This window comes from Drosophila serrata, unplaced genomic scaffold, assembly GCF_035046125.1.
Source record: "Drosophila serrata isolate PLE 108 unplaced genomic scaffold, ASM3504612v1 contig_184, whole genome shotgun sequence".
NCBI lineage: Eukaryota > Metazoa > Arthropoda > Insecta > Diptera > Drosophilidae > Drosophila > Drosophila serrata.
In genome coordinates, this window is record NW_028257082.1 from 1,304,861 (window position 1) to 2,388,478 (window position 1,083,618).

Here is a 1,083,618-nt window from a genome sequence, read left to right on the forward strand (position 1 = left end):
TTTGTCATCCGTACCGCAAGCGGATTTAATAAATTTCTTGACGGAATCTGATACGTCGGAGCTTTTCTTGGAGTCTGGATCTGTATTCTCAGCCTTTGAAGCAGTAGGTCCTGAATCAGTGGCATTTTTAGCTTCAGACTTTTCTTTTTTTAGAATAACTATGTCTTTGTCCTTGGACTGCTGCTTGACACTTTTGTCCTTGCCGCCGAAGGGTTTATCTTTGTCCGGCTTACCATCCACTTTCTTTTTACTCTGCTTGGCCAACTTGCGCTGCTCGTGCTCTTCACGGCGCCGCTGGTCGCGCTCTGTGCGTCGTTTCGACCGCGACGTCTTGGCCGCTTCGTTGCCTTGTGCTGCTGCAGAAGCGGTATCTTTGCTGTCTTTGCTGTCCCTGCCTTCTTTCTTAGGGGCTGGCTTCTTGTTGTCTCCGCCTCCGCCTTCCTTGGCCTTACTGCCTTCCGCCTGCTCCAATAACCGAAGTTGCTTCTGCTCCTCGCGCTGCTTGCGCTTCTCCTCGTTACGTTTGCGCGCCTCCTCCCGACGCTTCTCCTTCTTGTTGGCCAAATACTGCAGAAGGGGTGTGGATTTGACCTTTTCATCTGCACGACGTTCGAAGTTAAAGTCAATTTTTACGTCCCCTAACCGACTCGCCTCCTCTCGCTCGTCAGCCAGCCGCTGAATGAACTCCTGGTAGTGGGACTCGCTCTCGATGGTGTTAACCTTACCGTCATCGTTCCGGGCCCTGTTCTTGAGAAAGCTTTGGAACGGGGCGTACTCCACGATGGCTACGTACTCAACACCTTTGTTATCTACAAAGACGTAGCCGTCGAATCGGTCACGAAACTGCAGCACCTCCTCAGGGTCCTTCATCGACATGTCGATGTAGGCGCGGCATGTGGCCTCCTGGCCCAAAGACCAGTCCGCCGGGCAATAGTAGTAGGCGTCATTCTCGGGCAGCGGACCAACTTGGTCCAGGAATTCCGTTTCTGTCATTGTAGGCGGCAAGTGTCGTATCACGATCTAAAAGTAAAGTCTGTCATTAGAAAATTCACTCTATTTGTGCATCCCTAGTACATTACCTTGATGATGCGGCTGGCTTTTTCCTTCTTCTCCTTGCGGCGATTTACCTTAGGTTTGTCCGGATTGCCTTTCGGCTTTTCCTCGGCCGTAATTTCAGACATTTTAGACGTTTCAAAGTTTGTGTTTACATTCCAATGAAAAGGCAACCGATAGAGATGACACCTAGCAGCAAAAAAAAATCGCAAAAACTAATCGATATCACTAATGTTTTTATTGACAAATTTTTTAGAAAAAAGAGCTGAAAGTCTTGTAATATTTTGTTTAAATATGGATTTTTTTACTAATTTTTTTTTAACATTTACAATTCACGCCACTCGGTTTGATTTGTACTTTGTGACCGCAAGCTTTTCTGCAGCCACGATCGGGATTGAGTAATCGATACTTGTCCAGCTCTAACCACTATCCTTACAGCTGTGGCTTCCTCTTCCCACTTCCAGATCACCAGCACGATTTTAAAAAGTGTTCAGTTATCGTGAATTAAAATTTTTCTATCAAAAGTCTCTCGTTTGGACAAAATGATAACTTTTAAGTTCCCATTGGGACTGTCCCTGGAGTGCTATGTGTGCGCCAAGAATAAGGCTCACGCTTTGCAATCAATTCGATCTGCCGCCAAAAACTCGACATCGGTTGAAAATAAGAAACTGTTGGAAAAAGAATTTGTGACTCCAGAAGTAGTTTGCAAGAGTTGCAAGGTGCAGCGATATTGCAGCTTGGATCATCTCTTGGTGGATCGCCCGGAACATGTTGAGCTCTGCCGGGTATTGAGCCATCTTCTAAGCTCTCAAAAGCTAAAGCATCCGCTACTGCATCGAGGCAACATCTCGAGCCCGGAGCACTTACAGTTGGTCATCTCCCAGCTGAAGCTCATACTGCGCGTCAAACTTCAACGTCCTCTTACTCCGCGGGAGCATCACGTCATTAGCAATCCAGCCATATGCGAAGTGTGCTTTAAAACCGAAGCACTTCTAAAAGTCTGTAAGGATTGTGCAGGAGTGGCCTATTGTTGCGAGGACCACTGTTACCAGGACGCAAAAAAGCATACTCCGAAAGAGTGCCGAACTCTAGCTATGATCTCCAGTCCATTCCGTCAACTCGACTGTACATTAAACCTAAGAAGCTTCCACCAGAGCGTTGACATGAGGCAGAGTCACCTGATTGATGCCTTCTTCAAAGCCACGACTCTGAAGATTGATAATAATCCCCAGAACATCGCGGTTTGCTCCTCCTTCAGCGGAATCGCCAGCGCGTGCCTGGCTTTAACGAATATTTCCTGGGTCTCAGATCAGTACAGCGCTGTCATTGTTTACGTGGTGGCCGCCACTGAGGAGCACTTACTTTACTTTCAGGAGATGCACCTAAGATTCTTCTTTCTGCAGTACCAAAGCATCCAAAATTTGGACTTGTACTTCATTGGACCTAAACTTCTGCCCAGAGAGTCATCCAACAAAAAAGTCTTTCGATTTCGGGGTCTAGTTCGAACCGTTGTAAAGCATTACTTTTCGGAGACCTTTACTGCATTCTCGAAAAGTATGAAAGTAGATCCGACAGTGATCCTCTTGCTGGAACCCGATTTTATCAATATGGGCACGGCAACGGAGCAACTAGTCAACCAATTGCCAGGAAAAAGAAACGGAGGCGTATCGGAATTCAATTGGGAGAACTGTCTGGGAACTATTCTTCGGACCTACGGCGTTCCCATTTGCTACACGTCGGCCACAAGATTTCAGGCCATGGCCGACTTTACTGCCTTTGACTCGATGGCCTTATTTCATAACATAACTATAGAACGAGTGTACAACATAACCGAGAATCCTTATCGGGAAATATTACCCCTGTACAATTTTTCTGACTGGCACAATGAAAGGATTATCTATGCCAACAACTATCTCGAGGTACTCTTCACAAGTAAAAACAGGATATAGGATTTGTTTTAGTCAAACTACATTCCAGGAGAATTATGGACAAGTTTCGTAGTATTATGAATGAATAATATTTCGTTTCGAACGTGATTTGAAATCTCTCGCACTTTAATTTAAACATTTTTGGTAATTGTTTAAGAATAAATTGTTTACCTATTTCATAGCCTACATTTAATAAGTAATAAGTATAAATGCTCAGTTTATCAATGCAGCAGCCACAGAAATTTGCGCTAAGAGGAAAACGATTACAATATTTTCGGTAGATTGTGTTGGATCTGTGGAACGCGCGGATTTCTAGATCTTCTTTGAAATGACAACGATTAGGTCGATTAGCCAATAGAATGATTGATGCAGGTCTCCCTCGCACAGATATGGCGCCTTCGTCCACGACTCTACACGAAAGCCGCAGTTCTCCAGCAGCTCCATAAACCGGCTGGCCTCTTCCTCGAACGACGTTTGTCGCCCGGTTCCCTCCAGAAGCGGGCGCAGTGGCAAGTGGGAGGTGTTTGTCTCTACGTAATGCATGTATGGAAGTACCAAGGCCACCACGGCTCGGCCATTGGGAGCGAGAGCAACGTGTATGTCCTCCAGCAGCTTGAACGAATCAAAGCACCGATCCAGCACGTTCAGGCACAAAATTAACTCTACGTTCTCTAGCCCGCCAATCTCATTGATTACATTAAAGTTCAGCTTCTTCAGCCGCTCCCGCATGGTCCAGCTGGCCTCCGTGGCAAACACCCGGAGACCGGCACTGCCACTTAGCTCGGCGACAGTGTTAGCAACCCGCAGGGAGATCTCGCCATCGCCAGCACCAATGTCCAGGAGCGTCACCGGTTCAGTTACAGATGCTGGTGAGAAGCCGCCGGCCACGAGTAGCTTATGGAACTGCGCTTCCGACAGGATAAACATTGAGCCTCTTTTTAGGAAGCCATTGATGTCCGTCTGCGTCATGAAGAACTGGAGAATAGATCTGGCCAGGGCGTGCCACAAGTGCGTCCAAATGTTCGCCGATAAGGCCTTGGCACGCTCCAACCAACTCACCGTGGTCGCATCTGGCTCCAGGGCCACGAACTTGGCTTGGAAGCGCTGGGGAAGGTCGTGGGCCAAGGAATACCACTGAAAGGAAAGCAAATCACATAAAACAGAAGCTTTTGTCGAGGACAGGAAACAGATGCATACCTTTCTAGTGTCTATGTTTTCCAGAGAGTTATCATTGTGGAACTTTGCGTGGATGACGCGTGCCAGAGTTCCTCGGGGACGATAAATAGCCATATTTCATTAATTTATTTACATGTTATAATCGCTAAGCAAATACAGTTAGTTGGAATTTAGTGCGAACGCGGCCGATAAACTAGTGTTGGCACTTGCGATAGTTCAAGAACTATCGCAATTGGACACTTGTAAACGCAACAAAACAAAGAACATATCTTTAAAATATAAGGCACCCTTGAGCAATTTACATTTATAATTTGAAATGTTAATTACGTTTTAAAATGCCAGGTGAGGTTTTAGTTCATCCAATTGGAAATACAGGTCTGCGATATCATGTCTACTATCGATAGCGAAAGAATGAAACAAATTATTGAATTTATGCTGTCTTGCATGCATTTTTAAATTTGTGAACTAATAAAAAACTTTAAAATGCAGTGAATAGAAAGAACTTATTAGTTTTCGTCTTGAATAAGTGAAAGACAATCCACAAATTGAATAAACATCAATTAGGCAAGCCGTCGCCGACAATTTTGTGTGGTGTTCGATACATTTTGGGCCCATTGCACACGTCCACATTTATTTACCAGTCGAGTAATGTATACAAAAATAAGCGGCGGCTATTAATTTTTTGTTATTTTAATGAAACACAGTAGATGGAAATGAGTACAAACGTTGTTGTTGTTAACATGGACGAGAAGGCGGCGGGCGACGACCTTCCGTACTTTCCGGAGAAGTTTCCGGGCAAAGTGTGCTGTTTATGCAACCTCGGGGAAAAAAGTGCCTTGGGACAGGGGACGATTCTTCAGCTGAAGGCGCCAGCGGACCTCAGAGATAAGTATCCCTCCGATCGGATCAAGGAGGACGGATCCAGGCTGTACTATGGCCAAAAGCTGGTATCAAACGGTGCGGGCGAGTGTCACTACGAACTGGACAAAATCGGCCAGCCGGAGATCGTGCATCCCGCCGATTTTGTGGACGAGGGATTCGTTTACGTCCACCGAATGTGCATAATGTGGTCGCTGCGCAAGAGTCAGATATCCGATGTGGACGCCACATATTTTGCGAGCAACTTTGGGGAGTTCATGGAGCAAAAGTGCAATTTCTGCGGCCAGTACGGAGCCTCCATCAATTGTAAAATGAACTGCCGCCAGGTGCACCACTGGCCGTGTGCAGCTGCTGCTGGCTGTCTCCTCATCCTGGAAAGCTTCACGGTGTTCTGCACGGAGCATCTGAGTCAAGTGCCGGTGATATGTAAGTGCATTCAATCATTAAAATATAAATTGCTATATAAATTCACTTTCGGGCACTTGCAGGTAGTGATAATAATGTGGAGTGTGTGACATGCTCTTCGCTAGGCGACCTGTCCAAGCTCATCATGTGCAGTACTTGTGGAGATCATTCCCATTCAACCTGCATTGGACTGGCCAATCTGCCAGGTAAGCCAGAGCCAATACATCACTCTTAATAACCGTTATTAAATCTTTTCTATTATGTCTAGATACGCGTTCTGGCTGGAACTGTGCCCGATGCACGAAGTGCCAGATCTGTAGGCAGCAGGATTCGAATGACCTGAAGTACGTAAAATGTGAACAGTGCCAGAAGATCTATCATGCTTCCTGCTGGCGGCCTGTTATCTCAGCCATTCCGAAATACGGCTGGAAGTGCAATGTGAGTATTAAGCAACTGAAGCGTAAAAGTGACTCAAATCCCTTCGCATTTTAGCGCTGTCGTGTCTGCACAGACTGCGGCTCACGTACTCCTGGCGGCGGCAGCTCGTCCCGCTGGCATAGCCACTACACAATCTGCGATTCGTGTTACCAGCAGCGTAACAAGGGGTTTTCCTGTCCGATCTGCCAGAAAGCTTACAGAGCAGCGTCACATAAGGAAATGGTTAAGTGCAGCTGGTGCCACAAGTGAGTATGATTCACCTATGCCTCAAATAACATCTCAACACCCTGGTCATTCCCCCAGATTCGTACATAGTACTTGCGACGAAGAAGCCGACTTGACGGCGTATCACAAGAAAAAGGAACAAAATCCCGACTACGACTATGTGTGTCCGAACTGCAAGAGCAACTCTTCAGGTCCAGGTCAGTCACACCAGGCCATCGACTCGATCGTCCTTTCCGTAATGGACCATTCGACGGCAGATCAACTAAGCCTCCGAGAAATCGAGATTGATCCGCTGGAGGGCAAGCCCAATATGGATCCAATCGGCGATGAAATTCAAAAGCTGCCCACCGGCAAGAAGAAAATGTGCCTCTCTAGTGTTCGCGGCAAGAGTGGCAAGTTCGTGCTGCAGCGAATGGGGGTCCTCTCGCAGATGAGCAAGAAACGGAGCACTCGAGGAAAGGGACGCTTAGCCGGCAACTTGTCCAACATCTCTAGCGACCGCTGCGTAAATCGCAACATGGACACCGACCTCACGAGCGACAAGAAGATGCTGTTGTGTTCGGCGCGGGACAAGTTCATACTGAGTCAAGACATTTGCGTGATGTGCGGATCCTTAGGCATCGAAAGTGATTCCGAAATGATCACATGTGCCCAGTGCGGCCAGTGCTATCATCCATATTGCGCCGGTGTGAAGCCCTCCCGAGGCATCCTGCAAAAGGGCTGGCGCTGTTTGGACTGCACGGTGTGCGAGGGATGCGGGAAAAAGAACGACGAGGCTCGCCTTCTACTCTGCGACGAGTGCGATATTTCGTATCACATCTACTGTGTAAACCCGCCGCTAGAACAGGTGCCCTCAGGCAACTGGAAGTGCTCCTTCTGCACGCTGTGCCAGAAGTGCGGCCGCAACCCCACCGAAAAGAGTGAGTTCGGCGACTCCAACCAGGCCGAGTGTCCGCCGTGTGCCAGCCAGTCGGCATGCCCGTTGTGCAAGATTCCCTACAGCAGTGGCGAGATGATCATCCAGTGCGAGCTCTGTGAGCTTTGGTCCCACTTCCTCTGCGACACCATAAACGCTCAGCTAACAATAGACTATTACGACAATAATGTGTATAAGTGCTTAAAATGCCGCTGCTCGGTGAAAGGCGGTGGCCAGTTAGCTATAATGGATGCCAAGGCAGGAAACGAGGACGGTGTCCTCACAGGAAAAACATCAGCTGGTCACTTCACACAGACTCCTGGATCTGCTGGCGATGTCAAGAGTCACATCGCCTTGCCCAGCGATCTTCCCGAAACTGCACCAGAGGCAATTCATTGGATTGACGGCGTGTGCCTTAGTGAAAGCGGCCTGAGCATGATTAAGTCCTTGTCCACGGAGATCAAGCGAAAGCGCAAGATGCGGCAGGCCATTGGCAATGGCAAGGACGGACAGGAAGCTACTGAGGCGGAGGCGCAGTGTGAGAAGTACAAGGACGGCATGGTGTGGGATGGAACAGAGAATCCTATTCCCGAGGGCTTTACCATATCCACCAACGACGAGGGTGTGCATATCTTGCGCAAGAAGCGTCAGCGAAATCTACAAAAACTGGGCATCGGCGGCTTCTCGGTGCGCAATCGTGGCCTGAAGAAGGACAGCGAGGAAGCAGCGGCCGCCGATCATCATCAGTTGAACTCCACAATGATGAGCATGGACAAAAAGAAGAAGATTATAAGGAAGAAACAAAAGAATAAGCTAATTGAAGCCTATCCCGTATACTTGCAGGAGGCTTTCTTTGGAAAGCCTCTATTGGAATCCGGAGAGCTAGTGATGGGCGAATCCGATTCCTCTGACGAAATAGACGCCTCCATGAAGGTGTACTTTACGCGGCCCGAGGGCAAGAGTCCCGAACATGATACCAAGAGTCCAGCCAAGACGGTTAAGAAGGTCAAAGCTGAGAAGCCGGTGCCAGGTCCGCCGGATAACAAGACACCGGCAGCCGCCATCGAGCAAATGCCCATGGCAGTTCAGCAGAAAACAGCCTCCAATGTTTTTGGTAATTATCTCCATTTTTATTAAGTAATGAATGAGTTCTATTAATTTTTAAATTCGCTTCTAGATCCTTCACACACCGAGGTTCTTGCCAGTCGGCATCCTTTGGATACGTTAGCTTCGCCAAATATTGCGGAACTGGACGTAGCATCAGCTAGCTCGATGAATTTGGTTCAGTCTGGAGATATTATTGAAAAGCCAATGAGGTAATTATATTTATAAATTATGTATATATATATATACAAAAATATATTATTTATTCACTTCCAGAGAATCGCCTGTAGTCCTGGTCGACAATTACTTGGTGCCGCAGCAACAGTTGTCCCAGGATCAAGGTCAAAAGTTCCACAATCAGATATACTTGTCGGGTAATATCGCCACCCAACAGATTCATAATTTCCACCAGCAGCAACAGCAACAGCCGACGGACCATCTAAGTGCACACAACAAACAGAAAATGCAGGGCATGATGATGGGCCAAGTGGTTCTGCAAGCGGAGAAGCGGGGTCCCGAGGAGGAGCAGCCCAAGATGGTGGAGCCCGTCGTGCCAGTTGAGAACATGAATGCCGGCACCCAAAAGACTGCCGAGAAAATGCGCAAGGATGAGGGTAAGGATTGTAGTTATCGCAACGAATATATGTCTTTATCGAGTTTATTTCTCTTGCACAGACCTCGGCCTGATGGCTACCATTTCCGCGGTTTTGTATGCAAACACCGAGCATCCGAACCTAAAAGAATTGTTCCCGAACTGGAATGATCGATGCAAGCAGATTTTAAAGCGTTGGCGCTCGTTGTGCAACGAGAAAAAGGCTCCATTCCTGCAAAAGGCAAAGGATAACCGTTCCGCACTGCGGCAGAGGCGCGAGCAAAACAAAATTCCGCCTCCACCCGCACCCAAGCCACAGAAGCAAGAGGAAATGGCCAGAGTTTGGAAGCAGCAGCAGCAACAGCCGTCAAAATTGAAGGAGGATCCGAATCAAACGAATATGTTTGTCACTTACAGTAAGTAGAAAAAAAATAGAAAAATACCCTTCCTTTCTTAATCTCTATATCTCTCCGTTTTAGATGGAAATGCTTACGACATGGCAACCACTTATGGGGGCTCGGCGGCGCCACCAACTGCCAGTAATCCACACCATGTGATGCCCAATATTAACGATAGCTTGGTGTCCAAGGCCACGACAATCCAAAGGACAGCTACATCTGTTCATTCAACTGCAGCCACCGTTTTGAAAATGGACAATCGCTTGGAACTAAATTCGGTCTATGGGTCTGAGCACATCGGCGATAAGAAACTCAGGAATCTGCTGCAGAAAAACAGCGCGGAACCAATGCTATTGGAGGCCAACTCTGATTTGTTCCTGCCCAACGACGTTATGAGGCTGGGCGGCATGATGCAACCGAATCACACGCCCATTACACAAAACAATCCAATGTTAAGCATTAGTGGAAAGGCTCAGCCGTCGGAAGGCAGGGCCTTGGAGCAGGACGTGAAGATGAATGAGCCGCCGGAGGGCACATCTTCTGCGTCCGTTGAATTGGAGAATGTTGGCTTTAGCGACCTGCTGGGCGGACTTGGAGAAGGTGACGACGATGACCTACTCAAGTCGCTTACTTCCGAAATGGGCGACGACTTTAATATCTTGGAATATGCAGATCCCGACCTGGACGTGAATGTCCTCAACTCTTTGGACTTTGATGACAATGAAAAGTGTTCTACGTAGAGAGAAAGCACCTGCACCTGAATCTGAGTAAATGGAAATAAAGAAGGCAATAATAATACGACATTCTTTAATCTTTTTTGCTTTTGTAGGAATTATATAAAAAGTTAAAGAAATAAATATGTGAGAGCAAAACAAACAAATCTAACTATGGATCCTCTCTAAACTGGTTTAAAAAAGAAACCGTAGATAAGTAAATGTATAAACATATGGCATTGTTTCACGATTAGTTAAATTTCAAACTGGAAATGATTTTGCGCCGATCATAATATCGCTTAATGTGGATATCGATTTGTGATTTCTCATTTAGTTTTATGGTGGAGTTGTACGCTTATTACCATTTCACTTTCACTGAGAAAAATTGGAAAGGTGAAGGCAAATATGAATTTGTTTGGCCTTTCGCAGACTCTCTTTACTATTTACTTGTTACAACTCTTAATTAATTGCACTTATTCACGGCTTAATCTGAAATATGCAATTTTAAAGCAAACGCAACCTTCCAATTCACAAAACGACACATTCGGTAGGCATTGAAGAAAGTTTTCACCAGGCATCTGCATCATATCTGAAATGTATCTTAAAAGCTTATCGACAGCGAACCAAATATGATGTTCAAAAGACAATGCGAGTTATCTTCTATACGAACAACACAAAGACTGTGGAGGCATCTGCTTTGGACGATAAATACGACCTCAAAGGTTCAGACTGTTCGACCTCAGACAAGTTTGCCATAGTTTTGCACGGCTGGATTCAAAGTTGCTCTGACGAATGGGCCATCTCCCTCATTGAACGTAAGAAATATTATTATTAAATATTATATAAAGCATAGTATATTTTTCATTCGGACTTCCAGGGCTCAGCTATTACCGCGGCGGATGCGTGATATGCATTGATTATAGTGTGGTGGCAAGTTCATCATATATGCGGTGAGCACTCCTTTTACTAAAATATAATTAATTAAATTAAAAAACCCCTCCCCCAGATTGTATACGAACTTCGACACCCTAACGGGGGCCATAGCCTCGATTATATTGACCCTGATTAAACAGGGATTCGACCCCAAGCGTGGCTATATGTTTGGATTTAGCTTCGGTGGGCAATTAGCTTCGGCCGTGGGACGTTCCCTGTGGCCCCATCATGTTATTCAAAGCATAGATAGTGAGTATTTCGACGTACTTCCAATCAACTGAAAGATAACTTTTATTCTTTAGCCTGTGACATGGCTGGGCCAGGATTTGATCCCATTGCTGTGGATCACTCGAAGGCCGGCAGGCATGTGCAATGCTTTCATTCCAGTCGAGACAAAGGCACTTTCGTGTACTCCTGCCACCGCAACATTATGCTCGGCAGCTGCGGCCTCAAACAGCCCTCGGTGGCTAGCCAATTGCATTTGGGCAGCCATGGACTCTGCGTCGATATATACATTAATACCTTTGATTATCCCTTCTACGCTTTAAACGCTACGCCCTCAGAGTGCTGGTCCTTGCAGAAGGCAGCCAAGATACCGGACGGTTATACAGTGGGATACGAAGAAAACTATGATAGCCAAATCACAGGCCAAATCTTTGTGCCTACTAGTCTGCATTATCCGTACAATTTGTCCAAAAAGGAGCTCCTCAGGATATTAACAAAGAAATAGTATTATTTTAGAAGAAATAATGTAAATATTAAGAGCAAATCCGGAAAATTATAGATTTTCTTTAAAATATCTCGTGTGATTTATTAGATTTCAGCTCATATTTGTTTGTTTGTAGTGTAGTAGTTCGAATTCACCAAAAATATATGTCAAATCAAATTTGAATTATATATTATATACACTTTATCGGTAAACACCAGCCATGTATTCATGCATAAGCCTACTGATTGGGGCAGTCATTGGGCGACTGCTTCTTGTTGCCGCCGGGTCCTTTGTTCTGACCCTTTGCTGGCGGAACGTCATCCTCGTCATACTCATCCTCTTCGTTCTCGTCATACTCCTCCTCATCTTCATCATCCTCATCATCAACAATATCGCCAGTGAAGTAAAGCACTGCTTTTGGAATAATTCTGGCACGCAAGAAGTGACCAATTTCGAAATCGGTGGCCAATATCTGGAAATTATTCCAATATGATTAAAAAGAACCAGTTAAATTACGACTGCTGCTAATTTACCTGCTGAGATTCGTCATCGATTTCCTCCTTGTCGGTTGGAACCTCCGGGGGATTGAAGAAATTGAAAAAAGAATCAGTTGGAACCTGCTTGACAATGGTGCGCACAGCGCCGCGCTCCTTATGCTTCTGCTTCTTCCTGATGGTCTTCACCGTCAGGTTCATCTTCTTTTCCCAGTTGATGTTGCAGCCCTATATGATCACACGAGATAGATTTGGTTAGACAGCACTCAATGGGAACATTCAGGATAAGATACATACCGTGCACTTGTAAATCTCGGGCCCTTCGAAGGCAAACGGATCGTCGGGATCAACAGTCGACTTCAGGACGTACTGTTTCGTTAGGACCGAGTTTGTGAAGTACTCATTCTTATCGAAATGGAACTCCAGGGTGTACGAATGCTGGAAGAGAGCAGCTGTTAGCAGGGCAAGGGAAAGCAGTAACGAGTCGGGAGTAACTTACCCCATCAACGTATTTAATGGATATATCGGACAGCTTGCGCATAACTGGCTCGTCATGAGGTTGAACCATCTCAGAGAGGATTGCCGTGTTGCGGAAAACGGTTAGCCAGAAGCCGGGGATGCCCTTGGCGTCCTGTGGAATACTTTTGAAAGTCTTGAGAGACTCAAGGAAGGGCTCGATGTCGGCCTCGTTGTCGGTCGGATGCTCCGGCTCCTTCCAGTTGGGCTTCTCCGTTGGAGGGTCCACCGTGCCCTCGACGATCTCCTTGCGCTTGTCGAACAGCGGCTGATATTTGAGCTGGTACTTCTGCTCCAGCTTGTACACCTCTTCAAAGAACTCGGCCTCGATTTTCAGGTGCTCCAATTGCAGATTCTTCAGAAAAACAATTCTGTTTTGAATCGGGGCGGGCAGTGCCTTCACCATTTCCTGCAAGTACTGACGCCGCAACACAGAGCTCATGTACGCGGGCCTGCGGGCGAGGTGCCAATTAATAGTTGTTAGTGCTGCCCTTGTTGCGAATGTCGTCACCACCACTACTCACATCGACTGGCAGTCGGAGCCAGACTTCTCTTCATCGACCTCATTGCAGGACTCTGTGTCCACGTTTCCCTCTGGCGGAGCGTCCATTATTCGGTAAATGCGGATTTAACTGAAATGCAAAGATTTTCACTTTAAGCAAATGCCAATTTAGGGTTCATTTTTGTTACAAAGTTCGATGATGTACAGCCTTGCACTCGCAGATATGTAAGCATACATAAATATGTAAATGCATACGAATTCGAAAATTGTATCAGTAAAGGAGTCTCGCACACAAGGGCCTTGCAAAATCAAACTGCATGTATTTATTTATACAGCCAAATACTATAAAGCTAACATTTTCACAGACGCAGGGCCGTTTTAAAAACTAATACGCCATTCCGGCCCATGCACCATATGTACATACTTATACATACATACATATGTACTTATATGATGTTCGCAAATTACCACACATTGCGTTCTTTGAAAACACGTGGTGGCGCAAACACGCCGTCGGCTTTGGCGGAATTAGATGCCGTCTTGACCTGCAATCCAGTAGCGCGCACACTATTTGGAAGGCAAACTAATTGCCCCTCCCACTGTTCATCACTCACACAGAATTATTTAAATATTCCAACTTACCTTTAATAAGAACTGCGACACGATGAGCGAACGACGCCGAAATTTTTTGAAAAGGTGGTCCGCAGTTGGTATATATATATGTACAAATGTACATATGTAGATAAATTTGTAAATGCAACCATGAAAAGGGTTGACAACTTGTTTCAAGAAATGGTGGAAAACTTTGCTCGAATAACTTTGTTATGTGACGTGACAAAAACGTAACGCTTGGACGTAAGGAAACCTGGGAACCATGTTATAAAGATAATCGGATTTTTCTTTTATTTAAACATATTGACGCGACAGGGAAAAATACATATGTAAGCCTTTTCTGCTTCAATTCAACCCTGAGCGGCATAAAAAAATACAACATCGGCAACAGTCAGAACTGTGTGATAGGTAAACGGAAAATTGGGAATCCTACTCCCAATGCAACGACCGGAATTACTTCATTTGCCAGTCAGACGATAAAATCTAGCTTACAATGAGCTAGCTTAGAAATGCGTTCCTGTACATATTCATAAATAATAAATGTGAAAACTAAAAAAAAGAAGAGAACCGGGGTGTATTTTGAATTTAAGCGTCTTAAAATCGCTTTTGACGTGAAATTAAATCAAAGCGCGCACCAGGGCTGGGACGAAACAACCCATCAGACAGCTTTTTCACGTTTCTTTTTTCGATAAATAAGAGCAAAGCTTATCGATTTCGCAATCTTTTCTTAGGTTTAATTGAAATATATTCTTTTATTCTAAATTTGAAACACATATTTTCTTAAAAATATGTCAACATAAATTAAAACAAAAATATATTATTAATTTATTTTCTTATTCTCTGCATTCTTACACATTAGACAAATGTTTTTTATATATGGAAGCCCCAATAAAAAACATACATACACACCAAATATTAGTCTCATTATTATTTTTACTCTTTTTATCGATATATGTAAATATTACCATTAAACTTAAATAGAAATTGTCTGATACATAAACCCCACAAAAAAATATATACATATATGATTAAAAAGCTTCCTATATAATGAGACTCGATTCGATCACGGCGTTTTCATTACAACTATCGCACAGCACTGTAGCCCTATGTAAATTTTAGGAACTCTACATAGCGCATTTTAAAGTGTTTTGCATATTTAGTCATGGCTCTTAAATTCTACCATAATATTAATTCGTTTACCAGACAAGGGAGTACATTTGTCCAAAAGACTATGCAAAAAACATGTTAGTATAAAACCATGAAAGTCCGCCAATTTTGTTTGCAAATTTATTAAGTTCTTAAAAAAATATTTTCAATAAATCTTCAAGTTGGCCACATGCTATAAATATTTACATATGAACATATTTATGTATGTATGTACACATACATCGCTCGCGGGCGTTTTTAACTGCTTTATAAACTTTGCCCAGAAACAGTAATTTCGTGCGTTCACAAATGCCGAAGGAGAAATTATCATAAAATGGTATCATGGGGAATTAGGGTGCTAATTGCAATAAATATATCACTGGCGGATTGGTTTTCCAAAATACAATCGGTATTCATGCGTCCCCTATGCGTTACATTTGATTTCAATTACACTTTTCATTAATACAACAGTCTTTCCCCCAACTCGCGATTCCAAAGTATATACAGTGGAAAATCATTTTGTATTACTCATGCGCCTTTAATATGATAGTTTTATTTTATTCGTACAATTGAAAAGTTCACTAATAATAAGCTGGAGGAGGAGCAGCGATAATAAATTTAAAAAAAGGAGAGCTGAAAGGACGTGTTAGTTATCAGACAGTGGATCGTCGGTGATTTGCGAGTTCAAGGCGCTTGCTCAAGTAAATGGAATAAAATTCGTGCTGTGGCTGCGCGTAAACATTACATTTTCCCCCCGTATCAGAGGCATTCCCGATGTATGTACATGGCGTATGTATGAATGTGTGCTTGTTTGTGCCTTCTTGAACGAAGTGGGACTAGCTTCTTGGGGCCGCAGGCTGACCTGTAGGCCGCCGACGGATCGAACTAAACCCTTTGGCTCCATCGATGTTAGATAATATGCACGATTCCAGCCAGTTTTTACATACGGTCGGCGGCGCTCATCCTTTGGCTAAATGTAGATATGAATGTATCTGCATGCATTTCTTTGTGTACTGGCCATGTAGATTTGTATTTACGTACATACATATGTATGTATGTTAATCTGCGGAATGATTTCGTATATAAGTATGTATATATGCAGGTGCAGCGAACCCCAATCGATGAGTACAGATTTAGGAACTTATCAATGAGCCCCCACTGGAGCGCGTTTTCGGGCCAAGTCGAGATGAAAACTGATCTCGATAAGCTCTCTCTCGCTCTCGTCCCTTCTGTGTCTGTGTGTATCTATGGGTGAATTTGCAGGCAAGAGTTCTTGTGTGTCTACATGGACTTCAAGTGAGGAGAATTAAGCAACCTCTGATTTATTATCCAAAACTTGCTTTGGCTGCATGACTAAATGGTATATGCATGTTTGTTTTGGTGTTTACTTTCCTCTTTATCAGTCGCGCGCTTAAAAATACAGTGGCGCTGAGTGTTATTCAGACTCGGGCCGGATTGCATTCAGTCAGCTGTTTAAAATGTATCCACCCATAAAGAGCGCTGTTATATAACAGGTTTTATCTTCTTTATCTGCCAATAGTAACTATCTTAAGGTGGAAACATGCCATTTCCTTCCGGTTATATAATCAAACCTGTGACATAACACTACGCCTGAGAAGAAGTAGTATCGTTATCTTGTGTTCGCAACAAGAGTGTAAACCGATAATCGCAATAAGATCGAAAACAATTTTATATCTGACCTGAAAATTTGAGCATTGCCGAAGGTTTTCTTTTGGTTAGGTCATCTTAGCAGAATTAGTATGTGTTAGTTTGTCATGTGATAATGGACTAAATATTATGCAAATAATGTGATTTGGCCACCCGGAACTAACGGTATCTTCGATCACGGGTTATCAAATGTAAGGTGCGGCCGAAATAAAAGGAAAAAGAAAGTATGAGACTTATTGCTGGTTTATCAGATGTATCCCGGACTAACCCAAAAGAGAATTATTATCGGCCGGAAAATAAATGACCTGACTTAACAGTTTATTAGTTTTTGAGTTTACGCGTATCTGGTATCGTCGGGAATGCCTTTGATCATTTTGATTTTTCGTTTGATTTCTGATAAGAACTGTTTATATTAATGACTGTTTGTCTCGCTTCCAGAGTGCCTTAAAATAACAAATATGCCAGATAGATTTCAAGTCACAAAAGCAGACGAAGACACCGTATTGGACTATCAACAGGATGAATCAGCGAGTGGAAAACTTCTCGGCGACATCCACGATGAAACACTAGGTGAGTTAAGTTTTAATTTTATCGTCGATTAAATTATAAGGGATCTGAAAGTAAGCCTAATTCAGGAAAATGAACCACCATTCTCCGGTTAAGAATAAGTAATCTACACAACACAAATAACCAGGACTAACTTTAAGGACTTTACCCCAAATATAAGCTTTAAATCGTGTTAGCACACATTATTCAGACATTGACCCACCATCGAAAGACCACTGTAGAGCCAGATATAGAGCTTAAGGGGCTGCAATCCAATCCTGCGCTGCCCCAATTCGTAAAAGTCCAGGATGCCCTGCTGACACATTTCCTCGCAGCAGCTGTAAGGCAAAGCTCACTTTCCTTGTACCTGTGGAAAGCTCCTAGCGAAAGAGAGAGAGAGCCCAGGCAGAGCAGCTTTTCCCTTGGATTTGCCTTTCCAGCGGATGGATGGATGCTGGACGAGAGTCTAGTGCTGCCGCTGGGTTGCTGGATGCCCTGGCCAAGTGGTGGGCCCAAGGAATGAATATACACCTGCAATGTCGCTCTCGGCTTACGGCTCTCCGCCTTTCGCTCTCTCGGTGGCTGGAGCCTGTGTGTGTATTAAGAATGTGTGTAGACGACAAAAGCTTTCGATTTCATCTCAATTGAACGAACGCTCAGGGTCCTGGGCAACATAATTTTTATTCGGCCGAATACCAACAGTTTTTCTTAGTTTTTCTATTAATCCGAACGAAAAGTAGCATACATCTGAGCGTTTTCGCTCTCGCCTAACATAATTTTTGGAAAGAACCTTCTTTCAAATAATACAAAACCAAAAAAATTAAATAAAATACAGAAATAACAACAAAAAAAAAAAAAAAAACATGAAAACGGAATTCTTTTTGAGCACCTTTAACATATAACAAAACCATACTTTAACAATCGACAAAATTCTAACAATAATCAAATACATACATGGATAAAAGTGCGTTCAATTACCAACCAAGTGTGTGGTGTCCCCGAAATCCAAAAATCGCAATCGGATGACGAACTCTAGACTGGTTTTCCCTGCATTCCCCTGCAAAGGCGTTCAGCTATTCATTTCGTAACAATTTGCTGCTGCAGCCTCCGCCTCTGCTACTTTCCGTTTCCATTTTTCAGTTATTTCTTTTTTTTTGCTTGCCGCATTATGGGGAAAAATAAGATGACTACGACGACGCCTATTTACCGCCCCAAGATGTCGGGCTTTGAAAATCCTTGACCTAAATTAATCGGTTACATACTTTTTTTGTGTCAGGCCTGAGCTGCTGGCACAACTTTCGTGGCTACGAGTGCACACAGCATCCCTCTTTCAGCAGCATCCCGTTTCCTGCTCATTTAAAATCCACACTCACCTCTGTAGCTACCCGGGGGAGTCCCCCGGATAGAAGAAAAGAAAAAAAAAACTCCATTCCTTGCCCAAAGTCCCAAATCTTGAGTGTGTAGCAGAGATATGTGCGGGATATATACACTGCCGCCGAATCGGCCACGCCTTTCGGTTATATAATGCTAATGCAGATGAGATATGTGCAGGGTTCCCCCTTAAGCTATGGCCATTAAGTAAATTCTCGTTCGCATTCCATCTAGTGTTACCTAATTTTAAGTGAGAAAAGTGCAATCTAGAGCCCAGAGTTTGAAGCCAAACACACAACGTTAACATGCAAAGTAACAAAGATGCTAAAGATGATTCGGATGAAATGGAAATAATACCATCCGAACACAATGGTACAGTTCACGACACAAAAAATGAAGGTAGCGCGAAATAGTTATTATGTTAGAGTAAAAATCTGTACGGGGTGCCACAGAAATGGCTGTGAGATAGTGTCTTAAAGTCGTGTTTTATACTTTTGAATACATTTTCAATTTTTTTTTTTTAATCAGAAGCTATTTTTCGGCACCCTTTATTACGATTTATTTTAAAATCCATTGCATAATATATCATTCTTACATTTATTCTTCATCTTTGTTGACCTCTCCACAGACTCAGGTGATATCCACAGGGCTGAAGAGAACCAGAAGTCCAATATCGACCCAAATCTATATCTCTACGATGATGATTTGGCGACCAGGCCCCATATATCAACATTCATTTCATCAATTGCCAATTATGAAAACACGATACCAGCGGCCACCGATCCCGATGCAAAGCCGGCAGCTCCATCGGCTCGAATGGGTATGTTTCGCCACAAGTTAATTAACTTACTTGTTTCTCTCATATTGAAAGGCACACACACTACAACTAATAAAAAGATGCAATTCCCCAAGCCCCACAAAGCTGTGAAAGGATGATTAGCTTCATCTCTCCAACGCGGTATTCTATAGATACAATTTGCAGTTCACATTATTCAGCGATATTCTAGTTACATTTTAAGAAATACTTCTTAAAAAAGGGATAGTGAGGGATATTGCATTTTTTAGGCACACACTCATTATGTTTCAAATATAATCGAATACTTTAACAAGTGGTACAGAGCTCACTAACAAACATGGCCATCAAATGTCTTGATTAAAGGTACCCTAATTGGAGTGTTCTTGCCATGCATTCAAAATATCTTTGGTGTCATATTGTTCATTCGATTAACATGGGTTGTTGGAACGGCTGGCGCCGTGTGTGGATTCTTAATTGTGTTGACCTGCTGCTGTGTGGTAAGCGAGCGTCTGCCCCTTACCCCGAGTATCCCACTTGGTTATATTTATAATCTCCTTTTCAGACAATGCTAACTGCGATCTCGATGTCGGCCATTGCAACGAATGGAGTGGTGCCGGCGGGAGGCAGCTACTTCATGATATCACGGTAACCTTTTATATTGGCAATAAAGCGAAAGCATTTTTAATTGAGTTCTTTCAAAAACAGATCCCTTGGCCCGGAGTTTGGTGGAGCGGTGGGGATGTTGTTTTATACGGGAACCACACTAGCAGCGGCGATGTACATCGTTGGTGCGGTGGAAATCGTATTGGTGGGTTCTGAAAAATACATAAACTTGAAACCATCCATTATTTTAATAATGTTCATGGCCTGCAGACATACATGGCGCCGTGGGCATCGATATTCGGGGACTTCACCAAGGATGCTGATGCGATGTATAACAATTTCAGAGTCTACGGCACTTTACTGCTCATCTTTATGGGTAAGTTTAACACTTGACATTCAGTTTCAGTTATGTTAAGAGCAGACTTTAATGTCGCCTCGCCCATTAAGGTCTCATCGTGTTTGTGGGCGTGAAATTCGTCAATAAGTTCGCAACGGTGGCTTTGGCCTGTGTCATCCTGTCGATAATAGCGGTGTATGTGGGAATATTTGACAATATCCATGGCAACGAAAAGCTATAGTAAGTATTCCTTTACATTACTTTCCCCTTGAGTGGTCCGCATGCTCCATCATTTCAGCATGTGTGTTCTGGGTAAACGCCTTCTCAAGGACATTCCCATTGAAAATTGCACAAAGGAAGACTCATTCTTGCGCGACATATACTGCCCAGAAGGTAGATGCGAGGAATACTACCTAGGTAAGGGCTTTATCACAGCAAATACCTCATAAAAAGGCTCTAATCCTGGCTCTATACAGCTAACAACGTGACCAAGGTGAAGGGCATCAAGGGTCTGGCTAGCGGCGTTTTCTACGACAACATCTTCCCCTCGTTTCTGGAGAAGGGACAGTTCATATCCTATGGCAAAAACGCAATTGATATCGAGAACACCAATGATCAGTCATACAATCAGATCATGGCGGATATAACCACGTCGTTCACCCTGCTCATTGGCATCTTCTTCCCATCGGTCACAGGTAGGAGGAGCTAATCGGATCTCTATTTAAATGTATCTAAATGAAACTAAACTATGCACAGGCATCATGGCTGGTTCTAATCGATCCGGCGACTTGGCTGACGCTCAGAAGAGCATTCCCATTGGAACGATATGTGCCATTTTGACCACCAGTACCGTCTACCTATCCAGCGTCATGTTCTTTGCCGGCACCGTGGATAATCTCCTTCTGAGGGATAAGTGAGTAGAGAAAACTTTCGCCTTCATCGGAAACATATTGCTCACCTTTTCTTGTATTCCCAAGATTCGGTCAATCAATCGGTGGCAAGCTGGTTGTGGCAAACATTGCCTGGCCAAATCAGTGGGTCATATTGATTGGCTCCTTCCTGTCCACCCTGGGAGCTGGTCTTCAGAGTCTTACTGGTGCTCCCCGTCTGCTGCAGGCGATAGCCAGAGATGAGATTATCCCGTTCCTGGCTCCGTTCGCCAAGTCCTCAAGCCGTGGCGAGCCCACCCGTGCTCTGCTCCTGACCATCTGCATTTGTCAGTGCGGTATTCTTTTGGGTAAGTCCTTATCATGTTTTTCGCCTTAGAGATTCTAATACCACCTTTTATACCTTCAGGCAACGTGGACTTGCTAGCCCCCTTGCTGTCCATGTTCTTCCTTATGTGCTATGGCTTTGTCAACCTGGCTTGTGCCGTGCAAACCCTGTTGAGAACCCCCAACTGGAGACCACGCTTCAAGTTCTATCACTGGAGCTTGTCGTTGATCGGCCTGACCCTGTGCATATCCGTCATGATCATGACGTCCTGGTATTTCGCCCTCATTGCAATGGGAATGGCCATTATTATCTACAAATACATTGAGTACCGGGGGTGAGTGTGACTATTTGAAAAATAAATAAACTCGTGCTAAATCGTTTCAAATTGTAGCGCTGAAAAGGAGTGGGGTGATGGCATTCGTGGAATGGCTCTCACTGCCGCCAGGTACTCGCTCCTACGTCTGGAGGAAGGCCCACCGCATACGAAAAATTGGCGTCCCCAAATTTTAGTGCTATCGAAGCTCAACGACAATTTATTGCCAAAGTACAGGAAGATATTCTCGTTTGCCACCCAGCTGAAAGCTGGCAAGGGATTGACGATCTGTGTGTCTGTGATAAAGGGCGACCACACAAAGATATCCAACAAAGCCGTGGATGCCAAGTCCACGTTGCGCAAGTACATGACCGATGAGAAGGTGAAAGGATTCTGCGATGTCCTTGTCGCCCAACAAATTGGCGAAGGCCTCAGTTCAGTGTAAGGTCATGGTGATGTCTTAATTGAAAAATGTAGCATTGAAAATGTGATTGTTTTGCAGCATCCAAACCATTGGACTGGGTGGCATGAAGCCCAACACAGTCATTATTGGCTGGCCTTATAGCTGGCGGCAGGAAGGTCGCAACAGCTGGAAAACGTTCATCCAAACGGTCCGGACCGTGGCCGCCTGTCACATGGCCCTCATGGTGCCCAAGGGCATCAACTTCTATCCAGAGTCAAACCACAAAGTAGTATTTACCCCAGACACTCCATAACGCATTCTTTATCTACATTTCCATGTCCAATTCAGATTGGTGGCAACATTGACATCTGGTGGATTGTCCACGACGGTGGGCTGCTCATGTTGCTGCCCTTCCTGCTGAAGCAACATCGCACTTGGCGCAATTGCAAGCTGAGGATCTTCACTGTTGCTCAAATCGAAGACAATTCAATTCAAATGAAGAAGGATCTTAAGACATTCCTGTACCATCTCCGAATTGAAGCCGATGTCGAAGTGGTTGAAATGGTAGGCGATACTAGTGATACTACACATTCTAAAAGCACTTACAAATACTCTTTCCCAAACAGAACAACAGTGACATCTCTGCTTACACCTACGAAAGGACACTCATGATGGAGCAGCGTAATCAGATGCTAAGAGCATTAGGTTTAAATAAGAAAGAAAACTCCAAAGTGGTAAGTAATGTTTAGGCTTCAAGAAGCCTATTGATTCACGGCATTGTAATACTTGAAAGTTAAAAACATCTAACTCTCATTGTTATTTGATTTTTACGACCATACTGCACATTTATCCTTGGGTTTAATTTAATCTTTATTAGCAAATAGTTATTATATATTTGTTCCGTTCTAATTAAGTTGAGTAACTATTAAGAGAAAACCATCATCTTGACCTTTGTTTCTCATGTATTCTTGCGAATAATCATATATGTAACTATATCAGAGAACCAAATTAAAAACCTAACAATTTATATATTTATTGAAAATCAAAAGGTTCAGACTATAATGGACTTTAAGGAAACTCCCAGTGATAATAAAATGTCTTTGGTAAAGAGTATAAACAGATTGAATATACATATATCCAGATACAAACATATTATTCCCCCTGACTGTGTTCAAATCAACTCATCGGTGCAGCAGCAGCATGTGTGTGATCCATCTTCATCCCCATACTACATACATCATCAACTCCTATGTGTTGTTGTGTCAATGTACCCTGTTTTAATGTTCACACTCTCTTCTATCTGTTGTAACTATCTATCGAAATTGCAAATTACTCTCCACACAATCTATTGGACATGCTTTAACAGTAGTAGCCTTTATCAGCAGAGAAACTTCCGACCATATTATATCATTAGAATATCTTTAAATTACGGATACAATTGAGAATTTGAATTTAAAATCAACTACAAAAGAATATAATAGTATTTAATATATTATGTACCTGTTTCCGCTCTCTCTTAATATTTATATCCTTCTAGGGTATTATAATTTTAGTCAGACTCTTGTAACATAGTGAAGGAGTCATTTCCGACCCTATAATCCATATATATTATTGATCAGCATTAACAGCTGAGTCGATCTAGCCATCTCCGGTTGAAAAATAAATTTTCGGATTTTTTTCAAAATTTGAAAATTTTATAAGGGGTTACATCATTAAAATTGGCAAAAATTGGCAAAAATTTTAATTTATTAAAATTTTAAATAAAGTTTGCAGATTTATTAGCCTGACAAATACTTGCATAGGACAGCTTTCCGAATTAAAATTAATGCTCTTTTGGCTTAGTTATGAGTTATTTAAACATTGGTTTGTTGAATAAATTGTCATATAAAAATATAAATAAATCCAATCAAAGAATGGAATTATACTTTCAGTCAGAAGCTTGTAACACAGTGAAAGAGTCATTTCCGACCCTATAATCCATATATATTATTGATCAGCATTAACAGCTGAGTCGATCTAGCCATCTCCGGTTGAAAAATAAATTTTCGGATTTTTTTATTTAAAGAAGACGAATATTTTAAGTTTAGTTATAATCGATTTTCGATTCAATCCTATAATTCATTTGCAAACTGCAAGGGTTTATAAACTTCGGTTTCCCGAAGTTAGGTTCCTATTTTTTTATTTCAAATCCTTAGCGTTTTGTAACCTAAAAACTTTTCAAGTCCTGGTCAGACAAATTCCAAAACGCTTCTGCTTTTAAGTCTTCGGAGTGCCGAAAGTCCTATTCGTTATAATTTAAAAAGCTTTTTAATAGCTGAAGGCACCGTGACTGCTTAATATAAACTAAATGTTTGTGCTTAGGAATTCGAAAGATATTCCTAGATTCATCGAGGTCAATATATCCGATTTGTAGCTGCTAGGGAAAACCTAATCCTATGAAGATTTATTTATTAGCTTAGTGGTATGCATCCCTCCACTGATATTGGCCCTCTCTAGTCTACTCTTCTGCAACCTACTTTTCTCATACTCCTCATACTGGTAACATTTTCAGGTTCAAACAATTGTAGACCACCATTATGACGCCACCAAAACGGCGTCTAAAGTTCGCTTCGCCGATCCAACTATAGAAGAAATACAACATCACGTATGTACTGCTTTTTAAGATATTTAGTTAACATATTGTCTCTAATCTCTCGTAAATATACATAAGCATACCTATTATAATATAGTAGCATTAAGTAATACCCATTTAAAGCCATGTAGATGAAAATTAAGAACATTCCTTGGTTAATATTCTTTTTTTGGTTGGCTTTTTACCACCTTTGGTTTTTTATATGAACTCTTCAGTTTTTTGAATCAACGGCACTGTGTCATTCCTAATTTGGGAACTGTTTTAGCCGGGATCTAATACTATTTTCGATTTTACGTCCTCTGCAGGATTCTCAGAACGACGAGAAACGTAACTCAATTGATTTGGATGGTCCTGAGAATGGGGATGCACCCGAAACTACATCTAACAAGGATGAATCGACAGAAAAATCCGACGGAGGAGACTTCAAGTCCAGTGTGAAACCGTACGAATTAGCAGCGATTGTTCGATTTAAGGATATGCTCCTAACAAATGTGTATATTTTTCGTTCACAGGGATGAGTTCAATGTTCGTCGCATGCACACAGCAATAAAACTAAACGAGGTTATTGTAGAAAAGTCACAGGATGCCCAGTTGGTCATAATGAATTTACCAGGACCACCTAGGGAAGTGAGAGCGGAGCGTGAAAGCAATTGTAAGATCTTTACCTAATAATACCCCAAAATTGAAACTAAACAGATATTTCTCTCCCATTCAGATATGGAATTTCTGGAGGTATTAACAGAGGGCCTCGAGAAAGTGTTAATGGTACGTGGCGGAGGCCGAGAAGTTATAACAATTTACTCTTAAAGAGAGCATTAATCGCTCAGTTTTATAAGAGTTCGCAACAACACTAGACAAGTTTAAGAATCAATCAAATTTTTAAAAAGAAGGTTATTAATTTGTTATATTCAATCATATGTCCAAATATTTTATTTTTACGTAAATAAAATATCAAAAAATTGTAACAATAATAAATCAAGTGGATGTTCTTGTGAAGGGTTCTCTCTACCATTTTAGGTGCAGCTAAGCAATGCAGATATTATTCGTTGTCTGTGGTTACAGCGCTACTAGTTCATGAGGCTTGAAATTTAAAATGTATCTTTTACATTTACAGATACATATCTGTAGAATCAACAAGGGCGTCTTGTCCAACACTGGCCTGAGCATTTCTCCCGACTTTTGTTATTTCAACCGTAGCGGAGTTGTGCGTTATATTACCTTTCGATGGCTGAGAAATTTATGTGGGCTAAGTAGGCTCGACCGACCGATCGACCGACCTTTCTGAAAAAAAAAATATTCTAAATACATTGGAATTACTCTGGAGATCCTCAATCCACAAAGCTATCCAGATTCATGGATTCGGAGGCTAAAGACCTGGACTTGAGAAGGGTTCGTATTGTCTGGAACTGCAGGCCTTTCTGTTTATTTTGAACACGCAAGCAACTTTTTGGTATCCATCAAACAAAAGAGCAGAAATATATGCATTTGGGTTGATTTGTGAAGATTCCCTTATAAGATTCTCTATTCGCCGCCACAGGGGGATGTAGAAAGACCGCAGTTCGAGGCGGTCACCACTTTGTCGGACTCTCAGGCCATTCGGAGCGTTGACTTTCATCCAAATGGAAAGCTGTACGCGGTAGGCTCCAACTCAAAGACATTCCGCATCTGTCAATATCCCCAACTGACCAAGCTGAGGTAATTAATTAATTAGCCCTTGGGCATTCAAGCTATCGGACAGCTTTATGTTAATTCGATTTCCATAGCAGACATGGCCAACAGACGACGACGGTGTATCCACCCTCGGTGCTCTGCAAGAGAACGAAACACCATCGCGGCTCCATATACTGCACGTGCTGGTCGCGGGACGGGGAGCTCATTGCCACCGGATCGAATGACAAGACCATCAAGTACATGAGATTTAACAATGATACCAACCAGTTGGTGGGCCACGAGATCGAGCTAAACATGCATGACGGCACCGTGCGAGATATGTGCTTCTTGGATGATTCATCCACCAAGTCTCGTCTTCTGGCCAGTGGCGGCGCCGGAGATTGCAAGATCTATATAACAGACTGTGGAACTGGGACGCCCTTTCAGGCCTACACCGGCCATTCTGGTCACATTCTGTCCCTTTATAGCTGGAACAATGCAATGTTCGTTTCGGGATCGCAGGTAAGTCCTTAACACCTTCATTTTGGACTGAAGATAATGCCCTTGTATACCCCAAAGGATCAAACGATACGGTTCTGGGATCTGCGAGTTAATGTCTCGGTAAACACCTTGGATCACGAGAGGCGGGAGGGCCTGGAGAACTCGGCAGTGACTGCAGTGTGCGTGGATCCGACGGGCAGACTTCTGGTTTCCGGACATGCTGATAGCTCTTGCGTATTGTACGATATTCGAGGCAATCGACCGATACAGCGTTTCTATCCCCACACCGCTGAAATAAGGTAAGTTACTAGGATTACACAATTTTCAGGAATAAGATCCATAACCTTACCCTTATTTCCATTTAAGGTGCGTCCGCTTCTCCCCATCCGCATATTATATGCTGACTTGCAGCTACGACAACTCGGTCAAGCTGACGGATCTGCAGGGAGATCTGGCACATGAGCTGAATTCGGTGGTGGTGGCGGAGCACAAGGACAAGGCAATTACCATCCGATGGCATCCAACCGAATTCTCCTTCATCTCCACGTCGGCAGACAAGACGGCAACATTATGGGCCCTACCTCCTTCGTAATATTATGCACCATTGGATCTAATAACGGCTTTAACTTCGTTGTCAATATTGTATTTTGTGCAGAATAGATCAACATGCGCACATTTGTTGTTGGTCAGACTGATCTTAATTTATTAAATAAAACTCAACTCAAACTTGGTTGATCTATGGAATATTTTTAATGCTGAAAAATCCTTCGTCATTGATCCTTTCCATAAATGTCCTCAGGAGAGTTGTGTTCTTTTTAAAAGGATTCGATTGAGTGCTCTTACATTGAGAGTCAGTGGAACAGATTTGATATCCTTTCTACAAATGTTCTCAGAGTCAACAGGTAAACATTTATTCTTGGACTCTGCTTAAAGGATTGCTTTGTAAAAGGACTTTGAAATAAAAAGGCAATATTGTAATTTATATATTTGGTATATATTTATTTATTTAAATCCGTTCTTACTAAACCCACAGTTTCCACATGTAATGTTTTTTACTTTCTAAAGCAAATAAATTGATTTATGTTGGATTTTTAATGTTGCAGTTGCAAGTAACAGGGCTGGCTTAGCGATTAATACACGAATGATAAAGGCAGAAAAATTGTTGTCCTCCTTCACATCATTCTTTTCCACACTCTCGTATCGGTCATAAGGTGGTGGTCCTAACCGTTACCACTTGTCGACGACGACATCAGGAACTACAGTAAGTACACATGGGCAAACGATAATTACCATTCTTCTAGTCTTCGGGGGGCATTAACCAACGCGGGAGGCAAACCAAAAACTATGGATGATGGATATATGCAGAGGGAGGATTGGACTTCTGCGCACAGGGTTTTACGGGGGACCAGCGAAGCGGCATGGATCAGCGATCTGCGTATTCCGAAACTCTGGAACTTGGCAGTCTCGGTGGGCTCAAATACTTACAGCCTAGTAGGGAGTGGGGTGCTCGGGTGGATTTTCGGATTTCTTGTTTTTATTATTTCGTTTTACGTTTTTAGATATCTTACATGCTGAATTTCAAATCTGTGTTTTTTTGTTTCTCTCGTTTACGCCGTTGAGAGTGCGTTAATGTAATTATAGACCATAATGTACAGCGATTGTTGTTGTTCTTTTCGTTCAATTACATCAAATTCTTGGCGCACTCTCGGACATAATAATAATAACTGCACGTACTTTTCTAAAGCAGGAGGGATGGATTCAATTTGTGTTATGGTAACTAATCGGGGTGTCCAGAGTTAATGAAATCTGGGGTTGACTGTATAAAAAATAAGACAATAGTTCATTGAGAGATGGTTGGTTGATTGGTAGGTGGGGGCGGGAGGTATCATATGAAGTCGTCGGTGCCAATCAGCCAGGATCGATCGACGAGTCTCGTGCACGTGCAAGCAAAACGGAATTTAAAAAACATGTATTTAAATATAGACATAGCTTGTGAAGCGGCCAACTTAAGCTTGTTCCGGGCGCCACCTCTTCCCTCTCACGGGGGGCTTTGTCGTAGAGCACAGAGCACGGTTTTTAGTTCTGCATAATTTATTTTCTTTAAAGTTAGGTGTGTTGGTAGTTCTTTTTGTTGTTTAATCAATTCACAGCGTCTCTAATTTTATAACAGAGTATATTATGTATATAATGTTAATTTAAGTAGGTATTCTCTAAACAAATGCTAGAAGGATGTACTTAATTCCTTACAAACGAGGCTCTGACGTAAACTACAAAGTGTGCTGCCAATGAAACCCTCCACTCAACTCAGCTGCCTTTGTACCTGATGCCTTTTTTTGTCAGAGACACAGCTCCTGCTCCTTGTCTCCCCACTCATTTGCTTATACAATGTACATACAATCGCTGCTAGTTGTCAAAAGTGAGCTGTGTTACTTAATATCTTGTGCTCGAAATAATTCTTAATATTATGGAATGAAGTATGACCAATAATTATATATTTCCCAAGGAGCCGCAGGAGACAATTACGGGTACGTTAACTCGACAGATACACTAAGATGAAATACTCTTTGTAATTATATAATTATTAGGACGCTTAGGTGGAATTTCTCAAAACAATTAGCAAGTACAAATTAGATTCGATTTACGTAAAATGGTCTAATCGTTTTATTTTTACACAAACATACTTCAATTAAAAGGTTTCTTTTTTGTTCTTTTGCCGCGATTATCCTACTCTTCAGTATATTTAAGTTACTAAACACAGACGAATTGTACGGATTTTTATTCAAATTAATTTTGGTTCCTATAATATCTCACTTCCTTTCTTTTTGGCAACAGCCCAGTGAAAATTATACATGACGAAAGGCTAACTAACGCTATTGAAATAAATAGAAGGGCGCGAAACTCCTCTCTTATGTGTCTATATAGCATTGTATGTACAAGAAGCAATCCTGCTAATTTTAATTTAATATACAAACAGGGTGTACGTGTACGTGTGTGTTAGAGAAATCGTTAGCTCGTATAGAAAATATATATTGATCATTTTAACGCTGTTTGTTCAAAGCCAAAAGCCAAAGTAGGGAGTGAGTCAGTCAGGCCCATCCTTTGGATATCACCAGTCAATCTCTGTGATACCGGGGGGTTGGTTTTAAAAATCAGTTAATTCTTTGGAACAAACTTTCTATGGGCGGGTTAGGGACTTTACGTTACATGTAGTACACAACTGTGGGTTCAGGGGTTGTTGTTGTTTGTTTCTGTTTATATTTAGTAACACTTTTATACTAGAAATTAGAATAATGAAGTTGGGCTTATGGATTATAATTATTTGTATAATTCTTAAAGCATCATAGCGTACAGCAGGCCAAAGAAGACAGCCCACATTAACACAATGCCATGCATCTTATATATAGGACTCTCACCATCTGCGATTTTTCTAGCAACAAACTTCAGTGTCTCATCTAATAAAACTACAGGAATTGAGAATTTCATCACAGTTATCCATTCCTCAGCAGACAACGGTGTCACTTGGAAGACGGTCTAAGAATGAACGAGATAACAAAGATTAGCTTTCACTGTGACGGCGAATGCTTAGCTCTTATCGGTATCGGTACTTACGGAGAGGACATCGACGTAAAGAATAACAAAGTGAAGAGTGAAGGAGAGTGCCATTGATCCAATCAGCCACAAGTTGCACCATGGGGGCATGGTAATCAGGGACTGATTCTCAGACAAGCTAAACAAAACAAAAACCGGTCATTCGGATCTTATCTGGTGTTATCTACACAATAACTCACCTGTTCATGGCGTTCAACATCTCAATGGTCACCAGCACGGACAAAGCCATGGTCATGGCATGGGGATCGCTAAAGATCTTGCAGTCAACGCCCTTGAACTCGTCACCACCGCCCAAGCAGGACAGATGGTGAGTCAGTTGCCAGTAGGTTAGGTTGGGGCCCTCAGCGGAGAACACGAACCACCAGGCGGCGGCACCGACAGTGGCAGCGCCCACATAGAAGCCAATAGCCATGTAACTTAATTTATAAAGTGAAAGCGCAGTTAGAAATAATTCAATTATCTATGTAGGCAAAGCAGACATACCGGAAGAACAACCATCCGGAAATGAGACCCTCATCGGCCTTCCTGGGGGGCTTCTCCATGATGTCCAAGTCAGGTGGGTTGAAGCCAAGAGCTGTAGCTGGGAGACCATCAGTAACCTGAGCGATAATGGGCGAAAACACAAATTAAAAAACAATCGAAGAATGAATAAAATAATTCCAAAATTTACCAAGTTAACCCAGAGCAGCTGAACGGGAATCAGAGCCTCGGGCAGACCAAGGGCGGCAGTAAGGAAGATGGAGACGACCTCACCAATGTTGGAGGAGATGAGGTAGCGAATGAACTGCTTCATGTTGTTGTAAATAGCGCGACCTTCTTCAACGGCGGACACGATGGAGGAGAAGTTGTCGTCGGCCAACACCATTTCGGCAGCAGACTTGGCGACAGCGGTACCGGAGCCCATGGCAATACCGATCTCAGCCTTCTTCAGGGCGGGGGCATCGTTCACACCATCACCAGTCATAGCGGAGATCTCGTTCATGCCCTGCAGGAACTCAACAATCTTCGACTTGTGCTGTGGCTCCACGCGGGAGAAGAGGCGGGAACGGGCGACGGCAGCCTTCTGTTCGGCGGGGGACAGGTCATCGAATTCGCGACCAGAGTAGGACTTGCCAGTGGTGTCTTCGTCCTCGGTGAACACACCGATGCGGCGGCAGATGGCCTCGGCAGTGGCCTTGTTGTCACCAGTGATCACAATAACGCGAATACCGGCGGCACGGCAGCGCACGATGGAGTCGAAGACTTCCTTGCGGGGGGGATCCAACATGCCAACGACACCGACGAAGGTCAAGTTAACTTCATACTGGTAGAACTTGGTGGAATCTCCCAGATCCATCTCTTCGGGGCGCATCGGGCTATCGGCAACGGCGAGGGCCAGGCAACGCAGGGTGTCGCGTCCAGTACCGTATTGACCAGTCAAGGCCAGGATCTTGCTCTTCAGGGCCGAGGTCAGAGGCACCTTGGTGGTTCCGACGCGGGCGTGTGTGCAGCGCTCTAGGACACCCTCAGGGGCACCCTTGACAAACAGCTTGGGGCCAGTGCCCAGTCGGGAGGCCTTCAGAGGGGTGCAGTACGAGGACATGGATTTACGATCACGAGAGAATTCCAGGGTAAACTCCTTCTTCCACTTGGTCTCAATCTCACCGCGGCAGGCAATGGCAGCAGAGCGGCGGTCCAGGCCGGACTTGTTAACGCTGAAGCTGTTCAGCTTCTCAGCCAGCACAATCAGGGCGGTCTCGGTGGCCTCGCCGACCTTCTCGAAGGCCTGCTTGAACTCATTGTAATCGATGGCGGAGTCGTTGCACATGATGCAAACGGTGGACAGTTCCTGAAGGGCGTCGTAGTCAGCGGCCTTAACACGCTGGCCTCCAAGGAAGAGCTCGCCAATGGGCTCGTAGGTGGAGCCGGTCAGCTCGAATTCCAGGAAGCTGCTGTCATTGCCCTCGACCTTGTCGAAGATGAACATGCGGGAAACGGACATCTGGTTTGTGGTCAGTGTGCCGGTCTTATCTGAGCAGATGACGGAGGTGCAGCCAAGGGTCTCGACGGAGGGCAGGGAGCGCACGATGGCGTTCTTCTTGGCCATGCGGCGGGTGCCCAAAGCAAGACAGGTGGTGATGACGGCGGGCAGACCCTCGGGAATGGCAGCCACAGCCAGAGCGACAGCGATCTTGAAATAGTAGATGGCGCCCTTGATCCAGGAGCCACCGTGGGCGGGGTCGTTGAAGTGGCCAATGTTGATAGCCCAGACGGCGACGCAAATGATGGAGATAACCTTGGACAGCTGCTCGCCGAACTCGTCGAGCTTCTGCTGCAGGGGAGTCTTGATTTCCTCAGTCTCTGACATCTCGGTACGGATCTTACCGATGGCGGTGCTCAGGCCAGTGCCGATGACGATGCCGCGGGCTTTGCCGGCGGCCACATTCGTGCCGGAGAACAGGATGTTCTTCTTGTCCTGGTTGACGGCGCGGGGATCGGGAATGGCGTCGGTGTGCTTGATAACAGACACCGACTCACCAGTGAGAATGGACTGATCGATCCTAAGGGTGGTGGAGTAGATGTGGGTGATGCGGATATCGGCGGGGATCTTGTCACCGACGGACACCTCAACGAGGTCACCGGGTACGATCTCTTTCGCGCGAACCTTCTGGATACCGGACTTGTCCTGGCGCACCACCTTGCCCATTTCCGGCTCATACTCCTTGAGCGCTTCGATGGCGGATTCGGCGTTCCTCTCCTGCCATACTCCCACCACTGCGTTGGCTATCAGAATAAGTAAAATAACTAAGGGCTCTACAAATGCAGTGAACGTTTCTTCGTGTTCCTCAAACAGCGCGAGAACCTGCGAACGAGATCGATGAGCAGAGGGAGAAAGTGGAAGGAGGGTTCTTTTTATTCGCGCCAAATACGGGGGTTGATTGCCACTGAGGCGGGCATCACTGCGTCTTGACTTACAAATGAGATGATGGCTGCCAAAAGCAGAATCTTCACCAGGAGATCGTCAAACTGCTCCAGGACCAGCTGCCAGATGCTCTTTCCTGTGGAAGATTAGAATGCAGCAATTAGAATGCAGTCACGCACTGTATATTAGGGCAGGGACGTAGAAGGGGCTGTGGACATGGTCTGAGACTGGGATTGACTTCGCACCTTCCTCAGTCGGCAACTCTGTAATGATAAGCAAGCAAAACAAACACGTCAGTCGTCGATTCAAAGGGGCTCACACCACCTCCGCCGACTCACCGTTGGGTCCATATTTCTTCTGGTTGGTCTTGATCTGGTCGAGAGTGAGGCCGCGCTCGCCGTCCGTTCCGAAGAAGTTGAGAGCCTGTTCGACGGTTTTCGAGTGACCGTCCTCCATTTTGATTCGTTATCCTCTTCGTTCAGTAGCCTGCATCCATCAATCGATCCGGGAGGGGGTTTGAAAGTAGACACAAAGCAAAAACACACATTTTATTCCGTTGCTGTTTCTGGTTTTTGTTCGGTGATAATGCGCCGTGCTGACTGGAATAGCAAATGTACATAAGTGTGCACACGATGTACGTCTTATGTACACCTAATTTACGCTTGTATGGCCGTTTTGCAGTAAAAACTACCTCATTAGGTTGGCCATGTACATACATACATGTGCATGTGCACGGGCACAGGTACGGGCACGGGCACGGGTACATACAAGCGCAATATGTAAATTTTGCAGGCACTTTTCTGGCCACTATTAAACACGGCCAATTGACGTAGTTATCTCCGGACTGGACCCCCCGTCTCGATTTGCCCCTTTTCGTCCGGAGAACATGCTGGAACATTGGCATTACCCTGGGCGCCCGTCTCCGTTCCGCCTATGAGATTCACACACGTGTCACTTCGCACAACTGACGCAGTTTTTGCGAGGGGTTCACCGGAACGCAATTAAAGTGCAGGGACGATGCGTGTGCTGGTGCGGCGCAATTCACTTATAAAACAACGAACGCACTGCGTGTTAAGTACTTTTTCCCTGATTTTTTATATATTATATCCCATGGCGCTTTTTTCTAAATATGTGGCTGATAACCTAAGTCTCGGGCCCAGTGTTGCCAGTTTAGCTTTCAGTATATCTGGCATATTTCAAAATAGAAAAGCTTAAGAAGTTTGAAACTGGCTTATAGCCTTAAAAATAGCTTATTTTAATATCCATATGTTAAATCAGATAAATATGGATTTTATTTATACAACGTGTGTTTTTTTAATACAACAAAATTTACCAAAAAACCCTAATTTGACTACGCCGTACATAAAGAAAACGACTTTAGAACTGATGATAAATATTGTACTAAGTCTCTAGGGCCGCATATTACTGCCTGGCAACGCTGCTTACTCATGTACGGAAAATCTGGCAACTCAGGATAATCGATGAACAATATTTCGTCGCGAGCACCCAGTACATGCGATAGCCGGTGCTATCGATAGCTATCGAGAGCTAACTGGTGAGTTTCTGCTTTCAAAAATCCGTCAAGTTTGGTGAGAAGCGAAATCGAATCGTTATCAATGTTTGCTCTCTTTCGCTTTTCATAATTCCATTAGCCAAAGAAAAGAGACAGAAATATTGTCAAGCGAAGGCCATTCTTTCGCTCATTTTGTGCTCAAATTAATGAGATCAAGAGCCCGCAATAAATAGATCTGGGTGCTGCCAGGTATTATTCTGGCAGCTACAATTTTAAATTTCAAATTTCAGACAACAGAATTAGGTCGTACCGGAAATATTGAAAGCCAGCCAACTTTCCCAGCCCAGGAATACAAGAATATTACCTTCGAAAGGGGTGCATTTGACCAACGTATCTCATGATAAGGGATTTTGGGGATTTTCCTGCCGGAAAAGTCGTTACTTTATTCTTACGAAGATTGTCAAAGAAATGTTCTTGGGAAATGCTTATATTTGAACAGACAGACGTATTTCTACAATCATACTATTTATATAGCCGATATAGTCTATATATCTATAATATACTCATGACATCTTGTGGTTGTATTGGTCTATACGTGTGCATTATGGAGCAAAGCAAAAAAAATTGCCTCTGTCCGAGATGATCTATAAATAGAGTCCTAGCACCCGAAAAAATACAAGCTCAATTTTGAACATTCGTACATATAAAGATATGTACTAGGGAAAACACATAAATAAGTATGAAAGTACATATAAAGAGAGACGGTCGTAGGGAGAAATACTCAGTGATATATGTACTTTTTTAACGGCTTACGATATTTTGAGCATTCTAATTGATGTCGACATTTCTTTGGACGCGAGCGTACGACATACCGTACCCCGCGCTTTCGAGTCTTCTAATTTCGAATGACAAATCAAATCCCACCGATGAATTTTATAATTCGTGGATGAAATGGAATAGGCAGCCAGCTAGCTGCTGGTTTTCGGAACGACAAGATCACACTGGCCCAAATCTGGGGATTAGGGCCGTTGCTGTTCGAAATGACAAGTTCACTGTGGCCCAGATCCCGGGTCTGAGATATTTATAAACGTTTCATTGCTCCACAATATGATTTTTTGGGCACTTACTAAGATTAGCCACTAAATAAAATAAGCAGGTCGAGGGTTTTAGCTTGTTTAGGTTTGAGGTGGTGAACCTTTGAAAGTGTTTTCCTGGCAATTACTCTTTGGGTACAACACTGACATGCCATTCGAATATTACCCAGCGGTATTGCATAATCAGATTTTCGATCACAGATACACCTCTGCGCGACCATGTAGGACACACCACTGGTGGGAACTTTACATCTGTGTCGGATCGGATCTATATTTGTGGTATTCTCGTGCCTTCGTATTTGTGACATTCAAATATTTTCAGATCGACTCTGGAGGTCGAGGTTGCTGCTCACTGTATATGTCCCTCTTACGGACATTTCTGGATTAGTCGTAGGTTTGAGTTGGCGGGGAAGTCAACTGGGATTGCAGGCAGAAACCAAACTGGGGAGCACTTTGAAACACAGTTTTTCGAGTGTAGTAAGCATGTACATATGTAGAGATGTAGGTTTTCGTATAACTTTTTTCAGCGCGGCGTTAAACATTTGTACATTGGTTTTTTTTGGGAATATTGTATCTGTATTTTTTACTTGAATTTAGAGTAAATCACTGCGATATTCGCTTTGGAATTGTTGCGGAAAACAAATCAACAAAACTTACAATTATTATTCCTAGTAAAAATTCCGTTATTATATAATAAAAATTTATTTTAGTCGGAAGACCAAGAGCTAACACAAAGATCGCGCTATTATAACGATCAACGGCAACTGAACGCAAGGAGAACGCTGCTCGTTGAGAGTGTCTATTTGAATTACAAAATTCATATATTTTGGCAAAATTCCCAAAACTACATACACTCTCTATTTTGGCCCCGGGAAAATACTTTTAGCACGCACAAACTTTGAGCACTTACCACCTATCCGAGATCCGATTGTTCGCTTCAGCTTCTGCTCTGCTCGTCGTGCCTTTTCGTTGAGATCCACCGAAGAAGATATACTGTGCCGAGATATATACATGTGTATATAGATAAATATACGTATCTTCGGGAGCGCACAGATACGAAAATGTCTAGAGCAATGTGGGGAGATGATCACTTGGGCCCGTGCCCGTGCCTATGCCTGTGAGTGTAAACTTATTTCAAAAATGCACGTGTGTTTGTCTAATATCTAGAAATAGTTATTTTTAAAAACAAAACCAGGGGAAGGTAGTAGATCAGGCCAAAGGGTTTAATACTCACGGGTGTTTTTCTTAAATAGTTTCCTTTAAAAAGAAACTCTCCATCGGAGCTTTATTACCTTATATATCAGGAATAGAGTTTTTGAAATTTCCAAAAGATAATTCAAAATTCGAATTTGCTTTATGTATTTGTATAGGAGAGGGTATCGACTCTTCGGTTAGCGGCCATAGGCATTTCTTTCTTTGGCCTTTTCAGTTTTTTCCCCAATTTCAGCCAGAGACTGGCAGCCGTCGTCGGTTTGGGCGCATAAAAATAGTCTTGTAATGTCTCTCGAAAGTTGGCAAGAGTACTCTCGCTCTCCGCACACGTTTTTCCGTATGATATCCGCTTTGTGCACAGCAACTATTACGACTTTTCATAGAGCAGCCATAAATATGCATTTGGCAACTATTTTACCAGAACTTTTATAAGCTACCTTACCCACAGACAGACATTCGCATACATATATCATGAAAAATATTAATAAATGACAATGCAGTCCCCAATGTTTAGTTTATTTTAAGACTGGGAAATCGGGTTTGAGTATAGTAAAGTACCGCCGATAACCAATGCCTGAGTAGTTGGTAAACGAACTTCATGGTAGTAAGTTAGCCAAGTTATATTAATCTAGTATTTCAAAATATTTTCTTAGGCAAACAACTTCAGCAAATGATTACTATAAAAACCTAATCAAGAGTTTATCCTTCAATGGAATAGACTAGGGGAATCTATCTGAAATTGGCTCTTATTGTTCGTTAAACCATTTGATAATTATTCATTTTTTCAGCATAATTCAGCATTGCGTAATGGGAAACAAGGAAAAAAATAAACCAGACAGAAGCGGTTCTGATGTTAACATCAGATCAATCACCTACCTTTTAAAATATATTTACGTCACACAAAGCAATTTTAGGCCGAAAATAGACCCATGAAACGAAAAAAATATTATACAAATTACCATTTACTTTGCATTTTCTTTTCAAAGGATATAATTTACTTTAAACTAATGCGTGTACATGTCCTTAGCTTAGGTTCATGTTTTGGTCGAAAATAGGTAGGAATCCTTCTTTCCCGAGGTCAACTTGACAGCATTTTCACTGCCAACAATGTTACTTAAACTGAGCAGGTCATATTTTGTGTACAGAATTTTCACAGACATCGCTTCCCCGAAGCCATCCCGCGGATTTTGATTCGACTCAAGCATCAAATTGATCATTTCGGAGTAAAAGTGGGGAAAATTGGGCGGCTGATAAAGAATCAAATTCCGGATACCCTTAATACGTGTGCGCCGGAAGAAGTGTGCTCTTTCCGAGTATAACAGAACAGACGCTCCGCTGTGGAAGAATATATCTCTCGCCCGGGAAATTTTTTCTTTCTTTGTATACTCATTTATCTGCACGAAACTGACCATCTCGGTCTTGAAATGGTTTCGTATTCGTACGTAATCAAAGTAGCTGGGCACGTACAGCATGCAGTGCGAAAATCCGGGCTTGCTGAATTGGGGCATAATGTGCTTAACGAAATATTGGAAGCGATCGTCAAATGTTGACTCAACATTTGAGCAACTGATTCGCTGGAAAACCTGTTCGATCGGAGTTAGTACATTGCGTATGTCACCCTGGTCGACCAAATTGGCGATCCGTACTTTTCCCTGGTAGTTATTGCATTTGCTGTTAAGCACCGCCCGAAACTCTGGGAGCTCATGTGATGAGAATAACAGAGTTTGGCGGTAGAAGTTTGACGCTCCACTCAGACACCACGTCCGAACCCGTTGGCAATTAGTATCGGGTAGCTTCTGCGGTTGCAAGTGCAAGTGGTCCAGCGAATAGAGAAGATTCTCCCAGTTTTGGGCGAGGAAGAGCTCGGCCTGGTCAATGATTAGTAGCTCAATTGAATTTAAAAAGTCGAAATCATTATCCTTGTCCGTTACGAGCATCCTCAGTCCCAATGGAGATGCGATTAACATATCCGACGAATTCATATCGGAGAAGAGGGACATTGTCTTCTTGGTAAAACGAATTCCTAGTTTAAAGTTATCATCTGTATTGCCACTGAAGGTCTGCTCGTAATCCACGGGCTTGGGGTTAGTTTTTGGGAAGTATATCGTGTTTCCAGAGAAATCTCCTAGAAATCGTTCATAGTTGGCAATCGAATTGTTCCTAGCCTTTGCTGTAAGAAATATATATGTATATGCTGATTCTGTTCTTCAGTGACCTGATATAGGTGACTTACCATCCTGACTTCCAAACAGTAAATCCCCGATCGTGTTAACTATCTTTTGAGCTGATTCCCGAAATGGCACAATGAACAGCACCTTCATCCGCTTTAGTCCTTGGTCTCGGAAACTCTCTGGTATGGAGACTTCGTTGGGTGACAATTTCATGGACTTGGCCAAAGCCGACACCTTTTCGTTATTACGCAATATAAGCGATCTGACCTTTAGCATATGATTAATTGCATGCAGACAATATACATATCTGATCTCCTCAGCATTGCCGTAGCTGCGCTGGGGACAGTACAAATCCTGGTAGTTATTTGCAATGTAAAACAATTCGGACTGCAGGGGTGTGAGCGGCAGCTTGGCGTTTCCACAAATGGACAGTTTTACCTCCAATTTCTGAAGGTCTTCGAAAGTGGCAATTTCTTGTGGTTCCCTGCAACCGGAGTGGTCTTTGATATCGGACGAAGATAGTTGGGGAATCTCAAACCTCACGTTACCCAACGCAGTCCAATTACTTTTGATACACTTGACAGCTTTCTTTGCTATCAAATCGTTGATGTTCTCAGTCGACAGCTCGAAGTCGAAGCGTTTTGAAAACGAATTACATGTTTCTAGGTCTGCACTTATATTCTCCGAAAGATTATCCATCTTTGACTTCTTCTTGTTTTCCGGTTCAAAAGCAACAGGCTCGTCCGTCGTTGAACTCAGAATGTGAACTAGAAATAGGGTTTCCGGTTAATCTCTTTCCAAATTAAGAAATTAACTTGGGTACCTGTGGGTATGTGGTTGAATCCGGTCACAAGTTGTTCGTAGAATCCATTCTCGTTGACGTCGTCCTGAATTTCCGGCAAGAGCTCGGCTACGGGCTCATATTCGGGCTGCGGTGCTGATCCAGGAATCCTTTCCCTGCGATGCATCTCCTCCATCTGCTTGCTCCGCTGGATAAAGCTATAGTTTTTGGAGAACCTTTCATTGCGGCGCGCTGGGGCTGGTTTGTTGTAGGGCTTGCCCCTGTTTTTCCCGTGTTTCTGCCTCATTCCGATTTGTTTGAATTCAGCTAAAATAAAAACATCCAACACGTGCGATGTGTGACCGTCCGGGTACAATATACCGGTTTATTTGAAAGAAGAAATATACCAAAACGTTCCTTTTCTGTTATTTAAATATTTTATTGTGCTACAAAAAAAGGAAAATGGCTATCGTTGTAATAATGCAAATGTAAACTATAATTTTTTGTTCAAAAAGCTTTGGCTTAAAAAAATATTTTTTATAGACCGTTTTAACATAATTTTGGTATTTTTTAAAAACGAAGTCCGCCTCGGTATATTTCCTGAGCTGCATGGTATAAATCGCCGCTCAATCCCGGCCACACTTTCAGTTGGGACATGGACAGCGATCGCTCGGTTAAAAAGCTAAAAATGTCGGTTTTACACGAACTTAAACAAGTTACCACAATTGTGGCTGACACCGGCGACTTTGAAGGTAAACACCATCACCAGTTATATACTATACTATAGGCTGAATCCGATTTCCAAGTAAACGAAAGTAAGCTGCGACTGAATCTCAAAGTTCAAGCGTATGTTCGGAATTGAGGTAAAGAACCATTAATTTTATCTTGGTACAGTCCAGTTGTATCTTTTGTATATACGAAGATTGAACCTGATAAGTAAAACCATAGAAGAAATCGGAGATCCTACAGTAGGAGGCACTGTTATCTGCTAATGTGAAGATCAAATAGAAGTGAAAAGTAAAAGCCCCAGCACTGACTTTAGTTTGACCTTATGTGCATACGTGTGTTAGAAATGTGACCGCTACGACGGCCTGTCCCAGTGATAAGGTTTCGATTCCGAAACCTGCTCAGACAACAAAAAGTTCAAAGATATTTTGGGACACGCGATCGAGAAATAAAAGTTCTCGATCGTGCAACAGGTTTTTGGGAGGCAATCTAAAACTTGTAATGTCATTACCGCTGTTATTATTATAAAGTTTCAAGTAATAAGAAACCACAAACTTTTTTACTTCAGCTATTAACATATACAAGCCCACCGATGCCACGACCAATCCGTCTCTTATTCTGTCCGCTTCCTCCATGGAGCGGTACCAGCCTCTGGTGCAGAAAGCAGTGGATTACGCTAGGAAAACAAAAGGGTAAGTTATACTTCCGTTTAATTTAAATGTTAGTATTGGGGAACCTTCAAATTATAATAATAAATTTGGGTGATGTCGAAGAGTATTCCACAAAATATATATTATATTTAATTGCTTACTTTTGGAAACATTTGAATTGTTCCCCTTCACTTTTTCCAGATCCGTGACTGACCAAGTTGCTGAGGCCATGGATTACCTGTGCGTGCTGTTCGGAACGGAAATTCTCAAGGTTGTACCTGGCCGGGTTTCCACTGAAATCGATGCTCGCCTCTCCTTCGACACCAAGAAGAGTGTGGCCAAGGCCCTGAAGCTGATTGAACTATACAAAGCTCAGGGAATCGGCAAGGAGCGAATCCTGATTAAGCTGGCCTCCACCTGGGAGGGCATAAAGGCGGCTGAAATTCTGGAGAACGAGCACGGAGTTCACTGCAACTTGACCCTTCTGTTTTCGTTCGCTCAAGCTGTAGCTTGTGCCGAGGCTGGAGTGACGCTGATCTCCCCCTTCGTGGGCAGGATCTTGGATTGGTATGTAGCCAATACGGAAACCAAGAAGTTTGAGCCCCTAAAGGATCCAGGCGTCATCTCCGTCACCAATATCTACAACTATTACAAGAAGTTCGGCTACAAGACCCTGGTTATGGGCGCCTCCTTTAGGAATGTGGGAGAGATCAAGGCCCTGGCCGGGTGCGATTTGCTGACTATTAGCCCGGCGCTTCTCAAGGAGCTGGGCAATGAGACCGAGTCGGTCACAACCTACCTGTCTGTAAGCAATGCCAAGCTGCAAGACATCGAGAAGATAACTGTGGACGAGAGCAAGTTCCGTTGGCTGCTCAATGAGGATGCCATGGCCACCGACAAGCTCTCGGAGGGCATTCGCAAGTTCGCCGTAGATACTATTAAGCTGGAGAACTTGATTAAAACGTATCTTAAGTAGAGTTTCCTCAGATGGTTCCCGCTGGCTGGTGGAGGATAATTGTGTAGCATTTTTTTACACATCCGATTTTACCCTTTAATAAATCGTACAATTAAACAAGAAAGGAAGCTAACTTCGGGAAACCAAAGTTTAACTAAGCCAACAAAAAAATGTCTTAATAAATTATTTTTAATTGTGAATAGGAATGTATGTATATGACTTTTGGCAATCACATGCTTTATCTTATTTTTCTTTTTGCCATTATGATCACTGAATTTAATATTTAAAAAAAAAACTTCTGACTAAAACTATAATACCATTCTTTGAACCGATATTATATATATTTTTATATGACAAATTTTTCAACAAACCAAAATTTGAAAAACTCATAACTAAGCCAAAAGAGCATTAATTTTAATGCGAAAAGCTGTCCTATGCTAGTTTTTGTTAGGCTAATAAATCTGCATACTTCATTTAAAATTTAAAAAATTTGAAATTTTTGCCAATTTTCGACAATTTTAATTATAAAATTTGCAAATTTTGAAAAAAATCCGAAAATGTATTTTTCAACCGGAGATGGCTAGGTCGACTCAGCTGTTGATGCTGATAAATAATATATATTATTTATAGTGTCGGAAATGACGCTTTCACTGATTAAAATTGCAATTGCTTTAATATGATCTTTTCACAAAAAACTTATAGTGTTGATATTTTAAGAACAATAAATGTCTTGAAGCGCATCACAAAACGTTAGTCATATTATTTAATTCGCAGGAAGATTAAAAATACTTTTTATGAGATAAGTATTTTTAAGATAGTTTTGTTATTCTTCCTACCCCCGTATAACAGTATAAAAGTTTATTAAAGGTGTGAAGTAAATAAGCAGAGTTGGCAGCCCTCTCAGAAGCAGCAGCAGCAGTTGGCAGGCCCTAGGTTGATACATAAAATAAAAAATATATAAAAAGTGAGTTAGTACTGGTATTAAAAGTAATTTTAAGTAACAAATTCATTCAGTGCAAACCCGCATTGATCATGATTATTGGGATTATTGAAAAACGGTCGCTGTCGTGTCAAGTGCGATCAAATTAGCTTTTTCTGCACCTCCGAAAGTGGCTCCCCTAACAGAACCGAATCGTGCACCTATAGTTTTAGCCCGAAGTTGCTCCCATGAATAAAAATGTTCGGTAATTCACGGTAAACAATAACCATTGTCAAACATAGGGAATAATTCGCGCACAGCTCAATACCCGTACATGCACGTAGTGTACGTTGTACTGAGCTAAGCTGAGCTGACAATTCGCGCAAAGATGTGATTCGCGGAGCAAGACTTCCTGTCCCTGACGTCGTCCTGCCTGTCCTTAAACCTGAAATCAGTGAAAAATCGTTCGCGCATGAATATTCCAAATACTATCAGATATGTGGTATAATATAGTTTCCCAAAGTGTCAAAGAAATGGCAAATATTCGGAGGCGCGGAGCACATACATATTGATATATGTACATACATTTATTTATGTACATCCATCCATTCACACATGCGAACCCGAGAACTTGTATATATATCGGAATACATACGCACGTATATACGAGTAGATACACAACGATGAGTACACATATCTGTGCAATATATGTACATGCTAGATCCCGATGAATTTATATGTACATATATTTACATTAAAAATCTGCATATGTATGTACATCCGTTCGCCCGTTAAGATATATCTTCGTCCAACTCTTTCGGACATCGGACAGACAGACAGCCATAATTAATAGATTAAATACTTTTACGCGTGCATGTGTATATGTATACATTTTTGTGTATATAATAAATTCATATTTGACTAAAAGTTTAATAAAATGTTCGCTCAAAAATATTCGTACATTTTCGCAAAAAAAAAAAAAAACTGGCTGTGTATACAAAAAATATTCACAACCCAGCCATCTGAATTTTAACTGCTACGAGACGAGCCTGCAGATGAAATTATGTTGGTATCTCTATGTATGTACATATATATGTATGTACATGCGTACCTGCACCTTTGTATGCGCGAAAATTCCACCCGCCCTCTTCTTCACCTGTTACACTACGCTGCTGAATTCCAATTCGCCTGACCCGAGAATGTCGGATGTACGCTTTCGGAACGGGCTTTGGGCATCGGTACGGGCGTTGCGTGGAGTAATTTTTGATTTTGATTGCACTCGATAACGGGAGCTAGCATGGATTTCGGATTTGGATTCGAATTGGGGGTCCAGTTAAGAGTGACGTGACTCATGGGACATTCGTGGGCGGGCAAACTTTCAGAAATGTCGCCAAAGCCAAATTCAGGGCCCATTATTTATGTGTATATGTGTTTCCTTTCGGATCCATTTAAACTTTACCATTGGTATTAATAGCAAAAAGTGTTGATTGATACTAACTTGCAATCCAGGCTAAGTGCGAACTTCTATAAGAACATCTTTTAAACTATTAACCATTATTATCTACTTTTTCAATGCCTAGCCTGCAGCTCAGATCAGTGGAAGCGCTGAGTTGAACGGTGGTGCCACTGGGATCCGCTAGCCGTGAATTGTACATAAGGACATTGTGTATAAAACTCGGAAAAGTCTCAGCTATACTGGAGCAGAACGGAGAAAACACAAGGGGTGCCGAGTCACCCGACGCGAACCAGGAAAACCGTGCGACGTGTTGGTGGACCCCGTGGGCTGCGATGGGTTGCTTTGGGTCGCCCACCTCGAAGCAGTCGTCGTCGGATGTGAACTCCTCGGAGGACTCGAAGAGCCAAAAGCGCCGGAGCGATGCAATATCTAGACAGTTGCAGAAGGACAAACAGCTCTACAGGGCCACGCACAGGCTGCTCCTCCTTGGAGCCGGTGAGTCCGGCAAATCAACTATAGTCAAGCAGATGCGAATATTGCATGTCGATGGATTTTCTGAAACAGAGAAGAAACAGAAAATTGATGATATTAAAAAGAATATTCGAGACGCTATCTTGGTAAGTTTTCCCCGAGTAGTAATCGATTTTTCGAAATTTTGTATGAAACTATAAAAATCTTCGTCTATCTGCAGACTATTACAGGAGCCATGAGCACACTTAATCCACCTGTAGCTTTAGAAAAGAAAGAAAATGAACCCAGAGTGGAGTACATTCAGGATTATGCATCTAGTAAGTTTATTTTAGTTACGTATTCTTCTATTACTAATTCATGAACTTCTCTTATATCCACACAGGTCCGGACTTTAATTATCCTCCTGAATTTTATGAACATACAGAAGAACTATGGAAAGACAAGGGTGTTCTTCAAACCTATGAAAGGTCGAATGAGTATCAATTAATCGATTGTGCGAAATAGTAAGTATTGGCGTCGTTATTCAACAAAAGCTTTCGATGTTTTTGTAGCCGAATGTCCGAATGAAGTTTATTCTTAAAAGTCTCTCTGAAACATGAAAGCAATCGTGTACATCACACTTATTTTAATAGCTTAACTGTGTGTTTTTTCTTGGAAATGCACCAATTGCCGAAGATTATGATTACTGGTTGGATTGAAAGTATGCATCTAAAACCTTTGAGTTGAACTGTGTGTCTAGATTTACATTTCTATGAAAACAAAACGCTGTACTTGTTGCTTGAGCTATTAATTCTTAACCCAGTCAACACATTGATAAATATGTGTAGCCTATAATTCTTTTAATTTTTAGTACAATATTAGACTTCTTTAAGCTCGTGTAATTGCTTCTACCTCAAGCTTGCCAAACAATATTTTAATCATTATTTATACATCTTATATTTCACGTATTAAAGCTTCCTGGACCGAGTTAGCACAATCAAGAATCCAAACTATACCCCTAATGAGCAGGATATTCTTCGGTGCCGTGTTTTGACTTCTGGAATATTTGAAACAAGATTTCAAGTTGACAAAGTAAACTTTCAGTGAGTATTTGTCAAAGTGTTTGAATTAATTTCGAGCTAACCGGTACCTTACCTCCCCTACCCAATCGTACTACGTGTGTAGCATGTTTGATGTCGGAGGACAGCGAGACGAGCGTAGGAAATGGATTCAATGTTTTAATGATGTAACCGCTATTATATTCGTAACTGCGTGCTCAAGTTATAACATGGTTTTGCGTGAAGATCCCACCCAAAATCGACTTCGAGAATCTTTGGATTTGTTCAAGAGTATTTGGAACAACAGGTGACACGTGACTCTTGCATAATTAATGCACTTGTGACTGATGAACACTATATACTAACACCGCCCCTGTTTTCTTTGTATATTTTTTTACAGATGGCTTCGCACGATTTCTATTATACTATTTTTAAATAAGCAAGATTTGTTAGCAGAGAAAATTAAGGCTGGAAAAAGTAAATTGTCGGAATATTTCTCCGAGTTTAACAAATACCAAACGCCAAGTAAGTAAAATAGAAGAACTGCAAAGTCTAGCATCCTAGCAGTCATTAAACAAATACATTTGGGAAGCGCATCCGATTCGAATGGAAGACTTCGGCCATGACTTGACTCAAAATTCCTTCTTCAAAATTGAAACGCATTCATATTAACTTAAGAAATTTAATGGATAATATATTTTTGTCTAATTTCAAATGTGCTGTCGACACAGGTGACGCAATAATGGAATCCAATGACGACCCAGAAGTAATACGAGCAAAATATTTCATACGAGACGAGTTTCTGGTAAATATACAAGGGTTTTTAAAATATTAGTTTCGCTTTACTTTATATAATGATATTTCCGATTGCAGCGTATATCTACCGCTAGCGGAGACGGTAAACACTATTGCTATCCACATTTCACATGCGCCGTTGACACAGAGAACATTAAGCGAGTGTTTAATGATTGCAGAGACATTATTCAAAGGATGCACCTTCGTCAATATGAATTGTTATAGGTTATCCTCCCCCCATCGCCGTAATGCAAGTAAATAAAAAAATATTAATGACTTACTGTTTTAAATATAATTATCAAATGTAATTTGTATTTAAATAGTCCCTTGATTAAAACAAAACAAAAAATTCGCTGCATTTAGAATCTGGTATGACCTTTCACAAAAACTCAACATTAAAGAATAAATAAATAAACATGTTAATAACAAGTACGAATCGTTTTATTCACATTCAGTAAAGTAGGTGAGATGAGGATGAGCTTTGTTTACAAACTATCTATATAATCCCTTGACATGAAGCAGTATTTTAGGCGTGACGCGATCGATTCGTATCCGTGAGCATTTATAATCTGAAAGTCCAAGGGTGGAGTTGTCGTCACTAGACAAGCTGGTTTAATATGCTGAAGCTGGCCGAGGCCTTGTCGATTTCGTCAAAGTTCCTCTTTAGCTTGCTGCCCCATGCGGCGCTGTCCTTGCTGTATATGGGGTCCATTCTCACCAGGTACGGCACCATGTCCCGGTGATGGCTGTTGCCACCGATTCTCCGATCCAAGCAGGATTTCACATTATACTTGGCCTTGTAATCCAACTGACACTCGTAGCAAACGACGGTCTGTCCATTTGCAGCGGAAATCAATCTACAGAAGAAATGTGTAGGTATTTAACAAACAATTATAGTAAATTAGGAAGGAGAGATGGATCTGTTATATGATATGCCTTAACATCGGTTTAATTTTGAATAGTTGATATGTGTGTGACTACTCACGTACAACTGTTATTTGGCTTGTGGTTTTTAGTTTTTATATCCATTCTGGCGTACTTACCTAACTATAAATGGTCCATCGTATTTCTTTGAGCCGGCTTATGAGGGTAAGAGCATATTGTATTATTTTTTACTTTTAGAAGATTTAAGATTTAGATTTAGATTTCGGTTATTTACAAATTCCTTTATAAATGGCAGCTGGCTAGAGGGTAGTAATAGTTTGTACAATTAAAAAATAAAAGTCGATTATAAATGCAATAATTTATTAACAAATAGTAGCTACATCATTTTATATATATATAAAATAAAGTCCCATTCATGCTCCTTATTTACACGATATTCGATACGGTCAGAGGAAAGGTTTTTAGTCGGTTAATAGTTGTCTACTTTCAGTCCTTTTAATCAAGTGTCCTCCACCAATGCTGTCTAAGCCGCGTTTCGACACTTGTCGCGCAAAATGTTTGTTTTTAGAAAGAAATATGCTCATATTTCGAAGAAAAAGCTTGTAAAACTCATTAAAAAAAGGCGATGTCGGTGAAAAGTCATCGTTGTCAAAAAATCCTGTTCGTAAACTTTCGCTGTTCCCGTAACCAAATTGTTTTAATGCTGAGATATCTGGTTAAAATAATAAGAAATTCAAAAATTAATTGTGTTATTTACAAACAAAATGAATATAATTTAATTATACATTTCCAGATAAAGATTTATTTAGCATATTTTTCGTTATCCCCATTTCAAAGGTTCAGATGCTGAACTAAGAAAAGGCTTATATGAAATGTTTAACGAAATATTAAATTGCAGAAATAAACACCTTGTGTCCTTATAAAATAATATCAATATTCTGGTTACCTTCACACAGGTATTTTCCATCCAATAATTCATCATTGGAAATATCCTAGAAAAAAATTAAGGTTTACTTAGACAATTGATTTATAACTTTGGTAGCCTTCATTTTCCACATTGAATTACTTTAACTACTTTAAAATACACTTTAAGTTTGGATAGTACAGGTACCTACCACGCTGGGTGCGGCCTGTATAAAGTTTAAAAACATCGATACCACCACAAAAACAATAAAAATATTCATATTTCCAGTTGTCGTCGATGCACTTGGGGGAAACAATACTCGCCGGAGTTTTGAAGAAGACTGTGCGCTTTATTCGGCCGCGATTCGCTTTATATCCAATTTTAGTCCTCGTACTTAAACAGGGTGGGGGAAAATATATGATGCAGATAACCAGCGACAGCTGAAAGACCCACAGGAGCGCACCCATTATTAACAGCTTAGTTGTGCGGTTTCCTTTATGCTTTTAATGCGTCACTTGCCACCATATTTCCAACAATTTGTGGTAAATACTCCGACAAACAGACCCGGAGTGGTGTCAAGATTTCAGCAAACATACGTGCATTCAAACCATATGCTCAATTTTATTAGATTTAATTTTCATTTATATAGTTTATATAGTTGGAGTTCTCTTTTGGTGTCCTTTGCTGTCGTCATTTCGCGCTTAATTGAGTTAAATAACCGCATAAGACTTGGATTTAACTTGAAAGTAACGTATTTTTACTTTGTGGTTGAGAAAATATTTAAAAATTGCGCATTATGGCTAGATCTCATTTCATTTGTAGTTCTTATTTCAAGTAATATATAATATAAATAATATTTTCGTTTTTAAAAGTTAAGTTTCAAGGCTGTAAAGTAAAGTAGATACTACATATATATATCCTATTTCTTCTAAATAATGTTATAAAATTCACTTTAATCAAAGATTTTTCATGCATTTTTTTAAGAAGATAGAAAATTTTTAATGAAGTACGAAAAATCCGTTACTTATCGAATTGGTCAAATTTAAAAAAAAAAAAGATTTCATGGATGTCCGATTATAGCCGTTTCAATACACATGTGTAAACAACAGAAAAAAGGGACCGTAAAAAGTTTAAACTTTAAGTTGTTCAAAATCTTTAACCGTATAAAAAATATATAATAAATTATCTTAACTCTTATCAAAGGTATAAAAACCATTTGAATAAATGAATTTGGGCGAGCCACACATAACAATCAAAAACGAGTGGGAATGGAACACAAATAGAGTTCACATGCTTGCTCTTTGCTCATTGTCATTGTCTACAATTTATGAATAAAATTTAGTTAAAGCACCTTAAATTTTCAAAAAAAGTAAACCAAATTGAAGCAGATACTTACAATTTTTAATAAGTAATTGAATATCTATGTTCCATGCTTGAAGTACCCTCAATATAAATTAATCGACTTTTACGAATGATACGAATCACCCTGTTTGAAATATAATGTTTTCTTCTTAAATTATAAAATCAGCACATATATTGCGAAATGTCACGATTTCTGCTATCTTCTCGGAGATTGATTCCGCAGGTAGGTCTCACTGCACCGTGCACATACTCTTATTGCCATTGTCATTATACAATCTCCTAATTGTAGTTGCAGCAAGATTTCTTGCTCGCCGGCTCATGGATTTCGACCCTGCAGCCGCACTCCCGAAGAGGAAAAGCTTCGACACCGATAAACATGTGTGTTATGTTTGTGCCCCAGCAAGAGGTATTGTTCATATGCAGGTCTCCTATTTGGGATTTTTCCAATATTTGCTATGCTTCTAGGCCTGGGTTGTAGAGCGGATGGGCCGCTTTCATAGGATTCTTGAGCCCGGCCTGAACGTCTTGGTTCCCGTGGCAGACAAAATCAAGTATGTGCAAAGTCTGAAGGAGATCGCCATAGATGTGCCGAAGCAGAGTGCCATTACCTCCGACAACGTGACGCTCAGCATCGATGGGGTGCTTTACTTGAGGATAATCGATCCCTATAGAGGTATGTGGGTGGTGATCTGCGAAATATGCTTTATGGTTATATCACCCGCTTAGCTTCCTACGGCGTGGAGGATCCGGAGTTCGCCATAACGCAGCTAGCACAAACGACAATGAGGTCAGAGCTGGGCAAGATGTCGCTGGATAAGGTGTTTCGCGAGCGGGAGTCGCTTAACGTCAGCATCGTCGACTCAATCAACAAGGCCAGCGAGGCGTGGGGCATCGCCTGTTTGCGTTACGAGATCCGTGACATTCGAGTGAGTACGATCCATCTTTGCGTCTGCACTTGTTTTTCAAAAAATTTCCCGTTTCAGCTGCCCACGAGGGTCCACGAGGCGATGCAAATGCAGGTGGAGGCAGAGAGGAGGAAGAGAGCGGCAATTTTGGAGTCCGAAGGTGTACGCGAGGCGGAAATTAACATTGCAGAGGGCAAGCGAAAGTCCAGGATCCTAGCATCGGGTTTGCTCTAGCAATAGAAAAAATAAGGATTTGTACTGAAACTGTCGTTTTCTTTTAAACAGAGGCCGAGCGACAGGAGCACATTAACAAGGCTAGCGGAGAAGCGGCTGCCATTATTGCCGTGGCAGATGCCCGGGCCCGCAGTCTACTGGCCATTGCCAAGTCTCTGTCCAATCTGGTGAGTACTTAGAGTAAGCTGGATAAATACTTCAGTTCCAGCTCAGGTTGTCCCCTGAAATCTTTCGTGAGCATTATACACACTACATAAACTTCATAAACTCAAAATCGGCAATGTTCCAACCGGAGTATGAACAACGGTTGCTGCAGCAGATGGCAGGCACCAGCAGCTCCGGTAACGCGGGAAAGCAGCAACTGGATCTGCGATGCATTCCCCAAAGGACAAACAGTCAGGCCGCCCGAAATTTTGAATTGCCGAACGACCTGAACCCAGATCATGCAGAGCTGCAAGTAAAGAACGACAAGGTGGTGTGCCACAGTTCTCCCTATGCCTGTCTGCTGCGCAACGAGTACCTGGGCACGAAGATCGCCTCCCTCGATCAGTGTAAGGTGAACGCTAAGATTCATGCAGAGACTGGCGACTTCAAGGTGACAGAAAACACGCGTCTTTACCGATATGGAAACCAGATAGAAAGAAATGAGTGTGAGTCTTCACTGCCGGCACTGCGAGTGCCTTTCGCAACCGTTAGCGAGCCAAGCCAGCGGCTGCTTAGTTGCTCGGCTAAAAGGCCCACCCGAAGGCTTTCGCGGGTCCCGTACAAGATACTCGACGCCCCCGAGCTACTGGATGATTTTTACTTGAATCTCATCGACTGGTCATCGGATAACATTTTGGCCGTGGGCCTGGGCTACTCAGTTTACTTGTGGAATGCAGTCGATGGCCAAGTGACGCGGCTTTGCGACTTCAGTCAGGAGGATAATCTGGTAACGGCGGTCAGCTGGCGGAACGGAGGCGGCGACGCCCATGAGGTAGCTATTGGCACGCAAAGTGGCCATGTCAGCATCTGGGATGCCGGACGGCAAAAGCAGCTCAACCGGTTGGGAGGGCATACGGCGCGGGTGAACGCCCTGGCGTGGCGAGGTAATAATTTAAGCAGTGGCTCCCACGACTGGTCCATCCTGCAGCGGGACGTACGCACGCCACCGCTGCATATTACGCGGTGCCTTCGGGGACATGTAAACGGCGTTTGTGGCCTGGAGTGGTCACCGTCCCTTAAGTACTTGGCCAGCGGTGGCAACGACAACAGGCTTTTGGTGTGGACGGATAATAGTCCAGAGCCCATCTATGCCTTCGAGGAGCACAAGGCGGTGGTGAAGGCTTTAGCCTGGTCGCCGCACAAATCGGGCCTACTTGCCAGTGGTGGCGGCACCACGGACGGTTATTTGCGCTTCTGGAACGTGCTTACCGGCAAGATGGTGCAATACATAGACACCGGTGCCCAGATCAGCAACCTGGCTTGGTCGCGTAATACCTCCGAGTTGGTCACCACGCACGGGTATTCCCAGCCGCAGGTTATTGTATGGCGCTACCCCTCTCTGAAGCAGGTGGTCCGCCTTTCCGGTCACACGCATCGCGTGATTTATCTGGCCGTCAGTCCCGACAACGAATCGTTGGTAACGGGCGGAGGGGATGAGACACTGCGCTTCTGGACAGCGTTCACCAAAATACAGCCTGCGAAAGTGCCTAATTCTGTGCTCTGCTTGAATCAAATCATCAGATGAAACCGATTTATCTACATATTCTTTTTATATTTTATAAATGTTTCGCTAAGCAAAATTTAAATGTTTTTTTTCGTGTTCATTGCAGGATGGACAGAATGCAGCATCGCTAACGTTGGCCGAACAATACATTGGGGCATTCAAGAAGCTGGCCAAGACGAACAACACCATGATTTTGCCCTCCAATCCAGGCGATGTCAACACTTTCGTGGCTCAGGCCCTGGCGGTTTACAATCACGTCTCCACCTCCAACCAGGCCAGCATCAAGTCTCCGGAGAACGTAAAAACCATGAACGCCTGCCTTAACACAAACAATGCGTCTGAGTACAACCAGTTAAACGAGGAGAAGAGCAGTGTGAAAATGAATATTGAATAAGGTTAAATAAAAAGATTGTTGCTATTACATCATCATCGTTACGTTATTACCAACTACCAGGCGCGGCATTTAGCAGTTAATAAAAGCAGTTTCTAGAAAACCAAACAACTGTTTATTCGCCGCCACAAATAGACTATTTCGGTAGATATTTCAACAGGCGAACTTCATGCGACAGCCAGAGGGCGAAGCTAAGCAGAATCAACGATCCGGACTGATGAGCGGTCGCCAGAGGCACGGGCACATAGTTAAGCAGAGTTGTTACGCCCAGAGTGGCTTGTGTCCAAGCCATCGCCACCACGGCGTTAATGGCCCAGTTGGCCCGCTTGGGCATCTGCAGCCGCATTCGTCTGGTGACCAGCCAGAGGGCTGTGGTCAGCGTCACCGTGCTAATGCCCAGGATGCGATGGTTGAACTGCACTGTCGTTGGGTTCTCAGTTATATTTCTCTGTAGCGGCTGGAACTGCCACATGTCGTCGGGTATCCATTTGTCGCCCATCTTGGGAAAGGAGTTGTAGACTAGACCAGCGTCCAGTCCGGCCACAAAGGCTCCTGAAATGGCGGTCAAGAGGACCATTGCCTTCGTGAGATGCGAAAGGCCTTTAATGTTAAATGCGTTCTTGGCCTGGATCACAAATGTGTTGGCTGGCATCAGCATGGACATGGCCTTGGACAACGAAAGGGCGTACAGAACGAACGCTGCTGCCAGGTGGGACGCCAGCCTGTACTGGGAAACGCGAGGGACGTCGTTGGGATCTTGAAACCTGTCCTCTAGGCCTGACTTAACCATGTACCAGCCCATAAGGCCTTGAAGACCGATCAGCGTGCCCAGCAACAGCACGCTTTTCTTGGTCTTTGCACAGAAGTATCCTTTTTTCCAAAAGTAAGCGGCAGGCAGAAGGAAAAAGCCGCCGATCGCACGACCCCACATTCTGTGGATGTACTCCATCATGAATATAAATTTGAACTCGTCGACAGTCATGTTTACGTTTTTCCTAAGCAAAAGAAGAAACTCCAATTAAGTCGTGCCGGCAGGATTGTAGCGAAAAGTACCTACAGTTTATATTCTGGATATTGCTGATACTTTGTGAATTCTTGTACCCATTCCTCTTGCGTTCTGGGCATTCGTTCGCCCGTTAGCTTCCAAGTAACCATGGAAAGTCCGGATTCTGTTAGCCGGGTTACGCCGCCTAGAACGGAATATTAAGTTAGAGTAAAACATTAAAAAATGAATGTACACATATACCTAGACCGACAGCCACAAACACCATGCCGCTGACTCCCAGAAACCATTTGCCCACGGTTTTGTCGCTCTTAGAGATACTTATTGGCTTAATCGCAGGGATTTCCTATAAGATATGATGATTATTAGTTTGATCATTCCCAATCATCTTGACGCAGCATGTAATCACTCAAATGCACTTCTACCTTTATCGCTGTTTGGGCAACAGTCTGGTGCAGCCGGGGTCCGGGCACCAGAAGCTTTATGAGACTAGTTTTTTTCTGAAGCATTCGTAGCATTGTGCTTAATACTTTATAACAACTATTTCAACTTAATGTTATTGTTTTTAAAACCAATTTCACTACCGGTGGTTCATCGGGAATAGGTAGTGTGCCAGTTACATATTTCGCAAAGATCACTCGTAACGCCTCGTTACGGTATGCTGGGACGTTGTGGGAATGGAACAACTTTGCGCAATCTGGGCACACTATCGTCATCTCATCTACAAAAATTACCGGCTCGAAAACAATTTTGCAAACAGAATGGAAACTACTTTAAATACGCAGTTCGAGCAGCTGCAAAAGATCTTCGAGGGTATTCATTTGGCGAAATCCAAAGTACGACTCCGTTTAATCTGTGAGTGCAATGTATAATGAGTGCTTTACCATCAACAGGGACAGCCAACGGAGGATGGAAGAAAGGCGGCCACTCTGATGTTCGTAGCTCTCAAGCACGCAAACCGCGAAGTTAAGCAGAAGATCAAGGATGGACGGGATAAGCTGCACTTGGAGAAGTCCAGTGTGGACCTGAGCAGGCTGCAGCTGCAGAATCTGCTGTACGAAGTGAGCCACTTGAAGAAGGAGATTGTGCGCTGCCAGAAATTCAAGAGCCGTGACTCCGATTTGGAATTGCTTTCGGACACTGAGTATGCCAGCCAGCTGCCGAACATGGCGAGTGCCAAGGTGGATTTGTCCAGTCACAAGAAGCACGTGCACCGTCTAGAGTGTGAACTGCGGCTAAGGAAGGATCTCGACAAGCAGTACAGCGCGCTGCTAAACTCAAAGCAGGAACTGTTGCAGGAAAATCTCAGTCAAACGCAGAGGTACACCTCTTTTTCGCCGGCCCTGCGCACCTTGCTGGGCGCCACAAAGCCCCTGCATGATGCCCTGCAGCTGTCCCTTGACTTGGAGTGGAAGCTGAGTGCCGTATTCAAGTATTTGCCAAAGCCGCTCTACATTTCGTTTATAAACCTGCAATCGTTGCAAAGGACAAGGGATGATCTATCCTTCACAGTTGAGGTGGTGGGCTATGAAAGCGAAGCTCAAATGCAAGAATTGCTTAACGAGAAGCGCGATACAGCTTTGCGCCGGGAGGGACAAAACGAAATTGAAGAGCCAAAAGATTTGGATACTTTATTAACTCCCCATGCTCTTCACATTAAGCTGTCGGTTCGTACAATGGAATACAGATTTTGGAGTATTATGCACTTTTTTAACTCATTCAACTCTTTAGATCGGAAACACTGGGTCAAACCAGCTAATCTTGCTCATTCGTTACTTTGAGCTGATCAAGTGCGTCGCAGTGTGGGCACAAGTGAATTCTTCCAGCAGCACTAGCAATAGCCAAGGGTGAGAAGTCATTTTAACAAAGAGTACTTTAATATCTCAACATAAATTTTCCTTCCAGCGAAACTAATTTTATTGACAATCTCTTGCGCCATTTGTACGCCAATGATATGGGAAATGAAATACCGATTCCTGGCATTCAATACGAGGTATTTACATTTGCTTTCAGGTGAAATATCACAATCGTATCATAACCAAGTTGTTGTATTCCAGCTGGGTAGTTTAGATCTGACAACTGAGGAATGCCTGCGATATTTGGAGGACAAGGAGTACGGAAAACCCTTCTGCTGGCTGCAAAGCATGTGCCTTATTTCAACTACCAATAGCTCTATGCTCGAGCGTAATCTGAACAAGAATACCCGGGAGATCATAGCGCGCATCGAAAGGCGTTGGAATTCCTGGCTGCGCTTGAGTCAGCAAATTCGCGGTCTCACCTACAAGGATATTGATTTGTTTACCTTAAGGGAAAATATCTACCCGGTCGGGTTATCGTGCAGTCTTGTCCAGTGGACGGCAATAACACACGAAGAATTTCAGGCACAGAATTCGGACGTGTTGAAGATTTCGTCAGACGACAGGGGCATTATATATAACACCTACCGCGCAGTATTTGTCAGAAGCTCCGCCAAAATGGAATGTTTTATCCGAATTCCGAGCAACTATCCCCTGGAGATGCCCCTTTGGATCCTAACCGTGCACTGGAACGGCTGTCATACGTCCCAGAATAATTCGGCCATTAAGGTAGGTATCTTTAGATTTCAAAAATATTTCCATAGCTTTTAACATTCCTATTTATTTCGCCGCGTAGATGATGGAATACTGGACAAACTCGTTGCAACCCAAGCAGTTGGGTCCGAATGAGCGTCTGCTCTATGCCCAGCTCTTCCGCACCATATACAGCTTCGACATATTTCTGGAAACCGAGGGCTCCATGCAAAGCACCATTGAGTACAACAAGGAAAAGCCATACATCAGTGCGTTTTCGAAACGGAGCCGTGCCCGGCCCTATAAGTACATCAAGAAGGGTTCGGTGTACGCATTCAAGCAGTAATTCAGAGGTGCAGGCTTACCAAACGGATTTCACAGTTTCTGTTTATTACGTTTAGTAATACAATAAATAAGTAACATTTGTAAAGCTAGTTATGACTTCATTGGCAGTTCATCTTCTGAGAAGTGGTCGCCGCCAAGGATCCAGGCGGAAGCGCTGCTGCAGAAGCATTTTCCACCGACTCCCGACTCTCGTCCGGCATCACTTTGTCAACAACATGCTTGGCAATCAGACCATCGTCGCCCAGATAACAAACGGAATAACCATCGTACCACGCCTCCTGGTCCTTGAGCACTTCCTTTAACTGCCATATCTTGTACTTCCAGAACTGGAACATCACCTTCAGGCCGGATATGCCTCTGACCCGCCACCGTATGCGCACCGTGTAATCATCGGGATGTTTTGTGATTTTGAGTACTTCGAATTTAACGTAGGCGTACTTCAGGTGCCCCACTGTCCTCAGAATGGCAATCTGTTTCACGTAGTGGTACAGTCCGACAGTGTGCTTGCCTGTGATGTTGTTCTGAAAGATTAGGCCCGGGCTGTATATAGAATAGTCGAGTGGCTCCACAAACAACTTGGGCAGGGTTTTCCTCAGCACTTCGTAGGCCCGGTCTAGGTCTTCAGGTTTCCTCTCGTTTTCTTTCGGGATGTTGCCGGTGTCGTTTGTACTGACCGCATTGGCGTTTTCGTGAAAACTTCGGCTATGTTTAATGCTGCTGTCCACTCGATGGCAATTAAACAAGCTGTGCTCACAACCTGCCGCCTCAGGCACGTGCAGTCGCGTGGCGCAAGCCAATGCACGCTCCCTTATGCACCTGGTTGCCAACCAGTGGCTCCTTCTTATTGATAACATTCCAAAATTTCGCATCATTTTAGCTAGCTCGCTGACAAGGAATTATGTATACTTCATTAACCAGATCGCTTGGTTTCTCTCCACAACTTTTTGTCGGCTACAAATTGATCAGACCATTCGTTGTCGGTCGAATTTCGGGCTCTGTGACTCCTATTTTATGCAGTTTTAGTTTATTGCCAGAGTCGCAATATGGGTATGTTCTCGTGTTTAGGTAACAACATTTGGATAGACGTTCGGCACAAAATCATATGGTCGGTCGACAGTGTGACTGTGGCTCGATTGTCGCCAAATAATATTAAGTAAAATGAGTGGAGTGCGATAAATTTGTAGTAGTAAAATGTTTATCTAATTCTTAATTCTTTAAAACCAAACATAAGAAATTATTCTTTAAAGCCAGGTTTTTTGGAAATAAATAGCAGTACTGAACCGCAATCGCCAGAACTTTTGGATTAGTTAACACTAGATACCTAACCGTGTGACCGTATATAGAGTAGAAAAGCTGTCAATAGTTTCAAATAAATATTTAAATAAATGACTCCTTCAGAGCGTTAGAAGCATTTGACAAAAACTATAATTATATTCTTTGAGCCAATTTTATATATATTTTTATATCAGAAATGGTTTAAAAAATCTTATAACTAAGCCAAAAAAGCATTAATTTTAATTTTGTTAGGTTAATAAATCTGCATACTCCATTCAAATTGTGATTTTTGCCAATTTTAATGATGTACCCCTTTCTTTTTTTTCGAAAAATTGCTGATCAATAATATATATGATTTATAGGGTCGGAAATGACTCCTTTACTTAGTTTTAAGCTTCTGACTGAAGCTGCCATACAATTTTTAATCGATATTAACTATATTTTTATATGCTTATTTTATGGACAAATCAAAATGTGAAAATCTCATAACTAAGCCAAAAACACATTAATTTCATTTCGGAAAGTGGCAGTATGTTAATTTTTAGCAGGTTAACAAAACTGCATACTCCATTTAAAATGTGAATTTTTGGCCGATTTTTGCAAATTTTCATGATGTAACCCCTTTCCTTTTTTTACAAAAATGGGAAATTTTTGGAATTTTTTTTTTTCGGTCGGAGATGGCTTAAAAGATTCGCCTGTTGATGCTGGTCACGAATATATATGATTTATAGGGTCGGAAATGACTCCTTCCCTTTCTTTTAAGCTTCTGACTGAAGGTCCATTACCATTTTTTAACCGAAATTAACAATATTTTTATAAGAAATTTTTCGACAAATCAAAATTTACAAATTTCATAACTAAGCCAAAAACACATTAATTTCATTTCGGAAAGTGGCAGTATGTTAATTTTTAGCAGGTTAACAAAACTGCATACTCCATTTAAAATGTGAATTTTTGGCCGATTTTTGCAAATTTTCATGATGTAACCCCTTTCCTTTTTTTACAAAAATGGGAAATTTCTGGAAATTTTTTTTTTCGGTCGGAGATGGCTTAAAAGATTCGCCTGTTGATGCTGATCACGAATATATATGATTTATAGGGTCGGAAATGACTCCTTCACTTTCTTTTAAGCTTCTGACTGAAGGTCCATTACCATTTTTTAACCGAAATTAACAATATTTTTATAAGAAATTTTTCGACAAATCAAAATTTACAAATTTCATAACTAAGCCAAAAACGCATTACTTTCAATTCGGAAAGCGGCAGTATGTTAATTTTTAGCAGGCTAACAAAACTGCATACTCCATTTAAAATGTGAATTTTTGGCCGATTTTTGCAAATTTTCATGATGTAACCCCTTTCCTTTTTTTACAAAAATGGGAAATTTCTGGAAATTTTTTTTTTCGGTCGGAGATGGCTTAAAAGATTCGCCTGTTGATGCTGATCACGAATATATATGATTTATAGGGTCGGAAATGACTCCTTCCCTTTCTTTTAAGCTTCTGACTGAAGGTCCATTACCATTTTTTAACCGAAATTAACAATATTTTTATAAGAAATTTTTCGACAAATCAAAATTTACAAATTTCATAACTAAGCCAAAAACACATTAATTTCATTTCGGAAAGTGGCAGTATGTTAATTTTTAGCAGGTTAACAAAACTGCATACTCCATTTAAAATGTGAATTTTTGGCCGATTTTTGCAAATTTTCATGATGTAACCCCTTTCCTTTTTTTACAAAAATGGGAAATTTTTGGAAATTTTTTTTTTCGGTCGGAGATGGCTTAAAAGATTCGCCTGTTGATGCTGGTCACGAATATATATGATTTATAGGGTCGGAAATGACTCCTTCCCTTTCTTTTAAGCTTCTGACTGAAGGTCCATTACCATTTTTTAACCGAAATTAACAATATTTTTATAAGAAATTTTTCGACAAATCAAAATTTACAAATTTCATAACTAAGCCAAAAACGCATTAATTTCAATTCGGAAAGCGGCAGTATGTTAATTTTTAGCAGGTTAACAAAACTGCATACTCCATTTAAAATGTGAATTTTTGGCCGATTTTTGCAAATTTTCATGATGTAACCCCTTTCCTTTTTTTACAAAAATGGGAAATTTCTGGAAATTTTTTTTTTCGGTCGGAGATGGCTTAAAAGATTCGCCTGTTGATGCTGATCACGAATATATATGATTTATAGGGTCGGAAATGACTCCTTCACTTTCTTTTAAGCTTCTGACTGAAGGTCCATTACCATTTTTTAACCGAAATTAACAATATTTTTATAAGAAATTTTTCGACAAATCAAAATTTACAAATTTCATAACTAAGCCAAAAACGCATTAATTTCAATTCGGAAAGCGGCAGTATGTTAATTTTTAGCAGGCTAACAAAACTGCATACTCCATTTAAAATCTGAATTTTTGGCCGATTTTTGCAAATTTTCATGATGTAACCCCTTTCCTTTTTTTACAAAAATGGGAAATTTTTTTTTTCGGCCGGAGATGGCTTAAAAGATTCGCCTGTTGATGCTCATCACGAATATATATGATTTATAGGGTCGGAAATGACTCCTTCACTTTCTTTTAAGCTTCTGACTGAAGGTCCATTACCATTTTTTAACCGAAATTAACAATATTTTTATAAGAAATTTTTCGACAAATCAAAATTTACAAATTTCATAACTAAGCCAAAAACGCATTACTTTCAATTCGGAAAGCGGCAGTATGTTAATTTTTAGCAGGCTAACAAAACTGCATACTCCATTTAAAATCTGAATTTTTGGCCGATTTTTGCAAATTTTTTCCTTTTTTTACAAAAATGGGAAATTTCTGAAAAAAATTTTTTTCGGCCAGATACATCTAGAAAGATTCGCCTGTTGATGCTGATCAATAATATATATGACTTATAGGGTCGGAAATGACTCCTTCACTTTCTTTTAAGCTTCTGACTATATTATTTTTAGTCGTTAGTAACTAATTTTTTTTTTTCGAAAAACTGGAAATTTCAGAAACAAATTTTTTTCGGCCAGAAAGATTCGCCTGTTGATAATATATGATTTATAGGGTCTGAAATGACTTCTGATTTAATTATAATATGTTATAATACATTCATTAGTATGTGTACTTTTATGCATAATTTAGATTGCAAATTAAGAATAACACTTTAAGAAATAAGAACACCGAAGATGTAAAAACTTTCCCAAAATAACCCTGGTAAGGGGAAGTATATCGAATCCTGGCGATACGCTCCAGGCCTCTCGATAATCTTGTAATAGGGAAACTGTTGCATTTTGCAGTACTACATGGTTTTTATGCGCAGGAATTCTGCGCAGACAAGTCGGTTACAAGCTCCTCGAATCACACGCAAATCTGGGAGGGAGCACACACATATATTAGTCTACAAGTAAACACATCGTTGTTTACAGACACCCTAGCTATATAATACTAATTTAAGCTGAAGAGCTTTCATTCGCTGAAAAATCGACTTTTATTTGAGCTTAAACCTATAAACCCTCGCGTAGCATGACGCACTAATCGGTGAAGGTATTAATGAGTGCCAAATACGTGATTTAGTTTCTGCTAGCCTCAGTATTGAGAAAAATCAATACGGAGTAAATAAAATGTTACATGCTTGAAATACGCTTTGTGGAACTGTAATATAATATCTATATACTCCTTGTGGCTTCTCCCAAAATGTACGGAATCACCCAATCAACTGTAAACGTAAGTCTCGTACCGGCTAAGGCTCAGGGAGAGGACCCTGTAGAGCCGATTGAAACTTACTGGGTCCCCTCTGTGTAGTTTCTGTTGCCTCGCCTACTTTTTCGATTTGCGGTTATTGATTGGCAATTAAACGCACACTGTGCGAATGCGATTGATTCATTCTTTTCCAGAATCAACGCTTTCGAGTTCGTGATATGGATAACGAGCAAATCATGTCCACTTTTGGGAACATTGGACACTTGCTGAACATCGCCGTAGAGCGATTTATAACTATTGGCGAGATAATTGCCGAGGAAAATATTGACATAAAGGGGGATATGTACGAGGCGGCCAAGGAAGCCAGGGACGCTGGTGAGTTAAAGAATCGATTTAATAATTGACTTTCGAATTTAAATTGTTGCTTCGCAGGAAAATCGATTGAACACCTTTGTGATATATCGCCACTGGGACTGGGGGGTGGCATGGAGCTACGACACCACATTGAGCCCCTAAAGGACTACGGCGCCATTATCTTGGCGGCGCGATCCCTTCTCTCCTCTGTTACGCGAATCCTTTTACTGGTCGACATTATTGTGGTGAAGAAGCTCTTAACTGCCAAGAAACGTGCATCCGAGAGTCTGGAGAAGCTGGAATCGGTAATGAACTTCACCGAGTTCGTTCGTGCATTCTCCGTTTTCGGTACGGAGATGATCGAATTAGCTTACCTCACAGGTCATCACCGCAACTCCTTTAAGGAGGAGCGGCGGCGGGCGCAGATGTTCTCGGCCCGTCAGATCCTGGAGAAGTCCATTGCCATCCTACTGACGTCCTCGAAGAACAGCTTGATCCATAGCGATTGCGTGATCGTTAAGGAGAACCGCGACACCGTGTTCTGCCAGATAAGACGGGCCATGGACCTCATCCACTTCGTTGTCAAGGACAGCATCTTCGATACGACGAAGCACATGCCGTTCGACAAGCAGGCCAGCAACCCGAATTACGAGAATGAGAGCATATACACGACAATAAAGCGCATTGTGAACCTCATAAAAAGGTACAAGTACCAGATGAACTACTACGAGAGCAACAACGAGGGGAATAACAACTCCGACGCGTATTTTAATTTCCTGGACGACGATCACTGGAAGTCGGAAAAGAACCTCGCCCCAGCTGTGGGCGGCCCTGGGGGACGCATGGTGAACAATACCAACTTCAGGAAGCATGTGAGCGCCGAGAGCCTGGACCTACGAGAGGAGCTGTCGGTGGCGTTCGAGAAGCTGTTTGAGAAGGCCCACGACTTCACCGACTCCCCGTACATCAGTCACAACCATCGAAAAAACATACTGTCCTACTGCGACAACTGCAAGCTGGAGTTCGATCTGTATCTCAACACGATCATGAAGGAACAGCATCAACATGAGACCGCGGGAGTCCAGCTAAAAGGTCGCGATCCCGAACTAGGAATGCTGAGCAGCCTGGAGGAGCTATGCAAGCAGCTGGTCATTTCGGTATCAAGCCAAATCGAGGACTTTAACGAGTCGCTGAAGATCTGCTCCAAGCTGGTCAAGTCGTTCCACGTCCTGGCAACGAACTACGACATCGACAATCTGAATCAACGGTCCACAAAGTTCCACGACTGCTGCGACCACATCTTTGACATCTGCAAGCTGTTGCAGCACATTGCACCTACGGAAAAGCTGCAGGTCCAGGCCAAGTGTCTGGCCATCAATTTGCGAATCTACGGGCCGCAGGTCTTTATTGCTGCCAAGATCCTGTGGAAGTACTCGAATAGCAGTGCGGCCAACGAGAACTTTGAGTCCTTTTCGGACATGTGGAAGTGGCTGACAAACGAGATATCTATGATTGCGAAGAAGATTCTAGTATCAATTAATACAACTAAGGGCGACAGAGAACCCGAAACTGAGGTAAGTAGCTATCCAAATTCCATCTTCTCCTGAAAAAAAAAAACTGGACAAAACTCTTGAATTCCCTCTACCAGAAATGTGAAACCACAACAGATAAACTATCAAAATCCGGTGTACCTGCAACAGAAGATGGAGAAATGGTCGAGTATTCTGGCCTCGAAGGCAAAAACAATGGAGATCTAAGCACATATCAATCAAAATGGAGTGAAGACTTGTCCGACGACAACGACATATTAAAGAGAGCTAAAAACATGTCAGCGATGGCTTTCCTAATGTATCAGTTTACAAAAGGCAATGGTTCTCTAAGAACAACTCAGGATTTGTTTACTCAAGCCGAATATTTTGCGGAGGAGGCGAATCGACTTTACAAGGTCCTCCGTCACTTTTCATACCAGGTAACTGTTGTAACATTTCTTCCGGCCAGTCAAAATTAAAGGATTTGTTTAGGTTCCAGCTAGTGACAACAAAAAGGATCTCCTTAACATTTTAGATAGAGTGCCGACTTTTGTCCAAGCACTTCAATTTACAGTCAAAGATCACACGGTTGGTAAAGCTGCCACTTTTGTGAAGGTCGATCATGTCATCAGAGAAACAAAAAACCTTATGAACGTTATTAATAAAGTAGTATCGAAGTGCTTTGAGTGCGCAAATAAGGTAAATAGAGCTAAGAACAGCCGCTATCGGGCCATCACCTATACGTAGCTGAGATATATTTTATCTAAATGTTCGATGTGTATTATATGAGGTTTATAGTTTTACTGTGATATTAAAGCATGCATTATAACACAGGTATGATTTAAGTCTTTATATTTTAGTTCGCAACGGATATATTCTTCTTCGTGGAGAAGAACAAATTTATGGACTTCCTGTAGAGACTTCCTTACCATCCGCTTCCTACCTTCCCATCCATTTCTAAGCTATTGTTCATTCTTATAGAGCCAAGACCACTGTCCATTCCCAATCAGGACCAACCTAACCGAACCTAGCTTTTTAAAAATCTTTTCCATGCCTGCGTTTTTGCTTAAATGTTTTTTATTTAATTAATGATTTAAAGTTGTGATGGTAATTACAAACTTATACATTTGCAGTACAAACTAAATTTAACTGGGATAACCGGAGGACTCACGTCGGGAGCAGTTCGAGGCGACGACAACGTCGCCGGTGGAATGTGCGACTCCAAAGGAACAACGAGCAGCAGCGAGGGGAGCATGTGACATTACGGGATGGCTCGAAGAGCCAAGGGAGATGCACGGAGGACGAGGGTATCATTTTTATTGTTCTGAGCCTCAACTTTTTATTACTATTATTATGGTGTACACTGTTAGTATTCTTAATACATTTAATTCTGTGGATTAGTTGGAACCGCTTCTAGCGTTGATTAATGTCAAACAAAAACAAAAAAGGAAGCTAACTTCGAGAAGCGGAAGTTTGTATACCCTTGCAGTTTGTTAATAGATAACTTGTCCAAAAAAGCATTAAAGTGTCAATTTATTATTTTAATTGCGAATCGGAATTTATCTCCTACTTGGAAATCACTGTTTTTATATGATATTGCATATGATTTTTTTTATTAATAAATTTAAGTTTCAAAATCTCATAACTAAGCAAAAAGAGCATTAATTTTAATTCTGAAAGCTTTCCAATGAAAGTTTTTGTTAGGCTAATAAATCTGCATACTTCATTTAACATTTTTAAAAATTGAAATTTTTGCCAATTTTTGGCAATTTTAATGATGTAACCCCTTATAAAATTTTTAAATTTTGAAAAAAATCCGAAAATTTATTTTTCAACCGGAGATGGCTAGATCGACTCAGCTGTTAATGCTGATCAACAATCTATATGGATTCTAGGGTCGGAAATGACTCCTTCACGGTGTTACAAGCTTCTAACTGAAAGTATAATACCATTCTTTGAGTGGATTTATTTATATTTTTATATGACAATTTGTTCAACAAATCAAACTTTAAAAAACTCATAACTAAGCCAAAAGAGCATTAATTTTAATTAGGAAAGCTGTCCTATGCAAGTATTTGTGAGCCCAATAAATCTGCATACTTCATTTAAAATTAAAAAAAAAAACTGAAAATTTTTTTAACGATGTAACCCCTTATAAAATTAAAAAAAAAAATTCAAAAAATGTATTTATTTCTTACATGGTTACATAGATTTGCCGTTTGATGCTGATCAAGAATATATAGTTTTTATAGGGTCGGAACTGTCTCATTCGCAGACTAATACTCTCTGCAAGGGTATAACAAACAATTTATTAAACATACAAATTCAAATTAGTTGTTCTTAACAGCACGATCTTTAAATGCATATTTTGTTTCACTCTACATTCGAAAAAATTAACGGCAATAAAGGTAATGTGAACCATGCAGATATGTAAATTGATGTTTTTCAATATAAAATAAATTTAGAAGAAGGAGTCTTATGAAAACAAACAAAATTCTATAAATCTGTTCTCAAGTATTTCCTTTCGGTTTCATTCACCATCTGGGTATTTATCATCTGGGTGGAAGATCTATTACTGCAGCAACTCTTTTTTGGCTGCTCCTCCGATACGGTGTAAACTTTCAAGGCCACTGTTGAGGAGTCCTTTGATTGTTCCGTCTGCGCCGTGGAATTCTTCAACTTCAGCAAATTCTGAAAGAGCATCAGGTCCAGGGCAAACAATGCAGCGCAGGCAAAGCAGAGCCCTCCCAGCGAGTAGGCATAAACTAAGAGGTCCTGCGGCAGTTGTTCCACAGTGAAGAATATAAGAAGTCCTGGAAAATTTTTATTTATCACATAGATGTACAATAGTTATGCAGTGAGTCTTACCCTCTATTGTAAAAAACAAAACGCCACACATAAGTAGAGCTATTTCGCAGGTGCTATAGTTCGAGGTTTGATCAATTATCCTGAAAATAAATCATTTGAAAGTAACAATTATCGACAAGTAACTTTGCACTTTTACCTTGTGAGAAGCAGAACTGCAGCAATAAAGGTGTATCCCACAAATGTAAGTGTGCCAAAATCATCGCTTTCCTTTGTCCAGGAAATGCTATTGAGCAAGGTCCATTCCCTGGACTGCTTCTTATTGCTGAATAAGACTCTCTCCGAGTGTTTGTCCGACAGCCTTTTCACTATCAAAGATGCCACTGTTGCAATCTGTTAAAAAGATTAGGCAAAACTGGATTAAACTTATTTTAATATCCAAATGAGGTCACCTATAGTTGTATGAACTTGAAAAGATACTTGCAAGTTGCAGAACTTTGGTGCATATGCAAGCCGCAAGCCCCATGTTCGACGTTCTGAACGAGCACTCCAAAACTGAGACGGCTGTGGCACGTAAAAGCCTCAGATTTACCTGACCCATGCAAATTTTCTCACATTTGGTTGTGTTGTTTAGCGTGGGAAAAGCTGAAGTTAAAGAACTGACTGTGCCAAGTTTAATGTAAATTGTTAAGAAAATTCTGCTACCTTGAATTATAAGAAAACCAGCACACACATCGGCCTCTGTGGAGAAGATTACTCTTATCAAAATAAATAACAATAAAATAATATATTTTTATAAATGCTTGATCTATAAGCCTGATGCCAAAACAAATAAAAAAAGTTTACGATCGGCCTTTGTATAGAGATTATTTCTTTATGTTATCAGTAACACAGTGTAGCCGGAAACGTAGCTAAAACCAGGTACCCTATGCCATTTATTTTGATATATTTTCATACAATTACATAAGATCAGTGATTATAATTTCGTTTAATTACTTTTTATTAAAGTCGGAAGTCAATATATAGGCAGTTCTTGATTATATATATATAAAACCGAATTGACCTTTTAAGTTGCCAAACCCCCTATTTTTTGTTTTTTAATAAAGAAAACGGAACTTAAACCAACATTTCACAGAAATCCGAGTACCTCATCTGTGTAAGGGTACTTAAGTGGGGAAGCCATACAGTTCATTATGATGCGATCCTCAGTTTAGTCGAAGCAATCAGGCAGTTAAGTGCGGCGATCCCAGCATATCGCACCTGGAAACAATTAATCTAATAAGCTGTAATATAATGCCGAGCATTTGCATAATTGGTGCGGGAACGGGTGGCCTTTGCAGTGCCCGACATGCGGTTGAGAGTGGATTTGAAACAACTGTATTTGAACTATCTGACCGAATCGGGGGAACCTGGGTTTACAACGAGGCAACAGGCATTGTCAACGGAATTGACGTACATAGCAGCATGTACAAAAACTTACGGTAGGATCTCCTTTATCCCTTATAGAGCATAATTCATTCATAATTCACAGCACCAATTTGCCCAAGGAGGTAATGGGTTTTCCGGACTTTGAAATTGCCGAAAATGAGATGTCCTATGTGAGATCTGATGAAATGTTGGATTTCTTCGAGCAGTATGCGGAACATTTTAAACTAAAGCAACATATCCGATTTAATTCCTATGTGGTTCGAGTTGTGAAAAAGAATGAAAAGTGGCAAGTAAGTTGGGGGGACTCCTGAATAATTTCAATTATTAAAACAACTTTGTGCAGGTCCTTGTGAAAGATGTGGTGACAAACAAGATCGCTTTTCATTATTTCGATAAGATAATAGTGGCAAACGGGCATTATCACACTCCCAACTACATTAAAATTCCCAATATGGAGCGGTTCAAGGGCGAGTCCATGCACAGCCACGATTTCAGAACAAATAAAATTTTCGAAGGCAAGTTTACGCAGTTAAGACCTCACAAATATAATAACCGAAGATATTCTTAAATTTCAGGTAAAACAGTCCTGGTGATTGGGGGTGGCCCAAGTGGAATGGATTTGTCTAATATCATATCTAGAGCTGCGAAGAGAGTCATTATAAGCCATCACGTGACAGATATTGGAGATAATATTTTCTTTGAAAACGTCCGCCAGAAGCCAGATGTGAGGGAGCTCGACGAAAATGGGGCCTTCTTTGTGGATGGGTCCTATGAGCAGTTCGACATTATTTTCTATTGTACAGGATATAAATATGCCTTTCCCTTTCTGAGTGTTGACTCGGGGATCTATGTTGAGGACAAGTACGTCCAGGATCTGTACAAACAATGCATCAACATAAAAGACCCATCGATTGCATTGATTGGCTTGCCCTTTTACGTTTGCGCGGCACAAATGATGGATCTACAGGCAAGATTCGTCATGAGCTACTACAATGGGAAAAACAAACTGCCATCTCCGGAGGTGATGCTAAAGGACACACAGGACAGAATGAACAAACTTTGGAATGAGGGCTACCGAAGACGTCAAGCACATATGTTGGGACACAATCAAGTATGTTTATCTTTGAATCGATTTATTTTTACTAGAGACTTTTAATTTCACTCCTTAAGGCCCACTATTACACGGATTTGGCGGAAACCGCTGGTATAAAGAAAATAAAAGGTGTTATGGCAAAATTGCACGACGAAAGCAGCAAATGCTTCAATGAAAACCTACTTCATTTTCGAGAGGATATCTTTAAAATAGTGGATGATGAGACTTTTATCAAAGTAAATTAATAAAATAAATGTCATTCCTGAATGCAAATGAAGTAAACGAAGGCAGTTACACAATAAAGCATTTACTTTTGCATACATAGGTATATATGGTCAGCATGCTTATAAAATGACATACTAAGTTTTAAATCGCTGAAAATTTAATTTAAATGGGGCAATCGGAATATATATGTACATATAGCTTTAAGCGTTTTATGCCGTCAAAAAAACCAGATATATTCTCATTGTTTAATTCAAACAAGAAATTCACCTTTGTTTGTGGATGTTTGTTTAGTATTTTTTCCGCAACTTGTTGAACCACCTTTTTGTGGACATTTTTGGCCATTGGCCTGGTCACATTACGCCTCCTTCGCAATATCAACTTCTTGCATAATTTACGTAGCACCTCTCAATTCACTTTCAAAGTTCGCTGATTTAGGTGGTCTGGTTCTTCGAAAGAGTGCTTCGTCATGCAGTGTCCGTTCCTTAACCGATTTACGGCTAGCTTTCTGCGCAATTACGCAGAGGTGCTGACCCAATCTTACGCGATGTACTGCCCCGTGGTGGGCAAAACTCTGAACGCGGGCGAGAAGAAACTTTCACTCGTCGCCTCGCTGCCATATGCCTCGACTGCCACAAGGTCGTACTCTACATCGACGGAAGGCAGTCGCTTTGCGGTGGCTGGTGACGTAAAGCCCGCCGACCCTGACCAGGCTGTGGCTCCGACCTCCGCGGAGACCTTTCCCTACGAGCGCTTTTTCAACGAGCAGATCATGAAGAAGAAACGGGATCACTCCTACAGGGTCTTCAAAAAGGTGAACCGCCTGGCTGGCGACGGGCTGTTTCCGCACGCGCTGGAGTACTCTGAGCGGTCGGAGAAACCCATTACTGTGTGGTGCTCCAACGACTACTTGGGCATGTCCGCCCATCCGGGCGTTAAGCGGGCGGTGCAGGAGGCCCTTAACATGCACGGATCGGGGGCGGGAGGAACGAGGAACATTTCTGGAAATTCTCTCCACCACGAAAGGCTTGAACGGAAGCTGGCCGAGCTGCATCAGAAGGAGGCCGCTCTGCTGTTCACGTCATGCTTCGTGGCAAACGACTCAACGCTCTTTACGCTGGCAAAGCTCCTACCCGGCTGTCAGATTTTCTCGGACGCTGGCAATCACGCCTCCATGATAATGGGCATTCGGAATAGTGGCGTGCCGAAGCACATTTTTCGCCACAACGACGTCGACCATTTGCGCTCGCTGCTGAAGCAGGTGGACAAGAGCACCCCGAAGATCGTAGCGTTTGAGACAGTACATTCCATGACAGGGGCTATCTGCCCCCTTGAGGAGCTACTGGACGTGGCCCACGAATACGGGGCTATTACCTTTATCGACGAAGTTCACGCCGTGGGATTATACGGGGACCATGGCGCCGGAGTCGGAGAACGTGACGGTGTGCTGCACAAAATGGACATTATATCGGGTACCTTGGGCAAAGCGTTCGGTAACATCGGCGGCTACATTGCTGGGTCCGATAAGCTCGTTGACATGATCCGATCGTATGCGGCTGGCTTCATTTTTACCACTTCTCTTCCTCCCACCGTGTTGTGCGGAGCCCTGGAGGCTGTTAATATCCTGGCATCGGAGGAGGGTCGTCAGCTGCGGCACATGCACCAACGTAACGTCTCCTATCTGAAGAACTTGCTGAAACGCGAAGGTAAGATGTAATTTTAGAATTTATGTAATACGAATTTAAGGTTATCGTCACACTTTCCTCTCATTTTAAGTGCTGGCTATATTTAGGAGGATATATGTATATGCATCCATTACTTAAATTTTATTGACTGCATTTTGTTTTCCGTCTAAGGTTTTCCGGTCGAAGATACCCCCAGTCACATCATTCCAATCAAAATCGGCGATCCTCTGAAGAGCAGCCAAATCTCAAACGTGCTAATGGAACATTTTGGACACTACCTGCAGTCGATAAACTATCCAACAGTTGCCCGCGGCGAAGAGAAACTCCGACTTGCCCCGACACCTTTCCATACCTTTGAAATGATGAACGCTCTAGTTACCGATCTGAAGAAGGTATGGGAAATGGTAGATCTCTCGACCAACGTTCCGCTTTCGCCGACCGGCTGCATGTTCTGCAATTCGGAGAGCTGCTGGCATCAGGACGCATCCCCGGATCTTGAATGCGGAATTCCCAATTGTCCCCGCTTGGAAATCTCTGTTGCCGCATAAATTCATTCTCTTAACCAAGGCACGCATCTTAACTGAAGCATTCGAAATATTTACCTTTGCCTAAAAATTAATCTTGTGGTTTGTGGAAATAAATAAACAATGGTATTGGTGCAATAAATATGATGTAATAATTCAATGGGTAAGGGTAATGCCAAGATGGATGATATGACAGGCTAAGTGTCACCTCCGATAAGGGAAGTTGCGTGTTTCATGAGCAAAGTACATTGGCTCGCAAAAGGTATTTAAATTAGGAAATGACACGAAAGCGATCTCCTTGAACGTCGACCCAAAATTGAAGGGCATTTGAATGAATAGTGGACAGCAGAAGCCAAACAAACCTCATTCCAAAAACTTCCCCCCAAAAATATTAATTATTTTGATGGCATTAAACTTTCGTTATCTATCCATGAAGGGCTTACTAACTCTGAAACAAAATGATGAAATTAGTACAAAATAAATAGTAAGGGGATTTATTTCGGGGATCCGAAGTTGGTACACCCTTCATTTTGGAATCGTTTGTGTTGCTACTAGTCTAAAAAAAAAACAGTCAAAGACATTTAAATTAAAAAACAAGTAATTTTTTTATATTTTTGGGTAATTTTAATTATGTAAGTCTTTACATTATTTTGCTCCGGACATGATTTGGCAGTTGTTCCGGATCAATACTATATCTGATTTATTTTCTTAGAAATGAGTCCTTCACAGCGTTGCAAAATACTTATTAAAATGTTAATACCTTTTGCAAGGGCACCAAAATTTTTGCAGTTGCAGAATGAATACACACAAAATTATACTTGATAGCATGACTCAACTCCCATTAAAGGTTCAATTTTAGTTGATGTGTACTTAATGGGCATTATTTTTATTTTTGATAAGAATAAATGTTTGGAAACATCCGCTTATCACTAGCTCAACACTTGGAGATTGTATACAATAATTCTGCCAAAAAGGTCTGTACTGGATTCGAATACGAATTTAATCTTTGAACACGCTTTTCCTCGCGACGTATCTTTAAGATGAAACTGCTGAGGAGAGTTGATATCTTCTGGATAAAAGGACTCTTGATGTATCTGGGCTCCATCTGCCGCATACATTAGGATTTCCGATTTTTGGCCAGCGAAGCCGCCTTGAAATTGAAACTCGAATCCCGAGACATTATGGGGCTCATCAAAAATAACGATAATCCATTGCGGTGTTCCCTAGAAAAACAGCTTAATTTAGACAATTAAAAACTAAAAACAAACAAAATGGAATACCTCATCTGAGCTCCAGGAAGTATCTTCTTGCGCATCAAACATGAATTGTTTTCCATACTGCTTCACTTCTTTGTTTAACACAGAGCTTACTCTGAAATCAGTGCGTTTAATAAAATATAATTCGAAATATATAACGAAATACCTGCAGGAATAGTGAACTTTAGCCAAAATATTCATCTTATTATCAAAAATGTAAATAAACAAACCGCGAGGTTCTAAGTGTTAGAGATGAGCAACTTCAGCTCTGTAAGAAATTCAAATTTTAAATTTGAAGTTTATTTCAATTCAGTATTATTTACTTAAAACGAACCAAAATATGTTTAAGCTTTTAGTATTTAATTAAGTTATTTTTTAAATTTAAATTTGTATCTTCGATTTATAAATTAGTTTGAGATTATTTATCGATAGGTTAACCCCTAACTGGCAGCCCTGGCAAGAAACAGCTGGCAGTTTTATCAACATTTATAAACTATAATGATTAAAGCCATTCTTGTGTTTAACAACCATGGAAAGCCAAGACTTTCCAAATTCTACCAGTATTTTGTGAGTGCTCAGGCGCATTACAGATCCGGATAACGTCCAGTTCAATATTTTTCTTGTAGGACGAAAGCCTGCAACAACAAATAATCAAGGAGACCTTCCAGCTGGTATCCAAGCGGGACGATAATGTTTGCAATTTCCTAGAGGGCGGCAGGTTAGTCCAATACCCAATATTATAGACCTTTTAACCGCTTCTAATGTTCCTAGCTTGATTGGCGGATCAGATTACAAGCTTATCTACCGCCACTATGCCACGCTGTACTTCGTGTTTTGCGTGGACTCCTCGGAGAGCGAACTGGGAATCCTTGACTTGATTCAGGTATTCGTGGAGACCCTTGATAAGTGCTTTGAGAATGTCTGCGAGCTGGACCTGATATTTCACGCCGATGCCGTCCACCACATTCTGTCAGGTTTGAATGCGATTCCCTAAGGAATTATTTGAAGATTTACTCATAGAAGCTTTGTTTTTAGAACTGGTCATGGGCGGTATGGTGCTGCAAACCAACATGAACGACATAATGGCCAGGATCGAAGAGCAGAACAAGATCGTCAAACAGGAGGCGGGCATCTCGGCTGCGCCAGCACGCGCTGTGAGCGCCGTAAAGAGTATGAACATTCCCCAACAGATTAAGGACATCAAGCTACCTGATCTGCCGCAGGCAATTAAGGACTTTAAGTTCTGACAAATGTATGTTTTTATCAAAGATTCTCATTTTTCAATAATAAGGGTGAGATTTTTCTTGATTCTCCACAGTTCTTCAAGAATTTCCAATGGCACTCTACGTTCATGGACTGCTGTTACATTTAAACTAGGCCTCATTTATGCAATGTATCTCCCTTTACCGAATAAATATATATATGCAATTTAACTATATATTCAAAGATTTGATATGCATTTTTTTGGATACTTCCGTAATTAAAATGTACATACCAAATAGCTGGGAGGTCTGCCAATCAGATACTTCTATACCTTATTTTTTTAGTATTTAAATTCGAACGGTTACAAATGTAAATATATGTACATAAAAATATTATCTTATTCAGTCCTAGAAATCAACTGTTTGGACCGGCACATTCCAGATCATCCTCTTCGCCGATCTCCAGCATAACTTGCATTATTTTCCTTTTCAGCCGCTTTCGCGAAAGCTCCGAGTTAAGGTTGCGGAACTCACAGGCGATTAGCTCCCCGAAGGCATCCCACTGATCCCGGACTGGAACGGTTGTCACAATAGCAGGTTGTTCTGCCAGCCGACTCGGGACTAAGGGAATAGGTTTCGGTTTCGGTTCATCGACCTTTTCTATCTCCTCGCTTTCAATGACAGCCTCTATGATTATTGATTCCAAGCTCTCAACTGAAGTTTGGGTTGGTTTTCCCACGTCTTCGTCGTGGTCTGTGTAGCTGTAATCCAGCTTAGCTACTTTCTACAACAAAAGGAGGATAAGAAAATGCATGGTACGGAGTGGGAGTGGCAATTAGTAAGCGTACCTTGCACTGTGAACTTTGCTGATATCCTGGCCGGGGTTCGATCACGGAGCGCAGGAACATCAGAGTTTTGAAGTGCTCCCAGCGGCAAGTCTTCTCGGGGAGCTGACTGGAACTGGAGCCACCGGATTCTTCCAGGCGCCGTTCCAACTTCTTTAACTCTGAATTGAACTGGTTGCGCAGGTTGTGCACCTTCTTTCCGTAATCGTTCTTTGTAATCCCGAGCGTGGTACAGATGTGTTCGATGGCCTTTGAGCGACAGTCTTTATTTTTATATCGTTCCGAAAAGTGATTCCATAAACAATCTGAGTCGCGGTAAAGCTCAATGAGCTTTGATATCTTTTCGCGGCTCCAAATAGTCGGTTTTCGTCGTTGGCGACTCTTAGGGTGTAATTCGCCCTCCGAAGACATATTGTTATTATTATTTAATACTATTTTTTAATAACAAATTGCCAGTGTGCCCAAGTCTCAGTAAATAAAATATTCCTCTCGAGACTTAAAAATATAAATTAAATAGACCCACAGAACTAAGAATGATATGATTCTTTTTTTTTATCAAAAATTTAAATAAAAATCCTAATTAATTTTAATGGTCTTAACTTTTTAGGAGTCACAAAAATATTTAATTTTACATAAATCGATAGAAGTGAATCGATTAGATTATCTTTTTGTGCTGTGGTATTTTTGTAATTGGAGTATTTTTCGGTCCGAAATCTATCGAATAAAGCATCGAAAACATGCATCCTAAATAATTGTTCTTCAGTATATAAATAAAATAAATAATTATAATAAATAAATGCATCCGCGGGCGCCGTAAGCTGTTGGAAAATGTGTGCGGCACACGCGAAACAAAAGTAAATCCGTTATCCGTGCTGGCTATGGTGACGAGGGACCACTTTACTGATAAATACGGCCGACGCCCACTGAACAGTTTCCTTTACAGAGACTTGGATAAATGCGAATTGGGTAAGTTTGTAATTAAACCAAAGCTGAGGTCTGGCAATTCGAAACGAATAACACATTTGCAATTATAGACTGGACGCGGAATACACTTGAGCCGCCAGCGAACGAGCGTCGAACGAAAGCGCAATGTCACAAGTAATACCAAACACGCCCACACCCCAAATGCTGACGACATCAACGCCTATAGAACCCATGAAACCACCACCAGCGTTTCCCACGCTTGGCGTCGCTGCACATTTAAGCGAGCAGGCGTCGGACGTGATACTACGGGCCTCCACGATTTTTGGCGATATGAAACATCATAGCGCGGCGGCGCCTTTGGATCTCGAGAACGTGCACAACGGAGTCGGTGCTGCTGAGACTGATAACAACGGGAGTGCGGGTGAGGACGGGTCGCCGTACGGTAGCAACTCCAAGATCCGCATCATGCCCACCATTAAGCTGCTGGCCACACCGCACGTATCAGATCCCAAGCGCAAGTTCGTCTGCCCCTACGACAACTGTACAAAGAGCTACGGCAAGAGCTCCCACCTGCGCTCCCACCTCACCTGGCACACGGGTATCAAGCCCTTCGTCTGCAGCGAGCCCAAGTGCGGCAAGGGCTTCACCCGCTCCGACGAGCTCAACCGGCACCTACGGACGCACACTGGCGAAAAGCCCTTTGAATGCATTCAGTGCACCAAGAAGTTCTCGCGCAGCGACCACCTCACAAAGCACCTGGCCACCCACGACAGGCAGCTAAAAAGCAGCCCGCCCAAGCGGTCCGTGCCGAACGCCGTACGACTTAAGCCGTCGAAGAAGCACTCCTCGGAATCAGAGCCCTCGGGATTCCACTTCATGGCCGCCATGAGCGGCTGTGGCGATCAGAATGTGGACCAGCAGCACCAGATTCACCAACAGCAGCCCGCAGAGATTGTGGACTACCAACACAAGCCGCTGAAAATAAAGCTGGAGCGGCCAGAGCACAGTGACAAGTATCAGATCGTGGCACCTCCGCACGCCCCTGAGAACCAGAGCCACAGCCAGCTGCCATCCTTTCTTAACCAGGCTAAGCCCGAGGTGAAATACGAGCCGGCCGACGAAATTGTAAATACACTGTCTCAGTTACCGCCGCAGGATGGCCCCGGCACCTACGGCATGCCTCAGTTCGTGCAGGACCGACCCTTCCGCTGCCGGCAGTGCGAGAAGCGGTTTAAGCGGCAGGACGACCTAAACCGGCACATACGAACGCACACCGGCGAAAAGCCTTACGCCTGTCCGCAGTGCTGTCGGCGATTCGTGCGGAGCGACCACTTGAAAAAGCATCAGCAAACGCATTTGAAAATACGATAGTTTCATAATTAACTACTCCATAAGTCGCAAGCCATTGGCATCCAACCCAATATTTATATTGGCTGAAACGGGCGTGTGTCGGGTGACGCACTCAGTACAATAAAATTAAATAAATTTGCAATTTAACAATATATTCCTATACATGTTTAATGCTGGCCCTTATATCTCAATTTGTATGTATGTATTTGTAAATAAGTCGTATGCAATTTAATTTTAACTTAAACCTATCTGTGTTGCCAGAACATGAAGATATATTTTTAAAAATTTAAACCCTCTGCTGTTTTTTACTTTCTGGCTACTGTGCAACCCGCATCGATCCTTTAATATAAAAAACTACTGCAGTATACATTATTGTGATTTTTTCTGATATGGTTTGGGAGTATGAATGATATACTACAGGACTGAATGATTGAAAAACAGTTGTTCCAGTTTAACCCCCTTCAAAACTACATGAATGCGCCACTGAGCATCGTCGTTATCGATAAGAATTGTTCTATCGCTGCACAATTTTTGACATCACTAATGGCATTTTGATATGATTTTGAACTGCTACAAAAGTTGGTAGAAATGTGCGACTTTGCCGCCTTGTGGGCGGACGTAGTAAAAATATTCCCAGTTCTGGGTGGCGTGGTAGGTTGATCCCTTTGTTTCATATACAAAATCTGGCTGTATCAATTGCAAACCCTTTCAGAGCCAGGCTACGGTGTCCGCCGGTCCAGTGGATGAGAAGGTGTTAGAAAATGTTCGCCAGCACCTGACGATGTTTGGAGGCATTGACACCTTTGCTGCTCTGCTTGACTTGGAAATACAGTCGTCTATTCGAAAGGTTTTGGTGCCAAAGTTCTGGAAACACTTCCACGGCTTGGTGCCCCCAGAACTGCAGAGCGGTTTCAGCGACCAAGCATTGGCCATAGAAGCGCTGCCTGACAAAAATCGACTGTTCACCCAGTTCATTGAAGCCGTCAACGAACTACACGAGGGGTTTCAAAACCTGATGCAAGTCAAGCCCCGTCTAATTCAGCTCATTGGGAGCGAAGATAAGCCAGCTCTAAGGACGGTAAAGTTGTTGCGGGAGGATGGAATCGAGAACTGTTTGAGGGACTGCCTGCTGGCCCAGCTGCCGCCCACGTTTAGCGTGGTCGTGGGGGCATTCTACTGGGTCCATTTTAAACTTTTCACTAAAGCCTCACATTTGGCGTTAACCACAGTTGGTATGTATTGGCTAGCCAAGCCCCTAAGTTCGTTGATTAACCTGGTACCTTTTCAGACTCTGATGTGTTCGACGAACTGCTCTGCGTCGGCTGCAACTTCGATGTGGAGCAGTGCTGCTGCGAAAAGCTGACGGAAATGGTGAACAAGACAAACACGATGCTGTTTGAGATGAATCTCACAGATCGCCTAACTGGCAGTGCATTGACGGCCCTCATTAAGCTCAAGATCAAGGAGCACATCAACGACACGTGCATGGGCATATTCGATCGGAGCCATCTAAAACAGCTCGAAACGGTGAGTTGGGTTCTCCTGCCTTTTAAAGCCCCCCCTCTTTAATTTGAAATCTGCTTCAGTGGCTATCGGATGTTATAATGTCATGGCTGGAAAACATTTTCTCAGAATGGAAGTCGAAGGATTGTTTAACCGAAGATAATGCTCCCGCTCCTGTCCAATCCTTTAAGGTCAAACTGACCTATTATATGTACGAGACATTCGCACAAAGCGTTATCGGCCAGTTCTTCAGTATAATTATTGGTATGGTACTGGAACTAAAATCATTTAATAACAGAAATCATACTAATTTTTCAATATCATGCATCCCAGACTATCCAGATTCTATTCCGGCCATAGACGACCTCAAGATTTGTATGGAAAAGATTGACATGCGCATTTACCTAACCGAATCGTTGCGAAGCTCCCTAGAAGCCCGAATTCTGCATCCTGGCGTCAACACCATGGACATATTGACTGGATACGTGGCGGCTATAAAGGCCATTCGCCATCTAGACAATACTGGAGTGATATTGGAGATGGTCACAGCCCCCATTAAGGACTACCTTCGTAAGCGAAACGACACCGTCCGGCGTGTAGTAACCGGTCTAACCGAAGAGGGACCCACCGACCTGTCCGAAGAACTGGCCAAGGGGGAAGCAATCAAGGACGGAAAGGATTCCGGTGCCGACGAGTTTAGCAACTGGGAGAACTGGGAACCGGATCCGTTCGGCATCGATGCCAGTGTCATGCAGTACAACAGCTCGAGGAAAATGAGATCGGCCGACATTATATCAATGGTCGTTGATATCTACGGAAGCAAGGAGTTGTTCATGACCGAATATCGCAATCTAATGGCAGACCGCCTTTTGTCACAGCTGGACTTTAATTCTGAGAAGGAAATTCGAAATCTGGAACTGCTAAAGATCCGATTTGGTGAATCCCTTCTGCATAGCTGTGAGGTAATGCTGAAAGATGTTACCGACTCGAAGCGAATCAACGCACACATCCATGGGGAAAGCAATCGTCCAGAAAGTGAGTGACGACGACATCTAACCTATTGATTAGAGAAATATTTTGATTTGCCTCTCGTTTTCAGATCAGCAATTTGACATTTCATCGTTAATTGTTTCGGCACAGTTCTGGCCGTCCTTCAACAAAGAGAGTCTGCAGCTGCCGGATGAGATCGAAACGGAGTTCAAGAAGTATACCAAGGCGTATGAAGCGTACAAGGGCAATCGTACGCTCAACTGGCGTACGGTCACTGGGCGTGTGAACATCGAGATCGAGATCGGGGATCGAACCATGGAAATGGTTGTGAGCCCCACCTTGGCGGTCATTATATACCACTTTCAGGGCAAGAGCGAATGGACTCTTGAGGATCTAAGTACAATTACAAAGGTCCCACAGTCTGCTCTACGACGTCGTCTAAGCTTTTGGCAAAATCACGGGTTGATTTCTGAGACAACGCCGGGAGTTTTCACACTTTTGGAAAAGGAGTCCGAGGAAAAATCACAATTTGAAGATATGAGTCTTACGGAAGCCGATGAAGAGGATTTGGAGTCGGCCATGGCCTCGGCCAGTGACCAGAGGGAAGAGGAACTTCAAGTGAGTGGTGGAGATATTTCGGTAAATTCCATTGATTCTTAAAGATTCTGTAATCTTTTCCGTTTTCAGGTCTTCTGGTCTTACATTGTAGGCATGCTCACGAACCTTGACTCCATGCCGATCGACCGCATCCATCAGATGCTGAAGCTATTTGCCTCCCACAGCGGCGGCGTTGAATTCACTCAGGATGAGCTGAAGCATTTCTTGCAGCGAAAAGTCAGGGAGCACAAGCTTATATTTTCCGGTGGAGTTTATCAATTGGCTAAGTAATTTTTGGGAGCTGTTATCGAACAACTAAGTTGCAAACGACTGAAGAAATCGTGAAATAAAGGTGATAAAGCATATGAAATTTCGGTTACTTGCAGCACGTCGTCCATCTTATGGAAACTGTCGTCTTATCTTTTCGTAATCAAAGCTTATCACTTGTGCTAGTGTGTGGGGTAAAACCGTTACCTTAACTTTCTTTTTACTGAATGACGAACAAAATTGAAGAATACGCCTAAATCTTAATTTATTTAGCTTCAAATTAATATATATTTATATGTATACTATTCCCGTTAGATCAACAAATTCAAACTTTTAAGGGTTCTTAAAACTAAAGGCAAAGCAAAGTGAATTGGTCTCGATACTATATACAGATATACAGGGATAACAGTTTTTGGTTTTATAAAAAAATCACAAACTTTGCGGCTTAATTAATTGCTTTATACACGCAAACCAAGTATGCTTAATTTAATGTCGCATTAGTTTATCAAACTGTAATCTGTACATCGAAATCTATTTCAGGTATATCAATGCAGAGCACGCACTTCCTCCATCAGAAAGCGGGCCTGGTAGACACTATCGCGGTGTTCCGGAGTTAGGACAGCATTTATAAAGGGTGCAATACGATGAATCCGCTGCTGAAATCGAGACCGGTCCCGGGCAATCACCTCCCACTTGCTTTTCCTGGCCGCCCGATAGGCATAGTCCCAGGCATGCATAACATGAACTTCCGGCTTCAGGTTGAAGCGTACCTGTGTAGGAAGTGATAGTTAGTAAATAACGCACTCCTGTTATAGATTTGTTAATGCAAACCTTTTTGAGGCTCTTTGAGCTGTCGTTGCTGCTGCACGCGCAGGTCTTTTCATCGGCCTGCTCGGTGTCCTCATCTTCGCAGCATGTCGTGAACTGTACGCTGATATCGTCATCGTCATCATCGTCGTCCTCGTCCTCGTCCTCACCATCCTTGTCATCTTCCTCGTCTGCGTCGTCTTCGAAGCAAATAAAACTGTCCTCACTGCATTCGGAAATACTCCTCTGACGTCGAAAGCAACCCGCCTTGGTACTCGATCCACCAGAGACGTCCGCATTGTTATTTTTGTCGCTGGACACTTGACTAGAGTTGGGTTCGTCCAGGGACTCCTTAAAGCCGTGCCGCGAGTGCGGATGCAGGTCGATAAAGAAGCAGCAGGAGCGCCGAAGCGCGTCCAGCTTGAGTCCCGCCATCTTGACGCCCGGTGGACTCTGGGACGCAGCAACGCACTGGTGCAGGGCTGATTGCATCTGGCTGACGACGTCCATGGCCATCAGTTGGAACGACATCATGCTGGCCAGGGGTTCTGGCTGCAGTGGGGGCATGAGCAACTGCTCCTTGGTGACCGTTCGGTGCGAGTCTAGCGGTTCCGCTTCGGGCTCCTTGTTAACCTTGTTTGGCTTCCACAGTGGCCGCCCAGTGAGGCGATGCGACGGTGAGCACCGATATTGCTCGTAGATGGGGGAGCTCATGTTTGCAATCAGTCGGAGAACAAAGAGGAAGGGGTCAAACAGCGCTCCCATAAGGGTGTGGAATTTCGACATCTAATCTTCAAAACACAAATACGCTGCTGGGGGGACTCCTTTAGAAAGGCCATTTTCTTGTGCTTGGTTTTGGGTGGCGGTGGCATTGTTTAGCCAGCTAATTTGAGGCAGATTTTCCCATGATTACTCGATGAACCAATAATGTAATGCGGGGTGAAATAACGAAATAAAAGTTTTTGCATCCGACACTTTGCGCGCGATTTGCTTTCAGTTGTATGCTTGTTCTGCTTTCGTTTCTAGGGTATACAGCGAAATATAGAGTCCGGGCACGAAAATATTGAGAGTTTTACACGTTTTATTGAAGAATAATTCCATACTTTTTCACTAGAGCTGAAAATTTATCGATGAAAAGTAGTCGATGAATCACCTTGAGCGTTGTTGTTTTTGCGACTATTCGTTGGTATACCCTACAACATTGTCCGATTCGTGTCGGGCATTATTATCGATCGAAGCATATGAATTTGTTTTTCTTCATATTACATTTGGTTTAAATTTGTATATTTCTACATAAAATGTAGTTGAAATAATAAAAAAGGAATACATTCGAAAATTCGTTTTTATTAATTAAATCGTGTCCAACAAAGTAACAACACAATCAAATCAATCGAATAGCAGTTAAGTCTATCGATATATCGATTGTTTATAGATAGGTTTTTAAACCCTCCTTTAAACACAGAATATAAAGTACATACTTATATATGTATATGTTTATTATTTATAACCAGTATTTACATAGAATTTTAAATTTCCCATCTATTTTATATATTACAGAAAAGTTGCCGTAGTTTGTTTTAGTTTTAAGGGCAAGCAAATAAGTTAGACAAATAAACAAACAAATTTTTAAGCATCCCATATTTTATTTAAGATTAATATGGTCTATTGGGATATCACAATAATCAGTATTAGGGGTTTTATTACGGATCGGATATATTTTATTTATAATTTAACAATAATCATACTTCATATATGTACATATATGTACACATCTTTACAATCTCAAAACGAATTGAAAAATTGTTTTTTTTTTTTTTGTAATTTACAAGAAAGATGTGAAAATGTAAAAGTAAGTATATACATACATACATACATTCATACAAAACGATCACTTCCGTGTTTCAGACATTGTTCTTGTTCTTTAGCCGATATTTATACCTGACACTGTATGAAAATGCAAGTGCATGTTCCGCTGCGTCATTCTCCGTACTCAACGGCAGATAAATATATACATACATACATACATAAGTAAATACGACGTACTTGCATCTGTGCATAAGAAGTTTTGGGTATATTCGCACGTAATTTTTTAAATATCCAAGTTTAACTGCATTACATGTTTATTGAACATGTACATACATACATATATGTATATATGTATGTGTTCTAACGAGAAGCATATAAAGAAGTCTTTAGCTGCATCCCAATACCAACGTAGCGTAGCATATAATACAATATCAATGTATTATTTCGATTTTCCGTACTCGAAAAGCGTTCAGAATTGTCTGAAATAAACAGAAGCCAGATTGATATTCATGCCCACATATTTACATACATATATGCGTATATACTGATGTACATATTCTCGCCTGTATATGAGCACAAACACACGCACAGATAATCAAACAGCCATATGATTAATACACATCGAAACAGCTGATTCATAAGCATTGTGTTGGTGTGGGGGGGAATGGCGGGGTGGTTAGCACACGCACACACACTCGCTCACCCATATGTTTGTGCTCAGAGTTACTCACACACCAGCTGGGAACGCTACTGCAACAGTTGATAGCAACGTACAGGTGCGAATTGCGGGTGGCTCCCAAAAGGTAATTATTTTTTCCCATAAATAAAATAAAATCCAGATTTTTGAAGAAGATTTCATTATAATATTATTCTAGCCCATTAAATAGCTTTCAACTTTTACTGAGCTTTGGAGAAATTGCTTCATTAACTTGGCTAATTTTTTTTTTAATAACACATAAAACTAACTACAAAATCCTAGTACCTAGGACTACTGACTCAATATAAAGTGGTCGCCACCCGCAATTGACTGCGATTCGCCACTGGCTGGCCAAGGAAATCAGTCTGGCCGAGAGTCATTATGCACACACACATAAGCGCGGACACAGATACGTACACTCGCTGGCTCTCTCGGGCGCACGCAAACACAGGCCAGCTCGTGTATCTGACTCTGGTATGGGTGAATGTATCTGTATCTACGTGCTGGGGACTCTGAGTCGTAAACTTTGCGTTCAGTTCACTTGAACAGCTGTGAGTGATCAGCAAACGACGACGAGACGAGGTTGTCGGGAACTAAGTACACACACACAGACACTAGCCCCGTCGTATATGCAAAATTACACACCAGAGCAGCAGTAGCAGCAACAGCAGTACATGGCGCTGCACAAGAAACAAGTACAAAAGCAACAAATATAATAAAAAATATACAAAAAATAAAAACGTAAAATCTTTTGCGTAGTTTATTCGCTCCAAGCCAACTCTCGTATCTCATCGCTACGTTTCGCTGCGCTGCCTCGCGTTGCGTTGCGCTGCGCCGCCGAGAGTTGCGTTCGCTCTTCTGCTCAGCTCGATTCGATTCCATTTCGATTCCGCTGCGACGCGATGTTTAGTTTAGATTGACCAGGACAAGAAGAAATGCCCTGGCACTCGCGCGACTCCGACAGAATCGAGACACAGTTCTCCACCTAAGCGAAGCGATTAAACTAAGCCTAACTAAACTAAATCAACTGCCAAGCAGGGCCTATAAACCTACCTATATGTGGTAACGGAAACGAGTGTGCATAAATCGCGTTGTGATTAAACCCCACGAATTAACTAATTAAAAAATCCGCGATCTGAATCTGACTGTGATTCTGATTCAGATTCTGACTCCGAACCCAGATACAAAAATACAGTCCACCAACACACACAGATACTTATTGTCAGTGCAACTGCAAGTGTATTTCCGCAGCAAGTGATAACGCTCCGCGAGCATAAACATATACAAAAACCGCGCATGTAACGCCAAGCTTCGTGTAATCATTTTAAAAACAAATCTCAGCAACGACCCAGAAGACATATTATCAAAATAGTTGGTGTTTCAAAAGAAGCAATGGTTAGCAACAAAAGCAACACGTAAAACAAACACAAACAAAACAACCACACACACGACTCTCAGTGGTATTGGTGCTCGCCTGCCGTAGTATTAGTGTCGACCACAGTCTCGAGTACATATGCATTACACAGACGTGGTGTACACGGGTGTGTAAACTCTGGGCACATAAGTACGAGCCAATCTATTTAATTCAGTGCATTTATAAATTAATAAAATGTACAATAAATACAGAGAGCCAGAGTGTGAGTGAGAGTGCTGCAGATATATAGTATATAGAGAGGCACACGTACATAGCTACAAGCTCATTACACAGACGCAGCGAACGTGAGTCTTGGAATATTGCAAACACAAAACAAAAAACAACAAAAAATAAAATAAATAAATAACGAGGAACCAGTTTCACCTTGAGGAGCAATACCTAGTGCATACTCACACACGGGCCAGCATACGAACATATGTGCGATCGGACAGCGCCTACGACTACGAATACATAGTGCACATGCAGCAGTACATAGGCAGTACATAGTTAACAGTACATAACGCATAATTGGCCGGGAGCTGCATAATAATAAATAATAATAAATCCGAGATAAAGGCCCGGAGAAACAGCATCCCCGTCTTATCGGAGCCTCACCACCACTGCCACAGTATCAGCGACTATGTTCCAGTCCCAGGGATCATCGAGTCAGCTTCCCTGGGATAAAACCGATACACAGATACAGATACCCCGCTCTGATGCATCCAACTGAGGTGCTCCGGGAAAGATGATAGCTGCGCCCAACCAGGCCGCCGAACCACCATTCACACTTCGCCCAGGAACATTGCCAGCCGTTCCAGCAACCACCACTACCACCCGGCCAGCGAGTCCAGCCCCACAATTATCCGTGCCCGTGCCCGGGGCACTCTGCACTCCGCACCCCCAAAGAACGCCAGCAGCAGCAGAACCAGCAGCAACACAAAGCCAGCGAGCCATTACTCATCCAGCGGCTGTGGCTTCGCCTTCCGCGCCTGTTGCTGCAGCTGCTCCAAGCCCCAAGCCCCTCCACGACCCCAATCCCCTTGAATCCAATATGGACAGCGAAAGATCTCCGAGCCACAGCGGCCATGAAATGACACTGAACATGAGCGGCATCGATTCCAGCCTGGTGTTTGGATCTGCACGGGTTCCTGTCAATTCCAGCACCCCGTATTCGGATGCAACTCGAGTGAGTAAGAGACAAGCCTGCATACACAGCGGGAAATAACTTGAAAAGTTCAATACAAATGGCCTGAAAAAGTGGCTAACTTTAGTGGAATTATAAAATTATTCTAAACGTTTACTATATGTATACGATTTCCGAAATATTTGTTTTTATACATTCCCAATGAGGCCACAACCATTGGTATATGTGTGGACATAGATACTGCTAACTTCCACGTCATTTTTCCAACTAATCCGCAGCCCAGTGGCCTGATCTTACATCTCGATAGAGAGATTCGTCCGTTCCCTATCTCTTCTAGATAGCCCCTGCATGCGGAGGAGGACCCGCCTCACGCCCGCCGCAATGCACTTCTTATCGGTTCAAATGGGAAACTATATTTACTTTGATAAAAACGGGCACACAGCTGTCTCGTCAAGCCAAACGAACTTGATATTTGGCTGAGAGACCTACATATAGCGAATATACATATATACAAATACTTTTTCCAGACCGGACAGGTCAACAAAAAGTTTGACTGATAAGATTTCCTGTAGATTAGATTCAAGTTTTTTTGCAGCGATTATTTTCTTTGTTTACAAATACACACAAGGAGGCAGAAGGCAAAACCATTATTGGAGATTAGTAATCGAATCTACGTATGTGTTATTCACGCTTGATCATAAAAGCTCAACTTCGGTTTGTCTTATTATGATGAAATACCCTTTTTCGTACCTGGATACGTATCTACCTGGAGGGAGCATTGATGGATCGTTATTTCGAACACACATTTTCAAGATACAGATACATAGATACAATACTTACATTCGGGGAATGCGTGGAAGTGCATTTTTTGTCCCCGTGCATTTACGGGGCGGTTGTGCTCGCGTTTCGCTTCCCTGATGATGACTCACATTATTTGTGTCGAGCTTGCATATCCATATAGACATATATATACATTGTAGATATGTATCTTATATGTTGTTTTCTCAGGCGAATAGTAAGCAAACGAAAGCGTCTATAATTGCGCTGTTTAACTGTGACCAGCGATACGTATTCGTTTTAATATTAGAATAGATGTAAATATGTTTATTAAAAGTCACGAAGCAGTTCCTTATTGCGCTCCAAAGAGCCCCGAATTCGTCATCTTGTTTACTAGCCCCCCCCCCCCAAGAGGTGGTAGAACCAGCTAGTCAGTCCAATGTACAACTATCAGCTAGCCAAGAATGCAATTAGGAGGGGCTGCGACCGGGACTGGGACTGGGACTCCTAGTCATAGCCGGAGGCGAGAGCATATAGAATTTTAGCGAATAAATATGTAAATAATTGTGCGCACACATAGCACATTTGGTGCATTGACCTTGCTTAGCAGTTTGTTTTTTACGGTTATTAGTGCGGACGGATGGAGGAGGCAATGGCTTTGCTTTTGCCAGCAGAAGCGTCACGAACAGAAAACTCAATTGCGTATTACTCGTATATGAGGAGTACATATGTACTTGGCTGGCAGGCGGCAGGCGGCAGGCGGCAGGCGTCGTTGACTTCTGTCGCCGCTCCACGTTTTATCTTTATTGCAAAAAATGTATTTAATATAGTATATGTCGAGCTGATGACCTTAGGATCTAAGCAGGCGGCAAGAACGGTTAAAATCGAAAGCTCGCTTGGCGCTGCCCCAGCCCATTTCATCACTTTTACTTGCTTCCCGACACGACCATACATATGTATCTCACGGATGCGGGTGTCTGCACCTCGTATCCGAGCGAGTGTGTGTGTGTGGATGGAGCCGAGCGGAGTGGAGTGGAGTGGAATGGAGTGTGAGTGTGTTGTGTCTACAAGAGTCGTCGTCGTCGGCTGCTTATTAGACTTGAACTGTCTGACTGACGGCGACATTGAGAGTGAGTTTCGGAGCAGAGTTGCGAGGGCAAAGGCAATGGCAAAGGCAAAGCCAATGGCCGATGGAGCATCGCATCCCGTCGGCACCAATACCATCGGTCGTCGTTTCAGCTGAAAGTCTGCTCTGCTCTGCTCTGCTCCACTCCGCCTCAGCCCAGAGCTACTACTGCCAAGGGTATATCGCTTCGTGCGGCTGTGGCTGTGACTGTTGCTGTTGCTGTTGCTGTGACTGTAGATGTGGATGAACTCGCGAGGTACACGAACTGCTGCAAGGTCGAAGTTAACGCTATTAATAGGTAGTTTTTGCCGTCTCTCTCCGGGCGAGAATAAAACGGTTATTCACATTGGCCAAACGACGCACAGCGGCGTTCGACGTGCGACGTGCGACGTGCGACGCGTCACCGCAATGACCTATTCCAAATGGTTCCTGAGATTGCCCAGATCGAAGGGATTAACGTTTAACGCTAAACGCAGAAAGCTGAACGTTTAACGCTGAATGCCTAACCAGGAAGCAGATGCCAGATGCAAAATGAATGCAGGTACCTGCGGTACATCGGCCCACTTGTCCGTGTATCTTAATAACCGAGCACATTTAAATACATACGGACATACAGAAATGTTCGTTTTAGGAGCGTTTTATTAACCTTGGCGAGGGACATTGAACTTCAAACGCTGCGAATACGTATTTTTTCGTACAGATACAAATGCATACAGACATAGACAAGGTATACGGTATACAGTACACGAAATGCATATATACAGAGCTCTCTTGGCTGGTGTGAATTTTATTTCCTAACTTTTTATCTGTGATACGTTAATATGCAATGAGCATTATATATACAAATGTGTATAATAGGTAAATGTGTTTTTTCGCATGAACAAATTAACGGAGCGTTATATTTATGTCTACCTACATACTTGAGGTTTTGTTTTCGTTGTTTTTGTTTCTGTTTCTGAAATGGCTTTAACGGAAATTTCGCTTGTTTCATAATTTATGAATATGTAATTTATCGGACCGCGAAAAGTATTGACTGGGAACTGGGAACTGAACAGAGCCACCGGAAGTAACAATGTATATCGAGATGTGAATTATGGCCACGATTTTCTTGGGGTTCACATATCCCATTAAGTTAGCTGCCTATATAAAAAGTAGAAGTGACTAATTGAGCCCCTGTCTATTCTCATTCCCATTTTCTTTCAGACCAAGAAACATTCTCCCGGCCATATAAAAAGACCCATGAACGCGTTTATGGTTTGGAGCCAAATGGAGCGGCGGAAGATATGCGAGCGGACGCCGGACCTGCACAACGCCGAGATATCAAAGGAGCTGGGACGACGATGGCAGCTCCTTGCTAAGGAGGACAAGCAGCCGTACATCATCGAGGCGGAAAAGCTGCGGAAGCTGCACATGATCGAGTATCCCAACTACAAGTACAGGCCGCAGAAGAAGCAGACGCGGTCGCCGGGATCGCTGAAGCAGAACCAGGACGCAGACAGCTGCGAAGCTAAAAATGACAACACAAATCCCAACAACAACAGCACATTGTCCACTCTTGCAATTAATGGAACATCCACCACTGCCGGTCGGAAACACAAAAGATCTACCTCAACATGTCAATCTGGTTCGGTTTCGAAACAATTGAAAAACAACGATTCGGGTGATACTTCCTCGTCCAAGCCCAAGGCGTACGACGTGAAGGCTCCGCTCCACGTGCTGGAGCAGGACAATCCCGTGGATATTATATTACCCTCAGCCGATAATCTGTTAAGCTACCAATCATCTGAATATTTACCTCTAAGCACGAATCACAGCAATGTCGATTGCGATGTACACTCAGACCTAAGCTCAGGTCCCTTGGAATCGATTTCCAACAATCCGCGGGAGAACCTCTCCGAGGTCGTTTACAAGTATATCCGTCTGCCCATGTTCATGAGTCCCTTCGCCAACGAGGACGACTCCCAGCTGGAGGTCAACACATCGTCTCACAGCCACCCACACAACCAGTCCGATCCGACCGCTGGCTTACAAGCCAACATCTCCGGCATCAGTCCCATGAGCGGACAGGAAGAGACGGCCGAGGAAGTGTTGCGGGGCATGCCCTATTACGGCAACCTCTTGGAGGTGAGTTCTCAAAACGACAGCGCCGGGACCGTTGGCAGCCACATTCTAAATGTGGTCAAGGGCAACCTTCTGGAAGGCCACAACCCCAACCTCGTCGGCGAGCCCGTGTTCGACTCCGAGGAGAACATTGTGAACGATGCCAACTTGCATTCGGCCAGCCATCAAATAACTCCATATGTGCCTGATCAACACGACTGCTTCGCCGAGGATTGCGGCGGCGGCGGCGACAGCTCCTCGCATCACGTGGAATTCGCTGTGGTGCAGCCGCAGACCGTCACCATGAACATTGAGATACACAACAACTCACTCTCATACGGCGGGGCGGATGGCGGGCACACATTCCAGACCGACGATTTCAACCCAATGCCGTCGACCGCCGAGGACAGCGACTGCAGCATCCTGACCGCCGACCACTCGCCCCAGATCGGCTTTTGCAACGGCAGCTTCGTGGAGGCGGACACCATCGTGAACGCTTGCACATCATACACCACCCAAGACTATACCGGAAATGTAATTGAAACACACAATGATCTCAACTACGCCGCACACGATAACAACGGAGCTCTCCTAGCTTATACATTAGAGGACTTGCCGCCTCAGCCAACCGGAAGTCATTTAGAGTTTAACACTAACAAGTACGGGTTTGCAAATTATTACAAAATGTGAGAGATGTATTTAAGTTTTGTGTAATTTATAACTAATCTAATTGTACGTTTATAATTTTACACCAAATTATATATATATATATACTATATATTCCATAAATTCTATATACAAAACAACAACAGCAAAATGAATGAAACAAAAAAACGAGAATAAAATGCTTTGCATTGAAAATATTTACGATGAAAGTGTTTAACTGAACTGCGTAGAACAGCCAGAATCGGATCGGGAGCGGGTTCACTGCCACTTGACCTTGCCTAATCAACAGAAATCAGACAGTTAAAACAGAGCTTTCAGGTTGGGGGTTGCGAAGTATCTACATATGTTTATTTACACGTACACATATTATATATTTTTTACATAAATAATTATTGGTGGTCGCTCTGCAACAGGAATCGACGAACAGAACAGGAGATACAGCATACGGCCGAAGTACGGCACAACGAAATCATAATCCAGACAGTAAACTAGTATACATTCGTTTCACTTTCCGAGCGCAGACTTGACGGCAAATTACAAGGTGCTCGCCTCGATATGTGGGATGTTGTGCAGGCCAGTGTCGGGGTTCGACCAGTAATAGTAGGGAGCGCCCTGGCTAAAGCAGAACTTCATGTCCAAAGTCTCGCCATGATCCACATAGTACATGAGATAAAAGTTGCACATTTCGTCCTCATTCGTGGGACTGTGAGTGTTTAATTAACGAGACTTAGACCCCATTCAATCTGAATTCATAGCCTCATTTACTCACCCGACTTTGGTGACGCGATTACGGGTGCTCTGCAAGGTGCAACGCACGGCAATCGTGTCTCCTTCGACGATGGGCTCAGTGCTGCTTGCGTTGTAGAACATTTGCGGCGTGAGCGGGTCGCGCTTGCCAAGCTGCAGCCATTCCTGCACGCCATCGCTGTTCGATCGGACCCTGTAGCCCGAAACCACCTTCCCCAGGCCGTGGGTATGAACCCGATATGCGAACGGATGCAGTACCTTTTTCTCATTTATTTCGCAGGCCGTTTCCAGATGCTCCGTTTTCATGGCTGGGATCGCACCGTCGGTGCCCAGTAACAGTGTTCCGGCCAACTTCTTTCGCCTGCCAATGAACGAGTATGTTTATAAAATAAAAATACAAATTGTTAAAGTAACTTACGGCTCCTCTGTGTAGTCCAGGAACACACCGGAGTCATCAGTTGAACCGTCTATAGGGAAATATACAGATATATAAAGTTTGTTTTATTAGATACACTTAGGCATTTCTCACTCACCCTTGAATTTGCCAATGTGGGCATAATGGACTTGTAGTACCAAGTACTTGATCGGTGAGTCTTTGCCAACCTTGAAGCCAACTCCCGGGGGCAAGTTTAGCTTTTGAGCGTCTCTCGCCCAAGCGTAAATTATCTAAGTAAAGAAAAATGATGGTATTAAAGCCGTGTCAATGATGTTACTTGTTAGGCGATTATTATCAAGGCGAGGTCAGGTCTGAAACACATTAGAAGATGACTTTCTACAATTTCGAGCTGTCATATGTCAGATAGTGCTTCTTTTCGAAAACAATTCTAAATTTTTGTATTCTGTCCAGAACTGTCAAAAAATTGTAGCGCCGCAAGCGCAGACTTCCAGATAAAAATGTGTGTTTCTACTTGCTGCAAGTGTAACGAGATAATAAGGTCACGGGCAATCTGCAGCCTGGGCAAGTCATACCATCCGCTGCACTTTACCTGCCAGGACTGTGGCGGGCAGGTGGAGCCGTCGGACTACTACGACATTAAGGACAAGGTGGTGTGCAGTGAGTGCTATCTGAGCAAGCATGCCGAAAAGTGCTCCACCTGCCGGGCCCCGATCGTGGGGCGTACCGTGGTCTCCATGGGTCGGAAGTGGCACGAAAAGTGCTTCCGGTGCTTGAGCTGCAGCAAGCCGCTGCTCTCATCGTCCTTCTACGAAGTAAATGGATTTCTCTTCTGCAAGGAACACTTCCGGGAGCAGTTCTCGTCCCGCTGTGCCGGCTGTGGAGAACCCATAGGTAGGCGAGCTGTGGTTGTCCTGAATACTAAGTGGCATGTCGAGTGCTTCAGATGCCACGTCTGCTGCCGACGGCTCAGTGGCTCTGAGTTCAGCGTACATGACGGACGTCCCCTTTGCCCGAAGTGCCAGGAATGGGCGGTCAACCTTAGTCGCCAAATTTTGCGGTGCAAACAAAATCGTCGCTTATCTGAAGAGTTTCGTACCTGAGAGTTTGAATGTGGTCCACAGGGACTGGCCGAGTCCTCGTCCGAAGCTCGGTTCATCTCTCCGCAGTTCCTGTTGTGTGAAATTATTATTAGTAATGAGTAACCTGTGAAGCTTTTCCGGGAATCTAAACTAACCAAGTGGTCCTTGTAGTTCCGGGCTCGCCGCATCCATAGAGCAACATGTGGTGGGCCGTGTTCATGGTGGCATTGGGATTGAATCCAACTGAATTTTGGGAATATATGCAGTTAGAACATTCTTTCAATGAATATATAAAAGAACCCTCGAGTCAGGGACGTACCAATATAGTAAGTAGTAGTTGGATCGACTTTGATGGGGGTGCACAAGTACAGATCCGGCTAAATTTGGTTAGTATTCAAAATACACACATATCATAGGATTAGTAAAGTAATATTCATTATTCGAAGGGCCAAGAGCGTGGCCTTCGCGACCCTCGACAATACAAAGGCAGATGTGTAAGTATCCAGAGCGCAGGTTCCACGAAGCGGCGCAATCTACAGGTTTCACAATGGGAACGCCGTGGGTGTCGCGAATCGTGTGTGTATATGCCGAGGCAATACTCCAACCATATGGTTACATTTTGCAGGGAACACAAAGATTTTATAATAGATCCCCTTAGATATTTGCGAGTTTTTATTTACTTTCCGTATGTTTGCACATTAATTATAGTAAAATTCATGCGCATAGGTGCAAAACTAAAACTCGTCCTCCTCTGGATACACAATCCATACGGTAATATATACATTTACATGTTACTCACAGTTTGCGGGGAAACCTTGGGCATCAGGAAAGGAAAGGAGCCCGTGATGCCTGTTGCCGAGTTGGTTTCGAGATTCCGTTGGTTCCTCGAGCTCTGGTACATCCCCTGCTCCACAAGGCCGTTCACAGCTATCAGGCTGATAAGAATATATCCAAGAGAAAGGTGCATTCCCGAAATGGATATTCGAGACATTTTGGAATCTCTGTATTTATGCCTCAACTTGTAATGAGAAAACAAAAAGAAAAACCTTCCTATGTGGAAGAGAATACGCGTTTTATTGTTCTCTATCCCACACGTAGGCTCGGCCCAGAATCGATAGTCAGAATAATCGATTGTCAGAGCCAGTCTGAGATGCCAGGGCTGCGAGCATATTTTGACCGGTCGATTTCAAAATAAAAGAAAAAAAATAGTTTCCGCTTTTAAATATATATAAAATATGCAAAAAATCTAACTTCTGGGAGAGCAGTAATTTTAATTCTGAAAGCGGTCCTAAAAATTAAAATGAATGAAAATTTTTTTTATTGTTTTTGTTACTAATTAACAAAGATATTAAAGGCATAAATTTCAATGCGGAAAGCGGCAGTGTAATAGTTTTGATGAGGTTAATAAATCTACATAACACATTTAAAATGTAAAAAAATGAAATTTTTTGCCAATTTTCTGACATTTTAATGATGTAACCCCTTTTAAAAATTGGCTAAAATTATAAAAAAAAATTTGGTAATGGTTTTTGTTACTAATTAACTAAGATTTTAAGGGTAAATCGGAGAGTATACGAATTTTGGCAATCATAGGCTTTTTGGCCGTTTTATGGCGTTCAGAAAACGGGCAAATTTGCATTTTTCCATACATATTTACGTTTGTTTTTATACATTTTTTTATACAAACCAAAGTCTAAAAATTCAATAACTAGGCTAAAAATGCATTAATTTCAATTCGGAAAGCGGCAGTGTGATAGTTTTGATGAGGTTAATAAATCTGCATACCACAATAAAAATGTAAAAAAATGAAAATTTTTGTCAATTTTCTGAAATTTTAATGATGTAACCCCTTTTAAAAATTGCAAAAATTGGCTAAAATTATCAAAAAAATGTTGTTATTTTTTTGTTAATAATTAACTAAGATTTTAAGGGCGAATCGGAGAGTATACGAATTTTGGCAATCATAGGCTTTTTGGCCGTTTTATGGCGTTCAGAAAACGGGCAAATTTGCATTTTTCCATACATATTTACGTTTGTTTTTATACATTTTTTTATACAAACCAAAGTCCAAAAATTCAATAACTAGGCCAAAAATGCATTAATTTCAATTCGGAAAGCGGCAGTGTGATAGTTTTGATCAGGTTAATAAATCTGCATACCACATTTAAAATGTAAAAAATTGAAATTTTTAGCCAATTTTCTGAAATTTTAATGATGTAACCCCTTTTAAAAATTTCAAAAATTGGCTAAAATTATCAAAACAATTTTGTTATTGTTTTTATTACTAATTAACTAAGATTTTAAGGGCTAATCGGAGAGTATACGAATTTTGGCAATCATAGGCGTTTTGGCCATTTTATGGCGTTCAGAAAACGGGCAAATTTGCATTTTTCCATACATATTTACGTTTGTTTTTATACATTTTTTTATACAAACCAAAGTCTAAAAATTCAATAACTAGGCTAAAAATGCATTAATTTCAATTCGGAAAGCGGTCCTGTGATAGTTTTGATCAGGTTAATAAATCTGCATACCACATTTAAAATGTAAAAAAATGAAAAATTTTGCCAATTTTCTGAAATTTTAATGATGTAACCCCTTTTAAAAATTGCAAAAATTGGCTAAAATTATCAAAAAAATTTTGTTATTGTTTTTGTTACTAATTAACTAAGATTTTAAGGGCGAATCGGAGAGTATACGAATTTTGGCAATCATAGGCTTTTTGGCCGTTTTATGGCGTTCAGAAAACGGGCAAATTTGCATTTTTCCATACATATTTACGTTTGTTTTTATACATTTTTTTATACAAACCAAAGTCTAAAAATTCAATAACTAGGCTAAAAATGCATTAATTTCAATTCGGAAAGCGGCAGTGTGATAGTTTTGATCAGGTTAATAAATCTGCATACCACATTTAAAATGTAAAAAAATGAAAAATTTTGCCAATTTTCTGAAATTTTAATGATGTAACCCCTTTTAAAAATTGCAAAAATTGGCTAAAATTATCAAAAAAATTTTGTTATTGTTTTTGTTACTAATTAACTAAGATTTTAAGGGCAAATCGGAGAGTATACGAATTTTGGCAATCATAGGCTTTTTGGCCGTTTTATGGCGTTCAGAAAACGGGCAAATTTGCATTTTTCCATACATATTTACGTTTGTTTTTATACATTTTTTTATACAAACCAAAGTCTAAAAATTCAATAACTAGGCTAAAAATGCATTAATTTCAATTCGGAAAGCGGCAGTGTGATAGTTTTGATGAGGTTAATAAATCTGCATACCAAATTTAAAATGTAAAAAAATGAAAATTTTTGTCAATTTTCTGAAATTTTAATGATGTAACCCCTTTTAAAAATTGCAAAAATTGGCTAAAATTATCAAAAAAATTGTGTTATTTTTTTTGTTACTAATTAACTAAGATTTTAAGGGCGAATCGGAGAGTATACGAATTTTGGCAATCATAGGCTTTTTGGCCGTTTTATGGCGTTCAGAAAACGGGCAAATGTGCATTTTTCCATACATATTTACGTTTGTTTTTATACATTTTTTTATACAAACCAAAGTCTAACAATTCAATAACTAGGCCAAAAATGCATTAATTTCAATTCGGAAAGCGGCAGTGTGATAGTTTTGATGAGGTTAATAAATCTGCATACCAAATTTAAAATGTAAAAAAATGAAAATTTTTGTCAATTTTCTGAAATTTTAATGATGTAACCCCTTTTAAAAATTGCAAAAATTGGCTAAAATTATCAAAAAAATTGTGTTATTTTTTTTGTTACTAATTAACTAAGATTTTAAGGGCGAATCGGAGAGTATACGAATTTTGGCAATCATAGGCTTTTTGGCCGTTTTATGGCGTTCAGAAAACGGGCAAATTTGCATTTTTCCATACATATTTACGTTTGTTTTTATACATTTTTTTATACAAACCAAAGTCTAAAAATTCAATAACTAGGCTAAAAATGCATTAATTTCAATTCGGAAAGCGGCAGTGTGATAGTTTTGATCAGGTTAATAAATCTGCATACCACATTTAAAATGTAAAAAATTGAAATTTTTAGCCAATTTTCTGAAATTTTAATGATGTAACCCCTTTTAAAAATTGCAAAAATTGGCTAAAATTATCAAAAAAATTTTGTTATTGTTTTTGTTACTAATTAACTAAGATTTTAAGGGCGAATCGGAGAGTATACGAATTTTGGCAATCATAGGCTTTTTGGCCGTTTTATGGCGTTCAGAAAACGGGCAAATTTGCATTTTTCCATACATATTTACGTTTGTTTTTATACATTTTTTTATACAAACCAAAGTCTAAAAATTCAATAACTAGGCTAAAAATGCATTAATTTCAATTCGGAAAGCGGCAGTGTGATAGTTTTGATGAGGTTAATAAATCTGCATACCACATTTAAAATGTAAAAAAATGAAAAATTTTGCCAATTTTCTGAAATTTTAATGATGTAACCCCTTTTAAAAATTGCAAAAATTGGCTAAAATTATCAAAAAAATTTTGTTATTGTTTTTGTTACTAATTAACTAAGATTTTAAGGGCGAATCGGAGAGTATACGAATTTTGGCAATCATAGGCTTTTTGGCCATTTTATGGTGTTCAGAAAACGGGCAAATTTGCATTTTTCCATACATATTTACGTTTGTTTTTATACATTTTTTTATACAAACCAAAGTCTAAAAATTCAATAACTAGGCTAAAAATGCATTAATTTCAATTCGGAAAGCGGCAGTGTGATAGTTTTGATGAGGTTAATAAATCTGCATACCACATTAAAAATGTAAAAAAATGAAAATTTTTGTCAATTTTCTGAAATTTTAATGATGTAACCTCTTTTAAAAATTGCAAAAATTGGCTAAAATTATCAAAAAAATGTTATTTTTTTTGTTACTAATTAACTAAGATTTTAAGGGCAAATCGGAGAGTATACGAATTTTGGCAATCATAGGCTTTTTGGCCGTTTTATGGCGTTCAGAAAACGGGCAAATGTGCATTTTTCCATACATATTTACGTTTGTTTTTATACATTTTTTTATACAAACCAAAGTCTAAAAATTCAATAACTAGGCCAAAAATGCATTAATTTCAATTCGGAAAGCGGCAGTGTGATAGTTTTGATGAGGTTAATAAATCTGCATACCAAATTTAAAATGTAAAAAAATGAAAATTTTTGTCAATTTTCTGAAATTTTAATGATGTAACCCCTTTTAAAAATTGCAAAAATTGGCTAAAATTATCAAAAAAATTGTGTTATTTTTTTTGTTACTAATTAACTAAGATTTTAAGGGCGAATCGGAGAGTATACGAATTTTGGCAATCATAGGCTTTTTGGCCGTTTTATGGCGTTCAGAAAACGGGCAAATGTGCATTTTTCCATACATATTTACGTTTGTTTTTATACATTTTTTTATACAAACCAAAGTCTAAAAATTCAATAACTAGGCCAAAAATGCATTAATTTCAATTCGGAAAGCGGCAGTGTGATAGTTTTGATGAGGTTAATAAATCTGCATACCAAATTTAAAATGTAAAAAAATGAAAATTTTTGTCAATTTTCTGAAATTTTAATGATGACCCCTTTTAAAAATTGCAAAAATTGGCTAAAATTATCAAAAAAATTGTGTTATTTTTTTTGTTACTAATTAACTAAGATTTTAAGGGCGAATCGGAGAGTATACGAATTTTGGCAATCATAGGCTTTTTGGCCGTTTTATGGCGTTCAGAAAACGGGCAAATTTGCATTTTTCCATACATATTTACGTTTGTTTTTATACATTTTTTTATACAAACCAAAGTCTAAAAATTCAATAACTAGGCTAAAAATGCATTAATTTCAATTCGGAAAGCGGCAGTGTGATAGTTTTGATCAGGTTAATAAATCTGCATACCACATTTAAAATGTAAAAAATTGAAATTTTTAGCCAATTTTCTGAAATTTTAATGATGTAACCCCTTTTAAAAATTTCAAAAATTGGCTAAAATTATCAAAACAATTTTGTTATTGTTTTTATTACTAATTAACTAAGATTTTAAGGGCTAATCGGAGAGTATACGAATTTTGGCAATCATAGGCTTTTTGGCCATTTTATGGCGTTCAGAAAACGGGCAAATTTGCATTTTTCCATACATATTTACGTTTGTTTTTATACATTTTTTTATACAAACCAAAGTCTAAAAATTCAATAACTAGGCTAAAAATGCATTAATTTCAATTCGGAAAGCGGTCCTGTGATAGTTTTGATCAGGTTAATAAATCTGCATACCACATTAAAAATGTAAAAAAATGAAAATTTTTGTCAATTTTCTGAAATTTTAATGATGTAACCCCTTTAAAAATTGCAAAAATTGGCTAAAATTATCAAAAAAATGTTGTTATTTTTTTTGTTACTAATTAACTAAGATTTTAAGGGCGAATCGGAGAGTATACGAATTTTGGCAATCATAGGCTTTTTGGCCGTTTTATGGCGTTCAGAAAACGGGCAAATGTGCATTTTTCCATACATATTTACGTTTGTTTTTATACATTTTTTTATACAAACCAAAGTCTAAAAATTCAATAACTAGGCTAAAAATGCATTAATTTCAATTCGGAAAACGGTCCTGTGATAGTTTTGATCAGGTTAATAAATCTGCATACCACATTTAAAATGCAAAAAAATGAAAATTTTTGCCAATTTTCTGAAATTTTAATGATGTAACCCCTTTTAAAAATTGCAAAAATTGGCTAAAATTATAAAAAAAAATTTGGTAATGGTTTTTGTTACTAATTAACTAAGATTTTAAGGGCGAATCGGAGAGTATACGAATTTTGGCAATCATAGGCTTTTTGGCCATTTTATGGCGTTCAGAAAACGGGCAAATTTGCATTTTTCCATACATAAATACGTTTGTTTTTATACATTTTTTTATACAAACCAAAGTCTAAAAATTCAATAACTAGGCTAAAAATGCATTAATTTCAATTCGGAAAGCGGCAGTGTGATGTTTTGATGAGGTTAATAAATCTGCATACCAAATTTAAAATGTAAAAAAATGAAAATTTTTGTCAATTTTCTGAAATTTTAATGATGTAACCCCTTTTAAAAATTGCAAAAATTGGCTAAAATTATCAAAAAAATTGTGTTTTTTTTTTTGTTACTAATTAACTAAGATTTTAAGGGCGAATCGGAGAGTATACGAATTTTGGCAATCATAGGCTTTTTGGCCGTTTTATGGCGTTCAGAAAACGGGCAAATTTGCATTTTTCCATACATATTTACGTTTGTTTTTATACATTTTTTTATACAAACCAAAGTCTAAAAATTCAATAACTAGGCTAAAAATGCATTAATTTCAATTCGGAAAGCGGCAGTGTGATAGTTTTGATGAGGTTAATAAATCTGCATACCAAATTTAAAATGTAAAAAAATGAAAACTTTTGTCAATTTTCTGAAATTTTAATGATGTAACCCCTTTTAAAAATTGCAAAAATTGGCTAAAATTATCAAAAAAATTGTGTTATTTTTTTTGTTACTAATTAACTAAGATTTTAAGGGCGAATCGGAGAGTATACGAATTTTGGCAATCATAGGCTTTTTGGCCGTTTTATGGCGTTCAGAAAACGGGCAAATTTGCATTTTTCCATACATATTTACGTTTGTTTTTATACATTTTTTTATACAAACCAAAGTCTAAAAATTCAATAACTAGGCTAAAAATGCATTAATTTCAATTCGGAAAGCGGCAGTGTGATAGTTTTGATGAGGTTAATAAATCTGCATACCACATTAAAAATGTAAAAAAATGAAAATTTTTGTCAATTTTCTGAAATTTTAATGATGTAACCTCTTTTAAAAATTGCAAAAATTGGCTAAAATTATCAAAAAAATGTTATTTTTTTTGTTACTAATTAACTAAGATTTTAAGGGCGAATCGGAGAGTATACGAATTTTGGCAATCATAGGCTTTTTGGCCGTTTTATGGCGTTCAGAAAACGGGCAAATGTGCATTTTTCCATACATATTTACGTTTGTTTTTATACATTTTTTTATACAAACCAAAGTCTAAAAATTCAATAACTAGGCTAAAAATGCATTAATTTCAATTCGGAAAGCGGCAGTGTGATAGTTTTGATGAGGTTAATAAATCTGCATACCAAATTTAAAATGTAAAAAAATGAAAAATTTTGCCAATTTTCTGAAATTTTAATGATGTAACCCCTTTTAAAAATTTCAAAAATTGGCTAAAATTATCAAAAAAAAATTTGTTATTGTTTTTGTTACTAATTAACTAAGATTTTAAGGGCGAATCGGAGAGTATACGAATTTTGGCAATCATAGGCTTTTTGGCCGTTTTATGGCGTTCAGAAAACGGGCAAATGTGCATTTTTCCATACATATTTACGTTTGTTTTTATACATTTTTTTATACAAACCAAAGTCTAAAAATTCAATAACTAGGCTAAAAATGCATTAATTTCAATTCGGAAAGCGGCAGTGTGATAGTTTTGATGAGGTTAATAAATCTGCATACCAAATTTAAAATGTAAAAAAATGAAAAATTTTGCCAATTTTCTGAAATTTTAATGATGTAACCCCTTTTAAAAATTTCAAAAATTGGCTAAAATTATCAAAAAAAAATGTTGTTATTTTTTTTGTTACTAATTAACTAAGATTTTAAGGGCGAATCGGAGAGTATACGAATTTTGGCAATCATAGGCTTTTTGGCCGTTTTATGGCGTTCAGAAAACGGGCAAATTTGCATTTTTCCATACATATTTACGTTTGTTTTTATACATTTTTTTATACAAACCAAAGTCTAAAAATTCAATAACTAGGCTAAAAATGCATTAATTTCAATTCGGAAAACGGTCCTGTGATAGTTTTGATCAGGTTAATAAATCTGCATACCACATTTAAAATGCAAAAAAATGAAAATTTTTGCCAATTTTCTGAAATTTTAATGATGTAACCCCTTTTAAAAATTGCAAAAATTGGCTAAAATTATAAAAAAAAATTTGGTAATGGTTTTTGTTACTAATTAACTAAGATTTTAAGGGCGAATCGGAGAGTATACGAATTTTGGCAATCATAGGCTTTTTGGCCATTTTATGGCGTTCAGAAAACGGGCAAATTTGCATTTTTCCATACATATTTACGTTTGTTTTTATACATTTTTTTATACAAACCAAAGTCTAAAAATTCAATAACTAGGCTAAAAATGCATTAATTTCAATTCGGAAAGCGGCAGTGTGATGTTTTGATGAGGTTAATAAATCTGCATACCAAATTTAAAATGTAAAAAAATGAAAATTTTTGTCAATTTTCTGAAATTTTAATGATGTAACCCCTTTTAAAAATTGCAAAAATTGGCTAAAATTATCAAAAAAATTGTGTTTTTTTTTTTGTTACTAATTAACTAAGATTTTAAGGGCGAATCGGAGAGTATACGAATTTTGGCAATCATAGGCTTTTTGGCCGTTTTATGGCGTTCAGAAAACGGGCAAATTTGCATTTTTCCATACATATTTACGTTTGTTTTTATACATTTTTTTATACAAACCAAAGTCTAAAAATTCAATAACTAGGCTAAAAATGCATTAATTTCAATTCGGAAAGCGGCAGTGTGATAGTTTTGATGAGGTTAATAAATCTGCATACCAAATTTAAAATGTAAAAAAATGAAAACTTTTGTCAATTTTCTGAAATTTTAATGATGTAACCCCTTTTAAAAATTGCAAAAATTGGCTAAAATTATCAAAAAAATTGTGTTATTTTTTTTGTTACTAATTAACTAAGATTTTAAGGGCGAATCGGAGAGTATACGAATTTTGGCAATCATAGGCTTTTTGGCCGTTTTATGGCGTTCAGAAAACGGGCAAATTTGCATTTTTCCATACATATTTACGTTTGTTTTTATACATTTTTTTATACAAACCAAAGTCTAAAAATTCAATAACTAGGCTAAAAATGCATTAATTTCAATTCGGAAAGCGGCAGTGTGATAGTTTTGATGAGGTTAATAAATCTGCATACCACATTAAAAATGTAAAAAAATGAAAATTTTTGTCAATTTTCTGAAATTTTAATGATGTAACCTCTTTTAAAAATTGCAAAAATTGGCTAAAATTATCAAAAAAATGTTATTTTTTTTGTTACTAATTAACTAAGATTTTAAGGGCGAATCGGAGAGTATACGAATTTTGGCAATCATAGGCTTTTTGGCCGTTTTATGGCGTTCAGAAAACGGGCAAATGTGCATTTTTCCATACATATTTACGTTTGTTTTTATACATTTTTTTATACAAACCAAAGTCTAAAAATTCAATAACTAGGCTAAAAATGCAATAATTTCAATTCGGAAAGCGGCAGTGTGATAGTTTTGATGAGGTTAATAAATCTGCATACCAAATTTAAAATGTAAAAAAATGAAAAATTTTGCCAATTTTCTGAAATTTTAATGATGTAACCCCTTTTAAAAATTTCAAAAATTGGCTAAAATTATCAAAAAAAAATTTGTTATTGTTTTTGTTACTAATTAACTAAGATTTTAAGGGCGAATCGGAGAGTATACGAATTTTGGCAATCATAGGCTTTTTGGCCGTTTTATGGCGTTCAGAAAACGGGCAAATGTGCATTTTTCCATACATATTTACGTTTGTTTTTATACATTTTTTTATACAAACCAAAGTCTAAAAATTCAATAACTAGGCTAAAAATGCATTAATTTCAATTCGGAAAGCGGCAGTGTGATAGTTTTGATGAGGTTAATAAATCTGCATACCAAATTTAAAATGTAAAAAAATGAAAAATTTTGCCAATTTTCTGAAATTTTAATGATGTAACCCCTTTTAAAAATTTCAAAAATTGGCTAAAATTATCAAAAAAAAATGTTGTTATTTTTTTTGTTACTAATTAACTAAGATTTTAAGGGCGAATCGGAGAGTATACGAATTTTGGCAATCATAGGCTTTTTGGCCGTTTTATGGCGTTCAGAAAACGGGCAAATGTGCATTTTTCCATACATATTTACGTTTGTTTTTATACATTTTTTTATACAAACCAAAGTCTAAAAATTCAATAACTAGGCTAAAAATGCATTAATTTCAATTCGGAAAACGGTCCTGTGATAGTTTTGATCAGGTTAATAAATCTGCATACCACATTTAAAATGCAAAAAAATGAAAATTTTTGCCAATTTTCTGAAATTTTAATGATGTAACCCCTTTTAAAAATTGCAAAAATTGGCTAAAATTATAAAAAAAAATTTGGTAATGGTTTTTGTTACTAATTAACTAAGATTTTAAGGGCGAACCGGAGAGTATACGAATTTTGGCAATCATAGGCTTTTTGGCCATTTTATGGCGTTCAGAAAACGGGCAAATTTGCATTTTTCCATACATATTTACGTTTGTTTTTATACATTTTTTTATACAAACCAAAGTCTAAAAATTCAATAACTAGGCTAAAAATGCATTAATTTCAATTCGGAAAGCGGCAGTGTGATGTTTTGATGAGGTTAATAAATCTGCATACCAAATTTAAAATGTAAAAAAATGAAAATTTTTGTCAATTTTCTGAAATTTTAATGATGTAACCCCTTTTAAAAATTGCAAAAATTGGCTAAAATTATCAAAAAAATTGTGTTTTTTTTTTTGTTACTAATTAACTAAGATTTTAAGGGCGAATCGGAGAGTATACGAATTTTGGCAATCATAGGCTTTTTGGCCGTTTTATGGCGTTCAGAAAACGGGCAAATTTGCATTTTTCCATACATATTTACGTTTGTTTTTATACATTTTTTTATACAAACCAAAGTCTAAAAATTCAATAACTAGGCTAAAAATGCATTAATTTCAATTCGGAAAGCGGCAGTGTGATAGTTTTGATGAGGTTAATAAATCTGCATACCAAATTTAAAATGTAAAAAAATGAAAACTTTTGTCAATTTTCTGAAATTTTAATGATGTAACCCCTTTTAAAAATTGCAAAAATTGGCTAAAATTATCAAAAAAATTGTGTTATTTTTTTTGTTACTAATTAACTAAGATTTTAAGGGCGAATCGGAGAGTATACGAATTTTGGCAATCATAGGCTTTTTGGCCGTTTTATGGCGTTCAGAAAACGGGCAAATTTGCATTTTTCCATACATATTTACGTTTGTTTTTATACATTTTTTTATACAAACCAAAGTCTAAAAATTCAATAACTAGGCTAAAAATGCATTAATTTCAATTCGGAAAGCGGCAGTGTGATAGTTTTGATGAGGTTAATAAATCTGCATACCACATTAAAAATGTAAAAAAATGAAAATTTTTGTCAATTTTCTGAAATTTTAATGATGTAACCTCTTTTAAAAATTGCAAAAATTGGCTAAAATTATCAAAAAAATGTTATTTTTTTTGTTACTAATTAACTAAGATTTTAAGGGCGAATCGGAGAGTATACGAATTTTGGCAATCATAGGCTTTTTGGCCGTTTTATGGCGTTCAGAAAACGGGCAAATGTGCATTTTTCCATACATATTTACGTTTGTTTTTATACATTTTTTTATACAAACCAAAGTCTAAAAATTCAATAACTAGGCTAAAAATGCATTAATTTCAATTCGGAAAGCGGCAGTGTGATAGTTTTGATGAGGTTAATAAATCTGCATACCAAATTTAAAATGTAAAAAAATGAAAAATTTTGCCAATTTTCTGAAATTTTAATGATGTAACCCCTTTTAAAAATTTCAAAAATTGGCTAAAATTATCAAAAAAAAATTTGTTATTGTTTTTGTTACTAATTAACTAAGATTTTAAGGGCGAATCGGAGAGTATACGAATTTTGGCAATCATAGGCTTTTTGGCCGTTTTATGGCGTTCAGAAAACGGGCAAATGTGCATTTTTCCATACATATTTACGTTTGTTTTTATACATTTTTTTATACAAACCAAAGTCTAAAAATTCAATAACTAGGCTAAAAATGCATTAATTTCAATTCGGAAAGCGGCAGTGTGATAGTTTTGATGAGGTTAATAAATCTGCATACCAAATTTAAAATGTAAAAAAATGAAAAATTTTGCCAATTTTCTGAAATTTTAATGATGTAACCCCTTTTAAAAATTTCAAAAATTGGCTAAAATTATCAAAAAAAAATGTTGTTATTTTTTTTGTTACTAATTAACTAAGATTTTAAGGGCGAATCGGAGAGTATACGAATTTTGGCAATCATAGGCTTTTTGGCCGTTTTATGGCGTTCAGAAAACGGGCAAATGTGCATTTTTCCATACATATTTACGTTTGTTTTTATACATTTTTTTATACAAACCAAAGTCTAAAAATTCAATAACTAGGCTAAAAATGCATTAATTTCAATTCGGAAAACGGTCCTGTGATAGTTTTGATCAGGTTAATAAATCTGCATACCACATTTAAAATCCAAAAAAATGAAAATTTTTGCCAATTTTCTGAAATTTTAATGATGTAACCCCTTTTAAAAATTGCAAAAATTGGCTAAAATTATAAAAAAAAATTTGGTAATGGTTTTTGTTACTAATTAACTAAGATTTTAAGGGCGAATCGGAGAGTATACGAATTTTGGCAATCATAGGCTTTTTGGCCATTTTATGGCGTTCAGAAAACGGGCAAATTTGCATTTTTCCATACATATTTACGTTTGTTTTTATACATTTTTTTATACAAACCAAAGTCTAAAAATTCAATAACTAGGCTAAAAATGCATTAATTTCAATTCGGAAAGCGGCAGTGTGATGTTTTGATGAGGTTAATAAATCTGCATACCAAATTTAAAATGTAAAAAAATGAAAATTTTTGTCAATTTTCTGAAATTTTAATGATGTAACCCCTTTTAAAAATTGCAAAAATTGGCTAAAATTATCAAAAAAATTGTGTTTTTTTTTTTGTTACTAATTAACTAAGATTTTAAGGGCGAATCGGAGAGTATACGAATTTTGGCAATCATAGGCTTTTTGGCCGTTTTATGGCGTTCAGAAAACGGGCAAATTTGCATTTTTCCATACATATTTACGTTTGTTTTTATACATTTTTTTATACAAACCAAAGTCTAAAAATTCAATAACTAGGCTAAAAATGCATTAATTTCAATTCGGAAAGCGGCAGTGTGATAGTTTTGATGAGGTTAATAAATCTGCATACCAAATTTAAAATGTAAAAAAATGAAAACTTTTGTCAATTTTCTGAAATTTTAATGATGTAACCCCTTTTAAAAATTGCAAAAATTGGCTAAAATTATCAAAAAAATTGTGTTATTTTTTTTGTTACTAATTAACTAAGATTTTAAGGGCGAATCGGAGAGTATACGAATTTTGGCAATCATAGGCTTTTTGGCCGTTTTATGGCGTTCAGAAAACGGGCAAATTTGCATTTTTCCATACATATTTACGTTTGTTTTTATACATTTTTTTATACAAACCAAAGTCTAAAAATTCAATAACTAGGCTAAAAATGCATTAATTTCAATTCGGAAAGCGGCAGTGTGATAGTTTTGATGAGGTTAATAAATCTGCATACCAAATTTAAAATGTAAAAAAATGAAAAATTTTGCCAATTTTCTGAAATTTTAATGATGTAACCCCTTTTAAAAATTTCAAAAATTGGCTAAAATTATCAAAAAAAAATTTGTTATTGTTTTTGTTACTAATTAACTAAGATTTTAAGGGCGAATCGGAGAGTATACGAATTTTGGCAATCATAGGCTTTTTGGCCGTTTTATGGCGTTCAGAAAACGGGCAAATGTGCATTTTTCCATACATATTTACGTTTGTTTTTATACATTTTTTTATACAAACCAAAGTCTAAAAATTCAATAACTAGGCCAAAAATGCATTAATTTCAATTCGGAAAGCGGCAGTGTGATAGTTTTGATGAGGTTAATAAATCTGCATACCAAATTTAAAATGTAAAAAAATGAAAATTTTTGTCAATTTTCTGAAATTTTAATGATGTAACCCCTTTTAAAAATTGCAAAAATTGGCTAAAATTATCAAAAAAATTGTGTTATTTTTTTTGTTACTAATTAACTAAGATTTTAAGGGCGAATCGGAGAGTATACGAATTTTGGCAATCATAGGCTTTTTGGCCGTTTTAAGGCGTTCAGAAAACGGGCAAATGTGCATTTTTCCATACATATTTACGTTTGTTTTTATACATTTTTTTATACAAACCAAAGTCTAAAAATTCAATAACTAGGCCAAAAATGCATTAATTTCAATTCGGAAAGCGGCAGTGTGATAGTTTTGATGAGGTTAATAAATCTGCATACCAAATTTAAAATGTAAAAAAATGAAAATTTTTGTCAATTTTCTGAAATTTTAATGATGTAACCCCTTTTAAAAATTGCAAAAATTGGCTAAAATTATCAAAAAAATTGTGTTATTTTTTTTGTTACTAATTAACTAAGATTTTAAATGCGAATCGGAGAGTATACGAATTTTGGCAATCATAGGCTTTTTGGCCATTTTATGGCGTTCAGAAAACGGGCAAATTTGCATTTTTCCATACATATTTACGTTTGTTTTTATACATTTTTTTATACAAACCAAAGTCTAAAAATTCAATAACTAGGCTAAAAATGCATTAATTTCAATTCGGAAAGCGGCAGTGTGATAGTTTTGATGAGGTTAATAAATCTGCATACCAAATTTAAAATGTAAAAAAATGAAAACTTTTGTCAATTTTCTGAAATTTTAATGATGTAACCCCTTTTAAAAATTGCAAAAATTGGCTAAAATTATCAAAAAAATTGTGTTATTTTTTTTGTTACTAATTAACTAAGATTTTAAGGGCGAATCGGAGAGTATACGAATTTTGGCAATCATAGGCTTTTTGGCCGTTTTATGGCGTTCAGAAAACGGGCAAATTTGCATTTTTCCATACATATTTACGTTTGTTTTTATACATTTTTTTATACAAACCAAAGTCTAAAAATTCAATAACTAGGCTAAAAATGCATTAATTTCAATTCGGAAAGCGGCAGTGTGATAGTTTTGATGAGGTTAATAAATCTGCATACCAAATTTAAAATGTAAAAAAATGAAAACTTTTGTCAATTTTCTGAAATTTTAATGATGTAACCCCTTTTAAAAATTGCAAAAATTGGCTAAAATTATCAAAAAAATTGTGTTATTTTTTTTGTTACTAATTAACTAAGATTTTAAGGGCGAATCGGAGAGTATACGAATTTTGGCAATCATAGGCTTTTTGGCCGTTTTATGGCGTTCAGAAAACGGGCAAATTTGCATTTTTCCATACATATTTACGTTTGTTTTTATACATTTTTTTATACAAACCAAAGTCTAAAAATTCAATAACTAGGCTAAAAATGCATTAATTTCAATTCGGAAAGCGGCAGTGTGATAGTTTTGATGAGGTTAATAAATCTGCATACCACATTAAAAATGTAAAAAAATGAAAATTTTTGTCAATTTTCTGAAATTTTAATGATGTAACCTCTTTTAAAAATTGCAAAAATTGGCTAAAATTATCAAAAAAATGTTATTTTTTTTGTTACTAATTAACTAAGATTTTAAGGGCGAATCGGAGAGTAAACGAATTTTGGCAATCATAGGCTTTTTGGCCGTTTTAAGGCGTTCAGAAAACGGGCAAATGTGCATTTTTCCATACATATTTACGTTTGTTTTTATACATTTTTTTATACAAACCAAAGTCTAAAAATTCAATAACTAGGCCAAAAATGCATTAATTTCAATTCGGAAAGCGGCAGTGTGATAGTTTTGATGAGGTTAATAAATCTGCATACCAAATTTAAAATGTAAAAAAATGAAAATTTTTGTCAATTTTCTGAAATTTTAATGATGTAACCCCTTTTAAAAATTGCAAAAATTGGCTAAAATTATCAAAAAAATTGTGTTATTTTTTTTGTTACTAATTAACTAAGATTTTAAATGCGAATCGGAGAGTATACGAATTTTGGCAATCATAGGCTTTTTGGCCATTTTATGGCGTTCAGAAAACGGGCAAATTTGCATTTTTCCATACATATTTACGTTTGTTTTTATACATTTTTTTATACAAACCAAAGTCTAAAAATTCAATAACTAGGCTAAAAATGCATTAATTTCAATTCGGAAAGCGGCAGTGTGATAGTTTTGATGAGGTTAATAAATCTGCATACCAAATTTAAAATGTAAAAAAATGAAAACTTTTGTCAATTTTCTGAAATTTTAATGATGTAACCCCTTTTAAAAATTGCAAAAATTGGCTAAAATTATCAAAAAAATTGTGTTATTTTTTTTGTTACTAATTAACTAAGATTTTAAGGGCGAATCGGAGAGTATACGAATTTTGGCAATCATAGGCTTTTTGGCCGTTTTATGGCGTTCAGAAAACGGGCAAATTTGCATTTTTCCATACATATTTACGTTTGTTTTTATACATTTTTTTATACAAACCAAAGTCTAAAAATTCAATAACTAGGCTAAAAATGCATTAATTTCAATTCGGAAAGCGGCAGTGTGATAGTTTTGATGAGGTTAATAAATCTGCATACCAAATTTAAAATGTAAAAAAATGAAAACTTTTGTCAATTTTCTGAAATTTTAATGATGTAACCCCTTTTAAAAATTGCAAAAATTGGCTAAAATTATCAAAAAAATTGTGTTATTTTTTTTGTTACTAATTAACTAAGATTTTAAGGGCGAATCGGAGAGTATACGAATTTTGGCAATCATAGGCTTTTTGGCCGTTTTATGGCGTTCAGAAAACGGGCAAATTTGCATTTTTCCATACATATTTACGTTTGTTTTTATACATTTTTTTATACAAACCAAAGTCTAAAAATTCAATAACTAGGCTAAAAATGCATTAATTTCAATTCGGAAAGCGGCAGTGTGATAGTTTTGATGAGGTTAATAAATCTGCATACCACATTAAAAATGTAAAAAAATGAAAATTTTTGTCAATTTTCTGAAATTTTAATGATGTAACCTCTTTTAAAAATTGCAAAAATTGGCTAAAATTATCAAAAAAATGTTATTTTTTTTGTTACTAATTAACTAAGATTTTAAGGGCGAATCGGAGAGTAAACGAATTTTGGCAATCATAGGCTTTTTGGCCGTTTTATGGCGTTCAGAAAACGGGCAAATGTGCATTTTTCCATACATATTTACGTTTGTTTTTATACATTTTTTTATACAAACCAAAGTCTAAAAATTCAATAACTAGGCTAAAAATGCATTAATTTCAATTCGGAAAGCGGCAGTGTGATAGTTTTGATGAGGTTAATAAATCTGCATACCAAATTTAAAATGTAAAAAAATGAAAAATTTTGCCAATTTTCTGAAATTTTAATGATGTAACCCCTTTTAAAAATTTCAAAAATTGGCTAAAATTATCAAAAAAAAATTTGTTATTGTTTTTGTTACTAATTAACTAAGATTTTAAGGGCGAATCGGAGAGTATACGAATTTTGGCAATCATAGGCTTTTTGGCCGTTTTATGGCGTTCAGAAAACGGGCAAATGTGCATTTTTCCATACATATTTACGTTTGTTTTTATACATTTTTTTATACAAACCAAAGTCTAAAAATTCAATAACTAGGCCAAAAATGCATTAATTTCAATTCGGAAAGCGGCAGTGTGATAGTTTTGATGAGGTTAATAAATCTGCATACCAAATTTAAAATGTAAAAAAATGAAAATTTTTGTCAATTTTCTGAAATTTTAATGATGTAACCCCTTTTAAAAATTGCAAAAATTGGCTAAAATTATCAAAAAAATTGTGTTATTTTTTTTGTTACTAATTAACTAAGATTTTAAGGGCGAATCGGAGAGTATACGAATTTTGGCAATCATAGGCTTTTTGGCCGTTTTAAGGCGTTCAGAAAACGGGCAAATGTGCATTTTTCCATACATATTTACGTTTGTTTTTATACATTTTTTTATACAAACCAAAGTCTAAAAATTCAATAACTAGGCCAAAAATGCATTAATTTCAATTCGGAAAGCGGCAGTGTGATAGTTTTGATGAGGTTAATAAATCTGCATACCAAATTTAAAATGTAAAAAAATGAAAATTTTTGTCAATTTTCTGAAATTTTAATGATGTAACCCCTTTTAAAAATTGCAAAAATTGGCTAAAATTATCAAAAAAATTGTGTTATTTTTTTTGTTACTAATTAACTAAGATTTTAAATGCGAATCGGAGAGTATACGAATTTTGGCAATCATAGGCTTTTTGGCCATTTTATGGCGTTCAGAAAACGGGCAAATTTGCATTTTTCCATACATATTTACGTTTGTTTTTATACATTTTTTTATACAAACCAAAGTCTAAAAATTCAATAACTAGGCTAAAAATGCATTAATTTCAATTCGGAAAGCGGCAGTGTGATAGTTTTGATGAGGTTAATAAATCTGCATACCAAATTTAAAATGTAAAAAAATGAAAACTTTTGTCAATTTTCTGAAATTTTAATGATGTAACCCCTTTTAAAAATTGCAAAAATTGGCTAAAATTATCAAAAAAATTGTGTTATTTTTTTTGTTACTAATTAACTAAGATTTTAAGGGCGAATCGGAGAGTATACGAATTTTGGCAATCATAGGCTTTTTGGCCGTTTTATGGCGTTCAGAAAACGGGCAAATTTGCATTTTTCCATACATATTTACGTTTGTTTTTATACATTTTTTTATACAAACCAAAGTCTAAAAATTCAATAACTAGGCTAAAAATGCATTAATTTCAATTCGGAAAGCGGCAGTGTGATAGTTTTGATGAGGTTAATAAATCTGCATACCAAATTTAAAATGTAAAAAAATGAAAACTTTTGTCAATTTTCTGAAATTTTAATGATGTAACCCCTTTTAAAAATTGCAAAAATTGGCTAAAATTATCAAAAAAATTGTGTTATTTTTTTTGTTACTAATTAACTAAGATTTTAAGGGCGAATCGGAGAGTATACGAATTTTGGCAATCATAGGCTTTTTGGCCGTTTTATGGCGTTCAGAAAACGGGCAAATTTGCATTTTTCCATACATATTTACGTTTGTTTTTATACATTTTTTTATACAAACCAAAGTCTAAAAATTCAATAACTAGGCTAAAAATGCATTAATTTCAATTCGGAAAGCGGCAGTGTGATAGTTTTGATGAGGTTAATAAATCTGCATACCAAATTTAAAATGTAAATAAATGAAAATTTTTGTCAATTTTCTGAAATTTTAATGATGTAACCCCTTTTAAAAATTGCAAAAATTGGCTAAAATTATCAAAAAAATTGTGTTATTTTTTTTGTTACTAATTAACTAAGATTTTAAGGGCGAATCGGAGAGTATACGAATTTTGGCAATCATAGGCTTTTTGGCCGTTTTATGGCGTTCAGAAAACGGGCAAATTTGCATTTTTCCATACATATTTACGTTTGTTTTTATACATTTTTTTATACAAACCAAAGTCTAAAAATTCAATAACTAGGCCAAAAATGCATTAATTTCAATTCGGAAAGCGGCAGTGTGATAGTTTTGATCAGGTTAATAAATCTGCATACCACATTTAAAATGTAAAAAATTGAAATTTTTAGCCAATTTTCTGAAATTTTAATGATGTAACCCCTTTTAAAAATTGCAAAAATTGGCTAAAATTATCAAAAAAATGTTGTTATTTTTTTTGTTACTAATTAACTAAGATTTTAAGGGCGAATCGGAGAGTATACGAATTTTGGCAATCGTAGGCTTTTTGGCCATTTTATGGCGTTCAGAAAACGGGCAAATTTGCATTTTTCCATACATATTTACGTTTGTTTTTATACATTTTTTTATACAAACCAAAGTCTAAAAATTCAATAACTAGGCCAAAAATGCATTAATTTCAATTCGGAAAGCGGCAGTGTGATAGTTTTGATCAGGTTAATAAATCTGCATACCACATTTAAAATGTAAAAAATTGAAATTTCTAGCCAATTTTCTGAAATTTTAATGATGTAACCCCTTTTAAAAATTGCAAAAATTGGCTAAAATTATCAAAAAAATTTTGTTATTGTTTTTGTTACTAATTAACTAAGATTTTAAGGGCGAATCGGAGAGTATACGAATTTTGGCAATCATAGGCTTTTTGGCCGTTTTATGGCGTTCAGAAAACGGGCAAATTTGCATTTTTCCATACATATTTACGTTTGTTTTTATACATTTTTTTATACAAACCAAAGTCTAAAAATTCAATAACTAGGCTAAAAATGCATTAATTTCAATTCGGAAAGCGGCAGTGTGATAGTTTTGATCAGGTTAATAAATCTGCATACCACATTTAAAATGTAAAAAAATGAAAAATTTTGCCAATTTTCTGAAATTTTAATGATGTAACCCCTTTTAAAAATTGCAAAAATTGGCTAAAGTTATCAAAAAAATTTTGTTATTGTTTTTGTTACTAATTAACTAAGATTTTAAGGGCGAATCGGAGAGTATACGAATTTTGGCAATCATAGGCTTTTTGGCCATTTTATGGCGTTCAGAAAACGGGCAAATTTGCATTTTTCCATACATATTTACGTTTGTTTTTATACATTTTTTTATACAAACCAAAGTCTAAAAATTCAATAACTAGGCTAAAAATGCATTAATTTCAATTCGGAAAGCGGCAGTGTGATAGTTTTGATCAGGTTAATAAATCTGCATACCACATTTAAAATGTAAAAAAATGAAAAATTTGGCCAATTTTCTGAAATTTTAATGATAACCCCTTTTAAAAATTGCAAAAATTGGCTAAAATTATCAAAAAAATTGTGTTATTTTTGTTGTTACTAATTAACTAAGATTTTAAGGGCGAATCGGAGAGTATACGAATTTTGGCAATCATAGGCTTTTTGGCCGTTTTATGGCGTTCAGAAAACGGGCAAATTTGCATTTTTCCATACATATTTACGTTTGTTTTTATACATTTTTTTATACAAACCAAAGTCTAAAAATTCAATAACTAGGCTAAAAATGCATTAATTTCAATTCGGAAAGCGGTCCTGTGATAGTTTTGATCAGGTTAATAAATCTGCATACCACATTTAAAATGCAAAAAAATGAAAAATTTTGCCAATTTTCTGAAATTTTAATGATGTAACCCCTTTTAAAAATTGCAAAAATTGGCTGAAATTATCAAAAAAATGTTGTTATTTTTTTTGTTACTAATTAATTAAGATTTTAAGGGCGAATCGGAGAGTATACGAATTTTGGCAATCATAGGCTTTTTAGCCATTTTATGGCGTTCAGAAAACGGGCAAATTTGAATTTTTCCATACATATTTACGTTTGTTTTTATACATTTTTTTATACAAACCAAAGTCTAAAAATTCAATAACTAGGCTAAAAATGCATTAATTTCAATTCGGAAAGCGGCAGTGTGATAGTTTTGATGAGGTTAATAAATCTGCATACCAAATTTAAAATGTAAAAAAATGAAAATTTTTGTCAATTTTCTGAAATTTTAATGATGTAACCCCTTTTAAAAATTGCAAAAATTGGCTAAAATTATCAAAAAAATTGTGTTATTTTTTTTGTTACTAATTAACTAAGATTTTAAGGGCGAATCGGAGAGTATACGAATTTTGGCAATCATAGGCTTTTTGGCCGTTTTATGGCGTTCAGAAAACGGGCAAATTTGCATTTTTCCATACATATTTACGTTTGTTTTTATACATTTTTTTATACAAACCAAAGTCTAAAAATTCAATAACTAGGCTAAAAATGCATTAATTTCAATTCGGAAAGCGGCAGTGTGATAGTTTTGATGAGGTTAATAAATCTGCATACCAAATTTAAAATGTAAATAAATGAAAATTTTTGTCAATTTTCTGAAATTTTAATGATGTAACCCCTTTTAAAAATTGCAAAAATTGGCTAAAATTATCAAAAAAATTGTGTTATTTTTTTTGTTACTAATTAACTAAGATTTTAAGGGCGAATCGGAGAGTATACGAATTTTGGCAATCATAGGCTTTTTGGCCGTTTTATGGCGTTCAGAAAACGGGCAAATTTGCATTTTTCCATACATATTTACGTTTGTTTTTATACATTTTTTTATACAAACCAAAGTCTAAAAATTCAATAACTAGGCCAAAAATGCATTAATTTCAATTCGGAAAGCGGCAGTGTGATAGTTTTGATCAGGTTAATAAATCTGCATACCACATTTAAAATGTAAAAAATTGAAATTTTTAGCCAATTTTCTGAAATTTTAATGATGTAACCCCTTTTAAAAATTGCAAAAATTGGCTAAAATTATCAAAAAAATTGTGTTATTTTTTTTGTTACTAATTAACTAAGATTTTAAGGGCGAATCGGAGAGTATACGAATTTTGGCAATCATAGGCTTTTTGGCCGTTTTATGGCGTTCAGAAAACGGGCAAATTTGCATTTTTCCATACATATTTACGTTTGTTTTTATACATTTTTTTATACAAACCAAAGTCTAAAAATTAAATAACTAGGCTAAAAATGCATTAATTTCAATTCGGAAAGCGGCAGTGTGATAGTTTTGATCAGGTTAATAAATCTGCATACCAAATTTAAAATGTAAAAAAATGAAAACTTTTGTCAATTTTCTGAAATTTTAATGATGTAACCCCTTTTAAAAATTGCAAAAATTGGCTGAAATTATCAAAAAAATGTTGTTATTTTTTTTGTTACTAATTAACTAAGATTTTAAGGGCGAATCGGAGAGTATACGAATTTTGGCAATCATAGGCTTTTTGGCCGTTTTATGGCGTTCAGAAAACGGGCAAATTTGCATTTTTCCATACATATTTACGTTTGTTTTTATACATTTTTTTATACAAACCAAAGTCTAAAAATTCAATAACTAGGCCAAAAATGCATTAATTTCAATTCGGAAAGCGGCAGTGTGATAGTTTTGATGAGGTTAATAAATCTGCATACCAAATTTAAAATGTAAAAAAATGAAAACTTTTGTCAATTTTCTGAAATTTTAATGATGTAACCCCTTTTAAAAATTGCAAAAATTGGCTAAAATTATCAAAAAAATTGTGTTATTTTTTTTGTTACTAATTAACTAAGATTTTAAGGGCGAATCGGAGAGTATACGAATTTTGGCAATCATAGGCTTTTTGGCCGTTTTATGGCGTTCAGAAAACGGGCAAATTTGCATTTTTCCATACATATTTACGTTTGTTTTTATACATTTTTTTATACAAACCAAAGTCTAAAAATTCAATAACTAGGCCAAAAATGCATTAATTTCAATTCGGAAAGCGGCAGTGTGATAGTTTTGATCAGGTTAATAAATCTGCATACCACATTTAGAATGTAAAAAATTGAAATTTTTAGCCAATTTTCTGAAATTTTAATGATGTAACCCCTTTTAAAAATTGCAAAAATTGGCTAAAATTATCAAAAAAATGTTGTTATTTTTTTTGTTACTAATTAACTAAGATTTTAAGGGCGAATCGGAGAGTATACGAATTTTGGCAATCGTAGGCTTTTTGGCCATTTTATGGCGTTCAGAAAACGGGCAAATTTGCATTTTTCCATACATATTTACGTTTGTTTTTATACATTTTTTTATACAAACCAAAGTCTAAAAATTCAATAACTAGGCCAAAAATGCATTAATTTCAATTCGGAAAGCGGCAGTGTGATAGTTTTGATCAGGTTAATAAATCTGCATACCACATTTAAAATGTAAAAAATTGAAATTTTTAGCCAATTTTCTGAAATTTTAATGATGTAACCCCTTTTAAAAATTGCAAAAATTGGCTTAAATTATCAAAAAAATTTTGTTATTGTTTTTGTTACTAATTAACTAAGATTTTAAGGGCGAATCGGAGAGTATACGAATTTTGGCAATCATAGGCTTTTTGGCCGTTTTATGGCGTTCAGAAAACGGGCAAATTTGCATTTTTCCATACATATTTACGTTTGTTTTTATACATTTTTTTATACAAACCAAAGTCTAAAAATTCAATAACTTGGCCAAAAATGCATTAATTTCAATTCGGAAAGCGGCAGTGTGATAGTTTTGATCAGGTTAATAAATCTGCATACCACATTTAAAATGTAAAAAATTGAAATTTTTAGCCAATTTTCTGAAATTTTAATGATGTAACCCCTTTTAAAAATTGCAAAAATTGGCTAAAATTATCAAAAAAATTTTGTTATTGTTTTTGTTACTAATTAACTAAGATTTTAAGGGCGAATCGGAGAGTATACGAATTTTGGCAATCATAGGCTTTTTGGCCATTTTATGGCGTTCAGAAAACGGGCAAATTTGCATTTTTCCATACATATTTACGTTTGTTTTTATACATTTTTTTATACAAACCAAAGTCTAAAAATTAAATAACTAGGCTAAAAATGCATTAATTTCAATTCGGAAAGCGGCAGTGTGATAGTTTTGATCAGGTTAATAAATCTGCATACCACATTTAAAATGTAAAAAATTGAAATTTTTAGCCAATTTTCTGAAATTTTAATGATGTAACCCCTTTTAAAAATTGCAAAAATTGGCTAAAATTATCAAAAAAATTTTGTTATTGTTTTTGTTACTAATTAACTAAGATTTTAAGGGCTAATCGGAGAGTATACGAATTTTGGCAATCATAGGCTTTTTGGCCATTTTATGGCGTTCAGAAAACGGGCAAATTTGCATTTTTCCATACATATTTACGTTTGTTTTTATACATTTTTTTATACAAACCAAAGTCTAAAAATTCAATAACTAGGCCAAAAATGCATTAATTTCAATTCGGAAAGCGGCAGTGTGATAGTTTTGATGAGGTTAATAAATCTGCATACCAAATTTAAAATGTAAAAAAATGCAAATTTTTGTCAATTTTCTGAAATTTTAATGATGTAACCCCTTTTAAAAATTGCAAAAATTGGCTAAAATTATCAAAAAAATTGTGTTATTTTATTTGTTACTAATTAACTAAGATTTTAAGGGCGAATCGGAGAGTATACGAATTTTGGCAATCATAGGCTTTTTGGCCGTTTTATGGCGTTCAGAAAACGGGCAAATTTGCATTTTTCCATACATATTTACGTTTGTTTTTATACATTTTTTTATACAAACCAAAGTCTAAAAATTCAATAACTAGGCCAAAAATGCATTAATTTCAATTCGGAAAGCGGCAGTGTGATAGTTTTGATCAGGTTAATAAATCTGCATACCACATTTAAAATGTAAAAAATTGAAATTTTTAGCCAATTTTCTGAAATTTTAATGATGTAACCCCTTTTAAAAATTGCAAAAATTGGCTAAAATTATCAAAAAAATTTTGTTATTGTTTTTGTTACTAATTAACTAAGATTTTAAGGGCGAATCGGAGAGTATACGAATTTTGGCAATCATAGGCTTTTTGGCCATTTTATGGCGTTCAGAAAACGGGAAAATTTGCATTTTTCCATACATATTTACGTTTGTTTTTATACATTTTTTTATACAAACCAAAGTCTAAAAATTCAATAACTAGGCTAAAAATGCATTAATTTCAATTCGGAAAGCGGCAGTGTGATAGTTTTGATCAGGTTAATAAATCTGCATACCACATTTAAAATGTAAAAAATTGAAATTTTTAGCCAATTTTCTGAAATTTTAATGATGTAACCCCTTTTAAAAATTGCAAAAATTGGCTAAAATTATCAAAAAAATTTTGTTATTGTTTTTGTTACTAATTAACTAAGATTTTAAGGGCGAATCGGAGAGTATACGAATTTCGGCAATCATAGGCTTTTTGGCCATTTTATGGCGTTCAGAAAACGGGCAAATTTGCATTTTTCCATACATATTTACGTTTGTTTTTATACATTTTTTTATACAAACCAAAGTCTAAAAATTCAATAACTAGGCTAAAAATGCATTAATTTCAATTCGGAAAGCGGCAGTGTGATAGTTTTGATGAGGTTAATAAATCTGCATACCACATTTAAAATGTAAAAAAATGAAAAATTTTGCCAATTTTCTGAAATTTTAATGATGTAACCCCTTTTAAAAATTGCAAAAATTGGCTAAAATTATCAACAAAATTTTGTTATTGTTTTTGTTACTAATTAACTAAGATTTTAAGGGCGAATCGGAGAGTATACGAATTTTGGCAATCATAGGCTTTTTGGCCATTTTATGGCGTTCAGAAAACGGGCAAATTTGCATTTTTCCATACATATTTACGTTTGTTTTTATACATTTTTTTATACAAACCAAAGTCTAAAAATTCAATAACTAGGCTAAAAATGCATTAATTTCAATTCGGAAAGCGGCAGTGTGATAGTTTTGATCAGGTTAATAAATCTGCATACCACATTTAAAATGTAAAAAAATGAAAAATTTGGCCAATTTTCTGAAATTTTAATGATAACCCCTTTTAAAAATTGCAAAAATTGGCTAAAATTATCAAAAAAAATTTGTTATTGTTTTTGTTACTAATTAACTAAGATTTTAAGGGCGAATCGGAGAGTATACGAATTTTGGCAATCACAGGCTTTTTGGTCATTTTATGGCGTTCAGAAAACGGGCAAATTTGCATTTTTCCATACATATTTACGTTTGTTTTTATACATTTTTTTATACAAACCAAAGTCTAAAAATTCAATAACTATGCTAAAAATGCATTAATTTCAATTCGGAAAGCGGCAGTGTGATAGTTTTTATCAGGTTAATAAATCTGCATACCAAATTTAAAATGTAAAAAATTGAAATTTTTAGCCAATTTTCTGAAATTTTAATGATGTAACCCCTTTTAAAAATTTCAAAAATTGGCTAAAATTATCAAAAAAATGTTGTTATTTTTTTTGTTACTAATTATCTAAGATTTTAAGGGCGAATCGGAGAGTATACGAATTTTGGCAATCATAGGCTTTTTGGCCATTTTATGGCGTTCAGAAAACGGGCAAATTTGCATTTTTCCATACATATTTACGTTTGTTTTTATACATTTTTTTATACAAACCAAAGTCTAAAAATTCAATAACTAGGCCAAAAATGCATTAATTTCAATTCGGAAAGCGGCAGTGTGATAGTTTTGATGAGGTTAATAAATCTGCATACCAAATTTAAAATGTAAAAAATTGAAATTTTTAGCCAATTTTCTGAAATTTTAATGATGTAACCCCTTTTAAAAATTGCAAAAATTGGCTAAAATTATCAAAAAAAATTTGTTATTGTTTTTGTTACTAATTAACTAAGATTTTAAGTCCTAATCGGAGAGTATACGAATTTTGGCAATCATAGGCTTTTTGGCCATTTTATGGCGTTCAGAAAACGGGCAAATTTGCATTTTTCCATACATATTTACGTTTGTTTTTATACATTTTTTTATACAAACCAAAGTCTAAAAATTCAATAACTAGGCCAAAAATGCATTAATTTCAATTCGGAAAGCGGCAGTGTCATAGTTTTGATGAGGTTAATAAATCTGCATACCACATTTAAAATGAAAAAAAATGAAAAATTTTGCCAATTTTCTGAAATTTTAATGATGTAACCCCTTTTAAAAATTGCAAAAATTGGCTAAAATTATCAAAAAAATTTTGTTATTGTTTTTGTTACTAATTAACTAAGATTTTAAGTCCTAATCGGAGAGTATACGAATTTTGGCAATCATAGGCTTTTTGGCCATTTTATGGCGTTCAGAAAACGGGCAAATTTGCATTTTTCCATACATATTTACGTTTGTTTTTATACATTTTTTTATACAAACCAAAGTCTATAAATTCAATAACTAGGCCAAAAATGCATTAATTTCAATTCGGAAAGCGGCAGTGTGATAGTTTTGATGAGGTTAATAAATCTGCATACCAAATTTAAAATGTAAAAAATTGAAATTTTTAGCCAATTTTCTGAAATTTTAATGATGTAACCCCTTTTAAAAATTGCAAAAATTGGCTAAAAATATTAAAAAAAATATTTGTTATTGTTTTTGTTACTAATTAACTAAGATTTTAAGTCCTAATCGGAGAGTATACGAATTTTGGCAATCATAGGCTTTTTGGCCGTTTTATGGCGTTCAGAAAACGGGCAAATTTGCATTTTTCCATACATATTTACGTTTGTTTTTATACATTTTTTTATACAAACCAAAGTCTAAAAATTCAATAACTAGGCTAAAAATGCATTAATTTCAATTCGGAAAGCGGCAGTGTGATAGTTTTGATGAGGTTAATAAATCTGCATACCAAATTTAAAATGTAAAAAAATGAAAATTTTTGTCAATTTTCTGAAATTTTAATGATGTAACCCCTTTTAAAAATTGCAAAAATTGGCTAAAATTATCAAAAAAAATTTGTTATTGTTTTTGTTACTAATTAACTAAGATTTTAAGGGCGAATCGGAGAGTATACGAATTTTGGCAATCATAGGCTTTTTGGCCGTTTTATGGCGTTCAGAAAACGGGCAAATTTGCATTTTTCCATACATATTTACGTTTGTTTTTATACATTTTTTTATACAAACCAAAGTCTAAAAATTCAATAACTAGGCCAAAAATGCATTAATTTCAATTCGGAAAGCGGCAGTGTCATAGTTTTGATGAGGTTAATAAATCTGCATACCACATTTAAAATGAAAAAAAATGAAAAATTTTGCCAATTTTCTGAAATTTTAATGATGGTTACATCATAACCCCTTTTAAAAATTGCAAAAATTGGCTAAAATTATCAAAAAAATTTTGTTATTGTTTTTGTTACTAATTAACTAAGATTTTAAGTCCTAATCGGAGAGTATACGAATTTTGGCAATCATAGGCTTTTTGGCCATTTTATGGCGTTCAGAAAACGGGCAAATTTGCATTTTTCCATACATATTTACGTTTGTTTTTATACATTTTTTTATACAAACCAAAGTCTAAAAATTCAATAACAATGCTAAAAATGCATTAATTTCAATTCGGAAAGCGGCAGTGTGATAGTTTTGATGAGGTTAATAAATCTGCATACCACATTTAAAATGTAAAAAATTGAAATTTTTAGCCAATTTTCTGAAATTTTAATGATGTAACCCCTTTTAAAAATTTCAAAAATTGGCTAAAATTATCAAAAAACTGTTGTTATTTTTTTTGTTACTAATTATCTAAGATTTTAAGGGCGAATCGGAGAGTATACGAATTTTGGCAATCATAGACTTTTTGGCCATTTTATGGCGTTCAGAAAACGGGCAAATTTGCATTTTTCCATACATATTTACGTTTGTTTTTATACATTTTTTTATACAAACCAAAGTCTAAAAATTCAATAACTAGGCCAAAAATGCATTAATTTCAATTCGGAAAGCGGCAGTGTCATAGTTTTGATGAGGTTAATAAATCTGCATACCACATTTAAAATGAAAAAAAAAGAAAAATTTTGCCAATTTTCTGAAATTTTAATGATGTAACCCCTTTTAAAAATTGCAAAAATTGGCTAAAAGTATCAAAAAAATTTTGTTATTGTTTTTGTTACTAATTAACTAAGATTTTAAGGGCGAACCGGAGAGTATACGAATTTTGGCAATCATAGGCTTTTTGGCCATTTTATGGCGTTCAGAAAACGGGCAAATTTGCATTTTTCCATACATATTTACGTTTGTTTTTATACATTTTTTTATACAAACCAAAGTCTAAAAATTCAATAACTAGGCCAAAAATGCATTAATTTCAATTCGGAAAGCGGCAGTGTGATAGCTTTGATCAGGTTAATAAATCTGCATACCACATTTAATATGTAAAAAATTGAAATTTTTAGCCAATTTTCTGAAATTTTAATGATGTAACCCCTTTTAAAAATTTCAAAATTTGGCTAAAATTATCAAAAAATTGTTGTTATTGTTTTTGTTACTAATTAACTAAGATTTTAAGGGCGAATCGGAGAGTATACGAATTTTGGCAATCATAGGCTTTTTGGCCATTTTATGGCGTTCAGAAAACGGGCAAATTTGCATTTTTCCATACATATTTACGTTTGTTTTTATACATTTTTTTATACAAACCAAAGTCTAAAAATTCAATAACTAGGCCAAAAATGCATTAATTTCAATTCGGAAAGCGGCAGTGTGATAGTTTTGATCAGGTTAATAAATCTGCATACCACATTTAAAATGTAAAAAATTGAAATTTTTAGCCAATTTTCTGAAATTTTAATGATGTAACCCCTTTTAAAAATTGCAAAAATTGGCTAAAATTATCAAAAAAATTTTGTTATTGTTTTTGTTACTAATTAACTAAGATTTTAAGGGCTAATCGGAGAGTATACGAATTTTGGCAATCATAGGCTTTTTGGCCATTTTATGGCGTTCAGAAAACGGGCAAATTTGCATTTTTCCATACATATTTACGTTTGTTTTTATACATTTTTTTATACAAACCAAAGTCTAAAAATTCAATAACTAGGCTAAAAATGCATTAATTTCAATTCGGAAAGCGGCAGTGTGATAGTTTTGATGAGGTTAATAAATCTGCATACCACATTTAAAATGTAAAAAAATGAAAAATTTTGCCAATTTTCTGAAATTTTAATGATGTAACCCCTTTTAAAAATTGCAAAAATTGGCTAAAATTATCAAAAAAATTTTGTTATTGTTTTTGTTACTAATTAACTAAGATTTTAAGGGCTAATCGGAGAGTATACGAATTTTGGCAATCATAGGCTTTTTTGCCATTTTATGGCGTTCAGAAAACGGGCAAATTTGCATTTTTCCATACATATTTACGTTTGTTTTTATACATTTTTTTATACAAACCAAAGTCTAAAAATTCAATAACAATGCTAAAAATGCATTAATTTCAATTCGGAAAGCGGCAGTGTGATAGTTTTGATGAGGTTAATAAATCTGCATACCACATTTAAAATGTAAAAAATTGAAATTTTTAGCCAATTTTCTGAAATTTTAATGATGTAACCCCTTTTAAAAATTTCAAAAATTGGCTAAAATTATCAAAAAACTGTTGTTATTTTTTTTGTTACTAATTATCTAAGATTTTAAGGGCGAATCGGAGAGTATACGAATTTTGGCAATCATAGGCTTTTTGGCCATTTTATGGCGTTCAGAAAACGGGCAAATTTGCATTTTTCCATACATATTTACGTTTGTTTTTATACATTTTTTTATACAAACCAAAGTCTAAAAATTCAATAACTAGGCCAAAAATGCATTAATTTCAATTCGGAAAGCGGCAGTGTCATAGTTTTGATGAGGTTAATAAATCTGCATACCACATTTAAAATGAAAAAAAATGAAAAATTTTGCCAATTTTCTGAAATTTTAATGATGTAACCCCTTTTAAAAATTGCAAAAATTGGCTAAAATTATCAAAAAAATTTTGTTATTGTTTTTGTTACTAATTAACTAAGATTTTAAGGGCGAACCGGAGAGTATACGAATTTTGGCAATCATAGGCTTTTTGGCCATTTTATGGCGTTCAGAAAACGGGCAAATTTGCATTTTTCCATACATATTTACGTTTGTTTTTATACATTTTTTTATACAAACCAAAGTCTAAAAATTCAATAACTAGGCCAAAAATGCATTAATTTCAATTCGGAAAGCGGCAGTGTGATAGCTTTGATCAGGTTAATAAATCTGCATACCACATTTAATATGTAAAAAATTGAAATTTTTAGCCAATTTTCTGAAATTTTAATGATGTAACCCCTTTTAAAAATTTCAAAAATTGGCTAAAATTATCAAAAAATTGTTGTTATTGTTTTTGTTACTAATTAACTAAGATTTTAAGGGCGAATCGGAGAGTATACGAATTTTGGCAATCATAGGCTTTTTGGCCGTTTTATGGCGTTCAGAAAACGGGCAAATTTGCATTTTTCCATACATATTTACGTTTGTTTTTATACATTTTTTTATACAATCCAAAGTCTAAAAATTCAATAACTAGGCCAAAAATGCATTAATTTCAATTCGGAAAGCGGCAGTGTGATAGTTTTGATGAGGTTAATAAATCTGCATACCACATTTAAAATGAAAAAAAATTGAAAAATTTTGCCAATTTTCTGAAATTTTAATGATGTAACCCCTTAAAAATTGCAAAAATTGGCTAAAATTATCAAAAAAATTTTGTTATTGTTTTTGTTACTAATTAACTAAGACTTTAAGGGCGAATCGGAGAGTATACGAATTTTGGCAATCATAGGCTTTTTGGCCATTTTATGGCGTTCAGAAAACGGGCAAATTTGCATTTTTCCATACAAATTTACGTTTGTTTTTATACATTTTTTTATACAAACCAAAGTCTAAAAATTCAATAACTAGGCTAAAAATGCATTAATTTCAATTCGGAAAGCGGCAGTGTGATAGTTTTGATCAGGTTAATAAATCTGCATACCACATTTAAAATGTAAAAAATTGAAATTTTTAGCCAATTTTCTGAAATTTTAATGATGTAACCCCTTTTAAAAATTTCAAAAATTGGCTAAAATTATCAAAAAATTTTTGTTATTGTTTTTGTTACTAATTAACTAAGATTTTAAGGGCGAATCGGAGAGTATACGAATTTTGGCAATCATAGGCTTTTTGGCCATTTTATGGCGTTCAGAAAACGGGCAAATTTGCATTTTTCCATACAAATTTACGTTTGTTTTTATACATTTTTTTATACAAACCAAAGTCTAAAAATTCAATAACTAGGCTAAAAATGCATTAATTTCAATTCTGAAAGCGGTCCTGTGATAGTTTTGATCAGGTTAATAAATCTGCATACCACATTTAAAATGTAAAAAAATGAATAATTTTGCCAATTTTCTGAAATTTTAATGATGTAACCCCTTTTAAAAATTGCAAAAATTGGCTAAAATTATCAAAAAAATTTTGTTATTGTTTTTATTACTAATTAACTAAGATTTTAAGGGCTAATCGGAGAGTATACGAATTTTGGCAATCATAGGCTTTTTGGCCATTTTATGGCGTTCAGAAAACGGGCAAATTTGCATTTTTCCATACAAATTTACGTTTGTTTTTATACATTTTTTTATACAAACCAAAGTCTAAAAATTCAATAACTAGGCTAAAAATGCATTAATTTCAATTCGGAAAGCGGCAGTGTGATAGTTTTGATGAGGTTAATAAATCTGCATACCACATTTAAAATGTAAAAAATTGAAATTTTTAGCCAATTTTCTGAAATTTTAATGATGTAACCCCTTTTAAAAATTTCAAAAATTGGCTAAAATTATCAAAAAAATTTTGTTATTGTTTTTATTACTAATTAACTAAGATTTTAAGGGCTAATCGGAGAGTATACGAATTTTGGCAATCATAGGCTTTTTGGCCATTTTATGGCGTTCAGAAAATGGGCAAATTTGCATTTTTCCATACATATTTACGTTTGTTTTTATACATTTTTTTATACAAACCAAAGTCCAAATGGAAATTTTTAGCCAATTTTCTGTAATTTTAATGATGTAACCCCTTTTAAAAATTGCAAAAATTGGCTAAAATTATCAAAAAAAATTTGTTATTGTTTTTGTTACTAATTAACTAAGATTTTAAGGGCGAATCGGAGAGTATACGAATTTTGGCAATCATAGGCTTTTTGGCCATTTTATGGCGTTCAGAAAACGGGCAAATTTGCATTTTTCCATACATATTTACGTTTGTTTTTATACATTTTTTTATACAAACCAAAGTCTAAAAATTCAATAACTAGGCCAAAAATGCATTAATTTCAATTCGGAAAGCGGCAGTGTGATAGTTTTGATCAGGTTAATAAATCTGCATACCACATTTAAAATGTAAAAAATTGAAATTTTTAGCCAATTTTCTGAAATTTTAGTGATGTTTTTGTTACTAATTAACTAAGATTTTAAGGGCGAATCGGAGAGTATACGAATTTTGGCAGTCATAGGCTTTTTGACCATTTAATGGCGTTCAGAAAACGGGCAAATTTGCATTTTTCCATAAATGTTTACGTTTGTTTTTATACATTTTTTTATACAAACCAAAGTCTAAAAATTCAATAACTAGGCTAAAAATGCATTAATTTCAATTCGGAAAGCGGTCCTGTGATAGTTTTGATCAGGTTAATAAATCTGCATACCACATTTAAAATGTAAAAAATTGAAATTTTTAGCCAATTTTCTGAAATTTTAATGATGTAACCCCTTTTAAAAATTTCAAAAATTGGCTAAAATTATCAAAAAAATTTTGTTATTGTTTTTGTTACTAATTAACTAAGATTTTAAGGGCGAATCGGAGAGTATACGAATTTTGGCAATCATAGGCTTTTTGGCCATTTTATGGCATTCAGAAAACGGGAAAATTTGCATTTTTCCATACATATTTACGTTTGTTTTTATACATTTTTTTATACAAACCAAAGTCTAAAAATTCAATAACTAGGCTAAAAATGCATTAATTTCAATTCGGAAAGCGGCAGTGTGATAGTTTTGATCAGGTTAATAAATCTGCATACCACATTTAAAATGTAAAAAATTGAAATTTTTAGCATTTTCTGAAATTTTAATGATGTAACCCCTTTTAAAAATTTCAAAAATTGGCTAAAATTATCAAAAAATTGTTGTTATTGTTTTTGTTACTAATTAACTAAGATTTTAAGGGCGAATCGGAGAGTATACGAATTTTGGCAATCATAGGCTTTTTGGCCATTTTATGGCGTTCAGAAAACGGGCAAAGTTGCATTTTTCCATACATATTTACGTTTGTTTTTATACATTTTTTTATACAAACCAAAGACTAAAAATTCAATAACTAGGCTAAAAATGCATTAATTTCAATTCGGAAAGCGGCAGTGTGATAGTTTTGATGAGGTTAATAAATCTGCATACCACATTTAAAATGTAAAAAATTGAAATTTTTAGCCAATTTTCTGAAATTTTAATGATGTAACCCCTTTTAAAAATTTCAAAAATTGGCTAAAATTATCAAAAAAATGTTGTTATTTTTTTTGTTACTAATTAACTAAGATTTTAAGGGCGAATCGGAGAGTATACGAATTTTGGCAATCATAGGCTTTTTGGCCGTTTTATGGCGTTCAGAAAACGGGCAAATTTGCATTTTTCCATACATATTTACGTTTGTTTTTATACATTTTTTTATACAAACCAAAGTCTAAAAATTCAATAACTAGGCTAAAAATGCATTAATTTCAATTCGGAAAGCGGCAGTGTGATAGTTTTGATGAGGTTAATAAATCTGCATACCACATTTAAAATGTAAAAAATTGAAATTTTTAGCCAATTTTCTGAAATTTTAATGATGTAACCCCTTTTAAAAATTTCAAAAATTGGCTAAAATTATCAAAAAATTGTTGTTATTGTTTTTGTTACTAATTAACTAAGATTTTAAAGGCGAATCGGAGAGTATACGAATTTTGGCAATCATAGGCTTTTTGGTCATTTTATGGCGTTTAGAAAACGGGCAAATTTGCATTTTTCCATACATATTTACGTTTGTTTTTATACATTTTTTTATACAAACCAAAGTCTAAAAATTCAATAACTAGGCTAAAAATGCATTAATTTCAATTCGGAAAGCGGTCCTGTGGTGATAGTTTTGATCAGGTTAATAAATCTGCATACCACATTTAAGATGTAAAAAAATGAAAAATTTTGCCAATTTTCTGAAATTTTAATGATGTAACCCCTTTTGAAAATGGCAAAAATTGGCTAAAATTATCAAAAAAATTGTGTTATTTTTTTTGTTACTAATTAACTAAGATTTTAAGGGCGAATCGGAGAGTATACGAATTTTGGCAATCATAGGCTTTTTGGCCATTTTATGGCGTTCAGAAAACGGGCAAATTTGCATTTTTCCATACATATTTACGTTTGTTTTTATACATTTTTTTATACAAACAAAAGTCTAAAAATTCAATAACTAGGCTAAAAATGCATTAATTTCAATTCGGAAAGCGGTCCTGTGATAGTTTTGATCAGGTTAATAAATCTGCATACCACATTTAAGATGTAAAAAAATGAAAAATTTTGCCAATTTTCTGAAATTTTAATGATGTAACCCCTTTTGAAAATGGCAAAAATTGGCTAAAATTATCAAAAAAATTGTGTTATTTTTTTTGTTACTAATTAACTAAGATTTTAAGGGCGAATCGGAGTGTATACGAATTTTGGCAATCATAGGCTTTTTGGCCATTTTATGGCGTTCAGAAAACGGGCAAATTTGCATTTTTCCATACATATTTACGTTTGTTTTTATACATTTTTTTATACAAACCAAAGTCTAAAAATTCAATAACTAGGCTAAAAATGCATTAATTTCAATTCGGAAAGCGGCAGTGTGATAGTTTTGATGAGGTTAATAAATCTGCATACCACATTTAAAATGTAAAAAAATGAAAAATTTTGCCAATTTTCTGAAATTTTAATGATGTAACCCCTTTTAAAAATTGCAAAAATTGGCTAAAATTATCAAAAAATTGTTGTTATTGTTTTTGTTACTAATTAACTAAGATTTTAAGGGCGAATCGGAGAGTATACGAATTTTGGCAATCATAGGCTTTTTGGCCATTTTATGGCGTTCAGAAAACGGGAAAATTTGCATTTTTCCATACATATTTACGTTTGTTTTTATACATTTTTTTATACAAACCAAAGTCTAAAAATTCAATAACTAGGCTAAAAATGCATTAATTTCAATTCGGAAAGCGGCAGTGTGATAGTTTTGATGAGGTTAATAAATCTGCATACCACATTTAAAATGTAAAAAAATGAATAATTTTGCCAATTTTCTGAAATTTTAATGATGTAACCCCTTTTAAAAATTTCAAAAATTGGCTAAAATTATCAAAAAATTGTTGTTATTGTTTTTGTTACTAATTAACTAAGATTTTAAGGGCGAATCGGAGAGTATACGAATTTTGGCAATCATAGGCTTTTTGGCCATTTTATGGCGTTCAGAAAACGGGCAAATTTGCATTTTTCCATACATATTTACGTTTGTTTTTATACATTTTTTTATACAAACCAAAGTCTAAAAATTCAATAACTAGGCTAAAAATGCATTAATTTCAATTCGGAAAGCGGCAGTGTGATAGTTTTGATGAGGTTAATAAATCTGCATACCACATTTAAAATGTAAAAAAATGAATAATTTTGCCAATTTTCTGAAATTTTAATGATGTAACCCCTTTTAAAAATTGCAAAAATTGGCTAAAATTATCAAAAAATTGTTGTTATTGTTTTTGTTACTAATTATCTAAGATTTTAAGGGCGAATCGGAGAGTATACGAATTTTGGCAATCATAGGCTTTTTGGCCATTTTATGGCGTTCAGAAAACGGGCAAATTTGCATTTTTCCATACATATTTACGTTTGTTTTTATACATTGTTTTATACAAACCAAAGTCTAAAAATTCAATAACTAGGCTAAAAATGCATTAATTTCAATTCGGAAAGCGGCAGTGTGATAGTTTTGATGAGGTTAATAAATCTGCATACCACATTTAAAATGTAAAAAAATGAATAATTTTGCCAATTTTCTGAAATTTTAATGATGTAACCCCTTTTAAAAATTGCAAAAATTGGCTAAAATTATCAAAAAAATTTTGTTATTGTTTTTGTTACTAATTAACTAAGATTTTAAAGGCGAATCGGAGAGTATACGAATTTTGGCAATCATAGGCTTTTTGGCCATTTTATGGCGTTCAGAAAACGGGCAAATTTGCATTTTTCCATACATATTTACGTTTGTTTTTATACATTTTTTTATACAAACCAAAGTCTAAAAATTCAATAACTAGGCTAAAAATGCATTAATTTCAATTCGGAAAGCGGCAGTGTGATAGTTTTGATGAGGTTAATAAATCTGCATACCACATTTAAAATGTAAAAAAATGAATAATTTTGCCAATTTTCTGAAATTTTAATGATGTAACCCCTTTTAAAAATTGCAAAAATTGGCTAAAATTATCAAAAAATTGTTGTTATTGTTTTTGTTACTAATTATCTAAGATTTTAAGGGCGAATCGGAGAGTATACGAATTTTGGCAATCATAGGCTTTTTGGCCATTTTATGGCGTTCAGAAAACGGGCAAATTTGCATTTTTCCATACATATTTACGTTTGTTTTTATACATTTTTTTATACAAACCAAAGTCTAAAAATTCAATAACTAGGCTAAAAATGCATTAATTTCAATTCGGAAAGCGGCAGTGTGATAGTTTTGATGAGGTTAATAAATCTGCATACCACATTTAAAATGTAAAAAAATGAATAATTTTGCCAATTTTCTGAAATTTTAATGATGTAACCCCTTTTAAAAATTGCAAAAATTGGCTAAAATTATCAAAAAAATTTTGTTATTGTTTTTGTTACTAATTAACTAAGATTTTAAAGGAGAATCGGAGAGTATACGAATTTTGGCAATCATAGGCTTTTTGGCCATTTTATGGCGTTCAGAAAACGGGCAAATTTGCATTTTTCCATACATATTTACGTTTGTTTTTATACATTTTTTTATACAAACCAAAGTCTAAAAATTCAATAACTAGGCTAAAAATGCATTAATTTCAATTCGGAAAGCGGTCCTGTGGTGATAGTTTTGATCAGGTTAATAAATCTGCATACCACATTTAAAATGTAAAAAAATTAAAAATTTTGCCAATTTTCTGAAATTTTAATGATTAACTAAGATTTTAAGGGCGAATCGGAGAGTATTCGAATTTTGGCAATCATAGACTTTTTGGCCATTTTATGGCGTTCAGAAAATGGGCAAATTTGCATTTTTCCATACATATTTACGTTTGTTTTTATACATTTTTTTATACAAACCAAAGTCTAAAAATTCAATAACTAGGCTAAAAATGCATTAATTTCAATTCGGAAAGCGGCAGTGTGATAGTTTTGATGAGGTTAATAAATCTGCATACCACATTTAAAATGTAAAAAAATTGAAATTTTTAGCCAATTTTCTGAAATTATCAAAAAATTGTTGTTATTGTTTTTGTTACTAATTAACTAAGATTTTAAGGGCGAATCGGAGAGTATACGAATTTTGGCAATCATAGGCTTTTTGGCCATTTTATGGCGTTCAGAAAACGGGCAAATTTGCATTTTTCCATACATATTTACGATTGTTTTTATACATTTTTTTATACAAACCAAAGTCTAAAAATTCAATAACTAGGCTAAAAATGCATTAATTTCAATTCGGAAAGCGGTCCTGTGGTGATAGTTTTGATCAGGTTAATAAATCTGCATACCACATTTAAGATGTAAAAAAATGAAAAATTTTGCCAATTTTCTGAAATTTTAATGATGTAACCCCTTTTGAAAATGGCAAAAATTGGCTAAAATTATCAAAAAAATTGTGTTATTTTTTTTGTTACTAATTAACTAAGATTTTAAGGGCGAATCGGAGAGTATACGAATTTTGGCAATCATAGGCTTTTTGGCCATTTTATGGCGTTCAGAAAACGGGAAAATTTGCATTTTTCCATACACATTTACGTTTGTTTTTATACATTTTTTATACAAACTAAAGTCTAAAAATTCAATAACTAGGCTAAAAATGCATTAATTTCAATTCGGAAAGCAGCAGTGTGATAGTTTTGATGAGGTTAATAAATCTGCATACCACATTTAAAATGTAATAAAATGAATAATTTTGCCAATTGTCTGAAATTTTAATGATGTAACCCCTTTTAAAAATTGCAAAAATTGGCTAAAATTATCAAAAAAATTGTGTTATTGTTTTTGTTACTAATTAACTAAGATTTTAAAGGCGAATCGGAGAGTATACGAATTTTGGCAATCATAGGCTTTTTGGCCATTTTCTGGCGTTCAGAAAACGGGCAAATTTGCATTTTTCCATACATATTTACGTTTGTTTTTATACATTTTTTTATACAAACCAACGTCTAAAAATTCAATAACTAGGCTAAAAATGCATTAATTTCAATTCGGAAAGCAGCAGTGTGATAGTTTTGATGAGGTTAATAAATCTGCATACCACATTTAAAATGTAAAAAAATGAAAAATTTTGCCAATTTTCTGAAATTTTAATGATGTAACCCCTTTTAAAAATTGCAAAAATTGGCTAAAATTATCAAAAAATTGTTGTTATTGTTTTTGTTACTAATTAACTACGATTTTAAGGGCGAATCGGAGAGTATACGAATTTTGGCAATCATAGGCTTTTTGGCCATTTAATGGCGTTCAGAAAATGGGCAAATTTGCATTTTTCCATACATATTTACGTTTGTTTTTATACATTTTTTTATACAAACCAAAGTCTAAAAATTCAATAACTAGGCTAAAAATGCATTAATTTCAATTCGGAAAGCGGCAGTGTGATAGTTTTGATGAGGTTAATAAATCTGCATACCACATTTAAAATGTAAAAAAATGAATAATTTTGCCAATTTTCTGAAATTTTAATGATGTAACCCCTTTTAAAAATTGCAAAAATTGGCTAAAATTATCAAAAAATTGTTGTTATTGTTTTTGTTACTAATTATCTAAGATTTTAAGGGCGAATCGGAGAGTATACGAATTTTGGCAATCATAGGCTTTTTGGCCATTTTATGGCGTTCAGAAAACGGGCAAATTTGCATTTTTCCATACATATTTACGTTTGTTTTTATACATTTTTTATACAAACTAAAGTCTAAAAATTCAATAACTAGGCTAAAAATGCATTAATTTCAATTCGGAAAGCGGTCCTGTGGTGATAGTTTTGATCGGGTTAATAAATCTGTATACCACATTTAAAATGTAAAAAAATTAAAAATTTTGCCAATTTTCTGAAATTTTAATGATGTAACCCCTTTTAAAATTTGCAAAAATTGGCTAAAATTATCAAAAAAATTTTGTTATTGTTTTTGTTACTAATTAACTAAGATTTTAAGGGCGAATCGAAGAGTATACGAATTTTGGCAATCATAGGCTTTTTGACCATTTTATGGCGTTCAGAAAACGGGCAAATTTGCATTTTTCCATACACATTTACGTTTGTTTTTATACATTTTTTTATACAAACCAAAGTCTACAAATTCAATAACTAGGCTAAAAATGCATTAATTTCAATTCGGAAAGCGGTCCTGTGGTGATAGTTTTGATCAGGTTAATAAATCTGCATACCACATTTAAAATGTAAAAAAATTAAAAATTTTGCCAATTTTCTGAAATTTTAATGATGTAACCCCTTTTAAAAATTGCAAAAATTGGCTAAAATTATCAAAAAAATTTTGTTATTGTTTTTGTTACTAATTAACTAAGATTTTAAGGGCGAATCGGAGAGTATACGAATTTTGGCAATCATAGGCTTTTTGGCCATTTTATGGCGTTCAGAAAACGGGCAAATTTGCATTTTTCCATACATATTTACGTTTGTTTTTATAAATTTTTTTATACAAACCAAAGTTTAAAAATTCAATAACCAGGCTAAAAATGCATTAATTTCAATTCGGAAAGCGGCAGTGTGATAGTTATGATGAGGTTAATAAATCTGCATACCACATTTAAAATGTAAAAAAATGAAAAATTTTGCCAATTTTCTGAAATTTTAATGACCCCTTTTAAAAATTGCAAAAATTGGCTAAAATTATCAAAAAAATTTTGTTATTGTTTTTGTTACTAATTAACTAAGATTTTAAGGTCGAATCGGAGAGTATACGAATTTTGGCAATCACAGGCGTTTTGGTCATTTTATGGCGTTCAGAAAACGGGCAAATTTGCATTTTTCCATACATATTTACGTTTGTTTTTATACATTTTTTTATACAAACCAAAGTCTAAAAATTCAATAACTAGGCTAAAAATGCATTAATTTCAATTCGGAAAGCGGTCCTGTGATAGTTTTGATAAGGTTAATAAATCTGCATACCACATTTAAAATGTAAAAAAATGAAAAATTTTGCCAATTTTCTGAAATTTTAATGATGTAACCCCTTTTAAAAATTTCAAAAATTGGCTAAAATTATCAAAAAAATTTTGTTATTGTTTTTGTTACTAATTAACTAAGATTTTAAGGGCGAATCGGAGAGTATACGAATTTTGGCAATCATAGGCTTTTTGACCATTTTATGGCATTCAGAAAACGGGCAAATTTGCATTTTTCCATACATATTTACGTTTGTTTTTATAAATTTTTTTATACAAACCAAAGTTTAAAAATTCAATAACCAGGCTAAAAATGCATTAATTTCAATTCGGAAAGCGGCAGTGTGATAGTTTTGATGAGGTTAATAAATCTGCATACCACATTTAAAATGTAAAAAAATGAAAAATTTTGCCAATTTTCTGAAATTTTAATGATGTAACCTCTTTTAAAAATTGCAAAAATTGGCTAAAATTACCAAAAAAATTTTGTTATTGTTTTTGTTACTAATTAACTAAGATTTTAAGGGCGAATCGGAGAGTATACGAATTTTGGCAATCATAGGCTTTTTGGCCATTTTATGGCGTTCAGAAAATGGGCAAATTTGCATTTTTCCATACATATTTACGTTTGTTTTTATACATTTTTTTATACAAACCAAAGTCTAAAAATTCAATAACTAGGCTAAAAATGCATTAATTTCAATTCGGAAAGCGGTCCTGTGATAGTTTTGATCAGGTTAATAAATCTGCATACCACATTTAAAATGTAAAAAATGAAAAATTTTGCCAATTTTCTGAAATTTTAATGATGTAACCCCTTTTAAAAATTTCAAAAATTGGCTAAAATTATCAAAAAAAATGTTGTTATTGTTTTTGTTACTAATTAACTAAGATTTTAAGGGCGAATCGGAGAGTATACGAATTTTGGCAATCATAGGCTTTTTGGCCATTTTATGGCGTTCAGAAAACGGGCAAATTTGCATTTTTCCATACACATTTACGTTTGTTTTTATACATTTTTTTATACAAACCAAAGTCTAAAAATTCAATAACTAGGCTAAAAATGCATTAATTTCAATTCGGAAAGCGACAGTGTGAAAGTTTTGATGAGGTTAATAAATCTGCATACCACATTTAAAATGTAAAAAGATGAAAAATTTTGCCAATTTTCTGAAATTTTAATGATGTAACCCCTTTTAAAAATTTCAAAAATTGGCTAAAATTATCAAAAAAAATGTTGTTATTGTTTTTGTTACTAATTAACTAAGATTTTAAGGGCGAATCGGAGAGTATACGAATTTTGGCAATCATAGGCTTTTTGGCCATTTTATGGCGTTCAGAAAACGGGCAAATTTGCATTTTTCCATACACATTTACGTTTGTTTTTATACATTTTTTTATACAAACAAAAGTCTACAAATTCAATAACTAGGCTAAAAATGCATTAATTTCAATTCGGAAAGCGGCAGTGTGATAGTTTTGATGAGGTTAATAAATCTGCATACCACATTTAAAATGTAAAAAAATGAAAAATTTTGCCAATTTTCTGAAATTTTAATGATGTAACCCCTTTTAAAAATTTCAAAAATTGGCTAAAATTATCAAAAAAAATTTTGTTATTGTTTTTGTTACTAATTAACTAAGATTTTAAGGGCGAATCGGAGAGTATACGAATTTTGGCAATCATAGGCTTTTTGGCCATTTTATGGCGTTCAGAAAACGGGCAAATTTGCATTTTTCCATACATATTTACGTTTGTTTTTATACATTGTTTTATACAAACCAAAGTCTAAAAATGCAATAACTAGGCTAAAAATGCATTAATTTCAATTCGGAAAGCGGCAGTGTGATAGTTTGATGGGGTTAATAAATCTGCATACCACATTTAAAATGTAAAAAATTGAAATTTTTAGCCAATTTTCTGAAATTTTAATGATGTAACCCCTTTTAAAAATTGCAAAAATTGGCTAAAATTATCAAAAAAATTTTGTTATTGTTTTTGTTACTAATTAACTAAGATTTTAAGGGCGAATCGGAGAGTATACGAATTTTGGCAATCATAGGCTTTTTGGCCATTTTATGGCGTTCAGAAAACGGGCAAATTTGCATTTTTCCATACATATTTACGTTTGTTTTTATACATTTTTTTATACAAACCAAAGTCTAAAAATTCAATAACTAGGCTAAAAATGCATTAATTTCAATTCGGAAAGCGGCAGTGTGATAGTTTTGATGAGGTTAATAAATCTGCATACCACATTTAAAATGTAAAAAATGAAATATTTAGCCAATTTTCTGAAATTTTAATGATGTAACCCCTTTTAAAAATTTCAAAAATTGGCTAAAATTATCAAAAAAATTTTGTTATTGTTTTTGTTACTAATTAACTAAGATTTTAAGGGCGAATCGGAGAGTATACGAATTTTGGCAATCATAGGCTTTTTGGCCATTTTATGGCGTTCAGAAAACGGGCAAATTTGCATTTTTCCATACATATTTACGTTTGTTTTTATACATTGTTTTATACAAACCAAAGTCTAAAAATGCAATAACTAGGCTAAAAATTCATTAATTTCAATTCGGAAAGCGGCAGTGTGATAGTTTTGATGATGTTAATAAATCTGCATACCACATTTAAAATGTAAAATATGATTTTTTTTTGCCAATTTTCTGAAATTTTAATGATGTAACCACTTTTAAAAATTGCAATAATTGGCTAAGATTATCAAAAAAATTTTGTTATTGTTTTTGTTACCAATTAACTAAGATTTTAAGGTCGAATCGGAGAGTATACGAATTTTGGCAATCACAGGCTTTTTGGTCATTTTATGGCGTTCAGAAAACGGGCAAATTTGCATTTTTCCATACATATTTACGTTTGTTTTTATACATTCTTTTATACAAACCAAAGTCTAAAAATTCAATAACTAGGCTAAAAATGCATTAATTTCAATTCGGAAAGCGGTCCTGTGATAGTTTTGATCAGGTTAATAAATCTGCATACCACATTTAAAATGTAAAAAATGAAAAATTTTGCCAATTTTCTGAAATTTTAATGATGTAACCCCTTTTAAAAATTTCAAAAATTGGCTAAAATTATCAAAAAAAATGTTGTTATTGTTTTTGTTACTAATTAACTAAGATTTTAAGGGCGAATCGGAGAGTATACGAATTTTGGCAATCATAGGCTTTTTGGCCATTTTATGGCGTTCAGAAAACGGGCAAATTTGCATTTTTCCATACACATTTACGTTTGTTTTTATACATTTTTTTATACAAACCAAAGTCTAAAAATTCAATAACTAGGCTAAAAATGCATTAATTTCAATTCGGAAAGCGGCAGTGTGATAGTTTTGATGAGGTTAATAAATCTGCATACCACATTTAAAATGTAAAAAAATGAATAATTTTGCCAATTTTCTGAAATTTTAATGATGTAACCCCTTTTAAAAATTGCAAAAATTGGCTAAAATTATCAAAAAATTGTTGTTATTGTTTTTGTTACTAATTATCTAAGATTTTAAGGGCGAATCGGAGAGTATACGAATTTTGGCAATCATAGGCTTTTTGGCCATTTTATGGCGTTCAGAAAACGGGCAAATTTGCATTTTTCCATACATATTTACGTTTGTTTTTATACATTTTTTTATACAAACCAAAGTCTAAAAATTCAATAACTAGGCTAAAAATGCATTAATTTCAATTCGGAAAGCGGCAGTGTGATAGTTTTGATGAGGTTAATAAATCTGCATACCACATTTAAAATGTAAAAAAATGAATAATTTTGCCAATTTTCTGAAATTTTAATGATGTAACCCCTTTTAAAAATTGCAAAAATTGGCTAAAATTATCAAAAAAATTTTGTTATTGTTTTTGTTACTAATTAACTAAGATTTTAAAGGCGAATCGGAGAGTATACGAATTTTGGCAATCATAGGCTTTTTGGCCATTTTATGGCGTTCAGAAAACGGGCAAATTTGCATTTTTCCATACATATTTACGTTTGTTTTTATACATTTTTTTATACAAACCAAAGTCTAAAAATTCAATAACTAGGCTAAAAATGCATTAATTTCAATTCGGAAAGCGACAGTGTGAAAGTTTTGATGAGGTTAATAAATCTGCATACCACATTTAAAATGTAAAAAGATGAAAAATTTTGTCAATTTTCTGAAATTTTAATGATGTAACCCCTTTTAAAAATTTCAAAAATTGGCTAAAATTATCAAAAAAAAATGTTGTTATTGTTTTTGTTACTAATTAACTAAGATTTTAAGGGCGAATCGGAGAGTATACGAATTTTGGCAATCATAGGCTTTTTGGCCATTTTATGGCGTTCAGAAAACGGGCAAATTTGCATTTTTCCATACACATTTACGTTTGTTTTTATACATTTTTTTATACAAACAAAAGTCTACAAATTCAATAACTAGGCTAAAAATGCATTAATTTCAATTCGGAAAGCGGCAGTGTGATAGTTTTGATGAGGTTAATAAATCTGCATACCACATTTAAAATGTAAAAAAATGAAAAATTTTGCCAATTTTCTGAAATTTTAATGATGTAACCCCTTTTAAAAATTGCAAAAATTGGCTAAAATTATCAAAAAAATTTTGTTATTGTTTTTGTTACTAATTAACTAAGATTTTAAGGGCGAATCGGAGAGTATACGAATTTTGGCAATCATAGGCTTTTTGGCCATTTTATGGCGTTCAGAAAACGGGCAAATTTGCATTTTTCCATACATATTTACGTTTGTTTTTATACATTCTTTTATACAAACCAAAGTCTAAAAATTCAATAACTAGGCTAAAAATGAATTAATTTCAATTCGGAAAGCGGTCCTGGATAGTTTTGATGATGTTAATAAATCTGCATACCACATTTAAAATGTAAAAAATGATTTTTTTTGCCAATTTTCTGAAATTTTAATGATGTAACCCCTTTTAAAAATTGCAAAAATTGGCTAAAATTATCAAAAAAATTTTGTTATTGTTTTTTTTACTAATTAACTAAGATTTTAAGGGCGAATCGGAGAGTATACGAATTTTGGCAATCACAGGCTTTTTGGTCATTTTATGGCGTTCAGAAAACGGGCAAATTTGCATTTTTCCATACACATTTACGTTTGTTTTTATACATTTTTTTATACAAACCAAAGTCTAAAAATTCAATAACTAGGCTAAAAATGCATTAATTTCAATTCGGAAAGCGGTCCTGTGATAGTTTTGATCAGGTTAATAAATCTGCATACCACATTTAAAATGTAAAAAATGATTTTTTTTGCCAATTTTCTGAAATTTTAATGATGTAACCCCTTTTAAAAATGGCAAAAATTGGCTAAAATTATCAAAAAAATTTTGTTATTGTTTTTGTTATTAATTAACTAAGATTTTAAGGGCGAATCGGAGAGTATACGAATTTTGGCAATCACAGGCTTTTTGGTCATTTTATGGCGTTCAGAAAACGGGCAAATTTGCATTTTTCCATATATATTTACGTTTGTTTTTATACATTTTTTTATACAAACCAAAGTCTAAAAATTCAATAACTAGGCTAAAAATGAATTAATTTCAATTCGGAAAGCGGTCCTGTGATAGTTTTGATGATGTTAATAAATCTGCATACCACATTTAAAATGTAAAAAATGATTTTTTTTGCCAATTTTCTGAAATTTTAATGATGTAACCCCTTTTAAAAATGGCAAAAATTGGATTAAATTATCAAAAAAATTTTGTTATTGTTTTTGTTACTAATTAACTAAGATTTTAAGGGCGAATCGGAGAGTATACGAATTTTGGCAATCACAGGCTTTTTGGTCATTTTATGGCGTTCAGAAAACGGGCAAATTTGCATTTTTCCATACATATTTACGTTTGTTTTTATACATTTTTTTATACAAACCAAAGTCTAAAAATTCAATAACTAGGCTAAAAATGCATTAATTTCAATTCGGAAAGCGGCAGTGTGATAGTTTTGATTATGTTAATAAATCTGCATACCACATTTAAAATGTAAAAAATGATTTTTTTTGCCAATTTTCTGAAATTTTAATGATGTAACCCCTTTTAAAAATTGCAAAAATTGGCTAAAAATTATCAAAAAAAATTTTGTTATTGTTTTTGTTACTAATTAACTAAGATTTTAAGGGCGAATCGGAGAGTATACGAATTTTGGCAATCATAGGCTTTTTGGCCATTTTATGGCGTTCAGAAAACGGGCAAATTTGCATTTTTCCATACATATTTACGTTTGTTTTTATACATTTTTTTATACAAACCAAAGTCTAAAAATTCAATAACTAGACTAGGTAAAAAATGAAATTTTTTGCCAATTTTCTAAAATTTTAATGACCCCTTTTAAAAATTGCAAAAATTGGCTAAAAATTATCAAAAAAAATTTTGTTATTGTTTTTGTTACTAATTAACTAAGATTTTAAGGGCGAATCGGAGAGTATACGAATTTTGGCAATCATAGGCTTTTTGGCCATTTTATGGCGTTCAGAAAACGGGCAAATTTGCATTTTTCCATACATATTTACGTTTGTTTTTATACATTTTTTTATACAAACCAAAGTCTAAAAATTCAATAACTAGACTAGGTAAAAAATGAAATTTTTTGCCAATTTTCTGAAATTTTAATGACCCCTTTTAAAAATTTCAAAAATTGGCTAAAATTATCAAAAAATTTTTGATATTGTTTTTGTTACTAATTAATTAAGGTTTTAAGGGCGAATCGGAGAGTATACGAATTTTGGCAATCATAGGCTTTTTGGCCATTTTATGGCGTTCAGAAAACGGGCAAATTTGCATTTTTCCATACATATTTACGTTTGTTTTTATACATTTTTTTATACAAACCAAAGTCTAGAAATGCAATAACTAGGCTAAAAATGCATTAATTTCAATTCGGAAAGCGGTCCTGTGATAGTTTTGATGAGGTTAATAAATCTGCATACCACATTTAAAATGTAAAAAATGATTTTTTTTGCCAATTTTCTGAAATTTTAATGATGCCCTTTTATTAATTAACCCCTTTTAAAATGTTACAATTTTGTAAAAATTCCGATATTTTAGGTTTCAACCGCAGATGGCTAGATCGACTCAGCTGTTGATACGATCAATATTATATATGGCTTAGAGGGTCGGAAATGACTCCTTTCAGCTTTAAAACTGAGAGACTTGTTTGCGTTGAAATGGACAGGCAGACATGGCTAAATCGACTCGACTGCCCAACATGATTTTACTGAGTTGCAAACATCTTAAATAAATACGATTTTGTTTCCGATTTCGATATACTGCGGAGGAGGTCGCCTCACGCATGCGCCAAACCATTGATTTTTGTATAAACACACAGCTCCAATGTTTATGGTGTGTTCCCGCAGATGTAATTACAATTGCCCTCAAGTTGGAACCGCGGGGATTTCAAAAATTTCTGACTTATAAATGGAGGAGGATCAGGGCGACGTGATGGAGTCAAGCAATGGTGAGTTCCACACAGAATTTAAGCTTCCTGGGCCCCCGGAAAGGTATTGCTAGCGGTATAGCTTTCCGTTGAATGGAAACGAGGCCAGCGCTGTGCTGAATTATTAAGAAACAAACACGTACGCATTTCAGATGACCCCATGGCCCACCTGGACTCAACGAGCATGCTGAACTTGATGGAGGCCAGCTCGTTCAGCATGCCGCCACCGAATCTGCACTCCTCGAAAGTAATCAATCCGAACAAGGCGATATTCACCATTGATGCCAATACGGGACAGATTTTCATAGTGAACAACAAGGCCTGCCAGCTGCTGGGCTACACTTCGCAGGAGCTGAGGAACAAGGGCTTCTTCGACCTGCTGAACGGGAAGACGGAGAGCCACATCTCGTCGCTGGCAGAAATGCAGATAGAGGGCGACGAGGGCCGCGTGGTTTTGCTGAGCGGCAAGGTTATCGAGATGAAGACCAAGCCCGGCAGCAAGATCCTGGTCTCGCTCTGGATCCGTCAGATAAGCAGCGATGGGCGGCACATAGCTGTTGCGGAGCCTGTGGAGCGGCATATCTGCCACATTAGTATCGACCGGTTCGGGGTGATAACATCGGCCGACTCCACTACTGCTACTATATTCTTTTACGAATCCACCGACGGCGTGGTTGGCCTGAACATAGTTGCGCTGATACCGTTCATCAAGCTGCCCGATCCCGACAGCAGGGATGCGATTCCGAAGAGCCTGCGAAAGCAGAGGGCCACCGGACGTACGACGGACAATGTGAAGTTCCCGCTGTGCCTGCTCCTGACGCTGGACGAGAGTGCTCCAGCCGGATACCCCGCCTCGAGTAGCCCCGCGTTGAACATCACCGTCTGGGTGTTCCAGAACCTTAGCGGCCTCATTGTGGTGGACGACATCGGGAACATCCTGATGTGCAACCAGCCATTCTCACTGCTGATGTTTGGCTACGGCCAGGACAAGATTATGAACATGCATATATCCTCGCTCCTGCCGAATTTCGGCAAGGACTCGCGGGAGGAGAAGAGCCCTAATGTGTCGAACACCTCGATCACCAGCAACGACTGGGAGCCGGACACCGATCCGCTGGTCCTGGATAACCTCGACTCCTCGCTGCAGTCCGGCAAAAAGAACTCTACCACCAATAAGTCGGCACCGCCAACCCTCGAACCCTCCTCGGTTAGTGACGCCCACATGAGCTGCAACCTGGACCACAACAGCAGCGGAATGTTCTGCGACGTGCGACAGCCGGACGACTGTACGATCGATGACATTCTAACGCCGGTGAATGCTTCGAACAGTTTTCCAGCAGACGAGTTTGAGACGGGATCCCAGTCCCACATCAACGAGATGCCGCTGGACAGGCCCAAGTCACCGGAGTCCACCGAAAATGGCGATGCGTCGGGCAGCAATCCTGCCACTAAGTTACTCAGCTCCATCAATGGAAGCTTCGTGGGTGAGGCCATCCATGCGGATGGAACGGTAATCGAGGTGGTCTACTCCGTCCTGCTGCAGATCCTGCCCTGCTCCAATCGGGTGTACTGCATCTGGGTGTGCCGTAATCCCAGCACGCGTCTGGATGGTGGCGACAAATACAGCTACGCGAACCTCACGTCCACATTCAACAGCATGGCCAGCACGATTGAGCAGTCGCTGGGTCAAGTGATCAAGACCACCGCCGCCCAGAACTCCAGCAGGCCCAACTCCCTGTCGCTGGTGTGCAAATATGAGGACGAGCTGTACGTGGGGGAGTACAGCAAACACTACACCTCCATTAGGCAGATCGGACGCGGAGCCTACGGGTACGTGAATATGGCATTCCGGAACACGGACCGGCTGCTGGTGATCACCAAGTTCATTCTTAAGGAGAAGCTATGCTCTCAGTTCATGGTCAAAAACCGGGACGGTAAGGAAGTTCCTATAGAGATTCATCTACTACAGACCTTGAGTCATAAGAATATTGTATCCGTGCTGGACGTATTCGAGAACGACCTCTTCTACCAGTTGGTGATGGAGAAACACGGCTCGGGCATGGACCTGTGGACGTTCATTGAACGACGCCCCCTCATGGAGGAGAAGCTGGGCAGTTATATTTTTCGACAGGTCGCCGACGCCGTTAACTACCTGCACGAGCAGAAGATACTTCATAGGGACATCAAGGACGAAAACATTATCATTGATCACAATTTCAACATAAAGCTGATAGACTTCGGGTCGGCAACCTTTATGGAGGAGGGCAAGTACTTCTCCACATTTTACGGCACCACGGAGTACTGTAGTCCCGAGGTGCTGGCCGGGAATAGATACGTGGGACCTGAGCTGGAAATGTGGGCCCTGGGCGTCACCCTCTACGTGCTTATGTTCTTCGAGAATCCCTTTATTGACGTGGAGGAAACGCTGAAGGCCGAAATCCAGATACCAAAGGTGGTGTCCGAGCCACTGAACCGGCTGCTGGCCTCCATGCTGAACAAGGATCCCAAATATCGGTGCACTATGCATCAGCTGATAACAGATCCCTGGCTCACCCAGGAGGTGAATCCGTCGGTGTTTAACTTCTCGTGGATTGTGCCCTGCAAGGCGCACGAGGCGAACCCGGACCTGTACTTCTCCGGCTACTTGTACTCCAGCACTTCGGTGCTGTCCACCATTTCGCCGCAGGAGAGCTTCTCGCACATCGAAGAGTGCTCCATTGGGGGCAGTGAGGAGGGGAAACTGCTGGCGTCTCACAGGATCGGACACAAGTTGTGCGTGAACGAAGGTACAGTAAATATTGAATTGCATAAGTAACTATTGCTAACTTGAATCTTTATCTTGCAGCTAAACACAATAAAATGGATACGCTCTATGCGAAGCAGTTCCAGTTGAACACTTCAGTCAGCAACCACGAACTAAGGGTTACCTCGCTACCTGACCCCCGACACACGGAGATCGGCCACTCCATATGCTCCTCGAAGTCGGAGAACGATATATTTAAGAACAAACTCGAGCCCTGCGTCTCTGCTTATAACGTAGTTAGCCTGCACGACGTGAGCACGAAGCCCAAAACGCTTAATCTGAAGTGAAGTTTGAGAATTGTACAATGTGTAAATCTTATCCCGTCATGTGTAAATACCAGCATCTGTGAACAAGGACAATTAACGAAAGCTAAAATGTAGATGAAAATAAATCAATTTTATTGTTACCCCCTTGTAGTTTTATCTGCCTTACCTTAGTCTCAATCTGAATCACAAAAGAATAACATTGAAGACATTTTAGTGCAACAAACAACTGAATAACATTTTAATTGCTTTTTATGGAATCGCCGCGAATTAATCACTATGTATACAAATACATAAATACTACCAAAAGTAAGCGCTTTCAACTAAATGTCTGTGTTTCCAGGGATGCTTGTGCGATTTGATCAACTCCTCTACCAGAACTTACAATCACATCCTGCAATCGTATGAGAATGGAAGGAAACGAACCATAATTTTTAAGCAGATTCATTCTAAAATAGAAACGAAATTGGCAGTAATAATTGGAAACCTATATGAAAGTATCTTAATGGAGAAACGTTTTGTATTTTATCGAACGGAAGAAAATTGAGAGTTGTGGTGAGCAATTGATTTAGAATAGTTCTGGAGAGTAATGATTACCAGTCATTAGTAAAGTTTTGGACAACTCTTAGTAATTTCGTTATGGAGAGTTTTATCGGTTTCTAACCCATCATCATCTAAGAAAACTGTTCCCTTGAAATGGATAGTTATGGCTGGCAATCTCTAGGTTAGTTTCTTCCTAAAAAAAAAGTTGACAAGACTTGTAAATCTTAAGCACAACTTTGTAATGGTAAAACAATTAGAGTGTCATGACTGGCAATCTGCCTTATTAAACATCGTATCGAATAGATATGGAGAGTGTTATGGTTTCCAATCATTAGTACAGTTTCGTACTATGTACAATTATCCAGTTATTAGTAACGACTCCTAAGTTTAAACAACTCGCAAACTTTATACAAATATATCTATGTACCGTAAGCATATAAGCGTTCTACAAAATGTATCTAAAATATCGTATCGGTGTTCTCGTATTTGCGGTCCCAATAGCCTCCACTATACAGCCAGTCCTCGGTCTTGGTATGGGGATTTATAACGTACTTAAACCATCTGCAATTTGGGAGTTTTTTTAGCACAAAAGCGATAAGTCAACACAATGGCGATGCATTCTTACTTCGGTGTCCAGTCATCACTGTTGGCGGATTTTCTTTGTTTTCGTGTATGTCTTTGCTTCTCTTCGAGGCGAGTCTTCTCCTTGGACGCACCATCCAAGTTTCCATCTTCTAGGTATAATATATCAGGTCGCAGTCGCGAATCGGTAGGGCATAGAGTTAGCGGTGGTTTCATATTATTATCCATAGCGTTTAGCTGAAGCGCGAAATGCGTAAACTGGTAATACTTTAGAGGGAAGGAGAAAACATATGAAATATTTGAATATCCCGGACACTTTTACTCTCTTTCGTACCTCGTTACAGTTGGAAGGTCTGGGCTTACAGCTCCACAAGGTGGTGGAGTCCGGAATATCAATTGAATATGCAGAATCACTCTTTGGTATGTCGCCCTCCTGCTCCATGGGCGGATAGCTATCGTTCTGAAATGTAACGTCTTTTGAGATACATTTGCGGCGGTAACTCAACAAACTTTTACACTTACGTCTTGGATAGACAGGCTGCGGAAGGAGTTCAGCTTGAAGCTATTCAATTTCGAGAACATTTTCCTTGGCGTTCCATTCGGCGACCCATTGGGATCGAAGTCATCGTTCTTCCGGGTTCCCTGCTTCAAGTACTGCTTATAGGAATCGGCAGAGCAGCACTTAATGAACTCGGTCCATTTGCCATACAGAAAGAATAGATTGGTGTCACTACAGGGATGTGGATTCGGTTATTGATGAAAATATCATTAAGTTGTTAATTGCTCACCTTGAGTCTCGAACGAATCCCTCAACGCGATGCAAGTTCTTGGCTCCAGATCCGGCTGACTTGAAGGTGAGGCTAGCCACATGACCGGTGGAATGATTTGTGATCTCCATTTTTCCATACTGCTCTATCCACAGTCTGCCCACGATTATGTTGTGGACACAGCAGTTCACATTGGTCCAACTATAGGTTTCATTCCATCTAAAAGAACATTACATACATATCAAAGAAACACTTCGATGATTCTTTACCCTTGCAATGGCTTAATAACTTAGAATATAAAAATCTACGTACTTGGGAAACTCAATGGTGACGGTTCCTTTTGGATTAACCTCAACGCTCTTGCCCCAGAACTTGATTTTGGGATTAATGGTGCCATGGAACTTAAAGTCCTTGGACTCGGCATGAAATGCTGATACCGGTGGATGGTGGGAAACCTGCTCACAAACGATGCGGTAATCGCCCCGCTGTAGCTCATAGGTTTCTCCAAGAAGCGGATTGAACGGCTTGCCAAGTCGCTCCCAGTTCGAGGCTAGTGCTGATACGGCAAAGGCTGGAAAGAGCGCAAAAAATATTCAATGAATACTAATTGTGTTCACTATCGCCGCTCCGATAAATGCCCATAGTAAATCCATAACCACAGACAATTTTTGATTTATGTAAGCTCTGCAATATCACTCACCCGCAACGTATTTCATCCGATCCGCCGGCAATTCCTGCTGCGCTGCCTCGGTCAATAGTTCGGCGTACTCCATGTATTCACAGAGTCGCTGGAGGAAGCTCAGCGGCTCATTGAGCATGACTGGCATGGTGATTTTGCTCAGGTCCTTGCCAATGCAGTTCTTCAGAATAGCCCAAATGCTGACTTCCTTGCGGGAAATCATGGGAGCCGGAAGCTCAGTTCTAGATTACCAAAAATTTATCAATTATGAGTGGGCAGGCGGAAGATGAGTAATTCTCGGTATTGGACTCACCGCTCCACATGCTCTTTGTAGTCACCCTCGGCCATCGTTGGGGGGTCAAGTGTAGCTAGACCCAAAAATTGTGGTGATTGTGGTCGTTGGAGTGCCACCTAATTGATTGCCAGTTTATGATGACCCTCTGATCCGGAGCATAGAAGTTTACACTGGGACAAGCATGTGCGGTGTGGGGCAACGTTCGAGTTCTGGAAAGGTTTTAAGCCTGATAAATGAGATTATTCGACAGTCTGATTAAACAAACATATTTATATATGTATGTGCGATACGCTACGCGCGGGCGGGTGTGTCTCTGTGTGTGCGTAGATCTGCTGTGTACCTTGTGTGGATGTGGTCGCTTGGCTATTCGATGGACGACGACGGCGACAGTGAATCTTGTGACCGAGCGTTGTTGTCATTCATTGATTTTTCGAGTGCTAATGGACGCTGGCATGCAGGTGTTGTTTCGTGTGCTGAGATCCGCTTTGTTTTGCTTTACATTGTGACTAAAAGCGTATTTTATATTGCACTAATTGAGGCTGAGGTGTTGTACCCCAGCACTTACTCTAATGTTCAAGCTTTTGGGCGAAAATTTAATCAATAGTGATAAGGAAGCTTTGGGCAGCTTTAGGTAGACGCAAGCTTTTCGCAGAGTTGATTTTGCTAAATCGATTTCTGATTTTAAGCTTGATAACAAAACACTTGTATATATATGTATGTGGGTAGCTGTGTTTACCTCTAATTTGATTTTAATCACAGCTGCGGACAAAATTATAGGATAGAAAAGTCAAGGGCTTATGTACAGAAAGAAATTATAATATTTTTCTGCAGCACAAAACTAAACAGACTCAACTGTTGATTCACAATAATATACATATATGATTTATAGGGTCGAAAACAACACCTTCAATGCGTGGAAAGCTTATAAATAAAATTATATATCCCTGCAAAAAGTTGGCGCCAAAGTCAGGCTCAGTTTTAAATCTATAGAAAAGTAAGAAATCAATATTCGTTAATAATTTATATTGAAGTCATGCTGTTAACTTTGAGTATACGTTTGTTGATATCATTATTACAAATTTCAGTAACACGTTTAAATACAATTAAGTGTTAGGGAATATATTGGAAAATAAGTGCATAGCTATTTTTAGACCTTATAATTGCAATGGTTTAGACTTCCCGCAGCAGAGTACACACTTCCAGTGTAAAGTTATATTCCTTGTGGCTGTCATCGAAGTGAGCTTCTTCCTGGTAATCCAGATGCATTCCATTGGTCAGGAGAGATTTTCTGGGGTCGAAGGGCAATGATTATCACTGCCACTTTCACTATAGATGTTAACAGAGGGGAGACCGGGGACAGAATGAGATGAGTGGGCGGGTGATGCCTGCATTTATAGTCTGCGAGTAAGGAGAACAATAGAGAAAGTGAGAGGGAGAACGCGAGAATAAAAGAGAAATCTGTAGAGAGATGCTGGAAGAGGTATAGGGAAAGAGATATCTCTAGAGATACACAGATATACAGATACACAGATACACATACCGAAATTTTTAGATACACAGAGAGAGAGGGAGAGAGCAGGAGAGAAAGCTATTTAATACCATTACAAAATTGTATTATTATTATTTCGGCGATTGATGCTGATCAAGGAATAATATTATAATATAATATATAATATGTATATAATTTATTATAATATCCTGCAAAGATATAATGGTAGAAAAGTCGATTTTAATCAAAGTCAGACGACTGTATTATAAAACTTTCCTCTTGAATTATCCTCTTACTTTAATTATTTTCTTAAACTAACTTAACGCCACATTAGTCCCATAATTTAGCCCTCATCTTTATATACGTTAAAATAAGGAAAGTTCGCTTAATGTCTTGCCTACCAGTAGCCAGCTACTTGGGATTTGTTGATTGCTTATCTTGATAGTTTCCGACAGCTCAGAGTGCTCACTTTGGTCACTCGAAAAATGCCTTACAGCAATCATTTTCTTTTTATAAACACCTGAATAAGAGTGATTATTTTTAGCCTTGGCAGAGTCCCTGAAGGTCGTTCACATTTTATTGATCGTATCGGGCGGAGGCGTGGAAGTTGGTGTGGGTGTGTCAGAGCTGAGCTGTCAACAACTACATCCCCACATCGGCATATAAATAAAAATAGGTATATCAAATTCGATTATTTCGTTTCATTAACCAGATAATATATATTTGATATATATAGAATTTTAGATGTTGTGTATAATTATTTATATTCCATATATACAAGAAATAAAAACAACATTTGTTTGCTTAACACTACCACTTCGCTACTAATTGACTAAAATGTTGTGAGCAATTCCTCCTGGATGCTGTTCGATCGAAGTAGTTGAGTAGGTGTTGGTCCGCCGGCGACCGTGTTCAGGACCTTGGATGATGTGGCCGTGGCATTCTTTAGGTCATGGTATTCATCGCAGAACGTCTGGTGGTGGTCACATAAAGAAATCATCACGTCATGAAAACATGTTTTTATTGTGTTGTCTCTTCTAAGAGAAAGACTTTTTATTTATTACCTTTAGACGGCTGCCCAAGAAGATGGCACGTTCGCGCTTCCTAACCATGTAGTCGGACGACATGAGCCACCTGTGCTCCAAGCAATCTTCGGTGTATGGTCGTTTTCTAAAACATATATCAAATGTGTTAACATATGTTATGGTTATGGTTATAAACTAAATTTGACCCTGTTCCATATTATTGTAAACATATGTGACTGACTAGATTTTATTATATTATGTGACCCCATAAATATTATTAGCACTAGGCTCCCTAGGCTTTTTGTAAATTGGGAAAAAAAAATTTAAACTAATTTACTCACGTGGGATGGCGCTTGAAAAGAAGCATAATGAATCTGGTGGCCTCGGGAGTGACTTCCTTGAACAGATTCTCGAATCTGTAGCGCACAAAGGAGATGTTCTGCTTGGTCTCGTACTCATCGGCACCGCGGAATGCACTGCATCCGGACAGGAGCAAGTAGGTAAGGGCACCCACCGACCAGATGTCACTCTGCGGGAATATTGGCTCATCGTTGATCATCTCGGGCGGCTGGAAGTCCAGAGATCCGCATGGCGTAACCTTAACGCCCAGCTTGTTGACCTTCTTGGCCGATCCGAAATCGACCAGCTTCACCTGAATGGAGCGCACCGAGGCCATCACCACGTTGTCGGGCTGGATGTTGAGGTGGCAGTATCCGCGCCAGTGTAGATATTGCAGGGCATCCAGCAGCTGGGTAATCACGGTGGCCACCATCTGCTCGGAGTACTCGTGCCGGCTGCTGAAGTAGGTGAGCACATCGGCACCCTGGAGCTTCTCCATCACAAAGATGGCAATGGGCACGTTCAGGGGCTTGTAGGCGCTGAACAGCGCCGGGATGCGTTCGTGGCGCAGAGTCTTGAAGTTGTCGAACTCGGCCACCACGTTGTCCTCATTTTCGTCGGTCACCTCCAGGATCTTGGCCACCACGACGGTGTCGGTGGACTTCTGGATGCCCTTGACAATGGTGCTAAACTCACCACGGGCGATCTCCGAGATGAAGCTGTACTTGTCGCTGACAGAGGAGTCGGTCACCCAGTTTGGCGGCTCGCGCTCACAATGGTAGTCGGTGTGCACGCGCTCCTCCTCTGGCACCACCTCGTGCCCGTTCTCTGTGAGCTGCTGTAAATGCTTCATGGCCTTGGTGATATGGATCTTGGGGGCATCAGCTCCCGACGTGGACGCAGACACGGGTATGCCCATCTCGCTCCAGCCGATGCGGTTCTTGGAGGCCAGTCGGAACTGGTAGCTGGTGTTCGGCTGCAGGTCATGCAGCAAGTAGAACTCGTGGTCGATGTTGTCCGCCACCGTGGTCCAGGCATCGCAGTTGCTCAACTTGTACTGCAGGCTGTAGCACAGCACTGTGGAGTGGCCATCGTCACGGGGCTGCTTCCAGCGGAGTAGAATCTCGGATCCGCTGTTGGCGGATATTTCCGGCGAGTCGGGGGCATCGGGCAGAGTGGCCACCACGATGCGGCAGCGGGCCACAGTCTGGCCCACCTTGTTCCTGGCCACTACCTTGTACACTCCCACATCGAAGTGCAGGGCTGGCTCGAAGCGCAGGATGGAACGGCCATCCTCGTCCACCGAAATCTTTATCCTCTTGCTCTCGGACAGCACCATGTCGTTCTTGAACCACTGCACACACGGCTTGGGATCACCCACAGCGAAGCAGTGGATGTGGCTGGGCTGGTTCTCGGTTATGGCAATCGTCTGTGGCTTCTCGCGGAAGAACGGTGGGTAGCCCTCCCGCTGGGTCTCGATCATGGCATCGGCCTCGGTGTACTCATCCAGACGGGGACCCAGCTCCGTGCGCAGGCGACGGATGGAATACGAATCGTTGGCCGCATACATGCTGATGCGGCTGCGGGTGCGCTCGTCATCGATCTCCTCGTCCATAATGTCGGTGAAACGACGTCTCTCGCGGATCACGGGCAGCTACACGAAGAGAGATAAATTCCATGTTTATTCCTGATTTACTTTCCATTTTGTGCTATGAATACTCACAGACCAATCCACGGAATCGTTCAAGGCAAATGAAGGGGATCGTCGATGAGCCACCTTCATGTACTCACGCAATCTGACAGGGAAGTTGACATCTCGCAGTTGCAGAAGATACGTATCGGGGCCATATTGGTAGCTGAAATGATAATGTGAAGCAATGGTCACCCCTTCCAAAGGCTCTTGGCATAAATAAAACTTACTGGCTCTCCGATTGAATCAGGCCCAGCTCGTAATCGGGATGCAAGTATTTTGAAACGACTTCCTCGCGCTTTGCCCGCTTCCTTGGCTCCGGCAGCGGCTCTGGGGTGTTCTCGGGCGTGTAAACGTGTCCCGGGGGATAGACCATCTTGGATGGATGCTGGAAGCAACCGCTGAGGCGGCGCCTGCGGAAGTAATTCTTGCAGGAGGCATTGGCATACCAGTCCCTGAAGTGGTCGTAGTAGTTTCTCAGGCGATCGGTGTTGATCTGGTAGTCATGATCGTACACCTGGCGATCCAGCATGAAGAACCATGGATGCTTCAGAGCAGTCTTAACATCCATACGTTCCTCGGGACTGTAGAGCAGCAGCCGGCTGATGAAGTCACGACCATCGTCCGAGATGTGAGTCCAAATCTCGTCCTTAAAGTCCCAGCGACCTTCGCGAATCTTTGTCAGGGTTTCCCTGTCATCGATGCCCAGGAAGGGATTGTGACCGCCCAGCAGGACGTAGGTGATCAGGCCCACAGTCCACATATCGTGCGAGAAGTTGACGCCCTCCTTGTTCACGACCTCGGGTGAGACAAACTCAGGCATGCCATAGTCCAAGGTGGAAAGGTTATGCCTGTTGATTTTCCTTGACAAACCAAAGTCAGACACCTTGATGTAATCACCACCAACCACGGAGATCAGAAGATCCTTGATCTGTGATAATATACAATAGGAAATTACCATTAGATTAGATCCCAGGGCATTATTACTTTTCAGTTTCTCACCGTAAGTCCCATGTGACCCACTCCCATTTCGTGCATGTGCTCCAGACCCCACAGTGTCTGCCGGATATAGTGGGCGATGTCGCGCTCCGTGTAGTAGTCACGCCTGAGCAGATTATCCCTCACCAGCTCGCCACCGGCAGCCAGCTCCATGATCAGAGTCACGCTGCGATCGGTGTCGTAGGCGTCGTATGGACGGATCAAGTTCTTGTGATTGAACATGTTCATCATCTCCAGCTCGTTGAGCATGAATGGACGCAGCTCTGGCCGGCCGTACATAATCTTGGCGGCGTAGTTGTCGCCAGTGGCTCGCTCCACGGCGTGATAGGTGATGCCCTGGGTTCCGCGGCCCAGCTCGTCGCCAATGTCGTATTTGTCCTGGTAGCGCAGTTGCTTGGAGCGCACATACGGATGTCTGCCATAGGTCTTGTAGATATACTGATCCTCGTTCTCCTCAATGTGCACCGTCACCGAGGTGCTAATGGAGCCAGCAATATTCCTGGCACTGATGGAGTACAGTCCACCATCTTTGATGATGGAGTCGTGAATCGACAGCACATAAATATCCGGGTCATAGGAGCTTATCTAAAGAAGATTGATTTAATTTGTGGTTACATTTATATATGGCATTAATATATAGCTTTCAAGCTCACCTTGATGCGAGAAGAGTCGGCAATGGGCTTCCAGTCCTTGAACCAATGCACTTCCGGCAACGGAATGCCCACCAACTTGGCTTCGATCCTGCCATTCTTGCGGGCCATGATGAAGGTCTCATCCGGTCGCTTCAGGAAACGAGGATGCTCAGCAATCTCCAGCCTCACGCGTTGCCTGGCCTCGCCATGTTCGTTGGTGGCCACAGCTTCATACCAACCAACGTCGCGATCCAGCATTCTGTAGGTAAAAATATAAATCAGTAAATATAATTTTAAATGATATGTTTAAAACTCACTTGTTTATGAAGAGCGTGGCCTGGCCATTTCGGGTGTAACTCTGATCAAACCTGCCACCCGACTCGATGAGCATGTCATCAAAGTAATAAGTCATCTTTGGCTTGGGGTAGCCGTAGACGAACCACATCAGCTCTGTGTTGTGCTCCTTAACTCCATAGCTAATGTCATTTTCGCGCAACAGGAATCTGTTGGATAAAACCAATATTGAATACAGGAAAACGAACAAACATTACAATTATTTTTACTGAGGAGCCTGAGCTAGGCCATCATGAGGAGGCCTCTCGATATCAAAGTCCTTGGGGAAATAGGGCGAAGTCTCTGGCCTGAAATCTGTGCCTGGTGGCAGGTATGTGTAGGTTTTCGGTGGATCCGGCACCAGTTTTTGCCTGCAACATACAGAATACATTTTACATATGGATATGGGACATGATTTCATTCTTCCCACCTGTAAGTTTGCGTGTAGGGACTGGGATCGCTAACACCAAACTTATTTTCTACTCGCACCCTAAATCTGTAGTCCCTGAAGGGCTCCAGATTGCGGATATCGCAGGCACAGCTCCGTACTCCAGTTCTCAAAGTGCGCCAATCGCCCTCGGGCAGATCCATCATTTCGATCTGGAATTTAGTCATTTTATTATTCTTCCATTATTGAATCTTGTTTGATAACTAACTTGGTAGGTGATGGGATAACGTGGAGTCAATGGCACCGATGGATTCCATGACAGGAGCAGGCCACGATCCGTCATACGAGAAATAATTGGACCCTCCGAGAGCGGTGGAGGAGCACCAGACTTCTTGTATTTCTTGAAGTCGGTATACTGGTCCTCCAACGGCTTTTGCTGGCTGTCCAGAGCTGCGTCCGTATAAATAAATTAGAAGAGTTCTCGAAAATAGTTTTAAAGAACCTACAATCGTAAAAGAGCTCGGCATGGCAGATGTCATCGCCGTAGGGATTGAAAATGCGGCAGGAATAGCGGCCCACATCGTATTCGGTAACATTTTTAATGGTCAGCCTGAGCAGGCCATTGGGCTCGATGTCGATGAGGAAGCGGTCCGAGGGGAACAGTTTCTGGTCGTTCTTGAACCATTCCACCTCGGGTTCCGGATATCCCGTGGCGCAAGCCGTGAACTTGGCCACCATGCCCTCATAGATATCACAGTCGCCGATCTTCTTGAGAAATACTGGAGGCTCCGAGCGAGAGTGCTTTTTACTGTAAGGGAGAAATTGATTAAGAGAGGATCAAGCGGAAGTGGGGTTTTGGTCTCTCTTACATCTCATTAACGATATCGAGGCGTCCTTGGGTGATGTCCTTGCCCTCCCTGTTGCTGGCAATGCACTTGTAGACACCTTGGTCATCTTTCCCGCAGTTGTTGACAATCAGCATGTGATGATCACCATCGTTCTTGATGCTATACTTGTCAGACTTGGTGGGAATGGGCTTATCCTGGAAGTACCACACCAGCTCCGGATATGGAACTCCGGAGACAGTCACCGGAATCTTGGCATTGTTGCCAAATACCTGTTGCTGGTCGGAAATCTTTTGTGTGAACACCGGCGGCTTGTAGACCTTGCGGACATTAGCGTTGCAGGCGGACGAGTCCTCACCGAGAGGATTGGCCAGGAGGCAGGAGTAGTTGCCGGAATCTGCAGCCTCAGCCGGCTTAATGGTCAGTCCAATGTGCTTGCCATCGCAAGTCATCAGCAGGCGCTCGTTGGGAGTTAGAGTAACGCCATCCTTGGTCCAAATAACCTCGGGCATCGGGTTGGCAATGAATGGAGCGGACAGCACCAGCTCCTGGCCCTCGTCGGCATTTACATCACGCAGGGCAGACACAAATTGAGGTGCCTCCTCGGCGGCAGTTTCATCGGCCTTGGGAGCCACATAGAGCTTCGCTTTGGAGGCTGTCGATCCCTCGGGATTTTGGGCAATAACTTCGTACAATCCGGAGTCACCAGGAACAGTCTTCTCAATGATCAGGCTCGTGCTCTTGTCCGGATTCTCCACAATCGAAATGTGGCCCTGGTCGGGCTTGATTTCGTGCCCATTGTGGAACCATTGCAGTTTAGGCTGAGGGAATCCAACCACTTTGACGTCCATTTTGACGGGGAAGCCTTCGATACTGGAGGCATCCTGCAGCTCGGCCACAAATGCCGGCTTCGACTCCTTGGGCACAATCTCCACCTTGGACACACCCTCGATCTCGCCACCCTTGTTGGCAATCAAGCACTTGTAGACTCCAGCATCCTGAGGCTGAGCCTCATCAATGCTGCATTTGAAGAAAGATGAAAGATTTAACATTCCCCATATTTTCCAAATAATAAGGCGTACTTACATCAAACCGATCTGACCATTGGGGCTGTTGATAAAGTTAATTTCCGGACTTGGACGCAGCAGCATTCCGTCCTTGTACCACTTGACCTCTGGGGCTGGGAAGCCGGTGACCTGAGCCTCCAGCTTTAGGGGCTCGCCCACCACGACAGTTTGGCCGGTGATTGGCTTGAGGAACTTGGGTTGCATCTCCTCGGCTGCATGGAAATGGTTTTCTTAGATATAATTTAAAAATGTACAAATTTAATGGGCTTACGCTTGACAGCGACGGCGCACAAGGCCACTTTCTCGCCATGAGGATTGGAAATAATCAGCTTGTAAGCGCCCGAATCGTTGGGCTGGCAATTGTTGATTTCCAGCTTGACCAGGCCATTGGGGCTTGTGGATAATTTTACACTGAAAATCAGGATACAGCATAAGTTTTACACGTGCAGTAAACTTTTCCAAAATACTCACCTCTCGCTTGGCTTAACCTCATCCCCGTCCTTCAGCCACTGAACAGTGGGCAGAGGACTTCCGTCGACACAGCATTCCAGGACAAGGGGCTCACCCTGCAGCACGTCCAGAGCATTGTCCAGCTTCTTCACAAAGCTGGGTGCGAGGGCCAGTAGTCCCAGCTTGAAGGGTGCTTTGGTCACTCCAATTTCATTGGTAGCCACACATGTGTACTGGCGAAAAGTGATGCAATTGAAAACTGTTCATTTAAAGACCCAATCGTAAACTTACCGCCCCAACATCGTTTTCCCTGAATGTCTTGATATCAAACACGCTCTCGATTTGGTCGGTTCCTTTCTTGGTATCCTCCTTGCTGTACAGCTTGTCCTTGCCTGGCTTATTCACCGCCTCGTAGTTGATAGGCTTGTCATCCTTAAGCCACTCGATAGTTGGCATTGGAACGCCATGAACCAGAACCTTGGTGGAGACTGGCCTAAAGTCGTGGATGCTCTGGCTCTCGGGCTGCACAATGAAAGTGGGCTTCTCCACTGCGGATATTCAAATTACGATTAGAACTACTAATATTTGCTTTGGGTAAGGGATATACCCACCAAGCACAGCCAGATTGAAGTCCACCGTGGACCTTCCCTCGCTGTTGACGGCCGTGATTGTGTACTTGCCATCCTCGGAGGGAGAGACGGCCTGGAAAACCAGGCGGTACTTGTCGGCATCGACGTCGGCGATGACCTCACAGTTCTCGTTGTTGCACAAATTCTCGTTGCCACGGGTCCAGGATACCTTGGGTTTCGGATTGGCCTGGACAAGAGCCTCAAAACAAATGGTGTCGCCCGGCAGGCACTTGCGGTCATCCAGTCCAGAGATCTCTGGCTTGGCCAGCACATCGATCCAGCCACTCGTGGCCAGCTCTCCAAACTTATTCTTCACCTTCAGTTCATAGCGTCCAGAATCCTTGATGTCAGCCTCCAGGATGTTTAGAGTGCACGTATACTGAACCAGGCCATTCTCAATGTCCTTCTTCTCCACCTTCAGCTTCAGGTTGTTGGTCTCCTTAACGGGCTGGCCGTCCTTGAGCAAAACAATTTCTGGAGCAGGATCGGCGGTAAACACAACTGGCTCGGAGACCTTATCGCCCTTGTTGACCTTGATGTCCTTCAGTCCAGGACCAGATGTCAGGATGGGCTTGCGATACTCGGCAATACCTATGGTAAAGAATAAATAGTTTATAATATATAATAACACACTTTCTTGAGATTCACTGACCCGACAAAGAGAGATCTCCCTGATGCGACTTCTCGCCACACTTGTTCTGTATGACAACCTTATATTCTCCAGCATCCACCAGATCCAGAGATTCCACCTCCAGTTTATAATGATCCTACACACGATATTAGAAATTTTAGATTTAATTCGTATGACCATAGTTTGAGAACACGAACCCCATCAACACTGATTGCCGTATGTTTGTCGGCTGTAATAGGTTTCCCATCGTGATACCATATAGCTTCGGGTTTGGGAATACCCGTGGCTATAACTTCGTACTTCAGCGGCACGCTCTCGTAGCTGTGCTGCTGGAAGACATCTACGTGCACGATTTCCGGAATAGCTATAAGACAAGATGGTGTTAGTGTGTCCTTTGCCTGGCCAGGAGATGTCCTTAAGGTTAACCATTAGATTTCTGTACAGAGTGCATATTTATCATTCGTGGGGTTAGTTCCGGCAGTTCGGCAGCACTTAACCTTAACACTTCACTTTTTACAAGATGCTGAAATCACTTAGATCCCTTGATGTCTTATCCAATTATCGTACTTGCTATTTTGAAACACTTGCCTGCGTAAATTTAAAGTCGATTTATAAATTTACGCAATATTATGATAATAATTTCAAGACCCATTCCATTGACACAATTCGCATTCCAAATACCCGAGCGAGCTCATTACACTTGGTTAATAATTGAGTTTTTGATTAGGTTTTTCTGTACAATTTTTGTTAATGTGTATTAAAAGTGAGAGATATGTTTTTGATATGTACATGATGAAATATAATTTGTGAAATGTTCATGGTTAATACTTATACATTATGGGGCTTATATTTAGAATTATTTCGTTTCGATCTCATTCTTTCTTGCATTTTCCAAGTATTTATAGTTATGTTTATTATATTGCTTAATTGATGCATTGAAAATGGTTTTGGTTTACCCCCTTCTTCAGGTTCTTCGGTCGTCGCAATCATAGTTTTTGTCACGGTCTGTCCCACAGACACCGAGTCGCTCGCTGAATCAAAATTTGGTATCATAGATGGGAGATTATATATTAAATGAGACTCAAGAAGGATTCTTGTAGGTGGTAATTAGTAGAATACAAATTATTTGTGGGATATCCTGCCCATACTCGCTTCTGAGGTCCTATCCAAACCCAACTCTATAAGGCTGAGGCCTGACGCTAAATATGTACTTACTTAGCACAGCAACCTTGCAGGTTGAGGTCGTCTCGCCAATGAAGTTGGTTGCCTTCATCTCATAAGTGCCCGCATCCTCGGTTCTGGCCAGATTCAGTGTAAGATAGTAATTCTCAATGCGCTGAGTGTCCCGAGAGATCTTAATGCGAGCATCTTCATAGATTTCATGGCCATCCTTGAACCTGTTCCAGAGAAATGTTAACTATTAAAGTATTTGTGAGGCTCCTTTAGCTTACCATTTGATTTTAGCTTCCGGTTCGCTGTACACTTCGACCTCCAGAGTGAAAGACTTGCCCTCCTGAACCTCGATGTTCTTCAGACCCCGCTTAACCTTGGGCTTACCTTTAATTTAATTATAAATAAACCAACTGCCATTTTAAGGGAATATCTTGAATCACTTACAGTTGACGGTAACCACACAGCTATCCTCCAGCTTTCCGTAGTCATTCATTATCTTGCAAGTGTAGTTTCCTTGCTGATTGGTGGCCACCTTGTTAAGGATAAGCTTATAGTTGTTGCCCTCCTCCACGTGACGGAAGTCATTCCGCTTCTCATCGATTTCGATGCCATCAATGTACCACTTGGCATGGGGACGCGGATAGGCATCCACGCCGACCACTAGCTCCACATTGGAGTCGCCCTCGGCTACCGTGATGTTCTTCAGCTTCTGCGTGAACTCCGGAGTGCACTTGATCAATAAATCGGTGGTGCTGGTGGCGGATCCATGCTCATTGGTGGCTTTAACGGTGTACTTGCCGGCATCCACCCGCGTTGCTCCGGTAATCTTGAGAGTGTAGGCGTTGCCATCGCTGCTGACGGTGTACTTCGACTCGGTCACCTTAATCTCGGTCTCGTCGTGGTACCAGATCAGCTTGGCCTCCGGATACGCATCGATGCGCACCGTCATCTGCACGGTCTCCTTCTCGCCGTGAATGTACTCGCTCTCAAAGTGCTTCACAATCACTGGCTTTGACTTGACCGTGCAGCTCCAGTACTCCGAGGTCTGACTGAGATCGTTGGTGGCCTTGATGGAGTAGTTGCCCGCCTGCGACAGTTTGATCTCCTTCACCTCCACAACGACCTTCTCGAGGCTCTTGCCAATGGAGGTCGAGGAGATCTTTACGTTGCTCTCGGCGGTCACATCCTTGCCATTGTTGGTGACCTGGACAGTGGGCTGTGGGAAGCCCTCCACTTCAATTTCCATTTTGATGGTCTCCCCGGCCGAGCAAGTAATGTCCGTAATCTTCTTGATCTTCGGAGGAGCTTTAAAAGGGATATATATTTAAATTATTTAATTTATTCAACAGTGCCTAAAGAACTTGTAGTCCTTTACAATAAATGGTGTTCCTGCAGAGAGCCATGCTCATTCATCAGTAACTATTTTGTAGAAACATTCACTCTGCAAATATTTACTTTGAAATTATAAAACAACCTAAAGCTAGTGTCTTTTTGTGCTTATAGAATTAAAGTAAATTATCTCAGTAAATTATAAAAATACCTTTCACCACCAGGTTAATGGTAGACTCGTCCTGGCCTAGCTCATTTATAGCCTCAATGGTGTACTCTCCGGCATCGGCGGTGTCGACATTCTTGATGACCAGCGACATGCTCTCCTCATCCTCGTACATGAACTTGTGCCTATCGTCCACCTGGATGACCTCACCGTCGTGCTTCCACTGCACCGCCGGCTTGGGGAAGCCCTTGCATTGCAGCTCCAGAATAGCCGAGCCGCCGATGCTGGCGTTCGCCTCGCGGTGCTCGATCACCAGGGTGGGCTTCTCGGGCTCCCGGTTCAGTGTCTGAATGGCGCCCTGAACCGAGAGCTCGGCACTGCACGAGATGTTTCCGGTGGAGGTTTGAGCAACGCAGGTGTAGATACCAGCATCCTCGGGCTTCACGTGCTGGAAGACCAGAGCCAGAGAGTCCTCGTCCTCGCCGAAAAGCACCTTGAAGCGTTCCTCCGGATCAAACTCCTCGCCGTTTCGCTTCCATTGGAAGACTGGCTTCTCACCGGCCGGAAGAATCTGTCCGCTGAGTGCCCCAAACGGATTCTTGTCCTCTGCAATGCATATGTTATTTCATACATTTTTTGTTCTTCTTTAAATTATTTATCAACTTACCCACTGTTGTGGCCACAGCCTCGCAATTGGCTTCACCAAACTTGTTGGTGGCCTTGCACGAGTATTTTCCACTGTCGGACTTTTGGACATCGGCAATGACCAGCTCATAGAAGCCCAGGTAGTCCTTGTCTCGGATAATTTGAATCCGATCGTTGACCTCAAGTATCTCCTTCTCATCTTTGTAGCTGCAAGAAATTAGAGAAGGATGATATTTATCCTTAGATAGACTCTATTTGCAACCCACAATTTCACCCTGGGCTTGGGATCGCCAATAATCTTGATCATGAAACGGAAGAGAGTGTTCTCGATCATTTCGGCGTCCTTCAGGCTAACCAGGAAGGCCGGCTCCGTGTTAGTTTTCGTCTCGTCATGTCCTGGTGCTGAATGGTAAAAAGTAAAGCAAATTTAGTCTACAAGATAACCTCGATTAGCTGAGAGTGCTCACCTTGGCCCACGGCAAGCTGAGCCGAAACAGTTGTTGTCTCGGAAGCAGACTGGGCCCGAATGGTGTAAGTTCCTGCATCGCTCTCACTGAAATAAAATCCAAAGAAATATTTTTAACTCCGTAAGGATGTAAAGTCGAAAGCCACCTACGTGCAGTTCTTTATGTCCAAGCGGTATGAATTCATCGGAGCAGCGGTCTGGGTAATACGATCAGCCAAACGGTCCTCCAGAGGCTTGTTGTCCTTCAGCCAGGTGACAAGGCCGGGCTGATCCTTGAATTGGATCTCAAAGTGAGCCGTCTCTCCAGCTAAAAACAATAATGTAGTACCGCTTACTCACTCTTTATCTACATACTTATATATATACTTACGATCCACTTGCACGCTCTTCAGCATCTTTACAACCACGGGCTTCTCTACGGAACGCAGGGGTCGATCCTCAAGGAGTTGAGACGAAGACCGGATACCGGCACGCGATTCAGCCACCGAGTAGGAGGCACGGCTTTCCGCACGGCTTTCGGCACGACTGGCGGCGCGGCTTGCGGCACGGCTCTCTGTACGGCCGGTGGCCAAGAGGGACGAACGGGCTTCGACCTTGTCAATGGAGCTGCGATCCCGTCGAGAGCTTATTCCATACTGCGATCGCTCGGCGGTGCTGTCGTAGGATGTTCCCCGATCGTAGTCCCGCGTCCTGCTAGAGGCTTCACGGAGGGCGAGCGGGATTCGAACAGGGTAAAAGTAAAGTTAGTTTTGTTTATATTTAGATATCTTAAAAATAGTATTTTTAATGACGGGTTCTCTCGAAAATCTCTATCTAGAGAGACTTTCTAAACAGGCCGAAACAATCTGAACAAGGATATGGCAAGGATTGGAATATAATAGGTTTCAATGTAGGAAAACAGAGGAATACACACAGATAGATAGTTAATTGTAAAGAAAAGATTGTGTATGTAAGCACTGAAATTTATATACTCTAAACACAGTTATTTACGATAAACTCAACATAAACATATATATGTGAACATGATATAGACGTGATACAGGTGACAGAAGAGACAAGCACTTCGCTTACACGGAGTCTTTTTTAATTTATTTACGCTGAAGTTGAGTCGAGCTCGTTGGCAGTAACGACTGAACTGAACAGTAACCACATCCCACAGAGACATTGAGATTAACTAACATTTAACATGGACCATCCGACGTGGGATGGTCAGAACCCAACGTCGACATAACTTGTTGGGGCAACTTACTTTCATAGCGACGTTTGGAAGTCAGTGAGTAGCCAGAATAATAATCATCCATACCACCGACGCTTTGGCCCCTGGCTTCAAAATCGGCACTTGGCTCCCGCTCTCTGAAATCGTCAGCAATTGACTCAGTATATTCGCCTTCAATCTCATATATATTAACGGGCTCCTCAACGATCTCGTAAATGGGTCGCTTCTTAACGGGCGGGGTGAAAATGTGCAAGAAGTCGCGGGCCTTGGCCTTCTGTACAGTGTCTTGGGCGTAATTAGTGGAGTCCTTTGACTTCAGCACCGTGGTCTTGATGCTGCGAATCTTCTGCTTGGCATTCCGCAGCGACGTGTCCGAGGTGGACGCATCGTAGATGCCCTCGAAAAAGTTCTGCGTCTTCTGCTCCAAGCTCTCGTTATGGATTAGCAAGCGTTTAATGGTCGGCGGCGGCGGGGGTGGCGGCGAGGGTGGTCGTGCCTTAACTATTAGGATCTCAATGGTGGTCTCATAAGCGATTAGGGGAAGCGGCTGGAAGAAGCCGGGCATGCGCGTGAAATTGGGCGGAATGGGCGGCGGCGGGGGGCCAGACTGCTGCAGGTGCTGGTTAACCCCATTTCGGTCATTAGCGATATTAGCTAGTCGGTTATTCCAAATGGTTAATGAAGCGTGGTCGGTTATGTTAGCACTGTATCCCTGCCGACCCTGCGATCCCGATCCCGATGCCCCACCGGGCGCAGGATCGCTGTCCCGCAGGGATTCATTATAGCCAACAATGTCTTTCAGCTCGATGGGCTTGTGCTTGGTGGTTACCACTGGGTTATCGCTATCTACGGGACGGTATACTTGGATCGTGGGGATCGCCGCATATGGCGATATGTCTCTCGTAAACTCTTCATCCTGCTTACCAGCTAGGGTCTCTTCGGTGGCCAAAAACTCTTCTGTGACCTGACTAGATGCGAACTCGATGACAGTTGTTTCGGACTTGGATACAGATTCTGGTCGGGATTCTGCCGGTTGTTTGGGAGCTGCAGCTTCTTTGGAATGCAAAGCTGGCGGAGGTTCTATTTTTGGCTCTTCCTTGACAGGAGGAGCTTTCTCAGGCTGTGGCGGAGGTGCCACTTGCTTCACCGGACTCGCTTCCTTGACAAGAATTGCTTCCTTTACAGGAGTAGTTTCCCTTACAGGAGGAGAAGGAGCAACAGCAACTGGCTGAGGCGCTGGAGGAGCAATTGCCACTGGCTGAGGCACTGGAGGAGCAACTGCCACTGGCTGTGCCGCTTGGGAAGCTACTGGCACTGGCTGAGGCGCTGGAGGAGCAACTGTCACGGGCTGAGCTTGTGGTGGAGGAGAGACTACCTTGACGGGTACCTCTCTGACCTGTGGCTTTGCTGTTTCTTCTGACTTGGCAGTCACTTTGGACTCCTGTGTTTGGCTACGAACCTCCGAACTGGACTTGACCTGGGTGCTGGTGATCTGTACCGATTCAGTTCGTGTGGTGGAAGTTTGCTTTGAAGATTGCTGCTTTTTGTACAACTCGATGGCTTCCTGCTCTAGCTTCAGCAGCTCTTGCTGTTCCAGCTGCAGACGCTCCTTGGTCTCCTTGCTAAGGAAGTAGTTCTCGGCCACGTCCGAGGGTCGGACACTAAGATTCGGATCGTGGGCCTCGGCCCGTTGGGGGAGATGAAGAATGAGCTCACTTTCGGATGCGATTTGCGATGAATCGACCTTCAGGTCATCGGCATTATGCTCCTGCAAGGTGACGTCTTGGTTGATGTGGGAGGAGATCTCGTTGAACCAACTCAAATGGGACTCTGGGCCGTGGGGCTTAATGTGTAGCGGAAAAATGGAGCCGGCGTCTGGCGCTTTCAGACTCAATTGGATTTGCTTCTCGTCGGCCTTGTGCTCGATGTTGCACAGCGGGAGCTTCACGATGCTTTGCAAAATAAATACGGATCTGTTGTCGGATATCTTCCGGACCTTGGTCACCAAAATGCGAGACTTGAACAGGAAGCAGTAGCGATCGTGCGCCTTGCCCTCCTTGTCGACGACGGTGCACCAGTCGTGGAGGAGCAGGCGTCCCAACTTGTAGATGTTGCCCCGACAGCCCTCGATGCTGGAAAGAAACCTATTGTCGTACGCTCTACTGGGCACACTAAGCATTAACTCTAAGGCCCTGTCCAAGTCTTTAACGTTCTCTTTCAAGCTTAGCGAGTACTTAATGAAGTCCTGCGAAAAACAAACATTAACATTAGCGAGCGAGTCTTAGCGAGCTGAGCATGATGGTGATTAGCTTAGAGCCTAGACATAGCTTTTAGCTAAAGGTGATTATAGAGAGATGGCAGAGATTAACACTAAACACAAAGTCGGCAAACCTTGAACAGAAGTTGATAGTCGTTTATGCGCTGGATGGGAAGTTTGAGGTGTTCTGAAAGAGATTTATCGTCTCCCAGCTGTTTTGAAAGTTCCTGCAAGGCAAAAGCAAAATACTTGTTACACGCACTGTCTCTAGAATAGAATGTCTTCGAAATTCGAATGTATTGGGAAGCGAAATAATATTATTATTTATTGATAGTCGCAGATTTTGGTTCTGTGGTTTTCTGCATCCGCTTGAGTCTTCGGCAGCCCCTAATGAATAGTCTGTGTTCACTTATACATTCAAAACACGATTTCTTCTCGCTCGCTCTCTCTCGCGTTTGGGGTTATTTTTGGAACGATGTTTAAAAAATTTATCACTTGTTGCAAAAACGGATATGTGTGGGTCTGTATATGCGGCCGAACTTTGCTTTGGAAAGCTACATACATACATACATATACATATGTGCCTTCTAAATACATATTCGAATATTAGTATTCAAATGTTTGGATAGATTCACTCGCAACATGCTCATACATTTTTATTCACTCTCTATGCTCTCTGCGGGTTCATAGTCACATTCATATTCACTGTTGAACCAATTTCACAGCGAATGAGTAGCAGTGGACTCATTAAAGTCAATGTTACAATATTTTTGCCAGTATATATGTGTGTACATATATCTAAACACTTTTAGACGTGAGGTCGAATATGTGGGCTGAAGAAAATATTTTCACATACTATATATATTTATAAACGTATAAGTATCAGCGTATCTTTTAATATACATATGTACATATATATTCTCGCACAGTAAAATTTCGGAAATGTTGCATAACGGGCAAACGTCACACACGTCACAATTCCACACAGATTGATTTGGAAAATGATTTTTTTCACACTGATTTAAATAGCTTTTTATTGGAGTTATCCAGTGTCAGTGTCCCATTGAGGTAGGTTGGAGATATTCTATATAAATTCACTAGCTAAAATCGGGGAGCTTAGGCGCTTAAGCAACATAATTGTCCAAAAGGGGGTTTAGAATTCAGGATAATGACAATATAACTTCAAGTACCTAAAGCGAAACGGTTACGTATATGAATAATTAGCACGACACGACCGCGAACACTACTCGGAAGCAACTGAAAACTGCAAAAAGCTTTAGAATTGAAAAGCGTCTGCCTTTAAAAATAAACGGATATTCTCGCACATAGCACACGCATAATATTTGAAGACGATTCCAACGGTTTGCTCCCCGACCAATTAAATTATTCTCTCTATTATTTCCCTGATTTCAACAAACAATTAAAAGGAAATGGCGAAAAAGAAGGCAAAAACACAGTCTGCTCGAGTTCCTAATGAACTTTAGGTCGTATTTCGACGCTCGAATACTTACTTGGAAGTACTTCTTAGCGTCTGGACTGGAGCTTAGATAGTCCTGCGCCAGGGGTTCGTTTTGACAGTACACCACATGCTTGTCGAAGTCCCTTTCCAATCGCAGGAAGGTCTTGGCCACCATATTCGGTTGGTTGCTGTAGCACTTTAGCCCTTCCTTAAGCACACTGAAATATTTGGTATTTAAATATTGGTTTAAGCCACTTTCCGGCTGCATACTTATTGTGAAACTCGGCGATTTGCAGGAAATTGCAGAATATAACATCCTTGTTGTCGCGCACAGACCTCGGCACCACCGGCTTATCAATGCCCTTGATATACTTTTCCACAACATGCATAAGGTCCCTGGAGAATTCCTCCTCCGTTTCAACCAGCTCCCTGAGAATGGTTCTTCAAAGCAGAAATTAAACCAGCTTGCTGACTTTCTTAATCAATATTTCAATAAATATTAACTCACTGCTTTTTAAATTCCGCATCACCGTTTTCCTTGCCATTGGAGCTACTCATTGTTGGGTTAAATTCTAAGATCTCTATTGGCACCCAGCCCTCTTTGGGGGAGTCCCCGCTATCGAAGATTCTAACAAAGCATCTGAAAGATGATAGGTTCTATATCTTATTTAATTCAAATAATAATTGGCTTTAATTTCTACCAGAAAATCGTTACCAATCTTTGCAGTTACCTTGACTTTTCAGACGCCTTCGAACTTATAAGCTCGACAAGATCCCCGCGAGACACACTGATCTCGTCCGTGGCCATCGTTTGAGCCTGATAATCCCGGCTCACGAATACAATATCAGCGACCTGTTAATGAAACCGATACCTTCTATATAGCTGAATTTATTTCATATATTTCTTTGAGCCACATTTCTGGGGGGCGCCAACATAAAAGAATATATACATAAGCCGATTGCCCCAAGTTTGTGCAATTTATCAAGTGTGCAACGAGATTTATCGATTTGTTCTCATAACCCACACACTTGGCGAACACAAACAAAAAGTGGCCTGTGTGCAATATTTAGCTCGTTAGCTGAAAGTCTATTTTGCGTTGACATAGACACGCGGGCTCTCGGCTATATCTATTTATTTCGCCATCCGATTTTACTGAGCGCAAAGCTTAATGCGGGCCAAAAACAGCTGATTTCTTCCCATCAGCACCGTGAACAGGACAGGGTTCTTCACTTCGGGCCAATGATCCGAGACCACAGTAAAGACGGGTGCAAGGAACGTATGCAAAGTATAATTTTTTTAATTTTTTCACTTTTTCACACTTGGCTTAAGAAGAATGACTGGGAAGAATTAAAAGGGTTTAAGTTGGTTTTGGTAGTACTTGAAACATTTAACTCAAAGGTAATACCCCTTTGATCCCTAACTCTTTTACAATTATACATTTTAAATATTATTGTAATTATAATTATTATTTAAATTCACAATAATTATAACACTTTTTATAATTTTGGATTCAATGACAACACTTTATATATTATTTGAAACTTAATTTAACAAATATATTAAACTGTTAAGTTTTCAACATTAAAATTACATTGAAGACACTTTTATATTTGAATTATATTTATGTAATGATCAAATATTTCCATATTTTAATCGCAGAATTAATTTGAATTGTTAACTTGATGTGCCAACGGACACTCACTGTATATATTGACGTATGTATTTTCGTACATAGATTGCGGCTGCACAAATGTATTAATAAGTAAATTTTTGGCACATGTTCCTAGATTTGATTATCTTTTTTTTCTTGGACACGCATAACTTACGCTATCCATAGTTGCTGACTCGTAGATTGATATTCGTTATCACTGGGTTAAACTTCACACACTGCTTCACTGCATGGGAGAACGTACGCACTATTGTACGTATTCGAAAATGTATTGCATAACTTATTACTGGGGGTGATTTTTAAATTTTATTCGGAGTTATTTGCACAGGTTTGGAGGCAAATACCGATCGTTGGAGCACTCGAGTGCACTCTTGTCATAATCTACTCGTTGATGACGATTACTATTCCGAGGTGGCTGTGAGGGCCCATTCGAAAGTGGAATAGATTTAAATTTAAACTTGCGTCGCGGCGTGAAAATGAGTGGCTACTGCGTGCGGCGGATACCAATGATTTTAACTGCATCCCGACAACTGTACGACTGATCGATATTTGCTGATCACAACAAAAGCTCCCCTCGGAAAAAAATCGTTTCACAATTTAAAAATAATGCACATGCACCTCGAAGAAGCAGCCACCGAATGTGCATAGCGATGTGCATAGATTCTCGTCTACTTAGGCACCATACAAACAAACGTTCTAAAAGTTTATAGCTGTCACAGGAGTGCATATATATTTCGGCACCCAAGTCTGCGCCTGCATACATATTTAATTGAGTATTATAAATATACATATACATATGCGAGAGGATTATTTATACGTCATGTTTATATTCTGCAAAATAATGACTTTTATAATTAATTTGCAAGTGCATTTCCTCCTGTCACTCGACTCATAAATAACGCCGCAATTCGGCATTCGTATGAATAATACAAAGGCGACGATGATATTTCCTACAAAGTATTACATTAAGAGCAGGTTGTTCACTGTTTCTGAGCCTGGGAAATCTAATTAAATAATTCTCTAACTCTATAAGAGTTAAGAACCATCTGCTTCTTCTTTCAAATACTCTTGCGAGTGGAGGAGAAGAGCTTTTGGCTCTTAAGCTTTGTTACTTTTCGAAAACTCTTGGCCAAAACCACCAGCAAACAAGAAAGAAAGCTAACTTCGGCACGCCGAAGTTTATATACCCTTGCAGATAGAACTTCTGTGAATAGGAATCCATACAATATTAATTATATATATTTGTGTTAAAAAACAATGAAGTAATACCTGCTTTCATTTCATTCACCTATACATATTATATTTGCAATTTTACAGTCACAGATTTGCATTTTTCCTCTACATCAAACGATCGTTTGTATGGAACCTATATAGTAGTATAGAACCTATAGTCGTCCGATTTTCATGAAATTTGCCACAAAATTTAAGACTTATATAAAATGGCTATACCTCAAATTTGATGAAAATCAGCTGAAAACTGAAAAAGTTATAAATTTAATTGTATTAATTTCTCGATCGTTCCTATGGGAGCTATATGATATAGTAGTCCGATTTTCATAAAATTTTATACAAAATTGTAGAGTATAGTAAGATCGCTATATCTCAAATTTGAGCCAATTCTATTGAAAACTGAAAAAGTTAAAATTTTTTTTGTAAAAATTTTCCGATCATTCCTATGGAAGCTATAGGATATAGTCGTCCGATCCGGCCCGTTCCGACATATATACGAGTGAAAGTATATAGAAGGCTAACTGCAAAGTTTCATTCAGATAGCTCCAAAACTGAGAGACTAGTTTGCGTAGAAACGGACAGACGGACAGACGGACAGACGGACAGACGGACAGAAGGACAGACGGACAGACGGACAGACGGACAGACGGACAGACGGACATTGCTAGATCGACTCGGCTGTTGATCCTGATCAAGAATATATATACTTTATATAGTCGGAGGTGCCTCCTTCACTGCGTTGCAAACTTCTGACTGAAATTATAATACCCTGCCAGGGTATAACAATAAAATTCTAGAATAGTTCGGTGTTTGTGCCTCTGTCTTTACTAGCGCCTCATAGACAAAGCCTAAAACTAGGCAATCTGATTAGGTTTGTTTTTAGAAATTCACTGTGAGCTATGTAATAAATTATCTTATAATTTCTATACGGTATTCCTCTAATGATAACCGACATTTTCTCGGGGAAGGAAAGCGCATGCTATGGATGCCAATAGACCCACAACGGCATATGTGGATATAGCCTGCACCTTGGATGTGTCCATCAAAACTTGCGCCACAAAGGGTGTCAGCATGGCGCCTAGTCGAGCTAGCACAGAGCAGCCGGAAACTCCTACCGATCGCAGGGAAGCGGGATATATTTCCGGTGTGTACACATAGATGGCTTGGAAAATCCCCGAAATCGTTCCTCGGGCAATGAAGAGAGTCAAGGAAGTTGAAAAGCGACTGAAATAAAGGAAATAACTATAATACTAGATTAAAAATATATAGTAATACTACCTATTAACCGACATAAGCACCAACGTGCACATCACCAGAAGCAGATACTGCAGCACAATAGTTTTCTTTTTGCCAAAGAGTTTGATCACCTTAATGGTCATCAATATGCCCGGAAACTCCGACAGGGTAATCCACAACAGATCCATAAAGTCGGAGGTCATGAAGGTGACGCACTCATTCGGATTATTCTCCTTATTTCTGGCCACCAAGAGCTCGGTGGTGACCAGCACGAGTCCGTAGTAGCAGAAGGCCGATGCGAGCCATATAAACCAGAGCAAAAGCGTGGTTCTATAAAGACTAGGACTGAGCAGGGACCTGAAGCTCTCCGTGGAGCTGGGCTCTTCATCGGCAATCAGGCGACCCATTAGCATGTGCCGCTTGTTGTTGTGAGCTATCTGAGAGAATCAGGATACGATTTTAATATCCTTTATGGCTGTCATTCCATTCTCACCTGTTCAAGAACCCTGATGGCCTTGTCACTATGCCCATTGGAGGAGTAATATCGTGCCGATTCGCTAAGCCACTGAGAAAGTTATGAAACATATATTACATTACAATTAATTTTAATTTAACAATTATACCTACCGGAGATAATAAAGTGAAAAGCAGTAGCGGCGTTGCCGAGAGTCCCAGAAGCCCACGCCATCCGTAATACGGATACACAACCAAAGCCAATACTACCTCAAAACAGGCTCCCAAGGCCCAGAAGCACTGCAAATACAATTTCGTATATTGTTTATATAATAGATACGGGTCTTCTACGAAATACTTACATCCATCAGAACCACACACTTTCCCTTGTGCTTCGTCGGCAGAAATTCCGCGTATAAAGTGACACTTATAAGTTAAAATAAACTCTTTTAGAAGATGAAGGGAAATTCCCTGAAAATGAACTCACGATTGTGGAACACAGCCGATGGCAAAGCCAACCAGACCTCTCAGGGTTAAGAGCCACGCATAACTGGGCGCCACTGAACTTAGTATGCTATATAAAACTAATAATACTCCAAACAAGGTGAGGGCCTAAGAAACTCATTTAAGTTAGATATAATAGGCATCTTGGTAGTGTGACATCTTACCGACTTTCGACCATATCTGTTGCTCAGCTGAGTCCAAAAACTGGAGCTCAGCATCATGCCCAGAAACACGATCGTTGTGACCGAGGCCTGCTGAAGTTTCGTGACATTCCACTCGCAGAATAGGGCTGGGCCCAGAATGCTCAAGATGGCCATTTCCATTGAGTCGGACATCCAGCAAAGGCCCACCAGAAGCGACAATTTGACGTGGAACCAGCCGAAGCCAAAGGCATTGATTGCCTGTTGCACAGTAAAGGTGTCTGTGAAGGGAAACAATATCTTTAGTTGGGTCAAGAATGTGTGAAATTCACTTGGTACTCGCCATCCGGATTTATAGATACAGTCTTTAGCTCCAAAGTTGAAGAGTGTGTTTCCCTTTGACCGAAATTTACGGCGGAGGGAACAGCCACTGTATCATTGTTTAAATAATACATCTTTTTGGGGTATCAAGGTTCCTTCCTTTATATATCCAGACTTGCTATATAACATAAATAAGACTTCAGTGTAAATCACATTACGTACTGTTTAAAGTCTTACCTTTTCAGACACTCAAATATGGTAAAGAAAGTTGTAGTAAGATCTAAGATTTATGTCTTCTGATATAGACACCCAGAATACGTTCCATTTGATACTTGGATGCACATTACAGTTTTATATTCACCTTCTTATAAATAATATTATTTAAAAGAGAACTAAGTGCAGTGCAGCTAAACAAATCACAACTTTCTTGGGCACTTTCTTTTCGCAAATAAAAAACTGAGAATCAGTTGTAATGTAAACAACACAAATACACAGACACTAGAAACTCTCGCAACTTGGTCAAAAGGTAACGACCATCTTGTCGATCGATAACGATAGGACAAGAAGCCCGTCTTAACGGTTGGCTTATCAATCGATAACGATTGCATTAACAGGTAAAAATTGAAAAAAAATTATAATCAATATAAAATGTAACGACTTGTAGTTTTTAATCAACTATAACTAACTAACAAAGTATGCTACTTTAGTATCTTGAACATCTTGTCAAATGTTCATACTTTCAATTGTAAATACACCAGTTTCTGAGAACATCACACATCTTTACTTATCAGCGTTAAATAGATCACTTAACAATGGACGGAGATTCTTGTCGGAATTTCTCACTGGACTCCACATCCAGTTCCCAGTTTGCTCTTCCTTCGGCATGCGTTCCAAAAACGAAGAAATCAAAAGAGCCCGAGAAGCCCGTCGAGGAGGAAAACTCTCCTCACTGTACCGACATAATCACATCCTCGTCCTCGTCCTCGACTTCCACCATCTCGATAGGAGCCTTTGACTCGCAATGCAATGTCCAAAAGGGAACGCTCCCCGGAGCCCCAAATATTGGCTACGAGTTGAACGTGGCCAAGTCAATAATGCAGCAGTACAGCACTCTGAGTGGTGACAATTTGTAAGTATCAAAAAAATATATATATATAACGTTTTGAAATTAAACAAAAAATGCCAAAGTCGACTCAGCTGTTGATGCTGATCAATAATATATATGGTTTATAGGGCCGGAAATGACTCCTTCACTGCGTTTCAACCTTCTGACTGAAAGTGTAATACCATTCTTTGAGTCGATATATTTATATTTTTATAAAACAATTTATTCAACAAACCAAACTTTAAAAAACTCATAACTAAGCCAAAAGAGCATTAATTTTAATTTGGAAAGCTGTCCTATGCAAGTTTTTGTTAGGCTAATAAATCTGCATACTTCATTTAAAATTGAAATTGAAATTTTTGCCAATTTTTGGCAATTTTATGATGTAACCCCTTATAAAATTTATTTGTCAACCGGAGATGGCTAGATCGATTAAGCTGTTAATACTGATCAATAATATATATAGATTATAGGGTCGGAATTAACTCCTTCAAGCTGTGTGTTACAAGCTTCTAACTAAAAGTATAATACCATTCTTTGAGTGGATTTAATTATATTTTTATAAGGCAATTTGTTCAACAAATCAAAGTTTAAAATACTCATAACCAAGCCAAAAGATCAGTAATTTTAAATCGGAAAGCTGCGTTATGTTAGTTTTTGTTAGCCTAATAAATCTGCATACTCAGATTAAAATATAAAAAAACATTTTTGACAATTTTAACTATGTAACCCCTTATAAAATTTTCAAATTTTGAAAAAATGTTGAAAAATTATATTTTGTCCGGAGATGGCTAGATCGACTCAGCTTTTGATGCTGATCAAGAATATATATAATTTATAGGGCCGGAAAAGACTCCTTCTCAGCGTTATAAGCTTCTGACTGAAAATATAATACCATTCTTTGTTTTATATATATTCTTTAACCTACTGAAACAGATTCGATCACATCAGTGACATTATAAAACGTGTGATCGACGAGCGTCCGCCGAATGTGATTGATTTCTTCGAGGAATTCAGCAGGAATGTTCGCGAACAGAAGTTCCATTTGCCGGAACGCTTCCCGCCAAGCGCGATATTCGACGAGGTGCGCACGTTTCGGGTGGCCAAGCAAATTCTCCAGTCCATGAAGGTATACCTCCACCAATATCTGTTGCTTATTTCTACCCAATGGTGGGGCTTCTTCCACAGCTGCCCTATACGGTGGAGGGCGAGGATGTGGACGGCGAGGATATGTATGGGGAGGAGGGTAAAGCCAACGAGGAAGACTTGAGGATCGTCATCGACGATTCGATGCGACTCTTTATCACATTCAATGAACGCGTCCAACAACTACAGTTTTACTGGAACCAGTGCGGCTTCAGTATCTGCAGTGACGACATCTTCCAGTTGGCGAGCGCCATGAATCGTCTGCAGACCCATCCCTCGATCATGCAGTGTCGTTTCTGGGGCTGCATCAACGGTCTGAAGGCCTCCTACTACATTGTGGAAGCGTCACTTACGCGCGAGGAGGTGGCTTCCCGCTTGGTCTTGATGCAGGAGGAGATGAGGGAGAAGCAGCTGCCATTAAAGATGCGCAATGACCGAGAGGAGAGACCCCCACCACCGCACATTGGGCCGGAGCTCACGCCTGGCATCTACGGCTGGGAGGATTTTCCGATCGACGAGCTGGAGAAGATGCAACCTAAAGCAGTGCCCGTTCCATTGGTCGAGGAAATCGAATTCTATGACATTCCGCCGGAGATGATCGGCCTCGGCTGCAATAGATACTCCTATTTCGTGGTTAACTCATTGTACGATGATTGGATTGAGCTACCCATCGTGACGCCCCGGCAGATTGTCGTTTCCCGGCAGATAAAGAAGTTCCTAACCGGCGACCTAGAAGCAGACGTGATATCATATCCCTGCTTTCCAGGCAAAGAGAAGCACTACCTCCGCACCATGATTGGTCGCATTACGGCCGGCACCTATATTGCACCCGCGGGCTATTACCGAAGGATGACCAAAAAGGAGCAGCGGCTATTCGATGGCGAAGATATGGATGAAGGGGAGGAAGAGGAGGAGGAGGAGGAAGAGAATGAGGACTTCAACGAGGCCGAAGAGGAGCAGATCGAGGGTAAATCCTTGACCTTTCTTTTCAACAAATAAATGGGGAAAGGTTTTCCTCTACCCATGAGTTCCTTGTCTTCCTAAAACCATTTACAGATAACGATGTGATGCTGTTAAAGAATGAGAAATACCAGGTGGAACCACTGGGCTCGCTGGCCACTCCTGTGGCCTGGGTGCATGTCCGATCAAATATCCTCAACCAGGGCCGTGTCGTGTGGTACGACGAAGAGAAGGCCCAGAAGGAGAGGGAGAAGGCTCTGGCACTGTACCTCAAAATGCAGCTCATGGACGAAATGGAGGAGGAGGCGGAAGAGGAAGACGAGGAGGAGGGCGAAGAGGAGGGAGAAGAGGAGGGCATGATAGAGGGATTCAATCAGCCCGAAGTCGGTCCCAGTATATTGTCATCGTGCGCCAATGATAGGTGCGCAGAGATTCCGGTCCCATGGCTCATCCGGATGACCAGCAAGTACACCAACCAGAAGGAGCGCATGCTGATCATGCAGTCAAACGTCTGGCCTGGCGCCTTCACTTTTACCTTTGAGAACACCTGCGAGTCCATTTACCTGGGCTGGGGCCACAAATACTTTGCCCGTAACATTCCCTTCAAGCACCTTCCGATCGTGCAAGAGGAGTACAAGCACGAGCCCGATGACTTTATCGAGGCCAACGATCCGACCGTTGAGGACGAGGATGCCTACCGGGCCTGGCTGCTCCGGAAACAGCAGAAGGCCGATTATGTGGTAGAGGATATGGAGGATATTGAGGATGACGACGAATTTGACGACCAGTACGATGATGCTGACTAGCGTGGTTTTGTTAAATTCAATGTTTGTTTTGCAATAAAGTTGGTGAGCTTTAGTTTCGTTTTATTATATGGAAATAAAATAGATATATCGTGTATCTAAAGTGAATAATAGTATTGACTTACACTCTCCTATGTACAATGTTGCCTCTCCTAAATACGGACTTTAAAGGTAAACTTAACTGAAATCACACGTGCATCATAATCGTCATTAAGTTAAATAGCTCTTCGAACCGTATGTACATTGCAGCTGTCTCGTGTGTTAAATACGATAAATATAAATTAGCAATCGTTGGCTGTGACTTTGATGTCCTAATGGCTAAATACGGAATCGAACAAATTTGGTATTACAACAGACAATCACTAAAGGGTAAAACGGCTGGCTTATTGCTTCAGGGCCTCCTGGAGCTGTTCAGTGGCATTTGCAGACGGCTTTAAAAATTTCTCGTTGGCGAGCTGGAATTAGGCAAAGGTGAAAAAAATAAAAGATAATTTTATCTTTACAAAGCTGCTACCTTGGTTATAGCTGAGCCATCTTCAACGTGGGGAGATGTGTTAGTAGCCATGCTCTGAATGCAAAAGCTCTTTAGCTGATCCATTGAGGCAGCCAGCATACTATTTTTGCTATTTGCTAACGTTATCTGCGGTTAATAAATATTCGTTAATCTTGATAGTCTCCAAGAGCAGGAAACGTCCGATTAATTACCTCTTTTTCAATTTTATCTAACGACTCGTCGAAGCCGGTTACTTTTTGCTTGTATTCCGGCCAACTGTTGCTAATTGTGGCAACATGGGATGTTATATTTTCCGATCGATCCAGCAAATCGTCTATTTTCGTCTGTAAATATAATATTAGCAATAAATCTGTGCTGATACGCATCAATAATACCAATAATACCTTATGCAGAGATATTTCCTCGCTAAGCATTTTCGTTGTTTGACTTAGGGTATTATTGGCATCCTTCAAGTCGTTTGCCAAAAGCTTAAGGGAGTTCAGTGTGGTTTTATTAAGAGCTGTAATATCGTCCGACAAGTTGGCAGGCAAGGCATTAGCCTGTAGCGTTGGCAATTGCGATAGATTAACCTGAAAGTGTTTGAAATCGATTTAATAAAGCATTTTGTTGTTTTAGGGGGCAATCGTACCTTCAGAGCTTCTGTTTCCGCTTGAAGGGATTTTTGAACCTCCATATACTTGTTATAGTGCTCCTTTATAGCCTCTATGTCAGTGGCCACGGCCTCTATCTTCGCCCCGAAGTCGGCCACCAGCTTCTCATCTTTGCCGTGATTCCTTTGGGCCGCCACCGTCGCCTCCAGATTGCTGAAGTTGTTCCGCAGACTCTCCATGGTTTTCTGCAGCTCACTGATCTCATTAACGACGACAGTTTGATTCTTTAACAGGTAGGACGAAGTCTCGTGCCATCTCTGGAGCGTGTCCGGAAAGTTTTTGCTCATCGCAGACACTGTAAAGATTATATAATTGATAAAAGGCGTTTCTCCACAACGAGCCAAATAATGCTCACCCTCCTCCATCTTCTGGCGGTAGTCGTAGAGTTGCTGGCGCAGATCAAAGTAGAGCCAGTACAAAATGCCCACAATTAAAATGCCAATGATTCCTAATAAAAGCGGACCGCACATGCGGAAATAGGCAATTTTCCGATGGCTACGGCGACTGGAGCCAGCGACATTTGTCTGAAAAGAGCCACACATATATACATACATAAATATGTTCATTTGTAAATACAATATTACCCATGCGTAATCATCAGGGTCATCGGTCGAAACAGAGAGCAACTTGTCCTGGGAATGTGTGGCTCCGCCAGTGGTCCTCCGGTTGGCCCTCTTCGACGAGGACTGGGTGGCGATCAGGGCGTCCAGCTCGCGTCGCTTTTTCATTTTCTTTCCAGCCCGCAAAGGGACCTCAATGCGGTGATGACAGTCCATTGTGAGCTGCTTAGATTTTACATTTTCTCTTTCTTATACTGATAAAAATACAACTTTTGCGCATGATTGTTTTTCCACAATGAGCAGTGCTGCCGGCTTGGCTCGGAATAGCTAAAAATTCGCTAATCTCCATTTAGCTTTTTCCAGCTGGCGGTAATGCAGTTGATAAGGAAACCAAGCAGATCCACAGGAAAGCAAGCAGTGAAAACTGGTTCCTAGTTGTCGTGAGCAGTGCGAACTAGTTCCAAGCAGTAGGTGCCTGCTAATATAACTCGTTATCGTTATTTCGTTTACGATATATCAACGTTAAACAGGGTGTTTCATACATTGTGTGCGCGCCACTGTTACTGGCGCCGCGGCAAGAAGAGGCATTCGTCATTGATTTTTACGTGCTTTTGCCCTCTTTATCGATCTAGTTTAATTAAGTTTAAAGCCAGTCTTCGCAATGTTTTGTGCGCCCCTGCTCGTCCGCTCAGAGTTTCCGTTTAGTGTGTTCTAACAGGGCCCAATATTATGAATTAAAATCGGTTCGTTGATGCACTGTTACGCGCAATTCGAAATGGCCAAGTACAGCTTTAAAACAATAAGTCAGAAACACAAAACGTTTCCCACGGACCTAAACATGTACGGAATCGGAATGAAGTGTAAATCGCAGCTAATGGAGGACCAGGAGAATGTGACACTGATCATCAATCGACGAAACTCGGTTCGCCAGAAGCCGAAAGGTTGGACATGGACCCTGCTGCGGTGCAGGTGGCAGAAGAAGCTAGTGCTCTTGTTGATATTTATTTGTATGTGCGTGCTTATTGTCTTCGCCAATACGCATCTACTGGTGCGGGGCAACATCCTCTCGGCCTTCCTCTCCAGCCGGCTCAATAAGCTGTCCCAAGACGAGAAACAGGAGGCGAGGTTTCCAGCAGATGTCCAGCAGACGACGGCGCCAGTGCCGCCCGTTTTGAAGCCGACCCACTACCTGCTGAACTACTCGTCCTCAGCGCACCTGGAGTTGGGCGAGCAGCTCAACGGACTAGCCTCGGACTACAACATATTCGTCATTTACACGCGGGAGAACTACCACTTGAACCTTAAATTTGACCTATTTGCACACAGTTTGCTGAAGCACACCAGTGCCCAGCTGCACCTGCACGTTATCACAGACAGGGAGAGCCAGGCCTCGGTGCTGGAAATCCTGCAGCGGCAGATTCGGAGATTCCGCAGAACGGTGATATATACCATATACGATGTTAAAGTCTGCTCCGGCATAATACAAGACATTGCTGCCAAGCTCTCCCCGTACTTTAGCTCAACACCCAACTCCTATTATAGCGACTCCTTGTTTTTCCTGTCTCTCGGCCTGCACAGGATCGCCGACAGGAGCTTGAACAGGGCCATTCTGCTGGATTGTGATATAGTCTTCCGATCAGATGTCCGACTGCTGTTCAACGAGTTTGACCATTTTCTACCGCACCAGCTTTATGGGCTGGCCCCGGAACTAACTCCCGTCTATCGCCATATCCTGTACCGGTACCGTGTGCGGTATCCGAAGACCAGTTTCGGTAACCCGTACTATCCGATGAACAACGAATTAATGGGCGGCAGCCAGCATAATCACCTCCATGGCCACGGCTATCCTGGTCTCAACTCTGGCGTTGTCCTGCTGCTGCTGAACCGCATCAGGAACTCAAAGTCTTACCTGGAGAAGCTGACCCATTCGGAGGTGCACGCGCTGGTGGCCAAGTATTCCTTCAAGGGCCATCTGGGGGACCAGGACTTCTTCACGCTCCTCGGCTACGAGTACCCCAACTTGATATACAGATTAGACTGCATCTGGAACCGGCAGCTGTGCACCTGGTGGAAGGATCACGGCTACAGCGACATATTCGACGCTTATTTCCGCTGCGAGGGCAATATTAAAATGTACCATGGCAATTGTAACACGCGAATTCCAGAATAAATGAATTAAATTGTTATAGTATAATAATTGAAATGCGTTTTTTTAGCTTTTATTTTTTTAATGCGTTGATGAGTTGTTAAATTTTGGAAAAATAAGCAATAATTGCTAATTGGCAAAAAAAAACAAGGAAGAAACTCCAAAAATGCAACAAAAAAATACGTTTGTGCATTTGTTGTTATTTTTCTGTCGCCTCTTTGTTGCTGTTGTTGTTTCCGGGCAAAGACAGGAAAAAAAACCATGGTTATTTTTTTTGTTAAGCGGCACCGTTGAAATTGTTTAAATTTTTAATTTTGTTTTTGTCCGCCAAAATGAGCAGTGCTGCCGGCCTGGCTAGAAAATATCTATAAATTCGCTAGTTTCCATTTAGCTTCCAAAGGAACTAGTTCCAAGCAGTGGTGCATACCGATACATATAGTTATCGATATATAAACATTAAACAGGGTGTTTCGTGTGAGGATTTCTTCATATTATCTTATCTCATTAACCTTCATTTCTGGCTCGCTTAGTTATGAATTAGGACTTAAGCAAAAGTTCAGCATAAACAATAAACGATGGCGCCGAATGCAGCTGTACCAGTGGAGCGATATGAGCCCGAGAACGTCGGCATCAACGCCATTCTCTTGGGGCCGCCAGGTTCCGGCAAGGGAACGCAGGTGGGTTCAAAGTTACATAATGTGTTTTAGTGATATGGGACGCTACATGCAGTCTATAAATAAATACAACGTGTTCAAAATGTGCGGGTCGAATGTTTGTAAATAAGTAAGAGTGATGGATTTTGTTAATGCCGGTACAAAGTGGTTAGCTGGAGACTTATGTAACGCTACACGTTCTAAAATTATGTATCTACATGTGTGTCGTGTCCCTTGAATGCCCTCTAAAGAAATGCTTGACCCTGAAAGTGAGTAAATTTGCCGCGTCTCGGAGAATGAGGCCACCGGTTGCCGACATGTACATAGGTTCCGCTGAGTAATTCTATACGCAACATACGAGAACTTTCGCTGCTTTCTGCTAGAACTGCATCTTATCTCGGCTGGTCGCTAATTGCTAACCGTTGTGATACGCCGCGCGGCAATAAATTGATTAAAGGTCGCCCAATTGCTATCAATGTATTTTAATTATGCCACTTTCAGGCTCCGCTGCTGAAGGAGAAGTTCTGCGTCTGCCACTTATCTACTGGCGACATGCTGCGGGCGGAAATTTCATCCGGATCCAAGCTTGGAGCCGAGCTGAAGAAGGTTATGGATGCCGGCAAACTGGTCTCCGATGACCTGGTTGTGGACATGATTGATTCCAACCTGGACAAGCCCGAGTGCAAGAATGGCTTCTTGCTCGACGGCTTCCCCAGGACTGTTGTTCAAGCCGAGAAGGTAAGAGAGTTACTTAAAGATTTCTCAAATTTTTGCTCAATTACCATTTTCTTGCAGCTCGACACATTGCTGGACAAGAGGAAAGCCAATCTGGATGCCGTCATTGAGTTTGCCATTGACGACAGCCTGCTAGTGAGGCGAATCACCGGCCGCCTTATCCATCAGTCCAGCGGACGATCCTATCACGAGGAATTCGCGCCTCCTAAAAAGCCAATGACGGATGATGTTAGTATACTCAGGGAATGCTTTCAAAGTGGCAATAATCCAATGTGTATCTATCCCCTCAGATTACCGGAGAACCGCTGATGCGACGAAGCGATGACAACGCCGAAGCTTTGAAAAAGAGGCTTGAGTCATATCACAAGCAGACGCGGCCCCTGGTCGACTACTACGGCCTGAGAGGTCTGCACTTCAAGGTGGACGCCGCGAAGAAGTCCAGCGACGTCTTCTCCACCATCGAAACCATATTCCAACGCAAACGTCCAGCAGCCCAACTTCAATTGTGATTTGTCCAAGCGCAATGATCCAAGTACTGATACTGCCGCCGCCTCCCGACAATTTATTTTGAGACACACAACACAAACACAATGTTTTTAAGCCTAAAGTTAAAGAGTAAAGAATTGCATCTGGAAAACCTAAATAGACGAAATAACTATTGTTTGAGATCTACTACTTTCCTTGTACAGATTTCTAAAATGTATAAGTGTTACTTTTTACATTTCACTATTTGTAACTATAATAAAACTTACTAAAAAAGACCCTTCAAAGTTTAAATTAATAGGCGAGCTTTAACCTTTAAGCACTTCCCTCACTAAATATGACTTCAGGACTTTGTTGGCTTCCGCTTAGTATGAAATCTAATTGATTTCTGCTTAAAAACTTAATAATAATTCAAACATTAATAAACTGGCTCTAATTGTTCCGAGAACTATCAAAAGCAATCATCTGTAAGAGCTAACGATTATTGAAGGGTCATTTTGCACACACCACACCTCAAGTGTTGTAAATGGAAATTTGCTAATGGAAGTGGTTAATGGGAAACTTAAATTTGATCAAGTGATTAATTTTTATTGGGTTTACCTGTAAACAGAACCTATAAATCGAACATATAGCCGCAAAGCCTTGCCGCTCGAACGTACATACGTCAAGCTCCCTAATGTTAATGCCAAATTAAGTACGTATAACTATCGCATACATATTATATAAATTTATAACGACGATTGACTAATCACTGGCTTGACTTTTTAGCAAATAGCGACTTACACTTCAAAGTCTAAAGTGTGTGCAGGCGGCGCTGTATTGGTGTGTACTACACTTGAAGTTCGCAGGTGAAGCCCAGGTATAAAAGCCAAACTTCATAGAAACATTTTTCAGTTAGTTCCAGCAGCTGCATTGCTAAACATCCATTCCGTCTCAATACAAGTCGAGCTCCATTGTAAGACCTATAATTCATTTATATCGTTTGTGCTGATCGGATCGGAGGGAGCTTTGTTAGGCAAATGAGACGCGAGCAACCAGTTTTGTAGTGTGTAAACAGTGACATCTTTCGGCTCCGAACCAGATATGCATACCAAGTGGCCTTTTCTATGCATATTCATTCGGCGAATGCAGTCCGTATCTGAAAAGATTTCCATTGTCACTGTCCATTTAAAACCCCCGACTCTAGGTTAGGCTCCAAAACTGGTTGCCTCCCGACCGCGATTCGCTCCATTTGCGAATGTGAAAAAGTGCCCATTTCGCAATATTAATACCTATTTTTCGCTTGTGTTTGGCAGGTTCCCCTCCAAAATGAAGATGGTTATTGCGCTTTTCGTCCTTGGACTGGTCCTGGTCGCAGCCGAGGATAAGTACACCACCAAGTACGACAACATCGACGTGGACGAGATCCTGAAGTCGGACCGCCTGTTCAACAACTACTTCAAGTGCCTCATCGACACCGGAAAGTGCACTCCCGAGGGCCGCGAGCTTAAGAAGTCCCTGCCGGACGCCCTGAAAACAGAGTGCAGCAAGTGCAGCGAGAAGCAGCGTCAGAACACCGACAAGGTCATCCGCTACATTATTGACAACAAGCCCGAGGAGTGGAAGCAGCTCCAGGCCAAGTACGATCCCGAGGAAGTCTACATCAAGCGTTACCGCGCTCAGGCCAACTCCGCCGGAATCAAGGTCTAAGTTGGCTTTGGCAATGGCGAAACCCAATTGTTATTACGCACACTGTTAATTAGGTCTATCTAAATATCATGTCCATCCAAATTGTTTATCCTCCGATCGTGCGCTCAATAAAGAGATTTGTTTTGTACACAACACTGTTTTCAAAGGAGCGTTTTCGCAATTACAGATATCTAATATCTAATATCAGTTCAATTAATTCCGCAAAATGAGCCAGTTTAGTCTAGACTTATGTAAATTTGTAGGCCACTTGATCGATGACGCATCAAGCGATCAAATCGGTAGACAATTAAAAGCTTAACAACAAAGCAGCAGTCACAAGATTACGTCTAGACTTAATATATGGTTTCGATATAGAATTTGAGTCCGCCGATTTGCATTAACATTGCAAATCCAAAGTTGGCAACGGTCGGTTGGTAAACATCGCGTGTTTGGTCTTGCTTCTGGAACTATTACTTATATTATTCTTAAAAGAGGCAATGACTCGAAACCTGTGGCCGACAGCGGCGAATAACTCAACCATGAAAAAAGCGTTGTCCTTCGAACGAACAGTGTACTAGAACCTATTTCAGGTCACGGCAAGAGCCGTCTCACATCGTGGGACAAAAGAATATTAATAAATATGTTATCGGTATTTTTTAATTATCTTATAAATGTACAAAGCTTAGGGTTAATATACGGGTTTAACTTGCAAGTGCGTTTACGTTAATGTCTCTCCTTGTGCGACACACGCTTCCAAGTAGTCTATACGCCGTTCCAGGATGGTTAGTTTTTCGTTTAGTACCGCCAACCGCGAACGACAGGACATGTCTGAAAGGTAATAAAATATAATATAGTAATTTATTACCAGTAGGACTTGCTGACGCTATTCTTTCAATTTAAACTTTATGTTCCTTCAAAATTTGTTATGTCTTGCAGGGTATTATAAAATCAGTCAGAAGTTTACAACGCAGTGAAGGAGGCACCTCAGACCATATAAAGTTAAGATATAGCCATTATATATTATTCTACAATTTTGTGTTTAATTTAATGAAATTCGGACGACTATATCATATAGGTGCCATACAAACGATTGTTAGATATAGAGAAATGCAAATCTGTCAATGTAAAACGGTAAATATAACAAGTATATGTGAATGAAAACAAAGCAGGTATCATTGTTTTTTAACATAAATATATATAATTATATTGTAATGATTGCTAGTCATCGAAGTTCTATCTGTAACGGTATATAAATTTCGGCGTGCCGAAGTTAGGTTCCTTTTTGATTGAAATATTACACATCTGTCTTCAGATTCTAATTTATGTTACATTTTTCTCACACAGTAACCTATTTATTTATAATGTAATAGCTACATTTATAGGGTTTCAATCTTCTCAGTAAAGTTTGAATAATTGTTTTTGACAGATTTATAACTTTAGGGCCATGCTAAACGAATATATAAGCCACTACTATTATTATTAATAAAATAACAGTCAGTAAGCCGGATAAAGACTAACACCCAGCAGATGTGTCTTTGGGCCGACCGTCTATACCGGATTTATCTACACACTCATACACAGCTTCTTCACTTATTTTTCGCCGAAACGAACAACCGCATTGTATGTTTGTTGATTTACTATTCGTGTAAATAAATTCAATGACAATGAATGTTTTGTTAGCTAGCTTATAATATTCGTATGTTCATAAATACAAGAGTAAATACTATTGTACGCACACATATGCAATATGGGGGCCCGTGTACTTGGCTGTGTTTTCTTACCGAAAGAGTTTAGAAAGTCAGTTATACGCTTTATGCTGGCAGTTATCACTTCAATGTATTCTCTGTTCGCCCAGTCCTGATGGATTTGTTTTTGAATGGCCTCTCTGTGAGCTCCGCTCATTTTCAGGTGCTTTATTTTCTCCTTTATTTTATTTATATGAACAATTTGTAGTTATCGGGAACAGTTATCAGCAGTGTGCCCAGAGGGAAGAATTAAGGCGTTTACCGAACAAAATACCGGTTTGTTGTAAAATAAAAGGATTTTTGTAGTTCAGACATAAATATTACCTAGAAGGAGCATTTTTTTTATATATAGCAGAATTATATAAAATAATTAACGATTAATAGTACAACGACTAATTACGTTTAAAAATACTGAATACCAGATATAGTACAGTCATATGAGCATGTTGGTGTTCGAATTTCACTGTTCCAATTACGAAGTGATAGTTATTGATAGCACACACATTCATACAAACATACATTTCAGTCCCGTTCGCCTACTGTGTTTTTCTTTTAGTAAACAAAAATGGATTTTATCGACGATTTTATTGAGGAATATAAATGCAATCCATGCCTCTGGAAAGCGGACTCTGCCGACTTCAGAAATCGGAGCCGACGGCAGGAGGCGTACATGAAGCTTATAGAAGTAGCCACCAAGCATGGAGAGATGTACAATGTCGAAAGAACAAAGCAAAAGATAAACAATCTTCGGTGTGCATTTCGTCATCAGTTAAGAAAGTACAACGAGGTTAAGAAAAAAGGCGAGAAGTACGAGCCCTACTGCCCGAAGCGGCGCTACTTTGAGTCGCTAATGTTCCTCAAGGACGAGGAGATCCCGGACAAGAAGTGCAAGCGGGAGCAGCAGGCCTGTTCCGAAAGCGCGGCGGCTCAGCTGGCGCTCCCAGAGAACTGCGACGAGTTCTCCGACGCAGAGAGCCTGCCGAAGCCACCGAAGACGGATTCCAGCAACAAGCTATCCCCCAATAACAGTGCGAATGAATTCTGTGCCATCTTTGAGGAGGCCGCCGCCACCACCGCTGACCCCGTCATCAGTATTAAGACAGTCAACGCTAACAACCATGCTGGCGGCGCCACTATCAAGGAGGTAGAGATCGTTGTACCCGCCAACAACAGCAGCAGCAACAGAGTCCTGTCGGCGCGTAGAAAATCACTTCCCGATTCGGTGAAACCCCTTGGAGACAGTGTCGAGCACTGCAAACGCATTGTCGCCCAACCGAGACAAAATCATAATCAGACCCAGAATCAGGAGCAGAACCACATCAGTCGAAAGCGCTCCTCCTCTGTGTCCTCGCAGGTGACAGAGGACAATGATCCGCCACCGGGTAAATTCCGGGCAGACCTATCCACAATCGATGTTGAGCGACTGTTTTCGCTGGCGCTGAAGAGTGCCGACAGCCAGCTGGACGATCACTTCTCAAACTTTGGCAAGGTCATCGCCCACAAGCTGCGAACCATGGACGCCACTCAGGCTATATATGCCGAGAAAATAATAGCCGATGTTCTATATCAGGGGCAGATGAAAATGCTCTCTACACTGAGCATACATCAGTTTTTAGGAGTTGACAATGCCACGGTTTATGTGGAAAGTCACACCAAATGATGGGCCCCGCTAAAGACGTACTTTTAGACTTTATGTAATAATAAGATAAAGATAAAGAACAGATAAAATATACAATTGTATGTATGAGCTATGCCTTCTTTGATTGTGTCTGGTGAAGGAGAGCTTCGTCTGATTTCTACATTTTTTGCTTTTCTAATTTTTAGAGGACGGAAATGGCTATGGAAGTGAAGCTGGAAAATGAAACACTACAAATGATGTCGAAACTAATTTATTATATTCGCTGCATGAGAAGAACATTCAATTGCCATTACTAATTAGGCGCTATCGTACTTTCTTAGGAGCATAGCCCAAACGTCCGGGTATCTGGTTTGCAGGAACGTTGTTAACTTTTGCGCCTTCTGAGCCTGTTGGGGAGAGCAGTTCCTGCATTTTCTGGTTATAACTTCTGGAAGAGCGGCTGTAAACAGATTGTAAACAAATTTCAATTGCATACAAGTCAGAAATTTCGACATATTTCTGACGAAAATTAAATTTTAATTACCTTTCAGTTGTAGTCCCAATTGGTCGCATTCGCTTTTACCCAAAATGCACATAATTTGGCGGCTGACTACGACCTGGTTGTTCAACAGCTTATTTATGTTTCGCTCGTCGGCTTGGACATTTGAGGAAATTAGAATGATTACAAAAATAAAATTAACGACCAAAGAAAGCACTCGGTTTTTATTTAGCAATAGCATCACTCCTTCTTCTGAACGCGCGACTGTATAACTGAAATGTGGAGCAGAAACTGTGTATCCCATGTAGAAGCGTGCATGCGCAAAGGGTAGTAATGATTACACATATGCATGTGGGTAAGGTGCGATAATAATCCCAGCTAAATTCAGAGAGCTATGTCATCTCAAGAGATGCTATTGCTCTCAAGGGTCGTAGGCTTATCGTAGGACTCCTTGAAGATGCTGCTATAGGTACATCTTTATCAATCCACACAACTTATCTTTTGGTCAGGAATTTCCATAAACTCAGAAAACGTTTACAGATTTTGAGATAGATGTAAATATTTTATACATAAACCCGCCCTAAAATCTAAAAAACGTCTTGAAAACACAGCACCTGCTGCTAATTAAAAAAACGTACAAATAAATAGAGCTTTCAATGGTTTTTGCGTTGTGCTTAAAAGTTATGTTTACTAAAACACATTAAGTACTTTTGCAAGGCAGTCAAGACAGAACAGAAGTATTATTCGTACGCTACAATTATATAATAGATAGTATATAGAGTAAGACGACTTAGAAGTACTAAATTATATAGTATTAATATGTATGTAATGTATGTATGTCTTATATACACATTTCCTAAAACTTGAAAGCTTTATTTTAATATATTTTTACATGCAAGTATGAAAATACATTTGACAATATATATAGCGAAATATTATGTTTTTATTAAGTTCTATTGCGATACAATGGGGCTCTTTTTGTCTATGTCAGATATATTCGCGTTGTTCTGCGGCGCCGCCCCGTTCCCAGGGCTGGCTGGAATAGCTCCCGCCCGGTCAATGCTCCACGGGTTCGATCCAGAGATGGGCGAGTCGGCATGACCAAATCCGGTGTGATTATCGTGCTCTACGGCATTGGTTCCATCATATTGCGTGTTCTCTAATCGGGTGATCAGACGCTCGTCTTCCTCGCCGAACTCGCCGCCCATTAGCGTCGGCTCACCGACCACCATCACGTCCTGGGAGGAAAGGGAAAAACTTGGGCCGGAGGGGGATCGCTTCTGGTTCGTTACGGGCGGTGTATTCGAGTTGTTGCCGGCGCCGCCTGAATTGGAGCCCTTTCGTTTGCGCCGCTTGTTGGGCGGCCGTTGCGGGTCCTTCTTGCCGGGCGGAGCTACCATGCGTTGCCACTTCTGGAACAGGGTCGTCTTCAGGCAGTCCCGCGGACTTAAGGCGTACGCCTTGTGCCGCGACATCAGCTCCTGCATCGGCTCGAGTATGACGCACAGTCGAAGATAGTTGAGGGTCGAGTTGGTGATCCCGGCTCTTGTGATGTTCTTCGTGATTTGATCTAGCAGCATCGGATCGGGTGGCAGGGAGGTGCCAATCACGGATCTTGGAATGAGCTCTCGGTGTCCCTTGATGGTCATGTGCCACGACTTGATGCGCATGTAGTCGTCATACATAAACTCCAGAATCAGTCTTGCATCCGCGCAGACCTTGGTGAAGAAGGGCTTGCCATGTTGCGTGATTACCGTGCACTGATCGCAGTCCAGCGTGATGGACGTGTTGTGGAACGACTCCTTAGCGTGCTTCAGCTGGAAATACAGATCGGACACGCCGCCTTCATATATGCTGCGAAAGAAGCGCGGGATGAGCGTGCGGCCAATTGTGTACCGCTTGGGCCCGTCTTCCAAACAGAACAAGATCGTCAGTCGTGCGTCGTCCTCGAAGAACTCCGTGGTGAACGAGTCCCACCAACAGTTGTCGCTCTCCTCGTTCCGCTGCTGCAGCCGCTTGTTCAGCTCGAAGACCCGATGCTCGGTGTGACTGAAGTAGGAATTGTGCCGCCTGAAGCCCTGGTCGATCCGCTCCATTTGCTGTGGCCCGCCCATCATCGGGTGGTTGCCACCGTGGCCGAACGGAGACGCCGGCGGCATTGGGTTGAACTGCCCGCCAACCCCAAAGACCGTGGGTGATGAGAAGTGGCCGGCCTGACCGCTGTTGAACGGTGTGCCGGAACTGGCTGGCCGACTGAACTGACCCAGGCCCGAGGATGGCGAGCCAAAGGGTCCGCCGACCGGACCGTTGAAGTTGCCCGCCGTCGAGGACTGCGGATAGTTACCGGGAATGTTCTGCGCACCAACAGGTCCGGGTGTCGATGAGCCTGAGGGAGCAGGTGACGAGGTATACTGAGGTGTATTCGATCCAGGCTGGTTAGCGTTCTGAAACACTATGGACTGGTTGCCGGCGGGCGAAGACTGGCCGGCAGGTGGATAGGGATTGCCGCCTGAATTGTACGGCAGGCCGCCCTGCGGAAATCCGCTCTGGTTGCTGCTGCCGTCCGGATTGAGGGCCGCCGAGTTGGACGCGGGCAGCATTGATCCGCCCTCGGAAACCGCCTTCCAGCTGCCGTCGTCAATGTTTGCTTGAGAAGTCATCGTATTGCCAGCGTTCAAACCCCTACGATTCATGCCTGTGCTAGATTGTATCGGGCATTCGCATCAGCCTGCAATCCAGAGAGAGAAATGCATTAGATCCCACCTAAGTATTATTTCACGCAGCTCTTCGGCGCGGCGGCGAGCGTTCGGTATATTTATACGCCTGTACGTATGTATGTGTATGCACTTGTCTATATGTCCTAATGCATTTACAAAATATGTGTGTACACACACACACTTTTCGTTGCTCGTTCTCACGTTTGAAGTGGGAAAACGCACGAAAGACCGAAATAATTTCCAATTAAAAACGAACAAGTTAGTTCCGTATACGCACCTTTGCAAAAGGCATACAATATTTTAATTTCTTAAAGCACAAACACATATAAATGTATCTACAATTTAAGAAAACTGATTGGCCTCCACCGATAGTTTTGCCATCGCTTTCCAAATAGCCCACTTCGATAGGTAGGTGGTGGGAAAACGATGAGTTTAACTTACTTGCGGAACGATGGAGACGAAACACGAAACGCATGTTGTTTTTAAAACATAAAATGAGCTTATGTATTAAAAAAATTTAATATTCTAGCCTTAAAGTTTTTAAGTACGGTATTGATACTTAAATTAGTTTTTGGTTTTATTTTACGTATGTGTGAACACTGACTGCCACATTTAAGCAAAGAAAAGCCAATTAATAATACCTTTTTTTAAAATACAAATTAAAATGTATGATACAAATATTTCAACATTCCTAACAAGTTATGATCATTAAAATGTTTTTTTTTTTACTTTTTATAAATAGTATTCCCTTTTTTAGATAAATAATTTGTACCCAAAAAGTTGTAGCTATCGATATCGCCGATGTCGTGAGTAAAAAATCATGTTCCATTTCAGTTTCATTTATTTCATATATTTCTCGCCGCACCCTTGACTTAATAATTTAGTATGTGCCGTATAAATTTGTAATCAAAATATGGTTGTTTAAGACTGTTCAAAATCTGTTAGCTTGTTTGATATTTATATAATAATCACTTTGTTGCACAGCCACCAAGTGTAGTGATGCCAAATTCGTTGACCATTTTCATATCTGTGTAACTGTGTATGTATATTTGCACTTTGTAAACGGCATTTATTTCTCACATTTCTTCGTGTTTGTTTTACTATACAAAGAATTTCCTGATTACATTAATTTCGTTTCTTTGATGTTTTCCGTGTTTTCCTTATTTTGTTCTTAATTCAGTATTTTCGTCTCAGTTTCAAGAACTTCTGATAATCTGCTTCATTATGCAGTTATATATGCACATTCCTCTGTATGCATGTGTGCAGAAATGTGTCTGTTGAAAGCATTTTCGAACCGCAATAGTCGTCTCGATTTAATTCAGTTCTTATTATTTGTTCACAGAGCGAGGCAAAATGTCTACCGAAAGCCTGAATAGCTTAAGCGACATTGACCTACAAAGGAAGCTAATTCAGAACGGTTTTCCCAACACCCCGGTGACCGAGACAACGCGTTCGGTTCTAATTCAGAAGTTGAAAAAGCATCTCAGAGCCGATAAGCTAAGAAAGCGCAGCAACAATTACGTGCTGTACTCCAAGGAGCAATCAGACTCTCCCATCTACCAGTACCCACAACGCCCGACGGGCTATACCAATGGCAATGGCATAGACAACAATAACGATGTTGATCTCAGCAGGAGTCCCTCAGCCTTCAGTCGCAGCTTCGAAGAGTGTGACTCGAGCCCTCTGCATCTGTCAGCTTCCAAGATGTACGCACCGCCGCCGGTAGTAGCCTCGAATTACGACGGAGACTGCTCGCCGTCTCTCAGCCTGGGAGGCATGAACGGCAAATACCGGCAGCAGCCCTGCTCCCTGCCGTACTCCATAGACTCGTCGAATAATTACGGCAAACCGAGCCCCAAGGTGAAGATGTCGGACGGAGGCGTTGTAAACAGACTGCTCAGCTTTCGAGACACCACGATCCAGAGAAAATTCAACACGAAAGTACCATTCACAACGCAGGCATCGAGAGTGCCTCAAAGGACCGAAAGGTTCCCCCGCTTATCCTGGGCGGGCCTCAAAAACTTCTTTAAGAACCCGGACATCCGACCATATGTAATACCACAAGTGCTTATCTTACTCTTTTTAATCTTCCTGACAATAATCACAGTCCTGTATGTGGGAAAGCGGTTTGAACACAGTCCCATTGACAAAACTGTGCTGAAATATACATTATGTAATCCCAATGATTTGCAACTGGTCACAGAGCGAATCACCTGCATAGAAAAGGATGTCCTTACGAGTGCCCTAGACTTGAGTGACCAGATCTTCAAGCAGCTGAACGAGAGAGCCAGGCTTCATCACTGCAAGGACTCCACCCTGTCACCCAATTTGGATGTTAATGAGTTTGTAAGGGATCTGGTCGTCGGCAACCCAACGACCCACCGGGGAACTATACACACTAATATGATGGCCACCAAATACCTTATTGTCGAAAATCCGCAGTGGATGATACAAATGGTTCAGTCCTCGAAGAACGCTGCTCACTTCGAGCTCTCTGAACCCAATTTGCCACTCAAGTGCGTTGTCATGAAAAAAATGACTCGTTTCTTCACGATGATCGGTACGCTTATTCTAGTGGCAGTGGGATGCCTCGTCATCTACTTTGCTGTTTTCCTGTACCGCGTTAAACAGAAGGAAGCCTTGCAGGCAGTTGACCAATTCACAAAGGACATAATTAACGAATTGATTTATCAGAGTTCGCAGAACGAGAGTCCCGAGGTGATCATAAACCAGATGCAGGAGAAGTTTGTGCCAGCTAAGAATCGCTCAAAGCACCTGTCTGCTTGGAACAAGGCGCTCAAGGCTCTGGAGAAAAACGATAGCCGCGTACTGTTCGGTATGGTTAATCGGGACGGCAAGGCGCTACGCACCATGGCCTGGAACAGGAACCTAGACAAGAAGGAATTGGGTGTGGTCAAGAAGTGGCAGAGCCCCGCATTCGACAACTCCAACAAGATAGCAAATCCACCAACGCCCTGCTTAAAGATAAGACACATGTTTGATGCCTCGGAAGTCGATCAGGCTAACCTGAAGCAGTCCATCGTGGAGTCCATCATCGAGAAGGTGGGACCACGCTGCAAGATCTGTGATGTGCAACTGGACACCCAGTCCTGCTGGGTCTACATCCGGTGCGCCACAGAAGAGGACGCCGGTATGATACACAACGAGATCAATGGCTGGTGGTTCGACAAGCGCCTGATTTCGATTAAATTCCTAAGACTTGAACGCTATCTAAGCCGTTTCCCCAAGCCCTCGGCCGAGCCTTTGCTTTACTTTCACCCAGGCGAGATGTCCAGCAACAACACTCACTCATAAAATACACAAAACTCTACACCTAGATACTTAAGTTATTAAATGCGAATTTGTTTTTACATGTACAGAAGGCGTTCTCATTCCTGCGGTTAATTGATTTCTTTTTATTTTGGCTAATTATCAACTAGTTTTAAAACGTAACAAGTCAAGCTACTTTGCAAGGGAGTTCGAAGACAGGGCTCCACTCTCGCCCGTTTCCAAGTGCTTGATGAGGCGGTAAAGAGCAGCAGCTTCCTTTATCTTGCTAAACCCAACGCAGAAGGCTTCAATTTCAATGAATAATTCCTAGAGAATATAGAATTTAGTTACTAATTAGTAGTAAGTGGGTAGGCTTGACTTCGTACCTTAACGTTCACAATCTTATTTCGAATTAATGACTGAAGAAATACGCAAACAAGCCGCACAAGGCGGGATTGCATGTACTTATCCTTAACTGTTTCGCATGTGGAGATGCAATTGCTAATGTACAAATGAATGAACTCCGTGGGCAAGGGACCCGACGTAGTTAGTCTAAAGCAAAGAAATATATATATATGTATAATAGTATATACGTTATGTGGGGCCTTGCGAGCTCTGTTTAAATCCTACCGGTTGACAACTTCCATGGAGTGCAGTGTGATATCCATGTTAACCAATATATTAAAATACTCGGTTATGTCGGTGGTCATCATCAGTCTTAATAGAATTTCAATGGAAATCAGAGGATTGTTTTCAACAAGAAGAGGTAGCTGAAAAGGTTAAGAATAGTAAGTCATTTCTATTTGACACCGTGCAGGCACAACTTACTTTGGCCGGGGTCAATCCATATTGACGAGTAATGTCCGTGTTCTGCTTCAGCAGATCATCAAACAGGATGTGTTGATCCTGGAGGCTGAGTGGCTGGAGAAAGGCTTGCTCGATGAGGTGCTTGGTGTTCGGTGTCACATAGTTCGATTTGTCGTACAATATCTCGAGTTTCTCGCTGTTGGACTGATTAATCCAAAGCAGCTCGTCTTCGAAATCCATTAAAGGCGGAGCGATGGAGAGAAACATGTTGGCTTGCTATTTTTAATTTAGAGTTAATGCCGCAACTTTTCATATGATTTCCTTTTTTCTTTTTGTTTTAAAAATTTATGTTTATGAAAATGTTTTTTTTAAGAATTATTTTTTTTAGTGTGACCCTAGTGGCAAAGCCAAAAAAAGTCAAGAGGAACATATCAGTTGTAAAACAACAAAATTAAATTATTTAACTTTTTTTATACAATTTGTAAGTATTGTAACTTAACTGTTGTTTCTAATAAACTTTAAATTAATAGACTCAATTGGTAGCTTCAAAATTACAGATAAAATAAATCGTTTCACGCTCCATATTGTTTCAAATTCAACGTTTTTTCTTGAGCCAAATGGCCTTTGCAATCTGGTCACATTTCGGTGGATTCGTGGTAATCCTCAAAATAAAAATAAAATGGACCGCGGTAAAGGCAGCGGCGGATCGAATAGATCTCAGAAAAAGGTGCCTTTGGGCGGAGAACTCTTCGCCCTTGGCACCAAAAGCGTTCGGGATGACTCCAAGTCCAAGATCATGCCCATCAAGTCAATATCATCGGACAGAAAGCGAGAGGCCACTTCCTCGCTGGCCAGCTCAAGCAAACGAGCCCGGGTGAGCCTTAAGGAACCGGCAGGCACCACGGATATATCCTCCGGCAGCAGCCAGTGCGAGTCCTGGGAGCAGTTCGCAATAGACTGCGAACTGGACAACATTATCGAAGCGATATTCACGGCCCTGGAGCAGAACGACAGCGAGACGGTGGGCCGGCTGGTCTGTGGCGTTATAAAACAGACAACAAGTAGCTCCTCCCGCTCCAAAGTGGATAATATCGCTTCTCTGGCACTGATCTACGTTGCCAAGCTCCAGCCAAACATTTTCAGCACAGATATAGTGGCCTGCGCGCTGTTATCCTTTCTGCGACGGGAAGCGAATGTGAAGATGCGCTTTAACACCAATCTTCACATTTTGTTTGCCAACCTGCTGGCCCGAGGCTTCTTGGACGTATCCCAGTGGCCAGAGATAATGCTGCGCACGTATATAGACGACGCTGTAAACGAGAGATACTGGGCGGACAACGAGCTGTGCGCTCCGTTGGTTAAAAATATATGTGCTGCTTTTAAAACCCGGACTCCCCACATCAGTCTTTTGCGCTGGGACGTGAGCACAACGGCCATTTCCTCGGGTGGTGGCGGTCCTGGGCACAGAGACAGCAGCAGCGTCATTGTGGACGACGATTCCGGGGACAATTCGACGCAGAGCCTGGACGCCAGTCCCTTGAACGCCGAGTCCGAGCCCATTTCAGACGCGATGTGCACAATCAAGTCAAGATTCAGCGATGCGGTGGTGCAAAAGCACGTAAGCGATGCAATTCGTGATCAGCTGAATAAGCGCCAGCAGCAGGATAACTACACGCGGAACTTCCTTAAGTTCCTCTGCAGCACGGCCGGTATCGCGGAGGTGCGATGCCTGAGCATCTCCCGCCTGGAGCTGTGGATACACAACGGTAAGCTGGTCAAGTTCGCCCAGCAGCTGCTCTCGTACATCTGCTTTAACATCAAGGGAAGGAACACCCAGGACAACGAGGTGCTGTTGGTGCTGGTCAAGATGAGACTCAAAACGAAACCGCTTATCAACCACTACATGTCTTGCCTTAAGGAGATGATATACCTACAGCCTGATATCCTGAGCACAGTGATGAAGCTCGTAGTTCAAAATGAACTATCCAACACGCGGAATCCGAACAACATGGGGATGCTGGGTGAGTTTATCTACAAAAGTCTTAAATTCAGATTTCGAAATTGATCACATAATACCTCTTACCTACAGCGACAATGTTTCAAACATCCTCCGATCAATCGGCGGCCAATCTGGCCGAGATCTACCAGGAGTTTCTGCTGCAACGCGACGACTGCTTGCGGACGTTGCGTGTCTTCTTGCGGGAACTTGTGCGAATGCTGCGATTCGACGTGAATTTGGTCAAGTTTTGCAAAACCTTTCTGAGCGAGCGAGAGGATTTGACCGTGCAAATAGAACAGTTCGAGTTCAAAGAGCGCATTTTCCACTCCACGGTAGATATTGTTTGCCTGTGCATGTTTCTGTCGGCCACTCCGCAGGCGCGTGAGGCCAGTCTGTCGCTGAAAACTAACCGGGACACGAAAAACAACCAAGCGCTTCTAAAGCTTTACAATCAAATGTCCCAGATCCAGCTCGACACGGTATCCTGGATGTACGAAACGGTGCCAACCATATTTAAGATTGCGGCAGCTGAGTATCACCAGGCGCTGCACAAACTGCTGCTCCTGGACAGTCCGGAGCAGTATTCGCGCTGCGATCAGTGGCCCTCGGAGCCGGAGCGTGGTGCCATATTGAGGATCATCTCCGAAACACCGATTCACGAGGAGACCCTTCTGCGCATCATACTGATTGGCATTACCAAGGATATTCCCTTCTCGATAGCCAACACCTTCGATGTCCTGTTGCTCGTTATTAAGCGTGTCTCTGGGATGAAGGCTACCAATATACCGGCGGTGCAGGCCAACAAATTCGACATTATTGACTTCCTGTTCAGTATGTCCGAGTACCATCATCCCGAGAACATTCGGCTACCGTCGGACTATGAGCCACCGAAGCTGGCCATTATTGCCTTCTACTGGAAGGCTTGGCTGATTCTGCTTATGATATCGGCGCATAATCCCTCGACCTTCGGCGCCTTTTGCTGGGACCACTATCCCACGATGAAGATGCTAATGGAAATATGCATAACCAATCAGTTTAACAATTCGGCGGCCAACAAGGATGAGCTGCAGATAATCACAGTGGAAAGGGACCATATTCTACAGTTTGAAACCTATTTGGCCGCTCAAACATCGCCCCATGCCGTGATCACCGAGGAGACAGCTATCTTGATTACCCAGCTGATGCTGATGGATCCCATGGGAACGCCGCGTAAGGTGCCCTCGATGGTGTTAGATCAACTGAAGTTCCTCAATCAGACTTACAAGCTGGGTCATTTGTTCTGTCGCTGCCGCAAGCCGGACTTGCTGCTGGATATAATCCAGAGGCAGGGCACCACGCAGTCCATGCCCTGGCTATCGGACCTGGTGCAAAACAGCGAGGGCGACTTCAGCCACCTTCCAGTGCAGTGTCTGTGCGAGTTCTTGCTCTTCAACGCCCATATCATCAACGAGGAAAATAGCCGCGATGCTGAGCTGGTCAACTTTTTGCGGAACTTGATATTTGATGCGAACCTGAGTCATCCCATCGTCTGCGAACTGTTGGATTACATATTCCGTAGGCTGTCGTCTACGGTAAAACAGTCGCGGGTGGCTGCTCTCTCGGGACTAAAGATTATCTTCAAGCAAAACTCTGGGGACTTTGAGAACGAATGGCTGTTGAAGTCCATCCAGCAGATCCCTCACTTCTTTGAGGTGAAGCCCTTCATCATACCTCAGCTGCGCGCTGCCTGCCAAGTGGAGAACTGTCCAGAGCTTATAATGGCGTACATCCAATTTATAACGGCTCACACTCTAAACGATCCGGTGAACGAGATGCTGGACCATGTGATCGACATGGCTCAGTTGATCGTGGAGCGCAGCACAATGTTCCAGCATATTATCATTTCCCAGGAGGACTACGACTATGTTCCCGACGAGAACCGCATCCAGACCCTCAAGTGCCTATTCGTGATGTTCAACAATTACATCATCAAGCTGCGGGAGTACCATGAGCCATACGAGTGGACCGAGTACCCGGATCTGTTGATGGTCCAATTCGACGATGGCGTCCAGCTGCCCCTGCACATAAACATCATTCACGCGTTCATTATACTACTCACCTACTCAAACAGCAATATGCCGGAATCGATACCAATTTTGGACTACTGGTTCCCGCCGGGACGACCGGCGCCCGTGGCCTTCCTGCCCAGCATGCCCCAGGAGCAGGTGCAGCTGCTGCCCGACTGGCTGAAGCTCAAGATGATTCGTTCGTCAGTGGACAGGCTAATTGAGGCAGCTTTAAACGATCTGACGCCCGATCAGATCGTGCTGTTTGTTCAGAACTTTGGCACCCCGGTCAACTCGATGTCCAAACTGCTGGCAATGCTGGATACCGCAGTGCTGGAGCAGTTCGATCTAGTGAAAAATGCCATCCTGAACAAGGCGTATTTGGCACAGCTAATTGAGATTCAGCAGGCTCGAGGCGCGAAGAACGGGCACTACACTGTCCAGGCTCTAGATCTTCATTCGCACTCGCAGACCGTACCGGATCTGCCCAAGATCAATGTGGTGATCCAAGAGACAGTGGAAATAGGAGATTACAATCCATTGGAGTCTGGCTATTGTTCTACCGACCGCTTGGCCACCCAGGAAGTGGCACAAACCATACTTACACAACCAGATCAGTTAACCATTGGGCAAAGTGCTGGCCGATCCTTAATCCAGAGGTTGTTGGATGTACTGGTGGTGACTCCCACGAGCAGCAATCGAAATGAACTTGTGGCGGCAATAACCGAGGTGATAGCTTCAGGATGCGATAACAGACCCATCATAATGAGCCGAAATGTCTGCACCTTGCTGAGAACCTTCTTCAGCTGCGTGCTTCACAGCGACAACTACCACATCCTCGAGAACACACTACAGAAGAACTTCAGCATCTTTAAGAACTCCTCCAGCCCGGCGCTGCGGCAAACGGAGCTATACCACCAGAGTGTGATGTTCATGCTGCGCAATTCTCGAGAGACCTACGTGCAGCAGTTCAAGGCGAATAACGCCCTGATGGCGAGGAAGAGTATCGTTCGGGGTATTATCGACAGCTTTGATGACACCAAGGACTGCAAAGTTATCGCAAAATCAAAGAGCGATCAGCTCTTTTACAACGGACTCTTCATCGACTGGCTGTCGGAGGTAGACCCCGAAATTGTGTCCACTCAGCTGATGAAGGAACACTTTCTGTTCTCCAAGTCCTGCAGCGAGTTTCGCTTCTACCTGCTGTCTCTAATCAATCACCAGACCAATTGGGATACCATCGAGAGGATTGCCGAGTATTTGTTTAGAAACTTCCACGCGGACTACGACTATGCCACCGTTCTCAACTACTTCGAGGCATTGACAACCAATCCGAAAATGTGGAAGGGCCGTGAGAAGTACATGTCAAAGAACGTGCGACCCGATGCGTTCTTCCTCCTTAAGACCACAGAGCTGGAACCCTTTGCACATTTCATCCTGCACGAAGGCCTCACCGAAATCAAGGTGGACAGCAAGAACTATGACTTCAAGCTTTGCTCCCGCATGAATTTGCTGTTTAAGCTGACGGAGAAGCGAAAAGAACTTATGGTCAGAGTAATGGAGCATGTGGAGGAGAGTTCAGTGTCTGACTATCTGAAGCAGCAGGTCCTGCAGCAGATGTATATCATGTATCCGCGAATCAAGTTCCTCAGACCGAGTAAGATTGGCGAACAATCGTACAAGCTGCAGAACTTGAAAGGATGCCAGGCTGACAAGGTTTTCAACAATCTGATCACCTGTCTGGGCAGTCTGGTGGGCAAGAAGGACTTCGAGACCCTGTCGACGGACACGGAATTGCTCCTGCGCAAGCTGGCAGCCTCTCATCCGCTACTCTTCATGCGCCAACTAAGCGTTCTCTCGTCGATTATGCAGGGACGGGCACAAATGAGCATGAAAGCTCTGCGGGAGGAGCACCACTTTCATCGGTTCGTGCAGATCCTGCGAACCCTGGAGCTTCTGCAGCCAACGATCTTCGAAGACACGTACAAGCACGAAATTCAGAACACATTGTCGTGCTACTTCAACTTTTTCAAGCACCACAGCTCTGTGAAGGAAGCCTACCAGATGCTGAACAAGTTCGTCCAAATGCTGCAGGCGTACATCAACTGCAACCCGTCGAGCGCCCTACTTTTTATCGAGCAGTATGTGGGAATCCTTATGGAGTTGGCTGATAAGTACACTTCGCTGGGCAAGCTGCAGGTCCTGGTCCAGGCAGTTGCCCTGCTGCAGCACAAGGCCAGCTCTGCCTCGGAGTTGGACGACGAGGAGGTGGCGAAGAACGAATACGAACTGGACGAACAGTCTTCAACACCCAGCAGCAAGCCCGTTGTGGTGATCGATGAGCCCATGGACCCCCCGCCGGTTCCCCTAGACACTCCTATGGGCGGCAGCCGGGGATCTTCATCCGTTCTCACCCTGAGCTCGTACAGCAGATCGAACTTCACCGACATATCCCCGCACTTCCTTGATCTGATCAAGATCATAAAGTTGTCGAATACCGAAGATGTGGTTCTGGGTCCCATGCAGGAGCTGGAGTGCCTCACGTCCAAGCGATTTGTGTTTATTAACGAGTTGTTTGAGCGCCTGCTCAACCTGATATTTTCGCCAAGTGCCCAAATCAGGTCCATCGCTTTTATCATCCTGATCAGGCATCTGAAACACAATCCCGGCAACTCGGACATCAACTTGTGCACCTTAAATGCATACATACAGTGTCTGCGGGACGAGAATTCCTCGGTGGCGGCGACGGCCATCGATAACCTGCCCGAGATGTCGGTGCTGCTGCAGGAACACGCAATAGACATCCTGTCGGTGGCCTTTTCGCTGGGGCTAAAGTCGTGCCTAAATACTGGCCACCAAATACGGAAGGTCCTTCAAACGCTAGTGATCCAGCATGGCTATTAGGTGATCAGTTTGTATTAGTTTTTTTCAATATGTTTATAGTGTAAGCAGTAAAATGATAAATTTTTTCTTATATCAATACTTAAATTCGAGTTTGAATCAAGTTAAATATTTCATTTTCTTTATTTCTACTGAAAATACAAATTATGTAGAAAATTCTCATACAAATTGGCGATCTCAACAGGATACGTTGGGTGTGTTGGTTTCATCGCTGTTTCATGCATGCCTTGTTGTTGTTTGTTAAATGCAATGCACAGTGCTCCTGCTCCTTGTACAGTGTTTATTGGCGGTCAGTGGCCCGAAGCTTCTCCTCAACGGCTTCACGGGAGGCTTCGGACAGATCAGTGGCTTGTATGTACTTTTGCACGCCAACCAGCGACTTCTTCAGAGCATCGAACGAGCTGGAGTACAACATCTTCTTCTTGACCTGTCAAAAGCAATAAGTCGGTTAATTTTCTACCATTATCAAGTAGGAAAATATGCACATACCTTGGCAGTATCGGGACACCACGACATAAGGAACAGCTTTTGCTTCTTTGAACTCTCAGATGTGCCTTGACATTGGTGCATGTATTCAAAATCGAACAAGCCATATCTGTGGGTAATAAAATTAAAATTCAGTGGCAATTAATATGTGTAGCAACGGTTTTTGGAGCACTCAACACTTACCGGCATTCGCCAGGTCCGCATTTCTGAATGTCCTCTAGAAACTGATCGTATTCGGCGTTGCGATCGGCCACAGTCTCAACATCGATTTGCTTCTCATCGCGAATGAAGAAAATGACATAGCGATGTTTTTTGTCCTTCTTTATTTCCTCGTATGTAGTCTTGCAGACATCGGACACAGTAACTCCAGAAGCCTGTAACATTATATTAAGTCAAATTAAGTATATATGTACTTTAGAAAAGTTCCAATTTACACATAATCATATATTTTGAAATTCGCAAAGGCGCGCAAAATTGTCGCCGGTAAATGTACATCACTAACGTCAAAATGCTGAGCGCGGTGGCGCATATGTACGTACATACATACATACATAAGCATGTAGTTGTGTGCGGGCTAACTGCCGACATAACTGCCCACTCTCTGCCTTTCAGCTGTCACAGTATAGCCATCCCTTTTCCGCCTGGCAAAAATTATATTTCTTTCATTGCCGGCAATAACAAACAAAAAGGTAAATAATTTTCTATTTCTGCCCATTATTGTTACATGCCGTTTGTTTGTAACCGGCACACAATATGTATATTTGCTTATGTATTCGCACCTAAAGGGGAACAGGAGGGGAGCTGTGGGCGTGGCACCATTTACAGCTCAACCGGCGCACAAAGAGTTCAAGGGTAAGTTCACAAGTGCCGGCAAGTTTAAGGGTGAGTGCAAGCCAAAGAAGCGGAAGAAAAGCAATAGGCCGTTTTGATTATGCACTTTTCTCTATTGCCTGGCAGACGCACACTCGCGTGTGGGCTAAACGGAAGAAAATGCACGATTTTTCCCCCCAATAATATTCGGAAAATGCCGACAAAATCATACATACAGACGACGACCGACCGTCTGTCACACACATACACATACGCACAGCAGCAAATCCAAGCATACACACGCAGCCAGTCGACGGCGGCAAGCAGCAAGGAAACGATCACACTCCACACCTTAAATATGTATGTCTGCAGATGCATATATGTATGGATAAATACATATTTCTGGATGGTAATATATTTTTACATACACACATTTGTGTCTGCCAGAACATAAGCCTTGCCCCGCAGATACATACATCTGCACATATTTATAGCCATCGAAAAAAAGCGGTATACCCACACACACTCATGGGTGTAAAAATATAATCATCAAATATATGTATACATATGTGTGAGCATTTCTCTTTCCAACTTTTCAATTTTTAATCGCCATGCTCAAAGAAGGCCGCAGTCAATTTTTCTCCAGCTGCCACTTCGATCATTCTTCTGCGCTGACTTTTTGCAATTTAACAGTTATGAGTGAGCGGGGTCCGCTATGAGTATGAAAACACTTCAATAAATGAGTAATATCCGTTCCTACCAATGACTAATTTGGTTTATACGTACACGCACACATTCATACCCATCTATATGCCCGAATATGGCCAACGTACATATACGCAAAAAAAAAGTTGAATTATATGTATGATTGGTATATATACATACACTTATCTAAATGTGTATATATACAGATTTCAAAGGAGATGCTTATATGATTCATCGAATCCAAGACACTTATTCGCACTCTTGCGGTATCTCTGCAAATTAGCCACCAATTCGCTTCAACTATCTCTTTTACTTAGTAAATCTAACAAGAAGTTCAAAGCATACGTACCATTTTGCCTGTAGTTTTTTCACAATCTTCGAATTATTACCAAGTATATATTACAAATACTGTTTAGCCTTCCGCCTTCTTTCACGAACAACCGGACGAATCAATTTGGTCGATTATTTCGCCACTGCACTGCAAAATATCGTGCTTCGTGACACTTCACCATGATTGTTTCTTTTTTTGGAACGGTGGCAGTGAAACACACGAACTCTGATTTAATTACAGATTTTACGAATTTATTTCGAAGTAGTACTAAATATTATTTACACATTTATTTTTTTAATGCCGTTACGAATTATGATTTATTCAGATACTGTTACCTATCCATTTTTTACGAAACCACTTGAAAAACATTTTTATAAAAACCTTTAAGTCCTGCCTTATATAATATATTTTATGCTACAATTTATTTTTAGACTATAAACCTTGTACTTTTTGCATTAATGTAGTTTAATTTAATGGCCTTTATTTTTTTTGGTTAAATTCGGAACTTTTTAAAATGTAACTAAAATATTCAGCATTTTTTAAATTGACAAACAGTTGATTTTTTTTATATCCACATTAATGTAAGATTTGCATATTTTATAACTCACAGCCCTCAAAATAGATCAGCAAAACCAACTGTATTGCAAATTTGTATGAATCTCACAAACACAATTTTGAGCTTTCTAAAGTAAAATAATTTGTAATTTAATTTGTTATAAATTAAAACTGATTTGATTACATCACCAAGCTTAAAAAAAATAAATTTTATATGGGTACGACATGATTTAGTTATTTTATATTATGGTGAAATCTCTAATATATTCTAAAAGTAAAATATGTTTATAATATTTTTAGTTTAATAAGTTTATTTTATGTTAAATACAACGATTGCGATGAAATTTTATTTAACAGTTCATATATTAAAAGCATTATTTTTTATAGATTAACGATAAATATATTTGACTAATAAGCAGACCGTAAAACTTTAATAAAATTAACACAATCCCCCTTCGTCTTCAGCGTCATTGTTTTCCTAAAAAAATATTGTTAGTTATTTATTTTTGAAAGTGCTTGGAAAGGTATCTTACATTTTCAACACTGGTGCTGGGTTTCTTCTCAACTTGTATACCTTGAGGTAACGGAATGTTCTTGGATAAAATCGCATATTCAACATCCATATGCCTGATAAATGGAGATGCCAGCATCCTTGCAGCCAATTCTGGATCCTCGTCATCAAAAGCTTGCAAAAGGGTTTGCAAGGTTGAGACCTCTTCGGGCTCGCAACAGTTACCCCATTCTCTAAATGTCTTTTCGGCTTCCACGGAATCGCCTCGGGCTAATTGTACCATTACCAAAGCTACGACTAAACGCCCAATTTGTCCATATGATTCGGTCTGTTGGTTTAGTGCTATTTCCTTTTTGAGGGCGTTTGTGGCTTCCTCGTACCTAAAAGCAGCAAGAGAGTTTATTTAAATGTTTCGAAATTTAAAATAGAAAGCTTACATCTTAAGTTTAACCAATATTCTTGAGACTTTCGATGCATATTCAGCGGCTTGGCGGACGGAATCCTCAATCTAGGTAATATAATAATGATACATATATCAAGGATATGGAATAGAAACTGCAATTACAAACCATTATAACTTCAAGGGCATGTTGGTAAAACCGCAAAGCAATGTCGGGATGCTTATGTTCCACTAATTTGGCCGCTTTATCCAGGGCGGACGCAGCAGCTTCCGGTGAACCATGTTGCTGATATAGGTTTGCTGCTTTATTGGCATACTCCTCGGCTTCGTGTAATTTATCTGTCTCTTTAGTTAGCAATATGATCTAATAATAAATTGTTTTCTCAATTTAAACCAAAAATATTTATTTTCGTTGTCATATTTACTTGCTCGTAGCATTTTGCAGCATGGAACCATGACTTGTTGTTTTTGTATGCGTCAATGGCCTTTAACAGACAATCTTTGCTTTTGTCAAAACTTTTTGCTATTCGATATGCAGTGGCTGAAACATAAAAATCATGAAGCATTTTCGAAACATTTGAAAATTCGTATGACAAATATTAATAAACTTAAATTTAAGGTCACCTAAAAGTAAAAACACATTTTATTCTACACTCATTTGTTCATAATCTTTGATTGCCCACTGTATATAATTTGTACACATCACTTGCAAACGTATGTAAATATGTACGTATACACATTGTTTCCAAAATACTTTTTTTGGTTAAAATATTGTTCAAGTTAAAGATGGAGAGCTTAAATGTCTTTTTTTTATAATTACTGATAAATTAATATGATTGTGACGTAGATAGATATAGTATCTTACCAGCTTTGGAATACTCATCCGCAGCACTATCGTAATCTGGTACCCATTTTAACAAAGAAAGTTTCAAACTGCAATAATTGATTTAACTTTTAATTATCAATGTTTGTGTTGAAATAAATGGGATGTTCTTTACCTCTTTTCTGCTTGGCGCACTAACTCCTCGGCTTCGGCTATCTTTTTGGCAGCAGACATTTTCTTCAACGTTTATGTATTGCAGGAAAAATCAATTGTTTACCTTTTTCAAAAAGTGTGACCAAGTGCGACAAGTGAAATAACAATGTTTAGTAAATCACAGTGGATTGCTTCACAGGTGACACACTGCGCATGTCGGAATATTTGCGAAGATAAGGGTTAAAATACACTGAAACATATGTTTCTATTTTCAATGTAAGTATAAACACAAAATAAATTTGCCTTGATTTAGCTTAACTTTGTGTAGCAGCAACGAATGGCGTGAAGCTTAAATACACATAAATTTTATTATGAATATTGAATATTATTTCATATTAATATAATTAATTTATAATTATTAGAACAGTTGACTGGATTTTTTATGGTGTATTACATACCTGTTCTGTTTTGATTTGCGAAGTAAATAAAAAGTGCATTAGGTAATAAATTGGAAATTTGCCAAGTTCCATTTTTGGTTATTTTCAATTATACTTTGATAACGGTTTGAAGCTTACTGTTCTTATAATTTAAATATAATTGCCTAATTTTTTCGGCCTGTTGCGAAATGGTGACTTTAACTAGCAATATTTTACTTTGTGAAAATTTTCAGATTTAAAAATGTCCCACAAATCTTGTGTGGAACTAAGCGAAATCCGAAAATTGGATAAAATAGTGCAGCAATGTGAACTGTACATGTCCAATAATAACATCGACGATACAATAAAGAAGCCGCCTTTAAAGGAGTTTAAACGGAATTGTCTTCCAAAATCGAAAATCGAAAGGGAACTCTTCTCCCTCATGTGCAACCTGAATAAAATTGAAAAGAAACAAGTCTTTGTTTCAGATATCTTGATAAACGCCAGCATGTTTGACGACAAGAAGGAAAGTTTGTCGAGATTTCCTAAGAATGTGGGTGACCATAACACTCTGGTCTATCACAAGTTAATGCGGAATAGACCTAATAATGATGACGAATCCCTTCAGCTGAAAACAAAAGTGAATGTTAAGGATAAATCAGGCGATAGTAAGGCGGGAGATTGCTTTTTCTCACCCCTACTAATTAAGATTAATAATAAAAGGGATGGTTTGAAGAAGGCTAAAGTCAGCAAAGGAGAAAACCAATTCGATCAAGCTAAAAAATACTCCAAAGCCACGAAAAAATGTGTAAAATGTGATAAGAAGAAACTGTATATTAAAAACTATCAGAGCTCAGTCCGAGTTTGCTCCTACGATCCAGTTCGGAAAAATAATAACGATATTTTTCTGGGCCACAAACCCAATAGCAACAACTCCTTCGAATGCATGTTTAAGAACATCAAATACAATCAAAATGGTAAACCAGCTGAGAACGCAATGGGTGATCACTACGATGATATGCTGGATAAGGAGGCTCTCCTCGGATCAAAAAGTGAGCCACAAATGCAGGATCCTGCCGATATGGTACATATACATATATACGATTCCTTCTGGGTTTATTAAATCTAAGCCTTTTTATTCCTACAGATAATGTCTTTGGGAGGAAATATACTTCATGATCAGAAGTTACAGAACAACTACTACCACAAATGGACCCTTCTCCACTATTCACCCTTTAAAGCTGTGTGGGATTGGGTGATATTAATCCTTGTCATGTATACGGCGATATTCACTCCGTATGTTGCGGCGTTTCTTCTTGGAGAACAAGATTACCAGAGAAGGAATAACAAGTACATAAACTCTGATCCCATTGTGATAATTGACTTGATAGGTGAGTTTAAGGAAGCTCATGCAAATAATAAACAGCTAAAAGTTCCTAATTCTAGTGGATGTAACGTTTATTGTTGATATTTTAATAAATTTTCGAACCACATTTGTAAATGGACAAGACGAAGTGGTAAGTTGTAAATCCTTTTTTTTTTAGAAATATCTATCGATAAGTAAACTAATTTAACTTTTCATAGGTGTCCCATCCAGGCCGGATAGCAGTTCATTATTTAAGCGGTTGGTTTCTCATTGATCTTGTGGCAGCTGTTCCGTTTGATTTGCTTTTAGTCGGTAGTGATACCGATGAGGTAATCTCTTTAAATATATTATCTATAAACCTTCAACTTTTATAATATTTTGCAGACAACTACCTTAATCGGACTTTTAAAAACGGCCCGGTTATTAAGGTTGGTTCGTGTGGCTCGAAAGATCGATCGTTATTCGGAATACGGAGCTGCAGTTCTTATATTGTTGATGGCAACATTTATACTAATAGCTCATTGGTTGGCATGCATTTGGTAAAGTTTCGCAGTTTTTTGTTATTGCTTTTCAGGATTTACATATAATCTTATTATCAGGTATGCCATTGGAAATGCAGAGAAATCAATAGCATCGAAAAACATCGGCTGGCTTCACTCCCTGGCTTATGATATTCAAGAGCCCTATTTCGATAACAAAACTGGTGGACCCTCAATAAAGGTACTTCAGTACATGGAAATGAAAATAAAGTAATCACTAAACGGTTTCATTTTAGTCGCGATATATAACAGCGTTATATTTCACATTTACTTCGCTCACCTCTGTGGGATTTGGAAATGTGGCTCCAAACACGGATGCTGAAAAGGCATTCACAATTTGTGTAATGCTCGTTGGATGTACGCAAAATTGATAGTTATCCACTTGAGATAATAAATATGATATTTTTAATTTCTCATTTAAGCTCTTATGTATGCAAGCATTTTTGGAAATGTATCTGCTATAATACAAAGACTTTACTCGGGAACCGCAAGATATCATACACAAATGTTACGCGTCCGGGAGTTTATAAGATTTCACCAGGTAGCGAACGAATGTTTCCTATGTAATCAATATTTACGATATTTTAATAAATATTTAAAATTTATTCACTCAGATTCCGAATCCTCTTAGACAAAGATTGGAGGAATATTTCCAACATGCTTGGACTTACACAAATGGCATCGACATGAGCTCTTTACTTAAGGGATTTCCCGAGTGCCTTCAGGCAGACATATGCCTTCACTTAAACCGGAAGTTGTTGACAACATGTGCTGCTTTTTCGGAAGCCAGTCCTGGTTGCTTACGGTATAAAACTTATTCAATAATCTTTACATTATTATTTAATTATATAATCCGTAGAGCTTTCTCTCTTAAATTTAAAACCACACATGCACCTCCTGGAGATATATTAGTACACAGAGGAGATGTTCTTACCTCTTTGTTTTTTATAGCAAGAGGTTCAATTGAAATTCAGAGAGGCGGCATGATTGTCGTATTGGGTGAGTTACTTAAATACAACATTTATTATCTGCATAATAACAATATTTGAAAGGCAAAAATGACATTTTCGGAGAGAATCCGTGTATATATCCAACGCTTGGTAAGGCCAATGGAGCCGTGAGAGCATTAACATATTGCGATATCCACAAATTGCACAGGGATGATTTGTTAGACGTTCTGGATGCTTACCCCGAATTTCTCGAGAGCTTTGTCAATAATTTGGTCATTACTTACAATATGAGAGATGTAAGTGAATTTGTAGCTACTTCCTTAAATTGACCAATTGCCATTATCAATATTTTGTAGGACGACCATTGCGGCGTTGATTTAAAACATCGGTACTTAAGAGCACGATCTTCAGATAACCACAGAAGCTCTGCTGATATTCCTTCTATAAGAATGTAAGCTTTTTCATGATAAGTTCAATAAGATCACTAAAAGAATCACTTTCAGAGTTGGACTGCGTTATAAAAAACACAATGTAAACACCTCTATGCATAAAGGTAAAAATGATAATTCACGAGATGTTAATATTTTCATTGAAAACGAAATAGCGAACTATCATTTGGATTTATTTGAAAATAATAACTAATCTTAAAAAAATAACACAAGCACAATTTTCAATAAAAGTAGTTGTTTTCGAATAACATTTATTACATTGTGGGAGTAAGATGACACAATAAACCTTTAAAGTATGTGCATGGCGTGCTTTTAATATCAAATCTGAAGGGCTTCTTCGGTAAGTAAATAGCATATAGGTCTTTTAGCCTAACAAAACGATTTCTTAATTTGCTTAAACATCAATGAAACAATTTCTAAAAGGTTAAGAATTGATGCACCAAAGAAAAGTCCTATTACACTTCCAATGGCCACTATAATGGTAAAATATATATAAATATATAATATATGAATATAAATAAGATAACTCCTTACCTACCAAATCCAATTTAGTTTGAGTGATTGTTCTGTAATACCTGGACGTTGGTGGTGAAGCGATTTCTATTTCAACAATATTGGATGTTTCAGAAATATTGTACGTTTTTTCACGAGACCTTTAAAATGGTTTATGAAATATTGAACCTTTAAATAGACATTTATGTTCGCCCCTTACCCAACAAAGGTTATCTGTTGTTCCACGCAGGATGGTAAGCACGCCATATTAAATCCTACATAGTTCCTTACCTTTGCAGCGAGATTTCCTAAAACCAAAAGCATAAGGAGAGTTCTGTAAAATAAAGTTATAATAGTTTACCTGAATCCAAGCATGCTATTTCTTCAACACCGCAATAGTTCTTTGAACCTTAAAATAAAATCAACTTTGTTTACAACAAGTGGTATTAATTAAGTAAGTGAAATACTTCGATTAATATGACTAAATAATGTGCAATTGCATAGCTCCATTTCAATTTGGCTTCGAATGTTGGACATACATATACTGAAACTGGGAAAAAAAAAGTAAATTACTGCTTTAGTAAATAAGGATTTGCAAGGTTAACCTGTACGAAATTTCCGGTGTTGAGCTTTCCGTTGGAAATTTGCACATCCTTTGAGAAACAGGCTCATAAATTACATATGCGTCATTGTAAATCTCCTCAGCATTGAAGCTATGTACCTTTAATTTAAAGAAATATGTATAAACAAAAGATCTTTAGTATTGGAAATTGATGTTTACAAGATTAAGTTGTAAACCATACCGTGGGCTCTCCGGTTACAGTGTAGGATACGGCATTGAAATAAGGGAGATCTTCGGGGCTATTAATATACAACTAGATAGGAAGTAACTAATTATTAATCTTTTAACTTAAATGTTTGAAAGCTTACGTCATAACGATAGACTAGACCAGCTCGTAATATCAACCGCAGAGTGCGATATTTTTCCAACGAAGAGTAACGCAGAGGCATATCATAGATATTTTTACTTTAGACCGAATTCTTAATTATAAGTTCAGTTTAGTTTAAATTAATTTCTACTCACTAGTCAAGTAAATTGTTAGCTAGAAAGCAATAACCAACTTCTAGCTCATGAAACTTGAATATGTGTTCGCAGTCTGGGAGCAATATTTCAGAGAAATAAATTTCCTCGAAGAAATCTGTACATACCATGGCGAATAACTATAGAATAAATCATATAACTAAATAAAGTTAATCAGATCGATCGCAGCAATTACCTCTCTTCTCATGGCCAATATATCAACACCACATGTAGTATTTAAATTCCTACAATATTCCCATTTTAAGTACAAGTTATTCGGGTTTATAAAGAGATAATCATATAAAGTTCTTATGTACGTGTAAGAGGGTTTTTCGCCCGGAAAACGTTTTTTGACAGCGTTTGTAAAATCCTCTGTGATTCGATTTTTAGACAAACATATTCCAATCGAGGGAAAAGTATTGGTCCAACGGCTGTAAGAAGTTGCCACTCCAATGCTTGTGGAATCCGTTACAAATCTATTATTTATTAGAGTAAATATCGTAACAGTACTCCATCCGGATATAAAGAGCACAAATATCCAATATAATCTAAAATCAAATAAAAATGGCAAGTATTTATGTATAGATTGATTATTTAAATTATGCTTTTCTTTACCTTTTCTTTTTAATAAAAAAATTAATAAGTCCCGAAAAAACACTGACTGCATTCAACGACATCTTCCTCACTTTTGCTTTAATCAATAATGCAATACCCTTTACATGAATATTTAAGCACGCAATTATATCTTCATACATATGCACAAGTCCGATTTAGGCACGCAACAATTTCGGTTTTATTAGTCATCCTTATGTATTTAGATACCCATGCTTACAATTGAAATTAATACATTTTTGACAAAGTATGCGATTTTTAAACTTTGATTGTCCCAAAAAATACGGAACCATTTTCGACCCCCTAAATCATATATATATATATATATATATATACTTGATCAGCATTTAGTAATGGGGTCCATGGCAATAAGGAAATTAATGACAAAATAAATTCATGGCTAGCACATCTTATTCTAGTCCTAGGCCTGCTCACTAATATAGCATCTCTTAATGTATAAAATATAATAATAATATAATTGTTATAGTAAAGACTTACCCCAGTAGAGGACACGTCATCTTTTGTCATTGCTTAATTCCTTCCGATGTAGAGGTATATTCCTGGTGAGTTCCTGGTGTTCCATTGGCCACGTCATATTTTTGAGGTCGAAGGGTAATCACTATCACGATCACTATTGATGTAAACACTAGGTACCCCTAGGACAGACTGAGGTCGCGGCGATCGAAGCACCTCTATTTATACTTCCCGATCAAAGAGAACAGAGAAAGAGTGCGAGAGGGAAGGAGCTACCTCTAGAGCTGCAACAGAGAGAGATAGAGCGTAAGCGCCTTCTCTAGAGCGCTGCAACAGAGGGAGGCAGCCATACCAAATGTTATTGTGAGTAAGAAAGAGAGCGAGAGGCAGAGGCTTACAGAGGGATACAGAAAGAGAGGGCGAGAGTAAGTTATTCACTGCCATTACAATATTATAATATATATATATATTATTATATATAATATTAATATCAATATTAATATTATTAATAATAATATATATATATAATATATAATATCAATATTAATATTATTAATAATAATATATATAACAGTTTCGATTTCAAGAATCTTGCAGAGGAAAATATAATTTTATCAGTGAAAGAGCCATTTCCGACCCTATAAATCATATATATTCTTGATCAGCATTAACAGGCGAATCTTTCTGACCATCGCAGGTTGCAAAACAGACTTTTCCAGTTTTGTCAAAAAATTGTTGTTACATCGTTAAAATTGTGAAAAATCTAAAAAAAAATTATTTCTTAAAAAGTTAAATTTAGTATGCGCCAAACAACAAACATAGGAACGCTTTCCAAATGGAAATTAATTCATTTTTATTCATAATCATTTATATATATGATTTATGGGGGTACCTCCAAAGTCTTTACTGTCTACATAAAACAAGTATATAAATTTATATTCCAAAACTTGTACTTAAACGATATGTGTGTGCAATTATATGTATGGTGGCTGAGATGCAACAATTATAACAGAGAAGATGGGCCTGTCCAAGCGTTGAGTTTCATGCTCCATAGAACACACGCTATCACTATATCTTGGCCACAGCATCTGAAAGATATTCTGCAGTCCAAATCATTCACATTGAAAAAATATAAACTTAATATAAATAACTACATTAACATTTTCAAGTTGTTCATTAATTTACTATAAACATATTTATAAATGTTGGAGATAAAAGTATGTTCAATAAATCGAGTTGTTATTTTTTAACTAGATCAACATTTTCTTTTTAATGTGAATGATTTCTCATACTTATAACTCCTAAGACGTGGTAAACACACCGATGAACCTATTGCAAACCAAGTAGCAAATAATTTAGATGAAAAACTAATGCAAGTAGTCGTCAGTTGTCTTCAGTAAAAAGTATTTCTACACTATGCTGGGGAAAGTGAGAAACGGAATTATTGTCATTTATGTGTCTATAGGTATAAAAAATAATAACATTGATCCTTGCAGTTAACCCATATATTATTCTGCTACAGGTCTACTTTATATATTGGCAAATATAAACGGATCTTCAACCTATATGAGACCCAAGCGACAAGTAAGTAATTAATACTCTCAAACGTACAAGGAAAACGAAAGTGTTTTGCTGAAACCCTCTTTAATTTTCAGCTATGGTCTATGGATCACCACCCAGCCATAGTTTTATATAGACAACACCCAAATTCGTTGCGAAAGTTTTATTGGTACAACTCAAGGACCCCCATATTGGTTGGAAAAATGAGACTAAAAAATTATATGCGCAGTATGCAAATGTTGCCGCGATATGCAATGCTCGCGCCTGTTCAGTATCACGATACTTTTGCGAATTCGAAAAGGTATATTTTTGTACATATATTTTGATTCTTTATAATCTATAATTCGACATTTTCAGAAACGTCTTTAGAGATTTAAACAATATCCATGGATTTAAAAGTACATCAACAACGACAGCAACAAACATGGATTACGTTGCAACCCATCCGAATCCGCCTATGGTATTTAGTACAGGTCCGATAAATCGCCCAGTGGAATATATAACCCCCCTAAACGTAAACCCATTCGTACCATTAACCGCTAAAACGCCTAGTGTTGAGCGGCTTATTGGTCTTAACAATCAGTGGAATCATTCTCGCTACTCCAGCGAAAGTTGGAACAAAAAGTGCCCAGAACGGATAATGAACACAGCAGCTGGATCTTCTGAAGACTGCTTTAAGAGCTCTCCTCCAGACTTTGCAAAAGATCAATATAGCGCTCATAGCATGCCAGTCAGCGAGTTGCCACCCACAACAACAAATCTCCCGTTTTTTAATTATGTTGCACATACCTTCTTTACGCTCGACGATGTCATTCTCCCCCGTTCGAAGCCGGGTAAATCTTCAGTCAGAGACACCAAAGAATTTCGACCAAAACCAGCTGTTGTCACAACCGATATGCCCAAAGAGCTTGTTACGGAGCGTTATCAGCGCACAACACATGTAATACCAACAACAATTACCACAACAGAAGCTGCGTGGCTTCCAGTAAAACCCACATTTATGAACTCGGAGTACATAAGCAGCGCAAGTTTCTTCAGTCCAACAATACCCACTACAACAACAACACCAGCGCCTTCAACAACAACAACAACGACGATAGTTAAAACAGAAGGGAAAATTTTTGAACCCCCTACAATTTGGACAACAGCTCAACCTATAAGAAATAATTATTCAACTCCAAATGTTTCAGGAGAGTCATACAAGCATAGATTAAAATCGTTAAAGGCTACGAAAAACTTTTCCTCAAGTATTGAAACTAAGCTTAAACTGCTAAAACTCCACTTGAAAAACCTTGTCACCACAAAGGAAACGCCAAAGTTCTTTCAAAACGTAACAGCGTCAGCTCTTATCGAAAGCAACACAGCATTAAACGATTCTACTACAACTCCGACACCAGCGACCAGTAGGAGAAATGCCAATCGAAAACTAAGAAAAGTCCGAATTATGTCATCAACTAAAAAAACTCCTGCCCAGATATTACGAAACTCTACAAATACAAATAAAGCCAAAATGGAACATAAGAAACCGAAAAGAATTTTTGAAAGGCGAAAACTTTTCAATTCCACTGTTGCCCCAGAAATATTAAAAAACGCATCAACAGATGACATCGACTTGGTCAACAAATTCAAACGGCGAACCTCAGTAAACGGTCGAAAACAACAAAATGTTGCAGAAAGCCCAAGCGTTAGAAACTCGACAAAAATAATTAGCCACACTATAGCAAAATCTCGCGCCGATGGGATACAAGAAGAAAAATCCGTATCCACTCTTGTCACGGAATCAGCAATTATGACAATTTCCAGCGGCAATATAAAGCTAAGACAGCCAAAAATAAAAGTTAAGTCGAAACAGCACAGCACAAGAAAAAATATTAATTTAGAAAATGATAACTTTATTCCGTCTCTTCCAATTGAAGTGTACTTTAAGAAAGTCAATCAACAATAAATTTACATAATCTGACAGTCACACAAAAAAAATATATTATATTATTTATAATAACAGAGACATTATAAAGCACCTCCAAAAATTGCGTTTTATTTATATTTTTATTATTTAACGAGGAACATCTGGATCTGCTTATTTAATTGACAATCTACCTTCTATGTTCCAGTTCCAATATTCCTAAAATAATGGACGGACGATGATTCGAAAATGCCGACTGCTAAGATGCATGCCTGGTTTTTTATATTTGACCGGAAACAAAACGTGGGTTTGATTCGATAGCAGGGTTCTTTCATTTTACATCTTCGGTTGGAACAGACACTGAACGTGCAAGTAGGTTAGTAATTTGCCATTTTTTGCGGTATAAAAATTTGCAAATTTACTTGGAATGTGTTGAAAATGTTGAAAATCCGTTTTATTGCATATGTACAGTAATTGAGTGGTTAAATCTGGTGCCTAGGTATAATTAAACTCCGGCCGCATTCACACACTCAATATGTGTGAAAGAAAGTATTTACATACATACAAATCTGCAGTACACAAAACTTTGCGGTGCCCCGTCTAGATGACTTTGCCAATTTAAATGTTTGAACATTAAAGTGTTTGGGTGTGCATGGCATACGACATTTTGAATACATATGTACGTCTGTATGTATAAGCATATATGTGCCAGTAAATACATATGTATGCATTTTCGGCTTGCATACACTCGTATGTTTTACATACAGATGTGCGAATTTGTGAATGTATGTGCACGCATGTGTACTCCTAGAACGCCTCAGTATATAAAGTGAACCTGCAATTTTCTGACTGAATACCTTAACAAATATTTATCAGCAAAATAATTAATTCAAACTTCTTGTGTTCGTGGCAGATATGGCAGACCTAGACGATCATTTCGAAACCGCAGATTCCGGAGCGTCGGCGACTTATCCGATGCAATGTTCGGCATTGCGCAAAAACGGATTTGTCATGCTGAAGTCGCGACCATGCAAGATTGTCGAGATGTCCACTTCGAAGACTGGCAAGCACGGACACGCCAAGGTTCACATGGTCGGCATCGATATTTTCTCCAACAAGAAGTGAGTATCTGTGGTGGAAACACAAAGGAAGCGTCAAGGAGAGGCGTCGGTGGGCGGTGCAGTCTTATCATTTTCCAAAAGCAGTTTGAATAATCTAATCTAAAATTATCAACAAATTTATAAAAGAAAAGAAGCAGAAAATCATACGTCGAAGCTATTACCATTTAGGTTTTAATTATGCAAGAATTAAATGTCAGCACGAGATAAAATTAGAGCGCCTGCTACCTTGGCTCATCCTTATAAATCTTGCTTACTAAAAACCTCTGAATTCTTGTGTCAACCTTGCAGATATGAAGATATTTGCCCATCTACTCATAACATGGACGTTCCCCATGTTAAAAGGGAAGACCTTCAGTTGATAGCTATAAGTGATGATGGCTTCCTTACCATGATGAACGAGGGCGGCGATTTGCGCGAGGACTTGAAGGTTCCAGACGGTGAATTGGGCGACCAATTACGTGCTGATTTTGATAATGGCAAGGACTTACTGGTAAGTGGCGCACTGTTTCTCACATTTGTGTATGCATGTATTTACATTTGTTTATATACTTTCAGTGCACCGTTCTCAAGGCGTGCGGAGAAGAGTGTGTTATCGCGATTAAGACCAATACTGCTCTGGACAAATAAGCAAATAATGTGTCGCTGTAAATTTCTGTTGCATTTACATCTGAAACAAATTTATTCAAAGATGCTGTTATAGGCTAGTTGGCTCTACATCTTAAATCTGGTTCAACGATTGTAATAAATATAACAGAAAACCCGAAGCATCCATGTTTGAATAACTAAGTAACAAGATACACGTTTGCCAATAAAATTTTTTACCTAAACGTCAACATCAATCTCAAAATGTTCATCTACTTTGGCTGTTTAATATGCATGTTGTATGTTGGCGGGGTGATGTACGCATTCTTCCGGCAAGGCAAGCGGTACATACACATACACATGTGTACATTACCAGGACATACATTAACAGGGCTTCGCCTATATAACTGGGCGGGAATATGTTGGGGTGCAGATGCTGCCCTTGGAAAATCTTTTTCAACATATAGGGGTTATTTTCTAGCAAATTGAGGGAAAAGCCTCTGAAGGTTGAGATTGGGTAAGGCTTGAGGCAGGTCAAAGGTTTCTGTAACTGTTAACGTTTAATTAAGTGCTTTATTGACAGTTAGGACTGTCCTCTTTTTAACATAAAACATATCAACGTACATATGTATTTATTTTTTACCCAAACATTTTAAATCGTTCGAATAAACGGCACCTGGAGTGCATAGTATGCCCATCCAATATTAAATAAAACGATAGGTCATTGATATCGGTTCATGTATACGGTCACACAGGTTGGCTCGCTTTTTTTTTAATATTGTTTTAAAAGGTTTAATACTATTATTAGTAGTCATTGATCAATTATAACAATTACGTATAACATAATATCTATAATTTTGATAAATTAAATAAATTTCTTTGGGTTTGTTTCAGTTCCGCGTTCCATTTTGAATACTATTTACTTCGATAGGTCCACCCGATATGTATTTTTCATACAGTCTTGCCGGAAATCGATAAGCTTCTTCTTTCTTTTTCTGTGTGTCTTTTTGCGGTACAGTACAGAGCTAAAATGTTTTCAAAAAAATCTGTGAATATTAATGTAATCTTTATATTACAGCGACTGTTTCAGCCGAGATACCACAATGCCTCCTAAATTCGACCCTACGGAAGTTAAATTGGGTATGTTTTTGTCTGTCTATGTGAAGAGTTTACATTTCAAATTTACATACGAAAAATAAATGAATACCAATTGCAGCATATAATAATTAATTTGTTTTATTACAGTTTACCTGCGTTGCGTGGGTGGAGAAGTCGGCGCCACTTCGTCCCTGGCTCCCAAGATCGGTCCTCTCGGTTTGGTAAGCAGAAATCGGTGTTTGTTTACCTGTCATTTGTGTTAATTGTGCATATTGTCCCACAGTCTCCCAAGAAAATTGGTGATGACATCGCCAAGGCCACCTCCGACTGGAAGGGTCTGAAGATCACCGTCTGCCTGACCATCCAAAACAGACAGGCTGCCATTTCCGTGGTTCCATCGGCTGCATCCTTGATCATTAAGGCTCTGAAGGAACCCCCACGTGATCGCAAGAAGCAAAAGAACAGTGAGTATTTCTCGGCTTTAGGGTGAAAGTTCAAGCTCTAAAGTCAAGCTCTAGATTGCATTTTACCTCACTAACAACCTTTTTCGTTTGTTTTGTAATTTTCCAGTCAAGCACAGTGGAAACATCGCCTTCGACGATATCCTGGCCATCGCGCGAGTGATGAGGCCTAGGTCCATGGCCCGTGAACTGAAGGGAACCTGCAAGGAAGTCCTGGGAACCGCTCAGAGCGTCGGCTGCACCGTTGACGGAAAGCACCCTCATGATGTTATTGACGAACTTAACGAGGGCACCATTGAAGTTCCCGCAGAATAAACAGTTTTTTAATCCAGAATTAATAAATTGTACGCGTTACAGTCTGTAATAATTGACCCAATCGGATAGTATTTTACTGCAGTTCCCAATCTCTTCGGATAGTTGTCGATTCACTTTTAAATGTGTATTAAAAGTGTGGAAATTTATAAGCAAAATGTGAATATTTTGTGTTAACGTGGTCAAAGAATCCAAGTGCTTTCCGGATACCCCAAAAATTCTAGTAGATAACGAAAATGTTAGCTTATGAAGCGTGTTTAATGCCTGAAAAAAATGGATCAGCTGATAAAGGCTGGTCCGAGTAAAACTATATTGTTTACAAGGTTGCAGTATTCAATAACTGTTGACTACTATTTTCAAAATCTAAACTAAAATTTTTCAATTGGGAAATTTTTACTTGTTTTTGAGAGTTCAGGGTTTTCTTAACAGAAAAGTCCGGTAAGGAAAATAATAGTTTATAGTAATCGTGCTTAGCAGGTGTATACCGAGCAGCCATACCGAGATAATTGACTTGGATCGAGTAGAAAAATCAAGATTTTTATGTTGGGCCGCAAGTCGAAGCTACTATTAACTACTACAAAAAAACAACAATTGTCGTTTTAAAATCTTTCTAAAGGCCAACTAGACATAACTCCTTGTTTTTAAACGCATTAATACTGGAAAGTGCATTTAAATGTACCAAAGTTTTTACACTACACGGCTCGGCTTAACAGAGCTATACATATTTTCCCACTAAAAACAGTCTTACAGTGAAACAGGTGGTATTTTAATCCGAAATTGTAAACGAATTTATTTTATATTCTTGAAAAAGATCTTCAGCATTCCAACAAATTGTGGAGCTTCTGGAATCAACAGCTTACAGCTTCAACTTGGTACGCCTCCAGTGGCGGCGCTTAGCGTTGTATCTGAAAATAAGCAAAACAGTAAATCAATTAAAAATATCTATAGCAATATATTTTGGAGAAAGTACTGAAAAAGCAGTCTTTAACCACAGCTAAATATTGCGAACAATTTCATCACCAAACAATTGACTTATTTTAAACTACATACATACATATGTATTTCTGCAATATTATTTGTTTTGACAAAATAGGCAGATTTTTAAAAAAACAGTCAGAACCTCAGTTGCAGTTAAAACACAAGACTTGTTTAAAAATTGATCCCAAATTCACCAATTGGACATCACTTTAGAAATCATTTTACTTGAAATAATTGAAATTTTGTACATTTAGAACCGATTTTAAAGCTACTTACCGGATTGTGTTTCCTGTTCGTAGGCGAACCCATTGCGGAACGGAACGGTTCTGCTTAAGCTTCTTAGCCAGCTTCTGCTTTATTCTGAACGATTTATGGGCAGCCTAATATAAAAAGGAATTATGGGTGTTTTAGTATTGTGACATATCAATAATATTTTATGATTTCAAAGAATTATTTTGATTTCTTACCATTTCGTGCGATCTATTCAAGAAACCACACCGGAAAGAAAGATGTATTAGTGGTGGGCAGCGGTCGATATGTTTTTATATCGCTTAGATTTGGAATGTTGGAATTGACTGTGGATCTGTAATAAAGTAATGGATAATTTTTATATAATATAGTTTTACGATACTATGTCCAAACAATTTAATTATTAGCTACAATTTTAATAATAAATTTAAATAATCGACTTTACAAAATTGAAATTATTTCATCTATTATATAAAAACGTAAACATGTTAAAAAAAACAAAGGAGATATGGAAAATGCAGCTGCCATTAACTATTAATTTGAGTCCCGTAGAAGCCAATTTAACTATATTAGACTATGATTTAATGAGCCACAGCCGGTCAATCTACTGCTATCGGATAATGGATGATGTTTTGTCTTACATCTACTAAAAATTGCAACTGCTTCACACGGGAAACTTGTGTGGGAAGTGGGTATAAAGGAATTTAATATGTTTACTTTGGGAGTAGCATATAATATATATATTATCTGTTTAATATAATAAATAAATTAACCTGACCAGCTGTAAAAAAGATATAAAATAATAATTATATATTTATATCAGTAATATAATATATACATATACCATATTAAAAATAATAAATATATATTTGTATCAGTACTATCATTTCCCATTTAAACTTAGTCAGTATACCAGTTTTAAAATAAAAACGGATTAAATCGAATAAGTATTATATGAAATATAATAATTATCGTTTTTAAGTAGCCTAACTGTTATTTAATCCATGTAAGTCTGATTGTGCTTATCGATTCGTAAAGTATTATTTGTTGGTACAACAAAAGTTTTTAAATTGTAATTTTAATAATAGTGGATTTTATTTAAGATTATTTAATATATTTATGATAATTTAACCATAATAAAACTTAAATAATACAATTTATTTTTCAAAAATTAAATACAATAGTCAAGAAAATCTAAAATACCATCTAGGTTTTAGAATTTTACATTTTCATTGTATTGGCAACAAAATCACATCAATATTAACATGGTTTTTTGCTGATAATTAAAAATTTTGACATATTTAATTGAATTATTGATTATGGTATAAAATATTACACTATATTTATAATTTTATATTGTTATATATTTTTGTACAGAAAAGTGCTTATTTTAAACAATCCGATAACGAGGCTATCGAAAATAAACCATTGCGCACCGTCGTGTGCAACAGCCCCTAACATTTTTGTTCTAAAACCATTATTTCATTTCCTTTACACATATGCATCGTTCCATTTTCCATAAGTGTCAGTGTCATCATTTATCAATTATCATTTGATTATTATATTTTACAATATAATATGTGTTTAAGGAAAATCAAATCAAACTCCACCGCCGCATAATGAAACAGCAGTAGACGTAGACCGTAGATTGTCAACGAACTTGTGCATTACGTGCATTAAAACGCAATGTCAATCCACACATAATATATGCTTTGTAAACTGTTTTTAAGTTGAAATACATATACACAAATAGTGTTAAATATAAACACGTACAGAACATACATATATTTATATATATACATATTTAATCGCATCGAATATCACAAAAAAAGCTGATTTAACAATGCGCGAATTCAAAGTTGTTGTGCTTGGGTCTGGGGGAGTTGGTAAATCGGCTCTCACGGTGCAATTCGTTTCGGGATGCTTTATTGAAAAGTATGATCCCACAATCGAGGACTTCTACCGCAAGGAAATAGAGGTACGTAAAAGTTAATGTTCGCATGGATATCGAGGGGCAGACATAATCAATTTACAAACGAAACGCAGACATACGCACATACTTATGTATATATTGAGCGTAATCACGTACATATGTACATACATATGAACTGTCTGTGTATATGCACATACATATAGTGTTCTTGTAGGTGCGAAATGTGCCCAAGTATTTGTATTTATGTATATGCACATACATAGATAGGACGTTGTAAGCCCACACAGAGTATGTAATTCATAAATAATCGCGCATACGACCATATTTACATGCGTCTGTGCAACTAAATGTGCACAGTTGTCCACAGGCGTGTTGGTGTTGGTGTAAGGATTAATGGCCAAGCCAGTTTTAAGATGATTCATTAGTGTCAGCTGGCCATGCTAAGTTAATTGGAAACCATAATATTACATTTCCCCTTGTATCTGGTCTGAAGCTGTCTCAATTCTACCCTTTTAATTCGCGCGACCCACGACTGCAAGCGCCTAAACTCGTTTCAAAGATATGAATGACACATGCATGTACACATTTACATGCATACAGTTCATCGGACAGCAGTCTTCGAGACAGAGTTCTATGTACATACATATGATTGTATGTATATTCAGATGTAATGCCTGTAGTTGCAAAACTCATTTAATGTTCATCAATAGCGGGCCATAACATCTAATGTTGTCAAAGACAAAGAAAGAGCTGTTTCTTCCGCATTCGCACATATCCACAATTATAAATACTACCCCGAATAAGGGGAAGCACTTGTGCAACCCCTAAGATTGCAGCTTTAGTTTAACGAAAAGTACAACTATTGAGATACACCCACCCTTGGACTGCGAATAATTGATTGATTGATGTCGTTCATTGCCCCGTGATGTATTCGTTTTAATATAAACTTAACTTTTAATTATTTTCTTTATGTATTCTAGGTGGACAGCTCGCCATGCGTTTTGGAAATTTTGGATACAGCGGGCACAGAGCAATTCGCATCCATGAGAGATCTCTATATCAAAAATGGTCATGGTTTTATTGTAATGTATTCACTTACGAACCATCAAACATTTCAGGTATGAAATCATTAGCTACACCCGGTTTTTCATGGTAATATATATAATTTTGCATGTATTTCACAGGATATTTCTAGTATGAAAAATGTGATCACTCGTGTTAAAGGAAGTCAGCCGGCACCCATCCTACTAGTCGCGAACAAATTCGATTTAGATTGCCAAAGAGAGGTATCCACCGCAGAAGGTAAGCATTGATCAAGCACATGTTAAAAGATAATTACAAGAGAGGATCTGACTGTTATTTTAATTCTTATAAACGTAAATCTAACGTTTCTACATTTTCTATTTAAAGGTAATGCCTTGGCACAACTGTGGGACTGTCCATTTATTGAAGCATCAGCTAAGGATCGGATAAACGTTAACGAAGTATTCGCCACCATCGTACGAGAGATGAATTTGACGCAAGAGAATCGGCAAAAAAAAAATTACTGTTGTTGTACGCTTTTATAGAAATTTTGTAAAATTGTAAGATTATTATAGTTAAAAAATAAAATTACTAATATTTAATAGATAACGAACAAAGTATGAAGGTGTTGTCATTGTCTAGAATATCTGGTAACTCAATATTGAGTCATTTGGTTTCGTGATTCACTAAAGGAAGTCGAGTGAATAAGAATTTAAGATCATGCTCAGGAAATACAAAGTTTGAAAATAAATTAGGGGTGTTAACTTGTGAAGGAATTATATAATAATAATTACAATAATAATAAGGTGCCAAAGTAGGAAAAGTGGTTATCAAATCATTTGGACAATTTCCAATTATATTCGGAAATCTACTAAATGCAAAACCCAGAGAAATTTATTCAATTTGCTCGTATTATTAATTTTCCTATTGAATGTATCGTTATTTAAGCATGAACAGCAAAAATGTACTGAATAAATAGTACAATGCTTTCCTTTGTTCTGCCAGCGCTGTTTCTGATTAATTTGTTTTTTAACAGATTTAAAAGAATAAATCTGTTTTTCTTTTAACCGTTTCTTATCAAAGTAACAAGATGCGATATGAGTCATCGTTTGTGCTGACCACACCTTTAGTCCACCACAAAATCTCCCTCTGGAGACCGAAGGTGGGCCTTTTAATTTGTTTGGCGTTGGTTTCTTATGCTTCTCACGGATGATGCACTATAACCTGTAACGTTATCTAAAAATCCATCCCATAACATAACATAAAATACAATAAGATGTTGTATAAAGAAATACTATAAAATTTGAAAAATATTTAATTTAGAATAATACAAAATATAAAACTTTTAGGTCTAATACAGATTGTATACATTTCAATTAATTAATTTTATACCATTCCAAATCGTCAGGTTTATGGGAAGACGGCGGATTCACAATGGTCTGTGCGTCATTGAACAAATTACTGCAAATATTATCCTCAATCTGTAAATTATATAATAAAATCGTATCAGGTTTTGAATGTAATTTGCGTTGGGACAAAAACCAAATTCTCACCTGAAGGGAAGACACTAAGTTATCTGGGCAGTCGAGCACGCTAAGCCCAGATTCTGCAAAGATATATTGAAAGGAGAGATGTGTTAGCAAATGTTTAGGATTTCTCCGGCCTCAATTATCTCAAGATCAAGTACTAAGTAGAGTGAAAGCAGAGAGATGCCATAGGAATTACGTGATCTGAACCAATGCCCCCTCCGCCCACTGTGTGTGCTTGTTCAAGTGTTATCTAGGTGATATCTCTCTATAGATAAACCAAAGGTCTCTTGTTTGCCTCGCGCTGCTTACGCTAGTTTTTGGTGTTGGTGTGTTTGGAATGAGGAGACTTACGCATTCTGGGATCATTCCATGAAGTCGTTCGATCAATGTGATTTATAAAGTAAATATCTCCGGACTCGGTAACTGCCTGCTCCCAACCATCCGGCAGTGGACCTGGACCCATATTGTTAGCAATGGTCGATGTGGTAGTTTGTTTTGTTGTTTGCAAAACATCTATCGAACAAAAATAATCATAATTACAAAACCAAAGTAAATAAAGACAAATTAAAAAATAGTTCTATAAAACGAGAGTTGCTGGCAGTTAAAAGCAGATTGTAACGGAGGGGGAACATCATGCAACACACTTAAAACTTTAATTTCTGCAATTAAACTTCAATTCCCCATAGCCAAAAGTACATATCTCTACTCGTATATGCTTTCACGGGGCTCTGAGCAACTGAGAATTCTTTCCCCCAAAAATGGTAGCTTGGTTTTCTGCGGCTTCGCATATGGATTCCCATTGATCTTGTTCATGCGTTAAATGTGTTATAACCTTTGCTTTATTCCTGCCTATAGCCCAAAGCACGAGATTAGTTCAAGACGGGCGGATTTAAATAGGTTAAGGGTTTGGGTAAGTGCCGCCGGAACTTGTACTCATATATATATTTCTTAAGGATATGAGAAATATAAACAAATGCCTACCATTTTGCTTTATTCGCTCGGCCATTAAGCTCTGCTGTTGTTGGCGAAATTGAATTCTGGGATCCTCCCACTGCGTCGATTTTGTAGTATGACTGAAAGTAAAAGAAAGTCGTTAGATTAAATGTATCCGCTGATTTAAAATAAAAATCCAAGAATATTTTTAGTGATACAAAACAATTTTAAGGAAATATTTTTTATATGTCAGTCTGTATCCAGAAAATGCATATTTATGGTGATACAGCTTCGCCAAGAAAAAGTTATGTTTCAAAGCCTTGTGTGTGTCTTTACTAGATCGGTGCGTGATTTTGTCTTAAAATACAGTTTGGATATATTTTTTACCCGTTTTGACCTTGGGTTTGTATCTAGATACATATTTTTAAAGTATGTATACATAAAATTTACAAAACTAAAAATTACTACATAAAAATATAAATCTTTAGAAGATTGTATACTTAATACAAATAGCAAATACTCACTTCAAGTAGTAGATCTGGCCGTCGTTGGTCTTGGCCTGCTCCCAGCCTGGTGGCAAGGCGCCCAGTTGCCGCTGCAACTGAATAGGGCTTACCACGTCGTAGGAGCGCTGCTTCTTGTGCACTGTCTGCGTGGACATGGGCATGTCCTGCGACATGCAAGAGTTCATGGCATCGAGCTCAATGGAGCTGGGAGCCGTTGCGCCGGAGCTGGGGAACTCGGCGGCACTATTCTCGGGGAAAGTGGGCCCAGCTGGCTGCTGGCTTGCTCCTGGATTGGCCTCGCTCCTGGCGCGCACATTATAGTTCTGCTGCAGCGAGGCGGGGCTGCTGCGGGCGCGGAAGTGATGTATCGCCAGGCGGCTTTGTTGTGGGGATGGCTGCTGGATCTGTGAGATGGCGGATATGGGCGGCTGCCCGTCCACGGGCTGTGCCGCCTTGATGCTGCTAATATTGCTGATGTTCGACTGCGAGCCAGCATCGTAGGTGGAGTCAGCGCTGTTTGCGCGCGAGTGCGATGGGGCCGGGGGCGTGAAGAAGGAGTTGGGCAGCTTCCGCATGCGGAAGGGGAGCTGGAGGGGGCGCTTGGCATCTCCGGGGTTCAGCACACTGTCGAACAACGCCTGCAGATTATCGTCCGTGTCCTGGTTGACGCGCACCACCAGGTTGTTGGGCTTGATCGGCGACAACATGTCCTCGTCGTCGATCTCCTTCTCGATCAGGTTGTTTGTATTGCTTGTCGACATCGTCTCGTCGCTTCGTTAACATAAAAGAAGGCACTTAGTGTATACAAAAGTTACTACATAGAATTATCTTATCGGGCACGTAGGCGTATATATATGTTCGGCCATATACATATCACTCCATCTTGCGGGGGCGAAACTATTACATTAAGGTGTTAAAATTAAACTTCGTTGCAATAAATAATAGTAATAATAATAATTCAACAGAACTGCCAACATAAAACAAACACTCGCGAGGAACACCATCCACCACGCTTTGTCAACACTTGTTCATTCGATAGGTCTCGCAGTTATCGAAAGTTGGGCAACGCTAGTGGCTCGGGGCCGAAAACTCAGGCAAGGCTAGCTCAAGATTCGAAAGTTTGAAAACGCTAGTAGCTTGAGACTTAATGTGTCGTTGCCAGACATTTTGGTATCGAGCTGCTAGTGTTACCTGGCGTCGCTTTACCAGATGTTTCTTATCATTATTTACTTTAAATATTTGCAATTAATTCAAAATCGATTTGCTTCCATCTTTAGCGCTTGGCACGATGCAATTTAGAAGTAGATTTAGAAAAAAATCGATGTTCTTTACCATAGATTTTCTCGATGTATTGACGAACTAAACATCGATACTATTGATATTTATTCTACACGTGTAGGGTGTAAAATGTTAACACACACAATATCGATAGAGCAAAAAAAGAAATCGATGTTTCGAAAACTATATCCAAGCATCGATAGTATCGGTAGTGTTCCGATGTTTTACCAGCACTATTCAGAAGCATTTCGCAAATAATTAAAGTCCAAATGAATCAAATGTAAAATGATCAGCGCGATATTAAACATACTTTGGCTTCCCATTGGGGGATTCCTATCATTTCTGATATTTATTTCCGCCATCAACAAATCCATCGGTGTGCGCAAAGCGTATGTAAACCTGCTCCTAAGGATATTTGAGGTAAATAATGTTTTCTTGCTAACATTGACTAAATCTAGTTCCAATCGCTTCGTTTTCCTAGTCTAGCTCGATTCACAAGTTGCGGAGTGGCTAGTAGTTAGGTATTTCAAAGTCCATAAATATAGTCAGCTATGGAACAGACAAGCACACGGCGCGTCATACGCATGTACGAATATACAAATATATGAACAAAGTATTGTTTTTCAGCGCCTTTCAAATATTTTAACTCTTTTTAAATAATTGGCGAAATCGGAATTTGGGGTGTAATTGGTTCCCCCATGTGTATATAAAACTTTACAGGCTCGTAAAGCGCCAGTCATTACGTCGCCTGATTATGGTTATGATACCTCTTATCTGTAGATAATCCCGGCAACAACAACCTACACAATAACTAATCAACAACTATGTTTTCGATTCCAGTACGGTCGTGTTAGTATAGAGACAGCATCCAAAGAAAATCAACAATATTCCGTAAATTGCAAGACTGACGACAAACAGGGAGTGCAACTGGTGGACGATGCCGATTCCAAGGAAGTTACCACAAACGGAGCTACATTAATAACCAGAGATGCAGTGCTGCTGCCTCAACCTCAGGAACCTGGCCTAGAGAAGCCAGTCTCATCCAAGAAGGTAAGTAATAACCAAGAATGAGAAGCAATCAATCCACTGAAACATTGTCTTGCAGGATGAAATCAACTTTGATTTTGAGAAATGTCTGGACTATGTCAAGTCGGGCGTAGAGGCCATTATTGAGGACGATGTAACGTCCCGCTTCGAGGCGGAGGAGCTGAAGAGCTGGAACATGCTTACCCGCACCAATAGGCACCACGAGTTCATTTCCTGGAAAATAACTCTCATCTGGATGGTTGGCTTCTTTATTCGATACGTTTTTCTAATGCCGCTTCGAGTATTAGTTTGCTTCGTTGGTGTAAGTATATTCGTTTGACTTAAAGGGGCTTTCCACAACTACACTTGACTTTTCCCGACTTAAATCTGGCATGCGAATAATTGCCCTCAAGGAATACGGTTATCAATATTTTATTCGCATTTGAAAATGGACAATTATCGCCATGCAAGGAAATAGGGGATGCTACACTTCTTTGAATGAAAAGGAAACGACAAAACAGACAAAAACTGCCTCTACGATATACACATTCAAAAGGATCGTGAAGAGAGAATGTTTTCTATATCGCAAAAAGTTAGCTTCTTGGAAATTTACAAGGATTTTGTTTGGTTGATTAGGTGAACCCATAAGACACGGAATCGGTCGCGTTTTATTTGTTTTTGCTTGTATTAACTATTACTTTGAGTTAAAATAACACAAACCAGTAGTTCAGACTATCGGCCATGTAGATCAAATTCTGTTCTTTTATTATTTATTATCTTTATTAACAAAAGTTGTAAGCATTATGTTGTTTTTTGTTTTCTGTGTTGAATATTGAGATCCAAAACTAAAGTTTTTGCGAAATAAATTCTTGCCTTTCAATAAGAGATATATAAAGACCTGTAGGATTTCCATTTTCTCTTAATGATTTGCTTTAATTCTAGCTTTACTTTTAACTCAGTTTAGTTGTATGTTATTTTGTGTTGTCCGTTCCAGATATTATTTTTATTCGCTAATAAATATTATTTGATTCCTAGGTTTTATTTGCAGTTTTTTCAAACTCGATTGTGGCTTTGTTACCTTTTCGATTTGTACGGCTTTCTTTAGCGAGCTTATCGTTTAAAATCACGTTTCGCCTTATTTCAAGTTCCTTGTCATCCCTTATAAAGTTCCACAATAAGCAATATAAACCCACAGTTTCTGGGTTCTGTGTAGCGAATCATACTTCTCCCTTGGACGTGGCGATATTATCGACAGATTGTACCTATTCTTTGGTGAGAAAGAAATTTTACCTTAAAATCGTCATTTAAAAATTGGTTTCATTTGAAGACTACAAAATTCATGCATGTAACATTTCGAAATCGCATCTATTTGTGTGTCGTACTTATATAACTAAAAGCACTTTATATTTGAGCTTTAACATTAGATCTTTCTGCTGCTGATTGTCTGTCATATTTTTCTTGGCAGAAGCTATATAGGGCGGCCTCCGCCTAGCCTGGTAACTGCAGAAATATATGTATTTATTATTCAACGTATTTTATTAGTTCTCATTCCGACCAACCGTTCGATGTTATCAAAAGGTTTCTAATGCATATGCCATAGCCGATAGCCATTATCTTTGTGTACATGGAGTTTAGACCCGAAGTATATTAACATACCTATAAGCATCGCCCCGATAACTTTCGGTCAACCTTGCTAACATAAAAATTTCCTTTATAACTTGATAAGTCTGTAAACTGTTCAGCATTCAGGGAAATCGATTTGAAACAAGTTCGAGAAAGCATGCATGAATTTAATACAAGGTGCAGTCCTAAGTTTGTGTCGCAATATTGGCTTTTGTTATTGTCCCCGCCTAAATGTGTGTGTCTGTGATGTTAAAGTTTTGGGCCGCTTCGGTAACTTCTACGCTTGCGGTGCACGAGTCGTATAGAAAACCCCCCTGGAATCAGGTAAGATAAGCCATGTGAATGAAATTAATTTATTAGTTTACTTGGTTTCCTTATGACGCCTGCCCTTTGTACTATTTCAGTTATTTCGTCTGTCGATTAGTTTACGCTGTTTTAGATGGTTTGGGTCGGTGGGTGGGCTCGTCAAAAAGGGAATCTTCCGATTGAAGGCCAATCATCGAAGTGTTGACCTTTAGATTTTTCACCATAGATACACGATAAATAATACCAGACGATAAACAATTTGGTTCTAGGCTTGAGATATTAGCATTGTCTCGTCACACTGTTTACAGCATATTTTAATGATTGCACAATCTTCGGAGGGCGGTGCAATAATTAAGTGACACGTACAAAGCTTCCAATCCTTCAACTCTTTGGACCAGCTCTCTTTCACTATACAAACTCAATTGAAGAATACCCACAATATGTTCCCATTCTTGTTTTTTGTGCGATCTTAGGTAGTGTGGTTAACTATTTGCACGGCGGCCGTGGGCTATCTGAAGGATGGGCCCTGCAAGCGCAGACTTGTCAATAAGGTCCTGGGCATTTGTTTTGGCGTATTGTCCAGTGCCATATCCGCGGTTATAACTTACCACAATGAGGAAAATCGCCCGTCATCTGGTATTTGTGTCGCAAATCATACCAGTCCAATCGATGTGCTGGTCTTGATGTGTGATTCTACTTATTCGCTGGTAAGGCAATTTTAGAACCTAAATACTTAACACTTGTATGGAAATATTTACTCACTCTTTAACTCTTTGTTTTTAATATCCGATATTATTTGCGTAGTCTTCTTATGTATTATTAATATAATCACAAAAAATTTTAAAAATGTAAGGGGTTTCATAGAACAGCGGTGGATTTAAAATCAATTAAAATTGTGTCTTAAAATATGCAACGAACGAAGCATACTTATATACACAATCACAGCAAATTCTGTGCATCGCACTCTATTGGTATACAAAACTATTTACCTTTTCTAGTTGTTATTTGGAGTATCCCTAATACTGATCTTAATTAGGATGTGAACAGTAGAGCATACTAAATATATATATTATACAATTTTATCGCGAAATTTACTTCCAGCTTTTAATAATAGATTAGATTCGATAACAAATTTTTGGGAAATTATTAATTAATTGGTTAGGTTCTGCAGAAACTAAGTGATCTTGAGAAGACCCCACAAATCAAAACAGCTGCTCGAATCGAAAATTGGCTTTTTCCCCCCTAAGTGCACGTGTATGTAGGTACTAACCCGAATTTAAGCTTGCTTTGTGGTGGTGGTTTCATGTTGTTTATGTTTGATTTGTAGCTTTTTGTGTTACGTTCGCGCGTTTGTTGTTTTTGTTGGAGCAGTTAAAGAGCTTGCATTGATTTTATAGATTGGCCAACGACATGGTGGCTTCTTGGGCGTCCTGCAAAGAGCCCTAGCCCGAGCATCGCCCCACATCTGGTTTGAGCGTGGCGAGGCCAAGGATCGGCACTTGGTGGCCGAACGGCTCAAGCAGCACGTTTCAGATCCGAACAATCCACCGATCCTCATTTTCCCGGAGGGGACTTGCATCAACAACACCTCGGTTATGCAGTTCAAAAAAGGCAGTTTCGAAGTTGGCGGTGTTATCTATCCGGTGGCCATAAAGTAGGTACCTCAATAGGTTTGGATTTAGCAGTAAAATTAACTAAATCCTTATTTACAGATACGATCCGAGATTCGGCGACGCCTTCTGGAACAGTGCCAAGTACTCGATGATGCAGTACCTCTACATGATGATGACCTCGTGGGCCATCGTGTGCGATGTGTGGTATTTGCCGCCAATGTACCGGCAGGATGGGGAGTCGGCGATCGACTTTGCGAACCGCGTGAAGAGCGTCATCGCCAAGCAGGGTGGCCTGATTGATCTGGTCTGGGATGGACAATTGAAGCGAATGAAACCAAAGAAGGAGTGGAAGGAGATCCAGCAAGTGGAGTTTGCCAATCGGTTAAAGTCCGATTCGACCTAAGTAAGCAGCTGCCACAGTGTACTGACTGTGGGTGTGTACATTATTTTGCTAATTTGTATTGCAGCGACTGTAAGTTGTATAAATTACGATTAACTATTGGATGGTTTAATAAAAGATGAAGTCAAGTGTACAATTATAATATTATTTGTATCTTAATTAATTTATCAACCTACTATTTTGTACGAAATAAATGATATCTGATAAAAGCCACGTGAGACTATCGTCGCAGCATCGTTTCGAGTTTTGATGAGTTGCAAATTAATTTCTTTGTTATGCTAAAATGCCAAAAATGGGCCATCGGAGTGGCTTTCGAAGGTGAAACAACGACGATGGGAGATCGGGTCAGTGACCTTACGAAGTTGCATTATAATTAGATATGAAGATATTAGCCCAAGGAAAATGATCTCTAAGCCATTTTAGATCTGCTGCCTCATAATTATCCGTTTTGTGGTTATTTATATAAATGAATCACTGTGTGTGTGAGTGTCTGCGCAGCATTTCTATTTTATAATTGCAGATTTTCGAATGGTAATTAAATTATACTTCCGCGTTTATGGTAGTGTACAAAAATCCCCATATTTGCTCTTAACTAACCCTGAACTGTCACCAAACTAGATATATTGTAGATATGTATATATATAATGGTATCGGTATCGACGAACTTTCGGGCCAAAAGACATTCATCAACAATGCGGGCGGCAATCCATATTGTTAAAAAAAAGGCAACGAGTCAATAGATCTGGCCTTCATAAATTGTTAGGCTCATTGCCAATCGCAAGTGAGCGATTTACAATTAACAAATACCCAAGATACTCGTTTATTTATAGATATGTTTATACATGGGCATCGCATCTGCGATGATGAAAAGATTGTTCATTTCCATATGCATATTCATGCGGATTCTAATGAAACACTTGTGGCTATATTTCGATACTTTCTTTGAAAACTGGAGCGTTTCTTTTTCGAATGAAAATGTACATACAGATTTGAAAAATGGAGCTGTATTTCTTACACAGATCAACTTGGTATTAATCATATCGATTTTATTAGATGCGTAACGTATTTATTTATGGATTGGGGTTGGCCAGTTATGAGTTATTTTCGTATTTCTAAGACTAAAATAAGGCCATGAAGGTACTTTGATACATCTCTCGAATGTGTGTGCCTATATTTTTAGATTTAATACATACACACCTATATACATACATATTTACATCTGTGCGGGGGCAATGGTGTGCGTGCCGACAGCTAATAAATTAATTGTTGCGTAAAATTGGTTCAATACGTGTGTGCATGTAATTACATACTGGCACGGGGATTTAAGTAAAATAACGGTACCCGTTCCCACTTAGAACAATGTTTTTTTTTTTGTGCAGTGTTGCTTTTTCCTTTTTCTATTTATTTTGCATACGCCCACTTGCTTGCATGCATCTCACAGATACAGATACAGATACAGATACATACACACTGCAGAAACCAGTATTTTCGAACTGAGAACCGAGAATAGGGGGAAATTGAAGTAACATAACTATGCTGGTGTTTTTGTTACCATCCTAAAAATGAGACATCTATGTGGATATAGCCGAGAGTATGTACATACATTGATACACACACAAAAGGGGGCCGTGTGTATTGCATGATAAATAATGATATATTCAGAAAGTGCTGTTTTTATTACGCAAACTGTATTTTCTTAGTTGTGCCGTGTGCATCCACAAATATAGACTACCTGTGTACAGAATCTTTCCAGTCTAGTCCGCGGCATTTCCGACGAATAGGAACTACTTCACAAGAGTACCTCCGAGGTATATACACATACATATGTACATATAGATTCCCGATCTCAATCCTGATTTGATTGGGATTCCCGCATTGGATTTACTGCATCCGCCGGATCGCACACAGATACTAATCAGAGTTTTTTGCACCCGCAGACACACGCACACACACACACATCACAAAATGCCTTTTGTTCCCGTGGAAACTCCCAAGTGCCCTGCGTGCGGAAAGTCGGTCTACGCCGCCGAGGAGCGCGTTGCCGGAGGCTACAAATTCCACAAGACCTGCTTCAAGTGCAGTAAGTGATCTCAAATACCGACCATCCTTGGATATAATACTCACAAATACCCCTCCAATTCCTCCTCCCAACCCCGCCAGGCATGTGCAACAAGGCTCTGGACTCGACAAACTGCACGGAGCACGAGAAGGAGCTGTTCTGCAAAAACTGCCACGGACGCAAGTACGGTCCCAAGGGATACGGTTTCGGTGGTGGTGCCGGCTGCCTGTCGATGGACTCCGGTGCCCATCTGAACAGAGAGTAAGGACTAAATTGGTTAATGTGTCTTTTTGTATATGAAATGTGTAAAATTCCTTGAAATTAAATGTGTAGTTTTGCTTTCTATTAGAATCTGTCTCTGTTTTTGTATGTCTCAAATGTCCATTCGGATGCACTGCATCCAAGACCCCAATTAAATACGATTTCCCATTTACCTAATGTGATTGTTTGTTTGGGAATCCCTCACCTCCCACCGCCAGGGATATCTAGTTTCAACTGCTGGAAATATTCCCAAAAATATAAACTATTGCTTTGCATACATATGTATGTATATGTATGTATGTTATGTTATGTATGTCCCAAAAACACACACTTTCACATATGTAAAATAATTTTTGTATTTTTGTTTACACCACCCACAACATACACACTACATACAGACTGTAAATTAATAAAATAAAATGTATTTGTAAGCTTATTCATGTTTTATTTATAGTCTAGTCGTCTTTCCTTCTATTTTCTCATGTCGCTGTCTACATGATCCGTAGAATTCCCCCTTTTCTGTTTTCTTATGTTCTCTGTGAAGCATATTCTTCTGTTTTCGTGTCTTCTGTGACTAAGACACTTGTCTTCGGGGTGAGATGTGTGATCCCCTAATGACTGTCCATTTAAAGAACTATAATTGAGGGAAGCATCTGTGATCTTTTTAGATTTGTTCCGCCGAAAATACCACCAAAGGCACCCGATGGCTTGGGATGTCCTAGGTGTGGCATATATGTTTATGCCGCCGAGCAAATGCTGGCGCGGGGAAAGGTATTATTGGGTATTATATAGATTTAAGAAACGGGGGCTTACATGCACTTTATCACAGGGTTACCATCGAAGGTGCTTCAAGTGCGTGCAGTGCAACAAGACCTTGGACTCAACGCTACACTGTGATGGTCCCGACAAGGACATTTACTGCAGAGGTACCTTCACATCAAATCAAATCCAGAAGAGTAGGTGTTCCTGGGATCTTAAAAGATTTATTTTCCAGGTTGTTATGCTCAAAAGTTTGGTGCAAGGGGCTATGGACACATTGGCATTTCGTCCATGGGTCTTATGTCTGATATCAAGGATTGTGAGTGGCAAAGGTAGGATCGGGAAAAGTTTTCAACACACATACATTAAGGAAACTGAACATTTTCAGCGATATGGCCCCGAAGACAGCTGCCATCAATGTGGAGCAAATTCAAGCCCCAATAGGTGAGGGATGTCCTCGTTGTGGTGGCGTAGTTTTTGCTGCGGAACAGGTGCTATCGAAGGGCAGACCCTGGCACAGGAAGTGCTTCAAGTGCCGGGACTGTACAAAGACGCTGGACTCCATTATCGCTTGCGATGGACCGGACAATGAGGTGTACTGCAAAACGTGCTACGGCAAGAAGTGGGGACCCCATGGTTACGGATTCGCCTGTGGATCCAGCTTTCTACAAACCGATGGCATTACGTGGGTAGTCAAGTGTCTACAATTGCTTGATTCCATTAAGGGGGTTTCCCCTCTTTCAGTGAGGAAGACATTGGATCCCAGCGTCCGTTTGTATGTCCGGATACCACATCGATCAAGGCCCCCGATGGCGAAGGCTGTCCACGATGTGGTGGTGCTGTCTTTGCCGCCGAATTGCAGCTTTCCAAGGGAAAAATGTGGCACAGAAAGTGCTTCAATTGCGCCAGGTGCCATAGACCTCTGGACTCCGTGCTCGCCTGCGACGGACCGGATGACAATATCTATTGCAAGCTCTGCTATGCAAAGCTCTACGGTCCGAAGGGATTCGGTTATGGGCACACACCGACTTTGGTGTCCACCAACTATGAGTATACGCCCAGCTGGTTAGTACAAGATAATCCTGTGAATCCAAAACTGAGGGCGGCCATATCTACTCGGCTGAAGATGATGATTAAGCGTATAGGATATTTACTCAATTAGCTTGGATCATAAACAAAACGAAACAATATTTAATAATCTTTTTTTAATATTTTAATATTTTTAATTTCTTTCAGCTGGGGCACCATTGATCGTAACGGTCAAAAGTCTGAGAATGGATGTCCCCGATGCGGTTTTATGGTTTTTGCGGCCGAACAGATGAAGAGCAAGAATAACGTCTGGCACAAGCTCTGCTTCTACTGCATGGAGTGCCGGAGGTATTTGGATTCGACGAACTTGAACGACGGACCCGACGGCAACATATATTGTCGATCCTGCTATGGAAAATTCTATGGACCCAAGGGCGTGGGTTACGGAATCGGGGCCGGCACACTGACAATGGCTTAAAATTACGACCAAAAAAGGGCGTTTAAGGACTGTTCCCGGGATGCAATAAGCTCCAAAGTGTATACCTGGTGCATCGAGTCCTTAGGCGGCCACATTTTTGAGGCTGACGACTAAGCGTAGTATTGTGTTTCAACAAAAAATGGTTTAACATAGCTCCAAAACCATCGACATTTAACTAGGAAACATGGCGAGTGACTCTGTGGTGATTAGTATGAGAATTGTATTGTTCATGTGTCGAAAATAAGCAACGAACCAGCGTTCTCAGCTCCGACTGAAACTTTATGCTTTGAACTGCTAAAAACGAAATGACTTTATTCGAAAATTGTATGTATGGCGGTTGTAATATAACAAGATCTATATCCTATAAGTTACGAACAACGACTATTAAACGATTAACTATAATTTCTTCGATTTATTGGTTCCTTCTTTAGGTATTTGTATTTATATATGTAACGGTAGGACAGATTATTGACAGAGGGTGTAAGCAGGGCTCTTTTTTATTCAAAATATATTAACGATTATGGAGAGAGTACATAGTATTGGAATGGACGTTACGATCACCAGCGAGCCTCCCGACATTGTTGAATTGCAGCAGTCGGCGGAATAGTACAGTATCTTGGGATACAGCGTTTTCCAGAAGTTGATCCTCTGATTGTTGAGCAAGTTGTCGGTGTTAAAGGCCTCATCGATCAGGAGCACTGAGTCATTGTTCGGAGTCACGGCATTCCACTTGATGTACACGTTGGACTTTGTGGGATTGGATGTCTTGGCAAAGTTCGCCCACAGGGTCATGATTATGTCGGAATTTCGTTTATCCGCTGACTTCCAATCGACCGTATTGGTCATATACGGATTTCCCCAGACGAACACCTGATCAAAGTACTTGGGCACGCTTATCCAGCTGGGTAGATCTTGGAGCACCGACCTCGGGCGCATCTTAAATAGGTAACTATAGACGGTGCTGTCCTTGCTTACCATATCGGCGAAAGATTGCATTGGAGTTATATAGAACTTTTCGGTGTGCGCACTTATTATGTGCTTGTTGGCCTTCTTCATGTCCATGTCCGATTCATTGGCGTACATGAAGTTGATGGCGTCCGTGATCAGCTCGTAGTTGGAACACCACTCATAGTTCCTCACCAGTTTGTGCATATCGGTCACGGCAATGTCGCTGAAGAAGCCCTCCGTATCGGCCGCACTTATTTCCGTGTCCAGGTTATCCTTGAACAGAGTCAGCACCTCCTCCATGTCGGTCACTCCGATGATTACGGGCACTTTGTGGTAGCTTCCCTTTTTGAACAGGATCTCGGGCTGATTTTCGATGAACGGGTATGAGGTGTTACTTAGACCAAAGTCCACAACCGGACCCCAGCTGACGGAAGGCAAGTTCTCTGAAAGCCGCTTTGCGTCCACCCTCTTCAGACACTGCATAAACATCGATGTCGGTCTCCGGGGGCAGCCAAACACGCTAGAAACCTGGTCCAGAGATCCCTCATATTCGTAGGGCATTTTCACCGCGTTCATGGGATTCCCAGACATAATGATGGCCTTGTGAAAGCCACCCTTGGACCACTCGCCCGAGGTCATATGCAGCGCCACACTAGTGGCGCCCGCATCGTGTCCCATCAGCGTTATCCGATTGGAATCGCCGCCAAATAGGTTTATATTCTTCTTGACCCAATACAGGGCTGCCGATTGATCCATAAGACCATAGTTACCCTGGGCCTCGCCATCGTCGGTTGTAAAAAATCCGAATATGTTCAGGCGATACGAAAAGGTCACAACAATTACTTTCTGCTTAAACACCAACTGAAAGGGGTTCACATCCGCGGGGCTGCCAGTGGAAAAGTCACCGGAATGGATCCACACAACGACGGCATATCCATTATTTTCTGGCAATCCTGAAAGGGGAATTATAGAGTTTGATAATTGAAAAAGAAAGTGTTGAATGCTTCATTTGGTTTAATAATAAGAGAAAGTTAAGCTCAACTTAGAACTCAAAAAATTGATTTTAATACACTGTTTATTATAATTTTAGTTAGAATCTTTAATTGATATGAAGATGTCATTTCCGACCCTATAAATCATATATATTTTTGATCAGCATTAACAGCCGAGTCGATCTAGCTATCTCAGGAAGAAAAAAAACCAATATTTTCCAAATTTTATAAGGGGTTACATCGTTAAAATTGTCAAAAATTGGCAAAATGTATAATTTTTAAACATTTTTAATGGAGTAAGCAGATTTATTAACTTTACAAAAACTAGCATAGAACAGCTTTCCGAATTGAAATGAATTCATTTTTAGCCGAGTTATGAGTTTTAGAAACTTTGATATTTTGAAAAATTGTAATATAGAAGTATAGATAAATTTCGATTCAAAAATGTAAATATTTAGGCTTAGTTATGCTGAATTTCTGAAATAAGTTTCCTTTTTGTTTAGTTAATTTTCCTACTAAATTAAATATGAAATTGATTTTTTCTACTCACCATCAGGTACAAAAACGTTCAGATACAAGCAATTCTCCTCGTACTTCCTTCCACTGTCATCCGAATTCGTTTCGGAGGATATTATTTTCAGGATTTGTTCCGTCTCTCTGCCCACGGAGGGCATGGGATTTTGCCAACAGTCCGGGGCGAACGAGGTGGCATTGAAAATCCCCTTCCATGGTGTTAGTTCGATATCCGGAGGTTGAAATCTTCTGGCATGTGCGTACCGAATGCCCAGATAGGCTTTAACATTTTGGGTTCGAAACATTTTCAAATAGGTACCGGAAATGACGCCGTTTCCGGGTATATGTATAAATGGCGCGTCCACACATTGCACATATATAAAGCCGTAACTACTGACTAGGTGAAAAAATATAGCTAAATTAGCTAGGAAGTCACTTTTGCACCTCATGGCTCGTCCGTTTCTTTCACATCTTTCTGTGTTTTGAACTTAGGCGACACACTGTTCGCAATCTTGCAAGGCACGCGAGGCTCCTGGTTGCCATGGCGAAAATACACAAAAAATATTGTTGCTAGGATTTTGTAACTATGGCACTTATCCATCTCTCCTTTTGCGGCGGTTCTTGTTTTTATTTATTTAGCCTACGTCACCTATCGGAATGCTGTTAACCCATTGGTGGCCCAGGCAATATATACATATTTATATATAATATTAAAAAAGAAAGGAGTATTTGCTTTATCAAAACATCAGAATATAATTTATATATTGTCCTTCTTTTAAAAAAAGATCCCCTTTGCTTTGGCCTGACCTCTTTAAATATTTTGGATATATTTTGTAGAATATTACAATCCTTAAAATATAGGCCAGAGCTTAGCTGTCATTTATTCTAAATAAATGTAAAGCTTGCCGGTCTTAAGTAATATTAAATCGAAATTCTATTAAGTTTAACGAAAGATTTAAACATGGCTAGCGAACCGCAGAAACCCCAGGCAAAGCCCCCCTTGAAGCGAGAAGCTCCGTCGGAGGAAACCTTAACCAAGGACAAATGCCTGGCGGACTTTTGCCTGAAGGGTGGAAGTGGTCTCATTATTGGCGGCGTTCTTACCTTATTCTTCACGCGACCACAAACCTACCCGATGTGGTTGGGCCTGGGGTTCGGCTGTGGACTGGCCTATGACTGTTGCCAAGCGCGTTGGAATCGATCCATTTAGGCAGCAAAAAGCCCGAGCTTTATTAAAAATTGACTTCTGTTAAATTTTTATTGAGCATAACGTCTTTGTTTTGCTTTGGTTTTTGCGAAACCTTAGCTTAGCATATCGCAAATGTGATAAATATTTAAATATTATCTGATTAAATCTCTTGTAAAGCGAAATCCTTGAAAAAATGAATGTATTTTGTTGGGGGAGATTATTAGGATGAACTTTGAGATATGGCATAGTTGGTTTGTTGCATTCAGAAAGACCAGTTAACGAGTTGCCTTTAATATTTATCAACTCTAGTTTAACATATTTTAAAAGCATAATCATGTATTTTTCGGAACTTTAAATCATTTATAATTGGGACCAAATATTTTACTGTGGCTTTAAGTTATTGTTAAAAACAGCGTGTAGGTTTAGTCCAAAATAATATATGCCAAAAGTCGTGGCCTAAAATAGACGGCTTTGTGTCTTTAATTTTGGTTGGCATGTCCAAATATTCAGCGCTAATAAATTCTTTACATTTCTCTTTTTAGTTTTGGAGAAGAAAGGTATAAATTCTTTTTACTTCTTTTCTTTGAGAAGAAAGGTACAGTTTTGATTGGAATGTCACGAGTTTTAGTTTTTTTTCTCAACTAAAAACTAAAGGTTTGTGAGCTATAATTAATCTATTATTACGTTTAGCAATATTAATCAAATATAATAAGGAAAGGCTTTTTACGGCTTTCCTATTTTCTCTTATATAATATAATGCCTAAATAGTCATAGTTTTGATTAGTTCAAGTAAAATTAAATGTTTAACCTATAAACATGGAACTCAGTTAAGATTTCCTATTATACTATGCCTAAACTTTAAAAGTTTAAAATAATTAATAAAGTATAAGTAATATATAACCAATCCAGCTTTAACCTTCCTATAAACTTCCATCTCAGTCAACATTCGAAACTCTTTTAGTAGGGTGTGCGCCAGAAAAAACCAAGCCCAGCTTGACAGGCAGCCAGAGCTATTCAAACACGCTTACATATTCCCACGGCGTATCGGAGTGGAAAAAACAAAAGTGGCAAGCTGGTAAACTGGTTTTGGAGGCGCCGCGAGTAACCCTACTGCTTTTGGCCAACAACAACTAACGCTGTTGACGTTCTCTTCGCGCCGCTGCTGCTGCGCATGTGTGCAGGCTGGCCAGGCCCCATGGTAACTCCGCTCAGAGTCACTTTATGCTTCGCCTGTGGCTCGACAGCGGACCAGCGCTTGGACTTAAAAGATTCAAAGATACAAAGATATATTTCTGCGCCACAGTTTCATAATTGTCCCGACCGCTGGCAGTGTGTGTTTTGATGATTTCGCTCGGAATATGTTTTAAGCCAGATATCGATCAGAGTGCAGTGTCAAATTACGACCTGGTTATGAAAATGCATTTTTAAATGTACAAACATGTTCGTATTGTAGTGGCGATCGTGAGAAATATGAATAGCTCCTATTAACAACTTGTTAAAGTGCAAGTGATTTACTCTGTGTCCCTGTGCCCAAAGAAACTGAATTTATTATATTGCCAATCCGGGCTTTAAGCCTTTCTCTCACCAAGTAAATATATGTGTGTTTCTCAATGACCTAATGTTTCATTGTCTTCGTTGTGGGCAAGTGTGAAGGTGTGCGTGTGCATTAGTCGAGTGGTTACATACAGTGGGTGAGAAAACTATTCGCGCTCGCTTTTATGCTTTTCAACTACTGCACAATGGAAAAAGTGATCTGACCAGTTCTGGCATCGCAAGCATTTCGCACAGTCTTTGAACAATCTTTGAACTACCAAAGTGATCTAAGAGACCAGCAATCCAACAGCGAGCTCTGGCATTCCGAAGGCACCCTACCAAATGTCGTTATTACTGTCTCAATGCCAACGGATAGCGGTTAATGAATAAACTTTGAGCTCAGCAAATTGGACCGAACCAAATGTTGTAACTGATGATCAATCACAATTTGAGCCGCAGAAAGCCAAACAAAGCTAACAGTAGTGTGTACGCGTACACAACATTTTACATAAGCGGCCTACTTACATAGTTAATTCACCGAACGCTTACTTTCAAAGCCCACATGCTGCTGGCCCAGACTGATCAGTGATCACAACAAGGCAACAGCAAGTGTCGCAGCAGCCAATTTGATTTTATAGCTCTGTTAATTACACCCTCGGCAATAAAATGAGAAAAGTGTTGTTCATTATAATAAAGTAAAGATCCGAAGGAGATTGTGTAGCATTTATTGCATATTTTTTTAATACTCAAAAACTGATTTATGTTCGCTCTTGGTCTGTTTTCGTTTTAAAAATTTTCAGATTTTATAAAATTTTTCAAAGCTTTTGATCTGTGCAACTAAACAAATATGTTACGCTACCTGCTAATACTCTGCGCCCTAAGAAGCGGTAAGTTGTTTCATATATATGTATATTTATATACCTTCTATACTTTCTAAATATTTCTCTAAATTGCTACACAAAATATGTATTATTTAAACTCAGCTACTTGCGATAATGAGTTACTTACTCAAACTGTCTATGGATTCTTGGACTTTACTACTACTATTGGAAACACTGTTATGGTTTTCTCTCCACAAAGCTCTCCAACTTTCGGTGAGTTATCCAAATTAATATCTATCTAATTAAGAGAAGTAAACATTGTGGTATCTTGTGTCTTTCTTTTAGAACTAAGGTCCAATAAATCGAACGAAATAGTAAATATTATAGAAACTAAGCCGAAATTAATTAAAAAAGAAAAAGAAAAGGGCGGCATACAACCAACGCCTCTGATTGTAACGCACTCGAATGTTATTCCGGAAACGGAAACGTCCCAAATAGAATCCTACAATATAAGCCTCTCGAACTCCCCTATCGAAACCTTACTGAATACCCCCGAGTACGATCTACTCTCCCGCCAACCGGAGCAGTTTGCCGAGGAAACTTATCGAGTCGTTAACTTCAAATCAAAGAACGAAGCTGACCGGCAACGAGTCTATCCGTCGAAGAAGGAATCCATTCATGGCTACCAAACCAGATCGAGCGAGTTCCGGAGCATTGTGACGGCCACTAAGGATACAGGAAAATTCTCCAAGGTCTCCCAAGTGCATCCCAACTCAAGCTCTGAGAAAAAGAACAAGCCACGACAAACGCGTATTAACAAACCCGCAGGAGCCTCAATTCAACCTAGTAAAACTGTAAGAGATTCTAATTTGCAAACTCAGGCGGCCAGTAAGCCTCCGCGTAAAAGCCAGCAAAGCAGAGGAGGGTCAAGCACCAGGAAGTCATCACGTCCCAAGGGAAAGAGGTAATTTTGCGTCAACCTAATCATTCATTTTTGAAGTCGCGCGGGTTGTTAGTTTCAAATTATTTTGAAAGAACGAATCAGTGTTTTTAAAGGCTTTACGTATATTAAAAAACGTTCCCTTGCTGTATTTTAGGAGGAACAAGCATACACAAAGTTCCAAATTGGTAATAACTCCATCTGTAACAGAAACTACTACCTCTCGTCCCTCATTTCGGACGAAAGCAAATACTGTACAGGAAGAACCAGTATCGGTCGTAAGCCCAAACTCATTTAAACTTAATCGGCGGCCAGGTCGATGGCAATACAAGTCCTCACCAAAGCCCAAAGTTAATATTAGGAAGAATGCGAGTCCCAATGTTCCGAGTGCCATTCAAAATGACACAGCGCCGTCGTCCCTCGATGATATTCCATTGGAAATCATTACTAATCAAGCTCTGAACAATGGTAGGGATTTGGAGGCATCTGGCTCGCAAAATGGCCCTGTTGCGAATAACAATAACGATGATCCTAATTCGAAATATTTTGTACAAACCTTAAATGTTGAAATTTCGACACCACAACCATTCATTGATACCTACTATGAAATAGCGACAATTAAGAGCCCGTTTATATTTCAGGTAATTTAATTTTATTCTTCGTAACACTTGGTTCCCTTAAATTGTCCTCCGAGAACTGACTCTTAATCATTTCAGGCCGGAGTCGTTAAGAAAACTCGCTTTTTAACCGTAACGTCAACCATTGAAAAAGTTATTCAAGAAGAACACACTAAGGAATACTCCGAGGATGATGGACCGCTGACTGAGAATATTTTAGAGGCTACTTCCAGCGTCGATGATCAGACCCTATCGGGTAGTATCACGACATTAAAACCAATTTATTTAGGCGAGGACACGGAAACACCCAGCCTGGAGACAATAACTGAATCCTTTTCCATAACTCACGTCAAACTGAAGACGCAGGTTCTGCCCATCGTTTATGAAAAGAGAAACGAAACAATACAGGTTACATTGGTTCAGACTTATGATTACACCAGCCTTATAACCGTAACACAGACAATATCTCCGTTGAGCGAGGACTTTAGTCCATCGAAGAACTTTAAGGACTTTGAAGGAAGCTTGGACGAGGCTGGATCGGAAATAAACCTAGATCTAGAGTTTGGTGATGAGGATAACACCGGAAAGTTCGATGCCAAAATTAAGCCCAAAAACAAGGTCGAGAATAAGAGTAACCTGACTATTCCATTGATACCAGAAACTGTAAACTTAAACCTGGCGGAAACTCAACTGAACAACTTTATAACGTCAACGCGTCCCGTCATTAAACAGGAGACAATATGGGAGTCCCATGTGGTTCCCCTGGTTAGGGGAACAGAGACCATCTTGAGAACGCTTTCAAAATCAGTTGGCGTTGTTGAAAAAACCGAATACATTACGGACATCACCTCAATTTCCATGCCCTCATCGCAATACCCATTCTCGATCAATCCATTCTACAACCCATTATTGCCCATTCCTCAACAACAGTTCATAACATCCACTGAAGTTCAGCAATCGATGGTAACCGAGACTAGTTCCAAGGTTTTGAAGCTTACGTTTGGTGCAAGAACGGCTTATACCACCATATTCTCCACCTCCGTCGTCCCAACAGCAGTTACGAAATTGATAACTGCTACTATCCCCGGCCAGCCGCCCGTGGGAGCTTTCCCGAACTACTATCCTCCACCATATCCCCCCTTCGGCTACGTTGGCTAAATGTTAGATCCATCTTTATAAGCGCGAGCACCTAAAAACCATTACTTCAATTGTTATTATTAGAAATTCTGTATTATAATTAAGTTCATGTGCAAATATCGAAAGGCGGTGATACAAAAAACAATAGATTTTATTAGATTATATATGAACTTTGTCGCAAAAGTTGTAAATGTAAATAAATAAATTAAGTCTAAATTTTAAGATTCAATCGAAATTTTTTGATTATTATATAAAAAAAAAGGTTGTAGTTTGGCTTAGCTGATCAGTTAATAAATTTTTTGAATTTTGTAATTCCCGGAATAAATATCCAGTTGTTTTTTCGTTTGGTTGATTTATCGATTTACCTACAATTGATTTCTGATCTGAAACAATTTGATTATTTGCTGTTTACGTGTTATGTTCATTTCCATCGTTCCAAAGCAGAGAGATTTTGTATTGATATTTTATAATTCAAAATTATTATTATTTCTATTAAAGCCTATAAAACTTTGTTATCTATTTACAAATTATTTATTTAAGAAACCTTTCAAAGCTAATAACAAAAGGTAAAAAAAAAACCTTTGGGATAGCTATCGCGATAGTCTTAACGCAGTCGATAGTGCCGGTCACAATAATCATATCGATAGTGACATCGGTATTTTGACAGCTCTAGTAAACAGGAAAAAATAAAAAAAAATATATATAATTGTCAATGCGATTAAGTGTATGTAATTTATATTTTATTTGCGTTATTTTTTTTGCCGGTGTTGAAGAGTCTGTGCTGTGTATTCGGTTAAAAAATCAATAAGATATTTCTTTTGGACTTGAAACGCGAACTAATAATCGTTTCATCTGAAACCCGATGCGTGCATGTGTATGTGTCCGTGTGTATTTTTATGCACATGCAATTTTATGCTTTTAACCAAATTTGCAAATAAATTTAACGCCTTGCTTAATGTTAAAAGTGTGCCTTGGATTATATTTGCTAGCCTTTGTTTTATTGTGACTTTCAACGTATTCCGGCAATTGCACGATTTCTAATGCTACACATACATATGTACATGCGTATGTTGGCACATTTTCGCGGTGAAACAGGCAGCAAAGTTGAAATCGTGGTGATCTATATTCCGGCGCTTGGTAAATATGCAATGCGTCTTTATTCACGTAGAACTCATGGCTAAGCAAACATACATACGGCCTTTCACGTCAGGAAAACATTTAAGTGTGGTCGGCATGTCGCGTTTAGGTGCTTTCATGCTTGCTTAAGATAACTACATCTATGAATGATGGAGTATGGCTCCCAGATCACCGCATGCAAATAAATTACATTATAGCATTTGCAGAGCCCAAAAATCATGTGAGGGGCTGGTTTTACAATTCCAGCAACGCTGTCCGCTCTGTCTAAAATTCCACCCTACGTTACATAAACGAATAATCTAGCTGTTTATTTATTAAACAATTTATAGAGTGAAATCTCTTTAGTTCAGCTGTGTTGACTCTGATAACCGAACGCCATAAGATAACTTGTTAATCTTTCCATCACAGATTCAGCTTGTTGTATTTAACCATGTCGGTGCACTACAAATTTAAAAGTACACTCAACTTTGATACAATCACATTCGACGGACTGCACATTTCCGTGGCCGACTTGAAGCGAGAGATTGTGCAGCAAAAGCGACTGGGTAAAATAATCGACTTTGATCTTCAAATCACAAATGCGCAAAGCAAAGAAGGTTGGTTTGCCACAAAATTAAAGATTGATCAGTTCTAATATCTATATTATTCTCCTGAACCTCAGAATACAAGGATGATGGAGTTCTTATACCCAAAAACACCACCCTGATTATTTCGAGAATTCCCATCGCACATCCCGCCAAGAAGGGCTGGGAGCCACCGGCAGCAGCTGACAATGCCTTTGCAGCTGCCACAAGCAAGCAGGAGGCCTTCAACATGGATCTGTCCAAGATGCAAGGCAGCGAGGAGGACAAGATCCAGGCAATGATGATGCAAAGTACGGTGGACTATGACCCAAAGACGTAAGTGTTTCGCTTCTTCAAAGATAATAGGTAATATTGGATCCATACTTTGCGTAGGTACCATCGCATCAAGGGTCAGTCGCAAGTTGGAGAAGTTCCTGCATCGTATCGGTGTAACAAATGCAAGAAGAGCGGGCACTGGATAAAAAACTGTCCTTTTATATTGGGAAAGGATCAAGTGGAGGTTAAAAGAAACACCGGCATACCGAGATCGTTTAGGGACAAACAGGATGCAGCAGAAAGTGAAACTTTAAATTTTGTGTTGCCGGCAGAGCAAAATCAGGAGATACCCGAGGATCTGATATGCGGCATATGCCGTGACATTTTCGTTGATGCCGTCATGATACCCTGCTGCGGAAGTTCCTTTTGCGACGACTGTAAGTGATGGTGAATGTGATATCAAAAGAGGAGAATTTCTTTAATGAATCTTACGCTTATAGGTGTGCGCACTTCGCTTCTTGAATCCGAGGACAGCGAGTGCCCGGACTGCAAGGAGAAGAACTGCTCTCCTGGCTCCTTGATTCCCAATCGATTTCTCAGAAATTCGGTAAATGCCTTTAAAAACGAAACAGGCTACAAAATAAGTGCGGTTAAGTCTGGTAAGGTTTCCGTGTTTAACGGCAAATCATGAAAAAAATAACTGAAATACCTTTCCACACAGTTAAATATGAAGAAAAGCCAGCTGTTGAAAAGAAGGAAGTTGAGGAAAAAGCACCATTAAGGGAGGAGGAAATCGCGCCTGAAAAGCCCGAAAAAACTGAAGAGCAAAAGGAGGAAACCGAAACCAACGGCAAGAAAGCACCAAAATCGGAATCTCCAGAGCCGCCTCAAACTGTCGAGTCGTCGTCGTCATCGTCAGCGGCGGTGGTACAAAAAGATAAAGATAAATATGACTCGGATTATGAAGACAATATAACTATAACAATGCCTCAGGCGGCTGCTGCCTCCGAATCAACGGCAATCTCAACAAGAAAGGTATGGCATTTAGGTTTTCCTTATTTTTAAAAAGGCTTATATTAATTAGTTTGCTTTGTAATAGCAGTCGTCGCCGGGATATTCCCATAGGACTAATGAATCATCTTCGCACCGTCGCGAATCGGATCGGAAATCCGACTACGAGCATAGACACCACCGTCCATCGTCTAGATCAGAGCGAGAGAGAGAGCGGGAACGTGACCGAGACCGGGACCGGGAGCCGGTCAAGGGCGAAAGAAGCCTTTTGCCGACGCCCATTGGAACGCTGCCCAGCTATCAGGGGCATATGATGGGCAGCGAGTCCGAGGATGCTCGCCGATCGAGCGCATATAAGCCGCCATATATGCAAATGCAGCGGGGTCCGCCGGTGCCCATGCACATGATGCCAATGCATATTCCAAACTACAATAATGGGTACAGCAACATGGGACAGAGGCCGCCCCTAAGGTAGGTTTGACTTTCAACCCCACCCCGATGGAGCCATAGATGCAGCCAGATCACTACGCATCACCTACGCAGCCGGTCCTGCGCCGATCTCATATTCTTAAGTTGCAAACAGAGGAGACACACAAACGCTTAGTTAAGAGTACTTTAAGCTTTGCGCTGTGAAGCCCCCACGCCTTGTTGAATATTTTAATTTAATTTGGGATATTTTTCATTAAAAAATATTGCTTAAAAGTGAAACAGTTAGGCTCTTTGAATTGTAATAAGCTTCTTACAAATTTGCAGCTACGTGCCGTATCAGAACCAGCCTCCCGTGCACCCAATGCGTACTCCGTACGGCTCCTCAGGCGGAAGCATGAATATGAACATGTCATCACAGCCATTTCAGTCCCCCAATTTAGCATCGATTTACCAAGGTGTGGCAGCCAAGGTCGGCTCTGGGTGAGTGTGGTCACAAACTGATTATTATTAGAATCCAAATCATAAATTATACACTTTGCAGACTAATTGACGATCCTTTGGAGGCCTTCAATCGCATCATGAAGGAAAAGGAGAGGAAGAAGGTGGATAGATTTCGGAGCACTGATCATCATCACAGATCGAGGTCACCGGACAGACAGAGGCATCGTTTCAAATCGCCGGCGTACGAGAAGGATTCGCCCAGGGATAATCACAAGGACAAGAGACCTCGGTCGCGGGAGAGAAAGCGGGAATATAGCTATGAACGAAATACGCGGCATCCACGCTCAAGTCGCCAGCCCCTAGATGGCTCCAAGTCACCAGGTGGTCGCATTATTAGGTAGGTTTACTGTACCTTATTCTAATAATCTATCAATCTAAATCCTTCTATTAAATATTTCCTTACAGGTCTGGGCACCGCCGCTCGTCGTCGCCAAAACAGGCATATAAACCGAATTATAGGGAGAAACCATACAGTACGCCGTTTGCGGCGAAGCCAGTGGATGTAGTGGAGCCACCTCCGCCCGGGTTCGAGTCCCTACAATTGACGACCGATGAGGATGGCTACAATAGGAACAAACACGTGCCTCCTGGCACCGAGACTGTGCACGGCGGAAAGGAGCACCAAAGCAGGAGCAACAAGAGAAGTGAGGAGAGGGTCAGACACGAAGATGAGATGCCACGTAAGAGACATCGGTCACGCAGCCAGAGCAAGGATCAGCCGAGACCGAATGAACGTGGCAACAGCTACAAAAGCCTGACGCCACCGGTCAAGATCACAACCCCAAAAATGATGGCTACCGCTGCACAGTTGCGTGAGCGCGATTATTCTCCGAAAACGCCAGAACGAAGAATTCACGCTGATGAGAACTTGCCTGCGAAGGTGAAGGCGCCAGATACTGAGGACGTGGAAATGGAACAGCAGACTTTGGGTAAGGAAAATAAGGCCAAGAGTCCCCCCCAGCAGTCGTCCAAGGAGCGAAAGAAGAAGAAGAAGGACAAGGCGGAACGCAAGAAGAGCAAGAAAGATAAGAGAGCCGCCAAGAAGGAAAAGCTGGAGCAGCGGCAGAAGAAGAGTTCCTCGCTGAATCGATCCGATTCCGAAATTAATAACAGCCTTTTGCTGAACAACGAGACAGACTATAAGATGGTGTCCACCTCTCCCTTGGCCGGTCCAACCTTTGAAATCGAAGTGGATTCCGCCCGTAGCGCTCCCGAAAACCTTAATTCCGATAAGAGTCATGCCTACATTGACATTGACGCCTGCAAGAAGGACGAAAAAGAAGGACGCAGTGAGTCTGTCAGTGTATCCAAGTGGGAACTTGACGAATCCAATTTAAACTTAGAGTTCGATTCTGCCGCCAAGAAGTCTGCTGCTAATCCGGACGACGACCACTCTGAGATAACCTCGGACGTCCTCCGCAAGGCGGAGAATGCAATCTTTGCCAAGGCCATAAACGCCATTAGACCCGTTGAGTTTCAAGTGATCATTAACTCCAAGGGCAGCAGCAAGGACCGTTCTGTGGCTATCAGGAATGATAAGGAGCGATCACCCACGCCGCCGAAGCGCAACAGTAACAGCAGCAGCAAGTCTGTGAAGGAAAGACTTGGCAATAAAGTTCTGAGAAGTCCAACGCCAGACAGGTCCAAGTCCAGGCGACGGAATGAGGCAGCGCCGGCAGGAAAGATCTCCGATGAGGGCAGATCTGGTCGCCACGACAGCCGACGAAGGGAGAACAAATCAAGGGAAAGGGATAGGGACCGGCCAGTGCAGGGCAGGCGGCATTCGCCCACAAATGATAGACACCGGCGGCGTTCACCCGAGAATAATAAGGACAGACGGCAGTATAATAAAGATCGTTCCGACACTAAACTCGCTAAACATGATCAAATCAATAGTAGCGATAACCAGGACCGAAGGGGGTCCGGCCCCAGGAACACCAACTCCAAGCCAAACGAGTGTCGAATGGTCTCGTCAGTGGCAGCCGTGAAGACATGTCGCCCAGACAATCCATTTAGGAAATTCGTCGAGAGCAGCTCGACGAGCAGTCTAGTTGTAAAATATGATAACACGATACAAAAGGGTGGCGGCGGAGGAGCCTCCGATGACAGCATTGATCAGAGAAAGCAAAAGGAGAAGAAGCAAAAGAAGAACACGAAATATTCGTCAACGGAATCGCTGCGTGGCGACAGAGGGCGCAGGGATCTGAAGAGCAAAAAAAAGAGCAAGATTTTGAAAAAGAAGAAAAAATCAAAGAAGTAGAGTTACGACGCTAGGCTAAGCGGAATAAGAATTATAAATATGAACTATATTGAAGATTTCTGTGTACAAATCAAAGATTTTTAATGTATGTATCCAAATCATGCAATTAAGTATAAAAAGAATAAAATAAAAACAGAACTACTCAAGGAATTTGAAAAAGGTTTTATCAGTTTCATTTATGTATTCGTATTTCGTATTCGAGAAATTAAATATGTTTATTACAAACAGTATTATCTTTAAAAAATCGATTAATTACAATATGTTGAGATTTATGACTGATTCTAATCGTTATTGCTTGAGCCGTCCATAAAGGACGATGCCATGGGACTGGGCGTTCTAGAGATTATGTTATCATTGCCGTAGTCATCCGAGTTTCCATCAACTGAAATCACAAATTACGATATTAAAAATGTTGAAATATTTACTCAAGTAACACTTGCCTTGTTCCAGAAAATTAGATTTCCTGGTTTGGGGTATGGAACTGAGCGAATGAATGATCGGACTGCAGGCCTGCTGATCGGCTGTTTCGAGAGTAGTCGGTAGATCCAAGAGCCGCTGGTTTTGAATCCCATCGCCTGGACCCATATGAGAGATGTGATTAAAATTGGTTGGTGCCGATATCATCTTTGATCTACGATCGCTGTAACAGAACAGTATATAGTGGTTGAGAATGTTAAATCGAGTGTAAGTCAAATTCCTCAATCTAAACCTTACCTTTTGATAGTTTTGTTAATCTCTCGAATGGAAAATCTCCGCTTAATGTTCGGCATTCCTTTTCGATTTCCCTCACGATATTGCAGAAGGCCCTCTGTAAATGAAATACTCAATTGGAGACACTCTTTAATAATCAAAATCCTAGCACTTACTTGTGTGAATATTGGACAGGTAAACAATCAGGGGCGTGTCATTCACAGAAGACAAGACTACGTTACCCAGATTGTTCAAAGGAAGAGATTGCTTAAGACCAATCGACTGCACCCACTCAGCGGTCTGTGTGTTGAAGATATCCAGATGCGTGTCCGAGAATACCAGCAAATGGCCATCACAAAAGGCTGTTCAGAGTAAATATATACATAATATGACTTAATAACATCGCTTAATAAACTCACTGATATACGTGGGAAAGGCTGGATACATGATCTCTCTATCCCGAGACTTGCGTCCCTGCAAGTCCACGTATATGGCCAGCGTTTGGAATACTAGCAGGTACTCCCCAAAGTTGCCACCGCTGGGGCACAGAATTTCAATCACTCGCACCGCATCCACGCCGGAGTAGTTCAAAAATGCACATAGTTGGTTCTCAGGATGAACCAAAGCTGAATTAAATCATCAAGAGATATTAAGAAAGATTCTATTTGATTGTTTGATTAACTCTTACACATGGCAGTGGCCTCTCCACGCAGAAAATAGGCAGTGAATCCACTCTGGTGAGCCACAACTAGTCGCATATCGGACAATATCTGCAGATGCTGGGCCATGTAGCCGATGGTGAATTCGCAAGTCTTTTGGTGTCTTGTGCGCGTTCGATTGATTTCGTAAACAACGATCTGTGTGTGATTATTCGGGCGCTTCAGCGCAATGATGAATGAATAGACGATGTTAGGGAAGCGACGAATTATTCCAGTACAAGCCGATATGCAGTTCTTCGATTCAATCACTTTGATCCACTCGACATCACTAGCCTCTAATGCTCTTATGGGCAATAGTCGCAAGTTGCGCTGTTTGCCGCAAAGAATAACCAGAATCTGCTCTTCCTCAATGTACCATAGCTGCAAAATCTTTTTACTCTCGCCAATACGAGCGATTTCTGTGAAATATACACATATTTCTAAAATTAGATTTGACAATTAAATTAGTTTTAAAACAGACTACATACCGTACTGATCTAAATTAATGTAAAACAGGCCGTCTTCCGTTCCCAGTAGTATTTGATTTGGATATATAATGACAGAACACAATGCGTTTCGTATAAGGGACAGGGTATTGTCCAGAATCTCGTTTACTTTAAATATAGCTGTATTTGGTAAGCTGTTACGTTTCAATATTCGATGTAATTCGCCCAGGGCAATGACCCACTTGGACTTTTCAGATTCGTTGTCGGCCAGCATAAGAGTGTTGAGCGAGAGGCCGCCGTCGATAAGGGCGGTTTTTATCTAAAATTTAAAAAGGATTTATCAAAATCTCAAAACTGCAAAGCTATTTATAAACTTACTTTGAAAATACATGGCACATCTTTTTTGGCGGCATGAATAACATCACTCTCCCGCACACTGCCCACGGAGAACTCAGGGTCCCGCATATCCAACACCTGCGACACACTCACACTAGGCAAGGCGCACCGATCCGGGGATATGTCGTAGAGGAACAACTTGAAGTCGCACACGACCACAAACTGGCGTATCCAGCCGCGCTTTATCACTCCCGATTTCGGCACCTTCACATATCCCTCGTAGGCCGTGCCAATGCCCCTGGTGGGATCAATGCCCAGCGGCCGCTTAGTCTGGTCCATGGGAACGGGACAGGTGGTGGGGACTTTCTGGCAACAGATCGTGTGGCAGGCAAAGCCGCAAATCTCGCAGACAACTCCCTGGCGCGTCAGTCCCACCATCAGGGAGGTGCAGTGATTGCATTTGGTGGGGCTGCTGAACGTGCGCACCAGGAACTGGTGAATAGCCTTCTTCTGGGACTCCTTCACCATTAGATCGCTCTCTTCTCTGGACAAATCGCTTACTGATACCACATCCTTCATTGAGGAGGACGTGTCCTTGTGGTTTTTGCCAGCATACTTGGGCTCGTAGTTGAAGAGCATGCCTGACGAATTTCCGCCGGACTGGAAGATAAAATTGTCGCCACTGGATTCGTTGCCAAAGCTCTCGCCAGAATCAAGGATTATCTCCGAGGAGGTTTTCGACATATCCCGAAAGAAGGCGCTGCTGAGGCCGTGGTGCGTGGACTTGTTAAGGAAGGACTCTGAGTACTCTAGGCCACCCTTCTGCAAGTCGCGCAGCTCGGTCTCCTTTTTCTGAAAGTCGTGAAGAATGGAATCGTAACGCTTCTTGTAGTCGCGCACCTCCTTTTGCGTTGATATCAAATCGGATCTGGTTTTGCTTAGCTCGTCCGATATCATTGCCTTCGCCTGGATCTCCCGCTGAAGGGCGCTCTGCAGGTTGAGCAACTCCATCTTGTCTAGCTTCTGGGAGCGTCGATTGCGCCAGTTCTTATTGTCCACACCGTTGTTGTTGAAGGTGCCCACATGCTTTAGATACTCCAACTCTTCGGTCATCTTTGTGGCGAGCGCCTGCAAGTAGCCACGAGCATCCTTCTCATCAGACACCCATTGAATGATCTCTGCCATCTGGCGCTCCCACTGATTGATCGCTTCTCGCTTCATGCGCAGCTCCTTGAAAATTTCGTCGTCCTCGGCTTGCAGCTCCTTCAGGCTCTTCGCCTTTAGGTTGACTTCCGAGCTTAGTCGTTGCTTCTCCTCGAACCACGACGACTTCTCGAGGTCGTGCTGCTTCTTTAATTCCAACAGCGTTTCGGCTGAGTCGGTAATTGACTCCATTTGAGTATACTTAAGCCTGTCTTGAGTCTGCTGCAACTCCTTGGCCAATTCCAAGTTCGAGTTCTCAATCTCGCCAAGCTGTTCGCGCATCGCTTCCATTTCCATATTGTGACGCGTCTGCTGGTGACTTAGCTTCTCCGAGAACTGAAGTTCCAGTCTTTCGATCTCGTAAGACGACATGTCTGAGGAAATGCTTAGGGGAAGGTTCGTCGTGTCCACGCTAGAAGAGCCCTTGCGCAGTTCCTGCTGCAATTGTCGACAGCATTCCTCTGCATGCTCCCGCAGCTTCTTTTCCTTGGACGCCTCGATGACGGCATCCTCGATGTGCAGCTCCAGCTCCCGTCGCGTCTTGTCCGACTTGCGCAGTTCGTTTCGTAGGCTGTCATTTTTCTGCATAGCTCCATCCAGCTCCTCCTCCTTGTCCCTGACTTGGCGCGAGAGTTTCTGCTTCTGATTACGCAACTCGGAGAGTTTCTCTGTGACCTCCGAGTACTCCATCATGGCGATATTTCGCTGAGAAATGGCATCCTGCAGCTCCGCTTCTTGAGTCTTGAGGCGTTCGAAAATCTCACCGTGTTGCTTCGTCAATTCGATCTTTTCCTGCTTGAAGGCCGCCAGCTGCTCGTTGAGGGCCTTGACCTGTTTCTCCTGCACTGCAAGATCGACCACTGACGCCTCTGCAGCTATCTGTTGCGGACTACTTATGGTGTCCAAGGTATCATCCCCGAAGCCCGAGCTTTGCTGATTCTTCTTCGTCGAGTCCACTGAGGAACTGCTGCTGCCGCTCAGAGAAAATGTAAAGCCGATGAAGGGCAAGTGGAAGCCAGAGAAGGCGGGATTAGCAGAGGGAGGCATCGAGTCCGTTAACCGGACATCGTTGTCGTCCACATCAAAGTTGGAAGTATCCGTAGGACTCGACACTTCCGGCACATATGGCGCTGGCCCAAGCCTTATGTTCTTCCAGTCGATCCCCACGAACCACGGGTGATCCATAAAGTCCTGGATTCCATTCTGACCAAGACGATTCTCGGGTATGCAAATCAGTTTGCTCAGCAAATCCTGTGACGTCTCGGATATCTTGTAATTTATAGTCTCTTGTGACGGCAAGTTGAAGCAGTTCTGGTGATTCATTATCTTGCCATATGTCTCCACCAGGCTTTCCGCGTAGAACGGTGTTTCGCCGTACAACATTTCATACATGCACACGCCCAGCGACCACCAATCGCACTCAGTTCCATAGCGTCCCTTGCCGTCCTCCATGGCCCGCAGTATTTCCGGGGAAATGTAGTCGGGCGTGCCCACCGCCACGTTAGACTGGACGGTGCCATCTTTGTCCAGCCGGAGACAGGAGCCGAAGTCCGCCAGTCGCACATGGCCCCGTTTATCGAGCAGAACGTTGTCTGGCTTGATGTCCCGGTGAACGTACTTGATCTGATGAATACTGTTGATGGCCAGAATCATCTCTGTGATGTAGAACTTGGCCATATCTTCAGGCAGTTTATCCTCGAACTTACTGAGCAGCGTCAGAAGATCTCCGCCGCAGTAATAATCCATTACGAGATACTGAAAAGAAGGGAAAACAAATTGATCATGTATAAACGCAGCTTATCAAGTTATTATTCTCCTTACCAAGTTTATATTGTCCTGAAAGGCATAGTGTAGATTCGTAATCCACTGGCGATCCCCGAAGACCAACACATCCCGCTCCTCGCGAAAGCAGGCGGTCTCAGCCCGCTTCAGCATCTCCCATTTGTTCAGAATCTTCATGGCATACACCTTCTCCGTGGATATCATCTGCACCACGCACACTTCCCCAAAGGCACCACGCCCGATGATTTTGAGTATATCAAAATCATCGCGGCTAAGTCGAAGTTTTCGTACAATATGCACAAAAGGCTTGGCTGATACGTAATAAATGATAGGTAAATAAAAAAAAACAAATAAGGTTTGGTAATTACGTACACAGTTTGAGAAAATCCGAGACTCCCTTTTCTCTTCGCAGGGAAGAGTTACTGCATTCGTCATAGAGGACGATGAAGGTGTCCAACAAATAATCCAACGAAAACTGATGCCCTTCCGTGTCCTCGCCGAATTCGGATGCCCATTTCTGATCGCTCGATGTGTCGCTTAGGATATACTTTAGAAATGTGAGCCTTTTTTTGCAGCTTCCCGTAGTTATTTCTGCAAGTACATGGAAAAGTATGAATAACCATTATTAGGTGACATACCAGAAAGAGTGACTTCGGACACTAGTACTATTTAAAGAGGATATTTATGTAATGCATCCTATATCACAACATTTAATAGAAAATAGCTAAAAATATGTAATGCAAACTCAAACTTAACCCATATTTGATAAGGCCATGTCCTCCTTGGACTAAAAACCTAGTTAATGGCTTTTCCACACCAACAGAATGGCATATTCAACGCAAATGTTGGCGATAAAACTGCACACAAGCCCCAAAACAATGCCGCACCCAACGCCGTCGTCGTAATCACCTGGCTCCTTCCACTTCCAACTCAAAATGTGGCTCGGGGGGGTAAAAATTCAGCTTAAACGGGGAGGTTATCATGGGGACCGGACCGAAACGTGTGGAAACACCGCCGCCGTCGTCGCCCCACAGTGTCTTTGTGCTTTATAATGCAAGTGTGAATGGCTACAAACCCACTGACTGGCCTTAAAAGGCATAAAAGGCTAAAAACGAAGCCCTTATTGTAATAGTTTTCAATTTTAAACACGGAAACGTATTCATATATGTACACCCACACACACAAACACCGTTTCTTATTGGAGATCTGTATTTACAATTCATATTCGGCCAAATCAGACCAATTTCGATTTTTCAAATATGTATGCGGGGTATTACATACACATGCACGGCGCCGCCGACCCCCCGTGCAGGAGTATATTAAATATAAGTATCTACAAAACACGTCTAAGCGTATGTACTTATATGTATGTTTGTTGGTTCTTCCGCACAGATATAAATAAATAATTGTTTATATGGGATATGTATGTATGTTTCTTGACAAGTGTGCAAAAAAAAACAAATGCGTCAACAAACTATAAACGGCCCCTGCGATGGCCGGAACGCGATGACAACGAACTTTAGAAATTACCACTGAATTCGGAAGATTCGTATTCCATTGTATTATTTGTTATTATATTCGTATTAAATCATTTTTATCCAAGAAACACACAAAACGCCGAAGTTAGTGATGGCATCAGGGCAATCGATGCTTAACAAAATTCATCGAAAAACGATAGATCGATACTGTTGTTTAATCGGGAAGCGTTGCCATACTTTCCGAGTATAATCTATAGTTAAAAGACTTTATATTTAATTAAAAAGAAAACAGTTGAACTTAATATTTTGCCTCCTTTTTTGTGTGTACTCTTAGAGATTGTAATAAAATGATGTTGGTAAAAATATCGATATATCGATTATGCATTTGCTGTTCAAGCTATCGTATCGATGTTTATTTTTTTCTGGAACATCGATGTATCGACAAGCTCTATCGCAAAGCCATCTAATACTCAATAGCGATCAAACTTCATTGCAAAATTAACATTTGTTATTGTTTTCGAGATATTAAGTGTCTGCATACGCGCGCAGCGTGGAACTGCTGATGAGGAGTGGATTTATATTCGCTATTTGGAATATATTGGCTCTTACTTTCACGACTACCTAAATAAATGTATGTACATCCAAGCGTGCATACGCTCGCTATGTATCTAAATATGTGTGTATGCGCAGTGTTAGCAGAATTATTTGGTACATAAAAATGGACGATAGTTGTGCGGAAATGTCCCGGATTGATGAAATTCAGTGATTTTGTGTCGGCATTTGATGTATTTCGGTGTTTTCTCCTATTTTGCGGCGCGTACGAAATGAAATTTTGGTTGCAGCTAAGTTGCGCGTCGGACCGGAGTGAAATTCGCGTCAACAGTGAAAACTAAAATGTAGCGTGAGCAAATTTTCATCATCTACTAAATGCCTTGTTATTAAAGCCGATTAACGAAGTGTATTTCTCAGATGAATAGTGTCAACCGGGTCCAGATACAATATACATTCATCGAGATTGAGATGCATCTGTAGGATGCGTGACGAATGAACTTGTGCAGCTTGAAAAAGTTATTATTTGCTTATTATATCTGAAGGATTCTGACACCTAGTGTCACCAATTGGAGCAACAATTAATTGCTAGTATTTGTTTATGCTAATGTAACGAAAAACCTTTGATATATCAAGTAACCCTGTTTATATGTGACTTTTAGTAAGCCATGATGAGGGAGTCGGCTCATGAAATAAACATGGACACGTGGAAGCAATGGATCCTAGAGGCCATCTCGAAAATCAGGTCGCAAAAGCAGAGGCCCTCCGTGCAGCGGATTTGCCAGGCGATCGGCACGCACCACAAGTTTCACGAGGATATTGTGGCCGAGAAGCTGGAGAAGGCTGTCGAGTCGGGAGCTGTGATTAAGGTGTATAATAAGGGCTTGCATTCGTACAAGGCGCCGATGGCCAAGCGACGCGTCAAGGTGGACAAGAACACCAACCTGTACAAGCTGGTGGCTAAGGCAGTGCACGATCTGGGCGAGTGCGAGGGATCCACCATTAAGAGTATTGAGAACTATATACAGAAGTTCAACTGCATCGACCTATCGCCCAATGTCGACTTCAAGGCAGTGATTAAGGCGTCTATCAAAAAGGCCGTGGACGCCGGTTTTCTGATCCAGGAGGGAAAGCTCTACAAAAAGGGCAAGTCACTGACAACGCCGCGGAAATGTGCGCCTCCATCGGACGTGGTCATAAAGGGCGAGGAGAGCTGCACCCACTGCTCCGGAAACGCGCAGAAGAACCTGAACGGCATTCCCGAGCCGCTGAGCTCTTGCAAACAATGCGGGATATCGCTGCACACCACTTGCGCCAATATCGCGGGCCGGTGCAAGTCCCAGTCCTATGTGCTGCTCTACATGCTCGTCACCAAGGGCACAAACTGGGATTGCCAGAACTGCGCCGATTGCGCCGTCTGCAAAATGCGCAACCGGGGACCCTGCCTGCTGCAGTGTTTCGTTTGCAAGGACCACTTTCACTTGACGTGCCTCGACACGATACCGGACAAGAAGCCGAAGCATCCATACAGGTAAAGCCCTTATATCCATCCTCTTTCTCTTCACAATTATAACTACGTTGGCCCTTTCAGGTGTAAAACTTGCTCCAAACAAAGTATAGACAATCCAAAGTTGCTTAAAAGAGACAATTCAAGGATAAAAATGGAGGTTGCCAACGAGAGGTACGTTTTCTTTATACACTAAAAGTAAGTTATTTTTTAAACTAAAATTGGATATTTCAGGATGACAGCTTCCTCCGATAGGTATTCCCATAATAAGCGGCAAATAATAAAGAAGGAAGGCAACTCTGATAGTCCGTCGACTTCAAAATTATGCGTTTACAATGACGGCGGCAATGGACAGAGAAGAAAAATGGGCACGGGCTTGAACTCGAGGAAGCTAAATCACAGCGAAGATCAGTTTGAATTTCCGGGTAAGCAGAGGAGGTCGCAAATTGTACAGGGAGGCTACTTGGCCAGCCAGGAGACTCGAAAGCGTACCTTTTCCGATCTGTCATCCTCGAGTTCGTCTAGTGATAGCGAAGACGATGATGACGAGGACGACGAGCATAACAATAGGGGCTGCGATGACAACGATCAGGACGAGAGCACATCCTCCGATTCGTGCACATCGTCCAGCTCTGACTCCGACTCCAGCGAGAGTTCCAGTGACAGCTCGGAGTGCGACGACGAGAACGACGAGGAGGACTACGACACCGACCGCAGCACGCTGAAGGGGAAAATGTTCGAGAACGAGAAGCAGAGCTGCGCGAAACTGAATGCCACCAACGCAGGACTAAGTTCGCCGGACAGCAATGATGCGACGGCCGGCGGTGAGAACAACTGGGGCTTTGCGGCGGTGGCTAAGAATCCGATTGACATATTTGTGAAATCTAAAAACAACAGCACCAGTGCGAAGGGCATTGGCTTTGCCACCTCACCAGCACATAATCGCACTCAAAGAGGCACGCCAGCAGTGGCCCCTAATTCAACGTCCACAGCCGCAGCCAGTGTCATGACCATAAAACAAAAACAAGGTGCCAACAATGGGCCAAAGAAGAAGATTGTTCCTCTGAAGAGCATGCCGTTGGAGGCGGGAAAGTCGTACGAAAAGGGCGATGAAGATGACATTCCATATCTTACCGAAGAGACGGTAATGAAGGTACAACTCCTCGAGGAGATCGAACGGAGTAGGGAGTCTAAGAGTGAAGCCGACGCTGAAAAGCCGGAAAGCCATAACGATGATGATTTAATTGCAAAGCGAGCCAATCCATTTGAAAATCAACCCCTGCCGCCGGGCGTGACTGCAACGGACGTGGAACTATACCAAGAGGTTCTTCACAAAGCAGTCGTTCAGATGTCCAACAATCACATAGAGAAACTGGCTGACGATGTAGGCCGAAAGCCAGGACAGAATACGCAAAGTCCCAAGTCAATTCAAATTGGTAAATGGGACATTGAGACCTGGTATTCCAGCCCCTTTCCCCAGGAGTACGCCCGGCTCATGAAGCTGTTTTTGTGTGAGTTCTGCTTGAAGTATACCAAGAGTCGCTCGGTGCTGGACAGGCATCAGAACAAATGTATTTGGAAGCAGCCGCCAGGCACTGAAATATTTCGACAGGGAAATATATCTGTGTTCGAGGTGGATGGCAATGTGAACAAGATTTATTGCCAGAACTTGTGCCTGCTGGCCAAATTCTTTCTCGACCACAAAACGCTCTACTACGACGTGGAGCCCTTTCTGTTCTACATCCTGACAAAGAACGACCAAAGCGGCTGCCATCTCGTGGGCTACTTTTCCAAGGAGAAGCACTGTACGCAAAAGTACAATGTGTCTTGCATCCTGACAATGCCACAGTACCAACGCCAAGGCTACGGACGGTTTCTGATCGACTTCAGTTACCTTCTAAGTCGTGAGGAGGGACAGCTGGGAACGCCGGAGAAGCCGCTCTCCGATTTAGGACGGCTATCCTACTTCTCCTACTGGAAATCCGTCGTGCTGGAGTACTTGTACAAGTACCGCAATCAGTCGAAGATCACCTTCAAGGACATCGCCATCAAGACCGGCCTGGCCATCTCCGATATTGCCCTGGCCTTTGAGTTGCTCAACTTCATCAAGCTAAGGAAGAATGACGGGGACATCCGGTATCAGATCAATGTGAAAATTGACTGGAAAAAGGTGGTGGGTCATCACAACAAAATGGCTAATAGCAAGTCTCGAATAATCATCGAAGCCGACTGCTTGCGATGGAGTCCATTGCTGTCCGTGTCCAAGCTACCCAACATAATCAAACCAATCTCGAATCGCGAATATTTGAACAATCAAATTGAGCGAAAGTCCGACCACAAGGAGAACACCGAAGAAAACAAGCAGCCTATCCTGGCGGCCATTCCAAAGGTGAGCCAGCAAGAGAGCGGCGAGGCTGCTCCTGCAAAGAATCGTGTGCCGAGCTCCGAAAAACTAGTTGAGGAGCGCGAGGGCCAGCGAAAACGCGCCTGTCCCGAAGAATTTCTGAAGTCCGCTGTGAGCGAGTCAAAGAAATGCAAGATGATGACTCCAGCGCAGCCGGCGCAGGAGGAGCAGTCGTTTGGTGAGCACTCCTCCGACTCATCCGATGGCAAGTCCGCAAAGGAACTCTCTGAACACTTAACCAAACGAGCCCAGCGATTGGCCAAGCGCAACGACGTCATTCCGCACACCAACAAGCGAAAACATTTTGATCGAACTCTGGAGACCAGTGCCACTGCATCCGATCAAAATCCGGCGCCAATGCAGAGGCAGTCGGAGGCAGCAGCAGACGCCGAGGAAACTGAGGCCAAGTCATCGGAAGAATCTGCTGCTGCACGGGAGGTCAGCAAGACGGCGTCGTCCCACGTCGATAAAAAAGTCAATATTGTGCCCAAACTTAGGGGAAAACAATCGAACGGCAAGCGTTCCAGCGAGGACTTGCAATTCAACGGGAATACCTCTGCGGAAAACACCGAAAATTTGATCAGTACTCCTGCGAAGGAACCACCAAGGGAATCTATCAAACCGGCGACAGTTGAGAGTCCATCTAAGAACCAAACTTCAGCCAAAATAGAGATTCCGGTTGAAGTCAGCAGCATCACCGAGCAAGTGCTCGATGCTGTGGCGAAGAAAACCAAGAAGACTGTCTTCTCCGACGCCAAAACGTCATACAACGCGGAAGAGGTCAAGTATAATGCCCTGGACAGGCCAGAAGTTACCTCCCAAGAAGTGGTGGAGTCTGTAAAAGACATCAAGGAAGTCAAAGTGCCCGAACTACCAGAAAGCAAGCCTAAGCCTAAGAGTCCCGAAAAAACGGAACCCGCCGTCATGGTCGTTGCACAACCTGCTCCCGAACAGAATCCGATTCTTGTAAACACGGAAAATATCAAGAAGTCACCGGGTGAACAAAAAGTTGAGATTAATCTAAACTACCTTAAGTCGTCGCCAGATTCATCGGCTACGCCACCAGTGGTACCTATGCCCGATGCTCCTTGTCCAAGTGTCCCAGTCCAGCTCGAAAAACCCATTGAGACTGTGCTTCCCGCTCAGCCCCTCGTGGCTCAAGTTCAACAGAAGCCGGTGGAAGTGGAAAAGGCAAAGAAAGCAGAAGCCGCTACCATCAATCCGCCTGCCAATCATCGTGCGGAAGTCCCATCGACAGTGGAGATTCCTAAGGTGCAGCCAAAGTCGCAGGACAAGATAACACCGGAAAAGACAGATCAGCAGCCTCCGCCATTGGCCGACATCAAGGAGAAGGCAATCAAAAAGGCTATGACGCTGTCGGATCCTCCGGTTGTGAAGCCCGAGGTCAACAGCGGTGACAAGAAGTACGATGCCAGCAAGATGAAAATCGCTGTTCCCGAGAAAGAAGTTATCAAGACAGACCATCAGCTGGTGCAAGTCAAGGAGGAGGAGGTCAAGTCGAGTGCACGCATGCCCGCGGCAGTGCATCCCATCCGAGAGAAGATGCAGCTAAAAGGCAGCAACGATCACGCCGCCGCCGCCCAGCTGCAGAACTCGATTCCCTCCCAGTTTCCCATCAACCAAATGCCCAACTACCACTCTTCGCAGTACTGGCAGTGGGACTACTATAGCTACAACCTTTCGCACCTGGACCCCGCTTCGCAGAAGGGCCAGAAGCAGTTCCACAAGGATCTGGCCACGACCATGGCGTACACGCACAACTTTACGCAGAACCTTTACCAGTCCGCCAACTTGGCCATGCAGCATGCGCACCATCATCAGATGCACCAGACCAAGGAGAAGCACAAGGTGGAGCGCAAGAGCAGCGGCAAGAAAGAGGAGCACCAGTCCAAAGTGGTGTCCAGCGGCGCGAACGTGGTCAGCGCCTCTCGCGAAGATGCCCATGTCCAGCACTGCAATGAGTATGCGGCCAACAACCAGGCGGCGGCAATTTACAATCAGAAATGTGCTGCTGCTACCCAGCAGAAGCAGGCGCAGGCGCAGCAGATGAAATCCCTGGCAAATTCCCAGAACTCAGTGCCGCGCCAAAGTAATGCCAATCCGGCTGAAACGACAGTCCTGATGCCCAACCCAGGGACTGTGCCTGCTAAGCAAAAATCCGAGCATGGCGTGAACCCGACGACTGTTATTTCGCGCGACGCAAAGCTTAATAAGATTGGGCAACATCCCAACATACAGCATGCTCCTCCGAGTCAGCATACCAACCTGCAGGTTACCGGGGGCGGTGGCCAAAGCGATGTCAATCCGAATTTGGTGTACAACACAGAGCCGTCGGCGAATGCAACCATGCAGCAGCACTACGATTGCGGTATTAATGCGCAGATCAACATGGAGTCGCCGGCCAATATCGGCAGTGCCATTTCGCACGGCTCCCAAGAGATCGCTGCCACTGCCAACGTGCATATGCATCAGCCTCACCGGCAGTTTTCCGATTGCTCCATGCAAAACCAGCCAGTCACCACGCCCATGCACATGTCCATCCAGAACTCCCATATGCAGCAACAGCAGCAAAACAGCCTGAATATGAATCTGTCGGCAGAGTCCCCGACTAACATTAATCTACTTAACAATCCGCAGCATCAACAACATCAAGCCAGGAAATTGAATGCTCAGGTAACAGTTTGTGTAAACTTCCTTAACTTTTATTTAACTAAATCATTTTCATTATCCCAAAGGCGGACATTGCGGTCAGTTCACCGACGACTCCCTCACACAGGGCCACCACGCCCAAGCAAATTCGGAGCGGAAATACTGCCCAGCAGCAGCGGGATACGAAGAACGCAGCACCGCCTACAACCACATCGAATACTCATCATCAGATTCCACAGGGGGGCGGAGGAGCCACTGCAAATATTTCCAAGTCCCACCAAGAGTCGTTGCACAACTTGCAGTTTTCGCAGCACGGTGGCCACCAGCAAAATATGCAGACAATCGACTATGTGCCGATTCCGCAGCTCAGCCAGAACTTCTCGGCCAATCCCACGAACTATGACATCGTGAGCATGCCGGCGGTTATCCAGCAGCGAATGCACTCGCTCCCCAACACCCATCAGCGCATCGAGCAGCCGTCGTCAGCGTGCGCCGTCAACAATTTCTATTTGCAAAACAACATGCCTGCCGCCACAGAGAATGCGCCGCGGGTGCCAGTATCCAGTTCCCTGGGCGGCCCGCCTTCATCCGGCAATGACCAACAACGGCAAACGGGGGGACAGGACTCAATATCGGCGGCCGTCAACAGCACGGGCACCACCGCCTCTCTGTGCAGCCTGTCCAAGCTGCAACAGCTGACAAATTGCCTGGAGAGCCAGCCGTGCAACACATCGCCGGGAGCGCAAGTTAATCTGGCCCCTTCACCGCATCATCCTATTCCACCCAACTCTATGACGCCGCCGCCCCACCTGCTCATGCAGAACAGGAACATCTCCACGCCGCCGCATGCCAACATGCTGCAGACACAGGTGGCCCCGCTGCAGTACCACAAATATTATCCGGGCAACATGAACATAACGCCCATTACGTCTGCCCAGAACACGAGCAGGAATACGGCACGAAACACCCCATCCGCTCCCGTGCAGCACACCTCGGCGCCCATGGGCAGCGGCGGCAGCAACAATCGCACCACCACCAACGTGCACATCAGTCCGAACCTGATGGCGCCATATGGGGCCATCAATAGCTATCGAATGTCACCGCAGCAATCGCCACCCACTGGAAGCTACAGCTCGGGAAGCGACTATCCCAATTCGCAGATACCGATGCAAATGATGAATATGCAATCTCAGTACCAGGATGCGTGCGTGCTGCAGCGAGGCACTCCCTCCAATCCGATGTATCCCACGTATTCCCCCTATTTGCCTCTCAATGGTTCTATTCGCAGATAATAGATGCGCACATTTTATATGTTATTGTATTGAGTATGATTTGTATATATAAATGTGTGCTGTAAATAAATAATCTATATATAATGTCAATTAATAAGTTGAATTTACCCCAAGTTGCGTGAAATAAGAGGAACAGTCGAATGTGACCTTATGTTGTGAACGAAGCTCAAAAATGAAATGTTATAGTGTTGTGATGTTTAATACTTTTTCTTTATTGCTTAGATCTAACAATGTTTAATCAAAGCTTGTTAATTATTTCGAATGTGTGCTATTATCTAGACTAATGTCAATGTTTTTCCTTTTTTTTTTATTAGTTTTCTTTTCGTTTATTTTCGGGTTTTGCTGCCCGTTACCAAAAGAGAGACCAATTTTTTAATGATATTTCGTATGAGTTTTTCTTTTTCTATTCATGGGCTTCTAAATAAAATACAGTTTGGGTAGAACGATTGGCTTAAACAGTAGGTTACGCTCTATGAATATCTATTTAGATTTCGTCTGTTTTTACTCCAGAATGAAAACTAATAACTTATTTGTAGTTAATTAATTAGTCATGCATTTTACTATAATATTATAATAAATTAATTAGAGAAATAATGGTAGGGAATCAAAGGCCGAGCTCTGTAGTCCAGTCAGGGTAACACATAAGCGACAAGTAAGTATAATTTCATTGCATAAATCATACAAACGACTTAAAAATTGTACTTCCACAAGAACACTAACATTGAGATAAAATTTAAATTTTATAAGTATAGGAAGCATTGTGTGTGTGGTTTATTGATCAACAGATGATCGCTTGAATTGCCTACTATTATTATTAGACATTCTACTTCTCAGACGGAGTACATTGAATAAAATGTTAAGGGACAAATAATAAAACGGAATACTTTCTACACAGAAAGGCATTAAATACTCAAGTCGAATATAAATATAGCTAATAATAAATCATATAAATTAGTCACAAGTTGGAGTCTGAGTATATTTGAGCTCGTTAGAGTGGCGCTCCGCCCTCAACTGGACACCGGAGATATGGGACCATCAAAGTCTCTATTTACAGTTGCTATTGCGACGACCACTCGTTTATGGGATAAGTGGTGCTGCCGATGTACGAGGGCTGCCGTATAGGTTCGCTGGACGCTGGCGCATTCACAGCAGAGCTCCAGTGCTGTCTGGGAAACACATTCGAGTTGGCGTACGATGACGGAGCACTGATATAGCCTGCGGGTGGGTGCAGATTGGAATGATACGGCGCGAAGTTCAAATTGCCATACGAAGTGTAGTTATTGAGGTGGTAGCTGGAGGCAGGTGGGGCGGCCTTATGCTTATTGTCGTAATAGTCGTAATATTGGGGTGGATAGGAAGGCTGGTGGAAGGGGTTTGGTTTGGGTACTGTCTGGAAATACGAACTGTCCGTCGTATCGCTTGGGTGCGGCGGAAGTGGCACATTGGGCTGAATACTACTACTACTTGCATTGTTGTAACCTTCGCTAACAGCCGGCGGCAGGTGATTCGGATGCTTATACGTTTGCGGCAATGGTTGCTGCTGCTGCTGTTGCGATTGTTGCGCCTGTGGCTGCGGTTGTTGTTGCTGCGGCTGTTGTTGTGACTGTGTCTGCTGCTGAGAGTGTTGTGACGGCTGTGCATAGTTCAAGTCACAAGGCATCTGATGTGGATTTGATGTGGAGGCCAAACTATTGTTTGGTTGTGATTGCGGCTTAAAGTGTTGTTGTTGCGTGCTTTCTGTGGACTTTCGCTTTTCGCTAGCCGACATTTCTGGCCGGCTTGCAGTAGTTGCTGGCGCAATGGACTCCTTGTTCTTTGCGATATGTTGTGGCTCGTCATCGGCAGTCAGATCTTTCACATCTGTAACAAAACAATTAACATTGTATCTTATAGTTTAATACCCTACTCTGCTTACCTTTTTCTGGTGTTTGTGGCTTGGCGGTGTCAGTGTCACAGTCGGATGTTATGTCGATGACATCGTCCTTATTATTTGGTTTCTCCGCTTCTGTTTTTGCCGTAGTCCTTATGGCTATGATCTTTCCGCTGTCCAGCTGCATGTAGATTCCCTTCGCCGACTTCAGGACCATTACACGCTGTCCAGCCTTTAGAATTATATTGGCTTTATCAGCCGAATTTGTGGGAATGACAACATCTGTAAAAGGGACATCAATTAGCGGACGACCTAAGCTGTAATTCAACATGGGATATACCAAGTGGCAGGGTCATTTCTTGGGCGGTCATGCCCTGTCTCTGCCACACGTCAGCGGGAATCCAGCGTGTTGTGCGTCCACCTCCTGTTGAGGTTGACGTATGTGTCTTCATTTGCTGTGTGGGCGTGAAGAATACGACTCTTAATATATTTCGACTGAGTATTGCACTAACTACTTACCGGTGTCATGGGTTTAGTGATTACGGTTCCATCGTTGTTAACGATCTTGTAGTGCATTTTTGCAGGAGTATAGGTAAAACGCTGATTGACGGCAGCCTTTTTCTCCAGCTCATAACTGCGATGAGCCTGCCTTTTTTCGGCTTGGGACAGCTTTCGGTCCTTTTGATCTACCAGAAGGCTTTCGTGCAAAAACGGTTCTTTTGTCACACAATGTTTATGCAGCTCGAGAATGGTGTTTATTATAGAGTCAGCATGAACCTTGGGTGTCGGGACCTCCTCATCCTTTTCGTTTTTAACTGGCACTTCTATACCGGTGCCGTTTTGTGCCTTGGTCTCATCCACATCCATTGACGCACTTTTGTCGTCTTCTGGTGGCTTTTTCGACTCATCCGATGATAGTGGTGACTTATTTGATTCATCTGCTGCCTTGCTAGGCTCATCTGCCGCGTCGGGGGATAGTTTACTAGCCTCAACCGTTGGCGAGCTCGGCTTGCTAGGCGACTCCACCGTCGCTGGCTTGCTTACCTCCTCGATCACTTCTTCATCGGAGTCGTAGTCATGACACAGATTCGTGATATCCTTCATCGAAAGGTGTGCCTCGGGATTGCACTCGTCAACAATGCGGTCTGACATGCCTTGCTTTTTGATCTGCCTGTCGTATATCTTTTTCTCCAGACACTTATCCATGACGATTCTGTACACAAAACACGGTTTTGTCTGTCCATATCTGAAATGAATCGTTTTGAGTTGGACTTCATATGTCATGCAGAATAACTTAAGCCTTACCTGTAAATCCTATATACAGCTTGCGTATCGTGGCAAGGGTTCCAACTGGCATCAAATATTATTACGCGATTCGCGCCGGTAAGGTTGATACCCAGCGAGCCGGCTCTTGTTGATATCAGAAAAAGCTTAACACTACTATTTGAGTTGAATTCGTTGACTAGCCTTTCCCGTTCCTGCGAGGAAGTGGAGCCATCCAAGCCTAAACATCGTATTTCCAATTAGTTATCATTATACTTATTAATAAATTTAACTGATATACTTACGGAAGTAGGAAGTGTTTTTAGTCCAAAGCTGATTGCTTCCAGGAACATAACTAGACTTTAGATAGACCTCGAGTAGGTTTAGGGTCAACAGACTTTGGCTAAATAACAATATGCGGTCCCCCAAGTGCATACTCTCTTCCAGTATACAAAAGAAAATCTCCATTTTTGGCGAATTTGAGATAAGGCCAGGCACATAGTTCCGCATCAGCTCGACAGCCCAGGAGCAGGAAAACTCATCATTCCGCTTGCTCTTCAGCAACTTCTTAAAAGGCTCTGCGGCGGCAATACCGGCAGCGTTTTTAATGCCCGGGGAACTCCATTCACTGGGTCTATTTGAATTGCAATCATTGTCTACTTGATTATTTGTACAGGACGAGGATTGTATGGTCGTTTCCACGGTCTTAATCTCGTTCGTGTCCAGATCCACGATTTCCGACGATGTCGTAATACTCTCAAAATTGTTAGACATGTTGGTATCTGTCTGCTTAATGACCTCAACGCATCCCGGTTTGGGCAGAATACTGGAGTCCATCCAATAGTTGTTCTTTGTCTCGCCACCAAAGGCCCCATAGCTAAGGGGCTCTGATTTCTCCTCATAGAAGCTGGGGCTGGAAAGTTTTTTTTTTAAGTAGAAATGATGAATAGGCTGATTACTACAGGATGCTTACCTTTTATTTAAATACTTTGCGTTTAGATCAGAGGAGGTTGGCATATTGTATAACGTTTGATTATCAGCCTTGGGCAGGGGCTCAATATTAGTAATGTTATTGATGGGCTCGCTGGATCCATTATTCCTCCTTTCGCTCAGGGGCGAGGCTACATTTACGGCTGGATCATTATGGGGCGACTCGACAACTGTTGGTGTTGGTGTGGAGGGGACGACACTCTTGGAAAGATCTTCGTCGATTTCTAAATCTAAATCAGTCTCACATTTCTTTAGAAAGTTATACAGAACATCTGGATGATTCCAGATTTTACAACAGACCGCAAAGGCCTTCAGAGGATTGGGGAACGCCTTGGTGCGCACCACATCCGTCATGAACGTGTCGTAGAGCTTTCGCTGGAATGGAGTCATTCGCGCCAGGATAACATACTCGTATTTCTGCGGCAGGGTGGCTTGCAGCACCGTGTGCGAGCGCCGCTGGACGAATCCAAGCAGCAAGGAGTGCAGAACGTGCGCCCTGTATCTCATAAGTTTGATGTCATCCGGAGTGGAGTCCACGCACTGACCGTTTTGAATGGGACGCTCAAACATGTTGCAGAACTCGGTGCGTGTGCCCAGATAGTTGGGCCTTACGAAGTCCACCATGCACCAGTACTCGAGCAGGTTGTTCTGCAAGGGGTAACCAGTGAGCACAATGCGGCGTCGTGTCCGGATCTGTTTTAGAGCCAGCGAGATGCCGGCGTGCGAGTTCTTGATCCGGTGTCCCTCATCGCAGATGACCAGGTCTGGGCCTGGCTTCACCAACGCCTCGAACACCAAGTTCATGAGATCGCTGCTGGAGTCCATACCGTCGGGCCGCATAACACTGCCTTTTCGCTTGCGCGTCTTCACCAGCTTGAGGGCCAGGAGGCGGAACAGCTCGTAGCCGATCAGCAGGACTCCGCCCTCGTGGACCCAGTTGAGGATAACCTTTGCCCGCGCTGTCAGCGTCTTCTGCTGATCGTTCAGGACGTATATATCGAAGTTGCGGGCACGCACATTGCCGTCCGCGGAGTAGCGCGGAATCCACATGTTGAACTCACTCAGCCAGTTTTGCAGCGTGTTGATGGGCATCACACAAAGCACTGTCCGCGCTGAGGTGTGTCTCAGAAAGATATCACAGAAGGAGACAACTTGCAGCGTCTTGCCCAGACCCATGGAGTGGGCGAGAATGCACCCGAAACCGCTCGATTTGTTGAATCTTCGTGTGGACTCGATGATGTTGTCGTACAGGAAGCGCACCCCGCCGATCTGGTGCGGTTTTATTACCTTGGCTATTTGGGGGGCCAGGTACAGGGTCTCTTCGCCTTCCGGGTGCGCCATGTTGACCACCACCTGCCCGTTTTCGTCAGGAACATTGTACAGATCTTTGACGTGCATGCCGCTGTTGGTGGCGTCGTCCGACTCGTTCAGGTCCTCGTCATCCTCCTCCATCTCCTCCTCGGAGAGAAGTATGCAGTCGTCGTCGGAGGAGCTGTCGTCGATCGTGACCACCTCGCTGGGCTGCTCGACGCTCGCCTCTTTGTGTATTACGTCCCCGAGGCTGCCGCCGCTGAGGCTACTGCTGTTCGATTCGTCGAACGTGTCCGAGGCGATTTCGTCCTCGGGGAAATCGACGGGCGGGTGGTGCTCGGCGTGGTTTGACACCGAACAGCTCTCGATGCCCTCGCTCTCGTCCAGCTGCAGGATGCGGAAGATTTGCTTGTGCACCACCTGCTTCTGGATCTCGCGCATTGACTTTTGTTGACCAGCAACGCGAGCCAAGCGTTCTGACTCCTCCCTCTGAGCCGCTAGCGTTGTGGTGTCCAGATTGTTCTCGTTCATCACGTCGCGGATGTTCTTGCGAAGGTGGCTGTTTTTCTTCTCGGCCTCGGCAGCGGCGGCCGCCAGGCTAATCTTCTTGCTTGCCGCCGCCTGTTCGTCGGCCACCGAATTCTTTCGCTTGTGTCCGTAAGGTACTGTGTTCTTGGTGGCCACATCGGCCACCAGTGGCGGTTGCAATGGCAGCGCCAACTGCAGCGGGGGCGGCGGCACTGTGACGGCTGTGACTCGATCGGGTTCGACCGGATGGTTGATCTCTGTGCCGTATTCTGGCAGTTTAGCGGGTATGTGGGCGGCTCCTCCATCGATCGGCTCTGCAGGCGGTAGCGGTAGCGGGTGCGGTGGCGGATGCGGAGGCGGGGGGTTGTGGAAATACCTCCGCGGGTCCTCCGGGAACAACAGCGATGGATGATACTCGCCCACGTTGGGCAGCCATCCCTCTGGCTTCTGTAGTCTTTGGTTAACACCATAGTTGTTCGGGTTTGGTGATTCCTCCATATTTTCCTGTGACGAATCCCTGCGAAAATATGGACAAATTAGGTTTTCACAACGCCAACACGATTTATCTCACATCGCTAACAAAGGTCACCTAAGCAATTAACAAATCTTTAAGCCCATCGCTAGGGGCGTTGTAAAAAAACTGGATCTGGTGATTTCTTGGTACCAATTATACATACACGAGTACATAAGCTGGCATATAATTCGGCCTCTGTCACAGATTCCAAGGGATCATCACCGATTATGTACGTCGGTTTGGATAAACGCTTGGCTGTTGACACTTATCAGACATATTTACATAGGTAGGTACGTTACATACCAATATATGCAAGTACATACAGAACTCGTAACCGGGCCGGAAATATTGCTTTGATGTGTTCCCCGCCCTCCTCCACCCCTCACCGTTCAACATAGTAAGGATTCATCAAAACAAATCGGATGGACAGAGTTATAATCGGCAAAACTAATTTAATTATGTATATATGCACACAAACTAGCTGAGCCGATTTTTTTTTCTCTACAGTTGCATCGTATAGTTAGTATTCACGTATTTACGTACATTTTGTGTTTTCGTACGTACATTTACATAAAGCCGGGGAATTGGATTTGTAAGCGACCGAATTAACAACACAGGTTCTTAATTATTGTTATTTCATACATATGGATATTTTTCTATATGCACTTTCAGTAGGTTCTTTTGATTGGTGTTCGCGTTTGAGATTCTCGGTTTATCGCGACCGACACTCGCTTCTCCAGGGCTAAGCTCTTCGATTTGTTTTTATATAAATTTTAAATGTTATTCTCGATTATTTTCTCGCTGTTTTCATTAATGTTTTCTACATAGATATGAACAAAAGTCCTGCCCTGTTAAACGGTCAAGCTGCATGATGTGCGCCAGTGTGGCCAGATTGACTATATCATCATTAATTGTGAGTGAAAGAAACAATATGTGTTTCGCTTAACCTTTATAAGGTGCGAGGGTATTCAATTTACGTCTTATAATAAAAACATGAGTGCAATTTATTTTATTCTTATTTATTTTTATTCTTACATTTTAAATTTTTACTTCAAACGTAAAATTGGGTTTATTTACATATGTAGATGTTCGGCGTACATTAGAATTTATTAATCTAATTTGATCATACCCTTTATATATTTTCTTATCTGATCTCTAAATTGAAGAGGAGTCGGATGATCATACTGTCCGCCATGGCCAATTGACCTCATTGATCCAAAAAAGTTCTCCACATTGTGTTGGTTAAGACGACTTGTTAGTATTGGAATCCTTTCGTACTTTTCCGACAAATAATAATACAAACCATCAAGGGATGCATTGTTGACCAAAATACCCATTTGGAAGGTCAGTTTATCCGCTGATTCAGTCATCTCTGTACGCATAATTTCTGACATTTTAGCTAACGTACCTTGTTGACTTTCGATTTGTTTACCATAAGCCTGTGGCGAGTCGGTGGAATGAATTCTAGACAACTTTGAGTTAAAGACATCGAACCACTCATTGATAAGTACAAAAAAATCTGCGGTTTCGCATGCGTTTTCTATAGCATATCCATACTCAAAACAATGTCTAATGGAACTGGCTGTTGCACTAGATAATAGTTCCGTTGCCAAATTGTCGTTTTGTTTAGTCAGCGAGGAAACATTTATATGATTCTCATTAATCCTTAATTTTATGGAAACATCCGACATAGCACAGTGTCTAATTGTCTGTTGAACTGTCGTCTTTGTCAATTTATGACCATTGATGTCTAATCCAAAGTCAATATAGTGGTTATGAACCAACTTTAATAGATGTGTAGTATCCGAAAAAACGAATATTTTCAATTGATCATCCGCTGGATGGCTAAACCACGACCTGTTTGCTGAAACGAAGAAACAATTTAGTTTTCTCTTTTGTATTAGTTCGTATAACAAACTTACTTTCCGATATACCAAGCTCTCTCCATAGACTCTGATTTTCGGCGCTTAAATCAGAGACAATTGCTACCACCGGATAATTTATCTTGTGTAATTTCATTATTATTGCATTTAGAGTCTCGGTGTCCATTCGGGCGTTGAAACCGAAGTATACGGGCTGCTTCCAGGATTTCTTCAAGCCTCGAACGGTGGCCACTTGTACGTAGCTAGTTGGCTCATTTGCAACATCCTCTGAGGCGCTAAACTCGGAAGCAGCATTTTATCAATGGACAAAACGCATAATTTATCCACTTGACACCTTTCTTCATTTTCCATTAGGTCTAATACGACATCAAGGGTACCAGCATTAATTTTAACATCTGCTAACCATCTAAATATCGTTGCCCTACTCGGCAAGGGAAATCCTTTTTCATATAGGTGCTTGTATGATCGAGGTCCAACGGAGTGAAGGCAAATAGCAGCAGACATGTCAGTTGCATTAAATGTGGATCTTTTTCCTCCGCTCTTCAGTATTTTGATTTGGGTCTCAGTGAAAATGTAGCGTAGTGATTTTTCCAACTCCTGAAACACCTCGAGCTGTTTGCGTAGGGAACGCATTTCCTTCTCCATAGATACTATTTTCTTTCTCATGATCTCTTTTTCAATAAATGTTGTACGATCAATCATTTTTTCTCTAGGCAAAAGTTATATTATTTTTAACACGAGCTTATTTATTTAATAGATGTAAACTTACTCTGTTTGCGTGCTGCCATTAGCGTAACCTGATTTGGCAATCTTTGATTCAGGCTCCAAGCAAATCTGCGGAACAGCATCGTTGTTTAGTCGCCTCCTTTTCACAGCTTGCCCTCTTCTGTCAGTGGACTTCCACTGTGATGCACCAAAATGCGTTTCGCATATTTTTGAATGTTCTCCAAGGCTGCACCCAAGAGTTTTCTCCCACAAAGATCTCCTTACTAAGCATTTCGGTGCTTTTATGAACTTCACACCTGATACGTTTTTTCGGCAATACATGCAATATGCCATTTTTCTCTTGTACACATAAGTGTTAAAAGAGAGACGACAACAAGAGAGCACACGCTGAAAATTAATGGACTGAAAAACAAAGAAAACGGCTGCTGATGAGACCACTTTCTACTTGTCATGGTGCAACAGGATTGTAAAAAGTTTTGTATGGATTTACCTTATTCCATCAATTCGGAAGAAAAGTATAAAAATATAAATACCTTTGCAGACGTCTCTGGCAAAAAATTTATCGCTAAAAATTGTTGTTCATTTTACACAAGCGAGGAGACGTTTATCGATATGTATGCATACGATACTTTTCCGATGACGCAACAACAACAGCAAGAAAGGAAGCATTCTTTGGCACGCCGAAGTTTATATACCCTCGCAGATAGAACAGAACTGAAAATCTGTTGGAAACTGAAAAAGTTATAATTTTAAATTGTATTAATTTCCGGATCGTTCCTATGGGAGCTATATGCAAGGGTATAAAAAGAAAATCCACTCCGTCTTTACTAAGGTACCAGAGCTCAATTATTCGAATTATTAAAATTTTTAATTTTATTTGTTTAAAACTTTAATATTCGATATATAAAAAATCGAAAAAAGTGTAGTTTGACTTCCCGTTTTTATCTTTTTGTTGGTATTAAATGGAAATATAGTATGTGGTCCCACTAACCAAAATACTGCAAGGATATTTGTTCCTAAGGTTGTGTTTTTCCTCATAAATAATTGTTTTGTGATATTTTCCTGCTCGAATGATGGTGAGTGTTCATTTATTTTCAAAAATATCTTGAAAAGCAGTTAATTTCTGTTCCAGTGCCACATATCAAACTGTAGTACCATGAAAATAGTCCTGGTTTTCCTATCGGTCAACATTTTTTGGCTCTTCAAGGTGTATCCACCGGCTCCACCCACAAAATGCCAATTACCGGAGCCAACTTTCCGACCGCCCACTGCTGCCGAATGCCCCTAGCATCCAGATATCGCTTACGCGCTGCTACAACCGCTCACCCACTTGGACAACTTGTTGACTCCGAATAGCACTGCGACACTGGCGTTCGAGAACGTCGATCTGAGCTACGGGCGCTGGGACAATCAGCAGCTGTATCGGGTCAAGGACTTTGCCCTAGTGGGTGAGCAGTTCATGGACTCGCCGGAGGCCAATCTGGTCTGCCTGGCCACGCAGACCTCGGTGGAGCGTCTCAACTCGCTGCCGCAGGTGGCTACCAATTGGCAGGGTAAAATGTCAGTGGCCGTGTTTGCCGCTGGACATGAAGAGTTCGTTGTGCTGCAGTACTTCGTTACATATATGCGACTTTGCTTCGCCAACATTCGGGAGAATGCCACCTTTCACTTGCTGACACCGCGGGATTACGACAGGCTGCCTAGAGTGGCTGCCATTCCATTAAATATGAAGGGCAAATTTGATTGCCAGTATCCGGATAGGACGCTAAAGGCATTGCTCAAGTTTCGGTCGTTGAGAACGCTGCAGTGGCGGCAAAGAAACATATATCCCCAGAACCACATGCGGAACCTGGCTCGTAAGGGCTGTCAGACGAAGTACGTCTTTCTGACCGACATCGACATTGTTCCCAGCACAAACAGTGTCCCTCAGCTCAACCAGTTCTTCAGAACGGCAAATTGCTCAAAAAGCTGCGCTTACGTTATACCCACGTTCGAGATAGATGTGCGGGCTACGTTTCCACGCTCGAAGAACGGGCTGCTGCGTTTGATTAGAAAAGGTTTGGCCAGGCCGTTTCACGAGAAGGTCTTTATCTACAACCAATATGCCACCAATTTCTCAAAGTATGTCCTACAAAACTAAAATCCAATTAGTTTTAATATCCAATTTTTTACTTTAGATGGCTGTCGACAAGCACAAATGACACAGAGGTCTCTGTTAGCCATATCGTAACAAACTTTGAATTCCTATACGAACCGTTCTACATAGCGGTGGATAATGCTCCTGCGCATGACGAAAGATTTCTTGGCTACGGATTTACCAGGAATTCCCAGGTGTACGAGATGCATATAGCGGGATACCAGTTTTACGTTCTGTCCCCCGTTTTCACTGGTCACTGGGGTCTGCAAAGGAAGCAGGCGAGACCGGCTTGGCGAGAGCAGCAAAATAATGCTAATCGCAGGAAGTTTGATGTTTTCAAGAGCGAAATATTTGTGCGATACAAAAATGATCCACGCCAGCTACTGAAGGCGAAGAAAAATCAAATTATAGTGAAATAAAATTGCAATATATGGCTAGAATTGAATATTGTATGGTATGTAATATAATTTAATTTCAGTGCAAAAAAGTATTAACTTTTAATCGCTTTAATTATGAACGTTTAGGAATGTATAATTAAATCTTTTAATATTGGTCTTCGTCTTGCTCGGTGTCAGAGTAAGTACCACAGATGCCCACCAGTCTCGAAAATGTATTTTTTAACCGAAGATGGCTAGATTGACTCAGCTTTTTGATGCTGATCAATAATATATATGATTTATAGGGTCGGAAATGACTCCTTCACAGCGTTACAAGCTTCTGACTGAAACTATAATACCATTCTTTGAGTCGATATTACTTATATTTTTATAAGACAATTTGTTTAACAAATCAAATTTTAAAATACTCATAACTAAGCCAAAAGAGCATTAATTTTAAATCGGAAAGCTGCGCTATGCTAGTTTTTGTTAGCCTAGTAAATCTGCATACTCAGATTAAAATATGAAAAAATCGACATTTTTGACAATTTTAACGATGTAACCCCTTATAAAATTATCAAATTTTGAAAAAAATCCGAAAATTTATTTTTTAACCGGAGATGGCTAGATCGATTCAGCTGTTAATGCTGATCAATAATATATCTGATTTATAGGGTCGGAAATGACTTCTTCACTGTGTTACAAGCTTCTGACTTATATTAAAATACCCTGCAAGGGTATTACGATTTCTAAGCTAAACTTAATATTTGTGTCAGGATTAAATGCTTGTTTAAAGCTTAAATGTCTTGATTTGAACTTGAGATCCGCTGGTTTTGGAACTGAACTCAACTAACTGAAATTATAGTTGCAAACATGGATCTAATGAACCTTAATAGATTTAGACGTTCCTACTTGGCCCAATAATCTAATGTACGGCTTTGGAAAGAGTTGGTGGCTATCCTTTTATCTCGCTTTCACGCGAATGTGGAGGCAAGACGGAGATGTCGAGGATGGTCCGCGCGAAGCAAAACAATGGAGGCCAAATACCGGAAGAGATGGAGCGCAGGCGCTGGGCTTGCGCAAGCTGCCGCCGTTTCCTCGGAAAGCTTGGAACGCCATCGCAGGACAAATAAAAGCTCGGTCCTTCGGCCAGCTTTCCGCAGTCAGTGGCAGACCAAAGGCCCAGCGAAATATTGTGTGTGGAATCGAACTCTGCGCGCAATGAGGAATAGTTATTGTCATCATCTGCGCCACAGTATTTTCGGGAACAACGGGAAGGCACCAGAGTTGTCGTTATCGCTGCCCTTCAGGTGCTGGGCAGCTAAAATCTCGATCCGGTTATAAATCCAGCGACCAGGTAAGCCCTACATCCTTTTGCCTTGGGGAAAACGTTGCTCCAAGGCTGCGCGAGGAGTCCTATTCGCTGTGTTTTCGATTTTTCGTCCTGTCGTCGGCAGCAGGACGGACACAAAGAGAAAAAACGCGAAGAATGGGGGAAAACATGTAGGAGGAACGACAACGACTGACCCAGGACCCACCCAGTCCGAATCATGCGACCCGACCCTAGCCGCAAGCTGTTTGCTCAATTAGGTATCAGTTTTCCAGAGACAGACGCCACAATGGATGGCCCTTCTTGCGCATTATCCCAGACCTCCGGTATCAGTAACGCAGTAGTATGCCGTGCACTCGTCTTCATTTCCATTTCCATTTCCATTGGCCAGCGATATCTGTCCGTATGGTGATGATGCCATGGCATGGCATGGTGCTCCATCACCACCCGAGGGAGGTGCTGTCTCCTAGATATCGATATCCTTGCTATCCCTGGCCCTCTCATTCCAGTTGGTCCTGTGTTTGTTTGTTTACCTGTTTACCCAGGCACCCTTCGATGTCCACTAATTGCGGGCCGAGTGTCGACGGGAGCAGCCAATTAATATCCAATTTGTGTAATTGTGCCGCACCCGTGTCGGCCGTTGGATAGCCCAAAAATCCACAAAGCACTTTGCATAAGCACTTGAGCGTAAAAAACGCAGCTAAAATATTCATTTCGCTTGGCGGCAAACGCCTCTCGATAATCACAAAGAGCTCACTTGCCGAGTGATTTTATGACCAGCAATTCGACTTTGGTACACAGCGCAAGAAATTGAGGACAGAAATGACATTTCGATTGTATATTCCGGAAGGTTCAGTGAAGTAAAGCTTAAGATCAAAATATGAGAAGGAAATAAATTTGTCCCTGAAAGAAGTCTCACTTATTAGAAATTAGATTAGAAATAATATTAAAATTATATTAACAGGAAAGGTATACCTTCATTGTTCATTTTTCTGAGCTTTCTGAATTCTGCATTATAAAAAATGTATTTGTTTATAATTTAAAAAAAAATCGAGAATAATCCTCTAGAAATATCATTGAACTCAGACTGTATCCGCAGTGCTTATTTATGCTGATGGCTACAAAGTGGGTATCGTTTTAATCAGAGTGAACCTGGAGGCATGGCAGGAGGGGAGAAGGACATTTAAATACCGTAACCATTATCCAAAGTGGAGATACTCGCAAAAGAAACCGCCAGAAAGTGGCGGCAGGCTAAGCCTGGGATAAGCAGTGACCTTGCTCGCGTCAATTCCGATGCAAACAGGCTGCATTTGTTTAAGCTGTTTTCCTTTTGTTGCTGACAGGACCTCTGGTCCTGCCAGCGGGTGGAAGATCATGGGGTCGAACTAACAATGGTGTCTGCCTTTATTATCTGGGTCAACCCGACTATTTATAGACATCACTGCCCGAATATGGTGGAGGAGCTGCAGCAAATAAATGCACATCGCTTCAATCTCACGGCCAAGTCAAGTTTTTAATGTCTCTGTTTACGACAGCAGCAGGGAAAAACAATTTACTGCAGCCTGTGACAGCCACGTAACCAACTGTCCGTTCGGGCCGTAAAAGTGGGGGACCGAGTCCCAATCCCGGACCCACCTTGTTAGCTGTCTGCTGTGAAATTAATGAGAATGTCAAAGGCGCCCTGCCATTCCTCAAAGTCAAAAGTTTCTATTAAAGATTTAGCTGCCGCGTCCATTTTGAAGCTGAATTGCCCTATATCCCGTAGTTTATTCAAAATGTATAATTAATGCGGCGGGGGTATAGGAAGGACAATCCTGAAAGCCAACTGTTGCTGGACCCCTCACGCTCTTTTGGTCACCATTTGAATTGAAATCAATTACCTTGTGATTCCTATGGATCCCCTAATCAAGGTTTTCAAGAGTGTATGTCGAACTCGGTTCCAAATAATCAACATTTCGAAGCTTGACTGCATTCAGAAAGCTTTGCTTAAGGGTTTCGAAGCATTGTTCACACAGATTCGGGGCTCCAGGAAATTTTCGCTCCCAGGAAGTCGAACAATTGCCAGGCACTGGAATGAATCGCAAACACCGTCAAGATTCTGCTTGTGCGGGAGATTCTGCTGGATGGGCGTCTTTTTGGGGGTTTCTTGTAGTAGTCCCCAACCTGGCTGTGGGGGATTGCCTGCATCCAATCAGCAGGCATTGCGAACGAAACTGCTTGCCGAGTCAACACCGCCAATTGGCAGTTTATTGTCGGCAAATATGCAAAGATAAATGTTTGCCGCGGAATTAACATGCACCAGAAAAGAGATGTGGCCGGCTCCTACTCCTGCTCCTGGGTTATCAATCAAAAGTTGATGGGTATCGGTATGCAAATACACGAAACCATCTCGCGCACACATGGCTGCCTTAATTGGGATGCATACACCCAAGGCGCCACCTCCAAGGACGTGTGGGCGGTTGGTCCGGAAGGTAATGAGCTTCCTTGGCGCAATAAGCATAATAATAGCTTGCCTGCTCTCACATATATACAAGCTCACTTTGTGCATCTCAGATCTTTGCTTGAGTGGTTTTTGTGCAATCTGCATAATAATCAGAAAGTAGGCTGGAGGGCGGAAGGACGGATGGAGGCGTGACTGGGGGTTGCCCGAATTTTCAACAACTTGTCGAGCCACCAAAAACTATAAGTAGCGGAAAGTGGTTACCGTGGTAAAAATAAAACTTAAACTGAAGACTTGGACGGCTTGACTTTATCCTTAATTTCAAAATATTCAGTAACTTAAATACAACGAGATTAGAAGCTAACTTTACGAAGCCGAAGATTGTTTAACCTTTTAGTTTGCTATAGGATAATTAGATCGCATGGGAAATCGATCATAGCTAAACCAAAATTCCATAAATTTCACTTCGGAAAGCAATTCTGAGATATATTTTATTAGGTAATCAAATCGGCATATTGATTTTAAAACATTAGGAATTGATATTTTATATTTAAAGGGTCGGAAATGACTCCTTCACAGCGTTACAATCTTCTGACTAAAACGATACCATTCTTCAAGTCGATTTATTTATATTTTTATGAGACAATTTGTTCAACAAATCAAAGTTTAAAATACTCATAACTAAGCCAAATGGGCATTTCTTTTAATTCGGAAAGCTGCGCTATGTTAGTTTTTGTTAGCCTAATAAATCTGCATACTCAGATAAAAATATAAAAAAATCTACATTTTTGACAATTTTAACGATGTAACCCCTTATAAAATTATCAAATTTTGAAAAAAATCTGAAAATTTATTTTTTAACCGGAAATGGCTAGATCGATTCAGCTGTTAATGCTGATCAATACTATATATGATTTATAGGGTCGGATATGACTCCTTCACAGAGTTACAATCTTCTGACTAAAACGATAATACCATTCTTCAAGTCTATTTATTTATATTTTTATGAGACAATTTGTTTAACAAATCAAAATTTAAAATACGCATAACTAAGCCAAAAGAACAGTAATTTTAAATCGGAAAGCTGCGCTATGTTAGTTTATGTTAGCCTAATAAATCTGCATACTCAGAATAAAATATTAAAAAATCAACATTTTTGACAATATAAAATTTTCAAATTTTGAAAAAAAATTCGAAAAATTATATTTCGTCCGGAGATGGCTGGATCGACTCAGCTTTTGATGCTGATCAAGAATATATGTATATGATTTATAGGGTCGGATATGACTCCTTCATTGCTCTGGATGCTTCTAACTAAAAGTATAAATCCCTGCAAGGGTATAACATATCAAAACTATATATCTAGGATTTAAGTGCAGTGTTGATTGACACCTTCCTGCTAAACTTATATTCAGACAATTAGCTTCATTAATTATGCCATTGTGTCACTCACTTATTCCCTTTCGCTATTATTTAATTACAGTTCACTGCTTTCGGACAACCAACCAGGTAAAATTGCGCTGTAAACTGAAAGTCACTAGTTTAAGCCAAATCAAACCCGTTGCATGCTACTAATCAAAGAGCCAGAAAAGCTGGAAACCAAAATGTTCGTTAAACCAATTCCCATCAATATCGGTGTAAATTCGATCGAATATATCTGTGTTTATTACTTTACTAACCTTTTGTTTTGTAACCAAATCACTTCTGGTCTAGAATTTTATTGTGAAACTATTGCTATCCCTCTTACTGTCTCTCTTGCTCTCTCTTTCTGTACATTCTTCCGTAATTGTTCCATTCACGTCGATGTTGTGATGCAATGCAGCAACGTCCAATGCCTGTTCCAATAGCAAAGACACCGAATTAGAAAAGTAACCAACCATAAGTCGGCGGAGGAGCAAAGTCCGGTGGCCCCACAGACCGTTCGAAATGGCGCCCTTCAAGCTGAAGTTCCGGATGGGGAGCTCGCGCAGCACCTCGCAGGAGCACGATCCAGACCCGCAGGTGAACGAGGCGCTCCTGGGCACCCAGCAGCAGCAGAATCAGACGCAGCCCCTGCAGGAGGCGGTGGAGGCCAGCAGCAGCTCCAGTCTCGATCTGGCGGATTGCAGTAGTCTCGGCCAGATGAGCAGCGAGCGCAAGTTGCTGCTGCCGCCCACCAGCAACAGCATGCGATTGGGTAAGGACGACACAGTACCACCAAAGACAATATAAAGAACAAGATGCGTAATAATGCAAGACATAGTTTTGATTTTGTATTGTCATTGGTAGCCTGACCTATACATTTTACACAGAGAATAATGCCATTATTATTGGTATTTCCTCCCGAACCATCAATATGGTTTATATTATTTAGACTTTAATATATCAGACTTTCATTTTATATATTTGCGACTTGGAAATGTGCATGCAATCAAAATTAGACTTAAATAAAATACTATTCGGTGGAAGATGCTCTGGCCTGATTTTCTATATCTTTGTGTAATAAAAAGCATGTTCACACAAGGTATACAAACATGTAGCTAGAAATCCTCATTTTTTCCTAAATAACTTCTTTGCCACGCACCTATTCTTCCTTTGTTGCACACAACTCCCAAATAAAAACCGAGTTAAACTGGAGTAATTGCAATTACTTATGCCAAACTTGCGACTGTGACATATAATATTGATCAATTTATTGCAGGATATCTTAACCAAAGCCGCACTCCGTGCATCAACGAATCACTGACGGATGCGGATGCTGACAACGTGCCCACCACCCCACCGCCTTCCTATGAGCATGTGCTAGAAGAGGTAAGTTTTCCCCCAGGATTTTAAGCAGCCATTTCCATAGAGATATTTTAGAGGTCAATGAATATACACACCTTTTCAGAACACTCGGCTGTCCCAGCATCAGCGGCAGTTATCCCTGGATAGCGCTACGCCCAACCAGAACAGCCGACGAAGCTCGGCCAACAGCTCCCGACACAGCGCCGCCCAGCTAGGTGCCGCCTTGGAGCAGCTGGCCGGGAATGGGGGCGGCAGCATCTGCAACGACCCGGACTGCAGGCAGAACCTAAACCAGAACTACGCCAGCTGCAGCGCCAGTCACTGCAGCAATATTAGCAACGGCAACGGCAACATTACTAGCAGCCACAGCGGCAGCAACCACAACAATAACAACGACGGGGAGGAGATCATCGAAGGAGTCACCGAGCTGGAGCTGCGCAGCGACAACGAGGAGCAGCTGAGCATTAACGAATTTCTCCTCGAAACGGAGATGGCGGCGTCACCTTCGCGCTGCACGGATGAGCGGTATGGCGCATCGGCGGAGGGCCAGGGGCAAAGTCAGTGCTCGGATGACCAGTGTGCACAGTGTAGCGAGGAGCGGGATGGCGAGGGTGCGTGTGAGTCCGCCTACGACGGGGATGCGGCCAGTACCAGCAGCCAGGCGGCATCGGCTGCTGCAGTGGGTGGTGGACACAACTTTTACGATCCCCTCCTGAATCGAGGCAGCTATGCCAACTACAACGAAGGTGAGATCCACACCGATTTGTGGGTTGGATGCAGACTCAAAAGCTTTTCATCGTAGGTGGGAATGCGAGTTCTAGTTCCGGCAACCTTCAAGGCCAACTGTGCCAGGACGCATGCTGCACCGGGTCCGCCTCAGGATCGACTGCCTCTCGCAGTGGACGGCGGGGCCAGGGTCAGCAGTCGTCCAGTCGGCAGAACAACCTCCTCACGCCCGAAATGATGAGCAACAAGACGAGCAAGGAGATCTACAAGGACCTGGCCAAGCAGTGGGGTATCACCTGCAAAATGTCGGAGAGCTGTCGGTGCATGGACTGTCAGAGTCATTACTTCGATTGCGACTACGATGACGTAAGTGGATTATATCTGCGAGTCCATGAAAAGCTTTTAAATCCCTTTAAACCTTTCAGAACGAGCACCAAAAGACGGATGGAGGACTGGGCGCTGGCACGCCCATGTTCATTAGCGAGGTGATGCACGGCTCCGGCTGCAACATATTGTAGGGGGATTCCCGGAATTCCAAACAAGGATTTGCTGAACATCTACAATTATTTCTTTGTATATCGCATAAGTCTATACGGGCGACCGGTTAGGGGCAGGAGCCATTTCACGTTATTAGCACTGAATGTTTGCACATTATTTTAAGGTAATGCTGCACTGATATTTGTTTATTATAAGGAATCGGGAAGGAACATTTGTGTAATGCCGCCTTAGGGCTTTAAAAGTGGGGAATTTATGGCAAAGGTATATTTTTGGTGTTAAAAGAAATCGCGGAGCCGACATTTTTAACTTGAAGACGAACGAATAATGATAATTACTGATAGGCAATTACCCACCTTGCAGATGAACATCTAAATATCCTTGAGTGTGTTCTTTTTCTAGGGCCTTTGATCGCTTGAACAGTGAATATTAGACATTTTTTTGGCTTGACCTCTCGGTTTTTTCCAAATTACACCCCCCAAATGGCTTGTCCCTCTCCTCCCTAAATATTTATATATTTTTCTAACTGTACAGAAGAATTGTAGAGGTCAATGAGCACGACGAACGGCATTCCTGTGCCATACGCAAACGGAATCTTTCCAAGCAACGCTTTTGTATAAGTGGAGGAGCCGCGGCCGGAGCTCTAGGCGTTTCCAAAACAACTTGCTAGGGTTCTAGGCGGAGTACACGCTACTAGTCAATGTTATCCGCATAAACAAACCACATAGTTTAAGCAGGTCGGCACTTTTGTGCCTCTTTTGCTAGCCAAATCGAGAGACGAACGGTTCGGCTAGAGCAAAGAAGAAGCCATAAACGGGCAAGAGTTAACTCAATCGAAATGGGCGTACTTATCTTAGTTAAATACGCGAACGAACGAAAGTGCGCAATCTTAGTCTGAAGGTTTATAAGGTGCGAGTCGTTGAATGTTAAGACGAAACTGGTTTCCCCTGACAAATCTCCTCGGGTTAATCTTGGAAATATCACTCCAATCAGACAGCATCGATACGCAACTAAAGTTGATTAGAAATCAAACCACAGGCGATAGCATATAGAGAGCGAAACCCGACTAAGTCTGTTAGCTGTTAGATGGTATTAGATATTCCACGTAGTTCTGTAAGGTCAGAGAGCCCGAAACTTGCATCAGCATAGAAATCTAAATTTGAAAGGATCGTAGGAATTGTTAGGAGTGTATTTCGGGATCGGGAAGAGGGATTCCAAGTTGGTCTCCCTCGCTTCGGAACCCATACTAGGCAAGAGCATACACAAAAGATAAAAATAAATGTACGAGTATATGTTAAACCCTCAAACTCTGGTCTCTGACTTCCACGGCTTACAATTTCAATTCTGCGGGGAAGAAAATTAAATTGGCGCCATGTGTAGATCCAGGTCACTTACATTCTAGAAGATTCCGCCAAGATTCTTGCACAGATAGGCCCATTTACCGCTGCCAACCGTCTTCCAGTCATCGCAACCGCTGGTCGGCAGACCAGCCTTATAGACAGAGGAGTTGACTATGTTGTCGTTGTCAAAATAACAGGTCAGAAAATGGCAATAGCTGGGACACGGATGAGCATTAAGTATGTGCTGGAATAAGGTGAGCGCTACTCGTTACCCACCCGATGGCGCCCTTGTACGGACAATCGGAAGCCATGGCAATAGAGCAGCCGACGCGTGAGACACGATCGCTGATGATGATGGCAAAGGCTTCGGTCAGCAAATTGCTAAGGGAGACCTGGATTATATTGGACTCGGCGTTCTTTGCTTTGGTTTAGGCTTACCCAACGGGCTGAAAGCTTTCAATAAACTTCTTTGGGTCCTCCACTTTACGGTTTGACCTCCACATTGGTCTAAACGCTTGCCTCAGCACATTCACCACGGTGGACTTCTTTTTAACGGGCGCCGCCATCATTGACATGATTTCGCCGACAAACGGAAACCGCAGCGTGGACCGGCACTCGGTTTGCTTAAGGGACACCGTGGAGACATGGACGCGGGCCAGGTACCCCAGCTCACTGTCCCAGATAAGTCGCCGCATCCGCTTGGCACTTGGAAATGTGATGTTCATATTGTTCATGACCTGGCCGCTCGACAGCATGTCCCGGAAATTATTTAGCAATACCAGCACTTCCGTTTGGAAATACCGGGTTTCCGGGATGCGTTCTACAAATTTGGTGCCTTTGTATGCAGGCAGTTCCTTGTCCAGCTGACACATGAAGTGTTTTAACCCGTTTAGGTTGCAGACATGTGTGTCATTTTCACAGTAGTTGTAGCTGGATACTAGCCCCAAGAGCATTGCAATTGGCAGTACACGGACGAAAATCATATTTGCCAATTACTTACTACAAATTTGAGGAAATAATTTAAGGCGATCTACCAAATGACTGTACACTGGAAAGTTAAAATATTTATATATGTACCTTGATGTTACAAAAAAAAGCATACTCGATGTTTTAAACATTTTACGTAATGACACAAGTCTGATTGGTTTCCGTAACAGCAGGCTCCGAGCTCGACATTCGCTGCCTGACCCTGTGTGGTTTTAACTTACGGATATAATTCTTTTTAGCGGGTACCTAGGTAGGTCTCCCAATAAAATCTTCGTATACGTTTATAAAAATTATTCTGGTTAATCTACAACTCGGACAACTCGGCTTCGTTCTTGCACAGATTTATCCAATCAGCGTTGCCAGTCGTCTTCCAGTCACCGCAACCACTTGTCGGCTGACCAGCCTTGTAGACAGAGGAGTTGACAATGTTATTGTAGTCAAAATAGCAGGTCAGAAAGTGGCAATACCTGGGAGAGGGATGTGCATTAAGGATGTGGTGCAGAAAGGTGAGCACTCCCAGTTACCCACCCGATAGAGCCCTTGTAAGGACAGTTGGCGCCCGTGGCAATGGAGCAGCCGACGCGTGAGATACGATCGTTGATGAAGAGGGCAAAGTCTCCGACCAGAAAATCCCTAAGGGGGAGATTATATCGGACTCAACGCGCTTTGCCTTGGTGTCGGCTCACCTGACGGGATCGAACCCTTGGCTAAGACTCTCGGGATCCAACACCATCCAGTGCTGCTTCCACATGGGTCTAAACGCATTCATTAGCACGTTCACTACGGTCAACTTGCGATCAACAGGAGCCTCCATCATTGACATGATCTCTCCGACAAACGGAAACCGCAGCGTGGAGCGGCACTCGGTGTGCTTAAAGGATACCGTGGACGCATGAACGCGGGCTAGGTAGGCCAGCTCACTGTCCCAGATAAGTCGCCGCATCCGCTTGGCACTCGGAAATGTCATGTTTACATTGTTCACGACCTGGCCGGCCGACAGATTGTTCCGGAAATTATTTAGCAATAAGAGCACTTCCGTTTGGAAATACTGGGTGTCCGGGACGATTTCTAAAAATTTGGTGCCTTCAAATGCAGCCAGTTCCTCGTCCAGCTGACACATGAAGTGTTTTAAGCCTCCCAGATTGCAGACATGCGTTTTATTGTTGCAGTAGTTGTAGCAGGAAACTAGCGCAAAGAGCAATGCCATTGGCAGAACACGGTCCAAAGTCATATTTGCCAATTACTACAAATTTGAGAATTCAATTTAAATCGCTCTACGGAATGGCTTGACACTCGGAGAGTTTAAATGCATGTGTAACTAGGTATGTTACAATAAAAGCATACTCGATTTTGTAAACACCCATAAAAGATATCTTAAGTTTTGTCAAAATTCTTTTTATTGTTTTCTTTTTTGTTGAGGGGTTGTAATTTTTTGTTTTGTGTTCTTTTTTTTAGGAAGAGCTGGCTCTAAATTCATTTGGTAACAGTATGCAAAGTTATGTAATAAAATAGCTTGAGCGAAGGTTGGGTGCCTGAATGGCTTTAGTAAAGTTGAATTTCCATTATTATTCGTTTGCAAATTGCTATACAGCGAACAATATTTGGGGACTTGATATTTTAACAAAATTGGATAGAACAAAAAAATTGAATAAACTAATTAACATAGAGCAATAGGTACGTGGTTCCGTTCTCTTATTTATAAAAATATCTCGAGTGCTTTTCGTTTCTCCCGGGATCTGCTAAAAACAGTGGCGTAATCAATAGTAACATCTCAACAAACAAATAAGCTTTGGGACTAGGCGGGGGCGTAGCTTGGGTGGGTGGGATGTCCTTTCGAATCGTGGATTACCTTTCTGTCCATTTATTTCGGGGTGGAGTTTGTAAGTGAGGTTCCTGCTGTATATCCTTTCCGATAAATGTTAATAAAAAATTGTAAGTTTACAACCCGTACCAGTTCTGTTTCGACTCATTTATGGTCTGCTTCTGCTCTGTGTAAGGCGTTAATGCTTAGCTCGGTTCAGTGAATTGAAATCGCTTATGTTACGGCTATAGGTGTAGATATTAACTATGCAATTTTCGGTATATAGGCTTGGCTGCTGCCCCAAGAACTCAGCTATGTACTCTGATTTACTCCTTGGAAATACGTATTGTGAATGGAACTATTAAGTATATAAGGTATATAATTATCAGTTGATTTCCTAGAAAATTTCCAAGTTCGAATTTCACTCTCTCGTTCTATCGCATATATAATTGTCAAGATGATGAGTTGTATATATACTTATAGATGACTTACACGGGGAGGCACGTAATTTGAAACAGAACAGCGCCCTTAACAATGGGGAAACAATCTATAACTAATTAAAGCGTGTGTGTTTACAGGTATAAGGGGTAACTAAGTAAGAATACTTCCTATTTACAGACGATCCGCTCTGATCCGAATAACAAAGCGGCGGTGCCATCGTAGAACGACTACGAGACTAGATCTTGGAGACACGCACAGGCTTTTACATTGTATCGTATAAAAAATATATCAAGCTATACACTGTGTTTGTATCACTAACGGGGGCGAGAGCGGCCTAAAGGCCAAGATAGCCTAAACGCAGGTCGAGGATGCGTGCGACACGCTGGCCGACGCTGCCGCCGCAGCAGCAGCAGCTGCCGACGATGATGCGGCCGTGGCGGCCTCTAGATTGAAGTCCTTACTGCGGCAGCACATCTCGCAGATGCGCTTGGTGTCCGGATTGAGAAACGTGCAAAATCGGCAGCTCCACTCGTTCGGACTCGTCACAATCAGCTGTGGAGAAACGGCCAGAGGTTGCTTTGGCACAGCGCCCGTGCGACTGCGCGTGCCGGCCGGGCCCCGATTGCCGTCTACATTGGCCGTTTTCAAGGCGGACTTTACCTTCTTCACGCCGGCACTGCTGCTGTTAGGCAGCGGACTTGGCGCTGGAGCCTGCACTACCTTTGCCTCTCCCCTTCGGCTTGTACCAGGTTTCTTTTCTAACGTGCGTGCCCTTTCGTGGCCATTAGGTTCTCCGCCAGTACGTGTCGTTGACTTCGAGGGATCGCGTCGCTTCTCCGTCGGTGGGACGGGCCCACCGCCATTCGTTATGGCCAGCGAGTCAAGGTCCAAGCTCTGCACCAGCAAGTCTTCACGGTCACCCAAGTCCTTGTTGTAGCCAGAGCGCTCAAGGTTCTTGAACACATAGTTCCAGGACTCGAAGCTGCCCACACCCTCCTTTACCTTTGGCATCAGCGGCGGTGAAGGGTTGTCCAGTGTAACGAAGTCGTCTAGGCTGGCCGACTCGTAGCTGGTCATGTCCGAAATGGTGGTGGGAATATCACGTTCATTGCCCGATCTCTTCGCAGGAGCCGTCCGGCTTATACGCTCCTTCAATTCCTTGTGCATCTTGCGATTATTGTCCATGGGATTCTGGGTGGGGAAGAAGGTCATTTAGATCGCATTTATAGAGTCGTTAATAGAATCAATGTGAAGATCACCTGCTTATCCGCCGAACGATGCTTGTCAGTCGGATTGCTGCCCCCTGCCTCTGCCAGCGCCCGCATCCGGCTGCTCTTGGGCACAGGTTGGGCATAGATATACATGTCCTGAGCCGTTGGCGGCGGTGCCTGTGGCAACGTGGTCGGCAGGTCATAGCCCCCGTAGGTTGCATAACGTGCAGCGGGATTCGCGCGAATGCTTGGCTGCACTTGACCCCGCACCAGCTCCGCATACTGCGGATCGTAGTCGTGAGTCCCGAAGTCGTGCTGCGTCAGTTGCGCCCGCTCGTCAAAATCTATTAGATGATGGTCTGGCGGATAAGTGCTTTGCCGATGTTGCATGGCAGCCAAAGCGGCGGCGGCTGGCTGGCGACGATGAAAGTCGCAGCTGTGTCCTGTGGGGCCAGTCTTACCGAGAGTAGCATACATGTTGGGATGCTCCCCACTGGCGTAAACGTCGGCGGGCGATGCATACGGAGCATTCAGTTGGCTGGAGATGTTGTACGGCAGCGGATAACGATTGCCCGGAGCATTGTAAGCCCCAGCAACGGCCGCATAGGAAGCACTGCTGCCCATGCTTAGTCCATCAAGGCAGTCGTAGGGCGCCTCGTAGACATGGGGCAGTTGGCACTGCGGCTGCTGCAGATGCTGGTCAAAGGAGTGGCGATGCGTTAGATGCGCGTGCGGCTCTTGGTAGTGCTCCAGACTCCGAGAGTGCGTCATCAACGGGCCAGGAGGCAAATGTGGCTGCTGCTGCGACGGTGGCGCCGGATATGGCGGAAGGTACTTGCCCGCCTCGTTGCCCACCATGCTTATGCCATTCGGATGCAGAGCGCAGCTGCTGCCGGGATGCGCCGGAGTGCTGTTACCGTGCAAAGCACAAGCGCCTGAGGCTAAAGTCGCCACATTGCTGTAGGTGTTCTCCTGCACCGGCTGCTCTTTACGCATCCTCTTCTCGCTTAGCCGGTAAACCATCTCCTTGATGGTCTGCGTGGTGCCGCCGACATGGGTCTCGCGATGTTGCAAAATGTCCTTCCAGCTGCAGCTATAGCCCGCTGCCGTTACGCCTGCATAGATGTGTTTCATGATCTGGCACTCGACGTAGGCGGCCATGGCATCGCGCGATACGTTCGTCACCTGATCCGGGCAAATGGGACCCTCGAGCACGAACGTGTCGTCCGAGACGCGGCGGTAGCCCATCGCCAAAAACAGCTGCTCGGCATCAACGAGCCGTGATTGTATATCGTGCTGGAAGCATCCTGAATAGGTCTGAAAGCAGAGAGATCATTTGAGACTACATATTACAAAACAAACAAAGAGCATACCTTAAGCGTACGATACTCCTTTCGCCACGGCTTTGTAAACAGATTATTGGCATACTGGCTGATGGTCTCGAAGGCCACATAGGCGTTCTGGGCCGTAAAGGCGCCGTGGTCGCGCACCGATCTACGCAGGACACGCCCTGTCTCCGGCAAAAAGAACTTGCGATCGTGCGGCACCACGGACAGAAACTCTTTCAGACAGCCTTCGGTTTTGGGGATTTAGCAAAATTAATTAATTAATTCATGGCGGAGTATACACCTGGGATACACTTACCCTCGAGCTTCTTGCGCTCCTCGAGCTTCTGGATGTTCTCCTCGGTTTCGAGAAAAGACCAGTGACGACGCAGTATCTCCTCCCACAGATCGGGGAGGAGGTCGCGCGGCACGAAATCTGACATGTCGGCGACGGGCTAAGGGCTCTCATTCAAGGCGCCTCCGGCTCCTGGAAAACAAAACCGCCCAAAGACGGGCCAAGGTTACACTACGGCAAACATCTCGTCAAGAAGCCTTGAGCGTGCTTCTCTATAGCTATTGATTTTCTACAGCTAAGAGGATGTCAATGGATGAGGCAGGGATTCCTCCCCGCTGCACTTGCTAGCATGAATCACCAGAATCATCATCATCTTTTCTCTGCATGACGCACGCCATCGAAACATGCACCAAATAAATAATAAATACTCATTCCCGCTGGACGAGTAAAGTAACAATAGTAAATGGCTGATAAGAGCAAACAATGAGAGAGCTTTGCGGTTCCATTGTGGCCACATCGTCATCGATAGTGGCGTTCCCGAAGTCCGCAGTTTGTTTTGATATCAGTTGCTGTTTTTTTCCTAACAGCCAGTAACTAACTGACCCCCCACAGCGATAAAAAAGAAAACAGTTGGTAACAAAAGATATATTAGAACCAGCAGCAGCACCTGTGACTATGTTCTTTTTAGATCGAACAATAGTAAACAACATTTAAGTTCCCATTCGCATATTTGTATGTACTTATACAGTAAGAGAATGAGTCACTTAGACTTTCGAGTGAATTAACCAATTAAGGGGATTCCCCTAAAAATAAAAACGGCAACGTATGCCCCAGAAAATAGAGAACATTAATGCTTTATTGGCTTAGTTCTGAGTTTTTGAAACTTTAATTTGTTGAACAAATTGCCTAATAAATTATAAATAATATCGACTCAAAGAATAGTATTATAGCTTCAGTAAGAAGCTTGTTACGCTATGAAGGAGTCATTTCCGACCCTGTAAATCATATATATTATTGATAAGCATCAAAAGCTGAGTCGATCTAGCCATCTCCGGACAAAATATAATTTTTCGAATTTTTTTCAAAATTTGAAAATTTTATAAGGGGTTACATCGTTAAAATTGTCAAAAATGTTGATTTTTTAATATTTTATTCTGAGTATGCAGATTTATTAGGCTAACAAAAACTAACATAGCGCAGCTTTCCGATTTAAAATTACTGCTCTTTTGGCTTAGTTATGAGTATTTTAAAATTTGATTTGTTAAACAAATTGTCTTATGAAATTTGAATAATATTGACTCAAAGAATGGTATTATAGTTCAGTCAGAAGCTTGTAACGCTGTAAAGGAGTCATTTCCGACCCTATAAATCCTATATATTCTTGATTAGCATTAACAGCTGAATCGATCTAGCCATCTCCGGACAAAATATATATATTTGAAATTTGAAAATTTTATAAGGAGTTATATCGTTAATATTGTCAAAATTTTTTTTTTTAATTTTATTTTAATCTGAGTATGCAGATTTATTAGCCCAATAAAAACTTGCATAAAACAGCTTTCCGAATCAAAATGAAGTCATTATTGGCTAGGTTGGGATCGATTTAGGATTACGAACTTCGCCTATTACCCTTTTCGGGTTTTTACTTAAAGAAAACAAAGAAAGGTCAAGACAATGGAGGCTCAAATTTAATTAACCAGCAATGATATTAGTATTAAATAAATACTACTACTACTTTGTAGGTGAAGCTTTATTTTGAAAAGAGTAAGTAAATTCCACATACCCGGAGGGATTCATAAAAGCAAAACAAGTATTATCAAATTCCAGATAACCCTACTTAAAGATAGCATGCACAGAGTGCGTTTGCACGTAAATATTCAGTGTTCACCTCAGCATTCTCTTAAATATGTAGATTCTTTTTGGTATTAATTAACTCCCGACTTCCTCTCAAACAGAAAGGGGGAAACACTCTCTGGCTGACCCAAAGGAAAGCCCACAAATGCTCTATCGAAACACCAGAAGCCCCGCGACAACAACGATTGGGCTTTCGCCTTTATCTCTCCGCGCAAACATGATGAAGAAGAGCCGGCCGGCCGGGTGGGTATCTTGATATCGGCTATCGGATGAACCAACAACGATCGTCCATTGGCCATTGGCCTTTAGCGGGCGAAACAAGTCGCGAGAAACTGAAGATATAAATATATGGGGAGAGCAAAACAAGGTCCCAGCGCCGGGTTACGTTGAATAACCTTGGGCAGTGACTCATTTTGCGGTGAGCGCGCTCGCTCCACAATCAGAATGCGAACGAGGCCCAAAGCAGGGCGTGATAAAGCTAAAGCAAACGACAAAAGCGCGACAAGTGTAATTGCAACTGAGACAGAGAAATGAATAAATCAGGGCGTAAGTGTGGGCAAAAGGGAGACCCTGCGATGAGCGCCGAGTAAGTGATAAGAACTAATTCCCGACAACTCATTATCTTAATACATATTTACAAAGAGAATATTCTTGCCGCGCCTCTCGTATAAGCCAAGTTTTTAGAAATAAAGCCAGGACATTAACTTGCTTATAATTTAAATACACGTTCTTAACACAATATTAATTTTAACTCTGTTTTAAACTGACACTTTTGTCTGGGGTTACTAAATGAAAGTGGCAAAAAATCAAAAAAAAAAAAAAGGTTTTATCAAAATGTTATAGGTTTTTATAAACATAATGAATGAATTGTGTATAAAAATTCGTACTTATTTAATAAGTTTGCCCATCTGGGGTTAATTGAAAGCTAGTTATTGTTATTTCATTCCACATTTTTCAAGAAGCCAAAACACTTTTTGACCAAATAATAAAGGGAAATTATTAAATTGAACTGCAAGTCAATGAAATCACATTTAACTAACAATAGCTCAAGGGAAAAAGACTTCTTCCATCATAAAAAGTGCGGTGCGAAGGGATGAAGCAAGGAGGGCCTTAGGAATGTTTAAGAACATGTGAGAAGTTTATAAAATCGTTGACCAAATGAAAACAACGCAATCTGAAATATAACGAGGCGAAGAGCTTAAAATCAATAAGCTGCTGTATGTAAAACCGAGTAAAACTGTGGCCAGGAAGTGTTTATTTATTTACTTTAAGCCACCGAGAACCTATAGAGCTTTTGCATGGGCCTGGGATGGAGGCCCCGAAATTCAGCCATCGTGCATAATAATTTTATGGAGCCAGTCCACTGCCGGGTAATTGAATTCCAATATTTATTGCTGTCGCCGGGCGGACGACAACCAGCTGCAGCGCAGTGCAATTGCCTTTGAGGCCTGCCGTGATGAATGTGTGTGTTGTCCTTACAATGGACCAATTACAATGGACGGACGCAATATGGCAGGGATTTGAGGGCTTTATTGATTTAGGCAAGAGCCCAAAGTGGCTATGTTTACAGCATCTATCGATTGGGAGGCGGGGGCGCGTGCAACAGTCTCGCATTCGCATTCAGATCCTCCTCAACTGTCGAGATGTCTGCCATATACTGGCCACGGTGTGCGACTCTATACTGTCTGCTTACCGGCAACCGATGGCAGGGTGTTCCAATTCTTATTTTCAGCAGTGCCGTACTAAATTTAGCAAATGAAAGCTCACCCGGCGCTCATCCGAAGGCAGAAGGCGGAAGGCGAAAGGTACGGGGAGCACAACTCGACATTTGGATACCCTGCAGTCGCTGGTCCAGCGCTGCGCTAAACACTTACGCAAATTCCGAGATGTGTGTGCCGATTCTGTGATTTCTCATTTCTGCATTTTCTTCCGTAGAAGTCCGCGCGCTGGAAAAGTCAACACAAGTTCACCTCGCCACTGCTGTTGCCAAATTCCTGCGCTTGTATGTGTGGGCGTGGGTGGAGTGGGGCGGTGGTGTGTTGCGGGTTCGGGCGCGGGGTCGGAGTGGGGGAGGTTCTATTTTTAGCTCTGCGACGGAAACCAGCGACACGATAAGGCGGATTCTGCTTCCGCAATGTTTTTGTTGCTTCAGCAGCAGCTGCTGCCTACTATTATTAACGAATGTTACGCTCTCGCCCGAGTTTTTCCGCGTTTGCGTTGACAAATCTTCGCTTTCACAATCGAGTTTTCTCTTTTTTTCTTTTGGGTTTTCCACTTTGCGAGACGGCTTGCACTATCGGTTAACACGTAAATTTGTTCGCACAACACAATTGTTTGCGTCTGCAGGTAAATAATAAAAGTCTTTGTTTTTCACTTTTTGTCGTTATCAGTGTGGCCAGTTGCCGGGTAGGACGAAATCCGCACATTTTTCGGCCACTTATGGTGTCACGGTCATACTGCACTTATGCGAGCGGCAATTTTAAATTCTATATAATCTTCAATCTGACAATCCTATATAGTTCCACAAAGGACTCTTTCACCATGCATTATGTTATATTACACCTAATTTATTGTATTGGATTTACTATTTAAGTAGACATTGGAAATCTCTAGACAGTTACGCTAATTTTATTGTTTCTGAAAAAGCAGTAAACATTCGAATTTCTTGTTACAAATATGGAGAAAAGGACGAAATACAAAGAAAACCCGAACACTAAACGAGCAATGAGTAAATTTTGTGTTCGATTCGATGAGGACGATGACTCACAGGCGACTTCGGAAGAATACAAGCTCAATTTGATCGAAGAGATCCCACGCCAGGAGATGGCCGAGGAAATAAATGGGATGAACGAAATGCTGGACTGTATACAGTCTCGTATCTCTGCCGGTGGTTTTAGGGAGGCTGCGAAGTCGCCTCGCACCCCGGAGGATTATCAGGGAAAACTTGTAATACGTGAAAAATGCATTGGATTTGATGATGATTTAAACTCGGAGCCGGAGAAACTCCTTCCCAACGAAGCGGAGGAAGAGCAGATAGAACATCAGTTCGAGGAAATTCCATTCCAGGATATGGCCGAGGAAATAAGACAGATGAACGCAACGCTGGACCGTATGCAAGCCCGCCTCTCCATTGATGCCTTCGAAGAGATTGCCAAGTTGATTAACAGCATAGAGGAAGAGATGGGCCTTGAGCCGGAGGATACGCGCTGGCTGATCTTGCACGGCAGCAAGGATCCGGTAATTCGTGCCCTCCAGGTCAATTCCCGGCGCCTTCGTTGCCAACTAACTGATTTGGTGCGCTGTTCGGAGCTGGGAGCGACTCGTCTAGTGGCCATGAACCGCCAAACTATCCGGCATTCAAATCATCTGCGGGCTTACCGCAAGCAGTATGAGAGCGTCCAATCCTATCACTTGGCTCATCAATTGGAGGCGGGACGGTGTCTGATGCGGTATCGCCATTGCCAGGAGGTGTACTGCAGCTGGCGCGAGCTCCACCACATGGGTCGCAAGGCACATGAGGCGTACGATAAGATCCTGGAGATAACTCAAACACGTGGCCAATTCGTGGTGTTGAAGAAGCAGGTCCTTAGGGAAATTTCGGACGTACACGAGGAAATCTCACGTTCTTCTCACTGCCTTGCCAAGCGGGTGAAAGAACTGGGGCAGGTATTGGGCATTTTCAAACATTGCGTCTCCAAGGGGGAGCCGCAGCAATGGCAGAACTATACCGGACCACCGGTTGTGGTAAAGAGCACTCACTGGCAAGGACGCTATACGTACACATTGCGATTTGCCCACGGTGAGCTGTTCACCATCCCGGTCGTTGTGCCACTGCCGGCTCACACTTGGTACGGCCGGATGCAGGCGAATTTGTCACGGGGTCAGTTGCCCAAGATCCAAGGTTCAGAAAAATGTAAATAATAGTTTCGAGCTGCCTTTGAGTACTGGTCTTAAGAATTCAAATTTTAAATTACTAGTTTAAGTATCAATACTACAAATAGTCTTTGATTTATAATTTTAAACAGGCGTATTCCGGAACACCCCGTTTTCCTGATTTTTTTTTTATATCTGGCAAAGCTGGCTCAATGGCGCTATAAGTGTGGCCAGTTCCAGAAGAGAGAAATCTTTTTGTGGTAAAAACCAACGGGCACATTATCTTACCAAACTAGATAAACGGAGAAGACTCAAAAAAGTCCTAAGAATTTCCATTTTCACGACAAAGTAAAGTACATTAACAACAAATAAATTTCATGCTACCGTCATGGACTTGCTGTGGAACTGTGCTGCCCAACTTACCGCCCAATCTCACACGGAACGGATTCTAAAGTCTTATTACATGTGAGTTTCACAGACTACTTGCCCTGAAATGCCCCCAAAATATAATGTATCTCATCCGCAGAACCACATGTCGAAAGCTGGCACGGCACAATGTCCAACTGCCCGAGGACAGCTTTGGATCAGCACGGATGTGCTCCCGCTGTGGGAACCAATGGGCCGACGGTCGATATCAGCTCCACCTGCAACCCCAGAGGCTGAAGCAAAGCGCCAAGAACCGAAGGCTCGTGGCCCAGCTGGAAAGAGTGCAAGCCAAACAAATAAAGGGCGAGATGAGCAGCGGGGCTAGGAAACGGGCCAAGTGGCTGAAAAAGCGCATGGCCAGTCAAATGGTGAGTGTCGGGAGGCAAAGAGAGTTCTGAATAAAACTAGAAAACACAAAATACACGACTTTTAAAAATAGTATTAATACCATTAGTTTACGTTTATAATATATAATCAGTTATACCTGCCAAGGAACAGTACTAAATATTTAATAATAGCATTTCATATTTAACCTTCTGCTCTTTTACAGGCCGTCGCCTGCGATGTTTGCCAGCACAAGACAATGCTGCCCCTGGAGAAGGGTCGAAAGCGGGCCAAACTTAAAGCCAAGGAGGAAACAATGGCAACTATTCAGCCGACAACAGCAGCAGCAACAGCAACAGCCCAAAACAAAAAGAAGACCAAGAAGATGAAGAAGACATTGGTCCAAAATACAGATATCAATGCAGGCCTGAAGATTCCTCAGCAGCAGCAAAAAACCGCCCAGCAGCCATCCAAAAAACCTTCCCAACCGGCTGGAGGAGCTTCGCAGAATACAAGTCAGACGCCGGGCAAGAAGAAAAAGAAAGCAGCCAAGCCGTCGGCGCCCACCGTTCAAAAGCCTCAGTCAAAGACGAAAAAACAAAACGCACTGCTGCAACTCGCCGCCCAGCTGAAGTCGCACGCGTTTAAAGACGCCAGCAAGTCGCAGGAAAACCGCCTGCAAGCGTTCCTCAAGTAGCGTGTAAAGTCGCGCCGTCAATGCATTTAAGTACAAAGATTGTGGTTTAGTTGAATGAAAATACTTGTTATGGCACATAATTAAGAGTTAGCACAATACTAGAATCAGGCTCATTGTGCCGGTTGATAAAGCCAGCTAGTCAGCCAGGCGGCCAGCCCAGGTGGGAACCTGTTATCCAGCCGAACAGTCTTCTGGGTCGAGTCACGCAACGGCTATGCACTTATCACTGCAGCTCGACTCAACCCAAGGCTGTCCAGATATTGCGCAGCCAACCCGGCCAGCGTACTTAATTTATTTCTCAGAGCGCAACGTTTAATTAAAATTGAGTTGTTTGCCGCGGCGTCCCATGGACGCGTCCTTCAGAGACAGCTCCCAAAAAGGGCAGCCGAGCAGGGTCTCGGACAGCTCGCTTTATCTGCCGCACAGCAAAGAGGACACGCACAAGGGAAGAGAAGGCGGAGGGCTTCAGGTCCAAGATTGTCTTGGTAGCGACTGGAGCTTGGGCTTGGGGTTCCTTCTTTCTGCGAAGGCTCAAACTCGGATTTCTCAGCAGCTGCCGCAACAACATCTGCCCGCCACATTAGATTTCTGGTTTTACAGTCTGACTTCTCCAGCTCAAAGCACTTAAAACAAATAAAGTTCAGGAATGTATCAGGTTCTGTATTATTTTAATTAAATTAAGAGAGAATTAAATTAATAGCTTATACAAATAATGAACAAAACTACTCATGGTTAAAATAATAATAATATGGTTATATTCTAGTTACGGAAGTCGCACTGTAGTTGGTCAGCCTGTTTTGCTTTTGCCAAAATGGGCAAGATGTTCTCTAAAATATGATATCAGCGGCGGGATCGGCTCTCTAAATGTGGCAAAAACGTTAGAAGTTTGGGCTGCCTAGTGGAGGATTGGAAACTGCGAAAGGAGGGCTGGGCGTGGGCCTTTAACTTTAGCTGTGCCGGCCGGCTGTCATTTCCCCCGAAAAAGCAATGCAAAATCAAGCAAAACCACACTTTGGCAGTTTGGAGTATACACGCGGAAAAACAAGATGAAAACGGAAATGGTCGAAAAATACACTTATTACCTCTCGACCTCCATTAAGTAAAGCTTTAAAAGGAAGACCCACAATTCATGCTTAATGTGTAGAGTCAGAAATATCTCTATAATTTCTCTGCGTGCAGAGGGAGCCAGAACCGAGGGCACTTCGTCTGTGCTCGGACTACCATTCGGCTGCCATACAAGAGCTGGGGCCGCCAGAGAGGCCTACACCGAAGCTCCAAGTTAGTTAAGCTCGAGTGATTCATGGTGGCGCAACAGCCGGAAAGTCGCGCTCGCTTCTTGGCTCCGGCGAGGAAAAGTTCGCCCGAGAGCGAAAAAGGTGTCAACGTTGTCAGAACGCCGTGGAAAACCGGATGCAAAATCAAACTCTGTGCGTGGATGCATTTCGTAATTTCGTAATTGGGGGTTCGTGTCGGCAGGAAGCCGGCCCGTCAACGAAAATGACCGGAAGTGGTGATGGGGGGACACAGACGGACACGCCTGCGCACAGGCTACCACCGAGATTTGTTGTGCCCAGACAGCTGGCGAACAGTTTGTTTTGACTTTTCCGCAGAACGACGACGACACTGGCCGTTGGGAATTCGCCCGAGCGTTTATCAATAACAAAACAAAGGTGTCGCATTGCAAATGTTCTGAATCAATAAATAATTTTAGCGTTTGGCACAAACGAAATAAATACATAGGGCCAGACGTTCAGTCACAGAGCTAGCGAAATAATTTTCTGTTTTATGGGCACAATAAAAAAAAGAAGAAAAGTAAAAGCTGGGTCTAGACACGTACTTGTAGCAGGTGTACGTACGGGTGGTGTGTCTCCCAGAGAAATGGTCAGCATTTTGCTTACACAGTTGAACTTGGCAACTAGAATTGTTATTTCAGCTTATTAGCTTATATTTACGAGAAATTTAAACTACTAAGCTTAGCCTCAAAACAAGTATGTATTTCGAAAAGATCAGTAGTATCTTTAATATCTATTAAAGTATGAACTTTAAATTGGGTTTGTCGATGCTAAGCCTAAATGTATCTCTGGGATTTGTTTTAAAAATTATCATCCTCCCAAGCTTTTTCTTAGTGGTAAATAGTGCTTTTGTGTGACGGCAAGTTCGACCGTATTTGCATTTTACTGGACAGAGGTGTCGCTTCTTTGTGGCGACACGCGTCGCCCTGCAGATGACTCACAATTAAAAAGGCTTGGTCCCCGAGTCGGAGGGCTCCCTCTGCGTGCGGGCACCCCGTATTTGTATTCAATTCTTGGCCGCAAAACAGTGGAAACCGCAAATGACAGACAGAAGACACTCGGAAAGACAAAAGGGGGAAAAATTAAACAAAAACGGAGACACCCAGACAAGTGCCGAGGGGCGTTGGGCGTTCGAAAGAGAGATTTCGTAATGGCATTTAATGGCAGGCGCACAGGCACCGTTTTCCCCACAAACGAATCTAGATACTGTAGATACTCAGATACCCAGATACTCGCGCACATAACGTCATCAGTTGATTTTCCATGAGGCGCCAAACGAAGCGTGCAACCGAAAAAAGCGAAAATAGTAGGCAATAATAAAGAATAAAAAATAATACGAATAAAGCGGAGCTGCGAGCTGCAGGCGCAATACAAATTGTATTGTATTTCGAAGCGTACGCGTTCGTTTGCACGGATATCTGCTGGATGCGCGGCATCAAGTGGTGCATCGATAGTCCGGCTATTAATAGGATAGCTCCACAGCGGGTTCGCAGCGGGGGAGGTGTTTCCCTGCGGCGGTGCAGCAGGAACACCTTCAGTAGCGCGTGTGTCTCCGAATCGAGGAATACTACTGCAGCCCCTGGATTGTGCATGTGATCTTATAAAAATGTGTTATCCGCTTTTCACAGCAAACTGTTAATTTCTAAGGCAAAACATTGTGTGTGCAGTTGGTGGATATGCCAGATACAGATACAGATTCAGATACGAATTCAGATCGGAGAGAAGCCACAATAAAGCCCGGGCGAGAAATCAAACGATCAGCAGCACAACAAGCACTCAACGCACATTAGAAGCGAAAGGCAAAGCGCCTCAAATTAACACTGAGCTTAAAATACAACAACTACAAAAGCAGTGAGAAAATAAATTACAAAACAAAACACAAGCCATGGATACAAAGGCAGCCACTAAGCGGGTCGAAATCGAACAGTTTTTGTTGGGTAAGTTTACATTTTTTTATTACACGAAAAGAAGTTCTTAACTTGAACTCTTTTAATTTATACCAAATATTTCGTAATTTACTCTACCAAACATGAATTAGATTTTCCTTCCTTAACCTTGTGATTCTTACTGCCTTGGCTCAAATATTGTAGTGGGAATAGTTGACACCTTAATAAAATCTAATCTCTAATCTATTTATCTAAGCATTTCTCTCTCTCTGTGTAAAAGAAGCATACTAATCAGTTTTGGCTTTGGCACTTATTTAATTACAAAACAAACAAATAAACTAGTATATATGTATATATTTTTATTTGGAAATGCGGCACTCATCATATATTTATGACAAAATAAATATAATAAACTTTAAATAAATTCAATTCAAAATTATAATACCCTGTAAGGGTACAGCTAACTTTGTTTGTTAAAATTACAAAACCGCCTCAAAACTGGGGGGAGGAGGAGTTGAGAGCTAACTCCGACACACGAGCATTAACAATAACCCAGTGCCAGAGTATTATTGACTCATTCCGCAGGCGTCCAACTTTAATACGCTTTTGTTCTGGTTCTGGCTTTATGATCATCGGACTCTGGCTCTTCGCGTTCTTTTCCTTTTGGCTTTGTGTATATTTCGTTCATTTTTATCGCGGGGGACTCGGTCTCCTCCCCGGATCGTTTAAATATATATACATATGTATATACCTGTACACTGTGTCCAGCGTACATGTGTTTCTGTATCCAAAAGGCAGACAATAAACAGAGGATTGGACATGCCGCAGAACTATGCCCCAGGCGCTTGTTTTGGCCCCCGTCCCCTTGGCATCGTCTTCTTTAGTCAGTTTAATTTTCTCAAGTCTCGGTTCACTGGCTCTGCAGGGCATAGGAAGCATATTAAACCCTCCTCCGATGACTGTTGCTTTCATTTATCATTGTTTTGGGAAATCACTGCCGATGGGGGTATCTTTGTGTTGATATTTAAATATCGAAAAGGAAGTCAGAGGGAAATGTATTTGGATCCTCTTACACTCTCTTATCAGGTATTTTTTTGTGTTTATTTTATTAAAATGAAACGATAACTGAACATATTAATATAATTTTATACCCCTGAGGGGCATTATAATTTTAATCAGAAGATTGTAACGCTATGAAGGAGTCATTTCCGACCCTATAAACTATATATATTCTTGATCAGGATCAAAAGCTGAGTCGATCGAGCCATCTCCGGACAAAATATAATTTTTCGAATTTTTTCCAAAATTTGATATTTTTATAAGGGGTTACATCGTTAAAATTGTCAAAAATGTTGATTTTCTAATATTTTAATCTGAGTATGCAGATTTATTAGGCTAACAAAAACTGACATAGCGCAGCTTTCCGATTTAAAATTACTGCTCTTTTGGCTTAGTTATGAGTATTTTAAACTTTGATTTGTTGAACAAATTATCTTATAAAATATAAATAATCTCGACTCATGGTATTATAGTTTCAGTCAGAAGCTTGTAAGGCTGTGAAGGTTTCATTTCCGACCCTATAAATCATATATATTATTGATCAGCATTAACAGCTGAATCGATCTAGCCATCTCCGGTTAAAAAATAAATTTTCGGAATTTTTATCAAAATTTGATAATTTTATAAGGGGTTACATCGTTAAAATTGTCAAAAATGTTGATTTTCTAATATTTTAATCTGAGTATGCAGATTTATTAGGCTAACAAAAACTAACATAGCGCAGCTTTCCGATTTAAAATTACTGCTCTTTTGGCTTAGTTATGAGTATTTTAAACTTTGATTTGTTGAACAAATTATCTTATAAAATATAAATAATCTCGACTCATGGTATTATAGTTTCAGTCAGAAGCTTGTAAGGCTGTGAAGGTTTCATTTCCGACCCTATAAATCATATATATTATTGATCAGCATTAACAGCTGAATCGATCTAGCCATCTCCGGTTAAAAAATAAATTTTCGGAATTTTTATCAAAATTTGATAATTTTATAAGGGGTTACATCGTTAAAATTGTCAAAAATGTTGATTTTCTAATATTTTAATCTGAGTATGCAGATTTATTAGGCTAACATAAACTAACATAGCGCAGCTTTCCGATTTAAAATTACTGCTCTTTTGGCTTAGTTATGAGTATTTTAAACTTTAATTTGTTGAACAAATTGTCTTATAAAATTTAAATAATGTTGACTCAAAGAATGGTACTATAGTTTCAGTCAGAAGCTTGTAAGGCTGTGAAGGTTTCATTTCCGACACTATAAATCATTTATGTATATTCTTGATCAGCATCAACGGCAGAAATATTAATGGAGTGTTTTTTTTTATGAGGATATTTTCTTGTTAATAATAAACCCATTTTAAAACAACTTTATAATATTTGCTTGAACATCTTTAAGGGTATCATAAAACGACTTTGTGTTCCCAAAACTGAAGCCAAGTGGCTTCTTTAAGGGAGTCTCCAATTCTCGGAGCTGACAAGCATGCCTGTTTTTCGTTTTTGTTTCTTATTCCCATATTCGGACTTATTACGTTTAAAGAGCTCTCCAGAGCTTTGCGTGCTCAAATTTTAACAAGATTTCTTGCAAATTTAAGTGTTCTTTTTTTCTTGTTGTTGTTTACCGTTAAAAAATTTATACTTCTGAGCGGGAGGCGAGGGGCCAGAGACACAGACACCAGAGTTAACTTTCTTGGCCAGTGAAATTATTTTTAATTGCTGCGGTCAATTCGCAGTTGACTCTTGAGCGAGCGCTTTATGAGGTCACTTGTGCGGTGCTGTGTGTATGTGGTATGATAGCTTTGAATCGGAGTACTCAACTTCCCGTGCTCAATGAGTCACTGGGCGGTAGAAGAGACACCATCAGAGTCGCTCCAGCGACCGACTAATTGCCCCTCGGCAACTACAGGCTTGCACAACCGCTCCGCCATTAGGGCCAATGATGCGTTTCAAAATTAATAGCTAATGGGGCCGCCGTCGCCTTATTTAGCCAACTGAAGAGCTGAAGCCGAGCATTAGAACTAACCATCCCATCATCCACTTCTTCTCTGTCTTGCAGATGTGCGCGCCCACTTCCGAGCCTCGCTGGAGACATCGGAGTACGAGAACGCCTCGAATCTCTTCCACATGACGGCCGCGGAGCAGACCGCTGCTCTTCTCGCCCGCTGCGAGGTTTTGTTGGCTGGATCCGGATCTGGACTGGGATGCGCAGACGAGCAGGCGACGGCAGTTAACCATCGGAGCAGCCTGGTCGACTGTGTCGACAGCAAGATGGGCGCGGAGACCGGTCCCAACGGCTATCTGGAGATGCTCACATCCCCATCCTCGTCAAAGAACTCGCGTGAGTGATTCCGCGACAACTAAATGTTTACAGTCAAACTTCTGTTACATAAACCATTAAGATGGAACAGAAGAAAAATATATTTAAAAACTACTTATAATGCCCTAAAATGTATTGATTTTACTCGAATTTAATCCATTTTTTAATTATTACAATTTTTATCATTTTATCATATTCAAATATCTAAAATAAGATTCCCATATTATAATTAAGTTTTTATAGAAATCCTTGCTTTAAGAGAACCGAATTAATCCCAGACATTTCGTTTCAATTTAATAAGTAAAAATTATATATGGAGAATACTTTTTAGATTCTTTGTAAAACTAAAGAGTACTCATTAAGTGTTTATGGAAATTCTTGTTCCCAGATCGTTTTAAGTAGCACAAGCTTGACTGTACTCATACTGCCACTTCACCAACTACCACTAATTACCCCTAATTGCAGTGTCCGCCTCGCGGGAATACATTGATCTGGGCAGCAGCGGGTCCCTGGATCGGTGCTCTCCGAACCAGCAACCGGTTACGGGATCAGCGGAGAAGGAGCACCAACAGGAGCTATACGAGATCTGTCAGGGTGTACAGGGTGTGGGACAGGAGGAGGATGAGTCCCAGCAGGTGATAACCTTCACCCACGAACTGATCATTGACTGTCCCTACGCAGATCTGCCAGCTGGTCACCTGTCCCTGCAGAGATCCACCAAGTACGGCCAGCTGCAGCGGATCGTGCCAAAGCGACTGTTCTTCGACCAGACCCGAAAGTGCTACTGTGGCATCCTCAACGACTGGATGCTGTGCTATGCGGACGGACCCACGGCGTGCCGGCCGAGCAGCAGCCTTTACCTGAAGAGCTCCTCCATCGAGATCGAGCACTTCGGGGAGGGCAAGCGGCGCGACATCTGCTTCCAAATCACCACCGATGACCCCAACAAGAAGTTCGTGTACCAGGCCAACAATGAGGTCGATGCCAAAGAGTGGATTCACGCCATTGAGGCGGCCATCCGCGGAGATGCCGGGGTCCATCAGCCCCTAAAAATCCCGACGCCTCGCAAACTGCCTACGCCGCCGGTCCAAAAGAAGTCCACCTACACATCAGCGGATATCATCTACGAGGAGCCCTCGCCCGTCTACGGGCTCATAGACTCCACCACGACGGTGCTGCCGAAGCTGCCCGAGAAGACCAACAGTCCCAGTTCCCTGGCGCGTCGCTTCGAGTACGATGTGCCCAAGTGTCCGGCTCAACCGCTGCAGGAAGCACTGCCTGCAGTCGCAACCGACGGTGAGGTAGAAGCTCTTGGCCTGCTCAACACCGAGAGCGATATCCAGGTTCAGCCCCTGCCATCAAGCCTGCATGGCAGCATGTCGCTAGATTTCCAGGCTCGTGTCAAGACCGTGCACAGCGAACTCTCCAATCAGCTATCACCGGGCGGTCCTAGCCCTGACCGGCTTAAGAAAGCTGTAAAGAAGAGCTACTCGAATGGCGGCGAGTCAGAAATACTGTCTTCCTTGACCAGTCCCGGCCTTACGCCCACCAAGGAGCAGAAGAAGCAACGAAAGTCCCAGACCACGGCGCAGACAAGTCCGGCGAGCAAGGATTGTGATAAGTTGGCCCGCAACTGGTTCCTAAGTCGCCTCAACAAGGGCATTGGAACTAAGGCCACAGTCACGGGCTCACCTGGGTCGACACCGAGCAATGGAAAGTGCAAGCAAAGCGAGAAAGAGAATCTGCTGACGGACTCGGAACTGGGCGAGGGCTTTGATGGCAGTCCCGGGGAACGAGATCCCGGTCTACCTTGTCTGGGCGGCCTAGCCACATCGCCATGTCTGAAGGCAGAGGCCAAGAGCAAGGTAAACATGATCATCAACCAGTTCGAGAGCAGCGGCCATCTGAGCACCATGTTCAGCGTAGAGGCCCTAGCCGCCAATGCGCTGGCGTCACTGACATCCTTCTGCGAAAGCGATGGTTGCAACAACTACGAACCCATCATGCCGCTGGCCACACCACCCAGCAGCTACTTGAAGAAGGTGTAGCCGTAGTTCCATCATCTGACATCTGATATCCGACATCTCGGAGAGACCCCGTTCGTCTCCGTATTGTAGATTTAGTCCCTAGGCTAGTGAAAGTCACTCTCCGGATGTCACATCAACTTTGACATAAAATTGTAATATCAAAACATAATGGTTGTTAACATATGTAAAAGCACGACACGTTTACCAATGGGTTGCAGGGTGCCGGGTGCAGGTGCTTGGACTGACAGAATCTTGCAGGCTCGAGGTAGATTTCCATGTCGTTGCTGGTGCCATGGGTATGTGTGCTTGGATTATAATACAGTTGGGAAAATAAATTCAAGTCCATTATTGATTACTCCCCGGATAGGAGGTCACGACCCTGTGGGGATTGGGGTCGGCGAGCTGAGATTCGATAATGTCCACCAAGGCAAGACGCTTCCTTTCATCGGCCAGCAGGATCAGCTTGCGGTTCGACTCCTTGGGGCTGAAGAGACCGAGCATCTTCTTGTTCTCGGTCTTAACTGTGATCTGTACACCCCGCGACTCCGAGGTTACATAGTTAATCTCACTCCACAGGTAAGACCAGAGAGACTAAGGATGCAGATGATATATTAAAAAGTCCTGGTAATTCGTTTAACTTACCGTCCAGATGCCGAACATATCGTTGCGCTGGACGTACAGCAGGCGGTAGTTGGTCACTATCATGTACTCGGACTTCGGGATAATCTCCTCGCAGTGGATAAAGTTGTCTGTCGTTGCATATTTACTCTTATCGGTCTCCCTTTAAAATAAAAATATGAAAATTATATTCAGTTTGCTGTGTGATTTTTCTTAACACAGACTTACTTAAGTATTTTGTTGCCCGTAGCCTCCATGTAACAGTACGGCCTTAGAACAAAGTCGTAGTGCTGGAAGCGTGGCGGACGCATACGCTTAACATCCTCACCCGCCTCCGCCGCGCGTTTCACAGCATCGAAGCTGCCACTGGCGAAGTCAACCATACCAGCGGTGGGGCGAGCTACCAGGCCAATTGCTCCCTTACCCAGGCCCTTGAAGAAGCCCTCAACGCCCTGTTCGCGAGCTCCACTTACTGGTTTGGTTACAACGCCAGTCACACCATCCACAAATCCCTGAAACAGATTTTTTAAAATTAAAACGGAAAACGAAAGATTTGAAGCAAAACCAACCATCACTAGACCCTTGCTGCTGCGAGCTAGTCCCTCGTGGAAGTTCCTTGGCTTGTTGTGTATTCCTCGGCGCCTCTTTTTCTGGTATTCATGGTCGAAGGTCAGAGCGGCCAGACCCTTGCCCATGGCTCCAGTTATTCTGTTAAAAGAAAGGGGTTTTGTTTTGAAATTCCATTAAGTATTCTACAAAGGTTGCATCATACTTGGACATGGCTCCCGCAGCACCGCCTACAGTGTGCCCAAAGAGAGACTTCACGCCCAGAACAAGGCCTTCGGCGAACTCTCCTGGTCCTTGGATGGCACCCTAAAAAGACCGAGTAGTTACGGGTCATATGGGATCGATTTGAATGGATTAGTTTACCTGGAACGGTTCGTAAAACAAGTCCTCGACACCTTTCTTGAGTCCCACCACTAGACCATATGGATTGCCCAGAACATCCAGGCCCAGGACAAGCACGTATAGCTGCTTCAACGCCTGACCCGTGTAATGCGATGTGATTTCGTTGATTAACTGCTGCTGTGTGAAGAACTGGTATTCCCGTTCGAAGAAGGCAAGTCGGAAGACCACATCGTTGACATCGGTCAGGGTAACGCCCACACCCTGCACCACTGAACCGATGACGCCAGGCAGGGCCTTTGTGTCCGAACCGCCCAAAGAGAAACTAACGTGGATCTTGAGCGGGCCCAAATGCAGATTGTCGTAAAAGCTCTTCTGCTCTTGCAACGAATGATCCTCGAAGAAGGCGGAGAGTGGCAGCTCGATAGAGATGACATCCTGAATGAACTGTTTGGCCGCCATCTCGTCGCTGACTTCCTTAGCAAACAAATCGGAGATGGCCGTAAGGAAGTTCAGATCCACCTTAAAGAGGAACTCCTGGATCAGGATCTTGGCGTATTTGAACTGTCGCACCGAAGAGTTGGGCATAATACGTTGGACCATGCTGCACTCAATGAACGGCTTGAGGGCCGTTGTGTTGGCAACACTCTTTGGCGGCGGTATCGGGGCCAACACAATGGCGAAAATGGGATCCATGATCTGATTGTCCACTTGGATGCGATTGATTTTCATATGCAGCTGGTTCTGGAATGGCGACGACTTGCGGGACACCCAAATAGCCGGATAGAAGCTGCGTCGTATATCACGATTCACCGACTTTTTCAAAACCATATGATCAAAGTCGATCTGAAGGAGAGCGCAAGTTAGTTTCTTGCAAGTAAAAATAAAAAAAAGAAATACGCAATAATTACCGGGAACTTGTTGTCCAGTGTGTAGGTCTGGACGTTGTTGACTTTCTTGTGCGTGAGGTACCGTTGGTACTCGGCCTCGATGACCGAATTCTCGTTGATAGTCATCTCCTTGAAGCGCTTTTTGTTTTGTTTCTTAGACTCCCAGATGATGCCAGAGCTGGTGATACCCAGATAGAGAATATCCAGACCCGACTCGTTGTTTATTACCGATAAACCGATGCCATGGATGCGCAGATCGATGCTCTGTGTGATAGACTGCAGAGCAGCGGTGCTCTCAGTGCGATGGGCGATATTTTCGTTTTCGGTGAAGAGCAGCACCCGCTGCAGGCCATCCAGGAATGATACCCATAGTGCCTTACGGCCATTCTCTGTCCTGTCAATACAAAGGTAACAAGGATTAACAGGGAAAATAAATCACTGGTATTAATTATATGATCATACAGAACTTCGCCGATGTTATCGCGCTTGAGGTCCGTCTCCTGCTTGTTGGTGCCAAACACGAGCACCTTGGGTCCCGTTGGGTCATCCCAGGCGTACATGGTGGCGCTTTTGGCATTCAGGATGTGTTCATGTTTCGTCCCCTTCTCATGGTACATGATCTGGTTGTTGGTGTGGTTGACCAGCAGGCCGGGGGCATCGGCCGTCTTGTATTCTGTGAACGTGATGTAGACACCGCCCTCCGTCGTCTGAACGTCCACATTGATGCCACCGTATTTGCTATCCTCCAGCTTGAGCAGCGTGCAGATAACTTCCGTGTAGTCGAAGGCCGGCGTTACCTTGCCTTTGACTCGCACCACCAGGTTGTGCATGGTCTCAGTCTTCGGCCAAAGCGGTTCGAACTGATTTGTCTCGAGAAGCAGCCAGGGATCCCCCGGGCGACTCTGCTCCTGCAGTTCAATGGGGAAGCGACAGCGGTTGCACACGATGTAAAATGGGATAAAGGTGATCTGCTTGGTCAACGAGTTCTGCGTCAAATGGTTGTGGACGCCGATGTGGTAAGTCATGTTGTTGGCTTGGCAAGACACCTCGCCGATCGCCCCAGCTATATCCAGCGGGATCTTCTGGCTCCAGGTGCCGTTGTCGCAACGTATGGATGCCTTCTTCTTGTCAAAGAAGACCTTATCACGGAAGGTCAACAGAATGGGTCCGGAATATTCGGGCGGATGGTACAGAACGTCCATTGAGGTCGAGTCCGTCTTGTACGTCAGCATCATTCCCGTCTTATTGATCATCCAGAAGGGGCTGTATAGCGTGAGCATCAAACTGTCGTGCCGGTTTTCCGCCCTGCGAAAGAAGAGGGAATTGAATACTTCCCGCAGCACCGCCATACCAGCTAGTAGCTACTCACTTAACATATAGATCCATGTCCACCTTCATCTCCGAATCGTAAGATGAAAACTTCCAGATGGCAATGTCGCCAGAGTAATCCGAAATTTCGGTGGCACAGGACCAGTCCTTCTCCAAGTATTGAAGGAGCTAAGTGGGACGATTGGTTACTTTTTATAACCTTCCTTGTAAAGGTGTTAACTTACCCTAACGACAAGAAAACTCTTCGATTCCATTTCCTTGGTGGTCAATCGAACGGTAGGCAGGTGGAGGACATTACCGGACTTAACTTCCTTCTCGCCGTAGTCCAGGAAGTCCTCTCTAATGGAGCTTTCCTTGTTGAATTGTACGGAGGATTGTTTATCCAGACCCTCCTTCATCACAGAGCATCCGGCCACAGATACCATTATATCAATAGGCAGGCAGTTGCGCAAGTAGAGTGGTGGGCGCAGGTGAATCGTATAGAAAGCGCTTAGCATCGTATATTTGTTTGAGTACTCGTTGTAGATTTCCGTCTTTTTTCGCCGAGCGTTGATGTATAGGGGCTCGAACGTCTTGATCGGATTGCAGTGTAGCTGATGGTGATAATTAAAGTCCGATGGATTCGAGTTCCAGGCAATGCCCTGCACCGAGGTCCTGTAGCCGCGCATGCAGAAATACAATTCCTTGGAGTCTGCATATATAGCGTGCAGCGGTACATGGAACACTTCTCCCATCTTAGCTCGTCCTACAAAGATGTCGTCAAAGTTCGTCGCGGTGGGATTCGTGTTGCGTCGAAAGATGTTTATGTTACACGTGAAATGATTGTGTACCTGAAAGAGTTAAGAATAGGTTTAATAACTAAATGCTAACACTATCCTGTTGGTACTTACACTGACGATACCATGGATGTTGATTTTAGTGGTGCCGTACTCCTGCTTCACCTCGGAAACAATTCCCCACGGTTCGTGCGTCGAGCTATGCATTAGATTAAAGTATCTGGTATCTGATTTTGACACCGGCAATGCGATCTCTTTGCCTATGTCCCCAATCTGCAAAAAGAAATCCAAAGCCCCATTTGTGAGCTCTTAAACCTCACTAATACGCTGGGTTATGACAACATACCGTCACATAAAGGGTATAGTCCTCAGCATCCTCGTCGGACAACGTGCTCAGATCCTTGGTCTGTAGGTAGGCTCGCCCGCCCGCCGAAATGGTGCAGTTCTTTATTGCAATGGGGTCAACGTCGGCAGTACAGTTCGATAAGAGAAGGGTGCTACTGCGCATCGAGGTAACATTGCAATGTACCTCGTGCAGCGTAAAGATGCCCTTACTCAGGTCCAGGTTGACGTCAAAGCCTGTATCGTTCTCCAGCACGTAAGGCGCCACGATAGTCGGCTTGGTCAGACCCTTCTCATCGATGGCCTGCGAGAAGGCTTCAGCTAGTTCGCTAAGCAGGCCCAGACAGGTCTTGCTCAGCGTTATCTCAAGCGTCTCTTTCGAGTTAATATTCATGTACATGGCCTGCTGCTCGTCGTCTTCATCCGCTTCATTCACCACCTTCTCCATGCCCATTTCAAACTTTAGTTCCCACGGCGTATACTCGCGAACTCCATTGCGGCCCACCACCTCGTTCAGCTCGATGATCGGCTCCCACTCGGCCAGGGTTTGGTTGTAATAGTTCTAGAGAACGTTACAGATTTATGTGCTATATATGTAGATATTATCCGTATTCAAAACTACTTACCATGTTCACAGTCAGGGAGCCCTGGGCAGTGAGATTGCGGCTCCAATTGTTAAATACGGCCGTAATGCGGGTATCAAGCGAAATAAGGGGCTTGGTATAGTAGCCAACGCCGGACTCGATGACAAGCGTAATACTGGGCATTTCGATCACGCATTTCTCAGTTTTTGTCGCTTGAGCAACATTCCTTTGGTACTCCAGGGCCTCGACACCCTGCTCTACCCGTGTAAACCAGAAATTGCGGCTGCTGAAGCGATGCTGCTTCCACAGATTCGAATGGTCGCGCGCGTCCTCGGCAACGGCTTGGCTGACCACTTTCCCAGTGGTTATGCTTACCATCGCCTTGTTGAGCAGCTCAATGGTGGCCGGAGACACATTGATGATGATGTCGCTCAGCTTCAGGCTGATGTGCATGCCCTCCTCCTCGGGTGTGGAGCCCTGCAGGCTAATCACGCACGGATGGAGAATGTAGTGGCGTGTCATCTCGCGACGCTCTGGCAGAAAGGCGCACATGTACATTTTGAGAGCGTCGATTTGTCCGTTGATGATCTGCTTCTCGTTTATGGCGCGGAAATTCAGATGAGCTTGAGCCTGCAAAGGTCGGTGAAAAATTTAGTCCTGAAAATATTTATGCAATGGTCCGGTTTACATTAAAAATTATGCAACTGGTGTTTAGATACTCCAGATTCTCCACCAATATGATGTCAGGCTCGTCAATATGGAGAATAAGGTTGACTTTCTTGGCCACATTTGGGAAAACTGGAATACAAATTTTTTACATTAAGAGGAGACTTGTGCATAAAGTCCTACTCTTGTAATTACCAAGAGACTCATTTTTTGCTACATCTGCGGTGGATTGGCGTATGGATTTGTGGGCCTCTTGCACCGTTGCCGTCATTGATTGAGGTTTTTTGTCGCTTGTTGCAGGCGGTGGATCGTCGACAGGCAAAGTAAAGAAGGCTGAAAGTCTGAGCAGAAAGTCGATGCAGACGATCAAGTCAAAGCCGCGCACACGGATCTCAGCTACAAAGATGAAATTGACACTATAAAGGAAGAAGAAGTTCTCGTCAAAACCTACCAAAGGTGTCGTTCTCCTTGATAATGGCCGTCATATCGACCATGAAGTTGCGTTCTGTGTAGCAGGAGTCAATAATCTGTTCCGTTCCCAGCCGTGGTTCAACCCAATCCTTGCGGCTTAGATACTGCCGGATCTGAGTTTTTGAGTTCTTGCGCGTATCGTCCACCTGAATATTACACAGGACCACAGAGGTACTCAGGGTTCCATTGTCCAGCTTGGTGCCCTTGATCGCTAGGAAAAAAATACCGAACCGAGCCAGTCCTTCGTCCTCACCTGGGAAACCCGAATACAATACATTTGAGACACACTGCTTACTCGAACAATTTCCGGGTACTTACTCTCCATTAGGTCTATGACCACGCCATCAAACTGGAAGTTAAACTTGATGGCCTCGACAATCTTTTCTTTGGTTGGATAAAGCGAGGAGCGAGCTTGGCGATCCACACGTGATAGCCGTCTCTCCGGTGTCTTGGGTTTCGCCTCGGGCGGAGCATCTTCACTGGGGGGAAACTCATCCAAGCCCTCGGTTAGATTGTGATTCATAACCAGCATCACCAAGGCAAAATCATCCGCCATCAGAGTGAGCTGTGGTTGTAGTGGTTATAGATATAAATTCTCCACATCATAAACCTAAATGAAACTCACCTCAATGGACTTGAGACGACCCGAGAGACTAAGCTCGGGCACATCTTTGTACCAGGAGAAGGACAGATTTCGTGTGACCAATAGGGTGCAGTTCATGGGATTCATCATGTTTGATTTAGACATATAGCCTACCACAGAGTCAATTTCTGAAAAATAATCAATCAGTTTGGGGGTCCGATTACTTATATTTAATTTCACTCACCATCGACCATGCTTTCATGGCCATCAATTATGGTCACCTTGGATAACTTTACATCACATATGAGCAGCTTAATTTCATCGATGACTGCCAGTCTTTCTTCGTTGGCCACCGCTATCTCCACTGTATTGTTTGTTAGCTCCAGCAATCCCAAGTCGAGCGCCAGTGCATTCAAGGACCGAGAACTTGTAGGTACTATAATAATGGGCGCCTTAATGCGAACATTAAGCTTCATGCGCGTGGCCGTTTCGTAGGCATTCATGGCCTTCTGGCGGGCAGTTTCTGCCGCAGCAGCGCTGGCCTGCGATATGGTCGCCTGCGCTGCTGAAAAGTGGTTTAGGAAATCCTGCAAGAGTCACAGTCGATTAATAAAATATATGGTATTCAGGAAAAGTTACTCACCAAGACACCTGCAACGAACCAATTAAGGTAGATAATTCTCAAGCATCCAATGTCCACAGTGATTTTCATATCGTCCGAGTTATAGTCGAGGGTCTCCAACTTGTTGAAGAGCACGACTTGGCAATTGAAGGCGTCCGTGCCCACAATAGTGAGGATCTGAGGGTTTATAATAGCTTATTATTCATGCCTTTATGACGTTGGAGGGGAGCACTTACATTCCTGTGTATGGTATTCGGATTTAGGTCCACAACCGTTATATCCTTGAGGCCAATGTTGACCTCTGTGTAGGAACTCTTCATGATCAGACTGCATACGAATTTACTCACGTTCAACTCGGTCAAGTCTCGATTCTGAGCTGTGAGCTTTAATCCCACTTGGTCCAGATTCGCTATCATGCGAACCTTTACACTCTCCACGACGCCATATCGCTGTTTCTTACGGCGCTTCATCTGATTGGTGGTCATTGCCTGCTCAGTGTCCTCCAGGATAACGTTCAGCTTGTGCCGGATGCCATCGCCGCCCCCAGCAAAACTGGCCCTATCCTTTTGCGTGTTGCTGGACAGCACGAAATCCAGGTTGTTTTGGAAATTATTCGCAACTTCCATGAGCTTCCGCAGACACTCTTGGTGCAGCACAATCTGCAGTATCTCGAAGTTGGCCACGATCAGCTGTTCTGTGGAATTATACTTGGTGCTGAACTCCGGGGACGTCTTGTCTGCCAGTGTACAGGAGACGGTGAACAGATAGTTTGAGCTATTCACTAATTTGGGCGTGAAAATCACATCCAACGTATCTATGTCCGGGCAGCCGTACTGGCGCAGGTTGATATCTCCCAGCCTGAAAAGAATAAGAATTGAATTTCCTAGGTTTGAAACGTGGCTGAATTTACTTACTTGATGGCCGCCACAGACTCATAGGTTCTCGCTGCGAAATGGGCCTCGAGTCGCCGAAGGTCAATGGAGAGAATCTGCTGTGCTGGCGATGTCGGCAGACGCTCTTCTTCGAGGATCTGCGGTTGATGTGCCATTACGGCAGGAGAGCGCGTGCCGGAGGGATCGACATACTGGACTGAAAAATGGGCGCTGGTCTCGCTCCACCTGCTAGACTGGAAGAGAACGAAATTTATCTCTCCCAGGGAGAAGTTAACGTCCAAATTTGTGTACTGTGTGATCTCATGATAGGGCACCGCAGGAGTGCCTGACTGCCCGGCGTTTATCTTTTTCACCTCCTTGTTTAAAAAGGTTGATATAGACATCGAGCTGCGTGAACCAGTCCGAGTGTTCCCCAACCCTGACTGGGGTTGTTGTTGATCCGGCAAAGGTATGCTCATGGCCACTTTAATGGCAAGAATTACGCGATCCTCCGAGACGTTTACCAGCACCGACGGTAGATCAATGTCCACCTTGATCTTAGGCAGCCGCGGATCGTTATCGATCACACAAAGTGCGGCAGTTATTTTTAAAGAGACAGGTCGCAGTACATGCATATCCGTGGATTCGGCTTGTTTTAGAACCGTCTGCCACGGCTCTCCAGCCTGGACAACTAGCATCTGAACATCTGCCACCTTAACAGTGAACCTGTCATAGGCGTTGGCCATCACCGCCTTTAGAATGTCGACCTTCTCTCCGCCGGCCGAAAGCAAGTGGTTGAGATTTGATGTGTCGTTGCGCGGGGTGCTGGACAGCTGCACCTGGCCCATGCTCACAACCAGAAGCGAAGTCTCGCCCTCTTTGTATACTCCGCTGTGGGGCACGATTAGAATATTTGGCATGAGCAAGATGTCCACGTCCAGCACCGATTTCTTGTCAATCATATACTGCATCCCTGTGGCCGATCGCTCCTTGAAGCTGGAAATGTGTATGCTGGCCGCATCCTCAAAGCGGGAGAGGGTCACATCCTCCGGCCTTTTGAAGGCGGCGATTAGGGCCATTACGGTGGGGGCATCGTATACGATCTGTAGCGGACGTGCCACCATCTTCACACGCTGGTCGCACTTCTTGTCAAGGGGATTTGTCTCAAAGAACACATCCAACAAGTTGAACTCGTCGGTGATCTTGGACTCTATTAACAGGGGAGTGTTCTCTTCGGACTTGAGTCCCGTCACCTTAAGCTCCCTCATGCCGGCGGTAATGCTAACGGCTTCCGCAGCCGGTCGTTGGGAGAGCGATGCTGTGGCCATCGAGAACTTAAGAAGGACTAGCGATGGCAGCTCTTGGTAGTCTCTAATCTTCTCATTTCCCCTGTTCTCTTCTTTGTACAGGCCCACTTCCAGAGCGATCAGTTTAAAGTTCATCTTGATGGCCTCGTAACTCTCAGGAAGATCCGTGGGCTTCACATTCTCTTGGTAACCAATTGCCCTGTACATTTTCGCCTTCTCCTCGCTCGTCATGGCTGCTTCGAACTTTTCCACTGCAATAAAAATGGGATTTAATTTAAAGACCCCAGAAATCAAAGTCAGTTACTTGCCCAACTTCTGTCCTTCCGTTTGATCCTCCTTCTTGGCTCCGCCACCCCAGCCCCAGCCGCTGAACCATCCCGCCTTCTGCTCGGGTACTGCCTCACGCTGCTTCTCAATCTCGATGTTGACTCGCTGCCGTATCAGCAGCAGGTTGACTATGTCCAGTTCCTGCTCCAGCAAATTGCAGGTTTCAACCAGCACTGCAGGCGGTTTTTTGCTCAAGGAGTGTTCTTTGTATTTCTGAAAGGTAAATCAGTTATTTTTTCAAATATTAAATTGAATAACAATGTATAACGTATATAATAGATTCTGAGTCAAAGACAAACCTGCGCATAACTGCGACAGCGATCGCGATGCTCCTTGATGTGTTTCCAAGTCCAACTCCTATTGGGCCTCCTAATATCCTCTTCCAGAACAGCTGTTATTGCAAATTTCCACCATTCCTTGGCATGTCCCTTGACGGCTGTAAAAATGAAATTAAACTAAATTGCTTGAATAAAGGGATAGCCGAGATATTTACGTAGGTTATGCGGACGATATTTGCGGTAGGGTAGGCCCAACTGTTGACGATTCATTGCGTCTCCCAGCTTTATGATATTATCAAACTGTGTGTTAGTCAGGCCCACGTTCAACTTTTCCATCTCAAGGGTTAGATCGATTTTTGGTTTATCGAAAGCGGGCTCATCCAGCTCAGGATTCATGTTTAGCTTCAGCTTGGCATTGCAAGAGATGGGACCCAGGACTGGAATTGAAATGATAAATAAAAGTGTATAGTATAGAATTATGCAGAGCTTACCGTAGTGGTAGTCGGCTGGCTTTGAATCCTTCCGAGCAATGTTTTCCTGGAAATATTCGGTAAGCTGGGTCTTATCCTTGGCGTAAAGTTGTCCACCGCAGTTCATGTAGGCGGATAGGCAGGAGAGATTCGCCATTTTGAAGACCTGCAACGCCTGCTGAGCCATATAGGTCTTCTCCCAATCGCAATCTGTTGTATAGAGCTCCAGCTCGTGCAGCGATATGCCAAAGGAGAAGGGACTTCCCGTCGTGGTGGTGTCCTCGTACCGCAAGTGTACGTTGGTGATCTGCACCTGCAGATTGTTCACGATCTGGGCCGTTAGCTTCTCGGTAAAGCCAGCATCGGGCTTGGGCAGATCTAAAATATAACGACTTATCAATTAAAAAGCTTTGGATGACAGGATATATTTGCTTACCCTTTTCCAGCTCCTTTTTGCGAGCTGCCTCCAGAGCAGCCATTGCCGCCTTCTTGAGATCCATCTCATACTTGGCCTCCTTCTCGGCATTGTACCGAACATTGTTGTTGGGTGATACCAGGACGTAGAGGTCTTCTATGTTGACAATTACCGGTTGGCTGTACAGATTCTTCCACGGGATCTTGAGCACAAGTTTTCCTGTAATTCGAATTAAATGACCATGAATTTGATTTAATAAAAAGGTGTTATATTCCCCCACTCACCCAGGTAGCCGTAGATAAGCTGCACGGGCAGGTCCATCTCGTCCAGGGCATTCTCGCGTATCTTGAGGTTCTGCAAGACCACATCGCCTGCCAAAACAAAGATAGAATTGATTCCATTAGTCTTATCACATTCGGCAATCAGTCAATCGTGCCTGTAGGAGCAAATGCCCATTGACTAATTGCTGAAGGAGCGCACAATGGGTGAATTTCATACGAAGGTCAACAGCTATGTATGTACATATATGTATGCCGGCTTTATAGTGTAAGCGACGCGGTGTGCGATATCCAGAGGGCGGAGTAAATACCCACAGCCGCGCCAATATATCAATACTACTTATTTACCAGCGACTAGCATTTTGGGCATGCCGTCTTTTATTTGTTAAGTGTTTGTTGTGCTTGGCATACCAAATGAGGGGCTGAATATAGTGAATTTATATTGAATTAACGCATGTGGGTCAATAGTTTAACGACCAGGTGACCTCATGGAATTTGTACGATAAGAAATGCAAAGACATGATTACTGGAAAGCAAACTAATTCTTCAATTGCTTCTTAGAAATCAAAGGATTTTGAGTAAATACTTTGTTGCAATTGGAGTAATGTTCTTGATAAAGTAAATAATATTTAATAAGATAATAAATAGAATACTTAAGAAATAGAGCGCTTTTTTGCTTATTGTCTGCATGCATGAATCATTATAAATATGTACACACGAAAAGAAAAAAAAGCACAATGAGCGGAGACGATCAATTCCGCCCGTTCTGGGTTTAATTAGAAAATATATTAAAATAAAGAAAATTAAAATTTATTTTCATTTCATGTAATATATTTTATAGTCTAGATGATAATCCAGCAGTATATTTATAGGTTTAGATGCTTTTGTATAAGTTAGAATGGATATGTGAAAATCATCTTAAATATTTTGTAATATTCTATTAAGACTACATATGAATATTATAATAAAATTTAAAATCTTGAAAGTGAAAATCGGAATGACCGACACATTGACATACATATGTAGCGTTAGCGTTGATTAGATTAAGCTCATTTGTACAGCGGACTAAAGCAGTAAAGCGTTAAGAATATTAAAAACAAATGTTTCACAATAAGAAATATATAAACATTTAGTTACCCTGAATACCTTTTTACCATAATAAATCTTTGTATGTAAAGAAAGGAAATTTATAGTGGAACTGCCAAATAATCATTTTACAAAATGCAAATTATATTTAAAACAGTGCGAGTTTGAGACCAATTTACGAAGCCGCTGAGCCAGCATTATGTCATCAAGTTCAAGCTCAGCCGAAATAAAACAGGCTTGGTTCGGATTGTCGTCTGTCAACTCCCGACCTGCGCCACAAATCACAAACAAACCCGATTGTTTGTCTCGTCTTGTATTTTCAAACTCATTTACATGATATGTATGTTCGTGGCCATGCGACCCTTGGGGTTGAGGTTAGGCCTATATTAAGACTCTGAGCGAGCTCCATTTGCCTGAGGCAATTGGTAATGGAATACCAACGCATTGGTAGTTTAGAGAATTACGAGCAAGAACTCTTAAGATAAAAGGCCGGGCGTTGTTTACGTTTTCACACAGACACCCGATACAAGTAAATATATACATATGTACATATAAAGATAAATACGCGGACGGAAAGCGGAGAAATAAAATAAACAGTGACCGCACAGGCATGGCATCACAGAGATGCAACAGTTGGCCAACCAGCGCCCATACATCTGTGGCCACCCATCCGCATCCTCTCGCCCGCTCTCTTGGGAGCCCGTTGGAGAATGTGCTTGTGCTGGTGATTCTCGCATGCCAGTGCTAAAGCCCCTCATTTCTCATCAACTTTTAAGTAGAATTAGGTCACTAATCGTAATTTTGCCAAGGATAAGGTCGTCGCTGTTGTTGCTTGTATTTCGTGCAGATAGAGCAATAAACATGGGGTGAAATGATGGTTTTGCGTGTTCGCACTCTAAGCATAGTTGTGTCATCTCCCCGGGGGAGACGACAGGAAACTCACCTCCCCAAATGCCGATTTTCAGCTGTTTCCGATCCAAGTTCTCGATGTAGTCGCCCAGGACCTTGTTCAGCACATCCGTCACCACCGCCTCAAAGACCATCTTGTCCTAGCGGTGAGGTTCGGTTCTCCTATTGATTTTTCTTCGGTGTATTCCAATCGCTCGAGAGCTTGTTTTTTCAGAGATACTTGTAGTCGCCGTCGTTGTGTGGGCCAAGATATTTCTAAATGTACGCAAGCACCAAAACAAAACAGATGGAACGGAGAGGAACGAATTAAAAACACGGCGTGGATGATGTCATCGTAACAAGACAAATTTTAACACAATTCGCCAGGCCTAATTCATTAAACTTCCAAAAAACTATACTGAGCAAGCTGCGATATGGCGTATTCGTTTCACAACACCATGCCATGTGCATCGACTTGCTTATCTGCATTTATAAGACCCGTTTACCAGCCGCATTTCCACGCAATAACAATAATACGTCGCGCCTCTAATCACTTTCAACTTTGAATCAGCTGTTCGGGCAGTGTGACCAACTTAGATTGCTTCAGGTCATATCTAGCATATTTTAAAAACGCGTAAATTGCCGCTATCGCGGCAGCTGGGCACACTGAAAGCTGACGTGTGGCGAACTTGGCAAAAAAAATATGCAAACCCGGTATATTGTGTTTATCCTGGCCCTGGCGCCGCTGGTTCTGGCCAAGAAGTTCAAGGACGAAGAGAAACCGGCGTGGGCCAAGAAGGACATACGCGACTACAGTGAGGCGGACTTGGAGCGTCTCCTGGACCAGTGGGAGGCGAGTGCCTAAAGATGACAGTGTAGAGAGCCCGCATAACATTGTGTATTTTCAGGAGGACGAGGAGCCCTTGGAGGCGGACGAATTGCCCGAGCACCTTCGCCCACAGCCAAAGCTGGACCTTTCCAACCTCGACAGCAAGAACCCCGAGGACCTTCTTAAAGTGTCGAAAAAGGGACGCACACTGATGACATTCGTTACGGTTACCGGCAAGCCGACAAGGGACGAGGCTGAGACCATTACCAAACTGTGGCAGACCAGCCTGTGGAACAACCATATCCAGGCAGAGCGCTACATGGTCGACGACGACCGTGCTATATTCCTCTTCAAGGACGGCGCCCAAGCGTGGGAGGCCAAGGACTTCCTCATTGAGCAAGAGCGCTGTAAGGGAGTCACAATTGAAAACAAGGAGTACCCGGGCGTCAATGCCCAGAAGGACGAACTGTAGACTTATTCAAATCAAAGCATTCTCAATCAAGTATTTTTAAGCGCAAAGTTGATCAAATTAAAAAAAAATCATTTATAAAGACTTCCCCTATTGTTTGTTTATTGTTCAAAAGTTTCTGATGGCGATTTCAGAGTGACCAGCTGCATTGGACGTAAATAACCCACGTTGAGGGCATCGACTGTATCGAATATATTTTTTAAAGCGTGGCATAATTTATCGATATACCGGTCCAATAAGAAATTGGAATTTCCATTAAGAATAAGTTAAACACAATATTTAAGAAAAGTAAGTGTTTTTGTTAGTTAGGCCCTTTAAGAAATCAAAATAATTCAATTTAAAAACTTGCACCACTCAGTCGCCTCTTTCCGAACATGTCCGTCAAAGCCAAGATCGGTCCCAGTATTCTCAATGCGGATCTATCCAATTTGGCCGCTGAGTCCCAGAAACTCCTGGACAATGGAGCCGACTACCTGCACCTGGACGTCATGGATGGTACCTTCGTGCCCAATCTCACCTTCGGTCATCCTATGGTGAAGAGCTTGCGGAACAAGATCAAGGTGACCCCTAGAGCCGGGTGTTTACGTAAATACTTACTGTGTAATCCGATCTAGACGGCGTTCTTTGAGACGCACATGATGGTGCAGAAGCCGCAGCAGTGGATAGAGCCCATGGCCGATGCGGGCGTCAACCTGTACACATTCCACATTGAGCCCGTGGAGGACGTGACCAAGGTCAGCCGGTTGGTTCAAGAGGCAGGCATGAAAGTGGGCCTGGCCATAAAGCCTGGCACAAAGGTAAGTTGTGGTTTAAACGATATTTAAAAATGATCTAAGAAATCCTTAATGCATTTGAATTTGCATAAGAATAAAACCTTAATAGTCCCACTTTAGTAAAACTACTCACAAAAACACATCATCAATTCAACTTGCAGGTTCAGGACTTGGAAAAGTATGTGTCCATTGCCGATGTGGTGCTCGTAATGACAGTGGAGCCCGGATTTGGAGGTCAATCCTTCATGGAGGACATGATGCCCAAGGTGGAATGGCTGCGTAAGAACTACCCCGGCCTGGACATTGAGGTCGACGGCGGAGTCGGACCCAAGACCATCGAATGCTGCGCCAAGGCAGGTGCCAACATGATAGTCTCGGGCACAGCCGTTGTGGGAGCAGCTGATCAGGCTCAGGTCATCAGGGAGATGCGTGACGTAGTGCAAAAATACACCAAGTAAGAGAAGAGAATTTATAAGTTTAGGGAAACGCTGAATATTCCAGGGAAAAGCATTATTAAAAGACATTTACACATGGCTAATTTTTTTATACATTTATTTTCCAACATTTATATAATATATGTGTGTAGGTATATATCATGTATTGTATGACATGTTGCTTTTAGCATTTAGTTTCGGTTATATTTGCGTGTGTCGTCTGTGTGTCGCCTATTTAGGATACTGCTGCGGCGAGCGACCAAATGTCCGCCTTATTTTTATTGTCATAGTTATAGTTATATTCTCTTTGTTTTTTTTGCCAAAATAAATGTTCAACAATTGTCTCTGACTCGTGTCAAAATCTGAATGTAAAACTTGTCATAAATTCTCAATGCCTCCGATGCGCTTGTCCAGCTCACTGGAAAAAATTCAGTTATTTTATTGTCAAAGGTTTGATCTGGTATCTTGTATCTTGTAAATTCTTCACAAAGTTCCCCGTCTGTGCATAAATAACAAGTGCTTCTCATCGCGTAGGTCATCTTTAAACATTTATATATATGTATGTTTGTATTTCTGATACATCATTGTGGTCTCGACACACAAATGAAAATTCAACTAGTTTTTTAATCAGCTTTTGGTTTAGCGTTTTTTGTTTGTTTTTTTTTTTGGATTTGCTACATTTACACATAACGTTTCGCTACGATTTCTTAGTTTCTTTGGTTGCGCCGTAGTTTTGGTTTAGATCGTGTGTACGTACATACATATATATGTATGTATGTTGTGTCCTCCCAAGCACATGGAGCATGCGGAACTGAATCGAATCCTAATCCTTCTGCAATTCAACTAGGATGGAGCGTGCTGATTGTATGCGTATGCGGTTTAGTACCTAGTATTTATCTATTCTGCTATCCATGCCACGTGTAAATTATTTCACTCACTCCACTCGCCAATGCTAAGCATTTTACATCTACAATGTACATGTATAATATATGGTATATAGTATATGTATATATATATATGGGTTGTGTTCGATTTTTAGACTAAATGTACATAAAGCTAAGCGTTTTGATAGTAGCCTGGAGCTTGGGTGTATAAAAATAGCTCGCCGTGATCCGTGATCCGTTTGTGATCGTAAATGCACAAGGAGGAGCGTGAGCTCCAGAAAACTGAAAGGATGAAGGGGAGTAAGTGCGGCTTACTGGCCAAGGCAACAGCTAAGGATTCTCTGCCAGAGTTCAAGAACACAAAAGATATCGAGTTACTCAAGATTTGGCCGTAGGATTCTTGGGGATTCCCAGGCCACACTGTTACATGCAATGCATAATATCGAAGTAAGCATAATGTCTCTGATATGGGTATATATGTCTCTCTATATATGTAATTATGTATTGTCCTGGCGTATAAACTAGGCTTTCCCTCCTGTGGCTTTGGTAATATATATATATGCATGTATAAATTTAGACACCATCACATCTGCTTACAAGCTATCGCTACAATATATATATAGAATATATGTATGTATCCGTTATATGTATATTTCTTGTATATATATTTCAGTTACATATTGATTTGTGTTCATGTCCCATTTTCGCCCAAAACATCGTGTGCCTTGTGTAATATGCGCTTCATTTGACCCCCGATTAAGACTAGTAATACTTTATCTATATCTTTATCTTTTTCGTTATCGTTTTCGTTTTCCACTTGTAAACTGATTGTACAAAACATGCATATATGTATATATACATATGTATATTTTTATATACATATATGTATATATGTAGGTAGGCATAATATGTCCAACTACATTTAGTACTGATCGGTTATACATTTTGCAATCTCGTGTCTAAAGCATCTCAACAACAGGTTTTAGCTACAAAAATGATAAGTCGAGCTCGAGCTGCTCCTCCTTCAGTTTGAACAAACAATATCCAAGCTATACACGTTGCAAAGCTCAATATAATGTGTGAGTGAGTGTGTGTTCTTTGTGCTGAAACAACCAATTTTGAGTCTTTAGTTACGCGTATTTTACATATATAACCCTGCGATTCCCTTCTGTATTTGCTGTGACATTTGCTCCAAGGGATGGGGATCGCATTGCGGATGATTGGGGATCGAAATCGGGACAACTATAACTTCGAGCTTCGGCTAAAGCATCCAGTCTAAGTGAGGAAGGGGGCTTGGGGCTGGCGTTGGCGTGTAAATAGTTCTAAATATTAAGTTACATTGACATATTCACTATCGAAGCTATATGTATATAAGTATGCCTCCTCCTTCTCCTAATACTCCTGTACTCTCCCTCTTCGTTTTAGTGTTCTTTAAAGCTGAAACCCACGCATTGTAGTTAGTATTTTCATTACTTAATCGCTAAATGCCTTTACTAGCATATTGTGCATTTCCCATTATTGTCAACTGCACCTAGTTCTGTTGGATAGATTTCTATTTTGTCATAGTTGGAGAAGAGCTAACACTGCTACTACGTCCATCAAATGCCAAGATCAGCAATTTTTCCTTGTTTTTCTTTTTGGTTTGTCTTTAGTTTAGTTATAGTTACATATGTATCTCCTACGATTTACTTGATTATTTCCTGTTTAGTATTTGTCAACACTCAATAGCTGTGATCCTACTATATATCTTCTTAGATATTTTTCTTTTTTGATTTTGTTTATCGGCAAACATAGTTTCTTTATAGTAATTTCTCTTAGCTTAAAATAGGTTTCATCTCAACACAAAATTCATCTACAAAATGGAATTATTGTCCAGGGTTTCGGGTTGGGAATATTTAGACACAATTACCAATGGGTTATATATCGGGTATATGTATATCGGTTATCTTCGTTTTAGGTGTATATATACGTAAATCGCGTATGCAATATGTATTGACATTTAGGGGCACCCTTGACGGGTCTTCCTTGGGTCTCCTTTAGGGGTTCATAGAAATCTCTTTGTAAAAAAATTGACAAATAAATTCGGCAAATTGACACATGATTATGTTGCCCAAAATCGGTGTTAGCGGCATGGCGCTAATACCCTAAGTTCAGTAGCAAAATATATGTATGTATCCTACAGGATTCATCGGTTCTGTGTGTGTTTGTTTTGTGCATTCGTTCCATGGATATGCTAGTTGTCTCTTCCTCCTGGTGGCCATAGTCAGGCCTAGTTCTTGTGTGAGTAATAATAGGGTTTACCCACTCGCATCGGATCTGTTGATATTTTCGACAGCATGTCAGGTCCTCCAGGATGCAGATCATACTTGTTCACCCGATCCTCGTTTATGGGACGTGTATGCTTCGCCATCTGCTCCTGTATCCAGGGCACGTACTGCACCACATTGGCATACACACCGGGCAGCCGTGGATGCGCACACATTATGCCCCAGGACACGATGCCCCCGACAAACCAGCGATCCTTCTCCCCCGGATAAGGACACAGGAGTGGGCCACCCGAGTCGCCCTAGGTTTAAAAAGGATTATTATTATAATTTTCAAGCCTATTCCCCAGCTCCTATGAAGTTGTAAAGCTCACCTGGCATGCATCCTTGCCCCCGTCATCAAAGCCGGCGCAAACCATGCCCTCCGAAACGGTCAGGTTATCCAGCCACTCGTCGCACTGGTTGCGTGTAATGATGGGCACCTGCACCTCATTCACTATAAACTCGTACGTGGACTTAGCTGTTGTGGGTTATAGAATAACGTTACAATAAAACAATACCTTAAACCCTTAGATCACACTCACGATCCTTGTCCTCCCGTTTTCCCCAACCAATAACCGTGCACAGGGTGCCGGGATGCAGACTCCTCACATTTGGAGGCGGCAGGCACACAGGCAACAGGTGTTCGTGGAAAGCCACACGCGTTGCCAGCTGCAAGGACGATCAAAACCATTAGAAAATAAATGGAAGATAAAGTGGACAGTGTCTTGGACTCACCTGGAACAGGGCAATGTCGTTGTCGTGGGCAATGGCCATGTTGTACTGTGGATGGGGAATCACCGCCTTGACCTTAACCTTCTGACCCGTGTAAGTAAAAGAGTTGCGACGCGTTACGCCCAGCTGAATTGTCCAGTCCTCTAGATCTATGACCGTATAGCTGTCAAGGATATATGAGAGTTAGTTTCCTAATGGATTTTAAATTCCGAAGCAAAACTTACTTGCCAACGCAATGGGAAGCTGTGAGTACCCATTGATCCGATATAAGGACCCCAGCGCAGTAGAAAACCTTTTCCGGACCGCCCAGAATGGCGGCCAGGAAGGGCCAGTTACCGGGATTAGCCTGGGTGCCGCCAATGATGCGTCTGGAGGGCTTGTGCCTGCCCCGCTTTACGCGACCGCATTCTAAAATATATGGAATGTTCAGCACTAAAGTTGGGATACCCTTAAATTCGAATTCCTTACCGTAATTGGAACAAGTGAGCTCAGCCATGGGATAGTCCTCGGTCTTCTTGCAGTTGGCAAACTCCTGCATCAGGGTGGAGCGCCTCTTGGCATACATCTTCCAAATATCGGTGGAGACATTCACCGAGGCCAGCAACGGTCGATGGGTGCGTTGTGTCAGCACACTGGTGGCATTGACGGCGGAGTAGCCCAGTATGGAGCACACGGCACTGGGGGAGACTGCCCGATCCCAGTTCTTCACACAAGCGGGCATCCATTGACGCTGACCAATACGGTAGACCTCCAAGACCCCAGTGCCGACATCGCCATTCCGTTCACTTAGTCTCACTATCAAGGAAAAATATATATAGAAACATATACAGATAAAGATCTAGAAGAATAACTCACAGCAATTGCGCTCATCCTGGCCATAGGGACAATCGATGATGCCATCACAAATGTGTTTGGTTCCAATGCACTGGCTGTCCCCACAGTAGATCTCATCCGGACCGCACCGCTCGCAGCTGGCCTCATCCGCTTGATCCATGCAGTCGAGGTGGCCATCGCAAACATACTCCTGCGGCAGGCAGCGGTTCTGATCGCACTGGAAGCCCTCACACTTGGGATTCGAGGCGGCTATCATGACGTCGCGTACCTCCTCCAGGCCCACACAGTCCTCCGAACTGGGGAAATCCTTGAAGAGCTTGCAATTCAGATATTCAGGCAAACTGAGTCCAAAGACATCGAAGAAGAAGCCGCAGCGGCGCATGGTCTCCGTGCAGAGAGTCTTGCAGGGTGGCACTGTGGCTCTGTGCGGTGAAAGAAATATCTTTAATGGATATATCTTAACCAGGATACTTTTGACCTACCCGCTCTGACCGCACTTGGGAACGAACAGTGTGCATAGGAACAAGGACACCAGCTCGTAGCATCGCACATCCACCAATGCCTCGTAGGAGTCCAGATCCTGCGAATTATTCGAGTTAGCCCCTCCTGCCTCCAGGATGGAACTATCTACTCACCGTTTGGGTCTCCAGCTGTCCAAAGTGCCCTATGTAGTTCGGGAACACGGTGTAGTTATACGGGATCTGGGGTCCCTGACAGAAGCGCACAATGATGGGTAGACAGGTGCCGGGAGCCGGGTTCTTGCCGAAACTGGTCGTGTCCTCCACATGGATGGTATTGATGATCGTCTTGTTCACGAACTTGATCGTTGGATAGGCATTGAAGTAGGCGGCAAGGCCACCGGCAATGGCCAGCAGGGCGAAGGCGTTGATCAGGATCTGGAACAGGCGGAACTTCAGGCGGCCGTTGGTGATGTACGGATTGGAGCTCTTGCGACGGTTTATGATCTGCAATGGGATTAGGATCATGTGAGTTTCATGTTGGCTCTAAGGGAGTGCTCTCCCTTACCTGATGCTGCAAGGACATGGTGTGCGGGGCTCCGTTCTGAAAGCGGACAATGGTTTGAAGGCTGCTGGGCGGACCACCAGCCTTGTGCAGCGGCGAGATGGTCTGCGGCGGCTCCAGTTCCTCAATGGGTTCATGCTGTCGGCAGACAATTGGAGCTGGAGCTAAGGACAAGATATTTGAGTATCACTTGAGATGGCTAGAAAGCAGGTGAAACAGGAACTTACTGCTGCACAGTCGTTTGGCGGATAGAGATGGCAGGAGCGGTGCCTCCATGAGCTTGGGATTGTAACCCGGACTGGACGACTGACTGAAACTGTCGCTGGAGATGGTCGAGTCCTGACGGTAGTTGATCTTTCCCCTTGGCGGTGGCATAGCGGGCGCCTGCTTCCCGCCTCCGTTCAGGAAGCGCGTTGGCGCCAAGTCCATCAGTGGCGTCTGCCGCTGAGCGGTGCCAGGCGCATTAGGCTTCCGTCCCACCTGCGATGTGGAGCCCAGCAGCGGAGCCTCCATCAGCTTAGAGTTGTAACCCGGACTGGAGCTGATCGAGTAGCTATCGCTGGACAGAGTGGAGTCCTGGCGCTGCTGCATCCGGGGATACGCAATGGGAGGCGGCTTGGTGCGTCCCAGTTTATTCCTAACGGTCAACGGAGGCGGCGGATGACCCCGCGCACTCATCTCCATGGGATCAAAGACATTGGCCAGCCGCAACGGTGGTTCCGGTGGCCCTGGACGTTTGGGATTGGCGGCATCGGCAGAGGGCACAATCGGCGATGGCCCCGACATGGAGGACATGGTGCCGCTGGATATGGTGCTAGATCCTGCCGAGGCGGCGGACGAAGTGGAGGCCGAGGCCGAGACGCTGCCGGTCTCCTTGGAGGATTGTGACTGCGTCTGTGACTGACTTTCCCCCACCGAATTGTTGCTGTTGGAATTCCCTTTGGCGGATGGCGGTGGTTGCTTCCTGGCGGGCACCACCGGCAGCTTGACACCCTCCGCTGATCCGCTGATGCTGCTGCTGCTGTTGTTGTTGTTGCTGGCCGGGTATAGGGCCAATCCGAGGCTGTTGTTGTTATTGTTCAGCTTGTGCATGGCATCGTTAAGCGCCCCTCGCTCTCGGTAGGCATCTCTGGGGTCCCTTGCCAAGGGGGAATCAATCGAGCCGGAGAGAGGCTTCTCGTCCAGCGAGGATTGAGTGTCCACCGAGGAGAAGCGACTGCGGAAGTCCACGCTCGTCGAGCTGCTGGCAAAGCGCTCACTGTGCCCGCCCAGCGAGGAGCCATAGGCAGAGTCCACTGTGCTGCTGGAGGAGCGCTGCGCCCGCTTGGCCATGTGGCCCATGGCGGAGTAGCGGCCGGCATGGTAGCCGGCAACCTTGACCGGCGTAGAGGTTAGCGACTCGTCGAACACGGAGTTCTCCAGACTCATGCGGTCGTCATCGGAAATGCCATCGGCATCCGCATAGCCTTGCGCCGGACGTGAGGCAATGTCAACAAGCAGCGCTGATTGCAGACCGGCTGCTCCCTGTCCCGCTCCTGCGGCCGAACCGAGTGGCGCCACTGCCTCGGTGGTGGTCACGTTTGTTGGCTGCGGATAAACAAACACCGTGCCAATGCCGTGGGCACCAATGCCCTCCTGCCCGCCGCCACTCCCCACCGAGCTGGGATTGGGACTATTCGTCTGCCAGGCGGATTTGCCTCGCAGCAGGCGCCGGGGAATGGGTGGCGGTGGCGTCACTGGTGTGTCCACCCGCACCAGCTGCTGTTGCTGCTGCTGCTGTGGATACTGCCGGTTCCCGATGCCGATGCCTGCCCCCAGAGGCGCTGACTTGCCATATTTTTGCTCCGTCATGTTTACCTGCCGGCGGAATAAGTAAAGCGGATTGAGGACATGGAGGGAAAGCAGCTCACATATATGATTGGCAACTACAGTAGTTGCCGTAACCTGACGATATAATGAACAGGGAAACATTCATTTTCATTTTTAAAGGGACTCGGGAACAAAGATCAAGAAGTCTGTTAAAAAAAACGGTTACAAAAATATAAATTAAATCTGAAGAGACCTCACAGCTAAGGCCACGAAATTGCTAAAGATTTTAGAAGGATGCACTAAATGAACTCCCTTTCCCAATGGACTGTTTACTCTCTCGATTGCCCACTGTGGCCATATTATCCGGCAGCAATATTCTGCAGTATAAGCTCCTGGCAGGTGGCGAGGATGGCGGGAAGGACCAAGGACTAAGCCATCGCTAAGCCGAGTGCATAAAAACCTAACGCGGCCCCGAAAAGGCAAAATACAAAAAAAGAACTCTCTATGTGTTTGTGTATCTGTGTGCCTGGGGATTTGTGGGCGTGGTTGCCCCTGCATCGATCTTCCGAATCATGCAAAGCCAGCAAAACTTTACGGAAATCCCACCCACGAAGCAAATCTTTTCCAGCTTCCTCCACTGGAAACTCTGTTGCCTGCCGCCTCTCGTCTGCAGCCAAATAAATCCAAAGATGGGAAAGCTGTCATCTGCTGGCTTCCTTGCCATAAAGAATAATAATAATATTTATGCCGTCAAGGAACGTTAGTGGCGCTGCAGTTTTTACGGTTCCACTTAATAAAATATTATATTATATGTTATAAATAGTTTCCTGTTTGTTTAGCGGAAAATGGAAAATTTAATGTAGTCTCTTTACCAGCTGAAGCGCACTTAAAATGCCTTAAAATTTCCGAATAATATGGTGTGATGGTGATGGTATAGAGGTATTTTCCAAGTTAGCTCCATTAGTGAATGCACTTTACACAAACACTCTTTTTTTACAAGCTCTTCAAGAGAAGGGCTTTTATTCAAATATTTCTTGGATATACTTAAATCCCCTAAAATTAAGGTCTACTAACCAATTTTATATTTCATTTTTCTATGGAAAATATTTCAATTTATTACCTTTTTTGTGTATGCGAAATCATTGTAAGTATACAGCTTTATATCAAACCCATAAACCAATTTAAACCTCTATCAGAAGGCCCAAGCTTTTGTGGTTAAATAAGGTTAAATAGATAATATAACAAATTCTTTTCTTTAGATGAATGAATAAACCTTTAAGTGTGTAACTTAAAGGAGTAACAGCCTCTCAGCATAATCCCATAAGAATACCAAGGATCTTTACCGAATTTACTCTTACTTAATACTTTCCTATAGTTAATCTTATATTTTTAAATTCTTTTCATTAAACAAATCAAAATCATTAAATCTCTGTGGTATTTAAAGCTTCTAATATTATTAAATATTGCTTGTCTAGGACCCTAACGTATTTACCACTCTAAGTATTTCTTAATATTCCTTGAATTTAACAAACTCAATGGAATAAAGATATCCCATCTAAAAGCTTCCCTTGAAAGGCATATGTACCTGACTTGTCACCAATTAGTTAACATAATCCATTCCAAAGGACTTTGCTACTTACAAGCATTTCGGTGGCTGCCGGTGGCAACTGCGACGGCTTCTGCTTGTCCTCGAGCATGGGATAATAGTGGGATGAGTGGCGTCGCACGATGTTGCTGCTGCTGCTGTTGCTGTTGCTGCTGCTGCTGCTGTTGCTGGGCAGTGGCAGCAGGGTGACCGACTTGCATTGCTCCTGCTGCTTGTCATAGAAGTCCAGCAGGGAGTTAAGGGGCAGGGCCAGGCTCGAGGCACGCTCCGATCTGTAAGGAGACAATTAAGACTAAGTAAAGGGAGAAGGGAGTGCGTGTCCAAGGATAAACTCACCTTGAGCGACTTCGCTGATCCGTCGCCGAGGTCTGAAGCTGATGCTGATGGTCCTGCGAGACGCTCAGAAATTGTTTATTCATATCGAGTGCGTTCATGACTTAATCAAGGTGATTTTGGCGGAATCAATCTGCAAGGGCGAGAGCGAAATCGGATTGGATTGGTCAGGTTGTTGGCCATCTAAAAAAATATATATGTATATGAAACATGTGTGATCCGCATGCGAATGTGATGAGCTCTTTGTTTTATGCCACACTGTTTATGTGTTTATGGGACCCAGGACGCTGTGCATGCCGTGCATATCAACGCCTGACTACGGACTACTGCGGCTGCGGAAAATGGAATACGGAATACGGAATCCCGAATCACTTGCTCACGTTCCGGAACCCACACACACATGAAGTAAAATAAAATAAAAGCAAGCAAAATGCGCCAGTCATGCAAATAGCTGCCGAATCGAAATCAATTACACAATAGACTACATTCAGCCACATTCGGACGGACACGTGACAATAGATCGCACGAAAAGTCCATCGTAAAATAAATGCAGCCTCTGTGGGTGTGCTTGTGTGTGAGTATGGAACGAGTGTGTATCGATGCCATCGGATTCGGGCCAGGCAATTTGGCCTTTTGTGTCTAATGGATGCCATTAGTCGGCTCACGGCACAACACAAAGGACCTCCCCGGGACCTGCTCCGCGTTTTGGCATTGTATGTGAATGTGTTCAGCCATTCGAATTGAGTTCGCCACAAAGTCCATTCTGCAGGCACATCAACGTTTAGGTTAATTGAGCCAGTGCTTCTGGCCAGTGCAAAAATATTGTATGGATCAGAGTGAGAGTAATTAGGTAACTGCGCGTTTTATAATTGGTAATCGTATGATGTCTTTTTATATGGATTTTATATAAACTCTCATGCCTTTTATCATGGAGTTGTAATTGAAGTCAATAGTGTAGCTTATCAATACACTCCAACAGGATTGTCTCAAGCAACTTTAAATAGAGACAATAGCTATACGTTTTTCATAAATTTGTATACTTCACAGTTGAATATTAAATCATTTTTGTAAAGATTTAAAGAAGTTTCCTTTGTATTCACATTGCAAATATTTAGGAATAAACCTTTAGTATTTTCTCATTCCTTTTCTATCAATAACCGATTCCCGAACGATTTTAAACATCGATGCGGCGTCAATGAGTCCTGAACGGTTTGTGCTGAAGTCAATCCTTAATCCCCGAGCTACAGGTAACGTGAACTGACCATATGGGGCAAATTGGACTGTGTTTGCAGCTCTGACCTACTTAAATCGGCTGCATGAGTGCGAGCGGGCATCAGGTTTCGGGGGGCGAGAGCGAGAGCGAGACGGCAGTCAACAGGTGAGTTATAGCAGCGTGAAAATGCGGAAAATGTCTGAGCCAAAAGCCAAAACATATACATACACACACACATACACACCCCCTGCTCAACCGCATGTGGGCGTTGGGGGAGGCAGGTTGAGGCCACAGAGTTCGCAATGTGTCAAGGACGAGTATTGACACCTGACCGATGCAATCAACCCCTGGACAGGTGAGATGTCAAGTGAGTCCAAAGCATATGTCAATAAAGAGCAATTCCAATTATAGACTCAATTAAGCACATTTGCCGCAAGTTCTCAGATGACCAATTAAGGTCCTCACATAAAGTTGGCCAAAACTTTTGTATTTGAAGGTTGAAAGAGATTTTGTTGGCTGAACAAACTAACTATGTTATGCTACGAAGTGTAAATAAACATCAATAAGCAATAAGTGGATAAAGATAATGTTATAATATAAAACTCTTAACTATATTTATATTTTCTACATTAATCCGTAAAAGATTAGGCTCCTTATTATTCGCATAACATAATCTATCTTTGCAGGCACTTCATAAATGTAATAAGAATCCAATCAAGATCTCCAAGTTATATTCAACTATTGATTAGATAATTAGCATTTATGGCAATTACGATTTCTAGGCCGTACTACTTGCTATCAAATATTTAACCTTCCACCACTTGAACTGGGCAAATATGCAGCCGCACATGGCTATGCATAGAATTTTCCTATTACCACACACAAAATCCTCATGCGAGTCCACATCCGAGGCCGGATCCCAGATTGGATGAAGCCGCGGAGGCGGGCAGGCAGGGGGACAGGATAAACACACAAATTCTATTTACTCGGCATTTGTATGCTGAACACCAATTCCAAACTCATATGAACCATAAATTGTTTGCTTTTGTGCCCGGTCCCCTTCCATTCCCTATCCCGCATCCTGTAACGCTCCCACGCCGGCAGTTTTCCCAGCGAATTTGCAACGCAAAAGCAGAACCACTCAGGCATATCGGGACGGGACTCGAGGGGGTCCTTTTAAATTGTATTAAGTCGAAGGCGACCGGCAAGTAGTCCCCGGCAACAGCATTTGAATTTATCGCCGACCTTTAAGGTTATTACCCAAATTGTTGGCGCATTTGCCAAGTGTCAGGCGCTCAAATTCCAATCACAAATCAGAAATCTCGGCCCTGCCAGAAAAAGGCTGAAAGGTTGAAATTCCAATACAGGCCAGCCTCCGCTCCAGCAATTGTTCCCGTGTGCGCCTGATTGCTTTAGTAAACATTATTAAGTATACGTCTAGTGGTCCCCCTTCCAGCCCAGCTATGCGAAAATATTTGCTCAAAGTTGGCGAACAAAATTACATTTTGCGTATGGAAATGGCACTGGCATTTAGAGTTAATCAGCTTGCGAAATTGTTTCGCCGCTCTCGGACAGAAACTCGAACTTGGACTCGGACTCGAAGACGTTGTGCCCCTTGGCTGTTTGCCGGATTAGCAGAGTCAATTTGAGTCAGTTTGGGCAGTCAATGAAACGAGTGCAGATTCTCGGCACATTCCACAGAAAAAGTGGTTACTCCTTCAATTCGCACTCAATCTGGAGGAATCTCTCCGGATTACGCAAATTCTTGCACAACACAGTTGAGCAACAGTTTTGGGATCTTACCCCGGGCGTAAGAGAAGAGAAAAAAAAGGGCTAGGACATAATCCATCTTGCATAAGCTGTAAGGAACCAAAAGGAAATCATTAAAAGGACACCACATGAGGCTGTAGTTGTACAAGGCTCGGGCCAATTACCGAATGTCTGGCGGACATCCTCCTGCTCGGTCAGCTGCCAGCCAATCAGCCACATGATTTGGGTACGACAGATTAGGTGTATAGTATATACATATATTTTTATACCATATACCTAACGCATATAATTGTGTGGGTTGAGGCGAATTCAAATTCCAGCCTTGGCATTCTTGCCCCAGAGCCTCAGGTCAGAGACGCAGTTCTTGGAATTTCATTACAAGGACATCCTGGTCAGGACGAAAAGGAAAAAATTCAGGCAACGTGTGTGCCGAGCATCTGAGTTCGCCGCTGCTGCGCTATTTGTAGAATTTGTAGGCAACTGTAGGCAACAATTTCTGCCCGCACTTGGCCCTATTTATTACGTATTCACTTTTGGCCGGGCATAATTTAAATTTATGGCCCCTCGCCGGTTACATCCTCATTTGTCTTCCGTCCCAAGTGCACACATAAATTATGGCGAAGCATTTAATTAGTTTTCTGCAGCATAGTCTCAGTGACATGGCAGGTGACAGTTGTGGTGTTCCCTGGGTTGGAACAGGACCAGAGACATCATTTCCCCTCCATCCAACGCATTCGTAAAAGCAAATTGGATCAATTCGCGTTCTATAGCATACTTTTATGCGTTCGCCAAGCAACAACATTAAGTATACGCACGAGCACTTAACTACACTCAGCTTACTAGACATCAAAGCGATGTAGTTGGAGCATAAAGTGTGCGGATTTGCCTATACCCTTTACAAATAATTTTCTTTTAGATTATTCTTTTATTTATTTTATATGGCTATCATATTATTACATAGAAATTAGATTTGTAAAGATTTCGTGAGTATGTTGCCATATTGAACATAAACTGAACTAACTATGGAACAAAATTCTATCTTCCGGTAATTATTATTAATTAATTACCTAGTTAAGTTCAAAACCAACGAACCTTGGAAACTTTTAAAAGCTGAGAACAATTGCATTACGTATACGCCATGAAGACCCTTGTTCACTGAAAATCTAACATAAGGTTTATTGTGATACAAGTCCACTTAAATAAATTAACAATTATATATACAATAAAAGAAACTGGCTCAACTTATAGCAACCAAAAGATATAGTAATGCATGTAAATTATATTACGTATACGTCTAGGTGACACCTGCTCGAAATTAACATAACATTCAGTCTAATAACGTGGGCAGCAAGGAACATTTCCACATCCTGACCTAACTCTCCAACTAATACACCCGACCTGCTCGCATTTTTCCCTTTGAGCTTATGTAACTTAACCGCTGTGTGTGTGTGTGTGTGTGCGACTATGGAATTGTTGCTCTGCAGACAGCGACTAAAAAGGGGCTACAACAGCTGGGTAAGAGGGGTAGTGGTGGGGGGGAGGGGCGTGGCGCAAAAGGCACGCCCAAACAATTAACAAACAAAATATTAGAGACACATACATACACACACACTAAGGCACTTGGAGTGCCATTGTTAGTAATTGTGCAATCAGAAATGCGATGGTGTGCGATATAATGTGATTGTGAGCTGTATGTAGATATGTATGTGAGTTTTAGCTAGCGCGTGCTGCGAATGGCTTTAAAGGATGGGTGGCATGGAAATGGAAATGGAAATGGAAAGATGGAGAGGCCCTAGGCAGGCAGAAACTCGAAACAGAGCGTTTAGCAACTGAAATGTATGGTGGTGGTGCGGCTCCAATGTAGCCAACTTCCGCCAGACGCCCGATTCGATTTCCATTTCCACATCTACTTCCACTTCCACTTCCTCCGCTTCCATCACACATCTCTCACAGCCAAGGGGCGTCCATTCGTTCGTTCTGTTGACTGACAACCATCGGAGATGGGCGTCTCTGTGTCCTATTACTACCTTATCTGCCAATCTGGTCCAATCTCTTGGCATCCATTTCATTGCGTCTCATTTCCGCAGCCAGTTGATCGGCCACACGAGATGCAACCACTTGCACAGTGGAAAAAATCCAAGCAATTGCTATATAAACCTTTTACGAAAAGAGTTTTTAAGTCTCTAGTTCTGAAAAGTAATTTGCATTTTTCATTTAAACAAGTCAGTCATTTTAATTTGAATTTTTATCTACAAAAAAACAAAAGAAACGGAAAAACACTGAATGCTTATTTTTCCACTGTAATCGGACTCTGGTAAATGAGCTTGCCCAGGAATTGTTTGCCTGCCACTCAGGCACTCCAGCACTTGCCCCGCCCAACCAACTGCCTTAAATGTCACATATTTGCATACACAAGCGGACTCAAGAGGACCAGGATGATTCTTCTGTTCCTGGAAATGTACTTCAATGATACACAACTCACGGGAATTAAATATGCCATTGAACAAGTAATTAGTTTTGGACTATCTATTCCGCTCCCGCCATTATTTTCCTCTGAATTTTAACTTTTTTAATTGGTTTCATTTGAAAATGTTGACTATGCATTTTCTCTTATAATAATAATAATAATAAAAATGCATTGAAGCAGATTATAGCTAGGGAATATTTGTAATAGATACCGACAATATCGATTGGCCAGGACTTGGAAGGGGAACAAGAATGGCTGCCATCAAAAATGTGGCCCCAAAAAAGCAGACTACACAAAAAATGCCATTTGGCCATTCCAACGATTAGACACAAAATGCATACTTAATACTGTCAGAATGTCATTCAGTCAGTCAGGATTGCAGCTGACATGGCCAACAGCAGGCGATAACAATGCCTAGCATCGAGCATCGAGCAATTTACAGGATGCGTTCGCTCAATCCTGTGCACGGATACATTGTACGAACACAATTTACTGTCATCGTCAACGCCATTGTCCCCTTTGTCAATTTACGTTCCGATCGGGAAATGGGAAGGGGCTGGGGGTATGGATATGGGTATGGGGAGGCTGTGGGCTGCTGGAGTGGCCTTAGCTCAGTTTGTTTGCCCAAGTCTGGTCTGGAGCTGGGTCGGAGGCTTCACTTTCATTAGTCGCTGCGGCAGTGTTGGCGCTTTGTTTCTGACATCCCGATGGGCGCACGTGGCGCTGCCCGCGATAAAATGCGGTGTGGTGTGGATCCAGCTGGTGGCTGGATGTCGGGTGATGTGCCCAGCCCCTATCCTGCCTCCTGTCCTGCCAGGCGATGTGGTGCGGCTTATGATGCCTGGCCGAGCACTGATGGCTGTCTGTCAGCCAGTGGCTCTGGCAATGTGTGTGCAAATAGATGGAACCAGGCAAGCGGAAGTAGAGAAAGGATGGGTTTCTCTGCCGCACACAGAGAGAGGAAGAGAGATATGAGGTATACTTTCTATCAATCAGTGTACTTCGGAATGACACACCATTTTGTATGTAGGAAAATAGTGAGCAAAGGTTGAAAATCTGTCAAAGTATGCTCAACTATTCAGCAAATAGTAAGTTGTAATTTTATACATATTAGAAATATATATAGTGTTTTTCTTGTATAAGGTTTGAAGTTAATTTAAAATCATTAAATTATTTAATATCAAGTAATAACAAATTACTATATATCTGTAAGTATATCTGTTTATGCCCTTTAAAGATCATTTTCTAATTGATTAACTTCCACAAAAACTAATTTAGAGTTTCAGTTTTCTTTTAGTGTACAGGGATGTGCGACGCATCCTGTGTATCCTGTGCATTGAACCATTAACAGCAGACAGCTGAGCAGTGGAGCAATGGAACAGTGGAGCAATGGAGCAGTGGAGCAGCGGTGGGATGCCGCACAGCTGCGGTCATGTGCAGCACATAGTTAATATAGTTGGCGAGGCTAAGGACACACGAAGCGAAGAAGCGACTGAAACGGAGGAAAAAGAAAATATACAATCTTCCATCCTGCGCCACTACCGCAGGACATTTTCCTGGCTTCGAGTCCCGACGCTCAGGTTTGTTGGCCAACAGTCTGCATTGCCGACGGTTTCAGCGGAAATTGATTTTCGTACTTCGACGCTTCTGGGCTGTAATTTATGAGGAATTCTCTTGGCTGCAGCCCGCTCCGTCGTGGCCCATCTCCGCATCCTGCCCGTCGCTTTTGTCAATTAAATGTCAGTTAAGCTTTGGCCCCACCAGCCGCACTTTGCCCGTCTTGAATTGCAATCAGTTGACATTCAAGCGAGACACCGAACCGGGTGGTGGGTGGTTCTGTGGCGTGGAGCTCCTCACATCTCAAGGACACACACACGAGGCACAGCCTGAGATGCTGCAGCCGATGAAAGGAACTGAAGCACCATGCGCCATTCCCAGCTATTTAATTACGCCCAACCATCGCCTCCCACTGCCCACTTTAGATTTAATTCTCACAGAATGTTGCCCTGGATTCGGATTCATTAAAATCATATCAAAGCAGTCGCAGGCAGAGATAAATTCTTCCATTAAATCGAATGGCCAGGAGAACGAAGGATTCCTGCAATCCTACGCTGTTGTCCTGGACAATGTCTTTGTTAATAAATTCCATGGTAATTAGCATTTGCATAGGTCGAAAGACCTAAATATTTGCATATCGATTTGGCGACTAAGCTGCTTTAAAGGTTATAAGAACCTGAACAGATAACTAATGGGGTAATTTCATTTTCGAAATAGTTATTAGGTAACTTGATGGTGTGCTAGTGATTCTATAATGTAATATAATACTTTTACTATTATAGTGTATGAAGTTCAGATGAATAAAACAGCTTGCGAGTCACTGGAAAACCTTAATTTTTGTAGGAAACATTAAAAACGTTTATCTGTTTTGTACATTTTAAGTATATTCAATTAGATATTTGTAAATACTTTGACTCTTATTTTGATTTAAATTTGTTACTCTCCAGTTTAAATTATTCCCTACAAGACCCTTAGTTCAAGTCCGGCTCAAAAGTCAGGTCGTTTATGGTTTGATACATTTGCACGTAGCGGACGGGGATAACAGAATTCGTCCTGATGATGGCCAATCATTATTGTTCAGACATTTTCAAATATCGTTGAGCTCATTAAAATGAAATTTTCGGCGTTCCCTGACCCCCAAAATGGACTGTCTGGTCTGGACTGGCCTGGTCTGCCTGGAATGGTTTGGTTTTCGTTTTCGGCCCCGGGTCCGGGTCCGGGTCCAGACACAGCTAATTGATTTCTCATTAGCCGAGAAGCAAGCGGAGACTTGCCAATGCGAAATTGTTGATTCGAGCCTTGGCAGGAGCGTGTCCTGAAATGGCATTTCGTATACCAAACGAACAAAAATTTAGATTCGAGGGAATGAAAATAAAAACCTGATGAGAATTGAGGCTGGCCAAGGCCCAAATAGGAAAATTGTTGTATTTGCTTATTTCCCTTCTTTTTTTTCCTGTCTCATTCTTTTTTTTTTTTTTTTTGTTCAATCGATTTTCGTCCTGCGGGTGTGAGGGTGTGCGGGTGTGTTTGTATTCGCCTCTTCCAAATTGAGTTCGAATGCTGCGCGAATGGCCGAGGCTTTGCTCTTGGGTTTTTTTTTTTTTGTTGGGGTTTTTGGGGATAGCACAAGTTGATACAACTTGGGCAACGGCGGACAACGTGACGTTTAAGTGTGATTCCTTGTTGCCTGCTGCTGTGTGTGTGTGTGCCGTGTCCTGTCTCCTGTGTGTGTGGCAGTGTGTGTATCTGCCTTGTTGCCCTGTTTGTTTTCCACTTCAACTCTGCCTGGGCCTAAGGTTCAACAAATTCATCCTCTCATCTTATCTCACTCGCTCGTCCTTCTCAGTCTCTCTTTGCTCTCTTTGTCTTCCGCTGTCTCTCTCTTTCTGTTACTCTTTCTCTTTCTGTTCGAGGCTTAGCATTTTTCATGCCTAAGTCAAATAATGCGCTAACACATCATTTCACACTTAAATGCTGTAAAAATATGCATAAAGCTTTCGGCAAAAACGTTAGTACAGACAAGCTTCTATAAATCTAACCTTAAAGTATCTCAAATACATTCAGAAGTCAGTAGGTTTTTTTTTATTTTACACCGTATAAAATCGGCATCACTTTGAATTTATAACGTAAACCAATTTCATTGGTTTTATATATTTGACTATGACTTTTTTTTTGGCCTTTTACTTGTTTTTCAACCTTGCCATTTTGTGTGAAAAATTTCTATTTGCGTTGAAAAAATAGTGACGAACATTCGTCAATCGTTTCCATCAAATTTCATTCAGAATTTTCGAGAATTGTTAAATGCAATTAGCCCGTCACTTTCATGAAATGTGATATTCCCCATGGGAATATCCATTTCGAGGAATTCAAGTCCTGTTTCATTCGCACACGTAAATATATATTTATTATTGAGGCATAAAGGAGGCTTTTATAAACCGTTTACTGGAATTGCAAAGCTGAGAATCTGACCAAAAAATTCATTGAAAATCAGCTTGTTTTCATTAGCTTTGACTAGACCTGGTGCCATGACCACCATGCCACCATAAAGACCATAAATCCGAAGAATTAACCAAGGAGTTGCAGTCTTTTTGGGATCTTGATAGTATTAGGACTTTGAAAATAAGAATTTATATTACATTTTCTACTACAATTCCTACTCACATATCAGATTTAAATATGTTGTAAATAATTTATACTCACAGCAGCTGACATTGCTTAAAAGTGTCGATATATTTTAACGGATCAACTTGATTGATCGTTTCCACAAAACAAATATAAAATAAAATAAAACATAAAATATATAAGAAAGTCTCTTATATTCAAAAAAAAGCTTTTAACTTTTAATCCAAGTATAAGCGATTAATGCTTCTAAGAGTCTTTCTGGGATCTTTGGGGTATACTGAATTTTAATATATAATTCGCTATTACTAATTCCAACCACATAAATGATTTAGAGATATATCCGTATATTCTTGCAATAACTCCTACTTAAATCAGCTGTAAAACATTTAATGCATTTTTAACGTGTCAAGTATATTCAATGTCCACTATTTGCAATAATTTTCTGTTAACCAGTTTAAAGGTTTGCTAACAATTGAAGTTCGACTGTATAGAGAGGTCGTATGTTACTTACATATCTCAATCGCTGTCGCTTGTCTGCTCACACTTGGCGGTTGTCACTGCTGGCTATTGTTGTTGTTTTGTCGCTATTATTGTTATTGTATTAGTTGGCGTTGTAGCTGCTGGCGTTGTTGGTGCTTTTGTTGTTGTCCCTGTTCGTTGGCAGCCAGCATCAATCTCTGTCCAGCATTTTGGCATCTTTCTGCTTCGTTTTACCCTGTTCCTCTCCTTTCGCTTCTGCCTCTCGTTCTCCTCTTCTTTTCTTTTTCGGGTCTGTTTGTTTGCCTTGCCTTGGGGCCATACACCTCAACGATGTTGGGTTTATTTTATATTTATTTCGTGCGTTTTTCGAGGTGCCGGGAAATATGGGGGGGGGGGAGAGAGAGAGTGTGGGAGGCGGGAGCAGGCCAAAAATATGAACCTCCTTGCCTGTGGCTGTGTGCGTGTGTGTCTGTTTCACTGTATGTGTGGTTGTCTGTGTGTATATATTTGCCTTGATATTTTAAGTATCCTGTTTGCGCTGTTTGCTGCGGCTGCTGCCTCTAATTCTACCTCCCTCACGTTTCTGCGTATTATTTGCGTAAATAAAATTTACGTTTACTTTTTCCACACACTTGGCGCTCTCTCTTTTTCTTTGTGTTGCCAAAATTAACTTTGATTACCAACCACGGGCTTCGCTCGAATATTTCACTTGTAAAAATATATTTGTATATTTATAATCCACTTTTGGGATTCAGGTGCAAATAACAATGTGCAAGTTACAGCTAATTTATTGTCCCATTCGCACGCACAACCGCTCGCTCGCTCACACAAACTATTCACTCACTCACTATAGCAATTACAGTTAGCCTGCATTGATGTATTGTCTTGCTGCTTTCTCTCCTCCATCGGCTTTAATTTCACTTGAGTGTTCGTTCTACTCTCCCTGCCTCACTCTTACACTCTCCCGCTTCCTTCTGCCTATCCTGCCTGTCCTACCTATCCACTTTGCCTAGCGTAAAGCTTTTGTTGTTGTGCTAGTAGTGTTGTCCCTGCTGTTGTTGTGTGTGTAGTTGTATTTGCTGGGCTTTGTTATGGCTGCTCTCTCTCCGCTGGTCGTTGTTGCTGCTGCTGGCCACCACAGCTGTTCTTGCTGCTACTTCTGCTGATGCTGCTGCTGCTGCTGATGCTGATGCTGCACGCGCCGCCTCGGTTAGCACGTGCTGTTGGCCACGACGTCCAGTCAACGACAACCGCCTACGCACTGCAGGCGCCGAATCGGCGGCGCTGGAATTTCAATTACGATTTTCGCTGGCGAGCCGCCTTTCCTTTCCGCTCTCAAACGGTCTCTCGGGCGCTCTCTTATCGTCCTCGTGGTGAGTTCGTTACTGCGCTCTCTTCGCTTGAAGCCTGTGCCCAAAGCTGAATTTCCCAGTTAACTTTGATTGTCAAAGGTTAGTTGATTAGAGAAAAGCTTGGCGCTTTTCATGCTAATATATGAAAATTTGTTTATTTATATCAAAACAAAAGTTACATAGGTCCACGTGTCGTATGAGTAATTTTTTTAGATCCTTATTATTCACAATTTGAGGGAATATTAAATGAAAATGTTTATATTTTATGTTTTATTCTTGTTTTTCGCATGCAAAATGTATTACGATCAGAAATCTTTCCCTATCTCTAAAATTAAAATTTCATAGGCCTACAAGTCGTATGAGTAATTTGTAAGATGCAAATTACTTAACATTTGCGGAAAAATTAAATAGACACTCTAATATTTCATCCAATAAGCTTGTTTTAGGCATATAAAATGTATCAGAACCTGGATGGTAAATTAAAATAAAACTAAAAGCTTACGAGGCGTATGAGTAATTTTTATCAATTTTGATTATTTGAAAATTTGGGAAAAATGGAATTGAAAGCATAATAAAGTTACTAGAACTTGCCTTTAAACTAAAATAATGAAAAATCTCAGAACACAAATGCCATCCGCTTGTAAAGAATATATTTAAGTAGAGGCAACAGTGCGTATGATTAATAAGCGTAGATATTCTAACAATGCGAAAATCAAATTTAAAAAAACTCATAACTAAGCAAAAAAAGCATTAATCTTGATTCGGAAAGCTGCGCTTTGTTAGTTTTTGTTAGCCTAAGAAATCTGCATACTCAGAATAAAATATTAAAAAATCAACATTTTTGACAATTTTAACGATGTAACCCCTTATAAAATATTCAATTTTTGAAAAAATTTCGAAAAATTTTATTTTGTCTGAAAATGTCTAGATCGACTCAGCTTTTGATGCTGATCAATAATATATATGATTTATACGGTCGGAAATGACTCCTTCACAGAGTTACAATCTTCTGACTAAAACGATAATACCAATCTCCAAGTCGATTTATTTATATTTTTATGAGACAATTTGTTCAACAAATCAAAGTTTAAAAAACTCATAACTAAGCCAAATGGGCATTTCTTTTAATTCGGAAAGCTGCGCTGTGTTAGTTTTTGTTAGCCTAATAAATCTGCATACTCAGATTAAAATATAAAAAAATCTAAATTTTTGACAATTTTAACGATGTAACCCCTTATAAAATTTTCAAATTTTGAAAAAAATTCGAAAAATTTTATTTTGTCTGAAAATGTCTAGATCGACTCAGCTTTTGATGCTGATCAAGAATATATATGATTTATAGGGTCGGAAATGACTCCTTCACAGCGTTTCAAGCTTTTCACTAAAATTAAAATACCCCTAAAGAGTATAATTATAGAGCTTTCATTTAATAAATATTTTTAGGATATAATACATAAACAGAGTGGTACGAAAGGAAATTATTAACTATACTTAAAATCATTTATTTTTGGTTAATGTTCCCATTACTAGTCATACAATTTGATAATAATAATAATAAGACCTAAAAATTTTTTAAAAAATACTCAAAGCTGAGTAACCTTTGGATTTATTAAAGCGTTGACCCTAATGATTTGTTACCTATCTTTGTAGTCAATAAAATGTAAATAGTATTTACAATAGTAAAATTTGTTTCTCTAGGATAATAGCTTACATATTGTAAATTGGAATTATGGATATTATAGGAATAGACATGAAAACCACCAAAAGGCAACTAAAGAGGACACCTTTTCAAAGACCAGAAAAAAAGAGCATCCAGCTAAGAAGAGAGCGAGCTCTCTCGCACGAAACTCCCCACACATCCGATGGCGATGGGACAGAAAGTGAAAGCCATTAGCCGGCTGGCAGTGGGGTCCTCCCAGGACTCTGCTCCAAGCCCCTCCCCCCGTCAAGGTGAACACGGATTGACTTCTCACAGCCATGCCGAGTGGGATCCCCATCCGCTTGCATAATGCGCTTTTGTGTTAAATTAACAATTCCTGTACTTGCATTTGCAGGTTGCTATTATTTATGGCTTTCACTTGCACAAAAGACACGAGCCCTTTCGTCTTCCTCTCCACCTCTACCCCTATCATCGCATTCTCACAGCTGAGCAGAAACAAAGCTCAGCTGCAGCAGCAAAAGGATATGGCAGCAGGATGGAGAGCAACAACAGCGTGCAAGGAAACCCGGCTAGGAAGTCATAAATTCCCACAGCGGTTAACAGGTGCATTTGAAATGTTCGCCCTTAAAAAGAGATAAATGCATAAACTTGTGGGGGTCCTGCGATTGCGTGTACAATGTGCGGTAGAGTACAGTAGTTTATCCCAAAAGGTATTTACCGTTTCACAACAGATATTACTTGGGATTTTCAATTAAATCTTTAGGTCATATACTTGATTTTCAAAAATGTTATATTCGAAACTGGACTCGAGTCTTATCTTTGCCAAGATATTGATGTCCTTTTTGATGTCGCTACTTACTAGCTTAACACTTTACTTCTTATGCAATGCCTTTTCATTTAAAACTTTCCGATGATTAGCCATAGAAACTTTTTTTTTTGAACAGTGATTGAAATTATCTAACTAATTGCTTTAATTTTTTCGGTGTGGCAGAGGAGCTGACTATCACTGGAAATTAATCATCTTCCGGGCACCACATTGACCACTTTTTGGCCATCAATCATTTTATGCATTAGCTACAGACTCACCTCGAAATTCTGGTCGGTTTGACTGCAACTGGAGGAGTAACGAGGACTACGAAGTGCACTGCTCGGTGGCTAAGGCCGAATTCAAAGTCAATGCCAGGAGGCGACAGCCAATCCAAATTCCGAATGTGGGGTCGCATTCGGTGGAAATTTATGCACAATCCAGGGAGCTCGAGAATGCGGACTGTGAGTCAGCGGGATTTCTGCGCGGAAAAGCTGAGTGACACGCTGACAGCAGAGCTCGGAAACTCCGTTAGCAGACCCGCCGCCTGTTGCATGCCACCAAGGCCACCCCACCCAGCATACCCACCCCAACAACCCACCGAACCCACCGCTTGAGTGGCAGCTCGGCGTGGCGTTAATAAGCGCCTTTTCCACGGAAATTCCCATCGAGTGCCACTTGAAACGGGAGTGCTCACAGTGCCGTTGTCGTTTGTTGTTTAATGAAAGCTTTCATCGCAGGCAGTCCATTAGGTATGAGTCTAAACAAACGCAGTGACCCTTTGGAAAATCCAAAATGGTTAATCACACTTAAGTCCTGCGCACGGAAACAAAAGACCAAATTCCCAGTTCAATAGGGGCCAAACCAAGCATTGTGTGGGGGATATTTCTTAAGGTGGATTCATGTTATGTAAGTTCAAATGAATATATAGTGTAATGTACATACTAATACAAGAGTAAATCCTACAAAATTTAATAAAACTGGGGCTTCAGGTTAAAGAATTTTGTATTTAAAATTAATTTTTTATATCCTTGCAGGGTATTATAGTTTTAGTCAGATGCAATTCGATGAAGGACTCATTTCCGATCCTATAAATCATATATATTCTTGATCAGCATTAACAGCTGAGTCGATCTAGCCATTTAGGGAGAAAAAACATTTTTACATTTTTTTCCAAATTTTATAAGGGGTTACATCGTTAAAATTGTCAAAAATTCCAAAAATGTTTTTTTTTTTTAATTTTAAATTGAGTATGCAGACTTATTAACCAGATAATAAATCAAACAGAACAGCTTTCCGAATTAAAATAAATGTATTTATGACTTAGATATGTTATTTTTAAACTTAGATTTGCTTAAATAAATGTTCATTTCATTTCGGTCTTGTTGGGGGTATAATTTGCTCCAGGTAATCCCAAAGTCATATATATTTCGATCCGTCATTAAAATCCAATTTATAAATAATAAAATATTTAAAAACAATTTTATTAATACCTTTATTTCCTACCTTTGTATGTAAGAGGAAAATTTTACCGGATATATTTCCCGGAGCATGGAATTTTCCAGAAGCTTTTTGTTTCAGTTACTTACTGGTGGTGCCCTTTGCTTTGTTAGTCGTTGTCTTAAATAAAACCTCAAGGTTGAAGGGGATCCTTACTTATTACTGGCCACATATACACCCTTCTTACTCCTTGCAACCTCGAGACGGCAACTGGCATATTGAGGGTGCAGCAAGTTGCCGACGCTAGCGAGAAATGCGATGAGGACTCTAAAACTTTCCACTTTCCACGCCGCACTAATCGGATTTCATTTAATTAGTTGCTCAAAAGAACGAAGCTGCTGAAGGTGGAAAGTGGAGAAGGACGAGCGCAACAACAGCAAATCAACAACAACGACAACCACAACTTAAAGAGTGCAAAGACAAAGCGGCTGAGCACTTTTTATTACACACCGAGAAAAAAGAAAGACGGGCTGGCCGCATGTCGCGCGGCAAATTGTCAGGTGCTAAGCTTTGATAAAGTGCGCACTCGAAGGGACGCCGAAAAAGTTAAGCTTGGTCGGGCGGGGAAATTGCCTCCCAACGAAATGCAGACAGGAACATTTATTAAACGTGAGACGAGGCGAGTGGTTTTTGTTTGCCTTTGTCCAGAAACGAAGAGCCTAAATACTGCGTTTATGCGAAATAAACGAAATAAAATGAATTTCCATATCAAGAAGACTTGTATATATATAATCAAAATAGGTAATTTAATTATTGATACGTTAGGTCATAGATATATTGATAGAAAGCCTTCCAATAATTCCTGATTCACTTTCTCGATTTTTTAATTATATTCTTACAGACCGAAAGGGTGTGGGTATTTCGGTTTCCCGATTTAGATGCCGTATTTGTTTTCTATAATACAAATAACATGCATGATATTGTATACACAATTCATGAATTGCAATGTATAAACCAATAATATGCACTCTCTTTCTCGCTCTTACCGCAGGTCAAAGTTTCTCTTTGAAAGTTTCATATGGGAAATAACGGGAGCACAGGTAACGGTAACTGAAACGTTGCCATCGCTGATTTCAAGCAAATTGGCTGTGTCTGTGTGGGGACAACAATGTTCGTGTGTGGGCTGGGTTTTTTGTTTATGGAAAGTGTTATTGTTTGACTTTGAACTTTCCGCTTGTTTGCCGTCCTTACACGGGAGTGGGGGAGTGTGTGTGTGCTATGGACCAAAGCCGAAAATGGCCCAAACAATATCATAAAATTTAATGCGCTCATATTTCATGGCCTAACAAATGCACGCACACACTCGCACTCGCACTCGAAAACGGATCTCGAAAGCCCAGGGCTGGGCAAATACATAAATCAACCGGGTAACTTTATCGCTTTATTTTTAAGCTCACAGCCAAAATGATTGAAACGTTCCTGCAGTCGAATAAAAACAGGATTTGCATGTGTGGTAATAAAAACTCTGTTTTGCTTTTTTTTTTCTTTTTATTCCAAACCATGAAATTGAATAAATAGTTTTTCAATAAACTCTTTACTGGGGGGGCTTGGCGTTATCGTGCCATTTTTATTTTTAGTCCGCATTTTTATTTTCAGCTTGTCGATAACAGCCAAGTAATGAGAATTTACAAATCGAATTGTCAAGTGATTATCTTTTTAACATTAATTGATGTGTTATAAATATTGTCGTTATCACACATTTGTTAGGATCTTTGATAAAAATTTTCGCATATTGAATGACAAAAATAAACACTTAAATTATTCAAACTGTTTTTCTACTTCATCACTAGATTAGGAACATTAATTTTAAGCTATAGGCTAAACTCTATTAATCGCTATCAGCACAAATAAAACATTAATCCTATATTAACAAAATTAATGCAGAAAACTTAAAAATGCAGAGGTCTAGATTAACTTATGGAACACACACAACTCTTGCTCTGTTCTATGTAAGAAGTGTATATTACTAAGCTTTGAAAAGTTACGTATAGGCCCCGTTTAAATGATCTAGCCCCAAAATCTATCATTTCTTAAACATTCATTTAATTTGTAATAATATATTTTTATACACTTACTTTGGTAAGCATTGCCAAGCACGACAAATAAGCTATTATGATTGATTTGATTTCTTTGTTTGAATAGTATCCAAAGGGAAATAGTCAATTTTGATTTTTATAAGCTTGAATTACAGATATTTGACGAATAGCAAAGAATAATGCGGACAGAAAAACTCAAGAGTTACGCTAGCTCTCCGGATAAGTACTTACAGGGGAGGGAAGTTAGGGGCCGGCACAGCTTCCGTGCTCAGAGATAAGAAAACAATTCTCTTCGCTCCAGAGTTCGATTCAGCGTGTTAAAAAGTGGGGACGGAAATCGTTGCGGTAACCGTTAAGATACGGAGATTCGCGTTTTCCAAAATCGGAACAATAAACGCACAGCTTTTAACGTGAACAGAACATGATGGAGGTGTTTTCCCAACTATTTTTAGTATAGGTTCAAAGCAATGGAATTGCGTTCTTCCGTCGCTCGCATTTTCTCGCCATAGTGTTTATGATAAGCTCGCGATTTGCACAATTAGCAGTAGAGCGCAGGGGGGTTTGGTGACCGGACGGGGCGAGCATCCGCGGCACTTATTGTGATTTTTCTTGCGCCCGAGCTCGCTTTTGTGCATTTAATAGGCAAAAAGAAAGAAGCAGAGCTTGAGAAGTTTACGCAATGGCATTCACAATGTTGCGGCATTTAAAATGTTTAGTTTACCCCAAAAATTTAAATATTTAAAAAAACTTAGGGCACTTTTCATTTCAGATTAGCTTATTTATCTGAGGGAACCCGATCAGATTTTCAATTTGGCGCCAAATGTGCGAGTCCATCCCTGGTTCTTGACGAGCGCCTTGCTTGTGGGGAAATGTTTGCGTCCATAGTAAACTTCATAACGGTTCGATTTACTTAACAAAACGAATTTATACTTATTAATATTAAGAAATTTTGTACGCTCCAGAACACTTAATTCTAAATATAAAATTAAAAAGAACGCAAGAAGTTGAATTAAAATGGCGGAGCTGCCAACTTCTTTGAAATATACAACATTATCGATATCTGGGAACTTCGACATAAATCATTAAACTATATTTGCTATTTTTACTTTATAAATGATTATTGCAAATTTACTATTAATTAAAGTTATTATTATTTATGAGAATCTTTATTGTAGAATTTAGAACGCGACAAATAATCGATAACTTTCGCAATATAGTATCGTCAGCTTTTGCCCGGCTCTAGAAAGGAACGACATCTGTTTTTTTAGTTGTTAATCATTTAATTTCACATTTAATCCTACGTGTCCCGCCCATTAACTTGCAATATGGTCGACAACTTGGAGCCCCTGGAACCGAGCCTGCAGAATCTCGTCGAGCAGGACTCGCTCAAATGGATCTTTGTCGGCGGCAAAGGTGGCGTGGGCAAGACAACCTGCAGGTGAAACAACAACAAAGACACTTAAGCTTTCCGGCCAATAATTAGTTACTGCTTACATGTATGTTTTCAGCTCCAGTTTGGCCGTTCAGCTGGCTAAAGTGCGTGAATCGGTACTTATTATTTCCACAGATCCGGCGCACAATATCTCTGATGCGTTTGATCAAAAGTTCACCAAGGTGCCCACAAAGGTAATAAGACGCACACGCCCGGCCTTTGAGGGTTTTGAGGACGCGCTTAACTATACAAAAATCCTAGTATTATTTAACATTTTATTAAACCTTCAGGTCAATGGCATCGACAACCTATTCGCAATGGAAATCGATCCAAATGCTGGCCTTAATGAGCTGCCCGATGAGTACTTTGAGGGCGACAACGAGGCGCTGCGTGTGAGCAAGGGCGTCATGCAGGAGATGATCAATGCCCTGCCCGGCATCGATGAGGCCATGAGCTATGCTGAGGTGATGAAGCTGGTCAAGGGAATGAACTTCTCGGTGGTAGTATTTGATACGGCGCCCACGGGGCACACGCTTCGCCTGATCGCATTCCCCCAGGTCGTGGAGAAGGGCCTGGGCAAGTTGCTGCGGCTCAAGATGAAGGTGGCGCCGCTTCTCACACAATTTGCCTCCATGCTGGGCATGGCCGATGTAAACGCGGACACCCTCTCACAGAAGCTGGACGACATGATGGCCGTGATCACCCAGGTTAACGAGCAGTTCAAGAATCCGGTAAGCATTATTTGGAATGTTCTAGCAGCTTGATTTCTATTTATGCCATATAATTTCCACAACAGGACCAAACCACATTTGTGTGCGTCTGCATTGCCGAGTTCTTCTCCCTGTACGAGACGGAGCGCCTTGTGCAGGAGTTAACCAAGTGCGGCATCGATGTGCACAATATAATTGTGAACCAGCTGCTGTTCCTGCAGAACTCGCACGATTCGTGCAGCATGTGTGCATCCCGCTTTAAAATCCAAGAGAAATACCTGGACCAGATCGCAGATTTGTACGAGGACTTCCATGTGACCAAGTTGCCGCTGCTGGAGAAAGAGGTGCGAGGTCCGGACAGCATTCGATCCTTCTCGGAGAACCTGATGACACCATACGAGCCCAAGGGAAAGCCCAAGGAGTAGCATTGCTTAGCCTCATCCGTTTGTAAGTTTCGTCCCCCCTAGAGCTCGAAATAAAATTGAGTTAGAGAAGCGGATCCCTGAATGGTTCCTCTGCTTCACCGTGTAAAATGGACAAGGTAAACGGATTATATATTAAAAATAAAAATTAGAGGATTCACTTTACAGGCTGCCACCGCAACGTTCCACATGCACAAAGCCGGGCAGGTTGCTGTTTCCGCTCTCCCAAGCCTGCTTCTTAAGCTCCATGTACGTCCGGGCATAGTTTAGGTACGCGGAATCGCCCTGCACAACGGCCGACATGAGTAGCAGAAACTCATACAGATTCACCTTGCCCTGCGCTTGGCATTCGATGTCGCTCAGGACATTGTGCATCAGGTCCAGAGGCACCTCCTTTACGCCAAAACTTTTCATGGCCCTACAACAGTCGGAGATGGAAACGTAGCCGGTGTTGTTATCATCCAGGCTATTGAATTGCGAGGCAAACTTCTTCACCTGGCGTACAGACATCTTAATGGGGATATTTTGATGCAAGGGATTATCCTTAGGTAAGATGCCCATCTGTGAATTGAGGAAGGAGCGTGCCTCGAAGATCTGTCGGCTCGTTTGCTCGCTCGTCCAGTTCAGCTCCTGAGCCATAATATTGGCCACCTGCGGCAGTATCTGCTCGGCCACTTGGACGTTGAGGAAGGCCACTTGTAACCGGCGAGCCACCATGTCCTGCAGGGTGCAGGCGAAGTCCCGAACGCCCTGCCTTACCTCCGCCTCAATATATGGGAACTCCGAATGCAGCCGCTTGCCCACAATGGGCCATGACATTCCGCTGCTGTCCGCGCACGCGGCTAGCTTAAAAGCATTCGAGCCGTACGTATTGGATAGATGCTCAGCCACGTCGCGCTCCATTCCAAAGTCTTGAACCAGCCGGATGAACATCTTTGGGTTCCAGCCGCTTGCTCCATCCAGCTGGCAGGACCTTCCCATCACCGAAGTATCGATCGCCGTTGAGAGATCTCCGTAGCGAATGGCCTCATTAACCGCGTTCTCGGATATCGCCTGGAATGAGGACCAGGTTCCGCCCACCACAGACAGCATGTTCCGGGGTCCCACATGGATTATGTAGTTCTTGAGAGGAGTACGGGGCATAGAGGTGGACTGGACGGGTACAGGCTTGTAGCCGCCCCAAGCAGCGAGTACGTCGCACCTCCGGACAGTGAAATTGGGGCTCACTAAACGGTTGATGCCCTCCAACAGGTACTGAACATCAAACTCGTTGGGGTGGGACGGCATTTTTTCGGGCAGATCGAGGGGCTCTTCGCTGGTCCCGACCAGTGTATGACCCTGCCAGGGCAGCAGGAATATAGATCGGCCGTCGGGAGTGTGCGGATCGAAGAAACCCACTTGCTCTGGGCAGTAGAAGCGCGGCAGCACAATGATCGAGTTCCAGCTGCTCGTACACATCGGCCTTGCCTCCGCATCCTCCATTCGGCGCATGATATCGCTCATGTGTCCAGTGGCATTGACAACCACCTTGGCCCGGATTTGGTACTTCTTTCCCGTCAGTTGATCCACCGCCTCGGCGCCCGCTATGTTGCCTTCCCTGTTTTTAATTAACCGCACCACCTTCATATGATTGCAGATGTCAGCGCCGTATCGAGCCGCTGTCAGGGCCAGGGAGAGACAAATCCTCGCATCATCGTGCTGGACCTCATAAAAGACGAAAGCGCCGAACAGCTCCTGTCGCTGAAGCAGGGGAAAAACTTCGAGAGCCTCGTCGGCACTGAGATAATGAAAGCTCTTGCTGCCCTTAGGCGCCATCAGGTGGTAAATCTTCAGCTTCATGTAGTACAGGGGCGCCTCCCACCATTTATGAAGGGGCAGTAGAATAGGCACGGCCTGGCTGAGGTGTGGCGCCAGGTGACCGATGTGCCTGCGCTCCTTCAGGGAGCATTGTACTCGTCGAAATGCAGCAACATCCAGACTCGATATGGCCTGCTCCAGGTCCCCCAGACCGCCCTGGAGCAGTTTGCTGGACTTTGAGGAAGTACCACTGCCAAAGTCTTCGGCTTCGACCAGGGCCGTCTTAAGGCCCCGCGTGGCAGCATCCAAGGCACACCCAGAACCCACTGCGCCGCCGCCAATGATTAGGATGTCATACTGAGTACGCTTAAAGGCCTCCAGGCACATCTTGCGCGTGGGGAGCTCTCGTTTCATCTTCGGCCCCGGCTCCAAGCCCATGGAGCTCTCATCGGACCTGAAGGCACCGGGACCCAGCTTGGAGCTGCCCAACATTATCGCCATCTGGATGATCTTAGCCATTTCTGATCTTGTTTGCCATAAAAATTTAGAACCATACACTATGCGGCGAGACGAAGTGTAAATAGTATTAAAACAAGAGCCTAACTGACGGAAATAACAAATTTAAGGGGTATTTTAGATTTTTTGGAAATATGTTTAATGTACATACATGTCTCGTGCCTCAAATGTTGGAATATCAACTGGGAAACATAACTCTAGCCCCGCCGTCTGAAGGAATTACATGGGTAGAGAGGGTTGTGTACAAAAAATGCCAAATGCCAAAATGTAACATTAAAACTTAGCACAAATTTACTATTAAAATCGCCCCCGCTCCGTTGGCTCCATCGCTGCTACTCCTTATCCTTCTCAACTCCTCTCCGGGCCTGTGACTTTTGAGCGTTCGTTCGTAAATTAACTAATTGGCTCCGGAGCGGGCTGGGCCTCGTTTGGGTTCGCTACTGTTTGGCAGCACCGAAAAAGAACTTGTAGAAGAGCGTGGCCACCAGGCACAGCACCAAGGGCAGCAGCCACGACTTCACCGAGCTCTCCTCGTTCTGTGTGTCCGTGCTCCAGGTGGGCTCCGACTTCTGGGCCACGCTGGTCCGTTCGCTTTCCACCAGCTCGCCGATCTTGTACTTCTTCATCATGTCGCGGGCATCGTTGCTGTGGCCAACATCCTCAAAGTTCTCTGTGGCATCCTTGCCGGCCTGCTCGATCAGCACCTCCTCGCCTCCGGGATGCTGTAAAGAACGAAACGTAAATAAATATTCGCATAAATCACTGAATTCCTCTCCACAATTGAAATGCTAATGTACCTGACCCTGAATTGTATCGTTTAACAATCAGCTCAGGTCCGAAGTCTTGAGTTTTTTGTAAAATATCCGCTATATGCAAATCTAAATGTCGGCAAACTATATATTCTGAGTTGTGAAACGTCAGTGGAATTGAAAATAGCAAGTACTATTTGTACAGTTTGCTTTGCAACTCATAGTACGAACTTTTTGTGCTTGAATAATATCCAAATTTGATACAGTTCCAATGATTATTGTTTAGATTAGTCAGAATGGAAGTAAGGTTTCTAGTTTTTCGTAGTCAAAATAAATTGCAACTAAGAATGATATTAAGTTTTATAATTTTGTGTAGAGTCATATAAAATTGCAACTAATCATAAGTATCTTCGTATCAATTCTAAAATAACTAGCTTCCCCTCTGAGGTAGCTTTAAAAGATAAGCAACTATCATTTTCACCAAACTTTGGTACGATTGCAAATTTTTTAACCAGAACTTTACGAGTTTAGAAAATTAGTTTTTTAGTTGCTTTTTTGACTATCTATGAATCCATTGCTCTTTTACTTTTATATATACTGTTTATATAATAGGTTTGTATAGTATAATGCTTTCGTTATCAAATTAACCTAGTCGGTTTACTATGCCAAGTATACTATAATTATAATTAGAGACAAAAAAGTAATCAAAGTTTAACTGAACAAAGTGCGAACAAAACTTGATGGAATTTTTGCCATTCTCAAAATCGTTACTTGCTTTAAATAAAATAAAGTAATAAATTTTGCGAGTCAAATTGCTTGTACTGATGCTGTATAAAGGTGTCTGGGAAATGCCTGCTACGCAATTTTAAAATGTTCATTCAGAGGCACCGAGGATACATATATAACACCGCTCGAAACGCAGTGGATCAGATTATGAACAGCATGTTTAAAACATGGTCTGGATCGGTTTGAGCGATAGGACTCAAACTTTGAATTGGAAATATAAATAAGCCGCTTTGTCACCCTCACAATTGTTACTTCTCTGGCATGCGAAGTGCAGCGTCATCGTTAGAACAATGTTTTCGCTGAGCTTATCTTATAAGAGTAGTCAATACTACAGATAGCACATGTTCCACGCCCATTCAACCGCCGCGTCAGGGTGAGGTGAGGCGTCTTTGACTGCGACTCCAACTGTTTCTAGCCGGCAGTGCACTTCCATAAAAATCCAGGTCGCAGGGCCAACAAAAATCCAATGAGATGCAAATGGGGACGCGCTTTTTGCCTAACACTTGACATATGCAAAACGACGATAGTTTCGCAAGACGGCCAGCGGTTTCAAAAGTCGGATTTCGACAACAACTTTGAGAGCAAAGAGCCGAGAAATCCGGAGGCAGGTCAGCCAGAGTCCGCGGGTCAAAGTACAGACCTAATGACAGCCGCCACGCACGACGAGCTCTCAGGTGCAGTTCGGAAATCGGGGCCGTTTGCAGGGTGTACGTGTTAGTGGCATGGGCGCGCCGTTAACTCATCACAGTAATAGAAGCAAGATAACACCCGAATGACCCCCATTAATGCGTCCAATTCCAACGTGTCCCACACTCATTCTCTCTTTCTCGTTCTCTGCCCTCTCACCTCGTTCAGGAAGGAGGTGACGTCGTAGACGTTGTTGTGGATAAGCAGCCAGGTGTCCTTGTTCGTGTTGTGCTTGGCGACCTCGGCTCGCGTGAAAGTCTTGGCTCCTTCGCTTGACATGTTGATCACTTGTTGATATCTACTGCGCGTTTGATTTTTACTTCAAATTAGAAACACAATTTAACAGAGCTTGAAAACAGTGTGGCCAGCTTAGCTTAGTAGCTAAATCTGGATATTTTAAAATGGAAAAGCTTTGGAAATTTCAACTACCTTGCAGCCTTAAAAATTGTTTATTCCAATATATATTATAAAATAATACGTTTTTTACATTAATTAAGTCGATTTTCATAAGTAAATACTATCATTATAAGTTAGATATCTATTTTACATTTTACACATGTACAGAACAATTTTCCACCTTTTGAGTAGAATTTCTACACAATCAGTGTTGCCAGCTCAGCTAACTTCACGCTATTCCTGGTTATACTAAAATCGATGACAAATACTTTGAATTTTTTCTGAGCTGCCAATCGATAGCTTGGTTGAATTATTGCATACTTTTAGGTGCGATTAATATGTCTTAGGCGCGCAAAATTTTGAACTCCTTTTTTAAATTTACAGTCAGTAGGTTACCGGTAGATAGGAGATTAAAACAAATTCTATTCTTTTAAAAACTGCGCAAATATCAAGTCAAATGAACCAGTTCCGCATTTTCAAAGAAGCACGCGTTCTTTCCTTCTTTCTTGCGCACACTCAGAACTCGTATTTACACTTGGACCGTGCCTTTATTTCAGATTCGGCAAAGGAGACTTCAAAGTCAAACGTATCCTGCTGTACGCCGTACGGCTGCGGTGCTCCTCCAGAAAAATAAAAACAGTCAAAAGGCATCGCAAAAAATTAAAACAAAATCGCAACGCTGCTGATGCGTTTGAATTAACTAACTATTAAAGTTAACAGTAACAAGTAAAAATATTTTGATAGGCAACTGCGGGAGTGTTTTTGATACGCTACGCTTTTAACTTTTTTACAAAGGTAAGTAAGTCGCAAGTAAATCCATTGTATTACGCAACTCCCCCCTTGGCGTACGTGCACAGTTGCCATTTTCTTCGGAGCCAACTTCCTTATGGGGGTATAGACAGCTTTTCCGGCGTCCATTGTGTCCACCTTTCTGATGCGTAATTCGATCCATCGGATTTAAATGGGGCGTCTGCTGAGATACACACCGCAAATGTTTGACTATCCTTTGAAAGCTCCATGTGCGGCTTACGTTCCCAATCATGTCGTGGACCCATGGCTGCTCTAGAGTCCGCCGAGTGTAAACACCTCTTATGGGGGCCATCCAAAACTCAGTTGAGTGGCCCGTAAATCAATGGGCTTGTTTTTGTGTCTTCATAAGTATCAAAACATACGCTCCCGTGTAGCACACTGTTATCAGCACCCGGAGATTTGTTTAGGCCAAGTTATTTGGCCCGAACACCGACCAGGGAATACCTGTTACTAGAGTTTTCTGTATCCATTGGATGCTTTGAAATCCAGAGGTTCCTTCAAGGTTTGGGGTAGACCAAATATGATTGATGACTCTTGACAGCTTCTAACTAAAATCTGGGTGTGGCGAGCACTAATTTATGGCTATATTTTCGCTTCAGATACGGTATATATATATTTTGCACCCCATTATAACGTAATCAAGGATTGTAAATTAGTATCACGGGAAAGAACAAGAAAATCAGAGGCGATGAAAAACAAATACAAAGTCGGCTCGGCTCAGATCTCGATCGAGGAATTAATCGCATTTGCACAAAGGGACTAAATATAGCCCGATTCCGATTCCGATTCCCCCCTTCCGATCCAACAGTAGAGTTCACTCCGGTTAGTCGCCACCGATTACAATAAAATTTAATGCCTTATTGCTGCATAATGGGCCGATGTCGACAGTGGGCCACATTTTTTTGGCGCGACAGCCTCATACAGATATTTGCATTGCCAATCCGTCATTAGACTTGATTGATTCCATCATTAAATACAATTGACTGGAATTGACCAAACGAATATGTTTTCAATTCCAGCGCAGCGCCACAGAATAACAAATAAATAAATAATTCAGTAAATATTTGCTCGATTGCTGATCTTTTGATCGTGATGAGGAGATCGGCCATATGCGAAACCGTCTTTTAATTGGGGTCCAGCATTTAATTGGAGACAAATATTGTTTTTAATTATGGCTTTCGCGAGTTTCGCTTATCGTATCTTTATGGCACTTTCGCTTTTTTTTCCTTCACACAGATGTTCGCCCCACTAAGCTTGTCCCTATAATGAAAAGTAACTTAATACTATACAGAGTGAATATCGAGATACTGTCGAGAATACAGAAAACAATTGTGCCTACGATTGGTATCTAAATATTTTATTAAAATATTCCTAATGGAATAAGGTTTATAGAAAAAATATATATATATATTTAATGCAAAATTAAAAACCGAGGAAGATTGGATTAAGGGATTAAGTATGCTATTTTTCCTGTGTTTAAGACACCGTTAACTTAGCTCATAACTTCTGTCGTTAAGCCCCAAAAAAAGAGAAATTTTTGGCAGGATGCGATTATGAATCTGTAAAATGTAACTGCGTAAATGTAAATTCAAGCGCGTATTTATAGCGGTTGTTTATTTATGCGTTGTTGTGAGCGGTAAAACAAAGAACAACAACAAAGCCGTACGCACAAAGGAGATGTTCATTTCTATCTTTGCTTTTATGCATTTATTCCTCCAGTTGGGAGACAGAGAGAGAGAGAGAGAGAGCGAGAAGCTGAAAGAGCGAGGGTGGACAGAACGAGGCCGAGAGAGCGTTGCCTTCAGTCAGCTGGCCGCCATCAGACCCTCTCTTTCACTCACATCAGTCCCTCTCTGTCGCTCAATCACTCGGCCACTGCATGATTATCACGCACCGAGCACGTGTACCTGACTTTGGTTTTGTTGTGCTTGCTCTCTCACCTCCTCCCACTTTTCCCCTGCCATTGCCAACCAAACATCCACCGTTCCTCGCTTCACAAACAAAAACAACAAGCATTCGCAAACAGTTACATAGATACACAAACACACAGATACAACCACGCTCACATTTACATGCACTGCAGGCTCTGGAAATAAACAGTAAAGCTTTGAAAACTTCAACTATCAAAAGGAAAGGAATGTTAGCTTTAAAATTATGTTCTTATTTTAGCTAATTCTACATACATACATTAATAAGGAACTTAAGCTGTATAGCTTGATAAATTTAAAATATTGTTTAAATCTGTACAAAGTTCTTTTTAAGTAGTTTTCACTGTTTTTGTATCTATTAGCAAACAAATAGGTTATCCATAAATTGTTTGTTTATTTTTCTTTCCATACAAGAACGTTTGGTGCATTTCAATAACATTTTGTAGATAAAAGATAGCTCTTTAGTTTCCACTACGATTAAAGTTAATATTCAATAGCTTCTATTAGGTATTATCAGTGGGACGGTTATAATCTGTTGCCACCCGTGGAGAATCCGACGTGACTCAGGGGGCATCCTCCGAATCTCACCCACAAATCCCATAGCATCGCTAGAAAAACAGAATTGTCATCAAAAGTTCTATAACCGATTTGATGGCCGCTTGGCAACGAAATATGAGGGGGTTTCCGTTCTTGGAGAGGGCTTTTGGCCAGCTCTCGAACTTTGTTTTGGCCATAAATCTGTCGCACGCGTTGGCCTAATGCATTTGTTGTTTTTTATAAAATTGTTTTGATCGAATGGCTAGTAGCTTTCGTTTGTTTTTCTCTCGACAACTGCGTCCTCTGTGTGTTAATTCGAAATTCGAATGTGTAAACAAAAGATAAACAACAATCTCGTTCTCATGCACAGGCAAAAAAAAATAAAGGGTACTTATTGTAGTTACAAGGTTTGTTTCATTAAAAAGTATTTCGATTTTTGTTTCAAGAGCTACCTTAACACCTTTATATAATAAAATAAAATATAATATATATAAAATATTTTCATAGTGTAGTTTTTAAAATGTAATCCAAGTTCAATTACATCAATATGAGTGGATAAGTTGCCATAAATTGTTTGGAATTGTTAGAATATTAACATTTAAAGTTCCTAAGAAACTGTATTTACGTCCTTGACCAATTCAATCCCCCTTTAAAAATGTATATAGCCTGTATTATTACATTTGGTTCATTATATACATAATTGATCATTGTTAAAGTTTTAAAATTTTAATTTCCAAACAACGTATTAACAATATGTACATATCTATTTCTGCATTTCTGCATTTATTTTTGATGAACGAAAAAGAATATTAAATATAGGTATACATACATACATATATATATGAAATGTTCTGAAATCTCAAAATATAAAAATGCAATCCTATAGATGCAAATTCGGCCATGCAATTCCTTCCAAGCGAAAACACATATATGTAGATACACTTATTTCAAACGTTTCACGCATTCCCTGCGTGCTGTGTATGTAAGAGAGAGGAAGAGAGAGAGAGAGAGAGAGAGATAGCAAGAACTCGTTCCATTTCGTCACCGGCTTTTTTTGCTTTTTAGCTGGCGCATCGGGGGAACTCGCTTCAGATGTTCTTTGGAAGTGCGCTGGTCAAGACGTGAAAACTGAAACAGAAACCAAGAAAAAGTGCAGCTAAAAGAAAAATCTAGTAAAAGTGTTAAATAGTAAAAAAGAAAATAAATAAAAAAGAAAAGGTGTAAAAAAGAGTAACGAAAGACAGCACAATGCCGGTCGATATATGCAGTCAACAGCACACATTGCTCAGTTCCAGAAGGTAAACTATCTAATAGATTGAATTTTTCCCTTAACGTGATTTTTCCATTGCGGCAATAACGTTTTCTAATTAACACATTGCCGGCTGCAATAAGTGAATATACTGTGAACTAAAGGTTTAAATGAAATTAAATAAATAAATTTGAATATTGACCTTAAACTGCAAAGATATTTAATGAGATATTTTAAGTGTTTCGATTTATAATAATAAAACACATTATAAATTCATATCATTGCTAAACTTTGATCAGAAGCGTAAAATAAATCCTCTAAGGTTCATGACTCAATGTATCCAATTCTATTTGAAGAAGGAAAGTGAATGTGATGTGTGTACTTCGATCTAAAAGTTTCGTCACCAATCCTTATCAGTTTGCAATATGCTCTAATTAAATCGCTAGACATCAGCCCAGACCAATATCAGTTTATCTACTTCCTTTATGACCCATAAATTGCCAGCTTTGGTCGTATTTATTTATCAACCAAATCTAATGTCCGATACTAGAGCTTATCTATTAATTGAAGCTTTTGTCAGCTCATTGAGATGGGAAATGGATGGATTCGCTATAGATTGCTGTATCGAATTGTAATAATCCAAGCACCCGCCCACTTGACCTTTCAGATACTACTGTGTAAGAGTATCAAATGGGAGCACTCCACCATACACATAGCACTTAATTACGTCACACTAAAAGTTGCTAGAATAATATTATATTTACATAGAAAAGCTGAATTGTTGCTGGCATTGAAATCAAAGATAATCGTTAGGAGTGTTTGTTCTCGTTGTTGTTTATAGGGAAACCAGGCGGAGAATACCAAATAGAACAGGCATATCATGTTTTGGCATTGAAAATATTGAAAAGTACGCAATAAAAGCTCGGAAATAATGTATCAATTAATTCAATGGTGATTCGTAAATTGATATTTGAGGAAATTGAAGAGGTCTTTTAAATCATAATTTCCAAATACATTAGTTTAGGCCTTCAGACAAAAATACAAGTCATATAATATATGAAATATACCATCTCGGATACAAAATAAAACCTACAACACGATTTGCTTAGAATCTTATGGGTTCCCAGTATATTACTGGAATATATACATATAAAGTTCGTTTATATATCCTTCATTCCTCTGACAAAGCAAAGTTGATTGACCATTTATCCCGTATATCTATAGACTTATTTTTGGTTAAAAATATATAACATTTCTAATATATATATTACGTATTTCTATTGCAGCGGAACAACAGATACCTCGTTGTCGTTGAACTCACTATCCCTGAATTCCGCTCTGCCGCCGACGGATCCCGATCACCATAATCCACACAACATGAACAAGCTGTGCCGCCAAGTGTCAATTGAGTCGCCCGGCCCGGGTGCCAAGAACTGCGTCTTCAACTTCTTTGTGCCCATCGAGGACACACCGGCCCTGGGCGCCCGCATCAGGATCGTGTGCGCCGGTGCCTGCTATCGCCGCCGTGACCGGTCCAACTCCATAACCAGCATGTCGTCGGTGTCGTCGGAGCTGAGCGACTACTGCCCGTCGGTCAACTCAATGTCCTCGCCCGCTCACCAGGGCATCCGAGAGGGATCCTTCTTCCCCGGCTTCGAAGTGGCCGGCGTGATCGAGTCCCTGGGTTCAGAGATCACGGAGGCCAACAACCGTGGCCTGCGCATTGGACAGCGCGTCATCGTATATCCGTTCGACGAGACCCCAGCCGGCTATGCCGAGCTTCTGGTGGTGCCAGATTTGAAGCACGTCGTGCCGATTCCCGACAGTCTGCCCATGGAGGTGGCCGCAATGCTGCCTACAGGCGCCCTGCTGGCCATGAATGCCGTCTTCAAGGCCCAAGCGGTGGTCACACAGATCCTCAGCCAGCGGGCTGCCACAGAGCCGAAGCGAAAGTGCAAGATCCTGATTGTGGGCACCGGCGGACTAGCGCTCTGGGCGGTGCGCATTGCTTCCTATCACTTTGCCTCGACTGGTGCCGACAACGTGGACATCACAGTGGCCAGTCTCAGGGACGAGGGTTTCCGCCTGGCCACGGAGATCAAGAAGTGAGTACAACCAATCAGCCAGCGATTGCCTGAAAATAGTCTAAAGTCAATAAATGAACAACAAGCCAGTCAGTAATCTGCACAGTAGCTTTGGTCGTAAAACAAGAGAGATTAGACTATGTTAAGATTACAAACCTCAACTTTGCAAGAGTGTATTTTATGACAAAGCCTTAAAAATATTATATATAAAAATTTAAAATACAAAAAAGGCAAGCTTTTAGTTAAAAACAGAAACACACCAAAGATAAAACATAAACAGAGACTTCTAGGCATTGGCCTATGGCCATCGTCAGTATCCTTATTTGGAATTTAAAATTCCTTATCCTATTATTGATATATTTCCTTAAATTTTCTAACCGGTCAACCTTGTTTCCATTTGCAGTGTCAGCGTGGTCCAGTGGAACGAATGCCTGTATGAGCCCCAGCTCATCGAGCGCACCAAGGACGTGTGCGGCGGAGCCGTGGATGTGGTTATTGATTTCGGCACAACCTCCAGAAGCCTGCACCGCTCGATGCACTGCCTGTCCAAGGGCGGTGTGGTGCTGATCAGCGACGAGGTGGCCGAGAAGCTGCTGCCCAAGTTCTCGCGGCTGTCCAACGAGTACCAGCAGGAGATTATACCGATCTCGAACGGCACCGCCGAACAGTTGGCGGAACTGGTGGAGTTGGTGGCCAATAAGAAGATTGAGCCGCCACCGCACTCTGTGTTCCCCTGCGAGCAGGCCGCCGAGGTCATCACAAAGCTGTGCAACTCCGAGATACCCGGACGCGCCATTCTCCGCTTCCACGACATTGAGTAGAGGCAGCTAGGAGTAAGGGAGTAATTGGACCCCCATCAAAACATTAACTCATTCAATATGGATATCTGTTAGTTGTATTCAGAGGACACACCCCCGACAAAACACTGCAACCTGCGACACTCACGAAGCGGATTTAATTGTGCTTAATTTGTAGCCGGCCATTGTTTTGTAACCTTAATTTTGGACTGCAGACGACCACCTCCTCGTTTCATTGATTTAGCATTTTAAGCATTTTTAGTATTATGTACATATAGATTGTGATTTATTTTAATTTGTAAGCAAGCCCACAACCCGGATTCTACTTTGCGATTGCCTAACACACAGTCTGCACAGATCGATCGACATCACATCAAACCCACCCATCAGAATGTAAGCCGGAAACGAGAGATTCGGGCATCGTATTTATGCTTATTCAATGATTTTTGATCACGTAAAAGTAAAAGCCCTCTCAAGCAGATGCGGATTACAAAATAAATGTTATACATATTATATACAAAATTGTTATGCATGCGATGCAAAATGTTTGATTCAATTGCTTAATGTTTGTACTCATTGCGTACATACGTACCCAACATTATATTCTACTCTTATTCATAAATAAAAACCATAAACTATCAATGAATATGGGGGCTGCTTTAGGATATTAAAGGAAGCAACATATGCTTTCGGTATTTGAATTTAAATAGTTAATTTCTGCCAGAACTTCACAAGATATTATGGATAGAAAAACTGTTTTTACAGTTTTTATTTTCTTATCTCTTAAATGATAAAATTATGTTAAGTTAAATCAAAACAGTTTTACGTAGTTTTTTGGAGATGTAAAACTATTTTACGAACTATTCAAATTTAAAATATAACGGTCACTCATGCTCTAAACAACCAGATGGCAAGGCCCGCAAATATTGAATCAAATGAACTAGAACTAGAAAAACAACGATATATGCGCCTATCGATACATCGCACAAAATCCCTTCGCTAGCCTAGGAACCGCGCCAAAAACTGTAAACAGCGCGGCAAGCTGATCAAAGAAGAAGAAGAAGCCATCGATCTGGAGCAGAAACCTCAATAATATATACATGCTGACGTTGGCGACTTGCTATTTGAACAGATAAGTAAATTTGCTTCGCGATGGTTAATAAAGAGAACGCCCTCAGTGTGGGCCAGCAGGTGAAGTGGATCGGCTGCCACGACCCGCTCGAATCGGTGAAGAATCTTGAGCACAAGAACGTCTACTTCTACCAGAAGTGCATCTACGGCCCGCTGACTTTGACGGTGGGCGACTACATACTGGTTTCCAATGCGGACGCAGCCGAACCGGACACTGTTAATGGTTGCGACGTGGCCCGCATCCTACACATGTATGAACTGCGCGAGGTGACCGATCGTGAGCCCTGCCGCGCCATCGTTCAGTGGTACTCCCGTCCAAACGCCATACCGCACGTCCACTTCGACGACGACAGCGTGTCCATTGACTTTGGTTTGGAAGTGATCGAGGAACATCGACCATACGACAACGACGTCGCTCTAGGCGCCATCTACCGCAAGTGCATCGTCCTGGAAGGCACCTCACACAACTCGGCGGGAGAGATCCTCCAAAGCAAGTCGCATAAGCTTAAGACCACGGCCTGCCCCATGTTCGTCAGCCGGTACAAGTTCGTCAAGGTGAAGCGGCGCTATCGACTGATTCCGTTGGAAATTCACCTGGAGGATCCGGATGCAAAGCCGCTCTCCCGTTCAGAGCGAAAATCGTTGGCTGCTCTGCATGAATCCAAACGTTCATCATCGGCCCGCAAGGATGCTATCGCGAAGGAAGAAGCCACAATGCAGAAGCGACGACGGGCCTCAATGGCGGCGGCCAGTTCGCTGGAGTTCGTCGATGTCAGTTACTTCAACTGCGAGAACAAGGTGTCGCCCATCAAGATCGTTGGCGGACGCAGTGTGGTTCGGCTGTCGGAGAAAAAAAAGAGTTCTGCCCAGGAGGAGATCAATGCCAACTATCTACCGGCATCGCCGCTCACAGAGAAGAATGCCAAGGTCGAGACGCCCAAATCTCGTGCCTCCGCTGCACGCCGCAACCTCAATCTCAGCCTGGATCGAGGAGCGGACAGCACAGCAGATTCCGACTGCCTAAATTACTCCATTGTCCAGCAAACGCCAGATCCGAAGACGCCCTCGAACGACATGAAGATTAAACTGCGCATTTCGGAACGACGGCGTTCAGTACGTCTCGCCTCCATAGACCACGACCCGCTGGAAATCGTGGACGAAACCAAAGAAACTCCAAGCTCACGCAAGCGCTTGGGCGTAACCACTGGCGATATTTACCATACACCCACCAAGAAGTCCAAGGAGCTGCTGCCGGGCACTGATTTGACGCCTTCAACGCGTCGTAAGAGTATCCTAAAGTCAGCTACCAGTCGACTTGCTGATGGCACTCCCAGACGCAGCATTCATCTCTCCAACATTGTGGAGCAACGTGTGTTCAAGGACGATGACATTATATCCACCCCGAAAAGGGGACGCTCAAGAAAGAGCATCGAGGATGAGGATGAGGATTACACGCCAAAGAAGTCTGTACAAAAGACACCAACGCGAACGCGCCGCATGAGCACCACCACCAAACCAGCGACGACTCCCAGCAAAGGGACTACTACAAATACAGCTACCGCAGCTGCTCCAATGACGCCCTCGCAGAAGATGAAAAAAATAAGGGCCGGAGAGCTGAGTCCCAGCATGCAACAGCGTACAGATCGTCCGGTAAAGGATTCCAGCAAATCGCAACTGCAGTTGGCACGCGAGCAACTGCACGTGTCCGTGGTGCCAAAGAGCCTGCCCTGCCGGGAGCGGGAGTTCGAGAACATTTACGCCTTCCTAGAGGGAAAGATCCAGGACCAGTGTGGTGGCTGTATGTACGTGTCTGGAGTGCCGGGCACCGGCAAAACGGCCACAGTAACCGGTGTAATCCGCACCCTACAGCGTTTATCCAAGCAAAATGAGCTACCCGCCTTCGAGTTCCTGGAGATCAACGGTATGCGTTTGACAGAGCCGCGGCAGGCCTACGTTCAGATTTACAAGCAGCTAACAGGCAAGACCGTTTCCTGGGAGCACGCGCACTCGTTGCTTGAGAAGCGCTTTACCACGCCGGCGCCACGAAGAGTTACCACAGTGTTGCTGGTCGATGAGCTGGACATTCTGTGCAACCGGCGTCAGGACGTTGTATACAACTTGCTCGACTGGCCAACCAAGTCTGCGGCCAAGCTGGTGGTCGTCACCATTGCCAACACCATGGATCTGCCTGAGCGCCTGCTCATGGGTAAGCTTAAAACTGAGTTATATTTGAAACAATTTTACTAAGACCTCACATGCTCTTTATGACGCAGGCAAGGTCACCTCTCGACTGGGACTCACCCGTCTCACTTTCCAGCCGTATACACACAAGCAGTTGCAGGAGATCGTTACCGCTCGCTTGGGAGGCTCGGAGGCGTTCAAGGGCGAGGCTGTTCAGCTGGTGGCTCGCAAGGTGGCCGCCGTCTCTGGTGATGCTCGTCGAGCCCTCGACATTTGTCGCCGCGCCACGGAAATTGCCGATACGGCGTCGGTCAAGTGTGTGACAATGCTGCATGTTCAGCAGGCTCTGGCCGAGATGATAGCCAGTGCCAAGGTGCAGGCCATCAAAAATTGCTCGCGACTGGAGCAGATATTTCTGCAGGCTGTTGCAGCGGAAGTCACACGCACCGGCGTCGAAGAGACCACCTTTATGGGCGTCTATACGCAGGTCGAGACAATAGCTGCGTTCATGGGCGTAACCCTACCAGCACCAGGACGTGCTCTTCGACTGTGTGCCAAGCTGGGCGCCGAGCGGCTCATCATTAGTGAGCACTCACGCAACGATCTCTTTCAGAAGATCCTGCTTAACGTCAGCGCTGACGACATACACTACGCCCTCCGAGTGGGTGAGGTGAACTGAAATTTTTCTTTGGACAACTCTGAATATGGTTTTAAGTTTGGTTTCATTATGTACGTTTTAAAAAATATTATTTTTAAGTTGGTAGTTAATTCATTTTCAAGTATTCTTTGTCTAGGATTATTTAACACTCAAATTGAATTCACCACGACTCTGTAGCTCAATCGATCAATTTCTATATATTGTATTAGCCTTAAGCGTTCTTAAATTAATTCCTATTTTAAGCGTCATTTTTAAACAATTTAAAGTACAAACTCGTTACTAAAAACACCAAATAGAATACCAGTACAGTGTAACAGTCGTACAAAGCCTTTGGCGAAAAGACGGAATAGATGAAGAGGTGGTAGCGAAAGCCAACCATCAGGCAGAGGTAGAAGGCCGCCGGCAGCATGATGAGTGCAGCGTAGAGCGGAGCTATTAGCGAGTCAGCGGCGATGGAATAGGGTGGCTGTAGCTGCATGATTCCCACGCTACGCAGATCCGAGCGTAAAGTGTGGACAATCAAATAGAGGAATGCGTGTATCTCCGCTCCATACGTGTTTAGGGTGACGAAGAGGCCCACGATGACGGGGTTGTAACTGGTCTGCCCTATGTAACCGGGTGTCAGGTCAATGGTGGACAGGCTGTTCGAGTTGCCCTGATAGAAGTAAAACATTCTGGCCAAGAATATCGTCATGATAATCTTGTACACGTGCACCAAGCGCACCGAAAACTTGCGGGCGCTGGTCCCAAAGACATCGCACAGCTTGTAGGTTTGCTGCAAGGCCACAAGAAGGACGGGAAGCAGTAGTATGTTCTGCACCTTTTGCAGAAGAGCAGCCAACAGCAGGGAGCTGGACAGGTTAGTCTGAAGCAGTTGAAGCAACACGCTTCTCGTGCCCAAGGTCGGATGGGTTTGAGGCAAGGCTTCCCGATAGCCCAGCCCTAGAACCAGCGCCAGGCAGCACCAGAAGATCACCAACGTGGGCACCATCAATTTGGAGGCCAGATACGGTGCCAGTTCGATGAAGTGCACCTGGCCATTGAGCCCACGAAAGCAGTAGACCATACACAAAGCCGCTCCACTGGCCACCGACTGCATCCAGCTTGCGCTGTGGCGATGCAGGCGAGCCCACAACAGCAACAGTGAGAATATCATGATGGTGCTCCGGATGGCCTGCAGCCGGTGGATGTAGCGCATAAGGGTGAGCATCATCAGCATCACAAACACCTTCCTCATCTGCCACAGACACGTCGAGGCAATCGTGTACAGATGACGTCCGTCTAACTCCACATTGGTCTTGGTGATCCGTCGACGCAGGGTCCTGAAGGCTGTCAGCAGGATAAGGGTGTTGCCCAGGTAGTACCACGTCTTGTATTCGAACTCAATGAACGAGGAGGAGCCTAGTGTCAATGTGCGAATAGCAAAACAGGCAAGCAGAGGTAGCGGTAGTGGAATGGACAACTTAAGGCGACGCGTATATATCGGTGGCAAGGCAATCTTGAGCAGCGCCTGCGCCACATCGATTGTCAGATAAACGGAGATGGCCAGGGGAATCAATAGCATGAAGCTTTGCAGCCAGGAGCTCGTCCGAATAATGTCCAACGCATGACTAGTCATATTGACGAGAACAGCCGCAATCACGGAAACAACCAGCTGACCCACGTTCAAACTGTCCAGGTGGAGCTGTTCGGTCAAATCCAGGTACAGGACGCTGATCACCATGTGCAGGGATGCCTAGTTGAGCAGAGGAACTATTCTATTAGCATGACTTTAAATGCAGTTAGTCGAGGACTCTTACCGCCGTAGTCAATGTGAGACCCAGGGCTATAAATCCGTAGTCAAACTTCACCAGTGACTCGGAGAGCAGACCGGAAATCACTCGTGCAACCCGCATGTAATTCAGTTTGGCATTATGGTACAGCACCTGGCTAGCTCCACTTCCGTCTCCATCTCTCATATGAAAGAGCAGCTTTTTGTGGACCAATGTGGCGTTCTGATACCAGGTGTAGTAATCTACAGAATCCATAAATTAAATAAAGACACACTGACGGAAATCCTCGTATGCTTACCACTCCATTGCACCCTGTCGTGGCCGAACTTCACCCGGGCCTTGTTGAGCAGGTGATGGGCATTGTAGAAGTAGGCGTACAATTGGTGTTCCAGGGACAGCGATTGCAGCATTTCTGGTATCAGGCTGCCGATAGACGGCGTGGGTATCTCCACGGACAGTAGTACGGAGAGAGTGGGAGCCAGGTCGATTTGATTGTAGGTTTTTGTGCTGGATCTGAAGGTCACAAAAGGATTGATTAGATTATTATACTAGAACCTCAAAACACTTACATGGCCTTGCTGCAGTTCTTTGAGTAGAGATATAGCGGTACCAGAGTTTCGGCCGGCGTATTGCCGCCATGTCCTCCGCCATCGGCCATGCCATGATCACCAGTTAGCATCAGCAGATAGTTGGGAAGGCTCTACAATAAAAGAAGATAAGTTACGCATCAATATTGTAGATATAGATATTCAAGTGACTTAACCCACCTTATGCTCCAGTATCTTCTGCACCGCCTCATCCATTTCCTTCAGCTTGAGGGCAATCCTTGGGCTGGCATTTCCCTCGACATGACCAATGTGGTCCAGTCCCAGATAGTGCAGAATCAGCAGCGACCAGTCACTCTTGTCCAGTTCGGATTCCAGTACTTTAGTCACATTTCTATCGCCTTCGTAGAAATCGTTGACAAAAAACGAATCGTTGTTCTCCGCACGTCGCGTAAACTCGCTGGGAAAAAGATTCACCCAGGTGTGGTCACCGGCGAAGGACACTACTCGATTCCGCTGCTTTAATCGATGCAGTACCGAGTCTTCCACTTGCTCGGTGTGCCCCACGTTGAGGGCTATATCGATGAAGTTGGACAGAGTTCCGGTGGTGATACTCTTTAGGCGTGGCATCGTCACCGTCGGTATGTCCACATGAAGGGTGAGCCTTTCACAGGCCCTGGAATGTGCCACCGGCATGGACGTTGCATCCGGAAAGTCGTTTCGCAGTGCGTCGACCAGGAACAGAATAAAGGAATCGTAGGCAGGTGGTGGTGGCTCCAATCTACAGAAGGGTGACATGCCTTATCAGACCCTTATCTCACGCAATACATCAATAAAACTCACTTTACGCCGTGCAATGTGGTGGGCCGGCCCTCGGGTACTGTGCTGTCCTTCTCCGCCGCCGAGTAGGATGCCGGAAAGAAGCCGATCAGAAAGAGCACGGCTCCGAGGAGGAACAGGCTAAGCATGCCGAGGGTATACCCCAGGCGACTCTTGTGCTGCTCCATATTTTTGTTTTCATTTCTTTGAGCGCTTCTGCTCCACCAGCAACAACCAGTGTGACCGCAGATTGTTTTGCCGCCGCCTATCAGCTGTTTTTGCTCCGATAACTTATCGATTGTGCGCCATGGACGTAGGTTGAAACGGGTTTTCTTTTACTCGAACCCCATGTATTCATTGTTTGGGATTTATATTATTAAATAAAAAATATATATAATAATTTATAATATTTTGTTTTATTAATTTAACAATACTTATCAAGAATTGTTAATTTATTTACACATTTTTTCGGGCACAAGAACCTAGACCCCTTTCATAATTCTTTCTGACTACGCGCATGGCTCTGCAATTGGCCGAGATATAAACAACAACCTGCAAATTCTCGGCTTGCAATCGTGACTTAAAATGAAAACGTGTGGAGTTATTTGCGTGAGTGGCGACTACGAAAAGTTTCTGATGCGTTGCTCCCACTGTCCCACCGACGTGGAGCTGGCCCAGTGGCAGGAGTTCGTGCTACACTTTCGGAACATGCACAGCTTCCTTGTTCCGCTAGAGCAAAAAGTTATTAAGGATCAAATTGAGAAGACACCTGAGAACTTTGTCATTGAAATCCAGGATGAGGAGACACCAGAAACATTTACCGTGGAAGAGATTCTGATGGATCAAGAGGAGTTCAAGGTGGAATCAAATATAGAGATCAATATAGAAGCGCGAGACTCCTTGCCTGACGAGGCACAAGAGTTTCTGTTTAATGAAGAGGAAATTAAGGAGCACCCAAATATGGAGATGAAAATAGAAGCACTCGACTCGTCGCCTGACGAGTCGGAGGAGGAGTCGGAAGTCTCCGGTGGCTCGGACCAGGAGGCGGAAGTCTCTGATCCTCCTGGAGAGAATGCGGATATAAATCCTACCCCCACTTATAAGGTATTCAAAGATCCATATTCCAAACGGCTAAGCTTAAAGATATTTTTATCCCTGCAGTTTCGGCCCACCTTCTTTCGCCGGGATCCTCGAACGATTAAGTTCATAGAGGTTTACAAGACACATCCGTGCCTTTGGGATTCTAAACACAAAGACTTTAAAGAGCCTGGAGCCAGCACCAAGGCGTTAAAGCAGATGCTTACTTCAATGGATGCATCTGTGTCAGTAGTTCTAAGCGAAGGCACTTTGAAAATGGCCATTAAGAAGTTACACACACAGTACAACACCGTTCAAAAGAGGGTGTTGTCGGGAAAACAAAAGCCCCAATCTTTGGCCTACAATGTGTACACTCTCTGCAGCTTTCTAAAAGATAGTCGGATGCAGGAAGAACGCGGTCGGGATCACGAAGAAGCTGGCAAAGGCGGAAAGATTCAGGCAAGGCATTTGGGCGTTTGACTTAATTGATTAATGATTTGCTTTTTCCGACTTCCAGCTGGATTTTTCAAAAAAGAACAAACTAACCACGGACCTAATAAAGATGTACTCAAACTTTCCGCAGCTCTACGATCCCTCGCACAAGGAGTTCTGCAGCATGAGCTCTCGCAAGCAAGCCTACGAGAGTCTGGCTGCAAAGACCTCAGTACCCCATGAAGTCGTCAACAGCGATGACATATTCCGCGCCATACAGAGCCTTCGGCAGTGGTATTACAAGACCATGAAATATGCCATTAACGCCGGAAACGGGGCGGAAAAGTTCTATATGAAGATGTGTCGGTTCCTGCCGCCCAAGATGTTTAAGCAGCGGCTGGTCTGCGAGATTTGCAAACTGGTCATGTCTTCTGATCATGTGCTGCAGGCGCACATCTTCAAGGCTCACAACATCGGTGAGCTGCCGTTTAAGTGCACCCTCTGTGACCGAAGTTTTATGGCCCGCGTTGAGCTTTCGAATCACATGCAGCGGTTTCACATTGGGAAGACGCACAAGTGCAACCACTGCGAGCGATCTTTTGCCGTGGTCTCGGACTTACAACTCCATATTCGGACCCACACAGGACACAAGCCCTACGTGTGCGAGCACTGCGGCAAGGCCTTTCGGCTTGGGTCACAGATGAAGCTCCACGTCACGGCCATTCACACCAAGATTCGGGCCTTCAAGTGCACCATGTGTCCAAAGGATTTCGTGAAGAAGGTCGATTGGTCTGACCACATGAAAGGCCACCTGAACATTCGCGACAAGATATGCACAGTGTGTGGCAAGGGATTCACCAGCTGCCACTCCCTCATCCGGCACCGCCAAATCCATTCCGAGGTGAAGAAGTTCGTCTGCAAACTGTGCGACTCTAGATTCTCCCAATTTGTGGGCCTAAACTCGCATATGAAGCGGACCCACAATATTGTACGCAAAAAACAGCAGAAGGACGCAGAAGCTGATGATGCTGAGAACTAAAAAACGTTAGATAAGAATAGTTTTATATAATTATTTAACAAAACATAAAAATAAAAACAAATATGGCTTTAAAACAGACTTTTGAAATCGATAACTTTCGTCGTTGTTGTCCGTTAACTAACACATCGCGCTCAGTGTTGCATAACGTAAAAGGTCGTGCCAAACTCCAGTGCTGTACAATTTCAGAATTAGGAATAATAACAAGAATCCAGCACACATTGTTTTTGCAAAGAAAAATTAATTTATTTGTGGCCGTACAGCATGGAGGTGTGCGGCAGCGTATTGACCAACTCCAGCTACAAGCAGTTCCGACTGAAATGCCTATACTGTACAATAGAGAGCGAGCTGAAGGACTGGGAGGCGTTTATCATTCATGTGCAGACGGCCCATTTCTGCGAGGAGGAGGATGACTGCAATGGCACCGTCGACGCCAACGGCGATGGCGACGGCAAAGACGCTTTCAGTGTCTCGCAAGACTTCTGCTTTCCCTCTGATTCCGAGGATCAGGCCATCGTCTATGAACCGGACGAGCTGTTCGATGTAATCGAGACCGTTGAGGAGGTGGGCGAGGACCAGTGGATGGTAACAGATGACCAGAAACCGGTAAGACCTAGGTCACAGGGATGGAAACATTTCTATATACATATGATCTACAGGAGTTTGAAAATATGAGTGATAACTTCAATTGGCCAGATGCTTCAAACGATTCCCAGGATAAAGTCAAACCCGATACACCAGAGGCAGTTAACGATACTGCCTCCACCCTCTCTACTAAAAATGTTCAACATCAAGATGAAATGATTATTTATGCTAGTGATTCATCATTGTCCGGCAACGAGCTGGTAGATATCCCCAAAAGGCCAGGTCGACCGCCGATACGAAAAAGACCCGGTCAGGTTTTTAAGGTAAGCCAACGCGTTTTTACTGAAGATCGTAATCGAATTTGTTTTGTAGTTCAAGGTATCCTTTATTCGAAGCAATCCACGGGTATTGCACCTAATACAAGCGTACAAGGATCATCCTTGCCTGTGGAATCCATCAGATGAGCATTACAACAACGCAACTGTGCGTTCTAAGGCCTACGAAACTATCATGAAATACATGAACAGCCGGGCCAATGTGCTCTTCACCGTAGACCAGCTAAAGAAAACCATCCAGGATCTCCACATACAGTACACGATGGCTTGTCAGGCGAAGGAGAATGGGAAGTTGGTTGGACTGGCAGCCCGCTACATGGCCAAAAGCGAGTACCTTGCCGTCTCACCAAAAGTTCTACCAAAGGAGGAAGTAGAGAACAACGATTTAAATGTGATTAAGGTAATATCTGTCTTTTCCTTTCAAGCTACCCTTTCAATGGTTTTCACGTGTTTCAGCTCAACTTCAAGAGGGAAAACGTGATGACTACCGCATTTATAGAGACTTATGCCAACTATCCGCAGCTGTACAACCCCTCGAGTCCAGAATTCGGTTTCGTGGAAACGAGGGCAGAGGCCTACAGGCAGATGGCTCTAGAATTTCTACCAGTGGCAAAGGTAAATGAAACAGAGATATATATTGCCGTCAATAGGCTGCGGCGCTGGGTTTACGATGCCATGCGTCGACTAAAGTCTAAGGAACTGATCCAGAAGTGCACTCGTCAGGAGGTGGAGTACCTCCAAATGTGCAACTTCCTTCCCTCCAAGGGCTCGGAGAGTACGGTTCTCTTCTGTGAGCATTGCGATAAGCGCTTTCACGGCGATTACAACCTGCTGGTGCACATGTTCAAGGCTCACGCCGTGGGCGAGTTGCCCTACCTGTGCTCCCTCTGTCCGCGGCGCTTTGACCGACAGGTGGACATGGAGCGCCACAAGCTGCGCTCACACTTTGAACGAAAGCTCAAGTGCAAGTTCTGCGACAAGGCCTTTGCCGTCGAAAACGACCTGAGAGTTCACACGCTCATCCATACGGGCGAGAAGCCGCACACTTGCAGCATTTGTGGCAAGCATTTCCGGCTAAAATTACTCCTTGACCATCACATCAACGGCTACCATTTGAACCTGAGGCCCTTCCACTGCGAGTTGTGCAACAAGAGTTTCCGCAAAAAGTTCGAACTAAACAACCACATCAAGGGACATTTGAACATTCGTGATAAAAAGTGTGATCAATGCGACGCTTCGTTCTATGATCACTCTTCATTGTCCAGACATCGCAGGACCCATAAGCTATCATAATATTTTCAGGTTTATGTATCGTTAAGTAATTGTACATTGGTTTATTTTATTTCAAAAACAAAAAATAAACTTTGGAACGTAACTTTGCATAATTTTGAGGCTACCGACGTACACTTCGACAAGACTACTACGTTAGTTTTATCGTTTAGAAGAAGCTGAACAGGTCTGACAGCTAGAAATGAAGCAGATTATTCCTTATCTATTCATATTATGCAGATACTTACTTCTGGCTCAAAAGCAGGCAAAAAATGTTCAATATAAGGGAGTGCTTTTGCCAATTTATTAAAAACTCAGCTAGAAATATTGTGACATTTGGGAAATAATGGCTCTACTTTAAAGTTTTCTTTATAAATTCGTTAATGTTTTGTGGATTTCGAGGTATCCAATAAATAAAAATAATAATGATAACTTTTTTCATTTAGTTATATTTCACGGAACAACTGTAAAGTTCTTAGATCTCAAGAGCTCCACAAATTGGGCGGCTCCCTTGCCGTTGGCCTCCTCGTAGTAGGGCAGCTCCTTGAGTCGTTCCAACCAGGCGGCTATCTTCGGATACTTGGCCAGATCCAGCTCCAGAAAAACTCCAATCGAGGTGATGGTTGAGACCAGGCTGAAGTCGGCTATGGTCAGTTGGTCACCGGCCAGGTAATCATGCTCCAGGAAAGCCTCCACAAAGTCGTAGACCTGAGTAACGTGATCAACCTGCTTTTGGGGTAATGTGGCTTCGCCGTTGAAGAGCACCGGACGCGTAAGTCTCCTTAGAGCGGCTTCGAAAACCACACCCGACTCGAAATGCATCAACTGATCAACTTTGGCTCGCTGGAGCAGATCCTTGGGATACAGATCGTCGCTGGACGCATACTTCTCTACCAGATAGGCCATAATGGCATGCGAATCCCAGATGTAGGCATCGTCGTCCTGCAACAGTGGCACCGTGTGCTGCGGATTTTTCATCGAGTACTCCTCGCCGTAGTTTTCCTTCTCGAACAGATTGACGAACAGGTACTCGTAGGGCAGCTCCAGGGCCTTCAGGGTGAGCAAGCAAGCCCTGGTGGGCGGACTGGCATCCAGGCCATACAGCGAGATCTTACCCATTCTTCAGCGGTTTCTCAAGTGAGTGACTTGGACGTCTGTTCAAGGGATTTATACCAGCCAGGGGGCATGGGAACCGTCAGCTTGGTGATGGTTTTTTAATTGAATCCACCCACCCATACCTACCAATTGCTAGTATGTACATACGTGCTCCCTTAAAGCCACGCAAGCAGTAAAAATGATTTGCAAATTAATTATTTACACTGCGGTTTGGCAATAATTTGAAGTAATTATAATTACAAGAAAAATATAAATAATATTTTAATTTCTTAATGGATTTTTTAAAAGCTTAAAGAATATTCTATTTTCTTTAAGATTTAATTTCCAGACTGATTTTATATAAAAAAGGTTTCAAGATAAATATACATTTTACATTCTGTTTTATTCAGTTAATTTTTTTTTTTAACTCGGGTTTTACATTTATTGTTTCTATTTTTCCCGTCATAGTAATTTTTTTCAATGCATCTCTTCCAGTGTGGACAATGAGAAGGATTTGTCAACTACTTTCATTTAATTAGCTGCGATTAAAAATGCATGTCCTCAACACTGGGTAATTGTGGGAAAGAGGACTGCTTACAGAAGGGTCAACTGGCCCTTCAGCAGTTCCACGTACTCGGTGGCCCCCACCCCGTTGGCCTCCTCGTAGTAGGGCAGCTCCTGGAGGCGCTTCAGCCAGGCAGTGACCTTGGGATACTTCTCAGCATCGAGTTCCACAAAGGCTGGCAGCGTGGAGACTGTGGCCGCACAGCAGAAATCAGCCACAGTCAGGGTATCACCGTTGACATACGGATTCTCGCCCAAGAAGGTCTCCAGGTGACCATAACCATCGCGTATATTGTCGGCCTTCTCCCGGGGTATTTCCGTGACGTTATTGTGAAAGTACGGAACACAGATGTTCCGCAGGGCCATGAACAGGACACTGGCATCGAAGTATAGGCGCTGATTCACCTGGGAGCGCTTCACCAGATCCTTGGGATACAGCTCGTCCGACTGGGCATACTTGTCCACCAGATAGCACGCAATGGCATGTGAGTCCCAGATCAGGTCTCCTCCGTCGTCGAGAAGCGGTATGGTGTGCTGGGGATTCTTCTTCAGGAACTCCTCGGTCAGATGCTCTCCGGCCAGGGGATTCACTTCCTTGAACTCATACTCCAGTTCCAAGGCTCGCAGCGTCAACTGGCAAGCTCTGACTGGGGGACTGATGTTCAGGCCGTATAGCACTATGCCTGACATGATCCAATCTCGAACTGTAAGGCAACCGATGTGATATTGACTCGAAGGCTTACCGAGCTATTTATACATTTTGAGGGCTTGGGGAGTAAGCACAGTCCGGAGCTTTCCACATGGCTTACAAAGAATCTGTAAGATGATCCTGGGTGTGGCTCCAGACTAAAGTACTTTCCTATTCCCCAAAGCTTTCACTGATGAAATACTTTTTCACAAAAAGAACTATTCGGGAGTACGGGGGTTGATTCTCAGACGTTAGGGCGGGGTTTTCTTGTTGATTCTAAATAGCTTGAACTATTAAATTAGTTACAATGTATGATTAGAGAACTAAAGAAACTAATTATCAGGTTTCTATAATTTTCCCAACAACATTTCCCCACCTTTACTGTAACAAATATTAAAAATCCAAACTCAAAAGATTTTAAAAACTCAAAAATAATTTAATGTAGTCTTTAAATTATGAGATCTAAACAATAGTGAATTTTTTGCTCTTGATAAAGTTGACAATCATGGACATCCTTTGGGATCCGTTGGCCTCCTCGTAGTAGGGCAACTGCCTGATACGTTGGACCCAACTGGCCAACTTGGGAAACTTGGTGGCGTCCACATCATGCATAAGCATGGTAGTAGACAATCCAGCAATGATGTGAAAGTCAGCGATGGTTAGATTTTTACCAGCCACAAAATCGTTGGTCTCCAAGAACAAGTTGAGTGTCTTATAGGCCTCTTCCAGAGCATCGAATTTGGCCCTGGGAATCTCGGTCTTGCCCTCCCTAAGCGGCGTGGTGAGAGCTCTTCCCGTGCCGACCAGCACATTGGAGTCGTAGTGCAAACGCTGATCCACAATGGCCCGCTGCTGCAGATCCTTGGGATACAGCGAATCGTCCTTGCCATATTTGCTCACGAGGTAGGCATTGATGGCATGACTATCGTTGATGTAGAAACCATCGTCCTCCAGAGTGGGAACTGTGTGCAGAGGATTAATCTTCAGGTATTCCGGCTTCAGGTGCTCCCCGGCCATCAAATTGACAATCTTGTACTCAAAGTCCAGGCCCAGGGCCTTCAAGGTGAGGAGCACAGAGCGAACTGGTGGACTGCCATCGATTCCATAAAGAGTGGGTTTACCCATTTTCCTGGATGTGGTTCGATTTTCCTGCTGTTAGTTAGTAGTTGCTTAGTTTGTTGCTCGATGTGTTGACCAAAACACTCTGTGGCTTTTATATCCGTGGAGCTCTCTTAAGTTAAGAGAACTTCGCAGAGCTGTGATGACTCTGCATGACATCAGTCCAAATGGCCCAGTACTCTTGGAACAATCGAACACACATTGACGTAAGAGAGCTTTAATGATGTGGCGTTCCAAAAAGCTCTTACCCCTGCTCTTCGAGAAATTTCCGACAGGTAATTATATGTTTTTGTTTTAACGTCCAGGTATCATTAATGCGACCAAAATAGCCAAAGTAACCATTATATCGATTAAACCACCTTTGACATATTAGTCATAAGGCTCTTTCAATAATATGTATCTTTTAGCTAAAAGGTTAAACTGTATAAAATAGTAAATAAACATTGAAAAAGACCCGCAAGTAAACCCATATTAAGATTTAAGAGTCTTTAATTTCAGCCACATGAAAATATATCCTGTTGGGCGCTCTTTCTTTCAGTTAATTAAAAATTGCAGTTAAACTTGGCTCCTACCTATACCTACTCTCTTCATTACAAATCATATAAATATGGCTTTTTATGGGAAAAGTCTATGGCAATAAGTTAATTGACTAACGACTCATTATACTAAAACTTGAAGGTATGTATACAGACCTAGACATACATCACCTATATATCAATGAAACCTATATAAAAATCAATTTTTATTGACTTGGAATATATAGTCAATTTAACCTCGTTGATATTTGCTCTCAACAAGCAATATATTCTTATAAACAAGTATTTATGTTGAGTTTTAATGTTTGTAATACTTCAAATTGGAAAATTAAAGATTAAATATAGGAAAACATGACAAGAATTATTTGTTCCTTTTCAATACCTTCGAACAAGTTGAGACTGATACAAACTTAGTCAGTATTTTGATAAGCTCGACTTTGATAAGGTGGGCCAAGCCAATCACCTGTCATAATGGGAAAACAATTCCTCTTATCATTTTTTTTTTCGAAAACAATGTTTGAACTGATAATAGCCGTTTAAAAGTCAAGTGTTTCTTTAAATATTTTCAATAATTTATTTATTTGAGTATAGCCCTAAGAGTATATTTATATACTGCTGTCTCTTAGACAATGGTGAAGTTCTTGCTCTTGATGAAGTCGATGATCTGCGATGCCGGAGTACCGTTGGCCTTCTCGTAGTAGGGCAGCTCCTTGATGCGCTGCACCCAGGCAGCGAGCTTGGGATACTTGCTGGCATCCACGGGCAGGAACACCACAAAGCCGGTCATAGCGGCAGTGACATGGAAGTCGGCAATGGTCAGATTATCACCGGCCAGATAATCGGCGCTCTCCAGGAACAAGTTAAGGTTCTTGTACACACCCTCCAGAGCATCGATCCTGGCCTGGGGGATCTGGGAGTTGTTCTCCCAGAAGAGCGGGTGAGTGATGGCTCTGCCGGTGGATGTGACCACGCTGGAATCGTAGTGCAGACGCTGGTCGACAATGGCTCGCTTCTGCAGATCCTTGGGGTACAGGGAGTCGTCCTTGCCGTACTTGCTCACCAGGTACGAGTTGATGGCATGGCTGTCGTACAGATAGAAGCCATTGTCATCCAGCGTGGGCACGGTGTGCAGTGGGTTCATCTTGAGGAACTCCGGCTTCAGTTGCTCCTTGGCCGGCAGGTTGACAATCTTGTAGTCAAAGTCCAGTCCCAAGGCGTTCAAGGTGAGGAGCACCGATCGAACTGGTGGGCTGCCATCGATTCCGTAAAGCGTAACTTTTCCCATATCGTTGCTGTTTCAAAGGTTTGCTGCTAAATGTTGCTATATCCCCTGAACCCAATGGTTTATATACCCCACAAACGATGGGGATTTCTCTTCATTTAAGAGAGCTTTGCCGTGCTGTAATGACAACGCAGTTTGTCCCCACACACTATATCTCTTCGATGTCGTGTTTATCGGTCAACCCACTGATTACCTATGTATATAGAGAGAGGCTATATATTACGAAATTTGTACTCTCTCTTGACGTAAGAGCGCTAGGGCGATAAAAGCTCTTTGATTGGAATATTTTTTTAGGGCAAACTCTTGGCCCCCCGAGGCTAATTACATATTTGTTTATCAAACGATAAGACCTAAAATGCTACCTAACAATGAATCAGCATTAAATATGTGTAGAGCAAACAAATACAATTGGGTACATATATTTCTGTAGGCCTCTGAATCGGTCCGAGATAAGAGAAAATATAATATAAACAACAGTTAAGCAATTCTTCAATGCTCTCTGAATTTAAAGCTATGTTAGATTTATCTAAGCTTGACTCTGGCTCTCTTCTAAAAATAGATCAGCATCTTCCCAGCATTAATATTATATACACTTAAATATATACAAATAATAATAATAAACTGGAATTTAAATACTCGAAAAGCTTGCTGAACTACAATTTTAATAAACATTCCATAACTTATATCAATTCTTTAGAATCAATCCCCTCAGGCTCCTTCTCCTCGTTACCTCGATTTAGCCAGCCCCTGACCTTGGTTTACTGCTCCGTCTCCAGTTCCAGGACAGCTTCCAAAGCGGAGGCAGTAGGTCTAGCAGAGATCAGTCTGAGATGAGGCTAGAGTCCATAATGTAGGGATTTTTCAAAAGAGAAACCTCTCCAGATGGGTACCATGCTCACCTGGTGAATCAAATATAATAAAATACTAGGCATGACCAGGACACTGGCCTCGAAGTACAGATTCTGTTCCACCCGAACCCTAAGTATCTAATCCCTGGAATACAGATTATCCCATTTGGAGTACTTATCCACCAGATGAGATCTTTATTGTCATCCAGTGCTCCTCTGTGTAGGAGATTCACCACCCTGTATTTGTGACCCAAGTCAAGGGCTCTCAAGGTCGGTTGACACACCCTGACTGGCGGACTTATGTGTAGCCCATAGAACATGATACCTGACATTTGATCTAAGCACAAACAGGCAGCAAGTTCTATGGAAACCTAAACTACAGTCGACTTTATATGGCAGATTCACTTTAAATAAAATTAAATAAATAAGCAATTTGTTGTGGCTGGCTGCTGGCATGGATTCTTTACACTGCCAGCAAAATCTGAAAGCTAGCAAGTATTTTTCAACATAATTGCAAAAATAGTAGGATTTAAATTGCTGTTCTTTTATCAGTGAGATTTTTTAGGCAACAAAATCACCATTTTAGGGTTGTTAAGAAAAGTCAGATATAAAAGTCAAAACAAAGAAGAAATTTTAATAATAATATTAGCATTTTTGAAAGTTAATTCGATATAAAAATATTTATATTTTATTGTTAATACGTTTTAATTGGAAATGTCTTTGGTTGCTCGATTCACTGATCCCCCACTTTGGTCCACTGGCTACGAAGGAAGCTGATATATCCCTGAGCTGCAGCCTCGTTGATGTCCTTGTAGTAGGCAATCTCATTGAGGCGTTCCATCCAGGCGGTGACCTTGGGATATACAGTGGGTTCGATATCCACAACTGCCTGCAAAGCACTGACAGTGGGTCCGGTGACCAAATCGGCCAGGGTTAGGGTATCACCCACCAAGTAGGTGCCGCTGCTCAGGAAAGTCTCCAGCATCTGAAGACCCCGATGGGCGCTGTCCAGTTTCTCCTGCGGTAATTCAGTGACTCCTTTCAACCAGAAGGGAGCAACTAGGTTGACCAATGAGGCATAGATGACACTGGCATCGAAGTAAAGGCGTTGGTTGACATTGGCCCTCTTGATTAGATCCTTGGGATACAGCTCGTCCGACTTGGCATACTTGTCCACCAAATAGGTGGCAATGGCATGCGAGTCCCAGATGGCAGTTCCATTGTCTTCCAGCACTGGCACCGTGTGCTGTGGATTCTTCTTGAGGAACTCCTCGGTCAGATGCTCGCCCTTCTGCAGATTCATCTCCTTGTACTCGTAGTCCAAGTTCAGAGCCTTGAGGGTCAGTTTCACGGCCCGTACACAGGGACTCATGTCAACGCCGTACAATACGATACCCGTGCTGGACATTTTGGAATAGTGTTTGCGGCAACGCTTCAATATAGACTGATCTTTCCGGCAATTTGTACACATTTTGTTTGCCGAAAGCTTCAACTCGAGGGTAGAAATATGCTGACATAATGTGTATAACGAAAGCTTTTGAGTTTATTTTGTTTGTCATCATTAGATTTTGGTTTATATATTTCACCAGGAAAAACAAGCACAAAAACTGGTATTTTAAATTTACTGCAACTCAATAAGGGAGATGTTTCCGAGCCTTTAATTTCTTGTATTCGTGTATTTATTAATTAAATAATTTGTGTTTTAAATAAGTAAATATTTAAAGTGACACACATATGAATAAATTATGAATATATATGATTTATTCTTTAATTACTGATCCCCCAGCTTAGTCCACTGGCTACGAAGGAAGCTGACATAGCCCTGGGCCGGTGCCTCGTTGATCTCCTTGTAGTAGGGGATCTCATTGAGGCGTTCCAACCAGGCGGTGATCTTGGGATACACCTTGGCATCGATGTCCAGCATAGCGGGCACGGCGCTGACGGTGGGTCCAGTGCACAAGTCGGCCAGGGTCAGAGAGTCACCCACCAGGTACTTTCCGCTGCTCAGGAAAGTCTCCAGCATCTGAAGACCCCGATGAATGGTGTCCAACTTCTCTTGAGGAACCACCGTGATACCATCGATCCAGAACATCTTGCTCACGCTGGCTACGCTGGCGAAGATGACACTGGCATCGAAGTAAAGGCGCTGGTCAACGATGGCCCTCTTGACCAGATCCTTGGGATACAGCTCATCCGACTTGCCGTACTTGTCCACCAAGTAGGTGGCGATGGCATGGGAGTCCCAGAGGTAGATGCCATTGTCTTCCAGCGTTGGCACCGTGTGCTGGGGGTTCATCTTCAGGTAATCCTCGGTCAAATGCTCGCCCTTCTGCAGATTGACCTCCTTGAATTCATAGTCCAGGTTGAGGACCTTGAGGACCAGCCTCACGGTCCTCACACAGGGACTCAGGTCCGCGCCGTACAATACGATACCCGTGCTCGACATTATGTGTAGTGTTTATAGCAACGTTTCTCTTACGACTGAACTCTTCGAATTATATATAGCCCTATACATGGGCATTAGCTTTTCGCAGAGCGCGTGAGCATAGTGACTTGAAATGTAAAAAAGCTTGAGCTTGATTGAGTGCTTGTTTTTTCTTATTGTGTTTGTTTGCAATGCTGACTCGCTTACGTCCGTTGAATTTACACTTTAATAATGTAGAATCCAAATATGCATTTTCTTATTAATTTTGTAATGGAAGGCACTATTTGATTAAATTTTGTTTTATATGATGAGACTGGCAGGCACCAAGCTATAATACCTAGAATACCCTGTAATAATCAAGTACTTACAAATAACAACACTTGACTTCAAAGTCTCTTCAGTACAATTTAGTACCTAATCTCAAACAAATAATGAAAACACTCAAAAGTAATTATAATTTCAGTATTTCATTTAAATTTATTTAATGATAAGCCCTTAAAAATATCGGAAATGAATGAAATTACTGAACATGTGAATGACGCGAGTTTTGGCAGTTATGGCCTCAGTGAAGGATTCACTTGTCACCCAGCTTGGTCCACTGGCTGCGAAGGAAGGCGACATAGCCCTGGACAGCCGCCTCATTGATATCCTTGTAGTAGGCAATCTCATTGAGACGATTCAGCCAGGCGGAGACCTTGGGATAAACGCTGGCTTCGATATCCACAGCAGCTCGCAGGGCACTGACAGTGGGACCGGTGCACAGATCGGCGATGGTGAGGGTATCTCCAACCAGGTATTTCCCATTGCTCAGGAAGGTCTCCAGATGGGCTAGGCCACGATGGATGGTGTCCAGTTGCTCCTGGGCCACTTCAGTCTTGCCATGTGCGAAGAAGGGACCAGTCACTCCGGCTAGGCCGGCGTAGATAACGCTGGCATCGAAATACAAGCGCTGGTCGATGACGGCCCTCTTGGCCAGATCCTTGGGATATAGGACATCCGACTTGCCGTACTTGTCCACCAAGTAGGTGGCGATGGCATGGGAGTCCCACAGGTAGGTGCCATTGTCATCCAACGTGGGCACCGTGTGCTGTGGGTTCATCTTCATGTACGCCTCCTGAAGGTGCTCTCCCTTCTGCAGGTTGACCTCCTTGAATTCGTACTTCAGGTTGAGGGCCTTCAGGACGAGCTTGACGGATCTCACACAAGGACTCAGGTCCACGCCGTACAATACGATGCCAGAGCTAGACATTTTGTGAAGTGTTTCCAGAAACGATTCTATAACGACTGATCCGTCCGGCAATGACTATATACTGTTTTGCCGGGAGCTTTTCCAGAGAGAGAACAACAAATATTAAAGCTTTGAAATAATGCTTGTAATGCTGGCTCTCCTATGTCTATAGTATAGAATCTATATAATATTTTCTATTTGTTCATCATTGAATAAGTTCTCTGTTGTGAAATGGGAGAGCTGATAAATTGTCAAATGTTTGCTCCGACCGAACTGCAAGTCATGCTGAGAGTATTAAATAATTAAACAAAAGCTATAGTTAAAAGCTTTTTCTATTTGTTTGTTTACTTTAATAAAATATAAAAATTTTAGGAAAAGTAGAATAGTATTTGTACAACTATTATACAATATTCTTAAATGGTATTGTAAATTAGTGTATGCTTTGTATTGTACACATATTAATAGGTCTTTAATTCTTGCACAATTTTAACGATGAATATATTAACTCGGCTGTTGATGATGTTAATAATTCAAAAATAAAAGAACAACGAAAAATTGTGGTAAAAATTTAGCTTAATTTAAACAATTAGTTGGAAAAACTGTTTAGAGTCTAAATAATAACATTCAAGCTTCTCAAAGAAGTATCTGCATAAATGTGTTCCACTTGAATGTAAAAACAAGTACAACAATTACAATATTTCCACAAAATAAACAGATTTTATTACGTAAAACACATTCACATATTAAATGCGTTTTCTACCCATACTATCTTAACAATAAATGTAACCAATTAACCATACAAGTAAAAAAACAATATTATTTGCTAAGACACTTTCAGCATGATTTGCAGTTCGATTGAAACAAACATATGTCTTCCTACCTCAATTTATCAGCTCTCCCATTTCACAACCCACAAAAATAAACTATACTTAGGATGTTCCAGAACTAGTTCAATGATGAAATTAAACATATTGGAAACATTGATATAGAGTTTATATTTTAGGCTTAGGAGAATTTTTGTCAGCCAGCATTACAAGCATTATTTAAAAGCTTTAATATTTGTTTCTCTCTCTGGAAAAGCTCCCGGCAAAACAGTATATAGTCATTGCCGGACGGATCAGTCGTTATAGAATCGTTTCTTTAACACTTCACAAAACTTCAAAATGTCTAGCTCTGGCATCGTATTGTACGGCGTGGACCTGAGTCCCTGTGTGAGATCCGTCAAGCTCGTCCTGAAGGCCCTCAACCTGAAGTACGAATTCAAGGAGGTCAACCTGCAGAAGGGGGAGCACCTCCAGGAGGCGTACCTGAAGATGAACCCACAGCACACGGTGCCCACGTTGGATGACAATGGCACCTACCTGTGGGACTCCCATGCCATCGCCACCTACTTGGTGGACAAGTACGGCAAGTCGGATGTCCTATATCCCAAGGATCTGGCCAAGAGGGCCATCATCGACCAGCGCTTGTATTTCGATGCCAGCGTTATCTACGCCGGCCTAGCCGGAGTGACTGGTCCCTTCTTCGCACATGGGAAGACTGAAGTTGCCCAGGAGCAACTGGACACCATCCATCGTGGCCTAGCCCATCTGGAGACCTTCCTGAGCAATGGGAAATACCTGGTTGGAAACACCCTCACCATCGCCGATCTGTGCACCGGTCCCACTGTCAGTGCCCTGCGAGCTGCTGTGGATATCGAAGCCAGCGTTTATCCCAAGGTCTCCGCCTGGCTGAATCGTCTCAATGAGATTGCCTACTACAAGGATATCAATGAGGCGGCTGTCCAGGGCTATGTCGCCTTCCTTCGCAGCCAGTGGACCAAGCTGGGTGACAAGTGAATCCTTCACTGAGGCCATAACTCCCATAACTCGCGTCATTCACATGTTCAGTTATTTCATTCATTTACAATTTTTTTAAGAGTATAATAATAAATTTATATGAAATACTGAAATTATAATTACTTTTGGGTTTTTTCATTATTTTGTTTCAAATAAGGTAGATGTTCCAAGGAAGCTTTGAAATCACCTATAGCGTTAGTACTTGATAGTTACAGGGTATTCCAGGTATTATAACTAAGCGTCTCCTGAGAATGAATTAAATAAGCATTAAAGTTTGTTTATTTTTAACACCAGGCGAGTCGATTCAGGCATGCCTGTCAGTATCTTTGTATGAAACAACCTATGTTATATTGTTAATATTAAATATTTTTAATTGGTATTGTAAATTTGTGTTTCCTGTGTAGTGTACATTTAATAAAAAGAAGTAACTCCCTAACATATAAATCACGGACGACGCTAATCAAATATTGACGAAGCTATAGATACCCAGAGTTAAGTGGTGGCGAGAGGGGACCAGGGACCGACTTATCGCCGGCATTAATAAACAATCAGACAAAACTTAAACTTGCAGCATTATGACGTCTTTGTGATAGTTATCAAGAAGCCAAGCTAGTATCTAATCTTATCTGGCGTGAAGTATGAAATCTGTTTTTAGTGGCTGACAGCAGTCGTGGGTGCTTCTGCCTTAGTCTTGTCCCGAATCTCACGGAAGCAACAAAAGTTTTCAAATGGTGATCCCAATCCTATATGGCACCGAGAGCAGTCCCCCGGTCCGGGCAGTTTTGCTCACCCTGCGAGCCCTCCAGCTGGAGCACGAGTTCCGGCCGCTGGACATGCAGGCCGGTGAGCACTTGGAGCCGGAAATGCTGCGCAAGAATCCCCAGCACACGGTGCCCATGCTGGAGGATGGTGAGGCCTGCATCTGGGACTCGCATGCCATCATTGGGTATCTGGTGAACAAGTATGCCACATCGGACGAGCTCTATCCCAGGGATCCACTGCAGAGGGCCGTGGTCGATCAGCGACTGCACTTTGAGACCGGTGTCCTTTTCCATGGCATCTTCAAGCAGCTGCAAAGAGCACTGTTCAAGGAGGGTGCCACAGAGGTGTCCAAGGATCGACTGGCTGAGTTGCGTGATGCCTATGCCCTGCTGGAGCAATTTCTGGCCGAGAATCCATACGTGGCCGGTCCACGTCTGACCATTGCCGACTTTAGCATTGTGGCCACGGTGAGCACTTTGCACCTGAGCTACTGTCCCGTGGATGGCTCCAAGTATCCCAAGCTATCCGCTTGGCTGGCCCGACTGTCGGCCCTGCCCTTCTACGAGGAGGACAACCTAAGAGGAGCCCGGGAGCTGGCTGACCGAATCCGTGCGAAGCTGCCCAAGCAGTTCGACAAGCTGTGGCAGAAGGCCTTCGAGGACATCAAGAGCGGAGCGGGAAAACAGTAACCGAGGGTCCTTTATAGAGAATGTTAATAATTGAGAAAAATGATCAAGTTTTTATTGATATTAAAGTATGACCTTTTCCCAAAACACACATATACATGCATTTTTTATATAAAAACTGGTGAAATACCTGCCTTCCAAAGAAACAATAAGTTCAAGTCTGGCATGATTGATTTGAGTGATTTTCGCTAATGTCTACGTCTTCAATTTGCTTTTTTTGAAACCAAAAAGTTAAAGTAAAATAAGAAAAACCCTGCAAGAAACTTTTAAAATATTTAAATACATAAACGAAATACGAATTTCGGAATGGATTTAAAAATTGAATGGGCCATCGATAACTAGAAGGCCGTCTTGCATACTTTTAGGGGCTACAAATTAGATTAAGTTTCCTAATCATATAATTTCAACTTTATTTACCTAATAAATATTATATTTTTAAATGTACACTACTACTCTGTTAATGAGGAATTTACGTTTTTAGTTCTTATATAAAACTACATCAATTTCCAACCAAATGCACCAGATCTTCAGTGACAAAGGAGCATTCATTATTTCCTTCTTTCGGACTATTCCTCTTGATATAATTATGTATATTTATTTTTCAACAGCATCTCCCGTTGAGCTATCATAATATAAATGTTTCTTATTAAGTAACAAAGTTGCTGCATATATCCATTCATATTTAACATGTTTCTAATCCATTTGCCTAGCAACATTTTCCTGTGCATTCCGCATAGTTAAACTTAACTACTCATAGAAGATAGCCTATTAATAAGATCATAATCTGTATATCTGTAAAAATCCTAAGCTATTGTTCTAAATTCAGTGAAGGAATCCGAAAATCCAAAAAAAAATACAAAATAATTAATCCAATTGAAGAACTACAGAATTTCGTCCTTTTAAGAAAGTTCTAGGAACTGAGCACCTGCCCGCTTACGGCTCCAACAGATTCCCCGAATTGCCCTTCTTCGTCTATATATATATATATATTTATATATATTTTATGGGAATAAAGTTCGCCCCAACCCCGAGGCAAGGTGGAGTGCATTTCCAATGGCAACGCAGGCAAAAGTTTACAACTTTTTTGCGCTCATTAAAATTATAAAATTTTCCCCTCTACAAAGCGACACAAAATAGAGGAAGACAAGTGGCGCGGAGTGCGAAGGGAAGGTAGTGAAAAGCGCAAAGTTTTCCTGTGCCGTGTCGTGCATGCTAAAGTTGTTAAATCATAATTAATTTATGACGGCGCCATCCGCCGAAGCAGCACCGCTCCTGCCCCCTGACTCCACCGGAGTTCACCTCTTATCAGCACTTGGCGCCCCACTCCATCGTCCGGGCCCCAAAAGGGCCACGCCGTCGTTTAAAATACTCTTAAAAAGGAGCCCAGGCTCGTCTAAATACCTGCCGGGAGTAAGTCCGTTTTTCAACCACCCCACAAAAAAGCTAGAGTCCTGGCAGGGATGCCGTCGTGAGTCACGCAGAAGCACGAAAATAATACATATCTTAATATATATATATTTTAATCTAAGTGTTCTAATCATCTTGATTTGTTTTAAATAGATCATTATTTCAACAGTTTGTTTGCTTTTTCTACTACTGCCCAAGTAGCCATCTGAAAGGATAATGAAATTATTATAAATATATTAAAAACACTTAAAAATTATTTAAAAGAACTTATATTTCTCCACCTAGAATTTTCTATTCCTATTCCTATTCCTATTAATAAGATATATTTCTGTATACTTTTCAAACGATTTTCAGGAACTTATTATTTCGAAGTTTGTTATTGGTTTCATTAACTAACTAAAAAGTATTCAAGACACTAATATTTCCTTTAAATGTATAAGTTTTTCCCAAGCTTATTTATATATTTACATCCGATTTTAGGAACGAATGGAAATCGTGACTTGTTGGCCGTCACTGGGTCTTACCTTGCCTCATCGCCCGGCTCGGTGCGCCTCATTGCAACGGCAATGGCGTCGGAATGGTGGCAGGCAAACTAATTGGTTTAATTTCAACTTTTACTTTGGACCAACCCTGCCCACCTCGACGTCCTTGCTACTGCCACCCAAGGATATATATATCCTTCTACCAGGCCCCCTTTCAACCCGCCGTGTCAGTGGCATTTGAGAAGTTTGCTTTGCTTTACGCTTCGCCCGCCACTTCACTTGGCTTCGTGGTGGGATGCTTTTTCTTTACTATATTTATTTTTCTCTTTCTTCCGCTTTTACTGCCTTCCACTTTGCTGGTTTGTTTCCTGCCACGCCCCCTTCCGGTCTTTCAGCATCTTAGCAGGACAGGGGTTAGGGCGGAGGCGGCGTATCAATTCATCCTGGCATTCTTTCAGGCGACGACGGAAATTTTCCAATTTTCCGTTGAAGCTGAAAAATAAAGCCATCCCATGGGGAGCTGTGAGAAAAACGTTGCTTAACTTCCGCTCTACATTTTTGAACAAGGATTTCCATCACTTCAATAGTTTGCGAGGGTGATAATCCTTTGCTAAGTCGGATTTAAAATATATATATATAATATACTTCAAGTGACTGTCGAGTGACTTGTATTATAAGTAACAACTTTGTTTATATGTTAAGTTGTGTTAAACAAAAATTTGTGGACCTTTGGGACATTTTAAATAACACAAATAAGAATATAATGATGAGTTCATTAATTTTATTATGTAAGTTGCTTAAGTATGATAGAATCTTGACCCATTCCATAAAGCATAAGCACACCTACTTAATTTTAAAGTCTTAACTTCATTGAAAGTTTAGCAAAACCCACTAAAGCTTTGGAATACTGTTTCCATTAAGACTCAAAACACATAACAAAGATTAGTAAACACAATAAATTCTTATCTGCCCTGATTTTACTAGCAAAGCTTTGAACCTGGCTCTTCAAAAACAAAACTGATTGCCAACGATCAGTTGTTAATCTAATTTAAAGCTGAATAGTCACACGGACAGCGTAATGTTTTTCACTAAATCCCCATTTATGGGTTTGCTGCTCTGCAGTTTCCTGGCCACAATTTCTGCGGAGGTGGGAAAACTGGTCTGCTTCTACGATACCCCAAGATTGGTGCCACAAAGTGAGTTTTCCTAATCTCTATGTCAGGTATGGATCAGGGGGTTATCTCTAATGGAATAGCCTACTTTTATTTTTTGCCCAAGGTCCCGCACCAATTACACTGACAGAACTAGAGCCCGCCCTGAATTTCTGCAACTTTTTGGTCTACGGTTATGCGGGAATCGATCCAGAGAATTTTAAAATAACATCCTTTGATTTACCCAGTGGGAATCACATCAACGATTTGCGCAAGAAATTCCCCCATGTTCGATTCCTGCTCTCCGTGGGCGGGGATCGGGATATAAACCGTGAAGGAGTTCCGGATACTGACAAGTATTTGAATTTGTTGGAACAACCGGAGCGTAGGAGCAACTTTAGGGCCAGTGTCATGGCAGAGCTGAATAGACTCGGATTCGATGGCATCGATCTGGCCTGGCAGTTTCCCAAAAACAAGCCCAAGTTGCAGCAGGGAATCCTTAAGCGGGCTTGGGGTAAATTCCGTGGCTGGTTTGGTTCCACCTCGGTGGATGAGAAGGCCCCAGAGCACAAGGAGCAGTTTGCGGCTTTAATGGGAGAACTCAGATCAGATGTCCATCGAGCTGACAAGCTGCTAAGCCTCACCATGCTGCCGCATGTATCTGCCGAGCGTGAGTACAGGAACATAACTATAATCTATATATATATCCTTATATCCAACTTCCTGCCTTCAGTCTTCATTGATATCCCAACTGTGCTGATGTATGCGGACTTTGTCAACCTGGCCACCTATGACTTTCAGACCCCGGAGAGGGATCCCAAGGTGGCCGATCTTCCAGCCCCTCTGCAAGCCATGTATGAGCGTGATCCCAGCCACAATGTCCAGTACCAGGTCGAGCATTGGCTAAATGCGACGGCGGAGAGGAATTTCGATAAACTTAACATTGGGGTGACCAGCTATGGACTTTCTTGGGTTATGACCAGGAACTCTGGCATCACAGGCTATCCACCCATACCAGAGGCGGATGGTCCAGCACTGGCGGGCCATACAACCGGTATCCTTAGCTGGCCGGAGATATGTGAGCTACTGCAGCAACAGCCCAAGGATCGAGAGACGCCGCATTTGCGGAAGGTGGGTGATCCCACCAAGAAGTTTGGCGTCTATGCCTATAGAGCGGCGGATGACAAGGGGGAGAACGGCCTCTGGGTGGGCTACGAGGATCCCACAACGGCGGCCAATAAGGCTGCCTTTGCCCGAGCTCATGGTCTAGGTGGCGTGGCCTTCCATGACCTGACCATGGATGATGTACGCGGTCAGTGTGCCGGCGAAAAGTTTCCCATTTTGCGCAGCATCAAATATAAACTGTAGTATGACTTTTGTAATGTGTTGGATTAATAAAATAAATATATCAAATATATAAATTTTACATTTAAAATGAAAAAAATCTGGGAAAAAGTTCTGCAATTACAAGATATATAAATATTACATAGAAGAGCACAGGGTGTTTTTAGGAATCATATAAAATCAATAAAAAGGGGTAACCAACAGCAGTAAATAAATTATTTTAAGACCTCAGTTCAATGTAAATTCAATTTAAAAATATGTATCATACTTTTAAATTTCATTAAACTCGATTTTAGATTTCTTCGCACTCCTTTTTATATAAAAGGTAAATAACTTTAACTTTAAAGTAACTAGTTGCAAAATTTCACTGAAATTTAGTGTGACACATTAAAACCCATATAAGTAAGATTTAAGAATTATATTTTTGACAGATGCGTCCATTTAGCTTTAAATTTATATAAAACATCCATATATATATTTTCCATTATCCACATTTCCCACAAACAAACACCAAAACACCCTTGATGCCATTAGTGGGAATGGTAGAATGAGTGACTTGAGAGGGGGGATGGCTTACAAAAGTGTCACTTCCACAGCTTGAATGGCAATCCCTAGACCTGCACTCAGTACCAATTTGCCGATTCCCACGAGACAATAATGTTTGTCCATCCTCGTAACGCTTAAACACATTAAAGCCGTCGTCTACAGCACCGGAATGATGAGTTGTCACTCCCCGAGAGCAGGCCGCAATAACTTGGGGTCACCACTCAAACATGGAAGGCCATGTCCCTGCCCAGAGTCCCTCATGTCCTTGTGCGGGCTTCATCCCTCAGTTGATTAGCAATTTTGCTCACGTGGCGGCACAAGCAAAATGTGTTGACTGCCATGCTGCCATTTGATGGCACCGGAGAAGGGTCTGACCTCTAACTGGGATGGGGTTTCAGTGGTCAGTTACTCCCCTGCTGATGCTGGAAAACTTTGTGGGGGATAACGCCCAGGGATAACAGGGTGAAGCCCTGAATCCAATTGTGTTCGAGTCGATTCCTTGGGTAATTACCTTCATTACAAGTAGAGCATAGAAGAATAGGGTTTATATTTTAATTAAATATGAATAATATAATAGTGAAAATTAATATACATAAATGAAGAGATGAGATTTTTAAAATAATGTGTATTATTATTAAATTGTCATTATTCGAATTTGAAATCGATCATAACTAAGCCAAACATGCAGTAATCTTAAATTGAACAACTTTTCTGCTTTTGGGGCTTAATATTTACAAAATGTTAAATTTAAGAAAATTAATACGAAAATAAACTAATAGCTAGCACAGCTGATTCTAGACCAAGACCTGATCACTCGTATAGCATCTATGTTTATAAATGATATAATTGTCATGGTTAAGACTTACCGGCATTGCTTAATTGCTTTCTTCTTCTTCCCGGTTAACCAGATGTATTGCATCGGCCAGGTGATATCTTTGGGGTCGATCACTATCACTATCACCACCTCTATCAACATAGATGTACACAGTGAGGAGGCCGCGCACTGACTGAAGCGGGCGCAATGGCTGTGCTCCTATTTATAGTCCCCGAGGAAAGAGAACAGAGAAAGTGAGAGCGAGAGCGAGAAAGAGAGTAATGTGTCTCTAGAGATACACAGGGAGCGAGAGAGATACCGATTAACATAGAGCAACAGATGCCGAGCGGCAGATAGAGAGGGACACAGATAGCGGGAGGCACAGAGAATCAGAGAGAGAGAGAGTGCTACTGCCATTACTATATTTTATTATTACAATTACCTTGGCTCGCTGAAGTTTGTTTACTTGTAAATTGCAATTCGATCATTAATAATTAAAACTATATATATGTATATATAATATATATGTACATATAATATATAATATATATAAATATATGTATATTTAATAAATAATTATGTTAAGAAACAACAATAAATTGCTTAATAACATTAAATTCACCAATATATAATAAATTTATAGTTTTACACCCACAGATTTGCATTGTCCTCTACTGAAAACGATCGTTGACTTCTGACATAAACTATAATTTCTAGCAAGGTTTTAAAAACGTATAAAAGCAAGGTCCTACTCGTAATCCCAATTAAACTTTATTATTTAAAACTAAATTCCCTTCCCGACTGAATGCAACAAAATGGGTGATCCACAGCAGCAGAAAAAGTAGCCCCACAAGAACCTGAAGTTTATGAATAAGGACACAGTTGGTTGCATCATAAAACCAAATGGTGAGAGCCATAAAACTAACCACAGCTCAGAAATAAAAAAATGGGAAAATATATATACATATGTATAAGGTAGAAGGGGAAAGTGCAACTGAAATCAACAGAATGTAACCGCAAGCACGGACGCTTAGGCAATCAACTAACGGAGTGCACACATGTTCGGGAACACTGCTTTTGCACTCACCTACACTGCCACGCCCACTCACCGAATACGCCCCCACTGGCGCCACAGGTTGACAGTAAACTAATAGAGGCGCAGCTGCCGAGAAAGCCATTATAATATGGGTCTGCCGAAGGGAAAGGAGCTGGCAATTACACATAAATATATATGGAAAGTGCACAGAAAAAAACTAATGTATAAAATAATAAAAATATAAATTAATAATAAGTGCATAAGGAAAAAGTAAAGGTATTAAGAAACAGTTTATTATAGCTTATATAAAAAGGTTCTTGAAAAATAAGACTCTGGTATTTATTTTGGTGTTCACTGAAAATATCACGTATACGCAGTGGTGACGTATATCGATCAGAAAAATTTCTATTTTTATATTTTAATTTCTACATTATAATAATATATTATAAATATATATTGTATATAAAAATATTATTTTATAAATATTAATTTATCATTATGTATATATACCTTTAGCTGCATCATATCATATTGAAAACTTTGTTAACTTTGATGTATTTAAATGATATATATCGAAATATATCGTAGTTTTACATTATAATCAATAATATGGACAAAAATATAATTTATTTCATTTTTTTTGCTTTTGTTTATATTAAAAAGAATATTGATTTTTCGCACCTTTATTGCACCTTCAACATATCGCTTTTTAAACTATTGCTATGTAGTATTGTCATGTCTAAATGTCTCTCCTTTATCCTCGTTTTATTTATATTTAATGATAATCCCGGCTCAATTCCTTTACCTTTCTTTTATATATATGTGTACAGGTGCATTTAAGGCCCCCTTCCAAGCTTGTGTTTTATTTAATTGAAGTAGAGCATAAACATAACAACTTGAGAGCTTTGACATGTCGCTCCCAGCCACCACTTGAGTCCAGAACGGGGGCAGGTAAATGGAGGCATTTAGCCAACCCGACGGTTGGAGCTTTAATCGTGCCACAAATACCGTAAGCCGCCTCCTCCATCGTCCTTAATACCCGGAATACCCTCTCAACTGGGTGATTAACTTTTTCGAGAGACATGTGGCAGCTGTCGCCGTCCGCACCGCACCGCATCGTAATTAAATTGTTAACGCACACGTGTCGACTGTCCGTCTAACGGAGCACACACACTCACACACACACACACACATTTTAACGAACGCCGCCCGGTACACTCATCCGGATGGAGTTCATTTATCCGTAATGCCCTCTACGTTGACAAATGTGGAGAAAACAACAACATCAGCAGCAGCAGCAGCAGCAGCACTCGCGCACAAAACACCAACTCGCTAATCCAGTAAAGGGGAGTGAATGTGGTGGGATGCTGGATGAAACCCTTTTCTCCTCAGTCCCCCATTTTGGCATTCACCTTCACCTTTTTCCCACCTTACCAGCCCCCTCTTGGCGAGCCACCCCACAGACTCCCTCAAAAACTCAAAAAAACAGCGCCTCGAGCCCCACCCCCCTCGTCAGCCGAAAAAACACATTTTGCATGGCGCTCGGATGGTGTTTTTAATGCTTCATTGGCTTAATTGCCAGCCATGTGCGCCATACACATGCACAGCAAAAATATATGTTTGACATTTTTTTTTTAATTAATAAAAACAACAATAAATAAAAGGTAAATATTTATTGACAAAACTATAAAAATAGATCATTTTTGTAAAGAATATTCAACCGAAGTCAAAATAGTTTGACCTAAAAATCTATAAAAAAAAAAAATAAAATAAAAAACCACAAAAAATTTCAAAATTCCAATTGAATTTTTCCACCTCAAAATAAAATTGGAATTTGGTGGTTTTAAATTCCAGTTTTTCATTATTTTCTCTTAATTAAATTCGTTTTCAAATGTGCAAATATTGAAACTGTAATAAAAATATAATAACATGCAAAGTTTTATTAGCACAATAAATTACTTCAATCTTATTTCTAATTATTTATTATTTTGACTATAATTATAAGTTCTCCAGGAAATAGAAAATATTATATTTGAAAACATTTGTATACACTGTATTATAAAATATTTACTTATAATTTTAGAAATAAATTTATAGTTTCTAATTATATTATAATTCATAGTTAGATTTTTCTTCATTTGAAATTGAATTGAACATTGAATTGAAACATCTTCCTTCTTCTTCAAAGTATCTATTAAATTTCAAGGATATTTTTCCACTCCCTTCTTAAATCTTGATTATAAATCCTTATTTTTTTCAGTGCACACATGCACGGCTGTTACTTATAAACAAAATCAAACTCACACACACATTTGCGGAACAACTTTTGCGTGGTAAAGTTAATTCGACCACAAACACGTTCATTTACCTTTTGCGGATAGACACATGCCATTGAACAAGTTAAATTTCAGCCTGGAAAATTCCCCGTTGGAGTTTTGAAAAGTTTTGCATAAACTAAGTCAACTTTTAGAAATAGTTTACTGCTTTTTTTTTTAAAAAGAAGGTTAAACTTTTTGGAAATTTTAGATAAATGTTGCGGGGGTGTATAATATATAAAGATAATTTTAATTGAATATTATAATAGTATTACATATAAATTAAAAGTAGGAATGTAAATTTTAAGGACTTTATATTTCTAGTATTATTTAGAAATAGTAATAGTTAATTAGAATACGTTTAATAGAGTGTAGAGTATAGGAAAAATTGAATTATTAAAACAGCAAACTAGAAAATAGTTTCAAAGATTACAGATCTAATCTGATTACAGATTCAATATTTAGTGACTATATTCCTTGTGCAAGAATGTATTTAAATTAAAGTTACGAATCAGTGTACATAGAAAATTTGAAATAATTCTCGGAAACCTATCAATGCTCATTGATTCGAGTTCAAATGCAAATCAAAGCTTAAGATCTTTCAAAAGCTATCAAGAACAGGATAGGGGCATGTCTCTGCTGGTGCTACTCAGATCAAGTTATGACACATTCCTTTATATTCAAAATGCCATGAATTAATTGAAAAAGTGCGCAATTCGCTGCTAATCAATCGGACATCTCTGAGCTATAAAAGCGACCTGTTTGCACCGATCAGCAAATTAGTTGCTCATTTCACTTCGCAATATGAAGCTGCTTTCGGTTGCCTTTCTTCTCGGCCTTTTGGCTCTGGCCAGCGGTAAGTGTACTATATACATATATATACTATATATTTCCGATACTAAGTGAATCCTTATTTTATGTGCAGCCACTCCTTTGAACCCCGGCAATGTGATCATCAATGGCGATTGCAGGGTTTGCAATGTTCGAGGCGATTAACAATTTTATTAAAATAAATGAATGTTGAATTGTGAAAAATATGAAATAAAATGAGTTCTTTAAATCATTGAATTTGGTGAAATGTTTTTTATTTAGTAATGTTACAGTACTTTAAAGAAAAATATAAACAAAAGATAAGAATTGCTTCTTGGGTAAAAGTGATATGGATTTTACATATTTATTTCAAATTTGTGGTGAGTTATTTGGTTATTCGAATTGATCCGTCTAAAATTTAGTACATATCTGAACTAATAAAGTACAAATTTGATAAAACCACAGATATTTATCAAATGTTTCGTTATATTCCACAATTAACAGCATTCAAAATTTAACCTCCATGGACATTGCAGTTTCGGCAATCCCCGTTTATAACAACGTTACCAGGAACCAGTGGAGAGGCTAAATAAGTAAAATAAATTTTAATAAAATTATTATAAATATGTATTTCACAATTATATTATTTTTAGAAGAAATCCCCTTTTACTTACCACTGGCCAGGGCCAAAAAGCCCAAGGCAAAGATCAAGGAAATCCACTTCATGGCAATGGTTTGAATGCAACTAATTGCAATACCTTTAATTTATTTTCTTTTATAGGCCCTTGGAAAATGTGGCAAAATGCAGGAAATTCCCTGCACATATTAATTTGATTAATTATTCGATTTTTCACTAGGTTAATGCGCAAGGTTGAATTCAAACTGGAAATACCCGAGAAACAGAATATTCCCATTGATAAGAATAAGATGTACTATATTTAAATGCAGCAGCCTGTCACGAGCAATGATAATAGCAATTGATTAAATATACAATTAATACAATTCTTAAATATATAAGTAGATGGGGAAGCTCCCAGCGATTTATTTATTAATGGATAAAGTTAATTAATTTAAAAGTAAAGTAAAAGCTAAAAATTGTCAATATATTTCCCTATTTTATTTATTGAAAAACAATATAAAGTATATTTAGATTCAATGGAAAACATTTATGTTGTGAAATCCGAAAGAGTTTAAGATACTAGGAAGGATTTGCCTATTTTGGTCAATGTCAACAGCAGTGTAGATTTAGCCATGTCCGTTTTTATGAGATACAAAATCTTACAGGTCTCTTAATAAGAAATAGAGATACCTAAATTGCTTTAAATACTCTTATACTTTCCAGCCAAAATTTTAATATATTTAGATTTTTATAGTTGGTTATTAAAAAACATTAAAAATATGTACAAACAGACTCAAATAATAATAGAGTATGCAATTGAAACAGAGTGTAAAATAATTCATAATATTTTGACTGCAATTACGTTTTAATAAGTCTGCAAATACTTAAATTTATTGAAATATTTAATGTCCAAAAATATACCTTAATGAAAACGAAAATTCTCAACTATTTTGTATAATTTTCTTTCTTTATTTTTATATTAAATATGAATTAAACTAAGCAATTGATATAAAATTCCAAAGGCCATGGCTCCAGAAGTTAAAGTATATGACATGGAACCCGATTTTTCTCCAGGACCCATAATTATGTTTTTATCATTATCGGGCTTGTTGCAGTCGATGCACTCTCCATTAATATACACCTTTCCCGGGGTGGCTGCAATTAAAATATCCAAAAAGTATATACAGAATAATTAAATCTAAATATATGCAATATCAATTACCGTTAACCACAGACAGTAAACAAAGCAGCAGCATCACAGCCGAGGCGATTTGAAGAGGTTTCATGGTTTGACTTTCGATTTAATCTGAATGCCAATACGAGATTGCTCTGCTTTTTATATGGATTTAGTATATAGTATATATGAACATAAGGGTACAGTATTCTCTGGAAATAATGAACTACATACAACGATTTTTTTACGTTTTTTTATTTCTATAATCTTACTGTATGTAGGAAAGTAAAGTAATTTAAAAAGTAATTCCCTTTTAAAAGAAACAAATATGTATTTATATAGATTACTGTTTTTCAGACATTATACAGATCTAAGGAAGATTGTATATATTCTATAAAAAAATATATAATTATTACCTTATAATTCCCTCAGTTACAAAGTAAATGTATTAAATGTAGTACTCATTTCATTTCAGTGAATATTTACACACAGACATGGTTTGATTTACTATTTGTTTTTAACTTTAAGTATAGCCATTAGGAAAAATTCTAATTAGAAACAATCGATGTACTTTATATAAAAATTGTATATGTGTTTTAATTTTGTTGGATAATTAAAAAACTCTAAACAAATACATATTTTTTTAGGACGTATTAAGGAACATACTGCATTTGTCTGAATGTCAAATTTGTTGGTTTTAAATTTAGTATTAGAATGTTACTTTTTAATATGAATTATTTTAATAATTAAGTATCTATAAACGATGGAAACTGTATAAAAATCGATGTCGATGTATAATATATATTATTTTATATTATTCCCCAAATAAACAATATTAAATATCTGTTAATGTTGTTTTTTTTATTAAAGTTTCATTGAATTTTTGTTGGCTTTTTACTTAAATATTTATGACAAACTATTGTATGGCGGTGTGCATTTTCTAAATTGACCGATAGATGGATTGTATTCCTTCCTCCATCTCAGTGACCCTAAGCTCGAACATTGCAGACGCGGCAGTCGCCGTTGATGATGACATTGCCGGGATTCAGGGGAGTGGCTGTAATAGAAAAATATATATATTTATTAATGAATTTATTTAATTGTTATAGATTTTTGTGTACTGACCGCTGGCGAGGGCGACCAGACCCAAGACGAAGGCGAGCGACAGGAATTTCATGTTGAAATAGTTTTGTGTTTTGTATTTTTGAGGAACTCGGCGAGTGAACTCTGGTGGATTGGCAGCTGACAACTGATGCTGAAACCAGAGAACTGCAGTGCTTATATAGCCCAATCGCTCTGTAGCTTCATAGACCGAGCTGCGTCTTATCAAGCTGCCTGGGAAAAGTCTTGCCGAGATTGGGATTCGCCCAGAAGGCAGCTCCCAGATCAGAAATTCCCCGGCTGCAGGGCGACGTTCTCAATGAAAACCGAGCGTAGACAAGTGTTGTCTGATAGATGGAGGGAAATCTGTCCCGGAGCGAGATTTAATTCACGTGCAGCTGAGAGATTTTAAACCTGATTTAAGCTGGCTGGGCATGGTGCCCCACGGCCTTAATTCCACGTATTGCGACTCGTTTTGCAGGCAAAACATTTGCTCAAGTTTACACCTTTGATTCCTTGGAATCAATTACGCAAAAGAGCACGTGTAAAATTAAGAACAAATGGATAAACAAGTACAAGCGATGCAAATGACAACACAGGGGCTTCGACTGAGAGATACCTGGTAAAAAAATATGTATACATTATTTAATATATAAAAGAGATATACTATATTTATGGAAATGCGCTTTAACAGTTTCAATTTCTGAAAGAAATATTTATATGTGTATGTATACAGACTATCATAATTAAAGCCAATAGATTTTATAAGTAATTATTTTTGATTATAATTTTAGTGAATTGTAAATTCCATATTTACACACCTATAAGAAAATATGAACTGATGAATAAAAAGAGACCTGGCTAAATTGATTCGTCTGTAATTGCGAGTATTGTAAGTAAGAGATATACATATATAATTAAACACTTGCTCTATATTTCCAGGGTATATATAGAGAAGTAAACTGCATAAGTTTTTCTGAATAAATCTTATTATTAAGGTATATTTTTATATAAATTCATTAGTTTATCATTTCTTAGCTATATGTTACAATACTCATTTAATTTAATTTCTTAGTTATGTGTTATATGTTTTCAGAATAATTTGGTAAAAAATATTACAATAAAATGTGAGATTATTAAATTATAAATATAAACAACATTTCTTAAGAGATACAAAACCATAGTATTATTTAAAACCCACTAACCATTATGCAAATCATAAAAATATGTATTGCTAAAAATAAAAATATATATATTAAAAAATAAATGTATGTGTATTTAAAAATGAACATGTATTAACAGCAAGAATCTATGAATCTATGAAAAATGGTTTATTATTTCTATTATCTTTTGCAAAGGCATTGGTACATAATTAATATGTCCGATTAAATGTACGTAAATCAGGCGAAATTGTGAAATATAATCAAATTGTCAGTAGTTGTAATATACTAAAATGATTTATTTATTACATGTTCAAAGTCTTTGCAAATATGACAACAGTGCGGATACGTAATATACATACAATGCGGATGTAAATAACTCATACGCACCGTTGTCATTGTTTCAAAACATTTAATAAGAAATATTGTAGCTATTTTTGAATAAGTATATATACACTAATAAAAATATTTAAATATTAATAAGGAGCTTATATATATATATATTTAGCTGTTAAATTAACTTAAAGAGCCTATAAACGGAAAAAAACATTCAAGCTGCAGAGTAATGCTACTAAAAAAACACATGAGTGTAAGGTTTTTTCAATTATTTTAGTTTCCTTATTACTTTTATTGATTATTAATTGAATTTTTTACAATTATTCCATTTTTTAATGATATTTCATTGTAGGTTATAGTTCAGAGAACTTTACTTTCGTTGGCATTGAAAATTGTTTTAGATTTTTAGCTGAAATTGTAAAAATTATAATAAAAGACAAACACACTGGCAGATGATGTAGTTTTCATTTTAGTTGTTGTATTATTGGCATTGTTTCTAAATTCTATGTTTCACTTTAGTACAGTTTTGTAGCATAAATAATGTGTCTTGGATGGTGAGGTAAGCTATGGCCTTGTAACGATCATCAAGATCGGCGAGAACCTCCCTCTACTTGCCGCCATGCACATTGCAGTACTTGCAGTCGCCGTTGATGATCACATTTCCGGGATCGGGCGACAGAGGAACAGCTATGAATAGAAATATAATTAATAAGTGAAATAATTCCTTCAGGAAGAGAAGTTCCGCAACTTACCATTGGCCAGAGCCAGAAGACCGAGCACAAAGACGGTGACAACGGAGAAGAATTTCATATTGATTCCTGGGATTTCTTCCGGTTTGGATGCTAAATGCTCTGAGCAATTGATTGGCTTGAACTGATGCTGTCGGTCCGTCGCACATGATCTTATATAGCAGTCCGCTGGGATCGGAACAGATCGGATCGGATCGACGGCGACTCGAGTGCATTGGGTAGTCGGAGGCTTCTGATAACCCCCGACAACAAATAAGACGTGTTTGGGAAAACACAGAAAGGTTAGCACTCTCTGCGCTATAAACATCGTATAGTAGTATACAATTTTTTATTTACCTTTTTTGCGTATTTAAATCTGGAAATTCCAGTCTAGTGTTTACGCCAAAGTCAATAAGTGTCTGTTATGCGAAATAGCAGGTAGAAGTGAATATTATTAAATCTTAATTCAAGCGAAAAAGGGTTCTAGTATGTGATTGGACATTGGATAGTAATGTAGGGAATTTCATCATCATTTTTTAAGCTTCTCCTTGGCAAAAAAATATATATTTGATATTATTTTATTGTGTGTTTATTTACTTTTATTTATTTATTTACTTGCAGCCAGCGCTAATTAAATCAAACACCAAGCTGTGGTAAGCGAATAACAAAGTATTTATTTTGTATGCATTTATTTCGGTATTATAAAAAGTGTATCGACTAATTAAAAACCGCTGAATAGATGTTAATTAGGAAGTAAACACGTGTTAGTTCTAACTTAATCAATTCTACACTTGTGTAATACACTATTAATGTATCAAGTACTTCTTAGAATGCAGGTAGATATTAATTCTCTAGAAGAAGTGATAAATTTAATAGGTTTAAATTAGTAACTTAAATTTAATAAACTTTGTAACTTAATATACTTTTTCGAAAACGTTTGTTTTTAACTAGCAAAATTCAGAGATTTACTATAACAATAATTAAAAGAATGTTATTAGCAATATATCAAACTAATTATCGATTGATTCACAAGTTTAAATATTTTTTAATATATCAGCATTTGTGATAATACCAATAAGGTACACTAAAAGTTAAAAATCTATATTTAAACTCCTTTGCGATAATACCAATAAGGTACACTAAAAGTTAAAAATCTATATTTAAACTCCTTTGCGATAATACCAATAAGGTACACTAAAAGTTAAAAATCTATATTTAAACTTTTAATTTTCACATAATTATATTATATCAAAATGTTATGGTATCACATAGTCGTGTCCCTCTAATAACTATAGTAAAAAATGGGAAATTATCAAGTCTATCAGGACATAGCATCAGGTACCTCAGGGATTTTTAAAATACATACAAATAAACTAATCTTATAAAGTTAATCTAACTACAAGTAACAGTCAATAGTTCACCTTTGTCTCAAAATAATAATATAGAAAATAAGGCATCATTTAAAGCTTGTTCCAGCGTTGAGAGGGGTGTACATATATTTATGAAAACGTGCACACTCCCGTATTCTTATATATATGTTATATATACTACATTTACAGATTTGAGATTCAAGCCCAAGATAATAATCCAGCTATAAAAGAAGGTGCTTGACCAGACAGCCGTCGATCCAGCCAGTTGGAGAGCCGCAATAATGAAGTGTCTGACATTGTTAATGCTTTTGGTCTTGGCCACATTGGCCTATGTGCAAGGTTAGTATAATAATGATTATAAATATTATAAAATAGTACTTAAATAATTATTATTATATCCCACAGCCGGCAAGGTGAGCATCAAGGGTGAGTGTATCAATTGCAACGAACATCCCACTACCACAACCACACGGAAACCCACTCCTGCTCGAGGACATGGCGGCAAGACAACGCCCAAGCCCAGATCGAAAGCTTCACCAGCCCGGAAAGATTCCGATTCGGATGAGGATGATGATGATCTATCCGGATGGTCATTGCATCAATCCGCTGGCGGAGCTCAGCACATCGGGCGGCACAAGCGTCAGTGGGGCGGTGGAAGGGGCGGAAGTGAACAATATATCGGCGGTTGGACAGGAAATGGTCCCATTACCACCATCGATTCCCGTGGCACCCCCGATACATTTGTCAGAAATAGCGATTGCGTCGGCTGCAACATTCGGGGTTGAGGTTCTGACACTCGGAATAGTAAAATTAAAAAGTTGGAAAAAATAACCTCAATGGAAACTTTGAATTTTGAAATAAAAAAATATTACTTATCACTAATAACTACTAAAGTATTTAACTTATTTCTGATGGCCTACATTTCTATTTGAACATTTATTTTTAATAAGCATTAAAATATCTTATTAAAATCATAAAGAAAGTATCTAGATGGAAACCTTATCAGTATGCAAAGCTTACCAACTTCAAAACTGTTTTTTTAGACCTAAGGATAAAAGAAATTATTGCTATCTATCGATACCGATATGTATTTCGATATTTAGGTATTCTGATAAATTGATATTCTGATATATACATATATTTAAACTTTTGTTGCTGGAAACAAATATACAAATCTAGAACAACATTTTATTTTAATGTCTGTAAACCGATACTATCAGTATATTAACGATAAATTTGATATGTTTTAATTTTTGTATATCAATTATTTCGATACAGTAAAGCTTAGCAAGACGAATTTATTTTAGATATATTATATCGGACTTTTCTTCTTGATATACTTTCCTAGTTAGGAACCCTTGGAAATTTGAGATCAAAGCAAGTAGTGGAGATAATAATATTTAAAAAATCTTAAATATGATATCTCTTATATATATTAAATCCAAAATTAGGTAAATATCTTTTTACCTGTTTCTTAAAAATATCATAGACTTAAAATAAATAATATTTGTAAACAAAATTCTCAAATAGTGCTTTGTTTTTGCTTCGCTTGAACATATACTGCAATACAACGATCCAGTTCGATTTCAGATGAAATAATCAGCTCTGGAAAACCCCTTTGCTAAGAATTATCTACCAATTGAACTGGTTTCCCGTGCGATTCCCCACTTCGCCACTTGACTGTGCGACGACGTGCAATCTGGTTTCTAAAACAAAGCAATTGAAATCGCTTAAAAGCTTTAAGAACTCAGGCACCTCAAGCAGATTCGTCTTGCAACCAGATCGAGAATGAAGTGTCTGATTTTGGCCTTTGTCATTGCCGCTGTCCTGGTGTCCCTGGTCACAGGTAAGCAGACATGGCCTTCCCATTATCCCCAGCACTCAGTCATTATTCGAATCCTTCACAGCCGGAACCGTGGTCATTGGCGGACGATGCCTGGATTGCAGTCCGCCGGTGGGGGAAAAGGTTATAATCGATGGTCAAGTCCACAGCAGGGGTAATCCGGGACAAGGAACTGTTTATATTAATTCGCCGGGCGCATATCCAGGAGCTCTGGAGGGTTCTGCCCTTAGGCCTCGTCCTAAGATAAGTAGAGGAGGTGATTCTGTCTCCCAGTATCCTGAGGGCTTCAGTGGCCGTGTTCCGGGTAACACTTACCTCCACAACGCGGACTGTGTCGGCTGCAGCATCAGCGGGGGCGGGGACTGAAAATTAATAAAATATTATTAGCAAAAATCTGACATCTTTATCTTAAATTGTTGAATATTTTAAAAATTGAATAATTAAATATGAGAAGCAATAAATGAATGAGTAATGAAATAGTACAAATATCTAATAAGAAAAAGAAATTCACTATTGTGTATTTAAATTACATACAAGATTTTCTTACGCACATTTTAAAAAATTATTTTAAAATAAATAAAGCCTATTTACTTAATTTTCACGCTCGAAATAATTTTCTGTCTAAATATCAAATAAAATCACAACACCACATTTATATTTACGAATATTTCCGAATATAGTTTAAGTTCGTATTCAATCTTTTATAGACATTATTTCCTTTCAAAAATTTAACTTAATTAACTATTTAAAATCTATACCGATAATAAATTTAATAATTTTATTGTTAATAATTGTTTAATTAACTAGAATAAACGTACGACTATGGAATACCCTAGACTATGTAAAAGCCGAGTTTTAAAGCCAAGATGCTAAGGATTTGCAAAGGTTATTAACTTTGTTTCAATTGAAAAGTATACGTTTTAGTTTTATTTGTCAAAGAATGTTAGGATTGTAAATAAAAAAATATTCTAAAATATATCTTATAAATAGATTTCCAGAATTTTCTACAAATAACTGAAGATGGGTCTTTAAGATAACATAACAAAATAGACAAGGCTAGCTCTACTCTGATTAAGATGAAAATGAAATCATAAGCATGTTTTTCTGCTTCCTCATATATACATGTTACTTATCAAAAATCGGGCATACAATATTTATTATAAATAATTGGCACGTGTCGAAAAAAATGTCAATGAAGAAGATGCATAAATCCAGTTTGATTTGTTTGTGTTTATATTTCAATTTTAACAAGGTTAGTCACCTGCTAACAGTAACCAAATGACAAATGTTTTAAAAGCCAAAGCAAATATATAACAAGAAGAAATATTATAAAGTGTAATGACTATGATATACCCAGTACTAACTGACCTATCGCAAAATATGTTCAATAACTTAAAACTCTGTTGCAGAATTTGATCAATTGAAAATTATTCTTTATATTACACCTCAGAAATAAGTGTTACAAACTGGAATATATTATATATTTTTTAATTTAATTAAACTCAAAATATTACTATTACTTTAACATGTTTGGAAAATATTTTTAAATTTAATTGATACCTTTAATATATAAACAAATATCAAACATTTCCCATACATCTGAGCAACGATAAATGTGATACTAAAACACTGCACTTAATAACAAATCGAATACCTTACGTCATTATTGGTTTTTACGCAGTGTCTATCTAAAGTGCTGCTAAATATATAAATTAAATTCCGAAGCTGGAAAGCAGAAGCTTTAAAGCTGCACATCAAACGAGATGGGGCTTCAGTCATATTGCATAGGTTATCAAGTGCGGCGGGGGTTTTGCTTTCATTCCAGCTGTTCTTTGGGAAAATCCTAAGGTTTTATAAAATATTCAAGGGTATTTTCACTTATTCTTGACTTGCTCACATCGAGCAAAAAGCTATATAATAAGTCCATTACTGTGGCCTCTCAATCAGTTTCTCATCGGAATTGTCGCCGCAATGAAGTATCTTTCGTTATTTGTCACGCTTCTGGCGATGCTTTGCCTTGCAGATTTTGGAAGTGCTGGTAAGATATTCACATAATATATTATCTTCTTGGAATTCTTTGTTAATTATAGTATTTTATTGTAGGCAGAATAAATATACCCAAGATAACCATTCGGAATGGAGATATCACTGTCCATGGAGACTGCCATGGTTGCACAGCGAGAGCCAGCAAAAACTCGGCGCATTTATCAATTCATCAGTCTTATTCTTACAAATGGAGAAGTAAAGGTTAAATTAAGTAAATAATTAAATATAAATCAGTTGTAGTCACACTTGCCATTTATATATAACTAATTAAAAAACAATTACTCATGTGAATAAATTATGTAATAATATTAAATATTTAAATTGAATTATCATAGGGTTGTTGTGAAGTTATAACACTGTATTATAATTTGTAGTAATTGTTGATTTTTTTTTCGTTTAAATTTAACTTATTTAAAAGACCCTTTTAATATATTTAAACAACATATAGTGTTATAGCATCATTCGAAGCTTGAAACATTTAATTAATCAACCCAAAATATATCCCCAAAAACGAAATGTTCTGTGTTCAATTTCCACAAAAGAAAAGGACACCAACAAAATCCTTCCACCAAGCAACTGGCCAGGTCCAGGTCCTTGTCCACCTGAGCACAGAGTTCACTTCACTGTACTAAATTAATAATAGCCAAATTGCAATGTTCTCGTAAATTTGTCGTAAAACTCAAGCCGGGATCGTAAATCATTCCGGTGCAGAGCGAGGTTCCGTTTCGGCTTCTGTTTTATGCCTCATTGGTGGAAATATTCCAACAAAAAGGCATAAAAATTGCCATCATATTTGACTTTACCCAGGGTCCCTTTGCCGTACACGTGTTTTTCTCATTTTCCTTGCGGCAACCATTTCCGCGTTCCGCTTTCCCGCTTTCCCCATCCTGAATCCGGAGTCCTGTGTTCGGTGTCCTCTTGTGAGATGTTTTATTGCCAAAGAAAACGGAACGAAGGCAAACCGCTGTGCGCCTGTAAATGACTCCCCAGGCACCTTTATATTGACTCGTAAAATTGCGACATTTAGTTGTGTGTGTGTGTGTGTGAGAGAGAGGGGGAAAATTCTGTCCTCTCCATGAGTTTTCCAGGCCCCTTTTCCACACTTCCGGCCCTTGGCTGTTGTCTTTAGCCTGTTTATTCAGGGTACGGGGGACAGGTTTCTTTGCCGCTTTAAATTTGATTTTTATTTTCCAACGGCAAACGATTTTTTTATGATAGAACCAAAAAAAAAACACACCCCCATCGTTGTGTTGCAAGTCTTTGATTTTTTACAGAGGAAATTGAGTTTTTGGATATATATATAGGAGAAAGGTTTGACAAAGGACTCAGATCGACAAAGGTTCTTAAATAAGGCAAGAAGGATTTATCAGACACTTGAGAGATGCTTTACCTTGACTCTTTTTTCTGATTCATAATAATAAAATGAATTATTCGCAGGATTGATGATTAATTTCAATTTGCAGATATCAAGAGTTTAATTAAATTTTTAAATTAAAATCAAATTAAAATCAATTTATTGGTTCACGGTAGCCATATTGCGCATACGCACTGTTGAACAAAAGTAATAAGATAATTTTTGTTTTAATTTTGTTTATTTTTCAGTTTTTTATATATTTATTTAGTAGTTCCACTTGTTTATCTTAGATTATTATTGCAGAATAAAGGATACAAGTATATTTAAGTTAAATAAAAAAGGCTATACATGTCCGATAAGTATTCTATTTATTTTTCCAATTTTTTAAAATTTAATCAAAGCCAACGATGTGCTTATTGCACTCGTATTTTGTTTGCACATTGAATGTCCTTTTCATTACCCTCTGCCTGGTATCCTTCTCTTGCATATCCCTGCCTGCTGCAACTGTCATTGCAACCTAATTACGCACTCCGAATTGCCTCCCCCTTTTGGGACATTCGACAAAGAACCAAATATGCAATCAAAATTTTGCCAAACACAGAATTTTCCTGCTACTTTTCCAGGCCGAAATGGCAACCCAATATAACCGCATTTGATGCCCAGGACATGTGGCCAAATATGACCACTGAGGTGGAGGTTGTCCGGCCACGCCCTGGGGCCAGCCCACCACATTCACCTACACATTCACATCCACAGGACACCAGAAGGACCGTCACCAGCAGGAGCTCCTGTGCCATTGACCACCGCCCATCGCCCACCTACCCCCAAGGCCGATCAACTGGACATTCAATTTTACAAGCCCGCTGCCCTCGGATGCCTGCATTATGCAGCTTACCTCGAACTGATTTCATTTTCGTAATTACCTCGACAACGGCCTCCGTTGCCGCCCTGAAAATCCCCTGCAGCAACATAGATAGAAAATTTTTTCAGTTCTGAATATATATATATAATTTCTTAATTTTATATGTTGTTTAATTATTGAATTAAGAAATATATGTATTTTTTTCTTTAAAAGTTATAACAATTTTTTGATAATATCCTTTGCATTACATTAATTGAAATATAGCAAAATGTACCATATTTATATCCTGTCAGAGTATTAAATTTTTAACAAAACATGAAAGGAATCTAACTTTGGGAAGCCAAAGTTTATATACGCTTGCAGTTTTAAAGTTAAGTTAAAAGTTTTGCAAATTTTGAATTGACATTTATGAATATTTTTTTAAGACAATTTCTTCAACAAATCCCATTTTAAAAAACTCATAACTAATCCAAAAATGCATAAATTTTAAATCGGAAACCGGTTCTATGCTAGTTTTAGTTAGCCTAATAAATCTGCATATTCAAATTAAAATATAAAAAGATTAACATTTTTGCCATTTTTTTTCGGCTATTTTAACGATGTAACCCCTTATAAAATGTTGAACATTTTGAAAAAATTAAATTTTATCCGGATATAGCTAGATCGACTCGCCTGTTGATGCTGATCAAGAATATATATGATTTATAGGGTCGGAAATGACTCCTTCACTTAGTTTGCAGCTTCTGACTAAAAAAAATTAAGCATGAAAAATATTCTGAAAAGAAGTACAAAATGGTCTTAAAACTCCGCTCTTTAAAATTTACTATTATTTTTTGTGTACCAAATGGTATAAATATATTTTTAGGTCACAGATATATGTATATATATTTGGTACATTGAAAAGGTTTTCAGGTTATTCCAGGTTATTTAATGCTCATTTCTCTCAGTGTCTGCACATCCATGGGTTATCGACAGGTGGCGCTGGCTGGTTTTTGAGGTGGGGTCGGTCCGAGAGAGCTGGCTTAACGAGTTGATTAAATGCTGTAATTGATGGAATTGCAAATGTGAATGGGGATGGATATGGAGATGGAGATGGTGATGGGGATGTGAATGCAAAGGTGTAAATGATCGGCTTGGAATGCCGCCTGGATAAACAGGATGTCATTGTCGTTAGGAGATGCTTGGATGAGCTCCAAAGTGATTTGGGATGGCTGCTCATCCTCCTCCTCCTCCTCCTCAACCCTTTTCCTGCCCTTCGTCCTGCCAACCCTTTTTTCGCCGGATCGCCGGACAACATCAGTGGACATCAATCAAAAGGAGCGCCGGGAATGTGAGCGTATTCATTTCATAAATATTTGCGGCCAGGGTCGGGGTTCCCGACTTCATAAAAGGGGTCGCAAAAAATAAAAAAAAGGCAAAAAAAAAGGGGAACGACGGGCCGGCACACACACACACAAAAAAGGTTGAAATAAAAAATGATTTCAAAATTGAAAGGATTATGGGCAAACGGCCAACGGAGCGCGTTAATGTTGATGGCCGGATGGGTTCCCTGGGGTCGAAATTGGGGACCTGGGACTTGGGACCTGGCCTCTGGGACTCGGTCTGGAACTGAGACTGGGACTGAGACAGGGTCTGCTGGTATGCTGCTGGTGTCGCTGTCAGTCAAACAAAAACCGGGCGAAATCAACAAAATCAAAGGCACAACAACACACACAGACACACATCCTTGCCGTTGTTGGTCAACAATATAATTTGAACAGGAATACAAAAAATAAACGAGGCGCACGAGAAGTGATTTTGTGGAAACAAGAGTGAATGCTTTATAAAAGCACACACACAGTCTCCGAAAAAAAAGAACACAAAATGTACAATTTTTGTATAAATCAAACCAAATATGTGAGCAAAATGTGTTTTTTTATTATTTCGATACGTGAAACCGGAATAGACACATATAATGTGGAGACAGCACAGTGGAGTGTTGTGAGAGTAATAATAATAATTAATCCATTACGAAATATATAAGCCTATTTTATAATATTAAAAAAATGTATGTGCATTAATGCATAGTTATTTGTAAATGTATAACAAACTAATTATATATATTTTCATGGTGTTATCGAAGTGGACTTCTTCCCGGTTATCCAGATGTATTGCATAGGTCAGGTGATATTTTTGGGATCAAAGGATCACTATCACTATCACTTTCACTAGGATGTAAACGGTGGGAAAGCCGCGGACAGAATGAGGCTAGGCGGAGGCTGTGCTCGTATTTATAGTCGCCGAGTAAAGAGAACAGAGAAAGTGAGAGCTAGAGAGAGAGAGAGAGCTATGTCCAGAGAAAGAGGGATTCACATACCAAAAAATTGTAGAGATAAAGAAAGAGTAAGAGAGAGGGAGAGAGAGAGAGGCATGACTCCTACATTGCGTTGCAAACTTTTAACTAAAATTATAAAATAATATAATAATAAAATATATAATAAAAATGCACAAACTTTAAGAGCCCCATTAATATATTTTGCTCCATTAGATTAGTGTTTTTTTTTAATATATATAAATTGTATGTATTAAAGCTACACTCGCACCCACTGTACAGCTCCAGTTTCATTACGTTACGAAACCATTTCAATTTGCTCAGTTCAATCCTTCCCCTCTGTCACCCACTGTGCTGTATTGCCTTTTATTTGCACCAAAAAGAAAAAGTTAAATGCACTGAAAATATATTTGATATATTTTATTAAGCAATTAACTACAATTCACAGGTATTTCAATTATGTTTTTAAACATAAATAATGAGAATTTTCAGTCAATCCCATTTGAAATCGTTTTAAGAAACTAAGGAAAGGCCTGGCAAAAATATACTCAAAGGACTAATTAAAGGATATATGTTTATAAAGGATAAATAAAAGGAAAACAAGGATATACATACCTTTCAAATTCCAACAAAATCGTAAACATTAATGGTCCAAACTGTTTCCCAGTGTATCCACATGGGTGGAACTTTTACTCTGTCCTTGTCTGAGAATGGCTTTCGCCTTCGCAGGACAACTGCTAGGACTGCTGCTGGCAGTTTGCACAACGATAAATGTTATAGCTGAGCTGGGGATTTGCTGCCACTGTTTGGGAGTGGAACAGCTGCCGCTTTTTGGACCAGGACTTGGAGTTGGTCTTGGTCTCGGACTTGGACTTGGACTCGCAAAACTCAATTTATTGTTGGGCGCCGCAGGCAGGCAGTCAGGCAGGATCTGCTCGGGCCGCCTTTCCCGCCTCCCCGCCAGGATATTATCCATCTATCACATTTTACCGTGGTTGTGTTTGCCCGTCTACCATTTCCACATTCCCACACAGGACGAGCACAGGACTTTATGATGTCCATTCTCGCTTCTCGGCGTTGACTGCTGAAAATTGAAAATCATAATCGCATCAACTTTCTGCCCCTGAAAAACTTTTCCCTCCCTCCCCACAGTCTGGAAAAAGTTGAATTTTCCTCTGACTTGTCCCCCTATTTCTCCCGAAAACAGAATGCCAGAAAGATAATTTGTTGAGATTAGTTTTACTACACACAATGGATGCGTGGCTGCTGGATATGTGCTTCAGTCTCTGTGTGTCCTGGTTAACCTTTGGCTCATTGTGGCTGCCTTTTATCGGACAAACCGACGGAAACCAGGGCCAAATCTGGGACTTCCAGCCAACTTTTGTGCATATAAATTATGTGGAAGTTGATTATAAAACAATGCAAAAACTAGCAAAAACTTTTCAGCTCAAGTTGACGTTAACTTTGATAGTTTTAGCGAGTATACAGTAAAGTGGAGGAACGCTTTATAAGGTGTATATTGTGGGGTTGGTATAGCTGGTCATATTGATATTTTGAGAAAACATCAATTTATAAAACTAAAGTAAATATGATTAAAATTGTAACCTTATTTTTGGTCAGGTTATTTACAAGTTTGGGGTTTATATAACAGCTATAAACTGAAAGGTGTGTAAGTTATGCTAGAGGGTATAAAAATGTATAAAATTATATGTCACCACCCTAATCAATCTTATTGCTATATTTTTACACCATGTTTTAGTATTTTTAATCTAATATATATATAGTAAACTTATCCAGGATGCGATGATTCTAAAAGCTTTAAAAATGCGCCATAATTGGACAGAAAAAATGGTATATAGTAAAATTACAACAAATTTACTAAGAATTGCAATATTTTAGACTCATTTTTAAGGTATTTTAAAACCCTGGTAATTTCTAAAACCTCTTAATACATCATATCATACATAATATCCCCCTTTTAAAGCATAGTAAAACTGATCACGCTCCCATCTCTGTGTGGTCAATCAGTAGCTGTCCCTGGCCTCGGCCACATTAAGTGGTGCCATCATCCCGCCCATCCATAATGTTCCTCCTCCTCCTGGTGCTCCTCATCCTCCTCCTTCTGCTCCTCCTGCTCCTCCTTCCCCCCCATTGAAATTAGCGTCGCTCCGTTGGCCATAAGCCTGTCATGATGTGGCAAGTTGGGAAGTCGGTGCGCCTGCCTGCCACAGAGCTTGTGGCCTGCTTTTGTGCCATGTAATTGTTGATTTTATGCGTACGCCGGGCTATTAACGTGTTTGCCCCAAGACCAAGACCAAAGCCAAGAGAACGTCGGTCTTGTTCGCCGTGTTGGCCATGAAAACCAAAGCGGCAATTAGGCCAGTCACAACTGGCCACGATGGCTGGGTTGGGTCAAGTGACCGTCGGGACGTGGATGAGGTGAGAAAATTATTGTTTCGGATGTGTAAATTTACCCAGAACAATTTCCACTAATACGCAGACCCCAAAGCAGGAATCCAATCCCATTATTTAAGAGAAATGGCTATGCGAAGGCAACATATTGTAGTTATGTGAAAAGTAAATCCTATTAGGATTGTTGTTGTTAATGTTTACTTTTTAAATTACTCTTAACTGCTAAGTTAATTAGAGTTAACTATGTGTAGATCAGGAATATAGAAATACCTGGAACCTAGTTTATTTTCAAGCGTTGATAGAAATGTTTTTGTAAAGAAACTAAAAAACTTAAATTCTTCTATTCTATTTAAAGATACATACTTAACTTATATAATTTATATAATGTATAATATTTAACATATGTATTAAAATAAAACAATATAAGCACAGTTAAGTATTACGTTTTCCAACCAAATATAAGATAATTGTGGTAGAAATTTTGGTGTTGGTGAAGTTTTCTGAATTGTTTTACATATCTGAAGATGCCTTAGAAATATTATTTTATTTAAAATAATTGTTTAACAAACTTGTACACTATTATTGCCAATTTAAATGTAATTTGTTATAAACATAATACTTAATATATACTGGTGGTCTTAAATCTCTCCAACAAGGAGTCTAAAAGTATGCAAGAAAATTGTTGAAAACTAAAAGTAGTATTCCTTAATTCAAGAATTATTTTTTAACATAGTTTTGACACCTTTTCAAGGTATTTTTTTACTATAGACAGCTCCAGAAAACTAATATTTAATCAATTAAATATATACTCCTATTCCAGCTAGTGACCAACACTCATAAACCTTCCTTCAGTTTGCTTAAGTTTTGAGCATTATCTACATCATTGTCATAAAATTAACATTAAAGTGGCAAAGGGATCATAAAAATAAAAATGAAATCAACGTATTAACTACACGAGACACACACACACACTCAGTCACTCCGACACCCACACCATTATATAGATGTAAGGAAATCGCGGGAAAGGGGGAGGCGGAAAACACAAGGATAAGCCCGGCTCACGCCACATGGAAAAGGCAACGAAATAAAATCAATTCAAATAAAAAGCATAAATACGACCACAGGAAATGAAAATGACGACGATGACTGCGGCAGAGCAGCCAGCCAGCCCAAGGGTGCGTACCATGGCAGCAGAGAGGGGGGTGGGGGAGCTTCAGGGGTTGGAAAATGGGAAAATGGTAAAAGGGGCGGGCAAACATGTAAGCGCACATTTTACGGCACAAGCATTTTCGCTTAATAAAATGTTAAGTGGGGGAGAAAAAGCGACAGACAAAAAGCAGCGACAGTTGATGAAGGGCCAAGGGAAAAGGCAGTGTGGGTGGGGTGGGGTGGAAAACTCACCCAAAGGACGAACAAACTGACGAAATGACTGACACTGAATGGTAGGGTGGCGCGGGGGAGTCAAGTCTGACAGAGGCAGAGTCGTAAAATTATATTTACAACACAAACAAAGCTGTCGACAAGGCGTGGCAGCGGGGGGAGGGGCTGGGTAGCAGGGGCGGGGCAGGGAGGGGCCAAAAGGACGATGGAGCTCAACACAATGATAAGCATGAAGCGGATGAGAAAAGCCACACAACAAGAAAAGTTGTTAAGCAAATAAATAAAGTAACAATTTAGCACATGTTTAATACAAAAAAAAAATAATGGAAAATCAGACATCAAGTCAAAGTGTTATAGTAAAAGTTATAATTAAAATTGTGACCGAATATTGTATTATTTTTTAATCACTTGTACGTACTTTATGGTACATTGTTAAAGCAAACTATGAAAAAATATTGTAATCCCTTAAAGTGTTATTAAACCTCTTCGCAATAATTTTTATCAATTATTGATTTTACAAAAATAAATTTTAACTAAGGATACTTAAAATTAGATTATTATACTAATAAAATAAAGCATTTCATAATTTTAATTTAACTTTTCAAGTGATTTCCAAACACTCGAGACTCTAAAGGTAATTTCCCCACATTTTCTCTCCATGCAAGCGGAGATAAAGCGAGTAAAAGAAAGAGACAGAAACTGAGAGAGAGAGAGAGAGAGAGAGTGACGGAGTGAGAGAAAGTAGCGCCAGCGAAAAGGACGACGCTTTGGTTCGGTCCCTCGCTTCGTTTGCTTTCACCCGAGGGAAAGCAGGACCAAGGGGGAAGGGAAAGCCGGGAAATGGAGGAGGAGGACTCAGAACGCAGGACGTTGGAGCAGAGCAAGGACGAGCTGGGACGAACAATTTCCCGCACTCAAAAAATAACAATGGCGCGTTGAAAATATCCGCTTCCGTTCAGAAAGCTACCAAAAGGAAAATACCCGGCCAGAATGAGACAGAGCCCCCCAAAAAAAAACAGAGATGGAGCGATGCAGATAGAGTCACATGGCAGCTGGGTCTGGGTCCTGGTCCTGCGGGGATCCTGCGGGCGGGGTGACTTTCGGAGGCGGGGAACATCACACTCCAAGAATTTAATTCAATTTGAGCACAATGAAATCATATTTTGCAACAAAATGTGGCAAAAGTGGGAATGGGTGCTGTCAAAATCACAGAGCGTAACGCTTTTCATTTCAGCTTTCCGATTTCGGTTTTCCCCCCACCCCCCTGCCCATTTTCAATAAGTACGAATGACCGGCTCAAGGATGAGCTTTTTGGTTGAATATGTTGGCATTAATATTTATTTATCCGCCAGTTGAAGTTGCTTTCGCTTCGCTTTTTGTTGTTGTGTTTTTTGAACATTGTTCAGTCCCTCGTTTATTATTCATGCAGTGTCCTTGGGGACCAGGAGCAGGCCTGGGGCGGCTTGTTTAAATAGCGCATAAAATAATAATGGCTTCATTAGCATTCCCATTCGAATTCTATTTATTTGCACACTTTTCAACGCACATAATTACATAATTTGCCCAGCACAGTGCGAGGGGGTGGAGCCATGGACCCAATCGATGTGCAACATTATTTTCGGCCCCCCAAAAAACGAATTCAAACAAAAGCCTCTTGAGAGGATTATTTTCCGTTTGACAGGCATGTGAAAAGGTACATTTGATGTCAAAATAATAGCAATGAGAATGGGTTTTAGAATAACAATTCAAGGGATTCTTTTACAATAAAAAGTTCAACATGTTGATAGGTAAATAATAATATGTAAAAAGGGCTTGAAAATCCTTTAAAAGGGTGTCTTTAACTAGGCTACAAATATCTTAAAATTTAACGAATACATTCAGGTATTCAGACGACAAAATATTTTTAAAATAAAAATAATCAACACTTTCTTTTTTCAAAGAGTTTATTGTGAATTGTATTTGGAACCTAATGATCATCAAATCGTTGATATTTTCGTTAGTAACTAATGTTTTTTTATTCTTTAAAAATCAAAGTGAAAACGTTATAAAAAGATTTACGAAACATATTCAAATTATTTCATTTTCAAGTTATAAAGTATTTTTCTTTTAAATATGTTAAAATGCATTCCTAAATAAATACAAATATTTCCTTATACTAAAATATGTCTGCATTCTGTAGGCCTAATTGTGACCGCAACTGTTCAGGCAGCATTCGGGTGTGGGTGTCGGTCCTTTGAGGTCCTTTCAGTCCTTTGGCCCAGCACTGAGCCGTAAACTGAGGGCATCCCAGTGGCAGTGGACCGTTCCGGAGTGAAATATTGCCAGCATTGACAAATGTTGTTTGCCTGAGCACCCTTGGGCCCAGGACATGCGTGTCCTTTCCCCACTCTTACACGAGTAAGTATGTGTGTGCTCTGTGTGTGTGTGTCAGCAATAAAATGAAAAATATTTGAACTTTAGCAAAAAGCGCACAAGGATATCAATTCCCCAAATGCCTTCTCTGTGTGTGTGTGTGTATGTGTGTATGTATGCGTGCATAGTCAAATCCAACTAGAAATCACAATCACAGCAATAAAATTGAGAGAGCGTGCACGAATGCCAATAGAGAAACAACAAGCAAACACTCCTGCGAAAAGGATCAAGGGGAGTCATCCGGATGGGAGTGGGAAATGTGTTTCAGTATATTTGGTTGCAAAGCACAAACAAGTTTTCCCCGGCAAAAGAAAAGCCAGCGGAGAAGCGCTGAAGAGGTGCTACTACACAAAAAATTGGAAATATATATGAAAATGTTATAAAATAGGGCTGAAATTGTAAGGATGATTATTACTTTCTTTATATTTTTCATCATGCTTCAGATGTATGCTTTTAAAAAGGCTTAAAAAAACATTTGTTCATTAAATCTATCTTTTGGATATCAAATGTATCTTTTACATGAAAATTCCACATACTTTACATGTATTTAATGTATCACAGAGCATGCTGATCATTTTACATGCAAAGCCTACAAGTAGGCAACATTTGTTTTAGTTTAAAATAAAATTAACCAAAAGCAAACGCATTTAATTCATTTCATTTAAAAACATAGACAAATTTAGATGTTATTTAACTTTTAACTTATTGTTTAACGTTCCTGAAAAATAGAAACTTTGGCAAATTGGAATTTTGTTTAAGTTTTCCTTCGATGAGTGCAAAAGGCAAGTTTTAAAATGCTTATGTCTAACGGAAAATGCTCATGTTTCCGGAATCCTTTCTTCTGCATGAATGTATGTATGTTCGTATGCTTGTGGGTGTAGTCCTTGTATATGTATGTATGTATATCCTGGCCAAACATCATCGAAATAATAAGCTGGAGCCGCAGGAAGGCGAAAATTACCGCTGTCAAAGTTACACAAAGGTCAAATGGAACATTATGGCTTTATTTTGCGCCTAATAAATCTCATTATGTCATTATATGCTACTCCCCCCAGCAGACAACAACAACAACGACAACAAACAGCCACAAAAAACACAAGCGGCCCACTGGATGAGGTGGCGGTGAGGTGTGCGAGTGTTTGTTTGCCTGCGTGTGCGTGCGCCGAGAAGGTAAAAGACAAGGCGAATGAAGAACAAGAGGAAGAAGAGCACGCGAAGCGAGGCAACTTCAAATACAACAAAAGGAACTGGCTGTAGTCGAACGACATGCCAATCAGTAATCAATCCTCAGGACCCGAGACCCCACCAAAAACAATTTGCAAAGGCACACTGCAACAGCAAAAACAACAAACAGCAGCAGCAGCAACAAAAACAATAAGAGTGGCAAGTGAGAGACCACACGACGGCACTGTAAACAAATTGGAAAGAGATGAACATACATAACTGCGCAATATGGCGTCAGCAGCGGCAGAGAGAGCGGGTCAGAGAAGACGAGAGAGAGCGTGAGCGCAGAGCGCAGGGCTGAGAGGAAAAAGCCGCCATTAAAGAAATGCCGCTCAGAGAGCACAAATCGGAGCCGTGTATGTGCATGGGAATGCCAGAGTGTGCGAGGGTCTGTGTGAGTGTATGTGTCCGAAATGCCGCAGAGTTGCCAGGCAGCCAATTTAGTAATATGAAAAAGGTTTTATAAATGGAATGTTTATTAATAAAAATGATCGAAATAAATTATATATATTCAAACTAAATTAACGGCCGCCATTCAAAGCAAATATACAATTTTTACACCCTCATTTTAATCAAATCGAAATTGTCAGTTTTATGTCTCTGCATATGGCAGCCCTGCGCGTTGCTAGCCAACTCTCGCCTCTCAATTTATGTCAGTTTGTACGCGTTTTTCCTTTGCTTCGTTCGGACAGCACGGATAAAACGCTGTCGCCGAAAAAACAACCAAATAACAAAACATAAAGCAGAAAAAACAACAAAATAAGGATTTCAAATAAGAGGAAATAAGTATGCAAAATCGTTCCTTAATCTGTGAATTTATAATGGTGCATCTTAATTAATTCATACAACAACGAAAACCGCGTTCGCTCTCGGATCATGTATATGTGTTTGCAGCTCGCTCGTGTGTGTGTGTGTGTGTGTGTGTGTGTGTTGGTGTTTCGTCGCGTTTTAAGCAATTAACCCAAAGCAGCGTAGAAATGCCAAAAACGCATTAAAAATTATTACTCGTCGCTGTCTGTCATTCACAACAAAAAGTAACAACAACCACGGCGATGGCAGAAGCAGCGACAATCATACACAAGTGCTATTTGCCGCTACTCATAAAACAAATTACCCACTTGGGCCTGACTTGTGCGTGCGTTTGTATGTGTGCCTGTGTGTGAGAAAAGAGCAGCGTAATCATCATCAGCCGAAAAAAAATACTACTAAAAAGTAGTAGTAGAAAAAAAGAAAGAAAAAGGAGAGAAGATGTAAAAAGAAAAACCCAAAACGAGAGTGTGGCACTGGCAATATGTTGCTAGCAATAACAACAACAGCAACAGAAGCTTCATCAGTTGAATAGTACCGGAATAAAATTACTATACAGCCACTGTGTATATGGGAGTGTGTGTGCCTGCGAATTTGTATGTAATGTGTGTGTGCAGCTCTACATCTCCCTCTCTCGCTCGCTCTCTCTCACGCTGTGTTGGCGTGTATGTATGTGCAAAGCTTTTTTTATGTTTCGCACAAACATTGCGGTAAAAGAACGCCGACAAACGGCGAACTCGTCGTCGCTTTGTCGCTCTCGCCAATTTCCGCGCGTGTGCAAGTGAAGTCGCGTCGCGTCGGTCCGTCGGTCGTTTAGTCTCTCTCTCTGTCGCTTTGTCGTGCAACAACTCCCCCGTGTATATTTTATGCCCAAAGCTCTGTTCTTCGCCTCTCTATACATATGTATGTATATATATGTGCGTGGTGGAGCAGCTTCTGTTCTGCCCAATATGTATATACATACAAATGTACATGCATGCCAAGAGAAGGCAGCAGAGCTTGGACGCGCGCCCTCTCTCTCTCTCTCTCTCTCTGTCGCCCTCTCGCCTTACTCAAAGTGCCGTTTTTTCGTGTATTTGTAGAGAAATAATATAAAAAGAAAATAATAAAAAACAACAACAACTAACCTCATAAAAAAGTTCATACATTTGTCGCAAAAAAGGAAAATAGAAAAGAAAAGCAAAGGCAAAAAGTGTCAAAGAAGTGAAAAACAAGAAGCAGAATAAGCAGAAGCAGAGAATCTAGCAGAAGCAGTGGAAAAAGGAAAAGGAAAAGCCAAGTTTGCCTATCTCTTTCTCTCTCTCTCACTCTGCCGCTCTCGCATAAATGGAGAATAATTCCTGAGATTGCGCCGCTAGGAAAATTTTGCGGATTTACATTTTACCTACCGGGTTTTGTGAGCTTGTTGGGAGTTTGGGAGTTTACCGAGGAGAAGGAGTAGGAGTCGCCAGCGTTTCTTTTGTGGATTATTACGCCCTCTCGCCCGCTCTCTCACTCTCTCTTAAACTCGCCCTGCGCCCTCCGCCTCTCCCTCTCGCACTCGTACATTGGCCGGGGAGTGCGAGCAGGCCGGCAAGCCAAAGGAATCATCACCTGCCCAGAGCCACCCGAAACCCACCATTACCATCACCCCCCACCCAAATCTCATCTTGGATGCTGTCTATGAACCGGGAACGCGCATATCCAGAGCAGAAATTGCGATTATTTTGGATTTATAAAAAGGTAAGACCTATTTCAATTATTAATCAAAATCAAAATGCTTATAATATTTTATTTATCAAAGTTAAATGAATATTTTTTGATTTAATTATAATTCTATGAATATTTATCAAAGATTTATTAGCTTTTTAGGTATTTAACAAATATATATTTCTTTTAAGTAATACAAATCAGATACCAAATCTTGATCTATTACAAATTGTTAGCCCCAAAACGAGTCTATCAATACTGATTCCCTTTTAAATAGGGAAAAAGTCTATTATTACCTTTTTTTTAATTAAATAAATTTAAATAATAAATTGAATATAATAAGCTTATTGAGATTGTATTGTATGGAAATCTGGCGTATTATAAATACAGCTTTTCTCTCCCTGAGAGATAGAGAGAGACGGTGAGAGAGTAAATTGATTTCCAGTTTGATTAATTGCCGCTTGCCACTTACTGCTGCCGCATTTTATACAAGTATTCATACAAATATACACATAGACACAGCATTTTTTGTCGAGTTAATGCCAATTAAGGCGTTTCAATCTAAGCCGATTTGTAATTAAATGGAGTTTTTTTTTTTTCGTTGTTATTTCGAGCGATTAGAAAATTGACAGGCCTGTGGTGTGTGTGTGTGTGTATTTTGTTTTTGTTTTTTTTTTGTGTGCGTTACCTTTTTGAGATTTATTGAAGTGGATTTAATTTGGGTTTTTGTTCGGCACCAATGGAATGGAATTTCGTTTTGCAAGCGTAATGTGGGAAGACAAGCGGAATTCGCGGGTCATCGAAGGGGTGGTGAGGGATGGGAGGAGGGGAAGGGGGAGGGGGGGTCTTGGGAATCGAAATGGAAATGCGAATCGGAATCACGCTCGCCTAATGAAGCCTGCGGCGGCGGCGACAAGCGTCAAGCGAACCGAATAGCAAAGCGGCAGCGAGCAGAAAATAGCGAACGATGAGCGATAAACAAGCGAGAGAGGAGATGGGGAATGAGGTGTGAGCAAAGAGGGGGGTGGGATGGGTGTGTGTTTTGCATTTACTCGAATTATGAGAACATGAACGTGGTGTGTTTGTGTGTGGGTGTGTATTTTTTTGGCAGGTAAATGTGATAAGGAAAACACAAATATATAGGTACAAGTAACTAATCATCATAAAATGTAATATAAAAGAGAAGTTTTATAAAATGTTTTCATAGTCAAAGTTACAAATTAATTATTAAAAAAAATGGAAATACGTTAAATACTAGAAAATCTGTATAAATTACTTTGTATAATAATTGTTCTGGATAGAATTACAATTGTCAAATTTATAAAAATACATTTACAGTACTTTTTTTAGCCAGGCTAGCGTACTGGCCTTTGATCAGCTTGAATAATAATTATAAATAGTATTATTTATCTATGTCTATTTTCTCTACTCACCTACTGGCTACAAATGCAATGACATTAAAATTCCATTTGTTTAATGTCCATATATTTGATTTCCTTTGCATTGTTTAGCTTATCTTGTCAGATTTGAATTCTTCACTAATTCCGGAAGCAAAATTTCCGTCGCTTTTATCGCAAATTTATTCAAATTCAAGTTTATATCCCATGGTAGAGTGTTTTCGTTTTGGGTTTTTTTCTTTGCTTTGCTTTAATTAAGTAAACATTGCAGCCGCATTTCGAGCTGCTTTAATTCCATGATAAACATGCCAAAATTGTTTATTTAAACAACTGTTTAGTCATAAATGCATAGATACATTTGCAGATACATACACACATAGATACAAATACGCACACGCAGATACAATTAAGCGTCTATTAGGCAGAGCTCTCTTGGCCGGGCCATAACATTAAAATATTTTACACAAATGGCCAAGCGACAAAGTAAACCGCAGCCCGGAGGTGGTGCAAAGTGGGGCCAGCGAGGTGGGGAGAGCGGGAGAAGGCTTCCAGTGGCGCACACAATCGTGACGCCAACTTAGTTACGGTCATTAGCACCAGGCAGCGAGTGTTGTTCCGAGCCAAACTAAAACGAACTGAGCTAAGCTTGTGTGTAAAAACTGCACGCCCCCCCCCCCCCTGTACCCCCACCCCACCGTGGAACATGCCAGCATACATACATAATAATTTGTCACACTGTGCACGCTGGTAAAAGTTTGCCAGATAATCAAGAGCCATTGCAAACAGTTGTAATTCTAACTAAAAGAAAACAATTAAAATACAAAATTTAAACAAACTTGTTTGATTTCAAATTTCTTTTTATTACAACATATTTTTATATGAATAATAAAATTGAAATATATGTCTTTAATATGTAAACCACTGTAACCGCAATTGCCGCAGATGTTGGCCAGCAATTGCAGCTAACCAGCCACGTTAACCAACTTTGGCCGGTGGTGTTCTCTTGCCATTTTCAGCCTTGTTCGGGCTCTCTGTGTGTCTTTCATTTTTCCGCTTACTGTATCTCCGGCACGGCAAATGTGTCAATTGGCTGACAAAATATTATTCGAATATAATTACAGTGTTTATAATTTGTAGCATGTGCCGTAGAATTTTCATTCTGGCGTTTTTTTTTCCTCTTTGCCAGCAGCAGCACAAGTCGTGTGCAGACATTTATTTGTCCATTTGTCAGGGGGCAAATACAAATGCCAAAAAACCCTCTCCTCCCCCGAACTCCTTGACTACTGTTGCCCCACCCCAGTGGATCGGGCATGGCACGATTAGACTTAATTGATTTGTTCAATTTTCATAAAACGCTCGACAGTGACAAACGTTTCGTTGGTTTGTTCGCTCGTTTGAGAACCGCCCCCGCCAGTCTGCCTTTTTGGCCTGTCTAACTGCCTATCTGTCCGCCCATGCGAATTAGCAGCAAGCTCTGTAGTTTGCAATTTCAATTCCATTTCCATTCCGGCCAAGTGAAAATGGATTATATTACATTTTCTATAGATTGACATGCGACTGTCATGGCAATGCCCAGGGCAAAACTAAATTGAAAGCCATTTAAATCCATGACCTATGCTTATGCAACTTATAGTACATATGTAGTACATAAGGTCAATGATTTTATCAACATATTTTGGCCAAAAATATGACAAGTTTTATTTGTCATTTTGTGTTAGATTTATTTTCCATATCTGTAAACCCTTTTTATAAGACCAACTAGAGATAAAATACTAAAATATATATTTATTTGATTGCGCAATTAGCAAAAAAAATGTTTGCACAACTTAAACGATTCAAACAAATTATAATAAATCACAGAAAATGTCAAGCTATGTGCTTAAGCTTTGTTAAGCTTGGAAATACACTCTTAAAAGCTAATATATATTTAAGTGTTGAGCTATTATTATATTTAAGGAATCATATTTCAATTCAAAGATTCTCAATAAACAGAAATTGACTCAAGATTAGACAAGTATACTTGAATTATTCAAAACCATTAAATAAAATAGGAGGAACATATTTAACGATTTAAGTAAATAATAAATTTGTACGTGTGTGTTAATTAAAATTCATTTGCTGTCATCAGCAACAATGGCGAAAAGTGTTGGCAACACTAAATCAAATGAAACGAACCATAAATAATCGAATCAAACCATTAATAAATTGCATTGAAATTACTAAGCCAAATATATATAAAAATTTCAAATAAACTAGAAACTGTTTCTGCAACCCAAAAACAAGGGCAAACGACGACGGACGGGGTCGCAGGGTAGGGGGAGGGGGGAGGTAATAACAAATAGCCGGCAATCAACAAGAGCGTCATTAAAAAAGCAAATTTCTGAACACGCTAAACACATGTAGGAAGGCAAAAACAACAAAAAATACAGGGAGAGAAAAAAAAGAATAAAGAAACAAAACAACAAAAAAACTACAACAGGGGCACGAAAGCGTTCAACGTTCACTAGATAATGTGGGCCAACTACAAAAACAACGGCAATACAGTATATACTAAATACAATGAAATATATATTACTTTGATCAAATGGAAAGAAAGATTTCCCTTAAAATTCTCAAGTAGTAAGTCAGAGTGACGAAAGAAATCAAAAGAAGTAAAAGAAAAGTTAAGATGTAAGCTATAAGTATTAGCATTATTCATAAACAGAGTGATCACTCGTTAAAACTAGGGATATACTTTGATTTAATTGAAAGAAAGATTTCCCTTATAATTCTCAAGTTATAAATCAGAGTGGCGAAAGAAATTTAAAGAAAAGTACTAGCATTATTCGTAAACAGAGTGATCACTGTGAAGCTGAGGCAACAACTGAGAGATACAAATACATATCCATAATAAAACTTAATTCCCATCACGAGAAACGAAGCAAATTGATTGTGATGATGTTTTCAAATTGACTCTGTGCCTGTATGTATCCGTGAGATACAGATACAAACAGTATCTATGGGCCGAGGTGCCGCCTGACAGCGGGTGTCGGATCGCGCAGTCAGCCATGTAAATGAATGCTTTTGATAATTAATTTATGCTGCCAGCCACAGGGCGGCTCAAACATGCCGATAAATTATATTATACATATACATACACTCGCCATACTATATATATATATATCAATTTGCATATTTTGTTGCGGATGAGTGGACCAAAAAAAAAAAAAAATAATGGGAAGACACAATCAGAAACAAAATGAAAGCTCAATAAAAAACCACATTTAATGTCGTTTAAACAAGTTTAATTTTTATGCGCATATTTGTATTTATTTTTCTCTGTGCAAATAACTCAATTTAAATTGCTGCGAAACGGGAGGCGAATTATTTTAGTGTGTTTGTGTGTGTGCGTGTGTACAAATTCAATAAATAAGAACAATTAATTATAACGTGTAAATATAGCAATATCACATTGCGATAATCGCAATTAATATTTATTTTTTTATGGCACAGAATAAATAAAGTGAAAATGCAAACAATTTCTGATAAGCAGCGACAAAAAACAAAAAACAACAAAATAAACGAATGAGCTGAGTAACCGGAAAAAATAAAAATAATATGAAATTCCAAGCAATTTTCACTGCGTCTACAAATATGTCATGCAAATATTTTATAATTATGAAATGATTGTCATTTTTTCCTGCTGACATTACAGCATCCAATTATTCATAGTTTTTCACTCTTATGACATTCGAATATATTAAGCCTGTGATAATTTCAACTAAATTAATGGGAATTAAAAACAAACTCTATTGTTTTTTGCTATTGTTTTTATTCTAGTTGTACTAGCTCTTTTTGTTGTTAACCTGCTGCTAATTGAGTGCACATTTGAAATTGTCTCGCAATTTGGTAAACGAGCCAAAGTTTCCATAACAACAGCGATGAAAAAAAAACTCGTGTAGATTTTCGAGTTGTTTATGTCTTATCTGAGTTGATATGTTGTTAATGTTTTTTATATATATATTTTTTTTTTGCTACACGCGCCGACAATTTCGTGGCCAAAAATAGCAAAAAAGCGAATGGCGTCAACTAAATTTAGTTCGCTTATTTCAAGGCGCCCACGAAACCCAAAAATCATCTTATTTAGTCTCTGTGGAATTTCCTAGTAATAGCCACAAACTAATAATCTAAGCAATTTAGTACTGAACAGAAAAAAATGTATCTATTGGTAATGTAAAGGTTTTTCCAATGTTTTTCGTGTGTCTCATAAAACTCACTTTGTTTATTTGCCCAGCGGCTGATTTTTTGTTGTTTTTTTTTTGCTTGCTTTCCTCTCGCGTCTCGTTGCTTTTGTTATTGCAGATTTATTTATTTATGTTTGTTGACTCGCAGGGGAGGCTTGGTGGGGAAGGTCTTTTGGGGCTCCATCAGTCCATCAAGCCAAAGGCAAAGCCAAAGCAAAAGCAAAAGAGCTGGCTCGTTTTTGGCGAGTTTATTTGTTTGACTGTCGACTTCGACTCTGTTTTTTTCTTCAGTTTTTCTTGATTTTTATACCCTTTGCAAGGGTATTTTCTTTTTAGTCAGAAGCTTGTAACGATGTGAAGGAGTCATTTCCGACCCTATAAATCATATATATTCTTGATCAGCGTCAAAAGCTGAGTCGATCTAGTCATATTCGGTTAAAAAATACATTTTCAAAATTTTATAAGGGTTTACATCTTTAAAATTGTCAAAAATTTGAAAAAAATGGGATTTTCCTAAAATTTTAATTTGAGTATGCAGATTTATTAGGCCAACAAAAACTTGCTTAGGACCGCTTTCCGAATTAAAATTAAAGCCTTTTTGCCTGAGTTATGAGATTTTTAAATATTGTTTTTACAAAAAATTTTCATATAAAAATAACGATAAATATTCATTGAAGGTTACGAATATTTCAAACTTAGTTATGATCGATTTGCTATACGATACCATATTTTAATTGCAAACTGTAAGGGTATATAAACATTGACTTCCCGAAGCTAGATTCCTTTCTGGTTTCTTTGATTTTATTTTTTTTACTTTTTTTTTTTTTTGTTTCTAAATACCAGCTAAGCATTTGCAACCACCAACAACAAATGATGAACGCCTGCTGAGCCCAATGCTACCGAAGCTTTAACTACTTGCCCCCAGCTCCTTCCTTGCTCCTTGCCCCATATTTATTTTGATATCTTTTATGATTCTTTATTTGGCGGCTTTAGCTTCTCGCAGCGAGAGGTTTCTTCTCAGCGTTTCTTTTCTTTTATTTATTTTTGTTGATTTGTTTTTTTATTTATATTTTGTTGTTGTGTTGTATTTTGTGTGCACCATCACCTCCCCTCATCTGAAAGGGGGAGGCAGTGGTAAAATGTAAATAATCAAGCCCAAAAGGAGAAGGCAACTTTATAGTTGAGATGCTTGAATGCTTAGGGGAGAGAGAGTGCTCTCGACTTGTATAATGCTCTTCCAAAAAAAGGAAGGGAAATTGTATAGAAATGTGTTTCTTTAGATACCAAATTGCGGATAAGTTAGTCGGGATTTCAAAAGGTTTATTGAGAATATAATACAAGAAATTTGAGCAAAACTTGAGAGCTGTGAAATGTGAGAAAATAATGTTGGCATTATACCAACACTCTAATGAATATAAATTAAATTAAAATATAATATTCCATAATAAGTATTTTTATGAAGGAGTATTTAAATGTCTTATTTGGCATAATAATTTAAACAATACACCTCCAGTTAGCTCCAAGAGTTTAACTGCCTCAACTTTATGGTCATAAAAAAGATTATGCCATTTTTAATTTCGTAGTCTATGTGGTTTTTTGAAAAGTTTATTTGGTCTTTATTAATGTTGTGTGGGGTACCCACGTTTATTTTTCCACAAACATATACATATATATATATATTTTTAATTTTTATCATCGTATTTATTTTTTGTTCATTACAAAAGTTTTGCGGCAGCAGCAATATTTCATGTTTATTAATGGGGGGCTTGTCTTTTTTGTAAATTGTTTAATTTTCTGCGTTTTTTTTATATTTTGTTTTATTTTGTGTAATTTACTTAAATTGCTTTTTGTATGCGGCATGATTATCGTGTATATATGTATATAGAGATGGATTGATGTATAGAATAGTCATTATCCATATGATTATTATGGACATTTGCGTGATAATTGTGTGTATCGAGAAAAAATACAAATCCCTGCCATAAATTGCTTAATATGGCAGCCTGCAGACGATTTTTGTATTCGATATTTTCAGTTTTATTTTATTTTTTTGTTGTCTTTTGCTGTCGTTTTGTGGTTGCATTAAATAATTATCATAATTTATGTGCGGACATGCGGCCAGGCATGCAACAACAATTACGTACTTGAATGAGTGGCGGCAAAAAGGGGGTTACGAGTATAACAAATTAGTTGCATTTCAATTGGCATATAAACTCGCTTCTAACTGATTAAGTCCAACGATGTGAGGGGCATGGAAAAACTGGCTGAATTCCATAGACTTGCTCTATTGACAGGCGGCGGCAGTATCCGTTGGATACACACACACTTGGCACTCTCGGGTTTATTAATGAACGGCAATTTGATTTCATTTTTTTCCCCCCCCCCAACTTCCAGTTTTTTTTTGCTTTGCGCTAAAAGCGCTAAAAGAAACGATCGCAAGATAAACAGCCAGCCTCGTGCTTTCCCCTCTTGGCCAACTCAGATTAATGAGGCTGGCATAAATCATGGAAAAAGCATTAAAACAAAAAAATATCAGAAAGAAATGAGGGGAACAAGAAAACAAAATGCAGACACTGGCAACACAACAAACTCTGCATATTTTAACAAATATTTACACGCCGAAGGGTGGCTTTCGGGGCATGCCATGTCAATTTCACACTTGATTGCCATCCGTAAATCAATAAAAAACAAATAGAAACAGAAAAACACAAAAAACCAAAACCCAAAAGCCAAAAGAAAATGAAAAACGTTGACTTGGTTTTAGTCAAAAGTCTAATTAAGCGCATCTAAGCCAGACTACTGCCACCTTGCCACAAAGAACACTGCAATAAATTGTGTGGAAATTAAACATTATAAATTAATTAAATACTAAATAATTTATACTGAACTTTTAATTGGTTTTGTTGAATTTAAAAGCCTTAACCAAATACATTTTATTTAGTTTATTTAACTTTTTGTAAACCTTTTTTAAGGGAACCTTGGTTTATTAGCTCAAATAATATTTAAATGATGGTGTGATCATTTTACAACAAATTTCTGGAGCAAGTTTTTCAAATTTATGAAAAGTGTTGAGTGTGACCAAAGAGTGTAAATTGTATAGTCTTTGGTGTGACCCTCTTTCGAGAAATCTTAACAAACAAGTACAATCTTGTTAAAATATGTTTATCCTGCCAAATTAAGAATTCCTTGTTTTGGGAAATTCTCTCTTAAAAAAAAAAAAAAAATAAAATGATTATTTGATACTTGATTTTGCATTGCACACCCTGTTCTGCCTTTGGGTATTCTTTTAGTGTGTGTCTGTGTGAGTTTGTGCAATAAATCGCGTGCCGTTTTAACACTTTGACGTGCACAATTGAAAATTGCGAAATGGCTTTTTGCTTGTTGCTTGTTGCTTGTTGCGCTTTGTGTAGCCCGCTTCTCCGCCCTCCTTGCCCCCGGCCTTACCAAAAAAAAGCAAATTAGCTGCAACATTTTTCTTTTTTCGTTTACATTTGGCAAAAGTGAGAAGAAACACTTGAGGCAAAAGCCAAGCAAAAGCGATTCGAGGAAACGAAAAACGAACAATGCCAAAAAGGCTGCGAAAATGGACACCTCTTCCCCTCTGCCTCATCCGCCCTTTTTTTTTTTTTGGTCTTAAATATACATATATTTTTTGTTTGTTTGTTCTTCTTTTTTTTTGTTTTTTGTTTGCCAATTGCAGCGGCTTTTAGTTTTCATTTTTTTTCCCTGTATTTTATTTGCCATTTACAAAGCTCAGAAAAAAAACAACAAAAAAACAAAACGCTTTGCAAATAAGTTGAACAAATATTTTCTTATTAAACTCGTTTATGGCCATCAGAAATTTTGTTGTTTTCAAACTTCTCGGTCATACCTTTGTATATCTTAGTAAATATTTATTGTAGTGTGAAAGCAAATTAAACACACATATTCTATGTCTATCTCATTTTGCACTAATAAATTTACAGGCTGCCACTTGCGAGAAACGGCAAATTGCTGCCACAAATGGGAGCTGCAGCAGCTGCCATCGAAATGTTGCACTTGAAATAAAAGTGCTAAAAAGAAACAATATTCAAAATAAATATAAATATATACAAATATATAAATCCTTCTGTATCAATTTTAGAAACAATTGTTTTAGATTTTATAGTTACAGAAGTATTCTTCGTCTTTTAATTACTGTTTTTCCCAGTGTATGTTTAAGCAAAACGAGATTAAATTTAATGAAAACGGCCACTAGTTGTGTGCAGCTGACTCCTTTGGTGTTAATTTTTTTTTTTCTTCGTTTTTTGATTGTTTTTATTTTTAGTGGCTTTTGCAACTGTTTGCTCACCCGCCACCCGGCAGTGCAACAGCAGCGCCATAAAAACGCTGCGAAATTTGTTGCATGCTGCGTGCGTGCTGCAGCTCTCAACTAGCTAAACTTGCAACTTGTTTCACAGCATGCCACGAATTTATGCTTGCAGTTCAAGTTGCACTTCCCCTGTTTGCCGCCTTCCAGCCACAGACACTTAACCGAATTAGTTTCAATTGCGCATTTTTCAAATGCCTTGTGGAAGTTTTCGCCACAAAAGCCGAAAAAGAAAACCAGTTAACAATAAAAAGCAACTTGTCTTTGGGATTCATTCGCCTCGTTTTCGATCTGGACCGATCCCATCCGATCCGATTTCTTTCTCTGTGGCATATCGGATTACAATTTGTTGGCCAGGTTTTTATTCATTTTCTTTTTTGGTCAAGTTGAGAGAATGTGCCGGCAATTAATCACCATGCAATCGCCAATTATTTGATACCAGTTTTGTTCACAGTTTTTTTTTTCATTCGTTGTTTAGCTTTTAATGCACTTTTAATGGCATTGAATACGTTTCCGCTTTTTTACGATGCCTAATTAAACCAAAATGCTCAGCGCAGTTTCATTTGCATAAGAGGAATGAATGGATATAAAAGAAGTATATACATTTAAACTTGTTTTAAACAAATATTGAGTGCTTTAAATCAATCTATATAGGGAGAGTATATAATATAATATAAAAGAACAAGCTAATTGATCTAGCACTAAACCAATTACTAATCTTTTGTGTTCTTTAAACTATATAAAACCATAAATACATATTTAAAATGTTATAAACTTTGTGCTTACAAATGTTACCCTTTTTCTTCGCTTTGTTGGCCAAAGTTTTCAGCCAAGTTGGAGTTGAAGTTGAGTTTCGTTTCTGATTCTGATTCAGATTCTTTTACTGGTTTTCGGTTCTGGTTCTGGGCAGTGGAGTGCTTTTGCTCTGGGATTGCAGACTTGGAGGATTGGAGGAGACATGACAAGGCAAAGGGCCATGGCTTGGATCCACATAAAACTTGCAACTCGACAAGGAGCAACTTCTCTTCCCCTGCGACGTGGAGAAAAATCCGGGGGGATGCTGTGTGGAAACTTTGTCGTTTATATATTTCGCTTCCCATTTGCCAGTCCGCTTGCTGTTGCATCCACTTTTTGTTTAATATTAATGTTTTCTCCTCCCTTCTCCCTCCTCCCTCATCGCTTTTCAGTTGTTTTCTGTTTCTCTGCTTTTGTTTGTTTTTGTATTTTATGCCACGTTCTTTGGGGTCTGTGGAAAAAAAAAGTTCCTCTGGCTCTTGCCTTTCAGCCTGTTTTTTTCTTGTCGAGTTTCTTTTTCAATTCCAACAACATCTAAACTCTCTCCCCTCCCACCCCACTCCCCCCTTTCTTTCTTTTCTATTCTTTTCTTTTCTTTCAAATTGTTTGTGCTTGCTCATGCGAATTGTTTTCGCTGTGTTTTCCGCTTCTTCTTTTTTTTATTTTTATTAATTCTTGCCTCATTTTCGTAAGCATAAAATGTGAATTGTGTTTGTTAATTCATTATTTTTGCCCCTGGTGTTTCAGGCTTTTCCACGAAGTGACCGCATTTCCCCAGTCGGTATTTTCAACGCTTAACTATTTATGCTTTTTCTTATGCTAAAGTCAAAGCATTGCGAAATATTTTATAAATATTTTGCATTTTCTTGGGAAAACAAGCATAATGAGAAGGGGGGTTTTCCCACCTTTAAGGTGCATTAACTTTAAGAATTCCTTGCTTGTAACTTTTATAAGATTTTGCAAGTGGGAAAAAAGGGGTTTAAAAAAATTAAATTTCTATATGCAGCTAAATAGTAAAAAATCTTTATATTCCCCTTAAATATTCTTAATAAAGCGTTCAAATCTCTGGTCAAAGGGAGAAAAGGAGCAAAAAATGAGAAGGGGAAAGGTTGAAGGAGCGCCGGATGCCACAGAGAGAGAGAAAGAGGACAAAAATAAAAAGAAAACAAGCCGAAAAGAGGGGGGAAAAAATAAAGGTGAAGTGGTATTAAATTTCATATGCGTCGTTGCTCTTTGGCTCAATGTCTTGTAGACCATTATCTGATGGCCGGAGTTGGGAGGAGAGGGGAAAATCTGGGGAATGGGCCGACTGAAAAGAACACTTAAGCCTGAAATTGGCAGCTATTCGCCTTGGCTCTTCTGCTCGCTTCTTCTTTCCCTTCTCATTCTCCATCTCCATCTTCTTCTTTTTCTCCGCTTCTCCTCGTATCTCTTCCCCGTACACCGCCATCTACTTATGTCGACTTGTTATTGTTCGACATAATGGCAAAATATTGTATTGCCAACATTTTTTTCTTGCTCTCCCTGCCTCATCGTCTTTGGCTTCTTCTCCTTCGTTAGCTGCCTCTCTTTTTTCTGGTTTCGTTTTGGCTTTATGCCCTACCTAAGAGGTATCTTATTTTTGGTCTTAACCTGATATAAAACTTTATTTTCTAGCTTAATTTAAAAGATATAACTTTGAAATTTTATACAATGTTTGGTTTTAAAATAAAACTTAACATATATAAAATTCAGATCAATTGGGTGATTATTTCTAGTTGGGGAAAATTGAAAGATTGGATTAAACCAGGGAATTTTTTTGATTTTAAGGGAGACTTATTATATTACTCTCTATTTCATTATTTATACCTACTTTTCTTTAAAAATAACTTATTAAAAGAAAAGTTTGTTACATTTTCAAGAGTATTTAAGTTTCGCCTTACCTAAGGTAAGCTTAATTTATTGTATTTTTTGTTTTTTATGTGCCTTGCTCTGTTTGGCTGCAAAAGTTGGCTAAAAGGGGGACCGCACGAGGGGGCCAAGCAGGCAAAACGAGAGCTCACTTGACAAATGACTGGAGTAGAACTCGAGTGGAGCATGGAGTAAAAACCACCTCGAAAACCCCTCACCACCACCATTGACTATTCGTACCGCCACCGAACAATAGCAATAAAGTGCGTTAACTTTTTGGCAGACAATAGATTTCATTTCTGGCACAGACCAAAATGGTTATCCCAGAGCCAACAGTTACCAATTCCGCACACAATGGCTATGGGTCTCCGAGAAGAGAGGGGGTGTGTGTGTGTGTGTGGAATTGTTTTATTATTGCCCTCAGGCAATTCGAATTGAATGCATGAGTGGGTGCCACACCATCCCCCCCTTATCCGCTGTCCGCTGTCTATATCTCACTCCCAGATGTGTCAGCTGTGAATGGACGTGATATGACCACGCACCAAGTAGTCGTGGAGGGGATGGAGCTAACCTAACCCTAGGTTAGGAATTGGTTTCCATTTATAACGAAATTTCATGGAATGTGGCCACAGATTTGGCACGGTACGTGAACTTTTAACGATATGAAATTGGGAAATGCTAAATGTGCGGTGATATTTTCTTTGAGTTTCTTTTGGTCAATGAAATTTGTAATCATTTGGCATGGGAAATTATGCATAGATTAGGTGGATTTATAGCGAAATATTAATATTAATAATAAATTAGAAATTCTTATTGTTTCTATGATTCCCAAGTGCTTTTTTAAAAGCAATTTTACTTGGAATTCCCTGTAAACTACTTGCACTATAAAAGCACTACAGCATTAATAATAACTTAAGTAAAGCTACCCTGTATAAACTTTTGGTATATATATATTTTCACTGCCTCATATATTTTTCTCTGGAATATTTTCCATTTAGCCTCCAAAAGAATGGGTTTAGGAGGGAAAGAAAAGCAAGAGAAGGACCAGCTTTTCATGCCATAGTTCACCGCAATCGGTTTTATGTGAGCCGCGCCTTGGTCCTTGCTGGCTCTTACTCTAGCACACATACTATACAAGTATATATATATTTATATATATATATCTATGTCCCTGCAGTACACCTCCCCTTACCTCTGGCTCGCTCTCCTGTTTGCCATTGTTCGTTCGCATTGTAAATGTTTAATACTTGTGTGTGTATGTGCATGTTGGTTGGCACGTTGCCCTGGCCTCCCCCTCCCCCTCTCCCATCTCTGTCGCTCTAATATGCTTAAGCTGTTGCCGGCGCTTTGTCCTAACCACACAACAAACTGACTGCCACACCCCATCTCCCACCCCTCCCCTGAAACCCCAAACCCCAAACCGAACCGCCCCCTTTGGGTCTCGTGTTGCATTTTGCAACTGGCAACTTGTGCTGATCATTTTACACACTTACGGGTTGCTGTTGCTAGACTCTTAATATGCTTTTAGATATGCATCAAACAAAGCACTGTAAAAATTCTTAATATTTAATTATTAAATAATTTACCTATATGAGTAAATGTTCTGGAATAAATAAATAAGTAAATGATTCGATTTTTAAATGCAATGTTTACAATAAGTATTTCACCAGAGGTCTTGCAAAGAAATTAGTTTACTCTAACATTTTGCCTTTGGTTATCACTCTTTAATTTCATAATTTCTACAATTTTCAATCTATATTTATGATTGTTTTGGAAACAAAAACTATATTTTATTCACAATTTTTACCACTTTTCTGCAGTGCATATGTGACTGCATAAGTGAGTATATTTGTGAGCAACTGAAGACGATGCCAACATCGTCGTCATCATCATCATCATTATTGGTGTTGTTGTAATTGTTGTTGAAGTCGTTGTTGTAGTTGTTGAAATTGTTGCAGTTGTTCTTGTCACCCTTCTTTCCCCTTCGTTATCATGCTCCACAGCTGCCTTTTTGCCAGCTCGTGTATTTGTGCATTGAACTGGAAATGCGCTACAACCCCGAGGCCCCCTAATCCCGCCACTGAAAGCCCCACATTGGTAACCCCCTCTTGGCCCAGTAATCGCTTGGCCAGCCAGAACGGCGCACAGCGCACAATTTGCATGCCAAGCAAACAGAAACGCCAACAGTCGAGGTTAAGAATATAGTTACAAACGTGCTTTATATTTACGTAATGTTTGTAAACCATATATTAAGGCAAATAGAAAATAGAAAAAAAATATAAAAAAATGCTAACACTTTATATTAAACATTACTAGTTAAAAGCTTGGAGGATTTGTATATTTTCTTTGTTTTATTTTTTAAACCCCCCAATAAATTGTTTAATTACAAAACTATAAAGAGCATCAAAGTGCGCAAGTAATGTGTCTGCATTTGTATGGCAAAGACCGAAGTCATCGAAATTCCCGCAGCTCCAATCCGCTTTTCCTCGACGACGAAGACTCCTCCTTGTCCCAGGGCCAGTTTCCCCCCAATCCCATTGCTGGTTTCTGATTTTCATTTGCTTCAAGCATATTTGCTTGACTCTGCCAATCCGGACCCCTCTTGTAGTCCAACATTTCTGTCAATGATGGGAGCGTGAGTCGTGAATTGAATATATCGTGAATCAATCAATTGAATTTGAACTAAACAAATATGAAACTCTGACTGATTGACTATTGAAATGAATGCTATAGTTTCTGTGTAATAAACAAGTTGTATTGTTAATGAGTCCAGTCAAGTGTGAGAGAAAGATAAATAAGGTATTTAAGAGTGTCAATGATTTTGATTTATAATTTAATTAGGGGTTTAGTAATGAAGCTAAAGCTCTTTAGAATTTTGAAGCTTGAAATATATTTCATAGTATTTAAAGTATGCGGTACAAAGTTCCCTAACAATCACGTTGTCATCTTTATATCAAGAATGTGTACTTCCCCTTTCCATTTACATTCCTTGTGGAGAACTCTTGGCATTTTATTTATTCATGTTCTTCTGTGCTGCCGTTCCTTATTCAATATCAAATGATATGCATGTGCGTTTTGTGTCTCGAGGATTTGCGGGCACTTGAGAGGGAACCCAAAATATATGTATATAAAAAAAAAAAACCCAGAACAAAAACGATAACCAACCCGAACCCGGACTTGAACAAGGGCCAAAAAGTCAAGTGAGTTGAGAGTCGAACGCAGATTTCGATATTTCATTCGAGTGGCTTGACTGGGGCAGCAGCTGCTGTTGGCTTCGTGTCCCTTTGGCTACTGTGTTTCCCTTTTCACACATTTGCTTGAGGAAATAATCCGCAAATCAATTAATTTTCATGGTACTTAGCATGATTTCTTTCCACTCGCTGAACATTCAGGGGGACGGACGGACGAAAAACTGGTTTTTGCAACAAAACATCATGCACTCAATCAAATGAAAATTAGCATTTAATGTGCCAAAAGCCGGGCGAGGGGTTTGGGAAACACATGGCCTGGGCATACCCTTGGGACTCTCAGGGATTCCGATCGAGCAACAACCCTCTTGTGGGCAATCCTCCTTGGATTCCTCCTTCCTTTCCCTGCCGCTTCGGACCAAATAATTTTGTATTAAATTTCCCTCTTGTAGAGAAACAAAGGATAAGGGGAAACGGGATCTGGACTCAGGGATATAGAGTTGGGGGGAATACAGAAAATTGATTGCAGTTTCAGGATTTAGGCAAACCCAAAAGCAGAACCCTCCCTTGTCCTGGTAGGGGGAAAAAAGGTGTCAGCTATGTAATTATATGTGCCGCATTGTCCTGCTTCAGCTCATCTCCCTTCGCCCGTCCGCCCCTTGTTTTTCCACCCCTTGTTTACTTATTAAGTATATTTGTTGCTTTTGCCCCATTGTGGCTTTTCCTTTGCTCGACAGCTGCGCACATTTTTCCTCTTACTCGCTCGGCTTTTCCTTTCCTCAGGTAAATTAGTTGGACAAGGAGTGAAATGTCCTTGGCTTGACTCTGTTCGCCTGAGATATTTATAACAATTATCTGTAATTAATCCCAGCGACACATTAATCAACATTTTCTTTTTTTCTTTTGCTTTTCCGCCGCACACCTTGCTTTGGTTAATTATCAGAGTGGATAAAAGTGGCTCAGGGGATGGTTTTTGCCAGGATTTTCTTGGGTAGAAGTTGGGCAGGGAACAAGACTTTAGCATAATCTCATTAAGAGCACCTGGATTCGAGCTCATTTTCTTGATTTCTTTCTTTTTGCTGTGGGAAAAACTTATAAATTATTAAGGATTCTTATGACTGGGTAACTAGATAGTTAGTTAAGTGCCACTTTAAGGTGTTTTGTACTAGGAATTTTAAGATTTAAATAATGCTATTTGTTAACAAACACTTTTCTATATTATTTTAAGCTTATTTAGGCAATTAACAAAACTCGTACAATGTGTTCAAGTCAATAAAGTCTATCTTTTCTTTATCCATTCAAATCGGTGAAGTCCCCTGAGAAGAATATAAACATATAGGAGTTCCTTGGAGGGAAAAAAAGCTACATCAAATTAACAGAATATTCTGTTTTTCCTTCCCTTCAACCAACAGTAGACAGTAACTTCAATTTGTGTTGCCAAAATGTTTTGCATGGCAAGGACATCACGTCGTCAGTTTGTCGGTGTCTAGGTGTCTCTGCCGCTCTGCTGTTGATTCCCCTAAACGATCCCTATTTGCTTGGGAAGACTGAAAAAATACAACACAGCTCACATAAAAAAAAGGAAGCAGAACGAAACTCTGTGCTGAACAATGGCACAGCAGAAAAAAACACATGAAAAGCATACATTACACGCTCGAAGTAACCCAGAGGGGGAAACTCGCTCGCACACACACACGTTTATTATAGGAAAGAAAAACAAAGGAAGGGACTGGGTCTGTTCCTGGGATGTGACGGTTTTCGAGGGGAGAACTGGATAATATTGTTGTTCACATGTCGGGGCTCCTTTTTATATTGTAAGTGAATGTGGAACGTGTGCACAGAGGCCAAAAGGGATACTCACTCGTTGAAAGTGGAAAAAAATAAGGTAATGAGAAGAGGAAAAGAGTCCTTGTAGTGTAGACTTTCCTTGAAATGTACAGGAAGCGAAGTACTGGAAACATGATTCGATACATTTTCGATTTAGGTAGCTTAATAGGATAGAAACAAACAGGTTTTTGTTAAAACAAAGTTTTTAAATCAAATAAACTTGGCTTTAAGAGGCTGAGTCCTTCGAAACGTCCTGAATATCCTTCTGTTTGATACTTCTTAAAAGGAAAAGATTTCTAGTATATCAATGATAATACCAAAAAGTTATAAAACGTATCTTTAAATATATGTAAAAACTTAACATCAATTTCTTCTTTTCCTGATACCTTTATAATCCTAAAATGTTTTTACCAATCGAAAAAAATAACCACAACCCGAAATATTCTACCTTTGAGCAAATTTTTGCTGACACATGGCCTAAAAAAGAACAAACCCAGTCAAGCCACAGAACATTTGCCTTAAGGCTTAGAAATTTGCAAAGTAGAATAAAAAAAAGGAAAACAGCAAATGGAAGATTTTGCCTGCCTTTGGGCAAATATTGCTTTTAGGCTTATTTTTTGGATAAGCCGAGCTGAACTTTTTTGAGCTGCTCTTACTCTTACTGCTCCTGTCCAATGGGATCATTTAATTTGCAAATTTCCAGACACGGGGAAGATATTTGCACAGAACTGCAAACAATGAAGGCTAACACGCGTCGCATTTAGAGTCCTTTTTTGTTTACCAACCTCCTTCCTTGTGAATCTCTTTACTTTTTTTTTGTATTTTGATTCCAGGAAATGTTACAAATCTGTTGTTGTTTCGCTGTTGATTATGGTAACCACATCGCTGCCTGCTTCTCTCTGCTATATCCTCTAATGTGCAGCTGCCTCTTCCGGATTCCTGTATTCTTCCCCTCGTCATCGTTGTGCATTTATCCCAAAAATCCAGTCAATCAAAAGCGTGCGCAAATATCCCAAGGGGGAAAGTCAAATTTGCCTGGCATTTCGCATTCATTACTTATGCGCAGACAGACAGACAGAAAAGCAGAGCAACCCTCGTTGAATTGTGCTCAGGAAAAATGGGAATACATATTCAGGGATCAGGATTCTATATGCTAGCTAACTCGGGGGGTGTGCAGAGGAGCAACCCTTAAGCTGTAGCCATCTCGTTCTCTCGCTCTCCCCCCTGAATGTTAATCGTTATTTTGGCACTTTTCCGTCGCTGCTGCTGCGTAATCGGTTTTCACCATAAAAATCTAAAAGAAGATATTTTCCTCTGCCAGAAAGGAAAATGAAGGAGGGTTGAGAAGGGGAGACCCCTCCTCCTGTTCCTGGCGTAGCACATTTTCAAATTATCCTCAATGAAATTATGAAAGCAAAAAAGGGTCGCCCAACCGACCGTCCCTCGGTCCGTCCGTCCGTTCGTCCGGGTCGTCCTTTCGTCCCAAAAACGAGAGGGAAACAAACCGCTTGAGTCAAATATTTTTGATGAGGGTCATAATTATAATGAAACAGGTCTTGCATACAGACGAGCTTGAGAAGGGGAAAAAAGAGTCTTTGCCTTTGCCTTTGCTCAGGATGCACTGAGGGAAAAGAGGTGTAATATAAAATGAAGAAAATTGTAAGTAAAATAAATAATTAAATTAATAAATCAGGCCCCAGCCTGAAGAACAGAAACCCATACAGTAAAATAATGGAAAAAGCATTGAATTAAACAGAATACAAGTTGAACATTAAAGTATATTATTATGAAAAACACTTATTTTATGCTTATAATTCTCAACCTCAATAACGCCACACTAAACTAATAAAAAAGTAACAAATGTAAAATAAAAATATTTAAACACAGACAATTGTACTAAATAATAGTTAAAATTTTATATACAAATATACATTGGATTTTTACTATTAATGCTTATAATTCCCAACTAGTTTCTTCAAAGGCTTTTATTGAAGGTAAAGCTATTGCTTAATTGCTAGGATGTTTATACAAAACCCAACCACATATCAAGTTATAAGGAAATATGTTTGTATCATAGATATCTCCTCTATATACTATACTATATTTATTTTTATTAAAATGTAACAATTCCTCCAAGTGTTTTTTAAACCTCCAAGGCACTTCTCCCTCTTATTTTCGAACACACATTTTCCCCCCTGCTACTTCGATCCCTTGCTGTTGTCTCAACACTTTTGCGAGTTTACGAAGGGGAATATCACGTATATATAATGCATGAATCATGCTCCCTGGTAGTACCCTGTATCCTGGTACCCTGCACCCTTGTAGTTCTTCCACCTCTGCCCCTGTTTTGCCCTTCTTGATACTTTATAAATGCAAAATGCTAAAAGGGGGAAGCCGAATGCTCGCCCTTTTTACACGCTACTACTTTGAGCTGTGTTGTTTTTTTGTGCTTTATTTTTCGCTTTATTTTTTTGTTTTTGTTTTTTTTTTCCTGCAAAGGGTGACGTACTGGATTTGGTTGTAATTAAAATAAATTTTAAGCGATTGCCATGCTTTGATTATGTTGTTGTAGCCCGGCACGGCAGTGGCTGTGTGTTGTTTGCTGCAAATTGAAAAGTAATGCCACTTTTGTCACTATTGGGTTTGCCCTTCAGGGCAATTATCGTAACTCCCCTCGCTCTCTCTCACTCTCGCTCCCTCTCACTCTGTTGTTTTTGAAGTGAAGTGTGAACGTGGAAGCGGAACGGAGCAGGTAGGAGGGGGAAATGGACGCGACTCTTGCCTTGGATGGGGGGCAGGTGAGAGTGAGAGCCAGAGGAGGGCAGGAGTGAAGTGGTACGGTCAGGCGTGGCACTGCAATCAAGTTGTTTATGGCCGTGTGGCAGCTACCATCTTCACAGTACGTCCAACTACTTGAGTTCATGCCGCAAATCACGACATCAAGAGTCGTGTGAGGGCGATGAGAACGTGGCAGGGGGGGCAAGGTATTTTCCATGGCACCTCTCTCTTTCTCTTTCACAGCCATTAACACGCAAAAGGCGAGATACACTGGGGGAAATAGGTATTTCATTAGATACTTTTTCAGTTACTCGTTGAGATACTTTTTTTGAGATATTTTTTTGAGATACTTTTTTGAGATACTCTTTTGGATACTATTTATTTAATTTTTTTAGATACGTTATGAGAAGATTTTTTAGATACGTTTAAACAAAAGAAATTAAATATTTAAATACTTAAATAAACAAATTTGTTAATCGAAATAAAGTAGTCCTAATTTAATACTTATACCTCAATAATCATTATTAATATATATAATTAAATAAATTCGAAATCTTTAACACCCAAAAGCTTGTTAAATTAAACAATAATAATAATATTTTTAAAGTGTTGTAAATCTTGAAGCAAATAGCCAAAAATATAATAATATTTATTTTATAATAAGTTATTTCCTGCCTGAGTTGAAAGATAATTTAATAATAAACTAATAATTACAGTAAAATTATGCTTTACCCCCGAATTATCACTTGGGAATTATAATAACAAAAGAAAGGCTCTAAATTTAACCTTAAATGAATGTTTGTAAGAAGTCACTCACAATTTTATAAAGAAATAACTGCCTGAAGCTATATCTCACGTTTCCCAAAGTGTACAAGACTCTTGGTTCCCCTGAATACCCTACATACCCCTCACCTCAACACTAAATACCCTTCCCATTCCTTCTCTTCTCGCTCTCTCTGTCTCTCTCAGGCCATCCGTTGGCTCGACTACTTTAATAACAAAGTAAATATTGTTCATTAGTAAATATTTACACGCTCGTCGCATGTTTGCTCATATTAAATACAAGATAGAGAGCTTGGGCGGAAGGTCGGTTGGTGGGGTTTCGGGTAGAGAGTCGGGGAGAATATCTACTTGGACTTGGAATCGTGTGTGTTTGGTTTTACGTTCTTTGCACACACACACACACTCTTCACCGCCGACGCCTCCAAATGCTTTATTTATTTATGTTTCCATTTATTTATTTATGCGCATTCGTTGGCTCTCGCCCCGGCAATGTGCGTGTTGAGCTATTAAACATTTATCGATAAATTTTTACAGCTGTCTTTGAGAGAGCAAACTAGGTTTGTAGTCAATCGAGGGGGAGCCGTAAAGAGGGGATGCACTGCAAGTGTGTGTGAGTTTGGTATATAATTTATGTGCATACCAAATGAAGCATTTACGACACGCAGAGCACCCTCCCCCCAAAAGCCACGCCCTAATTTGCCTCAAGATTGTGGGTTGCATATGTGCCAAAACAACAACACCACCTTCCCCTCCCGAAAATATAGTAGAAAAAAAATACAGAAAAAAACCACCTCTTAGAAAGGAAGTTGTGCGTATTTAAGGGGCATTAGTTGGGCTGAGTGCTTCCTATTCCTTGATAGATTATATCGAACGCAGTCGTGTTTGTTTAATTGAGTGATTTTGGACGGAACCCTCAAAATACACACAATATAATAATGTTCCAATACCAAGCCTTATCTTTTTGATACATTTTACTCGTACTTCTGGGGAAATATTAGGTTGGAAACAACCAATAATCAAGTTAAATGGCATTATTATAAATGACTCTGTTATCTAGGCTTCACTTCTGCACGATATAACTTTTTATTTCACTTAATGCAACTGATATCGTTGAGGTTTTTAAATCTAAATGTGTATACATTTAATACAATTTTAAAAAGAAGATATAGATACAAAAAAGAAGTACTATGTAGTGTATAACAGAAATCATTAGTGTTCTTAAAAACATTTAAAAGCTGTCAGAAATTATGCTAAAACATGTAAGGAAGTTAACTTCGCGAAGTCGAAGGTTGTATACCCTTGCAGTTTGCAATTCTATCGTTTAATCAAACTGAGATAGAACATAAATAAGTCAAAAATGTATTAATTTTAATTCGGAAAGCAGTCCTATGCTCGTTTTAGGTTGGATAAAAAATCTACATACTTCAATTAAAATTTTATAAAAATTCAAATTTTTATAATTTTTTTTTTTTTTTTTAATTTTGACGATGTAACCCCTTAAAAATTTTTCAAAAAATTAAAATTTTTTTTGTCTGCTTGAGATGGCTAGATCGACTCGGCTGTTGATGCTGATCAAGAATATATATGATTTGTAGGGTCGGAAATGATTCCTTCACTTTGTTACAAGCTTCAGACTGAAAATATAATACCCTGCAAGGGTATAAAAATGGAAGGGCGATATTTCTACCTACTTTGGTATTTGAAAAAAGAACATGGCATATTTTTAAACACATTTTTAAAGATTAATATTATATATAATTAATAATAATGAATATGTTTCTACTTGTTAAAACTTGTTACATGTTACCTTTTAAGTAACTTTCTTAAACTTGAAGTTTCTTTTTCAGTTAACTGATTTATTCTTGTTATTTCTAAGGCACCTTAGAATATATTTCCTTTACCAAAGTTTGAAGAGTTCCTCTTATATTTTACACAACTTTTTCAAACCTCAAACATTTGAAACGTATTTTCATTTGTTTAAGTTTTCATATTTCCCCTAAAACGTATTATTTATGACGCATAACTCTCTCACAGACTTAGGCGATGATTTCAAATCCCTCCCTCTCCCCCCATTTTCCGACCTCCCTCGCATTTTGATGCCCATATTTTGTTGATTTGCCGCGTGTCACTTGCAACTAATTGCCATTAGGCGCCGCTAAATAATTTATACGGCACAACACACACACACACAAGCAAACATTGAGGAAAAGCGAGCCAAGGGGCAGGGGAAATTCGATCTTGTCTCGTTCGTTTGTGGCATTAGTGTCATAATTTATTTCCATATTGAGTTTACGGCCAGCTTGCTGCAGCTTGTGCACTTTATGGAGCTGCAACATGCACAGCACGAAAGCTGAAAACGGAATACTGAAAGCTAAAAAGTGCAAAACTGAAAACTCGAACTGGAAAATCGAAAAACCGAAAAAGAAAAAAACTGAAAAACGAAGCGGCATGGCAGAGGCAGAGGCAGTCAGAATGGAACGCGTTTTGCGGCGCCGCGGCTTGAAACCAAAATTGTAACCAAATGCGGTGGCTCTCGCACTGTGGCAGGCAGGCAGGGACAGGGGGCAGGGACAGGGACAGGGGACAGGGACAGGGGACAGGGGGGACGGTGGTGGTCGGTCACTTGAATTGAAACCGCAGCGGCGGCAAAAACCACACGCCATCAGTTCACCTTCTGTTGCACCCCTCCAACCTACCTCCCTTCCACCCTCTTGTTCCACGTTCCACTTCTACCCTCCCCCCCCCTGTGTCTCCTGTCCTTTGTCCGCCAAAACCCTCCTGGAGTCCGCCTCCCCTCCTCCCTCGATCCGCAGGCATGTTAAATGCAACCGAAGCAACGAAGCGTGCAAATCATGTTAGCCCCTGCCATGGCAGCTAAAAAACCCCCCAACCAGCGTCTCTTGCACTGAGAAAAATAACTAACGGGAGATTTTGATTATTTGCTATATTTTCTAGAAATTTGAAATAGAAATATTCTATTAAAACTGGAAAAGAACGAAATATGAACTTTATTTTCTTGGAAAGAAAACTTTTATATGATTTAACCCTAATTAAATTTAAAATGAATAGTTTAATCAATGATAACTATACAAGTAATTCATTTAAATTATGATACGATATATTTTTATTTATAAGTAAAGTAGTTTTAAAAAATTACATTTTATTTACAATTTTAAGAGTGAAAAGAAAAGAAATATCAACTGAATGAAAAGAATTCTAGTAATATTAAATATAAATAAAATAAAGAAATATTAAATAAGGAAAAAATAATGCAATTATTAAAACTGAATAAAATATTTTCTTTTTTTTTTCACAATTTGGGTAATTTTTTACATCTTCTATTATAAAAAAATGTAATAATTTGTATATGAAAAAGAATATTATATCGATTTTAATTTGCTTTAAATAAACAGATTTCCCTAATATGGATATTTTCTTTATAAACTTGAAGTGTTCTCTGTTATTAAAAACATATCAAGTTCATATTGTATTTGAATATTATTCAAACCTTATTTTTCCCAGTGCACTTACCCGTCTCCCTGCAGCCCCTGCAGTGAGCACTCTACATTTCCCCCCCTCCCTTTCGCACTGCACGCTTTGCAATGCAAACGACCGCAGGGGTCCATATCCCAATGCCATAAAAGGTCGCCCTCTGTCTGCTGCTGGCTACCGCTGGATGAGGGATGAGGTAGAGAGGGGGGAAGTAAGATGGGAGCAGCAGGAGGAGGAGGAGGAGGAGGAGGAGTGAAGTGCCCATGTTGGTGGTGGCTTCACTTGGGTCGAGTTCGGATCAGTTCGCTTCGGTGGTGGCAATTGCGTGGACAACGTGACGCACAATGTCCACATGGACACTGAGCCCCCCCCCCCCCCCGACTCAAGTGGTTTTATTTTTCATATCAGGGGCCCTGCTATAGATTATCGGAATAGTTTTCCATTTGACGCTTTAATCATAAAGATGAAGATAGAAAATTGATGTTGAATGAAGCGGAAAATATGTGTAAACGAGTTATTGGATATCCATCAAGTAATTTGCATTTGATTTCTTAGACCTTATGTAATAGATTATTAGTTTATAAGGAGATATCTGAAGATATTATTAAATGCATTATTTGATAGAGATAGAAAACAGAGATTAATGATTATGTCTTGAAAAACTATCTTTAGACTTTCTTATCTGTATATACTTATCTTTATTTTATTTTGTATTTCATTGAATGTTCTCTTTCAATTAAATCAAGCTATTTAGAGCTCTTTATTACAAAACATCTGTCACAATATATATATTATATATTATTATGTGGCATTGTTGGCTATTTCTATTTCGTTGTTTGTATGACAAATTTGTCTAGGTGTGAATTCATTATTTGTGCGACACTTTTTCGGGTGTGTGAAAGATAAGATGAGGTAATCAAGGCAAACCCCAATATATATATATTATTAAGCAGAAGGGAAAAAAGAGATATCAATGCAAACCCCAAGATTTTAATTGTATACACAATTCACTTGAAAGGGTTTCCCTCCCCACGAGCTAACCCAAATTTGTCAATTAGCTTGCTTGCACATATATATTTATATATTCTCTTTATATACATACAAGTATATTCTCCCCCAAATGCTTATTCAGTCCCAGATATTTCAATTAAGTCACACTCTACAAAATGTCGGGCAGTCGAGCGTGTGACACTGTGGCGCCGAATTCATAAAGCCCCCCCAAAAAAAGCCTTTTTGCCACAATGTGACATATTATTAAGCATTTAAGGCACTCGAGTGTGAAATTACAAAATAAAAAATAAAAAAAACAAGAGAGAGATACGAGGAAAAGTGTAGTAAATGTGTGGCTAATAAACAAGGAAGAGAGCGGGGAAATTGAAATTAAACTGTCCAAAGACCGGCACGAAAAGTAAATGGAAAATTTGTCATTTATAATGAATGCGTGGCTAATATAAATAATAAATGAATGAGCAAGAAACACACATGGCCCACACTGTGTCTGCTGTGGGGGTGTGGGGTATACATGTACATGTATGTATGTGACTATGGTTATGGCTGGGAGTGTATCGAGACAAAAAAAAAGCCAATTTAATGGCCATAATTTTGTTGTTGCCGCTCTGCGGCTGCCGTGTTGTCTGCGACACAAAATCAAATTTAGTGACATGAAAGCACGTCATGAAACGAAACGAAACGAAACGAATTGAAACCAAAGCAAAAGCAAAAACCAAAAGCAAAAGCAAACCAAACCGAATGAAACAAGTTAACAAGAGCAAACATACTCACACACACACACATGTACTCTATATAAACTGAATAAAAATGCGGTAAAGGGGGTGTGAGGTTGTGAGGGGTTTAACACACAGATCTGTGGAAGGGCGGAACGGAATATTTTCGAACGTATGACAAAGACCACCCGCAAAGGCGCACACTGAGAGAAATAGATATTGATTTGGTATACAATTAGGTGAGATAAATATTATTACAACATTGTAGGGTAATTTTATGTTAATCAGAAGCTTGATTCACCTGTGAAAAAGTCATTTCCAAGCCTATAAATCATATATTCATATATATATTCTTGATCAGCATCAACAGCCGAGTTGATCTGGCCATTTTTAACAAGAAATTTTTTTTTAATAATATAGAAATGCTTTTCGAATTAAATTTAATGCTTTTTTATTTGCTTAGTTATTACTTATTTAGACTTTTATTTGTTGAACAATTTGCCATAAAATCTGGATAAATATTGATTAAAAGAATGCTATATTTTAAAACTTACTTTTGATCCATTTCCGATTTGATTCTAGACTTCTTTTGCAAACGTTTTATTGACAGATATGGAAGATATATTATCTATACTATTAGACATAGATTAGGCAGAGAAATTGGGCATATATTAAAATAAAAAATCTAAAAACTCTCAATAGAGATTATTTACTTAAAAAGAAATTAAGAAATAAATTATATTGTTATAATATTTTGTAACAGTGTGAATTGAAAACAGAAGAAGCTCAGAGGCGTTGGACCGTCAAAGGGGAGGCGGTTTTTTTCAAGGGGGGCCAGCTCTCTGGCAGACGTGTGGCACATTAAAAACAGCACACAAAATAAAAAAACAAAACAAAATAAATAACCAAAAAAAAGAATTACTTATTTTTTTGCTTGTATTTTGTTTTGTTTTCTGTTTTGGGGGAAACGAGTTCACTGCGCTTCAAATGGCATACATGTCGTTTATTTTTTGCTCACTTTTTTGCCACAGAATAATGAACAGCCACCAAAAAAAAAAATGATTGTTTTACACCATTGTGAAAATTATTATATATACATATTTAAGCCCATTACGAAAATAATTAAAAACAAAATTGATTAGCGTTCTTTAATTATATACTAATTGCATTTTATTATTTAAATTATGTTTATTGTAAGGCCACATAATCAATTCCACTTGAGTGCTAATGAAGCTCTAAAAAATAAATATATAAAATGACTATGTAAATAGCATTAAAATTTGTTTTAAACCCTTAAAATTGAGGCAAAAAACTGGGTTTAAAAATATGTAAATATTTTATTTATAACCAGAAAATCCCTATTTCTATTTTCTTTTTTTATAAATTCACATATTTAAGCTGTGTAGCGTTCCATAAATTGTGCATAAATCATATCTCTGTTAAATGCAATTTTAAAATTCGCCAAAAAATAAAGGATGACTGAGGGAGTGAGAGAGGGGAGTCATTGTAAAATGCTGATCGAATATCTATTGAAACCGCTCGCCGACAAATTCAATTTGTTTGGCCATGCATGCATAACCAGCTAAAAGTCTAGCCAATATTGTGCATAAATAAAAAGGAGGGGGGAAAAACGTATTATTTGCATAATTAATTTTCAAGCGGTGGCAAACAGCGCACAACATGGCGTATGAGTGATGTCGGAGTGCATAAATCAGGCAGGAAAATAAAAAAGGAAAAACATAAAACGCAGTGACACACCCGACTGCATCGCTCTTTTATATATATTTTATATTCTCTTTATTTTATTATATTTTACGTAGCAAACAAATCGATTGTGTCATAAAGTGTACATTTTTTTTGGTTTTGTTTTGTTTGCCTACCGTTTCTTTTAGTTATTTTTCCATACAAGTACAAACAGAGATATATTTATTAACACTTCAGAGGGAACAAGCACAGCAACTGGCTGTCCATTGTTATAGCAACCAATTTGCATATGCAAATTGATTTTTCCACACTCAACTTGTCGACTAAACTGAACAGAACTTGAACTATTATAAAGCTGATCTCTAAGACGTTATTAAGTGGCGCCGGAACACGAGCGAGGTGCCCCCCTTCTTGGCTAGTTGCATGCCCGTATTTAATTAATTATTTTAATTGCAGCAAATAATGGCGGCACTTAATCAATAATATGAGTTGTGTTTCTCTCTAGCTGCTTAGACAACTTAATGACGGGCACTTTGTTCACTCCCCAGACATTTGGTCACCGTGCAATTTGCATAAATTAACAAAGTCAACCAACCGCACTATTTCCCCTCACGCCATGCCACCCACCCACCTACCACCACCCACTGTTCACTATTTGCAATTCTGCTTTTCTTTTTATTTTTCCTATTCATAGAGCGTTTCTTCCACCTGGCGAAAAAGCAAAAGCATTTGCAATTGTGCCAAAATCCTTTCTGTGTAGTCAGAGCTTTTAAGAGGGAAAATGGGAATGTAGAATAAACACTTATTTAATTCAGTTATTTTGTACGTTTTATTTTAGAAAACTATTAAGAAACTAAGGGAACTAAACAAAAATAAATATTTGAAGACATTTCGATCGTTTTTTAGATTACAAAAATTAAGTTGCAGTTCCGTTTAGCAATACTAATCAGTATATCAAGAATGTTTACCAAGAATATTGTAAATAAATATATAACTAATATACATACATAACTATAACTATTATGAATACATTTCTCACATTAAAAAGTAAAATACATTATATTTAATTCAGTTATTTGCTATATGTATGTTATATGTTTTAAGGAAAAATTGGTGAATTATTAAGAAACTTAGGGAACTCAATAGAATATATATTTGAAGATATATAAATCTAGTTTCGGATTGTGATCATATTGTTTGTTTCAGTTCCCTTAAAGAATTCTAATCAATATGTTTCTTAAGGGGGTAGACCACCCTGAACGCATGAAATTTGGAGGGTTTTTCAAAAATTCATTTTGACTAAGTTATTGGGAATACAACTTTTTATTTATTAGTACATCAAAGTACATATGTTAAACTAAAAAATACTTATTGAAAGAAAAAAAAATATTTACGAACCTCGGAGATATAGCCAGTCAAAAAACGAATTTTTTTTAGGGAATGGTCGGATGGTGTACATGCTGCACACCACATTTGTTATCCGAAATTCAAAAACAAAAATTTTTTATAAGCTATATAAGTATGGCTATAGCATGACGTAGCCGTTTTTGGAAATAATTTTTTTTGAGCAAATGGGAGCACTTTGAAAAAATTTTTTTTTTTTTTTAACAAAATTTTTGATTTAAAAATTTATAACTTTAAAACAAAAAAACATATCGAAAAAATCCTACGTCATGCCATAGAGGGCATTATAGAGAAGCTGTTTAAAAAATTTGAAGAGAATCGGTCCGGCGGTTTTTGAGAAATCATGTACACCGTTTTAAAAAACGTTGTTTTGAGAAAAACGCAAAAGAAGATAAAGAAAGTACTCTACGGTATACCGGCAGCGCTCACTTCTAATGGCTGTAGAATCCACAAGTAACGAGATATTTTTAAGCCCGATGTCTTAAAATGACCGTAAGAATATCAGCATCAAGATTGATTAAAAAAAAAAAATTATATTTTTAAAAAATGTCAGGGTGGTCTACCCCCTTAACAGGAACAAGATCACTAATATTTTAATAAATTATACAAATTTTAAGTAAAACAAATTCCATTAAACTCACTTATTTTAAAGTTATATTAAGTATAAGTAAAGTTTAAGAAAGAAACTACGAAAAACTTAAAAGAACATGTTTATAAATCGAGTCTTAGATCTTTTTTTTCCACTTTCGTTAAGGAATACTCACCAGAACATCCATTTATCTTGCCAAATAACTATAGTAACTATTATTTAAATAAATTTTTCAACATTTAATAGTAGAAAGAAACTAATAAAAGGAAACTAGCCCATTAAAGCCAAGTGTTGCCAAAATAATTCTTCCAATGCGGCATTGCCAGAGCCCCTACAAAAGTAATATTAAAAAAAAAAAAGGTACGTGGCTTCCAATTCGGCCAAATCGGTTTTAGGAGAGCAACTATGTATATTTTTTGTATGAGCATAGAAGAGGGGATTTCTTTTTATTTTTTATTTCATTTTATTTCCTCAAGGGGGACCCCGTTTCAAGTGGCTGCTGCCCGTCGTCTGTGCTCTATAATTAAATTGCCAAAAGTGCTGGCAGCAGTTTTTGGGTTTATTTTTTGGCACTTGGTGTTGCTCAATTTAGCAGCAACTACGACGACGATTTCAGTGGGCAAACAACAACAATTGAACTGTGCCGCCCACAATTATTGTCAGCTACAATTTGCATTCGTTGGCATAATTTAGCAAGCAAAAAAAATAATACGAAAAGTACGAGGTATGAGGCAGGAGCTACGTATTTCTTTTGTATATATTTCTGGGTAGATTTACGGGGCGCAATCGGGGCGTGGCCGTTTGTCAAATGCAAACAATTAGATAAATTGCTTTATTTGAAGCTATTCAAATGAACCAAAGCGAACCGAAGCCAAGGCACGTTTATTAACCTTTTGAACTCATTTGAGGCGAAACTCATCAATTCAATGAGTTGCCTCAGACAGCGAAGGAAGATGAATTCTCTCTCTCTCTCTCTCTCTCTCTCTCTCTCTCTCTCTCTCTCGGTTGGGTATCATTTGCCTCGAGGGGAAGCGAGTAAAAGATATAAATAAAAAAACTGTAGAACGACGAAACGTTGAAATCTGTGGAAACTTTTTGATTTTTTTTTGTATGGGATTCGTTGTGTAAATACCCTGGAATTTAAAGAAGACGGTTTCGGTATATTAAAATTAGTATAAAATTGCAAATAAAAACCCTTTTCTTTTTGTAAATAATATTTCTATCAAATATTATTAAATATGTAATTTACGGAAAACTACCAGTTTGCTGTTAACTTTATATTTTGCTTACAAATTAAGTAAAAGTTTGTAATTAAGCAACAATTTGTTTATGCAATTGCTTGTTTACTCCGTTGTTTGTTTATCTGGCATTATTACATTGTAAGAGTTTAATAACTAATGAGTTATAATTATACAAATTAAGACTCAATTAGTAGACAATGTTTAACTATGCGTTTAAGATGTTTTTCAGCCTTGTTTAGGTTTCATTTTGTATGCAAATTATAGATAATTAGGGGAATAGTATCTTGCAATTTAGTTTTTTTTTTTTTTTTGTTTATTAAAGAGTAAATAAATTAAGAAGTATTGTTTTTAATATAATCAAGACTTCATAAATATTTGTAAAAGATTGTCTATTTTAAGGGAATATTGACAGACAATTAAGTTTTTTGTTTATTTAAGAGTTTTTCGTATAGTTAAAAAATTAACAAGTAAACCTTATTTTCTAATACAGAAATTAGTTTTGCCAATAGACAGCTTTTTAGTAAAGGAATTTTTAATTATTTTGGTACAAATTTATTTCTTTATTTTATTATCTTTGGAAAAGAGAGTATTTCGCACTTCGTTCTTGTGTTTTTAAGTTAACGTTCTGTCAGATATTTTCATGTTGTTTTTGTTATATCAAGTCGATGAAGCCCAACCCAACCCAACTCAACTCAAGTCGCTTGTCTCGTCTCAACTCCAACTCAGATTCAGACTCCAGCGCTTAGTTTAGCCTCCAACTCTTCTCCGTCTTCAACTCCCTGCCCAACTCCAACTCCAACTTACTCTCCAACTCCAACTCCCTCTCCAACTCCCTCTCCAACTCCCTTCCTAACTTCATCTCCAACTCCAACTCACTCTCCAACTCCAACCCACTCCCCATCACCAACTCCCTCTCCATCTCCCTCTCCATCTTTCTCTCCACCCCCTCTCCCTCTCCTTCTCCACCTCCCTCTACCTCTCCCTCTCCACCTCTCCAACTTGGGCTCCAACTCTGGACGACGACAGCGTTCTGTATGAGTGTGTGTGTGTGTGTTGCGGCTCTTTTGCTGTGCCTTTCGCTGCCATCGTCATCAGGCAGAGCCTCATCACGATGTGGGGAGTGGACTCCAAGGGGCCCACAGCTTGGAGGGACAACGACAGAGAGAGGGGAGGGTCTCCAGGAGGGGACAGGCAAATGGGCGGCAGTTTGAAACATTTTTCATTCGACTGCCGCTGCTGCTGCTGCTGCTGCTTGGAGCCTCCGCTTTCCCCCCCTCCTCACTGACAATGGCGAGGGGAAAAACCGCAAGTTTTATTATTATTTTTTTTCTTTCGCCGTCTCTCTTTTGGTTTGTTCAACTCTTAAATATTTTTTTGTTGTATTGCCACTTCTGTGGCTCCTCCTCGTTCTTATTTTATTTCCGGTCATTAAAAGTCAATCTCGAGAGGTCTCGTAAATGACATTGTCGCCGCTTTCAGTTCGGCTAATTGAAGCTACTTGAGGGGCAAATCCCTCCAGGGGGAGACGGGGGAACGGGGGATGGATTGTGCACTCCCCGGTTGAGTGGGAAGGCGCCAAATGGGGTTCCATTTAATTAAGTTATTTGAGACTGTGTTATGCCTTCACTAATCTTTGCGGCTTGCCTCCATGGATCCAAAAAACATGACTGGCCATTCCACGGTGATTGATGGCCAACAGAAGAAGAGGCAAGAGAAAAACAGTTAGTTGGTTCTGGAACTTGGATGAAGTGGAAAAAAAAGTGTGATTAGAAAGTTGCCACACGGCTGAAACTTTGACAAATAAATGCAAGAACTTGGGAATTAGGGAAAGAATTAGTATTAAGTATTAAATATATTTGAAAAAGTGATAATTATGATGATTTTATAGAGGGAAATACAATGAAATTTAAGTATATTAACAACTGAATAATATTAAATTATAATATCAAGTTTTACTCGACTTTAAGAAGGTTCCTCTTTTTTTTACTATCTGCCTCACAAGTTCAAAACCCTAGAAATAACCAAGACCAGAAGCTTTTGCTAAAAACCAGTTCCATAAAACATTTTTACTAGCTACTAAATCTGCTTTTTTCGTTTTTTATGGACTTTTTTTGTGTGTGTGTGTGTGTGTGTGTGGAAGAAATTGTAGTTGTTTTTTTTTTTCTATCTCATTTTTTATTCGGTTTGTGGCAGATTAAGTTGCATTGATGCAGGCAGCTCTTGGCTATCGGCTTCTACTATGTGTCTTTTGACAGATTTGCAATTGTGTTGCCAATCATGGATTGTTGTTGTTGTTGTTGGCTTTGCACATTTGTCGCATAATCCATGATGTTGCCGCTGGCACAGCCTCCCCCCTCAGGCCCCTAAACCCCCTCCTCCATTGGCCTAACTCACCCATTCAATTGTCATTGCGAATGTCAATAAATTATTTATGCGTCACATTAATTGCCTCTGCGTGAATGTGTGTGTGTGTGTCTGCTGTGGTTGTGCCTGATGTGGTTCCCCTCTCCCCCTCCCCCTCCCTCTTTGGTTTATTTTTTTCTCACTGCATATTTTGTGATATTAAATTGAATTTTATTGTTTTAAATTGCGCATTTATAGGATATACATACGAAACATACAAACAATTTCGGAATCTCTGTTGTAGAATTTATTTTAATGCTTTTCTCTCTCTCTATTTCCCTCTTTTTGCAGGTGAGTGCCAATTAGCCTGAAAAGAGATGCGAAAAACAGCAAATGAAGTTTGAGTAAGTTCACTTTTTCACGCTGGATGGCAGTTATTGCTGCTGCTGCTGCTGCAGAGGGGCAATTTTTAATTAAAAAACTTTTGCAATTAAAATTATTTTTGCTCGCAAAACTTGGCGGGGTTTTGTGCGACCGAATTGAGGAGGAGGATAGAGTAGAGTAGAGAAACTAAAATGGCAAAAATTGTACACCAACTAATATGCATAATTATTTTGTGTCCTACAGATACACACATATCTATACACAGAAAGAAGGGGCTTTAAATATAATGATAAATAAGAAATTAAAACATACTATCGATGGGTACTTAAATATTTGCATATTTAAAAAGGTCTCTGAAGATTTTTATCCTAAAAAACAAGTAAGAAAGGTACTTTTAAGTATGCTAGACTAAATTAGGTTTTAAATATTAGAAACAAAGAGAAGTTAAGGAATGTTTCAACAAATTAATATTTTAAATCTTAAATCTTAATTTATATACAGCCAAGTTAAAACCCTTGGTTCGTGACATTACTTATAACTGTTTATAAGTGGAAACAAGATGGCAATACATATGTATAAGATTTGAACTTAATAGTGATATAACTTTTCTATAGATCCAAATTAGAATTCTAAAACATTCCACTAATTTTAACTAGAATTTCCTTTCTGTGCATTTATGGTTGCGGGGGTGGAACTTGATAATATACTAAAACTAAATTCTGTGGCTTTGTTTTGACCCTTTTTCACACCGCAAAAGTGTTGGGGTAAAACTTTTCTCTGTTGCTGCAATTTTGGTATTTATCCATTACCAAGGAACAAGAGAAGAGTATGCTGGGACTCACAATCCACTGAATATCGAGAGTATTCAAAATGAAATTAGTTTAGATTCATTAAGAGGTATCAGAGAGTGCAATCTGTTGCCACTTGTCTCTGGTTTATGTTTTGGCATTAATAAAAGCAAACTAACAAAGCCACAAGAGTTGCCCCAAAACTTTTACATATACAACAGATACACATATACCATATATACGAGGTATTTTTCCACCATCAGTCAAAAACATAAAACTTTCAAAACCACAACACACACACATACACACACCCACATCGACACATGGCTTGGCTAAATACACAAACAGAACCGCAAAACTCTGCAAAAACCAAAAACCGTAAATAAAAATAAAATATACGGAAAAATGTTTTTCCCATTTCATTTTTCTTTTCCTATTTGCGGTCATTTTTCCATTCCAAAGAATTTGTAATAAAATTCTGTGAATATTTGTCCAAAAAGTTTTGCTTGCTTGTCATTAAATTATTTCAAATGTGCGAAAATTTGCAAGAGTTTTTTAAGAAAAATTTTATTATCAACTTCTCGAAAGATTATATTATTATATAATTTAAAATATTCCAATAACTTATTAGTGTGGTGATTGAAAATTAGCATTAAATCTTACGAATATAAAGCTTTCCCGAAATAAATCAAAGCGGTTCCTTAGTTGGTTTCTTTTTTGAGGCCAATAAAAACAACCTCTAACTGCTTGCCTGTTTTACTTGGCCAACATAAAGTTCTGACACCATTGGCATACGCAAATAATTCGTTGATCTCTCAAAAGCAAAAGTCATAAAAATTCAAATAAAAGGAAAATAAACTGAATACAAAATTCAAAAACGAGGGGGGAACTCACCCCCAACCTCACGCTTTGCTTTCTTTTTTCCTTCACTTTTTGTTTTTTTTTTACCATAAAATTTATGACAGTTCGCACATTTGGCATACGAAAATGAAATACACTCCAAAATAAGAAACAAACCGACATATGCACGTACACACGCACACACACACACACACACCTATCGAGAGTCGGATAAAACTGTCAGAATTACGTGTGAAAAATGTGTGCCCAACAAAAAGTCAAAATAAAAAACAAAAAAACAAAACATACAAAACTCCAAGGGGAAAAAATCGTACAAAAAAATCAGACAGCAAGTAATTTTCAATGGAAATGTTTGAGTGTCGGAACAAAGTCAAAGCAAGGCAGCCACACCCGCTGGCGGCTAAATGCAAACACACTTTTAATTAATAAACAAACAAGTTAATTTGTTTTATTATTTTTCCACCCATCCCAGAATTTTCAAGAGATTCTCCTCGAGCACTTGAAAATCGATTTAACTTTGCGGCTAAGAGCACCACCAACAACACTTCTTTTTTATACCCTTGAAGGGTATTATAATTTTAGTCGTTTTTTAACCATATAATAAATATAATATAATATAAATAAATTCTTGATCAGCATTATCAGTTGAAAGAATGGAAATTTTTTTGGCAAAGAAATAATAACCTTATTTGAGATAAAGCTATTGTGTATTATTTTATAATTTTGGTTTTAATTTTATTAAAATCGGATGATAATATCTTATAGTGTCCACAGATCGTTAAATGTAAAGAAATATGCAAAACTGTGAGTGTAAGGCTGTAAATCTCTAGCTCTCTCTCCCCCTCTCACTCTGACTTTCACTCTGCCTTTTGCTCGCTATCTCTCTCTGTTCATCTCTAGGGATATCTAGTTCTCTCTCGCTCTCGCTCTCCCTTTCTCTGTTCTCTTTGCTCGGGGACTATAAATACAGGTACTGCCGTAGCGCTGACCTCATTCTGTTCGCGGGGAGGCAGCTGTTAACATCTATAGTGATCGTGATTAGTGATTAGTGATTAGTAATTGCCCTTCGACACCTAAAATTTATCTTATGGCTTATGATAGATTTTAAATTCGAACCAATGATTCTGCCAGGGTATACGAATTTCGACTTTCCGAAGATAGCTTGCTTTCTTGTTTATAATTAATGGCCACCAATACTGAGCAATGTATGTCGACAGTCGCTATATGAACAATTTCTAAAAATATCAACAATTTTAAATAGTTTTTCGAGCACAAAATGAAATAAGCCCTGAATATGGATTACCCTAAAAAAAAAAGATTTTTATCATGAGATTTTGATGTTTTAAAGCTTGAAATGTTTCATTTGTGTTGAGTTAATAAATTAAATATGAGATTAAATCTGTTTAAAAATAAACTAAAAAGGCTGCCCTTTTCGTCATCATTCTTTGATTACAAGAAATTTATAATATTTGTTATAAATCTTTTTATATTTCTTATATTTTACTGATTAAATTAGGTTCTATAAATTTCTGTTAATCAGTAAAATATAAAGTTTTTATCACCTGATACACCTCAGCAAAGTACTTGAGGTTTTTTTGTGCAGGGTATTTTTCTCATTTGCTGACATGTTCAATGCGGCGTATACGTAATATTTTTTGTTTTCATTTCTCGCTGAAAAATTGGTGAGGCAAATAAATATTCAGCTAGGCGCTTCGAGGCAATAAATGTTTTCTGTTTTGTTGAATTTATCATAGCCATATATATAAATATATATACATATATACTATAGAGGAGATGGATCTATTGTGTACACATCGATATGCATATTGAATATGTTTATATATATATATATAGTCGTACGTATATATAGATATTTTTTTTTGACTTATTGCATTTCGAGGCCGAGCGCCGTTGAGCGAGAAATATAAATATATATATTTTTAAATAAAATTATAATTTTATTACTTCAAAATGCGGCGAGAAATTGTTTTGTGCTGTGCCAAAAAAAAGGGAGAACATACTCTCGCATTTTATTGTGTTGTTCGTTGGCCTTTTAATTTATTTAAATTTAAATCTATTTTGCCATGTGATGCCTTTTGATAAAAAATGTATTTATACATTTGTTTCTGCTGTCCGTTTGTTTGGTTTTTGTATGTGTTTTTTTTTTTTTCGTTTTTCAGCGAAGACAATAAATTAAAATCAAATGAAAATCTGTGTTGTGTTTGCTGTGTGTTTTAGTTGCTTCCTCAGTTTGAAATTCCGAGCATTGTTCGCCTGTGGCACATTTGCATACCACACTTGACACTTGTCTGCGGGGGCGTCATTTGATGGGCGTGGTCATGCCATGCCAAAGAGAAAAAAAAAACATTTGTAGTTCCTTTTATCTGTGTGTATATCTATATATATATCTTGCTTCCATGGCTATGTGACGTGATGTTGTTCTCGGAAGGAAGCATCATCAAAATGAGGCAAGTTTCTCAAGGAAGCAAACCAAACTTTTGACAAGCCAAACATTTATCAATGCCAGCACAATTTGTTTGACTCTGTTTTTTGTTTCGGGATACGTAGATACCCAGAGGATTTCTAGGAGAAAATAAAGAGGGTTTGAGATCTATATAAGATGCGTAACGCAAGACAAAACTGACCTTCTGTTGACATTTTAAAATCGAAGTTTTCTTCATTTATTATTTTGAGGGATATTCTGCTTCAACTTTGTGCTAAAGTTTTTTGGGAAATAGAAAGAATTTAATGAAATGTTTTGTATCTTAGTATCTGATGAATGAACTGTAAAGAGAGATGAGTTCAATAAAGATGGAAATATATATATCTATATTATTTAATTTATTTTAAGTAGATTCCTCTTCCTTATGCGAATAAGCTTCTTTTTTTGTATTGACAATTGAAGCATATTATTGCCAATAAGAGAAAACTTTTGGGGAAAACAGCTGAATCTGAAAGAAACGGAAAATTGAGTGGCAAAAATTGCAAGCAGTAAAGTTTCCCATAAAACAAATGGCAAAAGAGATATATATATATATATATATCTGAACACAGTAATACCCTGTACTTAATAGAAAGATGTCTTGAACTTTTTGTTTTAATTTCCAGGTTGTAGTTGCAGTTCTTTAATTGCAGCTCTGAGAAGCATGGCTTAAAAGAGACTATATATAGTAGTAGTTGTAGTTTTAAGTGTTTTTCCTTAACAGCCGGGGCATCCAAGTGGTCGATGCTGGGGTCTTCTAAGTTTTGTGAGGAAACCCTCTTTTCTCCTTCCTACCTCCCTCCCCCCCCCACCCTGCTCTCTCGTTATTATTTTCCTCTTTGCACGAAAAACTTTTCCCCTGAGTTCACTTAACTACTTCCTTCTGCCTGGCAACACAAACTGAAGCGCACTTCAATTCAATTTCGTATGCCAACTTGGACTATCCTCAGCTATGGCTCTTTGCTGTTGTTGTTGCCAGCATTTTCCCCCATTTCCCACCCATTTTCCTATCTATCCTCCCCCCGTCCCAATCCCCCTTTAACTTAAGCCTTTTCGAGTGAAATCAGTGCAAAAAGTACGGAGAAGAAGGAGTGGGTGGCGATGCAATGCAGTGGAATGGTTGCAGGAAAATTTCTGTCAGTTTCTCTCTTGTGTTTTACACAAGAGTTGCCCTTTTTCCCCCAGTCCCCCTCCCCTGATGATGGGGTGGGGGAATTCCTTTTTCCACTTTGCAATTTTCCCTTGAAGTTATCCAAATGTTGGCACACAGCCCAAGCGTTGACATTGTTGACTCTGTCTGCATTTGTCGCAGTGTAGCACCCACACTTCTTCTTCTACTTCTTCTCTTCTGCATTTTCCTGGCTTTTCCTGAAGGTGGAAGAACTTCGTTTTCCACCCCGAGATGTGTTGCTGCTTAATTTGATTTTCACAAGTTGCCAACAACGACAATTGTTGTTGCTGCTACAGCTTGATTTACATATATATTTAATCGTGGCTGCAGCTGAAACGGCAGCTAAAGTTTCGCTTGTGGGCGTCAACTGATTCGAAAGTGGCAGCAGTGGCCAAAAGTAAAAGGCAACTCTGTTTTTCCCCACTTTTCCAGCTTCCCACTCTTCCTTTTCCCCCGCCTCACACAGGCCTGAGGAAGAAGTAGCTCCAACAGACCTTCATTATGGAACCCGAAAACTTGCAAAAACTTTTCACTAGAATACTTTGTCACAGCATCACGTGTGTGTGTTTGTGTGTGTCTTAGATGAACACATGAAAAACAGCGTTAGGGATTTGGTTGGGAAATTGTATTCATATATACAAGACAGTTTTCTATTTGAGCAAGTTTTTGTTGGGGGGGAGGGAGGAGGGAAGAAAACTAACCAAGAAGCAACAAGGTAAAGATAAACTTTAAATATTTATCTTGTCACACTACAATTTATGCAAAAGTAACCAGAAATGTACAATGTATTAAGAAGATATATATAAGATCAAAGTAAATTGTAAGAAAATAATAGCTTTTGAACTGAAAACTATAATTTTCTTGAAGGAAGTCATAAAATGATTTAAATACAATGAGTTGAAACTGATAAATCCTTTCCCCGGAGACTTAAAAGTAATTAAATCCTTTCAGTTTAAAGTTTTCAAAGTTTTTTTTTGGCAACTTTTCTCTGGGGATTTTAAAGCAGATTGGTTTCAAAATAGTTTGCTTATCTCAGAATTCGGTAAAGTAAATATATTTATAATCAAAAGTCTCTGGAGAAAATTAATGGTTTCTCATTGTGATATATTTTATTCTGATTCTTTAAATTCTTTAGAGTTTTAAAGCTATGTGGTCAATGTTAACGTAATGGCATAAAATACTTAATGAAGGTTTAATTAAATTGCTTACAATTTCCTGAATGTATAGCATTTTAAATAATACTTAAAACCCTCATTCAAAAGCCTGCCTAAATAATTTCAAGCAGAATAAATCTGTTAATGGTGCGAAAACTGCAGCAGTTGAAGGAAAAAGTTTTGAACAAGCTCCAAAAGTAACTCGAAATCCCCTCCGAAAAAAAACATAGTAACAAAGATGAACTTTGAGAGTACTTTTCGCCAAGTGCTTTGCATCTGCATTAGCACATAGCACATAGGATACACTTATCAACTCGCTCACACTACTTGCATGTTCCACAAGGAGACAAAAGATTTGTGCGCATTATCCCAAAAGGACCTCCATTTATCCTGCGCTTTTCTCTCCCTGTCGAGGCAGACAGACAGACAGACGGAATGTGTGTGTGTGTTTCTCTGTTGAATTATTCAGCTTAGTTCAGTTTGCTTTTAATTAACAAAATGCTAATGCCGAATTACGTAGACCTAGAAAAAAAGTAGGAGAAATCAGCAAACTTTTGCACAGTTGGCAATTTAATCTATTGGGAGTCAAATCTCTTTGAGGTACTCTTTGAGAGTGAGGAAAATAAACTAAAGTATGCTAAAAAAAGATGGGACTGGGAAAAATGTCCCTTTCCGTTTCTCCTTATGCCAGAGTTCCATATTATTCCCTTTAGAAAATTGCTTTCAGCTAATTTGCGCCGAACATGCAATGGATATATGTTCCTCTATACATAAATACAGGGTTTTGTATTGTATGCTTGAATTTCCTCGCCTTGGGGGTTGTTTGGCTTTCGGATATATATACAAATATATATATATATGAGTGATGGAAAACCACAGAAAAGGGTTAAAAGGGGGTGAATGGGAAGTAAGTTATAACTGAAATAACAATAAAAATAACATTTGTTTCGGGCTCGAGCTGCTAAGAAAGTTGGGCACGTGCTTTGGTTTTTATCGAGAGAGGTTTTTCCCTTATAGGGTTGCGGGTGTTTCAGTTCACAAAAGGGCAAAGGGAGGAGGTCAAAATACAATTGTCGGCACTCGTCACGTTTCATTTTGTGCGTTCACGCGTGCACACACACACTCCACGTGCTTGAAAATATTTCATTTCATTTAATATTTTCTACCCGCCACTGGCAAAAGTTAAATCATAACTTCAAGTTGATATTTAATAGCAGGGCATTATTATTTTTCTTTTTATGACTAAGCAAACATATGACTTATTTACTTAACGCTGCCAGGAGGAAGGGTATAAAAATGCTAACAAATGTAACGTTTGCATTGAACACTGCAAATATTTTGTTTCAGCTTTTTTTTTGGATGGTAAAGCAAACATCAATATTTGTACAAAAAAGTAATAACTATTATAGTTGTTATTCTTTTCCAGGGAACACTTTATGCAAGTAGAAAAGTTTTGTATTTATGAGAGTAAAGTTTAATTATTAGGATGGGGGTTAGGAAAATTGATAATTTAAGTTGGTAAGGATGAGTTTTATGGTTTAGTTGAGTACTTAATAGAGTGATATATATAAATCATTATAAAATACGTTTTTAGTATACATTTGTTTTATTTCCCAAGCTGTGCACATTATAAATACTGATTTTGTTCAACAGTTTTGTTGCTAAATTCGTACTTGAGAATTTTAAGACGCAATCCTAGCAACATGGACGAAACATTCCTGCAACAAATCTGCAGGATTCCTGGTATTTTAATACCATTAAAAAGTACATGTTTCAACAAACTAAAATATTTAAAAAAGGAAAATTTTACATTCAACTTATGATATTTATAAAATCTGCACAAAAAAGCTTGATTTTCCAATATTTTATCAAAGCAATTCCTTTTTTTCCCGTAATATATTAAACAATGGCATCTGTTTCCTTTCAAAACTTAAAGCATAAATTAAAGTTAGCAAATTTTTTTGTAGGTTGATGATTGCAACCAAAGAAAAAATTTGTCATATGCCAGGACAGGCGGGGAAAATGTCCACAAATCGAAAAGTGAGGGAGACAGAGGAGAGTGAGGAGCATGGAGGTACATAGAAACAACAGTGCACACGCCCATCTAAACAAAAGCAGGGGGGCCCCGTTTTCCATCGTCCTCCCTCAATCCCATTTTGGCCTGTGGACAAAAACGGGAGCAACAAAAACAATAATAAAGCCAACAGCAATGCTTTGTCGTTGTTGTTGTTGTTGTCACTGCGACAAAATAAACGTCAGGGTGGGATTTTCCCCTAAAAGGATATAAGAGAGGGGTGATGGCTGCGGGTTTGGGTTACAGTTTGCGTTTGAGTTTGAGTTCGAGTCTGAGTTTGGGGTTCGTGTCCTCACACAGGAAGCGTCACACAAGCTGGCAGGATATTTTATATTTGTGCGCCATGTGTGTGTGTGTGTGTCTGTGTGTTTGTGTGTGTGCACCAGGGACAGCCATTGTAAATTCTAGCTGCCTTTTCCTTTCCTCCTTTCCAAACGGATATGCCATGTACGAGCAGAGGCAGCAGCAGCAGCAGGAAAAAAAACGACACACAGGGATTTTATGTGAGTGTGTGTGTGTGTACGTACATGTCCTGGAGGCACAGAGCTCACAGGATATGCCCTGCCTGTGGTTTGCCCTTTTTCTCCCCCTTCCCTCGGCACACGGTACGTATACGTAATGCCTGATAAAATGCGAAAAAGCGCGAATAAAACGAATGTGTGTGTGGCAAGTCAAGCGGCAAATCAGCTTTAATGGGTGGCACTTTTAGCCAACTTTAATTGTGTGTGCGTGTGTGTGTGTGTGTATTGCAAATTAACAATAAACAATTTTTAATTCAATTTCGATGGAGGCTAAAAGGCGAAAACCCCAACACATTCGGTTGGGTCAAACTCATGGAAAACTCGTCATTAATTTAAATGCCACGCCCCTATGATGGTCGTGTCCTTCTCATGGCTCGTTTCATTTTGTTGAGGGAGGGGGGTTGGCATGTCCTGTGTCCCTGTCCCTTGTTTTTCCAACTCAATTAATTTTCTCCCTTGCTTTTAGGTACTTTGGCCCTGCTCCTGCTGTTGCTGCTTTAATTAGTGCTCCCTTCGTTGCTCATTTCGTTGTATTTTTCCATTTTCTTCTGCTGGTTTCCTTCACTCGGCCTAATGACACAACCGAAATCATTTCCTCCTACACTTTCTCATTTTCCTACATTTTCCTTTATTATTTGCCAGCCAAGCTAATTGACATATGATAATAATGAGGCTGATAATCAGCGATGACGATAATGATGATTGTAATGGCGTTGAGGGTGTGAATGTTGCAACCTGTATTTATCAGTTAATGATAGACGCGTGTAACTTAGTCACCCCTGTGACATGAAATTAACGCGAACTTGAACTTGGCTAAATGGAAATTCATTCAAGGGTTAAAGGTAATTGATTAAAGTGCAAAATGGAAAATGGATCAATAAAATGGAAAGGGTAAAACGAAGCTTTTTTTAGAGACTTGAATTTCTTGAATAGAGCTTAAATAAGTTAGATAAAACTTTAAACATTATTAAATTGTGTTTAAAAACATTTAATTGACAGCTGCAGTTCGTTTTTAAGTCACTTTTAATGTTTTTTACATTTTTATTCTTGTCTTTCGTTGCATTTAAATCTGTTGTTATACCAATTTGGCAATTGGCAGCTTGTTTCGTCTCACTTTTTTGCAAAAATCGCCTGCCAAACACGCCTTCCCAGCAACACCCATTCCCCGGCAGTTTTATATATTTTTTTTTCTTGCTCAGAAGCTCGAGCGTACCTCGCACGCGATTTTAATGACACGGCACTTAAAATTTAATCGAGCAAACTGCATTGCCTCGATATATACCGAACCATATATAAACACATTTCTCCCCTCCTCCCCTCCCCCATTGCACTCGCATTGATTATTGTTTTCGTGCATATTTCATTTGTTGGCTGATTTTTCATTTTTTTGTTTTTGCTGTTGTTATTTCTGCCACGTTAATTGCACACAATGCAAGCAGGCTTGACCATTATGTGATGGGAAACTGTCTGCTTGATGCTTTTGTGATCATTATGATACCCTGTATCTAAAAAAAAACGTTTTAAAATATTTTTAAATACCATTTAATCTAGATCTATTTTGTCAACCAGTTAAAAATTCAGTCATAAATTAGCACTTAGGCAGTTAATATATCAGTAAAGTAAATAAATAAAAATTGTAAATAATCATAGAGTATCTTAAAGTAGAGGTTTTACCTAGATATATTTCCTTGCTTGCTTTTTTTCTGCACTCATCATGCAGTTTGCTGCTCTTATTGCCAATGTTGTTGCTGTGTGATAAGGAGGACAATTGGCCAACGGGAAAAAGGTGGAAACTTTGGCACGCAATGGGTGAAAACCACAGGAGATCGCCGTCTGTGGCATGCAGGATGCCACAGGGGCGTGGCATTCTGCCCACAAATTGAGGTGATAGTTGCAACCAAAGTGACAAGCAAAGCGTCCGTTTGTATAAATAAAAAAATTTATGATATAGTTATCCGATTTTCATAAAGTTTTACACAAAATTCTGGATTAATATATAATGGCTATATATAAAATTTAATGAAAATCGGTTGAATATTGGAAAAGTTATATTTTCTTTTTCTGAAAATGTTCCGATTGTTCCTATGGCAGCTATATATATGTAAATATATAGTCCACCGATTCGCCATGCTCCATCTTATATACGAGTAAAATTATATTGAAGAATTACTCCATAGTTTCATTCAAATAGCTTAAATTTGTTCCAAAACCAATCTCGCACATCTGTGCATATAATTCCCAACTGGTTCAAACATCCCCGGAACGAAGTGACTGCTGCCGGCCAAGTATCAGAAATGTGTTGTGTTACAAAAGTTGCAAGTCATTGTTTATTAGTGTTCATAGATACTTACTGGTCATTTATACACTCTGATCATAGATACTTACTGGTCGAAGTTACTTGCTGTTCATTGATACTTACTAATCAGAGTTAATTACTGATCATAGTTACTTACTGGTTATAGCTACTTACTGGTCATAGTTACTCAATGTTCATTGATACTTACTGATCATAGTTCTATAAATCGTCCGATTGTGCCTATATCAGTTATATATATGTGTAATACTTTCCTCGCATTCACTCTCTCAAAAAAGTGCCCTCCTCTGCGCTTCTCAACCAGTGTACTTAAGCACCGTAGCAAACACAATTATTTTTGTTCTTCTTCTTGTTCCGTTTTAAAGTTTCTAGTTAAATTTGATATATATATAGTCCACCGATTCGCCATGCTCCGACTTTACAGAAATGTGTTGTGTTACAAAAGTTGCAAGTCATTGTTTATTAGTGTTCATAAATACTTACTGGTCATAGATACTTCCTGGTCGAAGTTACTTTCTGTTCATTGATACTTGCTAATCAGAGTTAATTACTGATCATAGTTACTTACTGGTCATATCTACTTACTGGTCATAGTTACTCAATGTTCATTGATACTTACTGAACATAGTTCTATAAATCGTCCGATTGTGCCTATATCAGCTATATGTTATATATGTGTAATACTTTCCTCGCATTCACTCTCTCAAAAAAGTGCCCTCCTCTGCGCTTCTCAACCAGTGTACTTAAGCACCGTAGCAAACACAATTATTTTTGTTCTTCTTCTTGTTCCGCTTTAAAGTTTCTAGTTAAATTTGATATATATATAGTCCACCGATTCGCCATGCTCCGACTTTACAGAAATGTGTTGTGTTACAAAAGTTGCAAGTCATTGTTTATTAGTGTTCATAAATACTTACTGGTCATAGATACTTACTAATCAGAGTTAATTACTGATCATAGTTACTTACTGGTCATAGCTACTTACTGGTCATAGTTACTCAATGTTCATTGATACTTACTGAACATAGTTCTATAAATCGTCCGATTGTGCCTATATCAGCTATATATATGCGTAATACTTTCCTCGCATTCACTTTCTCAAAAAAGTGCCCTCCTCTGCGCTTCTCAACCAGTGTACTTAAGCACCGTCGCAAACACAATTATTTTTGTTCTTCTTCTTGTTCCGTTTTAAAGTTTCTAGTTAAATTTGATATATATATATTCCACCGATTCGCCATGCTCCGACTTAACAGAAATGTGTTGTTACAAAAGTTGCAAGTCATTGTTTATTAGTGTTCATAAATACTTGCTGTTCATTGATACTTACTAATCAGAGTTAATTACTGATCATAGTTACTTACTGGTCATAGCTACTTACTGGTCATAGTTACTCAATGTTCATTGATACTTACTGAACATAGTTCTATAAATCGTCCGATTGTGCCTATATCAGCTATATATATGCGTAATACTTTTCTCGCATTCACTCTCTCAAAAAAGTGCCCTCCTCTGCGCTTCTCAACCAGTGTACTTAAGCACCGTAGCAAACACAATTATTTTTGTTCTTCTTCTTGTTCCGTTTTAAAGTTTCTAGTTAAATTTGATATATATATATATATAGTCCACCGATTCGCCATGCTCCGACTTTACAGAAATGTGTTGTTACAAAAGTTGCAAGTCATTGTTTATTAGTGTTCATAAATACTTACTGGTCATTGATACTGACTGATCAAAGATACTTACTGTTCATAGTAACTTACTGATCCCCAGATGCTAATCAAGAATATCTACTCTTTATATAGTCGGAGATGACTCCTTCTGACTGAAATAATAATACCCTGCAAGGGTATAAAAATAAAGAAAAAATATAATAAAATAAAATGAAAAGCTGGGAATTTTTTTTCTGCATTTGGCGCCTATTGTTTAAACAGCATTTGCATTGATGATTTACAACAACAGGAATTTCATTTAACAAAATTTATTGTTGTTTTTGCTGCTACTGCTGCTGCTGCTGCTGTTGCATTTCATGCATCATGAAGCATGAAACAGCTCGCGAACAGCAACACAAAAATTAACAGGAAAAAAATACAATACGTGTATATAGAGAAAAACGGAAAAACAGAGGGAGGAAAATGCGGCGCCCAGGGCGGTTGGCATTCATAAATTTCAATTGTGCGCTTTTCCTTTGTGGTTTGTGTTTATTGAAATGCTTGACATTAATTAACAGCAAATAAATAAAATTACACCCTCAGCCGTGAATGAACTCTTGCAATATTGTACAAGAACCTATAGCAAAGTGATTTTTCCTCCATCAGGCACTAAGGATAATTACTCTCATAATCATAATCATCATCATTATTATTTTGGCTTGCCAAAAAACCATTTCTCGTAAATCTTTCTTTCCTCATCGGTGGGAAAAATTGGCAAAGATCCCAAAGAAATTTGTTCAAAAAAGAAAGGAAGGAAGAATTATATACATATATGAAACATTTATTTAAGCATTTTAAATATTTTCCCATTTATAATATTCAAAAAGCCAGCCGCTGTTTAACTTTTGATCCCGCTGGCATTATATCTGTAAATCATTGGAGAATTATTTCCCCTCGGATTACGTGATTATGGCCAACAATTTTTGGTTGTTCTAATAATGATTTTCCACCCACATTGTTCATACCACAAATCGCATTTGAGCTTCTCTGTGGGGAAAATTGACGACTGAAAAGCGCAACTGAATATTTTTGGTGGATTTTCCGCTGTTTGTTTTTATTATACCCTTGCAGGGTATTATAATTTCAGTCAGAAGTTTGCAACGCAGTGAAGGAGGCACCTCCGACTATATAAAGTATATATATTCTTGATCAGGATCAACAGCCGAGTCGATCTAGCCATGTCCGTCTGTCCGTCTGTCCGTCTGTCCGTCTGTCCGTCTGTCCGTCTGTCCGTCTGTCCGTTTCTACGCAAACTAGTCTCTCAGTTTTGAAGCTATCTGAATGAAACTTTGCAGTTAGTCTTCTATATACTCTCACTCGTATATATGTCGGAACGGGCCGGATCGGACGACTATATCATATAGCTGTCATAGGAATGATCGGAAAAGTTTTACAAAAAAAATTATAAAATTTTTAGTTTTCAACAGAATTTGATCAAATTTGAGATATAGCCATTTCATATTATTCTACAATTTTGTGTAAAATTTGATGAAAATCGGACGACTATATCATATAGCTACCATAGGAACGATCGAGAAATTTGAGAGGAATGAGAATGGCGGTGGCTGTTGTCGGAAGACTGACAATCGCGGTGGCGATAACATTTTTAGTTTTCAACAGAATTTAATCAAATTTGAAATATAGCCATTTCATATTATTCTAAAATTTTGTGTAAAATTTTATAAAAAACTGACTACTATATCATATAGCTCCCATAGGAACGATCGAGAAATTAATACAATTAAATTTATAACTTTTTTAGTTTTCAGCTGATTTTCATCAAATTTGAGGTATAGCCATTTTATATAAGTCTTAAATTTTGTGGCAAATTCCGTAAAAATCAGACGACTATATCATATAGGTGCCATACAAACGATCGTTTGATGTAGAGGAAAAATGAAAATCTGTGAATGTAAAACTGCAAATATAATATGTATAGGTGAATGAAATGAAAGCAGGTATTACTTCATTGTTTTTTAACACAAATATATATAATTTATATTGTATGGATTCCTATTCATAGAAGTTCTATCTGCAAGGGTATATAAACTTCGGCGTGCCGAAGTTAGCTTCCTTTCTTGTTTTCTATATACATTTGAAAATTTCCATCTCATTCGATTAGTTATTTATTGGGAAACACACAAAGCAATGACAGGAACAGAATAAAAATTTTACGAAAAACAAAAGCAAAAGCGGAAACTTGTGCCGTATATTTCCCTCGTATTAAAATTTTATTAAAGTCTAATGAAATGTGGAATATTCCCACAGTAAATTTAATTAATTTCCTGATCGCACTTTCATCTTTACTTTTTTTTTGCTTTTGTTCGAATGCCTTGGCAGTAATCGAACTAATCGAACCGAATCATTTGTCAATCAATTGCTAAAAGGGGTGTTGTCTGGGCCATAAAGACTCCAGAGCAGGCAGGTGTTGTGGGTCTCCAACCTGATAATGATAGGTCTGGCTTATTGAGTTTCAATTACTGCCGCTTTCGGACCTGCCCTAACAAGCACACACCCCCTGTTATATACGGTGTGGAAAAGCATCTAGAGATGGGAACGTGACACGAATGCATATCTTACATTTTAGGAAAATATTTAAAAAACTTTAAGGAAATGTATTAATGTATTATTAAGAATAGGGAGTAATTTTGTCGAGGTCCAGGGAATGTATAATATTACAGTTAGTTACAGAAATAGTTTCTTATAATGGAAATTATGAGTGGTAATATAAAAGATTACAGATAAGTTAAAAAGTGGATTTTATACGAAGTGAAAAAGCATCTAGAGATGGGAACGTGACTCACGTGGTACTATCTATAATATATGGAAAATATAAAGAATCTTGTAGGGAATCTGTTTAGATGGGGAAATAATTTTTTTAGTGTCTTAAAAATGTATTATTATTTATAGAAATATATTCTTAAAATGGAAAATATGAGTGATCATTTATAAAAGATAAATAATTTGAAAGTGGATGTATTTCTGAGAAAAAATAATAATAAATAAGTGAAAACTAAGCACTCTTGATTTAATTAAGTAAACAGTTTAAGCTTAATCTTTTGAAGATTTGCTTTCAGTGTAAAAATTATGATATAAACCTTCATAAACTCCTTGCTTTAATTTTCCAAATAACTATTCCAACTAGTTTAAATTTTGCCATCGTCTTATCACAGATTTATATCGTATTTTTTTACACGATTTGGTAACCAAATGCCAAAACGGATCGCTTGAAAGATAATTTGCAAATGTCAAATCGAAATGCGCAATGTAAGCCAGTCACGTTTTGTGTGTGTGTGTGTGTGTGGCAATCACGCACGCACGCACACACCGCTGACCTGGGGACCAGGTAGTGGATTCCTTTTCCACATACCTGGATAGCCCCGGCAACTGGACACAGACACACTCACAACGACCCAATCCCATAGCCACATCCCACCAGGTTGCTGCTTGCCCATTCATTGCCATGTTTGCCCACGTCGTCGCCAGTCGTAAAATGCAAATTGCATGCAATCAACGCGTTTTTCGTTTAATTATTATGAGAATTTTTTTTTTTGCCCTGGCACGGAACGTGCCAAGTGCCATTCGCATACATGCAATAACAACAACAACAACGAGAGGCAGAAGCAAAAACAACTTGATCCGCCCGGCGGATTTTCAGATACAGTACTATGGGTATTATCGGCCTTTGTCTGGGCCGCCCGGGGGCTGCCATTTTCAATTAAATTACCAGGCACTGTGCTGCTCTCACTACTCTCTCTCTCTCTCTCTCTGTGTGTGTGTCTCTGGCATCGACTAATCATTGTTTATCTATGTGGGTACACTGGAAAAATTAGTAAGGTTTTTATGATTTTACACTATAAATTTTAAAACTCTTTGCAATTTTATTAAAATTCATTAGAACCTTATTTATACCTTTTCAGGGTATTATCATTTCAATCAGAATCATGAAACGCATGGAAGAAGGCATTTCCGACACTAAAAATCATATATATTCTTGATCAGAATAAACAGCCAAATCGATTAAGCTATATCTGGTCAAAAAATTAATTTTCGAAATTTTTTTTTTCAAATTTTTCCAAAAAAAAGGAAAGGAGGGGTTACATCATTAAAACTGTCAAAAATTGACAAAAATTTTAATTTTAATTTAAGTATGCAGATTTATTACCCTACCAAAAACTAACATGGAAAAGCTTTCCGATTAAAAATTATAACATTTTTGACTGAGTTATGAAGGATTTTCTCTGCAAGGATATAGAAATTTTGATTTCCCGAAGTTAGCTTCCTTTTTGTTTTTTATAATATTAATGGTTTATTGTTTAGTCTAGTTTTGTCCTTGCCATTCCCAAGTGTAGGTTCAGTGAAACACTAAATAGAATTAAGAATTCAAATTATAGATAGTAATAAAATATTTTTAGTTAAGAATTTACCAAAAATTAGTATTATTTTTAGCAAATTTGTCAAATAAAACTCTCTTGTCATATTAATGGTTCTTCATCTCATTTTACCCTTAATATACTTCTTTGAATTAAAAGATTCACTGACTACGTACTTGAGAATTTTAAGGGCAAAATAAGATAGTAAGCCACGAAGCCATTCTCTGAGTTTAAACCAAAATAATATCAATAAATTTTATTGCAAATATAGTAATAATATTCTTAGTTAAATTAGCAACAAACTTAAAAAATCAACAAAAACCTTAGCCTCTAAAAATATGCAAAAGAACATTAAAATTTAAATAAAGTACTGGTTGGTATCTCCAGTTTATTTTCTCAGTGCACATATTTGTGCGAAATAAAATTCCACTCTAATTAATTTACATTATTTATTGGCTTTGAAATACAACACTTGGCTACAAACACATTGGCTAAAGGGAATTGAGTTATGCGGCAATTTGTTGGGTAAATTCACAGAATCGGGCCAATTGCGGGCTGCTAATTAATTTAATGCTCCCCGTGGTGTGTGGGCCACGTGATCTACATACAAGCCGTACAAAATTGTAAAATTGTGTGCGAACATTAACTTAAATTTAGACTTCATTCAAGAATTGACACAATCGTTTTATTTTTATTTTCTTGCTCTCTCTGCTGACTTTGCTTTAATTTATCGTACTTTTTTGGGCATTGAACTCAAAAGTGTGCAACGGTACAATATATTTATATTATTTTTGTTTTGCTTCTGTTCAAGTTAAAGGCGTGGGCGTGGGTTTTCGGGAATGAAATGCAAAAGTTGGCTAAATAAAATGAGTGGAAAAATATGTTAATTGGAACATTGACAGCTAAGTGATAATTTTTCTTTCCTTTTCGCAATTTGCTCTAATTACAGTCTACGCAGCAGAAAAACTAAATTCCAAGTATCACTATATTTATTTTTCCATAAAGCATTAAGATATTTGAAAAGGAAAAAATACATTTATTGAACCAGAGGCCCGATCAATGGACATAACTAAGTGTAGTTTGAGAAACTATTCCAAACCAAATCAGGGCATAACACCCAGGCAACTCTCCTGGTCTCCTCCTGTGGAGAAAGAAAATTGCCAAGTATTCACCATAAAAAGACATCCTCAATTTGGTTTCGGAATTCTCATACTTTGCTACGTGACTGGGAGTTGTAAATGGAAAGGAAGAAGGAAGGAGTGGTTGGGACTCACACACACTCCTGTGGAGAATAATATTTGAATTGCAAAATGGAGTGGACACAAAACACAAATATAATTTGTGCAGTATATGCAAAATTGATTAGATTGGGTGCGGTTTTCCTTTCGAACAATGTTCGCTTTATGGAAAATTGAAATTAGTCCTCTTCATCCACACACACAGAGGGAGAGAGAGAGAGATCCTGGCATCCTTGTATCCTGACACATTAAATGGCATGCATAATTGAATTATCGAGTGGGTGAAATTTTGAACAGGGTTTTGGATGGGTAAATGGATGCATTCCAATCGAGATAGTAGAGAGAGGTCAGGCACAATGGACGAAAGGTGTTTGTAAACTCCAATTTTGGCCAGTTGAAACAATTCCGTGTCGATTGCAGGGCGTAATTAAATCGAGGAAGAAGATACCCAAAGGATACATAGCATATATAGAGAGACAGAGAGAATTGGAATAGAATTGCCAGGGGCATGGGCCATGTTGTTGTATCTTTGTATCCATGAGGATTTACGAGCCAAGGCAGAAACCGACAATGGAAATTGCAATCCAACTGCCAGTGTCCTGACGCCAGTCAGTCCTGTGGCAAACTGCTTATGTATGCACATATGCAAGTCAAATAAACGTAATAATAAAATTGTTGCCCTGAATGCGGCAAGCTCGAAAAATATGATATGCAAATGAGTAAAGGGGACAGGGAGCGAATGATAAGGGTGTGTTTCTGTCCATACAAATATATATATATATATGTATAAATAACTGATATATACGCATCAGGGTTTAACCACACAATAGCAGACGGTAAATTACAAGGGAACATAAATGTCATATCCCTTTCAACTTTTCGAGGCATTAACAAGTCTTGTTACATCAGGAATTAATAAAGCTTTCAAAGGGAAATCATAAATATATAATTATAAATTCAATTTGATGGACATTTAAATATATGGTCGAGGGGTTTTAAAATTTAGCCAAGTACAAGCTAACCAAGGGTTACGAAAATTAATGAAATGTAATAACCTGAGGATAGCAGATTTGGTTTATATTTGTACGAATCATATGTACTTCATATATTAAATATATCAGGACTACGTGAATACCTATATTAAGTTTCTTAAGATTTAACGATTAACTTCAAATTAAGCTAACTATAAGTTAACTACAGGTTAGGAAAATATTTTAAAATGAAATAAACCATAAGTTCTTACCCTTTCTAATAGTTTAGTAATTATTTACGCCCAAGTTATTTTATATAAACCCCATTCAGATCGTATATTACAAATAACCCGAGTATATAAACGTTAACCTCCGATTATAATTTAACTTGAAGATTGTAGGTTTATAACTTTTTTTCCTACTGATTGGCTTTACAATTCTTCTATGGCATTATTTCAGTCATAACTTTTCGAATTGCCTCTTTGCTGGCCATGATTGAATGGGGGGTAAAAACACTTCAATTAGGCTTCTTTATTTGTGGGCGTTCACTGTACGTACCTGAGAGTTCTGTTAATCGCTAACCCGGGGAACAGGTTGCAGAGTGCAGGGGGGCGAACAAAGCGCTAAAATAACAATTTAACAACTTGTTCAAGACGAGCGAGCAACTCTCTACCTCCTACCCCCTGTCAACCCTCTCTTACCTTCTCCCCAACCCTCCTCACTCTCTGGTAACCGCTGAGGCTCGTTATTGTCATTACCATTATATGAATGTATGCATGAACAATGCTCGGGTAATTATTGTTTTTGGGGACAGACGGAGGCGATTGCGTGACTGGAGCACATTTGTTTTGTTTACGGAAAGTAATTGCAAAAGTTGTTTCAATTTTGCCCAACACAGACCGGCGATAGCAGAGGCAGAGGCAGAGGCGGAGGCCATCATCGGGCCGTGGCGAGGGGCTAACAATTGCTATCCAGGAACGGGAACGGGAGCAGGCAAACAATGCATAATTGGCATCAGCTTAATGCTTTAAGTTGGCAAGTGCCGGTGGCTAAATGCAACCCAAAGAGCCACCCAATCCACCCAGCAGCAAAACAGCATCAAAAACGCATTTTCCCCTTTCCTAACGGCGAAAAGTTTTTAGTTCAACAAAAACTACACAAAATAAATGCATATACATTTATATATATATATAGATATATGTATGGTTTTGTGTGTATAAAAAATTGTAAAATAGTGATGGGGGCGTGTGCGGGAGTGGCCATTGGGTCGTACTTTTTCTTCTTTTTTTTTGTGCCATTTTCTTTGCTTTGTTGAAATTACAATTTTCTTTTGCTGTGCTCTCTTTTTCGGCATTTTTAGTTTTTTTTTTTTTTGTATTTTGCGCCGTGCTGCACATCCGGCGCAAAAAGTGCATGAAAAGCGCAGAAATGGCACAACTACTATATATCTTCTTCCTCTTCTGTACGTTTTTTTCCAACTTTTTTTGTTGAGGAAAAATGCAGAAGAGGAGGGCAGAACAAGTCGGACAGTCGGACGGGCAGTCAGTCATTTGAGACTTTCAGCCATTCAGTCAGCTGCTAGTCAGCGAGTCATTCGCATGTTATATCCACAGAGTTAGGGTGATTCAGTTAGGAAAATAGGAAAAATCGGAAAATACTTGGATTCTATAATCTAGATAATGATATATTCAAAGATAGGGGCAGTAAATTAGAGTTTAGATAGGTCTTTAGTTATAGAATGTCTGCTTTTGGAGTATTATTATTTAAAAAATTAGAAATATATGGTCATACAGGTTTACTTTTTAAATGAAAAAAACTTCAAATTAAGGATTTATATTAATCAGGCAGTTTTGTACATTTTATGTCATTATTTCATGTGATAACAAAGGCTTTTTTCTATTAACTTGACGAATTTAAAAATGTTCTGCAAAATAAACGGTCACATTGTAGGTTTAGGTTTAAAAGAAAAAGGAATGCAACATACATTTTTTTTTTTACGAAACTCACGAATTTTCCCAATTAAAAAACTGCAAAAATTATGAAATTTATGTAAACAAAGGAAAATATACTTCAGACCTACTCTCCTTTATAGATTTTAATCTAACAAATAAATCAGAAAAATACAAAATATTTTTACAGCTGACTCACCCTGCTATCAACTTTTCAGTTTATTCCCAGTTGCCTCTCGTCTTCTGAATTTTCCTGGTATAAAACTGCAAACGAACGAAAAAACGAGAAATATGTTTTTTTGGCCGAAAATGTTTGTGAATTATTTAAGGGGAAACCAAAGCATCCCAAACTAAACAAAGTGAGTGTAGGAGGAGGAGGAGGAGAAGGAGGAGGAGGTGGTAGCCGGAAAAAGAAGCTGGGGCACTTAAAAATCAACTTGGTAAATGAATTTAAGGCAGAATTTTTGCTAGTCGACAGATATTTTCCGCTTTTCCCACAATTCATTTTCATCAGAAACCATAAACTTGGTTCCCCTTCCCGTTTCTGTGTACATCATTTTTGTTGGTTTTCAATTGCAAATTAAATGCAAACAATTTATATTGAATATGGTTTGCATATTTGTATTATTATAATAATTGTACTTATTGATTTTCAATTGAAATTAATTAAATAATATTATTTTTCTCATTGCAGGTTGGTATTTCGACACGTTTACTATTGTTTTTATTGAGTAAGTAACAAACGGAAATGATTTGAATTAAATAAATGTAATAAAGAGGCTCGATGAACATAATAAATTAGTTTATTTATGTTAGCAAGCCACAAAGCGTAGTGTTTTGTATGGTTTTTGTAGTTCAATTACAATTAAATTCTTTTAATTTAATATATAATTACATTTCTGTAGGCTCTTTATTCAACTCATTAACGAGTATTTTAATGCGACTTTCTCTTCAAAGTTAGTCATTGACATAAATAGCTAAAACATTTGGCAAATTGAAATCAAATCGATAACGAATCAAATTGAAGTCTCTCTGGGGGAAAAACACGAATCAAACTTTGACTTGGCGTTTTGGGTTTAAGTTTCACAGAAAAAAAAATAAAAGAAAGATACATAGATAGAAAATCCGAAAGTGCGCCAAATGCAACTAAGCGATACATAATGCCGAAAAGAAAAAGAAATCCCCACCAAACTCCGACGATGCCTGCCAGATAAAAGATGATTGAATGCAACTGGCTGGCGCTGACTCCCGACTCCCGACTCCAACTCTGATTCCATACTTCTCCCCAAAAGCCCCTAAAACCCGCTACCTTCTTGTCTGATTAACATAAATCGTGCTGGCTGCTGCTGCTGCTGCCTGGCTATATCTTATTTCGATTTTTGTTTTGCTTTTTTGCTCAAATGAACTACGGGCTTATGCAAAGCCAACAGCACAAGCAGCAGCAGCAGGAATTGAATGGAAGCGAGTTGAAAAAATAAATAAAAAATAAATAAAAAATAAATAAAAAACGAAAGGCAGCAGTGAAATAAAATCCAACTGGGGAAGGAGGACCAAGTCAGGAGCAGCAGGAGCAAACACATCAGTGCCTGCCTGCTGACTTTTATTGCAATCGCAGGTCTCGAATTCAACGGAGCTCTTCGACTTTGGTACCCAGAAGGGGGACCCCCTAAAACTTAACCCATTTTCAGCCAAGTTGGCAAAAAAAACTTACACATTTTATCCGCCAACTGGCGTTAAATATCCTTTGCTGACTCAAGTTTCATTACCTTTAAAGCTTTAAGCGGGAATTTTATACAATTTATCCTCTTAAATTGTTTTAAAGCTGGTAATAGCAAGGGGAAAAAGCTATGCATTTCCTTGCCTGTATTAATAATATATTATTTTGTCTGTAAATAATATAACCCTACAAGTTTTCTGTCTATCACATATTTCAAGTTAGTATTTCTTTATAATTTAAGCTAGATATAGTCAGGTTTTTATTATTATATTAAATATCTGAGGGAGCTATATAAAAACAAGTCTTTTCTAAAACGAAAATAATAATCTACTTGGTTGTAATGCCTTTCTCCCAAAGTTGTAAGCCACATATCTAGGCATTATGCAAACATGACATGTTTCCGCCCAAAAACTATAAGTTAAAAGCAATTTTGCTGGCAACAATCTAGACTTTCTTTGTTCCGAAAATCGAATGTTTTTTTCTTTTAAAGGCAATCAAAAATCGATACCAGAGACGATGGGTTAAACTTGGAAGCCCTGGCTTTTCGACTGCCGTTGCTGTTGCTCCTGATGAGCATGCGAATGATGTTGCTGTCGGGATGGGGCTCCTCTGACTTTCTTCCTTTCGGTTCTTGCTTTTTTTTATTTTACTTGTATCTTTTTTGTGCGCTTTTTGTTTCCCTCACTTTGCTTCGGTTTGAACTTCATTGTTGGCTCGCTTAAAATTCCAAACAGCAAATTGCAACTGCCAACAATTTCGAGGCTATCAGTGGCATAGCATCAGGCAGCCACGTCGCTGGTGGCTCTGGCTCCTGCTCCTGCTGCTGCTGCTGCTGCTGTTGCTGTTGCTGCTTCCACTGGCAGTAATTTTATGCAAGATGCTATCTCAACACACCTCAACACGCCTGCCTCTGCAAAGAGTGTGGGGGGGGGGGAGAGAAATGCATGTAAGCCATTTCACTGGGTTCTGCTTCTGGCCAATGCTGCCACTGCTGTTGCTGTTACTGTGGCTGTTGCAAGTATGACAAACAGCCTGCTGCCGTCTTTTGAATGGAATTCAATTCCCAGGCAGCAACCCTAGACGTCTCTCACATCTCGTGCCTTTTGTCTGCCTTTTATCTGCTGATGTTGCTGCTGTTGCTGTTGCTGCTGCTGTTGCTGTTGCTCGGCACAGCAGCAATACTTGTTTAGCTTGTTTGACGCTGCTGCTGCTGCTGCTGCTGCAGTTATTGCCATTGTATCTTGATGCCTTTCAAGTGCCAATTGTGCGACCGCCCCGAACCTTTTTTTTTTTTTTCTGTATTTTTTGCAAGACCCACTCATTGCTTATTTAATTTAAGGTGGGAACTTTAGCGTGTTTTCCCCTACCTTTTGCGTTTTGTCACGAGCGAATTTATTCAAATTGAGTTGATAATAGTTGCCACTGCCGTTTGAGTGTTAATTGTTGTCATCGTCGTCGTCGTCGTCGTTGTCGTTGTCGTTGTCGGCACCCTCAGAGGAGATTGCTGCTGTGTATTTAATAAATATTTGCTCAGTAACAATAGCAACTGTCAAAGTTAATCAACAATGAGAATGGCAGTGCTGCTGCTGCTGCTTTTTTTGCCTCTTTTTATTGCCAGCTAAGACTTGTCCGTCGTAATTCACGATTTCCGGCTGTAATTGAAAAGATACGCCAGACAAGTTGCAGCAGGAACATTTAGCCAGCGACAGAAACAGAGTCGCTGCGGTGCAGTGCATTAATTATTCATGAGTTGTCGCGCACACATTGCTACAACAGCAACAGCAACAGCAGCAACATCAGCAGCAGCAGCAGCAACATCAGCATTAGCTGCAACATCAACAGCTACGTCAGCTATGCTCAGCGACAGCGGCAACATAATTATTCATGCGCGCTTATCGCCAGTAAGGTAGGCAACACCATTTTAACCACAAGCGGATTATAATTATCAACAGTTGCCATCAGAACTGACAGACGGACAGACGGACAAACGGACAGACGGACGGACAGAGAGTTGCTACTAGTTGGAGGTGCAGCAGCAACATGTTGCTGGTAGTAGTGCATAATGCATTGCCGATGATCGCGGTGATGATAATGATGATGATGATGATGCAGCCAAAAGGCGCAACAAGGAATATAATTACACGGCTAAAGCAGCAGCAACAGCGGGACAGAAAGACAGACAGCTGCTTTAATTGATGTTGATTGCTATCAACAACAGCAACAACACCACCACACACTGCCTCCGAGTTCTTTGCGTTTTGTTTCGGAGTCTTCCCTCCCGAGTTGGAATTCTTTTCATTGCCCTCTTTTGTCAGAGGTGGAAACCTTTCAGAAACAACAACAAATAATTAATGTAACGAGGAAAAAACTGTGGAACACAATGGAAAACCAAAAGTTTGATGATTGCATGTCAGCGTGGCATTAGGAGCAATCTTGGGGCCCCACCAACAGAATTAGCATTACTAAAGTGTGCTGGGATAATGACTAAATCGGAACGGAACAGTGGTAAATACTACGCCCATGCTATAAAATTTAAGCACCTGATCATGCAAGGACCGAAATCAAAAGAAAAGTGAGTTTAAGTTGCAAATGGGAAAGAAGAAGTGATTAGTGGGGAGATGTTCTACCCAATTAGAGGTCTAACTTACAGTCGAAGCTTTTCTGAATTCTATAATTCCCCAAAATGTTCTAGCCAAGCTTAGATGAGACTAGGGAAAGTAAAAGCCTATTCCAACTGATCATGCAAGTGGTAAAAGCATAGGAAAAGAAAGATTAATTATCAATTGGTATAAGTATGTAGTATATAATATAGTATAAATTATTGGTAGCGAGCTGTTCTGCCCAATTAGAGGTATTACTATTGTAGAAGTCCAAAATTGCCTCAATTGTATAATTCCCAACCGGTTCTAGCCAAACTTATATGAGACATGGCAAAGCCTCTTGCATCCTTATCTAAATTGTTCAAATCCAACCAATTCAAATTTAATCTATAAGTTGCAATTGATTTTAATGACCAATATCTATTAACCAATTTACTATTCACTAATAAAAAAACTTAATGACTCATAAATAATATATTTTATTTAGGCAACATAAAAGATTATGAAAAGCATTAGTGTTCATGCATATCTACATTCAATAATTAAATGCGGTAAATACGTTAAAGTTAGAAAAAAAGGCATTAAATTGAAATTACTCGACAAGCTGTTTAATTTACTTCTTTTTTGGCCTTAACATTTACGCTTACTTTTGGACTCTCGAAAAAAATATTATTATGGGTCATAAATCCGATTTATAATTTAGCCTAGTGCCCACACTGATGCTGATGCTGCTGCCGCTAATGTTCGTACATATATTTTATGTTTTAATATACACATTTATTTTCCGGACCATTTGGGTTTATTGCCCTTTTTCGGTAGTTAAGCGATTCGGCGGTAATTGAAACTTGGGGCGATTGTCAAGGCGACTTGGAAACGGAGCTTTTTGTGACAATTTTATTTCATTTGTTCTCTGTTGCCCTCCTGTTTTCCTTCTTTTTTTTCGCCGGCTCAGCAGAAGTGACGCAGAGAGGTCCTGTGATGAATCAATCAAAATTTAATTTGCCACGGGTCCCCTGTAAGCATTTAAATTTTAATTAACATTTGAGTTGTACTGCAAAAAAAAGAGCATCTCCTTTCCCATTCCTGCTTCTGTGGTACTTATCCCGTAAAAATCTCCATGCTCCCCACTTTCGGAAGGCCATCTCTTTCGCTCGCTTTTGATGCCTCTCTGTCGCTTGGAGTTGCAAAGCGAGAGGGAAAGAGGAAATGAGAGCGAGAGAGAGAAAGAGCAGTGGCAGCCATGTTTGTTGTATGGCGCTCACTCATTAAAGCCTGGCTGTGCGAGCGGGATAGCAACAGGCTGCTACAACTTTTGGCGCATGTTGAGCTGCGCATGCAAAAAGGAAAGACAACAAAAAAAAAGGAAAAAGGAAGAGGAAAGAAAAGGAAAGGGAAGGAGGTGGGATGGTATGGGGAAAAAAAAGGAGGATAAAGGAAGCCGGAGGAGAAGCTGGGGAATGGGAAACTTTGCGACGCCTGCTGGCTTTTAGTTTGCCTTTTAAATGTTTAAACGATTAAGTCGAATTTTAATTTGGCCGCAAAGCATAACACGACTCGACTTGTTTGCTTGTGCGCGTGAGTGTGTGTGTGTGTTTTGGCCCCTGGGTGCGGACCGAAAACTAACAGAAATGTAAAGCAGGCAATAAAGTGGCAACACGCTGACTTTGCCCATAAACTAACTAACCGAATCAGTTTGGGGGCGTCTCTTTTAGCTCTTTTTTGCTTTTGTTTCTGCCTGAATGTCTTTGCCCCCTCCGTTTTGTGGCTGTCCATTTAGAGATGGAAGTGTAAACGATAAATGATAAACGATAAACCGAAATGCAAATCGGAGAGGGGGCACAATGATCTATTTGTGTGTTTCCTGTGTCTAAAATAGATTATCGAAATGGATGCTTAACTAATGCAAAGTATTTCATTAAATAAAGAATATTGAAAGCATAAAGTGACTCCTAATTATGGGAAAAATTTGTCTTAGACAAGAAAAAGCAAATTAAATAATATTAAAATGTTTAAAACCTACAAGTTATACATTAGGTAAAAGAATTAACCTGATCATTACTTTCACAAATTTGTTTGTGGAATTTCTCCAATGTTAGTATTTTATTTCTTATTTGAACCAAATATTTACTCTTATCCCATAACATAAAACAATCAGCGTTTCTCAGATCTCCCCCAAAATGTTTGCACACTTGATTATACATACATATTTACTATTTTCGTACTCTCTACAACCAAAATCAAATAAAAACACTTGATAAATACAAATATAGGAAAACAATGCGGTCTTAAAGATTCAATATAAATATAAACAAACTAAAGGCTATTTGTAAAGAGGGATACATCAGAGAAATGTAAATAAACACTATTTAAATGTCAGTAATATCAGGTGTATTTGCAGCTCAATAACAAATGAAAACATATTTTTAAGTTTACTAATTTTTAAACAATAACTATGTAGGGTTTTAAATCGAAAAGAATTTCTGTTATTCGATATCTATATCTGAAGTTGACTGTTACTGAAATATGAAACGTTTTCAACGCGAATGATTTCTTTTTTTCGTTTATTTTTTGTACACCTCTGAATAAACATTTTCTTACCCCAACCCGCCGTGTTGCTCGTCTGTCTCTTGGGAGGCTGAGTTGCCCAAGTGGATGAATGGAATGGCAACGAGTCTCTGGCTTTTTGGGGTCCAAATGAGACGATGACTCGGCTTCTCTCTGGCCTTACTTTGCCGTCTCCCGCTGCTGACACTCATTAATGTTTAAAGTGTTTTATGATATGCATAATTGCTTGTACAGATAATAAAGTTTTCTGCCCGAACAGTGGCCATCCCCGCTTAGCTTTCTGGCCCCTGGGGTCATTTGTCCATTCACTTAATTAAAATGCAAATGGAAATTCTTCAAATAGCTTGCAGTGCTGAGAAAATGTACCAGAGGAAAAGAGAAACTTTGCATATCTCATGGCCCCTGATGGTGACAGGTTCCCTTTTTCTCGACGTTTTGCTCTCTTTCTCTGTTTGTACATTGAAAAATGTAACACAAAAATACATAAATATTGAAATATGAATGCAAATACTGTAAATGGTGGTGGTTAAAAAGAAACATATTTTACTTTAAGGGAATACAAAGTGAAAAGAATAAAAATATCTAGAGAATAACCTGGAGCCAAGTCTTAATATTCTTAAAAATTGTAAGGAGCTATGCATCTTATGTTTGTTGTTGTTGGTGTAACGTAGCGCAGCCTGCTGTAAAGCTCACTTAAAATTACTCACAGAGCAAAAACAATCTTCTTTTGTATCTACACCTAATTTGAATCACTTCCGAGGCGTAATTATCAACTGATATTATCGTCTTGTTTTTTCGCCGTGTACTTCTGCTATTTACGGAAGTTTTTCCTGTTTGCATTGTCTTTCTTGGTGCTACCGAGTTTACGACGCGTGAACGGCAACAGCAACTCATCCACATCCACATCCACATCCACATCCACATCCACAAGAGGCGACAAAATTCGAGGGGTTCCGGAGCGGAGTCTCTGCCCTTTTCCTTAACAAGAGGGGGAAAACGATCTTCGATGCTTCTGCATCGTCGGCTTCTGGCTGGTTCTCCTTTTCTTTTCCTTTTTATTTTTTTATCATTTTGGTTTTTATTGTACAAGCGTTTCCAGTGAATTTTTTGATGATATCTTTGAATGTTAACATTCACAAAAGCGTAAAAATTGTTGCCCCTCTTTTTCAGCCTTTGCTCGTTTCACCCTCCCATCTCCCCTTAAGTCTACTTACCCCTCCTGGTATTAGTTTATATATCGGCTTTATGAGGCACTTTTTACTGCTCAACCTCTGCTCTGGACCCTTTTCCAAGTGTGTGTCTCTGTTGGCCTCAGTATTAAGTGAAATTCTTTTGTGTCGACAAGCGAAAATAAAATTCACACACTGCCGAACGTGCCTTAGTAAAAATGGAGGAATGGGGGGGAACACTGAAAAAAATACCAGATGTGATTTTCTTGTTTGAGATGTGTTCGTTCCATATTTAGTCACCTTTTTAAAAACGAATCAAAACCGAATGTGATTTCTATGTTATTAAGTTAAAAATAACATTACATTTAGATAGAGCATCTTGATAAAATAAATAAAAGTTAGAAACCTAGATTTTTAATATCTAAACATCTAAGAACTTAGAAAGCTTAAACTAGTTAAAATTCAAGGGCCTTTTGCTTCCATAAATTACAAAATGATTGCTGTTCCTCTTTTTCACATAAAGAATACTTTTTTATTTGCTGTGTAGTATAAAAGAGATGGAACGAACGAGTCACACAATGGTTTTATACACTTTTTTTAGAGGGAAGGACGAAGGGTTTGGAGGGTTAACTGGCAACTGGGACTTGATGATGATGCCGGTCCCTCTCTGAACTCCTCTTTCCATCTTACCTTCTCGTTTTTACCTGGCGGGCACACACAATCTCTCACAATAACAACGAAAATCGGAGGGTAAAAATACAAAAAAAAAGGTGCAAAAGCAACAACAAAGGAACCGAAAACGAGCGAACTGACGGAGTGAGAACAGCAACAACAACAACAACAATAACAACAACACCAATAGCAACAAAAGCGGCAGCAACAACACCAACAATAACAACAACGAAATACACCCAATGACAAGCTGCTCGGCAATTTGACATAATTTATACGTCAAATTACTGCAAATTGATGCTAAATGGCTTCAAATTGAATTGACTGGCGCAGAAGAGGCAACACCAACAACAACAACAACAACAACAACAACAACAACAAGTTGTATGTGAAAAAATACGACAGCAACAACAACCAACTAAAGAAAGAAAGAAAGAGAAGTGAAACAACAACAAAATGTAGCGCCCTGGCGGCGAAAATGGCAACAACAACAACAATAACTGGTGAAACAACCGTAGCCATCTCACCGTGTCGACAGTTGTCGTTGGTGTTGTTGTTGTTGTTGTTGTTTCTGTGCTCAGTCAAACGAAAACATTTTGAATGTTTAGCGTTGGGGACTAAGCGAGCTTGTTGTTGTACTTGTTGGTGTTGCTGCTGCTAATGTTGCTCTGGTTGCGGCTGTGAGATGCTGCAGGTTTTCTAAATGTTGTTGTATTACTGGTATGCTTCATGTTCCTTCTGTGCCCACTCTAGATTTTGATATTACCAGATTTAATGTTGGTGTTGTTGAAGTTTTAGGTATTGTTGATGTTGCTGATGTGATTTTTGTTCTTGATCTCCGCTGTTGCTATACTATACTAGAAATTTTAGATAGAAATTTTATAAAATCTACCTTTAAAGGGACCAAAAGTGGGGACTAAGTAATCAAATTGTGCCTTAAATGGTAGGAAGCTACTACGTAAATATGCATAAATATTACAAAATGGAAATTATAAGAAAAGAAACTACTCAGTATTCTCTAAACTAATCAGTTTTAAATATAATATTTAACCGTCTTTTAAGTCATACAGAAAGCATTCAACAACCAATATACGCGATCCCGTTTTAAAATAATCACAAATAAGCCGTTTTAACAAGCCTTATTAATCTTTTAAGACATCTCGCTGTGTAAGTCCTCTCGCATAATTAATAAATTTAAATCCCAGAGCCACTTAGCAAGCTCTTAAATATGCACACAGTTCATGAAACCTGTCTGAAATAATCTCCTTAATTTTCCACTAATTCCACATTTTCCCCTTCTCTCTTTCGTTTCAGGTAAGAATTCTAAATGTTGGCCTATAGCGGCGATAACTGACTGGTAACTGTGCAAAGCCGAGCGAATAACTGAAAACAGCTCAATTGGCGGCACATACACACACCCACTCAAAACGCCTTTCACACCTCGCTCGAACAAATAAACACAACTGATAATAGTGAGGTGAAAACGAAGCGAGGAAAAATAATGTGAGTAAAAGGAAAAAAATCAATTTCAGCGCGAAAAAAGAAAGCCATGAAATGTGCAATCGCCACAAAAAAAAAAGAACTGCAACTGTCAACGGGTCACAAAAAACTTTGTTGTTTACAATTTGGCATCGTTGTTGTTGGTGTTGTAGTTGTTGGTGTTGTTGTTATAGTTGTTGGTGTTGTTGTTTTGGCTTGCAGCGCTTGCAAAATATTGAATTCAATTTAAAGCGCAAAGGGGCGTTCATAAATCTCCGACAATTGTTGCTGGCAGAGTAAGAGAGGTTTCGGGTAGTGGGCGAGGGATATCAGAGTGAGGTAGACGTAGAAAGGTGCACCGGAAAAATTAAAGATACCTTTGTATTTATATTTATAAAAATCTACAAGTTTCTTAAAAGAAAATTATTCTTTTTTAATAATAATATTTCATAATTATAACTTCAAGAATTGGCGGCTCTATGAGCAGGTTTTTAAGAAGGAATACCCATAAAGTCACTGAAGAGGATTCCTTGCCACATCTTGTCCTCGAAATAATCCCAAGAAATATGAATACTTTCTTACTGTGCACTCCCAGGGGCCGGGCAGGGGAAAGGGTGAAAGAGTTAAAGTCGGGATTATGGTCATGCACTTACTCCCGATGCCGAAACCTTCCCTTCCAACTCATTGTCCGCCGCCTCATCCGTTCACTCATTTATTCCTTTTGATTGCCGTCGTGCGAGGTAGATGAATGCGAAGGGGAGGAGATCGTAAACTGTCAGCGCAATTAAAATAAATTGAAACTGAACTTTTGTGCATACAGTGAGAAAATGCCACATTCCAACATACAATTTTCAATATTTAATAATATTAATATTCGAAATTCTTGTTGAAAGAAAGGCATTATAGGATTATAAAGAAAAGGGTGTTTAAAGAACCTAGTTTATTTCATGTTCCAAAATATTTGTAGGAAAGGGTCCTTGGACTTGTATTACTTTTAATTAGTTTAAAAATGTACAAGAAATCAATTTCTTTAGATAAACATAACCAAACCAAAGGAAAAAGAATACTTAAATTCTCAACTTTTTTGTACCATTATCCTCTAATGTTATTATTAACATTAAATTACTTTCACAATATTATCTTTTCTGATTTAACGTTGAAAGTTTTTCTATTTTTCTGTGTGCTAAAATAAAAATTTTCCGCAACTTTTTCCCGCCCAGCAGCTGTCGCATAATTCATCAACTATTTAGGCGGCAGTAAAAGGAAAATTGAAGAAAAATTTGCGTGTGTGTCGCAAGAAAGTTTTTCATTTTTAGCATCTTGATTGTTTTGAGGGGGGGTCATGGGAGCGGGTAGCAAATGGAGGAGATGCTGGCGGAAAGATTCAGAAGATGGAGCTGGCAGAGCAGGAACTTTTTATTTTATTTTTTATTTTTGCCTGGTAGCCGGGGCCAGAAAACGTTTGCCTGCCATGGCCATGGGCAACTAAATGAACGTTCCACTGTTCTGGGTTCTCGGTCCTCTGTCCTCGGTCCTCGGTCCTCTGTCCATTGTCCGTCCCTTGGTGTCCATTCCGTCCATTGGAACGCTAACCCATCTCTTTGCCCCGTCTCATTCTGTGCGGTTACCTTCCTTCACTGCTCGTATCTCAAATTGTTCAACTTCATCAGCAAAAAGTAAGGGAAAAGATGCTGCCGCTGCCGGTGATTGTGATTGTGAATGTGAATGTGAATGTGAGTGTGAATGTGAATGTGGGGATGCTGTAGCTCTGTGTATGTGCTGCCAAATCACACCAAGTCAGGCTATCCCTTAACCCCGACACCCTACCCTATACCCCTATACCCTCCTCTTTCCCCAGTGCGATTGTCATGAGTCTGAGCCCGAGACTCTTTTGTCCTTTTTGTTCCATCCATCGGTGGAATATAAGAACCCCGAGGACCTGGAGCACTTGAGCCCGGTGCCCGAGTTGAGGAAGTCAAGGTAGATAAGGAAAGAAGAGGCTTAGCTGGCGGAGTTAAGCGGATGCATAATACGGAAAAATGTCTTGAAAACAAGAAGGGAATAATGCTACACTTCTCAGATTGAAAGTTTCGGGATACACTTCAATTTGGAGTATAGTAAGAAGTATACAATACCTTGAAGTTCTTCTGCAACTTAATGGAATATTTAGATCTACTCCTATTTAAAGCATTTCCTTTCTATAATCCATATATAAAGCTCTATGGAAACCCTTAAACTGATACCTGCAATCATTTATAACAAAGAATTTGAATAATTTTTTAAAAAGTTAAAGTGGCAGTAAAGTAAAGACCATATCAATTCAGTTCCCCTAGCTTGTCCAGTCAAAATTTTAGAGCCCCCCTGAAGCTACCGAGAAATGGCTCTCGTCCAGATAGATGAGTGCGATTTTCACGCCCATCGTGACGCCCAGCAGATGGTGGACACGTGCCAGGACTTTGCGGACCATTTGATCGTGGCCGAGTTCCTGCCGCACAGTCGCTGGGTGGCCTACATCAATATTCGCACCCTGGAGCAGGTCATCTATTGTGTGGAACTAAGCCTTAATGGCTATCGGATCGTGTCCTATGACTTTGATAATGTAGCCGATGAGGTGGCCAATTGTGACACCATCTACGCCTCCGCTCATCAGCTTCTGGCTGCGATTAGTCCCCTATATGCAGAGATATATGGGTTCGGGCGAGTTCCCCTCAAGAGTAAAGCAAGATAGATGGGAGCCTGTTGCTAAGGGGGGCGTGGCAGGTGCATGAAAATTTGTCTGCTAATTGCTAATTGCCGCCCCGAAAAGTGATAATTAAACGTTTTTTGCTCAGGTAAATGACTTGATTGCAATAATAAAGCCTGCAGCTCTGGGTTGGATTTGGATTTGGTACTTCGGTACATCGGTACCACGGGGTCTCTCTTTTTGATTAATTGCTGCCAAGTGCAGAGCAGGAGCAGGAGCAGGAGGAGGACGGAGCAGCCGGTTGCCAGGTTGATTGACTCAACTTGGCACTCTTCGGACCTTTTGTAGCGAAAAAAGTTAACAAGTTTTTGTGCCGTTCCACTTGACTGCCGCCGTCGAAGGAGGCGGAATGAAGATGCAGACGGTTGGAGCTCCCAACTCTGAGCACCCAGCCCAATCCAACTTGGTTGCCACTCCATCTCCTTGCAGCCCCGTTCCTCTATTTCTCCACCTTTTTGGCCGGTTACCAAGCCAAGCCAACTAAGGTTTTTATCTAGTTGAGTCCATCTAGTCGTTGGCCGTCCGTCCCACGGGTGTCTGCCGTGGACAACTCACAGACTCGCAGATGCCAATACACAGATGCACAAACGCAGATACAGTGAAACGAGCCTAAGTGCAACTGTAAGGAATGGAAAATCTTTAAGGAAAATAATGAAAATCTGTGGGGTAATGGGCTTAAAACATTGTTATTTAATGCATTTGGTTTATTTTTGACACTAGTTGTATAGTATGGTCCATTTTAGGATCTTTTAAGCTATGCCTGCAAAGTACAAGCAAAGCGGAGGGAGGAGTTTACATTTAGTTTGTATTGAGAGATACACTTAAGGAATATCTTAAGAGAAATGGAATACCTTCCAATCGTATGATTATACGGCTTAAATCGATTGATAGTTGTGCTTTCTCCACTAATCCAAGCTTCACTGTAGCCAAGCGAACGCATTTGCTTTGGCGTCCATATCGGCCATGTCTATCTGAGTTGGCTCTCCACTTGTCTATGCTCGTATATTTGTCCATTGAAGCATGCAATTGATTGCTGCAACGGCAGCAGCAGCAGCAGCAGCAGCAGCAGCAGCGGCAACAGCATTATACCCTTCCCTGGTGGAAACCCTGCTCTCTCCCCTCTCAGCCTGCTGAGCTTTAATTGCCTTTTCATTGCAGCCCGTCGGCCTTTTGACTCTGGCCTCCTCTGAGTGTGTGTGCGTGTGTAATTTGTGGTTGTTGTTCTCTGTTAATGCATTACATGAATTTTAACAAGCTTTGCATTCTGACTGACTATCTTCTATATCCCCCTCTGGTTGGATCTCTCCGCTCTGGTTTGTTTTATTACAACCGCATCTCAATGGATGCAGACATAATTTAACCTTTTGCCTGCCTCATTTCAATGCTGTTCATTTTCGCAAATTTTCAATCAATGATATGAAATTCAAGTTGAATTTAAGATGAGAAATTAAAGGGAATATCTTGTATTTTAATCAAAGGAAATGCTAACCATTAAATGAGGTGCCTTAAAATACCAGTTTTACTTGAAATGTATTGAAAGCAGCTATATTTTATATCTAGTTCCATTTGTTTTTTTTTATGATTTAATTGACTTCAATCGTTTCCAGTAAACTCGTTAAAATGTGATGATAATAATGTTTAGGGTTAGAAGAAGAATCGCAAGATAATTGATCAGGTTATTTGGGGAAACTTTGTGAGCAACTTTGATATTTTATGAGTTATATCAACTTTCATCAACTCACTTAAATAGGGTATATTGTTTGATAATTACCTACCAAAGTTGATATTTCTGGCTGTCTAAATAATTGACTTTTTCTGTTGATTTGTTGAACTAATGCCAAGTAACTTTATTTGCAAAATTACCCACAAATAGTTAATCATTTGAGCTTATTTTTGCACTGAATTATGTATAGAGAAAAAAAGATAAATATACCTAATGTCAGGAAACTAAATGTAGGTGGTCATTTGTAGGAAAAATAACATTTCAAGCTGTTGTGATATGTTAAAAGCTTAATTTTCTTGCTTTTTTTGGGGTTAACTTAAATTACTTAGTTATACCATAAGACCCTTGGTCGCCTATAAATCTTGTTTGGAAATGTTATCCCTCTACTTCTACCCTTGATTAACACATAAACCTTCGGACATCTCACAATATGCCAAAGCTGTTATTATTTAAGGATTTCGCTCTGTGTATTATGCATTCCCCATTCAATTCCATGAAACTAAAACTTTTCCGTGTTAGTTCAACTAATTGGCTGCGTTTTTGGTTAATTAGCGCACCAGCAGCAGCAACCACCGACCACGGTAACCATATAGCCATGGTTGTTCACTGTCAGTTTGTTAGCTGTTTGCTGTTCACTGCTCGCTGAAAATGAAATCTCTTTGCTGTCGCACACGCGCTTTTATTGGCACTCAAATTGGCAGCTAAACTTTGGCAGCAACAGCCAACAACAACGATGATATCAATGCAGCCATCGAGCGACAGGCAGCAACACCAACAAAAACACCAACAACACCAATGGGAACACCAAAAACACCAGCACTAACAACCATCGACCGACGACAACTATTTTGTCTGCATTAAAACATTGTAATTATTTTATGCCAGATAACAATTTGATATTGTCAATGCCGCAAAATGTTGAAGCCAAAAACTGATGAGACAGGCACGGCGAGATTCCAGAGGAGGTGTGTGTGGGGTATGTTGCTTGGGGAATCGTGTGAGTTAGATGGATGGTGGCTAAATGCAAATCGCTTGCTGCTGCTGTTGCTGCTGCTGCTGTTGCCATATGCTAATCAGGGTGAGCCGAGTTTCGTTGCAGCAAATTAATTGGCTTTTAAAATCTTGTTTGATTGCCATCTCGTTTGTAATGCAAAATAAACATTTTAACATTCAGTTAATCCATTCGATCGTAACTCAATCATGTGCTTTGAGCTGATATATTATATCAAAACGATGAAAGATAATAAACTATTAAATTTGATTTAATGAGAAAAATAATAATTAAACTTCTATTGTGGGATTTCCTACAAGGGAGATTATATTCGCAGCCATAAAAGCTTTAATTGAGAGCTGTAAACTCGGATTACTCCCCATTTAAACTGTAGCATTTCTCATTAATAATGCTTTAAATAAAACTCTCTGAGGATCCTGTGCTTGCATTGATTTCCTTTGCAAATCTGGTTCACTCTAGACTGCATTTTCCCCCCACAGACAGCCACCAAAGCATACTAAAAATGGGGGAAAACACAGCAGCAGCAGCAGCGGTCACAAATATAGGGGCTAGCGGGTTGGCAACTGGGGGCTGTCATCAGTTGACAGCCAGCAGCAGCGTCGCCTTCGTTGTTGTAGCTTTTAACAATTTGCAATAAATTAGCCGAGGCAACTGTTCAGAGTTTTCACTTGAAGTGCAACTTGAAATGTATTTTCAAAAGGGGGAAAACGAGAGGGGAAAGAGTGCACAGTGAAAAATATAAGCAAGTTCAGAAATACTTATTATAAATTAATAACAAACTTTTTAGTGAGAATTTTTCTGTCAAAAAGAAATCAAATCTTTTTTTGATTAATATTTCTGATATGGTAACATTTTAGAGTTCCATTTTCGCTGTGCAGGCAAAACTTTGTGTAATTTTTCCCAGGTGTTCCCTGCCCCTGTTCCTCTTTCTCTGCAACACTTTTTTTTCTGACCACAACAGTTTCCAAACATGTCTTGCCAATTTCACACTCCAACTGCCAACTGCCTTGCCTTGCCTGCCTGGCTGCCTGTTTGGCCAACGTCAGCTGTGGCTCTAAGCGATTTCTACCTGGCCAGGTCCAGCCTCATTTGTTGGTCTCCTGACTTAAGCGGACTTTTTGACGATCTCGTCGTCGCAGCTGGAATTCGGTTCGCACCTTGGGAATGCCCCAAAAGCAAAAGAAAAGGTAAAAGCCAAGGGCTGAAATTCTCAGATTTATTTGTTCAGAATTTAAAACAATTTTAACGTAACCCGAACAGTCACAGTAATATTTTGCTGAACAGTTGGCAGGGCAATGATGATGGCTTTTACCTTATAGAAGCCCTCCATCAATACTTCCGGCAATCCATCGCCTTTGATGCCGCATCGGGTGAAATTAAAGGTAGCCTTTGGCCAGGGCGGTACATAACCGGAGTCATACCTGGGCATGTCGGAACAATCACCCAAATTGGCTATCAGCAGATCCTTGTAGAAGGTATCAATGTACTCGATGAAGGTCTGCTGGGGAATGGACCAAGGCGTTAGCTTGTAATCAGCCTCGCTGCCGGAATGACTTCTTAATATTTGCATCTCAACCTACAAAAGATTTTCTTAATTACTCTTGATTTTAGATAGATTTTTAATCAATTACCTACCAATACACTATCATCAAGATCGATATTCCAGAAAAATGTGCCCGAGAAAAAGAATTCTCCCCGACCAACTCGCTCAATTCGCATATCCATGTCCATGGCACTTGGATTAGTAGTCTCGCCGACTATCGATAGGGGTTTGCATTCCCAATTTCTCTATAAAAATAATATCAGAATCTTTTAATGATCTCATTTTGATTAAAAAAGGACATTCAGTCTTACTTTTCCATCACAATTCTTATACAGGAAGACTAAAATCAGCACAGACAGAAGCGAATGCAAGTTAAAGGTATACATTTCTAGTTCAATTGTGAATTTTTGCAGCTTGTTATCTTTTATATAGTGTAATGGGTATATAATTTTCGTCACGGCAACATTGTTTTTAATTTAAACATTTGTGTAAAAATATTAACCACATTTTAAACCAGAACAATGGGATCCGATCATGTCATGTCTATAAAAAGCCGTAAACATGACAAATCTACATGATCTGTTTTTAAAGTTACAAGCTCTTCAATGTATCAAAATGTATGTTAAATATAACTAAAAATTTTAATTATTCTTGTAAGGTTGGTTTAACATTGTATTTAAACTACGAACAAGAACGGAAAATAACTTCGGGTTGGAAAAGGTTATATACCCTTTTTTCGATTAATTAAAGTTTAAAAAGTTCTTTACTCAGCCAAAAGAGCGTTAATTTTAACTCGGAAAGTTGTTCTATGCAAGTTTTTATTAGGTTTATAAATCTGCATAGTCAAATTACAATTTTAAAAAATCCAAATTTTTGTCCATTTTTGACAATTTTAATGATGTAACCCCTTATAAAAATTTCAAATTTTAGAAAATTTTCAAGAAAAATAGATTTTGGCCGGACATCGCTCGATCGAATCGGTTTTTAATGCTGATCAAGAATATATATGATTTATAGGGTCGGAAATGACTCTTTCACATGGTTTTAAGCTTGTAACTAAAATTATAATACCCAGCAAGGGTATAAGAAATATGTAAATTTAATAAGACATTACATTCAAACTAATAATAAATATACATTTTATAGAGACAATATTGTAAAAAAATGTATTCTACAAGAATAGTTTTCTTTTCCTTAACTTAAAACAAAAACAAACTAGAATTATAATCAATTTATTTTACCAATTATGGCCACTTGTCATGCAAAAAAAAATCATATTCAACTAAAAATATTTCAGTAAAATGCTTTACAATTACAAGTTCTTAGGTGTATCCTTTTTGGACCAAAAAATCATTATTAAATAACCTTATGCGTGACCCTTATGATTAGGGTGAAGCCCCATTCGACTTCTCCGGTGGTTTTGTACACAATTTTGTAGTAACCTTCAGGTGCGATTTCTGGTAATCCCTCGCCATTGGCCACACACTTGTCCAGCTTGTATACTCCTCGTGGCCAGGGAGGAACAAAGTCCTCATCGAACTTGGGCAAATTGGAGCAATGGCCCACGTTTTTGATGAATGCATCTCGGTAAAAGCCATTGATGTAGTCGACGTAGGGTTGCTGGGGCACAGACCAGGGCATCAGTTTATAGTCGCTTTCGTCACCCGAAGTGCAGTGATAAGCATCTCCTTCAACCTGATAAAGAAATGCGGATAATTATTAATAGATAGCTTGGTGGAAAGTACCTACCATGGTGGTGTTATCCACATCATAGTTCCAATCCAAAGTCATGGAGAATGCAAAATCGGCACGTCCCAGACGGTCCACCTTTGTCTGAATCTTCAGGAGCTTCTCATCGGAGGTAAAGGATTTTAGGGAAATGGGTTCGTAATCCCAATTGCGCTGTTATAAATAATGAAATTAATCCAAATAAGTCCCAAATATCCTGACTGTAATTGTGAGCAAGCTGACATACTCCTGCATTACAGCTGGGAATTAGGAAAAGTCCCAATCCAAGTTTGGCGAAAAAAAGCAGCAGGGAGCAACGTTGAAACATTTGTCAAAAATTATACTTGATTCAAGTTACGATCGGTGGGTGGTTTATATAGCAATTAGATGCTGGTTAATGACACGACATTATTAGACGATACTTTGTTTGTTTAACTTATATAATAATCTATTAAAATTGCTAAATATTTTGCCAAAACATGTAAATCAAGGATTAGCGTGCCAAAAACTAGTTAAAATTGTTTAGAAATTTATAAATAACTAAGTAGTTGTTTTCAAGAAAATTAAACCTGAGATCTATACTAGTTTCATTGACCATTTCATATGTCAGTATTATGTTGTAGCATAGGACTTATGTATATATAACGTCAGAAAAAATACCAATATTTATAGTAAATACAGAATTCAAAATTCCGAGGACTAAAAATATATATCCAGTTCTAAAAACTGTTATATTTAGGCACAATATAACATTATAACCTTAAGGATTTTAAATTCCAATATTCAAACAAAGATATTTACTAAACAAACTATATTTTCAAAAGGGTCTTTAATATTTCTCATCACAATTTAATATATTTTCGGTGTTATTTTAAGAATTGCAACAGCTCCCCATGAGGGCTGATCTGTTCCGCTGAAACTCAAAACGATCTTGTAGAATCCAGGAGGGACCACCTCTGGCAGTCCATCGCCATCTCCAAGTACGCATTTATCTATCACATAGGTCTTGGATGGCCAAGGTGGTTGGAATTTACCCTCAAATTGTGGAAGATTGGTACAATGGCTAAACATCTTCATTAAAACATCCTTGTAGTAGTTGTCGAGGTACTCATAAAACGGTTGCTTTGGAATTGACCATGGCAGGAGTTTGTAATCGGCTTCAGCTCCCGAAGAGCTTCTGTACGCTATGGCCTCTATCTGGAAAAAGATTTTGATTTTTATTAAACATTACATATAAATTGTAAATTAGACGATTTTGTCACCGTGGTCGATTCATCTGTAGCGTAATTCCATTCGATTGTGCCAGATACTGCAAAATCTCCTCGTCCTATGCGATCAATTTTGGTCACAATCTTCATTAGATTTATCTACCACAATGTACACAATTGCCTCCACCTGGAAATAATTTAAATTTTTATTAAAAATTATTTATAATTCAAAATTAAGTGATTTTCTCACCATGGTCAAAGCATTCGCAGCGTATTTCCATTCTACTTTTGCAGATATTGCATAATCTCCTCGTCTTACGCGATTAATTTTGGTCACTATCTTTATTTTGCTGGGGTCCGAAGTGTAGCTTGTGAGCGATTTAGGTTCATAGTTCCATTTTCGCTATATAATATAGAAAAATATGAAATTTATCTGAAATATAAAACTTTTTTTCACATACCCCTGCTTCAGAGCTGTGTATCAGCAGGACTTCCAAAAGGACACCGGCGAAAAAGTGGCGAAAATACATATTCAGGGTTATTATAAACTAGATTCATACTGTTGCTCGATATTTATACTGGTTTATATTGCTGCTGTGTTGCACGAACTTATTATTAAAATATTTTTTAGAATGTAAAATCTACATTTATTGCTGTCTGCATGTTTAGAGATTTTAATAATTGTCAAGTTGTTAACATAGGAGGGATAATTACTTTGTGGAATAATTAGATTCATGCCAAAGAGCGTATTTTTAGCCATATAAGCGTTCTGTTCATTCATGTATACTGTACATGTGAGATGTTCTTACAAAAAATGATATTCTTTATTAATTTTATTTATTATATCTTTCATTTTTTTCATAAAACAAAAAAAACATTCAGTAAGATTAAACTATTGTTCTTAATGAACTAAAAAAGTTTGGGTTTCAGTCTGAAAAATGCTGTAAAACTCCATGACGGTTGGTTTACGCCAAAGCACTTAAACACAATCTTGTAGAATCCTGGAGGACAAATCTCTGGCAACCGATCGTCATCTCCAAGTCTACATTTGTCGGAAACATAGGTCATTTTTGGAAACGGTGGATGGAATTTACCCTCGAAATATGGAAAATTTGAACAGGTCCTAAAAACCCTCATGGTCACATCCTTGTAGTATGTGTTGAGGTGGTCATAAAAGGATTGCTTCGGAACTGCCCATGGGAGGAGCTTGTAATCAGCTTCGGCTCCCGAAGTGCTTCTATAGACAAGGGCCTCTACCTGTAAAGGATTTCATTTAAATTTAAATTATTTAATTAATTGATTAAGTCCCACTTACCATGGTCTCTTTGGTCGTTGTATAATTAAACATGGCAACGGCAGATATCACAAACTAATTAAAACCTGGCTGGGATCCGAGGTGGTGCTTGAGAGTGACATTGGTTCATAGTCCCATTTGCGCTATTTTCAAAATTAAGAAATATAATATATATCAGAATAACTTTAATTCACATACCGCTGCTTCAGAGCTGTGCATCAGCAGGACTTCCAAAAGGACTCTGGCGAATAAGTAGCGTGAATTCATTTGGTCAGTTATAAAATTAATTGCTAATGAAAACTGTCGCTTGATATTTATACTTGTTTATAGAGTGCCATGTTGCATGACATTATTAAGTAATAATTGTGTAACAATGTTACAGATTTATAACAATTTAAAGATCACGACTTACATGCTTGACTGGGGATTTTAATATTATTGGCCAACGTCAGCTGTGGCTCTAAGCGATTTCTACCTGGCCAGGCGTCGCAGCTGGAATTCGGTTCGCACCTTGGGAATGCCCCAAAAGCAAAAGAAAAGGTAAAAGCCAAGGGCTGAAATTCTCAGATTTATTTGTTCAGAATTTAAAACAATTTTAACGTAACCCGAACAGTCACAGTAATATTTTGCTGAACAGTTGGCAGGGCAATGATGATGGCTTTTGCCCTATAGAAGCCGTCTATCAACACTTCCGGCAATCCATCGCCTTTGATGCCGCATCGGGTTAAATTAAAGGTAGCCTTTGGCCAGGGCGGTACATAACCGGAGTCATACTTGGGCAAGTCGGTACAATTACCCAAATTGGCTATCAGCAGATTCTTGTAGAAGGTATCAATGTACTCGATGAAGGTCTGCTGTGGAATGGACCATGGAGTTAGCTTGTAATCAGCCTCGCTGCCGGAATGACTTCTTAATATCTGCATCTTAATCTGCAAAAGGTTTTCTTAATTACTCTTGAGTTTAGATAGATTTTTAATCAATTACCTACCAATACACTATCATCAAGATCGATATTCCAGAAAAATGTGCCCGAGAAAAAGAATTCTCCCCGACCAACTCGCTCAATTCGGATATCCATGTCCATGGCGCTTGGATTAGTAGTCTCGCCGACTACCGATAGGGGTTTCCATTCCCAATTTCGCTATAAAAATATCAGAATCTTTTAATGATATCATTTTGATTAAAAAAGGACATTCAGTCTTACTTTTCCATCACAATTCTTATACAGGTAGACTAAAATTAGCACAGACAGAAGCGAATGCAAGTTAAAGGTATACATTTCTAGTTCAATTGTGAATTTTTGCAGCTTGTTATCTTTTATATAGTGGAATGGGTATATAATTTCATTACGGCAACATTGTTTTTAATTTAAACATTTGTGTAAAAATATTAACAACATTTTAAACCAGAACAATGGGATCCGATCATGTCATGTCTATAAAAAGCCTGTAAACATGGCAGATCTACATGATCAATGTATATATATGTATGTTAAATATAGCTAACAATTTTAATTATTCTTGTAAGGTTGGTTTAACATTTTATTTAATTTACGAACAAAAACGGAAAATAACTTCGGGATGGAAAAAGTTTATATACCCTTTTTTCGATTAATTAAAGTTGAAAAAGTTCATTACTCAGCCAAAAGAGCATTAATTTTAACTCGGAAAGCATTCCTATGTTAGTTTTTATTAACTTAATAAATCTGTGTACTCAATTTTAAAATTTTAATAAAATAAACATTTTGCCAATTTTGCAAAATTTAACGTGTAACGCCTTATACAATTTTGAAATTTAAAAAAAAAAATTGGAAAATTTATATTTCGACCGAATATGGTTAGATCGGCTCTCAAGAATATATATGATTTATAGGTTCGAAATGACTCCTTCACAGCGTTACAAGCTTCTGACTAAAACTACAATACCATTTTTTAGTCGGTATTATTTATATTTTTATATGACAATTTGTGCAACAAATCAAAGTTTAAAATAGTTATAACTAATCCAAAAATGCATTAATTTCAATTCGGTAAGCTGTCCTATCTCAGTTTTTATCAGGCTAATAAATCTGCATACTCAAATTACAATTTTTAAAAATCCAAATTTTTGTCAATTTTTGACAATTTTAATGATGTAACCCCTTATAAAAATTTCAAATTTTAGAAAATTTTCAAGAAAAATAGATTTTGGCCGGAGATGGCTAGATCGACTCAGTTTTTGATGCTGATCAAGAATATATATGATTTATGGGGTCGGAAATGACTCTTTCACATGGTTTTAAGCTTGTAACTAAAATTATAATACCCAGCTAGGGTATAAGAAATATGTAAATTTAATAAGACATTACATTCAAACTAATAATAAATATACATTTTAGAGAGACAATATTGTAAAAAAATGTATTCTACAAGAATAGTTTTCTTTTCCTTAACTTATTATACAACAAAAACAAACTAGAATTATAATCAATTTATTTTACCAATTATGGCCACTTGTCATGCAAAAAAAAATCATATTCAACTAAAAATATTTCAGTAAAATGCTTTACAATTACAAGTTCTTAGGTGTATCCTTTTTGGACCAAAAAATCATTATTAAATAACCTTATGCGTGACCCTTATGATTAGGGTGAAGCCCCATTCGACTTCACCGGTGGTTTTGTACACAATTTTGTAGTAACCTTCAGGTGCGATTTCTGGTAATCCCTCGCCATTGGCCACACACTTGTCCAGCTTGTATACACCTCGTGGCCAGGGAGGAACAAAGTCCTCATCGAATTTGGGCAAATTGGAGCAATGGCCCACGTTTTTGATGAATGCATCTCGGTAAAAGCCATTGATGTAGTCGACGTAGGGTTGCTGGGGCACAGACCAGGGCATCAGTTTATAGTCGCTTTCGTCACCCGAAGTGCAGTGATAAGCATCTCCTTCAACCTGATAAAGAAATGCGGATAATTATTAATAGATAGCTTGGTGGAAAGTACCTACCATGGTGGTGTTATCCACATCATAGTTCCAATCCAAAGTCATGGAGAATGCAAAATCGGCACGTCCCAGACGGTCCACCTTTGTCTGAATCTTCAGGAGCTTCTCATCGGAGGTAAAGGATTTTAGGGAAATGGGTTCGTAATCCCAATTGCGCTGTTATAAATAATGAAATTAATCCAAATAAGTCGCAAATATCCTGACTGTAATTGTGAGCAAGCTGACATACTCCTGCATTACAGCTGGGAATTAGGAAAAGTCCCAATCCAAGTTTGGCGAAAAAAAGCAGCAGGGAGCAACGTTGAAACATTTGTCAAAAATTATACTTGATTCAAGTTACGATCGGTGGGTGGTTTATATAGCAATTAGATGCTGGTTAATGACACGACATTATTAGACGATACTTTGTTTGTTTAACTTATATAATAATCTATTAAAATTGCTAAATATTTTGCCAAAACATGTAAATCAAGGATTAGCGTGCCAAAAACTAGTTAAAATTGTTTAGAAATTTATAAATAACTAAGTAGTTGTTTTCAAGAAAATTAAACCTGAGATCTATACTAGTTTCATTGACCATTTCATATGTCAGTATTATGTTGTAGCATAGGACTTATGTATATATAACGTCAGAAAAAATACCAATATTTATAGTAAATACAGAATTCAAAATTCCGAGGACTAAAAATATATATCCAGTTCTAAAAACTGTTATATTTAGGCACAATATAACATTATAACCTTAAGGATTTTAAATTCCAATATTCAAACAAAGATATTTACTAAACAAACTATATTTTCAAAAGGGTCTTTAATATTTCTCATCACAATTTAATATATTTTCGGTGTTATTTTAAGAATTGCAACAGCTCCCCATGAGGGCTGATCTGTTCCGCTGAAACTCAAAACGATCTTGTAGAATCCAGGAGGGACCACCTCTGGCAGTCCATCGCCATCTCCAAGTACGCATTTATCTATCACATAGGTCTTGGATGGCCAAGGTGGTTGGAATTTACCCTCAAATTGTGGAAGATTGGTACAATGGCTAAACATCTTCATTATCACATCCTTGTAGTAGTTGTCGAGGTATTCATAAAACGGTTGCTTTGGAATTGACCATGGCAGGAGTTTGTAATCGGCTTCAGCTCCCGAAGAGCTTCTGTACGCTATGGCCTCTATCTGGAAAAAGATTTTGATTTTTATTAAACATTACATATAAATTGTAAATTAGACGATTTTGTCACCGTGGTCGATTCATCTGTAGCGTAATTCCATTCGATTGTGCCAGATACTGCAAAATCTCCTCGTCCTATGCGATCAATTTTAGTCACAATCTTTATTTGATTGGGATCCGAGGTGGTGCCGGTGACAGATATAGGTTCGTAGTCCCATTTCCGCTTTATAATATTATAAAAATATAAAATTACTTTGAAATTTTAATACATTTCCTCACATACCGCTGCTTCAGAGATGTGAATCAGAAGGACTCCCAAAAGGACTTTGGCAGAAAAGTTGGGAAAATACATTTTGAGAGTTAATATAAACTAGATTGATATTTACAAATGTTGCTCGATATTTATACTGATTTATAGTGGTGTTGTGCTGCACGACATTATAATTAAACTATGTTTAACATACAATATATCTACAATATATTCTACATTCGATCTGTGGGTATAGCAATTAGTGCCTGGTTAAGGGCACGACATTATTAGATGTAGTATAACTTGTTACTTTGTTTTTATAACTTATATATATTAACCATTTTAAATTTAATCATGGCTTAGCGTGCCAAAAACTAGTAAAAATCGTTTAGAAATTTTCGAATACTTAAGTACTTATTGTTTTAAAGAATATTAATCGATAGAAAATTGATCCTGCGAATTTGCAGTTTAAATTTTTATGCTGTGTGTGTTTATGCCAGTCACTGGATACTAATTTAATCAATATAGAAATTTTCTAAACAAAACTATATTTCAAAAAGATAAATATTATTACAGTCATTAGATCCTCAATATTTCTTATCACAATTTAAAACAATTTCGGGCTTATTTTAAGAACTGCAACAATTCCCCATGAGGGCTGATGTGGTCCGCTAAAATTAAAAATGATCTTGTAGAATCCAGGTGGGGCAATTTCCGGCAATCCATCGGCATCATCAAAAACGCATTTATCTACCACATAAGTCTTGGATGGCCACGGTGGTTGGAATTTACCCTGGAATTGGGGTAGATTGGAACAGTGGCTAAATATCTTCATGACCACATCCTTGTAGTAGTTGTCGAGGTACTCATAAAATGGCTGCCTTGGCACTGACCATGGCAGGAGTTTGTAATCGGCCTTAGCTCCCGATGAGCTTCTGTACACAATTGCCTCCACCTGGAAATAATTTAAATTTTTATTAAAAATTATTTATAATTCAAAATTGAGTGATTTTCTCACCATGGTCAAAGCTTTCGCAGCGTATTTCCATTCTACTTTTGCAGATATTGCGTAATCTCCTCGTCTTACGCGATTAATTTTGGTCACTATCTTTATTTTGCTGGGGTCCGAAGTGTAGCTTGTGAGCGATTTAGGTTCATAGTTCCATTTTCGCTATATAATATAGAAAAATATGAAATTTATCTGAAATATAAAACATTTTTTCACATACCCCTGCTTCAGAGCTGTGTATCAGCAGGACTCCCAAAAGGACACCGGCGAAAAAGTGGCGAAAATACATATTCAGGGTTATTATAAACTAGATTCATACTGTTGCTCGATATTTATACTGGTTTATAGTGCTGCTGTGTTGCACGAGATTATTATTAAAATATTTTTTAGAATGTAAAATCTACATTTATTGCTGTGTGCATGTTTTGAAATTTTAATAATTGTCAAGTTGTTAACATAGGAGGGATAATTACTTTGTGGAATAATCAGATTCATGCCAAAGAGGGTATTTTGAGCCATGTAATAGTTCTGTTCATTCATGTACACATGTAAGATTAAACTATTGTTCTTAATGAACTAAAAAAGTTTCGGTTTCAATCTAAAAACTGCTGTAAAACTCCATGACGGTTGGTTTACGCCAAAGCACTTAAACACAATCTTGTAGAATCCTGGAGGACAAATCTCTGGCAACCGATCGTCATCGCCAAGTCTACATTTGTCGGAAACATAGGTCATTTTTGGAAACGGTGGATGGAATTTACCCTCGAAATATGGAAAATTTGAACAGGTCCTAAAAACCCTCATGGTCACATCCTTGTAGTATGTGTTGAGGTGGTCATAAAAGGATTGCTTCGGAACTGCCCATGGGAGGAGCTTGTAATCAGCTTCGGCTCCCGAAGTGCTTCTATAGACAAGGGCCTCTACCTGTAAAGGATTTCATTTAAATTTAAATTATTTAATTAATTGATTAAGTCCCACTTACCATGGTCTCTTTGGTCGTTGTATAATTAAACATGGCAACGGCAGATATCACAAACTAATTAAAACCTGGCTGGGATCCGAGGTGGTGCTTGAGAGTGACATTGGTTCATAGTCCCATTTGCGCTATTTTCAAAATTAAGAAATATAATATATATCAGAATAACTTTAATTCACATACCGCTGCTTCAGAGCTGTGCATCAGCAGGACTCCCAAAAGGACTCTGGCGAATAAGTAGCGTGAATTCATTTGGTCAGTTATAAAATTAATTGCTAATGAAAACTGTCGCTTGATATTTATACTTGCTTATAGAGTGCCATGTTGCATGACATTATTAAGTAATAATTGTGTAACAATGTTACAGATTTATAACAATTTAAAGATCATGGCTTACATGCTTGGCTAGCGATTTTAATTTTACACAAGTTCAAAATAGGATTAACAAGAAGAGAAGGTAACGAAGTTTATATACCCTATATATATATGGTCGGTATATGTATACTTTATATGGTCGGAGGTGATTCCTTTACTGTGTTGCAAACTTCTGCAAGGATATAAAAATGATTAATTAGTAATATAAATATTAACGCGTGGCATTGTCAACATTATTTGTGTCCGATAGGTTTGGTTAATTATAACAGCCAATTTTAAATGTCCTTGTTAAATTCTTACTTAAAAAGTATATAGGAAAGAATAACCATCATATATAAGTGTAAATGAAATACTTTATTTAATATTCAATCCAAACCCATTTAGATGTATCTTTTACACTTAAACATCTTAGAACAATTTATTGGTCACCTTAAATACAGCCGTTAACCCCCATGTGGGTTGATCGGGTCCCGATTTAGTAAAGATGATCTTGTAGAAACCGGGCGGTGCAATTTCAGGCAGTCCTTCACCATCGACCTTGCATTTATTGAGCTTGTAGGTGCCCTGTGGAAAGGGTGGCTGGAATTTTCCCTCGAATTGCGGAAGATTGGAGCAATTTCCCAAGTTCTTGATCACCACATCCTTGTAATGCGTGTCGAGGTATTCGTAGAAGCTCTGCTTTGGAATGACCCAAGGCAACAGCTTATAATCACTCTCTTCCCCCGAACTACTGCGATAGGCAACGGCCTCCACCTGTGACGTAGTTCATAGTTTTTTTTTAAGATCAGTTATAGGATGCATTATCGATTACCCACCATTGTTTCTTCAGTAGCATCGTATTTCCACTCAAGGGTGATTGTTAATCCAAAATCTCCTCGCCCCAAACGCTCGATTTTGCCTTCAATGCCCAACTTGTTGGGATCCGAAGTGGTGGTGACAATTGATAGAGGCTCGTAATCCCATTTACGCTAAAAACAATAACAATTAGATGGGACTATTATTATCCTGGGTATATCTTACATCTGCCTCGGTTAAAGAGATTGCAAAAAACAGAATCCAGGTTCCAATCGAGAACTTCATCTTCCTCAATTGCCTCCAATACAATGTGTGTCAGTGCTTGGTGGTTGCTTGTATTTATATCGCATTTTAAATTCATTAAACTGGAAGTATTTGGTTTGCCAAATCTCACGGATTTATCGTGTTTAAATAATAATATTTTAATAAGTTAGTTTAATCAGCAGCTAAACAATTATTTTTAATACTAACAAGTTTCGGATTTCAATGTAAGATTAAATAAAATAAATATTAGAGAGGAAGATATAGATATTACATGTTATTAACATTTTTTGGTTTAACATTTTTGTATGAAAATAGACTCGACCAACTGACAGGAAACCAACTTCGGCACGCTGAAGTTTGTATACTCTTCCAGATTGCTTTTAGATTATTAATAATAAACAGAATATGAATAATACATATTTATGTTAAAAAACATCGAAGCAATGCTGAAGCTGATTAAGAATTTAAATACTTTATAGTATCCTTCACTGCGTTTCTTCTTCTTATTAAAATTATAACACTCTTTAAGGATATAAAAAATGTTCCAGAAAATAGATTGTTTATTAATTAGATAATAATAATTAATACTTAGCTTAAAATGTTTAATAGATATTCCTAACAAGTTTTATAAAAACAAACTATAAGAAAGGGACCTTTGCTTAATCTTCCTTTAAAATCGTTATTTCTTTGATGCTGCATTTATTTAATTCTACATGCTACCATATATCATTGCAATATGTCATTTTGGATAGGGAGACGATAGTATTTCAAGTCGAGATCACATTAGTTTGGTGGAAATCTTAACGATTAACACAAATCCCCAGTCCACAGGACCCGTCACAGTGAAGTTGATCCTGTAGAAGCCCTCGGGCACCACTTCCGGAAAGCCATCGCTATTGGCCACACACTTGTCCAGAGTGTACACCTGCTTGGGCCAGTTACCATCGTACTTGCCCTCAAATTTGATCAGATTGGAGCAATCGCCCAGGTTAGGTATTACCATATCCTTGTAGTGGGTGTTCATGAACTCCTCCCACGATTGTTTCGGAATATTAAAGGGGATTAGTTTGTAGTCACTTTCAGCACCGGAACTGCTTCGGTGGGCCACTGCCTCCACCTGGAAAATGTTTGTATTCAAATTATCCTGGAAAACGTGGTCTCCGTTTCACATGGAAACTTACCATGGTTGTGTCATCGGGAATGTAATTATAATCAACTGTTGCCGAAACCGCAAACTCACCCCGTGCAACTCTTTCGACCTTTGCAACAATCTTCAACATACTCTCATCCGAGGAATATGCATTGATGGTCAAGGGTTCATAGTCCCATTTGCGCTGTAAATTCACAAATCAGGCTTTACTTATATCCAGGTGCAAAAAAAAAATAGGGATTACATACCTTGGCACTGCAGTTATTTGCAATTAAAATGATGACCAATAGTCCTCCAGAAATCGACAATAATAATTGAAATGACATCTTGTCCAAATGGTGAAGCAAATGAAAATTATTTAGTAGCTTATATAGCTCAAATTTTCATTGCATTACCTGAAAGTTGTCAACATGTTTAGACCATTATCAGGGTATTATTATTTACAGAATGATTTTAAAACGTCACGCTATATATTTTTAATAATATCATTTGTTAGTTTATAATTGTGAACTGTATATTGTCCCTCCTTCCCCTTGTGTGATCTCTAAAGGGTTTAAAAAAAAAGGTAAAGATCGATTGCAATCGATTTCTTCCCTTCTTCTGCTCGTTTGTAACTCATTAGAGCCAAGATCTACAAAAGAGAACCCTCGTAATTGAGGACAGCAAATTGCTGGTGACACAAACAAAAGATCTGTTGAGGGAATGAAGTCATAAATTCTATAGCAACACACACACAGCATATCTCGAGTGATCAATATATTGGAAAAGCAATTGAATGTGTCTACTCTTACCCCTGGAATTGGGATCTCCACTCCCTCCGTCTGGGTCTTGGGTCTCAAACTCAAGAGTGTTTCCCAGCCAAGGCTCGTTTTCAAACCCATTGCCTAAGTGGCATGATCGCCACTTGAGAGCAGCCAGCAGCATCTCTTGTGGTGGTTGTGGCATGCCACAAACATAGGGAAAAGAAATAATAATAAAGAAAAGCAAGGAGGGGAAAAATAAAAGCAAGAAAAACGAAAAGGGAATCCGCTGCACTTAATTTAATTGAACGCCGAGCTGCCGCGAGCGTGTTGAGCCTAAACAGCCGCCGCCAACGCAATCAAATCGGTTTGCATTCTCTGTTCATGAGGTTTTTTTTTGTTTTTTACTTATTTTTTGCTTGGGGAAAATCAAATTATCGCGATTCAAGCCGAATCAGAACGTAGCGAGGGAGGAGTTATTAGCAAAGCTCAATTTCTGTATAGATATCTTTTTGTGTATTTTTTTTAAGAACAATATGGTACAAAAGAATAGCATCACAATCTCTATAGAGTCTTTTTCGTATAGTAATTATCGGATTTGCTTTTGGGAAAATGTATACTTTTTGATCTGTTAAATTTGATGATGAATTACTAATATTCAATAGAAGTTAGCATTATTTATTATTACCATACCATTTAAAAGGTATAAAACCTAAATTTAATTACAGTTTTAATACGTTTATAGCTTTGTGTTTTATAGTTTTTCAATACTCTTTACCAATATTTATACATAATACTATTGTCTTGATCACAACTGTATCTGCGTATGTGTCTGCTTTTGGAGTTTAGTATTTCTTCTTTTTTTCCGCTTGGCGGTTGCTGCTGTTGCGGTTACGATCCATTCTGGATCAAAAAAAAAAAACGATAATAAAAGCGCACTGGCAACTCCCCGGAGGCGTTCATTTAGCAACCGCAGAGGATCAATCTTGTACAACAACAGCAACAAAAACAATCTTGTGAAACAAAAAAAAAAAAAAACAACAAGATGATGAGAATGATGACGATGATGATGATGGCGATGAATCCAAGCGATCTGAACAATCTGAACGGCGGCCAATGTTTCCGACGATGTTCCCCGTAAATCTTCAACTCTATAGCCCCTTGTTCGTTCCCTGCATCTTCTCGGCTTCTTCATCATCTTGGCCATTTCATCTTTTCTCGCTCAAGTTGGTAACAATAGAGTTGGTAATATGGCCTTTTTTGTGTGTTGAGGTAAGCAGATAAAGTTTCCTAGGCATATCTTATACTATATGTGTAAAATGGATGTTAATATTTAGGATGTATGGGATTTTCGCGTCGAAAAAGTGCTTAAAAGATCCATAAAATATTATGTGATTAGGAACTTACAGAAAAATGTCAAAACCTTGTTAAATAGATAATTATAAATATTATATTCCGCCTGAAAAAGATCTGTAATTCATAATAATTCACAGTTGGTTCTAGTTTCCCATTGCTATATGTCCAAAAAATTGCTTTCGAAGTTGTATTTCATTTTATTTAAACAAGAACATAATATAAACTAAAGTAAATGAATATATATAACATAATAATATAAACTTAAATTATGATAGTAAAGGAATATATAATATATAGTATTTTAAACTATAGCTATTAAAGTAAATGAATATATAGCTAGCTTCTGATGCCGCATTTTGGTATCACTGATGGCTGCTGTTGACCAGGTTTCTGCTGGGTTGGTTACTGCCTGATGTTTAGTACGTGCGGACAGGGACTTTGGCCATAACAAGCAGACACTGTCAGTTCTCCTCCGCCACTCTCCTCTCCCCTCCATGTCTTGAGGAAAGTATCTTTTTATTCGTACATCGAAGAGTAAAGTGAAGTGGAGTGGAGTGGAGTATCGAGCTGGCCACAAACCCAATTTAAAACACGACTTGAACGATGACCGGCGCTGTCTTTTGTGGTCACTCCGCCGCACTCCCTGCCTTTTGTGTCTGCAGCTCCAAGTTGACTTGGGACCTCGGTCGGGTTCAGTGGAATGTCGATCGAATGAAGCAGGAGTGGAAGTATCGGCGGGGGCTATTAGTAATTTATTGATTTGTCTAAATTATGGTGTGTTTCAATCTTCGTGTTTGGCGGTGGCGGCGTCTGTGAAAAGCATCCGCTGGATGGGTTTTTATTTATTTTTGTTGTTTTCTTTGTCTTTTTTTCTTTTCGGGGCTTAACCCCTTGTTGGCACGTTAATGCCACATGCCACTGCCACACTCGGCTTGCCACCCACATGGCTGGAGTGTGTGTGCAGAGTGCGTAATAGCGGATTAAATGGTGTCCGAGTGAAGGGGATCAGCAGCGGCAAATAAAAGATGATTGCCATGGGAACTGCTGTCTGCTTGTCTGTTCTCTGGGGCCTGGGCTTAAAATTCGCATTTGGATGAGATTAAATACGGCTGTAAAAATACGCAATGTGTGGGCAGCTTTTATTGTCGAACCGAGCACAGTCAACAACTCAATTAATTAAGTTTCAGTATTCAGTATGAAAAAGCGAACATAACTCTGGTGACACAAACAAAAACAAATATGAAATAAAATAAATCCAACGCCCGGCCCACACACACTCACAAAAAAAAGAGCGTGGTTTGCCGTCTGTGCCACTTAATTATCATAAAATGTTAAGCACATGCAAATTTAATTGTTGTAGCTGCTTTTAACTCGAACGAAGCAGCGGAGAAAAAAAAACTGAATGAATCAACAGAGATTCATGCAAACCAATCAATCAATTAAATGACAAAAGAGAGCATAAAACCTGTCGAATAAGGTGGAATTTTGTACAATGGCATTATTACAAACATGCAGTTTTGTGAAAATGTGGGTGTGGTTGTAGATGATGATGATATGGCATAAAGAATATTGGTTGCATTCATTATAAAGATTTGCTATTACTATAAAATATGCAAGGGATTTAATTGATATTTTTTATATATAATATGAACAAATTCATGGTCAAAAGAGTAAGATCACACAAAGATTTCTTTTTCTGATGACAAGCCATTAGTACTATTTGCTTATAAACTATCTTTTCACCGAATTCGCACTTGGGAATTTTAAGTGCAATTTCTGGAATACTTTTAATTAATCTCACACTTACTTTTTGCATTCAAAAATTAATTTTCTAAGAAACAAGATGATTTTTAATATGATATATGGTGTTTTTATATTATCCCCTGTGTCATTATCATCGTACCACTGTCTAAACCCCACCAAAAATATATATAATATATATATAAATATATACTTTGGGTTTCTGTCAGTGTCCCATGAGTTATTACCACCATAGGCACTGTATAAAGCTCACCAACTATATAAAGCTAAGCCTATTAGCCGACATCTGTGCTGGGCATTTGTTTTTGGCATTAATGGTTCATTTGCATGAATATTAAATAAGTGCTAAGTAGTTAGCTGACAAACAATGACGTCAACGTCGTACTTTCGTAGAGAATCGCAGAATCGTGGAATCGTGGAATCGGAGACTCGTAGAACCGTAGAAATTCCCAGAGGCAACGTTATCTTATCATTCAATCGAGTAACGACTACTGCTACTGTGCCCGTCCAGCAAACGCACATGTTTAAATCATATTCCATATTTGGCGGCACTTGAGATCGGTGGACAGAGGTGGATCGGACCCCCAGTTTCATCGTTATCATCGGTATCAGTAAATTGTGCAAAAGTGCCTTAATTACCAGGTCGTTAACGTGCTCGTATCCCCACCAAGCTCGTATATATAGTATGATCCAAAACGAGTGCATGTAAATCACAGTGCCTCCATGCTTTATAGTTAACCTCAAACACGCCGATTGGAGCGATCGCAGATAAGGGGCCAATTGAATTGAGCACTTGACAGAGTGAGCGACAAGTCTCTAATCTCGCACCGCACTCGATCGTATATTATAGCAACAATTTCGAGTATATGTATATCCCCTGGATCCCCGACTAAAATCATACTAATCACGAATTTTACTCTCTTGTTGTCTATTTGCAGTTTTGAAAATGAACCATTTGGCCCGAGGGCCGAGGCCCTGTGTCTCCCTGCGTTGTTGCCTGGATAATTCGACAAGCCATACGAGGCAACAGCAGACCCTTGGATTGACACACAGCAGTGACCTCTGCATCCGCATCCGCGATAGGAATTCGATCATCATCCGCACCAGGAGCACCGTATCCGCCGGCTGCCCGTTCCTAGGCACTACTGGTAGTACTTTGGGCCGCCCGCGCAGTGCGGCCGCCCGATCGTTTGCGTCTGCATGGAGTCAATGAGACGTAACGAGGCGAACACTAGCCACCACCCGAATAAGGTAAGCGATTGTCACACCTTCTCTTTTGCCATCTAACAACAACCCACGTCGACCCTGTACGCTCCACTTGTCACCAGAGTTGTCAGCTTGGTCAGCACCAACAATTCCCATTCCATTTCCCCAAAGGCTGTAGACAGGGATACTAAAGATATATCGTACCAGATATTATTTTGAAAAAGTCTTTAAACTACCATAAGAAAGTATTAAGCAAATACCCCAGTGTTTAATTATAGAGCTAAACTGGGAACCCAGTACAAAATTCTATAGTCTCTATTATGAATACTTTCAGATATTTATTAACATTTGAGATTCGTTTATTATATTCAATTTATTTAAAATTTATTTAACTGATACCAATTACTACTGTTTTTTCTAATCAGTTTACAAATGAAATATAGGATAGAATCGGAAATTGAAAATATTTGTATTCCTTTTTATGGTAACTTTTTATATAACAATTTGTTCAACAAAATCAAAGTTTAAAATAGTCATAACTAATCCAAAAATGCATTAATTTTAATTCGGAAAGTTGTTCTATGCAAGTTTTTATTAGGTTTATAAATCTGCATACTCAAATTACAATTTTTAAAAATCCAAATTTTTGTCAATTTTTGACAATTTTAATGATGTAACCCCTTATAAAATTTTCAAATTTTAGAAAATTTTCAAGAAAAATAGATTTTGACCAGACATGGCCAGATCGACTCAGCTTTTGATGCTGATCAAGAATATATATGATTTATGGGGTCGGAAATGACTCCTTCACTGTTTTACAAGCTTCTAACTAAAGCTATAATACAATTTCTTAGTCGATATTAATTATATTTTATATGACAATTCGTTCAACAAATCCAAGTTTAAAGATTTCATAACTCAGCCAAAAGAGCATTAATTTTAATTCGGAAAGTTGTTCTATGCAAGTCTTTATTAGGTTTATAAATCTGCATACTCAAATTACAATTTTTAAAAATTCAATTTTTTGCCAATTTTTGACAATTTTAATGATGTAACCCCTTATAAAATTTTCAAATTTTCGAAAATTTTGAAAAAAATTATTTTTTAACCGGGCATAGCTAGATCGATTCGGATTTTAATGCTGATCAAGAATATATATGATTTGTAGGGTCGGAAACGACTCCTTCACTGTTTTTCGAGCTTCTGACTAAAATTAGATACTCAGCAAGGGTATGACTAGAATTCATCAGATAGCCTATAATACGAATACGAAATTCCCAGTAATATTTTAATTTTAGTCCAAACAATATTAAGAACCAAGATGTAGTTTTAATATATTGTTTTTAATTTGCTATTTTTAGTCACCCTTGCCTAGGGTTTATGACTTAGTTGGGGTGTTTTATAGTTGGCAACACTGTTTATCCTGCCCACCACCCCCGTTTGCCAGCCACCCCCTGTGCTGATACCTCGTTTTTAGTGGGCGATAAGAGCGTAATTATTTTATTGTCATCATTTCGGGCCACTCGAGTGCCGCCTCTTGTTGTCCGCTTTTTTTCGGCTGCTTTCTCAAGTGGCCACTAGACTTTTGCAGTGTGCGATAAGCGAAGGAGGCGATAACGGGCTGGACGGTGAACTACATTCCCTACTCTGTTTGTTATTGCTTTATTGGGACAGTAGCTTAAACGTGTGGCGGTAACTGATTTATTAGTTAAAGTGAAATAAAGAACACACACAATCGAGATCAGCGAACAATTAAAGTTGTCACAGGCTCTCAGTAATTTACAAGTCTTCCGTTGTCCAACACTAAACACGTTTGTTTATTTGCCTTCGTCTCTCTGCCGCCTCTCATCCGCTCTCCCGCTCTCTGGCTCTTCCTCACGTCGTCTCCCAGCCGCTCGAGAGTGTGTGTGTTATGTGTGCCGTTTTCGGTGGTTGCTCTCTGGCTCTCCGGCTCTTTTTCTTCTTTTTTTTTTGTTGGTTTTTCAGTCTCATCTGCCAAACGAAAAAGGACGCCGAGGCAGGCTCGCGCAAAATAGTCCAGAAATATTAGTTGCTTTAGTTATTTATTGTTTTTTTTTCGTTTTGTTCGGTTTTAATATGTTTTATAAACGCGCATAATTATTAGCTAAATATGGTTATGGAATGGAAAAGAAGTTGGCAAAGGTAGAGCGAAAGCGGCGGAAGAAATTACAATTTTTATTTGAGTTTTCTTGCCTTACTCTTCACACGCACACTCGCCATCGCGCACGCACTCACTCACTCACATCTCCGTACACACACACACACATACATATGTATGCAACTGCAATTTATTTTGTTGGATTTGTTCGTCTTTTTCTGCAATCGCAGGTGGCCCTGAATAGCAGCAACGTAGCAACGGAAAGCAATATTAAGAATAATAAATTGTTAGCTAATTTAAGTGCGGCAGGAGCAGCTACAGCTACAACAACGGCAACAACAGCAACGACAGCAGGAGCAGCAGCAGCAACAACAAACGCAAACGCGGCGACAACAGCGAATCAAGCGCTGAATTTCAATAACAAAACGAAGGCAACAACACAAGCGGCGAATAATCAGAGGAGCAACCACAACAACAACAACAATTCTAGTGCGATCAAGAAGCACACGAACACGAGTAAGTAACGGCAAATCTCACGCCTCTCTTTCACTACCCACCAACAATGGGCGCAGTCAGGCTTACTTTCGAGGGGGTATTTTTTTGTTGAATAAATTAATGGAATTACGCGAAGGAGGGCGACCGCATTAAACTAATCCGCAAAGGTAAAGCAAATAAAACAAGGGTCGTTTTCACATTTAACTGACCAGTACAGGATTAAGTCGGACCAATGCTTATATGAGTAATTTTTTTGTATAATGAAAAATATTATATTGCATTTTGTAAGCTAATTTAGCATTTTTAAAAATATGTCACATTGAACCACTACAATTAAACTCTATCCATATTAATTAATATCTACAGTAAATTCCTTAAATACCCCCTGCTGCTTACGCCAATGTCCCCTATTAAAGGGGAGTCTTGCTCAGCAAGCAGCAAAAAAAAAACAGATCTCATTTGTAATTTCTCTCTTTTCCTTTGCTCTCTCTCTCTCTCCCTCTTCGCAGAACTATCGGGTAAGAGCCCCGCTTGCAACTCCTCATCGTCGTCGCTGTCCTCGTCGAGCAGCTCGAACTCGAGCGAGTCAAAGGACACGAACTTCGAGTACGAGGACGAGTGGAACATTGGCGGCATACCAGAGCTGCTGGACGACCTAGACGCGGACATCGAGAAGTCGGCGGCGCATTCTTCGGGTGGTGGCAACCAGGCTACCGCGCTAAATGCCAAGCAGGCAACCACAGGCTCATCCACTTCCTCCTCATCATCCTCGACATCCAAGGGCGGCGCTTCATCCTCGTCATCCTCAGCGACAGCGGCAGCGTCTGGCTCATCGTCATCGTCATCGCACAAATCGCACAAGACCACATTGCACAGCAATTTGTCGGCCACATCGCCAACCACAATTAAGTTCACACGCCAGCCGGTGGCCAGTGGTGGAGCCAACGCCTCCTCCTCAAGCGGTCCCACCTCTAACAGTGGTGCGAACGCGGTGGCCAAGGGATCTTCGTCTTCGTCCTCCTCATCGTCCTCTTCCTCGGGGAAACATCATCACCACCACCACCATCACTCCAACTCGAGCGGCGGCGGCAGCAGCAGCAGCAATTCCAAGGGCTACAAGTCCGCATTGGTGGCTCAACTGAACAGCCCGAGTCCACTGAACAGCAGCAGCAGCAGCTCGAAATCCCACAGCGGATTGGGCGGCGGTGGAAGCGGGAACGGGAACGGGAACGGAGCCGGTAACGGCAACGGAAACAACGGAGCAGCGGGAGCTGGAGCTGGCAGCACATTGTCATCCTCGACATTTGCCGGCTTCTCCAAGGGCGGCAGCTTAGTATCCTCCTCATCCTCGCCATCGGGAGCAGGAGCAGCTACAACGGCTGGCAGTGGTCAGCAGGGCGCCAAATTCTCCGCTGGCGGTATGTCCTCGCAAACGGGCAGCGGCAGCGGCGGCAACAACACAAGCAACAGCAACAACAACAACAACAACAACAGCAGCGGAAGTGGAAGCGGCATCGGAGGCAGCAACAACAGCAGCAGCTCCGGCAACAGCACAGGCAGCAGCGGCAGCGGGAGCAACAACAACACAAGCGCAGGTGGGCCGCCGAGTTCGCAAGGCGGCAACAGCGGAAGCGGTAGCGGCAGCAGCTCCAGCTCCTCCAGTGGCAAATCGAGTGCAAAGATGTCCATAGACCACCAGGCCACGCTCGACAAAGGACTCAAAATGAAGATCAAGCGCACCAAGCCGGGCACCAAGAGCTCGGAGGCCAAGCACGAGATTGTGAAGGCCACCGACCAGCAGCAGAACGGAGCCCTGGGCGCCGGATCCAATAACTCGGCCAACGAGGACGGCAGCTCCGGCTCCGGTTCCAGTTCCACCAACTCGTCTTCCCTGGCGGGCAGCAATTCATCGAGCAACGCTAGCAGCGGCAGCTCCTCCAGCGGCAGCGGCAGCTCATCTGGGAGCAGCAAAAAGCACCTGAACAACGCCAGCGCCGGCAGCGGCTCATCCTCGTCCGGTGGTGGTGGCGGCGGAGGCGGAGGAGGAAGCCAGAGTAATGCCGGTGGTCATGCCAGCGGAGGGGGATCCTCCAGCGGTAGTCAATCCACGCCACAGGGCACCAAACGCGGCAGCTCTGGCCATCGGCGCGAGAAGACCAAGGACAAGAACGCACATTCCAATCGCATGTCCGTGGACAAGTCGGCGGCGGCGGCCTCGGCAGCCGGTGAGAAGGATACGCCGGAGAAGGGCTCGGGAGCGGGCACTGGCGGATCCCCGTGCTCATGCAACGGTGAGATTGGAGCCCCCTGCTCACATCACGCCTGCGTCCGGCGCGCTGCCCACATGTCCAACTCTGGCAGCAGCTCGAACTCCAGTGGCGGCGCTGGCCAAAACAGTAGTGGATCCTCCTCCATGTCAGCAGTACCGCCGGGCGTCTTCACACCCTCGGCTGGCTCACCTTCAGCGGGTTCACCCTCGGCCGTGGTGCCAGCAGCTGCCTCCCTTCTGGCAGCCGCCGGCGCAGCCTCTTCTTCCGCCTCGCAACATGCCAGCAGTGGTGCTGGCGGTGTCGGCGGATCCGGGGGTGCTGCCAATGCTCCAGGACCTCCAGGAAAGGATGCATCCGGTAGCATTAAAATCTCCTCACACATTGCCGCCCAACTCGCAGCGGCCGCCGCCTCCAATAGCTACAGCGGGAGTGGCGCCAACTCGAATCAGGGCCAGAACAGCTCATCCGGCGGCGGTGGAGCTGATGGCAAGACTGCGGCTGCGGCGCAGGCCAAGCTGATGGCACCAGGCATGATCTCAGCCACCATGCACCACACGATCTCGGTGCCGGCGGGCAGCGCAGGAACGGGAGCCGACGAGGACACCAAATCGCCACCCGCCAAGAGAGCCAAGCATGAGGCTGGCAACAGTACGGCCAGCGGAGCGGGCGCCGCAGGAGGTAACAAGGAGATGGTGGACATCTGCATCGGTACCTCGGTGGGCACCATCACCGAACCGGACTGCCTGGGACCGTGCGAGCCGGGCACCTCGGTCACCCTCGAGGGCATCGTGTGGCACGAGACCGAGGGCGGCGTCCTCGTGGTCAATGTGACGTGGCGGGGCAAGACCTACGTGGGCACCCTGCTCGACTGCACCCGACACGACTGGGCTCCTCCAAGGTGAGTTGGTGGGGCTGGGGCTTGAGTCCATCCGTACGCTTTTCAAACTGCTTCCGATCCCAAAAACAATTGTGTAGAGCTTAGATAAATAAATAAAGATGCCTTTCAATATTAAGTTGCATATTGATTTTTTTTTATTTCAATTTATCCGCTGCTCTACACTCTTGTTTTTTCTGGGGAACAGTTTGAAAAGTTTCTTATATATATCGACGATATATGATAATCTCAATTAATGGAACAATTCGATTAGAATGTTTTGCTAACCACACGCACTCTCCTTCCCTTGCAGATTCTGTGATTCACCAACTGAAGAATTAGATTCTCGTACTCCAAAGGGACGCGGCAAGCGCGGACGCAGTGCAGGCCTCACGCCTGACCTGAGTAACTTCACCGAGACCCGAAGTTCGGTTAGTACCACCCCAGAGACCTACCTAAGTTTATGCAATCCAAACTAATTCGATTATATCCATGCAGATTTATTTCTCCCATGCCCAAGTGCACTCGAAGCTGCGCAATGGCGCCACCAAGGGACGCGGTGCGACACGGAGTGCCTCTGGCAATGCGGCGGCAAGCAACAGCAACAGCAGTTCGTCGGGCAATGGAGGCGGCGGCGGCGGTGCCACGCCTAGCACGTCACCAACGGCGTTCTTGCCGCCACGGCCCGAGAAGCGCAAGTCCAAGGACGAAGCACCCTCGCCGCTTAACGGAGACGCTGGTGATGGAGGAGCGTCTGGTGGTGGCATTGCTGGTGCCGGCGGAGTGAACATGGTGAACGCCAGTGGCATTCCCATCTCGGCCAGCGGCGGTGGCCTGGCTACGCAGCCGCAGAGCCTGCTCAACCCGGTGACCGGCCTCAATGTGCAGATCAGCACCAAGAAATGTAAGACTGCCTCGCCCTGCGCGATCTCCCCGGTGCTGCTCGAGTGTCCCGAGCAGGACTGCAGCAAGAAGTACAAGCACGCCAATGGACTGCGGTACCACCAGTCGCATGCCCACGGAGCGGGCGGCGGTGCCAGTTCAATGGACGAGGACTCCATGCAGGCACCTGAGGAGCCGGCAACGCCGCCGTCGCCGGGCGTGGCAGCGGGATCTGGAGCTCCGGCAGTTTCAACAGCAGCGCCAGCCTCAGGCTCAGCGACGCCAACCGTGGCAGTCACCTCAATTGCGCCCACCTCCATTTCCAATCCCGTTACCAATGGCAGTGCTCCGCCCACGACAGCAGTGACTGGATCAGCACCTGCGATTGCCACTAGCAACACCTCATCCTTAGCAGAGACTGCACCCTCGCCGGCAATAGCTGTTCCTCCTCCAGCAACTCCACCGGCGGCACCTTCCATCTGCACGACGGCCCCATCTGGTGCCTCCGAGCAGTCACCAACGTCAGTAATGCCGCTTGGTAATCTTCCACTGGCTGCAGCAGGTCCGAATACCACGACACAGCAGCAACAGCCGCCAAACCAGCAACAGTTGCTCACCCCAGGAGGCGGTGCTGCAAGCAACCAGCAACAGCAGCAGCAGCAGCAAGCACCTGTGGCCGGTGGCAGCATCACTGCTGGCATCTCGGGACAGGCCCTGTCGCAGCACCAGCAACAGCTAATGGGTGGCTTGCCAGCCATGCTGTCGGAGCAGCAGCAGCAGGCCTTGCTGCAGCAAGGAGCACGTAAGTATTCCTCGTAAAAATATGACTAAACCATAACTAACTTCTATATCTTTCTCCCCCCCTAGTCAAAGCGGGAGTCCTTCGGTTTGGACCACCAGAGGCGGCTTCTCTACAGCAGCAGCAACAGCAGCCTGGCCAGCCTCCGGTTAATCCACAGACGCAACAGTCGCCTCCAAGGCCGCCTAGTCACGTCCAGGATCAGCAGCAGACGCCAGCGAGTTACGCCCAGCAAGCTGGCATAAAGACCTCGCCCGGCTTTGGCTCGGTGGGAGTAGGAGTGGGAGTCGGAGTAGGCAATGCAGGCAGCAAGCAAAAGAAGAACCGAAAGTCACCCGGTCCCGGGGACTTTGAAGGGCGCGTATCGCGCGAGGATGTGCAGAGTCCGGCCTACAGTGATATTTCCGACGACTCCACGCCCGTGGCCGAGCAGGAGCTGCTGGATAAGTCTGTCAGTCAGGCAGCTGCAGCGGTTAAGCACATCGAGTTGATGGGCAAGAAGCCACCCGATGTGGGTGTGGGTGTGGGCGTCCCACCAGCCCCGGCACCCAACATGTACGTCCCGGGAATGTACCAGTTCTACCCGGCACAGCAGACGGGACCTCCGCCGCCGCAACAGCAGCCCCAACAGCCGCAGTACTTGGTGCAATCGGAGCCAGGCAAGCCCCCAGGCTTGCCGCCTGCTCTCACCCAACAGCAGCAGATGCAGCCGGGAGCCCCGCCGCCTACCTCACAGCCTCAGAGTCACTTGCTGGGCCCGCCCAGCCAGCAGTCGGTAGCTGCTCACCTGGCGGACTACAGCAGTGGCAAGAACAAGGACCCGCCGCTGGACCTGATGACGAAGCCACAGCAGCAACCGGGTCAGCAGCAGCCACCGCCGCATCAGCAGCAGGGCCAGCAGTCGGGGCCGGAAAACAATGGCAAGGAGAGCGGAGCACCGCCCACCTCGCAGCCGGGATCCCAGCAGCAGCAGCAGCCGCCGCCGGTGAACCTCAGTGCAGTGGCTGGTCCGCCGCCAGGAGCTCTGCCACCTGGCCTGGGTGGCATCTCGGCGCTGGGAGCAGCAGGTCTGGGTGGTCCTGGACCGGGCAAGGGCATGCCCCACTTTTACCCCTTCAAGTGAGTTTATAAATTGATTTGCATTCCCTTTCCATCTTACTAATCCTTCTCTCCACTTTTAGCTTTATACCGCCTGCTTATCCGTACAACGTGGACCCCAACTTTGGGCCAGTCTCCATTGTGGCGTCAGAGGAGGCCGCCAAATTGGGTGGACACCCCGGCCTGCCTCCTAGCTCACAGGCGCAACAAATGTCAGGTATCAGCATTAAGGAGGAGCGCCTCAAGGAGAGCCCCAGTCCACACGATCAGCCCAAGCACATGCCCCAGCAACAGGTGAGTCGCCCACGCCTAATCCTTTCTATATTCCCCAATATAATTGGTAATTGTCCTTTCAGTTATTGGCCAATAAGCTGATCAAGCAAGAGCCAATGACCAAGCAGGAAATTAAGCAGGAACCCAACTCGAACCCGGGCCAGCAGCATCAACCACCTTCGCAGCAGCAGCAGCCGGCTCCGCAGCCCCAACAACAGCAGCCGCCGCCTCCACAGCCCCAGCAGCCGCACGCTCTGCATCCCAAGGATCTGCAGGCACTGGGCGCTTATCCCGCCATCTATCAGCGTCACTCCATGAACCTGGCAGCAGTGCAACAGGCGCGTGATGAGGAGCTGAGAAGGTAATTATACCGAAAGAAATCTACGAATGTAAATACTAACATTTCCTCTCCCCAAAACAGGTACTACATGTTCACGGGACGACAAAACCAGGCAGCTGCCGCTGCTGCTGCGGCAGCTCAGAGTGCCGCCAGTGGTGCTGGTCCTGGTGGTCTTCCGCCGCATCCCGGCATGATGCATAAGGATGAGCCCGGCATGGGCAACCCGCAATCTCAGCAGCAGCAGCAGCAACAGCAACAACAGCAGCAGATGCAAATTGCTCAGCAGCAACAGCAGGCGATCCAGCAGCACCACCAGCACTTGCAGCAGCAACACCAACAGCAGCAGCAGCAGCAGCAACAACAGCAGCAGCAGCAGCAGCAACAACAACAGCAGCAACAGCAGCAGCAGCAGCAAAAGCTGAAGCAGTCGCAGGCTGCAAGTGCGGCGGCCAACAACAAGGCCACCAATTTGACAAAGGATTCGCCAAAGCAAAAGGGAGGCGGCGATGACGAGCAGCAACCGCTGAAGGTGAAGCAAGAGGGGCAGAAGCCAACGATGGAAACCCAGGGTCCACCACCACCGCCCACGTCACAGTACTTTTTGCATCCCTCGTACATCTCGCCCACACCCTTCGGCTTCGATCCGAATCATCCCATGTACCGCAACGTGCTAATGTCAGCGGCCGGACCATACAATACGGCGCCGTATCACCTGCCCATTGCACGCTACCACGCCCCCGAAGATCTCTCACGCAACACGGGCACCAAGGCCCTGGATGCCCTGCATCATGCGGCCAGTCAGTACTATACCACCCACAAGATCCATGAGCTCAGCGAACGGGCCCTCAAGTCGCCCACCAGCGGCAGCGGCCCCGTCAAGGTGAGCGTCAGCAGTCCCAGTATCATCGGTCCACCCCAACCAGGCGGCGGACCCACGAGCAGCGGCCCAGGATCCGGACCAGTTTCCGGCGTCCTCGGCCCCGGCAGCGGCGGCGGTCCAAGCCAGCAGCCCGGCTCGACACCTGGGTCTGCGGGCGGTGTGCCGCTGAACCTACAGCCACCACCCGGAGCAATGGGCCCGGCGCCCGGCAGCAAGCCGGATCTGTCCGGACCCAAGGGACATGGCGGAGTGCCGACAGGCTCTTCGCTGGACGGCCACAAGCAGTCAATGGCCGGCGGTCCGCCGCCGCAAGGACCATCGGGCAATGGAGCCATCGGCGGCGGCGGCGGAGTAGGAGGTGCTGCCGGCAATGGTGCGACAGGAGGCGGTGCAGGTGCCGCCGACTCGCGCAGTCCGCCACCGCAGCGCCATGTGCACACGCACCACCATACGCATGTCGGCCTTGGCTATCCCATGTACCCGGCGCCCTACGGAGGTGAGTAGTAGCAAAGCCAGATCTCAGGGTTCTTAGTATTTCAATTAGCTCAAGTCCCCTTGCGTGTATAAATCTTTTAAACATTTCAAAGATTAAGATTGTTTATATTTTATAATAGAAATAAAGAAATTATGAAAATGTATATAGATCAATGCCTATTGTTGTTTGGAGGAAGGACAACAGTTCCATAAAACTGTTAGTAAAATGTTATAGATAATTTATACACCCAAACCCTTTTGTATATAAGAAAAATGTAGGGATTTAAGTACTAATCCGACTATCTCTTAATCTCTCCCCAGCTGCTGTCTTGGCTAGCCAGCAGGCGGCTGCTGTAGCTGTGATAAATCCGTTTCCGCCGGGTCCGTCGAAATGAGAACCACTGAATGGCAGCAACGAGAAGAAGGCGTACAACGTGAAGAACAACTAGCCTGGCCCGGACGAGGAGTGGAGCGGAGGAAGAAGGCTGTGGCAACCCAACCTCTTCCCAACGTCAGAACCCTTCGCAGTCTCGGCTGCCTCTAGAGTCTAGACAGACGACAGACACACAGAATCGACTATTTCTATGCATAAGTATTTTTTTGTATGTTTCGTTCAACGTGGTTAACTATAACTAGCCTAAGGTATCACTACTATTACCACATACAACCTATACATATATAAATATATATAGCATTACAATACCTATAGCGACTTTTTCCTAAGTGTATTTTATATTTATATCATACGAGAGAGGCGTAAACCGAACATGAACAAAAAACAGATAACAGATATAGAGCAGAAAGCAAAGCGAAGCAAACAAATCCAATACCGTAGTAGAGTGCATTAATTTCTTATTGTAAAAATAAATAGATTTGACGAAATGAAACGAAATTGTATGGATATTGTTTAAACTAAATCGAAATCGAAGTGATTCTGATTATATATATATGATTAAATTATGAATGTAGGATGTACGAGAAGAGTAGCATTTAGACTATGTATTAATTATCCCCATCTGTGTTGCGGATGGAGCTGCGCGAGATTTGCATCTAAAAGACAAATTGGGCGCGCCGCCCATTCGATCTTATAAATATATATATATATATATATATATATATATATATATAACTTTACCTACATATATCTACATGTGTGTACTACTCGTATCCGTAGTTTCTATGTGTTAAGTTCGAGGACGATGAATTTTTCGGCCAGCAGCCGCACACTAATTTAAATTGTTTCTAAGCAACTAACTTTGTACTTTAAATATTTATACCCATATGCATATAGCGACGAAAGTATGTGTAATTAAACGATTATCTATGTGAATGTGGGTGTGTAGTAGTGTTCACTAGCCGCTTCATAGACTCTACACGCGTGATTTATGGCACTTAATGTTCTTTAGCCTAAGTCCTGTTCGCTCTCCCCACCCCCCCAACAATTCTTCTTTAGGATTTATAAATAAAAACCAAGTATTGACTGTAAATAAATACCTTAAAGCGAGTCTTTTGTATTGTAAATTAGTTCCCCGTCGATTCAGGTCCTTCTGCCTGCTGCAAGTTCATGTTATAAACATTAATGCATCATATATACACACATATATATATAATGTATAATGCAAATTACCGCGTAATAGCAATTTGAATTATGTCTTCATGTGTAGATCAGAGCGTGTGTTTTCCTTAGAGTCGCTAGGTTTTTCGACATTCTCAACGCAATTTGTAATCAAAGCATAGACAACATTCGATTCAAACGGATACCACAAAACACACACTCGTACGAAACAATTAACAATTAATTAAATTAAACGGGGTTTAACAAATTACCATCAAGGCTTATGTATGGAATGGTACAAGCAGAGTTTTATACAAAATAAATGTATTTTAGAGAGCTACACAAGCAAACACAAACAAACAAACAAGGGGAAGCAGCGCATTGAATTGAATTCGAAACAATGAAATTGTATCTAAGCAAAGAATGTAATCGACAAACCGGCTAACTATAGCTAAATCAAGCATACAAAATATGAAAATATGGAAGAATATGAACAAACAAACAAACACATAATTAGCGGCTAAGAAATTTCAACAAAATATAGTACACATATTTAAAGTATACAGAAAAAATTATAATAAAAAAAACAAAAACAGCTTTAGATGTGAATAAAAAAAATATGTAATTAAATCAATGATTGCCTTTATAAATTGTTCTTGGGGTTTCTTGGAACTTGGCCCTTAATGTACCTTCTGGAAGGACCAGATAATGGTCTTTTTGGGACCAGAAAAGCTGCTGGGAAAATCCTATCAATTACCTTAACAAAATCATTATTTCCTTTCTTTTCATGAATGTAATTAAAAAATAATACAATATCCTAGTAATCCCATTAGATGAAGGTCTAAACATCCACATATTTATCTATTTTGTCAATATGTCCTTGATTAAAGCATTTATCTTGTCATATCCTTTGACATTCAAAAACACAAACTTTACGTTAGTCTTTTAAGCAAAGTTAAGTCTTTTTTAATATCATAAGTTAGTTATTCCTAAGCTATTTTGTTAAGCACTGCCCAGGGGAATGATGAAGCTCATGTAGTCTGCTGTGGCGCCCCAGGCTGTGCGATTTGTCTGGAATATGACGATCCAAGCAGTGAGTACTATCAGCCAGAATAATGTCCCCACCGCGGAATATATAACAACTGTGGGAAAGCCAATATATTAGCGGATAATCTAGGGAACAAAGAATCATAGTTACATCTCTTAATCTGTTTCTGCTCCGGATATGGGGGCTTGCGGAAGGCCTCCTGGAAGAACCAGCACACATTGATGGCCCAGACGAAGGGCAGAAGAGCAAACCCAGCTATGGTAAAGGGAATTGGTAGTGATTCATCATTTACGCACAATTTTTGGTTTCTTACCAAAGAAATATGTGCGGCAAAGCTGAAGCTTCCGCGGATTTGGTGCCTTTGAGATGTCCATGATTAATCTCTTGTGTGGTTGAGGTGTGTGGGCGTTCTCTTGTTCAAAGAAGACCTCCCCTCCGGCCCAAATTGACTCTGGTAAATTGCAGCTTATTATATTTAACAAAACAGCTGCATTTATACTTTGTTGTTGCTTAAATTTTATGTTTTTCTGTTTGGCAAATTGTTTTCTATTATTTTCTGGCAATTATCGATAGACTTTACTTTCGCCAACTATCGCTTATACCGATTCGATTACTGCGACTTTGAAGTCACAGTTTAAATTGTGAATGCGAAACAAGGGCACCAAAACAGATTCTTAGCATAGAAATCAAACAATAAATAGGTATCTACCTATATATATAAATTTATCCCAACCGTTGTGGTATAAATCAATAAATTATTGCCAAATAAAAATCCGTTAACTGTGACTGTGCTAAGTGTTGTAAAACTTCAAAAGTCTTATCGATAGCTTGTCGAGCCCATCACTAACCAGCACACCGCGAAAAAGCGACGCCGCAATTTCAATTTCAACAAATTGGGAAAAGTGCAAAAGAACTAAAAAAACAATGGCCGACGTGGACGAATTGGATGCTCTGTCCAATGCAGAGCTGCGGGCCAAGATGCTCGCCCAGGGGCTGCCAAACATTCCGGTGACGGACAGCAGCCGCAAGGTGCTGGTGAAGCGTCTGCGCGCCTCAATTGGCGGCCAGGCGCCGCCTGTGGCAGCAGCCAGTCCGAAGAAGAGCAACCGGCGCGAGACCTTGGCGCCGTCTGCAGCTCCCGCAGCTGCCTCCACGCCAGTGGACAAACTTGATGGCAACAAGGTTGCCCCAGCCACCAAGGCACGACGCACGATTGCAGCCGCCGAGGCAAAGGAGGCTGAACGACGCCGCCCTGAGGAGCCGGTGGTCAAGAAGGCCACATCTACCACAACTGCTGCTCCAGTTATACAGACTAGACGGACCTCAACCTCGTCGTCCACGGCCTCTGAGAAGAAGGAGGTTAAGAAGCCTGAACCAATCGCAGAGGAACCTGCAGCACCGAAGCGCACCAACTACCATGAAAACACCCTGGAGGTTAACTCCCTGATTGTCCTAGAGTCCGACGAGGAGGAAGATGAGCAGCTGGCCCTGGTTGCTGATCTCGTGGAGCAGCAATACTCCACCAATGAGAATCTGTCGAAGCCAACGAGCAGCGTCGGCACCACTTACGATTACAGCCGAAAGCCATCGTCTACTCTGGTTGATCCACCACGCCGTCCGGCATATGAAGTCCCTGCTGTGGATCCACCACGCCGTCCGGCATATGAAGTCCGTGCTGTGGATCCACCACGCCGCCCGGTCTATGATGCCCCTGCCGTGGATCCACCACCCCGCCAGGCCTACAAGGCCCCTGCAGCAGCTTCATCTAAACCGCTTGTCGAAACAATGACCAGTTCCTACGATTACCTGAGCGTCCGCTCTGGACGCTACAGCAGCTATGTGCGTTCGCCCGCCCAAAGCTATGTTACGGCCGAGGCTGCCTCGGGATCGGGCTATACACGCACCTATGCCAACGAGCTGAGCGATGAAAACGAAGTCGAGGATGCCCAGTATGAGAGCGACTTTACCCGGAATCTGGCGCGTTTGAGAGCTGAGAGGATCGGAGATCGCAGCAGTCCCTACAGTCGACGCACTGTGGCCACTGGAAGTGTGAGCTACGAGCCGCTACCCCGGCGCTCTCTGCGCCCGGATGACAACAGCGTTTCGGTGGCCTTTGGCCGCTGGGTGAACAGCCTGGAGCAGAAGTACCGCATCAAGTCAAAGCTGTTCATCCTTTTCGTCATCATATTGCTGATCGGCGTCTATTGCATATTTTTCTAGAACCAAATCATCACATGAATCTCTTCGATAGTTTATAATGTCTGTTTGAATTGTTTTGTAAACATTGTAAGCCTTGTTTCGATGGAAATTGTTCTGGAGATTGCCCAGCGTTAAGCCTGAATGTTATCCGTGTTCGAATAAAGCCCAATTGCAGGGAATTGCCACAGACGATCAGTTGGTTTAGATGTTTTTCCCCAAACGGCATTCGATGCACTCCACTTGCAGCAGGTGTTTGTCCGGATCGGATCAAGGAACGACAGCGACAGCGGCAGCTAATGATGGAAAAGCATCTGGAATGCGTGTACAACACTTGTTGGAATGACTGTGACCAAATGGAGGCGCAATGACAACAAGCCTGCCTGCCTGCCTGCCTGCCTGCCTGTCGCTCCCTCTGCGGCGAAGTAAGTACTCGGTGCAGAAATCCCTGCCTTGCAATCAGAATTAATAAGAATTTTACAGGTCCGCCGTTGAATGTGCGTTATTTATAAATCCTAGCCTAGGTTCGGGGCTGGGCTCTTTAATTTTATTAACTGGAAATCGCACTTGCGCGTATTTCTTCATTTTCTTAAGGAAATTTCGCGCCATATTTAGTGGCAACAAGCGCGACTGGATCCGGGATCTCTCTTTGCCCTGCTCTATGCTGTGCTATGATGTGCTTTGGCTTTGCTTTGCCTTGCATGCCTGCAATAAGTTATGAAAATTGCAACAGCAGTTGCTCTGGGGAAATGCCAGAGCAACTGTTGCCGCCGGCTGCCATGTCGCCGCCGCCGCTGATGATGAATTCCACAAATGCATTGAACAGCCAGTTGGCCCGGACAGGCGGCAGATTCCTTGAAAAACAAAGCCATGGCCCATACAATATATCGTGTGGCTAATAAATACGCCGCGCATTGCTAGTTGCTCTTAATGAAATTAACTTCCAGGAATTACCTACATGGCAGCAGCGATGCAGACGACAACGGCCGCAACTTTGACGACTCCAGGCGCGGAGCGACAACAAACCACAGCAGCCGGAGGAGGAGCAGCAGCAGCAGCAACAACAAAACCCGGACCCAACAAGCCAACGGCCATGGAAATTAAATGGAAGCCTGCAAAAAGTTTCACGCACTCGACTCGTTAATAGAGTCGTCGCTGCAGCACCCACAGCAAGACCCAGACCAAGACCCACACCCAGACCCAGACCCAGGCCCGGGTCCAGACCATGCCCCGCCCGGCTGTGCCAGCTTCCCATCTTCAGCTGCAGCTCAAGTGTGACATTCATGGAAACGACTCCAAGTGGAATATGATTTTAAGGGCAAAGCCGAAACTTTTGTCCGCATCACGTTCGCAACGCAAAGGGACCATAGAGGAGTGGGAGGAGTGGAGCTGCTGCAGCAGGTCCAGGTCCAGCAGGCCAATGACTTCCTCGTTGCTGTGAGCCAATTAAAGACCCTGGTCGTTTGTGGTCGCTGCTGAAATCATTTGTAATGCAACGTTTGGAATAATTCACGCGCAAATTGCTCGCGACTCGCGAAAAATATTGCAACATTCCACTGCAAATTTTACGATTATGCGTTTGCAACACAACAGCAACAGCAACTGTTGCTGCTGCTGCACTATTACTGCTGCACCGCAGTAAACTGGCAGCACATTCGCTCGTAGGCGCTCACATCACATCACATCAAATCAAATCAAATGTAAGCGGAGCCCGGCCACTCCGAGGAGACATTCGTTGCCAGCCAGCCAGCCAGCACTGTGCTCCAGATAGATAAATCAGGCGGCTAATTGTTGCAACCTGACCGGTCTCTGGTCTCCAGCTCGCCTTCGGTTGCTGCTGCCTGGGAGCGTGAACTCCGCTCGAAAGGATTCCCAACCGAAACTATCTCCTAAATAGCTTGTGTCTAAATTCCTAATCGAATAATGCTTTCCTCCAGATAATTAATCGTAAGGGATCGTAAGTTTTATGCAAAGACCCGAAGATCAAAGTTGAACATCGAAACGTCGCATCTGTTTGGAGTTTTGGACATTTTAATTCCGTAAATAATGATAGTTTGGCTCTTAACAGACAGTTTGTGTGTCTGCCCACTCTAAAAGGCCTAAAAGAAAATATTTATTTATTTGTTGAACGCGGTATCAGCCAACCCGAGGGTATATCTGACTTACGTAGCCATACGTTTTTTGAATAAAAGGAAAAACAAGAAACATTTGTTATTTTAAGCAAAAATAGATTTCACTTATTATTAATGTTACCCTTGCAGGCTATTATAATTCCAGTCAGAAGCTTAAAAATATGTGAAGGAGTCATTTCCGACCCTATAAATCATATATATTCTTGATCAGCATCAAAAGCTGAGTCGATCTAGACATGTCTGGTCAAAATCTATTTTTATTGAAAATTTTCTAAAAATTGAAAATTTTATACGGGGTAACATCATTAAAATTGCCAAAAATTGGCAAAAAATTGGATTTTTAAAAATTGTAATTTGAGTATGCAGACTTATAAACCTAATAAAAACTTGCATAGAACAACTTTCCGATTTAAAATTAATGCTTTTTTGGCTGTGTTATGCAATTTTTAAACTTGGATTTGTTAATCAAATTGTCATATAACAAGAAAGGAAGTTAACTTCGGCTCGCCGAAGTTCATATACCCTTGCAGATAGAACTTCTATGACTAGGAATCCCAACAATATAAATTATATATATTTATGATTAAAAACAATGAAGTAACACCTGTTTTCATTTCATTCACCTAAACATATTTATATTTGCAGTTCACAGATTTGCATTTTTCCTCTACATCAAACGATCGTTTGTATGGCACAGTCGTCCGATTTTCATGAAATTTTACACAAAATTTAAGACTAATATAAAATGGCTATACCTCAAACTTGATCAAAATCTGTTGAAAACTGAAAAGTTATAATTTTTTTTGTAAAAATTTTCCGGTCATTCCAATGGCAGCTATATGAAATAGTCGTCCGTTCCGACATATATACGAGTGAGAGTATATAGAAGGCTAACTACAAAGTTTCATTCAGATAGCTTCAAAACTGAGAGACTAGTTTGCGTAGAAACGGACAGACGGACAGAAGGACAGACGGACAGACGGACAGACGGATAGACGGGTATGGCTAGATCGACTCGGCTGTTGATCCTGATCCTTCACTGCGTTGCAAACTTCTGACTGAAATTATAATACCCTGCAAGGGTATAAAAAAAAGAAAAGGAAACAAACAAGGAAAAAAATCCTAAATAGGCTTATATTAGCAAGCATAAAATCCTTATTTTTTAGCGGGTTTTTGTGTGAAGAATTACTTTTGCAAAAATTATATACAAGCATTGCTTGAAATATGTTAACTTTCTGTTATTTAAAAGCATACCAATCCTTAAAAATTTGCTTTACAAATATAGATAAACTTATTTTTATATATATTTTATATTGAGCAGTTTCGATTATCACCATTGTTGTGTTCTTTGTTTAGTAAGTTGTGCTGAATAAACTATTTTCGAGAGTTAAGTATACTATAAACAAATAAATGACACCATATCCCCGCTCGTCATGATCATCACGGCTCTTAAAGAGAGCTTGGAAGACTTTTCGAGATCATTAATAAGCTAGTCAACATGGCCAAGGGTATGGTAAATCAACAATAATTTAATATAAACCATATTTTCATGTATCTTGACTTTTTTGGGCCTTGTTTTGGTTTCAATTATCAAAAGTTATTTTATTAACGTCTTACCTTAATTAAGAAAACTATAATTTTTATGATTGCCACATCCACTTGATCAAAGTCTATCAACCACCAAGCACTAGATTATTAATTTATATAAAAAACAAACAAAAAGAAGAAGAAAACTAAACTTCCTCTAGCTAGGGCCTTGCTTAAGTATAAGACTTGAGAATCGCAGAGGAGAGCGCTCTATGTACCAAATAATTAAGCAAAGCCTATCTTTCAGTCGAAAGCTTGAAACTTAGTGAAGGAGTCATTTCCGATCCTATTATTCATATATATTCTTGATCAGCATCAACAGCCGACTCGATCTAGCCATGGTTGCCACATCCACTTGATCAAAGTCTATCAACCACCAAGCACTAAATTAGTAATTTATATAAAAGAAGAAGAAGAAAACTAAACTTCCCCTAGCTGGCCTTGCTTAAGTGTAAGACTTGAGAATCGCAGAGGAGAGCGCTCTATGTACCAAATAATTAAGCAAAGCCTATCTTTCAGTCGAAAGCTTGAAACTTAGGGAAGGAGTCATTTCCGATCCTATTATTCATATATATTCTTGATCAGCATCAACAGCCGAATCGATCTAGCCAGGTCCGGCATAAATTAATTTTTTTAAAATTTTTTGACAATTTTAAATTTTTATGAGGGGTATCGTTAAAATGGTGAAAAATTGACGAAAATTTGAATTTTTTTAATTTTTAAATTGAGTATGCAGATTTGTTACCCTAATAAAAACTGAAATTAATGCATTTTTGGCTTAGTTATGATATATTTAATATTTGACCTCTTAATACTTAGCTAACTTCAAAGGTATTAAGAAAATTATTCATTTTTTTTTTGTATATAAAATAAGTTTTTAATATATGATTAGTGTACTTACCTTGAACTTCTATGAGTAGGAATCCCTACAATATAAATTATATATATTTATGATTAAAAACAATGAAGTAACACCTGTTTTCATTTCATTCACCTAAACATATTATATTTGCAGTTCACAGATTTGCATTTTTCCCCTACACCAAACGATCGTTTGTTTATTCAATACTATGTCAAAGGTTTGAATATTATTAAATTTGTATATCTATAATTGATTAGGTCCAATGGTCATTACATTAACCAGCCTCACTTGTATTTTGATAAATCATTTTGGTAGAAAAATATATTGTCAAGGGTTGCATACAAATCACCTTTGAACAAATCACACCAAACGATCGTTTGTTTGGCACCTATATGATACAGTCGTCCGATTTTCATGAAATTTTACACAAAATTTAAGACTAATATAAAATGGCTACACCTCAAACTTGATGATGATCTCTTTAAAACTGAAATAGTTGTAATTTTTAATTGTATTAATTTCTCGATCGTTCCTATGGGAGCTATATGATATAGTAGCTCGATTTTCATAAAATTTTACACAGAATTGTAGAGTATAATAAAATGGCTATATCTCAAATTTGATAAAAATCTGCTGAAAACTGAAAATGTTATAATTTTTTTTGTAAAAATTTTCCGATTATTCCTATGACAGCTATATGATATAGTCGTCCGATCTGGCCCGTTCCGACATATATATGAGTGAGAGTATATAGAAGGCAAAGTTTCATTAAGATAGCTTTAAAACTGAGAGACTAGTTTGCGTAGAAACGGACAGACGGACAGACGGACAGACGGACAGAAGGACAGACGGACAGACGGACATGGCTAGATCGACTCGGCTGTTGATCCTGATCAAGAATATAAATACTTTATATGGTCGGAGGTGCCTCCTTCACTGCGTTGCAAACTTCTGACTGAAATTATAATACCCTGCAAGGGTATAAAAATATAAATAATACCGATTAAAAAATGGTATTATAGCTTAGCTTGTTTTTCAGTGAAGGAGTTATTTTCGACCCTATAAATCATATATATTCTTGATCAGCATCAAAAGCTGAGTCGATCCAGACATATCTGGTCAAAATCTATTTTTCTTGAAAACTTTCTAAAAATTGAAAATTTTATAAGGGGTTATAAGGGGTAAATGATGTCATTTACAAATTTGCAAAAAATGAATTGTATTAAATTTAAAAACACAGTATGCAGATTTGTTAGCTCTATAAAAACTAGCATAAAAAAGTTTTCCGAATTGAAATTAATGCATTTTTCGCTTTGTTATGACATTTGAAAAACTTTGATTTACCCAAAAAATTAGCTTATAAAAATATCGATCTAATATATTTTATATCTAGGTTTTTTTGGTGGTATCCGAAGGTCAAAAAGCCAATGATTGCCAAAAAGCATATAGATTTCGATTTGCAATTGAAACTCTAATCAATAAAATAATTATTTTAAATCGATATTTTTAAATACTTGGTAATACAAATTACCTCACGCCTCTCTTAATCGTTTTTAAATGATGCAAATGCTTGTAATTCATATTTTTTAATCGGTAAAAAGTTGAAAACTAATTTTGAAGCTGATCAAGTTGTAATAATTATATACCTAAAATCCCTCTGCCTTTACAGGGTACCAACAAATCTGTCTGTCCCTCAACTAGTGTCTTTTAGGGGGGCTGACTACTCGTTGTCAAGTTGTGGACCACAGCGACCAATCAGTGTCAGCTGTAAGTGTCTTTTTAGTGGCCCAAAGTGATGAGCTAATCAACCTGACCTGACCAGTCCCAGTCCCAAAGACGATTCAGGCCTTGTGGTGTGTCTATGTTAATAACATTATTTATGTATCTTGTATTTCGGTTTATTCCCGTGTGTTTTGTGTATTGTTTTGTTTGATTTAACAGGAATTGGAATTAGAAATGAAGCGAAACAAAGCTGGCATAGGTCGTCGCCTCCCTCCACAATGTGTTTGTGTTTCAGGTGTCAATCGCATTAGACGGAAATCAGTTTTGTTTTTTATTGTACAAATTTATCGCGTTCCGAGACTCATTTGGGTTTGGTTACCATTTCGGTTCGAATGCTGCCGCCTCCCTGGCGAATGCAGGTTGGTTTTATGTTAAATTAAACATTTCAAATTGGCCGCAAGATAATTTGTTGTACGTTAGATATGCGGTGGGATTGGTCTGCCATGATGGTGTGTGGTCTTTCAGTGATCCGAGCGGGCATCAAATAAATTATAAACCCATTTAAATTAAACTGAATATCTGACTGCGTTCGAAGTTCGTTGCCAGAGTCTTTTGTTTAGGCTTGTTTTTTTATTTTTTTGGTGGAGCAGCAGCGACGACAGCCCAGAAACTAGTGCTCCAGCTGCAGAGGCAGAACTGGTCGACCATAACAATAAAATCAGCAACACTCGCCACTCGCGACATTCCCCTCGATCCCAAATATGGAATTTATAATTAATTTTTATGTCCATGGGATGCAATTAGGACCAGTGGCAGGAGAACGGGAAGCGAGGAGCAAGGAGCAAGGAGCCAGGCAGGAGGCAAAACAGGGGGCCCCTGGCTGTTGGATACTGAATGCTGAATGCCAGTTGCCTGAGATGCCAGATGCAAATGAAATCAAGTCATGCCTATAATCGGATTTGTTGCTTCTCGTATATTAAGTTGTCACCGTTTCTATGTGTTGAACATAAACACAATTTGTGCTTAATCCACCGTGGCCCCAGGACCGGACTCTGTGCCATCAATTATGACATTTTGTTGCTGTTTTGTCACCGCTGCCACGGCTGATGATGGGAAGCTGGGGAGCTGCAACTGGGGATCCAATTTCACTGACCACACACACCGGGGGGAGACACTGGGACCCTCACTTTGGATTGCAATCAATCATCGTTTCTCTGGGAATCAAACGTTCTGCGGTTTTCCACCGAGTGCCACGTGCAATCAATTCCCATGCATGCGGTTCATGTGCGATTGCCCACTGAGCACCACTTAGCCAAAGTACCGGCCAGTATCTAGATGTTACGACAGGCACCCACAATTCGGGGCCAGCTGCGTGGTTTTTCGGGCGGGGCTGCCTGCCGCACGATCCCCATGCCCGATCCGGCGCAAATTAGGCGCGAAAATATGCAGCAAAGTGAGACAAACAAGCCGAGAGCCGCTAAAAGCCTCGCACAAAACTAAAAGACTACAGAAAAAAACAAAAAAAAACTAAAACTAAAGGAGAAAAAACATGCCGCTGGTCAGTTAATGGTGTTAAAATTTGGTACAGCGATTGCATCTATGGCTATACAAATTGCCACAGCGACAGCAGCAGCGGCAGCAACAGCAACAGCATTCGAGCAACATGGCAGTAGCAACAGCCGCAGCAGCAACATGACCAACAGCAACAGGCTCAAACTGAGACTAAGACTGAGACTGAGACTGAGACTGAGACTGAGACTGAGGAGTCGTTTTGTCAACACGCGGAGCATGCTTAGCCGCGTTTTCCCAGGGGACACTTAACGCGGCTGCTTAACGTCTAAATCTGTCGTCAAGGCGCGCTCAAAAGGCTAAAATGTGTTTGCCGAAGACGCGAGATGTGGCCATTGCCAGCTCCAGCTCCAGCTCCAACTCAAGCAAGTGACCAGCAACGAGGCAGCAATTTGTATGCAACTTTATGTTTGCCCACTCGCACCCTGCCTCATAGCTAACCTAACCTAACCCATCGAGGAGAGGTGCAGCTCCTGCTGCCCTCGCCGGCCATTCCATGCCCCAAGGGTAAAGACACACTGGGAGAAAAGGGATTAGAATTCACATCCATTCTATAATATATTTAAATGATAATTATGCAGCTTATACTTGATTTCCACTCCCTGAGATATCAATTAGTAAATCTAGCATTGGTCAAAGCAATCACATAAGAATTTCTTCAAGTGAAGACTCCTCAGACTTTGGCCTGAGACTTCCTTCTGCCTTTGTTTGGGCCTCCTTGTTGGCCAGTTTCCCGTCTCCAGCTCGGTTCCAAGTGCCTGGCTGCAGTGCGTTGAACGAGTTAAAGTCGGAGCAGCGGCAAAATTTATGAACCGCAGCTGGAGAGGCAAGGGGAATGGAAACGGGAATGGGGACCTGGATGTGGACAACGATGCGTTCGCATGTAAACATTCTCCAATGGCTGGCAGAGAATGGAGGGAGGGGCGAGGCAAGAATTTATATGCAACATAATCAGCATAAATGCCGCATGCGCCATCAAAATGTTGCGACCAATGGCATGACCATCACCTCCTGGGTGGGTGCCAATGCCAACTGCTGTCCAGTAGTGTCTGTGTCCCATGTACAGTGGCCGCTGGTTAGTGATCCCTGTCCTCGTTGTGTCCTCGGTGTGCCAGCTAATTTGGGCAATTTGCAAATTGAGAAATTGCAAATAATTTACAATTTGGCCAAAGTAAGTGCCAAGTGGCCCGGATGGCGCGAAATTCGATGCAACCGCAATGCAATGCGAAAGGGAAAGGGAAAGGGCAAAGACAAGAAAGCTCAGTGAGTTGGTTTTGCGCTTCAGCGATTACAGAAAGGTTTTCCCCTTTGGGCAATGCCGACAAACTTTCATCATCCATTTCCCAGCCACCCACAGTTAAGGCCACCAACTCCAACTCGAACTCCAACTGCAAATGCAAACGCATGACAGCCCGTAATTTGAGATGACAAAACGCATTTCAAATGATCGTCGGATGTGCGGTTTCAGGGGAGAAAGGCAGAAGCAGCAGCTCGCAAATGTGATGGCCCAAATGAGACAGCGACGAGTTAATTAAGTTTTCGCAGGGAAAGGAGCAGAGAGAGAGAGAGAGTGAAGGGCCTAAAAGCTGACAGGGCTGAGCTGCAATTGTGCCAACTCGTGTGACAGTTGCCCAAAACAAATTGTTGGCCATTTAATGGACCCCAAGAACGAACGAAACGAAACGAATCGAAACGGGTTGAAGACAATGCAAGGCCTCCGCGCATGCGGCTACCACAGCATCTCCATCTTCTGGCTTGACAAATTCCTCGAAGTTGTTACCATATAAATTTCTGCATTTTTTCGGCTTTGCTCTGCTTTTATTTTCCAGCCTCACGATGGACGGGCCAAGTAGCGGCGGAGATGACTCAGACAGCCAGCTTTTTATTGATCGCTGGGCAGGGACAGCAGCAGGCAACCGAGGTGAGTCTGTTAGCCAGGAGCGGATTTCGGGATTTAATTATAATATTTAAAATATTTTAATGCAGGTTTAAAATTACTTGAATGTCTTACAAGAGAAAACTATAGTTATTCCCAGAGTTAAGCCCGAGTTCATAGCTTTAAATAAATGTAGAAAATAATACCAACTTTGCAGGAGTGGGATCCCCTCCTGGTTGAGGCCTTTTGCCAACTGCCTGGCAGTCCTGGCCCCGATTTTCGAGCCACTTTCGGCAGCTCGAGTGCAGGCAGACTCGTAATTAGGCGCATTACATGTGTTTCTGACATTTTTGGGGGCCAATGGTGACTTCGAGGAGCCCGGATGGTGAATGCCGGATGCCTGGATGGCAGATTCCCCCCTTCCCCTCGACCCCCAGCTCTCTTATGCAAATGAGCACTCCCCTGCTCGGGTTTTGTTATGAAGACAAATGAAAGTCACGCCCAGGTCTAAGCGCAAAGTAAACACTTGCCAAATGACCATAATTACGAGTTGAACTTAATTTATAACGAATGCACATAACTTCTGCAAACGAATCTGAATGCGGGCTTAGAATAAATTATGAATAATCCACGATAATAACTGGCAATTAATTTTTAACGCTGATTTGTGCGAGTTTTATGCTCTGGCAATGAAAAGAGCTGCAAGAAAGGCAGAAAGGCAGCGACAAGCCCAAAAACCAGAATATCAATTTAGCGGAGCAGAGTCCCAGTCCCAGTTCCAGTCCCCGTCCCCGTCCCAGTCGCAGACCAAGTCCGAGTCCGAGTCCAACTTCTTAATGTATTCCCCATCAGGGGGAATTGCAGCGCCAACACATCGTATGTCATGGCGGGGAATCCGGTGGATGAGGACCAAGGTTTGCCGGGGGGCGAAGCGACGAAATGAGGGACAACGACAAATCGACAAATATGCAAAGGAGGGGCGCACGCAAGGGGGGTCTTATCGCATTTATTTATGCATATGCAGTGATTTGGCCCCAAAATCACAGTCGAAAAAACAAAAAAATGAAGAGGAAAACAAGAAAATAGCAGCGCATAAAACAAAAGACTCAGAGCACAAACTTGTTTCGCTGGCCATCGCGGATTGCAGGATGTAGGGTCCCGAAAAGTGGCACAAAACAGGAGGGGCACGGTGGATTGAGGATCGGGGATCGGAATCGGGTGGACGATGACCATGGCGATGCATCACCAATGCCGAGGCACGCTTATCAGTAACCTACACTTAAAGTTAATGCATGCCCGCCAGGACCAACCAGCAAAAGATGCCGATCCAGTGTGCTCTCTGCCTCTGCACTCAGCGAAATTTCCGTAATGTAAGCAAATTAAGGTTAATGTTGTTTAATTACAAGTTCAATGTCCCAAAAAGAACAAGTTCTTACTTTTGATATAGATATTTACTATATAGGGGTGTACATTACACATGTGTCTCAATCATATACATCATTTGCTCCTTATGAATGGTTAATAAAATTAACTTAAATGAGTGCTAAGGACTTATTAAGTAATTTCTTTATATTGTCAGGTTTAGAGGGGAGATACGCAGGACTTTAGTGACTTTTAAATTATAGATAAACAAGCTTTAAGACGTATACTAAACTTTGAGATATAAATTAACTCTGTTTATTGGATCTTTCTAAATCTGAATTTGAAGAATTTATAAATAACCTTTTGTGGTGTATCGAAAGAAACTGTTTAAACAATAAGTTACACCTGTCTTTAGACACAAACTATAGATGTCATAATGCCTAAGGACTGCGGATTGAATCTTTCAATTGTATTTCCTTTAACCTTTTCCCAATTATTCCTTTCTCTACCCAAATTTTCCCCAGTGCATCTCCCCTTGTTATCAGTGCTGGGCCTGGGCTTTTAGCAAACGCCGACGCAGGCCGCTGGGCGAGATCGGCGGATGCAGGCGATGTCAAAAGGCAGGCAGAAATAAAATCGAAAATGAATGCGACTGGCCAGATAAGCCGGCGAATGACACAGAGCGACAAGTTGCCAATCGGTGGCCAAAAGGGGGGTGTGGCAGCGAAAGGCAAAGAATGTGTCCTCATTGGGGTCAACGGAAAAGTAAGAGAGGAACTCGAGGGAAAAAGGTGAATTAAAAACAAAGGTCCGATCAAAGGCGAAGCCACTCGAAGGCATTCGACTTCTGACCAAACTCGAATGCAAATCGATGCGGCAATAAAACTATTAAGCCATTAGTAAGCCAAACACGAGTACAATGCCAGAAAACAAACACGTGCAGCATTGGCAGCAGCAGCAGCAGGAGCAGTTGCAACAGCAACAAGCAATTAATGCAAATGTGGAGAGCAGCCGGCAGCCAAATCGAGCAGGCAGGAGGCAGGCAAGGCACATCGAGATCAAGACAGCAGACGTATCCCAGTGCCGGGAGAATGCTGGGTCTCCTGCTGCAGCAACCGCAACTGCAGCAGCAGCAGCAACACCACAAGCAACGGCAACATTGTCTGCAAGCCTGACAATACATGCCGAGGTGCAAACTAATTGAAATCATTACACTAGTAAAAATGTTAATTCAATTAAAATGCGCGCAACAGCAACAGCAACCGCAGTTGCCGCAACTTCGCGCTGTTAGTGACCCACAAGATGTTGCTGGATGCTGGTTGCTGGTTGCCGGTGTTGCAGTTGCTCCTGCAGCATCTCCCCAGCTTTAAGAGAGATATCATCGCAACACACTGCCTGGCTGGAGCTGCTCCTCCCACTGCACCTCTTCTGCGGCCACCACCCCCTTTGGGTACAACAGCAACATGTTGTTAGGTCAGCAACGGCAGCAGCAGCAGCAGCAACATCAGAGGCAGCAGCAGCAACAGCATCAGCGAACACGAACAACTCTAGGCCATTGGCAGTGCGGCATGCAAATGGAAGCTCCAGCTCTTGGAAGATGGGAGCCGGAACCAGTCTATGGCCGAATGCTTCTATTTCTGGGAGCATTTGGGATTTACTTGCCTGCACTGACAATTAAGGATAAAACCTTCTAGGAAATAGAGATTTTAATTCAAATTATAAGGGAAGAAAATATGACATGAAAAAGTACCCTTTATTAGTTCATAAGACATTTAATAATCCTATCCCATTCAGGAGTAAGATAAGAAATGAAATATTTGTAGATCCCTTGAAGTTTAAAATCATATTACTATCTTAAATTCTGAAAAGAACTTTTCAAATTATTTGAGTCTCTATTTTTCACCGTATCTTTAAGTAATTTAGTTAAAATAAAGAAGTCCTTCTCTGTAAGTTCAACTCCCTATTTCAAATGCGAATTTTTCCCTGTTTCCATATGTCTTAGACTGCATTACGTATGCAAATTTTAAGCCAGGAGTTTGCTGGCGCTTCTACACTCGATTTTCCTGCCTCCTTATTTTTGGGAGCTGAGGGCGAGGGCTTCGGATTGTGATCATTATTCGAATCGGATTCGGAATCAGGCCGGGGATCGAACTGTTTCTGGGAAGAGTGCAGCAGAGTCGCATTTCCGGTTGGACAAGTAGCTCCATAACAAATGGCCCGACTGAGAAATGTTTGCCAAGTTGTTTATACTGCCAATAAAAGGCAATAAGTTAATTTCACACACACACACACTCTGGGATACAAAGTGGAGTTGGAGTTGGAGTTGCAGTAGAGCTTTCTAACCGTTTTATGGGGGAAGTTTGTTGCATTGGCCATAAATGAAATCGAGTCCATAAGCAGGCAGGCAAGCGGCAACCACTGTCTCTCTGCGCCGAGGTGTGAAAATGCTGGCCCCTATTTGGAGCAGCTTAACACATTCGATATTATAACTATTATTAATGCATTTGCATTTTTATGGGCCGATCGATGCTCTCGATCTCGATGCACGGCGCCCAACGGAAGCTCCTCCAGATAAGGCAGGAAACCGCTCCAGACCGCTCCACTCTGCTCCGCTCCAGTCCGGCTGAGTGAATGCTCAGGCATATTCATCACGGAATCACGTCGTAAATGGGGCCCCATTAACGATAAACAAATTCTGTAACAGAGCTTGCACTCTGAGAGCCATTCCCAGAGCCATTCCATATCCATCGCATCCCCATTCATCCAGCAATAAAATGACATATAAAAAAACACTTAAAATATTTTCAATGAGCGATTTTAATGGGTTTTCTGGCGGTGGTCTCAGCGGATCACCGGATCACCGGATCACTGGATCACCACAGCTCTCGGCAAATGGCGGTTGCCTTAATGCAAATGACTGGGGAACTGGGCAACTTGGCAACCAAACTACTGGTGTCGATATAACAATAAAACGCCCCACGGCACGCCCTCCAAGTTCGCGGCACTGCAGCACTGCTTGGCCCCCCTTCCGATCTTCTGGAGATCGGAGATGGAAGTCGGTGTCGGAGTCGGAGTCGGATTAAATAAATGCCAGCGAGGAGCCGCCGAATCGGCGAAACAAAACAAAACTGCCAAAAAGGCAACCGAAAACGCTGCCAGAACACAGGCAATCCTCCGCCGCGAGAAGAGGAAACTGATCTGACAGATCTGATTGTAAGCATGCAACAAAAATGTGAGCCGTTCCTCGCCCAATCCCAGTCCCAGTCCCAGTCCCAGTCCCGATTCCCTGCCGGCCCCATCTCCAACTCCGTCATGTTTTGTGGGCTCGCGTCGGGCTTAAGCTTGTGCAATTTAGTGATCAATCATAGCGGGATGCGAGCAACGGAGCAGAATTCAATTTTAGTGCGAATGGCAGTTTGTTCTTTGGAGTCTCTCCCTGTGTTGCTGTTGCTGCTGCTGCTGCAACATCAGCAACATACAGCGTACAGCAGCAACATTCTGAGGCGGCGGCGGCAGCAGCGGCAGCAGCGGCTTCCACATGCGACTCCAGAAGGTGGAAGCCATAAATCTTGGCAACATGAGAAATGACTTTACCATTTGCCATGATGAGCAGCCAGCCAGCAGCCAGCAGTCACTAGCAGTTGGCAATCGCAGGGAGAAATGTAGGAAAAAAGCTTAACCCATACCATAGCCTCGAATGTTTGCATACGGCAACTCTAATTTTGAGGGATTTGCGTAAATTGTAAAAACGTCCGCAGGGATTTGAGTCAATCAGCATTTTCGATGGCAATTAGTTGAACGAAGAATTCAATTCTCAGACCCCAAAAGATGTAACCGACCGCCAAGTGAACGAAGAAGTCAGACTTTTAGAGATGGGTAAAGAGTCATGGAGGCAAAATATCATACAACTATAGTTCATAAATGAAAGATATAGTTAATTGATTGAATAAAAAATATTATTTAAATATGCTTATGGTTTGTAATTACTTGGTAATACACCAAGTTATATTATATTAACAAGGTAACTAAGCACTCTTTCAATCTTTCCCAGTGATTGCTCGTTCATTGCTCTGTTTTGGCCATCACTGATCTCGCATCATCCGCAGCCGCTTCTCCATACCGATCTCCATCTCCATCTCCATTGCCATCGCCATCGCCATCTCCATCTCTCCATCTGGACCGTGCGCAGGTCATTGGCGAGGTGTCTCCTGCTGCGAATTAATCGTTTTCGATGCTGACTGCGGCCACTCACTTGCTGTCCGGCTCTTTGGATGCCCTGCTCTTGGTTCCCTCCAGTTCCCTCCCGCTCGCCTGCCCTCCAAGAGAGCCAGCTCCCATGGCTGATTAATATTTTGCCAGTTCAGGAGTTGGAGCCAAGTCGAATCCGAATCCGAATGCGCATGCGAAGCCGTTGCCAGTTTGGCATCTTGTTAGCAAGTGGCCCGTCGTCTCCTTGCCTGGATGCACTTTTTGCATATTTCGTTTGTTTGTTAACCGAATGCCTCCGTCGTGTGACCAACCGACCTGCTCCTCCCTGCTCCTTGCTCCCTGATGCCTGCTCCAGAGCTGCTGCCCCCCTGCGTCGAGTGTATTACGAGCATTGCCGCAAAAGTCCAAGTTCAAAGCCATATTTGAGTTGGGAAAAAATCAATAAAAAGATCGCAAGCTGCGATGGCACATGCGTGTTATTTCCATCCAGCCAAACCAAACCGTACAGAACCAAACCGAGGCGAAACGAAGCGATCCGGCCTTTCTCATAATGAAATTATTGCCAAGTGATTGAAATCTATTTATGCTAATTTACGTGTGCGCGGGCCAAAGGAGCAGGAGCAGCAGGAGCAGGAGCAGGCGGAGGAGGAAGCCTAGATCTGGACCTGGTAGAACTGTTCCAAGGTTGTGCCGATTGCAACACACATTTCCGCATTTCTGCAGCTGCAACAACTGTATATATACATATATATTTTCTATTTTTTTTTTTGGGCGTACCGCCCACCAAAGTGCAGATATACTGGACTACAACAACGACTCAGCTTGGACCCGATCTTGATTAGAAGTGTTTGTGGTTCGCTTGGAGCTCAGAGCTGAGAGCTTGGAGCTTGGAACGCTGAGTCTCAAGCCGAAGCCGTTGACAATTTTCAATTAAAATGAGTTGGGGTTATATGTCCGTCTGTCTGAATGTGTGGGCGGATTAACACACACACTCGGGCAACGCCTAAGCCCATGACTGACACTGTTCCCCCCTCTTCGACTCCACTGTGAATAGATATTTAAGCTCCAAATTGTCATGCGGCTTACGTGTAAAGTTTGTTTCGCTCTTGACATTTATTTGGCCGGGCTTTCCGGACCCATTGATGCAGATCGGAGGCACCTAGGGTGGTTTCAAGGGTTGTATATCTAAGTTTTAGTTCGCTGTTTCCAGATAAATACAGCATTTCAGTGGGAAATAATCATAAAATCTATGCATTTTTATACTTAGACAGGAACATGTTTCTAGCAACATTTGCATGGCTAGCAACATATTCTTAGCTACATTTTCTTGTGCAATCCGCATTATCACAGTTAAACAAAACACATTTTCTAAATAATTAAAAACATATTATTACGGGAATAGTGGAGTGTTCCACCTCAAGATAAGAAACACTTATAGACTTTTCCATCTCAACTTGAGAAACTTTTAAAGCAACCCTCCTCAGTGTCGAATACCTTCAATTGTGCCTTCATTTTTTGAGGGCTTGGCCATTAAAGTCGGCATCCCCTGGTCGAGTAGTGGATTAGAGAGCGAGGAGGAGGAGATTGGTGCGAGTAGGGTATCGCCTTATCCAATTAGCTGAAACATTTCAAATCGCCAGTACAACGAGCGTTGTTGCCACATAAAATGCTAAAATTACAACAGCCGCCTGCAACAGAATCAGAATCAGAAACAGCAACGGTAATGCTAATGCAGGCGACAAAGAAATCCGAGTTAAACTCCGGGTGAAAGGGGGGACTAAGAACTAAGAACTAAGAACTAAGAACTCGGACTGAGAACTGAGCATCGAGATTCAGGAAACAGAGAACAGGTTCTCCCAGACATGTACTCGGCGTATTTTGTGGATATATTTTATTGTCTTTTGATGTGCTTTAAAATCCCGGAGCCAGCGAGGCGGAGGATCGATAAAATTTATCGATGCTGGTCTAGGAGAAGCCAGCGAGCTGAGAACTACAGGCGGGAACAGGTTCCCAGGTTCCTTCTCCAACGCAGAGTCGTCAGGGCCCGGCATGGCGACAATTTTAAGTGCGAAATTAAAAGTAAAACAAGCGATTAACATAAATTTCCAGCAAAGCGCTTTAAATGCTGGAGGGAGAGAGCTGAAGATGCAGATGCAGATACTTCGAGATGCTGGAGAAGGTGCTTGCAGATGAAGATGCTGGCCGAGCCAGATGAAGACATTGTCGATTTGCCGGGGCTCGTTAATGAAAACTAATGCAATTTATTGAATATTATTATTTAATAATGTCACAATCTTATCGCGAGGTGAAAGGAAGTGCCGGTGCTGAGACAGGCTCCTTAATGAACTGCCCCCGGGACGAGGGCAATTAAAGAGTCGGAGCTCGCTGGGTGAGGAGATAAAAGATCAGGCGAGTGGCAGTTCATCCACTTGTTAGCCGGGGACAAGACGGGCCACACCACTGACCCAAATCCATGCGGACTCCCCACGTCCAGCTCACTCACTCACCCATCCATCCATCCATCCCATCCATACCCACATCTGCAGTAAGACACAGACACGACCACGACCACGACCACATCCACTCCCTATGTGGTCGGGCCCAGAAATGCATTATTTATGTACGTTGCCCGAAAGTCGGCAATTTGGCATCATGACATGGTCCAGCGTCCGAGTTCGGGCCCAGGAACTGGGCTCTCCGATGATGCACGCCTGTCAGCCGCCTGCCAGTCACCGGAGAAATGAGAAAGGGCCGAGTCTCCGTCTCCTGGTTTCCCAGTTTCCCCAGTTCCCAGTTCCCAGTTCCCAGTTCCCAGTGCTCGAAGCTCAATGCTCGATGCTCGATGCTGGGTTCTGGTTAGCGTTTTTGCCTTTCCTGTTTGTTTTAGCGCCTGTTGTGACAGCCGTCTGCCAGCTTTTTGGCACTTGAAATGGCCAAAACGTTGGCCAAGTGTCGGGGGAACTGACACGGCTGATAAACCGAAGCACACTCATTACGCACTGATCATGATCGCGGCCTGTCAATAGTCGCAGTGATCTAGCCTCAGTCGAGGGTTCTCCCAAGAAAGGGGAAAGCAACTCGGGTTAGAGGAGATTCTGCAGAGATTATGTGTCAGCAAGATGGTATGGAGTGAGTGGCCTTGAACGAGTGATTCCTCTTAGTTTATGGTAGGTATTTCTTGCTAGTCTTTTAAAGGCATTCAAGATAAATGCATTTTTAATTAAATGCAGTAGTAGGTCTCTCTGACTTAAATGATATAGCCTATATCCTATATTCAAAAAGGTATAATATAAACCTATTATCGTGTCATCACTGACTCATCATCATTACTAGAATGGGTACTTGTCAAGGTGCAACCAAGCAGTGGTGCAACCTCTATGATCAGTGATCTTTAGCCATTCGAAGGATGGACCAAAATGGTGTCACAGCATCACAGCGACAAGTCCAAAGAGAACTAGAACCCAGACTGCCACTACAATTGCTGACCAAACTTGGTCCGGACACTTGCAAACTGTAAATGTTGTGCGAGAGTTTAGACCCAGATTGATGGCTTATGTCAACCGATGGCGATGAACGATTCCCGGGTTCTCACAACTCGTCGTGGGCTAATTACGTTCTAGATGTTCCAGGGAACGAGAGGAGGAGGCGGTTTGGGTTCGTCGCAATTGAAAACATGAATCCATATTCAATTCCCCCAGCTCGAGAAGCTCAAGAACCTCGAGGCTCGCAGCGTTGCGGCCAGTCTCCCAGCAATTTATTTGGCCGGGCTAATGAAGTCATTTGACGGCGGGGCCGCAGGTTCAACGTGATTTGCCTTTGATTAGCATTGTGGCCCAATAAATTGTCTGTCAATCGGGCCGTGCCGTTTAGTCTTGGCTTTGGCCGGGGCTCTGTTTAATGGCCAACCATTTGCTTTAGCCACGGCAAACATTTGTTTGGTGTTCTGACTGAGACTGAGACTGAGACTGAGGCCCTCGATCTGAATTGCCATTGCAATTGGCGATTGTTCACGCCACGGTTAGATTGTATCTGGCGACTCAATCACAATTCAGAACGGACTTTGAGATGACGCACTGGACAAGGGGACAAAATTGGAGTGAAATAAGGTTTACATTGGAAGGAAAATCAGTATCAGGTGTGCCGGAGAGTGTAACTTATTTTTTAAGGTATTTTAACCATAATTTTAGAAGGGTTTTCTCTTTACATAAAAGTTCTTTATAATGAAAAGTATCATTTATATTTCTCATAGTGTAAGTACATATAACTGTTCCTGTTTTGCAGTTGGGTTCGATAACCCTACCTCCGCATATAGACCACATTTGTATCTGTATCTTTCCTTGGCATCTGTGGGATTATGTAAAAAACCCCCTCATCTAAGCTCCCCTCATCCCGTACCCAGTTCCATTTCCATTTCCACTTCCAATTCCAGCCTTGTGCATTGTTGTTTCGGTTTGGCCCACGCAATTGATTTGATTTTTGTGACACAATTGAATTATTTATTGGATTAATGCCCATACAGAAAGCGAGCAGGGAGCTAAGAGCTGAGCTGAGACACGCGGCTCCGGATCACGGCGGAAGTCGTTCCACTCCGGTCACCAGCTCCAACGGATGCCATCCACAAATAAATATGCAAAACAAAGGCCCGGGAATGCTATTCACCAAAGGGTCGGACATGGACGGCCCCCCTGGGATGCCGGATCCCAAGACACTGAGACAACGGACACTGGCACTTGGCAATTTGTTACGATAAGACAAAAGTGTCAAGAGCCGTGCATACGCACAACAAGGCTGTCAATTAAGGCGAGAAGAGCCGTTAACAAAAGGTTAGGGATCGAGAAGAAACCGAGCTTGATTTATGCTGGGATACCAAACAACCTGTTGCTCCACCCACGATTGATCCATCCCAATGGTAAGGGTTTTTTTTGATACCCTATATGGAATTGTTCCCTTCTAATGAAGCAACCAAGTGGGATTATTTATAGATGTTACAGATTATGATAGAGATGGAATTGACACTCTCTAAAAAATACAACAAATGTCAAGGAGACAAAGTAATACTCTATAGGTTATGGTTAAGAAATTGTGTTAAGTCAGGATAATACATTTTAAAACAAGAAAGGAAACTAACTTCGGGATGCCTAAGCTTATATATGTATATATATATACAATTGGAGTTTGCAATGAAACTATATAATCGAATCGGAAATCGATTATAACTTAAGCCAACATAGTTTGTATTCATTGAATATTTACTTATCTATATTGTATGTATGTATGAGAAATTTTCCAACATATCGAATCTTAAAATACTCATAACTCGGTCAAAAAAGCGTTAATTTTAATTCGGAAAGCTGTCCAATGTTAATTTTTGTTGGATTTATAAATCTGCATACTCAATTTAAAATTTTACAAAATCTAAATTTTTGCCAATTTTTTACAATTTTAATGATGTAACCCCTTATAAAATTTTCAAATTTTAGAAAATTTTCAAAGAAAATATATTTTGGCCGGACATGACTAGATCGACTCAGCTGTTAATGCTGATCAAGAATATATATAATTTATAGGGTCGGAAATGACTCCTTCACTGTTTTGTACGCTTCTGTCTAAAATTGTAATCCCACTATTATTTATATTTTTATATGAAAATCTGTTCAATAAATCAATACTTAAGATAGTCATAACTAAGCCAAAACAGCATTAATTTCAATTCGGAAAGCGTTCCTATGTTCGTTTTTATTCTGTTAATAAATCTGCATACTAAATATAGTTAAACTTTTGACCAAAAGTTAATGCCATTCTTTGGCAACATTCATAAACATTTTCATAAGACATTTTTTTAGGAAAATCAGAGTTTAAAAGAGTCATAACTAAGCTAAAACTACATTAATTTCAATTCGGAAAGCGTTCCCATGTTAGTTTTTATTCAGTTAATAAATCTGCATACCAAATACAGTCGAATCCCGATAATTCGTACCCCGCTAAATCGAAAATCGCGATAATTCGTAAAAAATTCTGTCCCCTTGAAAAAAACTCGTTAATTCGTAAAAATTCCATACATTTTGGTCCCCTCGTTAATTCGTAGTATTTGGCGCAACGCAAAAGAATATTGAACCTCTTATAAATCGTAATTTTGTTTCGAAACCTCTTATAAATCGTAATGCGATGCGAAATATTTTTTAGTTAAAGCGACGTTAGATTTTGCAGACATCAGAACGGAGAAGAAATTTTATAGAATTTACAAACCATAGCAATAATTCCTCAACTTAAACATTATTTTTCGACTCATCATGTGCCAAATAGTGTGTTTGACAACCTAATAGGTTTAGAAAACGCAATGGAAAAAAAAAAAAAAAAAAACACGAAGCAATCAAAAATTACCAATTATTTTAAAGCTTGAATTTTCGTTTTTAATAATTTAATGTTTCTGCTTAATTTTGTTTGTTAATTTATTGTTTAATTTTCCTCTAATTTGAAAAACGTACAAATGAATGTACATGTTTAATTTTAATAAAGCTAAATACATATGTAAACATGACGTGAAATGTAAAAACCCCCTTTATTCGACTCTTTCATTTTTGAGCCCCTTTAAATAGAAATCTCGATAAATTGAATTCCCGTCTAATTCGTAAAAAATGTGATCCCCTTGCCATTTCGAATTATCGGGACTCGACTGTAATATAAATGTCGTGTTTAAGACTTACCGCAGTAGAGGACACGTCATTGTTTACTTCCTTCCAGTGTTGTGACCAAAAATGCTGATTCCATCCAAAGGGAGCTTCTTCCTAGTCATCCAGATGTATTGCATTGGCCACGTCATATTTTTAGGCCGAAGGCTGATCACTTGCACTATCACTTGAGATGTTAACACTAGGTACCCCTAGGACAGACTGAGGAGCGCGGGCCCTCAGCGCCTCTATTTATAGTCCGCGAGCAGAGCAGAGAAGAGCAGAGCAGAGCAGAGCAGAGCAGAGCAGAGAAGAGAATGTGAGTGCGTGGGAGAGAAGCTGTTGCCTCTAGAGATTAACATAGAGCGATTAACATAGCGAGAGTGGGGGAGAGGCAGAGAGCAGCAGCAAGCTGATATTTAATTTAACTTTAATCAGCAAGTAACTTTAAGCAGTAAGTAACTCTGATCAGTAAGTATCAATGAACACTAAGTAACTCTGAGCAGTAAGTAACTCTAAACAGTAAGTATCTATGACCAGTAAGTAACTCTGATCAGTAAGTATGTATGTTCACTTACTAACTTTGAACACTAATAAACAATGACTTGCAACTTTTGTAACACAACACATTTCTGAAACTTGGCCGGCAGCACTCACTTCGTTCCGGGGATGTTAGAACTTGTTGGGAATCATATGCACAGTTGTGCGAGATTTGTTTTAGAACAAATTTAATCTATTTCAATGATCTATGGAGTTATTCTTGTATATAATTTTACTGGTATATAAGTCGGAGCATGACGAATCGGTGGACTATATACAGTCGAATCCCGATAATTCGTACCCCGCTAAATCGAAAATCGCGATAATTCGTAAAAAATTCTGTCCCCTTGAAAAAAAAAACTCGTTAATTCGTAGTATTTGGCGCAACGCAAAAGAATATTGAACCTCTTATAAATCGTAATTTTGTTTCGAAACCTCTTATAAATCGTAATGCGATGCGAAATATTTTGTAGTTAAAGCGACGTTAGATTTTGCAGACATCAGAACGGAGAAGAAATTTTATATAATTTACAAACCAGAGCATTAATTCCTCAACTTAAACATTATTTTTCGACTCATGATGTGCCAAATAGTGTGTTTGACAACCTAATAGGTTTAGAAAACGCGATGGAAAAAATAAAAGAAAAAAAACACGAAGCAATCAAAAATTACCAATTATTTTAAAGCATAAATTTTCGTTTTTAATAATTTAATGTTTCTGCTTAATTTTGTTTGTTAATTTTTTGTTTAATTTTCCTTTATTTTGAAAAACGTACAAATGAATGTACATATTTGTTATGCTTGTTTAATTTTAATAAAGCTAAATACATATGTAAACATGATGTGAAATGTAAAAACCCCGTTTATTCGACTCTTTCATTTTTGAGCCGCTTTAAATAGAAATCTCGATAAATCGAATTCTCGTCTAATTCGTAAAAAAAGTGATCCCCTTGCCATTTCGAATTATCGGGACTCGACTGTATAAAGTTTTAAAAGAATCATTTTTTTTTATTAATTTTTTGAAAATTTTAATGATGTAACCCTTATCGTTTTTTCAAAAAATGGAAAAAATTGTGAAAATTTATTTTTCAACCGGAGATGGCTAGAACGATTCCGCTGTTGATCCTGATCAAGAATATATATGATTTATAGGGTCGGAAACGACTCCTTCACTGCGTTTCTAACTTCTGACTAAAACTATAATACCCTGGAAGGGTATAGAAATCGTATATACCCTTTGATAGATCTACGCCAGGTGGCGCTGCTGAATCATTTGATCGTGATTTGACGCGATCGCTAATGCCCAAGACAAACAATGAGTCGACCAAATATGAATATGAAATTCTTATGCAAAATTACTTTATAATTTAATTTTTATTTGATTTTTGAGATTTTTTATTGATTCGCCGGACACTCCCAGACGGCCTTTTGTTTCCCCCGCAACTCCAAATCCTCGGGCAGCTGTCTTTCTTCTCTTTATCGGGCCTTAAAATCTTGACTTTTTGCCTTCTTTTTTATTTTATTTGGTTTGGTTTGGTTGCTGGTTATTATTGGTGGGTTCGCTGGCGGTTGGGGTAACCGGGCAACAGTCCACAATTGATTAAAAATGTAAATTGTTTATTTATTTTAAACGATTTTTATCCACATTCGGTGCCCGATGCCCTCGGTCCAGCTTTGTTATGTAAAAAAAAATGCTGCTGGGGGGAACCGAACGAAAATATGAGAAATATGAATGACTCTACGAATATGATTGTTTATGACGCTTTTCTGGCCAGAGAGTCCCGTCTTGGGACAATGTTTGTCTTGCTCACGGATCGGGGACCTTTGGGCATGGATTAAGTCATAAAAAGCCCATAAAAAAGTTGTCGAAAAATCGTGTAACCTGACTATGTATATATATACATATAATATGCCATATGGCACAGCCTATACCATGGTGTATGTGGTGGTCGGTGCACATAAAAGGTTCTTTCGCCCATTAAATGCTGCGTCCATAAATGTCATAAACTGTTGATCAGATCGCATAGCTTGGCCCCGTTTTATGGCCTGATTGGGGTTCCATGGAGGTGCCATCTCCGGAGCCATATAAATTTCACGACTTATCAGCCGCTGCCGGCTACCGTTGACATTTTGAAGGGGGAGGGCAGAGAGAGGAGTCTGGAGCTGAAATCACACTTTCCACAACAGCGCTCTGCTCTCTGCACTTGAGAAAACCCAAATTGGATTGGAAATTTCAGATTGGAAATTTCAAATTTAACGCTTTTCAAGTTGCGGCATTTGTCAAGTGGCAGGGATCGTTGTTGCCACAAGTGGTGGAACAAATAGACAAGGCCCACAAGAAATCAAGGTGTGTGGCAGCTCAAGTGGCCCCAAAAAAAAAAAAAAGTGCCCGATTTTGGAATTAACCTGAAATATGATGCGGCGAATTTGGGAAATATTTCTTGGGCCGCTTTAATTAAACCCCCATTGTGGCCAGTGACAAGGGGTTCATAGTTTAGAGAGGCCTAAAAAGAGACTTTTAAGAAAATATTTCCCTTAAAAAATAATAACAAGATGAATAACATTAGTTTTGAAATATGTTTGGAAATGTTTTGAAACAAAGTCCCTGAAATGCGCATAGTTTAAGTGTTTCAGGAACTATCTGCTTGTCAAAATGGAAATGCTTGTCAAATTATATACTTTCATGTTTAATATTAACTTACAAGTATTATTGAGTAACTTTTAATTTAAATCATTTCCCCTTGTGAATTCACACTTTGTCTTGATGCTAAATCCCTATAAAAACAAATCAAAGTAAAGTTTTTTAATCACATCTTTTGCATCCCCCTTTTAGTTTGTTTATTTTTTACTGATTTTACTGATATTAATTTTCTTCAATCTACACTGTTGTTGTTATCCCTTAAAAGCGATTTTTTGTTTATATTCCGCCAGTGGCAGTGCGTCCAATTGTGAAGCGTCAGAAGCGTTTAAGTCTCACCTGATTCACGGCCTGATGCGTTGCGACAAATGCATTCTCATTCGTTCGCCCCAAGCCCCTTCTTTTTTCGGTGGCAACACCTCGTCCCCCGTTTCGCCGATCCCTGACAGGACAGAAGAAACCACAAGGAACAGCAACAACAACCACATGCCGTGCTGGCCAGGATCGGAGCGAGGACCTGGATTCCTGGTATTTCACATTTTCGGCTTTGAGCTCTGCCCTGGCTTCCTCGCTCTGCCCGGTATTGGGTTTCACCTGTGCTCATCGGGTTTCAGTTTCGAGGAGCTGCAAGCTGAGAGCTGAGAGCTGGGAGCTGGGAGCTGGAGCTGGGAGCTAGAGCCGGTACTCATTTGCATTTGTCTAAAGCAAACCATAATCATCAGGGAAAACTTTCCCAAAAAAATGCGGCGCATAAATTAATACAGTTTATTTATCAGTCAGTCAGTCAGTTAAGTCAGTTAGTCAGTTAAGTCAGTTAGTCAGTTAGTCAGTCAGTCAGAGGGGGAAGACGGTTTGGAGTGCTTATATATTAATGGCAACAGATTAAGACGTCAGGGCGACCTGCTGCTCGTATAGAATTCTGTTTCAGGTATGAAATTTTTCACCCATCACAACAAATGACTGAATTCCCAAAGAGGCAGAGGAATTCAATTCGGTTTCGGCCTCCTGCTGTGAATTTATGCGAAAAGAATCGAACGGGCTGTCGCCTCGAGAGATCTGTTTGGGTTATAGTTGGGTTTTTAGGGTTTGGGGTTTTGGGGGAATATCGGGTCTTTGGGGGGGGGGATTGCATTCATATTTAAAACAAAGTGTCATGTGTCATAATGGCACCGGACTCTCTCTCTCTCCCTCTCTCTGTTTTCAAAATGGTTGCCTGGCGCCATTTTCTGTTCGCTTTTTTTTTGTTGGCTACAGCAAGTGGCAATTACTTTCACTGTGGCAATTTCGGAGCAAGAGTTTGCAGAAACACAAAAAAAGAAAAAAAAAAAAAAAAAGAAGATCGGAAGAGAGCGGCAGTGGTAGAAGTTAATGATGTTGCCACATGCTTTTTATTGGTGCTGCAGCCACTGATGATGATGGCCGACCGGCAACAGTGGCTACTGCAGCTGTTTTCTTCCCCCTTCATAAACGACTTCAATTACATGCCCATGCCACGGTGCCGTGCCACAAATGCGCCTGTATGGGTCCCCTGCGTATCTCTGTGTGTGCGAGGCGGGGCTCTGGCAAAATGGCGGTCCTGGCCAGGCCAAGTTCTTGTGCCTTCTCTCCTACTTCTGGGCCCGTTTTGCCGTCGGTATATCCGCCATCCAGTGACGCACAGCTCTCTCTCTCTCTCTCTCTCTCTCCCGCCTTGACGGATGACTGCTGGGGAGGAGCGGCTCCAGGAGCGGTCGCGGTGTGTGTGTGCCGCTCATCAGCTAACGAGCAAATCGATGCCGGGGACAATGTCGCCGCGGTTCTTATCGCAACCGTTCCAAAGCCGAACCCAACTGCAGAGCTCCATCGCCATCGACATCGCCATCTCCAGCTGCATCTTTGGCCAGCCTCCTTTGTGTTTGTGCGCTGCGTTGCCTTTAGCAATTGCCAGCGAAACACACTGACGGAAAATTGTCATTAAAGTCAAGAATATATATATTCAGAATTGAATAGAATTGCCATATATCCATTTAGAACTTGTAGAATAACTTAATATTAATAAACACCACAAACTAACTCTTATAAGCCCTTTGAATTCAGATTTTCTGAAAGAGTTTTAAAGTGTTGCACTCGCTCACCCGCTGAATAATTTCTTAAAAACATTTAACAAGCAATTTCTAAAGATGTGTCTTAAATTTTATATAAACAAAAGATTTCTGTTTCTCTGTTTCTTTTAAGACTCGTAAGAAGCACTTTTAAATATAAAACCCTTTTCAAAATGCCAGTAGGAGAAGTCTCTTCTTTATATTTTAAAATCAAACTATATGCTAGGAAAACCTGGATTTCAATTATTCTAAGTACGTTCTATTTGCAGACTTTTAATCCTTTAATTACGGTTTAGAATATTTCTCTGTCTTGCCTCTTTGTGTCCACGACAGCCTTTAAATTGTAATTTTGGGGCTAAATCTATACTTTTATAACTTCATTTTTAGTCACAGCTATATTACAAAAAAAATGTAAACAATTTCGAGTCTAATACCTATCACCTTTCTTGTATATCTTAGCCACAAAAACCAATTTCCAACAGGTTACTGTATTTCCCCAGTTATTTTTATAAATTTTCCTCCTAATGTTGCTCCCCTTTTTCGCTCTGTGCACATAAAGTTCGATTGAACGCTGATCACAATCTCGAATCGCTGCCAAACGCTTCTATGCAAAGTGCCTGCGATTCCGCCTCTTCCTCGTCCACCTTCTCCTGCTGCTCCTCCTGCTGCTGCTCTCCCTCATCCCAATCCGATCTCCGCCTGCTCATCTTCCGTTCATGCCAAAGAAGAACCTGTTGCCGGCTGGGCTGGGCTGGGCTTGTCCTAACTATCAAGATGACCAAGGGGTGAACAAATTCATTCAGTCATTCATCGAAACAAATTGGTTGACTGATGATGACGACGACGCGATGCAGACGCAGAGGTGGAGCTGGTGGATTTGCTGCGCATGGCAATGGCATGGAGCTGGTGTCCAGGTCTGGACCAGTGACGAGCTTTAACTTGTCAATCTGGTTATGTCAATTTGCTGTTTGTTTTTGCTTCCTCATCCTCCTCATCCTACTCCTCCTTGACTGGGATCACTCGCTCTCCTAGGGGGGACACAGGCTCCTCCATTTGCGTGTCCAAAGACAAGGGACAGAGTTGCAACAATTTTATTTATTCGTCGCCGGACGCATTTCCAATGCACACTCGTGTCATCCGATAAGCTGGCCGGGTCTAACAATTACTATCGCATAAATAACCGTTTACCAGGCAGTTTGGAGAGAGAGAGATCGGGAATCAAATCTACGATAGCCACACACGACACACCACACCACACACCACATATAGCACACGGCGCAAACGGGGCGGCGGTGGCGACACAACCAAATCAATTTGTTCGCCGACATTTTTCGGACGAACTTAACCCGAAACTCGCTGTTAAATGGATGTTTATTGCCTGCCGGGGCATGAGGAGGCAGACGAGGATGAGGAAGGGGTTGAGGAGCGGGATGAGGAGCGGGATACGGATAGGCAGGGGGCGTGGACCAATTTACGCGGCAAATGCAAGCGCAGAGACGTCGATATCAAAGCCCATCTCATCGAGGCGGGGGCCAAGGGGAGTTGGTCTAAGTACACCTCGACAAAAAGTGCTCTAAAAGATTGTCACTTTTCCAGATTTGAAAGGAAAATAAAAGAAAATACTCTATACTAAGTTACTAATAATTTAGTTGATAATAGTTGTATGTTAATTTTAGATCTAAAGAACGAAAAGGGAAACATTTTATGAGCAAAGAAGTACTCCTTATCAAAGTGCCTTATAAAGACTTAATCTTACACATTAAATTCCAAAGAGGATTATGAATTTATTAATTAAACTTATATACTTATTAGTCAGTCCAATGTATAATCGGACTATTAACCCATAAGACAGATCACAAATAGATTGTTGAAGAATTTGTTAGAAGAAAATTTTGCCAGAAAGCTAATCGAAACGATAGCTAATCAGTAAACTTTGCTAAAAGGTTTATATATTTTACAAATTGCCAAATTAATACTGTTTCGGCTTAATTATGACTGACTTCACTTTTTTAATAGCAAACATCAAGGGCATAGAAACATTGGCTACCCGAAGTAAGCTTTCTTTATTATGATTTGCTTAAGATCAGATTTTGAATTAAATTTTTTAAATTTTCCCATTTGCTCTTCTAGGAATACTAATTGTTATATTTGTGTAAAATAATGACTGATGAAACTGATGAAACTCCATGAGAGTTTCTCTAACTGCAAGTGGGAAAGGTGTGTGCCAAGCAGATCACCTCGCTCGGTGGGTGTGCGGATAGATTCTCCGGGGTCTGTGGTTAAGTCGCCACTCTCCAGCTTCAACATCAACTCCAACTCCATCTCTAGCACCGAATCCAACTGCAACTTGGTCTCGGGACGCTGCACGCCATGCGGTGGGGCGTGCGGGCCAATTGGCATTTGCAACAATTGCATAAATTTCGCATTTTTATGACTGATAGTGTAAGAAATAGGCGTGGCACATGTGAGACGCAGTGGAGTCCGATTCTGGGCGCGAACTAAAGCTTCACGCAATTGAATTCCTCGCCCCGTGTCATATATGAAATATACCCCAATCCGTGGATAGTTGGACAGCTGGAATGCTCTGGATCTGCTCTGGGTCTCATCTTCCTCGCTCGGCTATCTTCCGGCATTGATCAATTGGGCGTTGTTGCAGGGGCAGAGGACTCCTCAGCGGCAGCTGAGTAATGGCCGTCAAGCGCCCGGGGACATCATTTCCATAATGTCCTTCACAGGGCAGGCTCCATCTCCAGCTCGGGCTCTGGCCCCAGCTCCGGGATGCAGCAGCCTCTCAGGTGCACCTATGCCAGAGCTTGTAACAGATTTGTATCGCATTTTATATGCCACAATTTTCGTTTGATATTTATGTCGATAATAAAATTAAGATGATGAGCGAAATTGCACTCTGAGCGGTGCATGAAAGGGGCGGCACTTCCGAGGCTCCCTGACCACTATATACATACATATACCCAAGAGATGGAAGTCGGAGCGGAGGTCCCAAGACCCAACCCAACCCATCGCATCCGATCCCCGAGAGGCACGAACGCAGATGCTGGCAACCAATCAAGTGCAAGGGGCAGCTGTCGCAGCTTCAGAGATCAATCTTCGGTCATTTGCGCCGTTGTTCTTCTCGATTAACTCGATGAGAAAGCCCCGAAAATTCTCCAATGGAATTCCGTAATTTTCAGTCTGCCCCAAAGCATTTACAAAAAAAAGAAGATATACACAAAATTAAGTGCAATGCGTTTGTGGATTTGGTAATTCATTTGCAAATAAATTTTGACTTTATCTTGGCCAATTGGGAGTTTAAAATATTAAAACTTAAAACACTGATATCATATTTACTGATGTTTTTGGAACATTAATAATGCAAAATGCCGTTTAAGTTTGAAGAAGGAGTTTCTTAAGTAATATAGGATTTATTTAATGAATTTTAAAGAAAATCTGATTAGAAATCATTAAAACAGGGAACATTAATTATGTTAATATAATTGATTGTCTTTAAATTAAACCATTCTCCTCTGTTTGTAATAATACAAAGAATCCACAATTATAAGAAAAGTAATAGGGTTCACAGGGATAATTAAAATAAAATACAAATTATATTCATTGTATTATTAGTCCGATATGAATTTTAGTCTCAACCTAACAAGTATTCAACAAATAATAATATTCCTTATGAAAGGAAATGTCAACGAAAATCAATGATTAAAGATAGTTCAGCTTCCATAGTCTTTGTTATTTTCCCTGCTAAACTTTGTTTATTATTTTAAACAATATTCTTGTAATAGTCAAAAGTTCATGGCATAAATTTAGCCAATTTCAATCAGTTAACTCTTGAGATTAATACAGGTAACCATTTGCATAGCCGTCGGAGCAATTTGGCTCAATTTCGATATGCTTTCGGGGTGCCGAAAGTTATTGAAGCCATCAGAAGCAAAAGATCGATTGGATATGCAAGCCAAGAGAAGAGCAGGTGAGATGGACGGAGTTTGCTTCAGAGGATCCACCTTTCCCGGGCGAAGGGAATCGATTCTGATGGGAGATTAGCAAAGTGCTGCGAGCTAAACATCCCAACCCAGGCTTAGTCCCGTGTTCGGATATCTGGAGTATCTATACTGGTTAATAACAATAATCAGGCATGGCGAGTACAAGCCAAGTACATGTCGCTGCTCCTTGGGAGTGGGGATTGGGAGTGGAGGATCTGAACGGGGACACACATCCGGATGATGGCCATAACAACAGCTGTCAAAGGCCCAAAGATGAGACCGATGATGATGATGAACAACAACTCGCACTTAGCGTAAAAATGTTAAGTGTTTAGGTTTACTACACATTTTTCTAGTTCTATAAATATATATTATAAAAAACATGGTTCTGTTATCTATAAATTGTATAATACTCTCTATAAACATGCTTCTGAAAGACTAAGATATTTATACGTTCTTAAATGCGAACGATATTAAAAAATAAGTATGGATCTTCAAGAAGATGCCACATTTTAATAGTAGTTTTAATTTTAGACTCTTGGTTTTATATCAGAAAATGTAATAAATGTTTTGGGAGTATCCTTCCAATATCTTTAAGAGAAGTTTAAGCTGGTTTTTGATACTAACAATAAAGCTTCTTTGAAGGTGAAGTTATTTATTAATCAATAGTAAATATCTTAAACTAATTTTATATTATAAGTTTGATATATATTTTTTTTCAAGTGCTTAAAAAAAGGGCCGTGATAAATACTGCACTGGGGGGTACCTGTACCTCTGTGCTGTACCTGCAGCAACAATGATTTCAATGATCGACTAGAGACGGGCGGCTGGGAATTTCAAGAGCCCCGGGTGCAAATTACCACGAAAACAATTTCTGTTGCTGTTCCTTATGATGGTGATGTTGCTGATGCTGCTGGTGCTGCTGTTGGTGCAACTTGCAAGTTGCAACTGGAAAATGGCAGAAGCAACATTGGCGGCATCGGCGGCAGATTGCCAGGATAAAGTATGTCTGTTGAAAGCATGCGTCAGAAAGGATTGAGGCAGCGGATCATGATCATGATGCGACACAGCAAGAGACAGAGACACCAGCAGTAAGAGAGGTAGAGAGAGAAGGAGAGAGCTTGCAACAGCTTCTGTTGCGGTTGCAGAGGCGTTGTCGTTGCTGCAACAGTTGCAGTTGTGTTGCCGCCGCCGTTGTCTAGCTGGCAGATGTCTGCAATGTTTTTGTGCCGCACTGTCATTGATGAAGCATAAAATTATGGGAGGCAACATGGACGTGCCTGTGGATGTGTTGCACTTGGGAAAAATGCAAAGAAAATGGCCGCGCGATGGATGGATTAAAGTCGGTTGGTTGGTTTTGCTTGGATGGCTTGGTTGGTTGGCTAAAAAGTTCTGAAGGGGGAAAAACGCTGGCAGTTGCAAGTGCATAATTAAGCCTTCCGCCAGCGTGTTTTGCATGGCCGCGATTTTGCACACTTGAAAGCCGATTGGCTGCCGTGATTGGCCAAAGTCGGAGCCAAGAGTTGTTGTGGCTACCAACTTGAGAGCTGGCAACATCAAGTGGCAAGTTGGTAGCCACTGGCGGTGGCGGTCAAGCTCATAGATCATTGCACTTGTTCGGCCACATTCCAGACTTTGGGATGTAACATAACATACATATATCGGGGAGAAAAATCCGATAGGATTTTCCTGTAAAAGTGTCTCAAATGGAAAGTATCGTGTTCAGAGACTTATCGAATGTTTAAATATCGAAAAGTATTCTGGTTGCATATCGAAAGTAATTAAGGATTACTTAAAGGCTGGAGAAATTTTTCAAGAGCTTTAGGATCAATATTAATAGTTATATTACATAGAAATGGAATTATTACTATCATGTTATCGAACTCTTATGTTATCGATGCAATATTGCAGTTATTTCCCATTCACAAATTTCCAGCTTTGATTGATCCTGCTTCTCTATCTCTTTTTTTTTGACATATGTCAGGCGTTTGCATTGTTCAATGACTTTTCGGAAATTTTTGCAATGAAAAAATTCGTAACAAGGAAATAAAAGAAAAGACAGAAAAGCCGCCAGCAGCTTCGGGATTACAATTGGCAATTTCGATAACTGTTGCAACACCTTGACACGGACACGCAATCTCCGAATCTTCGCAAAACCCTGTCGCCCGAGTCGCTGTGTGTGGCTCAGAGCAACAACAACAACAACTAGCAATCAACAACAACACCACAATCAACAACAACACAACAACAACAATCTTCAACGGCCAGGACAACAACAACCACAGCAACGCCGCTTGACAACTTGTAAGCAAAGTGAGTGAAAATTAGTGAAAACCTCTAAAAGCTGCCAGCCATATAAAGCGGTGAATGAGATTTTTCAACATTCTCTTTGGGGAAATACCCTGTACTTGGATTTTGATGGGATATTTGTTAAATAGTGAACTTGGAGAGATTACATTTTCCTTAAGTTGTATTATAGTTAAATTTCAGTGTCACATTTTAAGGCATTTTGCTACATTTATTTAAAGAGAGGTTCTTATACAGGAATTTCGTCTGAAAAAATAATGTACAAATTACCTATATTTCCCTGTGACCACAATCCTTTTCAAATATTTATAATCAATACTATTCTACTCAAAAAATAATAATTAATTTTATAATTTACTGTTAAAGTCAATATTATCTTGTGAAATTATACAATCTTAGATTGGGATTATGTTTGTTTTCTTTTAATGCAAAATTGGTTTATATTGAGATTGTATTTTGTGTATCTATTTATTTAAAGTCTATAAACATGAGTTAGGTACCTTTAATGGTAATATTTTCCTACAGAATTTAATTGTGTTTAGAATTTTTACAGAATTGAATTGATTTTAGAATTATATGTTGGTCTTATTTCGATTTCTTTCTATAATTTTAAAATACTTTCTATTTTCCTACTCCAACTTCAGATTTTCCCAGCGGATTATTAGCTTTTTGAAAACCGTTCATCTTCCACCTGTTTTTAGGGTGTATCTGTATTTCATTCACCATGGCGCAGTCCACTTTCTCCGCCGCTGCCACGTCCCGATCTTCCCCAGCTCGGTGTTGGCCTGGTCGCATTGCGTGCCTGGCATTCTACCCACAGCGTTCTGGTCTCCGATCTTGGCCCGGCTCGGATGGTTTGGTATGGTTTCCCTCGGCTCTGTGTACCGACCGTCCAACCGACCAACCGACCGGCGTTCATATCCTGCGGACGTTCATAAACATGACAGTTTGAGCAATTTCCATCAATCACTTTTTTTGGCTGCCTTTATTTTGTGGGCTCTCTTTTTTTTTGCGCTCGCCGGGATATCGTGACTTTGGGGGCACGAAAGAAAAGCATCCCGATGGCCGATGGATGGCTGCCTGCGAGACTGACTGCCAACTTAAATATTTTCACTTTATTACATACACTGGGGGTTTTTTGTGGTATGCGGTCAGCAGGAGGAGCGGGCGGAGATCAAACAACAAAAGCGGTTCCGCATGCTAATGAATGCGCAAATACAACAAACTAATTTAAACGATTCCCGATCGCAATCAAGAGGGATCTCGGATCTCCAATCTCCGGGTCTGTTCCAATTTTTATACAGCTTTAACACCAATCAATTAGCAGGGCCTCTAACGAACACGCACATGGAAGGGGCGGACGGGTCTCTTTTCCCCTACACTCAGCGAAATGTAATTGCAATGAGGGGAAATTAGGAAAAAATATATTAAATTATAGGATTTTTCAAAGGAGAAGTGCCCCAACTTATACCAAAACTCTTTAATATTTAATAGATTCTTTCTAGATGTATAAACTTCCCTCTAAATATTCTTATAGGTATGTAAAAGTCCTATTTTTCGTAGTGTATTGGCACTTTACAGCTCAACATGAAAACATTTATTTGGCGCTGAGCCGAGAAAATTCAGGAGTGAGAAAATCTGGGCATCTTTTCACAGGCGTTCGCTAAGTGCGTCTAAAAATCACCCAACTTTACCCCTTCCCGATGAGAACATTTTCTATACAGCTTCATTTCCACAAAAAAAAAAAAATAAAGATTCAAAGGCGAAAACTGAAACATCAAATTGCAATTAAGAGAAGTTCAACACACAAAAAAATATTACAAGTGTTCGCTAAACTGGTTTTTTTGGGGACTTCAGTCCATAGCCAAACCCAAGACCATTCCCATACCCATATACCGATATAGCCATAACCAAATCCCGGTCCATGTCCCCAGCTCCAGCTCCATGACCATGTCCATGTCCAAGTTGGCGGCGACTTTCGTCTAATCAACTTTGCAATCGATGTTCATAAATTTATTTCATTTCGGACACAAATTACAAGAGTGTAGGGTGTTTAACATGCCATTCGCGTTGTAAGATCAATTGGGTTAAGCTTCGATTCGAGAATCGATGGATTGGCGGTAGCAGTTCAAATTTGTTCGAACTTTATTCACTGAAAGCCAAGTCTTGGGGCTCTTTGCCAAATCGGACAGGATAGACTTAACGATGGATGTTGGTAAAGACATGCATAGGAAAATATAAATTATGCTTGAGTTATGGGTGTTTTTTTTGGTGGGGAACTCTATAGATATGGAAGCTTTTTCATTAATCTATTAATTATTAAAAGAATTTATCTTGGTATCCAAATTGTTCCCCATTGTCGCAAAATAATGTCTTCTCCAGTCTGTTGTATGCTTGACATCTATTTGAATAACCTATTTATCAATCTATAATTTGTAATTTAAAGAAATCGATTATCAGATGGAACAATCTTAAACCAAAACAGTTCATTGAACTCTAAACATACAATTTACTGGATAAGCTTTATCATTAAACATCTAATGAATGTGATTTTTCATTGTTTACTTGTTCGAAACCATTTATTTTACGTATTTTAAAGACCCCAAACTTAATTTTGTTAATTTTCATAATATTATTTAAGCAATTTCTTTAGAGCTGTGTGATTTTAACTCCTTGCTTAAAACCTCAGCTAGCTCAACATTAGAACCAAGCCACAGGCGGTTGGTGCCGGTGTCCGCTTTTTGCTTTTGCCTCCGAAATGTTACCATAAATCATCCGCTAATGCCAGACGCCGGCAGCGAATGATTGAATTAGCCGGGCCGCAACGATATCGGGCACTACCAATTTCGTAAATTAGCCAAATCTAACATGTGCGATAGCCGGCCGCGACTATCGTCGGTTGCGCCTACCTCAACACCAAGCCGGGCTTCGAACATTGCTCGAATCGTAGCCAGACTTGGCTCGGACTCGGACTCGGACCTGGCCAGAACTAGTTGTACAATAATTATCAGCGCCTAATTAAATCGTTGCTTTATGCGATATCAGCTACTTGTCGCTCGGCCGGCTTTCTTGACACAGTTCCCGAGCACTTCTTTTTTTGTTTTGTGCACCATAGTTTTCGTTTTCATTATACAGGGTACTTTTATTGAGATAAGGGTAGATAGTTTAGATCAGCATTATAGATATCTAGGGAGTTATAAGTGATGCAGATGCAATATGTAATGACATATAATATAATGCATGAAGGGTTCTAATTACTTTCTGGGAAAATAAATTCCATATCACAAATTTATAAGCATAAAATCACCAATACTTCGTCCATTAAGAAACATTAATCTGTAAACAAACTTTAAAACATTTTCCACATACTTATTAGGTATCCCCTAGTCGTGAACTTTTTCCTACCAGATTCCTTCTTGTTTTTAATTTCGATATTCGCACTTTGCTCTGTAAATTTGTCTCTGCGTTTAATTAGCTCGATGGCATATGGGAGGGGCCAGAAGGGGTACGTGACTCGAAGGCGGGCTTGGGGGGAGGCGACTCTGATAAATTGCTGTTTGGTTATGAAATTGAACGGATTTATGGCCGTACCCTAGACTGGCACACAAATCAGTGGCTTTCATCGCCGCCAACAAAGTCCGCCAAAGTCCGGACACTTGCCACGCCGAGTGAGCGAACGAGAGAGAGAGAGAGAGACTCAAAAGTCTGAGCGGAGCGTTTAAGCCGGCACATAATTTACGCTTAAGCATGGCTTTTGACCAAAATCAATAAATCCACCTGGTATTCGCACAACAAAAGAAAATGTGCAGCTAGCCAAGGCTGTGAAGGAGGGGCAACGGGGCAGCTATACGCACCACACCAAGGCGCACCACCACTCCATTCTGCAGCATCTTGCACCACTCGGTAAAGCTGTGGTCCGGCGGAGCTGCCATCATCAACGCGCCACTGCGGCTGCGGCCTAATATCGTTTGAAATTTATGATTTTGAACTCTTGGCCAGGTGGAGGAGCTACCTCTTTCTGGGCCCTGGGAGAGGTGAGCATGCGGGTTCTTTGGTTTTCTAATTTTAAAATTTACTTGGAATTTGTTTAGCTTTAGAAGAACTGAGAATATGTAAATTTATATCAATTTGTATGTCAATTTATATAAAGTTTTTAGAGAAAAAAGAGTGCAAAGTTTAATGGCATTTAAAACAAATCAAATATTAAATCTTCTGATTTTCTTGATGGAATCGAAACCGACTTTTTAATTAACCAGCTGCACTTGTCTTTTTTTTCTTCAAATCTATTGTAATTATATTATAAAAACTATCTAATACTATACAAGTTAATAGTAAACATTGAATCAAACGTTTTTAGCTTACTTTAGATTATTTTATTGCAAAATTAACCACTAAAATAACTGATATACAACGTTTTATGATAACGTATTTCCCACAAAATAAACACCTTATAAACTTGTTTATAGATTGCAATTATCTCCATCCTTGCTTTACAAATAGGTTACCCAGATCTCCATTTCGTAATTAATTGATTTATCGTTGCATATTTAAAAAGACTTTGATTTTTTCCCAAACTTGGTAAGACTAAGCCCAGCACGTGATTCTCACCGCGATGGACTGAAACCTGGCCAGACGAACTCCCATCTCCAGCCGGTTATGTGGGCGTGTCGTCTTTGAAAGGTCGCTGGGCAAGGGGGCGCAGCCAGGTGGGTGGTTGTAGGTGGCAGGTGGCAGGTGGCTGGAGGCAGATAAGGAAACAGAGGGCAGCCACCATTTATGTGTCTGGCAAAATATTGGCTTAACCTAATTTGTGTGGCGAGGCATTGACGTTTTTGTGTTGGCCACTAATCATAAGGTGCCAAGATTTGCAGGGGTTACACTCGAAAAGAAATAACATTAACATAGTTCCAATAAGTTGGAAATCCTATGAAAATTGTTTTACATTTAGTAAAAAACTGTTTTTACTGTAAGTAAGTAAGTAGATACTTTTCTCTGAGTGCATCGAGCGGGAGCGCAGAGGAAGTGAATGAATGGCTGAGTGAATGGGCGAGTTACCTGGAAAATGCAATAAAAATCGCGCCGAGGGAACCGGCCCCGTCATGCATCTGTCGGCAATATCTTCCATGCAGAGTAGCCGTAGCGCCTCCTATTCGCCTTTTCCCCAATTTCCTCACCCCCTCCGCCATTTCCCATGGCTTTTCCCCCACCACACTCTCCACTCTACAGCCTGCAGCTGTGCAGTGCTGGAGTGCTGTGCTCTCGCTGGGCTTATCTAATCGTCTGACATTTTCGGTTTAATTTGGCCAGCCGCCGCCCCGAGGCGTTTTGGAATTGCAACTAAGTCAAGGCCTTTTGGCCAAATTTTCATGCGTAGTTGGGGTGGCTGGGGTGGGGGGCGGGGAAGTGGGCCGTCAACCGAGTGACAGGTTAACCCACTTTCCCAGGCCCCAACCAGCAGTGCACGCATGCGCGCGCTCTCTGGCACAACTATGCCAAAATATTTCACTTTACCAGCGATTTTCCCTCTTCATTTTCGTAATTTCCATGGTAATGAATACTCGTACTCAGTCACATGGTCGACCCACTTGCCGTGGAAATTGTCAGCGCCCGGGGGACACTCACCCGATGAGCAATGGCAGCCCAAATGAAGGCGCAGACTCCACTGCGAGGCATCAATAAACGGGAATTTGGTTTTTTATTTCTTTCTTATTTTTCTTATTTTTTTCAAGTCAGATGGTCAGATCGAAGCTTAAACATTCAAATGAAAGGATCCTGAATAAAATGAGGGCACTTAATGCGATCAATAAGAGTGTGAATATAGCATTGATTCAAGGCAAACTTTGAAAGTAGAAGACTCTAGGAAAATCCTAAAAAGAACCTTTCCAATTTCGGCTTGGCTGTCAAATATCAGAAAGGAATGGATCAATAAGGCATTGAAAGTTGGGACGAGAAAGTATATATAAAAGTTTAAAGTTGGTCTTCAAAATAAACAGGAATTTAATGATATGAAGTACAACAATACTTGACTTAATGCTTGGTTTTATGAGGCTTATAAAAGAGTTTATATATTGTATAGTATTTAGCATTCCTTGGCTGTCTCTAGCCTTAAGTGGCTGCCGAAAACTATATGTTTGTTAACAATTTTTCCCAATTTATTTATTGATCTATGATCGTGCTACTCTGACCCACGACGACTGGCAACAGGTTGCGAATGGCGGCAGCCACTTTCCCGCTGCCGTGTTGATTGATTGCCGCAGTTTGCAGGCCTTAACAATCCCCGAAAAAAATAAATACCCATAAAATGCACATGCAAATCTGTAGTTTCGGTGCAATAGCAATTGGTTTTTGGTGGCCATCGCAACGCAGTCTCAATTCGGAGTAACAAATTGCTCGGCAAATGTTTGCGCCTAGTCGAGGCAATCGAGGATGCAGATGGAGTTGAAGTTGGGATTGGAGATGGAGCTGTTGTCCTCCAAGTGGTTGCGATTCCCACAGAAGCAGGTACGAAGCGATGACAAGTCAAACTGCATGTGGACGAGTGGACTCGGTTCACTTCGCTCAAGGGAATGCCAAACAGAAATCACTCGAGTTGAAATGAAAATTTGTACAGGCTGCTCCAGTTTGCGGAACTCTGAGCGCAGCTTTAAATGCACATAAATAAATCAATGCCATAACTAAGCCCCATAAAAAGTCATAAAAGCGCTAGAAAACCAACAGAAATTGAAAATCGTATAACAAAATATTTGAGGCAAAAATCAATTACAGAAATGTCGCAAATGGCGAACAGAGGAAAAGTAAGCGAAAAATGTTTATTGCCTCGGCCTGGCCAGGCGCTGGCGCTGGAATTTTCAAATCAAATCTCGGCATTTTTCGATCGAATACGAGTACGAATACGAGATCGAATACAAGATCGAGTATGAGTTCGAGTACGAGTACGAGTACGAATACGAGCGTTTTGTTGCTAACCTGTCAGTGTGGTCAACTATCAACTATCAACCGGGGCAACAAAATGCGGCATTTGAGGTAGCCGAAGCTTTCATTGTCAATATGAAGTGAAGTCAGGCAGCAGGCGACTTGGCCAAAAGCGAGCCCCATCGACGACTGCACGCAGTGTGGTCGGTCGGTTGGCCGGGGCAGCTAACAAATGTTGTTAACAATTTCATGCTGGCAACAGGCAACACAAACAGCAAACAGCAAACACAGCAACGACAACTACAACGACAGCAACAGCAACAGCAACAACAACTAGCTGAACAACTGTCAATGTGCATGAAATAGAAACATTGGCAAGCTGCGAGCCAAGATCTCAGAGAGCTTCAATCCCTGCCACAGTCCACAGTCCACAGACCACGATCCAGTGCAGCTGCGTCAGTGAGGAAATGCACAAAAGGCCGAGACAGACAACCTGGCCCAGACACACTGACAGTCAGTCCAAATCGACGTGCAACTGGGCCTTGGACGACACTGAGAGAAATTGGGAAGCCAAATGGCTTAGGAGAATACAACGGATTAAAGAAATAACAAGAAAAGACGCTAATTTCGGAAACCCGAAATTTGTATACCCTTGCAGTGAAAATCGATCATAACTAAGCCAAGAATGCATCAATTTCCATTCGGACAACCTTCCCATGCTAGTTTTTATTATGTTAACAAAATTGTATACTAAATTTAAAATTTTAAAAATTCTAATTTTTCTGCAATTTCTAAATAACTTAACGATGGTACCCCTTATATTTTTTTGAAAAAATTTCGAAAATTTATTTTTCATCCAGACATGGTTAGATCGACTCAGCTGTTGATGCTGATCAAGAATATATATGATTTATAGGCTTGGAAATGACTCCTTCACTGCGTTTTACGATGCTGACTAAAATAAATCTCTTTTAGCATTATATCTTCGAATTCTTTTTCTATTTCTTTTAAATAGTCTTAAACTCAAAGTTGTTAATATAATCAATATAAATATTAAAGAAGTTAATCTACTTTTCTTCCTGTGCCTCCCTGGGCCTGGTTCTCCGCTTGTCCCCCGAAATGCAATTGAAAAATTGTGAGTTGTACAATAAATTCCTTCTGTGTGGGATTGCGAAACATTTGAGCTTGATTGAATTATGAAGTGCGTAAGCCTCGCTCTCGAGGGGAAGGGTTCAGAGCACGGAGGGAGGAGCAAGATCTGTCACAGTGACACAGAGACAGGCCGGAGCTAAGGCCCGGGAGGAATATGTACAAATGGAGGAGGCGAAGGCGGACTGTCATGAGTGAGTCACTGCCGCTGGAGTGGCTGCAACTGCATCGGCTGGAGGGGCTGGCTGCCTCTTGCATATGCAAATCAAGCTGCTGAGGACATGCATTACGCATTTGTTAACAATCGCAGCGGCAATTGCGGCTGTGTCTGGGCGAAGCTCATAATTTCAGCTTAGATCATGCTACATCAGCTGCAGCGGGAGTGGGGTAAAGATTGGGAAATGCAACACTTGAAGAAATGGGAATAAACCAACAATACTTTGGGGAAATATGTAAACATTTTCTTTTGATTTATTCTGTCATTACCTTTACCCGTCGTATAAAACTAGAGATCTCAGATATGTGCAACCTCTTTAAAATAAATTTAGGCATTTAAATTAAATCGTTTTTATAAATAAGTATACTTAGGAAGTGTATAGAATGATATATATAGTAAACAGAAGTATAACAGAAGTATCATTACTATTGCTCACTCTGGACTGTATATTTTTTATGACCATAATTGAATCAGAAATGAAAAGATGATATATATAGATTAGAATTTTGGGAAGTCGGTATTTCTTCCTTTGTTATAAATACACTTCAGCATACTAAAACCAATAATAAGTCATGACTTAATACAACTTGGTTAAGTAACCAGCATAGTCACTTTTAAGTTTAAACAAGAAACAAGCATTTGCATATATCCTTTTTAGTAGTAACCTATGTTATGACTAGTTTAAAAAATATTTAAAATATTTTCCCCACATGAAGTGTTTTGGGTTGCTGCCCTGGAAAACCTTAGACCCCGATCCCGATCCCGATCCCGATCCCCATCCCAATCCCGGGGGGGCGCGACACAGTCAAATAAGTTACGCCAGGCAAAAGGCGATTGGGTGTTAATGGAGGGAAATCTGTGATTGGAGCCTCGGGGGATCGGGATCATATCCATTCGCAGTCGGAGTCGCAGTTTCACCTTCGCTCAATTACGGCAACCGGCTGCCACAAATGTCAACCGTTGTGGGGGGAAGCTTTCTTTCGGTGCCACCGTCCTCCTGGTGGAAAGGCTGAAAGGCATTACAACTCCATCGATTTCCCCATTACCATTTCGGTTCGCCAAATCGAATATTTGCAATCTCCGACTGCGTGGGCCGCCGAGAAACAAAAGGCAGTCGCAGTCGCAGCCGCAGTTGCATTTTACATTTTGCAGCAGCTGGCATCAGTTGGATGTGTATGATAAATCTTTGTGCCATGCATTATATTTCATTGCTTAATAAGCCCGGCAATCTCGGCAGCCCCCGCCCGATCAGAGCTCCCTCCCCCTGTGTTCCCCCTGTGAGAGTGGTATTGGCAACTGGTTTGGTCGTCGGGTCAAATCTTTATATATATATATATATATTGTTTCGAGTATTTCTCCTTAACTTTTGTTTTCCTTCGGCTGCCGGCAACTCGTGACTTTTCATATTTATGGGGACAGCAACAAGTTTTTTTTTAAGGTAAGGAGAAAGAGACGCCAAATGATATTTATATTTAATTTAATTGATCATTAAGCTTAAGGCCAGAGTTCGGTCTTTGGTCTGTGTGCTAAATTGAAATTAATATCGGCTACAAAAATATGCAAATCACCCATCCCAGAGACTTGGGATCTTGATCTGAGATTGAGACCATCCCCGAAATATTTTAGTTTTGGGGCAAAATCAGAGCTAACATAGATGCTGAGATACGCGTGCACGTCGCAAATATTGTTAATCGAACACCCAACACGCCGATCTGTGGCTACTGCGTTTACACGCGCTCCAATCGGTGTTCAGGATTGGAGCTGGGTTCACGGGCGGAGCAAGGCGGGACATGGCGGGACATGGGGCATGGGGCATGGGGCATGGGGCTGGTGTCGGTGTCGGGGGCATGTTCACGCAAGTAAGACAAGACGACGTGACCATAAGAACCACGAACAGCAGCAGGCATATCTCTCAAACTCAAACTCAAACTTAAACTCCAGTATAAGCTTTGGTCCAAACTCCGGCCCCCGATTCCAAAGTGAAAAAGCTTCGGTCAGAAAGTTGCCAAAACAATATAGTTGGTAAATTTTAAAACACTCTTGCAAAAAGTACAGTCATTTGGGCATTAAGAATGTTTTAAATTAAAGATTATTTTATTGGATACTTCTGTAGGAAACCAATTCTTATGCCTGAATTGGTAAGGGAACAACAACGTTAGAGAGTATTCCTTTGTGTATATAAATAAATTCAATTCAACTCATATAAAATAGATAAAATGTATTTCAAATAATATTTTAAAACCTTTTAAAGTGTTTTAGTAAATTTTTGAGCCTCTTATTGGAAGTATTTCATATACCTTTATAGGGTATTATAATTGAAGTCAATGAAGAATACATTTTCGACCCTATAAACCATATATAAATATTGGAGTATTTTAAACAACATCTCCACTTGCTTATTTTTTGTAAAGTTTAAAATGTCTTTAAATATTGTATACCATTTGTTTAAGTTCCCCAAAGCATATGTATTTAATGAATTTAATGCATTAGTTCTGAAATTCAATAAATTTAAGTATATTTTAAATTAAAGGTAATACAATTTTAGAGTATTACCTCCATAGACCAGACTCCTAAGCTGCATCTACGCTTTTTTCTTCGCCAACTCTGGGTAATCAAACACCGAGCAGTGAACACAGAGCGCTACTGTTTGCGAGGCGATTGCAGTTGCTGCAATTTCTGCTGTTGCTGCTGTTGCAAGTAGCAAAGCCTGCAACTGGCAACTGGCAACTGGCGGGCGTGTGTGCCTGATGCCTTGGCACGCCCCACAGTGGCTAGTGGCTAAGACCTAGTCTCCTATGGCCAGTGGTCTCTAGTCGACGGTTAGTGTGCCCCATTGGGTGGGCGCGGGGCAGTGCGTTAATTATAAACGCATTAGGACGGGCGGGGAATTAGAATTAGAATTAGCTTATCGCCAGCCGCTCACACCTCGCGCTAATGCTTCGGTCGAGGGGACGGACCCCTTGGAAACAAAATGCTAACAAGACGAGGGGAAAATAAATAAATAAATATCGTAAATAAAACGAATCGTTATCTGGTCAGGGACTGACGCCCTTGCCTTGAACCTAAGCTAGGGTTCGGGAACAGAGGGTCTCTGTTCGACCTGCAATTAATCACAGGCCAACGAAATGATCCCGGGCTGATTTACATAATTTTATGAACAAACAAAACAAACTGGGGGTAGGGGTAACTGGGGCAAACATTTGAGAGGAGGAGAGTAGGGGAGAGATTTCACTGCCCAAGATTAGGCATGCCCCCTGCCCTGCCCCCTGAGTCTGCTGTTACCTATAGCCTGACCCCTGAGACTCTCTTTCCAGAGACTGACTCCAACTCCTACTCCGTCCCTAGTCCGACTCCAACTCTGACTCTTTGGAATCCAATGAGCCGAGAGTTAAAGTCAAGTGCTAGAGCGGCAGATGATCAACTGTCGTTAAAAGATTTATTGCACTCGGCATTCCTGCTATTCCTCTTTTGGCCAGGCTTTCAGGCCCCGGCCTATAAAAACTGGCAAGACACAAAAAACAGCTTGAACTTTCGACACCTTTTCGAGGCTGCAAAAGAAATGTGAGCATTGTGTGTGTTCTAAATTGGTTTTGCCTTTATTTATTTCCACTCGATTTTAATTGCCAACACGAACCTGCTGACTCTTCGAGCGTCTGCGTTCGTGGACTCCAAAGGTGTAAAGTTACCAATATTAACGGCTTTCCAGATGGCCCAAATGCATTGGCCACAGCCCGGCCAAGTCTCGACCTCGATGGTAATGAAGTAATTAAGTCTAGAACAGTTCCACTCTCTGTCAAATCGATGGATGGAAAGATCTCTAAGCAAGATGGCCAAAAAGCTAAGAATAATTAACAAAACCGGATGGCTATTTCGGCCACCCTTTTGCCAAATCAAATAGACCAATCAGTGTGTTCCAAAATTTGGAAATTGTAGAGTTCAAAATGGGTTAGCAGTAGTGACTAATATATATAAAATATTTAAATATATATTTAAATGATTACTAATAATATCTTTAAAATATTTATAAATAATTTTGATGGAATAGCTTATTTCTGGCGCCCTTCCTTAAGGCTCATGAATAACATTTTAATTGAGTTACCAGGCCTGGTCAAACATTTTGGACCCGGCGGTCTCTGTAATTTGACAGCTCAGTGATATTAACGCGATTTGACAGCGACAATGACAGTTGCCTGCATCTGTGTCTGTATTCCGTTGTGCGTGATTGTGTGTGTGTGCCAGTGTGTGTTTGTGCTCAAATCAAACAAGACAAATAAAGCGGCGATCTGCGCTCTGCCTTTTGTCAACCATCCATCAAAAAAGGCAGCGAAAACACCAAAAAAAAAAGGAAGGAAGGCAAAGAATAAGACGAAGTCTGGCTGCAGCCGCATCATCCATGTATTGTCAATGAAACTGGTTTTGTGTTAACATCATTCCGTCACTCAGCCAGGGACTTGGAGACTGCACAGGGAGAAATAAGGCATGACTGAATACTTTAAAACCATTAAGGTTTAATAATAATGTAACATATTCCAGTAATTGAGGGATTGGAAGAATGTTAACAACTTCTAACAAGAGAATTATTACCTTCAGAATCATATATCGTTTTTAAAGATACCTTTACATATATCTGAGACAAAAGAAGTGGTTCTGTAAACACAATTACTTTCTTATTAAGTCAGCAACTATTATTAGTTTCTCTTTGCTACCTAACTCTAAGCATTAGCTTCAAAAAAGGGAAAAACCAGCTCAAGAAACAAAAGACTTAGGCAACGAACTTGAAATGATATGCATTGATTCTGCATTAATTCTACCAAGATGTTATTTTGATTTCTCATTTATTTCTTTAATCTGAATCACAAAAATAACAAATATATTATACTTCATTTAATTAATAGATAAACATACAAATTTAATAATTTCAACATGTAACCCAACACCCTTCATCAGTTACCTTCATCAAACCAACTCAATGCTCTTTTCCTACTCTCGCACATTTTCTCACAGTGCACCTTGGTCCACTCTGGGTCCAAATACGCACAAGGGGCTGGCAGACGGCATCGGTAAACGCACCGCAGCGATGCGCTTCGAAGATAATAACCAATATGCAACAGCAACAACCACATGAGGGCAACACCAACAACCTGTGTAACGACCACGCCAACACCAAACACCAAACATCGGACAACAAAAACACGGCCAAATCCAAACAGGCTTCGTCACAAACGGAGAGAGAGATATATATACCATATATATACGCATATGGAGTGGGGGCAGGGGCAGGGGCAGTCAGACGGCGAGGGAATGTAACAAACGAGTGAAAACTAATGGAAAATAATGGAAAAATATATTTACAATAGGCCGAGCCGAAAGAACCGCTAAGCAGAACCCAAAGAAAAGAGGAAAATCTTATAAAGATTTGAGTGACAGTAAAATGAAATGAGTTGAAGCTGTGGATGGAGTTGAGGCAGTGACAAACATTAGAAAGCTAATGAAAGTTAACCACAGATACAAAATAACAAAGAAATATCCACACAAAGAAATATTTCCACACTCGCCGCGAGATGCACAAAGATACAAGATACGCGTCGCCAGATACAGATACGCCTCGAATGGTGGTTCCTCATTATTGGATCGGCGACCTCTCTTGGGATCTTGGCGATGTGATAAATCGATCGGGGGTATTGTTTGAAGGTTACTCTCAGCCACTTTGCCCGCGAAATTTGCATTTTGCATTTTGCATTTGAGTTGTGCGACTCAATTAGAACTTATTGGGCTGGGGGGACGAGGGCTAGGGGCTATAAAGGTGGCCAGGGGTCGGGCCACTGGCTGGTAGGATCGCCCACGCGAATCTTGGAGCCATGCGAAACTGGAACTGCAACTGGAACTCGGTGTCGACCGAATGGCGCCAGTGCCACAGATGTGTCTGTGTGAGAAAATCCAAGCTAAAAACGGATTCGTTCAGATATATTTCACATTACAGTGGATAAAACTTTAAATAAGAAAATCACCAGACTACTTAGAATTAAGTGCTAGTATCCTTTTATATTTGAGCAACCAAGGAAAACCTATCAAATAATCATATATATTGCATTATAATATTGGGAACAAGAACAGTATATAACTATTTAAGAAAGTTTCATGGAACTTTACCTGACAGCATATACATTTTCAGCACCATTCCCTTTATTTAAATTAATATACAAAGTTTTATTACTATAAAAACTAATAAAGACTTTGCCAAATTTACCCTTTTAATCCATACCCCATCTTTATACTTTTCTTTTTTTTGTACATAAACTGAATTTGGGCATTGTGGCCTACAGGCAACAACTTTATTTTTAGTAATTAAGTAACTTGCAGCACGCAAACACAGAAAACTCGTTACTCAGTGGCCAGCCCCCACTGTACCTGCTGTGTGAATTATTTTAGTGACCCAACCAAAGTCAGCTAACATGCAATAAAAGACGTTAAAGCGAACATTAAGGCTAACATCGTTCATTGGCCAATGCAATTACGGGGCTTTTGTCGCCGCTGCGACTGCGGCTCGAGGGGGGGAAGTGCTGGTAATTACCCAAGAACGTATCTATCTGTGCCTCAAAATCTATCATAAACAATCTATAACTTTTCATTATGCAGATCCCAGATCGCACAACCGAGGAGTGAGGGGAGGGGAGGGGCTGGGGCAATGGCAATTGTTGCCGCTGAAGGTCAGCCACTCGGCGGCAGTCAATTACATGGATTGGGGTGCGACCCAAACAACTAATTAAACAGATCCATGATCGCTGATTGTAATTGAAAGAGCAGCCAGCAGCTCTAGATCGGCAGGGGGTCGATGTTGTGGTATTTTGAGTTCGGTTGGAATCCCGCGGGAAAGCGGCAACTAGGAACTATTTTCCCCAACATGGAGTTGGCTTTATCAAACTGGCCACGCCTCTGCTCCGTCATATGCCTTTGCACAGATTACTAATCGACTTTTTGTCTTCATTTGATGGCTTTGGGTTTTAATTATTCGAGAAATGGTTTTCCAAAACATACCGAGCCAAAGTCCAGGTCTGAGAGCTGAGAGCCCGCATATCTTAAACGTTCCGTTGTGTGTTGTGATGGTGTCTTGAGACCATTTTCAGGTGTCTGTTAATTTGTTTCTACCCCCCGTTCCTCCGCTCCCCCGCTCCCCCGCTCCCCGGTGCGACTGCCTTAAACTCGTCTGCGAGTCCGTAGTTGACCCTCTTCGTCTTTGTTTAACAACAAATGCTTGACTTGAGCCGAGGTGTTAAAGCTTGTCTCCGGCCGCAGCGCGTTTTCAGTTTTGAGTTTTCATTTATTTTATTTTTGTTTCTTTTTTGGGATTTCGAGAACTGAAGCCGCTTTCCTTCTTAGACTAGTTCGGCTCGTAGGCTTTATAATTTATGATATTCGAATGGTTTCTATGAAATGATGCGCGCCGAGACGAGACGAGACGAGACGAGAAGAGAGATGCCTCAGATTTGGGGCAAGGCATGTCTGATTCGGTTAGATGAGCAGCTGAATCGTATTATTATGTTGCACATTAGCTGCGAGAAAGGGTTTGCGTGCATTTATAATTCAATCACGAGCAATTAACTAGGGAAATGCATGTTGAAGAACAAAAGACTTGGGCAACGAACTTGAGATTTCATTAGTTTGCATAACGCACTCGCACTGTCTCACTCTCTTTGTCTTGGCCTCTCTTTCTTGTGCGTTTTTGACAAATTTGTTTGAAAATTTCCAAATTGAAAAGATTCATTCATCAGCGAGCCGCTCGCATCATCATCATCAAGGCAGAAAGGCAGGCAGGCAGGCAGAAGCTGGACCCAGGTCCGGGCCATGTTTAATGGATTCCAGCCGGCCGCGTCTCTTGCTCTCCGTGGGTCTCCCCTGCGTGGCTGCTGGGATGAAGCTCAAAGGTCCCATGTGCGATCTGACCCATTGTCGTTATAAATTAGCGCAATCAATCAACTCACTTCACCTGATTCGGCCGAAAAGCGAGAGAGCAACAGCAGCCATCCAGAAACAGGTTACCCCGAGATGCAGATAGATAGAGCGAGCGAGTCGGAGCATAGCCAGTGCCCAATGATGCCATGTCTGATAGATCAGAACAGACCCAGACAAATTTCGGCACTTCGTCAATGTCAAAACGACAGAATCATTGACCGGCTTTGTTAAATTAATCAGCGAAATCGTTAAATGACTCCCAAAATTACGGCCCCAGCCTCAGCTCAGCGACTAAAATCAAAAGTTATGTTTTAGCTGGAAGAAGAGCTAGAAGACTATCGGACCATTTGCCTATCGCTGGGCCTATCGATCCCCCATCATCTCTTTCTTCTTTTCCGAGCCAATGTTAACAAGAGGAGACTCCCAAGAAAAGGCAGTTAAGCATCTCGCCCATCTACCACCGATATCTGCTATGCTGCTTTTCAGGTGTAAAATGAAAGAAGGTTTTTCATCAGATCCCAAAAGTGCCGACCATAAATTTTCAGTTGGAAACCTTTTTCCATATAATTTTCCCCCATGCCCTAAGCCCCCAAGGGCTTCTTGCACTTAGCCGAGACGAAGAAAAGCGAGGCGCGATTCGATTCGAGAACTCTCCCTTTCCTTGGTTATTGTTCGGGACCTTTGTCAGGATTATGATTACGATATGATGTGATTCAGTTCGATTCGATTCACCCGCTCTGGGCTTTCTCTTCACGAGTGGAAAATGTTTTATTTTGATGGCGCAAAAGCAAGGTGTTGCCGCTGCACAATGTCTCCCTTTATGTGAATCACAAAGGAATTGACTGTGCCTCCGTATGATTCCAGGTCGCCGGTGCATTGATTTTTTATATACATACATACATATACCTCTTATAGCTCTTACGTAGCTGCAGGTGCGGAAGCAATTTGTTTAGAATTTTCGCTGTAAACGCAGCAATGGCCAACGCAACTGCTACAAGTTGCTGAGAGGCAGTGCGGACATTAAATAAAAGCGAAAAGAGTAAACACACACAACACGAGAAAATATTGCATGCAACAACGCGGCCCGACTCCATATACCATGCCCTGCCATGCCATATAGTGGACTCTGGGCGCTTATGGTACTGGTACTGGTGAGCATACAAATATGCAAATTATTGTGCACACAGCGACCACGCCAACAGACTTCAGACTCCAAGCTCCAGACCCCGACTCCGAACTCCAAACTGCAAACTCCAGACTCCAGCAACAAGAACAACAACCAGGAGAACTGGCAGATTTGTTTGCCCTGCCAGGCAGTCAGGAAAACTGAAGCAACGACTTGATTGCCGCGCAACTAGCCAGGATGTATTGGCCGGGCCCGAGTCAACTTACTGGCGAGATATATGGGCTCGAACTTGAAACTTTTATGGTCGGAAATTAGTTCGAGCGAGTGTGCAGGAATTTCCAGGATATCCCACATATGCTAATCATATGTGGTCTGACCAAACAAATGTTGTGTGTGTGACTTGCTTTGCTTTCACAGTTCTTGTGGATCTTGTTGTGTCATTATTTGTGTAGATACTAAAAAGGTGTTTGAAATGACTTTTAATCTTTTATGATCGATACAGTTTAATAAATATGAACCCGTTTTTAACTATAAAATCAAGCGTAAATATGGTTATATAGATGCATTTATAAGAAGCTCCTAACTTACTGAGGAAAGAGAAGGCGTTTTGCTTGAACATTATTTCTTTACCAATAATTCTTGATATAAAATAAATAAATGTATCTATTTATCTATAGTTATACATTTATAATGATAATAACAATTAAAGACATTAATCCAAAAGTGAAAAGGTTTCTATTATATTACACAAGACTTACAACATAATGTATTTCGTTCTTCGCTGAACAATAGAATATTTATCACCCAGAATTAGTTACGAACCCCATTAAATTTTTAGGATCTGTTTGCATGGAGCACAGATCAATGGTAGTCATTCTTCTTAAGATCCCACCATCTCACTAGAACCCATTTAAGTGCTCATATAACCCAAGATTTGGATCAGAGCGAGGGATTCTTTACGCACTTCTACGCTTTTCTACGATCGGCAATTGTATGTTGGGGATTAGCATTAGTGGCACTACGTTTTATGGGGCCCTCGAGGCCGTTTTATGGGGCAGCCATCAAGCGTTTCGGTTTCATTCGCCAGCATTAATAAGTTCATAAAGCCCCGCCGTCAATGTTGGCACATTTGTTTGGCGTTTGCAGTTTTGGCCATAAACCGTGTAAACTGTAAACTGTATACAAAGACTCGGTTGGTGGGCGACCAGACCAGATCTCGATCTCCTCCCGCGGACTATGCTGCGGCCGAGGTCTCAGGTTGCTCTATACGTATATGTACGTACGTTCTTCCGTCCATCTCAATTATATTGTTTTATTATGGTTTCATTCCGAGATGAGAGAGCCCCGAGTCGCTGCAAGATACATTGTACGGCCCGGAGCGAACCGAAAAGGTAAGACGATATTCGAAAATGAGTTTTGCGGCCGGGCCTGTGAACGTGTTAAAGTCACAAGTTCCCTAACACGTCTTTAGGTTATTTGATATATTTATTAAACTAGCCGAACGATTTTTTATGCAGCTCTCAAGCTCTTTCTCTCTCTCTCCTGCCTGCTCTTTCTCTGTCTCCCTGAAGCTTCTTCGGCGATATGAAGATATTTTATCTGTCGCGTCCGAAACGGGTTATCAAAATATCTGTGCTCTGTTCAGGCGTGAGTTGATTAACTCTCGGCCGAGCCACATTTTTTGGTAGTTAGCACACGGGGATAACTATCCCCAGGTCCCCAATCTCCTAGACCCACTTCCCAGCTCCTTCTCACCATGGGTATTTTCATCTACAGAGAAATAATCTTGTGTATCTATAAGTCTCTATCATTCAGAGAAAGAGAATATATCTTGGAGAGTAGTATATTGAAAAAGGATTAGATAATTAGAGAACATACAAAAGGTACCTTTATAATCAAGAGATAATCAGTTGAGTTTCTTAAACAAAAAGTCTATATTCCCATCCTATATGTGATAACACTCCTTGCTTACGAAAATAATATAAATCAGGAGATAATAATAGATCTATATGTCTTAATAATTGGTTTTCCCTCATCTTTTCTTTAGAATATCATAATATTTATAACATTCCTTAGATATTTACAAGATATTCCCAATTTTTATACCCATTTCTCTGCGTGTCGGGCACAGCTTCACTTGCCTTGGTGCATTTCATTTTTATTTACGTGAACTACTCTGGTGTCCAATAAAATATACGCAGCAAAATCAGATGCAAAACGTGCGACTGGGGAGGGAGGCGAGTAAGAGATTCTCAGCATCTTGTCGCTGAGACACGCGGACGCACTTAATGAGCAGCGATCTTAAATCTTAAAGTCAGACACACGGTCGGGGGAGCGGGAGCGGGAGCGGAGAGCAGGAGGGATGAGAGATGGAGACGTCGTCTGTGTATCCACGAGAGCGTCTGTGTATCTCGCTCGGTCCCAGCATGGGCAGGTGAGCTTGTGTTTGTGGAAAGTATCTGGAACTGGCTCTGGCTGTGTCTGTGGCGGCTTCATCTTTCTCCTGCTGCACTTGAGCCTCTGGAGAGCAAGAGACAGAGAGATAGAGAGAGAGGCAGCAGCAGCATCTCTCAAATGCTTATGAAGATATTATGAAAAGCAGCACAAGACTCCAACTCCAACTTGTGGCTTTTGGTATGAGTGTGGTACGAGTATCTAGAAGTGGAGCCTGCATTATGTGGCAAGTTCCATCGGGGCAGCGGCAAGTTGACAAATGCCGGGATGGAGGGAGGGAGGCAGACGGGCAACTGAAACTCCAGCCTGAGCTCCAGCTCCATCTCCATCTCCTGCTCCATCTCCATCTCACCTGCAAAAAAAGATCAATGACAATTTATTGTCATGACTATGTAAGTTCTCACAAGGCGCAGGCGTGCTCAGATACTCGTGTATCTGCATCTGCATCTGCATCTGTTGGATGGTTTTCCATATTTCAATGTGACATTCGGTTGGCGCATTTCGCTCGGTATTCGGTATATTTGTTGTTTATTGGTTGTAATGGTAAAATGAAATCTACTTAGGCTGCATGGGGTTCCTTACACAAATATCACACAAATTGTTAATTCTATGGGGCCTTACTTTTTATACAGATACATTTAACAACTAAGGTTTAAGCTTAATACTCAAGGACAGAGTCTGGCATTTACAAGTTAGTTAAGCTTCTTCAGTGGATCGCCCTTTAATACTTGGATCTACTTTGGGGCAGGGGTGGGCAGGCTATCTTTTTATAGTAATTAGTTGATTTAGAAAGGTTTTTGTTTTTAGGGGAGTAAGCAAATACCCTTTTTCCTTTTCGGGAATCAATTTTGATAACAAATCTGTTGACCTTGAGCCTGCCCTAACCCCTGACCCCTTGACTACTCCTACTCCGATCCAGGGCATCCACTGCTGCTCCAGTATTTACAGCTTATCAGTCAAGTTGAGTTATTAGGGGCATCTACTAGCTTCCCTGGCACTTTTGCACCTGGCTTAGCACTCGGTCAATGCGTTCCACCAGGATCTTGACCGATTTGTCCGGCAGTGAGGGCAATACATCTCTCACTCCGGCGCTGGTCGTCCTCTCGAACAGATCCCTAAGCCGGCGACCTGCCCCCGCCGCCCGCAGACGACGCAGAGCCTCAATCGTGGGTCGCCGGAAGACGCACAGGTTGTCCAGAAGGAGACTGTGATAGGCCTCGTACTTCTTCAGCAGCCGGTAGCCATGGAGCAAACCGCTCTCGTTGTCCAGGAAGACGAGCAGCTGCGAGGCGGACTGCCGAGCGAGATTGTGCGCCGGCGCGGCCATAATGTCGGCGTTCCATTGAAAGTTGTACAGGTTGTTCACCACGCGATCGAGGTTCGCGATCAGGTAATCGAAGACGATTAAATCGGACCATTGTGCCAATTCAATTAGCCGCTGCACCAGCGTTCCTGTCTCCTCAATCGTGCTTGATTGATGAGTGGAGCCCGGCGAGCTGGCAGCTGATGCTGGTCCTGGCCCCATCCCTGCTCCCAACCGCTTGAGCAGTCCCTGTTCCGGTTCTCTGGCTGGCTGCTCTGCCTCCTGGCTTAGGTGCCGCGTCAGATTCCAAACGTCGTGCTTGTTAAGGTGCCGCTCCAGCGGCTGGAAGGGCTGCGGAATGCCGGCCGGCTCCAGGTCGGAGAGCCAACGGGTCAGCACCACCGGACGGCGTTCCTTCCACTGGGCTTGGGTGATGTCACCGAGGGCAGCCGCCCAGCTTGGCGTGCTGGTATCCACCACGGTGGCGGCACTTGGAGCCAGGTTGCTAATATTCAGCAGCTGACCAAGGTAGTAACTGAAGATTTCGCCCTGGATCTGATCCGTGTTCTGGCGATAGCGGGCACAGGCACGTGTTCCATCGGCAAAGACCACCAGGCGGTTCTGCATGCGTCCGCATCCCTGCTCCAGACGCACCACACGGCCCTGTTCGCCCACAAAGCGTTCCCAGCTGACTTGATCCTGAGAGGCAAATCCCTTGGGCAGAGCCCTCTCCACTGTGGGCCCCCAGAAGACATCCTCCTCGATGAGGCCCGCTTGCAGGGGATCCGGTGAGGCGGCTACCGCGGGCGAACGAAGCGTCTCCGGCTGATGCGGCCGCTCTGGCCGCTTCTTGGAGAGTCTCCGCTCAGGTCCCTTGCGGTACTTGCCGCTGGCCGTGCGCTGCACATGGAACTCCTTGATGCTGCCATCATCGGTATCCAGTTTCTTCACCACCATCGAATCGGGGGCATCCTTATCCTGCTCCAGGTGGAAGGCGTTGCGGAAAACTTGCTCGGCACTGAGTTCAGCAGCGGCGGCGGCGGCATCCTCCTCCTTGATGAATGCCACGCGGTAGCTACTCAGCTGCTCCGCTGGCGAGTCTGTTGCCGTCTCTGACGGGACTTCTGGGTGGTGGGGCAGACCGAACATGGGCACAACCACGCCCAGCGCCATGCCAAAAACGAAGGCGGCCAGGATGCTGAGGAGGCAGGCGCGACGCTGCAGCGAACGGCGACGGCGCAACGTTAGCAGCGTCATGTGGGTGGCCTCGCTGGGATTGGGACTGGAACAGGGACTGGGACTGGGACTGGAGATGGTGATGGGATGGGTGCTCCGGTGCTCGGGCGCTGCGATCACGCTGCAGGTGAGCTGCTGCTCCTGGCGTAGGCCCAGGCCCTGGTGCTGATGCTGATGTTGGTGCTGGTGCTGTTGCTGTAGTTTCTGTTGTCCCGCTTCCAGGCGCTTGATGTCGTACATTTTGCCGGCGAGCCGAAGATCCCGATCCCTAGTTGCCACGCTGCTCAAGCCCAGACCTCAGGCTCAAAGTTCAAGTGGGGCATGGAGGGCGGGCGGATGCAGGGCACACTGGCGGAGGGGGCACAAAGTCGTGAAATTAATTTCTGTCTTTGTTTAATAAATATCGGTTCTCGGTACGCGGTGCTTTGGGTTCTCTGTTCTTGATCCTCTGCTGGCGACTCCAAATCCAACTCCAACTCCAACTCCTACTTCGGGGGGACCGGTTCGAAATTTTTCCTCTACGATTTCCACAATTGAAATTGAAACAAAAACACAGAAACGTGCTCTTCCTGCTATAGATGCTACATATAGTTGCTATAGCTCCTTGATCGCTCGCTGATCGTCGCTCGTTTATTTATTTTTATACTCCGCGTTTTCCGTCTCTACACTTTTTTTTATTTTGGTTGGTTGCTTAGCTTTAGCTTAGCTTTTCGGGGTTCGAGTTCGGTTTTGGGTTGGGGCTTGGGGTTTATCGATCTATTTTCTGCACGATCACTTGCTGTAATTTTTTATTATACATTTTTGCTGGCCGTTGGTTTGTTTGTTTGTTTGTTTTGTTTGTTGCTGGCCAGGCCCGGCGGGTTAATATATATACATATATATTATTATTTTTTGCTGGCCCTTTAGCGCAACAGTTTCTCTTTTTGTGTTTTTAATTTCTCAGCAAATGGCGATTTCGGTTCTCCGATAAAAGCAATTTTCGTGGCTTTGAGCTATTTGCCACACCACCTCGCCGCACACACACAAACACACACTGGACACACTGGACACACTTGGATTCGCACTCGAATTCCCAGATTCCCGGATCCCGATCCGCCCGATAATTGCCCGCGAAGAGCAAACAGCGCGACAAGTTTCTACAGAGCAGCCAGGGTCTTGGGTTTTTCGGTTTGGTGTTCGGTGTTCGGTTTTCAGTGTTCAGTGTTCAGTGTTCAATGCTCGGTCTTGGGCCCTGTCCTCGCCGTCTTGGGTCTCTCTGGGCCTGGTCCTAGGAACGTGGCTTTTTAGGCTTTATCAATTTAATTTCTTGTCTCGCACCTCCGCCAGCCGACTGGCTGTGTTTTATTTTAGGCTTTTTGTCCGCACACCGAGCGATGTGAGGAATTTTTATGCCTCCGCTTTATGTATTTTCTGCCTCGATATGTTTCACTCCTTGTCCGTTTGTCGAGGTTTCGCACTGGGTTTGGGTTTGGGTTTTGGTTCTGGCCGCTTGTTTAGTTTAGTTTAGCCGCACTACTGTTAGTTAGTTAGTTTTGGTTTGTTTCGAGAGCTTTGAGTGCTTCGCTTCGGTTTTGTATCTGACGGATGCACGGGTGCACGGATGTACGGATGTGCAACTGCGCGCCTGCGTACCGTTCGGCTCGAGTTTTGCTAACAGACTGACTGCCACCGAGCTCTCGCCGGGCTTAGTTAAAGACATGCGTCGGAGCTCTCTCTCTACCTGTATTTACCTGCTTGCCGGTTTTTGAGTGAAAACGAATGAGAGAAAGAGAGAGATCAGCTCTTTGAGTAGATCTCTCTTCTTGAGCTCACCTTTTGAGAGCATATAATCTAACTTGGCTAGCTCAAGAATAGTTTTGAAATGCATAAATTTATGCTTAAACATGAACCATTTCATGTTAGTAAACGCTAAACATTAGATAAATGTCGCTTTATAAAAAAGGATTGTATCTTGTTAATGTTGGGAGGGGTCACAAAGAATAAATAGCAACAAGTATAAAGTTTAAAGTATTACCATTAGAATAATTGCTTAATCTAGCAATTAGTTTAGATAACTAATATATTAGTCATCAATTCTTTATAATGTATTCTTGGTAATGAATTGAATTACTTAAATAACCATAGCCTTATCTAAAAAATAAGGTTGTAACCAAATGTTCTAGATATTAAATCTTTCAAGTACAAATATATTTATGTAAACTTCACCATTCATATGGTGGAATTGCTGTCATTTATATAAAATCCCCCTGTAATCTTCATCTCTAATCCAAGCTCTTTGTTGGCATAATACTTTCCCTTGAAGGTGTAATTTGCTTCTGGCATAAATTGAGGAATATCCTGTTCTATAGTTAGTCCTCTTAACAGGATATTGGTGTTCTAGCGGAGAAGTAATAGGGGATATAGTTTTTTAAAGACATGTAAAGTACATGAATGCTCACGCTGCTAAAGGGGCAATCGCCGGGAGGCATTACCGCCGATCTGTTCACTGCCCTGTAGTAGCTGCCCAGCATAGACTTTGCCTTCGAGTTCCTTTTCAGGTGGCAAAAGTCCATTTTAAAGTCCTTCAATGGCATAGTCTTTCGCTGTCCTTTGGGGACCACCGTCAGTTCACAAATTCCAAAGATATTGTCCGCCGGCTGATCACCGATGGTTATGTCGATGTTCAAGGTCTGCTGAGAGGCCCGCTGGCAATCTATCTTTGAGAAGACCTTGCCTCTTAATGAGCATTCAATGGAATTGAACACGATATTCTAGCAAGGATTAAACAAGTGTTTTAAAGATCATATATTTATCCAGTGGAAATAAATATCTGATCAAACCTTTCTCGCCTCCCCGTCGGCGAATAAAATCCACAAAAAGAGAGCCAGGGCTCCGAAGAGTTCGATGTTTCGATACATTTTCGAAACTACAACTGCGGACAGGTCTATTAATCCATCAAGTATTTGTTCTGGAACACTTTAATGGGTAATTTTCAATGACAGATCAGATAAGTACGCTTCGATTTAAAGGCCTATTCAGGTGAATCGATCTATAACCAATTAGAAATTCACGTGCTCGGAATTTTACTTCCCCCCAAGTAGAGACTCATGTATAATATGCTCTGAGAGGGGATATGTAAAGAGCCGGAGATCACTTCACTCATTTTTCGAATTTCACTCAAATCGATCTCTCAATAAGGAGAGAGAGAGAGAGAAAAGAGGTGATCGATACGAAGAGAGGGAGAGAGAGAGATCCCATTCTGTGGGAGGCTTTTGGGAGCTCAGTTTTCATTTGTTGTTGTTGTTGATTTCTTTATGCTCACCAAGGCACGTTTACTGCGCCACATTAAGAAGCCACGATTACTTAAAGGCACTTCCTCCTCAAGCAAAACATCCTAAAATTGAGTTAACTCTTGATTTTTACACTCGGAAAGTGAATAAAATTTATTATAATTTTATTATTTTGTGCTTCAGGGGTATAGTAACATAAATCACTAAAATTGAAAAATATACAAAATTAAAAGAGTTGTCACAACAGTTGAAGTATCAAGTTACCGAGAAAAAATCATTGAATTAAATTAATCAATGACTTGAACATAAATCAATATAAAAAAGATTTTTGAATTGATGACAAATTGATGAAATATACATGAAAAGAATTATGGAATATCAGGTTTCATTACCTTAAACTAGAAAGTTGCATAGGTTAAAGTATATTTTTGTAGATGACACAATGATAGAAGATATCTTAAAATATTTATCCAATACATATGTGAATAATTACACATAAAGCTCTATAATATCCACATGGTTTTAATAAAACTTCCGCACAAAGTGTGAGAAAATTAGAGAGAGTGAAAGAGAGATCCTTAGCTCAAAAGGATTATCATCATCATCATCATTCAGGGGACAAAAACGAAGGGAGAGCATTTCAGAAACTAATGAAATAGCCAGGCAACGAAGGCAGACGAAAAAGGAAAGACCAAAATAATCAAAAATGGATCGAATAGTCAACATCCTATATATTTTATAATATCTTAAAACTCCTAAGAAAACCATATCAAGTTTTGCAAATAAATCTCGCTTTCACACCGCCTCATAACTATACACTTCCTCTGATTAAATGGACACTTTAAGAGATCAGCCTACCCTTATCTTTTACGGTCTGGAACCCATAATTTGAGACTTAAAAGCCCATTATATGGAAGACCTAGGCATAAAATTGATATGAAACCGTTTTCAGAGTGATACGAAAATTATAATAATGCTCTTGAGACCCAGGCACGAATATCAATATTTATTTTAAAAGCTTTTGAAACGCCCTGCATTGATATGCTAAATAAACACGAAAATCCATTCAGAGTTAGTAATAAATGAGTATATATTTCTTGGCATATATTGAATCGATATACCCCATGACACAGCCAGGAGTAGCGGGTATGAAAACAGTTGGAAAAAATATGATCAAGGAATGTAGACATAACTTGACAGCGTGTTTAGAGAATTTCTACTCGGGGCCCGAGGACAGAGCCTCCGATCGCGAGGAGTCTTCGTCTTCGTCTTCGGAGCCTCGTCTCGGAAGAATTGCAAAGACCAGAAACGAAGATAACAACAACTTGGGGCCGCTGCATTCTTCGGTGTCTGAGTGAGAGAGTGAGAGAGCTGCAGAAGAGAAGACAAGAGCGAGAACGAGAACCAGAGCTTGATTTTGACTCAGAATTGGGCTCACGATTTTTTCGGGTGCAGTTTAATTTAATAAAGTGAGAGCATGTTCGGACCTAATTGAATTTGCAACGTTCGAGCGGCGGCAAGCAAACACAAACATATTAAAATCCAAGTGGTGATCCAACTTGAAATTCCCACTCTGCAGCCCACAAATGCACAAGTTAATTATGCGCCATTCGGATTTGATGTCTTTTTGAGAGAGTGAAAAGCTTTTAAGTGGGATCGACGAGCATTATCAATCGAGCTCCATCAATGGGTTATTTCGCTGCTCAAACGAACGCTGGTCCCCATTTTGATTTGTCGCTATTTTTCTGTGGCCTTTTATTTGCCATATGCCCCGCAGTAATGTGTCTGTTGAAATCGTCAGTTTAAGTCAAATTAATTAACATTAATTTTTGTGGCTCGTTTCGAGGCATGAAATCAACCGGGTGGCTGGAGCTCAAGCTCAGAGACTCCAAGACTTCAGTGTGTGTAAAATTAATGTCTGCCGCGATGATAAATTGGAACTCGTTGGAGCTTTGTTTTATAGATTTCATTTCTGACTAACTCCGGACTGACTGACTCTCGCCAATATGGTGGGAACCCATCGAGGCGAGGCGAGGCGAGGCGACTCGAAACGCTGTGTTATAGTTATAGTTATAGTTATGTATACTCGGGCCCAGGGGTTAATCGAATTAAACAAATACCTGACAGCTCTGGCTCTTTGAATAATGATCTATTAGGGGGACGGCCGTGTAACTGTGCCCTGTCTTCTCTGTTGTTGATGGCCCGTTGACTGGCCAGTTCGTTGCCTAAGTCTTTCGTTGTGGGAAACACAGACACACGCACAAAAGACACTTGGCGGCGGCTCTCAGCTCTCGTTTTAATTATTTGCAGGCTGCGTATAAATTTCAGGCAAAAAGAACAGGCAAAGAACCTCAAAATTAAGTAAAAAGAAACCAAGAAACACACTGAGAGTCAGTAAAATGTAGTCAAGGAAATAATTAATACTTCTTGAGTGAGAAAATAATATAATTTCAAATGAATTTAAACTCTTGTAAACTATTTAGGTCTTGATATTATTAATCAGAATATTATTCCTGACTTCGTTTGATTTCTTTCCCTCTTATTTAACATTGTTTATTTCCCAGTCTTGGCTACCTTTTCCCCTCAGTGTAAAAACTGAAACGGAAAACATTTGCCGAAGTTTGTTAAGCGCAAATTCCAGGGATGTTTGCAGTGCGCAACAATTTGGAACATTTTGTTGAACACAAGAGGAGCAAACACAGAGGGCAGGCAGCCAGCGGAAAAATGAAGTAAAAAGACCTCGGCAAATGTATCAAGCGGACATCGCCTCGTGGTCAACGAAAGTGAACTGTGAAGGACATGAGATGCACCTTCCCCTAAAACCCTCTTGCTCTTGCTCCTGCTCCTGCTCCTGCTGGTGCTCCGCCATCGCCTTGGACAGTCGGAAACTGGATGGAACTCGAGTGCTAGCTGCCTTTGTTTGCTCTACTAGATTCCAGACCACTCATCCTAGACCCAGACGCTGGCGTCGTCGCTGACGATGACGACTTGGACGACCTCAAGAGGCAGGAACTCACTCACTGCACCCAGTATCCACCAAGCAACCAAGCCACCAAACCACCATCCACCATCCAGTGTATCTGCTTTCCTTGCACCTCGCACTCAGATATCGTCACGGGCCGTCAGCGCCTCCATCCTCATCCTCATCTCCACACAGATCCTAGGACTAGTCGCAGGCACACTTGAGCCTCGGCATCAACCGCATCATCCCCCGTCATGGACACAGTCGCAGTCACATCCATATCCACATCCACATCCACATCCACATCCCCATCATCGCCACTTGCCACGGACTGCGGCAGCGACCTCGACTGTCGCGCCATCAACATTGATGGGGTCTGCTCAAGCATCTCCACAGACGCTACGGCACAGTGGTTTTTGATTTAAGATATAGATATAAAATAAAAAGGATACATTTCTCTATTGTTTAACTCTAAATTAACCAAGTTTAAGATTCAACACCCATGTATAACAGACCCTACAAAGAGTTAAGATAGGTCCTTTTGAAACAAATTAGTAACTGTTCAAGAAATCACAAAATATTGTATCGTAGAAGATTATTTCCTAAATAGAACCCCTCTGGCTCTCGTTATAAAACGACAAAGGTTACTCTATGTATTTTTTACCAAGCAAATTAAATGATTCTATGTATAAAATACTTTCCCATCCATTTTCAAGAGTTACAAGCCACTGTTTCGGGTCAGAATCAGAATCGTAGCCAGAGCCAGAGCTGGATGGCTCAAATGCACTCGTATTAGGTGCCAGGGCCTGACCTGAGTTAAACAAATTCATTAAAAACTCGTCACTTTGCGCAGATCACGCTGACTTGGCAGATCTTGGCTGGGGGCCCATCCATCCGCCATTCGCTATCCTCGGTTCTTGATCCTCGATCTTCAGTCGCCGGTACTCGGTCCTCGGTCCTCAGTCCTCGGTCCTCCATCTGGCGTCCTCCAGATCCATGCAGCATCCTCGTGTCGAGCACCAGGCACTTGGCACTGTGTGTATTTTGGACCTGGCCTGTGTTTCTGGCCAATGAAGTGCTGGTCGCGCAGTTTTTCTATGGTTTTCAGTTATCAGTTTTACGTTTTTGGCTCTCAGTTTAAGGGCGAGATGGAAGGACTTATTCGAGAGGGCAAAGACAATATTTTCGCAGCATCCCTTCATGCAGTGTGTGTTTGCACTTCCTCCAGGAGAGCCTTTCGTTCTGTTCCGCGTGTTTGTATTCGGCTTCGAAAGGCACTTCAATCAACTTGATCTTCGGAACCCCTTCCCTCTGGCACTGGCACCGCTGGCATTTCTCCTGAGAAAGCTAAGAATCAGAAACCACCGATAAGCGGCGGTGGCAGTTGCACGCTCCATTGACATCTCGGCTGGGAGTGCGGAAAGTGGTGGCTGGCACCCGGCTCTAACGGCGGCTCATAATTGTCCAGAGCCAAAACTGAGATAGGTTTCCAGGAAGTACGCACTATGTGTGTGCCCGTCGTTGCCACTGATGCCGCCCGCTGATGTCGCCTTCGAATCGGTGAATTCCCCAAACGCATCGCCGGCACAGCTGATGAATCAGACTTCTGGTTTTCTTGGTCTCCTCCTCGTGGATGTGGGAGTCACCTCGCGACTTTCCCTTTCTTTCCCGGATGATATATGTTATATGTATGTATAGGCTTGCATATAGGATCCCCCATATGCTCTCTGCCTGGCCAGATATCGCTTTGCTATTCACCTTTTATGGCTGGAGTCGAAGCCGAACACAGACGACAAAAACCCCGAATAGCCGACATACAAGCGCGCCTGTAATTTGAAGGAGAATCGCAGAATGGAGACGGTATACCGGAGATCGAAGACAGGAGACAGGAGACAGGAGACCGGTGGAGACCTCAGCCTGGGACGGGCCAAGTATGACGATGATGACAAACAAGGATACCAAACTCAGAATACCAAGGAATTCTTTGGGATAATTAAAAGCACTTAAGTAGGAATTTTTTCGTCTCTCTTTCGCTCTGTCTCCCTCTGTCGTTCCTCCTTTTTTTTGTCAGCTCCCACTTAAATTTATATAATTTGGTGTATATATATAGTATATATATTATATACTGCGTATACATTATGTTGCAGAGCTTAAAGGATGGCTAATTAGTAAATAGCAAACTATAATCTCAAGGTATGTCAATAATATATAGCAAAAATAAACATGGTTAATGAAAACATTGTTAAATCATTAAGGCAAGTCTTGAAGTGAATGAATTTGTTTACAAATTGCCATGGCCGCCAGTCACTACCATCAAGGCATTAAATTTTATTTCATTATTTATTTTGGAAGTCTTGGATGGCATGCCCATGCAAATTCTCGTTGGCGCTGAGAATTGTGAAATGCTTTTAGAGCTGATATTCAATATTTTGCCTGCGTTTCTGCCTGCATTCAAGGCGAACTTGAACTTCGCTGGGACTCAGAGACTTCGAGTCCGATTCTGACTCTGACTCTCGTGTGATTTGTGGGCATTTCGCGCGGAGACACTTCATTTATCACCTTCGCTGGAGCGGCATCGGGTTCGCTTTGAGGCACGGCCCGGGGTATCCGTATCGGTATCGCGGGTAGCCTTGACCTTGACGGAAGATTTTGCGACGATCCCGAACCGAAAATCGAAACGGGGATCTCTCGAACACACACACAAATACAGAAAATCAACATTTATTTTCTGCGGTTTCGATTTGGCCTGGCCTTTTTGTCTCGCCAGCTTTTTGGCCTTATTAATGATGCAAGGCGCGATAATGACGCATGCATACTGGCAACCGATCGGGACTCCATAATACACAAATGCTAAGTGCTTCCGATCCCCTCCCTCTCTCCTAGAGTCATTGCTATCTGTTCTAGGAGCTGTGGCACTGCCACAAAATGCCAGGAATGGTGTTAAGCACGATTAATTCATCGACAATCCACCGAGAGTCGTCCTCCATCCGCTAGCCCCCATGCCCCATCCTCCCATTCTCCCCGCCTTGCAAGTGCCCCGGTGTCGAAGGCGAGCGCTAAATAAATAAATGAATTAATGGCCAATGCATGTGCGGTGCAGAAAAATCAATTAAATAAAATACGAAATACGTATACGGATACGTTAAACAAGCTGCCGCAGAACCGCAGCGAAACCGAGCAAGTGGCAGAGCGGTGGCAGCAACAAGATGCAGCCGCCAGTTAATGTGCATCTACACAGGGGGAAAAAATTTAAGGCCATACCTTAAATATATTCTAACTATTACTTCTTTATTATAGTTAAATTAATAAAAAAAAAAAATGTAATAGAAAATATCTATAATCCTGACATCAGACTTTATTGCTCAACTAGTTTTAAAAGAAAAATAAATATTTGCTTTGATTCAAGACAATTTATAAATTCTTGATATATTGTTACTTTGATTTATTGTTGAATTAAATTACTAAACATTTTCTTTTATTATAGACAACTTTAAATATTTCTAATACATTCTAGAAATATTTCTGAACTTATTTTAATATATTTATATCTGGTTACGAATAATACGACCTTCACAATATGGATTTGTCAGGGCTAGACTCGTGCTCTGAAGTTTATTAAGTTGGTTTTCTTTATAGATTTACTAAAGGTACCTTCTTTAATAACAATCTCAATGAATTTAATGGTATTTTCAAGGATTCTTGGCAATTTTAAACAATGTTACCTACAAATTCCTCTTTATTTCTAGTAGTATTTCAATGTCTTAAATATTTTCTATTACCCAGCTCTCACATACTTCTTTTCTTTTATTTCAGGTTCTATGTAATATTTGGCAATGCTTTTTATTATTTTATTAAATGGGAGAATTCTCCAAACTATGAGTAATCACCAGATTGTTGAACATTTTTCCCAGTGACTCCTCACCTGGCAGTTTGGCTCTGACTATGCAGATGTAGATGCCGTTCGCCGCTGTTTTCTCGCCGGCTCACTTGGCACTGGCTGTGGCACTGGCTGTGGCACTGGCTTTGGTAGTGGCTTTGGCACAACGATATTAAATTGTTACGCTTTGGACAATTTGAACACGCGCAGGCGCAAGAAAACAACAGCAACAAAGTGAAATAAAGCGAAATAAAGTGAAATAAAAATAAAGCTGAGAAGAGGTGTCTTGGGAAGGAGAGAGGCTTGAACGCAATCGCAGATCGGTTGCTCGATCAATGCGGCAGATTGGCAGAGCTACGTCGCCATCTCCATGTACTCCATGTGGGCCCCCGAGTTGGGATGATGGCTGGACAGGCGCAGGCGCAGGCTGGGCTCTCCTCTATAAGGTCGAGGCATGTGTCGGGGCCGCTGGAGTGGTAATTAACTCGTTTGCTATTGTAAATGCCTCATTGCAACACTTTTGATGCCGATTGCAACTGCAACTTTAGCTCCGGATCAGGCCCGGTTCGACCAGTGGGTGGTCCCTGGTTGGGCGGCCCGTTTGATGGCCATAAATGTGTGATCCACATCCACAAGCAAAGCCAGTTCCTCGAGCCTCAATCCACAGCTCCCAAGAGCCAGTTTCGCCGAGTGCCTTATGAATGGGCTTAACCTTGAATCGGTATTCCAGGAATTAGCGACACTTTGGCCATAAAGCACCCACACACCGACAGATAGCCCCAGATACAGATACTGCCCAACCCAGCCAGAGCTTTGAATATCCGAAACCCGTCTCTAACAATGACAAATCTGAGCGGAGAGCCAGGCCAGATTCCCAGACCATGATGGGGCATGCTATCCCGTCCTGGCACGACATGGCTGCCATGGTACCTGCCACCTAATGGATTTTATTTGTGGTCGCTCTCTTACTGATTTTTAATGATTTCGCCCGTCCTGCTCCTCTCTCTCTCTGTGTCCCAGGCTAACGCGAATCTTTTATTGGGCTTAATTTGTGTTTTTGTTGTGTTCCTCCCGCTGACTCTGTTTCGGTTCCGATTCCTCGTCACATCCCTATACCTGGCCCTGGAGTCTCTGGGACTATGACTCAATTAGCTGCGGTGACCCAAGAAAAGGCCAAAACGCGCAGACTGGGCGCAGTAAATGAATCGCCGAATCTGATAGATTATATGCGACCCTGAAATTTGCGGTTTTGGCATACAGAAATAAACCGAAAATTGTGTTGCCATGATGGCAAATTTGAATTGAATTGATGAAGATGAATTGCCAACTAAATAATTGATCAAAAATTTGGAACGGCAAAAGGTAACTAAAAGCGAATTTGAAGAGCTTGCAAAGATAAAGACAATGGTGGTTTAATCTCAAACTAATTTCAAGTAGAAAGAGTTACTGAAGACCATGAATCGATGATTAAATGTTGACCTTAATATGTCTATAATAATATTATATTTCATAATAAAAAACATAAATTATATCGTACTAAAACTATTTTAAGAGTATTGTTTCTTTCTACCTTCCTTCTAGGACTATTTGCAAACTAAAACTAACTTCTAGGATTATTGTACAAACTAAAGAACGATTGCTGTTCTTATTATTATAATTAAACCAAAATGAATGTATCAATACAAAATCTACATCGTATTTTATATAACCCTGTCAAGTTCTCACTTCATCTCACTTTCAATTGTCCAACAAGGAGCAAAGGCACCGAGCAAGACTTCCTTGCTGTCGCAAAAAAATCCAGTAAACGAAAGACTTAAGCAACGAACTTTGTCGCATAAAGGAATCGGAGACACGAGCAACTTATGCAAATAACACCGGTTCCATTGGTGTTGTTGTTGCTGTTGTTGTTGTTATTCCTGTTGCTGTCGCTATTACCTGTCTGTGGCATGTTTGGAGTGTTGGAGGCGCTTCCTTTTTTGCCGCTCAGCCAGGATAAACAAAGACCTTAAGCAGACAGCAGGATGTGTCAGACATAATTTTCATAATTTTACGCCACGAATCTGCAAGATTTCTGGCATTTACTAAAGCCCCACCTCCGACCGGCTCTCTCACTCTTTCTTCACATCTTTTCTTGGACTTGAAACTTAATACGCCAACAGCAAACCAGCAACTGGATAAGGACAAGGCGGCTGAGACAGAGAGACAAAGAGAGAGAGAGGGTGCAGGTCCCCCCTTTAGGAGAAACCCTTCTGGATCTGAGGTGTGAATTCTTAACCGGATATGAGTGAAACGCATCTTCCAGGACAACCCAGACGACGCCTCCATCATCGTCATCATCGTCATCGTCCGGGGGAAGCGACACAATTCCCAGGAGACGAACCAAAGGGGAGAGGAGGGTATTGCGGGCGGGACCCTATTTAATAAACTGATAGATTGACAGATCCCCTCCCACTCTCTCTCCCCCAGTTGGGGAAATTTCACCCAAGCACATGCCACATCGGCTTCCATTTAATAAATTCAATTCGCTGGCTCCCTTGCTGGGCATTCTGCATTTTGCATTTTGCGGCCAGTCGCTTGTAAACAATCGAATTACATATGCTCCCTTGGACTTAACACCAAACAGATTAGATGAACGTTCAGGTCGAGGTCTTGGATTGGACAGCGGCTAAGGGAGATCAGAGTGGCGACAGTTCCACGGCAGGAGATTGTCTGGGAATGCAGCAGGAGAAGCCAGAGAAAAAAGTGTACAGTGTAAAGTGTTTCTAGCCAGGGGAAAATAAATTCTTAAAAAATTAAAGTCTTCTTAAAACATATTTGGTGTTAATTTATACCCCTTAAACTTTTAGAGAAAGCTGAGAGTTTCTTTGTCTAATCAAATGTAATTTTTTCTACATTTTTCCCATGATTTATTTACAATAAATTTGTTGTTCATTAACACCCCCTAAATTGTTTAGTTAACAACAATTATTTCTCATTAAATTAAAGAAAAAACCCAATAAACACAATTTATTAACAAAGAGACATGAGCAATAACCAGGTTTAACAACCACATAAATTCCAATATGTTCAATAAAAATAATTAGTACTCTAATAGTTTGAGATTTTATGGCCCCGCAGATTCGCAATCGAAGCTTTGCCTTCCAACAAGAGGTTTCAGGTTAACGAGCTGTTAAAACTAAGCCGGCATCGGCATCGCCATCGCCATCGGATATCTGAAAAGTCGGGCAATCGTCTGAGATGCAGCCTGTCCTCTTACCTTTCCCTAAGCTCCAGTTTGCATCCAAAGCCATTCTCCAAATGGCACGACGACCTTTTCACACCTTCCCATCCGTATGCCGTCCTCTACCCATTGTAATAATTCATTTTTATTATTATTTTCGTGTGGCCTAACAAAGACGCGCTGGTTGGTATCGATTTCACTTGCATCCGCTTTTGACAAACTTCTTTGAAATCGCCTTTGACAAATTTCTGGCTGTCTGGCCCAAGGGAAACTCTTCAACTTCAACTTCCCTATTGTTTTCCCCAGTTCCCAGTTTTATATATATAATATTATTTTCTGTAAGCGAAACCGAACTCGTGCAGTCGTGGAGACGACGGGTCAGACATAGATCTCGCTAACGGCGCCACATTTCCAGCCCGATCTATTTTTACACTAAGAGCACTTTTCCATTTCCATATTCTAATGGCGAATGAAAGCGAAATGTCGCCAGCATCGCCCACGAGCGTCTGCCTCTCGGATCCCAGCATCTGTACTCTCGATTTGCATCTCGATCTGGTCGAATGCCGGCCGATAAGTTGTCATAAATTTGAGCCAATGTCCAATGTGTTCAGCAAATGCAAATGCTAATTCACAGTCCAAGCTGTTAGCTGTTGTGGCATAATTTTTATGGCCAAACGCCTGTCAAATGCAATTGAATGAATGCGAACTGCATCCAAAGACGGACAGCTTGGCCTCGGCTTTGCCTGCGAATGGGGATTTAGATTTGAATTCGGATTTCGATTTGGATACAGACTCAAAGGCATTTAGTCGGACAAGCAAAGTTACAAGCCAAATTGCACAGTCAGCGGGGAGAGCTAAGACGAAGTGTATCTCAAGTGTTGGGCAGGGCAACATGGAGCTTGATAAAACTATTACTTTTCATTTTGAATAAATGGTATTCAAAAGAATATTTTTTGTTTTGGGATATTGTATCTTATACTGCTTATTAAATAATGAAAAATATTATAAAGTGTATTCAACATTCGCTAAACCCCTGAACAACTCCATTAGCTTTTATTCAAACACGTTAACTCAATCGGCGCCTTCGAAGCATTCAAATGATTTACACCGAAATATATTCGCCAGGCAGGCCCGATCGAACTGGATTCAGTAGCCGGGCATATATGCATATATATATCGCGTTAGTGGGCTTATTTGTCCGACTGGAATGTGAGCTTGGCTAATCAGTGGCATAATTAATATTAATTTATATGAGAGTCAAGTGCACTTATCGCCAATTTGCATTGGCGCATGGCAATTGTCGCCTTCCTCTACTCAGAGCCAATGGCCAATAATGGTTTCAGTCTACAGATATCGATTTGGATTCCAAACGAAAGCACATACCTCATCAGAGAGAACAGAATTGTTGGGCAAAGAAAGTCTAGAGTGAAAGAAACTGTAACAAGTTCAGGCACTCAACGCGGTCACTTGGCACTTGGCACATTTTATGACCATGGCCAGAACGGCGGCCTGAAGAGATCGGAGACCACAGAGAGAAGCCCCTGAAAGTGGAGGGCGGAAAGGGTCGTTGCAAAGACAACTGAAAAGTGTTTCGTTTCGTGGTCGACTGACCATTTCTCGGGGCCCCCGATCTCGAATTGGAGTTTATTTTGTTTTTTCTTAACGAGGCGCTGCCAAGTCACTGTCAAAATATTGAAATAAAGGAATTTTCAATTTTAATTTATTTAGCGCTCACACGTGAAAGGCCAGAGAAAGAGAGGGGGAGAGAGAGAGAGAGAGAGAAGTTGCTAACGTTCCAAGGAAGTGACTCTGTTCTTATGTTAATGATTGTTATTCTAAGCGATAAATGAGCGTGGGTAAATAAAAAAGAAGCAGATCTCCCCCCCGAGACTGCAGACTTAGGAACCCTTTTTTCGGAATTGACACATGCAACAAAATTTTCCATTAAATTTTGAAAAAGAAACTGGGTTTGTAGGAGGGAAAATGTGTATAAAGATGGCGAAATGTCATAATTTTAACACTGAATTTTAACTTAGATAGTTATCTACAAAGACTTCTTACTGTATATATAATGTTTTAAAATATATTTTTAACATAATAACCCTCCCTCCAATTGCAAAATATTCTCTTTTCGATCCCCATTGATTGCTCGATTAAACCATTCCCTTCCACTTTATGGCCTCACTTTCCTTTTCCCATCAGGGATTACTTATTCAATCGATACTCCCACTCCCCCTGCCTTCGATCATCGGCCATAATTTGAGTGCAGTTAACTCAAATATTCAGATTTCTTTCGCCCAGAAAGACTGAGATAGAGAGAGAGAGGATATAATTTGGATGCTGTTGCCTGGGATCCCAACGAGCGTTTCTTAGTTGGTTTTAGCCTTTGCTGTTCGGTATGGCCTGGTCTCCTCATTTATGCAAATTTCACTCAATATGCAAAACATAATCATTTTGTTATAAGCCACAAAGAACGCACTCCGGAGGAGACTGCAGAACGGAGCACTGGACTGTGGACCACGAACACGCCCTCAGCCTGGAGAGGGGATGCTGGCCGAGCAATAAAGCAGCCAGCTCTAAATAACTCAAACTATCACGAGCAGGAGGAGCAAGAGAGAACCTGGCCAAGGAGCAGGAGGAGCAAACGAAGGAGGAGTCGGAGGAGGAGGCGGAGGAGCAGCAGCACCAGCAGCAGTAGAAGAAAAAGGAAGAAGGAGGCGGACGATCCAGGCACACACTCAGGGCGGAGGACGATCAATCGTTTAAAAATTTAAATAATATATATGTTTGCCAGTCGGCGGGCAACTCGCAACTCGCAGCGCGAAACTGTAACAGTCGAGATGTCGGAGTTGAAGTAGGTGGAGCAGCTTCAGTTCCAGCTCCAGCTCCAACTCCAACTCCAACTCCGGCTTTGGCTATGGCAGCAGGAGCACCAGCAGCAGGAGCATCGGAAGCAGATGAGGGATGAGGGGGCCGCTGGGGCTGGGACAGGAGTCGTGGCAAGTTCAGTGAGTTGAACGCATATCGGGCGCATGCCCTGCGGCGATTTATGCTTAAAACGGTGCAGATTCCAGTGCCGCAGACACTGGGAGAAAGGGGGACAAAGAATCTAAACAAAAAGTGCTCATAAGAAATAATATCTTTCAAATATTTGTGATATTTATGAGTAATCATAGCTATTTTCTCTCTCTGCACCGTCGGAGCTGCCACAAAGGAGAGCTCGCGCTTCAAAACACAACAACAGGATGGTGCAGAAGTCAGGGGCGGAGATGGGAGGGGGTGACTCGGGGTCCGTTCCGAAGAGCAGACAGCTAGGCTGCTTATTAAGCGATCTAGTGATCGCCGATCGCCGGCCCCCAATGTTTTTGTTGTTTTTTTTTTGTACAGGTTAAGGAACTTTTTTGGAGCATGTCGGGGTGTGTCCGCCGCAGTGCATCTTCCCTTGGGCCCTCCTCCAAACCCCAAAAGCCTGCTCTCCAAATGCCCGAAAACCCCGAACCAGTTTCGAGCCTAGGCCAGAGCCAAGAGAGTTAATTGATTCGAGACGAATTTCTTTGGAAATCTCACTTGAAATATGATTTATCCGATGCGGAATCATTGAAGCAAATTAATGAACCATTGGGTTGACAATCCCACAGGAATCGGTGCCCAGATGAGTCACATCCATCCAGCGGAAAGCCGATCATCATGATCTCCAAAGAACCCACTCGCCCCCGCCCCCGCCCCCGCACTAAGATCACTCTTGATGGAGGTGTGACAGCTGCGCTTTTGATTGTTTTGGGTTTGGTCTTCGACTTGGGCTAGGAATCGGCTTACGCTGATTGATAATGTAGCTCAATTAATTGTGAATTGTAATTTCCAGTAGCTGCCGCCCGGCACATTCAAATGCAACTGTCAGCGCAGCTGTCAGCCGGAGGTTTTTTCGTAAAGCTCCGAGAGCCCACTCTCGATTGATCCGAGGGCCTAAACCACAAATTGAAGTAAACGCTTCTACCTCTGAATGGGATGGATGGACTGATCCCATCCCATCCACTGAGATCCCAGACAACCGCAAAGATAATGCCGAATGCGGTCGCTCGCATTTTGTCGCCATCTTTCCACCTTTGCCGTTTGCTAATGAAATTCAGAAATTCATTTTCTTTGATTGCCGCTGCCAGCCAAGGTGTGCCACATACCCGTCCTTCGCCCCTCTTAAGACCCACAATTGTGGGTTGTGGTTAAAGCTACAGGATGGATGGGCTATCTGAACGATCAGCAGGAGATGTTATGTCTCCCAAACGCACCCAGGGAGACTCTCTTACTAAGGATGTAAAGATGTACTTCAAATTTCCAAGATTTTAGTGATTCTTAGGGAACTATATGGTTGAAGTCCGATATTATATTAACACAAAATATAGAACTCAACAATATTTATGCAATAATGGTAATCATGTGCACCTGTCACATGAAATCATGCATTTGAAACCTACTTTTTATGATTTTTCATAACCTTATTATTACTATAACAAAAGTCTACATCAGGTGTTAACATCACCTTTACACATTTTTTATATTTTTAATTGGTGGCATTATTTAATTATTCAATTATCTTGTTTCAAATATTAACTGGCATATAGCAAAGCTTGTGGCAGAACAACCATTTTTATTTGGAGGCCAGTTCCATACTAAAGATCTGATATATACTCCACAAACCTCCGCCCGATTTCGATAAGACCCAACTATATACATTGCATGCATGAACATGGGTGAACTGTCACACGTTTGTGGAGGTCTTGCCACGACTTCCATTGCGGATTTTGGAGCTGCTTTGATTGACAGTTAAACGCCGCACTACAATTTGCAATTTGGCACATTAATCATGCGCCGCATGTTGCACACACACTTAGACTCACGGCAACAGGTGGCAGCAGGCTGCGACTCATTTGTGTCGATTCTCGTCGTCGTCGTCGTCGTCGTTGTCGTCAGGTGAATGTAAATGTGATTTGGTGTCGCCAAAAATGCCAGGCACGAAAAATAAAAACCAAAATAAAAGCAAGAAAAGCACGCTTGATTTGCAAATGACATTCACTTTTTTTGCCGGCGCGACAAAAATTTAATCAAATCTCATGTAATTATGACATTTGCAAATGTTTGCCTTGGCGCAACTCCCTCGTCCAGCTCTTAAGGCCTCCGGTTTCAGAGATTTCAACAATGCCGAATAGTTAACAAAACTCACGAATTGTCCAGGGGTTAATTGGGAAAATATTCAATGGTGCGGGTAAGGTAACATACGAGGCAGGTCTATGGAAACAATCCACGAAGGTCGTATATATCTTTAGTTAAATAAATCCCATCTTAATCTTTGACTCTCTGAGTGCATTAAGTTAATGTAAAGACTACATAAATACTGGAGAGATAAAAACCTTTTTCTAGTATATTATTATATACATGTGATTCTATATATATGAAAAAGCTCCTCCATTTAGCTTGATCTTGATCAGGTGTAGTTCCGATTCGCTCTGTCCCTTTTAAGTAACTAAGTTCTGCCAGGCAGCCGTCGAGTTCCCGCGGTAATTTCAGCTCAATTAGGGAAATGTGTAATTACTCGATGGAACAGCGGCAAACAGCGAGATAATCTATCTGGTTAGCCACCAGTGCGAACCGGCGGATCTTGACCAACGGGGTGAAGGAGGAGGAGCCAACCCGGACGGAAGTGGCAAGAGGGCGGCGGTGTCTGGTCTCTTGACATTGTTTTTGTCAGCAGACTTACATAAAACCGAATCGCGAGAGGGCTAAGCCGCCGCCGGAATGGGTTTCCGGGAACTTTGCGACCAACAGAACAGAGGGCCAAGAGGAGGATGAGCAGCAGAGGCTAAACAGGGTGGCAGGAGGGCCACATCTACTGGGGATGGCATGCAAAACAAGCAAACTGACAGACAGCCAACCAGGCAGCGACATGCAAAGTCGACAACGAGAACAAATTGCTGCCGTTGGAGGCTGCCACAGCTGCCCCATCTGGCAGGTCGTGGAAAGCCGGGAGGGCGGGAAAAATCGGTGGGGAAAGCTCTGCAACGACATCTCGAGCATGGCCAGAAGGAGGATGGACACGGGAGCAGGGCCAGAGCACAGATGCCGCCGAGCAGGAGACGGGCAGCTCCGTCATAACTCAGTCTATTGGCTTGTTAAGCGAATTTTCCAATATCGCGGAGTTCCAGGTTCGTAATTACGAGCTGCGTCTAGGGCCTCTTAGCGCTCTACACTGAGAGAAATAAGTCCAGACAATATATATTCGATGGGAAAATATATTTACAGTGTGCTTTAAAAAATTTTCTGCCAAGATATGGGAGATTTATAAAGTTATAGTTTGTAGTTTGGTGAATTAAGAGTAAGTTCCATTTCTAGGCATAAATAAATTTGAATATATATAAAAATAATAAAATTAACTCTTTAGTACAATAAGAAATTATTAATTTATTATGAAAATCTGCAAAGTTTACCTAATATTCTCAAAAAAGTAAACTAAGCACTAAATTTCCAAACTAAACAGCTTAGATTTATAAACAAAAAAATAAAAAACCCACGCTCCTCGTAATTTTAGAAGAAAAACTATTAAAAATATAGTAAAATATTATTCCGAATTTTTTAAATAATGATAAATATAAACCACATTTTTCTCCCAGTGTAAAAATCGTGCGTGCTCCCCCAGAGTAGATGAAGCTTCGATTGGTCGAGCCGAGAAAGGTGATCGAAGGAGAAGTCCGGTACACTTCCCTCGATATTTATTTTTGCGTACGAGTATTTCGGCCTTTGGGCCATTTTTTCGACTATAAATACCAAACCAGCAGCTTTGGCTACCACCCCTTCCCCGCTGCAGATACCTTGATGTCCCCCACACAGCAGAGTTGCCTGGTTATGACCACCCGAATAAGCTAGATTGTGGACAGAAAGAAGCTAAAATAAGCTAAATATAATAAAGAAATGCTGAAAAACAAGCCATCACTAAATAAGGGAGAATATTTAAATATATATATACATTTTCTTAGCCCACCTGTTGCTTTAGTTTGTTTATATTTAAGAAAAAACTATATAAAATAAATGTATTTTCTTGCACTCACCACTTATGGAATTCATCTTCATCTTTGGATATTTGATAAATTTCGTTAAATATTATTTTTGTTATTTTTGCTTGATTTTTACACTTGGAGTTGAATGCTTATTTATATTGTTTTTTTTTTTATTTATTATTATTTGTAATTTTTATTAATTATTTTTCCTTTATTTTCTTTTGCTTTTTAATAACACAAAACAAACAAAAAAAAAAACAAAAAAAAACAGCTAATGGGAATACTTATTTGATTTCAATAAGCTCACATAATTTGTGACTTCCCATAAAGAGCACACCCCACAAAAGAAGCAAAAGAAAATGAAGAAAACACTGCAATTCCGAACTCGCGGCACTTCACTTCACTTGGCAGCCTTCTACGGCCATTCCATATTGAAATATACATACATACATACATATTTGTCACATTTGCTTTGCAGTAAAAGCAACGGGATCCAATAGGAAGGAATGACGCTGGCATAACTGTAATAGGCGGTCACCGCCTGCCTTTTGGTTTTGCTTCTTGAAAATTTGTTTACATACATACAAACAAATGCTTTTGATTCTTACTTTATGTTTACACTTGTGGACATACATACATATATTTTCTTATCAGCAAAAGCACAGCACCAAAAAAACAGCAACAACATAATTAAAACGCTTTCGCATGCAAAACTAAGGCCACATTACAAATGCACATATGTATGTATGTATGTATGCATGTGCAATTTTCGTTTTTTGCTTGAAAACGTAAGAAAAAAGACACCCCCACTGTTTCTTTTTAGTTAATTTCAATAACAACACATTCATAACTAATTGCTCTAGATCATTTTCAATTAACACTTGCACTAACACACCAAATAAGCGAAATTAAATACGCACTAACGAAATTAAACACTTTTGCACGGCAACTCCATTAGAAAATGAAAGAGGAAGAGCGATTACAGTATTGCCAGATGGAAATGGGGGCGGCGCGCTCTCTCTCAAAACTCTCAAACAGTGAAGATCTCTCTCCTTAAAACTTTTATACAGTTTTAAAAGCATTTTTGAATAAAATAAATATATACATTTAAAATAAATTAGATTTAACTGAAAGCTCCTCTACGGTATTAAACATTCCATAAGCTTTTTCGTTTTCATTTAAGCTACAGATCAAGCTTAAAATAAGCTGAGCTGGCTGCACTGATCTGGTCACTCCGGAGCCAGCTGGTTTCGCGTATTAAGCTATTTTCCTTTCAGCTCATGTCCGCTTATCAAACGCATGCAAAGCACCTAGGCTTGGACTTGGACTTGGTCTTGGAGAGGGGAAGGGGAAGGGGGAGGGGGATGGAAAAGGAGAGGAGCAGGAGGACACCAATCGGGCAGAGTGCACTCGATTGTCCATGTCGAAGACCATGTCCATGTCCTCGCTTGCAGTGCGCCAAATGATTTATTAAAAATCTTTTATTATTTATAGTTACCTCGGCTCAAGGCTGTCAAATAAGTTGAGGTAATTAATTAAGCTCCAAAGCCGGGCCGCATAGCCATTGCCTTAAAGATGCTGCTGGGGCCAGATGGGGTTTTGTGCCGCCTTAATCTGTTCGGAACTCATTGAAAATGATACCTGTAACTGGTATATAAACCATTTGCTACTGTAATTTTGTTCATTGATTAAAAATTTAAAACTTAAAACCATAGAGTTGCTTAAACTTGAGTTTTACAATAGTTTTACAAGGGTTCTACAAGAATTTTACAAGAGCTTTTAACGGAATTAGGATTTGAAGGCATTAAATGGTATATGTTTTAAGGGAAAGCAGGAACTATCTCCATTATTATTAATTATTTTAAATCCCAAACAAGAAATTTATTATCAATCCCATTTCAAGTACCCAATTTTAATTGTGATAATACAAAGATTTACTATCACAAGACTTCCTTGAAGCTAATAAATAATTATAAGGTAATAAATAAATTATGCTGAAAGTATATGTATATATTTATTAAAACTCATTAAAAAGACTTTCAAAGTAAGCAAAAATATCTCAAAATTTATTAATTCCCCCATCAGATAATCTCTCATGTTCAAAAAGCTATCTTTTCCTTGTTAAATAAATCAACATTACATCAGTTTAAGCCATTTCTCTTGAACTATCCCTATAATAAACTATATGAAACCACTTTCCCTTTTCTTTTTCTACTTAAAATTAATCTGTCGAGTTCATCACAATTCCTCAATGAAAATCGTGGAATGAAAAGGCAATTTTATTTTTGTTATTTTGCCATTTAAAGGGGAGTCGGTCATCTGACACCTGACTCTGGGATTGCGTGCGGCTAATTGAAGACGGGGCACCGGGCAATGCAAACGAATCATTTGAAACACCTCATTTGGGTGAAATGGAAATGGCAATTTTCGGACTGAGCAGCGCGTTAAAGGCGTTAAATGGCCCAAATAACCGAGGGGATTCGCAAAAAGCCGGCAAAACGACGGCCAAGCGAAATAACAGAGCAGCAAACCCACAAACGAAATCGAAATGCTGAGTTCTCTGTGTCATTAAGTGGAACATGCGATGTGGACTCCGCAGGCGAGGATGTGGCACCTGGCCAGGGGCCTTTGGGGGCTGGGGGAGGATACGGCAATAAAAAGAGGCCTCGCCAAATTAGAGGTTATCCATTTGGGCAAATAAAAGTCGAGGGCGTGCTGGAAGCTGCACAGATTCGCGGGTGTTAATTGCTGGGCGAGACTCTCCTCAGCCAGAAGCCGTGCGGTTCCCAGTTCCAATTGACAGCCGACCAGGAGTAGCTTCATCTTTGGGTTCCGCGAGTGGAATGCAATCAGGGGGAAGGGACGGAAACATATCTAGGATTGGTTAATTTGCCCTAATTGGGGGGTATTACTACAGTCAATGATCTAGCAAGAAATAAGAGGTTTAACTTTATCTAACCATTAATTGGTCCTCTAAATCCATTATTTATACCTTAATTTTTACCTTGTTTGTCTTTATTTAATGTCTTTATATTTATCTTAACTGTCTTTAAATAAGTTCTTAAATTAAGTTTATAATAATATTCTTTTCAAAAGTTACCAATAATTATAAGTTACACAAAAGGCTTAAAGACACTCTGTATAATTTCTGTAATGTGTTTTGAATTAGTGCTTCCTTAACCCATTCAAAGGCATCAATTATCCAATTCTGAGCTTAGCCTATCATGGCTATGTCCTTGAATTTTGATGAGCTTTTCCGCCTGGAAAGCCTAAGCAAACATACAATTTATAGTCTTGCCCCGACTTGTGGCACGTACACACGAACGGGGAGGGAGATGCGGTGACTTGGCACCTGCTACTTGGTAAATTAATAAATGATTATTATATTACGCAGCCCGTTAACTTAAGTTGCGATTATGACATAACGAGGGCACACACCGCCAATTGTCGTTAGGAGACGACGATGAAACCGAAACCAAAAACCCAGAACGAGGAGGACTCTGGACCGGAGTCCCGGGCTAACCGTCCCGTCTCCCAATAATTTATCCATTAAGATTGCACGCGCCCGATTATGTGCTACGTGGTCGGTTCCCGCAAACGGACTACTACTGGCTCCGGCTCCTAGATGGAGATGGAGATGGAGATGGAGATGAAGATGGCGATGGTTATTGGGGCTCGGCCCACAGTTGATTTAATGCGCCAAATTATAAAATTGTTGTTGATTTAATTTTATGAGTGTAAACCGCTCCGATCAGTCAGTGCTACTCGTCTTTGTTTACCATCTGCAGCTCCATCTTCACCGGCCTTAGTCCCAGGTCCAGGGCCGAGAGTCTTGTAAGCCATGTTCTCGCGGTTTATCGCAAATCTTTAGCCACCGCATCCGAAAAACTGCAGCTCCAAGATGAACGAACATGAACGTGACATGTGAATTAGGAATCGGACAAGGGACATGGAGTACTCCGTGGAAATGACTTCCCTTTTTTTTCCCCCATCCTTGTTCGCCATTTATCTTGTTTTCCATTAATTAATTGACACTAATATGGGCGCTAGATATGAAAGGTGAATGAGAAAGGGTTGTTATTGAAATGCTTTACATCGAAAGAGGGTGAGATGTTTAGAATATAGAATATACATCATGGAGAACTTGTTAAACCTATAAAAACGTAACTCTTAAAATCCCCACATGCCATAACTTGCAGTAAAAAACTATTTTATTAGATCCTCTATACACACTATAAATCCAAAGGGAACACTTCTAAGACTCCAAGCTTAATCGTCATAAAATATGCTTCAAGAGAATCAACAATTTCAGAGGGGATAATCCACAAAGGCTCTCCTTTCTCCAGATCCCCACCTCATCGACATCGACATCGACATCCCCATCTCCATCTGGTTTTGGGGGCCTCATCAATTGACTCTCACATCTCTGTTCGCTGTGACCTGCTTGGGTGCTCTGTCAATTAAGCAGGGACTCTCTGGGCCCGAGTCCATTTCCATCTTTATTTCCACCTAAAGACGACCAACATGGTCTGCCACCCGCTGCTCTTGGCAGTCAATAATCGAAATACTAAACCCGCTTAACTGCAGTCCGGCCAGAGGTTCGAGATGGAATCGGTCTTTAGGGAGTGGGGAAGATCTCAACTGGGCATGGAGGCCAGAGATTAAAGGGGGGAGTAACCCGCAGCCTGGGACGTGCACAATTTGGCGCCCTACTTTGGACCCTTGGCTCCTACGCAGAAGGGCAAAAGGGATCGGATCGCGGCGGTAAAGTGTTAATAAATCGCCGGGGACCCAATGAGGAGCACGGGGATTTGTTTCAAACTGTTTTTATATTATTTTTACAACTTCGTTTGGTAAGTCCCTTCACGGTGCCTGGTTATTACTTAACAAATTAGCTCAAATTAATCAGAAACGAAAGTAACGCCGCATGCAGCGCTTTGGGGTCAAGACAAATGGATGCCTGCGCAGTGAGGGGGCATCCGAACCCGATCTACACCGAGTTGAACTATCCACCTGGGTGGCTGCCGTACTATAAAGCCGGGCCAATGACACCGACACCGACACCGGACCAAACATAAGTGCATCCATTTCGATCCGATCCGCTCCGGAGAGATCTCAGATGCCTCAGACAATTTGCAAGCTTTCAATCAACCTGGCTCTGGGGTTCTGCATTCTGCATTCTGCATTCTGGCTCCCTAATCGATCACAGAACTCGTATTCCCCGCCATCCGTTTGCCGTTTGGGGGCTCCAACTTCGATTCCATCATTCATGCGATCAGCATTATCTGCCGTCAGGCATCGTTGTCAGCTACCAACCGACTCCCAAACGACCAACTCCCGAGCTCTTGGGATGGGATGCTGCATCTGCATCTCCATCTCCATCTCCATGGTCATCTGCAGTGCGTAAGAGCCACGCCAAAAGCGTAATTAACGTTCGCATATTTTGCTGTCGGATTATCGCAGTCGCGACTGCGCGACAAAAGCTTCCTGTGCAAATTGAACGGATAATTGCGAGCCGTAACAGTAAACACACATACACCAGAATCCCGGCTAAGAGGGGGGAACAAAACGTTAACAGAAATCAGTTACCAATTTAATGGCCTAAAGCATACTTGACTTTGGTTTTGATTTGTAATGAATAGAGTTTGTTTTTTTAGAGCAATCGTTGGTTAAATCGAATGGCTTAGTTATTGATTTTATCTTTTTGGCATTTCTTTGTTATAAACTTTACTTTAATCGTTTTTTCATTAGCTCTCGTTAATATAATATAACATAATTTCATTCAGAAGCTTGAAGCGCAGTGAAGGAGCCATTTCCGACCCTATAAGTCATATATATTCTTGATCAGCATCAACAGCGGAATCGATCTAGCCATGTCCGGGTAAAATTAAATTTTTTCAAAATTTTTGCAAATTTTATAAGGGGTTACATCGTTAAAATTGTTAAAAATTGACAAAATTTTAAAATTTTTTAAATTTTATATGAAGTATGCAGATTTATTAAGGTAACAAAAACTTGCATAGGAATGCTTTCCGAATTAAAATCAATGCATTTTTGGCTTAGCTATGAGTTTTTTAAACTTGGATTTGTTGAAAAAATTGTCATATAAAAAATTTAAATAAAATCGACTTAAAAATTGTATTATAGCTTTAGTTAGAAGCTTGTAATCCTGTGAAGGACTCATTTCCGACCCTATAAATCATATTTATTCTTGATCAGCATCAACAGTGGAATCGATCTAGTCATGTCCTGCAAAAATTTAATTTTTTCAAAATTTTGACAGTTTTATAAGGGTTACATCGTTAAAATTAAAAAAATGTGGCAAAAAATTACTTTTTTGTTATTGAAAAACTTAGTATACAGATTTGTTAGCTCTACAAAAAGGAGCATAGAAATGTTTTCCGAATTGAAATTAATGTATTTTTAGCTTAGTTATGGTATTTGAAAAATACCTTAGACTTAGCAATTTATTGACATCTCTTTTTCATATAGCATCCATTCAAACATCTTAATATTTAGGCAAAATAATACCCCATTTTCCTATAAATAACAATAAAACAATATTAATAATCGTGTTATCCTTGACTTGAAGTCTTTTAAAACCTCAGTTAAAATCCAAGAAAACCATAATGAGGGAATTCCCTATACAGAACCCAATTAAGTAAGCACAAATCTTCGGCAATTAATAATCGCTTGACAATGTTTCCCTGCTAGCGAGGGTGGTCTGAACTCTGGAATTTTCCGCTTTCCCAGCAGTTGAAGGCAAGTCTCGAGTGGCCTCAACTGTTTGTAAAGTGATATGAGCACATTTTCCTTCAACAATCGAATTCCCTGCTCATCCCGCTGCCTCCTAATCCTTGGCATGGACGCTTATCGCCCGCGCCCTGGACGCTAATTTGATGAGTCATCTGTGCCGACTCCGACTGCGGTCCGATAGCCATCTGCCCAAAGGCCCGGAGGCACCCCTTCCATGGCCCATTCACCTGAGTTTTCCCTACCTGCTCGATTGGGCATTGTCGTAAATTTAGGGTTTGTCATTGAATGGGAGTGTTTAGGCATCATCTAGGGACGATATGTTTGTGTTTGCATTGAGTTTTCGTAGAAATTGTCGCAAGAAATGGTAAAAATGTTCAAATGTTCAAATGGGAAAAGCGGGGGAATGTCAACACACACAAAGGATGGATGGGTTGGGGGGAGAGAACTAGATGATAATCGGATCGTGGATCGTACCCTTGGGTATCTCATTTCTCCATAAAAATTGGTAACAATGAAGAGCCATTTCTCCATCTCTCTTCCCCGGCGCTGGTCGCTGGTTTTTTGGGAACGTAATTACTTTGATATCCGAGCCAGGAGGCATTCCCAAAACTATATCGCTTCGAAGCGAAGAATCCCATTTACACGGTTCATCGATCCAAGGGAAAGGACTTGTGTTGCCGCCGGTGAAAGTCGGATATCGGTATCAGGGAATGGAGCAGATGTCTGGCAGGATAGCCTGCCGCCAGGAAGGATCCTCGGGGTATCACTTTGAGTGGCAGTTTAGAAAAGGAAACGCATTTAAGGATCTTTAATTAAACATTAGCCATACGTAACGAAACACTTTTCGAAGCATTAATCTAAGTTACATCGTTAGAAATGGTTTAATATTTATAGATTCTAATATTATGTATAACTTTAATAAACATCATTTTTAGGACTCCATTCACTTAAGAGTTCCCTAGATTTATCAGAACTTTCTCTTCTTCTGGCACAACTAATATAAAACACATATCATATAACTTATAGTTATGTTCTGCCTAAAAGTATTAATTAAATAAATAAAAAGCTTAGTTTATTACTTGTATAATATTTCATTTGCTATAATCATATAAATATTTATATTCATGTGAATATCCCCCTGATAGCCTTTCTCAAATTGCCAGAAATAAAAATCCCAAATCAATTTAGAATTAAACATTAAATCCGGCATGAATGGCGGAGACCTTCACATGGCGGCACCTTGGAATCGTTTTGGGAATTACTCTCTAATGCGAATCCAATCGGAGAGTCCATGTTTGTGAGTCATCTGTGGTCGCAATTCGGAGAGTTGGAGTCAAAGTCAGAGGAGATTCATTGGCCATTCGGTTGGCTGCCCCCCGGAGCTATCATAAAATGCCGACATCGCCGAAAGGAAGCCGCGACTCCCAGGCGAAGTCAGGCGGGGATTGCGGAAGCGGAGGAGGACTAAGGTCGGTCGCCTACTTACTCCAGAGCTGTCAGCTTATCATTTCGCTTTTAGCGCACACCAAACTCTGCGGAAAGTGTGTCCTGCGACGGTGTGTTGCGGTGTGTGTGTGTGTGTGCCTGGGTGCACTTGGAAAAATTTGGAGTAGGTTTTTTATTAAAGAAATCATGCATCAAAGTTTGAACCTGATAAAAGAGGAGACATGTAAAAAGATTCTTTAAAGAGTAATAAATATTTAATTAACTACTAATATGTATATGTACAAATGATATATTTGATAAGCTCCTTTTGATCTATAAAGGCAGACATATTTAGGATACATTTTCCGTCCCTAGTTTTTACCAGTGTCTGGTTTGGAGGCTCATTATCGGAGTGCGCTCAATGGAATGTAATGGTGGCCCCGTCTTCAGTCCCGCCACTTGACTTGGCCCTCACCTGGATCGCTCGCTCGCTCGCTCATCTCCGCCACCATTCCCCCGTTCTGTGGTTCCCAACTCTTGGCCCGCATCCCGCATCCTCTGATCCACCTGGAGAGCAGCTTGCGTGCTGGAGCGCCGCTGTCTCCGCTGGCATTTCGTGTTATCCTTCAGCTCAATTTCGGCTACTTTTGGATGTCCCCCCAGAGAGTGAGTGTGCCAGTCGCTGTGTGTGTGGATTGCATTGCATGTCGCATGTCGCACTCGAACTCAAAAAACCCAAACCAAAAACTCGAACTCCGACGCCGACTCCAACTCGCTGTGTGTCTCCCCGCGTCCGTCCGATAAGGTTTTAAGTTATGACCTTTTAAAATGTCCAAATGCGGCGATAACACGTGATTACTACAAATGTATCCGAAGAGTGCAGCGGATCAGGATGCACCAGTGCCCTTACGGGACGCAGTCGAGGGGGAGGATTGAGAGAGAGAAATGAGTGCCTTGGCAACGGACAACAAACTAACAAATGAAATCCTAAATCACACCACACTCCCGCTGCTCCCACTACCTGGAAGCTTCTGTCCATCATAGGATTCCTAGTCCCGTCCATTGAGTAGCTGTTCATGCGAAGGAATCATAAATATCGATCAAAACGTCAACGTTTTATCTATTCCACAAATCGATTGTACACTGCGGAAATTAAGGTAAGCGACCTTTGGGAACTAGGGTTGGGTTATAAAGATATTATATACAGATTAAACAGATATTGATTTGATATTTAATAGGTCATTATGTAAAATGAAGAGTATCTTTTTCTATAATTAATATTATCTTTTAAAAGAGAGAAGCATTCTACAGATACTTTTTATGATCTCTTAATCGCTTTTACAGGTCTTTATGTAGAATAGAAAGTATAATTTATAATATAAAAATATCAATGATATACGTACATTTGATAACACATTTCTCAAAAACTTAAACAGCGCTTCATTCATTCATTCGAAACCATTTATTATATGTAAAGTTTAGATACATAATTACAGACAAGTTCTTTATCGGAACATTACCTTAACACTCAAGACATATCTGATGATAGACTGCTTTTATTACATTTATTACACAAAAATGTTGTACTAAAAATTCATATTAAATCTAGGTAATAAAATCTTATCAAGATTATGTGAACATGCCGAGGAGAACCCTTCCTTCCCAAAGTTCCCACATTGAACACCTTCCCAGAGACTGCATCCCTGGTCACTGTGCTCCGCTGTGCTCCATTCACCATGTAAAGACCTCGCGTCCAGGGGCACAAGGAAAGGACTGTGTGGGGTTGGGGGTCGATCACTTTGTAAATTGTTGGGCCTTGCATAATTTAAGCATAATTCTTATTTTATTTTTGCCCTGTCCCTAAGTGTGTGTATATGTGTGAAGGCTCCCAGGAATTTCATCTTTCGCTGGCATATGTCGATTGCGGCCAGATATCCGTCGCTACCCGACAAAAATGCTCCAAGGGATTCTCAACTCCATTGCTGCACTGCACCGGACTCCATAGCGATCCGCTCTGGTCTGCGATACCCGCTGGCTGCTGATTATTATAAGAGGGGGCCGGGACATATAGATGGCTAATAATAACAATAATAATATGCGTTCGCTTATCAAAATTGACGTCAGATCTTATTGATATGCATCTGGATGCAGTGCAGCGAACTTTTTGGAGAGGCCACAAAGGAAAATCGTGTCAGGGAATCGCTTGGGCTTAATTGAAGCGTTATTATGCGACTGTCACATACACGCACATATGTATGCAAAAAGGTATGCCCCCAAAGTCCAAGTCCCAACCCAAACCAATCCCTGACTGGATCCATGCTGCGCCTGCGCGAAACCTTCGCTCACCTTCGCTCACGTTTGACAGATGCCTCAGAATTTTTAAGCACCGCAGGCCATCTCGGAACTTCTGCCACGGCAGCCGTCTTTTATTAATCAGCAGACTGTCCCGGGTCCCGGGTCCCGGGTCCCGGGCTACGGTTGCGAATATTATTTATATCGAATTTAATAATAATTCTTGAGCCGCTGCCGCTGTTGCTGTTGCTGTTGCTGTTGCGTAGGTTGCTGCAGCCGCTGCTCTTGGCCAGTTTGATCAGCTCAGAAATTTGCATTGATCGACGTTGCAGATATGGACAAGGTCTTTCACTGAGAGAAAAAAGAATACAAAAAACATTAAAGGAGAGAAGGCGCTGGGTGGCTTATCTCGGGAGAAAGTAGTTCTCATTCAAAACTCGCTTGCCTTGGCTAAGTCAGCACCGTATTTGTCTTGACATTCCGTGTAACGATAGATTGCGTTGACAGCTAATTTGTTAACTGGATCAAATAGATACAAATCGAGGTGAGTTACGGAATTTCCATCAAATGTTCAAGCCACCAATTAAATAATATAAACTCCAATCAACTCGAATGACTACTTGGTTATATTTAGATACTTGTACTTACTAATGTCAGTAAGGTCTGGAAAATGTATATGCTTATTTTAATTGAGAATATATTGCTTGGTTATTGAATTGATGAATATACATATATAGAAACTAGGAATCACCAACGACTTTTCCTCTAGTTAATATAAATTACCTTGATTACATCCATTGTTTGTCTTAAAAATAACATTGTTAGAACTGGACCCGAAGATCCTACGATCTCCTTTTCTGTTATGGTCTAAGTAGCTTAAGGATAACTTGGTAATATCCTAATTTATCAGGTTATCCACTGACTGGCTAAGAAAATTAATTCTTAGCAATGATTTTTCACCAATAACGAAGCAATTTAAATAAAGATAAAGTCTTTAAAGCCAAATATATAGGTATAAGAATCAAGCCTATTGAACGAATGGTATATATACAGCGATCTATAATTTAAAAAAATGTACAGATTTATTTATATAAAATTAATAAAAAATCTCTTTAAATTTTCCGATGGTTCTAAATACGAAAATTGGTTAATTTTCCGAATTTGCAATACAATTTAAATTTAATATTCAGAATGACATATTTATATATGTATATATTTATCTTACAAGCTTTTATTATCATTGGTTTTCATCACAATTTTCAAATTTTATAACTTTTTAATTGTTTCGTTGGGTATTTTTGTACAAAATGCTTTATAAATATCCCCGAAATTCTTACAGTGCACCAAGACAGTCGAGACATCGCTGGGATATCGAGATGTGAAGATGTGGAGATGCTGCTGCTGCTGGGACCGCTTATGATGAACGATCTCGGACGTGGGGGCGGTGGAGGTGGTGGTGGAAGCTGCGGCGGTTGACGGTGGCCATTCAACTCCATATACTTTCGCCCGGGTGAAAAGTATGCGCTGCCCTTATTAGCATGCCGCGGACGTTACAGCGGCGAAAAGTGGGTTACCCTGCGCGCCTGCGCCTGCGCCCTGTCCTGCTCCCCTCTGGCTTAATGTGCCGTTTTGTTAAATTGCAGCGTTAAGAATTGCGCACATAAAGCATTTTGTTGTCAAACTGATTTCTGATCGTACATAATTTTTATCTTGATCCAAATAAGCCTTACACGATCAGAACGCAGCTCTCCCCATCTGGGTCTCCCCTAGGGCCTCGAAAACCAGAAAACACAGCCGGGGCAACACACTGGACACCAACATTGGCAAAGGCATCCACATCGTTAATATATGCATGCGTGGTCAGAGGCGATATATACACATATATGTATTCTGGCCAGCAAGCTACGAATCTCTGCTACAAATGAGTCTTGGCCATATGCAAAATGTATCAAAATTATGAGCGTATTTCCCAAAAGAAAAAACATAAATACTTATGGCTTTTGGGCGTTTCAAATGTTTTGCCTTATTTGTCGCTGCGTTGCCGCCCCGTCGCCCACAAAAAAAAACGAAATATTAAAAAAGGAACCGCCGAAAATGGCTAAGTGGCCGGCACTTAAGTGCACCATAAAATTCGAAACGCATAAATCATCCCCAAAATCCACATAATAATCGGTTAAATTGATGTCCGAAACACGAGTCGGCGATAACAAAACTATGACTTCGTTGTCTTGAACGTGGCTTTAAATTGACACAAAAAATCAAATCAACTTTTTATGGCCATAGTTATGAAGTCGGAGTGTTTTATTGTCCATCGTTAACTTTCGAGAATATCAATTTGGACCTTAATATTGTTCCAGGCGCTCCATTGATTATGCGATAACTATCAATAAAAATATAAATAAAAATTTCAAATGCCACGATGATCCACAGCTATTTCAAAAACCATAAAAATCTGAGGTAATTATTAAAGCTACAAGTCAAGTTTGTCAAAGCCTAAGGGAGTCTAGTATTTCCCATTACGAAGATATTAAAAATTAAGACTTTAATAATTTCTAAATTGAAAAAGGGAAGCCAATAAAACATAAGCTAGAGGGGCTTAACTTTAAAGACTCTGATTTCATTGGAGTTACAACTTTGTTTTAATATTAATAAATTGATTAAAAAATATACTTTTCCCTTTTCACTGCAATTTACTCTCAATTTTATTAAATAAACAACAAAATACTTGCAACTTTCTTGGCCATATATTTATGAAAGTCTTAGCTCGTTACTTCTTACAAAATACTTCCAAATATTTACACATAAATATTAATTTTGGGTATTGTGCTTCGCTTCCTTGACCCAGTTAAAGTAAAGAAAGATTCGAATATATATATTTCACAAAATTATGCTTCATGTTTGCCTTCAACTGCCCTGAACTTCCCTCCCACCTGAGCGGAGGATGGGGCACATAAATTGGCTCTCAATATCCACAAAACGACAGTAAACGGTCATTTTTATCGAAATAATTGCTTTTATTTTTGTTGTTTTTTGGCATTGGCAGCGAAAGTTTTGATTGCGTTCCGCCGGCGTTAGCTGGGCCGGGAATAATCCACTCCATTTCATTACGAGATCGGAATGGTTACCGAGTGGAGCGGAGTGCCCGAGGGCCGGGCCAAACGAGCCTCCTGACGACTGTTGTAATCCAGGTAATGCAAGGGACTGGAACTGCATCCGAGTGAGTGTGCTGTGTGTGCTGATTGTGCATACGCACGAAATCAATAAATAAAAGCGGCCAGAAATTGCCCGAACCCAGAGATGTGGACCTTGTGGAGGCCCACGCCGCCCTGCCTCAATCTGGACTCCAGATGTAGCTCCATCCCAGCTTCAACTTGGGATTCTGGCGACCACTGATGCGCGCTCATAACTCATTTCATTATTGTTTTGACATTTTATTTATTGAATGCGAACAGGCAGCGCGCGAAGACGTTGCTTTTCCTGCTGCCTTACCCTTTCCCTTTCCCATTTGTTTACTTCTCCGGATCCGTGAATCTGTTCTTTTATTTTTGTTTTTTTGTGCAAATTGTTAACGGGCTTGTTTCAGTTTTCGGGCCATGAAATCAATGCCTCTCTACCAATGACGAGTGTGCCCCTGCATGTGTGTGGTCCAAACAAAAGACTTAGGCAACGAACTTGGGGGCCAAAGAAAAGTGTTTCAAGCAAACAAACGAAATACTTATGGAAATGTTACAAGGCAACAAAACAAGACGAAAATTTACATAAATTGCCCTCAAATCAATTTAGTTAGCAAAGAGAAAGAGAGACAGAGGGACCGGTTTTCGTATAGATTTTATGAGCAATTCTCTTAACCTCCATTCCGGCATTGAAGTATCAATTAATGATGCCAGTCGAGAGAGTTTTCAATTAGATTCCCTCCATTAAGATCGCATTCCAAATGGGAGCACTCCACTCGGTACTTCCCACGCCCAAGAGCCCCGACCTTTATTGAAAGTGCAGCCATCGATTGCGATTGCCAAATGCCAAATGGATGACAATTAATACACACCTCGGTGCACTTCCTTCGACCTGATAAATTGCCCTTGCTGCGGAACGCATCGATACGAAGGCAGAAGTTATGGAAATTAGTTTGCCGCCGAGAGCTAATGGAGTCAAAATGCTTATAAAACTTATATGCCGCAGCAGCAGCAACAGCTGCAACTGCAACTGCAACATCGTGGAATATGACAATATGGCTGGAAATTAATCTTGCATAGAGCCGGAGCAACAAAGTCCATGTCTAGGACAGAGAGAGAGACTCCGTCTAGGCAGGATGTGGCTCGCCATTGTCGCCCGGTTTCCGAGACTCGGCCCCAGAGACTCTCTGAATGTGAACTTGATTATGTTTTATGAGACTCAGTGCCGATGTTGCAGTTGCAGTTGCGTTGCATGCAGCAGATGCTGCCGCCGCTGCAAATCCTCCAACTAAGTTGCATCTGTACGCCATTAGATGTCGCCCATAAATTGTGGTATCATTTTTTATATGCACTTTGGACCGGCCATCTAAATGACCCAAGAAAAGGGATCGCTTCCCTTTTTTTTTGCGTTCCTGGTTCCGCATGCCTTGTGGGCGTTAATCTGTTTGCAGTTTTTTTTTCTTCTCTTGATTTGATTATTCAGTTTTTCTCATTTATGGCTTCAAAATGTAGATAGTATTTGGGAATCTATAGAACGTTTTATAATATATAGAAAAAACTATTATAAATTGTATATTAACTACAAAGCTAAAGCTAGGAAAGTAGTATATTTTTAGGCCTTTACAGGGTATTATAATATAAGTTAAAAGTTCTTTACGCTGTCAAGGAGTAATTTCCGACCCTATAAATCATATATATTCTTGATCAGCATCAACAGGCGAATCTTTCTAGCCAGAAAGGAAAGAAAATAAATTTTTGACAATTTTGTTTTAATTTTATAAGGGGTTACATCGTTAAAATTGTCAAAAATGTGGATTTTTTAACATTTTAATTAGAGTATGCAGATTTATTACCCTAATAAAAACTTACATAAGGCTGCTTTCCGAATTAAAATCAATCATTTTTTGGTTTAGTTGTGCGGTTTTTAAACTTTGATTTTTTGAAAAAATTGTCATATAAAAATATAGATTTAAAAAATGTCAATAAGCTATGATCGGTTTCCAACTTGAACCCATAATTCAATTGCAAACTGTCATGTTATATAAACTTTGCGTTCCCGAAGTTATTTTCCTATCTTGTTTTTTATTTTTAAATTTCTATATATACTATTTATAATATAATGTTCTGTTTATTTTGCATGCGTCCCAAAGATGTCCCACTGTGCAACGACTCCTACGCAGCCTTCTTTCGCACACCCCACTGTCCCCCCAGTGTCTGTATCTTTGTTGATGACATTTATGTCTTAATATTTTTGCAGGCCCAAATGCAAATGCAGTGGCACTCAGGCAATACCGTTAGCCAGCGCCATTAGCCAGGCTTAGAGACTGAGAGACTGAGAGGCTCAGGCGGTTGCTACACTCACACAAACCGGCGCACACTTATGCCAACCATTAATTTCCATTTATGGATTAAGCAGGTGAGAGCAAGGCGAGCCAAAAGGGGGGAGCAGCCCGCACGCACAAAAGCCTTTAATAAATGCATCGCCATTATGGCCAGCACATGCTTAGGAACAGCAAGGAGCAACATCATCAGCGGTTTTGCTCCTTTCCAGCCAGACCCAGAGTTGGACTCCAGCCAAAAGCCAGATGGCCCAGCTGGCCAACAACTCAATTGCCATTGCGCGCGGCTCCTCAGTTTTTCCGAGCTGCTTATCGCCAGTCGCCGTTGCCAGTTGCCTTTTTGCCGTTGCGTTGCAGTTGCAGTTGCAGTTGCAGCTTTTCCATCTGCCTCAAAACTGAGCCACTCGCCCCAAATCTTTAAATGCTGCTCATGTGATTTTTCTTGGTGGCAGCGCAATGGAATGGAGTCGCCGGGATTAGTGCGAGTGAGTAATGATTGCGGCCTCCGATGGAGACGGAGATGAAGATGGAGACCGGCAACGGGAGACCACCGAATGGAGACCAAAGACTGTACACCGGAGAAAGAAGTGAATCTTGGAGAAATGATTATAGATCTTAAAAGGAATTTTTGAGAATATTGTAGCATTAAAAAACAATGTTTCCTATAAATACCTTATTTTTAACATCAAATTAAGATAAAGAAATAAATCTTTACATATTATAGTATCTTTAGAAGAAGTTAATCTCAAAAATCTGAAATAGTTTCGCTTCTAATTTCCAAGTTTTTCTCTATGTTAAGGTGTTCTTTGAGTCTTTGTTTGCTTTTCATGTCTCTTGGAAACATTCTTATAGTCACGTAGCCTAGCATTTCTTCTGAAATTTGCTCAGGAGATAAATCTCTTCTCCTTTCCTAATAAGTTTATTTAAAAATAGTTTAATTTTCTCCCTAATTCCCTAAAAGTAACTTACTAGAATGCGGTTCAGAATGAAGTCTATCATATTGGTTGCTACATCTCATAAAGAGGGACAGCAGCCTCAACCTGCTATTCTGGAGTGGGATCTTGGATGATGTCTATGCAAACACTTTGACCAGCAAATAGTAAAGAACACAAAGCCTTGAAATACCAAAGAACACCCTATGCATATGTACATATACCCCTTTGGGGCAACTGTAACGCCCCAAGAGTTGAAGGAGTGGGAAAAGGCGGCACACAAATGACGAGGATGCGCAGTGGCAGTGGGGAGCAGGACGAGGTCGGTGCTGCCGCTGTTGATATTAATGTAGCCCTGTCCGAGTGGCAAATGAATGCCATCAATCAAGAGGAGAGCGCGAGCGTGCTCCGAGGACAAATACAAATACAAGAGCTCGAAAACAAACACAAATTCAAGGGATATAAGTAAGCAGTGTGCGCATGCGCGGAACGCTAAGGTTCTTTTTTTTGAGGGAAAGGTCTGCTAAACCAAACAAAACATGTCAGTAAACACTATGAGAAATTGTGGGTATTTAAATAAATTTTAAGTTTATTTAGACAACATTATTTGCAGAGCAAGGAAAGATTATTTAAACCTCTCCTCGATAATTTCAGAATAATTTTATTTTACACCTTTTCAAGATGCACATCCTTTATTTTCCCCAGTGAACAGGACTTGAGCCACAGGGCCAAGGGCGCGACTTTGACTTCTTTGCCTGCACTTGACAAATGTGAGAGTGCGAAGAGTACCTGTCCGGGCGCCATTAATTGTTTCGAAAGCTTGGCAAGGAAACAAGGGGTTAGGGGTATCAGGAGAGACGGCAATTATCGGAACGCCATATTGTCCGGAGCTGTCTTTCTCACTCGCTCGTATGTGTTAGGTGATGTCTTAATTACCCCGTCTGTCCGTACAGCGGGGCGTTAAAGATTAAATTTATGATTTCTATGCAATTTATTACATGGAAAATAACATTTATATTGAGCTCATTGCACAAGGCCCGCCAGATTGGAGGCCTGATCGCGCTGACAAGGCTGAGACACGCCCCAACTTCGGCTGAGCTTTTGATGACGCTGCCCGCCGCGTTGAATCGACTTGACTTGATTTCGCTCTTGTTCGGCTTCCATTCTGCTCGATCTAGCCATGTGGGATGCCGCTCCCCCGATCCCCATCCCCATCCCCAGGAGAGAGGGAGATATGGCCAGAGATCTGGTCTGCCCACCCGAGCCGAGTTCGATCCCAACGGCGATAAGCTCTGGTCGGGCGTCAGTTTTCCTCCTCGCAAAACGGCTTCCTGCTCCGGAGACGGAGACGGAGACGGTGGCCCAGGCACTGATTTAATTTTTGGGCTCGGGCTCCTTGCGGTCTGGCTGTGGTAAGGGTCAACTCGACGGTTCAGCCAATGTCCCAAATTTGTTTTGGGCCCGTTTCTTTCAGGCAATTCGTTAACTGATCCGCCGTTGTCAATATATTTTATGTTGTCTCCGATTAGTTAGCGGCAAACCAACGAAGGGGGAAGTACATGGGCTTAATGGAAAATGTTGCCACAATCTAAGAGAAGGAAAAGCTAAATATAAACCGATTTAGATTACTCCTATTGATTGTTTCTAAAAATTAATCTTAGCATAAAATAATAAGAAATAACATATGATCTAGAGAAAGTCGATCTTCTTTTAATATATGTTTACATTAAGTTTAAAGGGGTTTTTATCTCCCCACCAGATACACTTTTAGGAGTAAAGAGCATCTAAGCTTCGTTTAGATCATTTACAGCCTCTGATTTAACCTTTTTTTTATTGGATTTATCGTCTTTTGTGCATCTTGCTACTCTCGTTTTTCGTGCCCAACAACATGACAGTAAAAACAATAACCATGAAAATAAACAACAAAAAGACAAAAAACCCAAAAGTCGAAAGCAATACAAAAAAAAACGGAAAAATCGAAGCACAAAAAAAATGGAATCATAAAGCATTTTGACATTGTTACAAGTCAGCGGGAGATATTTCACTTTTAACCTTTCGCTTGACTTTTCCGCAAGCCAGGCGAAAAAACAATGACACCACCACATAGTTGGGAAATTTATGGGGATTTATCAAGTAATTTAAGGTATTTTAAAGAGTTTTTAATTTTGTTATATATTGAAAGTTAATTACATAATAATAAGCTTAATATATGCTTCAAATATTGATTACTATGAGAGTAAAGCTGCGTGCCTATTGGATAATAGAGCTTCGAAGCAAATGAAAAAGATATAAGAATTGTTGGAGTAGCCTAAATTAATTAATTAATTAATTTAATTTTTAAATTCTAAAGATATTTATAGAAGTATAAACCATTTGCAGAGATATTAAAAATGGATTTATAAGACTTTAAAGTGCTGTACTCACCTAAGATCATCCTAAATTTAGAACCGTGTCTCATTTAGGCTCTTTTAAAGCCTCCACAAATGTTCTTAATTTATTATTATTATAATTAGCTATAGTATTATTAATTATATTAATTCCATAACCCTCAATAGACCATAATGTGCTCCCTCATTCCGATCGCAGTGAGGAAGCTGCCATTGCAATTGCATTTCCCAAAGGAATCTGTGCGTGAGCCGTGGGCAGTCCGATGCTGCTGTGTACAGTGCGGAACATTCATGCAAGTGCAAAAGGGAAGTGGATGTGGAAGTGCATATATACCCCTTGTGATTTATAGAGAACCTGTGCGGCTGTAGCATGTGAAAAATGAATGCGAGATTTATAACATCAGCCTAATTGAATGTTTGATCCTGGGCATAAATAACCAAATTAATGAAAATGATTTTTAATAAATTTCTCAATTGCATGCCGGGGCCCCCCGATGCCAGTTGTTGTTCACCTTCATCTGCCGGGTAACTGGGGGAACTCCGGCTAGACACGCTGTGCACCCAGCGATATCCTGCTGGGCATGAGTAATGTTCCCCTATTAGCCGCTGCATCACTCCGCCTAATGGAGGAGCAGGCAATGGTAAGTGGTGGTGGCAACTTGGAGCAGCGAATCCACCGGCAGATCGGCAGCTGCCTTCGGTGTGTCATTCACCCGCTTAATTATGAAGAAATGCATCACTTTTTGCGATAATTAATGGCGCCATTCGTTTGGACAACAGAATTTTCGTCTTATTTCGGTTTTAGCTCAATTCGCGGATAATTGGGGCGGCAACATTGTCGCAATGTCCCAGGCCCACATCCAGGCAGGCAGAAAAATAAAAATATATCCCCCCAACCAGGACCATGTCGGGAGCATGTACATATGTATGTATGTACCACAATGTTCCCATTTCCCTTGCGCTTTTGATTCCCCGCGAATCTGATCGCCTGATCGCTCCGCATTGGCATTGGCATTGCGGCGCATATTTTGCGGCATGCCCCGCTTGACAACTTCAATTAACGATTTGCCGAGTGCGTGTAATTAGCGCATTTTTCTGACCCCCCCCCCCCTGACTCTCGTACACCCATTTAGCCCCGCTCCCGGGACACAGACCGTTTACCGAAAATGAAACGAAATACACGATTTTTGCAGTTTTCGCATACTTTGTCTTGGATATACTTGTATGTACCCAAAAAAATAAAGAAAAAACTCCTCCCCCTTTTGTCAAAAAACAAAAGAAAAATATCCCAAAAAAGAAGCAACACATTTTGGGCAGTCGGTAGTATCGAGATATCAATCGATAATGAGGAAATGGAAGCCGTTTCTCATCGCCATCGCTTGCGAATGAGTTATGTGCAGGCATGTGTATGATGGGTGCTTCCCCCGCGACAGGAAAACAACCACAAGTGTCACTGCCTAGGCCCGGGATCTCTGCCTGGAATATCTAATGCCCTAATGGGGCAAGTGTATGAAGAGTATGTGCTTCTTATAGGGTATATCAGGTGACAGGGAGGCATACTTTCAGTAGAAGGTGTACTCGAAATTGAGAAAATGTTATTATTTGTATTAATAAAAGTCAGAAATTGGTTATATACTTTCTATAGATAATTATTAAAATACCATAGACCTTTCCTTACTTTCATAAAATATATTATTCCAGGTAGACCTTTCCTTACTTTCATAAATATATATTATCCAAGGTAATCCCTCAGTCGAGTTAATCCTTCACTTCACCTGTCCAACATTCCCCACTTGTTGTTCATTCAACCCACTGACAGCTAATGAAAGGTTGACTTGTTGACTTTTAAAATTTTTGAACAGAAACAAGCATAAATCAAACGGTTGGCAAAACTATTTCGAATATGCAGAGCAGCAACTGAGGCACCTGGCACAAGCCCAATCCCAATCCCAATCCCCATTCAAATTCAATTCCCGAGGCCTCTCTGCCACCTGTGATAGCCGAAAAAGGCAATTGAAATGCATCCCGCAATGCTTAGAACAAGACATGACGACAATTTGTCTGCGATAATCCCAGTGGTGAGGGGACACTAATGGCACACCACCCGGATTTATAGTTCCGGCCTCGGGCAGGAGGGTGGGATGGAAACCGGAAAGTAAGAGTGTGGATCCCTTCTGGGGAGCCACCAAAGCTGACAACAATAGCTTCGCACTTGGAGGATTTTGGGTGTCTTTCTTTGGGTTCGGCGGAGGCTTTGGTGAAGACCTGACTTTGGTTTTGAAGGCGGAGCGATCTTGGCTTGGTTAGCTTGAGGCAATCAAAAGCACGTCACGATTGCGAGGATGAAATTGAAGCCGCCTCTGTTTGTAAGCTTCCTCCTATCCCGCCTCTTGACACTCTTTACACGGGAAAAGATTCTGGGATTAAGCAAGAATATAATTTGTAAAGAATCAAGCTATCAAAGTATATAACCTACTAATAGATTCTTATTTTTATACCCTTCCAGGGAATTATAGTTTTAGTCAGAAGCTTGAAACAGAGTGAAGGAGTAATATAATAAGTCTGGCTTAAACAATATAATATAACATTAATTTTCTATAAACAATAGATATAGTTTTTTATCTCTGTGCATTGAGCATTGTTTTTTATCTCGACCTGGCTCTTCACTCAGATAAACTGTTGCCAAATCTCGAACTTGGTCAACGGGTAGCGTTCACTCGGCGCTCGCGACAGCATCATGCGAATTTAATTGAATAAAGTTTTGTAAGAGTTTTGTAATTGCCCCGGCAGATTAACGAAACGAATACAGATAGGTTGTATTCCCCACCGATATCGAGAGGGGGGAGAGCTCCGTGCCCGGTTTCGTGTCTGGCCAGGAGCCATAATTGAGATGCTTTTGAGCCGATAATAAATTATGAAGGCAGAAAATGAAACGAAACGAAACGAAAGCAAAGCCACAGCCGCAAAAGTAAAATGTCGGACGCGACGAGGTGACTGGACCCAATAGTATATAGTATATAGTTTATCGTGTGGGCAGGCGAACTCGGGGCGGGGCAGGGACGATTAGGCCAGGGATTAGGCCAAGTCTGCAGGCCATAAATTATATATTGTAGCCAAGAGCTAACGGGACTGGAGACTGTTAGACAGCAGAGAAAAAAGGGAAATCGAAAGTGCACTGAACCCATTCTCTGCCTAATCCTTGTCTGGAGCAAAGCTGCAGGTTCTCAGAGGCGGTGTTCCTTCAGCGGTAATTGAATACTTAAGCCGGAATGCCAAACTTGAAGCCAACTTGAAGATCTAAGCCCCATATGCATATAGGCAAAGCGAGCCATTAATCACGGAATCAGCTCTGAATGTAAATTAACTCGATTGATTTATTTACTCTGAATGAGATGTGAAAAACCTTCAAAGGGATTTACATTAGTTTGAGGCTTAATTTACTCAGGCAATGAATGTTAAATTTATTCTAGCTCTAGCTAAGTTTTTAATAAATGGAATATGATTATTTAAGCACTCCAAAAGAACTTCCTTCTCAATAACAAATACATTATACATTACACATCTTATCTTACCAATCTGAATCTTGAAAAGTAATATCCATTTATCTTACATCTTTCTTTAAATATATAAAAAATTGTAACACAATTTTACTCTAATAATAATAACTCCTTATCCTATACACCATTTCTACATCTAAATTACTTAAGTTTCCGGCAAATCAATTTCATTTCATTTACATAATTTCCTCTATAACATTCCATTGACAGGCTTTTGGCCAGCTTTTATATATTTGACCGATTTCGCAATTGAAAGCGTTTATTTTTGTTTGTTTGGGGGAAAAGTAATTGAGAACTGTCATGCAATCTGATATGATTGCAAATGCGAAAAGCACATAAATTCGTTGCGACTGTCCTCGGCTTCGGTTTCAGTTTCAGTTTCAGTTACTTGGCTTGGACTCTCCGGATCGGGACTCTCGGCATTTGAGGGTTTTGAGTCTTGGCCTGGCATTTAGTAGACAATTAGCCGAGTTGCGTGTCCAGCTCTCGGCGTGCCGTTGGGACAGCTCCTACAAACCCGAAACTCGTGAGTAAGCCACGTCCTAATGGTCAGTCGCTGCAGGGCAGCAACAGTGATTGTTAGGGCTCGCTTCCAGCTAAAGTTTAAGCCAACTTCCTGGTTATAAAGTATCCCAACTTTAGCTTTTCTTTCTCAACTTATTTAAGTTCAATTCTGAATGGTTTTTGGGGAAGATTTTCTAGAAAGTGTGAGGTTCCTTCTACTTTTGGCCAACTCTTTGTAGGCAACATTCTCAGCTCTAACATAAACAGCTGCGTGACTCATAAAACCGCATTTAAAAAGATCCAAGAAAGGGGGTTTGCAAAATAGGAGGGGGGGGGGGGGGCAGGGACCAGGGGCGGTGGTAAAGGGGAGCACAACAAAAGCGAACATCGATTTGTGGCAGCGCCTGCGCAAAGCGTGAAATTTATGCGACCCACACGCAGCGCCACTCACGACCGCTGCTGCGCTGCGCTAACGTTCACCAATCGGAAGACTGAAGACTGCAGACTGAAGACTGCAGACTGAAGACTGAATCTTCAAGACCCAAGATCCCATACTGAATACTGAGCACCAGAAGACCAGAGACCCAAGACTGGCTAAAACTAAAGACCCCCAGACAAAGATGGTGATGCCGGCGGTCCACGACAGAAGATGCTGCAAAAGACGAAGCCGTTTGTTGAGGAGCAGCCGGCGAATTTCATTTCTCGCAATAAATCCATGACTGATTTATGTACTGCACAATCGTTACAAATCACAAACGTTTACGTTTACTGAATGAACGTCCGTCTGCAAAACTGGGACTCTGTGTGCACTAAGAACAAATATTTACATAGCTTCAATTTGTTAAATCTAATAAGAAGTCATTGGGAAATATAAAAGAAATAAATAAAATAGAAGTATATACTCCTTATTATATTTTTCATTTTATTTATTTAGCATTGTTAGAAAAGTTATGGTGGTGGTATAGCCTCTAACCTGAAACTATCTTGATCTTAACATCTCTCAAACTAATATTTAATGTATCATATTGTAAAAGTTTTAAGATCTTTGATACTATCAGTATTTCTTAGTGTAATTATTTGGTATATATACTATGTAACATGTAAGTTATAACAATAAAAATTAACAAATATTTATAAGATAGTTATCTATCCATCTTATTACAAGAAAATCTCAAGAGTGAGCCAAAGTTGATTTCTTTTAGCTCTTGGAAGCTTTATAGATTTATCTATTATTTAATTTATTCCACAAGACCACAATTTTCTTTGCGTGTACCTGTGTGTCAGTGGATCTGCCTGAATGAGGGGGGTTTTTAGGTGGGTAAAAAGTAACAGTGGCTCCACTCACGTGCTGGCCTTCAGCTTCAATCAGCACAACATCACTCGCCGTGCAGTTGGAATTGCATTTGAATTAATTAAAACTCTCGAAGCAGACACGACGAGAGCTCAACGAGAATTTGTCAAATAAACGAGGTGCAGACTCCCCATACGCTGAACACACTATATGTATCCTACACATGTACCCTTTATCGATTCCAGAACAATTGAAAGTTCAGCGGAGACAAAATCGATCAACTCAAAACAGAATCTTTGACTTAAAATAACAAAAAAGGTCCAGGAGTGCATTGCCAATGGATGGGAGATTTACATACGCGACACTCAAGGAGTCAGGGAACTGGTCCGAGGATAGCCTTCGTCAGTGATGGCAACTCTGGGCAGTAAAATATTATAATTTTTTTACTTTTAATAAAGATTAATTTTTTATACATTAAATTTGATGATAAATGTTTAAAAAACAATAGATGAAGGCGAGACTCTCAACCATAGAACATCCGGTCAAAGGTTATAACTAGCTTCAGGTGATTACTTGTGATTATTATTTGTTTAAAAATCTGAATAATAATTATATAAAAAATATATATAAATATAAAAATATATATAAAAAATCTGATTAAAGAAAATATTAAAGGTAAAATCCGTAATGCAAATGGGTTAGAAGATTTTCTGCTAGAATAAAAAATCGGTAAATTCCTTGAATATTATTTATAATCATAAGAAAATCTTAAAAAAAGAAATAATTGAATGTGTTTTAATTGTTGAAAATCTTATTCTTCATATTGTCTTTGATCTTAGACTGTGCTTAAATCGATAAATAAATTTCTACTCACACAAAATTAACTTATATACGAAACTTGGCTTACAGTATACATACACTTGTTTACCTATTTCTAGAATTCCTAAAATGATTTAGTTTAAAAACTACTATGTATAAAATTTATAAATAAATTTTATTAAAATTTATATAGCTAAATTGGCAACTTTGATCTGCAGTCAGCAGGCGAGGTTGTTATTGTTGCTTCACCTCGGCCAACCACTTAAGTTGACGTCGCGACGCGACTTCTCGACTTCCCGATCCGCTCCTTGATTCCCTGCCCAGAGGCGCATGCCTGGCTCCTCCACGGAGGAGCACGGGGGCTGGGAGTCACGGGAGGATCGGCAGCGGAGTCGGGGCAGAAGAAAAAAGTATGACTAAATGCATGCAAGTTATTTAAATGAGACATTTTCAGAGTCCATGGCCAGGCGGCGGCATGTGAACAGCTTCGGTTCTGGCCATGGCTTTTTGGCTGTCACTTGATGCACTCACCAAGGGGTAATCGGTCTTCGAGCTTAGTTTTGTTTTGTGATTTTCAATAATTAATTTAAAATGCATTGTAAACTTCTAACTAAATATGAATGTATAAAATACTCTGCAAATATCTTGCAGAAACCTTAGTAAATGTCTATTTTGGATAATTACTGGTAGAAATCTCTATTATAAAACATATATATTCTAAATGTTATAAAATGACAATTTTAAACTTAAATCATTTATACTTTTTTATTTTGGAGCTTAAATCTTTACACATTACTTTATTAAATATTCAGTCAAAGAAATAATGCAATTGTTTGTTCTTTCTGTAAGCTTATGATTCCTTTTTTGTATATACTAATTATACTATATTTTAATATATAACTATTGTTGTTCCTAGAGTATATGATCTGCGACTATGTCGGGATATATTTATCCATTTACTCTACGCATTATCTTGCAGCTGGGGCCAAGAGCACTGCAATGCGAACTATTTATGTACGTTTTGCTCTGGCGGCTGTCACTTTTGGGTGGCAGCTTCCACAGTCCCAGTTCCAGTCTCAGTTCCAGTCCCAGTTCCAGTCTCAGTTCCAAGTCACAGTTCGAAGTCACGGGAACAGTGGACGGATCGGGGGGGAGGGCCTGAAAAGGCCGTGCTAATTGTGTCGCTAGTGTCAGATTTATGTGGCCCGATCAATGGGTAATATATGCCAGAGCGATTGGAACCCCCAGATGGAGTTGGACGACTCTCCGGAGTCGGGGAGTCGGGTATCAAATTATAATTCAATTTACGAATGGACCACCTTGGTGGCCCGCCGCTAAACACATTCCTGGCCAGTTGTTGGCCAGGCCAGAGATTGGCTCATAAATTGTCCAAATTAATTCATAGTGGCACCAATGGCGACACCTACTCGTTGTCACCGTTACACCTCGCCCATCTTCGATTCCCGATCCTCAATCCCCTGGGCCCAATCCGAGGCAACTTCAACTGGAAATGGAAATGGAAATGGGCAATCGGCATGGGAGAATGGGTGAATGTTACTTGGTTCGTTAGTCATAAATTTATAGGCTTTATTGAAACATCAATTTGGACACCATCGCGGACGACACCCGACCAGTTCAAAGTCACCCGATCCAATTGTGTTCCCCGGGAGGAGATACCTACATATGTAGGTATATCTCTGAGAGATCGGGGGAGAAGAAGCGAGGTGCGCCGTCGTCAAGGTGGTCCATTGGTGCGACCAACAGCAGAGAGCTTCCTCCTCATTTTCGGCGCGGGGCTTGTCTTGTCTTGTCTTTTTTATTTTCATTTTCTACCGCCTAGAACAGGTTTCTCAGAGTCTTTGCCGGATCGTCGGATCGCCGGCTTTTGGCGGATTCCGATTCCAGCCAATCGCTCGCCGTTTGCGCTGTTAATTTCCAACAATTTTACAGCTAGTTATGCAAATGCCGTGCTGTTTCTTTTTTTTTCCCCATATTTTTCTCTTCTCTTATTTTTTTCGGTTGGAAAGTCGCTAGCTCGAGGCGGGCATTATGCCGATTCGGCTGGATGATCTCATGGCGGAGCAGCAGCAGCACCACCACCACCACCAGCCGGAGCCGAGGAGGCGGGACAATAGGAGCGTTCAGAGTTGCCGAACTGCGATTTATGCGCTTCGATATCTGAAAGTATAGCCTTGCCGATCTGGCAATATTAATATTCTGAAATATTCAAGACTACACGGTCAGCAAAAAATAGGTAAATTACGAGATTTACCATAAGGGTAAGGACTTAGGTTACAGAACTAGTAGGTCTAGCAGTTCCAAACATTCAAAGTTATTAACTGGTTATAGATACTTACTGATCATAGTTACTTCCTGGTCATTGATACCTACTGTTCGGAGTTACTTACTGGTCAGAGTTACTTTCTGGTCATAGATACTTATTGTTTGGAGTTACTTACTGGAGTTACTTTCTGCTCATAGCTACTTAATGCTCATAGTTAATTACTGGTCGTGCTTAATTACTGATTATAGATCTATGAATCGCCCAATTGTTCCTATGGCAGCTATATATATGTATATATGTAGTCCACCTATTCGCCATTCTCCGACTTATATGCTAGTTAAATTATATAGAAGAATAACTCCATAGTTTCATTGAAATAGCTTGCTCTTAAATTTGTTCCAACTGGTTCAAACATCCCCGGAACGAAGTGACTGTATATGTGTAATACTTTCCTCGCATTCACTCTCTCAAAAAAGTGCCCTCCTCTGCGCTTCTCAACCAGTGTACTTAAGCACCGTAGCAAACACAATTATTTTTGTTCTTCTTCTTGTTCCGTTTTAAAGTTTCTAGTTAAATTTGATATATATATAGTCCACCTATTCGCCATGCTCCGACTTTACAGAAATGTGTTGTGTTACAAAAGTTGCAAGTCATTGTTTATTAGTGTTCATAGATACTTACTGGTCATTTATACACTCTGATCATAGATACTTACTGGTCGAAGTTACTTGCTGTTCATTGATACTTACTAATCAGAGTTAATTACTGATCATAGTTACTTACTGGTTATAGCTACTTACTGGTCATAGTTACTCAATGTTCATTGATACCTACTGATCATAGTTCTATAAATCGTCCGATTGTTCCTATGGCATATATATATATGTATATAGTCCACCGATTCGCCATGGTCCGACTTATATTCTAGTAAAATTATATAGACGAATAACTCCATAGTTTCATTGAAATAGCTTGCTCTTAAATTTGTTCCAAAACAAATCTCACCCTGTGCATATAATTCCCAACTGGTTCAAACATCCCTGGAACGAAGTGACTGCTTCCGGCCAAGTCTCAGAAATGTGTTGTGTTACAAAAGTTGCAAGTCATTGTTTATTAGTGTTCAAAGTTATTAACTGATCATGCATAATTACTGGTTATAGATACTTACTGATCATAGTTACTTCCTGGTCATTGATACCTCCTGTTCGGAGTTACTTACTGGTCAGAGTTACTTTCTGGTCATAGATACTTAATGCTCATAGCTACTTAATGCTCATAGTTAATTACTTGTCGTGCTTAATTACTGATTATAGATCTATGAATCGCCCGATTGTTCCTATGGCAGCTATATATATGTATATATGTAGTCCACCTATTCGCCATTCTCCGACTTATATGCTAGTTAAATTATATAGAAGAATAACTCCATAGTTTCATTGAAATAGCTTGCTCTTAAATTTGTTCCAACTGGTTCAAACATCCCCGGAACGAAGTGACTGTATATGTGTAATACTTTCCTCGCATTCACTCTCTCAAAAAAAGTGCCCTCCTCTGCGCTTCTCAACCAGTGTACTTAAGCACCGTAGCAAACACAATTATTTTTGTTCTTCTTCTTGTTCCGTTTTAAAGTTTCTAGTTAAATTTGATATATATATAGTTCACCTATTCGCCATGCTCCGACTTTACAGAAATGTGTTGTGTTACAAAAGTTGTAAGTCATTGTTTATTAGTGTTCATAAATACTTACTGGTCATTGATACTGACTGATCATAGATACTTCCAGGTCAAAGTTACTTGCTGTTCATTGATACTTACTGGTCAAATATACTTACTGGTCATAGATACTTCCTGGTCGAAGTTACTTGCTGTTCATTGATACTTACTAATCAGATTTAATTACTGATCATAGTTACTTACTGGTCATAGCTACTTACTGGTCATAGTTACTCAATGTTCATTGATACTTACTGATCTTAGTTCTATAAATCGTCCGATTGTGCCTATATCAGCTATATATATGCGTAATACTTTCCTCGCATTCACTCTCTCAAAAAAGTGCCCTCCTCTGCGCTTCTCAACCAGTGTACTTAAGCACCGTAGCAAACACAATTATTTTTGGTCTTCTTCTTATTCCGTTTTAAAGTTTCTAGTTAAATTTGATATATATGTATATAGTCCACCGATTCACCATGCTCCGACTTTACAGAAATGTGTTGTGTTACAAAAGTTGCAAGTCATTGTTTATTAGTGTTCATAAATACTTACTGGTCATTGATACTGACTGATCATAGATACTTCCTGGTCAAAGTTACTTGCTGTTCATTGATACTTACTAAACAGAGTAACTGATCATAGATACTTTCTGATCAGAGTTAATAACTGATCATAATTACTTACTGTTGAAAGATACTTACTTACCCGCTACATTGCGAAATCGCTTCTCTGACAGTTATATATATAGTATTCCGATTTTAATAAAACTAGAAAAACAAAATTCTATAATGACAATAAAAGATAGCTTTTAATCAAATTAGATAGAACTACGTCAAAAATTAAATGTTGATGCTGATCCAGAATATAAATACTTTATACGGTCGGAAATCACTCCTTCACTGCGTTGCAAACTTCTGAGTAAAATCATAATACTCTGCATGGGTAAATATAAATATAAAATTAAATTCTAAAAATACGAATATTTAAAGTCTAGTTATGATCGATCCTTTAATTTAACTGCGAACTGCAAGAGTATACAAACTTTGTCTACCCAAAGTTAGTTTCCTTTCGTTTTAGTAATTTTTTTTTAAATAAATAAAAGTTATTTTAAGGTCTTCAACGATTATTAAAGCAGTTAACTGCTTGATTTTATTCCTTCCTAGCCGAGACAGAAACCAATGTAAAATAAGAGCTTCAATATAAGTTATTTCAAACTGTGAGAATGATTGTTTAAATAAATTCTTTTAATAATGAATATATAATGGAATAAATGATAGCAATATAAGAAATATTTAAATTAATCTATATTATATTAATAAGACAGTTAGTGGACTAATATAAATAAATAATCTTAAACTATATAGACTTTGAGGGCTACCTTTATTGCCCATTGGTAATTCACTCCTATTGACTTTACAAATCTGATTATATCGAATTAAATAAAAATTATTCCTTAAAAATCCAGAAAATATATGTACATACAAATATGAGGGGTCAAACTTTGCTGTATTATCGCAAAATCCAAACTCTTCACGAGCCCGAGTGCCCATTAAGGCTTTAAGATTTAAAAATATTTAATATATAATAAAATATATACGATTTTTGCTTCCCTTTTTTAAATCAAAATTTAAATTACATTTTTAATTTCATTTACCATTAACAGCGGCCACCGGAATGATAATAAAATATTTATCCTTCATTCGAATCAGTATATTACAGCTCTTGCAGGACTTACAGCCGGCTAACAGAGTCCCCTGTGCGCAATCCTGCGAGGGAGGAGAAGGAGGAGGCGGCGGGTGACTGGGGACTGTCCCACAGGACTCCTGCTATAAACAGACGAAACTCAACAGGTTTAAGCTCAGTTGGCTCTGTGAGGTCCTGGCATTCAATCGCGAAATCGAAGCGGCGGCAACGACCCCAAGTAATACGCAAGGAAAAGCCCACGCACGGTACAAATTCCGAGTACTTGTCGCTAATAGATAATTGAATATTTTTACCATTGTTGTGTGGGAATTTAATGCGCGTGGCGGCGTGTGCAATAAAAATTAAAGAAACTTTTTATGTGCGTGCTGTGCGATTGATTGGTAATGCGTTGCCATCCCCCCATCCGGCCGATAAACCCAGCTGTGGAGCTTGAAACGAGTTTTGAAATGTTTTCCCAGTGACTTTTTTTCGGGACAATTCCCATTTGTCCAGCCAATTAAAAGTTTAATCAATAAATGTGGCTCTTGATAAGTGTGAAAAGTAAACCGACCAGCGGAATGACAAAGGGTGAAGGATATGTGTCCACAAGGATACGCGCAGCTCGCACACACACAGGAAGAGCGCGGAACGGAGATGGTGGAGGGAGCCATCGCGTAAATTGTTTACTCTGGCGTTACACTGCGCGAAAGGCGGACTCCGCCGCTGTGGGGAGCAATCAAATGCGCTTTCAATTAAACTCAAAGTCCCAACCCCTTTTTTTTCGAAATTCCCGCCCAACCCAGGCTCTGTGTCCCGTGTCCCGTGTCCTGTCAGCAAACGCTCCGTTGCCTGGCTGCTCATCCATCAAATTCGTTGTCCTGTCCCTTCGATGGGGCAAAAGGGGGTTGATGGGGGGTGAAAGTGGCGGCGCCGGAGGGTGTTGTTTGGGCAGGGGGCGTGGTCCGCACACACACACACATACGGACATACATGTGCTTATGTGCCATTCTTTGCAATTATTCTACGCGCCCTCCTCATTACGACCCCATTGAAACTCAACAAGTGTCGCCCGAGTGAAACTATCAGATACAAATTGAACACGCAACAATTATGTACAGTCCTCATTCGTAGTGACATTTGCACTTAGGGCCAATGCACTGAGAGAAAAGTCTATGTGATAGCAGCTGCCTGCTTTGGCATTTACAGATTCTGATTAATTTCTTAACAAAAGTGATTAATTATTGAATATTTCTTTATATTATTACTCTCGTTGGTTCCATTTAATTTAATATATTATTTGGCAGCTTTAAATTTTTAAATTTTAATTTTAAATTATACGCAAATATTGATTTTCCTACTGCAAAAGATTATTGTACTTAAACAAGACAGGAAACCAAACTTTAAGTTTGTAATCGAATTATAGAATCGAATTGGGAATCGATCGATCATAATTAAGTTTATAAAATTGGCATTTTTCGAATCAATATTTATAGATATTTTTATAGGAGAATTTGTTCAATAAATCAATGTTTAAAAAACTCATAACTAAGCCAAAACGGCTTTGATTTTAATTCGGAAAGCTTTTCTATGTTAGTTTTTAATAATAAAATCTGCATACTCAATTTAAAGTTTCAATGAATGAAAATTGTTTTCAATTTTTAAAATTTTTATACTTTTATACATTTAAAAAATGAATGAAAGAATATATATGACTTATAGGTTCGGAAATGATTTCTTTACCTTCTGCTTAAAATTATAAAATTCTGAAAGGGTATAAAAACATATATATTTCAATATTTCAAATTTTACAATAATTTGTCAATGTTTATTACGATATTTTTCTATATTATAATTTCAATTTTTTACACATTATTTTCGAAACTATGTTGATAACTATATTCCTATGAAAGTGTCCAAAGGAAGTAAGAAATTGATAAGTGGAGATAATATACAATTTCTTAAAAATAAACTTTAACATTTTTTGCAGTACTGTTAAAACATAAACTAAACTAAAACAATCTTCTAGATGACTTTGAATTTAATTCCCAATTAAATTCATATACCTGCTGGGATTTAGGATACCTTCGATTAGGTATCAAAGTAACATTTTTTTCTCCGTGCAACAATCGTGTTTATGAGGCGCTGACACTCTATATGCTCGCCTGAACAATCAGCAATATGCTAAATGGAAAAGCGCACAAGCCCGGAGAGAACCCTGACCCTTGCCCAGCGGGCGGCAGTGGGGGCTCAACTTTGAATTTGAATTTGAGCGGGACAGGAGGCAACAGTGGGAGCGGGAGTGGGAGTGGGAGTGGTAGCAATAGGACGGCCTCCGCCTGCGTTAAGATCGACATTAGCACTTGCCAATCGAGTGGGGGAAGAGCGGCTCCCGACGACCTAGGAAACCACCCATCCGGCGGGGGCAGCAGCCTGCTGATGGTGCCCACCCATCACAATCTGCAGCTCGATAAAATTTCCGTGCGCTCGATTAGTTCCGAGGATATATCGAGTGCCGGCGGTGGCAAGTGCTGCAGTGCCGCCGCCCGGAATCCGGCCATAAAAACGGGACGGCGCCTGCAGCTGATGCAGGTGAGTATCTTCCCTACACTCTATACTATATACATATATTGTACAGGTGCGAAAAGCACACACTTATCTGGAGCAGGATAAATTAGCGGCAGCGCATGCATCTTAATTAGTCCGACCGGTCAGAGTCACGTGCCTGTGGCCAGAGTCACAGTCACAGTCACAGAGAATGCGTCTAATGAATGTCGCGATTAGCGGGCCACGATAAAGACTAATCACGCCTCCTTTGCCTTTGGGTTCTGGCCATCGCAATCAGGCCCAGATAATGCCCAGATGGGACTGAGTGTCCCGGGTGTCCTCCATGGAGGCACATATTGAAGACAAATGAAAATATATGGCACAGTGGGTCGAGAAACAAGATATAATTATTTAAAGATATTATATATATCTTAATAACTTCTTACAAATTAATTAAAATAATAATTTTCGAACAAGGTTTTAATATTGAATTCATTTTTTAAAGAGCTATTCCTTTAAAAAAAAAGCTAATACAAAGTTGGGATTATGTTTCGTACCCTACCTTTAAAATATTCCATATAAAGTTAGAATGTTTTGCCATGGTTAATCTTACGAAGGTTTAATTACACTTTAAACAGTCGTTAGCTTATCTTCATATCACTTTTTTTAATATATGTATATATTAATATATATCCTTAAGTTAATAACAGAAACAATACCTACCAACCACTGTGGGCAAGAGTTTGCACTCATTGACATGCGAATCCATTTCCAGATGATAATTCTACCATTTATACCAATATTGGCATTGATTGTGCAAACATCGGTGACCCTGCAAGAGATCCTGGAATACCGTTCCGCCGTTGCCGACATCGAGACACAGGTGAGTGAGAGATGGAAGGTAAATTCCGGCTGAAAAGAAACAAACACAGCGAAAGGATACCCGCCCTGGACAAGGTCCGTTGAGCGTTGTCCGTTTTGAGGCGTAATTAATATTTATTGCTGAAATTCAATCAAACGCCAAGTAGATGCCGGGGGAGGGACACGCCGCCTGGTCAGTGTTCACTTGACCAGCGAGCAAAGGCGGACTCCTTCGAGCTCCCTGCAAATATTTGTTTGCTCAGGTAAGTGCCCCGAGAAGGATTCCGGAGCACGGGCAGCACTCAAGGGTGTCCTTCTGCCGCGCCACCCCCTATAATGCAAATGCGTAGTCTTCGCTGGAAAATATGAAAGAGAGAATGGAAAATATTATACGTACTTATATGAGCCACAGGGACATGGCGAAGGAGGAGGAGGTCAAAGTGAATTGATAAGGACGCCATGCGAAATATGCAGCGACAGTCTCGAGTGCAGGATGCGATGGGGGGAAAGTTGCGAGTGGAGGGAGGAACAGGATGAGAGGCTGTCCTTGAACAGGGTCACGTAGTTAGGATGCGAATCGCACTATCAGGACAAACAAATCAAGGAAGGAATAAAGAATGCTTCGATATAAGTCTTTTCCAGGCTCAGGGAAGAGTAAGGAGCTTGCTATTTGATTTTTCTCGCTGGGATTGGTTTGTTAAGTCTGTCATTTAAATGTATGTGAACGCATTTAAGAAATAAAGTAAAAATATCTTTAAAGAAACACTATAAAAAACAGTAATAAAATCCAACTAAAAGTAATTGCTAACGATAAGAGTTCGCAATAAGAAACTAATTTACTTTCAAGTTTGATTATTATCCGATTCTTGAATGTTAACAAATTGCGTGATGAGTGTCATGCTATCAAATTTTGGAACTTAGACAACAAATTTTTATGAGATTACCTTATCACTAGACCTTATCACACAGAATCATTATCTTAAGTTGGGCATTTGCGGCGTTATTGACCTTTTCTATGAAAGCATTAAACATTTATGCCTGCTTAAAAAGCTTAAGTAACTTTACATTGGAATCTGCTAGTTAAACAAACAGAATTAAATTTAATCAATTAAATTTATCACTTAATAACAGCATAATACATTTTAATGATACTTATCAGTCTAAATATAGAAGAGTTCCTATGTTACTAACTATTTATTTAACTATTTAATTAACTATTTAAAAAATAAACTCAATAGTCTAGAGTCGTAATAAAATAACTTTTTAATTAAAGATGAGGAACTTCTGCAGCAAATTATAACAATAAAGAATTTACATTTCTTTTAGGGCTCTTTAGAAAATTATTTATTGATATCAATGACAGAAATATCTTTACAGATACGAATTACTAAACACTTTTTACTAGCCATTTTTTCATTGTTTTTTATGATGAATTTTAAATATTACCAAATTATTAAATGCAGATTTATTTATTATTTTCTAAGGATTTGAATTAAACTGGTACTTTGGCTTCGTATACGGCGCTGGGATTGAGGCAGAGCTGGGTGGTGAACTGCTGCAGTGGCGCCTGGCAGATGTGGGGCGCCCACTGGGTGCAGTTCTTCACGGTCAGGAGGTGCTTCTCCATCACAAATTCTCCAGTTTCCATACTGTAGTTGGCGTACAAAGTAAGGCAATCCCCGCTGGCTGGAGTGGGCTGACCCTGGTTCCAGGGAAGATAGCGAGCCTGCTCCCCGGTGCTCTGCCAGTAGTAGTCGATAAGGGTTTTTACTTCGCCCAGTTTATTGCCGGCTGTCCAGAATTCCAGTTGGTAGGGCTCCGCCACCGGAAGCCACTCCTGGATCGCCTTCAGCTCCGTCTGGTTCTTGATGCTCAGCAGTCCGGCGTTCAGGGAGCGACAGTGGCGATCAGACTCGTACCAGTTCTTCCAGCTGTTGTCCGCCAGAAGACACTTGTCCGCCACCCGGCTGAAGTTAGTGGGACACACGGAAACGGTTTCCGTGCTGACCACCTGATGGAGTTGGCCAAAGGCCAGACCGAGCAGAGCAAAGCAAACTATCTTGGGCCACAACATCGTGAGTAACTAACCCGTTGTCCGATGGCCGGTCTCTTTTATACAATCGCTCGACTGGGGGTTTCTGATAAGAGTTCGGGCAAATATTAAGTATACGCCAGGTGAAAGCTACCTCACTTGTTATCAGTTTAACAGCTTATCGTGAAGACCGTCTGCTGCCAAGGCCTGGAAGATTACTCAGGAGAATCCCCAAGTAGGTTCAGCATGAAAGTCTTAAAGGGAATCCCAGGAACCCTTTATAAATTATAAAATCATGTCCGAATCTTTCATTTTGATTAAACTGACTTATTGCTTTAACATATTTTTACTACGTTTCAATTTGTTTTGATCTCTTTGATAATTATAGCAGCTTGTTATGTTCAACTAGGCGTATACGCAATTTCAAATGTTGTCCGCTTACAATGAACATAAATTGACGTGAAACATTAAGACATTAAGACATTAAGATTTCTAATATCAAAAAGAAATAACTTTAATAATATACTGTTAATGATATTATTTTAAAGCCCTCTAATTATCTTTTCTAAAAAATATAAAACTACTTTATTTTAGCTTGTGCATCCAAGCTATATTTACGTTTAGAATATTCCTAAGTTTTAACTGATCACGTATTATTTATAGTTCCTGGATTTTTTAGAGGTCTGTTTATGACTTATAATAAGATGATATATTTTCAAAAGAACTCTGTGTACAAATAATGAAGTCCCATTTATTTACGTTTCTTCCACTAAAATTCAAATAATTTGATGGTGTGACAAATGCTATCAATTTCGTCACAAAGGCAATCATTTTTATTGGATTATCTTATCGGTATGAAATATTACCTATTACAGGCACCAATCTAATTTTTAACTTTGGCGTGTGCAGGCAATTGTCATCCTCCACAAAGTAAATTAACCTTTGAATTGAACTTTAATATATTTCAGATTCTTACAACAAAGATTCTTGGCTAAAACCTATTGTTTAATTTAATAGCATTTATTATTGTTATTTAAAAGCTATTAAATAATGTTCTTTGATCTAATTCATCAGCCTAAACTGGTACTTTGGCCTCGTAGACGGCGCTGGGATTGAGACAGAGCTGGGTGGTGAACTGCTGCAGTGGCGTCTGACAGATGTGGCTGGCCCACTGGGTGCAGTTCTTCACGGACAGAAGGTGCTTCTCTATTACCGTCTGCCCGGTGGACATGCTAACGCTTCCGTACAGCACTAGGCAATCCCCGCTGGCGGGGGTGGGCTGACCCTGGTTCCAGGGAAGATAGCGAGCCTGCTCCCCGGTGCTCTGCCAGTAGTAGTCGACCAGGGCTTTTGCTTCACCCAGTTTATTGCCGGATGTCCAGAATTCCGGATCGTAGGGTGCCACCACGGGCAGCCACTCCTGGATCGCCTTCAGTTCCGTCTGGTTCTTGATACTCAGCAGTTCGGCATTCAGGGAGCGACAGTGACGATCCGAATCGTACCAGTTCTTCCAACTCTTATCCACCAGAAGGCACTTGTCGGCCACCCGGGTGAAGTTGGTGGGACACACGGACACGGTCTCCGTGCTGGCCGGCTGATAGAGTTGGCCTAGGGCAAGACCGAGCAGAGCGAAACCAACTATCTTGAGCAACGACATCGTGAGTAACTGACCAGCTTTCCAATGGTCGGAATCTTTTATAGGATTGCACGATTGGGGGCTTTGATAAGACTGCTTTTTGATAAGGGTTCGGGCATGGGTTCCACACCAGGTGGAAACTATCTCGTTGGCTATTAATTTAACTGCTGCTAGCCACTTATCAGGAGTTCAAAGATGACTTGTTGACAAGGCCAAAAGATTACTCAGGAGAATCCCCAGGAAAAACACAGCAATAAAGCGCCGAGAGCGGGGAATCCCTAGACCTGTTAAAACTATAGAACTTTACAAACTATACAAATTTACCGATTCATTTGTTTGTTTTTCCCAAATGAGTATCTAATACTAAATAGCTACATTTTTACATATTTTATTTTTTTGTTTGTGGACAACGGGGCGTATACTTAATTTTAAAGGTTGCCGGCTTCTAATAAACACAGATAGCATATCACTTTAGGCTTTCTATTACCACATTCTTATATAATAATCCACATTGTAATCATTTAAGATTGCTTTAGTAAAATAATAATTTATATATTTATAGGTAGTGCTGCGTAGTTTAATGATTCAACGTTCGTGGAACTTTATGGCCTTGAGTTATTTAAAATTTTTCTCACTTCTATAAACATTTCCCCTACTTTCTGTAGGGGAATCCCATTTACTGTACGTATAGTACACCTTCAAGTAGGTCTCATTCACGTCTTCCACCTATTAATAAAATATAATAATAATGATATAAAATATTACCAGTCTACTTACATGGAAATTTGGTGAACCATCAGTTTTATGCAAAGTAAGTTTTAGAGGATCTTGAAGTGTGGGATCCCTTATAGACATTAAATGATTCTGAAGTTCCTTCAAAAAATGTTCTTCTTGTCGGATCTCATATTTAATCGTAAGTACATCGAGATTTTTACAGGATGTCAAGAGGGCTACAACATTCTTGATTTCTTTTAGCTCAATTTCCATAGACAACTCTTCGAGTTCTCTTAGCTGGCCTAGATCTAAAGTTTTCAAATCTTTCGTAAATTTTAAATCTAATTTTTTCAACGATCTTATTCTCGTTACTTCGTTCAACTCTTCAACACATTCAATCGGTACAGACAAGTGTTTTAATTTCAGCTCTCTTTTACTGGCAAAGGCCTGGAAGAGTTTGCTGAGCAATCCGTTTGTTTCGATTATATTAAGTTCTTTGAGATTACGTATGTCAGCCAGAATACTTATACCATCAAAATCAAGTAATGACACTGTTAAAGACTCCAATAGCTGAAGATCAGCCAAATGCCGACATTCCGTCAAACCTATAGGATTGTGGATAAACACATTCTTTAGAGTTTGTAAACTGAGTTCAAAACCTACGTATTCAATTGAGATGGTTTGGTTAACCAAATTATCCGAATTTAGCAAGGTAAACACCGTAATAGAATCCAAGCTCCAGGTACTCTTTAAGCTGAATTCCATGTGATCAAGATTTCCGCCTGATACTTTCAAGGTGTGAAGTCTAGTGGGTTTTTGTTTAGCAAATGCATCAAATAACTTTTGAAATGAGTACGGAGGATATATAGTTATTGACAGTTCTTCTATATTCGAATTCGCTAGTTCAGTTAAGGATGCCCAATCTTCAGCGACAGAACCTTGAGGATTCTGCAATTGCAATTTCTTCAAGGACTTTATCCTAGAAATATTTAATAATTCTTCTGACGGAAGTCCCATGGTTTGAAGTTGTAGGCATTGTAACGATGGTGACTCCTTCGTAGCCAGTTGGTCTAAGAGCTTGTTCAGGCTGGCCCTTTCACTAAGCCACATGGTCAGCTCCTCGAGTTTAGTCAAATCGGCCAATTTCTCAATGCCATTTGTATCTGAGGGTGAAAATTTCAAGTCTTTTATGGTTTGAACTTCTGCTACTCTAAGGATATCTTCAAAGGGAATTGAACCCAATCTTATGAGATTTACTTCTTCAATTACATTTGAATCTTCAGCAGCAAATGCTTCAATTAGCTCGTTCACCTGTCCTTTGTGAATTCCACAAAATGTGAGACTGTTAATGCCACCAACCTGGGAGAGAGGAATCAACTGATTGGCGTCACAACCATGTTTCATTTGAATCTCCAGAGCCCTGTCGTTCTTCCAAAATGCAATGCTCCAATAAAGGCACTCGATTCTTGCTTCAACCAGGCATGTGCTGATCAGACCAGAAAAAGTCGGTAAGAGGCGTGCCCTGAACTCATCTTTAACTGTGATATTCATATATAACAGGTTGCCAAGTTCACTTAAAGGTTCAATTGATTCCCAATCGGAAAATGTGCATCTCAGATATCGAATGGATTTAATTTTGACAAGCTCGACAGCTGCTTCTTTATTTATTACTCCTGTATTGCTGTGAAATGATTTCAGAGTGAATAATTCCTCTTTGATAATTGATCTGAACAAGTTGGCTATATTAGCATAATAGCTAAAAATTCGTATGCTGTGTACATTAAACAGCTTTGACAATACCAACAGTTCGGGCATATCCGAAGTTCTGCCCTCAAATAGTCTAAGTTCTCTCCTTGATCTGCTGAGATAGAAGTTCAGACCCTTGGTAAGGGATATGGTTGCTATAGATTCTTCGGAATCTTTTGATATTTCAAAAAAATTATACGATGCCTCTAGAAGTATGCCATTAGATGGTTCGTCGAATGAATAGGTCAAGATTTCCATGGAGTGAATTCTGGCAAGCGTTGCAATACCGGTACATGGTAACGTATCGCAGAGTTTCAGAGTCAAGGGCTGAGACCGAGGCCTCTTCCACTTTTCAGCCGCCTGAAGCATTGGCAACAGCCAACCGTTCTGATAGACTCCATGGATGGTTATATCCTCTAGCTTCGGTAGCTTTGCCAGCGGTGCATATTCAGCGGCATCAACATCCACCTTCGGCACAAATTCCAGATGCTTAAGATTGTGGCAATGTGGCACAATATCGGACAATCTTCCATATATCTCAGTTGTAATCACATTTAATAAAGTTAATTGTGGGTTTGACATGCAGAAATTCACCAAGGTTTCTGCACTCGCCCGGGCGTCCAAATAGAAATGCAAAAGGTGATCGAAATTGTCTAAGCTTTCCACGGAGTAACCTTTAGTAAATAAATCAGAAAAAAGCTATACAAGGTTTTTTTTTTTTTTTTGATATATGTACTTACCCTTCAAAGATATTTCTACTGTGATCAGGCTCCGCTTGTTTTCCAGTGCACGTTTTAGCATTTGGAAATGATCTAGAAAGTCGGGATCATGCGATTTTGGGTCAAAGAAGATTTTAAGAATTATAAGTACGTTATTTTCTCTAACGGCATCAGCGTAGAACCTCCAAAAAACGTCACTTCCTTTGCCCGATGGTAACTCTTCAAAGTTTATTATTAGACATTGGCTTTCTGCCACAATTACGAACTCGAGACTCTGGTACAGATCTTTAAAGTACTGCTTTAGCACCTCCAATATTTTTTCGTGGGCCAGTGCGAAGCGTACTAAATTGTCATACGGAACTTGATTGCTTTTACATTTTAATCTCAACTCGCAATCAGCAATGATGTGTTTCATTATCTCCACAATGCAATCGTCACAAAGGTCCAAAAGGCCCCTACTACTTTTAGCCATGTTTTTTAATTGATGACTCACGTTAGTGAACTGTCTATATTAAATAGATCAGATTCTATATTAAAATTACAAACTTTTTACTAATTACTTAATCATAGACGGTGTTGAAGCACTTTGCAAGGAACTGAACCATTCTCTTATACTGCTAGAAGTCAACTAAAACTATGGTTCATTGGAAATAGCAATAATTGCTTTGCAAGATATGGTCATTTTCACCTTGATAAGATTTGTATGCACAAATTCAACACAACCATGACCGTACTACACATTCTTATCGCATCTGATCTAAAATGAAACTAAGCTAGACAACAATAATTCATTCATTCAGACCCATCAGGCCCATCTTTATACCCTTTTATAAGTTATTTAAATTTTACGTAGAAGCTTGCAACTTTTTTTTCCAGGTAACTATTGCCACAGACTTGGGAAAAGTGGTCACTCGACTGCAGCTGGAACGCTCCGAGGTGGCCTTCTACATATTCACCAACGGCAGCAAGCAGCGGTGAGTCATAGTAGATTTTTTAATCAATATATGAATTAATCATATCTTGGATCAGGGCTAATCTAACCCAGCGTTTCACGAACACGGACCACGCCCTGAACAACATGACCACCTGGAGCGAGATCAGTGTTCCCACAGCACCGGATGAGGACGAGGACGATCGGGAGATGATGCTGAACCGCAACGAGTTCCAGAGTCGATTGAATGAGTTCAGGGATCGGGTGCGTTTCGAGCCCGAGGAGAGCTCCATTACCGAGGTGATGAACTGGTACACGTCCATCAATCGTGGCTTACTACATCACCTAAACGAGCAGATCAAGGAGACGGACAACAGCGGCGTGTGGCGGTGAGTTCGGGGATTTTATATATTTATATACTTAAGTATCTATCCTACTATAGCTACCTGGTGGGTTTCAAGAACCTGCTTAAGAGCATCGAGTGCCAGAATATTGCCACTTCTTTCGGCATCCGGTATTATGGCCGTGGATCCTTGACGGCCGAGAACTTTGTGTCCTATGTGCGCTACGAGTTCATGGCTCGAGAGATGATCAACTCCACGCTGAATTATGCTCCAATGCTAAAGAATATGTACACTAATATCACTAATACCAAAAAGTTCCATCGCACCAAGCAGATGTAAGTATGATGACCTAGCTCCATTCCGATCTGATGAAGGACCTCTTCCCCAGGAGCACCACTCTTTTGAAGAACAACCCGAATGTCTCAAATGAACGCAGTGCCATCGAGTACTACGAGTTAATGAACAACTATACGGACGACCTGCGAATACTACAGAAGGCCCTTCGACGGATGATCAAGTGAGAGAAGATCTCAGGATCCTTTAATCTCTGGCAATTAAAGCTACTGCCTTAAATCTGTAACACTTTATCTTCCAGGGAATATGTGGATAAGACCCTAAGGGAGGCGGACCGAAAGGAAGCCATTGGCATTGCCATACTGGTTGTGGTGCTTCTGGTGTCCCCAGTAATCATTGTTCTGGTAAAGAATGCCGCTGCCACGATACAGGTAAGATGCTGCCGGGCTAAAGCCAAAAGCATAACTTTAACCACTAGGTTAATATCCCATCCACCCACAGCTATATGCCCTGAATTTGTCCCAAAAGGCCAAGGAATTGAAGCGGGAGAAGCGCAAAAGCGACTCGCTGCTCTTCCAGATGCTGCCCCCCAGCGTGGCCATGCAGCTGAAGCAGACCCAGCAGGTGAGTCCCGGGAAAGCCGAGGGGGCTGGGATTTTAAACCTCTCTAATTGCCCGCATGACAGGTGCCTGCCGAGCTGTACGAGGCAGTTACCATCTACTTCAGCGACATCGTGGGCTTTACCGAAATCGCCGCGGACTGTACCCCGTTGGAGGTAATTGTCAGGAATTAATTCTTACTATTTACATTATTTATCATAATATTATCAATCAAAATATAAAATAAAAGCAATCAAAATACTACATTAATTTACAAATTATTATAGTTACACTTTTTCAATTGAGTTCAAATACTATTTAATTATAAAAATTAAATATCCATTCTATCCACAGGTGGTCACCTTCCTTAACTCTATCTACCGTGTGTTCGACGAGCGCATCGAGTGCTACGATGTCTATAAGGTGGAGACCATTGGTGACTCCTATATGGTGGCTTCCGGCCTGCCGGTGAAAAACGGTAATTTATGCAAATTCGGCTGTCAGTCAGTCAGTCATTTACCCCGGCTCCACATTGCCTCACTACCTCCCTGGCTGACTGCCCGGCTGTTTGACCCCAAAATGATTTGCGCTAATTTAACATTCATTTGTGGCCATGCGCCGTAATGTAATTTATGCCACGGAATATTCCACCGCCACCACCATCACCGCCACTGTGTCCTGCAGGGAATAAGCACATCAGCGAGATAGCTACAATGGCGCTTGATTTACTAGACGCCTCGTCTGTGTTCCGCATCCCCAGAGCCGGCGACGAGTTTGTCCAGATCCGATGCGGTGTCCATACGGGTCCGGTAGTGGCCGGAATTGTGGGCACCAAGATGCCGCGCTACTGCCTCTTTGGCGACACGGTGAACACGGCCTCACGCATGGAGAGCACCGGCGAGGCCCAGAAGATACATATCACCGAGGAGATGCATGACTCGCTGCAGCAGGTGGGAGGTTTCCGGACCGAACATCGCGGTCTCATCGATGTCAAGGTGGGTTACTAGTTTATAGCTCATCCGCCGTGTTGTATTTTTAGTTTATGTAGTTTATAGTTGTTTATATAGTTGATAGTTCATAATTAATTTCTTAATCCAACCATTTTCAGGGCAAGGGTCTGATGAGCACCTACTGGCTGACCTGCAAAGACGGCCCCGTGCGTGTGCGCGAGGAGATCTCGTGGCGGGCAGACATGCAGCCTGTGTTCCTGGACCACCTCAAGCTGCATCCGCCGACCGACTACAAGCTGCCCAAGCGAAAATGAGCGAGGCACGTCCGCCCATTTTCCAGCAACCCAAAAATTATAGTTATCCATGTTATCCTGCATGGCGCTTTGCTGTCTGTCTCTCTATATGTAGTTGTGTCTGTGTCGCTGTGTGTGTTTTTCGTGTGTGTACCTATCTCTTCCTGTGGCTCTCTGTCACTCTCAATGTCCTTTGAAGCTTTGAACGCCGCCCCCACGAGGCTCCATGTAATCTGCAGTGTGAGTAACAGGCCATAATACAGACGAATGTACAAGAAATTAACCATGAACTTAGCTCTTACTAAATGGGAAAGGGTCATGAGATTGGGTTCTTGGTCTGAGAGAAACTTGTGAAGGAGTAATTGTAATTACAATTCAAATGAATTTTTATTTCAAATTCAAAATTCAAATTTAAATAAACTTGCACAATCGATATGTATCGATAGCCCGTCAGCTGGAAGTATGACCCAATTGCGGAGAAATAGTGTGACCTCACTCCACAAATTCGAATTGTGTCAGCGTTGAGTGTGCGTGTACGTGTGTGTGGGAAGTTGCAGACAAAAAGAACAAAGTAAAGTTTGAGGAGTAACCTGCAGCTGCTTAGGATTTAGCCAGAATAGACCCAACTACCGTCATGGCCAAGGTAATATCTCAGGACACCTTTGACGATGTGGTCCAGGAGAATGTGGTGGAGTTCTCCATGACGCCGACGGAGGCCAAGGAGGAAACCATTAAGCAGTTCGAGGCGCAGGTGAGTGTGGGATTAACCAATTGCGTTTCACGCATTGATACTGACCAGTTTTCGGCAGGGCATCAACCTGGCCAACATCATTAAGGACCTGTCCATCAATCCGCAAACCGGCAAGCCGGTCATCAATGAAACTGTGGACAAAATCAAGGAGCACATTGGCCAGAAGGCGGGGGACTCGGCCCAGCTGCTGGGACAGCTGGACACCCTGACAGCAGAGTGCCAGAAATCCTTGGCCCATCGAGTTCTGGCCGGGAAGAACGGCGCCCATGATGCCCTGATCACTCTCCTGGAAGAATCCCTCGCCGCGGACTCTCCCAACGAAACCCTCATCAAGAAGTGCCTGGAAGCTGTTAACAGCCTAACCAACAGACAGCCGGATCTGTTCGATGCCGAGGCCATGGCCGTGGTACTCAAGCTGCTGGCTCTCAAAGAGGAGGGGCGCGAGGATATAACCCTGCTGACGCTGCAGTGGTTGCAGAAGGCCTGCATTATGCATGAGATGAACAGGCAGAATATCATGAACACACCCGCTTTGAAGCTGATGAAGCCGATGCTTGGCAAGTCGAAAGAGCGCCTGGTGCGCGAGTTGACCGCCGTGTTCCGCTTCCTAGTGCTGGATGACGACATCCGTGTAGAGTTTGGCTGCGCCCACGAGCATGCCCGCCAAATAGCAGGCGAGGTGCTTCTCCCACTGGTGGAACTGCTTCCTGCCTACGAGGATCCAAACGTGCTCTCCGACCTGCTGCTTACTATTGGTACGCTGGCAGTGCGCCAGGAACTGTGCACGGCCATCGATGAGGCGGGTGGACTGAAGGCGGTCTTCGAAATCATGAGCAAAAATCTGGACGAAGTGCGCTTGAACAGAGAGGCGCTAAAGTTACTGCGGGCTTTGGCGGGTCATGACTCGGTGAAGGCACACATTGTCCAGCAGGGTGTGGCCCCCATTATCAAACAGCTTTTGGAGACGCATCAGGCCAACGAGAACATCGTAGCTGCCGCTCTGGCCTGCGTGACCACGCTGACTCTTCGGGTGCAGGAGCACAGTGCCGCTTTCTTTGATACCGGCATTGCGGAGGTGATCGTAGAGGCGCTGCGCGCCCATCCCAAGCACAAGATTGTCCAGCGCAACGGAGCCTGGGCCATTCGCAACATGGTGTCGCGGTCACGTAATCAGTGCGAAACCTGGATTTCCTTTGGCGTCGAAGACCTGCTGAACGCTGCCATGAAGGAGCACCCCAGCGTGGAGCAGGACATCAAGGCGGCGCTACGTGATCTCGGCTGCAATGTCCACTTGCGCGAAGAGTGGACGGGCAAGGCTGAGAAGAAGATCGCAGCCTGATCGCTTCAACTCGCATTTTTTATTTTTATAAACCTACTAACTTATTAATACTAAATCCATGCAATGGCTAACGAACATAATTGGCAATCCTTAATAGCAATCGCACTCTAATCCCCAACTGAGGCAGTCTCTAAATGATCATCACTTGGCGGTGTGGACTTATTTACCCTGGTTGAAGTTCCGCAGCGTGCCGGCCTTGAGGCGTTGGGTTACACTCCGGACAGTTGCAGGCCGGCCGCCTGCCAAGCCCTCTTCCTCTGCGCGCTGCGCGAAGGGATCTATTTTCTCGGAGCCGCCCATGCCATTAAAGACAAAGTTGGAGCCGGTGGTGGCCGCCAGGCCAGTGCTGCTCGAACTGCCCAGCACCAGGCGTGGCTTCTTGAAAATTGAGTACTGAAAAGAGATTTTATTTAATGAATTTGAACAGCATTAGCTATGTATTTGCTACTACCTTTTCGCTGAGATCACTGGTGGTTTTTCGTACGGTTCCACTCATCATATTAAGCCCATCTGTTCGCTTGATAGGCGATAATTTGGCCTTAGCCCTGGCACTGAGCAGATGGGGCAAGCCCACACTGCTGGACTTTATGTTGAGGTACGGCGAGGTGGACTCCTCGATGCGCTTGATATTTTCTTTCTGCAGGTGGTGTGGGAAATGTTATTCAGTGCTCCCTTTATACCACGAACTACTTACGATTGTAGGAGAGATGGTGCTCCGCCTATCGTCCACTTTGAGGGCCATAAGGTTGCAATTTAGACCGGGAGAGCTAATGGTGGAGTCCAAACTAATGATCTTGCTCTCTCGCAGTTGAAGCTGAAAATATATTGTGTGAGGAAGGAACAATAGGAGCAAGTAACCAAAGATTTCTACCTTTTCTTGTGCCCGATAAAGATCGCTCTCCAGATGGGAGACACGCTCCTCAAGACTTCTGTAACGAGAAAAAATACATATCAGAAATCTGCAACAATTTGGGACATCTATCTCACCTCTTCAGGTCGATCTCTTTACGCAGATCATTCTGTACAACTTTGACAACATTCCTAAGCTCAGACTTCTTGCTCTCGCACTGGCGCAGTTCACGCTTCAGTGTGGAGACCCAGTTGGCCAGGACATGCGGGTTCGACTCGTTCTTGAGCAGGCGCTCGGCGTCCGCCGAACCAGCTGCCAGAATGGCCGAAACCCCCTCCATTGCCTGGATCTGAACCTTTAGAGACTTATTCTCCTTCCGCAGCGCGTCCACCACCTGAGCGTCGCTCTTGAGGATACTGATCTGTTCCGCATAGCTGCTGATAAGGAACTCCTTCTTCTGCACCTTCTGCTCCAGACCTGCTATGGTTTTACTGGAAACGATATGTAGGCAGTAGAGAAGCAGCTACTCGACAAACCTCCAGGACTTCAAAACTCACAGGCACTTCTTTTGCGTGTCTTTTAGATCACGGATCTGCTGCTCGTCCTTGTGGCGCTCCTTTTCTATCATCTTCATAGACAGCTTGGCGTTATCCAGCTGCTCCTGTAGAGAGCCCACATCGATGCGGCTCACATCTAAGTTGGCCAGGTTGAAGTAAACCCTGAATATGTTTCTGGTGGAGCACTTGTTGCGGCACTGGGGACATGTTTTGGAGCTGCAGAGTTATACGCACATAGAAACTAGTGGTTCTCTTGAACACAAATCTCCAGCGGGAAACATTACCGATCGAGCCATTGGTTCAGGCAACTGTGATGGAACATGTGGCCGCAGACGGTGACAAACACCTCGTCGGCCTGCGAAAACAATTCGGCGCATATTACGCAGTTCAAGTTCAACATTTTCGTAACACAAAAACTATCTACATAAAAAGAGTTAAATTAAAACAAAAACAACAAATGCACGCCGCTTGGTTTGCGCGCCCAGTAATACAGCTGATTGCGATGTTATTTCACCACACCAGCAATTTAAACTCACCACCACTGGATTGTCAGTGAGTTTCCATTTTCACGTCAAAATTAGCTAAAATAAAGTCGTATTATTTATAAATAATTAAAACTAAATATATTATAATTTTTTTCATTATAAATAATATATAATAAAATATTTTTCATAATAACTATTTTGTAATACTATATGAAAAATATGGTACAATTATAAAGGCAGGCTTCTACTTCAACAATCGATTTAAAACAAGTTGACATTGTTATTAAAGTAATAATCTTCAATGATGAACTGGTATGAAAGTTCATTGTAAATACTGAAATATTTAAGGACAGGAATTTCAGAATAAGAATACAAATTTCATCAGATGAATAGCTAGGTCCGACAAATATAGGTGAGTGACCAAATATAGCTATTTTCCTGACTGAGCGGGGAAGTAATCGATGGCACACTGCGCAGCACTGGCGCCGTATTCGCGAAAGCACACCGAGGGCTTTCGATAGTGCGATAGTGCCATCGGTGCCACCACTAATACACAAATAAAAGTCGTCAAATAGCAATAATAAATAGGAATAGTTATAGATTTGTGCATTTAATCTGTTCGTTTGTTGCGTTCAAATCGACCGTCGTGGTCCCGGTGAGATTACTGAACTTGCGGCTAAAGCGGAAGCTGGGCGAAAAGGTGCCAAATTTTGCGTGCGCATTTCGACACCTTTGTCAACGCTGGTTCCTATTTGGTGGACCGACGGCACACACATACACAAGCAAGCTTATAGCCAGAACCAGGCGGGCGAAAGTGCGAGGGAGAGGCAGACAAACAACCGTGCGATAACAACAACAAATCGAGCGCCTCCAGCGATCGCAGCGCAAAACGCAGCCCAGGCAAGAAAGCCAGCGATGGAAATGGCTAACATGATCAGCAACAACCACGGCGGCGGGAGCAGCAGCAACAACAGCAGTGGCAACACCTACGGCAGCTACAACAACAGCGCGACTGCCAGTGGCCACAGCAGCGGGGAGGCGGCACGGCTGCGGGATGTGTGCAACATTCTGAATTCCGGCGGCGCCGCCGGCTACCAGATACCGGCAGGTGGTTGCGCCTACGATCACATCATCGCCCTGATGCGGGGCCTGGACCTGCAGGACGACGGCATCGTGCTCAACTCCAAGATCAAGACCATCGAGACGGACTTTTGCAACATAGTGCGCGACGAATCGATGCTGTGGTATGTGTTTGCTCGGCCGTCTGTATGGCCCATTGATGATTAATAATATTATAAATGGTGTGTGTGTGTGTTTGGCACCTCTTTGCGCGTATAAATACACTTTAAAAGTACAGTGCGCGGCGAAGCTGTAAAGCCTGGCCACTGAACAACAATCTCTAAATTCCTCCATATAGTTTTCCTCGATAGCCACCACTTGTTGCATGCTTATCATTTTCGATAACCGATCACCCTAGACTTCCCATAAATCATCGTGTAGTACAATTATTTCCGGGATAGGTCAATAATTGTGTGGTAATAGATTTATTTATAGCGATTAGGTGAAATTTTCACATATTTCATTTAAGATATGACCGGCATATGAGAAGAACTCAGAAATCCCTGATAAAAGGTTTCTATAATTTTTGTGGGACTTTATTTCCCATATGATGAAATTAAGGTACTATTCTTTATGGGAATACTGATTTTATAAATAAATCTACAATTCTACTTTATAAAGATTTGTCCCACGCTTGGTTTTAAAAATAAAACCTATGAAAATTTAATCATGCGTAATGATACGTTTAAAACTTATTATTGAAGTCAATAAACTTTCTTTAGTGACCTTATTTAAGTTTTTGTATAAATATATTGATTAATATTAATTATAAATTTATTTTTCTCTCCATCTAAAAATTGTCAAATATTTACTTATGCCTATTCATATCCGAAACGCACTGTAGATGTAAATATGTGTGCACGAGAGTTGGTTGTTTGCGACCAGGTTGCTTGGACGTCAGCGTGTCTTAAAAATTTACAACTTTTCATATAAATAATCACGGCTAGGGAGGCATCGACGCCATCCAATCAGTTCAAAGTGAACATTTTTTCCCCTCGCGACTCATGCTCGAGTTAATGTCTCAGCAAATATAGTAGTTGGCGGGCTTGGGCTTATCAGATAATGCGATCGCATAGGTGGCAGTCACATACAAACAATTGTGAAAATAATGATACGAAATTTATCATGTCATTAAGAAGTAGTTAGTCAAAGAGTATTTCTGGGATTTCCTATACATTGAATTTCGAGTTACCAATGAAAATGTTATGTTTTTCTGTTTTTTTGCTCTATCGTGTTGTACTGCTTAACTTTTAACTTAACTTAACGTTGTATATCAAACCTACCACACAGCGAGTCCATGGACTACCTGAACGACAAGGCACTTGGAGATGGGGACACGGCCCTGAAGTTCGCCCTGCTCTTCTCGTCACGTAACTTCGACGCCTTGGCCATGAAGGAGACAAAGGTTCGCAGCGCCATGCTCAAGATCCTGGAGACAAACTTCCTTAACGCAGACACGTACCGAATGCACGACAAGAACCGTCTGTATAACTCTATCACGCTGCTGGGCGAGTACTATCACAGAGTGCGGCTGGCAGATAATGCCCCTATCACCATTCTGGGCGAATCCCTGCTGGACCTGCTAACCCGCGAGCTGAACGACACTTCGGTGGTGCTGGGCACTCGAATTGCCCGCCTGGTGCTCTCGCAGATCACGCTAAACGGGGAGATAATGCGCCAGCGCCACAAGGTGGAGATCGACCTGCTTCTCTTCCACGTCCGCCGGCACTTGATTATGCAGCCGGCGCTAACAGCCAAGGTGAAGGCTATGCTCTTGATGGTGTTGGATCTATTTTATAGCCATTTTAAGCATATCGGGCACGATCTGGAGGCGATGTACACTGATTACCTGGTAGTGGAAGATGGCGAAGAGGATGGTGTGAACAACAACGGCTCTGGTCCCCAGCATCACAGTGGAGATGTCAACCCCCAGCAACATCAGCAGCAGCAGCAACTGCTACCGCACCAGCAGTCTGAGAACGGCAGCAGTGCTAACACCTCCGTCCAGGATCAAGACTCGTTCGATCCACCGTCGTCGACGAAGAAGTGGAGCGAGCAGGTCTGTGAGGACTCCTTCTACGACGTTGGTTTCGTCGAGTCGGAACAGGGAGATGAGCGGTACTCGGAGGGAGGAGCTCATCCGTATCCGGCTAACAACTCCATCCCACTAGGCCGCCACGGACGACGTAGCTTTCAGCCACGCCAGGTTTCACGGCCCCTGAAGCCGCAGCAGGCGACAAATCACCAGCAGCAGCAACAGCCACCGAGCATAGAGTATGTACCTCAGATCTGTTTATTTCGTTTTTAGTTCTAATTCATACAAAAAGAAATACCTTGCCCAATTTTTTAAATCAAGTTTAGATCGTTTCATTTAAAAAATGAATCTGATGATTGATCAATACAATCAATCAACAAAATGTCTACTCGTTGAAGGTAGGCTTTTTAAATCCAATTAAATTTCTTTTGTTGGCTTCTGTTCATATGATTAATATGGAATAAAGCCTTTATACTGCCCATAGAAACTAACTCAAGAGCCCAATTGTGATTTATTTATAGGAAATTTTCCAAGATTGATTCAAGTCCCATATGTAAGTCAAGGAAAAGATATTAAATCAAGTATTTACTTAAATACAAAATTTTTAATTATGTGTATAAAAAAAAACAAGAATTGCAAATATGTTTTCTTTAAATTTGATTTTAATTATTTGTCAAGCGTTTGTTTCTTCGGAAAAACAAAATAAAAAGTTATACATTTAATTGCTTATTGTTTAGTTGTAGAGGTAAATTTTATATGAATTATTCATAGATGAAATACGTGTTTAACCTTTATCCGTTTATCATTAACAGCGCCACCTCCGACCAGTATCCATCCATGGCCAGCAACGAGGACCGCGACGAGAGCAAGCCGTTACCCAGTTGGCGGAAGACGCGCTTCAACCGCAACAACGACGGCGACCACAGCAACGGCAGGTCCCGCGACCAGCAACGGCGATACAGCGTGAACTGCGACGACGACCAGCACAGCGTTCGCAGCGAGGGAGCCGGTAACCTGCGTCTCTACAGTATCCACGATCGGAGGAAACATTCGCAGGAGCGGCACGAGCGCAACATGACCGGCGGCGGCGGAGGCGGCAACTACAACAGCATTGTAAACTCAAATTGGGATCAGCGAGATCGAGACGATCGAAGCGAGCGCTCCTACATCAGCAACTATGAGCGCGGCAGCAACTACAAGCGAGGTGGGCGGTTCCACAATCGCAACACCTACGACAAGCCACCGCGATTCCAGAAGCAGCAGCAGCAACAAATGCAACAGCAGCATCAGGGCGGAGGACACCAGAAAATACACAGCGACACTTGGCGGCGCTCCAACACAGCCATAAATAGCGGCTATCAGGATGAGAACTGTGCGTACAACTCCAACGGACCGGAGTCCAATAGTCGCAGCTCCTCGAGGGCTCGCACTTTGCCCAGACCCTCAAAGTCGCATATGGATAAGTCTGCTGGTTATCGGTATAATCAAAGTCCTATCCAAGGAGGAGGAGGAGGCGGTGGTGGTCCGAGGTTTCCGCGGTACAGCAGCCAGAGCAGCTTGGCCAGTGAAGCGTCCAGCACTTTTGATCGACGCCAGCAGACCTCGCCGCAACATCAGCACCAGCGACATCGCCATTTTACACGTCGCTCTCAGCCGGACATACACCAGCCCCAAAGCGATAGCAACTGGCAGGGTCAAGGCGGTCAGAACGGTCCAGGCCAGGAGCAACCGTCCTCAGGAAAGGAGGAGAGTGAGCTGGTGCGAAATGCCCAGCAGACCACTAAGTACATGAACTACTTGTCGGCGCAGAAATGAGACAGAAGAGTGCGTTTGTAAACTAGTAAATATAGTTTATAGATAGAAAGAGCGAGAACCAGAGCCGTCAACCACTTCCACAACTACTCCAAATGTTCTTCAAATTTGTTGTTCCCTGCATGTTCGCCCCTAGATTGTTAGCCGTAAATGTATCCTAATGGAGGTGTATAACAACGTAGACTGCTTCTCGTCTCAACCCGAGCTCAAATGTCAAACCAAAACAAACCAAGCATCCAACTCAAATCCAGGCTCAAGCTAAAAATTCAAAAACAAACACAGAACACACATGCATTACACATCGGATCCGATCAATTTGTAAATATAATATATATATAAATGTCTTATTTAGTCCCACACAAAACACACACCACATAAGCACACACACACTCATTTTTATATTTATATATTATACAATCTGTTTAGAAACTAAGTACAAAGTCAATGAAACAAGAAGGGGAAATCCTATTTCTATTGAAACAAAATCAAAGCCCGTTGGGTAATCGTTAAAAGCACCTACGTTGTCGTTGAGCAAATAAATTTGTATTTTAGCTAAATATATACATACACAAATATATAAGCATATTAAATGTCAATGTTACAGTGCAGAATCAGCAGAGTTATTAAAGGAATTATACATACACATACGCAAGCCTGCAAACTAAAGGTATTTTTAAAGAAAATTTTGTGAGGCCCTTTGTTGGAACAACAAAGCTCAGCCAGATTGCAGATTGCAGAGAAATATAAATTGTATAGTTTTACTCGTAGTCATATATAAATAAATAATACTTAAACCCCTCTCCCCCATTTTTTTAGGCATAATTCAGCATCATGCGTAGGTTCAAAATACTAATCAGATTATACATAGCGTCTTACCAATTTTTAATAAAACAAAATAATATTTTGAAGATGAAATTTTTCATGAAGTTTCTATGTTTCTATATTGTCTTGTTTTTAAACTGGTGATAATGACTTTTGAGCTTTATTTTCCTCAGAGAAAGGGTATTACCTTTCGGAATTGATGCGTTAGCATACTTATTGGAGCTTTGATGGAATTTCGACGAATGTTGGAATGTTGCAACAAACTAAAAAAAGCTTTACTAAAGATATCAAGAGAGGACTTTTCCCGGTTTTGAGAGTTAGTTATTAAATAGTAAGCAAATTTTTAAATTTTTACGAATTCAAGTGAAAATGTAATGATTTTAGGTACTGTTTCTGTTTTATTTAAACAGCTTCGATTAGATAACATCCTCTGGGAGTGACTGACTCATTTATATACATTTATATGTGTATCCAGAGATTAATTAAAAAATCAAGTAACAGCGGTTTTTATGATAGTTTTAAAATCCAGTTTAAAAAAAGATAATATAAATAATGATCTATCAACATCCATTACGACATTATAAGCAAACTAAATAAATTATAATAGAAATACAAGAATTATTCTCAACAAAAGTAATGTAGATCATTTATTTAATTTTTTTTCTTTCATAAATATTCTCTAAGAATAATAAAAATTAAAATGTATATAAATACAGTCCTATATTTTAATACAATATAGTAATCAAAAAGGAGTAATAGAAATATTTCAAGCAAAGCTATTAAAACGTTAAGGTGGTCTTTCCCAGGCATCGAACTAAAGAAATAAGTTATGTAGGGCTAAGCAGAGCCGGAAAAAATTACCTCACTACTCAAAGACAAAGTTAGATAATGTTCATTTAACATTACATACATAAATAACACAGATTAATACCATAAACAATAGTGGTAATATGAGATTTTGATAAAAAACGCAATCAAAGTAAATCCTCAGCGTTCGGCCTGCTCGCGAGGCGTGACCACCAGGACCTCATAGGTACTGATGTTTACCTCCTGGCCCCGGTGCGGTATGTACATCACCTTATGCGAGGGATGCACCTTGCCCAGCCGCATGATACCCTCGTACAGACCACGGCCCGTGTAGGTGACCTCGCCAATCTCCGAGTATCCGATTTGGAGGGCATCATTCGGATGGCTACCCTGTTGGCCGGGCACCCACTTGTAGTCGCAGTCGCTCAGCACCAGCAGCTCAACGTCTTCGGTGAGAGCGTAGGCCCGGCAGCTCCACGACCCGAAAGCCGCCTTCTTTTCCGGCACATAGCTTGATGGCAGTCGATCGTCCCTAAAATAAGCCCGGGCCACATATGTGGGATGCCCGTCCTCGTCGGTCCCACACTGGATGGCACCCTCGGGCGGCAGGTGCGCATCCGTGGGACTGTCCACCTCCAAGTCCATTGGCACCCACTGGATGGGCATCTTTGGCGGCTCCACATCGTCAAGCTCGGTGCGCTCGGCGAAGTTCAGGTAAATTCGGTGGACACGACTCCGGTGGCAGTGGGACCGGCACTGCGGGCAGGTGAGAGATCTGTTCAGCCATCGGGTGAGGCAATCCTTGTGGAAAACGTGACCGCATTGAGTGGTGGAATAAATTGTGTCGTTCGCACGGAAAAACTCGTTGCAAATGGCGCACAGTACATTCAGCGGTGGCGATGAGTCATTTGCGGTTACTGCGCATTCCGAACTATTCTCTTCCATGTTGTCACCGTCCATATCTGAACTGCTTAGCCGAGGGGGCGACTAGTTTAAATGCAGTATTTATTTCACAACGGCCAGAAATTTATATTTTGTCGTTTAAGCTAATTAGAGATGTGTGCTCTTGTCGGTAGTATCGATAAAAGCTAGCGTTACCTTAACAGTATATTCATGGTATGTTTTGGGTATATTTTTCTCACCGTTCCATGGTATTTTTCAACGCTCGCGCCACGGTCTCATAGTTCGGGACACGTAAAACAATTTTACGAAAAAGCTAAACAAATTATATACATTTCGGATTGCCAAATTTCCAGCCCTATCGCAGAGCCCCCGACTGATCGGTGAAGCAAATAAGGCTACATGAAATGTAAGTGGCAGGGGTAGCGTTTGTGGTGCGTAGGAACAGTGCTGTGCGAAATGTCCTTTCACTTTTAATCTGTGACCGAGAAGACGAAATGGATATTTCAGCTGATTCTGCGTTTACAAAGCTACTCAATGGGAACTTTACGCCCCTCCCCGACCTCCCGCCATAGCTCGCAAGCAAGAAAATTAGCGCATAATAATCTAGTTTTCTTTGTTTTGGTTTGCCACATACAAAAGTACACATATGCATACGTATACATATACATGTACATATGTATTTAGTAAATATGTTTGGCATATATAAAGTTTACCTGCGCTCTTTGTTTGCCGCTATAAATAAACAGCAAAAAATGCGTATTGACAAATCTCATTTGTTGCTATTCATCCGCGCTTTGTGTACGTCAACAAAGTGATATTATATAAACAAATCGACAAGCATATCAGCTGTCTTTAAACAACAAGCTTTTTGGCTCGGCCGCAGCGACAGCAACAATTTTCGCATAGCAGAGCGTCGCAGCGCTGATAACGGCCATTTCGCTTTCGAACGAAATGGGGGAAGAATTCTGAACTGGATGTCTTCCCGGAACTACCTCTCTTCCTGTGCTCCCCTAAGAGCGATTGACCTGACTCTCTTTCTCGTAAACAACGAATATTGCATCATGCCAAGCTTCAAATTTCATCATGCTCCGGGGAGCCTATAAAAGCAGCTGCGGTGGCTTCTTCGCATTTATTTCATCATCGCGATGCAAGCCAACAACACACGACAGAAGACGCAAGCACAACTTGGCCAAATGGGAGTAGGATAGGTTGGGACCTTCTAGTGATCCAGTCCAGTGTCCGCATCATGATCCTAACGACTGGTTACTTTCTTCTGGTCATTGCAGAACTCACCAAAAAAGCATCACGCATCTGCATCGCCATCATCCTGCACAACCACATACACAAACCCGGAGGGCAATGATTCCACGGATACTGTGAGGCAACCGATAAATATTAGCACTATGAATAACGTACAGAGTGCCCCGAACGGCGGGGGCGTGGCAGTAGGCGTAGGAGTGGGCATCAAGACGGCCCGAAGCAATATCTTCAATGTGGACGGCCTGCCACAGCAAATGGCCGCCCTGAGCGTTGACTACTCCAGCATCCGGGGAAAGGATGTCCTGGTGCAGCCCAGCGACGAGCAGCGGGAGCTGCTGCAGAAGCGGCTGCAGGATCGCATCGCCGACAACTGTGGCGAGACCATCTACGAGATTGGCGTGGGCGAGGGTGAGTTCTTAATGGAGATGTTGCATGATGATGCAATAGCTTTCTTTTTCATCTCAATTTAATTTTTTGAATTGGGAAACCCAAACTCGGCAGATTTAGCTCGTTCTTTGTTTAACTATTAAACTAAATTAATTTCCAAACAGATGGCAGCGACAATGGCCTAAATCCGGAGCAGTTTGCTGCCTCCGTGGCCACGCTCCACCTGCTGGCGGCCAACATTGATGCGGATGTCGTCAAGCTGCGTGAGCGGCGGGCAGAGAAGGGTCAATCGGCCCAGTTCCTCATCCGGAAGCACATAGAGACAACCGACTTTATGGAGATTCGGTAAGGGAGAAAAAGCATCTCCTCAAAATCGCATAAACCTAGCAATTCCCTCATTACTTAGAGTGGCAGTTGTGGGCAATGTGGATGCTGGCAAGTCTACGTTACTGGGCGTGCTCACCCACGGGGAGCTGGACAATGGACGTGGCCATGCCCGGCAGCGTCTGTTCCGTCACAAGCACGAGATAGAGAGCGGGCGGACGAGTTCCGTGGGCAACGACATTCTTGGCTTCGACGGAGTAGGCAATGTGGTTAACAAGCCGGACCATGGCCACCTCGACTGGGTAAAGATCTGCGAAAACTCGGCCAAGGTGATAACCTTTATCGATTTGGCTGGGCACGAGCGCTACCTGAAAACTACAGTCTTCGGCATGACGGGTCATGCCCCGGACTTCGGCATGTTAATGGTGAGTGCTGGCTGGAGCAAAAAAAGCATCTTAAGCTCACTTAAGTTGAAATCTTCCCTTACCTAGATTGGCGCCAATGCTGGCATAATTGGCATGACCAAGGAGCATTTGGGCCTGGCCCTAGCTCTGGCCGTCCCTGTCTTTGTGGTAGTCACTAAAATCGACATGTGCCCGGCCAATGTGCTGCAGGACAACATGAAGCTGCTGTTTAAAATGCTCAAGTCGCAGGGATGCCGGAAGGTGCCGGTAGTGGTTCGGACACAGGACGACGTAGTGCTCAGTGCCACCAATTTCGTTAGCGAGCGCCTGTGCCCCATCTTCCAGGTGTCGAACGTAACCGGTGATAATCTCGAGCTGCTCAAGATGTTCCTCAACCTGCTGAGCACGCGCATGGCCGGCTCCGAGAGTCTGCCAGCCGAGTTCCAGATCGACGATGTGTATTCGGTGCCGGGCGTTGGTACCGTAGTCTCCGGCACTTGCCTCCAAGGTACCATCCGGCTGAACGACGGTCTGATGCTGGGACCGGATGCAGTGGGAGGATTCGTGCCCATCACCATCAAAAGCATCCACCGCAAACGGATGAATGTAGCTCGTGTGCGTTGTGGCCAGACAGCAAGTTTTGCGCTGAAGAAGATCAAGCGCGCCTATCTGCGCAAAGGCATGGTGATGGTCTCACAGGATCTTAAGCCGCAGGCCTGTTGGGAGTTCGAGGGTGAGATCCTTGTGCTCCACCACCCAACGACAATCTCGGCGCGCTATCAGGCGATGGTGCACTGCGGCAGCATCCGGCAGACGGCTTCCATCATACACATGTCGAGGGACTGCCTACGGACGGGTGACAAGGCTCACGTCAAGTTCAGGTTCATCAAGCAGCCGGAGTACATCCGCGCCGGCCAGCGTCTGGTCTTCCGTGAGGGTCGTACGAAGGCGGTAGGAAACATCCTGCGGCCACTGCCAAATGCTGCTGCCTCTCCCTATCGCCCGAAGCCCGCCAAGATGCAGTCACGTTCCCAAAACGGCGGCAGCAATGGAAGTAACAATCAGCACCGACACCAGGGCCAGGGCAGCTCCAGCTCGAGCTCGTTAGGAGCGGGGGGCAGCAAGGATGCCGGCGAGGAGAAGCAGAATGGGGACAAGCGTGAGGGTGGCAGCCGACGCGGAGGCAAGCGGAAACGAAACAATCGTCCCACTCCCTCGTCCAACGGCTCGGCCGGTCTGGGCCTGCCCCTAAGTGAGATGGCTTCGTCCACCTCGGCCGATGCCGGACCGGGGGCAAGTCTCACCGAGTGAGGCGTGCCATGCCGCCTCCCCATTTTGTTCTTTCTAGTTACGTAAGCAAAAGTATTTTTGGAAGCCCCAAAGCGTATCGGAGGAATATACATATTTTGCTACTCCCGAGTCCGGACTCCTAAACTGAAAAGGTAATATTGTGCCGCGTTCCGTTCCGTTTGTCTAAAGTACATACAGTTGGTAAGCTGGAAATGCCAAACCGAATTCGATCTTCTCTTTTTTTGTTCTCTAGGTTTAAGCTACTTGAGGTCACTGCAACATTAATTTAATTTTACATCCTTTACTTTCATACTTTAATTAATAAACGCCCGTCTATCGACCCTAAGAAACACAGGGCCACAAAAACGCTTCACTTTTGAATCTATATCTATGTATCCATGAGTTTGTTTATTTAAATGTATTTTCTAGCCTCAAGCGGTTTGGGTGAATTTCTGTCGACTTCATAAATGATTATAATCTAAAATTTAAAAGAGTTGTATAGATACCTGCCCTAGGCAAAATTTGCTTTCTAAAATTATTTCTCAACAAAGTTTAATCTTTTTTATGCGATCCTTAATCTATTTTTTGATATATTTTATTTCAAAGCTGAATTCATTTCTACTTCTTACTTTCAAGAATATTTGGCATGCTTTCTTCTTACTTTGTGAATAAAGAAATTTAATTTAATTTGTATACTTTAGATCTAAGGATGGCAAAAATGTGTAAATGGTTGTTTCAGAGTCGAAAATCTGAATTTCTTATTTTCTTTTGTTATTTAGAGTTAAGAAAACTAAGAATTGACGTTGTCACGAATTGGATTACCTAATTTCACAAACTATTAAATAAAAAACTATTTTTGAGAATCTAATATCTTTAGAAAATGTAACTTATTACCAGCAACGACGAACATATCATAGAACCGAACATAATTTTACAAACAAACTAGACTTAAACTTGACAGATACAAATTTCTTTATTGCTTAAATAATGTTTCTTGATTAAAGTTAATTCAGTTGTGTTACTAAAGTTGACTATATAATTTAGTTTGCCGTGTATTTACAATCATTGCCCTGTCCATTTTAGTTCTTTTTCTTGCTATTGAGCTCCTTCTTAACTCCCTCTAGCTCTTGTCGGACGTTGTTTTTGAACATATTGACAAAGGACCTGCAATAGAGAGCAATTATTATTATGATATACCATTTGGAGGGAGGGGAGATGCTTACTTAAAGCGCTCCGGCGTCATCTCGTGCAGTCCCTGCTCCCGGGCCAAACTCTTGGTGCGGTACATCAGGGCTACCGCCAGTTGAGCAGCACGTCTCATGGGGTAACTCTCCGCCATGCGCTGGATGAGCTGCTCATTGTTGGCTAAGTAGCGCATCAGTAGTCGGAGCACCATCTCTCCTGCCTTCTTTTAGACCTCTTCCGCTGCTTGTCTAGAACTCTGTGTCCTTGAACTTTCGTATCAGCTGCTGCTTGAGCTTCAGCTGGTTTCGAAGCAGTTCTAATCGCTGTTGCTGCTCCTCTTTGTTGTAATCTATTCCAGGCAGCTGGCGGATTTGTTCCCTCGCCGACTCAAAGCGCTTTTGCAGCTCAAAGATCTGCAGAGAGTTCAGAAATTACTCTGAAGGCAGTTGTACCATCCTTTTCTTACCTTGTGGTTGCAGTCCTGGGATTCGCGAAGCTTCACCGCGTTTTCCAAGGGATCCTTTTCCACACTGCAAGACACAAGAGCAACACGCCGGGTTATATAAGGTCAAAGCTAAATGCGCACTTGTTGACGCCTTGGTGTTATTTTCAGCACTGTCCGGCGGGAGCAACGGCCGGTATCCGGAGCCGTTCCCCTCAAGTGGTTGGAGCAACCCACCAGCGAACGATGTCGTAGATAATCGGCAGAATCTCTATGTCAAGCTGGTCGACTGTCAACTGGCTCTGGCCACCAATGCCGTTTGACGTCTGCGTCTCCTGCGAGACGGTCGGCGGCTCGAAGGGCGAGTTGGATGTTTGCACCAGTCCGTCGGCTGTTAGGATGGGTTTTCTGTCCTCGATCTGATTGTTTGGCGACAATTCCATCATAAAAAACCGAATTTTAACAATCAGTCAAAATTAATAGGGCCTTACCGTGGACGCAATAAAAATACCAAAATAGAACACCTACCTAGCTTTCTACTAATTTGTAAAACTGTTGGTAAAAAATGCTTAAATGTTCTTTAAAATAATGTTTTAAGTATACGATTTAGTTAATTTCACTGCAAATATGTTTATAATAGGTGTAAATATTCAAATTATGCCGACAGTTGTCATGAAAATACTTTTTTTCTGACACATTTAGCATTATTTATCGACAGGAAAATCGATACTTTTATATCTCTAGCAGCGGCTAAATATTCGAATCATTTGGCCAGATGTCATAAAAAATACTGTTTTTCTGACGCATTTAGCATTATTTATCGACAGATTTTATAAAAATACTTTTATCGACACATTTAGCATTATTTATCGACAGTAAAATCGACGCTTTTGCATCTCTAGTAGAGACGCTGCAATTTTCAATTGCGAAAAAATTTTGGAACGATGAAGTTGTTTTTATCCGTGTGCTTGCTGGCCCTAGTGGCCGGCATTGTGTCCGCCGACGAGAAAGGGCCCAAAGTGACTGACAAGGTGGGTGCCCATATTTATTTTCGTCCTGCCACTTGCCCAGGAATGGCACACAAGCATACATACATGTGCCGTCTCTCTCTCTCGCGCACACTGACGCACACTCGCTTGGCAATAAATCAAAGATGAGATGTGATTTTTTAATAATAACCGATTCCGATGGCGTAGGTTTTCTTTGACATGTCCATTGGCGGCGAGCCCGCCGGCCGGATCGTGATCGGCCTGTTCGGCAAGACCGTGGAGAAGACCGTGAGGAACTTCAAGGAGCTGGCCGAGAAGCCCCAGGGCGAGGGGTAAGTACGCTTGATTAACGGCACACGCACACCAGTGCGACGCCTACTGATTGTAGGTTATAGCGCGGCTCGTCGGGCGAAGCCATTACGTGGCTCTATGATGGCAGGTTGTGTGGGGACGTAGCAAAGCGGGGAAAATGGAAACAATTGAGACAACGAGCGTTCTCTGCTTATGACATCCGCAGATACAAGGGCAGCAAGTTCCACCGCATCATAAAGGACTTCATGATCCAGGGCGGCGACTTCACCAAGGGCGACGGAACCGGCGGACGCTCAATCTACGGCGAACGCTTCGAGGATGAGAACTTCAAGCTGAAGCACTACGGCGCCGGCTGGCTGAGCATGGCCAACGCTGGCAAGGACACCAACGGTTCCCAGTTCTTCATTACCACCAAACAGACCAGCTGGCTGGATGGACGCCACGTCGTCTTTGGCAAGATCATCTCCGGCATGAGTGTGGTGCGCCAGATTGAGAACACCGCCACGGATGCCCGCGACCGTCCCGTCAAGGATGTGGTCATCACCAACAGCGGCACCCTCCCCGTTTCCGAGCCCTTCGCCGTGGCCAAGGCAGATGCCACCGATTAAGAAGCATCGCCACATCCACCATCAGTAATCAATCACAAATTATTCGTCAAACTAAGCATAAGCGCATAATCGTGCCAGTAATCGATTTTTCCAGACATCTGCATTTACCATTGCTCTCGCCATGATTATTTACATTTATGTTCCGTAAGCAAGTAGCACTGCTCAACTAGGAAGGCTTTGCGTAAACAAATGACAGAAATAAAGAACATTTTTTGTGATAGTCGAGATGGCATCTAATTGTTCTCTTCAGCTCTATTCTTCTCGATGTCTCTGTGTGTGTATCCCAACAGTGCTATGCAGGTTCAATGAACCGGTTTTGGAACCCCATCTTCCATTGCTTTCTTTCAGTGACTTACCCCGGCAGCCGGCAGCAACCGGTTTTCGACTTTTTCGCTAATTTGTTTTGTTTCCTTTTGTATACATATGAATCTGCGTTCTCGTTTCCCCCATTTCCCTATGCTCTCTGTATGCCTTTTGTTGTTGTTGGTAAACAAGGTTTAGTCACATTTTTCTGATTTGCACACTTGCGCCAATTTACAGCTGAATACATACACTTTTATTCTCTCTGGCATCTGCCGGGAGCTAATTGGGCATGATTGAGTGAGCAGGTGTACGTGTTTGCTGCGGCGGGGGAGTGGCTACTGGTCGTGGGTTTAAGCTGTGATAATTGGGTCATCACAGAAATTTGTGTTTACTTTAATTTATGTTTAAGTTCAACATGGCATTTACTATTAGTAAGACTATTTTAAGACTGATCAATCTTTTATTATAAAATTGCTTATCTTATCTGGATACAAGGTTTTATGTTAGATTTAGTAATCATTACAGGAAGTTGTATATAATTTGATTTTACGTTAATCTCTTTTGAAGTAACCTAAAGTTAAACCTTAATTACAGGTGTCTTTTGATTTCTGTGCTTGCATTTTAATGATGAGCTTGCAGGTCCCACAGACAAATTCAAAATCAAACTTGAGTGCACTTTATAATTATGCAGACTGGAGCAAAACACAATCCGAGTTCCTCTTTAAAGAGAGAAGAGAAACAATGAACTCAAGAGACGAGATCTCATATCGCTCAACTGGGAACAAATATATATATATGAGTATGTTTACAGTGCAATTGTACCCCATTCTCTACATTCGCTTCAGATACATTAACCAAAGCAATAGGAACCCCCATACATGTATATATACAGGCATATATAGAAACGCCTGGGTATTGGGGTCTGGTGGCAATCTCATGTGCCACACATGTTTCAGTGGCCGCTGAATTTCTGGACGCACTTCTAAGATTATTTTTCCGGAGAGCAATCAGTTGATGTTTTGTTTCTGGAGCGAAATTAGTTTAGTTTGATTCGTTGACTCGCCAGAACCGGAGAAGAGTTGTCCCAGCGGCTGATGCATTTGGGATTAGGCAGGAACTTAATTACCCATCCCCGCTGATCACTAAAAATTCGGAATATGGTTGGTATGCGGATGGATGAAGTTCATTTCGAGTCACCCAAAAGCGACCCAAACTGATAAGAAAATGCCGAAGCATCTTCCATTCGATGATGTGTACTTTCGAAAGCGATTTAAATAATATGTATTTCACTTCAAAGGAATATCAAGAGAATCGCTGGATCCTTCTGGTTTTGTGTGCCCTCGCTTTGGCTTCGTTCTCTCATGGAGCCAAGGTCCTTGTGCTGTTTCCCCACGCCAACGAGGGTCACTTTGCGGTGATGCGAACTCTTGTGGCGGAATTGGCCAGTCGGGGCCACAATGTAAGCACAAATATTGGTTGTATAATAGTATCCATACTAAGAAATAGTTATAATTGCTTAGGTTGAAGTGTACACTGGCCATGGCCTGGGGGAATCCCTGGATAATGTCACAGAAACAGTCACGGGAGAATATCCCTTCTGGAGCGAGTGTGAGTACGATTTAAAGACAACATTTAAATCTTTAATGCAAATTTTATCCTGGCACAGTGCAAAAGCAGGCGGCTCCTAAGGGAAACCTTGCCGATCTTGGTCGTTTGCCCATCGAAAATCTCCGCCAGTCGCTAGCCATCGTTGGTGCTCGAGCGCTGGACCACTTCCTGGCCCAAGACCCAGTGCAGAAGCTACTTAAAATGTCCTACATTGAGTTCGACTTTGATGTGATCCTCGTGGACTACTTTTACACGGAGGCCCTACTGGCCCTGGGCCTTATCCACCAGCGACCAGTCGTTGGCATCATCTCTACAGACTTTGGCAACTACATGGATGCGGTGCAGGAGGCGCTAGTGCCGGCGGCTTGTTCTCCTATAGACTCTGAACTTGAATTGCGCCAGCTGGGCTTTTCTGAGCGCCTTGGAAATATCCGGGAGTGCATTTCCCGCCGGAAGCTGTTTGTCAAGGATCACTACGGGGCTCAGGAGGAACTGGTGTTCAAGTACTTTAAGCAGCGATATACCATTGCCGAGCTGCAGGCCAGCCAGCTATCACTGCTCCTGCTCAACAGTCATGTCCCTTTGATGACGCCCCGGGTGAGTATCCAGCAGATCGTACCCGCTGGCGGGCTCCACATTCGGGGACCAAAGGAGCTGCCCTGGAATGTCAAGCGCTTTGTCGAGGAGGCTCGGGCTGGAGTAGTCTATGTTCAGCTGGGAAATGAGCAGCCTTGTGGAGAGTTGCCCAAGGAGAAGCTGCAGGCCCTGTTCACGTTCTTCTCCTCCCGAAAAGAGGGCATTATCTGGACCTGTCACGATGTGAAGACCCTGGACGACTTGCCCAAGAATGTGATGATCCAGCATGCAGTGCCGCAGATAGACATCCTGGCGCATCCAAGGGTGAAGATATTCCTGACCAACGGAGACCTGCTCAATCTACAGGAGGGAATTGTAAGGAATGTGCCAATTCTGGGACTGCCTCTCTTCCACCACGAGAGAAGGAATATGAATTTGGCCGTTAAGTTGGGCGTAGGCCTGGAGCTGGCGGAGAACAATGTAACCAGCACCTCCCTAACCTGGGCAGTGGAGAGGCTTCTTCTGGAGCCTCACTTCCAGTTGACCATTCGAGAAGTTTCCCTCGAATTTCGAGACCGTCCCCTTGGTGCCCTAGCCAGCGCCCTATTCTGGGTAAACTACGTTGTCCGGCACAAGGGAGGAGCAGCGATGCGAACCCGTGGTATTGGCATATCCTCCTGCCAACTGCACCTTTTTGACCTTTTTGTGTTCTACGCTGCAGTTGCTACCCTCCTTGTGGGCCTGGTGGCCGTCCTGGCATTTGGCGGCTTCTATATTTGGCAGAAAAAGAACAATGCCAAGTTTACCAAAGTAAATTAAGTTTAATGTTTGGAAATAAAGTACATCCAATGCTATGTGTGTGCCATATGTGGGTGTTTGATGGGACCAAAGCTAAATCAGCAAAAATGTGGACTATATTTTATTAATGAACAGTAAAATAGGAAAGTTCGAAAGAAATGTCTGTGACCCGACTAACCCATAAAAATGATAAGCATAGCATAGCATAAATATAAATATTTTATATATATACATTTTATTATCTTATCTTATAAAGTAAACATTAACCAAATAATTATCGGAAGCTGAAGGAGTCGTTTCCGACCCTATAAATCATATATATTATTGATCAGCAGTTGAGTCGATCTAGCCAATTCCGGTTGACATCAAGTTATAATACCCTCTTTCCTCATGGGCAATGGGTATTCAATTCAAAGCTGCGCTCGAGAGACATCTATAACATCCGTTTTTGTTGCTTACTTGCTGAAGAGATAAGAGGAAGCCAAAGCTCACCAATATTTAACGTAAATAGTTATTCACAAAACACACGTCAACTAGATCGCACGGCAATTAATACATTATAGAAAAATGTTGAAGCTGGATACCAAACCTGGCATTATACTCTCAGGAATTGCATCTATAGGATTTACAATTGGCTATCTAGCTGTGGCGGACGACTATTTTTATTATCGTTCAGGTATGTATATAAAATATACTATTTATTCTTATTAAAGTTTGGCTTTTTCACAGATGGAATGCTAGAAATGGGCAAGCACATCAGTTGCCTGGAGATATTGAGCAGCGTGACTTTAATAGTTGGAGTTTTTAAGGTGACTTTAAAGGCTAATATAATGGGTTTACAGTAAATTTTTTTACATATTTTTTTTTATTTATTAGCGAAATTTCAAATTATTTGTGCCATGGATGATTTCCACGGGATTGTTTATCTACCTGATGACTTACCAGTCCATAATATTGCTGACCCTTACCAATGAATTTATATTCGTTCCTACCATGTTGGCGCCATTTACAGGTACTTACCTAGTCGTATGCTTGCTCAAATTGAGGATCTATATTATCGTAATTTTTTTTTTCAGTGTATCTCAGTTGTGCCCTTATCGGCGTGAAGAAGGCATTCGACAGGATGCGCGAGGATCAGCCAGAGTCGAAAATAAGTGTTATAGGAAAGAAGAATATCTTGAGTCCGTTTTAGGACAGGTATTTTTAGCCTATGTTAACTTAAAAAGCTTCTTCATTTCGCAGAATAAAGGGGAACATGTACATGTACATATGTGTTTTTGTATTTTCGATAAGATAGGCGGAAGGCGAAAGCTTTATTATTGGCGGAGATACATGTTTTCATTTGCAGCAAAGGCTTTCGCCGGTTCGGACAGATCGAAAATGTGGAAATTGGACTCAAAAGATGGAATTATTGGCTCGGGTTTTGTGTCGATCGCCTTTGCGATAATATACCTGATAGAGGGGGATTGGTATTGTAAGTAAAAGAGTTCTTAATCTAGATATAATGCAATTATGGTTTTTTTTACAGGGACTTCCTATGGCTTTGGAATTCATGTTGCCGGACTACAGATTCTCGGGAGCATTGTTCTCATAGTGGGTGCTATTAGGGTATGTCGGCTCCTGTTTTTCTGGAAAATCAGCAAGTGATAATCATAGTTACGATCACCCAGGAAAAGCACAGGCTCTTTGTGCCTTGGATGGCCACCACCGCCATTTTCCTTTATCTGATGATTTACGCAGGAATTATTCTTTTGAGCAACGAAGATTGGATTATAGTCCTTATAATGATAACCCCAATCACAGGCATGTATTTTACAAGAATCGTTATTGGGTTAAGAGGTCTAACTTCACTACACTTTATGCAGCTTATCTCGGCTTTGCGTTATATGCGGTACAAAAGGCTTTTCGCAGGATGCGCAAGGATGTACCACCAGCGTACTGGGATTTGCCTCCTAAGCCAAGTGTTATAAATCCAATATAATATAATTTACTTTGTGCTAAATGTTATCTGACGCGATAAGATTAACTTTAAGTTCCTTTGTATTGTGTCAAAAGCGTTATAGATTTGTATGTGGAACCGAAAATGTATATATATTATTGTGATTAATTATATTTCCAAAGAGCCACCTTTGTGTTTTAACTAAAAAATCTATTTACTCAATATTGATTTTAATGCCATATTTATAATAGGTACTTTTATCATAGCTTCACTATTTGAGCTGAATGTTATTATGAGGTATATAAATGCGCAATATTATATTTTATTTTACTTTATTTGAGTTTTTTTTATCTAAATACTCTTTAAAAATATTTAAATTAACCGTCTTTTGCAGCCCTAAGCTATATTTATCGATAGCTCTACCCGGTCCGTGTTTTGGCAGTGGTAGGCAATGGTCACACTGCAGGAACAGCTGGTCACCCTGTTTTGAATTGAATTTAGTTGGTCGGCGATAAATTGGTTAAATAATTAAACCCATGACCTTACGAAATGGCAGCTCCATCTGAGGATATCGGCGTGTACTCCATGCGCCTGGTCATCGCAGACTTCTACATGGAGAAGCCGCAATTCGGATTGGATCCCTGCTACTCTGAGTTGCGCGGCAAGGAGATCAAGCGGGTATGCCCGCTCTTATTTCACCATACTCATTTACGGAGATTTTAATCGATGCTTCAACACAAAGGTTCCTGTGGTGCGGGTATTTGGCGGCAACTCCAGGGGCCAGAAGACCTGCATGCATGTCCACGGCGTTTTCCCGTACTTCTACATTCCGTACGACAAGAAGGACTTTGAGTCCCTGGAGCGCGGAATCCTACAGATAGCTATGCATCTGGACAAGGCAATTAATATATCCCTGGGCCAGGGCAGCTCTAACGCCCAGCATGTCTTCAAAATCCAGCTGGTTAAGGGCATGTAAGTGTGATCCGAAACGGAACTTCCTTTTCATTAATTTGAGACTATATCGATTTCGTTGGCAGTCCCTTTTACGGTTACCATCGTGTGGAACATCAATTCCTCAAAATCTACATGTTCAATCCGCGCTTTGTGCGCCGCGCCGCCAATCTTCTTCAGAGCGGCGCCATCCTCAGCAAGAACTTCAACGCGCACGAGTCGCATGTGCCCTACATCCTGCAGTTCATGATCGACTACAACCTGTACGGAATGAGCTACCTTCACGTGCCGCTGGAGGTGCTTAAGTTCCGGCGCAGCCACGAAGACGAAGGCAAGTTCTTTGCGCCAGCTTCTTAGAACCATGTCTAAACCTCTTTGCAGTGGTTCCTTATCCAAACGTCAAGCCCGCCCAACTACTAGACACCAGTACCGTGAGGAAGGTGGCCTGCAGTGCATTGGAGGTAGACGTCAGTTCAAACTTCATCCTGAATCGCTTTCAGCTGGTTACCAAAAGCAAAGGCCGCCATACAAATCCCGGGATCGAGGCCATATGGAACGATGAAAGCATGAGACGCCAGAAGCTGGTTGAAAAGCACACAGCATCCGGCGAAGAGGAGAAAGTACAAGCGGTGCGTAAGTGATCCTCTAACTGCAGCTCCCACTAATTCCAGCATCCGTTTCAGGTGCCAGAATTGAAGCTACCGGAAACGCAGGAGCGTCATCTACTGGAAGTTGCCGAGAGTGATATCTTCTACCGGACCGCTTTGGAGAGCAAGCTAATGACTCTGGAGCAATCCACGTTGTCGGAGCAAACGCTGTCTGATCAAACGAGTGTCGCCAATGTCACTATGCAGACTACGTTGCCCAGCAGCAAGGAGCAGCGCCGCACTTGGAATTTGCAGAAACTTTTGGCAAATGCCGTTTATCCTGAGGAATGCTCCCAGGATCAGCAGCATCTGCTGGTCAATGCCTCCTTCATTCAGAACCATGTGGCGTGCAACAGCGGCAGCGGCAGTAATGTCAGCCTTCCAGTTTCAAGGGACGACTCTGAATGCATGGACGCTACGTTAGTGGATGAGGAGCTTATAATGAGTCTCTCGCAGCCGCATGGCGCGATGCCCCACGATGCCACCTGTGGGTAAACTGTTGCCAACCCGATATTTTCTTGGTGAACAAATAACAATTTTCAACTGCTGCAGTGAGGGAGGAAGACCTGGAGCTACTAGAGGTGTTGCAGCAGCTTGAAGAGCAGAATGACAACGAGTCACCGGTGGATTTAGACAGCTCATTGGCTCCCTTATCTCAGCCGCATAAAAATTGTAAAAGAAGCAAATAACTATTCCTTTTAGATACTATATTCCACTTTATTCATAGTTGAGCTGACTCCAGATCTTTTGAACAAGGAGGCTGGGATTGCTCTGGCCGACGAGGACTGTGATTCCGACGAAGATGAGGGCGAAAGTACGCGGCACGACTTCTCCACCGCCCTCGACGATATCGATGAGCTGCTGCTTAAGCTAACCCAAAGCCAGCCAGAGCCAAAGCCCATAGACCCATCCTCGAAGCTGCCACAAATCGATGGAGCCGACGATCGGCTTCAACTTACTCCGAAAAAACTGAGAAGTTCTAAGTCCAGGGGTAAAAGTCCTCCGAAAACTCCTCCAACCACGCCAAAGGGGCATCCCAGTCTCTTGAGGTCACCACGCACCCCAAAGTCCAGTGCGGCCAAGAAGTACGCACCGCTGCCGTTAACAATTGGTAGTAATTCGTCAACGAAGAGTGGGTATGATCCATAGGGGAACACTGGGAAACAAAATATATTCAGTAATTTGCAGAAAACAGTGAAGAAAGTACAAGGAAAGTGGGTAATCCCCGGCTCAGCTTGCAACTTGATAAGGAACCAAAAACTCCTGGGTAAGTAAACCTTAATACCTTTAATATTGTTAATACAAAACTATGTTTGTTTTAGGCCAGAGCTATCATTGCGCAAGAAACTGGCCATGACAGAGCTGCGGCGGAAAAGTGTTGAGGAATCGAACAGTTTCATTCGCTTACAAAACGAGTAGGATAACCTTTTTTTGATTTAACATAAAGCCCAACCAATTCTCCCGTCTCCCACAGTCTTACGCCTCTTCGCAGTTCCAGACGTTCCACACGCAACTTGGACAAGACACACGTGATTTGCTCTCTAACGCCTCGGGATCGGAATCCCAGTTTCTCCGACATGTTCGAGGGCGCAGATGGCAATCGGTTGCCAGAAGAAGAGGAGAAGCAGCCACGAAGAAGTACACGCCACCAAGTTAAGAATCAGTTGAAAGCCGATGATGAAGGCAAGAAACCCAAATCAACAGACAGTGGTATGAAAGAGAAACAGTCACGTCGTAGTGCCCGTCATCAGGAACAATTGAAACAAACCAAAAGTACGGAAACTATAGCGAATAAACGGAACAGTCGAACCAACCAGTCTAAAGATCAGGAGCAGCCTCAAACGAGTGCCGAATATACCACAAAAACAGAAAAGGAAACGGTTCAGAAGGCATCAAATCCAAGCCCAAAGGGAAGTCCCAAGCCGAGGCCAGAGAAAATGCATGAAAGCCAGTTGGAAAAATTAAAAGAACCTCAAACCGACTCTGATAAAAAAACCGATGCAGCCGAAAGTCCCAAGCAGAATATCGAGAATGTACAAAAGCAACTCTTTCCGCCTGAAACAACTCATAGTACCCGTACAAAAACAACAAGTCTCAGCGAGGAAGAGTACCACTTCGCATTGAGCGACGAAGAAGAGATCATTGGGTCAGATACAGAGACAGATAAAATGCCTACAAAGCTGCGAAAAACACCCAATTTGAGGCGTCTGCGCAACAGCTTTCGTTCGGAGCTAACTCCAAGCTCAAATAGAGCTCCACCAGAGATCCATACCACTCCTCTGATGAGCCAAAGGAGCAGTGAGAGCCACACTCCCGAGCTAATGAAAAGCTTCTACGAGCACTCACTAATAGTCAACAGTCCTTCGGTGTTTAGTGATGTGATAGAGAGTCCCTTGATGCCTGCGGCGTCGCCTACTCGCCCTTCCACTCCAAAGAAAACTTCCTTTGTGATAACTCCGTTGGAACTGCCGCCCTCCTACGATGAAGTGGTCCGTGGCTGCCGCAAGCTAGACATACCGGAGTTCGAGTTCCAGCAGCCTTTCTACAGCGATCCAGCGGACGTGAGCAAGGTGACGGAAGTGGGCTTCCTGGTGCTGCACATACCGGGCAACAAGCTTAACGACTGCGAGCCATTCCAGAGTGTGCTCGGTAATGATCGCGGGCTAGCCTCCTTTAGGCGTCAGCAACTGATTGCGATCGGTGGCCCGGCAATGCTGCAGCGACATCGGGGAGAACAGCGTATGAGGGAATTCTTCAGCAGCCGACAAAAGATAGTGGTCGAACCTGCACAGAGTGCGCCAACTCCGCAGGAAGCCAAGGTTTGGCTGAAGGCTCAGGAGGTGCTTCGCCAGCGAGGGGAAACTGTAAAGACATCCGCAGACATGGATAGCCCCATTAAGGTCAAGCGCCAGAAGATCACAATGATGCTCCAAGCTGAGGGCGGCAGTGGTGAAGAGGATGCTGGGGAGGAATTGGACTGCAGCCTAAGCCTCACACCCTTGTCCCAAGCAAAGGGAAAGGAAACTCCTATCAGCAGCAAGGCCAAAGAAGCAGCTAAAAATCGCTTGAAGCGCGGCACAAAACTAAATTTCAAGGAAGCCCAGCGGGAGGAGGAGATAGCCAGCTCACAGTCCAGCGAGCAGAGCGCCTCCAGCAGCGCTGTCCAGGCGGAGCTGGAACGGAGTTCCTTTCTTCGACAGCTAGAGGGTGCCTGCGACCAGGCACAGCACCACGATCTCAGCTTCGGATTGAGTCATGCCACCCTGGACAATACGTTCGGTTTTAAGGTGAACCTGGAGAACCTGCAGCAGGCCAAGGCGGACATTGAGTGCAACCACCTGACCATTATGACTCTGGAAGTATTTGTGTGCACGCGCGGCGAACTCCAGCCAGATCCGATGCACGACGAGATCCGCTGCATGTTCTACGCCATCGAGCACAGTCTGCCGGATGACAGCCTGCCCAGCAAAGCTTGCGGCTATATAATGGTGAACAATGCCCAGGACCTTCTGAGCGAAGGCTTTACACACGGGTTGGACCGCGACATTGAGGTGCAAGTGGTGGGTAGCGAAGCAGAGGCCTTTGAGGCACTGCTGGTTCTGTGTGGACGCTGGGATGCAGACATATACGCCGGCTACGAGATAGAGATGTCTTCTTGGGGCTACGTGATCGATCGGGCCAAGTATCTGTGCTTTAACATCGCTCCTCTTTTGTCCCGAGTGCCCACACAGAAGGTGCGGGACTTTGTAGACGAGGATCGGGAGCAGTTCACGGACCTGGACGTGGAAATGAAGCTGTGCGGCCGCATTTTGCTGGATGTATGGCGGCTGATGCGCTCCGAGATAGCCTTGACATCGTACACTTTCGAGAACGTTATGTACCACATCCTGCACAGGAGATGTCCGTGGCACACGCCCAAGGCGCTTAGTGAGTGGTTTGCCTCGCCTTGCACGCGCTGGATCGTGATGGAGTACCACCTGGAGCGCGTGCGTGGCACCTTGGCTTTGCTGGATCAGTTGGATCTCCTTGGACGCACCAGCGAGATGGCCAAGCTCATTGGTATCCAGTTCTACGAAGTGCTGTCGCGTGGTTCGCAGTTCCGCGTGGAGAGCATGATGTTGAGGTGAGTCTGAGGCTACAAATCTTTATCGATTTCATGACAAATTGTTGTCCACAGAATCGCCAAGCCAAAGAACCTGGTGCCCCTGTCACCGAGCGTGCAGCAGCGGGCTCACATGCGGGCGCCCGAGTACTTGGCCCTCATCATGGAACCCCAGTCACGCTTCTATGCCGATCCGCTAATCGTCCTCGACTTCCAGAGCTTGTACCCCAGCATGATCATTGCCTACAACTACTGTTTTTCGACATGTCTGGGTCGGGTTGAGCATCTGGGGGGGAGTTCGCCCTTCGAGTTCGGCGCCTCGCAGCTACGCGTTTCCCGGCAGATGCTACAGAAGCTGCTGGAGCATGATTTAGTCACCGTGTCGCCCTGCGGCGTGGTGTTTGTGAAGCGGGAGGTGCGCGAAGGGATCCTGCCGCGCATGCTTACCGAGATTCTGGACACGCGTCAAATGGTCAAGCAGTCAATGAAGCTGCACAAGGAAAGCTCCGCCCTGCAGAGGATTCTGCACTCCCGGCAACTGGGCCTGAAGCTAATGGCGAATGTCACTTACGGGTACACGGCTGCCAACTTTAGTGGACGGATGCCGGCGGTCGAGGTGGGTGACTCGGTGGTGTCCAAGGGCCGCGAGACTCTGGAGCGAGCCATCAAGCTCGTGGAGGCGAACGAGGAGTGGAAGGTACGCGTTGTTTACGGCGACACGGACTCCATGTTTGTCCTGGTTCCGGGCCGAAATCGAGCCGAAGCCTTCCGGATTGGCGAGGAGATTGCACAGGCCGTCACCGAGATGAGTCCACAGCCTGTGAAGCTGAAGTTGGAGAAAGTCTACCAGCCGTGCCTCCTTCAGACCAAGAAGCGATACGTGGGCTACATGTACGAGACGGCCGATCAGGCGCAGCCCGTTTTCGAGGCCAAGGGCATTGAGACGGTGCGGCGGGATGGCTGTCCAGCGGTGGCCAAGATGCTGGAGAAGGTGTTGCGCCTGTTATTCGAGACGCAAGATGTCAGTCAAATCAAGCAGTACGTGTGCAGGCAGTTCACAAAGCTGCTCTCTGGCCGAGCCAACCTACAGGACCTGATATTTGCAAAGGAGTTCCGCGGCCTTAACGGGTACAAGCCCACAGCTTGTGTCCCTGCCTTGGCACTTACACGGTAAGTCGGCACTTCAGATTCCAAGTTCAAAATTATTTATTTAAAATTGTGACCAGCAAATGGATGCAAAAAGACCCCCGGCGTATTCCGCGTCGCGGGGAGCGCGTTCCCTTCATCATCGTAAATGGGCCACCGGGAATGCAGCTCATTCGCCTGGTACGCAGTCCTCACGACATTCTGGCTAACGAGGGCCACAAGATCAACGCTATGTACTACATCACCAAGGCGATAATTCCGCCGCTTAACCGCTGCCTGCTGCTCATTGGAGCCGATGTCCATGACTGGTTCGCCAGTCTGCCGCGAAAGCTCCTAATGACGCCGGCCGTGGGAACGGGCAACGAGCTGGCCGGAGGAGGTAGAGGCGCCAAATCGACCATCTCACAGTATTTCTCTACCACCAGCTGCGTAATCGATTGTGGCCGCCAGACTAAGGCGGGCATTTGTCCGGATTGCCTGAAGAATGCCTTTAAAAGTGTAGTTGTGCTCTCGGATAAGACGGCACGCCTGGAGAGAGGCTATCACCTGACGAGACAGATCTGTCAGGCCTGCTGTGGACGTCTGGGTGACCTCCACTGCGATTCCCTCGACTGTCCAGTTCTCTATGTGCTGGAAGGAAAGCGGCGGGAGCTCCAACAAATTGGACACATTCAGAAGCTGCTGGAGGAGCACTTCTATTGATTGCCAGAAATCATTCACTTGGGGTGTATATATATTTTAACTTCCGCTGGTTTACAAAAATTACATTCATTGCTTCAGCCATGGCTTAAAGACTACTTCGGATGCTGTTTTGCGTGTATAATACTAGAGGAATTGTTAACTATTGATATTGTTTATGTTTGCTGTGTAGTAGTTATTGATGGTGAGCTATTAGCATGCAGGCTGCCAATAAATGAATGCGTTAATGTTTACTTACAACTTATAGTTTGCAATGAACATGGGTAACTATGAACTATAGTAATAGGTTCGTTCTTCTGTTTTAACAATTTCAATGATCAACCGAATTATATAACAATTAATGGTTTTATGAATATTTTGATTTCCGTTTTGCCCTGATTTTTCGTTGCCTAAATACAATTTGTTGTATGATTAGATTTCCAATTGAGCGAGTTTTTTGGACGCAAAACCAAATACAATGTGTATAAATATTTAAAAAAAAGTAGCAATAATTAATTTATAAATAGCTTGAAAACATGCCTCTAAAACACTCGAAAAAACTATGAATATATTTTGTGTTTACATAATATCATCCTAGTCCTCGTCATCCATTTCAAACATCATGGCGTTCTTGGCATCTGCTTCACTGTTGTTGCCGTGGGCAGCTCCCCCAGTTAGATCCAGCCCACTGTCGTGGAACGAGGACGAGCTTCCCTTCGGCTTATTGCCTTTCTTTGATTGGTTTCCTTGTTGCTGTAAGAAAAATTATTATTATTATTTCTTGTTTAATCACAACTTTCAGTTTAGTTATGAGCAATTTAAATTTCGATCGAATGATTCAATTGCAAACGAGATGGGTATACAAAGATCGGATTACCGAAGCTGGTTCCTATCTTGTTTTAACTTTCCTATAATTATTCCCTTTCCCCACTATTGCAACAACTTTCCATTACCCGCAAAATTCTCGTCACCTGCATATTAATTTACACACTTGAATTCAATTTCGCAGAATTTCTGCTAAAAATAGAGCCAAACAAAGGATCTATTTAGCTTTCGCACACGTGTAATTGAAACGATTCAGACAAAGACCAATCTTGGGATCAATATTTGGCGTCTGGTCTGAGGAAAGTCAACCCAACCGGTGCGATTTAGATGATGACCGCTAATTCAATTAACAAGCCAACAATCTAACTGTCTCCTAACCAGCCGGAATGGGATATTTGCTCAATTAACGAGATCAACCTAATCAGCAGCTTCTACACACTTTCTTCCGCCCCCAACTGACCTTGATGGGAGCGTCGCGGGTCTCCTCGTAATCCACAGAATCACCTTCGCTGAGACGACGTTGCTGGGCCCGCAGCTTGAGATCACGGCGCTTCTGGTTTTTCTTACGCTGACCCAGGATGCTGGAATCGAGTCTAAAGATCCAAGTAAATTATTAAATTGGATTTCATTTGCAGGAGATATGTCTGGTACTAACCGGAAAACTTGCTTCATGATGTGGTCATTAAACCTAACAGTCTTCTTGCAGCTCTCCGAGAGTCCAGCATCGCCTCGATCCTCCTCGGGAATGCCGCCAAAAGAGTGCGATAAAAGCGTGACTCCGGAAGCGTCTACGGAGCACGAGTACGAGGAGGAACAGTCGTCGATGGAGGAGCAACTGTCGGACATTGATGGCCGAGGTCCATAGCGGCTGAATCGTTTAAGGATGCCACGATAGGAGCTGCCGCTGCCCAAGCTACTGTCGTTGCACTCCGAGTAGCTGCGCTGCTTCCGCTGCGGAAGCTTCAGCGTGGCCTTGGACTGTGGAACTGGGATATCAGTCCGGGCTTTCTGGTCGAGAATATCCTCGCAGGCCGACTCGGAGAGGGAGCGCTCCTTCTTGTTCCGCTTGCGCTGCTTCTTGTTCGGCTTCTTGATATGAGCGTTCTGCGGCTCTTGCTCATGCTCAGGGTCATCCAGCTCCTCTTCCTCCTCCTCCTCGTTTTCGTTCTCCTTCGGCACCGGGCGAATGGTGACTTTCAGGGCCTGGCCCTCCTTGTGCTTGAATTTTACATCGAGCTGGGCATCCTCAGTCTTCGCTTTGTCCCCCTTCTTATCCTTTACTTTGTACTGGCCGTGGACTGAGTACTCCTTGAGATCCGTGGCATCCAGTCCGGCTAAATATCCCTGTGGCGTTTCGATCTGCGCACTGAAGCACAGCTTCAGTACCACATTATTGTCCCAGGCCTCTGCCTCTGCACTTTCGATGGAGAGATCTGCCTCCTCGGCCTGCAGCTCCACGTAGAAAGCATAGTGGGTGGGATAGTAGCCACTGCCAATGGTGGCAAACTGCAGGTGCAGGCTCCGCTGCTCCTTTAGCTGCTGAATGGAGTCTGGCTGAACGTTTGGCACATGCAGCACGAACGCCATCACATTATCCAGCACATTGCAGTCGAACTTGGCGGGCAGTTGATAGTGCACGGAGCTCTTAAGGAACGGCATCAAGGCGTTTTGCACTGGCGTGGCAGTGGACGTGGCTGTGGAAGATTAGAAATGCTGACAGAAACGTCAAACAAAAATCTTGAATAACATACCAGTCTCGGAGGTATCCGCCTTGGAATCGCTGAGGTCGCCATCGCAGTCTTCCTCTACGGGCGACTCGCTGTTGGAATGGAGCTCCACGCCGCTGTCCTCGCGACTTAAGTGGCGCAAAGTATCATGCATTTGGCGCTGCTCGCGTACGTTAGTCCGCACCACGGGCAGCGTTATGTTCAGGCGGCGCAGATCGGTGTCAAAGCGGGCGCTGCCAGCCTTGTCGTCCACGGTGAAGGGCAGGTCCAGCTTCAGCCGGTACTTGGCTCCCTGGCGTTCGCTGAGCAAATAAACGGACGTTGCGGTAACGTCCAGCTGGCACTCGGCTGTCGAACGGAGCAGGGGCAGCTCGATCTCTACGACCAGAGAGCGCGGTACAGTCACATGCAGCTTGGCGTCCAGCTCGTCTGTGTACTCGGATAAATCCACATCGTGGCTGTGCTTGATCGAATACTTGGGCACCGTGAACTCGGGCACGGGTGATGGCTTGGACTTCATGGGCAGGACTCGGGGCTTCCCGTCAGAGGCGGATGGGAGCTTAGTGGGATAGATGTCCCCCAGGGGGTGGGGTTCCTGGTCGTCGGCCGAATGATTCTTGGCCAATTTGCGTATCACAGTGGGTCGGGAGATGCCCTTGTAGTCCAGCTTGGGGAACTTGAGATTGGCGCGATCCAGGGTGACCTGATATTCCCGCTCGACAGCATCCAGCGCAGTGTCGATGAGACATTTACGGAACTGCTGGTTCCGCTTGGCCAAGTGTAGAGCGTCCGGATGGAAGACTACGTCGAAAACCTTGCAGAGGTTGTTCTTGGCATCGCAGTCATCACGCGAGGATGTCTGGGCCATGGGAATGGACCAGCTCAGACCGCGACTGCCGTTCGAGGGATCCATGGCCACTTCATTCTTGGGTCTTTCGATCTCCGGGGAGCCGGCGATGTTGATAAAGCACTTAAGCTCACCATCTAGCGCTGTCTTTATCACAAATCCAGGTTGCGGGTGGATAAACCTCACCTCCACGCCACGCTCCTTCTCCAGCTGCGTGATCTCTTCCTCGTAGATCTTGCGGTTAGCGGGGTCCTGGATCTCCTCCACGTACTCGAAGAACAGCTTACGAAACTCCTCCTGGCCGAGCGCCTGGCGGAAACGGTCGAACTCTTCCTTTGTTACATCAAAATTCTGCTCATCGTTACGGATTTTGGAGTGTTTATTGCGCGAACCGGAGGCAGCAGATGCGGACATAGCGCTCTCTCAAGCGGACACTTCACTCGCGAACAGATCTTTTCTCGCACAAATAACAATATATTCTAATCACTTTTGAGGGAATAATTTATGTTTGTTAGTTTGTTTGTTTATCGGTTTGTTTTGAGGCTTGTTTCTGTTAATTTTTGAACACGTTTCCTTGACAAATGCGTTTGGTTTCTTGAACGTTGCTTTCTGTGGGGGATAATATAGAAAGAAATCGATTAGGAAAAGCTGATGAAATTGTTACATATGAAATGGTATCATAAAATGTGTTTTAAGATTGATTTTTGCTAATTTTTTTTTTGCTAAGTTTCAATATTTGTTAATATTTTTAATATGGCTGGTTTTGCAATCTAAAGAATCTAGTTTTAATATGTTTATAAATTGAATTAAATGCTTTTCCTCTTAAGAACCGATTATAATTAAACCTTTTAAAATCTGTATTTGCGAAACCCGGTGAAATATGATTGAGAACTTTCCACTCAACAGAGTGATAAGCCTCCTCCAAGGTTGTCCTAGTCCCACCATTCCGTCTCAAATATAACCAAACACCTATGAATATCACGAAATTCTAATCTGGCGATAAGCAAATAAATATTCAATCAATGACGCAGTAAGGTCGTTGCCAAAATATGCCGGCTATTTATCGTGTTATTAGAATTATGTAAGAAAGAACAACATGCTGACCACGCGCTTTATTATTTGCAAAAACGAACTGCGTAGTTTTTTAGATTCTAGAGGCAGACGTTGCGTTACCTTTGAATTTGTATTATTATTGTTTTTATTTCGGGAGCAGTGCTTTCACGACGAGTGGGTTTCGAAAAATGAGAGCGGTACGTCCGAAACGCCGGCAAATATTGGAGGAGCTCTGGGAGAGAGAGCAGTGTCTGCGCAGAGAGGGGCTCTTGATAAGAGTGAAAAAACCACTTGCCTCCAATTGTTTTTGTTTAGCGAGATTCTTCCCCCGAGCACCCGTCTCGTCTCGTCCCTCCAACTGTGCGATTTCTAGCGCAGCCCAACTAATTGTACAATAAACTATATCTTGCACAGAGTACATACATATATTTATACATATACATATGTCGTCGCTCGTGATAATAATTGTAATGTTTACCGACTGCGATATTGTGTGTACTTGGTGGGAGGTAAATAGGGGTACATATAGTATTCCCTACTGCGTGTGTATCTCCCGGGAACGAGAGGAAAATGTGGAAAATTAAAGCAGTTACGTGACCGAGGGAACACATGTTTGTGATGAAGGAGGGGGAAAGGGGACAGCTCTTGCCTGCTTGCTTGATCGATACCAGAGCCAATAATCAATTGATTTTCTTGGACGAAACCGGTCACCCACTCCCAGCATATACGTAGTTATACCTATTATACAGGATTTGGGATGGAATCACCTCTATATGTCAACATCTCTGTATATGTCGTAGGTTCCATGTAGTATCACAACACTTACATGCCCTACAAAGCACCTCATATTGCGGTTACCTCGTATATAATAGGCGCACCACTCACCTGTTTAATATATATTTGGGCCTTTGTTGTTGCAGCCACAATAAACTATATTTAATTAATTATCACTCAGCTGTTGGGGGAAAGATTTAAATGGAGTTCGAGTTTCACGACGACGTTCTAGAAACTTTTCCGCTGGACCGGCTGCTCGAAGTGTTGGTGTGCGTGCGCTATGCGGCGTATGTGTGTGTCTAGTGCTTGATATATTTCCCTGGACCAGTGTTGCCAACTATCGGTCGTCATTTATGGGTGGACAGGCCAAATAAAGTAGCTAAAAATAGCTAAACATTTTTAAAATTAGCAAAGTACAAAGCCGTAATTTTGTAACTTAACAAAACACAACATTCACCTTAAGTTTTTTGTCCTGAAATGACATTGTGCATTATCAGTATGTAGATAAGGTCCTTGATTTTCTGTTGTCTTTTTATGTGCATTTTTCGGACTCCCCCATTCATTCATCTCAAAGTTTTTGTTTGTACTCGTTTTGGATTTTCCACTAATTTTCACAACTGTTATGAGCAAATACATACGATTTTTTTATTTAAAATAGCTAAAATATAGTAAATATATTTTTTTAAATATTCAAATAACTGGTTCCTGGTAAATTAAGAGATTTCCAGATCTTGCAAAATAGCCTGATCTGGCCAGGAAATAGCTAATTTGGCAACACTGATTATGACATTACACGGTGCGGTATTTTGGTGCACTTGCTAGTCCCTTCTCCCGCTTTGGTCACACTCAACTAGAAACGGAATGGAGCAATGGAGTCCAACTTATTTTTAGTTTTTCTATTGTCGTTTTCGCTGTGCTGTAATGCAAGAGGTATGTTTCCAATCGTGTAAATCGCTTAATGAAAGCTTATAGCGACGTCTGCAACATAGAAAACCCGAGTGTAACGGGTCCTGGAGGCCAACAAACTGATTGAAAAGTGTGTCGTTTGTGCGTTCGGACGGCCCTGATTTGTTTTCATATGCTGCGGTTCTGGCCAATTGTGCTGCGTATTAGCCATGCTCGGGCTTGTAGTGCAATTACCGGATGCTTATTGGGTTAAAATCCCCACAGAATGCATTATATAAACTGATTCGAATGCTGTCGTGGGCGTACGCAGCATAAGTGCATTTTCTCAATGATTGGCCCACCCACACAGGCGCACTCCAGAGTTCCGTGTGTATACAGAACTCGGTGCGGCGAGTGTGTGTGTGCTTCTGTTGCGCGTGCATGTGTGCTGTATGCATGAGTCTGATGTGCGTTTGTTTTTTTTTCAGCGGAAATCAGTGATCGGTTGCTGGAAGAGAGTCAGGACATAGACATGGAGCCGTCCGCCCACCTCAACGCCAAGGAACTGCCGGCGGTGCCACAGAACTCCGTGCAGACGCATCCCAGGTGATTAGATATTTACTTTTTGCTGTGGTTTTCGGTTTACCCTTCCTGCCTTTGGGCAAAAATCACTGTATTTGCTAATATCATTTAACCGCCCCCTTTTACACGCTGCTAATCCTTGATTAGAAGACACATTAAAAGCAAGCGCCGCATGAAAAGAAGGTAACACATTCGTGCTTGGTTTTCCTCATCATTTCGGTCCATTTCCTGCTCCAATCACTCTATTATACAACCCACTAACACCTCTCTTTTTCAACAGATACAAATGCTACTCCTGCGAGCCGCCTTGCCATGATCCCTTAGAGTCTTCCCACACCTGCCAGAACGCCATTCAGGTGAGTTTTAATCCTGGTCCAAGCAAAAATCTGAGACTAAACTCTCTGCTTATCAAAACAGTGCTGGAAATCCCGCACCCGCGATGCCGATGGCCATGAAAAGGTTTCACGCGGGTGCACAACCTCGTTCGAACAGCTGCCGCTGTGCCGGCAGAGCTCACCAAACAAGCTCAATGGTCCCAGCAAACGGAATACGGACAACTACTACAGCCTGGTCTGCTGCAATGGCGATTACTGCAACAGCGGTGACTTTCCCGATCTGGCGCCCTTCGCCAGTGTCACAGTCACGGCGGACACCAGTAGGATTGGCAAGATGTCCTTGGCTATTCTGGGTCCCTTTCTGATTATTACTCTGCTGGGCGTAGTGGCCATCTTCTTCATACGGCGTAGCCATCGTAAGCGTCTACATGCCTCGCGCACCAAAGAGGATCCGGAATCGTATCTGGTTAACGACGAGCTGCTGCGCGCCACTAGTGCCGGCGACAGCACTCTGAGGGAGTATTTGCAGCACTCTGTGACCTCCGGATCGGGCAGCGGACTACCACTGCTTGTACAGCGTACGCTTGCCAAGCAGGTCACTCTGATCGAGTGTATTGGGCGAGGCAAGTACGGCGAGGTATGGCGCGGTCACTGGCATGGCGAGAGCATAGCCGTCAAGATATTCTTCAGTCGCGACGAGGAGTCTTGGAAGCGAGAGACGGAAATCTACAGGTGAGAGCCATTTGTTATTACTTTTAGCTTTGTGAATCAATAATTTATATCGAATTTTTTCAGCACCGTCTTGCTCCGTCATGAAAACATTCTCGGCTTCATCGGCTCCGACATGACGTCGCGCAACTCGTGCACACAACTCTGGCTGATGACGCACTATTACCCGCTGGGTTCCCTCTTCGATCACCTCAACCGTAATGCTTTGAGCCGCAACGACATGGTTTGGATTTGTCTATCGATATCTAATGGATTGGTGCACCTGCACACGGAGATATTTGGCAAGCAAGGAAAGCCAGCAATGGCGCATCGGGATCTAAAGTCAAAGAACATTTTGGTCACTTCGAATGGAACCTGCGTGATAGCCGATTTTGGTCTGGCTGTCACCCACTCGCATGAGACAGGACTATTGGACCTGGGCAACAACCCCAAGGTGGGCACCAAACGCTACATGGCACCCGAAGTTTTGGATGAGAGGTAAGCTCTTAAAGTTATGAATACACTGAGGAAATTGTCTTCAACAATGTGGTTTCTCGGAGCAGCATTGATCTGGAGTGCTTTGAGGCGCTGCGACGAACTGATATCTACGCTTTTGGACTGGTTCTGTGGGAGGTTTGTCGTCGTACGATTGCGTGCGGAATTGCTGAGGAGTACAAGGTGCCATTCTCTGATGTGGTGCCAATGGATCCCAGCTTTGAGGATATGCGCAAAGTTGTCTGCACCGACAACTACAGGCCCTCTATACCCAATCGTTGGAGCTCAGACTCGGTAAGTCCTCGAAACAGTGTCTCAAAGTTCCGAACCTAATTGGTATTATCACGTCTCGCTTGCAGTTGCTTGCTGGCATGTCCAAGTTAATGAAAGAGTGCTGGCACCAGAATCCCAATGTGCGTCTGCCGGCGCTGCGTATCAAAAAGACTATACATAAGCTAGCCTCCGCAGATGAAAAGGTGCGCTTGGACTTTGACGAGGTCTGCGTTTAGCGGTTGTACTCGAGCCCTAAAGTTATAAGGTAGCATTAGCTAGATGTAAGATTCATTCATAGACGTTTTCGCATTGCATTTTCACGCACTATTAGTTCGTACGTGTATTATTAAGAGTTAAGCCCAGACCCACACGGGTTGCCAAGGACAAGACCCTTGAGAACATATTTACTTTATGTTTGAATCGCCTTTTTGCCTAACTTGGGTGCCTTCAACGTTGCCTTAAGTTTAAATAAGTGACTTCATCTACTCTAATACATATTCTTGGGATATCATCCTGTACATTTGCGAGACATGTTCATTTTCATTTACTTTTCATTTCACCTGTTCATCGTTCATCAAGTGCCATTTGCAATTGAGAATTGTAAGACGCGTTAACTGTAAGCTCACTCTTTGAACTCGACACTGAATTCTTGACTCTTGAACTTGAGCCTGTCCAAGCTATGATAGAAGCATAAGCCACACAACCAACCACTAACTGGTTAAGCCTTAAGCACTTGGTTCCACACGCATAGAAGCATACACACACCTACTTGTATATTGTACAAAATGCAAGCTATTTAAGTTTTTTATAGTCTAAGCGAGAAATAAAGTACACGAGTAAGCATTAAGGATTGGGAAGTCACGTTTATTCATCATTTTCCGGCCTCAGCAGGCGGAAGCTCTCGTCGTTCTCCTCGTCCAGAAAGAGCAGCCGGAAGATGTCGTTAAAGAAGTCGGGATAGTAGTCGCAGGCCCTCTTGCAGTCTGGCGTCCAGTTGATCTCCAGTAGTTGAGGCCGCATCACCCTCTCCTCATCATCAGTCCAACGGAGCATGATGTCGGCGGCGTACAAAGCTCGTGATTGGGCACAAGGAGCAAGTCCGCAAGGCGGATCTGCTTGGCTGGCGCACTGCAGCACATCGTAAAGCATGCTGCAGATTTGCTGCTCCAGGACAGACCAATCGTTATCCGGGTACTGTTCTCTCCAGAGTGTCACAAAGTCCTCGCACTTGACGTGGTGGAGTTGAGCCTCCTCCTGGTAGTTCATCACCGTGTAGTGTTTTTCGTAGTCGTCAAAGTTGTCCAACGAGAACGGATGGTTGGCAAAGCGCAGAAAGAACTTACGATGCACATATGCCTTCAAGGGTTTGACACTCTTAAGGAGGATTACGTAGCGAATGTCGAACTTGACGCGTCCTTCCAACTCCTCGCGTCGGAACAGTACCGGTCGCTCGATGTATTTCTGAGCAATCTTTGGTCCAGTGGCCGGCAGACGCACAATCTGCCGGATGTTGTCGGTGATGTAGGTGTCGAGGCCGCGAGCCAGGTTCCAGGGTTTGATGATCCAATGGTTGTCGAGGCCCTTAGCCGCTCTCGTCTGATAGTAAGCGGCGAACTCCCTTAGCTCCGTGGACAGATTGTAGGTGGTGGGCAGCCAGTCGGGATACGTGTCCAGCGTAAGCCCGTTGTGGTGCTCTTTAGCCGCCCGACGTCCCACAATGCTGAGCAGATCCTTGATGGTGATAACATACTCGAATGGGAACTGGTTGATAAATTTTCCAGGCGACTGGTCGGCCAACTCCTCGAAGGTCTTGAAGTGGCGCGTGAGCCATAGGACGTCAGCCTCCTGTTCGTCGCTTACAAGAAGGAACTCTGGAGATGTAAGGTGCTGCCGTACCACCTCGTACTCCGCGTAGACCTTCAATGGATCGCAGCGTGACCGTGATGGCAGTGGTTCCGTGTTCTCTTTGGGATACGTTTCGGCGATGTGCCCGCTGGTGAAGTAATCCGCTCGCGGCTCCACCTGCAGGAAGCTCTCGCCCGTGAGGTCGACATCGCGCCATGGCAAGAGCAGGGCAGCCCGCTGCGGCGCCTCCTTGGCAACGTACTCCACTACATCGCGTGTCACCTGTTCGCCCACCTCACAATCATGGATTGGAAATAACACGCTATACGTGGTCTGGGTGTTCAGGTAGAGCAGTGGCACCAGGCGAAAGTTCGGATCATCGGAGTGATTTACAGCCGAGCCGACCTCGTCCATCACATACCAGATGGGCTGGCGTTCCTCATCCGAGAGACCTGCGCTTCCAATGGAGTAGGCGTGGCAGTACTTCCACAGGCGACGCAGGATCTTGTCGATGCGGTCCTCCAGCTCCAGATCCACGCCCGTGATGGCCGACAGGCGATCCGCCAGGTGCGGGTACTGTTGCAACTGCTGCCGCGCACTGTTCAGCCGGAAAGTCCAGGCATGGTCTACTAGGTAGATGGCCTGTGGATCACTTGCCCTGATACCTTGATTCCTGGCTACACCCAAGGCGAACACGGGATTAGGGCTGTCATCATTCTCTGCCGGATTCTGCTCCTCGTCCTCATCATAGTCGATTAACATCAGCTGCAGTGCTTCTCCAGCATCGAAGGTATCAGCAGCCAGCTTGCGGTAAAGCGCCGGCCAGAAGTGCATCGGAATCGAGGACGATTCCAACTGGGGCTTGTGCAGCGCCACAAATTCGTTGTACTTATTTATGCCGTCCATGGGGCCGAGTGTGGAGACAAAAAACGTTGTTGGAGCAGGTCCAGGCTAGAGTGACCGTGTGCGAGGTCCAGTGTTGCGAAGCTCTGCTTCTTCTTCCCGACCTGCGAGGGTGATTCTATGAATGGAACCGGCTGTGAAGTGCATTTTAGTATATAATACTCTACATGTTATTACTAATTAATAATAATAAGGATTACAACGAACACTGGCACGTTACCCAGCACTGACGGCGCACAGCTGACCAGCTGATTGTGTGACCGCACACCCGCACTCTCTGGCTTTCGGTTTGTTATTGTTATTGCACTTGTGTTAGTGCCCCCACCACTATTAGCAACAACAAATACTATTTCACCATTAGAATAGATAACATGTAATTGCGATTGTGCGGCGACCAAACCCAAGTAAAGCAAAGCAAATCCCCCGCACAGCAGCGGAGCACTGGCAGAAGTTCAAAGTCATCACAACTCGACAGTAGTGTAGCTGGTACAAATTAGATTTAACTTTCGTGTCGACATTTATGAAACTCTCGGCCGTCACAGTGGACGCACGGTTCGCGCAAATGGTGTCGGGTCGTCGATAGAACCATAGCATTCCGCCAATCCTGCAGAAGTCATTCACAAATTTTAAGTTTTAAAGTGAGAGCCGATCATCCGCCTTCGATCCGATTCGAGAGCGCAAGATGAGCGAGACGCTGGCGTTGGCGAGCGGCGGCGTGAGCGATCTGCCGCCCACGTCTGCATCCACTACCTCCCTGCCGCTGCCCGTAGTTGAGCAGGGACCGCGCGTGGGTATGGACCTAGAGGTAAGGAGCATAAGCTGGAGGCGGGGGCAGTGGCAGTGGAAGGGTCGGACTAGTAGGCGACCCAGTTGGTTAAATACCGATCAAATTCCGTCCGAAAATTGTTGCTCTTTCGCAAAATAAACTGCGCAGTAAACTCGCACTCGCTGGTTGAGTAATATTCGCCCTCCGCCTGGGCCACCAGCAGCCAGGTGCTTGAGATGCCAGAGAGGTCCGAGATGCCCAATGATCACACAACCTTCAATCACTTTCGCGTTCCTAATCAACTGACGTCTGACTGGCTTTCTTTTTCTTTCGCTTGCAGGATCCTAGGAACAACGGATTCTTTCTCTGGAAATGGTTGTGTAACTGGACATCCAGCTCCCCAACAATGCTACGCGCTGTGGAGAAGAAGATACTGTCGTACGTGAAGCTTCCCTACCGGGGCTTCTTCGTGGATATTGGCCCAGCAGTGGGCGAGGCGGACAAGATATGGACGATCAGCATGAACACCGAGTCCAAGGAGGTGCCCCTGGTGCTGCTTCATGGACTCGGAGCCGGTATTGCCCTATGGGTGATGAACTTAGACGCGTTTGCCAAGGGCAGGCCCGTTTACGCCATGGACATCCTGGGATTCGGACGCAGCTCGCGGCCACAGTTTGCCAAGGATGCACTCGTGTGCGAGAAGCAGTTCGTCAAGTCGGTTGAAGAGTGGCGCCGCGAAATGAACATCAGTGACATGATCCTGCTGGGCCACTCGATGGGCGGGTTCATTGCCTCCAGCTACGCCCTTAGCTACCCGGAGCGGGTGAAACATCTTATCCTGGCCGATCCGTGGGGCTTCCCCGAGAAGCCCTCGGAGGCTGCGATCAACGGCAAGCAAATACCGCTCTGGGTGCGGGCCATAGCTAGGGTACTGACCCCTCTTAATCCGCTGTGGGCCCTGCGCGCCGCCGGCCCCTTTGGCCAATGGGTGGTTCAAAAGACGCGACCGGATATCATGCGCAAGTTCCAGAGTACCATTGAAGAGGATATTAACCTGCTACCACAGTATATCCACCAGTGTAATGCCCAGCACCCGAGCGGCGAGTCCGCATTCCACTCGATGATGCAGTCCTTTGGCTGGGCAAAGAACCCCATGATCCACCGCATCAAGGACGTGCGCAGCGACATACCCATTACATTCATCTACGGCTCCCGCTCCTGGATCGACTCCTCCTCTGGCGAGAAGATTAAGTCGCAGCGCGGCAGCAACATGGTGGACATAAAGATAGTGACGGGCGCCGGCCACCACGTGTACGCCGACAAGCCAGACGTATTCAATCGCTATGTGAACGAGACCTGTGATATCTACAAGATGGCTGGCGGCAAGCTGGTTACGCCCCTACAGCTCATCCGCGAATCCACGGAGTCCGACGAGGAGCGCGAGCCCAACCTGAAAACAGCTAAGACGGTGGAGGTTCAACCGGAGGTTCAGACGGTGTCCACAACCGTAGGCGATTCCGACACATCCGCGGCGCAGGTCGACGAATTGGCGACCAATGTCAAACCGAAGTGAGAGCAGGGGAGCTGAGAGCCTGAATCGGGACCCCAATAGCCTGTATCTTTTAGCTTAGTGTCTTTGCCTAGTATTAAATGGTCATTATATCCTCTCAGCCGCTTTTTTTAACCTTAGAATAAAGTCGAACTTGGCTGAAACTGCAACTAACCCAATAAATGGCACATTCTTATTTATGTTCATTGAGACTTCGAGTTAAACAAACTGCGCATGGATTAAAGATTAAATAAACATATACATATATATTTGTTACCAAAGCGATATGAGTATGGATTTCAATGAGTAAACTTTGGAATGTACCTTTAATATTGCCTCTTAAAGACTATATATTATTTTAAGCCCTTTGTGTATTAAAATTTGAGTTGCTCAGTTCCAAGTTCAGACGTATTTTATGGATTGTTCTGGCAACTAAGTTTAGTTAATCGTCGTTCGCTTTTGCTGATTCACTTGAAGTACAAAGGTTACTCCGCGGACAGAGTCAGCGCGTTCGGAGGTCCACCCGCGCCGGAAAGCTCTCTACGAATGCCTCTGGTGGGTGGGTGCATGCGTCAGAGTTGACATCGATCCGGAAGAGCCCACACGCGTCAGTTGTTTTCTCGCTTTTCATAGGATTGTATTGGGTCTAAGGCTATCGCAGGGCAGTAGCGCCTAACTGATAGGCAGGGTACAAACAATGGAAATATGTAGGTGAAACCCAGGACGGGTTCAGCTCAACTTTGGAGGCTAATATATTATGCCTATAGTTCGCGTTTTCCTCTACTTATAAATTTATATACTTTGTTTTATCTCAACAATATAAATCTTACATGGGAAGGTTGATGTTTAACTCTATTCAGCCATAAAATTATCTATAGAATATATAGAAAAACTGTTCAATTAAAGCAAATACGAAATTTGTAGAAGTGTAATTAAGTTGTGAACGCGGTCAGTCCCCCAGAGATTTGTTATCAACTGACTGCAAGCTCAAGCCTCGCACTGTTGAATGTTTCATTATATTTAAAACATATATTATACAAATTAATTGAGTGAAAAGGCACGAAAACAAGCCAGTAGATTCAGTTCTAGCCTCGACAATGGTCATGACAAATCACCATATATATATATACACAGACAGACCTTATCAAATCGCGGAGCAAGCGAAAAAAGAAACATTCAAATGATAAGTAAGCAAAAAACGGACACAAACAACTGGAAATTAAACAAAGAAATCGTTAAGTTAATACATATATTCCGTTGCTTCGGCGGAGAAAGTCCCAGAGGAACCAATAAAGATTACAAGTTAAAGTTTAAGTATAGACTTAGTGTCGTTGTTCGATTATTTCGCATCGGCGAAGCCCACACGATCGTTTCCCATGTCAAATTCGGTGTAGTATTTGCCAATGAACACATCGCCCAGGATCCAGAGGGGACCGTTTGGTGGGGGAATGTCCATGCCCATGAAGCCCGACAGGCAGATGGTCTTGCCCATCTGAGCCACGCGTAGAATGTAGTCCTTGCCCTCCAGCTCAAAGGTCTTGCCGCCCAGCACGAACTTGATCACCGGCAGGTTGGGGATCAGGTCGCATGACACAACGTACTGAAAGATAATAAAAATTCAAAACTTCGCTGCCATTTTCAAGAATTTAATTAATACCTGTCCACCGATGATGGGGGTGCCTCCGATTTTCTGGTTAATCGAGGTGGCCTCTGACAGCGGAGCAGCAATTAGCGAAGTGCCAGTGTCGGCAATCACCTGGCAACCACCTTTGCACAACTCCAGTTCACCCAAAGAGGCAGAGTCCATCTTGATCTGCCAGTAGCCCTTGCGGGTAACAGGCAGATAGGTGAAGTCACCGCTGTAATGTTTGGGATCGGAGCCGCCAAAGATTATCTCCCCGCCCTCGGGGCCGGCTGGGTCGCGGTTGAGGTAGAAGGAGAACACCGGCGATGAGATCAGACCCTGCTCGTACATAACGTAGAACGGCGGCTTCACTTGGTCCACAGAGATGGAGCTGTAACCTAAGCCCAGAATGCCATCAAACTTGGCCGCTACAAAAACCAGGCCAGGCTCGCTCAGCGCCTCGGCAAAGGTCTGTCCATTGATGTCCAGACCACCAATGGAGACCGTATCGGTAGACAGGTAGCCAGACAGGCTGCCCGAGCCGTAGTGGATTTCGAACGCAGTGCCGTTGGCGATGTACGTCTTAGACTTGCTGGCATCATACTTGTTGTGCATAAGGCAGGCGATGTTAGTCAGGTGACACTTCTTCGAGGGCACCCACAGGTTTGAGGAGCCGGTGTCGAACACCACCCGGAAGTTCTGCGGCGGCGTTCCAATCGATATAGGTCCGTAGTACTGGGCGTCCATGTAGTTGGACAGGGGCTCCGGTACGTCACCGCCGCCGCCATACTTGATGCGCAGTTGCTGCAGCTCTGTGCCCACATCGGCAAAGTGGCGGCGGGCGGTCTGAATCTTCTCCAGTGGCACTCGCAGCAGTCTGGGGCTCGACTCGGCCGTGGCCAGGGCCAGAATGCAGGCGGCGACCAGGAGCAGTGGAACCTTCTGCATTTCGGGATTGATATTACGGTAATAACTGCCGGGATAGACTCGTTGCACTTAATTAAATATTGCGGCGGACAATGATTCAGCAATAGTGTGCCCGGCGTATTTTTTGTTGATAATTTTCACTTACATGTAATGCGATACTTAGCCGATATTTTCAACCGGATAGGGATCGACTTGTACAGCTGTTTTTACGGTTTCAATGATCAAAGTGGACTGAAGAAATAATAATTAATTATTTAATCAAGTAGTTCCGTTAATAATTATAATTCTGAATTTGATTTCATGTTGAAAATATCGTACAAACAATTTGTTTTTGCTGAAAAGCGCGTTTTTCAGGTCATACTTTAAAAGAACAAAAGCAGCTGATAGAGTTGTCACCCTAAAAGAATGCACCGTATTTTGTCTAATTGGCGCGATTATTTCAAGATTGTGAGTTTACACAAATTACTGAATCGCAAATAGATAATTTACAGTCCCTCCAGATCTCAGCGCTGCGCACTATGAAGCGGACCCAAGCGGCGAAGGCAGGACCCTCCAAAAAGGTTGCTAAAAAGCAGGAGAAAAGCCCAAAGAAAGAATCAAATAGTGACCAGGATTCGAGCGGCTTCAGTGGTGATGAAGTAGCATCTACCTCGAAGGCTTCCCTGTCCAAGCCGGACTATCAGAATCTCGAGCAGTTCATCGACCACCTAGAACACCAGCGATCCGCGACAGCAGCCAACATCCAGGAGTTCCCATTCCGAAAGAAACGCGTGCGCGTGCTGTCCAAAAGCGCCGATGTGGAGGAATCCTGTCAAGGCGGCGTCGTCTACTGGATGTCGCGCGATGCCCGCGTGCAGGATAACTGGGCCCTGCTCTTCGCCCAGCGCTTGGCCCTGAAGCTAGAGCTGCCGCTGACGGTGGTGTTTTGTCTGGTGCCCAAGTTCCTCAATGCCACCATACGACACTACAAGTTTCTGATGGCTGGCCTGGAGGAGGTGGAGCAGCAGTGCCGCTCCTTGGACATACCCTTTCATCTGCTCCTAGGGCCTGCCGTACAGCGGTTGCCGGAATTCGTAAAATCACAAGACATGGGAGCTGTAGTCTGCGACTTTGCTCCACTGCGTCTGCCCCGACAGTGGGTCGAGGATGTGGGAAAGGCGCTGCCCAAGAGTGTGCCCCTGGTGCAAGTAGATGCCCATAATGTGGTGCCGCTGTGGGTGACCTCGGACAAGCAGGAATATGCTGCCCGCACCATTCGCAACAAGATTAACTTCAAGCTGGGAGAGTTTCTTACCGAATTTCCGGCCGTAGTCAAGCATCCCCACGGAACGGGCTGCCAGGGTGTGAAACCCGTGGACTGGCCAGCAGCTTATGCTACATTGCAGTGCGACACGGACGTTGGCGAGGTGGATTGGGCTAAGCCCGGCTACAAGGCCGCCTGCCAACAGCTCTACGAGTTTTGCAGCCGGCGCCTGCGGCACTTCAACGATAAGCGAAACGATCCCATGGCCGACGCTCTGTCCGGTCTCTCGCCGTGGCTGCACTTTGGCCATATCTCCGCCCAGCGCTGTGCCCTGGAGGTGCAGCGATTCCGGGGGCAGCACAAAGCCTCTGCCGATGCCTTTTGCGAGGAAGCTATTGTTCGCCGTGAGCTGGCGGATAACTTTTGCTATTACAACGAGCATTACGACAGCCTGAAAGGTCTTACAGCTTGGGCCTACCAAACGCTGGATGCCCATCGCAAGGATAAGAGGGATCCCTGCTACAGCCTCGAGGAACTAGAGAAGGTAGAGTGTAGACTAGCCATGTCCTCGTGCTGGTACTTATAAGATTTCCCTTTCTTTCCACAGTCCCTCACCTACGACGACCTCTGGAACTCGGCGCAATTGCAGCTGGTTCGCGAGGGCAAGATGCACGGCTTCCTGCGCATGTACTGGGCCAAAAAGATCCTCGAATGGAGCCCCACGCCGGAGCAGGCGCTTGAGTACGCCATTTTACTGAACGACAAGTACAGTCTGGACGGGCGCGATCCAAACGGCTATGTGGGTTGCATGTGGTCCATCGGCGGCGTCCACGATATGGGCTGGAAGGAGCGGGCCATCTTTGGCAAGATTCGGTACATGAACTACCAGGGCTGCCGACGAAAGTTCGATGTGAACGCCTTCGTCATGCGATATGGGGGCAAGGTGCACAAGAGGAAGGAATAAACTGTTGGGATTGTTGTCTTTGCCTTTGTTTTGAATGCAAGCCAAGAGCATTTTTGTATTTAACCAGAGTTCCATGAAGAGGCTTTAGAATATGACAAAATTACAGCTAACTGGACAGAACTCAGTCCTTCTCTGCGATCTTGGTGAGGTGCTCCTCGATTTCCCTTTCGTCCAGGATGCGGAATTTGGGATCTGTCTTGCTGACCACGCCGATCTCAATGCCGTTGGGCTTGAAGTCAATGGCCAGCACCGTGGACAAACAGGTAATGGCTAGCTGAATGGCTTTCTCCTCGGACAGGTTGTTCTTGTACTTCTTTTCTAGATAGCTGTTGGCCTCCAGTGACTTGGCGCCCACGGAGCAGGCGCGGAAGCCGCTGTAGTAGCCGGCCGGGTCGGTCTTGTAAACGCTGGGTCCGATCTCATCGTCATAGGCGATCAAAACCATGCTGCAGCCGAGCGGACGCATCTCGGCGTTCTGGGTGTACACCTGGTTGATGTCGGCGATGCGCTGGCAGAGCACATCCACGGGCATGTCGTAGCCGTACTTGTAGCGGAAATTGGCTGCCTCGTGCCTGGCCTTTTGCACCTGCGAGCGGGAATCGGCTAAAGAAAACACAAAGTAGAGGTACAATGTACAGCATTAGTGATCAAGTTCCTTAAGTTAGGTACCTACCTATGCGTCCAGTCATGGCGCAGCCAATGTCGCTGGTCACACGGAACAGATGAGTTACACTGTCCGGCACAATATTCTTCTCAGTCACCTTCTTCTGGGTGGCCACTACGGCACAGTCGCCGCTCTTCAGGGCCACCGTGGTCATGTTCTCCTGGCTAATGGCCTTGAAGGCATACTCTGCGATGGGATAGGGGTTAGTAGATGAAAGCCGATGTGGTGAATTCCCGGATACTCACCCACTTGGTAAAGGCGTCCCTCTGGCGAAAAGATCGTGATGTGTCTGTCAAAGCCGGCTGAACTTCCGCGAGACATTTTGGATGCGTGCTATGTATTTACTTGCTGTTATGGGAGGAATATACCGCTTAGACCACGAGAAACCCACCTTCAGGACCGCACTTACCGTTCAAAGAGTGACAATTTACAATTTATATACGGCTTGAAATGTCGCTTCAATCGAAAGTGCAAAATTCAGATTGTCATTCCCAATAGATTTGGGCCTAAAAATGCCGAAACGCAACGCGCCCTGGGATTTGTTTGAAGTTAATCGCTTATCGAATAGGTTAATCGAATAAGGAACCTAGCCAAAAAAAACACTACGGGTTTAAATGAATCGTTCACTTTAAAACAAAACACATTTAGATTTCATATCGATGACCATTAAAAATTGTGCCTATAAATCCAAGCAATCTAAGCAATCTAAAACTCTGTAACCACACTTTCTTTCCAGTCTATTAGCCGATATGTCCAGCGAGTTAGCCAAAATGGCATCACTATCGCTGTTTTCGGCAGTTATCGATTGCCTTTGAAGCTTTTGTAAGACCCGAGTTGGCAGCACAGTTGGACGAATACGGGAAGGTAAATAAATATTTAGCAATAACAGAAGAGTTTAAACATTTTGGGAGCCAAGTGCGTGGCGTGACGCCGGTTGAGAACATGCACGAGGATGACCTGAAGAGTCAACTGACCATTGCGCGGAACGAGATCAACAATCTGAGGTGCGTTTGAGACAGAATCCTAGGGTCCTCGGGGGCTGTTAAAGTTCAAGTTCGTTCTGATTTCGCCTTGACCATGGTGCAGGCAGCAAGTGCGCAATCTGCAACATGTGCAGCGCAAGGACATCGAAACGATAAACCGCCTGCTGCAAGACTTTCGCTGCGAGGGATGTGCGAGCAAGAACAAGGGCGTCAAGGACAAGGCCGCGGGTGAAAAGGAGACACAGGAGCAGCAGCGTGAACGGGCGCAGGAGCACGGACAAGGTCACAGCCAGGGTCAGGTGCGTTTGACCCTACACACACATACATCTCTCAACATCCAATCCTCCATCGCAGAGCAATTGTAACCCCGGCGGACTCGGCCACGGAGAGGATTTAGCACACTTTCGCCCAATCGGAGTGATACGGACGGCCTTCCCGGAGAAGCGAGCCGTCCCCAGGCAATCGATTGTGGGCAGCCGATTAAGGGGCATCATCCAGCTGAACGACGGCGTGTTCACCAATCCGGAGCACTCCTTAGAAGGACTGGGAGACTTCTCCCATCTGTGGCTTATCTATCACTTCCACCGAAACAACGCTCATCCCAAGGCAAAGGTGGCGCCGCCGCGTCTCGGTGGCGAGCGCGTGGGCGTGTTCTCCACTCGTTCCCCACACCGCCCGTGCCCAATTGGTTTATCTTTAGTTGAAATTGAGAAGATCGAGAATGCAACCATCAGTTTCTTTGGCACGGACATGGTGGATGGGACGCCAGTGCTGGACATAAAGCCCTACATTCCATACTACGATGCGCCATCCCTGAGCGTTGACTCAGGTACGTTCGCCGACCAGAAAGTCAGAAAGCACACTAAAGATATTGCTTGCCCCTTTGGATAGGTCGTACTTCAGCTGGACCGCATGAGAACAGTCTCGATTTTTACGACTCCCGGCAGGAGCCCGATGGCGAGGAGTCCGACTTGGAGCTGTATGGCGCCGCTGGTTTCTCGGGCAACTCTGGGGTCGGAGGGGATGCAGTGCTGCCGCCGCCAAGCGCTGTGCGTGTGCCCAACTGGGTGGTGGCCAGCCATCGGCTGAGCGTGACCTTCAACGAGCATGCCGAGGCCCAGCTGAAGGAGTTGCAGGTGGAGAAGCAGTGCATCGTGGACATATTGGAGGCGGATCCACGCTCCGTTTACTTACGCACAAAATACGGCTCGCAGATATTCACCTTCCAGCTAAGGGAGGTCACGGTGACGTGCAAATTCGACGACAAAGCCGCCTCAGTGACTGTGGTCCAGGTTCGGCGGAATGAGAATGTGCAGGTTACCGGCTTAGACGGCGATCCGCGCTCCGCTTAACTTACAGATAATTGCAATTGATATTTGTTCTTTGACAACTTGTGTTTAGCCTTTAAGTGTATAATGTTGAGGAGCTTTAACCTTTGGCGTTTCGATTCAGAACATTCTGAAATATACACATGTTTGAGGCTTGTTTCCCACGCAAAGTGAAGTTTATTTTTCTCATTTGGGGTTAACTTGACATTTAATTAAACACTGATAATTAATTTTATTAATTTTCTTTATTTACAGCAGCCGCACTATGGGTGATATGAGCTGGAACGAGTTTCTCAGTCAGGCCAAGCAGTTTCTGGACATTTCCCATCAGTTGGGCGATAGTTGGATGCTCCAAGAGAAGGTTCGTATGCTTCGCTGCTTTATATGTGGGATCTCCTTAATGTTTCTTACTTGCAGGACATGAATGAACCGAACACTTTCCTCAAGTTTAGTCAAAAGATAAAGAGTAAAAGTGGAGAGCTAATTAATGTGGATTATCATGTAGTCTACAGTGTCTCCTATCAAGTGCCCATGCTGTTTTTCCAGGCTCACAGATCGGGTAACTCAACTGGATTAAATATACGTACATATGTATATCCTAACAATTTCCTCCTTACAGATGGCAGTCTTCTAGATCTGGACGCAACCTGGCAATGCTTCATGCCGGACAGTAAGGCCAGTGAGCTATACCAGATACTGACCCAAATGAACCATCCCGTTCTCTTCAAGCCCTTCATGGCCCTGCATCCTTGTCGCACCGCCGAAGTTCTGAAGCAATTCGGCCAGCCGAGTAACAATCAGGTGCTCACCTTCATCAGCCTATACGGTCCCCAGGTGAAGTTGTATCTGCAGAATGCCTATGGCCTCAGCCCCTAGAGTACGTACACATAATTCGCATTTATTGGTGGTTGTTTTAAACACTGGTTATAGGAGAGTATACATTTGTGGATAATATGGCTTATGTTACAGTTTTACATTCAATTCGCTACCTTATGGTGGTTTTAATAGGCTATATGGCATCATCTTGGGGCCTGCCGCATCTCTTTAAGTACTTGGCACTAGTGAAGATCCGAATTGTACAATAGATACGGAAAAACTGTTATTGTATTTATTATATAGCGATTCCATAGTATTTGCTGAAGCTACACTTCAGTGTTTATTCTAATTGTAAACCGAAATGCTTGAGTAAACCTACGAAAGGAACCGAGCTTTGTACACAGATTATAATTCTTCTACTTATGCGATAAATATTGTTACTATTACTAAGCGGTATATAGTAGGCTCGAGTTCCACTCGCTCTCTCTTCGTTAATTTCAAGGGTAATATCATCTAGTAGTTACTGTTTCGATTATTTCATAGTATTAATAGTATATACTTTTAGACAGATATATATACTTAAGCCTAGTTGTACTGTACACAAGCCCGGCCTAAGTTGAGCCGCTTTGCTTTGCATTTTACTAATGTTAAGTGGTTCATTTATAATTAATGTTAACTGGCTACTGTGTGGCATCAGCGGCACCCCAAGCGCCAACACAAAGTCCTCCCAAGGACCTGTGGGCGAGAGGAATCGCATTGAAAATGTTTATTTGCAAAATAAAATAGATTTTTATGTAATAACTTGGCTGTCGGAATTGTAATCCCACTCAAGACACGTTCACGTACATTGATATAATATGCTTCCTATGGACAGGTGGATTTTAAAGTGCTAAAACGATTGGTTGTTGTGTGAGGAGTATCCATTATATAAGGGATAAGGATGGGAGGTAAACTCAATGGGGTCTAAAAAAAGGAACAATGTCTGCTCTAAACTATACAGTTCTATGGTTCTAAGTACTGAAAATAGTAGCAATTATTTTGATTCGGAATCTAATGTTTTATCTGAACTACTTAGCAAAGATGAGACTTTGATATATGAATTGTTCAAAATTGAAAAGTTTTAAAACTATCAGAAAACTCTTATTTAATTAATTTATCTCTGTTATCTGTATATCAAACAAAATTCCGAAATAATTGCAATGTTAAACATTCGGTTTATATAGAGACTTTCAATATCCATATCTTCCGACATCCCTAACATGTTCATGTTTTCAAAAGTATTTGGTTAGTTTTTGGAATTGTTATCAAAGGACTCTTACAAGTTATATATTATTATGATTATTTATATATAATTTAAATATATGCTTGGGATATACCATTCAACAAACCATATTATTTGGCATTACATTTTGCACTATTTCCTGCTTTTTAAGGTTTCAATTTACATTCGAACGAAAGAACCTTTGCCTATTTACTTAAAATGCAATTTGAATATATGGAGAACCGAATAAATCGATGTGGAATGTTTGTGTTCATAGTGAAAATTGCATTTGGTGGGTATTGTTGGGCCCTCCCTTTGATTATTCATTGGAATCGTGGCTATTTTGGTGTTGTATTTCCTAACAATGTACATATACTTGTTCCGACTATGAGTATTTTTTGTATTTGTGTAAGGACCTTAGTGGTATTTTACATACATACATACATATATGATTTTATGAAATATACAAATTTATAGTATTATTTAACATCCGATTCTTGTCATCTCCATATATGCACTCATATATATATAAAATTTCGTTTAAAGCTGCACCATTTAGTTGACATTTGCATATCAAGTTACATTTGATTTCTCTATATGTACAATATACATGGTAAAAAATAAGAATTAAAGTTGCTGTGGAGAGTGCTGCCCGAATGAAATCTCTGACAAGCTGACAAGGCTGCTCGGTGTCGGAAATTGTGATATGTTTTCGGGTATAGTTCTCTTCGATCCAAGCAGCACTCCCCACAGATGCCGTCCGGCTAGATGACGGAATAAATTACTTAGCCTAATGCATAAAATTCGCACTACAATGCTGCTTAGTTGTGGTTTCTTCTGGTTGTTTGTTTGTTTGGTTGTTGGTCTCATTTCAGTTGCATCATTGGACAATTTTCGCTATGTTATCGCTTTCTAAAGTGTTCTTAAAATATTCTGTGGCACGCGAGTAAATGTACACCTAAAGCTTCGCAAGGTTAACACTGAGTTGATCTCGTGGTGGCCAGTGGCCACGTACAGCCTGCTCCGCACTCGGATCCCATTGGAATGGAATGGACTAGACTGGGTTGTATATTTGGCTACACTAACACTAAATATAAAGCTCTGTAACTCACTCGACATACATATACAAATACGCACATCGGAGGGAAGCCTTAACCTAGGGTAAACGAATTCGATGCAATCGATGCGGCTGGACTAGGGCTAAAGCTATTGGTGCTAGGCTATGTTATGGACGGTGGTGCTCCTAGTGACGATCCGAAAGTCATCGTCCAGCTCATCGGCGGACTCGGGCGGCGGGCGGCCCATGAAGTCGCTCGATGCGCTGCGCCTGAATCAGCTGCACAGCAGGTTGAAGAACCCACGTCCCTTCTCCGATCGCGGTGCCATCAGCATGGGCACCTGGTTTTTGTGGGTCACCTTGATCTGTAGAGGATTAATATGGATATATAATATAGAAAATTCGATGTATGTACAGATCTCACCGTGCACGGCATCTGCATCCAGGGCTCGCCGTCGATTTGCATGGGAAACGTCTTCTTTGTCTTGATGATCACTTCGCTGCACTGGGCCAGCCGGCGTCCGGAGGCACGCAGTCCGGTTCTCACCTGACCCATGTGCAGGCAGTTCTCCAGACCAATCACCTCGATCAGGCGGTCGCCAATATCTGAAAAAAATCAACCCAAGCTCAGTAAAAACAATCAAATAACAATACACCATTGCAGTTAGCAATAGAAATATGGGTTCGAATGTACAATGTATCATAAAATTGACGTATAAAAATATGGATAAAGATACCTGCTCTAAGATTGGCTTTAAAATTTCAGTCACTTTAAGATTTTAAAACTTTAAATGGAGTATGCAGATTTGTTAACCTGATAACAAAGAACACAGTAAAGTTTTCCGATTTAAAATTAATGCATTTTTGACTTAGTAATGAATTTTTTAAACTTTGATTTGTAGAAAAAACTATCATAAAATTGTGATAAATATTGTCTCAAAAATGGTATTTTACTTTCAGTCAGAAGCCTGTAACGCAGTGAAGGAGACATTTCCGACCCCATAAATCATATATATTTGTGATCAGCATTAACAGGCGAGTCCATCGAGCCGTGTCTGAACGAAAAATACAATTTTCAAAATTTGTCGAAAATTTGAAATTTTTATAAGGGGTTACATCATTTAAATTTGCAAAATTCGACAAAAAATTGAATTTTCTAAATCTTAAAACCAAGTATGCAGACTTGTTAGGGCCGTAAAAACTAACACAGAAAAGCTTTTCGAATTGAAATTAATGAATTTTTGGCTTAGTTATGCGTTTTTTAGTTTTTGATTTGTAGAAAAAATGTCATCTAAAAATATAGATAAATATTGGCTGACAGAATGGTAATAAAATTTCAGTCACTTAAGTTTTTTAAAATAAAAAGTGAGTATGCAGATTTGTTAACCTGCTAACAAAGAACACAGTAAAGCTTTCCGATTTAAAATTAATGCATTTTTGGCTGAGTTATGAAGTTTTTAAATATTGATTTTTTGTAAAAAAATATCGTATAAATATATGAATAAAGATATCTGCTCGAAGAATGGCATTATGATTTCAGTCATTTTAAGATTTTAAAACTTTAAATGGAGTATGCAGATTTGTTAACCTGATAACAAAGAACACAGTTAAGCTTTCCGATCTAAAATTAATGCATTTTTGACTTAGTAATGAATTTTTTAAACTTTGATTTGTAGAAAAAACTATCATAAAATTGTGATAAATATTGTCTCAAAAATGGTATTTTACTTTCAGTCAGAAGCCAGTAACGCAGTGAAGGAGACATTTCCGACCCCATAAATCATATATATTTGTGATCAGCATTAACAGGCGAGTCCATCGAGCCGTGTCTGAACGAAAAATACAATTTTCAAAATTTGTCGAAAATTTGAAATTTTTATAAGGGGTTACATCATTAAAATTTGCAAAATTCGACAAAAAATTGAATTTTCTAAATCTTAAAACCAAATATGCAGACTTGTTAGCGCCGTAAAAACTAACACAGAAAAGCTTTCCGAATTGAAATTAATGAACTTTTGGCTTAGTTATGCGTTTTTTAGTTTTTGATTTGTAGAAAAAATGTCATCTAAAAATATAGATAAATATTGGCTGACAGAATGGTAATAAAATTTCAGTCACTTAAGTTTTTTAAAATAAAAAGTAAGTATGCAGATTTGTTAACCTGCTAACAAAGAACACAGTAAAGCTTTCCGATTTAAAATTAATGCATTTTTGGCTGAGTTATGAAGTTTTTAAATATTGATTTTTTGTAAAAAAATATCGTATAAATATATGAATAAAGATATCTGCTCGAAGAATGGCATTATGATTTCAGTCATTTTAAGATTTTAAAACTTTAAATGGAGTATGCAGATTTGTTAACCTGATAACAAAGAACACAGTTAAGCTTTCCGATCTAAAATTAATGCATTTTTGACTTAGTAATGAATTTTTTAAACTTTGATTTGTAGAAAAAACTATCATAAAATTGTGATAAATATTGTCTCAAAAATGGTATTTTACTTTCAGTCAGAAGCCTGTAACGCAGTGAAGGAGACATTTCCGACCCCATAAATCATATATGTATATTTGTGATCAGCATTAACAGGCGAGTCCATCGAGCCGTGTCTGAACGAAAAATACAATTTTCAAAATTTGTCGAAAATTTGAAATTTTTATAAGGGGTTACATCATTAAAATTTGCAAAATTCGACAAAAAATTGAATTTTCTAAATCTTAATACCAAGTATGCAGACTTGTTAGCGCCGTAAAAACTAACACAGAAAAGCTTTTCGAATTGAAATTAATGAATTTTTGGCTTAGTTATGCGTTTTTTAGTTTTTGATTTGTAGAAAAAATGTCATCTAAAAATATAGATAAATATTGGCTGACAGAATGGTAATAAAATTTCAGTCACTTAAGTTTTTTCAAATAAAAATTGAGTATGCAGATTTGTTAACCTGCTAACAAAGAACACAGTAAAGCTTTCCGATTTAAAATTTATGCATTTTTGGCTGAGTTATGAAGTTTTTAAATATTGATTTGTTGTGAAAAAAGATCGTAAAAAATATATGAATAAAGATATCTGCTCGAAGAATGGCATTATGATATTAGTCATTTTAAGATTTTAAAACTTTAAATGGAGTATGCAGATTTGTTAACCTGATAACAAAGAACACAGTTAAGCTTTCCGATCTAAAATTAATGCATTTTTGACTTAGTAATGAATTTTTTAAACTTTGATTTGTAGAAAAAACTATCATAAAATTGTGATAAATATTGTCTCAAAAATTGTATTTTACTTTCAGTCAGAAGCCTGTAACGCAGTGAAGGAGACATTTCCGACCCCATAAATCATATATATTTGTGATCAGCATTAACAGGCGAGTCCATCGAGCCGTGTCTGAACGAAAAATACAATTTTCAAAATTTGTCGAAAATTTGAAATTTTTATAAGGGGTTACATCATTAAAATTTGCAAAATTCGACAAAAAATTGAATTTTCTAAATCTTAAAACCAAATATGCAGACTTGTTAGCGCCGTAAAAACTAACACAGAAAAGCTTTCCGAATTGAAATTAATGAACTTTTGGCTTAGTTATGCGTTTTTTAGTTTTTGATTTGTAGAAAAAATGTCATCTAAAAATATAGATAAATATTGGCTGACAGAATGGTAATAAAATTTCAGTCACTTAAGTTTTTTCAAATAAAAATTGAGTATGCAGATTTGTTAACCTGCTAACAAAGATCACAGTAAAGCTTTCCGATTTAAAATTAATGCATTTTTGGCTGAGTTATGAAGTTTTTAAATATTGATTTTTTGTAAAAAAATATCGTATAAATATATGAATAAAGATATCTGCTCGAAGAATGGCATTATGATTTCAGTCATTTTAAGATTTTAAAACTTTAAATGGAGTATGCAGATTTGTTAACCTGATAACAAAGAACACAGTTAAGCTTTCCGATCTAAAATTAATGCATTTTTGACTTAGTAATGAATTTTTTAAACTTTGATTTGTAGAAAAAACTATCATAAAATTGTGATAAATATTGTCTCAAAAATGGTATTTTACTTTCAGTCAGAAGCCTGTAACGCAGTGAAGGAGACATTTCCGACCCCATAAATCATATATGTATATTTGTGATCAGCATTAACAGGCGAGTCCATCGAGCCGTGTCTGAACGAAAAATACAATTTTCAAAATTTGTCGAAAATTTGAAATTTTTATAAGGGGTTACATCATTAAAATTTGCAAAATTCGACAAAAAATTGAATTTTCTAAATCTTAAAACCAAGTATGCAGACTTGTTAGCGCCGTAAAAACTAACACAGAAAAGCTTTTCGAATTGAAATTAATGAATTTTTGGCTTAGTTATGCGTTTTTTAGTTTTTGATTTGTAGAAAAAATGTCATCTAAAAATATAGATAAATATTGGCTGACAGAATGGTAATAAAATTTCAGTCACTTAAGTTTTTTCAAATAAAAATTGAGTATGCAGATTTGTTAACCTGCTAACAAAGAACACAGTAAAGCTTTCCGATTTAAAATTAATGCATTTTTGGCTGAGTTATGAAGTTTTTAAATATTGATTTTTTGTAAAAAAATATCGTATAAATATATGAATAAAGATATCTGCTCGAAGAATGGCATTATGATTTCAGTCATTTTAAGATTTTAAAACTTTAAATGGAGTATGCAGATTTGTTAACCTGATAACAAAGAACACAGTTAAGCTTTCCGATCTAAAATTAATGCATTTTTGACTTAGTAATGAATTTTTTAAACTTTGATTTGTAGAAAAAACTATCATAAAATTGTGATAAATATTGTCTCAAAAATGGTATTTTACTTTCAGTCAGAAGCCTGTAACGCAGTGAAGGAGACATTTCCGACCCCATAAATCATATATATTTGTGATCAGCATTAACAGGCGAGTCCATCGAGCCGTGTTTGAACGAAAAATACAATTTTCAAAATTTGTCGAAAATTTGAAATTTTTATAAGGGGTTACATCATTAAAATTTGCAAAATTCGACAAAAAATTGAATTTTCTAAATCTTAAAACCAAGTATGCAGACTTGTTAGCGCCGTAAAAACTAACACAGAAAAGCTTTCCGAATTGAAATTAATGAACTTTTGGCTTAGTTATGCGTTTTTTAGTTTTTGATTTGTAGAAAAAATGTCATCTAAAAATATAGATAAATATTGGCTGACAGAATGGTAATAAAATTTCAGTCACGTAAGTTTTTTCAAATAAAAATTGAGTATGCAGATTTGTTAACCTGCTAACAAAGATCACAGTAAAGCTTTCCGATTTAAAATTAATGCATTTTTGGCTGAGTTATGAAGTTTTTAAATATTGATTTTTTGTAAAAAAATATCGTATAAATATATGAATAAAGATATCTGCTCGAAGAATGGCATTATGATTTCAGTCATTTTAAGATTTTAAAACTTTAAATGGAGTATGCAGATTTGTTAACCTGATAACAAAGAACACAGTAAAGTTTTCCGATTTAAAATTAATGCATTTTTGACTTAGTAATGAATTTTTTAAACTTTGATTTGTAGAAAAAACTATCATAAAATTGTGATAAATATTGTCTCAAAAATGGTATTTTACTTTCAGTCAGAAGCCTGTAACGCAGTGAAGGAGACATTTCCGACCCCATAAATCATATATATTTGTGATCAGCATTAACAGGCGAGTCCATCGAGCCGTGTCTGAACGAAAAATACAATTTTCAAAATTTGTCGAAAATTTGAAATTTTTATAAGGGGTTACATCATTTAAATTTGCAAAATTCGACAAAAAATTGAATTTTCTAAATCTTAAAACCAAGTATGCAGACTTGTTAGGGCCGTAAAAACTAACACAGAAAAGCTTTTCGAATTGAAATTAATGAATTTTTGGCTTAGTTATGCGTTTTTTAGTTTTTGATTTGTAGAAAAAATGTCATCTAAAAATATAGATAAATATTGGCTGACAGAATGGTAATAAAATTTCAGTCACTTAAGTTTTTTAAAATAAAAAGTGAGTATGCAGATTTGTTAACCTGCTAACAAAGAACACAGTAAAGCTTTCCGATTTAAAATTAATGCATTTTTGGCTGAGTTATGAAGTTTTTAAATATTGATTTTTTGTAAAAAAATATCGTATAAATATATGAATAAAGATATCTGCTCGAAGAATGGCATTATGATTTCAGTCATTTTAAGATTTTAAAACTTTAAATGGAGTATGCAGATTTGTTAACCTGATAACAAAGAACACAGTTAAGCTTTCCGATCTAAAATTAATGCATTTTTGACTTAGTAATGAATTTTTTAAACTTTGATTTGTAGAAAAAACTATCATAAAATTGTGATAAATATTGTCTCAAAAATGGTATTTTACTTTCAGTCAGAAGCCAGTAACGCAGTGAAGGAGACATTTCCGACCCCATAAATCATATATATTTGTGATCAGCATTAACAGGCGAGTCCATCGAGCCGTGTCTGAACGAAAAATACAATTTTCAAAATTTGTCGAAAATTTGAAATTTTTATAAGGGGTTACATCATTAAAATTTGCAAAATTCGACAAAAAATTGAATTTTCTAAATCTTAAAACCAAATATGCAGACTTGTTAGCGCCGTAAAAACTAACACAGAAAAGCTTTCCGAATTGAAATTAATGAACTTTTGGCTTAGTTATGCGTTTTTTAGTTTTTGATTTGTAGAAAAAATGTCATCTAAAAATATAGATAAATATTGGCTGACAGAATGGTAATAAAATTTCAGTCACTTAAGTTTTTTAAAATAAAAAGTAAGTATGCAGATTTGTTAACCTGCTAACAAAGAACACAGTAAAGCTTTCCGATTTAAAATTAATGCATTTTTGGCTGAGTTATGAAGTTTTTAAATATTGATTTTTTGTAAAAAAATATCGTATAAATATATGAATAAAGATATCTGCTCGAAGAATGGCATTATGATTTCAGTCATTTTAAGATTTTAAAACTTTAAATGGAGTATGCAGATTTGTTAACCTGATAACAAAGAACACAGTTAAGCTTTCCGATCTAAAATTAATGCATTTTTGACTTAGTAATGAATTTTTTAAACTTTGATTTGTAGAAAAAACTATCATAAAATTGTGATAAATATTGTCTCAAAAATGGTATTTTACTTTCAGTCAGAAGCCTGTAACGCAGTGAAGGAGACATTTCCGACCCCATAAATCATATATGTATATTTGTGATCAGCATTAACAGGCGAGTCCATCGAGCCGTGTCTGAACGAAAAATACAATTTTCAAAATTTGTCGAAAATTTGAAATTTTTATAAGGGGTTACATCATTAAAATTTGCAAAATTCGACAAAAAATTGAATTTTCTAAATCTTAATACCAAGTATGCAGACTTGTTAGCGCCGTAAAAACTAACACAGAAAAGCTTTTCGAATTGAAATTAATGAATTTTTGGCTTAGTTATGCGTTTTTTAGTTTTTGATTTGTAGAAAAAATGTCATCTAAAAATATAGATAAATATTGGCTGACAGAATGGTAATAAAATTTCAGTCACTTAAGTTTTTTCAAATAAAAATTGAGTATGCAGATTTGTTAACCTGCTAACAAAGAACACAGTAAAGCTTTCCGATTTAAAATTTATGCATTTTTGGCTGAGTTATGAAGTTTTTAAATATTGATTTGTTGTGAAAAAAGATCGTAAAAAATATATGAATAAAGATATCTGCTCGAAGAATGGCATTATGATATTAGTCATTTTAAGATTTTAAAACTTTAAATGGAGTATGCAGATTTGTTAACCTGATAACAAAGAACACAGTTAAGCTTTCCGATCTAAAATTAATGCATTTTTGACTTAGTAATGAATTTTTTAAACTTTGATTTGTAGAAAAAACTATCATAAAATTGTGATAAATATTGTCTCAAAAATTGTATTTTACTTTCAGTCAGAAGCCTGTAACGCAGTGAAGGAGACATTTCCGACCCCATAAATCATATATATTTGTGATCAGCATTAACAGGCGAGTCCATCGAGCCGTGTCTGAACGAAAAATACAATTTTCAAAATTTGTCGAAAATTTGAAATTTTTATAAGGGGTTACATCATTAAAATTTGCAAAATTCGACAAAAAATTGAATTTTCTAAATCTTAAAACCAAATATGCAGACTTGTTAGCGCCGTAAAAACTAACACAGAAAAGCTTTCCGAATTGAAATTAATGAACTTTTGGCTTAGTTATGCGTTTTTTAGTTTTTGATTTGTAGAAAAAATGTCATCTAAAAATATAGATAAATATTGGCTGACAGAATGGTAATAAAATTTCAGTCACTTAAGTTTTTTCAAATAAAAATTGAGTATGCAGATTTGTTAACCTGCTAACAAAGATCACAGTAAAGCTTTCCGATTTAAAATTAATGCATTTTTGGCTGAGTTATGAAGTTTTTAAATATTGATTTTTTGTAAAAAAATATCGTATAAATATATGAATAAAGATATCTGCTCGAAGAATGGCATTATGATTTCAGTCATTTTAAGATTTTAAAACTTTAAATGGAGTATGCAGATTTGTTAACCTGATAACAAAGAACACAGTTAAGCTTTCCGATCTAAAATTAATGCATTTTTGACTTAGTAATGAATTTTTTAAACTTTGATTTGTAGAAAAAACTATCATAAAATTGTGATAAATATTGTCTCAAAAATGGTATTTTACTTTCAGTCAGAAGCCTGTAACGCAGTGAAGGAGACATTTCCGACCCCATAAATCATATATGTATATTTGTGATCAGCATTAACAGGCGAGTCCATCGAGCCGTGTCTGAACGAAAAATACAATTTTCAAAATTTGTCGAAAATTTGAAATTTTTATAAGGGGTTACATCATTAAAATTTGCAAAATTCGACAAAAAATTGAATTTTCTAAATCTTAAAACCAAGTATGCAGACTTGTTAGCGCCGTAAAAACTAACACAGAAAAGCTTTTCGAATTGAAATTAATGAATTTTTGGCTTAGTTATGCGTTTTTTAGTTTTTGATTTGTAGAAAAAATGTCATCTAAAAATATAGATAAATATTGGCTGACAGAATGGTAATAAAATTTCAGTCACTTAAGTTTTTTCAAATAAAAATTGAGTATGCAGATTTGTTAACCTGCTAACAAAGAACACAGTAAAGCTTTCCGATTTAAAATTAATGCATTTTTGGCTGAGTTATGAAGTTTTTAAATATTGATTTTTTGTAAAAAAATATCGTATAAATATATGAATAAAGATATCTGCTCGAAGAATGGCATTATGATTTCAGTCATTTTAAGATTTTAAAACTTTAAATGGAGTATGCAGATTTGTTAACCTGATAACAAAGAACACAGTTAAGCTTTCCGATCTAAAATTAATGCATTTTTGACTTAGTAATGAATTTTTTAAACTTTGATTTGTAGAAAAAACTATCATAAAATTGTGATAAATATTGTCTCAAAAATGGTATTTTACTTTCAGTCAGAAGCCTGTAACGCAGTGAAGGAGACATTTCCGACCCCATAAATCATATATATTTGTGATCAGCATTAACAGGCGAGTCCATCGAGCCGTGTTTGAACGAAAAATACAATTTTCAAAATTTGTCGAAAATTTGAAATTTTTATAAGGGGTTACATCATTAAAATTTGCAAAATTCGACAAAAAATTGAATTTTCTAAATCTTAAAACCAAGTATGCAGACTTGTTAGCGCCGTAAAAACTAACACAGAAAAGCTTTCCGAATTGAAATTAATGAACTTTTGGCTTAGTTATGCGTTTTTTAGTTTTTGATTTGTAGAAAAAATGTCATCTAAAAATATAGATAAATATTGGCTGACAGAATGGTAATAAAATTTCAGTCACGTAAGTTTTTTCAAATAAAAATTGAGTATGCAGATTTGTTAACCTGCTAACAAAGATCACAGTAAAGCTTTCCGATTTAAAATTAATGCATTTTTGGCTGAGTTATGAAGTTTTTAAATATTGATTTTTTGTAAAAAAATATCGTATAAATATATGAATAAAGATATCTGCTCGAAGAATGGCATTATGATTTCAGTCATTTTAAGATTTTAGAACTTTAAATGGAGTATGCAGATTTGTTAACCTGATAACAAAGAACACAGTTAAGCTTTCCGATCTAAAATTAATGCATTTTTGACTTAGTAATGAATTTTTTAAACTTTGATTTGTAGAAAAAACTATCATAAAATTGTGATAAATATTGTCTCAAAAATGGTATTTTACTTTCAGTCAGAAGCCTGTAACGCAGTGAAGGAGACATTTCCGACCCCATAAATCATATATATTTGTGATCAGCATTAACAGGCGAGTCCATCGAGCCGTGTTTGAACGAAAAATACAATTTTCAAAATTTGTCGAAAATTTGAAATTTTTATAAGGGGTTACATCATTAAAATTTGCAAAATTCGACAAAAAATTGAATTTTCTAAATCTTAAAACCAAGTATGCAGACTTGTTAGCGCCATAAAAACTAACACAGAAAAGCTTTTCGAATTGAAATTAATGAATTTTTGGCTTAGTTATGCGTTTTTTAGTTTTTGATTTGTAGAAAAAATGTCATCTAAAAATATAGATAAATATTGGCTGACAGAATGGTAATAAAATTTCAGTCACTTAAGTTTTTTCAAATAAAAATTGAGTATGCAGATTTGTTAACCTGCTAACAAAGAACACAGTAAAGCTTTCCGATTTAAAATTTATGCATTTTTGGCTGAGTTATGAAGTTTTTAAATATTGATTTGTTGTGAAAAAAGATCGTAAAAAATATATGAATAAAGATATCTGCTCGAAGAATGGCATTATGATTTCAGTCATTTTAAGATTTTAAAACTTTAAATGGAGTATGCAGATTTGTTAACCTGATAACAAAGAACACAGTTAAGCTTTCCGATCTAAAATTAATGCATTTTTGACTTAGTAATGAATTTTTTAAACTTTGATTTGTAGAAAAAACTATCATAAAATTGTGATAAATATTGTCTCAAAAATGGTATTTTACTCTTAGTCAGAAGCCTGTAACGCAGTGAAGGAGACATTTCCGACCCCATAAATCATATATATTTGTGATCAGCATTAACAGGCGAGTCCATCGAGCCGTGTCTGAACGAAAAATACAATTTTCTAAATTTGTCGAAAATTTGAAATTTTTATAAGGGGTTACATCATTAAAATTTGCAAAATTCGACAAAAAATTGAATTTTCTAAATCTTAAAACCAAGTATGCAGACTTGTTAGCGCCGTAAAAACTAACACAGGAAAGCTTTTCGAATTGAAATTAATGAATTTTTGGCTTAGTTATGCGTTTTTTAGTTTTTGATTTGTAGAAAAAATGTCATCTAAAAATATAGATAAATATTGGCTGACAGAATGGTAATAAAATTTCAGTCACTTAAGTTTTTTCAAATAAAAATTGAGTATGCAGATTTGTTAACCTGCTAACAAAGAACACAGTAAAGCTTTCCGATTTAAAATTTATGCATTTTTGGCTGAGTTATGAAGTTTTTAAATATTGATTTGTTGTGAAAAAAGATCGTAAAAAATATATGAATAAAGATATCTGCTCGAAGAATGGCATTATGATTTCCGTCATTTTAAGATTTTAAAACTTTAAATGGAGTATGCAGATTTGTTAACCTGATAACAAAGAACACAGTTAAGCTTTCCGATCTAAAATTAATGCATTTTTGACTTAGTAATGAATTTTTTAAACTTTGATTTGTAGAAAAAACTATCATAAAATTGTGATAAATATTGTCTCAAAAATGGTATTTTACTTTCAGTCAGAAGCCTGTAACGCAGTGAAGGAGACATTTCCGACCCCATAAATCATATATATTTGTGATCAGCATTAACAGGCGAGTCCATCGAGCCGTGTCTGAACGAAAAATACAATTTTCAAAATTTGTCGAAAATTTGAAATTTTTATTTCATCATTAAAATTTGCAAAATTCGACAAAAAATTGAATTTTCTAAATCTTAAAACCAAGTATGCAGACTTGTTAGCGCCGTAAAAACTAACACAGAAAAGCTTTCCGAATTGAAATTAATGAACTTTTGGCTTAGTTATGCGTTTTTTAGTTTTTGATTTGTAGAAAAAATGTCATCTAAAAATATAGATAAATATTGGCTGACAGAATGGTAATAAAATTTCAGTCACTTAAGTTTTTTCAAATAAAAATTGAGTATGCAGATTTGTTAACCTGCTAACAAAGAACACAGTAAAGCTTTCCGATTTAAAATTAATGCATTTTTGGCTGAGTTATGAAGTTTTTAAATATTGATTTTTTGTAAAAAAATATCGTATAAATATATGAATAAAGATATCTGCTCGAAGAATGGCATTATGATTTCAGTCATTTTAAGATTTTAGAACTTTAAATGGAGTATGCAGATTTGTTAACCTGATAACAAAGAACACAGTTAAGCTTTCCGATCTAAAATTAATGCATTTTTGACTTAGTAATGAATTTTTTAAACTTTGATTTGTAGAAAAAACTATCATAAAATTGTGATAAATATTGTCTCAAAAATGGTATTTTACTTTCAGTCAGAAGCCTGTAACGCAGTGAAGGAGACATTTCCGACCCCATAAATCATATATATTTGTGATCAGCATTAACAGGCGAGTCCATCGAGCCGTGTCTGAACGAAAAATACAATTTTCAAAATTTGTCGAAAATTTGAAATTTTTATTTCATCATTAAAATTTGCAAAATTCGACAAAAAATTGAATTTTCTAAATCTTAAAACCAAGTATGCAGACTTGTTAGCGCCGTAAAAACTAACACAGAAAAGCTTTTCGAATTGAAATTAATGAACTTTTGGCTTAGTTATGCGTTTTTTAGTTTTTGATTTGTAGAAAAAATGTCATCTAAAAATATAGATAAATATTGGCTGACAGAATGGTAATAAAATTTCAGTCACTTAAGTTTTTTCAAATAAAAATTGAGTATGCAGATTTGTTAACCTGCTAACAAAGATCACAGTAAAGCTTTCCGATTTAAAATTAATGCATTTTTGGCTGAGTTATGAAGTTTTTAAATATTGATTTTTTGTAAAAAAATATCGTATAAATATATGAATAAAGATATCTGCTCGAAGAATGGCATTATGATTTCAGTCATTTTAAGATTTTAAAACTTTAAATGGAGTATGCAGATTTGTTAACCTGATAACAAAGAACACAGTTAAGCTTTCCGATCTAAAATTAATGCATTTTTGACTTAGTAATGAATTTTTTAAACTTTGATTTGTAGAAAAAACTATCATAAAATTGTGATAAATATTGTCTCAAAAATGGTATTTTACTTTCAGTCAGAAGCCTGTAACGCAGTGAAGGAGACATTTCCGACCCCATAAATCATATATGTATATTTGTGATCAGCATTAACAGGCGAGTCCATCGAGCCGTGTCTGAACGAAAAATACAATTTTCAAAATTTGTCGAAAATTTGAAATTTTTATAAGGGGTTACATCATTAAAATTTGCAAAATTCGACAAAAAATTGAATTTTCTAAATCTTAAAACCAAGTATGCAGACTTGTTAGCGCCGTAAAAACTAACACAGAAAAGCTTTTCGAATTGAAATTAATGAATTTTTGGCTTAGTTATGCGTTTTTTAGTTTTTGATTTGTAGAAAAAATGTCATCTAAAAATATAGATAAATATTGGCTGACAGAATGGTAATAAAATTTCAGTCACTTAAGTTTTTTCAAATAAAAATTGAGTATGCAGATTTGTTAACCTGCTAACAAAGAACACAGTAAAGCTTTCCGATTTAAAATTAATGCATTTTTGGCTGAGTTATGAAGTTTTTAAATATTGATTTTTTGTAAAAAAATATCGTATAAATATATGAATAAAGATATCTGCTCGAAGAATGGCATTATGATTTCAGTCATTTTAAGATTTTAAAACTTTAAATGGAGTATGCAGATTTGTTAACCTGATAACAAAGAACACAGTTAAGCTTTCCGATCTAAAATTAATGCATTTTTGACTTAGTAATGAATTTTTTAAACTTTGATTTGTAGAAAAAACTATCATAAAATTGTGATAAATATTGTCTCAAAAATGGTATTTTACTTTCAGTCAGAAGCCTGTAACGCAGTGAAGGAGACATTTCCGACCCCATAAATCATATATATTTGTGATCAGCATTAACAGGCGAGTCCATCGAGCCGTGTTTGAACGAAAAATACAATTTTCAAAATTTGTCGAAAATTTGAAATTTTTATAAGGGGTTACATCATTAAAATTTGCAAAATTCGACAAAAAATTGAATTTTCTAAATCTTAAAACCAAGTATGCAGACTTGTTAGCGCCGTAAAAACTAACACAGAAAAGCTTTCCGAATTGAAATTAATGAACTTTTGGCTTAGTTATGCGTTTTTTAGTTTTTGATTTGTAGAAAAAATGTCATCTAAAAATATAGATAAATATTGGCTGACAGAATGGTAATAAAATTTCAGTCACGTAAGTTTTTTCAAATAAAAATTGAGTATGCAGATTTGTTAACCTGCTAACAAAGATCACAGTAAAGCTTTCCGATTTAAAATTAATGCATTTTTGGCTGAGTTATGAAGTTTTTAAATATTGATTTTTTGTAAAAAAATATCGTATAAATATATGAATAAAGATATCTGCTCGAAGAATGGCATTATGATTTCAGTCATTTTAAGATTTTAGAACTTTAAATGGAGTATGCAGATTTGTTAACCTGATAACAAAGAACACAGTTAAGCTTTCCGATCTAAAATTAATGCATTTTTGACTTAGTAATGAATTTTTTAAACTTTGATTTGTAGAAAAAACTATCATAAAATTGTGATAAATATTGTCTCAAAAATGGTATTTTACTTTCAGTCAGAAGCCTGTAACGCAGTGAAGGAGACATTTCCGACCCCATAAATCATATATATTTGTGATCAGCATTAACAGGCGAGTCCATCGAGCCGTGTTTGAACGAAAAATACAATTTTCAAAATTTGTCGAAAATTTGAAATTTTTATAAGGGGTTACATCATTAAAATTTGCAAAATTCGACAAAAAATTGAATTTTCTAAATCTTAAAACCAAGTATGCAGACTTGTTAGCGCCATAAAAACTAACACAGAAAAGCTTTTCGAATTGAAATTAATGAATTTTTGGCTTAGTTATGCGTTTTTTAGTTTTTGATTTGTAGAAAAAATGTCATCTAAAAATATAGATAAATATTGGCTGACAGAATGGTAATAAAATTTCAGTCACTTAAGTTTTTTCAAATAAAAATTGAGTATGCAGATTTGTTAACCTGCTAACAAAGAACACAGTAAAGCTTTCCGATTTAAAATTTATGCATTTTTGGCTGAGTTATGAAGTTTTTAAATATTGATTTGTTGTGAAAAAAGATCGTAAAAAATATATGAATAAAGATATCTGCTCGAAGAATGGCATTATGATTTCAGTCATTTTAAGATTTTAAAACTTTAAATGGAGTATGCAGATTTGTTAACCTGATAACAAAGAACACAGTTAAGCTTTCCGATCTAAAATTAATGCATTTTTGACTTAGTAATGAATTTTTTAAACTTTGATTTGTAGAAAAAACTATCATAAAATTGTGATAAATATTGTCTCAAAAATGGTATTTTACTCTTAGTCAGAAGCCTGTAACGCAGTGAAGGAGACATTTCCGACCCCATAAATCATATATATTTGTGATCAGCATTAACAGGCGAGTCCATCGAGCCGTGTCTGAACGAAAAATACAATTTTCTAAATTTGTCGAAAATTTGAAATTTTTATAAGGGGTTACATCATTAAAATTTGCAAAATTCGACAAAAAATTGAATTTTCTAAATCTTAAAACCAAGTATGCAGACTTGTTAGCGCCGTAAAAACTAACACAGAAAAGCTTTTCGAATTGAAATTAATGAATTTTTGGCTTAGTTATGCGTTTTTTAGTTTTTGATTTGTAGAAAAAATGTCATCTAAAAATATAGATAAATATTGGCTGACAGAATGGTAATAAAATTTCAGTCACTTAAGTTTTTTCAAATAAAAATTGAGTATGCAGATTTGTTAACCTGCTAACAAAGAACACAGTAAAGCTTTCCGATTTAAAATTTATGCATTTTTGGCTGAGTTATGAAGTTTTTAAATATTGATTTGTTGTGAAAAAAGATCGTAAAAAATATATGAATAAAGATATCTGCTCGAAGAATGGCATTATGATTTCAGTCATTTTAAGATTTTAAAACTTTAAATGGAGTATGCAGATTTGTTAACCTGATAACAAAGAACACAGTTAAGCTTTCCGATCTAAAATTAATGCATTTTTGACTTAGTAATGAATTTTTTAAACTTTGATTTGTAGAAAAAACTATCATAAAATTGTGATAAATATTGTCTCAAAAATGGTATTTTACTTTCAGTCAGAAGCCTGTAACGCAGTGAAGGAGACATTTCCGACCCCATAAATCATATATATTTGTGATCAGCATTAACAGGCGAGTCCATCGAGCCGTGTCTGAACGAAAAATACAATTTTCAAAATTTGTCGAAAATTTGAAATTTTTATTTCATCATTAAAATTTGCAAAATTCGACAAAAAATTGAATTTTCTAAATCTTAAAACCAAGTATGCAGACTTGTTAGCGCCGTAAAAACTAACACAGAAAAGCTTTTCGAATTGAAATTAATGAATTTTTGGCTTAGTTATGCGTTTTTTAGTTTTTGATTTGTAGAAAAAATGTCATCTAAAAATATAGATAAATATTGGCTGACAGAATGGTAATAAAATTTCAGTCACTTAAGTTTTTTCAAATAAAAATTGAGTATGCAGATTTGTTAACCTGCTAACAAAGAACACAGTAAAGCTTTCCGATTTAAAATTAATGCATTTTTGGCTGAGTTATGAAGTTTTTAAATATTGATTTTTTGTAAAAAAATATCGTATAAATATATGAATAAAGATATCTGCTCGAAGAATGGCATTATGATTTCAGTCATTTTAAGATTTTAAAACTTTAAATGGAGTATGCAGATTTGTTAACCTGATAACAAAGAACACAGTTAAGCTTTCCGATCTAAAATTAATGCATTTTTGACTTAGTAATGAATTTTTTAAACTTTGATTTGTAGAAAAAACTATCATAAAATTGTGATAAATATTGTCTCAAAAATGGTATTTTACTTTCAGTCAGAAGCCTGTAACGCAGTGAAGGAGACATTTCCGACCCCATAAATCATATATATTTGTGATCAGCATTAACAGGCGAGTCCATCGAGCCGTGTTTGAACGAAAAATACAATTTTCAAAATTTGTCGAAAATTTGAAATTTTTATAAGGGGTTACATCATTAAAATTTGCAAAATTCGACAAAAAATTGAATTTTCTAAATCTTAAAACCAAGTATGCAGACTTGTTAGCGCCGTAAAAACTAACACAGAAAAGCTTTCCGAATTGAAATTAATGAACTTTTGGCTTAGTTATGCGTTTTTTAGTTTTTGATTTGTAGAAAAAATGTCATCTAAAAATATAGATAAATATTGGCTGACAGAATGGTAATAAAATTTCAGTCACGTAAGTTTTTTCAAATAAAAATTGAGTATGCAGATTTGTTAACCTGCTAACAAAGATCACAGTAAAGCTTTCCGATTTAAAATTAATGCATTTTTGGCTGAGTTATGAAGTTTTTAAATATTGATTTTTTGTAAAAAAATATCGTATAAATATATGAATAAAGATATCTGCTCGAAGAATGGCATTATGATTTCAGTCATTTTAAGATTTTAGAACTTTAAATGGAGTATGCAGATTTGTTAACCTGATAACAAAGAACACAGTTAAGCTTTCCGATCTAAAATTAATGCATTTTTGACTTAGTAATGAATTTTTTAAACTTTGATTTGTAGAAAAAACTATCATAAAATTGTGATAAATATTGTCTCAAAAATGGTATTTTACTTTCAGTCAGAAGCCTGTAACGCAGTGAAGGAGACATTTCCGACCCCATAAATCATATATATTTGTGATCAGCATTAACAGGCGAGTCCATCGAGCCGTGTTTGAACGAAAAATACAATTTTCAAAATTTGTCGAAAATTTGAAATTTTTATAAGGGGTTACATCATTAAAATTTGCAAAATTCGACAAAAAATTGAATTTTCTAAATCTTAAAACCAAGTATGCAGACTTGTTAGCGCCATAAAAACTAACACAGAAAAGCTTTTCGAATTGAAATTAATGAATTTTTGGCTTAGTTATGCGTTTTTTAGTTTTTGATTTGTAGAAAAAATGTCATCTAAAAATATAGATAAATATTGGCTGACAGAATGGTAATAAAATTTCAGTCACTTAAGTTTTTTCAAATAAAAATTGAGTATGCAGATTTGTTAACCTGCTAACAAAGAACACAGTAAAGCTTTCCGATTTAAAATTTATGCATTTTTGGCTGAGTTATGAAGTTTTTAAATATTGATTTGTTGTGAAAAAAGATCGTAAAAAATATATGAATAAAGATATCTGCTCGAAGAATGGCATTATGATTTCAGTCATTTTAAGATTTTAAAACTTTAAATGGAGTATGCAGATTTGTTAACCTGATAACAAAGAACACAGTTAAGCTTTCCGATCTAAAATTAATGCATTTTTGACTTAGTAATGAATTTTTTAAACTTTGATTTGTAGAAAAAACTATCATAAAATTGTGATAAATATTGTCTCAAAAATGGTATTTTACTCTTAGTCAGAAGCCTGTAACGCAGTGAAGGAGACATTTCCGACCCCATAAATCATATATATTTGTGATCAGCATTAACAGGCGAGTCCATCGAGCCGTGTCTGAACGAAAAATACAATTTTCTAAATTTGTCGAAAATTTGAAATTTTTATAAGGGGTTACATCATTAAAATTTGCAAAATTCGACAAAAAATTGAATTTTCTAAATCTTAAAACCAAGTATGCAGACTTGTTAGCGCCGTAAAAACTAACACAGAAAAGCTTTTCGAATTGAAATTAATGAATTTTTGGCTTAGTTATGCGTTTTTTAGTTTTTGATTTGTAGAAAAAATGTCATCTAAAAATATAGATAAATATTGGCTGACAGAATGGTAATAAAATTTCAGTCACTTAAGTTTTTTCAAATAAAAATTGAGTATGCAGATTTGTTAACCTGCTAACAAAGAACACAGTAAAGCTTTCCGATTTAAAATTTATGCATTTTTGGCTGAGTTATGAAGTTTTTAAATATTGATTTGTTGTGAAAAAAGATCGTAAAAAATATATGAATAAAGATATCTGCTCGAAGAATGGCATTATGATTTCAGTCATTTTAAGATTTTAAAACTTTAAATGGAGTATGCAGATTTGTTAACCTGATAACAAAGAACACAGTTAAGCTTTCCGATCTAAAATTAATGCATTTTTGACTTAGTAATGAATTTTTTAAACTTTGATTTGTAGAAAAAACTATCATAAAATTGTGATAAATATTGTCTCAAAAATGGTATTTTACTTTCAGTCAGAAGCCTGTAACGCAGTGAAGGAGACATTTCCGACCCCATAAATCATATATATTTGTGATCAGCATTAACAGGCGAGTCCATCGAGCCGTGTCTGAACGAAAAATACAATTTTCAAAATTTGTCGAAAATTTGAAATTTTTATTTCATCATTAAAATTTGCAAAATTCGACAAAAAATTGAATTTTCTAAATCTTAAAACCAAGTATGCAGACTTGTTAGCGCCGTAAAAACTAACACAGAAAAGCTTTCCGAATTGAAATTAATGAACTTTTGGCTTAGTTATGCGTTTTTTAGTTTTTGATTTGTAGAAAAAATGTCATCTAAAAATATAGATAAATATTGGCTGACAGAATGGTAATAAAATTTCAGTCACTTAAGTTTTTTCAAATAAAAATTGAGTATGCAGATTTGTTAACCTGCTAACAAAGAACACAGTAAAGCTTTCCGATTTAAAATTAATGCATTTTTGGCTGAGTTATGAAGTTTTTAAATATTGATTTTTTGTAAAAAAATATCGTATAAATATATGAATAAAGATATCTGCTCGAAGAATGGCATTATGATTTCAGTCATTTTAAGATTTTAGAACTTTAAATGGAGTATGCAGATTTGTTAACCTGATAACAAAGAACACAGTTAAGCTTTCCGATCTAAAATTAATGCATTTTTGACTTAGTAATGAATTTTTTAAACTTTGATTTGTAGAAAAAACTATCATAAAATTGTGATAAATATTGTCTCAAAAATGGTATTTTACTTTCAGTCAGAAGCCTGTAACGCAGTGAAGGAGACATTTCCGACCCCATAAATCATATATATTTGTGATCAGCATTAACAGGCGAGTCCATCGAGCCGTGTTTGAACGAAAAATACAATTTTCAAAATTTGTCGAAAATTTGAAATTTTTATAAGGGGTTACATCATTAAAATTTGCAAAATTCGACAAAAAATTGAATTTTCTAAATCTTAAAACCAAGTATGCAGACTTGTTAGCGCCGTAAAAACTAACACAGAAAAGCTTTTCGAATTGAAATTAATGAATTTTTGGCTTAGTTATGCGTTTTTTAGTTTTTGATTTGTAGAAAAAATGTCATCTAAAAATATAGATAAATATTGGCTGACAGAATGGTAATAAAATTTCAGTCACTTAAGTTTTTTCAAATAAAAATTGAGTATGCAGATTTGTTAACCTGCTAACAAAGAACACAGTAAAGCTTTCCGATTTAAAATTTATGCATTTTTGGCTGAGTTATGAAGTTTTTAAATATTGATTTGTTGTGAAAAAAGATCGTAAAAAATATATGAATAAAGATATCTGCTCGAAGAATGGCATTATGATTTCAGTCATTTTAAGATTTTAAAACTTTAAATGGAGTATGCAGATTTGTTAACCTGATAACAAAGAACACAGTTAAGCTTTCCGATCTAAAATTAATGCATTTTTGACTTAGTAATGAATTTTTTAAACTTTGATTTGTAGAAAAAACTATCATAAAATTGTGATAAATATTGTCTCAAAAATGGTATTTTACTTTCAGTCAGAAGCCTGTAACGCAGTGAAGGAGACATTTCCGACCCCATAAATCATATATATTTGTGATCAGCATTAACAGGCGAGTCCATCGAGCCGTGTCTGAACGAAAAATACAATTTTCAAAATTTGTCGAAAATTTGAAATTTTTATTTCATCATTAAAATTTGCAAAATTCGACAAAAAATTGAATTTTCTAAATCTTAAAACCAAGTATGCAGACTTGTTAGCGCCGTAAAAACTAACACAGAAAAGCTTTCCGAATTGAAATTAATGAACTTTTGGCTTAGTTATGCGTTTTTTAGTTTTTGATTTGTAGAAAAAATGTCATCTAAAAATATAGATAAATATTGGCTGACAGAATGGTAATAAAATTTCAGTCACTTAAGTTTTTTCAAATAAAAATTGAGTATGCAGATTTGTTAACCTGCTAACAAAGATCACAGTAAAGCTTTCCGATTTAAAATTAATGCATTTTTGGCTGAGTTATGAAGTTTTTAAATATTGATTTTTTGTAAAAAAATATCGTATAAATATATGAATAAAGATATCTGCTCGAAGAATGGCATTATGATTTCAGTCATTTTAAGATTTTAGAACTTTAAATGGAGTATGCAGATTTGTTAACCTGATAACAAAGAACACAGTTAAGCTTTCCGATCTAAAATTAATGCATTTTTGACTTAGTAATGAATTTTTTAAACTTTGATTTGTAGAAAAAACTATCATAAAATTGTGATAAATATTGTCTCAAAAATGGTATTTTACTTTCAGTCAGAAGACTGTAACGCAGTGAAGGAGACATTTCCGACCCCATAAATCATATATATTTGTGATCAGCATTAACAGGCGAGTCCATCGAGCCGTGTCTGAACGAAAAATACAATTTTCAAAATTTGTCGAAAATTTGAAATTTTTATAAGGGGTTACATCATTAAAATTTGCAAAATTCGACAAAAAATTGAATTTTCTAAATCTTAAAACCAAGTATGCAGACTTGTTAGCGCCGTAAAAACTAACACAGAAAAGCTTTTCGAATTGAAATTAATGAATTTTTGGCTTAGTTATGGGTTTTTTAGTTTTTGATTTGTAGAAAAAATGTCATCTAAAAATATAGATAAATATTGGCTGACAGAATGGTAATAAAATTTCAGTCACTTAAGTTTTTTTAAATAAAAAGTGAGTATGCAGATTTGTTAACCTGCTAACAAAGAACACAGTAAAGCTTTCCGATTTAAAATTAATGCATTTTTGGCTGAGTTATGAAGTTTTTAAATATTGATTTGTTGTGAAAAAAGATCGTAAAAAATATATGAATAAAGATATCTGCTCGAAGAATGGCATTATGATTTCAGTCATTTTAAGATTTTAAAACTTTAAATGGAGTATGCAGATTTGTTAACCTGATAACAAAGAACACAGTTAAGCTTTCCGATCTAAAATTAATGCATTTTTGACTTAGTAATGAATTTTTTAAACTTTGATTTGTAGAAAAAACTATCATAAAATTGTGATAAATATTGTCTCAAAAATGGTATTTTACTTTCAGTCAGAAGCCTGTAACGCAGTGAAGGAGACATTTCCGACCCCATAAATCATATATATTTGTGATCAGCATTAACAGGCGAGTCCATCGAGCCGTGTCTGAACGAAAAATACAATTTTCAAAATTTGTCGAAAATTTGAAATTTTTATAAGGGGTTACATCATTAAAATTTGCAAAATTCGACAAAAAATTGAATTTTCTAAATCTTAAAACCAAGTATGCAGACTTGTTAGCGCCGTAAAAACTAACACAGAAAAGCTTTTCGAATTGAAATTAATGAATTTTTGGCTTAGTTATGGGTTTTTTAGTTTTTGATTTGTAGAAAAAATGTCATCTAAAAATATAGATAAATATTGGCTGACAGAATGGTAATAAAATTTCAGTCACTTAAGTTTTTTTAAATAAAAAGTGAGTATGCAGATTTGTTAACCTGCTAACAAAGAACACAGTAAAGCTTTCCGATTTAAAATTAATGCATTTTTGGCTGAGTTATGAAGTTTTTAAATATTGATTTGTTGTGAAAAAAGATCGTAAAAAATATATGAATAAAGATATCTGCTCGAAGAATGGCATTATGATTTCAGTCATTTTAAGATTTTAAAACTTTAAATGGAGTATGCAGATTTGTTAACCTGATAACAAAGAACACAGTTAAGCTTTCCGATCTAAAATTAATGCATTTTTGACTTAGTAATGAATTTTTTAAACTTTGATTTGTAGAAAAAACTATCATAAAATTGTGATAAATATTGTCTCAAAAATGGTATTTTACTTTCAGTCAGAAGCCTGTAACGCAGTGAAGGAGACATTTCCGACCCCATAAATCATATATATTTGTGATCAGCATTAACAGGCGAGTCCATCGAGCCGTGTTTGAACGAAAAATACAATTTTCAAAATTTGTCGAAAATTTGAAATTTTTATAAGGGGTTACATCATTAAAATTTGCAAAATTCGACAAAAAATTGAATTTTCTAAATCTTAAAACCAAGTATGCAGACTTGTTAGCGCCGTAAAAACTAACACAGAAAAGCTTTTCGAATTGAAATTAATGAATTTTTGGCTTAGTTATGCGTTTTTTAGTTTTTGATTTGTAGAAAAAATGTCATCTAAAAATATAGATAAATATTGGCTGACAGAATGGTAATAAAATTTCAGTCACTTAAGTTTTTTCAAATAAAAATTGAGTATGCAGATTTGTTAACCTGCTAACAAAGAACACAGTAAAGCTTTCCGATTTAAAATTTATGCATTTTTGGCTGAGTTATGAAGTTTTTAAATATTGATTTGTTGTGAAAAAAGATCGTAAAAAATATATGAATAAAGATATCTGCTCGAAGAATGGCATTATGATTTCAGTCATTTTAAGATTTTAAAACTTTAAATGGAGTATGCAGATTTGTTAACCTGATAACAAAGAACACAGTTAAGCTTTCCGATCTAAAATTAATGCATTTTTGACTTAGTAATGAATTTTTTAAACTTTGATTTGTAGAAAAAACTATCATAAAATTGTGATAAATATTGTCTCAAAAATGGTATTTTACTTTCATTCAGAAGCCTGTAACGCAGTGAAGGAGACATTTCCGACCCCATAAATCATATATATTTGTGATCAGCATTAACAGGCGAGTCCATCGAGCCGTGTCTGAACGAAAAATACAATTTTCAAAATTTGTCGAAAATTTGAAATTTTTATAAGGGGTTACATCATTAAAATTTGCAAAATTCGACAAAAAATTGAATTTTCTAAATCTTAAAACCAAGTATGCAGACTTGTTAGCGCCGTAAAAACTAACACAGAAAAGCTTTTCGAATTGAAATTAATGAATTTTTGGCTTAGTTATGGGTTTTTTAGTTTTTGATTTGTAGAAAAAATGTCATCTAAAAATATAGATAAATATTGGCTGACAGAATGGTAATAAAATTTCAGTCACTTAAGTTTTTTTAAATAAAAAGTGAGTATGCAGATTTGTTAACCTGCTAACAAAGAACACAGTAAAGCTTTCCGATTTAAAATTAATGCATTTTTGGCTGAGTTATGAAGTTTTTAAATATTGATTTGTTGTGAAAAAAGATCGTAAAAAATATATGAATAAAGATATCTGCTCGAAGAATGGCATTATGATTTCAGTCATTTTAAGATTTTAAAACTTTAAATGGAGTATGCAGATTTGTTAACCTGATAACAAAGAACACAGTTAAGCTTTCCGATCTAAAATTAATGCATTTTTGACTTAGTAATGAATTTTTTAAACTTTGATTTGTAGAAAAAACTATCATAAAATTGTGATAAATATTGTCTCAAAAATGGTATTTTACTTTCAGTCAGAAGCCTGTAACGCAGTGAAGGAGACATTTCCGACCCCATAAATCATATATATTTGTGATCAGCATTAACAGGCGAGTCCATCGAGCCGTGTCTGAACGAAAAATACAATTTTCAAAATTTGTCGAAAATTTGAAATTTTTATAAGGGGTTACATCATTAAAATTTGCAAAATTCGACAAAAAATTGAATTTTCTAAATCTTAAAACCAAGTATGCAGACTTGTTAGCGCCGTAAAAACTAACACAGAAAAGCTTTTCGAATTGAAATTAATGAATTTTTGGCTTAGTTATGCGTTTTTTAGTTTTTGATTTGTAGAAAAAATGTCATCTAAAAATATAGATAAATATTGGCTGACAGAATGGTAATAAAATTTCAGTCACTTAAGTTTTTTCAAATAAAAATTGAGTATGCAGATTTGTTAACCTGCTAACAAAGAACACAGTAAAGCTTTCCGATTTAAAATTTATGCATTTTTGGCTGAGTTATGAAGTTTTTAAATATTGATTTGTTGTGAAAAAAGATCGTAAAAAATATATGAATAAAGATATCTGCTCGAAGAATGGCATTATGATTTCAGTCATTTTAAGATTTTAAAACTTTAAATGGAGTATGCAGATTTGTTAACCTGATAACAAAGAACACAGTTAAGCTTTCCGATCTAAAATTAATGCATTTTTGACTTAGTAATGAATTTTTTAAACTTTGATTTGTAGAAAAAACTATCATAAAATTGTGATAAATATTGTCTCAAAAATGGTATTTTACTTTCAGTCAGAAGCCTGTAACGCAGTGAAGGAGACATTTCCGACCCCATAAATCATATATATTTGTGATCAGCATTAACAGGCGAGTCCATCGAGCCGTGTTTGAACGAAAAATACAATTTTCAAAATTTGTCGAAAATTTGAAATTTTTATAAGGGGTTACATCATTAAAATTTGCAAAATTCGACAAAAAATTGAATTTTCTAAATCTTAAAACCAAGTATGCAGACTTGTTAGCGCCGTAAAAACTAACACAGAAAAGCTTTTCGAATTGAAATTAATGAATTTTTGGCTTAGTTATGCGTTTTTTAGTTTTTGATTTGTAGAAAAAATGTCATCTAAAAATATAGATAAATATTGGCTGACAGAATGGTAATAAAATTTCAGTCACTTAAGTTTTTTCAAATAAAAATTGAGTATGCAGATTTGTTAACCTGCTAACAAAGAACACAGTAAAGCTTTCCGATTTAAAATTTATGCATTTTTGGCTGAGTTATGAAGTTTTTAAATATTGATTTGTTGTGAAAAAAGATCGTAAAAAATATATGAATAAAGATATCTGCTCGAAGAATGGCATTATGATTTCAGTCATTTTAAGATTTTAAAACTTTAAATGGAGTATGCAGATTTGTTAACCTGATAACAAAGAACACAGTTAAGCTTTCCGATCTAAAATTAATGCATTTTTGACTTAGTAATGAATTTTTTAAACTTTGATTTGTAGAAAAAACTATCATAAAATTGTGATAAATATTGTCTCAAAAATGGTATTTTACTTTCAGTCAGAAGCCTGTAACGCAGTGAAGGAGACATTTCCGACCCCATAAATCATATATATTTGTGATCAGCATTAACAGGCGAGTCCATCGAGCCGTGTCTGAACGAAAAATACAATTTTCAAAATTTGTCGAAAATTTGAAATTTTTATAAGGGGTTACATCATTAAAATTTGCAAAATTCGACAAAAAATTGAATTTTCTAAATCTTAAAACCAAGTATGCAGACTTGTTAGCGCCGTAAAAACTAACACAGAAAAGCTTTTCGAATTGAAATTAATGAATTTTTGGCTTAGTTATGGGTTTTTTAGTTTTTGATTTGTAGAAAAAATGTCATCTAAAAATATAGATAAATATTGGCTGACAGAATGGTAATAAAATTTCAGTCACTTAAGTTTTTTTAAATAAAAAGTGAGTATGCAGATTTGTTAACCTGCTAACAAAGAACACAGTAAAGCTTTCCGATTTAAAATTAATGCATTTTTGGCTGAGTTATGAAGTTTTTAAATATTGATTTGTTGTGAAAAAAGATCGTAAAAAATATATGAATAAAGATATCTGCTCGAAGAATGGCATTATGATTTCAGTCATTTTAAGATTTTAAAACTTTAAATGGAGTATGCAGATTTGTTAACCTGATAACAAAGAACACAGTTAAGCTTTCCGATCTAAAATTAATGCATTTTTGACTTAGTAATGAATTTTTTAAACTTTGATTTGTAGAAAAAACTATCATAAAATTGTGATAAATATTGTCTCAAAAATGGTATTTTACTTTCAGTCAGAAGCCTGTAACGCAGTGAAGGAGACATTTCCGACCCCATAAATCATATATATTTGTGATCAGCATTAACAGGCGAGTCCATCGAGCCGTGTTTGAACGAAAAATACAATTTTCAAAATTTGTCGAAAATTTGAAATTTTTATAAGGGGTTACATCATTAAAATTTGCAAAATTCGACAAAAAATTGAATTTTCTAAATCTTAAAACCAAGTATGCAGACTTGTTAGCGCCGTAAAAACTAACACAGAAAAGCTTTTCGAATTGAAATTAATGAATTTTTGGCTTAGTTATGCGTTTTTTAGTTTTTGATTTGTAGAAAAAATGTCATCTAAAAATATAGATAAATATTGGCTGACAGAATGGTAATAAAATTTCAGTCACTTAAGTTTTTTCAAATAAAAATTGAGTATGCAGATTTGTTAACCTGCTAACAAAGAACACAGTAAAGCTTTCCGATTTAAAATTTATGCATTTTTGGCTGAGTTATGAAGTTTTTAAATATTGATTTGTTGTGAAAAAAGATCGTAAAAAATATATGAATAAAGATATCTGCTCGAAGAATGGCATTATGATTTCAGTCATTTTAAGATTTTAAAACTTTAAATGGAGTATGCAGATTTGTTAACCTGATAACAAAGAACACAGTTAAGCTTTCCGATCTAAAATTAATGCATTTTTGACTTAGTAATGAATTTTTTAAACTTTGATTTGTAGAAAAAACTATCATAAAATTGTGATAAATATTGTCTCAAAAATGGTATTTTACTTTCAGTCAGAAGCCTGTAACGCAGTGAAGGAGACATTTCCGACCCCATAAATCATATATATTTGTGATCAGCATTAACAGGCGAGTCCATCGAGCCGTGTCTGAACGAAAAATACAATTTTCAAAATTTGTCGAAAATTTGAAATTTTTATTTCATCATTAAAATTTGCAAAATTCGACAAAAAATTGAATTTTCTAAATCTTAAAACCAAGTATGCAGACTTGTTAGCGCCGTAAAAACTAACACAGAAAAGCTTTCCGAATTGAAATTAATGAACTTTTGGCTTAGTTATGCGTTTTTTAGTTTTTGATTTGTAGAAAAAATGTCATCTAAAAATATAGATAAATATTGGCTGACAGAATGGTAATAAAATTTCAGTCACTTAAGTTTTTTCAAATAAAAATTGAGTATGCAGATTTGTTAACCTGCTAACAAAGATCACAGTAAAGCTTTCCGATTTAAAATTAATGCATTTTTGGCTGAGTTATGAAGTTTTTAAATATTGATTTTTTGTAAAAAAATATCGTATAAATATATGAATAAAGATATCTGCTCGAAGAATGGCATTATGATTTCAGTCATTTTAAGATTTTAGAACTTTAAATGGAGTATGCAGATTTGTTAACCTGATAACAAAGAACACAGTTAAGCTTTCCGATCTAAAATTAATGCATTTTTGACTTAGTAATGAATTTTTTAAACTTTGATTTGTAGAAAAAACTATCATAAAATTGTGATAAATATTGTCTCAAAAATGGTATTTTACTTTCAGTCAGAAGCCTGTAACGCAGTGAAGGAGACATTTCCGACCCCATAAATCATATATATTTGTGATCAGCATTAACAGGCGAGTCCATCGAGCCGTGTCTGAACGAAAAATACAATTTTCAAAATTTGTCGAAAATTTGAAATTTTTATAAGGGGTTACATCATTAAAATTTGCAAAATTCGACAAAAAATTGAATTTTCTAAATCTTAAAACCAAGTATGCAGACTTGTTAGCGCCGTAAAAACTAACACAGAAAAGCTTTTCGAATTGAAATTAATGAATTTTTGGCTTAGTTATGGGTTTTTTAGTTTTTGATTTGTAGAAAAAATGTCATCTAAAAATATAGATAAATATTGGCTGACAGAATGGTAATAAAATTTCAGTCACTTAAGTTTTTTTAAATAAAAAGTGAGTATGCAGATTTGTTAACCTGCTAACAAAGAACACAGTAAAGCTTTCCGATTTAAAATTAATGCATTTTTGGCTGAGTTATGAAGTTTTTAAATATTGATTTGTTGTGAAAAAAGATCGTAAAAAATATATGAATAAAGATATCTGCTCGAAGAATGGCATTATGATTTCAGTCATTTTAAGATTTTAAAACTTTAAATGGAGTATGCAGATTTGTTAACCTGATAACAAAGAACACAGTTAAGCTTTCCGATCTAAAATTAATGCATTTTTGACTTAGTAATGAATTTTTTAAACTTTGATTTGTAGAAAAAACTATCATAAAATTGTGATAAATATTGTCTCAAAAATGGTATTTTACTTTCAGTCAGAAGCCTGTAACGCAGTGAAGGAGACATTTCCGACCCCATAAATCATATATATTTGTGATCAGCATTAACAGGCGAGTCCATCGAGCCGTGTTTGAACGAAAAATACAATTTTCAAAATTTGTCGAAAATTTGAAATTTTTATAAGGGGTTACATCATTAAAATTTGCAAAATTCGACAAAAAATTGAATTTTCTAAATCTTAAAACCAAGTATGCAGACTTGTTAGCGCCGTAAAAACTAACACAGAAAAGCTTTTCGAATTGAAATTAATGAATTTTTGGCTTAGTTATGCGTTTTTTAGTTTTTGATTTGTAGAAAAAATGTCATCTAAAAATATAGATAAATATTGGCTGACAGAATGGTAATAAAATTTCAGTCACTTAAGTTTTTTCAAATAAAAATTGAGTATGCAGATTTGTTAACCTGCTAACAAAGAACACAGTAAAGCTTTCCGATTTAAAATTTATGCATTTTTGGCTGAGTTATGAAGTTTTTAAATATTGATTTTTTGTAAAAAAATATCGTATAAATATATGAATAAAGATATCTGCTCGAAGAATGGCATTATGATTTCAGTCATTTTAAGATTTTAGAACTTTAAATGGAGTATGCAGATTTGTTAACCTGATAACAAAGAACACAGTTAAGCTTTCCGATCTAAAATTAATGCATTTTTGACTTAGTAATGAATTTTTTAAACTTTGATTTGTAGAAAAAACTATCATAAAATTGTGATAAATATTGTCTCAAAAATGGTATTTTACTTTCAGTCAGAAGCCTGTAACGCAGTGAAGGAGACATTTCCGACCCCATAAATCATATATATTTGTGATCAGCATTAACAGGCGAGTCCATCGAGCCGTGTCTGAACGAAAAATACAATTTTCAAAATTTGTCGAAAATTTGAAATTTTTATTTCATCATTAAAATTTGCAAAATTCGACAAAAAATTGAATTTTCTAAATCTTAAAACCAAGTATGCAGACTTGTTAGCGCCGTAAAAACTAACACAGAAAAGCTTTCCGAATTGAAATTAATGAACTTTTGGCTTAGTTATGCGTTTTTTAGTTTTTGATTTGTAGAAAAAATGTCATCTAAAAATATAGATAAATATTGGCTGACAGAATGGTAATAAAATTTCAGTCACTTAAGTTTTTTCAAATAAAAATTGAGTATGCAGATTTGTTAACCTGCTAACAAAGATCACAGTAAAGCTTTCCGATTTAAAATTAATGCATTTTTGGCTGAGTTATGAAGTTTTTAAATATTGATTTTTTGTAAAAAAATATCGTATAAATATATGAATAAAGATATCTGCTCGAAGAATGGCATTATGATTTCAGTCATTTTAAGATTTTAGAACTTTAAATGGAGTATGCAGATTTGTTAACCTGATAACAAAGAACACAGTTAAGCTTTCCGATCTAAAATTAATGCATTTTTGACTTAGTAATGAATTTTTTAAACTTTGATTTGTAGAAAAAACTATCATAAAATTGTGATAAATATTGTCTCAAAAATGGTATTTTACTTTCAGTCAGAAGCCTGTAACGCAGTGAAGGAGACATTTCCGACCCCATAAATCATATATATTTGTGATCAGCATTAACAGGCGAGTCCATCGAGCCGTGTCTGAACGAAAAATACAATTTTCAAAATTTGTCGAAAATTTGAAATTTTTATAAGGGGTTACATCATTAAAATTTGCAAAATTCGACAAAAAATTGAATTTTCTAAATCTTAAAACCAAGTATGCAGACTTGTTAGCGCCGTAAAAACTAACACAGAAAAGCTTTTCGAATTGAAATTAATGAATTTTTGGCTTAGTTATGGGTTTTTTAGTTTTTGATTTGTAGAAAAAATGTCATCTAAAAATATAGATAAATATTGGCTGACAGAATGGTAATAAAATTTCAGTCACTTAAGTTTTTTTAAATAAAAAGTGAGTATGCAGATTTGTTAACCTGCTAACAAAGAACACAGTAAAGCTTTCCGATTTAAAATTAATGCATTTTTGGCTGAGTTATGAAGTTTTTAAATATTGATTTTTTGTAAAAAAATATCGTATAAATATATGAATAAAGATATCTGCTCGAAGAATGGCATTATGATTTCAGTCATTTTAAGATTTTAAAACTTTAAATGGAGTATGCAGATTTGTTAACCTGATAACAAAGAACACAGTTAAGCTTTCCGATCTAAAATTAATGCATTTTTGACTTAGTAATGAATTTTTTAAACTTTGATTTGTAGAAAAAACTATCATAAAATTGTGATAAATATTGTCTCAAAAATGGTATTTTACTTTCAGTCAGAAGCCTGTAACGCAGTGAAGGAGACATTTCCGACCCCATAAATCATATATATTTGTGATCAGCATTAACAGGCGAGTCCATCGAGCCGTGTCTGAACGAAAAATACAATTTTCAAAATTTGTCGAAAATTTGACATTTTTATAAGGGGTTACATCATTAAAATTTGCAAAATTCGACAAAAAATTGAATTTTCTAAATCTTAAAACCAAGTATGCAGACTTGTTAGCGCCGTAAAAACTAACACAGAAAAGCTTTCCGAATTGAAATTAATTAACTTTTGACTTAGTTATGCGTTTTTTAGTTTTTGATTTGTAGAAAAAATGTCATCTAAAAATATAGATAAATATTGGCTGACAGAATGGTAATAAAATTTCAGTCACTTAAGTTTTTTCAAATAAAAATTGAGTATGCAGATTTGTTAACCTGCTAACAAAGATCACAGTAAAGCTTTCCGATTTAAAATTAATGCATTTTTGGCTGAGTTATGAAGTTTTTAAATATTGATTTTTTGTAAAAAAATATCGTATAAATATATGAATAAAGATATCTGCTCGAAGAATGGCATTATGATTTCAGTCATTTTAAGATTTTAAAACTTTAAATGGAGTATGCAGATTTGTTAACCTGATAACAAAGAACACAGTTAAGCTTTCCGATCTAAAATTAATGCATTTTTGACTTTGTAATGAATTTTTTAAACTTTGATTTGTAGAAAAAACTATCATAAAATTGTGATAAATATTGTCTCAAAAATGATATTTTACTTTCAGTCAGAAGCCTGTAACGCAGTGAAGGAGACATTTCCGACCCCATAAATCATATATATTTGTGATCAGCATTAACAGACGAGTCCATCGAGCCGTGTCTGAACGAAAAATACAATTTTCAAAATTTGTCGAAAATTTGAAATTTTTATAAGGGGTTACATCATTAAAATTAGCAAAATTCGACAAAAAATTGAATTTTCTAAATCTTAAAACCAAGTATGCAGACTTGTTAGCGCCGTAAAAACTAACACAGAAAAGCTTTCCGAATTGAAATTAATTAACTTTTGGCTTAGTTATGCGTTTTTTAGTTTTTGATTTGTAGAAAAAATGTCATCTAAAAATATAGATAAATATTGGCTGACAGAATGGTAATAAAATTTCAGTCACTTAAGTTTTTTCAAATAAAAATTGAGTATGCAGATTTGTTAACCTGCTAACAAAGAACACAGTAAAGCTTTCCGATTTAAAATTAATGCATTTTTGGCTGAGTTATGAAGTTTTTAAATATTGATTTGTTGTGAAAAAAGATCGTAAAAAATATATGAATAAAGATATCTGCTCGAAGAATGGCATTATGATTTCAGTCATTTTAAGATTTTAAAACTTTAAATGGAGTATGCAGATTTGTTAACCTGATAACAAAGAACACAGTTAAGCTTTCCGATCTAAAATTAATGCATTTTTGACTTAGTAATGAATTTTTTAAACTTTGATTTGTAGAAAAAACTATCATAAAATTGTGATAAATATTGTCTCAAAAATGGTATTTTACTTTCAGTCAGAAGCCTGTAACGCAGTGAAGGAGACATTTCCGACCCCATAAATCATATATATTTGTGATCAGCATTAACAGGCGAGTCCATCGAGCCGTGTCTGAACGAAAAATACAATTTTCAAAATTTGTCGAAAATTTGAAATTTTTATAAGGGGTTACATCATTAAAATTTGCAAAATTCGACAAAAAATTGAATTTTCTAAATCTTAAAACCAAGTATGCAGACTTGTTAGCGCCGTAAAAACTAACACAGAAAAGCTTTTTGAATTGAAATTAATGAATTTTTGGCTTAGTTATGCGTTTTTTAGTTTTTGATTTGTAGAAAAAATGTCATCTAAAAATATAGATAAATATTGGCTGACAGAATGGTAATAAAATTTCAGTCACCTCAGTTTTTTTAAATAAAAAGTGAGTATGCCGATTTGTTAACCTGCTAACAAAGAACACAGTAAAGCTTTCCGATTTAAAATTAATGCATTTTTGGCTGAGTTATGAAGTTTTTAAATATTGATTTTTTGTAAAAAAATATCGTATAAATATATGAATAAAGATATCTGCTCGAAGAATGGCATTATGATTTCAGTCATTTTAAGATTTTAAAACTTTAAATGGAGTATGCAGATTTGTTAACCTGATAACAAAGAACACAGTTAAGCTTTCCGATCTAAAATTAATGCATTTTTGACTTAGTAATGAATTTTTTAAACTTTGATTTGTAGAAAAAACTATCATAAAATTGTGATAAATATTGTCTCAAAAATGGTATTTTACTTTCAGTCAGAAGCCTGTAACGCAGTGAAGGAGACATTTCCGACCCCATAAATCATATATATTTGTGATCAGCATTAACAGGCGAGTCCATCGAGCCGTGTCTGAACGAAAAATACAATTTTCAAAATTTGTCGAAAATTTGAAATTTTTATAAGGGGTTACATCATTAAAATTTGCAAAATTCGACAAAAAATTGAATTTTCTAAATCTTAAAACCAAGTATGCAGACTTGTTAGCGCCGTAAAAACTAACACAGAAAAGCTTTTCGAATTGAAATTAATTAATTTTTGGCTTAGTTATGCGTTTTTTAGTTTTTGATTTGTAGAAAAAATGTCATCTAAAAATATAGATAAATATTGGCTGACAGAATGGTAATAAAATTTCAGTCACCTAAGTTTTTTTAAATAAAAAGTGAGTATGCAGATTTGTTAACCTGCTAACAAAGAACACAGTAAAGCTTTCCGATTTAAAATTAATGCATTTTTGGCTGAGTTATGAAGTTTTTAAATATTGATTTTTTGTAAAAAAATATCGTATAAATATATGAATAAAGATATCTGCTCGAAGAATGGCATTATGATTTCAGTCATTTTAAGATTTTAAAACTTTAAATGGAGTATGCAGATTTGTTAACCTGATAACAAAGAACACAGTAAAGCTTTCCGATTTAAAATTAATGCATTTTTGGCTGAGTTATGAAGTTTTTAAATATTGATTTTTTGTAAAAAAATATCGTATAAATATATGAATAAAGATATCTGCTCGAAGAATGGCATTATGATTTCAGTCATTTTAAGATTTTAAAACTTTAAATGGAGTATGCAGATTTGTTAACCTGATAACAAAGAACACAGTTAAGCTTTCCGATCTAAAATTAATGCATTTTTGACTTAGTAATGAATTTTTTAAACTTTGATTTGTAGAAAAAACTATCATAAAATTGTGATAAATATTGTCTCAAAAATGGTATTTTACTTTCAGTCAGAAGCCTGTAACGCAGTGAAGGAGACATTTCCGACCCCATAAATCATATATATTTGTGATCAGCATTAACAGGCGAGTCCATCGAGCCGTGTCTGAACGAAAAATACAATTTTCAAAATTTGTCGAAAATTTGAAATTTTTATAAGGGGTTACATCATTAAAATTTGCAAAATTCGACAAAAAATTGAATTTTCTAAATCTTAAAACCAAGTATGCAGACTTGTTAGCGCCGTAAAAACTAACACAGAAAAGCTTTTTGAATTGAAATTAATGAATTTTTGGCTTAGTTATGGGTTTTTTAGTTTTTGATTTGTAGAAAAAATGTCATCTAAAAATATAGATAAATATTGGCTGACAGAATGGTAATAAAATTTCAGTCACCTAAGTTTTTTTTAAATAAAAAGTGAGTATGCAGATTTGTTAACCTGATAACAAAGAACACAGTAAAGCTTTCCGATTTAAAATTAATGCATTTTTGGCTGAGTTATGAAGTTTTTAAATATTGATTTGTTGTAAAAAAAGATCGTATAAATATATGAATAAAGATATCTGCTCGAAGAATGGCATTATGATTTCAGTCATTTTAAGATTTTAAAACTTTAAATGGAGTATGCAGATTTGTTAACCTGATAACAAAGAACACAGTTAAGCTTTCCGATCTAAAATTAATGCATTTTTGACTTAGTAATGAATTCTTTAAACTTTGATTTGTAGAAAAAACTATCATAAAATTGTGATAAATATTGTCTCAAAAATGGTATTTTACTTTCAGTCAGAAGCCTGTAACGCAGTGAAGGAGACATTTCCGACCCCATAAATCATATATATTTGTGATCAGCATTAACAGGCGAGTCCATCGAGCCGTGTCTGAACGAAAAATACAATTTTCAAAATTTGTCGAAAATTTGAAATTTTTATAAGGGGTTACATCATTTAAATTTGCAAAATTCGACAAAAAATTGAATTTTCTAAATCTTAAAACCAAGTATGCAGACTTGTTAGCGCCGTAAAAACTAACACAGAAAAGCTTTTCGAATTGAAATTAATGAATTTTTGGCTTAGTTATGGGTTTTTTAGTTTTTGATTTGTAGAAAAAATGTCATCTAAAAATATAGATAAATATTGGCTGACAGAATGGTAATAAAATTTCAGTCACCTAAGTTTTTTTTAAATAAAAAGTGAGTATGCAGATTTGTTAACCTGCTAACAAAGAACACAGTAAAGCTTTCCGATTTAAAATTAATGCATTTTTGGCTGAGTTATGAAGTTTTTAAATATTGATTTTTTGTAAAAAAATATCGTATAAATATATGAATAAAGATATCTGCTCGAAGAATGGCATTATGATTTCAGTCATTTTAAGATTTTAAAACTTTAAATGGAGTATGCAGATTTGTTAACCTGATAACAAAGAACACAGTTAAGCTTTCCGATCTAAAATTAATGCATTTTTGACTTAGTAATGAATTTTTTAAACTTTGATTTGTAGAAAAAACTATCATAAAATTGTGATAAATATTGTCTCAAAAATGGTATTTTACTTTCAGTCAGAAGCCTGTAACGCAGTGAAGGAGACATTTCCGACCCCATAAATCATATATATTTGTGATCAGCATTAACAGGCGAGTCCATCGAGCCGTGTCTGAACGAAAAATACAATTTTCAAAATTTGTCGAAAATTTGAAATTTTTATAAGGGGTTACATCATTAAAATTTGCAAAATTCGACAAAAAATTGAATTTTCTAAATCTTAAAACCAAGTATGCAGACTTGTTAGCGCCGTAAAAACTAACACAGAAAAGCTTTTCGAATTAAAATTAATGAATTTTTGGCTTAGTTATGCGTTTTTTAGTTTTTGATTTGTAGAAAAAATGTCATCTAAAAATATAGATAAATATTGGCTGACAGAATGGTAATAAATTAAAAAATAAATTTCAGTCACCTAAGTTTTTTTAAATAAAAAGTGAGTATGCAGATTTGTTAACCTGATAACAAAGAACACAGTAAAGCTTTCCGATTTAAAATTAATGCATTTTTGGCTGAGTTATGAAGTTTTTAAATATTGATTTTTTGTAAAAAAATATCGTATAAATATATGAATAAAGATATCTGCTCGAAGAATGGCATTATGATTTCAGTCATTTTAAGATTTTAAAACTTTAAATGGAGTATGCAGATTTGTTAACCTGATAACAAAGAACACAGTTAAGCTTTCCGATCTAAAATTAATGCATTTTTGACTTAGTAATGAATTTTTTAAACTTTGATTTGTAGAAAAAACTATCATAAAATTGTGATAAATATTGTCTCAAAAATGGTATTTTACTTTCAGTCAGAAGCCTGTAACGCAGTGAAGGAGACATTTCCGACCCCATAAATCATATATATTTGTGATCAGCATTAACAGGCGAGTCCATCGAGCCGTGTCTGAACGAAAAATACAATTTTCAAAATATGTCGAAAATTTGAAATTTTTATAAGGGGTTACATCATTAAAATTTGCAAAATTCGACAAAAAATTGAATTTTCTAAATCTTAAAAACAAGTATGCAGACTTGTTAGGGCCGTAAAAACTAACACAGAAAAGCTTTCCGAATTGAAATTAATGAACTTTTGGCTTAGTTATGCGTTTTTTAGTTTTTGATTTGTAGAAAAAATGTCATCTAAAAATATAGATAAATATTGGCTGACAGAATGGTAATAAAATTTCAGTCACTTAAGTTTTTTAAAATAAAAATTGAGTATGCAGATTTGTTAACCTGCTAACAAAGAACACAGTAAAGCTTTCCGATTTAAAATTAATGCATTTTTGGCTGAGTTATGAAGTTTTTAAATATTGATTTTTTGTAAAAAAATATCGTATAAATATATGAATAAAGATATCTGCTCGAAGAATGGCATTATGATTTCAGTCATTTTAAGATTTTAAAACTTTAAATGGAGTATGCAGATTTGTTAACCTGATAACAAAGAACACAGTTAAGCTTTCCGATCTAAAATTAATGCATTTTTGACTTAGTAATGAATTTTTTAAACTTTGATTTGTAGAAAAAACTATCATAAAATTGTGATAAATATTGTCTCAAAAATGGTATTTTACTTTCAGTCAGAAGCCTGTAACGCAGTGAAGGAGACATTTCCGACCCCATAAATCATATATATTTGTGATCAGCATTAACAGGCGAGTCCATCGAGCCGTGTCTGAACGAAAAATACAATTTTCAAAATTTGTCGAAAATTTGAAATTTTTATAAGGGGTTACATCATTAAAATTTGCAAAATTCGACAAAAAATTGAATTTTCTAAATCTTAAAACCAAGTATGCAGACTTGTTAGCGCCGTAAAAACTAACACAGAAAAGCTTTTCGAATTGAAATTAATGAATTTTTGGCTTAGTTATGGGTTTTTTAGTTTTTGATTTCTAGAAAAAATGTCATCTAAAAATATAGATAAATATTGGCTGACAGAATGGTAATAAAATTTCAGTCACTTAAGTTTTTTTTTAAATAAAAAGTGAGTATGCAGATTTGTTAACCTGCTAACAAAGAACACAGTAAAGCTTTCCGATTTAAAATTAATGCATTTTTGGCTGAGTTATGAAGTTTTTAAATATTGATTTGTTGTAAAAAAAGATCGTATAAATATATGAATAAAGATATCTGCTCGAAGAATGGCATTATGATTTCAGTCATTTTAAGATTTTAAAACTTTAAATGGAGTATGCAGATTTGTTAACCTGATAACAAAGAACACAGTTAAGCTTTCCGATCTAAAATTAATGCATTTTTGACTTAGTAATGAATTTTTTAAACTTTGATTTGTAGAAAAAACTATCATAAAATTGTGATAAATATTGTCTCAAAAATGGTATTTTACTTTCAGTCAGAAGCCTGTAACGCAGTGAAGGAGACATTTCCGACCCCATAAATCATATATATTTGTGATCAGCATTAACAGGCGAGTCCATCGAGCCGTGTCTGAACGAAAAATACAATTTTCAAAATTTGTCGAAAATTTGAAATTTTTATAAGGGGTTACATCATTAAAATTTGCAAAATTCGACAAAAAATTGAATTTTCTAAATCTTAAAACCAAGTATGCAGACTTGTTAGCGCCGTAAAAACTAACACAGAAAAGCTTTTCGAATTGAAATTAATGAATTTTTGGCTTAGTTATGGGTTTTTTAGTTTTTGATTTCTAGAAAAAATGTCATCTAAAAATATAGATAAATATTGGCTGACAGAATGGTAATAAAATTTCAGTCACTTAAGTTTTTTTTTAAATAAAAAGTGAGTATGCAGATTTGTTAACCTGCTAACAAAGAACACAGTAAAGCTTTCCGATTTAAAATTAATGCATTTTTGGCTGAGTTATGAAGTTTTTAAATATTGATTTGTTGTAAAAAAAGATCGTATAAATATATGAATAAAGATATCTGCTCGAAGAATGGCATTATGATTTCAGTCATTTTAAGATTTTAAAACTTTAAATGGAGTATGCAGATTTGTTAACCTGATAACAAAGAACACAGTTAAGCTTTCCGATCTAAAATTAATGCATTTTTGACTTAGTAATGAATTTTTTAAACTTTGATTTGTAGAAAAAACTATCATAAAATTGTGATAAATATTGTCTCAAAAATGGTATTTTACTTTCAGTCAGAAGCCTGTAACGCAGTGAAGGAGACATTTCCGACCCCATAAATCATATATATTTGTGATCAGCATTAACAGGCGAGTCCATCGAGCCGTGTCTGAACGAAAAATACAATTTTCAAAATTTGTCGAAAATTTGAAATTTTTATAAGGGGTTACATCATTAAAATTTGCAAAATTCGACAAAAAATTGAATTTTCTAAATCTTAAAACCAAGTATGCAGACTTGTTAGGGCCGTAAAAACTAACACAGAAAAGCTTTCCGAATTGAAATTAATGAACTTTTGGCTTAGTTATGCGTTTTTTAGTTTTTGATTTGTAGAAAAAATGTCATCTAAAAATATAGATAAATATTGGCTGACAGAATGGTAATAAAATTTCAGTCACTTAAGTTTTTTAAAATAAAAATTGAGTATGCAGATTTGTTAACCTGCTAACAAAGAACACAGTAAAGCTTTCCGATTTAAAATTAATGCATTTTTGGCTGAGTTATGAAGTTTTTAAATATTGATTTTTTGTAAAAAAATATCGTATAAATATATGAATAAAGATATCTGCTCGAAGAATGGCATTATGATTTCAGTCATTTTAAGATTTTAAAACTTTAAATGGAGTATGCAGATTTGTTAACCTGATAACAAAGAACACAGTTAACCTTTCCGATCTAAAATTAATGCATTTTTGACTTAGTAATGAATTTTTTTGAACTTTGATTTGTAGAAAAAACTATCATAAAATTGTGATAAATATTGTCTCAAAAATGGTATTTTACTTTCAGTCAGAAGCCTGTAACGCAGTGAAGGAGACATTTCCGACCCCATAAATCATATATATTTGTGATCAGCATTAACAGGCGAGTCCATCGAGCCGTGTCTGAACGAAAAATACAATTTTCAAAATTTGTCGAAAATTTGAAATTTTTATAAGGGGTTACATCATTTAAATTTGCAAAATTCGACAAAAAATTGAATTTTCTAAATCTTAAAACCAAGTATGCAGACTTGTTAGGGCCGTAAAAACTAACACAGAAAAGCTTTCCGAATTGAAATTAATGAACTTTTGGCTTAGTTATGCGTTTTTTAGTTTTTGATTTGTAGAAAAAATGTCATCTAAAAATATAGATAAATATTGGCTGACAGAATGGTAATAAAATTTCAGTCACTTAAGTTTTTTAAAATAAAAATTGAGTATGCAGATTTGTTAACCTGCTAACAAAGAACACAGTAAAGCTTTCCGATTTAAAATTAATGCATTTTTGGCTGAGTTATGAAGTTTTTAAATATTGATTTTTTGTAAAAAAATATCGTATAAATATATGAATAAAGATATCTGCTCGAAGAATGGCATTATGATTTCAGTCATTTTAAGATTTTAAAACTTTAAATGGAGTATGCAGATTTGTTAACCTGATAACAAAGAACACAGTTAACCTTTCCGATCTAAAATTAATGCATTTTTGACTTAGTAATGAATTTTTTTGAACTTTGATTTGTAGAAAAAACTATCATAAAATTGTGATAAATATTGTCTCAAAAATGGTATTTTACTTTCAGTCAGAAGCCTGTAACGCAGTGAAGGAGACATTTCCGACCCCATAAATCATATATATTTGTGATCAGCATTAACAGGCGAGTCCATCGAGCCGTGTCTGAACGAAAAATACAATTTTCAAAATTTGTCGAAAATTTGAAATTTTTATAAGGGGTTACATCATTTAAATTTGCAAAATTCGACAAAAAATTGAATTTTCTAAATCTTAAAACCAAGTATGCAGACTTGTTAGCGCCGTAAAAACTAACACAGAAAAGCTTTCCGAATTGAAATTAATGAACTTTTGGCTTAGTTATGCGTTTTTTAGTTTTTGATTTGTAGAAAAAATGTCATCTAAAAATATAGATAAATATTGGCTGACAGAATGGTAATAAAATTTCAGTCACTTAAGTTTTTTTAAATAAAAAGTGAGTATGCAGATTTGTTAACCTGCTAACAAAGAACACAGTAAAGCTTTCCGATTTAAAATTAATGCATTTTTGGCTGAGTTATGAAGTTTTTAAATATTGATTTTTTGTAAAAAAATATCGTATAAATATATGAATAAAGATATCTGCTCGAAGAATGGCATTATGATTTCAGTCATTTTAAGATTTTAAAACTTTAAATGGAGTATGCAGATTTGTTAACCTGATAACAAAGAACACAGTTAACCTTTCCGATCTAAAATTAATGCATTTTTGACTTAGTAATGAATTTTTTTGAACTTTGATTTGTAGAAAAAACTATCATAAAATTGTGATAAATATTGTCTCAAAAATGGCATTATGATTTCAGTCATTTTAAGATTTTAAAACTTTAAATGGAGTATGCAGATTTGTTAACCTGCTAACAAAGAACACAGTAAAGCTTTCCGATTTAAAATTAATGCATTTTTGGCTGAGTTATGAAGTTTTTAAATATTGATTTTTTGTAAAAAAATATCGTATAAATATATGAATAAAGATATCTGCTCGAAGAATGGCATTATGATTTCAGTCATTTTAAAATTTTAAAACTTTAAATGGAGTATGCAGATTTGTTAACCTGATAACAAAGAACACAGTTAAGCTTTCCGATCTAAAATTAATGCATTTTTGACTTAGTAATGAATTTTTTTGAACTTTGATTTGTAGAAAAAACTATCATAAAATTGTGATAAATATTGTCTCAAAAATGGTATTTTACTTTCAGTCAGAAGCCTGTAACGCAGTGAAGGAGACATTTCCGACCCCATAAATCATATATTTTTGTGATCAGCATTAACAGGCGAGTCCATCGAGCCGTGCCTGAACGAAAAATACAATTTTCAAAATTTGTCGAAAATTTGAAATTTTTATAAGGGGTTACATCATTAAAATTTGCAAAATTCGACAAAAAATTGAATTTTCTAAATCTTAAAACCAAGTATGCAGACTTGTTAGCGCCGTAAAAACTAACACAGAAAAGCTTTTCGAATTGAAATTAATGAATTTTTGGCTTAGTTATGGGTTTTTTAGTTTTTGATTTGTAGAAAAAATGTCATCTAAAAATATAGATATATATTGGCTGACAGAATGGTAATAAAATTTCAGTCACTTAAGTTTTTTCAAATAAAAATTGAGTATGCAGATTTGTTAACCTGCTAACAAAGATCACAGTAAAGCTTTCCGATTTAAAATTAATGCATTTTTGGCTGAGTTATGAAGTTTTTAAATATTGATTTTTTGTAAAAAATATCGTATAAATATATGAATAAAGATATCTGCTCGAAGAATGGCATTATGATTTCAGTCATTTTAAGATTTTAAAACTTTAAATGGAGTATGCAGATTTGTTAACCTGATAACAAAGAACACAGTTAAGCTTTCCGATCTAAAATTAATGCATTTTTGACTTAGTAATGAATTTTTTAAACTTTGATTTGTAGAAAAAACTATCATAAAATTGTGATAAATATTGTCTCAAAAATGGTATTTTACTTTCAGTCAGAAGCCTGTAACGCAGTGAAGGAGACATTTCCGACCCCATAAATCATATATATTTGTGATCAGCATTAACAGGCGAGTCCATCGAGCCGTGTCTGAACGAAAAATACAATTTTCAAAATTTGTCGAAAATTTGAAATTTTTATAAGGGGTTACATCATTAAAATTTGCAAAATTCGACAAAAAATTGAATTTTCTAAATCTTAAAACCAAGTATGCAGACTTGTTAGCGCCGTAAAAACTAACACAGAAAAGCTTTTCGAATTGAAATTAATGAATTTTTGGCTTAGTTATGCGTTTTTTAGTTTTTGATTTGTAGAAAAAATGTCATCTAAAAATATAGATAAATATTGGCTGACAGAATGGTAATAAAATTTCAGTCACTTAAGTTTTTTTAAATAAAAAGTGAGTATGCAGATTTGTTAACCTGCTAACAAAGAACACAGTAAAGCTTTCCGATTTAAAATTAATGCATTTTTGGCTGAGTTATGAAGTTTTTAAATATTGATTTGTTGTAAAAAAAGATCGTATAAATATATGAATAAAGATATCTGCTCGAAGAATGGCATTATGATTTCAGTCATTTTAAGATTTTAAAACTTTAAATGGAGTATGCAGATTTGTTAACCTGATAACAAAGAACACAGTTAAGCTTTCCGATCTAAAATTAATGCATTTTTGACTTAGTAATGAATTTTTTAAACTTTGATTTGTAGAAAAATCTATCATAAAATTGTGATAAATATTGTCTCAAAAATGGTATTTTACTTTCAGTCAGAAGCCTGTAACGCAGTGAAGGAGACATTTCCGACCCCATAAATCATATATATTTGTGATCAGCATTAACAGGCGAGTCCATCGAGCCGTGTCTGAACGAAAAATACAATTTTCAAAATTTGTCGAAAATTTGAAATTTTTATAAGGGGTTACATCATTAAAATTTGCAAAATTCGACAAAAAATTGAATTTTCCAAATCTTAAAACCAAGTATGCAGACTTGTTAGCGCCGTAAAAACTAACACAGAAAAGCTTTTCGAATTGAAATTAATGAATTTTTGGCTTAGTTATGCGTTTTTTAGTTTTTGATTTGTAGAAAAAATGTCATCTAAAAATATAGATAAATATTGGCTGACAGAATGGTAATAAAATTTCAGTCACTTAAGTTTTTTAAAATAAAAATTGAGTATGCAGATTTGTTAACCTGCTAACAAAGAACACAGTAAAGCTTTCCGATTTAAAATTAATGCATTTTTGGCTGAGTTATGAAGTTTTTAAATATTGATTTGTTGTAAAAAAAGATCGTATAAATATATGAATAAAGATATCTGCTCGAAGAATGGCATTATGATTTCAGTCATTTTAAGATTTTAAAACTTTAAATGGAGTATGCAGATTTGTTAACCTGCTAACAAAGAACACAGTAAAGTTTTCCGATTTAAAATTAATGCATTTTTGGCTGAGTTATGAAGTTTTTAAATATTGATTTGTTGTAAAAAAATATCGTATAAATATATGAATAAAGATATCTGCTCGAAGAATGGCATTATGATTTCAGTCATTTTAAGATTTTAAAACTTTAAATGGAGTATGCAGATTTGTTAACCTGCTAACAAAGAACACAGTAAAGTTTTCCGATTTAAAATTAATGCATTTTTGGCTGAGTTATGAAGTTTTTAAATATTGATTTTTTGTAAAAAAATATCGTATAAATATATGAATAAAGATATCTGCTCGAAGAATGGCATTATGATTTCAGTCATTTTAAAATTTTAAAACTTTAAATGGAGTATGCAGATTTGTTAACCTGATAACAAAGAACACAGTTAAGCTTTCCGATCTAAAATTAATGCATTTTTGACTTAGTAATGAATTTTTTAAACTTTGATTTGTAGACAAAATTATCATAAAATTGTGATAAATATTGTCTCAAAAATGGTATTTTACTTTCAGTCAGAAGCCTGTAACGCAGTGAAGGAGACATTTCCGACCCCATAAATCATATATATTTGTGATCAGCATTAACAGGCGAGTCCATCGAGCCGTGTCTGAACGAAAAATACAATTTTCAAAATTTGTCGAAAATTTGAAATTTTTATAAGGGGTTACATCATTTAAATTTGCAAAATTCGACAAAAAATTGAATTTTCTAAATCTTAAAACCAAGTATGCAGACTTGTTAGCGCCGTAAAAACTAACACAGAAAAGCTTTTCGAATTGAAATTAATGAATTTTTGGCTTAGTTATGGGTTTTTTAGTTTTTGATTTGTAGAAAAAATGTCATCTAAAAATATAGATAAATATTGGCTGACAGAATGGTAATAAAATTTCAGTCACTTAAGTTTTTTAAAATAAAAATTGAGTATGCAGATTTGTTAACCTGCTAACAAAGAACACAGTAAAGCTTTCCGATTTAAAATTAATGCATTTTTGGCTGAGTTATGAAGTTTTTAAATATTGATTTGTTGTAAAAAAAGATCGTATAAATATATGAATAAAGATATCTGCTCGAAGAATGGCATTATGATTTCAGTCATTTTAAGATTTTAAAACTTTAAATGGAGTATGCAGATTTGTTAACCTGATAACAAAGAACACAGTTAAGCTTTCCGATCTAAAATTAATGCATTTTTGACTTAGTAATGAATTTTTTAAACTTTGATTTGTAGACAAAATTATCATAAAATTGTGATAAATATTGTCTCAAAAATGGTATTTTACTTTCAGTCAGAAGCCTGTAACGCAGTGAAGGAGACATTTCCGACCCCATAAATCATATATATTTGTGATCAGCATTAACAGGCTTAAGTTTTTTAAAATAAAAATTGAGTATGCAGATTTGTTAACCTGCTAACAAAGAACACAGTAAAGCTTTCCGATTTAAAATTAATGCATTTTTGGCTGAGTTATGAAGTTTTTAAATATTGATTTGTTGTAAAAAAATATCGTATAAATATATGAATAAAGATATCTGCTCGAAGAATGGCATTATGATTTCAGTCATTTTAAGATTTTAAAACTTTAAATGGAGTATGCAGATTTGTTAACCTGCTAACAAAGAACACAGTAAAGTTTTCCGATTTAAAATTAATGCATTTTTGGCTGAGTTATGAAGTTTTTAAATATTGATTTGTTGTAAAAAAATATCGTATAAATATATGAATAAAGATATCTGCTCGAAGAATGGCATTATGATTTCAGTCATTTTAAGATTTTAAAACTTTAAATGGAGTATGCAGATTTGTTAACCTGCTAACAAAGAACACAGTAAAGTTTTCCGATTTAAAATTAATGCATTTTTGGCTGAGTTATGAAGTTTTTAAATATTGATTTGTTGTAAAAAAAGATCGTATAAATATATGAATAAAGATATCTGCTCGAAGAATGGCATTATGATTTCAGTCATTTTAAAATTTTAAAACTTTAAATGGAGTATGCAGATTTGTTAACCTGATAACAAAGAACACAGTTAAGCTTTCCGATCTAAAATTAATGCATTTTTGACTTAGTAATGAATTTTTTAAACTTTGATTTGTAGAAAAAACTATCATAAAATTGTGATAAATATTGTCTCAAAAATGGTATTTTACTTTCAGTCAGAAGCCTGTAACGCAGTGAAGGAGACATTTCCGACCCCATAAATCATATATATTTGTGATCAGCATTAACAGGCGAGTCCATCGAGCCGTGTCTGAACGAAAAATACAATTTTCAAAATTTGTCGAAAATTTGAAATTTTTATAAGGGGTTACATCATTTAAATTTGCAAAATTCGACAAAAAATTGAATTTTCTAAATCTTAAAACCAAGTATGCAGACTTGTTAGGGCCGTAAAAACTAACACAGAAAAGCTTTCCGAATTGAAATTAATGAACTTTTGGCTTAGTTATGGGTTTTTTAGTTTTTGATTTGTAGAAAAAATGTCATCTAAAAATATAGATAAATATTGGCTGACAGAATGGTAATAAAATTTCAGTCACTTAAGTTTTTTAAAATAAAAATTGAGTATGCAGATTTGTTAACCTGCTAACAAAGAACACAGTAAAGCTTTCCGATTTAAAATTAATGCATTTTTGGCTGAGTTATGAAGTTTTTAAATATTGATTTGTTGTAAAAAAAGATCGTATGAATATATGAATAAAGATATCTGCTCGAAGAATGGCATTATGATTTCAGTCATTTTAAGATTTTAAAACTTTAAATGGAGTATGCAGATTTGTTAACCTGATAACAAAGAACACAGTTAAGCTTTCCGATCTAAAATTAATGCATTTTTGACTTAGTAATGAATTTTTTAAACTTTGATTTGTAGAAAAAACTATCATAAAATTGTGATAAATATTGTCTCAAAAATGGTATTTTACTTTCAGTCAGAAGCCTGTAACGCAGTGAAGGAGACATTTCCGACCCCATAAATCATATATATTTGTGATCAGCATTAACAGGCGAGTCCATCGAGCCGTGTCTGAACGAAAAATACAATTTTCAAAATTTGTCGAAAATTTGAAATTTTTATAAGGGGTTACATCATTAAAATTTGCAAAATTCGACAAAAAATTGAATTTTCTAAATCTTAAAACCAAGTATGCAGACTTGTTAGGGCCGTAAAAACTAACACAGAAAAGCTTTCCGAATTGAAATTAATGAACTTTTGGCTTAGTTATGCGTTTTTTAGTTTTTGATTTGTAGAAAAAATGTCATCTAAAAATATAGATAAATATTGGCTGACAGAATGGTAATAAAATTTCAGTCACTTAAGTTTTTTAAAATAAAAATTGAGTATGCAGATTTGTTAACCTGCTAACAAAGAACACAGTAAAGCTTTCCGATTTAAAATTAATGCATTTTTGGCTGAGTTATGGAGTTTTTAAATATTGATTTGTTGTAAAAAAATATCGTATAAATATATGAATAAAGATATCTGCTCGAAGAATGGCATTATGATTTCAGTCATTTTAAGATTTTAAAACTTTAAATGGAGTATGCAGATTTGTTAACCTGCTAACAAAGAACACAGTAAAGTTTTCCGATTTAAAATTAATGCATTTTTGGCTGAGTTATGAAGTTTTTAAATATTGATTTGTTGTAAAAAAAGATCGTATAAATATATGAATAAAGATATCTGCTCGAAGAATGGCATTATGATTTCAGTCATTTTAAGATTTTAAAACTTTAAATGGAGTATGCAGATTTGTTAACCTGATAACAAAGAACACAGTTAAGCTTTCCGATCAAAAATTAATGCATTTTTGACTTTGTAATGAATTTTTTAAACTTTGATTTGTAGAAAAAACTATCATAAAATTGTGATAAATATTGTCTCAAAAATGGTATTTTACTTTCAGTCAGAAGCCTGTAACGCAGTGAAGGAGACATTTCCGACCCCATAAATCATATATATTTGTGATCAGCATTAACAGGCGAGTCCATCGAGCCGTGTCTGAACGAAAAATACAATTTTCAAAATTTGTCGAAAATTTGAAATTTTTATAAGGGGTTACATCATTTAAATTTGCAAAATTCGACAAAAAATTGAATTTTCTAAATCTTAAAACCAAGTATGCAGACTTGTTAGGGCCGTAAAAACTAACACAGAAAAGCTTTTCGAATTGAAATTAATGAATTTTTGGCTTAGTTATGGGTTTTTTAGTTTTTGATTTGTAGAAAAAATGTCATCTAAAAATATAGATAAATATTGGCTGACAGAATGGTAATAAAATTTCAGTCACTTAAGTTTTTTAAAATAAAAATTGAGTATGCAGATTTGTTAACCTGCTAACAAAGAACACAGTAAAGCTTTCCGATTTAAAATTAATGCATTTTTGGCTGAGTTATGGAGTTTTTAAATATTGATTTGTTGTAAAAAAATATCGTATAAATATATGAATAAAGATATCTGCTCGAAGAATGGCATTATGATTTCAGTCATTTTAAGATTTTAAAACTTTAAATGGAGTATGCAGATTTGTTAACCTGCTAACAAAGAACACAGTAAAGTTTTCCGATTTAAAATTAATGCATTTTTGGCTGAGTTATGAAGTTTTTAAATATTGATTTGTTGTAAAAAAATATCGTATAAATATATGAATAAAGATATCTGCTCGAAGAATGGCATTATGATTTCAGTCATTTTAAGATTTTAAAACTTTAAATGGAGTATGCAGATTTGTTAACCTGCTAACAAAGAACACAGTAAAGTTTTCCGATTTAAAATTAATGCATTTTTGGCTGAGTTATGAAGTTTTTAAATATTGATTTGTTGTAAAAAAAGATCGTATAAATATATGAATAAAGATATCTGCTCGAAGAATGGCATTATGATTTCAGTCATTTTAAGATTTTAAAACTTTAAATGGAGTATGCAGATTTGTTAACCTGATAACAAAGAACACAGTTAAGCTTTCCGATCAAAAATTAATGCATTTTTGACTTTGTAATGAATTTTTTAAACTTTGATTTGTAGAAAAAACTATCATAAAATTGTGATAAATATTGTCTCAAAAATGGTATTTTACTTTCAGTCAGAAGCCTGTAACGCAGTGAAGGAGACATTTCCGACCCCATAAATCATATATATTTGTGATCAGCATTAACAGGCGAGTCCATCGAGCCGTGTCTGAACGAAAAATACAATTTTCAAAATTTGTCGAAAATTTGAAATTTTTATAAGGGGTTACATCATTAAAATTTGCAAAATTCGACAAAAAATTGAATTTTCTAAATCTTAAAACCAAGTATGCAGACTTGTTAGGGCCGTAAAAACTAACACAGAAAAGCTTTCCGAATTGAAATTAATGAACTTTTGGCTTAGTTATGCGTTTTTTAGTTTTTGATTTGTAGAAAAAATGTCATCTAAAAATATAGATAAATATTGGCTGACAGAATGGTAATAAAATTTCAGTCACTTAAGTTTTTTAAAATAAAAATTGAGTATGCAGATTTGTTAACCTGCTAACAAAGAACACAGTAAAGCTTTCCGATTTAAAATTAATGCATTTTTGGCTGAGTTATGAAGTTTTTAAATATTGATTTGTTGTAAAAAAAGATCGTATAAATATATGAATAAAGATATCTGCTCGAAGAATGGCATTATGATTTCAGTCATTTTAAGATTTTAAAACTTTAAATGGAGTATGCAGATTTGTTAACCTGCTAACAAAGAACACAGTAAAGCTTTCCGATTTAAAATTAATGCATTTTTGACTTAGTAATGAATTTTTTAAACTTTGATTTGTAGAAAAAACTATCATAAAATTGTGATAAATATTGTCTCAAAAATGGTATTTTACTTTCAGTCAGAAGCCTGTAACGCAGTGAAGGAGACATTTCCGACCCCATAAATCATATATATTTGTGATCAGCATTAACAGGCGAGTCCATCGAGCCGTGTCTGAACGAAAAATACAATTTTCAAAATTTGTCGAAAATTTGAAATTTTTATAAGGGGTTACATCATTAAAATTTGCAAAATTCGACAAAAAATTGAATTTTCTAAATCTTAAAACCAAGTATGCAGACTTGTTAGGGCCGTAAAAACTAACACAGAAAAGCTTTCCGAATTGAAATTAATGAACTTTTGGCTTAGTTATGCGTTTTTTAGTTTTTGATTTGTAGAAAAAATGTCATCTAAAAATATAGATAAATATTGGCTGACAGAATGGTAATAAAATTTCAGTCACTTAAGTTTTTTAAAATAAAAATTGAGTATGCAGATTTGTTAACCTGCTAACAAAGAACACAGTAAAGCTTTCCGATTTAAAATTAATGCATTTTTGGCTGAGTTATGAAGTTTTTAAATATTGATTTGTTGTAAAAAAATATCGTATAAATATATGAATAAAGATATCTGCTCGAAGAATGGCATTATGATTTCAGTCATTTTAAGATTTTAAAACTTTAAATGGAGTATGCAGATTTGTTAACCTGCTAACAAAGAACACAGTAAAGTTTTCCGATTTAAAATTAATGCATTTTTGGCTGAGTTATGAAGTTTTTAAATATTGATTTGTTGTAAAAAAAGATCGTATAAATATATGAATAAAGATATCTGCTCGAAGAATGGCATTATGATTTCAGTCATTTTAAGATTTTAAAACTTTAAATGGAGTATGCAGATTTGTTAACCTGATAACAAAGAACACAGTTAAGCTTTCCGATCAAAAATTAATGCATTTTTGACTTTGTAATGAATTTTTTAAACTTTGATTTGTAGAAAAAACTATCATAAAATTGTGATAAATATTGTCTCAAAAATGGTATTTTACTTTCAGTCAGAAGCCTGTAACGCAGTGAAGGAGACATTTCCGACCCCATAAATCATATATATTTGTGATCAGCATTAACAGGCGAGTCCATCGAGCCGTGTCTGAACGAAAAATACAATTTTCAAAATTTGTCGAAAATTTGAAATTTTTATAAGGGGTTACATCATTAAAATTTGCAAAATTCGACAAAAAATTGAATTTTCTAAATCTTAAAACCAAGTATGCAGACTTGTTAGGGCCGTAAAAACTAACACAGAAAAGCTTTCCGAATTGAAATTAATGAACTTTTGGCTTAGTTATGCGTTTTTTAGTTTTTGATTTGTAGAAAAAATGTCATCTAAAAATATAGATAAATATTGGCTGACAGAATGGTAATAAAATTTCAGTCACTTAAGTTTTTTAAAATAAAAATTGAGTATGCAGATTTGTTAACCTGCTAACAAAGAACACAGTAAAGCTTTCCGATTTAAAATTAATGCATTTTTGGCTGAGTTATGAAGTTTTTAAATATTGATTTGTTGTAAAAAAAGATCGTATAAATATATGAATAAAGATATCTGCTCGAAGAATGGCATTATGATTTCAGTCATTTTAAGATTTTAAAACTTTAAATGGAGTATGCAGATTTGTTAACCTGCTAACAAAGAACACAGTAAAGCTTTCCGATTTAAAATTAATGCATTTTTGACTTAGTAATGAATTTTTTAAACTTTGATTTGTAGAAAAAACTATCATAAAATTGTGATAAATATTGTCTCAAAAATGGTATTTTACTTTCAGTCAGAAGCCTGTAACGCAGTGAAGGAGACATTTCCGACCCCATAAATCATATATATTTGTGATCAGCATTAACAGGCGAGTCCATCGAGCCGTGTCTGAACGAAAAATACAATTTTCAAAATTTGTCGAAAATTTGAAATTTTTATAAGGGGTTACATCATTAAAATTTGCAAAATTCGACAAAAAATTGAATTTTCTAAATCTTAAAACCAAGTATGCAGACTTGTTAGGGCCGTAAAAACTAACACAGAAAAGCTTTCCGAATTGAAATTAATGAACTTTTGGCTTAGTTATGCGTTTTTTAGTTTTTGATTTGTAGAAAAAATGTCATCTAAAAATATAGATAAATATTGGCTGACAGAATGGTAATAAAATTTCAGTCACTTAAGTTTTTTAAAATAAAAATTGAGTATGCAGATTTGTTAACCTGCTAACAAAGAACACAGTAAAGCTTTCCGATTTAAAATTAATGCATTTTTGGCTGAGTTATGAAGTTTTTAAATATTGATTTGTTGTAAAAAAAGATCGTATAAATATATGAATAAAGATATCTGCTCGAAGAATGGCATTATGATTTCAGTCATTTTAAGATTTTAAAACTTTAAATGGAGTATGCAGATTTGTTAACCTGATAACAAAGAACACAGTTAAGCTTTCCGATCTAAAATTAATGCATTTTTGACTTAGTAATGAATTTTTTAAACTTTGATTTGTAGACAAAATTATCATAAAATTGTGATAAATATTGTCTCAAAAATGGTATTTTACTTTCAGTCAGAAGCCTGTAACGCAGTGAAGGAGACATTTCCGACCCCATAAATCATATATATTTGTGATCAGCATTAACAGGCGAGTCCATCGAGCCGTGTCTGAACGAAAAATACAATTTTCAAAATTTGTCGAAAATTTGAAATTTTTATAAGGGGTTACATCATTTAAATTTGCAAAATTCGACAAAAAATTGAATTTTCTAAATCTTAAAACCAAGTATGCAGACTTGTTAGCGCCGTAAAAACTAACACAGAAAAGCTTTTCGAATTGAAATTAATGAACTTTTGGCTTAGTTATGCGTTTTTTAGTTTTTGATTTGTAGAAAAAATGTCATCTAAAAATATAGATAAATATTGGCTGACAGAATGGTAATAAAATTTCAGTCACTTAAGTTTTTTAAAATAAAAATTGAGTATGCAGATTTGTTAACCTGCTAACAAAGAACACAGTAAAGCTTTCCGATTTAAAATTAATGCATTTTTGGCTGAGTTATGAAGTTTTTAAATATTGATTTGTTGTGAAAAAAGATCGTAAAAAATATATGAATAAAGATATCTGCTCGAAGAATGGCATTATATCAGTCATTTTAAGATTTTAAAACTTTAAATGGAGTATGCAGATTTGTTAACCTGATAACAAAGAACACAGTTAAGCTTTCCGATCTAAAATTAATGCATTTTTGACTTAGTAATGAATTTTTTAAACTTTGATTTGTAGAAAAAACTATCATAAAATTGTGATAAATATTGTCTCAAAAATGGTATTTTACTTTCAGTCAGAAGCCTGTAACGCAGTGAATGAGACATTTCCGACCCCATAAATCATATATATTTGTGATCAGCATTAACAGGCGAGTCCATCGAGCCGTGTCTGAACGAAAAATACAATTTTCAAAATTTTTTCGAAAATTTGAAATTTTTATAAGGGGTTACATCATTAAAATATGCAAAATTCGACACAAAATTGAATTTTCGAAATCTTAAAACCAAGTATGCAGATTTGTTAGCGCCGTAAAAACTAACACAGAAAAGCTTTTCGAATTGAAATTAATGAATTTTTGGCTTAGTTATGCGTTTTTTAGTTTTTGATTTGTAGAAAAAATGTCATCTAAAAATATAGATAAATATTGGCTGACAGAATGGTAATAAAATTTCAGTCACTTAAGTTTTTTCAAATAAAAATTGAGTATGCAGATTTGTTAACCTGCTAACAAAGATCACAGTAAAGCTTTCCGATTTAAAATTAATGCATTTTTGGCTGAGTTATGAAGTTTTTAAATATTGATTTTTTGTAAAAAAATATCGTATAAATATATGAATAAAGATATCTGCTCGAAGAATGGCATTATGATTTCAGTCATTTTAAGATTTTAAAACTTTAAATGGAGTATGCAGATTTGTTAACCTGATAACAAAGAACACAGTTAAGCTTTCTGATCTAAAATTAATGCATTTTTGACTTTGTAATGAATTTTTTAAACTTTGATTTGTAGAAAAAACTATCATAAAATTGTGATAAATATTGTCTCAAAAATGGTATTTTACTTTCAGTCAGAAGCCTGTAACGCAGTGAAGGAGACATTTCCGACCCCATAAATCATATATATTTGTGATCAGCATTAACAGGCGAGTCCATCGAGCCGTGTCTGAACGAAAAATACAATTTTCAAAATTTGTCGAAAATTTGAAATTTTTATAAGGGGTTACATCATTAAAACTTGCAAAATTCGACACAAAATTGAATTTTCGAAATCTTAAAACCAAGTATGCAGACTTGTTAGCGCCGTAAAAACTAACACAGAAAAGCTTTTCGAATTGAAATTAATGAATTTTTGGCTTAGTTATGCGTTTTTTAGTTTTTGATTTGTAGAAAAAATGTCAAATGTTAAAAATTTTTTCTACAAATCGAAAGTTAAAAAACTCATAATTAGGCCCGAAAAGCATTATTTATTTTAATTTGGAAAGCTGTCGTATATTTGTAAAAAATTAGATTTAGTAAAATAAATAAAAATATATCAAAAGCAAAGATAATATACATTAACAAGTGAATTAACTCACCCTGTATGGCCACCGATAGATCTACGGAATTAAAGCTGGTGGCGGAGAACTCCTTGTCACCCGCCCGGAGCTTCTTGCTCTTGCCAAAGGGACCGGCACTCTTCCGAATCCGCTTCTGGGATAGATGCTCGCCCCATAGGTTGGAACCGCCGTGCGTATACGGGATGTTGAGCAGAGCCACACCCTGCAGGTGGGGTCCGTTGGCCAGGTCCAGGGCCACGCCATCGCACTGCGAATATGGAGCGAAGGTTACACGCTGCGTCCGCTCATAAATCACGGATGACGGCTCTGGCCTGCCCCCAGCTTTCCACCCAATTTCCCCTGCAGTTATATTCAGTTTTCCAGCACCATTTCCCTTGCGCTTCACCCCGGCCACTTACCACAATCTCGATGCTCTCGTGGAGATTCTTGCAGGATGCTGCGAATGTCTCGGACGTTGCATATTCGAAGTACCAGAGCTTGTTCTTCATCCGGCTGTTGAATTTGTGTGGGTTCTTTTCCCGCTCCAAGTGAAATTTGACGCAAATGGCGGCATCCTGGGGAAGAGAAACAGTCCGGATAAGAGCAAGGCCAGAAGAAAGTTCAACTGCAGAATGGGCTATTCAGGGTCACGTTCGGAGACTGCACTTCTTATTGAGGCTTTCCGAGAAATCTCAATCAGATTGACACCTCTCCGGCATGGCCGCCAAGGCAAAACAGTTTCGATTGGCCCGACCGCAGGCATGCCAATTAATGTTGTGGCCAAACGTAAAATGAGACACCTAATTTGTATTAAGAAAAGGTGGACAGGAAAAGCTCCTTATCTTAGTGCAGCAGCAACTACACAGGGAACTTGAAAAAACTTCAAGAGTTGAGGCAAGTCCTTGACTGCAGCTGCAAGTAATTGGCACTTGAATCCACAAGAATCACTGATTTGGAGCCAGTACTCAAGGTACTCGATTTAATTATTCAATAAATGTTGAATAAACAATAGTCATACATGGTAAATAAAAATAAAATTCATAATATTCATAGCTCAAGAAATTTGAAAAGAAACATTATTATCATATCATATTTGTAAGATAAAATGAATGGGATTATATGTAATAACTGCTCACTTTTCAAATTTTATGAATCACAAGACTTCTAAAGGGCTTTAAATAATCGTTTAATTTTAATACCTTAATAATTTTCAGTGCAAGAACCTCTTAAACAATTATTTGCCAACACAAATGTACACGTTTTTATGCCTTTAATTTCTTTTATCAGAAGAGGGTCCTTCTTTTAATAAGCTATTCCCACAAATTAATTGCTACTTTCCACACCGCAAATGTTAACCTGTTCAGCTCACGTGCCGTGTTATTCCCACAAAGGTGTTTGTTTTACAGAGCCCCCAGGCATCAGGACAGAGTTCCAGGAAGGAGGGGAATGTGGGCCGACGAAGGACTCTTATCGGGGACCGGCGGCTGCATTTTAATTCCTTATGCGGATATTCGGTTGCGTGCCAACGTTGCGCATACGACACGTTGCGCTTACAGGCAACAGGACATTTGTTATGCATGCCGCTTGGCAAACACACACGGCTTTGGCCTGGTCCGGAGCTCCATAAACCGGATGCAGGACAGCCAGCCACCACCAGCACCACGTGGCTGCAGGACTTTCAATTAAGGACCGTCGGTCGCCTTGGTTGCACAGCACAGCAAATAAGATTTATTACCGCTCCACGTCAAATTGAATTGTCAACATGAGCGAGCGCCTGCCAGCGCTTAAAATCGAAAAATTGACGAAAAACTTTTTAATTAGCCTCAGCCGCATGCCGCCGCCGCGATGTCACTCCAACTTTATGCATGGCCTGTGCGGTAAACTAATTTAGTGACAGCCCAGCTTATTAGCATGCCTCGACCGCACCATACCCATTAGTCAAGGGACATGGCCATGGCATGGCATGGCCATGGGACAGGATAGCTGACAGCTTGTTTGCATTGCGGAAATTTCGCCGGCCCAAGTTGGGCTCGAAATTTGATTGGTTTCCAAAAAGGTTTTGGGGGTTGTGAGGTGGAGACGCCAATGAAATAATTTGTATACACCCGAAAGCTGGGGAATCCGAGCTCCTAGCTCCCAGCTCCCAGCTCCCATTCCCCCTAGATAAGCAAGAATGAATCTCTTTACGTCCACGGGGCGTATGCGCAACGCAGGTACAAAAGCCCCGGCCATAAAAGACGCTTCTATCCCTCTGGCCCCGGTACATAAAACTTGAGCCGAAGTCAAAGTCGAAGCTCAGACAATTACACATCGACTTCATAACAGCCTTCAGGCATTTGAAAGACAGTGATGACGGGTTTTTCGAAGGGGAAAACGGAAGTAACTGAATGGGTTTCCGTATAAGCGACATTTAGAACAAAGGGGATTCCCTCAAGATTACATAAATTTGGTATACTTTAGCAGTTCCTACAGTAACTTACTAATAATAAATTAATACTTGAATAAAAAAATGCAATAAAATGCTTTATTTTCCCTTGAAGATCTAGTGCGTATATTCTTTATTTTAGAAATACTGTTTAAAGTTAAACTCAAACAAATTATTCAATACTCCCTCAAATTTGTTAAATAATTATTAAAAACTTGCTCTTCAGAATCTGAATTTCGATTAGGGAAACCTTATTGTTCTTGTTAAGACAACAAGGAGGCTTTCTCCGTTTATAAACAAAATACATGAATAATTCAAAGGCAGTCAAACAGGCCTATAAAAAAAGATGAACTTTATAATTTTTACAAAATATTTTGTTTTGGGTTGCGGGGAAACAAGCTAGATTTGAGCAGAACTCCCAAAACTGCTTTCAACTCGCACTTTTATCATCGTCGCACAAGTTGGCGCTCAACGTCAATTGTTTGACGTTAAACCCAAGCGTCAGCGTGAAATACTTTTCATGCTGTATTACCCAGGAAAGAGGAGGTGGTGGGCTTTCCTCGAGATTTCCTCCAATACTTCTGCCATTCCCAGTTCTTTGGGCCTCTCCCCAAGGAGCTGGAAGCCTTGGCCACTTGAGCACTCCCTCCTAGACCTAGCGACGCATGTACATGTGCCATACATGAGTGTTAAATGGATTTCGTGATGGGCTCGGGACAAAGAGCTCTCTTACTCTGTATGAAATGTGTCCGACAAGTGAAATCCCAGCAGCAAAAGGAGCAGGAGCAGGAGCAGGAGCAGCAATAACATCATTGCCGACAGTTTGCTGTAGACGCCTACTGTTTAAACAGACGCACATCAAGTCATAAATAAACTAACACGCAACGCCACACTCACACACACACAGGCAGAAAGAAGCCCTGCCAGGATACAGATCCATTCCGAATCCGAGCTGGGATCCATCCACACCCATCGCAGCACATACATTTTTATTTCGGTTTTGGTGCGGATTTTGTGGGGATCTGGCGTGCAATTGTTGGGGCTCTGTGGCAGGAGCATTAGGCTGATTTCAGTGGCGCAAGGGAGCGCAAAATGTTTGCACAAAAAGGATTTCGGCTTTAGCCGCCACTTGACAAATGGTGTGACCTTACGCAAGCCTGCACCCACCCACACACACACCCCAGCCATACCCTATGACCTACACGGTTACAAAAATGCTCCCAAGAGGCCAACAAATATTTTAAGTTATAGAACAGGGTAGTTAGCGCAAGATTTTATAGTCTAAAAATTACTTCTTTAAGACACTAAAATTTTAATTGTTTTCAAGAAAGGTTTCTTCTTGTCTGAGGTGTATTTTATTATATTTTATTTGCTCTTCCTAAATAATAAGAAATGGGTTATCTTGTCTCCCATTGGTTTCTGTGTACTCAACCGGCCAATGGGCGTGTTTACACACGAAACAGGAGGCAGGACATCGTCTGGCTGATTTGTACCACATTTCCGTTTTATTTGGCCTTCATTTCATTTCATTTCTGCGGCCAGGCCCCTTGCTGTAAACTTGTCACTTAACATTTCTTTATGGCTCTCTTAAATCCCGGCCTGATAAACGGACTTCAGGCCGCTAAAAGTGCGAGAATCTGTGATTTTTCCTTCCTCCTGGCTGTGGTATTTCCTCTTCTCTACTGCCATTTTCATATCTCACATCATACTAAATTATTCAAAAGCCCCCTGCTACCGGCTCCGCCTCTGCGAAAAACTTTGCAAAGTTGTATCCTTCCTCCTATTTATTGTCCTGCCAGGGTGTGTGTGCGCGAGTGTGTGGGTTTTTGCTTGTCCCTGGGGCACAATCTGTTACTTTTTCTTGACTTTGCGGTGTTTGGCTTCGCCTTGAGCAGTTACTAATTTAACACTTGCTGGAAATTATAATGAGACAAGTTTCGGAGCAGCAGCCGTGTGGCCCTCATTAATTTAAACGCTCTCGGTCATTTTGGGCCAGGGCTTAGCTGGCATTTTCCGGGAATTTAGCCGGACACCGAAACTAAGTGAATTCGAATGGCCTAATGCCGGCAAAGTGTTGGCCATCCTTTGGGTTTCAGCTTCGAGCGCTCCCAGCTTCATTTGAATTCTCATTCTCGTTCTCGCAGGCAAAGTGATGGGGCATTTGATTTCGAAGGCCTGGAAAGTGATGGCAAACAGTGCAAATTGCAGTCGGATCTGGAGCTGCTGCTTCTGCACCACCAGCCAGGCTTTTACCTGCCTTTCACCTGCCTGCACCTGCCCGGCGATTGGCAATCGAATACATTGCTGCATCAATGATGCAAATGCGCAGCTGATGATTGTGTGCTTAACTCTTGCCACCTCGTTTGCATACCCCAGAGAGCCGGCAAAAGTATCTGTATCTGGTGGCTACAACTGCACCCGTATCTGCAGCCGAGCACGGTGAGAAATGTCTAGAATGATAGCTCAAACTCTGCAGGGAAGATTATTCTAGCATTCAAAGCTTAAACGCTCCCAGACCATTTCTCTCTGTGCATCCCTGGTTCTGGACTCGGGGCCTGTGGCAATCGGCCACTTTGCATGCGAAATGTGTTGCAACGTGCCAGAGTCTTTGACTAATCGCCAGCCAGGCCAGGATTCGAGTTTCGGCGGTGGGAAAATGGGGAAAAGCCTTTGCCGCCCTGCGCTCCATGCCTCTTTATTGCCCCCCTCGGCTTTATTGAAACGCCATTGTTTGAGTTCATTTCGCTCGTTGGTTATGAATGTATCCAACCGAAGGCAAGTTCCCTGGAAAATTTGCATCTGAAAGAGCGCTACCTTTGGGTTTCAGTTTGATTTTGGCCTGGTAAGACGGAAATAAGCGGTCCTCTGGCCAAGACGCTGAATAAATGATTAAGTCGATTTGAATGAATTATTGAATAGCCCGAAGGCGTCGGGCTAAACAGTTGGCGGGACATTTGCTCTTAATGTTATTGGCCTTTAAGGATCATTGGGGGAAATGAGGTCAGTAAGCTTTGACTTGATTTGTGACCACATATAATTTGTACAATTTATGGATCATCTTAGCTTAGGTTTAATTCGTCTACAAAATGCACTGAAACTCTTAATTACTGCCGTCTTTTAAAGCTTGCCAGTTCTTAAACTATTGTGCTGAAAATTTGTATTTAAAATTCTCTTTTTCATATCTCACAACCCTCAGCAATCACTCCAAGACAATGGGAGTGAGATCTGAGACGCGATTTCCTCAGATAATCGAATTAAGCTCGGCGAGCGCGCTTGTCAAATGGAAATCCCATGTCAGCAGTAGCGACAGCTCGTCCACACTAATTATGAAAATGGCGCTCATAGTTTTCCTTGTTACGGCCGGATATGGCTCCTGCTGATGACATGGACATAATCAGGGACACGGGCCTCGGCCAGGATGGAAGAGGGAGAGTGAAATAGCTTGGCAACATAGCACAGTTTGATCCGCCCGGCTTAGCGTCCGACATGTGGCATACTGAAACTGCAACCGGATATGTTGGCATTTGTCAAAGCAACGAATTGGAATTGAAATTGCAGCTTGGATATTTGCAACATGCAAGGAATGCATTCTGCTGATTCCTTTTACACTAAACGAAAATGGAATGTTATGTTTGGAAAGGATCATTACATTCGCAGAGTTTCTATAGGATAATCTTAGTTCTAACAAGAAATACAAATGTATCTTAAAAGTACAAAATCGTATACAATTTATGAGTTGGAAAATCAAAATTTAAACGTTTAAAAACACCCTGAATATTTCTTAGAGTGCTGGCAAGGAAATCGTACTCACCACGCCGACAGAGAAATAATTGTTGATTATGTTGTAGGGCACCGTGCAGTCCTTGTCCGACTGCACTTTGATGGGCTTCTGTTGCTGCTGCTGCTGCTCTTGATGCTGCTGCTCCTCGAACTGGAGATGTGGCTGGTGCTGCTTGCTGGAGGAGGCATTCGGTGTGCAGGGTGTCAGTGGTGTGTGCGGGCTGCTGGGTGGCTGTGGACGTTCTCGGTCCGTGCTGTTGTTGCCCTCGTCCTCGGGGTCGGACAAATCCAATGACAATGTAATTTGCTGTTTAAGGATGTTGTTTTGCTTATTGCGCTGACTATTATTATCGCTTTGATTATTCCCAAATGGTGTTGCTGTGGCAGCTTCCTGCCCAGCATCCGATGCCAGGACTCCTTGCATTTGCTGCTCCAGCCCCTGTTCCTGTTGCAGCAGTTGTTGCTTGTGCTGCAGCAGCAGCGTTTCGAGTGATTGTCTTTCCGTTGCCAAGGACCTCTGCCGGGCTTCCGTTTCCGTCTCGGCCTCGTCGGTTTCCGACTGTTGCTGTTGCTGCTGTTGCTGTTGCTCAGGATGGCTGCCACTGCTCGAGTTGCTGCTGCTGCTGCTCAACGTGGCTCTCAGGGTCTTTTGCGTCTCGAAGGTGGACATGGAAATGCTCTTGGTGGTCGTCGTCCTTGTGGTTGTGGTGCTGCTACCGTACTCCGCCGTTGACGTTGCCGTCGCTGTTGCCATTTCCATTTCCGTGGCCATCATAATCGATGTGGTGGAGGCTGCCGTGCCGGACGGATGCTTGCTCTGCCTCTGGATCTCCTCGAAGCGTTCGATGAGGGATTTGTCCACCACAACGCTCTGCGACAGCTCAATCACCTTCTGCATGTTCGAGTGCAGCGTCACCTGCGGGCGGAGGAAACCAGACGGTTAGTTAGTTGCCATTTGGCGAGCACAAAACATTTTCCGTAGTCCTGCGGATTGCAAAGCCAACCAGGCCATTCTGGCCAGCCTGCGTCAGCAGGAGCACGCCTCCCAACCAGGAAAATTAGTTTGTGTAATCGCTTCGGTCCTCGAGGGAGCAATGGGGGAACCACACCACAGTGGAGATGGCGGTGGAGTGCGTGGTAAGCGCTTTGTGGCCAATAATTGGATTTTCCAGCTGGCAAACTCTGGCCACGCCCCCGCCACAACGCCTATTCCACCGAGCAGGATACGGACAGACGGTTCTGACTGCCAATTCGATTTTGACACACGTAAAACGAAAATTGCGAAACAAACTAGGATAAGCAATATCCATTTTGAGACATAAAAAAATCTCCGAAATCTGTTAGGAGTTGGGGATTCATTTTGGGATTCCATTTCGCTGGAAGCGAAATATTAGGGAATTTATAATTATCCTGAATGATGAAATAATTTATTCCATTGATTTCAAAGTCATAAATGGATCCTTATGTCCTAAAGGTAAATAAGAAATTTTCAATAACCTATAATAATTTGTTTTCAATCGAATTTAGTTCGTAAGAGAATATATCTCAGTGCAGCGAATCGATTACCCAAAGATTGGCATTAACTCACCTTGGGTCGGAGCTCATCGCTGGGCGGGGAGTTGGTCACCTCGATGCTCCAGCGGTCCAGCATCACAGTGGAGGCACGCCGGATCTTCTCCATGAGCTTGGGTATGTTCTCTCCCTCGTATCCGCCGCCCCAGCGGAGGCATCTTGCCAGGTCGTTGCCAGTGCCCAGCGGAATCACCCCGATGGCAGGCTGGGTGGCCAGCTCAATGGAATCTGTTCAATAGGAATTGCGAAATAAAAATAAAAGAAAGAAAATTAATCATTCATTCAATATGCTTTCGATACAAAAGGGATAAGGAACAGTAATCAATTTCTCAAATATTTGCAGGGGAGAATCTATTTTTAAAGATTTCCTAACTTAAAGGTGAAGCGAAAACAGAATAAGAAATGTAATAGAAATATATTTTACAAGGAAACTTTTTATTTAAATTGAGAGCTTAATACCCTATAGTTTGTTTCCCAATCTTGGCTTCAAAAAGTATCGTATAATTTAGACTTGAAACTTACCCATGGCCTCCAGTACCCAGCCCACGGTGCCGTCGCCGCCGCAGCAGATGACCTTGAAGCGGGGCAGGTCCTTGAAGAGCGTGAGTCCTGGCAAACGGAAGAGCGGAAATCAATCACCGTGCTTGAACGGCCTTCACTCACACACACACACCCTCCTTGGGGCCGCCCTTGGACAGGTCGTACACCTGGCGGGGATTGAGCATGTACTGGAACTTCCGCAGGATGCGATCTCCCTGGCGGCCGCCGCTCTTCGGATTGACGAACACCAGCAGCGGGCAGCTCAGCTCGTCCGGCGGCGTGATTTGGAAGTGCGTGGCCTGGTGATGGTGCATTTGGGATTTCTGGTTACAGAGCGGATTTCAAGGTGGCACAAAGTGGGCACAAAGCAGCGGTTCCAATTGTATTTTTGTTTTTATATGGTTAATTTTGCGGTTTGGGATTAAATTTTGAAAGGTGGTTAGTTGGCCGAATCAAGGAAGAGGCTGGAGAATGGCAGAGTGCTCTCTTTTTTGTATATAAAGAAAAATGTACCAACATTGTTCATCATTCATTTACCAGAACTAATCGAATTGCTTTCAATATAATTACAAGATTAAAGATTCTGATGACAATATTGATATTTTCCCAATACCTTCTTAATGCGTTTACCTTATGCGCCTGATTGACGGATCGCTGGCGATCCAGGACAGCGGGACAGATGGCCGTGGGCGGGACTATCAGCTCGGAATATTCGCCCAGAGTGCACTCCTTCTTTACCGACGAGGCGCAGCGGTTGTGAAGCTGTCAAGGATATATATTGGGAGGATAGAAATCAAATTAGTCAAGAGTGGAGTGGAGGCCTCTCACAGATTTTATGCCCTTAAATTCAATTTCCACTTCATCGCGGCCCAAGAGCAACTTAAGCGTTCAGTTCGCCTTAATGAATCCGATTAAAAGTTTGTTAGCGCCGTCGACTACTCGGCCGTCGACTACTCGGCCGTCGGTGCCTTTGCGCCTCGATGCAAGGAAAAAATGGTTAATTTTGGCCTAAATGAGATTTAGCGCGGATTTTCATTTAAATACCAATTTGGCTGAAGCGTTTTCATTGCTTTTTTTCCGCTAATGGCCGCCCGGCTTCCTCTTTTGCATATTTGGTTTTTTCTTTTACTTTTACTTTTGCGGCCCCTGAAATTAACTCCGAGCTGGTCACCCACTGATGACCAGGCTCTAAACTTATCTAGTGTAATTAAACGAGACCGAGAGGTGGACGGAGAGAGAAGTCTCGCCGGATAATGATCGAAACAAAACTTGAACTGAAGCTAGGGCAATGCTTATAAATAATCCCGGGATGGATATTATTTAAGTTGCTTGGCAGAATTTTTTACGTCTAGGATGACTATCAAATTCCGCTGCTATCGTGGCGCGAGGAAAACTTTGAGCACACACTCAGAAATTCAAAGTTATTGACTGTCAAAAGCGCGGGCAGCGCTTGGCTTACAAAGTATTTGCCGATGCAGCAGCATCCGAATCGCAGGAGCAAGTTTCTCGACCCACGTCTTGGCTGCTCATGTTGCTCCTGGCACTCATGTCGTTCCTGGGGCCTCTGGCTCTCTGGCAGCAACAAATTCGGCATTATCTTCGCTGCACTTGTCAAAGACACGGGACGCCCAAGTTGGTGGCAAGCAACGGCAATGGCAACGGCAGCGCAATTTGCTCGCGACGTGACAATTTGCCAGCCATAACGAAGTTGCCAGCTCATGTGTGGCCTGGTTGCGGATCCGGATCCGGATCCAGGTCCGGGTCTGGGTCGGGGTCGTGGTCCGGGTTGGGGTCCGGGAATTCGAAATGGTGTGGGGCTGCAAATCACAGCTGCCAACACAGCTGCAGGGGCTCAAAATAGCGGAAGAGTGCTGGGGCAAGGGCTGCCTTGTTTTTCCAGATAATTGGAATTTTTGCTTCGAAACAATGCTGGCGATTGCAAGCGATGCAAATCTGATTTATCCCTGTTCCGGGGTGATTTCTAACATGATTACCTTACAATACAAGACTTAACTAATCAAAAGACAAAGGTCTGATGTCAAAGAAATTCGAATCCAAAAGTAACATGACGTATACGTAATATTTGATTTTCCGCAATATTACGTATACGTAATATGAAGACATATATGAATGTACTTATAAGGACAAGAAAGTTAATTAACCTTATCTAAATAAAGGTTATTCAGTGCTTATATTAAAAAAATTCAGATGTTACCAAAAAATACAAATAAAATGAATAATTTAATAATTACGTAGAAAAGTATGCTACAAAAATGTTCTTCTTAAACAAAACGCGAAGTTGCAACGATTTTCGTCATCTGAAAAAATATTTTAAGTACTTGTGAACACATTTTTAAATTATTTCAAATGTAGATATTTAAATAAAATAAATTAAAGATTTATAAACACTTGCTTTAAGAGTTTTCAAAGTTTTCCAAGAACTAAGCTTACTAGTAAGAACCATAACTAAAACCCAAAATTACCACCACTCACTCACCATCATGTGGCACCAGCGACAGGTCAGGCCGGTGATGCCGTGGTACGCCTTAATCCGCTTGCGGCATTTGGAGCATCGTCCATAGCAATTGCCCTCCACCCAGTGGTGGAGCAGGTCACCACCGCACTTGGGCTTCTTGGACTTGACATAGGTGGTGATGCAGGAGGCTGGGGCATGTTGCACGCACCTCTCGTGCACCGTGTATTTGCAGACTTGGGAGGGGGAAAAACATATTATTAAGCACTTACTATTAAGCATTCATGATATATTTAGGGAGGAGTCTCTTTTTACTAAATTTTTCTTTAAGTTTTAAGTCAGTTCAACCTATAAAAATATCAATATGTTTTTATAAATAAAAGTAATAATGACAATATACATTTTGTTATTCAAAGTGATTTTGTGAAAAGTTCATAGTCTTCCCTTCGCCCGAAACAGTGTTATGAATCGATTGAAGAGCACCGGGTTTCATTGAAATTGACAATTTCAAATGCAGAGACACCTTTTACGTATTCCAACCTAGAAACTACTAACCAGATACTCCTCCCAGTTACTCCTCCTAGATACTATTCACCCCATCCCCGGCGATACTCACGCACACAGCAGAGACCCTTCTTGCCGAGACCAACCAGCATGTTGAGGCAGAGGTTGCAGTACGCCGGCTTGCTGAAGTGCTTCAGGCGCCACACGTGGATGCCGTCCTCCTTGAGCGTGGTGCTGTCGACACCTGCGGAAGATTCGGGTGCAGATGGAGGTGTAGATGTACATAGGTGCGGTAGACGATGGAGGGGGAGAACAGAGGAGAGTTGTCACTTTGCATAAGCGTTCGGGGGAGAGGGGGAGAAGGAGGAAGCTGGCAAGGATGCCGGCAGGCAGCTCCTGCTCGTTCCTCTGGGCCATCTGGGCAAATGACTTGATTATTACGGCAGGAGCCAACCAGTCACAGATCAAGGCATTCAGCCGGCAAAGGCGCATTTAGAAGAGCATTTGCATCGGGAGAAAGTCTCTATGACTTTGCCATTATATGTATAATAAAATGGAAACATTTTAGGGGGTTCTCTTGATATGGCAATTGTTCCACAAAAGCAGTTAAGGTTTTTATATGAACTTGATTTTAAAGAGGTTTATTGTCAACTAAGAATATATAAATAAATATTTATATTTATACATTTAAGGGGCTCTAATCTCTGCAATTTTCTCTCTGTGCAGGTTGAGGGAATTACCTACCTAGGAGCACTAGTAGAGGAATGGTTGTCATCCCGCCGCGTTGCCACTCGTCCAAGGACACTGTGCCGTCGGCGTCATAGTCAATTTCTACCATCATCTCTTGCAGGATCTGTAAGTAAGTACAAAAAGCGATTGCAGATGGTTGTGAGTGGAGTGTGTGTGCGGGGGAGGAGTGAAACCAAAAAGGTAATTTTTAGATGGAAAGAAACTTAACGGAAAGGTAACTTCCTGCTCGGAATGCACTTCTCCCCATCGTCCGATGAGACGGAGAGAGAGTAAACTTATTACCTAGACTTGGTTGGGCAAATGCATTTCCGGCATAGAGGCAGGATATCTGAGTAGCACATACATAGAAATATATCCTTGAAATCTTTGGAATTTTTAAAGCAACTTTAAGCCGCTTCCTATTCTTCATTTCATTTATAGCTTTAAGTTTCAAAATCCACTTATAATGAATGACGAATATGTATCATGACAGACTAAAGCTTAATTCAAAAAGCATTGTTTTCTGAGGCATTTATTATTTTAAGGCAGCTAAGCTAATGCATTTTTAATCTCTTTATGATTGCTTGCACACTTTTGTAAGCCCGAAATAAAGTTTAGAAAACTTTAAAGGTTTCCCCTGGCCGGAGAAGCCATTTTAAGTCGATCGATGGCTCCATGAAATATTCAGGTTGAAGCGAAGTTTCCCCTCACAAATTTATTCAACTTCCCGAATCCTTTTTCTATTTCTTCTGGAATTTCATATTCTTCCGGAAATGAATGCCAGAATTATGCAACTCATTAAGTGCTTTGATTATTTCTGTGGCGCAGCCGGAAAGCGAAAAGGATAATGGTGCCATAGGGCTGCTCTGTGCTGGGCTGACCCAAACCTGAGCCTGAAGGAGCCCGAAGGAGTTGGCTAAAAATATTTTGATTAAAATATTTCCTGTGCCTGCTTAGAATTTAAAGTATGTGCTCGCTGGCACAGTCATAAAGCCGTGCTGGAAGTGGAACTGGAACTCCGGCAAGGAAATGGCCGCGGCTCCTGCTGGTCATGAGGGAGGGAAGGATGTTGGTCGCCATAGCCAGGGGTATTTTGTTAATTGAGTTCTGTGGCGCTTTGACTTTATTTGCGGTCGCCAGTCTCTCGCTATTTTGTTTTTTTTGCTTTCATTTTCCCTCAACTCGCATTTATATGTATATGTATATGTATTTCTTGTTTTTTTGCTTTGCCTGTCAACATTAAGGGGGTTGTGGAGCGCTTTAAGCCGGTTCTTTTTGCTCTTGCCACTGCTGAAACTATTAAGTCGCCTATGCGATGTGGTAGCTGCGGCAGCTCCACAAATTTGCGGTTGAAATGGAAACCCAAAGCACACACAGCGAAATTTGTTAGGAAAAAACACTAATTCTTGAAACGAATATTATAGTACACGAGTAAGAAAACATTATATACATTTCCGTACTAGGAATTTTAAGTTCAGTGACTATAGTTACAATAGTCTCAAAAATCAAGATAGGGATTCTTGGTTGATGCTTTAAACTATTTGTAAAAACTGAAATGAACTTTATGAACTCTATGAACTTAATTAATAGCTCATAGTTTTTTCCTCTGTGCAGCTAAACTGGGACTATCGCTAAAGTTGAATGTCCAAACAATAAAGAGAAATTAATTTCAAGTGTTTTTTTTTGCCGTCGTGTTTTGTTTGCCGCTTTGTTGTATTGTGTTTGCCGCTGAAAAGGTCCGTAAGTAATTGAAAAAGTTTTATTGGATTGGATTGGGTCAATGAGTAGTTGAACGGGTTTTCGGGATTCGTGACCGCCAAAGAGCCTCGGTTCGGACATGGCAATGGGAGAACTGCAGGATACTCTAAGTGGATCTGCAGTGCATCGATTGCAGTTGCAGTTGCAATTGCAATCGCGTAATGAGTTTTTAATGTAAGCCGGATTTAACCGGCACCGTATCCCGAACCAGTACCGGAACCAGACTCACCGGACGCAGCTCGCTGACATCCCAGCCAAGATATTCGGCCACGGCCATCATCTGATTAACAATGGCGTCCATTTCGGCCGTGTCCAGGACTCCGTTGCTGTCCGTATCGTACAGCCGGAACATGACTGCAAGCAGGACAAGCGAGGCATTGAATAAATAACGAGCAGCCGGATCGAAGGTCGCGACTCGGACTTACATTCCAGCTTATCCTCCGGACGGCCAGCCTCGAGCAGTGATAAATAGCAGACGACATCCTTCAGCGGGACCTTCAGTGTCAGTGGATCAAAATGCGAGAGTTTTCGCGCCAGAAGCTTAATGTCAGCTGCAAGAAAATGAAGGAAAGAAGTGAGTAAGTGAGTGGATGAGTGAGTGAGTGAGTGGGTCAACGGGGGCAAAGTGCAAGGATGTGCCCTAGGGATGTGCACTAATCGATACGGGAGATCCACATTACATCGCTTTCATAATAAAGCTAAAAGTACGTTAATCGACTATCGAAATTATCGATTGTGGGTATCGTTACAAACATATTTATTTTTTTTTCAATTGTTGAATACTAAATAATTAAATAAGAACCTCTTTTAAAGACATATCTATTATTTCACTTTCGATATTTATACTACATATATTTACTTAGCTATTCCAGGTTTTGCTTGAATACAAACTCAATATGAACCCTATGATTTATTACAAATATAATCGATTTTCATATCGAATTCCCCATCGGGAATCGATACATTTACATTTCAGAACTGGCTTGGCCTCCATCCCCAGTGTGCATTCATTAAGTGCTTGGCACTTTGGTTGACAGAGTGGCGGCGGCTCCTCATTACTCTCAATGCAATCGACAGCTGACAGGCGGGAACCCATTATGCTTAATGTTAATTGCCAACATTTGACCGGGCCGAAAAGCCAGCGTTTTGTTACGGCTCTTAATGAACTCGGAATATTACTGGGCTTCAATTTGTTTTCCTTCCACTTTAAGGCGGAAGCCATTGAGCTTAATGTTTTTGAGCCTGCGACCCAAAACTTTTCTCATCTTATGCTCCAGATACTTTCCCGTTCAACTTTGTTTCGCCATAATTAAGAATTTATTCACCTTCTTTTTTTTCTTGGTTGGTCGTTGGCTTTTTTGCAATGTTCCCCATTGATTTTTCGAAGCCATGCAGTCAAATCCTCTGCCGTAATTACATAATGAATTGAAATCAAAGGCGGCAAATTGTTTAGAAATTTTCCACAGTAAGGCACACTCTCAAAAGGGACTTTCCCTCTATTTGCCGCTGTGTTTGAGTGAATGATTTCCATCTCTTATTATTTTGACAGGCCATTTGTGTGAGCTGTTGATGTTGTAATTTATATGGTAATGCGGGGATCCCCCTTAAGCTAGACAAACACCCGAAAAAAGATGCCAGCACACATACAGACGATTGTATTTTAGCTAATTATGTTTGCCTAATGTCGGAACGTTTGTTGGCAATAAATTAAAATATATATAGAGAGAGATGCGGAATACAATGCTAATATTTGGGCCTCTTATTAATAACTAAATGAGCCTGTCGCTCTCGCGATGAGTGCAGGGAAAGTTGTGCAAACAGGCTGAGTGTGTGTTTGCAGGATCAATGTCAACTTATTTGCCGTCGTACATTTGGACTAATAAATTTAATTCACGCACACACAGACGCACACAGAAGGGAAGACAGGACGCAAAAAGCAAAGCAAAACTAATCCAATTAGCGCTTAAGGCGCTCTCCAACACACACACACAGAAAGAGAGGAACAAAGCGAGGCCCATGTTGTACTTAATATATAATGCTAATAGCAAATTCCTGACTGGGCCTCGTCCTTATGCCCGTGCGCAATTTACTACACAAAGAGAAAATGTTACAACTGTATACATATTATTGCATGATTTCTGTACATTCGTTTAAATAATATTCTAAGCTAATATTAACTTGGTTTGCCAAGTTTAAACAACTTTCCCAATTACATTTTGGAAACTAGAGTTATATTTCTAACTTTAAGACACCGAATTTAATAATTTAAACTTTACCATGACATTGTGTGCTCAATTCATTAAAAACTTGTTTAAAAAAAATGGAATTTACCCAATAAATTACAGTAATCTTAGCTTCTCAATGGTTATTCTTTTAGAACTCGTATTTTTCTTTGTGTACTCCACCTTCTGAAGTTTCAGGACAATGCCTTCCAATTGCTGGCAAAAATGCGTGAAACTGTTGGCCAGCGACAAAGGCAACAAAAAAAGAGAGAAAAAAGAACGAAATTTACGTTCATTAATCATTCTCGTACACATTTCAAACGAAGCGAAATGAATGAAAGAAAAAAGGGAACAAAACTGGGGCGCAAAAAAAAGCGAAAGAAATGCCGCTGCATACTTTTAGGCCGCAAGTGAGGCGCACTCGCTGTGTCCGTGTGAGTGTCAGTGCTTTTGTTTCCCAGGATTCTCCCTTCATCTCTCTGAGTGTGTGTGTGTGTGAGAGCAATAAATGTTAATTTAACGCAGGCTTCGCATTTTACGAGTTGCGAGTTCGTGAAATGCAAAAATGTTTCTAATTGGGCGTTGATTTACGACACGATCCCCGAGACAAGAGTCGCTCAGCGCTTTTTTAGGACTCTCTCTCTTTCTCTCTGTGTTTTGTTCCTTTCTTGGCTGCTGTTGTGACAGCGGAAACGGAAGAGGGGAGCGCAGTGCTAAGATGGGAAGCAAGTCTGACTTCCGGTGCCAAGTTTCCCCTGTTCGCAGGACTGCAGACCAGGTCCATAATTTATGAACTCGTGAATTAGCGAATGCCTGCTTTGTTTTTCGTCTTCCGCGTGCTGATATTTGCTCGCTCCACTAATTAGCAAGTTCACGAAAAAGTTAACTAAGCAAGTGGCAAACATGCGGGGATTTTCAGCTTACTGCAGCTAATTCTGTTGAGCTTCTTAAGTTGCTTCTTCACAGGTATTGACTTTTGTCCTTGGAGACAAACAAAAAAGAGATCTTAAATGCAAGTCAAAGTGTTCTTGGGATAACTTTTTAGTAGGGTAAAAGAAGAGCTTAGTGAAGAGTTACTAGATAAGAAAATGGTCTACTTTTCTCTTCTATTATTTATAAACATAATATAAGTAAAAGCTCACAATAAAGGTAACCTAATGCTTTCCCCTTATTTACTGGATGTATATTTTGTGTTACAAATTCAGAGTAATGTTGATTTTAAAAATGGAATATTTCCCATCTATTCACATCCCATATAACATCCATTTTGCCAATTCAAACTTTTACAATTGCTATAACAAATGCTGCTCGCCTGCTGCTGCCACTCAAAAGGCAATAATAAAAGTTTGTTCTTTTAGTTTCTTTCCTTCGTTTTTTTTACGCGAACAAATGGAGCGCAACACAGCGCATATAGATGGTTAATTTTTGCATTTGAATTGTTCACTGGCTGTGAATGCTAACCAGGCCAGGCCAGGCCAGGCCAAGCCAGGCTGCTCCAGCTGGCCAGGATGCCCCTCCACACATAGCACATGCTGATTGCACAATGAGCGTCTTAATTGGACGGAAGTCGCATGCACATTGTAATTTCAGAGCACGCAGGCGAAAGGGTACACGGAAGATGGGTATGTTCAGGGGGAAGCTGCCTAATTAATACTCACCATCAATTTTGCAATTAACAGAATTGTTGCTCTTCTTGGAGGAGTTGCGTGACATCTGCGAGTGATTGGTCGCCGAGTGCGAGGGACTCGAGTCGACGGACCGGCGGGCTGGATTGTTGGCCTGGAACATGCTGGGACCGCTGGCCAAGGGACTGGGCGTCACGGTGAGCATTGGATGAACGCTGCCTGTTAAGTATTCCAACCAATATAGATATATAGATATATCAGCCACGTGCCAGGACTAGAAGAGTTTCTAGTAAACTCAGAGAAAGAAAGTCCTTAGGGAACTTCAATTGAAATTCAACAGAAATTTGATTAAAATTCAATACAAAATAAAATTTATTACATTTCCTCAAAATAATTCTTAAGAAACTTTTAGTAAATTAGTTCCAAGATTAGATGCTTTTTTTCCTGTGTAAAACTTACCCGTCTTGCTGGGATCGTGGGAGAGATGTCCGCCCAGTGAGTGGTGTAATTTATCCGTGATGCCATGGATTTTGTCCACAAAGCTGCTGCGGGCCTGTGCGTGGCCCTCGCCCCCGGCTACACCTCCTCCGGCTGCGCTGCACTGTGGCATCAGCTCGGCGATGCTATTGATGTTCGGTATGGAGCCTAATTACAAGTGGAGGAGCAGGAGCAGGAGCAGGAGCAGCAGCCGGCCCAAAAGAAATGTTCAGCAATTATTCACAAACACATGAGTAAGGGGAGGAGAAGGTGGGGATGGGTTTAAAGGGAAGTGGTCAGGATGTGGGACGATCTCTTACCCTTGGTGTGCGACGTGACTGGCGCACAGGCGGCCGTGCTGCTGATGGCGGCCATTTGATTGAGTGCCCGGCCATGCAGCTGGGCCTGGGTGACATTCGGCTTGAGGAAGGACACGAACAAATGCTTGGCCAGATCCAGTGGCGCCTCGCAGTCGAGGAAGGCATCCAGGAAGCGACGGAAGCCATCGAAATCAATGTCCTGCGAAAAAGAGTTGGAAAGTTTAGACCAAAAGAAAAAAAAACGAAGAGAAAACAATGATTTATGTGGGTCTTTGTTTTGTTGCTCGGTTTTTAATAAGCCATCAGCAACCACACATGAGGTTTACTAAGGACAGGAGTAAGTTAAGAAAGTGAACAGAGGAAATGGTTGTTCTTGAAAAATAGATCCTTTTAAGAAAATTTCTATTTGTGAACCTTTATTGGATTTCCTACTATCTAGTTTAATAAAAAATTTGATTACTCTGAACGTAATGATTTAAAGTTCATATTCTTTGAATTTTTCCTGCTTCCAGAATGTATACTATATTCCATTTTCTGTGATTTTCTATCAAAGAATATGATGTTTTCTAAGAAATTCCCTTTACTTCTCCTAGGGGGCGTCGCCCATTCCAAAGTGACAAGCTAAAATGTGTGCAAAACACTCGGCGTTGCATAGTTCTAGGCTTCGCCTTTCAGCCAAGTTTTACGAGAAGTATTGGGTTTGTTGTGACAGGAAAGACGGCGAGAGCTTCTCATGAAACATAATATGTTGACAGTATTATGGCAAAGGACATTTTGCACTTGGCTTAGATGAAAGCATCTCGCATTTCTCTACTTTTTTTCAGCGGGAAAGAGGAGGTGACAACGTTGCGTATGATTAATAATTATGCTCGCCATATTTCCAGATATTCGAAGAGTGATTTCATATAATCAAATGCTAAATTTGCTGCCTAATTGAAGGTCAGGTATCAGAAGGAGGCATATCTTTAGTAAATTTCCCATTTAGCTGAGATTTTTTTCTTGGCCTGCCTTTAAAATCTCGCATTTTACGCCCTCGGAATACATAATTCTCCTTGTGGGCGAGGAACATAAGCCATTTTATTTACATTTGTCCAGTGCACAAAATTCTCACATAAATCCGAGCAGTGAGCTTCGAGCTCCGAGCTCCGCCCCAAAAAGGTTCCATTCGTACGTGCCGGGGAATGTCCTCCAAGGATCTGGCGGTCGGCCTCCTTATTTGTCCTGGGTCTGTGAGACACTGGGATAGGTCTGAGAGTGCGGCAAAGGGATAGGGTAGTGTATGGGTATGGGGCAGGTTTTTATGGATGCAGAACGGGACCCGGGAACCTGGATGAATGGGGATCGGGGCAAATTACATGTCAACACCACGTGTAATGTCAATACATTGACAGCTGCGGCGCGATGCTTGAATCAACAATGCGACGACGACATTCACCATTCAGCATTCAGCAGCATTCAGGGACCCACATTCAGGCATTCGACATTGATAGACGCCGACATCCCACTGACATTGATAGACGTTAGGCCGCCGGCAGCTTTACGGATTTTACAGTTGCCACTTCCAGTTTCCAGCTTCTTCTCCGGTTTCAGGATCAAGAATAACAGCTAATCAAGGATAACAAGCTCGGGGAGATGGGTACGATTAATTGCCTTCGTCGGGAGTAATGAAATAATCAGCGCTCCGGCTTGGAATACTACGCGATAAAGTCTATGTATATATACACTCTCCTAGATATATCTGCCTTTATTATCAGGCTCATAATGGTTGCTAGTCGTCCTTCCAACCGTCCGCTGCCTTTTGCTATTTTGCATCGTTTTAAATTTCGAAACATAAAACAAAATATATACGATGAAAGCATCAGCAAGAGCTGGCAACATTAACAGTACACTGAGATTAAATTGCTCCTTAATAATACTAAATATTACTCATTTTAAAATTGAGAAAAAAGGAATATCAGATGTAACAGGATATTTATTTAATTTAAACTTAAAGTTTTCTCTTTAAAAGTAATATATGACGACTATTAGAAAGGTTTAAGCTCATTCCTGTTAAGATATATTTAAGGAACTATATATTTTAATCCGAAAACAGTATGAACAAGAGGGATAGTAATGTAAATTCTTGTTAAATGGAATATTTTTTCTTCCCCCTGCAAGTTATTGGAATTTCTCGCAGTGCTCTCAACCACTTGCTGGCTGTTTGCTGGATCCTTGGCCATAATGAAACCGAATACAGGCAAATGGAAGTTTATACGCCTGGCACTATACCAGCATCTATAGTTAAACGAGTCTATAGCTATACACCATACTGTACAGTATACAATGTATATATGTATATATATCTGGCTGCCTATAGCCACGAGTGGCGGAGCAAATAGCTTGAAGTAGTCGAGCGCAAATGGCGGCGACACGCCTAAGTGGAGCTACATCGCAACATCGGCATATTGTAAAACATCGACACACAGATACTGGGGCTTACACACACATAAATAACACACTCCCGCACACACCCACACACATTCTGGCACTATAATAATGGCGCGAATTGCGTTAGCAAAATTTATTTAGCCAGCAACGAGATACGAGTGCGAACAGCTCTCCCTTCACTCTAATGTATATCCTCCTTTGCCAGATTCCTTCGAATAAATATACAATTGTGGTCAGGTAATTAAGATATTTGAGGTCTTGGGGTAATCAATTATTGCGTTTGGTTTCTATGTCAACGATATTTCGATGGGAATAGAGTAATTAATTAGAGCAAAGCTATAAATTGGAAGCTTGCCAATAAACTATATTAAAGAATCTGGATTAAGGCACTTTAATATTCAATTTAAATTCAGTCAGAAATTAATTTGAACCTTTAATTAGTACTTTTAAATAATTAATTCATTAAACATCAAATATTAACAAGTAATATAAATATAATGATATAAAATTAACTTCTGTTATTTAATTATTTACCAATGTATATGATACAATTCAAAGGTTATTATTTGCATAACTTAATTAATTTATATTATTATTAACTCCAACTTTAATCTCAACTTCTTTAAGGGTAACAATTAGTACCTATTATTCTGACATCTGCTGTATATACATATATCTCTGCTTTCAATCTCCGCGACTGTTCCCAGGGACGCGTTATGTGACGCTATGCGTGAGCGCGTGGCTTAATGAATAAATATTCGAGCACATTTTGGGGGGGCGCTCGGTGCGTATGCGTGATATTCATTACACTCTCTAATCACACATCGCACATACGCAACGGGGCACGCATACAGGCCATTTGGCACTCGTCTTTACTCCGCTCCGGCGAACATAATCTGCGCTTTGCATTCATTATGCATCGCACAGTTCGGTGTTCGGGGGCATAAATAACGACCATATGGGGTATAGTTCACATTTTTGTGGGGGCACGCTTTAAAGCCATCGAGTGACCAATTGCTGGATGGAAAAACAGGAAAACGCACATGTCATTTTCCGGCTTACAACGCCACCGGAACGCAGGCAATTGCTGTTCCACCTGGCGACAGACGGCTCTTAATTAACCTAATTGCAACAACGAGTTTAAGTCACAGCAGGACGAACGTTTGTTTTCATTTTTATTTTTTGTTCTGTGGACAGGACATGTTAAGCTGCTTTCCCCCGGAATAGGAAATATGTTGCCAGGCAGCGCACATCTCGTGGCATCTCAATTCATTTCGCTCGCTAAAATATTTACGGGAATTACTTTCGTTCAGCAAATTCCCCGTAAAGACAAACAGCAAACATTGAGTGCGGCAAGTGCTCGTAACGTACTCGTGTTCGATATCAAAGTGAATTCCATGCGAGTCCTGAGCGAAATTATTCACTTCCCTCCGTTCGACTAGAAACATCAATCCAACTTTGTAAGGGAGCCAAAGAAATCAAGAGGTTCGAGGGCGTGGCGGCAACTTAATTATACTTTTTCCGATTCGTTGCTTTGGCGAAGGAAATGATGGACCAGAAAACGAAATGAATTCACTTTCAAATCTTTGGAGTTTTCCATTAAAAATTAATATTGAATGCTGTGCAAATTGTAAACGTTTTGGCTCAGTATGTTCCCATATCCCTTGTCTCCTTGGTGACTGTCACTAAGCTCCCAGAGTGATGCGGGTCCCAGGATGTGCCTGCTTAGAGACAGAGGGATTGTGAGAGAGTAACAATTTATGCAGCTTCTCTGACCAGATGAATGGAGTTGCAGGCAGTTTGAAATTAATTTAGTATGTATAAACTTGTCAGGATATTCATTCGTAAAGGGGGCTCTCTCTGTGCCAGGATTCAATTTCAATTTGGCATTCAGGCGTAAACTTGAAAAGTCTGTGATTTATTGTACGTATGTATAAGAAGATTTACTTTCAATCTTTCACCCCACCTGCCCTCTCCATAATCTCTATTCTATATGATACTTGTCCCTGTCAGGACGATTGTACAGCGAGAGAAAAGTGAATATAATATATATATATATATATATATGCATATATATCTAATTTTAAAACTATTATTAGATCCGAATTCTTGAAGGAGAAATTAGGAATTCTAACTTGTTTTAAAATATACCTATTGGCCTACTTCCTTTCCTTAAATTCTTGACCCTTACAAATAGGGAAATACGTTTTGAAACCCTTGGTATTTGGACTTATTTTCTTGCAGTGCACATATGTGTGTTTTTGAGCATGCCCCAGAATCGCCTTTCATCGGTCTTTCCCAGTCGCCAGACAGGGGATTAGAATGTAAGGTGTAACCCGAACTGAACACAGGCGAAGCGAATCCTTGACTTGTGCTTTGAGAAGGGTCTGGCTCTTGGTCTTATCCGCATTCAATTAATTGCAGGAAAAGAAGCGGGAACAGGAGTCAGTACAGGAGCAGGTTGAGAGTCAAGGACAAGGGACTGGACATTTTGGCAACACTTACCCCATCCGGAATGCACTTGGGCGTGGCCGAGGCACTCGGCGAGCAGAACTCCCGCAGCACATCCTGCAGCTTGCGTGTGGAATCTGCAACGAGAGGAGACGGATGAGAGCTATATCCGAGATTTGAGAGATGAAATTGTATTCTAATCCCTATGTAGCTACTCCAGGTGAGTGGTCTAAGCTGGGGATTATGCAAAGTACCATTTGGCTGAGGTGCGCTAGTGGCAGGAAACACGTCAATCGCTCGACTGGCGCCACCTGAATCGACGTCTTAAGTGGACAGGTGCTTGGCCCAGGTGGCTCGCGTGGGTGGACTTACTGCAGCGCAGTGGGGATAATTAACTAATGGAAAACAAGCGGGTTGTGTAAGTGGAAATACAAGTGTCGGTGTATGACTGGCCGGTGGATGAGTTGGCCGACATGCCGCAACAAATGCTTGAAATAAACTCCACGGGGAGCTCAGACCAAAATGTTTTCAGCCCAGCCGAGTTTTATTAACCTAATGAGAGGTTCTGTGTGTGAGTGGGTGTTGTGTGTGGGGTATTCGGTTTCGTGTCCTGCACCGCAATTGTGCAGTGTGTCTGCACCTGAAAGGCTTCTGTGTCCTGTTGCAGTTGCAGCCCCATTTCCCTGGCAATGGCAGTGGTGGCAGCTGCTGCTCCTGACACTTTTGATGGCTCTCGCCTGGAGCGGCACCGCAGACTAAAAACAGTTTAACCGCACTCTAATAAGCACCTGCCGGTGCCACTCCCATATATCCGGAGCCACGCCTGTCAGGACTCAACGTGATACAGGACCTCTTGAAGTTATACGAGATCTACTAGCATATAATTACAATCCTTTATTGGAAATCTAATTAGGAATTATAAGTGAACCCAAACTAAAGTTATATAGTGTTCATAGTGGATTAATAAGTTGCTAGGATTTAGTAGGGATGCAAGGAAATATTTATGTATCAATATCTATTTATCTATATATATTTTGATATTCCTTATCACTTCTAAGCTTCCCATATGATTTAACACTGTGAGATCTGGTTTCAAGTACTTCTGATAAACTTAGTTCTAAGATGTTTGAAGAACAAAAACTTAAACTAAAACATATCTTAAATAAAGCAACACAATGGAATACAACTATTTCACTTCTATCGTTTAAATTATTTCCGGCGTTCTTGAAAATGTACCCTGTTCTTAGTGCAGATTTAAGTTTTCGGATTCTTTTTGAATTCACAGCTGCGTGCACACCTTTGGATATGGTCCGAGCCCGTTTCCTTGACGCAGTGAGTGTGTGTTCTTTGAAATATCCCATAATCTATAAGCTCAACATCCGCATTTGCCGTTCGTGTACGAGTAATTCCCTCCGCAGGCAGCTCACTGGGATAAGGTGGGCGAAGTGCTCACCCAAAGGTAAACTACTTTGCCATGTCAAACAGCTTTGCTGCAGCGAAGACTGCAAACAGTGTCAGACATACTCGTAGCTCGTAACTCGCATCCCGGGTCTGTGGATGAGATATGTCTGTGTGTGTCTGGTGTGTGGAGTGGAGCGGTGGCTGCGGAATCGCTCTTTAAGATGCGCTGCTTACAGTAAGCTGCAGCTGCCACGAGGAATATTTCTCAAATGCAGCAAATGATGTGCCAGCTAAGCAAAAATGTAAATGAAGCCGATGGCAGTCAAGTGAAACGTCATATGGTTTTCTATGCAGGTACAAAAATGAGATATAAATTCACATAAAATTTGCCTAGGTATGGATAAATATGTTTTCTGGATTGGTACTATAAACTCTAATGGTTTTTAAATTCTTTAAAGTCAAGAGGCTAAAATTTAAGTTTGTGTCATGTTTTTAATCGTATAAATACATAGACTTATTTCCTCTATTAATTATGTATCAAATTAAAAAACTTAAAGCTTGGCATATCGTTGGACTAGAAATATACATGGATACATATTTGCATAGGAACGATCGGACTATTTATAGACCTATGATCAGTCATTAACAATGATCAGTAATTAACTATGATTAGTAATTAACATTGACTAGTAAGTATCAATGAACAGCAAGTAACTTTGACAAGTAAATATCAATGGCCAGTAAGTATCTATGAACACTAATAAACAATGACTTGCAACTTTTGTAACACAACACATTTCTGTAAAGTCGGAGCATGGCGAATCGGTGGACTATATATATATCAAATTTAAATTTAAACGGAACAAGAAGAAGAACAAAAATAATTGTGTTTGCTACGGTGCTTAAGTACACTGGTTGAGAAGCGCAGAGGAGGGCACTATTTTGAGAACTATGATCAGTAAGTATCAATGAACATTGAGTAACTATGACCAGTAAGTAGCTATGACCAGTAAGTAACTATGATCAGTAATTAACTCTGATTAGTAAGTATCAATGAACAGCAAGTAACTTCGACCAGGAAGTATCTATGACCAGTAAGTATATTTGACCAGTAAGTATCAATGAACAGCAAATTTAAATTTAATTTATCAAACGGAACAAGAAGAAGAACAAAAATAATTGTGTTTTCTACGGTGCTTAAGTACACTGGTTGAGAAGCGCAGAGGAGGGCACTATTTTGAGAACTATGATCAGTAAGTATCAATGAACATTGAGTAACTATGACCAGTAAGTAGCTATGACCAGTAAGTAACTATGATCAGTAATTAACTCTGATTAGTAAGTATCAATGAACAGCAAGTAACTTTGACCTGGAAGTATCTATGATCAGTCAGTATCAATGACCAGTAAGTATTTATGAACACTGATAAACAATGACTTGCAACTTATGTAACACAACACATTTCTGTAAAGTCGGAGCATGGCGAATAGGTGGACTATATATATATCAAATTTAACTAGAAACTTTAAAACGGAACAAGAAGAAGAACAAAAATAATTGTGTTTGCTACGGTGCTTAAGTACACTGGTTGAGAAGCGCAGAGGAGGGCACTTTTTTGAGAGAGTGAATGCGAGGAAAATATTACACATATATATAGTTGATATAGGCACAATCGGACGATTTATAGAACTATAATCAGTAAGTATCAATGAACATTGAGTAACTATGATCAGTAAGTAGCTATGACCAGTAAGTTACTATGATCAGTGAGTAACTCTGATTAGTAAGTATCAACGAACCGTAAGTAACTTTGACCAGGAAGTATCTATGATCAGTAAATATAAATTGCCAGTAAGTATCTATGAACACTAATAAACAATGACTTGCAACTTTTGTAACACAACACATTTCTGAGACTTGGCTGGCAGCAGTCACTTCGTTCCGGGGATGTTTGAACCAGTTGGGAATTATATGCACAGAGAGAGATATGTTTTGGAACAAATTTAAGCCATTTGAATGAAACTATGGAGTTATTCATCTATATAATATTACTAGTATATAAATCGGAGTATGGCCAATCGGTGGATATATATATATATATATACATATGTATATATTACTGCCATAGGATCGATAGGAAAATTTTAAGAAAAAAATGATAATTTTTCCAGTTTTGAACAGTTCATTATCAAATTTAATATATATACATTATATATTAATCTAGAATTTTGTGTTCATAATATTATTTAACACAAACTCTTTTCATATTCTTCTTATTACGTAGCTTTAAGAGGCTTAACATTACTATAAAGTAACAGCTCAACTCTATTTGCAATGAACTTAATTTAAAACAATGCAAAATGATTGATGGGGTAACATGATTCCTTTAACAACAGCATGCAATTAAAAATGTTGGTCAAATTCGATGGGATGTGTGTGTCTGTATAAAAAGGATTTTAATTGGCTTTCTGTCAATGCGGGGGGAAATGTGTAAAAGGCCAAATTAAGGGCGCCTGTCTGATTGACCGTGATTTGCATTCGACATTCGCCCCTTTCTCTCTTACTATCGTGTTTTTGATTAGTGCAATTTGATTTACTGATTTTCACTTACATGAGGCCAACTCCTGCAGCTGCAAAAACTCGCGGGGCGACAATTTATCCCATTTCGGTGCTGCGATGCCAATATTCATTTTGCCTGAAAATACGCAATACATAACAAATGGTGACAAATTGTAATTTCCATCATAACGCATAATTTATTGCTTTCTGTATTTTGCATTTCACATTTCCCATTTCCCCATCACACATCTCGCATTGTGCCCTTGCATTTGCATTACATTTGCATTGCCATGGAAGAGGAGGCCATTCGATTCCACGCCCATTGCCCCAAACAAGGCATCACCGCAGAACTACGTGGGTCCTGCGGACGTGCCTGTGGCATCAGGAATCAATATATTTGTGTTGAAACCGAAATTGCTTAAAAATGTTATCTCCCATTTATCCCCCACATTTAATATCCCAGCCCGTAGCCCTTCACACATTCTCGCCTGGCCTGGCTTAGCCTGGCAACACAAATCCTTGCTGGTATTTTTGGCCATGGTCAAGTGGCCATCGGTCAGAGTGTGTGTGTGTTGTCCTGCGTGTTTGTGTCCAAAACAGAAGAGCATAAAATAACATGGCAGATTGGAGAAGGAGCTTCCTTCCGGGGACTAACATTCATTTTACGTTTCCAAGAATTAAACTAAGGCAATTGCATAGAACCTATTCTAAGGAGTTTTACTTTCTTGAATTTAAACACAGAAAAAATATGAAATCCCTTTTACAATAAGAAAGAAATTTACTCTAAATTTTGATCTCTTAAAAAAGTAATGAAAAGTATTCTTTAACATTAACATTTTTTTGCTAAATTTTCAAAACTCTACTAAGTAGTTTGCAGTTCTTAGTAAACGGAATTTGTAAACATTCTACACAAGACTTAGTTTTCCTTATAATAAATAAGTATACATAGTTCCAAAGTACTTTGCATTTATTCAACAGTATATATACTTTAATGGATAATAAAATCAAGTATTTCCTTTATTTTCCCATAAATATAAACCCACTTGAATATTTTTATAATGCGTTATTCAGAGAGAGAGTCTCGAAATTATGAGTGTGCAAACGGTGAGAACTACTAAATGGAATGCTCCTTCTTGGCCAATTTTAGTTTGCTTCATCTATCAGCCTGTGAAATACACTCAACAACACAACACATTTAACCGAGCGTGTGTGTGTGGGGTGTGTCGCCTGCCGCCTGCCGTTTGACACGTCATTAGTGGCATCACCATCATCATCATCATGATCGTGTTAATGCGTAATGAGTGTGGCCATAATCATGAGTTGGCTTGAACTGCCGCGGGCTAATCAATGGCATAATTTCCCCGCGGATTCTCTCTGTCACAGTTGTGACGTCAGACGACTTGATGGCATTTTTGGAGCACACACACTCGCCCACGCACACTCACTTAGAGGCTGAGGTATGTGTCAGCGACAGACAGACAGACATCAAACGTATATATATAGTATATATGCACACACATGTGATAGATAGAGAAGGGAAAATCGTATTTGATATATATATATATAGTATATGCATATTTGTTGGCTTGGCTTTTCTGCGTTCTCAATTCGCATGGCGTTTATTTTTACTCTCCGGCCATTTAGCGTTTTATTTATTCATTTCACAAATCTTTCTCTAAAGCTTTTGTCTTGCTGTTGTTATATTTAGATTGCTATAATCAACTGATTGACTAACTTATCATTTTATCCCCTCTCCCCCACGGCACTTGTCATGTAAAAGCGGAAAGTGGAAAGTGGAAAATTCCCGCACAAGCGATATCCATTGCCTTTTGGATCGTAAAGCATTATTAATACAGCTCCCGGTACTTTAAGCCATTATTTTCAGCTCATTTGGCATTAATGCAGGGGTATACTTGGATAATAAACTAATGAAAATGCAAATGGTAAAAAAAGTACAAATAAATAGTGCAGCATACAGGGCGTATGCGCAATCTGAATGTTAATTGCGTCGTTAATGTAGGGATATATGTTAGTCTGTCTGTCTGTGTGTGTGTTTTCAAGGCATCATCATAAAATTCACATTCCGGGAAGCTGGATATCCGCTTGCTTTCTGGTCGTAATGGTCCTTGGCCAACGGCAAAAACTTCAATAAATTGGCTTGGATTTCTCTATCTTTGTTGGTCAATGGATATACGCTTGTTGGCCCTCCTTCCCTTCGTCCTTTGACATCGGAGTAAAAACAAAAAAAAAGTAGGAAAAGTAAGGACGAACAAGGAGGTTGAGCGCCAGATTGAGAGTTCAACGTACTCTCAAGTGCCAAACTGTGTGCTGTGCTTTTTATGCTGTCCACATAAAATATTATTAGATTATGCGACCGTTCATTCGCATACAATGAGCATCAGATCCAGCATGTTCCTTTGTCGAGACCCAAAGACATACACATTAGGGATGTGTTTTTAAGGACAAAAGGAATCGATATAATTATACAGTATATCGAAATGATCGATTTTTCATATTAAGTTCTTTACACTTTTGATAGATATATGAATAAAAAACTCCTCAAATTTAATTTATTTGAATTTATTTACATTAAACAGGAAAGTAAGAATTGTTTCAAAATCTTTTAAAGCGAAATTAAAGGCTGAAAAATGTATATAAATTACTAAACGTAATCTACACAATTTTATATAAATAGCTTTATATTTTTATTGGAAATTAGTATGCCTTAAAACAAATCTCGTTCGCACAATCGATATCTTTTCGTTAAATCATTATTTTCATTCCATCTCTAATTCGTATACAATAAGCATCAGATTCCGATTCAGCTGTCCTTTTACGAGACAAGAAACACACGAATATATGTGTATGTATATTGGTCCTCTTATTGTTTTAGCCGAAACAAAATTGCCATAAAATCTAGAACATAAATGTCCGACACAGAACAATTTTCTCTTCTTTTTTTATGCTTAAAATTGGCTCGCCAAAAATGATTATACTTCAACAGGCCCAGAGACCTCTATCTCTCGCTGTCTTTGGGTCCGGCAATAATAAAAGTAAATCAAATAAAACAGCAGCATATTGCGATTTTTATGGCCTTTAGCTTTGTGGCCCTGTTTAATGGCCGCCGCACTCTGATCGCGGGCCTAAAAAATTATTATTTTCCCAGCACATCAATAACCATTTCATTTTTTTCAAAAGTTAGCCACCAGCACACTCCCACTCCATGGATTGCCTTTGAATTGTAATTAGTTAAACAAGATTTATGTTTTTTTCAATTACCCAATCTGTGAGAAGCTTTTTTTATACATGTCGGGGAAATATTGTGGCATGTTTATTGACAAAATGGAAAATTAACTATGGATTTATTGCCATAATTGTGCAAGCAAATACAGATTGCATTAAAAATTTACAAGAACATGGATTTATGTCATTAAAATGCATTAATTCCATTATAATAATAATCCATTAAACCAGTTTTTTATGTTTGTTATCAATTTAATTACGAACACTTTCAATGAATTATTATTAATAGGAGAACTGCCTACTCATACTATTTTTTTCTTATCGTAGGAAGTCAGTTGGAAACCTATTAATCTGGTGTAATGAAAACTATGCATTTATATAGTATATTAATATCATTAAATTGTGAAAAAATAACAGATAGATTTACCAGAATTTCCCACCATTATTATTAGCACTCAGCAATTTACAAATTGCCTGCGGCACTTAACAATTAAATTCCATTCCTTTGATGATTGAGAGGCTTTTCCGATGTAAATGATTAAAGGGGCACACAAGTGGGCACTAAATAAATGATTGTAAATCAATTGATGTCAGGACATAAATAATTAATTTAGCTGCAACGCCGCCAGGACCAAACTCATCGCATTCCCTCGGCTTAATTTAACTTTAAAATGCATATGCAAGCGGATAATGTCCCAGTGCAAACAAAAGTAAAAAGCGCCGGCGACGAATCGCGCTTTAATTAACGTTCCTGATTTGATCAGCAAAAAGAAAATCCATCCAGCACAAGCCATGCATAAATTCGAATATATTTTCAATCGATTGAACCGCCTCCACCTTCAGTGAACATGTGTGTCCTTACTGACTATGAATGCCAAAAAACGAGAGCGTGAATCCGCAACGAGTGTTTGCTTTTATGAAATTGACATTATTGTTTATCTGATGCGTGGGCTCCGGCAAAAGCGTCGCATTGTTTTCGGTTAACAAACACCGAATAATAAAATAAAAGTAAAAAAGCAAACTGCAAGATTGTCAATAAGCAGTGCACACAATTCACTCACATTCGCTTCTATTTTATTTCATTTCATTTCAGTTTTTTACTTCGATGCACAGCAGCCAGCCGGAGGCTATCTGGATCCTGTCAGCGACAATGCTCATATATCATGGAGTTATCCCGCACATTTCGGGGACAAAACGGGGACAAAACGGGGCCAAAAAGGTCGCCAGCCATGCAAAGAAAACTAATTTGCCTTTCATATCGGGGGGTTATCACCCGTTTTTATGGGTACATATTTACATGCTGGAATATTCATTGCGTTTACCCTCAGTACAAAGGTTAAGCGGTTGAATTCTTGATAACTTCACTGAGTTTTAGTCATCATAACACGCTTATTCCTCAGGCAATTAAATTAGTACAAAACTTGAAGATTTGCTTAACAAAGAAATACATTTTTGTGTATAAAATTGTATTGGAAAGCTCAGTTTTTGAGAACTCTATCGGTGTTTATTCTTTCCTGTTGTGACATTTTTCCATTGGCTTAAAATTCATAAATCAAAACAAGTGTCAATTAAAATTTAAGTATCAAATATAACAATTTCAAAATGTAGGAAACAACTATAATAAAAAAGAGCAGCTTTTATAAACTCAAACATCAGTTGAAAGAGAAAACCCCCTTCTCAAGAAGTAAACAATACTTGTCGGAAATAATATTCATCATAATAATAAAGCAATTTATTTAAAAACTAAAGCAATTTAGCTTTTGTGTTCTTATAATATTTAATATAGAAACATTAAAAATAAAACCAAGTTACCTTTAAAAACAAGATCAAATATGAGCAGTCGTAAAAAATGCGATAATTCCCATTCTAATCCCCTTTGTTTTCTGACCGCTTTAAACAAAGTTGCTAGCATACTTTTTGGGGTGTGAGTGAATGGACCTGCAGGGCTTAGGGCCATGTTGCATGCGGCATGCGGCATGTGGCATGTGGCACTCGCACACCATTCCACAATGAACTTGGGTGTGGAGAATGCCCCCCGGCATCGCTAAACGGCTTAAACTCCGCCATAAACTGTCAGTTTAGCACGCCGATGTCGATGGTCGATACCAGATGGACACTGGACAAAAATTAATAGGACTTGATTTTCAAGGAATATATTTTTGAATTTGGAATAAAGAGTGCTTTAAAATGGTTAGAAAGTTTCTAAGAATGCCAAGAAATTTTGACACAACTGAGTTTTCGTTTAATTCAAAGGGAAATATTGTTGAAATGATCTTATAAATGCATAACTTAACTAATTGTGTTTTTAAATAACAGAAATGTATTTAATCATATTCCATAGCTCTATTTCCGGTTAAAATTTGAACAAATAAACTTGGAAATTATTTAATTTTATTTTAAAAATGTTACCAATAACTTCATATTTTTCTCTGTGCACCTAGCAAGTCCTAGCGGCAAATGTCACGAAGGAGAGGCCCCGCGGAATCGAACTGCACTCGGTAGGTGGGACCGGACATGTGCTGCACTAAATAAAATACAGAACAGAAAAAAACACGCAGAAATACCGCAGTGAGGAGTGAGGAGTCGGGTTTGGAGGCACACCCGGCATGGAGGCCAAAAGGGAAGCCCTAGAGTAATTAAAAGTATGGATATATGGGAGGGCGCGGCTGTGGAACACAAAATGCAATTGTGTTTCCGCTGACTTTGACGCGGCGCTGGCCACGAATGTCTGTGTTGGTAGATACAGAGACTCTAGGCCATGACAAAGTGCTATAGCTTTAGAGGACTTCATAAGGGAATTTATATTTTGCACAACTAAGTATTTGTTAATAAAGAAAATAATAATAATAACAGTAGGAACACCGCGTATTTTTCACTTGTTTTCCAAGTTTATTTTTGTTGTTGAAGACTGTTATTTTTCGAATCCTAGAAGGGAGTCCTGGACCAACCAGCGACCACCGGAAGCGCGTTTTAAGTCGCGTCGCGTTCTCCCTTTTTTTGTCGCTTCGTGCGGCACACTTCCGCTTGTCAGCTCGCCGGGAACTGATGGGAAGGAATGGATAGAGAAGGGCTGTGGCTGCCACAAAGATGGCGAAAAGCTCGCTGTCATTGTTATTTCGCCAGGCTAGAGGACGACTGTATTTGCTCGGCAGCTCTATGGTTCCATAGTTCCCATGGCTGCGGCGCTCCTTTATCAAACGCTGGTCATGCACAATCAGCTGCGCGACTGGAGACGCTGGCAACAAACAAAGGAGGATGACAACTGTTTCTGGAGAGGAAGACGGAGGCGGTCCGCCTTTGTGACAGCAATTGAATCAAATTTATTGTCTGCATCCGATGCCATGCAGTTTCCACTCAACGTCGCGGCCCCATTGTCAGCTTGGCATGTAATGTCACGTCCTGTTTTTACGAGGATCAAGTGCACAAAGTATGACGCCGGAGCGGTTGGAAATGAAAAAATTAAATATAAATGAGATTTGCGCGTGGATTTGGCTCTAAGCTTTCAACCAACACTCGAACGATAAAAAATGTCAATAGCCCCCGGCAAGTGGCAATAGAAATATTGTTGAAAAGAAAAAATAATCAAAAGGCGTGGCACATCAATTCGTAATGGATGCAAGAATATATATACACTCTTTATCCAGGTTTGGTAAAAGGAGTTTATAAATTTGTTGGTTTAGTATTTACACTGGGACAAGTTGGGTATTTTTCTGAAAGAACTGAAACCATGTTTGACTTTTCTTATAAGTTAGAAACATATAAATAAATATGTGAAAAATGTTTAAGTTGTTTTATATTAAAATTATTATTACTTAGTACTATCATTATGGGATCGTAATATTTTTATCGATATTATTATATGCAAGTCTATTTTGAGTAAATCAATCTTTTTCGAATTTCATAACTAAGCCAAAAATGCATTAATTTCAATTCGGAAAGCAGTCTTATGTTAGTTTTAATTAGGTTTATAAATCTGCATACTCAAATTAACATTGAAAGAGATTCAATATTTTTTGAATTTTTGATCATTTTAATGATGAAATTTTCAAAAATTTTGAAAAAATATAGATTTTGGCCGGAGACAGCTTAATGGATTCAGCTGATCACGCTGATCAAGAATTTATATGATTTATAGGGTCGGAAATGACTCCTTCGCATTGTTACAGGCTTCTGACTGAAATTATAATACCCTGCAAAGTATAATGATAAGATTTTTGAGGTATAGATTATTATGTTACTGATAACGACTTATAACCCTTATGACTTTTTATGACATTTTATTTATTTATTTCAATCCTCCTTTATTACCTTAGATTCCCAGTTATTTCCAGTTCCTTTTAATTTCTGTAAAAGCTTTAATGATTTTATTTTCCAACCATCAAACTTCAACCTATAGTTGAAATAACCTCGCATTCAACGCGCTTTTAAAGCATGGCTCTCCCTCAATTTGCCTTTGTTTGCGTTCAGTTTTCATGGCTCGGTCCATGAGAAATGGTTTTTCATTTTTCCTGACCAGTTTTTCAGCGTCACTTTAAAACGTGGCCCCCGCCCCTATGGAGAAAGAACTTCTACTGATGCAGACATTTCGCTCTTTTTATTTCTGTGCGATTTAATTGCTGTTAATTGGGCAGCTAAACAGTTGATGTTACTTTGTTTTATTGCCGCAGCCGTGATGCGATGGTGGTAAAAAATGGAGGAGAAGGAACTGAGGGGTTTTTCTGCAAAATGAACGGGCAAGGGGCAAACTTTTAATTTTATTTACGCCAAAAGACCAACAAGTACGTGCCGTGAATGCGTAATTAATGCTCGAAAATGTTTTATGCCAAAAATAACTCCGGCTACAAAGTCTCTCCCATAAAAAGCAGGCGGGGCAAGGATGCGGCATTCACAGGACGAAAAGGATGTCGGCGAAAATTCACCAGAATGCCGACCCATAATCATAAACGTAGGCACCATAACTGAACCAACTCCTGACCCCCACTTGAACCCATTTCCAAAGCAGTTTCTTCATGTCATCCGGGGACAGAGAAAGAAGTAAGTGAAAATTGTGAGTACAAAAATTGTAAAGAACATATTTTTACGGATTGAAAATTGTATAAAAGACCATCTAAAAGAATAAATAAATAAATGATTTAAATGATTTCATGAAGATATTTCTATTTCAAGTGATTTTTGCATTAAATAACTTGCAGCTTTCTAATATTTGTTACCCCTATTTCCCCATTTTTTTTTTTATAAAAATAAATACATATATTCATAAATTTTAACAACACAACTTTTCTCTCAGTGCCTGGATGTGCTAAAATACATTTCCGCTCGCTTTTCTGGAGAGATTTCCATTTTGCGTACGCGTCTTTTGACTTTTCACTTTGATCGACGGACCGGACAGCCTTCGAGGAAAATTGATGACGCCACACCTCTGTCCTCTTCCCCATTTTCCCCATTCTGCAATCCATTTTCATTCCCATTTTCCTCCCCGCCGCAAAAAGCAATGTAAGCAAGGGAGGTGTGTTCATGTTCATGTGGTGCTGAAAATAATTTCTTGAACAATAAAAACTGTTTTGTCTTCGATAAACAGAAGCGTGCTGGAGAATGGCCCTGCATGCCGGCGATCTATAAAAATAGACAGGCAAACAAACAAATCGATGGATGGACGGAGGGATAGACGGACAGACGGACGGACAGGCGGACAGACGGACAGTCGCGTCTATCGGCACATATAAAAATACGGAATGATCTTATGGCTGACCTTACACATTTGCAGAGCACCTGTCCGAGTAACCTGTGCAATCAGGCAGCAGCTTGGCCATCAGAGATGTGTATTTGGAGAGATTCCTCAAAGGTTATTATATTTTCCAGCTATAATTTCTTAATTAATTACGCCAACATGTCTTTAGAGATAGTAAATATGGGGAAATAATCATTTATTATAATGATAATCATCTTAGTAATATATTTATTTATATTTGAATAGAGAAATATATTCATTGATTCACTATTTATTTTTCAAATTTAAATAAGTTTATTTAAGAATTATTCTTTGAATGCTTAAAGGTACTATCGATATTAATTGTTCTCTTTAGTTATGCAGAATTTTTGCTTAACTCAATTTCCAGGTAAAATTCAGTTTTCTCCCATTCCCTCGTGCGACAAGGGTAGGGAAAGCGTTTTGATTGAATTGCCACAATTAGAAAGATTTCCCAGATTTGCGCTCGCCTTGCTTGAGTTTGTTTTGGTTGCGGTTTTAGCCGCTTCCCGAACTCGTGGATGTTTACACGGATGCTGCTCCTCCACATCTCGTCCGCTGACCATTCATTCCCAGTGGCTAAATGTTTGATGAACTGAAGTGGAAATTTTTCACTAGCCTAGAGCGGAAAGTGCAGGGAGAAGATCAAGTGGGGAAGGGGAATGGGTCAAGTCCTTCAAGCGGAAGTTTCCCATGTTTTTTTCTTTTTAGTCGTCTGCTTCCTGGAGATATTTAAGCCGGACCACGCCCCCCTGGTCAGTGTCGGTGACGGATGTGAAATAGCAGCACTTCCTAGGCCAAATCGATTCGGATTTGGATTCGTTTTTGGCCTGCAGCAAATACCCGCACTTACAGCACACAAACTAAAATAGCAAACGCTTTTTGGCTGCCCCAAATTACACACGCACACACACAGGGTGTATAAATCTGTGCGGTATCTCGTAACCAAGAGGATGCACTTGAAGAAACTTTGGTAACAGAAAGATTGCCCTTGTATTTAGATGGAATTTATTAAAGGTTTTGGTTTAAATTCATCAATAAATTAAATTTTAAGAAAATGCTGTTTTTATGATGTAAAGTCTAGTATTCTGACACCTTTAGCGCCTTTTGACAAAATCCTTGTGATTTAAATATCACAATATTATATTGTTTGTTGTACAATAAAGTATGATTGATGAGACATTTCAGAAGGATTTTTTTTTATATTAAAAAGCTAAAGCTGTTAAATTTAAACACGAATTTGCTTTTATGATGCAGGAAAGCATTAAGAAACCATAATTTAGCTCACGTACTTGTCAAAAATGCCTTTAAATAAATCATTACTTTATATAATCTATTTCTTCTATAAAAAATCAATATCTAAATCAATAATAAGTTTATATTTAAGTATTGTTATATTAATTATATATTATATCAATATTTTCCTTTAGGAAAATTAGAATTAAAAAAGATTTAGTAAAACAAAATGTTATTTGAAGGAAATTAATCAAAGAAACTTACATTGCCAATGCATTACTCTACCTACCACAAAACCCACATATCTTTGGCTAATTCTGCATGATTTTTTTGAGTGTAACATACAGCACATAGCACTCAGCACCCCGGTCGGCCTCTGACGTCAGAGCCCCTTTCGACCGCAGCGAAAATGGCCATTGAAATGTTGACGTCGATGGCGTTGCGAGTAACGGATTTGTCTCTGCGATTGCCTCGCCTTGTTATTGTTTAACACACACAGATACTCGGTGAATGTGTGTGAGTGCGAGTGCTTATGCGGTTTATTGACTGTATGTGTGTGTGTATTTGCTTTGGCCAAAGCCAGAGATAGATGAAAAATTGATTGTGCTTCACCTCAACATTTTGGCAAGCTGAAAAAACACATCCCAGCAATAGCTCACTTCAAGTGTGTCAATTAAGGATGTGGCATTGCTCTCACGGTGATTGCACAATTGCACTGCTTTCACATGATCTAATCTGAAGATGATGATGATAATGGTGATTCGTGCTTTATCCTCGTTATCCTGGCTACGCTTCATCCTTCGCAACGCCCAAAAGTATGCCTGGCTAAGCCACTCACGAGCTCAACGAGAATGCGTTGCTCCGGGTGACAGTTGGCCAATATGGAGATGGAATGCCTGACACATGTAACAAATTTGCAGCACTCGAAACTCGAATAAATCAAAGACATGACAAAATATTGAAGGCATTTTGTCGCTTAATTGGAGTGCCACGCGTTGGCATAGTCAAAAGGCAAAACAAAACAGAAAATAACGCAAATAAAATACAAATACAAGAGGAAAAGGAAAAAGGCAACTTTGACTGGCACATCTGACAGGACGAATGCGAATACCAAGACGTGGAGGAACCACAGTCTCAGGGTATGTCCTGGGGGCAAACAGAAGCCACATCCACAACCAAGAAAAAGTTTAATTCTAGAAATGGTTCAAATTGCAGGAAATATGTACATTTGGAGTATTAAATATTGTCTGTGGAGGTTTCTTCATTTCGGTCTTAAAAATTATAAAAAGACCAAGAGTTTATATTCATTAAAAGTTCATCTTTTGTTTTAAGCATAATGTTGGTAATAAATATGCATACTTCACACATTTATTAAGCTCTTTAAATGATTGAAAACTAAATATGATTTAGAACTCGTTGCATTTAAGCCCAGCTTTAAACTAAGCTTATAAATGTTAAATGAGTTTTAGAAATCAATAATAGGTAATCCCTGAATGAAATGAAGGTATCCTTTTTTATATTGAAATTTTTTTCCACCTCTCTTCGTTTTTCCGAGAAGTGTTTTGTCCCCAATTTGGTAAACACATTTCCGATGGCAGGACGATATTCTTTTCAGCACGTTAACCCTGAATGGGTGCTGCCGAAACGGACTTTGGATTAGCAGCGTGCTCGCAGGACTCTTCTATTCAGCGGCGGTAGCGATTCACAAAAGGACCAAGACCGTAGCACACACACACACACGCACCCACTCACTCACTCACATTTGTCGGGGGCTGTCAGACGCCATTATCACATATTGCCGTCACTTTGTGCTCGCTGCCGCTGTATTTGTGACCGTAATGCGCAAATACTGGCATGGCAAAGGTCCTGGTCCGAGGACCAGTCCATAGTCGCACATCCGCATAGTCGCATTCGCATATATTCACATCTGGGACATATGCAAATGGTAAATGGTAAATGGTAAATGGCAAATGCCGGCAGTTCCGGCTTCATCCGGACAGATCCTTCTTAGGGAATGGTAAAATATTCTATGCAAGAATATTGTATATAACTCTTAGCGGGAGTTTCAGAATATAATATATGCTTCAAAAAACATTATTATTTAACCCTTTAGGTTTCAAAAATGATATTTCTGAGAACTATCTATTCCAAAATATACAATTCAAAATAAATAAGAACAGCCACACCTTAAAATAACATCTAGTCCTTTTATACCTATTTATTTTGTGGCATATATATACCCTATTTTTGACATAGGTTCCTGGCAGCCCTGAGTGGCAAACGGCAAATGGCAAATGGCGAATGGCAAATGCCAAGTCGGTCAAATCGTTTTCGCACATGAGCCTTATTTGCATCTCATTAACATCCGGGGAGAGGGGAGGCAATCGGGGCACCGAACAATGGCCGCCGTGGCGTCATCGGTGTCATTTCCGCTGCCATTTGCAGTCCCTTTTTTCATCCCCATTTTGCTATTTTCATTCCTATATATATGTATATATATTCCTATTTATATTGCCATTTCTATTTCCGTTTTCCAATGTGCCAGGATAATTATTGAACTGGGAATGGTGTGTGGGCCACGCCTAATGAGCATGTCCTTCTGCCTCGATACAATGATTGACATGTGATGGCTGTGTGTGGGGTAGTTAATGTCACATATTTTGATAAATTGTTTTACGACCATAATTTGTGCAACTTTTATCGCCTTTTTTGTAATGGCTTTCCTATTAGTGTTTTATGTCCCGTAAAAGTAGTCCCCGCGCCACGCACAACACTACAATACACACACACAACATTCGCACAGACAGCCATCATTATGCTGATAGTTGATAGAAGTGGCAACAAAATGAAATTAAATTATTTACACGGCTCTTGGCGGGCGCCTTTTGCATTTTATGACAGCGCAAACATGCCACACTTTTATTTATTCAACATTCTGTTGAACACGCGCCCAAAAATAATTTATGTTTAGCATAACCTTTTGGGTCGCCGGCAAACAGGCACACACAAGGGTTAAAAGCCATGTCCCAGACAGATACAGATACAGATACAGATACATATTCCATTTAGAATCAGATACACCGAGAGAAGAGATAATCGAGACCAAAAGTTGGAAGATAATTACTATTAAATTTCCACATTGTTTTTTTCTTGAAAATTCTCCTTTACTTGATGTATTTACTATCCCAAGATTAGATTTAATTCCCCTTAGCTTTCCATTTATAAAACTTTTAAAAATTACCTAATAAGAAGGGGCTTGTCTCTTAGTTTCACACAAAATCATATAAAACCATTAAGAGTAATACAAACCCTTAAGTTTTTCTCACAAACACAAACTTCTAAAATGAAATAAAGTCACAACAACTTCGAGAACTTGTAATCTCTAACCAAAATACCCACTAAATAACCGAATATCAATTCAACAACTATATAAAACTTGAGCTCACTAAATCATCTATAAAATATTATTTATTACATATTAAATTCCCATTAAAACCCCCTAAGTGCACAATTTTCTGGCCAAAAACTTTTGCTCTCCGTGTGGCAAATTCAGATAGGGGAATATAATGTTATCCGGGACGGGACTGTTTACATTTTGATGGGCATCAGCGGACTCCGTCCGTAAGAAGCCATGGCAAATTATTTGACTATTTATACGTGTTTACATACCTGCTGCTGATGCTTTTTCCGCGCGGGTCTTCAATAGAGAGGGACAGCGTGTTTTGGGGCAGCGAGCCGGAAAGAGACGGGATAATGGGGCTCCTGCTCCTGCGAATGGTGATTTCCGGGCTTAGTTTAGTGCATGCTGCAAAGGAATTATCAGGGAAATTAGCACAGGAATTAAACGGGGAAATTAGGCAAGAAATTAGAAGGAAAATTAGCAACGAATGAACACAGAAAGACCAGCGGAAGTTCGGAGGAAATCTGCTGGGCAAACACAAAGCACAGGCACAGATAGCGCTATCCAAACATTCCATGTTTGTCGGGCAAACACAAAGCTCTCCGCGCTCGTAAATATTGTTGTTCTCCGACTCAATCGCCCGAGCGTCTAAATTTAAACCAGAGACTAAGACCAGGGACTTAAAGACCCGGGCTGGGTGTGTTAATTGAGCTGGCCAAACGAATTAAATAACTAATTCCCGACATTTGCCTTTAATCACGGCATCCAACTCGGTGCACAAATAATACAAATAACAATGTTGCTGACTGCCATCGTGTTGTGTTAGCTCAGTGCTCTCCTGACAGAGTTCCTAACTTGCCATTGTGCCTTTGGAAGTTGGCACCGAGTTTCTGCAATAAATTTATCTTAATATCCAAGCGATGCGGAAGTTTCGGTCGTCAGGGCGCATTTTTCACTCTAATGGAGTTGGAGTCGAAGTCGGAGTCGAAGTCTGAGGCAACAATGCAAGGACAACTTTTCTCCTTCGCTTCCAGCACCGCAAACAAAAAGCAAAATTATGTATGTGCATAGGTAACATATGAGGGGCTACATACAGCAATGGGCATATAAATAGCATTGATAAAAGGAACAAGCCTAAAAACAAAAAAAACTGGGTGTGGAATATTTCAGTTTTGTAGAGAAATTTATAAGATAGATACTTCTTGCTTGCTTGAGGTTAAGTTTTAATTGTTCTTTTATCATTAACATTAAGCTTGTTAATTCTCATTGAAATTGAATAAAATAATTTTACCAAATATTTCTTGGTGTATAGTTACAATTAAGCGAATTGAAAACTGAATTTCAGCTAATGAAGCAATAAAATAATTAAATAAGCTCTTTGTTTATCAAAATAATTGTACAATAAATATGCTTTATGAAATTAAAGATTAAAAAACTTTATTAAGACCGTATTTTTAGCACAAAAGAATATAAAGCTTTACCTTCCTTTTAATGTTATACGTAATTGACAATTTAACCAAAAGAAACTTAAATTTTTTAATTTCCAACAATAGTTATTATAAATACATGAGAAACTTCCCTTTCTTTTTTAGCCACAACTGTATTGGCTTGTGGTCTTAGCCTGCTTCTCTCAGCCTTCCTGTCCTTTGGGAAAACACATGTTTAACAGAGTGCATAGTGCAAAACTTTGACATGGAAGTTTTTTGTTGCTGAAATAATTTGCCATGTTGTTTAATGTGTGAAATTGAAATTATTCCAGCTCGAGAGGAGCTTGCACAAATTGAGAATGGCGTTTTAATCAAGTTTGACGGAAGTTCATTAGCACACACACAGGGCGTATGCGCAATGTTTGTCATACGGGGCGTATGAGCGATGTGGCTGCTGGTTTGAAACCAATAGTTACCCCGGGAACGGGGCTGGGTCCACGGGGATGCCGAACTTCGATTAGCCGCACTTTGCGCCGCGATAAGTCGCTGCCATTAAATGCTCGTTAGCAGTCATTGCCATATCTGTAGTATTTTGCAAATTATCAGCCAGCGGGCTGCTCGCTTGCGTTGCTCCTCTAATCAGCGCTCGGCAAACAAAAAACTGACATGAATGAAATTTACAGAGTGCCAGCAATAGATGAGAGAGGGAGAGCAGTACCTAATGCTGTTTTTCTTTCTTTTTTGGTCTTCTTTGGTTTATTTCGTTGGTGCCATTACACTGGTTAACAGGGTATTTTGAATAGAAATAGGAAAACTATTTATTTTTATTGGCAATATTTATTCTCAATAAAATTACGTTAAAATTGGGTGATTAAATTAAATTATATCATTTAATAAAGTTTATTAACTGTCTTAACAAATAACTATGAAGTATAAAAATATAATCCTTTAAAACCTGCTTGAAATAAGCTATTATTTAGTTGAATTAATAAAAGTAAGTATTTCTAAGCTATTACAGCTTTAAAATTCATTTATTAAATGCTAGTTATTTTGAATTTTAATTAATTTTCATTTATTTTAAAGTTTAATCAACATTTGTTTATGACCCACAATAGCCTAAAGAGATAAATTCCCATGTTGTTTAGTGTTATTTGCTGGGTTGCGTATCTCAGTTGCGTATCGCGTATCTCACCGAGTGCCGGTGGAAATTCGAGGAAAAAGCGGGCGGGCCACGCCCCGAAGGCATAATGCTTGCCTCACTGATTTGCGTGCTGCACAGACACACACCCGTACACACAGCCGTACACACACAAAACAGACACAACACAAAATAAATATAAAAAGGCAGACCAAGCCCCAGAGGTTGGGCGTGCGAGTCCGGGCATTCGGATATTTGGGATACTTGGGGCCTGTGTCACATTTTCTGTGGAGCTGCCCGCTATTTTTGCCATTTTGTTTGCCTTTCGCTGGCTGCGCGACGCTGCGGCTTATCACATAATTTGAATAAAGTAGCTGCAATCTTGTGTCAGTTTATCGCAAATTAGGCCAGATAAAAACATCAGCTAAACGCGGGGCAACGCAACGCAACGCAACGCGACAAATTGTCTGCGGACCGAAGGATAGCACACGTAAAAGTTTCGGGTGGGGGCAAGTTTTCCAACTGAAAATAGTGACAACACAACAACGTAGAGAGAAAAATAAACATAAAGGGCATCGAGTATACGCCGTGGTGTCTGATGCACTTTTCATCCCAATTTGTTTGCTTTATGCTGCGAAATCGAATTATGCACAAGTGTGGAGGCGAAAAATGAATGGGCACAAAATAATTGAATCACTGGCAAATTGCAGGACATGTCGCAGGTTCTGCACCAGCTCCTGGTATCCTGTCTGCCGTCCTGTTACGGATGTTACAGATGCTACGGATGCTACGGATGTTACAGATGCTACCTGATGCTGCCACCATCAATGCTCCCTGTTTCCCGGGCGTCGGCAAATTGCTTGACACTTTTAATTATGGAAATTGACTAACGCTCCGATGGCTGGCAGGAAAATGTACGAAATGGCAGCATGAAGGAAATGTAAAACCCAAGTTAAGCAGTGCGAATCGCCTTCAATTAACTCTCGGGGAAACTCTGGCAGTGACTGCGGCCATGTTGCCATGGCGCTGCTCTGTTTCCATCAATTTTCCACAGTCACACCCATCCGTCGGCGTCCTGATGGCAATGAAAACAGCTAATATGGCCCATAAACAAGAGTAAATCGAATCTGTTTTTGGAATGGAATAAAACGCGTATGGAGCAGCAGCAGTCGTTAATTTACGCGGACAGAGAACGGGTACGGACAATGGCCGAAAGACGCAATCTAAATTTCCGCGAAATGCGAAAAAGCGCCAAATGAACGCGTTTAATTGGAAAGCCATTTTCCTTCCATCGAGGCAGGGAAGCTAATGAAAAGGGAAATTAAATCGAATATTCAACGCCACACGAATTATGGCCACCGTTCGACAATGATTGAGCACATTGCCGCAGAATTCTTGGGAATATCGGTTCGAGTCTGGGGGTTTCCTTACAAATTTTTTAGTTAGTATATATAAAAATATTATGTTTGTTTTTCAGTTTTCCCCATGACTGGCAAATTTTGAATCACAAACAGGGATTTCCCGCGAATTCTTTGATATTTTTAATGATTTACTTGATGAAAATCGTTGAAGTCACTTAAATTGGGAGCGTATTCTGCATAGACTATGATATTACTTTAATTATTATTTATTTATTATATCATTTATTTTCTGTGGGGCTTAGAAATATCCCATTTGGATCAATAAGATGTAATACTTATAATTTTACTAATGTTTATATTAAAATATATATTTTTCAGAACGAAAACTAGCAAGTAAGAAACCTAATTTAATGTTGATATTTTTAGTTCAAACCAAATAGAATTTAGAAACCTTTTACCAATCCCTTTATCACAAAAGTTGTTTTAATTTCTTGAATATTTTTCATATAAAAATATATACAAGACAAACTTGTGCCCTATTTTTTCATGTTTCTTGCTGTGCATCTTGGAGTTTTCCGGATATATTTGGGAAAACATTTCGTTTCTCAACGGGGCCATAATCGAAGATGGCAATGTGTATGGGATATATATTTGGTACTCGGTGGTAATTGCACCTCGGGATGCTTAACACGATGCACTGATGGCACCGCGAAATATTAAGTGTGCCGCTGGCAGTCATTATTTATTTACATTTCCACTTTTCCCATTCCGGTGGATTCTTTATGTCATCATTCGGCGTTTTCGCTTGATGTTTACTTTTTCCCTCGCCCAGCGGAAAATGCTCTTTTCACGGCATGAAATGGAATGAATTTTCCGGCCGTGTATGTGTGTGTGTGTGTGCGTCTCTTTGGGAATTTGCATAAAAGGAAACCCGTTCGCAACACCTTGTGCCTTTTGGTTAATTTAGGGGCCAGACACCTTTGAGGAAAACACACACACACACACATATACTCAGATAACTCACCTTTTTCCCGCTACCGTGGTTTTTCCTGGCTGGCAGTTAATGCTGCAGCATGGCGTAGGTCCTGGGAAAGGCTGCTCCTTTTGCCGCTGTGGCACTTTTCACTAGTAGCATATTTCGCTGCGCAGTTGGACGCATGTAATTGTAATTTATTCACGCTTATTTATGGCACATGGCAAGTGCTTAACAGTTGCTGTTTACACACACACGCACACACTTTAACTGTAATTTACTACGTATTTCTTTCGTTAATTTCTTGTTTCTTCTTGTTTCTTTGGTTAATTTCTTGAGGCTGTGCAAAGCACTTTAACTTTTAACTCGTGTGTTTACTTTTTGTGGGGGGTGGGGTGTGATTTATATGTATATATATTTTTTTTATTATTTTAATGTTTACTACAAAAATATATGATGTTTTATTTCGATGAAGAAGAACTCAGGTGCGATGTGAGTTATCTGTGCGCTTGGTTCTCTTTTATTTTCTCTTCTCCGCTGAGCTGTTGCCGGCACGTCCACTGAAACGAATTGAAAGCTGCGGCCGTTGGCGCTGGCCTTTTATAGCCGCGACAGCGTCAGAGAGCAGCAGTAGAGTGCTCTCCTCTCTTTATCACTTACTCACTCACTCTCTCTCTGTGTGTTATCAGTGGCGCAAGCTCTTCGTCAGCTGGCACACTTTCTCTTTGACTCTCCCTCTCTCGCGCTCGCTCTGTCGTTGCTCTGAGTGAGGGAGTGCATTTTCTTATCAGCAGTTTTGGCTGGCATCTTGTGACGTCACGGGGGCACCCTTTCCCCACACCTGCACGGTTTTTTGTGACTTGTGGCCATAAATTAGCAAATAACCTTTGTGCCTGGCCAGATTTGAACCAGGTCTCTGCTGTTTATTTACACTTTTCGCCCCTTTCCACTCTCCCTCCTCCTTGGTGTTGTCCTTAGACTCTTATTGCTCCCTCTATTGTTCCGTTTGTGTTGTGTTTTCGTGCTGTTTCCTCCATCGCTTTTGCATTTGGCGCTCTCTGTTGATTTATCCGGAAATATGTTATCTCAGACGGAGCATAATTTAAGTCCCAGCTGAGTTTTCCCTCCGAGCCTTCCTTGGCCGTGGAATTTAATAAAAACAAATGTTAAGCAGGAGAAACTTTCACCGGTATCTGTATCTGTATCTTTGCTGGGCGACACGATAAGCAGACGCCTTGAATTTTCGGCCCAAAACTTTGGGCATTTTCAAATTGCAAAAGTTAGGTTCTACATTATTTGCGGGAAATTTAATTGCATGCGGGCTTGGCTTTGTTTTCAGATAGTTTGTTGTTACATTTGGATCTTTGATAGTTCACAGCAGTATTATGATAATTTATAATAGCCATCTGCTATTTAACCTTTAACGTAAAACAGAAGACATGACAAAACCAATGCTTTATTAAAATTATGCAATCCAAAACTTATAATTTAATTTCTCTTTATGTTTCAAATAATATGTTGTATATTTCCCGAAAAACAGGAATGTTTTACAAATTATAGGTAGATTTATTTATAAATACATTTTAAATACAAGAAATTAACAAAAACTGCAGTATAAAATACAAGAAAGGAAAATAAAACACAAAAAGTGTTTCTAAACTGTGCCACTTAAGAAAGTTTCTGTTATTCAATGCAATGTGTTTTTAATTAAAAACTTTCAACAACAATAAAGACTTTTATAAACTTAAAACAAAACCGTTAACCTTATAAATTTGCCATATAAATAATTAATTTTTTAAAGATTGCTTTCCATTCTCAAAATCGAATAAATTGATTTCAAATTGCTAAAATATGACTCCTTCAAAGGAACCCAAATATATTCTTTTGAGCTTGACTCTATCGTAAAAATTCCAATGAAGCGTAACGAGGAGCGTATGAAGCATAGATTAAGCCGGAATCTGCGCTGAAAATTGCTTATGTACTACCAAGAAAAATAGGAGAAGAAAAAAAGAACGAGCAATTCCCACTTCCTCTCTACCCCCTTCCCGGCGTTTGTTCAGATCTACGCGCAAAAATTTGCGGCAATTTTTCTGCGCTTTACGGCAGATTGCCACTCCGGCTGGCCCCGTTCTCACATCTCTGTTCTGATGCCAAAGTCCTGCGTCCAGAGTCCTGTTTCACACACACACACACACAATCGCACGCACACACTCTCGAAAAAACGCACACAATCGCAATCACAGCGATGGGCATGCAAAGCGTTGCCATTTTATCGTTGCCTACTTTTAGGCAGCCGCCATCATGCTGTGCCAGAAATTGGAACTCGAACCCCGACTTCCTCTTCCGCTTCTGGGCTGCCGCTGCCGCTGCTGCTTCTGACTCGCCCGGCTTTTATTTTTAGCAGTAGCATAATTTTTTATTGATTGGATTTCAGTGAAAATCACTTCCGGCGATAAATTTGTTATGCAGGCAGCGATTCCGTTCGGTTATGTCCTGACTTTCTGGCTTTCTCTCTCCTCTTGACTTTCCCCCATTCGACAGGCGATGGGTAAACTTTTCATGCTGGCGATGGAATACGAATACAAGGATGACTGACATTTTACAGGAATACTACTCTGCTCTGGTTGTTTTGATTTATTTTATTTTATTTTTTGCCCAATGTCAATCCAACATATCTGCCGACATCCAATGCTTCTCCATCGTCTCCATCGTCGAGGGGCTACTTCCGGGGGAAGTCTTGCTTGTTCAGCTCGGAATTTGTTTGTTTGTTTATTTGGCTTTCGTTATGCCTCTGCACTAATGGCCAATGGGGGGAGGAGGCTGGGGGAATGGAGCTGGATTGGTGGCTGAAGGACATGGAAATGGCTACGAGTATTGACAAAGAAAATTTGCACACTGTTTGCCTTACATTACGATGTGGATCAGAGCATGCAGAGAGCCTTTCGCCTCTCGCCTTTGGCAAAATCAAATACAAATTACTGCAAAATGTTATCAAAAAGCCGGCGGGTAATTTAATATATCAATCGGAGCACGGTCAATGATCCCGGTCCCAATCCCACTCCTCATGATGTCCTGGCAACCAGCAAGGTGGGGAGGGGAGTACTTTTTCAGGATGAGCATTAACCGGCGCTCGGGCGGCGTAAAATCGTGGCAAATGAACCCACTAAAGACACGTCCATAACAACAGCTGCTGACCCAAACATGTATGTGTATTGGTGATGATGGTTTTTCCTCAAGAGAACCGTGACGTCACGGGTCCTTTGACAAGAGTATGCCAAAGAGAAGTAAAGAGAGAGCTAGCCAGGGCGCCTGCGTGGTGCCAGGACTCGCAGGACGACTTCCGGCTAGCGCAGCGAACATATGACATCATTGAAAACAAACCCCTAGCTTTGGTAATGAAATTATGCGTTTTTCCTCTTCTTACTTTTTTTTTTGTTTTTGCCATTTTTGTCACCGCCTTGGGCCCTGTGTGTGTGCGAGTGTGCGTGTGTCCCCCTTGTCGGTGTAAATAGTTTTTGGCTTCTGCTGTGGCGCCTATTTGAGCGCTGACGTCACTGCTGCCACCGCCGCTCGCTGTGCACTCGAATGTAAAATTGGCAAATAAATAGGATTTGATATTTAAGGTCCTGCAGCAAGGAAGCCATGCGCAGACGATGGTGACATAAGACCAAGACCAGCAGCCAAACAAAGTCCTCGGACAAAACAGTGCAGTGTTGGCTCAGTCTTAGGGAATGGCGTGGATTTAATTAAGCAGAGGTGCCAACAAAATTTTCTAAGGATTGTAAATCACTTCTTAAAGTTTACAACATTTTTCCTTTATTATTGAATTCTTTAAGTATTTTTTAGTCTTAGTTTTGTAGCGTATTTTTCGGTTTTATTTAGCATTCTCGCACTAGCGCTTACTTTTTGTATATTATTTAAAATAACCTATGCCCTTACCAACAGATTTTAAAGCCTTTCATTTTACTTTTATTACATATTGGTAATAAATTAAATATATAATAATAAATAGTAAATAAAAAAGAATATATTTCTATGTGAAGGCTTAGTATTCTTTTAATGTAATAGTCCGAAAAATAATCTTTTCTTATAGCTACAAAAATGCTGCAATGACAACTCTGTGCAGGTGACCGCTGACCGTTACTTGGGGTAGCCTAAGGTGGCCAAAGGTCACCGCCACAGACAATGGCATTTTGCTGGCCTAATTGAATCATGGGCACGTGCAACATTAGCCGGCTTGTGCGACTTTTCAATCACTTGCGAACCGAGTCCTTAAAGCGAAACAAAACTCAACGTCGAGTGCTCCGGCCATTTGGTTTGTTATTGTTTTATGCGCTATTACGCGCACTCCGATGAAGAGCCCTAAGGATGCTGCACTCGTTGTGCTGCCCCCCCCCCCCCCCTTCCTTTCCCCCGCCGGTACTCAGGGTCCTAATTTAGTGACGTCAATGGCTAAATGACTGAGTGGCTAAAATGACTGAGCGCAAAAATGGCCGAATGGCTCCTCAACTGGGTGGCCATATTTTTATGGACACGCCTGTGTGTGCGGCTAAGCGGCGAGACGCTCGCCCATTAACTCGAAGCATGCTTTCGGGCGCTCCTTCAAAGTGCCAGCTGGCAGTTGAATGGCTTTAAGACCGGATGCAGTTTTCCGGCATAAAACAATGTCGCCAAAGGGTCAATTGAAAGGCGATATTTTCCATAAACAATATTTTAAAATTAGCAATTTTTTTGGGCTTAAAATAGAAAAGTTAAGAAAGGTATTTAGCCTAATATCTAATAATTAGGCTAAATAATAATAAGTTTTTTAAGCTATAAAATGTATATACTTCTTATGTGCGAATAATTAATTATTTCTTTCATTATCATCTTTATTGGCATATAAAAATAAAATATATTTGCATTAATTAATAGTATTTATAATAAGTAAATATTAAAAAACATAAGAAAATATATATATATATATATAAAAATTATGAAATTAAAATTTATTATTACCTATGTATTTATTAGAAAACTTATCAAAACAATATTTTATGAAATTACAGTCGTTATTGCATGGTTTCAAAGATTTATTATATAAAATGGAATTGTAAAACTATAATTTATAATTTCCTATACCGAAATTTCCCACAAGAAAAAAATAAACTTTATAAATTCAACTAATTTTGAAGAATCTAAAAACTAAAGTAAATGAGTGAAATATTAAATAAAAAAAGTAAAACAAAGTCAACCCGATTAAAAACCTTCCATGTTTTTTAGTTTTCCAGAACACAGCAATAAATTAGATTACTATTTTCTGATCGGCAATCGAAGCAAGAGCAATTACTAAAGTTTGGATAACATACAAATTGCAACAATTAGTTTTAGTATCTATTCAACCATGGTCGCTATCACATCGTCACTTGCAATTGTTTTCCTAATATTTCTTGGCTCGATAGCCAGAGTGAGTGGATAATGGTTCACTACCAGCTCCTTGCTGTTACATTTATCTATATTTGGCAGGTCCACCCTTCGTTCGAGTTCACCAACATCATTTGCTCTGCTTTGGATTCGAAATATATGGACGTGGATACGTGTCATCTGAAATCTGTGAACCGATCATACAAATACATGAGTTTGAGGACCAAATTTTACAAGTTCCCGGTGAATAATATTACGGTAAGCAGTTCTTCAATTTGAATACTCACACCAATTATTTAATTTTAGGGAAGAGTTGAGGTGCTAAAGAGACTGAATGGCTATAAGCCATTTCTGTATAACTTTAGCTTTGACAACAATTAATTAATTAATAAAACAGTTTCGAATTGGAACACATTTTTCGCTTGGTAGAATCTGTAAAAAGTTTTACGATTTTAAAAACTAAATAAAATAAATTATTCGCCTCTTAGAGCGATCACTTTAAACATATGCGAATCTAGCTTAATCAATTATATAAACAGTAATTCCATACGCAATTAAATTCTTTAATTGTAATTTTATTCTGCTATCGATATTTAGTTAGATTGCCAGGTTAATTACTGAGTTCAAACTTTTATGAGTATTTGGACATGCTTAACTTCTCCGCTATGTTGCCTTCCTAGGGTATTATTATAATAGTCAGAAGCTTGCAACACACTGAAGGAGTCATTTCCGACCCCATTAATCATATATATTTTTAATCAGCATTCACAAACGAAATGATCTAACAATCTCTAAATTTTCGAAACTTCAAAATTTCAAAATTTTATAAGGGGTTACATTGTTAAAATTGTCAAAAATTGGCAAAAATTTAAATTTTTTTAAATTGTAAACGAAGTATGCAGATTTGTTAAGCTAAAAAAATCTAACATAGGACCGCTTTCCGAATTAAAATTAATACATTATTGGCATAGTTATGAGTATATAAACTTCGGCTTCCTGCAGTTAGTTTCCTTTTCATTTAATTTAATTTTCTTCATTTTCACTTATTTTTGAAAAAGCATTAGACATTTTTCAAGATTTTTCAGTCTAATGCAAAATAAAATCTAATTTTTCATGTGCATATTTTCTTTTTAAAAAATGATCCCAACTAGAAATGTATTTTTGTGTAGGTTTTGGACCTGGTGAATTTAGTTTAAAATGTTTTCTGATTTCCATCACAGCTGGAACAGCCTAAAAGTAGGCAGCATTGCAGATCCTAAACCAATACCGTTGATCGTGATCGAAGCAGCAGCAGCGCCAGCAGCAGCAGCAACATCAACAGCAGCAACAGCAGCAACAACAGCAACAATAGCAAACAACTGAGCAACCGAGTGACCGACTGGCAATCAGACAACCTCTTCGCCTTGTCTTCGCTCAGTTTCTTCCAGCCAGTCGTTCACGTCGGTTGTTTGCACTCCGGTTGTTCGTTGGCTCGTGGCTCGTTGCTCGTTGCTCGGTTGTTGCATGTTGCACTCGCACGTTGCTGTCGCACGTTGCACGCTGCACGCTGCACGCAGATTTTTGGGGACAACCGAATTAAAGCACTTGAGTTATGTTATTCTGACACAATTTCGCAGAGTGCAAAACTGTCGAATAGCAAAAACTGCAACGACCTGCCAAGGTGTGTGTGTGTGTGTGAGTGTAATGTGTGTGTGTTTAAAATAAGTGTGTCGTGCGGGAAAAAAGCGCTGAAGAAAGAAGGAAAAAGCAAAGAGGGGTGCATACACCAGCCAGAAATTGAATATAAACAAAAAGAAATTGCATAAGTTGGACTTTTGGCGTGCGCTTTGCATCTTCTTCTTCTTCTTCTCTTGCTTCCCCTACTTCTCCAACTTCGTCTGCTCCATCCACGCCGCTTCTGCAATATTTGAGTTGTTGTTGCCATTGCAGCTCTTTTTGTTTATGCGAGATAAAACAAAAGCCAGAGAGAAGAAAATATACAAAAAAAAATATATATATAAAAAAAAAAAGAGAGTCAGGCAGAAGAGTCAAAAGATTTAAACTTAGTGGCGACGTCCGGCGATTTTACAAAATTTTAATCAACTCCACTGGGCGCGAGACTTGACCATTTGACTTTTTTCGAACAAGTTTGCATTCGAGTTCCGCCGCCTCGTCTTCGTCTTCGTCTTCGTCTTGGCCGTGTCTGGTCTGGCTCAGAGTGTTTGCGTTTTCGGCAATTAAAATCCATTAATGCAATTGTTGTTTACCAATTCGCGCGCCATGTGTGTTTAAGCCACCCATCGAAACCTTTATGCAACAGGACCAAAATAAACGCAACAAGGGACATACTCTATCCGCAATTGAAGTCTGTGTGAGGTGAGTGCGCCAGCAATTAACATAAACCAATTACGGCTAATTACAATTAAACAAATTAGTTGCCGCAAATCGTGCGCGATTCGTTGCTGCTTGTGTCATTAAAGTGATATGGTATTTGCATAAATTAGATAAGAATTAACAGCAAATAGAACAGAGAGCGAGAGCCAGTCGTCGCTCGATACACAAAACAAATACTTTATATTGTCCTGTAATGTCCCTCGTAAAAAGGGCTCTTAAAAAATACTGAATTTGCATGGGGGATAATGCAATTGAAGATATACCCTATATGAAGGGGTATAAGTACTTGAAATAGTATTTAAACATCAGAAGAGTTTTACATGATAAGTGCTGGAGGTTGTTTGTAAATTCAGCTTCACTTTCATCACGAAAGCCCATAAGAAAAATCTGTTAAGGTTAGTTCTTCATATTATATTATATTACATTATTATACATTTATTTATATTATTCATTTTTTTTAGTCTGTTTTTGTTGTCTCAAATAGTTAACATACCCTTCCTGAGTTAAAGGGAAATGTACGTTATCAGCAATCGACATCGTTGTGCTCTCCTAATTGCCAATTGTGCGGCTCAACAAACACTAAATTTCAGCAATTTCAATGGCAAATAAATTGAAATTGTGCTGGCATTTATTTTAACAAATTACAAATTACATCTACATACTTTCCCATGTTAATTAATTTTTCCATTTGCATTAAGCAATACTTTCATGGGATATCGGTTAGGCCACTGCACTTCATTAACCATTCGAAATCATTTAAATTGTCTACTCGATGATTTAATTTTCAACGAAGAGGAGGTGGCTTTGTTTGATTTGGTTTATTTTTTGGCTTACTGGTCTCTGTTTTAGCTTTTTGGCTAATCATAAATAGAAATTCCTGTCACAACGAATGCTCGTCTTGTGGCCATAAAATTGGAGATGGCACGTCAGGTGGAAGCCATTCATTAGCCCCATCAACCTATAAATAATCGGATCCGTTCCCCCCTTTTTGGCTGTAAATTGATTCATCGCAGACATAGTTCAGAGCCGTGTTCTTTTCCCAGACTCCCACTAAGATTTGTGCATTAATTGCTTGACTAAGCATCATCGAAAACTCATAACGAGTTTGTTTCACCAAATTAAGAGACGGCCAAACCAGTTGAATGAATGTGAAAATACAGATAAAACATATACAAAATCGATGGATTAATAAATATAAAAAAGCAGCGAAAACAAATGCCGCAAACGAAGCTGAAATTAGATAATATTTAATGGGATACTCCTCCCATTTCCCATCTTTATAAAGATGTCTTTGCAGAGGCGTGGCTGAAGATGCACTGAATATAGACTCAAACATTTCAATTATCACACCCAGACTTGCATTGAAAAGTGTTTAAGCTGTTTTTAAAATGTTAAATTGAAAAACGATAATTAATCACCACATTACATATATGTATATATATGTTTGTCCGAGTATTACGACACAGAGCAGCGCATCTCCGACAATTATGATGACTATAAATAGCGGAGAAAAACCAAATGGCTTACAACGACTGCCAACAATTGTGGGTGTTACTTTGGGGACCAGCTTCGGCGAAATTAATGAGGCAACCAACTTAAATTATTAATGAATGAATGCGGTCATTGACAAATACACATCGCATTGGAAATTTACAATAAATATAATATTGAAAACCAAGAGCAGACATTAATAAAAATGGGCGAATAAATATTCCGATTTCATGATGCGGTCTGAGCAGTTCATTGCAAATTGAAACCGAGAGCCAAGCCGCAATTACTAATTGCGGTATGCCAAAATGTTCATGGGAAGCCAGGGGCCAACAGAGAGGGTTAAGGGTCATTTTAGCCATACAATTGTGGTGAAAATAATACGAGTTCATGTTACATAACACTGCAAACAATACTTGATACCTGATTTATTTTTTTGGGTTTATTTAGCGGTGGAATAAAATAATAATAATTATATGGCTAATGATCTTATTGGCAAACTGGTATTTTTAAATAAAATACAAATCAAAGCAGTTTTTGATTTCTTTTTATATATGCAAATTAATGGAATATATTCTGAAATATTTATTTATATTATTTCAGCTAACTAACAGTACTTTTAGTTATTTCATGACTTTGTTAATTGATTTATTGTATTAAAAAGTAATTAAAATTTTAAGTACATCCGGATATAGATAGAATATATGATGAGGCTGACATTTTATATACTTTCTTTTGACAAACAAAACTTTCTTGATTATTTACCAAAAGATTCTCTGTCGTTGCCATTATTTTCTCCATCACTGTGAGCCAACCTGCACTTGTTGTGGGTGAAAATGGTATCTATTCTTCATCGAAGCCATAAATGGAAGCAATAGATCAAATCATCTGCGGCATGTCAGGCCGATTACTTAACACAACTTGTGTGGAAGTGTGGAATTCGCGTAGCTCCAATAAGTGAAAGGTTCGTCGAACCGGAATTAGCAACGGGCCAGATTTGGGCATTATTCAAGCGAACTTGGCGATAAACCAGTCAGGACTGATAAGCTTTAGCATAGAACCTGGCCGAAAAACACGTTTTGCACGAAAATAAATATGAAACAAATATTTAAAAATAAACAAAAGGTAAATAAATAATAACCGACGCAGATCCAATCGTTTGAATATATATTAAATGATAACAAATCCAGTTGATAAATGTTCGCCAGCATCCATTTATTAGAATGTCTTAACCGAGAGATTGTTAGATCGTTGATTGTGGATTTATCATCTGGGATCTGATCCAAGCAGAGCAGATCGGAGTTCGATATATAATTTATGGGATGTTTACCTTTCCTTTCTCGATTTTTTGTTACTTTTTGCTGGGCTATTTTGTCTCGAGCGTGTCAACTAATTAAGCAAAAAGAACGCTAAAAGTCAATTGGAAACAAGTTCCAGCAAACACTCGCCGTGCTATCCACATCCATTAGCATTCGGATAATCGGGTTTGGATCTAAATCTGAATTGGAATCGGAGTCCGGAGCCATTAAAATCGTATTAATAATGGGCATCAAAGACAACAACAAAAAATAAATACAAAACGCATTGAGCTGGCGAATTAAATGGTAATTTTTCAAGTTCAGGGCATCCGGTGACATCGATATATCAACTTTCAATTGATTTAAATTGTCTTAATTGTTTCAATTTGGCTCACAGCCACACACTGGCCAGTGGCCACAACTATATGCTATGGAGAGCGACAGACTTGAACCCAAAACCCACTATTACGATTATGAGGCTAATTTCCATCATAATGGGTCTCTCGGCCCGGCCAAGTGCCATAAACCCGTTTCCACACACACATATTAGCATTAACATGCTGCTGCCATCAGGCTGCCAGGTTCGAACGAATGAATGAATGTCCCATGCAAATGGCTGGGTCATTCGGTTGCAAGTGCATCCCAGACAAATGCACCTCTAATTGGCAATCGCCCCGAAATTGATTGGGTTTCTGGTTTATTGGGGTTTCCCTTGGTCGCTTTACGGCCATTTAATTGGCCATTTCTCGCTGGCCCAGGCTCGGATGGACTGGCATGGCATGGCATGGCTTGGATTGGCCCAAAATACACGGACATCCGGGACGTATCGATCGATTGCCTGCCATTGCCTTGCACAATTTTTCAAGTTCAAATCACAGCCAACGGCCAAATTGCACTTGTTGCCATCGCACTTGTTGCTGCTGTTGCTGTTGCTGCTGTTGCTGCTGCTTTGGGGATGTTGATTCAATTATGACAGCTCTTTATTGTGTTAACGAAACTGAAAACTAAACACTGAAAACTGAACACGAAAAATGTCAAATGCTGCTATTGACCTTGACTGCTCTGACCAGCTCTGCTCCGTCGAACTCAAATATGATTATGCATATGAGTGTATTCAAATGAATTTGGCAGCCCGTCAACACTTTGCTTAAGCCTTTGCTTTATTCACTTAACCATTCTTCAGGTAGCATTTCAATTTTACTACACGAAGGGGGGATTTTTTAATATAGTATTTAATGTGGAAATTAAAGGGTAACTGAATGAAGAAGATATTTAAAGATTGAATAGGGGTCTTAACATATGTTTTGAAATATATGGTAGTTTTCTAAGAGTTAAGAGTTGTCATCAAAAATAATGTTCTTCTCAAGTATCCCAAAGTTAAGGTCCTTTTCAGATCTCCCCCTAAAACTCTCACTTATTAAAGACTCCCCCCTGGTAAAAATCTTGTTGTTAACCCCCGAACAACTTGTACGATCTGATGATAAACCATTTCAGTGCCAGTTTGAAGTCCCAACATGGTTTGCCAGTCGGTTCTGTCAATTCCAGTCGTTGTGTTTGCACAGTTGTCAGTGCTCAGCCAGCCAAGCCTGCCGCCCACTCCCGGCCAAGTGCCACATGCCACATGGCAACCTGCAACGAGCCGCAAAGTCGCTTCAACAGCAACAGCAACAGCGACAGAATTCAGCCAGCATCTCTCATCTCATCGCTGGCAGGGCATCATCCTCCGAGTGGTTAAGCCTCTGAACGAACATCCTTTTCAATGGCTCTCGGACGCCCGGGCAAAAAAAGGAAAAAAGAGGATGATGAGAGACTCATCATAAGAGGGGAAAACTAGTTTAAGCCCCGCTAATGCAAACGCACAAAGTGCTAGCAGCTATGGCAGTTGCATATATGTACGTACTATATTTTCAACAGATTTCATTTTTTATTCCAGGCTGCCAACATGTTTGTTTATTTGGATTAAGCTGTAAATGCCTTTTTTATGGGTATAAGGCAGAAGGCAGCATCTAGATCTTATGAACGAACACATCTTTCTTTATTGCTTTGATGTCTTCCTTTGGCTTAATAATGTTTTTCCACATTTTTAGTTTTTCTTTTTGGAAACTGAAATTTAAATGGGAAAATATGTAGTTTTTCTAAGTTATTCTGACACAAAGATAACATTACCTCTTTTTTTAAGTTGTGCCGTTGTAAGTCTTTTAAAATTGTAAGCTTTTAGCTAAGAGCATTTGAAAATTAGTATAATATCTACCAAGAAATGTATTAATTTTTTATTTCATATACAAAAAGAATCATTTAATTAATTAAGTCATACATTTCCCTAATCATTGACTCTGTCTTAATGTTATTTGTTAGTAAGACTTCTGCTGGACTTATAAGCCACACTCTGCTTTCATTTGTTTACTCTCTTCTTTGGCTTAATAACATTCTTTCGAAACTTGTTTCTGTTTTTTTTTTTTTAATTAAAGAAGCGAATTTATTTGGCACCGCTGGAAAAGAGCCGCACAAAGAGAGCGAAAGTTGGGAAATGGGAAAAGCTGGAAAAATAAACTCCGGCAGTGGCAACAAAAACAAGATTGCCTGCAACACTCTGCATTGAATAAACAAAATGAAAAATAATGAAAAAAAAAGAGGAGGAGCAGCAAGTGCAATGGGAAAATAGCCGGAATGGAGGAGCTGGAGAGGATTATGGGGAGGCGGCTTTGGAGGAAGGTGTGAGCTGTCGGGAGGCGGGTATTGGTATGCCCACCAAGTCAAGTGCTTGCCGCTTGACTGATCCGCTCGACGGGATTACCTCCAGCTGGCCTGGGGGAGGGAGCGGACGGAGGAGCTCCTCTTGACGGGCATGCATAATTGGCGGCCACTCTGCTCCGAATTGGTCTTTTTTGTACACAAAAATATGTATATATACATATATATAGTTGTTGTTTTTTATTCAATGCCTGTCTGGGTCTGGCCATTCTATTTTGGGGCCGGAGCTTCTGCTCTTAGCCGAATTTTTTAGAGCGTCGTTGACGGTCAATGCGGCAACCAGGCAAGGTTAATTGAAAACCAGCGATTCTCCACCAAGCAAAACAATCGAGCAGACGAACAACAACAGCTTGCTTATTACAACACACTGCGAGAAATAATAGGTAGTTTTCTGGGTCATTTTGGGGTACACAAACATGATAAGGGCCTCGTAAATCAAAATAAATGTCTTTCAAGGACTTTGTAGGGAGTTTTAACATAGGTACTGTAGTGGCTTTGAAAAGTGGCCTTAGGCCCAGTAAAGTTTAATTTTTTAATAAAAACTTTAATTCTTGTACCAAAAATAATTAGTTAATCTAGCTGAGTGCTTGTTAGCTTTAGCAAAGTTTTATTAAGCTGTGAAACTTTAATTACCATTATTTAATTATTATAAAAATCATCTAACATATGTTTTTGCAAATTAATTTAAATAAAGGTTACAATGATTTTAATTTTCTTGAAGACATGATCTTTTTTAATGGCTCTTAACATGACTTTTACCTTGTGACCTCAACACATCAAAACATTTCTATTAGCAAACGCCAATGAAATGATTAATGATCTAATTAATACCTCCAATCGACCTATGATTAATTACTTTATTAATTAAGAAATGTAAACTATTTTGTACAGTGCATTCACCGAGCAGAAGATCTCTTTGAATTATGATGAACGGAACCAAGTATCCGAGGTCTCAAGGGCAAGGTTCGGCTTTGCATAAATTTACGGCCCTCGGCATTATCTATTGTCAACAAGGCAGCCACCGTTCTAATGGACGAGGCTCGATACCCAAAGTGCACACAATCATACACAAACTGGCCAAGTGGCTCTGGGCCATTTACATAATCTCTGGCCACAGCCACGAGGCGGCTGCCAGTTGCGATTTATTGGCCAAAAGGCCAGTCAGTCAGTTAACCAAACGGCCAACTGCCATGCCTCCCATAGCTTGCACTTAATTATGCTCGTTAAATTTTATAACTTATTTACTTGGGTCCGGGCCTCAGTGGCGGTTATCTAATTTATGCGCACCGATTTGATGGTCTCACACTTGGATAAATCACAATTTAATAATAGTTACTTGACTGGCCAAGGGATGCACTCGTTGTGGGGAAATTAACAATCAATCAGCACGTGCCATTGTATAATAGATTGTTGAATAGATGAAGTAAGCTCCTAGGGTGGTAATAAGATATATTAATAAATTACAGTAGAGAGAACAAGGAAGATTCTCCAGCTGCAAGTTATTTAACATTCAGTTTGCAATTCAAGGGAAATATTAAACCCAAGGGATATCTATTTCACACTACAAATTACATTAAATCCTTCGCATTAACTCTCATTTACTTTGAATAACTTGTGAGAGAAATGCCATTCGTTGGCTTTCTAAAAACACCTCGATCTAAGCCAAAGGCCCCTAATTAGATGACTTCCAAGAGACGGGAAATTAGAGGGGAAACGAGAGGAAAGAGAGGAAAATACACGGGAGGCTAATGCGTCTGCAATTAGCATTAACCCACTGCGTTTTTATCACACTGGAAAACGCAATTATGAGTTCAGCTCAGCGGCCAGTGCAAGAGCGCATTAATTGCCGCCAACCCGCCGTAATCATCGTTGCAAAATGTCTCTTTGAGACCCAACTAATTAGAGGTTTTGCGACAGTCGACGGCAACAGAGCCTCAATGACAAACGGCGACAGGTGACGGCTCTTGGCGGCTGCCTCTTGGTGTGGATGTGGGTGTGGGTGTGGGTGGTGGTGCAACGAGCCATGAACACTCTAAAGCCACCACCTCCTGTCCGGAATCCGGAGACCAGAGACCGGAGACCAATGACGGTAGTCCGGTGACAGAGAGGAGAACGGCAAACAGCCTCGGACATAATGAGAAGTAAGGCGTAAAATAATGTATTTTACAATAATTTAACCAAGGGTTGAAAGCCAGACTCTTGCTTAATTTAATTTTTAGTTGTTTAAACTTTAAAGTCGGAGTCTTTCGTAGTAGTTTCAATGGTATTTACTTTATGTTCCATTGAAATGATTAAACTGATATACTGTCACTTTTTGGCTTAAGCAAGAATACTAAACTTTAACTAAAGAAAATGAAAGGTATAGGTAAAACAATTGGTAAGTGATGCAATGCTGCAATACTTAAGACCTTTGACTCTTTTAAGAGGTTTGGTCAAGATGTGGTCAATCTGCCGGAGGGCTTATCATAAAAAGAAACAATAGCGAAGGATCAAGTAAACACTATAATGTGTATATTTATATGATAAGTATGATTAGAACACCTTAGGAAATCTACACTTTAACACAAAAAAAACTTGGCAATATTTAGTAATTTGTTGCAAAACAATTCACCTTTACTTTACATTGCTACATCAATATGTTAAGATTAAATCAGATTAAAAACATAGTACTGAAGAGACTTCTTAACTAAAATCGTATTTATACTTAAATAAAACCTGATGCTAGCGAAAAATAAACAAACTTGTACCTCCTTTTAAACCAAATTCCTTTTTATCATTTAAGGTCTAACCTTTGCAACATGTTAGTAAAGGGAAACCCAAGTGGTTTATGTTAATGTTGCATCTTGAGTCTGGCGATAAGCTCTGCAAGCATTTTGGTTAACTCATTGTACTCGAGCCTTGTCCTCTGTTTTGGGTTACATGGAGGTGGCATGTGGTAACTGCAGTTTGATGTTGCCGCATGCCAAATGAAGGTGTTGCCTGCTGATGCTGCCGATGTTGCTTGTTGCTTGTTGCTTGTTGCTGCAGCCGGTATGATGTTGCGCCGTGTTGGCCAGTGTAAATTAGCATCACCGCCACTGAAGAGATACAACAACAGTGAAATTTTGCAATGCGGCTGGAAAACAATGCAGATTTTGTGTGTTGCGGTGTTTATTTTTTATCGGCTTCATTTGTGGAGATTTCTTTTCGGATCTGCTCGACGAGTGTCTTGGGCAATCAAAGTTTGTCGCTTAAGTCTTTTGTTTCGCCCGTCCGCGCGATGATGAATTCATGGCAAATCAGTCAAGGCGTCGTTTTCGCATGGCAACCCCTTCGAATTTAGTCGCTCCATCTGAATCTGATTCCGATTCCAATTCCAGACCGTTTTTCTTCTTTTTTTTCCTTTGAGCTTGGCAATTGACTCATTAAAATATCAAAAGCCACCGCAGGCATTCTGATTGAAGAGCAAACTATAAATAAAACCCTCACGTCTCTGTGCAAGCCCAGTATTTTTATTCGCATTTCCATAACTCAAGAGGCGGCCACTTCAGCACTTGATTGTTTGGCCAGCAAATGGAAGAAGCCTCAGCCAAATCGGTTGTGTTTCCAATTCAAACAATATTTTCGGATGCTGTGTGTGTGTTGATTTGTATCTATTCTTTTACAAACTTGTGCAATATTTGCATTTGACTAGCTTCGATTATGTGAATGTCTAAAGTGAATGGAGTTTGGCCCCGCCAACTCAAGATTAATTGAAGACAATTTCCTAGACAAGGTAGAAGACGATATGTGATGACAAATGAGGGTATATTATTTGAAAATACAGAAACTATTGATAGATATTTCAACCAGTATATATCAAACATAAAATAATCATTTCATTACAAAGCAAATAATATGTGCAATCGATGACTAGTTATCACTTATTTCACTTTATATCCATGTGATAATTATTAATTAATCAACATTTTATTGTCATCCCTGAACAACTTTGATGGACTGCTCCAATTTGATGGCTTTATCGTTAAGATGTGTCGGTTGCAATCAACACACACCACTCATGCCACAACGGAAATCAACTGAGCGTTTGAAGTTGCCAACTGTTATTTATGTTTCTGCCTCTTTTGTGCTTTTATTTTTGTATTTATTTCCACAAGACGACTGTCAGTGCTTCAGAAGACGACAAAATAGCTTTGAGTTGTCACTTGGAGCCTAGAGAGAACTAGAAAAAAAATAAAACTCGGCTCTCGTCGCATTTGTCACTGCGTCTTGACCATGGCACACATGTGCATGTGGCATGGAATGTCATCGGCAAACGGTACGGCATATGGTAACACGATCGGCGATTAATCCACCAACATTATTATTATCGCAGTGCAGCGATTATGGCATCTGGTGGCACAGAAATCCATCAAATGAGGCGCCTCATCGACCGCAAAATTATCGAGAAAACCCCCCACAGACCAGCGATTATGTTGGAACTATTCGGCCTTAAAGCATTCCTTGAAGTAATAAGAGACTTAAATTAAATATTATTGAAATGCCTTTTCAAATGTTTTCTCAGAAAAACATGAAGCTAAATAATGGTCAAACTAATGTTCACCAATAAACTAAAGTTTTACAAACTCCTAAAAGACAATCGTGATACCTAAAGTAAACAGGAAATTTAACTTATTCCAAGTACTAATTTATATTCCAAAACTATTAAGTGGCTCCCTCTGCACCCTCGCAAAATTTCCTCAATTGGCAGGCTAGGATTGATGTTCCATAATTTCGGGTATTGGGAGATAGGCAACATTGTATCATTGATTGCCTACAATCTGTGTATTTGTGTGTGGCATGAAAATAGCTGATTGCCACACACAGCCTGTGAAACTGAAACCGCAAATAGGCACAGCCTCGTCAGCTCCGTTTGTCGATAACACGGAACATATTTCAAGACGATGAGCCAATCCTACGGAGCTCCAAGCTACGCTCAGGTGATGATGAAGCTGTCAGCAAAGTGCACTTATCTATCGATCATACACATAACTGGCCATTCGCGACGGGCAGGCTTTTACATAAATGCACTTTGGGTGCATCATCAGCAAACGCTTTCCAGGGGGGTTAGCTATCAGCTGGCATTTAGCCAAGTTACTTGCACCATAAATTACACCCGGGGAGGGTGGGGAAGAGGGGGTGGTGCAGAAAAATTATGCAATCGCACAAAAACCCTTTTTGGCTAATTAATGCAAAGTCATGAGCGAGGCAAAAACGCTTGCATCAACATCAACAACAGGCAGCACCAACAGCCAAGTGCCACTGCAACGCAAAACGCGTGGATACAGATTCTTTGCGAGTGGCAAACCAGTTCCAGTTGCACTTCCAGCTGTAGCTCCAGTTGGCCAAAACGGATGCACTGGAGGCGCCCCAAAAGCCAGACCGTAAAATTGTGCAAGAGAATCATTAAAACCCTCTGCAAAAAAGATACATTTTTGTACAAATTCATAGATTTTTTATGGTTTCCTTAATGTATTTAATTGATTCTTTTCTCAAGTTATTTAGCTAGCAATTTATTAAGGAATTCTGTACTTAAATCATTAGAAAATGCTTAAATAATTAACTAAGCAGTCATATAATAGAGCTGTCTGCTTTAAATTGGAATTTCTTTGGGGTTAATCTTTTTGGTATACAAAAATCAATTTAATTTCTTAAAATTGTAAAATTAACTTGAACTATTCTCCTCATTTTTTAGGTCGCCATGCCCATTTGCAAAAGTTCACCGGGTGCGGCGAGCAAGAAAACAGCCACGGATATATCCGCCGACCACGTGACGGAGGCTGCCCAGGTGAAACGGACCCGGGAGCAGGCCTACTTCAACTCCTACGACTTTGATGCAATCGAGGTGCTGCCCTATGACGAGGAGGATGACGAGACCGGGAGCACTGGTCCGAGTAGAAGTAGGAGCCAAAGCAGGAGCCAAAGTAGGAGTGGTAGCAGCCGGAGCAGCAGTGCCAGGAGCTACTCTGCACCCCATGATCCAACGGGAGCGGGCAACAAGTTCGCATATCTGCAGCGTCTGGGAGCGTTCTTTGCCAGAAATGGTGGAGCAGGAGGAGGAAGTGGAGGAGGATCAGGCGGTGGTGTAACCAACGGAGGAGGTGCACCATCAGCAGGAGCCACTGCACCCAGCGGAGGAGGAAGCACAAGTAATCCGATACCCAAGGGCAGCAGCGAGAACTTTCTGCTGCCACGAGCCATGCTCAAATATCAAAGGTGAGAAGAGAAATAGAAACAACATAGACAGCTTTTTAAAATCTATATTCTATAAGGATAAAACAGGAATTTAAATAATGAATTAAATTTCTGGGAAAAGTTTTAAAGACGATAAAGTTATAACCTAACCTTTAAAGAGCTCAAATAGCTTTTTGAAGGTATAGTCTTGGGAATATATATATTTGAAAAAGAGAGATAAACCGGACAAGAAGAGAGGAATTTTAGGTATGGCTTTTAAGGATCTATCCTTATTTGCTGAAGACCTACAGAATTCAAGGAGGACAAAGGATAAGCTCTACATCTTTAAGCTAAAGATAACCGAATGAATCACAGATTCGACTCTTAGCATTAGCTCCGAAACTTGAACTCCCTTTGACTTAAAAATATAGAAAATGGTATATTAAAAGTCGCACGAAAAAGTTACATTTCTTTGGAAATGTATAAATAGATTAATAATAAACTTATGCTCAAGTGTTACCCTGGAAAACCCCCATAGTTTGTGAGCAAGATGCACTTGAGATGCACGAGTGTTCCAAATGATCCACTTAGGTACGGATAACCATCATCATTGGCGACCTTCAGCGCTGCATCGGCGACCTTGACTTTACCGGTGGTATTTTTTTTTGGGGGGGGGGAGGTGGAAGAGGAAACCCACAGAGAGGCGTTGCAAAGAGGCGATCCGAGACCGAAACCCTATGCGCTGTTAATGCAATTACGGACGCAACACTTCATGGTTCAATGCTGCGGCACGGTGGCCACTTGTATATATATTTTGTAATTATGTTGTTGCGGGCCAATTAGCGGGGCATTAAGCCAGGTGGCAAGGCAATCAGAGTTGGACGGAGTGTTGCCCTAAATGCGGATTATGATTGCGAGAGAGATGATGATGATGACGATGATGGTTCTGCGATCGCGGAGGCAATCTGTGAGATCTGCTGGCAACCTGTTGCTGCCACAGCCACTATGTAAATCATGTCTGCAGTGGCAGCGAAGTTCAAGTTGCTGCTGCGGCAAGTAGTTGCAGTTGCAGTTGCTGCGGCTGCTGCTGCTGCTGCTGCATCAAGCAATGCGGTTTTTGGCGCCTGTTGTCAGCCTTCACCTCTTTTTCTTTCCACATATATGTGCATTATATATATATATTTATATATGAATACAAGTGCATATATCTTGTTGTTGTTTTTAGAGAAGCTTGGCAAACACTTGACGGCGGTCATCGGTGCAGCCACTGCAGACAGCTGCAACAATTACGTTTATTAATTGAAATTAAAGAAGCCACCAGCCAAACAGCTCATGATCTTCGCTGCGCTGAAGGTCAGGCCGAGAGCCCGTTTTGGTTTGAAATATTTATCAAAAAAAAATACAAAATAAATACTTGTGCATATGAGTATGCATATGCATTAAGTCGTGCCGTGTATTGACAGCCATTTCAATTAATTGGCGGATAGTTTCGTTTTCAACTTGTCTCGGCTATTTTGGTCATTGCATGACGCAGAATATGGAGATCGGGCCACGATAGCCATGATAAGATAATCGGGCAACTATGCTGTCAAAATAGCGGATCAAGGAAAGAGTCATTGGTGGCTCTGACCTCTGAGCATCTGCCAGAGATTAGTTGGAAGCTATATAGTAACAGATCAGGAGAAATACCATAGTGCTTAAGATGTTTTATTAGACCTTGAAATTCTCCAAGTGCTTCTTAGCATGTTCTTACTCCCCACCAAGGTCATAGCCATTACATCTACCTGGATGTGGGCTTTACCCACTCACTCCGCCCTTTTCCGAACCAAAATCCATTGGTTATTCAGTCATCGTTGGCCATAACATTATTTTACACACGCATGCGAATAATTCGAATGGATCTCGCACAGTAGCTCCTCCGCGACCTCGTCCAAATGCGATTCCATTGTCCCATTAGCCCCATCAATGCAGTTAGACGCCTGATCAATTGTCGATGCTCGTCGCTAATTTGTATTCAATCTTAAGCCCGCCTAGGCCATAGTTAAAGCCAAAGTATCTGCCGCTTATGCCAAGGTCGGCATTTAGCCAACCCAACCGAATAGCAAATAAAACATCCATCTTGACCGTCGATCATGTGCGAAATCAGCGATATACATAATCGCTGCAATAAAAACGCGCTAGGTCGCTGATTGATTTGCAATTGATAGATAGCTAGACACACTCGGATCGATAGATCGATCGATCGATGGATATATAGTTAGTTATAGGTAGATCGCGACTTGGGTGCCGAATTTCGGGTCGGGTGTAATTTGTCTTGGCAGCCAGTCAACAACAATTAGCGGCCACACAAAAATGTTTACTAACGGTCAACTGCCGGTCGTGCACAGGGAGAAAATATAAATATTATTAAAATTATGTTGATATATTTATATTATTTTATTACAAGAATATAAAGTATACATGTGTTGTGATATTAAAATTAAGTATACATGGAATGTATTAGTTTATAGCAATAGAAATCTTTGCTGTTAAAAAAGTGATAGTGAGAATTAGCATCATAAAGCTTTGTAGAGCCGAGATTCTTTTAAAATTAAAAAATATATAAAAGATAGCTCTTGTAGGCATATGTTCCTAAAGTTTGAGTTCATTTGGACAATAAATTCGATAATTATAATTACTAAAGTAAAGTTGTTGTGAATGTATAACCTTTGCAACATTGTTGTGTTGACAACCAAACTTAATGTGGCTACAACATGTTGCCAGCTTAACTTCTCTAACAACATTTTCTTACAAACATTTCTTGAGCAATCCGCCAAATTAAATCATAATTTTGTAGCTTAATTAGATTAACAAAGGCATAACATTTAGGCAGGTTTTTATGTTATAATAATGAAACCAAGAAAAGCTTTGATAACTGGGTATTTAATAGTCGAGTACACTACACTGCAGCTTTCTCACATGTTCTTTTGAATATTCTTTAAATTTTAAATGGAAAGTAAGTCCCTTCATGCATTTATTAGTATTCTGTAGATGTATAAATTGGAAATAGCTAAGAGTCGAAATAAAAACCCACCGATCTACAGATTTCCCAGTTCTTTACTTTTTTTCACTGTGCATTTCCATCGGCTGGTCTGCTAGTGTTCCGTGCATGCAAACGAGGCTGAACATTTTAATTAACACAGTTCGAACAAACAAAATAAACATATACTACACCCCGAGATTGCAAAATATTTCATGGTGTCCAAGAGCTAACCTTGCTGCTTCTGTGCTTCTGTTGCTGCGATGCGATTATGGTTGCCGCCGTTTCAGTTGCCACTTGCGGGCGATTTTCATACGCACCGGTGGCCCGGTAGCCACCAACCAAAAACAAAACAAAACAAAGTCGAAAAAAATTGTAAGAAAAACGCGTAGAGTTTAAATCAAAAATAGTAACACTCGACCGTCGCCGTCGCCACTGACCGCAACTTATCAATTTTGGGTGCGTAAGGCACCATTCAGGCGACTTACCATACAAGAACAACGCGAAAAGCTGGAAAAGCCAATAGCCAGCGGGCCGAGCAACAACCGTTATTACGCAATTTTCGGCATTCATTCCGTTTGGCCAAAAGCCAAAAAGCCAAAGCTGACCTAGTGCCGAGTGGGCATAGAACTCGGATCTCTTGGCTCTCGGACTTGTTACCGATCGTAAGTGAGTTATTAAAGCAATGCCACCGGCGCCAAGCAGGCCACAAAATTCAAATCTGCCCCAGAGAAAATGCAAATGGTTGCGATTAGAACTTGGAATAATAATACTTGGTCAAAGGATCGATCGATCAGAGCACGGCCTTTGGGAAAATATATACCTATTTTGGGTAGAACCAAGATAAATGATCAGAGATGATGGAAAGTGAATAATCAAGCAAAGCTTAAGACTTTTAAATAATATAATTTATGATTGGATTAGGAAGTGAATAAAGGTAAAGGAAAGATCTGTAAAAGGAGTGGAAAATATTTTATTGATTTTTAAATGAGAACAGAAACAAAAAACTTTTTATTATATTTCTTGTTGAACTAATACACTTAGTATCTTCTAGAGCTCAAAATAAGTAAACTAAATCCAGTTCAACTACCCAAAGTAGGTTAACAAAAGGAAAAAAGTGTGTAAATAGTTTTCAGTTAACAATTATCTAATGCCTTGTAGTAAATTCTTTTATTTATTTGTTATTACCAAACTAAAAGTGAAAGAAAACACCATAAAACATAGTAAAGTATTACCTGAAATCTTTTTGCATAAAGCTAACATTGACTTGAAATATTTTAAGCAGGCAAAGAAACCTCAAAGATATCCCTCCACACATAAAAATGGCCACAAAAAAACAGAGCTCTCGGTGGCCATCTGTGAAGAGTTCGACGAAGTTTAGTGCCCTCCACAGTGGGAAGCTTCCGTTCCATTCAATTAAGTTTCCATTTCATTTCGCTGCACTTACCAGCTCTCCTCTGCGAATTTCATGGTTCACCAAAAAGTTGGCCCAAACTCTGGCCCGAACTTAGGGGAAACAACGGGATGGAGAGAAAAGGCAGCCAAAATCTAGAGCCAGAGTGGCTAAAAGCAGCACTAGACTTCACTTGCATGCCTAACTTCACGGTTAGGCAGTAAAATAAAGAGAAAAAAACGGAAAACCCCAACGAAAATCAAACAAACCGAAAGCAGAGCGAATTGCAACAGTAACTGAAGCCGAAATCCTGTTTAGAACGAGTTTATTTGAATCGAAATCGAATTTGTATGCTGATGCTGAATTTCTAAAACCAAAAAAAAACAAAACTCAAAAAAAGGGAATAACACGAAAAAGAGCAGGCTGGCAAAGGTTTGTTTACGGAATTTGTAGAATCCAATGTGAGTGTCCTGGACATCCGGGAGAGCTCCTTGCCAGATGGACACGAGTCGAGTGTGGAGATCACAACGTAAACAAAGCCACTAACCCAGTTAACCAGTTTTCGCTTTTTCACTTCATTTTTTTGTTACTGTGAGAGACGTAAACAAAACGGCAATTGCGAAAAACCAACAGAAACCGCTTTCCAACGCCAGGTTTCCCTTTCAACGCGTCGTTATTCACAGATTTTCATGGCTCTGTCTTTCTCTTTTACATTGCAGCTCCACCACGACGGCGACGACGCCGACGACGATATCGGCTCCACCAGTGTCCAGTGCTGGTACTGCTCCGTCCACATCCACTGCTGTTGCTTCAATGCCATCGTCGGGGCTGGCCAAGATTGGGAATGCAAGTGGTCACGACCAACAGCTGGAGGAGCGCAGCAAGAAGTGCTCGCTGGCCTCCAATGTCAGCAGCGTGCATTCCGCGGATTCCGGACTGCCACCGGCCACAGCAGCAGCTGCGGCCTCATCATCATCATCATCATCCTCTGCCGCGGCAGTGGCAGCCACAGCTGCTGGAGCAACAGCCACGAAGGCCACCAGCGGTGGCGGCGGTGGAAGCGGCTCCCATTACTCGACGGACAAGAGCGGCTCGTCCGGTTACTACAGCTCCAATGTGTGCTCCACTTACTCGCTGGACGAGCACATCTACTGCGAACCGGTCATCGATGTGCAGGAGAAGATCAAGCGTCTGCGACCGCCACTCCAGCTACCACTTGCGCTCCCAGCCTCCCAGCAGGAGGCAGTGCCCCCACCAGTAGCCACCACTCAGGCGGCAGTGAAGAGCCAGCGCTCGGACATGCAAGATGCAGCCGGAGCTGCTGCAGCGAGAGATCCAAATCCAACTCAGGAAAGGCAGGCTCCAGCGTCAGGGAGCGAGGTGCCACCACACCTATACAGCGACAAGCTGCGCATCCTGGAGACGAGCATCGAGAACCTGGACCGCCACCTCAAGACCTTTCCCTGCCTTTATGCCCAGGAGCAAGTGGTTAACTTTGTGCAGACTGCAGGCGCCTCCCAAGCCCTGGATATTGGCGAGAAGCTGAGGGCCTACAACCAACTGCCCACCATTCTGGAGCAGCAGCAGCACCAGCAGAATCACCAGTTGGTGGACGACTCCCTGCTGGACATCGATCTGGATGCGTTTCTCCTAGCGCCCAAAGAGCCAGCCCATCATCGGGGTGGCATCGACAATCCCAGCTTCCTGAATGACGAGCAGCTGGCGGAGAACAACTACAAGTGCGCCAAGTACATCAACTCCTGTCCAGAGGATGCCTACCACCTGGAGAGTGAGCGAGGCGGAGCGGGTGAAAGCTTTGCCAAGCGATACGAGGATCAGTTGCATTTCCAGAACACCCGGGAGCTACTGGAGGATGTCCGTGATAAGATACGCCTCCTGTCCAGGGCCACACCCTCACCGGCAGCCACACCGCCCCCAGATGTGCCCAAGGAGCTGGAGGGCATGATTCACACACTGAAGCACGAGCTGGAGTCCTATCTGCAGCGCATGAACCAGCACAGCGAGTTGGAGCTGCGACAACTGTGCAGCGGTCTGGGTCGCCAGCAGCATGTCGTCCGGCTGCAGAACGCCCTGGAGAGGCGGCGCAGCTGTGCCGACCTCCAATGCCTAACCTCCAATGCCTATGAGGCGGTTCGTGATGGCGTCCTCATCTCCGCCAATGGTCGCTCCCTCAGCGTCCGTGAGCAGATCATGACCATCCGGTGCGCCAGCGATCCCAACTTTAAGATGAAGCGCAAGTCCATAGCGGAGATCTTTCCTGCCGCCGAATGCTACGTGGAATCGGAGGAGGTGACCACCACCAGCCTCTCACGCAGTGTCACGCCCTCGCCTGCCTCCACGCCGCAGCTGGAGCTGGAGGCTCTGCATCCATCGCTGCCTGGACAGACCACCAGCACGGTGGTAACGCAACTGCAGCGGAACCTCGCCTTTCACAAACCCATCCTGGCGGTTCCAGCCATCTTCAATGGTCAAGGCGGTCAGGGCGCCTTGGCCGCCGCATCCGGAGCAGGTGGAGCCGGCGGGGAGAAGGAAAGTATTGCCGAGTGGCACCGGAAGAAGCCCAGCATTTGGGAGATGTACTATGGCACCAATCGGCTGCATCAGTCGCTTCTCGGCAAGCAGCGAGGCGGAGGCGAACTAGTCGTCAGCAGTGCCCAGCCCACGCTGTCTTATGTGAGTATCCTGTTAGTGTATAATTCAATTTAATTAATTGCCAGCATTCATCGAACCTTAAGTAATATTATTCTTGATTAAAAACTATTTCAAACAGCTACTTAAGCTCCAAGGTTACATCTAAACTAAAAGCTTCAAGGTTGCCATAGCATTTGAACAATAAAATGTTATTACAAACATTAATGTTGTTCCCAGTGATAAATATAACTGGAACTAATTCAAACTCGGGATTATACAAATCAGATAAAAGTCGGCTTCATATTTTATTACTATACATGTAAATATTTATCTCCACCGATAGATTGATAATTCGGCGGATGAGCCTTCACTTTGGCTCTGTCTGAATTCATGCAATCGCAAAATAATAATAATTCCACGATTCAATTCATTCCGTAACGAGTGTGAATTAATTAATGATAATTTAATTCGATTTGCACTTCAATTGAATTCTATGCCAGCGGATTCCACTTCCGTTCACTGAATTAATCAAACTGAAATATAAAAACTTAAAATTCAAATCAAAATTACATTAAATTTCGTTAATTTCTTTCACATTTTATGTGGAGATGCGCCCATTAAGTGATTAATCCTTTAAGTTTTGGAGTTTGAACCACGTTCCCTTGGCTTGAATGTAGTGTGTGTATCATTAACTAAAGCTTAGGTCAAGTGTGTTGCGAAATGATAGCCGTATTTGGATCAGCCGCCGCTTGCAGAGATAATTATGTGCTGGCCGGGCCAACGAGGCGTATGATTAATGCTCCGACTAATTGCAGCCAAGCGGAGCTGAGCTGCAACCCGAGGTCGGCCAGCCCAATTTGAATTGAACAATCAGCTTTTGGCCAAACAAACTCAAGTTCACAATTTGCAAACACGGCTCCAGATGCTCCTCCTCCTCTTCCAGATTGCAATTCAGATTCTAAGCATCGCATCCTTGGCCGTAATGCTGGCCATATTGGTAACATCGTGAGCTCAGTGCCAACCGGCCAACACCCGCACAAGCTCGAGTGTACGTCATCTCCCACACGTCATCAGAAATGTTTTAATATTCAGGCTATGGCATCGTCACAGTCAGAGTCAGGGCCCAGCTTGATCGATGATTAATCGATCCACCGGGCTACTGTTCCTCCCGTCTATCCCAGGGGGCTCAGTAATTACATCTAATGTGGGTCCCACTTGAGACAGTTGCCAGATCACCTGCCTTGCCTTGCCTTGCCTTGCGATCGCTTATTTTACTTCAATGGCCCTTCAGTTAATGCCAGATTAAGTCATAAATCTGTCCGGTTACTGCAAATTGAGAGCAATTACATTGGGAGCACAGCAACAATTCCAAATTGTAAACATATTAAGGGTACTTACTAGACCTGATTATGTCAGTTGCTGATGTACTGATGTAGGATGTAACTTGAATAAATTGGTTTTAGTTTTCGTTGACTTTTTAAGGGAGCTTAGATACTTATTTTCTATGGCTAGAAAATCATGGCGAACCTGAAGATACAGTATTTAAAAATTTTTAAATGAAAGACAAGTTTTAGAAGGAAAATGTTTCAGTCATTTCGTAAGCTCCTAGAGATTTCCTCATTCTATCTAAATATAGGAAATACCTATCCCTTATAAAAATGTTATTCAACAGAAAAGGAAACTACCTTCGGGAAGCTGAAGTTTATATATCTGCGAATGGGAAATCGATCAAGCATAAACTTAAATATTTGATCGAATTTTAAAGGACAATTTTTTCTACAAGCCGAATTTTAGTAAACTCATAACTCAGCCAAAAAAGGATTCATTTCAATTCGGAAAGCTTTCCTATGCTACTTTTTATTGGGTAAATAAATCTGCATACTCAGTTTAACATTTAAAGACATTCAATTTTTTTTCGCATTTTTGACAATTTTAACGATGAATTATAAAATTTTGAAAAATTTGAAAAAAAAATATTTTGACTGAACATAGCTAGATTGACTCGGTTTTTGATGCTGATCAAGAATATATATGATTTATAGGGTCGGAAATGACTCCTTTACTGCGTTTTAGTCTTCTGACTGAAATTATACTCTGCAAAAAGGTATAAAAACAGACAATTTTCTTAAATAATCTGAATTTTCCAAACATCATAATAGGGCCAAAATAGCATAAATTTTGAATCGGAAAGCTTTTCTGCGCAAGTTTTTATAGCACTAACAAATCTGCATACTGCGTTTGTTGATGCTGTTATAAGTTTCTGACTAAAATTATAATAATCCGCAAAAAGGTATAACAACATAACATTTGTACCAAAAATCATAGTTTAAAAAACTCATAACTAAGCCAAAAAATCATTCATTTTAATTCGGAAAGCCGTTCTATGCTAGTTTTTAGTAGATTAACAAAGCTGCATACTCAGTTTTCAAATTTTAAAAAATCAATTTTTTGTCCAATTTGGCAATTTTAATGATGTAACCCCTTACGAAATTTTCAATTTTCGGAAAAATGTCAAAAATTTATTTTTCGACCGGACATGGCTAGAACGATTGGGCTGTTGATGCTGATCAAGAATATATATGGTTTATAGGGTCGGAAATGACTCCTTCCCTGCGTTTTAATCTTCGGACTGAAGCTATAATCTGCAAAAAGGTATAAAAACAGACAATTTTCTGAAATAATCTAAGTTTTCCAAACATCATATTTAAGCCAAAATAGCATTAATTTTGATTCAGAAAGCTTTTCTGTGCTAGTTTTTATAGCACTAACAAATCTGCATACTGCGTTTATTGATGCTGTTATAAGTTTCTGACTAAAATTATAATAATCCGCAAAAAGGTATAAAAACATAACATTTGTACCAAAAATCATAGTTTAAAAAACTCATAACTAAGCTAAAAGTTCGTTAATTTCAAATCAGAATGCATTCTTATATTAGTTTTTATCTGGGTAATAAATCTGCATACTCAGTTTAACATTTAAAGAGATTCAATTTTGTTCGCATTTTTGGCAATTTTAACGATGTAACCCCTTATAAAATTTTAAAAAATTGGAAAAAAATAGAATTTGGCCGGAAATAGCTAGATCGATTAGATTTTCGATGCTGATCAAGAATATATATGATTTATAGGGTCGGAAATGACTCCTTCACATCGTTACAAGCTTCTGAATACAACTTATAATACTCTGCAAGGCTATAAAATTATATATAAATTTTATTTATAGAAACTGCTGAGTCTCTTAAAATTATGTTCTTGATAATCATACCTATCATATTTCATTACATTCCTTATAAACAAAGTAATGAACACCTTTGAGGCTACACGGCTTGATATCTGTTCAAGAATTCAGTAGCACTCTTTCGGCCAGAGACTCAAAAAATTCCGTTACCAATTTTGGCTTCCGTTCTACGTCTTCCGTTTTGGGCAGCCGCGCGCTTATGCAATATCCGCGAGCAGCCGTGATCGATTCTGGCCAACAATCAAATGGCTAACACCGCTTGCGACCGGCATCCACAATGAGTTTTCACTTTCCGGCGAAGGTTTGTTCACCTCTCAGCGATATCGCTTTGCATTCGCAGATAGTCGATCTATCACGGGCGATTTGAACTTGGGGCGATCGTGCGAAAAATACGGTTACTGTACCAGTTAACCTTTAAATTCCGTTAAGACGACAGGCAGGCAGGCGGGCAGCCTGGCCGAGTGGCCAAGTGGCCAAGTTGGCCAAGTTAGCCACCTAATTGGCGATAACCGGCCAGCAAACCAAAACAGACTTAGCATGCAACAAGTGGCACTGGTGGCTGCCCTACAACGCGAATGACCTTTAAGGACGTTGGCGAAATTCCGCGGCCCCATCCTGAGATGCCGATGTCCCCATGTCCCCATATCCCCATGTCCGATGATGGCCAGAAACTCGTCCCACGGCAATTGGCCGGCAGCAAACGGCAAACTGGTTTGCTGTCATGAATGCCGAAGCTGGAACTGAATGCTGAAGCTAAAAACCGAAACTGAGACTCAAAATGAAAATGAAACTGAAAACGTAAACGTAAACGAAATCGAAAACGCAGAGCGAGATGTAAGGCGATCTGGTCCAAAAGCGGCCGCTGCACGCGTTTTAGCTGCCACAAAGTGTTGCAATCGCCATCGCAACCGCACTTGCCACCAAATGGACTCGAAGTGGATAGGGGACAGGGGACAGGGGACAGTGGACACTGGACAGTGGGCAGACATCACCACCCAACCGCTAACTGGGTTATGGCGGATTCCATTTGGGGGACAGGCCTCAAGAGCACTCGCTGGTCATGGAGTTGTCTACCTTCTTTGCATGATATGGTGGCGGCTCTCATTTGGGATCTTTAATTACTCTACTTTTTCACAGAAAGATATCAAAGAACTTGAAGGAATTTGAAACTGAATTAACACTACGATATGACATATATTTTGAAAATATTAAAAAACTCAATTGATGTATTTTGGGACTGTATTAAATTACCTTTGCTTCTGAGTTTATAACAAAATGCCAAACGCTCTAGGGCTTAAAGGAAACCTTTGCCTTTAAAGGAAAGTTGTTTAAATATTTTAAATATTCAAGTGTACTTTGCAAAATGTATATGTTATTTCAATAATCTAAAAAGTCTTTAATCTTTATTCTGGAAGTGAGAAAATTGTGTGTGTCAGTGTCTTATCTATTGTATAGATCTGATTTATAAATTTCTTTTAAAATTAACCTTAAATATATTTAATTTTACTTGGGACTTAACACAAAAATAAACTTATCAAAAGTTCAGCTAGATGGGAAGTATCATTAATTAAATATACTTTTCCTTACTAAATTGTTTTAAATGTATATATTCAACGATATTCAATCGCAATGGTCTCTTAAGGTTCAAGTATACAAAGTAAGATAGGTTTCAGAGTTAGAAAACTTATTACCTAAAATGTTTCCAAAATTAAATACATATTTCTAAAACTGCTACAAATCATACATCTTTCATCACATTTCACTCTATGCAGCCTGTAGCTTTGGTAGTTTGTTTTCCTTTATATAAATGGTTAGTGGCAGCAAGTAGCAAGTAGTATACTAAGTGGCCCAGGGGTATTGCTTCCACGGAAGCTGTGCCACTGCCCGCAATTATGGCATCGAATTTCCACCTATCGCCCAAGTAAGTGCCTAGAGTCACCACATAGTGTGCACACTCTGTATTTGTTTGTGTGAGTGTGTGTGCCGAGGGAAAGGCAGCAACCTAATTAGTTGCTGCCACCTGAATTTCGCAATTCTGCCACGCCCCCGAGAGGTGACTCAACTGGACAGCCTCCGCCTGCAATTTCCCCACTGCAGACCACAACGGTGGAAAAGCAGTGCAAAGCGAAGCCGGCGAAAGAAGAAAATTCATTTGCAATTGCATAAATGCTTGCACACACTTTTAAATTGAATTAAATCCCCGACTCTGGCCAGCGTCTCGTGGACTTATTGCCACACTTTGGCCGCGTTAGCATATATCCGCTAATTGGCGAAGACAAAACAAAACTAATGTACGCAGAAGTGCCTCCCCATGAAGACATTCACCTGAGGTTGCGACTGGCACTGGGATTGGCACTGGGCAAAGTGGTGGCGGATCAGTTATTGACTTCAACTCGGAACACACGGATCAGGGATCAGTGTCAGAAATAATAATGGTTCAGTGAAAAGTTGGCTCAAAAGAATGGTACAAATAGTAAACGTAATTTTTTAAGTAAATATTAAGCGACTGCATTCAAATTTCACACGGATAGGTTATCAAGGGTGAAAATGATTAGAATAGGGAAAATATCCTAGATGTATCTTTGATGTATCCATCTTCTGACAAATAAACATAAGGGATCTGTCTATTAGAGTCGAGTTAAGATACATATAAATGAAGCAAATTAAATTGACTTCAAGATATTGAACAAAAACAAAGCTTAAATAGTTTTTGTCAAAATAGTATCACATTTAGCTACCATAGACAAATTCTAGATTGGCATACCCTATTCAAGTGACATAAAAAGCTTTTCCAAAGTTTGTGTTTAATCAGATAAACAGATATCCAAGTGTCATCATTTAAAGAAATATAAAGTAAAGAAGAATTCTTCTTCTGGAATTCTGAATTCTGGAATAATCAGCAAACAAACCACACTAAAAGTGCAAGTGTTGAAGAAATGTGGCGACTCTCATGTCTTCCGATACCCAGATAACATCGAGAACAAGATTATACGCCCCATCCCGGAGTACGGACAAGATGGAATTGCATCAACTAAATTTCCATTGTGGCGACGTGAGCAAAAATACGGATTCCCCGGCCCCGGGCAGAGATTACGGTCGCGAACGTGTTAAAATTTGGTTTTCTCTTGGAGCGATTTTTCAAACCTGATGTACTTGCTCATACCCGTGCATTAAACTTGGCCAACTTCCAGAGGGGGGACAGAGGAAAGAAGCGCCTTCAATGTCAGCGGAAAACGTGTGCGGCAAATTAAAAAGCCAGCCGGCGATCGATGGATTTTCTTTCCCAAAAATTAGCACACGCCCAAAAGCTGAACCCGTATTTGGGGGGCAAGCAGCGCATACAATGTGTTTCAAGGCCGGGGCTGAGCGGGAATTTACAACCAGTAGTCGATTTCTCATCATTTTGCATATCTCTAGCGAATTTATGGTTTTTTTGTTATTTTTTTTATATAATTTATTTATTTATTATTTATTGCGTGTGCGTGAGCGTGAGCGTGAGTGTGAGTGTGATCATGAGCGTGTTGGTGTGTGGCATCATTTGCAAATTAGCCGATGGGATAGGCGTCTCCCCCGGCGTTAAAATCATCAAGTTATTCCGGCACCTTAGCCCCCGGGGGCCAGATTCAATTCATCTCCGCCCACGGCGGTTTACACCACAATTGCACTTCATTTGCCACATCGAGCCAATAAAACCGTTACACTCGAACTCACCCACAGGCCCAGGGGGGGGGATGCCAAAAAAAACACAATACATGTGGAGAAAATATTTATATTACATCGGGATCAATATGATTAAAAATTCTTATATTTTTAATAAAGATATCTCCAACTATTACAGTAAAAATATAAAAAATAACTACGTATTCATCATCTGATTAAATATTATTACCAAAACTAGTATGTTTTATTTATATCGGTTATAATAAATCAATTAAATATAGTATTGTTTGCGAACATTTGTCTAATCCTTATTAATTCATTATTAAAGCTTAGCAAGATTTGGTTATTGTTAATGTATTAGCAACCACGAATCATCTATCATCATTAAATTAAAGCACTAATATTTAATTCTTTATTATTTTGTATCTTAGTTTTAAATTCTTGAGCTAAGCAAACAAATATGTACAGATTTTTAAATTTATACACAGAATCCCACCTATACAAACGGTAAAGCTTATCTTTTGAGCAATCTAACCAGACTAAAATCAAGTTTTTTTGTTAATTTGAATTGTTAGTCTATCAATCATCATTTATGATCTTTTTTTCTGACGGTGTATCGCAGATAGAGGCCGATACACTTGCAAATGCCGGAATGCGGTAACTGCCCCTCGCAGCCTCCGACTCCGACTCCGTCATCGTTTGCCGATTACGTCTTGCCTTTTCACAGTACTTTGACTGATAAACAGCGACGGTAATAATCATATATAGTCGTATGTTTAAATGTATATATGTACATATGTATGTATGTATGTATATGCCGCTTCCCTCGACTTTGAAAAGCATCACTAACCTCAGACAAGCGATTCATCAAAAAGGGAGAGAAAAGAAGCCGGAAGGCAAAAAATGTACCGCAAAGTTATGTTCATTTCAATTTCTCATTTCGAATTGTGTGTGCGTGTGTGTGTGTGAGTGTTTCAGCTCGAACTCCAACTCGGAATACAGTTTATATCCGCTAAGTGACTCTAATTATGTAATAACATTTTGTTCAACAAATCCAATTTTAAAAAACTCATAACTAAGCTAAAAGTTCGTTAATTTCAATTCGGAATGCATTCCTATGATAGTTTTTATCAGGGTAATAAATCTGCATACTCAGAATAACATTTAAAGAGATTCCATTTTTATCGCATTTTTGACAATTTTAACGATGTAACCCCTTATAAAATTTTGCAAATTTTGAAAAAAATAGATTTTGGCCGGAGATAGCTAGATCGACTCGATTTTCGATGCTGATCAAGAATATATATGATTTATAGGGTCGGAAATGACTCCTTCACTGGGTTTCAAGCTTCTGACTAAAATAAAAATACCCTGGAAAGGTTATAGTTATGTCCGCTTTATGCCCTCGCACTTTCCTTTGAGTAGATCTTTATTAATGATTACAAATAAGTAAAAATAGTTCTTTTGGTTTAGGTTTTGAAAGCCCAGTGTTTACTGTAACCAACTGAGCAGAAAAAGGAATGATCACCCGGATTGAAAACAATGCAGATGAAGCATACCGCACAACAAAAAATGGGAAAAACGGGTAAAAAAAATCCAAAACCCGTCACAATCACAATAAAATGCAAAAATAGGTGTGCACAAATTTTTGCAGGCAAAATTGTTTGTTTGCCTCAGCTCAATTACACACATGCAAGCGTGTGAGTGTGTGTGTGGTGTTGAAAGCACTCCAGACACACACAAAATTACACTTGAATGCCCTTTTAATGACCGCATTGCGTATACGCCGCTTTCACCCGGTCGTTTGCAACTGAATATATCTTGAAATTCGATAAACAACTCAATCCCGCTCTTAGACCCAGTCGAGTGTTTCATTTGAACCAACTTTGGCCAGCAGAAACAGAACTTTTGCTTATGCCTGCTCTTTCAGGAATAAACTTGGATGTCAGATGTAATTTCACAGTGCGGAAATTACTTTACTTCCGCCGGAAGTTGCAGAATGTGTCACAGTTTCTATATTTTTTATATTCAGTGAGCCTCTCAGGCTCCAGATATACTGTTCAGACCCATGAATATATGACATGCTAATGCACCTGACTTGGTGAAATTTCCAAAAGAGTTTCATAACTTTTAACATGTTTAGCGAGAATCGGAGAAAAAAAAAGTACGAAAAAAGGCATTAACAAAAACTGTTAACGTTTTGTTTCAAGTCTGTTTTTGCCTTTTTTTTCGCTGTTACTGAAAAAGATTTCAAGGTTGTGTCGCTAAAAAGTGAGGCGACGAGCACGAACAGAAATGAAGATGCTCGCAGGCGAAACAACAAAAGCGAAGAAAACAAAGCTCAGTGGGTCAAATTGCTCTGCGTTGGAGCCCTTTTTTGTTGTGCGCTGCTGCGCTGTTGTCTTACTTATTTTTTAGCATGCTACCACGCCCAGAGCTCGACTGCAAATATTGGCGGGCCCATAATGTTTGGGCCGTGATTTATGGTTAAACATTTTGTGACCTGAAATACTGGGAAGATAAATAAACACAGCAGCGACGAGCCTTAGCTTTGTGCCGATCAAATAGGATCGATGCGATTATGCGAGATTAAAATGGTCATAATCAATGTCAAGAGGAGATCGTCAGCCGTCGTCGCTGATGGCCAGAAATTTACATAAGCCCCAAACGCTTATCACATCAAATATTAATTAACTTAATTACAAGCCCAAGAGGCATTTACAGTCAAACTTTAACTTTGGCTTCGGATCGTATTAACGCATATAAATCGGGGAGAATGTCTGTAAAATGTATGCATGTTTTCAATTGCTGGCCCTAAGCTAAATTATTTCACATAAATCTATAAAAACTGAACATAACTCTTTATAAAATATTTTAGTTTAGCGTATAAAACGTTTCCATATAGATAAGTCATTTTTAAAGTCTTTGTTATAATCATAAGAAATAATGTCACTATTTTATAATTATAAACATTTGATTAGCTTTTCCCCTTTAAAATTAATAAAAAAAAAAAGTTAAACACTTAAATCATTATAATTCAAATTAATAAAGGAATCCTAATCTATTTTCATTTGCTTGCTCCTATTCACAGCCCTCCTCAAGACCAGAATCCGACTTCACCCTCGACCTGCCGCGGGCCGAGCAGCTGCGCCTGAAAATGGAGAAGGAGAAGAAGTTCCGCCAAAGATGCCGCTTCATCACCACGTTCCTGAGCCTGGTGTTCTTCCTGCTGACCGTGATGGTGGTCAGCCTGGTGTTGACCCGCGGCAAACGGATGTTCGGCAGCATGATCTGATGAGGATGGGCATGCGCAACCGCCCGCCCGATCACTGCCCACACCACTTAGTCTCTAGATCCGACTCTGCGGAGAGCAGAGAACGTGAATATTACAAAAAAAAAAAAAAACTACAGTGCCAACCACAAATGTAACACATTAGCGAAGCTCAAGTTTAGTGTTAGTGGTAGTTGTAAGCTCCTCCTGGTTTTTCTTATTGTTCGGCAGGGCGGGACAGCCGCAGGCGCAGTCGCAGTATTGTTAATAAATTATTTATGTGATCCTAGTTGATAAGTCAATGTGAGTGCATTTCTATCTGTGTGTGTACTAGTGTACTGCCTGTAACCTGTAACCTGTAACCTGTAACCAGCCTAGAGCGCTTGGCCACCTATCGTTAAGCCCCTCAAACTGTATTAAGTCTAATTGTATGAATAATTTTACCTATACTATAGCTAGTGTCTTGTGAAAGTGCGGAAAACAAACAGAATACCGAATACATTTAAGATAACATTTATTAATATGGAACAGATACGCGTTGAGGCGAGTGAAGAGTATCCGTAATTTGAGATTTTTAATGCCTTCGGGGCTTCAGCGGCGGCATCCTGTTACTTATAGACATACATGTATCATCGTTATCGTTATCACAAGTGGTTTTGTTTTCCTTTGATTCGTTAAACTTGAACCAACTGCGAGTGGGGAGAAATGCACAGAACTTAGTTACTCAGTTAGTGGGAGAACCGGGCATTGGGCTTAATGTGCTATGTGTTAGCGGCTACAGCGTAAATCTACAAAACGTTAAATAGCTACGAAATAAGGCAAGTCTGCTGAGGAGTTGTGTTGGTAATGGCGCCACGGCCACACAGATCTTTGGCGTGTGCTGGTGTTGGCTATTTCATAATATGCGTATGTTCTGGCGATTGACCTCGAACAGGGTGTGGTCCTCCTCATCGCTGTTGACGTCCTCGATGGCCATGGGTAGAGGTGTTAGCTCCTGGTTGGCCCGGTCGCCCTGCACGCCGTACTTGCGCTCAGCCCGTGAAAGTCGCAGCCTGGATGGAGATTAGCGATTAGCATTATCAGCTTGCATTTATAATATGAAAACAACAATAACAAAAAGCTAGCTAAATGCATCTCAACCTTGAATTAAATCAAACTACTAAATTAATAAAGAACCAGTATCCATCGCATTGCTATCTATATGCACACAAATTCATACTAAGTGGCTGAATCATGAATTTCGACTTGAGGCGGAATCAGTAGCTTCATCCCAACCCGCAACTCACCGATAAACCCGCATTACGAGCAACAGAATAGCCGTACTGGTGATGCCCACCACTATGTAGACAACGGCCTGGCCGGGGGAATCATCATCACTGTTCATATGGGAGTGCTCGACGAGAACATCGTCGACAGGAAGACTGGCGGCGGATCCAGAGGCCGGGGCCTTATCTTCGACTGGCAGTGCGGGGGCCTTGGCATCGGGCGGCAATGCCGGGGGCGCAGCAGGCTCTGGACCTCCCTTGCTCACAACAACCATAGAATCTTTTGGACCAGCTGACGGATCTTCTGGCTGTGCCTTTTTTACGATTTTGCCAGCCGGCGCACTTTTCACCGGAATAGTAGTTACAGTCTCCTGGGTGGCTGGTGCGACACAGGCATGCTCTTGGATCAGGAGCAGCAGCAGCCCTGCTGCCACTAAGAAAGAAGTGCGGAAGGACATCTTCCTCGTTCGCACACCAAAATGCTAACAACTTTTATAGCTTTTGCCTAACAATGACGTTTTAAATTTCTTCTGCTGTTTTTGTTTTGCTTTACGGCACTAGAGTTGTCACCATTCGAAAAGGCGACTAGAGTCAATTCACAACCGTCAGTGTTGACAAATGAGAAATGTGGCTCCAAAAACATATACTAAAGTTAATAATATTTAGAAGAAAATTCTAATTCGAATATTGATATGAACCACGAAAATGTAAACATCCAATCATTGGTATTTTCCAAATTAGCCATCTGGCTATTTTTTAGTGATGGGCCCAAAAACAAGAAAACTATCGATTGGTTTCTCAGCAATCGAATAAATACAATGTTGCCTGCACAAATATCGATACATTCATATATTAATTAATGTTTTTTCACATCCCTATTTCCAATGGAAAGTTAAAGTTGGTCATTTACACGGAAAAATTTAATTTTAATTATAAGCTCTACTGCGAAATACAACTATAGTTTAGTTTAGTAGTGAGCAACGTCTGGCAACAGGTAAATAACAGCAGGAGCTGTGCAAACGTGACGATTTTCGAAGGGTGGTCTGTGTGAAAATGGCGAACAAAAGAGAAAAAGTGTGTGTGCTTCAAAAGGGGGGAAATGAAATCACGACGTCACAGAAAGAAAACGAAGGCGCAGGGTTTTCCATCGAAATTTAGAGCTTGTAAGCTGCGCGGAAATTGGCGAACTCTGCTTAAAAGTTGCTTAATGCACTGTAATGCTTGCGAACGTATGTATGTATGTATGTACTCATGTGCACTGGTTTTTTTTCCCCATTGTCTCTATGTGTGTGTGTGTCTGTATGCGATGGCGAGTTCGAGTGCGAGTGTGTATGTTTATTTAACCAGGAAGTGGAGTTTTCATACCCACGAACACGATCTTTCGATAGTTGGAGTGCAGCGGCTGATACCCTACTGCAGGGTATCACCTGCTCCGTGACATCCCACGGCATCGCATTACACCTTGAGGCGCGATGTAGAAATATCTGCGTATGTGTGTGCGCGTATTCCGCAAGCCTCTCTTTTATTGCTGTGACATTGGATCACAACGGGCGACCTTCGGGTCGCCGTCGCTGAACTGGCGAGGCCTACCACATTATGTTGTTTGTTTAACGTTTCGTTTTGTCTCGTCTCTGGGTTTTGTTGCAGATCGATATTTTCTAAATTCCAAAATTCGAAAACCGATTTGCCAAGATTCCGGCCACAGCACCTAGGACGAGAGCCGCCAAACGACGCCACCAGGACAGCAATCCCTCGTCGCCCGTGCAGCAGTCAGCCGCAGGCACCACAGCGTCCCAGCAACCGCAGGCCGCAGAGCCACAGCAGCCAGCTCCATTGGGAGAAGGCAATCGGCAGAGTTCTCCCGCCGCCAAGATGAACCGCTCGAGCAATGCGCAGACCACACAGAGGCCGGTCAACCTGGACGACATCTGGAGCGAACTGGTCGAGGGAATAATGCAGGTGTTTGACCAGGAGAAGTCGCTTACCCGCAGCCAGTATATGCGCTTCTACACTCACGTCTACGACTACTGCACCAGCGTCAATGCGGCGCCCACAGGACGCAGCAGCGGTAAGACAGGTGGAGCCCAGCTGGTGGGCCAGAAGCTATACGACCGACTGGAGGAGTTCCTCAAATCCTATCTGAGCGAGCTGCTCACCAAGTTCAAGGCAATCAGTGGCGAGGAAGTGCTTCTGTCCCGCTACACCAAGCAGTGGAAGTCCTACCAGTTCTCAAGCACAGTGCTCGACGGCATATGTAACTACCTGAACCGCAACTGGGTGAAGCGCGAGTGCGAGGAGGGGCAGAAGGGGATCTATAAGATTTACCGCCTGGCCCTGGTCGCCTGGAAGGGTCACTTGTTTCAGGTGCTCAACGAGCCTGTCACCAAGGCCGTGCTCAAGTCCATCGAGGAGGAGCGTCAGGGCAAGCTGATCAACCGTTCGCTGGTGCGCGACGTCATCGAGTGCTATGTGGAACTCAGTTTCAACGAGGACGACGCCGACGCAGAGCAGCAGAAGCTTTCCGTCTACAAGGACAACTTCGAGAGGAAGTTTATCGCCGACACGTACGCCTTCTACGAGAAGGAATCGGACGCGTTCCTATCTACCAACACGGTGACTGAGTATCTCAAGCATGTTGAGAACCGCTTGGAGGAGGAGAAGCAGCGCGTTCGTGGCATTAACTCGAAGAACGGCCTCTCGTATCTGCATGAGACCACGGCAGAGTCCCTGAAGTCCACGTGTGAACAGGTGAGTGACTCCTGCTAATGGTGTAGTAATCTATAAAATAAACCTATCTCTCTGGTTTCCAGGTTCTTATCGAAAAACATTTAAAAATATTCCACACCGAGTTCCAAAATCTGCTGAATGCAGACAGAAACGATGATCTGAAACGAATGTACTCACTGGTTGCCCTGTCGCCCAAGAACCTGACAGACCTCAAGACCATTCTAGAGAACCATATACTCCACCAGGGCACTGAGGCCATTGCCAAGTGCTGCACCACCGACGCGGCCAACGATCCGAAGACCTACGTGCTGACCATCCTGGATGTGCACAAAAAGTACAACGCCCTCGTCCTGACGGCGTTCAACAATGACAACGGCTTCGTGGCCGCTTTGGACAAGGCGTGCGGCAAGTTCATCAACTCGAATGTGGTCACGATTGCCAACAGTGCTAGCAAGTCGCCCGAGCTGCTGGCCAAGTATTGCGATCTCTTGCTGAAGAAGTCCTCGAAGAACCCTGAGGACAAGGAGCTCGAGGACAATCTCAACCAGGTGATGGTTGTGTTTAAGTACATCGAGGATAAGGATGTCTTCCAGAAATACTACTCCAAGATGCTGGCCAAGCGTCTGGTGAACCACACATCGGCTTCGGACGACGCCGAGGCCATGATGATCTCCAAGTTGAAGCAGACGTGTGGCTACGAGTACACCGTCAAGCTGCAGCGTATGTTCCAGGACATTGGCGTCTCCAAGGACCTGAATTCCAACTTCAAGGAATACCTGGCCAATAAGAACGTGACCACAGAAATTGACTTCGGCATCGAAGTCCTCTCCTCGGGCTCGTGGCCCTTCCAGCTGAGCAACAACTTCCTGCTGCCCTCCGAGCTGGAGCGGTCAGTGCGCCAGTTCAACGAGTTCTACGCCGCCCGTCACTCTGGTCGCAAGCTCAACTGGCTCTACCAGATGTGCAAGGGCGAGCTGATCATGAACGTCAATCGAAACAACACCTCCACTGTGTATACCCTGCAGGCCAGCACCTTCCAGATGTCGGTGCTGCTCCAGTTTAACGATCAGCTAAGCTTCACAGTCCAGCAGCTCCTGGACAACACACAGACTCAGCTAGAGAACTTGATTCAGGTAAGAACTAGCTCCACTCACTCGATGATCCGTTCTTCAACCGTGTTGCTTTCAGGTATTGCAAATACTGCTCAAGGTAAAGGTGCTGACCTCCAATGACAATGAGAACTCGCTGACGCCAGAGTCGACCGTGGAGCTGTTCTTGGACTACAAGAACAAGAAGCGCCGCATCAACATCAACCAGCCGCTGAAGACTGAGCTTAAGGTGGAGCAGGAGACTGTACATAAGCACATAGAGGAGGACCGCAAGCTGCTCATCCAGGCGGCCATTGTGCGCATCATGAAGATGCGAAAGCGACTCAACCACACCAACCTCATCTCGGAGGTGCTCAACCAGCTGTCGACGCGCTTCAAGCCCAAGGTGCCCGTGATTAAGAAGTGCATCGACATCCTGATCGAGAAGGAGTATTTGGAACGTATGGAGGGACACAAAGACACATATAGTTATCTCGCCTAAGTTTATGTTAATTGTACAAGTTCGCTGTTTCATCTCTATGCCAGCCATTAAAATATCATCTATATACTTAGAGACCGTGTAGTAAACCCCGCCTTTCCTACTTCCTATCCCACCCCGCGAAATAAACTGCCGCCGAAACATTCAAACTGTTTGCGAGCTATAAAACATATATGTACTCCTTGCCTGACATTATACATACATACATACGTGCAATTTCCGGCCACTACTTCATCTTCAATCACCAGAGCACATCCATATCATAGAGACAAACGGCCAGCCACAGGGAGCAATGCCCACAGACAAGACCAGAGAAGGAGCCTCTGCCCGATTCCTGATATTCATCCGCATGAGCAGACAAGGTTCCTTTGCAGGGGCTAATACCAAACGGTTTAAGCATATATATGTAGCGATTCTTTTCTTTATTATCCCATTGTTTGGTCAAGTTTTGTTTTAACTAGTTTACATTTAAATCATAATTCCCTGTACGCATATATTATTATACTTACTATTATGAAGCAAACAAGCGTTAAGTTCATAAAACAATGTACGTGTGTGTATGTGTGTACCTTTAATGCATTTAGTTTTATTAAGTTTCCTGGATCTGAAGCTTCTCGTCCAGGTTCATACCGCTGGCAATGGCATAGACGGTGAAGGCAAACTTGGCCACCTGCAAGAATCGTTGGTTGATTCTCAAATTATCAATTCATTCGGAACTCAACTATTTACATACATTGATATTGGTGGCCAGATTAATGTTGAATATGTTCATGGCCGTGAACGTCATGGGCTGCTGAAGTTTCTGCAAGAACTGGAGGGCGACCCTCTGGTAGCGCTTGTCCTGCATCCACCAGGCGGAATGGAACAAAGCATCTGCCAGCTCGTTGCAGTCATCCACAATGGCATTGCAGTAAAAGCAGAGCGGGAATGTCTGCAAGAGCACCGCCATCACGTAAGTGATAATTCCAAATCGAGTGGACTGATCGGCGAACAGGACCATATTGATCATGATAATCCCCAGGATGGAGCCACAGATTATGAACTGTGCGAAGATGGTGCCAGAGATGATCGGTTTGATCGCCTCGCAGAAACTATTGGAGAGAAAATCATGGTTATTTTAAGATAGTACTTGGTACATATACATATGAAATTTCAAAATTACCGACTTTATTTAAACTTGTAGCGGTAAGGAGTCATTTCCGACTCTATAAATCATATATATTCTTGATCAGCATCAACAGCTGGTTCGATCTAGCCATGTCCGGTTAAAAAATAAATAGCCATAATACTATGGCTATCTTTTCTTGTTCCTAATTAAAGGAACTAAGTAAACCATCTTAAACTTACTTCAACATAGTCCTGTGCGCCTTTATGCAATCCACCAAAGATGTAAACATGAAATCAGCATCGTTGGTACCCTCACTATTGCTGCTGGTCTCGCCCAGGTGAATGACTCGATCCTTCAGTAGCAGAATGTGAGTTCGAAGCGCCACGACATAGATCACGGGGTAGGAGTCCGTTGCTGTGGCCACAAATATGGCATAGCCCACGGTGAGGTATTCCAGGAAAGTCTGAATGTACAATTGTGTTCGGTCAAGGCGCCAGTTCACGAAGGGATAGTACGTATTAAACGGCACACGGTCATGAAACATCCCATCCAGAAGCGTGGAGGTGGCGTACAGAATATAAACCACACAGAAGGTGAGGTACAGCCTGGTGATGGCGGCCACAGCATCGCGTAATTTGCGTTTCTCCACTGGCGTCTTGCAGTACTCGTCCAACTCGTCGAAATGTTTGTTGGCCAGCTCCAGGCGGGCCATGTAAATGACCAGCGTGAAGAATTTGAGGGCAAAACACCAGGTATTCAGGCATAGCTGCAGCGATTGCAGCAGCAAGTCTGGCGGGAACTCCGCCAGGTGGATCGTGTAGTTGATCGGGAAGCTGATGGGCAACACCAGCATGTTATAGGTGAAGGAGAATACCCGCCAGATCTTGCGGCCCACGCCGAAATCGTTGCGAAGGTTCAGGCCCGACATCCGAAGCGTGTCCAGCAGATAGGCATTGGAGTCCCTGGTGCGGATAGGCTCCGACAGTGGAGCCGGGTACATGAGCTTAAAGTAACCGAACATTGTTATCGCTTACGGGTTGCTTAAGTAATTGCTGGAGAGATGGCGATGGAATGCTTTTATAGTCCACGAATCGTTGTTAATTGGAGGTTGTCAAGTGAGTGGGCGTTCACCGGATTCCATTGCAAAAGAATTTTGCACATGTCGTAACATGCTGAATGTCAAAGGACTCTAATTTTTACATTGTAATTATTTATAGAAATTCTTTTACTTTTTGGTGGACTGTTAAGTGTAATTTTAATTGTTTTTCAATAACATGCTCGTTGGGAACGAACACTTGTTGAAAAAAGGAATACTTGGCGACAAATGAAGCCTTTGTTTCAAATATTTACATTTTGATTTGGTCGGAAAATCGAATACATTCTAATTCACAAGTCTTGCCTGTGATGGCGTCATACATTAAAACGTTAAGATACTATAAAACCCTACACTACTCAGTAGATCTTTGATTGTAGCCACACGAAAAATCTTACTTGGAGATCGAAATACTGCCTTTGGAGCAGTGGCCTTAACGTATTCAAGCCCTTAATCCTCGTCGTCAAGTGTGAGAACCTTTGTCTGGAAGCGCATTCTTTTGGTATTCTTAACTACGCCATTGGTGAGCAGATTAATTCCATCCTCGGTGCTTGGTAGTTCTTTCCACAGACGCCTGACGCGCACGACGGCCACCTGGTTGAAATCGTATTTCTTGAGCGGCGCTGATGTTTCAGGTACGGTGGTCTCTTTGGGGGGTAGCTTACGCAACTTAACCACTGGCTGCAAATGCCGAGAGCTGCTGCAGCTGCTTACACTGGCACGGTCGTCGGCATCGGAAATGAGATCCTCGACGGGTTCCGGGTTCGACTCACAACCATTCGTGTTGGCGGCTAGCGAGCAGCCACGCTTTTGTGCCTTTATCGCTCGTAAGCTAAAGAATGAGATTATATTAGCTGAATATCGTATTCTTTTGGTTACAACAAAAACATTACCTCGCCTGCTTTTCGCTTTCGTTTAAGGTTGGCGGCGCTGAGGCGCATATCTTTCCCGGTTCCTCGGGATGACAGCCAAAATCCTGGCCCTTTAGCCAATTCTCATAGCGCTCCGGCTGGAAGCGGCGAACAAAGGTCTCCATAGAAATCTTGACCATATCGCTGCGGCATTTGCAAATACTGGCCCGCTTACCGTACTCGATCCAGCGCTTGGACGCAAAGTTGGTGGACTCGGCTCCGTTAAAGCCATGATTGAAGCCAGCATGGTAGCCGAAGGGGAACGTGATCATTATCTCTCCCGCCTCCTGTGTGATCTTGTTATACGGAATGTTGTGCTGGCGCAGAACCTTCGGACTGATCATGGTCATCTTATGGCGCAAATAGGCATTGCACTCATTGTAGTTCTCCACGAAGGTCTCGTTAGCGAGCTTCTCCAGGCGGCGACCGTACGCCGGCGGAATGGCGTACCATGTTTTGGGTGCCCCGAAATGCAAATAATTTATGGAATACAGGTCCATATCCTCGGTGTGCCAAGCAAAGGAGCTCTTCCACATGCCAAAGTACAGGTAAGCCGTATTCACTCCATCGATAATGATGTTGTAGTCCGTATTCACAAGGTTGAGAATGGTATCCAAACGTCCGATATTCCACACGTCCAGATCCTCGTCACTCAGCGTCCCTTTGACATCGGCAGCGTACAGCGGCGATATGTACGTGATATTCTTCCAGTACTTGCGTTCCAGGTCCTCGTAGTCGAAGTGGCGCGGCGTCTGATACAGCTCCGAGTTGGCCTTCTCCATGAACTGGCGAAGTGTCATTTGACGGCGCTGCTGTATGTTTATCTGCTGGTAAAGGCCGTGAGCCCTTCAAGACGGAACACTGGATTACTGCAATGGTTCACAACGACAATGGCGCTAGGGCAAGTACTTACCCAGTGACCACTTGACTGATAGGCGCGGGAATGGTCATGTTGATGTTATCAATATCGTAGCCATCCTTCCGCGCTACCCATTCGGCTGGCGGCTGTAGGACATCATGTGTTTAGTTGGAAAAACTTGGTATTGGGCCAGCGTACGCTTACCTGAATCTTGGCCAAGCCGGCTAGGTGTGCTCCGCGGGACTCCATATAGTCAATGTAGGAGGCGAAGTTCTTGAACTCCTCGTAGCTGGGACGGAAGGTCATGATCCGGGGGACTTTGGTCTGGACATCATCGCCAAATGAGGATCTCGTGGACATATTAACAATTCAAACAACTTAAATAATATTTTATATAGTCGTCCGCGTTAAGTGTGGCCAGGCAAGAAAACAAAAAAAAAACAGTGATTGTTGAAAACGGTCTTACACATAGAAATTTCAAATGGCGGTTATTTTTAAATATTAATTCAAAACTAACATTTTTAAAGAAAACAAGCAATGCAATTCCACTAGAAAAAAATGCTGTTTCGGATATTGCAAAGAAAATCACTGATTTATTTACATTTACATTCAATTTTATATATATATATGTATGTATATGTAAATATCTTTTTATGTATTATTTTAAAATGTACTGTCTTTTTATTTTTATATAAAAAAACGAGTAACAAATCGTTTACGTAAAATTTCATCGTCGGAGTATTTCTCTACAATTTTGTTCTTACAGCTAAAAACAAAAATGTAAGTGTGCCTTAGATTCGGTAACAAGCAAGATGATGATAGCAAATAATTCCGTCATCTCAAATAATTACTTATTACACTGCTTCCTTGAACCCAAAAGATTGCATTTTATTTTTAGCCCCTGTATATTTACACTATTTAAAAAATAAGTCACACTTGGATACGGAGCTATATAGGATTTCCCCAGAACCCACCCACAGGGAATCCAAAGCGTTGACGCCTCAGGCCAGAGTGCCGTAAAGCAATTAGACCTGGATAATCAGAAATTCTGTGAAAAAAGTGCACAAAACAAGAGATTAACACCTGAATCACTACACTAAAAAGGCTTCGAGTGCAGCCGAACGAGGTTCGAGAGGTGAGATAATAGCTCTACGGCGACTACTAACCCGATTTAACTATAACTATAAGGCAGGAACCCGAATCACACGATAATGGTTCAATTGTTTACGACCATTTCAATGTAAAAGTAAATCAAAGCCAAGGCATAATATAATTTGCATTGGATGGGCCACGGTGAGTGCCTGGAGTTCTGGCAGACCTTTATGGCTTTATGATTATGGCCGCGATAATGGCGGACGATCTGCGCAGCCCCGCCGGCACTTAAGAACTGGAGGCCCCTCCGACTGTAATCAGGAAAATGTGTTCTTATGTGGTATCAGTATAAAAGCGAAAGGTGCACCAATGGCTCCGCAGTCGTCCAACGGTTTTGCGTCCAAGCACTCCGATACTCCGGCGGATTTTTAGTTAACGTGTAATAATAAATATATCAGTGAGATACCAGACATGGGTTTTGACACCTCCGAGGATAAGGCCAGGCGTAAGTCAACGATCCGAGAGATCGCACATGGATCTTTATAATCGTATTAATTGCCGGATGGATTAGGCAAAATCGTGCGAGATATAGTGAATTGAATTGTATAGGGTTTGTCATGAATATGCATAGGGATATATGCGGTTATTAGCGGTCAAATTCTTCAGTATTTTTCTTCTATTCAAGCAATGAATAATTAAAACTGGTATTTAATTGATGTCACTAAAGTAATGATAATATTTCAAAACTTGAGAATTTTAAGATTATTTACATAATAATAATTCCTAAATAACATGCTAGTTGTTGACATACGGTATAATAAAGGTGACATTATTAATTATAAAAGAAATTAATAATAAATTAGAACTATAGAGACTAAGACATCGAAGTTTACACCGAATAGAACTCAAACTTCATAGAATTATTTTCCAAGTGGTTTTGATTATGTGAAGGAAGTTTCTATATTTCATAAAAAAACATTCCTTTTGAAACAGTAACGTAACCTTAAAAAAGTTATCTTCTCTGATAAGAATTCGAAAAATTCTTTAATTTGTTGGCTTACAAAGTTCGCCCAAATAGGACTGTACAAAAGGCCTATAAAGAAAGATTTATTACCGTCCATCGCTGTGACAGATCTTGAGTGTTGCCTTATACTTCACCCACTGCTAATTATAGGTTATAGATAGGAGCTCGTCCGATCCCCACCGATCAGCAGAAATATAGCTACCCAGAGAATAAGAACCGCGGAGATAATCGCAATTATTAAACAGCTGTTGTGTCGAGAAAGAGTTCCCATTTCCACTCTTATACCAGACCTCTCTCTTTCCGAGTAATAACTGCAATTTCCAATGACCAACCAGACCTACCCTACCTTAAGTAACTGCTCCGTTACAACCCAGACGTCTGGCCATATTTGCAAACCATATCTTGATTGTATATCAGACATCTGCACGAGCTTGTGACTGTCTTTATAAAGATTAACAAGAGATAATTCCACTTTTGACACACGGAAAATATATTTATTATCTTTTGTGGAGGTGGTGAAGGTGCCGAGGTTGCACAACATTTTGCAACGCAACCAATTTCGGGTTACTTAATCTCAGGATCCATCGAGCTAATAAAGTATACGGCTCCATTCACACATTCTGCCCCCCATCGAACCGTACTCCACTGCCACAGCGGGAACTTTTCCATTGAGAGTGGAGCTCTTTTGTTTTCCTCATTGGCCGACGTTAATGATAATGATAATGACAATATTATTATAATAAAACCGAAAACGAGTCTGACGGAGGCGTTAATTAATGGGAATCGTCACTATCAGAGCGCATTGTTAAACGGCTATAAAACGAGAATTGAGTAAAAAAAAAAGGTCCTAGAAATAATCATGCAGCTGACAAACAATTCGCACAGTCGATTTATATAATGAGGCAATCAATAAATCGTTTAGCCAGACGGGCGTCAAGTCCGCAACCGATCAAACATGGTTTACTATTCCAACGGGGAGCGGAGGCCCCTGCTGATCCGCGTAGTTCCAGATCCCCTAAGGAAACTAGCCAGTACACCATCCTACTATCCATATATGTAAGTTCGAATTATTAATTTCACGTTTATCCTTACAGCCTCCGGTTTCGGTGCCCGCCACTGGCAGGCGATCCTCCTGTTCGTGGGCATGATGATCAACTACTTCCAGCGGGTCAACATCTCGGCAGCCATTGTTCCTATGACCCAGTCCACGGCAGGCGCTCCCTTCTACAACTGGGATACGTCTGACAAGTCTTTGATCCTCAGCAGTTTCTTCTGGGGGTATGTGGTCTCCCAGGTCCCAGCAGGTACTAGATTCAGAGTCCCAGAAAGTTCCACAGCTAACTCTTTTTTCCGTAGGTCTTTTGGCCAAGCGCTTTGGTGCCAAACTGGTTCTCGGCGTGGCCACCGCCATAGGCGGCATCTTGTGCTTTTTTCATCCCTTGGCCGCCCACAGTGGCTGGGAGAGTGTCTGTGTGCTGCGCGTCTTTACTGGCGTTGTCCAGGGAACAGTCTATCCTTGCGTTCACACACTTCTGGCTAAGTGGGTGCCGCGAACGGAGCGGGGATTCCTCACCACGGGCATCTACTCGGGTGCGCAGTTCGGAACGGCAGTTATTCTGGTTACCAGTGGCTTTATCTTCGAGTCTAGCATGGGCTGGCCGGGACTTTTCTACCTGTCTGGGGGTCTGAGCGTGGCCTGGGCGCTCCTGTTCTTCTGGCAGGGAGCCAACGAACCTGCCACCGCCCCCAAGATCAGCAAGATCGAGCAGGAGTACATAGAGAGCCTGACGGGCAGCAACAGCGCGAGTCAGGTGAGACACAAGGATAATCACTGTGCCTTTCCAGAGCGGGCTTAAAACTTCCTTCCGTCCTTTCAGTCCATGCCCGTCCCCTGGATGTCGATCTTTAGATCACCAGCTTTCTATGGTCTGCTGGCTGCCCATTGCGGCTTTACTTGGGGCTTCTACACCCTGCTAACCGAGATGCCCACGTACATGAGCAAAGTGCTGCAGCTGAACGTCAAGTCAAATGCCTTCCTATCCTCGCTGCCGTACTTCGCCATGGGTGTTCTCTGCCTGGTGGTCAGCCCTATCTCAGATCTTCTCATCAACCGAGGCACCATTTCGATCACCACCGCCCGAAAGCTGTTTAACTCCATCGGGCAGTGGGGACCGATGGCCTGCCTGATTGGATTGGGCTACATGACCGCTGACGAGAAGACGTGGGCCATCCTCCTGCTGACGCTGGCCGTGGGCATCAATGCTGGTTGCTCCTGCGGCTACCTGATCAACCACATAGATCTGTCGCCAAACTTTGCAGGTCCCATGATGGGTGTGACCAATGGCATAGCCGGAGTGACGTCCATTGTGGCTCCCTTGGTGGTGGGAGCAATTCTCAACAATGAGGAGGATCCCAGTCAGTGGCGGGTGGTGTTCTTCATCACGGGCGGTGTCTATCTGGTGTGCAACACTCTGTTCGTGATCTTCGGCAAGGCCACAGTGCAGTCTTGGAATGAAGCTCCCAGCATGTCCAGTACGATGACGTTGCGCAACAACCTGGAGAACGATTCGAGGACCATTGCGCCGACGTCGGATAAGGACCATCGATTCTGAAGCATCTGGAACTCGCCGCCGCTCCCATTGACAATCTCGTTAATTGTAGTAATTATAAGTTAGTGTTCTTTGGATAAGCCTAGCTCTAATTAAAGATATTCGTTTATGTTTACGCTTATGCTAAAGGAAGCTTAATGTGGCTTAGTTGTGCGATAGCCCTAATTAGACTTTACGATGTGTGGCACGTTTCCAAAGTGATAAAGAGATTAAGTCGTGCCGAGTATGTCTACAAGTGAACCGTCACAGCATAGTAATAGATATATATATACAACCCCTCACTCGTAAGGAGTATTATTACCTATTGTTGACTTGGAATCGCACTGTCTTCGTCGCCTGTTACTTGACCTTTTGCTGCAACAGCCGCTGCTCGTTCAGGCGCTGATTAATCCGCCGCGTGTTGGCCATGGACCTGATTATAGTCCACAGGGCCACCGTCCAGCCAAGCAGGATGGTTCCGTACAGCACCGGACCGTAGGCATTCGCATTGCCTACGGGTATCTCGGCCCGCAGCGGAGTCTTTAGCTGACAGTCCACGTGCACCCGCCGCCAGTTGCAGCGCTCCAGATTCGCCATCGTCGTCGGCTCGCCGTCCTTGACGACGTTTTCGTCGAATCTGCTTTCCGGCGCATTTAGGCAGTAGAGCTTATCGATCCGGGCAACCAATCCGCTCTCGATGAGCTCGCTATCAGCCAGCGGGCAGTTGAGATAGAGCTCCGGAAGGGGTATGGCCACCGTGGCCGCCGATCTGTCGGATTTAGTCGGTTATTAGGTATATAGTGTAAGTATTTCAACATTCATGATCACCGCACCGCTTATCGCTGGGGGCATGGTAGCGAAAATGCACGGGCAGTGCCAGAGTCTCCGTAATCTTGGGCGTCCCGCGCAATAACACATCGAACGGCTGCGACCGCTCCGTGGCCACTTCAATGTTGACGAACTTCGGATAGACGGCACTTAGCTGCGAACAAGAAAAGTATTTAAGCTAGGTAAGTCCTTCAAACTCGAGTCCCTCGATAACACGCACCTTCTTCAGGCGCTGCAAATCGTCCAGTTCGTCCGTGCTTATGTAAACCGAAGCGGGCAGCGGCTGAAGCAGCACGTACTCACAATCCTTGCCCACCAGGGGATAGTCGAAACGCAGACGATATGTGAGAGTCCTATAGAAACATAAATTCGTTTCAGTTTACACATTTTCCAAGCGTGTTCAACCGCAACAACCTATGCATGCCGGCTTTGTCCATTTCCACTTGAACAATAGGAGGTTCCACCACGTAGCTCCTGCCCACGCCACAACTTAGGGCCAAGATAAGGATAAATGAAGCGCACTTGCTATTTTCTTTGTAAAACATTGCAGAAAATCAATTGTAAAACAGTTTGTTGTGAAAAGTAAATAAAAACATTCGGTCTAGGGTTGCCACGTCTGCTTAATTTATTCAGGGCTGCCAAACTGTTCACATTGAATAAAGTAGAATACGCGATAAATTTAAAAATGCTCGTTATCAAAAATTAAGTTTCTTGTACAAATCAGATCCTTGGCGCGCCAACTGATCGGCCATTTCGTTACCTTTTATGCCTTTGTGGGCCTCCACGTAGTTCTGAAATGAAATATTGTACAAACATCCGCTTAAAATGTATTTCGTTTGTATGCGCACCCATTTCACAGTGATGTCTCGACTCTGCAGAAGTTCATCCAGTTCCTTGAAGTCGACAACGTTCTTCACGGGCTGATTGTTCTTTAGCTTCCAATTTTTTTTCTTCCAGCTCGGCACCCACAGCGTAATGGAGTTAATAAGGAACTGAGAGTCTGTGCTAATGCACAATTTCTTGATTCCCAGATCCAAGGCAGTTTTAATGGCATAGATGGCTGCCTGTATCTCGCCCACGTTGTTGGTGGCACGTCCTCCCACGGGCTTCGCCGCATTGCTGGTTGCAATTAAGTAGGATACTAATTAAATAGAATAATAGGAGGAACACCTCATGGTACATACAGCTGATGATTCTCCCCAAAGTACACTCCGAATCCGGCGCAAGCGTTAGGTCGTCCGTTCCCAATGCAGGATCCATCTGTGTACACGATTACATAGCCTTCCTTATCAATTTCAAACTGGAAGGCACCCACTTGCTTCATGCCCGTGGCTTCTGAGACCTGGGAGTCATACCGAGGGATCTTGGTTCTCCCATCGTCGCCTCCGCCACCGGCTTCCTTGCGCTTGAGGTAATATTTGTCTGGCTGCAAATGGCTTGTATTTAATACTTCCAAGCGTTATAGCAACAGGTAATTACCAACTTTCCACTGCTAGATGGTCTGGGTTCACCCTCCACTTCGTTCATGGCTGCATTCTGGAGAACAAGTTGGGAATTAAATATGAGCACTTGCAACTTCTTTCCCACTCACCAGCTCACTCTCTGCCAGGTCGTGATCCTCGTCCGGCCAGGCCTCTGTGTACTTGGGCTTCGACAGCCTCTCGATCTTGATCTTCCAACTCGGTGGAGCCGGCTGTTTCTGGCCCAGGGGCACAGCCACTTCATGGGGAGCATACGATTTGGTGGCATTTACGAAATGCTCCGCCTCCTGGCGCGTGTTGAACTTCTTGTATTTGGCGTTCTTGAAGCCCTTCACCTGCTCCTCACACTGCGCCCAGGTGTCGTAGATGCCACACTTTCTCCCGCTGGCCACCGCGTAAAACGCCATTGAGCATCTATGGAGGATTGGGGTAAGCCGGGGCACAAGCATTTATATTGTTTGAATATTACAATTTCAATATATTCGCATTTTCAAAATGTATTGTTTTGCACAGATGTTGTTGTTTATTTTTTGGATATCCTTTTTTTGGTCACACTGAAGTGTTATTTTAAATTTTACAACGCACACGTCTTAAAAACTATTTTACACGTTTACAGATACATTGGGGTCAAATTTTCATGTAGAATGTAAAATTCGTAACATTTCAGCTCCCTATCACTCGTTGACTATCGGGTAGATGTTAATTAACAGAATTCTCTCTCTTGTGCTGCCGGTTGTTATTTAACATTTTACACGTCTAAAACACAATTATTAACAGTTCCGCTCCCATTAACAGAGGAGTGCGTAATTTAACAGAATTCACTCTCGTGGGTCGTTGATATATCGATATTTACTTTGAAAGTTGAGGTGGAAGAATATCGAAAATACATTGTTTTTGAATAGTGGTTTATTTAAAAAAAAAAACAAATCTCCAACACAATATTTATTTTTCAATATTTCTTTGGTTGCTGCGAATAAATAAAAAAAAAATGCCAGGGTCTAGCTGTTGTTACCACCAGCGCCAGTGCTCCACAGCTTCCAACACCGCCAGAAATCAAAGATATCAATCCGTCATAACTAGTGCTCTGCAAATTCACAGCCATAACAATGCCTATGATCAGTAGGCAGCTTATGACCACGAAAGGTATTCTTATGCGGCAGCAGAAACGCACAAGGCGAACAGGTATCCGGAGGCTTATCGTGACTATTCGGTCAAAAGGCTTAGTTAACATGAAAGGGTTCTGAAATTGGTCTTTAAACCCTACATTCTTATATAGAAATGGAACCAAAGATAAACCAAAATAAACTCTTAATAATTAGTATTAAAATAACCGAGTAAGATTTTGGTAAATAGTTTTAGCCAATTGAAACTTAACACGAATGCCCTTCGTACACAAAATGGCGAAACAAGAGTCCAACAGAGCTGCTTTCATATCGCTATAGTTATTTCACATCCATTGCTATTTGAACAGCGAAAGCCGCCGGCCCAATCCGGAGCGTCCGGAGCCACTGACCGCACTGGTAATGTGGCTCATTTCGGGCAGATTGTGAATGGCGCCGCGGGCGGCCACTGAAGGCGGGGAACTCAAGAGTCGCTGGGCCACTCGCTGGATGTCCGCCGCAGTTACATTCTCTGCGAAAATATTTCATTAGTTAGCCCCATGGTTAAACTGGCGGACAAAGAACTAACCAATTTCCTTAATAAAATGCTCCGGCCGTTTTCGGTGTCCCGTCACTAACACCTGACGGCCGACGTCCTCGAACACAACAGGTCGCGACTCCAGATTCATTAACAGCATGGACTGCAGTTGTATCTTGGAGCGCATCAGCTCCTCCCGTCCCGGCTCGGCGGCCATGGCTATCATTTCACGGGTCAGTACCTCGACCATGTCGTTCATGTGCTGTGGCGGTGCGCTGCCATGTATGCAGAAGAGCCCAGTGTCGGCGTAAGCATGATTGTACGCCGTGGCGCTATACATCCAGTGGTAGCGGTTTAGCACCTTGGTGTACAGCCGCGAGTACATGCCCTTGCCTGGTCCGCCTGCAGAGAATGAGCCACCGCCGCCCATCATGATGTTAAGGACGCAGAGTGGCACAAAGTCCTTGTCCTGATGGGAGCAGCCCTCGAAACCAAGGACCACGTGAGCCAGCTCGGGCAGGCCAGCGGCCGCATAGATGGGAATCTCACATTCTTCCTAGAAGGGTTTCTTAATCGATTTAAACTGTTAAAATTTCCAGATTTAAGGGACTCACTTTCACCAAGCCGCCAGTGTACTGAGCAATAGATGTGTCCACTTGCGTGGGTCCCACGTCGTCCAGGCTCTCCCTCTCCCAAATGGCCTTGTCCTCAACAAAGTACTTCTTCACATGGCCGACCAGTTCATCGTGATCCACCTTTAGCAATGTGTAATTGGTAAAAACAAACTCCAGCAGGATTCAGACACCAGAAAACTTACGCCCACTCCAGCGATGACCATGCGGCTAGGCGAATGATGGTACTTGAGGTAGTTCAACAGCACCTTTCTATCGATTTGGTCAAGATTGTCCACCGGACACAGTTTGGGCAGCCCCAAGGTGTTGTCCCTGTACGCAGCAGAGTGGATCATGTCCATCAGTATGGGCTCTTGCTCCGGCCGCATGCCCAGTGTCTCAAGCTCAAAGTTGACGGCACGCCGGGCTAGACTGACCTCCTGATCGCTCAACGTTGGCCGCAGAGTTACGTCCGCCAGCAGCCGTGTCACGGAATCAACGGCCCGGCTGTCTATGCTGGCGGCATAGATAAGCGTGTCCCGCGAGCTTTGGCAGTCGCAGATGCCGCCGTTCTTCTCTAGCTCCTTCAGTATGGCATCCTTGTTGGGAAAGTTGACAGTGGACTTTGGAACGAGAGCCCGGTTAGTAGATACTCGACCAAAGATTCCAAACACCCGACACTCACATTAAAGGCCAGCTTTTCGAGGAAGTGAGAGACGCCGCTGGGATAAGCCACCTCGTAGCGCGGCCCAGAATCTATCACCAGACCCACGGTGCAAAACTGTCCATAGCGTGGCTCCGAGGCGACCCGAAGTCCATTTGGCAGCGTGGTCACCTTCGTGACGGCGCTTTCCGCCAGGGGAGCCGCATACACGGCCTCCGGCAAGTTGGGCAGTGGATCGGTGAGGGGCGGCAGGTGCGTGACGATCTCCTTGGACGGCGTGTTAACCTTCTGCGGGCCGTCGCTCGGCCGCATGCCGCCGGTGATCTGTCCGATTCCAGTGCCGCTGCCGATCTCGTCGCCGCCCAGCGTCGTCACCTTGGTGGCAAAGCGGCGGGGACCCCTGCGTAATCATCGGGATGATTGGTGAAATGGAAAGATTTTACGCCGGCTCCGTAACCGCCCCACACTCCCCCATTCGGTTCTTACGTGCGCCAGGTGTGCCTGAGCAGTTTCAGCATGCTTATGCTGCGCGCGTTCATGTTGTGCTGGTGATTTGGCTTTGGTAGCGTTATTTACAACTTTATGTGACTTATATTTGAATTTGATTCAGAAACATATTTTTTTCTTTTTAAAACCAAATAATTTTTGAAGAAAAAAGAAATGTTGAGTTCTTCTTCTTCCGTTAGATTAGGAATCGACTTATCGATATTTATCGAATTCTTCAAAATATCGTTGTTTTAGGCGGGCCATCCGAAAAATATGTAACATTAACCATGAACCTATATAATGTCAATTTATTTATTTATTATTACACTTTATTTGTAATACACTGACAAGGTTAGCAGCTTGACGCGCAGTGAAGGAGTAATTTCTGAGCCTATATATCATGTATATATATTTTACCATCATGACAGGAAAAATATACCAATTTTGTCAATATTTTATAAATGTCAAAAATAACAAAAATATTAAATTTTAAGTATGTTAAGCTCTTTATGCTGGTCTGTCATCCTAGTTGAAATTAACACCGAAAAGCTTTACGAAATGAAATGAATTTGTTTTTGGCTTAATTATGACCGTTCCAAGTATGGTCTCTGATCCAATTGCCAACTGCAAGGGCACACGAACTCCGGATTCCGTTCTTGTTTTTGGTCAAATGGACTTGACATTGAATATATATATAAACATAAACAATACTTTAATTTTAACAAGATTAAAATAAACAATACTTAGCACTACCAACAAAAGTAAACCAGATTCCCAAAGGAATGTTCCGATTTTAGCTACGTATCCGCAATGGAAACACTCAAAACATATTTTTTTCGATATCAAATTTATTTTTAGGATTTAGTCGTAATTGAAGCGTCGCTTTCCATCAAACCTATATCCATAGGCTGCGGCGTTTTTGGTGTCCACCAGTGCTGGATTGCGGTGCTTAAAGAAGCTTCCGTGTCCGTGAGCGGGACGCGAGGCGCTGTTGGGGATCCCCTCCACCTCCCGCGGATAAAAAGCCTCGAACATCCCTTCGGGCGGAAGGCAGCACTCGGCTATCTTAGGATCGTTGGGATCGTAGGCCACAGCTCCCAAGATTACGGCCACGACGAACAAAGCCTCGATCGATTTCGTAATTACACTCATTATCTTACAATTGCACACACACACTCACACTGCTGGCATGGCCTTTTACTTTCAGATTGTCGAACCCGTTTAAGTTCAACGATTGCTGGCTTCGCAAGCAGTGGGCTAAGTGAACTGAAATGATTTTGGCCAAAACGCTGGTTGATATATGTATGTATATATGTATATGAGTACCGTTCGCTACATATTGCCTTCAGTGTTGCCGAATAAATCCAATTCTGATACTTCGGTAGCCATATTTGTGCTTTTCGCCAAACTTTTTTTTAAACAATATATCGTTATGCTTCAATTAATTACATAAAAAAAAGGGGACCAACAAAAAGTTTTCAATTACAATATTTGAAATCAGCGCGCTTTTTAGTGACAGTCAGGCATCCCCATTTCAAAAAGTCGTCACAGTCTGGCAGCCCAGACCCATTCCTCAGAAACTCCCAGATTTCTTTCAGATTGTTTTGCATTTCTATCTTTGCACTCGCTGCATCGAACAGATAGTACCGAAAAGCTACAGTTACAATCTCCCTAACTCAACCACAAGGCGTATTCAATATGTTTTCCAACAAAACAGAAAGCGAAGCCTCAAAACCCCTGAACGATATTAATTCTGCAGATGCCGGTAAGTTTGCCGCATCTTTGTGTATTTACACATAAATAGATGTATGTACTTATATGTACGTACATATACATATATAAAGCGCAACAGTAAACGCAGTATCAGCAGGATTTAATTGACTCATCGCATTCTCCGCGAATTCGAAGAAGGGGTCAGATAATATTTACACAAGATTATTCAACTGTACATGTGCATTCAAGTTTTTAAATATAAATATTTTGCACCCTAACGATCGCTACAAAACAAACAGAAACGAAGAACATTTTATTTATAATTGATTATAAACAACATCGTTTACCCCAACAATTTAATAGAGTATTTCAAAAAGCTGAAAAATATTTTAAGCTTTGCGAGATAAGGAAATTTGTCTCAGTGTAGTACTTTTTTGTACAAATACGTATGTATGTATTTTGAAAGCTTAGCGGAAACGAATACGGCAAAATATATTAAAGGGAATTCCCCTGATACCGATTTAATTTTGGCGTTATCTAGATACATATGTTCATATGAATGTATAATGTACATTATTAATCAGTGGCTTTTGAATTGCATTTGTGTGTATAAGAAATATAAATAAAGTGGTTAAATATGACATTAAAAAATAGTTTACCTGTTATATTACATTAACTAAAAAAAAAGAATAAAAATAGGTACATCCATCGTTCTTTAAATCGAAAAGAAAGCCTTAAACTTACATTTATGTGAACATGTTATGAATGAATCCCAAGATCGTATTTCGTGTGATTTTTAAAATCTTGTAGAAAGCCCTACACATTTTGCCAGATCCTAGGATCACGCTGATCCCATATATTATGAAATATTTTAATTTATCCCTTCTTTAGTCCCTGTCAACAACACCGATCGCTACCCGCCCATCCCACTGCCGGCACCTCCACTACGACCAGGATCGCAATCCAAGGACTCGGGGCCAGAGCAAGGTGCTCACTTAATGGAAACTGGAGCTGCTGGCGGCGAAGAGTTTGTTATCCTTGAGCAGATTGTGGTGATTAAGAACATTGTATTCGATGATCAAAGTATACGCAAGGGTTTTATCCGGAAGGTGTTTGGAATTTTTCTGGTTAGTATATACAAGATATATCCTTAATCTAGGAGCTACTTTAGTCTGCTTCCCGCAGGTCCAATTGCTGTTTACACTTGGAGTAATGGCCTTTTTCTTGTACCATGAGCCCACCAAGTACTTTGTGCAGAAGAACGCCATTGTCGTTATAGTGGCTGCGATAATTAACATCATGGTCGCGATCCTCATTGTCTGCTCGGAGACCGTGCGACGCAAGCATCCCGTGAACCTAGTTTGCTTGGCCATCTATACTGTTACCATGTCCCTGCTGTTGGGCGCTTTATCGAGCTTCATGAACGCCGATGTTGTGCTCTTGGGAGTCGGAATTACGGCCATATTGGTCATTGGACTCTCAGTGTACGCCCTGCAGACCAAGGTCGATTACACCGCTAACGGCGCTGTCCTTGTCACCTTTTCGATGTTCTTCCTCCTCCTGATAGCTGCAATGTGTTGGTCTCCATATGGGGGGTATAACAACTTACCCTTCTCATTATTCGGCGCCCTCTTGGGTTGCTTCTACCTGATCTACGACATCCAGATGATGATCGGCGGCAATCACCAGTATCAGTTCGATCCCGAGGAGTATGTGTTCGCTGCTCTTTCCCTTTACGTCGATGTGATTCAAATATTGATCTATGTCCTTCGAATTCTGGAGAAATTCAACTAGTGGCACAGCCGAGGAAAGGTCCTTGGACAAAAGCCCAGTCAACGAATTTTATTCCTAATCAGAAATCAAAATATGTGTGCCATTAAAAACAAGAAACTGCAAGAACGTACTAGAACTGGATGTTGGAGCTCAAGAGAAGGCCTGCCAATTGGTATAGGTAATTCAGGATTTTATTAACTTACTTTTTTGGCTCATATTGTTCTAGGACAGTTTACATTAAATTTATATATTCATATACTGTATACGTGAGTGTCTACGTGGAGTAACTATAAAATACAATCACAAAATGTATGCCATTTGATTTTCCTTCTTCTGTATGTATGTATGTACAGTGTGTTTTAGGGGTCAGGGCAGTCGGTTAACTAAACAAAGGAAATTACAATTATCAATGCTTGCGAAGCAAACACTCGGCAACAGTCGCACAGGGTTATTCATGCAGATCTCGTTAAGTAAAACTAGGGCTTGACTAAATTGTTAAATGTATTGATAAGTTGCACGTCCTATACCTACACTACGATCATTTACTGTGCTCTGTCTAGGACACTGCAAAGCGTCTGTCGATCGCTTGCGCGTCCGCATGTTGGCTAAACTATATTAAGGACTTTTGTTTCCGAGTTCTCGGCGATGGCGCCACTAATTTTGACTTTGTTCCGCCGGCACCTGAGTGTGTCTGGTGTGTCTAATGTGTGTCTGTAGAAAACTTTGTATCAAATGCTTTGGCTAGTCCCCACGTGAAGTTACAATCCCAGGTACTGCTCCTCGTCCTCATCTTCAGTCGTCCGTAAAGGGATGGTCGGATGTTTCGCTGCTATTGCGCCGCCTACTCTCCAGTATTCGGGTGGCCTGCTCCAGAGTCTCCTTGTAGAACATGTTGCGGGGATTGTCGAAGGGAATCGAGTACTTCGTTATGTCAAAGTGCGAGGTGAGGCCCAGGACGATGTTAAAGGCAGACGCATCGTAGCCATGGCAGCCGGAGTACCGGTACAATGGCTTCTTGTTGAATTTGCAGCCATTAGATTGGGCACCTTTAGAGAGAGAGAGGACTAAATTACTCAATCATCCTAATAACATATATATTTTGTTTAAAAAACAATTGTTGATTGTAAATAGTCCGTCATCATCTATTTCATAAAAATATATTTATACGAAAATAACTACAGATAAGAAAACGATGCTTTTTAAAACATACGTTTTCTCTTGAATACATGTTGATGGTTTCCAAATTGTATCAGGAAAATGAAAAAATTATATAATTATTAATTATAGAAATACGCTTTTTCTCTGTGTGCGCGTTAAAAGGTGTTTGTGGAAATAGAATGGAAATGGAGTAGAGTAAATTAGATAAACGATTAACTGGAAAATGTTGCTTATCAAATGTTGCATACAAAAGTATAATTAGGCAACAGGCAGTAGTGTCACCACAGTCGAATGATTCAAATGGACACGGTAATGGTAATGGAAAAATCAGAGGTCCCGGGAACCGCTGTACAATGTGAGCTTCTACTGCCCAAAGGCCATTTTCCAAGGACTTATGAATTTGACATAGAGGATATTGGACTACGACGTCGTCTTGTACGAAGGTTCTTTGGGATACTAATTGTAGGTTTCCGTCGCCGTCGATGCCAAAGCGAAAAACTAATGATATATTTACTTGCAGCTACAGGTAGCCTGCACTTTGCCCTGTCTGGAGGTGCTGCTGAAATATCCTATGCCGTATATGGGAGCTATAAATCCCATTTCCCTGGTCATCACCATGTTAATATATACGTGCTTTTACGTTTGGAGAGATTGGAGAAGATTTGCACCATACAACTATCTCGTATTGCTTCTCAGTACCTTCATCAGTGCCCTGAATCGGAGTTTGTATTTGCTGAACCTGGTGCAGACACATTGGGTGAGTAAATCCACAAAAGCTTCAGGCTTTTTCTGAAATTCTATAATGTATATCCTTGAAGGTTATTCCTTAATTTAATGTGTTTTATTTCAGGTCTATGCCTATCCCGTCATCTTGATTCTAGAGCTGTTGGCTCTCATGCTCTACGCTTCCCAGGAGCGGTTCAAGTTCACCCAGATTCGAGGGATTTCTATAATCTGCCTCATCTTCGGATTGTGTCTTCTGCTGGGTTACCGCCTTAACCGGATGATGGAGCTATTCTCCGCCATGGCCTGCACGGTGGAGGCGTGGTACGTCATTTACGATACCCACTTTATGCTTTGTGGTCGACATGGATACAATATTGAACCGCAGGAATGGGTTTATGCTGCATGCAACATACACTGCGATGTGCCCAAGGGCGCTTGGCGCCTTATGAGGATGCTCTTCTTCAGTAAAATTGTGGAAGCCTTTCGTATGTTCCGCGAATGCTTCAGAACAGAGGTTTGCTAACATATTGTCAAACAGTTGGCTGTTTATTATTCTTAATAAATTATCTCAATTGTGTCAAAATTTAAAATAATCACAGTTTTTAAATTCTAAAGCCATGTCCCCACTTATTCAAGCTTTCTCTAGATCAATATTTCGACCTAGGTTTATGGATACCCCGAACACGGCCATTAAGAGGGATATCTCAAAGAAAACTCAGGTGGTTTACTTTCAACCAGTGCGGCCACAAGGAATAATTGAAAATGAATTCAAAGTGGTTCATAAAAGCAAGCTCCATAGAAAAATGCCCAAGTGGCCAAATACCTATATAATAATATTATCTAAACTACCTTCCGAGGCAGTTGAGGAAGTGCCCAAGAGCTTTTCGAGCGCTTCAGCTTTCAAGCTAGGAAGAAATTTAAAAATTCATGACTATGGCTTTAAGAAAATGAAATCGAAACACTCGAAAAAATCTCACAAACTGCAAGGAGGGAATGTAGTATCGAATAAAGATCAAATCCAAGAAATCAAAAAAGTTGACAGAAAATCTGTTTTCAAATCAGAAGAAAAAATTAACAAAGTCGAACCTGAGTATATGCTCAATTCCCCACAAATATACCTTTCATCTGACGATAAAAAACCTAGGCCATTAGCAGTCTTGAAGGAAAAAGTATCAAAGACTCGTGTTCAGGTCCCCCGGACAAATGCAGGAACTCAAACGATATGCGCATGTAGAATTTGTCAAACTTTGCAATCGTATAAGATTGAAAAAACACCTCAACTAGTTATAGAAATGGCAAACAATAATAAGATCTTGGAGCTAAAGAAATACTATATAAACAATCTTAGGCACAGAACATTTCACTCCATTAAAGGAGCAGGAAAAACTCCTAACAATTAGTAAACTGAGGAAGAGTAATTATTATGCAAAACATAGAAATCATTTTATTGCTCAACTCGTAAAGATAACACCAATTATTACCGAAATTTAGGAGGGCCTGATAACGCTTAGCAAGACCATAAATGGCAAAACCTACAAATTCGAAAATTACTAAGCACAAGAGTTATCTGTAAGATTCGCTCGATGTTACCAAACGCTTTACAAGCACAAAAGGAATATTTAAAAGAAAATAGTCTGCTTTCATTGTTGTTTTTGAAAAGTTAAGTTATGAATTCAAATGGGAAAAAAGGGTTCAATTAACTGGATGATTTGTCAGGCTAGGGAAAATTATTTGTTTGGATCAACTGAAGATGGACTTCGTACTCATTTCCCCTATAAAATCATGGAAATGAATACTGAGTTCACTTAGTTGGTTTAACTACTGTACATGTTTTATAAAGTAAATAAATACATTAATATTTATGTTTACATTAATATTGTATTCGTATTTTTATGTGGAAAGCTAGATTTTGTTAAGAGGATCTAGAGATTCGTAGTTGGTTTATATAAAATTTAAAACTATTTTCGAACTAGTCCAATTGAATATGAACGCCGTATATGTTTCTCGACAAGTTCAGGGTAACAAATACTGAGTTCCCTTAGTGGGTAAGTTTTCTCAGTTGGTGCAATCACATATAGGCAGAAAAGTAAATAAAAACATTGTTATTATTGACTATTTAGTTTGGGAAATTCCTGGTCGGGAAGAAAGCATTGCTCAAAAAAAAGGCAGTGTCACGTTTGCCATCAATCCCAATTCAGGTGGCAATTACATAAATTTCACTGATGTGAGTGCCATCAACGGAATGCCGTGCAAATGACGGTCATTAGTATACCACCAACCCCAAACCTGAAGACTAGGGAGTTTAGGGGTGACACGAATATTGGTTTGATTGATTTATATTGAGGGCAGTTTACCATGTACACACAGTCCTAATGACAGTCTCCCGTATCATAGGACCACATACTTGGGGTGTCGAACTCACCGATTGGATCGATGCACTCAAGGGTGAGGCAGCACTTCAGCCAGGGCAACATGATCTTCTCGTTGACGTCGGGCGAGTCTGAGAAGAAGACCGCATCCAGTTCGGTCATCCGCAGGAAGATAAAGTTCTCGGCATTCGACTCGAAATAGTCGAACATCTTGGGATGTGTCAGCGAGGACACGGCCGTTGGTAGGTTCCATCCAAGAACTCCAATTGATCCATCGGCCATGAGGCGGCTCTGAAGTTTATGCAGCTGAGCGGAGCCACCCCGCACCCTCATATGATTCTCCAGGAACAGCACCGACTTGGCCCTCATAAGGCCATCCTTTATCACGATGGGCCGGTAGGCGTGCGTTCTTTGATCGCCGACGAAGGAGGGGAACTCCGTCAGGTCGTAGGTGATCACCGAGCACCGACTGTTATTGCAGTAGAGCCCCAGGTCACGCAGCTGTTGCTCGGACACACCCAAATCGTAGATGAGCAGGTACTCGCTGGGTAGCTTTGCGGCAATGTTCTGGGCCAAAAGGATGGCCGATGCCGTCTGCCCCTCCAGCACGTAGGTGACGATGGTGAAGTTGCTCTTGGTGCCGCTGTAGGGCGTAGTGATTCGCTTGCGCTGACCCCGCTGCTCACGTGATCCTCCTGCTCGGCGGCCACCGAAGGTGACAGCATTCTGCAGACCTCGGAGGTCGCTGAGCTCCTGCTCCGCTTTGGTGGCTGGAGCCGGTAGATCTGTCTCGGGCAGCTGGTGGTGACTCGGCGCATTCTGCTCCAGCTCAAGCTGCTGCTGCTGTTGGGACGAGGCATCCTTGGATGGTGTGAATCCCAGGAGTAGCAGATACTTTGGGTCTATTTCAAACTTCTTATGTTCCAAGCCAACGCGCAGGTTTTCCTGCAAGAAATGTCCAATTTTATTATTCAATATATCTAGATTTCTAATTTATATGAAAACCTTGGAGTAAGGGGATACGAAAAGTGGTTTCGCATGAGGATTAGGCAATTAAAAATAAAGAAATTCCACAGATTCTAGTCCGAGAGTTACGGCATAAATTGTCAAGTAAATGTGGCCGCAATCCTTGGGCCCACTGGGCGAGCTTAGAGCACGAAAACGCGCTCTGCCATGGGAGCAATTTCCAGCCGACACATATTAGTTGGCCCGCAGGAAGCACACACATGTGAGAAATCTTTATATTATGGCCCTCCAGCACGCTGCCCCCAAAGAGCGACCCAAAACAAATACTCAAACCGAAAGGCCGCCGCACAATGGAGGCTTCTCGTGCCGATGTCAAATTCCTGTCTATTATTTGTTTCGACTGTGGCCAGAGGTGAGCGTGCCGCATGCTCCTACTGCCAAGCACTGGTGTCAGGTGTGCCATGTTGCGGACGGCGGGAGGTGGCGGGAGCTCAGGTGAGAGAGCAGAAAGGGAAAACTGAACTGAACTGAAATTAACCTGCGGCAAAAAGCAGCCGCCAACAAAGGCGCAGGACAGGCGTCGCCAAACCTAAATCGCATGACAACCTGCGGGCCCCCCGGCAATATGAACTACTAACTTGTCACAATGCACTTGGGAAAATGGAATGGTGATCTCGATGGTCTGCTTATATTGTTAGGAACCTAGTTTTAGGCATTAAGAAAATCGTGGTGACCAAGTATTGATTTTTTGCTTTTCAAAACTTTGATTTACGGACTTTTTAGGGAACCAAAAGGCGAATGATTAACTAAATTCGATTATAAATATATATATGAAAACATATTATCTACGTGTGCGGCAACGACCCTGATTGTGCACCTTTGCGGCCGCCCCTGGGGAGGCAAGGGGAGTTGGGCCTCTGCCCACGAGTGACACCCTCATCGGCGCTTTGTTAACAACAAACGACGACAGATACCGACTGATGGCTGATATATAGTAGTTGGTGGCATTGTCGGAGGCGATCAGCTGCAGGCCCAAGGACATTCGAATCAATCAGCGTTGTCCCTGCGCCACTGCGCTTACATAACCAACAGCTTATTGATTTTGTGCCGGCTTTGTGCATACTGCACCGAAATGAAGCCACTGGGGATGTTCATTTTTCCATCTTTCCTTTAGTAGGAATCGATTTCGATGTCAGGGGCCCCCATGTGTGTGGAGTTGTTTACTTTGCACAGGCAACAAAGTGACCGGGGAAATTCCCATCCCAATAGTCAATGTCCCAGAGTTGAGCCTCACTACCATATCATAGAGAGTCACTGTTTATCGCTTAGCTCCTGAAAATCGAGATGGAAGAACTAACCGAAGAGGAGCAGACGTTGCTCAAGGAAGCATTCAAAATCATGGACAAGGAAAACGAGGGAGCCATCACCTCCAAGGAGCTGGCAGTGGTAATACGCGCCCTTGGCCGCCAGCCCACCGACAACGAAGTGCAGTCTATGATTAACGAGGTGGATTCGGACGGAAACGGATCCATTGAGGCTCCGGAATTTTGTGCTGTGATTCTTCGCCAGTTGCGCGATACCAATCACGAGGACGAGCTGCGTGATACATTCCGGGTGTTCGACAAGGAGAATCAGGGATATATAACCATCACCGAGGTGGCGAGTGTCATGAACGCGCTGGGATTTAAAGTTGCCGACGAAGAGATGGAGGAAATATTTCGCGAGTACGATTTGGATCAGGATAATCGTATCAATTACGAAGAGTTCGTCAACATGATGACGATGAGATAATCTCCATTTGGTAATTTCTAGATATCTTTCTCACTTTGCTTTTCAACGAGACATACATTTCCTTTGCCTTACCCGCAGGAGGTTTCTTTGCCATTGCTGTCATAGTTATATTTCCAGTTTATGCTAGAAGGGAGTTGACACTGTGACACCACCACCCAAACAAAGCTCCACCAAACTACGTTAATATAAAACATAAAAAAAAAAAAAACACGAACACATTACCAAGAAAATGGTTGACTTGTCGGAAGACCAGATTGAGGAAATTCGCGAAGCATTTTTTGTTTATGATAACGAGAACACCGGATGGGTGACCACCAAGCAGATGCTAGATGTGATGCGCACCCTGGGTCAGAGTCTAACGGAAGCCGAGCTATACGCAATTACCAGCGAATATTGCCTTCACAGTGGTTTGGTCTACTTTAATGAATTTCTCCAGATGATGACCAAGCGACTGGAAGAGCAGAACAGCATCGCCAATCTACAGCAGGCCTTCAGGATCTTCGATCGCAATGATGTACAGTATTTCACCGTAGTAGAACTTAGGGCAGTGATGATCAATCTGGGCGAGAAGATATCCGACGATGACCTGCTGGAGATGTTCAAGGATATCGATTTGGACAACGATGGGAGGGTCACCTTTTCCGATTTTGTAACTGCCATGCGAAGTTAAATTAAGAATTCCAAATTGAAAGCACCAAATAAACACGAACTCGAACCCCTTCCTGCAAGAAACAAAATAAAATTCCACTTTGAGGCAGTTTTATCCACTCTACCCCGCAAATTCCTCTGGCTCTGGCTCACGGGTAGGCAGCGTCAGAGAGGCGGCAACCTTGCCCCAAGGAGTTGCCAGTGTGGTGACCATGTGTCTGGGCGCGTGACTCCAAAATGGTCGCATGTGCCTAATGGCCATCGGGGAGTGGCGGTGGCCGTGGTAGGGAAAGGGTTGATGGAAATTAGGGAATCGCTGGCCACGCGAATGCGAACATTCATAAAAAGGAGGCCGATTACGATGTCAATTTAAATATTTCGCAAAAACACAGCCTGGAAAGGGGAATGTTCCTCCAAGTAATTTTGGTAAAAATCTAGTCATACTTTGCACTTTACGTGGGGATCTTATCTATTGACAAACACACAAAAAATCAAAGTTTGGTGACTCATTTCAAAACTTAATACGCACCCTTTGCAAGCCCTTCGCCATAAAATGACTAATTTCTAAGCGATTTGGAAATTTTGTAAGAAAATTACGGCCATAAATTAGGGGCATGCATATAGTTAACTTGGTCAACCGATAAGGTTTCAAAATGTACTATTAACAGAAATTAAAGTAAACTTTGTAGTTTATTTGGAGCTTGTAGATCATTAAGGGTTTTATCTTAGACATTGGCAAATGCCTTGCGGTGGGTCAAATCCTTTCCGCCAGCCTTCCGCATCTTTTTCCCCTTGGCCTCGCGAGAATATAGGTTTTCCAAAGGTGGCGGCTCTGGCAGCTCAGCCACTTCCACCTGAAACTCATCCCGGTACTTATAGCTACGTCCCAGCAACATGAATAGATGCATGTCCACCAGCATTAGGCAGGCGTAAAGCGTAAACTCGCCAGACTGGGAGCTGGTAAACTTGAACTTGGCTATCACCACCACAATCATGTTGCCAATGGCCACCGATAGCAGCCAGCAGGCCTGGATAACGCTCTTCATGCTGGGCGGTGACTGGGAGTAGGAGAATTCCAGTCCGGTCACCGAGAACATCACCTCGGCCGCCGTCATAACCACAATCTGGGGCAGCTGCCACAGTATGGACACGGTATTGGGACCCACAACCTGGAACATGTTATACTGGTAACCATCCCGGGCACTGCCCTCCACCAGTAGGGCGTATAGACCTCCGGCTTTGGTCTTGAAATTTGCTGCCTTTACCGCATTAATGTTCACTTCGTCCGGACCGGGGCCGATCTTGAGCAGCTGTGACTCATTCCTGTTGTTCAGGGAAAGGGGTTTTGAGTGTGAGCCGGGCGCGGTGAGAAGGACAGGTCCCTCTTCAGACGGCGTATTCAGTAGCGCACGCAAGAGTGGAGGACTGCCTGCGCTGGAGGTCGTTTCCAGGCCGTCAGCAAACTCGACCAGCTTGTCGTGAGCCAGAAAGTAGCTAATGGACTTGCCCGGCTGCAGGCGCAGCTTCCCTGTAATGGTGGAGCATTTGCCCGACGACGGCTGAGCCTTGAAGGAGTACTCCCTGGGCTCCGGCACACGCAGCGACAGATCTGTCCACATGCCCAGGCGATCGATGGCCCTTGAGCGCTTTGCTGAAGAAGATTCAAAGCCACTGGTAAACTCATAGGGACATGGCATTCCATTGTACAGACGAAGGTGGGCAGTATCCGGTGTCGCGGGCATGGCCTCAACGGCTGCCTCTTCTATTTTCATCTCGAGACCTGTAGACAGGACGAAGCCGATGGCGGCCAATAGCAGGCCAATGGTGAGCTTTTGCAGGTGCCTCCGGATGCCAATGGTACGGAGAAGGGGATAAACCACATATTCAAAGAGCGGCAAGAAGGTCAGGATAAGCAGTGGATTGATAACCTGCATCTGGTCAGGCTGGATTTGATATCCTAGCACCCTGCCGTCCATTCGGGTGGCCTGGAAAGTCCATCGAGAGCCCTGCTGATCGAACAAAGCCCAGAAGATGGGAAAGGGCAGGTAGAGACGCAGAATCCGCACCAGGCTCTTTGTCTCCTGCACCATCCTGGCTCCCACTGTCGGCCTGGCGTAGTCCAGGAAGCTCTCCTCTGGCTGCGTGTGTCGTCGCATCCTCCATCCCTTGAATGCGTCCGCAATGCATGTCGACACCCCGAAGATCATGTTTCCCGTCGGCGGCTGACGACGATACATCCCCTTGCCGGCCATAAAGATCAGCACAGAGATGATCATCAGCACGGCCGGGACGCCAAAGGCCAACGAGAAGCAGTCATCGTCTCCGAAGCAGTGTACATCCGCTCGCAGGATCGGAGTGACCGTGGTGGAGATCATGGATCCCGCATTGATAGCAAAGTAGAAGAGCGAGAAGAACTTGGCCAACTGCGGGCCCTGGGCGGGCAGCGAAAACTGATCGCCGCCAAAGGCTGAGACACAGGGCTTAATCCCGCCAGTGCCCATGGCAATTAGCAGCAGTCCCACTAAAGTCACCGCCTTGACGGGCATCCCATCCAGCGGAATGGCACCAAAGGACAGAACCATGGCCCCAAGGCTGTAGACCATTGACAAATACAGGATCGTCTTGTATTTGCCCAGCAAGCCATCGGCGATGAGGGCTCCGATTAGGGGAAAAATGTACACCAGCATGGTAAAAGTGTGGAAAAGCACGGTTGCAGTCTCCTCGTTGTAGCCCAGCTTGTGGGTGAGATACAGCACCAGAATGGTGCGCATGCCGTAGTAGTTGAAGCGCTCACAGAACTCATTGCTGATAATGAAGGCCACCGCCTTGGGATACCGCTGTGCCGGGTTCATACTTCCTTGATCCGGGGTCTTGGTACTGAAACTGCTTCTGCTACTCAAAGTTCCAACCGTTTTTGCGGCCACAGAGTGACAGAGAAAAGCAAACAGATTTCCGAGTGAAAATTTGATTTCTCCGAAACTTATTGGCACGATCATGATTATGATTTACATAAAACTGAGCAACCGGCGCTTAAAGATTCTAAGGGATGTGTGTAACGTCAAAATCAAAGCTAGGAAAGACCTCAGTACTACTCAATCACTGAAGTCGAAAGCAACACAAGTAAAAGTAAATTTTGATAAAATATTTCCTAACAAAATATTAACACAACTTGTCTTACTATAACAGGAATAACTAAATAATGGAGGAAGCACCCTATACACTAGGCGAAGAGCTAATGACGGAGATCCGCGACGCATTCGCTTTGTGCGATCCAGAAAATACTGGAATAATCGAATCAAATGATCTTGGAACCGTTTTGCGCGCTTTGGGCTACAATTACACCGAGTCTGAGATCCATGATATTAGAGAGAAGCTAGACGATGACTACATTGGTCAAATAGACATTCGCTCCTTCCTCAACTTCATGACAAAAAAGTTCAAAGTATTCGAAAGTAAGGACTCTTTGATGACCGCCTTCAAGGTGATCGATCGCGATGGCCTTAACGCCATAACGCAAAGTAAGCTGCGCGCCATGTTCACCACCCTTGGGGAGAAAATAAGCGATGAGGATTTAGATTTAGTCTTTCACGAAGCGGACATCGACGGAGATGGTGTCATAAATCTTCGAGATTTTCTATCAGCCTACAAAAACTAAACTCAGCTTGCTTACTTTCATAATAATAACAAAGAAACAAAAAAACTAAAATTGTTGGTTTGTATTGGACTAGAGTATCGATTGTAACAGAATTGGTAGCATTGTTTGCTTTATAATATGTAATTTATATATTTGTACTAGCTATTAGGGGGAAAATTTTAATATCAGGATCAAAATTAATATCAGCATATGATTAAGGATCCTAATTTCCTTTCTACTTGACGACTCACTGGTTTCTTCACCGATGAGAGAGATCTATCTATATATCTCCCAATTTACTCTTGAGGCTGAGGCCCAAAGTTTGTTCTATAAAGGAAGCGGAAAATTTAAATGTATTTCCATGCTAGTTACACACGGATATCTTCAGAAAGCACCCCAACTCATGATTAAACTTTAAATTAAAATTTAAGTAAAATAAGAATGCCTTGACCAAACTATCTATAAAAATGTTGTATAAAAACAAACATAAACATACCCAAGCTGGGCCCGAAAACAACTCACACTAAAAACCACGAAATATACAACAAATTATAATAAACAAGATTACCAATAAACAAAAGTAAACAAAGAAAAACATGGACAAGGATAACAAGCAAAGCGAAGACAAAAGAGGAAGTAAAACACATGCTCTGACCGACGACCAGATTGAAGAGATTATCGAAGTTTTAACCAAGTACGAAGGAAAAGATTTTGAAGGAATAAGTCTGGAACATGCTGGTGCGGCAATGCATGATCTGGGAATAAATCGCACAGAAGCCGAGGTCACGCAATTGTTTGAGGAATTTGATTTGGCCCACAACGAACTAATCCCTCTGGAGCATTTTCTTAGCGTCGTCAATAGGGCCTACCATCCCCTGAATGATATTGAATCCCTGAAGGCAGCCTTTAAAGTCTTTGATACAGAAAAGAGTGGCTTTTTTAAAACTACCGAGCTGCGGTCCATTGCCTTAAGTATGGGAGTTAAGTTCACTGATCAGGAGTACGAGGATATGGTCCATGAAATTGACTTGGATCACGATGGAAAAATTAGTTGGGAGGACTTCTTGGATGCGATTATCAAGCCCTAAAGATTTCATCTTCTTTTCTCACAATCATTAAAAAACGTTCAAAAATATACTTAATATTAATAATACAATAGAGCTCGCTGTTAAGAGTTATTTACTTCTAAGGAGGCCAGTGAGCTCCTCCGCTGAAAATTAGTCAAGTTACATAAGCTCTTTGAATTTATTCAGGTTAATCAAATGTCAGGAGGTCAGCCAGCGCCCCTTATGGATAATTTAAATAGATTATCGTCCAGCCATAGTTTAATTGTATTACTTTGCATGCGATGGCCTCAGCGAAACGACAATCAACCGTCGCGACGGCTGTCAGGGCAATATGGCAATCAATAGCACTTTTCTATAGGTACTCCCTCACACGGTTAACTATGAAATATATTGGTAATCGCTGTGCAAACACATTGATAAAGCTCTCTCCTGGCCATCGGTGCAATTTAAGTCATTGATTAGTGTCATCCATTGGACATAAATGGTATGAAAGAGGTAGGTTTTAATAATTTATAAGAATTGGAAAAACTTCAAGATATAATACCATAATTGGCTTAACGATTTTTTTAAATAGCTATAAAGGTAAACAGAGGGCACAGTTTTGCTAAAAACTAATTATCGGTTCAAACTTTAAAGCCTTTTCGTTTTAGTATATAGTATAACAACAAAGCAGATGTTTAATTCCCATGAAAATTGTTGGGTGAGCTTTATAAAAATAAACCTCCGTTTTCTATACGTTTGTTCTGTTTAATAATAAACTTTGCCAGACAAGGAGAACTTATTGAGGATAAAGACTGGCTTTATATTAAAAGATATATATACAGTCGGTTTAATATTGTTATAAACTTCCCACACCCGATCTAAAATGCGCTACTGGTTGCGTGGTATATACTTATTTGTAGATAAGGGTATTGCTGTTGAGTTAAAGTGGCTCAACAGATTTTCTCTTCGTCATGTACATTCACTTCACTTCAGTTGCAAGTATTCATATATATAATTGTTCACATCTGTATTAAGTGTGTATTGAATTGGACACATAAGCGTAACTAAAGTTAGCCAGTTACTCAAGTAAAACCAGTTTAGTGAAAAATACAATATGGTCTAATACCACGGAAAACAATGCCTCAGCTCATTGTTGTTGCAGTTGTGGGAACAAGTTTAATCCAAGTGTAAAATGTGGGTTTTGCCCTATTTTTATTTTAGGCCCTGATTTTTTGAAGATAGCTTGATCCCTATCAAAACAGCGGTATCATTCATTAATGCTGCCATTATCTCTGTTTGCCATGATACCGAAATTGTACATTTCTGTGTTTGCTCGATTAAGATAACAGAAAGCAAGTTGTAAACTGCGAGGCAAAGACTCTTGTTTTTTTATGAGCCCATTATATTTGCTTTTATGTCCGTACGTGATGAGAAAGGAATCGCGGCGACGCATTGTTCAATTTATCAGACGGTGTAAAGTGATGAATGTATATACATACTCCCATCTTGACCATGATAATTTAACATATTTAATGTTGACCCCAGCGGATCAAGCTCAGGTCACAGGACAAACAGTGGCTAACCAAAGCTCCCCACGCAACCGGACTCTGTGTCTCCGGCCGGAATCTAATTGGTGTAAACAGTAAACGTTTTTGGCATGCGAAAGGCAAACAAAGCTGAGTAAACACAGCCAACATTGCCCATAGATTTGTGTTCCCAAACGAAGCTGAACATGAACCTGAACCTGAACCTGCCCAACATCCGCTTTTCCCTCGAACGGATGACTTTCGATTTACTGCCGGCTTGTTTGTCTTGGCCAAACGTGGCAGACTGCCTGGCGTATCTAGTTCTTGGGACGTGCTTCAATTTGGCTAAAAGCCTAAAGTGCGCTCATGTGTGTGGGCGTGGCCTGGGCGGACACACAGTTCAAGGCCAAGTCTGATGCCAACTAAATTGGCCAGCTTTTAGGGAGAAACTGCCAAAAGCAATTGACTCCGGCAGGCGTCTGATATGGAGAGCCATCCATCAGCATTAATCTACCAGCCGATAGTAAAAACTATGAATCATACACGTGGCCGACTTCATAAATCAATTAGATTCCCATTTGATTTCCCAAGCTCCCACACGACTCGTGAAACTTGTCTCCATGTGCATTTCATATCAAAAGATATGCAGGAGCCACAAGTCGAATTTTAGAAGTGCACGGCGTGGGTTTTTTTAGTTCCCCAATTATTTGTGACAGTTTCAACAGGCCAGTCCCAGATAGGTGCAGATAATTGTTATTTAATACCCTTATCAATAAGCCATTCAGCCTAATTTGGGGCGAGGAGTATTCATATCGGAGGTCGGCACTCGAGAACCCCCAAGCCTAGGGCCCCTTTGGTGACTCACCTGAAACTCTTTGAACTGCTGGTGGGTCTGGACGACGATGTTCTTAAATGAATCGTTCGGCTCGCCGGCTGGTCCGAATGCGATGAAGACGATAGTGGCGATTATCACTCCGATCATAAGCAGGATCAAGTGTTTCGTGCGCATGGCCGCTAAAATTGACTTTGACTTTGCCTTGTAGCCAATTTTGCGGGCAAAGATGCGCTTCAGAGTGAGTGAGGCCTCCAGTCTGATGGCTTTCTGGGTTTCCCGTCTTCAGCCAAGTGGCAAATAGATCGACTCTGCTGTTGTTAAGTCGCATTAAACCATAGTAGTCCGCTGCCTCGTTAGATTTTTGCTTACAACGCAAATGTCAGTCATTGAGCATTTATTTGTTTATTTTGTCCTCTTCATTATTGTAGCGGCTGCAGTTTGCGGCTGTCAACATTATTTCGCGACCTGTTAATGAAAAATATAAACAAGCGGTGAACAATTGTAAGTTTTTTTTTAGAATGAAATGTTTGCGGCAAGGTCTTTGGCATTTTAAATAAATACAGATTCATTTCGCACACTGCTCTGTCAATTGAGTAAACAATCATAGATTGATTTATTTATTTTCAGTGGATTCGTAACGAAATGATAGTTCTTCACCTGTTTCTTTTATCTGTTTGCCAAACACATACCAAGGAATAATACTATTTAATGAAAATCAGTTTAAAGACGGTTCAATGTTTAAATAAATATTTCTAAGGAAAACATTTTAATTGAACAAAGATATTTAACAGCAAACTCAGCTGTTAACGCTGATCAATAATATATATGGATTATAGGGCCGGAAATGACTCCTTCACTGTGTTACAAGCTTCAGACTGAAAGTAAAATACCATTCTATGAGTCGATTTTTTTATATTTTTATATGACAATTTTCTTGAACAAACCAAAGTTTAAAAAACTCATAACTAAGCCAAAAGAGCATTAATTTCAATTCGGAAAACTTTCCTATGTTAGTTTTTATCAGTTTAATAAAACTGCATACTCTATTTAACATTTAAAGAGATTCATTTTTTTTCAATTTTTGACAATTTTAATGATATAACCCCTTATAAAAATTTGAATTTTTCGAAATTTTTGAAAAAATTAGATTTTGCCCGGACATGGCTAGATCGACTCCTCTATCGATGCTGATCAAGAATATATATGATTTTTAGGGTCAGAAATGACTCATTTACTGAGTATCAATCTTTTAACTTAACCCTTATATACTGAATATTAGGCAGATCCTAACAAATAAATGTGAAAGAGCTCGTCCTGGATATTAACAAGATTAACCAGAACCAAATTCTGGGCAAATTATTATGAAATAAAAGGAATCAAAGGAAAGCTAGAAATCTTCACAAACTCATACCAAGAAATACAAACTAAAACAGAAAGGCGCCACTCACTGATCCAAGGGAATTGCATCCGTTAACGCCCTCGACTTAAGCGCCGCGTGGTCGTCGTGATGGGGTTAATTTTTTGGCGCAGGGCCAAACGACGACGAGATGAGGTGACGGGTGCAAGGTGAGGGCAATATGTGTATGTAGCTACATATGCTGCGAACTAGCAATGCAAAAAATTGTGTCCAATGTGCGCGTCGACTTGGGCTTTTTATATGCCGCTCAACAAAGGGCGACTATTTACCGTTACTTTGTTGTTTGCCGCGCTTTGCTGTTGTTGTTTTTGCTGCTGAAGATGTGGAAGGAGAAATGGAGGCTGAGAACGCATTACCGGCGCAGCCTCCATTAAACTTTTCTGATAAGCGCACTCACACACACGCGCACCTATGAACGACTTGTTGTTGGCCCAATACTTTTACATAATTTACCGTTTATGGCCTTTCGCTTTTACTTTCGATTCGCATTCGTATTGGCAGAGGAACGACTTTTGCGGCAAATAACAAAACACTCGAAGTGTGCTCAATAGGCTTCCCAAGCTCTTGTTGTTGTTATCAGAATTCGATTTGTATATGCACCAGCAGCAAAGTGTATACTGGCGACGGCGTCTTAGTTCCCAGGTCGAAAGCTAGCACCTGCAGACTGTTGGAATCGGAATAAATCGTACGGTGTGTGCTTGGGGCAGCAAACAAATGTTTTTATGCAAATTGGTCGCGGGGCTAAACTTAGCGCTGGTCGAACTCAAACGATAGTATCGATATGCTAACTGTGTGCTATCGATTTTGGGGTTCGGTAGCGATAGTTAATATTTTTAAAGCAATCGATAAAAATATTCTTTATCAAATATCAAACGATAGTATCGATATACAAACACTGCGCTAGGAGCCGGTAAAAATAGCCTTCAAAAAACAAAAACATAAAAATTATCCGTCAAATTAGCGTCGATGAGTTAGCGTCGAAGTGGATCGGTGGGAAAATAGTACACGGAGGGGATCTTTAATTTTTAATTTATTTCATAATTAAGGCACTAATTCGAATAAAATAAAATTTCTAAATGTTAAAAAATGAATTTACTATTGTTTTCAATTGGGTTTGAAAGTATTTGACATTTGGATATATTAAAAAAAGCATGTGAAAAATCGTGTTTTCACGGATTTCTTAATATCTCAGCTAATCAAACGCGTGCAGCAACACCCGATACGCCAAAATAAAGGACATTCATTGTAATTTTACCTTACCAAGTTTTAATTTCTTCAAACACTTAGTTTTTGAGCAAATCGCATAACAGTGATCTAACCTCGGGGTGGGCTCCATACAAAATAGGGAATCCAAAATTGTAAGGCTTATAACTTCGATTTACGAACGGTTGTACATATAGATGGTATATAGGCTTACTAGGGAAAGATTAAAGAATATTTAGTGCAAATTTAAATTGTTTTTAACCAGCAGATTTCGAGAAAATCAAATAACAGTGGGTGGTGTATTTGGGCTGGTAGCTAAGGCGCGAACTATGAAAATCGAACCAGATGGGAACCAACAGAAAACCTCTCGCTGAAACAGACCATGGAACCATGTTAAGAAAAATACCAAATTAAATAAAAATAGCAAATTGTTTAAGAAAACATTAAGAAAAGTGACTGCAGACAGATGGACATGGCTAGATAGACTCGGCTGTTGATGCTGATCAAGAATATATATACTTTATAGGGTTGGAAATAATTTATTCACTGCGTTGCAAATTTTTGACCAGAAATCATATGACAAAGCAAGGGCATTGAAGCACTAGATTTAAGAAGCAAATTTTCGAAATAACATTTAATAGTCTGCCCAATAAATGATATCGTTATTCTAAGCAATTTGGTAGGTGTTTCATTAAAATCCGTTCAGTAGTTTTTTAGAAATTAACATTTGAATTGCTAATTTATGTACTAAGGAGGCATGACTATGCACCCCTGGTACCCAACTGCAATAAATGAAAATGTCGGATTTCTCATTAACGACTGAACGGATTTTGATGAAACATAGATCAAAATGTTCAGAACAGCGATGCCGTCTTTGGGGCAGTCTTCCTTTTGCATAGGTTTAGCCATAAAGTTTAAACCAAGTTTTCTTGTTTTTTGGTAGGCAGGGCTGCGGGACACATAAATGGAAATAAATGAAAAACTCGGGATTTCTTATGAACGACTGAACGGATTTTGTTGAAACATGGATCAAAATGTTCAGAACTCCGATCCTGTTAATGGTACGATCTTTATTTTGCATAAGTTTTATAATAAAGTTTAAATCAACATGACTTAATGTTAGGTAGGCAGTGCTGCCAGATTTATTTATTCTTCTTAGGAACATTTATGGAAATAAATGAAAAAGTGAGGTTTTCTCTTGAACGGCTGAACCGATTTTGATGAAACATCTACCAAAATGCTTAGAATGTTAATTTCATTCATGGGGCTTGCATATTTTATACAATTGTTAAAATAGTCAATAGGAACATTTTCTGGCGGGTTATCGATTTAGCTTGTCAGGGAGGGGCTTTATCATTCCGCCGTGGTATATACTGAAATAATCGAAAAATAACGAAATAGGTAATTTTCCCTGATTTAGCTGAAAATCGCACCAAACTGTTTTAAAAGGCTTTTCCCTTTATTGGGTAGTCACTTGTCGTAATGTTTTATTCAACAATTTGTCATTTTTATTTAATTTAGTATTTTTCTTAACATGGTTCCATGGTCTGTTTCAGCGAGTGGTTTTCTGTTGGTTCCCATCTGGTTCGATTTTCATAGTTCGCGCCTTAGCTACCAGCCCAAATACACCACCCACTGTTATTTGATTTTCTCGAAATCTGCTGGTTAAAAACAATTTAAATTTGCACTAAATATTCTTTAATCTTTCCCTAGTAAGCCTATATACCGTCCATATGTACACGGGTTCGTAAATCGAAGTTATAAGCCTTACAATTTTGGATGCCCTATTTTGTATGGAGCCCACCCCGAGGTTAGATCACTGTTATGCGATTTGCTCAAAAACTAAGTGTTTGAAGAAATTAAAACTTGGTAAGGTAAAATTACAATGAATGTCCTTTATTTTGGCGTATCGGGTGTCGCTTCACGCGTTTGATTAGCCGAGACATTAAGAAATCCGTGAAAACACGATTTTTCACGTGCTTTTTTTAATATATCCAAATGTCAAATACTTTCAAACCCAATTGAAAAAAATAGTAAATTCATTTTTTAGCATTTAGAATTTTTATTTTATTCGAATTAGTGCCTTAATTATTAATTTAATTATAATTTAATTTAATTTAATTATTAATTAAAAATTAAAGATCCCCTCCGTGTACCATTTTCCCACCGATCCACTTCGACGCTAACTCATCGACGCTAATTTGACGGACATAACATAAGATATATCTTTAATTTTTACTTGACTTTGAGAAGTATACCGTTGATTTAGTTAAAATTTATTTGAGTATGACTACAATAAATAAAATATTACAGATTGAGATCAGTGTGGCCAATCGGTGTTTTTTGTAATATCCGCCGAGGAACGCTTCTGCGGATTGAATAAAAAAATACAAATATTAGCAAGAAACAGCGCAATATTTTTAATAAAACAAAATAATATCAATATGTTAGCTCTGAGACAAAAGCTTGAGCATAGTCTAGGGCTGCTTAAGAAATATGAATGGTTATTGGACGCTTATGTTTTGGTGTGTTTGTTAAGAGTTTTTCGACCGTTTCACAACAACGTCTCATTTTTAGGACTTTTTCCTGGACGACCATTGGAGTAAACTTCCTGAAGTCTGGCAGCAGCACTTGGCGAATATACCCCTTGAAGACCTGAGCGAGCTGCTTCAAGACGAGACTGTGGAGCTCGAAGAAGCATGGCCAGTAGAACTGATAGAACTACAAAGGGAGCTGCGGCATCTTTGCATGCGCCGTACACCCAAGAGTCAACCCGAAGTTGGTAAAACCCTGCCACTGGTGTCTTCAGAAAAGTTTTCATACCTTCATAACTTTTCATAGAATTCCTTGCCCTGTCCATTGCTGGATCATCCTAAGCTGAAGCACATGTTTACGAAGCGAGTAAAGCCGAAAAAACAACATGAGATCCGCCGGATGGCAGAGATTTGTGCACTCAGTAACCGACAAACACCTGTTGACTTCATAGTGGACTTTGGAGCTGGCGTAGGTCACCTAGCGCGGCTCCTTGGCTATGGCTTCGGAATATGTGTGTGCTGCTTCGAGATGCAACCAGATCTCAATCAGCAAGCGAGAGAAATTGACATGAAACTGGAATCTATGGCAGCCAAACACCTCAAAACCGAAGACACCAGCCACTTTCAGCGGCCCGTGCACCTCACGCAGCGCTTGGATAGCGACACACTACCAGAGCGGTTTCTCGCCAGCATCCGGGATGCCTTGGGGCTGGAAAACGACGACTTTACATTCGGTATCATCGGTCTGCATCCGTGCGGCAATTTGGGGCCAACGTTAATGCGCATTTTCCTCGGCTGTTCGCAAGCCAAGTTCCTCAACTTTGTGGGCTGCTGCTATCAGAAAATGACCACCCAGGTCACGCATCCCAGAGAAAGGGTGCATGGTTACCCACTAAGCAGATTTCTCAATGAAAAATCCGGCTCACAACTGAGCTACGAATCCAGGGAGATCTCTTGCCACGCCACAGAGGTGTACCAGGATCGCCTGCGGACTGGAGAATACGAGCACCTACGGATTCACTCTCTCCGGGCGGCCGCAGAGCGCATCATCGTTCAGCAATTTCCAGATCTCCGGCACTGTGCGCTGCGCAATGTCAAGCATTCGCCGGGCATGACTTTTCATCAGTGAGTAAGAAATAAATAATCTCAAGAAATCTGTAACCAGTGCTTTGTGATCTTCCAGATACTTCCAAAGAGCCGTGCAGGGAACTAGGTTTGAAGCTCTAGACAGCCGGGTTCTCAGTAACGAGCAAACGGCAACGGATCTGTCCAACTGGCAGCGTATCGTAAGTTTCTACACATTGCGCTTAATGATGGCTCCTCTGGTAGAGAGCATTATTCTCAACGATCGGTGCTTATTCCTAATGGAGAATGGTATATGAACTCACTTTGCTACTGACTAGTACTTTGTTATATTCGAGATTCTTTCCTACAGATTGCCAAGTGCGGATAGAGGCAATATTCGATCCCCGCCTCTCGCCCAGAAACCACATCACCATGGCCACAAAACCCTGACTCCGATAGGGTAGAATTACCCTAATCTGCCCATAAATCCCGCAGAACTGTCGTCTGATTCTTATCGCTAAGTGGTTGTTACCATTCAAGTGGTTTTTATGTGAGTTTATTTTGTATAAAGATAATATCGTTGTGCACTTAAAGTTTGTCTAGATCGTTGAACGTATAAAAATGCCCATTTGAGGAAATCTGGAACGAGGCATGTTCACTTGTAGTAACCCTTCTCGGCTGCAGCATTCACAATGGTGCGAATCGCGGTAAAGGCTTCGCTGGCCGTGGGTAGGATCTCCACTGCGGGCAGGATGAACAGATCCTGACTGTCCGGCGGACCGCGCAGCTCGAAGGTATAGGCGATTGGGATTCCAGCCTCGGAATGCGCCCAATCCATGCTGCCACCGCTTGACGGATAGATGGTCTCATACAGACTGCCACTTACATAGTCCCTGCCGCTTTCCGCCTTGATGGCCGCAGATGCCTTTTTTCCGAACTCTTGCAGATCATCATAGTTGGACACGCGCTTCTTGGTGTAGCCATACGGGAACATTAACATCTGGGAGTAGGAGTGCAGGGCAATGTAGGTCTTGATCTGCTCCTTGCCCACATTGGCGCGTATGAAAGCGATTACGCGCTGCGTCTCCACCTCGCTTCCGGCCGAGGGTCCGGCAAAGTCATAACGTGTAGGGTCGCTGCTAGCACCAGCGCTGTTCCAGTGGTCGGGATAGTTTCTGTTCAGGTCCACACCGCGGCAGGTGCCGAACAACTGACGGTTCTTGCGCCACATACGGTCGTGCTCAAAGGTGTACTTGTAGCCATCGGGATTAACGCAGGGGAAAACTATCCAGTTGAAGTCCAGGGCCAGTCTCTGCACCTGCGGGTCCTGGGAGGTGAGCAGCTCATTGATTATGTACGTAGCAGCGGCCGGGGCAATCCACTCTCTAGCGTGGATGCCACTTTCGATGAAGATGGCCTTATTGTTCGGGTTACTCGACAACTTTACACCCTTTATGGCGTTTCCCTGCGTGCTGGTGCCCATGTCCAGGACAGTCAGACGATCGGGATACTTGGCGGCCATCTTATCCATCCATTCGTAGATGGTCTTTAAGTGGAAGAAGTGCTGCCAGTCTAGTTGCAGAGCATCAATGTTCTCCGGTTGCACTTCACCCAGATTGCGGTCAATCTTCTCCTGGAAGTTGTAGGTCTGCAAGGAGTTTCTCCAACCCATCAGTAACAGATTCTTTTGGATGTAATGTGTACGCGCTTACCAAGACACGATGCTTCAACTTGTAGGTCTTCAGGAGATCTGCGAAATCCGCCACGCGATGAGCCGCCACCAAAATAGACAACTTCTGGCCAATCTCGCGGGCGTGGCCAATGAAGGTCAGACTGTCGCTCTGCTCTTCCAGTTTCTGGAACAGTGAGATCTGCTCCTCGTTCTCGAATTCGACATTGTAGATGCGATAGTTGTCGTAGCGGGCCTGGTCCGGAGGAGGAGTTCCTCCGCATCCGGAATTGCCAGCCGCTGCCACCGTGCATGTCCCGCTTTCCAGTTTAGTAACACTCTCTGCCATTGCCAGAATTGAAATGACTAACCACAACGCTCCGATCTGCCAGGTTAGCATATTTATAAGATATTTTCCACACCAAACGCTGGCCAGCTCTCGGTTTTGTTTTCGTTTTGCCTTCCAAGAGAGCAAGTGAGAGGTGGCGAGAGCGGGAGAGAAAGTCTGAGGCAACTCGTTATCAGCGCATAGAGGATTGAGTATGGCGGCGGAGGGCAGGCAGCGGATGGCGGGCCGGACAGCTAAACCAGAAGGTGCTCGGACACAGCTGTGCTGGCTAATCCAGGGTATCGCGACTCGGGTTTCCAGCGAGGAACATATGGTTTATGGCCTCCATAAAATCATTGCACGAAATGCATCCCATTTCTATAATTATTAACCTTTAAGTCAGGTAAATCGTCCAAAATTAGGGATAGTTTGCACTTCCACAGAATTTATGAAGTTGATTTTAGAGATAAACTCTTGCCCTTCCCCCCGTTTAATTATTGTTTATTTATTTATCAGAATTAGGAGCCCTTGAAAAATGTAATCAAGGGTAGTTCATATTACATTCATTGGTACGTATTTCTTCGAAAAAAATTTTAATGATTGCTCAGATGTTTTATTTATTGGAATAAACCATACCAAATATGAAATGAATACAAAAATGGGAGAAAAGTTGGTTATAAAACATACACATATTTCATTTTATTGAAATTTATAAAATTTGATTTATAAGAAAATAGAATTGACTTTAATCTATTCGTTTCAGAATTAAAATGTATGTATTAAATTAGATTATTTAAGAACAATGTTATTAATTAATAACCAATTCGAAGCTAATTTAAACTACAATCAAATCTATCAAAGGTGGAATAAAATCGAGGCTTCTTATTGTCGTTTTGCAAAATCAAAATCCAGCGGATTCGAAAACTACTTTTTCTTGCCTCGGCCAAGAGTGAGCATGTGGTTTCCGTTACCATTGGATAGTTGCTGCTTGCGCCGCAGGAGCTCCTGACACTCCTCTTCCAGCAAGCGCCGCGCATCCTCCAACTTGTTTTTCTCCTCCAGGTGTTCCCGCTTGAGCTTCTCGAACTTGGTGTGCAGCTCCTTTTCGCTATCCTTCAGCTCGTTCTCCTTCTGCTTAACCCGCTGCACAAACATCTGGCGCACCTCCTCCTCTTTGGCCTGCAGGGAGGCCAAATGGCCGGTGCGTTTCGACTCGAAGGTCTGCTGGAAGGACACTGGCTGATTGTTGCTATCCACGTCCACGAAGCCCATCTGTTGCAGGCGCCGCTGCCGGAAAAGCTCATAGTGGCGCGTGTGGGTCAGTTCGCGCAGATCCTCCATGTTTGTGCGAATGAGCATCTCGCGCAGCTTGACAAAGTCGCAGTGCGCCTCGTTCTCGATGTGTACGGATCCCCAGGGATACTGCCGGGCACGGACCAGTTTGCCAGCTACCTTCACAAACTCCGTGCTACCCACGACAGCGAAAGGCAGCTCTCCATTCATCGATTTGTTCGTATCGGCCACCGTCTCATCGTCCGTGGGAAACTGGTAAATGCTAACTTTATTGCGCCGCAGTTCGTCCATTATCCTCTCCTTAAATCCAGCCAACTCCGACTTGGAGATGGTGTCCGCCTTGGCTATCACGGGAATGATGTTAACTCGTGTGTCCAGCTGCTTCATGCACGCCAGATCCATGGCTTTTAGACCATGCCCCGTTGGACATATGAAGTAGAGGCAGGCATGGACGCGGCTATCGTGAGCGCTGGCCATCGAGCGCTGGATCTTCAGCTCCTCCTGCAGGTACGCCTCGAACTGGCAGTCAACGTACTCCACGAGCGCCTTGTAGCTGTCTGCCTTGTTCACCTGGTCGCCGTACCCGATAGTGTCACAGATGGTCAGCTTCAGCCGCACGCTGCTCTCCTGCAGCTCGTAGGTTTGTGCCTTTAGCTTTACGTTGGGCAGGCTATGTGGGCTTGGCGTGGCGCCAAAGCTCGTGTTGAACAGGGTGTCCATCAGCGTGGACTTCCCCAAAGCAGTCTCCCCGATGCACAGGATGTTGAAGCCGAAGCCGTTCTGCACGCTCTTGTTCACCAGTTGGTCCGGCAAAGTGTCGAATCCCACGTGCCCGCCTAGCTGCAGTTGCCGGAGCCCAGGGGTCGCCACCGCCGATGTCTTATTCTCAGCCGTAATGTTGACCATTTCACTTTTAGTTCTCTTCGAAATAAGGCTCTGCGTGCCAAAGGCGGCAGTTTTTATAGGGCGAAAACTGGCTTACGTAGGTTCCAGACAACTGCAGATTTCCCTAATCACCCGTTCGGGTTTTCCTGCATCTGCCCAGATAATGACAGTTTAATGCGTATAATTTTCTACCTGTGCTCTGTTTTACCTGCCGCTTCATTTTTAAACGATGTACCGTAGTCTATCGATGACAGTAGATTTCGATAGCTAACATTCACGAAATCACGATGTATCATTTAAAAAAAAATTGATTTCAATTTGTACTGCGATTGGATTTGATTACAACTACAAACTACTTCAAAGTATGTCTAACTTAACTTTTAAAATTAAATTAAATTAAATTAAATAGCCAACCTTGCCAACATGGACACACGTCCACCACTAAGAGGTATCGGTGCAGTTATCGGAAAACTTTCAACACATACAGAATTTGCAAGCCGCCGCAGAAAATTTTACAATTCGAGATTTACACAAATTGTGTAGCAAAAGTGCACCCAACCTACTGCCTCAAGCTAAGAAAGAGGTGAGAGCACGGAGTGCAAACATAAATTGGCCCTTCTAAAGTATTTACAGGAGAATTTGTTATTTTCTTTGTCGTCGGCGGCCGCCATTTTCTTTTCACTTTGCTGCCGCGGTTGCCGCTTGACTGTAGTTTTTCTCACTTTCACAACTTTTCACCTTTTTGCAGAAGCCCCGTTTGCCAGAGGATTGCAGGCAGCACCATCCCGAGAAGAGCACCGGAAGAGCCGCCCATGAGTAGTCACCGAGACGGTACCGGAGCCGATCGCATCACAGTCAAAATCCACAACATGAAGCGCAGCGCGTCGCGCTCCCCGGGTCCTGCCAGAAGCAGTATGTCGCGCAACTCGCGTAGCATGGGCCGGGGCTACGACAACGGGAGTGGTGTCCCTGGCGACTCCCCGGAGCGAATGTCACCGGAACGCATGCGACGCCGACTAGACCGTTCGCCCAGTCCACGTGGCCGGTACGGTTCCCCGCACCGGGAGCCCTACATGCGAGGCCCACCACCGGCCGAGCGACCTGCCGGCTACAAGGTTCTATGTGTCAGCGCTTTGCCGCCGAAGGCCCCGGACGAGTTCATCGAGGAGACGCTGTACCGCGAGTACAAGAAGTTCGGTGACTTCAGTGTGCGACTGTCCAACGATCTGGACGAAAGGGTCGCCTATGTGTGCTTCCGTACACCCGAGGATGCTCGAGAGGCTAAGCACCACAAGCCACGTCTTATAATCTACGACAAGATGGCTATTGTGGAGCCGGTATACAAGTCTACGACTAGGCCGGAGTACAGGTGGGTTTTCTGTCGATGATTATCTTGTTTTGTTGAACTCACCTTTTTTTGTTTCAGACCCCGTGGCCACTCGATGTCTCCCCCCGACTATGAGCGGTACCATTATTCACGTTCCCCAATGGGTCCTGGTGTTCCGCTAGACCACCGTCGGCCGCCGATCGATCCGTACGATCGGTACGGTCCGCCCCACATGCATCCACATGCTGTGCACCCGCGGGACTACCGGCCGATGCACCACGACTATCCGCATCCGCCTCGCGGACCCCCGCTTCATCGTGGTCATCCCCATCACCTCGGCCATGGCCACGCGCCACCCCATTCGTACGCTCCAATGAGACCACTGGCACCACGCCCACATGCGCCATATGAGAAGCCAGAGAGCAAGAAGGACAAGTTCCCGAACTATCTGCACCACGTGCAGCCCGAGGATGACCCACTCTCAACACGGACCCTCTTCGCTGGTAATCTTGAGGTGACTATAGCCGACGACGAGTTGCGCCGCATTTTCGGCAAGTACGGTGTTGTGGATGATATCGATATCAAGCGACCGCCACCTGGAACAGGCAATGCGTTTGCATTCGTACGGTACCAGAATCTAGACATGGCTCACCGGGCTAAGATCGAGTTGTCCGGCCAGTACATCGGGAAGTTCCAGTGCAAGATTGGCTACGGCAAGGTGACTCCAGCCACTCGCATGTGGATCGGTGGCTTAGGAGCCTGGACCTCTGTCACCCAGCTGGAGCGAGAATTCGACCGCTTTGGTGCCATCAAGAAGATTGAGTACCAGAAGGGAGAGCCGTACGCCTATATTCAGTATGAAACCGTGGAAGCGGCCACCTCCGCGGTGAAAGAGATGCGAGGATTCCCGCTAGGTGGACCAGAGCGACGTCTACGCACAGATTTTGCAGAGCTGCCGGGAGCAACACCGGTTTCACAGTTCAAGAGCTCCAAGCCGCCGTATGACGAAAGTGCTCTGGAGTATCGCCGCCCGGAATACGACCCATATTATGAGGAATCTACTTCGTATGCGCCGCGAGGTGGATATTCTCCATATCCACCAAGAGGTGGCTACCGCGGTCGTGGTGGCTATCGTGGAAGGGGACGAGGCATGTACCATTATCACAACGATGTGCACAGACCGCCACATCCCGGTTCCTTGAGTGGGTCGTCTTCGTCGGTGCCCCCACCAGGAGGAGCGGATGACGAGTGGCGGCGTCCTCCCGGTGAATCCTATGACAGGGGAGCCCGCTCTACCTCCCGAGAGCCTGGTGTAGAACGGTCACGATCCAGATCACCCCTGAAGCGAGCTCGCTCGCCCGGCTCGGACTCTGACACTTCGACTCGTCGCAATGATGCCCTTGGATCGGCCAGCACAGTGCCGGAAGTGGCGCGCAAATGTAGCACAGTGTGGACCGGTGCTCTGATCCTCAAGAGCTCCCTTTTCCCGGCCAAATTCCATTTAACTGACGGCGACACAGATATTGTGGAGTCTCTGATGCGGGACGAGGAGGGCAAGCACAATTTGCGCATCACTCAGCGCCTGCGTCTGGATCCTCCAAAGTTGGATGATGTGCAGAAGCGAATTGCATCTTCATCTTCGCATGCCATCTTCATGGGCCTGGCCGGATCCACGGTGGACACCAATTGCGACGACGCCAGCGTTCAGACACGACCGCTGAGGAATTTGGTCTCTTACCTCAAGCAGAAGGAGGCGGCTGGCGTCATCTCGCTGCTAAATAAAGAGACGGAAGCCACCGGCGTCCTGTACGCCTTTCCGCCCTGTGACTTCTCCACTGAGCTGCTGAAGCGCACATGCCACAGCCTGACGGAAGAGGGGCTAAAGGAGGACCACCTGGTTATTGTGGTAGTGCGCGGCGGAACGGCCTAAGGTGGTCGATGACGAAAGGCAAGTGCTGGACAAACTGGAGGTAACGACTAGCCGCAGTGCTTATGGGAAGCCTCCGCCACACCTAAATATATAGCCTAGAAAACTTAGTCGTATCTTAGATGCTCCTCTCAAGGCGAGGCGGATGCAGTGGAGGACTCGTACGCGCTAGGGCCGTGTATGTGTCCGTCCTCCGCACAACCGCTTGCACACGCACACACACCACACACTCACAACATACACATATGATGCACAAAGAGACACAAGCAGAGCCGAGGAGACATCATCCACACACCTCATGATCCCTGACCCCTTATTAATTAATCATTAATTACCGTTCTTTTTGCAGACAGGATCTCTCTTTATGGTTTTTATTGCAAGTTCTCGATGTGTTTAGTGACAGTGAAGTTTATATATATTTTTATAAACATACTTTATTTTATAAATGTGCTAAAAAAGTTTCCTACAAGAACAAGTTTTTGATTATGCATCAAATGTAATACTTTATCCAAATTTTAACCATGTCAAAGTGTACATCCGAGGATGATGAAAGTAAAAGCTAAAACAAAAAGTTCTCTCAAGACCCCATCCAAGTGTCCGATCCTGATGTAACCAGTGCGAAATGATTTTGATGAAACGAAACTAAACAGTTTTTGTGTTGCTTAAAATTGATTTAATATTTTGAGTTGTGTTGTTTTGCCGCTGCCCCTGATCCTTGGCTTGTGACATAAAGTGCGCCCAAGTTAGTGGTCTGATTGTCCAGAGACGACGAAGCAGACGCAAGTGTTGACCGAGTTTCGCCAGTTTCCCGATTTTTTGCAGTGCAGTTCCCTCAATTCGGTGCAAAGTGTTGTTTGTAATTTTGGCAAAAAGGCTTCAGTCTTCCCTCAACTTATTCTGGGGGCTATCATCCAGTTAGTGTTCTTGTTTGGCATGTGGGTGCGCGAAATCCAAATGGTGTTCCGATCCCCGATCAATCTATCCGTATCCGTCTTCCATCCGAAGAGAGAACGTCGTGTAGCATTTGCTCCAAAATGTCTCTGCTGTTTGATTGGGTTTGGCAATTGTTACATTGGTTTTCTTGTGGCTGCTCTCAACAGAATAATAATGGTGTTTTGTTTATAATTTATGCAACATTTATGTTTCTGTGAGTTCAAGTGTCATTCCACGGACCGAAAATGATGATGATGATGAATTCAAGTTGTTGGCAAGTGCATGTGCTGTGTCTGCGTGTGTTTTCAAGTAATATATTATTTATATATTCAATATAACCAATCATAAATCTGTACACTCAGAGATATAGTAATAACGATCAAAGGCAGTTAATGTACCCAAGTAGATAGCAGTTCGATGTCACAGTATAATTTATGCCTCAACCAATATTATAAAAAACAATTATACAGCTCTAATTCAAAATAAATTTAATAAAAACTTAAATGAATGTGTGTTCAAAGATCTGGTGCTCCAAAAAATGTGATTTATAGTGCCAAGTACCAAGTGCAATCCAGGAACAATGTGAAACCATCTACCCGGAGGCGAATAAGCAGCCAGGTAATCCCATCCCACCATCCCCATCACTCTGCACCCATGTTAACATTAACTTAAATTTTAATAACAACTTGAAGGCACCAAGAGATCCTCCTCGATGCCCGCTCTTAATCGTAGTACAGGTAAAACGTCGTGCAGACTGCAAAGTAGGACGGCCTCTCCACCCTGTAGGTAACGAATCCGTCCTTCTCGGCATCCCACAAGAAGTTGACCATGGAATAGAGGCCCTGCATCAGGAATTCGCCCACGGTGACCAGCACTATGTAGCGATATCTGGGTTGTGGGGACAGACAGTGAAATGAGGGACTAACTCTTCGATAACTCAGCCTCACCTGTCGTAGTTGTTGAGTTTAATACGGTTCTTGATCTCCTCACTGACCTGCGCCGCCATGTGCAGCGAGTGCTTGGGGTGGAACATGTACTCGTCGTTGTAGTGCTTGTTCATTACAGCCTTGATAATGTTCTCCACGCGTTCCTTGTTTAACGGATTCTTGGATTCCAGGCGGTACGTGGGCATGAATCGCATTGTGGGCTATACACAACACACGTATGAGTCTAATGAAGCACGAGTAGAAGGAGCATACATCGAACTACTCACCTTGGCCGGGGCGGCACCCATGCCCATGGGAGCTGGCACGCCCAGATGTGACTTGCTCAGAGATCCGCGCTGGCTGTTGCTCTGCTGCTTCTGCATGGTGGCGAAATGGAAGGGAAACCAAAGATGGTTTTTAGTATGGGCATGGATATTCGTGACTTGGCTAAATTCCCAGCCAAGAACATGCATTGCCATGTTCACATTTCGTTACATGCATCAATTCATTAAAAAGACATCAATTGGAGGCATTCGGGGAGTAAGCATTAATGACAAAATCAATCTGGTACCTTCTCACGCTCCTGGCCCAGGCACAGAGTCACCAGGCCCGACCAGTTCTTCGCCGCGGCGGCTGCCATTTCGTTCGAGGCTCAACGTTCGAATTTATTGAAATGGAGTCGGGTCGAGTGCGTCGCGGTTAGCCATAAAACCACAAATGATTATGCCATTAAGCCATTGCCTGCCAGATTGCCTGACGGACGAACCTGTCGCCGTGGCAATCCGTGGGCATTGTTGAATCAATAGTTGTCCAAATTATGTGCCACTTGGCAGCCGAACTTACCTCGCCCTTGGCCGCCTTATCCTTTCCCTCGGCCGACGACTTGTCCTTCTTCTCCTTCTTACCCTTACCCGGTTCCGCCTCCTTAACCGGAGCGGCAGCGGGCGCCACCTCCTTGCTCCTTCGCTCCTCCGGCGAGTCAGTCATGATCACAGTGTTGTTTGAACAGAAATTATTTTCAGAACGTGGCTGGCCCAGAAAACTTAGCTATTAAACTGAAAGGAAGAGCCCGCTGAGATCGACATTGAATCAAAGGCAATCTTTACAACGGCAATTAGTTTACACTTTATTTGGTTTGCAATATTTGTGTGGTTGTATCGGGAATATGTTTCTTTCGAATTTCAGATCCGTCTCCGGTTTAAAGTATGTATATCCAAACATATGCACAGTCAGATGATAGACGATAAAACACACATGTACCAAGTATTTACGTTATTTCTGGGTGCTCAACATCAATTACATATATATACACATATTCAAATATAAATATATCTCGATACATACGCATAATTCACATTCGGACACCTAATAAATTGTCTATATAAAAAGGAAAACAATATAACAGTGCGAACTCTCTTGGCCACATTTCTTCCTTGTCTTCTTTGTCTCTGTTGCTTTGTTGCTTGAACTAGTTGTGTTGAGTCCAGGACTCCCGAGTATGTATTTGAGTGTTTTAAAAACATTCGTGGCTCTTCGAAATACAAATACAAATACAATATATGTAAAAACTCAAATACTCAGTGTTACAGCTACTAATATTGGCGATAAAAAAATGCGCGCACAGGTGGAGGATAGCACAACACCGAGGAACAATTGCTTAGACATCTAACATCCATGTACGATATTTACTTATAAAAGAATAGCATCTCCGTCCCGCTCTCGTGCAAATTTTGGTGCAGACTTATGTATGTAAATATTGGAAAGTACTAATTTCTCTGTCTGTCGTTTCGTTTTTGTTTCTCAGTTTTAGCTTTAGTTTAAGTTTCCCTCGTTTTTGTTAGATATTCGTACCAAAGTTAGTTTCAGTCGTGTAGTGGACACATAGGTAAAGCTTTAGTTGCGACCCGGCGTCTGTTCGCAAATGCAAAGTCCTTATATTAACAAGATATGTAACGCTATATACTACGCTGTTTTATCTCGAATTTTGTTTAAGCCACTCTATGGCAATTCAAATGAATGGGCGTTATGCATCATGTTACTATAAGGTCCTTGACAAATGTGTGTGGCCTGTAGCTCATACATATACATATATATAGACACATTCCGTATGCTATTTATGTATAGAGTGGACACGTATAAGATGCAATAATTATAATCAGTGGGTTTCGTTAGTACATATATAGTAATTGCTGGATTGTTTTTATCTTTTTTTTTTTGGGTATATGCGCTTTATGCTCTGCTTCCGTTTCTCTTTCTCTGCGTTTTTTGAGTCTCAAATATGCCTCTAAAAATGTAGCTTTTGGAATTCGATTAGTTTCGAGTTGGTTTTTTTTTTTTACTGATGGCACCGTGTTATTTCATAACGCCACATTTGGTCCGAAAAGTTTTTAACGTTTATAAATCTCTTAGTCGTTGGAGCGCACCTTGCGCAGCGATCCGCGGTTAAACTTGCAGATGGACTCCAGCAATGCCGAACGGGTCAGCTCGTCGCCCTCGCCATCTCCATCACCGGCCTCCGCGTCCTCGGCCAGCATGTTCGGTGTGGAAGATTGCCGCTCAACGGGTGCGCCACCCGCCAGCGGAGCCGGAGTAAGCGGTGGGGCTGAAAGGTAGAAAGGGGAACGGAAGTGAGTCTTGGTGAGTTCCGGGGGCTAGCAAGCTAACAAACTACTGATTTGAAGCTGTGAACTGCTGATAGATAACTACATTTGAGGCCGGCCAGTGTGGGCTCCTCGGGAGTGCTGTCGGAGCGGTTGAAGGAGTCGGCCGCACTTAACCCCACACCCAGGACCGTGCTGGAGGAGGAAGCTGCTGTTGCTGCTGATGCAGTCGCAGCCACAAGCGACAAGCGTCCATTGTTTGTTTGGAGTGATACTTGCTGCTTTAGCTTCGACTGTTTGTGCTCTAGTTTCTAGACGTAAGCATCGATTCAAATAAACGAAAAAAAGAGAAACCAAAAAGTGTTCGTTAAGTTGCTGTGTGGAAGGGATGACGAGAGCTACGTGAGGATTGGGGGGTTTGGGCAACTAACTGCTTTCTGCTTGGACTTGCGTTTCTCCTCCTCGGAGCTCATTAGCTCTTGGACGCGCACGATACGCTTCTGGTTCTTCACAGACTTCTGCTCGTCCCGCAAACGATTCTCGCTCTTGATGGCCGCCTGCTTCAGCAGCTCCTTGGCGTTCAGGGATAGCTTAAAGTATGGCTTCTCCGCATTGGCGGCTGCAGCGGCGCCAGCGGCTTCAGTTGAAGCGTATTGCGTGAAGAACCTGTGGCCCAACAGCTGCTCCAGTGTGGGAAGGCCGGCCTTGCAGGCCTCCTTGGACAAAATGCTCTCCAGCAGGCATTCTACAAAGGTACAACGATTAGAATAAAGAACTAAAACAACTGAAGCTTAAGATCTTACTTAAGGCCTCTGGACATTCCGTAATTTGTCGCACAACGGACTCCTGCAGCGGATAGCCCATGGTCATTTCGAACAGAACATGCCCGAAGCAGTAGACATCCACCGTCTCCATGGCATGGATCTTACTGTGCTGCACAAAGAATGGTCTGTAGAATGCAGGGACGCCCACAAGGTAGTTCTCAATGTCCAAAAGCTTCACGCAATCCTCCACTATGACTATGTTTCCGGAATGAAGGTGACCTGCAAATGTTAGCGTCCAGCTTTCAGTTAAGCAGGTCTAAAAAAATGTGAGTTAGCAGCTTACCATAGGCGTACCCCTTGGAATGCAAAAAGATGAGAGCCTCTAGGATCTGCTTTCCATAAGTGGCCACCTGTTTCATGGAAAGTGCGGTGCGTCCCTTCGGATTTCCGTACTTGCTAAGGAAGGGATTCTTTGGCGTAGCCATGCACAGCACATCCTTCAAGGTGCCATGCTTGTGGAATCTAAGGGACGAGCATCAATTTAGTTAATCATGGCAAGATTTTCAAATGAAAAGTAATACTCACTTTCTAATGACAAGGCAACCGCTTTCCGTGTGGCCAGCAAAAATGACGGGCTCGATGTGCGGATGCTGCAGACCCATCAGGCTCTTTAGTATCCCACTAATTTCCTTCTCGTCGACGAACTTGTCTGGCCCATATTCTAACCATTCGGCCACTACCTCTGACCCAGGATCAAGGGTGCCGGCGTCGATCGAGTGACCGCTACCATTGCTGCTGCTACCGGAGGCGAAATGCTTGCTCTGGTGCGTCTGGGAGCCGCTTTTGACCAGCTGTTTGTGGCTGCTGCTCTTCTCCGGTGGCTTAGGCGTCACCTTGAAGTAGTGCTTCCTGAGGCGCCAGCCTATGGCGCCCATGGTTCCACCCAGGGCCCATGCCGCATCTGATCGCAGGCAGAGCGCGGCGTTTTGCACTGCATGGTCTGTGGAGGAGGATTACAGTCAGAAATTAAAAAGAATCCCAAACGGGGCTATCCTGGAAAGGTGAACGCACCGTAAAACGACTGCGAGTAACTTTCGGGATCGACAAAGCGCTTGGCTGGCAGCGATGAGGCCAGTATTGGATTCATTAGTACGGCGTTTATGTACACTTGCAGGGCTTGCTTCCGTTCAGCTACGAAATCCGGGCGCATGTTACCAAAGATGCGCTTGCGAGGCAGCGGCAGCTCGATGCCCGAGATGCGGAGACATTTGTCCAGCCGGTCGAAGTCATTGTAGCGGCGCAAAACGTTCCACGAGTTCTCCCTGCTGGTGCCCCTCCACACGCGCAGCAGGTATTCCTGCAGCAAACACAAACATAAATACATACATACATACATGCATACATTCAGACACCGACCGAATGCATGAAATCATCATCAACAATTATTGATTTTTCGCTAGGGTCAGCAGCAGCAGCAGCTCGAATCCGTACGTACCGTATGTCCGTCGACCTCCTCGACTGCGGTTATCTCGCAGCTCAGCGTTTGGGTGTCATCAATTGGCAATTTTCGTTCATATCTGCTTGCAAATATGGCCATAGGATTCCTTTGGATACATATCACTTGGATGGCTCTTAGATAAATGTGTGTACATATGTGTGGGGCTTACTTTGTCCCCTCTCTTTTTGGACGCGCGGCACGGTGACGCACAGAATGATTTTGAGTTCCCCAACCAAGCACTGATAAATTAACACTCAAAGATTGTCTTGTTTGCTCTGTATTTTTGTTTTTATTTGTTTTCAGACCAATTGGACCCGCACCAAGAATATTTTTTCACTGTTTGCTTATAATCGTTAAACCAGTGTTGCACAGCGTTTTTGATACTTAGAAGATTGGGTTTAGTCAACACTGCCTTTCCTAATAATAAGTGTAATGACACTTATTAGGCTAATATAACATTAAAAACAATTTGTTTATTTGTTTGCAGATTTCGTGTTGCTTTATTTTCTGATCTTTCATATCGAACTGTTTTCTATCGAACATCGATCAGTTTCCCTATTTTTTTATGTATTGTTCACACTTTTACAGTGATTTTAAAATTATACAATTCTCACTATTATTCCAAAAAATTAAAATTCTTTTTTTAACTATGTTTCTTTTACTTGTATACATTTTGCAGTTTTAAATGTTTTGAAAGCTATTTAAAGGGATTTGCTTTTTTATTAGATTATGTCTGGTATAAATTAAAACACAAAGGATATGCAGGATATTATAATTTAATTAAATGTTTGCAACGTAGTAAAATATTTTGTTGATCAGCATCAACAGTCAAGTCTATATAGATAACTAAATGCAAAGATTCATTCAGATAGCTTCGAAACTGAGGGACTTGTTTTCACAAAACTTTAACTTTGAACTTTAAATATATTAAGTAATGGAAGAAGGCATTAAGACAAATACTTACATATTATATTGTATTCATTATTAATTATCGCATTATAATCTTCAAGGGTATACAAAATTCGGCGTCCGAAAATTGGTTCCTTTCTTAGTATTTCAGATTTAGCTTGAAACCGACACATGCGCAGCACTGCCTCGTATTATCGATAACAGGGATGAGCTTGCGTTGTTGTTCTTAGCTAGTGCGAAATAAATTGGAATACATTGAACCCGGCGGAAAACTGTGCAAATCCAACATGGGCATCTCGACGGCGATTCTGCGCAACCAGCTGATGGGCCTGAACAACTTCCCCGGCACGCACAAGGACCAGGCGGACAAATACCGTCAGCTCCTGAAGACGGTGCTAGCAAACACCGGCCAGGAGCTGATTGACGGCCTGCGGCTGTTTGTGGAGGCGATTGTGAACGAGCACGTTAGCTTGGTGATCTCGCGCCAGATCCTCAACGATGTGGGCGTTGAGCTTAGCAAGCTGCCCGACGACCTTTCCAAGCAGCTCTCTCACTTCACTCTGGAGAAGGTCCATCCGCGTGTGATCTCGTTCGAAGAGCAGGTGGCCGGCATCCGGTTCCACTTGGCTAATATATACGAGCGCAACCAGCAGTGGCGCGAGGCAGCCACGGTACTAGTTGGCATTCCCCTGGAAACGGGCCAGAAGCAGTATTCCGTGGAGTGCAAGCTGGGCACCTACCTAAAAATCGCCCGTCTTTACTTGGAGGACAACGACTCGGTGCAAGCCGAGCTGTTCATCAATCGGGCCTCGCTGCTGCAGGCCGAGACCAATTCCGAGGAGCTGCAAGTAGGTTACATATTTTTAGAGCTGGCCAAATAAAATCTAAACTGCTCATTATCCACCCGTTTAGGTTCTTTACAAAGTCTGCTATGCTCGTGTCCTAGATTACAGGCGCAAGTTCATCGAGGCCGCCCAGCGCTACAACGAGCTCTCCTACCGCAAGATCGTGGACCAGGGCGAGCGCATGACGGCACTGAAGAAGGCGCTCATTTGCACAGTTCTAGCCTCTGCCGGCCAGCAGCGTTCCCGCATGCTGGCCACTCTCTTCAAAGACGAGCGCTGCCAGCATCTTCCGGCCTACGGTATCCTGGAGAAGATGTACTTGGAGCGCATCATTCGGCGCTCTGAGCTTCAGGAGTTCGAGGCCCTGCTGCAGGACCACCAGAAGGCGGCAACGCCAGACGGCTCCTCGATCCTGGACCGGGCCGTCTTCGAGCACAACCTGCTGTCGGCCAGCAAGCTATACAACAACATCACCTTCGAGGAGCTGGGCGCCCTGCTGGACATACCCGCTGTGAAGGCGGAGAAGATCGCCTCCCAGATGATCACTGAGGGCCGCATGAACGGACATATTGACCAGATCTCGGGAATAGTACATTTCGAGAACCGCGAATTGCTGCCGCAGTGGGACAGACAGATACAGTCACTGTGCTATCAAGTGAATTCCATAATCGAGAAGATAAGTGTCGCCGAGCCCGATTGGCTGGATAACCTGAACTGAACCCGGCTCAGCCTTGGCTACCCCTCCATTTCTGCTCCCATCACCGTCATCACCTTCATCGTCATGAGAAAAACAAACAGCAAATAGAAGCGCAGCAAATCGGATATTAGCCGCCGCCCTGTGTCTGTGTTAGATTTCATTTTTAATTTATATAAAAATAAATGAAATTATGTACATTATCGATCCTGTGGAACCAAAAGAATACACAACAAGAGAACAAAACCTGGCCGACAATGGTTTTTTGGAAAAAATTATTGTATATATTCAGTAACTCGTATAATTCAAAAAGCTCTGTGTGTACAAAGGACGTTTGTTCTTAGATAACTAATGGAATGACTTTAGCATTCAAGGGATACATACTCGAATATATGTACACGATAAGACTACACAGTTTATCCGGGGCCAAAAATCTACACCCATTCCTACAATCCTAACTCCAATCATCATATATAACTAGATTTAGGCTAAACAAATTCAACTAAACAAAATGCACATCATGCAAGGGGGTTTGAGAAAAGGGGGAAATGGGATTAACTTAACGGGGAAAAATGAACTTAAAACCTAGCGTAGAATCATCCTTGGTTATTACTGGAGGAGGAGGTCTCCTCGTTCAGCTGCATCTGCGCCAGTGTGCGTACAACCACGCCCCGGTTCACGGGCGTCAGGCCTTGGCAGAGACCCACCACAGCGTCCAGCGCTACGTCGGGGCAGTCCTACAGAGATTGAAATGGATAAGCAACTAGATTTTCAACAGATTCGACAGCACTTACCTCGAGCATTTTCGAAATGGTGGAAATAATGGCATCTCGCCTCACAGAATTCACGTTGCGGGAAACAATGGACTCGGCATTGCTCTGCTCCTCATACCAAGCCACCATTTCCTCGTTCTTGTCCCATACATACGCCTGAAAACCAATTGTATGTTACATTTTTTCAATTATAAATATTCTTCAGTGAGTCTTACCTCTGTGGCTCCCTTCTCCTCCACCAGCCAGCGTCGCAGCATCTGCTTGGCCTGGCCAACGGACAGATTGTCCTGAGCACGCAGAATTTTCTTGATGTATGCGTCCTCCAGCAGCAGGCGTCGTAGGCGCCAGTAGAGCCAGCGGCGAGAATCACGCCAGGGCACAATCTCGCTGATGCACTCCTTCTCCAGCATTCGTTCGGGAGTATCGTGCAGGTCGGCAAAGTGAACTGCCACCGTGTGGTAGACGTGCATCAACATTGCCATGCGCGCCTTAATCTTCTCGTCCACCTGGGCAGATTTCACCTTGTCGCCAGAAGCCACTGCCTCATCGAACTCCTTCTTAAGCTGTAATTTGAAAAGTTTAATTATGAAACCTATTTGTTGTATTAGAAGTTATGTCACTACTCACCGCAATGGTGGTGGCATCCAAGCGATGTATCGTCTTAACCAGATCCTTTTCTTTGTACTTAATCTCCACAATGCCCTCCGGTTCGAGTACTCCGCCTCGAGCCTCCGGATCGGCATAGGTCTCCATATAGCGCGGGTTAATCAACGAATCGAGCACAGCCCAGGCACCACCTCGCAGCTCCGCGTTGGGCGGCAGATAGATCAGCACAGGTTTCTTGTACTCCCGCAGGCCGTCGACGATGTACGCACCGAACTTGACGATCTGCTCGTACATGTCCTTCATGCCGCCTGAGAAGCCTCGCCAGTTGGCAAAGACGATCAGCGGCAGCTCCTCCCGGCCAAAGTCCTTAATGGCCTGAGCAGTTTTGTATGAGGAATCCGGATACCACACCTGACCCGCCTGCTGCAGGGTCTTGGCCTCCGAGTCGAGATTGGCAGGATCGGCGGGCATCTCGACCTCCACCGTGCGCGTCTCCACAGCGATTACGCCAACGGGCACTCCGCCGAGACGGGCGCGTCCGGTGACCACTGTCTTGGCCCACGGTGCCATGATTTCGCTCCACGAATCCCGATCAAAGAATCCATTCTCCCAATCGTTGGCATTCGAGGGATTGACGCGGCCACCAAGCATCCACCGTGGATCATATGGCGACTTGGTGGGCATGAAGTCCACGGGTCGATCGATACGATCGTTGGGCAGAATGATGGGCAGGTCGCAGCCAATATAGGCGGGGATATATGAGAGCCAGTCAAGGATGGTGTATACACCGTCCAGATCGATGGCCTCCGTCTTGTGGGTGACACCGTTGTTGAACATGATCTGGGTGCCGCCCAATTGGTTGTTCGAAGCGTACACTTTTCGTCCAAGTAGCTGAACAGGTAACATAAGACACTCGTTATACACTGAAATAATCTGTTTTATGGTTTTAAAGTAACTTACCTTGTTAAGCGCGGCATAACCCGTGAGTATAATGTGTGAGTTGTCGATCTGGATGACACGCTGACCCAGACGCACCACATACGATCCAATACCGATGGTGCGGCAAGTCACCATAGCGATGGTTACGATCTCCTCGTAAGCCTGCGACGTCTCGCCGGCAATCAGACCAGCATACCGCAAGTTCTCTACGCCGAGACCGTCATCCTTGCCAATGATATCGGTGATCTTGTAGCGCTGCTCTCCCTCGTCCTCGATCAGAATGGCACGCACAGAGTTCAGGTTGGCGACCTGAGCGTAATCCTCGGTGGTCAGGTAGAGGTACTTGAAACCCTTATCTGGCTCCTCGGGATCCTCCCATGCAATCTTAAACATAGCCTTCACCTCCTCCGCGAGACCAATGCGAGCTCCACTGTTTACGGAGATGTAAATCTGGAGGATAATGGGGCATTAGTAAGTCTTGATTGTGGTGAAACCAAAAAAACTACCTACCCTAGGAACTTTACGTTCGCGAGCCAGCTGCGAGGCCTTAGCGAAAAGTACGTCCTCCTTGATGCCAAAGGAACCAATCAGGTAGGTTAGGTCATTGGCTATCACAATGATCTCACGCCCATTCGGATACTCGGGCGTGGCTAGGACAATGCGCCAAGCCACCATGCCGCACTGCAACGAAATTAATAATAGTTATAGAATGAAAATGACTCTTACAGGACTGACTGAAGGGTAAACTTACATTGTTTTCTCCCGGGAGGCGCTGCATCTCCACCAAACTGTCGCCCTCGAGAACCAATTCCTTGCACTCGATCAGGATCTTGTCCGGAATGCGAATATCCACTGTGGGACGTGCCTTGGAGAATTCCTTCCAGTGGCGCTCGGTCATCTGGCGGAACATGTCGGGTACATCGTACACATAAGTGGTGCCGTTTGACTGCGCCTGGAAGCGCTTCTGCTGCAGGAAGTCTTTGGTCATGTAGGGCGTCGAAATGGGGTGGCCATGCAGGGAGCCTTGCTTCTCTCCGTACGCCTTGAACTTGATCTGCAGCGAGGAAAATAAGTAAAAGGCTACAAGGAAGGAGTGTCAGAGATACTTACAATGCCAGTCTCCGGTTCCGTCTGCTCCGTGTACATGGAGATGTCCAGGAAGTAGCCCGAATCGTTGGCTATGCACAGACGTACCGCCTGTGTGGGAGACTGCGGAGACTGCCGAATAACCATCTTCAGCTCAGCCTGTAGCACGCGCAGTTTCCACAGACGCGGACCGTAACGCATGATCATCTTGGTCACGGACTCCTCGATCTTGGCAGGGTCCATGATGACGGTGGGTACAAAGTTCAGGAAAATATGGTTGCAGTCGGTGCGTTTCGCGTGCGGATGCGAGAAGGCTACCTCCAGCTCGTCCATGGCCTCCAGCAGCACACGCTCACCCTCGTTCTGCAGATATTCGAACGAGGCTTCCTTAGTGATCAGGTCCGAGTGGCGTATGATCGAGCGGATGAAGAAGCGATAGTCCGTGACCTCCTGGCCCTTCGACACCTTGGCCTTGCCGAGGTAAAGATGCATCTTTTGGTTGGCCGTGGGGAGGGCCTCCAGATCGTACGTCTTCATGCGGTTCAATTCCAGATGGAAGGCTGATGCAGGCTCCAAATGCCGGTAAATACGATCCTCCGTGAATTTGTCCCGAGCACGATATGTGAAGAACTTGGGGAATTGCCGCTTCTTCAGGGCTGCGAACGTTATCCTACGAATGCGGCGCTGGAAGAGCTCCTCGTTGTGCTCCTGGCAGTAGTTGCCGAAGATTTGCGCCATCTGCAGATCGTCCATCTCGCCCGTTTCCCTCACGGCCACGCTCACAATGTGAATGGGTTCCGTGGACTTGGCCTCCTCGGCCGCATTGGCTCGTGTCACGGGATCCGAAAGCGATACATTGATCGATGTGCTGTGCCGGCTGTCCGAGATTGAGTCAGCCGCCTCTACGGCCTCTAGCACCTTGGCATTAACCATGGCCGGCGACACAAAGTCCTCGAGCAGATCCAGGATTTCGTCTGAGTACATCTCAAAGTGCTCGAATGAGTCAAATGCTGCTATCGCGCCGGTGCGCACAAACGAGCTACCCAGAGTCTCGGCGGCCGCATGATCCAAGCCATCCGGCGACGACATCCGCGAGAACAACCTGTTGGGATGAGCGGTGGGCAGCAAGAACTGGAAGTGCACCAGCGGCAGGCCACCGGACAGCTCCAGGTGCTGGAGGCAGGTCAGCTCATACGAGGTGTAGGCTCTCCTCACATAGACCTCTAGGGCAGCATTGCACACAGCCCGGTTGGAGTGGTAGAAGAAGTCGTGCAGGATGTCGAAGATCGAGGTCTCCGACAGAATCAGGCGCTGCAGGTTCTCCGGATGGAAGTCGTGGCCGTACATGTCCACCGCCGACAAGAAGATTGACTCCATCTGGTTGTGCCGCAGCTCGTATGCCGGTTGGTGAGCAGCGATCAGTACCTGGCGGGATCGCAGTGCCACCCTCGAGTGCTCGGCTCGGTTCAGGGAGGTCAGCTCGCTCAGCGTGTTGGCCAGCTCGTCCGTCAAACCGGGTTCGTTGGCCCACAGGTGGTCGATGAGCAGCGTTACCAGCAAATTTTTCTTGGCTACCTGCGAGTGCGAGAATATCGTGTTGACCACCGTCTGCATGTCATCCTTGTTGTGCTCCCGCACCAACCCCACGCACTTGTCGTAGTGTCCGTGTTGGAACTGCGACTCCACGTCGTAGTACTGACGCAGCAGCTCGTGCACGGCGGCCTTCATCCGACCGCGGATTCCGTTGCGGTAACGCTGCACCAACTGCACAATGCTCTGGGTGGTCAGGAAGAAAACATCCCGGTCCGAACGCTTCTGCAGCGTGGCGGCATGGCTGTCGATCACGCTGGCAATCTGTTGCGAGGGGAACTGGGCCAGCACACTGGTTATGTTTCGCTCGTACAGGGTCATCAGCTTCCGGATCTTCTTCTCCACGGAGATGGGAATGCGTCCCGAAATGGAGGCGATAACTTCCTGCAGCTCCAGCAGCGGTAGCGAAGGATCCCGCAGGCTCTGCATAAACCGCTCGATAATGTCCCTCAGACGCTGGGCATTGAACGGTTCCGGAAGGCAATAGCCAGCCAGGGTGTTCTCCAGGATGCTTTTGTAGGTGTTGTGCACGCGGTTTAGCTTTTCCGGTACTGGAGCATTTTCCGGCTGCGGGAATTGACCCTTGCAGGGCTGCGCCTTGGTTACCAAAGAGGGATCATCAAGCTCCAAGTGGCCTAGCAGGGATCCGGCATCCAAAACAGCGCCTGGACGACGCACAAACGTCACCGTGCCGGCCTCCTGCGAGGTCAGAGTCATCACCATCTTCATTACCTCGATCTCAGCGTAGGCTTGGCCCTTGCCCACATGGGCGCCATCCTCCACAATCAGATTGATAAGCTTTCCGGCAGAGGGACTGCGTAGCAGCGATGGATCGTTCTCTTTCTCGAACACGCACGTCTGGTTGCCGATGACGATGCGGTAGCGGTCCACCTCCTCCTTCATATACGTGGTGTAGGAGGCACCTTCGAAGGAGATAAGCAGGCCGCCATCTGAGAGGCGGTGCACCTCGATCTCCTTGAACGAGCTATTCATTAGCAGGAAGTACGAGTTGGCGCCGCTCTTGGCCGCCTGGACCTTGTAGCGAATGCCATCGTTGATCAGTTCCACGTCCACCACGTTCGTAAGCGTGTTGGCCGCCTGGATCTGACCCTTCTCCAGTGAGGTCTGGAAGCTGGAGAAGCTTTCGGTTATGTGGCGATCGGCAATGTGCAGGGATCCGCACATGACGCCCAGCAAGATGTCCGGCTTCTCGGACTGAACGCGTTCGGCAATCAAAGCGTCCAGCCAGGCGGTGTCGATGCTGTTATCCAAAAACCGATTCGTTTCCAGCAGGGTAATCAGGTACTCAACCGTGGTACGGAAGTCTCCACGAATGGACAGCTCCTTTAGTGCTATCACCAGGTTCTCGCGTGCCTGCTGTCGGTTCTCGCCCCAGGAGAAGCAATGCCCAAACTGCGAGTCCGCGAACTCGTGCAATCCTCCGCTGGCTGCCACACTGAAGTAGCCCCAGACGTTCTTGCTGGACCGGAAGTTTAGCTCCTGCACGGTACCTGAACTGGGCTTGAAGCCCTCGTCGGGATTCTCGGAGGTGATGCGGGCAGCAATCACATGGCCGGAGGGACGTGGCTTGTTAGGCGGATTCTCAAAGTCGATGACGGAAGAGCCCCATGGAGACTCTCCGTACAGGAGTCGGATGTCCTTGAGCCGGTAAAGGGGGATACCCATGCCAATTTGCAGCTGGCAGGCGGGCAGATTCACATCAGCAACCATCTCTGTGCAAGGATGCTCCACCTGCAGACGAGGATTCAGCTCAAGGAAGAAGTAGCGACCCTCGGGATCGTACAGATACTCCACAGTGCCGGCGCTCACGTAGCCCACCATCTTGGCCAGGCGCACCGCCGCCTTCTCCATGTCCTCGAACACCTCCGGCTGTGCCACGATGGCTGGAGCTTCCTCGATAATCTTTTGATGACGACGCTGGATTGAGCAGTCACGACCGAACAAGCTAATGGCATTGCCATACTGATCCGCCAACAGCTGCACCTCCAAATGTCTGGCTCCCCTGGCCAGCTTCATAACGAAGATGGGTGAGCCGGGCACCTCCGCCTGGACTTGTCGGAACAGGGCGGGGAACTCCTCGGCGGTGTCCACACGACGAATACCCTTACCGCCACCGCCCTCGGAGGCCTTGATCATCACGGGAAAGCCTGTAAGAAAAGATGATTCATTAATATCACCTCATACATTATAGATATGTTAATCTTCTGACTGGCGAATCTACTTACCAATTTTGTTGACAGCTGCCAGGCCCTGCTCCACATTGGTCACACATCCTCGAGCGAACAGCTCACTAGATATTTTGATCTTCTTGCCGCTGTACTGGGCCTTCAGCTCCGAGCCGGACCAGGGCAGCGTGGGGATATCGGCCGTTTGGGCCACAATCGAGGAGGCCACCTTGTCGCCGAGCGCCCACATGGCACGCTCCGGAGGGCCAAGAAACACCAAACCCTCCTTGTTCAGCAGTTCCGGCAGCTTGGGGTTCTCGGAAGCATGACCCCAACCAGCCCAGACGGCCTGCAATCGGCAGAAATCAGAAAATAGGTTCACAATCAGTTTATGTTGATTCAATAAGTCAAGCCCCAAGGACACTGGAGTGGCAGTGGAAGTGGAAGTGGGACTGGGAGCGGAGTGGAGCGGTAACAATTATGGAGCTTTATGGCTGGGTAAAAATCAATTGTGACGTCATTGCCGCGGATAGCAAAACAAAATAGATAATTCACACTGGGCAACAAGGTGCCTGTCTTGCCGTTTGCTAATTAACCTCAAGCGCCCTTCTGTACCTATGTACTTATAATGGAAAGTAAACACCAAAGAGTGAATTTCCACTACGATGTAAGTGTTTTAAATGCTCAGGTTGTTATGGGGGGGGGAAATTAGCAAGGGTGAAAAATAACTTGATTAAAGAGTATAGATTACAGGTATGTATATAGGGTTTTGTTATGAAAACAATACTTGAATGACTATTCATATAAATCTTGATTTATAATTTTTACCTTTCTTAAGATTGCTACTTGGAAAAGGCCCTTACAAAGTCTATAGAAATACAATTTGATTTCTTAAAAATATAAGAGGTCTCAAGTGCTTTAAAGTATTTATAGTACATTATTTATTAAAAACGTTAAAGAGACTTCGTAAAACGAAATTGATTTTCATAGAGATATTTGTCCATATACATTATTTAGAAAGGCTGAGTGTCATTTACTAGTAAACAATTGGCTACAAAGAACAAATATTATAAAGAAACTTTGTAGCTTTCAGGTGTAAAATTTTAAGTTTAATGTTAACTTTTGTATGTGCCAATCGACACGTAAAATCATTAAAAAGTGTAAAAGTAAGGACCATGAAAAAAAAAAAACATTAAAATTGCTTACGAGTGTTGCTGTTAGTACATTCAGATAAAGTGAGCGATAGCAGATATATATACCTATATATTACATACAAACGATATGCACTTTGGAAAATTAGGCAGGGCAGACTCAGACCAATCTTTGTACAGAGTGTCATAGTGTCATAAATAACCAGGCCCTAGACTATTTCGCACTCTTTGTTGCCCAGTGTTGCCAACACAACCACAGACGAGCACAAATAGGGGTTCTCCATTGGTATGCCTCGTTGCGATCGCTTGACTTTGACAGTGTGCAAATACAAATCGTATGATGAGCGACCGGGGTGGATAGAGGTGGAACCTGCCGAACTAAATAGACACCGACCAACCACTATGGCAACCTGGCCCCCAGATTCCAGATTCCGGACTCACCTGCACTTGAGTGCGGAGTGCAATATCCACAATGAGCTCAACGTTGGCATAGTTGTTGTTGTTAGAACCGCCGGGCACGGGTACATAATGATCGGCCATCTTGATGTACTCGGCATTCGCCTTCAGATCCTCGGGCGTGACCATCACCACAAAGCGCACGGCTCGCTCGTTCTTGAACATCTCGTAGGACCAGCGTCGGATGGAGCGCATGCACTTGACCGCCGCAATGCCATTGTTGGCAATCAGGACGCGGTTAATCACCCGGGTGCCCCCGAAGCGCTTCACAAACTCCTCGGTGGTGGCGATGTGAAAGTCGCGGTCCTGATTGCGATCCTGGCCCAGGCCAGTGCCTCGCGACATGCTAGGCCTGGAAAATAACAAATGGAATTCATTAATTAATATTAAGACTTTAGTGCATTTTTAGAGTAAAATAAATATTCAGTTATTTCAGAAAATTAATAATGCTTTACTACTGGCACTTAAAAAAACGATAATTTAAAAAGGTTTAATAGTTTAGAAACCATAAAATTAACTCTGAGAAGTCCCAGGTTGTGCTGATCAGTGTAAATAATGGCGTGATGCGACAGGTGGAGAGGAAAGCGAGGGGCGGGCAATGAGCTTGAAGATTTGACAAAACCGGTTTCCGATCTCTCTCCCTCCGATTAAGAGTTCTTGCAAATAATTCTCCATTGTTTACAACATGTCAACGAATCTCGTATTGCAATAAGAACATATTATAACCGTTCGTATCTAATAAATACAAGGGGTTAGGGGCGATTTACTTTAGGGTTCCCACCGGGGGTCCGGGCACGGTGAGCAGCGATGACGACAACGACGCCTGGCTGCTGTTGATGTTGGCACTGTGATTGCTGATGCTGGCAGTCATCTCGCCGTTGTTATTGGCCTCATCCTGGCCACAATCGACGGCCACAAAGTGGGGTATTACCGGATCCGATGTAGATCCCGTTCCCGCTCCCGATCCCGTTCCGGATGCCGTGGCATTATCCTCACCGGACTCAACAAGTACGAAACGCTTGCTGGCGCGACGCTTCAACATTCTAATTAGCTCCACGAGGGCCAATAGCATCCAAGGGGCAAAGTCAAGGCGGGGAATGATATCGGATCGTAACGGATCGTATCTGTGACTATCTCCGTATCTGTAGCGTGGGGGATCGTCTCCTGGCAATTATGCAAGTGTGACTAATAAGCGGGGCCGCCGCACTCACAATATTTTAATGCCACACTGCACCACTTTCACCGCGCTCGGCGCTCGCTGGCCGAAAAAAATACAAAAATCAATGTCGAACGATGTCCGCACACGCGAGAAACTTATTTGGGCAGCGGGTCTGGGGGCTTCTGGCTTCGTACTTCTGGGGGGATATCACGGAATGCGGAATGCGGACCGACGGAGCCGACGATTGCCTGGGAACTGAACCTCGGAGCGGGCCAAAAACACGCTTGGTGTTGGCCACCATCGCTCATACGCCGCATGGTACGGAGAAACGGAGAGACAGACAGAGAGAGTGAGAGAGAGTCGCTGGCGAAACAAGTTTTGACACATTATGAATGAAAACAAAGTGCGGCGTCCACACCGACACTCTCTCCACGTCTCTCCGGTGGCTTCTCTGTATGTTTGCGCAGAGCGCGAAAAAATTCTCGGAAAGCTGGGACTGGCTCTCACTCGCACACATGGCCAAGAGCTTTGCGCTGTCTCTGTTCCCTAAACTCACGCGATTTGTTTGGCGGCAACGGGCGTTGTTTGTCTGTGACGTAGTCACCTGTTCATTGTTTTGCCAGCGCTACACAGGCAGAAAAAGTGATCAGATAGAGCTGCTACTATTAGATGTTAAAGCTATTCAAATTGAATGAATTGAACTATTATTATTAATTATTATCTTCAAAGAAGTGTTACCTAAGTCATTGCCTCGCGTGCCAGCAAATTGCTCTGCTCGGTCTAACACCGATTGTGTAAATTATTATTTAGGAAACATTGAATATTAATTTTGGCTATAATTTATCAAAAGGTAAACAATTATAGAAATATTTACAAATGCTTTTATGCCACTTTAGATTTGACTTTTTATAAAGAATGCTTTAAATTACACAAAGATCTTTTATCTAAGACATTCAGCAAGCTTATACATAAAGTATGCTTTAGTTTAGAGTAAAGAAACCTCATCAGTACCAACCTATCGAGTGGAATTAGTTCCTCGAGATCTTTTGTATGCTCACCTCAATCGCTTGCGACGCTCCGAAATATCGCCATTCTGCCGAATGTCGCTCTGCATCTTCTGGGGGAACTCGTCGCAGGCCTCGCCCGCCTCGGCAGCCTTCTCGTCGATCTCATCACCCACCTGTTGAACGTAATAGAGATTTGAGAATCACAATATGCTCTTAGTATATGGTATATATGGGTTGACATTACCAGGAAGCTGGGCCGCTCGCCCTCGGCGTTTTGGGTTGCCGTCTCATTCGACGTCGCCTCATTTGCTTCGCTCATCTTGCTTATGTTTATGTCAAAGCTATTGTTGTTCTTGTTGCAAAGGTTGTTGTTATTGTTCTGATGGCAGGTGATGCGGATGTTGTCGGTATTGAGATCGGTCAATACGTTATCCTTAAGCTGAACGCAGAGTTCCTCCACCTCTGACTTGAGACTCTCGCTAGAAAACTTGACCTTCTTGATGCCGCCAACCTTGGTGTACCGCTTGTCTCCCGCTTTTATTGCCGACGGTGCTGTGGGTGCGGATGTTGCTCCTCCTGCCTCTAAGGAACTGGATTTTGTTGTTGTTGTTGTCGTTGCTGTAGCTGCAATCACGCTGGAGCTGTCTGTAATTATAGATTCGCAATAATACACAAGTTAATCACAGGTTAATCTCAAGTGTGAGCTATACTCTAATTCAATTGGGTTATCAGCTAGGTGTGTGCGATTTTTGTGTGCCCTTCAAGTGTTTTTCGAGTGTGTGTGTTGCGATTTAACAAAGTTGTGGGATTCTTACGATTGCTGGGACCGCTGTCTCTGTCGCTAGCTGCTGCTGCTGTGGCTGTGCCAGTGCCTGTGCCTGTGCCTGCCGATGGGACGACGACGGGCTTCAATCTTTTCTGGCCGCGGCCAAAGATCAATGTCAAGAGGAATGCGAGAAAAGCAGCCAGAGTGGTGCCGAATAGTGGGATCAACATCGGCTATGTCCAAAAAGCTGCTTTAAATCGATGAATTCAAATCGGATTAGATAATCTTGCAGCCTTTATGCCTGTCTGTCGTCCGTCTGACTTTAAATATATTACATTAGCGGAGCAGTGAAAGCACAACTCTACGGACGGACGCAGGCATCGGTTTGGTTTCGTTTCGTTTTGGGCATTTTTCAAGTTCAAAAACCTTGCCACGAATTTGTGGGCCAAATCGGCGAAACAAAACAAAATCAAAATGCTAATCTATGCATAAACTAGTTGGCCAGAGATACAATTAAGAAATCCAAAAATAAAACGTTGCCAGGTCAATGAAGCAAGGGAGATAAGAAGCAATAATAATAAAGAAACCGAGATACTCTAACTAAAGTGCAAAATTTGCGAAAATAAATTTATACTGATAAAACAAAACATAATGGAATGAATACACTTCATTATTTTCATATTAAAGCTTTTATCTAAAAGGTGATTATTATATTATATTAGTTTATTATAATCAATAGCAGTTCACTAAGGTGACCTAAACTTAGATTCAAATCGAACAAGTACTATATAGCAAATATTCAAAGAATGCATAACACTATACAAAAATACAGAAGCTTAAAGTGTTTCCGGCTGGGTCAAAAGCCAGAGAATTGCTCGCTAATGATCGGCCCAAGTTTCAACTAATAATACCCTTTAGGCAGAGTGACGATACAACTTGAAACTATGAAAATGTTTTTCGGTTATTGGGGGTACAATGTGCAGCGCATTTAAATTTTAAAACAAAACGCAGACGAGTGGGAAAGGAAAATGAAAAAATACAAGCTGACAGAAGACAGCAAAAAACCCCCAGCTGGTATGTGGAAATGCAAATTGGCTACGCCAGTAGTAGAAGAGGTCAATGATTTGGCATTACAATATGTAAGTGTGCCAGCAGAGGAGGCTTCGAAAGGCACGGAAGGGCGAATTAGAGACTAGGGGAATCGATCTCGAAGTGTTATGTAACACCTGGACTGGCGCTTAACACGGAAATCCCGTCACGATCTAGGATTCCGTATGGAATTCGATCTAACAGGTGCACGGCCTGAAAACGCTCTATAAACACACCTCTAGCCAACTGGAGTCGTATGTTTTTCTATGACCAACGATCTGATACGATAAGAACCACCACTCGCATCTGTTTCGCCTTACTCAATACCCGAAAGTACTGAAAAGCTTACTCTAACTGCCCGATTATCTTTGGGAACAACACTTCACGGGGCCTTGACTGGATTTTATAGTTAGACACGCCCTAAATTAGTGTCGTTTTAGTTAAGGTTTACGTTTATGTTTGATCTCGCTTTACCACTCTGCGTGTGCCTCTGTGTCTAGTTTCTTATTTTCGTGGACGAGGTCGGATCGGATTCAACTTCCTAGACTGGTTCCGCACGATTGCTAGGTGGCTTCTGCAGTGACCGACGCTTGGAACTCAACTGGGCCATGCTCGGCCAGCAAGCACTATCGATGCCTGGACGTCGTCGTCGCCGGCGGAGCGCCGACTTCGCCGTCGTCACTATCAATATCAACTATAGCTACATACATATGCATATATGGTAGCTGTGACCAGGGCTCTGGGCCTCGTGTGAGTGTGTACCGTGGTGCGTGTACAGGTTGTTGCGCTCGTATGTTAATCGACGGCGGGTCTCGCGGGTCGCCAAGCCAATTGTTGTTGCAGGTGCCGCCGAGTACACGGTAATAATACATGTACAATTGAACCTCACTAATACGAACAACTCGAATTAAGCTGGGAAATCTCTGAGGGATCTCAAAACATTAAAGTATAGTAATGCTTGTGTCACGGTCGCATCAACTGGAATATATAATACAAAGATTTTATTTTGTTATTGCGGAGATTTTTGAAAGTGATCTTACAGCATGTTGAAAAAAACAGATAAATGTTTGATGACCTATGATCAAATGTAAATCTTCTTATAGAAAGCTGTAGTTTTGGAGAGTAACCTGGAGTCTATATGTAAGAATTCATCAGGACACGTTAAATTCTTAGATAGGATCCTATGGATACTGATCGGGATCTTTTAAAACAACTTTCTAAAAAAGTGAGTTAGTAAAATAGTTTCTAACAGAATGTTTACGAAAAAAATGTGTATTCAAAATATGACTATATTTGATTTAAAAATAGCTTATTATGAGGTTTCACTGTTGCCTATAAGGCCCATTCTTGTTGCTAATTGATAACAGAGCTTGCAGTTGCGATAACACTGATAAATCGATGGCGATCAGCTGTTGACAACCGGCCTGGCATCAGTGTGTCTCCCCCACTTCCGATCTCTATCTCTCTCTCTCTGTCTCCTCTCCCTCTCTCTCTCTCTTGTGGTGGCTCTCTCTTAACTGTATCTGTGCCATTGTGGGAGCTTTCAATGTCAAGGTCGCTGCTGCCGTTGTTATTGTTGCTGTTTCACCTGGATTTAATCTGGCAGTTGACCCAACCGCTGACGGTAATGCACTCCAGGCACAAAAAAAAAAAAAAAAAACAATAACAACAACAATGATAATTTCTCAATTTGCTGTCGTAAGTGGCAAGCGATGCTGATTAGGGTTAAATGGGCAGCGAAAAAGGCCTGAAATTGATTAAAGCAGCGATGCACTTGAAACGGTATAATGAATAACGGGATCCAGTCAGCGCTGCCACGAGCAGAACACGCGAATCCCGCTGATTTGTTTTCATTTTTTCCATCCGCCAATCCCAGAGGCATCAGCAGAGGTTTTTTAAAAGTCATAAAAGAAATTCCCGCCGCGCCGCCCGGCTTTAATCTCAGATAGCCGTGGAAGTCGACTGAAAAATCTTCCGATTTTGGCATTGGCCTTGGCGACCGATTATGATTAATACTTAAAAGTGAGGGTGACGGGAGGGACGGGACGGGACAGGTCCCGCCGAATCTTTCACGGACATCTTATCGCACGGAAACTTTTTGTGTGTTCGCTCCTCGATTTGGCACGAATTATTCATGTTTGGCGCGTGGCCAGTCAGAATCAGGCGTCTACTGATATCGGTTCCAAATAATAACAATAGAACCGAAAGTTGGTCGCGTGTGAGACGCCTGATTTCGATGGGCTTATCTCAGGGATTTCTACACGGGCAAAAACAGGCTTCTCTGGCAGGTGGTTCTATAAAAAGAACTAAGGCAATATAGTATCTAGTAATTTTAAATTCGAAAGGGAATGTAAAGTAACCTGTTTCCGGGATTTATACACAAACGAAAATAGAAGACTACTTGGCAAGAGGTTCTATAAAAGTATCTTTAAGATTTTAGCACAGAAAAAAATTAGAATCCATTTGGGTTTAAAGCAAAATTTTAAATTCAACAAGTAATTAAGTTAAAACCACAAATTCATATAACAAATCAGTGGAAGAGAGATTTACATAGAGGATAACTAACTAATTTTTAAAAGAATAAATATGGAGATATGGAACTATATTCGGAGAGTTACCAAAAAATTATTTTACTTTTAATTATGGCTTCAAAATTAATGAAGTGAGAGAATATTAATATTAATATTTCCTTTTTAATACAATTTTATATTTTAAAAAGTAAGATTGTTCAAGAACTATTTTAATTAAATACAGAAATGAAAGGTATTTTTCTGTTTTCACTTTACTAAGGTTCAACAAGTTAAAATAAAAATGTAAACAAATATTTCGAGTATTACGAAATATATGCGGTCTAATCTGCAAAAGACGTTTTCTTTCTGTGGACTCTTTCTCTAGAGATTCACATCTTCAATTTATTTATTATTAGGTAATTGATGCCGGCTGACTCACACACACACTAGCAGATATGCTGCTGACTCGCCCACACACACACACACACGCATATACATACGTCACGGGCATCGCGCGATGTGTAAAATCCAATAGGAATCAAGGTCAGTAACGAGTGAGAGAGGAATTGCGAGAGAAATCCCGTGGTAAAGAGCGCGAAAGGAAGGCGAGCATATTGAACATGAAAAAAATATGCTGCCCGTTGCACTTTGATGTGGGATTCCGCCCTTTAGCCAAATATTCAAATGATAAACAAACACGGGTCCCGATCTATGCTGTAGGCAGCGCGATTAGCGAGGTGAATAACCCCGCTCATTTGCATACATGCGAATCAGGCTGTAATTAGCCGTTCGGCGCTTAGATTACCGCACTTACTCTTCTCCATCGTATTGCGCTTCGCACGTTTCTTTCTGTTGGCAATTTTGTTGTGTGTAACTGTTCTTTTTCCGGGTGCAAAACTCTCTCCTTTCACTGTCACTGCTTTTTGGGCTTTGATTTCACGATTCGCGGATTTCAGGGAATCCCCAGGCACGATGCTAGGTATGTTCGACCGTTCCAATTACCGCGACACCCGCAAATTATCACACAAAATAGTTTATTTTCGCGTTTCAAGACGTTGAAATTAGAAATGGCTCATCAGTGTGACCGTTTCTGTCTTCGTCTACAAAGCGTTAGTGTCATGTCTAGTTGCCCTAAAAATTATATTTGGCCACACTTGTTGTGCGCGGGAAATCAGTTCTCTGTGATTTGAGGTGTTTTATTGCTTTGCTGTGTATGGGAAATAAAAAACCTCATCTATGATATAAAAGTATAACCGAAAAAGTTCGAACGATGTCATTAGCAATACGCGCCCTTGACAAATGTTCTCTCTCAGAACAGCTTTTATCATTAGGAAAATACTAAAATACCGAATAATTCTTAGCGGCAATCAACAGCTGTTCTGTCCGCCTTACCCAACACTAAGTTTGCGGGACGGCATTTCGGCGCGTGCATTTTATAAACATTTGGCAAATAAACAAGGATTTTGAGAATGTTTGACGTGGAACCGATAATAGCAGATCACAAGGACGTGATACATGATGTGGTGTTCGATTACTACGGCCGTCGCATGGCTACCTGCTCTAGCGACCAGACAGTGAAGGTGATACCGGTGCTTCCTTGTGGTAAACAACAAGTTTGATTCGGATTTTATGCGCACAGATTTGGGACGAGGACGGGCAGGGCAAGTGGAGCGTGACCAGCAGCTGGAAGGCCCACTCCGGCTCCATTTGGCGCGTGTCCTGGGCACATCCAGAGTTCGGTCAGGTGGTGGCCACATGCTCATTTGATCGCACCGCCTCTGTCTGGGAGGAGGTGATTGGTGAGAAGGTATCATCGACCAATGCTCCCACACGCCGCTGGGTTCGTCGCACCACGCTCGTGGACTCGCGCACCAGCGTTACTGACGTGGAGTTTGCTCCAAAGTACCTAGGACTGCTACTGGCAACCGCCTCTGCGGATGGCATCATCCGTATTTACGAGGCACCGGACATCATGAACCTCTCGCAGTGGCCCGTGCAGCACGAGATCGCAAATAAACTGCCGCTGAGCTGTCTCTCGTGGAACACCTCCACCTACATGGTCACTCAGCTGCTGGCGGTAAGGAATATTTATTAACTTTTATTGAGACGTCTGTTAAACTTAATTTGTTTTGCAGGCGGGCAGCGATGAGGCGGCCACGCCTACTGGTAAGGTTTTCTTATTTGCCTACAGCGAGAATGCCCGCAAGTGTGTGAAAATTGAGACTGTGAATGATATAACCGATCCAGTCACTGATGTGGCCTTCGCCCCGAACGCTGGTCGCACCTTCCACATGCTGGCCGTGGCCAGCAAGGATCTCTACATTGTTAATCTGCGTGGTGTAACGTAAGGGCAAGATAAGTTTTTAAAATTATCTGATGGTTAACGATTCTTGGCCCTTCTAGGGACGCTACTGGCAACTCGAAGCTGGACATTCAGACCGTCAAGTTCAGCGAGCACAACTGCCCCGTGTGGCGCGTATGCTGGAATATGTTGGCCACAATGCTAATTTCTACAGGTGACGACGGCTGCGTTCGCCTGTGGCGAATGAACTACAACAAGCAATGGCGTTGCGCCGCCGTGCTAAAGGCGGAGGGCAGCGGACCCACATACGAACCAGCCCCGCCCACTCCAACATTGGCAACAACAGCCTCAGCCACGGCCAAGTTCTACAAAAAGGGCACCATTGGCAACCAGGTGCCGTGGCACTGATTTTGAAGTTAATCGTTAGAGTTCCAAATAAATGCCTAAGTTGAAAGTCGTCTGGTTGATTTAAACGAGTAGTAATGGAACTGAACATGCTGAACGACATGCTTTTGTGTTTGCCAAAGGGATTAAAGCAAGGTAAAATGTTTTTAATTCACCAGATATAAGGAACTTTAACTTAATTTACGAATCCTTAAAGCATGATATAACTTTTAGATAATCTTGTTTCTTAACTTCCTTTTGTGGAAATTCCTTCAATGAGATATAGTTTCTATATTTCAGATCTTAAATGCCTTTGTGATGAATTAAAGATTGTTTCTGTGAATGTTTTTAATGCCACTTACGCCTGGGTATATGAGCCGGCGGCGTCATTCTGATAAATCCGATAAACAGCTTCCTAGTCCACATATCGTCTTCAGCAGTATCTCTTGCCCCTTTCAGCTTTCAGCTTATATGTATATTATTACATCACATAAACGTGGGCACTCGGTATATGCCGCCAGATGCACCACACGCACACATTCAATCCGACGGGTAGGCCGCTGCTCAAACTTCAGCCGGCAAACAAACTCAATTATTGACTTCTGGTGATGTTACCCGCAAAGAAATAATCAAAACAAAATTAAAGTTCACATGACAAGCCAGAGCGAGGCACTTACGAGAATAATATATAAAGTTTCTCTCGTTCTCCGGCCGTGCTCAGGGAGTGTGTGTGTGTGTGAGAGATAGTGCGAGCGCTAGATCTGATATGCTGGCTATTTTTAAAGGGGCTGAGCACAGGAGAGAGCGAGAGAGTGTGCCAGAAGGGGGGGATGGGTATAAATAAAAGACATTTTCAAGTTCAGTGATTATTGCATTCAAATCGAATGGATTTATTAACTCCCATTTACTCCTATAACTGTGTTCGATTAACCCCACACAACGCACCAATGAATCCTTTATGTCCTTTACGCACATGATTGTAATTCCATTTCCATTACGTCCACATGTGCTCCTGCTCCAGATGTGCATAAATTAAATATTACTTGAGCGTTTTTATGATGTTTGACACGAAAAACCATTCAGAACTCGAAGTTGTCGCGAAATATTCCACTTAATTGACCCGAACCGCAATAAAAATGGGAATCATTTCCCTGTCGATGACACCGCACAATTATAATGATATGCAACCACCATCCTACGGCAGGTTCTCCTGGTGCTGCTACTGCTACTCCTGATCCTGTTGCTCTGCTGGTAATCCGAGGAATGAAATCCAGTTCGAACGACTCGATGGTTTTTGTAGCCTTTTGGCTCTGTGATAAAACCACCCTCCACCCGGGTTGATATCAGAGACCCAAGGTACCCTCGTACCCCTGTCCCAGATCCGAATGATTGTCTCTAATTGGAAGTTTTGACGTGTGTATTATGCCAAAGGCGATGGTGTTGACGCCGATCCCGAGCAGAGCCACCCCTATACACCCTCGATACCTTTTCGGGTATGGCCCTGTGGGCGGTGGTGATGGTGGTGGCTAGCATGTCGCGTGGGAAGTCAAAGCTCAGAGGTCTCTCACACAGTGGTAAGTCCTGGCAGAGAAAACATTTATATGTGTTTAACCGGCAAAAGTAAATTAATGCGCAAAAGATTGTTTCTTGCGCGTTTTCCGGGGGTGATTTCCAATTTTTCCCACATTCCATAGACAGCGATTTTGGTTGCTCGGTTGCAATGCAATATAGGTTTCAAGTGATTCTTTGGAGTGGGTCATTTTGAGTAGTTAAAAAATATATTAAATTAAATTAAATGATTCCCATGGGATCTAGGAATTGTTAAGCTCTAGGAGGTTAAGGGGGTAACGCCATTTTGGAGACTCCAAATTATACTTTTTTGGAGTTTAGGAAATCTAAAAAAATCATCAGAACTTTATCCTTATTTAGAAATAAACTGGCTAAAATCTATTGGCTATTTCATATAGAAATAGTTTCGTAAATAATATAAATTGGGAACGGGTTAATATAATAAATGTTTAGGTCAAAAACTATATACAATTTATCACAGTTCCAAGGATACAATAATAATGAAACTGGAATTATATCGTATTTTAAGTTTCCTAAATATTTTTCTTCTCTCTCGTAGCATTTACAGCACTCCATGCCAACTCTTATACCTAAAACCGAAAACATTTATTAGGTAAAACGGCTTTCACAAAAGCATGTTGAATTCTAGATAGTTAATTTATGTATTTTGTCCACAAAAACACCCTAAGCCAGCAGATCAGCTAAAATAATACAAAGTAGTTTACCTACCTTTACCTTTGACAGAATTCCCTTCGGGGTTCTTATATTTCTGGAGTGCTGACCAGATCTTGGTCTCGTCGGGTTTCCAGTTCCTGTGGAAATTCGGGTTCCTGCGGTTCCGGGTCCAGTGCTCTCGGGGTTGCGACCCCAGCACCTTGCTAACCCCGCTCCCTAATTACGGGTGGCGAATGTGCACCCGGCTTAACTAACTGCCGCGGATCGGGTGCTCACGTGCTTGCTTAGTTAGTGGCTCAGAAACCCATATGCATATGCAAATTTCATAAACCATAAGCGGCAATAGTTGACCCCCAGCGCTGGCTTGACCAGTGGTCAGCCCAAAATCCGCGGTCCAGCGTGTCGCTAACGAGCACGGTGGCAGCTTATTGGGTAGGGATTATTTCCGGTCCAATGGATAAACGCAATATGGTTTTGAGTAGCGAGTAAATGCGTATGAAACGGATTTATAAAAACTAAGGATCATGGATGAATTCCACACAGATCCCCCTATGATAACTTGTCTTCGGGCTCCAGATAGCCAAAGCGCAGTCGCGCCTGCTCATAAAGAATGAAAGTGATGATCGTATTGGGACTGACACGAATCAGTGCCGGAATAAATCCACGGTAAAAGGCCAGTGGTCCTTGCTGGGCGATACTCAAGGCGGCTCCGCCGATCCCAGAGAACTCGCCCGGCTTGGCGTTCATGTACGTCGTCTTAATTACATCAAGTGGCTGCATTAAAGACACGGCAATGCAGCCGGCTATCGTGGATGTGGTGAAGTGCAGCGGCAGGCCATCAGCCGCTCCGGTGACTGACCTAATCTTTTGCTTCACTTGGTCGTATGTGGCATTGGTTCCAATGGTCAGGAGCACGGATCTGGAAACGGCGGGCAGGGTGCCGCGAAAGAGACTGCGCACACCCTCCTCCTTGATAATGCGGAACAGGCCATCAAAGACATGCTTGTAGCTGCGAGATCAGTTTCGGTTGAGAAGGGGCTTAGAATTTGTTTAATTTTAGACATTTTTTGAAAGAGCTGAGACAAAGTAACATTACTTACTTTCGTCGCTTTTCCGGTGGCAGTTTGCTGTCATTTTGAAGCCGCACGGTGACAACATCACCCGGCACCCCTACGATCCCACCGCAGAGGCCGGCGAATATGGCCAGACCCACCTTGGCACCTACGCCCTCGGAGTCGACGAACTGCTTGCCCCACTCGTACAGGCCGAAGCGGGTGGTGGTGTAGGTGAGCTGGCGGAACCAGGAGGCCGAGATGCCGTTGTAGAAGCCCAAAATTCCACTTTGCCTATAGATGTTGCCGATGATCTCAGTGACAGGTTTCCGGTCCGCTCTGGCCTGCGTCTGCAGCTGCACCTTGATGAGGTCCAGCGGTTGGGTGGTGGTCACTGCAATGGCCGAGCAGACGCCGCCGGTCCACCAGCGGGGCAGATAGTTGGTGTCCACATGCCCCATTAGATCTAATTAGATCGACGTTTTTCTTAATCGTTATGATTGCAAAAAGAGTCTCAACAGTGTCTCCTCATTTCTATTACACTTGTGCAATTTCGAACGAAAATAATATTGTAATTAACATGACAATAAACACAAAGATCAAAAGCATTATTGAAGATTCCTGGTCTGATTGGTTAATGATAATTTGATTTTAACCAGATTCTAAGATTTAAGATTCTATTTTGATAGAAAATCTGTTTATAATTCTGACAAAATCATGTTCGCAAAAGACTTTAAATAAATTATATTTTAATTGTATATTTTAGCTTCTAAACAATTGCGCTTATTTACAATAGATTCACAAAAGGTTCATATACTTATATAAATATTAGTTGTAATCACTTAATTAGTTAATTTATCCTTGCTGGCTGGTTTTATCTCTTCTCTGTAGGATGCGAAACTTAGGACTATCACACTGGGTCTGCTCTGACTAGAGTTCTTCGGTTCCTGTTGGGTTTTTGGGGTTTCCCTGATCATTTTCATTGTTATCCCATAATTTTCCCTTCAATAGGCCATCTCAGCGCCCCAGGGCCTATAGGGCTTGGCTCCATTGGGCGTGGCATACTGGAGAACACTGGCATTATTGTAGTCCTGGCCTCCGCTCACCGGATACTGTGGGGCTGTGCTGTAGCTGAGACTCTCGGAGCTCACCTCCGCCGGACGATTGCTGTTGGTTAGCTCGATGTAGGTGGGTATCTGCTGCTCTGGATGAACCACGCTGTGGTCGTGGGTGTAGTGTTGTTGCTGCTGCTGGGCAGGCTGTGGAGTAGTTGTGGTTTGAGTCCGTTGCTGATGTTGCTGTTGCTGCTGGTGTTGCTGCTGTTGTTGCTGCTGTTGTTGCTGCTGTTGTTGCTGCTGCTGTTGCTGTTGCTGCTGCTGCTGTTGCTGCTGACTGCTAGCTTCTGTGTGAAGGTCATGGCTAGGAAGAACCTCGTTCACAACCGCTGCACTTGCTCTAGAAGCACTGGTACGTCCTCCATGCTGCTGCTGTGCCTGCTGTTGTTGCTGTTGTTGCTGTGGCTGCTGTTGCTGCTGGTGAGAAGGCGAGGCGCTTAGCGTGGGATAACCAGAGTGGATCGAGCTGCTGGACACATAGGGACCCGGATTAGTTGGGGCAGCATAGGTCTGGTACGAAGCCGCAGCACAATTGGGCTGATAGCCAGCGGTGCTGGGATTGGGTGCAGTCCAGCCGCCGGGACTAGCGCAACTCTTGGCCGACAGCTCGCGCTGCTGCACAAAGTACTGCAGGTGAGACATGAGGCGCAGGCGCATCGGGTCCTGGATGTCCATGCCTTCAATGGTCACCAAATAGCGAGCCACCTCGGCGGCGCACTCGCGGAACCCGATGATATGGTAGTCCATGGCCACGCGCTGCGGGTCGTAGGTGAGCGAGTCGAGAGCTGCAATGGAAGGAAGAGAGGCGGAGAAAGTCAATAAGCTGTCTAATCTGGGATCGAGCAAACAATTAAAATAGTTGTTCCCACGCGACATGCATAAAGAACAACCCCCGGTGTCCTTCTGCGGGATAACCTAACAGGGACTATCACGGACTATCAGGGGGTGGAAGCCCGCGCCCTGCCCTAGCTTTTGTAGCATTGGTAATGGTGGTGCAGTGGGCAGCGTGGGAAGACCCGAGATTCGAGATTCACTTGGACTCACTGGGGGTGGCAATCATAATTTTCCCACAACACGACCCTGTTCGGGACAACAGGTTAGGGTATTGTTTACCCGGATTTGTGATAATTTGCCGCATATTGTATTTAAGTGATTCCCACAGCGGGATTTTTTTACAGAAGCCTTAGCTGGAATGGTTCTCATGATATTTTATTACTAAAGGATCTTTGTCTAACTATCTGTTACTATCATTATTTAGGGATTTTTCCAATCATTTTCATGTGTCTAAATATGTTTTAGGAAGCTCTTACAAGAGCTGTGCTATTTTAAATTATAGATAATCAGCCCCTTTGAAGTTAATAAATTCAAACTTACTTTTCGATTGGAGACCCTTAAGATGCTCCACGGTTAGCTGAAGGATCTCAGCCTTTTCTAGCTTGGCAGATCCTTGTTTTTCATAGGCGGAGGGCACCAGGCGCTTCAGTTCGGTCAGCGAGGAGTTGATACGATCACGGCGCTTCTTCTCGATGACACCGCGGCGCTTCTTGCGGGTCATCAATTGGCAGCTGCCAGGTCCACTCGGAGAAATTCTAGAAGAAGAAAGAAGGTAATTTTTAGAGTTAGTAAAAACTAGTTCAAGGAATCTTTAAGTTTTCAGGAAAAGAAAGGGTACTACTATATCTTAAACGTTATGACTTTTCTCAAGGATTATTGATTCGAAATTAGGTAATATATGGATACACTTATTATATTTAAACACAAATATATTTCAAATTAAAGAGACCTAGTCTCTGTGAATAATTCTAAAATAAGATTCAAACTTTAAAAATCTTCAAAAAATGCTTAAAAAAAGATTGGAATTTTACAAATCTAAGTATAAGTTTTGAAGTATATATTGTTTGTTTCATTTTGGTTTTTATCTAAACATTAATTGAGTGTTTTAATAAGTTTTTTCAAATTCTTGAAGCAAAATATTGTTTTAAATAATTACTTAAACCAACATTTGTTTAATTTAAAACCCATTTAGGTAAAGATTCGCTCGAAATGAATCACTTCTTAGAATACACATAATTAACACGTATACGCACTGTTCTTTGGATGACTCCTCGGAGTAGAGATCGTCGCAATCGCTCTCGGAAAGCGTCCGCTTGTGGCTGCTGTGCCCGTGACTGTGGTTACTGTGATGACTGTGGTGGGACGGCGGCGGGACCCAGTGGCTCTGCGGCGCAGAGGCGCCCACTCCGGGCATGGCCACTGCCGGTCCGGCGGCATAGCCCCAGTGATGCAGTGGCGCGTTCACGTGCATGTTGTGATCCATTGTGCGGCGAGTGTTGTGTGTGGGTGTTGTTTGCTTGGTTCGTTGTCCGTTTGCTGCTCCTGCGCACTTGACACTATTGTTGGTTTTTCGAGCGAGCTCTGAACTTGGAGATAAAGCCGAAGCTGGAGCGGAGCTACTTTGAGCACGTGACTTATCGTGTGCGCGAACGGCGGTCGACTGATTCTGCAGCACACGTCCAGCGGACGACCTGCCCTCCTCCGCCGCCGTCGCTGCCGCCGCTCAACCCCTTTTTACCGCCGCCGGCGGCCGTCCAATAAGACGCAGCAGCAACCACCCCTTGGCAACGCGTGCTGGCCGAGATTGGGGGTAGGTACGATCGCAGCCAAATGAACAAGGGAGCAACGCCACGGGAGTGAGCAGAGCAGGAGCAGCACCATTGCCAGAGAGTGCGACAAGGAGCGGCACTAGACCCGGCAAATGAGCAAGTCTCTGTCATCGATTGCGATTGCATCTGATGACAATGATTATATGGCAGCATCTGCCGGGCACAACATCTCCTAATCGGCGCCGTGGGCGGCTAACTGGTAACGTCCGTCGTCGTCGCTGTCGCCACTTGTCCTGGAGCGGCCGCCTTGCTGCCTCACAGAATGGGACTCAAACTGGAGCACGCGCCCGAGCAGACGCCGGTCGTGTGGCAAAGCCCCAACAAGTGCAACAGCCGTCGTTGACCTTTATCTTTGCCCGGGGCCGTGTGTTGGCCCACATTTCTAGGTCAGTGCTGGCTCAAGGTTAGCCGGGAGCCGAGATAAGAACGGATGCGGGAGCAGGTGTCCGGAGTTGACCTAGAAATTGTCTGAGGCAAATCAATATTTGCATTTTTGGTTTACATTCAACAGGCACTGATTTAACTTCATATATTTGAACTTCTTTATGAGTATATAATTTCTCATTATTGGTACATATATTTCTAATCGAATTGTTAGAAATTTTTCATTAGTTTTTAGCTCAACTTCTAAGGCAATCTCTTGGCCCTATAATGCACAATTTCTTAGGCACTTATGGTGGCATCGCTCCTGCTGACAAGGACATCAGGAAAGGTCCTGGGCTTGAAGGGACTCCTAGAGATTTTCATAGTATCCCTTCCAGTTCTAAGAAACTTCGCTCAATTGACAAAAGTTCTGCGACCAAGTTTTTTCTGTGTGTAAGCCACATAATCGCGATAACTTTTGTATTATTATGTATGGTTTGAAGAGTTATTATATACCTCTGACTAAAATTATAAAACTCTGCAAGGGTATATAAATATTAATAAGAAAGGAAATTAACTTCGGGTTACCGAGGTTTATATATCCTTGCAGTTTGAGTATAAGGATCGAATCAGAAATCGATCAAAACTAAGCTTAATATATTCGAAAATATATAAACATTTCATATGACAAATCAAAGTTTAAAAAACGCATAACTAAGCCAAAAATTCAATAATTTCAATTCGGAAAGCTTTCCTGTTCTAGTTTTTATAGCGCTAAAAAATCTGCATACTTCATTTTAAGATTTAAAAAATTCCATTTTTTGTCAATTTTTGACAATTTTAATGATGTAACCCCTTATAAAAATTTAAAATTTTCGAAAAATGTCAACAATTTATTTTTCGACCAGACATGGCTAGATCGACTCGCCTTTTAATGCTGATCAAGAATATATATGCTATATAGGGTCGGAAATGACTCCCTCACGGCTTTTTAAGCTTCTGACTAAAACTATAACACCCTGCAAGGTATCGAAATTGTGCTGATGGCGGATATTCTTAATAATGTATTAAGCTGCATTTTGCAAAACTTAGATAAGCTATCACAATTTTCATAGTAAAGTAAAGTAATTTGTATCGTAAATTGAGTCCAAAGTAAAAACTTCCTTAATATAAGTGAGTTCTTCTGGACTGGAATAAGAATTTTAAATTAAGGTATATCTCATTATATGGTATAAGCAAAGAAAAAGGACAACAAAATTGAAAGTATGCAATATATTTTATTTTAAATTAATTCTAAGTACAGTTCATAAATATCTCGATTACCTCGGAATTATGCCCTGTATTCTGTATATCCTTATCCATGTATTCTATACTCCTTTGAAAAGTGAAAGACAACAAAAACTTTGAAAAAGGGGTTTCCATTTGTTTTGTCAAGGCTATAGCTCAGGTTTCTCATATAAGTTTCCTTAATACATTACCAAACTTTAATAAATTACCAAAATATTTGTAGAATACAAAGTTTCAGTTAGCCCTTTTCCTGCCGCTCACACGTTAATATCTCCCGTGTGATTATTACTTCCTTCATAAATATTTGCAACGACATTTCACTCCATCTTTCTCGATTATTTTCGATTGTCGTGGCGTATGCTTAATGTTAATGCCGCGCCATATCCATTTCAGAGAATGAACAAAATCGAAAATTGTAAAAAAGTGCTTTTAATTTGATTCGGCATGCTGTCGCTCAGGTTTCCAATGTGGCAAACAGCAAAGTGGAAGTGCTTAATGGCCAATGCCAGTGTCAGTGCCAGCGTGGGACGGAGGCTCGAGTCTGCATGGAGAACCCACCCCTGGCCAGGCCAAGTGGATGGATGGTGCCCGGCTGGGCGGCAAGTTGAACTTGCACCACCGAAAAACGCACTGAAAATCGCTGTTGCTCGCGGCTCGTGGGAAAGCCAGAGGTCTCCGGATTCTCACGAACGTCCAGCACGTGCGGGTCGTGCGCCGGAATGGATCGATGGACGGGGGAGGGACATCGGCTGGGACCAAGCTACTACTACTACTCCCTCAGAGAAGCATTCTCGAGTGCATTATTCAAGGTATGGAGCCAAAGGAGCGCCGCACACACACACACCAAAAACACGCTTTATTGTTAATGGATATTCTCGAAAACAACTTTCTATAATGAAAATTGCGGTCTGGCGACTCTCTCCGAGTCGAATACATATATGTTACGTAGGTAATTCTCACAAGACTGGTTTCTGTGCTCTATCGCTGGACGCAAAGTGTGGAGGTTATACATTACTATATATAAATATATATGTATATATATGGGTACCCTGATTCCCGATTCTCCCGGACTCAGAAGCTCCTAAGGCATAGGTTACAGTTGGCCGCATTCTCGTGCCTGTGCAGCTCCAGGCTCAGCGGCTCCGCATCGTCCACCCAGGTCTCCAAGGTGCAGGAGCTGGACTGGTGACTGGACTTTTGAGACTGCGATTGCGAAAATGGTCTGGTGGTGGCCGATGCAGCCTGCCGCCACCTCGTGTCAAAGTCCTCCCACCGATCGCAGGTGTCGTCGTCCAGGGAGTTGCCATTGATGTCCCACTTGACGATGGGGAAGTCGTCGTGCGGCGGCTCCATGATCACCACGCTGTGGTAGTTGCCCTCGAACTTGGAGCCCAGACTGATGCTGCAGGGATGCTGGTGCTGCAGCCGGTGACTGACCATCTTCTGGGGCGTCTGTCGAGGAGCCTGCTGTACAGGTAGCTGCCTCGGGGTCGGCTGTGCCACCTGCTGCTGCTGCTGCTCCTCCAGCTGCAGGTCCAGACTGGAGTTGGAGGGCGTGTGCCGGAGATAGCGCACGTTTTCCTTGTAGGGCACTCGTTCGAACTCAATGGCGGACGGAGCGGTGGCCAGCACCTCATAGTTTCCGTAGCTCATCAAGTACTTTGTTCTCAGATCGAGCTTCCCCTCCTGGGGCGGCGGCTCCTCCGCTTCTCTGGCCAACTCCGGTGGCGCCTCGTTCTGGTTGCACTCCTCCAGCTGCAGCTCCTCGTATATGGCCTCCGTCATGTGGCAATTGCTGTTGACATCCAGCTCGAGGCCCCGCTGCAGGTCCATCACCACTTCCGGCTCCACATCGTCCTCGTCGCCATCCTCCTCGTCCAGGCGCTGCACAAATAGCTGCTTCGAGGTCGATATCCGGCGCAGCAACTGCAACGACACACAAATCAATGGGGAATGTGAACTTAACGGGCGGAAGTCAACGCGGCGTATGATTAACGCCCGGCACAACCCACTGAAAGCTCAGGCATGCGAACTTCGCGGTCTATTGTTATTCGGCGGTGGCACCCGCATCGATTTTTTATTGATCGCCCGCCCCAAAAGCCAAGCCAAGCCAAGTCAAGTCGCGCGACAACTAACCTTCAGACAGGACTTCTTGGTGCGCCTCAGCAAATGCGACATTCTGATTGTGTGTCTGCCGATTTATCCTTCGAAGTCGAACGGTGCAATTATCGTGACTATTGTTGCCGTTCAGCCGGAGTTGTGGCAATGAGCCGGGGCATGTGCCTCATTGCTGCTGCAGCCCGTTGGCCTAACCAAACAAAACTGAACAGGGAAACGCCGCGCCGAACCGTCGCAGGTGGAGCAAGGACCTCCCTTGGCCAAGCGCGTGGCCCAAATGACTCATGGCAGTGCCATAGAGGTGCACAGGGAAAAATTCCTAGTTGAAGATGGGGTTAATATAGATTTTCTGAGTTATCAGAAGTTATCTTAAAGTCAACTTTAATTAAGGATGTCTGTGCCGCAAAAGGGAAACTCCAAAACTGTGACCTAAGTTATCCCTTTTAAGGGTACCTTTTCTTGTTAATATTCTTTAACTTTTGATATATTTTTTTTCTTACGTTTAATTAAAAACTCGGGATACATATCTAATTCATGTGAAATATATGAAATATCAAGGATATTACTTAATATTCTGCAAGAGAACTACTCTGAGAGGGATCCTTTTTTAACTTTTTTAACTCTATATTAAAAGCTTTTATATACTCTCACGTATTTTACAACTTGTTTAATGTATATCCCATATTTTAATATCTCCAATAATTTCTTTCTGTGTACTTGGGGAGCAGTGCAAGTGCCCAGCTGAGAGCCGTCGCCGGCACAGGCGCAGTTTAAGCCGAACGCACAGATTGGGAATCTCGAGTGGGGCGCCCGTAATGCGGTAATGGCCCGGCTTGGAGTGGTTACCTCCGCCGCCTGCTCCGCTCCGAGCTGCTCCTCCCAACCGAAGGCCCTTGGTTGGCCGGTCAAGTGCCTCAGGGGGAGGCGGCGCGCTGATGATGGGCCAAAGGTGAGACCTGCTCCCCCTGATTACAATGGCTCGTGTGGCTGTCGGGGGCGCCAGCCAGGCGCTGCCAGTCATGGCAAGTTTATTATGAAACTATTTCCGGAGAGAGGGTTGTCGTTAAACTCAGGGGAGGTGGCGATAAAACTATGGAGAAATATACGAGAATCCCCTCGGATATATGTTATAAATAGAGTGTTAATAGAAAGGTATGGGAACTTGATAGAAATAAAATAATAGGTCCAGAAAAGTAACGAATTCTATTCTTGGTGAATCTAGAAAGTGATATTGTTATGTTTTAAAGGAATAAGTTTAAATATTTGAAATTAATTTTGAAATATATGATTATTTTATATTTTTGTTGAACCTAAAATTAAGCTTGTCTTTGCTTAAGATCTTGGGAGGAGAATTTATTTAAAACCAATAGTTGTTTAATATGTATCATAATCAAGATAATTCAGAAAGCCGATGCTTAAGCTTAAGCTTGAAATATTCATTTACTTTGAATCAATATTTAACGATATTCAAATTTTAGCCAAAAATCAAAGTTTAAAAAACTCATAACTAAGTCAAAAATGCATTAATTTCAATTCGGAAAGCATTTCTTTGTTAGTTTTTTGTAGGTCAACAAATCTGTATACTAAATTTTCAATTTAAAAAAATAAAAATTTTTGCCAATTTTTGACAATTTTAATGATGTAATGATGCTGATGCTGATCAAGAATATATATGATTTATGGGGTCGGAAATGACTTCTTCATAGCGTAAGAAGCTTCTGACTAAAATTATAGTTCCCTGAAAGGGTATAACACGAGTATATGTTTATACCCTAAACTATTATATTTTCAAAAGCAGATAAAATGTTTTAAGTGTGGATAATAAAATTAAGTATTTAAATATTTTAAATGTGTTAACATGTAAGCACTTAATGTAAGCTCTTTTTAAAGACTGAAATAAAATATAAGCCGAAGCAAAAGGGGTCTCCTTAGGGTCTCTCTAAATTAGCATTTTGATTTATTTCATGGCGATTTGACCTTTTCCTTTTGCTAAAGAAACTTAAAGTAGCTCCTAAGTATTGGAACAAAAAATAAGAAAGCATTTTACAGCTCAACTAAACTGAAAAAAGAATGAATATCATTTAGTTCCTCAACTAAAATACACTTGAAATGCATGTGAATTTAAAAGCACTTGCTATGGGAACTTAAAGGACTGGCGACTGAATTAATGACATTTGCATGTAAATTTCAAGCAAATTAAGCAAATGATTTAAACCCCAAATAATTTAAATTCCAAATGATTTAAATGCCAAATGATTTAAATGCATTTACTTGTATAAAAAGGGCGAAACCAGTTTTCAATTCAACATGCTAGAAATGTTTGTGTTCCGGTTCCGCTTCGGTTTCGGTTTCAGTTTCAGTTTCCGTTTTATTTTATTTAATTTTTTTGTGAGTAGGACACTTTAGAGCCTGTCGTCGATTAGTCACATCGCTCACAGTGAAGAGTGCTGCGGTTTCGGGTTAGTTTTGAAGTCGAATCGAAATCTGGAATCGATTGAATGATGACACTCGTAGCAAATTGCAATCAAATCGCAATGATTCGGATATATCCGATTCCTCCTTTTGCTTCCGGGCATGACAAGATCCCAATATTGGTCCGGTCATCGCTCAATACTTTTGTCTCCTGCTGCTGACAGTTGTCATTCTTCGCTATCCTTTCGCCAAGATCCTCTTTTGAAGGCCAAAAAATATTGATGGGCTGGGCCAATTAATGGTTGATTGATGGCGCACACTTCCAAGTTTCGCGATGAAGAGGCGCAATTGCCAATATCGATTACAAAAAGTTTGATTTTAATTTTTAATTGCCCGTTCGATGGGCTCTCGGGGGTTGGCCCTAAATTGGCCAGGACAACAGACCGCAACCCTCCGTCCTTGCGTCCTTGCCACATCCCTTGGTGAGCACGCACTCTATTATTATTCTGCTATTATTATCGTTGTCATTGCCGTGGAATTTGCTAGGGGTGTGTGTAGGGGTTTGCCCTGCTCCGGTTTGTCCTTGGTGCGAGTGTGTGAAGTGGGCTGTGTCCTCGGGGCAAGTGTCAATTATGCACGACTTGATGGCCACTCCGGAAATCGCTGTTGAAAATTTACATTTTATTAGTTTTACATGCTCGTGCCGCGATTCGAGGGCATTAAAATTATTTACGATGCCAAATATTGTTGGTTGTAAATTACACATTGTGGCAAATATATTCAGAGACTGACTTTCTGGGCATTTCGGGGATAATGGTCGCACTCTATCGCTTGACCTCTGCCGCTAATTAGAGCCTCATTGTTCCACGCTCACGAACCTCGGGCGGAGCGTGTTCCTAAATGTTCGGCAAGTCTGTTGCGATTCGGACGGGAGTCTTTGACTGATAACAATTGTGAGAGCGATTAGCTCAAGTGCCGCATCTCAGATCGTTCAGTTGCGTTCCAAGTGGCGACATGGCCAGCGGGGTTCAGGAAATCCATTACTACGAGCACGAGCTCAGCATCCGTCGGGTCATCGAGGAGTCCGGCTTGCAGGATCTGGACCAGGCCCTTAACATCTGCGACCTCTCCAGTGTGGAGCGGAAGCATCGTCTCTGGCAGCGCCTCCTGCCCAGGATCAGGCCCTACTATGCCGTCAAGTGCAACGATGATCCCATGGTGGTCCAGTTGCTGGCCGATCTAGGCACCGGCTTCGACTGCGCCTCCAAGAACGAACTCAAGCTGGTGAGTGACATAAAGGAAATAGTCTAGACTCTAGACAATAAAGTTTTTAATCAGAGTAAAAGAGTATTAGGTTTCTATATTTCATTGATAAGTCTAGTTTACATATATATTTTGAAAAAGCAGAAAATTACTAATCTTTTAAAGTCTTCCCTATAAAAGGGTAGATTATTATTTACACTGACAAGCATGATTTGTGATAATAACAAAGTAGTCTTAAGTGATTGTATAAACCTAAAAGACACTGTAACTAAAAAAACTTGTTATATATCTTTAATGAAAAATATTCCTGATGGAAATTGTTCATCAATTTCAATATAAAGGAAAGATCCATTCAAAAAAAGGGTATATTTAAAAAGTACACTATTATAAAAGTACATGGACTGTTATCAACATATTGTTGTATAAAGACACTTTTATAGAGCTCAGTTCAGTTTAGTTAGCAACAGTTTAATGGATTCTTTGTTAAAGCATCTTTAAAATAACTAACCAAATGAGAGATTAAGGGACTTAAATCGAAATGAAATCAAAGATCTATACTTTAAAGTTTAAACTAAATTCTAAGCTAGTTCGTAATTTAAATAACAACAATTTGTACTTCATAGGTCCTAGGCTGCAATGTCTCACCCGAGCGGATAATCTTTGCCAATCCCTGTCGCCCTGTCAGTCACCTGGAGTACGCCAAGGAGCACCAGGTGGCCAACGGAACGGTGGACAATGAATTTGAGATCTACAAGCTGCATAAGCACTATCCCAACTCCAAGTAAGTTGCCCCAAAAGATACTCTGCGAATTCTAGTAACCATTTCTGTAGTCTGATTGTCAGATTCAAGAGCGAGGCCAAGGAGGCTCAGTGTCCGCTGGGCGATAAATTTGGTTGCAATGCGGATGTGGATGCCACGGCACTGATGCTACTGGCCAAGTCCCTGAACCTGAAGGTAACTGGGACCAGCTTCCATGTGGGCTCCGGTTGCAGTGAGCTGGAGGCCTACGATCGGGCCATCAAGAAGGCCAAGAACTTGTTTAAGTTTGGTGAACTGCTTGGTTATGACATGGACTTGCTGGATATTGGTGGTGGGTTTCCAGGAAGTGATGATGGGAAGTTCGAGAGGGTGAGCTCCGGATTAAATAATATTATTTAGTAATATAGTAATTAAAGAATCTATATTTCAGATTTCGGAGATTGTAAATACTTCGGTGGGGCGCCATTTTCCCGATGAGCGTGTCCAAATAATTGCAGAACCCGGACGCTTCTTTGTGGCAGCTGCTTATACTTTAATTTGCAAGATTCATGCCAAGCGGGAGGTTCGCAACGAGGCTGGTAAACTGGACACCGTGATGTACTACCTTAACGACGGTGTTTATGGTTCCTTTAACTGCATTCTGTATGATCATCAGGTGGTGACTGCAGAGCATTATTTGGTAGGTTCATATGGTACATACATAAGTCAGAAAATATCCCTTTTTTATTGATACCTTTTTATATATTATTATAAATTCCGTATACAGGACGAAGCCGATGCCTTGCCTCAGTTTAAGTCCTTGATCTGGGGACCCAGTTGTGATGCCTTGGATAAGGTGGGAATAGCTTAACAATTTAATAATGATTATTATTGTGACACTCCTTTTATAGATTTCCGAGGACCTGCTGTTGCCAAACCTGAACCGTGGTGACCTTATAGGATTTTCCAACATGGGTGCTTATACAGTGCCCATAGCCAGTCCCTTTAATGGATTTGAGGTGCCAAAGACCCTATACTTCCGGGCCATATGACTAGGTTGGCTCAGCTGGGAAATAAAAGAAGCTATCTCTAGCGTTTGTAACCAAAAAGGGTTTATTATTCCAGGCAGGACTTGAATTTTTACTTCCTTTCAGCTTTACATACATGATAGCTTTCCATGTACATTTAGTACTACCTTAATTCGATTCCCCTTAAAGAAAACTCTCACCTTTTGCATTTGTAACCAACATGGATTCTTTATTAGATTTAGATTCTTGAATTCTACCCGAATTCTCGGACATCTTAGCTCGCATGGAGAGCACTGTGTACGGGCTGAATATTTCAAAGGGAATGGCTTTGGCCGTTGGCAACTGACCCGAATCGTCGGTGCAGCGCATTCGCTTGGAGATATTCTTGGCGCTGCTTCCGTTTCCGCTTTCGCCTTCCTGATTCGATCCTTCCTGCCCCGACCACCGGGAGCTGGCTACTGACCCAAGCCGGCAGACGGATGGAGGGGGCGGTGGGATGCGATTCGAGAGGCAACAGCGGATGGAGTGCAATTACAATTAATTTTTAGCAAATTACAACTTAGCTTTTGCATAGACATAATTGAAAAGGTACGTATGTATGTGTGTATAAAAGTATATGTATAAAAAAATTTCAAAAATTCCACACACTCTGCGCATATACAAATTGTTGCTCTAATTCCAAATCTCTCGCTCTGCCGCGTAAATATCAAACTCGTCTCCTTGATGCCTCAAAAATGTTTCTCGTAAATGTAAGTAAATGTAAATTCTATAAAATGTCACTATTTTAGCCGTGTTGAGCTTGCTAGCTCCTGATATGTCACGATATAATAACAATATAATAACGATATGTATTCTCGATTTGTGTGGGTAGAAGGGGAAAGGGATTATGGGATTGGGATGGAGTACTTGCCCTTTGCTTTGCGGCAAATAAAGAGTACAAACTACTTATTCCATAATCAGTTCTTGGTGATTGATGCAAATGAATATTACTTTCTTCAATTGGTTTCCTTCCGCTGAACCCAAAATGGGGAGAAACAGTTTAGTAATTGCTGGGAATTTGCTTTTGGGTTACAGATACTTCGATACTTCGACTAGGTGAGATTTGCTTTTGGGGGTCTCGGGTGCGGAGGAAGGACTGTAAACAGGTGAGTAGTAATGATTGTATCTCACAACACCGACGACAAGACGACGATAGACTACACATAATATAATGGTAAATGGGTGCACATATACGCACGCACAATATCTGTTTAAACCCTCTCACTTAAACTTAACAATATTCTGATATGTTTGAGTTTCGCTTGGGTGCTAGTGCCGGTGCACTTGTGCCTAAATCAAGCCTTACATCTAAGCTGGGAAGCCTGGGATTGGGCCCGAGCCTGGAACTCCTCCTGGTGAGCCCATCTCTTTGCCGCCCAGCGGGTTCCCCTTCGAGTCGAGCTACTGTGCAAGTTTTGGATGGGGTGGATCTTGGATGGCCGGCCGCCGGTGCCTCGGTTCAACAAGGTGGGTTGGGATGCTCTCCGGCTGGCTGGCTGGCTGGCTGACTTGCTGGTGGTTCAAAAAGCGTGCTTTCTGAGTCTAATTATTGGCAGAGTTGCATAATTCACGGTTTCTCTACAATCTATAAGAAAACATACAATACAACAACACGGAATTGGTTTGTAGACGAACGAAGGGTGGTCTGTGGTTGGGATCTGGTTTGGATTTAGTTATCTTTTGGCTTGCCACTGATTTTGTGTCGAATAAGACCGAATGGAACTGGAACTATCACTGATCTCTGTGGGTCTGGGGTCTAAGTGTCTGGGTGGAACTGAAACTGAAGCTGAAACTGACCCACATAGAACATGGCTGGACAGGCATTAGACGCTAGTCAGAAACGCCACGCTACACACGGCAATCTGGGCCAGGATGTTCACTTGCAGGATCCGCATCAGACCGCCGCTGGTCGGCGAGGGACTCACATTGAGGCCGGCGCAGTGCATCTTCTCGGTGGGCATGGCCTGCACGAAGTACTCGCGGTTGTCCAGCCCCATGTGGCACAGCGGCTTCTTCTTCTGCGACATTTCGTCGTCCTTGTTCTTCAGGTCCTCCAGCAGCTTGGGGAACCAGGTCAGCTCACACGAGCAGTTCAGTGGATTATCTGTAGGAAAGAGATTTAGAATTTAAATAAGAATTTACTGGAATTATGGATTTTGGAGTGCCCATGACTTGCCGGTGATATCGATGATGCGTAGGGTGTCGATGACCGGCTCCATAATGTCCTGCGGTATGCGCTGCAGCTTATTATTCTGCAGGTTCAGAGTCTCCAGCGAATTGAGGTTTTCAAAAAGAACGCTAGGCAGCACCTTGATGCTAAAAAAAAGTAGAAATTAAGGAATTAAATGTTAAGTCAATAAATACATTCGATTTTGCTTGAAATAACGCTTTGAATGTGATTCAATCTAAGATAAGATTGGAATGTTGTTTATTGCTAATGCTTTGAAAACAACTTAAGCTTTAGCCTTTGCAGTCATAATCTGACAGAGATTAGTAAAAATTTTATATAGTAATGCAAATATTAGTCCAAAGATCGCAGCTTATTAAAAAAAAACGTTGATTTTTATAGGCTTTCTTGCAGTAATTACGGGTCTAATACGAAGTTTATAGAACGAAAAAGTCTTGTACTTTAAAAGGATAAAGAAAAGCTCTTGCATTACTAAGTTAATTATTAAAATATCAAAGAAAGACTTGGTGAAATGATGAAAATCTTACTCATTTTTCTGCAGGTTGAGGAATGTAAGGGAATCTCCGAATCCAGTGAAGGCATCTTCGGCGATAACATTGATATTGTTATTGCGCAAATCCAAATGGCGAAGGCGATGCAATGGACGCAGTGCCTCGCTGGGAATGGTGTGAATTTGGTTATCACCAAGACGCAGATATTGCAGATTCTCTGTAAAGGCCAGGTGAGAGATTATGGTCTTTAACTAAGCTGCTGGAACATACCCTCCAGACCCTTGAAGGCATCCTTGTCAATGGCACTGATCTTATTGCCCTCCAGCTCCAGGGAATTGAGCAGGGTGAGATGGGAGAAGACATTGGCAGGCACGGTGGTGATCATGTTGTGGGCCAAAATCAATGAGTCCAAGCTCTGCAAGCCTATAGAAAATGAATTAAATGTATAATTACATTAATGTAAAAAAGATTTATTGGTTAGTTACCCTCGAAATCGCCCTCGCTAATGGTACGAATCTTGTTCTCCTGTATCTCCAGCTTCTTTAGAGTGTCCAGAATGGATAAGGCCTTCTGCGGAACACTGCTCAGATCGTTCCCACCCAGATTGAGACGCTTTAATTTGCTAGAAGACAGAAGAAAGGCGAAAATTATCACAAAATCCATAAGCTATACGAAACCTACCCCTCGAGTCCCCGGAAAGCCTCGGGGTCAATTTGTGTAATTTTGTTCTCGTAGAGCGTCAGAATCTCCAGGGTATCCAGGCCCTCGAAGGCGTTGTTGTGAATAACGCTGATTTTATTGTGATTCAGATTGAGGATCAACAGGTGGAACAGATGCTGCAGGGCCTGCGAGGGCACCGTCTTCATTTGGTTAAGAGACACGTCCAGCTGGGTGAGTCCGTTGCCTACAGAGAACAAAATCAAAATGAAGCCAACAAGCAGGAACTCATCTCCTCCCTCTACTTACCCAACGAGCTGAGGGCATTCTCCTCGATGGCCGCCAGGCTGCTGTTATGGATGGTCAGGTGACGAATGTCCAGGGCTAGGAAGACAAAGCCCTGCAGCTTGGGCAGGTTGTTGTGGCGCAGCTTCAAGTAGAAGATGATCGGGCTCTTGCCCTTCAGTGTGCCCATGGACTTGGTGATGTGCGCCAGGTCTGTGGTCTCGCAGAGTATATCCAGCCCATTCTTTTTCACCGTGCAAATGCAGGGCGAGATTTCGCCCTGCTCGGGGCACACCTGCAACGGTGGCGGTCCCTGGGCCATTGCCTGGCCCATCATCAGCACCTGGAGGAGACCCATCAGCAGCAGCACCGCCGCTGTTGCCACCTGTCCTGTCTGCAACTGAAGCCTCGCCATGCTGAACACCTGCTGGTGGAACGCGGTCTCAAAGGGGGATTTCTCAAGTGATCTCTGCAAAAGAGTGAAAGTCCCGGATGGCAGGCGGTTGTCGCGATCTCTGATGCTGACGATGATTGCTATTTACAATGGCTATTGCTGTAGCCCTGTGTGCGAAAAAAAGAGACAAGAGTTCAGGGGACTGAGGACTCGGCGGAGTGGGGAATTCTATGGAGGGAGCCAGAGCACCAGAAGCAGCACCAGAAGCAGCAGCAGCGGCGAATTAAGCTCACAATGCGCGATTTTATTTGGGTTGTGTGCCCGCGGATTAACTATGCTCGTAAATTGCCCGCAATTGAGCTGTCCGTCCGGCTAGTGGTGCTTGTGGTGCCTGTGGTGCCTGTGGTGCTTCTCCTCCTTCGTCCCACTCTCCGGCTCCTGCTGCTCACCTAAATGGTTAGTCCGTCCGCGGCTAGCGAGTGCCAAATGAAACATGCTTCCAGTGCCGCCGAGATGCAACAAATTCGCTCACTCTCTCTCTCGTTCTCTCTCTGTCTCTCTGATGTGTGTGTGTGTGAGTGTGCGGTGGCCCCTCTCTTTTCGGGGGTGGCAACGGGGCGTATGCGTAATGGCAGTGGGCCAAGTGCAAAGTGGGTTAGTGCGTGTGTGTATAACGATGTAACGGAAAATCGATACGGCCGCGTCGAGAGGAGGTTGTTGAATGGCCCCAAGCTCGGTTTGTTTGTATATTGTTCTCGTCCTTTTCCCAGGTATTTGTTGCTCCTGTCTCCTGACGCCTAATTCCCGAAATTCAACGTTCCTCGAGCGATCCTTTTGCTCCTTTCGCACCGTATCGATGTGCTGGCAGGTCTTCCTCCAAATTCCGTTACATCCGTCAGACACTCACAGGATCCGTCCTTAGTGGCTAGCTAGCTCTCCCGTGCTGCTAATCCTGTTGCATTCTCATGCGAAATTCAATTGACGAGCCCCGATTCACCATCAGCTGAATCCCAATCCTGTCACGGATCCGGACTCGGAGTCGGAATCGGAAGGTGTACGGAAAGGAACGGTGTGCGAAGCGTCGTTTGATAGAAAATGAAAGCACGTTTGGTTGGCAAAACCGACGATTGCGGACTGAGTGAACTCGGCGTTAAATTGGACATAAGCTGCCAAGTCGCCACTCGACCAACGGGGGTGACTTTTCGGAAGCTCCGCGAAAGCTTCTCCAAGTATCGCATCTCTCGGTGACTCGCACTGAGTAATCACAGAATTTAATGGCGGGCTTTACATGAACTGCACTGAAACAGTCATTGAATACTAAATATAAACAGTTTAAAACGAAAGGTAAAATAAGAAGTAAGGTGGAAAATATGTACAGTAATTAAAGCCATCTAATAAGAATGTTTGTTCATCACCAAGCTAAGTTATTACTATTTTTAAAGACTTCCCTATATTTTTGCACTTTCACATGTTACCAATTAATTTAATCAATAAGATTCAAAAAATTGCGCCAATCTTACAAATTTTTTAATAACATACTTTTAAGAGTCGCTTATTAATGAGATGGTATTTAATTCTAGCATACTTTTAAGCAGTATGCTTCTGAAGTGTGGTCAGCTTTGATGAAAATGTAGATGTAATAGTTCGCTTTGCTGCCGGTAGAGGCCGTATTTTACATTATTAAAGAAAAACAGTTCGACAAAGCAGTTTCCAAAGTCGACAATGCAGTGTAATATCATTTCAGAATTAGATAAAGCAGAGTTAAACTGCTTATCGTTGCTGCTTGTATTATAAAGCAGTTTAAATGTTGCTATAAAAATGTTGCCTAACAAATGTAGCTATAAATATAGTAAGCAACATTTCGTGGAATCCGTCGTTGTAATAATTATTTAAAAAGCGGTGAACAAAAGAGGGTTTTAACTAATTGAATAGTGGCATATTTTTGTATATATAACCTGTGTAAAAAGTGGCTGTGAAAATGGAGTTGTACAACCTCAGACACTGCCAAATTCTCACCTCAATCTCTGATATATTCTTATCTCAGATCAGCAGGAGAATATAACAATAGTATTATTTTATTTGTTGTATATTATATTATTTATTGTGTAAGTAATGGGTACCCGTAGTCATGTTTTGGCATCCAATGAAGCGTTTCATGCCTGGGCTATGCTTCGTCAGCTGACTGCTCCAGTTCCTGCTCCAATTCCTGCTCCTGCTCCTGTTCCCGCTCCTGCTCCTGTTTCAGCTTTAGCCTTTGATGACAATCCTGATCAGGTTACAGCCGCACGTGGGCGTAATTTTCTCGCAATTAGGATGCGATTATCATAATACGAGTATGAGAGAGCGAGCGTCGTCGAAAGGGTAATTGAAGAACAACCAGCTCAACCCATTCCCCGCCAGCGTCCAGCCACCAGTCTGGCTGGATCCTTTCGGCCAGCCCATGGTCACGTGCCAGCAAGACGCCTTCAGCCGGTACGCACAGTTTCAATTTGGTATTCCTTTGGCCCGGCGAACGTCTTGGGGTTGCTTCTCAGGCCTTGGATTAAGTTCACAGGCAGCTGGAGCAACGGGCTTAGTCTGATTCTTACTCTGTGGCAGTGTGGCTTACGACACTGACAAGAGGTTGAGCGATGCACAGGAGAAAATTGGGATAAGATTGGTAGAAGTATTTATTTCGGAATGGAATACATAGGAAAATGGAATAGAAATAGGTTTTACAGAAGGTTTTCATTGGGTTTCCTATTTTATTTTGATTAAGATTAACATAAAAGATAGCTTTGAACTATAAGTTTGAACGATTTAATAGTTGTTTTTTGGTTAAGGAAATAAACTAGAGGAACATATAATTCTGTTATCCAATATTTTGACATCATATCTGTTGTTATTTTAATTGTAAAGTAAAATAAATATTAAATTCTTCTATCAATCCATAAGTCAATATCTTTCAGTGTAGAATCAGCATAAGGTTGGACTTTGAATTTAACAAAGTGCAAAATCCTTTACACTTTGAAGACTGATTGACTTCTTATCCTTGAATGGATTTGAATGGAAATTGTGTTTCACTTTCCTTCCGTCACGGCTAATGGTGGGGTGTCCTTGCGTAGTGTGTGTGTGTGTGTGTGAGTCCTGTATAAACAAACGGAAGATAATCAAGATGTAAAACACAATTCGGTGAGGGTGAGGCTGAGGCTGAGGCTGAGGGTGGCGTGGACTGAGAGACCTGGCTTGGCGGCTGTAATTCAAAACCAAACAAAACCGTTGAGGAATCAAAAGGCAAAGCGATGGCAAATTACAGCGTTACAGTTGCAGTTGCCTCACAAAAATCGCGAGGGGACGGGGGACCGGAGACCGGGGTCTGTGAACAACAAAAATTGTATAGCGGAATTTCGCCATTTCACTTTGTACTTGGAAAACTGTTATTAACTTAATGAAGGAGTGTTGTGCGCCACATTTACCTGACACGTGATTCGTGGCGCACCGGAAGCTGAGTGTACCGCCAAAGGAGCTGGAGAGCTGGAGTCCTCTGCGTTTCCTTATTTACTTGATGTTCCTTGAACTACGAGTGCTGTAAATGGTGTCAAGTACTTAAGAGTTATCACATTACTTAATTTTCAATGAAAAGATAGATATGACTGAAAGGGTTTTAATAGATATTTTAATATTAATTATAATCATTTATTAAGGGAGCAAGAGATAATATTGATTTTATAAAAAAAAGGTTTAAATATAGGTATGCCTCAAAATACTACGTTTTCCTACATATTGTTTTTAGAGACTGTAACTAAAAGCTTAACAAAATTAATCAAAACACTGTCAAAAGCATAACAAAGATCTTTTGAAAGGCATATATCAAAACCTGGATACAAACGAGATGACAAATTAAGCTTTTTGCATAAAAAATAGTTTTCTAAAATAAACAAAACTAGTTTTAGAAATTTCAATTCACGTTTTCGAGTATACAAGCTAAACGAGGTGTCAAAATGAGCTCATTAATCCGCACTTGAGCACTTTTAATGCCAGGCTTGGTGCGGTGGCAGGTAACAGATTAATTCACCTGACATTTATCGAAGGAATTTTAATCGATGGTTCATTAGGGGGCTGCCATTGTTATTAATCAATATCAATATAACTTTGGCGTGGCACTCAGAGGCAGGGTCTAATTGGGTTATATCTATTCGGCAAACTTGGAGAGCTGGCTTCCTGCGGATTTAACAGCAGCTAACAAACCAAATCCGACGGCAGCTGTAATTAAAACAAAGACCCGAGCACATCCCCCGCACGTCTCCACTGGGAGCTCCTTTTTTGGTAACCGACACATATGCAGCTAGCGGAGGACAAGAGCGCCTGAGCAGCGAAGGATCGGGCGAGACGAGGAGCTATGTAAGCGTATCTTTGCATTGGCGCTCAGAGATGAAGCTCATCTGGCAAAGTGGCAGGTTAAGTAAACAGTTTCATTGTGCGAATTCAATTAAAATTTATTCAAAATACGTCAACGGCAGCTACTCAAAGCTGCTGCAGCAGCAACAATGTGACCGAGTGAGTGCGTGTATCTGCATCCGTGAGATACGACTATGTGCGCTATGTGCTTCTCTCTCACTCACCCGCACTCAAACTCTCTGCCACTCTCTACTCTCTCCCTCTTTCTCCTGAGTGTGGCTGCCATTGACAAAGGGGGCGTGGTGAGAGGTCGTCACGCCCCTTGGTAAGAGAAAGCGAGACAACCGTATAGCCCAGTTCTAAAGTAAATGTATGTACTCCACACACAAAGTAGCAGCTGTGTCGGTGTGTGTGTGTGCGCCACTTGTTCTCGCTGTTATCTTTACTGTTGTTGTTGTTGTTGTTGTTGCTCTGGCCTGCAGATGTAACTGCTGTCTTGGCAAGTGGTGTAAATGGCAATTTGTCGGGCGTCGCACCCACACCCCCGCCCTATACGAACGGTAGCGCTGACAGGCGCTCTATTCTCTGCCTCCCTCTTCCAGCAGCTCCTCTCTGACCCGCTCTGCGCTCTGCGCTCTGCTGCTCCGTTGTGCCCTTCCTGCTGCTCTCCATTGGCATCCATTCGGGCCGCTCATTTCTGCCGTATCATCGCCGTCATTATCGCCACAATCATCATCATCATCATCATCATCCCGCCGTCATCGCAATTGTGGAGCGGACTCGGAAAGTATCTTATTATCCCTTTTGTGTGAGAAAACACAGGTACACAGGCACACCACCTACCTATCTACCTGTCCGGCGGACAACTGCCAGCTACCAACTGCGAAGTACCAACGAGCAACTACCGGTGTTGGGTCAAATCGCTAATATTTTCATGTTTACAAAAGCTATAAGCTTGGACACGAATAAATAGAAACTTGCGCTGCTAATTTCAAGTCTAATCAACAAATTGCTGTGTTTAATTAAAGATAAGATTAAAAATATAATCTATGAAGTAATTAATTTTAAAACTATAAATAAATCAGAGAAAGCTATAAATATATCATTGAATATTTCCGTCATGATACCTTCTCCATCTTTAACAGATGCATTAATTAATTTAACAATTAAATTATACCCTTCCAGGGTATTCTAATTATAGTTAGAAGCTTAAAACATTGGGAAGTAGCCATTTCCGACCCTGTATATCATATATATTCTTGATCAGAATCAACAGCCGAATCGATCTAGTCATGTCTGGTCAAAAAGTACATTTTCGAAAATGTTTCGAAATTTCAAATTTTTATAAGGGGTTACATCATTAAAATTTGCAGAAATTTGGAAATTTTTTAATTTTCTGAAATTTTTATTTGAGTATGCAGATTTATTAACCTATTCAAAACTAACATAGGACAGCTTTCCGAAGTAAAATTAATACCTTCTTGGCTTAGTTATGAGTTTTTGAAACTTTGATTTGTTTAAAAATTTTCCATATAAAAATATCGATAAATGTGGATTCAAAGATACATATTTCAATAACTTGGCTTAACGAAATTTTATTAGTTTACTTTCTTGTTTATTATGCCTTATGCTGCTTCATTGATTTTTATAAAATGCATAGCAAAATTGGAATCTTTTAATAATAAATTTATCGTATCTTTGCTTTATTAAAGTTCTTCAATGTTCCGATTATTGAATGTACTTTGACTCGATTAAATCAACAATGAAATTTTACAACCCATTTTAAATGAAACTAAACTTTAAATCCACTCTAAAGTTTCTTCAGAATGAATCAACGTTTTTAATATATCTGTAAAATATTATCCCATCCTAAATGGTCTGCGTATCTATCCCTAAGCGGAAACTATTCAAACACTTTTAAAGCTCTATTCAAAAGGCATCCTTCCGATGGGATTTGGCAGAGCCACAGGACATTGCCGGTGACAAGCCCAACAATGGCCTGGCGAGGCGAGACCAGGAGAGTCCAGCTCCAGGCCCGCTCTCTATGACATTGATGGGCACTGACGACAACGACAACGATGATGACGATGACGATGATCAGCCCCCGGAGCCGGGAATGTTGCAGGGAATGGCGACGAAGTAACAAGGAGGAACGACATTTCCAGCTAACGAATTCAATTGAGTTGAATTTTTCATTTAAGGTTTATTTAACTTTTTTTATTCCATTTCCAGGCAGCGAGCAGGAAGAGCCGGCCGCAGGGATTCACACACAGCGATTGAGATGCGATGCCATGGGATGTTGTGCGATGAGATGAAGTGATGTCGTATTCGGGTTCGGGGTCGGGGTGAGGGAAGCATATGAATGTGAAGAGTGCCCATAGATGTGCGATTGTGCCAATGGCGGCAGCTGTGCGACACACTCGAGTATACATATGTACATACACGCAATGAACATACAAACGCAAATGAATTTATGCCTAATGGCGGGATTGTTGTACTACTTTTTTGCCCCTCCTCTGCCCCTGCCGCTGCCACACAGCATTGTTGCGTTGTGTCGCTGTCAATATTGAGCTTGATTATTAAATGACACATTATGTGATTTCCAACATGTTCACTGGCCGGCAACTGGAGTGGCATCAAGTAGGGGGACTGGAGGAAGAGCAGGGGCTCCGGTTCCCACTTCATGACATCCCAATTCAATGGAACCCCCGAATGGGCGTCATCCTGGTCCATCTGTTCCGTCTGACCCATCCGCAGAGCAGCCAGTTACATGGCCTGAAAGTCATTTTGTAGCACATCGAGTACGTGAGCTGATTGCGATTGTGCCACGGAGACGGCAGTCGGGGGTTAAGCACCGGGGAGTACAGCCAACCTTAAGGGGGGTCCAATTTGGCAACGGCAATCAGACTTCGAATTGAGTCTAATTTTTAAGATACGCCATTATAGTATCGATATTATTAAAGGGTTAAAAGCATTTTATAAAGCATTCTAAGGATTTAAAGATCAGAATATATTCCAAGATCTGCACTTAACGCTAGGCTTTCCATACATACATATTATTAGCAAATGGAATTTGGTGAAAGTCTTAAAAACACTGAAGGAGAAAATTTAGCTTTAGGGTATTATAGTATCAGTCAAAAGCTTGCAATGAAGTGAAGAAGTCATTTCCGACCCTATAAACCATATATATTCTTGATCAGCATGAACTGGGGAATCTTTTTAGGCATGTAGGAAAGAAAAAAATTATTGACCATTTTTTCAAAATTTTATAAGGGGTTACATCGTTAAAATTGTCAAAAATTGGCAAAATGTTGAATATTTTAAAATTTCAAATTGTGTATGCAGATTTATTAACCTATTAAAAACTAGCACAGAACAGCTTGCCGAATTGCAATTAATGCATTTCTGGCTTTGTTATGACATTTTTAAACATTGATATTTTTGCAAAAAATATTATATAAAAATCACGATAAATATAGATTAAAACAAAGTGAATTTTTTGATGATCGATTTCCTTTTGGAACAAATATTTAAAAAAATATTTCAAAAAGTATATTAACTTCCGTTTCCCGAAGTTACTTTCTTTTCTTGTCATATTTATTATACATTTGAAATAAAATAACACCTCTTCAATACCCCCTCTATTCCATTTCAACTACGCCCCTGTTCGCTGAATTTGTAATGTTTTCTTTTGGAAATGGCGTCGCCAGGGCGTTAGAAACCACTCCCACTCTTGCTCCCACTCCCTGGCCCACTCCATTCCGCCCACTTTGGTCGGCAGGCAACAAAAACCACCCTCCGAGTGGCAACAGAATCAGAATGCCACAAAGGCCGTGTTAGAGCCCAGAGTACTCCGCAAGGACCCAGCCCCTGGTTCCACTCCGGCGACCCGACTTTGCAATACAAATAAATTGAAATTGCGCACATTATATGGTTTATATGTGCATGTTCCTGGAGGCAGGCTCACGCCCTTCCAGAGGCCAATGCAATGGCAGCCGGGCAGCCACATTAAATGGCAACAATTTGCCTCTGCCAGGTCCTGATCCTGCGCCAGCCCTCAGATCCTGCCCAACGGGTCGGCTGCCGGAACGCCTATTGTGCGCCATAATGAAATTAAAAAATCAGTTACTGTTGTGCCGGGATTCAGGGAAGGTACTACTATATGCATTATGCCATTAGCAGAGCCCAGGCACAATACAATAAATTCCATTCATAGCACAAAAAAAAGAAGGAGATTCAGGGGAAAAGTAGAAACAAGGTGGAAGTATTTTGTGCTCGAGTTCGAATTACGGCATTCGGCATAATCTGAAACTCAGTCGGAGTCCACTGACTATATGGATGAGTCAATTTACATAGTCCAGAGTCCTGGGAGGGGTAGCATTGAGGACTTTCCCATTAGTTAGGGGTTAGTTTATCGGGGAGGAATTAGGTTACCATATTTGTGCAAAATTAACAAAGCTAATTATGATAATCCACAAGTTTATTAATAAGCAATCATGGGAGTTACTATATGTTTAAGGCAGCTGCTTTTTAAAGGAGCAATCAGAGCCTCCTCTTTCCTATCTGGAAACCTCAAATCTCTTCAAGAACCTCACATAGCTTCTCCTATTTCCAAGGATTTTGTTGACTTGGAAAACTGCATACAGAGTGTCCTCTCGTTTTACTGCTTCCTTTTCTCTGCTTCCTTTTTCGTGATTAGTTTACGGCTTTGGAATTTGATTTGTATTCAGTTTTTCCTACACATTTTCCCTAGATTTTTTTTCTATCGATCGATTGACTTGGTGTCCTCTGCCATTGCGGCTTTGTTTTATTTCCGTTTTGGATTTAAAGTCAATAAGGAAACCAACTTGGTCTGGACATGGCCGGATCTAATGGCCATAATCCCTGGTTGGCCAGGGAGAAAGTGCCCGGGCAGCGACACAACGCCAAATTGCAATCAAATGCGTTTAATTTCATTGCTGGCCCAATGTTAATTACAATATTATGACAGTTCTGCGGCTCGCGATGAATAATTATCACCTCATAAATTGCGACAAACCGCAAAGCGGCATAAACACATGGCCGGCTAATGTCAGTAGCCTCTGCCTCGGATCCGAGCCCGGCCCGGGACGCGGCTCTGGGTGATGATTAATCGCCCAAGTTAGTTGAGTCGCTGCCGCCAAATGCAATCAACGGGCCACGGGACCCGTGGGCCCTAGAGGTGACCGCGTGATCACTGGTACTCTGCACACGTGAGTCACGATAGGTTGTGACCATTTACCTTAAGTTAATTAAATATTAAATTTATAATTTTTAAAGAAGGTATGGAAATATTACACTTTCTTTGCCTATTAAATGTCCTATTTTAGATACTTGTGATATTCTTAAGTGACTAAAACATAAAGATAATAATTGCTAAACAATTATATTATACCTACTGCTAATAGGACTATTATTTATATATTTTTTGTAAGTATCATATATATTACAGACATAAATTGAACAAGAATAGAACTATCTTCAATGTCTGAAGTATATATATCCCTGCAGCTCGTAATTGAATTATATGATAATATGATATGCTATGGAATTCGATCATAACTAAGGTTAACTATTTACAATCTTTGAATCGGTATTTATTAATATTTTTATATGACAATATTCTTAACAAATCAAAGTTTTAAAAACTCATAACTAAAACAAAAATGCATTAATTTCCATTCGGAAAGCTGTCTTATGTTAGTTTTTAATAGGTTAATAAATCTGCATACTCAAATAAAATTTTCAGAAAATTAAAAATTTGGTCAATTTTTGACAATTTTAATGATGTAACCCCTTGTAAAAATTTGAAATTTCGAAAATTTTTCGAAAATGTACTTTTTGACCAGACATGACTAGATCGATTCGCCTGTTGATTCTGATCAAGAATATATATGATATATAGGGTCGGAAATGACTCCTTCACAGATTTACAAGCTTCTGACTAATATTAAATTAGCCTGTAAGGGTATAAAAACAAACTGTTTATGAAAGAGGTTTATCTTTAAAATACATTCTTTAATATAAAAGATACTATTTCCAGATCCTAACTTGGACACAATATATTTCATCTTAGTGTGACTTACTTTAATTATGTTTAAATCCAATTCACATAACTATATTCTCACGCTGTCATCACGCATATGACCATCATGACCTGGGCAGCACTTGGCTCCACTATAGCCCCAGCCCAGCACCTTCCAGCTCCGTCTCCTGCCCCACCTCCGGTCCACTTGAAGCCACTCCATCCACTCCACTTGGCCGCGCCCAACGTAAATGTTGTGAAAAGCAAATCTAATTACGCGAATGCTCGACGACTATTTGAAAATGGGCAATTTCTCAAGATACTTATCTAATTAATAGCCGGGCTGTGTGGCACAGTTCCATTTCGATTCCGGCCACAACTCAACATCGGACCACTCCTAATGAGCCATGGCCAAGAAGAATGGTCGGAAGAAGGTGATCGCTCCCTCTGGCCAAAAAAGAAAACAAAAGGCAGCAGCGGCGGTTGCCCTGGGTGGGCGTAACAACAATTTATAATTCCACGTAGAGCGCACAAAGTACGGCAAATGTCAACAAAACAGCGGTACCGTTCAATTAAATGGAGTTCATGAGGGGGCCAGAGGGAGAGAGAAGTCAATATCTACATCTTGGTAACCACGGAAACACTTAAAAAAAAAAACAACACAACATAATTTTATATATTATAATAAGTTTCTTATTAATCTCACAACTCTGAGTCCCTAAACTTACCCTGATAATAAATGAAATCTGCTTTATTTTGTGTGTTATTTAGGTAATATTTTCTCTCAGTGTATCACTGTCTTTGCTCATAAAACAAAGGCAATCAACGGCAATTGACGAAGCGCTACGGCGCGTGAGAACGGGAGGAGCATAGGATGTCGGCGGGTGTGAGAAAGAGTAGGCAGTAAGTGGTGCGCAGGCGCATCGAATTAAGCTCATTGCGCATTTGACGCGCTGTTTGACGTTTCCTTTGTTGCCCAGAAGAGCGCGAGGAAGCGGGAAATGGAGAAGGAAGATGAGAAGGAGAGGGAGGAGGAGGAGATGAAGGCGGAGGGATTGGAGAAGGAGGAGAGGGATCATTAATTGACACTCCACCTCTAGCCCGTCAACGGCTAGTTTATAATTGAGCGCTCTTCTTTTTGCGTCAACAGTAAAAACTATCTTGAAGGGACATTAATCGTACAGAGGTAATTCTTTAAATATTTTAAGTTTGCTTAAAAACACATTTTAATATAATTTATAAACTTCTTAAAAGTATTTCAGATTAAAACGTGCGTCTTGCAGGCCCGAAATATTTATTTATTAAGCCCCCAAACGCAAAAAAATTGGTTTCTTTAAATAATTTCATCATTACATATTTTATTATGGAAGTCCTATTAGTTTTACTTCAATATAAATATAATTTACATTTTTGGGTGATTTATTTAAGCTTCAAGTCAAAGATCAAAGAACCCGCTTTTAAATGCCCTGAAATGTATGCAATAAAAATTGTTATAGAAATGTTACCCCGCTTGACTGTATTATGGACAACTTGTGTTCAAAAATCAAAACCTACCAAAATAGAAATAACTCCCAATCAATTTGTATTTAGTTAAAGCAAATAGAGCTTAGGATCCATTGCCTTCAACTCAATAGAAACTCGGCAATTCATTATTTTGAATACAATAAATATGTATGTAAATTATACCACATCAGCATACTACCAGAATCCTCATTTACTGAAAGAGTTTAACTCAATTTTATTTAATTAATATTAATAAGATATATGTTATAATATATAATGAAAATGAATAAATCAATCTTTGTTGGTAATAGATAAAATGTATTATAATGCTAAAAGAGTTTTATAATTCCAGCTTTCACTGTGAAACAACTTGTTCGATTTCCCAAGGGAGTACATCTATTGATTTAAGGTACAGAAATTTATTATTAATAAATTGTTAATTAAATTTGCTATAAAACCGCCAAACTCCTATCCTCCTATTTATATTGAAGCTATTTCTATTGGACCCCCTATTGAGTTTCCACTGTAATCCGTTGGTTTTCTTCACCAACGATCGACGGGCGACATGCAAAACCAGAGCATCGATCATTAGTGGTGATTACTGGGAGTATGCACAGTATAATAAATGCTTTTTAGCACCGATTAAGACAATCCGAGCTGGCAGGCAGCTATCGCAGTAATTATCCACTTAGCGCTTGTTAGACAACCCCGATTCCGATTCGGAATCCAAATGTGATTCTCATGGCAGCGGCATGTCATTCGCATTGATGGATGTGCTACCTGGTTGATGGAGCACCTCCCCATCCCGACCAGCCATCAACTATAGTTACATTTCGCATGCATAATTTATATATATTTATGGGCAGCAGTATCGCTTCCACAGACCATTTTCGGTTCGATTATTTTGACCAAATATGGCAAATTCGATATTGTGTCCAGGGACAAAGAGCCTGAGAGGTGTAGAGGATGAAAGATGGGAGAAACCGAAGTTCCCCACTGGCAGTCCTGGTGTTAATGACTTAATTAAACCACCAGGCGAAACGTCCGCTCCGGAGTCGCACTCCTCGTCCAATTGGTGGCTGCTCCGCCAGTAGTCCGACAATTTCACACTTTTTGCGTGGCGATGGCAATATCAAAAGTGGCACGACTGGTGGAACTGTCGCAAAAAGTTCAGAGCACATACAGGTAAGTATACACACACACAGGTAGGTAAACACGTTCAGGACAAGACAGGGGCGTAGTAACAGGGGAGTCTTAGGAAGTAACACAACCCGATTTCAAATTATTTCGATCCTATAAATGTTACAAACAAAAAAGAAAATACTTAATACTTATAGTTTATGCTTATTTGATTTGATTTATAGAATATCCTGAAGTAACCTTTGAAAATTATATTTTCATCAAGGATCTCTAGGTTCTTTTCTTAACTATTGTTTTACTCACAGTCTCAATAAAATATTTAGAAATTCTTCAAATTTATATCCTTTACTGAATCCTAAACACCTTTCTATACTTTAAGTTCACCTAGCCCCTTCTCTTGACCGCCTCTGTCTCGTCTTAATCTTTCTCTGGCCAGAAGATTTCACGCATGTTCCGTGCCGCGTATCACTTGACGATGCTGGGGTCTGACGATGATGATGAGGATGCTCGTCCTCCTGCCAGCTCTGCGCCTTCGCTGCGTTGATTAATATGCGCAGTGCTGACCAAACAGTAGCCGCGTCCAAATGCTTCAGCTCCCTACAGCACCATCTCCTGCTCCTGCTCCTGCTCCTGATCCCGATGGGCGAGCAGATGACACTGAGCTGCTCGCCAGCCGTCGCCGTCGCCGTCGCTGTCTGACATATCCATTAGGCGGAACAGAACAGCCAAAAAGTAAGGTCTGGGAGTGCGACTCTGTCCGCTGACCATGTCCCCATCATAATTATTAAATGCAGCTCAATACATTTGCCACGAATCGCTGGCATTCCTGCGCAACCTAATGCCCAAAGATATTTCTTGGGGCCGCCGCAGCCGACATCGGCCTTATGACTATGGAATGCAGCCCAATCGCACCAGGAGAGAGACTTGTAGGTTTTGATATTGTCAACGGAAACGACTCTGAGATGTCCTGTAATCAGGAAACCCTAGGAAAGGACTTCCATAATCAAATAATAAGTGTCTATACAATTGTATCTGAGGGATCTTAAGGCACTCGAAAATGAGTCCAAGAAAGGAGTGAAGCTTTTGGAAGGTCCTTCCTTAAGACACTGCTCTCCATGCTTACCGACATAGCTCGGAATATATATTTAACTTATATTGCCCGAGGTTTCTTGAATTCTGTAGAATATATTCCTTCTGCTACTAAACATACCGACACAAAATATATAATACCCTTAGTCCCCATCAAGTGATAGGTATAAAAATGTGACTGCAACTTTAAGTTTGACTTGGGACTCGGCACTCCTCTAGGCTCCTCTCGAGGGACTCCGCTCTAAACGCCGGCGCGTCTGCAGGAACAGGAACAGAAGCTGAAGCTGGAGCTGGAGCAGCAAGAACGATGTAAATTAAACGAATACCTGGCCACAGCGCCGATCTTTCATCATCGATTCCACATCCTGGGACTCCCTCCCGATTCCATCTTGGTCTTTGCCACTTGCTTATAAAGTTATTTCATCTTCATTCTCAATCACTGAGCCGGCGATTCCTGCTTTTTCACTTCGTCTCATTCCCTTTCTCGATTTATTGAATTTCGTATAAATTAAAATATTAAATATTTTCAGCGACAAAACCTTTTAATTACCAAGTTTTGTTGTTATTCCTTCCTTTAGGTATTTCTGCCAAATATTTCATAACCTTCGGGCTAGGTTAACGAACTCCGAAAGCAAAAATCACAAAGCAGAAAACGGACAAAAGGAAATGCGATTTTGTGTAAGGTTTAAATTGAATTTGGATCCCTTTTTGAAGGACCTCACCATGTGGGGTCCTCGTAAATATATTACAATATTAGTACACACACACAGACACTTGGGTCAGTTATGGTTAAAAATAAGTTGCTCCTTGGGAACACCAATAAAAAATTAAATACAATAAAGTATGATTGACATTGAGGTGTTGCTTTCCCTCAACGCTCTCGGGATATCCAGTGTGGCATTTGCCACAAAACAACCCTCTTCGTTCCACTGTCACCCATATAAATATTCAAATATTCAGGTACATGGAATCAGATTAAATTATCTTAAACAAATTGAGGCGCAGACAAAGGCCAGTGCCGGAGGGTGGAAAACCCGAAACTACAAAAAAAAAGCAGAGTACATTTAAATTACATGAGCTTTTTCGGGGAGGTCATCCCCAGCTCCAGCTCCATCTCCAGCTCCATCTCCTGTTCCTGCCACCATATGTAGGCAGAGCACACTAGACTGCAATAATAGACATTTACTTTCTGGCCGCGGGCTCCCCACAAAAGAGCCAGCCAAATGTGGTTGTCCTTTGTTGATTGCGGTTGCCTTTGTGTGGCCAGCGGGTAAAGCCTTTAAAGCCTGCCCAAGCGATTATCAAAAAAAAAATTGCTTTTAATTACCTTTTAATTGTTTTTGCAAAACGAATACGAGCGGGCCATAACAGTGTGCATTTTTGGCCTAATTACACAGCTCATAGCTGTCTGTCTTCCCAAAAAAGGGTGAGTGAAGCCAGGAGCCCGCCTTGGTGAGCAAATTTTGTCATTTAATGGACCACTGGGCGTATGATTCGATTGGACCAGTGACACACTTCGAGGGAGCAAGCTCAATCCGCCGGAGTTCCACGGAGTTGGATATTTTGATTAGCACCGCAAGCGCAATTGTCAACAATATGACATTATACGCTCAACTCGGGGAGTACTCCAAACGATTCCAAATTCCATGGTTCGTTAGGCAATTCAAATGGGATTGCGATTGCTTTTTGAAGTTTTCAAGGCGCAGGAGAAGTCACTAAAGGGAGCTGAGCTGAGCTTTGTTGATTCAGCAATGTATATTTTAGTAACTAATTTAATACGATTCTTGGTTATGTTAAGAATCTAAAGATCTAAAGAAGAATGTTATCATTAGCTTAGGCATTATCTTTCCGAAGCTAGAAAATTGATTAGTTTTAAGATGTCATTAACGTACTCCCTTATGTGTTCTCTCGTGGTTAGGTTGATATATCTGAAAGATACTTTAAAGTTCTTGACCATTCCCTCATTTATTTTATAGTGTATAGAAATATCTAAATATACAATTGTAAAAACTGATTTCGTTACAAAAATAAGATAAGATGCGATTATATTTCTGTTCTCCCTGTATTATTTGCATCCTTTTACGACTCCAGAATACCCCCAGGCTCTTACATTATTACATTTGCATTCCGGCTTGTATCTCTGCGCCTGTGTATCCATGATTCGATTGTATCTCTTACTCCGCTCCCAATTGTGGCGCATGAAAGGTGATCGATACCATAATGAGCGCTTTCAGAGGACATCGGGTGGTGGAGACACGGGTACAGAGGCAGAGGAAGCAGCTCTGGGGGGCAGCACATAATGTGGCCATGTGGGAGCTGGCGCAATGCGTGCGCTATCATTTTTCGAGTCGATGTATCTCGCTTGTAGCTGTATCTATGTGATGTCTGATACACCCATACACTCGTACATACATAATACGGCACACACACATTCGCTCACTGGCAGAGCAGCGTTTGCAACGCTCACGTAATGCAATTGTCCAAAATGTTCAACCAACTACTCAAAAAGTCATCGTTCAGATTTAACAAGACCCGAGCGGGTGGGTGGTTGCAGGGGCAAGGGAGTGGGGTATGAAGGTACACTGAAAAAATATATTACAATGAAATAGTAACAAAGAGAGGTAATTGAATTATGAATATGTTACGATGAAAATATTATTGCAAAAAGAAAGGAAACTTTCTTTGGTAAGCCAAAGATTATATACCCTTTCAGTTTTGCAATTGAATTATAAGATCCAAGCGGAAATTGCTTAAGCTTAAAATATTTGCATTCTTTATATATAAATTTATGTATACTATATGCCAATTTTCTGGACAAATCAAAGTTTAAAAAATTCATAACTACGCCAAAAATGCATTAATTTTAATTCGGAAAGCAGCCCTATGTTAGTTTTTGTTGGGGTAATAAATCTGCATAATTTAAATTTCAGAAAAAAATTTGACAATTTTTCGCAATTTTAATGATGTAACCCCTTATAAAATTTTGAAATTTTGAAAAAAATTCAAAATTTTATTTTTTGGCCGGAGATGGCTAGATCGACTCAGGTTTAAATGCTGATCAAGAATATTTATGATTTATGGGGTCGGAAATGACTCTTTCACTGAATTAAAAGCGTCTGACTAAAACTATAATACCATTTTTAAGTCGTTATTACATATTTATATTTTTATGACAATTTGTTCAACAAATCAAAGTTTAAAAAACTCATAACTCAGCCAAAAGAGCATTAATTTTAATTCGGAAAGCTGTCCTATGTTAGTTTTTAATAGGTTAATAAATCTGTATACTCAAATTAAAATTTTAAAAAATCCAAATTTTTACCAATTTTAGACAATTTTAACGATGTAACCCCTTATAAAATTTTGCAATTTCAAAAAAAATTTCAAAATTTATTTTTCGACCGGACATGACTAGATCGTCTTGGATTTTAATTCTGATCAAGAATATATATGATTTATGGGGTCGGAAATGACTCTTTCACAGCGTATATACAAAAATCTATATTAAAGTCTATAAGACATTCCTTTTTATTTCAGTGTAGGGGGTGGGCATATCAGCACTTGGGGGTGTTGGAAAGAGACAGAGTCAGCCAGCAATGGCGATGTTCGCGTGTTTGTATGCGTGCTCAGTACATGCACACATATACAAATGTATATACTTTCACACTTTTACAGCGATTGTGCAAGGGAGCTGTTAATGGGGGGGAGGTAATGTAAGGTGGCACGGTGGCAAGCGCGGTGCCTTTGAAGCCCCTTCGGCTACGTTTTGAAAACTCATTTACTTGTGGCATGTAAACAACTAATCTGTTAACACTCCGGACAAAGCGCGAACGATACATTAGCGTGTTCTCCCGCCTCCCCACCACCCTGACACCATCCCACCTGGGTATTTCCGGATCCTGTCAAGCCCCGAGTATGATGAAGCACCACCGAAAAAGAAAGAAACCACTGCTAAAGCCCACACCAGTGACAGCGCCACAATAAAAACTTTTGCTTGTGAATATTTCCCTTATTCATTCGCCGGGCATAATCAAAAGTTCCCTTTTTGCCAAAATGAAAACGTGATTTTGTGTGTTCGGTTATATACGCTCGTATATGTATGTACATGCCTGGGCTCAAGGACGGAGGTGGGTTGGAGGTTCGGTCGTCCTGGCATAAGGAGATGGCTTACAGGAGGCAGCAGGAGCAGCCGTAGTGGTAGTGGGGGAAATGGAGGAGCCGCGGGACGGGACGGAGCGAGGCGGCAGTAGAGGTTGCCAGACCACATGGTGTCAAACATTTTGCTACACTTATACAATATGCTATGGTTACTGTGGAGCGAAATCAATTCAACAAAAGATTATAAAGAAACAAAATTTTGAATTGATTTTTAGTATTTTTATGGTGTCCCAGAACGATGTATTAATATACATTTTAATGGGTTAGAAATTCGCTTCTAAGAATCTGAACTAACAGTGCCTTCTCTTACTTATTATTATGGATTAGATTATTTCAAAGTTAATTTGTTTTGAAATAATATTTAAGTGCTCCAATGCTCCATATAGTATATAATGTAACTTGGGTAGCTTAGGATACAGAGTATCTAAACGATTTTTATCTTTTGGATTTTGTCAAAACTTTGTCTTGGTAAGAAAACCCATTAAAGATTTCAGTTTACTTTTGCTTATTAAATGTTTCCGAAGATCTTCCAGCTTTTATATGATATGCTAGAACATAAGGCATCTCTCTCGCTTATAAAATAATATTTTAAAATTATAAATAAATAAAATAACGACTTATTCTATTAACTTTTCTCCTACTTAGTGGAAACTAATTGAAATATGAGATATTTCTTATAATCGTTCAGTGAAGAACCACTGATATGAGGCAATCACTTAAGCAAACAAGTTCCATTTAATTTGCTTTGCTAAGAAATAAACGTAATCCTCTTGATTTGGTTCCACTGTGCGGCTGTGTGGCTGCCTGTCAGGCTGCTGCTCGCTTGTTTTATTTGATTTCTTTATCAATATCTGAGCTACCTCCCCCCTCGGTACTCCGTTGAAACCCCTGGAATAAGCCCCGTTGTTATCCTGCAATTGCAACTGTATAAGTTGTGTGCGTGTGTGTGTGTGTGTGTGTGTGTGTGTGGGTCTTATGTACAATTCATTTAAATGTGACCCGTGAAGGCAATGCCACCACCGCATGCGCTGAAAAGAGATGGCAGCAAGAGCAGCAAAGCTACCCCGTCATGGGTCAGAGCGAGATGTCTGTAGGGGCAGCGAGTAGCAACCACGCCCACCCCGTAACCAGTGGCCTGGTATGGTGGTGCTTCGCATCCGTATCCGTATCCGTGTCTGTATGGATGTAGCTGTTAATGTTGCTGCTTGTTGTTGTTGCCTGCAAGCGTATCTGTGTATCTGTGTGCGACAAACTGGTTGTTGGTTGTTGGTTGTTGGTTGGTATTGGTGGCAACTCGTTTCTGTTTCCATATCTTTTTCCTAGCTGTATCTGTATCTGTATCTGTGGCTGTATCTGTGTCTGCAGCTGGCAGCAGGCACCAGGCGGTAGCAGTGGCATTAGCAGCCGTTGCTGCCTGCCTGCCTGCCAGAGTATCTGTATCTGTGGCGCGTCATTGTTGTGCTGCTACTGCCGCTGCCACTGGTGCTGCCTCTGTCGCTGCCGCTGCTGCCACGATAGCTTCGATAGCTTCTGTACCGCTCCATCCGTCGCCTAGTGGGCAGCTCAGTTACAAGACCATTATTTGACGTATTTTTTGCGCGCTCGGTTGGTCGTTTGGTTGGTTCGCTCTCTCGGTATCTCGGTATCTCGGTATTTCGGTATCGCAACATATATCGCCTCGAATCCGTATCGCTTATATCCATTGCCAAATCCCCCTCTCGTTTCGATGTGGAGCAGCAGTCGCGCTCCTCCGCTCGTGGACCGGGCACGGGTATCGCATTCATGAGCTGGCTCATTGGCAATCATTTGGATTCGTACGCCATCCGGGGAGCAGCATTCGTTGGCTACCAAATCCTCCGCATCCTCGAATGACCCGCGATCGGGATCGCGTGTGCCGAAAGTGCTAAAGTGAACTATAAAACCATTAAACCATACATATATTGAGATATATCAGAGCAAGGAGTAATTGTGATCGCAGGACAAACGTGAAGTGTGTGCCGTGCCCAGCAAGATTGCTTCGTTCCGGTGGAGAGTAGTATGCCCATTTGGTCACAGTGGATTCAACGAATAAAATGGCCGTTGGACCGACGGAGGGCAAACATCCGCCCTCAGAGAGCTTCTCGCCCACGCACCACCAGATTATAGCACCCAGCCCCATCCTGGCCGTACCCACGCTGGCCTTCTCCGCCGCCCAGGTGGAGATCGTGTGCAAGACCCTGGAGGACTCTGGCGACATTGAACGCCTGGCCCGCTTCCTCTGGAGCCTGCCGGTGGCCCTGCCCAACATGCACGAGATCCTCAATTGTGAGGCAGTGCTCCGGGCCCGCGCCGTCGTCGCCTATCATGTGGGCAACTTCAGGTAGGTTTTTTGGGAACAAAATCGGATGCTGAATCCCGAAATGGAATTCGAATTCCGATTCGGATGGAGAGACTGACAAAGCCTTGAAGCTCGGATGTCACTGCCTTCTTCTTCTGTTCCCTGATTAACCCCAAAGTACAGACGGACGGACGGGCGGAGACTCGGTCATTCGATAGTTTTGCACAGCTTAATGAGGGCACAATGAGACGCTAAATTAATAAACAAAGGGATTAATTTACTAATTAAAGAACTGGCTGCTGGGCAAAGCCAAGTGGAGCAGGCTTGATTAATAAAACACCGACCGAACAATAGGTTCCCTCCCGGGCCAGGGTCTTCCGTCGCCAGTTTAAAAAATATATACATATATATAATCTCACATTACACACCAGCTTCTAAGACGACCGGAAACAATTCGTTTGCTTTGCCAATGGAATTTTGCCCAGAGACCAGACAAAGGATCGCGTGAGATTAGCTTTTTGCCAAGATGAGGATTTGTTATAGGGGTTTCGGGGTAATAACATATCTATAAGGCGAAGACACTCACTCGACCCGTTCTATGAAGTGGGCAAACAGGTCCATTGCGGCGGCAATCGATAGCGACAATTATCCAAGCAGTCACATCTATAAACGGCTGCATCAGGTTTTGCATCTCATCTATGTCAAATCAAATGAAGCTGCCTGCTGGCCGCCTGGCTATGTAATTCGAGTACAATCAATCAATGTCGTACATAAAAATAATGGTGTATATATGGGACGTGTATGCATATACGGATCTGGCAATGCAAGTGATTTGATTGCTTTGACTCGGTAAATAAACGACTTCCAATTAAAACCATTTGACGTACTCAACTGAGCTGTCAACGCCAGTGACGACAATAAATGCTTATGAAATTGTTTCAAAATACATATGGCGAGGGCTAAGGACACCCGTTGTGACCGGGCTGTGACTCGACTCTCCTGGGGTGGGGAATCAAAGGAATGGCTTTAACAGCAGGACATTTCCGAGTCCCTGAGGGTTGATGGGGTTGAAAACTAAGCTCAACACTCTCAGCTATAGTTACTATGTACTATTGATATAGTATCTGGATCACACTCACTCTAAACTCTATTTCCAGGGAACTGTATGCAATAATAGAGAATCATAAGTTTACTAAGGCATCCTACGGCAAGCTGCAGGCCATGTGGCTGGAGGCCCACTATATTGAGGCCGAGAAGCTGCGTGGTCGATCACTGGGTGAGTAAGATTTAAATTCTACCTATCTAAATGTAAAAATATCAAAATCAATGCCCAAATACAGCAGAATTTACTGATACGCAAATGCTTAATAGTTATTAAATGTTTGCATAGAAAAACTTAAAGTGTTTATATATATTTCTCAATTCATAAAATCATTTGGTTTAATCTATACAACATTTGTGTATGTTTCAACTTTAAACTTTAAACGAATTTTGCTTTCCATGCCAAATCAGGAAATCGATCGATCGATTGCTACTAAGATCTTTTGAATTTTAAACAGTATCTTCTTATGTGTTTGAGTAGAAATCAAATCTTGTACAAAATAAATTTAAATATTTCTGATTTACATTTTTCCCGGTACTAAAAATTGATTTTTTTTTATCTCATACTTAATAATGCTTTTAATTTATGAAATCACAATTCAACAATATATACACACCATTTAAAATAAAGTTCACTTTCCATAGGACAATTTATACATTATATAGATTGATTTTAAATATTTTACCATTTACGTTTTGTATAAAATTATTATTATACGAAAATACTGGTTTTCCATACTTAACACCAATGCCCACTAGGCGTATACGCAATTTTTGCCTAAATAACATAAAACCAACTAATTTGATAAAAAAGAGTTATTTTTATGGCACGATATAAAGAAATAAATAATTTAGCATTTACGTTTTGTATAAAGTTTATAATTATTCGAAAATACTGGTTTTTAATACCAATGCCCACTAGTCGTATACGCAATATTTGCCTAAATAACATATAAACAACTAATTTGATAACAAAACGTTATTTTTATGCCACGATATAAAGAAATAAGTTTTATATATTAATTAGTCTTGTTAATTAGTCCATTTAAACAGTGATTTATATAAGGAATCTTAATATTATGCCAAAATTTTCATAGATCTTATACAATTCATACATTTAAGTAGCTCAACTGAGCTCTCTTTTTAGTCCCATCTTCAATTTTACTCTTATTTTAAATACTATATTTAATGCTTACATTACAATTCCAAACTTCTAGGCCCCGTGGATAAATATCGAGTGCGTAAAAAGTTTCCCCTGCCGCCGACGATTTGGGATGGCGAGCAGAAGACGCACTGCTTCAAGGAGCGCACGCGGAGCCTACTGCGCGAATGGTACCTTCAGGATCCGTATCCGAATCCCACCAAGAAGCGGGAGCTGGCCAAGGCCACCGGCCTGAATCCCACGCAAGTGGGCAACTGGTTCAAGAATCGACGCCAGCGGGATCGGGCCGCCGCGGCCAAGAATCGGTGAGTGTTTTGTGGGCCTACTTAATTAGCCATTAGAGTTAGACGTTGGAGGCTAGAAGAGAGCCAAGCCAAGCTAGGGGAAACCCAATCCGGGCTGGGTAAATCGATACCTCTGCCCAGATTCATTCTGTGTGGAGCGGGGAGCGGATGGGGGGAGTGAGACCAGGCCAGGTCAGAGCAGGAGGTGGAGCGGGGATTGCACAGGAGCGTTTCCATTTCATTGATCCGTGCCGATCTGTGGCAGCGGTGGCGGCACCCAGTGAAGCGTTCTCGATTTCTGCTGTTTGTTGCGGTCTCCGCTTTTTGGCCACATTAAACTGACCGCCGACGATGAAGGGGCATGGGTCTTGGGCCTGGGCCAGGTCCAGAGACAGGCCGGGATGATGAAGGAGACAAAGTACGATGAACGGCAATGGTGATTATGATGACGATGACGATGATGACAGTGTAAACGCAGCTCATGCTTCAGCTGGAAAGGTGCAACCGCTTGCAAAATATGGCCAGAAGAAGTTAAAACTCGACCAATTCGCGCGAAGTTGAAATGAAGAAGATCCCGCGCCGAAGTGAAAGAAGGCAAGTTAAGTGGAATGACACTGCAAGAAATCCTCAGATCGGAGCTGGAATCGTAGTCCACTCAAGTGTTTTGGCTGCTCCTGCAGATGCGCAAATATTTCAAGTTCTACCTGCTCACAAAAAGAGCAAAAGATGAGGGGCGGGAAAAAAGGAAAAGTAAAAGAAATCGAGACAACATTTGGCATTCCTTGGAAACCCGGCACAGAGAGAGATCCCATCCAGCGATCCCCCGATCGCCGTGTTTATTAAGTTAGGAGCCTCGTCTCAAATTGAATGAATCTGCACAAAGCGCCAAGCGTAGCCAAAAATATAAAAAGTTTACTAAATCAAAAATAAGGTAAAAAACAAGAAGAGAAATATATATGAAATATAAAAACCAGATGCGAGCGGGTCATTAGTTAAAATGATGGCGATTATTTCGCTTGTAAAGCAGCGGCAGCCACGGATATGCCGCCATTACAACTCCATCCGCACTCGATCCGCGGATCCACAAGCCCCCCAAGTCCGATCCCCGATCCCCGATCCCATCCAGAATTCGAGTTTTTCGAGGTTTCGTGTAGTCATCGTGTTATTAAGCAGCAGCAGCAACGGCGGCGGCGGCGGCGGCAAAAGCCCCCAAGAGATGAGACAAAAAGGCGCACTGGAGGCACAAATATGTATTCTTTAGTGTCCATATGAAAAAATATGAAATTAAAAGCCGTTCATATGCGACGGCCAGACAACTTCGACAGCGCCATGCCGCAGACAGGGTGCTGAGGTGCTGAGGAGATGATGCCCAAGGAAGGAGACCATTCTAACCCGGGGAACCAAAACCAGACCCAAGCACCAGGCGCTGACTGTTCAAGCATTGTGCGCTGAAAAATTGTTAACATTTTTGCTACTGCACTTGTGCGAACAGGGGAAACGACAGGCGAAGTCAGTCGGAGAACTTAAGGAAGGTATACTCGTTCAGATCGAATCGGGGAACACCCTTACTTTGGAGGGAATTTGGGATTTCGATAATGAGAGAGATGTTGGTTCCGACAGAAGTACAACTCTCTAGGAAAACTAAAAGGGAACTATACACAGACCTCTTTGAAGGAATTAACATGTAGTTGGTTCTCCTCAGATAACATCATTATATCTAAACAATCCTCCCTCTTACTTCCTTTAAGAATAGTCCATTTACCTCTCTTATTCAAAATCATATTCCCAACCTACTGACTTATCACAACACCCTCGGAAGTAGAGTATACAAAGGCAGCTGAAGCTAAAGAAACAAGATCGTGAAGCCAGAAGGAGCCACGATGTCAAACGGTTGTTGTGGCCCCCGGTTGAGATGGTAAATCAATCAAATACACAGCTCCAATCCGTGGCCACATCCACATCCACATCCACTCCATTAGAAAGGCTCTGAGGAGAAAGGCAGTCAGCGGCGCGTTTCCCGCTCCCGAATTGAGTAATTAAGACATCGGGGAGATTGATCGACTCAACTCGACTTCAGTCGTTACGGCGGAAACTTGGCAAACTGTAGACTTGTCATGCACTGATGCCTCCAGCCGCCAAGTGGGCATTGCAAATAGAGTATGGAGTTTGGAGTATGGAGTGCACAGGGAGCTGGTGCCTGCAACTTGCCAAAGATATTCAAAATCAAGATTGCTGCAAATTACACAGGAATTCTGGGGAAGCACATGTACGAAGCGGATAAATGCAACTCCCAGTCATCACCATTCCGATTCAGAGGAATCTCTTGAGATGAAGCGGATGGGTAAATAATTAATCCAACATTTACTTGGATATTGAGTAGATAATTGTGCTGTAAAGCTACATTAATCGTTAAGGAAAGCACTGGAAATGGGTTAAATTAATCAGTTCTTCTAATACATTTAATATGGAAACTTTATTAAACAAATTTCTATAAATATATATAGAAATTTCACCCCTGCTCCATGTGAATCATCAAACAAATCATTAGAGAAAACAAAACGTTTGAAAAGAAGCTTCTATTGTGCAAATTCATTAAAGCAAAGCCCCGGCTCAAGACTTGATTTTGATCAATTACAATTGCCACTCGACGATGCACGACAGCGATACGAAGCTCTTGGCCAAACGTAGAGCCACTGAATCCATTGAATCCACTGATTCCAATGAATCCGCCTCACGCCAAATGCTTTTATTGCGTGAATTACCCGACAAGCGAAATGCGTGGCTCGTGGACAGCCACTGGAGATGGAGATGGGATGGAGATGGAGATGGAGATGGCGATGAGATTCGCCCACATCCGTGCATCCAACTCGAGCCGAACCGATGGCCAAATTAGGGGCACAGTGGGCGTCCAACCGAGAACACACGAAATGTGCCAGCAGAAATCAAATCAAACCAGCATTTCGGTAGTGAGAATGGGAATCAGCATTGGGTTTGGAGTGTAATACAGCTGAGCACACAGCAAATATGTTGTAAATGTCAATTATCAATCAAAATAACAAAACACGCACTTACGAACGTGTATATAAAGATACAAAGATACATCTGGGTCTGGTTCTGAAGAGGTTTTGCTCATCGATTTCCCAGCATCTCTCGAATTCTAATGAAGAAAGGAAGGTGCAGAAGCAGATATATTCCCAGCCCCATCTCCAACTCCAACTCCATTTCCATTTCCATTCCCAACCAATCCCCCCATCGATATCCGAGTCGGAGGGCCCACTTGTCAGAGCGCTTCGGACAGGGCACTCGAGCCCCAATAAGTACCCATACCCATGCCCATGCCCATGCCCATGGCCAGACCCAGGTCCGAGTCCAAAACCAACTCCATGCCCGGGATGCGATCCGAGGGAGCTGAGTCCGGACCACTCGACGCTGTTTGCACAACACCAACTACCGTTTTTCGGTGGCTTGTGAGAAAAATATACAATCAGCTTGATAATGGGAGCGGGAAATGAAGCTGGATCGGTACACTGGAAAAGAAATCTATTTACTACATGAAATGAAGTGGAAAATAGTAGTTAAGAGAAGCTCAGAACAGAACTATAAGATATCAATCGATCAGAATACAGTTCTTTAATAAAATAACCTATTTGAGATCTAGTTAAAGTCCCAGGGCTGCTAAAATATAGTTTTTAAATACAATATTTTGAGCAAGTCTTTTCCAAAGCTTTCCCATATTTCTTAAAGTGTATCTCCTAGCTAAAGTCCAAGAATGAACTGAATGGCTGCGAAGCTCCGATGTCGGACACTTCAATGCCGCGTAGAAAGTGTATTAAAGAAATTAATAAGAAGTCAGGTTCAAGTCATCGCCATCGGCAGGCGGATGACTCTCCATCGATGGATGGATGGATGGGATGGATGGCTGAATGAGATGCCTGAGATGGCAGGCAGCAGCACCGGATGTGGCCTTTTGTTCAATTGACAAGTGATAGAGGCTCGAAATAAAAGCGAACAACACTCCGGCACCAAGGGTTGTAAATATTCAAATGCGAGCAAATTTAAATCCCGTTTGTCAACAGATCTCTCCTGGCTGGAAAAGGGAATAAATATAAAAAAAATAAATGTTGATTGCATTTAGGGCACAGGAAACATAAGGATTGGAACGAGGGCCCCTCGGGAGAGTGTAGAACTGACTGACTGCTCCTTTTAACTGCTCTCGCCTGTCCAAATATTTACACAATTTACGGCATTCAATTCGAATTGACACAATTACTTGAAAATACGAGTGCGATGCAATTTTCCGCCTGATTTTGCTCTCGCTATTGACATGGCATTAGCCGGCAGGTTCATTGATTTCCCCCCCGCAGCAACTAGCAATAGCTTTCTAGCTGGTTTTTTTTGGCCTTTAAGCCATATTTAAAGTGAGCATCTTTTGTTGGCCTAGCGCAGAGATCGTGTTACCATTCCGGCATTCTTTTGCAGCCTGAATGGGTTTCAGTTCGCTTTCGATTCAATTCGATTCGATTCGAGTCGAGTCGAGTCGGAATCTCCATCTTCTGACATGAGCCGATTAAGGAACATTTCAATGCATCTCGGGTTTCCCAATCCAGACCCTTCTTCTTCTGGCTGGCCATGTCCAGGCGGGTAATTACATACGTGTCACTTCGGTTAGGTTAGGTGCCACGGGGTATCCGATTTCAGTAAACCCTTTGCCCTTGTCCTTGCCCCTGTCCCCTGTCCCCTGTCCCCTGTTCAGATCGCGACTAAACCCCAGCTCCCAGCTCGCTGCCAAGTCAATTGTGTGGAAAATGTATATCGTATTCGTGCATCCAAGTTTTCGGTTTCTGGGCTCAAGCCGAGCGTGCCAAGTCCCCAGTTCGTTGCTCCAGTCGAGCGTGAAAATGGCCTTGAGTCGCCCGTGCCAAAAATCTGGCTAACAGAAGCTATCACAGGGATTTCCACGCAGAATTCTGCGACCGAAAATGGTTTAAAATTACTCCTGTTTGACCCACCACAGATTAGCTTAGACGGTTCTAATTACAAATATCTTATAATCAAATAACAAAGTTCACTCGTAGGACCTTTTCTTGGGAGTATCATTATATCTGGGAACTCAAGGGTTTTGCAGAAAAGAAAGAAAGCTAAGCTACCGGAAAAATATTCTAGAATTGAGCGGGTTTTTGTTTTCGAACCAACTCTTATAAATTTCCTACATAGTGTTGAGGTTTCAATTTCCTTATTCCATAATCAAAACTCTTCAGAATCAATATAGTCTTCTTAATCGATATATTCCCGTGAGATAAAGTTTCATCTCGTCGACCCACCACAGGCACATATATACATAGATTGCCTCTCACTTTCCCATAGTTAGATTCCAATTACTTAATTCTAATAACCAAAAAATGAAACCTTTCTAATCGGAAGGGCTCTGTTTTTTCTGGTTTTTCGAGAGTATCCCAGCAGCGGGCAGTCTCTGGTCTCCACACACCACACTCCACTCTCCGATCTCCAATCTCCCAGTTATAACAATTCATCAGGCCGTGAGTGATCCATCAAGTTGGCACATTAGGCGGCTAAACGATTTAATGTTTCTGTGGCAACCGAAAGACAAAGGGCACAGGGACTGCGACAGGGATTGGGCCCAGCAAGGTAGCCGCAGATACATTTCGCAGCTTCAGCTACAGCTTCATCTCCAGCGGTGTCTCTGCTCCCGCTTCCACTGGCCATGATGGTGCACCATTAATCACACAACACGAGCCGCTCCAGGATTCCGGCGGCGGCGGCGGCGGCGGCTGCCAGGAGGGGAACAAATTGCAGCAAGTTGAGCGAATCCTAACCAATAATTATGACATTGCAGGAGTCGTGGCGTGATGGCAAATGATGATGTATATGAGAATGCTCCTCCTCCACCGCCTTGCCATATCTGTATCTATATCTCTTTCCCGCTGCCGGTCTTCAATCCATGGCGGCTAATCAAGTCATCTTTTGGTCAGATGGCGATGCTGCGCCTTTTGTTTTTTGGCCCCCAGACGATTTATCTTAAGCATGTGTGAAAGTTGTGTCAGATTTATGAGCCGCCGCTGCCTCTGCCTCCTTCCTCCACTTGCCTTGGGTTCCCCGAGAGGAGCTCCTGCGGGGCAGCGACAAATGGGCCGCCTTAATGGGCGTTTAGCCCCGGACACTGCAACTGTCCAACATTGCCTAATTAACAATGCCCCGATGTCGATTTCGATGTCTTTATACATATATTGCAAGGCGGAAAATCGGTGTGAAGCTGTGAAGTGAACGTCAGTGGGAAAATCCGGGAAAATGCGTACAAATATGGATTATATTTATAATTCTATCAGCCATACAATCAGTTATGGCTTGTCAAAGACATGAAAAATGTATTGAAAGCTAGATAGTGGTGTTACTTAAATAGTTAATTAGTTTATTTAATTTGTTATTTATGGGTTTAACAGTCATTGGATTTGGTTTATTGATAATGCAATTAGGAATATTATTCAATATTTACTAGTAATATTTATTATTAATATACCAAAACCTAATATCTCTCTCCTTTCCCTTCTTCCAGCATTCAACACAACCAGAACCAAGGACTCGGCTGCCGTGGCCGGCGGGCGGATGGCGCCGCCTCGCCCACTCCTTCGGACAGTTCCGATTCGGACATCTCGCTGGGCACCCATTCGCCGGTGCCCAGCAGCCTGCAGCTGCAGCACAGTCCGGGCAGCACCTCCAACGGAGCAAATGACCGCGAGGAGAGCCTCAGCGTGGACGATGACAAGCCGCGCGACCTGAGCGGATCCCTGCCGCTGCCCCTCTCCCTGCCCCTGCCGCTGGCCTCGCCCACAAGCACGCCACCCCAGTTGCCGGTGGGTGGTGGCTATGCTGGACCAGGAGCAGGATCTGGTGCGGGAGGACCTCTCACCGCCGCCGGCTGTCTGCCGCCCTTCAAGCTGGATGCCGCGACTAGCCTGTTCAGTGCCGGCTGTTACCTGCAGAGCTTCAGTAACCTGAAGGAGATGTCCCAGCAGTTCCCCATCCAACCGATTGTCCTGCGTCCACACCCTCAGCTGCCGCAGCCCCTGGCCCTGAACGGGGCATCCGGTGGGCCACTGCATCATCCCGCCTACGCGGCCGCCTACAGTGTGGAGTGTGTGCCCAGCCACGGGCCTCATCCGCCGCATCCGCAGCCACCGAAGCTGAGGATCAACTCACCGGAGAAGCTCAACTCCACGGCGGTGGCCACGGCTGCCTCGGGTGGGGCAGGAGGAGGGCCTAACCATCACCATGAGGCCACCACCACCACGACCACCACGGGATATCATCACAGCGGCCAGCTGCTGCTGCATCGACCCTTCTCCACGTCGCCGGAGCTGAAGCACAGTGCTCCCGAGATTACATGATATCAGAGGGTCTGAGGAGGAACAGGAGGAGCAGGAGGAGGAGGAGGAGGAGGAGGACTCCTTCGATCCACCTAATCCACACTCCATAAGAACCCACCACCACCCACTCCCCCCAGAAGCACTAAGGCCCAGCTATTCAGATTGTTTCAATTGTATTTCTAAGTTAGCCGTAGTTAAGCTATCGCATCCCCGAGGCGGAGTTTCGAGCAATATTCGATCCTGTCCACCGGAATCGTTTCCTATATCACCAACCCGATAATACCTATACCTATACCGTTATCCAGCAGCAGCAGCAGCAGCAAATCGCAAGCGTCGCACACGCACACGCACACGCACTCTTCAAAGATAGCCATTTAAGCCGAATGGAAAATGGGATTCCCCCGATGCCGATTCAGAAATATTATCTAGGCGGGATCCCCCAAAAAGAAAAACGGAACTTGAATTCGAAACGTTTTCATTCTAATTTTGTGTGTGTGTACGTATTTGTAAATAGAGTTTAAGTATGCAAATCATAGAGCTTACGTATACATTTAGATTGCAATAAAAAACAAAAGAAAAACAAAAAGAAAACAACCGAATGAACAGTTAAGAATTTGAATCATTATATAAAATTGTGTTTTGTTTTGGGAAGGAATTATAAAGGGGATAATAAGGGAATAATAAACCAGAGAGAATTATTAATATATATGGAGCTTTATACCTTTACAAATATGAAACAAGGCTTTAAGAAACAAACATTTCTTAATTTTCGGACTCCTATTTCGCTGAGAAATTAAGGAAACTCTAAGCTAAAATAGGAAGAATTTCACATTGATTATAGGGAAATAGGAATTAAGATTCTAAAGTGTCAATCTTTAAAGGAAAAATCTATAATATTTAAGGGAAAACCTATGATTTGAAGTAAAATTCAACTCTTGTACACATATTTAAAATGCAAAAAGTATTGCAATTTCTGAGTTATAATTCCCCTAACTTAGAAACCTTAATTTCATTTAAGATAAACAACATTTTCCAGATTCACTTTCAAGGAATCTTGTAGTAACAATTTTAGTTTGTAACAAAATACTGGAATTCTTTCCAGATTTCCTGCAAATACATATCTTCCTCTGTTGTTGGCTATCATTTGCAGCTTTCCCTTGGACAAATACAGACGACTAAGTAAATAGTCTGGGAAAACGGCAACAGGATAGGGGAAATTCCCTTTCTCCTGGCCGAAATATATTCCCAACTAAGTATATTCATCTGCTGCTAATGCTGCCTGCTCTGCACTGCTGTTATTCTTCCTCGATCGCTGTTGATATTTTGAAATAAAATATCAATTTCTGTGTAAACATCAACAAGAGAGTCGAAGTCGGAGTCGGAGTCCACAAGTCAAGTCCAAAGGGAAAGAACAACATCCATATTGTGCGGTGGCAAACTTATGTACCTCTCACTCTCCGCCATACTCTAACCAGAACCAGAGAGATCCGAGATCCGAGATCTGAGATCCCAGATCTGAGATCCTAGCCGATGGCGTCGGCGGATGGCGCCAACGATGACATGTCCGGCCTTGCCATGTCCTACTTGAGTGGTTTACTTAGCTGCCTTATGAAAATATCCAATGCTGTGGGCAAACACACGACTGCATCCACAGCCACCAAAAACCGAAACCACAACACAACCTCTCACCAAAAAAAAAATATATTAAATAAAAGTCGGGAGATGAAAAACTGACGCGTCACTGTCACTCACACAAATGCACCACATCATCGTCATTATGGGCTCTAAAGTCTGCGATGGGCCCTGGGAACAGACTGCCTTTATATATATATAAAAATACACATATATCGAGTATAGAATCATTTCAGTTACACATTAAATAAAAATAAGAACGAATCGATTATATAGAAATGATTTATGCCAACATTAAAGTAAAGTAGTTAAACTTCGAAGGTGTAAGTAACAAGATCTTAGCTCATTTTTAATGTCATTTCTAAGGGTATTATAATATTAGTTGTAAATTTATTTATTCAAAGATGGGTTCTATAAAATTTTACCTTATTAGACAAAAAAATTTGATATTAAGCGTATAATAATTTTAATATAATAATTATCTGGAATCAGACTGTATAAAAAAATGTCTTCTTTATCAACAGGGAATTTTATAAAAGAAAATATTCGTTTGTTTCAACGAGATTTAATACTTTGCTTCATAGAAAATTGACATGACAGCTTCTCAATTTATTTATTTTATATCATAAATAATACATTTTCAATGTTATTATAGATATTTTTCATTAAAAATATGGATTTTTCTACATGTCTTGGGCATCGGGTGTAATCTGTATAATTTCCTTGCTATTTAATTAAAATAATTATGCTCATTTAATACGAGTTTGGAGAGATCTATTGAGTTATATTGGACACATATCTCCATATACTATATAAGAATCGAAAGGGCGAAGTTCTTATAATATATTTTGTAATAACTTTAGAACTTCTGCAAAACATCATCAACAAATAGGCTTTCTTACTTTCAAATAACTAAACTTTAATAACAATTTCTTCTCTGATTTTAATACTTTATTCCACTATATTTAACCAATTATTTCTGCCAGTGTATGTGCGATCTAATCTGGTGCCAGCTAGCGCCACAAACTCACTTGCCCGGATTGATGGGCCAAACGTGGATGGATGACGGACTGACTAGTTGGATAAGTGCTTCCTTTTTCCAACAAATTTTCGGCTCAAATTACAAGGTGAGACTGGGGGATGGAGCTGGGAGCTGCGAGCTGGGAGCTGGATGACGACGAGACGGATCGGAGTGGAGGGCATGAGCATGTGCAAGTTGTCAGGTTGGCCGACAGTCAGCGAAAGAAACACTTGAAAGCGCAATTATCAGTAGCTGGGCACCGGGCGCATTAAGTATACGCCGCATTGTCAGTTAATTTTCACTGCAAGCATTTTCGGCCATTTCATGTTTATTTTTTTTTATTTTAGGAACCTGCGCGTCGCGTCGCCGCATCATCATCACCGTCATCATTATGCATGATGTGACACTTTTGACCCTGTTTCCCGGCAACCCTCAAAAATGTTCTTCGTCGTCTGGAAGTTGTTATTTGGCCTCGGTTTCAGGTTGGGCAGCACTCCGGCATTCGTCATTCCGGTAGTGGAATCAATAGTTTGATAGACGAGCGCCATATGTCTCCAATTAGCCGGTGCGACCAAATAATTGATTTTCCACTTGGCAGCCGGGTGGGGGAAAGGCGTCACTCTCGAGGGCCATTCACCAATTACAGGAGCATGGAAAAAGGCGCCAGAATGCATCACATTGCCCAAAACAGGGTGTAATATTGACTGACTGCCTCATTGAGTGTCGCCCGATTGCTTCTGTTGTTGTTTCATCAAATTAATTCTCTGTCGCCAAAATATCCACCGTTTCTAGGGGTTGCCTGCTCTTGTAATTATCAACGCCAAGCTCTCGGACTTTCTGGAGTTTGACGGTATGGTTTTGGTGGCTGCATTTACATATTTTACGAGACGACTCAATTAGGTTAACCACAAAATAAAAAGGCTCGGTGCAAAGGTTTACATATTTCAAATTGAATTTATGCACCCTCCAGTCAAATGTTCCTCCGTTTTTTGTCAATTTGTTCAGAGTTCCCACTCCCCTAGCCTCATCATCCTCTTGTCTCGCTTGGCAATTGCCATTCAACAACTCCCCCGAACAAAGGAACACGCACAGTGGAATGCAAAGTCATTGTTGGTTACCGAAAATATTTAGACATTATTTTTTTTGCGTTTTATTAGAAATTCACTTGAGAAAGGAGGTTATTAGTTGGCGTGGGTTCAGGTAGCTTAATGAGTAATATATACAAATACATTTTATTTACATTCAAATGGGATTATTTATTTACTCTTGACTTATTTATTTTCCATAAGGGCTTTTGCAAAATATATTTGAGTTTATTTCCTGTCAGCTTAGTAATCATATGTTAGTGGAGTTTATAATCTTATTGATTCTGTTGACAAAAATGCAGGATTAAATTTTAAAATATAGAACAAAAGTAGGTAACTTCGGAAAGCTAAAGTTTATATATCCTTGCAGAATGAATTCGAATTATAGGATTAAATCGGAAATCGATTTTAACTAAGATTAAAATATTAGTTTTCTTTGACTTATCGACAAATTCAATCTTAATAAATTCATAACTAAGCCAAAAAAACATTGATTTTAATTCGGAAAGCAGCCCTATGTTAGTTTTTATTAAGGTAATAAATCTGCATACTCAAATTAAAAAGTAAAAAAAAGTCCAAATTTTTGACAATTTTAACGATGTAACCCCTTATAAAAATTTTTAAAAATTTTCAAAAATTTATTTTCTTCCCTTTATGCCTAGAAAGTTTCCCCTGTTGATGCTGATCAAGAATATATATGATTTATGGGGTCGGAAATGATTCCTTCACAGCGTTATATGCTTCTGACCCAGCAGGGATTTAATAATATTAAAAACCTTTAGCTATTGATTAAGCGTAAAAAAGAATTCATTTTATAAGTGTATTTTTAAGCTGAAGGAATTATGTTAATGTTCTTTCAAACTGCAGTTTCTGATGAAAGTCTTTATCAGTTTCCAACTTAGGTAATTTTAATTTTAATTAGGTAACATTAACCTAACCATTTTTAAATTCTCCACCAAACCAAACCTCCCTCGACTTCTTGCTCCACTGTATCCAAAGCTTATTGACAAAGGGACAACAAACTCATACAGACAGCGAGCGTTTACCACAATATAAAACATTTAACGTGCACATCTTTAAATCTTTTGACTGACATTTGCTCACTTTTTCAAACGGAGGGGGTTGATGAACGGCTGGCGAGTGGGAGGGATCAGGGAACTGGGATCAGGGAACTGGGAACAAGGAACTGGGACCTGGGAGCCGGGAGCCGGGAGCCGGGGCAAACGAACCCCATCATTAAGTGCGTAAATGTACTGTAAATAGACAAACGCGCTTTGAATAAAATTCAGGCAAAAGAGTTGCATTGTTGTCGACCTTTCGTGTGGGTGGAGATGCTACAAAATGGGTGGCGATGGTGGTGATGGTGATTGTGGTGGTGGTGCGGATGGTGCTTGGGCGGCGGATGAGCAATGCAAATTCCCTGAACAAACAACAGCCCAAAAACCGAGAAAAGCCCATCTGTGCCCATCTGCTCAGACAATTGCGAACAGTCAACAAGGCGAATCAATAAATTCAACTTTATTATGATAATTTGTTAGAGGAAACGTACACGAAGAGAAAAAATAGTTAACTTCAGTGATTTAATAAGTTTTATAATTTCTAAGAAAGTTTAGAATTTGAATAAGATATATTATGTTAGCTTGGAGACCATTAAGAAGTATCCTTAATACAAAAAAATAAGGTAATCATAAAATAATCTAAGTAATAAGTATATTTAAGACAAGAATTCCGAAACCAAGTTCATTTAGTAATTTAAAAACGAAAATGTTCATCAAGGTTTTGAACATATTTCTTTGTTTATATTATTTTGTTAGCTTAGAAGTTTTCAATATATAAACATATTTAAAAGGTATGTAACAAACTAGACAATTGACATTTGATATTAAAGGTTTAATCCTGAAACATGAAAAGCCATACTGTATTGTATTTCCAGCTCTTTCATTTTGTTTTCTTTTATAATCAGATACAGAATATTTCAATTATTTTATATTTTAATATAAATAGTAATGTCAGGATGTTCAGTGCATCTGAAAAATGTTAAAGGGAATCGGTTTGGTGGTTGTGCCTAAAGTTTGTCAAAATATTTGCAGCATTAAATGAGCAAGATAAACACTTCACACATGCTCAGACCTTAACCCTTTTCACTTGTGATGGGTACACCACTAGCTTCCTGACTCCCCATACCATTCTCCACCAGCTTCCAGACTCCAGACTCCCATACCTTCTCTCCCAGACCGTGGGCGTGGCTGTGGGGCATTTGAAGACGAGGAAAACGAGGACAACGAGTACAACGAGCTGTACAAGGACTCTTCAAGGCTTCATTAAGCGAAATCCACTGGCTTCGGTTGCGGAATAACCTGACACTTGTACTAATTGTCACCCAGGCATCCAAATGAAAGATGAGTCGCTGTCTCCGTCGCTTTCCCTTTTGTGCCTCTCTAATGAGATTTGTCCCGAACCATCGATATATATGTGCCTTTACATATCCTTATATACCTCTGGAATGGGGGAGTGGGAATTCATCGGATTCGTTTTCGTATTCGTAATCAGAATCGTGTTCGGGCGAAAAGGTGCACATTGGACAAAAGGAGGCGTCGATGCGTAATTCATAAGAGCATTGAGAAGGCATCAAACGGACGGAGTGCCCGGGTCTCTATCGAGATGATGTCTTCATCCTGGCTAGATGGGCGTGCCCATATTGTGGTCGTGTCTCGGTGCTAAAGAGCCTCGCCTCCACTGCGGTCTGGAGATTCCACTCCCTGGTACCACGGCCTCTGCTTCGGCTTCGGATTCGGATTAACAAAAGCACTCAGCCCAACTGATTCTGATTCTGAAAACATTTCCTGTGGCATTGTTATTGTTGTCCTAGCCCACAGACCGCATGGATTTGGAGATTTTGGAAAGGGATTAGAGAATCAGGGAATCAGAGGAGCAGGGAATGCATTAACTGCTCAGCTCTGCTCTGCTCTGCTCATAATATTCATGAACCTGGGCAGATTTTCCGGGCGATTACTGAGACTCTGTGTAAACGGTTTTCGCCCCGATAGCATCACTCAAATGATGGTCACAGAATGTATTCCATCTTGGGTTGCATTTCCCTGTTTCCCTGGAGTGATGACTTGGTTTTAAATTTATTACTAGATATAATATCATATTCCTTCAGGGTCTTCAATAGTTCATACTACGGCTTGAAGTGGAATATGTATGAATATGTACCTTAGCCTCAGAAGTGATCAAATTTACTTAATTATTTCACCATTTCCTTCCACATTCTTATTTCCCAGTCATCGCAAGACCCTCAATAGATGCTTACAAATTGTGAAACTTAATTCAAAGTGCATTAACTTAATCGGCCAATGGTTGCCTTCATTTTGAGCTAATTAAACTGAATTGCTATTACAATTTTCCACTTGCATTCAGAGATTCACCCTGGGACCATCATCATCATCATCATCTCATCCAAGTCAGTTTGGAAAATTGAAAATTGGGGCTGCGGCTGGCCAAGTGAGCTTTTCCATTGAAATCATCTCGCACAATGCATTGTTCGGAGATTGAAAAATCGTATTGAATTACTGAAACAAAAGTGAAATAGGGAAAACTAGACACAAGAAAAGAAGTAACAGGACCGGGGCTTGAAGTTAAATCAAAATCCATAATATTGCGGGGCTGTTGCCATTGTCTTCGCCAACGAATCCCGATTGAATTATGAATTAATAAAGATGTTTTGCCCGCAGGCCAGATTTGGGTTACGCCGGCCGGGCCAAAAAGACCAAAAAGGGGCAGGTCAGGCCGAGTCCAACCCCCATGGAAAAGTGAGTTTTTGGCTTTTTGGATTTTCGGATTTTGGCAAACACGACGCGCACACACGAACTTCGAACAAGAAGAACAACAGGGAACAGTCCCCGGATATGTGTGTGTTTTCGGTGTGTTGTAACTTGAGGATGCACTTTTTGCCGCCGCCCCTTCGTTTATTGAAAGATAATTGGGTTCGGGCGATGAGCTGGGCCGGATCTGAGCAACCAGACAAGCGTAAAGTTCACCCAAACTCGCAATTCAATTGAGATTCAAATTCACTTACCCCAACCCCGGGACTCGGGACTGAGCACGGAGTCGGAATCGACTTCTAATATTTCAGCTGGCCGAACTGACACATCACCACCATCATCATTGTAACGCCCTCATCCAAGTCCCAATCCGAATCCTAAGCCCACTCCCCTTTGCTTTTTGACGTGTAAATGTTATCTCTTTTACAAATTAAGCCTCCCTCCAGAACATTTTCCTCCTCACTCAATGGATTTTCAGCCTTGTGGCGGATTTTCATCTCCTCCACCCTCGCCAACAAAAAAATGCCCAACAATTAAATGTAATTTGAACTTACTGACATCAGCGAGTGTTTGTATATGAATCGGTGTGTGTGTTATCCATGATGTGTGTGATTCGGAATTGTGTGTGGTGAGATCGCCCAGAAGGGTATAGATAATATTTGATAATTATTTCGTACAGATTGAAGCTTTAAATTGGTGGATAAATAAGATAATTGCTCAATACCATGATTCGAATTGTAAATAATATTTGGATTATTGCGGATTCGTTTTGTGAGTAAGCATTGAATACTATTTATAGCTTAACAAGGCAAAACATTTTTTTACCCTATAGATATATATCATAAGTATATATAAGGTAGGTTTAATTTATATATAAATAAATACTCAGCTACAGCTTGAAAAATATAGAAACACTTTAAATTGATTTTGAAATTGTGTAAAGTACAACAAACTTTATACTATGAATGATTACAATTTTAAATAATATTTATAGGTTCTTAAATCCTTCTACAAAATCGAAAAAATATATTCAGAGTTCATCATTTAAACCAACATTTCTCACAGTTTTCTTTTTTTTCTAAAACTTACTTACACTCTATCGGATATCAGCTTTAGGCTGAAGATTATAATACTCAAATGCTCCTCCTCTATCGATGATGTATCGAATGTCACAAAAAGCCTCATTGAGATTTTTAATAATTTGTTAAGCAAATCTCCCTCGAATTGACCTTCCTTCGAGCAGTGTCAGCTTTAAATCGGTTTAGGTTTAGGGGCCGCACACACTCTCGCCCACACATGGGCATCCGCATCGTGGAGAGATATACTCAAATCCAGACAGCCGGGAGCGATGCAGATGCCAATGGAGAACATGATCCCAGCCAGCGTTGACCACAAAGGGGTCACAGAATTGTGCCAGGGAATTGTTAAGCTTTACACTGAACAAACTTAAGTGTTGATTCTAGCTTAACTTCTCTTAAAAGCTCATCATAATGATAGATATTTTTATTTACATAAAGGAACCATATATACTTTCTCTCAATATTGAATACTTTCAATACGTTTTTAAGGAAGTTTTCATAATTCAATTCAAAATGAGTTTAAAATACGAATATTCTTAAATGAACATGTCCATTTTGTTAAAGAAACCAAAAAAGGTTTTAATTAATGCTATAAATGTTTTAGATTTTTAAACAGAACCAAATTCCTTGTTTTATTATATTGTTTCTTGTTAATTTCTTAACAGTTCAATGCTATTTTAATCTTTGAATTCGTAAATGTCAATCCTTTTAAAATATATAATATCATTGGAACATCATTAATATCTTTTCTGTTTTACAACACTTGAAAGAATGCTTAATATTTCTAAGACTATGGTAGAACAAAATTTTTGTTTTTTATATAATTTAAGTCTTTCAACCATCACCAGTGTATCTGAAACAAAATTCTTTGACAAATACTCACTTTTGCACTTTAACTTAGTTCTCCCTCGGTGACGTCATTGATCGTTTGGCATTATTTGGATGGAAATCTTTGCCTTTGTCTCACCGACCTCAAACCCCATTTCGGAATACATCTGCATATAGCAGGCATATGTTTGTGGGCATATAGCACGACACGAATGCCAAATCGGCTTAAGGGCAAGTTATCGGCATTTGAAAATAAAAACACGCGCATTATCGACACCAAGCAAGAAGAACAGAAGGTTGATATGTGGAAAAGCACTGCAAAAAAAGAGAAGATATTAGTGAACCAGATTTAGTTTAGGTATATCAAAGTTGAAATTGAGAAGAAATTGTATTCCTAAATGATTGATCTCTCTTCTTTAATTTGAGCATAAGCTAACCTTCTGCAAGATATACCTTGAGAAAGATTAGTTTAAAGATACATAGATAGATAGATACTCAAGTACCTAAAGGTATATGTTATTTTTAATAAAATTAAAAGGTTTTCCACACTTATCTTAAAAGTAATATTATATTTTCAATAATATGATCACCATTACTCAAGAAAATGCATTTCAACATTTTAAATTTATATGTTTTCTAAGGAATTTACCAATCTTAGTCTTACATTAATTTTCTCTAGCTCTCTCTTAGTGATTTCCCTGAGTGCATGAGCAACTGCAATGCCTCTGGCTGAATGTGAGGATGAGGATGTCAAAGCCATCGTCTGTCTGGCTGTCAATGCGTTTTCCATTTGTCGCCTCTAATGACACACATATTTAGGTGTTAATCGCCTCATTGGAACGCTGGCAGCGGATTTGCTCGCATTGTTGTCCGTCCGGCGGTTGGGTTCGGAGTCGGGGATCTGTTATTTCGGTTCAGGGATCGGGACGGGGATCTGCGTTTCGCAGGGTAAATATTGATGCTGCGATTATGACTATTGATGCGTTCACAATGGACTTGCCGGGCATTATCCTTTGGCCGATCAGCCAGCTAGATCTCCCCGGTTCTGTTTCTCCACTATCCTCCTTCGGCGATTAGTCGTGATTCCAGCCGGGGCTTCAGTCAATCGTATTTTGGCTTTATGGCACATTATCCCCTAAATCGCAAACAAAACTGCAAACAAATTGCCGCAAAGCGGGATCGGAAGAGAGTAAAGGACACTCTGGATCAGACCAAACGGAGCATATGCTTGGAATCCGGATCGGCGGCATCCTTCGGTAGGTATACATAGGTAGCATTAAGGAAATTGCCAAATGGCTTCAGTGGTGAAGGAAGTGAGCTGCCAATGATACGATACCTTAGATGCTCTCTCCCTCTAAACCGATCCTGGAAGCCAAATTTCGGGGTTGTTTAATCCTCGATCGTGTCCAGGGGTGTTTGAAAAATTAGTTTGGCATTTATGTTTACGTTTTGATATTATAAAATTATAAATACAAATTCTATATTTTATAGAACATCTGTCATGTTGATTTTTTAGTTTTTAAGGAAAATGGTTAACTGTTTTGGGAGTAAATATTAAATTGAACATATATTTGATTATAAATCTACTACAGACTTAAATTTAAGTTCGAAATATGTGAGCTCTTTAGATAGTTAGATATTTTGATTTAAGGTACTGAGAGAATTTTTGAAGAAACAAATACTTAAAAAATAACCGAAATAGCTAATTAATTTAGATAACAGAAAATCCATAAAATATCAAAAATGGAGTTAAAAAATGTAATTTTCATTGATAGATAATTAACACACTCTGACGACACATATGATTGGCGTTACATCCCAACGCCCCTAGGCTAATATGAACATTCAAACGTATAGATATACATACAAAAGCAACCCGACGAGGGTTTAACCATAATTTTTAGAGCCATCGCCGTCGCCTCTTCTTTTAATTGAAGTATATGTTAAGCTGATATATAGACATATATACGGTTGTCTGTGCCAACGCTGATCATGTGACGACCTCGCATATTGTTCTTTTCCGAAAGAGAAAAAAATCTCCGTTTCATTCATCTTTTTGGTAATCAACCCCTGTCAGACAGACATTTATATATACAATATGTATGATTTTTAGGTACTAATACTCACAGCGCCGGCGTTGAAATTTTCAAGATGAAATCACAACATTTCCAACCACTGTACAGCTGTAAGCGTTGTGATTGGACAATTTGTAGTTAGCCAATCACAATACAAACATGGAATCTACACAACAACAGATACAATACTTATGTTTTTAATAAGTAGGTATCACTTATTTATAGGTTTTTATAAAAATATATGACAGAATAATTAATAATAAGAATAATAATATAAACTTTATTTTAATTTAATAAACAAAAACTAAATTTCAGAAAAACCGAAGAAATTTAAATTTTGGTATTCAAATAAAGCAGTGTGCACAAGCAGTTTATATTTCCCATACAGTGCCAGCTGAGGTAAAGTAAGCAGTTTACATTTACCAAAAAAAATGCTCTTAAAATTCAAAATAAATCAAATTCTGATCTTTGTGCCATAATTTTCTTGTTTTAAATTTCTGTGATAATTGGGCCTCACCAAAGGTAAATATAAAATTATTTCCTTATTTATTTACTGAAAGGAGCCATTATGATATATTACCAGATATGAAGAAAGTAGAAAGCAGGAGCCAAACTTAGGCCGGAAGTTCAACTGCTTTAATAACTGTCAAGTTAAAACTGTAAAAAAAATTACTTGTAAGTTTGTTTTGTTTTAAACCATTTTTATTTCTAAAAAATTAACATGCCTTTTGTTGTTGTTGTTTGTAGCTAGAATTATAATCACTAATTAAGTAAATGTTTTGTTTCTGTTCTTAATCCATTTGGTGTTTTCCTTCTTCTTTTTTGCTTTGTTTTTATCTTTCGATTCTGTTATCGCTTTAATTCTATTAAAATTTAACATGAAAGTTCAGCTAAAAATTGCTCAATTGTTACATTCAACGTTATACGCCTTGTTTTTGTGTTGTTTTTATTTTTTGTTTGATTTTGAAATGGATTGATTCGTATAACAGCTTGAGGCGCTAGAGTTTTATTAACAAAGTTTTCATTTTTCATAATGTGTATATGATGCGTGTTTATGCGTATAAAAAACAAAAACAAATTTACGCCCTAGAATATATTACCAAGTAAATAAGTAAGTAAGTAAGTAAGTGGTAAATATATATATTAACTGAACACAACAAACCATTTTTTACATCGCTTGAATTGGCTAGATAGAGCAAATAAGGTCTTGGGGAAAGGGTTGGTAAATTACCCTAACTAATTAATTCAATTATTAATATATGTATTAATTAGAACAAGGTCTGGGGAACGTAATGTACATAATGTGCAAATATGTGCTGCCAACGGAAGGGGTTGGGGTGGGGGTATGATGAACAACAAAATGATATTAACAAAAACCTTCGACTAAGAATTAAAGCTACCTAAAAATTACAGATCAATAACAACCAAAGAAGATGTAGTAGAATAATTAATTAAGGGGTGTTGCATCCTCTCGCTTCCTGCTGCTACTTTTTACATACGTAATTAATGGATACAAGTGTGTTTTGTTATTTTCGCTATTAGCCCTAGAATTTTGTTTTGTGAACATCATGGACGGATGTTAATCTGAAGTAAAAATTGTTTTCTCTTTTTTTTAGTGGCGCACAGTGGGCGCGCCTTGCTGGCTCTGCATACAACCCGTGAAGTCAGCAAAAGGGGGAAATGGGGATTCCAAGGAATAGAGGGGGGAAAAGGGCACTTGTCGCAATTTTGATTTACACTAAAGTTAACTATACTATATAATCAACAGCTCCTCCTACATCATCGTCCAGTTTTGCTTTGTTTTTCTTTTGTTTTTTTGTACAGTGATCGCTCGCATCATCATCGCAGATGTGTAGATATCAGTAATATATATGTATGTAATGCTATATCATAGGCATCTAAGGCATAGTTCTTGTCTAAACAATAAAGTTCCCTTTACTCATATTTCGATTTTACCAATTATTTACAACAATTTCGTATCACAATTGTAATTTTTGCATTTGTTTTTGTCTTGTTGCTTTCCATCTCTAACTCGTTTTTGTTTCTGTAAAATTTTCCTATGCTTCGCTCTCTGTGTTGTATGCAAACTGACGAGCAGCACTGTGCGAATATTCGAAAGGTTTTGCCCACAAATTTCTGGGAGTGTGTTATTGTGTTAGATATAAGTTCGAATTTGAAACTAGGAGCTATGTATGTATGTGAAAGGTACGAGTATATTATAATTGAATTCATAATTCGATAACCTCTTTGCTAAGCTAAAAGAATCTGTATCTGTATCTGTGTATCTGTGTATCTGTATCTCGGTGATTTGAAATCGTTTGAAAGTGCCCCCGAAAGCATGCTACACACTTTTGAGCGCCTTTTGAAACGATCCCCCATGTGAGGGGGGTAGAGAGTGTGTGTATGTTTGTATATATCCTGGCTATATTCTTGTATATGTAACATTCGCTTGTATATAGATATAGCTTCTCGATTTATATCCGCTTTAAAGCGTTTAATTAAACTTGCTGCCTTGTCGCATTAAACTCTGAAAACATAACAAATTTAAAGCCCTTCGCTGAAACTGTATAGGCGTATATATATATATACTATATATATATATATCTGATGTATCTATATGTGGTGTGTGAGTGAGTGTTGTGGGATAGAGGGAAGAGACGACTCTAAAACCATAAATTGCCACCTTTGAGGCGAGCCTTAGCTAATATGTGTTTTTATGTATGTATAATGCACTAAAACCGACTTAAGCGGACTTACTAACGTAAGTTGGTTGCTGGTTGCTGGCCAGTTGAACCGGCTGGAAATTATTGCCAAGTACTTAAGGACTAAACTACGAACCTAAGGCATAATATAAGACTACATAACAGGGTTCTCTCCTTGTCTCTCCGGAAAGGTATTTACGTCCATCGACTCGTTAAGGGATTAGGTAACTACGTAGCTCTCATTTGATCATTCGTACTCTCTGCATGCAGATCATAAAAATATGATGAGTTATCTCTAACTAACTATATATGTATATATATATATATATATATATCTGTGTGCATATATATATATATATATGTAACGTAGACATAAGTGTAAACGTAGAACTAGATGGTAAGTGTATAATTTGCTCTGAGCTTAACTGTGTGCCTGGTTGTGGAAAATCTCTCAAAATTGAGCTAAGTAAATATTCTGAATCTGTTGATTCGCCGGGTATGCAATACACCCGAGCTCCTCAATACGTCTCGATCCTATCCTCCGGATCCTGGGCCGGCAAGCTGGCTATGCATCCATCTCCAACTCCTACTTGCCGGCCAACTGTGGCTGCTATTGGTGGCTCTTGCTAAGCAGATGCGCATTGAACTCGTAGACATTGTTCATCTGCTCGCCGCAGATGTTGCAACGCCACGGATTGCTCTCACAGTGGCAGCCCTTGTGCAGGAAGTACAGCGTCTCGTCGGGGAATTCGATTCCACAGAAGTGGCAGGTGAGGATCAGTTTGCGGTTGAGCAAAAGATCGCCATCCTGGCCGGTCGACGTGATCGTTCCATTGCAAATGGGCGTCGAATTGGCGCCATTGCTGGCATTTGGAGTTGCGGGCGCGGGTGGACCACCGCTGCCACCTCCTGATCCAGCGCCTCCAGTGCCGCCATTTACACCACCGGATCCTGTTCCGGAGCCATTGCTGAGGCTGTTGGACAGCACACTATTGTTGTTATTGTTGTTGCTACTCTCCAAAGGTGTGGCATTCCGGGTGATCCGGTTGTTGGCCTTGGCGCAGATGCGTCGCTTAAGATCCTCGCGCAGGAGCGACTTCAGTGGCGAGACCTGGTTGGTATTAGATTAGTTAATAATAATTTGATTTACTAATAATTATTTTAAGGACAGACCTTGATCAATGAGGTGATTCTGTTGTTGTTGTTGCTGCTGTTGTTGTTATTGTTGTTGGAAGCCTGCTCAGTATCGCTGCTGGGATCACTGCCATTCATCAGGTCCTTCTTGTCCACATCCTCGGCCATGGGCTCCTTTTTTAAATAGGAATAAATAGATTAACATTATTAAACTATGAACCATTTTTAAAATATTTAAAGATGAAGGAAAGATTTCACTATAAACTATACAACATATAATGGCTTATATAGTTTCTATAGTATTAATCCTTAACTATAAACTTTAGTAGCGATCAACTTACTAACATATTCCTACCACAACTTTTTAAAATAACCCTACAAAAATACACAAAATAAAATACTTCATTCCGAGTTTAGTTTTGTGAAATTAACCCTCAACTTCGTTTTGGGTCAAGATCAATCGCTGAATCAAACACCAGTGTATATGTAAAGCCCTGGATCTCTCGGAAAGCCATAAAGCCACCTTAACCAAATTAGGTATGCAGTCTTTTGTGATGCACAACAGGTTTTTCAAAATATTGTTCCGCCTTCGCATGTGGATAGAGCGGATGGAGAGGTGATATTTTATGACTCGGACTACTATATAACTCCGAATCAGTGTAGAGCACTTAAGTTGCATTAATTATTAGAACTCAAATGTAATGGGAAATATTATAGAAAAGCTATACATTCCTAAGGGCTTTCTTATATATTGAATATGCAGATATTTTGACTTTAATGTAACCCACAATTTAAATGTAATAGTGGGCGAAAAGTGGTCCAATTAGTTACAGCTCAGTTTGAAAAACCAGAGCCATAATTACACTGAACAACATAGTAAATATACTGGATGGTACATTGCTTTAATAGTTAGAAAAAAAGAGGAATAAAATGTATTCCATAAGTTCTAATCATTATTATATTATTCTCCTGTATACTATTATTGGTTAAATGTAAAGTCTGATATATACATATATTCTGATTCCATTTACTATTCTATATAAGTGCTTTACTTAACCCCGATTTCCCCCACAAAAGACTCACCTGTTTGATGGGTATCAGACTGATCGACGGCGTTATGTGATTCTCGTGGAGATGATGGTGGTGCGGATGTGGATGCTGGTGGTGCGGATGATGGTGGCTCTTGAGACTCGCACTCAGGCTGGAGGCTGTGGTGCTGGACGTGATGGGTGTGGCCTTTGTGTTGCAATCCATGGGCAACTCCACCGGGGATTGCATGATCAGGGCGCGATCTTTCACCTTCTCGCCATTGGACTCGATGCTATTTCCATTGCTAATCGAGTTACTGTTGTTATTATTGCTGCTGTTGTTGTTGTTGTTGCTCCCGCTTATATTATTGTTGTTGTTGGTAACACAGTTGTTATTGTTGTTGTTGTTGTTTCCCTGTAATGCAGATTCACGCCAAACGCAAATCAGCTGTGTTATTTTGTTGTAAGCAAGGGGAATTTAAAAAAACAAACGAGGGAAAGGAGGTGTAAATTATATACAGACAAAGTCAAAATAATAGCACCGACTTTATCTTCCCGGAAAAGAAAAAGCTAACTTTTATTATCATAGAATTTCGTTTTTAGTTTTATGATAATCGGAATACTATACATATAATATAACTGCCAGAGAAACGGTTGCTAAATGTAGAGGATCAGTAAGTATCTTTCAACAGTAAGTAACTCTGAACAGAAAGTATCTATGAACAGAATGTAAATATGATTAGTAAAAACCTATGACATGTAAGTATGTATGATCAGTTACTAACTTTGAACACTAATAAACAATGACTTGCAACTTTTGTAACACAACACATATCTGAGACTTGGCCGGCAGCAGTCACTTCGTTCCAGGGATGTTTGAACCAGTTGGGAATTATATGCACAGGGTAAGAGCAAGCTATTTCAATGAAACTATGGAGTTATTCGTCTATATAATTTTACTAGAATATAAGTCGGACCATGGCGAATCGGTGGACTGTATACATATATATATATATAGCTGATATAGGCACAATCGGACGATTTATAGAACTATGATCAGTAAGTATCAATGAACATTGAGTAACTATGACCAGTAAGTAGCTATGACCAGTAAGTAACTATGATCAGTAATTAACTCTGATTAGTAAGCATCAATGAACAGCATGTAACTTTGACCAATAAGTATTTATGATCAGAATGTATAAATGACCAGTAAGTATCTATGAACACTAATAAACAATGACTTGCAACTTTTGTAACACAACACATTTCTGTAAAGTCGGAGCATGGCGAATCGGTGGACTATATATATATCAAATTTAACTAGAAACTTTAAAACGGAACAAGAAGAAGAACAAAAATAATTGTGTTTGCTACGGTGCTTAAGTACACTGGTTGAGAAGCGCAGAGGAGGGCACTTTTTTGAGAGAGTGAATGCGAGAAAAGTATTACACATATACAGTCACTTCGTTCCGGGGATGTTTGAACCAGTTGGAACAAATTTAAGAGCAAGCTTTTCAATGAAACTATGGAGTTATTCTTCTATATAATTTTACTAGTATATAAGTCCGAGCATGGCGGATCGGTGGACTATATACATATATACATATATATAGCTTCCATAGGAACGATCGGAGAATTTTAAGATAAAACAATTATAACTTTTAATGTTTTCAATAGACTTTCATCAAATTTGATATATAGCCATTATATATTAATCTAGAATTTTGTGTACAATTATATAAGTACAAATTATAAGTTTGTAATACATATTTTAAAAACCCCAGAAAAGATTTTCAAATCAGTGCTATTACTTTGACCATTACTGAAGCCTTGGACACTTACATTAAACAGCTCCGTATTGCCGCTCTCGCCCAGCGTCGAGATCTCCACATGCGGCGTGAGGAAGTGCATCGGCGGCGTGGCATTCTCCAGGGATCGCATCGATTCCCCGCTGTCGCTGGCCGGCGGCGCCACCTGAGGCGGCTGATGCTGCTGCTGCTGCTGCTGCTGTTGCTGTTGCTGAGATTGAGATTGCACCGGTACAGGACTGAGTCCTGGTGGAACGTAGCTGGCCGCTGCTGCTGCCGCAGCCGCCGAGGCCTGTGATTCGAGAGCCAGAAGCAGGGAGGAAGTACCACCCGGTCCGGGGTTATCCAGATCGATGCCGTGCCGGTTGAAGAAGTGGATCCGCAGGGACTTCATGGAGCCTGCCCGGTAGCTGCACAGTGGACACGTCTTTACCAGGTCATGCTGACCCACATGCTCGTTCTGGAAGTGGGCACGCATTGCGATCTGGCGCTGGAAGCCCCTGTTGCAGATCGGGCAGTGGTACGGCAGCGTCTTTGTGTGCGTGGTAAAGTGCTCCGCCAAGTGATCCTTCCGGAAGAATCGCTTCTGGCAGACCCGGCACTCGTAGGGCTTCACGCCCGTGTGCCGCATCTTGTGGCGTCGCATATTGGCGCCATTGGAGAACTTCATGTTGCAGACATCGCACTCGAAGACCTTGCGGGAGCTGCTGTTGCCGCCACCCCCGCTGCCACCGCCTCCGCCACCGCTGTTGCCCGCTGGCGAGGAGCTAGCCGAGGAGCTGGAACCGTTGCCCGTCTCCCCCTTGACGCCACCCTCCATGTGACCCAGGCTCATGTTCTCCGGCTCGTCGCCGCGCATGTCCTCGCTCTTGAGGCGCGCCGCCACAGCTGCCGCCGCCGCGGCCTGACCCGCCAGACACTGGACCACATGGAGCAGCAGGGAGGCACGTGAGCTGGTCTCAAAGCTATCGCAACGCTCGCAGCGGAACGTCATGGGCGGCGAATGTGGCCCGGTGCTGAGATTCGTGGGCGTGGGCGTCGGTGAGCGTGGCTCCTGTAGCTCCGACTCCGAGGCGGAGGCGGATGAGGCCGCCTCCTTGAGGCTACGCAATGCCATTGCGTTATGATGTAGCAAGGCCGCTGTGGTGGGCGTCATGTCCACAATAATGCCACCACCAACTGACGGGCTGGTGTCCTTCAAGGCCAGCTCCATACTGCTGGCCGCCGTACTAAGAGTTTCGGCCATCTGCAAAGGAAAATTATATATATTTTAGTTAGTTTTGAGCTGGGAAAATGCACTGAGAACTACAATAGTCAAGGATAATTTTATCCTTTTTAGAGATGTCACAGGAACCACAAATAATTTTTAAATAAAGGGGTAATTTGTAAACTTGAATATTATATTTATTTTATTCATATTTCCTCTCAGTGCAATAAAGATTAGACCCAGGCCACGCCCAAAAATCGATGACAAGTTGTGGTTGCCTTTTTTCATTATTTTACCTATTTTATTCTCAACTTTTTTTTGTTGTGTTTCGTATTTTGCAGTTGGTTTTTGGCATTTCAAGTGCTTCCAAGCTAACCAGAGAGACCCAAGCCCAAACTCAGACTTCGACTCTAATAAGCCAAATTGGTGTCAGCGTCGCAGCTTCGTGGGGGCTGGCTGGAGGGAGGGGATAGGGGGGAACCTGCGCCAAGAACCCAAACCACCGACCAATAGCAACAACAACGACCATTTTTGGGCGGCCTTGTTGTTGTTTCTGGCCATTGACGTTGACTTCGTGCTATGAAAATACCAAAGTTATTGGGGCCAATTACTGGTCTTGCAGGTGGGCAATCATTTGGACACCCAGGCACAAACAAAAACACACAAGCAAACACGTTCAAACATTGTCAGAGAGAAGATATGGGAAGTGGGGGAGAGCGAGGAGAGGGGAGAGGAGGTGGGAGTACACACACACACATCAACAAAATCAGAACTACAACAACTTTAACTTCATCATCACTCACTGGCCAAATCATTCAAAAAGTTTGCCACAAACACACAATGGCCACCAACTGACATTTGGCTAAGAAGTTCTAATGATGTTTAGGCCAAACTCTAACGTCTTCTATTTTTATTCGAAGAATAGATTTTAAACGGGAAGTAGTGCAAGTATTTATAGAAGGGAAAATTATAGTTAATAATTAAACTATTTAGGAAAGGGAAGTGAAACCTAATAAAACTATAAAATTTTAAAGGATCGACATAAAACTCATCTTAAAGTTTGTGCAATAATTTAGCATATTATTTATTTTAATTCAAAAGAGTTTAATTGATTTTTAATAAGATATATAACACCATTAAATACCAATTTAATAAGATATATAATACGATCAAAAATACCCTTTATATTTGACATTCGAACTTGTCAAATTACGTATCCGACTTGTGGTACCGAACAGCAAGAACTTAATTCTTCAAGAATCCTAACTTAAAGTATGATAAATAATTTGGCATGTTATGCATTTTAATAAAAACTGATATGAGTCTAAAGGCTTTCCTTAATATTAAAGGGAAATGGTCAAGAATATAAATAAAATTACGTATCCGACTAGTGGTACCAAAATATAAGAAGTTAATATTTCATGAATCTCATCTCCAAGTTTATGAAATAATAAGCCATATTATAAATTTTAATAATAAAAAAATTATGAGTCTAAAGGCTTTCCTTAATATTAAAGGGCAATGGTCAAGAATATAAATAAAATTACGTATCCGACTAGTGGTAATTGGTGATTGTGAAATAATTTGACATATTATACATTTTTATAAAAACTGGGATAAGTCTGAAGGTTTTCCTTAATATCAAAGGGAAATTGTTGAAAATATACAAAAAATTACGTAGCCGACTAGTGGAACGGAACAGTAAGAGCTTAATGGTTCTGAAAAGTCAACAAATAAGATCCACTTAAGTCACCCACTTTCTTTCAAAATGAGACCAGCTAATGACCGTCTTTAAATGGAATTTAATTACAGAGAGTTATTTATAATGTTTAAGGAATAAGATAGTTATAAGATAGTTTACGTATACGTAATACGAAATACTTTCAATTATTATCTTATCTTATTTGTCAATAATGTAAGAAATTGATGTGAATTCATACAATTTGGTTTAATAATAAGGAATCCTTCTAAGTCCCTACAAGATCAGCAGACTCAGAGCTTCACAATTACCAAAATTGAATATTATTTGGTGATTTTTTCTTCACAATTGTAATGTACGATTTAATGCTTAATTTAGACTCATCGACCATATTTTGCACAGTTTTAGAAGCCTCGTATTCCATCCCCATTGTGCAATATTGACTTACTGACGGATGTCACCATCACGTCGTCTGGCCTGGGGTTTTTGGCAATAGGTCAGATGCGGCTCAGATGTGCTCGTGGCTTTGACTGGTGGCAAAGACAACGAGGTGAGGAGATGGTGGAGACACATGTCAGGTGCGGATGTGTGTTTGGGGTGCAGTGTGAGTGTATATCGGGCAGCGTATAAATCATCATCCATAATCAACCGAATGGAGCTGGCCAAGCTCTTCTCGCGGCTAATTTAAGCCGACCTTGGATGCTGTCTGTGCATTAGCATTAGCCAGATCACAAAAGCCAAGAGCCAAGAGCTAAGAGCTAAGAGCTCAGAGCCAAGAGCCATGGGGGACGACCTCAGCCCCGACCAGATTCCCTGGGCCCACATACCATTTATATGCATACATAAGTATATGTGAGTGTTTGATATATGTGCATTTCGGGCCAGGTCAACTTTGAGCTATGAAAAATGAATGTGTGTCGTAGGCCTATTTTGGACGCATCTACATAATTACAAATTCACTTTTTCGATGCGAACGGGTTTCGGTTTTGAGTACAAGACTTCTTTTTCCACCGCATCCCAGGCCACTTAAATGTTGTAAACTTGTAAACATTAGCAGCGAGCACAAAAACCCCAAAAAAAAATCAAAAAAAAACTAAAAACGAAAAAAAAAAAATCTGAAGCGCTGAAAAACGCACAAAAAAGTCGGTTTGCATTTTTAGTAATTATGAGGCGCTGTTGGCTTTGGCATTATAAATGCCATAGTTGCCAACCCAATGGAGTCATTGGGTCAAGTTTTAGAGTGCAACTGGGTCAGGCTTTATCATTATTATCATTATCACCACCAGCCCCAGCACCATCATCATCATCATCATCATCGTAATCTCTGGCCAAGCGGTGGCCAACACACAACCCAACTTGTCCGGGCTTTTGGGTCTCCCAGTCTCGGGTCTTTGGGGTGTCCCGCATTTTCACTTGCTCGCCGGCCCGCTGTTCCCAATTCGAAGCCCCAAAAGCCGAACGAATATATGTATAAAAAAAAAGAAAATATATAAAGCTTCGCTTGGGCTCTGAGCCGCTCTGGAAACGAGAGAAATGGTTGGAGAAATGCGAAATGGGAGCACACACACCGCACACACAGAAGTGAGCGACATAATTGGAGCGCCCCGAGAGCCCTTAATGATGTCGCACACTGTCCACTGAACTAACCAGAAAGGTAATTTTAAAGTGAATGGTTTTGAGGCAGATATTAAATAAACAATGTTTATAAGACAGTGATAGCAATCTTCGATTAATAGATAATGAAGACGACTCTTATGATGTTTGCGTTTTTTTTTTTACCAATTTTTGATATAAAAACTTTAATTTATGACTATAAACCACTGTGCATAAGCCTGCAGGGTTAATATGTCTCAAATATTTGTTAATTATTATTTAATAGTCTTAAAAATCGAATTTTTTTCAACATTTATAGGTAATTTTATAACTATTTATTCTTAATAAAACATTCAAAATGTATTTTGTCCCACTATTGCTTCATTTTTAGGCCAAAAATGGTACTATACCTTTTCAAAGGCTTTCCCAATTTCTTCCCAATATCGAAAAGGATTATTTCCATTCAAATTCGATATAACATTTCGACCAACTGTGCTTGTTGGACTTGTAGGCCAAATAGGTCTTTTTCATAGCCTTAGGCCGCCGCGCACGAATCCCATTCAAATTCAAATTGGAATCAAAAGCTAGTTTATTAGCATTGCATTGACCAGTGCGTTGCTATTGTTGCTGTTGTTGGTTGGAAGTTAACAAAACAAAAACGGAATGGGAGTCGGAATTGGTATTGGAATCGTCTGCGGATTGGAAGTGGAACTGGAAGTGGAGTCGCATCTTTTTGAAGGCAACTCACTTTCGAGGCTGGATCTTAATGCAAAATAGACCATATAACACTCATACACACACACACATATACACTCGTGTTTGACCTTAGCAGCGATTTTTACCGGTTTTCCAGCGTGGGAGCGGGAAGGGGAAGGGAGAGTAGCGAGCGAGAGGGGGAACAAAAATGAGTCAGTCGGCCGTTGGGGAGTTGTTGTTGCCAGCTACTGTTTCGTAGCAAATCAATGAAAATGAACCATTCCCAAATGTTCCCCCCAAAAAAGAAACAACAACAACAGCAAACAACAAACATGTGCGTCGAAATGAGAACAAGAACAGAACGAAGAGAGAGAGAAACCACTTTCCATGGTGACACACTTTTGCTACGTGCTCTTTTGCTACTTTTGCCGCTGCTGCTGCAACAACAACAACAACAAGTCGCCGCCGCGACTCCCATAATAGAAAGTGGAACAGGAATTTCCCCCCCATCAATGCCAGAGAGCAAGGCACGGCACGGCGATGATTTCATTTTGGCCTGGCCTGCACATTGCGAAACACTTGCCACGGCCAACAGCAGCAGCACCAACAACAACAACACCAACAGCAAGGCGGCATCGAGAAAATCAAGAAAGAAACGGGCGAGAAAGAAGTGGGGGCAAAAAAAATAGTTCAGTGGGAGACCAAAAGCAGCTGAGCGGCAAAGCCGAAAAAGAGAGAGCCGTAGAGCCCCTCTCTGCAATGTTGCAAACCTAGCTATTCTTTAAACAGAGCAGATCACAAAATAAGCGAAGCTTAGGCAGTTTGACGTAAAACATGGCACCAGTTTATGAATAGCTATTAATGTAATATTAATAACGTTTATTTAATATTTTTATTTTAAAAAATTCAGCAATTAACGAAGCGATTTTTTTTTAATGTTAGGTATTTTTGGCTATTTTTGTTTTCCTGTTAAGCTACAAAAGACAACCCATGGCAACACTGCCTCCTTGTATACAAACTCTCTCCATGCATCTCTCTTTTCTTGGAGCCCAGCGCATGTCCCGTTTTTGTTTATGGTTCTCAATCCCGCTCTCTCCCCATTGTTGTTGCAGGTGCATGCTTTTCACGCCTGCCGCTTTTGTTGTTGCCTGCTACTGGTGGTGCTGGTGTTTTTGCTCTCACTGCAATTGCAATTGCAATTTTGTTGCATTAGGCGCGTGAATTAATTTCTAATTGATGGCACCGCCAACGACCATGCTGCCCCACTTCCGATTCCCAGAGAGTCGGCTGCCCGCTCTGCTCTCTTTGGTAAGTGGCTACGTATAATTTTTGTTGTGTTGACCTAATTATACGCTCATTTTGATTCACTTGATTTTCTCTGCACACAAACACACACACACACGGCACACGCACACACACTCTTGGGCACGAACGTTTCGTCACTGCGACAAGTGGAGCAGGCAGCGACGTTGGCCGAGACTGCGAAGCTGGCAGAGTGGCAGACAGAGGATGGCGACCGTAATTTCTTGTGGTTACTGGGACGCAAAATAAAAATATATAGTAAATCAGGTGGGAGATCCACGGATATCGCCCCGAAACGCACTACCAACTCTATTGTTTCGGATATTTTAGAAAGAGCATATATCAATCATATCTTCGATTTCCCACAGAACATTCCGAAATACCAAAGCAAACTGAACCGAACTGAATCCAAACTGCAATAACTATTGGAAATGGAAATGGATGTGGATGACTGGGAGAACCGAGTGTATCTGTCCCTGTCTCTGTCCCTGTACCCGTACTCGCATCCATGGCTGTGTGGGTTCTTGTAACTGTGTCTGTTTTGTTTGGGACGGAAATGCCAGTGGCGGGGCTCGAGGGGGTAGCCCTCCCCCCATTGCCAGGTGACTCAGAGTTCAATGGGAAAGGGGGATCGTTTATTAGCCACATTTATAGGCACACTCAAAAAAATATATGCCAGTTTTGCAATATTAATAATATAGTCCATTATATTAGATTGTTAAGTAAATGTATAGGATGTCACTTTAAAATTAGGAGTTTTATTTATTTAAAATGGTTCTTTGCTATGTCGACTATTTATAATAAATTTAATAATAATAATTTACTTTTTGCTATTGGCAGCGCACCCTTTTCAGTTATAAATTACTAATTCTATCGTCCTAGAATTTGTATAAAAGATAAAATAATATTTATATTTTATATATCCAAAATGTGATATAGGTCATGCACTTAATATAAGAGATTTCATTCTATAAATTCATAAAAGGCACACCTACAGACTCTTACTAAATACAATAGACGCAAATACTTTTCTCAGATATCTCTTTTTAAAATACCTCATCAATTGCTTAAAAATCTCCATAATTTAGAGGGAATGCTTTTAATTTGAAGGCCTTTTTTTGTTGGGCTATTGGATTCGGATTCTCCCATGAAGATGAGGTTGTGGATGTGGATCCCGAACCCCCTTGGCGCCAAACACCACTGGCGAAGATTTGCCAATCGCCGCTCTCCGGCACACAAACACAGAGAGAGCACGCGAGAGGCAGCACACTCACACAGACACACACACGCCCGCAGAGTGGCTGGCACAGAGACACAGATCAGCAGCAGCAGCACCAACAGCAACAGCAACAACAAAGACGCAGCAGAATTTGAAATTAGGTCAACAGGTTTGGCTGCTTGTAGTGGTGGCCTGAGCCAGTTACTCGAGCGTCGTCGTCTTTGCCTACGACCTCGGCTGTCATCATCATGAGAGGAGGAGGAGGAGGAGGAGGAGGAGGTGAAGGTAGGTGCGCGGGAGCACCAGAGGGAGCAGCAGCAGCACCACCAACAACATCCAAGCTATCCGCCGCCAACGCAATATGCGTTCCGTTCCGTTCGCTCGTCGTTTATTGCACCACAGTTCGTGCAGTTTTCAGTTTTCAGTTGCTGTGGGGGAGATGCACTCACACACACACACATCCGAATTGAGAACACTGCAGTGGGGGTGGGTGGAAGGGGTTGCTAGAGGGTGGCACGAGGGGCAGCAAGGGTGCCCTGTCACTGTGTGCGTGTGCTGCTTTCGGGGAATGAGCCAGGGATGCAGCGCATCATTCTGGCATCCAAATGCAAGAGATAAATTGGGAATCGATAAAGCCATTGACAGTAAATCCCATAAAGGGTAGCCGTAGGGATGGGGATTGCAATAAAATACAGGTATTCACAATCAATTCTCTTACAATTTATGATGTCCTAGGATTCTATGTTGCAAAAACGTAAACTATATTTAAAATACTATCCCAAAAAAAAATATCTCAAGATATATACAAAAATATTTAATTAAATAAGAAAAATATGCTAATTTTACTTTAAAAATAGAAATCAAACCAAAGACAATATATAAATAAGATGGGACTACCTTTGATGTATTCCAATCAGAAACACAAGTTTCTTTCGCTTATCAAATCTAATATGAAATGCCCAAACTCAGAATTCTTGTATACTAATTAATTTATTTAAAATATAAAACTATATCTCCAACTTAAGGAATCCGAGCCCATTCTTGTAAACTCAAATATCCGTGAGAAAATGTGTAAATTCATTGGGTTCCGATTCCGTTCATTTAGAACCGAAATCGGAAATAGGAACAGGTGTGACTGGCATTTCGAAATGTTCAGATTTAGATAGCCGTATTAACCCCTTCTCGGATCGGCAGGTAGCCTAGCAATCTTCTGGCTTGGAAACTGTTGCGAAAATGCGCATATGTTCTGAAATGGAAACTCAATGCTGAGCGGAGCCAACTGGCGAGACCAACTCGAGTTTCTGATTTGATTTCGATGCAGCCAAGAGATTTCCACATACTTCTTAGTTGGTTTCTGTGTCACAATCGAACACACACACACGAGACACACACACACGAGACACACACACAGGCTGTCGGATGCGAAAAGGTGGTTAGATGAGGAGGTGACGGCGGCAGCGGTGGAGCAGGCGGAGTAATGAGCTCCCAGAGAGCTGCAGCCACCTGCAGCAGAGCGAAGGCCCCAGCCGAAGCCGAAGCCGGAGCAGATAATCCCAGTAGAAATGGAAACTAGCTGCGGCAGGTTTAGAAACTGGTATAGCAAAACACCAGGCAGCGGCAGACACACTCATAGCCACAGCCAGAGCAGCAGCAGCAGCAGCAGCACCACCAGCACACATAGGCAATCGACCTTGTAGGAGTGTATTTTGTCTTGGAGCATGCCCGTAAACTGGGCCAACGCGATTGCACTGAAATCAGGTGGGCGTGACGTAGGTAAATACAGTCCAACTCCCTGAAGTTGGATACAGTGTAACTCCACACAATGGGTTATGATAAAGGGCTAAGGGAACACATGCTCATTTCCCTAAAATATGATCTTAAATTTGCATATTTAACTCTCTTTATATCAACGTGATAAATGGGACTGACCCATTTTCTACCATAATTGTATGATCTAATATAAAAATAGATACAGTTTGTAATTTTTTAAAACTAGACTTATCATGTAATGGAATTTTTATGTTTAAGAGAGATCTAAAATTACTTGAAACTCCCAATAAAAGATTCATTATTTCCTATACAGTAACTGACCTATGTCAGTGTTTGCTTTCAAAAATGTATTTGTTATATGTTCTTCTGATTTGTTGTATATCTATTTAAATATGATAATCTTTAAAGACAAAATTTCCCTTTGATATAGTAGGTATTCTCCCACAAATATAAATAGTAAAACTAAGTAAATATTAGAAATAAATAAAAATAATTATCTTTGTTGATATAAATATATTAAACAATTTGTACGCGCACTTACGATCATAGATTATAGATTTAAATATTTTTGATTGTTTGAATAATCACTGTTGACCACTTTTTGTTTAAACAGTTTATAAAGTCTTTAAACTGGAATTTTGTTGTATAAATGTCCAAGAATCGCAGTTTTGAGCAAATAAATCAAGTAGAACCGACATGGGAGCACAATTTTTGGCAAATAAAACCTATAAATATTATAAATTAGATATTCCAACTCGAAGTGCAAATATGGATGTTTCCAATAAAAGGAAGTTTCACTGTACGTTGGCCAATAAGTGTGTGCTTGTGTGTGTGTGCCGACTGGCTGTGTGTGTGGGAAAGCTGGCTGTACCCTTGGCGCCCATTAATCCATGGCGGAAAATCCACGGAAAATCTGTCGCAATCGGACAGATATCCGAAATAGCCAGGCAGGCGCTGCTCGCAGGAGTTTCGTAATTACATACCCGCCACAGCCTTGGCTTCCGAATTTTCAGTTTACAGTTTACAGTTTCTTTTTCAGTTTCTTCTTTGTCGGCTCTTCGATTCTTCTCAGTCCGATTCTTCGGCTTTTTAGCTTTTCAGTTTCTTCAGTTTGTTTTGTGTCAGTTCTGTTCAGCTTTTCGTTTTCGTTTTTCGCCTTTTGACTTGGCATTAGCACAGCTGGAGTCTTTTGCAACGCTCTCGAAAAAAAAAGAAACGCGCTGCGGTGTTTGGCAATTTTAGATTTCAAAATACCACAAGGTGCATTCTAACACACACGCACACAGAAGCACACGGGCACACACAAACACACACACACGTGCTCTGCTCGCTCTCGCGCTCTCCTCCTCTCCCACACAAACACACACACACACCAACACTGTGACAGTGTGCAGTTCTTGGATTGGCTTGGATCTATGTTACTCAATGGGCTCCTCCGGGGGTGAAGCCGGGGGAGGCTTTGCAATTTGCGTACACTGCGCGGAGTCGCTTGGATTATTCAACAGCAGAACTAACCTCCCGCAAAACTGCAACTGGAGCACACAGCGCGACACAACAACAACAACCGTAAGTGTGTGGATGTGGATGCACTCGAACCGAGAAATCCGAACCCGAATCCGAAACCGACTCCGACTCTGACTCTGACTCCGAAATGAACGAGAAACGCGCGGCTTAAAGGGCAAGTGAGTTAGCTGCGGGGCCCAAATAATAATAATAATAATAACAACAATAATAATAATAAAACTGTCAGCGGACAACGCGCGCGCGGTGGCCACATCCGAATGGGCCAAAAGACGAATCCACTCTGAGCGGATTCGGATTCGGAATCGGAATCGGTATCTCAACGCTCCACGCTGCGCTGCCTCTGCCTCGGCCACTGCCAGCGTCGCTGCTGTGGCGCCGCTCGGTGAAACAAAAACAACTCAAGCGATTCCGATTCCTCAAGGCCTACTATTTAGGCCAAAAAATAATGTACCAGCAGCAGCAGCAACTACAACACGGAGCGGCGCAGTGGCAGCAACTCGTTTCTTACAGAAATGTAAACGTTCTAATTGAGTTCTCATTTATGGCCCGCCGCCGCTGCCGCTGCTGCTGCTGCTGCTACACCGACTGTGCAACCGAACCAAGCCGAGTACTTGTTGTAATTGTTGTTGCCGCAATGCCCAAAAAGCATCGGAAAATGTTTTTATCCGGCTGACAGGCACAACCATTTTCAAATTGGAAACAAGTTTACTGAACCCTCCACCAAGTTGGCGTTTTTCCACCAAGAGCAACAGAAATCACTTGTCCACAGCACAGATCGGGTATCTTTTGGCCAAGCATCTTATGCTTGTATTTCATCAAAGTCCAACAAAGATCATGTATCGTTTTTGGGGTGGGTTGTGAGTTCATTGGCAAAATATCTTAGGCATGAGCGTTTAGACTCTTAAAAAGTAATAATCACTAAAGTATAAGCTATACTATAAATTTAAAACAAATATTACTGCATTTTAGTTGAAGTTTGTGGCAAAACCAGCTTAATAAATTATCTATTTGGGCACAAAACTTGTGGGTATTTACGAAATACTGAAACTGCATGGACACAAATATTAGGTATCTTTAGGGCATCTATATTCGTAGGCTATATCTTTCATGATTGAGTTAATGATAACTTTAATAAATTAAGAACAAGATAATCTTAAAATTTTCCGAGGCAACAAAGACTTTATTCATCCTTTAAGCAATGTTTTTTTTTTTAAATCAAGAAAGTAAACTATCTTCGGAATGCTAAATTTTCGCTTTTTTTGAAGCAATATTTATAGATATTTTAATATGCAAATTTGTACAACAAATCAAAGTTTCAAATGCTCATAACTGAGCCAAAAATTCATTAATTTTAATTTGGATACCTTTTCTTTGTAAGTTTTTGATAGTTTAATAAATCTGCATAATCAATTTAAAATTCTTAGCAACAATAGTAAGTTTATTTCGAGTCACACTTTGTCAACTATAAGGTTTTATATACTTCGAATTTATATTAAAGTAAATTGTTTACTTCAAAATTGAGGTCTTGACATCAAAAAAGATCTGCAAATGTTAACTAAAAGATCTTAATACTAATATTTGCTTGTGGAACCATTGATCCATATTTCTCAAGCGGGATGTCGACCAGAACGTTACGGTTTGAAAGTTTGGCGTTCGTAAGCCGAAAATAACCTCGTTTATGTGGTAAAAACTGAACCTAGAGAAAAGGCCAGAACCTGTTTGGTTTCTTATACTTTTGAGATTTAACCATTGCGAATGCATAAAAAGTTAATAGAACAGGCTACGGATATCCGAGTCTGATGCATTTTCGGGAATAGCTAGTCGTCCCATTCATTTTCATCCTCAACCTCCTGGCTGAGTTGGCTCCTCCGCCTTTGATCGTGATTTCTTTTGTGACAGCGACGCTTTGCCGCATGGAAGGCAGCTCTGATTTCCGTTATGTAATCCGATATGACATATCCACTGGTTTTTTGGATGTCTTGTTATAAACAAAGTATTTCTTATTGAATATAAATAATGTTATAAATAAAAGTCTACTCACCTAAAAGGGTTTTGTTTATGTTTTTATATTGATTGAACGCTTGTTTGTTAGAAACACCGGCGTAGTTAAAAGAAAGCATGATATTATCGGTAAAAAGCTTTACAAGGCATTTCTTCAGAGGTGTTATTTCGCCATCTGGCCTTAGTAGTCGACGCATTAAACGAGCCTAGAATGCAATCGATTAATATTTTTAAAGTAAAGCTATCTAAATGTTATTAAAATGATACTGTCAACAGTTTGAGGAATCATTTAGCGACTCACATAGGGATTGCCGGGCTCTGCCAGGTAGGCGTCCAGTTTTGGCAGCTCATCGGGATCAGAAACGGGGAAATATGAGACATCCACCTCGCAGGCATCAAGGTCGTATCGGCTTTGAGCCAGAACGCCAAGGCGCGTCAGGATTTCGCTTTGGTTGCTCAGGATGTGATCCAGTTTAATTTCCAGTGCATCGAGTTCCTTTCGTGTGCGTTCATCGTTTTTGGTCAAGAGGATATTTACCTCTTCCTGAAGCGCAGTGTACCGGCGTTTTGTCATTATGATTTCTGTGCACTAATTCGTTATTTAAGTATCCGTTTCCAAAACAACCACAAAATCATTTAGTTCATTGTTTTTGTTTTGTTTTGGTGACGCTCAGTTAGAGGTGCAAATACATCGATGAATTCAATGCATCGATGTTTTCGAAATTTCTAAATCATCGATGTTTTTTCACAATCGATTTTCCTGAGCCGTCACTATAAAAAAGTGAGCAAAGGTACGTTAAAGAGATTATAATTTTTATTTTTTAAATATTATTTATATAATAAAGATAAAAAAAGATAAAAAATTTAAATAAAAATTACAATTTGTTTTATAATGCTTAATGTTTTTAACAATAATTTTCAAAAATATTATTTAATATCGATGCATCGATTTTGTTGCACCTCTTTTAGGAAAGCCAGGGCCACGCAGGTCTTTCAAGGAATATAAAACTAAAAAAAAAATTAAATTAAATAATATATTTCTGTGTACTGGTGTTGATTTACATGCTCACTTCACGTTGTTCCTCCGGTATATCGTATATAAAAACGATGTTAACACTGATTGTCTTCCACCTCTATATTTTACACAAATTTTAAAATATTTTATATTGAAAAATTATTATTATTATGATAAATGTTTAATTAGTTTCCTTAATAATTAATAAATATTGAAAAGTAATAATTTATGATTAAAATAATTAAGTAATAAATTATAAATATTTATAGGTATTAAATAAATTGAAACGTAGAAATTCATGTATTATATTTATTAATATTTGTATTAACAAAAGAACATTTTATTTGTATTTTATTAATTATATTATTATTATAATATACAACAATTAATTGTAACCAAAAAATTAATATTTTATTATTATCATTAAGTTGCAACAAAACAATCTCATTAGCTAAAAGTATGAAACGAAATGAAATGAATAAATGAAAAAATGCATTTTTAAGACTAATCCAAAAAATTAAGAATATAAATGACGATAGTATCGATAGTGCTCTGATTTTTTCCCAGCACTAATAAGTGCGTTTCTCGGCGCATTGCAGGTATTGTGTGTGGCTCCGTTTTAAAATTTGTTTACACGATAAAAAAGCTACGATCGGTGGCCAATGTGATTGTTAAAGTGCAGTTCAAGTACCTGACCACTCATGTATAGTGTTTTCTCAAGGCTGGAAGACGATTTTGCAGCGTAAAACTTTGTTGAAAATTCAATAGTGGCCGCTGTCTGGAGCGGTAGAGTCGCCGTCAACTTTAGTCCCCTTGGTTTACATAAGAGCGAAAGAGTCGGCTAGTGTGGTGTTCGCAGAAATGGCGTCGAGTATGTGCACATGGCTGGCGCTGGCTGATTATAATATTTAACTTATAATTTCCGCGAGCGCTTCCAATTGCAACTCGAGATGCGTTTGCCCTCGGTATATGCCCGGTGACCAAATTGGTTTATCTCCGGCGAGGCGTACATTTCGTTTTTCGGTGCAGTGTACACCACTTTGTCCGGTTTTTCATTCCGCTTTGTGCGCTTCATTCGGTTTCAATGCCCTCGCGTTCAGTGTTGCCAAGTGCCGAATCGTGCGTGGCTAGTGATGTGTGCCTTCCGAATCCTGCCGCGAATGTGTGTTTTCCGCGTATATTTTCCAATTGACCCTTCCCACACTTTCTAGGCACATGAGTAAAATCATTAAGCTCTGTTCAAGTGTCTTCATTGTTGGTTAATTAATTAGCCTTGCCAATTGCTGTTCGCATCTTTCGCACCTGGCAACACTGACCGTTGGCCGCCGCGCTGGTGCGAGGGAGATGCCGCTACGGCCGATGCAGAAGAGCGAGCACAAAAGCGAAAGCAGAAAACCGAAGCGAGGAGGCCAAGGAGTTTGTAAATCAATTTTTGTGTATGCCAGTCCTCATAATTCCCGTTGCAACTCAAATCGGGTACTCTTTTGGTCCCCCTGGGGCAATATGCATATCTGGAGCATAGGGCTAGGCGGACGTGCGAAATTTAATGTGAAGAAGTAAATGCGGTGGCGGCGGCCCATGCATGTGTGGGACAGTGTGTGTGTGCATGCATGAATAATGTATGAGAAGGCGTTATTCACGGTAGAAGCTGATAAAACTGTTTTGACAACAAAATTGAGTGATTCAGATGCACTTGGTATCGGGGTCGCTCACTGCCGCCTCCACCTCTCCACCGTTCTCCCTGATTCACATCCCCTTTGGAAAAGCGGCGGCTGACGATTTCGGTTTGGAAGCGTGCCTTCCTCCCTGTCCCACTCCCTTTTACCTGTTTTTCCCGTACATTTTCCGCCTCTTCGCCACCCCCCCGTTTGCACTAATTTTGTTATTTCTGAATGCTTGCTTTGTTTGTGCGTGTGCCGCTCTCTATCTTTGTGTCTCTCTTAGCCTCCCTCCCGCTGCCGTGTGTCAGTGTGAGCGTGTTTGTTCACGTTCTTTCATTCTCTTTTATTAAATGTACATTGAACTCTCATCATTGCCAGCTTTTCTTTGCTACTCTCTTTGACCACTTGTTTTGCGAAATTCATACGCATATTCGTTAATGAAATCTGTTTGCATAGCGGTAAAATCAAGAATATTTCTTATGCTAGGAGCATTTTAAGTGATTTCGAGAAACTATCAGCTTAATTCAACTTGTTAAAACTTCGGGACTTGTGGTATATCCTTACGGTGATTTCCCGTACCAGGCTTCCACCAGGTTTATATGATTCATCATTAGGTTTGTATTCTGAATCCAGTAATTAGATACTTGAAAATAATTTCTGGTCACATGAGTTCTGTTTACTTTCCATTAATTTTTAGCAAGAAATATGTTAATATAAACAAGCTACAGATAAATAACGCAGCCCTGTGTCTGAAGATAACAGGAATATCCATTTTCCAGCAAAACCATTATGGTTCATATAAAATATCGTAAACCAAATTACTATTTCTAGCTTCACCTACTTAATTCTCTATGATCCCATAGATTCAGTATAAAATTTCGAGTCCATTCATCTTACCCTGAATTTTGATTATGGGATACCTTGGGGATTCCCATCCGAATCAGTCATCATTGGGAATTGGATATCAGTCAGAGTCAATGTAAAACTCTCCATTCGAGCTATAGTTTTGATTTCGAATCTACCTCTCTTCGGTAATTTCAGCTAATTTGTATATACAGTGTACATAGAGATGAGCACACAAACTCGTTCAGGCGGCGGAGGAGGCGGCGGTCACACCCGCAACCAGAAAAAGTCAAATGTCAGCAACTCCGGCGGAGGCGGAGGAGGCTCCGGCACCGGCCACCATGATGCAGTCTCACATGCGGCGGCCGCCGGCAAGAAAGGCGGCGGTCTGGATGTCAGCAAGACAGAGAAGCCAGAGAAGGCCCAGCCGAAGGCCACCACCGAACAGTTGCGCATTGCCCAGATCACCAATAGCACCACAGAGGATCCGCAGATCAAAGAGAAGGTCACCCTTCTGCTGACCATGACCCAACGTTCCGAGGAGGAGGTCTGTTGCGCCCTCAATGAGTGCGATTATGATTTGGAGGCAGCGGCCAACTTTTTGATCGAGGAGCTACCGCAGGTTAGTAGCGGACTTATATTCTTGATTTCCAGTTACTAAAGCGTATCCGTTTTGCAGGGCGCCTTTGCCAAGTACGAGAAGAAACGCAAGAACAAGGCTGCAAATGCCCCGGGTGATGGTGCCACCGGTGACGGAGACTGGGCCGATGGAAATGCGAATGCGGATAAGCGGGAAAAGTCGCGTAACCGCAGCTCAAATCGAGGCGGCGGACGCGGCTCCACCGACAGTCGTGGCTGTAAGCTCAAGCCTTTATACATTACTAACATACAAAACTGTATTAGGGAATCTGCTCAAAAGATCTGCCACATTTAAGAATAATAGTTATTAAGTAAGACGTTAATGTAATATTTATATTCTTATAACGTTTTACTTAATGAAGACACTACTTATATCAGAGCTCCAGTTAAGTAATTTCTTCTAATCCTTCCTTAATTATTACGTTACAGGGCGGGGAAGAGAGACCCGCGAGAACGAGCGCAATCAGCGTGAATCTCGGGAACCTCGCTCCGGAGGAGGCGACCGCGGCGATGACCGGGCTAACGACAACTACCGCGGGCAGCGGAACGGCGGCGGACGCAATGGACCCGGAGCCCTGGGCAGCGGACGCGGTGGTGGCTTCATCTCTCGCTCTGGCCGTGGTGGTGGTCGCATGGGCGGTCGCAGCGGTGGCCCGCGTGGTGATCGTATCGGAGGTCAAGGCGGGGGTGGTTACGGTCCCGGTCGCAGTGGCAACGCCAACGACGATCATCATGAGGTGGAGCTGTGGGACAACACCATTGCCCAGAACGCCGAGAAACAGCAGCAGGCCCATGACGACGCCTGGGGCGATTGGAACAACGAGGAGTACGAGGGCTCGCTGAAGGACAGCAAGGTGTTCACCCCCAGCAACTTGGCCACGCAAACGGCCGCTAGCGTGGTGAGCGGTGCGGGAGCAAGTGCCGAGAGCTCACTGCCGGCGCCACCGGGTCTTGAACACCATCTCGTGCAGCAGGGATCATCTCATCTGGAGGAGGGCTCCAGCAGCGGACCAACGGCGGGCACACCACCGGCAACGCTTTCCAGCTCGGCGACTACGCCGCTGCTGCAGTACAGCGCAGCGGTCAGTAATCCACCGCCCCAGCTGCAGGCTCAGAGCACGCAGGCGGGACCAGGAACGCCAGCCAGCGCAACTGCCGGCGGAGGAACGGGCAATGCTTCGTCCTCGTTTGGATCTGCTGCCCCCGACACATTCTCGAGCGCCGCCTCTGCAGCCGCCACACTGGTGCAGCAAGCGCAGCAGCAACAGCTTCAGCAGCAGACGACGCCTATAAAGCCATCGGCTACGCTGTCGGCCGAGCAATCTCAGTATTTCAACTCGCTGTCCAGCCAGGGCGCTAGCCCAGGATCTGCAGCGGTACAGCCTGCGCCAGCGGGCTATACGCAGAACCCAGTAGCCGCCTACTCGCAGACCAGCACCAGTGTTGGTGCGAGCCAGTATCCCAGCACATATGCGAACGTTTTCGCCACTGGAACGGCAGCAGGCGCAGCTGGGGAGCAATCGCAGCAGCAGCCGGTGAGGAGGGCGCGCGTCAAGCTGCCGCCGCCATCAAAGATCCCGGCCAGCGCTGTGGAAATGCCAGGAGACAATGCTCTGAATAACATTGGCTATCTGGACGTGCAGTTCGGTGCTCTGGACTTTGGAACGGACGATGGCTTTGATGCAGTGCCGGAGAAGGTTGGGGCGGGCTACAGCATCGACAGTCAGCAGCAACAGCAGCAGCAGGACGACTACCAGAGTAAATCCCAGCAGCAACAATCTGCGCTGACAGCGGGTCTGCAAAGTTCCCAGATCGTAAGTAGGATAATCATATCAAGTTATATGAGAGCCATTCCCTTGAAATGAAAGCTTATTAAACTTACGAAACCCTTTCATTTGCAGGGAGATGCCTTGACTGCAGCGGCGGGCTATGCGAGTCGTTCGACGGCGCAGCAGCAGGGCGGCAGCTCGTCCGCCGCCACGAATGCGCTCGATCAGTTGGCCAAGAACGATCCCTATGGACAGGCCAGCGGCACCGGTAGTGCCTATCACCAAAACGCATACCAGACCAGTGGAGGAGCGGGTAAGGCGTCCAGCGGCTACCCGACGACGGCGTCAGCTGGCTACAGCAGCTCCAGCTATGCGAATGTTCAGAGCTCGGTGGGCAGTTATCAGCAGCAGGGTTATGGCTATCAGCCCAGTGCGGTAAACTCCTACCAGCAGCAACAGGCGGGCGCCGGAGCGCAGAGTGGTGCGTCGGGCGCGGGCGTTGCAGGTGCAGCGACGCAAAACATTCCGGTTGGTGGCAGCAGCAGTCAAAACAGCACAAGGTACGTACCAAAGTATCCCCAACTCATTTATTCCCATTCCATACAGAATTTTATATTGTTATCCATGTATAAAGATAAATCCCAGCCTCGGCATACCGAAGCTATTGATTCATTCCACTTGACGTTGTTCTTTTCGTATGCATAATCTGCCTAACAATCTCCGCACCACCCGAAAGAAAGCTAATCTTGATTTTTTGTTACTGTTTCTCTTCTCTCCTAACCACACACGTTCACTGCCCGCTCATGTCCAAAAAAATAAAATAAACCCAATCCGTCATCGCTTTGCGCACTTAACAGCGGCAATGCGAGCTCTGCCTACCTCACCTCCGGCTATTCGACACCACAAAGTGCTTACCAGTCCAGCCAGAATGTCTATGGCAACACGGGAGGACTGTCCAATAGCAGCGGGTAAGTAGAATCTGCCACGGTCTCACATCCGTAATCCCCGTTTCCCTGGCGAGAAGCTCCCCTAGCTTTCCCTTAATTTACATTGGAATGGTTCCATTATGGTTAATTGCGGATTCTTGCTCGTTCAGGTTCGCTGGCAGTGCGAGCAATGCGTCCTCACAGTACGCCAGCTTTAGTGCCAGCGCTAAGCTCAAGGATGCGACCGCCACCAGCGGCGCCGCGCACTATGACAGGTAAGAGCGAGCTCGCTCCCAGCTCTGCATGCCGCCGTTACTCCTTTTTCCCAATTTTCCTTCAACTAACCATCCGTACCGAACACCTCCGGTAGCACATTAATCCTACATATTCTTATTCCAGTGTCTCCACTAGCAGCGGCGTCAGCAGCAGCAGCGGAAGCACTGGTAACGGTGCAGCGGGAACTGTCAGTGGGCAGCCAGGCGCTAACCAAGCAGTTGTTTCGAATAGTAAGTATTCTGGGAATTATGGCAGATGTAGCTAGATATTTTAAATGATTTAATTACTAATACCATATTCTGTGTCCGCCTCTTTAACAGATAACAACGTGAGTGGCAGCAGCTCGGTCAGCAATGTGACGGCGGGCGTTGCCACCGGCAACGTGGCCGGCGTGGGCGGAGTAATCAGCCAGAGCGGCGTAAGTAGCAGCGCCGTCGGTGTGGCCGGTGGCAGCGGAAGTGCGGCCAACGTCGTCGGTGTGAATGTTAACAGCAGCAGCAACAACGCCGGCTCTGTGGGAGCAGCGGCTGCCGCAGTCGCCGCCCAAACGGCTGCGGGCACCACCGCCGCGGTGCTGGCCTCGCTGACCAACAAAAATATTAGCAGCAGCAGCAACAGCAGCGGCAGTGGTGGCAGCGTCGCCACAACGGCGGGCAGCGCCGGCGGTGCAGGTGCAGGAGCTGGCACTGGCGGCGGCGTGGGCGGCGCATCGGGTGCTGGTGGTGCTGGTAGTGGTGGTGGCAGTGGCAGCGGCAGCGGCTTGGTGCCCACCAACATCCAAATGGTTAGTCAATATATTCAGACTGGATTGCCATACTATCAGCAACCAGTGTATTCCTACGAGGAATTACAAATGATGCAACAGAGAGTGCCACATGTGGTGAGTTCATGGAGAAAAGCAAAAGCAAATACCAAAAACCAACTACAAAATGCAACCGACCAATCAAAATCAAATCAAATCAATCAACCGAACCGACTCTAATCAATCAGTAACCTCGTATCAACATCCTTCCACATAATGTTTGATACAACGTTTCCGCCTCAAGTCAAGTCCAAATTCCATATACGCATACGCATACACGCATCCCAGCGCGTCGCCTCCCGCTGCTCTCTCAGGCAGGCGCCAGTTCTGATCCTGGCCTGGCCTAGTTGCGGTCCGGATCCGGTTCCGGTGTCCCCGGGTCAGATTCGAGCTCCGGATGGCGGCCTTTCCACCCTCCTAACCGTTTTTCAGCGTGCATTTTAATATACAAAAAATAACATTATCACCACGATGTTTATATGTCTGTCTGTCTTGTGTGCGTCTTCATAATTGTTTAGTTTCAAGCTCACACACCTTGTCTTATCATCATGCACTTAAATTTTAATGCCATCCGTATCCGCTTCCAGTTTCCATCCACATTCCACAACCCCGGTATACAACATATATACATCATCAACCATTCAAAAATCATCCACATTGCTTATCATCCTGGCTCTGCTTAACACTCCACTCCAAAACTATCCAAAAAACTAACCCTATCATTTAACAATTTTTAAAAACATTTTATATATCGAACTTTATAATATAGATCGGTGTAATATTAATATTTATTATTATTTAATTCTATTCAAAACATTTGTAAAACTAAATATTTTATTTCCTTTTTTTCTATTTTCAACAATAACGTTTTTTACTAATTGTATGCTAAGGATGTATATCAAAGTTGCAACTGTATTTAGCATTTAAATATGGATTTCTAAAATATTCATAATATTTTATTATTATTTGTATACCCTTGCAGGGTACTATAATTTTTGTCAGAAGCTTGAAACGCTGTGAAGGAGTCATTTCTGGCCCTATAAATCATGTCTATCATATCTTCTTGATCAGCATCAGCATCAGCTGAACCGATCTAGCAATCTCAGGCAAAAGAAAATATTTATAAATTTTTTTAATTTAAAAAATTTCTATTGTATATAATGTATATATGTGTATTCTGGCATCCCTACTTCCTTTCTCTGCATTCCTGACTCACACATTTCCCGACATTCTATTTCCTAGCCATTATTAATTTTCATATTCATTTATTTCATCTAACATTTCCATATTGTATATTTGTACGTTAATAATCAATCATAGCATTTAACTATGCATTTATGATTTCGTTTGGAATCTGTGGACGCCCAGCTTTGTCCGACTTTGCGGAGTTCTTAGATTGTGATACGTACTTTTTAAGCTTATAGTCTGTCAAAGCTGGGTCTCTGTCATTATCATGTAACACAACACGACCTACGCTCTCGATGATCGCTTAATTATGATTCTGGTTCTCGTTTGCAGCAAGGATATTACGACTTGAACTATCCGCCAGCAAGTTTAGGCGCCGGTCGTGACAACCTCGGCTCTGTGGCCTACTCCACAATGACTGATGGACGATTCGCCCGCACTGACAATAACTCCAGTCCGGTTGGCAATGTGAGTTTGCAAATAATGAATATCTTATTAAAGATCTGTGCTTATGTCTATGCTCATATATCTTGCACAGGTATCCAGCACAATGTCACAACAGGCGGGCTCTGGTGCGCCCATGCTGAATGTTCCTTATGCCTACTTTTATGGCGGCAATGTGATGCCCGGTAGTTTCCAATATGGCACGCCCACCATCTATCCAGTAAGCCCCTTATTACCATTTCCTAACCACATAGCAGTTTGTAATTGGAATCGATTCGCTTTGATTGGACAACAGCAGATGCCGGCAGCCAACACTGCCTCAGGTGGACAGTTCCCGAAGCCCTCGTATAGCGCTGGCTACGGCTCGACCAGCTACGACACCCTCTCGCAGACCACACAGGATTACAGCAAGGGCGGTGGCGGCTACTCGTCGAGCGTGAATCAGCAGAGCAAAACGCAGACTGTGTCCAATCAGTCACAGGCAGGCACTGGATCCGACCTCACCTCGTCCATGTACGCGAAGGGTCATGTGCCGCTGAACAAGGTTAATGTACGTATGGTTATGGGCAGGACTGTGAACGTGTGAACCCTAAATAGCCAGACAAGTCGAGTAAAAATTTTAAAATCTAGTTTATTTTAAAGCCTGACTAGAGTTCACAGTCCTGGTTAGAGTAACCTTTATCTTTTCCGAGTTACAAGTTGACAATCGATTCTATGTACCTTTTGTTTTATCTCCTGCAGTCGTACGAGAAGCAGAGCTTCCACTCTGGCACTCCGCCGCCGTTCAACATGGCCAACACTCAGACAGCTGGCGGCACATCGGCCCAGCCGTACGGCATGTTCTTGCCGATGCCAGCAGCAGGACACCACAACATGATCCATCAGCCCATCCATCAGGTAGAGTCTCAATTACCACCACAGTTTGTTGTTTTAGGCAGAGTGACAGAGAACGTAGAGGTTCGCAGTGTGGTTATGAGTGAACAGCAAGTGATATATGAGCCCGAATGGCAGAGAGGCACAGAAGATCAGGGGGACGACGGTACCTCTGAAGGCGGCGAAGAATGGGAGCAACAATTGCAAAGCACCGTGCAGGAGGATGTCAGTGGCATAACGTTCTTTGCCGACTAGAAGGGGGCGAAAAGACCCGGGGAGCTTAGGAAAATTCACCGTACATTTCAGTTTGCATTTTTCACAGAGTTATTTGATTTATGTGTGTGTATGTTACTTCCAAATTCGCTTTAAACCCACACTTGCACCAATCTCTACACCTGTATTTCATAGTTAACTTCGGATTTTCCTTTCCCTTGCGTTAAATCTTAATTGTTTAAAAGCTGAAACGGCATGAAGTTGTTGTTCGTTTTAAAGCCAAGCTTCCATTGTCAGCACATGTAAACTAACCAACTAACTATGATTGTACCACTAACCGATGCACTCACCCAAAAGTAATTTTATTTGTGTGTTCTCTTCATTTAAATAGTTTTGTTATATATTTTTAACCGTAACCATTACTAACTAACTTTCATGCATTTTCCATTTATCCTGAGGGGAAATTAGACATCTACCTGGGGGTAGGATATAGTAGTTTGATCCTCGTCGGGGTAGTCTGTGAGAGACAGTATTAAGAAAAGATGCATGAAACTGTGTTCTATTGTTTGACTCTTTTTCTTTATAATTTCTTTTGATTTTTTTATTGGGACAACAATTAGATGGACGGCAGGATTCATAGCTCATCCCGCCGGGTAAGTTCCTTTGTTGTAATCACACAGTTGCTTAAATTGTTTGCTGTTAGATTTCACATTACTAACCCACCCACCCCACGCATGACTCCTCGCTCACATGGTAATCTTTCTCACTACATCATCCAACCATTCTAGTTTGTAGTTGCATGAATCCCAAAGGAACGGCGCCGATAAGAAGGAACCAGGTGCCAAGTTGCAATGGGGTCGTTTGGTAATCAGAAGCATATACATTCATGTGCCATATATTAAATCGTGTATATAATTTGCGAATTTATGTACATGCAAACACATATATATATAATTGCGTGTGCTCCATGTGCTAACCCACATTTTTGTATGTATGGATGGCCGAGTGGAAATACCGAAAGAAGCGGAGGCAGCAGCAAAAGCAATCTGTTTCCTATTTTGACCAGATCATCACTGATTTCTGTACCATATCTGTGTTGTAGGACTCGAACAGCGCCGGACAGCGTCAGCAATCGACCAGCCAGTCAAAGTCGGCAGGAAAGCAGGGCTACTCTCCCTCGTACTGGACCGGACAGAACTAGCTTCCGGAGAACACGATCTGGCGGCCCCTGCAGATCGCCCGAGCTGGCGAGCTCTATAGCATTCGCAGCAGTAGCACCACCAACACCACAACCACCACCACGCCCATTCACTACATCTACAGCAAAAGCAGCAGCAATCTGAGAACGCAGCCCAACACACTTACCACGCCCACGATAGTGACAACAATAGCAGCCAGCGCCACCACAAATAACACAGATGCCACAACCACAACGTCAGTAGCAGCTGCGATATTGACGACGACATCGGTGCAATCGGCTGTTCCCAGCCAATTGCTTATGCTCGTCAAGGAGCAGCCACAACCCCAACCACAGCAGCAACAACAACAGCAGCCACTTGCCGGCGACACGGTGAAGAGCGAGAAATCCTCGCCAGCGTCGGTGGTGGAGTCGGATTATCTAATATACGAAGATAAGCGATCATACTTTACTTAATAAGAAACGTTTTTACTACGAACGCGCACTGTAAAGGCGCCGCCCAGCAGCGTCTTGACCACGCCTCCCTTTTCCCCTCAACAGACAGCCAACACACACATCGCTCACACACAAACATATACAGCCAGGAATAGAAGGGAGTCTCCATCTCACTGGCCGCAAAGCAAAGAAACAACAAACAAAATAAAACATACAGCAACATCCGCATAAATATACCAAGTACCATTTTCACATTGCATACAAATAAATCTACAAAGATAAAGAGTAACAATTATTAATTATTAAAGGCGTAAAACGATTTAACAGATTTAAGAGCGTAAGAGAGAAGAAACCGGAATGAGCAGAAAGCGTAAATTAAAAACAAATACAATTATATATATATTAAAGAATCAACAACAAAAAACCACAATGAGAAAACAAAACAAACAAAAAATAATTATTGTAATCGGTTTAAACTTATATGTATAATTATAACCTTAATATTTAAACTAAATACAAAAAAGAAGATACGATTAAATCCAAACAAATGCAAAAAAAGGAAGAGAATGGAATCACCCGCTGTCTCTTGTTAATTAACTTTTCTTGGTTCAATGAGAATGGATTGAATTTAGGTTCTGGAGTTCACTTTGTATCCTTGTGAGCATAATGTGTCTTAGGGCGCCAGGATATTACACCGACTCTAGCGATAAGAGTCTCTGAAACCTGCAGCTCAAAACTCAATCAATCCAACAATTCTTTGAGTACATATAAAGCTTGTTTAATTCGGAATACACTATTTAAATAAAATGTTACATTTACGCATTGAGAAACTGGCTGCTGCTACTGGCTGTGCAGCAGCTTGTTGAAGTCTGCATATGCCGACTCCAGGTCGAAGAGGAACTGCCGCACCCGACCCTCGGATAGTTCGTCGGATGCCTGCATCTCGTTGAGACTGCCCAGCCACTTTTCCACCTTTAGCTTGGCGTCAAAGTCTTCCGGAATGAGCGACAGGCGGTTCATGTTATCCGCAAGGTCCTTGACGTCCGGCTGCAGGGCGTCCATAGTGTTAATTTGCAGGCGCAGCTTGTCCATTATCGTGATGAACAGTGACACGATCTCTGCAATGCACTTAGACGTGTTGCCCTTGTCGTCTCGAATGGTAATGGGTCGGTCCTCCTTAATTCGCTCCAGCGCCGCCGGGCAGTCCAGTCGGAATTTTTTTACAAAAGTCTCCACCGTGGGAAATTCGTCGCACTGCACCTGCTTAAAAGCCACCTTGTACTGCACCAGGTATTTGGAGCAGGCCGCCGTGTATTCCTGCGGCGTAATGCAGTCGCGGATGTAGGCCTTCTCCAGCTGCTGGATTGTGTTAATGATTGCGTACAGATCGGCCATGTTGTCATAGCGTTCGCGCTCGCGGGCATTGCGGAACAGCTTCACCTCCTCATACAGCTCGGGGCTCTGATCCTGCATGCTGAAGGTTACTTGTAATTGGGATGGTTCTTAAAAGACGAACAACGAAAATGAATCACAAAAGATTTAGCTGGGCAGTGTGACCGAAGATGTGGAAAATGTCAAAAAGTGTAACCTTACCGAAACCATACTAAAAATACCGTTACAAAGCTCAAGCTGTTGAATGTATTATAATTTTATTTATTTTTTGTACTCCTTTTTTTATAATGGGTTTAGTGTTAAATTAACTAGCTTTAATATTTAAACCTTAACGAAATTTTATTTAGCTTTGAACTTGGGTTATTTCCTGTGACCCGGAAACCATTCCCAGTGTTGATAAACGATCACTAAGTATCTGCATCAGTATTCAAATTTAAATTTTTGTACAGTAAATAAAAAGAACAAATATTTGTGATCAATCTTATCGATGCCAGGTCTTGTTGTATATTTTGGTGGTCGCATAAAGATTAGTGCTTTATCTGATTGCAAGGACAATTACTAGCGGCTAATTCCACGCATTGCGATAAGGAATGTTATTGAATTAATACAAGCTGATTTATTCATTGATCGGATCCGGATCCAGGTCCCTGGTCACCGAGTCAGTGGCTTCATTAAATCAGAGGTGCCAAACAGCCCCAACACGGTCGCTTAATTTGACAGTTTATGGCTCGGAAATATCAGCATATCAGCTTATCGCTACCATTGACCAGTAAAGTGCACTGGGTTCAATTATTATTGTTAATATTCACGCAGTCAGCAATCTACTGGCAATCAGTTCAGACCTCACCAAATCGAATTCGCGGCTTTTTCGTGTGTTTATCTGCGGTCAGATCGAAGTTATTTAATCTGCTATACAAACAGTTTCGGAGCTTTGGTCAAAACAGGATATAGATAGCACGATGGGTGCCACTAGAGATCCGTCTAGCAATGTAAGTACCGCTCATGTTCGTGGCAATTTGCGGGATTTAATTAATATATTACAATAAATATAGGCTTACTATTACGTATGTCTATAGTAAATAAGCTGGGCGTCTATAAAAGCAAGCAGCATGCTCGGCCATAAAAGTTATACTAAACATTATATATCCTGTATGCGACACACGCTCAAATACCAACGCGAGAAATGCGTCAAATCAGTTACCTAAAACGGCACAGCCTGTTCGACAAGCTTGTATCCATGGCCGGAATAACTCCGCGGTGGGTAAAGAACAAACAGACCCAACTGCAGCAGCGACAGAATGCAGCCGAGGAAGTTTGGTATCTGAAAAGCAATGCAAATATTTGTCCCTGTTTGGAGTAGTTCTGTGGCGTGGGAACCGACTCACCTGAATGAATGAGTCCGATATCAGAACGCCGTAGATTAGCCACTGCAGACTGACCACAAAGGACATGGCAATCAGCGGCAGGGGCAGGCTCTCTGAGTTCTTGGCCCTTATCACATGCAGCAGGCTAGCGAGCGGGGCGGCAAAAAAGCAAACGGAGACAACGCAGCAAACGATTCCTGAAAATAGTTGACAGTTTTGTAGAGAAAATGCGTCATGCTAGTTAAACTATTTTGAAGAACGTGCTTATACCTGTGACGTGGATCATTTGATCGCGCTGATCTTCCAGTCGATTGGTGTACCAAATAACCGCAATTAGTACGGTCAGCGCGAAGCCAAACTGCTTGATGAAGGCACGTTTGTTGACGGTGAACACATAGTAGACCAGCGTGTAAACCAGAAAGAGCGTCGATCCGATAATGTTGACAAGCACGATGCTCTGCTCGCTGGTTAAGACGCCGTAGCGCAGCCAGAAACTGCAGCTGTACAAACAGGGTTTAAAACAATTAATTTCGTTAAGTGCAAAAACAAAACTTGGATTACTGCCAACCAGGCAGGTCAAGTTCCCACACAATTAATGGAATATTTTATCGAATAAAGGATTAACTCTATAGATAATCAAAGAACTTATATTATAGCTGGTACAGTCATTGGATTGAAAAAGCCCATAATTTGTAATCGATTTTCGCATACTAGTCAAGAAATTGATTTTTTATAAATATGATTTAAAAGACTTTTATATGACTCTTATATCAACGTAGTGAATGCTACATATTTTGTAGCAAGAGTAATATTTTGGAGAATATCTACTTCAGAGAAGTCTTTCAAAAGTTAAAAAACACTAACTTATTATTTTAATCTTACGTATGTTCAACATCTCTTTGATATATGTATAATACTCTTAATGCATTCAAAACTTTACAAATAATAATGAATTGGTTTCAAACCTTATAAGCGAAGATAAGGCAAGAACGAACGACTATCTTAGTGAAAAGGTGAATATATTATTATAATTTATAAAACATCCAAACATTTGGTGACATTCTAAAGCACATTTCAAATTAGCCCATTAAGTTTAGCTGCCGATAAAGGGAAAAACTTCACGCCAGGCGCGACCAATTCGAATTTATCTTAGTTTTTGCCAACGTCGGCAGTTTCTACAAAAAATACTCACGATAAGAAGCCACAAACGAAAGGAATTCCGGAAGAGTCGCCCGTGCTCTTTTTTTGGATGTACTTTCGGCATATCATGCTGTGCGGACGAGGGGGGGTGAGGAAACAGTTTGTAATTAATTTACTATAATGTTGGGTGCTCTTGTTGAGAGGCGGGACTACTTACGAGCCAGAGAGGAACTGGAAGACGGTGCTGATCACTGCCGTCGTGGACAGCAGCGAGTCGTAAGCCACCGCCGACATAGTTCCTTCCTTATTATATTTTACTTATGCTAGGCTAAAGTTAAACGACGCTAATACAACGTCAACAAAAAATTGAACAGCTGTTGAGGACAGCACGTAGAGATGGCACCGCTGGCTAGAGATGGGCACGAATCGGTGTTTACCAACACAGCACGAACGCAACACGAACACGAACTACAAAACAAGAAGTCTTTCTTCTGTAGGTTGTTGTTAGCTTTTACTTATATAAGGCAAGAAGTTAAGAGTTCGTTTTAAATAATATGGCATATCAGTTTATGGCATATAATTTTCCAGCTTCATAAAAATCAAGGCAATCGATATATCGATTACTTGGCGCGCCAGTCTCGAAATGCTTTTTGGAGAGAGCTTTTTCGGCGCCAATCTGTTGCTCCAGAGGCGTAATAAAAGGGGATTATATAGAATTGGTATAATATTTTGACTTGTCTATACATCAATAATTTAAAAACTTTTTTTGGGGATAATAAAAAAAAAATTTATAGATATTCTGTTATTTATTAAATATCCCAAAATTAAATGTATGGTGGTCAGCCTCTGGTTGCCGGCAACTAGAAGGCTATCGCGTGTCGCATGTTCTAGGTCGGAGCTTTTACCCACCAAAATTGACGCTCAGCTGCTTTAGTCGTTCTCTCGACTTCAACGCTGCCGTAACGCTTCGATCCGTGTGCGCCGCTGGCGGTGCGCCTTTTATAAATAATACTTGTAGTTAATATTCCAAAGTGTTGAATCGGAAATGCAAGAATTAGCATACATTACTGCGGCACCCGTTACACAACACTGCACCGCAACGATTACCGCCAATTGTTAACAACTGTTTTTAGCATTGTTAACACGCACACGCGCGTTCTTACGAGTGCCTTAAAAAGTGTTCCCTTCCCAAAATAAGTCAAATTAGCAGTAGTACAAAGCAAAGTCCAAAATTATGGCCAGTAAAAGCCACCAGGCGGAGGCCCAGCAATTGTACCCACAGCCCAGCAGAGTGGAACTGCTTACGGCTCAAACGGAACCGAACCAGGTGAGATTTGGGAGGCGGGATTTCAGGTGAGAGAGAGCGGTAAAGATCGCCCCGGCTACCACCAATCTTTTTGTATCTGCAAATGCACCCTATTCTTTGTTTTCTTTTGATGACGTATTCTCGTTTCTCTCTCTTTGGATGCTGTTTTGTTGTTGTTTTCCTTTATCTGCTCTGCGGCACGCATTTTATTTATATATTTATCTACTCTCTCTTTGTGTTTTGCTATGTAAATGTTGTTCTTGTTCAAGTGCCTTTACACTTTTATTTTAATGCATATTTGTTTCAAAGTCAAATATATGTAGTACATAAAATTAAAAGACCGCAAATACATACAAACACGACGCAATAGCATATGGTCTCTGTACATACAGTGGAATCCTCTGTTGACATTGAGCAAACAGTTAGGGTACAACTTCTAGAACTAAAATACTTAAATCTATTAAATGAATTTCGATTTAAAAAGCTTTTAGGTTATTTTCTTAATATTTATTTAATAAAAAATTCAGTTTAGTTTTTTGTTTAGAATTATAAAAGAATTATGTTTTATCTTAAATAATTCTACAAGAGATTTACAACTTATTCCCCAAAGAATGTACATATGTTCTATAAAATCAATTACAATTTTAAGAATATATTTTTATATAATCTAAAAACAATTTAAAAATACAATGAATTCAAACGCGAAAAAACATTTATCTTATATCTTTAAAAGAAACAATTAAAAATAGTTTTGAAGCGTGTCATAACTCACAAGTGATTATTTACGCATTAACTTCTATACCTTTGACCCCCATTTTTTATATAGTATAACTTTCAAGTACTTTGGTACCGGCGCTTTTTTTAAATATATACGTATATATTTTTTGGCAAATAAATGAATCTTACTGTGTGTTTAATCAGTTGAATTCTTAGACATAGCTTATCAGTTATAAAGAGACACCGCCTGGAGGTCGATCGTTTATTAGGGGTGCACTGCTTATAAATAGTATTCCGCATAATCAGAGCTGCTGATCAAAATGTTCCCGAAATGAAATGGAATGTTTTGCCCTTGGGTCAAGATTAGCCATAATTAGCGCCAATTATACAGATTAGGACAATGCGGCGGGTATATAAATCAGAAAGGTACCGATAACGAATTTCGAAATGACCCCACACAATGACGCACTGAATCGCATTTCACTTAACTAAAGCACGCTTAAGGGAAATATTTTTCTTGGCATTATCATTAACTACATATGTATATATATTTTCATGCATTGCAGAAACCGCGATGGGGTAATCTCCTACTGCTGGTGGCCCTGGCAACCACTTTCGGGGGCGCGGTATCCACCGGTTACTGCATAGGCGTTATCAATGCCCCCTCAAAGGTGAGATATTAACGGCGTTGGACGTAATATCAACAAAAAATCTAACACTTATCATTACAGCTCATGAAGGTCTGGTGTAATCAAACACTGCACGAAAACTACGGCAGCAACCTGACCACGAGCGGGTTGGACCTTTTGTGGTCGTGCATTGTTTCTGTGTTCCTGGTCGGAGGCGCCATCGGTTCGCTGGGCGGTGCTGGAGCGGCTAACAAGTTTGGCAGGTATTTTATATAGCAATTAATCAATGCGATAAGCCCCATAGATTTCTTGGAGTGTTTTTTAATCCACCAGCTAATTCGCATATCACAGGAAGCCATTTAGAAGTGGCCGCCAGTATGGGTATTATGCCATAATAAACAATTACAGTATAGGTTCGAATTATGGCACATTTTCTACTTAAGATATAGGTTAACAATGAATAGCAAAGCTTGTTTTGGGTTTTAATTTGTATTATTTAATTTCGATTATTTAACACAATTCAACAATTTTATACGAATTTTTTAAATATCTAAAGAGTAATTTAGAATAGGTACCTTTTCATTTAGAACTTTGGTAACCTAAACTTTAACTCAGCACTCTGTAGAGTTCGATGCTCGGTTTCTTTATGCATACGCATAACAAAGTGTTTAGTGTTCAGTTTTAGTTCTATATATACTTAAATATTCAAATCCATATATATGATTCTTTACAGAAAAGCATGTTTCCTCATCTGCGGCGCCCTGTTCACTGTGGGAGCTGTGCTCTTCTTCTTTTGCCGCGCCGCGAACTCGGTGGAGATGCTGGTGATTGGCCGCTTCATCGTGGGTCTGGCCTCCGGTCTCGTGACCGCCACACTGCCCATGTACCTGTCCGAAGTGGCACCACAAGCGCTTCGTGGTACCCTGGGCGTCTTCTGTGCTGTCGGCGTGACTGGAGGAGTGGTTGTGGGTCAGGTGTGCAGTCTAGCAAACGTCTTTGGCACTGAGGAACTCTGGCACTATGCACTGACCGCCTACATGGGTCTGATCTTGGTGTGCTACCTCCCATCGTACCTGTTCCCCGAGAGCCCCAAGTTCCTGTATATCGTGAAAGGAAATCGGGCGGCTGCCAAGCGAGAACTTCAGCGACTGCGAGGCAAGGATGCAGAGGATCTGATTGCTCAGGAGATTGCCGAGATGGAGGCAGAGGCCAATGCCAAGGTACAGACGAGCAGCTTCTGTGATGTGCTGCGCGATCCTCGCCTAACGTTGCCCCTGATTATCGTCTGCTGCTTCCACGGCGGCCAGCAGCTGTCGGGCATTAATGCGGTTAGTACTATATATTTTTTGATAAATTTACCTGAACCTAATGGAGTGCCTCCTTTCAGATCTTTTACTACTCGGTGAGCATCTTTGAAAAGGCCGGCTTGTCTACTGTAAACGCGCAGTGGGCGAATTTGGGCGCTGGCTGCCTGAATTTGTGCATTTCACTGCTGGGTCCTTGGCTGATGGCGTACTGCAATAGACGAACCCTGATGATGTTCTCCTGTGCCCTGTGCTCGGTCTTCCTGTTCACCATTGCCTTTGTATTGTTCTATATTGTGAGTAGAGATGAAAAGCCTTGTTCTTAGCCCTCTAATGTTTATTTTACATTCACAGGACTATGTCAGCTGGTTTGCAATTGCCTGCATCTTCTGCATCATGGGCTACATATTCTTCTATCAATTCGGTCTGGGCCCCATTCCCTACTTCATTGGCTCAGGTAATTAGAGAATGGAACGTCGCGTGGCTTCGCTATTTATTGGCATTCCGCTCGAATTTCGGAGAAATGGGTCTGCAATTGGAGCCCATTAAGGTTCATTGGCTCTCTACATTAGAAACTGTCGTTTCCAGACAAAGTGTCGTGGATTTTTGCCGCAATTTAGATTTATTTTTAGCTGACATACTGATTTAATTCGATTGTATTTTATAATTTCCAGAACTGTTTGAGGTGGCTCCCCGCTCCGTAGCCATGTCAATGGGCAGCCTTGCCTCATGGACGTGCAATTTCATAATTGGCATCTCGTTCCCCCTCCTGCAGAATGCGTGGGGCGCCTTTGTCTTCTTGCCCTTCTCCATTACCTGCGTGCTGCTCTGTTTGCTGACGAAATTCTATCTGCCGGAAACGCACGGACGCGATCCGTCCGAGGTGGCGCCCCTCGTATCGAAGGGCTTCCGCTCCAAGGTCAAATGAGAGCTTGGCTAACACTGGCTAAACCATTGGCTATTATCTTACAATTAGGTTTAAGTGTGGTAATAGGTTTTAAGCAAGAAGTCTCGTCCAGTACGTGTGTGCCTTGGTCGACAATAAGCTGGAGTGCTCCTCCACATTGTTCAAGGTCGAATTGCTCAATGGCCGGCCAAACTATAATTGTAATTTTGTCTACGTATTCGTAAGTTTTTTGTACAAACAATTAATAAATGAGAAACCGGAATAAAACCTAGGTTAAGGCACCCTGTAAAAAGCTTTCAACGCTCCGTCCTCTTATCACGCTGCACAAGTTCAATTAAAATGCCTGGAGGAAGGACGGAGCGCAAACTAATACTCGGTTAATTAGATTTATTGTATGGAGCGCCACAGAGTCGAAGATCTATCGCTGAATGCTCTTCCGTCTCCGTTGAGCTATAATAGATCAAACTAATGTTAAGTTTTTGCAAATTATATATTAATGTTGGGATAGATTAGCTTTTTGTGCCGCTGGAATTAAAACCCGTTTCAATTTTCAATAACAAACCTTCAAGTTCAAGTTTGAATTGGATGCATAGAGTATATAGATTTTCGCGTACTCTCCCGGTTAGTAGTTAGTGCAAACAAACGCACCCGTGTCGATGATAAGAAAACAAGCAGTCAGTCGTAAGACAAAGAACGCTAAATTTATCTACGACTGGTACGGGTTCTGTGCTGTAACCGTGTATTCCGTGCCCTGGGCAAGCATACCGAAGATGTGTTGTGTTTGTGAGTGGTAGACAAGCTCGGGGGATGACTCAATGGAGCTGACAGTCTATAGGTTGTCGGATGCGAATCACTTTCGGTTTGCCTCTTGATGTGCCAGCTTCGCACCGCAACGCGCCGTCGCCATGGTTGTTATTATGGTGATTTCCCGCTTTCTTCCTTAAGCCGGCGGCGAGTTTGTCGCTTAAGTCTTTCGTTTTCGCCGTGCTAATCCCGTGTTATTCCCGTTGTTCTGTTTTCTTGCAGCACGTGACCCCACCCAGGGTCAGCGGCTGGACACCGCTTTTGCTGCTCATCTGCCTGACCGTAACGCTGGGCACCACGGTTCCGGTGGGCTACTTCTTTGGCGTTCTCAATGCGCCGGCTGAGATCATCAAGAAATGGTGCCAGGACATCTTGGCCACCGAATACGACACTATTGTAACCGCCAGCCAGCTAGACATCCTGTGGACGAGCATTGTGTCCATCTATTTGATTGGCGGCATCTGCGGTTCCTGTTTTAGTGCGTTGTGCAGCGACAAATACGGCCGGTGAGAAGTTTTACAACAAACAAGAATAAATAATTATTTTAATAAATGTTTTTTTCGACTGCAATTCCAGTAAGGGCTGCCTGATGATCAGCAGCATACTGCTCGTGATCTCCGGCATTCTCTTCACCTGGTGCCGCGCCGCCAAATCGCTGGAGATGCTGATGGTGGGCCGTTTTCTGGGCGGCATAGCATCGGCTTTGATTTTCACCGCACAGCCCATGTATCTGCTGGAGGCGGCTCCTTCGGAGCTCAGTGGGAGCGTCGGAGTCTTTACATGTATAGGTGTGACTGGCGGTATCCTACTCGCCCAGGTGTTTACCCTGTCTCATCTGTTGGGCAGCGAGCGGCTGTGGCCGTACGCCCTCAGTTTCTACAGTCTCCTGGTTATGGCGTCGCTCCTGATTATGTGGTGGTTTCCGGAGAGCCCTCGTTGGCTCTATCTGCACAAGAAAGATGCTGGCGCAAGTGAGCGGGCTCTGCTGCGTTTGCGAGGGAAAAATGCTGAGGAAGAGGTGCAGCAGGAATTGCTCGAGATGAAGGCTACGCTGGAGGCTAAGGCCAGTACAAATACCAGCTCCCTGTGCTCGGTCCTGAAGGATAGGGAGTTGTGGCTGCCACTTCTGTTGGTCTGCTCCTTTCAGGCCACCCAGCAGCTAAGTGGAATCAATGCGGTGAGTCGGATTCTGATTTTCATGTATACAATTTGGTAAGCCGTCTCCATGCAGATATTCTTCTATTCGCTGGCCATTCTCACAGATGCTGGCTTCTCTTCGGGAGCAGCAACGTGGTTGAATTTGGGAATAGGAGGATTCAACATGTGCACTTCACTGCTGGGGCCACTGTTGATCAGTCGGTTTCCCCGTCGTCCACTTATGATGATCTCCTGCTCCATTTGTGCCCTCGCCCTGTTTGCCATGTCCTTTGGACTTTTCTATCTAGATAGTTCGGAGAGCACGGTATTGGCCTACTTCTGCGCCTCCTTCATTCTCACGTTTATTCTGGGATTCCAGTTGGGCCTGGGTCCCATTGCTTACTTCATCGGTTCTGGTTTGTAGAATAATAATAATTATTATGTATTATGTTTTAACCATTTACTCTCCATCAGAGCTGCTAGAGGACTCTCCTCGGCCCGTGGCCATGTCGATGGGCAGCTTGTTCTCCTGGATCGGCAATTTCCTGGTGGGCATGTGTTTCCCTCTGCTACAGAGTGTATGGAGCTCTTTTGCCTTCATTCCTTGCATGTGTGTCTGCCTCTACTGTCTTCTGCTCACCTGGCGTTACCTGCCGGAGACACGCGGTCGCGAACCTAAGGATGTCAAGCCGCTTATGAGCCAGGGGCTCGCCTCTAAACGGGAATGAGAAAATTCGGTTTTACATGAAATCTTACTATTATGAAAATGAAATTAAAATAAAAACAAGAAAGGAAAGTAACTTCTGCTGGCTGAAGTTTATATACCCTTGCGGCTTGCCATTAAACTATAGAAACGGAAAATTGATCATAAATAAGCTTCAATTGAAAGCATTCATTGAATCGATATTTATCTATATTTTTAGTTGCAACTTTTTCAACTAATGAAAGTTTAAAAATCTAATAACTAAGACAAAAAGCCATACATTTTAATTCGGAAAGCTGTAATATGTTGTTTTTTATAAGTCTAATAAATCTGCATACTTTATTTAAAATTTCAGAAAAACAAAAATTTTGCTAATTTTTAACAATTTTTACGATGTAACCACTTATTAATTTTTTAAAAAATTGAAAAAATTTTCAAAATTTATTTTTTGACCGGACATTGCTAGATCGACTCAGCTATTAATGCTGATCAAGAATATATATGATTTATAGGGTCAGAAATGACTCCTTCAGTGTGTTACAAGCTTCTGACTGAAGTTATAATACCCAAAAGGGATATAAAATAATCTTCGATTTAAGAAATATCTAGCATACATGGCGTATACTTAACATGAAACCCCTTAAATAAAGTATACGCCATGTGTGTATTAGGGAAGAATAGTTTATAAAAATAAAAAGATAAGTAGTTCCAGTTAAAAAGCAAGTTTAGCCATTCAATTATCACGAATATATATGGTTTATAGGGTCGGAAATGATTTTATCATTGTGTTACAAGCTTCTGACTGAAATTGTAATACGCTGAAACTATGATAATGTATCAAAAGTTGCGCTTAAGTCAGGGTCAGAAAGTAAAATATAATCGCGTATAATTTATTAATTAGTTAGGTAAATATCTTATTTTTGAACGTTTTAAGACATCTTTAATAAACATTTATGTTTTACTTTAAATTACAATTAAGTCGGGTCCACAGCAATAAGAGATTTAATTGAAAAATGAATGCACAGCTGGCACAGCTTATTTAAGAACTAGGCCTGATTCCTCCTATAGCATCTATAAACATGATATAATTGTCTTGGTTGAGACTTACCGCAGTAAAGGACACACGGTGATCCATTTTCGTCATTGCTCATTCAATATATGGTATCATCAAACTAAGCATCTTTCTGGTTATCCAGTTTATATATTTGGGGTCGAAGAGCAATCACTATCACTACCACTTTCACTATCGATGTCATCAGTAGGGAGGCCGCGGACAGAATGAGGCCAGAGCGACGGCAGTGCCTGTATTTATAGTCCCCGAGTAAAGAGAACAGAGAAAGTGAGAGCAAGAGCGAGAGAGAAAGGGGTCTCTAGAGGTACACAGAGAGAGATACACATACTGAAAAATATAGAGATTAAGACAGAGAAGGAGAGAGTGAGCGAGAGAGAGGGTGAGAGAGAGTGATACGAGACAAACAAACACGTCAACATCGATACGGCTGTTGATGCTAATCAAAAATATACGACTCTGTTACTGCGTTGCTAACTCCGACTAAAATTAATTTACCCTGCAGGGGTATAACAAAAAGCCAAAGTCTGTAAAACCCCAAAGATAGAAAATTGATTGAATCTTTTGCTGAATTAAAATTAACAAAGATTAAATTATTTTTTGCAGGGGTATATCTAATAAGATAACTAGGTATCCTCGACTAAGAATCCCTTTTGTATTTTAAATTAAAAGACGCAGCTAAGTCCCATGATCTTGTTTATAAATTAAAGCCGAAAAGTGTGCTTCTAATGACGATATTCCCTCCTAAAACCCCCCTTTGCTTCATTTGTCATCGGAGTCATATATAATAATGCCCAAAATGCTCTCCTTCCTGGTAAGAATGCTTTCCCATTTTGACTTTGGTAAATAGACCATTTCTTTTTTTATATGTACCTTGGTTTACTTTAATCTTTATGTTTCGGTATATACCTGAGATCAGGAAAAGCGATCCCAAAGAGGTGGCGTCTTCGATATAGAATGACTTCAAATCTAAGATCTAGTAAAGTCTTGGGGTTTCGTTACAAGTATGTTAACCAATCCAAAAGGACAGTGGAAGCAATCAAGATTAATTGTACATTTTTGCCTGATATCTATGACGTCAAAATACGTACATGAACTACAATATAGATGCGTACTTCTCGATAATTAAAAAGCTTTTATATTGCTTTTATCTAATCAGCAGCAAACTCTCTCACTACCATAGTAGATTTTTTTTTATAAATATTTTCGTCTTATGGCAAATATATATAAATTTTTTAAATATAACTAATATAATCCTTTTTGTCGTGCAAATTTGTATATGCTGGCGGCTCCTCCTTGCGCATCCTGTCGAATGCCTTTTGCACCGAATACAAAGCGAAACTCAGGTAAACTAAGAATTTAGGGAAATAGGTTATACATTTGGGAGGAAAACTATATAAGGAAAAGTTTACCTGCAAAGGGCACCGCCATCGTTGGAACGAAAATCCAGTAGCCATTCGTGGTCAGCAGAACAATGGTCAAGTAGATCATGAGATACAAAAAGAATCCTGTAGTAATCATCCATGGCACAAAGCATTTGTAATTTTCCTATAATTGGATTATAAGGTACATACTCCATAATAAAAGAACTAAGAATTTCTCTCACCTTAAAAGCTCCAATTAGCAAGCACAAGCTGCCCAATATTTGCAGAGAAGAAATGTGTATTCCAAGATCGTACAATCCATCTAATAGAAACAAAATACTGCCATATCAATCGTGGGAGGCAGTTCGTATGCAATTTTTCTAAATGTGTATACATACTTCTCCAGAAATAGTCGTCCATAAGTACCAAATAGGTAATTGCAAAGGCTATAGACAAACAGCCAGTGCAGATGATGCCTCCTTTGGTGTCCAATTTTAGCATTTTTCCGAGTTTTTAGAGAACCTTGCGATAGGAGATATATTTCACAACTGAATGAGTGTTAATTCCAGATCCGTAAGCTTTTTCCGATGCCGTACAGCTTTATCTTATCTGACTGATGACGGCTCTCTCCCGAAATCAAACGAATTGGAAAACCTTTGTTCGTTTGTGTATAATTATATTTTTATTGAAGGATTTGCTTTTTATTGCTTCGACAGTTTGGCCAACAAAGCTCTTTCAGCAACGAGGTACTAGCTTGTTGGCTCCTTTCTTTTATTTTTACAATGAGTAACGATTTCGAGTCGATTATTTTTTGGATAATGCAATGGAATTGATTAGCTAACAAATTGAGTGGCGAGTGCAAAAATTTGTTAATTGTAAAATGTGTAACATGCATTATATTATTGTTGGTTTACTCTTGCACTTTTAACTAGTATCTTTAAGTATAAAAAAATGTTATTGCAATAATCGCATGGCATTGCTTCATATGTATTGATGTATGTATAATTATTCGATTTCGCTTGATAATTCGTAAAATGTAGCGTATTTTAGATAATTTCTCGAGGCATAATTCTGTGTGAGAATTAGTAAATATAATTTAAGTTAAGTTGCGTTAGATTTTGGGTAAGGTAGAGTTAAAAAACTAGCAAACGAACGTTGCTCCTTTCCGCCGACTTTCTTGTTTGTTTGTTTTTTTTTCATTTTGTTTTTAAGTTAGTCAAGATATATAAAAATACGTAGATTATAACATTCGATTAGTACAAGTAGTATGTATAAATATATAAAAAGTACACAATGTGTAAATAAGACTAAGTCAATAGAGGAGAGCTCCTTCGGGCAGGTTGCATAGCCGACCGCCCCTTATGCTTGCGTCCTTTCTCATCGTTTTTCATTTTGTTTTGTTTTTGGCAAAATCACAGGAGAATTAGAAATAATTAACGTAAACTACGGACACCTCAATGGGATAGTGTGCGCTTAAGACGGGGAAAACGTCGGTGAAAGTGGAAAACTTTCAGTTGCCGATTCGAAAGAGCGTTGGTTCAACTTGGGTTGCTTTATTTGCCTTCACTTGCATTGCTGTATTATCGTTTTAGTTTAATGTTTAGTTTTTGTTTTGATTTGAAGGGTTTTGAATCCATTATGTGTATATTTGTATAATAAATTATGACTATATATGCAAGTATATAAGAAGTAAGTAGGAGGCGCATTATTCCACTTTTCAACTTAGGATAACAATATTGTTCTCGCGACTGACTGACTGACGAACTGGCTCGCTAACGGCTCTTATAACAATATTCAACTAGAGAATCGCTGATCAAAAAATAGTAATCATAATAATAGTAGTGATAATCGAAGGATGCAGACGCATGTACAAAAGAATAAATAAAATCGGGTATAAAAAAGGATCTGCGGTTAACCTATTTTAAACGTCGACAACCATCTTCTTGTGAATATCCGTGTTGCCGACCACCGAGCAGAACTCGTCGAACGAGATCTTGCCATCCTCGTCCTTGTCCGCGAATCCGATCGTCTTGTCCACAATTTGCTGCAGTTGGGTCTCCTTCAGATTGTTGCCCACCATCATCTTTAAAACCTGCACATAGGGAAAGAAGCGGTTCATTTGAAGTGTTCTTCCACATTTATAAACTTTGACGCTTGCCTGAAACAGCTCGCCGTTTGAAATGTATCCATCATTGTCCATGTCGTAGATGCGGAAAGCGAAACGCAGCTTCGACAGCTTATCGCCCTTGACACTGAACTGTGAGACGCCCTGGATGAACTCCTTAAAGTCCACCTCGCCATTACCGTCAGCGTCGAAAATGTCAATCACGCGCTGCACCAGCGGATTCTGTTGCAGCTCCGGCAGGGACATGAACTCGTCAACGCTGAGCGCTCCCGAGTTGTCCAGGTCCAGTTTCCGGAAGCGTTTGCCCAATCGTCGGATCTCATCCGCGTCGACTAATAGAGAACAGGAAAATGTAGAAAACATAATCATGGATTAATATTATCAAAAGGATATGTAAGGCTTCATAAGCATATAGAGTGTGTGCTACTGGGGAAACAGAAATTTAGTTTAAACTTATCCTTATAAAATTTACAAAACTGAACATCTTTTTTGTTAATCCATTATAGAATGGTAAAAAATCCTGACAAATAAGCTCTGCTAAAATTAATATTAATTATTAGCTTTATACAGTTACATTTTTGATTTAAGGATGTAAAATGTCACTGCCAGATTCTAGGCAAGAGTATTGGACTATATTTTATTTTTAGAGACAGGTTGTCTGTCGATCATCACAGACGAACAAAGGGTGACAAAAACACACATTCTAGAATGCCAATTTCGAAATAAACAAAACTAAGAGGAAGAAACTACGGTCTCGTGATCTCTGACTACAGAATTCGGAATATTAAGTTGGGAATTCGATGCCAAATCTATTGTAAATGTAATTTCGACGCGCCACGTTTCGTTTACATTCAGATTTTCACTTTGCTGCCTATTTTATTCGCTTATGTACATTCAGGTGTATGTACGCATGTATGTATGCGCTGTTGTTTGCATATTCATAAACAGCTGCCTTTCCGTCCAAATGACATTGGCTGGAAAAATCGTACTTACAATTGGAACACATTTCCATGGGCAGTGATGTTTCATTTCCCTGCAAGACGTAGAAGTTATTTTAGAAAAATTTCAAAAATTTATCGCAGCAGAAAGTGCAAAGGCTAGGAGGAGGGTGTGGGGGGGTTGTGAAAATTGGCGAAGATTCGCCTTCATCGGGGCAAACTCTCACTCCCTTTTTCGAATTCCATTCTATACCCCCCTTTGGCCACACTATCCCCGCCCTACCCCTTGCACTTGCTTTCGTATTTTTGTGGCATTTTATTACCATTTTGGTTTCGCCTTTTGTGGTTCTCCTTGGTGCTATCTATAGTACAAGTAAAGTTGCGTTTTTGCACTGCTCTTCTCTCGCTCTCGCCGTCGCTGTTCCACTGTTTTCCGTTACGATCAGAAGCTTAAAGGTGTCCTGCACATGCTAGAGGGGTTTTTTGGGCGATGAATAACGGTTTTATCGTGGATATTTTCAATTTTTTATATTTTATATTTTATTGTGCATGAGCAGTGTTGCCAGTTTAGCTTACTTCAGGCTATATCAGGCATAGTGGAAACGCTTATGAAGTTTGCAACTAGCTTATAGCCATAAAAATAGCTATGAGCAAATTCATCTAGCAAATTCTTTTATATATTATATAAGATATATATAGATATTATTTGTACCGCGGTTTTTCTTATGTGAAATTGTATTGTTTTGTCTATATAAATAGTTTTAAAATAAAAAACAAATACTATAATATATATCTCATTTACTTTTTAACAATTTGCTCCTGCAATTTATATATCAATACCCAAACGAAATTTATGAAAAAATCTTAATTTGATTACGCCAAAAAAACACTAAAAAATAAAACTAGTTTAATAATGTTTTGCTGTTGCTAGTAATTTAATTTTATAATCAACATTATGTTTTATAAATTCTTGAATTTTGTACAATTAATAGTCCATATTAATAATTAATGATTTGATATACATTTTACATTATACTTGATTAGCATTTCTTTTTAATAATTTAAAAAATAAACTTAAACTGTATTTTTGCTCAGAATCTAGCTTATACGGGTGTTTAGAACCTGGCAGCCATTTGGCCATTACTATCGATTGTTCTAAGACTTTCGCGATAGTAGTCAAAATATTAATATATATAAAACAAATTAATGAGTAAAAATGAATTATAATTACTTTGGAAAGCGGAAATTTGAATATCCTTGCATTGTCCAATAGATTAGAATAGAAATTAAGCATAACTGATTAACCGATAGCTGGGTATAATGAAAAGGTACAAATAGGAAATGAATAGTCTGGCAGCGCTAGACGGTTTCGCGGTTTTTTTGCCACTCCATTTGTTTTGACTAGTTTTTTTACTTAAAGTTCACAGTAATGGAGGCAATGGAAATAGATGATAATATCCCTCAGTTGTAAGAACCCAAGCTCGTTCCTCCGAATCCTCCACTTGACCAATCGCCACTCACTAGGTACCAGCGTACGCCGGAGGACGTGAAGGCCATTGTGAAGCATGCGAAGCTGGACGAGCGCCAGCTGACACAACTGACTCAGGCTCTGTACTTTCCCTCGGCGGACGTGGAATCCGACAACCTGCGGCTACTGGAGCTGGACGCGCACATGCTGGAGCAAATCCGCGACGGCCAGACGCTGCACTTCAAGGGCGGCCAAAACGAGAAGGTGGTGCTCTGCACCGACGAGCGGACGTACGACGTAAAGGGGGCCGAGATCTCCAACAGCTTATTGTTGGTGCCGGACCTGAAGTTTGCGGCCGCCACCAGTACATCGCCGCTGAAGAGTCCACGCACTGGCAATGCCAATGCTTCCCTGGAACGGAGCCTGAATGACAGCACCGAGGATGAGTTGGAGGTACCACGCACTCTGGAGCAGCGCTCGGTCCTCAAAGTGTTCCACGAGTATTTCGAGTGCCGGGAGATCAAGCCACGCTTCCGCAAGCTGGGAGAACTGCTGCAATTGACACGGTACTCGGGTCCGGAGAACGAGTTTTGTATTGAGCGCAAACTGCTCTTCAGTCTGACCCAGCTGCTGGACACGGTGCAGTGCAGCCGGGCGCAGTTTATGGAGGGCTTACGGCAGTATCGGGCCATGCAACTGGAGGGCCACATGCGCGTTTTGGAGTACGAGTACGAGTATCGAACAATTAGTCTGATGCTGGGACTCATCAGCGAGAACTCCTGGGCCCTGGACGAAGTGGAAAGGGAGGAAACCATCAGTGCCTTGAAGGGCATTGCTCCGGAGGCCGTTGTGTCCGGACTATTTGATATCTACACCATTCCCAGCGAACGATGCCCGGACAAGTTTCAGTACCAGGAGTCACTGGTTGCACGAATCGTGGCACAAAATATTTTGCAACCAGGACTGCGGTTTCGCAACGAGGAATTCATGCGCACATGGCAGGAGGCTCTGCCCGAGGGTATGACTTGCCAGCTTAGCTATCTTCGTGGCCTCGGTATCTGTGATAAGGAGGGCGCCCAGCCTTGTATCCGCTCGCTGGCCGAGGAACAGCTGCCCACCAGTATTAACGATCGCATGAAGGCCTTGTTTAAGACTAAGCAGAAATGGACGTTGGATGAGATGGAGCCGTACATGGAGTAAGTCGATTTACAATCCAATCAAGGGGTTGTTTTGTCTAAGGTTTTCATATTCGCAGATGTTTCACAACGCCAAGCTTGTCCGTATCCACACTGCTGGCCAAGCATGCTCGCTCTCTGACCGAAGGGGGCGTGCGGTACTACGTCTCGAAGCACTGATGTAAGCATTTCATTCAATTTTTTATTATTTTTATCCTTTGTACACATCTATTTAGTAAAATTAGACTTAAGCTTGTCCTAGGCATTCCGTTTGCGTTTGTTCCGATCCTTTTTAGCCTGCTTCTGGTCTTCAATGGCCGCTTTCATAGTTTCCACAGCGCTTTGCGTGTGACTCGTGGTCACTTGGTGAGCTGCCTCGTTGCTAGGATACTTAAAACTGAAGCCCCTGGGGAAGATGGGCTGTGCCAGGAGAGCATTGAGCTGCGCTCTAACTGTCTCCACGCGAAGACGATTGCGACGGCGCTCTATCACAAAGGGATCTTCGTCCTGATCGCTGCCACTGCATAGAAATTATTTAAATGAAGTTTGATAGTATAGAAAATCACCCTTACGATTCATCGTTGTAGCCATCGATTATCATGTCCATTTCCTCGGCGTGCTTCTTCATCCAACCGCGCTCGCTTTGAACTCGCTTCAGTTTTAGTTCCTCCTTGTCCAGATCACGAGCCAAGTTGACACGCTCTCTGACAGCGCCCATAAAGCGCTCCGAGATGGGGAACAGTGGCAGATCCTCAGCTGCAATTGAAATATTTATTATAACCTGACAGATAGCTAAGGCATACATGTAGCCGCTTTACTTACTCCTCTCCAGGGTTTTGTAGAGCTTCACGTAGCTCTTGACTTCGCCCGGCTCCATGAACATGACAGTTATGCCATGCTTATTGGCTCGAGCTGTGCGACCCGACCTGTGCACGTAGTTCTCGCTCGTCCTCGGCACCTGGTAGTGGATCACATGCTCCACGTTGGGTATATCCAGGCCTCGAGCAGCCACGTCAGTGGCTATGAGCAGACCTGTTGGACTGTCGCGAAATCGTTCCAGATTCTTGAGCCGTTGCTTCTGGATCATGTTGGCGTGAAGGGGCAACGGATTGCAGTCCAACAGACCGAAGAGCGTGGCCAGCCGCTTGACGCAGTCAATGGAATTGCAGAAGACAATGGTGCGTCCCGGGTGACGTTGGATGAAGTAGTAGAGATGAAAGTCCTTCTGTTCGAGGGGGCAAAGCAAACGGCTTTCGGTCAAGGTCTGGGCAGTTTCTGAAAGTCGATAGGGAAAACGTTGGTTCCGAGTTAGGTTTCACATTTGATACACTTACGCTGAGTGCTGGTTATATCGACAATCTTGGGCTGCGAGATGCCGAGCTCCTCAATAAGGCTATCGATTTTCTGGTCCACCGTTTGCTTCACAAATTTAGGTCGCTTGCCCGTATTACGCTCTGAAATTAATAAGATGAAGGAACACTTGGATATATTATAGTTAGATCAGTCACTTACTTTGCATGTGTTCGGGCAAGTCGTGGACCAATGTCAACGTTGCCGAGTAGACAAAGTTCTGACGCTGCTGCTTCTTTTGCTCGTCCGCGTTGAGCACCTTGAGAAGGCTCCTCAACTCCTCAAAGTGCCCCTTCTCCACCATCCGATCCGTCTCGTCGATGACGAGGAAGCTTACGTTCTCGATTTTCTTGAGATGCTGGTTGCCCTGGGCATACAGCTCCCATAGACGACCGGGTGTGGCCACAACTATTTCCGGACACTGTCGGAGCACACGTTCCTGTTTTGCCACGGCTAGACCGCCGAAGATGGCTGCCACCCGAATGCCTGTGTACTTGGCAGCGGTAACTAGATGGTTTTTCACCTGCACGGCCAACTCGCGAGTGGGTGTCAGCACCAGGCCGTACAAGGGTTGCTGCTTTCGTTTGGTATTCTCCTCCATATCGCTTTCCTCGTCACTAGCTCCGGAAACATGATCGAGTTCCTCCGGCGGCGGCGTCAATTCATGGTCGTCGTCGGCTATTTCAGCGGCCTGTTGTCCCTTCACTTTTGGTGCTTTGCGTATTCCCGAACTGATATTCCGTTGCTTCAGCTCCATAATCCCGGCCAGCATGGGTATGCCAAAGGCTAGTGTCTTTCCGCTTCCAGTTTCCGCTGCTCCTAGGATATCCTTTTTTCCGTGAATTGCTGCGGGCAGGGTCAAGGCTTGAATTTGAGTGGGCCCCTTGAAGCCTTGTTCTCCCAGGGCGCGTAGAATGGGAGAGGGAACGCCGAGGCCGTTCCAGGCGGAGACATCTTCCCCATTGAGCGTTGAGATGGGAACCAGATCGGGGACCTTGTCTTCGTCGCTAGATTCTGCAGGATCGGCCTCCTCGTCATCAGACGGCGGTGGCCTGAGCAACGCAAAACGATCTGCCGCATACTCATCGTTAGAATCATCGCTGTCTTCCGCATCATTTTCCTTTTCCTCTCCCTTTCCCTTTGTTTTCTTCTGTTTACGCATCTCCTTGCGCTTCTCCCGTTTTTCGCGCAGCTTCTGCATTTTCTGTGCGTGGCGCTCAGCCAGACGTGCCTTTTTACTAGACTTTGCGGTAACCGCCAATTCATCTTCGCTTTCTGATTCGCTGGAGCTCTCGGTGGAATCATCCGCCTCCTCGCCCTTGGACACCTTCCTCTTTTTCTTCTTCAGCTTGCTGTCTCTGGCTGGATTCTTGGAGCGCACCCTCTTCTGCGAAGACTTAACCAGCGCAGCATCGTAGTCCTTGAGGACCTCCAGGCCAATCAGTCCTTCGTAGCCCCCAAAATCATCAGAAATCACGTGGCCCTTGATCTTTACCTTTTGCCAGTTTTCCTCCTTGGGAACTGCAGGCTCTTTAACCACGTTTTTACCTGCTCTTGGGAGCTTTGTGGATTTCTGCTTGTTTTGAACCATACTAAACGATTTAATTAATAATAAAAACGTTAAATAAAAGCACGCCGACGACCGCGTGTTTTGTTTTTGTCTTGAAAAAATATCGATTACCCGATAACATAAACAGAAGGTCTTATCAGCTGTTACATGTTAACAGTGTTGCACAATGCTAAATTTCGATTCGAATCCTTGGCGGTCAAGTTTTATATTTTACGAAATTGCAGTTCTCCCTCCGTTGTTTATTTTCTTTTTATTTATGATGTGGTTTATCTATACAAATCCAAGGTTAATTCGTTTAACATTCTGCTCGCTCTATTTTTAAAAACAATTAACTTATATTTGGCTTATTGCTCGCCAGTCACTCCCAGCTTCTTCTTAAGCGACTCGGGCATTTCTGGTGGTGGTGGGCGTGGCATGCGCAGGAACACCTTTACGGCATCGTAGATGAACCATTGGGCAGCGGTCAGGGTGCCGATCATCACGATCCTAGGCACCAATCCTCCCCAGAGACCTGTAAATAGGGATTTAAAGCCGTCAGAGGCAGAGGCCAGGGAAAACCTTGAACATTCACTCACCGGCCCAGCCCAGCTGCTTGGCCACGTCCAAGGCGCTGGCGCCCTTGGCTTGGTTGAGCTTGGATACCACTGTGTCAGCGGGATGTGAGACAATGGCGCAGAAGACACCGGCAATGTAACCGGCGGCGAAGGTCACCACCAGCTGCTCGCCCTTGGTGCAATCGGCACGGGGCTTGGGCACCACATACTTGTACAGCAGCTCCAGGGTGCGCTCAAAGCAGGCGAACTTCATCATGGTGTATGGGATCTGGCGCATCCACAGTGGCACCAGGCCCTTGTAGAAGGCGGCCACACCCTCCTGGGCAGTCATCTTGGGCAGAGCCTCGCGCAGTGTCTTGGCAAATCCGGGAGTGGTCTGAATCTTTACCTTGGCCGCTTCCATGGGCGCCAGGGCAATGTCGGCAAAGAACTCGGCGGAGGCCGAGGCGGCCAGGTAGAGTCCGGTTCTGTACAGGAAGGCGTTCTCCTCACCGATGGCATCGCCGTAAATCACCTTGAAGACCTCATACAGGCCAAACTTGCACAGACCCTGCATGGAGTAGCCGATGAAAGTGGGGGCCCAACCCTTGGCCAGACCGCGGACGCCCTCCTCCGCCAAGCTGACACGGAAGCCGTTGAACACGCTCTTGTACTTGGCCGGGTCCACCTGCAGGCGGCACTTGACCAAATCCAGGGGCACCACCATTGTGTGTGTGGAGCCGCAAGAGATGATGCCGCCCAGGCCGCACAGCAGGAAGTAGTGGTTCGAGCCGAACTCGCAGGAATCTGAAGGGTTAGAGCCGAGGTCGATTTCAAATTTTTAAAATATTGTCTTCCTTCCCGGAAGCCTTTCCACTTACCACCCTGGGCAGCAGCAGCGGCGGCGATGTTGTGGTTGGGACTCAGCTGGCGGGGAGAGACATCGTTCAGAACTGGTGTCGCCACAGCCGAGGGGGCGGGCACGGAGGCAGGCGTGGCAGCCTGGCAGTTAACGCTGGTGAAGGGCGACCTGAACGTTGAGTTCTGCGCGGCATCGAACAGGGACTTGAACATGGTGCTTAGAGAAGTAGCTAAAAATATTAACAAAATATAAAGGTTTAAGGTTAAGGTCATGATGTAATAAAATAACATATATACACATAAAAATAGCATATTAAATAAAATTGTAAAGAACGCGTTAACTTCCTACCATTATATATTTAATTTAATTTTCGTAGCTTTGTTTTACGATAAAGGAAGTTTTAAGGACATAATTTAATTTATAACTTTTAAATTATTAGGGTTTCCAATGAACAGTTTAAAGCTGTTTCTGTACTCATAATATAGTTAATAATAGGTATAATTTTTATTATTATAATAATTCTCCTTGGGGAAAAGTATTTAATACAATTCTGTACATTGATCTGCAAACTAGATGTATACTTTCTTTAGCCTACAATCACTTTCCAACTCACAAATTAATTTGAATTCTTATTTCGAAAACGTATAGATGCAATTATTTTTTACATAACTATTGTTTTTTTTCTCGTCTGCTAAACACTTTTTATACATTGCGTAATAGCTGGGGTTCTCCGAACGCCAAAGTCTTGTACGTATTTCGAAAACTTTTGCAAAAAACAGTGCGATTTTCGGCACACAAACAAACACTCACTTCAAAGTGCGAGGGGAAGCGACGGAAATGGAGTGCAGATAGGCCTGAAAATAGAGCTGAAGTGGAGAGAGTCGTCGCTGCTGGGCTAAAGTGTTGGGGACCCAAAACAACGTTCGTCGCGCGCCAGACCAGAAAACCGAATGCAGTGCCTGCAATGGAAAGATCAGTGAGAGCTAGCACAGCTTCTGTCCAGGGTTGTCGAGTGGGGTCAGAGCGAATCGGTGGCTAGCGGTTACACATCAAGTGCGTAACGGTTACGTATTGGATAGGAATCGGGTGAGAGGGACAAACATTGGTGTTGGTTTAAGAACACATTATCCAGCTTATTTCATTTGATTTCAAAATATTTAAACTAAAGATACACCTGACAACCCCAGGCCATAGATTGTTATTTTTAAATTGGAACTTTTTGGCCACTACCAGCCGAAAAAATCGCCCATTGAGCAGCGTCTGTCTTGCCTATAAACTGTCTATGTGTGTAAATATAAATAAATTCATTAACGATCTCCCAGCTGATCGGTGGAGGACAAGAAGTTGGCAGCTCAATCGATTCGTTAGATCTCGCTCTGGATCAAGGTTAAAGCCTTGCGAATTGTCTTGAGGTACAAGAAGTATACATTAAGGCCAAGAGAAGCGGCATCTCCGACCTCATAAAGTATCTATATTCTTCATCAGCATTTTTTTAAACTTAGTTATTTATCTTTTCATATGAAGCCTAGAAACCATAACAATTAAGCTAACGACAATTTAAAGAATTAGATTCTTAATGCCTAATATATATATTTTTTTGCAAAATTTAAACATTTTATTTGAAACGTACAATGCTATTATGTTTATGTTATAGAAGTGTAGTACTAAAATCGGTAGTTAGTAACTTGATAGAGCTTAGGAGCTACATTTTACAAAAAACGGTATACGACATGGTATCTTACATTCTCAGACAAGTAAGTACATTGCTTGGTTGGTTGGTGCTTATCAAATAAATGCTAAAAATATTGGAAGTATATATAGTGGCTGCACATACATAATAGTAGTAATACTTTTGCAATAAATTACAGTAAAATACAATACAATACATCGATCAAAAATGGCAGAAACAATGTCATCACTTAATAGTTGGTGTTTGACTCGTACTCATATACGGTCTAATAGTAGTAATAATAGTTAATAGATAATAGATACATTGGGGCCGGAACTGGAGTCCATCGAGCGAGCATGCGTGGAATGCGAACTGGTCTCTCTGGTGGCAGTTGAACTGCCAGGTTGGTAACTTACACAGCTAAATTGGCAAACAAGCGGACATCTTACGCTCTAAAACTTAACAACGACTACGACTCGGCCGTCTCCATGTGCCGATGCACGGTCACGGGCGCCAATATGTAATGGGGCCTGGACTCGTCCGCCTCGAGGGGCAACGTGGTCTGACCGTAGACACAACTTCGGTCGCGGTCGCGGGAGGGCGAGGGCGTCGCCTGTACCTGCTGCTTGTACCGCTCCGTCTTCGAGGTCGGCTGATTGCTCAAGTACGGATGGGTGTTGGGCTGCGTGGAGGACTGTTGTCGGTTCGTTGGACTCGATATGGAGGTGGATATGGACATGGTGTCCGACTTGCTGTGCCGCTTGTCGTGCAGCAGCAGGGGCTCCGCAAGCGTGAAGCACTGCTGGTCAGAACTGTCTTCATGCGGCGTCATGGTGCTGTAGCCATGATCCGACTCTCCATTGGGAGGCCGGCGATAGCTGCTTCCGCTGGACACGTGATATGGAGATATATCCGCTGCATTCATCAGCTGTCGCTGAGCTGCCGCATGGTCATAGCCCCCGCCCAGGGGAGGCTCATCGTGCGCCTTGCAATCGTCAAAGTTGAATCTGGAGAGCGGCAGACCGTAGTTCTCCTCCTGAACGGAATCCACGTAAAACTGCTCCTGAGTCTGGGCATCGAGGTTGTGTCTGTAACAATAGATGGCGAACCCGATAACCATGGCAAGGACTATGATGGCTCCACCAAGTGGTCCGAAGGCAGAGTAGGCGTGCTGCTCCCGCTGAGGATTGTGGGCAGCCAGCAGCTCCAACTCGTCTAACTCGCCATACGGAGTAAGGGAGGCAAGAACACCATTGAAACAGCTGGCCTGCGAGGCACAGAAGGCTGTAGAGAAGCTATTGCCCTCTACATCCTGCTGGCACCACTCGCAGCCCATCACTCCAAGGCATTCCCTTTGCGTGGAATACGCATCGCAGGTGCCCGCCGATCCTGGACAACTGGGCAGGGCACTGAGCAGCTGCGTGGTCGGTGGCAGCGCTATAAAGTGCTCACTCGGTGGCGGACAGTAGGGGAATTGGTGAGTGTAGTTGGCATAGTAGGCGAGGGCGGAGGGAGAGCTGCTGTCGCCCACCATGGGACACTCGCAGGGGCACTCGCAGTCCGTTTGATCCATGCGCTTGCAGTTTAGACACTCCCGATCGATGGTGCTGCACGGACAAAAGGCACCTCCATCGCAGCTAGAGTTAAGCACGGCGGCGAAGAGGTTGCTGCCCCGAATCAGGGCAATTGCGTACTTGGTCCGCTCGCCATGCACCACGTTGCCTAGAATGGTGGCCAGCGAGGTGTTGAAAGCATAGAAGCGTTGCAGTGTGCGATTCTGGTAGCTGGCGCAGCCCAGCTTCCTCACCAGCTGGCCGTGATTGAGCACGTCGTTGGCCAGGTAGGACTCCTTGTGTGTTAGGTGCTCGTGCGGACGGCGTTGATTTCTCGTCGCCGTAGTCGGTTGCAGCATGCTGGGATGGGCCAACAGATAGCCCTCGTGCTCGAATATCAGACACTTCATGTGGGGCAGCTGGCAGAGCGGAGTACCCTCAAGGATCAGTCGGTAATAAAAGGCATAAGGGACGTCCAAGGCCACCACTCCAATGGGCCTGTCCTGCTGAACAGAGTGCAGCGCATGTGCCTTGCCTTCGAAGATGGTGTGCGCGATGGTGATAATGTATCCTGCTCCACCTGCATCCAGGTATGGAGCTGTGCTCACAATCTTGCCCGGCTGAGCCAGCGCCTGACGGAACCAAGGACGCCGGGTGGGATCGTAGCTGCTGCTGAGCAAGCAGCCCGGGTACAATTGCAGCACTCCGCTCACGCTGGCCATGTACCGGCGAATGATGTGGCTGCGCAGTGATCCTCTGGCATCCTGGTGCCGGCGGCGCAGCTGCTGCATTGCCTGATAGAGCACACTCACCTCGTGGCGGATGCTGGGACGCAGCCCGGGATTGGCCAGCAGACCACTCGAATCGCGAAGATAGGCCATTATGGACTCAACATGGCGAAGCTGTGTGCGCGGTCGATTGTTGTGCAGGAATCCAAACGGAGACTCGAAGGCAGCGGCACTAAGGAAAAGAGTGGGAGCGTCTGCAATGGAGAACGATGATTACGACTTGCTTTCGACAAACACTGAAGGAAGCACTTACCCAAGGTTGCCATTTGTCTAAAGTAGCGACAGATCTTTGGCTGCCCGCTGCCGGCCTGGTTGAGGTCCAGGCGGTGGTACAACAGATCCATGCTCTCTCCATAATATCCAGGCTCATAGTTGGACACGGTGTCCTTTAGGTTATATCGTTGCGAGCCCGTGTTAGAGGCATTCCTCAGCGAGTCGCCCCCGTTGCTCACCAGGCACAGCACGTAGAAGCCCAGCACTGACTGCCAGTGGTAGGTGCGCTGTAGGCGCTGCTTTCCAACATATACATCGGCGGTGGCATTGCCGCTCTCCTCGTGTAGGAGGCGCTCCCGTATCAGACTGGAGAAGTCGGTGGCGTTCTCCAGGTAAGCTATATTCACTGGATACGAGGTCTCGCGCTGGATCAGTGGCCGCGGAAACGCCGGATGGGCAAGAGTGTTTCCCGTGGACCGATCAAGTAGAAAGGCATAGCCACTGCCTCCCTGCTTGGCACTAGAGGCAGCAGCACTGGGATAGTTAAGCAGATCCTCTAGCAGATCCGCCAGGTACAAGTTTACGCCCACAACGCCGTACGGAGGAACGGCATGCGTTATAGAGACAAGGACATCTGTAAGAATACTATTTTTGAGCAAGGAAAGGCTACTTATTTGGTTGTCAAAACTTACCTCCACTGTCTGCGTCCACAACCGGGGGATGAACCTCCAATGTATCCGTTAGATAGTGCTCTTGAAAGAGCTGACCAAATATCCGCGAGCTTGTTTGGGGCAGCGACGTCTCCGCGTGCAGTTTGCTTAACACGAAAAAGCGCCCAGCCAACTGCGTTGCCTGCTGTCCTGCCCTGGGCCACCAACTGGTCACATCAATCTCGTACTTGGTGTAGTTCTGCGTGGCCACATCGCTCAGAAACTGCTTCTCGTACATAATCCGCTTCTCGTCAAGTACCACGGCACAGGTGTTAATGATCACCGGAGCCTTGAGCCGTCGCTGACCCTCAGCCACCACTCGCAGCACGGCCATGGCATCGGATAAGTTGGTCAATAGACCGCGTGTAACGTAGACAAACTCCACTGGTTGGTCGGCTGTGTTTATCATTCCCGATTGCTGCAGTCGATGCAGCAAATCGAAGGCGTACTCAAAACCCAATGAGTGATTTGTAAGGGCCTGAGCCCGGCTCAAGTTATTTATGTAGCTGATGATCTCCTCCTTGTGGCCACGCGTGGCACTGTAGATACCGTGGCCAGCCTCAGCGGGAAATGCTTCCAAGGACATGAAGCTCGCCTCGCTGGAAACGGTCACCAGGGAGACCTTATCCGTATCCTCCAGCAGCTGAAGCATCTCGTGAACTGCGAACAAGATTTATTGATAGAACTAATTATAATAATTGTAATAAAGTTATGTACACTTACCAAAGCTCTTTGTTAGGTCAAACAATTCAGAATTTAGTGCCGATCCCACGTCGATGAGGAGCAGAACGTACTTTTGCTTAATGGCTGAAACGTAGAGCTGCCGAAAATGGAGGCTGGCAGAGGCCCCGTCCGAATTGGACAGGAAGTAGATATGCTTGAAGTGGTTGCCGCTGCTGGGCTTGCTATTCGATTTATCCGCCTCGCTTCGACTGAGCCTGCGCTTAAGTTGGAGCAGTTGATCCGATATGTAGCCGTTGACCGCCAGGGAACGGGCATTGTTCTCGTTTAGGAACGTGGCGCGCCCATCGTCCGACTTGAGATAGTTGAGGATTTGGATCTGCTGCTTGTTGTAATGAATTGACTGGGCCGAGGACGAGGACCCTGAGATAGCATCCACCTCGGTGTCATAGTCGTCAGGCTGACAGCTCTCGATTTGGCTGTTCAAATAAAGCTGCATATGATCCGTGGATGGTGAGGCAGTGTTTCTGGCATGTAGGTCCTCCATCTCCATCTCCAGATCCAGATCGCTCTCCTCCTCATCCTCATCGTCGTAGCTGTATTGCCAGACCTTGGTCAGGTTGTAACGCAGGAGTTCGCGTAGTTCCAGCACAACATGTGTGGCCTTTTGCAGCTTCTTGCCAAGGCGACTGCTGAACAGCTGTAAATCCCGCTGCAATTGGGAATTGGCCAGTCCGCTCTCGTTGTTGTTTACGGTCTGGCGAACTTGCGCCCCACCTCCTCCATTGGCGCTGGTCATATGCATAGAGTCAAAGATTTCCTAAAGTGCACAAGGGTGTTATAACTGATTTTATTTGGAAACAGGAAAGGAATCTTACCTGGATCTTGGCCACACGCATTTCCACATTGCGTATGTTCCGAAGCTTGCCCTCCATGCTGTGTCGCAACTGCATAGCATTCTGCTGATTGTAGTTCACGAAGAATATGCTGGCTGGCGACTGCTGCAGCGGCATGAAGCCGGCGACCACGTCTCCCCCGGCATCCGTAGGCACTTTGTTGCTAGTTGTGTTGGCTATGGCTAGAGGAACTTGTTGACTGCTAGTCGTGGACGCCAACGCGCCCAGGGCGAGCAGCGTAATATGGAAGCTGCAGCTGGGCCACATGATTTCGGGTATCCTGGAAGCTGCGCGGCCACTGGTACATGCTCATCGGCTTACCGCATACCTGGACGGGGCAACACAACAATGTTAGAAAGTTATCCACGGTGCTGGGTGTTTTCTATGTATTACCAGGATCACCCCGACCTCCACGCCGTTTTGTTTATGAAATTTCTTAACAGATATTTCGTAGCTGCGCTAACGTAAAGCTGGACATAGACGTGGACATGGGTTACTTGCACAGGGACAACACACATTTAACATAGAAACAACATAATTATCCTTTTTTTAACTAAATAAATAAATAGTTTTGTCAAACTGCAGTTCTTTCTAAAAAAAATTCCATCTAGATGGTGTGACCGTGGCTGGGTCAGAGCAAGAATCCATAACAAAGAAGAAACAAAAATACCATATGCGGTATTTTAAAAAAATTCAAATTGCAGTGTACAGTGCGGTCACCCTAAAATAACGTAGAAATGGACCGTTTTTGTTTTATTTTTATTTTATGTCATATATAACTTAAATATCAGAAGATTTTATTAAAATAAATATGAAATAATAGTCAAACCAAATAAATCTAATAAAAGTCTTTCTATTGAAACACAAACTATGTTTGAAACATGAAAATAATAGGGTATATGAAGTTAATATATCTGATAATCTAGTGATATTTATATACATGGCAGAATGTGGCCTCTCATGTATATTTATTTATCAAAAGACAATTTAATTATATTTGCCTTTTCCTCTGACAAGTTCATCCGGTTCTAATCAAATGATGGTGTATCAATCTGGTGCTACTTAGGACTTAATTAATATTATTATAATAACATAAGTTGCCCTAATACTTTCGTTTTTCAAAATTGTAGTAAATAAAATGTTTGCAGAGGCAACCAACTTATTTAAGCGAATGCAATTTTGAGCCTTTGCCAATTATTCGCTCATCCGCTGTCAAGGCTGTGACTCGTTTCTTCTTTTTGTCGGTTGGATACGTGACTATGTAGGCTGAGATGGAACAGATGCAGTCCAATTGGTGTCAAACCGACAAGGTGCGTGTCCGGCATAATAAAGACATCAGTGGTTTGATATAAATCAATATAAAAATGCCCAACTTAAAGACGTTCAGCTGCAGTTTCAATTGCAACGTTCATCAAAATGCAAGCAAAGGTACAGAGTGATTTGATCATCAGTAAGGTGGTATTTTAAATAGTCATCCTTAAAGATTCTTCCATTGGTTGCTCTCCTGGTCTTTGTCCGAGGTGATCCAGAGGCCCCAATTGTCCGAATTGCTCCGTATGCTCCATATGCTCCAGCTGGCTGGCAACCGCAGATTCCGTTTAATCTACCCAATGAGTACCTACCGGCTAGGAATACGAATCCGGATGTGCAGATCACCAAGGCGCGAGTGGAACAGGTCTATCCATCCCAGAAATTGGATAAACCCGAAGCTGGAATTCTACAGCCTATTTCCCGTCCGTCAAACCAATATGGTCCACCAGATCCTGGTTTCAAAATAGTCTATCCCGACGAGGAGGAGCCAGTAATTCCCAAGGACTCATCTCAACCCAATCAGTCCAGCATCAAGGAAGGACGCTACTTCATAATATCTCAGGATAATAAACTTCAGAGAGTTACTTTCAGCTCTGAGCAGAATGGAAGCGATGAGGATTTCACAGCTCGGCTGAGTTACTCCACTGTGGGACAGCTCAAGGATCCTGTGTACCGATACAATAGCCAGGGACAATTGGAAAGGGTGTTGAAGAAGTGATCATAATAATCTTTTTTTCATTCCGATCGAAATTATAATGAATCCAAGCTTATATTTTCAGAGAAGATTTGAAGGATAGTTTACTTAAACTTAATGAAATTTATCTTTTCTATACAGTCAAAACACATTTTGGACTTTCTTTTTTTTGTCTTTGTTTTATACAAAAATGCTTCTTTATTCATTTAATAATTATTAAATATACACAAAAATCTCATAAGTTCGTTTCGCTTTCGAATTTTTCATTTTCATTTTAAAAACTAAGTACAATCCTTATGCATGTATGTATGAATGCGTAATGGTCACATGTGTGTGTGTAATGTGTGTGAGTGGGTGTGTTTTTGTGTGTGTGTGCGTGGACTAACACAAAATGAAGAGGCGCTTAAACAAAACAAAACGGCAAGTAGTTCCGGGCATAAACAGCTAGGGGAAACAAACGGTAATGAAACGAAAACGGAAGGAACGCGCCTGTCTATGGCAAAATGGCGGCCGTCCCACTAGGGCGAGAGATTAAGTGAGGCAGAGTAAAGGCAGATAAAGACGGATAGAGACTGACTGCGACCGCTGGCCCCCTGGCTGTGTGAACGCCTAATACTCGGCCAGCGATCCCGTGAAGTAGACGAGTATAGCTGCGGGTCGACCTAAATCGGGATACCACTCTGCCCCTCTTTAGTAGCCGTTGAACTTGCCCTGCTGCGCGTTGCTGTCGTAGCCGCCGCCATTGCGTCCGTTGCCATTTCCGTTTCCGTTGCCATTGCCCACCTGCTCGTAGCGGATGGTGGGGCGGTATCCGTTCTGGTCGGCCTCGTACTCCACGATCTGCTTGCGGCCATCGGGCAAGAGCACGTAGTAGCGGCCCACGGCGAGATCACCATCGCGAGACTCCATGTGTCCGAAGTCGTTGCCCGACTCGTAGTCCTGCACGTCGTACTTGAACTCATACTTGGCCGGGCCGTACTGCTCCTCATCGCGCTGTCCATAGCCGTTGCCGTTGCCGTTGCCGCCGCCATATCCGCCGTTGCCGTTTCCGTTGCCGCCCTTGAAGATGGCACCCGTCAGTGCTGGAGCACCGTATTGACCCTGGGGTGGAGCGATGGGGGCTCCGTAGCTATTGCTGGGCGCTCCTCCGTTGCCGCCAGTCCGCTGGGGCGGCAGATAATTGTTCGATGGCGTCTGGTAGCCCTGCGTAGGGGGCAGATAGTTGTTGGACGGCGCTTGGGGCGATTGGTTGGGCGGCAGATACTGGTTCTGGGGCACTGGGGGTTCCGCATGGGTCCAGGCAGCCAGGCACACGAGCAACGCGATCGACGTAAAGCACTAAGGGAAAATGTCAAGTTATTTTTATAAAATTAAAAATTTAATTAATGAGAACACTAGAACTAAGAAGCCTTTGAGAAAACCGCCTGACTTTGACAGCAGCCTTTCAAAATTATATGTAATTTAAGCAGTAGGTGTCCTCTATCTACAATATAGTCATTGGAATTGAGAGCTTTGTATAAGACGGCCATGTCCGACTCGGATGAGACCGCCTGGATCCCATGGTTCTGCCGGCAGCGTGGCAACGAGTTCTTCTGCGAGGTGGACGAGGACTATATTCAGGACAAGTTCAACTTGAACTTCCTCGACTCGAATGTAACCAACTATCGCTGTGCCCTGGAAGTGATCCTTGATCTTAGCTCGGGTTCGGCCTCGGACCTGCCGCCAGAGTCGGAGCTGGAGGCGAGCGCTGAGAAGCTGTACGGGCTCATCCATGCCCGTTTCATTCTCACCAATCGTGGCATCGATCTGATGCTAGACAAGTACTACAAGGGTGCCTTTGGCACATGTCCTAGATCCTTTTGCCAGCACCAGGCAGTGCTGCCCATTGGTCTGTCCGATAATCCTGGCGAGGAGATGGTCCGCGTCTACTGTCCCAGGTGCAACGATGTCTACTACCCGAAGGCAGCACGTCATTCCAATCTTGATGGAGCCTTCTTTGGCACCGGCTTCCCGCACATGGCCTTTATGGTGCATCCCGAGGCGAGACCCAAGCGGGCCAAGCAGAAGTTTATTCCCAGGTAAGCAGATAATAGAAATTTAATACATTGCCATACTAAAGCATTCTCTATTTCCGCCAGATTGTATGGCTTCAAGATTCACCAAACTGCCTACAAACACTGCGATACTTCCAAGGATCTGGCAGGGACCCCAGAAATCAAATCCGATCACTAATGTTTTGAGCGAAATTTCCCATGTGAAACCCATGTTTTGTACCCCTTTGTAGCCATAGGCTTGCTGCCAGCTCATTAAACTCTCATAATCATAACTTGACAATCTTTTGTTTTGGCCAGCTACAGCATTGTCTTTTTTCTTGGCAGCATTTAGCCGCCGCAGAGGCATATGCAAATCTGCGGTAATTGGGTCTCAGGCGAAGCTCGGATCGGATTATGGCCAAGTTAAAGCAAGTGAAGGGCTGATCTCGCTCTTGTGCAATGCGTCTGAATGTTAAGTATACGCCGTGTGGCGCGGGCAACCTGTGGGAGAACATCGGCGGCGAAGGCTTGCACAACACGTTTCCGAATGTTTTCTTGTTTTTTGTCGAAAGAGCTTCTGCCCAATGACTTTCATGCTTCATTGGCGTTAAAATGCTACGCTTTGAACAGCTTCTTGCGTCTAGCGTCTGCCTTTGTCTGCCTTTTATCGCCGCCTGGTCATCGCCAGACTGCCGCCGTACTTGGGCATGTCCAGTTGTTCTTCTTCCGCCACTTAAAAGTTTGTTTAATTTATGCATTGCAAAATGACCCGCCGCTACTGTTCGTTACCCACACCCTAGAAAAGGTAATGGGATCGCTGGCTGCAATTGTTTCCCAGGCGGACGCGGCACAGAGATATGTATCATCGGAGGTGTCGTGTTCTAATTCCAAAAGCCAGCGAATACACAGTAGCCCCCTTCGGCTAAATGGATGGCTATCTTAGCAGCGATGATGGCAGCTTATGAAATTTATTATGCGGATCCCCCTGGCTTGATTAATCGCCCTGCTGAACTTGACTTTTAATATGGCTCACAGATTCGTATTTCTTCTTTTCCCTTTCCGAGACCATCAAGGCTTCATTAGCTTGATAAGTTGTTTAATTGATTGATTGATCAATTGCCAAAAATCGATTTTAAACGAGGGCTACATGCTTGTTTTTTTGGCGCTTTGTTGAACGAGTTTAAAAGATAAGTTAATCGTTATTTTAACTGAAGGGAGGAGTGCTAGTAATTAAGGACAACAAAATGATTAATCTTAATTTCTGGTTCTTAGATTCACTGGCATTCATAACTTATTATCCTGGCAGTCTACATAACATCTTTCGATGCTTTTCTCTTATAATCCTGCATGAGTTTAAACGTATCTATATATCCTTATTTAGATTTCTGCTAATATGTCCTGTTGTCAGGACTCAGTTTCACACAGCACACCACTTGTTACACTTGACTTGACTTGACAGTTCTTTGGTGTGGAATCTATATACCTTCATTTTGTGTTGTCACTTGTTTGGGGTTTTGGCACACACGAAAACGGTTTTTGTTAACTTGCTCTGTTGGCTGGGTTCTTCTTGCGAAGATGGTTGACTTGATTGTGATACTGAAACAATTTCGTAGGCCAGTATTTATATTTGAAACGAACGCTGCCGCGTCGACGTCGACTTCGAAAAATTGCGCGCCAAAAAGTGTTTTTTTTTCCCCCATTTCAATTCCCAGTTCGTTATTTCAATTTTTCGGTTAGAAAAAAAAGAGCTCCGAACGAGCACTCAGAAAACATTACAAAATAATGCAAAGCACGGAGAGTTGGAGGAAGAGCTGGCAGATCGCTCTCAGCGCTCGCGAGAAAAGAGGTTTGTTATAGTAAACTAGTTACTTTGAAATTAAAGCGCCAAACATTTTGACGACTGCTGCTGCATGGCTGCTGGCTTCGTTTCACTGTTCGGCAAATGAGCGGAGATGAGCGCTCCGGCGACATCCCAGACGCGGGAGTAATGCGCTCCTGCGGCTGCAGGCCATAAACATTTGTTGCTCTTCGTGTAATAGCAGAAACACTTATTGTAATGGAATTAGTCATGCGCCGGGGCAGAGACGCCGACGGTGGCAGCAAAGTGAGCGGAGTCCGCGGAGCCAGCTGCTCCACGCATCTTCATCTCCGATCGCAGTCAGTCGAGCGGCAGCTTCGGCGGTGGCCGCCTCACACAGGGCGGGAAAACAAAAGACTCTGGCAACGAACTCGGAACTCGGTTTGCCTTTACCTTTGGGTAATGCTGCTGCAAATTGTTCCCTTTAGTGCGTGGGAGTCTTGGCCTGGAGTTCACAGATGCAACTGTTTTGATTGGCGTTGACATGGTTTCAGGTCGGATAAGCTGCAATTGAGATGTGAGCATAGCAAGGGAAATAGCATTTCAAAATGATTTTCAGATAAGCCATCTAGCTATCTAGATATCTATCTATCTAGCTGGGAAAAATGTATGCTATAATGTGGGGAATTCAACAAGAAATAGTGGCTTAAACATTTGCCAAGAGTCTTAAGTGAATTTAATTGGAGATCCAACTTGTTTTTTATATATTAAATCCGCATAAGAGCTAAAAAGGGGTTGTAACAGGTCCGATATCCGTTTTTCGCAATTATTTAAAATATGTAAAATTGCATTTAATAATACAAGCGACACGAATTAAATGATATTTTAAAGAAGAACTTCATTCTCCCCTGTAATTAGAATAGTTTTTTCTAATACATTTCTTATATTTGTATATTTCTAATTTGTTTACAGAGTTGAGCTTTTTTTCCTTGAATATTTAGTTTTATTTTTTTGGTTTCCTGTACACATAACCCAAACTTGATTTATCTAATATCTTTGTTGAATATTTGCTTATCCCATCAAAAAGTCGATTGCATAACACAAAGGATAACTTGAACTCTTTTGAAAAGTACTTGAAACACCGCACTTGACAAGGGGGAAAAGGTAACTCAATATATGTATTTATTGCCATATTCCATATTCACTTAAACGGTGGGCGTAGCATTCGTCACGATCTGCAAATATTTCTTTGGACAATTGTCTCTGGCTCATTGATCGAAAAATGCGAATCAAATGAGATTGTTGGCAGGCATTTTGCCATATTGCCATAACGGTGGCCGAGGCGACCGCAGCTCATTATGCGATTTGGCACGAGCTGACTTTCACATTCGATAATGCCAAGTTTATGAGTTGTAAAGTAAATTCAAAGGCCGAATCGATGCCCCGCCCCGTAATGATGAAGGGATGAAACGATAGCTTCCTTGGCGGCCAATTCCGCAACGCGCTTTTCTGCAAGTAATAATGCGACCTTGCCGCAGACCACAATAAAAATAAATTAGAGAATAAAACTGCAAAGAGTTTGCCAGAGTTTGTAATTGCCAAGATCATTTGAAGTTTGATGTTTGCAAATATGCAATAATAAACAGGCAAAAACTATAACAGGCTAAAGGCAAACTTTATAATGGCTAATACGGGGTTGTGTATGAACATGAATGTGAGTCTGGGGATTGTAAACAAAACAATTAAATAAAACTTCGTTTACCGCATTCCTTGCCCCACACCACACCACACCACTCCACTCCACTCCCTTCTCGAGCGGAACACAGTTGAAATTCATATTCAATAGCACTCCATAAACAACTTGAGCTCTGTTTTCGGTTTTCAGCATCTTTTGGCCAGACTTTTTTTGTTTTTGTACGTCTGTAATCATTTTTCCAGCACATTAAAAAATCATTTAATTTCCTGCATCGGCTAATTTACATTGAACGTGCCAGACTAGAGAGGGAAGCTAATGGCACCCAGCCAGCCAGATAGGTGATGATGCGCCAACTCAAAGACAAAGACGATCTCTAATTTCTTGATGCCCGATGGCAGATGCCTGTTGGCTTTTGGTTGTTGGTTTCACTAGAGCTTCGAGAGGGGTGGACCTTGAAATACTTACAACTAACCTGTATCTGTATCTGTATCTGTATCGCCCGATTTGTTTCTGTGTTTGCTTTGAAACCTAGAATGCTGACGAGTGGCCGGGCCAACGTATAATTTAAATTAAACTACGATAATTTCCGATGCACGGCCCCCCAGATAGACGGATCTACGGACCGAATCAATTAAGGCATCTTTTGATGTAAAATTTAAATTGCGCCGCACTTTGCTTCGATATATCGAAGCACTCTTTATGATGATCTTTCGAGAGTGATCTCCGCTGGCTCACAGCTCGCCGACTGCATTTTTCGCCCGACGCGAAGGTCGCTGCCTCTTGCCAGAATCGGAGTAAAAGTCGCTTGACTCACACACAAAATTGCCAAACTTTGACATTTTGCATTGAACTGAGATAAATCGAGCGGAATTAAGTATGAGTAAGTAATCTGGGTGTGGAGTATACTATACTTTGTAGAATGGATATGAGGAAGTGATGGTCTGGAAAAGGAATTCCTTACTATGAATAACAAATAGCAGACAGGAGGACGGGTCTTCGACTCTATATGATACTATATGTACAAGGCAATCTAACAGAACTTCTGTATAACTTGACATTATCTTTAAATTTGTGTACAAATGTATTAAAAACACATGAGTTGCTAAACACTAAACCAAAATTCTGTCTTGTAATGTAACACTGCAAAGTTTAGCGCCCCAACATTAAACTTGAGAATTTTCTAAAGTAAAAACTCTTAATTCTAGGTAGGAAAAGTCAAAAGTCTAGGAAAATTTCCTTATCGATAACTTTAATTACTTTGACACAATGAATTTTTAATTAAAAACTACTTCCCACACCGTACAATCCAATTGAATCAGCTAATCTCTCTTCAAGAAGTCTTTTGCATTCATAACTAGTTATCCCGGCAGTTACCGATAACATTCCATCAAAATCTAACTAGTTTGTCACTCCTCTCGAGCACGCGAAGGTCACACCTGGGAATCTTCTGGCCATCCATCTCCTCCATCTCCTGCTCCGTGGCTGCTCACCTCTGGCATTTGAGCGATGGACGCGATCTCGATCGCGCTCTGCACTTCAATGGCTGTCATAAAAGACGCATTCGCAGTGCACTCCATAAAGTAATTACACTCACACAGCCGTGCAGTTGGCCAAATTGCCAAATTAGTCGCTGCAAGTGCTCCCATCTCTTGGATCTCAGCACCAGAGTATGTACTCTGGGTACTAGGTACTCGGCATAATTAAAACGTATGCGAAGCAATTAAACTTGAAACAGAACGGCGGGGCAGAAGAGGCTGCACGAGACATTCTGATGGTGCTCAATCAGGGAAGGCCGGGGAGGTGCAATGATTGATGCGGCAGAGTGACACTTGGAAAAAGTACTATATCGATATAGAAAATAATACTTACTTATTACTTTTTGTATCAAGTAAAACCAAGAAAAGCAATTGATAGAAAATGTGGAAAATACTTTAATGAGTTTTAACATCTTTGGGAAGCTTCCTTTGACTTTAAGCACCTAAAACCTATCAAATTAAATTTGGAAATGATTACTTGTGATTTTGAAGTAGTCTAATCTGCTCTTAGAGCACCTTTTTTCCCCGTGTAAATACACACGCAAACGCTTTTGTCTGGTAGTGACTAAACATTACATTTTGTGGGCGATGCTAGCTTTGGGTCCTGTGATTTATTTACGGCCCCAGTGGTCATAAAAATTGTTCCCACTGTCAGCGAAGGCAACAAATGAGATGATGTTGCAGCTACCGAAAAATGTGCCTTTTGTTTGGGGGATTGTCTCTGCATACACGGATCTCTGTGGCTTGTGTTGCGGTTACGCAATTCAAAAGCCCGAACTGAGCCACATTAGATGGCCGAAATCAATCGTAGAGAACGTTCGACGAGTGTGCGTGTTTGGACACCGGGACATGGCATGCACTGCGGGTCAGCGGCTGGACTGAATGGCCCATTGTCTATTCCGGCCCTGGAATACCTGAGGAGATTGCACAGAGATAAGATGATACGAGTTCGCGGCTAATCCGCTTGCCAAGCGCTGGACGCGCTACGTGTGGATCAACTCGACGCCACTTGTAAGAACTCGAGCTCCGGCTACATCCTCTTGCGTGGGGGTCAACATGTTTCTGTTTCGGTGGGGCTTTTAATTGGCACTTTCTGCGGGCCTACCCACATCAGCATCTTGGATTCCAAAACTGAATCAGCGCACACATATTAATAGACGAGCAAACATGCCTACGATTCTCGCACGTTGGCATATCATCGATGAGCACTTGGACCCCACTTCCGCCTTCCAACTTCAGCTACAATTCCAACTCCAGCGAACTCTGTGCTATCCGAGGAGAAAAAGGTTGGGTTACCAATGGATCCATGGCTTTGAACCCCAGAGGCCTCATCCTTAGCTTGACTATAACATTGACATTGAAACTCTTACACGCTGGAATGGGCCACAAAATATGATTTTCGTCTGTAATTCATCTGAATTGAACTCCAAGTCGAAGTGCACAGTGGTAGGAAATGGGCGAAGAGGTGGTCAATAAAATAGGGATGGGCATCTCGGAGAAACTCTATATGAATAGGAAGCTTAGTTCATCCGTTTTATTTCCTGCTAATATTATAATAGTTTCCTTCAAAATATAAGTAAATTGAGGTTTAATATTTCTATTTACTATTATTTATTATTTTGTGGATCCTTTCGCTATTCGGATGAAAAATCCGATGAACTCCCTCTTTTGAAACTCTAATATTGCTAAATATTATTAATATTTGAATAATTTACTAACAAATAGTCCCACTGTTGGTCTTTACTGTGGCTTATAAAACAATTAAAATCCAAACAGAGAAAACAATAACAGCCACAACTACAAAGCACTGAAAACTTTAATAAAGAGCATCACAAGTGAAGCAAGTGAAGAAATCAACAAGTAAAATGATCATGGAATTTAACCAAGCGCCAAGTTGGGCCAAGAAACCCAGCTTCATGGAGATCTGAAAAACACTTTCTATTTCAGCCAGCCAGAAGATGCAGATGATTGTGCAAGATTGGGCTGAAGATACAGAGGTTTAGTGGGGCGGCATGGGTCCAGGTTGGGTCAAATTGGGATATCAGAGATGCAGATTTACAACATACACAGAGACAAAATTGAATCAAATATGTCATAAATATAATATAACATCCTTAAACTGATAGGGTAATATGTGTATTGCTTAATTGCAGTACTTGGAATACTGAATTGAAAATTTCTCATATCGAATTAGTATTTATCATATACACTTTCTTAATAAACTTTCTTTAAAAATTAATTTCTTTCTGTGCAAAGCTGGATAGACTTTTACCTCGCAGAACACGTCTCGTTATGGACATTACCGGTGGCAGCTGGGAAATTGTGGGAGCTGTAAGCTGGAAGCTGTAAGCTGGAAGCTGTAAGCTGGGGATCTGCAATCCCTCCATGCATAATCCCTGTCATTTGCCATGGAACTGGAACTGCTCTCCTCCTCAACGATTGGCATGTGAAGTGAATTGACGAGGCTGTCATTACCATTACCGTGAATGCAATTCGCTTGGAGCGGAGATCCGCTTTTGAGTGGGGGAGTCAATCGATACACCGACCCATCGATCGATCATTATCACCATTATCCAAGCGATCGTCGATCTTCATCTGCAAATGTGGCAAATGTCAAGGCACATCCTTTCTTGCTTTGCATGTCGCCTCGCAGAACGTCGAGCAATCTAACCGAACAATTAATAATAAGTTGTCGGATAATGAAAGCTTTTGCAGTGAACCGAGCGAGTGCCATGGGGCATGTAATTGGACCACATGGAGAGCGGTTTACACTTTAAGTTGGGATTAAGGTAAGAAAATATTTTTGAAATATCTGATACATTTTGACATAATTTGACTTAAGATAAGCATATTTCTGGTAACTTAATTTTAGGGCTTCTTGAAACAATCTTTTGTAACCTAAGAAAGTAACTATGTTCTAACCAAGCTATTAATCAAATATGGATTTCAAAATCAATTTTCAATAATATTCCCAACCTTGACTCACGCATAAACTCTATAGCTCTTTGTGCACTTGCCTTTTGTAGAGCGATAAATTCAAAATCGATTTCGAATCGAATTGAGCGCCTTTGGAGATCGCCCTCATCATGGAATCAATTGTTTTGCCGAGAAATTAATTGCTTGGCCTCAAATATCATTCAAAAAGGCATTCGGACGGACACTCTAGGCCGCTCGATTAGTTGTGGTCCTAATTTTCGGTTTTCGCAGTTGCGAAAAGTGGCAGCAAATCAGCGATAAGAGCTTGCAACCTTGAGGGGTACCCCAACGGAGATGGAAACTGAAATCTACAGCCAGCAAACCTTAAGATAAAGATACTCTCTGATACTCTCTGCCGAAAATTGCTGCTTGCTTTTCCAATTCCACTTATAATGGGCAAACGACGACCATAATTATAATTTAATGCGAATAAAATTCCCTTGGCATTTTCTGTGCGGGGGAGATGTGGAAGTACCACTTTTATCTGTGCAATTGATTCGCCATCGAATTCAATAAACTCTGACAAAATGTTGCCGGCAACCTCGTCTCTGGGACATAAATCAAACGCATTGTTCGAGCAAAAAATTCGCTTCCTTGAAGCACAGCCTGCAGCCTCGCTGCGAGTGGGTGACGAGGATGAGCTGGGAGATGGGATGTGTTTTGCAACGCATCTGCAGCGCGCCTCACGAATTTCGGAATTTATGATTTTCCACTGATGTAATAATAATCATGCACGGCCCCAGACGACAGGTGAAAAATTGTTACAATTTGATGGCTCTGCCAGTCACAACAACGTGATGCGGCACCGCTGCAATCTGCTGCAAGTTGAGGTTGCAGTTGCAGTTGCAGTACTGCCAGCCTGGCACTCTTGAGCCACGGATTCGCGTGGTTCAGTGGGTCTCGGGTATAGTGGGTTGCTGTGCCTGTGGCATTCATTTATGGGCCCCTAAATCGCTTCTATATGCCTGATACAGATTTTTTTTTAGAATGTGAAGTTCGCTGAGCTAATTAGATATGCACGTATTGGTTGGAAAATTATTTATGAAAGAGGGGTTGCTCGGAAAACTATGGAAATCTTGGAGAAATACTAAATTTTAAACTAGAATTATCTTCTAATAAGTTGAGCAATAAAGCATTTAATACTTTATCGTTATAAAGTAAAAGAGGTTGTGAAAGATACAACTCATATTAAAGTCGGATTCTCCAAACTATCTACTGAAGATATTTTATGGGCCTTACATAGACTTAAAATATAAGATAAAAAATATATTAAACGATCTCGAACCCCCAGACTGTTCAGGTACAAAACGCGAAGGTCGCACTGCAAAATGCTCCCCTTTTTCAACTTTTTGCTGGCACTCGATCAGCGCTAAGAGACATTCAATCATTCCTCCGACCTTGCAGCTCTGCTCGTTGGCTTCTGTGTGAAAATGTCTGTTGAACAAACAGCGAGCACTGTTTCGCTTTTGACTCAGTCAATCAGTCAGTGTTGGGGTTAGCTTGCAAATGAGATAGATTACAAAAAGTTCTAGGCTGCGTGTTCTTGGCCAAAAGCTGCCCCCCCCCCCACTGACGATCTTCCTCACCCACCCTCGTCGCCTGGGGCAAACCGAAAACCAAATAGACAACGGCAAATATGTGCAAGTGTATCTTAAGGATGCCAAATGTGAGTCGAATTGCTGTCTGCCGTTGTCTGGGGCGCCGCTTCTGCTCGAGTGGCATGCCACACAAAAAAATATGGAAACAAGAAAGGAAGCTATCTTTAGAAAGCCGAAGATTGTATGCTCTTGGAATCGGAGGTCAAAGGATGACTATCCTATTCCAATGACACTCATTAATTGAGGTTTTATAAGAATTAATTAATCTTGAGACTTTTTTTTCAGACTTTAAAGTCTCTCTCGTCCCAAACATTAAATATAGATTTAGAATTACTTTTACTTTCGTTTTAACACTCTAATACTTTAGTATATTATAGAGTTTCATAAAACTCTACTAATATAATAAAGACTGTTTGTAATTATTATATCTTTAATGAAAGGGTTTGAAGGCAATGAAATTAAATTCTAGTTCTTAAGTAAATATGTATATCAAACCATTTTCCTTAGCATATAATACCCCCCATCGGAAGGGTATTAAATATAGACCCCAGAAGAATAACAAAAATCTTAAAAATCAGAGACAGACTCGAAAGCATCCATCCATCCATCTATCTATCTATCTATTAAAGCTAGCGCCAATGCAATTTTGGGCTTCAACTTCGACTAGTAATCAAAAGTCGGGGACTCCGAGTGCGACTCCACTTTACATTGCTGCAACACGCAAAACAAAACAAAAATCGAGAAAAACATTGAGAAAAAATCGAGAAAATCGTTAGGAAAAAATCACAAAAATGAGACGCCAAAGCAGATTAATTATGAAGCCCCGACTCAGCCAGAGTTTTTGAGTCTGAGCCCGGCCGACAGCCAGAAGGAAGCTTAGGAAGCAATCTTGGCTCAGTTTCGAGGCAGGTGAATGTGCTGAATGGCAGAAGGCAGCGTCTATTTTAGTTGAGTGTTTGACATATGATTTTTGCTAAATGAAAAATCTTTCGAGTCTCCTCCGGTACGTTCGACTAGCAGTTGGCAGAATTTTCGTAATGATTTTTGGGGGCTATTGCGAAAAATCTTTTATTTGGCGGTTCGTCGGTTCTTTCACAACCCATTCGCGTCGGCTTGGCTTAGCTTAACGTAGCTCTCCTTCGACATCTCCACCTGCTGCCGCCAGAAAGATCTTTTTTGCTCTGGCAATAAAAGGCTGACAAGGAATCAATGAGCATAAATAAGAACCGAGGGGCTCTTAGCACTGGGCACTAAATAGCAGTTTAATTGGCACCCACAAGGCACGGTGGCAACAATGGCATAGGATTAGGCCGAATTAATGGTGGAATCACTGGAACTAATGTGTGGTAGTTGTACTGGGGCATCTGGAGTTCTCCACTGGAGCAGGTTGGCCCCTCTATTGCCACATTGCAGCATAATTGTGGGCAATGATGCGGCAGAATTGGGCAACCAGGCTGAGCTCAGGGCAAGAGCAATAAGAGGAATCAATTGGGAAATGCCCACAAGAAGCTTGGAGCCCTTCAAAAATCGTTTGAATTCGTTGAAGGAATTTATCAACCAGTTGTTTAGAAAAGGGAACTTCATTTATACAACTATAGCAATGATTATGATATAATGCCTTTTAATTAGGTTTAAATAGTTCAGTTGAAGGCACTTTCCTTAAATTTACTTAAAAATACCTTCCATTTAGCCACCTTTATTGATCCCAACACTTGCTCCATTCATTCCCAGCTTAATCGAATTTGTTTTTCGTCGCTGAAACAATAAGAGTGTAACAATTACAACAGTGGAATCAATTAGGTGAACATAAACTGACATTGCATAAGTGTGGCAGCTTACTTAATTAAAGCATTCGAATAAGTTCGAATAATTGGGGCTGGTGGGAGCCAACACGAGGCCCCCTCAAAGGGTCTACTCTACTCACTTTCTAACTCCCATTTCGCTCTCGGCACTCGAGTATTTTCGTAGCTGCGTAATCGCGACCCAAAACAGATACCCAGACCCACAAGACCCCAGAGCAATCCAATTCCAATCCAGCTCCAATCCCCAATCCAGTCGCTGTTGGGAATTTCTGTGGCTGTTGTTACCACAAGAGTTCGAGATCTGAAGTATCATAAACATTCACTTTTATCTACGAAATGCAGCGACGTATGGAGGAGCGTCGTCACCCAATTTCCTGCCGCTACTTGATACAGTTTTCGAGCGCTGGACAAGGTCGTTGGAGAGCCGCCTGTCAGTCAGTCATTTGGTCGGTCGGTTGGTTCCAATATCGATGTTTTTTCTCGGATGTTTTTTGGTTATTTGTTGTGGTTTATGCAATAGACAAACATCACAACAATTGGTAAGGGTAATTGAGGTCTGTCAGTAGGTAAGCTCTGGGTGCCCCTGCAGCAGCAGCAGTCTCCTTTTTCCTGTCAATATGTCACATCTGTACACCAAGAAAAATATATGAAAATGTAAATAAAAAGTGTGAAAAACTTTCGGTAATCATTTTAGGTTAATATTAATATAGGTAAACTAAGTAGTAACGCTCCAATAGTAACCTTAATCTCAATCAGGAACCTTCGATATAGCGTAGCCGACCAAGTCATAAAAGTTCGAACAATAACTCACAACACTCTTCTATTAATTACTTCACAGCTAACACTCACTTAACTGGAAGCTGTCTCAAACGACTGCGTTAATAACTATAATAAATGAACTAATAAAACCGTACAAATCCTTAGCGTGATTATAATTATTATCAGTTCTCATATTAATGTCTTTTTTCGGGTGTAGTTGACTCTTGAAGTTCCTTGAGAAAAATCGAAAAACCCGAAAACCAAACGGAGGCGCCGCTGCCCCCTCTTGATATCCACTGAGATACTTGGAGCTGTGTAAATACTTACGATTAATTACACTTGAGCCCAGCAGCAAACTCAATGGGCTCGATGGCAAATTTCTTTGCCGTCTGTGGCCTTTGTGGGCCACACAACAAATACAATAATAGTAGTAATAATGGAGCGTTAAATGGGCCAGCATCACCATCGCCAGCATCATCTCGTAAACCACATCAAAGTGGCGCCAAAGGGCATCGATAATAATGCGAATATCCGTGTGTACTTATTGTTTTCTTTTTCTCACAAAAGCCGCCTTGCTGGCCGGGCCAAGTCATTGAAGTGCTTCCAAAAATAGTCTGCAAAGCGATCTTGATAGGTAAGGGGGTATGGGGGCAAAGGTGTCAATATGCAAATTGGCAAGGGTCGAATTGATTGATCACCTTTCAAAGTAATTATGCATGATAATTTGGCCGAAGAAGCGAAACGAATAGGGGAAACAGCAAAAAAAAAAAACCCCAAGCGACAACAGTGCGTATGCGTAATGGGAACTGCTTTAAATAAGGCTAAGTAGCTTCTATATCACATAGAAGGATTTTAGTCCTTTTTTATGCCCAAACTAATAAATATTCAAACAAGGCACATTCTAGGTTACTTTAAAAATCCACAAAAGTTTTAATTACCCTAATAAATAGTTTCAAAGTCCTTATATTTTCAACGTAAATGTCAAGTATTAACTATATCTGCAGGCTACACTTCCAAAACGATTCCTGATCAGATGCTAATATGACCGCAGTTAAACTTAAATGCTCATAGACACTGCCAGCAATTTAAGATCGTAAAATTAAAGAGCACTTTTGAGCAAATCTTTATTACTCGCCAGCCATGTTTAGCCGATCATATAATTATCTCAGTGGAATCCATCATCCTAGAAACTCGCATTCATATTCACGACGGGTGTGCTTTTGGGGGCCAAGAGGTCACTCCAACGCTCCCACTCTCTCGCCACATTCCCCAGCGGATCTTCAGTTGGATGCCACAGATCTTTGGCCATTAATTTGTTGCCGAGTTTCTCAATATCGCACTGCTCATCTGCTTGACCAACCCAAACTCGGCTGCCCCCCATTTAATGGGCTTTTTATTTAAATTCGCTGCTTGGCAGGCAAAGCGCCAAACAAAAGAAGCAGCGGCAATTTTGTTGCACTCAACAGGCGGCGAATGCTTAGCAACAATTTGCTGCTCCAATTAAATCCACAACTACGAGACTGCCTCCTCCTCCTCCTTCTCTTCACCTGGCTGTGCATTAATCATGAGGTGATTTATGGCGCCCACGCATCTGCTCACGTTTTCCTTGCAACAACATCTGCGCGTGTGGGCAGCCCGCCGCCTCCCACAGCAGTCACCACCCCCAATCCTGCCCCGATCCTCCCGCGCTACCAGCATTGTTACACTCCGTTGGCCGTCTTAGAAGCGTGTGGAAATTAAACGGTGTGGCAAGCATCGGAGCAAATTGCTGCTGTGGGCGTAGGAGCTGCAACATCAACAGCAGCAACATCCCCTTCCGAAAACTTCCTCGACCAGGTGTCAAAACGTAAGCTGCAAACGCAGAATCCGCAATTCCCAATCCCCAATCCAAATGCGCATTGGTGCCAGGCTATCCAATGAGTTTATTAAGCTTACACACTGAAAGAAATATATAGTAAAAAATATTAATATAAAATGTAAATGATTGCTATAATTAATTTTCAGAAAATTGCCTTACCTTTGACTTGATCTTTATGTGAATTCTATATTTATATATTTCATCTTTGATTTAAATTCTTAGAATACTTAAGATTTATAAAACATTAAGAGCTGCTGGGAATTTTTCTCCGTGTAACAGCTGCCGGCGCTACGTTTGAGCTTGTCAGGTGGTGGCACGTTGAGTGTTTTAATTACAACCATTGCGCTGCACAGCTCAGCGCGATCGGTTGCATCCGCATAAACCGCATAAAGCCAAGTTTATTTGATTTACGCGTGGTCATTAGCCATTGCCAAGTGGCCAAGAAAGAAGTCTTGGCCGCACTCAGCCTGTCGCGAAATGTCAAAAGGTTAATTGGATTGTGGCAGCCGTAGCCGGAGATGCAACCGAAATTGAAACTGAAGCCGGACCCAGCCAAGAATCTTGTTGAAAGTGGAATGTCCAAGTGCGCCTGAATGGCTGCACTGACTCTGACTTTGGCTTCACATCCCATTCATTCACCCGAAATGGTCAATGGGAGCTGCAGTGAGTGGTTACAGCAAAGGAGGATTGCAAATTGATTAAACACACTCTGTCTGACTTAGTAAAAGTATCTTATTTAAATGTATTTATAATAATAATATGGAATATTGGATAAAAGATCAAAATGCATCTATTAAGTATCGCATTACAAGATATATTTCAATGGAAATGACCTAAGCGTAACGAATTGGAGCAGCTAAATGAGCTGAACTCCAATAAAAGGAAACCTAAACCCCTCAGATTCGTTTATCCCATAATTATCCCTGCCACAAAACTTTCCTGGCCGAAATCCAATCACCTCGCTAATGCCTGCGGAACATGCAACCGATAAAAAGCACCGCCAGAAGATGAGTTCATTTGGCCAGAAGACACAGAAGACAGCCTGGGAATCTGGACTGTCGTCGTCGTCCACTGAGAGTTTGATTGATGACATCGCCCACCGCATCGGCAGCTTCACACATTGAGTTATCGCCGGTGTGTCTCTTCATATAGCGATAGACTCCACTCTTTTTGGATATGCATTAAATATGAGATGGTATTTTTTCTCTTCTTATTTTTGCTTGTACTGCGTCGTGTCGTTCAGATCTGCTTAAGTGACAGCCGCCGAGCTGTTGGTTGTTGTTGTTTTTGTGGATGATACACCTACCTTACCGCCTACCTGCTCCATGAGTGCTCCATCCCGCCCGTAACTGAAGTCGATTAAAATTCCTCCGAAATGTTGGCTGAATGTTAATCGCTCATTGTTTGAGCAGGCGCACAAAATTAAATTGTTAGCTTTTTCGTAAATTTGACATATAGCGGATAGTTGGGGGCTCTGCCGGTCTGGTCGATCGTCTTTCAAGCTGCCGCCGCCAACAGCTGAGTGCATCTTGAAAATGTTTGTAGCCATCGTTTTTGCTGCACTTTTAATTGCATTCCCTGCCGGGCGATGGCAATCAGCGGCCGAAGACAAGTTAATTAAAACCTAAGCATAGCACTTCGGCCAGATTATCATCAGTGGTTCGTATTATCAGAACAACAGCTGCACTTCTATATAAAAATATATATGTATAAGCCATACAAGAAATCGATTTACAAAAAATGTTAAGGAGATGGAATCTAAGAAAGTACGTCGCACCAGTTGAGGGGGAGGAATATTGAGTTTTATGGCGTGGGTTAGAATTCGCCGTTGCCATACTTCTGGATCTTGAGCAGGTCGCAGGAGAACTGGAAGAGCTGCTCGCACTTGGCTGGCTTCTTGGCATCCGGATGGAAGGGACCCTTGCCGCCGTTGCTCAGATATGTGCCGCCCTGGCCCTCAATGGAGGGATCGATGGCTGCAAAGACCACGGTCCTGGAGCCCCTCTCCGGTGTCTTGAAGAAGAGCTTCTTGAAGATGGGAACCGATGTGGTGGCCGAGTGCTCAAACAGATCCGTGTCCACGATACCCGGATGCACAACGTTCACCTGCACGTGCGCCTTCTCCGCATCGAGCACCGTCTGCAGATGGCGGGTGAACAGAATCTGTGCCAGCTTTGACTGACTGTAGGCGGTTCCAGGGTAGTAGTGTTTTCTAAAACGCATTAAAATCACATTAGATATTAGGACTCTTAATAATGCCCACTTATACTCACTCTCCATTGATATCCTTGTAGTTGATGCGTCCAATGAGATTCACACAGGAGCTGACATTCACAATTCTGGCGTTCTTTCCCTCCTTCCCCGCCGCCTTCAGCTTGGGCATTAGCAAGTGCGTGAGCAGGAAGTGGCCCAAATAATTAATGGCAAAATGCGATTCGTAGCCATCGGCGGTGATCTTGAAGGGTGCGAACATAATGCCCGCATTGTTCAGTAGCAGATCCACCTTCGTGAAACGATCCTTGATGAGCTGGGCAAAGGCCTTGACTGACTTCAGATCCCCCACATCCAGTTGCTCACAGATGAGTTTGCCCTTGGTGGCCTTTAGGTCAACTATAGATGCCACTGCGGCTTCTGCGCTGCGAGGATCACGAACACCTTTGGTGGAATATTCAAAATATTTATATTATAAGGAAACAAGTAGGTAAAAACCTTTGGGAAGCCGAACTTTAGAAGACCTTGCAGTTATTAATTGAACTAAAGGATTAAATCGTAAATAGGTCAAGACCAAGCATTTTTGAAAATTTAATTACAAAATTTTGTTTTTTGCCTATGATGGCTAGTTCGACTCGGTTGTTTATTCTGATCAATAATACATATGATTTAAAGGGTCGGTAATGACTCCTTCAGTGCTTTACAAGCTTCTGACTAAAGTTATATTACCCTAAAAGGGTATAAAATAATCTTCGATTTAAGATATATCTAGCATACATGGCGTATACTTAACGTGAAACCCCTTGAATTAAGTATACGCCATGTGTGTATTAAGGAAGAATAGTTTTTAAATCTATAAAGACAAGTAGTTCCAGTTAAAAAGCGAGTTTTGCAATTCTATTTTAATCGAATCGGAATATGAAATCAAATATACGATAATTATAAATATTTTCATATTACATTTTTCGACAAATCAAAGTTTAAAAACCGCATAACTAAGCCAAAAATACATTAATTTTAATTTGGAAAGCCGTCCTATGCTAGTTTTTATTAGGATAATAAATCTGCATACTCAATTTAAAAAGTATATTTTTGCCAATTTTTGGCAATTTTAACGACTTAAAATTGTATAAAAATTAAAAAAAAAAATGCAAAATTTTTTTTTCTTTCTTTGAAGCCTAGAAAGATTCGCCTGTTGATGCTGATCAATAATATATATGATTTATAGGGTCGGAAACGACTCCTTCACAACTTTACAAGCTTCTGACTAAAGCTAAAAAACAATTTTTTAATCGGTATTATTTATATTTTTATATGTAAATTTCTTCAACAAATGAAAGTTTAAAAAACTCATAGCTAAGGCAAAAAAGCATTGATTTTAATTCGGAAAGCAGCCATGTGTTAGTTTTTATTAGGGTAATAAATCTGCATACTCAATTTAAAAAGTCAATTTTGGCCAATTTTTGGCAACGATGTAACCCCTTATTAAAATTTGAAAAAAAAGGCAAAATTTTTTTTTTATTTCTTTCATACCTAGAAAGATTTGCCTGTTGACGCTGATCAAGAATATATATGATTTATTTGGTCGGAAATGACTCCATCACATCCTTACAAGCCATGGAGTTAAATTAAAATACCCTGCAAGGGTATAATTATTAGATTTACAAGCAGTAGAAAGATGTGTAACTTCATGCTTAAAAATTTATTAACTGTGATTTTTAGATTTCGATATAGATCTGGAACAAGATTATACAAGTTTAAAAACTTGAAACGGTAGGAGTTTGGTTTTCCTTGTGATTTTAAATCGTTTCTACATGTATAAAGATTTTGAGTTGGCGACATCTAGCGTATGTTAAGCGAACAGGCTATTCGACATGAATTTTACATACGATATATTGCAAAGACTTTTACGGTATTCACTCTGTTAAGGCTCTTTCAAGTTAGATATTTTTAAAAAATTCGTAAAAATTACACGATTAAAATAATAATTCTTTAAAAAATATAAAAATATGTGAAAAAGAATAAAGTATCCAAATACATAATTTCCCCTCCAAACAGCCCAACGAATTCTTTAAAAAACGTATACAAAATGAACGTTAAACCGAAAAGTCAACAAACTCTTATCGCTACAATTCCCTCCCAAAAAAACCGATGTGATCGATACAGAAAGCGAGACCTGATTATCTAATGAATTCCACCGTATGGATCACGTTTTCGTGAACAGCGACATGCTGCAGATGGATCTGCATTGAACTGATCCGTATTTTAATTTCTTTTCTGCTGAGACACTCGACAATTCCAGGCACGCGCACTGCACACCGCATACTCAGCTCGTTCAGAAATGTTTGTGGAATCAATAAGCAGGCCCTAAATTTAAAGCCGGCAAAGCTTGGATTGGTCAACTCACCCATGACGACAGTCATGTCGCAGGCCAGCAGCTTCTCCACAATTCGCAGGCCGATGCCGCGGTTGCCTCCAGTGATGACAGCAATGCGATCCGGTTGCTTGTAAAGTGCTAAATGGATAATAGCATCAGATTGTGATATGTATATAGTATAGTATTCATCCACTTACCCACGCGATCCCTTGCCGCATGCTGAGCATCATGGATGAGCCCCACAATGCCCAGATACTGGTATCGGAACTCCGTCTTCCACTCGAACCAGGACTTTGGGAACTCCTTGGTCGTTTTCGAGAAGAGGAAGGCGCAAAGCAGCAGGCCGATGAACAGGAGTGACAGCAGGGTGCCCAGCATGATTGTGTCTGGAAAGAAATGGGTTAGATGATAAGGAATCAGTTTTCTGAGAGGTCAAAGTCCAGCGGCTGATAAAGATTTTTGTTTCGACTCGTCACAGCCATTAGCTATGGACGTTGTCGGGGCAATTATCAATATTGGCGAGTCAATTCGCCTCGAGTGCACTTTGCGACACCCTTTCCTCCAGCTGAGTCAGCAAGATTTAAGTATCCAAGGCACATTGGGTACATGGGCTAAATGAAAACGTTTGACGAACACGGAACTGCATAGTTTGCGAAATCAATTTGTCATCGTAATTCGTTTAGATTTTGTCAAGGTTCTAAATGGGAGAGTCGAGTCAACGAGGTCTTGAAAGATTTTTATTATCAGAAATTATAACTTGCTAGTAGTATATAAAATAAATAGTTGCATTATTTAATATAATCACAATCAGTTTTTTTGTTTACAAAAAACCCCAGCTAAGACCTAGCTTAATCTTTCAATTATTTTAATGTAGAGCATTTAAGTTACGACCTAACCCCATTGGCCCGCAAAAAGCTTGAGTTGTTGCCTCTTCCACCTGTGACTTTTCGTGTTTGCTTAGCAATTTTGTAAGTTTGTTAGCCGGTCTTATTAAGCCAATAGTGACTAAAAACTACCAAGTGTTCGCCTTAAATTTATGCAAATTTTCACTGAGACCTTTACCCTTCAGAACCCCTGGTGTTGCACTTAAGGTGTAATTGCACCCCAGGAAAATTAAAAAATAATTAGACAGGTGCCAACTGACCGATGAGACACTATACTTTGTCGGATTTATTAAGTGTCTGTGAGAGAACGAGCTAGGTTCGCTCGTAAAATGCAAATTAAAAAGCCAAACAGCGGCGGAATGAAAGTTGAAGAACCCCCAGCTCAGAGCCAAAACCAAAAGCCAATGAACAGGGCCAAAAGAGTGAATTTGGGGCCAAAGCTTAAAATTGACTAAGGCGCTATGTTTCTTCATATCTTCTTTTGATATGGGGAAAGGGGCAGCCGACCTCACATCGTACACCGTGAAGAATGATTTGAGAATTAATATTGAACTTATATTATATATTTAATGAACTTTAAACCTACTTAAAAACCAGTCAAACTAGCAGTAACTTTAATTATGATTTATTACTAAGCCCGTCATTATTCTTAGTCTATTAGACAACTCCAATTAGTTACGATGATCTGTAGGATAAATATTACATAGACACTGAGAAACCAGATGTACGAAAATCGCTTAGGTTTAAAAAAAAACTATTAGAATTTAGAATTCTCTTCAAACCTTAATCTCGACTATTTCTCGAACAAATAAAGTACCTGCTGCTGCTTTACCTTTTTCTATCAGATAACTACCATCAAATGAATAAATTTCTGTCAGTGTAGTCAAGGAATATTTGTAAGAAATTGTATAATATATGGATGTGGCACATTTAAGTGCAAGTTCATAAATATCCGTGGCTTTAACCCAATTTCATCTATTTTTTCTTGGTGTGTACGTATGACTCTGCGACTGAACGTGCTGCTGTCAAGAGTTTCGACTTCCGTCAACAAAACGCAAAAGCTTAGCACTTTTATTGTTGTTTGTGGTCGGTCCTCTTCGTTGTTAATTTGGCTGCATATGGTTAACTTTCTTTTTCTATTGTTGTTGCTGTGGCTGCCCTTGCAGGCGGTTTTATTAAATCTTTTTGTTTTACCTTCAATTTGGCCTGCGAAGCGAAATGCACTTGCGAGGGAGATCGAGATCGTCTGCCTTTTGGTTTTCTATCACGTTTTCCGAAAACAGTGTGTCGCTGTCGAAACCGGTTTGCCAGGCCCTTAATGCCACAACCGCTCCGCGAGAGATCCAAAAACGAACTAAACGTTAGCTTTAACTGTGCGCCTTTTCGCCCAGAACTTGATTCGTTTTTCTCTTTTTGTTTTGGCCCACAAAACAGGTGGTTTTACGAAGTGCCGGGCTGCAGCGGCTTTAAGATCGACGGGTCCTTCGGCAGAAACCTATTCTATTGTTAATGACGACGAGCAGCTTATGTACATTTATTTTAGTTGTTATAATTGCTTGTGTGTTGACTAAATTGTGATATATATAGTGATTCGATTGCTAATTGAATCGACAAATTTGTTAAGAACCTACACAAAGACAACGCTCCGTCCGTATGACATAAAACTGAGTATATTTAAAGAAACACACATATTCAAACTCTACCCTTAATGCTGTTTGAAATAAAAATGATAAACGAAGAACAAAAAAAAAGGAATTTTTTGCACTTGAAAAGTTGTTGGAGTTTTTAACGAGTTCAAATTTGAATTTAAAAAAGAACTAGTTTAGTTCAACCTGTCAAGGACGAATAACTGCTTGGAACTAGTTTCAACTGCTTACTGGAAGTAGTATCTGCTTACTGGAAGTAGGATCAGCTTACTGGAAGAAGAGCGCGCGCGCCCAAGATCGCGCACGGGCACACTATGAAAAGGGAATTTCCGCACAGGCGGCGGGCACACTAAGCCCAACATAGACAACAAACACGAGTCCAACAATAACGTGGAAGACAAATTTCGGTACGTTAATCGTCATGTATAGCCGTTAAAGGTAAGTAAACAGTTTAAAATACGCTCTTACTCACGGTGTTCTCCCGACCGGCGACAGACCGTGACAATATATGGTTTATACCAAGTGTTTGTTTTACAAAATATATATATATAATCTTTTTGGGCCAGCAGTGTGACCTTCAACTGGGTGGGTGACAAATACCAAACTGTTAGCGAGCCAAACTACGTATGTTAATAACAGTGTTTTATCGATAACAAGGCTGTTGGGGATAATATCGAATTTGAATTTGAATTGTGAATTTTCTCCATATTCATTTTGAATATTTTTTTTTGAGGGCAAAGATTCAAAGGCAATAAAATAAACTCTTGTCATTTTGCTAGCTGATTTATTTATTGGAACCAAAATTGTACAGTGCATTCAAGTGTTACAACAGAAATATTTTCATATAACAATTACAATTTATGTTTTGCCTTGATACCAGTTATTAACTAATTTTGCCATTATATAGTTGTTTATACTTAGTTTGAAATGAAACAGAAGCTGAATCTAAGCGAAAATCGAAAAATCTATGCTTTGCGCTTCCTGGTTTAGATTAAATTTCCGTTTCCGGTTACGGTTTCGGTTAAATCATTCATTGGGGATTATACCATTATATAGAGTCTGTGTCGTGTGTGTATATAGTTTGATACATATATTACTAAATTGAAATATATACTTTTAATCGTGTGTGCTGGTTTGTGTGGGTGTTAGAGAGGTGCCTAAGTGCTACTAAAAGAAAATTACTGTGGAAAGGACAACGTATTTGAAAAAACTCGGAACTCTAAGTTGCAGCTGCGTTGTCAGTGTCTTTTATCGCCTTGTTATCCATCTTCACATCCGTTTCCGTTCCTGTTCCCATCTCCCGTTCTAATTCGGAACTAGCAGCGACATCCTTAGGCTCCTTTAACTGTCAATTCTCCACGGACATGTTGCCGATGTCATCGTTGATGGCCAGAACTTGATTGATGAAGTTCTGGTCGGTGACCACCTCGGCAAGGGACTTGCATAGATCCGTTAGCTCCTGCAGGGGCATCCTCATCTGCGGTGCCAGCCTGCTCAGGTGCTCTTTAATGGAGTCCGGAAGTTGCTATTATAAAGAATCGTTAGCGTCTTGAATGGGTTTTATTTTGTTTCCTTCTCACCTTGCCCTTGCCCACTTTAAAGGCGCTAAACATCAGCTTTGTCCGAACTCGCTGTTCATTCGTTCCGTCGTAGAAGATGGTCAGGTAGGACTCCTGGACATTGGCCACCAGCGGGAAGTAGATCCCTGCGTACACCTGGCCCTTGGCATCTCGCGAGAGAAGCGACCGGAAGTTGTACACCAGATTACGGCGCACGGTGACATCTATTGCTGTGATGTACTCCTGGGCCACGTAGACCAGAGAGGTCTTGAAGCTGGTCTCCTCGCCACGGATCTCCCGCTCCTTCCATTCCACGAACTTGCCGTTCTGCTGGCTGTAAGCGTAGCAGTAGTCCCGCTGCAGGTGGGGCTCCTTCGATTGGGTGAACCAGCCTGTGGAAAAGAGGGTTTATTAGTATAGCTTCTCAGTAGGGATATTAAGAAAACGTACCCGTGTGGGGATAACTCTGATCCTGCATGACAGTCACAGCTCGGCTGACATGGTATCCCGGATCCAGGATCATCACACCTCGGCGCTCGCCGATGGCAATGCGCATGGCAACCATTACGTGCTCCTTTTCAACGCCAGCATCCACCGAATTCAAACCGCACTCCTCGTCCAGTTGGACGTAGTCGTTGCAGTCCATCACCTGCTCCTCGCAGGACACCACATACAGGTAGTTGGCCAGCACTGGGAAGAGTTGAACCATCCTGGCCATGATCTCAAAGGCCAGGGATACGCACATGTGGTGGCGACGATTGATGGGCACATCGTAGAACTGGAAGAAGCTGCGCAGATCAGAGCGACGGGTGCGCTTGAAGGAGCGATAAAAGTCCACAAAGAGATTCACGGTGTTGTAGTGCGTCTCCTCCAGCATCCGCTGCAGCGTCGTCTCCACAATTCCGTTCAGCTCCTCATACTGCCAGACGTTGTCAAAGATAAGGGTGCCCTTGCCGGACCCGGAATCGGACCAATCCGGCAGCGGCAGCGGATGGCCCAGGGGCCACACGCCATTCACTTGGTTAAAGGCCTCCAGGTCGTAGCCATCGCCCACGACCCACGACTTGCTGCTGCTGGGCAAGATACCGCCTTCGTCCAGCTCTGCCAGTGGCTGCTGTCGGGCCAGCAGCTGCCTGATGTCGGAGTAGCGCTCCGATCCATCCACCGATGTCAGGTCGGTTGGAGGCGCCAGCTCTGGCTCCTCCTCATCCTCCAAGTCCTCCTCACTGGAGGTGGAGGGTGTGCGACGGATGGCGCCCGTGCCATGTCCAGATGCGTGCTCATTTGCGGTAGCAGATCGCGTAGTCAATCCCATTCCGCGCACCGCATCCGCCAGCTGCTGATCCGCGGCATGCAGCAACGGATCATGGGCAACGGCGGCGACGGCAGCAGCGGCCTCCTCGCCAAGCGATGAGACCGCTCCACCTCCATCCCGTCGGCGATTGGTGGCAGCGGCGAGTCAACTCGGCCATTCGGAGCCCCATCGGCCCACGGTGGGCACATAGCCACTTTCGCAATCATTGAGCGTGGCCTCTAGTTGAATTTTGGCGACTTGTTGGAGCGTTGCGTTGGCGCTTGGATGCAGCGATGCTTGGGCAGCTTGACCAGCCTGGGTGGCTCCCACTCCTGCACTGATCAGACTAATCCGGCCCTGCGCTCGCTTGAACAGGAGGTCCGGCTCGTCTCCAAATTTCGTCGTTAGTTTAGACTGATCTGTTTTTGGAAAGAGTAGGTGATTGATGTTAATTAGGAGAAGGTAATATAATTTATTGTAACACAATAATAACCCACTGAACTCTGGACCTATAAGCGGTGTCCCTGCAATCTAAACTTATTACTTAAATATTACAAAATATCTATTATAATCTTCCTTTTTATGTAAAGAACTTTTCTGGGGCACCCTGATAAAGCCTCCTTCAGATTTGGACAGTTACAGAATATATATTTTTTAGACGACCTATTTCAAATCCCAGATTATTTTACTAAAGATTTTTCTCTCCAAAGTAA

The 1,083,618-nt window shown here is 40.9% G+C and overlaps 192 protein-coding genes, 10 long non-coding RNA genes and 7 pseudogenes across 398 annotated transcripts in view; 99 read left to right on the forward strand and 110 right to left on the reverse strand.

Annotated features, from left to right (window-relative positions):
• Positions 1–1,265, reverse strand: part of Upf3 (UPF3 regulator of nonsense mediated mRNA decay) — a 1,763-nt gene extending 498 nt beyond the window's left edge. Inside the window, exons 1-2 of the mRNA XM_020962351.2 lie at positions 1,080–1,265; positions 1–1,020 (exon numbers count right to left, since the gene is read on the reverse strand). The exon at positions 1–1,020 is cut by the window's left edge and continues 111 nt beyond it. Of these exons, the coding sequence (XP_020818010.2) occupies positions 1–1,020; positions 1,080–1,181 (1,122 nt within the window). The 5' untranslated portion in view covers positions 1,182–1,265. The remainder of the gene's footprint in view (positions 1,021–1,079) is intronic.
• A 194-nt stretch (positions 1,266–1,459) lies between these two features.
• Positions 1,460–3,167, forward strand: LOC110191489 (uncharacterized). The gene has a single exon (XM_020962354.2). The coding sequence runs from the start codon at positions 1,596–1,598 to the stop codon at positions 3,000–3,002; it is 1,407 nt and encodes a 468-aa protein (XP_020818013.2). The 5' UTR covers positions 1,460–1,595; the 3' UTR covers positions 3,003–3,167.
• Positions 3,087–4,386, reverse strand: LOC110191508 (protein-L-histidine N-pros-methyltransferase). Its single transcript, XM_020962376.2, has 2 exons — positions 4,179–4,386; positions 3,087–4,115 (listed from the first exon to the last, which is right to left on the reverse strand). The coding sequence occupies exons 1-2, from the start codon at positions 4,269–4,271 to the stop codon at positions 3,294–3,296; spliced, it is 915 nt and encodes a 304-aa protein (XP_020818035.2). The 5' UTR covers positions 4,272–4,386; the 3' UTR covers positions 3,087–3,293.
• Positions 4,387–4,754: 368 nt separating this feature from the next.
• Positions 4,755–9,994, forward strand: Lpt (Lost PHDs of trr). Its single transcript, XM_020962320.2, has 9 exons — positions 4,755–5,462; positions 5,525–5,647; positions 5,710–5,879; positions 5,934–6,124; positions 6,183–8,134; positions 8,198–8,336; positions 8,401–8,738; positions 8,800–9,132; positions 9,196–9,994. The coding sequence occupies exons 1-9, from the start codon at positions 4,865–4,867 to the stop codon at positions 9,852–9,854; spliced, it is 4,503 nt and encodes a 1,500-aa protein (XP_020817979.2). The 5' UTR covers positions 4,755–4,864; the 3' UTR covers positions 9,855–9,994.
• Positions 9,995–10,107: 113 nt separating this feature from the next.
• On the forward strand, positions 10,108–11,652 carry LOC110191503 (uncharacterized). The gene is made up of 5 exons (XM_020962369.2): positions 10,108–10,374; positions 10,436–10,642; positions 10,705–10,777; positions 10,834–11,009; positions 11,063–11,652. Exons 1-5 carry the CDS (start codon positions 10,233–10,235, stop codon positions 11,488–11,490), a joined length of 1,026 nt encoding a protein of 341 aa, XP_020818028.1. The 5' UTR covers positions 10,108–10,232; the 3' UTR covers positions 11,491–11,652.
• On the reverse strand, positions 11,546–13,761 carry Nap1 (Nucleosome assembly protein 1). 3 transcript variants are annotated; one of them, XM_020962365.2, is made up of 6 exons: positions 13,624–13,761; positions 13,004–13,111; positions 12,463–12,931; positions 12,261–12,401; positions 12,003–12,191; positions 11,546–11,941 (listed from the first exon to the last, which is right to left on the reverse strand). In XM_020962365.2, exons 2-6 carry the CDS (start codon positions 13,087–13,089, stop codon positions 11,708–11,710), a joined length of 1,119 nt encoding a protein of 372 aa, XP_020818024.1. In that variant the 5' UTR covers positions 13,090–13,111; positions 13,624–13,761; the 3' UTR covers positions 11,546–11,707. The 3 variants fall into 3 exon arrangements, with proteins under 3 accessions (XP_020818024.1, XP_086683992.1, XP_086683991.1); XM_086827866.1 differs by having other exon boundaries at positions 13,420–13,651; XM_086827865.1 differs by lacking the exon at positions 13,624–13,761 and adding an exon at positions 13,170–13,523.
• Positions 13,762–14,699: 938 nt separating this feature from the next.
• kcc (solute carrier family 12 member kcc) lies at positions 14,700–25,598 on the forward strand. Of its 15 annotated transcripts, none has more exons than XM_086827825.1 (23): positions 14,711–14,837; positions 15,317–15,440; positions 16,846–16,977; positions 18,953–19,144; positions 19,484–19,617; positions 19,683–19,765; positions 19,826–19,928; positions 19,994–20,099; positions 20,171–20,300; positions 20,359–20,477; positions 20,537–20,755; positions 20,817–20,973; positions 21,038–21,297; positions 21,357–21,609; positions 21,667–22,029; positions 22,091–22,277; positions 22,340–22,555; positions 22,618–22,725; positions 23,041–23,094; positions 24,543–24,635; positions 24,929–25,065; positions 25,136–25,275; positions 25,339–25,598. In XM_086827825.1, the coding sequence occupies exons 3-23, from the start codon at positions 16,866–16,868 to the stop codon at positions 25,428–25,430; spliced, it is 3,258 nt and encodes a 1,085-aa protein (XP_086683951.1). In that variant the 5' UTR covers positions 14,711–14,837; positions 15,317–15,440; positions 16,846–16,865; the 3' UTR covers positions 25,431–25,598. The 15 variants fall into 15 exon arrangements, with proteins under 15 accessions (XP_020817983.1, XP_086683955.1, XP_086683958.1 ...); XM_086827826.1 differs by lacking the exon at positions 14,711–14,837 and adding an exon at positions 14,958–15,076; XM_020962324.2 differs by lacking the exon at positions 15,317–15,440 and having other exon boundaries at positions 14,700–14,837.
• On the reverse strand, positions 15,257–15,991 carry LOC147644336 (uncharacterized). Its single transcript, XR_015270534.1, has 2 exons — positions 15,869–15,991; positions 15,257–15,802 (listed from the first exon to the last, which is right to left on the reverse strand). It is a non-coding gene; the product is annotated as an uncharacterized LOC147644336 (long non-coding RNA).
• A 145-nt stretch (positions 25,599–25,743) lies between the features above and the next one.
• Positions 25,744–27,504, forward strand: LOC110191501 (WD repeat-containing protein 47). Of its 2 annotated transcripts, none has more exons than XM_020962368.2 (5): positions 25,744–26,012; positions 26,161–26,318; positions 26,390–26,795; positions 26,853–27,073; positions 27,141–27,504. In XM_020962368.2, exons 1-5 carry the CDS (start codon positions 25,977–25,979, stop codon positions 27,364–27,366), a joined length of 1,047 nt encoding a protein of 348 aa, XP_020818027.1. In that variant the 5' UTR covers positions 25,744–25,976; the 3' UTR covers positions 27,367–27,504. The 2 variants fall into 2 exon arrangements, with proteins under 2 accessions (XP_020818027.1, XP_020818026.1); XM_020962367.2 differs by having other exon boundaries at positions 25,790–26,012; positions 26,387–26,795.
• Positions 27,505–27,749: 245 nt separating this feature from the next.
• Positions 27,750–37,494, reverse strand: SERCA (ATPase sarcoplasmic/endoplasmic reticulum Ca2+ transporting SERCA). Of its 12 annotated transcripts, none has more exons than XM_020962332.2 (10): positions 36,550–36,769; positions 33,624–33,771; positions 33,531–33,548; positions 33,339–33,421; positions 31,054–33,225; positions 30,867–30,982; positions 30,563–30,799; positions 30,384–30,501; positions 30,188–30,305; positions 27,750–28,030 (listed from the first exon to the last, which is right to left on the reverse strand). In XM_020962332.2, exons 2-10 carry the CDS (start codon positions 33,739–33,741, stop codon positions 28,002–28,004), a joined length of 3,009 nt encoding a protein of 1,002 aa, XP_020817991.2. In that variant the 5' UTR covers positions 33,742–33,771; positions 36,550–36,769; the 3' UTR covers positions 27,750–28,001. The 12 variants fall into 12 exon arrangements, with proteins under 12 accessions (XP_020817991.2, XP_086683971.1, XP_086683963.1 ...); XM_086827845.1 differs by having other exon boundaries at positions 27,750–28,590; XM_086827837.1 differs by lacking the exons at positions 27,750–28,030; positions 36,550–36,769 and adding exons at positions 36,803–37,055; positions 37,127–37,494 and having other exon boundaries at positions 28,848–30,305.
• Positions 37,495–38,048: 554 nt separating this feature from the next.
• On the reverse strand, positions 38,049–40,494 carry LOC110191476 (U3 small nucleolar RNA-associated protein 25 homolog). Its single transcript, XM_020962337.2, has 3 exons — positions 40,099–40,494; positions 39,338–40,042; positions 38,049–39,274 (listed from the first exon to the last, which is right to left on the reverse strand). Exons 1-3 carry the CDS (start codon positions 40,361–40,363, stop codon positions 38,139–38,141), a joined length of 2,106 nt encoding a protein of 701 aa, XP_020817996.2. The 5' UTR covers positions 40,364–40,494; the 3' UTR covers positions 38,049–38,138.
• A 209-nt stretch (positions 40,495–40,703) lies between these two features.
• Positions 40,704–43,135, forward strand: Taldo (transaldolase). The gene is made up of 3 exons (XM_020962373.2): positions 40,704–40,808; positions 41,351–41,474; positions 41,634–43,135. Exons 1-3 carry the CDS (start codon positions 40,712–40,714, stop codon positions 42,406–42,408), a joined length of 996 nt encoding a protein of 331 aa, XP_020818032.1. The 5' UTR covers positions 40,704–40,711; the 3' UTR covers positions 42,409–43,135.
• A 102-nt stretch (positions 43,136–43,237) lies between these two features.
• Positions 43,238–47,494, forward strand: Galphas (G protein alpha s subunit). 6 transcript variants are annotated; one of them, XM_020962361.2, is made up of 9 exons: positions 43,238–43,351; positions 44,887–45,379; positions 45,454–45,550; positions 45,616–45,736; positions 46,187–46,315; positions 46,398–46,577; positions 46,671–46,795; positions 46,993–47,075; positions 47,144–47,494. In XM_020962361.2, exons 2-9 carry the CDS (start codon positions 45,095–45,097, stop codon positions 47,288–47,290), a joined length of 1,167 nt encoding a protein of 388 aa, XP_020818020.1. In that variant the 5' UTR covers positions 43,238–43,351; positions 44,887–45,094; the 3' UTR covers positions 47,291–47,494. The 6 variants fall into 6 exon arrangements, with proteins under 6 accessions (XP_020818020.1, XP_020818021.1, XP_086683988.1 ...); XM_020962362.2 differs by having other exon boundaries at positions 47,002–47,075; XM_086827862.1 differs by having other exon boundaries at positions 43,324–43,571; positions 47,002–47,075.
• On the reverse strand, positions 47,489–49,322 carry Orcokinin (orcokinin). Of its 2 annotated transcripts, XM_020962395.2 has the most exons (4): positions 49,066–49,322; positions 48,897–48,942; positions 48,109–48,145; positions 47,489–47,922 (listed from the first exon to the last, which is right to left on the reverse strand). In XM_020962395.2, exons 1-4 carry the CDS (start codon positions 49,132–49,134, stop codon positions 47,664–47,666), a joined length of 411 nt encoding a protein of 136 aa, XP_020818054.2. In that variant the 5' UTR covers positions 49,135–49,322; the 3' UTR covers positions 47,489–47,663. The 2 variants fall into 2 exon arrangements, with proteins under 2 accessions (XP_020818054.2, XP_020818055.2); XM_020962396.2 differs by lacking the exons at positions 47,489–47,922; positions 48,109–48,145 and adding an exon at positions 48,294–48,662 and having other exon boundaries at positions 49,066–49,222.
• An 838-nt stretch (positions 49,323–50,160) lies between these two features.
• LOC110191500 (stomatin like 2) lies at positions 50,161–53,484 on the forward strand. Of its 4 annotated transcripts, XM_086827856.1 has the most exons (8): positions 50,161–50,262; positions 50,383–50,439; positions 50,506–50,622; positions 50,682–50,889; positions 50,943–51,142; positions 51,200–51,344; positions 51,407–51,522; positions 53,170–53,484. In XM_086827856.1, the coding sequence occupies exons 2-8, from the start codon at positions 50,398–50,400 to the stop codon at positions 53,455–53,457; spliced, it is 1,116 nt and encodes a 371-aa protein (XP_086683982.1). In that variant the 5' UTR covers positions 50,161–50,262; positions 50,383–50,397; the 3' UTR covers positions 53,458–53,484. The 4 variants fall into 4 exon arrangements, with proteins under 4 accessions (XP_086683982.1, XP_020818025.1, XP_086683983.1 ...); XM_020962366.2 differs by having other exon boundaries at positions 50,260–50,439; XM_086827857.1 differs by lacking the exons at positions 50,161–50,262; positions 50,383–50,439; positions 50,506–50,622; ... (2 more) ...; positions 51,200–51,344; positions 51,407–51,522 and adding an exon at positions 51,546–52,443.
• A 62-nt stretch (positions 53,485–53,546) lies between these two features.
• On the reverse strand, positions 53,547–55,117 carry LOC110191495 (heme A synthase COX15). The gene is made up of 4 exons (XM_020962360.2): positions 54,883–55,117; positions 54,701–54,803; positions 54,512–54,644; positions 53,547–54,449 (listed from the first exon to the last, which is right to left on the reverse strand). The coding sequence occupies exons 1-4, from the start codon at positions 54,973–54,975 to the stop codon at positions 53,591–53,593; spliced, it is 1,188 nt and encodes a 395-aa protein (XP_020818019.1). The 5' UTR covers positions 54,976–55,117; the 3' UTR covers positions 53,547–53,590.
• Positions 55,111–58,466, forward strand: thoc5 (THO complex subunit 5). The gene is made up of 6 exons (XM_020962339.2): positions 55,111–55,293; positions 55,351–56,124; positions 56,189–56,304; positions 56,363–56,450; positions 56,515–57,042; positions 57,110–58,466. The coding sequence occupies exons 1-6, from the start codon at positions 55,135–55,137 to the stop codon at positions 57,350–57,352; spliced, it is 1,908 nt and encodes a 635-aa protein (XP_020817998.2). The 5' UTR covers positions 55,111–55,134; the 3' UTR covers positions 57,353–58,466.
• On the reverse strand, positions 57,368–58,223 carry LOC110191514 (uncharacterized protein C6orf136 homolog). The gene has a single exon (XM_020962381.2). It carries the CDS (start codon positions 58,221–58,223, stop codon positions 57,450–57,452), a length of 774 nt encoding a protein of 257 aa, XP_020818040.1. The 3' UTR covers positions 57,368–57,449.
• A 3,433-nt stretch (positions 58,467–61,899) lies between the features above and the next one.
• alpha-Catr (alpha-catenin related) lies at positions 61,900–66,707 on the forward strand. Of its 2 annotated transcripts, XM_020962334.2 has the most exons (6): positions 61,900–62,354; positions 62,525–62,705; positions 62,763–64,258; positions 64,333–64,653; positions 64,706–64,912; positions 65,347–66,707. In XM_020962334.2, exons 1-6 carry the CDS (start codon positions 62,325–62,327, stop codon positions 65,470–65,472), a joined length of 2,361 nt encoding a protein of 786 aa, XP_020817993.2. In that variant the 5' UTR covers positions 61,900–62,324; the 3' UTR covers positions 65,473–66,707. The 2 variants fall into 2 exon arrangements, with proteins under 2 accessions (XP_020817993.2, XP_086683972.1); XM_086827846.1 differs by lacking the exon at positions 64,706–64,912 and having other exon boundaries at positions 61,935–62,354.
• On the reverse strand, positions 66,387–67,691 carry LOC110191519 (uncharacterized). The gene is made up of 4 exons (XM_086827875.1): positions 67,503–67,691; positions 67,218–67,411; positions 67,082–67,161; positions 66,387–67,026 (listed from the first exon to the last, which is right to left on the reverse strand). The coding sequence occupies exons 1-4, from the start codon at positions 67,617–67,619 to the stop codon at positions 66,710–66,712; spliced, it is 708 nt and encodes a 235-aa protein (XP_086684001.1). The 5' UTR covers positions 67,620–67,691; the 3' UTR covers positions 66,387–66,709.
• Positions 67,692–68,205: 514 nt separating this feature from the next.
• Positions 68,206–69,910, forward strand: Fmo-1 (Flavin-containing monooxygenase 1). Its single transcript, XM_020962356.2, has 5 exons — positions 68,206–68,499; positions 68,550–68,736; positions 68,790–68,961; positions 69,022–69,557; positions 69,617–69,910. The coding sequence occupies exons 1-5, from the start codon at positions 68,312–68,314 to the stop codon at positions 69,782–69,784; spliced, it is 1,251 nt and encodes a 416-aa protein (XP_020818015.2). The 5' UTR covers positions 68,206–68,311; the 3' UTR covers positions 69,785–69,910.
• Positions 69,911–69,977: 67 nt separating this feature from the next.
• Positions 69,978–72,112, forward strand: Alas (5-aminolevulinate synthase). The gene is made up of 2 exons (XM_020962347.2): positions 69,978–71,467; positions 71,618–72,112. The coding sequence occupies exons 1-2, from the start codon at positions 70,231–70,233 to the stop codon at positions 71,992–71,994; spliced, it is 1,614 nt and encodes a 537-aa protein (XP_020818006.1). The 5' UTR covers positions 69,978–70,230; the 3' UTR covers positions 71,995–72,112.
• A 717-nt stretch (positions 72,113–72,829) lies between these two features.
• Positions 72,830–73,547, reverse strand: LOC110191525 (nuclear receptor 2C2-associated protein). The gene is made up of 3 exons (XM_020962394.2): positions 73,393–73,547; positions 73,251–73,341; positions 72,830–73,193 (listed from the first exon to the last, which is right to left on the reverse strand). Exons 1-3 carry the CDS (start codon positions 73,425–73,427, stop codon positions 72,900–72,902), a joined length of 420 nt encoding a protein of 139 aa, XP_020818053.2. The 5' UTR covers positions 73,428–73,547; the 3' UTR covers positions 72,830–72,899.
• An 88-nt stretch (positions 73,548–73,635) lies between these two features.
• or (AP-3 complex subunit sigma-2 or) lies at positions 73,636–74,664 on the forward strand. The gene is made up of 5 exons (XM_020962389.2): positions 73,636–73,793; positions 73,853–73,944; positions 73,998–74,200; positions 74,262–74,478; positions 74,545–74,664. The coding sequence occupies exons 1-4, from the start codon at positions 73,725–73,727 to the stop codon at positions 74,471–74,473; spliced, it is 576 nt and encodes a 191-aa protein (XP_020818048.1). The 5' UTR covers positions 73,636–73,724; the 3' UTR covers positions 74,474–74,478; positions 74,545–74,664.
• LOC110191513 (uncharacterized) lies at positions 74,650–76,202 on the reverse strand. Its single transcript, XM_020962380.2, has 2 exons — positions 75,277–76,202; positions 74,650–75,212 (listed from the first exon to the last, which is right to left on the reverse strand). The coding sequence occupies exons 1-2, from the start codon at positions 75,682–75,684 to the stop codon at positions 74,844–74,846; spliced, it is 777 nt and encodes a 258-aa protein (XP_020818039.1). The 5' UTR covers positions 75,685–76,202; the 3' UTR covers positions 74,650–74,843.
• A 160-nt stretch (positions 76,203–76,362) lies between these two features.
• On the forward strand, positions 76,363–77,914 carry LOC110191494 (uncharacterized). Its single transcript, XM_020962358.2, has one exon. It carries the CDS (start codon positions 76,363–76,365, stop codon positions 77,566–77,568), a length of 1,206 nt encoding a protein of 401 aa, XP_020818017.2. The 3' UTR covers positions 77,569–77,914.
• Positions 77,915–78,061: 147 nt separating this feature from the next.
• On the forward strand, positions 78,062–81,002 carry mr (anaphase promoting complex subunit morula). Its single transcript, XM_020962333.2, has 7 exons — positions 78,062–78,198; positions 78,260–78,779; positions 78,836–79,074; positions 79,134–79,314; positions 79,384–80,085; positions 80,150–80,658; positions 80,728–81,002. Exons 1-7 carry the CDS (start codon positions 78,136–78,138, stop codon positions 80,926–80,928), a joined length of 2,415 nt encoding a protein of 804 aa, XP_020817992.2. The 5' UTR covers positions 78,062–78,135; the 3' UTR covers positions 80,929–81,002.
• A 150-nt stretch (positions 81,003–81,152) lies between these two features.
• Positions 81,153–83,992, reverse strand: PPP1R15 (Protein phosphatase 1 regulatory subunit 15). The gene is made up of 2 exons (XM_020962375.2): positions 81,736–83,992; positions 81,153–81,674 (listed from the first exon to the last, which is right to left on the reverse strand). The coding sequence occupies exons 1-2, from the start codon at positions 82,495–82,497 to the stop codon at positions 81,450–81,452; spliced, it is 987 nt and encodes a 328-aa protein (XP_020818034.1). The 5' UTR covers positions 82,498–83,992; the 3' UTR covers positions 81,153–81,449.
• Positions 83,993–84,734: 742 nt separating this feature from the next.
• Sox14 (Sox box protein 14) lies at positions 84,735–91,638 on the forward strand. The gene is made up of 2 exons (XM_020962338.2): positions 84,735–86,814; positions 89,879–91,638. The coding sequence occupies exons 1-2, from the start codon at positions 86,374–86,376 to the stop codon at positions 91,463–91,465; spliced, it is 2,028 nt and encodes a 675-aa protein (XP_020817997.2). The 5' UTR covers positions 84,735–86,373; the 3' UTR covers positions 91,466–91,638.
• Positions 91,639–91,760: 122 nt separating this feature from the next.
• Phm (Peptidylglycine-alpha-hydroxylating monooxygenase) lies at positions 91,761–94,864 on the reverse strand. Its single transcript, XM_020962430.2, has 8 exons — positions 94,464–94,864; positions 93,984–94,041; positions 93,820–93,907; positions 93,682–93,754; positions 92,722–92,854; positions 92,607–92,655; positions 92,211–92,549; positions 91,761–92,144 (listed from the first exon to the last, which is right to left on the reverse strand). The coding sequence occupies exons 1-8, from the start codon at positions 94,653–94,655 to the stop codon at positions 91,976–91,978; spliced, it is 1,101 nt and encodes a 366-aa protein (XP_020818089.1). The 5' UTR covers positions 94,656–94,864; the 3' UTR covers positions 91,761–91,975.
• On the forward strand, positions 92,940–93,990 carry LOC110191556 (paxillin homolog 1). The gene has a single exon (XM_020962431.2). The coding sequence runs from the start codon at positions 93,083–93,085 to the stop codon at positions 93,683–93,685; it is 603 nt and encodes a 200-aa protein (XP_020818090.1). The 5' UTR covers positions 92,940–93,082; the 3' UTR covers positions 93,686–93,990.
• Positions 94,865–143,726: 48,862 nt separating the features above from the next.
• Positions 143,727–147,086, forward strand: Pask (PAS domain containing serine/threonine kinase). Its single transcript, XM_020962538.2, has 3 exons — positions 143,727–143,898; positions 144,030–146,663; positions 146,723–147,086. Exons 1-3 carry the CDS (start codon positions 143,859–143,861, stop codon positions 146,965–146,967), a joined length of 2,919 nt encoding a protein of 972 aa, XP_020818197.2. The 5' UTR covers positions 143,727–143,858; the 3' UTR covers positions 146,968–147,086.
• A 68-nt stretch (positions 147,087–147,154) lies between these two features.
• Positions 147,155–150,793, reverse strand: LOC110191645 (oxysterol-binding protein-related protein 2). Of its 3 annotated transcripts, none has more exons than XM_020962539.2 (9): positions 150,150–150,793; positions 149,828–150,018; positions 149,536–149,756; positions 149,148–149,406; positions 148,857–149,054; positions 148,591–148,798; positions 148,403–148,528; positions 148,112–148,335; positions 147,155–148,047 (listed from the first exon to the last, which is right to left on the reverse strand). In XM_020962539.2, the coding sequence occupies exons 2-9, from the start codon at positions 149,860–149,862 to the stop codon at positions 147,945–147,947; spliced, it is 1,374 nt and encodes a 457-aa protein (XP_020818198.2). In that variant the 5' UTR covers positions 149,863–150,018; positions 150,150–150,793; the 3' UTR covers positions 147,155–147,944. The 3 variants fall into 3 exon arrangements, with proteins under 3 accessions (XP_020818198.2, XP_020818199.2, XP_086684002.1); XM_020962540.2 differs by having other exon boundaries at positions 149,828–150,035; positions 150,150–150,417; XM_086827876.1 differs by having other exon boundaries at positions 149,828–150,035; positions 150,105–150,384.
• A 1,199-nt stretch (positions 150,794–151,992) lies between these two features.
• On the reverse strand, positions 151,993–171,349 carry Obsc (Obscurin). 8 transcript variants are annotated; one of them, XM_020962593.2, is made up of 37 exons: positions 170,865–171,349; positions 169,769–169,890; positions 169,546–169,677; positions 169,308–169,478; positions 169,090–169,255; positions 167,713–167,805; positions 166,246–167,566; positions 164,476–164,805; positions 164,256–164,412; positions 164,107–164,192; positions 163,906–164,041; positions 163,662–163,846; positions 163,040–163,600; positions 161,944–162,804; positions 161,778–161,883; positions 161,542–161,723; positions 161,283–161,357; positions 160,524–160,690; positions 160,348–160,462; positions 159,678–160,286; positions 159,358–159,614; positions 159,088–159,299; positions 158,888–159,027; positions 158,636–158,828; positions 157,574–158,569; positions 157,211–157,512; positions 156,973–157,154; positions 156,747–156,916; positions 156,547–156,687; positions 156,301–156,486; positions 156,005–156,242; positions 155,355–155,936; positions 154,583–155,283; positions 154,386–154,518; positions 152,665–154,316; positions 152,363–152,468; positions 151,993–152,271 (listed from the first exon to the last, which is right to left on the reverse strand). In XM_020962593.2, the coding sequence occupies exons 1-37, from the start codon at positions 170,871–170,873 to the stop codon at positions 152,131–152,133; spliced, it is 11,916 nt and encodes a 3,971-aa protein (XP_020818252.2). In that variant the 5' UTR covers positions 170,874–171,349; the 3' UTR covers positions 151,993–152,130. The 8 variants fall into 8 exon arrangements, with proteins under 8 accessions (XP_020818252.2, XP_086684003.1, XP_020818253.2 ...); XM_086827877.1 differs by having other exon boundaries at positions 165,355–167,566; XM_020962594.2 differs by lacking the exon at positions 161,283–161,357.
• Positions 171,350–172,739: 1,390 nt separating this feature from the next.
• On the reverse strand, positions 172,740–175,141 carry LOC110191682 (synaptic vesicle 2-related protein). 2 transcript variants are annotated; one of them, XM_020962596.2, is made up of 9 exons: positions 174,829–175,141; positions 174,614–174,769; positions 174,295–174,551; positions 174,114–174,238; positions 173,989–174,052; positions 173,801–173,926; positions 173,667–173,738; positions 173,216–173,610; positions 172,740–173,161 (listed from the first exon to the last, which is right to left on the reverse strand). In XM_020962596.2, exons 2-9 carry the CDS (start codon positions 174,723–174,725, stop codon positions 172,876–172,878), a joined length of 1,437 nt encoding a protein of 478 aa, XP_020818255.1. In that variant the 5' UTR covers positions 174,726–174,769; positions 174,829–175,141; the 3' UTR covers positions 172,740–172,875. The 2 variants fall into 2 exon arrangements, with proteins under 2 accessions (XP_020818255.1, XP_086684010.1); XM_086827884.1 differs by lacking the exons at positions 174,614–174,769; positions 174,829–175,141 and having other exon boundaries at positions 173,989–174,018.
• A 131-nt stretch (positions 175,142–175,272) lies between these two features.
• Positions 175,273–178,660, forward strand: Rsph4a (Radial spoke head protein 4a). Its single transcript, XM_020962552.2, has 4 exons — positions 175,273–175,720; positions 176,633–176,825; positions 176,885–177,809; positions 177,899–178,660. The coding sequence occupies exons 1-4, from the start codon at positions 175,404–175,406 to the stop codon at positions 178,606–178,608; spliced, it is 2,145 nt and encodes a 714-aa protein (XP_020818211.1). The 5' UTR covers positions 175,273–175,403; the 3' UTR covers positions 178,609–178,660.
• LOC110191657 (uncharacterized) lies at positions 178,631–180,705 on the reverse strand. The gene is made up of 7 exons (XM_020962554.2): positions 180,354–180,705; positions 180,125–180,293; positions 179,748–180,064; positions 179,503–179,688; positions 179,311–179,442; positions 179,120–179,245; positions 178,631–179,060 (listed from the first exon to the last, which is right to left on the reverse strand). The coding sequence occupies exons 1-7, from the start codon at positions 180,543–180,545 to the stop codon at positions 178,989–178,991; spliced, it is 1,194 nt and encodes a 397-aa protein (XP_020818213.2). The 5' UTR covers positions 180,546–180,705; the 3' UTR covers positions 178,631–178,988.
• A 63-nt stretch (positions 180,706–180,768) lies between these two features.
• On the forward strand, positions 180,769–182,526 carry Xxylt (Xyloside xylosyltransferase). The gene has a single exon (XM_020962553.2). It carries the CDS (start codon positions 181,081–181,083, stop codon positions 182,497–182,499), a length of 1,419 nt encoding a protein of 472 aa, XP_020818212.2. The 5' UTR covers positions 180,769–181,080; the 3' UTR covers positions 182,500–182,526.
• On the forward strand, positions 182,521–184,624 carry Ak2 (Adenylate kinase 2). Its single transcript, XM_020962557.2, has 4 exons — positions 182,521–183,152; positions 183,630–183,866; positions 183,924–184,091; positions 184,154–184,624. The coding sequence occupies exons 1-4, from the start codon at positions 183,051–183,053 to the stop codon at positions 184,370–184,372; spliced, it is 726 nt and encodes a 241-aa protein (XP_020818216.1). The 5' UTR covers positions 182,521–183,050; the 3' UTR covers positions 184,373–184,624.
• A 614-nt stretch (positions 184,625–185,238) lies between these two features.
• Positions 185,239–186,162, forward strand: EbpIII (Ejaculatory bulb protein III). The gene is made up of 2 exons (XM_020962558.2): positions 185,239–185,301; positions 185,642–186,162. Exon 2 carries the CDS (start codon positions 185,655–185,657, stop codon positions 186,033–186,035), a length of 381 nt encoding a protein of 126 aa, XP_020818217.1. The 5' UTR covers positions 185,239–185,301; positions 185,642–185,654; the 3' UTR covers positions 186,036–186,162.
• Positions 186,163–186,653: 491 nt separating this feature from the next.
• On the reverse strand, positions 186,654–188,009 carry HSPC300 (hematopoietic stem/progenitor cell protein 300). The gene is made up of 2 exons (XM_020962560.2): positions 187,796–188,009; positions 186,654–186,842 (listed from the first exon to the last, which is right to left on the reverse strand). The coding sequence occupies exons 1-2, from the start codon at positions 187,914–187,916 to the stop codon at positions 186,733–186,735; spliced, it is 231 nt and encodes a 76-aa protein (XP_020818219.1). The 5' UTR covers positions 187,917–188,009; the 3' UTR covers positions 186,654–186,732.
• Positions 188,010–188,222: 213 nt separating this feature from the next.
• Positions 188,223–190,150, forward strand: LOC110191658 (uncharacterized). The gene is made up of 2 exons (XM_086827883.1): positions 188,223–189,496; positions 189,584–190,150. The coding sequence occupies exon 1, from the start codon at positions 188,325–188,327 to the stop codon at positions 189,417–189,419; it is 1,095 nt and encodes a 364-aa protein (XP_086684009.1). The 5' UTR covers positions 188,223–188,324; the 3' UTR covers positions 189,420–189,496; positions 189,584–190,150.
• On the reverse strand, positions 189,633–190,528 carry LOC110191661 (uncharacterized). The gene is made up of 2 exons (XM_020962559.2): positions 189,922–190,528; positions 189,633–189,837 (listed from the first exon to the last, which is right to left on the reverse strand). Exons 1-2 carry the CDS (start codon positions 190,178–190,180, stop codon positions 189,695–189,697), a joined length of 402 nt encoding a protein of 133 aa, XP_020818218.2. The 5' UTR covers positions 190,181–190,528; the 3' UTR covers positions 189,633–189,694.
• Positions 190,529–190,536: 8 nt separating this feature from the next.
• On the reverse strand, positions 190,537–193,405 carry Chi (LIM domain-binding protein 2 Chi). Of its 2 annotated transcripts, none has more exons than XM_086827882.1 (2): positions 193,235–193,405; positions 190,537–192,604 (listed from the first exon to the last, which is right to left on the reverse strand). In XM_086827882.1, the coding sequence occupies exon 2, from the start codon at positions 192,567–192,569 to the stop codon at positions 190,830–190,832; it is 1,740 nt and encodes a 579-aa protein (XP_086684008.1). In that variant the 5' UTR covers positions 192,570–192,604; positions 193,235–193,405; the 3' UTR covers positions 190,537–190,829. The 2 variants fall into 2 exon arrangements, with proteins under 2 accessions (XP_086684008.1, XP_020818220.1); XM_020962561.2 differs by lacking the exon at positions 193,235–193,405 and adding an exon at positions 192,871–193,021.
• An 8-nt stretch (positions 193,406–193,413) lies between these two features.
• Positions 193,414–195,970, forward strand: MAN1 (LEM domain-containing inner nuclear membrane protein MAN1). 4 transcript variants are annotated; one of them, XM_086827887.1, is made up of 3 exons: positions 193,433–193,632; positions 193,774–193,865; positions 193,936–195,970. In XM_086827887.1, exon 3 carries the CDS (start codon positions 193,947–193,949, stop codon positions 195,906–195,908), a length of 1,962 nt encoding a protein of 653 aa, XP_086684013.1. In that variant the 5' UTR covers positions 193,433–193,632; positions 193,774–193,865; positions 193,936–193,946; the 3' UTR covers positions 195,909–195,970. The 4 variants fall into 4 exon arrangements, with proteins under 4 accessions (XP_020818224.2, XP_020818223.2, XP_086684013.1 ...); XM_086827886.1 differs by having other exon boundaries at positions 193,788–193,865; XM_020962565.2 differs by lacking the exon at positions 193,774–193,865 and having other exon boundaries at positions 193,414–193,476.
• A 15-nt stretch (positions 195,971–195,985) lies between these two features.
• Not11 (CCR4-NOT transcription complex subunit 11) lies at positions 195,986–197,258 on the reverse strand. Its single transcript, XM_020962568.2, has 4 exons — positions 196,692–197,258; positions 196,494–196,633; positions 196,250–196,415; positions 195,986–196,190 (listed from the first exon to the last, which is right to left on the reverse strand). Exons 1-4 carry the CDS (start codon positions 196,935–196,937, stop codon positions 196,056–196,058), a joined length of 687 nt encoding a protein of 228 aa, XP_020818227.1. The 5' UTR covers positions 196,938–197,258; the 3' UTR covers positions 195,986–196,055.
• IntS1 (integrator complex subunit 1) lies at positions 197,220–203,702 on the forward strand. Of its 2 annotated transcripts, XM_086827885.1 has the most exons (3): positions 198,303–198,436; positions 198,493–198,691; positions 198,760–203,702. In XM_086827885.1, exons 2-3 carry the CDS (start codon positions 198,538–198,540, stop codon positions 203,616–203,618), a joined length of 5,013 nt encoding a protein of 1,670 aa, XP_086684011.1. In that variant the 5' UTR covers positions 198,303–198,436; positions 198,493–198,537; the 3' UTR covers positions 203,619–203,702. The 2 variants fall into 2 exon arrangements, with proteins under 2 accessions (XP_020818221.2, XP_086684011.1); XM_020962562.2 differs by having other exon boundaries at positions 197,220–198,691.
• A 12-nt stretch (positions 203,703–203,714) lies between these two features.
• Positions 203,715–206,067, reverse strand: tsr (Cofilin/actin-depolymerizing factor homolog tsr). The gene is made up of 4 exons (XM_020962569.2): positions 205,966–206,067; positions 204,285–204,475; positions 204,105–204,210; positions 203,715–204,042 (listed from the first exon to the last, which is right to left on the reverse strand). The coding sequence occupies exons 1-4, from the start codon at positions 205,966–205,968 to the stop codon at positions 203,896–203,898; spliced, it is 447 nt and encodes a 148-aa protein (XP_020818228.1). The 5' UTR covers positions 205,969–206,067; the 3' UTR covers positions 203,715–203,895.
• Positions 206,068–206,795: 728 nt separating this feature from the next.
• gammaSnap1 (gamma Soluble NSF attachment protein 1) lies at positions 206,796–208,709 on the reverse strand. Its single transcript, XM_020962525.2, has 7 exons — positions 208,412–208,709; positions 208,279–208,346; positions 207,839–207,954; positions 207,583–207,777; positions 207,451–207,521; positions 207,036–207,393; positions 206,796–206,980 (listed from the first exon to the last, which is right to left on the reverse strand). The coding sequence occupies exons 1-7, from the start codon at positions 208,468–208,470 to the stop codon at positions 206,942–206,944; spliced, it is 906 nt and encodes a 301-aa protein (XP_020818184.1). The 5' UTR covers positions 208,471–208,709; the 3' UTR covers positions 206,796–206,941.
• sei (potassium voltage-gated channel seizure) lies at positions 208,558–212,409 on the forward strand. Of its 10 annotated transcripts, none has more exons than XM_020962443.2 (14): positions 208,558–208,665; positions 209,060–209,889; positions 209,953–210,196; positions 210,252–210,322; positions 210,390–210,500; positions 210,556–210,710; positions 210,771–210,891; positions 210,947–211,067; positions 211,133–211,251; positions 211,325–211,515; positions 211,570–211,709; positions 211,763–211,956; positions 212,017–212,111; positions 212,164–212,409. In XM_020962443.2, the coding sequence occupies exons 2-14, from the start codon at positions 209,068–209,070 to the stop codon at positions 212,300–212,302; spliced, it is 2,523 nt and encodes an 840-aa protein (XP_020818102.2). In that variant the 5' UTR covers positions 208,558–208,665; positions 209,060–209,067; the 3' UTR covers positions 212,303–212,409. The 10 variants fall into 10 exon arrangements, with proteins under 10 accessions (XP_020818102.2, XP_086684016.1, XP_020818100.2 ...); XM_020962441.2 differs by having other exon boundaries at positions 208,663–208,889; XM_020962446.2 differs by lacking the exon at positions 208,558–208,665 and adding an exon at positions 208,693–208,889 and having other exon boundaries at positions 212,214–212,409.
• Positions 212,328–214,552, reverse strand: ppk29 (pickpocket 29). Its single transcript, XM_086827896.1, has 11 exons — positions 214,298–214,552; positions 213,879–214,230; positions 213,686–213,822; positions 213,532–213,628; positions 213,405–213,476; positions 213,207–213,322; positions 213,069–213,151; positions 212,963–213,010; positions 212,822–212,909; positions 212,644–212,762; positions 212,328–212,582 (listed from the first exon to the last, which is right to left on the reverse strand). Exons 1-11 carry the CDS (start codon positions 214,435–214,437, stop codon positions 212,479–212,481), a joined length of 1,356 nt encoding a protein of 451 aa, XP_086684022.1. The 5' UTR covers positions 214,438–214,552; the 3' UTR covers positions 212,328–212,478.
• A 1,507-nt stretch (positions 214,553–216,059) lies between these two features.
• Positions 216,060–218,355, forward strand: LOC110191691 (uncharacterized). Its single transcript, XM_086827895.1, has 4 exons — positions 216,060–216,233; positions 216,291–216,352; positions 216,424–216,629; positions 216,686–218,355. Exons 1-4 carry the CDS (start codon positions 216,185–216,187, stop codon positions 218,271–218,273), a joined length of 1,905 nt encoding a protein of 634 aa, XP_086684021.1. The 5' UTR covers positions 216,060–216,184; the 3' UTR covers positions 218,274–218,355.
• Positions 218,356–218,559: 204 nt separating this feature from the next.
• eEF5 (eukaryotic translation elongation factor 5) lies at positions 218,560–220,191 on the forward strand. Of its 2 annotated transcripts, none has more exons than XM_020962424.2 (4): positions 218,560–218,607; positions 219,145–219,352; positions 219,641–219,842; positions 219,908–220,191. In XM_020962424.2, exons 2-4 carry the CDS (start codon positions 219,147–219,149, stop codon positions 219,977–219,979), a joined length of 480 nt encoding a protein of 159 aa, XP_020818083.1. In that variant the 5' UTR covers positions 218,560–218,607; positions 219,145–219,146; the 3' UTR covers positions 219,980–220,191. The 2 variants fall into 2 exon arrangements, with proteins under 2 accessions (XP_020818083.1, XP_020818084.1); XM_020962425.2 differs by having other exon boundaries at positions 218,560–218,603.
• An 821-nt stretch (positions 220,192–221,012) lies between these two features.
• Positions 221,013–221,869, forward strand: RpL12 (ribosomal protein L12). Its single transcript, XM_020962440.2, has 4 exons — positions 221,013–221,074; positions 221,180–221,253; positions 221,316–221,496; positions 221,603–221,869. Exons 1-4 carry the CDS (start codon positions 221,038–221,040, stop codon positions 221,806–221,808), a joined length of 498 nt encoding a protein of 165 aa, XP_020818099.1. The 5' UTR covers positions 221,013–221,037; the 3' UTR covers positions 221,809–221,869.
• A 700-nt stretch (positions 221,870–222,569) lies between these two features.
• On the reverse strand, positions 222,570–223,287 carry RpL39 (ribosomal protein L39). The gene is made up of 3 exons (XM_020962526.2): positions 223,251–223,287; positions 223,060–223,163; positions 222,570–222,710 (listed from the first exon to the last, which is right to left on the reverse strand). The coding sequence occupies exons 1-3, from the start codon at positions 223,251–223,253 to the stop codon at positions 222,662–222,664; spliced, it is 156 nt and encodes a 51-aa protein (XP_020818185.1). The 5' UTR covers positions 223,254–223,287; the 3' UTR covers positions 222,570–222,661.
• An 821-nt stretch (positions 223,288–224,108) lies between these two features.
• On the forward strand, positions 224,109–226,605 carry Rap2l (Ras-associated protein 2-like). Its single transcript, XM_020962508.2, has 4 exons — positions 224,109–225,010; positions 225,946–226,083; positions 226,150–226,267; positions 226,376–226,605. The coding sequence occupies exons 1-4, from the start codon at positions 224,876–224,878 to the stop codon at positions 226,531–226,533; spliced, it is 549 nt and encodes a 182-aa protein (XP_020818167.1). The 5' UTR covers positions 224,109–224,875; the 3' UTR covers positions 226,534–226,605.
• LOC147644337 (uncharacterized) lies at positions 225,493–225,818 on the forward strand. The gene is made up of 2 exons (XR_015270535.1): positions 225,493–225,616; positions 225,676–225,818. It is a non-coding gene; the product is annotated as an uncharacterized LOC147644337 (long non-coding RNA).
• A 662-nt stretch (positions 226,606–227,267) lies between the features above and the next one.
• Positions 227,268–230,107, reverse strand: yki (Transcriptional coactivator yki). 2 transcript variants are annotated; one of them, XM_020962422.2, is made up of 5 exons: positions 228,975–230,107; positions 228,499–228,590; positions 227,869–228,030; positions 227,542–227,594; positions 227,268–227,469 (listed from the first exon to the last, which is right to left on the reverse strand). In XM_020962422.2, exons 1-5 carry the CDS (start codon positions 229,715–229,717, stop codon positions 227,365–227,367), a joined length of 1,155 nt encoding a protein of 384 aa, XP_020818081.1. In that variant the 5' UTR covers positions 229,718–230,107; the 3' UTR covers positions 227,268–227,364. The 2 variants fall into 2 exon arrangements, with proteins under 2 accessions (XP_020818081.1, XP_020818082.1); XM_020962423.2 differs by lacking the exon at positions 227,869–228,030 and having other exon boundaries at positions 228,975–229,993.
• Positions 230,003–235,344, forward strand: Gpat4 (Glycerol-3-phosphate acyltransferase 4). 4 transcript variants are annotated; one of them, XM_020962420.2, is made up of 7 exons: positions 230,030–230,654; positions 231,075–231,284; positions 231,340–231,582; positions 232,296–232,532; positions 233,663–233,896; positions 234,587–234,843; positions 234,902–235,344. In XM_020962420.2, exons 1-7 carry the CDS (start codon positions 230,520–230,522, stop codon positions 235,203–235,205), a joined length of 1,620 nt encoding a protein of 539 aa, XP_020818079.1. In that variant the 5' UTR covers positions 230,030–230,519; the 3' UTR covers positions 235,206–235,344. The 4 variants fall into 4 exon arrangements, with proteins under 4 accessions (XP_020818078.1, XP_020818079.1, XP_020818077.1 ...); XM_020962419.2 differs by lacking the exon at positions 232,296–232,532 and having other exon boundaries at positions 230,003–230,654; XM_020962418.2 differs by lacking the exon at positions 233,663–233,896.
• Positions 235,345–236,958: 1,614 nt separating this feature from the next.
• On the forward strand, positions 236,959–240,190 carry Mlp60A (Muscle LIM protein at 60A). Its single transcript, XM_020962514.2, has 9 exons — positions 236,959–237,010; positions 237,140–237,282; positions 237,363–237,522; positions 238,191–238,293; positions 238,352–238,448; positions 238,517–238,613; positions 238,670–238,966; positions 239,026–239,346; positions 239,518–240,190. The coding sequence occupies exons 2-9, from the start codon at positions 237,168–237,170 to the stop codon at positions 239,786–239,788; spliced, it is 1,461 nt and encodes a 486-aa protein (XP_020818173.1). The 5' UTR covers positions 236,959–237,010; positions 237,140–237,167; the 3' UTR covers positions 239,789–240,190.
• On the reverse strand, positions 240,173–243,059 carry LOC110191626 (pyrethroid hydrolase Ces2a). Its single transcript, XM_020962515.2, has 2 exons — positions 242,279–243,059; positions 240,173–241,689 (listed from the first exon to the last, which is right to left on the reverse strand). Exons 1-2 carry the CDS (start codon positions 242,688–242,690, stop codon positions 240,290–240,292), a joined length of 1,812 nt encoding a protein of 603 aa, XP_020818174.1. The 5' UTR covers positions 242,691–243,059; the 3' UTR covers positions 240,173–240,289.
• Positions 243,060–243,078: 19 nt separating this feature from the next.
• LOC110191693 (MICOS complex subunit MIC10) lies at positions 243,079–243,624 on the forward strand. The gene has a single exon (XM_020962608.2). The coding sequence runs from the start codon at positions 243,203–243,205 to the stop codon at positions 243,449–243,451; it is 249 nt and encodes an 82-aa protein (XP_020818267.2). The 5' UTR covers positions 243,079–243,202; the 3' UTR covers positions 243,452–243,624.
• Positions 243,625–244,407: 783 nt separating this feature from the next.
• Positions 244,408–248,803, forward strand: LOC110191636 (uncharacterized). 2 transcript variants are annotated; one of them, XM_086827913.1, is made up of 6 exons: positions 244,408–244,870; positions 245,764–245,850; positions 245,947–246,057; positions 246,130–246,748; positions 246,882–247,365; positions 247,441–248,803. In XM_086827913.1, the coding sequence occupies exons 2-6, from the start codon at positions 245,811–245,813 to the stop codon at positions 248,497–248,499; spliced, it is 2,313 nt and encodes a 770-aa protein (XP_086684039.1). In that variant the 5' UTR covers positions 244,408–244,870; positions 245,764–245,810; the 3' UTR covers positions 248,500–248,803. The 2 variants fall into 2 exon arrangements, with proteins under 2 accessions (XP_086684039.1, XP_020818186.2); XM_020962527.2 differs by lacking the exon at positions 244,408–244,870 and adding an exon at positions 245,190–245,389.
• Positions 248,804–249,093: 290 nt separating this feature from the next.
• On the forward strand, positions 249,094–254,805 carry snama (something that sticks like glue). Of its 7 annotated transcripts, XM_086827911.1 has the most exons (11): positions 249,094–249,202; positions 250,024–250,211; positions 250,277–250,514; positions 250,572–250,891; positions 250,955–251,113; positions 251,176–251,489; positions 251,554–251,936; positions 252,219–252,374; positions 252,436–252,732; positions 252,801–253,684; positions 253,739–254,805. In XM_086827911.1, exons 2-11 carry the CDS (start codon positions 250,046–250,048, stop codon positions 254,653–254,655), a joined length of 3,834 nt encoding a protein of 1,277 aa, XP_086684037.1. In that variant the 5' UTR covers positions 249,094–249,202; positions 250,024–250,045; the 3' UTR covers positions 254,656–254,805. The 7 variants fall into 7 exon arrangements, with proteins under 7 accessions (XP_086684037.1, XP_086684033.1, XP_086684035.1 ...); XM_086827907.1 differs by having other exon boundaries at positions 249,094–249,615; positions 252,801–254,805; XM_086827909.1 differs by having other exon boundaries at positions 249,094–249,615; positions 251,557–251,936; positions 252,801–254,805.
• Positions 254,806–254,816: 11 nt separating this feature from the next.
• On the reverse strand, positions 254,817–261,518 carry gek (serine/threonine-protein kinase gek). Of its 2 annotated transcripts, none has more exons than XM_020962597.2 (11): positions 261,341–261,518; positions 260,183–260,401; positions 259,850–260,121; positions 256,868–259,783; positions 256,532–256,808; positions 256,034–256,462; positions 255,765–255,971; positions 255,522–255,707; positions 255,370–255,463; positions 255,096–255,295; positions 254,817–255,037 (listed from the first exon to the last, which is right to left on the reverse strand). In XM_020962597.2, exons 1-11 carry the CDS (start codon positions 261,366–261,368, stop codon positions 254,937–254,939), a joined length of 4,929 nt encoding a protein of 1,642 aa, XP_020818256.1. In that variant the 5' UTR covers positions 261,369–261,518; the 3' UTR covers positions 254,817–254,936. The 2 variants fall into 2 exon arrangements, with proteins under 2 accessions (XP_020818256.1, XP_020818257.1); XM_020962598.2 differs by lacking the exon at positions 261,341–261,518 and adding an exon at positions 260,567–260,987.
• On the forward strand, positions 261,332–269,800 carry enok (histone acetyltransferase enoki mushroom). Of its 3 annotated transcripts, none has more exons than XM_020962415.2 (5): positions 261,332–261,919; positions 262,500–263,368; positions 263,429–263,518; positions 263,579–268,442; positions 268,505–269,800. In XM_020962415.2, the coding sequence occupies exons 2-5, from the start codon at positions 262,506–262,508 to the stop codon at positions 269,708–269,710; spliced, it is 7,023 nt and encodes a 2,340-aa protein (XP_020818074.2). In that variant the 5' UTR covers positions 261,332–261,919; positions 262,500–262,505; the 3' UTR covers positions 269,711–269,800. The 3 variants fall into 3 exon arrangements, with proteins under 3 accessions (XP_020818074.2, XP_086684026.1, XP_086684027.1); XM_086827900.1 differs by lacking the exon at positions 261,332–261,919 and adding an exon at positions 261,951–262,184; XM_086827901.1 differs by lacking the exon at positions 261,332–261,919 and adding an exon at positions 261,980–262,184 and having other exon boundaries at positions 262,258–263,368.
• Positions 269,801–269,898: 98 nt separating this feature from the next.
• LOC110191611 (helicase ARIP4) lies at positions 269,899–277,089 on the reverse strand. Of its 5 annotated transcripts, none has more exons than XM_020962498.2 (8): positions 276,730–277,089; positions 273,817–276,189; positions 273,149–273,756; positions 272,886–273,084; positions 272,100–272,826; positions 271,921–272,035; positions 271,626–271,862; positions 269,899–271,570 (listed from the first exon to the last, which is right to left on the reverse strand). In XM_020962498.2, exons 1-8 carry the CDS (start codon positions 276,750–276,752, stop codon positions 270,768–270,770), a joined length of 5,085 nt encoding a protein of 1,694 aa, XP_020818157.2. In that variant the 5' UTR covers positions 276,753–277,089; the 3' UTR covers positions 269,899–270,767. The 5 variants fall into 5 exon arrangements, with proteins under 5 accessions (XP_020818157.2, XP_020818158.2, XP_086684029.1 ...); XM_020962499.2 differs by having other exon boundaries at positions 276,751–277,086; XM_086827903.1 differs by lacking the exon at positions 276,730–277,089 and adding an exon at positions 276,490–276,646.
• A 2,211-nt stretch (positions 277,090–279,300) lies between these two features.
• On the forward strand, positions 279,301–281,377 carry LOC110191694 (beta-1,4-glucuronyltransferase 1). 2 transcript variants are annotated; one of them, XM_086827917.1, is made up of 4 exons: positions 279,301–279,627; positions 279,770–279,871; positions 279,928–280,916; positions 280,973–281,377. In XM_086827917.1, exons 3-4 carry the CDS (start codon positions 280,255–280,257, stop codon positions 281,349–281,351), a joined length of 1,041 nt encoding a protein of 346 aa, XP_086684043.1. In that variant the 5' UTR covers positions 279,301–279,627; positions 279,770–279,871; positions 279,928–280,254; the 3' UTR covers positions 281,352–281,377. The 2 variants fall into 2 exon arrangements, with proteins under 2 accessions (XP_086684043.1, XP_086684044.1); XM_086827918.1 differs by lacking the exon at positions 279,301–279,627 and having other exon boundaries at positions 279,741–279,871.
• Positions 281,378–282,436: 1,059 nt separating this feature from the next.
• LOC110191631 (uncharacterized) lies at positions 282,437–290,373 on the forward strand. The gene is made up of 7 exons (XM_020962520.2): positions 282,437–282,666; positions 286,563–286,588; positions 286,902–287,255; positions 287,760–287,869; positions 287,949–288,591; positions 288,648–288,937; positions 288,997–290,373. Exons 3-7 carry the CDS (start codon positions 287,006–287,008, stop codon positions 289,087–289,089), a joined length of 1,386 nt encoding a protein of 461 aa, XP_020818179.2. The 5' UTR covers positions 282,437–282,666; positions 286,563–286,588; positions 286,902–287,005; the 3' UTR covers positions 289,090–290,373.
• On the reverse strand, positions 290,235–291,510 carry LOC110191633 (antigen 5 like allergen Cul n 1-like). Of its 2 annotated transcripts, none has more exons than XR_015270541.1 (4): positions 290,845–291,409; positions 290,683–290,798; positions 290,462–290,621; positions 290,235–290,410 (listed from the first exon to the last, which is right to left on the reverse strand). XR_015270541.1 is itself a non-coding variant. In XM_020962522.2 (4 exons), the coding sequence occupies exons 1-3, from the start codon at positions 291,387–291,389 to the stop codon at positions 290,465–290,467; spliced, it is 807 nt and encodes a 268-aa protein (XP_020818181.2). In that variant the 5' UTR covers positions 291,390–291,510; the 3' UTR covers positions 290,235–290,410; positions 290,462–290,464. The 2 variants fall into 2 exon arrangements, 1 of the variants encoding a protein (XP_020818181.2); XM_020962522.2 differs by having other exon boundaries at positions 290,683–290,787; positions 290,845–291,510.
• LOC110191632 (antigen 5 like allergen Cul n 1-like) lies at positions 291,445–292,840 on the reverse strand. The gene is made up of 3 exons (XM_020962521.2): positions 292,080–292,840; positions 291,922–292,026; positions 291,445–291,860 (listed from the first exon to the last, which is right to left on the reverse strand). Exons 1-3 carry the CDS (start codon positions 292,622–292,624, stop codon positions 291,698–291,700), a joined length of 813 nt encoding a protein of 270 aa, XP_020818180.2. The 5' UTR covers positions 292,625–292,840; the 3' UTR covers positions 291,445–291,697.
• tamo (PUB and ZnF_RBZ domain-containing protein tamozhennic) lies at positions 292,773–300,746 on the reverse strand. 3 transcript variants are annotated; one of them, XM_020962504.2, is made up of 5 exons: positions 300,195–300,746; positions 296,491–296,658; positions 296,220–296,419; positions 294,895–296,163; positions 292,773–294,826 (listed from the first exon to the last, which is right to left on the reverse strand). In XM_020962504.2, the coding sequence occupies exons 2-5, from the start codon at positions 296,612–296,614 to the stop codon at positions 293,987–293,989; spliced, it is 2,433 nt and encodes an 810-aa protein (XP_020818163.2). In that variant the 5' UTR covers positions 296,615–296,658; positions 300,195–300,746; the 3' UTR covers positions 292,773–293,986. The 3 variants fall into 3 exon arrangements, with proteins under 3 accessions (XP_020818163.2, XP_086684038.1, XP_020818164.2); XM_086827912.1 differs by having other exon boundaries at positions 300,014–300,733; XM_020962505.2 differs by lacking the exon at positions 300,195–300,746 and adding an exon at positions 298,959–299,142.
• Positions 300,747–300,916: 170 nt separating this feature from the next.
• LOC110191562 (uncharacterized) lies at positions 300,917–304,362 on the forward strand. Its single transcript, XM_020962439.2, has 3 exons — positions 300,917–302,658; positions 302,720–302,987; positions 303,170–304,362. The coding sequence occupies exons 1-3, from the start codon at positions 302,582–302,584 to the stop codon at positions 303,638–303,640; spliced, it is 816 nt and encodes a 271-aa protein (XP_020818098.2). The 5' UTR covers positions 300,917–302,581; the 3' UTR covers positions 303,641–304,362.
• Positions 300,997–302,318, forward strand: LOC110191561 (uncharacterized). Its single transcript, XM_020962438.2, has one exon. The coding sequence runs from the start codon at positions 300,997–300,999 to the stop codon at positions 302,239–302,241; it is 1,245 nt and encodes a 414-aa protein (XP_020818097.2). The 3' UTR covers positions 302,242–302,318.
• Positions 304,363–304,710: 348 nt separating the features above from the next.
• Positions 304,711–312,677, forward strand: blow (PH domain-containing protein blown fuse). Of its 7 annotated transcripts, XR_015270539.1 has the most exons (6): positions 304,711–305,067; positions 306,561–306,869; positions 309,927–310,208; positions 310,653–312,366; positions 312,433–312,510; positions 312,582–312,677. XR_015270539.1 is itself a non-coding variant. In XM_086827914.1 (3 exons), the coding sequence occupies exons 1-3, from the start codon at positions 306,818–306,820 to the stop codon at positions 312,233–312,235; spliced, it is 1,917 nt and encodes a 638-aa protein (XP_086684040.1). In that variant the 5' UTR covers positions 306,324–306,817; the 3' UTR covers positions 312,236–312,677. The 7 variants fall into 7 exon arrangements, 3 of the variants coding, with proteins under 3 accessions (XP_086684040.1, XP_086684042.1, XP_086684041.1); XR_015270537.1 differs by having other exon boundaries at positions 310,653–312,510; XR_015270540.1 differs by lacking the exon at positions 304,711–305,067 and having other exon boundaries at positions 306,305–306,869.
• Positions 312,348–326,512, reverse strand: Vps13 (vacuolar protein sorting 13C). 2 transcript variants are annotated; one of them, XM_086827899.1, is made up of 30 exons: positions 326,429–326,512; positions 325,978–326,198; positions 323,955–324,041; positions 323,692–323,889; positions 323,277–323,633; positions 323,001–323,222; positions 322,807–322,943; positions 322,489–322,720; positions 320,916–322,431; positions 320,238–320,859; positions 320,023–320,178; positions 319,624–319,966; positions 319,422–319,567; positions 319,115–319,361; positions 318,777–319,049; positions 318,521–318,721; positions 318,348–318,457; positions 317,702–318,289; positions 317,080–317,637; positions 316,848–317,006; positions 316,182–316,787; positions 315,998–316,125; positions 315,091–315,933; positions 314,650–315,022; positions 313,763–314,584; positions 313,605–313,705; positions 313,402–313,540; positions 313,061–313,344; positions 312,857–312,995; positions 312,348–312,805 (listed from the first exon to the last, which is right to left on the reverse strand). In XM_086827899.1, the coding sequence occupies exons 2-30, from the start codon at positions 326,075–326,077 to the stop codon at positions 312,560–312,562; spliced, it is 9,933 nt and encodes a 3,310-aa protein (XP_086684025.1). In that variant the 5' UTR covers positions 326,078–326,198; positions 326,429–326,512; the 3' UTR covers positions 312,348–312,559. The 2 variants fall into 2 exon arrangements, with proteins under 2 accessions (XP_086684025.1, XP_020818062.2); XM_020962403.2 differs by having other exon boundaries at positions 325,978–326,491.
• Positions 326,492–327,304, forward strand: boca (LDLR chaperone boca). Its single transcript, XM_020962408.2, has 2 exons — positions 326,492–326,775; positions 326,831–327,304. Exons 1-2 carry the CDS (start codon positions 326,626–326,628, stop codon positions 327,221–327,223), a joined length of 543 nt encoding a protein of 180 aa, XP_020818067.1. The 5' UTR covers positions 326,492–326,625; the 3' UTR covers positions 327,224–327,304.
• A 61-nt stretch (positions 327,305–327,365) lies between these two features.
• On the forward strand, positions 327,366–328,794 carry Rpe (ribulose-phosphate 3-epimerase). Its single transcript, XM_020962407.2, has 4 exons — positions 327,366–327,508; positions 327,579–327,780; positions 327,835–328,017; positions 328,155–328,794. Exons 2-4 carry the CDS (start codon positions 327,595–327,597, stop codon positions 328,449–328,451), a joined length of 666 nt encoding a protein of 221 aa, XP_020818066.2. The 5' UTR covers positions 327,366–327,508; positions 327,579–327,594; the 3' UTR covers positions 328,452–328,794.
• Positions 328,529–349,550, reverse strand: Corin (corin serine peptidase). The gene is made up of 14 exons (XM_020962405.2): positions 348,095–349,550; positions 337,958–338,087; positions 337,656–337,893; positions 334,434–336,063; positions 334,210–334,370; positions 333,819–334,148; positions 333,666–333,763; positions 333,205–333,605; positions 332,818–333,144; positions 332,574–332,757; positions 332,353–332,512; positions 332,160–332,286; positions 331,950–332,095; positions 328,529–331,877 (listed from the first exon to the last, which is right to left on the reverse strand). Exons 2-14 carry the CDS (start codon positions 338,053–338,055, stop codon positions 331,581–331,583), a joined length of 4,197 nt encoding a protein of 1,398 aa, XP_020818064.2. The 5' UTR covers positions 338,056–338,087; positions 348,095–349,550; the 3' UTR covers positions 328,529–331,580.
• Positions 349,551–355,908: 6,358 nt separating this feature from the next.
• LOC110191539 (ATPase ASNA1 homolog) lies at positions 355,909–358,095 on the forward strand. Its single transcript, XM_020962411.2, has 4 exons — positions 355,909–356,854; positions 356,925–357,042; positions 357,139–357,579; positions 357,645–358,095. The coding sequence occupies exons 1-4, from the start codon at positions 356,742–356,744 to the stop codon at positions 357,981–357,983; spliced, it is 1,011 nt and encodes a 336-aa protein (XP_020818070.1). The 5' UTR covers positions 355,909–356,741; the 3' UTR covers positions 357,984–358,095.
• Gpo2 (Glycerophosphate oxidase 2) lies at positions 358,087–360,979 on the reverse strand. Its single transcript, XM_020962409.2, has one exon. The coding sequence runs from the start codon at positions 360,294–360,296 to the stop codon at positions 358,143–358,145; it is 2,154 nt and encodes a 717-aa protein (XP_020818068.2). The 5' UTR covers positions 360,297–360,979; the 3' UTR covers positions 358,087–358,142.
• Positions 360,409–363,118, reverse strand: Cyt-b5 (Cytochrome b5). Its single transcript, XM_020962412.2, has 2 exons — positions 362,675–363,118; positions 360,409–361,015 (listed from the first exon to the last, which is right to left on the reverse strand). Exons 1-2 carry the CDS (start codon positions 362,792–362,794, stop codon positions 360,731–360,733), a joined length of 405 nt encoding a protein of 134 aa, XP_020818071.1. The 5' UTR covers positions 362,795–363,118; the 3' UTR covers positions 360,409–360,730.
• Positions 363,119–363,292: 174 nt separating this feature from the next.
• Drat (Death resistor Adh domain containing target) lies at positions 363,293–370,962 on the forward strand. 2 transcript variants are annotated; one of them, XM_020962449.2, is made up of 3 exons: positions 363,293–363,706; positions 368,722–369,540; positions 369,923–370,962. In XM_020962449.2, the coding sequence occupies exons 2-3, from the start codon at positions 368,813–368,815 to the stop codon at positions 370,338–370,340; spliced, it is 1,146 nt and encodes a 381-aa protein (XP_020818108.1). In that variant the 5' UTR covers positions 363,293–363,706; positions 368,722–368,812; the 3' UTR covers positions 370,341–370,962. The 2 variants fall into 2 exon arrangements, with proteins under 2 accessions (XP_020818108.1, XP_020818107.1); XM_020962448.2 differs by lacking the exon at positions 363,293–363,706 and adding an exon at positions 367,284–367,484.
• Positions 370,963–371,216: 254 nt separating this feature from the next.
• On the forward strand, positions 371,217–374,600 carry Orc1 (origin recognition complex subunit 1). Its single transcript, XM_020962503.2, has 2 exons — positions 371,217–373,653; positions 373,721–374,600. Exons 1-2 carry the CDS (start codon positions 371,469–371,471, stop codon positions 374,305–374,307), a joined length of 2,772 nt encoding a protein of 923 aa, XP_020818162.2. The 5' UTR covers positions 371,217–371,468; the 3' UTR covers positions 374,308–374,600.
• Positions 374,459–377,754, reverse strand: PIG-G (phosphatidylinositol glycan anchor biosynthesis class G). The gene is made up of 6 exons (XM_020962502.2): positions 377,447–377,754; positions 376,826–377,384; positions 376,628–376,758; positions 376,357–376,571; positions 376,086–376,300; positions 374,459–376,021 (listed from the first exon to the last, which is right to left on the reverse strand). Exons 1-6 carry the CDS (start codon positions 377,608–377,610, stop codon positions 374,525–374,527), a joined length of 2,781 nt encoding a protein of 926 aa, XP_020818161.2. The 5' UTR covers positions 377,611–377,754; the 3' UTR covers positions 374,459–374,524.
• LOC110191617 (uncharacterized) lies at positions 377,716–380,044 on the forward strand. The gene is made up of 3 exons (XM_020962507.2): positions 377,716–378,526; positions 378,584–378,958; positions 379,017–380,044. Exons 1-3 carry the CDS (start codon positions 378,008–378,010, stop codon positions 379,968–379,970), a joined length of 1,848 nt encoding a protein of 615 aa, XP_020818166.2. The 5' UTR covers positions 377,716–378,007; the 3' UTR covers positions 379,971–380,044.
• A 67-nt stretch (positions 380,045–380,111) lies between these two features.
• Positions 380,112–383,295, forward strand: LOC110191544 (madf and zinc finger protein 1). Its single transcript, XM_020962416.2, has 4 exons — positions 380,112–380,573; positions 380,627–380,875; positions 380,925–381,287; positions 381,344–383,295. The coding sequence occupies exons 1-4, from the start codon at positions 380,232–380,234 to the stop codon at positions 382,178–382,180; spliced, it is 1,791 nt and encodes a 596-aa protein (XP_020818075.2). The 5' UTR covers positions 380,112–380,231; the 3' UTR covers positions 382,181–383,295.
• GstE4 (Glutathione S transferase E4) lies at positions 382,439–383,275 on the reverse strand. Its single transcript, XM_020962417.2, has one exon. The coding sequence runs from the start codon at positions 383,273–383,275 to the stop codon at positions 382,610–382,612; it is 666 nt and encodes a 221-aa protein (XP_020818076.2). The 3' UTR covers positions 382,439–382,609.
• Positions 382,439–384,505, reverse strand: GstE2 (Glutathione S transferase E2). Its single transcript, XM_020962516.2, has one exon. It carries the CDS (start codon positions 384,503–384,505, stop codon positions 383,846–383,848), a length of 660 nt encoding a protein of 219 aa, XP_020818175.2. The 3' UTR covers positions 382,439–383,845.
• A 413-nt stretch (positions 384,506–384,918) lies between these two features.
• LOC110191648 (glutathione S-transferase 1-1-like) lies at positions 384,919–385,628 on the reverse strand. The gene has a single exon (XM_020962545.2). The coding sequence runs from the start codon at positions 385,626–385,628 to the stop codon at positions 384,966–384,968; it is 663 nt and encodes a 220-aa protein (XP_020818204.2). The 3' UTR covers positions 384,919–384,965.
• A 1,080-nt stretch (positions 385,629–386,708) lies between these two features.
• Positions 386,709–388,011, reverse strand: LOC110191612 (glutathione S-transferase 1-1-like). Its single transcript, XM_020962501.2, has one exon. The coding sequence runs from the start codon at positions 387,441–387,443 to the stop codon at positions 386,781–386,783; it is 663 nt and encodes a 220-aa protein (XP_020818160.2). The 5' UTR covers positions 387,444–388,011; the 3' UTR covers positions 386,709–386,780.
• Positions 388,012–388,953: 942 nt separating this feature from the next.
• LOC110191629 (glutathione S-transferase 1 pseudogene) lies at positions 388,954–389,696 on the reverse strand (annotated as a pseudogene). Its single transcript, XR_015270542.1, has one exon. The product of XR_015270542.1 is annotated as a glutathione S-transferase 1 pseudogene (transcript).
• On the reverse strand, positions 388,954–390,871 carry LOC110191616 (glutathione S-transferase 1 pseudogene; annotated as a pseudogene). The gene has a single exon (XR_015270543.1). The product of XR_015270543.1 is annotated as a glutathione S-transferase 1 pseudogene (transcript).
• A 293-nt stretch (positions 390,872–391,164) lies between these two features.
• LOC110191621 (glutathione S-transferase 1 pseudogene) lies at positions 391,165–391,962 on the reverse strand (annotated as a pseudogene). The gene has a single exon (XR_015270544.1). The product of XR_015270544.1 is annotated as a glutathione S-transferase 1 pseudogene (transcript).
• A 1,073-nt stretch (positions 391,963–393,035) lies between these two features.
• Positions 393,036–393,898, forward strand: LOC110191643 (glutathione S-transferase 1 pseudogene; annotated as a pseudogene). Its single transcript, XR_015270545.1, has one exon. The product of XR_015270545.1 is annotated as a glutathione S-transferase 1 pseudogene (transcript).
• Positions 393,899–393,988: 90 nt separating this feature from the next.
• GstE10 (Glutathione S transferase E10) lies at positions 393,989–395,318 on the forward strand. Its single transcript, XM_020962543.2, has one exon. It carries the CDS (start codon positions 394,508–394,510, stop codon positions 395,228–395,230), a length of 723 nt encoding a protein of 240 aa, XP_020818202.2. The 5' UTR covers positions 393,989–394,507; the 3' UTR covers positions 395,231–395,318.
• Positions 395,319–398,119: 2,801 nt separating this feature from the next.
• Idgf5 (Imaginal disc growth factor 5) lies at positions 398,120–399,688 on the forward strand. Its single transcript, XM_020962510.2, has 3 exons — positions 398,120–398,312; positions 398,395–398,937; positions 399,001–399,688. The coding sequence occupies exons 1-3, from the start codon at positions 398,195–398,197 to the stop codon at positions 399,633–399,635; spliced, it is 1,296 nt and encodes a 431-aa protein (XP_020818169.2). The 5' UTR covers positions 398,120–398,194; the 3' UTR covers positions 399,636–399,688.
• Positions 399,689–400,014: 326 nt separating this feature from the next.
• LOC147644338 (uncharacterized) lies at positions 400,015–401,168 on the reverse strand. The gene is made up of 2 exons (XR_015270546.1): positions 401,024–401,168; positions 400,015–400,668 (listed from the first exon to the last, which is right to left on the reverse strand). It is a non-coding gene; the product is annotated as an uncharacterized LOC147644338 (long non-coding RNA).
• Positions 401,169–405,098: 3,930 nt separating this feature from the next.
• LOC110191551 (bomanin Short 3-like) lies at positions 405,099–405,390 on the forward strand. Its single transcript, XM_020962427.2, has 2 exons — positions 405,099–405,178; positions 405,248–405,390. The coding sequence occupies exons 1-2, from the start codon at positions 405,127–405,129 to the stop codon at positions 405,316–405,318; spliced, it is 123 nt and encodes a 40-aa protein (XP_020818086.1). The 5' UTR covers positions 405,099–405,126; the 3' UTR covers positions 405,319–405,390.
• LOC110191553 (bomanin Short 5-like) lies at positions 405,391–406,170 on the reverse strand. The gene is made up of 2 exons (XM_020962429.2): positions 405,807–406,170; positions 405,391–405,717 (listed from the first exon to the last, which is right to left on the reverse strand). The coding sequence occupies exons 1-2, from the start codon at positions 405,856–405,858 to the stop codon at positions 405,647–405,649; spliced, it is 123 nt and encodes a 40-aa protein (XP_020818088.1). The 5' UTR covers positions 405,859–406,170; the 3' UTR covers positions 405,391–405,646.
• A 527-nt stretch (positions 406,171–406,697) lies between these two features.
• Positions 406,698–407,053, reverse strand: BomT2 (Bomanin Tailed 2). Its single transcript, XM_020962426.2, has 2 exons — positions 406,974–407,053; positions 406,698–406,906 (listed from the first exon to the last, which is right to left on the reverse strand). Exons 1-2 carry the CDS (start codon positions 407,035–407,037, stop codon positions 406,731–406,733), a joined length of 240 nt encoding a protein of 79 aa, XP_020818085.1. The 5' UTR covers positions 407,038–407,053; the 3' UTR covers positions 406,698–406,730.
• A 714-nt stretch (positions 407,054–407,767) lies between these two features.
• On the reverse strand, positions 407,768–408,179 carry BomS3 (Bomanin Short 3). Its single transcript, XM_020962428.2, has 2 exons — positions 408,051–408,179; positions 407,768–407,982 (listed from the first exon to the last, which is right to left on the reverse strand). The coding sequence occupies exons 1-2, from the start codon at positions 408,100–408,102 to the stop codon at positions 407,915–407,917; spliced, it is 120 nt and encodes a 39-aa protein (XP_020818087.1). The 5' UTR covers positions 408,103–408,179; the 3' UTR covers positions 407,768–407,914.
• Positions 408,180–408,308: 129 nt separating this feature from the next.
• On the forward strand, positions 408,309–408,892 carry LOC147644339 (uncharacterized). Its single transcript, XR_015270547.1, has 2 exons — positions 408,309–408,648; positions 408,763–408,892. It is a non-coding gene; the product is annotated as an uncharacterized LOC147644339 (long non-coding RNA).
• Positions 408,893–409,980: 1,088 nt separating this feature from the next.
• On the reverse strand, positions 409,981–410,392 carry BomS2 (Bomanin Short 2). Its single transcript, XM_086827923.1, has 2 exons — positions 410,275–410,392; positions 409,981–410,209 (listed from the first exon to the last, which is right to left on the reverse strand). Exons 1-2 carry the CDS (start codon positions 410,330–410,332, stop codon positions 410,130–410,132), a joined length of 138 nt encoding a protein of 45 aa, XP_086684049.1. The 5' UTR covers positions 410,333–410,392; the 3' UTR covers positions 409,981–410,129.
• A 1,482-nt stretch (positions 410,393–411,874) lies between these two features.
• On the forward strand, positions 411,875–412,505 carry BomBc2 (Bomanin Bicipital 2). Its single transcript, XM_020962432.2, has 2 exons — positions 411,875–411,959; positions 412,026–412,505. The coding sequence occupies exons 1-2, from the start codon at positions 411,902–411,904 to the stop codon at positions 412,403–412,405; spliced, it is 438 nt and encodes a 145-aa protein (XP_020818091.2). The 5' UTR covers positions 411,875–411,901; the 3' UTR covers positions 412,406–412,505.
• An 873-nt stretch (positions 412,506–413,378) lies between these two features.
• On the forward strand, positions 413,379–413,940 carry BomBc1 (Bomanin Bicipital 1). Its single transcript, XM_020962542.2, has 2 exons — positions 413,379–413,466; positions 413,528–413,940. The coding sequence occupies exons 1-2, from the start codon at positions 413,409–413,411 to the stop codon at positions 413,827–413,829; spliced, it is 360 nt and encodes a 119-aa protein (XP_020818201.2). The 5' UTR covers positions 413,379–413,408; the 3' UTR covers positions 413,830–413,940.
• A 1,357-nt stretch (positions 413,941–415,297) lies between these two features.
• BomT1 (Bomanin Tailed 1) lies at positions 415,298–415,822 on the forward strand. Its single transcript, XM_020962551.2, has 2 exons — positions 415,298–415,501; positions 415,567–415,822. The coding sequence occupies exons 1-2, from the start codon at positions 415,435–415,437 to the stop codon at positions 415,713–415,715; spliced, it is 216 nt and encodes a 71-aa protein (XP_020818210.1). The 5' UTR covers positions 415,298–415,434; the 3' UTR covers positions 415,716–415,822.
• A 12,367-nt stretch (positions 415,823–428,189) lies between these two features.
• LOC110191598 (protein GSKIP homolog) lies at positions 428,190–498,754 on the forward strand. Its single transcript, XM_086827930.1, has 3 exons — positions 428,190–428,250; positions 429,354–429,993; positions 495,713–498,754. The coding sequence occupies exon 3, from the start codon at positions 498,255–498,257 to the stop codon at positions 498,603–498,605; it is 351 nt and encodes a 116-aa protein (XP_086684056.1). The 5' UTR covers positions 428,190–428,250; positions 429,354–429,993; positions 495,713–498,254; the 3' UTR covers positions 498,606–498,754.
• On the forward strand, positions 428,190–533,866 carry sbb (scribbler). 3 transcript variants are annotated; one of them, XM_020962474.2, is made up of 12 exons: positions 428,190–428,250; positions 429,354–429,993; positions 520,901–521,213; positions 523,518–523,803; positions 524,292–526,950; positions 527,240–527,357; positions 527,425–528,610; positions 528,676–529,726; positions 529,789–529,999; positions 530,062–530,339; positions 530,400–531,694; positions 531,994–533,866. In XM_020962474.2, exons 3-12 carry the CDS (start codon positions 521,163–521,165, stop codon positions 532,065–532,067), a joined length of 7,209 nt encoding a protein of 2,402 aa, XP_020818133.2. In that variant the 5' UTR covers positions 428,190–428,250; positions 429,354–429,993; positions 520,901–521,162; the 3' UTR covers positions 532,068–533,866. The 3 variants fall into 3 exon arrangements, with proteins under 3 accessions (XP_020818133.2, XP_086684051.1, XP_086684052.1); XM_086827925.1 differs by lacking the exons at positions 428,190–428,250; positions 429,354–429,993; positions 520,901–521,213 and adding an exon at positions 522,822–523,331; XM_086827926.1 differs by lacking the exons at positions 428,190–428,250; positions 429,354–429,993; positions 520,901–521,213; ... (5 more) ...; positions 530,400–531,694; positions 531,994–533,866 and adding an exon at positions 522,822–523,331 and having other exon boundaries at positions 524,292–526,954.
• On the reverse strand, positions 487,438–488,627 carry Tango8 (Transport and Golgi organization 8). The gene has a single exon (XM_020962487.2). It carries the CDS (start codon positions 488,625–488,627, stop codon positions 488,469–488,471), a length of 159 nt encoding a protein of 52 aa, XP_020818146.2. The 3' UTR covers positions 487,438–488,468.
• Positions 502,464–504,164, reverse strand: LOC110191695 (uncharacterized). The gene is made up of 3 exons (XM_020962610.2): positions 503,210–504,164; positions 502,991–503,143; positions 502,464–502,931 (listed from the first exon to the last, which is right to left on the reverse strand). The coding sequence occupies exons 1-3, from the start codon at positions 503,282–503,284 to the stop codon at positions 502,587–502,589; spliced, it is 573 nt and encodes a 190-aa protein (XP_020818269.2). The 5' UTR covers positions 503,285–504,164; the 3' UTR covers positions 502,464–502,586.
• On the reverse strand, positions 504,121–505,277 carry LOC110191604 (uncharacterized). Its single transcript, XM_020962490.2, has 3 exons — positions 504,874–505,277; positions 504,648–504,800; positions 504,121–504,593 (listed from the first exon to the last, which is right to left on the reverse strand). The coding sequence occupies exons 1-3, from the start codon at positions 504,952–504,954 to the stop codon at positions 504,255–504,257; spliced, it is 573 nt and encodes a 190-aa protein (XP_020818149.2). The 5' UTR covers positions 504,955–505,277; the 3' UTR covers positions 504,121–504,254.
• On the reverse strand, positions 505,362–506,377 carry LOC110191596 (uncharacterized). Of its 3 annotated transcripts, none has more exons than XM_086827928.1 (4): positions 506,296–506,364; positions 506,172–506,237; positions 505,889–505,978; positions 505,362–505,823 (listed from the first exon to the last, which is right to left on the reverse strand). In XM_086827928.1, the coding sequence occupies exons 1-4, from the start codon at positions 506,362–506,364 to the stop codon at positions 505,476–505,478; spliced, it is 573 nt and encodes a 190-aa protein (XP_086684054.1). In that variant the 3' UTR covers positions 505,362–505,475. The 3 variants fall into 3 exon arrangements, 2 of the variants coding, with proteins under 2 accessions (XP_086684054.1, XP_020818141.1); XR_015270550.1 differs by having other exon boundaries at positions 505,687–505,823; positions 505,889–506,021; positions 506,085–506,237; positions 506,296–506,377; XM_020962482.2 differs by lacking the exon at positions 506,296–506,364 and having other exon boundaries at positions 505,374–505,823; positions 505,889–506,021; positions 506,085–506,210.
• LOC110191696 (uncharacterized) lies at positions 506,744–507,395 on the reverse strand (annotated as a pseudogene). The gene is made up of 3 exons (XR_015270548.1): positions 507,327–507,395; positions 507,150–507,271; positions 506,744–507,091 (listed from the first exon to the last, which is right to left on the reverse strand). The product of XR_015270548.1 is annotated as an uncharacterized LOC110191696 (transcript).
• Positions 507,684–509,632, reverse strand: LOC110191697 (uncharacterized). Its single transcript, XM_020962613.2, has 3 exons — positions 508,333–509,632; positions 508,117–508,269; positions 507,684–508,057 (listed from the first exon to the last, which is right to left on the reverse strand). The coding sequence occupies exons 1-3, from the start codon at positions 508,405–508,407 to the stop codon at positions 507,713–507,715; spliced, it is 573 nt and encodes a 190-aa protein (XP_020818272.2). The 5' UTR covers positions 508,408–509,632; the 3' UTR covers positions 507,684–507,712.
• LOC110191603 (uncharacterized) lies at positions 508,918–510,745 on the reverse strand. Its single transcript, XM_020962489.2, has 3 exons — positions 510,342–510,745; positions 510,116–510,268; positions 508,918–510,061 (listed from the first exon to the last, which is right to left on the reverse strand). The coding sequence occupies exons 1-3, from the start codon at positions 510,420–510,422 to the stop codon at positions 509,723–509,725; spliced, it is 573 nt and encodes a 190-aa protein (XP_020818148.2). The 5' UTR covers positions 510,423–510,745; the 3' UTR covers positions 508,918–509,722.
• On the reverse strand, positions 510,891–511,652 carry LOC110191594 (uncharacterized). The gene is made up of 3 exons (XM_020962479.2): positions 511,570–511,652; positions 511,357–511,509; positions 510,891–511,291 (listed from the first exon to the last, which is right to left on the reverse strand). Exons 1-3 carry the CDS (start codon positions 511,636–511,638, stop codon positions 510,944–510,946), a joined length of 570 nt encoding a protein of 189 aa, XP_020818138.2. The 5' UTR covers positions 511,639–511,652; the 3' UTR covers positions 510,891–510,943.
• On the reverse strand, positions 511,666–513,019 carry LOC110191698 (uncharacterized). Of its 2 annotated transcripts, XM_086827927.1 has the most exons (4): positions 512,766–513,019; positions 512,555–512,707; positions 512,430–512,491; positions 512,083–512,357 (listed from the first exon to the last, which is right to left on the reverse strand). In XM_086827927.1, exons 1-4 carry the CDS (start codon positions 512,832–512,834, stop codon positions 512,144–512,146), a joined length of 498 nt encoding a protein of 165 aa, XP_086684053.1. In that variant the 5' UTR covers positions 512,835–513,019; the 3' UTR covers positions 512,083–512,143. The 2 variants fall into 2 exon arrangements, with proteins under 2 accessions (XP_020818273.2, XP_086684053.1); XM_020962614.2 differs by having other exon boundaries at positions 511,666–512,491.
• On the reverse strand, positions 512,954–513,773 carry LOC110191597 (uncharacterized; annotated as a pseudogene). The gene is made up of 3 exons (XR_015270549.1): positions 513,705–513,773; positions 513,528–513,649; positions 512,954–513,469 (listed from the first exon to the last, which is right to left on the reverse strand). The product of XR_015270549.1 is annotated as an uncharacterized LOC110191597 (transcript).
• On the reverse strand, positions 514,232–514,976 carry LOC110191595 (uncharacterized). The gene is made up of 3 exons (XM_020962481.2): positions 514,917–514,976; positions 514,712–514,864; positions 514,232–514,649 (listed from the first exon to the last, which is right to left on the reverse strand). The coding sequence occupies exons 1-3, from the start codon at positions 514,974–514,976 to the stop codon at positions 514,305–514,307; spliced, it is 558 nt and encodes a 185-aa protein (XP_020818140.2). The 3' UTR covers positions 514,232–514,304.
• LOC110191593 (uncharacterized) lies at positions 515,498–612,955 on the reverse strand. The gene is made up of 4 exons (XM_020962478.2): positions 612,783–612,955; positions 516,354–516,500; positions 516,137–516,289; positions 515,498–516,072 (listed from the first exon to the last, which is right to left on the reverse strand). The coding sequence occupies exons 2-4, from the start codon at positions 516,429–516,431 to the stop codon at positions 515,734–515,736; spliced, it is 570 nt and encodes a 189-aa protein (XP_020818137.2). The 5' UTR covers positions 516,432–516,500; positions 612,783–612,955; the 3' UTR covers positions 515,498–515,733.
• On the reverse strand, positions 534,159–534,893 carry pen-2 (presenilin enhancer, gamma-secretase subunit). Its single transcript, XM_020962485.2, has 3 exons — positions 534,589–534,893; positions 534,426–534,530; positions 534,159–534,369 (listed from the first exon to the last, which is right to left on the reverse strand). Exons 1-3 carry the CDS (start codon positions 534,647–534,649, stop codon positions 534,230–534,232), a joined length of 306 nt encoding a protein of 101 aa, XP_020818144.1. The 5' UTR covers positions 534,650–534,893; the 3' UTR covers positions 534,159–534,229.
• On the forward strand, positions 535,068–536,669 carry Ote (Otefin). Its single transcript, XM_020962476.2, has one exon. The coding sequence runs from the start codon at positions 535,200–535,202 to the stop codon at positions 536,493–536,495; it is 1,296 nt and encodes a 431-aa protein (XP_020818135.2). The 5' UTR covers positions 535,068–535,199; the 3' UTR covers positions 536,496–536,669.
• fj (four-jointed box kinase) lies at positions 590,333–594,028 on the reverse strand. The gene has a single exon (XM_020962475.2). It carries the CDS (start codon positions 592,598–592,600, stop codon positions 590,804–590,806), a length of 1,797 nt encoding a protein of 598 aa, XP_020818134.2. The 5' UTR covers positions 592,601–594,028; the 3' UTR covers positions 590,333–590,803.
• On the reverse strand, positions 594,522–595,361 carry LOC110191600 (uncharacterized). Its single transcript, XM_020962486.2, has 3 exons — positions 595,180–595,361; positions 594,799–595,110; positions 594,522–594,736 (listed from the first exon to the last, which is right to left on the reverse strand). The coding sequence occupies exons 1-3, from the start codon at positions 595,255–595,257 to the stop codon at positions 594,569–594,571; spliced, it is 558 nt and encodes a 185-aa protein (XP_020818145.2). The 5' UTR covers positions 595,258–595,361; the 3' UTR covers positions 594,522–594,568.
• A 32,918-nt stretch (positions 612,956–645,873) lies between the features above and the next one.
• LOC110191700 (uncharacterized) lies at positions 645,874–657,833 on the forward strand. The gene is made up of 12 exons (XM_086827936.1): positions 645,874–646,475; positions 647,206–647,313; positions 655,015–655,112; positions 655,168–655,458; positions 655,512–655,748; positions 655,802–655,930; positions 656,009–656,138; positions 656,209–656,331; positions 656,394–656,483; positions 656,662–656,785; positions 656,992–657,302; positions 657,416–657,833. The coding sequence occupies exons 1-12, from the start codon at positions 646,065–646,067 to the stop codon at positions 657,569–657,571; spliced, it is 2,208 nt and encodes a 735-aa protein (XP_086684062.1). The 5' UTR covers positions 645,874–646,064; the 3' UTR covers positions 657,572–657,833.
• Positions 648,608–649,692, reverse strand: LOC110191651 (C-type lectin 37Da-like). The gene has a single exon (XM_020962549.2). It carries the CDS (start codon positions 649,363–649,365, stop codon positions 648,784–648,786), a length of 582 nt encoding a protein of 193 aa, XP_020818208.1. The 5' UTR covers positions 649,366–649,692; the 3' UTR covers positions 648,608–648,783.
• Positions 650,259–651,458, reverse strand: LOC110191650 (ladderlectin-like). The gene has a single exon (XM_020962547.2). It carries the CDS (start codon positions 650,978–650,980, stop codon positions 650,399–650,401), a length of 582 nt encoding a protein of 193 aa, XP_020818206.2. The 5' UTR covers positions 650,981–651,458; the 3' UTR covers positions 650,259–650,398.
• On the reverse strand, positions 651,515–654,747 carry LOC110191652 (uncharacterized). 4 transcript variants are annotated; one of them, XM_086827932.1, is made up of 4 exons: positions 654,699–654,747; positions 654,160–654,644; positions 651,737–654,093; positions 651,515–651,685 (listed from the first exon to the last, which is right to left on the reverse strand). In XM_086827932.1, the coding sequence occupies exons 1-4, from the start codon at positions 654,704–654,706 to the stop codon at positions 651,575–651,577; spliced, it is 2,961 nt and encodes a 986-aa protein (XP_086684058.1). In that variant the 5' UTR covers positions 654,707–654,747; the 3' UTR covers positions 651,515–651,574. The 4 variants fall into 4 exon arrangements, with proteins under 4 accessions (XP_086684058.1, XP_086684059.1, XP_020818209.2 ...); XM_086827933.1 differs by having other exon boundaries at positions 654,160–654,231; positions 654,514–654,747; XM_020962550.2 differs by lacking the exon at positions 654,699–654,747 and having other exon boundaries at positions 654,160–654,231; positions 654,632–654,698.
• Positions 657,834–658,033: 200 nt separating the features above from the next.
• On the forward strand, positions 658,034–659,758 carry LOC110191541 (armadillo repeat-containing protein 6 homolog). The gene is made up of 2 exons (XM_020962413.2): positions 658,034–658,301; positions 658,360–659,758. The coding sequence occupies exons 1-2, from the start codon at positions 658,185–658,187 to the stop codon at positions 659,638–659,640; spliced, it is 1,398 nt and encodes a 465-aa protein (XP_020818072.1). The 5' UTR covers positions 658,034–658,184; the 3' UTR covers positions 659,641–659,758.
• Positions 659,641–661,706, reverse strand: nopo (TRAF interacting protein no poles). The gene is made up of 8 exons (XM_020962414.2): positions 661,584–661,706; positions 661,332–661,467; positions 661,048–661,263; positions 660,628–660,981; positions 660,512–660,569; positions 660,335–660,454; positions 660,092–660,277; positions 659,641–660,033 (listed from the first exon to the last, which is right to left on the reverse strand). The coding sequence occupies exons 2-8, from the start codon at positions 661,445–661,447 to the stop codon at positions 659,800–659,802; spliced, it is 1,284 nt and encodes a 427-aa protein (XP_020818073.1). The 5' UTR covers positions 661,448–661,467; positions 661,584–661,706; the 3' UTR covers positions 659,641–659,799.
• A 114-nt stretch (positions 661,707–661,820) lies between these two features.
• On the forward strand, positions 661,821–667,413 carry LOC110191628 (uncharacterized). 3 transcript variants are annotated; one of them, XM_020962518.2, is made up of 4 exons: positions 661,821–661,944; positions 662,133–662,776; positions 663,942–664,925; positions 665,499–667,413. In XM_020962518.2, exons 2-4 carry the CDS (start codon positions 662,448–662,450, stop codon positions 666,499–666,501), a joined length of 2,316 nt encoding a protein of 771 aa, XP_020818177.2. In that variant the 5' UTR covers positions 661,821–661,944; positions 662,133–662,447; the 3' UTR covers positions 666,502–667,413. The 3 variants fall into 3 exon arrangements, 2 of the variants coding, with proteins under 2 accessions (XP_020818177.2, XP_020818176.2); XR_015270551.1 differs by lacking the exon at positions 661,821–661,944 and having other exon boundaries at positions 662,020–662,776; positions 663,942–665,239; XM_020962517.2 differs by lacking the exon at positions 661,821–661,944 and having other exon boundaries at positions 662,020–662,776.
• Positions 667,414–667,938: 525 nt separating this feature from the next.
• LOC110191573 (pfs47 receptor) lies at positions 667,939–669,087 on the reverse strand. The gene has a single exon (XM_020962455.2). It carries the CDS (start codon positions 669,085–669,087, stop codon positions 668,308–668,310), a length of 780 nt encoding a protein of 259 aa, XP_020818114.2. The 3' UTR covers positions 667,939–668,307.
• A 165-nt stretch (positions 669,088–669,252) lies between these two features.
• On the forward strand, positions 669,253–673,061 carry GTPBP1 (GTP-binding protein 1). Of its 2 annotated transcripts, none has more exons than XM_086827937.1 (5): positions 669,253–669,436; positions 670,317–670,698; positions 670,842–671,022; positions 671,084–671,426; positions 671,493–673,061. In XM_086827937.1, exons 2-5 carry the CDS (start codon positions 670,434–670,436, stop codon positions 672,714–672,716), a joined length of 2,013 nt encoding a protein of 670 aa, XP_086684063.1. In that variant the 5' UTR covers positions 669,253–669,436; positions 670,317–670,433; the 3' UTR covers positions 672,717–673,061. The 2 variants fall into 2 exon arrangements, with proteins under 2 accessions (XP_086684063.1, XP_020818112.2); XM_020962453.2 differs by lacking the exon at positions 669,253–669,436 and adding an exon at positions 669,624–670,238.
• A 582-nt stretch (positions 673,062–673,643) lies between these two features.
• LOC110191578 (protein NCBP2AS2 homolog) lies at positions 673,644–674,293 on the reverse strand. The gene is made up of 2 exons (XM_020962461.2): positions 673,919–674,293; positions 673,644–673,859 (listed from the first exon to the last, which is right to left on the reverse strand). The coding sequence occupies exons 1-2, from the start codon at positions 674,089–674,091 to the stop codon at positions 673,775–673,777; spliced, it is 258 nt and encodes an 85-aa protein (XP_020818120.1). The 5' UTR covers positions 674,092–674,293; the 3' UTR covers positions 673,644–673,774.
• Positions 674,105–674,805, reverse strand: MED9 (mediator complex subunit 9). Its single transcript, XM_020962460.2, has 3 exons — positions 674,560–674,805; positions 674,347–674,410; positions 674,105–674,293 (listed from the first exon to the last, which is right to left on the reverse strand). The coding sequence occupies exons 1-3, from the start codon at positions 674,766–674,768 to the stop codon at positions 674,129–674,131; spliced, it is 438 nt and encodes a 145-aa protein (XP_020818119.1). The 5' UTR covers positions 674,769–674,805; the 3' UTR covers positions 674,105–674,128.
• Positions 674,806–675,246: 441 nt separating this feature from the next.
• LOC110191574 (peptidyl-prolyl cis-trans isomerase 6) lies at positions 675,247–676,456 on the forward strand. Its single transcript, XM_020962456.2, has 3 exons — positions 675,247–675,353; positions 675,519–675,643; positions 675,829–676,456. Exons 1-3 carry the CDS (start codon positions 675,267–675,269, stop codon positions 676,229–676,231), a joined length of 615 nt encoding a protein of 204 aa, XP_020818115.2. The 5' UTR covers positions 675,247–675,266; the 3' UTR covers positions 676,232–676,456.
• Positions 676,457–677,341: 885 nt separating this feature from the next.
• On the forward strand, positions 677,342–679,572 carry Ugt317A1 (UDP-glycosyltransferase family 317 member A1). Its single transcript, XM_020962454.2, has 4 exons — positions 677,342–677,694; positions 677,832–677,993; positions 678,055–678,142; positions 678,201–679,572. The coding sequence occupies exons 1-4, from the start codon at positions 677,692–677,694 to the stop codon at positions 679,535–679,537; spliced, it is 1,590 nt and encodes a 529-aa protein (XP_020818113.2). The 5' UTR covers positions 677,342–677,691; the 3' UTR covers positions 679,538–679,572.
• Positions 679,573–679,963: 391 nt separating this feature from the next.
• On the forward strand, positions 679,964–681,124 carry LOC110191576 (uncharacterized). Of its 2 annotated transcripts, XM_086827939.1 has the most exons (5): positions 679,964–680,192; positions 680,246–680,325; positions 680,393–680,528; positions 680,593–680,713; positions 681,045–681,124. In XM_086827939.1, exons 1-4 carry the CDS (start codon positions 680,084–680,086, stop codon positions 680,706–680,708), a joined length of 441 nt encoding a protein of 146 aa, XP_086684065.1. In that variant the 5' UTR covers positions 679,964–680,083; the 3' UTR covers positions 680,709–680,713; positions 681,045–681,124. The 2 variants fall into 2 exon arrangements, with proteins under 2 accessions (XP_086684065.1, XP_020818118.1); XM_020962459.2 differs by lacking the exon at positions 681,045–681,124 and having other exon boundaries at positions 680,593–680,782.
• LOC110191575 (uncharacterized) lies at positions 680,744–681,636 on the forward strand. Its single transcript, XM_020962458.2, has 4 exons — positions 680,744–680,990; positions 681,045–681,124; positions 681,187–681,319; positions 681,382–681,636. The coding sequence occupies exons 1-4, from the start codon at positions 680,786–680,788 to the stop codon at positions 681,495–681,497; spliced, it is 534 nt and encodes a 177-aa protein (XP_020818117.2). The 5' UTR covers positions 680,744–680,785; the 3' UTR covers positions 681,498–681,636.
• A 226-nt stretch (positions 681,637–681,862) lies between these two features.
• PolZ1 (DNA polymerase zeta catalytic subunit) lies at positions 681,863–689,237 on the forward strand. 3 transcript variants are annotated; one of them, XM_020962450.2, is made up of 12 exons: positions 681,863–682,133; positions 682,198–682,427; positions 682,493–682,737; positions 682,788–683,035; positions 683,090–683,540; positions 683,606–683,725; positions 683,781–684,185; positions 684,242–684,320; positions 684,376–684,468; positions 684,528–687,176; positions 687,231–688,325; positions 688,382–689,237. In XM_020962450.2, exons 1-12 carry the CDS (start codon positions 682,005–682,007, stop codon positions 689,001–689,003), a joined length of 6,366 nt encoding a protein of 2,121 aa, XP_020818109.2. In that variant the 5' UTR covers positions 681,863–682,004; the 3' UTR covers positions 689,004–689,237. The 3 variants fall into 3 exon arrangements, with proteins under 3 accessions (XP_020818109.2, XP_020818110.2, XP_086684057.1); XM_020962451.2 differs by lacking the exons at positions 681,863–682,133; positions 682,198–682,427 and having other exon boundaries at positions 682,626–682,737; positions 683,090–683,544; XM_086827931.1 differs by lacking the exons at positions 681,863–682,133; positions 682,198–682,427; positions 682,493–682,737; ... (1 more) ...; positions 683,090–683,540; positions 683,606–683,725 and having other exon boundaries at positions 684,136–684,189.
• On the reverse strand, positions 689,017–694,551 carry Nop17l (PIH1 domain-containing protein Nop17-like). 2 transcript variants are annotated; one of them, XM_020962452.2, is made up of 5 exons: positions 694,317–694,551; positions 691,556–692,987; positions 690,460–691,498; positions 690,265–690,397; positions 689,017–689,732 (listed from the first exon to the last, which is right to left on the reverse strand). In XM_020962452.2, the coding sequence occupies exons 2-5, from the start codon at positions 692,790–692,792 to the stop codon at positions 689,574–689,576; spliced, it is 2,568 nt and encodes an 855-aa protein (XP_020818111.2). In that variant the 5' UTR covers positions 692,793–692,987; positions 694,317–694,551; the 3' UTR covers positions 689,017–689,573. The 2 variants fall into 2 exon arrangements, with proteins under 2 accessions (XP_020818111.2, XP_086684061.1); XM_086827935.1 differs by lacking the exon at positions 694,317–694,551 and adding an exon at positions 693,552–693,711.
• A 416-nt stretch (positions 694,552–694,967) lies between these two features.
• sax (type I BMP receptor saxophone) lies at positions 694,968–698,330 on the forward strand. Of its 2 annotated transcripts, XM_086827946.1 has the most exons (8): positions 694,975–695,135; positions 695,579–695,696; positions 695,820–695,855; positions 695,953–696,028; positions 696,090–696,739; positions 696,803–697,213; positions 697,279–697,504; positions 697,570–698,330. In XM_086827946.1, exons 1-8 carry the CDS (start codon positions 695,075–695,077, stop codon positions 697,717–697,719), a joined length of 1,728 nt encoding a protein of 575 aa, XP_086684072.1. In that variant the 5' UTR covers positions 694,975–695,074; the 3' UTR covers positions 697,720–698,330. The 2 variants fall into 2 exon arrangements, with proteins under 2 accessions (XP_020818122.1, XP_086684072.1); XM_020962463.2 differs by lacking the exon at positions 695,820–695,855 and having other exon boundaries at positions 694,968–695,135.
• On the reverse strand, positions 698,327–700,464 carry TTLL12 (Tubulin tyrosine ligase-like 12). The gene is made up of 2 exons (XM_020962462.2): positions 700,439–700,464; positions 698,327–700,365 (listed from the first exon to the last, which is right to left on the reverse strand). Exon 2 carries the CDS (start codon positions 700,232–700,234, stop codon positions 698,348–698,350), a length of 1,887 nt encoding a protein of 628 aa, XP_020818121.2. The 5' UTR covers positions 700,235–700,365; positions 700,439–700,464; the 3' UTR covers positions 698,327–698,347.
• On the forward strand, positions 700,463–702,827 carry puml (pummelig). Of its 4 annotated transcripts, none has more exons than XM_020962465.2 (2): positions 700,463–701,036; positions 701,338–702,827. In XM_020962465.2, the coding sequence occupies exons 1-2, from the start codon at positions 700,914–700,916 to the stop codon at positions 702,568–702,570; spliced, it is 1,356 nt and encodes a 451-aa protein (XP_020818124.1). In that variant the 5' UTR covers positions 700,463–700,913; the 3' UTR covers positions 702,571–702,827. The 4 variants fall into 4 exon arrangements, with proteins under 4 accessions (XP_020818124.1, XP_020818126.1, XP_086684074.1 ...); XM_020962467.2 differs by having other exon boundaries at positions 700,486–700,717; XM_086827948.1 differs by having other exon boundaries at positions 700,502–700,635.
• A 954-nt stretch (positions 702,828–703,781) lies between these two features.
• On the reverse strand, positions 703,782–705,202 carry cathD (cathepsin D). The gene is made up of 2 exons (XM_020962470.2): positions 704,204–705,202; positions 703,782–704,146 (listed from the first exon to the last, which is right to left on the reverse strand). Exons 1-2 carry the CDS (start codon positions 705,116–705,118, stop codon positions 703,886–703,888), a joined length of 1,176 nt encoding a protein of 391 aa, XP_020818129.2. The 5' UTR covers positions 705,119–705,202; the 3' UTR covers positions 703,782–703,885.
• Positions 705,156–707,344, forward strand: LOC110191581 (deoxyribodipyrimidine photo-lyase photorepair). The gene is made up of 3 exons (XM_020962464.2): positions 705,156–705,544; positions 705,598–706,884; positions 706,948–707,344. Exons 1-3 carry the CDS (start codon positions 705,503–705,505, stop codon positions 707,302–707,304), a joined length of 1,686 nt encoding a protein of 561 aa, XP_020818123.2. The 5' UTR covers positions 705,156–705,502; the 3' UTR covers positions 707,305–707,344.
• Positions 707,315–708,679, reverse strand: Prosalpha1R (Proteasome alpha1 subunit-related). Its single transcript, XM_020962471.2, has 4 exons — positions 708,378–708,679; positions 708,214–708,316; positions 707,978–708,154; positions 707,315–707,907 (listed from the first exon to the last, which is right to left on the reverse strand). The coding sequence occupies exons 2-4, from the start codon at positions 708,287–708,289 to the stop codon at positions 707,426–707,428; spliced, it is 735 nt and encodes a 244-aa protein (XP_020818130.1). The 5' UTR covers positions 708,290–708,316; positions 708,378–708,679; the 3' UTR covers positions 707,315–707,425.
• A 25-nt stretch (positions 708,680–708,704) lies between these two features.
• Positions 708,705–710,449, forward strand: LOC110191584 (uncharacterized). The gene is made up of 4 exons (XM_020962469.2): positions 708,705–708,972; positions 709,055–709,250; positions 709,306–709,780; positions 709,843–710,449. The coding sequence occupies exons 1-4, from the start codon at positions 708,911–708,913 to the stop codon at positions 710,301–710,303; spliced, it is 1,194 nt and encodes a 397-aa protein (XP_020818128.2). The 5' UTR covers positions 708,705–708,910; the 3' UTR covers positions 710,304–710,449.
• Atg10 (Autophagy-related 10) lies at positions 708,764–711,893 on the forward strand. Its single transcript, XM_086827949.1, has 5 exons — positions 708,764–708,832; positions 710,535–710,640; positions 710,697–710,838; positions 710,899–711,156; positions 711,249–711,893. The coding sequence occupies exons 2-4, from the start codon at positions 710,545–710,547 to the stop codon at positions 711,153–711,155; spliced, it is 495 nt and encodes a 164-aa protein (XP_086684075.1). The 5' UTR covers positions 708,764–708,832; positions 710,535–710,544; the 3' UTR covers position 711,156; positions 711,249–711,893.
• On the reverse strand, positions 711,158–815,009 carry Dgk (diacyl glycerol kinase 1). 5 transcript variants are annotated; one of them, XM_086827941.1, is made up of 21 exons: positions 814,445–815,009; positions 809,764–809,899; positions 795,922–796,005; positions 791,963–792,045; positions 787,031–787,229; positions 786,693–786,878; positions 786,267–786,452; positions 782,812–782,937; positions 782,616–782,740; positions 780,644–780,752; positions 780,012–780,143; positions 779,420–779,631; positions 777,553–777,684; positions 777,056–777,221; positions 776,905–776,991; positions 776,399–776,610; positions 774,842–775,726; positions 769,025–769,180; positions 768,645–768,873; positions 713,838–714,019; positions 711,158–713,778 (listed from the first exon to the last, which is right to left on the reverse strand). In XM_086827941.1, the coding sequence occupies exons 3-21, from the start codon at positions 795,998–796,000 to the stop codon at positions 713,689–713,691; spliced, it is 3,576 nt and encodes a 1,191-aa protein (XP_086684067.1). In that variant the 5' UTR covers positions 796,001–796,005; positions 809,764–809,899; positions 814,445–815,009; the 3' UTR covers positions 711,158–713,688. The 5 variants fall into 5 exon arrangements, with proteins under 5 accessions (XP_086684067.1, XP_086684066.1, XP_086684069.1 ...); XM_086827940.1 differs by having other exon boundaries at positions 777,056–777,245; XM_086827943.1 differs by lacking the exon at positions 780,012–780,143 and having other exon boundaries at positions 777,056–777,245.
• A 4,706-nt stretch (positions 815,010–819,715) lies between these two features.
• On the forward strand, positions 819,716–820,177 carry LOC147644340 (uncharacterized). The gene is made up of 3 exons (XR_015270784.1): positions 819,716–819,839; positions 819,899–820,054; positions 820,103–820,177. It is a non-coding gene; the product is annotated as an uncharacterized LOC147644340 (long non-coding RNA).
• Positions 820,178–821,201: 1,024 nt separating this feature from the next.
• Positions 821,202–851,639, forward strand: LOC110182941 (uncharacterized). 5 transcript variants are annotated; one of them, XM_020951121.2, is made up of 5 exons: positions 821,202–821,456; positions 821,726–822,151; positions 833,420–833,940; positions 839,030–841,004; positions 850,954–851,639. In XM_020951121.2, exons 3-5 carry the CDS (start codon positions 833,426–833,428, stop codon positions 851,155–851,157), a joined length of 2,694 nt encoding a protein of 897 aa, XP_020806780.2. In that variant the 5' UTR covers positions 821,202–821,456; positions 821,726–822,151; positions 833,420–833,425; the 3' UTR covers positions 851,158–851,639. The 5 variants fall into 5 exon arrangements, with proteins under 5 accessions (XP_020806780.2, XP_020806781.2, XP_086684077.1 ...); XM_020951122.2 differs by having other exon boundaries at positions 821,212–821,456; positions 821,924–822,151; XM_086827951.1 differs by lacking the exon at positions 821,726–822,151 and having other exon boundaries at positions 821,212–821,456.
• Positions 841,425–842,506, reverse strand: LOC147644341 (uncharacterized). The gene is made up of 2 exons (XR_015270555.1): positions 842,361–842,506; positions 841,425–842,288 (listed from the first exon to the last, which is right to left on the reverse strand). It is a non-coding gene; the product is annotated as an uncharacterized LOC147644341 (long non-coding RNA).
• LOC110182945 (uncharacterized) lies at positions 851,631–853,279 on the reverse strand. 2 transcript variants are annotated; one of them, XM_020951131.2, is made up of 3 exons: positions 852,420–853,279; positions 852,059–852,185; positions 851,631–851,822 (listed from the first exon to the last, which is right to left on the reverse strand). In XM_020951131.2, the coding sequence occupies exons 1-3, from the start codon at positions 852,854–852,856 to the stop codon at positions 851,808–851,810; spliced, it is 579 nt and encodes a 192-aa protein (XP_020806790.1). In that variant the 5' UTR covers positions 852,857–853,279; the 3' UTR covers positions 851,631–851,807. The 2 variants fall into 2 exon arrangements, with proteins under 2 accessions (XP_020806790.1, XP_020806789.1); XM_020951130.2 differs by having other exon boundaries at positions 851,788–852,185.
• On the forward strand, positions 853,226–857,287 carry Cul1 (cullin 1). Its single transcript, XM_020951125.2, has 4 exons — positions 853,226–853,392; positions 854,046–855,146; positions 855,209–856,258; positions 856,314–857,287. Exons 2-4 carry the CDS (start codon positions 854,271–854,273, stop codon positions 856,713–856,715), a joined length of 2,328 nt encoding a protein of 775 aa, XP_020806784.1. The 5' UTR covers positions 853,226–853,392; positions 854,046–854,270; the 3' UTR covers positions 856,716–857,287.
• Or43b (Odorant receptor 43b) lies at positions 857,116–859,239 on the reverse strand. Of its 3 annotated transcripts, XM_020951128.2 has the most exons (4): positions 858,855–859,239; positions 858,060–858,782; positions 857,446–857,803; positions 857,116–857,382 (listed from the first exon to the last, which is right to left on the reverse strand). In XM_020951128.2, the coding sequence occupies exons 2-4, from the start codon at positions 858,746–858,748 to the stop codon at positions 857,302–857,304; spliced, it is 1,128 nt and encodes a 375-aa protein (XP_020806787.2). In that variant the 5' UTR covers positions 858,749–858,782; positions 858,855–859,239; the 3' UTR covers positions 857,116–857,301. The 3 variants fall into 3 exon arrangements, 2 of the variants coding, with proteins under 2 accessions (XP_020806787.2, XP_020806786.2); XM_020951127.2 differs by lacking the exon at positions 858,855–859,239 and having other exon boundaries at positions 858,060–858,841; XR_015270553.1 differs by having other exon boundaries at positions 857,265–857,382; positions 857,875–858,906.
• Kdm4A (Lysine demethylase 4A) lies at positions 859,050–861,261 on the reverse strand. Its single transcript, XM_020951126.2, has 4 exons — positions 860,888–861,261; positions 860,738–860,829; positions 859,807–860,670; positions 859,050–859,745 (listed from the first exon to the last, which is right to left on the reverse strand). Exons 1-4 carry the CDS (start codon positions 861,041–861,043, stop codon positions 859,364–859,366), a joined length of 1,494 nt encoding a protein of 497 aa, XP_020806785.2. The 5' UTR covers positions 861,044–861,261; the 3' UTR covers positions 859,050–859,363.
• Positions 861,262–862,159: 898 nt separating this feature from the next.
• On the forward strand, positions 862,160–865,536 carry MFS12 (Major Facilitator Superfamily Transporter 12). 2 transcript variants are annotated; one of them, XM_020951039.2, is made up of 4 exons: positions 862,160–862,280; positions 863,894–864,103; positions 864,156–864,610; positions 864,677–865,536. In XM_020951039.2, the coding sequence occupies exons 1-4, from the start codon at positions 862,247–862,249 to the stop codon at positions 865,409–865,411; spliced, it is 1,434 nt and encodes a 477-aa protein (XP_020806698.2). In that variant the 5' UTR covers positions 862,160–862,246; the 3' UTR covers positions 865,412–865,536. The 2 variants fall into 2 exon arrangements, with proteins under 2 accessions (XP_020806698.2, XP_020806697.2); XM_020951038.2 differs by lacking the exon at positions 862,160–862,280 and adding an exon at positions 863,574–863,830.
• On the reverse strand, positions 865,455–866,858 carry PIG-X (Phosphatidylinositol glycan anchor biosynthesis class X). The gene is made up of 4 exons (XM_020951043.2): positions 866,630–866,858; positions 866,436–866,568; positions 866,221–866,369; positions 865,455–866,156 (listed from the first exon to the last, which is right to left on the reverse strand). The coding sequence occupies exons 1-4, from the start codon at positions 866,758–866,760 to the stop codon at positions 865,748–865,750; spliced, it is 822 nt and encodes a 273-aa protein (XP_020806702.2). The 5' UTR covers positions 866,761–866,858; the 3' UTR covers positions 865,455–865,747.
• LOC147644342 (uncharacterized) lies at positions 866,106–866,828 on the forward strand. Its single transcript, XR_015270554.1, has 2 exons — positions 866,106–866,397; positions 866,594–866,828. It is a non-coding gene; the product is annotated as an uncharacterized LOC147644342 (long non-coding RNA).
• On the reverse strand, positions 866,818–868,314 carry rnh1 (ribonuclease H1). 2 transcript variants are annotated; one of them, XM_020951042.2, is made up of 5 exons: positions 867,807–868,314; positions 867,695–867,751; positions 867,400–867,641; positions 867,064–867,334; positions 866,818–867,006 (listed from the first exon to the last, which is right to left on the reverse strand). In XM_020951042.2, the coding sequence occupies exons 1-5, from the start codon at positions 868,143–868,145 to the stop codon at positions 866,911–866,913; spliced, it is 1,005 nt and encodes a 334-aa protein (XP_020806701.2). In that variant the 5' UTR covers positions 868,146–868,314; the 3' UTR covers positions 866,818–866,910. The 2 variants fall into 2 exon arrangements, with proteins under 2 accessions (XP_020806701.2, XP_086684082.1); XM_086827956.1 differs by having other exon boundaries at positions 867,803–868,252.
• Positions 868,315–868,997: 683 nt separating this feature from the next.
• Positions 868,998–871,437, reverse strand: LOC110182890 (mitochondrial-processing peptidase subunit alpha). The gene is made up of 6 exons (XM_020951034.2): positions 871,096–871,437; positions 870,631–871,009; positions 870,152–870,568; positions 869,949–870,089; positions 869,386–869,890; positions 868,998–869,328 (listed from the first exon to the last, which is right to left on the reverse strand). The coding sequence occupies exons 1-6, from the start codon at positions 871,146–871,148 to the stop codon at positions 869,156–869,158; spliced, it is 1,668 nt and encodes a 555-aa protein (XP_020806693.1). The 5' UTR covers positions 871,149–871,437; the 3' UTR covers positions 868,998–869,155.
• A 492-nt stretch (positions 871,438–871,929) lies between these two features.
• LOC110182952 (uncharacterized) lies at positions 871,930–872,439 on the reverse strand. The gene has a single exon (XM_020951143.2). The coding sequence runs from the start codon at positions 872,245–872,247 to the stop codon at positions 871,957–871,959; it is 291 nt and encodes a 96-aa protein (XP_020806802.1). The 5' UTR covers positions 872,248–872,439; the 3' UTR covers positions 871,930–871,956.
• Positions 871,954–874,893, forward strand: LOC110182948 (protein lifeguard 1). The gene is made up of 4 exons (XM_020951137.2): positions 871,954–872,233; positions 872,303–872,860; positions 873,700–873,935; positions 873,994–874,893. The coding sequence occupies exons 2-4, from the start codon at positions 872,794–872,796 to the stop codon at positions 874,600–874,602; spliced, it is 912 nt and encodes a 303-aa protein (XP_020806796.2). The 5' UTR covers positions 871,954–872,233; positions 872,303–872,793; the 3' UTR covers positions 874,603–874,893.
• Positions 874,751–891,497, reverse strand: LOC110182947 (uncharacterized). 6 transcript variants are annotated; one of them, XM_020951134.2, is made up of 4 exons: positions 890,970–891,497; positions 889,314–889,748; positions 878,888–879,779; positions 874,751–875,627 (listed from the first exon to the last, which is right to left on the reverse strand). In XM_020951134.2, exons 2-4 carry the CDS (start codon positions 889,455–889,457, stop codon positions 875,374–875,376), a joined length of 1,290 nt encoding a protein of 429 aa, XP_020806793.2. In that variant the 5' UTR covers positions 889,458–889,748; positions 890,970–891,497; the 3' UTR covers positions 874,751–875,373. The 6 variants fall into 6 exon arrangements, with proteins under 6 accessions (XP_020806793.2, XP_020806794.2, XP_020806792.2 ...); XM_020951135.2 differs by having other exon boundaries at positions 891,154–891,492; XM_020951133.2 differs by having other exon boundaries at positions 890,732–891,479.
• On the forward strand, positions 875,941–877,055 carry LOC110182953 (protein lifeguard 2). Its single transcript, XM_020951144.2, has 3 exons — positions 875,941–876,201; positions 876,260–876,496; positions 876,590–877,055. The coding sequence occupies exons 1-3, from the start codon at positions 876,031–876,033 to the stop codon at positions 876,986–876,988; spliced, it is 807 nt and encodes a 268-aa protein (XP_020806803.2). The 5' UTR covers positions 875,941–876,030; the 3' UTR covers positions 876,989–877,055.
• On the forward strand, positions 880,983–882,333 carry azot (ahuizotl). Its single transcript, XM_020951141.2, has 2 exons — positions 880,983–881,601; positions 881,670–882,333. The coding sequence occupies exon 1, from the start codon at positions 881,145–881,147 to the stop codon at positions 881,589–881,591; it is 447 nt and encodes a 148-aa protein (XP_020806800.2). The 5' UTR covers positions 880,983–881,144; the 3' UTR covers positions 881,592–881,601; positions 881,670–882,333.
• On the forward strand, positions 881,821–882,333 carry LOC110182951 (calmodulin). The gene has a single exon (XM_020951142.2). The coding sequence runs from the start codon at positions 881,821–881,823 to the stop codon at positions 882,259–882,261; it is 441 nt and encodes a 146-aa protein (XP_020806801.1). The 3' UTR covers positions 882,262–882,333.
• LOC110182946 (peptide transporter family 1 pseudogene) lies at positions 882,911–885,343 on the reverse strand (annotated as a pseudogene). The gene has a single exon (XR_015270552.1). The product of XR_015270552.1 is annotated as a peptide transporter family 1 pseudogene (transcript).
• Positions 885,238–885,945, forward strand: LOC110182949 (neo-calmodulin). Its single transcript, XM_020951140.2, has 2 exons — positions 885,238–885,365; positions 885,426–885,945. Exon 2 carries the CDS (start codon positions 885,439–885,441, stop codon positions 885,892–885,894), a length of 456 nt encoding a protein of 151 aa, XP_020806799.1. The 5' UTR covers positions 885,238–885,365; positions 885,426–885,438; the 3' UTR covers positions 885,895–885,945.
• LOC147644343 (uncharacterized) lies at positions 886,310–887,029 on the forward strand. The gene has a single exon (XM_086827958.1). The coding sequence runs from the start codon at positions 886,470–886,472 to the stop codon at positions 886,959–886,961; it is 492 nt and encodes a 163-aa protein (XP_086684084.1). The 5' UTR covers positions 886,310–886,469; the 3' UTR covers positions 886,962–887,029.
• A 2,711-nt stretch (positions 891,498–894,208) lies between the features above and the next one.
• Positions 894,209–896,095, forward strand: LOC110182884 (methyltransferase-like protein 25B). 2 transcript variants are annotated; one of them, XM_020951028.2, is made up of 5 exons: positions 894,209–894,428; positions 894,481–894,681; positions 894,745–895,562; positions 895,621–895,811; positions 895,873–896,095. In XM_020951028.2, exons 1-5 carry the CDS (start codon positions 894,348–894,350, stop codon positions 895,950–895,952), a joined length of 1,371 nt encoding a protein of 456 aa, XP_020806687.2. In that variant the 5' UTR covers positions 894,209–894,347; the 3' UTR covers positions 895,953–896,095. The 2 variants fall into 2 exon arrangements, with proteins under 2 accessions (XP_020806687.2, XP_086684086.1); XM_086827960.1 differs by having other exon boundaries at positions 894,235–894,428; positions 894,481–894,685.
• Positions 896,043–898,116, reverse strand: LOC110182885 (zinc carboxypeptidase). Its single transcript, XM_020951029.2, has 2 exons — positions 897,215–898,116; positions 896,043–897,150 (listed from the first exon to the last, which is right to left on the reverse strand). Exons 1-2 carry the CDS (start codon positions 897,569–897,571, stop codon positions 896,158–896,160), a joined length of 1,350 nt encoding a protein of 449 aa, XP_020806688.2. The 5' UTR covers positions 897,572–898,116; the 3' UTR covers positions 896,043–896,157.
• Septin5 (Septin 5) lies at positions 898,097–899,846 on the reverse strand. Its single transcript, XM_020951155.2, has one exon. It carries the CDS (start codon positions 899,696–899,698, stop codon positions 898,424–898,426), a length of 1,275 nt encoding a protein of 424 aa, XP_020806814.2. The 5' UTR covers positions 899,699–899,846; the 3' UTR covers positions 898,097–898,423.
• A 284-nt stretch (positions 899,847–900,130) lies between these two features.
• nito (RNA-binding protein spenito) lies at positions 900,131–904,368 on the forward strand. 2 transcript variants are annotated; one of them, XM_020951153.2, is made up of 4 exons: positions 900,131–900,260; positions 900,426–901,046; positions 901,104–902,974; positions 903,281–903,400. In XM_020951153.2, exons 2-3 carry the CDS (start codon positions 900,490–900,492, stop codon positions 902,932–902,934), a joined length of 2,388 nt encoding a protein of 795 aa, XP_020806812.2. In that variant the 5' UTR covers positions 900,131–900,260; positions 900,426–900,489; the 3' UTR covers positions 902,935–902,974; positions 903,281–903,400. The 2 variants fall into 2 exon arrangements, with proteins under 2 accessions (XP_020806812.2, XP_020806811.2); XM_020951152.2 differs by having other exon boundaries at positions 901,104–904,368.
• A 153-nt stretch (positions 904,369–904,521) lies between these two features.
• On the reverse strand, positions 904,522–905,898 carry LOC110182964 (dynein light chain Tctex-type protein 2B). 2 transcript variants are annotated; one of them, XM_020951156.2, is made up of 4 exons: positions 905,634–905,898; positions 905,078–905,167; positions 904,812–905,011; positions 904,522–904,752 (listed from the first exon to the last, which is right to left on the reverse strand). In XM_020951156.2, the coding sequence occupies exons 1-4, from the start codon at positions 905,775–905,777 to the stop codon at positions 904,587–904,589; spliced, it is 600 nt and encodes a 199-aa protein (XP_020806815.1). In that variant the 5' UTR covers positions 905,778–905,898; the 3' UTR covers positions 904,522–904,586. The 2 variants fall into 2 exon arrangements, with proteins under 2 accessions (XP_020806815.1, XP_086684088.1); XM_086827962.1 differs by lacking the exon at positions 905,634–905,898 and adding an exon at positions 905,362–905,435 and having other exon boundaries at positions 905,078–905,164.
• LOC110182962 (PX domain-containing protein kinase-like protein) lies at positions 905,892–910,200 on the reverse strand. The gene is made up of 8 exons (XM_020951154.2): positions 909,650–910,200; positions 909,226–909,511; positions 908,740–909,154; positions 908,498–908,676; positions 908,194–908,433; positions 907,822–908,135; positions 907,497–907,701; positions 905,892–907,392 (listed from the first exon to the last, which is right to left on the reverse strand). Exons 1-8 carry the CDS (start codon positions 909,749–909,751, stop codon positions 907,196–907,198), a joined length of 1,938 nt encoding a protein of 645 aa, XP_020806813.2. The 5' UTR covers positions 909,752–910,200; the 3' UTR covers positions 905,892–907,195.
• A 505-nt stretch (positions 910,201–910,705) lies between these two features.
• On the forward strand, positions 910,706–912,346 carry CSN4 (COP9 signalosome subunit 4). The gene is made up of 2 exons (XM_020951161.2): positions 910,706–911,409; positions 911,474–912,346. Exons 1-2 carry the CDS (start codon positions 910,849–910,851, stop codon positions 912,122–912,124), a joined length of 1,212 nt encoding a protein of 403 aa, XP_020806820.1. The 5' UTR covers positions 910,706–910,848; the 3' UTR covers positions 912,125–912,346.
• ACC (acetyl-CoA carboxylase) lies at positions 912,248–928,500 on the reverse strand. 10 transcript variants are annotated; one of them, XM_086827965.1, is made up of 15 exons: positions 925,383–925,886; positions 925,258–925,328; positions 923,869–924,066; positions 923,298–923,698; positions 923,105–923,226; positions 920,873–921,239; positions 919,341–919,629; positions 915,529–919,262; positions 915,170–915,472; positions 914,929–915,099; positions 914,440–914,868; positions 913,501–914,370; positions 913,089–913,436; positions 912,895–913,029; positions 912,248–912,837 (listed from the first exon to the last, which is right to left on the reverse strand). In XM_086827965.1, the coding sequence occupies exons 3-15, from the start codon at positions 924,047–924,049 to the stop codon at positions 912,697–912,699; spliced, it is 7,491 nt and encodes a 2,496-aa protein (XP_086684091.1). In that variant the 5' UTR covers positions 924,050–924,066; positions 925,258–925,328; positions 925,383–925,886; the 3' UTR covers positions 912,248–912,696. The 10 variants fall into 10 exon arrangements, with proteins under 10 accessions (XP_086684091.1, XP_086684090.1, XP_086684089.1 ...); XM_086827964.1 differs by having other exon boundaries at positions 925,145–925,328; XM_086827963.1 differs by lacking the exons at positions 925,258–925,328; positions 925,383–925,886 and adding an exon at positions 928,233–928,486.
• On the forward strand, positions 925,849–930,174 carry Nup44A (nuclear pore complex protein Nup44A). 3 transcript variants are annotated; one of them, XM_086827970.1, is made up of 5 exons: positions 925,849–926,133; positions 928,780–928,998; positions 929,058–929,495; positions 929,554–929,762; positions 929,822–930,174. In XM_086827970.1, the coding sequence occupies exons 2-5, from the start codon at positions 928,888–928,890 to the stop codon at positions 930,126–930,128; spliced, it is 1,065 nt and encodes a 354-aa protein (XP_086684096.1). In that variant the 5' UTR covers positions 925,849–926,133; positions 928,780–928,887; the 3' UTR covers positions 930,129–930,174. The 3 variants fall into 3 exon arrangements, with proteins under 3 accessions (XP_086684096.1, XP_086684097.1, XP_020806821.1); XM_086827971.1 differs by lacking the exon at positions 925,849–926,133 and adding an exon at positions 928,225–928,397; XM_020951162.2 differs by lacking the exon at positions 925,849–926,133 and adding an exon at positions 928,259–928,397 and having other exon boundaries at positions 928,793–928,998.
• A 2,643-nt stretch (positions 930,175–932,817) lies between these two features.
• On the reverse strand, positions 932,818–934,152 carry Dic3 (Dicarboxylate carrier 3). Of its 2 annotated transcripts, none has more exons than XM_020951088.2 (2): positions 933,449–934,152; positions 932,818–933,357 (listed from the first exon to the last, which is right to left on the reverse strand). In XM_020951088.2, the coding sequence occupies exons 1-2, from the start codon at positions 933,859–933,861 to the stop codon at positions 932,898–932,900; spliced, it is 873 nt and encodes a 290-aa protein (XP_020806747.2). In that variant the 5' UTR covers positions 933,862–934,152; the 3' UTR covers positions 932,818–932,897. The 2 variants fall into 2 exon arrangements, with proteins under 2 accessions (XP_020806747.2, XP_020806748.2); XM_020951089.2 differs by having other exon boundaries at positions 933,111–933,386.
• Positions 934,125–937,646, reverse strand: Hey (Hairy/E(spl)-related with YRPW motif). Its single transcript, XM_020951146.2, has 3 exons — positions 936,603–937,646; positions 935,890–936,104; positions 934,125–935,300 (listed from the first exon to the last, which is right to left on the reverse strand). The coding sequence occupies exons 1-3, from the start codon at positions 936,830–936,832 to the stop codon at positions 934,405–934,407; spliced, it is 1,341 nt and encodes a 446-aa protein (XP_020806805.2). The 5' UTR covers positions 936,833–937,646; the 3' UTR covers positions 934,125–934,404.
• A 2,037-nt stretch (positions 937,647–939,683) lies between these two features.
• On the reverse strand, positions 939,684–941,255 carry LOC110182925 (uncharacterized). Its single transcript, XM_020951091.2, has 2 exons — positions 940,965–941,255; positions 939,684–940,754 (listed from the first exon to the last, which is right to left on the reverse strand). Exons 1-2 carry the CDS (start codon positions 941,004–941,006, stop codon positions 939,900–939,902), a joined length of 897 nt encoding a protein of 298 aa, XP_020806750.2. The 5' UTR covers positions 941,007–941,255; the 3' UTR covers positions 939,684–939,899.
• Positions 941,256–944,351: 3,096 nt separating this feature from the next.
• Positions 944,352–946,469, forward strand: LOC110182897 (ornithine decarboxylase 1). Its single transcript, XM_020951051.2, has 6 exons — positions 944,352–944,642; positions 945,245–945,402; positions 945,453–945,750; positions 945,812–946,060; positions 946,148–946,216; positions 946,272–946,469. The coding sequence occupies exons 1-6, from the start codon at positions 944,373–944,375 to the stop codon at positions 946,410–946,412; spliced, it is 1,185 nt and encodes a 394-aa protein (XP_020806710.2). The 5' UTR covers positions 944,352–944,372; the 3' UTR covers positions 946,413–946,469.
• Positions 946,470–946,589: 120 nt separating this feature from the next.
• LOC110182896 (uncharacterized) lies at positions 946,590–951,614 on the reverse strand. Of its 2 annotated transcripts, none has more exons than XM_020951049.2 (9): positions 950,892–951,614; positions 950,073–950,609; positions 949,788–950,010; positions 949,592–949,728; positions 949,377–949,529; positions 949,143–949,323; positions 948,604–948,743; positions 948,225–948,531; positions 946,590–948,012 (listed from the first exon to the last, which is right to left on the reverse strand). In XM_020951049.2, the coding sequence occupies exons 2-8, from the start codon at positions 950,461–950,463 to the stop codon at positions 948,251–948,253; spliced, it is 1,506 nt and encodes a 501-aa protein (XP_020806708.1). In that variant the 5' UTR covers positions 950,464–950,609; positions 950,892–951,614; the 3' UTR covers positions 946,590–948,012; positions 948,225–948,250. The 2 variants fall into 2 exon arrangements, with proteins under 2 accessions (XP_020806708.1, XP_020806709.1); XM_020951050.2 differs by having other exon boundaries at positions 948,353–948,531; positions 950,892–951,613.
• A 1,479-nt stretch (positions 951,615–953,093) lies between these two features.
• LOC147644344 (uncharacterized) lies at positions 953,094–955,934 on the reverse strand. The gene is made up of 2 exons (XR_015270556.1): positions 954,497–955,934; positions 953,094–953,568 (listed from the first exon to the last, which is right to left on the reverse strand). It is a non-coding gene; the product is annotated as an uncharacterized LOC147644344 (long non-coding RNA).
• Positions 955,935–970,136: 14,202 nt separating this feature from the next.
• Optix (optix) lies at positions 970,137–981,630 on the forward strand. The gene is made up of 4 exons (XM_020951086.2): positions 970,137–971,111; positions 972,227–972,345; positions 973,388–973,637; positions 980,188–981,630. Exons 1-4 carry the CDS (start codon positions 970,825–970,827, stop codon positions 981,017–981,019), a joined length of 1,488 nt encoding a protein of 495 aa, XP_020806745.2. The 5' UTR covers positions 970,137–970,824; the 3' UTR covers positions 981,020–981,630.
• An 11,592-nt stretch (positions 981,631–993,222) lies between these two features.
• LOC110182927 (uncharacterized) lies at positions 993,223–1,010,726 on the reverse strand. Of its 8 annotated transcripts, none has more exons than XM_020951103.2 (6): positions 1,010,219–1,010,531; positions 1,009,245–1,009,428; positions 999,252–1,000,463; positions 997,462–997,821; positions 996,418–996,552; positions 993,223–996,355 (listed from the first exon to the last, which is right to left on the reverse strand). In XM_020951103.2, the coding sequence occupies exons 2-6, from the start codon at positions 1,009,248–1,009,250 to the stop codon at positions 995,855–995,857; spliced, it is 2,214 nt and encodes a 737-aa protein (XP_020806762.2). In that variant the 5' UTR covers positions 1,009,251–1,009,428; positions 1,010,219–1,010,531; the 3' UTR covers positions 993,223–995,854. The 8 variants fall into 8 exon arrangements, with proteins under 8 accessions (XP_020806762.2, XP_086684099.1, XP_086684101.1 ...); XM_086827973.1 differs by having other exon boundaries at positions 997,462–997,854; positions 1,010,219–1,010,513; XM_086827975.1 differs by lacking the exon at positions 1,009,245–1,009,428 and having other exon boundaries at positions 1,010,219–1,010,726.
• On the forward strand, positions 1,005,538–1,006,014 carry LOC147644345 (uncharacterized). Its single transcript, XR_015270557.1, has 2 exons — positions 1,005,538–1,005,720; positions 1,005,873–1,006,014. It is a non-coding gene; the product is annotated as an uncharacterized LOC147644345 (long non-coding RNA).
• Positions 1,010,727–1,011,380: 654 nt separating the features above from the next.
• LOC110182928 (uncharacterized) lies at positions 1,011,381–1,013,080 on the reverse strand. The gene is made up of 3 exons (XM_020951105.2): positions 1,012,530–1,013,080; positions 1,012,269–1,012,434; positions 1,011,381–1,012,205 (listed from the first exon to the last, which is right to left on the reverse strand). Exons 1-3 carry the CDS (start codon positions 1,012,800–1,012,802, stop codon positions 1,012,045–1,012,047), a joined length of 600 nt encoding a protein of 199 aa, XP_020806764.2. The 5' UTR covers positions 1,012,803–1,013,080; the 3' UTR covers positions 1,011,381–1,012,044.
• A 719-nt stretch (positions 1,013,081–1,013,799) lies between these two features.
• lig (ubiquitin-associated protein-like lingerer) lies at positions 1,013,800–1,025,079 on the forward strand. Of its 29 annotated transcripts, none has more exons than XM_086827998.1 (14): positions 1,013,800–1,013,842; positions 1,015,946–1,016,369; positions 1,016,427–1,016,604; positions 1,016,816–1,018,200; positions 1,018,288–1,018,715; positions 1,019,013–1,019,123; positions 1,019,252–1,019,356; positions 1,019,481–1,019,587; positions 1,019,678–1,020,237; positions 1,021,678–1,021,812; positions 1,021,883–1,022,008; positions 1,022,084–1,022,338; positions 1,022,530–1,022,685; positions 1,023,977–1,025,079. In XM_086827998.1, exons 2-14 carry the CDS (start codon positions 1,015,974–1,015,976, stop codon positions 1,024,073–1,024,075), a joined length of 4,041 nt encoding a protein of 1,346 aa, XP_086684124.1. In that variant the 5' UTR covers positions 1,013,800–1,013,842; positions 1,015,946–1,015,973; the 3' UTR covers positions 1,024,076–1,025,079. The 29 variants fall into 29 exon arrangements, with proteins under 29 accessions (XP_086684124.1, XP_086684106.1, XP_086684109.1 ...); XM_086827987.1 differs by lacking the exon at positions 1,013,800–1,013,842 and adding an exon at positions 1,023,495–1,023,527 and having other exon boundaries at positions 1,015,565–1,016,369; positions 1,019,180–1,019,356; XM_086827989.1 differs by lacking the exon at positions 1,013,800–1,013,842 and adding an exon at positions 1,023,495–1,023,527 and having other exon boundaries at positions 1,015,565–1,016,369; positions 1,019,180–1,019,356; positions 1,022,084–1,022,332.
• Positions 1,025,080–1,025,263: 184 nt separating this feature from the next.
• Vps28 (vacuolar protein sorting 28) lies at positions 1,025,264–1,026,149 on the reverse strand. Its single transcript, XM_020951085.2, has one exon. It carries the CDS (start codon positions 1,025,978–1,025,980, stop codon positions 1,025,348–1,025,350), a length of 633 nt encoding a protein of 210 aa, XP_020806744.1. The 5' UTR covers positions 1,025,981–1,026,149; the 3' UTR covers positions 1,025,264–1,025,347.
• A 470-nt stretch (positions 1,026,150–1,026,619) lies between these two features.
• Positions 1,026,620–1,033,827, forward strand: sut1 (sugar transporter 1). Of its 2 annotated transcripts, none has more exons than XM_086828004.1 (7): positions 1,026,620–1,026,888; positions 1,030,993–1,031,097; positions 1,031,158–1,031,318; positions 1,031,789–1,032,383; positions 1,032,443–1,032,655; positions 1,032,714–1,032,816; positions 1,033,034–1,033,827. In XM_086828004.1, the coding sequence occupies exons 1-7, from the start codon at positions 1,026,859–1,026,861 to the stop codon at positions 1,033,285–1,033,287; spliced, it is 1,461 nt and encodes a 486-aa protein (XP_086684130.1). In that variant the 5' UTR covers positions 1,026,620–1,026,858; the 3' UTR covers positions 1,033,288–1,033,827. The 2 variants fall into 2 exon arrangements, with proteins under 2 accessions (XP_086684130.1, XP_020806691.1); XM_020951032.2 differs by lacking the exon at positions 1,026,620–1,026,888 and adding an exon at positions 1,029,266–1,029,730.
• slv (sugar transporter SWEET1) lies at positions 1,026,905–1,029,105 on the reverse strand. Its single transcript, XM_020951052.2, has 5 exons — positions 1,028,621–1,029,105; positions 1,028,456–1,028,533; positions 1,027,534–1,027,763; positions 1,027,285–1,027,460; positions 1,026,905–1,027,220 (listed from the first exon to the last, which is right to left on the reverse strand). Exons 1-5 carry the CDS (start codon positions 1,028,695–1,028,697, stop codon positions 1,027,101–1,027,103), a joined length of 681 nt encoding a protein of 226 aa, XP_020806711.1. The 5' UTR covers positions 1,028,698–1,029,105; the 3' UTR covers positions 1,026,905–1,027,100.
• Positions 1,033,828–1,033,991: 164 nt separating the features above from the next.
• sut2 (sugar transporter 2) lies at positions 1,033,992–1,036,007 on the forward strand. The gene is made up of 5 exons (XM_020951013.2): positions 1,033,992–1,034,186; positions 1,034,293–1,034,576; positions 1,034,647–1,035,247; positions 1,035,302–1,035,623; positions 1,035,682–1,036,007. Exons 1-5 carry the CDS (start codon positions 1,034,172–1,034,174, stop codon positions 1,035,933–1,035,935), a joined length of 1,476 nt encoding a protein of 491 aa, XP_020806672.2. The 5' UTR covers positions 1,033,992–1,034,171; the 3' UTR covers positions 1,035,936–1,036,007.
• LOC147644346 (uncharacterized) lies at positions 1,035,692–1,037,097 on the reverse strand. The gene is made up of 2 exons (XR_015270558.1): positions 1,037,019–1,037,097; positions 1,035,692–1,035,921 (listed from the first exon to the last, which is right to left on the reverse strand). It is a non-coding gene; the product is annotated as an uncharacterized LOC147644346 (long non-coding RNA).
• Positions 1,037,098–1,038,113: 1,016 nt separating this feature from the next.
• On the reverse strand, positions 1,038,114–1,039,002 carry LOC110182935 (uncharacterized). Its single transcript, XM_020951114.2, has 4 exons — positions 1,038,742–1,039,002; positions 1,038,586–1,038,665; positions 1,038,392–1,038,527; positions 1,038,114–1,038,330 (listed from the first exon to the last, which is right to left on the reverse strand). The coding sequence occupies exons 1-4, from the start codon at positions 1,038,842–1,038,844 to the stop codon at positions 1,038,215–1,038,217; spliced, it is 435 nt and encodes a 144-aa protein (XP_020806773.2). The 5' UTR covers positions 1,038,845–1,039,002; the 3' UTR covers positions 1,038,114–1,038,214.
• Positions 1,039,003–1,039,880: 878 nt separating this feature from the next.
• On the reverse strand, positions 1,039,881–1,042,188 carry LOC110182934 (calcineurin subunit B type 2). Of its 2 annotated transcripts, XM_020951113.2 has the most exons (4): positions 1,041,730–1,042,188; positions 1,041,462–1,041,501; positions 1,040,502–1,040,800; positions 1,039,881–1,040,435 (listed from the first exon to the last, which is right to left on the reverse strand). In XM_020951113.2, the coding sequence occupies exons 1-4, from the start codon at positions 1,041,730–1,041,732 to the stop codon at positions 1,040,265–1,040,267; spliced, it is 513 nt and encodes a 170-aa protein (XP_020806772.1). In that variant the 5' UTR covers positions 1,041,733–1,042,188; the 3' UTR covers positions 1,039,881–1,040,264. The 2 variants fall into 2 exon arrangements, with proteins under 2 accessions (XP_020806772.1, XP_086684131.1); XM_086828005.1 differs by lacking the exons at positions 1,041,462–1,041,501; positions 1,041,730–1,042,188 and adding an exon at positions 1,041,043–1,041,391.
• A 428-nt stretch (positions 1,042,189–1,042,616) lies between these two features.
• On the forward strand, positions 1,042,617–1,047,481 carry LOC110182868 (sister chromatid cohesion protein DCC1). 2 transcript variants are annotated; one of them, XM_086828006.1, is made up of 4 exons: positions 1,042,617–1,042,734; positions 1,042,827–1,042,873; positions 1,042,931–1,044,070; positions 1,044,130–1,044,314. In XM_086828006.1, the coding sequence occupies exons 2-4, from the start codon at positions 1,042,836–1,042,838 to the stop codon at positions 1,044,227–1,044,229; spliced, it is 1,278 nt and encodes a 425-aa protein (XP_086684132.1). In that variant the 5' UTR covers positions 1,042,617–1,042,734; positions 1,042,827–1,042,835; the 3' UTR covers positions 1,044,230–1,044,314. The 2 variants fall into 2 exon arrangements, with proteins under 2 accessions (XP_086684132.1, XP_020806670.2); XM_020951011.2 differs by lacking the exon at positions 1,042,617–1,042,734 and having other exon boundaries at positions 1,042,739–1,042,873; positions 1,044,130–1,047,481.
• Positions 1,044,232–1,047,076, reverse strand: LOC110182867 (ATP-dependent RNA helicase DDX24). The gene is made up of 5 exons (XM_020951010.2): positions 1,045,562–1,047,076; positions 1,045,384–1,045,503; positions 1,044,872–1,045,324; positions 1,044,622–1,044,805; positions 1,044,232–1,044,569 (listed from the first exon to the last, which is right to left on the reverse strand). The coding sequence occupies exons 1-5, from the start codon at positions 1,046,988–1,046,990 to the stop codon at positions 1,044,308–1,044,310; spliced, it is 2,448 nt and encodes an 815-aa protein (XP_020806669.2). The 5' UTR covers positions 1,046,991–1,047,076; the 3' UTR covers positions 1,044,232–1,044,307.
• Positions 1,047,201–1,049,643, reverse strand: Mpcp1 (Mitochondrial phosphate carrier protein 1). Its single transcript, XM_020951012.2, has 5 exons — positions 1,049,595–1,049,643; positions 1,049,175–1,049,323; positions 1,048,384–1,048,593; positions 1,047,545–1,048,309; positions 1,047,201–1,047,480 (listed from the first exon to the last, which is right to left on the reverse strand). The coding sequence occupies exons 3-5, from the start codon at positions 1,048,574–1,048,576 to the stop codon at positions 1,047,314–1,047,316; spliced, it is 1,125 nt and encodes a 374-aa protein (XP_020806671.1). The 5' UTR covers positions 1,048,577–1,048,593; positions 1,049,175–1,049,323; positions 1,049,595–1,049,643; the 3' UTR covers positions 1,047,201–1,047,313.
• Positions 1,049,644–1,049,956: 313 nt separating this feature from the next.
• On the reverse strand, positions 1,049,957–1,055,539 carry LOC110182917 (VWFA and cache domain-containing protein CG16868). Its single transcript, XM_020951079.2, has 6 exons — positions 1,055,268–1,055,539; positions 1,054,857–1,055,202; positions 1,054,021–1,054,798; positions 1,053,280–1,053,957; positions 1,052,628–1,053,221; positions 1,049,957–1,052,568 (listed from the first exon to the last, which is right to left on the reverse strand). The coding sequence occupies exons 2-6, from the start codon at positions 1,055,139–1,055,141 to the stop codon at positions 1,050,503–1,050,505; spliced, it is 4,401 nt and encodes a 1,466-aa protein (XP_020806738.2). The 5' UTR covers positions 1,055,142–1,055,202; positions 1,055,268–1,055,539; the 3' UTR covers positions 1,049,957–1,050,502.
• Positions 1,055,540–1,055,985: 446 nt separating this feature from the next.
• Positions 1,055,986–1,057,614, forward strand: LOC110182872 (uncharacterized). Its single transcript, XM_086828008.1, has 3 exons — positions 1,055,986–1,056,184; positions 1,056,254–1,056,302; positions 1,056,358–1,057,614. The coding sequence occupies exons 2-3, from the start codon at positions 1,056,291–1,056,293 to the stop codon at positions 1,056,901–1,056,903; spliced, it is 558 nt and encodes a 185-aa protein (XP_086684134.1). The 5' UTR covers positions 1,055,986–1,056,184; positions 1,056,254–1,056,290; the 3' UTR covers positions 1,056,904–1,057,614.
• On the reverse strand, positions 1,057,039–1,060,515 carry Cpr56F (Cuticular protein 56F). The gene is made up of 2 exons (XM_086828007.1): positions 1,060,396–1,060,515; positions 1,057,039–1,058,217 (listed from the first exon to the last, which is right to left on the reverse strand). Exons 1-2 carry the CDS (start codon positions 1,060,399–1,060,401, stop codon positions 1,057,570–1,057,572), a joined length of 654 nt encoding a protein of 217 aa, XP_086684133.1. The 5' UTR covers positions 1,060,402–1,060,515; the 3' UTR covers positions 1,057,039–1,057,569.
• CkIIbeta2 (Casein kinase II beta2 subunit) lies at positions 1,058,257–1,059,205 on the forward strand. The gene is made up of 2 exons (XM_020951060.2): positions 1,058,257–1,058,957; positions 1,059,018–1,059,205. Exons 1-2 carry the CDS (start codon positions 1,058,407–1,058,409, stop codon positions 1,059,109–1,059,111), a joined length of 645 nt encoding a protein of 214 aa, XP_020806719.1. The 5' UTR covers positions 1,058,257–1,058,406; the 3' UTR covers positions 1,059,112–1,059,205.
• Positions 1,060,516–1,074,621: 14,106 nt separating the features above from the next.
• On the reverse strand, positions 1,074,622–1,080,816 carry LOC110182857 (polyprenol dehydrogenase). Of its 3 annotated transcripts, none has more exons than XM_020950995.2 (5): positions 1,079,601–1,080,816; positions 1,077,720–1,077,908; positions 1,077,553–1,077,660; positions 1,075,208–1,075,589; positions 1,074,622–1,075,146 (listed from the first exon to the last, which is right to left on the reverse strand). In XM_020950995.2, the coding sequence occupies exons 2-5, from the start codon at positions 1,077,898–1,077,900 to the stop codon at positions 1,074,750–1,074,752; spliced, it is 1,068 nt and encodes a 355-aa protein (XP_020806654.2). In that variant the 5' UTR covers positions 1,077,901–1,077,908; positions 1,079,601–1,080,816; the 3' UTR covers positions 1,074,622–1,074,749. The 3 variants fall into 3 exon arrangements, with proteins under 3 accessions (XP_020806654.2, XP_020806656.2, XP_020806655.2); XM_020950997.2 differs by having other exon boundaries at positions 1,080,521–1,080,658; XM_020950996.2 differs by having other exon boundaries at positions 1,080,525–1,080,657.
• The window catches only part of LOC110182918 (uncharacterized), an 11,134-nt gene continuing 7,882 nt past the window's right edge, over positions 1,080,367–1,083,618 (forward strand). For 3 of the 4 annotated variants that reach the window (XM_086828010.1, XM_086828012.1, XM_086828014.1), the window contains exon 1: positions 1,080,369–1,080,490. The gene's annotated coding sequence lies outside the window, so the exon portion shown is untranslated. Of the gene's footprint in view, positions 1,080,491–1,083,618 lie in introns of all 4 variants that reach the window. The other variant, XM_086828011.1, reaches the window with a different exon arrangement.
• Positions 1,080,823–1,083,618, reverse strand: part of LOC110182859 (uncharacterized) — an 8,681-nt gene continuing 5,885 nt past the window's right edge. Inside the window, exons 3-5 of the mRNA XM_086828009.1 lie at positions 1,082,062–1,083,324; positions 1,081,633–1,082,003; positions 1,080,823–1,081,577 (exon numbers count right to left, since the gene is read on the reverse strand). Coding sequence (XP_086684135.1) covers positions 1,081,401–1,081,577; positions 1,081,633–1,082,003; positions 1,082,062–1,082,926 — 1,413 coding nt within the window. The 5' untranslated portion in view covers positions 1,082,927–1,083,324 and the 3' untranslated portion in view covers positions 1,080,823–1,081,400. The remainder of the gene's footprint in view (positions 1,081,578–1,081,632; positions 1,082,004–1,082,061; positions 1,083,325–1,083,618) is intronic.

Bases quoted from the DNA above. Each gene is read 5' to 3' on its own strand.
- mr (XM_020962333.2), top strand. From the start codon at position 78,136: ATGTGCGACTTTGCCGCCTTGTGGGCGGACGTAGTAAAAATATTCCCA. The intron at 78,199-78,259 runs GTAGGTTGATCC...AAACCCTTTCAG, and splicing joins TCCCAGTTCTGGGTGGCGTG to AGCCAGGCTACGGTGTCCGC. The intron at 79,315-79,383 runs GTATGGTACTGG...CATGCATCCCAG, and splicing joins GTTCTTCAGTATAATTATTG to ACTATCCAGATTCTATTCCG.
- Kdm4A (XM_020951126.2), bottom strand. From the start codon at position 861,043: ATGTCCACGAGATCCTCATTTGGCGATGATGTCCAGACCAAAGTCCCC. The intron at 860,830-860,887 runs GTAAGCGTACGC...GATGTCCTACAG, and splicing joins CCGGCTTGGCCAAGATTCAG to CCGCCAGCCGAATGGGTAGC. The intron at 859,746-859,806 runs GTAATGTTTTTG...CTCATTCTTTAG, and splicing joins GAAAGCGAAAAGCAGGCGAG to CTTACGAGCGATAAAGGCAC.
- Vps13 (XM_086827899.1), bottom strand. From the start codon at position 326,077: ATGGTCTTTGAGGCGGTGGTGACGGATGTGCTGAACAAGGTCCTGGGC. The intron at 322,721-322,806 runs GTTTGTCTTTGA...TTTACCTTTCAG, and splicing joins GCTGTCGCAGTTATGCGCAG to AAATACAAAGAACACTCCTT. The intron at 313,541-313,604 runs GTATGATGCAAC...TTCTTTTAACAG, and splicing joins GCTGCGGGAGCCATGTCCAA to AATAACTGGAGCCATGGGCA.
- LOC110182897 (XM_020951051.2), top strand. From the start codon at position 944,373: ATGGCCAGCGGGGTTCAGGAAATCCATTACTACGAGCACGAGCTCAGC. The intron at 945,403-945,452 runs GTAAGTTGCCCC...CCATTTCTGTAG, and splicing joins AAGCACTATCCCAACTCCAA to TCTGATTGTCAGATTCAAGA. The intron at 946,217-946,271 runs GTGGGAATAGCT...CTCCTTTTATAG, and splicing joins GTTGTGATGCCTTGGATAAG to ATTTCCGAGGACCTGCTGTT.
- CkIIbeta2 (XM_020951060.2), top strand. From the start codon at position 1,058,407: ATGTCCGACTCGGATGAGACCGCCTGGATCCCATGGTTCTGCCGGCAG. The intron at 1,058,958-1,059,017 runs GTAAGCAGATAA...TATTTCCGCCAG, and splicing joins AAGCAGAAGTTTATTCCCAG to ATTGTATGGCTTCAAGATTC.
- Chi (XM_086827882.1), bottom strand. From the start codon at position 192,569: ATGAATCGTAGGGGTTTGAACGCTGGCAATACGATGACTTCTCAAGCA.
- LOC110191500 (XM_086827856.1), top strand. From the start codon at position 50,398: ATGTCACGATTTCTGCTATCTTCTCGGAGATTGATTCCGCAG. The intron at 50,440-50,505 runs GTAGGTCTCACT...TCCTAATTGTAG, and splicing joins CTCGGAGATTGATTCCGCAG to TTGCAGCAAGATTTCTTGCT. The intron at 51,345-51,406 runs GTTTGCTCTAGC...TCTTTTAAACAG, and splicing joins GTCCAGGATCCTAGCATCGG to AGGCCGAGCGACAGGAGCAC.
- LOC110191581 (XM_020962464.2), top strand. From the start codon at position 705,503: ATGCACCGTATTTTGTCTAATTGGCGCGATTATTTCAAGATT. The intron at 705,545-705,597 runs GTGAGTTTACAC...CAGTCCCTCCAG, and splicing joins GGCGCGATTATTTCAAGATT to ATCTCAGCGCTGCGCACTAT. The intron at 706,885-706,947 runs GTAGAGTGTAGA...TTCTTTCCACAG, and splicing joins GCCTCGAGGAACTAGAGAAG to TCCCTCACCTACGACGACCT.
- SERCA (XM_086827837.1), bottom strand. From the start codon at position 33,741: ATGGAGGACGGTCACTCGAAAACCGTCGAACAGGCTCTCAACTTCTTC. The intron at 33,226-33,338 runs GTAAGTCAAGAC...TCTCGTTCGCAG, and splicing joins TGGCAGCCATCATCTCATTT to GTTCTCGCGCTGTTTGAGGA. The intron at 30,502-30,562 runs GTGAGTTATTGT...TGTTTTGTTTAG, and splicing joins ATGTTGAACGCCATGAACAG to CTTGTCTGAGAATCAGTCCC.
- Prosalpha1R (XM_020962471.2), bottom strand. From the start codon at position 708,289: ATGTCTCGCGGAAGTTCAGCCGGCTTTGACAGACACATCACGATCTTT. The intron at 708,155-708,213 runs GTGAGTATCCGG...ATCCCATCGCAG, and splicing joins GGGACGCCTTTACCAAGTGG to AGTATGCCTTCAAGGCCATT. The intron at 707,908-707,977 runs GTAGGTACCTAA...TGTTTTCTTTAG, and splicing joins CGCCATGACTGGACGCATAG to CCGATTCCCGCTCGCAGGTG.
- LOC110191556 (XM_020962431.2), top strand. From the start codon at position 93,083: ATGTGTGTTTCTACTTGCTGCAAGTGTAACGAGATAATAAGGTCACGG.
- LOC110191631 (XM_020962520.2), top strand. From the start codon at position 287,006: ATGGCGCCCTTCAAGCTGAAGTTCCGGATGGGGAGCTCGCGCAGCACC. The intron at 287,870-287,948 runs GTAAGTTTTCCC...ACACCTTTTCAG, and splicing joins ATGAGCATGTGCTAGAAGAG to AACACTCGGCTGTCCCAGCA. The intron at 288,938-288,996 runs GTAAGTGGATTA...TAAACCTTTCAG, and splicing joins TCGATTGCGACTACGATGAC to AACGAGCACCAAAAGACGGA.
- Taldo (XM_020962373.2), top strand. From the start codon at position 40,712: ATGGACAGCGATCGCTCGGTTAAAAAGCTAAAAATGTCGGTTTTACAC. The intron at 40,809-41,350 runs GTAAACACCATC...TTTTTACTTCAG, and splicing joins TGACACCGGCGACTTTGAAG to CTATTAACATATACAAGCCC. The intron at 41,475-41,633 runs GTAAGTTATACT...CACTTTTTCCAG, and splicing joins TACGCTAGGAAAACAAAAGG to ATCCGTGACTGACCAAGTTG.
- LOC110191603 (XM_020962489.2), bottom strand. From the start codon at position 510,422: ATGTTTCAACGTTGCTCCCTGCTGCTTTTTTTCGCCAAACTTGGATTG. The intron at 510,269-510,341 runs GTATGTCAGCTT...TATTTATAACAG, and splicing joins TTCCCAGCTGTAATGCAGGA to CGCAATTGGGATTACGAACC. The intron at 510,062-510,115 runs GTAGGTACTTTC...TTTCTTTATCAG, and splicing joins ATGTGGATAACACCACCATG to GTTGAAGGAGATGCTTATCA.
- LOC110182951 (XM_020951142.2), top strand. From the start codon at position 881,821: ATGGTTGACTTGTCGGAAGACCAGATTGAGGAAATTCGCGAAGCATTT.
- Corin (XM_020962405.2), bottom strand. From the start codon at position 338,055: ATGAACGCACTCGATATGAATAAACAATTTCTGAGCGTCTCGCAGGAC. The intron at 337,894-337,957 runs GTGAGTTTATCC...GTCTCCTTACAG, and splicing joins GATCAGCGAAGTCGCTCAAG to ATCGGAGCGTGCCTCGAGCC. The intron at 331,878-331,949 runs GTGAGCTTTACA...TTTTAAACCTAG, and splicing joins GGGGCAAGGATGCATGCCAG to GGCGACTCGGGTGGCCCACT.
- gek (XM_020962597.2), bottom strand. From the start codon at position 261,368: ATGGAATACGAATCTTCCGAATTCAGTG. The intron at 260,402-261,340 runs GTAATTTCTAAA...ATGTACTTGCAG, and splicing joins CGAATCTTCCGAATTCAGTG to AAATAACTACGGGAAGCTGC. The intron at 255,464-255,521 runs GTAAGTGCTAGG...TTTCATTTACAG, and splicing joins CCTGTCCAATATTCACACAA to AGGGCCTTCTGCAATATCGT.
- LOC110191594 (XM_020962479.2), bottom strand. From the start codon at position 511,638: ATGTATTTTCCCAACTTTTCTGCCAAAGTCCTTTTGGGAGTCCTTCTG. The intron at 511,510-511,569 runs GTATGTGAGGAA...AATATTATAAAG, and splicing joins TTCACATCTCTGAAGCAGCG to CGGAAATGGGACTACGAACC. The intron at 511,292-511,356 runs GTGACAAAATCG...ATCTTTTTCCAG, and splicing joins CTACAGATGAATCGACCACG to ATAGAGGCCATAGCGTACAG.
- LOC110191584 (XM_020962469.2), top strand. From the start codon at position 708,911: ATGCACGAGGATGACCTGAAGAGTCAACTGACCATTGCGCGGAACGAG. The intron at 709,251-709,305 runs GTGCGTTTGACC...CCTCCATCGCAG, and splicing joins AAGGTCACAGCCAGGGTCAG to AGCAATTGTAACCCCGGCGG. The intron at 709,781-709,842 runs GTACGTTCGCCG...CCCTTTGGATAG, and splicing joins ATCCCTGAGCGTTGACTCAG to GTCGTACTTCAGCTGGACCG.
- Gpo2 (XM_020962409.2), bottom strand. From the start codon at position 360,296: ATGGCTAAGATCATCCAGATGGCGATAATGTTGGGCAGCTCCAAGCTG.
- BomS3 (XM_020962428.2), bottom strand. From the start codon at position 408,102: ATGAAATTCCTGTCGCTCGCCTTCGTCTTGGGTCTGGTCGCCCTCGCC. The intron at 407,983-408,050 runs GTCAGTACACAA...TTTCTATTACAG, and splicing joins TCTGGTCGCCCTCGCCAGCG to CCACTCCCCTGAATCCCGGC.
- LOC110191513 (XM_020962380.2), bottom strand. From the start codon at position 75,684: ATGTCTTCGGAGGGCGAATTACACCCTAAGAGTCGCCAACGACGAAAA. The intron at 75,213-75,276 runs GTACGCTTACTA...CTTTTGTTGTAG, and splicing joins AGCAAAGTTCACAGTGCAAG to AAAGTAGCTAAGCTGGATTA.
- LOC110182868 (XM_086828006.1), top strand. From the start codon at position 1,042,836: ATGGAGGCAATGGAAATAGATGATAATATCCCTCAGTT. The intron at 1,042,874-1,042,930 runs GTAAGAACCCAA...GCCACTCACTAG, and splicing joins GATGATAATATCCCTCAGTT to GTACCAGCGTACGCCGGAGG. The intron at 1,044,071-1,044,129 runs GTAAGTCGATTT...TCATATTCGCAG, and splicing joins GAGATGGAGCCGTACATGGA to ATGTTTCACAACGCCAAGCT.
- Vps28 (XM_020951085.2), bottom strand. From the start codon at position 1,025,980: ATGCAGGATCAGAGCCCCGAGCTGTATGAGGAGGTGAAGCTGTTCCGC.
- Ak2 (XM_020962557.2), top strand. From the start codon at position 183,051: ATGGCGCCGAATGCAGCTGTACCAGTGGAGCGATATGAGCCCGAGAAC. The intron at 183,867-183,923 runs GTAAGAGAGTTA...ATTTTCTTGCAG, and splicing joins CTGTTGTTCAAGCCGAGAAG to CTCGACACATTGCTGGACAA. The intron at 184,092-184,153 runs GTTAGTATACTC...CTATCCCCTCAG, and splicing joins AAAAGCCAATGACGGATGAT to ATTACCGGAGAACCGCTGAT.
- LOC110182941 (XM_020951121.2), top strand. From the start codon at position 833,426: ATGCCCATTTGCAAAAGTTCACCGGGTGCGGCGAGCAAGAAAACAGCC. The intron at 833,941-839,029 runs GTGAGAAGAGAA...TTTACATTGCAG, and splicing joins GCCATGCTCAAATATCAAAG to CTCCACCACGACGGCGACGA. The intron at 841,005-850,953 runs GTGAGTATCCTG...TCCTATTCACAG, and splicing joins CCCAGCCCACGCTGTCTTAT to CCCTCCTCAAGACCAGAATC.
- Sox14 (XM_020962338.2), top strand. From the start codon at position 86,374: ATGATAGCTGCGCCCAACCAGGCCGCCGAACCACCATTCACACTTCGC. The intron at 86,815-89,878 runs GTGAGTAAGAGA...ATTTTCTTTCAG, and splicing joins CGTATTCGGATGCAACTCGA to ACCAAGAAACATTCTCCCGG.
- LOC110191633 (XM_020962522.2), bottom strand. From the start codon at position 291,389: ATGATTTTCGTCCGTGTACTGCCAATTGCAATGCTCTTGGGGCTAGTA. The intron at 290,788-290,844 runs GTAAGCCTAAAC...GGTCTCCCTTAG, and splicing joins GAAAGCTTTCAGCCCGTTGG to CAATTTGCTGACCGAAGCCT. The intron at 290,622-290,682 runs GTGGGTAACGAG...TCCGTGTCCCAG, and splicing joins CCGTACAAGGGCGCCATCGG to CTATTGCCATTTTCTGACCT.
- Pask (XM_020962538.2), top strand. From the start codon at position 143,859: ATGGAGGAGGATCAGGGCGACGTGATGGAGTCAAGCAATG. The intron at 143,899-144,029 runs GTGAGTTCCACA...TACGCATTTCAG, and splicing joins CGTGATGGAGTCAAGCAATG to ATGACCCCATGGCCCACCTG. The intron at 146,664-146,722 runs GTACAGTAAATA...TTTATCTTGCAG, and splicing joins CAAGTTGTGCGTGAACGAAG to CTAAACACAATAAAATGGAT.
- sei (XM_086827890.1), top strand. From the start codon at position 209,068: ATGTCCCACAAATCTTGTGTGGAACTAAGCGAAATCCGAAAATTGGAT. The intron at 210,197-210,251 runs GTGAGTTTAAGG...TCCTAATTCTAG, and splicing joins TGTGATAATTGACTTGATAG to TGGATGTAACGTTTATTGTT. The intron at 210,323-210,389 runs GTAAGTTGTAAA...AACTTTTCATAG, and splicing joins TAAATGGACAAGACGAAGTG to GTGTCCCATCCAGGCCGGAT.
- azot (XM_020951141.2), top strand. From the start codon at position 881,145: ATGGAAGAACTAACCGAAGAGGAGCAGACGTTGCTCAAGGAAGCATTC.
- LOC110182962 (XM_020951154.2), bottom strand. From the start codon at position 909,751: ATGGCCATATTTGCAAGCAGATATGAACGAAAATTGCCAATTGATGAC. The intron at 908,434-908,497 runs GTAAGCTGCTAA...TAACATTTGCAG, and splicing joins TTCCAAGGGGTACGCCTATG to GTCACCTTCATTCCGGAAAC. The intron at 907,702-907,821 runs GTTAGTTGCCCA...GCTTACGTCTAG, and splicing joins GCAAGTCCAAGCAGAAAGCA to AAACTAGAGCACAAACAGTC.
- Ote (XM_020962476.2), top strand. From the start codon at position 535,200: ATGGCCGACGTGGACGAATTGGATGCTCTGTCCAATGCAGAGCTGCGG.
- slv (XM_020951052.2), bottom strand. From the start codon at position 1,028,697: ATGTCGGCGGTGGCTTACGACTCGCTGCTGTCCACGACGGCAGTGATC. The intron at 1,028,534-1,028,620 runs GTAAGTAGTCCC...TCGTCCGCACAG, and splicing joins TTCCAGTTCCTCTCTGGCTC to CATGATATGCCGAAAGTACA. The intron at 1,027,461-1,027,533 runs GTATAAGCACGT...AACTATTTTCAG, and splicing joins TCAAATGATCCACGTCACAG to GAATCGTTTGCTGCGTTGTC.
- LOC110191525 (XM_020962394.2), bottom strand. From the start codon at position 73,427: ATGAATATTTTGGCTAAAGTTCACTATTCCTGCAG. The intron at 73,342-73,392 runs GTATTTCGTTAT...CACTGATTTCAG, and splicing joins AAAGTTCACTATTCCTGCAG to AGTAAGCTCTGTGTTAAACA. The intron at 73,194-73,250 runs GTATTCCATTTT...CTGTTTTTCTAG, and splicing joins CTTCCTGGAGCTCAGATGAG to GGAACACCGCAATGGATTAT.
- LOC110191682 (XM_020962596.2), bottom strand. From the start codon at position 174,725: ATGTATTATTTAAACAATGATACAGTGGCTGTTCCCTCCGCCGTAAAT. The intron at 174,239-174,294 runs GTAAGATGTCAC...TGAGTTTCTTAG, and splicing joins ACAGATATGGTCGAAAGTCG to GCCCTCACCTTGTTTGGAGT. The intron at 173,739-173,800 runs GTAGGTATAATT...TAACTTTCTCAG, and splicing joins TTTTCACTTTATTATCTCCG to TGGCTTAGCGAATCGGCACG.
- Xxylt (XM_020962553.2), top strand. From the start codon at position 181,081: ATGCACTGTTACGCGCAATTCGAAATGGCCAAGTACAGCTTTAAAACA.
- LOC110191652 (XM_086827932.1), bottom strand. The intron at 654,094-654,159 runs GTAAGTACATAT...TATTTACTAAAG, and splicing joins AGTAGAAATATCTTTGAAGG to GTTACTCCGTGGAAAGCTTA. The intron at 651,686-651,736 runs GTAAGTAGACTG...TTTTATTAATAG, and splicing joins ATGGTTCACCAAATTTCCAT to GTGGAAGACGTGAATGAGAC.
- Cul1 (XM_020951125.2), top strand. From the start codon at position 854,271: ATGAACCGCTCGAGCAATGCGCAGACCACACAGAGGCCGGTCAACCTG. The intron at 855,147-855,208 runs GTGAGTGACTCC...TCTGGTTTCCAG, and splicing joins TGAAGTCCACGTGTGAACAG to GTTCTTATCGAAAAACATTT. The intron at 856,259-856,313 runs GTAAGAACTAGC...TGTTGCTTTCAG, and splicing joins AGCTAGAGAACTTGATTCAG to GTATTGCAAATACTGCTCAA.
- thoc5 (XM_020962339.2), top strand. From the start codon at position 55,135: ATGGAACAACTTTGCGCAATCTGGGCACACTATCGTCATCTCATCTAC. The intron at 56,125-56,188 runs GTTCGTACAATG...TCAACTCTTTAG, and splicing joins CTCTTCACATTAAGCTGTCG to ATCGGAAACACTGGGTCAAA. The intron at 56,305-56,362 runs GTGAGAAGTCAT...TTTTCCTTCCAG, and splicing joins AGCACTAGCAATAGCCAAGG to CGAAACTAATTTTATTGACA.
- PPP1R15 (XM_020962375.2), bottom strand. From the start codon at position 82,497: ATGTCGAAATTCCACACCCTTATGGGAGCGCTGTTTGACCCCTTCCTC. The intron at 81,675-81,735 runs GTTTGCATTAAC...CTTCCTACACAG, and splicing joins GCTCAAAGAGCCTCAAAAAG to GTACGCTTCAACCTGAAGCC.
- LOC110191600 (XM_020962486.2), bottom strand. From the start codon at position 595,257: ATGTATCGAAACATCGAACTCTTCGGAGCCCTGGCTCTCTTTTTGTGG. The intron at 595,111-595,179 runs GTTTGATCAGAT...AATCCTTGCTAG, and splicing joins CCGACGGGGAGGCGAGAAAG to AATATCGTGTTCAATTCCAT. The intron at 594,737-594,798 runs GTGAGCATTCAT...CTTCTCCGCTAG, and splicing joins GCGATTGCCCCTTTAGCAGC to AACACCAATATCCTGTTAAG.
- Mpcp1 (XM_020951012.2), bottom strand. From the start codon at position 1,048,576: ATGTTCAAGTCCCTGTTCGATGCCGCGCAGAACTCAACGTTCAGGTCG. The intron at 1,048,310-1,048,383 runs GTAAGTGGAAAG...CTAACCCTTCAG, and splicing joins CGCTGCTGCTGCCCAGGGTG to ATTCCTGCGAGTTCGGCTCG. The intron at 1,047,481-1,047,544 runs GTGAGTGAATGT...CCCTATTTACAG, and splicing joins CAAGCAGCTGGGCTGGGCCG to GTCTCTGGGGAGGATTGGTG.
- LOC110191626 (XM_020962515.2), bottom strand. From the start codon at position 242,690: ATGAGGTGCAAAAGTGACTTCCTAGCTAATTTAGCTATATTTTTTCAC. The intron at 241,690-242,278 runs GTGAGTAGAAAA...TTCCCCTTTCAG, and splicing joins GAACGTTTTTGTACCTGATG to GATTGCCAGAAAATAATGGA.
- Optix (XM_020951086.2), top strand. From the start codon at position 970,825: ATGGCCGTTGGACCGACGGAGGGCAAACATCCGCCCTCAGAGAGCTTC. The intron at 971,112-972,226 runs GTAGGTTTTTTG...CTCTATTTCCAG, and splicing joins TATCATGTGGGCAACTTCAG to GGAACTGTATGCAATAATAG. The intron at 973,638-980,187 runs GTGAGTGTTTTG...CCCTTCTTCCAG, and splicing joins GCCGCCGCGGCCAAGAATCG to CATTCAACACAACCAGAACC.
- LOC110191501 (XM_020962367.2), top strand. From the start codon at position 25,977: ATGGATTCGGAGGCTAAAGACCTGGACTTGAGAAGG. The intron at 26,319-26,386 runs GTAATTAATTAA...CGATTTCCATAG, and splicing joins CCCCAACTGACCAAGCTGAG to CAGACATGGCCAACAGACGA. The intron at 27,074-27,140 runs GTAAGTTACTAG...TTTCCATTTAAG, and splicing joins CCCCACACCGCTGAAATAAG to GTGCGTCCGCTTCTCCCCAT.
- Atg10 (XM_086827949.1), top strand. From the start codon at position 710,545: ATGGGTGATATGAGCTGGAACGAGTTTCTCAGTCAGGCCAAGCAGTTT. The intron at 710,641-710,696 runs GTTCGTATGCTT...TCTTACTTGCAG, and splicing joins GTTGGATGCTCCAAGAGAAG to GACATGAATGAACCGAACAC. The intron at 710,839-710,898 runs GTAACTCAACTG...TCCTCCTTACAG, and splicing joins TTTCCAGGCTCACAGATCGG to ATGGCAGTCTTCTAGATCTG.
- Or43b (XM_020951127.2), bottom strand. From the start codon at position 858,841: ATGTTCGGTTACTTTAAGCTCATGTACCCGGCTCCACTGTCGGAGCCT. The intron at 857,804-858,059 runs GTAAGTTTAAGA...TCTCTCCAATAG, and splicing joins GCGCACAGGACTATGTTGAA to TTTCTGCGAGGCGATCAAAC. The intron at 857,383-857,445 runs GTATGTAAATAG...CGATTCTTGCAG, and splicing joins ATCTGGCCACCAATATCAAT to GTGGCCAAGTTTGCCTTCAC.
- Dgk (XM_086827940.1), bottom strand. From the start codon at position 796,000: ATGAATATTGGCATCGCAGCACCGAAATGGGATAAATTGTCGCCCCGC. The intron at 779,632-780,011 runs GTGAGTATCGCC...CCCCCTCCCAAG, and splicing joins GAAGGGTCTCTGCTGTGTGC to TCTGCAAATACACGGTGCAC. The intron at 776,992-777,055 runs GTGTGTGTGTGT...TCCGTTTGCCAG, and splicing joins CAAGGGCGGCCCCAAGGAGG to GACTCACGCTCTTCAAGGAC.
- HSPC300 (XM_020962560.2), bottom strand. From the start codon at position 187,916: ATGAGCGGAGCTCACAGAGAGGCCATTCAAAAACAAATCCATCAGGAC. The intron at 186,843-187,795 runs GTAAGAAAACAC...ATTACCTTTCAG, and splicing joins TGACTTTCTAAACTCTTTCG to ACATGTCCTGTCGTTCGCGG.
- LOC110191648 (XM_020962545.2), bottom strand. From the start codon at position 385,628: ATGGGTAAACCCACTCTTTATGGAATCGATGGCAGTCCACCAGTTCGC.
- sax (XM_086827946.1), top strand. From the start codon at position 695,075: ATGGAGTCCAACTTATTTTTAGTTTTTCTATTGTCGTTTTCGCTGTGC. The intron at 695,856-695,952 runs GTAACACATTCG...CTTTTTCAACAG, and splicing joins AAGCGCCGCATGAAAAGAAG to ATACAAATGCTACTCCTGCG. The intron at 697,505-697,569 runs GTAAGTCCTCGA...TCTCGCTTGCAG, and splicing joins ATCGTTGGAGCTCAGACTCG to TTGCTTGCTGGCATGTCCAA.
- pen-2 (XM_020962485.2), bottom strand. From the start codon at position 534,649: ATGGACATCTCAAAGGCACCAAATCCGCGGAAGCTTCAGCTTTGCCGC. The intron at 534,531-534,588 runs GTAAGAAACCAA...CCTTTACCATAG, and splicing joins TTGCCGCACATATTTCTTTG to CTGGGTTTGCTCTTCTGCCC. The intron at 534,370-534,425 runs GTAACTATGATT...GCTTTCCCACAG, and splicing joins GCAGAAACAGATTAAGAGAT to TTGTTATATATTCCGCGGTG.
- LOC110182948 (XM_020951137.2), top strand. From the start codon at position 872,794: ATGTTTTCCAACAAAACAGAAAGCGAAGCCTCAAAACCCCTGAACGAT. The intron at 872,861-873,699 runs GTAAGTTTGCCG...TCCCTTCTTTAG, and splicing joins TATTAATTCTGCAGATGCCG to TCCCTGTCAACAACACCGAT. The intron at 873,936-873,993 runs GTTAGTATATAC...TGCTTCCCGCAG, and splicing joins AGGTGTTTGGAATTTTTCTG to GTCCAATTGCTGTTTACACT.
- RpL39 (XM_020962526.2), bottom strand. The intron at 222,711-223,059 runs GTAAGTAGCTTT...GCTTATTTTCAG, and splicing joins CGAACAGGAAACACAATCCG to ATACAACGCTAAGCGCCGCC.
- LOC110182953 (XM_020951144.2), top strand. From the start codon at position 876,031: ATGATTCAAATGGACACGGTAATGGTAATGGAAAAATCAGAGGTCCCG. The intron at 876,202-876,259 runs GTAGGTTTCCGT...ATTTACTTGCAG, and splicing joins GGTTCTTTGGGATACTAATT to CTACAGGTAGCCTGCACTTT. The intron at 876,497-876,589 runs GTGAGTAAATCC...GTTTTATTTCAG, and splicing joins ACCTGGTGCAGACACATTGG to GTCTATGCCTATCCCGTCAT.
- Nup44A (XM_086827970.1), top strand. From the start codon at position 928,888: ATGTTTGACGTGGAACCGATAATAGCAGATCACAAGGACGTGATACAT. The intron at 929,496-929,553 runs GTAAGGAATATT...TTTGTTTTGCAG, and splicing joins TGGTCACTCAGCTGCTGGCG to GCGGGCAGCGATGAGGCGGC. The intron at 929,763-929,821 runs GTAAGGGCAAGA...TGGCCCTTCTAG, and splicing joins GTTAATCTGCGTGGTGTAAC to GGACGCTACTGGCAACTCGA.
- LOC110191611 (XM_020962498.2), bottom strand. From the start codon at position 276,752: ATGTACGTACGAAAACACAAAAT. The intron at 276,190-276,729 runs GTACGTAAATAC...ATATTTTCGCAG, and splicing joins TACGTACGAAAACACAAAAT to GGATTCGTCACAGGAAAATA. The intron at 272,827-272,885 runs GTAAGGCTTAAG...GATTCATTTCAG, and splicing joins GCTGTATATAGGATTTACAG to ATATGGACAGACAAAACCGT.
- LOC110191698 (XM_020962614.2), bottom strand. From the start codon at position 512,834: ATGTATTTTCGCCACTTTTTCGCCGGTGTCCTTTTGGGAGTCCTGCTG. The intron at 512,708-512,765 runs GTATGTGAAAAA...TATATTATATAG, and splicing joins TACACAGCTCTGAAGCAGGG to CGAAAATGGAACTATGAACC. The intron at 512,492-512,554 runs GTGAGAAAATCA...AATTATTTCCAG, and splicing joins CTGCGAAAGCTTTGACCATG to GTGGAGGCAATTGTGTACAG.
- LOC110191514 (XM_020962381.2), bottom strand. From the start codon at position 58,223: ATGATGCGAAATTTTGGAATGTTATCAATAAGAAGGAGCCACTGGTTG.
- Rsph4a (XM_020962552.2), top strand. From the start codon at position 175,404: ATGGACGGAGATTCTTGTCGGAATTTCTCACTGGACTCCACATCCAGT. The intron at 176,826-176,884 runs GTATACCTCCAC...CTTCTTCCACAG, and splicing joins AAATTCTCCAGTCCATGAAG to CTGCCCTATACGGTGGAGGG. The intron at 177,810-177,898 runs GTAAATCCTTGA...AACCATTTACAG, and splicing joins CGAAGAGGAGCAGATCGAGG to ATAACGATGTGATGCTGTTA.
- sbb (XM_020962474.2), top strand. From the start codon at position 521,163: ATGGAGTCAATGAGACGTAACGAGGCGAACACTAGCCACCACCCGAAT. The intron at 529,727-529,788 runs GTGAGTTTATAA...CTCCACTTTTAG, and splicing joins CCCCACTTTTACCCCTTCAA to CTTTATACCGCCTGCTTATC. The intron at 530,000-530,061 runs GTGAGTCGCCCA...TTGTCCTTTCAG, and splicing joins AGCACATGCCCCAGCAACAG to TTATTGGCCAATAAGCTGAT.
- TTLL12 (XM_020962462.2), bottom strand. From the start codon at position 700,234: ATGGACGGCATAAATAAGTACAACGAATTTGTGGCGCTGCACAAGCCC.
- EbpIII (XM_020962558.2), top strand. From the start codon at position 185,655: ATGAAGATGGTTATTGCGCTTTTCGTCCTTGGACTGGTCCTGGTCGCA.
- Nop17l (XM_020962452.2), bottom strand. From the start codon at position 692,792: ATGTCCGCATCTGCTGCCTCCGGTTCGCGCAATAAACACTCCAAAATC. The intron at 691,499-691,555 runs GTATGTTATTCA...AATCTTCCACAG, and splicing joins GGCGGATACCTCCGAGACTG to CCACGTCCACTGCCACGCCA. The intron at 689,733-690,264 runs GTCAGTTGGGGG...TTTTTCTTACAG, and splicing joins CCCGCGACGCTCCCATCAAG to CAACAAGGAAACCAATCAAA.
- LOC110191495 (XM_020962360.2), bottom strand. From the start codon at position 54,975: ATGCTACGAATGCTTCAGAAAAAAACTAGTCTCATAAAGCTTCTGGTG. The intron at 54,645-54,700 runs GTATATGTGTAC...ATTCCGTTCTAG, and splicing joins GTTTGTGGCTGTCGGTCTAG to GCGGCGTAACCCGGCTAACA. The intron at 54,450-54,511 runs GTAGGTACTTTT...TCTTTTGCTTAG, and splicing joins CAATATCCAGAATATAAACT to GAAAAACGTAAACATGACTG.
- LOC110191553 (XM_020962429.2), bottom strand. From the start codon at position 405,858: ATGAAGTGGATTTCCTTGATCTTTGCCTTGGGCTTTTTGGCCCTGGCC. The intron at 405,718-405,806 runs GTAAGTAAAAGG...TTACTTATTTAG, and splicing joins CTTTTTGGCCCTGGCCAGTG to CCTCTCCACTGGTTCCTGGT.
- LOC110182934 (XM_020951113.2), bottom strand. The intron at 1,040,801-1,041,461 runs GTAAGTACGATT...GTTCTCTATTAG, and splicing joins CATGGAAATGTGTTCCAATT to TCGACGCGGATGAGATCCGA. The intron at 1,040,436-1,040,501 runs GCAAGCGTCAAA...CCCTATGTGCAG, and splicing joins CAAACGGCGAGCTGTTTCAG to GTTTTAAAGATGATGGTGGG.
- LOC110191691 (XM_086827895.1), top strand. From the start codon at position 216,185: ATGCTGGGGAAAGTGAGAAACGGAATTATTGTCATTTATGTGTCTATA. The intron at 216,353-216,423 runs GTAAGTAATTAA...TTTAATTTTCAG, and splicing joins ATATGAGACCCAAGCGACAA to CTATGGTCTATGGATCACCA. The intron at 216,630-216,685 runs GTATATTTTTGT...CGACATTTTCAG, and splicing joins ACTTTTGCGAATTCGAAAAG to AAACGTCTTTAGAGATTTAA.
- LOC110191541 (XM_020962413.2), top strand. From the start codon at position 658,185: ATGGCCAAGGTAATATCTCAGGACACCTTTGACGATGTGGTCCAGGAG. The intron at 658,302-658,359 runs GTGAGTGTGGGA...AGTTTTCGGCAG, and splicing joins TTAAGCAGTTCGAGGCGCAG to GGCATCAACCTGGCCAACAT.
- LOC110182945 (XM_020951130.2), bottom strand. From the start codon at position 852,856: ATGTCCTTCCGCACTTCTTTCTTAGTGGCAGCAGGGCTGCTGCTGCTC. The intron at 852,186-852,419 runs GTGAGTTGCGGG...ATCTCCATCCAG, and splicing joins CTCGTAATGCGGGTTTATCG to GCTGCGACTTTCACGGGCTG.
- LOC110191645 (XM_020962539.2), bottom strand. From the start codon at position 149,862: ATGGCCGAGGGTGACTACAAAGAGCATGTGGAGCG. The intron at 148,529-148,590 runs GTAAGTGTAAAA...GTTACATTTCAG, and splicing joins GCAGCCTGTCTATCCAAGAC to AACGATAGCTATCCGCCCAT. The intron at 148,336-148,402 runs GTACGAAAGAGA...TTCCCTCTAAAG, and splicing joins GACCTTCCAACTGTAACGAG to TATTACCAGTTTACGCATTT.
- puml (XM_020962465.2), top strand. From the start codon at position 700,914: ATGAGCGAGACGCTGGCGTTGGCGAGCGGCGGCGTGAGCGATCTGCCG. The intron at 701,037-701,337 runs GTAAGGAGCATA...TTTCGCTTGCAG, and splicing joins GCGTGGGTATGGACCTAGAG to GATCCTAGGAACAACGGATT.
- Lpt (XM_020962320.2), top strand. From the start codon at position 4,865: ATGGAAATGAGTACAAACGTTGTTGTTGTTAACATGGACGAGAAGGCG. The intron at 8,739-8,799 runs GTAAGGATTGTA...TCTCTTGCACAG, and splicing joins GAAAATGCGCAAGGATGAGG to ACCTCGGCCTGATGGCTACC. The intron at 9,133-9,195 runs GTAAGTAGAAAA...TCTCCGTTTTAG, and splicing joins GAATATGTTTGTCACTTACA to ATGGAAATGCTTACGACATG.
- Drat (XM_020962448.2), top strand. From the start codon at position 367,435: ATGCCGGTCGATATATGCAGTCAACAGCACACATTGCTCAGTTCCAGA. The intron at 367,485-368,721 runs GTAAACTATCTA...TTTCTATTGCAG, and splicing joins ACATTGCTCAGTTCCAGAAG to CGGAACAACAGATACCTCGT. The intron at 369,541-369,922 runs GTGAGTACAACC...TTCCATTTGCAG, and splicing joins CTGGCCACGGAGATCAAGAA to TGTCAGCGTGGTCCAGTGGA.
- rnh1 (XM_020951042.2), bottom strand. From the start codon at position 868,145: ATGCTTGTGCCCCGGCTTACCCCAATCCTCCATAGATGCTCAATGGCG. The intron at 867,335-867,399 runs GTATGTACCATG...AATTGCAACCAG, and splicing joins TTTGGGGAGAATCATCAGCT to CAATGCGGCGAAGCCCGTGG. The intron at 867,007-867,063 runs GTGCGCATACAA...ATTTCATTTCAG, and splicing joins GAGACATCACTGTGAAATGG to AACTACGTGGAGGCCCACAA.
- LOC110191658 (XM_086827883.1), top strand. From the start codon at position 188,325: ATGGATTTTATCGACGATTTTATTGAGGAATATAAATGCAATCCATGC.
- LOC110191693 (XM_020962608.2), top strand. From the start codon at position 243,203: ATGGCTAGCGAACCGCAGAAACCCCAGGCAAAGCCCCCCTTGAAGCGA.
- Rap2l (XM_020962508.2), top strand. From the start codon at position 224,876: ATGCGCGAATTCAAAGTTGTTGTGCTTGGGTCTGGGGGAGTTGGTAAA. The intron at 226,084-226,149 runs GTATGAAATCAT...TGTATTTCACAG, and splicing joins CGAACCATCAAACATTTCAG to GATATTTCTAGTATGAAAAA. The intron at 226,268-226,375 runs GTAAGCATTGAT...TTCTATTTAAAG, and splicing joins AGAGGTATCCACCGCAGAAG to GTAATGCCTTGGCACAACTG.
- enok (XM_020962415.2), top strand. From the start codon at position 262,506: ATGATGAGGGAGTCGGCTCATGAAATAAACATGGACACGTGGAAGCAA. The intron at 263,519-263,578 runs GTACGTTTTCTT...TGGATATTTCAG, and splicing joins ATGGAGGTTGCCAACGAGAG to GATGACAGCTTCCTCCGATA. The intron at 268,443-268,504 runs GTAACAGTTTGT...ATTATCCCAAAG, and splicing joins CCAGGAAATTGAATGCTCAG to GCGGACATTGCGGTCAGTTC.
- tsr (XM_020962569.2), bottom strand. The intron at 204,211-204,284 runs GTAAGTGTTGAG...TATTACCCACAG, and splicing joins TGCGGACCTGGCGAATGCCG to ATATGGCTTGTTCGATTTTG. The intron at 204,043-204,104 runs GTATGTGCATAT...TGCTTTTGACAG, and splicing joins GGTGTCCCGATACTGCCAAG to GTCAAGAAGAAGATGTTGTA.
- Mlp60A (XM_020962514.2), top strand. From the start codon at position 237,168: ATGCCTTTTGTTCCCGTGGAAACTCCCAAGTGCCCTGCGTGCGGAAAG. The intron at 238,449-238,516 runs GTACCTTCACAT...TTTATTTTCCAG, and splicing joins CAAGGACATTTACTGCAGAG to GTTGTTATGCTCAAAAGTTT. The intron at 238,967-239,025 runs GTGGGTAGTCAA...CCCCTCTTTCAG, and splicing joins CTACAAACCGATGGCATTAC to TGAGGAAGACATTGGATCCC.
- LOC110182896 (XM_020951049.2), bottom strand. From the start codon at position 950,463: ATGGCGAGGCTTCAGTTGCAGACAGGACAGGTGGCAACAGCGGCGGTG. The intron at 948,744-949,142 runs GTAAGATTTTCA...ACTTTTTTTTAG, and splicing joins CTCAACCTGCAGAAAAATGA to CATCAAGGTGCTGCCTAGCG. The intron at 948,532-948,603 runs GCAAGTCATGGG...TCTTTCCTACAG, and splicing joins ACGCATCATCGATATCACCG to ATAATCCACTGAACTGCTCG.
- LOC110191636 (XM_086827913.1), top strand. From the start codon at position 245,811: ATGTTACGCTACCTGCTAATACTCTGCGCCCTAAGAAGCG. The intron at 245,851-245,946 runs GTAAGTTGTTTC...ATTTAAACTCAG, and splicing joins ACTCTGCGCCCTAAGAAGCG to CTACTTGCGATAATGAGTTA. The intron at 247,366-247,440 runs GTAATTTAATTT...TAATCATTTCAG, and splicing joins AGAGCCCGTTTATATTTCAG to GCCGGAGTCGTTAAGAAAAC.
- Galphas (XM_020962361.2), top strand. From the start codon at position 45,095: ATGGGTTGCTTTGGGTCGCCCACCTCGAAGCAGTCGTCGTCGGATGTG. The intron at 45,737-46,186 runs GTAAGTATTGGC...CACGTATTAAAG, and splicing joins TTAATCGATTGTGCGAAATA to CTTCCTGGACCGAGTTAGCA. The intron at 46,316-46,397 runs GTGAGTATTTGT...CTACGTGTGTAG, and splicing joins GTTGACAAAGTAAACTTTCA to CATGTTTGATGTCGGAGGAC.
- GstE2 (XM_020962516.2), bottom strand. From the start codon at position 384,505: ATGTCAGGCATAGTGCTATACGGCCTGAACATCAGTCCCCCAGTCAGA.
- eEF5 (XM_020962424.2), top strand. From the start codon at position 219,147: ATGGCAGACCTAGACGATCATTTCGAAACCGCAGATTCCGGAGCGTCG. The intron at 219,353-219,640 runs GTGAGTATCTGT...TCAACCTTGCAG, and splicing joins GATATTTTCTCCAACAAGAA to ATATGAAGATATTTGCCCAT. The intron at 219,843-219,907 runs GTAAGTGGCGCA...ATATACTTTCAG, and splicing joins ATAATGGCAAGGACTTACTG to TGCACCGTTCTCAAGGCGTG.
- BomT2 (XM_020962426.2), bottom strand. From the start codon at position 407,037: ATGAAACCTCTTCAAATCGCCTCGGCTGTGATGCTGCTGCTTTGTTTA. The intron at 406,907-406,973 runs GTAATTGATATT...TTTTAATTGCAG, and splicing joins TTTACTGTCTGTGGTTAACG to CCACCCCGGGAAAGGTGTAT.
- LOC110191628 (XM_020962518.2), top strand. From the start codon at position 662,448: ATGGAAATGGCTAACATGATCAGCAACAACCACGGCGGCGGGAGCAGC. The intron at 662,777-663,941 runs GTATGTGTTTGC...CCTACCACACAG, and splicing joins CGCGACGAATCGATGCTGTG to CGAGTCCATGGACTACCTGA. The intron at 664,926-665,498 runs GTATGTACCTCA...TATCATTAACAG, and splicing joins CAACAGCCACCGAGCATAGA to CGCCACCTCCGACCAGTATC.
- LOC110191494 (XM_020962358.2), top strand. From the start codon at position 76,363: ATGTCACAAGTAATACCAAACACGCCCACACCCCAAATGCTGACGACA.
- LOC110191695 (XM_020962610.2), bottom strand. From the start codon at position 503,284: ATGTATACCTTTAACTTGCATTCGCTTCTGTCTGTGCTGATTTTAGTC. The intron at 503,144-503,209 runs GTAAGACTGAAT...TTATTTTTATAG, and splicing joins ATAAGAATTGTGATGGAAAA to AGAAATTGGGAATGCAAACC. The intron at 502,932-502,990 runs GTAGGTAATTGA...AATCTTTTGTAG, and splicing joins ATCTTGATGATAGTGTATTG to GTTGAGATGCAAATATTAAG.
- LOC110191657 (XM_020962554.2), bottom strand. From the start codon at position 180,545: ATGGACTGTCATCACCGCATTGAGGTCCCTTTGCGGGCTGGAAAGAAA. The intron at 180,294-180,353 runs GTAATATTGTAT...GGCTCTTTTCAG, and splicing joins ACCCTGATGATTACGCATGG to ACAAATGTCGCTGGCTCCAG. The intron at 180,065-180,124 runs GTGAGCATTATT...TAATCTTTACAG, and splicing joins CCGCCAGAAGATGGAGGAGG to TGTCTGCGATGAGCAAAAAC.
- gammaSnap1 (XM_020962525.2), bottom strand. From the start codon at position 208,470: ATGTCTGCTGCCAAAAAGATAGCCGAAGCCGAGGAGTTAGTGCGCCAA. The intron at 207,522-207,582 runs GTTTGTAATTGC...TATATTACCTAG, and splicing joins ATGCCCTTGAAGTTATAATG to ATTGAGGATTCCGTCCGCCA. The intron at 206,981-207,035 runs GTAAGATACCTT...ATATTTTTTTAG, and splicing joins CCAGCACCAGTGTTGAAAAT to GAAAACAATGACGCTGAAGA.
- LOC110191593 (XM_020962478.2), bottom strand. From the start codon at position 516,431: ATGTCATTTCAATTATTATTGTCGATTTCTGGAGGACTATTGGTCATC. The intron at 516,290-516,353 runs GTATGTAATCCC...GTGAATTTACAG, and splicing joins CAAATAACTGCAGTGCCAAG to CGCAAATGGGACTATGAACC. The intron at 516,073-516,136 runs GTAAGTTTCCAT...AACATTTTCCAG, and splicing joins TTCCCGATGACACAACCATG to GTGGAGGCAGTGGCCCACCG.
- LOC110191596 (XM_086827928.1), bottom strand. From the start codon at position 506,364: ATGTATTTTCGCCACTTTTTCGCCGGTGTCCTTTTGGAAGTCCTGCTG. The intron at 506,238-506,295 runs GTATGTGAAAAA...TATATTATATAG, and splicing joins TACACAGCTCTGAAGCAGGG to CGAAAATGGAACTATGAACC. The intron at 505,824-505,888 runs GTGACAAAATCG...ATCTTTTTCCAG, and splicing joins CTACAGATGAATCGACCACG to ATAGAGGCCATAGCGTACAG.
- LOC110191632 (XM_020962521.2), bottom strand. From the start codon at position 292,624: ATGACTTTGGACCGTGTTCTGCCAATGGCATTGCTCTTTGCGCTAGTT. The intron at 292,027-292,079 runs GTGAGCCGACAC...TCTCCCCCTTAG, and splicing joins CAAGGGTTCGATCCCGTCAG to GGATTTTCTGGTCGGAGACT. The intron at 291,861-291,921 runs GTGGGTAACTGG...TCCCTCTCCCAG, and splicing joins CCTTACAAGGGCTCTATCGG to GTATTGCCACTTTCTGACCT.
- cathD (XM_020962470.2), bottom strand. From the start codon at position 705,118: ATGCAGAAGGTTCCACTGCTCCTGGTCGCCGCCTGCATTCTGGCCCTG. The intron at 704,147-704,203 runs GTATTAATTAAA...ATTATCTTTCAG, and splicing joins CCCCCATCATCGGTGGACAG to TACGTTGTGTCATGCGACCT.
- MAN1 (XM_020962565.2), top strand. From the start codon at position 193,947: ATGTCTACCGAAAGCCTGAATAGCTTAAGCGACATTGACCTACAAAGG.
- snama (XM_086827907.1), top strand. From the start codon at position 250,046: ATGTCGGTGCACTACAAATTTAAAAGTACACTCAACTTTGATACAATC. The intron at 250,515-250,571 runs GTAAGTGTTTCG...TACTTTGCGTAG, and splicing joins GTGGACTATGACCCAAAGAC to GTACCATCGCATCAAGGGTC. The intron at 251,937-252,218 runs GTAGGTTTGACT...ACAAATTTGCAG, and splicing joins GGACAGAGGCCGCCCCTAAG to CTACGTGCCGTATCAGAACC.
- LOC110182857 (XM_020950995.2), bottom strand. From the start codon at position 1,077,900: ATGCTGGGCACCCTGCTGTCACTCCTGTTCATCGGCCTGCTGCTTTGC. The intron at 1,077,661-1,077,719 runs GTAAGTGGATGA...TTATCCATTTAG, and splicing joins TGCGGCAAGGGATCGCGTGG to CACTTTACAAGCAACCGGAT. The intron at 1,075,147-1,075,207 runs GTGAGTATAAGT...AATGCGTTTTAG, and splicing joins TACAAGGATATCAATGGAGA to AAAACACTACTACCCTGGAA.
- LOC110191539 (XM_020962411.2), top strand. From the start codon at position 356,742: ATGGTCGACAACTTGGAGCCCCTGGAACCGAGCCTGCAGAATCTCGTC. The intron at 356,855-356,924 runs GTGAAACAACAA...GTATGTTTTCAG, and splicing joins GTGGGCAAGACAACCTGCAG to CTCCAGTTTGGCCGTTCAGC. The intron at 357,580-357,644 runs GTAAGCATTATT...TTTCCACAACAG, and splicing joins ACGAGCAGTTCAAGAATCCG to GACCAAACCACATTTGTGTG.
- lig (XM_086827980.1), top strand. From the start codon at position 1,015,974: ATGAGCACACAAACTCGTTCAGGCGGCGGAGGAGGCGGCGGTCACACC. The intron at 1,016,370-1,016,426 runs GTTAGTAGCGGA...TCCGTTTTGCAG, and splicing joins TGATCGAGGAGCTACCGCAG to GGCGCCTTTGCCAAGTACGA. The intron at 1,018,201-1,018,287 runs GTAAGTAGGATA...TTTCATTTGCAG, and splicing joins GTCTGCAAAGTTCCCAGATC to GGAGATGCCTTGACTGCAGC.
- nopo (XM_020962414.2), bottom strand. From the start codon at position 661,447: ATGTTGAACTTGAACTGCGTAATATGCGCCGAATTGTTTTCGCAGGCC. The intron at 660,982-661,047 runs GTGAGTTTTGAA...TATCGTTTCCAG, and splicing joins GACACGCAAAAGAAGTGCCT to TAAAACCATAGCAGGTCTGG. The intron at 660,278-660,334 runs GTAAGTAGTTCG...CACCACCTGCAG, and splicing joins GCACCATCTCTCCTACAATC to AAAGAAAATATCAAGCGCAT.
- Orcokinin (XM_020962395.2), bottom strand. From the start codon at position 49,134: ATGAATATTTTTATTGTTTTTGTGGTGGTATCGATGTTTTTAAACTTT. The intron at 48,943-49,065 runs GTAGGTACCTGT...ATTTTTTTCTAG, and splicing joins TACAGGCCGCACCCAGCGTG to GATATTTCCAATGATGAATT. The intron at 48,146-48,896 runs GTAACCAGAATA...TACCCTCATAAG, and splicing joins TGGAAAATACCTGTGTGAAG to CCGGCTCAAAGAAATACGAT.
- alpha-Catr (XM_020962334.2), top strand. From the start codon at position 62,325: ATGTACGGAATCACCCAATCAACTGTAAAC. The intron at 62,355-62,524 runs GTAAGTCTCGTA...ATTCTTTTCCAG, and splicing joins TCACCCAATCAACTGTAAAC to AATCAACGCTTTCGAGTTCG. The intron at 64,259-64,332 runs GTAAGTAGCTAT...TCCCTCTACCAG, and splicing joins ACAGAGAACCCGAAACTGAG to AAATGTGAAACCACAACAGA.
- boca (XM_020962408.2), top strand. From the start codon at position 326,626: ATGCAAACCCGGTATATTGTGTTTATCCTGGCCCTGGCGCCGCTGGTT. The intron at 326,776-326,830 runs GCGAGTGCCTAA...GTGTATTTTCAG, and splicing joins GTCTCCTGGACCAGTGGGAG to GAGGACGAGGAGCCCTTGGA.
- ACC (XM_086827963.1), bottom strand. From the start codon at position 924,049: ATGTTGATCCCACTATTCGGCACCACTCTGGCTGCTTTTCTCGCATTC. The intron at 914,371-914,439 runs GTAAGTTACTTT...TTACCTGTTCAG, and splicing joins GTTATGCCGCGCTTAACAAG to CTACTTGGACGAAAAGTGTA. The intron at 913,030-913,088 runs GTAAGACTCACT...ATTGGTTTTCAG, and splicing joins AGGAGAAGGGAGCCACAGAG to GCGTATGTATGGGACAAGAA.
- LOC110191650 (XM_020962547.2), bottom strand. From the start codon at position 650,980: ATGTCGTTGCTCAAGATAGTTGGTTTCGCTCTGCTCGGTCTTGCCCTA.
- LOC110191700 (XM_086827936.1), top strand. From the start codon at position 646,065: ATGCTAAATGGAAAAGCGCACAAGCCCGGAGAGAACCCTGACCCTTGC. The intron at 647,314-655,014 runs GTGAGTGAGAGA...TTTTTTTTCCAG, and splicing joins TTGCCGACATCGAGACACAG to GTAACTATTGCCACAGACTT. The intron at 655,931-656,008 runs GTGAGAGAAGAT...TTTATCTTCCAG, and splicing joins GCCCTTCGACGGATGATCAA to GGAATATGTGGATAAGACCC.
- LOC110182885 (XM_020951029.2), bottom strand. From the start codon at position 897,571: ATGCTAACCTGGCAGATCGGAGCGTTGTGGTTAGTCATTTCAATTCTG. The intron at 897,151-897,214 runs GTAAGCGCGTAC...AACTCCTTGCAG, and splicing joins AGTTGAAGCATCGTGTCTTG to ACCTACAACTTCCAGGAGAA.
- LOC110191595 (XM_020962481.2), bottom strand. From the start codon at position 514,976: ATGAAGTTCTCGATTGGAACCTGGATTCTGTTTTTTGCAATCTCTTTA. The intron at 514,865-514,916 runs GTAAGATATACC...TATTGTTTTTAG, and splicing joins TCTCTTTAACCGAGGCAGAT to CGTAAATGGGATTACGAGCC. The intron at 514,650-514,711 runs GTGGGTAATCGA...ACTACGTCACAG, and splicing joins ATGCTACTGAAGAAACAATG to GTGGAGGCCGTTGCCTATCG.
- LOC110191578 (XM_020962461.2), bottom strand. From the start codon at position 674,091: ATGGTGCTCCGACTACTGATGCGCTACTTAGCCAACAATGAGCAGCTC. The intron at 673,860-673,918 runs GTAAGCATCTCC...TCTCTATTGCAG, and splicing joins ATGACGCCGGAGCGCTTTAA to GTCCTTTGTCAATATGTTCA.
- LOC110182884 (XM_020951028.2), top strand. From the start codon at position 894,348: ATGTTAGCTCTGAGACAAAAGCTTGAGCATAGTCTAGGGCTGCTTAAG. The intron at 894,429-894,480 runs GTGTGTTTGTTA...TCTCATTTTTAG, and splicing joins TATTGGACGCTTATGTTTTG to GACTTTTTCCTGGACGACCA. The intron at 895,563-895,620 runs GTGAGTAAGAAA...GTGATCTTCCAG, and splicing joins CCGGGCATGACTTTTCATCA to ATACTTCCAAAGAGCCGTGC.
- IntS1 (XM_020962562.2), top strand. From the start codon at position 197,350: ATGGACCGCGGTAAAGGCAGCGGCGGATCGAATAGATCTCAGAAAAAG. The intron at 198,692-198,759 runs GTGAGTTTATCT...TCTTACCTACAG, and splicing joins GAACAACATGGGGATGCTGG to CGACAATGTTTCAAACATCC.
- Nap1 (XM_020962365.2), bottom strand. From the start codon at position 13,089: ATGGACGCTCCGCCAGAGGGAAACGTGGACACAGAGTCCTGCAATGAG. The intron at 12,932-13,003 runs GTGAGTAGTGGT...CCTCGCCCGCAG, and splicing joins GGCTCCGACTGCCAGTCGAT to GCCCGCGTACATGAGCTCTG. The intron at 12,402-12,462 runs GTAAGTTACTCC...GCTCTCTTCCAG, and splicing joins CCATTAAATACGTTGATGGG to CATTCGTACACCCTGGAGTT.
- LOC110191489 (XM_020962354.2), top strand. From the start codon at position 1,596: ATGATAACTTTTAAGTTCCCATTGGGACTGTCCCTGGAGTGCTATGTG.
- Orc1 (XM_020962503.2), top strand. From the start codon at position 371,469: ATGGTTAATAAAGAGAACGCCCTCAGTGTGGGCCAGCAGGTGAAGTGG. The intron at 373,654-373,720 runs GTAAGCTTAAAA...TTTATGACGCAG, and splicing joins GCCTGAGCGCCTGCTCATGG to GCAAGGTCACCTCTCGACTG.
- BomS2 (XM_086827923.1), bottom strand. From the start codon at position 410,332: ATGAAATTCTTCTCCGTTGTCACCGTCTTTGTGCTCGGTCTTCTGGCT. The intron at 410,210-410,274 runs GTAAGTTGCGGA...TTCTATTCATAG, and splicing joins TCTTCTGGCTCTGGCCAATG to CTGTTCCTCTGTCGCCCGAT.
- nito (XM_020951152.2), top strand. From the start codon at position 900,490: ATGAGTAGTCACCGAGACGGTACCGGAGCCGATCGCATCACAGTCAAA. The intron at 901,047-901,103 runs GTGGGTTTTCTG...TTTTTGTTTCAG, and splicing joins ACGACTAGGCCGGAGTACAG to ACCCCGTGGCCACTCGATGT.
- or (XM_020962389.2), top strand. From the start codon at position 73,725: ATGATTAAAGCCATTCTTGTGTTTAACAACCATGGAAAGCCAAGACTT. The intron at 73,794-73,852 runs GTGAGTGCTCAG...TTTTTCTTGTAG, and splicing joins CCAAATTCTACCAGTATTTT to GACGAAAGCCTGCAACAACA. The intron at 73,945-73,997 runs GTTAGTCCAATA...TAATGTTCCTAG, and splicing joins AATTTCCTAGAGGGCGGCAG to CTTGATTGGCGGATCAGATT.
- PIG-X (XM_020951043.2), bottom strand. From the start codon at position 866,760: ATGTTTTACAAAGAAAATAGCAAGTGCGCTTCATTTATCCTTATCTTG. The intron at 866,370-866,435 runs GTGCGTGTTATC...TCTTGTTCGCAG, and splicing joins ATTTGCAGCGCCTGAAGAAG to CTAAGTGCCGTCTATCCGAA. The intron at 866,157-866,220 runs GTGCGGTGATCA...TAAATCCGACAG, and splicing joins CATGCCCCCAGCGATAAGCG to ATCGGCGGCCACGGTGGCCA.
- LOC110191604 (XM_020962490.2), bottom strand. From the start codon at position 504,954: ATGTTTCAACGTTGCTCCCTGCTGCTTTTTTTCGCCAAACTTGGATTG. The intron at 504,801-504,873 runs GTATGTCAGCTT...TATTTATAACAG, and splicing joins TTCCCAGCTGTAATGCAGGA to CGCAATTGGGATTACGAACC. The intron at 504,594-504,647 runs GTAGGTACTTTC...TTTCTTTATCAG, and splicing joins ATGTGGATAACACCACCATG to GTTGAAGGAGATGCTTATCA.
- LOC110182925 (XM_020951091.2), bottom strand. From the start codon at position 941,006: ATGTCGCATTTGCTGAGGCGCACCAAGAAGTCCTGTCTGAAG. The intron at 940,755-940,964 runs GTTAGTTGTCGC...GTGTCGTTGCAG, and splicing joins CCAAGAAGTCCTGTCTGAAG to TTGCTGCGCCGGATATCGAC.
- tamo (XM_020962504.2), bottom strand. From the start codon at position 296,614: ATGTCAGATTTCGTGCCGCGCGACCTCCTCCCCGATCTGTGGGAGGAG. The intron at 296,420-296,490 runs GTAAGTGTATCC...CCAAAACCGAAG, and splicing joins GGAGCGCAAGAAGCTCGAGG to GCTGTCTGAAAGAGTTTCTG. The intron at 294,827-294,894 runs GTGATCTTCACA...TTCCCCACCCAG, and splicing joins ATCGTTCGGCGGATAAGCAG to AATCCCATGGACAATAATCG.
- BomT1 (XM_020962551.2), top strand. From the start codon at position 415,435: ATGAAGTATCTTTCGTTATTTGTCACGCTTCTGGCGATGCTTTGCCTT. The intron at 415,502-415,566 runs GTAAGATATTCA...ATTTTATTGTAG, and splicing joins TGCAGATTTTGGAAGTGCTG to GCAGAATAAATATACCCAAG.
- LOC110182952 (XM_020951143.2), bottom strand. From the start codon at position 872,247: ATGAGTGTAATTACGAAATCGATCGAGGCTTTGTTCGTCGTGGCCGTA.
- LOC110182964 (XM_020951156.2), bottom strand. From the start codon at position 905,777: ATGACTGACTCGCCGGAGGAGCGAAGGAGCAAGGAGGTGGCGCCCGCT. The intron at 905,168-905,633 runs GTAAGTTCGGCT...GCCACCATGCAG, and splicing joins ATAAGGCGGCCAAGGGCGAG to AAGCAGCAGAGCAACAGCCA. The intron at 904,753-904,811 runs GTGAGGCTGAGT...CCCACAACCCAG, and splicing joins AAACTCAACAACTACGACAG to ATATCGCTACATAGTGCTGG.
- LOC110191574 (XM_020962456.2), top strand. From the start codon at position 675,267: ATGAAGTTGTTTTTATCCGTGTGCTTGCTGGCCCTAGTGGCCGGCATT. The intron at 675,354-675,518 runs GTGGGTGCCCAT...CCGATGGCGTAG, and splicing joins GGCCCAAAGTGACTGACAAG to GTTTTCTTTGACATGTCCAT. The intron at 675,644-675,828 runs GTAAGTACGCTT...TGACATCCGCAG, and splicing joins GAGAAGCCCCAGGGCGAGGG to ATACAAGGGCAGCAAGTTCC.
- Fmo-1 (XM_020962356.2), top strand. From the start codon at position 68,312: ATGCCGAGCATTTGCATAATTGGTGCGGGAACGGGTGGCCTTTGCAGT. The intron at 68,500-68,549 runs GTAGGATCTCCT...CATAATTCACAG, and splicing joins AGCATGTACAAAAACTTACG to CACCAATTTGCCCAAGGAGG. The intron at 68,962-69,021 runs GCAAGTTTACGC...CTTAAATTTCAG, and splicing joins AACAAATAAAATTTTCGAAG to GTAAAACAGTCCTGGTGATT.
- LOC110182867 (XM_020951010.2), bottom strand. From the start codon at position 1,046,990: ATGGTTCAAAACAAGCAGAAATCCACAAAGCTCCCAAGAGCAGGTAAA. The intron at 1,044,806-1,044,871 runs GTAAGTAAAGCG...TTTCAATTGCAG, and splicing joins CTACAAAACCCTGGAGAGGA to CTGAGGATCTGCCACTGTTC. The intron at 1,044,570-1,044,621 runs GTAAGGGTGATT...ATTTCTATGCAG, and splicing joins GATGGCTACAACGATGAATC to TGGCAGCGATCAGGACGAAG.
- PIG-G (XM_020962502.2), bottom strand. From the start codon at position 377,610: ATGGAGCAGCACAAGAGTCGCCTGGGGTATACCCTCGGCATGCTTAGC. The intron at 376,572-376,627 runs GTAAGTGTTTTG...TGTGACCTTCAG, and splicing joins AAGAACTGCAGCAAGGCCAT to ATCCAGCACAAAAACCTACA. The intron at 376,301-376,356 runs GTAAGCATACGA...TGGATTCTGTAG, and splicing joins CGACAGGGTGCAATGGAGTG to ATTACTACACCTGGTATCAG.
- blow (XM_086827914.1), top strand. From the start codon at position 306,818: ATGGATACAAAGGCAGCCACTAAGCGGGTCGAAATCGAACAGTTTTTG. The intron at 306,870-309,926 runs GTAAGTTTACAT...TCTGTCTTGCAG, and splicing joins AATCGAACAGTTTTTGTTGG to ATGTGCGCGCCCACTTCCGA. The intron at 310,209-310,652 runs GTGAGTGATTCC...CCCTAATTGCAG, and splicing joins ATCCTCGTCAAAGAACTCGC to TGTCCGCCTCGCGGGAATAC.
- LOC110182927 (XM_086827973.1), bottom strand. The intron at 997,855-999,251 runs GTAAGTGTCCAA...AAAATAACACAG, and splicing joins GCAATACGGAGCTGTTTAAT to CTGATTTGCGTTTGGCGTGA. The intron at 996,553-997,461 runs GTGAGTCTTTTG...TATTTAAAAAAG, and splicing joins GTCTGATACCCATCAAACAG to GAGCCCATGGCCGAGGATGT.
- LOC110191551 (XM_020962427.2), top strand. From the start codon at position 405,127: ATGAAGCTGCTTTCGGTTGCCTTTCTTCTCGGCCTTTTGGCTCTGGCC. The intron at 405,179-405,247 runs GTAAGTGTACTA...TTTTATGTGCAG, and splicing joins CCTTTTGGCTCTGGCCAGCG to CCACTCCTTTGAACCCCGGC.
- fj (XM_020962475.2), bottom strand. From the start codon at position 592,600: ATGTACGACATCAAGCGCCTGGAAGCGGGACAACAGAAACTACAGCAA.
- Septin5 (XM_020951155.2), bottom strand. From the start codon at position 899,698: ATGGTCAACATTACGGCTGAGAATAAGACATCGGCGGTGGCGACCCCT.
- LOC110191575 (XM_020962458.2), top strand. From the start codon at position 680,786: ATGTGTTTTTGTATTTTCGATAAGATAGGCGGAAGGCGAAAGCTTTAT. The intron at 680,991-681,044 runs GTAAGTAAAAGA...TTTTTTTTACAG, and splicing joins GATAGAGGGGGATTGGTATT to GGACTTCCTATGGCTTTGGA. The intron at 681,125-681,186 runs GTATGTCGGCTC...ACGATCACCCAG, and splicing joins TCATAGTGGGTGCTATTAGG to GAAAAGCACAGGCTCTTTGT.
- LOC110191617 (XM_020962507.2), top strand. From the start codon at position 378,008: ATGAAAACGTGTGGAGTTATTTGCGTGAGTGGCGACTACGAAAAGTTT. The intron at 378,527-378,583 runs GTATTCAAAGAT...TTATCCCTGCAG, and splicing joins ATCCTACCCCCACTTATAAG to TTTCGGCCCACCTTCTTTCG. The intron at 378,959-379,016 runs GCAAGGCATTTG...TCCGACTTCCAG, and splicing joins GCAAAGGCGGAAAGATTCAG to CTGGATTTTTCAAAAAAGAA.
- Phm (XM_020962430.2), bottom strand. From the start codon at position 94,655: ATGTCTCGAATATCCATTTCGGGAATGCACCTTTCTCTTGGATATATT. The intron at 92,855-93,681 runs GTACGAAACTCT...TTCTTTACTTAG, and splicing joins GACCACATTCAAACTCTCAG to ATAATTTACGCTTGGGCGAG. The intron at 92,550-92,606 runs GTAAGTTACTTT...GTTCATTGGCAG, and splicing joins CTGGACTACACAGAGGAGCC to GCGAAAGAAGTTGGCCGGAA.
- LOC110191508 (XM_020962376.2), bottom strand. From the start codon at position 4,271: ATGGCTATTTATCGTCCCCGAGGAACTCTGGCACGCGTCATCCACGCA. The intron at 4,116-4,178 runs GTATGCATCTGT...CTTTCCTTTCAG, and splicing joins AAAACATAGACACTAGAAAG to TGGTATTCCTTGGCCCACGA.
- Tango8 (XM_020962487.2), bottom strand. From the start codon at position 488,627: ATGGCAATAACTGCAGCAGCAGCAGCAGCAGCAGCGTCAAACAAGCTA.
- LOC110191576 (XM_086827939.1), top strand. From the start codon at position 680,084: ATGTTGAAGCTGGATACCAAACCTGGCATTATACTCTCAGGAATTGCA. The intron at 680,326-680,392 runs GTGACTTTAAAG...TTTATTTATTAG, and splicing joins TAATAGTTGGAGTTTTTAAG to CGAAATTTCAAATTATTTGT. The intron at 680,529-680,592 runs GTACTTACCTAG...TTTTTTTTTCAG, and splicing joins CATGTTGGCGCCATTTACAG to TGTATCTCAGTTGTGCCCTT.
- RpL12 (XM_020962440.2), top strand. From the start codon at position 221,038: ATGCCTCCTAAATTCGACCCTACGGAAGTTAAATTGG. The intron at 221,075-221,179 runs GTATGTTTTTGT...GTTTTATTACAG, and splicing joins CCCTACGGAAGTTAAATTGG to TTTACCTGCGTTGCGTGGGT. The intron at 221,497-221,602 runs GTGAGTATTTCT...GTAATTTTCCAG, and splicing joins TCGCAAGAAGCAAAAGAACA to TCAAGCACAGTGGAAACATC.
- LOC110191697 (XM_020962613.2), bottom strand. From the start codon at position 508,407: ATGTATACCTTTAACTTGCATTCGCTTCTGTCTGTGCTAATTTTAGTC. The intron at 508,270-508,332 runs GTAAGACTGAAT...ATATTTTTATAG, and splicing joins ATAAGAATTGTGATGGAAAA to CGAAATTGGGAATGGAAACC. The intron at 508,058-508,116 runs GTAGGTAATTGA...AACCTTTTGCAG, and splicing joins ATCTTGATGATAGTGTATTG to ATTAAGATGCAGATATTAAG.
- LOC147644343 (XM_086827958.1), top strand. From the start codon at position 886,470: ATGGACAAGGATAACAAGCAAAGCGAAGACAAAAGAGGAAGTAAAACA.
- Cyt-b5 (XM_020962412.2), bottom strand. From the start codon at position 362,794: ATGTCAAGCGAAGGAGCCAAGACTTTCACGCGAGCCGAGGTCGCCAAG. The intron at 361,016-362,674 runs GTGAGAGGGCAG...CGTTCTTTACAG, and splicing joins TCACCTCCTTCCTGAACGAG to CATCCCGGAGGCGAGGAGGT.
- LOC110191598 (XM_086827930.1), top strand. From the start codon at position 498,255: ATGGCTCTCGTCCAGATAGATGAGTGCGATTTTCACGCCCATCGTGAC.
- BomBc2 (XM_020962432.2), top strand. From the start codon at position 411,902: ATGAAGTGTCTGACATTGTTAATGCTTTTGGTCTTGGCCACATTGGCC. The intron at 411,960-412,025 runs GTTAGTATAATA...TATATCCCACAG, and splicing joins CACATTGGCCTATGTGCAAG to CCGGCAAGGTGAGCATCAAG.
- LOC110191503 (XM_020962369.2), top strand. From the start codon at position 10,233: ATGAATTTGTTTGGCCTTTCGCAGACTCTCTTTACTATTTACTTGTTA. The intron at 10,375-10,435 runs GTAGGCATTGAA...GTATCTTAAAAG, and splicing joins TTCACAAAACGACACATTCG to CTTATCGACAGCGAACCAAA. The intron at 10,643-10,704 runs GTAAGAAATATT...TCGGACTTCCAG, and splicing joins GGCCATCTCCCTCATTGAAC to GGCTCAGCTATTACCGCGGC.
- MFS12 (XM_020951038.2), top strand. From the start codon at position 863,755: ATGGTTTACTATTCCAACGGGGAGCGGAGGCCCCTGCTGATCCGCGTA. The intron at 864,104-864,155 runs GTACTAGATTCA...TTTTTTCCGTAG, and splicing joins GGTCTCCCAGGTCCCAGCAG to GTCTTTTGGCCAAGCGCTTT. The intron at 864,611-864,676 runs GTGAGACACAAG...CCGTCCTTTCAG, and splicing joins GCAGCAACAGCGCGAGTCAG to TCCATGCCCGTCCCCTGGAT.
- GTPBP1 (XM_086827937.1), top strand. From the start codon at position 670,434: ATGAATAACGTACAGAGTGCCCCGAACGGCGGGGGCGTGGCAGTAGGC. The intron at 671,023-671,083 runs GTAAGGGAGAAA...CTCATTACTTAG, and splicing joins ACCGACTTTATGGAGATTCG to AGTGGCAGTTGTGGGCAATG. The intron at 671,427-671,492 runs GTGAGTGCTGGC...TCCCTTACCTAG, and splicing joins CGGACTTCGGCATGTTAATG to ATTGGCGCCAATGCTGGCAT.
- PolZ1 (XM_020962450.2), top strand. From the start codon at position 682,005: ATGGCAGCTCCATCTGAGGATATCGGCGTGTACTCCATGCGCCTGGTC. The intron at 683,541-683,605 runs GTGGGTAAACTG...CAACTGCTGCAG, and splicing joins GATGCCCCACGATGCCACCT to TGAGGGAGGAAGACCTGGAG. The intron at 687,177-687,230 runs GTGAGTCTGAGG...TGTTGTCCACAG, and splicing joins GTGGAGAGCATGATGTTGAG to AATCGCCAAGCCAAAGAACC.
- Dic3 (XM_020951088.2), bottom strand. From the start codon at position 933,861: ATGGGGCATGTGGACACCAACTATCTGCCCCGCTGGTGGACCGGCGGC. The intron at 933,358-933,448 runs GTAAGTAATGTT...CTGATCTCGCAG, and splicing joins CCACCGGAAAAGCGACGAAA to CTACAAGCATGTCTTTGATG.
- GstE4 (XM_020962417.2), bottom strand. From the start codon at position 383,275: ATGGGTAAGATCTCGCTGTATGGCCTGGATGCCAGTCCGCCCACCAGG.
- LOC110191661 (XM_020962559.2), bottom strand. From the start codon at position 190,180: ATGGGATACACAGTTTCTGCTCCACATTTCAGTTATACAGTCGCGCGT. The intron at 189,838-189,921 runs GTAATTAAAATT...ATCTGTTTACAG, and splicing joins ATTGGGACTACAACTGAAAG to CCGCTCTTCCAGAAGTTATA.
- LOC110182947 (XM_020951134.2), bottom strand. From the start codon at position 889,457: ATGCGCACGAAACACTTGATCCTGCTTATGATCGGAGTGATAATCGCC. The intron at 879,780-889,313 runs GTGAGTCACCAA...CATTTCTTGCAG, and splicing joins AGCAGTTCAAAGAGTTTCAG to GAAAACCTGCGCGTTGGCTT. The intron at 875,628-878,887 runs GTGAGTTCGACA...CTCTCTCTAAAG, and splicing joins TGAGTGCATCGATCCAATCG to GTGCCCAATCTAATGGCTGC.
- Alas (XM_020962347.2), top strand. From the start codon at position 70,231: ATGCAGTGTCCGTTCCTTAACCGATTTACGGCTAGCTTTCTGCGCAAT. The intron at 71,468-71,617 runs GTAAGATGTAAT...TTTCCGTCTAAG, and splicing joins GAACTTGCTGAAACGCGAAG to GTTTTCCGGTCGAAGATACC.
- LOC110191651 (XM_020962549.2), bottom strand. From the start codon at position 649,365: ATGTTGTGGCCCAAGATAGTTTGCTTTGCTCTGCTCGGTCTGGCCTTT.
- LOC110191561 (XM_020962438.2), top strand. From the start codon at position 300,997: ATGGAGAAAAGGACGAAATACAAAGAAAACCCGAACACTAAACGAGCA.
- CSN4 (XM_020951161.2), top strand. From the start codon at position 910,849: ATGGGCATCTCGACGGCGATTCTGCGCAACCAGCTGATGGGCCTGAAC. The intron at 911,410-911,473 runs GTAGGTTACATA...CCACCCGTTTAG, and splicing joins CCAATTCCGAGGAGCTGCAA to GTTCTTTACAAAGTCTGCTA.
- LOC110191562 (XM_020962439.2), top strand. From the start codon at position 302,582: ATGGACTTGCTGTGGAACTGTGCTGCCCAACTTACCGCCCAATCTCAC. The intron at 302,659-302,719 runs GTGAGTTTCACA...TCTCATCCGCAG, and splicing joins ATTCTAAAGTCTTATTACAT to AACCACATGTCGAAAGCTGG. The intron at 302,988-303,169 runs GTGAGTGTCGGG...GCTCTTTTACAG, and splicing joins AGCGCATGGCCAGTCAAATG to GCCGTCGCCTGCGATGTTTG.
- BomBc1 (XM_020962542.2), top strand. From the start codon at position 413,409: ATGAAGTGTCTGATTTTGGCCTTTGTCATTGCCGCTGTCCTGGTGTCC. The intron at 413,467-413,527 runs GTAAGCAGACAT...AATCCTTCACAG, and splicing joins CCTGGTGTCCCTGGTCACAG to CCGGAACCGTGGTCATTGGC.
- LOC110182890 (XM_020951034.2), bottom strand. From the start codon at position 871,148: ATGAACGCGCGCAGCATAAGCATGCTGAAACTGCTCAGGCACACCTGG. The intron at 870,090-870,151 runs GTAAGTTTTCTG...ACATTGCTAAAG, and splicing joins TGGTCATCGCTGGAGTGGGC to GTGGATCACGATGAACTGGT. The intron at 869,329-869,385 runs GTTAGTTCTTTG...ATATTTTCGCAG, and splicing joins GCATTTTATTAAGGAAATTG to AGAATGTAACTGCGGCGGAC.
- LOC110182949 (XM_020951140.2), top strand. From the start codon at position 885,439: ATGGAGGAAGCACCCTATACACTAGGCGAAGAGCTAATGACGGAGATC.
- Hey (XM_020951146.2), bottom strand. From the start codon at position 936,832: ATGGATCACAACATGCACGTGAACGCGCCACTGCATCACTGGGGCTAT. The intron at 936,105-936,602 runs GTGCGTATACGT...TTCTTCTTCTAG, and splicing joins GAGGAGTCATCCAAAGAACA to AATTTCTCCGAGTGGACCTG. The intron at 935,301-935,889 runs GTAAGTTTGAAT...CTTCCATTGCAG, and splicing joins TAAGGGTCTCCAATCGAAAA to CTCTCGACTCGCTCACCTAC.
- LOC110182928 (XM_020951105.2), bottom strand. From the start codon at position 1,012,802: ATGACAAAACGCCGGTACACTGCGCTTCAGGAAGAGGTAAATATCCTC. The intron at 1,012,435-1,012,529 runs GTGAGTCGCTAA...ATTGCATTCTAG, and splicing joins CAGAGCCCGGCAATCCCTAT to GCTCGTTTAATGCGTCGACT. The intron at 1,012,206-1,012,268 runs GTGAGTAGACTT...GTTTATAACAAG, and splicing joins CATAAACAAAACCCTTTTAG to ACATCCAAAAAACCAGTGGA.
- Gpat4 (XM_020962420.2), top strand. From the start codon at position 230,520: ATGATCAGCGCGATATTAAACATACTTTGGCTTCCCATTGGGGGATTC. The intron at 232,533-233,662 runs GTGAGAAAGAAA...GTGCGATCTTAG, and splicing joins CAGATTGTACCTATTCTTTG to GTAGTGTGGTTAACTATTTG. The intron at 233,897-234,586 runs GTAAGGCAATTT...TTGATTTTATAG, and splicing joins GTGATTCTACTTATTCGCTG to ATTGGCCAACGACATGGTGG.
- LOC110191694 (XM_086827917.1), top strand. From the start codon at position 280,255: ATGGACTCGCCGGAGGCCAATCTGGTCTGCCTGGCCACGCAGACCTCG. The intron at 280,917-280,972 runs GTATGTCCTACA...TTTTTACTTTAG, and splicing joins TATGCCACCAATTTCTCAAA to ATGGCTGTCGACAAGCACAA.
- LOC110182935 (XM_020951114.2), bottom strand. From the start codon at position 1,038,844: ATGCTAAAATTGGACACCAAAGGAGGCATCATCTGCACTGGCTGTTTG. The intron at 1,038,528-1,038,585 runs GTGAGAGAAATT...ATCCAATTATAG, and splicing joins TGCTAATTGGAGCTTTTAAG to GAAAATTACAAATGCTTTGT. The intron at 1,038,331-1,038,391 runs GTAAACTTTTCC...CTAAATTCTTAG, and splicing joins GATGGCGGTGCCCTTTGCAG to TTTACCTGAGTTTCGCTTTG.
- GstE10 (XM_020962543.2), top strand. From the start codon at position 394,508: ATGGTGATCCCAATCCTATATGGCACCGAGAGCAGTCCCCCGGTCCGG.
- yki (XM_020962422.2), bottom strand. From the start codon at position 229,717: ATGTCGACAAGCAATACAAACAACCTGATCGAGAAGGAGATCGACGAC. The intron at 228,591-228,974 runs GTGAGTATTTGC...TTTTACTTTCAG, and splicing joins GGCCAGATCTACTACTTGAA to TCATACTACAAAATCGACGC. The intron at 227,595-227,868 runs GTAAGTCTCCTC...ATATCTTTGCAG, and splicing joins ATGGAATGATCCCAGAATGC to AATCTGGGCTTAGCGTGCTC.
- LOC110191612 (XM_020962501.2), bottom strand. From the start codon at position 387,443: ATGGGAAAAGTTACGCTTTACGGAATCGATGGCAGCCCACCAGTTCGA.
- LOC110191573 (XM_020962455.2), bottom strand. From the start codon at position 669,087: ATGGACGGTGACAACATGGAAGAGAATAGTTCGGAATGCGCAGTAACC.
- LOC110191476 (XM_020962337.2), bottom strand. From the start codon at position 40,363: ATGAGGCAGAAACACGGGAAAAACAGGGGCAAGCCCTACAACAAACCA. The intron at 40,043-40,098 runs GTACCCAAGTTA...CCCTATTTCTAG, and splicing joins ATTCAACCACATACCCACAG to TTCACATTCTGAGTTCAACG. The intron at 39,275-39,337 runs GTAAGTCACCTA...TATTTCTTACAG, and splicing joins ACTGTTTGGAAGTCAGGATG to CAAAGGCTAGGAACAATTCG.
- Rpe (XM_020962407.2), top strand. From the start codon at position 327,595: ATGTCCGTCAAAGCCAAGATCGGTCCCAGTATTCTCAATGCGGATCTA. The intron at 327,781-327,834 runs GTGACCCCTAGA...AATCCGATCTAG, and splicing joins GCTTGCGGAACAAGATCAAG to ACGGCGTTCTTTGAGACGCA. The intron at 328,018-328,154 runs GTAAGTTGTGGT...TTCAACTTGCAG, and splicing joins CCATAAAGCCTGGCACAAAG to GTTCAGGACTTGGAAAAGTA.
- LOC110191519 (XM_086827875.1), bottom strand. From the start codon at position 67,619: ATGGGTCAGGTAAATCTGAGGCTTTTACGTGCCACAGCCGTCTCAGTT. The intron at 67,412-67,502 runs GCAAGTATCTTT...TCTTTTTAACAG, and splicing joins GCACCAAAGTTCTGCAACTT to ATTGCAACAGTGGCATCTTT. The intron at 67,027-67,081 runs GTAAGACTCACT...AAAATTTTCCAG, and splicing joins TTTGTTTTTTACAATAGAGG to GACTTCTTATATTCTTCACT.
- Ugt317A1 (XM_020962454.2), top strand. The intron at 677,994-678,054 runs GTAAGCACAAAT...ATAATTGCTTAG, and splicing joins TGGCCAGTCGGGGCCACAAT to GTTGAAGTGTACACTGGCCA. The intron at 678,143-678,200 runs GTGAGTACGATT...ATCCTGGCACAG, and splicing joins ATATCCCTTCTGGAGCGAGT to TGCAAAAGCAGGCGGCTCCT.
- MED9 (XM_020962460.2), bottom strand. From the start codon at position 674,768: ATGATGGAATTGTCGCCAAACAATCAGATCGAGGACAGAAAACCCATC. The intron at 674,411-674,559 runs GTGGGTTGCTCC...TGTGTCTTGCAG, and splicing joins ATCTACGACATCGTTCGCTG to TGTGGAAAAGGATCCCTTGG. The intron at 674,294-674,346 runs GTAAGAAAAGGA...AACTCTCTGCAG, and splicing joins CCCAGGACTGCAACCACAAG to ATCTTTGAGCTGCAAAAGCG.
- Idgf5 (XM_020962510.2), top strand. From the start codon at position 398,195: ATGTTTTTCACTAAATCCCCATTTATGGGTTTGCTGCTCTGCAGTTTC. The intron at 398,313-398,394 runs GTGAGTTTTCCT...TTTTTGCCCAAG, and splicing joins CCCAAGATTGGTGCCACAAA to GTCCCGCACCAATTACACTG. The intron at 398,938-399,000 runs GTGAGTACAGGA...TCCTGCCTTCAG, and splicing joins GCCGCATGTATCTGCCGAGC to TCTTCATTGATATCCCAACT.
- Not11 (XM_020962568.2), bottom strand. From the start codon at position 196,937: ATGTTTCTCTCCATCGCTCCGCCTTTAATGGATTTCGAAGACGAGCTG. The intron at 196,416-196,493 runs GTAGGATTTAAA...TCTTTGCTTTAG, and splicing joins TCCATGGAAGTTGTCAACCG to ACTAACTACGTCGGGTCCCT. The intron at 196,191-196,249 runs GTACGAAGTCAA...TATATTCTCTAG, and splicing joins ATAAGATTGTGAACGTTAAG to GAATTATTCATTGAAATTGA.
- Obsc (XM_086827877.1), bottom strand. The intron at 167,806-169,089 runs GTAAGTATTCGA...TTTGCCTTGCAG, and splicing joins ACGCTAAGAAGTACTTCCAA to GAACTTTCAAAACAGCTGGG. The intron at 159,300-159,357 runs GTAAGTTTACGA...ACTTTTCGCCAG, and splicing joins GGGAAAACGATGTTGGGGCG to TACACATGTGTGGCTACCAA.
- LOC110182917 (XM_020951079.2), bottom strand. From the start codon at position 1,055,141: ATGTGGCCCAGCTGCAGCTTCCATATTACGCTGCTCGCCCTGGGCGCG. The intron at 1,053,222-1,053,279 runs GTAAGTTTTGAC...GTATTCTTACAG, and splicing joins TGTGGACGCAGACAGTGGAG to ATGTCCTTGTCTCTATAACG. The intron at 1,052,569-1,052,627 runs GTAAGTGCTTCC...TCTCCATTGCAG, and splicing joins TAGACAAATGGCAACCTTGG to ACGCTCCCACTCTTTTCCTT.
- kcc (XM_020962324.2), top strand. From the start codon at position 16,866: ATGCCAGATAGATTTCAAGTCACAAAAGCAGACGAAGACACCGTATTG. The intron at 20,756-20,816 runs GTAGGAGGAGCT...AACTATGCACAG, and splicing joins CTTCTTCCCATCGGTCACAG to GCATCATGGCTGGTTCTAAT. The intron at 24,636-24,928 runs GTATGTACTGCT...CGTCCTCTGCAG, and splicing joins TAGAAGAAATACAACATCAC to GATTCTCAGAACGACGAGAA.
- sut1 (XM_020951032.2), top strand. From the start codon at position 1,029,638: ATGGCCAGTAAAAGCCACCAGGCGGAGGCCCAGCAATTGTACCCACAG. The intron at 1,031,098-1,031,157 runs GTGAGATATTAA...TTATCATTACAG, and splicing joins TTATCAATGCCCCCTCAAAG to CTCATGAAGGTCTGGTGTAA. The intron at 1,032,817-1,033,033 runs GTAATTAGAGAA...TATAATTTCCAG, and splicing joins TCCCTACTTCATTGGCTCAG to AACTGTTTGAGGTGGCTCCC.
- sut2 (XM_020951013.2), top strand. The intron at 1,034,577-1,034,646 runs GTGAGAAGTTTT...CTGCAATTCCAG, and splicing joins TGCAGCGACAAATACGGCCG to TAAGGGCTGCCTGATGATCA. The intron at 1,035,624-1,035,681 runs GTTTGTAGAATA...ACTCTCCATCAG, and splicing joins TGCTTACTTCATCGGTTCTG to AGCTGCTAGAGGACTCTCCT.
- LOC110191544 (XM_020962416.2), top strand. From the start codon at position 380,232: ATGGAGGTGTGCGGCAGCGTATTGACCAACTCCAGCTACAAGCAGTTC. The intron at 380,876-380,924 runs GTAAGCCAACGC...TTTGTTTTGTAG, and splicing joins GACCCGGTCAGGTTTTTAAG to TTCAAGGTATCCTTTATTCG. The intron at 381,288-381,343 runs GTAATATCTGTC...CACGTGTTTCAG, and splicing joins ACGATTTAAATGTGATTAAG to CTCAACTTCAAGAGGGAAAA.
- ppk29 (XM_086827896.1), bottom strand. From the start codon at position 214,437: ATGTATGAAGATATAATTGCGTGCTTAAATATTCATGTAAAGGGTATT. The intron at 213,823-213,878 runs GTAATTGCTGCG...TTTATTCTATAG, and splicing joins TATTGGCCATGAGAAGAGAG to TTATTCGCCATGGTATGTAC. The intron at 213,011-213,068 runs GTATTTCACTTA...TTTTATTTTAAG, and splicing joins ATTTAGTCATATTAATCGAA to GTTCAAAGAACTATTGCGGT.